This window comes from Mirounga angustirostris, unplaced genomic scaffold (genome assembly GCF_029215605.1).
Source record: "Mirounga angustirostris isolate CCGP_5_RB_7025 unplaced genomic scaffold, mMirAng1.0.hap1 SCAF_14, whole genome shotgun sequence".
Taxonomy (NCBI): Eukaryota; Metazoa; Chordata; class Mammalia; order Carnivora; family Phocidae; genus Mirounga; species Mirounga angustirostris.
This window is the reverse complement of record NW_026991722.1, coordinates 68,738,151-69,720,208: the sequence shown is the minus strand read 5'-3', so window position 1 is coordinate 69,720,208 and position 982,058 is coordinate 68,738,151. Positions and strand designations below refer to the sequence as shown.

The window sequence follows — 982,058 nt, the reverse complement described above, 5'->3', positions numbered from 1 at the left end:
TTTGCATGGTTGCCTTCATGATTTGAAAGTATACCATTGCAGATGTGACTTTTGTTTTTTTTCCAATTTTAGTAGCCCATGAGCATAGTAAAATATTTATAAAAACAATTGAAGTTGCCTGTGTTGGTGCTTTAGGTTTTTGCTCTTGGACTTCTCTTTCCTTCCATAGTGGAGATCAAAGTGCAAATATTGATTTTTTTTTTAAGCATAATGAACAGGGAGAGTTCTGCAGCCTTCCACAGAAAATGGACGGTCACGTAAGTCATGGGTGGTGGCACAGGCCGGGAGGTGCACAGGGGGGCCCTGCCAGGGAGAGGGAGAGCCTGGGGACGGAGGTCCAGCCCCCTCCTTGCTGGCCACGAAGCGTCTTCCTGGAGGAGAGGCTGACGGCACTAATTTGAGCAAGAGCACCATCTGCTTGCCAAGAGTAGCAAGAGGGTTGCTCCTTCCCGGAGGAGGCTACAGGCCACAGTCCGCGCCCCGAGGCAGAACGGGCGCTGGGGGGCAATGTGAAAGGGGTCGCGGTGACAGCCAGACTCACCTTCCATGGCCCGGGAAGGGTTCGCTCCATCAGACTGACTCCTCCATAGAGAATAATGGCGTGAGCGGCACGAAGTATGAAAAGCAGCTCTTTCAAGGTGATGGATGGAGAGCCACCCAAGCGTCGGCCCTGAAGGGCAAAGACCCTAGGCAGGTGGGGAGTGCACTGAGTGAGCCCCCGTCTGCCCCCACGCTTCCCCCTGGGGCCTTAGGGGTTACCCTTGCAGAGCTTGGAGACTGAACCCAAAGGCAGAGCTCAGAGCAGGTCCCCTGGGCTGCACAGACAAAAATGACATCCGGGGCTAGGAAGGCGGCAAGAACGTGCAACCCCAGTGCCCGAGAAAAGGGGCCTGCAGGGAAGTGAGCCCCAGATGCAGCGCGCAACGGCCTCATGAGATATTTGCAGGTCCCTGCACTGGACGTGAAAGGGACAATGACTAAGAAACTAAGCAAAACTGCAGATACAGAAGAGTGGAAGGCTCAGCTGACAAGTAGTGTTTCTGGTGACGGGCTGCCCTGGGAGGGTGGACATCCCCAGACACTGCTTGGCCTCTGCACAGGGAGGCAGCAGGGGGTCCCCTAAGACAGAGCCGGCAGAAAGAGGAGCGCAGAGTCGTCGGGCGGACTGGGGAGGAGGGATGCCCCTGGGCCAGGACCCAGAGCTCTGGAGCTGGGCGGGTGTGCCCGCCATCCATCACCAACACTGATCGCCTTCACTGAGCACCGTGACAATTCCCCAGGACACATGTCCACAGAGGCGGACGCCAGGACAGCCTCTGACAGGTGCACTGTCGTGGCCACGGAGCTCAGTGAAGGCACTCTGGGGACACGGGGCATGTCTGAGGCGCTGGCGGATGTGGACAAACTCGCGGACGCTGCAGGGGAGGTGGGGGGGGGGCACAGCCGGCCGGCACAGGGGCCCGGCTTGCACCTGTGAAAGCCACTCTCCTCCCACCCAGCACTGCTGGGACCACGGGCCAAGTGCACGAGACATGGCAGCTTCCCAAATGAGCGTTTGAGCCATGTTCTTCAGAGTGGCCCAAGACAGTCGAACATTTGACCAAATACTGAGGTTTTGCAATGCTTTCTGCATCTGGGCATTTCCGGCTGGAAAAGGCGGCCCTGGGTGGGTTTCCTACATGGCTGCCTGTTGGGACAGGCTCACGAACTCCTTCTGCTTGGCAAACAAACTAAAGGAAAACCCAGGGGGCTCCTACGTCAGTAGGAGTTCTTTGAGATGCATTTGAAAATTTGGATTGAGCAGGTTTATAAAGTAGAACTGAGAAGAAGGAGAAAGTCAGGTTATCTTATTACCGTTTCTCTTTCAGGGAGAACATTAGATAATGTTTCAAAGAATGAAGCAAATCAGGACATTTTTTTTCAGTTTATATTCCACTGACCAAAATGTCCAAAAGCCTTTTTTTTTTCCTGTCAGAAAGGGCATTTGGGTGGAAAGAAATTACCAGACTGTAAAATTTCATTGATCTTAAAAATGCAGGTTAAGCTCAGGGTCAAGATTTACATTTTCTCTGATTTTCTCTGTCCTCTGGGTGAGGGCATGGTGGGAAGGCCTGGCCGTTCTGATCTGGGAGGACTGTCTGAGCGCTGGGCCTTCAGAGCAGCGTCCGCCCCAGAGAGAGTTGTCACGTGCAATGGGGTTAGACCAGATGGGACAGAGAACGGGGCCCCAGACACAGAAGGAAGTGCATTCACCTGTCCCATCAACAAACATGTACAGAAACCCGTCCATGGAGGAGACGGTAGCCTCCATCCTTGGATTATGACTGCAGGTGGGAGCACTGGGGTCTCTGTGCTCCCATATGCAAGACCGTAAGTTGCACCCGGAACTTATATTCTCATGGGGTGAAAACATAACACAAGCATTAACAAAACCAATAACTTTATCAGATTGTGAAAAAAAAAAAATAGCTCCGTAGAGGACATAAGCAGATGCGATGAAGGGTAACGGGGCACCATTCATGGAAGGGACTGCTTGACAGGCAGTAGTCACAGAACAAGGCTATAGTGGGTAATAGGTTCCAGACAGAGAAGGGTAGGTGCAAAGGCCCTGCAGCAGGAACAAGCTGATGTTGCCTTGGAGACATCGCCAGTGTGGCTGGAAGACCGTGAACCCTGCAGGAGACCGTAAGAGTGCAAGGCACAGTGTGTAGTAAGGGGGGCATGAATGGGAGGCCCCCAAGGGCTCCAAGCAGGAGGCGATAGTCCCTGAATTGTCCAAAAAGACCGGGGGTGCCCCCGTGAGAGAGCATCAGGAAGGGCACTGCATCCAGAGGCTTTTTGCACCTATCCCGGGGAAAGATTGCAGGATCTTAGCCTGAGGCGGTGGCGGGGCAAGTGGAGGGAACAGCCCGCATTTTGCAGAGCAGACGTGGCAGACCCTGTCGGTGCCACCTGCACTCCTCGACCCTGAGCCAGAGCCACCCGGCTCTGCTGCTCACGGATCTTTCACCCACAGGACCTGTGAGACCATGAATGTCTGCCGTGTAAGCCGCTGGGTGCCGGGGTGATCTGTCACGCAGCAAGAGATAACCGATACACCTGTGTGCTCGGGGAGGGATGACTGAGGTGTGTTGAGCACCATCCGGGGATGTCCTGCAGCCCGCTTGCACTGGCTCACGAAATCTGATGGTGGGAGTCTCTTCCCAAATCCTTATTGGAGGATATCTTGTTGGTACCTGGAAATCAGCCATCCCAGGAATGTTTACATCTTGGAGATGGGGAAACATGGCATGTGTCAGACTCCTGGCACTGCTGTAACGAACTGGGTGGCTTAAAACAACAGAACCTTATTCTCTCACAAAGAGAACTTAGGAAATGGGAGAAGATGTTGGCAAATGACAAACCCATATCCAGTAAGGATTAGTATCCAAGATACATAAAGAACTGATACAACTCAACACACACAAAAATGAAATAATCCAGTTAAGAAATGCACAGAATGGGGTGCCTGGGTGTCTCAGTCATTAATCGTCTGCCTTCGGCTCAGGTCATGATCCCAGAGTCCTGGGATCAAGCCCCGCATCGGGCTCCCTGCTCGGCAGGAAGCCCGCTTCTCCCTCTCCCTCTCCCCCTGCTTGTGTTCCCTCTCTCACTGTGTCTCTCTCTGTCAAATAAATAAATAAAATCTAAAAAAAAAAAAAAAAAGAAATGGACAGAAGATATGAACAGACATTTCTCCAAAGAAGACATCCAGATGGCCAACAGACACATGAAAAGATGCTCAACATCACTTGGGAAATACAAATCAAAACCACAATGCGATACCACCTCACACCAGTCAAAATCGCTAAAATTAACAAGTCAGGAAACCACAGATGTTGGTGAGGATGCAGAGAAAGGGGAACCCTCCTACACTGTTGGTGGGAATTCAAGCTGGTGCAGCCAGTGTGGAAAACAGTATGGAAGTTCCTCAAAAAGTTAAAAATAGAGCTACCCTATGATCTAGTAATCATACTACTGGTATTTACCCCCAAAATACAAAAACACTAATTTAAAGGGAGACATGCACCGCAATGTTTACAGTAGCAATGTCCACAATAGCCAAACTATGGAAAGAGCCCAGATGTCCATCGACAGATGAATGGATAAAGAAGAGGTAGTATATATATATACAATGGAATATTACTCAGCCATAAAAAAAGAATGAAATCTTACCATTTGCAATGATGTGGATGGAACTAGAGTATAACAATAAGTGAAATAAGTCAGCCAGAGAAAGACAAACACCATATGATCTCACTCATCTGTGGAATTTAAGAAACAAAAGAAATGAGCAAAGGAAAAGAGACAAGCCAAAAGCAGACCCTTAACTATAGAGAACACACTGATGGTTACCAGAGGATGGGGGTCAGGGAGGGGTGAGGTAGGTGACAGGGATTAAGGAGTGCACTTGTCATGAGTTATGTATAGAATTTGTTGAATCACTATATTGTACACCTGAAACTAAGGTAACACGGTATGTTAACTATACTAGGGGGGAAAAATAGAAAACCACTTTCTCATGGGTCAGAGGGCTAGAAATGTAGTATCAAGGTGTCTGTAGGACCACGCTCTCTCCAGAGGCTCTGGGTAAAGTCCTCCCTTGCCTCTTCTAGCTTCTGGAAGGCTCCAGGCTTTCACTGACTTGTGGCCACATCATCCAAATCTCTGTCTCTGTCTTCACGTTGTTTGCTCTCTGCGTGTCCCTGTCTGTGTCTCAGCTCTTCTTATAATAAAGGACCCTAGTCATTGGACGCAGGATTCATCCTAATCCAGTTTGGTCTCATCTTAATCAGTTACATCTGCAAAGACCCACTTTCCAAGTAAGGTCACTATCTGGAGTTCTGGGAGGACATGAATTTTGGAGGAACACAATCCAACCCAGAACATACAAATTTAGTCACCTGAGCCCAGATCCTTGTCCCGTGTTCTGCTCCTGTGGGAACCCCACCTAAGACAGAAGGCCATCGGGATTTGCTGACAGATCACACCTAGGGTTAAGAGAAAGAAAAGAAGCCTGGGATTTTCATTTGTGCCACTGGCAGGTGGTCCATCCCTTTACTAAGATCGTGATTGAATGATTAAGACAAATACAACTTCAACAAATGACATCTGCAGAAGTGTCTCTGTGAAGGGCCCTAGCCCAGACCTTAGCAGCATGCAGGTCCCATGTACAGGGGAGCAGGCTACAGCTGCCATCCGGCAACGCATCCGTGTTTGCGTTGGGTGCTTCGTCTGGTTTTGAGTAAGTACTACTCTTCTCTCTGCGCGCTCCCTTTGATGTTGTTGCCTGGGGTAAATGAAGTCCTTATTCCAGGGGAGCCCGCTAGCAGGTTCCCACTCAGGAGAAGAGATGCAAATTGCAGCAGACCCCACAGTTGCATAAACATTTGGGGACCGGCATGACTGAGATACACAGCAGTGTCTAAACATGTATCCGGCACTTTCCAATGAAGGTGAGCAATTCCGTGAAAAAGAAAAGTTGTAATTACCCAGAGTCAAAGTTCAGAAATAGCAAATAAGAGGATGTTTGTTCCTCATTCCTGCTCTAAATGACTATTTGCTGTTTGTATGGAGGACTCTCATGGCCTCAGGCAGACGTGGAATGTTCCAGGATCCTCTGATGCTTAACAAATGGCCAAAATAATATATAAATGACTTAATAGAGCAAAAGCAAATGGGCCTCCCAATTTCAACAACCTCAAGGTAGGAAAACGTATTTCCAGTGGAATGGCTTTTAGGCCACAAATTCAGGTATGTAAAAAAATATAATTTTCTTTTTTTTCCCTATAACTGAAATTAATTTTTCTTCTGAAGTCTTATACCTTTAGGAACAAGAATTTAATTTCAAGCAATTCATATTTTCCTCCTTGCTCCCCAGGGATGCACCTAAGCTCCAACAGGCTGAGATCTTGTCTGGGCGGCCCCCATCTATCCACATAGGCACCTGCTAGGCCATCCCTAAACCCAGCACAACACCCTCCAGGACTTGCTCCCAGGCTGTTCTAGAATTCACAGGAGCATTCTAGGATTCCCACCCTTTGTGGGGCCTGAAGAAGACCTCAGGAGGTTGCCTGAAACCCCTCCCCACCCCCATGCTACTTCTGCATGCCTCACACCCATTACAACACACCACTTCGAGTGTAAGGGGACTCGTCGCTGTAGGCTGTTAGGGATGCCTGCCCTAGCAGAAATCAAATTTATTCAATACAAACTAAGATACGTGCCTCACAGACTCCAGTTTAAGTATTAAAATTTGTATTTGCTCCTTTTAATTTTTTAACACGGCATGGGGCTGATCACCTTCCCCAAAGCTTTGCCTTACAAAAGGAGCCACGAGAAGAGTCTGCCCAAAGTAACAGCAGAGGCTGTGTTTGAAATGTGATTCACTCCACACGCAACATGCAGGAGCACATTTGTTTATAGAGCCAAGTACTGGGGGTCAGAGGGGACAGGTAGAAGGACGGGACAGACTGGGGGTCAGAGGGGACAGGTAGAAGGACGGGACAGACTGGGGGTCAGAGGGGACAGGTAGAAGGACGGGACAGACTGGGGGTCAGAGGGGACAGGTAGAAGGACGGGACAGACTGGGGGTCAGAGGGGACAGGTAGAAGGACGGGACAGACTGGGGGTCAGAGGGGACAGGTAGAAGGACGGGACAGACTGGGGGTCAGAGGGGACAGGTAGAAGGACAAGACAGTTTCTGCCAATGTTGGCATTTATACCCTCAGCACGACACTCGGTCCATAAAACACCTCCAGGAAAAAAAAAACTTTTTAATAAAGTAAAATAAAATACCTCTGAAGACCTCAGCTGAACGAATGAGCAAGAGGGAAAACGAGCATGAGTCCAGGTGAGCCGTCGGCCCTCACTTAATTTTTTGTTCAGCATTCACGTGACCCTAAAAGCCCTTTCTTCTCCAGCACGGTGGTCAAGACAAGGATTCGGGAACCCAGACCCGATTCAGCCACTCGAATGGGGGAGGATATACGCCTCAGTCCTGAAAGGAAGGGCCGCTCTGGGCCAACTTGAAACTGCTTGGCTAAGTTTGAGCGCGGGCAGGACGGTCAGTGGGCTGTGGCCCCCAAGAGCCTTCCCGGGGACCATTAGGGAAGACAAGGACGGCACCGCAGTAATCGGAGTAAGACTCTCTACCTCGGCTCGTCTGCACGGTAACTCCGCAGGGGTGTCTGCATCCTCATCCCCGGACGCCGCGAATGTCTCACCCTACCCAGCATCACGAGGGTCCCGACAAGGGAACGAGGGACACGGGAGAAGATGTGACCATGGGAGTAGAGGCCAGAGGGCTGCCAACACGATGTCCCGCGTCAAGGAACGCACGGCCCTAAGGGTCTGGGGGAGGCGGCTCGGCTCAGAGCACACCCCCCCTGCGCCCGGGCCTCAGGCTTCTGGCTCCCGGGCTGGAAGAGAGTGGGCTGGTGCTGGTCTCAGCCGCAGGACAGTCCCACACGGCCTCACGGCGTGGGCACGAAGCCGCGATGACCAGAGAGAGAGGACGCTGCGCTCGCGACGCGCTGGGTCTGCGCGCTCAGCTGCGGACATGAACTCACCCACAGCCCCGCCGCAAACCCATGACCGTCCCGGTGTTTTTACAGACACTGTTCTGCAAGTGGGAAAAAGGAGTCAAGAGGAGGCCACGCCATTTAGTGGGGGTCACCCCACCGTTCCCGGGGCCGGCATCCATCCTGACCACGGCACCCCCTGCCCCTCACGCAGAAACATCCCCAAATAACCTCCTGAGCATGGGGCGCCTGACGGATGTTCAGGACGCATGGGCTCTTGTGAGTTTGCTGATCTCCTGAACCAGGGAGAGACGGGGAGGCAGCCGGTCGTGGACCCTTCCCGCCCTGGAGGACAAGTACAGTTTTCCGGGCCAGGCGGTGTCCACCCCCGCCGGCCGTGCCTTCCAGTGCTCTGGCCGGTCCGCAGGGCAGGCCTCCCCCGTCCAGTGCTGCTGGGAACAGCCCTGCTTCCACAGAGCCAAGAGTGGGCCACGCAGGGGGCTGACCCCGACGATGGTGCCCATCTCCGCCACACCGCACGCCCGTGGCCGGCCTCCCTCCCGCGTCCCGGCCCGCCGTGCCCCTGGCTGGGCCCCTGTTTTCTCTGCCTGGTTACCTAAAGACAGGCAGACTTTCAGGAGACCGTCCTCCCTCCAGCTACCAGACGACCCGCTCCTGCCTGCAGCGCTGCGCGGGGCCCCGGGCTGCTCTGGCCGGTGCTGGGAGAGGATTGGGGAGGCTGAAGGCTCTGGGTTCTAGACTGCTCCCTGTGCACGTTCGGGTTTGGACGGAACACACATGCGCACGCTGCCACCCGAGACTGCCCACGAAAACACAGATCCGCCTGGGCCGGCTTCCTGCTCCAGCATCCTCCCCAGACCGTCCTCGGCAAGCGAGACAGTCATTCTCTCTGTTCTTATTCCCCCTTGGGTCTCCTGTGCTTTGCACATAGTAGCGTCTCAATAAATGTGTTGGATGTATGAACAGATAAGACATTTCACATGGATCTTACACCAGCACTGTCCAATAAAAATAAAATGCAGGTCATATGTGCAATTTTAAATTTTCTAGGAGCCACAGTTTATTTAAAAAAACAACTGAACTTAGTTTTGATATGTTTTAGTTAATCTAATTTACCTAAAATGGTATCCTTTTGGAATGCATTCAGTAAAAACATTTGTTAACGGAGATTTTGTATTTTTATACTAAGTCTTCAAAATCCAGTAAATACTGTAGAAATACAGTAAATCCACAAGAAAGTACTGAGAGCACATCTCAGTTTGGACTCACCATATTCCCGGGGCTCAGTAGTATTTGAAGGGGTTCAGAGTATGCCACCCCAATTGTCTTGAGCTGAAGGCATTTGAAAAGAAGCAATCGCGAGAACAACCCTCTGCCCTCCCCTTCTCTAGCAGGAAGGACTGGCGATTCTTCATCACTGGACACAACTTTGGACTCTCACCAGCCGAGAGATGGCGCCAAGGGGAACCTGCATAAGCCTCCCCAAACACTCTGATCTCCCGTCACTTTCCTCCATATAGTTACCTTCCCATAGGGGCCCCCTCGAAGCTCACGGTCCCCCCCTTGTCTTGTCACTTCTACACAAAACTATTGTCCTTGGGGGCGGAGCAAGATGGCAGAGGAGCAGGAGACCTGGATTTCGTCTCCTCTCAGGAATTCAGCTGGATAGGGATCCAACCATTCTGAACACCTACAAACTCAACAGGAGATCGAAGAAAAGAAGAGCAACAACTCTCTCATCAGAAAAGCGACCACTTTCTGGTTGGTAGGACGTGCGGAGAAGTGAATCCGAGGTGATATTCGGAGGATAGACGGCGGGGGAAGGGGCCTCCGTGGGCCGCTTCTGGCAAGTGATAGAGCCGCGGAGCACAAAATCGGAACTTTTAAAAGTCTGCTCCGCCGAGGGACGTCACTCCGGTGGCTGAGCGGGGGGTGGAACCCTCCGGGACAGTGTGGTCTCAGGACCCTCGGGGTCACAGAAAGACCGGGGGTGCCGGAGTGTGGCAGAGCTCCCAGGTATCGGAGCAGGGAAGCCGGCTGCAGAGGCGGAGCCCAGGCGCGGGCTCTCAGCTCGGGGTGGCCATTGACCGTGATCCGGGGCACAGTCGGGCCCCTGCTCCTCCAGCAGGGACCCAACAAGCGGCAGATCCGGGGAGACTCACCTCCCTCCCCGGGGAGGAGCCGCGCGGGAGGGCACCGCAGGGATCTGCTGGGTTTGGAGACTCCACCCCGGGTCGGGGGCCAGAGACAGAAACGCGTGGTCACAGGCCGGGTGAGCACGGAGTGCGGCCGGAGACCGGGGAGCCGGGAGCGACTGGCGGCTTTTCTCTGGGGGCTCCCTGAGGAGCGGGGCCGAGTTCTCGGCTCCTCCGGGGCGGAGATTGGGAGGCCGCCATCTTCACTCTCCGCCTCCAAAGCTGGACGGAAAGCTCGCGGGGAACAAAAGCCCCGGAGAGCGAACCCGAGCAGATGACTTAGCCGGGAGGGGGCAAGGGCGGGGCACTTCCGCCTCCGGCAGAGACATTTGGGAACCACGGCAACAGGCCCCTCCCCAGAAGATCAGCGAGAACAGCCGGCCAAGACCAAGTTTACCGATCAATGAGAACGGCAGAACTCCAGCGCTAGGGGACTACTGCACATAGAATCCATGGCTCTTTTACCATGATTCTGTAGTCTTTCAAAGTTAATTTTTTTTTTACTCTTTTTTTTTTAATTTTTCTTTTTCCCTTTTTCAACCAACATCTTATCAATCCCTTTTTTAAAAAACATTTTTATTTTTCATTTTTACAGTCATATTCTATCCCTTCATAGTAGTTACCCGTATTTTTGGCATATATATATAAGTTGTTCTCTCTTTAAAATTTTGAGATAGTTTCTTCTAACAGATCAAAATATACCCTAAATCTCCAGTGTATGGTTTTTTTCTACTCCTCTGCCTGATCACATCCTCTCCCTTTTTTTCTTTTTTTTTCTTTTTTTAAATCCTCTTCTTTCTTTTTCAAACAACTGCTTATCAATTCCTTTTATAAAATTTTTTATAATTTCCATCTTTACAGTCATATTCCATCCCTTCATCATATCAACCCTTATTTTTGTACATATATAAGTTTTTCTTTCTTTAAAATTTTGGGAGGCACTTTCTTCTAAAAGACCAAAATACACCCCAAATCTAGTGTGTGGCACTAATCTATATACCAGCCTGATCATATTTGATCACATTCTGTTTTGTTGTTGTTGTTGTTGTTTTGTTTTGTTTGTTTTTGTTTTTATCTTTATCTTTTTCTTCTTTCTCTCTTTCCCCTTCTTTTCCCACTGCTTCAGGTCTTTTCTGATTTGTTTAGAGTATATTTTCTGGGGACGTTGTTACTCTGCTAGCATTTTGTTCTCTCATTAATCTATTCTCCCCTGCACAAAATGACAAGATGGAAAAAATCACCTCAACAAAAAGAACAAGAGGTAGTACCGACTGCCAGGGATCTACTCAATACGGACATTAGTACGATGTCAGATCTAGAGTTCAGAATCATCACTTTAAAGATACTAGCTGGGCTTGAAAAAAATATGGAAGTTATTAGAGAAACCCTTTCTGGAGAAGTAAAAGAACTAAAATCCAACCAAGTAGAAATCAAAAAGGCTATTAATGAGGTGCAATCAAAAATGGGGGCACTAACTGCTAGAATAATGAGGCAGAAGAGAAAATCAGTAATATAGAAGGTGAAATGATGGAAAATAAAGAAGCTGAGAAAAAGAGAGATAAACAACTACTGGATCACGAGGGCAGAATTCGAGAGATAAGCGATACCATAAGACGAAACAACATTAGAATAATTGGGATCCCAGAAGAAGAAGAAAGAGAGAGAGGGGCAGAAGGTATAATGGAGCAAATTATAGCAGAGAACTTCCCTAATTTGGGGAAGGAAACAGGCATGAAAATCCAGGAAGCACAGAGAACCCCTCTCAAAATCAATAAAAATAGGTCAACACCCCGACATTTAATAGTAAAACTTACGAGTCTCATAGACAAAGAGAAAATCCTGAAAGCAGCTCGGGAGAAGAGATATGTAACCTACAATGGCAGAAACATTAGATTGGCAACAGACCTATCCACAGAGACCTGGCAGGCCAGAAAGGACTGGCAGGATATATTCAGAGCACTAAATGAGAAAAATATGCAGCCAAGAATACTATATCCAGCTAGGCTGTCTTTGAAAATTGAAGGAGAGATAAAAAGCTTCCAGGACAAACAAAAACTAAAGGAATTTGCAAACACAAAACCAGCCCTACAGGAAATCTTGAAAGGGGTCCTCTAAGCAAAGAGAGAGCCTAAAAGCAACATAGACCAGAAAGGAACACAGACAATATATGGTAACAGTCACCTTACAGGCAATACAATGGCACTAAATTCCTATCTTTCAGTAGTTACCCTGAATGTAAATGGGCTAAATGCCCCAATCAAAAGACACAGGCTATCAGACTGGATTAAAAAACAAGACCCATTGATATGCTGTCTGCAAGAGACTCATCTTAGAACCAAAGACACCCCCAGATTGAAAGTGAGGGTGTGGAAAACCATGCTAATGGACACCAAAAGAAAACTGGGGTGGCAATCCTTATATCAGACAAATTAGATTTTAAACCAAAGACTGTAATAAGAGATGAGGAAGGACATTATATCCTACTTAAAGGATCTATCCAACAAGAAGATCTAACAATTGTAAATATCTATGCCCCTAACATGGGAGCAGCCAATTATATAAGGCAATTAATAACAAAAGCAAAGAAACACATCGACAACAATACAATAATAGTGGGGGACTTTAACACCCCCCTCACTGAAATGGACAGATCGTCTAAGCAAAAGATCAACAAGGAAATAAAGACTTTAAATGACGCACTGGACCAAATGGACTTCACAGACATATTCAGAACATTCCACCCCAAAGCAACGGAATACACATTCTTCTCTAGTGCCCATGGAACATTCTCCAGAATAGATCACATCCTAGGTCATAAATCAGGTCTCAACCAGTACCAAAAGATTGGGCTCATTCCCTGCCTATTTTCAGACCACAATGCTTTGAAACTAGAACTCAATCACAAGAGGAACGTCGGAAAGAACTCAAATACATGGGGGCTAAAGAGCATCCTACTGAAGAATGAATGGGTCAACCAGGAAATTAAAGAAGAATTAAAAAAATACATGGAAACCAATGAAAATGAAAACACAACTATTCAAAATCTTTGGGATGCAGTAAAGGCAGTCCTAAGAGGAAAGTATATAGCAATACAAGCCTTTCTCAAGAAACAAGAAAGGTCTCAAGTACACAACCTAACCCTACACCTAAAGGAGCTGGAGAAAGAACAGCAAATAAAGCCTAAACCCAGCAGGAGAAGAGAAATCATAAAGATCAGAGCAGAAATCAATGAAATAGAAACTAAAAGAACAGTAGAACAGATCAACAAAACTAGGAGCTGGTTCTTTGAAAGAATTAACAAGATTGATAAACCCCTGGCCAGACTTATCAAAAAGAGAAGAGAAATGACCCAAATCAACAAAATCATGAATGAAAGAGGAGAGATCACAACCAACACCAAAGAAATACAAACAATTATAAGAATATATTATGAGCAACTCTATGCCAGCAAATTAGATAACCTGGAAGAAATGGATGCATTCCTAGAGATGTATCAAGTACCAAAACTGAACCAGGATGAAATAGAAAACCTGAACAGACCTATAACCACTAAGGAAATTGAAGCAGTCATCAAAAATCTCCCAAAAAACAAAAGCCCAGGGCCAGATGGCTTCCCAGGGGAATTCTACCAAACATTTCAAGAATTAACACCTATTCTTCTGAAACTGTTCCGAAAAATAGAAATGGAAGGAAAACTTCCAAACTCATTTTATGAGGCCAGCATTACCTTGATCCCAAAACCAGACAAAGACCCCATCAAAAAGGAGAATTACAGACCAATATCCCTGATGAACATGGATGCAAAAATTCTCACCAAAATACTAGCTAATAGGATCCAACAGTACATTAAAAGGATTGTTCACCATGACCAAGTGGGATTTATCCCTGGGCTGCAAGGTTGGTTCAACATCTGCAAATCAATCAATGTGATACAATACATTAACAAAAGAAAGAACAAGAATCATATGATCCTCTCAATAGATGCAGAAAAAGCTTTTGACAAAGTACAGCATCCTTTCTTGATCAAAACTCTTCAGAGTATAGGGATTGAGGGTACATACCTCAATATCATAAAAGCCATCTATGAAAAACCTACAGCGAATATCATTCTCAATGGGGAAAAACTGAGAGCTTTCCCCCTAAGGTCAGGAACGCGGCAGGGATGTCCACTATCATCACTGCTATTCAACATAGTATTGGAAGTCCTAGCCACAGCAATCAGACAACAAAAAGAAATCAAAGGCATCCAAATTGGCAAAGAAGAAGTCAAACTCTCACTCTTTGCAGATGATATGATACTTTATGAGGAAAACCCAAAAGACTCCACCCCAAAACTGCTAGAACTCATACAGGAATCCATAAAGTGGCAGGATATAAAATCAATGCACAGAAGTCAGTGGCATTCCTATACACAAACAACAAGACAGAAGAAAGAGAAATTAAGGAGTCGATCCCATTTACAATTGCACCCAAAACCATAAGATACCTAGGAATAAATCTAACCAAAGAGGCAAAGGATCTGTACTCAGAAAACTACAAAATACTCATGAAAGAAATTGAGGAAGACACAAAGAAATGGAAAAATGTTCCATGCTCATGGATTGGAAGAACAAATATTGTGAAGATGTCAATGCTACCTAGAGCAATCTACACATTCAATGCAATCCCCATCAAAATACCATCCACTTTTTTCAAAGAAATGGAACAAATCATCCTAAAATTTGTATGGAACCAGAAAAGACCCCGCATAGCCAGAGGAATGTTGAAAAAGAAAAGCAAAGCTGGTGGCATCACAATTCCGGACTTCAAGCTCTATTACAAAGCTGTCATCATCAAGACAGCATGGTACTGGCACAAAAACAGACACATAGATCAATGGAACAGAATAGAGAGCCCAGAAATGGACCCTCAACTCTATGGTCAACTAATCTTCGACAAAGCAGGAAAGAATGTCCAATGGAACAAAGACAGTCTCTTCAACAAATGGTGTTGGGAAAACTGGATAGCCACATGCAGAAGAATGAAACTGGACCATTTCCTTACACCACACACAAAAATAGACTCCAAATGGTTGAAAGACCTCAATGTGAGACAGGAGTCCATCCAAATCCTAAAGGAGAACACAGGCAGCAACCTCTTTGACCTCAGCCGAAGCAACTTCTTCCTAGAAACATCACCAAAGGCAAGGGAAGCAAGGGCAAAAATGAACTATTGGGACTTCATCAAGATAAAAAGCTTTTGCAAAGCAAAGGAAACAGTCAACAAAACCAAAAGACAACCGACAGAATGGGAGAAGATATTTGCAAATGACATATCAGATAAAGGGCTAGTATCCAAAATCTATAAAGAACTCATCAAACTCAACACCCAAAGAACAAAGAATCCAATCAAGAAATGGGCAGAAGACATGAACAGACATTTTTCCAAAGAAGACATCCAAATGGCCAACAGACACATGAAAAAGTGCTCAATATTGCTCGGCATCAGGGAAATCCAAATCAAAACCTCAATGAGATACCACCTCACACCAGTCAGAATGGCTAAAATTAACAAGTCAGGAAACGACAGATGTTGGCGGGGATGCGGAGAAAGGGGAACCCTCCTACACTGTTGGTGGGAATGCAAGCTGGTGCAGCCACTCTGGAAAACTGTATGGAAGTTCCTCAAAAAGTTGAAAATAGAGCTACCATATGATCCAGCAATTGCACTACTGGGTATTTACCCCAAAGATACAAAAGTAGGGATCCGAGAGGGTACATGCACCCCGATGTTTATAGCAGCAATGTCCACAATAGCCAAACTGTGGAAAGAGCCAAGATGTCCATCGACAGATGAATGGATAAAGAAAAGGTGGTATATATATACAATGGAATATTATGCAGCCATCAAAAGGAATGAGATCTTGCCATTTGCAATGACGTGGATGGAACTGGAGGGTATTATGTTGAGCGAAATAAGTCAAACAGAGAAAGACATGTATCATATGATCTCACTGATATGAGGAATTCTTAATCTCAGGAAACAAACTGAGGGTTGCTGGAGTGGGGGGTGGGGTGGGAGGGATGGGGTGACTGGGTGATAGACACTGGGGAGGGTATGTGCTCTGGTAAGCGCTGTGAATTGTGCAAGACTGTTGAATCTCAGATCTGTACCTCTGAAACAAATAATGCAACATATGTTAAGAAAAAAAAAAGAAGAAGAAGGTAGCGGGAGGGGAAGAATGAAGCAGGGGAAATCGGAGGGGTAGACGAACCATGAGAGACGATGGACTCTGAAAAACAAACAGGGTTCTAGAGGGGAGGGGGGTGGGAGGATGGGTTGGCCTGGTGGTGGGTATTGAGGAGGGCACGTTCTGCATGGAGCACTGGGTGTTGTGCACAAACAATGAATCATGGAACACTTCATCTAAAACTAATGATGTAATGTATGGGGATTAACATAAGAATAAAAAAAAAAAACTATTGTCCTTTTGTTAAGATGCTTTATGGCAACTTCTAACCACCCCTTTGAGTTACTTGTCACTGAGTTCTCCCATGTGTAGGTGTGATGCCGTGTTAATAAACTTTTCTTGGTTTTTCCCTCGTTAATCTGCCTTCCCCCTGGGGAGTTGGCAGGGCCCCAGATGATGAGCCCAGGCGTCTGCAGACACATCGCATTTGCTGCTGACCACAATCCATGCACACGGGTCTGAACGTTTTAAGCATGCCCAAATAATGAGGGTTTTTTGGTCTAATTCAACTTGTGCCTGTGTGCTTTATAACTTCCAAAAGGTGCCTCTGTAGCTTGGTGAATTGTCTTCATTTGGAGAGGTTTAATGAAAAAGGTAGAAATTCCTAACGCACCGGCCAGGACGGAGCAGAGAAGAGAAATGAGAAGAGCTACCAAAAGGTCTCTTTTCTCATTAGCTTAGCCTGTTCTGCAGCTTCACAGAAGCCATAGTTGGGCTAGACTAATGTGTCTCCCTTCCCAGGCAAGTAGAGTGACTCCTCCCGTGGATTGTTACCTATCACTGAGGGAAAGGAGGAAGGGGGACCACAGACAATTCAGGCTTGGGGGCGCAGAGAGAGCATGGTATTTAATGAAGACTCAGAGGTGCCAGAGAATGTCTTCTCTTCTCAGCAACCTCTTCCCTACGTGGATGTCATTTTCATGTATTGACCAGTTCCTAACTGGCAAAAGAGGAAACATAAAGAATCAATAAGCGTCTAAAAAATGGCCAGATGGCTGCAAATGAAAATAGTCCATCATCTGTCATCCTCTAAAGTGGCAACGATTTTTGCTGAATTGTCTCACTGAAGTTGCTCCACGTCGGGGCTGGAGGGGCGTGGGGCAAGACCAACGCAACCACACAGGCTGACCGGTGTTTAAATGTTATAACCCATCTCCAGAGCAATTGGCGAATTTTGCAAATGCAGATAACATGTTTCAAAATAGGAACAGATTGCCAAAGAGAAGCGAGAAATACAGGCAAGCAGATCAACTGGCCATGTAGGAAACAGAAATATTTCAGAGAACAGAAGATTAAATCAAGTCTCCCTCATTAACATTTTCAGACCAGCCAAACCCAGAACACAAGAATACGGTGAAGAAACCATCAGAAACCAATAATGACCCAAAAAAAGTGCTCTTGGAAATTTAAAAGCAGCATTGCTGAAAGTACAAATTAAGTTGAATGGCTGGAAGATATAATGCAGGGATTTTTGTAGGCTACAGAGCGAGTCAGCAACCATGGGGAGCTCAAGAGACACTCAAGAGACACTCCAGACAATGGAGGGAAGAAAAATATCAGAGAAATAATAAAAGAAAAGTTGCCAGCCCAATAGAGAGATATGAATCTTTAGAATAAGAGATTCACCTCAAGTAGATACAGCACATTTTTATTTATTTTTTTTAAAGATTTTATTTATTTATTTGAGAGAGAATGAGAGAGAGCACATGAGAGGGATTAGGGTCAGAGGGAGAAGCAGACTCCCTGCCAAGCAGGGAGCCCGATGCGGGACTCGATTCAGGGACTCCAGGATCATGACCTGAGCCGAAGGCAGTCACTTAACTGACTGAGCCACCCAGGCGCCCTATTGATCATTTTTTTTTTTAATTTTATTTATTTATTTGAGAGAGAGAGAATGAGAGACAGAGAGCATGAGAAGGGGGAGGGTCAGAGGGAGAAGCAGACTCCCTGCCGAGCAGGGAGCCCGATGCGGGACTCGATCCCGGGACTCCAGGATCATGACCTGAGCCGAAGGCAGTCGCTTAACCAACTGAGCCACCCAGGCGCCCTATTGATCTTTTTTTTTTTTTTAATTTTATTTATTTATTTGAGAGAGAGAGAATGAGAGACAGAGAGCATGAGAGGGGGAGGGTCAGAGGGAGAAGCAGACTCCCTGCCGAGCAGGGAGCCCGATGAGGGACTCGATCCAGGGACTCCAGGATCATGACCTGAGCCGAAGGCAGTCGCTTAATGAACTGAGCCACCCAGGCGCCCCAGATACAGCACATTTTTAAAACACCCCCATCTAGAAGGTGCTTGGAAATTTAAACAACTTGACAGGCAAAAAGAAAATCCTAAAAGCTCCAAAAGAGAAAAACAAAACAAAACAAAACATCTGTAAATGAATTACGAATCAGGTTTGCAGCAAACGTCTCATCAGCAATGCTCAGTGCCACCAAAATGTGGAATAATTATTTCAAAGGTCTACGTGGAAATTATTTTGGACACTGACATTCATGTCTAGGCAAACTGCCATGCACGGACGAGTGAAAAATGAAGCCATTTCCAAAAATGGAGAGCCCCCCCAAGCCCCGCCCATTTCTGAATAAGTGACCCGTGGGGGCAGTGATGGGAACCCTAAGGAGGCCTTGGGCCCTAGGAAGCTGCTGAGCTGACCCGGGCGTGCACTGGAAGGAACACAGCACCACCTCTGCTATTGGCTTTAGGAGGTATCAAGTCAAACTAGGCCTTGAATCAATGTCTCGCTGGAGAAGGTCTTCAAGAAAAAGCATGGAGGGTTCCATTTCCAGAGATGGAAATGAGAGAAAAAACAGAAGACCTTAGCAACATTATGAAGACATGTATTTCTTCTCTTCAATAAAAAGGGAAGGCAGTTAGAGGAATCTAGAAACCAATAAACTGTACAAGAAAAATAAGGCTCTGGGTTCGGCAATAAGGATTTTCTGGTTCCTGATGGAAGAGGAATGGAGAGAATCTAGGGGTTTTTGTGTGTGTCTGTGTTGTGATGAAACAACTGTCATTTTGTTGAGGACCTATGAGCCATTTTATTGAAGGGGAAGAATGGAAAATTATATCCTAGGACTCCCTATGATGGCAAAATGAAAATCTTAATTTGCACAATTGTGCACTCTTTTTCAACGTCTCAAATCAACTTACAGCTAAAGCAGATATTATGTAATGAGGATTGCCGAAAAGTAAATGTTTCTGAACTTTGTGTTATCAAACCAAAAGTGGGCTGACGGAAGAAGGCAAAGAGAGATGGAAAACACCTCCATTTCCGTCTGGTCCTAGGACACGACAATATAAAATTTGATGTGGTTGTATCAAGAAGTAGAGATGGCTGTATATTATTTAATGTTACAAATAGAACCAACTAAAGATTGAAAAATAATTACATGGCCGTCAACTGCCTAAGGGAGAAGGTGGGAAAGATGGCATGCAATGAGGCAAAGGAACATCTCCAATAGCCGGGAGCTTCTAGGGAGTGTCTGAAGTTGGTAAACAAGAAATCGCAGGGGTACAATGGAGGATTATGGGGATCATCACCAATGGCTCACATTAGAAATGGTTAGAAGTCACCACCTCAGGGAGGAAGACCGGACAAAGGCTGGGGTGGGTGCAAAAGAACAGTGCTTTTTGTTAATAGCTCTTCTGCATGTTTGGACCTGTGCATGGATCATGGATTAATTTTCAGTTGCTGATGTATCAGCAGCGTCCCTGGGAAGATGTTCTCATTTTTTTTAAGATTTTATTTATTTATTTGACAGAGAGAGAGAGACATTGAGAGAGGGAACACAAGCGGGGGAGTGGAAGAAGGAGAAGCAGGCTTCCCGCGGAGCAGGGAGCCTGATGTGGGGCTCAATCCTGGGACTCTGGGATCATGACCTGAGCCAAAGGCAGACGCTCAATGACTGAGCCCCCCAGGTGCCCCAGATGTTCTCATTTTTAAAGTGGGCAAGAGAGCTCGGTGCTTGCTCCAAAGTACTCAACAAAGGGTGATAATATCAGCAGGTCTCCAAATTGCTACAACGAGGAAACACTCACTTGTTCTTTATTACTGTGTTGAGAGTGGATCGGAGCCTCCAAGGTCGGCCTCGGACATGCAGGCTGGGGATTGTCTCTGAGGATCCATGTTCAGCAGATTCTATCCTTTTGTCTTTGTTCTTGGGAGGAAAGATTGGAGGGGATGGGATGCCGAGGGATGTGTTAGACAAGGGTACCTGGCTGGCCAGACTGACAAATCAAGCACGTGTCTGCATCCCAGTGTCCACTTTGCTGGGAGCCTACACAAGGAAATTTGACTGTTTGCTAATGTTTCCATTTTAGCCAATGATCAAACTTGGCTGTCTCCCAAGAGGAGAGAAATCAACCTCGGTTCAGCACACGCTTGGCCCAAAACTGTGAACTCTGAATCTTTTGATTAATCAAGAAGAGCTCTTCCATCAGAAATGATGGTGTTCTGCATCTCCCTTGTGAAGAAGAAGAAACACTCTTTGGGAAACCACTGGAAATCTGTTTTTCCCATCAATATCACCGGCTCACGTTTGTTTCCCTTTAGTTCTGAGAACGGTTACTCGAACAATAGATTCAGTGATTTTGCTATGAGCTGACCATGTCCCGTCGGACGGACGTTACTATTGGCAAAATGCCGTTGAATTATAGCCATGCTCCCACCTGGGGTCTTTGGAAGAAAGCTCTGTGGTTTCTACAGACCAAGGCTCGTCCCTGAACTAGTGTGATGGGCAGATACTGTCAGGTTCCACGGGAAGTAGGATCTAGAATACCATTTCGATGATCCATCTGTGAAAAGTGGTCACAAAGGCGGGGAGAGCAGACCAGCAGCATGAATGGTGGGCAAGGGCAGTGGGGCCCTTACACCCGGGCACGGTGGGCCTCCCCTTCCGACGGCCTTGGTCCTCATACAGCTATAGACCTGTGTCCCTCCTGGGGAAGGAGGCTGTCAGGGGCTGACCTGTGTCCCCCAAAACTCATGCTGAAGCTCTCACTCCATCACTCAGAATGTGCCTGTATTAGTCGCAGGGCCTTTACAAAGGTGATTAAATTACGATGAGGCTCTTAAGGTGGGCCCTAATCCAATCTCCCTGGTGGCCTTAGAAGAAGAGGAACTGTGGACACGCAGGGACACTAAGGGTACACACCCACAGAGGGACAGCCAGATGAAGACACAGGGAGAAGGCGGCCTCCTGCAAGCCAAGGAGAGGGGCCTCAGGAGAAACACCAGCTGACACTTTGATCTTGGGCTGGAAATTAATAGAGAGGCCCACGGTTTATGCCCACTGGGAGTTTGGGGCCTCCTTCCTGACCATGCTCCTGGTACCTGGATCCCAGAACCACCTGCACACCACCGTGAGGCCAACCTCCTAAGGGAGGACCTGAAGCCAGTGTGCCCAGCCCTGGCCCAGAGATGCCCGGGGGCCACAGTTTTCAGGGCTTGCTTCTGCAGGACAGGTGTCCCCATGCGTGTAAGCATGGGAGAAAGACACGGGAAGGGAGAAGAATTTGGAGGACCATGGGCCGGGTGTCAGAGGCTGTTTTCCCTGTTCTAGCATCTTCTGCATGCAACTCCAAAGAGCCAAAGGACTTGCAAGTCAAGCCTGGCCATCTGGGTTGTCATGAGGGCAGAGTGTCAGGGCGAGGGAGGAAGACGTTTCGTTGCATAGTTAGCCTGATTAGTAACTTTTACGCCTTTGCACACAACACGTGGGCTTCCATTACTATTCCTTTGTTGGGACACCACACACGTGGCGGATGAGGCCACAGCAACCAACCGACATGGGCCTTTGGGCGGCCACGTTTCATCTCTCTGATCCTGATGATGAGCGGGGCCAGAAGATGGTTTGTGGACCCTCTCAAGCTGCCTTTTCCAGCCACTTTAATAGAAAAGTGAGCCAAACACACCCAGTTCTGGGAGTTACGGATGCTGCTTGCTGAAGGCGTGCTTGAAAAAAAAACTCTGAGTCGGGCCCCGCAGATTCAGGAGGACAGCACAAAAGCAGGATGTCGGTCAGGGTGGTGGGTCTAATTCTCAAGAGCTAGTCTCCAACTCGTGGTTGTCGGCAGTTAGCGGTAGCAAAGTGGGGTTACCATGGAAACCCCTTTCAGGCTCGGTGGCCCGTACTCAGGTTCTTGTCATCCACGATGTCCAGATTCTTATTTTATAAAAATTTTAATGTATTCTAATGATTCTGAAACGGCTCCCTCCATAATTGATGTCCACATAAAGAGCACATTCCGCACCCCCCCCCAGCTCTTCTAGTTCAAAGTAAAATTGTACCTTGCTTAGGAACAAGTTCATTGCCATGTTCATAGACACGGCCCCAAAACGGAGGGTCAAAACTCCTCTCTTTGCTCTTCTTCTGGGAATAGGAAGAGGAGCTGGGTATTGTCCAGCAGGTGCCTGGAACATGGCCAGTTTCTGTGGGCTTTGTTTGGGGGTTTTCTTCTGTGGAAAGGAGGAGAGATGACCAACTGAGCATTTTCGTTGCCACAGGACATTTATTGTACAGATGTCAAGAATAATGATAGAATCTGTTGAGGCTTCGAGATAATATACTGATTATTCAGTTTTGTAAGAATCCTAGAAATGGAGAGTGTAAACCAAGCCCGGTCCCTTGGAAGCGCAAACTCGAGGACAAAGGTTAAACTTGGGGAATTTGCAAAGTTAAAAATTCCCCAAACTTTACAGAGCCCCATCAGTCCATACCCCCGTATGTGGAAAATCAGCTTTTGAAAGAGATGTCTGAGCTGGGAAAGTGAAGCCTAACTTTGGACCGGGAACGGCTGTGTGCGGGGTCAGCTCCAGGAACGCCTTCGTGTTGACGCTGTGATATGGCACCAATGCCCGATTCGTTCACGATGACCCTGAAGGCCACATTGGGAGGCTCCTCACAAATGGCTGGAAAAGCAGCTGTCAGGGGAGACAGATAGGAACAACAGAATGTGAAGACGTGAGGGCAAAACAAACCAGAAGGGGAGACAAAGGAGGGGAAAGAAAGAATGAGAAATGTTACATGATTTAAGGAGGAGACAGGACTCTGGGTTCCAAGCAGTAAGAAATCCAACTCAAAATTGTTTAAGGAAAAAAGGGATGGGGATGGCTGGCTGGCATTAAAAGTCCAGGAAGCTTCAGGCAGAGCTGGATCCAGGTGCTCCTATGAGGTCCTCCTAGGATTGTTGTCACTCTCTTGGATTAACCCCGGGGCCAGGCAGGCAGAAAGATGGCCATCAGGAGCATCAGACTTGCTTTGTAACCTCTCAGTGCCTCCAGTGAAAAGAACTGTTCTTTTTGCTAACCATTCACACAAAATACTCAGAATCGGGTATCTTTAGACCATTGCACGACATGTCTACTTATCAAGCCACCTCTGTGTCTCCGGGCATTACATGCTCTGGTTGCCAGGGTCACACGCCTCCCTCCAGAGCCAATGAAAATGCAGAGACCGAAAGCAGGCTCACTGTCCCCCCACGTTATATGGTTTTGTCACTGGAAGGAGGGAGCATGGAGCAGAGAAGAGATGAAAAGGGCATGGCTTGACAGAACAACTCAGCACTCGGAGAATCAGTGCCTTTCTGAGGTGGGGACAGTGCTCCCCTGCGACCCCGGGGGGCTCATGAATGACCCCGCGGCGTTCCCTTCCTCTGCCCACCAGCAATGGAGAGGGCAGAAACGATTTCAGACGTGTGCGTCTCCCCCATCCGGTGCCGGCTCGCCGCTCACAGGCTCTAGCAAAGGGCCGTGCAGCCGGAGAAAGGGTCCGGCGGTTGCTGAACACAACGGAGCGTAGGCTTTGTCACTTCTTCCGGCCCCAGTTCCTATTTTTGTGGGTTTGACATCTTGTCTTTAAGAAAGCAGCAAATCTCTCTTTCCACTTCCCCCCTCTCGCCCCCAGCCCTAAGCCAGCCCAGGTGCTTGGGAAAGATACGAGATTCTGGATATTATATAAATATCTGGGGTTTTGACGTGGACAGCTCTGGGGTGTTGCCAGGTCGGTCAAGAGGAAGTTCTGCATGCACTCACATGGGCAACGCGGACTTCGCTTGCAGTTAGGTTCAGCCGTCAACAGAGCAAATAATAGCTTCTCCAAACAAAGTAAATTGATAGCAGTCGAAGGCTGGATTTTCCTGGTTCAGAGGCAGAAAATGTTAGTAAGTTCTCCTCTCTGACTCCCATTTGCGTCTCGCACTCATCGGTTTAGAAGAGTTAGCAGAGGAAATAGCCCATTTTGGAGAAGAGTCCACCTGCCCCAGGGAGACGAGTGTATCTGGGAAGATACTTTCATTTACTGAATCAGCAGGACGTTGAGACACATTTTATACTGTGTTTGCGGGGATCAAAATGGGATACAGTTTGGCTAACTTCTCAGGGTATTCCGTTCCAAATTTACACCACATACACATGCACACATACGCATGCATGCACGCACATGTGTACATCCCAGGGCCCCAGATAGCTCAGCCTCTAGGGTGCCACACGATAACAGACAGGAGAAGTGTCGTACTTTAAGAATACCTTTCGTGGAGATCAAGTTTCTTAGTCGTCATTACCAGAAGCTGACTCTTAACTACTGAGCTCAGAAACGTTTCTTTCAAGGCTGTGGGGAGCTCACAGAATCCTTGCAGGGCTGGAGAACCGGCATGGAAGCCAAGTTTCTGGGAACCGCGCCCAGCATCACGCAGCAGAGCCAGCCAGCTGGACAAACTGTCCGCCGAGCCCCGGAGAAGGCCCCCGGTGCAGGTGCAAACATCCGCTCCCCTCGGTGGTTCCACGTCTGCCCCAGGAACTTGCCCTACATCACCGAGAGGGGCCTCTCCCACCGCCAACAGCTCACCCCCACTCCAGCCACCGGGGCCGACAAACACGTCAGTGGAGAGGCTGACTTTCTTCCCGTTGCTCGCCTTGGGGCTCAAGTCACATCCAGGTGGATCTCCCTGGATCAGGTGGAGCCCAGGCCTGTGTTGGGGGCGGGGGCACTGCCCTGGTCCTGGAGCATCTCTGTGTGTCTTGGCTGCAAGGGTCATCATCCCAACCCTGGGTGGTCTCAGTAGCTAATCATATCAGCAAGGAGAAGGTCAAGGTGCCCATGGAGGGACCTTGCATGCTCCCTCCCCATGCGTGCTACCTCTGCTCATTCCCTGCTTGCTCCCCTTGGCCCTGTGTTTCCTGGGCAGGGGACCTGCTGCAGGGGAATGGGCACTCTGTTTCCTGGGTCATGAGTGGCAAATGCCCGGCTCTGGTCCCTCAGGTCTGGCTGCCTACTTTCGCAATCCTACAACTGTAGCAACGCGAATAGCTCGCCTCCTCCATCATCTGCTTGAGTCTCAGTTCTCCCCGCCCTTCTGTGAGGCTGCCGTTCCTCCCTGAGAAGCAGTTTCCTTGCAACGAGACAGGCGGTGGGGAGCCTGGGGACTTGGGCTCTGCCTCCTAAAATGGGAAAATGGGGCCCACGTTGGGAGAATTCCCCCGGGATGAGCAGATCAACAACATCCTTGTCCCAGACTCGGGAACTTGCAAATGTATTACGTCCGTGACAAAAGGGAACTTTGCAGACGTGATCCAGGACCCGCAGATGATCCTGTGGGCCAAGGACTGCCCGCATCCTGGGGCGGCTGGAAAAGACAAGAAGAGGACCCTACCCAGGGCCTCCCGAAAGAACACGGCCAGGCTGACCCCTTGATTTTCAGCCCCGGGAGTCTCACTGCAGACCTCAGGCCTGCAGAACTGTAAAACAATGAATGCGTGTTGTTTTAAGCCACTTAGATTTGTGGTGATCTGTTACAGCAGTGATAAGGAATGACTACCTTCCCTAAATGGGACCCAGGCTTTTAGGGTCCCATTGATTTAAATCTGTGGAACGAAGTCCACTGTGACCCAGGTGCTATGTACGGACTCACTCGGGTGCCACTTCTCACCAGTAAGCAGAGGTAGCCCCCAGCGTGGTCGGAGGGAGGAGCCCAGCTCTTGGCCTGCCTGCACTCCGCATCCTCAGCAGGGCCACACGCCCCCGAGGCCCCTTGCCGAGCGACTGTTAGCGTCAAAAGAAGTCACACACCTGGGGTGCCGGCCCATCTCCTAGTCCCCCTCCCCGCCTCCCCAGGGGGGTCGGTCCTGATTGCGACTCTCTTCACCCAAATACCGCGCCCCTGTCCTTCTCCTTTGCCCTGGTTCCTAACAGGCTTTTTTATAGGCCTGAGTTAGGTGCACACGTTGGGCGAGTCACAGCGCTGGGATGCCGGATGGTTCTCCAGAGCTCTGAAAATTATCCCTCTCCCCACGTCTGCCCTTCAACAGACGCACACTCTCAGCAGACCGGCTCTGACCTTCACAGATCTACTTAGAGCTGGGAAGAGTCCAGAACGTTCCGCCAGCCAACACCAACCCCGGGGCCCTGATGTAGGTTCAGATGTGATTACATCCTGCAACAAGGGTTTTATCCAGGTGATTTGCAGCTGGATCTCTCTGTCTTCCCCAGCTTGATAAAACAACACCAATAAAGACTTGTCCAATCACACGGGGGGAGAACAGACGAGGTAACAGCAGAAACTGTTCGCAGGCTTGGCCCCACCACCGCTGATGGTGAGTTTCCAAAATGAAGGACATTTTTTTTCTTTAAACGAAAGACTTTGTCAAGGTTTATGGCGAAGCAGGTCTAAATAACCTTGTAACTCATTCCCACCCGGGGCCCTGGTATTACGGTAAACGCGCAGGTAGGACCAGGAGGAGCCCAGCGCCCGTCGCTCGGTGAGCGCCCTCCTGCGTGGACCGGAGGCGAGGGCAGCTGGGGAACATTCTGCACCCGAGGCAACACTAGTCTTCCTACCAGGGAAGGAGATTTCCCTCGTCCTCCACTGCCAATCTGTGGATGTTGCCGGAAGCAAAGGAAGAAAGGTTTTGTGGTTGTTACTCAACCATGGAAAGAGTGTGGCTTTGCAAAGGACTGGAACCGAAATGTCTGCGACTCGAGGACGAAGCAGCTAACACCTTGGTTTGGTGGGACGCGTGGCGGGGGCCACCGTGTGACCGAGGCCTCCCGAGACATGCCCTGCTGCAGACAAGCTTGTAACTCAGAGCCTGTTCGGGTTCGTTAAATATCCACTCGCCGTGTCTCTGAATCTCCCCGTTAGTCCCCTCATTGTTAAAGAAGTGCCTGCCTGCAAAGCTCAGTCCTATAGGCAGTGGAGGGGGTGCGGTTAATGAGAGAAGCAAACTCCCCAAGGTCGCAGGTCTTACATTTTACTGGAGAAACAGAGATCGTTAATATGGAGGCCAATGAGGAGTACTTTTGATAAAGAGCCATGATGCCATGCTCACACGGTGGAAGGACGTTGAAAACATTATGCCAACTCAAAGTGGCAAAAGGCCACGAACTGAGTGATTCCACTGATGTGAAACGTCCAGGAGTGGCAGACCGGTGGGTGCCAGAGGGTGGGGAGGGGGAGACGCGGTGAGGGGTCGGGTCACTGCTAGTGGGTGCCCAGTCTCTGTCTTGGGTGACGAGATGTCCTAACATCAGTCGTGCTGATGGACGCACAACTCTGTGTGCGTAGCAAACGCCACTGAGCTCCACACTTTAAGAAAGGGGAGTTGCAGTGCAGGGGCCTTATATCTCAGTAAAGCTCATTACAGGAAAATTATAATGCTGGCGGTATGTCGAAGCTGAGCAATACGCTGCCCCAAGAAGATGCGACTGAGCGACTGCTTGCTATGGATCCTGAGTTTGTGCATCGGCTGGGGGGTTGGCTGATCCTGGCTGGTGGGTCTGTGGTCAGCTGGGGAGGGGGCTGAGGGCTGCGGACCTGGGACGGCCTCACCCACATGTCTGCTGTCGGCTGGGCAAGGGGGTCGCTGGACCGTGCCCGTCTCCCACCACACGGGGCGCGGCTTGAGCGGGAAGCGCCGCCTTGTGTGAGGCTCCTGGAGGCCTTGGACCTGACAGGGCCTCACCTCTGCTCCATCCTCTGGGCCACGGCAAGTTACAAAATTAGCCCTGAATCGAACGCATGGACTCTCTTTTAACGGCCCCACTAAGGTATCGTTCAGATGCCGTCCAATTCGCGCATTGAAGTGTACATTTCCGTGGCTTCTGGTATATCCACGGTTACACTGACATCACGTCCTCATGGCTCCCCAGAGAAACACGTCCCCCTCAGCCTCACCCCTTCACCTTGCAACCCCCCGTGCACCCGCTAATGTCCTTTCTGTCCCCGGATTTACTCACTCTGGACGCGCCACCCAAGCGGAATCCTGCCGCAGGCTGCCGCGTGTGGGGGCTCCTCTCGCTCAGCACCCTCCATGTTGGAGCAGGTGTCCGCGCCTCTTCGCTCGTCGTACGTATGTCCCACGCGTGAGGGCTGTGGACTCCCCCTTTGCACAGGGGCGGCAAACTCACTTGCAAGAGGCAAAGACACAGGATGGCAGAGAATGGAGGCCACTTTTGCAAGCCATTTCCCCAGCAGCACAGACCCACTCGTGGGGTCTGGAGAGCAGTCGGGCAGCATCTGGTGAAGCGCGTGTCCCCTCTGTGGCGGCGTCTGGTCCCCTCTCAGTGGTCATCCCTGCTTTTCTATGCTGACTGTACAGAGCCATGCGGTGGCTCCGTCTCCGGGGATGAACCACGACTGGTCCAGGCCAAGCACAGAATGTCAGTCCTTTTGCCAAAAATTTGTCGGGGGTGAGGGGAAGCGGGCATGTGACGCAGCTCTGGGCCCTGACCATTATTAAGGGGAGTCCACTGGGGGTCTCAGAAATAGAGGTCTTCCCCCGTAAACAGAGAGCCGCATACAACTTCTCTGCCTACTTCCCAAGGGGCTTTTAAGGGTCGTTGTGACCGCGCATGATTTTGGCCTCGTGTGCCGTCTGCAGAATTCTCATTGTGTGTCCTGAGTCGAGCATCGTGCCCCCTGAATGCATGTGCCCCTGGACCCTCAGATCATGACCTTGTTTGCAAACAGGATCTCGACAGCTGTCATCTCATGAGGATGAGGTCACACTGGATTGGGGTGGGGGGAGTCTCTCATCCAACGACTGATGTTCTGATAAGAGAGAGATTCAGACACAGGAAGATGCCACGTGGCTTGGGAGGGGTGTGATGTGTCTACAGCCTGAGATGGACACCAACCATTTTGGACATTCGCCCCCAGAACTGCCATTCCGAGGTGGCCCTGTGTTAGGGCAGCCCTGGGAACAAACGCCCTATGTCATTCCATTGTTTTAAAAAGTAGTCAGGGCACCTGGGTGGCTCAGATGGTTAAGCGTCTGCCTTTGGCTCAGGTCGTGATCTCGGGGTCCTGGGATCGAGTCCCACATCGGGCTCCCTGCTCCTTGGGAGACTGCTTCTCCCTCTGCCTCTCTCTCTCTGTCTCTCTGTCTCTCATGAATAAATAAATAAAATCTTTAAAAAAATAAAAATAAATAAAAAATAAAAAGTAGTCAAACTTCTCATAACAAAGCAGGGAGAAGGGAGATGGCCCCCCAGGGCCGGTCCAGGTAGCAGGGGTGTGAGAGACCAAGGCTGCGGAGGACGTCTTTCTGCACCTGCCACCTGCCGTGGGGGCTCCCGCCTCCAGGCTTAGCTCCCTTTCCCGGGACAGCATGTTTCTTCACCCGCAGCGAGTGACCTTCAGCACGACAGACATAGAAAGCTGCCCGCACGCTCCACTGTCCTCACAGAGCCGAGCCTTTTTATCGTAGGAGAGAAAATATACGATTTCTCATTTTAAAGGATTATGGGCCATTGATGTCCGCTTTCCATATGTTAGGAGCATATAAAAATTTTTGAGCGATGAAAGTGAATAACAGGAGGTCTGCATACGATAAAGTAATTTTATTTTTCTATTATAAAGCCATTTGGTTTGAGGTGACAAAAGACATTGTTAATATTTTGGAGGGATGGGTTTTTTTCCCCCTTTTGGTCAAGGACAATGAAGGACTCATCGAGTCTCTGGGAGATCGTTTAACTACCTACAATGGAGAGAGGAACTTGGATGATTTTAGATATCCCAGCAAATGATAATTTCCTGAGCTTTTGTCCCCACGGGGGCAACTCAGTTGATCAGTGCACACACATGCACATATAACAATACAAACCTCACAGTCACGGCCCCTATACACACACATACACACACACACATGAACTCACATGCACACGAACAAATACACATACACACAGATAAGCACACACAGAGACAGACACGCAGAACGACTCACATTCATGGCCTCTACACGGAACAAGCATGCATATTTGGACAGAGACATGCACACACATGCACATATCGACACACATGGGTCCGTGTGGACTCAGAGATGCCCATCCATGTGTAGACACACGCACACACACCCCTCCCTAGCTGACCATATGTTCCCGATGTCGCAGCCAACAGACGCATTTCTTCTGCTGTCAGGTGACCTTTCACTGGAGGTCAGTCCCGGAGGACCTCAGTTAAAATCTGGACGTCCCGAGATCGAGCACTGGGTCCCCACCCATCACGTGGACTGTGTAGACATCCTTTTAAGGAAAGGATCCCAGGAGATGAAAGACCTAGATCCTGACGAATATCATGAATTCTGTTGCCGCCCTGCCTTCCTAGGGGACTGCTGCCAGCCAGGGACCCCGAGCACACGGTTGTCATCTGCGAGGACAGAGGGATCAGGAGGCCGTGGCTCTCGTTGGCCGGTACTCCGGGGGCCCATGGAGAAGGCACCTGTTTGCTTCCCCAAACCACAGAGCTGTGGGTCTGGGAGACGGATCCGTCCAGCTTCGTGGTGTAGTTAGTGGGAGCCCGTGACTGTCCCCCCAATGCATCGTTGCTGCTGCCTACCACGAGAGGGTCCACGAGGGAAACCATCCCCTCCATCTAGTTCCAGATCAATCTCATCCTCCAAGAAAGAAGCCCTGAGCCCATTGCAGTCCCTCCCATTGCCCCCTCCCCCAGGCCCCAGCCCCCAGCAGTCTGCTTCTTGTCCCTGTGGATCCATCCGCTCTGGACAGGTCTTATCCGTGGAAGCAAACAGCGTGGCCATTTGCGGCATCTGGTTTCCTTCCCTCAGCATCATGCTTTCAAGTTCATCCACGCTGCCATACGTCTCAGTATTCCATCCCTTGTTATGGCTGAATACTATTCCCGTACGTGGATGTACCACATTTTATTTATCCATTCATCTGCTGATGGACATTTGGGCTGTTGCCTCCTTCTGGCTGTCCTGAATAGAGCTGTCATGAATATCTGTGTACAAGTTTTCGTTTGAACGCCTGTTTCCCATCTCTTGGGTGTATTCCTAGGAGTGGAATTGCTGGGTCATAGGGTAATTCTGTTCAATTGTTCAAGGGTCTGCCAAAGTGTTTTGGCCTTTTTTTAGTTTAAACATTTTTAAAAAATATTTTATTTATTTATTTGAGAGAGAGCACAAGCGGTGGGGAGAGCCAGAGGGGGAGGGAGAAGCAGGCTTCCCTCGGAGCAGGGAGCCCAGTGCAGTGCTCGATCCCAGGACCCTGGGATCACGACCTGAGCCAAAAGGCAGATGCTTAACCATCTGAGCCACCCAGGTGCTCCAGTTTTTATAATTAAATATAACACAAATGCAGAAAGTTGAAAAAAACAATTAATGTATTATTTATCATCAGACTAGAACATATACAAAGTACTATATTTATCATCAATAAGTTATTACAAGACGAACACCCTTGTAAGCACCACCTGAACCATCCAACCCAGAAGCCTTCCATGTGGTCCCCGCACCATTATAATTCCATCTTCTCCTTAAGTCTAGCCACTACCTTTTTATACATCATTTTTTTTAGTCATTTAATCTACAGGTTGGTGATCCTTCATTTTCGAACACAAAGTTCATTCCGTTTAGCAGCTGCCTGACAGGACACCGTATGGGAGAGCTAGCCTGTGTTTACCCAGCTCTGTCGCTGAGCACTTGGACTGTCTCTGGGGAGGGAAACATTTGACAAACTGTAAAGCCCCCTGAAAAGACCGGATCAGGGCCTGTGCTAGACCCCGACAAGGCCCTGGGTGCACAGGGATGGACGCGGAGCTGAATCTGTTCACCAGGGGGTGCCTGGCTAAGTCCGTGAAGCAAAGCTGTACCTTCCTGAACAACCACCCAGCCTCCGTATCCCACCTGTTCTTACAAGGGGGCAGATGCTCCTTTCTCTGAGAGGTGGACCAAGTTCCCTCCTCCTGGATCTCGATGGGACCCAATGATTGTTCCACCAATAACGAGTAGTGGAAGAGATGTTATGTGAATGCAAATGTGGGTCTTGAAACGAACACAGTTCCTGCCCGGCTCGGTCTGTGGGCGATGCTAACTCAGGAGGAAGACAGCTGCTCCCTGCTGCAGGGAGCTCAGACTGGTCCCACGGGGATGGCCCCACAGGGATGGACCCACACGGAGAGACCACACGGAGGGAGATACTTCACAGAGAGACCACGTGAGTGGTCGGACGCTCACAGCCAACAGCCGCCATTAGCCCTCAGGCCCCTAAGTGAATGATCCTTCAGGGGACTGTAGCCCCTGGCTTTGAATCTTCCAGCTGAGGCTCTGGACATCACGGAGCAGAGATGATCTGTCCGAATTCCTGACCCACAAAACCCGGGAACATAACCAATGGCTGTTAATGCCACTAAGTTCTGTGGCCCTGAAGGGTGCAGTCATCGTACTCAAGTGGTCAGATCTTCCTTAAAATGAAGTACGCTCTGTGCTCTCTACACCCAGAGTTGTTCCTTGGGATTGGAGAAGTGCAGAAGTGGATCCTACGTCACCTGCTTCCCAGGGGTATTCAGCTGAGCAAAACAAACCGGGCACGTAAAGGTCACCTTCCAGCGTGTCCAAACTGGGTCACAGCAAACCAAGAAAGTTCAGAGGAGGGCATCACGTCCAGCCCAGGGACCCATATTTGGGGTTCCTGCAGGACTACCCACCTCCAAGCAGCTTCAACAAGAGAAAAACGGATTCCTGCATCTATTCCTACATCAGATGCACGGAGCTTGGGAAGTTTATAGAATTCTCGACTCAGATGATCAGCAGTGCCCGTGAGGAACCAGGTTCTTTCCACCTTCCCGTTCAGGGTGTGGATGTTGCCTTAGAAAGCTCGCTCCAGGGTTTCAAGATGGCAGCCAGGTTTCCAGGCATTGCCGATGGACACAGCAGGTGAGGGGATGAACTCCTGGTTGTTGTGCATCTTTCTTTTTTTAAATACAGGAGCATTTCCTGATGCCTCCGAGTAGTCCCAGCTGACCTTCTTCTGGCTAGAAGGGTTTAGTATCCTCATTCCCAGACCAGCCCCTGTTGAGCAAGACAGGATTCTCACAACTGGTCTGGGGAAGCGGACGGCCCTGTGGGGAGGGCGAGCATTAACCCAGAAACCGCAGGTTCCTTCGGCACAGGAAGAAGGCAGGTGCGTGGGTTGCGGGGCTCCTGTGGGTGGTCGGGGCTGAGCTGTTATCCGAAGGGGAAGATTAACAAGGGAGAAAACGTCTTGGCAAAGCCATTCAGGGATGGGTTCTGCTGAGTCTCATTTTAAGGTTGAAAACTCCTAAGCCTGCCTCCCAGACTCATGAGCGTGGATCACTCTTCCTGACCAACATTTTCAAGCGTTTGTGTTCACCATTTTGCCCCTTGGATCCGATGTCCAAAGACTTTGCCGCTGTTTAACTTAAGTACCTAAACAGTGACACCTTCTTAACTATTGATGTCCTCAGCAGGGCCGGGAATGTGTGAATCAGATTGAATTTCCCATCAGCCTTGAGCTTAACCTTAGCAGCAACCAGCCCCTGGGGAGAGCAGTCGATTGAGAGGTTATTAGGGATCGTGTAGTATCGGGGAAATAATTACGGGGCGTGGGGGAGGACCCTGGGCAGCAGTTCTCAGAAGTTGTGGCTTGCCAGGTGGTTCGTCAGCAAGCAAAGGCACGAGGATTCCTTTGAGGCAAGGAAGAAAAGTGTTCTCAATACAGCAATCAAGGGAATTAGATATCGGATGGAGGTGTAATTATTCGAGGAAGGAAATCGTCCTTTCTCACAGAAGGTAAAGAAGAAATCTCACAACTGTGAATACGGCAGAGTGGGGCAGGCCTGCAGTGAGGAAGGGTGGGGGGTAGAGATACCAGATATCGGTGCAAAGCGACCTACTTCGTGCTGAGCTCATGTCAAATGGAGTCCAGAGCACAGCCGAGCCCTACTGTCCTTGGAGAAAGATAAACGTGACCCTGACCCTCCTTTGCAGCCGTAAGGTTTACCCATCACTTCCGTAAGCCCCTCATATCCGTGCGCACCGTGCGTGCTCGCCTGTTGCCAACGGCCCCCAGACACGCGGCTCCGGCCTCGAGCATTCTGGATTTCCGCGAAGCGAGGGCACATCAGTGAGTCCTCCGCCGGGGTAGCAGACCCTCCAATCTCAGCGGCTTGCCAAGGCACAGACTGGTTTCTCACTCACATCGTCCTCCGAGGCAAGACAAGAAGGTCCCCTGTGGCTCTGCACCACATTACGGCAGAAGATGAGTGGGCTCCACCGAACAAGGGCCCCCAGGAGGTCCACACCGAATCCCTGGACCCTGGGCCTCTGTCACTTTACCTGGTGGACGGAACTGAATTAAGCCTCACTGTTAGGGAGATGATCCTGGGCTGTGGGGGCTGGACGCTTCTGAGAGGGAGGCGGACGGCACGGACCGTACAAGAGCGTGGCAGAGAGAAGACGGAGTGGACCACAGAGCCGAGGGATGCCTGCAGCCTGCAGCTTCTGGAAGCTGGAAGAAGCAAGGGACGCATCCCCTTGGGGCCTCCAGGAGGAACCCGCCCCGCGCCACCCTGACTTGCGCCCCAGGGACCAGCGTGTTCGAGCTGCAGGATGGGGAGCTCTGAATGGCCAGGCGTCTGGCGGGGTAACCGTCAGTCAGTTTCCCTTCAGGGGCCGCCCCATCCAGAGAGGCCCCAGGCATCCTCGACCTTCCTCCGTGGACCACCCAGAGACCTGGAATCGGTCTCCCCTACAAGGGGAGGGAAGGCAGAGGGCGCTCCCCGCACAGCGAGGTCCCACCAGGAAGACACGCAGGGCTCAGACCCAGGAAGGGGTGCAGGCCGTGCTGACACCCTTCGCCTCAGTTTCTCCATCTGAAGAGGTGTCTCGTCAACGGCTCTACCTCCCAGGGTCCACGCGAGGATTCAGGGAGTTGACACGTGGCAGAGTTTGCACTGGGGTCCGGCACACAGCGAGCATTCCACGGGCCGGGCAATGATCACGTGCACGCATCTTGCTGTCATTCGAGGCCCCGGCCACGTGCCTGCCCCTTGAGTGTGGCAGGGCTCCGACCGCAGCCTGCCCACCATCCAGGCGGGGACGGAGCCACGTGGGCCCTTTCCACACCGCCCGGCACGCACGGCGCGAGCCTGGCTCGAGTGCAGGCCCCAGCTTCCACGTGGCAAGTTCTGCAGAAGGGAGACCCCGACCAGGGGGACACAATCAGACAATTCCCAGGCCAGGCTGAGACTCAGTTAAAGGTTGAGTGATGGCTTCAGTCATCTCTCACTGAAGCTAAACCTGGTTTGCCAGGTGCCCAGCGGACAACCGACACCGGGAATCTGATTTGAATGGAAACATCTCGATTTCAAGGATGTTTGGGGTTTGTCTCTGAATGTGGCAGGGGCTGAACTCTGGATAGAGCGGGATGCTCCCCCGGGGGCTGATCCCCGCGTGGCAAGTGCAGCTGCAGGGGAGGGGCTGGGTCATAGGTGGGGGGAGGGGGGATCCCGCCCCCCCGCCCCCTGCTGGTCACGTGCCCGCGGGCAGCTATTTAAACTCCCTGACGCTCCTTTTCCTCTCCCGTAAAACCAGTCGACCAGCACGATGGGCTCCACGCGGCTGCTGTAAGAACGCTGTTAGACACCAGACGCGGAATCACATTCACCAGAGTGCACTTCCGTGCACAAGATGATACACGGAGCAACTCCAGCAGGATCCTCCCCAGGGACGGGGACCTGGCTGAGTATCCCAGAAGGAGGCGGTAAGCCTGTGCTGGGGGAGAGCAGGAGGGGCATCCCCCATACACGTGGCAAGGGGGCGGCCTGGTTTGATGTCAGGCCCAATACCGTGTGCTGCCCGGGCATCTGGGGCAAACCAGAGGGGTCTCGAGAGTCCTCATCGAGAGCTCCTCCCTGGCTCTGCTCCCACAGATCAGGCCCCCAGGCCAAACGAGGTGGGTAGCACGGGGACCAGGAGCAGGTCCTGCTCACCTGGAGTGGCGGGTTCAGCTGTCTGCCTGTCCACGGCGCTGTTCAGGCAGGCCGATCACACGCACCCCCCCCTCGGGGCCCGGCGCACCCACCCCCGCTTACTCAGAAGCCTGCTTCCCTCAGCCCCTGCTGGTCCCTGCTCCCCAACCCAGCCCCCGCGGGCCCAGCTCGGCCCCGGCGTCCTCCCTCCTCGGCCACGAGTGCACACAACCAATGAACTGCTGTGGGGCTCATCACTCCGACATCAACGGTCAGGAGTCAGTCACCCCCACGTCCCGGGGCACGAGCCCCTCCCTCGCCGGTGTGCTGAGTGGGAGGTGATTAAGACAGACAGGAAGGAAGCGTAGACCCAGCTGAAACTGGGTTTCAACCTTCGCTCTTGCAAGCAGAGATGAGCCCCTAGCTTCCCAGCACCTGCGTTCTCCACCCCGAGTGGAGGCCAGGGTGCCCAGCAAATGCTCGGACGATAACCCCCATAGGATGAAGCTCTAGCTGCTACATCGGCAGACACAGTCGTCACACTGTGCTGAGGGGGACACTTAAGCTGGGTTGTAGGGCAAGGACAGAGAGCCTGCAATTTTAAATATAGGGTTTTAGGAAGAATCTTCCCGAGGTCACACTTTAGCAAAGCTTTGAAGAAAAGGAGGAAGTCATGTAGTATCTGAAGGTAGAGCATTCTACCCAGAAGGAGCTGCAGTGAGTGCAAAGGCCCTGAGGCAGCACCATGCCTGGATGTTACAGGGATGCCAGGAGGCCGGCCTGGCTGGGGTCGAGTAAGTCAGGGGTCCAATGGAGTCGAAGAGGTAGCAGGGGCCCCTGGTGCAGGCCACTCGGAGGATTCCGTCTGTGAGTCACCGGCAGATGGGAAGATACCAAAAGCTTCTGAGCAGATAACTTCCTTTGTGTGCTATTTCCCTCCTGCCTCCCAGCAGCATCCACTGGAAACTGGGCATTCCTCAATTCAACAAACAGTAACCAAACCAAAATGTGGGAGTCCCCGAGTGTTGAATGCAAGGTGACTGCTATTTTCAGGAAGCTTCTGATTCAGAGGCAGGTGGTCCTGGAGCTGGCTCAGGGGCTCGTGAGGGCCGAATGTACACTTTCCTTCTGAAATCCACATCTACCGATGCCACGTTGGTCGCCGGTGGGGGGATGGGATTTACACCTTGTCATTGGCGAAGGCCACGGGCCAGGCTCACCGCCGCCTCCCAGGAGAGCCGACGGTCTCGTGTGGGTGCTCCATCCACGGCGGAAGCCGGATGACAGGGGAGAGCATAGCAAGTCTCACTGCCGTCCGTGCTCTCTCCTTCCGTGCTGTATCAGTCACCTACTGCTGAGTAACAAATGACCCCGAATCTCAGTGACTCCAAACATCACTGTCATCATTACTGTCTTTCGTGTGTGTGTGTGTTGGGGGGTTGGTATTTCAAGGCCCAGCTGAGACCGTGTCGCTAGCTGGGTCTGGATGCGCATCTCGCTCACTCCTAGTCTTCCTTACAACATGGCGATCTCAAAGCAGGTGGCCTTCTAACCTGGTGGCATGGGGCTCCGACAAGACCAACAGAAGCCATCTTCTCTGTTCCTTAGCATCCATTCCACTCTATTCCTTCATCAAGGCGAACACAGCCCAGCCCAGACTCAAGGGGAAGGGGGACAGATGCCCCGTCTCGATGCAAGTGTCAGAGTGTTTGCCACCATCTTCAATCCACGACATGGACACCCAGACAGGCTGTGCCTTCCACTCCCCTGCCGTAGAGCATGCCATGGGGCCGCGTTTCATCCCATGCAAGGTGAGCAGAAGGGATGTCCATGCAGAATTCTGAGGGCTGGAGAGGGACCCCGAGAATGCAGAGGAGAGACACAGGAGATGGGGGTGCTGGCTCCCTGGAGGAAAGGATGTTGCAGAGACTCACACCACACAGCCTTGCATGGCGCTGGGAGAGGGGCACTGCGTTTTAATTGTGCATAGGCACTGGGACTTGGGGATTTACCTGTATTTACTTGTGATGGTTTTATACAGGTCTACCAATGCTTCAGTATTCCTCCCCTCGAAAAGTAGGAACCACTTCCTTCTCTTGCTTATGGGCCAGTCTCAGTGGCTCACTTCTAACAAACAGAATGGAGCTGAAGGGGCGCTTCATGACCTCTGAGGTCCACTTAGAAGAGACCCTTCAGACTGGCTTGGCCATCGCCTGGGCCACCTGCCCTTGGAATCCAGACGGCGTGCTGGGACGAAGCCCGAGGCACGGAGGCCACATGGGGTGTCTGTGTACAGCCCCGGCCGAGCTCCTGACACCAGCCCACACACTCGGAGTGACTCAGCCTTCCCACATCCTGCCCCCAACTCCGGGCAGCCCCAGTGGAGGCTGAGTGGGTCAGAGACACGGGGACAAAATATGTGTTGTTTTTATCGATGCACTAAGCGTGGGGTCATTTGTAATTCGGCAATAGAGAACCAGAACAGCATCTTAATCAATACACCCCTCAACCTGGCTCTCTGCCGCACCCCTCCATTTGGAGGGATTTTCATGCGAACATTGGATGGTTTGGAGGGTAGTTTGGGGCTATCACAGCGACCACAGAACATCTCGTGGCATTAGGGCTTCTGAGCAAATACCCTACAAGACTCAGGACAGTCCAGCAAAGTGACGAGTTACCTGCTCAAAAGGTTGACGGGAAACAGCAGATCCCCCTCACTGGCTGGTTGGCTGGAGCCAGAACCGGCCACCAAAAGAGCAGGTCCTGGACACGGAAGCCAGGTCACCTGCTTGTCTCCCCACCTGGGGTCACTCCAGACACACGGCCCTCCGTCTGTCTGCTCGTCTCTGCTCTCACCACAGAGAGACCTCCCTTCCTCGCTGAGCCACGGGTGGCCTTTCTACCCTCCGGACAGACCCAACATGGATCCTTCTCTTCCGTCCGCCTGGCGGACCCCTTCCCAGGAAGGGCTGATGAGGGCAGGCTTTGAGCACCGTTCCTGACTGGGGCCTCGGCTCACATGTCCCTCTTCCCCCACGTCCCCCCAGCCTGAGGGGTCCCCACTGCGCTCACCATCGCATCCCCACACTGCACGATGCACTGTGACAGCATCAGCCTGGAGCTGCTGACCTGTCTCCCGTCCATCTGAATCCTCCCCCAACTGGGTTTTAAGCTTCACGACAGCGGGGACTTGGGCCTGGCGCCTCTCCTGCACCTTCCCCAGCGCCCGGCCCATGAAGAGTGCTCGGCAAACATTCGTTGGATGAATGAGGGATGTGTACCTGTCTCTGAACCCTGATTTCTTCTCCTGTTAACGCGGAACAGTAAATCCCCCCTGCTGGGGCTGTGTAAAAACACAACAGGGGGTTATAATACCCAGAACAGAAAGCTGTTGCAGGATGCAAATGCACCACTGCCCGCACCAAGCAGGGCTCGGGCATGCTGCTGTCCCCCCACCGGCCTGGGACTTGGCCGCTGAGAGAAGCCAAAGCTGCTGCAGCCTTTCCCCTAATGACCCCCCTCCGCCGCAGCTCACTGCGAGCCAGCCTCCTGCTCCTGCGGGGTCCGCCCGCCTCGCTGTTCCGGGCTCCGGAGTCCACCCGACGACGAAGGAGCCCTGCAGCCAGGCCACACCTCTCCTCTCTGTGCCTTCACCCTCCACGGGGTTTACTCCCCCCTCGCGCGGGTTTTCTTAATCTGAAGTGATTGACAATAATTCTGAAGGTCGTTTCAGCATCTGCTGCTTCCAGAGAGAGTCAATATTTAGACACACCTGAACGCAACAAAAATAACCCAGCAACAAGGCATCCACTGCTCCAGGGAGAGAGCAGGGGCGGGGGCTTCCCTCTGTGGGTCCCGGGGAGGCGAGCTGCCGGCACTCCGGGGCAGCCCAGGCCCTGCGGGCATGGTCCTGGCCTGACGTTCTGTCCATATAACCTAAGAAAAGGGTGAGGCAAAGATCTGGTCCCAAAGAAAGATAGTGGAAGGATGCCAAGAACAATGGGTATTTGTTTTCCGTGAATTCTGTCTCCATTTTCCAGGAAAAGACGCTGTTTTGTGTGTGGACGCACCGCTCCCGCTCAGCCCCGTGCTCGGGCAGGTGACGGCATCCACACATAAGCCAATAGGCTGTGCTGGGGCCACTCTGCTGGGCTCAAGGGTAAGCATGTGATGTGAATGGACCACATCCCTGAGAATCTCAGAACTCTCGCAGGACCCCCACACACACTGAAAGAAAGATGATCCCACATGGAACTGGGAGGATGTGGAGAGCCCGTAGCCACCCTGTCGACCCTTGGAGGGAGATGCCAGGAGAAAGACAGAGCTGAAGGACGGAAAGACTCAGGGTCCTCATCCTCATGAAATGCCATGGAGGCCTTGACTTAGCAAAGCGTGGGTGAATCCAGGTTGTGTGGGACCGGAAGTGAAGGGGCCCTAGAGGCAGGATGTGGAGATTCGACGAGAGCTGGTGCATCACTAAGTTGCAGTGCAACTGTATTTGCACCTTGATTCAAACAAACTGTAAAAATGAAAAAGTGCATAAAACACTTATAAATCAACTAAAAATCAGAATAGCTCCTGGGCTCTTGATGATATTATGGAACTACTGTTAATTTTTTTAGGTGTGAAAGAGGTATCCTGGGTTGTTTTTTTACAGCTCTGATCTTTCAAAGATACATAATAAATATATGTGAATAACACGATACAGTGTCTGGGGTTTGCTACAAAATAACACAGGTATGAAGGAAGTAGATCAGGTACAATGGACACAATGGTAACCATGAAATAATAATTGTTGTGGATGGGTCTGGAATACATGGGGTTTTGATTTGACATGTATGTATATTTGACATTTCCTGTAACAAAGAGTTTGAACAATTAGCAGCTATTTGAATGCTCTCTTCCCAAGATGAGGGTTTCCCACATACAGCTGAAGTAGGGACAATTACATTTCCCTGTGAACTATGGCTTTTCTGTTAGATCAAATAATTGCTCTTCTAAATGAATTTGCTCAGTTTTGATTCCTTACATTCTTGCATGTGTCCAAATAGTGAAAAGTGAGAGGCGTCAGCTCCACTAGCAGAAGACGAGCTTCTCAAACAGATAAATGATGCCGATTTTATATTTAATGCTCCCAATAAGACATCGGTTATCACAGGAAGGGCTCAATTTTTTTTCTTCCAATTAATGAAATCAAAGCAAAGCTTTTGGAAGTCTGTTCAGCGGAAGATGAATGTCTGATACAACTGTGAATGCTCTTGGAAACCCAGTGAGTTCCACGCTGGAGACAACAGAATTGTTTTCACAGTAATAACAGGAACACAGACTTTGGGGCGGCACAAAATCACGAAAGAAAAATAATAGTGTACCAAGTCAGGAAACCCTACAGAGCAGAACTCCCTTGCTTTGACTGCAGTGCATTAACCATGCATATTTTGCCCAGTCGCGGTACAATTGCCCTCCCAGACCAATAAATGCCGAGGCAGATAGTCTTTCCGGGTGGACTCTGGGGGTCCCCACCACCTCGTCCTCAAGCCCATGGGGAATCTCTCCCCTGGAGAGTGGGCGGGATGGAGGCACTGACTTCTAACGAACAGAATGTCGCACAAGGGAAGGGAAATCACCTCTGAGCCTCTTGCAAGAATTCTGCCTTCTGCTCTGCTCCATCTCTCTCCAGTCTCTCAGTCTGGGAGAAGCCAGCTGCCGTGTTGTGAGCACCCTACGGAGAAGCCACATGGCAAGCCACCCGAGGCTCCAGGCAGCGGCTGGTGAGAACCTGAGGCTGCCAAGAGCCACATGAGCGGGCTTAGGAGCGCATCTTCCTCCCCGCACGCCTCAAACCTGGACACGACCGCAGTGGTGGCCAACAGCTCAACTGCAACCTTGTGGACGGACCCAGCAAAGCTCTGCTTGGATCCCTGACCCATGGAGACCATGATGTAATGAATGTCTGTTGTTTTAAACCACTAAGTCTGGGGGTCATTTGTTATGCAGCACTAGATAACTAACATAAAGGTCTAGACGTAAACATTTAGATATATTTGTATGCAGAGTTAAGTGGACCTCAACATGTTTCCACGGAGGTGACCTGCATATGAAAAGTTTGCCAACGTAGAGTACACGTTTTGCTGGTGCCGCTATTCCATCAGGGTTTGGAATGTCTGAGTCTTTGGAGGACCGCTTTGTAAATTCACCCAAGCATCCTGCGATGGTGCTGAATGATTTGCTAAAAACTTGAGATACAGGTTGCATTTTGTCCAAAATCAGACAAACTCTTTAATCAGAGCGTTAAAATAATGGCGCACCACAAACCTTAGCTTTTAAAGCTTTTAGCAAATTACAGTCATTGGGGGTAAAAAGGCTGGAGAGCAGGAAGACGTCGAAGTGTATCCCCACAAAAGTAAGGGAGGAACAGAAAAATCTCAACAATGAGGGTGCAAAAAGGCAGGATTTAATTCTGAAATCACAGGTTTGTGCTAGGAGACATCCTGACCTGGGAGAAGAATGTTGGGATAGAGTTCATCTACTTAATTAGATAAAATTATATTCTGTGTCAGAATGGAGCAAAACTGAGAAAGGCTGCAATTTTGTAGGATCCAAATTTGGTAAAATATTAAAAGAAACTTTAGGCAGAGGTCAATTATTTGACAGGTTTTATGTTGTAAGAGTATTTGTCAAAGAAACGTCTTCTGAATGGAGGCCCGAAAGGGCCCTGTCTGAAAATATTTGGGCTGAATATTCTATTAATTCCAATACTTTAATACCTAATAAAAATGTGTTTTATGTGGTTACACTGGTTCTAAACTTGTATTAGATACATTTTACTGAAAAATAAAGTATTCTTTAGAAAAATACCATGGCATAGTATTAGAACCCAGACCCTGGGATCATGACCTGAACCAAAGGCAGATGCTTAACCAACTGAACCTCCCAGGTGCCCCCAATTCCTCATATTTCTTTACATACATGTTTCATATATATTACATGTTTATATATAAATATGCATTTTATATATGTGTTTATATAAACAAAACATATATATGTACATACTTATGTACATATATACTTACACATGCATATATATTCTGTTTTTATATATAAATATTATATGTATTATACACATATATACTATTGGTTCTGTTTCTCTGGAGAACTGTAATACATCCACCAAGAATAATTAGTCTACTTTACATTAGTTTTAAATTAATATAAAATACTTATGTAAAATATAATAAACTATTTTTAACATAAAGAATTTATCTTTTTTTTTTTTTGTAACATACATAGCTTATGTTTTAGAAAATACTCCAGTTTTGAAAATAGTTTCTGAACATCTCAGGGATCCACGGACATAATCAAACCAATCTGTCAGTCTATAAAGATAATATTGAAAGTACGGAGTGTTATTTCTAAAACTGTCACTCTCAAGGATGTCTTGGCTTAGATGATAAATGATCGGTCATCCTTCTTGAGCAAAGGGATGGACATTTCCTTTTCAAAACGAGGAGGGATGAGGAGAGGTGTCCCTCCTGGTGGGCACACGCCGCTGGTTCCTGTGATGTATTTCTTATACTCCTTCTGGCTTCTGAGCTTCCTCAACCAGTGATGCACCATCTCTCTTTCCCCACCAAACATCCTCTGATTGAAATGCTATGGTCCTTGAAGGCCAAAATGCAGAGTGCGCCCCATGGAGTGCTCGGTGGCTTCAGGCAGTGCGGGTGGGGCAGTGAGGGGGCCCGAAGCTACCAGGGCGGAAATGCTCCCCCCTCTCTCGAAGCATCTCATGTTTCCCTGAATCCACGCTTCACCCCGAATCTCTCCTCCACCCGGTAAACGGAGCGATTCTTTAAAACCTCAGATCGTATCACTGCCCCACTCACAGCCACCCCGGCTCACTCCGAGGAACATTCCAGGTCCTGGTGAACCACACGTCCACCTCCCCGGGCTCCTCTCTCCCTCAGGCCCTCTGCTGCGGCCGTGCTGCCCACGTGGGCTCCTTCTGGGGCTTGACTAACCGACAGTTCCAGGGGGCTGGCCTGCCGCCCCTGGGAGCACAAGTGAGGTGGTGGTGGGAACTCATGCTCTCTCATCCCTCCCCTCCTCCCCTCGCTAAGGCGTTCCTGCAAGTGGAATGGGGTTTCTCCGCCCGACCTTGGGCTCAGCCACGTGACAGCTCTGGGCAACCCGACATACTCCGGAGCCAGGCAGAGGCCCTCCACGGGCTCTCGTGGTCTGCGGTGGCCTCTGTACCCCTGCCTGACTCTGGGATGCACCTCCCGGGGAACTGCAGGTCCTTTTCTGAGTCTCTGGGCAGAGACAGGTGGAGCCAACCTGAACCTGATCACGTGTTCTGGGCGCGGTTTACCCAGTGGCAGCCTGGGCCTTGAACTTCTGTGGGGTGGCTCCACAGCTCGTGTTTCCTGCTATCGCGCACGTCAGCCTGGGAGGTTGAGGGCCCCCTGGATGTCCTCGCTGCTGGCCTGCGGCGGGGTGGGGGCGAGGGCGGCGCCTGTCAGAACACCTCTGGATGGAGTCCTGGAAGCTGAGCAGGTGCTCAGCAGGTAGAACAGAGAGGAAAGCCCAACCCGTTCCATCCTGGGGAGACGCCGTGTCCCCGCCGCTCCATGCACAGCTCTGTTTGCTCCTGCAAAACTCTGGGCCGACCCAAACGCCGGCAGCCGGACGGCAGATAAGGCAACCGTTCCACGGCCACGTGCCACAAGACCACGTATGTAATGAGCGGACGGAGGCTGGGCGCATCGGCAGAGCGGTGTCCACGTCCGGAACACTGAAGCCACTCGTCGAAGAACGTCCATCCATGCAACAGTTCACTGTATACAAACCTAAAAAACCGTGTTTTAGGACACGTACACGTGTCGTGAAATAATGAAGACCACAAAGAGAGAAAAATGCAGACTTCCCAGTGGAGGACTCAGAGGGCACGTGGCAGGCTCCAAGGTGCCTCCGTCACCAGACGGGGGCCGGGGGGCTTGTCTTCCTCTCCTTTACACCACAGCCATGCTTTGTGCGTTATTTTCTAAATAGGGAATTCTGTATCATTTAATTTAAAAAGGAGGGGCCTGCCTTGCAGAATGAACTGTGCATGCAAGGCTTAGAAGCTCCGAGAGAGAGAATTCCTGGTGCAACGGGCAAGCTCGGCCCCTCTCTTCTTTAATCCCTCCAATCAGATGAAAGAGTGAGCTTCATCTCCGCTCCTGCCCGGGCTCCAGGCTGGCATCCCGCGAGGCTGGTGGGAGCCAGAGGATAAAGCTGAGCCTCGGGTGTGAGTGTGTGTGTGTGCACGGGTCTGCATTTTGGCGTGTGCACGAGATGTGCACTCGTGCATGTGTGTGCGGAGGTAGCCGCTCAGCTTTGTGGTTGGCAGGTCCCGCCGTCAGTGCAGCGTCTGAAGACAAGGCGGGCTCTACGTTACTGACTCCGAGAGCTGACAGGCTGTCGGGGACTGTGGACCAACCACAGCCACCCACTCCTCCCGCAGCAGCTGAGGGCTCCCTGATCTCCGGGGAGATGGCCGAGGGGGCCTGGCATGTGGGCCTGCTGGCGGGGCTGGCGGGGCTGGCAGGCACCGGGCGCGATGGTGCCCCGCTCTCCACCAGGACCCCAGCCGCTGGAAGCTGGGAGCTGAAGGAAGCAGGAGTCCACTGCTGGGGGCCATGGTCCGAGGCTGCACAGATGGCATTTAGCAGCACTGACCCGCACAATCCAGATGAGAAAATCATTCCCTTTCCAAGCTCCCTGGAGGTCAAGGGGAAAGTCTGAGCCAGGTGCAGGCACGGGGTTGATGCTGCTCCCACTTCAGCTAACTTTCACTTTTTAAGGGCCCGGCCACTGGCGGGTGACCATGTGTAGCTGTTTCGGGGACATGTGATTTGACGACTCCTTCGCTGTGAGCGCGTGACTGTGGTTTTCCATCTAAGGGCAGGATACGATACATCATGCGAGGACACCGCGGCCCCCTCTCCTGTTCCCAGCCCTGTGCTCACCCCCACTTACGGAACTCCCCTGACCACCTTATGAGGCAGGTATGATCATTCTCTCTCAGCCAGGGCCACAAGCATGTGGAAGAACACAACGTGCCTCCTTCCTCGGCTGGAAAGTAGAGGGCCCGGGACTTGTCCCTGGGGAGTCCGTGCTCACTCTCATGCAGCTGGGACAAGACAGATGGTTTGAAGAACAGCATCAATGATACTTGGCATTGTGGGATGAATCGTGTCCACCGAGAAGTTACGTCCACAGACCCAGAGCCAAACCCCAGGACGTGTGAATGTGAACTGATCTGGAAACAGGGTCTTTGCAGGTGCAATCAGGTGAAGAGGTCCTTCCTGCTGGGTCGGGGGGCCGAGTCCAATGGCTGGGGTCCTTAGGGACAGCGATGACGACGGAGACACACAGAGGGAAGAAGCCACGCGACAACGGGGGCAGGGACTGCAGGGGTCTGTCCCGGAGTCAGGGAGGACCGAGGGTTGCAGCGGCTGCAGGAAGAGCGAGGAAGGCTCCTCCCCGAGAGGCTCCAGAGGGAGTGCGGGCCTGCCCACCAGACAGTGTCTTGACTGCTGGGCTCCGGAAGCCTGAGAGAATGACTGTCTGTTGTGTCAGCCCCCAGCTTAGGACACTGTGTGTGAGCAGCCCCGGAAGGCACACGGGGAGCAGCACAATTGAGTGGCGCCCAGATGCCCGTGACGTGGACGCACCGTGGGCCCCTGCTGGGCTTGGGGTCCCCCTTCCAGGACCACCTCGTTATTTTCAGGGCCGCGGTCCAGTTGTCCTCCCTGGACGCAGGCACCAACCCCAGGCTTGTACGGCCGGTGACCCCACTGGCACGGCTTGCAAGTGTTAGCTCTGGGCTTTGTCACCATTTCCACAGGACGCAGCCCGCAGTTAGAGGCCACTGCCAAGCCGGTCCCCTGTCCTTTGACTCACGTGGAGGTGCACCTGGCCGCTGGCAGAGCACCCCCGGGGTGGAACCCCTGTGTGGCACCCAGTAGCGTGCTTGGCAATTTAATAAGAAGATCTTGCCTGGTGCTGACAACAACTCATGAGGTGGAAGGCAGCTTCGGTTTCTGGAGGTTTTACCTAGAAAGTAAGGTAGAGCAATCCAGGCAGGCTTATCCGTGAATGAAGTTGGAAAACTATTCCAGAGTGCAGGGAGACGGACCACGGAGTAAGTAGAATGGGTAAAGAACATGTAACATGCATCCGTTAACTTGCTTAGATGTGTTACCCCTTCCTGTGGGAATAGTCCCCTCGACTCTCCTTGGGAAGCCACACTCCTCCGAGCTTTTATCTGCGTGGTTTGGGAGAGCAGATTCCGACCCCTCTCCAGGGTGGCATGTGACCCAGTGCTGGACAACCAGAGCTTTGCACCTTCCTGGGCATGTGTCTGAAATCCTGCTGATTAGCTGGTGGAACATTTTTTTCGGGTGGAACATTTTTTTCACAGGACTCAAAGCCAGTAGCATGAAAGTCTGCACCTCCTGGTGATCAAGAGCTCTTGCAGTCTTGTGGGGAAAGATGGTCCGAAAGTGAAGCCAACACAGATAAAACTATATCAAGAAGATGAAAAGAGTTTGAGTCCTGACAACATAATGTGAGTTGCTGGATCCAGCCGTACCTGAAATCCACATCTGGGTTTTTTGTTTATTTGAACCAATGAACTCAGTCACGTACAACTTGATGACAGCAACATATTCCTCCAGTATGCTACCTTTATAGCATGACTGGCGACATAAGTCAGATTCCTTCTGAGAACAAGAAAGTAGGACTGCATTAAGTCTGTCTCTTGGATGAGCTTTCCTCCAGAAAGGAAGAGCAAATTTGGGCTAATGAATGTGAGAAGCAAACGCTTGTCTTTATTGGAGTGATAAAAATTGCTGTAATGTGAATTCCCTGCTGGAGACAGAGAATTTCATCCAGGTGTTATGTTCTAACCTATGACCCACCGTTATGAAAGTTCTGAAGACAGTGGCACAGATGGTCTATTTTTCATGCTGATGGACTTTTTGAGAGAAGGTAGTTTTGTTTCACTCTGAATGGCCATAATGGACCAGCTGCTTATTCAGCACTTTCTCCTGACTACTGATTCTCTCGCATCAAGGGCCAGAAAGTCAGACCTTGCCTGACCCAGGCAGGTGACATAAATGTATTACTCAGCACATGTGTGCCTCCTCGGAGAGGCAGGAACCATGACAAATCAGAAAGACACCTCTCCAAAGGAGGCAGCTCCCACTTCGGCCCCAGGGACTGGAATCCCAGCACCATCTTGACCTATTTTCTGATGTCTTCAGAGGTTTAGTTGTTTTTTTTTTTTTTAATATAAAATCTCCTGATTTTCCACCGCAGGCTCTCCTCAGGCTGACCCAGGCTCAGATGCGGTTCTGCCCTCAGAGTCAGGCTTAGGACTCTGAAGCAAGGGCCAGCCCCGGATCCTTATGTGTCACAAAAGAAAATCCACAACCTGTCAATCCCTCTTATGCTACACACGCACACACAACTATGCACTTGTGCTCGATCTCAGTAGCAATGGGAAGACGCATCAGCCCATGTTACAAGAAAGGACCCTGTGTGCAAGACCTGTAATAAAGCTAAAGACAAACGCAACTTATATTAACCCTAACATATTTTAAGTGGTTCTCGATAATTTTGTTGCCCTTGAACCTAAGAGGTTTCAGAAAAATGACCCGAGGGACCACATGACATACAAACGTTTTGGTAAATTTTATTTTTTGTCCCTGTACAAGTTTAATTTTTTAAAATTGAAATACAACTGCCATGTAACTTTGTAGGTGTGAGGTGCACGACGTGTGGATCTGACATGTGTGGATACTGCAATACGACCGCCGCCCTGGCCTTAGCTAACACCTCCACCACCTTACAGAGTTACCAGTTCCTTTTCATGGTGGGAACAATGAAGATCCGGTCTCTTACCAACCTTCAAGTTTATAATACAGCATGGTAGGCTATGATCACCGTGCTATGCATCACCTCTCCAGGATTTATCTACCTACCAGCTCCCAGTTTGTAGCCTTAAACAACATATTTTTTCTAGTAGAGGCATTCAAAAAACGCCTTAGCAGTTTTTGAAAGTAGCCTGTAGTTCCGCTTTTAGCCACTAGATGGCAGGACAAACGAGACCTGGCCGATGCTAATGAGTTTAGTTGCTTGACAGGAAGGGGCAGGGATCTAAAGGCAAGTGGTTCTCCCCAAGTCTTGCTCTGCATTAACAGCCTCACCACCGGGATCACGCTACGCTATCATCTTATACTGTTTCCACCACAGTCCTTACACTTTCAGCCATGTTATTATTCGCCTATGTGTTTACTGTCCGTCTCCCTCCAGGAGAGCTGGGACTTTGTTCTGTTCACGGCTGCACTCGCCCCCCCCCCGCCCCCAGATTTAAGAGTCAGGTAGCTCAGGGGTATTTGTTGAATGATAAAAGATAGAGTGACAGATGAATGTGACGTCTGATCCACACTAATGGGCCAAGTCTCCTCTGACCGTCCTGTTTCCAAAGGCACCACGCACAACTCACTGTGAATGACAATCTGCACTTAATACGGAGTCCAGGATGTTTGCAAACTGCTGAACTCCATGGTCTGGTTTATGTCTTTGAAATATCTGAGCCCTGAAGAGCAGTAAGCAAGAAGTCCTCTGGGTCTAACTAGCTTGGATGGAGTTTAAAATAAAAAACGGCAAGCATAAATCCACTCGGAGGCTCCGGTGATCATGCCTGAAGGGTGTCCGTCCCTTCCAGCTCCAGCATCGACAAATGACCCATGGAGCAGTGAAGCTGTAAATTCTGGTGAACTGAGGTTTCTTTAGATAAATCACCCATTTGCAATTAGTCAAAAGCAGTCAAAAAAGATTTTGCTGGGCTTCTGGGGAGTGCTGTGCATGTTATATCCCGCGGACTGAGAAAGTGGGTGGACGTGAATAGCAAGACCAGGATTAAAGGCTGAGTCCTGCAGAGCAAGGGGCTCATGGCCCCTCTCTCCATCTTCCAAGTCAGCAATGGCATGACTGCCCTCTACTTCTGTCCTCACTTCTGACTCTGAATCTCCTGCCTCCCTCCTTCACTTACAAGGACCCTTGTGATTCCAAGTCTCCCCAGACAATCCAGGATAATCTCTCCATCTCAAAATCCTGAACTTCATCACACCTCCAAAGGCCCTTTGGCCATACAAGGGAACATATTCACAGGTTCCGGGGATAAAGACACGGACATCTTTGGGGGGGGGGGTATTACTTAGTCTATGACGATGCCGATCTAAACTTTAGCCCACGGTTAATAGAGAATGGAGAAAAAACTCACGGTTTATTGCTGGCACCCAAGAAGCCTCATTAGCTTTAAGAGGCCACCTTAAGGGCCATGTGCCACCATTTCTAACCTTGACTGCCCTGTGCTAGCCACAGGCCACCTGTCCCATGTGCACCTGTTCAGTTAAAATGTCAAGCACCCAGAGGGTGACATTCTTCCAGACTGGACGCCAACAGCACCGTCAGGGAATCAAGTGACCGTGCACAGGAAGGGCAATGAGGCGAGCCCGCCGGCCCAGTGACCGGAGACAAGAAGGGCTCCCATGGTGTGGCTGTTTCACCTTGGCCCCCGGCTACACCAGCAACCACGCCTGCAAACAGTGAGAGTGGGGTCAAAGATGGCAGTCAGCGGGTGGGGCCCTGCCGACTCCGTGATTCAGGGAAGCACACATGGGGGCTGGACGGTTCAGGCAACCTGGGCATGGGGTCCCGCCAGGTGCGGGGAGCCCGCCGTGTGTAGTTTCAGGAAGAAGGGGCCTTATCAATACGTAGGGGTCTATCTGGCAAATACCAATTGCAGGACATCTAAAGAGCCTATCATGGGGGCACCTGGGTAGCTCAGTCGTTAAGCGTCTGCCTTCAGCTCAGGTCATGATCCCAGGGTCCTGGGATCGTGCCCCGCATCGGGCTCCCTTCTCTGCGGGAAGCCTGCTTCTTCCTCTCCCACTCCCCCTACTTGTGTTCCCTCTCTCGCTGTGTCTCTCTCTGTCAAATAAATAAAATCTTTTAAAAAAATAATAAAAATAAAAATAAATTAGGAAGAGTCGGGGCGCCTGGGTGGCTCAGTCGTTAAGCGTCTGCCTTCGGCTCAGGTCATGATCCCAGGGTCCTGGGACCGAGCCCCACATCGGGCTCCCTGCTCCGCGGGAAGCCTGCTTCTCCCTCTCCCACTCCCCCTGCTGTGTTCCCTCTCTCGCTGTGTCTCTGTCAAATAAATAAATAAAATCTTAAAAAAAAAAAAAAAAGAGCACGTCATGATGCCTTTGTATCTCAGTAAAACCAAAAACAAAACAAAAAATGTCAGAAGCCTGTGTGCCCCCCAAATAAAGTTTAACACTCAAGGGTCCACCTCTCTGTAAGGAAACTCCCTTTCCTGGCACACTTCCTGTCCTCTCTCCTTGGTTCCCCGTGGACGCCAAGCCCTCCCCCCAGAAAGACAGTGAGAGCGGGAAACCGTGACCATCTCAGCCCATTTTTGCTTCACGATGTCACTCAGTGCCAGCCCCGAGCTCCTCTTCCCGAGTTCCCCAATGGATTCTAGATTGCAGAGTGGCCGTGCGGATGAGGGTTCTGTCTGGCAGAGATGGGCCCCTAGCTGGGGCTGCACTGTTTAATACGCCTTAATAAGCAGAGTAAACGTTTAACTCTCCATCGATATAAATGGCCTGCTGTAATTTTCTTGACTTCGGGAACATGGGATGAAGAGAAACGAGAGTCCCGGACGGAACACGAGAAGTAAGGAAGTGGACAGGACCATGCTTGTCTCCTTGGCATCGGGGGCCCCACCAGCGTGGGATTTATTTATTAATTCCGATCCTCAAATGCTAGTTTGTTCTTGTCCACGTTTGCACCGAGTGAATGTATGCAGTAATACGAAGCATAAAAATTCGTGTCTGGATCTGCCAAGAAATCTTTAATTTTGTTGGCTATTAGCACCACCGGACCTAGAGGAAGCGACGGTACTTGGATGTGTTGGGAACTTCTCCTGCAACGTGTCAGAGCCTCGCTCGCGCAAGTGGCTTCGACCTTCTGGACCCTGGGTGGCCGGCCAGCCAACGCAGCGGGCAGAGCAGCGGCCCCCACATATGTCCACGTGCAAACACCCCAACACTGTGCGGGCACCGACTCGCTGGCTCTGAGAGGGGACGCGGTTCTGGAGCGCCCGGGTCGGCCCGGCGTCACCACGAGAACCCTTACGAGTGGGAGGCGGCGGCGGAAGAGGCGGCCAGCGCGATGCTGTGTGGCCCGCTGGGCAGACAGAGGGAGGGGCCCTGTCGAGGGATGCGGGCGCCTGCCCAAAGCTGCAAGGAAACGGCCAGAACCTGGATTCTCCCGGGAGCCCCCGGAGGGGAATGCAGCTCTCTCGGCTGCGGAACTGTCAGAGGTTCCGTCTCCACTGGGGGAAGCCGCCCAGGTGGGGGCCTGCGTACTCATTTTACGGGGCTGCGTGGCCCAGTCCCACAGAGTGGGGGGTCTGAAACACCAGAAATCCCCCTCTCACCGCGGGAGAGCCCCACCGCCCCTGGTGCGGCGGGCAAGCCTCGGCCTCCCGTGGCCTGTGGACACCTCAGTCCGGCCTCTGTCTCCCTGGTGCCCATGTCCAGCGTCCCTCTGCCCAAGAGGACACAGTTGTACTGGATCCAGGGCCCACCCTTGATTCCACCTGCCACGATCCTATTTCTAGGAAGGCCACAATCAGGCTCTGGACGCACATGACTTTTGGGGGACACCATTCACCCCAGCACTGCAGCCAGGCCTTTCTCTACCAGGACAGGCCCCAAGAGGTGGCTCTACCACGAGGAGCGTCTGGGCTCTCACGCCCTCACGGCTGCATGTGCACGTGTGGGGGGCGCCCGGCGTTTCCTGCACCCTTCACCCCTTGCATTTCTGCCTGAGGCTTTTGCCAACAGAGGACACGGACATGTCCTCAGACTGGGGCCCTCTGTGCAGGCGTGCGCCCTGCCACACGGGAGCGGCCTTCAAACATTCCCACCTTGACTCTTCTTCCCACTCAGGGGACCCGAGCCCAGCCCACCCGAGGCAGCGAGGACACCGCTTCCGTGTCCAGCGCTCTGCTGTGCCCCTAATGTCCCCTAAGGCAGATGCTGACACCTCGTGCAGCTTGTTTCTCCACTCCAGACACAGTGAGAATGAACACGGAGACCTCCCTTTACCTGGCCCTTAGAAGGCGGGGGAGCAGAGAAGCTAGAAATGGAAAGAAGGGCGCGAAGACGGATGGAGGGAGGGACAGAATTGAGGACCAGCCCCGCCCCACAGCCCCTGCGACAGGCCCTCTCCTCTGGGTCCCTGCAGGGCAAGCGGGCGCCTCGTCCACCTGCACACCCAGTGCTCCGCAGCCGAGCTCCCACTCCCCAGAGGGCGGTCATCTCACTCGGGAGAGACGTGGGGCAGGCGCGGTCTCTGCGGGAAGCACCCTCCACCCTCACCTCCTTGACCTCAGATCCTGGGAGCGGCCAGGGCTACGTCCCTCCTCCCCGAGGCTCACGAGCTCAGGCGTCAAGCATCCCCTCCCCACGGGTGACTCCAAACCTGGATCTCCAACCCCAAGGAGTCATCAGGCAGGCAGGAAGCCCTTCTGGACGTGTCTAGGCACGTCTCCAGACTCGGGCTCTGCAGATGTTACTAATGGCTGAGAACCTGACCCGTTTTTAAGAACAAGTGTGGAGGGCAGCTGGGATCCGGCCTGGGGGTAGTTAGGGAAGGAGGCGGAGGCTGTACCAGGGACGGGTCCTAGACGCCTGTCCAACTCAGCCCCGACCGCGGCAGTCCTGCATGTCAAGGGGCCGATCGTGCGCTTCTTGAAAACACCAGGTGGTCTGCCACCTCCTCGGCTCCTCTTCTGACCCGTTTTGCTGGATCCCAAAGCCTCTGGAAAATCAGCATGGCGCAGAGGAGAAACAAGGGGGTTCCCGCCAGGTCCCCTCCCCTCCCCCTTGGAGCCCGTGACTCAGTTGCTCCCCCGTGCAGCGCTGGTTTGCAGGGCTGGTTAAGTCGGTAGGACAAGACAGAGCTAACCCCCCAGCACTGTGCTGGCCTCCCTTCCAAGGAGCCCTGGGCTGGTGGCCCATCTGGAAATCAGCAAACACTGATTTTTCAGTTAGGCAACCTTGCCTCGTGTGACTATTTCCCCCTTTGCTTTCTATTTTGTACTTGTCCTTTATTTAACATGTTCTGTTTCAATCAGGCACTTTTTATGTCCTGTTTCCTCGAAAAAGCCCTGTTTCCAAAGGAGCAAGGTGTTACAACAAACATTCTCAAGCGTCTACTCAAATGACTTCATTCGACTCGAAAAGTGCCCATAAAACATTTGGCCTGTTTTAGTTATAGTGAATCACTTAGTGGTACACAGGAATTTCGGGTTATGACAGCACTTTGTTCCTCTTTAATGTGCTTTGATTTTCAAGGGATGCGGTCGTTCTGTACCAAGTGGAACAATTCGGTAGCACTGACGAGCATCCAAGCCGTATCACCGAGAATCTGGAAGCCACTGGAGACTGGTGTAATTTTGAAACTCTGTGACGTCACATAGAGAGGGTAATGCGTTCGATCCATCAACAAGGGGCATCTCAACCTCTGCCTGGTGAGGTGGCGGGACGCTCCCATGGGTGCCCCCCACCCGCCCCCCGGGTTCCAGAGGAACAGCAGGACATACAGACAGGGCCATCCTCACACGCCACGGACAGGCGTCACAGGTCCACTTGAAACCAGAACAAGGTTCTGTTCCCACAAGCTCACGTAGGAAAGCTCCACCTTATTATAAAACCTGCTCTCTGGATCTGCCCATGATACTGGGGAGAAATAAAGAGCCCATCCCGTCCTCATTCAACAAAGGCAGGTGGAGCGTCTTCCAACAGAGCTCAAACGTGTGCTCTCCGAGGACGACACACACAAGCTGAAGACACATCAAGTCTTCAGGGTGGGCACACCATTTCTAAAAACCTCCCACGACCAGACATGGGTGTGTGTATTTTTTTACTCGATTACTGCTTAGTGCCATAGGGTGAACTCGATCACCTACAACCTCAGGGCAGCTGGAAGACTACAAGGCTGTCACTCTGATTTGCCAGTCCACCAACAAACTTGGGAGACTTTCTTGGACGGGGCCTGCAGAGACCCAGGGAGGCCCCTAGGAGGGACCCCACGTCCCGCCTCCACGTGCCCGGGGCATGAACACCGTGACGTGCACACGGCAGGGACAGCCTGGACCCATCACTCGACCTTCTTTTTCCCTTTCCTCACTACTTCTTCAACAGAGAGAACGTATTTTTGACAGTATGGATTAACAGTTTTCAGTCTATCCTGAAAACATAAATTGTATCTCTAGTGGAATCTGTATTTGTGGGATTGGTGCTTTTCAACCCAAACTCACAGCATCAATCCCCCCGAGGACAGTTGTTTGTCTTCACTCTGCCCGAACTCCACCAGTCACAGGATCTCCCTGTCGTTTTCTGTACTGTGTGTTACAAACAAACAACAGTGCAGGGGTTTTTGTGTTTTCTTCCTCCAGATATAAAACTTTTAATACAGAGCAAGTGCAAGAATCACTATGTGGGAGAAATCAAAGAGCTGTGACAGGAACAGGTGATACTGTAATTTTTGTCAACTGCTGACTCGGGAAACTGTACCCCCCACGTGGCAGTTTGCGACCCCCATGAAGTAGTTAACGGGTCTCACATTTGAGGGGCTTTGAAAATAAAGTTACGCCGAAAATACAGCAACAGACAGACAACAGTTTATTTAACAACATTCGAGCCCCCGCGTCCAATAAAGAACAATCCAGAAGCCGGTGACATCACACAGCTCGAGTCCACAGGTAACGTGGAACACTGCCAACGGTCTCAAGTGACACGGATTCTGTTCCAAGCCACGGTTCCTAACGTTCCTCCATGACTGGTCTTCAACCTCAGTGGTGTCCAGAAGGAAATGACCCAGAAGGACAGACGAGGCGAGGTTTCAAATACCCTGTACGCTGTTTTGTAGCTTGAGATAGGACACACGGTCTTAAGTATTTCCTGATGCGAATTCTTTCTTAAGAAAAAAATTCAATGTCAATCGCTGAAAAGAGAAGTTGTTTCTGAAGCAGCAGACGAAGTATGTTCACCACCAGCCCGCACCGACAAGGACAATGGTGGGACTGGCGGCTTATGAAAGAAACTGTCAACGTGACCTGTACACAAGATCTTTGCGGCATCGACTTTTAGCTCTTAAAAAGCCCTCACATTCCTCAAGATAAGGAAATGTTTATTAATCAAAAAGGAAAAAAAAGTGAGCTCATATGGTCTGCAGGGAGGAAACGGTAACCCGTGTCCAAGACATCAGGACGCCGACTGACACGCACGGTCTCCCGAGGCCCCGGCAGCTCCGCCGCGGGCTTCCGTCCGAGGGGTTCACGGCGGTCCGGACGAGGAGCCCGCGTCTGCTCCGGGAGGGGAACCACGGAAAGGCACTTACCCAGCTCATCTGGGAGAAGAGGAGACAATCCAGGGACACGCGCGTGCTCAGGAAGTGGGAGAAGCCTCTCCTGCTCAGCGCACGGCCGCCTTCAGTCCACTGGCTGTGGCCTCGGGGACGTCAGGTCCTCCTGCTGGCAGGCGCCCCGTTGGCTCGCGACCGCTGCTGGTCGTACCTCACAGAAACTATCAGGAAAAGCAGGAGGGTGGCTCCCTGAATCGCGGCCAGAAGAAAGAAGTAATAGTTCAGATGGCAGCCGTTAATATTGCCTGCGGAGAAACGAGGAGAAAGCCCGTCAGCCGCACTTAGGGACTGTTCAAGACTTTATCTGTTAAGTTTGGTTCCTAGCAGGGTCAGGGTGACTTAAAAAACAAAGGAGAGAGAGAAGAAAATAATCATCTCTCTGTAATTCAAAACACACAAGTATTTTGCTTCTACAACTGCCGCAAACGCCGCTCTGAAGCCAGCTATGTCTCTACCACGGGCTCCGGGCTGGGGTCTCTGCCGTGAACGGGCCCCCCTGCTCCTCAAACGTCTCCCCACCGGACGACGGAAGGATGAGGCCAGGAGCGCGGCGACAAGACCTATTTCTGACCACACCCGCCCGAGAATCCATGCGGCGGCTGTAGAGAACCGTCCGAAGTGAACGAGGAGCGCGTCACCGTGTTCTGCGACACAATGTCGAGAGAGGCTTTAAGTTTTTCCAGTACAGAAAGTCCGCGGAAGGAGAACACACCGCGCTCCTGTGCTCCCGCCCCCTCAGAAGCAGGTACTGGAGGGAACGGTGTTTCCTCCCAGTCTCCTCCTGCGGCGCTCGCCGCTGGGGGGCTGCCGGCTGGCCCGGCGCGCACTGCTGTCCTGAGGACCAACCCCCAGGCCGATCCTGAAGGCGATGTTCTCCGCAGCTCGGGTCCAGAATCTGGGCACTTATCAAGGCCACACTGCGGGACAGCCCGGACACCACGTCCAGTGCGGAGTTCCGGGTGTCCTGTGCCGGTCAGCAGTTCCTGGACGGTAAGCACCCTCCCTCGTGTGTGCCCGTCACAAGCCAGGGCAGACAGCTGACATTCACTCTACATACTATATAGGAAGACAGGAGTTTATTTTTAAAATTTTCCCCCAAAGTTCAGGTTTTAGCATCCTCGAGGTGATATGGGTGCACACGTCGTCCCAATGGCTAACATACCCAATGCTCCACTCTGCCCCAAGCACTAAGCATGGCCTTTCACACGCACTGTTCCGTTTAGTTCCCAATACATCCCAACCAGGCTGAAGAGGTTACACACACAGACGCGGAAGCTCAACCAACAAAGCTCAAAGCCACCGGCTTGCCACGTCCGGGCTGCTCCCCGCTCTGTGAAACGGGGGACACAGCAGCTGCTGGCGTCAGTGTGAGGAGTAAACGTGTGGGTACCGGACCCTGCACAGGACCCGGGACATACGAAGGCTTTACATCGCCCTCCTGTTACCGTCCTTACTGTACACGTGGGTCCAGGACCATCAAGTCCGTAAGCTGGGGTCTTTCTGCTGGAGTTTCTCAAGGGCACCACTGACCACAACACTCAGTGTGGAGAAGCAAGAAGGATGTGTGCAGAAAATATGATGTTTGTACTGGAACATCCAGAGCCGCTCACAGCACGCTGCCCTGGGCTCCCTACAAAGCCTGACCCCATCACCATGGCCCACAGGTGTCCTACCACTTACACCGTTTGTCACCCACTAAAAAGGGTGACGCATTTCTCGACAGATGAGCGAAGACATGTACTTGGTCGGCAGTGTCTCCAGAGCTGTGCTCTCTCTCGTGCATTGAACGCAGCTCTCTGATTTGCTTATTAAACAGTCGAGACTTCTGTTCGCCTGAAGGGCTTTGTGAAACTGGGTTGTTCTAGAACTTCCCTTCTGTGTCTGAACACATACTAACACCAACGTTTCACACTGCTTGTATTCATAAACACAGTTAATGGTGGATATAACACATTCGTACAAGGCTCAAGCAGGCTGCAGAAAACAATGACTTCCCACGTGGATCGGTTTGGGAAGGGATCTGGTAATACCTGAATTTCTAGCAGACCATCTACAACAGGTAGTTAGGAACAGTGACTGAGGGGCGCCTGGGTGGCTCAGGCGTTAAGCGTCTGCCTCCGGCTCAGGTCATGGTCCCAGGGTCCTGGGATCGAGCCCCGCACTGAGCCCCGCATCGGGCTCCCTGCTCAGCAGGGAGCCTGCTTCTCCCTCTCCCGCTCCCCCTGCTTGTGTTCCCTCTCTCACTGTGTCTCTGTCAAATAAATAAAATCTTTTAAAAAAATAATAAAAATAAAAATAAATTAGGAAGAGTCAGGGCGCCTGGGTGGCTCAGTCGTTAAGCGTCTGCCTTCGGCTCAGGTCATGATCCCAGGGTCCTGGGATCGTGCCCCGCATCAGGCTCCCTGCTCTGCGGGAAGCCTGCTTCTCCCTCTCCCATTCCCCCTGCTTGTGTTCCCTCTCTCGCTGTGTCTCTCTGTGTCAAATAAATAAATAAAATCTTAAAAAAAAAAAAAAAAAGGAACAGGGACTGAGTCCCCACCACATGCCAGGCTCCGTCCCAGGCACTGGGAGGCCCGCACAGCCTCCGTGGATCCCAGGCCTCACCGTGGCCACTGCTGTGTTAGCTCCACGGAACCGGACGAGCTTGCTGTCGGGGACACCGGTGATGTCATTCCACGTGCAGGTACTGAAGTATGAATCTCCCCAAATTAAGGAGTCATTTCAAACTTCTGAAGCTCCGGCGCCTGGGTGACTCAGTTGGTGACATGTCTGCCTTCGGCTCAGGTCATGATTCAGGGTCCTGGGATCGAGTCCCGCATCGGGAACCCTGCTCACTGGGGGGCCTGCTTCTCCCTCTGGCACACACTCTCTCTCTCTCTCAAATAAAGATGTAAATAAATCTTACAACTTCTGAAGCTCAAAGCTGGCGTGCCAAGAGAACTACAGTTTTCCCTGTTAGGGTCGGCCTGTGTGGGATTAGGAAGAGTATTCAGAAACCACAATTAACTCTGTGCTTCCTTGGGCATCTTCACAGACCGAAGAACAATCGCACCTAAAGACAGTAAACTCTAGGAGATTGTTTATGATAAGACAGACTCCTGGGCCCCGGAAAATGAGCTCACACGTCCCCCCCCCCAGACATACGTGTGAGAAGGTCCCCAGCAGCTTTACTCATGACAGCCTCACACTGGAAACATCACAAACACCCAGCAAGAGCAGAACAGATCAATGAATTGTGACTGACTCATCCACCGGCTACTCCCCAGAATAAGAAAGAACAGATTACAGGCGATGACTCCCAGACGAAACTGTGGAATGGAGCCGGCCATCACGGAGCAGAAACAAGAAGGCGTCCACGGTGCCCAATGTCGCAGCAGCAAGGACCTAGCAGGGTGGTGAGCGGACTGACTACAGCAGGCCCCAGGAAAGCCTCCCGAAAGGTCCTGCATCCTGATCTGGAGTAAAAACATTTCGAAATGTGCACTTAAGATTGGTATGCTTTAGGGGCGCTCAGTCAGGTGAGTGTCCGGCTCTTGATCTGGGCTCAGCTCATGATCTCAGGGTCATGCACTGGGCCCACCTCGGGCTCCCCACTCAGCGTGGAGTTGGCTTGGGGATTCTCTTCCTCTCGCCCTCTGCCCTCCCCCTGCTCGTGCACTCTCTGTAAACCAAATCTTAAAAAAAAAAAAAAAAAAAAAAAATCCTTAAAAAAAAAAGATTGGGGTGCCTAACAGTCTGAATTATGCCGGATCTAAGTGATGATGATGATGACGAACACCCAGCCTACGGGAGAACAGGCAGGGAAGGGAGCAATGGTGAGAGAGCAGGGCCCCTTCCTCCACACCACAGTTCTGTAACTATGCAGGAAGCCACTCGGTGCATCAGTCGTGGGATGCTCAGCCAGCTCCACGCCACCTGCTTCATCCGAACCTGAACACAAGTGCAGAGGGAAGGACCGGAAGAGCAGAGAGACCGGAAGAGCAGAGAGCCAGGAAGAGCACAGACGGCGCCCAGGATGGCACCTGCCGCCCCCTCTACTGAAGCAAGACGTTATCTGGGTGTGTGGGGGGGTTACCTGGTCCCGTTCTCTCCCCAAGTCCCCAGGTGGGAGGGCGCTGGGAGGGAGCTGCCTGGCCGGCTGCGCGCTTCCCACATCTGCATCCTCCCCGTGCCAACCGAGCTGCGGGGCCCTGGGGGCTGCAAGCACAGCTCGCTGAGACTCTCCTTCCTGGTGTGAAAACAAGGACAGCACTGGACATGGTGTGGGGCTGTGGTAGGACACACTGCTCTGAAAATGACACCAGCTGCAAGCCCTGCGTGTGTGCGAGGGACACGAGGACCGGAGACGAGCCTCACAGTGAGGAGCTGGACGCTACCCTGTGAGACATGAGGGCGAATGATGGTAAAGCTGGAGATACTAAGTCAGTGACAAGGGGATGAAATCACTGGAAAGCAATTAATGGAAATCACCAAAACTAATCAATCCTTCAAGATACGCTGAAAAATAAGACAAAGAAATAGAAGGATCATGGAGTTCTGACCTGCAGCAAGGCTTCCTCTGAAGAAGGTCGGTCCCATGCCCAGAAAAACAGATCATGGGCCGCCAAGAACCCGTGAGAATTCCCAGGAGCCACCGTGCCCCTGCTCTGTATTCCACAGCCGCTCACCCTCCCAGGGGCCTGGGAGTCAACAGCAAAGCCCCAGACCTGCCTGCTCTCTTCGGAACAACCAGGTCCGAGCCCGCCGAACGCAGTGTGGCCAGGCCTCTGGGAGCTGCAGGGGCGGCTGTGGTTTCTGAAAGCCACACTGAGACTCCACAGCCCTAAACTCACCCCTCAGGATGGGAAGGTTAGCTTAGTCAGGGAAGGGCCTTTGGAATTCTGTATTTTCTTGGGGAAAGTCCCCAGGCTTTCATCAGCGTTCCAAGTGGATTTATGACCGACAAACGGCTAAGGGCCCTGGACCCAAGTAAATACTGCACAACTGAACAAGTACTAAGGCTCTTTTCACAGGCAAAACAGAAGAAAGAAACCTTCATCTCGTGAGTCCAGTTAAAAGGTACCATAAATCTGGGATCAGCAAAATTCTTTTGTGAGTGATTCTGCTCAGCGCCCCAACATGCCACCTCCTGGCCGATAAAATCCCCTCCTGACGGTCACGAGTCACTGCTGTGGCTCAAGAAAGGAGCTTACTCTCTATCTACGTCTTTAACAGCAGAAAGTTTAAAGGTGCTGTCTGGAAAAGAAAACCAAATACAAACCAAGGTAAACAAAGAGAACCTGCTGGTACCGCTACTGATCGAAGATATTTTGAGGAAGCAGCTGCAGCCCCACAGACCCAGCCCGTGTGGCGGAGGCGATCTGGCCCCGGGACAGACAGAGGCTCACCTGCGCCCCTGCAAACTCACAAGGACGTAGGGGATCAGGCAGGGGGGCGTCTCAGGCAGCTCTGGGGCAGCCGAGCTCCAGTAACACCACACGCCCTGGGACCCGAGCGCCGGGTTCTGCCAATGGCCGTGTGCAAACAGACGGTGCGGCCCTTACCGAAGTCTGTGTGGTTGCTCATCCAGCCGATGGCTTTGATAGACACCAGCTCCAACAGTCCAGAGCCCACAAACGAGCCGACGCCAGAGAAGAAGAAGAACAAGCCCATTATGGCGCTCTGCATGGACTTGGGGGCGGCCGAATAGGCGAATTCTAGACCTATAGGAAGAAGAAGATTGTTTCTGTGAGAGGTGGGCTGACAGTGCCCCTGCCTAAATATGGCAGATTTGCACGGGGCCCCACGTGGGGTCTCAGGTAAGCAGGGCAGCTCTCTTCCCTAGTCTGAAGACTGTATTTAACACAAGGTCAAGAAATCAAGGGGCCCCTTCTATTCACCAGGACAGTCCTTCAAGTAAGTCATGGAGCAAAAAGTCAAGTCCTTGCTCTCAAACTTCACAGTAACATCTGACCTGTCAGCTCTTGTATTTCTTGATCTATGTGGTTAAAGAAGCAATCTTCTATGTTCTCAACTAAGGAGGGTCTGAAAACAACATATACAGACTAAGATGGGGATCCTTTTAAGACTTCTATCTTAAAGACAATATATTTTAAAATTATTTCAACACGGACATCCATAAATTCACATTTTTATAACAACTATACGTGGAGATTTACAATGAACTGCAAACAAAAGACCGCTCTATTCATTTCCTTCACGGTCAGGAGCGCATTCTGCAGGAGTCTGATGACAGGTGTGGAGGGGAACCGCCGCCGGCAGCCCCCCACAATCCATCCGGCTCTGGTCATCCTTAATTCTGTCCCTCCCTTCCGGCAGCTGGGAACGGGTCTGCACACACTGCCTTGTCCACACCCCACAGGACACGGCTTGCAGGAGAGAGGCCTGCGCCAACAGGTCTGCCTCCTTCATAAAGCCGACCCGACACACCCAGAGCTCTGGTGGCAGCCAGCGGCTGGGCTGCCACGGCAGAACCACAGAGTTGTGGTTAGGAAGAGTCCGACCTGGGAGGAACCACCCAGAGCCGCTTCCTCCTCCTGTCTCTGCTGGCGCCTCCGCGGGAGCGGACAAGTCCTGGGAACGTCTCTGGGAACCCTGTTTTTATACCCAGAAATGCGAACCTCAGCCACAGCATCGCTGTACTTACGGACTCACGTTCTGAACCACAGCTGCTGCCACGAAACACAAGGGCACTAGGCCCCTCGTGTCTCCGTGTGTTCTACTCATGCCCCCCGTTCCTCCCGGACCCTGCCAGCCCCAGGCCCCGGAGGGAGAGAAGCCTCACCTGCGATGCTGGCGAATATCTCACTGATGCCAATCAGCACGTACTGTGGGACCTGCCACCATATCGGCAGGTCAGCAGCGTAATACACGACTTTTCCGATGGTCTGATTGATGGTTTTCTCTTTAACAAGGTCCAGCCTTTTGCTCTCCAAAATTCCTAGAATTCATAAGTAGGTTAATAGAACACTTGTTCATTAACATTCGCAGTTAAACTGAAACACTACACACTTGCTACAAGATGCTTACTGACTACTGTGAGAAGTACAAGGGCAAGGCCCAGTGACACAGAGGCCAGGAGGCGCCCGACCTAAAGGACTGCCCCCTCCCAGCTTCCTAGTTACTCTCTGATCCTACCAGATATGTCAGGCGGGTCTTTACGTGTGATGTAAGCCTCCGACGTCTAGATAGCCCACCTGCACGCCGGCTGTCACACAGCCCTGCGTGAGGAGAGTAAGAAGGCACCCACATTGTCAGGGGGCAGTGGGTCCTGAGATGTTTTTCTTGCCATGGTGACGGATTTAGGCTGGCCCACTGACTTGCTACCCTTCCGACTACAACCCCGGCCATGGCTGACAATACGAGTTTCCCGGATGAAACCCGGCGAACAGCCCGCACCCTCAGCAGCCCTGCGATCCCTCTCCATTACTGGTCATTTGTCGGGCAACAAAAGGACATGGGGAAATGAGCAAGAGCACCAACAGCCACACCTTGTAAAACAAAAAATAAACCAATCAGAGTAAAGCTTAAAAGCAACAGCCGTAGCTCCAAGTTCTTAGGTCAGAGAGGTCACCGGGTTTGTCTCTCAAGAACTCTGTGAACGGGGTAACGGGCCTAGTATTTAATATTTACGCAAACGCACGTGTTCAAAACCGTGAGCACGAGGACGACAGCTGTCTGGGAGAGGGCAGTGGACTCTATTAAAAATACCCCTTTTAAAACCTGAGAACGAGAAAGGTCCAGGCTACCAGTAACAGGAGGACGGGAAGACAAATTCTGGAATCTGCCCCAGGCTACAGGTCACAGGAAATGTCCAAACAAGGAGAGCACGGAGAGCGCGAAGACTGTATCCAAGGAGCAAGGTAAGGACAGGCCTCTGGCTCACCTCCATCAGAAACACCTGCATCCCTTCCCTGGAGGCGCGTGGAGGGGACCCCAACCCCCACACCCTGTCCTCTAGCAGGAAGCGCAGGGGCAGACCCGGGTGGGGGCAGACCGGGGTGGGCCGAGCCGCCAGCCTGGCGCTCCCAGCTGCTCTAGCCGGGGCCTCTGGGGCGTGGCAGTGCCCGTGGCTGTCTCTGCCAGGACGCTGGTGGTGGCACGAAGGGCCTTATCCACAAGTGACAGCTTGCGGGCACGGGACAGAATGTGGCCTGCTTCCTCTGGGTCAGCCGAGGCTCCCCTCCCACTGTTAGGACACCGCCTCGGCCACCAGCGTGGCGCTGAAAGGTTCTGGAGCAATCCTAGCGCAGCTGGGTCTGCAGGAAGGACCCTCTCAACCGGCCCTGACAACAAGCTGGAGAAAACACTCTTCTCCACAGGGAAGGCCGGACAGGTGAGAGGACGTGTGTGCGTGTGAGGGGTGTGGAGGGTGCCCCTGGGGACACGACCTGCTCTGTGGTCTTAGCCATGATGCGGACGCCGTGCAGAACCAGGGGGCGCTGGCCAGGGGGACACAGAGCACAAGGCCGGCGGTGGGGGGGGGAAGGGGGATGAGGAGCTGCGAAGACGACGACGGGGATGGAGCAGTACCGGCAAAGCTGCCAGCGGAGGAAGGGGGGCCGCCAGCACCGAGGCCCCGGAACAGGCCGTCGCGAGGTCTGTCGCGAGGTGACAGCAGGGGGCTAACAAGGAAGCATCAGCACGAGCGTGGAGGAAGGTGCCCGAACAGCCAAGGCAGCACACTCCTCAGTGAGTGGCGGCTCTGCAGAGGCGGAAGCGAACCCAAGGCCCCCGAGGCCGTGGGCAGGACGAGGCTGAAGGCACAGCAGCACCGCGGGGGCGGGGGGGAAGGACCGGCAGAGGAAGAGCGACGCCACAGGACAGGGCCCAAGACTCAAGAGGCACAGGAAATCCAGGTGCGCTGCGCTTCCCGCAGGCCCTCTGCCCACGGCTTCGCAGGCACGACGGCGTTTATTCTGCTCAGAACCGAGACACTAACGGCACCACGCTCTGGAACGTGAGCAGCGCGAACTCTGGCCACACGCTCGGGCTCAGGACCCCACGTGCGCCACCTCCCCCGGGGACACACTTAACCCCGGAGAAGACGGAAACCCGTGACGCTGTGACACACACACACCCCTCCGAGTCCCTGTCAGAACAAGCAGACAAAAACCACCAAGGCTTCGTCTGGAGCAAGGGTCGCCATCCAGAGGCCCAAAGGCAAGCCCTGGCCTCCGTGGACACGACACACGGCTCAGGACTCGGTGAACGGAGGGGACACAAAGGTCAGTGCTTACGGGGTCACTCTGGGTGACCCACACAGCGTTTGAGAGAGGGCGTGGGCAGAACCTGGGTCCCGATCACCAGACGATGCACACACCACCATATACTACTGGACCATGCGCTCATCCACGGGACCCCCAGGCCCCTCGCAGGCCCTGGAGTGCCAGGCTCCTGCTGGAACGCGTCTGATGAACACAGAGGATGGCGCTCCAACAGAGGAACCATCCTGTTCGGCTCCCTACAAACACTTGCAGAAAGCGCCATCAGGCCAGAAAGGAGGGCCTGAAGTCCGAATGCAGGATCTCTCCCAAATCCACAGTAAGTCGAAGCATCACTAACCAATGGGTGAACATCAGTACGAGGGAAACGGTTCTCTGGAATTACTCGTGGGTCATAAAGGAAGTAAAACCCAGGTTCAGTAGTCTTAGAAAACAACAAAATTACAACAAATCCAAGCACATGAGACCTGACAAAGCAGCAGTGACAGGCAAGTTCATGCCATTCTACAGTTTCCACTATTAAACAGGGAAGAAGCAGCAAAAGTAAATGAATCTAACTCATGAGAGAGAAAAATCACAAAACAAACCCAAGGCAATAGAGAGAAATTGTATCTTAATTATTCTCTATTGTTAGAAGACACAGAGAAAGTCAAATTAATAAATTCAAGAGGTCCTATGGAAAAATCATCAAATACATATAGTTTTGGCAAGCCTAATTAAAAAAAAAAGCACATAAATACACGAAACTGGAAATGAGGAAAGAAATACAACAGATTATTTAAAAGACAATTTTTATCTCCAGTCCAATAATTTTTCTAAAACTCAATAAAATGAATGGTTTACTTGGGACATTTAAAAAAAAACACTTAAGTGATTCAAGAGAAAACACAATCTGCACAAAACTGAGAAAAAGGTGAAAACATCACCCCATTTCTCCTGAGAGAGTAATGGGCTCATGTGATTTTCTATGCAAAGACCTGGGGAGCGCAAAGATAATTCTTCCCAGGCTGAAATACTCTCCTGCCCACAGAAATTGGGGGTCTACCGACTCCTTTTATGAAGCTATACGACCCCAAAACCAAACCACAGACTGATGTCAACTAGGGATGGAGGCACGCAGGTGTGAATAAAATAGCAGACTGCAAGCAAAGTCAGCCCTCTGGAAAAACTCATGTTTCAGAAACGCAGGAATGAGCATCAGGAATTTAATATAACTAAAAAAACATCAATATCCGGGGTGGGAGGGGGCATGCAGTCCTCTTGGAAACCAAAATGTTACTGGAGAAAGATCTGACATTCATTTCTACCAAAAACACTCAGTAAAATTGAAATAAAGGTTAGAAATTTAGCAGAACCGTGAATATGTATCTCAAACTCCAGTTCTGAGCTTCCCCGGGAGCTGCCCTGGAGGCGCCCTGTACAGAGTCCGGGGGGGAGGGGCGGGGGCGGGCTCTCCATCACCACCAGCTCTCCCAGTGCTGCACACAGTCCCACCAACACCCAACAGAAACACAGGGAGGGAGGATCACCGTGAAGGCAGGAAGGGAAACCATGCTATCTGAAGAAAACAAATGACCGTTTGAAAAGAATTCATTTGAACTCAGAATTTTTAACAATCCCTTATGTGAGCAAACAAAAGTACATCAAGTAGTTAGGAAAAACCTAACACAAAATGCACAGGACCTAAAATGAAGAAACGCATAAAACTGCAAGATCCCATAAACAAAATTCAAGAAAACATGAAAACACTGGAAATGATACTCCTCCGATGAAAGTTTTGATTACGCCGTCCACATGAACAAGAAAACCCCGGTACAAAATGCCACAGGGCATAACTGTACACAGAATCTGAGGACTGATAATGTAGGGGGGAATCACCATCACCCTAACATACATCAAAACGAAGACATACCCGTTTAAATCCTTCAGGGAAGAGATTCACAGAAAAAGTAATGAGCACTGACAAGGGAGCTAGAACTTGTGCCTGTGGCCTGAACATTTCCCACCGAGGGGACAGAAAGCCGAGGACAGACATGTGGACGGATGAGGGCGCGTGCACAAGCGGGTCTGACGTGCGGACAGACTGGAGTTGGCCATCACGTGTACTGAGAGAGGACTGGTCTAAGAACTGACGGTGTATTTAACAACGGAAGATTGTATAGTTGTTAAACACCATGATTTACATGTGTAATTGACAAAGAAAAAATGGTATGTACATAATACACAAGAACAGTTAAGTTATAAACTGAATACTTTCATTTCTATTTAAAAAAAGATGAATTTAGCTGTAACAGCTAATGTCCTTGGAAGACATCACGTGGTCACCCTGATGGGGGTGGGTTACGGATGCTCTGGGGTCTCCCGGCTCTTCTCTGTGTGTCTGTCATGACCGTGGATCGCCTACGTGATACCAATTTTCGAAAACCTGCTGTGGACCAGTGGTTCTTAACTAATGCCAGGTACGAGCCAGGAAAAGGCTCTCAGCAGGCTCTGCCCCAATTTCAGGGTGCTCTCTGGCCCTGAAGGCTACGCAGACTCCCACCTACACCCGAGTGACGAGCACCCATGACACCACCAAGGGGGACGGAGGGGCCGGCATTTGGACGGGTAGGCACCACCAGCCTGGGATGTTGGCGGAGTCACGGCCTTCCTGGAAGAGAACTCCGTCAGATTATCCGAAGCCTTAAAGGGATGCCATGATTACACTTGCAGAAATCCACCGCAGTAATGCCCAGAGTATGAGCCCAAGCACCCCAACCCCCGACGCCCAACCACAGAGGACTGCGGAGGAACGTCTGACATGGAGGGATATTCATGATACTTCGGGGCTGGTTTTCAAAGCATGACAAAGGAAATAGAAACGTATCCACCACATGCCATGTATGTAATTTTCCCATGCACCCGCAGAATAGTCATTAGATTTCCGAAGGTGGTGGAATTATGAGTGCATGTGCACACGCACACAATGGCTCATCTGTCTTTATACAGATTTTTCCCTCCTTACATGTAACATGCTCAGCTTTTATTATACTCTTAGGGTTTTTCTGACACTTATTTTCTCAGTCAGGCTCATATCAGCTTGCACAACAGGATTTCGTTTTTGCAAGAACACAGACACACAAACAAGATCAGGCAGGTTCACACTGTCCTAATGGTGAGCGTCTCTAGGGAAATTACGGCTGGTTTTTACTTTCTTCTTTATGCTTCCAAGATCACCCTCCCTCCAGTGAGCATCTCTTGCTCCAGTAATTCAAGGGTATCACACACGGTTCTTTAAGGGGAAAGGAAATCTAACCAATGAACACACTTCCTTTTTCTTAATGCACACTTGAAAAAACCCCTGGGACCTGCTTGATTCTCAGCTGAGAGACTTGAAAGAATGAACCCATTACCAGCAGGCATGGTTCTAAATGGAAGATATTGACTGGTTACGGGGGAGGGTAGTAAGTTTCAAAGCCAAAACTGTTTCCTTTCCATTAAAATCTTGGTTTGCTAGGATAGTTTCAATTTCTACTCAAAGCTTATTAATGTTCCAATTAAATACTTGCTAGAGCTGGAAGTAAAACTGCGTGCATTATATTTAATAAACAGTGCTTAACTCAAGTACCAGATACTTAAAATCTCCAAAGCAGTGACTCTGGGGCTCCCTTCCCCTATCTAAGAACACAAGCGTAGTGGATGCCTTCCATTTCTAAGAAAGCAATTCCAACTCGGAGGCCTCAGGGCCGAGCGACCACACTAGCTGCCCAGCCCCCCCAGGGGCGAGGGCGGCCCCACAGAGCGCGGCCTGTTCTGCCCAGCGCTGGGCGAGAAGTGCCGTGTGCTCTGCGGGCACTGGTGAAGGCTGGATGCCATGCCCACGGGGTAGTCTCAGCGCTCACTCGTCTGTCAGCTGCCTCCTACACAAACGTGGGCAGAGACCACAGGAATGCCCTCCCTGGTCCTCAGCGTGACCCCCAGAAGAACCGAAAAACAAGACGGTATTAAGGGAGCCCAAACCCAGAACCTCCTAGGAAATGCCTGAAAACCGAGGACACCTCCCTTCCCAGAGGGAGAGAACAAGGACTCCCCCCTTCCTTGGCATGTAACCAGCGTGGCCGTGGTGCAGAGAGGGCGCCCTGGTACAGGGACAGAGGGGAGCTGCGGGGCCCAAAGCTGAGCCCATGGTAGGTGCTCAGGGGAGGCAGGACAGACAGACAGCAACCCCGGCAGCTGTTACTCCAAACAGCCCTGATGATCTCTGATCCTGCTTAATGAGACCCGCAATTACAGCCCCACTGCAATTTAGTTTTTATTTGCTCTTATTTCCCCATGTGCCACAGGACTGGAAGAGAAACAGAATCATGAACAGATCACACAGTAAAAACTTCATTCAGACACGACCTCACTTTAATTATCTATTTGATCAAGAGAAAATGTAATTGTCTTCTAAAATGTCCCAGTCCCTGGAATATAGATTTCTTAAGCCTAGGGACTCATTTCTTTAAACCTATTAAGTACTATATCAATATGTTCACTCTGGGGACAGTGCATGGAGGCTGCTGGGAAACATTGCTGGAGAATATTAAATTCTGTCTCAGCAGTACTTAACATTAAATTCCTCCTAACAGTGGGTGATACACAGTTGGTTCAGGAGTATCAGCTTTTCTGTTCTTGTTACATAACTAAGCTGTCTTAGGGTTCAATGATTTTCAAATATTAATGAAGGAAGAACTCCAGAGCGAGTTGAGAACGTCAGCGGTACCTCAGCTTCATCAAAAGATATTCCAACCTAACAGTTCAGAATGCAAGAATCATGAAAACGCCCCTCATCAGTATTGGGGTGCTTCAGGCAGTGGCTCACATCCCCTCTCTCTCTGGGGGTGGGGGTTGGTCATGAGCCTGGACCTGATAAAACCTTTCTCCACACGAAGGGGCAGGCCAAAGCCAACTCTGGACCTAAGTTAAGAACACTAAGGGTCAACCCATGACTTTGAGACTGATAATAAAAATTCATCCATTCAGCAATAGACAGTCGTCCACAATCTCAATCAGAAGGGAGAGAACAAGCCTCCTCTGATCCAAGCCAGAAGTCACCTTCCAGAGCACTTTACCAGTTTTGGCTCTAGAAGAAAAACAGCAGAGCCTTAGGAAGAAAATCTTAACCTTCACATAATGGAAACCAGAAAGTGAACGGCATCCATTCACAACACCCCACATCTGTCCTCTTTTAGGGTGCACACACGCAGCGTGACCAGAGGCCGGTCATGGGGCTCCGAGTCACCCACAGCTGCTAACGCCAGTTTTGAGCTCCAGGAATGAGACAGAAATGCCTCCCCACCTGCAGCGAAGGCAGAACACATCACAAAGAACATTCCAACGGCGATCCTTTTTAGGGATGACGGGAGTAAGCCATTTCTTCTCAGAATGGGATCAACCAGTTTATCCTTTAAGGGAATTAACAGGAGGATGAGAACTGCGTCGAACATGGTCAGCCAGGCCGCCGGGAACTAGAATCGAAACGCACGAGACAAGGTTAGTTCTCGGGAGGAGTAAGTAGTCACTCACCTCATAACTAATGTCTGAGAAAATCTTTTTCTTTTTTTTTTTTTAAGATTTTATTTATTTATTGGACAGAGAGAGAGACAGCAAAAGAGGGAACACAAGCAGGGGGAGTGGGAGAGGGAGAAGCAGGCTTCCCGCGGACCAGGGAGCCCGATGCGGGACTCGATCCCAGGACCCTGAGATCATGACCTGAGCCGAAGGCAGACGCTTAACCGACTGAGCCACCCAGGCGCCCTGAGAAAATCTTTATTCTAGAAGAGTCCATTCATACAAAGTATAACCTCCTAAGGAAAAAGTCTCAGTTTCAAGACACTGGAACTGAAAAAGATTTTCATTTCCAAGTGCATTTGCATTTGTTCTTCTATGCTTTTAGGGAGAAAAAAGTCAGGTAGGAAGATTAGTGTTTGGTTGACATTTGTCAACGATCTAGGAAACGACACGGCCAATAGAATAGTCTCTAAAATAAGCAAAAGTTCCATTCCAATGAGAATGTTTCTGGTTCGAGCAGCCGAGGACCCTCGGGAAGGACCTACGACTGGCGGAAGGCACCCGCCTGCTACATAAGCTCCAAGTGACAATTTTCAGATCATCTCAGTTGTTCTCACCGTATGAGGAGTGGCTGTGATTCTGGAAATCGCCGGAATCTTCAAATGAAGACTCTGCAGAACATACGTTGTCTGCATCTGGGTGTAAAAAGTGGGACCGTTATGTGTGGGAACACTCCAGCGAGCCGCCCACCCCCAGACCGCTCCGTGAGGAGGTGTGCATGGCTCGGGTCTGAAAACAGATCGATTATTTGGTCATCATACAAGTCATCTGGAGATCAACTTTGGAAAAGAAGTAACAGAGCAATTAAGCCCAAAGGTGGGGCCTGGAAAGCAGAAGCACACCCGCTCTTAGCTTCTCTCATGGAAAGGGTCTCAAAACGTCTAACTCAGCAGAAGTGAGTTCCACGACTGGAAACAGGATTCCAAGATCCCACAGACTCCGCAGAGGAGAGCACGGTGCCCCTGCACTCCGGTGGCGACCCAAGCGAGTGCGGGGACAGAAAGCAGTGGATACCCGGCCGTCACCACTCACTTGGAAATACACCGTCCAGTAGGGTATCAAAGCCAAGAACACGGGGATGATCTTCACAAGGGCCTTCACGTCCTCCACCGTGTCCTCCGCAAACGGCCCTCCGCGAGACCTCTTACATGAATCAAACAGACTGTGTTTAGAAGAGTGCTGAAGGACTCCAAGGCCTTCACTTTGGGAGATAAAATGAAGGAGTTAGTTTTCTTCCACCCCCAGAAATCACGTATGTGGCAACAATTTACATTTGGAGGCAGGAAGCCAGCTCGCTGCACTGATCTGCTTGAACACCCCCCTGTTCCTCACTAACTGCGCACTGAACACAGCAGCCTGGGCTGGCGGGAAGCACTGCGCATGTGTGGACGAGGCCAGCAGAGGGCCTCGCCGGGAAGCGCACCTGCGCTCCTGCCACGTTAGGCGGCCACAGACAGGGCGCGGCCGGTCTCCCCGCCCCGCTCCCATCACGCACACTGAGCAAGGCCTGCGGTTTCACTTGAAGCTAGCTGCTACATCAGCTACAGCGCTGGATGAGCGTCTGAGGGGAAAAAAACGGGCTGGATTGTTTGGATTTTGAGTCGGGTGGCTTTTTCAAACGTGAAAACTTCACAACCATAACATGGATGTTGTTACTAAAGCTGTTGCTTTAAAGTGCAGCCACTGATGGGCCCGTGAGCAAGGGTTCTGTTCTGGCAGGGAAAGCTGCGATCGCGATGGTAACACGACGATGTCACCAGGCAGCTGGTGGCACTGGGTGCTTGCTCGTTAACCTGGATCACGACCCTGGGAGGAGCCATCAGGATAGTCTCACTGGCCCCAAGGCACCGAGGAGGAAGCCAGGTCGCAGAGAGGGTCAAGAACGTGCTCAAGGTAACAGAGCCAGAGAACGGGGGCTGGGATTTGACCCGGAGGGCCCTGGCTGCAGAGCCTAAGGCCCAGGCCCAGGGGACGTCGCCTGCCCCTCTGCTCCCTGGCCACAGGCCTCACCCTCACGCTCACGAGTCAGGCATGGTCAGAAAATCAAGCCTTCTGGTCGTGGCTCATGCGTTAGCAGCTGCACTCACACGCTTACTCTAGGACAGTTTCATTAATTATAAAATGAACACGTCCCAGTGGATAGCTCCACAACACTCTAACGGAGATACATGCTCTTAGATTGTTAGGGATAAAACAGAAAAAAAATTGTTTCATTTGCCAACTATTCTCTAAAGCCAGAAATACCAGGAGATAAATAATTACCATTAAGAACTCTTCCCTTCTTCCAATTCTGGGACTCAGATATAAATGACAGTGGTCTGCTTTCTAGTTTATAAACGCCTATCCAATTTACAACTAAGTGACCACTGTTTTAAATCATTTTTGTCTCAAAACAATGACATTTTTTCATTTGAACATTCAGAGTGGGGGGGGGGGGGGACCAAAAACCTGAAAACTGTAACTTAATATTTTAGCCAAATGTCAGACAGGACAACTAAATTCAATTCAACGAACATTTACTGAGCACGTACTACACACCCAGATCTGTTCTACCTGGTGCTAGAGATACATAAATAAAGTTAGAAAGATACTACTCCTAATCATATGTAGCTTATCTAGTAAGGAAAATAATCAGGAAAACTACACTCAAAGAAAAACTCTAAACTCCACATATACTACTCATACTTTCACTTGAAAGTATTCACAGCTTCTCCAATTTTATTTTATTTTATTTGGCCAAAAGGAAATGTAAAGTCCTTACATACCTAGTTCAGATGCTCTCTGACTTACTACATCATACTACATGTGCTTCTCTAAGAACATGTCAGCGTCCAGTAACAAATCCATTTTTACACACAGAATCACTCCGACGTGTTCCTGGTTACATTACTCACGTCATTAAGATACTCTGAGAAGTACTAAGTTGCAGGCACCGCGTGCTTCCCCGAACTCACACAGGCTGTTAGTGTGTTATTTTGCAACACAGAAGGGTCCAACACGGAGCCAAAGACACAAACGACATGAAACACAGGCAGGACCCAGAAAGTGCCCCGGCTCCATGAGGCCGTGCTCCCCGGACCCGTCTTCTCCCAGGAAGACGGTCCATTAATTCTCAGACTCTCAACTCAAGAGGTATGTATCTCGAAAAGTGTTTACAACTATTCCCACTCCGTCGGATGAACTGAACAGATATACATGGACTTCTCATGTAAAAGGAGCGTTAAACTAATCTTCAGGACACAGATCAACGTAGGCCAGGAGGAAACCAGAACTGGGCCAGATGGAGGAGACACTGCGCGACGCTTAACTTGCCTAGATTTCTGGAGCCGACTTTCTGCAAGAGCATCCTGGCCGTAGTTGACATCAGCCGGGCTCTCATCACGGGCCAGGCAGGCATTCCGCCGAGAGCTGTGTACACGTCAGCTCCTCAGGCCTCACAACGATCATGTGAGACGAGCTGCTCCCCACTGTACAAAAAGGGAATGCAGGCTTGGCAAGGCCATTCACCTGCCCAAGGTCACAGAGCTCGGATTCTGTGTACCATGAGAGCATAATTTGAGAATTCTCTGGACACCGACCTCTCTACAAGATAGTCCTTTTTATCTTAACTTTGCCAGTTGTCCAAAAAACAAACTTAACCCTAAGTAGAAGTCAGTCCAGATTTTTTTCGTCACGCCATTTGTGTATCCGGAACCCAAAACTGTCCTCTTGCAGAAATGTCTACAGGTACCACCCACACCGACACACTGAAACTTTAAAGGCTGTATTTTGCTCATGAGTAATCTATCTATAGAGTCGGCGTCCGCGAGCGGGACCCCGCCTCCGCCCGGTCGGGAGCCGGGGAGTCGGCGTCCGGGAGCCTCTGGCAGACAAGAGCAAGGTAGCACTGTCAGAACTTGTAAACATTCCCCAGCGGAGTGCCACCACTGGTGGTTCTGAATGAGGAGTCTGAATGCCACACTGAGCCGCTGGGACTTGAGGCGTGGCTGGCGGATCTGCGGGAACCCCGCGCAGGGACAGCCAGGAGTCCAGTAGCCCGCAGCCAAGGGACAGGGCCATAAGAGCTATTCTGGAACAGCTTCAAACCTCCCACATGGAAGCAAATAGCAGACATTCATGTGACTCCAAGGGCGTATGTAAGATACAAGCAGACCAGCCACGAGGAGGCAGGTCTGGGGGTCGGCCTGCAGAACCTTCCAGCACTCAGGGCCACCCAGCCATGAGCGTGCTGCCCTAAGGGGCAGAAGGCTCCCTCCGGCTGAACGGTTAGCCTCTGGCTCGGGGACCGCTCACCCCTCAGGAATGCCTAGTTTGATCAAGATATTCCGAGGGGGTCAATTACAAAGGGTCCCAGGGATTTCTCTGGGGTGATGGAAATAGTCTCTATCCTGACCACACTGCAGTTACATGGTCAAATAAGGCTGTCGTTAACTCCAGAACTGTAGAGCTCAGAGGGATGCACTGTACTACACGTAGATTACGCTTCAACAAATACCTAAAATTGCTGAGGTCTCTTCTTGGGCTAAGTTCTGGACTTGCCTTTATTAATATGCATCTAGAGTGACCTACCATCCGTCCCAGTTTGCCCGGGACTTCCCCAGGACGTGGGGCTTTTGGTGCTAAAACAGGTAAGTCCCACGCAAAGCGGATGATGTAGTTCCCCTACCTGCATCTCAAAATTCTTTTACGTCCTCCTGTCACAGAGCGGCTGCAATGACCATGGGCTGATGGGGCCCATGCTGACCCACAGCTGCTGACTCACAAGTGAGAAACAACAGCTTACTGTTTAAGGAGCTCAGAGAGGTACCTACAAAAGTAAGCAACTGCTCGATTTTTTATTCAAACGAACTCCAGAGCTTTTCAGAATACACAGAGAAATGTACACAATACGTACAGTGTCTCTCCTATGATCTCTGCCGATTTCTACCTCCATCTTTTTTTTTTTTTTTCCTGAAAGATTTTATTTATTTGAGAGAGAGAGAAACAGAGAGAGACACCATGAGCAGGGGGAGGAGGAGAAGCAGGCTCCCTGCCGAGCACGGTCCTGGGATTGGGGCCCCAGCCGAAGGCAGGCACTTAACTGACTGAGTCACCCAGGTGCCCCTACCTCCCACATCTTTATATAAGCAAGAAGTCCATCTAAATCAGCAGTGAGAGGAAATTCGGTGCGGAAGTTAAACACTGAAAGCATGAGCTCCGGAATCCGGCTGCTGGAAGACAGTAATGCCACACCACCGCCTCGAGCGGACACGAGACTCTAAACCACCGCGCAGAGCCCTGCACATCGTGGGCCCGCGTCAGACATGCGCGAGTACTTCCTTCACAGCCTTGGGGAAGTCGGGTTAGGCTGAGCCTACGATCACAGCTCGGCACTCACCCACTCTGACCGCGTTCTCCGCTTCGCTTCTGGGGACGGCACGAATATGCCAGGATCTTGAACATATAGGTGAAGGCACTGCCATCAGGAGGCTTGGTGATGAAGACGCTCTGGCCGCAGAGGAAGACCAGGAAAGCAATGCCGATGCAGACCGCTGGGATGAGGTAGCCGGTCACAAAGCCCACATTCTGCTGAATGTAGGCGATGCCTCCCAGAGAAATGATTGCTCCCAGATTAATGCTCCAATAAAACCAATTAAAAAACCTTCTTGTGGCTTCTGGACCTCGGTCTTTAACCTAAAACAACAGGGAGGAAACAGACTTTGAAACGTGGTAATCTGCAAAGATGAAAAGCCTGTATAACGAAGCACTATGGTCACTGTCATGATGGCAGTCTGTAAGAAACGCAGCACAATCAGCTGGTGCTTACAGATACGCTCAGAATCCCCGACAAAGGAGCACCCTAAACTTCAATCACTACACTCTCTGCGTAGTGTTTTTCTGAAGTGTGCTCACATCCAAGAAATCCAAGAGAGTTTCTCAAAGTAACATCTGAGCACCACCGCCTGCTCTGGAAACACTGGAATGCTCCCTAAAAGTGCCGATTCACAAGGCTCTCAGGCCAGACTTACCGACTCATCCTCTCTGGGGTTGGGGGCCAGGAATTGGCCTTTTAAACACTTTCCAGGCGACCTCTACTCACAGGTAAGTTTTAGAACCACCAGTTGTAGAGCTGGATAGCTCCACGCCTTGATCAATCTGGGGCACGGTCGAAATTCCAGACTGAAACTAACACTAGATGCTATTTCAGTCCAGGAAGGCTATGGAAGGGATCAGGAGACATGCTGGAAAGGACAGAGATTCCTGGAGGGCTCAATAACCACTCATTTCCTGAACTTCGGCAGAAGCACCGGGTAACATTCCCCACAGGACCACTGCGATGGGCCCCACGGTGCCGGTGGCGCTCCACGTGTGGGCAGGCGCCCCACACACCTTCCCTTCTCCCTGTGACGTCCACGTCTACGCGGACACCACTCCACTCTAGCCGGTGATCTCATACCATTTCTAAAAAAGCTTACTAGCTAAAGGCCGACGCTGGGACGCATACAGAGACGGTCCTAGGCTTGCTGTCCTTGGAACCTCTGTTGTCTCCTCCTAATGTTACAAGTTATCGAAAGGCTGATTTCTGTCAGAACAGATCTGACATGTTCCACAGAACAATCTCCACCAGCAGAGCACAAAGGTTTTCAATGGGGGCCCAAACAACCAAGTGCCAGATACAAAAAAGCACCTTGTTAGCAGTCATATAACTTGATACAATATCATAACCTCTGTTTTTTGAAATTGCAGGTATAAAACAGTCAAAATTGTATGCTCCTCAAAAGAAAAAAAAAAATTAATCCAAAATGATTAAGTATGGCTACTGTGTTGTCAGCAGACATGCCTGGGCTAATGACATGGTAACCAGCATCACAACCTGAAAATCTGAGTTTTAAATAAACCACAGGTTCTCAGGAGGAACTTCCAACTCGCCTCCCGCCTATGTTAGATCTGGATGGAGGTCCTGGACCAAATGCTGGCATGAGGACAGAATGAATGAGTCGTCCTGGGAATTTCTCTTATTTCTGAGAGAGCTCTTCATGGGGACACAAAGCATATTAATGTTACTAAACTAGACGCAAATATTCACACTATCCAAAGACAGACCAGAGAAAAGAAAAAATCGTAAGCAGAGAAATGGTTACAGAGAAAATATAACTAAATATGTAAGAACCAGTAATGGGGGGGGGGGGTGGCGCTCAGCAAGCCTGAAAACGAAGAGGGCCGGTAAACAGAACACCTAAATTAACGCAGACAACATGCAAATTGGCCGACGTACATCAGGCCCTTTTCGTCACCTGTGACGACACCGCACACATCGTCCTGTGTGAACTTGGCAGTCAACCGCTTTGAACATCCAAGTCAAATTTTCTGTTACTTTGGAAATCGAAGCCTCTTACTAAGGCCCTAAATAACTACATACCAGTGATTTTTTTTTACATACCAGTGATTTTTTTCTACAAATGGGAAGCCGGCTCCTATAAACTGCAAATCACATGCTTCTGTGCCCTGAGCTGGCAAGCCTGCAGCCAGTCACATTACATCATCACCCGCGCAGGGGCCTCTGCCCTCCCCAAGCGAGGGTAAACAGCCTCTCATGTGACTGGTCAAGATGCCACCCCAGTCAGCTCAGAAAAGCCCAGTTGAAAGAACACAGAGCCGAGTACAGTAAGTCCCACAGTTGCTGGTTTGGAAAAATTCCCTCAAATGCACAAGACTGCCCCTTTTTTTCTACTAGGAAAATAAACGTATCATTTGCTCTCTACATCTGTAAAGGAAGCTTTTCTTCTTTCAGTTCGCTATTTGAAAGGACAATGTGACCTTTGAAACAGGTGAAGCTCTGGTGAGAATGAAGGCACTGGCATGATTTCTGTCAGCGTGGATCACCTTGGCATCTTTAGCGGCCCATCTTCTGTCCTAAGCCAGCGGACCCCCACAAAACTGCAGAGCTTGACCCCGCTCATCTCATTTAGAACACTCCCTAAAGGCCCTAGATCAGAGATAAGGGGGGGGGGGGTGACAGAGAAGCATAAAAAGTACCTTAGAAACACAAATAGACTTCCTCAGAACAAGGAGAGCCAGGAGATGAGGAGCTAACTCACCCTGAGGACCAGACCGGCAGGCTTCCCACCCAGACGGGTCTCGAAGCCACACCTCCTCCACCAAGCCGGCAGCACTGGCCGCGGAGCAAGCACCCTGGCAGAAGGGCACCAACGTTTCCCTTCTAAACGCTTTGTCACTGATGCAGCCCACATACAAAACAGTTCACCGTTTTGAGACGTACAACCCCGTGGTTTGAGCCTGCCCACACTTGAGCAACCACAAGCAGTACGCAATTCCACATTTCATCACACCACCGAAAAATCCTGTTCCTTCACAAGCACTTCCCATTCGCTCTTCACTGGCCCCTGGCTACCACTCCTCTTCCAGTCTTTATGGATTTGTCCATTCCAGGCACTTTTGTACAAAAGGAGTGAAAGGGCATGTAATCCTCCATGTCTGGATCTACCACTTGGCATAGTGTTTCCAGCCTTCATCCCACTGTAGCACATACCAGCACTCACGGCTGAGGAATGTGCTGGTGCGCGGAGGGACCCCACCGACTTTATCTGTGCATCACTTCGAGGACATGTCAAATTTGTACTTTGACGTTGTAATCTCATGCAAAAGTTGAAGGAATAGTAAAACATACACTTTTATATACCCTTCACCTAGATCCTTGGTTTTCTTTTTCTGTAGCTATAAATGAAATACTCTTTAGGCTGAATGATTTAAAAGTAAGTTGCAACATGACGACATTTCCCCCCACGTGAATCTAAAAACAAAGCCAAGGAGGACACATGTTGGGGTGAGCACATGCAAGTAATGAATCGTTGAACCCTACAACAAAAACTGACGAGGTACTCTAATGTTGGCTAACTGAACACACTGAAAAATTAAAACAAATACAAATAAAAACAAGTATTTGAAGAGATTAGGCTAGGTATCCTGTAGAAGAGAGCATTTTTAATGTCCAAGTGTTATTATGCATCAAAAAAGTTCCTGTTCTGTCACGCATTCTCGATACCCTCTACACGACCACGCATTCCTTTATGAAACGTTAATTGCTGGTCCATTACCGACTGGCGGGAACACACACAGAAGTCCGACTGCCTGGGTCCAAACCCAGCTCCCACTCCCCTGCTGAGGTTCTGGGCAGTTCAAACCTTCTCCCCTGGCGCTTCCGGTAAAACAGACAAGTGCAGTCCGTAAACTGTCCTGAGGCTCAGATAAGGCAGTGTAACAAGGACAGTGAGGAGCATGACAAACACTGATGTGGCTCATGACCCACGTGGCCGGTCTTGAAAGGTGCTTCCCTATGCTGCCAATGCTGTGCCTTCACCGCCAGCACCCACGGCCGAAGCCACGAGCCTGGGCCCGGAGACCCACCTCCGCCCCCATGGCACTGTGTCGCACGGTGCCCATCTCGAAGCCACGGTTAAGGCAGCAATCAAGAAATCAGGCCCGGACTACTACCCTGGCTTGACCACTCACTACAACAAAAAGAAGTCATCTCTGTACCTCCATCTCCTTTCTGGAAAAGTGGGTACGAGATTCACATGAGGTCCAATGAGCTCAGGGTGTAAAGCACATTTCCTGGTGCAGAGAAGGAAGAATTCGGGACATGAGGCAGCTATCATGCCCAACATCATTAGAAGGTGCCACCTTGTTGCAATGGGTAGCCTGACGTGGGTCCTTTACTTAAAGCTCAGATTCAAAGGACAGGCTCCTGCATCCTGGCTCAGTCACGTACCAGCCGTGTGACTTGGGGCAAATGATTTACCCTCTCAAGCCTTGGTTTCGTCATCTGTAAAATGGGCACGACGGCAGCAGGGGTGTCACGAGGACTGATGACGTACTGAGCACAGGGCCTGGCGCACAGCAGGTCAGCAGCAGAATCAGCACAAAACCCCACCGCCGCCTCCATGTCCACGGAGTCCACCGAGGCCAAACCCCTCTAAGTGGGCCAGTGTAACCGACTCCCACCTGGCATGCCTGTGGTCATCACTTCCCTCGCTCATCTCCACACCACGTGTCACGAACCCCTTCTGGGACGGGGCGGGGCCTAAGTATTTCAGGTTCTGGGAGACACCCAGTCTCTGTCACAGCTCCCCAGTTCTGCTGCGGCAGCGTGAAAGCAGCCCCAGCACGGACCCCGGTGTGACCAGCGACAGGCAGGGCTGCTCGGAGAAAGCTTTATTTATGGAGGCTGAAATCTGAATTTCACAAAACTTTCCCTTGTCACAGAAGACTCTGCTTTTTTCCGAACGCTCAGCAACCCGAAAGCCATTGTCATTCTTAGCTTGTGGGCCCTCCAAAAACAGGAAGTGGACCAGATTTGGCTGTGGGGCCTCAGCTGCCAGGCACACACCTGCGCTCCAGAAGCCCCTTTTAGAAACGAACATCAGGGGCGCCTGGGTGGCTCAGTCGGTTGAGCGACTGCCTTCGGCTCGGGTCATGATCCTGGAGCCCCGGGATCGAGTCCCGCATCGGGCTCCCTGCTCGGCAGGGGGTCTGCTTCTCCCTCCGACCCTCCTCCCTCTCGTGCTCTCTCTTTCTCATTCTCTCTCTCCCAAATAAATAAATAAAATCTTTAAAAAAAAAAGAAGATGTTACAGGGGCGCCTGGGTGGCTCCGTTGGTTAAGCGACTGCCTTCGGCTGAGGTCATGATCCTGGAGTCCCGGGATCGAGTCCCGCATCGGTCACCCTGCTCAGTGGGGAGCCTGCTTCTCCCTCTGACCCTCCTCCCTGTCATGCTCTCTCTCAAATAAATAAAATCTTAAAAAAAAAAAGAAACGGACATCAGATCATAGTACCTCCCGCACGCCAGACGCGCAAAGGCTTCCTGCTCCACTGACAACACGCCTCGAAGTGTCCTAAGGGCGCCGCAGCCCCGGCCCCGGCCTACCGCCTACCGCCTACCTCCGCGTTGCCGCCTCGGACAGGTCTCCGACCTACAGCCTTGGGGAGCTGCGCGCGCGCGGTCCGCGCCGCCTGGAAACACTCATGCCTGCGGCTTCGGCCACCGGCGTCCGCGTCCTCCGGGCCCGGGCCGGTGCGGCCGTTGCTGGCGTGCCCCGGGGGGCCCTCCCGCGCCGCGCCCTCGGACGGCCCTCGGACCCCGCTCCCCAGGGCGCCCTCCCCCCGCGGGCCCGCGCCCGGCGCCCACCTGGTCGGCGCCGAAGGGCGTGACGTTGGCCTTGACCGCGCCCACGCCCAGGCCGACGAGCGCCAGCGCGCCGAGCGCGGCGGGCGCGCAGTAGCGGGCGGGCGCGTCGGGGCCGGGCGGCGCCGAGCAGTTGCGGGCGCGCGTGGGGCGCGGGGCCCCGCAGAGCGCGGCGCGCGTGGCGGGCGCGGCCAGCAGCGGCAAGGCCAGCATGCCGAGCAGGTAGAGCGCCAGGCTGAGCAGGATGGCGCGCGCGCGGCCGAGCCGCGCGTCGGCCAGCCAGCCGCCGAACGGCGACACCAGGTAGGCGAGGCCCACGAAGAGCAGCAGCGCCTGGCTGGCCTGCGCGCCCTCCCAGCCGAACGGCGCGCCGTTCAGGAACAGCACCAGGTTGGCCGTGACGCCGTAGAAGGCGGCGCGCTCCAGCAGCTCCGTCAGCAGCACGGCCGCGCACGCCGCGCGCCGGCCCGCGAACGCGCCCCGCCGCGCGCCCAGCAGCGGCGCCCGCTCGCCCGCCGCGCCCTCCATGCGCCCGCCGCCCGGTCCGCCGCGCCGGCCGCCGCCGCCTGCTCGCGAGGCGCGCCCGTCCGGCCTCGGCCCGCCGCGCCTCGGCCCGCCCCCGCCGCGCCCCCATTGGCTGCCGCCGCCGCCGCCTGCCCGCCCCCGCCGCGCCCCCATTGGCTGCCGCCGCCGCCGCCTGCCCGCCCCCGCCGCGCCCCCATTGGCTGCCGCCGCCGCCGCCTGCCCGCCCCCGCCGCGCCCCTATTGGCTGCCGCCGCCGCCGCCGCCCTGCTCGCGAGACCTGCCCGCCACGCCTCGGCCCGCCCGCCCGGCGCCCCCATTGGCCGCAGCCGCGGGACTTCCGGTTCTGGCCGGAAGCCCGGCCGGGGGTGCGCCCCGCTGCCGCCGCGAGCGGCGCGCTGGGGGCTCGGCGTTCCCAGCCGCACTGTTTACGCGCAATGGCGCCTGGCGCTCCCAAGCGTCAAGCCCCCGCCGCGGAAACGTAGGCCCCTGTTGGCCCCGGACTCTGCCCGCTCTCCAGGCTGATCTGCTCCTCGGCGCCCCGGGACGCCGTCTGTCTGCAGGCGCACGGCTGACTCCGGGGGCTGATGGTTCTGGGCTGTGCGCCGCCCTGTGCGCGGTGGACGGCGAGCGGCACCCCTGGCCTCCGCCGGGCGCCGGGCGCCGGTTCCACGCCCGCTCGCCGGGCTGGCAGCCACGCTGTCGGCAGGCATTCCCGGTGGTCCCCGCGAAGGGCCGCTGCCCCGGCAGCCAGGCCCACAGCCTGTGTCCTTGTCACACGGATGGCTTCCCGCCTCCCTTCGGCGCTCAGGCGTCCACTCCCCGGAAGCGCTTCGCGACCGTCCCGTCCAAAGTGGGTCGCGCCCCATCCCAGGGCCCTGTCGCAGTGGCTCCGTGGCACCTGCCGCGGGCTTGGGTCTTCCTTCGCCCCTTTCCCCGGCGGGTACTGGTCCCCGCAGGTCCGAGCCCCACGGGGGCAGGGTTCTAATGTGTCGTCTTCCTCCCCGCGCCCAGAGCTCCTGCAACAGTGACCGGCGCGTGCGGGAGTGGAACAGTGTCCGTAAGAACTGGCCCAGCGCGGCTTCCGACGTGGGACCCACGGCTGAATGAGGGGACTAGCGCGGGACCCGTGCTTCTAACTTCCTCTGTCTTCACGGCCCGCTGAGAGAAGCATGGAGCCGTTACCTGGGCGGTGGGCTTGCAGGTGGGTCACCTGGATGAGGCGTCCTTGCTTCAAGTAGCACGTGTTCACTTCCTTATGTTCCTAAGTGAGCGACCCCGGGACTGATGCCCCCAGCAGGCAGCAAATACTTAATATTCAAAGAGGGAATCATCGAACGCCGTCCATTGGTGCCAGTCGTCCCCAGCCCTCAGCTCGGAGGTCGCACTTCTGTTCCTCCCAGAACAGGGCGGGTCCCTGTTCATGTGTCCTTAGGGTACCCTATTCGATCTCTTCACAACACCGTGTTAATTAATGATTATGTATTTTGTGAGATGATTTAATGTCTGTCTTCCAACCTGGGAGGGCTGTGATTTGGTTTGTCCGTTACTGTATTCCAGGAAACTAGCACAACCCCGCCAACGATAAATACGTGTGGGAATGAATGAGTGAATATTTGTTGATTTTTAAATGGTGCCAAAAGAGCATTTTGTGTTCCTTTTTTTTTGAGACTCCCCTGATGTTCTAAAGTGTACATTAGTATCCTAATTTAACTGAAGGGCAAGGCACTTAAGATTTCTGTCCAGGATCACACACGTACTAGGCAGTAGAGCTCAGTCTTAAATAAAGGGTTTTTACTCAATTCCTAGTACAACGCAGTGCATTTTCCACATTCTGGCTGGAACATGAGACAGATCCTCCAAGTATTTGTTAAAAGACTGATAAAACTGACACTCTGGCAAAGTGCAGAGTAAATATGGGGGTAAAAGTGAAGCCATTTGACTTGGTTCACGTGATGATTTAGTGGGAAGCTCTGTCTAATGCAGATGTGCCATCTTGGATGACGCAGACTAACTCAGTTGGATTATCTCAGCTGAGAAGTGTAGAGCTAAGTGAATAAAGTGGGTGTGGCAGTTACAGAGGTCAGGATGTACCCTGAGGCACTTTGAGCAGTTCCTGGTCCTGGGGAAGAAGCTGGGTGTACCCTGCAGTCTCTGACACCATGAAGTTGCAAAAACAGTCCAGCAGGAAGAAATGGTTTGGTTTGTTTGCAGTGTTTTGTAAAAACCACTCTGAGAATGTGGCAGAGTATCCCTGGCCAGGTCTGGGCCTGAGCCTTAGGAAGGCCTCGCAGCTTCTCCTTTGGTGCCTTGGAAGCCCTGAACCACCATGGAAGAAGTCCAGGCACCTTGCCAGAGAGACCACGTGTCGAAGAAGAGTCTGCAACTGTTGAGAGGAGGTCCCCATCATCCCAGCCGACCTGCCGGCCCAAGGAAGCCACTCAAGGCACCAACAGCAAGACCAGCAGAAACTGCCCAGCTGAGCCTCAGCCCAGTTGGCAGAATTGTGAACAAATGAAATACTTGTTATTTTGAACCCCTAAGTTCAGGGCAGGATTGTTAGGAAGCATCGGATGATGAAAACACACCTGTCTTCTCCCATGGCCCTAATCTGCTGACACCAGGTAGCAGTCACTGTCTGATGTGGGGCATACACTCTCCAGCTTACTTAAGGCCCGCTCACTCTCTGTTGTCTTATTTTCTTAGCGCAGAGAATTCTTCTCTCTTTGCGCTGTCTGGTGCACTAGCCGGTAGCCACGTGTGGCGGTTTGAACTTAAATTACTACAAGTTTAATAAAACGAAAAGTTCTGTGCCTCAGTCACACCAGCCACATTTCAGGTGCCCAAGAGCCTCCTGCGACTGGTGGTTACCCCGGTGGACAGCCCACCTTTGCAGAAAGTTCCGTCCGACAGCGCTGCCTTGTACGAACGTGCAGTGTGCACCCTCCTGTGCTTCCAAACAGGACTCCATTCGGCTGTCTGCTCTCAATTTGTGCTGCCCCCCTCCCCCTTGCTCCCCACCAGCTACCCATGCAGCTCAGGAAAAGCTAACTTCATCTTTGTTTCTGGATCCGACTATTCAGAACCAGTGCTGGTCTCTCCTGCCTCTTCACAGTGACTGGTGTGGAAACCCAGACTGTAACCATTCAAGACAGGACATTCCCCCAGGGCCCAGCAGAGCACAAATGACATGAATTGGCCCAGTCAGCCAAAAGAAAGGACTCTTGTTCCATGACTGTAACGGAGATACACTCTTCCAAACTGGGCATGAATTCAGGAGCCGGGAGCCCTCACTGCTGCTGGCAACTGCCTCACAATCATGAGCCGAGCCAGCTCAGGACGTGGATGGCACGTGGAGAATCAGGGAGAAGTCAGAGAGTAAAGATCATAAAGCTTACACTGTTCAGGCCACTGTGTTGGGTTTTCTGTTACTTGTAGCCCAAAGCCACCTGTCATGGCAAGCAGGAAAATAAAAGAATAAGAGAGGGCAGCCTGATTTTTTCCTCGCACCTGGTCCAGTTTGCTCGTAGAGTTTCTGCCTGGCCCATATAATCAGTGTGTTTTTAGCCCCTGTGCTAAGCCCCAACGATGATAGCGCTAAAGAGCTGATGTAAGTTGACTCTCACCACTTTATGGTGTAAACTTGGAATATGCCCCTGTTCCTGAAAGTAGTCGTGGGAGTCTCTCCTTTGCACCTCAAATAAATAAGTACATGACCTAACTCACACAGCTGGCATGTGGACAAAAGGTAACATGGTCTTACAAAGTATAGTTTTGTGAGCAGTCCCTTCACCTCAAGGGCTCTCTGGGAAACAGGACCTTATTGCAAGGTCGCTTGTGGTGTGGACTGGAAGGCACCGTTTGCTCTGATGCAGGACCTTTCATTCTCCGTCACTACCCTGTCCCCTGTCCCTGCTCAGTGCAGAGCCCAGAGGAGATGCTATCTGATGGAGTGAATTCAGAAACCAGTGGGGACTGAGGACATTTCAGGGGCCGTCGACTTTTTCGTGGTGTTCCTGCTTCTCATGTCACATCTGCGTGGCTCATCCTGTGCCACCATATAGTTCTATCTGCTGGCTCATAGTTTCTGCTTTCTCAAAACGTGGGTCTACAGGTGGCCATCCTGGACATCCTGTGCCTTCTGTACATCACTAACCAGCCCTCCTCCACCTGTCATCACTGCTCAGTGTCAGTACGCATGGCCCATGCTTCTGCTGTCCTGCTTCCCCAGTTGCATCCCAGGGACCACGACAGGCCCAGCGCGTCTCTGCGCCAGGCCACGGTGTGACGCATCAGCTGCATTAAAGTCAGGCCATCCGTCCATCTCTTGACTCTCCTCGGGTACAAAGTTGTTGTAAGTTCTGGTTATTTCTGGGAGTCCCTGTTGTCACAGTTCTGTCTGGCTGCAAAGCATGTAGGTAAAAGCGGAAAATATGAGAAGTAAAAACAGGCAACCTGTGGGTTGGAGTCAGGCCTTATTTTCTTGAGCCCAAAACAAAGTCACACTAACCTGCTGTTGTGAGAATTAATTCAGCTTTCAGAATGACTTGTGTTCTTTTTTTACAGGGGAGATGAGAGTGTGTGGCTAGGAAGATGGGTTTTGGTTTGACTTTTTTCAAACACTCGTTTTCTTCGACCCTTGTGAGCAGCAACCTCTACTTCTTGGGTTCCTTTTCTCCTGTGCTTTAAATCGCCATGAGACATCTGCAACAGGCGGGCATTAACCGACGGAAAGGGGGAGGGAGGAGAGAGAAAAGGAACTTCTGCTTCCTTCCTTTTGAAGAAGTGCAAGACATGGGGCCGCACCTGCCCATTCTCTTTCAATTCCCACTCTTACAGTTCCTTGTAAATAGCTCCATTCCTATCGCTGTGGTAAAACAGCCAGCGGCCACAGCATGTTCGTGTTTTAGATCGGGCCTTACAGAAGAGGTCCGGGAGATGAACACGAAGGACGAGCCCTGAAGCATATGTGTGAAATGATTCAGCTTGTGGTTCTAAGGGCCCAACACATGGAGAAAAGAAGGGATTATTCCGTGCATTCTGTTGGGGTGAGCGACTATACACAGGGGAAAAACAGGCTTCACATTTCAGACCAGCATAAATTCCAGCATAAATTTTCTGTCAAAAGCATTACCTGAAACTATTGGCAAACAGAATATCTCAGGGCAGGGAACGCTTTCCTAAGCCTAACACCAAGGCCATAAGCCATTACAGAAAACATTAATTGTTTTGGTTACATAAAAACTTAAAGCTTATTTGCATAAAAAAGGATAAGTGCAGTTGGCAGCAAACAAACTTTAAAAATACTTGAAATACGTATGACAAAGTTAATGTCTTTATTTTATAAGTTCTTGGAATCTTACGGGATTTCTTGGGTAAATATCCAATATATAAAACTGGCAAAGTGAATGTTTGGGCGTCGTAGAAGAGAGCGGTCCTCTGGTGCTGCTCAGCATCTCTTCTGCTAGGGGCACCTCGCTTTTCAGCTCCTGGGGTGGTGCAGGCAGGACTGGCTGTCCCCTAGGCTAGCTCTGATCATGGTCATGTGATCTAAGCCTATCCAATGTCAGGATTCCATCTGTTGAGCTACAGTGATTGGCTCAAAGACGGACCCCATTTTGGTCTAATCAGAGCTGATCCCTTGACTTATTCTGGAGGACCAGGAATGAACTGTTCCTTCTGCTTGATTTGTAATTCTAAAGATAAAAAGCCTAGAGTTGCCAGGGGCCATCTTGTAAAACTTAGGAATGAAACAACTCAGAAAAGAGTAGGGATGAAGAGAGAAAGACCTTGTTTGAAAAAGACATGTTCCAGGTCCAGGTTCTGCCTGTCACCTAAAGTAGCTTTTTTCCTGGACATTTCAGTTGTGAGGCCGTGACTTCCCTTTCTGATTAAGCAATTGTGACTTTCAGTCCCTTGCAATTGGAAAAGTTCCAGCTAATAGAAGCAATACATACACATGCACACACACACACACACGGGAAGAAAATGCCCTTCAAGGGGAAAAAAAAAGTCAAGTTACACCAGTAATTTAAAAATGCAGAAAGAGGGGGGGCGCCTGGGTGGCTCAGTTGGTTGGGCGACTGCCTTCGGCTCAGGTCATGATCCTGGAGTCCCGGGATCGAGTCCCGCATCGGGCTCCCTGCTCGGCGGGGAGTCTGCTTCTCCCTCTGACCCTCCCGACCCTCCCCCCTCTCATGCTCTCTCTCCCTCTCAAATAAATAAATAAAAATCTTTAAAAAATAAAATAAAATAGGGCGCATAGGTGGCTCAGTCGGTTAAGCGACTGCCTTCAGCTCAGGTCATGATCCTGGAGTCCCGGGATCGAGTCCCGCATCGGGCTCCCTCCTCAGCAGGGAGTCTGCTTCTCCCTCTGACCCTCCCCCATCTCATATGCTCTCTCTCATTCTCTCTCTTTCAAATAAATAAATAAAATCTTTATAAAAAAAACAAAAAAAGAGGGTGCCTGGGTGGCTCAGTCGGTTAAGCGACTGCCTTCGGCTCAGGTCGTGATCCTGGAGTCCCGGGATCGAGCCCCACATCCGGCTCCCTGCACCGCAGGGAAGCCTGCTTCTCCCTCTCCAACTCCCCCTGCTTGTGTTCCCTCTCTCACTATGTCTCTCTGTCAAATAATAAATAAAATCTTTAAAAATATATATATATATGGGGCGCCTGGGTGGCTCAGTTGGTTAAGCGACTGCCTTCGGCTCGGGTCATGATCCTGGAGTCCCTGAATCGAGTCCCGCATCGGGCTCCCTGCTCGGCAGGGAGTCTGCTTCTCCCTCTGACCGTCTTCCCTCTCGTGCTCTCTGTCTCTCATTCTCTCTGTCTCAGATAAATAAATAAAATCTTTAAAAAAAATGCAGAAAGAGGGGACATGTCACTTGAGCTGAAAAACAGTCAGTGTTGGCAACTGTTGGGCAGTCAAGTGAGGGTACGCATAAATGGTCAATGGAGAGGTAAATTTGGTACGTTTCTAGAGGGCAGTTGACTTTATATCAAAACCACGTTTGCCTGCACTCTGAATGTGCGGTACCACTGCTGGGCATTTAAAAATGCGTGCAGAGACGGGGCTGTAAAATGTTCATCACAGCGTTGCTTCAAATAGCAAAAAAAAAGGGAACAGCAAGGCACTGCTTGAATTATAGTGCGTGGGTACACTGGGATACTATGTAGTCGTTCAAATGACGCAGGATTCTGAGGTGGACACATTCAAGATCTACTGTGTTGGTTTTCTGTTGTTGCAGAACAAGTTACCACAACTCTGTGGCGGCTCAGGCAACACCCGGGTCAGCTCACAGCTGTGGGAGCCGCTGGCTGGGCATGCTGGCTGGTTCCCGGCTCGGGGCCTCGAGCGGAAGTGAAGGTGTGGGCTGGGCTGAGGTCTCATCTGGAGCTCTTTGCCTGGGATCGCGGCTGAATGTAGTCCTGTGAGGTGGGGAGGAGAGGCCCACTTCCTGCTGGCTCTCAGCTGGGGGCTGCTGGCAGCCCTGAGCCCATCCGCGCTCTGTGCACCTGGCCACCTTTGGCCCCAGTGCCAGCCGCGGAGACTCCAGAGAATCCCTCACACCGGCGTTTTGGAGACATCAGGAAATGCCCAGCGCCGTTCAGTGACTGGGTGAGACTCACCCTGTACGACCTCCCTATTCTAAGGGCGACTAATTTGGAAATTTAATCTACAGATTCTCTTCACCTCATCACCTGGATGGGCATTTGATTGAATAACTGGAAGAAGGCATAAATCAGGAGGCTGGAAATCTTAGGGCCTTGTTAGAATGTTGCCTGCCATGGGGCAACCCTGTCGGGACCCCTCTCCTGAGAGCTTTTTCTGTATCCTTGCTTAATAAACTTCTGTCGCTTTACTCACTAAAAAAGGGGGGGGGAAATTGCCTACCACGATTATTAGGTTTTAAAAAAAAGCAAATAACAACAAAAAACCCATATAAAGCATTTTTGCTTTTTGTAATGAAATAACAAACACAAAGCAAAGCAATACGAGTCGTCACCGACAACAGGGTGCTGTGTCCCTGGGTCTGTAGGGCGGGGCTGAAGGGACTGTAGAGTCTACGGTCCACACCACTTTGGGAGACGTGTACCTTCTCGAATCTCCCGTTTCTCCTGTAAAGTGCTGAGGACGGTAGTACTTGCCACCTGGGGTTGGGGGGAGGACTGAGGGAGGGATACTGGAGAGTGCTCAGGGCACTGCCAACTGTGTGATGGGCACCATGATTTGTTCATTGAGTCTGGAAAAACTTGAGACCAAAGTATTCATAGTGGTTATCTTAGGGCAGTGGGATTCTGTGTGATGTTACCTGGGTGTGTTAATCGTATGTGAGTGTGTAATATAAATGAAAAAGGGGCGCCTGGGTGGCTCAGTCGGTTAAGTGTCCAACTCTGGATTTCAGTTCAGGTCATGATCTCAGGTCATGAGACAGACCCCTGCATCAGGCTCTGCACTCAGTGGGGAGTTGCCTTGAGAGTCTCTCTTTCTTCCCCTCCCACTGCTCACATGCTCATGCTCCCTCTCTCTCTCTCAAGTTAAATCTTAAAATAGTAAATGAAAAGTGTAAAAGAATAAACACGGGTCAGTGCTTACAACAGGGTGTTGTTAGCAGCAGTTAACCTCTGATGCGCAGTGATGGGACCTCCGTCTCCCGCATCGTGAGAGCCGTGAAGCCCTAGAGCTGCAGCAGAGCTCTCCGACGTCCTGCCCCAGTTGGCAATGAGGAGAAGCTTTGGGATGAGCGTCCTTGAGCTGCAGAGCTAAGAACGCAGTACACCCCACCTTCAGCACAGCGATGGGAAGAAAGGCCCACTTTTTTGCCAAAAGCTCAAAGGGAAAATCGTTTAGTTCTGGTTGACTTCCCGATGTTCCTTAAGCAAGACTGGAAGAAACTAGTTACTTTAGACCAACAGCTTGCCTTTGTATTTGGTCACATTCAAGTGCTGTCCGTGAAAGACAGGAAGAGAGAGCATAACAGTTCTGCCTGCGCCTTCTGTATTTAGGAAGATCTCTCTCCCTCTCTGTCTCCCCCCCCCCACCCCCCGCTCACACACATACACACACATCCCATAGTTGTAGTTCTCAGTATGGTGGGGAAGAATGATCCTACAGAGATTGGAATCTGCTAGAAAAAGAGAAGGAGAGTGCCCCACTTGTTAATGTCATGAAGGAAAAAAAAGAAAAAGAAAAAAAAGATGTGCTGATTTTTATCGTGAGCCATTTCTAAAGTCCATATGCCCATGGTGCTCTCCCCTGAAATGCTATCACTTTTATACAGGGTAGATAATAAACTTTCATTTTCCTTGGTGCCATGAACTAGAGAAATAGTCTGAGTGAACACTATGATGACAGAAAAAACAGATTTTGCTTTACATCTATTTTAAGACCCTTATATTAGAAGCATCTGGAGAAATCTTATGAGAGGCTTACAACCTTTTCTGTTCTAGCTGTGCCCCGCCCCCCAGTAATTATTTCTATATTATCCCATAATAACACATTTTTTGTCTTTGTACCCTTTTCTATTATCTACTTGGGAGAATCATAAAAGACTTCACCAAAATGAACTAATTAGCTATGATACTGTGTAGTCTTTCTCGTCTTATAAATGGGTAAGCTGAAGCAATGAATGAATAAAGTAATGGGCCCTCAAAGATCTGTCAGAACCTCTTACCTTACAGGCGTATTTCAGAAAAATCCAATAAAAGTGAATTTCAGCCTAGGAAATCCTGTTGCAGCACTGACTTCCATTAAAAAAATCAGGAATGCATTATCATAGGAATAAAATTTCACAGTAGTGCACAGTCAGTGATTTCATTTAATTCAGCAAACATCTACCAAGTGCCTTCTCCACCCACAACATGGTCCCAGGCAAGTGGAAGTTGGAGCATGAGTGCGCTCAGACCCCTGGAGACGAAGGGGCTGGCTGCTGATTGTTATGCAGACTGGGACCAGTATAGGGGAAGGGACAAAGAGCCACGGGGGTAGACGTGGGGAATAAATAGTCCCTTGTGCGGGAGTCAGGGCCTTCATACACACAGTCATTTTTGAAATGGGCCAGTTAGTGGGTCAAGTGGTTGCCCCGAAAAAGATATGTCCACATCCAGGTCCTTAGAACCTGTGCTCTCTCTTAGTGACCATTTGATGCAGGGCGACAGGGCGCCCAGCTAACAGACTGTACTTCCCGGCTGCCGTGGATGGAAGATGTGGTCCTGTACTCTAAGATAAAGGCCTCGGCCGTGTGACTCTCCAGGAGGAGCCCCTAAATGCACCATGTTGGGTGCACCCTGGTGCCCACCCTCCCCCGCAGCCTGGAGCCTGACTGATGGGCCGGGCTGCGGCCGTCATGCCGCACTTTACGGCCCTGTTGAGAACAGAGGCTGGACCCTGGGATGCTGGACTTAGAAGCCTGGGTCCCTGGTGACGGTGGAGCCACGAAATACACTTGAGCTTCTTCACATTCAGGTGGAGATCATGAAGGAATTGAGGCGAGCCTCCACCACTGTGGTGCGCTGAAGAGCTCAGTTCCCCTGTGAGGATTGAGCCAGGCGGCTGGACTGGTGGGACTCCAAGGCCTGGGTGCTGGCCTACAGAGGCCAGGACAGGTCGCTGTCAGTGCCTCAGGGTTTGGGCTCCGAAATTGAAACTCAGAACAACCAATCACAAATAGCCAGCCAGGCTTTCAGCTGGAGCCAATTAACATACTTCCTTTGCTTCAGCATTTTCCCTGTGGAAGTCTCTCCTGGAGCTCCTGCCCCTCCCCCACCAGCCATCTCCAGTTCAGTAGTGCTCCAGGGAGTCAACTTTGGCTCAAATAAACTGAAAAAATCTTACTGTGCCTCAGTTTATCTTTAACCCATCTAAAGGGGACAGACAGCTCCTTCTTAGATCCAGTGGATGGTGGAAATGGTTTAAGATCGCCGCATCTCTGATTTTTCAAGCCATTCCAGAGACCCTGGTCCTGATACCCCTGGGGCAGAACGACCACCCTGGTGCCAGTGAGGCCGTCCATGGTTCCTGAGGGAGGGCATCTGCAGTCACCGCTGCTGCCGGTCCACCCGTGATCGCTTCTGTTCCCCCGGGAGGGGCCCGCGGAACCCCTGGTGCTGGTCCCGTGGGAGCGGTCCTCGTACAAATGGCCCCGCGAACCCCGGGGCCCCGGTCCCCGGGGGGGGGGGGGGGGCCTCGCGCTGCCCCCTCCCCCCGCTTCCCGCGCGCCGGGAACCCAGTGCCAGAAGCGGCGAGCGCGGGCGCGGCCTCCGGAGCGGCGGGCGGGACCGACCCAGCGCCGCCCGGGCGCCCGCCCGTCCCCCGCCCCCCGGTCCGCGTCCCCGCCCCGGTCGGCGCTCCCGCCCCCGCCCCCGGGCCGGGTCCGCGGCGGCGGCGGTCGATGGCCGGGCGGCGGCATGCGGCTCCTGTTCCTGGCCGTTCTCCGGCGGCACACGGGCAATGCCGTCACGGCCGAGCGCGTCCGGTAGGTGCGGGCGCCGGCGGAGCATCGCCTAGTGCGCGCGGGGCGCTTGCCGGGGCCGCCGCGCCCGCGCGCCCAAACGGACGGGCCGGCGCGCGGGGGCCCGGGCGGGCGCGAGGCGGCGGGGGGCGCGGGGGGCGCGGGGGGCGCGAGGGCCCGGCCCCAGCCCGGGTGCCCCGGCCCCGCCTGGACGCGGCTGTGCTCACGCGCCCCCGCCGGCCTCCGGGGTTGTCTGGGCGCGGGGGGCGGGGGGGACCCCGCCCAGGACCCGGCACTAGGGCAGGACGGCGGGGAGAAGGCGCTGCCGGGGCTGCCGGGCTGCTCCGCACGCGCATCTTCCGCGCCCGGGTCGTTGATGCTTTCTGCGCATTCGGAGCGCCCTGGGCTTGGGGACTGGCGAGGAGAACCGAGGTCAGGTGTGCGTGACGCTTGCATTGCCGTGGGCAGAAGCCAGCAAAAGCGCCTGCCTGTCTGCCGTGACCGACGCAATGCAAATAACCGAACGGGGAGAGGGGCTGCCCGCGCACGGGAGCTGTTTCGGGCAGGGGGGCCCCGCGGAGGCCTCCGTGCCTAAGTGACGTTTGTGCAGAATCCTGAGGGCGAAGGAGGGTCCCTGGAAGCCTGGAGCTGGGGAGGGTTTCCAGGCCCAGGGTGCAGCAAACGTGCCAGCGCTCCCTCGTCCTTCGGCTGGGCCCTGCTGTCCGAGGGGGCCTCCCTCCTCCGCTCCCAGCGTACCCGTCCCATCCTCCTCCTCCTGTGCGCTCACCTTCTCAACACTTAACCTTCTGCTGCGGTGATCTTGTCAAATGCTTATTGGTGCTTTTTCTCTTCTCCCCTCTGCACTGTAAGCCCCTCAGGGCACGCACAGACCAGATAAGTGCCTGAAGCTTAATGGAGAGTGGTGGTGGTGGTTTTTAACTGACTTGCTTCATGAAATTTCTCAACTTACTTCCCCTCAGTGGGTCTGCTTCCCCATCATTAAAATGAACGACTTGGGGCAAAGCCAACGCTTTAAGGTCCCTTTCCACTTCAAGATGTTACAGTTCTCCTCCAGATTATAAGTGGCAATGACTGATAGAGGATAAATCAGTTTTCTGAGGTTTACGATTAGGATTTCACAATGAGGATTTTCAGCATACAGGTTTATCTTCAGTCTAATTTCAGTGCCCCTGCTTTCACTCATGGGCACACAGAGGGAGGAAGTGCCCTGCGGCCTCTGCGCTGATGAAGCACATTCTAGCAGGGGAGAGAGACTACGGGAGTCCGCAGAATTAAAGGAGGCCGTTTCAGATGGTGGTTAGGGCCACAGGCGGGCTGGGCTGGGTGGGAGCCGTTCTGACTTGGTGATAGTTAAGCTCAGACCTCTGTGACCAAAAGAAGCAGCTCGCTCCGATCGGGGAAGATGGTTCAGGAGCAGGTAATAGCAAGAGCACAGGTCCCGAGGCCAGACCGAGGTTGACAAGCCTGAGAAGCAGAAGGCCAGGTCCTCTGGAACCTCGTGCTTCCGGTGGGGGGGGGGGCGGGTAGGGGGGGCAGTGCCGGGAAGGGGGGTCAGAGAGAGATGCCAGATCCTGCTAGGGAACTAGAGAAAGCATCTCTTTGTTTAACATTTGCTCCCGACGTGAACTGTACATATTCTCGTGCATATGTGAACCCCAATATTCCAAAGGCCCCTAGGCGCCCCCAGCCAGAGGACCAGTAGGAGAAGTAGGCAGGCGTGGCCATGGGCACCGCTGACATTTAGCAGGGGTGCAGGCCCCTTGAGCTGCTTGTCCTTGGTTTTCCTGGCTGTGCACGAAGCGTGACAACAAGGGCTCTTTGTGCTTTGGTCTCTTCAGAGCCAGCCTTGTCTCCCCTTCGCTCTGGAGGGAGCGCAGAAAAGGAAAAATCAGTAGTTGCCAAAGACATCTTGGGTCCTGTGAAAGCCGAGGCTCCTTGAGGAAAGAATGCCAGGTGTCCTGGAAGGGGAGGGGACAGGGGTTCCTATGGTGACAGACATTCTTGTGGAGCTAGAGCATCTCCTCATACTTTCCCTGCCAAAGACCCCTCTAGCCCTCAAGTGACCCTGGGCCGTGGGGGAGGGAGCCCCCCAAATGAATAAGATTGGAGTTCCCTTCAGTCTAGCAGAGGAGGGGTGTGAGTTAGATAAGATTGGACTTTTAAAAAGAAGACGTGGGTCCATTCTTGGGCATCTGTTTGTAGTTGTAAATTAACGCCGGGTCCGTAAATAGCATTGCGGGATCGTGATGAGTACACGGATAGGGAGGTACAGGTGGCCTGGGAGCATGTAGGCAGGCGACCCCTCCCAGGCTAGAGGTGGGAGAGACTTCTGGGCATCACAGACTGATGAAAGACACGAGCTCCAGAGCAGGGCTCCCCGCCTTCCCGTGCGGGCCCCCCGGCAGGTGAGATGGAGGCCAGGTTACGTAGATGCTTAGCCGCTCAGTGTTCTTACCCGCGAAGAGGGGATGCAATTACCTGCCTCACAGGTTTGTTACGAGCATCAAACATGAGTTAATACATTTTCAGTGTTTAGTACGCATTTAATAAGTGTGAGCGATTCATGATACCAGGGACCTTAACTGGCCAGGTGGGCGCGGGTTGGTGTGAAGGGAGGATGGGTGTCTCAGGCGAAGGGCCAGTAGGTGGGATCAAGGGGGAGAGAAAGTCCTCTCCTATCTGATTTGTGTGGCCTTAGCGATGCCAAATGCGCTAGATGAATGATGCCCAGTGGGATCCGGGGCTGGCAGGATGTGCAGAGGAGGGAGGAATGATTTTGCCCCTGGGGGACATTGGGCAGTGTCTGGTTGTCATGCTGGGCGTGAGGGGCCCCTGGCGTCTCTTGGGTAGAGTGCCCAGGATGGCCCCCACGGTGGAGACTGATCCAGCCCAAAATGTCAGTAGTGCTGAGACAAATCCCACTCCGGGTGGAGTGGGTAGACATGGCTGGAGATGTGGACAGGACCCATGTCATCCGGGACCTGTGGTTTTGTGCCAGGAACAGAATGAAGCCACCAAAAGTGATCCAGTTTTGTTTTTGTTTTTTAAGATTTTATTTATTTGACAGAGAGAGACACAGCGAGAGAGGGAACACAAGCAGGGGGAGCGGGAGAGGGAGAAGCAGGCTCCCCGCAGAGCAGGGAGCCCGATGCGGGACTCGATCCCAGGACCCTGGGGTCATGACCTGAGCTGAAGGCAGACGCTTAACAGACTGAGCCACCCAGGTGCCCCCAAAGCAATCCAGTTTTGAAAAAGGTCGTTTGAGGGCGCCTGGGTGGCTCAGTTGGTTAAGCGACTGCCTTCGGCTCGGGTCATGATCCTGGAGTCCCGGGATCGAGTCCTGCATCGGGCTCCCTGCTCGGCAGGGAGTCTGCTTCTCCCTCTGACCCTCCCCCCTCTCTGTGCTCTCTCTCATTCTCTCTCTCTCAAATAAATAAATAAAATCTTAAAAAAAAAAAAAGAAAAAAAGAAAAAGGTCGTTTGAGCTGTGTTTTGGAGGGTGGATTGGGGGAGCAGAGAAGGTGAGCATTTGGGTCTGACATAGTTCAGAAGTAAAGTAAACAGGGCTTGGCTGTTGAACGTGGAGCGTGTCAAATGACAAAACCACAACTATTTAGTAAGGAGTTTGATGTCCTTTATTCAAGGGAAAACGACCCACAGATCAGGGATGCCCTGCCTCACCAGCCGGTCGCACTTCCATGGGATTTGGGGCTAGAGCGAGGTTCATGGAGCCTTCGAAGCGGCTCGGCGGGGACAGGCCCGGCTGGCGGCTCGGCGGGGACAGGCCTGGCTGGCTGGGAGGTGGGGGTTCCTCTAGAGCTAGCAGGCCCTGCCTGCGAGGGGCAGGTGAGCTGGCTAAACCAAGTTGGAGGAGCCTGACTGGCTGTGTTAGGTTTCCTCGACAGAGATGCATTTCCTGGCCTACTGCGGCTTGGGTTTGGGACGTGGGCCAGGCCACCGGGCAGCCTCCGTGTTTTGTGGGTCCTGCTGGATGCAGTGGTTTAGCCGGTGTAGGCAGTAGCTGGGAGGAGGGTGTTCGGGAGGAACGGTCTGTGTGGGGATCGGTAAGCAGAGTGACTGTTTTATTGTCTCTGCAGCACTTTGCCCTCCCATAGACCTGCGTGCCAGGTGGGAGAGTCCGTTCCCCTTCCCTTGTGCCTGGCCCAGCGGCTGTTAGTTCGCCTTTCCACGTACCCTCATCGGGCACCTCCTTCTGGAGTGGCTTCTGAAGCCCTGCGAACGTTAGAGGGTTTGTTCGCTAGCGTGAGGCATTCAGGAATAATTACTGCTGTTGAGGGTCTTTGGTTTGCTGGAAGGGCTAAGGGGGCCCCTGTGTGAACATGAGGTCGGGGAGCCTGCGCCCCTGTCCCCACTGTGGCGCCACACTCCACCGCCCGGGTTGGCTGGTCTGGCTCTCGGAGTGGTCCCCCGAGGGGACCGCGGCTCCCCGCCCACCTCCCATCCCCTGAAGCTGCAGCCATTTTCCAGAAGAACCTGACAGTGATCCTGACAGTGCCTCTGAATCAGGCAGATGTGTTCAGGTCAGTTCCTGACAAAAAAGGTCTCAAGGAAAAGCTGCTCTGGTAAGTTAAAAACAGGGTCAGCAACCTGGGGAACAAAGTTCTCTAGAGAACAAAGTTCACTTCACGGGTGATGGAGAAATAAATTGCACAAGTAATGGATGTGAAAAAAAATATTCACAGAGTTGTTGTAGTGAAATAGTGGTGGGTCCACAGTTTGAAAGGGCGCTGAACTCGGTGGGAGGCTGGTCCTCAGAGCCCTGGACTAATCAGCCAAGGCTGGGCCAGGTTGGGCCCCCGGGCCAACCAGACGCAGCGGCTGTTTCGTGAGGAAAATCTGGGGGACAGGGCGGTGCCCTGGGGCGCTGGTGGCCGCCTCCCCATCCCCCCACGGCAGGGGCAGAGCTGGGCAGTTGGACGGGGACCCAAAGGTATGCAGTCCCCGGCCACTCCCAGGAAAGGGTTTCTGACCCCCGTCGTACACGGTGCTCGCCAGAGTACCGGGCCAGGCCTGCGGTTTTGCGGGCAAAGCTCCTTGGGGTCAGGCCGCTCTGGTCGGAGGAGGGAATTCTGAGGGTCAGTGCGGCCCATGGATGCATGTTGGCAACTGTAGGAACGTGGGGAGCTGGCTTGGAGCCGAGGGTGCGGCCGGCTTGTTCTCGTCCTCCCTCTGGAACAGGTGCGCGGGGCAACGGAAGCAAACAGACGCTGTGTGGGAAGGCGTGTCGGGGACGGAGGGGAGGAAGTGCCGAGCGGCCCGCACCCAGGCCAGCGCTGACTGTCATCCCCGCCGCTGCCTGCTCTTCGGACCTCTGGATTCTGCTGTGATCGCCCAGCCCTTGGGAAGAAGAAGAGCCCGAAGGAAAGTTCCCTAGGCTTCTAGCTCTTCTTTAGCAGATGCCAAGGAAACTTCGGACGTCTGTGAAGTCAGTAGGAAAAGGCTTTATCGTTGTTCCCCCTCAAGTAATAGTTTTTGAAAGTTACTTAATATTTTCATTCAGCAAGTATTTATTATTGAGCGTCTCCAGAAGGGCATGGTGCCCGAGGGTGCCCTCCGTCTCCCCAGCACACGGCCATCAGCTCTGTGCTCAGCAGGTGACTGCAGAGAAGGTTCTAGCATTCCTGCATGGCAGACGAACAGCATACATTTGCAGAAATGGCTCAGTTAATTGCCTTGTGATCAGTGCAAGAAGTGCAGGGTGATGAAAGGAGCAGGCCTTCTGGAGGGTCTGGGGAGCTCCCCTGAGAAATAGCTTTTTCTTTCTCCTACAGTTTGCTTTATTGAGATATAGTTCACGTACCAAAAAAAGTCACACTTTCAAGGTGTGCAACTCAGTGGTTTTTAGTATATTCGTAGTCACGCAGTCATCGCTGCGGTCTGATTCACCAGCTGCCCAGCCCCCACTCGTCTGCTCTCCGTCTGCGTGGCTCTCTTTCTTCTGCACGCTCCTGTAAATGGGACCCCCCCTCTGCAGCCCTTCCCGAGGACTGCGTACGCATCACTGCCGAACCCTCTGATAGCCGAGGCGTTCCAGGGGTGGGCGCCACGTGGTGTCTGTCCCATCCTCGGTCCCCGGCTGGAGGCCACTTGGGAAGTGGAAGGGAATAGTGCACACGTTGGTGGATGAGCGAGGTAGTGAATGACTCTCTAAGCCGGAGCCCGGCAGGTGAGCTCGGTGAGGACCGAGACAGCTGCGAATGGCATTCCCGGCCGTGGGGACCATGTGTGCGGAGGCCCAGGGGCGGGAGGAGCAGAGGCACCCGAGTGCGGCCCGAGAGTCGCTGGCTTGGCAGGTGGAGCCACGGTGAGGGTTGTGGACGCGGAGCGCTCACAGGACCACAGGCCTGGGAGAGCAGAGGGCTGGTTCTGCGGCCCGGTGAGCACCCAGCCCCGGGGTCACGGAGTGCGGCCACATGCCCGCGGGTGGCTGTATGCTTCAAGCACGCCCCGTGTGCCCGTCTGACCACGGGGACGCCTCTGGCCCAGAGTGGGGCCCCGCGTGTCAGAGCGAGGGCTGCGACGGGCACACATGGGGCTGGGAAGCAGGTGGCTCTGGGGAAGCCAAGGGAGGGGCATGTTCAAGTTCCAAGAGTGCGGAGCCACCCCGGTGATGCGAGGGGTCCCTGAAACCATGGGCCCAGGCCGCGGCCGTCCCACCCTCCGCACTCTCCCATGTCACGGCAGCGGCAGCCACCAGGAGGTGGGTGGCTGGGGCGTCCTGGGCTTGCCTTGCCAGACGCACCTCCGCACCTGGGCGCTACTAAAGGCCAGCAGAGGAGGGGTTAAGGTATTGACAAGCAACTCACTAGACCGACAGGATCAGGAAAAGGAATCCTCGTGGGGCTGGGAGGACACGCAGGAGCGGCTGCTGGTGGCAGGCGTGGAGGCCGGGGTCTGGGAGCTCTCTGAGGGCAGAGGTCTTTGTGGTTGGAGTGATTGAGGAGCCTGGGGGAAAGATACGATTGTGGTCAGAGACTGGATGACTTTCAAGAGCTGCATGTAGCAAGCAGGTTATATATCAAACGCCAAAAAAGCTCTAAGCTGCTTGTCTGCAGTGGTATCAGAGATTTTCAGCTTTGAGTAAGTGGACACCCAACCCCAGCTGCCTGAACAATGAAGGGAATTTAGCGGCTTATCCTATAAAAGGTCTGGAGGTGGGGCAGTCTTCAGGCTTGATTTTGCACCTAAGATGCTAAGGACAGGAGTCTGCTTCTTGCCCCTTCTGGGGTCCACTTCCCATTCTTGCTAGGTTTTCCTTGCCGGCACCTCCCATGTCAGGCCTTGCAAGAAGGAGAGTCTGAGTCTCTGCAGGTGCAAGTGAGGGCCCCCAAGTCTCAGAGCTGCACGTCTGTGGTGGGAGGACAGCCAGCTGGGGTGCTCTGATTGCCCTGAGCCAGCAGGAGCACCCCTACCTGGGGCTAGGGCGCTTCCCACTCAGATGGGTGACAGGGACATTCTCGGGTGGGGAAGAGGGGACATGGGAATGCACACTCCAGAGGCCACAGACAGGGCAGGTGTGAGAGCTTCACTAATTCTCATAAAGGAAAGGGGAAAGCAGATGGCAGATGTCCACGAACTTTTGAAGATTTAAGGGAATAACAAATGTTGGCACCGAAGGAGCAAGAAATACATTTGGGAACATTAAAATCAGGAAGTTTTCCATAGAAATTCAAATACCAATCCTCTCGGTAAAATGGCAGAACCGGCAGTGGGGCGGAGTGTGAATGCCCCTGTCAGTTTACGTATTCTAGTGGTCACATTAAACGAAGCACAAAGGAATGGATAAAATTAATTGTAATATATTCTTTTGAACTATTTCCAAATATCATGTCAACATGTCCTCACTACAGAAATTATTAGTGAGCTGTGTGCATATTTTACACTTGGCGCATCTCTCTTCAGGCGAGCTCATCACGCCTCCTGGTTTTCACTAGCCTCCCCCCACCCCCTGCCATTCACACTTCATTAGCCCCATCTCAGCACACTGGGGCTTGGGACACTTCCTGATCTGGTCATTTTACCTGTTTTCTCATGGAACTTTGCATTCTTTTAAAAAGACTGGCTTCACCACAGTAATCTCTTGCGCACCAGAATCCCATTTAAAAGGTAGATAGACTTTAGGGTTTAGAAAACACATTGGCAGCACTCTCCCAAGTAGCACGCTGTCCCGCAGATGTGTGATTACCTCACTTACCCCACAGAAGGTTACGGGGGTGGGGGGCAGTGTGCTCTCTAGCTCACCTTTCCAAACTGGAGCCTGTGAATTTGTGCAGGCCGTCACGCGAGGGCCTCCGTCTTCATGAGCACCCTCATCGTTCCAAGACCAGCATGATTTCTCTTACACATCAGGAATTCTTGAAATACTGTTCGGAGAGCACCATTTTACCCCAGCCCCGCCGACTGTCCCCCACCAGAAACCACATCCCTGCTTCTCCCCGTAGGTGCTGTGTCACTGGGCCTGGCCAGGGGCTCACGCTCTGACAGGCCCATGGGGTGGGACAGCCCCGAGGAGTACTAGGGCCCTGTTCCCATCTCAGGGTCACGCAGGGTCACATGGGCATAGAACAGAATGCAGTTGGTGTCGCCTGCCCTCGTTAAGTTCCTCCTGCAATTTTTTTAATCCAGACATCACAGTTTATGCAAGTTTGCGTAAGTTAAACACACAAATGATCAAGGTTCTCTAGTCCCTCAGTTAAAGAGGATGGTTTTCAGCCAGGTGGAAGCAGGTAAATCCTATTGAATCTGGAGTCGGGCATGTGCAGATAGGTTCATCTCTTCCTAGAACTGCCAAATAATGCTTAAGTTCTCTTAATTTGTGAGAGATGCATTCCTTCTCAAAACAGCCTTCGGTCGGGATGCCTACGTGGCTCAGTCGGTTAAGCATCTGCTTTTGGCTCAGGTCATGATCTCAGGATCCTGGGATCGAGTCCCGCATCGGGTTCTCCGCTCAGCGAGGAATCTGCTTCTCCCTCTGCTCCTCCCCACCGCTCGTGTTCTCTCTCTCTCAAATAAATAAATAAAACCTTAAAAAAAAAAAAAAAGGCTTCAAATAAACCAGAACTCCTTGGACATATTAGGTGCTCACAGAGTTTATTTGAATCAAATGATCACTTAAAGAAGGAAGAGGGACAGAGCAGCTTAAAGACATTAAAAGTCAACCAGAAACAAGGGTAAACTCTTAGTCATAGAGAATTAAGATTAAAAAAAATTATTTTGGAATATTTATAAGATCATAACGTTAGTGTTGAAATGCCATTTAGAAATATGTTTAAAAGACCAAGAACAACCCATTATGTGTACCTAACCACCTCCATTCCATATGTCCTATCTTATCAATTCTGCATAAGACAGAAATCTCTCAGGAATGGATTCTCTAAGTAGAAATCAAACTGCTTCTTTTCCATTTATCAACACATTTGTTTTTGGTTTCTCATTTCCTAGAGTTTTAAGAAAATGGAATAACAATTACCCATGCTCAGAAGCAGGCTAGATTCTTATTTTTGTAAAATACTAAATTTGAGGCTGATGCGAGCTGGCTCTGCTTGTCCCTTGCTCACAGCCCTTCCAGAAGAGTTGAGGTGGGGTGAGGTGGGGAGGGGCAGTGTTCCCGGCTGATAATGATTGATCAGCATTAACAGTGGAAATGATAAGATCAAGATACTCCTTGTACTTCAATAGCTTAAGCAAGATCTCCACTTTTCTTATTTGCCCAGGGACAGCTGCAGCATTGTGCATTTAATTACAGAGAGAGAGAGAACAATTATCATTTGCAGAGCAGTGCAGGTGATGACGCTCACCCTCCTCACTCACCCTAGTGGGTGTGAGCAAGATGTTTGAATCTGCTGTTCCCTCAAGAGTTCCTGAGCTTGTGTGTGGCTCCCACATCGCAAACAACTTGGCCATTTTATGACCACTTTGCTTGAAGATTCTAGCTCCTTCATTCTTTTATTCTTATCCTTATTTGCTTTGTACACTATTGCCCCTAAATGCAAGCCAGCTAATTCACCTGGTGTTTAGCTAAAGAAATAACAATCTGTTTTATGGCTGGCGTAAAAAAAAAAAAAAAAAAAAAAAAAGAAGGGCTATGTTGGATTTGGACTTTGTACTAGAGCGACTTCCGGATGATTTTAGAGATGCTCGAGGTAATTTTCAGGGAACTTGATGGTCACCTATGTGCTGGCTTTGTAATGGAAGCCTAAGTGCGATGTGAAGGATCCTGAGCGAGAGAGACTCCGCATGATGGTGGTGGGGGGACAGATGTGTGGTGGGAGCGGGGGCTGTGGGATCTCACAGGAGCTCGCGTTAAGAAATGGACAGTCGTGGCCACGGGCACTCAGAACGCACGCCGAACTGGGCATCTTGCGAGTGGAAGAGCGGGTCTGGAGCTAAGGTGGGTGGAGTGGGGGGCGGCCGGCACTCAGGCTGTGAAGGGCGCCCACCGTGTGCCCGGCTAAGGCGTTTGGACTTGATCCCAGAGACGCATTCAGCCATCAGTTCATTCAAGAAGCAAGGCAGATTCGGGCCCCATTCTCACAGAGTTGACGGCTGAGCTGGCTACCCCCGGAGGCCCGGGTGGGTTCGTTGATGTAACGGGCACACACACCTCCAACAGTTGTAAAATGTAACATCTGCCCGTCCGTAAAACCCACAAAAGGGCATGTCCGTTTCTCCTCCATAGACATAATCACTGCTGCCTATTTCTTAGGTGTCCTACAGATATTCCGTGCACACACACACACACACTATATATATATATATATATATATACACACACACACACAAAATACTCTTCACTTGGCTCGCTCTTCACTAATGACGTTCTCTTGGCGTTGATTCTAAATTACACTTGACCCTTGAACCGCTCGGGGTTGAAACTGCATGGGTCCACTTACATGTGGAGTTTTTTTCTATAAATACAGTACAGGACTATAAATATATTTTCCTTATGATTTCCCAGATAACCTTTTCTGTTCTCCAGTTTATTGTAAGAATACAGTACATAATATGTATGACATGCGCCATCTGTGTTAATCAACTGTTTATGTTAGTGGGAAGGCTTCCAGTCAGCAGGAGGCGGTTAATGAAGTTTTGGGGGAGTCAGAGTTATATGTGGATTTTTGACTGCATGTGGAGGGGTGCCGCCCCAACCCCCACGTTGTTCAGGCGTCAGCTGTATTTCACTGCGACCTCCTGCATCCCTTTGACGGCGGCAGAGCTTGATGGTGTCGAATGTGCCCTAATATAGCGAGTCCCCTGCTGACGCACACCGAGGTTGTGTCCGGTCTGGGAAGTGAGACGCAGCTGCAGAGCCTTGTCTTGGGGGTGTGTTTTTTCACGCATATCCAAGGGTAGTTTGGGAATTGATTCCTAGAAGTGGAGGTGTTTGGTGACAGTTTGTGCATCTGAAGTACCCTAGCTGCGGCTTCACTGCCCACCAAAGAGTTTGTTCCAGTTTACCCGCTCAGAGTAATGGACAGGAGTGTTTATTTCACGAAGCCTTAGGCAGACTTTTGATCTTTACAAATATTCGATGTAAAAAAGATGACTGAAGTCCAGCACCATTTCCTGTATCTAAAAGCCCAGCTGAATTTCTTTTTTGAGGGCCCGCAATTTTAGGTCCATCCCTAATTTGCCATCAAGCTGTTACTTGTTTTTTTTTTTCTTCTTCTTATTGATTTATGAGAGCTCTTTATTTATTAAGTAAATTAGCTTCTTTCTTTCTGTTAAGTGTTTTAAGTAGTTTTTCTCAGTTTCTTACCTATCTTTTGATTTTGCTCATGCTGTGTCATCATTCAGAAAATTTCTTTTATTAGATTTGTATTTTAGATTTATGTTACAAGGAACTAAACCAGGATGAGAAGAAAGACATGTTCTTGAAAGATATTTTGGAGGTAGAATGGAAAGGCCATCAAATATCTTTGGAAGCTATGATAATGGGTGACTTTGGAAGTCTTTATTTTTATTTTTTTATTTTTTTAAAGATTTTATTTATTTATTTGAGAGAGAGAATGAGAGACAGCGTGAGAGGGAAGAGGGTCAGAGGGAGAAGCAGACCCCCCGCCGAGCAGGGAGCCGGATGCGGGACTCGATCCCGGGACTCCAGGATCCTGACCTGAGCCGAAGGCAGTCGCTTAACCAACTGAGCCACCCAGGCGCCCCTGGAAGTCTTTATTAAGAACTGAATTTCAGATGCCTAAAAGCAAACTTTGGGTATCATCCATAATTAAGGGACAGGAGAAAAAATGTGGAATCAAGGAAATTTAAAAAAGGAGCTTTCTGGCCCAGCAAATGCCACGGAACATTATTGGTGTGTTAGCCCTCATCCCACTGGTCTTGCTCCGCACTGAGGTCCCAGGGACCGGACACTGGTGGGCGAATCATTATTGCCGGTGATGGTGAGCCTTGTCCTGTATTTTAGGAGGGATGCCCCTACAGGACAATTCAGAAGATAGAGTTTATTTACTTTTTGATTTAAATAATCTTTTGATTTAAGATGTTCATCCCAGTAGCCACCTGGGACATATTTATCCTTTGCCCTCATCTTTTTCTTTCTCTGTTTATATTTTTTGGTAAAGGGACCATCTAGAAGCTGCCGGCCATGTATGTCTTCTGAAAGATGCCGTTGACCTGGAAAGCTCATCTGAAATCGCCCACCTCATCAGGGCTGAGAACCTGGAGGCAGCATTGGCTCTTCATCTGTACAGAGGAGGCCGGCTCGTGCAAGGTAACCCGCTTTCTCTGCAAAGGTGGAACACTGGAGGTCATGGAAACCAGAAGCACTTACAGCGACAAATAAAACAGAGTTGAGGGGCGCCTGGGGGGCTCAGTCAGTGAAGCGTCTGTCTTCGGCTCAGGTCATGATCCCAGGGTCCTGGGATCGAGTCCCACATCGGGCTCCATGCTCAGCAGGGATCCTGCTTCTCCCTCTGCTGCTCCCCCTGCTCGAGCTCTCTCTCTCTCTGTCTCTCTCATGAATAAATAAAATCTTTAAAAACAAAGAAACAAAACAGCTGAGATCTCAGTTCATCCTGTTTACCCGGTTCAAACCTGGGGGGAGCACCCTCATCTTCTTTGCTTTGTCCTTCTTAGGGCCTCATTTTCCAAAAGGAGGTAACTCCGATTGAGAATGGACGTATATGCCAAAGCTGTCGTACCGCATCGAGAGCTGTCCCGAACCTCCTGGATGTACAGTTCCTCACTCAGAGTATGATTTTCAAAAGTCACACATACGCGCCTCTTATAAACACAGACTGGGCACGTAGGAAACATTTTATTCCACTGACCTACTAACGAGGCAAACACTAAGATCCTGAAGTAGCTTAAAGAGCATCTGAGGAACTGGGATTTGAGTGGGTGATTTCATGGAGAATAGAAATTAGGTTGCTAGGTTAGCTGCGGAGCAGGGCCACGTGCAATGGGCCCTCCGGGGCATTAGTCAGGGCTCTCCAGAGAGACGAGCCCAGGAGGACATGTACAGACACACAGAAGAGATTTATCACCGAGATGGGCTTACGCGACTACGGAGGCCCAGAAGTCTCGCGGCCTGCCCTCTGGAAGCTGGGAACCCCTTCCGTCCGGGCCTGAAGGTCTGAGAATTGGGGGCTGCTGGTGTCGGTCGCTGTTTGAGTCGGAAAGCCGGAGAGCTGGGAGCTGGCACGGGGAAGACGGATGTCTCGGCTCAGCCTTGCCCTCCTGCTCCAGAGGCCTTGAGCAGATGGGGTGACACCCACTTGCCTCAGTGAGGGCGGCCACCTTCCTCCCTCAGTCTGCCAATTCAAATGCTAATCTCAGCCGGAAACACCCCCACAGACACATGCAGATATAATGGTTTACCGGCTGGCTGTCGGGTTGTCCCTGAGCTCAAACACAGCGTTAACCGTCACCACCGCACAGAAATGATTTACATCGCTACTTGACCCAAGCCGGCAAAGCGTGTATTTTGTTTAAGTAAGCTCTACATCCAACATGGTACTTGCACTCGGAACCCTGAGATCCTGCCATTTGCAACGACGTGGATGGAACTGGAGGGTATTCTGCTAAGTGAAATAAGTCAATCAGAGAAAGACAATTATCGTATGATCTCAGTCCTATGTGGGATTTAAGAAAGAAAACAGATGAACATAGGGAAAGGAAAGGAAAAATAAGATGAAAACAGAGAGGGAGGCAAACCATAAGAGACTCTTAATCACAGCAAACAAACAGGGTTGCTGGAGGGGAGGGGGGATGGGGTACCTGGGTGACGATACGAAACTGAGGAGTCACTAAATTCTGCCCCCAGAACTAATAATACACTATATGCTAACTAAATTTAATTTAAATAAATTAAAAAAAAAACCCCAGAGTCCAATGCTCTCAGGCTGAGCCAACCAGGCACCCCAAACTGCAAAGTATTCAATGCAACTTCACAGCGTATGAGCTCTTAATTAGTAGTAAAGAGTGAAGCTAAACAACAGTACTCTCTCTCTTAAAAACTTGACTCATCAATCCACCGGGGACCTGAAAACACGGTTCCCTCGGTCGCTGAAAGGGCATGTGCGCAGTCGTCGTTTTGACTTCAGCTACAGCTGGGGGCTCTTTCTTCTTAACACTCCCAGGCTGATGTGACTTCCGTGAAAGCACAGAGGCACCAAGTGAAGGCAGAAGACACTGCTTGCGTTGCAGCTGACCAGTGAGTGCCTTTTCCCAAACGTGAATTAACTGACATGGCGGTGGCAATCACATTTCGGGGGGCGGGATGTCATTTGAGGGCCAAAATGATTTACGGTCATCACAGGAGAATGGAGCTCCCGTCAGCAGAATGTGCCAAGCCTCGGAAATTTTCGGCAGTCTCATTGCTAAAGGTGACTTTCTGCCTCGCTTCCTCTTCCTGCTCCCTCCCACCTCCTGCCCCCAACAGGGACTTGGGGCTTCACCGGCTGGGGCCTCACTGCATGCTCGCTTCCTGCCTGGGCACATCGGACAAGGTGCTGTTTTTAAAACCTAAGCTGCTACATGCACACTTCAATCTCCCCCCAGCACAGAGTGAGTGTAACTAAATGATCAAGAACAAAAAGGAAACCTTCGTCCCACTTCTCATTCCAGCTGTCTAATTTGTTATCCCCGGAGACAACTAGTTATCATTCCCTTGTGTATTCTCCTGGAAATGTATTATAGGGACTGTGCTAGTTATCTGTCATTATATAACAAATTGCCCCCGAAAGTGAGCGACTTGTAGCAATGCATTTATATGTAATAGTTTCCGTGGATCTGGAATTCAGAAACAGCTGTGCTGATTCTGTCTCAGGGTCTCGGGTGAGGCTGTGGTCAAGACCACGTAGGATGTGCTCCAGCTGAGGCTGCGTCATCTGGAGGCCTGACTGGTCCCACACGGGCCACCTGCTGTCAGCAGGAGGCCCCAGTTCCTCACCACGTGGGCCTCTGCCGAGGTTGCTGAGTGCCCTCAAGACGTGGCAGCCGGCTTCTCCAAGAGAGAGCCATCGAAGAGAGAGCACGCTGGAAGCTGATTGGCCTATTATGACCCATCCTTGGAAGCCCTAGATTCCAGAGCATCTCCTGCTTACACCAGTCAGCCCTCTGGGGATTGGGAGGGGACCTCATTGAGCGTGACCACCAGGCGCTGGCCTCCACGTAAGCCCAGGCACATATTTGTACGTATCTCCTCCTTTAAAAAAAACATGAGTGGGAATATGCTATACATAGTCAGTGTCTTGCTTTTTACCACGATGCATCTGGCGATTTTTCTGCAGCTGCACATGTACAGATGTACCTCATTCTGTCAATGCTTGCATAACCTTCCAAGCCTGGGAGCACCCATCATCTTACCAGGCTTCGATTAAGGGACACTGGAGTTGTCTTCCATGTTTTTCCCCCATAGTCATGGCAGCGAATATCTCTGTACGGACGTCTTAGCTTAGGAACCTTTGAGAATCTACCTGTGCCTCCTTATCTTTGCAACCCCGTTTGAACCATCAGCACAAACTGTCTTCTATCAGTGGGGACGGTGTTCGTGAAAGTCTTACTCCCAAGAGCTCTTTCCCTCTGAACAGGTATGACTTGGGATTCTGTTGCAAGTGTCCTGGGAAACAGAGTCTGAGGTCGACCTCAAAATAGGAAGGAAGTGTAGGGGCCAAGGTTACCGTTCGTAGCTCTTAAAGCTCCTGGAAGTCTTTACAAGGTTGTCACTGACCGTTGTAGGTCTGTTTTGCACTCATAAGGCTTCAGGCACTGGGGTTGATGAAATCCGTTTACCATCAGGTGTATTATTGTCCATCAAACTGCGTGTTTTTAATGTCTTGCATACATACCCGTGGAGTATGGTCTATGTCCACAAACGGGACGACACTGTAAGTACATAGCTGAGCGAGCTTTCCAAATCAGCAGAGCTCCTCCTGCCTTTTTTCCTGACTGTGTGGTATTCTACCAGAAGACCGCACCGTGTTTATTAAAAATCTGTCTCAGGTGTTGCTATTGCAGGTAAAGCCACAGCAAGTTTGACTGTATTTTTTACTTCATTCTGGGGGGATTTTGGTGGATTAAATTCCTCGAATAACCTGTGGCCAGAGGACTGTGTATTTTTCATTGGGATTGACAGGGACAAACTGCCCCCCAGAAAGGTCAGTCCAGTCCGTGCTCAACCAACAGACGGAAGGACCTGTTTCCTCTCGCTCTGGTCACATCACTGGGTTTTCTCCTCCAAAGTCCAGTTTTTCTCCATTTTTACCATCTCTTGGCCTTTGCTTCAACTAAATGGAGGAAAAGCACAAAGTCACCTAAAGCTTCGCCTCTCTCACAAGTGGTGGGAGGGGAGAAGCCTTCTCTAGAACCCATGGCACGAGGGGACCGGGTCTTCCTGCTTTGGTCTAACAAATGCCAGGACCCGATGCAGCACCACTGTTAGTAAACTCAGTTCGACTTCCGTTTATTCCCGGTTGTTGTCTCCGTGGTCTTTACGTATTCCTCAGGCTCATCTCTTTGAAAGCACCCTCTCCCTGAGCAGCCAGCCATGAACAGCATCACCACCGCCATCGGCAGGTAGAGAAGGTGCTGCACGCCTTGTGATTCTCACCCGACGCGTCGAGGGGCCTCTGTCCTCTCCGTTCCCTACGCTGAGCTGCCCTGTGCTGACAGCCGGCGGGGCATGATTTCCGACGTTTCTAAGTCTTCCATGGATTCAACTATTACAGATTTTAAAGATATATATTTTTTAAGATTTATTTTAGAGCGGGAGAGAGCATGAACGGGAGGGGCAGAGGGAGAGAATCTCAAGCCGACTCCATGCTCAGCGCAGAGCCCGACGCGGGGCTCGATCTCACGACCTTAAGATCACAATCTGAGCCAGAACTAAGAGTCAGACACTTGACCGACTGCGCCACCCAGGCGCCCCTAGATTAAACTATATTAAAATATAGAGCATTTAATGATTTTAAAAAAAGTTACATAAGAAGTTACATAATTTGGAAACTTCCCACAAGTACAAAGAAGGCAATAGAGCCCCTTGAGTTTCACTACCCAGACGTGCCCGCTGTTTCCTGGACGTATTCGGTTTTACCGATCTTGTGTTTTTCTTCAAAATTAAATTTACAGAAAAAAGATCCACTTTTACAATATAAACTTGCAACTTCTTTTAAAGAAATATTAATTGATGCTTCCTGGGCTAAGCACCGTGGATGCTGGTCTGACATTCTCACCTTTCTCTGCAATTTGTGGCTGTATTTCTAAAATCGCGATCGTACCACCGTTTAGCAGCCTGTCTTACCTACTGATGTTAGGAACATCTCCCCCGTCATTGAATGGTCTTTGACAGCATGACTAGGAACATTCATATCCTGTTTCCACTTTCCCCTCAACTGGAAACGACGTTGTGATGAGCAGGCGTCCACAGAGCCCGTTCGCTTTAGGATTTTCTAAGTGCGGCACGGCCTCCCCACAGGACGTATCTGTGCACTTTTATTGCAGGTGCATATTGGCAATTAATAACTGGCCGCACTTACATGTCTGTGCATGGTAAATATATCTAAATAAAACCTTAACGGCATGGACAAATGGAAGCTTGCTTTTCTTTTTAAAACCAGTATTTTCTGAGCGAATAATTAAGTACATAAAATTGCTAAGAAGAATATTCAAGTGATGAGAAATAGCACCGTAACAATATTAATATTTATTGTAGCTATTTTGCAGGTACAATGCAAGTATTTTTTTTCTAAATATGAATCTTAATGTTTTATCTAAGTCATGGACCAATTACCATATTAACTTTGAAGTAACACGTTGCATGTGTTCTTCCCTCTTGGACATGTCTGTGAAAGGCGTTCGACGTGTACACCCACCAGCTTTCAAGTGCATGGGAAGAGAACTTCATAGCTACCCCTGTCTAAAATGTAATAGAAGACTGCTCCCGTGCAGGATGCTTCCTGGGCTCTCCTTCATCTGCCCTAACTGGCACACAAAGAAAACGTGCCCAGTGATCCGACGTTGGCAGAAAACTGGATGAGAAGCGCTTTCATGAAGCTCTTTCTGTTTCTCATTGAGGATCGGCTTCAGGCTTGAACCTGCTGAGGAAGCAGGTGGAGTCAGGTGGCTGATTAAGGAGCCAGGTTCAGGAGACGGTGATGTTTTTTCTCAGCAGACTTCTGGGAATGACAAATTTTCAGCAGAGGCACTGATTGATGAAATAGGACCAGTTGCTTGGGCGGCTCCGAGTAAATGCGCTTGGAAAGTAGTTTCTGGACCACTTTTCAGGCTCAGTTCATTTTCACAAAGGCTGTTTGAAGATTTAACTTGTAGCAGGCATTGTATTAGGAGCAAGGGGTACAAAACTAATAAGCCACGGTGCCTGTTCTCGAGGATTTTCCAGTCTACAAATCAATCCTAAAGCCTATGATACGTGGCGTGGCATCAGAGTAGAGGGATTTACTTCCGATAGACCGGGAGAAGACTTCAGAGAGGAGGGCGTGCCTGAGTGAGGTTTTGAAGGGTCAGTAGGAGTTTGCAGACATTTTATATGCATCATTCTATAGCAGAAGACTTCTAGAATTTTCCACTCATAATTATGGATGCATTGCCATTAAGACTAACACGCTACTGGGCGCCTGGGTGGCTCAGTCGGTTAAGCGTCTGTCTTCGGCTCAGGTCATGATCCCAGGGTCCTGGGATCGAGCCCCGCATCAGGCTGCCTGCTCCACGGGAAGCCTGCTTCTCCCTCTCCCACTCCCCCTGCTTGTGTTCCCTCTCTCGCTGTGTCTCTCTGTCAAAAAATAAATAAAATCTTTAAAAAAAAGTGGCACCTGGGTGGCTCAGTCGTTAAGCATCTGCCTTTGGCTCAGGTCATGATCCCAGGGTCCTGGGATCGAGCCCCGCATCGGGCTCCCTGCTCAGCGGGAAGCCTGCTTCTCCCTCTCCCACTCCCTCTGCTTGTGTTCCCTCTCTTGCTGTGTCTTTGTCTGTCAAATAAATGAATAGGATCTTTAAAAAAAAAAAGACTAACACGCTACTTATTTAAAGCTTTGTTTTCTCATCAATAGAATGAATATTGAAAAAATAGGAAAGCAAATGAAATATCCCACATTCCATTCCTCCGAGTGCTAATTTAGTTCAGAGAGCTTCTGGATTTATATATTTAAAAACGTATTCGGCAGAAAGCACGGGGACACCAGTATCACATAGAGTCCGTCCTGTGTCTGTGCGTCGTATGTAGGGAGTCACTGAAGCGCACGAGTAAGTCAGCTAATTAGCTTGACCTCCGTTTCACAGATGAGCTGGCCGAGGTTCAGAGGACCCTGGTGACTCGCTCAAAGTCATGCGTTTTCCAAGTGGAGAACCAGGTTCTGACCCAGGATGGTCTGGAGTCCAAGTCTGACGTTTTTTCTTACTCAGTTTGAGTTGATATACTTGAGTGGTTGCCAATAGGCAGGCCGCTCGCAGGCCGATCACTTAATTACTGAATGTTCTCATCACCTCGGAGCAGGGTCTGTGATGCTCGGTGTAGATCTTTCTGGTGTCTACTATTCTGTCTTTGGAGAGTTCACTGACAAAAGGCTTTTTCTGTGATTTTCCTGACCCTAATTTTCCTAAACTGGCAGTTTTTATGGCGGGGGCGGGGGTTGCTATATTAATTTCCTATTACACTGTCACGATTTACCACAAACCCAGTGCATAAAACACACGTCTGTTGTCCTGTAGCTCGAGGCCGGAAAGCTGAAGGGGGTCTCCCGTGGCTAAAACCAAGATGCTGGTGGGACTGTGTTTCTTCGTGGAGGCTTCTGTGGCAATCCGCTTCCTTATTTTCCGCCTCATGGAGGGACCCACACTCCCCAGTTCACGGCCCCTCCCATCCTCAGAGTCCGCACGGGCCGGGCCAGTCCCCCCCTTCCTGACACGGCAGCTTGGGGAGCTCCTCCTCTGCCTGCCTCCTCCACATGTAAGGACCCCGTGATTACACCGCCCCACCTGGATGGTCCAGGATAATCTCTCCCATTCAGGGTTAGCTGATGGCACCCTCAATTCTAAATAGCCTAATTTGCCTTTCCCCTGAAACATTCCTAGGATCCAGGAATTAGGAACAGACATCTTTGCGGGTCATTATTCTTTCCACCTCGCACCTCCCTCCAGCCCCCAGAGATTCGTGTCGGCCCCACATGCTAAACTCGTTCACTGTCGCTCAACATCCCCGTGTGCTGCGTATTCGTTCACTGAATTTATATATATATATACACACACACACACATACACACACATATATGGATGTTTATCGTTTTTACACAATACATGCATACTGTGTTAGCCAGCTTGCCCTTGATTTTTCTCATGTGGTAGATTTTTTTCAGCCTTTTTATGTCCGTGTACACATACACACAACCCCGTATGCTTCCATTTTTTCTTTTTTTTTTAAAGGCTGGTCTTCACCGACGCATCTGAGTTGTCTCCCATCTTCCGCTCTCCCTAGCAGCCTCGCTGTGCCTGTGGGCTTTAGTATCTAGAGGCTGAATTCGTAGCCGTCAGATTCCCGGGGAAGAGCCAGCTCACCAGAGAGAAAAAAGAGAATCTGCTCATTTGCATTGACAGGAATAATTCTAAGGCAGATAAAAGGAAAGAAGAGTACGCTTTGAGTGACTACTGAATCTCAGGAGGGATGGCTTGTTCGAGAAAGCCCCGTGTGAACACTCCTCTTAGGTCTGGTCTACTTGGTGGTTTGCCAGCCAGCATCTCTTGAAATTTTTGGTTGACCTTTGGAAGTCCCTATGGAGTGGCTTCTGCTGAGCACATCATTTAGCTCGATCTGTGCACGCCTGATGCCTCACTCGTCTGTGCTCATCAAACCTCCCTTGACTAAGCCTGTCACCGGCACAGAACAGACTTGCTCCCACACGTCACACGCACTGTGTGTGGTTCGCAGGACAGAGAGCTGCATGCTCCCTGAAGTCATCGTGGCCTGGGTGCCCTCGAGAGCACGGCACCTGCTGCCGGGAGCCCCAGCCGGGCTGCATTTAACCTGCTCTTTTTCTGTCATAGATGCCCATTTCCCGCGAGCAGTCAGCTTGGTTTTGATAGATGGCAGCCAGCACTATTTTTCATTTGTTAAAATGTAAAGCTAACTGATTTTAAATGGTGCTGGCGCTGGTGGTCTGACATGATTAATCCCCATGTCATGTTGTGTATAATAGTGATTCCTATTCTGCTGCTCAGGTAAGCTGGATAAAATGAAACAAACACCAAAACACGGTCCCCCAAGCTGAGGGAACACGGTTTCGCATTTGCTCTGGGACGGGATGGTGAGTGAGGGCTGTTTCCAAAGCTACGCTCTGCTTCGTTAACTGTCATAATTTTGCAGGTCATGGAATCCCCTTTGGAATCATCTTTGGTGGAACCGATTTGAATGAAGATGTTAACCAGAGAGAAAAAAATGAAGTGATGGGAAAGGTCCTCGAAGAAGCCAGGTAATGCTGATGAGAACCTCACAGGAGTTAAGCATTTGGGGGGAGTTCGCTGAAACCAAAAGATTAGGAAGGCTGCCGTTTGGGAGAGTCCCATCTTACCATAATAAAGCCAGTCTCTTTTTCTCATTTCATTTGTCCCTTTGATTTGCACATTTTAACTTTGCCACGAAGGGTCACGGTAAACAAGTTATTGCACGGGAATAACTTCAGCGACAGCTCACTTTGGGCCAACCTCCTTAGCAGTCCTGCCGGGTGGAAGGCGCCGCACCGTGGTCCGCTTGGAGAACAGCACGCCCCGACTCCCGCTCCTCGAGCACAGGAGTCAGCATCGACTCTTGAATGTTTGGGGCCTGGCTCTGAGCTCCGCGGATTTCTGAGCTCTGTAAAACCGCCTGGGAGGGGTCACCGTGGGCATTCGGGGCAGGACAGTCCTTCATCGTGGGGGCCCTGCTGCACGTCCCCGAGCCCAGCTGGTCACTGCTCGTCGGCGACACCTGCTGGCCGCTGCAGCTGCAGTCGATCGCGTTTCTAGCCCCTGGGGTGGGGAGTTGCTGCCCCAGTCCAGAACCCAGAGCTGCACCCCCCAACATTTCCCTTGTCTGGGCATACTTAGAAAATCGTATTTGTACAGCACTGTGAACTAGAAGGACAGGCGGGGGGGAAATCACCCCCATTCCTCTGTATCTCGAAGATAATGATAATACTTAACATAATAATAACAGTATAGAAATCCTCTATGTCCATATGAAAGTTGTTTAAAAAGAAGAAGTCAAGGGCGCCTGGGTGGCTCAGTTGGTTAAGCGACTGCCTTCAGCTCGGGTCATGATCCCGGAGTCCTGGGATCGAGTCCCACATGGGGCTCCCTGCTCGGCAGGGAGCCTGCTTCTCCCTCTGACCCTCCCCCCTCTCATGTGCTCTCTCTCTCTCTCATTCTGTCTCAAATAAATAAATAAAATCTTAAAAATAAATAAATAAATAAAATAAAATAAATAAAAAGAAGAAGTCAAAACAAAACCCAAATAGTCACGTGGGCCTAAAGCCAAGAGCTCTTCTGTTCATCCGTGAAGAGGTGACTGGCAGGCTTCCTGGGGTGAGTCCACGGAAGGGTCGAGATGGTGCCATGTGGTCCGTCCCTCCCGGGCCACAGAGCAAGTCTTACCTGACCGTGGAATCACCCTGAATCCAAAGTTTACCAAGACCTCAACCTTTCAGCTCATGTAAATTTTTGAATCATTGTAAAAAAAAAAAAAAAAATACAAAGCAGGCGATTGATTTTTTTTTTTTTTTGATGTGGACAAACTGCTTTATTAGTTATTTAAAAAAAAAAACACTTGGTTGAGGCATGACTGACATGCAAAGAGCTGTATTTAATGTATGTATACAGCCCGATGAGTTGGAAGATGAGTCCCCGTCAGTGAAACCATCATCAGGGTCTGTGGCATAAAGACCTCTACCCCCTCCGAGAGCTTCCGCCCACCCTCTTCGGTATTACGGTCATGATAAGAGCACGTAACATGAAATCTATCCTCTTTGCACTTTCCTAAGTGTATGTTACAGCATCGTTAACTGTAGGCTCCAGGAGGTCTCCAGGACCTACCCACCTTGTACAAGTGAAACTTTGTGCCCTTGGATGAATCTCTTCCTGTTCCTGTCTCCCCCGCTCCTGGCCACCACCATCCTACTGTCTGCTTCTAGGACTTGGACTATTTTAGATTCTCACATCAGTGGGATCATACAGTATTTGTCCTTCTATGTCTGGCTCACTTCGCTGAGCATCATGTCCTCCAGGTTCATCCGTGTGATTGCAAATGGCAGGATTTCCTCTTTCTTCAAGGCTCAATAATATTCCAGTGTATGTGTTTACTACACTTTCTTTATCCATTTGTCTGTCCATGGACATTCAGGTTGCTCCCGTGCCCCCCAATAAATGGCCAACCACGAAATGTCTGTGGCTCATCTCTAAGCCTCTCACGGTTGAGAAGCGTGGTCAGGGAATCCAGAACTCTGCCTCTTTCTGTCCCTGGAGCATTCCTGATCCTTTACAAAGGACGCACTCCAGGTTCTAGGGTGCAGCCCAAGGCAACCCCATCCCCTTTTCCTAAGGCGGGAGTCAGTCTTGCTCCTGAAAACTAGGGTTACTGTGGGATATCATAAATGTGGCCATACAAACCTTGTCCAAATAGAGAGTGTGCACGTCAGATGGAGAGACAGAATTACAGTAAACAAAGGTAGACAGAGTTTGGGTCGATCTTAAAACGTGATCTGTCATGATAGGTTTTCTCGATGTTGTTGCTCTTAGACTCTGAAAATTAATTACCTTTTGATTCATGCAGTTTGCACTGTCTTACGGAAGGGCAATAATTCTGCTAGGTAGAAACGATACTGAATGAATTCATCTTAAGGTATTATCGTTAGCATTATTCATTGCGTTGTTATTAAAACACATTGATTTTCATTTGGGAGGAGTATTGATTGAAGTCAGTGGGCAGGGAAGTCAGATGAATCATAGATTTCTTGTCGGACAGCGTACGGCATACTTTTCTGTAAAATAAAGTATTGAACTTGTCTCGCTTTATAATGAGTTTCACTTTTAATCAAATACTTTTATGTAGTAACATTTTTCTTATGAGGTATATTTTTGAACTTTTTTTGTATTTAAAACTTTTTTTCTGTATGGCATAGTATTGAAATTACTTCAGCATCAGCTTTTTGGCTTGTATTATAATATGATAAGTATTTGGTAATTATGAATACCAAGTTAGGTAAGGAGTTTGAAACTTGTGGAGGTTGTTTTGTGAAGGATCATCCGGTGCACCTCAGAAAAATTTAGTATTGCCCACAAATGAGCAAAAGAGAGTTTATATGAAATAAATTGCCTAAGAAATAGTTTCACAATTAGGAAATATATAGCACATGACAGGTTAGACCATGTGAAATTATAGGTCAAAATGGCTCAGTATCAGTCATTTCATACAGTTGTTCCTAAAGATGTTTTTGACCAACAAAATCACACGTGAAAGTGAGCACGTTTTGAAATGGCAATATTCATCCCACAGGGCAAAAGTGGTAGTTTTACATTTTTTGGTAAGGAATGTGCTGTTTTTAATTTCTTTATTTTCTGAGGATTGTGGGGTCAGAAACCCTCTTATCCGTTATCTCCTAAGTAGGTGGGTATAAACCCAGGGCCGGGGTCTCTGTAGGGAGGGGCTGCAAGGACGAACGTGTTACCTGCCTCTCCAGGATAAATGGAAATGAGCAAGCTCACTCGGTCCGCCCACTGACTCCCGAAACGTGTACGCGTGCACTCTTCCTGATGAAGGCCTCTCCGAGGCTCTCATTGCCCCTCTGGTCTTCAGCCGGGCCGCAGATCCCCGATGCCTGGTCCGGAGCAAACGGGGCATGCCGGCGGAAAGGGTGACGGGCTGGGGACAGTAACCGCAGCTGCTGGGCAAGGGTGCCCGAGCTCCCTCTTCTGCGGCCAGCCCCACGCACCTGCTCTTCCTTCTTCCCTCGCTCTGACCCGCGTCCGGTTGGAACGTAAGGCAGGACTCCCATCCGTGCGCTTGTTCATTTATTCAGTCTGTGGGCATTTTGGCCTGCCTGCTGGGTGCCAGGCAGGACTCCAGGGGCTGGGGGAGTCACAGCGCACAGAGCGACATCCCAGCCCACGTGGGGCAGGCATGGGGAGGTGGTCGTGCTTGCCAAAGGAGCGGATCAACCTTCCATGAGCCGTCCTCAGGCTGCACTGTGCATTTATCTAGAAACGCTGTTATGGGGTGAAAGGCATGATCCTCCTGTCACTGACCTTATTCCGTGCTCCCCAGTTTTTCTCTGCTTTTGGGGTCTCCTCTTTTTTCTTTTCTTTTCTATAGGTTTGAAGCTGTCAAGTAGTCTGTTTGCTGGCCACGTGGGGTGCTTGAACCCCTCACGGAAGTCATGGCGGTGGTGTTAGTCCTGGTGGGAAACAGTAACAGGAAATATCCATTGGGCGTTGAATTCCCTGGGGACCAGGAACCGCGGCGCCTCACGGTTTCCCATGAAGGAAGGTCCCTGCAACTGTCCTTGCATTACACCGTAGCTCTGGCTCAGAATAGTTTGTTCGCGCTCCCTGCCCACGTCCCAGGGCTCGGGGAGCGTCTCACGAGGGATGCGGGCGCACCCATCACCGCTGGGTCGGCCCGCACCAGCTGCGTGCAGGGCACAGGGGGTGAAGGCGGCCCCGGTGTGAGGGGTGATGCCCTCGGTGCCTCCCCGCCCCTCTTTGTCACGCCCACAGAGAGGACAAGAGGTTTCCTCATTCCTCCATTCATTCCTCCTTAAATCCGGGGCATGTGAATGACTGGCGGGGATGGGTGGAAGGTGGTGGGGAGGGAAGGCTCGGAGAAGACAGGCAGGGGAAGGGGGGCTCCTCCAGGAAGGAGCCCACCCTTTGGGGTGGGAAGGAATCGACCGTTACGGCTTCTTGGCCGTGACCACTGTTACTGTGGAGTCTGCCTCGTGGTGATTTTCCATTTCCACTACTCCTTCTGCATTCATTCCCTGGAATTCTGAAAGGAAGAGCTGTTCCTGTTGGCCCCATGTGCTAGTCACTTCTTTGTGTCTATCAGTATGGACACATGGGTATTTATTTTATTTTACTCTATGGGAGACCCATCACTGTGAGGTATTTGGGCACTAAATCATGCCCGCCTTGGCCACGGGAGATGCTGTGAGCTGACTCTGGTGTCCTCCCAGCCTGCCCTCACCAGTTTCGGGCAATTTCTCACCGCCTGGCCACCATAGGACGTTCCTGGTTCATCCCATGTGTATCCGGCCCTACTTCTGGAAATAGCCATTGCTTGATAAATGTACACATTAACATTCCTGATCCATGTGCATTCAGTGAATTTTGAGTACTTTAGCACAGCCTTCCCGCGCTGAAGCTAGTGACCGGAGAGCTGGTCCTTGGATGTTCCGAGTGGATTAACTAAATCCTCTGCCTCTCCCCTGCATCTGGCTTTCTGACTTTTTCCCTGCTTCTCTGACCTTGCATGGAAGGAACAACAACAAAAAACTGAAATGTGGAGCTCCAGGTGTTTATTTCGTGCATACACAACTTGTTTTGATGTGAGTGGAGATTGAACCGGAGGGCCGCTGGCCGCACGTGATGAAGATGGATGGCACTTGAAATTCAGCTTCTTACCTTGTCTCTCACAATTTGTTCCAAAGAGCTGTTCCCTAGTTACGTTAATTGAATTCTGCCCTAATTGTTTTCCTTATTTTTGTTCATCTTACTAGATTTGCTGTCGCTTTCACAGAGTCGATGAAGGAAGCGGCGCAGACACAGTGGGTACGTGTTGATTTTGCTGTCGTGCTGGCTGAGCTGGGGAGGCGGTGGGGGCAGCTGGGGAGGTGGCAGGGGTGAGGGCTGCGTGGTACTTGGATGGGCACAGACAGTGTTTCTGTTGTGGCCACCAGAGTGTTTGATGCGTCCCGTATACTGATGGTTTTTTAATTTGTGTAGATACTCTTAAGACTTGACTTTTTTTTTTTTTTTTTTTTTATTGCTGCTGAACAGCAAAAATAGCCCAATCGCCGAATCCTTTTATGTTCTGTTTTCTTTTGACGTGCTCAGGTGATTTCCAGGCTCTGCTCTCAAGGTTGCAGCTGCCCCACGTGCACGGAGAGCAGCGATCTTTTCAGTGGTAGATGTAGTTTGCGAGGTTGGACTATTTATCCGACGAGCTTGCAGAAAAGGACTTTATAGCTCTAGAAGTTAGGTCCCTTACTGACTCTGACTCGTGGTGACTTGGCGGCAGGTGGATGAGCTGGTGGGAGCTGAGCTCCCAGCGGGGAGTGAGGGAAGCCGTGGTGAGGCTGGCATCTGCAGAACAGAAGCGGCCAACCCAGGGGCCACTTTGCCCAGCGACCCACGAGCATGAGACTCTGCTGTCCGGTCGCCAGCGCTGTGGGTCCCCGTGCGGGGCCAGCTCATCCGCCGTGCCCCCACGTATGGCCTTATCACTTGTCGGCATTATTCCTGTCGGGGTGCTGTACAGGTCCTGTACTTCGTGTAGAATTTCGATCTGTAAAATCTAGCGCATGGTGACTGCCGTGTGGGGCGAGGGCGCATGCGGTGCTCTGTGGGCCCGGTGGTCCCTGAACAAGGCTCCGACCACTGTGCGTGTGCGGACGCACTCTTCCTTACGGCCGGATTGCGCCTACCTCCTTCTTCACATCAAACACTCCCCAGGGAGGAACTGGAGGGCAATTTTATAAACTGAAAATCTCAGAATAACAAATGACAAGCTTCCCAGTTTTCTGTTGTGCCAGTTTGTCTGGGCAGTGTCAGCATGGGGATCCCTCTCTCTTCCCGGGCCCCCACAATGCGAGCCTGTTTGCATCATAACACAGACACGCTGTTTGCCTTCCTCACCTTTGGGAACTCCGTGAAACCGCCAACCCTTCATCCTAATGAAGGCAGCGGCACCCATCTGAGCCAATCCTTGATTATTCACACCACCCCTTGTAGTTAAAAACAAAATCACTTTCAGATCTCCTTAAAGCCGTGAACAATTTTCTCAAGTATGAACCTTTGAATACATGTGTTCTGAATGTTCCGTGTGATGACACAGGAGTGTGCATACGGCTCTGCTGCAATTCTGGATGAGGTATGGCATTTACCTGGAGGCTCTCATGTGCTTGAGTCGCAAGCTGAACCAGATACATCTTCACGCGATTTTGTATCCGAGAGAGTAACTGGCAGGCAAGCTGGTGATTCGGATGTGGGCATCTGCTAGACAGTTTCTTAAAAATGCGTGGATCGAGCCAGTCACATTAAGCAACACCACGGGCGATAATGTTTGAATTGTCGAGCAACTATGAGAACTTCGGAAAGCACCCTGTGGTCAGCAGCATCCCCAGGCGTAAAGACCTGCCTGGTGGGATCAGCAGTCATGTGAACAAGCGGGATTTTTGTGTTGATGTTGTGTAATGACACGCTTCGTCATTTGGAAGATCTGCGTGACTCCGTGAACCTGGTCCGCCGTCCCTCGTGAGGTTCTGCAGCTGGAGAGAGCAGGCACCGGGGAGAAAGCCTTCTTGGAACTTGTGCTTGTTTAATGTTTGCTCCTGTCCTCATGGCGCAAGCAAGTCGAGGAGTGGGGACACAGTCGTCCTCGTCATGGGAGGGTCTTCGAGGTGGCCCTGCAGGGGCGTGGGTGCAGGGGGGATGCACTTGGTGCTTGTCCTTGCCTTCACCCTACGTGGTCGTGAGCTCCTTGAGGACAGGGACAAAGTGGGGTTCACTAGTGCATCCCCAGAGGGTAACACACATCCTCGTGTTCAATAAATATTTGCTGAATTTACCAGGGATGGACGCTTTTTTAGAACTTTTTCTTACAGAAATTTCTACACAGGAGCAAAAGTAGCAAGAACAGAAGGGTGCACTGCACCCACCATCTGCTTAAGTTCTTCCATTCTTACTTCACCTACTGTCATTCTCCCCCCAGCGCAGGCACACATGCACGTACACACATGCATGCCCTCGCACACACTTATTTTCTGGAATATTTTTTTTAAAAAGTTACAAACATCGTGCCATTTTACCTGTAAATGCACTTTGATAAAGATTTCTTTAACTTAAGTACCAGGTTCTGGATACATTTTTGTGTGGAAAGACTGAAGCACGTAAGGAGGAAATAACGTGGGACTCAAGGATATCAACATGATTTAAGATTTTGGAAGAACTCCAGTGAAGGAATTTGGAAAGCCAGAGGAGTGGACTCCCCGAGTCCCAGACGCACTGAATCAGAGACACCTACTGGACTCGGGTGTAACTATGGGGACGGCAGCTGCAGCGTGAGGCTGGCCTCGGGAGAGGGCGCCCGTGGAGGTTCGAAGCCCGAGTCAGCCGTGCAAAGTGCTCACTGACCGGGCGCAGTCCTTCCTCCGTGAGCTGCACGTCCACAGGCAGTGAGAAGGGAACCGGCCCGAGTGCACAGAGCAGCCCAGTCCGGGCGGGTGGGACCGTAGCGGTGAGGATGCGCCCGTGGAAGGGCCAGCTTCTGTCTCAGAGCCAAGGCCGCCCTTCGCTGTCACTCAGACGCGCTGGGTGATCCTGGGTCAGGGGTCTCTGTTTTCAGAAAGATACTCTTCCAAGTATCTGACAAAGCATAAAAAAAAAAGTCGAGCAGGCAGCAAAAGTTTAGTCTTCGGTGGTGATGGAAGAGACACTATAATAAAAGCTAATGATAAGGAAAGGGTGTTTCTGGTTTTAGAGTTTATAGCGGTGGGGGTTAGTTATTAGATTCGAATGTGAGCCTGTTTTTTTAAAACAGCTTTCTGTCCTTTTTTTGGTGAAAGACTTTTCAATAAAGTTCTTTTCAATACTTTTATCTGATTAGTTTTTACAAATTAAAACGTATGTATAAATAATGTAAAGCTTCATTATTCAGCCACATTTATATAATTATTTTAGATGAATTTTTGTGGAGTGATGATTTTTACTTATGTATTCCGCACAGCAATGTTTCTTGAATAATTAAGTTTGGCTCTTCATTATCGAATTGCCAGCTTTTGTTCTTAATTTTGTGTTTTGTTTTAGGGAGCAGGCCTGACTCAAGGTGTCGTTCAGTTAATCCCACCTAATTATTATCAAATCAGAATCAGATTTCAATAATCCCAGATTAGAAAGATTTATGGCATTTGCTTCTTATTGCACAGAACTCACTGATGGTTATTCTACTCATGGTTACGGTTTATTCTAGGGAAGTCATAGACTTTGTCAGGCTAAAATCAGCCACTTGGAAAACTGTATAGGGCAAAGGCACCCTTGCCTTCTTCCCCGTGGAGTCAAGCCATTCTACCCTCTGGTTATTGATCTGAGACAATATCGGCGGAGGATTGCCAGCCAGAGAAGCTTACCCAAGCTGAGCATCCAACATTTTTATTGGAGCTTCGTTCTGTAGGCTTCACTGACTGGTTAACTGCCCACGGTTGAAGCCGGTGTCCAAGTGGATAGATGCCACTCGACTCCAAGTCCCTGCCCTAAACCTCGTGGGTGGTGGTTGTGGTATGGCCGGCTCCCACCCGAAGACCAACGGTTGGGACTGGCCCCACCCTAAACAAAGACACTCCTGTCAGGTCTCGCGCAAAGGCCAAGTTCTTTATTGCACACTGTCTATATCCAGAATCTTATTATTTCAACATGTGATCAATATAAAAATGACTAATGAGATAGCTTTTTTATTTTTATTTTCTTGCATGAAGTCTTCAAAATCCAGTGTTCTTCTGCACTCAGGACACATCTCCATTCAGACCAGCCCTGGTGTGGCTGGACACTGCCGCATTGGTCAGCCCAGCTCTGTACATACAAGTGGGGGATGACCTCTTTCAAGATTGCTCAGACACGTGCTCACACAGCATCGGGCCGTGGGAGACATCTCGAAAGAAATGTTCCCAGAAGGGGCGCTGTGTCACCCCCAGGTTCCTTTCAGCCCCCTCAGAAAGCCGGGCACTACTCTGGAGGCTGTTTATGATCCCCTACCTATCTCTGGCTGATGACACAAATTAGTTTGGACTTCAATGAGGATGGCTTTATGTTGTCTGCTTGAATTTGAAATGCCTTTGTTTGGGCTTGTCGTTATTTTTTTAGTGTTGTTCATATCAACCTTAATGTGATGTCGTACCTATTTTGTGAAGGGCATGGTCCCAGTGGTTTTCACCAGGTCTGCATGCTGCATCGTTAATATTTATCACACAAGTTCAACACTGGTCGCGTTTTGGGAAAACACTGCTCTGTTGGTTTGTGAAATTATAACCTTGATTTGGCATTTTTAGGAATTTGATTCACTACCCACTGCTAACTTTGCTGTATGCCTTATGGAAATGTAAAGCTCGTCTATACGGAGTGTTGGTTTCTTATGATGGTACGTAACAGACATTCAGCATGCAAATCTGTGTTAGAAGTTAAGGTTTCTTTCTCTGAATTCACCAGACTTTCACCAGAAAATCTGACTATTTCACAAGGAAGAAAAAAAAAAAAAGTAAAGCAAATCAGGTATATATCGTAACGGAAGGCTTTTCTCTCCACGGAAGCAACGATCTGGGGTTTACTAGGTCTCCATTGGGTTCAAACCCCCAGAGGCCTCCAGAAAACTCAACTGCACTGTCGACCAGCTTTTTCTAAGAAGTACTCTGCTAACAGGACTTTCCCCAAATTCAAATATTTATTTATGAGCTAGCTGGTTTTTTAAACATCTTGAGTTTGAGTAAATGTTGCTTGAAGTGGTTATCAAATTCGAGAAAGCACGAGGATAACCAGGATGGCCCATCTGTACTCTTCGCCAAGGTTGGCGCTGAGCTAAGCTTTCTGGTGTCGTCACTTTTCAGAGATTTTATGTACTTATTTATTTTGTTTAGTTTGGAGACGTGCCTCCCTGCCTCCCGGGCCACCAGCGCTGTGCCTCGCCTCGGCACCCGTTAAAGAAAAATAACTTTCTTGAAGTGGTTTTCTGTGAGGCCATAGCTAAAGTTTTACTTTCAGTGTGTGCACATACTCATCAATATTCTTTTGGAAATTAAAATGCAGAAAGCAAGACAGATCTCACGGGCTGTCACATGGTGAGCTCCCAGAGCTGACGCCCGCCTCTTGCGATGAGCCGCGCGTCCACTAATCGCTGAACTCTGTGTACTCAGCGCATGTTGTCCTGTGAACGCCTTACCCCTTCCTTCTGCATGGCCCGTTGCTCTGCACCTGACGGTCTCTGAAAATCAGGCTGGCAGCCGCAGGAACCCACAGACCACAGCTTTGTTATGGTTTCCCCCGAGCGGAAACCTAAAACCCTGCATCTCACGGGGTTCATCCTTAGATGCCCTCTTTGTCTGAGGCCCTCCCTGCAAATACTCTGTAGGAGAAACTCCAGGGACTGATCATACCCTAGGAAGCTAATCATTTTTAATAACTTCTATTAAGACTGGCTTTCCTCCGAGAGTTCTTGATGGAACTGGAAATGTTCTTTGCATTTTTCTTCCCCAAATGAGATCCCTGGGAATTGAAAAGTTTTAGTGTAATTCAAAGGATGAAAAACTCATCAGTTCCAGAGCCCAGACCCCTGCCCCCCTTCATGAGCTCATGACGTGGGGGCTCAGACATCTGGAATGATCAGAATTGCTTCGAATTCATGAAATCACCAAGGCACAGAACTGCAGGGGGAGCTTTTGAATAACATCAATAATCCCCAGTTATTTACTCCATAGATTTAACTGTTTCTTAAAAAAAAAGTCTTCCCTCCGGTTTTCCTCCTGGCATTCCTATTTCTTGCATTGCCAGCCAGCTTTGGATCCCGATCCAGTCTTCGGAGACACTCCTCATCCCATTCATGTGTTTTTTTCTTTTCTCTTTTATTTTCTTTCCTTGCTTAAAAACCCATTTCTAAGGGAACAGGGTGGAGGGAGAAGGAAGAGAACCACATCCCCTGAAAAGACCCCAATTCCAGTGCGTTTTTTTGACATAGGTATATTTTGAGAGCTTTCCACCTTCGAGCCATGATTGTTTTTAAAGCATTCTGTAGCTCTTTTAAAAGTACTTTTTAACAAAGCCACCATCAGAAGCTGCACTGTCATTTCAAAATAAAAATTGGTATCTCTGTCACCCACACACCCTGTGATTGTATGTATATTTCAAAAATAACGTTTACTGTGGTTTCTACTTACAGAGAGCTGAATTTCAGAAGGTTATATAAATTTTAAAAATGGGGTATCTATTTGCTGTTGCTGTTATTCCATTATAAAAAGGCATGAATTAGCGTTTGGGTCTGTTAGAAGGTCATGTGTATTTATAAGTATCCAACAGGACACTGGCTTTTTATATCTAGTAATGGGCTGAATTTAGTAAGGGTTTCTCATAGACACCATGGAGCATCCTTCCTCCCCACCCCCTACACACACACACACACACACAGAGGCTTCTTTTTCATTTTCTGCATCAATGAGCTAATCTTGCAAGGCAAGTGATGTACAAGGATTTTGACTCTTCTATTATTTTAAGGCAAGAGAAACAACAATAAATATTGAGCAAAGAAAGCTAATTTGTATTTAGAGCATTTTAATATAGATAATGCTTTTCAAAATCAATATAAGCCAGTTGGCTTTTGCCAGATTTCTTTTATTATAAAGATTAAAAATAAACCAGTCCAGATATTTTTATATTGTAACTCTATTTTCTTGACTTACAAGGATAAGATCTTAAAATATCATTCATAACATGTTTTAAATGTTCATATAGGACTTGATACTTATTTGTTTTCTCATGGTTTGAGTAGATTTAAGAGAAATAATGCTCAAAGATATGTAAAGACCAGCAGATGAGTCCAGAAATTTCTACATAGAGTCCATTCATTCTGCTTATGGAGTTGGAATGCCAGTTTAATTATTTTTGTTTTTTTCAGAAGGAATTTTCTTGAAGGAAGCATTGTGGGTTTTTGCATTTCTAATTGCAGATGGAGCATATTTCTAATGGAAATAGAGGCAAGGCAAAAACCCTATTTTGCCTTCCCTTAATTAATCAAATCTATGTAGATTTATATTGAATCTGTTTTTGCCAAATGCTGGCATTCACTTTAAAGTTTAAATACCAGGCTGACATGTTTTTGCCAGTGTGTCAGCATCCCTTTCTCGGGGCTGCTTGAAGAAGCAGCAGGCCTAACCTCCTCTGCACACCAATAAAAGTCTCTTCAGCTTTCCAGTGAAATTATAATTACACAAAAGGAGTATGTTAGGGCTCTGGACTTCAGTTTCTAATTTCAAATTGTTGCTATCAGCCATTTTTTCCATTAAAATTAACATTTTTTCCACTAGTAAGGAGGAGAATTTCTTAAACATTTTTTTTAAGGCTTACTATTTTAAGGGCATTTTAAAAGGGGGTGCATCCCCGCTGTGTGGTGAGTTGAGGAGGATGGTCCAGGTGTTAGAGGTCTCAGATACAGAATGTAACAGGAAGGACAGAAGCAAAGCAAACTGAGTCCTGTCTATGTAGGGAGTCGCAGTCCTCCGCCCTGAACACCGCAGGATGCCGCACCTCCCAGCCCCTTCCCTCTCCTCTCTTGGCCTCCCACCCCGGCCTAATTTCTTCCCCACGGATGGGGTTTGGGGAGTGTACTCTTTCCATTCAAGGACTTGTGTCCCCAAATCAGGGTTCCCGGACACCTACCTCCAGCTTCCACACACGATAGATAGGCTCCCCACGGGCCCTGCCATCGGCGTGTTCACTGTCTGAGCTTCCGTAACTTTCTACTAATGCAGTAACCATACAATCGTAATCACGCATCACACCTAATCTAAGGGACCTCCTCCTTTGTGCTTCTTACCTTGAAGATGCCGTGTTTTTAATGGGCTAACCCCCACTAAAAGTGGAAGGAACTCTCTGCTCTTAGAAAGTAACTAGTGTGTGAACAGTTGTGTGGATGATGCTTTGTGACGTGTTCCAAAGTGATGGTTTTATGGCCTTACTTCTAAAAAGCAGTTGCAATGGACTATCCAATTTACTCTTTCCCTTTCTCCTTTCTTTTCAAAAGCCGCATGCCAGGGGTAAGATCTACGTCCAGAGTCAAGGTAAGAATTTTAAAATTTACGTATTCTTAAAAGACGAGTCCTTTTAGAGACATGTACTGACGTGTTTGTGGATGAAATAATATGGTGCCTTAGATTTACCTACTAATAATTAGTAGAATGGATGTGCCTATTATTTCCTCATGTGAAGATAAAGGACAAATACAACAACGTTATAAAAGAACAATTTTTTTTTTAAAGATTTTATTTATTTATTTGAGACAGAGAGAATGAGATACAGAGAGCATGAGAGGAAGGAGGGTCAGAGGGAGAAGCAGACTCCCTGCCGAGCAGGGAGCCCGATGCGGGACTCGACCCCGGGACTCCAGGATCATGACCTGAGCCGAAGGCAGTCGCTTAACCGACTGAGCCACCCAGGCGCCCCTAAAAGAACAATTTAAAATGCAGGTCCTTTAACATTTTCGACCAGTAGAAGGACAATGTGTTCTCTCAGGGGTATGTTTACAAAAGGAGAAAGCTGAGCTTCTCTGTTTTAGTTGAGCTGGGGGGGAAGCAGAGCCCTTCTGCTCCAACCTCACCCCTTCCTGCCCTCAGCCAGTCAGTCCCTCCCTGGCGGTGGCCTCCACAGCCTTTCGGGAAACCCTCAGCATCTGAACGCAGCGAGGGAACCACTGTCTTCTTGTTGAAACAATAGGAATCATGGGAAGAAGCCGTTGCAAAGTGGAGCACGTAACCCACTGCAAGCTCGGGTCAGCACGGTGCCGAGGCCCAGAGGGCCACAGACCCCCGAGTCCCGCCTCAGCGGCACCGTGCATTATCACGGGTTCGCATTCTCCAGCGCTTTCAGTGATATTTTTAGCAGAAGAATCACTTACCAAATAAGCCCTTTCTTGGAACACCCATTTTTAAAAAGATGCACCAAGTCTGTTTGTATAAAAGGTGTCTCTAAGTGTCAGGGCAGGTGCGGGCCTGTCTTGGCCGGATTTATAGTGGAGGAACACGCGGGCACGCCAGGCAAACAAGGGCTCACACGCAGCCTCTACCACCTGCACCCTGAGTCGCCCTGAACACCACGTAACCTGTGTGAAGCTCAGTTTCCAACTGGATAAACTGGGGGAGTCAGTGCGCCTCGCAGGGCTTTGAGGGGCCCCAGGAGTGTGTGGTCTGCACCCACCCAGGGTCTGTGCCCAGGGCGGACGTGCAGTGAACACTCGCTAGGTAGTACGAAAGTGAGTAATGACTATCTCAAAGGGACATTGCAGAGAGGGTTACAGGACTTAATTTACATGGCCTAAAACTTCACAGATGGTTCCTATTATCAGGATAAACTGTTAAATGATGCCTTGAACTTCCTACATCTTAAATGTTCAAGTCAGAGAATTTTAAACTTAAATCTGTTGGAGGAGATACCACAGAGAGCAGGCAACGTGTGTGATGCGGAGAGGGCCGGGATTAGGAATTTTAAACAGAGATGCAGTTCGTACATGGGGCTGCGCTGTAGAAGCTGTTGCTTGCAGGCCTTTGTTAGAGACTCACGTTTCCCACCTGGAGGCTGTCCCACCCCGTGATGGATGGCGAGGTCGAAGGGGGTGCACCTTTCCTCGCTGGGGACCCAAGGGCTCCCTTTGAACCTCCCGTGCAGGAGGGATGAACAGGTGTTCACAAGGCACTCAGAACTTTGAGTTCTTTGTAAGAACCAAGTAGGAGACCATTATCTGAACGTCGACACAAGCTAGCCGGCTGCATCTCACCAACGTGGACTCTCTCTCTCTCTCTCTCTTTCCTTCGACCCAGGAGTCGTGACAGTACCAAACGCTGCCTTTAACTGGAACACCTTCCTTCACTGTTCAGGTGAGAGATGAATCTTCTCACAAGATTTTGACCAGGGCGCATTCTGTCCAATGGTGTCAGGTACATGGGGTGCTCACGTGGTTTTGGAAAAGAGGTTCTTCAGGTCAAATGCAACGAGGGAAGGGAGGATCGGGGACTGGGATCAGGACACAACTGGCTTCTCTCTGTTCCTGAGTGTTCTCTTCTTTGGGAGAATGGGAGGAAGAGCGGGTTTGGAGGAGGATTTTTAATCCATTCTGGGTTCAACTCTTCTGTGAGGTACGTGTATATATATGTGAATATTTCCTCCTGTTTCCTCTGGTTTACCTTTCCATTTTCTTCTAGTTTATCCATTTTTCGTGAATGGTCAGCACCGTCTGAGCGCTGATCAAGAAACCTTTGCTTGCTCAAAGTTCACAAAAATATTTTCCCTGTTTCTTTTCCTCCGGAAGTGTGTTTTAGCTCTTTCGTTCGGATTATAACCCATCTGAAATTAATTTTTGCGTGTGATATGAGATAGGGATCAGAATCCCTTTCTTTCTGAATGTTGTGCTAATATCGTTCACTGAAAATGTTTTTCTTACTTCACTGAATCGCTTTGCTGCAAATCGGTTTACCGTGTATGAGTGGCCGTTGATCCACACACACGTCTACCCTTGGGCCGACACTGCGTTGTCTTCTTGCTGCAGGTTTACAGAATGTCAAGAAATCAGGTAGTCTGAGTCAACAACTCTGCTTCACAGTTGTTTCAGCTCATCTGGGTTTTTTGCATATCCGTATACAGTTCCACTCACCTTGTCAATCTCTAATAAAATCCCATTGCATTGATCTATACATCGATTTAGGGAGAATGGATATCTTAAAATTAATTTGTCTTAAAGTCCATGAACATGATCTATCTGTCCACTTTTTAAAGTGTCATTTACCTTCATAATGATTTTGACAGGTCCTTATGTTTTTTTAAAAAAGAAAATTATTGGGGCGCCTGGGTGGCTCAGTCTATTAAGCATCTGTCTTCGGCTCAGGTCGTGATCTCAGGGTCCTGGGATCGAGCCCCGCATCGGGCTCCCCGCTCAGTGGGGATCCTGCTTCTCCCTCTCCCTCTGCTGCTCCCCCTGCTTGTGCTCTCTCTCTCTGTGTCAAATAAATAAAATCTTTAAAAAAAGAAAAATTATTCTTAAGGATGTTATTATCTTTGATGCTACTCAAGAGGTTTTTTAAATTTTATTTTTGAATTGTTTATTGCTAGTATACAAAAGTAATTGATTTTTGACATTATATCCTGAAAATCTTATGAACTTATTTATTAATTCTAATTACAGCACGAGTTTCAATTCCTTTGTAGTATTATTTTGAGTTCTACAAATTTATTTGACCAATCCCTTTTTAAACGATTTGATATACAGCGATGGAGGCGCTAGGATTTCAATCTTCATACATTTGCCCAACTGTTTTCTTAGGAACACCTAAAATCAGAACCTCTGGGTTAGATTATGCACGTAATCAGAGCTTTCATGCATCATGCGTAACGTCTCCTGGAAAGGTAGCATCAGTGAGCATGTCCATCAGCGACATTACGCCCTTTTCCCTACACACAGTGTGGCCAACAGAATCTAGCCTTTGTATTTTCCATATATGGTATGATCTGAGTGCAGTCACAACGTTTAAACAAAATTTTGTTGTACAGTATCTTTAAATACAGGAAGTTTTCTGTCCACCCAGGAGGCCCATAAGTGTATGCTCTGGGGGACGGTCACTGCCTTGCAGGCCGGCCGACCCAGTAATTCTGCGGAAGGTGTGGGAGCAGCTGACATTGACTCAACAAATGCAATGTGAAGTTAAGAACTCATCTGTTTTAACCTGCACTGTTCTCGAGAGAGTGGACGGTGCCAGGGTACTGCAGGGGGGCAAGGGGGGTCTCACGTGACAAGCCTGACGTAAACTTCAGGGAGGAGCTGAAAATGCAAACCACAGGTCCCGTCCGCAGCCAACGTGCAGACCCTCCAAGCCTGTCTTCTCTCAGACAGAAACCCCCACCGCCTACTGTGTGTCAGCGTTAGGTTGCCTTGGAAAAAGAAAATTTCCAAGCTTTTTATTAGAAACCATCTTCCAAGTGCATCCATCAGCCTCGAGGCCAGCAGCAGGGCTGTTCCCCGCGTCACAGGAACCCCCACCGTCCCACTGCTCTGTCGCGCCGGGAAGTGCGGGCCATTATTTAGAACCAGCGGCCTGCTGTAAATCGCCTGTTGGGAGGTTATTTCAGCTTCTGTATATATCACGGGATGCCGCCGCGGTGTGACCAACGGTCATTTCCAAAAGGAGAGGGATTTTCCATCAAGCCTGTAGTCTCTGGTGGATTGTTTCATTGGTCTTACTACGGAGTGATTAACGGAACAGCCGAGGGATGGGCAAGACCCCTCAGACCCGCTGGGCGGCAGTTCCAACTTCACGTGCAGTTAGAAGCCGTGACCGTGGCTGGGACCCGCGACAGAGGGAGGCGTGGTGGTGTCACGGTCGCCGGCCCTGCTGGATCCTGGCACCTGGTGGAGGCAGAATTAATTGGTGTCTCTGGGTTTTATGACCAGGTGTCTGTTCTCATGTGCGGGGTCGTTCATCTTTGTCATTTTTCAGACTCTAGAGATGGACCGTCTTCCCCACCCATCCTCGATCTCAGCCTGGCCTCCAGGGCCGTGATTGTGATTTGTCACTTGCACTTTGAGCTTCAGACAGTGAAAACGGAAGATCCGGTGAATCTGACACAGACTACTAGTGATCAGATACTCACCCCCTGAATCCTTATGAACTGCTAACCTTGCAATCCCGGGGAGTGGGTGGGGAAGGGCTCATCTAACAGTGCGCACCCACAGACAAGTGCGTGATCAGTCCCCAAGGGCTACCGTCTGCTTCTTGGGTCTCTGGTGTGGATTTTATGATGCATCCTCCTTTACAGTGTGTTGTAGGTCCTTCTGAGAATATCCAGCTCCCTTTCTAAGCCCCAGCTAACAAACTACTAAATCTTTGTAGTTTAAAACATTGAACGACGTTTATGCTAACCAGATTTCATGTTCCAACGAACCAGCTAGGGAAAAATAATAAAGTAGATTAAAGGCACTAAGCAGCATTGTTATAATTTTTCACATGATATTTACAGAGTTATTCTGATCAGAAGATACACGTAAGGCATCAAGTCAGTTACTCTGGAGTTTTTCTGTGCATTTCCATGTCCAACTTGCCTGTTCCTATGGTTCAATGATGCGTGATTTTTGCTTTTAAATGCCAGTAACCGGGGCGCCTGGGTGGCTCAGATGGCTAAGCAGCTGTCTTCGGCTCAGGTCATGATCCCAGGGTCCTGGGATCGAGCCCTGCATCGGGCTCCTTGCTCAGCGGGAAGCCTGCTTCTCCCTCTGCCTCCTCCCCCTGCTTGTGCTCTCTCTCTCTTAATAAATAAATAAAATATTTAAAAATAAATAAATAAATGCCAATAACCGACGCATCTAAAACAGTGATTCTTTGTAAGCCACCAAACCCAAAAACTATGAATGCTTAAATTTGGCCATACCTTCCTGATTCTCTGTTCTGTTTGTATTTCTATTGTTAATGTGTCTATTTAATGTTCTTCGCTCTCCTTCTGTAAACTGTATTTATATTTCTACATGGAGACTTGAATATGCCCAGCTCAGATGGTAGTATTTTTCCTCCTTGGTGGTGCCTAGGAAAACCCTTTTGTTTTTCATGTGGAAAATTCATGTTACCAGATCCCTTGATATTTTCACAGCCCCCAAATCAGATTTTCCAGCTAAAATTCACTACGTCTAATGCGCTCAACGAAGTCCTTGGATTCTTTTCTCCTTATAATAACCCATGGAAAAAAAATAAATGAACAGAGCAGCTAGAACAGAAGACGGGCGAGGAAGTGGCTTAGTGTGGGTCAGGTTAGTGCTGTGGAGCCAGCTGACGAGTCAGGCAGAGGGCTGGGCAGCGTGGCGGGTGCTCAGCCCATGGGGACCAATACTGTGCCAGCCCGCGAGAGCGACTCACTCTGTTTTGAAGATAAAAATACCATTCTCCAGGAAATGGCAATCGGAAGCACAGATGTGAAAATCCGTGCATTTGTGAGGGATGAGTTCAGCCCCTGACTCGTGTTCAAGCTGGATGTTCACAAACCACGGGAAGAAAAATAAGTTTGGAGCCAAAAGGAAGAAATGAAACCCACTAAAACATTAGCTAGGCTCCTCCCTCGCCTCCAGACGTGTATGGGCTGACTTCTGTTAGTTCTGCCTTGAAGTGTAAGAATGGCCACCATACGTGTCCCCAGCCGTGGCCCGGCCCATAGGTGGAGCGGGGGCTTCCATGTGCCAGGCTGCAGCACGTGCTTTCTCAATCAGGACTTCCCAATCCTTATCTCTAGATCCTCGAAAACAATACTGCTGTGGGTGAGAAGCGCACAGAAGTTACTCAAACCCAAATGCTGTCTCCACGTTTTATTTTTTAAATCTTATAAATCCTAAAATAAGGCAAAGCATTTAGTCCTTTGTGCTGCCATGGGCTAATTTCATTTCCTAAATTCTCATGACATTTAATCTCCAACCCGGGAAGAAGATGAGGACAAAGACAAAAGAATAGAAGATTAGCTCTGTCTCCCTCCAGGATCTGGTAAGTCAGGGCTCTCAAAATCAGGGAATGAGTCGGGGACCAGCACTTTCATTTTTTTATTTTTAAAATTTTTTAAGGAGGCTCCACGCCTAGTGTGGGGGCCAATGCGGAGCTTGAACTCATGACCCTGAGGTCGAAACCTGAGCTGAGATCAAGAGTCAGATGCTTGGGATGCCTGGGTGGCTCAGTCGTTAAGCGTCTGCCTTCAGCTCAGGTCATGATCCCAGGGTCCTGGGATCGAGCCCCACATTGGGCTCCCTGCTCTGCGGGAAGCCTGCTCCTCCCTCTCCCATTCCCCCTGCTTGTGTTCCCTCTCTCACTGTCTCTCTCTGTCAAAAAATAAATAAAATCTTTTAAAAAAGGGGCGCCTGGGCGCCTGGGTGGCTCAGTTGGTTAAGCGACTGCCTTCGGCTGAGGTCATGATCCTGGAGTCCCGGGATCGAGTCCTGCATCGGGCTCCCTGCTCGGCAGGGAGTCTGCTTCTCCCTCTGACCCTCCCCCCTCTCATGCTCTCTCTCTCATTCTCTCTCAAATAAATAAATAAAATCTTAAAAAAAAAAAAAAAGGGGAGCCTGGGTGGCTCAGTCGTTAAGTGTCTGCCCTCAGCTCAGGTCATGGTCTCAGGGTCCTGGGATCGAGCCCCGCGTCGGCCTCCCTGCTCGGCGGGAAGCCTGCTTCTCCCTCTCCCACTGTCCCCTGCTTGTGTTCCCTCTCTTGCTGTGTCTCTCTCTGTCAGATAAATGAATAAAATCTTTAAAAAAAAAAAAAGAGTCAGATGCTCAACTGATTGAGCCACCCAGGCACCCCAGGGACCAGCACTTTAAAAAACTGACATGAGATAGAAAACATCAGAGCTCCTCGTGTGTAATAAGGCTAATCTGGGGGGTTCCTGTGTGAGTACGTAAAAGCACATATACCGCGTGTACAAGGTTTCAGTACCCTACGTGTACCTCACCGTGAGTCACAGAACGTTGTACATCGTGGGTTCCTGTTTCTCCAGGCTGGCTTCCTGGGGATCATGCGGTAGGGTTAGGTGGAGGCTCACTTCTCCCAGCGTCACCTGAGCAGAAGGCCCGCAGGTGTCCCAAACCACGCGTCACAGCGAAATAAAGGGACAGAATAGGTTTCCAGTGTCCGTGCCTGCCCCACAGAAGCGAATGGAGTCTCTCCACTGAGACAGCACATCAGTTCCTAAAATAGTTCTCGCTTTGGCTCCCATCTCTGGATGTCAGCTCTGTGTGTGTTCTGCTGTTGTACTTTTTTTTTCAATTCATCACTACGGGTTTCCTGATTTCCCCCTTTTGGGTACAGTCATGTGTCTCCTACTTTCCTTCTTGTGCTCTTCTTCTTACGTATTTGAGCAGATATTCCAGGTTCGTCGTGATGGCGGTGTCCGTGATGTTGGGCCCTCCCGGGGGCTCACATCCGCAGACACAGCACGTCAGCTCCTCGCTCACCGGGAGTTCTCGCGTACATAAAACCTGCGTGTGCGTGTGCGTGTGCACACATGTGCCCTGTGCCCCTCCAGTAGTTAAGAGGGCGTCCCCTGGCTTTCTCCTTGTCCCTCTGTTATCTTTCCGTTGTCACTGAGAACTGTTTTTCATGAAGGCACTTTTAATTCTTCTCCTCATCGGACGTTCCCTCTCTGGCTTCAGCTTCACCCATGGTTCTTGCCTCGGAAGGAGGGATTTATGTGTGTCTCACACCTGACCTTCTGTCCCTTAAAGGAACTCTTCAGCGTTACCATTCATTCAAGGGAATAGCTTGGCCTCAGGTTCCTCCGATCTGGGATTCAAATTCTGCACGTAGCTTCTAGCTTAGACTTTTGGCCAAAGAGTAAGTTTTGTATTCCTAGGGTTAGTTCCAGGGTACTCAGAACAGCGGGGCACTGCTTGACAAACACGCCGCACCTCAGCGGAACTGTCAGCACTTACTGCAGAGACCGTGCAGCGTTTTGAGGGCCCTTCTCGGGGGGACGCCCCCGCCTTAACACGTGAGCAGATGCCGTCTCAGACCTGGTCGCGCGTGGTCCGTGCGCAGCGTGTGTGGTCTCGTGGACGTGACATCAGTGTGTCCCCGCAGTCGCCCTGATGACCCTGCTATGTAAGGCTTACAGAAGCACCGAGAAACTGACGGTGTCTGCAGTAAGGAACGGGTGAAATAACACGCGTGAAGGGAAACCTCACCTGCATGGGGTCAGATTTTATCCCCAATTACATGCGTCTGGAAATGACGAAGTCTTAGGTTAGCTTGTGTTAATTATGCAGATAATTTCTATCGAATCACTTGCCTGTTGCTGCGCATCAAGCCACCTCAACGTAAAGGGGGTTAAAGGAGCCCCCAGTTTCCGGTGACCGTGTGGGCTGGCAGCTGGGCCCGGGCCAGGGGGGCGGCTCCCGCGGGCCTCACCTGTCTGCTGCTGGGTCCGCACTCCCTTTGCTGTGGGCCTCGGCCTGCGGCTCCTGTGTGGCCTCCTCCGGCGGGGGGCAGCCGGCCTGGTGCTCCAGGGGGCGACAGACAGCGACACAGGGCTTCCCACGGCCGAGACTCGGAAGTCACTCACTGTCCTTCCACTGGGCTCTGTTGGCTGACGCTAGCCACCAGGCCGGCCCGGAGCCGAGGGGCCAAGAAGCCGTTCCAGCTCTCGATGAGGGGAGCCGCTGTGCGACCTAAACCCTTTATTTCACGTACCCGTGGGCACGTCCGCACTCAGGGTGTGAACACACGTGGACTCGGGAATCCCTTACTACATAAAGCGCCCCTCTACTTGCAGGAAGAAAATCTCTTCTGGAATTGTACCCAAATATTTTCCAGGGCCCGTGGCTCACATTTCCATAAGAACTGCCCCTTCCTCACTGCACAGCCCAGTTACTGGGCTAAACTCAGCTCGGGTTCACCCACCAGGAGGAGCAGTCCATTCGTGCAGTGAATTGTGTGAAGGTTGCGGGGAGGCAGGGGCAGAGGTTGGAGCCCTGTGGCTCACACCTGACCTTCCCGTCCCGGGGTCTTTGCTCCCATGGTATCCAGCTGCCTCCTCTCCACTGAAAATACCTGAACTCTTCTCTTGCAGGGATTAACCAAAATGCTGATAATTTACACATCTTTCTCCTGGTGTGTGGACTTAGACAAGTTAAGGACCCTCTTTACTTGGTGGACGCATTCTCAGGTACGTTTTGTTTACAGAATTGTTTGGGGACTGGTCTCAGCGTTCCTCTCTGTAGGACTTTCAGTTTTGTTGTTTCCGTCTTTCCACATGAGCAGAACTGATTCTAGGTGGTTCCTCTGGAAACAACCAGAAAAATAGGAGCGCTGGGTAGTGACCTCACTCATTTCTACTTTCCTGTGCCCTTGGCTTCTGAGGAAATCACAAAAACAGTGAATAATTGTAAGAATAACATAATATTATCTGGAAACGTTTTACACACGTCAGTTTGTAGGACACATCTGGAGATTTGCTGTGTTGCCTGAGTTACCCCAAAGTCCATATTGGCTTGTGGAGTCATTGCTCCTGGTTGTCCAATACGGGAGAGATCTGGGTAACGCATAACATTCTAGAAAAAGCATTTTACTTATAAGCATACGATGTCCAATGTTACATTTCAAATCCGTAGAATTGGATTGTTATGAATGAGAACAAAATATGAAATAATTTATATTAGCACGTAATTAACATTAAACTTAATGATGTTTCCATCTGTGGCACAGAACCAGTAAAATGTTTTTTTTCTCTTTTTCTTCCCAAGAATGGCATCAAGAAGAGCCTAATGTTTACATGGTGATCGTGGGTCCTGAAGTAAGTTGATGCGCCGCAAACTTTACTCTCATTTCTGTTTTCATCTTTTTTTTTTTCCTGTTTTCATCTTTATACTTTTTATGTATTTTCTAAAATTAGCTGACATTCCTCTTCTAACCAAACTATTTTTTTCCTGTTTAAGTAACTGAAGTCTGCCTTTTTAAAAATGAAAGCCAAGGTTAAAGGTGATGAGGCTGTGTAAATCTTTAGAGCTAATTTATTGCTACAACGGGTAGGTTTTTATGGAAATGCAGAGGAGTCACATCAGGAGAAAGTTCTGTGACATGAACGTTAGTCTAAGTTGGTGCACAAGGCACGCATTGTAGGTGGTCCACGTTATCGGTGAAACTCCTTTAAACTGCACGGCAAACCAACACAGAGCTATCTCTTCAACCGAGCACCAGATCAGCTAGTTGACTTGCCTTTAGGAGCCAAGGGGTGTGGGCAATAAGGGGTGTGGGCAATAACTGTAAGCACAGGGAGATGCTCGTCCCCGACCAGTGGAAGGCCTGGAGACCCTGCGTCTCGTTCTGCCGGCCTCCAGGAGAGTCGCTGGTCCCCTCAACGATGTGCGGCTCTGTCCCACGCGCAGGGCTGAGCACTCAGGATTCGGAGAATCAGGGTGGAGATGTCTCTTGAGAATGAACCTTGATTTACTCCAAGCAGTGTGGAAAATGAAGCAGGCTTTGTGTTTCCGGCAGGACGGGTGGGACATCGCAGGAGCAACTCCCGTCCTTCGGGATGTGTCTGTGCTGGGCGGCAGAGGGCACCCCCTGGGGAAGCACATCGCTCACTTCCTTGGTCCTGTTCGCCAAACCGGGATAGTTGAGCTTGCGACCTCGCCATGTCACCCACTTAATTCATCAGGGGTGCCCCTGAGAACTTGAGCCAGTGGGTTCCCGCACGACGAGGAGTCTTACCTGTTGTGCACGCACTCCTGTGAGTTTCCCAGCTCCCGGGGGACACGCACAGCACGCAATGGGGGACACGCTCTTGTCTCCGTACTCTCAGACTTTTGGAGACGACACGTTTACCTGGAAAAAGGCCACCTAACCTAATAAAACTGTCCAGGGCTCGAATCTGCCACGGGGAAAATGCACCACCCCGTATACCACCCATGTGTCCGGCTCAGCACGCGCACGCACACACACTCCGGCTCGGCCAGTCTCCCATGGCAGCAAGACAGGCCCCCGGCGCCCTGCTGTACGTTAGGTCCTGTAGCGGCAGAGGTGTTTCTGATGATGACGACTTTAATTCCGTTTCCATCCTTCTGTCTGAAGAGCGTAACTGAAAGAAAAAGTTGGAGTCTGAGGCTGAAATCCCTCCTGAGGAAGAGGGCCTCAGGCTTACAAAGATTTAGTGATGTGGTTTCTCATTTCCACTGTTTCCGTTTTCTGTTTATGTGCGTGATGCTGGCTTTCCAACTATGAAAATTTTCTTTAAAAGCAAATTGAATTGGCTTCAAAAAAGTATTAAATAAGCCGCCATACAGATGGTACGCAGATACGACAAATTACGAAAACGCACGCAAACGGCCAGAGTTTGGGAAACACTTGTTATGAAGTGCTCGTGTCCGGGTGCAGGAAACCCCGAAACGAAGTCTTGGTGGACAGAAACGTGCGCCGGCACCGCGCTGAGGACAACCCGCTTCCTCCGCCTGGCTCTTTGCATCCATTTCCGTGTAAGGAGACCTGCCGGGAGGCTCGGGAACACACCAAAAGCAGGGAACGCGTGACTGCAACCCCCTCCCCGGGGAATGGTGACCCGGGAGGCGCTGGTGCAACGGCCAGAGGGCGGCCCCGGATCCACCTGTGACCCGCCCTTGAGCCTGTCGCCAGCCGGGGAGGGTCCCCGGCCGCTGCCCGCTGAGGGCTTCTCCAGCCGTAGTCTCCAGGAGAGACACGGCTGTTACTCTGTTGCTTCTACTGAACAGTGAGGGCTGGTGCTCGTGTCCCAGAGGAAAGCAGGCTTTTCTACCACTTGCTATGGGAACACATCACTTTCCTCTAACCTGTGCTTGCCTACTTTTGAAGGAAGAGTGCAGGCACAGGAATGTGTCTCTTTCCCCCTGATTTCAGTGCAGGGAAGCCTGTGCCTTGGGCTCGGGCTGGAGGACAGGCAGCAGGGGAGGGCAGAGACTGCAGCCAGGGCGGGAGCACCGAGGGGGCGGCGGTTCCTGCATCCAGACATCCCGCTGCGGACGTGCCCCCCTGGGGTCCACCTGCGGCTCCTCCAGCGCCAAGGGAGACCGCGTCTTCCACACCTCAGTCCGGTCTGGGTAATGCGGCGTCACGCCCTTCCCGGGCCTGAGGACAGAAGCCAAGGCTTCGGATCTGACCAGTTCATAGCTGTCTGGTCCCTTTGGGTGACTGCAACAGAATCCCACGGATGGGCTGGCGGACCAGCACCAGAGATTTGCGTCTCCTGGTCCTGGAGGCTAGAAGGCTGAGATGGAGGTGCCGGCGTGGGCGGGTGCCGGGGAGATCTCTTCCCGCCTCAAGGACACTCTCTGGGGTCATTTGTGAGACCTGATCCCATCATGTAAGACTGATCCTATTCCCGAGGGCTCCACCTTCGTGACCCACTCACCTCCCAAGTCCTCACCTCCTGACACCGTCTTTGGGGGTTAGGATTTCAGGCTATGCATTTGGGGCATGGAGGACACAACATTGAGGCCATAGCAATATCCCTACCTCATAAAAGGTCTTTATCAAATCTAAGGGGAAAACAAAAAGCTGCCATCCAAACCTTGATGTCATTTCAGCAAACAGGATAATTTGAGCTTCTAAATAAGGCAGCATTGAATCCAGCGAGTCACAAACTCCTTCAGACAAGTTGTTTTCTTCTTGATTCTGTGTGTCCCAGGATGCATCTGGACACACATCTCAGATCCTCCAGTAACTCGGACAGGCTAGTGTGTAAGGTTTGCTTCTTTGCTTCCTAACGGTAACCCAGGGTCTGCTGGTAGGTGTCCACCAACCGGTGCTCATGGGGAGCAGGGCAGGGGAGCCCTGTTTTCCGAAAGCCCAACTGGCCTATTTCCACGGTGTAGAAGCTTCCACCTCGGCCAGTTCCCAGTTATCGGGGGACGTCTCTGAAGAGAGCTGAGATGTGTGTGTGCATGGGCAGCCAACGGGGGCAGGCAGAACCAACCCAGCACAGAGGACGTGCATGCAAACGCACACGCACGCACGCATGCACACACACACTAGGCAAGCTTTACTAGACAACGCTTCTCTCGCTTCAGGCAGCTCTGCACTCTGGTCCTTGTTCTTGAAGCGGGCTCCATGCCCAGCGTGGAGCCCACCACGGTGCTTGAACTCACAACCCTGAGAGCAAGACCTGAGCCGAGATCAAAAGCTGGCCGCTTAACTCTGGTCCTTCTTAAAAGACTGTCCTGTGCCATCCTTTGCTATGTGACGCTCTTCTATTCCATGTCATTTTTAAAAAGCTTGTTTTTACCCCAAAATCAATTTCATGATTTGCTTCCTAATCTGAAGCATGAAAATCACTGCCTTGGCCACGCTGCATGGTGTGTGTGTGTGTGTGTGTGTGAGAGAGAGAGAGGGAGAGAGAGTCCCACTAAATGTATGTCCCCTCCAAGGCCAGCGAGCGGCGGCTCCTGCAGCAAGAGCCTCTGCTCAGACGCGGGCCTGGCTCAGCCGGGACTGGACAGGTATGCTCCCGCTGACCGCCCCGCCGAACCCAGCCCTCCCCTTCACCGTTAAAAGATCTCCAGACAGGGGCGCCTGGGTGGCTCAGATGGTTAAGCATCTGCCTTCGGCTCAGGTCATGATCCCAGGGTCCTGGGATCGAGTCCCGCATCGGGCTCCCTGCTCTGTGGGGAGCCTGCTTGTTCCTCTGCTTCTCTCTCTCTCTCTCTGTCTCTCATGAATAAATAAATAAAATCTTAAAAAAAAAAAAAAAAAAAAAAAAAAGATCTCCAGACATCTGTCCGCTCTCGTGGTCAAGGATTCAATCTGACATCACGTCTGAACACCAAACAAGGAGGGGGGTCCAACAATTTTACACTTGCATTTGAATCCTTGTTACAACATTATTGGTAAGAATTTGGAAATGGATTTGTGAGGTGGGTCAGAGGTGAAACCTTGGGACACACCGAAACTCATGCTTTAACAACTGTGTCATGTAAGAGATCGAACACCCCGAATGTCACCATTATTGGTGGCATCTGATGTGTGTCCACTCCTCATTCCATGTCCTCCTTTGTTAACTGTGAAGCTCAGTGGCTGAATAAACTCTCTAGGTACGAATTACACACCCTCAGAGGTCACGTGCTGGCCTCTCAGTACAAAACTGCATTGACTGGGTGAGCTAAGGCGTCTGGAACAGCGCAACATCTCTTATTAGGGAATCACTGTGGGGCACACAGAAGTGGTCCCTCCAGGCCTTTCTCTGCATGGAGCCCCATCACACAGGACATACCAGCGAAGAAGAAACCACCGCTCAGCCGGCGCCCCTCAGCTGCAAGTGTCACACCAACTCCAGTGAATGCAACTTACGCAAGATGACAAGAGCCACCAAGAGAATAGTTGGGAGGCTGGAGACCAGGAATTCCAGAGGCCAGCAAGTCTTAGCCGGGAACGCTCTGTTCAAGGCACCCCACTGGGGAAAAATGAGCTCCACCCACTTCTTAGTCTCCAGATCCTTCTGTTCAAGGTCCAGGATCCAGCTTGGGTTGCATCCCACCCTTTTGTAAGGAGAGAACCAGGCACCCAGTTCCACTTTGACCAACTGTGTCCAGGGGAGGAGGTGAGGAGGAACCAAAGGAAGGGGGGCTCTGGCAGAAGAGAGGGATACTGAAGGGTCGAAGGAGAAAGGAGATGTTCGCGGCACATGCAGATGCCGTTTGTCCTGACGTGTGGACGAAGAGAAGACATTTATCGGTCAGTTGATGGTCCCTGGCATTGTCTCAGTGCTTTCCCTCAGGGAGATGGAAAGAATGCCCCTGAGCGGGGAAGACTGTGCTCCGTTGGCAGAACTTGCTGTGTCCTTCTCCAGATGTGCTGATGTGTGATGGTGACGGTGAGCAGAGTCTCAACAGGAGATCGGCTACCGTGATTTATGCTGTCGTTCATTCACGAGACCAGTACGCATGTTATAGATGTGTGTATGTGTGTGTGCGTGGATGTGTATACAGAACCTGACTTCTTTATTCGGTCCTTCAAGATGTCCTTACTGAGTGCCACTGTGTTGAAGGCACGTGGATGCATCCCAGTGCCTCGGGCAGACGTGACGCCTGCCGTCACGGAGCGCGGAGTCCAGGCAGACCGACGGGGGCCGTGTCCGCAAAGGAGAGCCCAGGGCTGGGCTCCTGGTACTGCCCCCGAGGGCGGGGACCACACTGCCCTTCTGAACATCACCACTCCGCTCACTGAGCAGCTTCTACTGACTCTAGCGACCGTTTATAAAATAGTAGCGCAAATGTTCTCAGGTCGCTTGAAAAATCACTGGTGCTGTGTATGTTTTATTTTTTAGATGCCATACATAGGTTTATTTTTGTGGCAATTCTTAGGAAGAACATTTTAAAATGGGATCTCCGTCCCATTCGGAATCTACATAATCATTCGTTGTTGCTCACAGCTGGCCAGTGAGTTAACACCTTGAGACCAAGGGGCATCATCCGTGTCCTGCAAAGGGTAGTTCTGCGTGGCCATGTGCAATGGTTGCAAGCGCGGACTCCGGAGTCAGCTGGGTGCTGCTTGCCTCTCTGTGCCTCAGCTTGCCCATCTGCAAAGTAGGCATGACCAAGACGATGCCACCTGCCTCACGTGTGGCACCTTCCCGGTGGGGGCTGAGTATTGGCACGGTGCCTGGGACGGTACCTGGCTCCCAGGCAGCATCCTATGACGTCACGTGGAAAAGAGCCGCCCGTGTGAGTCTTCCCTTTCCGCACGGACACGCCGGGATTCTGCTTTAGCTGCAGGATGGTCTGAGTCTGGCTTTGGTTTTCTGTTAAAGCTTCTTTGATCTCTCAGTTCAACCATTTTAGCAAAGCGTGTGGCTTCTGCTTCTAGGAGGGTCTTGAGTGGGTGCGTTTGCTGGTGCTCTTTGATAAGGAGTGTGGCATGAACATTCGGTCTGAGCATGGCAGCTTCATGTCGTCCCACCGTAACTTCTTAGATCAAAGATGATTTTCCTTAAGCTTGGGAGTAGAAACAATATCTTTTGCTCAGAAATAAATAAGCTCAGAGGGAGGAAATGAGAATTTTCTTTGCTGCTTGCAATGCTTTTGCTTTTTAAAATTTCATAACGTGTGCTTTCATTACATAAAAAATGTACCCTTCTTTTTTTCTTTATCTTGTATTTTGTTCCACTTGGCTTCAGTGGGAGATTTGAAAATGAACTGATGCGGAAGGTAAATCCAGAAGAGTTTAATGCAGTTTTATTTCCAACTTGAAAGCTGTTATACCTTTCAGCTGAATTTTAGTTAACATGCTAGGTATTTCAGCAGACTTTTAAATTTTTCCTCGATGAATTACTTTTCTCTAAATAGTTAATTGTGAGAGCAGAAGCATGCTAACAAAATTAAAAATGAGAGGTCTAAAAATGATCATAAAAAATGTGAATTTGAGAATTACAATGGGAAGCCAAAAGAAGGCTTTCATTAGGCTGTTTGCTTTTTCATGATAGGGGTTATAATGTAATTCAATTGTTTAAGATCATTTCAACAGAAAGAATCAGGAATGAGAAACAAAGGCAAGGGCCAGCTGGAAAGCACGGACTTAGCAAATATTAATGGAGCAGAGAACTGTGTGCACGACACCAGGCCTGGCCTTGGAGGGAAAGGGGCACTGATATGGGGGCAAGGTGGGCAAGCTGCAGACAAGGCAGGCCTGCGTTTGGTAGCAGGTGGGAGGAAAGTGGGGGAGGAGATGTTGTTTCTTGTTTAAATGATCGGGGAAAGTCTCCCACGGAGGTGGCATCGGCCTGTGCCCTGGGGATGAACAGGTTTTAGGGACGGAGGTGGGCGTTCCTGGTGGCAAGAATGGCAACAATCAGAGAGGGAGGGAAACAGAAAGGTACAGACGGGATATCGTGGGGAAATAAACAGATAAGCAGGTAGTTATTCTGTAATCCACGTTGGCTTTCTATGAACTATTGGTAAAATCCCTGAGCGGATAGCAGAGAGGCAGTGAAGTGTGGTTTTAAGAACTCGGTCTCCTGGCCCAGCACGTTCTAGCTATGTGATCCTGGTTAAACTGCAGGAGCTCTCTGACCTTCGCTGTCCTCTTGGGTAAAGTGGGGCAATCATACCAGGATCACTGGCAAGAAGTAAGCTGATGCAGTTAGAGAACTTAGCGTAGGTTAGGTCCAGAGTACGTGGCAAATACATTCTGACTCTTAATAGCAGTAAACAACAAATCGTCCAGAAGTATGAGTTTTTCCTTTAAAGATCTTTTGAGAATAGGAGTGTGTTGCAGCCTCCACGGGTCCATCTCTAACCCTGGTATTGCTTCTAGCTGGCCCAGCTCCACCAAAGGAGGGGGGTGCAGGTTAAGGAGGCTTCAGAACAGGGTTCTTGTAGAGTCTGCTGGGTTGACAAGCCTACCCAGAGCAAAGCACGGCTACAAAAGCCATGCGCAAGCAGTCGCTCTCTGCTGGCGGCTGAAGAAACCTCATCCTTCCAGGCCTGCACTGGGGCATTCTGGAAACTGTCCTCATCACAAGTGATGCTCCAACTTCGCTTCTGACTTCTGGTGCAGGAATTGCCCGGGACTTCCAACAGACCTGAGCTTCCAGGGCTTAGCTGCTGGTGCTTTGCAGAAGGCAATTCGTGAGACCTGTCTGGTTGTCCACTTGGAAGACACCAACCCGTGTGCTATCCACGCCAAGTGTGTAATAATGTTGCCTGAAGACACACGGCTAGCACGCCCCACGCGTGGAGAACGTACTCAGGAATCCTCTGTGACAAGAAACAGTTCATTCTCAAAAAAAAAAAAAACAAAACGAGGAGCACCTGAGTGGCTCAGCTGGTTAAGCGTCTGCCTTCGGCTCAGGTCATAATCTCGGGGTCCTGGGTTCGAGCCCCGCATCGGGCTCCCTGCTCAGAGCTCGTGTGCACGCTCTCTCTCTCTCTCCCCTCTCAAATGAATAAAAAAAAAATCTTAAAAACAAAAACCAGAAAAACCCCACAAAAGGTTCTCTTCTTGTTATTGGTAGTCCTGAACATTAGATTTTTTCCCCATGGGGTCAGAAAGTACCCGAGTATGTGATTGTGAATGGAAACACAGGGGGCAGAAATCAGGTCTTGGCAGCAATCACTTTGATTTGTGTGCAAATTTTTATTTTTTAAAGATTTTATTTATTTGAGGGAGAGAGAGAGACCACAAGTGGTGGGGAGGAGCAGAGGGAGAAGCAGACTCAGCTCTGAGCAGGGACCCAGACACAGGACTCGATCCCAGGACCCTGGGATCATGACCTGAGCCGAAGGCAGACGCATAATGACTGGGCCCCCCAGGCACCCCAGTTTTTTTTTTAAGATTTTATTTATTTGTCAGAAAGAGCACAAGCAGGGGGAGTGGCAGGCAGAGGGAGAAGCAGGCTCCCCGCTGAGCAAGGAGGTCAATGTGGGACTCAATCCCAGGACCCCAGGATCATGACCTGAGCCGAAGGCAGACGCTTCACCGACTGAGCCGCCCAGGCACCCCGTGTGCAAATTTTTAACATAAAAGTGGAGACGTAAAGCATTTGTGCAGGTTGAAATGCTTCAGCAAGAAAATTCAGCAACTGAATTTTATAACAATTATACACAAACCTGCTAAGGGTTTCTGGATCATGCAGGCGTCTGGATTTTCTTAGAGCAAACAGATCATTTATGGACGGCAACTAAATGGTGTTCTCCGCGTCTGTACCCTACGCGGGATCCCACCCACATAGAGTCTTTCTCCCTGAGTGGTCCTGCATGCAAGTGCATTGGTCCTCTGTGCTGTTCCTGTAACTTTGCTCTTAAAATACATTAAGCTCTGAAAACATTTTTTCTGGGGATAGTTTCAGTGTTCCTTACGCATCCAGATTTGCTGTGTTAGCTTCTTGGGATGCATCTCAGTCAGTGCCAGTGGTTTGAAGGATCTGGGGTCCAACACACATGCGGCATTCCCTTGCCAAAAGAAACTGGAATGAAGTTTCTGGAAGGCACAACATTTTTTCAGTTGGCATGATAAGGTATAGGGCTATTGTCATATTCATTAGCCGACTTGTTCTGTAATTCCTAATACCTACCGCTAAAGTGTGAATGAGAATAGAAATTGAATCTGTGTTTGCAGCTCGCTCATCGGGAGAACAGGACACGGCGACAGACACTGTATCAGTAAAGTGGGTGTCAGCCCTCCTCTGTATCTTTGAGAAGCGCCCAGAATGTGGTGTCCCGTGGGCACCAACTGAAGAACCGTGCGTACTCACCATGACAGCAGCAGTGCAGGGACGGCCCAGGCAGAGCCGCGGTCTGCGAGTCAGGTGGTGAGCGCACGCTGCGGCTCCATCTGGGTGGGAGCCCTGTGACAGTGGGACAGTGTCCCCTCACGTCCTCCTGTGCCTCCGAGAGCAAGCCACGTGTGCAGGCCGGTGCTCCAGTCTGGCTTCCGAGGGTCAAGGGTGTGTGCGTCCCCGTGCGAACACTGTGACGGCCGCTGGGCTCTGGGGCGTCTTGCTCGTCACCGCTGGTCCCGGGTGTGGAGACATGTGGCAGCGTCTCTGGGACAGCGTGCACGTGAGGGGACGCCTACACATCTTTCCGTTCCAGGGCTGAGATCTGAGCTCTCACGCGCATTCTTTCCAGAACGGTATTTAACGTTTCCTTCTGTGCCCCTAAGCAGTGACCACGTCCCGGGCGGTCACGGGCGCTGATGCTCCCCACCACCCCGAGGCCCCGTGACGACTCTCCCTGTGCAGCCAAGGAACTGAGGCCCAGAGCGGCCCCCCGACCCAGGCAGAGCCGGGAGCCAGCGGGTGGCCGGGCGAACTGAGCCCCACTCGGTCCGTACCGCCTCTCCTTCTGGTCCTTACACATCTGTGAATGGGTCTGCTTAAAACTCTGAGGCCTCTCTGCAAGCAGTAAAAGTCACTGGTGTGCCCAAGGCACACACCGCCTTCAACCTCTGCGTTACTTCAACGTGTCGATCGGCAGGGCGCAGAGAGACAAAACACGGGCCTGTCCCGAAGGACACAGTGCCTCCGGATGTGAAACAGGAGGAGGAGCCAGGCTCAAGGACACCAGGCTGTGACTAACTACAAAACTTTTCTTGGCTTTTTTTCTTTTTTTTTTTGAGATATAATTCCTATGCCATCAAAATCACCATGTTAAAGTATGTAATCCAGTGTTTTTTAGTATGTTTACATAGCTTTGCAACCATCACCCTAATTCGGGTACATTCTCATCACCCCCAAAGAGCCCCCAGACTTGTTAGCAGCCACTCCCCACGGTCTGCACTCCCCCCCCTCCAGTCCCTGGCAATCACTTACCGACCTTCTTTCTCCTCGGATTTGCTCATTCTGGGTGTTGCACGGAAATGGACTCACCTAGTAAGTGGCCTTTAGTGCCTGGCCTCATGCACGGAATGTCGTGTTCTCTGGGGTCCTCCAGAGTGTGGGAGGCGTCAGCGCTTCAACCCTTCCCGGACTGAGTTATATTCCCTGTGTGGATGGACCCGTGTGTTTGTCCACACATCAGCTTGATGGACGCGCCCTTGGCTTGAAAATTGTGTTTCTGGGAAGGCTCCCTGTCAAAATAAAATTTTAATTCTGTCAGGTCCTTTGTCTTACATCTGCTAAGGATTCCAGTTCATTCTGCCTCAAAGGTTTTATGACAACATCCGCCACTGCAACGAATCACGCAGACCCTTCCTCCGCTGGAGCGCCGTGGGGCCAGCGGATGCCCCGTGGCTGGGCCTGAGCTGGGGGAGGGCTGGCCCACCGCCCACGGGGCTGCAGCAGGCTCCCGTGGGACGCGCCCAGCAGCAAGACAGGAGGACGCATGCATTTCTCTGAGCTCCTCCCCAGTGCTCCTCTCTCCCTGCCCATATTATGTGGTAGGGGAATCGGGGTATTAGTTCCTATTGGGTTTGACTTTTTCCCTCCCGAGTTGTTAAGTCTGTCTCTGTGGCCGTGACAGGCCGTTCTCTCGAGACTTAGGCTCACGAAAGGCTTTTCCTAAAATCTATCTTTGTCTCTTTTCAGGTCGACCCAGTGTTTACAAGGGAAGTAAAAGCCAAAGTAAAGAGGTGAGTGGAAGAAGTGAACAAGCATTTTGCAGGAGAGGAAGCCCAGTGGCCAGCCCCTCACCCCCATCCCCATGCTTGCGCCGCACTCCCTGCACCCAGGTTCTGCTCCCGGCACTCACGGATGCCGCCTCGTGTAACCTCCCCACGACCCCAGGGGCTCCGGGCGCTCTTACTCCCCCCACTCGACAGGAAGGATGCTGTGCTGGGAGCGTGAGCAGTGCCCTCGGGAGCGGAGATGCCCATCCTCCCTCGCTCAGGGAAATGCCGATGAAACCCGCTTTGAAGTTGTAATTTCCACTGATCACATTGGCAGAAACTAAAAGACCTAAGGTATCAAGTGCTGGGTAGTGCCCGCTGCAGACGCTCCAGAACACAGGCTGAAACACGGGGCTAATTGCTCACGTAAGAAGCGGCCAGATGTGGTTGGCCCGGGACCACATCCTTAGGGTGACAGGTGGCCCCAGGGCCCCTCCAGCACATTCCGAGTGTTCAGCGGGGACCCAGGAAAGGGCGGGGACCAGAAGGGTCCCCTTTTAGTTGGTTTCCTCACGGTCCCCCAGGACGGCCCCTCCATGTCACCGGCCACCGTCAGCACAGGGGACTGCGAAGTACTGATTTCACCCCCATAGATACGTGGGCGTCTTTATACGGCTCAGAGACCCAGAGCGCTCGCAGGTAAAACCGTAGGCAGTTATGTGAGTGGTGGAGAGGGTGTTGGAATTCTGGGCGCTTCTCAACACGAATCAGTGTTGCTGGATAAAAAAAATAAGACAAAACCCGTATGATATGTCCGCTCCGGGCAGTGGACACCTGGGTGCTTGTTGTATTCTCCATTTTAGCATTTCTGTTTCTGTTTATTGTATGTCCATTACTGTCCCTATTAGTATTTTTTTAAACAATCATTTCAGAAATGGTCGCATTATTAGAAAAAGTGGCCAGCACCTTATGTTTGACTTCCGATACCTGGGGGGCATGATTCACAGCGGCGGCGGCTCACCAGGGGCGGGGAAGGGCAGAGACCCCCCTCCCCATACTGTGCCGTCCGTATGCCGACTTCTCCATCTGCAGAATTACTGTCCTCCCTCCAGCCACCCCCCTTCCCCCCACCACAAGACTCCCAGTGGCAAAGAGCTGTCCCTGCTCCTGTTTCAGGACGGCTGGGGTGCGGCTGCTGGGAGAGATGCCCCAGGAAGACCTACACGCAGCGCTCAAGAACTGCTTCGCGGTGGTGAACAGCTCCGTGTCTGAGGGCATGTCCGCTGCGATTCTGGAGGTAATGACCCAGCCTGAGTCCTGGAGGCGGGGCCAGGAAGCGCCACGTCCCTCCTGTTCTCCTTTACGAGGCGGTGTCCTTGTCAATCAAGGTCTGCGGCTCTCAGAGCCTTGGAAAGCAAAACAGCCTTTCTTTGGAACCTCAGAAGTAGTTTTTAAGTTCTGAGACTTAAAAAAAAATCATTTCATTTCTCTTTGCCATTTGTCCTTGGCAGCTACAAAATAAAATGAAACTAGATCACCTCTCTGACCCGCTAAATATCTTAGATGGAAGGGCGCTTTGGTTCTAAGAGGTGGGGCCAGGAAATGGGATGAAGGTGTGTTTGGGCAAGAAGTCTCCTTCCTCTTGATTTTCTTCTCCTTTTCAGTATGCTCTATAATCCCAGCATTCAGGGGACAACAATGGTGGGGCTTGCACGTGTGGCGGGGGGGCGCGCACCATGGAGCAGGGGTGACGGGTGCACGGGGAGGGAGTGCGCAGAGCCGCGAGGGGAGAGCTGATCCCCTCGTCTAGCATTCGGCTCCAGAAAGGGCTTTCCTTTCTCTTGTTTTGCGGTCACATCCTTGCGGGCTGGATTCCCTTTCAAGAGCAAGCTCGGCACAGGGTGGCCTCCGTTCGCTCCGTCCAGACCAGTGCTCAGTCCCGGAGCTCGCCCAGAACATTCGGTCACGAGTCACAGCATGCGTGTGGTCACGAGCGGTCACGTACAGCTCTGAACACGTGCCACGCACGCGGCAGATGTGCCTAATTAGGGACTAGCTCACGATACAACCTGCTCGAGAGAAGGAGGCTCCAGCCGTTGCGCCCCTGGGCCTCTGAAGCGGTTTCACGTGTTCTGTCTCACTGGGGGAGAAATGCATGCTTAGAGCGAGGCCATCCTTCCATCCTATTTGTAACATCCATTTCTTCCTTTGGACACTAACTGAATTTACTGCACTTGCTGGCAGAAGGTACAATTTAGTGTTTCACACAACACAGTAAATCACGAAAGCAGCCCCCCAAAAAAATCCTCCCTAAACTGAAGGACCGACTATTGTCTCATGCCTAATATTTTCTGTGGCCTCCTTTAAAAAAAAAGCAAAGCGCAAAACCCAAAGCAACACCGGGAGCCAGGGGTACGAGCTGCACGTCCACGCCTCGATGCCAGAGCGTGCAGTGTGGACCGTGACCCGCTCGTCTTCAGGCCGAGACCTCCATCTGAGCTGGCGGGTGGCGTCGTCCAGCCACAGGAGCCGCGCCCTTCGCCTTCGCACCCCACCTGACAGCTTCAGAAAGGCACGTTCTTACCCCACTCGTCCTTGAGCTGGTGCTGAACTGCTCCTTTGTATGTAAATACACATTTTCTTGCTCAAGTTCCCAAGAAGAAGTGAAGTAGAATTCAGGAATGATTTCATCACTGGCGCCCAGCGCATCTCACTGCGGATGAATTGCTGTCAAACCTCATTTCCTTCAAAGGCAAGGCAGCTGTTAGCGAATGTGACTGTCTTAAATGTTGATGTTGTGCTCCTTTTGCAAACTCCAAAATAACCTTTGGGTTGAGGGTTTTGAATGAAGCTGATTTCAGGGGAGTGGTCTGGGTGCATTTCATTAGAATCCATTCAGATAACCCAAGTGGTTAATCACAGAATGAACGCATATCACTTTTGAAGGAAGGGATCTTTCGACCTCCCAGAATTAACTTTGTTTTCTCATGGAGGCATATAAAAATCTCATTTGCTAAAATACATCTCTTACCGAGAAACTCCAAAAATCAAGCTCGAGCTAGAAGTGTGGGCAGTAGGGTGAATATTCCTACAGCGAAATCTGTGGTTTCCAGTTTGGGCTGATTGTGGAGTTGCATCGAATGAAGTTGAAATAATACAGAAAAGTATGTTCTTACCTCAGTCCCCCCACTCGGAACACGCACGCACGTGCACACGCACACACACGCATGTGCTACCCTCCCGTCAGTTTCTGCTGCCCAGGGGGAAGGAAGGCCGTATTCTAAAGCCAAGAGTAACAGGAGAATTCTCGGCTCTTAGCTTCAGGGCCCAGACCCTCGTGACTGAAGCCTCCCTGCAGGGCTCTCCGAGCACAGCTGTGACTCTGTGCCCTCTTGGCCGTGGCTAGTTTCAAAGTGTGTCGGGTGTGTGGCCCGGCTGTGTCCTTCCCACTTCACAGAGTGAAGGGCCTTCTGAGGCATCACAATGAGAAGGGTGTCACAGGCATTTAGAGCGGGGTGAGGGGGAGAGGCCTGCAGGGAGGTGAAGTATTTTTCAAGGCGCAAGACTGTCTCTTGCATCCAAGAGTTGCTCCCCAAATGCCCTGGGCCTCTGCGTTGAGAAGCTTTCTAACCCCGGCAATGTAAGATCCGAATGCAGCGCATTGTGTCAGGGGACGCTCGGACCCGCCTCGTCCCCACCTGACAGGCAGCGGTCCCTGTACTGGACACACGCTAGTCAAGGCTGTGAAAACCCAAGCAAACCTCTCCACGAGAAAATCCGGAATTCCAGAAATCAGAATTCCCTCCGTAAATGCAGGTGACGGTGCCCACCCTTCACGGCCCGGGCTTCACGGCTTTGGCCGGAGGGAGCCCCGGCAGCTGCATCTGGAGGCGGATATGCACGTGGAGGGGAGGCAGGGTCTCTGGAATCTTCTGGCAGCTCTGCAGAAAATGGGGCACGAGCTACAAAGCTTCCTTCCAAGGTGGAATCAGAGGTTTCCATCCACTGATGACAGGTGGAGGAGCTCCCGCGGGGAGAAATCGGATGCGGGCGGACCGAACCCGGCACAGACACCGTTCACTGTCGGAACCCCAGACCCAGGTCTGGACTGCTGGCCACCCCCATGCGCTGCACGAGCCCTGTCTGCGTTCACCGGTGGAAAGCGCGCGCAGGGTACACGCGCCCATCTCCCTACGCCGTCGAGCACAAGACGCCGCCTCCGGGCCAGGTCTTGTCCGGACTCACTTTGCGCCCTTGTCTGGCCCTGGGACCTCGCCTTTCTTCCAGGCAGCTTGTTTTTAAGGAGGTGACGTCACGCTTTGAGAAAGCGATGTAAGAATCGATCATCAGATTCCTGAGTGCCGTGTCTTGGCCGTATGAAAACAGCCTTCCCACCCGCTTCTTCCTTCTGAAGACATTTCCTTTCCTAGCGACAGTTTAGTTTTGAAGAGAGGACTTCAGAGTGGGTTGTCTGTGAATACACGACATCAGGCCCCCTTTACGTAGCTTTTGCCCCGCCCCCAGGCCTCGGGGACGTGGAGCCTGGAGCCTGGAAGCAGTCATCGCATTACCGGTGCACTCTTTCCTTCCACCGGGGTGTGCTGGGTGCACGCGCTGGCTCTGGGCTGGGCTCTGGAGACACAGCAGTGAGCAGGACACAGAAAAGTCCTGGATCCTAGGGAATTTACGCCCTTGTTTGGAGCAGAAAGAAGGAACTGGAAACCGGAAGCGAGGCCACCCATAAAGGAACATAATAAGCTCTGGGCAGGAAACGAAGGGGGGCGCCATGCGACAGGGTGGGAGGCGAGGCCATTGTCAGCCGTCGGGGAGGGAGTGCTGGTCAGTGGTGAGTGTGAGCCGAGGGTCCAGGTCCTAACTCCCAGGACCTCTTCTGGACACGGGGTCTCTACAGAGGCCGTCGCGTTAAGAGGAGTCATTAGGGTGGACCCCGAGCCACTGTGCGGGGTGTCCTGGTAAGAAGAAGGGATTTGGACAGACAGGCGCGCGCAGACCCAGGAAGAAGACAGCATCTCCGGGCCGAGGAGGGAGGCCTGGACCAGATCCTTCCCCACGCCCTCAGAAGCAACAGCCCGGAACCTCGCTCTCGGACTCCCGGCCTCTGGAACCGGGGCGGCACCTTCCCTGGTTTCAGCCGCCCCGTCTGCGGTGCCGTGTTTCCCGAGCACACTCCTGCAGCGGGAGCATGGCCTTGAACTCGGCCCTGAACGATGAGAAAAGCCTTCCCGATCTGCGGGAAGAGAACCGCTGGAGGGAACAGCAGGAATACTAGTGGAGGGACCAGGACCAGATACATTCCCGGTCCGTGCCTGGTGCTCTGCCTGATTGTGAGCCGCCCTCCTCCCAGGAGCGACGGTGTGGCTTTCGCAGAAAACATTCCCAACCCACCACAGCGGCCATCCCGCAGGAGACACTCGCCACGCGAGGACACGTGTTGCGCGACCTCACTTGTCCCCGATGAAGGCGGTCTCTAGTAAGTGCTATTTCCATACAGCCAAGACAAGGCATTAAAGAAAAAGCCAGAAAATTTATCACCAGACCGAAAACAAAGACATTTTCGAGATAAAGAAAAACTCATTAATTTATGTTCTATGACATCACCACACTTACATTTAACATTTTATTTGATTTAGTACTGTAGCAATAAAATGTTAGCAATGGAGTATTCACTTACTGGGCAACTAAATTTATTGAAAAACAATCTGTGAGCATGTCTTTTATAAACCGTGATTTGGGGCTTTTGTCCCTGACTACAGGGCACACTCTGAATAAATTCAGAGGTCTTTTGCACTGTCTTTTTAAAATGCTTCTTTAATACAACGATTTTATTGAGATGTAATTCACATAACGAGCATACATCTGTCCACTCATTTAAAGCATCAGTGCAGTCAAAGTGTGCAATTCAGGGGTTTTTAGTACATTCCCATGTTGTGAGCCCTCAGCATTATTAATTTTAGGAAATTTTCATCACCCCAGAAAGAAATCCTGGACACATCCTCAGTCACTCGCTGTTTCTCCCCGACGTGCCCCCCACGCCAACACCAGTCTACTCTCTGTCGTTCAGATCTGCCTCCTCCCATTTCCTATAAAGGGAGTCCGACGACATGGGGACTTTTGGGACCTGCTTCTGTCACCCACATAATGTTTTCATGCCGCAGGATGCGTCTGGACCTCATTCCTTTGTATTTGTGAAATACGCCATCGTACAGACACACTGCCTTACGCGTCTGCTCACGGGTTTGTGGACATCTGGGCTGGGTCCACTTCCTGGCCATGATGAATAATGCTGTGAGCATCTGTGTACAAGTGTTTGCTTGGCCACATGGTTCCGTTTCTCTTGGGTCTGTATCCAGGAGTGGAGTTGCTGGGTCCCGTGGGAACTCTGTTTAACCCTCTGAGGAGGAGCCACACTGTTTTCCAAAGTGACCGCACCATCTCATAGCCCACCAGCAGGTTTGGACTCACAGAGTTCAAACCCCTGCTGTTCAAGGGTCAGCTGTGTATAAAGGAACCAGGATTCAGACCGAAGCAGGAGAGCTTCAGAGCATGCACTTTAAGGAAATTATCATCATTTTGACTTAAAAGTTTAAAACCCAGAGAAATAAAAAAACAGTACAATGAGTAGCTGAAGACCCTTCACCTATGCTCACCTCTGTGCTCCATCTCCCCCATCACCTCTCCCTGAGACTGACAGACAGACAGACACACATGTACACATGCATTCATATGATACCTCAAATGTAAGTCCCCGCCTCCGTTCCACATTTATATCCCCTTTTTCCACAGCCATACCCCGGTTCCCAAAAATGTGGTCAGAGAACATACTTTTTATGACTTCAGTCTTTTTGAATATACTGTCTTATTTATTTGGATTTAGCACATGATGCATCCTGGAGAAGGAACTGTGTGTACTTGGGAAGAATGGGTCTTCTGTAGCCACTGGGGGGTGTACTGTAAATGTCAGGTTAAGTGGGTTAGTGCTGTTCAGAGCTTCTGTCTCCCTGATGGTTGTCTGTCTAGTTGTTCTATCAGTTACTGAGAGTGGGGTTTCGAGAGTTCTTATTATGATTAAACTGCCTGTTTCTCCTTTCAATTCTGTCAGTTTTTGCTTCAGGTCCTGTGGGGCTCTGTCCTTAGGCGTGTGCACACTTATAATTTTTATGTTTTCCTGATGTATTGATCCTTTTCTCACCACGAGATGCCCCTCTTTGTCTCCAGGAACAGTTCTTGTCCTCATGGCCATTTTGTCTGCTGTTAGGATCACCAGGGCAGCTCTGTGGTTACTGTTCACAGGTATATTTTCTCACCCTTTTACTTCCAAACTTTTGTGTCTTTGAATCCAAAGTGTATCTCTTGTAGGCAGTGAATACAGTGAGTCTTGCTATTTTTACCCAGTCTGACAATTTCTGCCTTTTGAGTGTGGTGTTTAGTCCATTCACGTTTAATGTAGTAACTGCAATGGTTGGTTTCCGTGATTTTTTTATGTGCTGCTGGATTCTGTTTGCTACTCTTTTCTTTAGGTTTTTATGGAGAGAGTTAGACATGAGGATGGCCTGTGGCTTCCTTTCCCATGCCCTCTATCTCATCCTTTGGTATTATTGTTGAACTTGTTTCATAACAATTACTTGGAATGTTTCTTTCCTTTTCTGTTATCTGGAACAGTTCCTGCAGCACTAGGATGATGCAGTCTGATGATTTTGCAGAATTCCCTTGTGACACCGTCTGAGATGATCCTTTTGTTGTAGATGGTTTCCCGGATAACTTCTTTCTCTTCTAGAAATTGATCTGTTTAAGCTTTTCTACTTCTACCAGGGTTAATTGGTAAGAAGCATTCTTCCTGGTAACTACACATTTCAGCTAGGTTTTCAAATTTATTTGCAAAGACTTCTTATCCTCCTGTGACTGTAAAATTCTTCTGAGTTTCAGTGGTCTGTTCCCGCTCGGTCTGTCTGGTTTTGCTTTCTCCTTTCTCGTGATCAGGTTGCTGGTGACTTCTTTATTTCACTGATTTTTTTTCGGAGAAAATCTATTTGGATGTATCAGTTGCTTTGCTTTTGCTTTCTACTTCATTAATTGCTGCTTTTATTATTGCTTTCCTTCTACTTCCTTTGGTTTGATATGTTGTTTCCTTTTTATGGCCTTTTGTGTCAAGCAAGGCTCTCCTACTGTGCAGTACCACCTCACTATCCCCCCTCAACCAACTGCTCCCCTCACCTGAGCCTCCTGCGTCCTGCCATTTCCAGGTTGATAACAAACATTTGTCCAACAAGTGGACAACGAATGGACAATTCTCTGTGGTGCACAGCCTTCCATGTAGGATGGGTGCTCGGGGAGCACTGGTTGAGCTGATACACAAGCGAGTCTACACAACAGGAGGGCTGAGAATAAGATCTTCTTTGCCTGAGACAGGGATTTAAACTCTGTTATCTCTCAGGATCGGCTGGCTGGTCCTGCGATTCTCTGGTCGTCGGTTTCATAAATCCGCATTTGTCTATCTCTACATCTACATCTGTAGACAGCTCCTCTCGATCTCTGTGTCTGCCACAGATTCTTCACAAATACACTGGTGCTTATCCAAAATCAGAGGATAAATGTACCCTTTGAGTATGAAAATGCTGTGGGGGCCGCCTGCAGCAGAAGCACCCTGACATGTCGATCACCCTCTTTCTGAGCTCTGCCCTGGCATGAGATGGTGCGTGACAGGCAGTCTCAAAGGTCTCACTCGTGCGGAGGACGTGGCAGTTAGTTGACAAATGTCTATAAGTGAAATCACAGTGTGTTGCGCTAGTTTAATGAGTCAGCAACGCACACCGTGTGACAAGTGAAGAGACAAGCCACAGGACTCCCAGCATCACTCACCATCGTTACGTTACGACCTCGTGACTGATGTAGCTGATGTGCTAGGCAGCTTACGCCACAAACCACATAATGGTATTTGTGCAAAATGACATCTGAATTTTTCATGTGCTGCCTAGAGGACAGTTTAGTCCTTCATTCCCAAAAGATGCAACCAGGACCCAGGGAGACATCCAGGACCACATCAGTGCGCTTGCTACCTCAGCGGCTCCTGGGCGGCCCAGGAGGATCGTGGGAGCAACTTCACGAATGCCTGATTGTGGGGCAGAGCAGGGTGCGGTGGGGGCCCGGTCAGGGTTCCTCATCACTCCAAGTGATAGTGCTGCACTCTGAGGGCGACGCCCACCGTGTGGGCCCGGAGCAAAGAGAGTAAGACCGAGATCTTCATTCAAGACCGAGGCCTCTTGATCCTGGCCCCATGATGTCTTCCAGGACGCCAGACTGCACCTGCAGTATGTCAGAACCCGGGCCACCCAGGAGTCCGGAAGCCCTTGTGACTGGTGCTGGGATGTGGCCATTTCAGGTTACTTTTCCCCTGTGCTGTGAGGTGCCTCCTTCTCAGGTGTGATGACCACTCGAAGATCCCAGACATGACCCTACAAAATGACAACGGAAAATCTGACTTGGAGACCTTCTGTGCTCTTGAAACACCAACAGGAGAGCCTGACAGAGAGACCCATGATCGCTGCGCTGGAGAAGCAGCTGGGCGGCTGGCGAGGAGCAGGACGGCGGGGACTCTGATCCATGAGTCAAACCAGCTCTCCCACTTTCCCCGATGGTGGGAACAGAACAGGCTCAGAGGCGGGCCGACAGCAGGGCTATTGCCAGCTCTGCATTCTCTAGGGCCTGGATCTTAAACTCAAAGTAGACTGGGATGACATAGGGGAAGAAGAAAGAGAAAACCAGACGAGCCTACCGAGACAACAGCCGGCGGTTACAGTGGCTACGGTGGACAACACTGACTCGGAATTCATTCAGCATAGATGCTTCCAGGGCGTTGGCTCCACGGTATTGACTGAGCATCTGCTGTGCGTCACACCGTGCTCTGGGTGCTCGGCTGTTGCTGCAGGTGGGTAAGTTACGTTTCTGAAAATGGAATGTCACCCCTTCGTGACCGAACGTTTATTACATGAAGGGAGATGCCACAGGCAGAGTCAGAGTGCCTAAAACACACTTCCGTAGAGTAACAGCCAGATTATTGGTCTGCTGTTGGCGCCAGCCAGTCAGTCCTGCCCGTGGACACCAAGTTGCAAAGGGATGTCCCTCTTATGTGCTGAAGAGCACCTGCCGTAGGAGGGGTGAGTGGTCCCAGGTCCAAGTAGCCCCAGGAGGCGCAATGTAGGAGGCCAAAATAGAGCCTTCCAGGTCGGGCTCCCCAGAACCGCAGGAGAACCAGAGAGATGCTGCCTTGCTGGGGAGGTGAGGCCGACTCTGCCCGCTGGGCTCTCGGGCATCTTTTGGGGTCTTGATGCCAGTTTGTGCTGGGTGGTGGATGCCATGTGCTGATCCAGACCACGGGGAACGGAAAGCCTGCTTAGTGAATAAGCGGGATGATAAATCATGCTCCTTCTTACTCTTGTCTGCGTGCCAGAGAGACGTGCCCGATCCTCCCGCACCGTTCAGGTGGCTTGTGCTGGGGGAAAATGACTCGTGGGGAGTAATGAGGATAATTAAGGATGTGTTCTCCAAACTGTCACTGCACAAGTGTTAAGAGGACATTTGGAGAGAGGGGGTTTCTTTGTACCATTGCGGTAATCATGTCAAAGTTTGCGGGATAGAGCTCTCCAGAACCAGCAACAGTAAGTAATTACAATGCAGTATGTACTTTGAAAGTGGAATGTTTCGATCGGGTGAGGTGCCCGAGGTCCGGCGGGTATAGATGTTACTCTCCCCACCCGGGCTCATCGCACCAGAGAAGCTCTTGATCACCAACCCCCACCTGTCTTCTCTCTCCTGTCCCCAGGCGATGGATCTGGAAGTCCCCGTGCTGGCCAGGAACATCCCCGGGAACGCGGCGGTGGTGAAGCATGAGGTCACAGGGCTATTGTTTTCAGACCCACAGGTAAGGAAGGGTTTGTCTGGAACGGTTTCCATCGGCGTTTCCCTCACCAGTCCGGCATTCCCATCTCTTGGCCAGTGCCCAGTGCCGCCTCCCGGGGGCGGGAGCCCTGTGTGCAGCATGTCGGCTGTGGCCACGGGGGCAGCCGTGTGACCTGGAAAAACCTAGAACAGAGACCCAAACACAAGACCTGCTCCTGTTCCTGATTCTGCCTCCGACGAGCGGCATGGCCTTGAGCATGTCAGGTCACCTCTGAGATGCTTGGGTTTCTGATCTCCAAGCAGGTGCTCTTCAGAAACAACCTTAGATTTCTAGGACACCTACTGGTTTTCAGAAGATTGCCGTATATCTGATCATTGTGAAACCTCAACACAACATAGAGAATAAGCCAGTACTTCTGCATATGCATCACATCCACGTGTGTTTGAAAATAATGTATGGGATGGTGCAGCGGAGGGTGGGCAAGGCCAGGGCACACGCGTGTGTGGGGACCTCCAGGAAGTGTGTGGAGGGGTCTGGAGGGGGCCCGTGTGTGTCTGCCCGCAGCTGGCCCTTGGGGACGGTGGGCAGGGCGTATGGCCTGGCCTGAGTCTCTGAGCTCTTTTTTCTCCTGGACAAGCAGAGCTCATCATCCCTGCTGCCTCCTAGAGGGGGGATGGGGGCGGACGGAGGGACACACAGGGCTGTGTGTGTTCACGGCATGTGGCCGGGGCTCCGGACCTGCTGTCACCATGGGAGAGACATGGCCACAGCCGCCACCTACCATCCGATGGCAGGAAGTAAGTCTCTGAGGCCTGAGCTTTGTCCTTTGAGTCTTTAAAAATTAGGTGCTGTCTACCAGCATCTTTATTAGAGCACAGGTTATATTCAAGAGTATAGGGATTTATACTTAAAAATTATTGTTGAGTCAAATAATTGAAAATTCAGTTTTCACATTTCCTGCAGTGGACGCTTAATCCGAGACAGCTTTCCCTTTCTCTTGCTATGACCATGCTCACCTCTTTTCCCTGCGGCCCGGGGCGCTGGCTCCCGTGTGACTGTCCAGCCAAAGGCACCCGGCCGCTAACCCTTCCCTTTTGGCAGCAACGCCCGCGAGCCGGAGAGGATCAGGACTGGAAGAGCAGACAGCAGTTATTGTCTTCTTCTCCAAACAAAGGCTTATTGCTTTTTGCCGCCTTCTGGAAGCCTGGAAATCAACACCGCCAAGCTTTTAGGTCAGACAGTGTTGCCTCCGCCCTGGCAGAGATTTTATTTTCACCTCCCCAAACACGGCGTCTGTTTATTTAGCTCAACTCCAGAGGCTCTGACTTTGCCCATGAGTCTGAGCACGAGGACAGAAGCACGCTGGCGGTCTTACAGAGTGTCCGGCAGGGGGGTCCTTCTGACACTTGCCAACGAGTGCCACCCCGGCCCCGACAGGGTTGCGTCCCCCTGCTCCCAGACACGGCGCCGCGCCACACGAAGTCAGGAACTTACTTCGATTCTAAAACATGAACGTTGGTGTCACAAAGGATGTTTAAAAAAAAGAACACTTTAGATTTCACATGGGGGAGGCTGCGTCTTTTAACACACTCTGAGAAGTGCGCTAGACGCGGCTGTCACAGGCAGCTTTCTTTTGTCTTCTTTACGCTCACGACCGGACTCGACGGAGCGCAGGGTGGGAAGCCTGCCTCCAAAACAAAATGCATTTTAAATAAGCCGGCCACGTGGTTAGAGTCACCGCGGACGAGGGGCTCAGGTGCACAAACCGCTGGCTGGCTGCCAGAGTGTGGAAGGTTGAGTTCAGATATGGACCCAGAGCAGCATTTCACTTGCTAAGGGGGGACTCGCGGGCCTGAGAGCCAGCCTCCCCAGGGTGATGCACGCGTGTAAACCGTGAATGCGCTGCCGTCCGAGGCGGATCTGGAGTCGGCAGCTCAGCGTGAGCTCTCCATCCCTGATGGAGACGACAGAGAAACCGGATAGGAAGCGGGGAGTCGCCGGTCGCTCACACCTGCCAGACCCACCCCCCGACTTACCCTCGAAACAGCAAACAAACCTCACACAGGCTTTGCCTGAAGGGCCTCAGTGGTTGTCAAAGGGCATCCCTTTTCCTCTTACTTTGTGAACCTTTGTATAAAACTAAACCAACAGCGGGGGCAGAGTCCTGACCTTCCCTCTGGGAGCACAGCCCCTACTCTGTGGCAGTCCGTGCCTGGGCCCTCGCTCCCTGTCCCCTTCCCGGTGCCTCTGGCACCCCGCGGCCCCGGCTGCACAGCCCATGACAACCTCTGCATCATAGGTGCGGTCGGGGGACAGGCTGCTGCCCACGTGTGGTGTCCTGAGAGCCCACGCCTTCTGGCCGTCAGGTTCAGGTTCGTGGCCAAGCTAGCTGTGCGTGCACGCGCTGTCTCCCAGGGCTCCTGGCGGCTCCGAGTCTGGCCACAGAAGGTGAAAGACCAAGGCTAATCCCGTTAGTGCCTTGGTCAGCCCCGACAGCAGGAGGGAGGTCTTGAGGGAAGAGGCGTGTGGTAAGTCCGTGTGGCTGTCGGGGGTGTGGGGGGAGAACAGAGAAGAAGTGGGTTTGAGAGAGGCTCCCGCGAGGCCAGGCGGCTCGTGCTCTCGTGTCTGGGGCCCGCGGGGGAGACCACGTGCCCCGGGTGAACAAGGGGCCCGCACAGGGCCCATTGCCGGCCGCCCTGGGCCCACAGGCCCGAGTCACAGCCCTTGCCGTGTTTGAAGAGGGGCTGGAATTCCCAAATTATACTTGGATTGTACCCATTTGTAAACGTTGATAATTCAGTCGGCTGTTAGTTTAGACGCTCTGTGGGCCTTCCAACCATCCAACCATCCAGGGGAAGATCTGCTGGGCGGCTACCTGTTATACATCTGCTCTGGACAAGGCCTGTCCCCTCTCTGAGTGAGTGAGGGATGGGACTGTCACATGGCAGTGACATTCCCAGCGAGGTCGTGTCCGAGGCGGCGTATTCCTAGCTGGGGACCACGTCTTGCGCTCCAGACACAAGAGAAGGCTAGGGGTCCTCAGGCGTCTCGGGAGTGCAGAGTCTCACCAGCCAGAAAGAGGAGTCTGGGCTTCGTGCGACAGGACAAGCGTAGTGGGTTCTGTCTCTGCAAAACGGGGCAGGGGAACTGGGTCCCGCATGCACCAGGTGAGTTAGAGAACTTTCCCTGAGGCCCTGCTACACGGCGGGCACTGAGCAAGGTCCTGGAGGTGGAAGCTGGGAGGGAAGAGTCCAAGTCGCGCGTGGGGTTTGGGGGCCAGGCAGGGGGCTCTGGGATAGGGCCGCACAGCCTCTTCCCGAGGACCACGGGCACCACCCCCGTCGGATGTCGTAGGGATCGACTCCTGGGACTCTCACAGGTTCTGCCCAGCGAGGATGAGGCTGGACCCGACGGACGAGGGGCCCGCAGGGAAGGGCCCTTGTGGCAGCAGAGCCCCGCGCAGGAAGCTGGGGCGTGACGGCGAGCGTGTGGGGAGCAGGAGGGGCGCAGTGCGCCGCGTGCCGGGCCTGCAGGGAATGAAGGGGACGACCAGGAACCGTGAGGTGCACGGGACGCAGGAGCGCAGTGGGCGCGGTGTTGATGCAGCCCCCGCGGTCTCCATCTCCTGGAGTTGGGCTGTGATGGCCACACATCTTTCTTACAGAAAAATCGACAACATACAAATTAAATGAAGAAGCATCACAGTTGAGCATTTGGAGACAACCTCCTATTTCTGCAGGACCCACGCGGGTGGGACGCGTTCCCTTCCCGGCTGGACGGGGCTCTCTGCAGCCTCTTGGTTGTCACGGGTGCTGAATCCATCTGCGCTCTTGTTCTCGCGGACGTAGAGACCGTGAGCTTTTCCCCCGGGCAGCGCACGCCGGACGTGGAGCGTGCTCCTCAGCGCACGTGACTGCTGGAGCAGGGAGGACACACGCCCCGATGGCCGGGGTACTGGCCATTTAGGGGCTCCTGCCTGTCGGGGCCATTCCCGGAGCTGGCGGTCCAGAGAGCCGTGGCCGCGAGCTGCAGCCGCGTGAAGGCACGGCTGGTGGCTGAGGTCTGAGGGAGGGAGAGCTGTGCCCGCTTCTGACGGGCAGTGTGTGGCCACTCGTGCGGACCAGGACGGCGGCCACCAGCCCAGGTGTGACCGTCCCCCTCCACTGAGGGTTTGTGGGCCGAGGTGCCCGCACGCAGCCTCAGCAAGACAGCGCTGATCAGGAGCCTTTGCAGGGGCTGGAGGCGGCCTCCACCTGGACCCCCAGGTCTGCCTCCCAAAGCCCACTCCCCTGGAGGACCTCTGCCAGCAAGCCTCACATCCGTCCCGTGTCCCTGAGGCACGGCCAGGATGACTTCATGGCAGATTTACTGCCACATCTCTTGGCTCTGCTCGTCCTCTCTGATCCTCTGAGCCCCCCGACGTAGCTGTGGTCACTCCTGTGCCCCCAGGAGCCTTCTCCGGGCCGGCTCTCCGCTCACGGTGTTCCCTCACATTCTGGCCTTCGCTTGTCGAGACCAGAGGAGGGGGACATGGGTCCAGGGCCGAATGGTCTGAGTGCAGTCCTGTCCCGGCCGCGGACCACTTGCTCTGTGACCCTGGCACGTCCCCTGAACCTCTCTCTCCTCCAGTTTCTCTGAGAACGGACTCATGGGACAGCCCCGAGTCCCAGTCCCTTTCTGCAATTCCAAAATCCAAAAAGCGCTTGAAAAGCAATTTGATTTTTTGGGAGTTTGGTGCCAAAACTCACTTGGCAGCAAACTCGTATCTGAGCTGACGTGAAGTTATTTGTGGCTTTGTTTATCCTGCTTCGCCTGACTAGTCGTACGTTTTGATTTGGAAATTGTGGTGTTTCGTATGGGGCACCGCTTAGAGCCACCGCGGGGCACATGGTGGAGAGAGGGGGCATAAATCCCATCATTAAATCCCCCCATCCTGGATTCTGAACAGCAAGCACATGACAGATGCTGCTGCTGATGGTGATGATGTGCGGCCAGTCCGACCCCGCTGTCCTCCCTCGGCAGAGAGGAGAGTGGGAGGCTTTCTCCTTGACCCGGTCGGGAGCATTGACGTTCCCACCACGTGGGTCAGAGCCGTGCACTGTCCTGTCCCCACCTCATCCCCCTACGGGCCACGTCCCCAGAACACGGGAGGCAGACGAGGGAGAGGCCGGGAGCTAACCCAGGCACAGCCGTTTGCAAATCCCTGCTGGCCAATTATTTACACCCGATTCTCTTCCACCTCCTTCTTTGCAGGAGTTTGTTCAATTAGCAAAGAGACTGGTTCGTGATCCTGCGCTGGAAAAAGAAATTGTGGCCAACGGAAGGGAGTACGTGAGAAGGTATCACTCATGGCAGGCGGAAAGAGACACCTATCAGAGCCTCGTCCAGACCCTCGAGGGAAGCATCGAGGAGTGAGGGCGCTCGCCGGGTGTCACGTGCCCACCCGGGGCCACCGCGGACGCACGGCCCTGGGTGAACACCAGAGACAGAGTTCTGGGCCAGTGGGGCCGGTCCGGTCCAAATCACGCCAGTTTCAATGGAATCATCGATAAACAACGTCAGTTATAAGGCAGAACCTCATCCAAAACCTGTCAGGGCTTCCAGAGAACATCCCAGACGTGTCTACCAGATCAGCTCCTGGGGGCTCCTGGGGGCTCCTAGGGGCCAGGCAGGGGGAGGCGGGGAGAGAGCGGTGTTAGCCGCTACGGGACTTAGGGGCAAGCCGCGCAGCACAGACACGTCCCACCTGCCTTCTGATGACCTGTAACTCATTGTTCAAAACCAGCAACTAAAGTCCAACGTGTCCACCGAAAGGAGTCCACAGAATAAAGTGTGTCGCCGTCAGCCCACGGACTCAGCCGCTGTGTGTTCATGTTGTGAGCAGCATCCAAGAGAAACCCCCCCACCCCAGTCCCAGCCCTGAACACACAGGTACTGATGCCCGAGCATCTCCTGAAGGGGGTTTATGCACAATCACCAAGTTAATGCCAAAGTGTAGACGTGAAACCGTGCTTTTCCACAGCATTGTACACGGCTCCAGTTTCATTCTCAGTTAACTCTATGTTTCAACGTTTTGTTACCGGTTTCAGTTTGCTGAGGTCCAGGTTTGAATGATCCAGGAGTAGGTCTCCAGAGAGTACCGAGATACCGTGACCTCCGAATACGGGGGAGGAGGGGGAATGCACAGAACGGGGTGCCGAGATACCGTGACCTCCGAATACGGGGGAGGGGGGGGAATGCACAGAACGGGGTGCCGAGATACCGTGAGCTCCGAATATGGGGGGAATGCACAGAACGGGGTGCCGAGATACCGTGAGCTCTGAATACGGGAGAATGCACAGAATGGGGTGCCGTGTTTTGCCGCAGAGAGGTGCCGCCTCCCCTCGGCTTCTGGGCCTGCCTCTCGGGTTAGCTCCGCCCTTGCCCCTTCCCCACTATCCCCGGGGTGGTGATGCCACAGGGCCTGCTGGATGGGCAGCTTCCTGGGATCTTCAGCTTTTCCGAGCAGACTGTGCGGGCTCACCTGGCAGCCGGTGCTTGGAGCTGAACCTGCCTGCCTGTCACTGATCCATAGCTCTCAACGGTGTCCGGAGAGTTGCCCTTTATGCATTTTTCCTGTGAAGACACAGTGTCTTCTTCTTCCCACTCCTTGTGTCTCCCCACGGCCCACCCTCACTTCCCTTCTGACCCAATGTCCTCTTGGAAAGTCAGGGGGCCCGTGTGGGGATGACACACGGAAGGCCTCCCTACCCAAAATCCTGGTGCCCGGCCACATTCCTGACCGGTCACATCAGCTCTCGGGGTTGATGTTGGGTCCAGCGACCCAACATTGCCGCCAAGACTGACGGGACAGCTACTGCCTTAAAGGGTCCATCTGAATAGGGACCGGAACTTCACAGAAAACGAACATCTGAGAAGAGGCTAGGTGATGAGTTTGTATTGAAAAGTGAATCCAGAATGAAGAAGGCGGGTTAAATTCGCCTGATGTTTAACACACTTGATTTATGCCGGCAGAATTGAAACTCTAAGTGCAGGGCCAAGAAAAAGTTCCCACCAACAAGTAAATAACAAGCAAGACAATGCCCAGGACTTGGTCAGTGCTATGCAGAGCTTCTCCTTCCTCTGGTCTGCAGTGTCTGTCCTGTGGTCTTTGGAGACTGTCTCACCCTTGCCAGCTACCTGGTTCTAAGCCGCCAGGGACCCTGCCTATGGTTCAGGTCGCTCCCCAGCACCTGTCCATCACTTTCAGGAAACCCCTCATCTCCCACAAGATGTGCAATTTTACTTCTCAGTTGATTTCCAAAGGTCGTGGCATTTAAACTCTTTGACCATGAAATAGTAAGAGGGACCAAATCTACACAGGTATAGAGAACAAGAGGATGTCACTTGGGATTACACCTGGTTGTACTTGACCAGAAATTCAAGGTAACAGTGGTGTAAGCAGGAAAGAAATGTGTGTTTTCTCTCCCAAGTTCAGGGATTAACAGCATGTGTGGTGTTCCCGGGGGCAGGAACTCAGACCCTCCATCCTCTTGTTCCTCCACCCTCAGGACATGGCTGTCTCTACCTCACACAGCAGTGTGGCTGCCCACGCGCTGCCATCACACCTGATTTCCAAGTTGCAGGAGGGTAGAAGGAAGGCAGGAACAGAGATTTACTCATCTCGTTTCTTTCAGGACAATTCCCACCTCTAGTCACACACTGTGTCCCACACCCAGTTGCAAGGGACACTTGGAAATGCAGGCTTCACTCCAAGCAGCCATGCACCCAGTTAAAAACCAGGGGTCCACTATCAAGAGACAAGCAAGTTGCACATCAAGAGACAGTCTGCAGGTGTCGTGGCCATCGAGATAGGCTGGTTGTAGGCTCTGCAGCCCCAGGCATCCTACTTATTACTAACCACTGGGTACCTTTTAATGCCAAGAGAAGTGTTTTCCACAAGGTTTTAATTTACTTTTAAGGCCATCCAGACACGGCTCACCTTCCCTCCCCAAGATCTCATTTCTATACAAGCTCTCAGCCACTGCAGTGTATCCATTAGTACTTCTCACCCTGCAGCATCTGAATTAAAGACTGAGTCAAAGATCACATGGGTTTTTCACTTGAATCTCCTACTAAAAAATGTTCATTCCCACTGGGAGATGCCCGACAGACCCTGGAAGACACAACAAAGCGAGGAAGTGTACTGACGATGTATATGTGATCTCGGCCACTCTGGAAGTTCTCATGGTCACCCGGGACGCATAAACAGGTCACTGTTCACGTTGCAAGGTCTTGGGAAACTGAACTCTTTTTGGGAGGGATCCATGAGTCAGAGTTTGGTGAGGAACAAAGGAAGAATTTACATTTATCAGAAGATACAGCGAAGTTCCTTCTTGCTTCCTGTTTGGCCTCTACAAATAGTGTTTAAAACAAAAATCCTTTGTGGTCAAAGTTATCGGTGGGAACTCCCCGCGTGCGGCCTGCTTGAGCGTGATACGCCGAGTCACGCACACAGGCAGGTGTGAGCACCGCCGCGTGAGGTTAGGGAAAGCCAGCCTCGGCAGGTCTGGTGATCAGATGGTCCCTGTTTTAGATGGCGAATTGAATCCCTAAGCAGGACGTGGGGAAACCCTCCCTGTTTCCCGGTGGGGGTGGTTTCCTTCTGTCTTCCTAAGGCCTAGGTAGCCACACCCCCTTTCTTCCAGTGAGGAGTTCCCGGGAGAGCAAAGCCAGGCCCCCTGCTCTTGCCCCGGGGCCTGGGGCCTCGCGGAGAACAAACGGAGCTCCCTCCCCCGCCTGGAGCCAAGCCACACAGAGCCCTCGGGGTCAGAGTCAGTGAGGACACAAGGGACAGAGCAGCGAAGCCCCAGGTTTCTCAGAACAGAAACCATGGCCAAGAGGAAGGACAAGTAGTTTCTAAGAGTATCTCACAGACTCTAAAGGAACCTCTGGCACAAGTGAATACAAAGAAGGTGGGGGTGTCCTTTAGTTCAAAGGAATGACCGCATCTTTATCTCTGGCCCCATCTATTTTAAAGAGATTATGTTACAATCTACTTTCAGACTCAGAGGTAGGCCTTGAAAATCCAGACTATGAAACGTCTTTCCAAAAATGTAAACAATTCAGCTAAATCACAAAAGCTTTCTCTGTAGAAAGGAAAAATGAGGGTGGTGCAGCCTTTCTCAGCAGAGGGCCTGGAATCACCGTGCACGGCCCAAAGCCTCTGCAATCAGACGGAGCGCTGGAAACGGATTTTCTTCTTTAGCATCTCATATAGAAATATGCTAAGTATTTACCCAAACCGGATTTTCTTCTTTAGCATCTCATATAAAAATATGCTAAGTATTTCCCCAAACCAGAAAGGTTAGCAACCAGAGGTCCCCCAAGAAACGGGAGCCAGGAGCCTAGTCATTCCGCGTGAGGAGCTTGACTTGGTTTTTGGTGCCCATGCCTCCATTTTAAAAATACCTGGAAAAACCGCTTACAAAGTCAAAAGATCTGCTGATTTCCAGCCACTGAGAAGGCTTCCTTCCCTCTGTCCTTTTCTGGCCCCTCTTCCCGCACCTCTAGACGCATTTAGAGGCTCAGCAGGCATATCAACAACTGTGACTGGAAAGACACCTGCATTTGTGACTTGGGTGGGTTGTCACTGACAGCGAAGGTCAGGTGAACCCCCATGTCCCAGGCGCGGTGCTCAGTGCGGGTAACAGCGACCTTCCCCAAAGCCCCAAGCTCCCGGAGAACAACAGAGGTTAAGAGATGTCCCCGACTTTCACGTTCCGGAAAGGACTTACTGCAGAGGACCCCCTTCCCCACACGACTGGGGTGCACTCAAAGCCAGCGCACCTGTCACTGAATCCCCGCCCGGTCTCATCGGGGATGGGCTGACGTGCTTTTCCCCACTGATCAACCAGACCACATGCCTGCTCGCCACGCTGTGTCCAAGCTTCCCTGTCCTTCCTGGGCCTGTCCCATCTCCGCTGAACCAGCAGACCACCCCCCATCACCACCACATCCCCCATCCCATTCTTTCCAGCCTTGTGGGCTCCTCCCCATAAAGTAGAAGCCCGTATGCTGAAACCCACAGCTGCCTACAGCTCTGATGGTCAGAGTGTCCTCTCTGTTATCAGAATCCTCAAGAATCCTCTCGGAGAAAATCCCTCTGTACTAAGCAGGATTTGTTCCCCATCAGGCAGTGCCTTCTCTGCAATATCCAGTGCTCACAACAGCCCCGTGATCTCACTGTCTCTCCCTGTCCCTCTGATGCTACATGGGACCGTCTCCATATCCCATCCAGCATCGTCCAAGGTATGCTAAGGGTCGGACAAGTGTTCCACCCAGGTCAGAGGGAGCTGAAGGGGGGCAGAATATGCGGCCCCAAAATATGCCCCTTTGGTGCCTGGATTATTTTGAGCTGGAGACCACTGGAGACGAACGGATGCAGAAAGAAGGCTTCTGGAGCTTCCCTTATCTGACTAAGAGCAGACACTTCTGAGAAATGAGGTTGGCCATAAATCCCCCATCCCCGGGGAGTTTTACAGCCGTGGAAAAGCCGAAGAGTGAGAGTCAAGTGGCCCGCACAAATGAACTTTACTAAATAACCCTTATCTACCTCGAGTTCCCTTGTATATTTACCTTCCCACACTTCATTGCCCAAGAAGCTCAAAACCCTTCTCCTTCAGTCTTGTCACTTCTCCACAAATGTATTGCCCTTTGTTCAAATGGGCTTTGTAAAAGACTCCAGGTCTGAGCACCACTTTGGGGTGCTCATTTTATTTCTGTGAGCCCCCCCCAGATATGCATAAGAAATAAACCCTTTCTTCCTCTTCATGGGACTTGATTTGCAGGTCCTCAGTCACAGAACAAACAAGGGATTTTCCTTCCCTCGGAGCCATCAGATTTAACATCAGCACATTTATTTGAAATGAGTTATAAAGTTAAAAATTGTTATTTCTTAATAAGTAGAATGGAGATGGAATTTTGATCAATAGGACTTAAATACTTAAATAAGACTTGTTTCTAGAATATTTTAATAGTTTGGAAACAGCTATTCTTTGAATAACCTCATAAGCTGAGATTCTGCCTTTATGCAAATTTTTATTTATTTTTTGGTGGCAGAATAATATACCAACATATTAACTGATAAGTATATATTTTTTGCATGCACACACATGAATAATTCTTTATGCAAATAAGACCATTCTGAGCTTATTGCATTTGGGGATGGAGATGGGCACATCCACCACCAAAAACTGTAAGAAAGAGTCAAATCCTTGGCTTTCAGTTTCTGAGGAGGCTTTTGAATTTCCTGGGAGAGAAAATAAGTCTTAAAAACTGAAGCTTTTGAATCACAAAGCAGGAGTGTTTGAAACAGAAAGGCTCTAACGTTCAAAATGCAAGGTCTGGACAAGTATCAGAAGCAAAATCCTGAAGGACCGGAGGCATGTATTACTTATCAGAATAGAAAGAATTGGATGAGGAGTCAGGTGATTGGGCTCCTGGAGGGAGAGGGCCTGGAGCAGAGCCTGAAGCTGGATGCAGGAGGGGGATGTGGAGCCCTGCTGCCCATCCTCCACCTTGCCTGGGGCGTGAACTAAATTCCAGACCCTCCTCCTGGAGCCCCTGCAGGGTGGTGGGCCATATGCTGGTCCGCAGCGACATTGGAGCAGGAAAGACGTGACCTTATATAGTGTTTGTTCTAAAACTCGTGCATTAACAGAAGCTCTGAGGTAGGGTAAAACCAAGGCATCAGCTAGATGGATTTTCCTCACAGGTCCCGAGAGGAGGGGGCATGGCCTGCCTCCAGGGCCCCAGGGGAGCACCAGGGGAGGCAGCGGGAAGGGGGTGAGCGTGGGCAAGAGCCTTTACTGTGGCCTTCACACACAGGAAGGAACGGGCTAACCAGGGGCAGCAGGATTAGGGCTGGCCAGTATGGGTGATTTCCGAGGGCTCTGGGACATAGCAGCAGTCTCTGCTTGTTGGCACTCATGGGATCAAGCCAGAGGGAGAGGGAGAGCGCCCTGAGTGTGAGAGCCCAAAAGGAGGGTGGTTGGGGTGTGCCTCCAGATTGGTTGGGGGGGTGGGGTGGCCAGGGAGGCAGGAGGTCAAGGCAAGGTGGCTCAGGCATATCACTGGCTTGTCCAGAACAAGGCAGGTCCACATACGCACGGAGGACCCATGTTAAAGCATCAAATTTACCAAAGCTAGGAACATGGCTAATACAGCACCAGGGACCAGGGAGGAAAGGAGGGGGGCGGCGACGCTGAAATGGATGAGTTTGAACCTGATCTGCAAGGTTCTAAGAACAATCCCAGATGCTATAGAGAGCTCACTATGTGCCAGGCGTGATTCTGGGTGTTTCCTGTTGATTTAGCCTCACCATAATCCTAAGAAACAAGTATTCTTATGATTCCCATTGTACATATGAGGAGACCTAGGTGTGAGGAGGCAGAGGAAAGGTGGAAGGGACAAGCTTGCGGGGAAGTGAGCAGATCAAGCATGGTTAGCAATGCAGCAACGGGAGGAGGAGGGCTCCGTGCGGTCTGACTTGCAGCAGACGCTGGGAGGCGCCCTTCTGATTCCCCTCCAGGAGGGAGGCCCGGTGCTCCCATTCCTCGGAAACTGCAGGCAGACCCCTCCACCTTCTCTGGTGATGGCCTGAGCCCTGAGAGTCCCTTCCTTTTCTTCCAAGACAGTCTCTGTGTTGGCGTCTGCCTCCTGGGAACCTCAACCTGGGACAGTTCCAGAACGGTAACGTCGCACCTAGCTTGCACCTGATTCCTGACCTGAGTAAAGTCTGCAGGCGCCACATGCAACTTTCCACACCTGGTGCAAACTCGTCTTGCTTGAGAGAGTGGAAAATGCCTCTTACTCCGTGAGCGCGGAATCTTCCCGAACTCTCATTCAGAAAAACACTGTGGAGGAAACGCGGGGTCCTGCTCGACCGGCTCCCCCTATGGAGGAATGAGGAGGAGCCCCTAGGATCCATGCCACTGGAGAAAGTGTTAGAAATTGTAAAATACAATCAGGTAAAACCATACACATTGTGGTGGCGCTGCTCTATGACAAAGATCATTTTTTATTATCTGATTTTGCAGAGTTCTACATGTGTGGGTCCTAAATTTTATATATATATATATATATATATATATATATACATATATATATATATATACATATAAAATACAATGTACACTCTCTTCCTCTGACCACAATCAGTTGGTCCAGGAATGAACATTTGAACCACGACAGGCAATCAGAATCTTTCTCTGAGAATTTTGAGCTGGGAAGAAGAGGGGAAAATGCAACAAATGGAAAAGAGCAAAATGAGAAACGGAGAGAGACAGGGACAAAGACAGAAATAGGGACAAGGACAGAAACAGAAACAGAGACAGTGACAGGGACAGAGAGACAGGAAAAGGGATAGAGACAGAAACAGGGACAATGACAGGACAGAGACAGGGACAGAGACAGTGACAGGGACAGAGAGACAGGAATAGAGACACAGACAGAAACAGGGACAGAGACCAGGATAGAGAAAGAGGGGTTTTAAAGGCGTTCAATTCCCAGATGCTGGTTCCAGCCCTTTGGTTCCAAGTGACACCCTTATCCTTAAAACAAATTCTCTCTTCTGTTTCTCTTATTTTGGGTTGAACTGCAATGAAAAGAGGCTTGTAATTACCCCATGACCATGGGTGCCCAAGGCTATTTGGAAGACTGTATTGTCACTGGAACAGGGCACCGGCAGGTGGAGTTCAGTCGGGCTTAGCGCTGGGTGCGTCACCCTTCACCGAATCCTGGGGTCTGGTCCAGACCACTCACTGAGAACCCTGTCGTGCCCTTTTCAACCTTTGTCAGAGCTGCTTGGTAGGGACCCACCAGCTGTGAGACTTCCAGCAAGTGGACTCACTGTGGGTGTCAGAGGATGCTAAACGCAGGCCCAAATCCGCTCTTTTTGCTTACTACCAACCCCGATTTCGTTCAAGGAGGTGATGTGCCCAGCTAAAAACACAAACCATGAGTCCAAGTTCTATGCAGAATTTTGCAGGTGTGACATTACAAGAAACAGACGGCTTCTGCCCTTTATATTCCCCCTTTATGTTCAGAACTCAGGCACGATGCTTGGCACTCCAGCAGCCATCTTGCCAGCATGAGGATGGTAGGAAGGCGGCAGCAGGGATGCTCCTGAAGGGTATCTAGAGGGTCTGTTTCCACGGCTGCAGTAACCCTTCTGTTTTTTAAAAAAATCCCGTCATATTTTTAAACTTCTTGTCATACAGAATGTTGAACACACACAAAAGCAGACATAACAATATAATGATCTGCCCACGTAGCCACCACCCATCCCCAACAACATACTTTATCAGTCAGGGTCCCAAAGGAAACAGATGGTCACTCCAACTTTGAGAAGAGGGCTATTTATACAGGTTCGGGCAGAGCATGGGAAAGCCACCCTGAGGGGTGCGTCTCTTTACCTGAAGGAGCAGGGAGGGGGGGATGACCAGACCCCGGAGAGGACCCCCGGCAGGAGCTGCAGCCTGTAGTGGGGGCACACAGCCCGGCTGCCATGGTTCCCTGCAGGGAGCAGTACTGCACCCTGGCCCCGCGGCAGAGCCCAGCTGGAAGCACAGGTAAGCAAGCCCGGGGCGGAGCGTGCACAGACAAGAGTGTGTGCAGGGGCATGCGGACGATATCCAGCTCCATTAGTTCTGAGGGCTGCCGTAACAAATGAGCACAAATATAAAACATGTATAAACAGAATATATATTTAATGAATTTGTTATGATTTGTAAATTGTAATGATTTATCATTGATTGCAAACATTTATAAAATAATTAATATGCATTTATAAATTCATAAATAAAATAATAAAAATCAAAATGATCTATACTTTAAAATGAAATTAACTTACTAATTTTACTAATGTAGTTAAAAATATCTATAAATAAAAATTATAATTAAAAATTAAGTTATATCTACCATTATTTTTAGATTTAACCAAATATATAAATATAAAAAGATTATTAATTTTATTAATTATAGTAAAACTAGTAAAAAGAAAAATTTTATCTACAGCTATATATTATATATACATACAATTACATATATTATATATATAATATATAATATATATACACATACACTAGCAATTTCACTTTCTGGAATTTATCCTTAAAACATAATCAGGGGTAATTAAAAAGATTTATGTAGAGGGTAAAGCCATCACAGCGTTAATTGTAATACCTAAGATTTCAAACAATGCAAATATCCAGAAATAACCAATCAATTAATGAACCTATTACATGCTTATAACACAGGAATGTGTGCAACCTTTAGAAATTATATTATAAATGATGTACCTCGACAGGGAGAGAGAATCACCGTAGTACATGCAGTAGGACCTCAGTTTTACTAAAACTTAGGCATATACGCATAACCCGGAACTTGTAACGACAGGTACATGTACTGGAGTGATGAGGTTATGGGTGATATTTACTTTCTTAGGCATTTTTTCTGTGGCTTTCTAGTTTCCCGAAGTAAGCATGTATTATTTTGTTGTAGGTTAAAAACTGTTCAGCTTTTTTTTAAATGAAGGAAATGAAGCAGGGAAATTCATCACCAAGCCCCGACTCCTCCGTCTCTCGGTGACTATTTCCCAAGTCCCGCCAGGTCCAAAAACGAACATGCCGTGCCTGCATGTTATTTCTGGAACAAACCAGCCGAGGCATGACATAAAATGAAGGGCATCCTTCCCTCTGGTTTCCGGGTGTCTCACTGGAGCTGTCTCTTCAAAAACAGTCTTGAAATCATCAAAAGCTAATATCATGTTTTGTTGTAGTATTTCCCAGGGCTTCTGGTTTAAGGCTGTATTTTGATCTTCTTGGAAGTAGTTAAGGAAATGGTAGCAAAGCAGGAGATGGACATAAAAGTAGGGTGCATCCCAAACACAGTCTTGAAATCGAAAGGTGAACTATTCATTTCATACCCAGGCCAGCTCCTGACTTCCATCTGCGAGGGTTTTGAGGGGGGAGATCCGGATTCACTCTCCTGTCAGATATGGCGCGCTGTATGGCCAATTCACGTCCTTTCAACCCAGCTGAAATTACCCGTTTTGTGACTGTCAGCTTCTCAGCCATGTTCAGTGGGTAGAAGACACTCCCGTGTGAAGTCCTGACATTTGGTAGCAAGTGTGCTCAGTGGATTAATGGCAGACACTGGGGACACTGGCTTCAATTCACGGGACCGCAGAGTGATCTAAGCATCTAACAGCCAGCCCAGCAGCACCAAATTAACCAAATCTGAGCTCTCAGAGCTTAAATTTCCTTCCGCTATTTAATGATCTCAGTTACAAGAATTTGAAAGTCTCCCGAGAGGGAGGCTTTGTTTTTCCTGGTGGAGGGCAGGTGTGATGAACTGCACTGGGAAAGGAAGATAGCCTCCTTCTACATGAGCTGTTTGTAACTCCAGCCAACTCAAAAACATGTAATTAATACCTCATAATAACTGCGTACAAAAGCATCATCCATCTTTGGACTTTCTTGTCTCAGAGACAATGCTGCAGTTGGGGGAAAGCCGTTCTGGCTCATCTTTTTCGCCCATAACATTTCCATGAAAAAAACAAAGGAACAGTTTGTCAAGGGCTTGTTCCAGCGATGGAGGCTTCCATGTGGAAACCAACTATTTAATGCCTCAGCGGGCCCCGACGATTTTCCATTAAGTTGTCCAGTGTCATCTCATCATTCTGGGAAGGAGTCCCCTTTCTTCTGTTCTTCTGGGTCGGATGGAAGCCAGACACTCGACAGTCCACACTTGCCCCATCTCGGCGCCCCGCTTCGTGGTTGGGGAAGAATTCTCAGAGCTTGCTCTCAAGATGCATTATTTACTACTTTGCTCTTAACTGATTTGTGAGCACGACTTTCAATGCTTTGTTCTTTCAAAATGGACACTGGGTGATGGTCCCCAGGCCTGCTTTGGGCTCCCAACTGCCATCTGCTCTGATCTCATCCCTCATAGGGGATTCGCACACGTAGCCACGCCTGCGTGGTCCCAACAAGTAACTGTTGAGCACTTAGTATGGGCCAGACCCTGTTGGAGACACTGGGGACTATAGCCATGAAGCTCTTTGCCCTCACGAGTGGTTATATTCTGGTGGGCAGAGTCAAGCCATACACCAGCACACAAATCCATCTATAAAAGGATGTTTTCAGGTGGTGGTAAGTGTGGCAAGGAGACAAAACAGGGCTTGAGAGTGGCCCGGGTCTGGGTGAGCAGGGCGAGCTTTGTGGGCCCTGGGTCAGGGAGGGGCACTCACTGAGGTGGGGATGATGGGAAGGACGGAGGTTTGCCAGCAGCTGGGGAGGAAGCTACGCAACGCAGGGAGAGTAAATGCCAACGCACTGGGGTGGAAGGGAGCCCCCGCACCCGGAGAGCCGGAGAGGCGGCCGCTGGGGGTGGAGCTCACGAGCAAAGCGCAGAGCGATGGCGATGAGCTTGGGTCTCAGGTGGAATACAGGGAGCAGAGCGGGTGCAGGGGGAGACAAGCCATAGTGGAGGTTTGTGGAGGAAGGCAGGCGGGGGAGCAGAGAAAGGGACAACTTAGGGCGTACCTCGGGGATGGGACTGATGGAGTGTGGTGTTACCCAGATGTGGAGGGCACAGTCAGGGGTGCCCCCTCTGCTTCTGCTCTGGCAGCTGGAGCGGCGGGCGTGGAGGGGGCCCTGAGCCTGCCCGCTGCCACCTGATGCCCTCCCCCCAGGCCACGGGACCTTGGCTGTATGAGGGACGGCCCTTTACCCAGCTGACTGTCCACACGTTCTGGCTTCTCTTGACCACGCAACCAAGTCCCAGTCGATCAGAAAAAAGCATTAGCCCTGGGAGGAATTTCCAGAAAGATCTCTCACGGGAAGCAGCCCCAGAGCCTCACCTCCTCTTCTGGTTGCTTGGAACGATTTTATGTGATAGTCGGAGCTCCAGAGTTCACTTGTGGCCTTGAGGTGGAAGCCTGGGTCCCTGGTGAGTCCGTGGGTCCCCACACAGCTTCTGCTGTGTGAGCCATCAGAGGCGTTTTGTTTTTCTGCTGCTGCCCTTTTTCCACGCAGCTGCACCTACTGGGGGGGACGGAGGTAGCGAGCACATCCTGAGAGTCTGTTTGGGCAGGGTGTTACAGATGCCCTCCAGACAACCAGCTAGAGGTGTCAAGGGGAGATTTATGTACACGAGACTGCAGTGTGGGGTTAATTAGTTAGTTATCAATCCTGATACAGCACAATAGGAAATAAGTCTGCTTTTCATGTCCTACAAGAAAATCACTTCTTCATCAGCTTTGCAAAATCAAAGAACAAGGACTGTCTTTCAGGAAATGTTCCAAACCAACAATAGCTGGGTCTCGCTTCTCCTAATGGGTTCAGTTTGCGCTCGAGGCCCGGGTAGGGTCCCTCTGTGGCTTGTGGGTCCCAGGCCAGGCTATGGGGGTGGGGCGGGGCGGGGCGGGGCCTCCTGCCAACACCCGCCCCTGTGGCCCCTAGGCTTTCGAGAAGTGCCAGAGCAACAGCCTGGCCGCTGGGGGCTCTGCTACAAGGGTCACTGTGACCGAGAAGGACAGGCTCCAGGCAGATGTCTGCTGCCTGCACTGTGGGGCTAGGCCTGTTTCTACAGAGATCTCAGCGAGGCTGTCGCCATTGGGAAAAGCAGTCATTGCAGACTCTCCTGTGCTTCCCGGGCACCAAGCACCAGCCCTTAGCCAGCCTACAGTAGCCACCTGCTTCCAGCTGGGCTGCAGGGGCCTGGGGTCCACGTGCTGATGGCACCCCAGGGCAGCCGAAGTTCCCGGGACCTGAGAGCAGCCCCCCGGCGTCTCACTGAACAGGCACAGTGGTCCCACCTCTGAGGTGCCAGGAGGACACAGAGAGGGGAAGGACGTGCCCAAGGTCACACAGCTGGCTAAGGGTGGGGGTGTGGGACCCACAGCAGTCCTACAACGTGCAGACCATGTTGTCAGGCCTTCAAGAGAGAGGGAACAGAGGGAAGAGAAGGGTCTGTGGCGAGTGCTTTTCTGGGGCTGCGCACAGCACGTGTTCTCTACAGAGAAACAAGGGTGGGCATCCGTCAGACACAGGGGGCATTGTTATGGCTGTTCTAGATCTACAGGGCTTCAGGGAGATGGGAACCAAGGGGATGGGTATCTCTTCATAAGGCACGTCTTCTACCAGCTTTCTGGATAAAGGTCATTTATAGTTTAAGCTTAATTTAATCAAGTTCTAGCAGACATAGTGGGTCTGAACTATTTTCAGAGACTACTTATGCCACAAAAAGGTCCAAGTTATTACCAGGGCCCTGAGGAAATTAAACGAGAACCAATAACTTTAATCTAACGTCAGTGATGCAGCAGAATTTATGCGTGCAAACAGGCTCACCCATGCTCAGCTAGCTCAGCCTTGCACAGAGAAACATTGCCCCCACGGGCTTATGGGAGCTCCTGTAGCTTCTCCTATCCTTGGACTGAACTGCAAATGCCAATATGTAACATTAATATCAGCTACTGTGTATTTTATTTTTTAAAAGTTAATTTATTTCCAGAGAGCACGCCTGCGAGAGAGTGCAAGTGGGGGGAGGGGCAGAGGGAGCCGGAGAATCTCACGGAGCCCGATGCGGGGCTTGATCCCAGGACCGGGACATTATGACCTGAGCCGGAACCAAGAGTAGGACACTCAACCCACTGAACAACCCAGACGCCCCTACTACCTATTTTAAAAATAGGTTTGAAGGCATGAGGATGAAAGGTAAAGCACAGGGAGCATACTCAACGGTACTGTGATCGTGTTGTGTCGGGACAGGTGGGGGACCAGTGGTCACCACACTTGTGGCGAGCTGACTTAGCACAATATACAGACCTGTCCGATCACAATGTTGTACACCTGAAACTAATGTGAAGTTGGATCAACTATACTTCCGTTAAAAAAAAAATGGTTTGTAGTTCCATAAGACCAGGCATAGTTTTCACATATATTAACCTTTTTTTTTTTTTTTTAAGTGCTGGAAACCAGAAGCACATCTCCTGCATTAGTTCACTTAGTCCTTCTATCCATACTGTGCGGCATGAGCTATGACTACTGCCCATTGTGTGGATAAGGAAACTGAGGCACGGCGAGTGGATAACTCACCCGAGCTCTGGGGCTCAGACGTGCAGTCTGGTTCTGGGGACCACCACCTCAGCCACGTGCTGGGCTCCTTCTTGGTGGAATTGGGGAGGCTGATTTTCAAACTAATTAGGAAGCATCTGCCCCCATTCCCATCGGCACTGGTTCCTACAGCCGCTAGAACAAATGACCACACACTCAGTGGCCTAAAGCAGTTATCTTCGAACAGTTCTGGACTCAGAAGTCCTAACATCAAGGTGTTGGTAGAGCTGCCCTCATTCTGGAGGCTCTCGGAGAGAATGATTTCCTTTCCTTCCCAGTGTGAGGGGCTGCCCACAGTCCTTGCCTTAGGGACCCTTCCTCCGTCTTTGAAACCAGCAGCTCAGCATCTTCTGACCTCACCTCTCCTCTCCCCGTGAGCCCGTGTCCCTCCTGCCAGAATCTGTGAGCACATGGGCCCCCTGGGTGATCCGAGACCATCTCCTTGCCTCAAGATCCTGAACTTAATCACATCTGCTAAGTCTCATTGGGCCATGGAAGGCAACATATCCATCCACAGGCTTCAGGGATTAGGATGTGGACTTTTGGGGGGGTGTTCACATTCTATTGACCACATCATCTAAATCAAGAGCTGGGAGAGACGCCTGGAACTAATCTGATTCACCCACATTCCTGGCTTCTGCAAACCCATTTGCGCTGTGTCATTCTGAGATTCAAGCAGTAAACCCATGTGATCAGCTGCGCTTCTACTCGATGGACGGTTATTAAGTCCTACAGTGCACATTCGTGACCACATCTTGCACTGAGTGGGTTCTTAGTAAGATTTTGTGGAATGTGAGTGATAAGTGACAGCCTGAACATATATTGTTCACCTTTGTTCCAGGCATGGTTCTGTCCTGTTAATATGAACCTGCACATTCTGGAGGAAGGCAGGAAAGCCCTCTCTGTGGTGTGAACGTATTACAGAACTTCCATTTTTGCTAAGCCTATTCACTTTTCCCATTATTTTCAAGGTTTGCAGTCTATAGAAATAACTCCCAATGGTGTTGGGCTTCTAATTTCAACTTCCGTAGATGACTGTTTCCCTGGGAATAGGAGCAAAGATTAAAATTGGGCCTGAACAGTTGGAATTTATCAGGTGTCAATGAACCATTTCCTTCAATCGCCCTTCTGAAAGCCTATTTGCTCTTTTCCACACTTTGGCTTTCATTAAAATGATCAGCAAAGGTTTCAGAGGGGAGTCCAGATGGAGAGGTGCTAAGACCGCAAACATGGTCTCAGTGCCTTGCCAACACGAGAGTCTCGTCTCCCCGCTCCTGGCGGGGAAGCACCGTCTGGCCTTTGACTTACTTTGGCCAACAGAATGCAGCAGAACCAGTGTCTTGTGAGTTCTGGGTCTGGACCCCAAGAAGGTTTGCACTCTGCTGATGGCTTTCATGGGAACCTCCCAAACCACCACATGAATGAGCGCAGACCAGCCTGCTGGGGGATGAGAGCCCTCTTGGAGCAGAGGAACCATTCCAGCTGAGCTGCCCCGCACCATCCGGCGCAGCCGACCAGGCAGCCGAGCGCAGACCTATGAGCCAGCCCAGCCACAATCTGCATGCTATTCAGGAGCAACAATTATAATAATTAAATCAACCACTAAAATAAATTATAGGGGCACCTGGGTGGCTCAGTCGGTGAAGCGTCCGCCTTTCGCTCAGGTCATGATCTCAGGGTCCTGGGATGGAGTCCCGTATCAGGCTCCCTGCTCAGTGGGAAGCCTGCTTCTCCCTCTCCCTTTGCTCCTCCCCCTGCTCATGCTCACACATGCTCTCTCTCTCAAATTAAAAAAAAAATCTTAAAAAAAAATTATAATTAGAAACTATATCATGTATTACAATTAATAAATGACAATAAAAACTACACCATTTCATTTTTATGTCACGGACATTTGGTCAGGTCTGTTATGCAATAACAGGTGAACAAAATAGAAGGTAAACTTTGCAGGAGCTCCTCGGGCTAGATCTCAATGAATCACTGAGACGCTGCAATGTTGCTGTCAACATTTTCAAGCACCGTATTTTTTATCTAGTTCTCATTCAGAGGTTGGGACGTGATCTAAATGAGTCAACATTTGAGACATATCATAAGAAAAGCCCAAATCTGATGTCCTTCAAGAAAACAAAACTGTCGATGCTGAGTGTGCCTTCCCCAGGGGCAGGGATGCAGGGAGCGGCTCCTGCCCGCTGCTGTACATGCCTCCACCCTGCCCGAGTTCTGAGCCCGACTCCCCACGGCAGAGCTCAAAGCACGGTACAACCACGCGGGACATCGGCGCTCTGACCTCTGGCCCGCCTTGCTCATTTAAGGTCGTGCGTTCCGTGGCCAGGCTGCTCTGTATTGAGACCCAATGGTGCCACCCGCCGTCCGTAGTGGCAGGTACGTTGCTCGGACTGCTTCATGCCTCGGTGCCTCATCTGTAAAATGGGGATATGCAGGTAACCTACTTTACAGGCTTGTTGTGAAGTTCAAATAACTTACGGTATGCACGGTGATTTGTCCATGCCCGGCACCCTGGAAGCATTCTGTGTTTCTGCTATTTATTATGATCATTCCCCGTGTTATCAGCTGTGCTCTGTAGGTACGTGAGTTTTCAACCCCTGCTCTGACCCCCACCTGCTGCTTGATGGCGCGCCAGACCAGTAAAATGAAAGGACAGCAGTTGGCAAATACGCTGGAGACGCAGTGGGATTCCTTTTTTTTTTTTAAAGATTTATTTATTTGACAGAGAGACAAAGCAAGAGAAGAAACACAAGCAAGGGGAGGGAGAGGGAGAAGCAGGCTTCCCGCCGAGCAGGGAGCCCGGTGCGGGGCTCAATCCCAGGACCCCGGGATCATGACCTGAGCTGAAGGCAGACGCTTAACGCCTGAGCCGCCCAGGCGCCCCTGCCCTGTTGTAATTTAAGTATATTAACACATTTAATCTTTACAACAATCCTAAGACATAGGCAATAGCATTTTTGTAAAAGATTTTATTATTGAGAGAGCACATGAGCAGGGGTTGGGGGAGGGGGCAGAGGGAGAGGGAGAAGCAGGGTCTCCACTGAACAGGGAGCCCGATGCGGGGGGCTCGATCCCAGAACCCCGGGATCATAACCTGAGCCGAAGGCAGACGCTTAACAACTGAGCCACCCAGGCGCCCTGACGCTGTAGGATTCCTAAGAGAGAGATTTCCAATTCTCTGTTGAGTTTTCCACAGACTCCATGGCCGGAAACATCCCTATGGCCATGTTGCCTTTAAGAAAAGCCCATGAGTGTCGTCACTTTGGAAGACAGTTTGGTGGAAAATACTAAAATGAAAGATGTGATGCCCTGGGGCCAAGAAATCCCTTTTCTGAATGGCTGATCCAGAATGACACTTCTATGAGTGCTCAGACTGTCAGGACGGCCGAAGTGGTAGGTTTTAAAAATTCAACGTTCAAAAAATTAACAAACAAAAAAGCTTTCTTTCTCCTGTAGTTCCAGGAATTTTAACACACAGATAGATTACGGCCCTAGCACCACAATCAGGACCCAGGAAATTCCCTTCTGCCGTCCCCCTCTGTGCCCACCCTCCCTGCCTCTGGCCACTGTGACCACTTCTCCATCAGCATACGTGTCGTTTGGGGCTTTTTCTCTGAGGACAGTGCAGAAGTGGAAGCAGGCGACATGCCTTTTGAGACTGGCCAAAGTTATTTTTAATAATGCAAAATGGAAACTACCCTAAAATGACGCTCATGGGGGAATAGTTAAGTAAGCAGGTGTAAGCATCAGATGAACCACCATGCATCAGTAAAAAAAAATAAGATAGGCATATATGTATCAATACTGATAAAATTCCAGGATGCACTATTCTATAGAAAATCGCCAACACATAATGTTCACTATGTCATCACTTATGTGAATTCCCTCCCCTATACCTAGGTTCTACATCAACACACAAAGGCCTGACAGGGAAGACCCCCGCTAGATGAGGGGGGTGATCTGACAGGGCCGAAGTGCTCCCCGCTGACGGCCGATCCCCATGCTTCTCCCCCGCCCGCACCGCCCGCACCTCCACCCCCAGCCCTGGAGCCCTGTGAAAGCTCCCGGCTCCGTGACATATGCTAGGATAGAGGGTCTCCAGTGTGATCCCCCCAATTCTGGTATTCACACCCTCTCTCCTTACAAGCTCCTAGCACCACACCCGTCAGCCTACACATGGGTTTCATCCTATTCCTATGACTGATTCGTGTTCTGATTGAGGGTCAACCCTCTCCTTGGACCCTGGATCCCATGTGTCACCTACTTAAGGACATTCTCATTCCAAAAGTTGTCCCCTGGCCCCCTTGCAATATTATCTTCTTTCTTTCTGCTGGATCAGCAATGCAATCAACTTTAATATTGCTAATTTTTAAGGAAATCTCTATAGCTCTTTCCTCTTTCCATAACATTTGCTTCTCTCAATTCCTTTGATGGCACTTCTTTGCTCCTCACATTCAAGCAGAACCACTCTCGTCCGGACCACCAAGTGGGTAAGTCGGGTTCTGCAGAGAATCAGAACCAGCAGAATATATACATCACCCCGCACGCACGTGCGCACACACACTCACACGTCACTTGTGTTTGTTGTCTGTCTCTCTCCACGCGCATACAAATCCCAGGAGGGAAGAGCTTGATATTTGTTATTGATCACTTTCCCACTAGCTGGCACAGGGCAATGTGCAAACTGTATTTGTTACTATATAAACCAGTGGGCTCTGTTTTCCTCCGCATGCCCTTCAAATTCCTTTCCCCCAAACAGCTAGACTTTTGAAAGAAACTGGTCATTATATAACCAGAAAACAGGAGCAGCGGACAATTTATTATATCCAAGGGCCACAGGTACAAGAAAGAACCAAAGAATCTAGCAGAGAGATTTTCTCCGCTTTAATCTAGGAAAACGTTACCACTGGTTGGGGCAGGAGATGGAACGGAAGCATTCTACAGACAGGATTGAGATGGAGGTAGTGAGTGTCTTCCATGGACAATGTGGAAGCCCTGAGAAAGCTGGCTCAGCAGTCAGATTTACTTCTCCCTCCCGTGCAGGGAGGACGTTTGACCTAGAGATGGCCTGGGAGACGTCTGGTTTTGATGTGCAAGAGCAATCTCCAGATGGGCTTAAAGACCCTGTAAGACTGCAGGAGCCCAAGACACTCAGGAGAGTTGTGGTACATGAATACAGTAGAGCTTCCCTCTCTTGGCTACTGCGGGATCAGGAAAAACTGAGTGGATTTTCCTCTCTGGGCACTAACAGCTGCACATATCTCCTGGCAGGATTATAGGAGAGGACCACGGCAAAGCTGCTGCCCAGCTGGACTATGTGTTCCCGGGGTGGAGACTGAGCCCGTATGGTCTTACAATGGGCCTAAAGAGGCACATCGGGTGTAAGCTGGTTCAGGGTCGAGGATGAGCATCTCAACTAGGGCATCTCGGGCACTGCCCGGATCCTAGCTGAAGACACCGGGAACGGGAATAAGGGCAACGCCGGGTCTGGGCGGTTGTATCAGTCAGGCTAGGTTAACTGATGCAATCGTGGCAAACCCAGTCTGGTTCTGGTTCTTGTTTGTGTTCAGAGCAGGTGTATGAGGGCATCCTTCCACGTGGTGATGCTGGGACTGAGGTTCTTTCCACCTCGTGGTTCTGTCCTCCTTCAGGGCTTCTCCATTCAGCTGGTGGATGGGGAACGAGAGCTAGAAGGTTTCTACACGCCGGGCCTTAATTGGCACATATTACCTCCATGCCCATCGAGTTGAATGAATCCCAGGCATTTGTTATATTGAACTGCGAAGGACACAGGACATATAGTTTAGCTGTGTTCCCAAGAGGAAGAGAAATTGGGTTTTGGCAAACCCCCCACAGTGTATGCCACAGTCACCCTACTAAACAGGTGCATGTCCTTGCTGTGCCCTCACCGTTGGGGAGGACTGGGTTCACCTACGCTAGCTAGCATCGGAAGCAGGGGTGTGAGGTCAAGGAAGGCAGCGATGCAGGAGGAATGAGATGCATCAGAGAGGGAGCCAGCCAGGCAGCGGGGAGCGCTCCCTGATGAATCTGCGAATGCTAGCTGCAGAGCCTTTACCGGATCACCTGGAAGTGCATCCCTTGCTGCGCAAACTGTTGGTAAGTATTTTTAGCAAGGCCAAAAGTTCCCTTAAGCACCATAATTATCTCAGTTGGAGACATCAGGAGAGTTTACAGCTAAAGAAGAATTTAGTCTGCCGCAAGCATGGTAATAAGGTACATTCTGTGCTGTTTTTATGGCTTCAGAACAGAACATTCCTGTGGCCGCCTTTACATATGGACGGAGGACTCAATTGTCCTTTGGGGAGCTGTAGAGACATAATTTCTCTTCAGTAGAGCAGGCTAAGTTATTCTGACCCACACAGCTCACACCTCAGGAGGGAAGAAAAGAAATCAGCACTCTGTGGAAAATCTTCCCTCATTAGGCCCAGCTCTGATGAGGCCCCGTGGGTCTGGCTGGTCTGAAGGCAACACACAAGCCGACTTCCCCAGAAATAGAAGAAACCCGAGGTTATGCAAGAGGCTTGCTCAGAAACTGGGGGCCGTCTGAAGGGAAACGGATCCCTGCAGGACAGAGGTGGTCAGTTGGAATCAACGGGCTGAGAGAGAGGAGGTGGAGGGTAAGCACGGGGGGGGGGGGGGGGGGGGAGGGAATGTGGCGCGGATGCAGACAGCCAGGCGAACACACCTCTGTTACCCACCTCTGGGGCCACACCCTGTCATGACACGTTGTCACATTTACGCAGCCAAACACGAAAAATAATTGCAGTAAATGCACTAAGTGAACCCTTCACGTGGTTCCTCATTCTTAGACTGGCAAATACTTCTGCTGCAACCCTATGAAAAACACTTATGGATTGCAGAGATTTATGTTACTTTATTTTGGAACGGTGGATGAGGGATTGTAGATCGGGGAGGATGCATCGAAGCTTAGCACAGCCCCGGGCATGAACAAGAACTCAGCAGACCTCGACGTTACGTTTTAGCAGTTGGAAAGGGTTTAGAACATCCCTCTGGCAGAGCCAACGAGACGGGACTGAGGAGTGACAGTGACAGGCCAGCAGAACACTGTAGAGCTGGAACTGGGTGGTGCTCAACCCACCTGCTCCTATCATGGGAGGAAGCTGGGCGTGCATGAGGAGCGTGTACTTTGGCACTGGATAACCTTGCCTGGGACCCCCAGCCCCAGCATCTCTTCGTGCATGACCTTGGACAAGACACCCGACTTTGCTGTGCCTCCCGGTCCTCATCTGTGCCACAGAGATGCTAAGTGCTCTCTCCTTTGCGGCGGCCGTGACGATATGCCACTTTTGTCAGCGAGGAGCGGACGGTGCAGACACTGCATTTGGGGAAAAGCATGTATGCCCAGGGGACAGTCAGGGAAGGAAATCGTTCTAGGGGACATTACAGTCACACTTAGAGAATGCAGACTCCGTGACAGACAGGCTCAGAGAGGTAAGGTGACTCGCCTGATGTCACACAGGAAATCCTTCACAAAGCCCGCCTTGGGCCTTCTGTCCTCTCATTTCTGGTGCTGTCTTTCCCCTGCCATATTCCTTTATTTTTCTAATACAGGAGCAAACAATCCTGCATTTTCTTGGGATCAGAGTCAGTGTGAATTCGGGGGAATGGAAACATGATGTAGTAAGGACAAAGGGCTGGGACCGCATTTACAAATCTGTGGCTAGTGCAGCGTTTACCCCCGAGAGCCGCTGCCCCACAGGTGAGCTGCGAGGCATGAATACAAGTCATGTCCCCGAAGGCAGACAGATCTAGACTACTCCGCGAGCGTGCGGTCTCTGACCCTGGGTCAGAATTTAGAAACGGCTGTCCCCAAGTGTCCTGTGCTTTAAGATGTCACCAGGCCCCAAAGGCTGGTAAGCTATTCAGAACGAGGCTGTGCCCTTCCCGCCAGGGATGCCGTCTGCGTGGGGAAGTCCGTGGTATGAGGCAGAGCTCCAGAGATGACTGCACGCAGTAGAAACCGCGGCGCCAGGTGCCCCGACACGGAGGCGCCAGATGGGATCATTTGGAGAAGTATTTTTGGCTGCCCAGTCTTTGGACCTTATTGTGCCTCCATTAAAAAAAAAAAAAAAAAAAAAATCATTCCAAAGTAGTTTCTGTTGCTTGCATTAAAGAACTCCCATGGAAAGAAATGGAATCAAAAACACCGTGTTTTTTTTTTTTTTAAGTTTTCATTTTGTCTCATTCCGTTCATTTTTCAAATTATGGTAAAACATGAATAACATAATATTTATCATTTAGCCACTCCTGAACATGCAAGCGGGCGACATGACGTAGGCTCACAGTACTCTGCAACTATCCCCACTCTCTACACCCAGATCGCTTCCGGCGTCCCCGGAAGAAACCTCGCACCCCTGAAGTTATGGCTCCCGGCCTTCCTGCCCCAGCCCTGGATCTGCCCATCAATTCTTGCTCCTCTGCATCTGGCTTATCCTACTACGCATAGCATGCTCAAGGGCCACCCATCCTGTAGTACGGTATCAATACTTCACTTCCTTTTGTGGATCAGTAACATCCCGTGTAGGTGCAGACCACATTTTGCTGATCCATTCATCTGTCGATGGACACCTGGCTTGTTTGCACCTCTCTGCCCTTGTGCATGATGCTCCTAGGAGCACAGGTGTACAAATAACTGTTTGAGTCTCTTTTTTCAATTCTGCAGAATCATTCTTGCCAATCCCACATGAGGCCCCGTGCTGGACCCCCCACAGCTGTCCCTGTATGGGAAATCCAGCACTTTGCTTTTCATTATACCCATACCGTTTTCTTTTCCTCTGAACAAGTATCAGGGAATTTGCTGAATTTAATTGTCCCTACATTACTTTGGGGTTCTTCGCACTAGTTTTTCGGCAAGCCCCTCTTATCATTTCTGGAAAATTATATGCTCACTTATAACTGGAACGTCAACTAAGGCATTCCCTTCCTGCCACTGTCCCCAATCCCCAGTGAAGATGAACTAGTCTGGTGTGCCACCTTGCAGAGTAATGTTGAGCCATGTCTAAAATAATGGATTAGAGTCACTTTCCTCTAGCAATATACTGCATTCACCTAAGACCTAAAGCATCTTAACTGAAAGCAATTTCTTTTTTTTCTTTTTAGGGGGGAGGAGGTGCAAAGAGAGAGGGAGAATCTCAAGCAGACTCCCCGCTGAGCACAGAGCTGGACATGGGGCTCCATCTCATGACCCTGAAATCATGACCTCAGCCAAAATCAAAAGTCACGTGCTTAACGGCCTAAGTCACCCAGGCATCCCTGAAAGCAATTTCTAATGCAGGGATGTGTGGCGTCTAGCCACCTAGATGGAGGGAAGGAGGATTTGAATTGGAGGGCTTTTTTAGGTGTAGGAAACCACCTCACCCAGGCTGCCATCAGTCGGGGCTGTGAGCTGTGCACTGAGAAGCACCTGCAGCCAGCCACAGATGTGGCCCACGCCTCCCAGCCTGGCAGCTTTGCCGGAGGCCCGACCGGTCCTGATAGAGGAGCTGCTCTTCACAGCCACCGGCTGCTATTAACAACTAGAACATCCCCTCAAAGGTCATTGATGTTGTCAAAAGATGTGACATTTTTTCAGTTGGTTAATGACAAGCTAGGGATTTGAAATGTGTAGGTCTGTGGTGTTCAGATCAGGGAAAAACATATGGCTCAGAGTGGAATTTAAGACCACGGGGGAATCAGGAGAAACTTGCTCCTGCCCCTCCAGCTGGCCGCCAGGAGTCACGGCTCCCCACACTGGGGTGTCCGCTGGTCCTTTCCTCAGATGGGGCCTGGACCCAGGGCTGTCCGTTCTGCTTTCCTTGAGGAGTGATTTTTAAGTCCTCACTGTCCCTAGTATGGACACCAGCAAACTGCAGATGCAGTGGGGAGCACCCCTCTCTCCCAGCGGGCCTCCTCCTTCACCCCTCCATGGTCCACACCCCACCCAGCCCTCCAGAGCCATCCTGTACAAGATGCAGACAAGACTCTGGCCCAACCACGAGCTCCTCCTCACACTTAGAAGCGTCCCCATCACAGCCAGGCGGCCCCGGCCAGGGCCCCGGTCTCCTGCCCTCCTCCAGCCCCTGGACACGCTGCACCTTGGCCCGAGGGGTCCCCTTTCCTGTATAACCAGCCCATCTCTGCTCAGAAGGCTGGCCCACATGTCGCATCCTCTGGGGTGACCTCGTTGAGCACTTTCTCCAAAGGGCCGTCCACCCAGGGACGTTCATGTATCACCCAGGGGCGGGATCCGAAAGGGCTTTGTGCATTTACTGCTTCCCTCCAGCTGGGTGGGTGCTCCCCCTCACCCTTTACTACGGGAGCCGCGTAAGAGCGCTCATGCTGGCGGTGCTGGGCCCAATGCCGCGAACCCCACCCCGCCTGCAGTAGGTGACAGACGGGCATCTGAAGAACGGATGAATAAGCACCTCATGGGGTTGCTAGCGAATTGCATGACACACCGTCTGTAAAGCCCCTCGCGTGGGCTGGGCGCGAAGCTGGGGTGCGCTGACGTCATCTATCCTTCTTATGACTGAGAGGTGCCAGGGGACGGTACAAGCAGCAAACTGGTAGCCTCCGGATCACATCTGAGCCCAGGCTGACTTGGTATGGTTTTCAGAATGTTTTTAAAAATTGAGCCAGTATTAAAACATTGGAGAGTTTATGTTAAATCCTGGTTTCTAGATACTTTTCCACTCCCTCTTAGCCCCCGCAAAACTCTGGCAACACCAGACTCCTATTTTACATGGCGACCTCTGGGTGGCTCTGGGCAGCACCTGCTCCTTGTCACCTGGCCCCCGGGAGCATCTGAGTTTGTAGGATGAATAGGGGCATGATGATCACAGCAGGAGCCTTGATTCCTAAGGGTCCACCTTTCTGCAGCAAGGGGAGGTTTAGGCAGGAGAACCATAGTAGATCTAATCTTCCCTCCACTTGAATCAGGCCCATGGGGGTCATGGATCTGGCTAACACATCTGTGGGTGATGTTGGCCACACACTTGCCCCTCAGGAAGCAGACAGCCACCAGCTTTCTGCACCCATCCTGCCAGGGACAGCGATTCCACTCTGCATGTAGGTCCTGGCCTTCTGGCTCTCCGATGCTGGGAACCAGGCAGCATCCCACACTGCCACCTAGCTCCCCACCATGAGCCAGGAGAAGGGCAGAGACAAGTGTGACCCTGACTGCTGGACACCACGATCGTGGCCAGGGAGCACTCACAGGGGCCCTGTCGCTCCCAATCTGCTCTGGCCAGGCCCCCTCCCCCAACTAGTGAATAACAAAGAGCCCCCAGACCTCCTGACTGCCCACCGTGCGTGCACACAGGGGACAAATGGCCTCTAGCCGGCAAAGCGACCCTGGGGCCTCCCTGATCACGTGTGAGGTATGGCCCCGCAGTCACTCAGCCCAGGGCCCCTTCAGACACAGGAGCGGCCACACGGCAATTGCAATGAGAAAGCATCCTGGCCACCGTGGGCCAGCAGGCTTTCCAGGCTGTCATGCTGCAAATTTATGTTGCTGCAGGACTCGGGAGTGGAGCGGCAGGAATGACAGGTTTGCCCGGTGGCTCTCGGCTGCAGAGGCTAACAGATCTCTCCCTGTTCTGGGAGAAGGGGCTGGGGAGGGCTGGTTCCAAGCACACCCTTTCACGCAATGGGTCTTTTACTTGAGCTCAGTGTTATAATTAGCCAGCACAGCTAGGTGTTTCCTTTCCAGAATCAAGCCGGTAAAGAGGCGGCTGGCAAGAAGCATTCTCTGGAGTTGTGTATCGTGCCACTTGCAGAGGGCAGGTGTGCTCAGATTGCCCCCCAAACGGAGAGTGAAGAAAAGTAGTTGGCACAGTCACCAATTCTAAAGGAGTCCCAGTCCTCCCTGACATGCTGCTCTGCTTCGCGACACTTCCCTTCATACACGGGCACGCACACATCCAGGAGCACATGTGCACACACATTCCCTCCTGACTGCACGGCACCAGGGGAAGGCATTGTCAGAAAAGCGGTTTCGATTCAAGGTGCCAGATTTTAGTTGGTCAGGCAGAACCTCGGCACGTTGCTTTTCTTTGAGCTCTAATGCCACCCAGAACATGGTAGAACGCTTCCTAGGTGGGCCCTGCTCTTCACCCCCCCAGTGCTCTCTTTCTGCAGTGGGACAAATAGGTCCCCCCAAAGTTGTGTTTACTCAGAACCTCAGACGCGACCTTATTTGGAAATATGGTCTTCATAGATGTAATTAGTTAAGGATCTCAAGAAGAAGTCACGCTGAATTTAGAGCCTAAATCCAAGGACTAGTGTCTTTACAAGAAAAGGAGTGGCAGAGAGACACTGGGAAAGGAGGCCCCGTGAAGACAGAGGCAGAGGAACGCCAGGAGATGCAAGAGGCAGGACGTGTTCTCCCCTAGAGCCTTGGTGAGGACAGGGCACTGCCCACATCCTGATTTCAGACTCGCTGCCTCCACAAGGGCAAGAGCGTACATTTTTATTGTTTGAAGCTGCTCGGTTTGTGGCATTTGTTACAGCAGCCCCAGGAAGCTAATAGGCTCTGTGAGGGATGTGAAAAGCCCTAGATTGTAATTACTGGCCTTTTTCATTCGACAGTAAGCCTCTATATTTGATTCTGATCATGGCATGTAGTTGGCAAGATTCAGAGCTTGAGGAATGAGTGAGCAAGACGGTGAATGAATGGGAGGATGGGGCTGCATGAGATAGGGGTGCTGACGGGGCCACTGAGGCATCCTCCCACCAGGAGCCATGGCCCTGTCTCTGGACTGAGAACAGACAGAGGGAATGAACCTTGCCTGCAGCCCCCTTGTCCCCATTCTGGTCCTGAAAATGGAAGTGTCAGATTACCAAGGCTCACATTTGGGCCTAATGCCCAGAGCCGCCTCTTGAGGGCATACACCTAAAAAAGTAACGCTGCCTGTTGTAACTACGAGAAGCAACGTGGGAGTGAGCGTATCTCTTGTTTGCACAGCACCCCGCTCGATCACGACCTTGTGCACAAGGGAGCTGTGAGGAGGTGGCCTCCTACCCGGCTAAACCTATGCATACCTGGCAACAGTGACCCAGATGTCCACCCTCACCATCTGCCCTTTGGCTGTCTGGTCTACACTGAATGCAGCACCCGTGGCTAGGGACAAGAAAAAGTCACAATCTCAGACTGTGATGGGTGCTTTGTAAGTAAATGTTTATGGCCCTCGACCTTTCTGGACCTCGGCGGCGCCGGGTCACTCAGAGGAGGGGGGCCCTCCGTGGCGCCCAGTCACCCGGAGGGGGAGGTCTCGGCAGCACCCGGTCACCGGAGGGGGAGGTCTCGGCGGCGCCCGGTCACCCGGAGGGGGAGGTTTCGGCGGCAGCCGGTTACCCGGAGGAGGAGGTCTTGGCGGCGCCGGGTCACCCGGAGGGGTAAGTCTCGGTGGTGCCCGGTCACCCAGAGGAGGACCCTCTGTGGCGTCCGGTCACCCGGAGGGGGGGCCCTTGGCAGCGCCCGGTCACCCGGAGGAGGGGCCCTCGGCGGCGTCCGGTCACCCAGAGGGGGAGGTCTCGGCGGCGCCGGGTCACCCGGAGGAGGGGGTCTCGGCGGCGCCCGGTCACCCGGAGGGGGGGGTCTCGGCGGCGCCCGGTCACCCGGAGGGGGGGGTCTCGGCGGCGCCCCGTCACCCGGAGGGGGGGGTCTCGGCGGCGCCCCGTCACCCGGAGGGGGGGGTCTCGGCGGCGCTCGGTCACCCGGAGGGGGAGGTCTCGGCGGTGCCGGGTCACCCGGAGGGGTAAGTCTTGGTGGCGCCCGGTCACCCGGAGGAGAGCAGGTCGGTAAGACGGGATTCCTGGAAGCGCCGGGTGTCTGGGGCGAGGCCACCAGGCAGGTGAGAAATCTGCCCCGGAGGTGGAGTCCGTGTCTCCGGACAGCCACTCAGAGAGACAGGCGAGGGACGAAGAGCCCCTCCACGGGGAAGGGTGAAAACCAGTGAGCCCCGCTTGGCAGCTGCAGGGAAATGGTAACATTTCACGCCCGGGCAGCACGACGCTGCGGTCTGCAAGCTACAGGAAGTCTTCCCATTCAGCCGAGTAAATGAGCCGGGGGCCTACCTTCCAGCTGTGAGGAGAGGCCAGCGGACAGGGGACCCTACCCCTTGTGTCGGTCACAGCATCCCCGTCCTCCTCTCGGGCATCTTCCTCCCACACGGGAGCCATGCTCCCAAGAGGTCATGTGATTCCCGCCCAGCCAACCAGAAGATGGCATCCCCAGGGCCATTGTGATTGGTTCAGGCATGGACACATGACCCGGCCAGGAGCCAATGAGGCTCAAGCTCTGCACGTTAACCAGAAGGGCCCGGAAGAGGAGGAGGGTCGCTAGAGAGGCTGGAGCGCTGCGCTGGAAGAGGCGACCCGAGGGACGCTGTGTCCGGGGCCGGCTGAGCCGACGCACTGAGGACGGCCGCGTCTGGGTGACGCCAGCCCTGGGAACCCTGCTCTCTGGGTCCCGCAGCCCGGGCTGGGGCAGAGCTGGGCGGACCGGGTGCCTCTGGGTGGCCAGGCCCGCGGAGAGCCAGCCCCGTTCTCCCGCCCGGTCCTGCGAACCCGCTCCAGCCGCCCGGGTGCGCGGAGGCCGCTCTTCTCTGGGGTTCACCCTCGTCAGAGGCAACGTGGGTCTTCCACGGGCCTTCATAGCATCAGGGGCGCCCCATAGTTCCAGAAGCTTCTGCCCGGTGGACGGGCCCGGGGACGCACAGAGGCACTCGCATCTCATCAGTAACTCCCCTCCGAGCTGTATTTTCCGGGAAGGTTTGCTTCCGGGAAGCGTTCCCGCAGACGGCGAATTCCATCAGTGTGATTTGTGATCATCTCACGGACTGACTTAGGCCGTCCCTAGAGGATCAGGGGACGCATCTCCGGGGGTTCTTCCCACGTTCTTTGGTCGTCGGTGACAGAGGTTGATTTTGACCAGCTGAAGGAGGAGTGGACTTTTTCAGAAGGTTGTGGGGTATCTCACAAAACAGAAAACCAGGCTGAAAATCTGGGCTTGCGCTGGATGGGGAAGAACAAGGCAGCAGAACCGGGCTTGGTCGCAGGAACGTGGGGCACCTGTGGGGATCCCTTGGGGGTGGAGCCGGCTGTCTTGATTGACAGCTCCACCTGCATCCTAAAGAGGAAACGAAGCTTCCAGAGCAGATTCAGGATGCTGCTACCGCCCAAAAAATGGGTGAACAGCAAAACAGCACATGACCGTTAGACCCTCTTTTGACCTACCTTCTCTCTTTTAAAAAAAATTTTTTTTAAATTAATTTATTTGACAGAGAGAGACACAGCGAGACAGGGAACACAAGCAGGGGGAGTGGGAGAGGGAGAAGCAGGCTTCCCACGGAGCAGGGAGCCCGATGCGGGGCTCGATCCCAGGACCCTGGGATGATGACCCGAGCCGAAGGCAGACGCTTAACGACTGAGCCACCCAGGCGCCCCTGACCTACCTTCTCTTGATGGACACAGGGGTTGTATTAAAAATATTTAATGACTCGTATAAGACTGACCAATCAGAGAGGACGTGGCAGTCAGCAACGGGGACAACTCTGCTGGCCACACCAGCTGAACAGCAGCCCCAGCCGCAGGCATACACCCTCCCGCTCTCACAGAATCTTCTCCTGTCCTGAAGGGTGGAAAAGTCAGCATTAAAACACACTGGTTTCTGGTTTACCTTGTCTTCCTTCTCTGTATATTCTCTGGATAATTTTGGAACCAGCGTGTCTAATGGGATGAGCACCGGGTTTGGAATTCTGACATTCTGTCATTTCAACTCACCTTCTTACATTGGGCTCTGTTGTTTTATTTGGCCCTCAGATTTCCCATCATGAAACTGGGGCTCTGGTCCTTTAAATCTAATTGAATTTGACGACCGTTTCTTAAAATCCTGTTCACCTAGCATCTCTCTGCGACGGATGACAAATTCATCAGCTGTCAAAAAGCAACATTTCCTGAGTAAGACAGCCACTCGTCTTGCGACTGCTCTGTTGGATGCAAAACCAAGGTCGCCGAGGACCTGAAGATCCCTGTCTCTCACAGTGATGAAAGTTACAAGTACACACATTTCTGTTTTCAGAGCTGGCTGTACCTGGAGAAATCGGCTTCCTCCAAAGGAAAAAAAAAAAAGGGAAAAACAAAGCCAAACCGTGTCTCTTTCATCTGGGCGAACAACAGCTTAATTGCTTCAGCCATTTAGTTACCAAATGCAGTGATATGTTCACTAATGAAATGTTTCATGCTATTTGGATCCTTTGAGGGGAGAAAAGGAAAAAAAAAAATCTCACCCCAATCCATAAATCAAGTTAAATAATTTCTGTTCCTTTCTAAGGAAACTTTTCTCACCCTTTGTGTGTTATATTATCTGTGTCAAACAGACGTTGGCAGAGGGGAAGATGGCAGGACACTCTAAGCAGATTTAATGAAGTATCTCCAAATATTGTATCAAAATAAATGAAGTGAGTAATGCAAGAGCTCATTCCTGCTTTCTTGTTCTTTGTTTTTTTACAACCACTCCAGTGTGTTCAAGGCACAAACAGCGGACTCGGATTGGAGGGGTGAGTTGGAAGGTGCCCCGTAACAAGAGGCAGCCTCACCGCTCTGTTCAGTGTCAGTAATTCTTTGAGTCCAGGAACCAAGAAGGAATGGGAAGGTGGGAGAAGAATCACCACGCTTTCCAAGTCCAAATTTTGCTTTGGATTCCACCAGATAGCAGAAGATAGGTTCTTGGGATTGAAGGCTTCCTGGATCTGTGGGGGGACCGCCTGTGGGAAATGTCATCTTCCAGGAGAGCGCTGCTCAGAAGCTGGTTCCCGCCGTGGTGGGCGCTTGGCGTTTTCAGGTGGCGGCACTGAGATCCTTTGCGGGAAGCCTCCCTGGGTGTGGGTCTGCATGTGGGAGACTGAGGTGCTCTGTCTGACACCGAGGGGTCGGCCACCTGCCTCTTTCTCCAGGAATTCCGATTCTTTAGCAGCAGGTGCAGGATGCAGGGCCGCCGGGGTCACCCCTGTGGCAGGAACACCAGTGCTTCTGTGATCTTTGCTGTGACACCCCATATCTAGTGCTCTGTCATCCCCTTGGTTTATGCTCATTCATTCCCTTTATTCTCTGAACCCTGAGATCTCCCCAGTAATGGGTCAGTTTCTGTTCCCTGTAACCTCTTGGTTGCCAACCATACCCAACAGACTACTTAGAAGAAAATGTCATTTGTTTTGCCTCATGGAAAAAGTTGCAGAGATCTTAAAAACATCCTGGGGCTGAAGATGAGAAAGCCATGCTCAGCAAATTCATTGAGTTCTTGCCACATGCTAGGAATTGCTCTAAATAACTTATTATGTCTTATAAGTTATAAAATTATATAAATATACTAATTATTAAGTGAAACAGTTACTGGGGGTCCCCTCGGCAGCCTCTCCAAACAGAGCGGCTGACAGCAATCCCATTTCCCCGCTGTCCATGGTATCATGCTCCACAGTGTCCTATCACTTTAGATGGCGCCACAAACCGGGCACATAATTAATTTGGAAACAACGGGGTTGGCATTTGCTGATTTTAACAGTAATCCGGTGGCCGTGTTCCCTCTGTGTAGGTCCCTGTGTAAACCTGCTGTGCCTGGTCCCTCTCAAGCCTTATGGAATTTAGATTCCTTCTGTCCGAAGACACCATGACACAGAGCACAGCTCTGCACCTGTCTTGCTTTGTCATTTTCATGTAACTTACAGACAACATGGTAAAATATGTAATCTTTTACTCAACGTGGCACGTGCAATTGAGGAGCTGTGGTGTACTCGAAGCAGTTTTTGAAATCAGGAGAGGTGGTCATGGGGTACTTTTGGAGTAACATAGCTGGGGATGTGGGAGGCTTGGTAAACCCCCACCTGGGCCTTCCCGCAGCCCTGGGCAGGCCTGACACCCTGTCACCACTTCCCTTGGGGGAGTAAGAACCTTTATGGAGTATCACCCTGCCCAGACCCCTGGAAACCACACATGAAAATACATCCTCTGCATTCACTGCTGAATCCGTGACTCGTATAAAATTAGTGCATCAGACTGTTCCCTTCTTCTCCCCCAAGCCTCAGCCTCTGTTCTTCACCAGACACTTAAGTTCATCTCGATGCCTTGCTGCACCTTTTTCAGCTTGGCCAACCCCGTCACCTTGCAGATTTGGAAATGCGGGTTAGCGTCTTGCTCCCAGACTCCGCTGCAGAGCAAGGTTGAAATGGGAGGGCCTGCGTCTGGATGAGCGCATCCACCCTTATCTATTCTCCAGTGAGTTAATAAGCACTGCAGACAGGTCTGTTCATCTGCATCTAGCTTATTGTGGTAACGACCAAGCTGAGTGAGCTCTGGGCTCAGCCTCAGTGTCATAAATGCATGATCACCAGCCCAGCCCGGTTACCAGATTGAGGAGCCGCAATTAATATGATAACTTTTTGCACAGGACATTTAATCTGTGGCTATAAATCACAAGGAACATCCATTGTTTTCAGCTAAGGTGCACTCAACTGAATCACCCAGAAGTTACAGCCTTGCCTAAACAGATGAATGCTTTGAAAACAGACACAGAAAAGGAAGAAATTAAAAGGAGCGGGTCTTCTCTGTAGCAGACATTACATAGATATAAGGCGGGTTGTCACCTCGAGCGTGTGTGTATGAGTGTGTGCACCATGTGGATCCATAGAAGGGGGTTGAGAATGCAGGCTCCAGAGGCACATCCTGGGTAAGTTACTTATGGGCTGTGTGATCTTGGGCAAGTATCAGGGAGCTCAGAATTTGAGCCCAGGCGTTCTGGCTCCAAGGCCTTGCCTCAAACCACTTGGCTGCCCTGCTTCTCCAGCGTGGTAATAAATGGCAAGTCAGGAAGACAAATGTCCCTCCCACCCCGCCTTTTGTCCTCTGACTCCCTCCAGAGTCAAATGTAGTTACTAATTTCTTAATGTATCCTACCGGTAATACAGATTTCCATTGAGCAAGCATCTGACCTAGTCTTTATATTTGTACACATTTGACTTAACAACAGGACATAGTGTCCCATGTCCTGGGGATAGCCTTCATCTCTTTAACATGCTTTACATAAACCCCATTACATAGAGTTGTCCCTGGTGTGAGACATGGTGTGGCCGCTCCTGCCAGCGTGACCTCATGCTGGTGAACCAGGGGGTGGGCAGCTCAGCCAACAACCAGATTGCCTTTTCCAAAGCCAACAATGACAGCACCCCCTTTGATGGCTCTGGTGGCCCCATGGCCCATCCGTTCCCCGGACACCATCACACTCCCAAGGACACTGTGGGCCCAATATAACCCCATGGACCCTACATAACCATGGAGCCTATGGCTTAAATTAATAAGTATTTGTTTAGCTCACGAATCACGAATTGGCTGTGTTTACTGTTATTTCAACTGTCAGACTGATGTTGCTGATTGTCACCAGTGTCCAGGGCTTTGGCTAGGACCAGGCCATTGTCTCTACTGCATCATGACTCATTCCCCAGCAAGGTGGCCTGGGCCTGTTTGTCCAGAGGCAGAAGGTTCCAGAGGGTGACCAGGAGCAGGGCTCTCGGGAGCTGGGGTAGAACTGGCACGGTGTCACCTCCACCCCACGACAAGACCAGCCCAAGTTCCAAGGGGGGCTGGGGGCATGCACCCCACCTCTTGATAGCCGGCACTACGAAGTCAGATTGGAGATGCCATGCACACAGAGAAGGACCCGAGCCCCTTTAGGTAATGAGTGGGGCGCACAGCAGGGTAACTGACCCAGGAGCCTGGAGACACTTCTGGGTCTATAGAAGGCCTGGGGAGCCCAGCCTGCCCTCAAGGGCCTCGGAGACCTGTACTGACTCCTCCAGGCCTGAGAAGCTGGTCCCATCTCCAGGGAGCCCCATGGATACTTCAGCCAGTTCCCCATCGACAGACATTTAGGTTGCTTCCAGGGTTCTGTCGCTGCCAAGAGCTCTGCAAGAAATAGGTGCAAGCCTCCATTTGTCTTCGTGCAAATGTGCAGGTCCACCTGTAGGAGCAATTATCTAGCGTGCTTTGAAGAGGAAATCTCTTTTATTGGGGCTGGGCGGCATCCTTTGCGAAGGTATCTAGATGAATACATGCAGGCCCCAAACCAGAACCAGCACACGGCTGCCTTCAATCAAACCTCTGCCGGAGCTCCTTGCATCCTGCTCCTGGAAGCTCATTCGTCATCAGAGGCAGTGCTGCCGGGGCCAGTGGCCGCGTCTGCCACAGGTGTGTGTGCTCAGCGCACCTCTGCAGCCGTTGGCATGGGCTTCCCGACCCCACTGCACCGCATGCAGCTCCCACACGCGCAGAGCACACGGCTGCCTTCAATCAGACCTCTGCCGGATGGTTCAATACTGCAGAGCATCCTGAATCTGGCCCCGAGGAAGGGCCAGTGCTAGCATTTAAGAAGAAAATTCCTTGCCCATCTCTGACCTTGGGAACCGGCCCAGCGTGTGCACGGGAATGCCAAATGCTGAGAGGAAAGTTACTGACCAGGTCTGGAAGGAGGAAGGACGGTGGGGAGTCGAAAAGGCTTATTAACAACAGGGAAGGCACAGGCGCTGGGGATTCTGGTGTGAAAATAAACGGGCAGAGAGGGAAGTTAAAGAGTTGGAATAGAAAATCCCAGAGCTGGAAGGCTGCTTCCCAAACCCAGCTATATATCAGAATCAAATGGGGGGAAACCCAGGCCCTGCCCCACATCCACCAACCTGACATTTCTGGGGCCTTTCAGTCTATGTCGTAAACGCTCTCCGAGTAGATTTTAGGAACTGCTGACGCGGCCCGGGGCTGTGATGCACTCCTCGACCTCCATGAGAGACAGATCTGCACATACAGGGATGGGGACTCCCGTTTACTGAGCACTTACTACAGCCGGGCGACACGCCTCGCTTCCCCACTCCCTCTCACTAGCCTACGCCTGGTGTGTAATCACCACCCCCGCCTTCCACGTAAGGCGATTGAGAATCAGAGACAGGAGGGGAACACGGACACAGAGCTGGGAAGTAGCAGAGTGGAGGTTCCAACCAGGGACCGTGGGACCCCGAAGCCTGTGCTCTTCTTCTGTGAAGCTGGGCAGTGGTAGCAGCAGCTGAGGCCCTCATCCCCGTGGCCCCCAAGCCCTTGCTCCCAGCCTGTAGAGGTCACCGCAGTGGGTGAGGGCGGGCTTCTCCGATGAGAGGTAATGCCGAGCGACCCTTCTCACAACCTCTGCCTGTTCCAGGTTCCCCTGCCTCTGGGGAGCACAATAAAATACATACATACATACACACATATATATGTATATGTGTGTATATAAAGATATATATATATATGCATGTGCATATATGTATGTATGTGTGTGTGTAACACAATCATCTCCACACGTATCCAGCCAAGGTGACTCTTTTAATCCATGGGTCTTCTTGGCACTTGCCTTTTGGAAGACCCCATGAGATGGGCTTTCAGAGAGGTGGTAGTCAGGGCCTGGACAGAGATAACCCATTGTCCCCAGAATCCATTCTTCCTGCCTTTCCTTTAGTAAAAGGATCCCCCAAACTTGAGCCAGGCACACGGCTGCCCACCTGGTAACCCTTCCCAGTGTCCCTGGGACACTTGGAGACTGGGAAGCAGGAATGGTCCCAAGCAGGGACGAATGGGTGGAGCATCTCTCAATGGAATGGATGCATTTCACCTGCCTCTTCTGGCCTCGGGTCCCTTGTTTGAGAGTTAATGGCTGGCGAGAGCATGTACCTGGTGAACCAAGCCTAGACCGTGAGCTCACCTGCTGGCCGGGCACCCACCAGTGATGCAAAGGCTCCAAGTCAAGGAGTATCCAGGTGACCTTTGACTTCTGCACAGAAGGTCAGCCACCTGCCTTTCCTGTCCCACCGAGAATGCACACAACCGAGGTAATCCCCAAGTACTTTGGAGTATCAATAGGAAATGGGGTTGGGATAATCCTGTAGCCCTAACCAACAGGGTGGGGCATCATGAGACAAGGTCTGTCACTTACAAGCCATGACTGAGAAAATCCCTTTGACTCTCTGCACCCGAAGCTTGAGATGAGGCTCTCTCATGATCCGCATCCTCCCACATAAAGTTGCTCAGATCCACTCAAGCAGGGGTACAATATGCTTAATAGTTGCTGGTAGCAGATGATCCTTCCTGCCAAGATCTATATATTGACACATATGGCTCAGGCTATTTGTACAATCATACATCAAAAAATGGAAGATTTTAAGTGCATACATTGACTATGTCTCAGTTATTTGAGGAGCACTGAGACAGGCTGGGGATTGTTTTCAAAGCCTTCATATACTTTAAAGCATCTCAGAAGTTGGGAAGAAACAGAACAGAGTCAACTGTGCTGTGAATATTCCATATAGCCACAGAGAGGCAGCAATGGAATCTCATCTCCCCTTCATCCCACATGAAAGGTCCCGAAGTTGAACCTCTGATGCTCATCGATCTGCCTGGTGAGTGAGAAGCAGGGCAAGGAGCTGAGCACCGCACTTCAGGGCGGCCAATTCTTTATTCTCTTTAGGAATAACTAGAGCCTTAGTTGACATTGTTTGATCTTTCCTGTTCTCTATCCATTCCCTTTTTATGAAAATAAGAGAGTTTACCCAGATTTTCCATGAGGACTATCATGTGGATTTGGAGGGGGGGGGGACTGCTGAGGAGTGGGTATAGGGTCAAAGTCGGGCCAGTGGAAGATTCTCATTATCCCCTGGTTCAAGGATGGACACCTAACTCAAGCCAGATCAAAGACTCCGGTTCTGGATCTTTGTCAGAACCATTGGGAAAGAGACAATCCCTTTTCTTAGTGGTTTTCTGAGCAGTTGGATGTAAGCTCATCAATAGGGAGAAGGCCATTTTGTTGGTAGTTGGAGAGAGCCCACCTGAGAAGGTTGTGATCTCCAAGATGGCCCCCAGTGATTCTCACCTCCAGGTATTCAGGGCCTCATGTGGTTCCCTCCCATACTAAATACGACCACTCTGTGCAACCAGAATACCAGAAACAGTGGCATGTGACTTCCCCAGCTGGGTCATGAAACACGCTATGGCTTCCTTCCATCAGATGCTGGCTGAGGCCGCAGACATCAGACAGTTTGGCTGGAACCGGATGATGCACCTCGGGGTGGCTCACCCACTTCTCTGGAAGGTTAGTGCTTGTTTGAAGTCCTTGAACATTCAACTCTGCTCGAGCTTGTTTGAGTGACCTCACAGCATGGCAGCCAGCTTCCCCCGGTGTCGGATATCCAAGAGACCCCAAGCCACAAACCCCCAGCAAACCACTCCCAGATGTCTGACCCTCAGAAAGTGTGATGAGTAATAAATATACATTGTTGGAACCTGCTAAGTTTTGGGGGGGGATTGCTACACAGCAGTGAATCATGAACACACATTACTAGCTTGGGCGGTCGTCACTCCTACTGGAGGAGAACCCAGCCTTGGGGAATGTGGACTTCTTTAAGCATCTCAACGGTTTTTCCAAATGGGATTGTCCTGAAGTTGAATCCTGCCCCAGCAAGCAAATGCTCTCTGCTTCGCACAGCGATCTGGCTGCCGTATGTTTCCGAGGAGTCAGCCCTGCGTTCCCTGAAACTCCACTGGGGGATTCTTTGGGCCACAGGCTCAATATTTAACCCATGCTCACTCTCTCTTTCTCTCTCAACCACAATTATTTTCAAATACCTTAAGGAGAGCACTGAGTTTTGCATATTCCTTGAGGCCTTTTAAAACTGGGAGGATTTAGATTTTGTTTATTTATCCATGGGGAAAAAATGTAATTTGGGAAGTCTTCTTGCTTATCAGTGGCTGAGCTCTGCCCCAGGGGTGCCTCCAGGCCCGGTGCCTCTCCTCCCTACTGTGAACTGTAGGTGACAGTCAGGGTTGGCAAAATGCCCCTTGGGGACGTAGCGATCCACACTGAGCTGCAAGGGCCACCTCGTGCGGCGGCGAATGGGGCCCCTAGAGGTGCCAGCACACAGGAAGGATGGACAGATGGGAGGACATGAGCATCTTGCCCCTTGAGGACAGAGGAAGCCCACAGTCACCCCACATAGTGGAAATGGGTGGGTCCTTTGGCAGCAATGAGTATTTTGAAATATCAGTGGGATTTTTAGCTTAATCTAGTGACTTGATATTCTCGGGTTTATATTTTCCTAAGATTGTGGGGAAAAGGAAGGGGCTAAAAGAAGAATGAGGATCTCATCTTCCAGGACTCTCTCTACATTCTGGGAAGGGATAAAATTCCCACTTGGACCGGTGTCCCTCTCTTCTGGGGGGTAGCACCCCCTTCCCCTTCTAAGGCTAAAAAGCATGATCTGTTTTGGTTGATGGGCACGAGGTTCAAATATGTGGCTAGCTGGAGACCTTCGATCGCTCCGGCTGCCCTGTAGACTCACTGGGCTGGAAGGGAGAGGGTGCCAGGCTCACAGCCAACGAGGATGCCCCCCAGGGCCCTGAGTCCCCAAGGGCCCCCATGCCCAGTTCATCACGCGCTACCGACGTTCTTGTTCTAACAGCCCCCTCTGCGTCCACAGCAAGAAGAGCTTGCGGCTGGGTGAAGGTCCCGTGGATGTCCTTATGGGGCCACGGCAGCCATCCTCACGCGGCAGGCCGGTCTGCGCGTGCGACAGCCTCCCGGGCCGTGGCAGAGTCCGCGTAGTGCAGTGGAGAGCACAGACCGAGCCGCGGGGCTTGGCGGGGGTCCCGGGGAAGGGGTGGCCCGCAGTGACAGCTTCTGAACTGCAGGTGTGCAAAGGGGGGTGTCCTCAAAGAGCAGCAGGGGCAGCAACTAAACCACCGGAGTTGGGGTCCACAGAGGGTCTCTCAGGCAGAGCCACTGCTCTGTTGCTAGAACTGGGGGGCGAGCCGAGCTCCACCACTTGCAGAGGCTTTCCAAGGGGTGCCCGGGCCAAGTGACATTCTCTCTGTATCGTAGGTGCTGAAACGGAGCCCCAGGGTGTGCGGTGGGGGGCGAGGGGCCGTGAAGGGACTTGTGTCAGTCCCCTGGCTCTGTCACCGGGCCCACTGGCACCACAGAAGGCCGCAAACGCTCCCAAGGGAGCCCAGGAGGCTTCGGCAGCTTCGGCTCTCCTCTGAGCAGCTGAGGCTGAGCCTGGAAGCCGGCCCACGTCCGGAGCCGTGGGACAGCCTCGCCCCGTCCCCTGACCTCCGGCTTCCCTGGCTGAGCAGGGGGACGGCACCTGCAGCCCGGCGTCCACGCGGCTCCGAAGGGCAGGTGGGGAAGGGACAAGCGGGCAGCACAGAGAGCAAAGCGGAGCTGTTCTCGGCTGACTAATCAGCTCACAGCGGCAATGAGAGACAGGCAAGGGGTCCCCCGGGTTTGCCTCCAGCCGCTGTGGGATTCGAGATCCGGCCTCCAGAGACGGCTGTAGGTGGTGCCTCTGCTCTGCTCTTCCAGGCCGAGCCCACAGGGGCTCCGAAGCCAGGCAGGCCCCTGAAAGGGCCTCCTTCGGCAGGAACCCGGTCCCCTCCGCCCCCCTCCGCGCTCCTCAGCACGAAGGTCTGCTCCCAGGAACCCAGCCGCTCAACAAACCAAGCAGCATCTAAGGACCATCGTGTATTCACAGATTCTATCAATCAGCTCGCTGCTACCGTAATAAACCGTAAGAGCAGGGGTGTAACGGAACACGGCTCTGTTCCGCGTCAAGAGGGGCGTGCGTGGGTGGGCCGCTGGGGGGTCCAGGCTGCTCTGACTTGAGCCGCGTGCCTGCCTGGGGCTTCTGCGTCACCACGGCAGGAGAAGAGAGAGGATGGGGGACTCACACGTGGTCTTCACAGCCCCCACGGGGAGCGCACTTGTCATGACCGTTTGCAGGCCTTGTCAATGCCCCTCCCGTGGCCCCAAGTGCACCGCGAGGCAGGCTGGGCCTGCCCGCCTCCCGTGGGCCCAAACATGCCCAGGTACGGGGCGGGGGCCTAGAGAAGAGGGGAGTCCCTTCCTGTCCGTGGGGAGGGTGTGCCTGTCAGCGGACTCTGCAGACACCGGCTGTGGGCAGCATGGCCGGCAGAATGCTGAGCTGCATCTCGAAGGGGGGGGATATTGAACTCCTACCGCACTCCATGCCCAGCAGCTCAGACCTTCAGAGTCAACCAGCAAGGTCTCTGTAGCAAGAGACGAGGAGAGGGGTTACCGTCTGTGTGCTCTTGAGGGCAGGGATTGCATCTGACTTAGTGTTCCCTCCCTTAAAGTGACCAGATTTGGACTTGCCTAGTGGCCCGGGGGGTGGGGGGGAGGGTTGTTGTCACAGCCATATGGTGCAGCAGTTAGATGCCATTTTAAAATCCCCCTGGCAGCAGTTCGGCTTCCTGGTTCCCACTGGGTGACCAACTTAACTTATTAGATGATGCCTTTATTACCCCTGCTCTGTAAAGCATTCATTGTCCATCTGTCTGCCCATCCATCCATCTAAACATCCAATCATCTGTCCATCTGTCCATCCACCCACCCACCCACCCATCCATCCATCAATCATCCTCGCCTTCCATCCCCCCATCCATCCATCCATCCATCCCCCCATCCATCTATCCATCCATCCATCCCCCCATCCATCCATCCATCCCCCCATCCATCCTTCAGTCATCCTCGCCATCCATCTATCCATCCATCCATCCACCCACCCATCCATCCTTCAGTCATCCTCGCCATCCATCCCCCCATCCACCCATCCATCCACCCATCCATCTATCCATCCATCCATCCACCCATCCATCCTCCCCATCCATCCATCCATCCGAAAATGCTCATTGGCTGCTGACTCTTGCTAAGCATGGCTCCAGTCACGGGGTATACAGCCGAGAACAGGTCGGACCAAGTCCTTATTCTTCTGAAAGTGTATTCTACGAGGGAAGACACACAACAGGCAAGAAAGAAAATACTTAGAAAGCACAGCTCGAGTGCTCCGAGAGCCACTAAGGGTAGAAGAGGGGATTTGAGAGGGGAGGGGCAGGCGGGGAGGGAGGGGAGCTGCTCTAAGGTCATCAGAGCAGGAAGGGACGTCATTGGGGCTGGGACCCAAATGATGAAGACAGCCAACAAGGGCAGAGGCTCTGAGGTGCGGATGAGCCTGTTTTAGGGGAGGAACAGACGGAAGGAGACCCGCGAGTCTGGGAATCAGTGGGAGATTGGGGCGGAGGCGGGATGAGGGTGGGGCGGGGTGATGGCCGGGGCCACATCACTCTGGGCTGTGGGCCACGGTCTGGACTCCGGACCCCACTGGAGGATGTGTGGGCGTCACTGGAAGGTTTTATGCTGAGAGTGACATGATTTATGTTTTAAAAAGGTCACCCTGTTAATTTTCATTTAGCAAACATCGACTGTCTACTTAGTAGATTCATCTAAGAGCCATGAAATGCTCTGGACGCAAGGGGAGCAAAGTCCAACAAGCAGGAGCTTTTAAAGGTATAAACCAAACATGGACCATGGTGCTCTGAGCCCATTAGCCTAGCCGGCAGATCAGACTTGATTGAACATCAGAGAAAAGCAGTCTTGAGAAATCCAGAGTCTGGACGAGCCAGAAAGAGGCAGTGACACAGAGAGCGCATGGCCCCAGGGACCTGCAGGGGGACCCAGCCAGAGAATGGTGGGTCTCTACCGTGCACTCACAGGGGTTATCTGCATAAGGGGCTTGCTCTCCCTTCCTCAGCCTGGCCCTCAATTTCCTGGAGTCCTGTACTTACAGCTCCAGTGTGGGGGTGCTGGAAAAGGTCAGGGAAGAGCAGTGGGGTCAACTGCATGGCAGGACCAGATCCCCTCTTACAGCAAAAGTCTCCTGATCTTCCTGTTGGAAACCGTCCACTCTGAGTCCCTGTGGGTTGGGTGGGGACTCAGCCCCAGGTGAGCTCCAGGCCTGGAGGGAGACACCGGTGAGCAAGGCCTGGGTGGTGACGATTTGCAGGCGACAGGTTTGGTGTAGCTGTGGCTTGTGACGCAAGCCTGCCGGGCTTCCACGAACGCGTCTACAGAAGCCTTTACCAGCCGGGGCTGGGCCAGCACATCCTGGCAGCGTGAGGGAGCATGTATCTGTTTCCCTCCGGGAAACACGTTCTCGGAAACGCGGTGGGTCCTGCCTGGGGCTGGGTTGGCTTGTGTTGCAGTCAGCTGCCCAGACCTCAGGCCAGGTCAGCATTATGGGTCGAAATGTCCTCCCCCAAATTCATGTGTTGAAGTCCTCTCAGTAGTAGATGGGACCTTATTTGGAAATGGGGTCCTTGCAGATGCAATTAGTTAAGATGAGGGCATATGGAGTAGGGTGGGCCCCCACTCCCATAGGCCTGGTGTCCTGATAAAAGGGAGAATTTGGACACAGACACACGCACAGAGTGTGGAAAGGCCGTGTGAACATGGGGGCAGAGGTGGGGGTGAAGCTTCTACAAGCCAGGGAGCGTCAAAGGCGGCCTGCAAATCACCAGGAGCTGGAGAGAGGCCTGGAACCTCGGAAGGAACAGACGCTGCCAACTGCTAATCTTGCACTTCCAGCCTCCAGACTGTGAGACGGGACATGTCTGTTGCCCCAGGCCCCAGTGTGGGTGACCGTGAAGGCGGCCCTCCAGCCCAACACGCCTGACGACAGATGGTTTGTCGGCCACGTCCGGGGCACGGAGGAGATGAGGGGACGGGGCACGGAGGAACCTGGTTCCTGCTGCCTGGGGGTCTGGCCTTAGCAGGTAGGAACCTCACTGGCTCCAGGGACCCCGCGGGGGCAGAAATGAGGAGGCAGGCGGGTGCACCTTATTCACATTTAGAAGGCACCCTGCTGAAAAAGCATTTCGTCAGGACTCTCCGATCGCTTCTTCTTTCTTGAATTCTGGTCACAGAGACCACATTACATACGGGCTGTGTGAAGTCCTGTTTGTTAGACAACAACGTTCTGTGTTTTCCTGGGAGACACACGCGGCTGTTCTCTCTTCCATAAAGCAATAGACTTTTCCCTAATTGTCTTGGGAACACACAACTTCCCTCTGCCTACGTTTGCTTTTTTCACTTTTGGGCAGAGACATGACCAGGGAGCACTATTTCTCTGTTCTGGGAAAGTGATGGCACAGACCGCAACTCTGAGTCAGGGAGACAATCTGGGTGTCCTGCTTGGAGGCGGCAAATCCACTGTTCCCAGTGAGGGCCAAGTTGGGTCATAAGCCCCATTTCACCAAAGCATCTATTTTCAAAAGAAGATAGAAATCCAGACTTTTTTTCTTTAGGTAAAATGGCTGAAGTGTTCAATACTGACTCAGTCTTTGTCTCTTCCGTAACCTGTTCTATCATCCTTTCTACAACTTACGGCAAACTGAAATTTACTTTGATGTTAACCCCCCAGCTGAGTAGATGCAACATCCTTGAGAGCAGGCATGCCATATTTACTCTCCGTCTCCAGTGTCTGCATTAGTTCCTATAGCACACAGTAGGTGCTTAGTAAATACCAGGTGGATAAGTAACTGATCCATCACCTGATACTGTTGCATGGATACAAGAATTTCATGTACTTTTTTTTTTTTTTTTTTTTTTTGCGGAAGGGTCTCCGGGCTGCATTTGACTATTAGAGGAACCTAAAAAGTCAACCTTTTTCATTCAGCCCAAAGCCACCGCGGGCATATCTCAGGAAGCTGACATCCGAATGTACGCGTGAGATCCAAGGAGAAGACAGAGCAATTTTCCCCACTGCAGCCCACAGGGAGCTGGGATATACGCTCGCCTGCCATGGTTCTCACTTACCACCATCAGTCAGCAGGCTTTTAGCAGAGAATCGCACATGTGATTTATTTGAAAATCCTTTCAGGTCCTGAAGGAGAGATACTTAGTACACAATGCACTTTGTCATCATGTGTCAACATTGCCTCGATGCGGAGAGCGACATTACACGGCGTAAGAGTGTAATTGGATTATGCTGGGGTCCTTAAATCTGCATTTTCATTTACCAAAAGCCACAGCATTTGGAGAGCCATCTGCACTTGATGCCAGCCCCTCGGAGGGGTCAGTGTGTAGAAAGACAAAGGACAGCCATAAAGCCGCTGAATGCAAACTTTATATTTACAGTGGGTAAGTGTATAAACATATATTACATTCTTACGATCTACAATACATTCTGCAGGGAGATGGATCTGCGAGTGGGCGGCGGCTGCCGCATTAAAGAGGACATCACGCGGGTACAGATGGAAAGAAATATCAGCAGGGCTACTGAAAGCAAAGGACTGTCATTGAGAAGGGGTGACAGTTTAATCGCCCCACCAGACACAGTGAGTCGACTTGGGGATGGGAGCAGGTGGCTTACGGCTGCTGGAATCCCAGGCTTGGAGCAAATGGGGAGCACCTCAGTTGGGGGAAGGGTAAGCTGGAGGAAGGGATACCCATGATCTAAGGAGAATTCAATTATATGCATTAAGGAGGGGGTGAGGGGAGAGGACGAGGAGGGAAGGAGGAGAAGAGAGGGAGGGAGGGAGAGACACAGAGCAAGAAGAGAAATAGGGTCAGGGAGACACAGAGACGGAGAGACACACAGAGAAAGAGAGGAAATGGAGAAGAGCATCGCGGAGCGGAGAGACAGAAAATGACAGAGGAGAGAACCCGCCCCCCCACCACGCGCCCTGCTTCTACGCGGCCCTCCTTACCAGGGATCCCGCCACCCTTCCCCACCTTGGCGGGAGCTCGAGCTGGGGCAAGAATCCACTCATCTCTCCCCCCACCTGCCTTCTTAGCGGCTTCCCATCCATCCGGGGATTTGGGAGACATTCAGAGTCATTCTGATTTCAAGCAACAAGGTTAAAGCTCTCAGGACAGACTGGGGTCTCCCTCTCTCCCTCAAGCTCGGGCACCTCCATCCCTCCATCAGTCCAAGCCCACATGGGGGGTGTGAACAGGCTTCCTGCCCGGCCCCCCTGCGGCACAGCGGGCCCTGGCTTCCCCCGCCCGTGCACTCCACCTTGGTCCACATCCATCACTGCAGCTGTGGCCGTCCACGGGGCCATCACAAAATGGCTCCCCCATCTTCCCAGAGGTGCAGGGTGATGAGTGTCCCTTGGTGTTGAATTCACCGTGAGAACCGTGAATCCTCGAAGACCCGCCTCTTCAAGGAAAGGACACGAGTGACGTTCGCCTGGTGGGGCCACTGCAGAGTGTCACCTGGAGCGGACGCACCTGCCACGGGGGAATGCTGGAAAGGCCCCTGTGCCCAGGCTCTTAGACAGCTGGTGGGGCAGAGGAGTGCACCTCTGAACACAGTGAACTTGCCCGAAAAAGCCTGGTTCCTTGAACCTGATCGACATTCTGTGCCCTGTATCCCTAGTTTACCAATAAAGGAACGCTCCGAATCCCCCAGAGGGCTTGCGCCTTTGTTCTTGGCATCTGGTTACAAAGATATCCGTGGCCTATTTGCCCACGTGTGCCCCTTCAGTCCCCGTCAGCAACGCCTGGTCAGTCACCAGGCCGCGCCGGTCTTTGGGTGATGGCACCCCATGATGACGCCCCCGCCACATGCTGCCCACGCTCAGGACGTGGCCCCTGGTCGCGCCCCAGCTCAAATGACTCACTGCCTCCCGTCGGTCCACTTGCACTCCACCCGAGTCTCAGGGTTCTTCCAGAGTCTGCAGTAGTGAGTTCTGGACCCACGTGGATTTCACCACACCCAAAGGGCTTTGATTCAAGAGAGAAAGAGAGTGATGGACAGAACGCGGGGCTGTTCTTTCCTGGGACCCATCAGAAGCTCAGTGATTCAGAACTCGTTTTTCTTCCAAGTTTTACAAACCTTGCCATGCACAATCCACCTCTTAACACTGGCCAAGACCCTGCGTTCCGGAACGTGTGCCTCGATCCCGACGTGGGGCCACCCCAGCCGAGCCGGAGCCGGCGCCGTCTGCTGGGGCTCTGCTGATAGGGGCCATCTTATCTTGTCCTGTCACTTCACTCCTTTCCCGGGGGCGCCCTTGCCACACGTCCCCAAGTTAAAGGCTGAGAGGTGAGTGAGAACCCGTGTCCGCGAGTGTCTGGCTTACACATCCTCACGTAACCTTTCCATGTAGCCGTGTGGCTGTCTGCTTTCCCCCGGGTCCAGATCCTGGCAGACCCAGCTCATGTCCTCACCGCTGGTCGATATGGAGTTCACGGTGGGGCATCCTTCATCCGAGGGGATGGTGGTGAAGGTGGTAAATTTCACTCTTTTCCTTTTTGAGGTAGGGGATGTCGGGGGCTCGATTCTCTGATCCTTCCCGTCCACAACGGTGGGGCCCGAACATTTGAACAGCTGTCCATTGATGCTCTTCTGGGAGTTTGTGCTGAGCAGATACTTACTCTCTTCGAAATCCATGCTCCTGTCAATGGCAGTGATCTGCTCGTCCTGGCAGGATGCAAAGTTCATGTGGTTCTCCAACAGCTCGGAGCGGTGGCTCAACCCGACCCAGTCGTGCGAGTGACTCAGACCTTCTTGCTCCTCCAGGGGAACCTGCTTGTGCCTGTATTTCAGCGCAAAGGCCACACAGTTTATTAGGAAGACCAAAATGGCCAGGCAGAAGACCCCCAACAGCGCGTACATCCCGATCTCCAAGTCACTCAGCCCTTTGGATGCCTGCGTGAGGCCATTCTCGTCCGTTTCCACGTTGCTTCTGGGCAGGTCCCCCCGGGGTGGGAAGCTGGTGAGGTCGATGGGGATGGTCTGCAGGTGGCTGTCATCATCTAGAAGGCTTCCTTGGCTCTTCTTTCTCTGGAAGGTTGACCTCTCTGTCGTGGACCCTCTTCCTTCCATGAGGCCCACGGAAGAACTGCTATAGTACTGACTCCCCTGGGTCCCCCATTCCTGCAAGGGTTTTTTGGGTCTTCTGTCACTGACGTTATTTTCTAGGTGAACTCCTGCCCCAGTGTGTCTGCTGTCACTGGTGTTGGGGTTCGCATCATTTTGGCCAAACTTAACTTTGATGTTGGCTGTCCCCACAGCCAGCACACTCTTCCGCTTGGATTTCTGGCACGATTCGCTGATGACCATTTCGACCTTTACCAGAGCACCCTGCCCTTCGGTTTCAGCAGCGATGATAGGCCACTTGAATTTGGGGTCTTGGTGGATGGAGACCACCTTTTCGTCCAGGGAGGTGGTCATCAAGGAGAAGTCTTTCCCATCGTAGATATCCAAGGGGGTGATGGAGCCATCGCTGAACTGGACCCAGCAACTGATGGCCGCTTCCTGTTGAGTAAAATAAGTCAATAAGCATGGGCCCCAGAGCTCACGGAACACCAAGTCTTTGTACAGTAGACATTCGGTGGCAAAAATAATACAACAAGAACAAAAGAACGCCTTTTAAGCAGTGCAGAAACAAGAGGCCAGACGCACGAGGGTCATGGAAGAAAACCAATGCTTATGGAGGTGGGAAAGCAAAAACACAAGCAAGGCCTTGATATGAGAATGAAGGGAAGCCCATGTTAAACGCCCCATAAGAAGATCTGCTTTTCTCCCCGAGGTGTAGAAAGAAAGATGGGGTTTTTAGGGGTGCATAAATTGCATGTCAAAGGGTATTCCTGGTTAGTGGGATCATGTACGAATGTCACACATTTCAAGGGAAAATATTTATGACATTATTTTTAAGCTGTTTTAATCCCGAGTCTCCCCTCACTACTCACATAAGGGATGAAAACCCCCCCTTATCTGGACAGGGACACCCAGAGTTATCGCCGGCTTTGGTGGTGTTGGTCCTGCTGCGTCTGGGACTATGGGAGTAGGTTTGTATGAGTTTCCAGACACAATGTTGACTTGGAGACAGGGAGTTCAAACAGCCAGGGAGAGAGGCACTCTACGTGGACTGTGTCTGCCACCCTCTATCCCCTCAACCAGTCGGGGGAGCTGGGGAGACCAAGGAATGGCCAGGGCCAAGGTCTGCACACATCTCAATCTCTTGCCTTTTTACTTTGTTGCTTTAGATCAACCCTCCTTGGGACTAGTTGGGCCAGGCAGACCGTAATAGAGGAGATAACTCTCTGACTGAATGCGAGCCTTTAATTTCGGGGAAGAGGTCATTGTGCTTGACCATGAAATGGCCCTCCCTTCCCCACATCTCGGAGAACCTGCTCCACCCCAAGCCCAGAAGGATGAATGGCCTGGAGAGGCACATGACTCCACACACCCGGCCACGGCGCCACAGCGGATTGGACCGGGGACAAGGGGGCAGGAGGTGGCCTTCAGAGCCGTTCATCTCCGCAGCCTGAGCCAGTGAGTATCTCTCTCTCTCTCTCTTAAATTTGAAATAAGACAGATGGGATTGAAGCCTGAGCTGCGGGAAGATGAGTGGGGACTCACATAAAACTAGGGTGTGGAGCCCACCTCCGAGCCACCACAATGGATCAGAGATAAGCAAATATCTGGGCCCAGCATTTATTACAGGGAAAGAAAAAGAAATACAGCAGAAGGAACGGCGCAGGGGAGGGAGTGTGGTGTGGGCGTGGGGAGACTGCCGATATCCTGCCTCTTCCGAGTTCCTACAGCTGGGGTCTGGGGGAGCCCCGGTCCTGGTAATAGATCCCTCATGCTTTAAGCTTGCCTGAGTGGATTTCTCTTTCTGGCAACCGAAGAGCCCCTGAGCATGAGCGAAGCCAGTTTTACCCCGGTGCTGTCTGGTGCTGGAGACTTCCTTCAGGTCTGCCACGAGACACGGCTATTGTTAGGCAGCTACTAATTGCAGAACGCTGCCAAGACACAGCGCAAGAGCCCCTGGACGTGACATCAACTGACCAGGTTCTTCCAATCTGCCAGGAAATCGGAGCAGGAAACTCAAATGCCATCGGATTTCTTGAGACTGAAATGTCAGAGCCAAGTGCACGCAGGGACTAAGGGCCATCCAAACCAAGTATGGAGCCGACCACAGGGGAGCATGCTCAGCTCTGCATGTCACAACTGGATTAGCTCTCTGGCCCTGTCGAACTGTGTCTTATTGCTTCCTTAAGTCCTGACTAGAGGTCCCCTGATTTTATCACCCCATGAAGACAGAAAGCAGACCCGGCTTATTTCTCCTTTGTTATCCGTGCCTTGCATCCTGGCTTATCCCGCCCTGAGGAAAAGGAGGTTTGTCTTTCGCAAGAATTCCTATCTGTTACTGGAATCATCCATGTTCAAGTGTTTTATAATCCAAGCCCCTGCACACAAAGACCATAGCAAAGGGGCAGAGGGATTAGCCAACATAGGATGAGGAGCTCGAGGGACAGGTGCAGGCTGGGAAAATGGGAGGGTCCTGTGTGTCCTGGGACAAGTCTGGCTCGGCTCAGAGCACGGTCACAGTCTCAGTGGTGCCAGGGGTGGGGCTGCCCAGGGGACACCTGCCAGGAAGGGTTCCCACCCAGAAGGGGAGCCGCCAGGAAACCCCCCACCTGGGCTGGAGGCCCTCGAGCAGCCCTGCAGGAGGACGGTCCCGCTTCACGAGGCACAGAGAGAATCAACAGCCAGAGACCGCTGTCTCGTTGCTCAGCAAGGTTCACCGAAGCCGCCATGTTCCCTCTTAAAAAATAAAACGTACTCTCCTCTGATGAGGGAGGAGCACATAGAACATTTGCGAATGTCCTTTTTCCAGCGCCCATCGGAAACCATCCCATCAACACACACACACACACAGCACAGGGTCAGCACCTGCTGGTGTCTAGTTCAGGGAAAGGAGATGCTGACTGACATCGCCATGGGGTCCTCACTTCTGCCCTGAGCTCAACTGCCAAGCCTGGCGGGAGCGACGCCTCCAATCTCCCATCACCCCAGACCTGCTACCCCATTTTCCCTGCAGGGACTCCGCAGCAGGCTGGGGGCACCTCCCCAGAGGCCCCTCCGCCCCACCCGCGGCCATGGGGGCAGCGGAAGAGTGTGAGACAGCCCAGGTATGACCCACCTGGTGCATGACCTCACTTGATGTGTGTCCCACCTGATGTGTGACCCTGGTGCGTGACCTCACCCGATGTGTGACCTCACCTGGTGTGTGTCCCACCTGGTGCATGACCCACCTGGTGCGTGACCCTAGCCCCGCCTCCATACCTGTCTGGGCCTTTGCAGAAGCTCCTGAGCCGCTGCGGTGGCAAAGATAGCTCTGTTGCTCCCTGGGCTGAGCTGCAGGGAGAGTGACAGCCCTGTCACCAGCTGGACCCCGAGGTCTGTGATGGTCACCTTCTCATCCAGCACGGTGATGGTCTTTTCTGCCAAGATGGCATCTGACAGAGGCGACAGGATCTGAAAGGCAGAACCAACATGGAAGGAAAAGCTTGCTGTGGCCCCAGAATTTCCTCCCATGGCATAAATGATGCTCGTAGAGACAGACGACCGAGCCAGAGTGAACAGAAACGGGTCTTTCCCACGGATGTCTTCTTCCAAAAGGCGTATCTCGCATGATGGGGGGGATCTGACGCCCCCCCACTACACAGAGAGACCCCGGGACCCACCAGGCGCCCCCGCAGTCCTCCCGAGGAGGAACCGGCTTTGCCATTCACTGGGTGCCAGCTTCACGGGGCTTGCGCTGCACAATCATTTTCTAGTACACGTGCATGTGCATCAAATAATCGGTTTAAGAAACTTCACAGCAGCAAGGAAAAACTGATTCTGATGTGCTAGTTACGCATTTATGTGCTTCTTTCTTACACACGTGTGTGACTGAGAGGAGACTGTTGGCCCACGTGTCACCTGAGTCATCCCGTGTGTCATGACAGCTCACACTCCATACCTCGGGCAACACGGAGCGTTTGGGAGATCAGCTCGCATCCCCAGTAAACAGAGCTGTGAGTCTCCACCACCAGAGCTGACACCCCAGAGTCTCATTTCTCCTGCGGACACCGCGGTCCCGGGGAAATGAAGCTTATGCCCCATTTAGACCCTGCAGAGGAGGTCCTGCTTTTGTGGAACCCCTTGTCCCGCTCACCCCTCACTCAAGTTTGAAGAGTTAACTTTGGTCCCCGTGAACCCTCAGCCTCAACCCTGGATGACACGGCTTCCAGCTTCCCTTAACCCACATTCCTGACACGCTTCTTTCTGCGAGGTGGTGCTGATATTTATGAAGACATATGTTGAGATGGCAGTTTTCCCAGGACCCCTGAAATTTGTGTACCGAGCTCCATAATTCTATCCAAATACCACCTTCGGTCTCTAAGTCTGGTTTGGACAATTTGAACGGCCATGAGTGTGAGTTACGAGTCCCCCAGAGGAAGTGGACAAGCGAATTTATAGCTCAGGAGGACTCAGTGGGAATAAAGAAAAGGGTGTCAGGACTCTCTGCCCCACCAGGACAGTGTCTGTGTTGAATGCATGGGAAGCCGGCCCCCGTCCCCGGCCCGGAGCCCCGACTTGTGTTGCTGTCCCGGTCCTTGCACCACCACATGGGGCAGTGGTGAAGGCCACCGCTCCTGGTTCCAGTCCCCAGGTGTCAGCTTAGCCTGTGGACAGGTGGTAGGAACTTAGCTCTTTGGTTTAGGTCTTTCAACTAAAAGTCAATCACGGAGGTTTCGAGCTCCTGTCTAGGGGGCAGATAGGTTCTGTTTGACGTAAATGAGACTTTAAAATGGAATTAATGGCCACCCCTAAAAAAAAATCATAGGATTTCATACAAAAAGATCTCTCACTTTTCTGGAAAGGCTGCAACATCTGGCCGTGCTAGATCTGCATTTCCTTTGGCAGCCCCGCCCTCGCCGCACTCCTCACCGGCCCCTATCGTGTTCCCAGCACTCGGGGCCCAAGTGAGCGGCTGTCTTTCAGCTCACGCCCAGGCAGCTTTGCTCACTGTCACCTTGTCCAGTCTTTGAGATCATTGGAGCAAGTGACCCCTGGGTCACTTCAAACCCGTCTATTTGCCTCCTTGAGTAAAATGATCTCTTTTAAATACCAGCCAATTTTCCAGAGCAGATACGCTTTAAATCTTGCATAATCAATACTTTCACTGACGAGGTTCCTCACGCACAGCTGTGTCAGAAACCCCACTGACAGGCTAGTAGCCCGACTGGGGGCAGCTGCTGAACCATCATATTGTTCTCAGACGGGAGGTAGACCACTAAACCCAGGGGACCTCCCAGGACAGCATTTTGGGGGAGTGTTCGTTCCAAAACCCCATGTTGCATCCTGGTCCTGCCCCATCCGTTCCTGGCTGCAGGTGCCCCCGAGACCGTGAGGGGCATAATAACTTCGTTCCTCTCCTCGGCTCGTTTCTGAGACGCCCTAGTTTTCACTGGGCCTGGGGTGGGGCTTGAGGCAGCGTGGCATCACGGCAGGATGGAATGCTGTGACACGGGCTGATGGTCAGTGGGGCGGAGGGCTCAGCGAGAAGGGCTGGCCATGCCCATGGCCACGGCTCCCGTGAGGCCAGCTCACGCCCACAGCCTTCTCCCCACGATGGTAACACCCAGCATGGTGTAGGGACAGTATACTGGGGTTTCAAACATGACCCACCCAGAGGAGCCACCCCGTGTTTGTCAAAGGCAAGCAGTAAGTGAGGAACTTCAAGACTCTTGTCACCTCCTTACACCAGTTATATTATTCAGGTGACAATTTGGTTCACTCTAGAAATAGACGTCCTAAGTAATGACAAACAATTCTCATCTGGGCAGAGAAGAGGCAGGGATACGGAGGGTACTTGCGCTGGGGGTTGCTCACCTGAAGGGTGGTCATCCCAAGCTCCTGGCCGATCAGGACTTGTCCCTGCTGTAGCTTGGCGATGCGGGGCTCCTCCACCTGCATGAAGTCATTCACCAGCTCCGTGATGTCCACCTGCCAGTCTGAGCCCAGCAAGTGGGCCAGGTGTCCGCCCCGGTCCGCCGCCTCGGCCACAAACTGCGTCAAGACCCGCACCATGGCGTGCTGGTACTGGAGCGTGCAGCCGCGACCCGCCCTCCTGTCGTCGTCCTCCTCTTCCTCGCTGTCCCGAGCCGGCCTGTCAAACGGTCAGGTCAGGTTAGCGGGTACTGACTTGGGCCAACGGCAGGGGCTGCAAAGGGGAGCGGGCAGTGAGCCCAGCCTGGTGGGGCTCAGACGGAACACAGGTGATACCCCGAATGCCTGACCATCAGAAGGGGCTGGTGTGGTCAGCAGAGATCCGAGGTGTCCCCGGTGAGCCCCACCTCCTGGAACGCACTGTGCAGAATCCCCTCCCTTTGAGTGCGAGCTGCTCCTAGTAACCTCCTTACAGTGGAAGATTATAGCCAAAGTTAGGGGATGTCACTTCCAGCATTCGGCTTTAAAACAGACTGTGCCATCTGTCTTGCTTGGTAGTCTTTCCTTGGTTCTTCTCTTGCTTGCTCTGAGGAAGGAAGCTGCACGTTGTGGGCAGCCCTGTGGGGCTAGCCACATGCCAGAGCAAGGGCCAGCGAGGAGCCGGGAGCCGCCGTTCCACAGCCCGGGAGGAACCGCGGCTGCCGACCACCACGTGGGCTGGGAGGCAGGGCCCTCCGCACCCTGAGCTCCGGCCAATACCCCGACTGCCGTCTGTGAGAGACCCTGCTAAGCCAAGCCTGCATTCCTGATCCGGAGACACTGTGAGATCATACGCCTCTGCTTCAAGCCCTGAGGTCTGGGGACTCGTCATCAAACTGTGCAGCATGGGTAACTAACCTGATAGGGCTGTGGGTGACCGCAATAGCCCCATAAACCGGCACACAAGGGGTGCGTATCGCCCTCAAGGTAACGTGACAGTAAGCACAGAAAGGACCGGGATGGTTTGGCTCGGGGACAGATGTTGGCTGCCCTGCTCAGGTCTGATGGCTCCGCCCAGCCACCTCTTCCTGGCGCAGCGTGGTCTCCATCTGAGCATCAGCCCGGGTCTGTGGCTGGATCTGAGCTGGACAGCGTGACACTGAGATGTGCCACGATCACACTCAGCCAGTCCCCCGCACGTCCTCCCGGCGGCTGCCCGCCTCGCAGCATCAACAACCTCTCCTAACCCCACCCCGCCAGCTCAGCAGCACGGACCCCGCGGCCAGGGAGAGGGTCACTGCTGAAACAGTCTTCCAGCCTGCATTCTCGAAGCTGTCCCCTCCCCCAGGGCACAGGGACTAACGGGTGGAGATCGAAGGGCAGAAACAGAAAGGGCATCCCTCAGAGGACACCACCTGTCCTCCCTGCTGAGCACAGACACCTGGAGTGCTCCCTTCTCTAATTCCGCGTATGCTCACTCTCACCTTTCTGCAGGTGGCTGGCGTGCCGGTCCCTGGTCACGGGTTTCTCTGAGACGACAGAGTCTCTGAACAAAGAGCCTGATCTCTTGCTACTCTCCTGGAACCTGGTGAGCCGTGTGGATAAAGGATACCTGTCCCTCTAACAGACGCCTCAGGGTAAAGGACCAGGCACAGGGGGTCAGGCTTCTGACTTCATCTCCCCGAGACTCAGCAGTCTCAGAGCTTCTGGGCTGGGAGCACCGAGAGGCTGCCCAGGTCAGCCAGAGTCTGCTCCCAGGTCTCTCTGGGGGGCTTCTGTCGTTTGTGCCTTCCCAGAATCAACTGGCCCCTTCTGGTATCAACTATCGGTTCAGGCGGGGTTGACCTCTTCCAGGTGCTCTGATTCCAGGCAGGGGTTTGTGCTGAAGGCTCACCGGACAGACCGTGTGCTCTATGTCCTCGCTACAGTACTGCGCTGGGGACGGGCACACAGCCTGAGTGAGGCTAGCCTAACTCCAAGACCTCTGCTGGAACCACTGGGAAGGAGAGGATGCACTTCTTGCGAGTCTGGAACTGCAGAAGAAAAGCCTGGTGGAGGACGAGGCCAACACACGGCAAACCAGCCCGCCAGGTGGGGACAGAGTCCATCCTGAGGGTGCCGTTTGAATCCCTGGATCCAGTCATGCCTGAAATCAGCTACCCTGCAAGTGTCTGTTTTTAGTGGAAGCATATTTGACTCGGGTCTCTGAGAGGGAGTCATGACTAGCACACCCACCTTTTATTGGAGACAATGGGCACCCGCCAGCCCTTGATCTGGTTGAGCTCGGTGTCCGAGATCTCGATCTGCAGCGGGAGCCGGGGCACCCACACGGTCATCTCCAAGGAGCTGCTCAGGTGCTGGTAGGTGAAGTTCACCACCACATCCACCTTGCCTTTCATTTCCTTCCCATTGACGAAGACGTAGTCACATCTGTCAGACACCTGGGAAGGGGGGGAGGCAGTGAGATCTTACTGTACCCCAGCACCGCGGAAACAGCAGAGAAGGTGGAGGCGGTGAGGCGAAGTGCCCTCGCTCTTTGAGGCATGAGCCCTGCAGTGGACGCTGCTCTCTGCTTTCGGCTGCAGCAGATGCTGTGGGGATCTGACCACTTCTCCCAGGACCCCTTCTTCCAGTCTGCATGCAGACCGCCCCCCCGCCCAGGCACCACTGACCTCCCCTGCTGCACCTCTGACAGATGGCCCTTAGGTGTCGGGAGCCATGCCCTCAGCCATGGGTGCTGTGTGCTGCCCACCCGCCCCATGGCCTGCTGACCTCTGGTTTTCCTGGAGGAGGGACACTGTGTGCACAGCCACCACCCTGAGGGCCTCCTGCAGGCAGACCAGCTAGTTTCACGAAAACTACCCTGCTCAGTTCCCCTCATCTGTGCGTCCTGTGTTCTTTTGCTCCCATGTGGATTTCTGCAGAGAACATCCCACCTCAGTTGTGGGGGCGGATGTGACCCATACTCTTCATGGTTCCTTACTGAGTCCCATGGGATTTCTCCCCACTTGCCCAGCAGGGGCGCTACCCCCTGCTGGTGTCTCTTCCTTCCCTGCTTCCTGTCTTGCCCCCTCTCCCTCACTCTGCCTCCTGGAGCCCCTCCCCTGTTAAGTCCGTGTCCCAGGCTCTGCGCCCCAGATAGGGAGACGCGGGCACATGTGAGCTCATGCCGTCCACCGGGCAGCCTGAGACCAGGCTCTCCCCCAGGAAGGGGCAGAGCCACGGTCGGGCGCTGGGGGTGCAGCTCTGCAGTCCACGTTCTCAGCTCCTGCCCCGTACAAGACTGCTCTTCTCTGCTGGCGTCTGAGAGAAGAACTAAGACCTCTTGTCTGTTTTCCAGCAATCCGGGGGCCTTCCTTCTCTCCTGAACCAGACCTGGGTATGTGTGCTAGGCTGATTCATGGCCCCAAAGATGTCAGGCCCCAAATCTCTGGAACCTGTCAGTGTGACCTTTTTTGGCAAAAGGGACTTTGCACATGGGGTTCAGTTAAGGATGTTGAGTTGAGCAGATTATCAGGGGTTGTCTGGGTGGGCCCCCAGGGTCATCTGAATGCCCCCACAAGAGGGAAGTGGAAGGAGATTGGTGGCTGCAGCAGAGGAAGGCCACCCAAGTGGGATGCCACGCTGTGGGCTCTGGCAATGCAGAACAGGACGAAGGCACCTCCAGAAGCTCGATAAAGCAAGGACATGCCTCCCCCTGGAGCCTCGGGAGGGAGCGCAGTCTGCGCACCTCTGGTCCTCGGGCTGCCCAAACTGCTTCCCGACACCTGCCTTCCAGAACGTGCTGTGTGGAGCCCAGGCATGTGCTGATGTGCTGCGACGGGCCTCGGACACGGACACAAGCCCGAAGTGAGCGTGGAGGGAGCACCTGCGTTGACTGAGCGCTTATCACGTGCCCGGACCAGCAGCTGAGCGCGGCTCATGTGGTCTCCGCACACAAAAGCACACAGAAGGCAGGGGGTTTGTCCCAGACGGTCAGCCTGAGGCCCCAAGACGTTCGGTAAAGCTTCCCGGGGACACACAGCTGGAAACGCAAGGCCCAGACCCCCGGCCAGGCCACCCCGGCTGTCTCCTCCTGCAGGTGCAGCATCCCTGCCTGAATGGTCTCGCGGGCTGGATCCGTAAAGGACGCACACCTCCCTCCAGCACTTGGAGGGGCATGAAGAAAGCAAAGCAGGAATTATCACGTTGTTCCCACATCATAAAAAGCATTTCCAGCGAAGGCCCCTTTCATCTCCGCCGTTAGGCAGCCGGGATACAAAACACACAAAGAGGCGCCGAGAGGTTCGGCGTCCGGGGATGATCAGGAATGACTCTGGAAAGAAACGTGGACCCAGGCCCACTGATGAGTCAGAGGAGGTTGTCATCCTAAATATCTGCCAATAGCAAAAGTACTTAAGTCTGATGGAAAGGCCGAATGGAACAGCTCGGGCGGCTTTGTCGCCATTGTGGCCCGGCCACAGCGCTCCTTGCTGGGCCACAACGCTCCTTGCGGTGGGCCTGCAATCTCAGGCTTTTTCTCTTTCAAGGCTTCCAGCAAATCAGGCTGATTGTCACAGATGAGCTGACTGGGGGAGGGAGGGGGAGGGGAGGAGGGGCTTGGTGGCAGTTTTCAGGGCCATGGGCTGTTTCAGGGATGTAACTTTCTGGCCTCTGGGTGGAGGAGGTGTTCTAGCGGAAGAAGGTGGGAGAGCGTCTTAGGCGTGCCTGCCACCCCGGGCCCCCCGTGGAACACAGAGCAGAGCAGGCACTGGGTTAGATTATGAATACAGAGCTAAGTCTTCATGTTGTGTTACATTTTGCTTTGCTTTGAAGCTCAGTGTTTATTCCTCAAAGCAAAAAGAAAAAGGGGGAGGGAAGGCAGGACTTCACAGCTAAGCAGTGTGCTCTGAGGAGCAGGTAGAGCCTGGCACCTGGGGCGGGAACTGCAACATTGGGGCTGAGGGCGGGGCGCGGAGGTGGAGGTATGCACGTGTGTGCACGCATGTCCGTGTGCGTGTGTGGGTGCACGCGTGTGCACATTCACGTGTGCAGTGTATGTGTGCACGTGTGTGCATGCGTGAGTGCGCGGGTGCATGGCTGTGCACATGTGCGTGCATGCGTGTGCATGTGTGGGTCTACGTATGCATGTGTTTGTGTGCATGGGTGGGTCTACGTATGCATGTGTTTGTGTGCATGCGTGTGCGTGTGCGAGCATGAAGTGTTCACGACAAGTAATAAAAGCACAAACTGTATCTGACTGCAGGGTCTGTGAATCTCCACCCCTACACTTCTCTGGGTTTCCGCGCAAGGCCCGAGTCTGCACGTGGCAGGGAGCACGACGGCTTGCCAGCAGCATCTGGCCCTAGCTCGGGTGCACAGTGGGACTGTCCTAGCTCATGTGTTGTTGGACAGGGAGGGGACCATCTTGACAACAAGTTGTGAGCTGGAGCCACGTGTCACCTCCTCGTGGGAACACTTCATTTCTCAAGAGGGACCTTCCAGGGCTCCCCATCCCTCTCCGTGGTGCTGACAGTGCTGGGAGCCCAGCAGCCTGCGCCCCTGAGCTCAGAGCGCCCCCCCCCCCCCCAAGCCGCAGAGACAGGTGGCAGGCGGCCCGGGTGGCAAGCTCAGCTGTCTCGTGTGAAGTCGCTGATAACCCCGGGTTACGTTCCTTCACGTCAGCCAAGCTATCCCCACCCGGTCACATGCACAGACACGTCCTGATGCCTGCATTAGTAGAGAAAGAATGCACCAAATCCACAGATTTCGTGGGCTGCAGCAGAATGAATGAGACACGTGAAGGCAGATGAAATAATGAGGGCGGTGTTGGGAAGATCCTAATTCCTGAAACACAAAATGAGCCAGGAATGTAACTGGGGTCTGCCCCGGGGGCCAGAGGTCTTGGTTATAAGCAAGCATCTTTCCATAATGCCCAACTTAGGGGACCCCCTTCCCCAGCACTGCCTCAAGCTAATGGCTTTCTAATGATGGAAACGGTGTGCAAAGGAAGCGAATGAAAATCAGGGAGGAATGACCTGCGGGCTTGCGAGCATCACCTTGGAGGAAGCTTTGGGGAGGTTGCAGGGGATCCGAGGAGAGAAGGAGATGCCACACAGGAAGGACTCTGGCGGTGAATGAAAGGGGGTGTCCTGAGCCTCTGTGCTGGGGAGTTGGGGGGCATGACACCTGCCTGGGCATCCCAATGCTCATAATCGCATGGTTTTGGGACCCAGCACCACTGGGCCCTGCTTGTTGCCATTTTCACAGGGGGAGGAGACTTCAGCCTGGGGGTGTCAGAGATCTTTCTCTGCCTATGACTCAGCTCGGGCTGCAAGTCGGGGGGCTGATGCCCTGCTGGCTCTCCCCGTCCCATCCCTTGTTGCTTCCGAGTGCAGTCCAGCCTGTCCGCAGGAAGCAGAAAGGCGGGGGGGGGGGGGTGTGGTGTGAGAGAGGGAGGGAAATTCACATGGCAGATGACATTCAGTTAAAGATTTTGAGATGAGATTGTCCTGGATTTGGAGGCAGGTTGCAAATGTAATTGGCGTCTTGTAAGGGAGATGCAGAGGGAGACCTGGCAGGCAGAAGAGGAGGAGGCCATGTGGAGGTGAGGCCGATGTGCAGGGACGTGGCCACACAGGCAGGAGGGCCGGTTGTCAGCAGCCCCTCCAAGGGGCAGGAACAGCTCCTCCCTGGGGCCCCTGAGGGGAATCACTCAGGCTTCTGGCCTCCAGAACCGTTAAGGAAAGCATTCCTGTTGCTTTAGGGCAGCAAGCTCATGGTCATTTGTCACAGTGGCCACCGGAGACTAGCCCGCCACCCGGGCGCAGCTCTCCCTGCTATGTCCTCCAATTATAGGCCTGAGCTCTGGCGCGTTCCTCACTGAGCCTCCCGCATGAGGCACCGGCCCACGCTCGGTCCAGGCAACCTCACTGCAAGGCTGGGCCCACCCCGAGTTGGGGAGACACCCGCCGGGTCCCCCAGAGCCCACCTGGGTCGACCCACATCCTGTGGTCCCCACAACAGCCAGATAGGCGGGATTCGTCCCATCCCCGGGCCCCCATCTTCCCCTCCCTCTCCCTGACTGTCGCCAGATGAATGGACACACCGATCAGTCCGGGTGAGTGGACAAGACCTGCCCGTTCCTTCTGAACCACGCTGCATGGTGCTGAAGGTGTGAGGGAACCCTGTGGGGGGACTCGCCCCTCTTTCAGACTCCGCTTCCAGCCAGCCACACTGTGCCACCGAGAGGATACGTCAACAACACCGACTCCACTGTGCACAACCCATCACTTGTGTGAATTTAATGCCGCTCCTCTCTTCTGTTTGCATGCGGTAAGAATTCAAATCTTATTTAAATATCATCAACGTTCATGGTAAAATTTATGTTCTTCTGATGTTTTCTCTTTCCTTTTTTCTCCCCGAGAGCTAGACGTAAGGATGCTAAAATTCTACCCCTCCACCCAGATTTGGCAAAAGTAAACAGCCTACAGGGATATTTGCATCCAATTCTCAAGCTAGGTATTACGTGTTTGAGATTAGTCTCTATCCTGCACAAAAATCGTATCGTTAATAATAGTGGTAGCAACGGACACAGTGTCTAATGTTTACTGAGTGTTTGTTATACACAAGGTACCTATGCTGAGCATCTAATACCTAATTCCACGCAATCCTCCACATACGTCTGTTGGGTAGGTACTACTGTCCCATGTTCCAGAGGAGAAACTGAGGCACAGTGTCCCATAGCCACGAGGGATGTGTTCCACTGGGCTAACGGATCAGAACACAACTTTACCTAGCTTGCCAGGCGAGGCTAATTTATCAGGAGGCAACCGACCTCATTGGCGTCTGTTAACGCGAAGGAGACAGGCTTCCGCCAAGGGACAAGCAAGTGTCCAGTGAGCACATGGAGGACGAAGAGCCGTGGCGGTCAGCGCGCAGAGGGAGTGAGCTGACTGTGCATTGGATGGCCCTGAGAGGGGCTCACCTGCGTGCCCCCACGTCCCTCTGTGGAAGCCGTGGCTCCCAGGACCTCAGGATGGGGCTGAATTTGCAGACAGGGCCTCCAGAGAGGTGCTGATGTGAAGATGTGGCCTTTCGTCAGGAGCAGGACACGCAGAGGCCCAGGGGTGCTCCCACGCAGAGGGAAGACCATGTGTGGGCACAGGGAGGAGGCGGCTGTCCCCAAGGACAGCGGCCTCAGGAGAAAGCCAGCCCCTGACCTTGCACTTCCAGCCCCAGAATCGTAGGAAAATCAACGTCTGCCGTGTAAGCTCCCCCCCGACCCCACGGCCCGAGCAGATCCCTAGAGCCTGTTTCCCACCACAGGAGGAGATGGTCTGCGTGCAGGGGCTGTGCAGAGCCCAGTGGGGCTTCACACGGCGGCGGTGAGAGTGGGCGCCCAGGACGGGCTCCCTCCCAGGGCTTCCACGCAGGGACTTGTGATCCCCGACAGGCACCCAGCACGGCGGGGTTGTCACGAGCCTTGGCCTCGGGGAGCCCATCCCGACTAAGTGGCATGGTAGGGAAGACCGGTCTCAGATCCACAGCATCCTCGGTGCCTGGAACAGTGCCTGGTGTCCAGTGGGCATGCCACAAGAGCCACTGAATGAACAGAGGTGAGAACCACTTTGCACCAAGTCCTGACGTTGCCTCCAGTACGGCCCCAAATTTCCTAAGCCCGCCGTTCCAACCTGTCAGCCATCGTACCCGCATCGTTCGACAGATATTCTGCGACGCTCCCTTTACAATCCCGAAATGGGATTCACAGATAATGGAACCCACCTACAAGACATTTTATTACAATTAATATCCCTAACCGGATATAAAGGAAACGTGCATTTATAACAGAATGATGCATATCTCAAAGGGCAGCTTCTTGGGCACGACTCACCAGGACACGCAGTGAAGCCCCCCTCCCCACCCACAAAAGGCAGAGGCTCCCAGGGCGCGGGCGCAGAGGGGCGGCCGCTGCGGCTCAGCGCGGTGCCCGGTGAGACTTCCCCAGGTGGGGGACAGCTCCTGGTAAAGTCACCAACAAACAAAGTATTCCTTCCATTTACCCTGCGTTGGCAATCCTGAAAAATCCAGTGTTCTGTGTATTAAGCTATGGTCCTCATAAGGGCACCTGTTCCCTAGAGGGACATTTAAGTGTTGTGAGGGATGCGGGACACTTTTTTACAGCGTGGGACTGTCGGGGACACCACACTAGGACACTCAGCACCTCTGACTTTTGCCCACGGAGCGCACAAGAACATCGCAGCGCTCCCACACTTTGGCCGACCCCCCCCCCCCCCAGCAGGCATGTCCCTGTGGCCATCCATGGCTCTCGACTGGACATTTTATCCTTAGACTGGCCCCTGCTGGGTCCTCGGGGGGCACTCGGTGGGCACGATGCATCAGCCTCTGCTGCCCAGGTCCCAGCCCCCAGGGGAGGACAGAGGCCGACGTGCGTGTGGGAGGAGAACCATCTGTTTGCTGTTTGCTCGCGGGCAGACGAGCCAACAAGGGTGAAGTGTCTTCACACAGACTCGGGGGCAGCTGGCCGGGCCTTCTGCTTTGCGGCAGGGAAAGGAGGAAGCAGCAGCTTCTGGGAGCTGCAGAGACACCCCACATTGCTCTTCCATGCGGCGAGCGTGAGCCTCCCTATTAATGGCTCTCCTCTCCTCATCAGTCCCCTTCCCGACCTGCTGTCCCTGCGCGTGTGATCAGCATACACCAGCCACAGTCAAGAGGCGTGCCCGCCCTCCTCTGAGCTGGTACCTCCGGCAGCCACGGGACGTGGCCGGGGCCGGCGTCTGTGCAGGGTGTCCTGCTGTGGGAGGACTCCCAGGGCTTGAGCCAGACCCCTGCTGCAGCTGTTCCTCAGAGAGAAGGAGGGGGGGAGGCATCCGAGCGCAGGGCGCGCTTCCACCAGAGTCCCGCAGTGCACAACCTGTCCAACCACACACCGCGATTCTGGAAGACAGCCCTTGACTTTGTCACATGGAAAACAACACTAAATCATCACATCACCAGCCCTGTTGCCAAATGCATCATGGGCTCGTCTTACTCAGTTCCTTTCCTGGCGATGAGCCTTCCCTCCCAGGCCGAGTGTGCTGGGCGTCCCCTCCGCCATCATTCCGGCAGCTGCAAAGCACGGGCTGTTCTGGGACTTCTAGCTCAGGCTTTCCCAGTCAGGATTCACTGGCAGTGGGACTGCCCACGCTTACGCTTGACCATCTGCCCGTCTGCCCCGCCTCCCTCCTTCCACCGAGGTCCCCTCTGCAAGTCACCGAACAGCAGGGCTCCCTTAAATGCCTGTGCCGTTTTCCCCACTTGCAGGAAGGAAATCCCAGGAACATTCCACAAATGGCAGCCGGACAGACAGGTGCAGAGCAGGAGCTCCGACCCTGGCTCCACATTTTACTGACCTGATGCTGTGATCTGCTTGCCTCACCTGTATGCTCCCCACCTGTATGCTCTCCACCTGTATCCTCCCCACCTGTATGTTCCCCCACCTGTATGCTCCCCACTTGTATGCTCCCCCACTTATATGCTCCCCACTAGTATGCTCCCTCATCTGTATGTTCCCCACCTGCATGCTCCTCCACCTGTATGCTCCCCATCTGAATGCTCCCCCACCTGTATGCTCTCCACCTGTATGCTCCCCCACCTGTATGTTCCCCCACCTGTATGCTCCCCACATGTATGCTCCCCACCTGTATGTTCCCCCACCTGTATGCTCCCCACTTGTATGCTCCCCCACTTATATGCTCCCCACTAGTATGCTCCCTCACCTGTATGTTCCCCACCTGCATGCTCCCCCACCTGTATGCTCCCCATCTGAATGCTCCCCCATCTGAATGCTCCCCCACCTGTATGCTCTCCACCTGTATGTTCCCCCACCTGTATGCTCCCCCACCTGTATGCTCCCCCACCTGTATGCTCCCCCACCTGTATGCTCCCCACCTGTATGTTCCCCCACCTGTATGCTCCCCCACCTGTATGCTCCCCCACCTGTATGCTCCCCCATCTGTATGCTCCCCACATGTATGCTCCCCACCTGTATGTTCCCCCACCTGTATGCTCCCTGTATGCTCCCCACTAGTATGCTCCCTCACCTGTATGCTCCCTCATCTGTATCCTCCCCACCTGTATGCTCCCCCACCTGTATGTTCCCCACCTGTATGCTCCCCCACTTGTATGCTCCCCACCTGTATGCTCCCCCACTTGTATGCTCCCCACCTGTATGCTCCCTATATGCTCCCCACTAGTATGCTCCCTCACCTGTAGTTCCCCACCTGAATGCTCCCCACCTGTAGGCTCCCTGTATGCTCCCCACCTTTATGCTCCCTCACCTGTATGCTCCCTGTATGCTCCCCACTTGTATGTTCCCCACCTGTAGGCTCCCTGTATGCTCCCCACCTTTATGCTCCCTCACCTGTATGCTCCCTACCTGTATGCTCCCTGTATGCTCCCCACTAGTATGCTCCCCCACCTGTATGTTCCCCACCTGTATGCTCCCCACCTGTATGCTCCCCCACTTATATGCTCCCTCACCTGTATGCTCCCTACCTGTATGCTCCCCACCTACAAAATGTGAGTGATAGTCTAGCGCTCCCCTCAGGGAGATGTAGGACTAAATGGTGGTCCCTTGAGGCATGGGGAGCAGGTCCCAGCATGTAGTAGAATAATACACTTAGTTGACATTATGGAAACTCCTTTGCCCATCACCCACAAAATCCACAAGCACCTGCCGGCGCTTCTGTGTTTCCCCATGGGCGAGGCAGCTATCTCTTAAGTCCTGAGTCTAGCCCAAGTCCACACCGCTGCAGGATGGACCCATGCCCCGCGTTGTCTCCCCAGCAAACGCCATCAGCTCTCAGAGGGCCATGCTCCTGCCCCAAGGAAAGCCCCTAGTCCTGGCAGGCGGGCCTGAGCCAAGCTGCTTGTCTCATTTCCCAACCTGGGCTTGGCAGCAGTATTGGGCTTGGGGAGATGGCTCAGATCTGAAACCTCTGGACGGCCTGCTGGGGGGCAGCAGCTGTGGGCCCACAGGAAGAGGGGACGTCACGGCCCCACCCAGGCCGGCAGGGGCCACATGAACTCTTCTGCCCCTCTGCATCCAGGGAGTCCTGTCTGGACATCACCTCTGCTCGCTCGCTCAAATGCAGCATTTCCCAAACTTTGGCAACCCTCCATCTAGCCGCAGAACAACCATCAGAGTCAGACCTCACCTACGGTTTTAATATTTTGATTAAAATTTTTTGACCTCCTCTTTTAACGTTTTGTTATGACATATTTTATTTTTTTTTTTTTTTTTATTTTTTTTTTTTTTTTTTTTTAATTTTTTTATTCTTATGTTAATCCCCTTACATTACAACATTAGTTTTAGATGAAGTGTTCCATGATTCATTGTTTGTGCATAACACCCAGTGCTCCATGCAGAATGTGCCCTCCTAAATACCCACCACCAGGCTAACCCATCCTCCCACCCCCCTCCCCTCTAGAACCCTGTTTGTTTTTCAGAGTCCATCGTCTCTCATGGTTCGTCTACCCCTCCGATTTCCCCCGCTTCATTCTTCCCCTCCCGCTACCTTCTTCTTCTTCTTCTTTTTTTTTTTTTCTTAACATATATTGCATTATTTGTTTCAGAGGTACAGATCTGAGATTCAACAGTCTTGCACAATTCACAGCGCTTACCAGAGCACATACACTCCCCAGTGTCTATCACCCAGTCCCCCCATCCCTCCCACCCCACCCCCCACTCCAACAACACTCAGTTTGTTTCCTGCGATTAAGAATTCCTCATATCAGTGAGATCATATGATACATGTCTTTCTCTGTTTGACTTATTTCACTCAACATAATACCCTCCAGTTCCATCCACGTCGTTGCAAATGGCAAGATCTCATTCCTTTTGATGGCTGCATAATATTCCATTGAATATATATACCACATCTTCTTTATCCATTCATCTGTCGATGGACATCTTGGCTCTTTCCACAGTTTGGCTATTGTGGACATTGCTGCTATAAACATCGGGGTGCACGTAGCCCTTCGGATCCCTACTTTTGTATCTTTGGGGTAAATACCCAGTAGTGCAATTGCTGGATCATATGGTAGCTCTATTTTCAACTTTTTGAGGAACCTCCATACAGTTTTCCAGAGTGGCTGCACCAGCTTGCATTCCCACCAACAGTGGAGGAGGGTTCCCCTTTCTCCGCATCCCCGCCAACATCTGTCGTTTCCTGACTTGTTAATTTTAGCCATTCTGACTGGTGTGAGGTGATATCTCATTGAGGTTTTGATTTGGATTTCCCTGATGCCGAGCGATATTGAGCACTTTTTCATGTGTCTGTTGGCCATTTGGATGTCTTCTTTGGAAAAATGTCTGTTCATGTCTTCTGCCCATTTCTTAATTGGATTCTTTGTTCTTTGGGTGTTGAGTTTGATGAGTTCTTTATAGATTTTGGATACTAGCCCTTTATCTGATATGTCATTTGCAAATATCTTCTCCCATTCTGTCGGTTGTCTTTTGGTTTTGTTAACTGTTTCCTTTGCTTTGCAAAAGCTTCTTATCTTGATGAAGTCCCAATAGTTCATTTTTGCCCTTGCTTCCCTTGCCTTTGGCGATGTTTCTAGGAAGAAGTTGCTTCGGCTGAGGTCAAAGAGGTTGTTGCCTGTGTTCTCCTTTAGGATTTTGATGGACTCCTGTCTCACATTGAGGTCTTTCAACCATTTGGAGTCTATTTTTGTGTGTGGTGTAAGGAAGTGGTCCAGTTTCATTCTTCTGCATGTGTCTATCCAATTTTCCCAACACCATTTGTTGAAGAGACTGTCTTTGTTCCATTGGACATTCTTTCCTGCTTTGTCGAAGATTAGTTGACCATAGAGTTGAGGGTCCATTTCTGGGCTCTCTATTCTGTTCCATTGATCGATGTGTCTGTTTTTGTGCCAGTACCATGCTGTCTTGATGATGACAGCTTTGTAATAGAGCTTGAAGTCCGGAATTGTGATGCCACCGGCTTTGCTTTTCTTTTTCAATATTCCTCTGGCTATGCGGGGTCTTTTCTGGTTCCATACAAATTTTAGGATTATTTGTTCCATTTCTTTGAAAAAAGTGGGTGGTATTTTGATGGGGATTGCATTGAATGTGTAGATTGCTCTAGGTAGCATTGACATCTTCACAATATTTGTTCTTCCAATCCATGAGCATGGAACGTTTTTCCATTTCTTTGTGTCTTCCTCAATTTCTTTCATGAGTATTTTATAGTTTTCTGAGTACAGATCCTTTGTCTCTTTGGTTAGATTTATTCCTAGGTATCTTATGGTTTTGGGTGCAATTGTAAATGGGATCGACTCCTTAATTTCTCTTTCTTCTGTCTTGTTGTTGGTGTATAGGAATGCCACTGACTTCTGTGCATTGATTTTATATCCTGCCACTTTACTGAATTCCTGTATGAGTTCTAGCAGTTTTGGGGTGGAGTCTTTTGGGTTTTCCACATAAAGTATCATATCATCTGCAAAGAGTGAGAGTTTGACTTCTTCTTTGCCAATTTGGATGCCTTTGATTTCTTTTTGTTGTCTGATTGCTGTGGCTAGGACTTCCAATACTATGTTGAATAGCAGTGGTGATAGTGGACATCCCTGCCGCGTTCCTGACCTTAGGGGGAAAGCTCTCAGTTTTTCCCCATTGAGAATAATATTTGCTGTAGGTTTTTCATAGATGGCTTTTATGATATTGAGGTATGTACCCTCTATCCCTATACTCTGAAGAGTTTTGATCAAGAAAGGATGCTGTACTTTGTCAAAAGCTTTTTCGGCATCTATCGAGAGGATCATATGATTCTTGTTCTTTCCTTTGTTAATGTACTGTATCACATTGATTGATTTGCGGATGTTGAACCAACCTTGCAGCCCAGGGATAAATCCCACTTGGTCATGGTGAATAATCCTTTTAATGTACTGTTGGATCCTATTGGCTAGTATTTTGGTGAGAATTTTTGCATCCATGTTCATCAGGGATATTGGTCTGTAATTCTCCTTTTTGATGGGGTCTTTGTCTGGTTTGGGGATCAAGGTAATGCTGGCCTCATAAAATGAGTTTGGAAGTTTTCCTTCCGTTTCAATTTTTTGGAACAGTTTCAGAAGAATAGGTATTAATTCTTCTTGAAATGTTTGGTAGAATTCCCCTGGGAAGCCATCTGGCCCTGGGCTTTTGTTTTTTGGGAGATTTTTGATGACTGCTTCAATTTCCTTAGTGGTTATAGGTCTGTTCAGGTTTTCTATTTCATCCTGGTTCAGTTTTGGTAGTTGATACATCTCTAGGAATGCATCCATCTCTTCCAGGTTATCTAATTTGCTGGCATAGAGTTGCTCATAATATGTTCTTATAATTGTTTGTATTTCTTTGGTGTTGGTTGTGATCTCTCCTCTTTCATTCATGATTTTGTTGATTTGGGTCATTTCTCTTCTCTTTTTGATAAGTCTGGCCAGGGGTTTATCAATCTTGTTAATTCTTTCAAAGAACCAGCTCCTAGTTTCGTTGATCTGTTCTACTGTTCTTTTAGTTTCTATTTCATTGATTTCTGCTCTGATCTTTATGATTTCTCTTCTCCTGCTGGGTTTAGGCTTTATTTGCTGTTCTTTCTCCAGCTCCTTTAGGTGTAGGGTTAGGTTGTGTACTTGAGACCTTTCTTGTTTCTTGAGAAAGGCTTGTATTGCTATATACTTTCCTCTTAGGACTGCCTTTGCTGCATCCCAAAGATTTTGAACAGTTGTGTTTTCATTTTCATTAGTTTCCATGTATTTTTTTAATTCTTCTTTAATTTCCTGGTTGACCCATTCATTCTTCAGTAGGATGCTCTTTAGCCTCCATGTATTTGAGTTCTTTCCGACTTTCCTCTTGGGATTGAGTTCTAGTTTCAAAGCATTGTGGTCTGAAAATAGGCAGGGAATGATCCCAATCTTTTGGTACCGGTTGAGACCTGATTTATGACCTAGGATGTGGTCGATTCTGGAGAATGTTCCATGGGCAGTAGAGAAGAATGTGTATTCCGTTGCTTTGGGGTGGAATGTTCTGAATATGTCTGTGAAGTCCATTTGGTCCAGTGTGTCATTTAAAGTCTTTATTTCCTTGTTGATCTTTTGCTTAGATGATCTGTCCATTTCAGTGAGGGGGATGTTAAAGTCCCCCACTATTATTGTATTGTTGTTGATGTGTTTCTTTGCTTTTGTTATTAATTGCCTTATATAATTGGCTGCTCCCATGTTAGGGGCATAGATATTTACAATTGTTAGATCTTCTTGTTGGATAGATCCTTTAAGTATGATATAGTGTCCTTCCTCATCTCTTATTACAGTCTTTGGTTTAAAATCTAATTTGTCTGATATAAGGATTGCCACCCCAGCTTTCTTTTGGTGTCCATTAGCATGGTAAATGGTTTTCCACCCCCTCACTTTCAATCTGGGGGTGTCTTTGGGTCTAAAATGAGTCTCTTGCAGACAGCATATCGATGGATCTTGTTTTTTAATCCAGTCTGTTAGCCTGTGTCTTTTGATTGGGGCATTTAGCCCATTTACATTCAAGGTAACTATTGAAAGATAGGAATTTAGTGCCATTATATTGCCTGTAAGGTGACTGTTACCATATATTGTCTGTGTTCCTTTCTGGTCTATGTTGCTTTTAGGGTCTCTCTTTGCTTAGAGGACCCCTTTCAAGATTTCCTGTAGGGCTGGTTTTGTGTTTGCAAATTCCTTTAGTTTTTTTTTGTCCTGGAAACTTTTTATCTCTCCTTCAATTTTCAATGACAGCCTAGCTGGATAGAGTATTCTTGGCTGCATATTTTTCTCATTTAGTGCTCTGAATATATCCTGCCAGTCCTTTCTGGCCTGCCAGGTCTCTGTGGATAGGTCTGTTGCCAATCTAATGTTTCTACCATTGTAGGTTACATATCTCTTCTCCCGAGCTGCTTTCAGGATTTTCTCTTTGTCTGTGAGACTTGTAAGTTTTACTATTAGATGTCGGGGAGTTGACCTATTTTTATTGATTTTGAGAGGGGTTCTCTGTGCTTCCTGGATTTTCATGCCTGTTTCTTTCCCCAAATTAGGGAAGTTCTCTGCTATAATTTGCTCCATTATACCTTCTGCCCCCCTCTCTCTTTCTTCTTCTTCTGGGATCCCAATTATTCTAATGTTGTTTCGTCTTATGGTATCACTTATCTCTCGAATTCTGCCCTCATGATCCAGTAGTTGTTTATCTCTCTTTTTCTCAGCTTCTTTATTTTCCAGCATTTCATCTTCTATATTACTGATTCTCTCTTCTGCCTCATTTATTCTAGCAGTTAGTGCCCCCATTTTTGATTGCACCTCATTAATAGCCTTTTTGATTTCTACTTGGTTGGATTTTAGCTCTTTTACTTCTCCAGAAAGAGTTTCTCTAATAACTTCCATATTTTTTTCAAGCCCAGCTAGTATCTTTAAAGTGATGATTCTGAACTCTAGATCTGACATCGTACTAATGTCCGTATTGAGTAGGTCCCTGGCAGTCGGTACTGCCTCTTGTTCTTTTTGTTGAGGTGATTTTTTCCGTCTCGTCATTTTGTGCAGAGGAGAATAGATTAATGAGAGAACAAAATGCTAGCAGAGTAACCACGTCCCCAGAAAATATACTCTAAACAAATCAGAAAAGACCTGAAGCAGTGGGATAAGAAGGGGAAAGAGAGAAAAAAAAAAAAAGAAAAAAAAAGAAAAAGATAAAGATAAAAACAACAACAAACAAAACAAAAGAACAACAACAAAAGAAAAACCAGAATGTGATCAAATATGATCTATATGGTATATAGATCAGTGCCACACACTAGATTTGGGGTGTGTTTTGGTCTTTTAGAAGAAAGTGTCTCCCAAAATTTTAAAGAAAGAAAAACTTATATATGTACAAAAATAAGGGTTGATATGATGAAGGGATGGAAAATGACTGTAAAAATGGAAATTATAAAAAATTTTATAAAAGGAATTGATAAGAAGTTGTTTGAAAAAAGAAAGAGGATTTAAAAAAAGAAAAAAGAAAAAAAAAAAGGGAGAGGATGTGATCAGGCAGGGGAATAGAGAACACCATATACTAGAGATTTAGGGTATATTTTAATCTGTTAGAAGAAACTATCTCAAAATTTTAAAGAGAGAACAACTTATATATATAAGCCAAAAATATGGGTAACTACTATGAAGGGATAGAATATGACTCTAAAAATGAAAAATAAAAATGTTTTTTTTTAAAAAAGGGATTGATAAGATGTTGTTTGAAAAAGGGAAAAAGAAAAATTCAAAAAGAAATAAAAAGACAAAAAGACAGTTAAAAAAAAAATTAACTTTAAAAGACTAAGGAATCATGGTAAAAAAGCCGTGAATTCTATGTGCAGCATTCCCCTAGCGCTGGAGTTCTGCCGTTCTCATTGATCGGTAAACTTGGTCTTGGCTGCCTGTTCTTGCTGATCTTCTGGGGAGGGGCCTGTTGCCGTGGTTTCCAAATGTCTCTGCCGGAGGCGGAATAGCCCCGCCCTTGCCCCCTCCCGGCTAAGTAATCTGCTCGGGTTTGCTCTCCGGGGCTTTTGTTCCCTGCGAGCTTTCCGTACAGCTTTGGAGGCGGAGAGTGAAAATGGCGGCCTCCCAATCTCCGCCCCGGAGGAGCCGAGAACTCGGGCCCGCTCCTCAGTGAGCCCCCAGAGAAAAGCCGTCAGTCACTCCCGTCTCCCCGGTCTGCAGCTGCACTCCGTGCTCAACCGGCCTGCGACCACGCGTTTCTATCTCTGGCACCGGACCCGGTCTGGAGTCTCCAAACCCAGCAGATCCCTGCGGTGCACTCCCGCGCGGCTCCTCCCGGGGGAGGAAGGTGAGTCTCCCCGGATCGGCCGCTTGTTGGGTCCCTGCTGGAGGAGCAGGGGCCCGACTGTGCCGCGGATCACGGTCAATGGCAACCCCGAGCTGAGAGCCCGCGCCTGGGCTCCGCCTCTGCAGCCGGCTTCCCTGCTCCGATACCTGGGAGCTCTGCCACACTCGGGCACCCCCGGTCTTTCTGTGACCCCGAGGGTCCTGAGACCACACTGTCCCGGAGGGTTCCACCCCCCGCTGAGCCACCAGAGTGACGTCCCTCGGCGGAGCTGACTTTTAAAAGTTCCGATTTTGTGCTCCGCGGCTCTATCACTTGCCAGAAGCGGCCGACGGAGGCCCCTCCCCCGCCGTCTATCCTCCCGAATATCGCCTCGGATTCACTTCTCCGCACGTCCTACCTTCCAGAAAGTGGTCGCTTTTCTGCTGAGACAGTTGTTGCTCTTCTTTTCTTCGATCTCCTGTTGAGTTTGTAGGTGTTCAGAATGGTTTGATCCCTATCCAGCTGAATTCCTGAGAGGAGACGAAATCCAGGTCTCCTACTCCTCCGCCATCTTGCTCCGCCCCCCTCTGTTATGACATATTTTAAACGGGAAGACTGAAATTGTACAATGAACACCACAGAACCGCCACCTAGCTTCTATTTTTTTTTTTCTGTATTTGCTTTATCACAGATCTCTCCACGTTCCAACCCTCTGTCCATCTTCTTTTATGATTCATTTCAAAGGAAGCCGCAAACATCAGTATCTCTGATGTAACGCTAAATGCTTCGCCCTGCAGCATCTCTGCTCTCTCCCTCCAGGTGCACCCCCCCGCCCCCCCGCAAGGCTCGCCTGCATGCCCAGGTCTGCCCGCTCCCGAAGATGCACACGGCCCCTGAGTGTGCCGCACATGCTGGGATCTAAGAGCCCTGGCAGAGGGAGAAAACAGCAAGCTCTGTCACGCCTTCCACCCTCCCTCCTCCACCATTTAGAAAAATTCAGCAGTAGTGATTCAGTCCTTTGGCAATAAGGCTCTTTGGTCCCTTTTAACCCCAGAGCGAGCCATCCTTAAGTCTTTTTTTAAATTTTGCATTCTTTCCTTCTGAGTCACAGAATATGACACAGATACAACATGAACCATAATATGATGGTATGAATAATTACAAAGCAAGCACAGACCACCAAGTCAAGAAATAACTCAGTGCCGTAATAACAACACCGTCCCTTTCGGTCTCATCAGAGGTGCCTAAGTCAGCAGAGAAGAGGGGCAGAGATGCTGGCAGGGCAGGGGAGGGGAGGGCCGTGCTCTGCGTGCCTCCTGTGTTGGCCCAGACCACCCAGCACGGCCCTCCATGTGAATCGCCCGGGCCCGCGCTGCTCATACACTTCCGTGGGCCACAGGCTCTACACAGGTACACGAAGCAGCAAGCAGGTGCTCTGCCTACTGACACGGAGGGACCACCAGGGCGGACCCCTCAATGACAGAGGTCAGGTGCAAGGCAGCCAGGGCCTCCGACCCCCAGTGCCCACGGGGGTCATGCCCTGAGCATTGACTGTTTTCTGGGCTGTTGCTCCTTCAGTGTCCAAGTGCCGCCTGTGCCCCCTGGACCCCGGTTCAGAGGCTCCTGGCTCACAGATGCCGCCCTCCCGCTGTGCCCTTCCGTGGTGGACGAGTGGGGGGGCTCTCTGGGGTCTCCTTTATGAGGGCACTAATCCTATTCATGGGGCTCCACCCTCACGACCTCATCACCCCCAAAGACCCCACCTCCTCCCACCATCACCTTGGGCATCAGGTCTCAACATATGAATCTGGGGGGACATGGATGTTCGGTCTATAGCACCACTTATGCTAGGAGCTTAGTCCCTTCCTCCAGGCAGCCCCGGGTTTGCATCATACCGGAGGAACCTATCGGTGGGGCTCCTCACCACGGCCACGGACCGACCACACGGCTCTGATGCATGAGATCCCACTAGCAGGGCACTCCGCGAGGGGAGAACAGCCTGCATTCCATTTTTACTTTAAACCATGTGAATATATCACCAAATAGGAATAAACTATAAAAACCCAGATCTCCAGGATCCTCTGCAGACCTTCTACACTGGGTTGAATCGTGTCCTCCCAAATTCTTGTCTACCTAGAGCCTCAGAATGGGATCTTATTTGGAAATAGGATCTTTCCAGATATGATTTAGTTAAGATGCGGTCAGACCGCGTTGAGGTGGACTCTGAGCCCAATGAGCATGTCCTTGTAAGAGACAGAAAAGGAGAGATGCAGACTCTCCAGGGAAAAGCCCGTGTGTGGATAGAGAGGCCAGAGGAGGTGAGCCTCTGGAGCAGGTTCAGCTCTGCTGGCATTCGGTTTCGGAATCTGGCCTCCAGAAAGCCACCAGGTCGGGGTCACTGCTACGGAAGCCCCAGGAAACTGGCCTGCCTACTAAGCGAGACTCGTCGGTGAGGCTGGTGGACCTGCATCTGACAGACGCGTCTCATTTCTGGTTCTCATCGCCCTGCGGGCTGACGGCCTGAGCCCAGAGAAGGGCGGTCCACGAAGAACGGGCTGGCCAGACGGGCTCCTTACAAAGATGAAATCCGCCCGTCGGGTCTGAAAGGCTCCAGTTTCGATTGCATCTTCCGGAGTGGATGAGCACTGATTACGGAGTCCTCCCTCCCTGCCCGTCCCTCAACAAAAGCCCAGCTCTCCCAGCTGCTTGCTGCAGGAGTCTCTGCTTAATACCTGGCAAAGCAGGGCACTGATCCCCACTCGGGCTACGTGAATGCTAGCACAGGGCTTTCTTGCTTTCTTTTTTCTTCTTCTTTTAAAAAATTTTTAATTTAAATTCAGTTCTGTTAACATATAGCGTATTGTTAGTTTCAGAGGTAGAATCCAGTGATCCGTCAGTCGCCTCTAACACCCAGTGCTCATTCCATCACGTGCCCTCCTTCATGCCCATCCCCCAGGGACCTCAGTCCCCCACCCCCTCCCCTCCAGCAGCCCTCAGTTTGTTTGCTATAGTTAAGAGTCTCCTATGGTTTCTCTCTCTCTCTGTTTTCATCTTATTTTATTTTTCCCTCCCTTCCCCCATGCGCCTCTGTTTTGTTTTTTAAATCCCACATATGAGTGAAATCCTATAGTATTTGTCTTTCTCTGATTGACTTATTTCACTTAGCGTAATACCCTCTAGTTCCATCCACGTCGTTGCAAATGGCAAGATTTCATTTTTTCTCTGGCTGAGTAATCTTTTATTATATATATACACACACACACACACACACATACACACACCACATCTTTGTCCGCCATCCGTCATTGGACAAGTGGGCTTGCTAACACGAGCATTTCAAGCAGAGCCTTGCCACGTGGGTTGGACCCAGCATTACCCACTTGAGGCGCTCCTCCCACCGCCTGCATCCTCGATGTCGCTGGTGACACGGGGTCCTGGGCCAGCAGTCCCGGGGAGCGGCTGCAACACCCTTGCTCGGTGGCGCCGTCGATGGGGTGGCGCTGCCATGGCCCGAAATGCCTGCTACTTCTCCCTATCCTCCCTCCCTGTCTCCTCCTCCCCTTCTTCTCTCCTCCCTTTATTTTTTAAAAAATCTTTTTATGAACTTGCTTTCTGTTTAACGTCCTTATAACATGCCGACAAGTGTGCATACCATGAGAGCACAGCTCAAAGACGGTTCTCAAGGTGAACAAACCCAGAACCTGAACACAGTTCAAGGACCAGAACGTCATCGCCGTGCTGGAAACACCTCACACCCTCCAGGTCCCTGCCCGTGCCCCCTCCCCGCCGCCCCCATATCACAGCCCACACTTCCCTGTTGCTAACCTTTGGTATAAATGGGGTCGCACCACGTGTTCCTGTCTTTGTGAGACTGGTTTGTGGGAATGCACATGATTCACTCAACCATCCTCCCTTTTGTGGACATTTGGGTGTTTCCAGGGTTTGGCTATGACAAGTGATGCTGACACTAAGAGACGTGTAAGTGTCCTCCGCTGGACATATGCAGGCATTTCGGTCGGGGGCGTATCTGGGTGTGGACTCAAAGCCTCACAGAATTTCCACATCCCTCCCTGTTTAGTTTCCCTTAATCACTTTTATTTGGACGAAAGTGCATAGAGCATTCTTTTAAACCCACAGACTTATTACTACCACATTCCTCTCGGGACACCATCCCGAAAACGCATCCGTGGTTTTCCACCGCTTTGGGATAATACAGTCAACTCGCACTGTGCCCCACGTGGTCTGACGTGGTCCGGCCCCCGCGGGCTTCCCAGGTCCCAACCGGCGCGTGTCCTCCGCGGCACCCAAGTGAAAGAAGCCAGGCTGCACACTGTGTAACATTTTGGCAAAGGCACAACTCTGGAGATGGTGAAAAGATTGGTAGAAAGATCCGGAGTTAGGAAGGAGGGAGGGAGGAACAGCAGAACACGTATTTTCTTTGGGGCAAAGACACTGAAATGGTGGATACGCGTCATTCTGCATTTGGTGAAAACCCACAGAATGCACAAACAAGAGAGAACCCCAAGACAAACTATGGGCCCTCAGTACTAATAAAGTATCAATATTGGTTCAAAAAAATCTCCACTGTTTACATAGTATTTACTACGTTCCGGGTGCTATTCTAAGTGCTTTCTGTGTTTTATGTAATTTTCATAACCACCCAATGAGGCAAGTGTTATTACACGACTAGTTTATGGGAGGGAGACAGAAGCACAGCAAGCTTGAGCCGATGACCCGGGTCTGAGCTGGTGTGAACTGGGCTCGCGGCCGGACTGCCCCGCGCACTCTAACTTGAAAAGCCCCGTGAGCCCCGCGGGTTGCCGGATCTCCACTCTACTGCAACGAAAGAAACACTGACATCAATGAGTATGTCCTCTTTCAGTGATTTTTAAAATTCATAAAGCTTTGTCATGTGTGAGGAATCTTTCATACTGGCTTTGCAAGTCTGCATACCTCATCGGAGATTTCCTTTCCAATTGCTAATTGCTTTGGCATAAGGATGGAAAGTTGATACCGGCTCATGGTTTAAAAGTTAAACAAAACAGAAAGAAACAGGCACCTGTGAATACCTGTGAATCCCAGACCCCCGCCCACCCCCTCCAGGCTCCCTGTCCTTCACCCGGAAAGTGACCGTAGTCAGTACTGGCTCCTGAGCAGCCTTTTGGAGAGTCTACGCACGCACACACGTTTACGTATGCATGTTCTTATTTTTTCTAAAATCACGATGGCCAGCATCTATGTTCTGTGTTTTTTTCCCCCTTAAAAATATTGCTTCTAGATAGTCCTAAATCCTTCTTGGTAAACTTCAGGTTTCTAATATTCGAAGGTCTACGAATCAAAGTCATGCCTTTGCAGATGATGGTTAAGTGGAAAATGGACACCAACTTTTCTCTCACCATAGGGGGTGGACGTAAGCAAGGTGTGTTGTGAATTATTAGGCAACATCTGCAGGGCGGCCTCCCTAGCAGCCCCAGGACGCAAGACTCAGCAGCACCAAGTGCCCGTGATGCACCTGCTGTCCAGCCTCTGTGCTCCCCCAGGGCGAGGGAGGTGCTCGCTCTCATCTTCTGCCCCTTCCGCACTGCTGGACCCTGGGGAGGTGCCCAGCTGCTCTAGTTTCTCAAGACGATGAACACAGGAATATCCTGAGGACCGGTGGCCTGTTGGACCTGTGTGTGTTCTCTGGTTACTTCTACATTGAGTGATCCTCCCAAGGGCCTTTTAGAGAACACAGAATTAAACAGTGGTGTTGTCAATTAACAGGGATGCAGAAGGTGCTCGGCACCGCTGCGTGGATGTCAGAACAGGGCTCTGATGAAACGCCGTTGAATGCAGTGGGCCACGGGGTGTGCTGAAAGCCCTGGTCGTCCATCCCAGGCAGGGGCGCAGCCTGCCTGAGCTCAGGAACAGGGGGGTAAGAGTCCAGCTCCGACACAACGCTGTGGTTCCCGTTCAGGGACAGCTCGCAGGTCCGTTTCCGCTGCTCACATGCTCGGGTACCCCCCGCGTCTGTGCTCACAGTGGTCCATCCTCCGCAAGGGCTGTCTGCCAAATGAACTGTTCTTGGAAAAGGCTTCCTGCCCCCATACATCGGTCCCCAGGGGGGAATAATGGACTCCATGTTGCCCTTGCCTGAAGGGACGGTGACTCCATGATTGAGGGGATGCTCGTGGGGCCATAGGAGAGGCTGAACTGAAGCGATCGATAAGATTCCAGCGTGGGAACACGAGACACAGAAATGGTGTTTCCTGGCCAGACTTTGTATATAAAGGAACTTAGCTGCCAGATCGGGAGGTGCCAGAATTAGGAGCCACCTTGGAGTCCGAAGAAGGTCATCCGGATCAACGGCATTAAGGAACCCCCTCCCTCCGCCGCCCCGCGGCTTTGGCTAGAACTGCGGGCAGGGCACGAGAGATTAAAGAAATTCATGCATTCAACAACTATTTTATGAGCATCTTTTTGTCCTCAACACTAGAGATAAAGCAGTGAATGACAGAGATCGAGTTTCTGATGTCACGAAGCTGATCGTGTTGTCGGGGGCAAAGGCCTAAGTCCAGACAGGGGCAGGGTTTGAGAAACAACACGGAACCACTCACTGCAGAGGGATGCAGGAGATGCCACCGAAGGGAGGGGTGGTGGCCATGCAGGGAGGCCATATTCTCATGGAGACCTGAATCTTAAGTCGTGTGTCAACCACGGGAGGACCCGAGCAAGGGTATTTATTAGGAAGAGGGTGAAAACCAGACAGTGGGAAGGAGCATGGAACCCTGGAGAAATAAAATAAATGCAAGACCCTTGGGCTGAACCTCAGTGAGAGGAGTGTGTGTGGAGGGTGGGGGTTGGCACGGCCAGATCACACAAGGCCTGAAGGTCCTGGTGAGGAGGTTGGATTTTATTAAAAGCACTGCCTGGGCCATTAGGATGTTTCGTGCATGGGAGGGTTATAGCCTGAGTCACATCGTTAAGAAGCCACTTTGGCATTTCGGTGAGGAGCTCCCACCAGCAGGTGAGCATCTGAGGAGGCGCGGGCTAGCTGCCTGGTATCAGGGTACCACCTGAGATGAGTTACAAAGGCAAAAAAGTAACTTCATAGTGGAGCAGCTTGGTAGACATCGCCTTAACCAAGGAATCTATGCTAACACCATACTGATGAAAAGCATACCCTCCATCCAATCATGAGAACATACCAGATACACCAAAACTGGGAAGCATCCTACAACATATCTGACCAGCGCTCTTCAAAAATGCCGAGGTCATGCAAAGAAGGAACGGTCCCAGATTGGAGGAGACTTAGCAGATGCAAGTGAGGACTTCCCACTACCTTTCTTGTCCCTTCCTGCTTTTTCACATGATGCATGGTCCCTGGGGCTATAAGAGCCATCTTCTCGTCATGAAGGGAACATCCCTCCAAGGTCACGAGGACAGCGGACCATGAAAGGCTAACTTCATCCTGGAACTGTCTACCTGACGCACTGTTTCTCCCCTGTGGCTGCACATGAGAATTACTTAGGGAGTTTTTTTAAAACTATGGATTCTTGGGTTTCACCCCAGACCATCTAAATCTGTGCTTGGTGGTAGCAGAGGTAGCCGGGAGCCAAGCATTGTTATTTTTTTTAAAATGCTAAATGCTTCCCAGATTATTCTACTGTGTAGCTGAGGTTGAGATCCCTGGTTTCAGCCGCCGTTAGCGGTCGGACGTAGTGTGACTTGCAGCTGGAAGCCATCTTCCCCAATACCGTCAACGTTTCTGCGTCTACATATGTGCCCAGAGTTATGTGGAACTCAGATATTATATGTCATCAGGACTTCCTGCCTCTTGGAAGGTAGCAAATTTGGCTCACATTCCTGTCCCCCAAATTCACAGTCAGGTGAGAGTGTAACAGAGATTCATCCCGGAAGAGATTTATCGTAAGGCTAATGAAACGTAAGTGGATGCCTTGAATGGGTTCTCCTTCCAAGAAATATGTTCAAAGCTCACATGCTTTTGTAACATTTGCAAAGTAAGTGGTTGAACCATACTTCTTTAAAACCACTGTCTCTTTCCATCGCAACTTTATCCTCATCACACTTCCTCTGTGCCACAGGGGTTCTGAGTGGCCGTGGCATTTTTGTGTCCCACGATGGGGCAGTTGGACTTGGGCTCTATCTGGTCTGGCTCTAACGGATCCATTTATGTGGTGTATGGTTACTTCCACGCACAGTCAAGGAATTGCTGGCTATCCAGGTCTAGCATGACTTACAGAAATAACTTGGCGTGTGGGACAGCCCAAGCCATATCGCATACCATGAACTTGTGTATGGCATCGGGCTATGGAAAATGTAGATGGTAGAGCAGAAGCAAGCTTTGCAGTCTGAGGAGCCAGAAGCTGAACTGGAAAATTGTCCCAATTGTGTGATATGTCACACTGGAAGTAGAGAATGCAGTGACCGACTTATGACATGCTTAGTAAAACGTATGTTCCACCTTGTCAGAAATTGACTTGGATAATGCAGTGTAGACAGCAATAAACACACTCTAGATTTTCTTTTTTTAGTGGGAATTATGCAAAATAGATTTTATCAGCATTTCTGTTTTAATGTCTTGCTTGCTTGACATGAGCTACTGACAGTGACGAAGATGATGTAAGACTCCAAACACTTCGCTCCAGAAAGACACTGATGACAAACTGGTTAAGGTTAATGATTGCCAGGAATTCAGGGTATTTAAGATTTATCACTTTGAAAGAAGATGTGAAATGCCCTGAAATCTTACAGCTCATAGAAAGAAGACACTTGATAGGTTTCGCTCAAATTTGAGAACAATCATAAATATACACGTGGGATTAAGAATATCAAGTTATAAAGCCAAAGGTAACTTTTCTAAACTATGAATATTTAAAAAATAAATGTTGATCTACGATGCTAAAAGAAATATTGAATTACCTTCCAATTCTATCATTACGTAAAGAAAGCACTTATCAAATCACGTTCAGGATTGTTCAAAGCTGATGCACCCTGAGATATGTAGGAAAAGGGTATGAGCAGAGGTGGGTCAGTTAGTTACTTAGTTACCTAAAATTAAAGACATTATGATATGTTTTATATATTTTGTGATATTTGTAGCATTTCCCTTTTTTAAAATAAAGATTTTATTTATTTCTTTGAGAGAGAAAGAGAGCACAGAGGGAGTGGGAGAGGGAGAAACAAGCTCCACACTGAGCATGGAGCCCCATGTGGGGCTCGATCCCAGGACCCGGAGATCATGACCTGAGCTGAAGGCAGATGCTTAACCGACTGAGCCACCCATTTCCCATTTTTAACAACCTGTAATTTGTTGTTGATTTCTTTACTCGGTCTAAATAAATATTCAGTAAGCTTGTGTACATATTTTGCACTTCGTTTCTTAGACATGTGCCCCAGCCCAACTGTGAAAGCTTCAAGCTGCACAGAATCTGGGTCTGGCTCTGCCCCATCTCATGGTTTCCAGATGCTCTGCTCCCCTCTCTGTTCTGTCCACACGGTCTCTGTTGGGTCCATCCCAAGCCACCCTGGAAAATGGTCCTCCGCTGGTCCCCACAACAGAAGCCCTCACAAAGTGAGTCTGCCGTGAATCCCTGGCAGATTTGCAGGCTCTCACCACCAGCTCACCAACCCTTCCTTCCTCTCCTCCCTCCAGAATAACATGCTCTATGCTCCCCTTGCCTCACCAGGAACGATCCCACCCACACCCAGGACTGCCAAGTGTCACCTTGTATGCATGGGTACTTTTATTTCTGTAAAAGTTGAGTTACAACCTAATGCTCAAGGGGTGCCTGGGTGGTTCAGTCAGGTAAGCATCCGACTCTTGATTTCAGGTCAAGTCATGATCTGAGGGTCGTGAGACTGAGCCCCGAGATGGGCTTTGCACTGGGCGTGGAGCCTGCTTGAGATTCTCTCTCCCTCTCCCTCTAAAAACAAATAAAAGAAAGTAAAATAAAATAAAATAAGACCTAATGCTGGAATGCACACACACCTTCACTGGACAACTCAATGGGTGTTTACCCATGTGTGCACTTGTGTAAGCCTCCCAAGATCAGAATCTACAGCACTCGCAAAGATGCCCCCACTCTCCATCATCCCCTGCCACCCCTGTTAACGGTTATTCTGACCTCTCTCCCCATAGATTAGTTTTCCTTGTTCTAGAACTTCAGAGAAGAAACCATACAGCATAGTGTCTCTCGTTTCCAGCTTCATCTGCTCACCGTTAGGTCTGGGAGGTGTCTCCTGGCTGACGAGCACGTGTATGAACACACAACACGGTGTTTATCTGTTCTCCTGTTGATGGGCGTTTGGGTCATCTCCAGTTGTCGGTTATCACGAACGGAGCTGCTGTGCACGTTCTCATCCCCAGCTTTCATGATGCGTGCCCTGGTTTCTCTTGGGGTGGAACTGCTTGGTTGTGGGTGGACAGATGTTTCTCATCCCTGGGACTCTGAAGGGCTCTCCACCTCCCTCCCAGCCGACAAACTCAGTTTCTTTTCTAAGAAGAGTCCTGGTACCAGCTATTAACGTAATTACATTTCCCCGTCTTGTTACAATTATGTGACTGTGGCCAGAACTAATCCAGAGAGGAAGACAAGGAGAAGGCTGTGTGTTTACTTTTGGGATGAAGCACATCCTGACGAGGCTGAAGGCAAGGGGGATGCCCGGAGCTTATTAATGATGCTTTGTGCTTTTCTGTCGGTTTGCACGGATCAATAGTGTGAACCAACTCAGGAAAAATGTGACGTGTTCCTGGAAGCATGTTCGTTTCTGGAGGGATTACGGACACTGATAGCTGGAAACCCTGGACTCACTATTAAATACCTTCCCGGACACTATCTCCTAACAGAAGCGGTATGTAATCAGAGAGCTGAAGACACACAGCCCGCAAACCCCTTCCTCCTTCCCTTTCAGGTCAGAATTTAGCAAGAAACTAGCTCACTAGGTCTGAGTTATCTTAACATAAGAACTCAGTCCTTCTAGCCCAGGGTTTCTTAAGCTTTCCGTGATAAAGTTACATTTTTTCTTTAATGTTTGAGCCAGCACAGACTGACACTTCTGTTAAACATAATAAAACTGTGTTTGGAGGATGTGATGGCGTCCGGTTGCTGTCCGCATACTGGAAGCTTACTCTGGACTTCCGTACCCATCTCACCGAGGACCAGCGATAGGGTCTGTGGACCTGGGCTAGTGTCCCGACTGCTTCCGGCAGGGCACTGTGGCCCGTCTGTTCCCTGGCCAGGAAGCTCCCCGCCAAACACCGTCAACATGGTGCTGCTTGTCCCCACGGTGTCCCTGCTGATTCACCCAGTGTACAGGGCCACTGTCTCCTGGAGGACGTGCCCTGGCGTGCCCACCTGTGCCAACCCACACGCACCTGCCTCTCTGCGGGAAAAAGGGAGTATGGGGCATTGTGTGTCTGCTTTTCTGCCCGTAAGTTTTCCCGAGAAATTTCCCTTTACTTTTGCTCAACGTGTCACAAGAAGTGCACATGCTTTAAAATTAGCCCAGGCAGGACGCACAGGGTATTTAAACGCACAGATATTAATATCTATAAATCTCTCCCAGGTATCTGTCTATCTATCTATCTATCTATCCATCTCTCCATATTTGTGTCCAGAGCTGTGGTGTCTATTGCAGTTGCCTTCCTGAGCCTGGAGCAATCTTGGTGTGAGTCTGCGACTTTGGAGACATGGCTTTCTTTCTGTTGCCTTCACGTTCTCCTTTCCCGGCAAGATCCAGTTTGTGGGTTCTGGCTCCCAGACCTCTCCACCAGCAGAGCTCCCGGAGCATGGCGTGCACGCAGAAGGGACAGGTGTTATAAACAGCAGCATGAGAGACTACCGTGGGTTCCTTCTATCTTACTTTAATTAGCATGGATAACATCTCGTGCAAACTAACCCACTCAAGGCTGCAAGCACCCCATCAGTGTCTGAGGGATTTGGCTAATTAAAGAGCAAAATATGCTAGCCCCGTCGGCGTGGTGGGTGAACAGTATGGGAATAATCACATTACAATACGTATGCATTTGGCAGGAATGTATATTAGGTATCGAATTAGCATGCCTTGAATTAACACAGGCTTCTACTTTAATACATTTTTCAAGAGTCTGATAAAATGAGCCAGGATGGAGAGTTTTTATCTATCTTAGTAGCACTAAAATTTTAAATGAACAAAGAGCTTTTCTCTTCATTATTAGCATCAGGCAATCACAGACGAGGGCCAAGTTCTACAGGAAAGGATATGTCATTACTGCTAACAAATCTGCCACCAGGGCAGCAAGATGCCTCACGGGGGGATGCAGTGATTCGGGGTGTGTGATGCTCTGCATTTGGGGGATGCCATCTAAGGGACAACTATGCCGTCCAAACCCACTCAACTGCTTCAGGGAGACATTCAGAGGGAAAAGCATTTGGTGCCAAGGACTGGTGGGCATGCCCATCAGTCACGCAGGCTGGGACAGACAGATTCATAAAATAGATGAATGCATTTGCTTCAAGGCCTTCCTATTGGACTCATGCTAAATGCACCAAAGCGCACATTTCCTTGATTAAATTTCTGATATTTCCAATCACTCACATCCAAAGAGCACTCTTTCTCCTCACCTTAGGCTCTTTCAGAGCAAGACTAACGCCCATCGCAGAAGGCGGTACAAACAAAAGTTTTGTGCCTCTCTGTGCCAAATACCTCTCTGCCCCCGGAACCAATGAGCCCAGGGCAGCAGAGGCTCACTGCATCCTGGTGGCGGAGACTCAGAATCATCACGTGAGGGGGACTTGGCAGGTGCCGGTGGCTTCCGGCAGGTCCGGAAGCTTTCCCAAGAGCCAAAATTCAGTCTTTACTCGTACACACATGAAAGGAGATAAGCCAAATGCACTAGAAATTCTGCCATTTAAAGACATATAAAAAACCTGCTCTCCAGGCATTTGCTAACTATTGGGGCTTTTGAAAACACTTCTCTTTTACCCTCGATTTTGGGACAGGTTGAAAGCAGAAGGCCACATAAACACTACCTCAAGCCAAGAAAGAAACCACTAATTCAACCACAGAGAAACAGATTTTTGCATACTCGGTTCATTGAGGTTTTGAGTTCAGATGCCCGGCCGACCCAGGGGGCAATCAAGGCTGGCTGACACCTCCCGTGTCCTGCATCTGTGTCCCCACCCACCTCTTCACCAAAGGGATGGCTGCTGCCATCAGCTGCGTGCAGGTGCAGTCCGCCAGCACCTCACCTGGTTCCTGCCCTGGGGCTTCTCTGTGGGCAGCTGGGAGAAGCTGCCTGGAGGGTAACCACCTGCCCTGGGTCGCCAGGACTGCAGAGCTCCCTGCGACGTTGGGACCTTCCGCACTAAATCTGGGCTAACCGTGGGCAAACCGGGACAACCGGTCACTCTTCTGCTCAGCCCTCTGCATGCATGTGCACACTTGGAGGTGCAAGGAGATGGCACCCTCGAGCCGTGGGCAATACCTCCCTCCTCTGCAGTGCTCCACAGACCTCCTCCAAGGGCCCCGAGCAGCTCCGAGCCCCCTGCCCACAGCGTATGGACGAACGGATCCTTCCTCCTGCCCTGCTTTGCTCCTCCTAGTCTCCTAAGCCTGCTCCTTGGGATTGCTTTCCAAAAAGATGTACCTGCATGCAAGTTCAAAAATCAAAGCACTGCATTTTGGGGGGGAAAAACCAGAAAGACACACTTTTTGAACTATTTTTTTGAGCACTGTGGTGGTTGCTGTGATGTGGGTGCAGAGGCCAAGCCTCCTCGCTCAACTCAGGGCAGCTCTGAAGAGCCATACCAGCCCCAGAGCCCCCGTGGGGTCTGCTGAGCCCTCCTGGGGGGCTTTGCTGCACTCAGTGTCTCCCCCTGCCCCATCCTGCCTCTGCCCCTTCCCTTCTGCAGGTGTGGATCCCTGCGGGATATCCTGCTTGCTAACCTGCACCTTGGCTCTCCCTCAGGGGAGCCAAACCTGCTCCAAGCACTTTCTAGATACATAGGATACAGCCGTTAAAACAAAACCTCCTGTCCTCGTGGAACTTAGATTCCAGAGAAGCATATGGACAAGCATCAAAGAGGCAAGCAGATTGAGAGTGTGGGGTCTGGGAGTGAGGCACACTATGAAGGACAGAAAAGCAGGTAAGGGATGGAGAGGGAAGGGCCACTCTTCTAGACAGGGTGGTCAAGAAGGCGTCCTGGCGGCGGGGGGGGGGGGGGGGGGGTGCCAGGCTCTCCAGAAGCATCAGGTGTTCATGTCCATAACCTTCTGCACACAATAGACATTTGTGGGAACTACGCCTCCGGGAGCTGTTTCAGAGGCGGACGAAAACGGCCCTGCTTAGCCCACCAGATGTGGTTCTCACCCCTTAGAATCACTGGGGGGGCGGGAAGGGGGTGGGCTCTAAAAATGCCAATTCCCAGGACCCACGGGGCCAGGGGTCTGCTTCACCTGGACAGTGGTGGGGCCCGGCACCAGCGTTTACCATCTTTCCAGGTATTCTGATGTGCCGTCGGGGTGACACCAGTGATCCACACCCTCGAGCTGATCTACATCGGACAGCATGATGTTCGGGTAACAAAGAGGACCAGCGAAAAACCCCGTAAAGCACATCGTGTCCTTTATGTGCAATTATGTGTGTATGCAGCCACGTGCAGCACCTGTATGAGCCTGCAAGCGTGTCCACTCACACACCGAGCACCCGAGAGGGGGAGTCCACACTCCAGCGCATCGTCCTGATCTGGGGTCGAGGCACCCGCCTACAGGAAACTCCCCTCACAAATCACACGTTGCTACAGGCGTCCGAGCCAGGCGTGTCCAAAGTATGTTTCATACAGTTTCGTACCCATGAAAAGCCATCCCAGTGAGGCTGTCATGCTGGTGGCTGCTCCCCGAGCTTCGCGGGGCTGCCCGAGGGTGACAAGAAGAAGAAAGATGCCGGAAAGTCGGCCAAGAAAGACAAAGACCCCGTGGCCCCATCCAGGGTTGGGGTAAGGCCAAGAGAGCAGGGGTCCAGAGGCAGAGTGCGGGACGCGTCCCACGGTCTTGCATGACGACGTGGCACAGGACAGAGCCTTATGAAGTTCCCCCTGAAGAGCTCACGACCCCAGCTGCTGTCTCCTGGGGACTGAGGCTGTGTGGGGCCCCCTAGCACCAGGCTGGTCGAGCTGGCTTGGAGCTCGGAGCTCAGGTAACGCACACCAGAAGCACCAAGCGGGGGGCGGCGCCCCAGGTGCAGGTACGTGAACAAATCCCACCAGCTGTGCCTTCAGAAAACGAAGACTTTATGACATTCAAAAAACCCCCAAAACCATGAAAAAGGGACCGCCAAGCGATGCCCACAGCATTAGGCTCCCAGCCTCCCAGGCGTCCTTCCCTGAGCACAGTTACCGCCGTGCCCGCGTCCTCGCCATCTGGTTCCCCCTCAGTGCGCGCAATCTTCGCTCTTGGAAACTTCCGTGAAATAACCAAAATTAAACGCAAATATTTTCTTAGTACTCCCAAACTTCTGCAGGAGGACAAATACGTTCAGCTAGGCTTTGCTCAAATGATTGCGAATTCAGCAATTACAAATTGTTGAAAGCAAGACTGCAGCATTCACCTCACAAAGCAATTATCCTCTGTTTACAAAAGAGTTGGACTCCACGTTTTATCTTACACTTTCACTGCTGTGTTTATTGGCAATAAGTGATTTTAAGAGCATTTTTAAGAAAAAGAAAAGCTGGTGCAATCAGTTGCTTTAAAAAGAGAAAAATGGAAAAAAATGTTTGCCAGTAATTTGTAAAATAGCTGAAAACATGTACGTATACAGCTGTGTATACACATATAATATATAATATAACTATATATTGTAAGTTATATATAATATATATAATTATATTCCATTATTTAGAATGTAATTATACACAACATAGTTATAATTACATAATATTATAAGATATATTTTATATGTCATATATATATACATATATATATAAATAGTTCCTAAATTTAGGAGAAAGTTCCTATATATAATAACTTCCTAAATATATAATAAGTTCCTAAATTTAGGAGAAAGATTCTGTCTTGAGGAAATAGCAACGTAGTCCTCATAACTAGTAGAATTTTTAAGAAGTTAAATTAAGGGAAACTGTCTCTCTGGTAAATTAAAAGCAACAGTTTCCATTTCCAGAGACCTTTAATATAGAGACAAAAGGAGATTGGTCTCACGCACTCCTGGAGATGGCAGGTGCACCAGCAGATCACCGCGCATTTAAGTGGTGCAGGACTGCTTCTAGGCTAGCGGTCTCGGTGACAGTGGCCGAGGACACTCAGACCAGGTTCCCTTTCAAGGGTGCTGGCTGCAGGGCGTGAGCCTGGCCGACAGCCTGTGGCTGCCACTTTACATCTCATGCAGTTCTCGTGCTGAGACCTCTCTCTCCCCCACCTGCTTCTCTCCCTGACCTGCTTCTCTCCCCCACCTGCTTTTCTCCCCCACCTGCTTCTCTCTCCCACCTGTTTCTTTCTCTCTCACTTGCTTCCCTTTCTCCCACCTTCTCTCTCCCCCACCTGTTTCTCTCTCTCTTAATCTGCTTCTCTCTTCTCCCTCCCTCTGTCCCTTGTGACTCAGGACTTGCTCCTCTCCTCCTACGTCAATGTCTTCAGCTCAAGGTAATTCTTTTCTCTGACCTGGACATGGGCTGGAAATGATTTAGAGCCCTTACTGTTTGCCAGGCATTGTTCCAAGGACCTTGTGTACACTATCTAATAGAGGCCACTTGACCAATGTATGAGATAATTCATATTATTCCCGCTTAATAGTTAGAAAGCAGAAATGCCAGGGGGGAAACTTGTTCAATGTTCCTCAGTAAGGATTTAATGGGGCCCAGCTTCGAGCCTGGGCAGTCACCTCCAGAGACTGACTCCTCCATGTTGGGCACGTGGTGGTACGGAGGCTTGGCAAAGCCTCTTCCCAGGGACTGGGGAGACTCTGGGGCTCAGCTGGTCAGACAGATGCATTTGAGGCTAATAGCCTGATGTTTGGTGACAGAGACCCTGCGTTTGAGGCCCAGCATTACCCTTGTTAGGGGGCAATGCTGGTCCCTTGAACAAGGACCTAAATGACTCTTCTGATGGCCTTGTCTTTGATCACCTGGCTTCTTTTGGGACAAACCTCATCCCCCTGCTGCACACGGGGTATGTCTTAGGCAGGGCCAGTCACAGCCCCTGGCCACAGTGAGTGACCCAAAGCTGTGCCCCAAACCAAAGCTGGGCCAATCAGAGTCCTGCCCTGATATTTTGTTTCAAATTAAAGTCTGTGAAGAGACATTCTTTCATCCTCTCTGGTCATGGAGACATGTGGAAGAAATAAATGTAATTGCTCAGGACTGTGCTCGCATGGCCACGGGAAAAGCCTGTTGGATGTGGGGGACGTCATGTGAACAGATAGGAAAGACTAGCCAAGGCAGTGAGATTACAGACCAAGGGCAGTTCCTCAGCCTTTTCTTGTCTCTCACCACCTTGAGAGTTTGGGGAGTACTATTCAGTTATTTGGTAGAATGTCCCTTGATGCGGAGATGCCTGGTGATTTCTCACAATTAAGTGGAAGTTGTGCATTTTGGGGAAGAGGTGATGTGCCTTTCTCAGCACCTTATATCAGGGGTACATTAGTACCACTTTGAAACGATATTTGAAAAGCCTATAGCTCCAGTTTATAAATTCTACATGAAAACCCATTGTTACCATCATCACCACCATCATCACCATCACCATCATCACCACCATCATCATCATCACCACCATCATCACCATCATCACCATCATCATCACCATCATCACCATCATCAACATCACCATCACCATCATCACCATCATCACCATCACCACCATCACCATCATCATCACCATCACCACCATCACCATCATCATCATCATCATCATCACAATCACCACCATCATCACCACCACCATCATCATCACCATCACCACCATCACCACCATCATCACCATCACCATCATCACCATCACCATCATCATCACAATCACCACCATCATCATCACCACCATCACCATCACCATCACCACCATCACCATCACCACCATCATCACCATCACCATCATCACCATCACCACCATCACCATCATCACCATCACCATCATCATCACCACCATCATCACCATCACCATCATCACCATCATCACCACCACCATCATCATCACCATCACCACCATCACCACCATCATCACCATCACCATCATCACCATCACCATCATCATCACAATCACCACCATCATCATCACCACCATCACCATCACCATCACCACCATCACCATCACCACCATCATCACCATCACCATCATCACCATCACCACCATCACCATCATCACCATCACCATCATCATCACCACCATCATCACCATCACCATCATCACCATCATCACCACCATCATCACCATCACCATCACCATCACCACCATCACCACCACCATCATCACCACCATCATCATCATCATCACCACCATCACCACCATCATCAACATCACCACCATCATCATCATCATCACCACCATCACCACCATCATCAACATCACCATCATCACCATCATCATCATCACCATCATCATCACCACCATCACCACCATCACCATCACCACCATCACCATCATCACCATCATCATCATCATCACCCTCATCACCATCATTATCACCTTCATCATCATCATCACCATTACCATCATCTTTTATGATTGCCAACCATGTGCCAGGTACTGTGTGAATTACTTCATACTGACTCATTAACTCCCATGGAAATCTAATAGGTGCTAATATTACTCCTATTTACCAAACGAGAAACCGAGGGTCAGGGAGACTAAGAAACTTGTCCAAGGTCACACTGGAAGTAAGAGGTTAAGTTAGAACTTCAATCTAAGTTTTAGTGATGGCATATCCCCTATTATACTCACCCTTCCTTGAACTTGACATTCCCCTCTGTCTGCCCAGTGTTCAAATGCAGAAATGTGTCTATCTTTCCAAATCCCCTTGAAGGTAGTATTGGCTATCTGATACCTTGGGGACAATAGGAAATAGGCTGATGGGTTCTGGAAGTGTTATGCTTTCCTGATAGAGTCGATACCCCTTCTTGCTTCATTCTTGTTCCTGCTTGGAATGTAGACCTGTGGCTGGAGGTGTGACAGCCATTTTGCAACCAAAAGGCAACAGACATGAGCAAGAAAGTCATTCTACTTCTGAGTAATTTACCTGAAGAAAACAAAAACACAAATGCAAAAAAAGAATGCACCCCTATGTTTATGGCAGCATTATTTACAGGAGCCAAAATATGGAAGCAGCCCAAGTGTCCATCAAGAGATGAATGGATAAAGGAGATGTGGTGTGGTATGTGTGTATATATACACACATACATACATACACACCATGGAATATTACTCAGCTATAACAAGAATGAATCTTGTCATTCACAACAACATGGATGGATCTAGAAGGTATTATGTTAAGTGAAACAGGTCAGAGAAAAACAAATACATATATATGGAATCTAAAAAAAAAACCCCAAACCCCAAATGATCAAAGAAACAAACAGCAACAACAACAAAAAAGAAAAAGACTCATAAATACAGAGAACAAACTAGGGTTGCCAGAGGGGAGGAAGACAGAAGGATGCAAAATAGGTGAGGGGCATTCGGAGGTACAACCTAATATAATCTTATATATCAACTATAGTTTAATTTTAAAAAATTCTAAAAACGGTTCCCCGGTGAGGATACAGAGAGACTGCAACATCTCTGGGTCCTTGTCGTGGGTCATGAATAGGATACCGTCTCTGTTTATGCTTACTTTGCTGTTGCCAGACACCTGTGATTTTCAGCCATGTGTGATCCTAATTGACCCCCAAACACAAATACAGCCTCCTTCTGTTTAAAGTTTGATACTTTCTAAATCTGTGGTTCCATTTGGGGGTCCCAGGTTCACCTGGCTGTGGAGAGCCAGAAACATAAATAAATGACTTATGTGTGACCTAGAGAGTCATCACCCACCTCCCCGTGAGCAACTGTCAGGTCACCCCGCTGTTTTCTTTCTTTTTTTTTTTTAAAGATTTTATTTATTTATTTGAGAGAGAGAGAATGAGAGACAGAGAGCATGAGAGGGAGGAGGGTCAGAGGGAGAAGCAGACCCCCTGCCGAGCAGGGAGCCTGATGCGGGACTCGATCCAGGGACTCCAGGATCATGACCTGAGCCGAAGGCAGTCGCTCAACCGACTGAGCCACCCAGGCGCCCCCCGCTGTTTTCTTTTGAAACGGGGGGGGGGGGGGGTCAGTGCTGCCAGATAGTCCATTTTCTAGGAGAAGCTATAAATCCTATTTTTCAATGCAAAATTTAATTTGCAAATTTGATTGCATTGCAATTCCAGATTTTGGAAATCTTGGCCAGGATTCAAAAACTTTCAGGCCAAACACAAGGTGTGTAGGACCCAAGGACCTCCAATTTGCAACCTCTGACTCAGAACAAAAAGCTCACTTGGTGACATTTGTTTACTTGAGGGATAGAAGACAAAGGGTATGTTGCAAGAAAGCAGGCTGGAACTTTCTTTGAACCGGCAATAAAAACCGACAGCAAAAACAAGTTGACAAATAGTATCCTCTCACATTGCCATCGTTCTTCAACACGGAGGCTGCAAAGCATGAAATATTGTGACAAGGAAGCCCATTCTTCCAGCCTCTGTTAGGTCTCTGAGCGTAGCCCCACACCGGGGACCCCGCCTTTATTCCCTTGACAAACGGCTGCCTCGACTCAGCCTTGGCATGCTGACACCAAGGGCAGGAGGCGGCGGCCCTGACAAACTATTTTAGTAAGAGCACACTGAAATCCCCCCCGGTGCAAACTCTGAATTTTTTTTTTTTTTTTTTTTTGCAGTATTATTTAAAGCCTGCAGGGAGGAAGAAAGGTGAGTCCCAGTTTACTATTAGAAAAATAGAGAGGGGAAAAAAATAATTTCTGCAAGGTCTTGCAGAAGGAGCGTGATGTTGCCTGGAGCAAATGATGGGTTGTCTGTGTCTCAAATTCTTTCTCTTTCCAGTTGAGTTTCTGGCTCCAAAAACGTATGTGTGTGCATGTGTGCGTGCGTGCATGTGTGTGTGTGCGTGCGTGGGCGTGCATGCGTGTGCACGTGCTGCCGCGAACTTGCCCTCTTTTTTGTTGATTAGGGTACTATTCACAAGAGGCATACACTTGGATGAGGTTTGGTGATGGTCTACGATCGTGTGGCCACCACCACACCGAGACAGGGGACGGCCTCTCACCCTAAAGGAACTCCTGTATCTTCATCTTTCACTTCCCTTCCCCACCACGGACCACAGGCAATGACTCATTTGCTTTCTGTCATTATAATTTTTTTTCTGGAATTTCACAAAAATGGAATCTTATATAATCTTTTATGCTTGCTTCTTTCGGGTGGCACAGTGCTTTTGAGATGCATCCATATTACTGAACATATCAATGGCTGGCTCACCCCGATGACTCAGAAGCGTTCCCCTGTACGCGAATATCACAATTGGTTTATCCATTCACCATTTATTGGACATCTGGGCTGCTTCCAGGTTTTGGATTTTATGAATAATACCACAAACTCTGAATTTTGGCTTGATCTTTAGCACTGCACATCACACGGATGACCTCGCAAGTCTTAGTTTAAAATACATAGAAGTAGAGAAGTGAAAATAACCTTGCTTAAATGGGTTGGTCACTGACGATGCTAGAGCTTACTAGAATAGCCACAGGAAAGGTGATGCCCTCGGGTTTATGATCTGTCCCAGGTTCCATGGCCAACGTGATTGGATGGGAGATCATTCATTCATCTAACAAATGTTTTTCAAGCACTTTTTATGCCAAGTCCCCTTCCAGAACTTGGAAACTGAATTGTGAATTAGAGCCTTTCTTCTTTTGGAGATTACAATTTAAATGGGAGGTGGGGCAGCAGGTACATAACGTGAAGGAAATAAATGCACAGGATTATTTCTGGTGATTGTATACATGATGGGGAAATTAAAACGGTGCACAATGGTGAGCACTTCTTTGGGTCAAGTGATTAAGGAAGGGCTCCTGAAGGGGTGTCAGCAGGACAAAGAGGCAGTGACTTGGTGAATTCAATTGACAACTATCTTTAAACCTAATTGAAACAATCCGACATTACCTAGAACAGTGGTTGAAAAAAAAGCTTATATTGGCCTGCACTCTACAGACCCTCAAAACAAGTACAGTTTTCCCGGAAAAGACAAGGCTGTTTAAAATAATGATTAGCTAGAAGCAATAAACTGGACATCTTCTCATAAGTGGACAAAACGTGACTATGAATTAAAAGATCTTGTGCAACTAGTCACGCATTTGTGGACCGCATTGGAAGGTACGCCCAAATTTCCTGGCCCCGTCCTCAATATACTGACTATCACCTGTCCCTATGTCTGCAGCCTCAGCTGATGGCAACCATAATTGTCTGTGTTGATGAGTAACATCATGCCCTCCCCAAAGAAATAATATGGTCAACTAGAGGTAATACAACCATGGCATTAGCTCTGATTTATAGTGAGGGGAGCCCATGGATTGGCTTATAGTCCTTGTTCACTGCGTGTCTTGTCAAGTTAAGAACATTTACGAAGGTCTGATAGATGAGGCTTTGATTTCAATTGAATTTTTAGAAATGTACAGTTAAGTGTGTAATCAATATTTAAAACCTAATTGAACCAAATACGCTACATCTGTTAAATTCAAAATTTTAAGCTTATTTCTAGTCGGAGTAGCCTCTGACCATTTAGAGAAATGTTAATTGTTTAAAGACGGAGAACGTGGACAGGAGACACAATGCAGGTTTGTGCTGCTTTCTAACTGCAAAGGTGTCATCGGGAAATGGTCTCTGTCCGTGGCTTTCCTTGGTTTCCCTGATCACAATGTCTCTCCGGCAAGCATGCCCGTTTTGGCATAAGATGCCTGCTGGGGGCTCCAGGCACTTTTTTCTGAGAGCACCCACTCATTTCCAAGATCAAGTGTGATCGGACAGAGTTGGGTCCCATGCCCACCCCTCTCCCAATCGTGATCAAAATGTTAAATCCTGTTCTGCAGTTCTCAAGCCACAGAGGGTCAGGGTGGCCCCATTCAAGCCACAGGAACACATGGGGTTATTTCCCCAAGGAAGCTAAACCCAAGGGGAATTGCTAGGGAGAAGCATCAACCCTGTATGTATATAAACTGCAGAAAAAAAGGAGAGACGTTGCAGTTTTGAGTTCTGAGCTCCTAGCAGCACAGGAAACATGCAGATGAAAAGCCTTTTTCTTGAATCCCTCTGCTTTGACATTGTTCTTCCTTTTCTCCTGAAGGTCAGTGCGGTTTGAGAACTACAATGATGGCCTTCAGAACAGAAGTGAGCAGGGGACCCGCTGAGGGGCACGGACGCCTCTGCCCACTTTGAACTCCCGGAGGAGACTCCCTGCACCGTTCATGGGCCGGTTAATTGGGGCTGTGTGGCAGCTGGGCAGGCTGCCTTGACTTATTATTTAACATTTCTCTGCTGGACCTTTATGTGCTCCAGTGGTTGATCAAGTGGCCTGAGGGCCAAGATACTATCTTCATGCCTTTCTTGGTATCCTCCCCCACTCCTAATAGAGGTTTCCCTGCAGATTCTCAGTTAATGAAGAAGAAAGGTGGAAAGAGAAGAAGAAGGGGAGGGGCAGCGGGGATGAGCCAGGGTGAAGGGCAAGCCTCAAAACTTGGGAACAGGTAGAACATGGAAGATGGGAATCATGTGCTTACCCTCTGTGGCAGAGGTCAAGTGAATGGCCCCTAATCAATCTTGTCCCCAGTATCCAGACCCTTGTGCAATCTCTTCCCACATCAACTGTGGGCTTCATGTCAAAATGATGATGTCCCAATTCGCTCTGGCCGATGTGACATCAGCGGGCACGACACAGAGGCTTGGGGCATGTTTGCACACTGGAGCTCACCCTTTAGAAGCCAGCTGACACACGAGGAAGCCCCGGGCAGCCCAGGGGGAAGCCTGGTGCAGGAGAACCGAGGCCCTGGCTGACCGCCAGACCTGTGAGTGAGGCGTCTGGGACCATCCAGCCCTACTGGACCATCCAGACGGTGGCGGCCACTGGTGCGATGGCAACTGAGACCAGCCCAAATTGCAGGGTCAGGCATATACACCAGGGGTTGTTTTAAGCCACTCTGGAATAGTTTTTCACGCACTAATAGGTACACACTCCATTAGCAATAACCTAAGGCAGTATATGTATGTATGTGTGTGTGTGGTGTATCAAAGCACATATATGAGTTATTTACGTGTATTTTTTATCTTCTACATTTATCGGTTGAAACATAGTGTATGTACATATAAGCACACGTAACCAAAAGTTACAGAACACAGACTTACTTTTCCTGCACGCAATGCATGATAATACTTTCTAGTTCTTTCTGGTTTCATTCCATTCTTTCTCCTGATCCCTCTTTTCTTCCCCTCTCTAATTTTAATTAATAATCCACTAAATTAATTTCACAATTCACTAATGCCTTGTTATTCACATTTAGAAAGCCCCTGGTCTAGGGAATGTATTATTAACCTGGAAAAGGGGTGGGCAGAGAGGGTAGCAGGGATGAGTTTCAAAGGGTAGCTCCTTAAATTTATATAAGACCTCTGTGCAAGTAGGCATGTGCACTTGCCGGGAGCGGGCCCCAGACTTTCGTCAGACTGGAAGAGCCAACCATCCACACTGAGTCATTCAGTCCTCTTTGGCCAGGTGATGTCATCCATGGTCACATGTCACCAAGGGGAAAGAGATAACCCTGAATCTCTATCTCCAAACCTGGGCTCTGGATTTGCAACCCACAGCCTACTGGACATTTCCACCCAGATGTCCTAAAGGCACTCCAAACTCATTGGTTTTCAAACCTTTTCAATATGCTTGTTACCCACGCCCTCTGCCAAATCCCAGCTCCTGCCGCCATCTTCCCTGCCGGAAGCCTGGGAAGTCATTCCTGATGCTTCTTCCTCACCTGAACTATGTGGCTTCCGTGGATTCTGCTAGATACCCTACAAATCCTTCCTTCCTAACTAGCCTCTTGGCAACTGTCCTAGTTCCAATGTTCATTATCTATTTCCTAGATGGTCCCCAGGCTTCCTTAGTGGGTTCCCCACATGGGGTTTGCATCTGTTGGGTCCATTTCTTACCACGGCCACCGGAGTGGTCTTTGAAAATTACAGATGTTATGACATCGCTCTGCTATCTGAACATTCATGAATTCCCCAAACACTGTCCACACTACAGGACAACAAGTCACAGAAACTCCCTTGCATGGGTGAACGGCACTTCACCACCTGTCCACCTTGGACTTAGGCCATGCCCCACTCATACTGTAGTCTTCAACAATATGCCCCTCCAAACGCCCTGTCTCAAATCTTTGCACACTTCCCCTGTGGCTCTCTTACCCTGTCTGTCCAGCTGGCAAACTTCTACACATCCTCTAAACCTCAGCCTCAATGCTGCCTTCCCTGGGAATAACAGCAACAGGTGGTGGTGATTAGTGCTTGCTGAGCACACAACGCTTTGCCAAGGGCTTCACGTGAGTTCATTCATCTGAGCTGCAAAGAGCCCTAGAGGGCAGGTGCTCATAGTGTCCTGAGTTTACAGATGGGGAAACTGAGGCCCAAAGGAATTATGAAATCACAGAACTAACAAGAGGGCACTGGCAAGACTCAAACCCAGGCAGTCTGGCTTCTGAAGTCACCGTTTTGTTGACTCAAAAATACTTTTTATTTGGAAATAATTCCAAACTTACTGAAAAGTTGCCAGAATCATACGAGAATGCCTGTATGTTCTTGACCCAGATTTATCTACTGTTAACATTATGCCCACTTGCCATTATTTGTTCTGTCTATCTATCTATCTATCTATCTATCTATCTATCTATCTATCTATATCCATCCATCTATCCACCTATGTATTTTATCTACCTGTCTGTCTACCTGTCTATCTATCCATCCATCCATCATCTATGTATGTATCTACCTGTCTGTCTACCTATCCGTCTATCTTCTATCCATCTATCACCTGTCTGTCTACCTGTCTACTTATCTGTCATCTATCTATCATCTATGTATCTACCTGTCTATTTATCCATCGATTATCTGTGTATCTATCTATCATCAATGTATGTATGTATCTACCTATCTATCCATCTATTATCTACCGATCTACCTATCTATTATCTATGCATCTATCTGTCTGTTATCTATGTATGTACCTACCTCTGTCTGTCTATCATTTATCTATCTATCTATCTATCTATCTATCTATCTATCTATCTATCTGTCAATCATTCCTTTCTGAACAATTTGAGAGTAAATCACATGCACCATGGCCATTTACCCTTGGACACTGAAGCTTGTACTTCTCAAGAATAAGGACACTCTCTTACATAACCTCAGTACAGTTACCAAGTTCAGGAAACTTTTAATTCAAATTGATTTAATCTTTTGTCCGTATTCCAATTTTGTCAATTGACCCAAGAACATTTTTATAGATTTTTCCCCTTCCAGTATGAGATTCTGTCTTGGATTGGGTGTTGCATTACATATCATGTTTTTCTTTAATTTGGAACATTTCCTTGACCTTTTGTTCTGTTTCAAAGTATTGACATTTTTGAAGAATATTGCCAATTTTTTAATAGGATGTTCCCTGCCGGAGTCAGTCTCATAGTCTCCTTGTGTTCCGACAGCTCTACACGTCCCCAGCTGGGATATCACAGAGGGGATGTTGCATCCCGCTCAGCGTGTCACATCGCGGGCCCTGGATAGCCACCTGCCCCTCATTAGTGACGTTAATTTCGATCACCTGATCAAGGTGGTGTCTGATTCCCCCACATTGTAGCTGCTACTTTTTTTCCGGCAACAAATAAGGTTTCTCTGGGAGACACTTAAGACTACGAGTATCCTGCTCCATCAAATGCCCTCCTCCTCACCCTAGATTTAGCATGAATTAAGGATTCTTGCCGGGACCAACTTTAGTGGATGATTTCAAAATCATGATTTTTCCCCCCCGTTTCCAGCACTCTCCGCATGTTCTCCAGTTAGCACCTGCCCAGATGCCATGATGCCCTTCATTCTCCCAGACAGATTTAGGCATCCCTTATCTATATCCCCAAGCTGCTATAACAGAAATGAATTGTTTGGTAATTGCTTGGTTTATCTAACTTTTTCACTACCAAACTTGTGGTTTATTGAGGCAAGCACCTCATCTTTCCACCTTTGTATCCACGGCAGCTGTGAAGAGCTTGTCCTAAAACGATCAGGAATATTTGCTTTCCAATGAGATAAAATCTGTTGCCCAGTGTGGTGCATAGACTAACGGCCCCCCAAAGTTAACCTCATCCTGATCCTGGGAACCTGTGAATACACTGCCTTACATGGTAAAGGGGATTTGGTGGGTGTGATTAGGTTAGGACCTGGAGGTGAGCAGATTACCCTGGATATTCTGCACGAGTCTAGGATCATCACAGGGTCCTCCTAAGAGGGAGGCAGGAGGTCAGGGTCAGAGAAAGATTGGAAGGTGCTCTGCTGCTGGTTTTGAAGATGGGCAAAGGAGCCCAGAGCCAAGTAGCGTGAGGCGCTTCTAGAAGCTGCAGAAGGACAAGGATGGGATTCTAGAAGAGCCTCTAGAACGAAAGCAGCCCTGTCCATACCTGGACTTTTAGCTCCTAGAACCCATTTCTGGACTTGTGCCCTCCAGAGCAGTAAGAGGATAAATTTCTGTTTCTAAAATCATTATGTTTGTGATAATTTGTTACGGCACCAGGAAGACACTGGTACTCCTGGTTTGGTGGGAAATATTCTCCTCTCCCTTCCCCCTCCTGGCCAGGTGAAAAAAGGTGTCCTCCTCGTGTGCACGGGGCACCCCTCACGCCCCCCTCTGAGGGTTTCCTGCTCTGCAAACTGCCTTGCGAAGGACCGGGTCCCAGCCTGGGCGGCCACATCGTGCACTCACTTCCCTCTTGTCAGAGGAAAGTGTTCTCCACTGTGGGTCTCCCCAGCTTACTCAAAACGCTCATTCAGAGAAGTGCTGCCCGAAAGCCATGGGGCTCAAGTCTTTCTGCCCCTGAGACAAAAGCAGGGAGATACTTAGCCCAGATTTCTGTGATGGCTCAGGACTAAGATAAGGAAAAAACAAAACCCATCAGGCATTGCTGGAGAGAGCAGAGGGTTTGTGCTTCTGTCCTTGCAGAGCATTTATCTCCCCAGGCTTTAGGGTCCCTTTAGATTTGCTGGACTTTGAAGATGAAGCAAAGGATAAAGAGAAGGGATATGGAGGGTGGTGAGGACGTGATTTCACCTTTAAATTCTGCCTCATTCCCTCCAAGAATCGTGCACCAGGGAGGCAGGGCATGCATGGCAGGGGTCTAGCCCGAGTTGGTGTCCGGCACCCGGTAGGAAGAAAACAAAGCAAGCTCACATGGGATCCACGGCCACTGCTCCCACAGCTAGCCATTGGTTTCCCTAATTTGTGAGCCTGGATGCTCATTCATTTTTTTTCTTTCTGGGACTAGCCCCACCCTTTTTGTCAAAAACCTAACGTATGCCCTGGAGCAGAGGGGGAGCCATTTCTGAGCTACCGATATCATTTTCCCACAGACATAAAACACGGATGGCAGCAGGCAGCAAGCCCTGACCCCCACGGAGGAGCACCATTCTGCCCACATGACGGCTCGAGCCCCGAGCAAGTCCCCAGGGGGTGGGCCCCGCTCTCGGCAGTGCCGTGTGATCGACTCGTGACCTCGTGATCTCCATGAATGAGTGGGACAGCACCCACGTGCTATGAGCGCTGATTTTTACAATCTCATTTCCTCCCTGTCACAACCGTGGGAGGCGGGTGGCCTCATTCCCCTTTTAAAGATTGAGATGTTTGGGCTTACAGGTGTGAGCGTCATACGCGGGTGACAGGGCTACTAGGTGGCAGGGCAGAGATGCTGACACGGTCCGGGCTCCCAGCGCCAGAAGTGTTGACGGGCTCCATCAGGAAGAGAAGGAACGCGTGAGCGATCCCTTCACCCACATGATGGCTGCACACAACTCGAGGTGGCGGCAAAGGAGCTGGTTTGGAGGTGTGCTCGCTCAGAGGAACAGCATGCCCTGCCATCCTCGCGTCTCCCCGGAGGGAGGCGGGATGGGGAGGAACACAGCCAGTCTCTCCCGGGCACCCCACTCACCTTCCCAGGAGAGGAGGCCAGTGACTTTAGCAGGAGGAACAGAGCTGCCCGGTGGGCTCTGACTGGGTGTAAAGGGCACGTCCCAAGCTCTTCTGTAGTTGGGTCGGGGCCACATGGCCAGGTTTGGACAACAGGTCGTGAGCGCAAGTCACAGGTGTCAGGCTTGGAGACTCCTGGACCCCAAGTCCCCACCCTGAGTTGTCCTTGGAAACCACAATCTGCATACAATCTGCACTGAATGTTGCAAAGACCACAATCTGCACTGAATGTTGCAAAGACCACAATCTGCATTGAATGTTGCAAAGGCAAGAAGGGGGATGGCAGGATGTTTCCATCAAGATACAGCACAGCCTCCCCTGACCAACACATCTAACGCCCTCGCTCCCATCAGCTTTACGCCCTCGCTCCCATCAGCTTTACACATGATAAAGCTGGTATTTTGATTTTTGTCTCTCTGCTGCCTGACTCTCATTTTTCAGCGGGTTCTAAATTCACCCTGGAGAGGAAGACGGGAGAATGATTTTTTTTTGCTTTTGCTTCCTTATCCTTATCCTTATCCGCACACCACACGCTCTCTCATGGGCCACTGCGGCTCTGGGAGGGCATAAGACTAAAGAGATATTACAGAGCGAATCTATGGCAGCATCTCTTTGAGGCTGGAGGGCCTCCATCTGGAATGTGCTGGGCGGGGAGGAGGCATTCCTCTGGCTGCCGAGGATTACAGGGTGGGGCACACGGCCTGATGATGGCTCAACGGGCGTACGCAGGGTGAACGCTCACCGAATGCCATGTACCGTGCACACGGCGTTAGAAATTATTTTTATTAGTAGTATTTTCAATAAAATATTTAGTTATTGCTAAATATAACTAAATATTAGATATTTAGTTATTATTATAAAATATTTAGTTATTATCCTTACCTTACAATTTATTATTTGTGCATCGCATCATTTAGTGCTCAGGAAAATCCCAAGAGACGGGTCCCCATTTTACAGAAGAGGAAACTGAGGCTCTGCTGCCCGAGCCGGTGCTCCTAGTCACTGGGCTACACCGGCGAGACCCCCAGGTGCTGAGAACTGGAGGGGCTAAGCTTTGGGACAAGTCTTTGTTTCTTCTGTCCAGTGTCCAAGCTCCTTCCCCTGCATCTCCGCTCTCGCTGCCCACACGACAGGCAGCCTGCAGCCTTGGACGGAGATGACCCAGAGGCAGGGTCTGGCTTCTGGGATCTCCCTGGGCTTCCGCTGTGTGGGGATCTCCCCCCTTCCGGGAGCGCCAGCCTCAGGGTCCCATCCCCTGGCTGGTGGTCTCTGGGGCTGCTGCACTCCCCTGTCCCGAGGGGCTGCAGGCTGACCGCTGACCCTCACAGAGCACTCACGACCAGGGTCCCAGAGCTGCTTCCCGGGACACGTGCACAGCTCTTCTCGGGGGGTCCGGGGCGCTCACCTCATTTCTCAGCTCGGCAGACTGCCCACCGAGCAGCTGCAATTGTCTCCAAGAACCCATATCCCAAGTCAGGGAAGAGGCCACGCTCCTGACAGCTGAGCCACGTTCGGGGTCGTTGGTGAGGTGCCCGAGGCAGGTTTGTACGTCAGGTCGGGTCACGAAGGCCCTGGGAAGGAAGCCAGCCAACATACCCTCCAGCCACTGGCTCTCTAAGGGGTGTGACTGTCCTTCTTGTGGAGGAGGTCACCAAGGAGCACAACCCCGTGAGAAGGGAAACGAGCCAGGGAGCCGTGAGGGCCTGGGCGTCCACCCTGTGGCATCTCCAACACCAGCAGCCCCACGTGGCTCCCCCAACGGCGGCCGCTTGCAAACCCCATCACGACGCACCCACATCTCTGGTGGGACTCCGTTGCTAAACACCAGTATGGTCACGATGGTTGTAATGTGGACTATTTCTGCACTAATTGGCAAACAGGCACAGCGCTCGAGCTCCCCAAGGACCCCACCCACCTCCGTGGCTGCCCCAACCCCTTCCTGGGACCTGCTGGCCATGCCCAGCTTGCAACCGCTGAAGGGAAGGACGCACTCCACGTCCGCTGCCCGCCTCTGCCCTGGGTCTCCTGGGTCTCTGGCACCTCTGTTAAACATTTCTATACCACCTGTCCAAACTCATATGCCATTAATATTGTTAGTTATTTAACACGAACCTTCATACACTTCAGCTTCACTGAGGCAGAGAATTATGAGATACCTGAATGTACATGTTGGCGATTTATAAACGTGTACAGTGTGAAAGGATCCCCCATCTCGTTAATTAACACATCTATCACCGCACATATTTATCTTCTGGGGGCAGGAACATTCAAGTTCTGCTCCCAGCAAATTTCAATTTTCCCATACAGTGTTATCAGCAGCATGGTCTTCAGACTTCCTTCGCCTTTAGTACCTTTCAAATCAACTTCTTTGAAATCAGTTCACTTTAAAGTAAACAAGCCCTGGAGGCTTCCATGGGCTGGGAGCTCGCATGGGCTGGGGATCTTTCCCCGAGGTCCCACAGGCTCTGCAACGCTGGGGAATAGGGTGTCAGAGGGGAGCGTTTCTCCACGCTGCTGCCAACCTGAATGCCACCAGCCAGGGTTTAACGATGCATTGCCCAAACCCGTCTCATCTTCAGTCTGCCTTTTAATCGGCGTCAGGGCGGGAGCCAGGGACAGTTGGGTTGGTGATCTCACCACTGCTCAGGACCTCCCGCTCAGCAAGGCAGGGGCGTGGAAGGAGCTGGATCACCCAGGTTGGACGGGAAATAGGTCTGGGCTCCCGTGTGATGGCATCGCAGTGACGAGCAGTTTGCCTGGGCTGACAGCCGTTTCAAAAATTCTCCAATCACTCCTGCAAGCACGTTTTCTCACCGGGAGGTGCAAGAGGTCCCCCAGAGAGACAGGGTTCTGGGGCATCCGGGGGATGACCGGTGATCCCGACGCAGGCTCCATTGGCTCTTCTTCCATTCAGAAGTTCTTTCCTGAGGGTCTGAGGTTTCCCTCCTATTTGCTCCCCTCCCTCGGCTCTGTATCACAGGCCTTTGCAAACTTCCAGGTGGGTTCAGCCACATGGCGGAACTGGGGGCGGGTGGGGTAGAGGAGGGGAGATGCCAGGGGATTAGTGCCCTCTTTCCCTCTGTGCTCTGGACAGTGTCTCTGCTGGGGGCTGGGTTGCTTTCACCTTCCAGCTCCCACCGGGCACCTCCAGCCAGGAGTCCTGGGCTCTGGCAATGGCAACTCCTTTGCTCGTCCCCAAGACCTCGAGGTGGTCCTTGCTGTCAGCTGTGGCTGGTGTCTAAGCGTCCCATCATTTCCCCTTTGCTCTTTAGCTCTATAACACTAATCCCACATAGTAAATTCCCTGCAGGGAGCTCCTCACTGTGCTTTCTGGCATCCCGACTGGACCTTGCTTAATGCACCTGCTGGGCATCCAGCCCTGCGCCAGGCACCCGGAGGCAGGCAGGAGCGGAGACAAGGTAACACATGCTGGTGCAAGCCAGAGATATGTGCACAGCATATTTGGGAGAGCTCACCACGCGCAGAATCTAAACGTGGTGCTGCCCAGGGCACGCAGAGTCCGAATACGGTAAGATCAGAGGTTTCTGCCTAAACAAATGGAAATCAGTGCTCTGGGGCTTTTGCTGTCTCCCCTGTGAGGCTGGATCTCGGTGCTCGGGTCACACGGAAACGTCACAGCACCCGAGACTCCACTGTGAGAAATGGAAGAGGACCTGTGCATACTAATTCCTTCTATGTCTGGCTTTTCCTGCTTCTTGTGACGATTCCCACAGGCTGATTTTAATGAGGTGTTGTCATACTTTTAAAAAAATACAATAGATATTCCACCTGAAAAGGAAATACGTGCTTTTTGGGGCACGGGACATAGAAGGAAGGTGTCCTTCCAAAGAACCCCAGACTCAGCTGGTTGGGGCCACCCCAATAGGAAGACAAGGAGATCCAGGGGCCCCTCATTTGAGTTGGGGATCAGTGATGAAGGCAGAAGCATCAGGTGCAGGTTACGGGAATGACTTCAGGGGGCTGGTGGTCCTGCGCCTTCTCCTGTGTGCCCAGGGCCAGCACGTGGCCCAGGTGGTACATTCTGCCCCCCGCCCCCCCCCCCCCCGAGGCACTAACAGGTGGGAGATGACACATCATAAGCGGATGCTGTCGCCGACTCCAGGCAAGACCACTGAGGTCCTTTACAGAGTTTCTGGTTAGTCCTTCGTTGTCAAAATTTGCTTTGAAAATCATCCCTAATCTTACATTTAAAGTTCAAGACACATAACGTTTCAACGCCTCCACTTGACAACTGACAGCAAGCGTGACAGGCTGCTGGGTGGTCCACAGCCCACATTTTGTGATGCTCTGGGGATGCGGTGAGGGGCATCACAGGACACCAGCAGGGTCCAGCATCCAAGGGGCATTTGCGCTGGAGTGCCGCCTGCCTCCACACACTTAGAAACTGGAAAATATGCGTTAGTTTCCCAAGTTTTGCAGTGTCTATGAGCGAGCCAGGATGAGAGGGCTTTGCGTTATTCATGAATTCAACAAATACGGACTCTTCAGCACCCCGTGGTGATACGGCATTTACAGGGTCGTACAAAAGACAGATCCCGCTGCTGGGTATTGCTCCCTCCACATCTGGCCTCTTCAGATCACTGAATGGCCGTCTGGATGAAAACCACAAATTGTAAATAAAACATAATATTAAAAAAAATATTATTATAATGATACTTATCACTAGGAAGGATCATATTGTCTGTGATCGCACCTGATACATCTGTATCTGACTCCGTGACAGATGGCTGGTGCCCTAAGCCATTTTTTGTTCTTTTTTTTTTTTAAGATTTATGTATTTACTTGAGAGAGAGAGAGAGAGAATGAGAGAGGTGGGGGGCAGAGAGAGAGGAAGAGAGAGAATCTCAAGCAGAGAATCTTGGAGCCCAACATGGGGCTCGAACCCAGGTCCCTGAGATCATGACCTGAGCCAAAACCAAGAGTCGGAGGCTTAACCGACTGAGCCACCCAAGGTGCCCCCTAAGCCATTTTTCTCAACTACTTGGTTACTTTTCATCCCTCTCTCTCCCTCCCTCCCTCTCTCTCTTTTTCTTCTGACTCTAGTCCATTGGTTCCAACAGGGTGTTTGAAATGACCTCAGACCCAGAGCATCTGGTGTGGCTTCTTGCTGCCAACTACATCCCAAAAGTCATGTAATTACTGCCCATCTGGCCACGCACCCCACCGACAGGACACCTTGCTTTGTCTTTGATCATATTTACACTTCTCTGCCCTTACAGAGTGGAGATCGGGAGCATACTGCTGACCACAACATGATGAACAGGTTATGAAGTCATTTACCATTTCTCCCTCCCTCACGCACAGCATACATACTGAGAGCTGTTTTGTATGAAACACACACACCAACGATTCCTTACAGAGTAAAATATTTGTGAGGATACAGATACAAGTAATTGCTTTTGCACATAGAATGCCGCCGATAAAGGAACCCGCCAACACTGCGCGCACGTACTCCCCGAGCCTGTCCGGCATGCAATTTGCACCTGACTTTGCAGGCTTCTCAGAGCTGGTGTAATTTGTACTCATTTTATGCTACAAGGAGCCCATGAATCTTTGATGGTGATTATACTTTTGTTTTCTTTACCTTTAACTAGAATGCTGGTCTGGTATAAAAGCATCCTGTTGTTCCCTGTGTTAAAAGCTTTTATCAGAGAGCTACTTCTTTTGAAGGGCTGGAAACGTCCCACATCAATTTAATAAAATCCAATTCTCAGGGATTCATTAGCATTCTTACGCCTCACCCTTTCCCGGTCGTTAACAGATCATCGTTATTTCCAGATTCCCTTGTCTTGGTACGTTCGGATTTACTCTCGAGATCTGGCCACTCTGTATGTTAAAATCGACATTCTAGATGTAACACGAATATTATGATTTTCATCACCATGTCTTACACTTGGTGTAGCTGTGTTGAGCCATCGATCCATTTGCATGAATTCAGAATATAATGCCGACCTAACAGAAACAATACGCATCGCAGACCTCACAAAGGCAAAGGAGACACACGCATTCTACAAAAATACGTCAGCAGATATTAATGATACCCTGATAACTGAGTGCTCACTGAAAATACAATCCCGGACCATCTGGTCTTTGCTAGGCCTACATACTTTAAATTGTAATGATTATTGAGAACATAATGTGGTTTTCTTAATAATCATAATTAATCTTACATTTAAAATTTATGACATATACGACCTCATTGCTTTCTGCTCTGCAGCTGTGAAACCACGTGCTAGACTGTTGTACATCATCTGCTGAGAGTGGGGGTCCAGTCGGGGGGAGGGGGAGATGTGTTTATGGACATACGTTCGGTTTGGCTGGAGAAATGCAATGGGACAGGTGCGTGGGGGCAGGATGGGAAAGAAGTCGCAGGTCACAGAGCTCCTGGGGACAGGAGAGGGACAGGCAGGTGTCCATTTCAGAGACCATCGTGTGTCTGGGGACCCTCATCAGGCAGGAGTGCCACTGGACTGTCCACCCAGGTGGGGCCACGGGCTCAGCGCTGTGGACAGGCAGAGCCTCCAGCTGGATCCCTGCACAAGCTCTTGCTGCCTGCAGGATGGAGTCCATCCACCATGATCTGGGTTCCAGTGGCTGGGAGCCCCGTCTCTGTCTGATCCCCAGTGACTCCTGTGAGGTGGGACACTGGGGGTCTCACGGGGAGCACCTGCAACTCTACTGCCGCTGGCTGTCCACCCGGGCTCCTGGCCCCACCGGAGAGGCCACAGGCCCAGAGACCCACGTGGCGCAGTGCGGTGCTGGCCGGGGTAGGGTCCTGTGGTCAGCACAGCTGCTCACCCTTCTCGTGCTGTCCTTCTCAGGCTGGCCTCCACACTCAGGAGGTTTCAGTGGGGCCTCGTCGATGGGTAGGTAGCTGCTAGTGGGTCCTCCTGAGCGGCCATCATTTCGATGACATTGCCTCCAGGGGCTGGCAGCTCACAGCCGAGAGGGGCCACTTCCGAGTCCACAGCCAGGATCCAGGTCAACGTGGCCAGTACCCAAAGCCTGGTGGCCAAGGCTCCTCTGGGACCCTCGGCAGATGGTGCCGGGGACAGAACCAAAGCCGATCGGGGCTGCAGCCGAGTCCTGGGCAGGGTGCTCCTTCTGGGTCATTGCTGGGACTGTGGTGGCGAGTCTGGGTGTAGGTCTGCCTTCAAAAGGCTCTTCTCAGTCTTGCACCAGCTCCCACCTAGATTCCACGGCTCCCCCAGAGCACATTTGTCTGGGGATGCTGCCAAATTATTGTGGAGGGGCGTACACCTGAGGCAGGTCCATTCCGCCATCTTGCTGACTCCATCCTCTGCTGTGTCCTTCTGACGAGCAGGAATTGACTGCCGCCATCAGCCCCCCGGCCTGCGTTGGGGGAAAGCCGTCCTCCCCAAGTCCCTGTGTCTCCTGGCTGCTGGGGCTGGACCTGGCCCCACGGGTGGGCAGGACTGAGGCCTAGACCGCTGGATCGTCACATCCCCCTGGCTTGGGAATTGCTTTGGTGACGGGCATGGGACGGGGGCTTTGGCTGGGGTCCTGCGGAGAGGAGTTCTCTTCTCCCCCTCCCTCGCAGCGCGAGCAAGAAGCTTGGAGCTGCACAGAGCAACGTTGTTGCTATGAAGGAAGCGCCTGCTCAAGAAAGATGCCAACATCGTGGAGGATGAATAGACAGAGACCGGGTCCTGACGACCAAGCTGCGCCCCAGCTGTTACCTGTGGACCCTCGGTTACATAAACCAGTCATCTCCTCGCTTCCCTTCTTCGGGGGTGGGATTCAGTCACTGTGATGAAGGCTCTGTACTTGCAGCCAACGCTTCGGACAGACACGCCCCCTCAGTGGGTTTTGCTCAGACCGGGCTATGTAGGTGATAAACGTGTGCGGCATGACCGAGAGTCGGGACACGGTCAACGCCTAATACAGTTAAGTTTCCTTAGCATCTCGCTCTCCCTGTTGTGTATGGGCTGCTTCCGTCCCCGAATCCACGTGAAGCACGTTTCCAGGAGTAGTGGGAGCAGGGACCTGGTCTGGCTCCGGATCGGGAATCCAGGAGAGCCGGCACGCCTCTGATCCAGTCTGCGTTTGTTCTGAACACTCTGTAAAAATCACCTCTACTCCTAATGCTTACACCAATCCCCAAACCCAAACAAAAATCTTAGCAGGGGTATTTAACCGAATACCTGGGACTTTAGAATAGGCTTCCAAACATCAAAATCCAGAACTTTCTGGTGAGCTAAGCTTTCTGCAGACATTTAGCATCATAAGGGGCTTATCTCAAGGAACATCTCAGAGGCCTGGGGGACATTTACAATAAATTCCTTTTACGTTAACAAAGCAAAGCAAGTGTATAATATCTCATTTCGAAGCTCCTTCCCATGTTTCCAGTAATGTTGGAACCTCTTATGCAACTATTAATAAGTAAGAAGTAAGATCACAATCCCACTATTTCTTTCCAACTTCCAGAAAGCATCGCTTCCCAGAGCTTGCTAGAAGTCATGTACAACTGTTAGGTTCTCCTTGTATTTATCTGACCCTGTTGGATGATGACCCATTTTTTTTCTCGAGTTTCTGATTTTTGGTGACTTTTGTCATAGTCCCCAACAATGCCAAGATCTTTAAGAGGGAGCTAAAAGCTTTCAGCTGATTCTGAGAAGGACTTTTCTCCTTCCTTCACCTGCTCAAACTCCCTCCCACCTTGTTGTTATGTCCTAAATGCCTGCATCATAAATCCCTCTTTGCTTCTCCGTAGTGAGGGCCGAGTTTCACCCGGTGGGCACGGGAGCCCACGCAGGCTGGCCTCTGTTCCTGCTGGGTGGCACCCGGGCCACTCTGGGCATGAGTTGTCCTGCTAGGAAAGGCCAGTGGCGGTCCCCGTCTCTGCACTCCTCCCTCCCCTCGGGCACAGGGACTGGAACCTTCTCGGTAAATAGTTAGAATAGAATAGCCCCTGAATAGAGGTGCCAAATAGAATAGAATGCCCATCAATAAGAGAATGACTAAATAAATCATGATATATGATTCCATGCCACGGAATGCTATGGAGCATTCCAAAAGGAACAAGGCAGTTCTATGTATGCTAAGCTGGCAGGATCTCCAAGCTTAATGGAAACACCAGGTGCACGATACCAGACATGGTATATGACACTCCATGCATCACCAAGGTGGGGGGTAGGTACGCAGACGTCTCGAATGTCACTGGAGCTTGAACTCGACACGGATTATGGAAGCAGATGAGCTGGGCACCAAAGTACATGAGTGCCTGACATCATTTCATTAATGTATCATGTGGGTTTGTGTGTGGGTCCCATAACCAGGCTGCCTGGGTTCTCATCCTGCTTCCTGCATGTATTATGAGACACCACACCGTGTGGTTCAACCTCGCCGTGCCTCAACGTGTTCATCTCTGTAATGGGGATAATATTAGTGCTTTCCTCGTATGGTTCTTGCAAGATTAAATGAATTAATATATGAACAGTGCTTGACTCAAATCAAGTGCCAAATGAGTGTTAATTATTACGTTATTCCCCATGGGAGTGCTTTACCACGGACATGCAAAGCCTTCTGTAAATCAGGAAAAATGCATGAAAAATAGAAGGTAAAAAAGTCAAACGTTCTAGGTTTGAAATCTTGTTAGGACCAAGAGGACCTCTTGTCGAGCTCAAGAAATGGCCTCTTCTCTTTGCTGCCTGCCCCCTTCTCCTTCCAAGGATGAAGGCAGAGAGGGGCCCAGGCTGCGGAGAGGAAAAGACAAAAGTTTATGAAAAGGATGGAACGATCATGCCCAGACGTGGGTCGGCAAATGCCCACAAGCATGTAACCCAGGTGTTCTCAAGCTGGGGGCTCCAGGCACCAACTCTGGCTTGAAAGTTAAACGAACTCGTGGGAGCCTCCATCCCAGCCACCAGGCAAAGGCCCCTCCAGGCCCCGAGGAGCGAACTATACAGAAAGCTGCACACGCTTCCACTCCGTCTGCTCTCGGTCCCCGTCCGTGCCACCCCTGCATGAATACCACCAGATGCATCCACCCCTCCTCCGGAACACTGCTGAGACATGGTGAATGCACCAGACGTCTGCTGATGGTTTGGGTGTAGGAGAGGGGTTTGTGGGGCAGGGCACAGTAGGCAACACTCACACTCGTAGGGTGGTCGTTGCTGCCAGAAGGGCGTGGCCCCATGTGCCACCGCGGGAGCGTCCGCCGGCCTCCCTGCCATCTCTTCCTTGTTCCAAACACCAGCCTCCACCCTCCACCTTGCTGCTTCTCTTCTCACGGGACAGATTACATGCTCTCCTTCCAAAGCGCACCTGCTGTTACCCGTAGAGACCGGGGCAGAGGGAGAGCGCGCAGGCGGCGAGGGGCACCGGCTTACTCCCTGTCCTCAAACAGCCGTTCAAGTGGTTTTCTGAATGCATCAAAATAGTTTCCTAAACCCATCCTCTCTGAGATGGCTTTCGCCTCTCTCTGGGTCCCTCCGCGAGGCAAAGATTAGGCTGGAGAGCCATTGAAATTATCTTCCAAATTAGGCCAGTCTCTCCTGTGGCCCCTCGAGGATGACCTAGTTTGCTGTGTGAGAATCTCCTCATTCTGAAACGCAGGGCTGGCAAGCGCCTATTGTCCTGTGGAGGTGCCGTGATAGAAACTTGCGTGGTCCTCCAATGAACGCGGGGCCCTCACGAAACCCCTCTGCTGCTAGGACGGAGGGAGGTCTTGAAGACCATTGGAGGGTGCTGAGGGACCCGAAGTGGGGGCCTCATCAGAAGGACACGCGAGGCCGCGTCGGTGACTTGCTTACCCAAAGGCCCGACGGCTTCGTTGGGGAGCACGTGATGCCCCGCGTGCAGTGACGTGTTTTGGAGAATAATGAAGAAAGTCATGGCCTGAACTGTGTCCCTCTACTTGTAGGTCAAAGCCCTAACCCCCAGAGGGGCTGCATTTGGAGAGAGGGCCCTCAGCGAAATGGGTAAGGTCGAGTGAGGTCAGAGGGTGGGGCCCCCTCCAAGAGGACTGGTGTCCTTACAGGAGGAGACACCAGAGCGCTCTCTCTGTCTCCCTGCGTGACCAGAGAGAGGCCACGTGGCGGCTGAGCCAGAAGGTGGCCTCACAACAAATCAGCCCTCGATCCCAGACTTCCAGCCTCCGGAACTGGGAGAAAGCAGACGTCGGTTGGCTGAGCCCCCCAGCCCGCGATACCTGGCGGCCGAGGAGGCCAACGCAGCGAACACGGGCAGACGAGCGAGTGAGTGTTGATACCAGCATCCACCCTGGGCCCCCACCCTCCTGCAGGCCTGTCTCAGCCCTCGCAGACCCCGCCCTCAACAGAGCCGCCAGGTGGTTCCACCTGCCACACAGCGCCCCCTGTGGGCGGCGTCAGAACCTGCCCCCCGCCCCCTGCCCTTCCTGGACAGGGTGCCGAGTGGGTGGCCGTTGAAAGGAGATCCTAGACGTCTTGATAATAAGGCAGGTGCGTTCTTAAGAAATTAGTCTGGGACAACACAAGAGGCTGTAATTGTATTTGTGTCTGGAATCTTCACGGGGTAACAATGTTAAAGCACAGCAGCTGCTTTTGTTTCCAATCGCATTTTAATTTCTTCCTCCTACTTCAAGCAACCGCTACTATGAATTAAATGAGCTCCGGGATTGTGCTGTGGGTTTTTTCCCTCTCTCTGCCTCTGCAGACACACGGTCTGCCCTTCCCTGTCCCCGGCCTCTCCCAGAAAGCCCACTTTCACCAGCAGATCGCCTCTCCCCGCCCAATTCTGGGCCCGGCAGTGGCGGGAAATCAGGGCAGAAGCGGAGAACGGCTGGGGTATTTGCTCCAGCACCTCCTCCCCGCTGGGAGGCTGTAGCATCAGTGGCCTCTCGTTCCTCTACCTGCACACGGAGCTCCTCCGGGAGCGTGGCTCTCTCCGCTTCCCCTTCCGGCCCATGGGAGCCAATGTTTTCCCACCGCTCCTGTTCCCCAGGCCTTCCCCCCACTCCTCTCCAGTCGCCCCTGCAAGTCAGTGCCGGCCCGAGGGCTAAGGGGTCATCGACTTTACCCCAGTTCCACCTTCTTTACCCCCCCACCCCACCCTCTGTACTCGAAAGGGCGATCTTCTCTGCAGGAAAGACAAACATTTAGGTGTACCAGCTGGAGGGAAGTGGGCACCCAAGGACGGTCCAATCTTGGTCAGGTGGGTGGTGTCCTGTGCCCCCTCCCTGGCTGGGACTGGGGACTCGAACACTCCAGCCACTCGGCACGTTCCCCAGTGGGCAGCTCGGTTTATGCCCACAATCCTCAGCAACAACCCACAGCACAGGCCTGGGGTCTGCAGGCTGTGGGGAGGCCATTCCGGCTCCCGGCTTTGTGCTCACCAGGACGATGCTCCCTGGCCAAGGACGGCAAGAAGGAACTGGTGATGCTCTGCACCAAGTCAGGTGCGGACATCCCTGGCGCCCACGCTCTGCGCTGGCCTGGAGGTGCGGCCGCCACAGTGAGACCCGCGGAGCGCCCCCCGGATGGCCGCACCACGAAGGGCTAAGACCGTCACAGGTTGCCGAGAACGTGGAGCAACTGGAATTCCCGGGCTCCGTGGGTGGAAAATCCCACAGCTTATCGAGTGAAGCATATACTTAGCTTATGACCCAGATATTTTACTCATATGTATTTACCAGAAAGAAGCGAAAATACGTATCCACCTAAAGACTTGCCTATGAATGTTCACACCACTATTCATGTGAGCTGAAAACCGAAAACATCCTAGGTGTCCGTCCACGGGAAAATGTGTACACAAACAGTTGTGTATTCATGCAGTAGAAAACGACTCACCGATTAGAGGGAAAGGGTTATTGACTCACACGATAACACGAGGGAGTCTCAAAAATACTACACTGAATGAGAGAAGGCTTCCATACACACTGGATGATCCATTTATGTAAGATCTGAAGCTAGGATGACGGTGGAACTTAGCAGATCAATGGCTTGCTCTCCCCAGCAGGAGGGGTGGCGAACTCTCCAGTGGGTGGGCAGCCAGATTCCCCAGACAACTAGAAATCGCCTGTGGCGAAAACCAGCCTGCAGTGCGCAGGTACTGTTTGTCCAGCAAGGCTGCTTTCACACCTGCCAGGTAAAAATCAGTATCAGCAACGGGAGTTGGGGCCAACCTACAGGTATGCAGCCCACCATCCCAACACATCTCTCCGTGGAATGACGAGAGATCGGAGGACTTTTGCCTTCTCTTTGCTGCTTCTTGATTCAAAATTTTCCCCATGAAAGCCTACGCCTTAACACACATCACGTGACATCGTGGAATCTGCCTTCAACCACTTTGCACCACTGTAGACATAACTTAGATCTATAAGATGTGCATCTCTTTAACATTAAAATCATCTCATTTTGAATTCGGATGGCAGTCTGACAAATTGGGAACCAGCCCAAGCCCTGCTTTCAGAGCTTCTATGATATGGGAGCTCATGGAAGTCCAAAGAATTACCCTTTACCCAGAGTATTGCAGGGGGGGCGGCGGTGAGTGTAAAGGCCAGGGCACCGTCCCTGCTTGCTGCTCGAGAAATGTCTGTGGGTGGATGGAGTGAACCCTCCAGAAGGAGAAAGCTGCGGGAAATAAGTGTTTTTCCTCTCGTCGGAGGACCAAACAATCAAGCTTTGCAAAAGGTAAAAACAAAGGTCACATTCACTGAGATAAAATGACAGATTCGGAGTTCATAGAAGGAAAAGAAGTTGGTCATGGCGATTCCTGGAAAAAAATATATTCGCTTTTGAAAAAAGTTAAGGGATTAGCCATGAGGGGAAAAATGTAGCTTTCTCTAAGACTCATAACTGTGTTTTCTTAACAGAAAATGGTTTCACTAAAAAGTCTTCCCTCACCTCCTAGAACAGCTTTGCTGAGATGTAACTCGCACACCATACAAATAAGCTTCTGCAGCCAAGTCATCTGAAGGGCTTGTTAAAAATACAGATTACCAGTCCCAAGCTTCAGAGTTTTTGATTTGATAGGTCTGGGGTAGGGCCCTAGAATTTGTATTTCTATCCAGTTCCCAGGACTAAGACTCTCAAGCACAAATTTCCGCTGTGGCCAAACAGGAGACGTAACTATGAGACGTGGTGGTGTGAAGATGTCGTGGCTGGAGCCATTCTGTGATACTGAGTACAGAGCCGAGAGAGGTGCTGGGAAGCCAGCCCGGGGAGACCCGACACCATGGGGCTGCTGACATAGCCACATCGGAAACTGGCAGTCCCTGAGCTTGTTACCCTGCAGAATGGATTATAACTCCTCTTATTAGCCACTTCTGTTGTTCTGTTATTTCCACCTGATAGCATCTTGAAGAATGCATTCGCTTCATAGACTGCAAATACAACGAGGGAAGTTAGTCCCTATTTTTTATGTTTCCATCATCTGGAAGTGGGTCTGACACAGAGAGGGTGAATGAAGGAAGGGATTCAGGGCCAAGACTCTTCTCAAGCTTGGCCATGTATGCATCCCATTTTCAGGGTTTACACCACATGCCTGAACATCATTTCTACTAGTACTGTTACTTAAAAAAAATACCCTTCACCTTCTGCTAAGTAAAATATTTGCAATCCCAGTTTGGATGTGTTACTCATATTTTTGTAATACATTAAGTTAAATGCACAAATACCATATTTTGGAAGCATCCATCTATGTACCATCTAGAATCCTTAGGCCAGCTATGGGCTGCATCCCACCTGCATGGTCAGGATGCCATGCTGGACCACATCCAGTGCCTAATTGGGTCCACGGGGGTCCAAACTGTTCGTGAATAATCATGAAGTTCCCAGACCCCATTCTCACTTAGAGCTACTCCTCTCGGGTCAGGGGTGAGGCGATGCGGGGAGACTCTTTCCAAATGCTCTTAACTATATGCAAACTGAACAGATATAAAGGATGATGACACGGGAGTCTGCAACAGGGGACCCTCGAAGCCGTGGCTAATTCACGGGCACGCTTGGGGTGTGGATTACAGTGCAGGGAGCAAGCAAATAAACCCAGTAAGTGTTTGCTGATATAAAGATCAATAAGCCTGGGCTCTTCCAAAAGTATTCAAGATGGGCTCTTTTAAGAAAGACTGCTTTTGAGATGAAGAACCTGATGCTTTATGCCCCCAGACATTTTTCTTATTTTATACCTAAATATTATACGACAGGATTTTCTGTAATGATGCCTTATTTCTCACACCAGCTTAAACAGCCTCTACATAGCTGGCTCCTTTTGTCCACCAAAAATCTCTCACCAAAGATTTCCAGCTGGAGGGACTCTTCACCCGCGATGAGTAGATGATCTTTGTAACACCTACAGTTTCTGACTCTCATGTTGCATTAAACCAATCTTCTTTTGTGATTTATATTTATGCCAGTGTTCAATTCTAGCACCTTCTCCTTCCCGTATTCTCGATTTCCTCTCAGATTCTTTTTGTCTCGATAATATCATTTTTGTAGCTAAGTCATAGGCTGTCACTTTGCATTTATGAACTAAGACATAAAATGTACATGATTATTTTTGTGAATATCTGTAATGACTAATGCATTGATTGGATCTCTAGGGAGGGGCTTTAATGTCTTCCTAATGGACTGTCCTCACCCCACCCCTCCAGATGCCCAGATTCTTAACAATCTGCATAGACTGGAGAGATGATGACAATTTGTCATTCTTTCTCAGGGTTTTCAGATGTGGAGAAAGGCAAGGCTATATCCAAATTGTTTGAATTTTGGAGTAATTTTAAGTTGTGGTTCAAGAGAGGAGGGCAACACGTCTCTATTTTAATAAAAATGCGCCTGAACGAACCTAGCCTGGCTACATAAATACTCATCCAAAGTAATAATCGGACCATCTGAGAAACGGTGCCCTTTTCTAAGGGAGGTGCCATGTGCTGGAGTAACAGGGACCCAGGACGTGGCACCAGGAGCCAGGTGTTGATGCCACCACCTAACTGCCCACCTGGTATCGAGAATGTCCGACATCATGCACTTCAGTCCCCTTACCTGCCTTACAAGTTTGCTTGTACCGAGGAGAGTAATGAGAAGACTTCATATACTCTGCACGTGTTCACATATTCAGGAACACACTCAGTGCTGTATCAGTGACGTCACCCTGATGAGGCGATGCCATTTCGCTGCTGTACCTGCCTGCCTGCCTCAGTTTACCAGGCTTGTTACTGTTGCAAGCTTAGTGGTGATTTGTCTACCTAACTTCTTGGAATTAGCATCCTGGCTTTCGAGGTTGATTTTTGTCACGTCCAGGAAACTTCCGGGTTTCATCTCATATGGGGGTTGGGATGTGACGCCAAATATTTGGCAGAGCCCATGACGCCCTCGCAAACTCTGTAGGGCAGCACCGTGTTGGGTCTGGAGACTATCCCAGTAATTCCAACACATTCCTGCCCCTCCCAGCAACCGGACTGGTCCCAATTTCTTCGGTCAGGCATGGGATGCGGGCAGGGCGCTCATGTCAGGGACCGCGGTGCACGGAACTGGGTATCTTCCAAGGCCAGTGCACCCAGACTCCAGCACCCCAGACGCGTCTGGGAAGGGAATGGCCAGGGGAATGGCAGGTCCTGGCTCCCTTCTTGCTATGGCCACCAGGGGCATCCTCAGTGCACGCAAGGTGCCTGAGATCTCCCTCCTTACTTGCTGGTGATTTCTCTCTCTCTCTCCCCTCCAAGCCCATGTAAGTAAGTGCATCTCCGTGACAGACTCGCACAAGCGTGGCTCCCCCATACAGCTCAATAGCAGGTGTCACTGGGCTGCCACCGACTGTCTTTGGGACTCATAACTTTAGTTCCTTGAATCTCAGGAAGTCTTCCGACCACTTGGCCACGGCCACGGATGAAGGTGGCCTCCAGGGGGAGGAGTTGGAGCGTCAGGAACAGTCTGTCCTTCTCTACGCCAGGGAGGGGATTTCAGTGCCTTCTGGGATTCGCAACAACCCCTCCACTCTGCTTTCACGGCTCTCTCTACAACGCTGCGGAGGATACACTGCTTTTAATTACAGAGAATTAAGGTCCATTTTGAGACATGTGTGGCCTCGGAGAGAATGTGAAACGTCTTACGATCAGTAATTAGCTTTGCAGAAGGGCAGCGGGTGACAGCAGGGCTGGCATTGCTCATCGCAGGTGTGAGGACCGAGTCCGGCGATCTGCTTCCAAGAAATCAGACCATCGCCCTCCAGGTGCGTGGTGGGCACTGCCCCATCACAGCTGTCAAGAAGCTAAGTGCTGGGCACGGAGGTGTATTTAGCCTGAGAACAGAAGCTGCAATTGGGGGACTATGCTGTCAAACACGTTGGAAGGAAAAATGCAAATACAGCCACGGTAGCCTTCGATCGTTGGCTGCCCTTTATCCGAGGGTTTCGCTGTGAGGCGCTGCCCGCTGTGCATCCTCCTTACCAATGGACCCACCCACAGCCTTGAGGGATACCATGTTGGCAAGCGCCCAACTGGCGAGATTAAATTTTTAGGAAATGGGGAATTAACGGGACAAAGGAAAAACGATACGAATCCTTCTAAGTGAAATCACAAGTCAGAATTACTTTACTTGTGAGTTAGGTTCTCAAGTCAATGAACAATGAATTCATACATTAAAATAAATTCTTATCGAGGGCCTAATGAGGTATGTCCCCATATGGGCTCTCTCAGTCACTAGGTGCCAGGGAGAACGAGGCCGGGTATTTGGGCGAAGTGGGGGGTTGGGAGTGTGTGTTTCTGCTCCAGGTGACCCAGGCGGACCCCAGGCTGAGCCCCACACAGGATGAGGGGAAACTAACCTGCTAAACAAACCACTCTGAACACAGGTGCAAATTATTTCATCGAATCTCAAGTCTAAAACCAATTAAAGTGAGCCCGGTTGAACCTGAGCTGAACCTATTTATTTTCTAAGATTATAGAATAGTCTCGCACTTGAATTTGAAGCTGACCTTCAAGGTGAAAATTCCCAGTTCTGCCTCCAGGGAGGAAGATCCAGGGGCTCATTCACACCACCCCACAGAAGCGGGCCAGAGGAGTAAGGGGGCGTCGGGGCACGAGTGATCATCGCATTCGAAAAAGCATTTCCAAGGTTTCAAAGAAAAGATTTTTGTTATCTGAAATAAATGGAAGGTATGGCAGTGCAGAAGAAAGAATCACATTTTCAATTCAAAAGAACTTTTGAAAACAAGTTATGGTGAATTCTCAATTAATTTGTCCACCTAGAAAGTCAATGTTTTTCCCCAGGTGTTGTCAAATATAGCAACAGATGGTCACTTAGTATATCCAACATTCTACATTTCCTTCTCAAAACTGGTTGATTTAAAATTTCCTATAAGAATGCTTAAAGTTTATCTATATTTCTATATCCATCCATTCTATCTATCTATCCATCCATCAACCCACCCACTCATCCATCCATCTATCCATCCACCCACCCATCTGTCCATCCATCCATCCATCCATCCACCCACCTATCCGTCCATCCATCCATCCATCCATCCATCCACCCATCCATCCATCTATCCACCCATATGTCCATCCATCCGCCCATCTGTCCGTCCACCCATCCATCCATCCATTTTCACATCACTGAATCTAAACCACATTGTTCTCAAATATACTTCACATAGAGCCCTCGAAACAATCCAGAGGCCCTGGAAATGTGTCTAGTTTTAATGAAGTGATCTTACTCTGACAACACCACAGAAAGCTTCTAAATTGAGCTGCCACAACAAGAATTCCTCCGAGCTGTTGAAGATTGGAGTCAGAACACAGTGCTGAGCTCCTGATTCCTGCTGACAGCAGAGCTCAGAGGGGTCTGTAATCTGCAAAATGCCAGACCTTTCCATTAGGAGCCTCTGGCACTTTCATCAGGGGAGTGGGTCCAAGAGAGACTTGGCCCCCACAGGGGTTTTATGTGCTCACCTGTTGAGAGTGCATATTTAAAATTCAGGTGAGCCAAAGGCTCCGTGATGCACGTCCGACTTAGACCCTGCTCCTGGCCACCCGGGCTCTGGCCTGTTCAGGGAGCCCTCCAGACCCACCCTAGCTATGGCTCAGCTTAGCCTCCTTCTGTGCCTCTGCGGGGTAGGGACTCTGACCTGCATTCTTCCCAGGACACTGTTTGATCCACTGGGAAGGAGTCCATGGAGCGGGGGTGTGGGGGGTCCCTCACCACACATCCCTCCCTCCAAGCCATCTGTATTGTCACTCAGGCCTACCTCCTGGCTTTCCCATCTTCTGTCTCTTGGTTCATCAGAACTGTGTTTATTTGTGATGGGTCCTGGTGCCCACTGGAGCCGGACTGCCGGGGTTCAAACTTGGGTGCAGGCTTCAGGTTCCCCATCTGTAACCCGGGCCCCGCCTTATGAAGATGCAATGCGCTATTACATGTAAGTGTTCAGAACAGTTCTGGGACCAGAACAACCACGGAGAGTTAGGGTATCTGCCATTATCTGAATTCTAATGGCCACTGTAAATTCATGGTACACATGACAATTTCATTTTTTTCAGAATTGATTTTATATAACACTGACATCTTATGAATGTTCAGAATCCACTGATTAAAACTAAATATGTAATACACTTTTGATACAGCATTTTTATGTATTATAAAACATGAGGTAAATCTCACATTCACAGCATGCTGCATATTGAACAACTAGTGTCCATGTAATATAAATAATCAGCTGTAACATGCTCTCCTACTTCTTGGATTTCAGGGCCCTCCACCCCAAGTGTGACCCTTTCTTCCACTTCTTTCTGGGAGCACAGCTACTCCTGTCAGTTAGGTAGGACCATGTGATCGAGCTCCAGCTGATGGAACATGGCCAGGAGCACCGTGCATGATTTTCCAGACCATCCTCTGTTCCGCTGGAGAGAGCTAGATGGAGGAGCCACAAGATGGAAGGAGCCTGGGTCCCTGCATCACCATGGGGAGGGGGATAGGAATGCGATGTTGGATTGTTGTACTAAGAGAAATGAATGCTGTGTTGGAGGCAGGCTTGCTCATTACAGCAGTGAGCCTTACTCTAACCAGTACAGTGGAAAGAGGACAGATGGGGGATGCTAAGCAGCTGTTCAGTCTTGGAGGTAAAATGAGGCAGGGGGGGATTTGTGCTAGGGTGTCGGGGAAACAGTGGTGGTGATGGATGGGGAGCTGGGAGGGCCAGAGTGAAAGGCTGAAATTGTGCTACCTGAATGTGACTAAAAAATGAGCTGGGGTTATAAACCTCTTCGGCAATGATTGAACCAGAGCCATTGAATTCTTTAAAATAGTAACAGACCAGTGGCGCAAAGTGAATGATTTTTGTGCCGTCACACAGACACTGTGAGAAGTGGCAGCCCGCCACTCTCCTCCTCCTAAAAAGTGGTGAGTTAGCGTGTGACACTGGGACCTGATGTGTCTCTCCCATCAGCATGAGACAGAACGACCGCATGCTTCCGCAACCAGGCTCGCTGTGCTTACTGATGAAGATGATGACTACCTCACATAACCAAGTCTGACGTCAAAGCTGGGGGTCTTCCAGTCCTGGCGTACCACCGTCCACGCTAGTCCCTCCATCCACCTACCACCCACATCGTTCTTTATCAAACTGTTTCTTGACCTCTTCCTTATGCTAACTACTTCTTAAATTTCATCTCGTCCCAAGGAAGAACACAGAGGAAATCATTGTGGACGGTGCCCAACATGTATTACTCTAATAAACATTAGAGTATAAACCTACTAACACAGAAAATGTTCTTGTCACCATCTCAACAAATGTTGTGAATTCTACATGTGTAGGGAACACTATGAAAGTATCCACGACGTGAACACCACGCAGCTCAGTGATCCAGCCCTGGGGGCCTTCAGACAGCACCACCATATTCTTTCTAAGTCTTACCCTGCGGGTGACCTTTCCTTTGAAAAAAATTAGATTATAGGTTGTTATTCAGTGACATGCCGCTTGGGGGTCCCTGACCCACAGAGACATAACAATGCTTGCTGCTCTCTTTTTCACCATGTTTAGAAATCTCCCCCTAAATATCAGGCCCATCCTCGCTCAGTGAGGCGGCTCCTGCTTGGCTCATATTTGGGGTGACCACACATCTGATTTGTCCAGGATCGGACAGCTGTACACCTCTACTCATGAAGAACATCTCATTCTAAAAAGTGACCTCGAGGAAGGAATAGACTGAATTATATTCGACTCATAAATAGCCCATTGGCTGTGCCCATCATGTGATCCCCTCAGCCTGCCTGTGCTGGGCCAACTTCCTTCATCCTCACATCCCCCATGAGCCTGCTTCTTCTTTCCAAGTTCACTATTTTGCGAATGGAACCACTGCCCCCCAGTGTGCCCAAGCCGGGACACTGGGCATCACCCATGGATGCTGCTATATCACCTGCCCCTTCTCATTGGTGATGCCTGTCCATTTACTCTCTCATTATGGCCGACATCTACTTTGCTTTTGCAACCCCCACCATATATTTTAGGTTATAACGCATCATCTCTTGCCTGCAATTATTTACTTATTTTTTAAAGATTTTATTTATTTATTTGAGAGGGAGAGAGAGAAAGCACAGAGGGAGAGTGTGAGGGAGAAGCAGGCTCCCCGCTGAGCAGAGAGCCCGATGCGGGATCCACCCCAGGACCCTGGGATCATGACCCGAGCTGAAGGCAGACGCTTAACCTGCTGTGCAATTATTTAAACAGCCTTGCCCGACACCCGGTCCCTTTTGTCATCTGCTCCCTGTGCTGCGGCCAGAGGGATCTCCCTGTAACACCCCCTGAGCATGGCACTCCCCGTGGCTTACATGCCAAGCCCATAGTCAGGACCCAGGAGGTCTTAGCGTGGCCTGTGGATAGATTGCAACTCCAAGCCGTGCCACCACCTCAACGTCAGGACAGCACGTCTTCTTGGTGGAGATGTTGGCAAGGCAGTCTGGGGTGGCACGATGAGGTGCCCGCGGAGAGGCCAGCACCCCGAGCCTGGCTCCTGCAAATATGGCAGGTCACACGGCAAAGGGAAAGGAAGGGCGTGCCTGGAATCGAGGTTGCCCATCAGCTGGCTCTGCGATGAGGGGATGTGCTCAGGTGGACCCAGTGTAGTCAGAGGGAGGGAGTGGGGGAGGGAGGCAGAGAACGGGGGCCGCAGAGGCGGGACCACGAGTAACTGGACAGGCGGGGAGGCAGCGGGAAACATTTTCAGCGGGAACATCTCGGGCATGTTAACCAATAAGCCTCGGCCTTGTGCCCTCAGACACGCCTTCTGTAGGGACCCTGGGAAGTAACAAAACACCTTTGAAAAATCACCCACCCAGAGTGCAGTGGACAGTGTGGTCCTGCTCCCGAGGGACAGTGTGGACTTCCTCGGCTCCCACAGCTTAGTGCCTGTGACACAAGACTCACTGTCCTATCCACGGGCTCCCGGCCTCGTGCCGCATTTGGGCCACAGCGCCTTCCGTCTCGGGGGTCTACGAAGTCCACGTAACAATCCACGATGGATTGAATCTGACGAAATATTAAACACTGATTTATTCTTTTATTTTTATAAGTACTATAAATATTTTATGATTTTATTTAATGGATTTTATTGCATTTTATTATTTTGTTACTGTAGCTGTCATAATCCTGTTTGGGTTTTATAGATTTTGCTTTCACTGAGAACACTGGAATAACCTCTGGTTTCAATATTAAACGTCTTTTTCACTGGCTTTTCTCTCCCAGCTTTACTGAGCTATAACTGACAGATAATACTGTGTAATTTTAAGGTGTACAACGCGATGATTTGACGCACATATACTGGGAAACGGCCACCATGATAAGGGTGGTCCACACCTCCACCACCTCAAATGACGGTAGTGATTTCTTTCTGCTGAGACGCAGGATCTACTCTCTTCGTGGCCCTCAAGTACACAATACAGAGTTATTGACTCTAGCCACCGTGCTGGACATCAGATCCCCAGGTCTTATCCATCTTACAACTGGAAGTTTGTGCCCATTCAGCTACATCTTTGGAAGATGGAAGAGGGAAGGAAACAGACCTTCCCCCTGGAATTATCCAGAAAGGATGCCGCCCTACCTAGAACCCCATGACTGTAGCCCGCTGAGACGCACGCTGGTCTTCTAACCTACAAAACCGTATGATAATAAACACTGTTTTAGGTCAGTGTAAACCAGTGGAAACCCAACACAGAGCGCAAGGGGGTCAAGACAGCCCGGCACCAGCTGCCCGGGCTCGGCACGGCAGCCGCCGGGCAGCGTGCCCTCTGGTCCAGCCTCACTGCCCGGCTGCAGGCTCCAGAGAGCACTCGGTCCTGCCTCCCGCCAGCCGCCATCTGCCTCGCGTGCCCCTGCTCCACACGGCGCCTCCCATCCTCTGCCCTCCGCTGGGGATCCTGGGCCTCCAGAACACACCAGTGCTTCCCACCTGAGAGCCCGTCCCTACTGTTCCCTCTGCTGCAAACGCTCTTCCTTCCTGCCCACGTTACCGTGGGATTCGCTCACTCTCCTCCAAGTCCCCTTCTCAGTGAGGCGACTATATTCTTGTACGAATATATACATGTATATACACACCTTGCTGAGAAGGCACACGGGAGGAAAACAGAACATATATATATATATATATATACACGCACACATAAAACTGCCATATACGATACAGGAGATACATGACATATAGGGTATACATAGAATATACACATACATAAGAAAATGGGATATTTACATATGTGGAACTATTATATAAGATACATATGATAATAAAATATACATGAAAAATATATACGTATAGGATATATAGAAAAGTAAAAACATCTATTTTCCTCCTCTATAAAGGAAACTCTACATAGAATGTAAATAGCTTAAATATGTGATATATTAATATGTAAGTAGGATATATATATTCATCTCCCTCCCCCCCATATATCCTGCTTTCCTCCTCTATGGAGGAATCTGTATATGTCAAACTATATATATATGAAATTATATGTATAGGAAATAGGATATATTCTATCTACATTTGAAGCTATATGAAAATATCTATTTTCCTCCTCTATGAAGAAAAAATTTATGAAGTTATATTTATGACCAAATAGGATATAAGACATGGCATGTGTATCTCCTATAATTATTTAATAGGATTTCCTATCTTTCTTGTCATGAACTTTGATTTGTTCATGGCTCAATCTACAGCACCTCAACAGTGCCCTGCATGTGTCAGAAATTCAGTAAATATTTGTTGAGTAATTTATGTTTATACTTAAGACTAGGGGGCGCCTGGGTGGCTCAGTCGGTCGAGCGTCTGCCTTCGGCTCAGGTCGTGATCCCAGGGTCCTGGGATCGAGCCCCATATCGGGCTCCCTGCTCGGCGGGAAGCCTGCTTCTCCCTCTCCCACTCCCACTCCCCCTGCTCTCGCTGTCTCTCTCTCTGTATCAAATAAATAAATAAAATCTTAAAAAAAAAATAAAAGACTCTTTGTTGGACTGGTTACAAACATCCTAGTATGGTTTTAATTTTGCATTCTATATGGAAGACTCCATAATATCTTCTGAACTTTGGGTCTCTAAAGTCTTCATCTGTTTTTTAAAAAGACCATTTCCATGGAGGAGGTGGCTGGCTGTGACCCCAGGCCGGGCTCCCCTGTATCCTGCAGTTGTACATGACCCGTGTCTAAGCCTGCTGGAGAGGCTTCTCTGGAATAGATCTCTGGGCCTCCATCCGGGTGAAGGTACCCCGAGAAGTGCTGCTCAGAGGTTGGATGGTCTGGACTTGGGATTTGGGACCAGGCTGATTATCTCATGGACGAAGCCCACCGCCTCCAGCGTGGGAAATATGGCCCATCAGCTCTACTGGGTAAGGCCCTGAGCTTGGTTTTCCTTTTGGTCACAAACACGCACTATACCTCCTGGTACTTTTCTTCTCTCTCTTCTTGAATCAAAGACCTTCTTCCCCTTGGGGGAAAGACAGCAGAAGCTTCTGTAACTCACCCTAAAATTAAAGTCAAGACTCTACATCAAGCTCTTGTGAGACAGGAACTCTGGTAGGACTCTGAAAATTAAAAAAAAATCCCTTTTGGAGAAGTATAACCTCTAATTTTGGGTTTTACGTGTATATTTTTGCCACCTTTCCCCCCCTATCCATTTACCTCTGCAGACGCAGAAGGCAAGGGGATGCTACTGGGTTGGTACTAATTATCCAACACCCCCTTCAGTAATGAGAGTTTCTGATCTACGTCAGGGGTTTATTTCACAGCAGGTGTGGGGGAAGCCCAGATCCTTTCAAAATGGGATGGTCCAGCTGACGTCTGCCTGCCTCGGTTTAGCACCGATGGAGGTTGGACTCCTAAATCATCAGGCAAAACACTACCGTTCTAGCTCTGGGTTTAAAAAACAAACAAACAAACAATACAACAGCTTTGTGCCAATTGCACGCATTCGGTATATGATACACAGTGTGTAACTGCCTGACTGCTGAGTTAGAGGGTTTAGAATGACTTATGGCCTATATCTCATGCCTTAATGCACCTGTTGTAAATATGTTTTCCTTCTTCATGTAACAGTGTGTTTGTGGTCACAGACCTACAAGTCAAATAAGTAACTTCCACCCCAGAAATGGAGGGGAATCAGCAAAGCTCCGCCTCACAGGACTGTTAAGACTCCCAGAAGGTACTATGCCTGCAATTTGGGCTGCCGCCACCACGTGGTGCCCATTCAGCAACCTGTGGTTCCTAGCAGGTGTCTGGGTCCCGGTGTGCGTCTGACGAGTCCAGCTGATGCATCCAGGTGTGTCCAGCTGACGCACCTGAGCAACCAATACCTCCAAAACCCCACTTTACTGAAGTAGCCCATCAAACACAACTTATGTGTGCTAACAAAGTCCACTAAACCAGAAATACCACGGAAGGGAAACGGGGGGTGTGATACCTTGTACCTCACCAGATGTCTCTCAATATTTAAATACAAATCTAGGTTTGTTTTTCCATTCATTCATTCACTCAGCAAATAACTACCACATGCCGGGCCTTCCGTTCAGTCCGGACTTACAGAAATGCAACAGACATGTCTCCAGTATAGAATTTTTCCAAATCCTTCAGTGGTGCTGACGCATAGATAACTTAGGATATGGACGGTCCAAGCCCAGGACGGTCACATCTTCCTACAGAAAGGCCAAATTCACCCATAGTGAAAATGACTCTCGAAAATCTTCTAAATTGAAACCCTTTTGGCCATGAATGTATCCTTTGACTTCTAACGTCTCACTTCTGTCATTTTAATCTTTGAAGACTTGGAAGTAATGGCTGGTGCTCAGTCCTCCTGCTGAGTCTAATTGCCTACCCATGTCTGCAAAAGGGATGCTCACCCCAAGGCTTCCTGTTCTCATGTAGAGAATCCCAATTAACCGTCACACTTCTTCATTCATGCAGGAAATGGAAAGCATGGAGTAGCAATCAGGCTGGATCCCTTTCCTGCTCGCCTCACCCCTGTTTCTGGCCTTCCCATCTGGAATGTTCTCTCTACAGCCTTCTCAACATATCATACTCTGAACTGGATCAACAGAGCCGTTTTCATACCGTTCTAAATACTATCCATCAACTCAGTGTCCATCATCCCTCCTGGGGCCTGGAGGGAGTTCGGCCCACCGTCCTTGGGATGCTTTCGCTTTTTTGGATGAAGGTCCAGGGAAATCCCACCATACAGTAAGTAAAAGGGCATCTCCTCACCCAAATAGGAGAATGGTGCTCTGGGTTGTTTACTGATTTTTTTCCTACCGAGCAGAAGTTTCTCTCTGATACCAGAATCCTCTCTGTGATGACCCAGAGAGAGGATGCTCTTCACCCAGGTTCCCTGTGCAACTTCCTAAGACCCTTTCTTCTGCACAGCTATTGGCAGAGAGCCCACGAGATGGCAGGTGCTGCTCCAGGGGCTGGGAGACCAGCAGTGACCCAACCAGCAAGCCCTTGTCCTCGGAGAGGCGGACAGTGAACAAAGGAACGAGGAAAAATGCAGTAAGATCATGGGGATACGTTCCACGAATAAAAATAAGGCAGAGGAGGGGATGGAGGCCAGGGAGGAGGGGGGCATCTGAGCCGAGCCCCGGAGGAAGCAGGGGGTGAGAATACCAGTGAGGAGGCTTGTGGAAGGTCCACTTTCCCTCCGAAGCGTGGCCCCGCTCCACCAGCTCCAAGCGCAGCCTGGGAAGAACCTGTGCAGACATTCTCGAGGTTCACGATTTGGCTACAGGCAGAGTCCTACTTACAAGGCGAATACACGAGTGATCAGAATGTAAGATTCACTTCCCGGCACAATGCAGAATCAAATCAGCCGTGGGGATGTCACCATAGAAGAAACCGAGGAACAGAGAGACGAAGCATCTAGCCCTGGTTCTCATCTCTAGGTAACAGAGCCAGAATTTAAATGCAGGCAGCTTGGCACAGAGCCCACACCCTCAAGTGCCCTGCATGCCGTTCCCGTGTGGCGACAGCCAGCTAGGACGCCACAGCGGCTGCCCGTCCCCAAGGGGCATGTGCTGCAGACCCCACCGCCCCCTATCGCTTCACACATTTGTCGTCGCCTGGATCTCATATTCGACTGGGCTTGTGATCCTTGGTCTATGTGCTCCAGGATCCTTTATGTCAATTCTATGCAAGTGGGCGTTGTATGGGGAGGAATGTGGTTCCTTCTAGGTCTGAGGTGACAAAGAACTTTTGCCTTTTTTTTTTTTAAAGATTTTATTTATTTGAGAGAGAGAGAGAGAGAGCATGTGCTTGCACAAGCAGGGGGAGCTGCAGAGGGAGAGGGAGAAGCAGGGATCCCGATGTGGGGGCTTGATCCTGAGACCCTGGGATCACAACCTGAGCCGAAGGCAGACGCTTGAGGTTTTATCTCTTATGCCCACGATTGGTGGTGTTGCAAGGGATTCCTGCGCCGATGTCTGAACGCAATAGAGACACGTGCTGAATTCTACTGAGGACGTGTCCCACGGGGCTGGCGCCGTGATGGACATTTGCTGATGCCGCTCTGGGCTCACCCAGGGTGGAGAGCAAGGTTGGCTTCCACCTCTGACCCATTTTGCCCAATTTCCCCAGCAGACAGAATCTCTGCTTGTCCTGATTTTGCCTCCCAAAGAGGAACGTGATCTAAGCAAGAGCATTTGGACAGAAATGTCCAGGAATCGATGCATGCCGTTTCTCCCAGAAGTGTATTTCCTTTAACAAAGCATTGCAGGTAGACGTTAATGCTCGATCCAACAGCATGAAATTTTGCTAGAAGGACTGCAACCATCCGTGGAGGAGTTATTTCTGGCCGGGAGCACAGGGTCTCCAAACGCCCTGTGAGTCATCGCCCATGGAGGAAAGGCCTGCGTGGAGTCCCTGAGCAGAGATGTAGGAGGTGGATGGTGAGCGCATCTGGCTCTGCGGCCGTCCCGCCCCGCTCAGTGCCACTCAACTCAGCCATGTACAGCCGTGGGCAATAATGCACGCATGCGAATTCCCGATCCGTTCGCACGGCAGGCATCGTGCACCAAACCCCGTCCTGGCGGATGAGGGATGGAGGCAAAAATGGAACGGGACTTGGACCCGGGGACCACGCATCTTGGTTTCTGCAGACGTGTCAGAATTCCGCATGTGCGGAGCGGCATGATGCGCAACAGCCAGAAGACGGAAGCAGCCCAAGGGTCCACTGATGGATGATGCAGGGACCAAGTGTGGGCTGTCCATGCGGGGGCATGATTCGGCCCTAACAAGGAAGGGGATTCTGACACCTGCCACACCACGGATGAACCTGGAGGACAGCATGCTGAGTGAGAGGAGACAGCCACCGAAGGACAGATACCCCACGGCTCTATTCCTCGGACCCACCAGAGGACGTACATTCACGGAGGCAGACCGAAGAAGGGAGGCCAGCAGGGGCTGAGGGGCAGGGGCATGGGGGCTTGTGTTTAGTGGGGACAGAGCTTCAGTTCTGCAGGATGACCGGAGTGCTGGAGGCGATGGACAAGCTGTGAATGCTCCTAACACCCCAACCTGTATGCTTAGCAGTGGTTAAGACAGTGCATTTTATGTCATGTGTATTTTGTCACAAATAAAAGGAAAAAAAAAAAAAAAACAGGGCGCCTGGGTGGCTCAGTCAGTTAAAAAGAAAAAAAAAAAAAAAAGCCTCTCATTGTCTCAATTTTTTCTTTTTTTTTTTTAAGATTTTTTTTTTTTTTTTTTTTTTTTATTTGAGAGAGAGAGAATGAGAGACAGAGAGCATGAGAGGGAGGAGGGTCAGAGGGAGAAGCAGACGCCCTGCCGAGCAGGGAGCCCGATGCGGGACTCGATCCCGGGACTCCAGGATCATGACCTGAGCCGAAGGCAGTCGCCCAACCAACTGAGCCACCCAGGCATCCCATGAAACTCTTTTTTTTTTAAACATTTTATTTATTTATTTGAGAGAGAGAATGAGAGACAGAGAGCATGAGAAGGAGGAAGGTCAGAGGGAGAAGCAGACCCCCCGCCGAGCAGGGAGCCCGATGCGGGACTCGATCCCGGGACTCCAGGATCATGACCTGAGCCGAAGGCAGTTGCTTAACCAACTGAGCCACCCAGGCGCCCTCATTGTCTCAATTTTCTTATGCAGAAAAAAAAAAATAATACTTATTGCTACTTATTGCATGGCATTGTTGCGAGGATCAAAGACGTGGACGCTGGTCTGCTCTGTAAGGAGCGCCCAATACACAGTCAAACGCCATTTCTATTATTGGGGTAACACGGCTACCAACTGTAACCTGTAGTGGGAGTCAAGGGCCCCCCAGCAATGCTGAAAGGACGCTTTATGTTTAAAAACTGACAGACACAGAGGAAAATGGCTGGAATTTAGGAGTTGGGCCTGTGTATGGGGAAGAGAAGTGTTGTTGCCCATAAACCCGAACATCGGTTCTCAATCAAGCGATAATGAACTCTGGCCTTAGGAAGTCAGTTTCAGGCAAGGAACACCGTTATTCGGTGTCCAAACAGAGGATAAAAGAAGCAGTAGCTGAGGAAAGCCCCGCCGCCGCCCCCAGGCTGTCTTCCTTCCTTCCTCTCCTGCCCCACCTTCGGATGCATCCCCAGCACCTCCCTGAGGGGTTCACCCCACTCAGCAGCTACAGATTCCTAATGTCCTGATGTGGGGACTTCCTTGCTGACCAGGCGGGTTGAAGAAGGGCTGAGCTGGGAGGTCCCGCTGGGCCCCGGAGCCTCAGAGGGCTCAGTTCACCCACACAGGTGTGTCCCCCACAGCAGGGCGCTGGAGGCTTCACGCCCCTACCCGGCAGGTGACAGGGTTCCGCGGCTGAGCTGCTTCTCCCCGGCTCGTCCCCCCCTGCAGGGGACCCAGGTCCTCAGAGGGGGCAGCGGGGACTGTGAGGAGCCTTAATCCCTACTAACGCCCGTTCCTTCGAGGGCTATTTACACGGCCATTTGGCTGAACTCCTGGGGAGAAGCCACCAAGCTGGCCCGAGGAGCAGGACCACAGCCTGGGGGTGACGACAGGACGAACGCCCCCCCCGCCCGTGACGGCTCCGTGCGCTCCCACGGCTCCCTCTGTTCCGTGGCCCCACCGGGAGCAGCCGACCGGCAGACGCACACCCAGCGCTGCACCAGGGAGCCTGCCCTCTCCCCGCCTCCCGCTCGTCTACACAGCCCAACCCGCATCTCCCTGCGTCCCCTTAGAGGCCGGCGGCTCCCTTCTGCGGGGACCAGCCTTGGGAGAGCCTGTCAGCTCCCAGCTGGTGTGTCTGCTGGGCCCTGAGCTGGGGGGCACCGCACAGTGGGGAGGCAGGCTCACCGGGTCCAGCTGGGACAGCCTGGGGGACAGTCGGGGCACGGCGGCGGCACGGGGTGGGTGCCAGTCTTTGTAGGAGCTGCCGGCGAGCGCCCGGGACCAGAGCGTCTTGGGTGACACCCCTGCCGGGCCGTCCCTCTCCCATGCTTGTGAGGGGCAGCGCCCGCGGCACCACTCTGGCCGTTCCTGCGACTCCCTCACCCCCAAAGCTCTCCGGTCCGAGCATCTCCAAAGCCCACCCCCCTGCCCGCCTCGCCTCTGCAGATCATGTGCTTGGGTGATGAGGCTTTGGGCACTCAGGGGTCAGGGTGCTGGGGCTGCGGCGCTGGGCTCGGGGGCCAGGGGGCCCCTGAATAGGTCCCCAACAGAGCCGGTCCCAGGACTGGCCTGGCAGGTCTGCTTTCCTTCCTGTGGGGTTCCAGCCAGGCCCCAGGGACCCTCTCCTCCCATGGGGCAGCCTGTGAGCAGAGAAGCCAGAAGCAGCTCTGTCTGCAGGCGGGGGCTGAGGACAGAGACAGAGAGACAGAGACAGAGACAGAGACACAGAGAGACAGAGACAGAGAGATGCAGAGATACAGAGAGACAGAGACAGAGAGAGACAGAGAAACAGAGAGACAGAGAGACAGAGACAGAGAGAGGTAGAGAGACAGAGAGACAGAGACAGACAGAGAGAAACAGAGAGAGAGAAACAGAGAGAGACAGAGACAGAGAGGTAGAGACAGACACAAAGAGACACAGAGAGACAGAGACAGAGAGAGACAGAGATAGACAAAGACAGAGATAGACAGAGAGAGAGAAAGAGAAAGATAGACAGAGACACAGAGAGACAGAGAGAGATAGAGACAGAGCTAGAGAGACAGAGACAGAAAGAGAGACAGAGGTAGAGACAGAGACAGAGAGACAGAAACAGGGAGAGATACAGAGAGAAAACAGAAAGACAGAGACACAGAGACAGAGAGATACAGAGAGACAGATAAGACAGAGAGAGACAGAGACAGAGAGAGAGAGAAAGACAGGGAGAGATACAGTGAGAAATAGAAAGACAGAGACAGAGAGATATAGAGAGACACTGACAGAGATAAAGAGACAGAGAGATATAGAGAGTCAGAGGGAGAGGAGGGGCAGAGAAAGAATGTTCTCATGATGTCTTTTGAAGTTCTCCTTCAGGAGACTCCTGACTCTGGACTTTTCAATTACATCAGCCAACAACATTTTTTGATTTTTTTTTTTTAAACTGAAGTCGGTGTGGGTGGGATTTCCTGTTCTTTCCAACCCCTAAGAGTCACAACGGGTATTACTGCTGACATCCGAAATGCATCCATTAGGGATCGTTGCCTTTTGAAGACCCGGCCTCCCTGGGAAGCATAAGGTAACACGCCTTCAGTGAGAATGCCTCTTCCAGTGGATTTCCTGTGAGGAGGTTTCGATACGGATGGGGCAGAACACACAGGCTTATCCCGCCTCTGGTTGGAAAGGAAGAAAGAGCAAATAAAAATGAAAAGACTGGAGCTTTAAAGCAGACCATGCCGTCAGAGGCTTTCCAGGAGCCCATTCAGGGGGATGTGGTTCTTCTCCAAGGACCCCTGGGCTTTCTGTCTGAAAGGTGTCTGGAAGACACCGAAGTATTATAAATACCAGGGAGTCTCCCAGCACCTGTGATCCCAGGAGCTGCACAGAGACAGCCGAGTGGGCTGTGGGGTCTGACTTTCAGGCTGCGTGTCCATCTGTGGGGCTGCAGGTGCATGTGCTCGAGCTCCCATGTTTCTGCAGGTGATTCTGTGAGTCCCGGGATCACTGGAGTCAATCTGGACTCCCTAGGGCATAGCTAGAAGTGTGGACTTCTTTGCTGACTGGTGTTACAGGCCTAGCCCAGACTGCTCTGCACAAAAGGAATCCGTTCCCAGGGACGTCCAGGGAAAGTCCGGCGTGGTCTGGAGGGACTTGGGCTCTCGGGTGCTGTGGTGAGGACATGGCTTCCCCGCAGAGTGGCTCCGGCTTATCTGTCGGTCCCTTTCTGGAGGTGGTACCATCTGGTAACCGCAGGAGGTCTTGTCAAGGGGGGTTAGCAACCAGAACAAAAGGAGGGGGACCCCTTCTTTTATAAGACTTAAAGCCTGACTCTCCAGATGGCGCCTCCGTGGCTGGGATTGGGACCCGGTCTCTCCCGGAGCCAATGACGGCATCTAGAGGGACACAGTGCTTTGTGGCCACCCTGGGTCACCCAGCCATCAGAAGCTGGGGTGGACAAGGCACTGTTTATGTCGCACAGATTAAGTGCCAAACATAGAGGAATTTTCTGGAGAAAACATCATTGCTATTAGAAGGAGGGCAAATGGAGGCTGGTGAGAACACGCTCGAACATCCTTCACAGGAACCCGCAGTCTCTCCTGTTACAAGAACGCGTCTCCCCACCCTCGTTCCCGCCGTCCCCTCGGCCTGCAGTGCGTTTCCATGTTGTGTGTCATCTGGCCGACCGCGGGCAGACCCATCCTCAGTGTCTTGGTGTGAGTATGTCCACAAGAAGGCTTTCGCGATTCAACGACACGCTTTCTCATCTTGATTACTGCACTGTTCACTCATTCATTCACCACACATTTGTTGAGCGGGTACTCTCTGCCCAGGGTTGTAGGTGACGGGGCACAGCGGCGAAGGAAGAGAACCAAACAGCCCTGCCCTCCCAGAGCCTATATCCCCATGAGACAGACAATAAACCAAATAAAATAAAAATATATATGTGAAAATACAGGAATATATATTGCACACATATAACTTACATGAATAAATATAATGGATAAAAACCGAGCGGGGCTGGGGAAGACGGTGGGACAACTTTACCAACACTGCCCAGGACAGGCTGGGGAGAAGGGGAAGCGAGGGACCCCACAGCCCTGCAGGGAAGGGGGTTCGGAGCAGAGGGCCCGGGTGCCTGAATCGTCAGAGGAAAGGCAAAGGCTCTGGTGTGGCTGGGACCGAGAGAACGAGCGGGAACGTAACAAGAGTGAGGTCGGAGATCAGGCAGGTGGGCAGGTGGGCAGGACTCAGTGTCCCCGCAATCACTCTGGCTTCTCCTCCGAGACGGGAGGGAATCGTGTGGGCGTTTGCGAGCCGAGGAGGGACAGCGTCAGCCTGACATTTTGATCCCTCTTGCTGCCGCACTGAGAACAGACTACGGGCGAGAGGAGGCCACTGGGAAGCCCGCGGGGAGGTCGCTGCCCGGGGCTGGGAGAGAGACAGGAGTGCGGGCTGGGGGCTGGCAGGACGCCCTGGAGGAGGGTCGGGTCCGGGACACGCTTGGAAGGCACTGCCAACAGATTTGCTGGAGGACCGCATGTGCGGGGAGAGAGAGATCAAGGGTGAGCCAAGATACTGGTGTGTGCCCTGGGGAGGCCCGGCCTGCCCTGCACGCCCCGCAGAGGGGATTCTGGAACAGGGGCGAGGGGTGCGTCACGATGCCGGCCTTCCTTCCCACCTCTGCCTTCTCCCCAGCCAACCGCAGGACAGGGGCCGTGCCTCTGTGGTCCTGCCGTCGTGGAGGACCTAACACCTAGTGGGGACTCAGTCGGCGTCTGTCCACTGCTTTCTGGGGGTGGACACGCTCCCTGGAGTTCCCGGCAGGGCAGAGGGCTTAGCAGCTCCCGTCCAGCACCAGCAGGGTGACCGAGCTCGGACTGCTGCTGGGACCCAGAGGGAAGGGGTCGCGCGCACCTCCAACCCTCCCGCCGTCCCCAGGTTCCGAGGAGGCGCCAGGCGGTGGCAGCGTGACAAGGCCGTCCCCCGCTGAGGGCGGTGCTGCAAGGTGCCCGGCCGAGCGCCCCCGCCGACGCTGTCCCCGCACGCCTCGGCTTCGCCTCATCTGTGCATCCCATTATAAGGAGAGAGAAGAGGCCAGGAAAGAAGGGGTCCAGGGAATGTACATGAAGGGCTGCCCCCCACGGCCCCCCAGCTGCAGAGCAGGCCTGGGTTGGCCGGGGGGAGTGGGGACCAGTCTTCTTTTCCTCCCTCGGCCAGGGCTGTCAGTCGCAGGGCGGGTGACTAAGTGCACGCTCGGCCCCCGCACTGACTCTGCACACACTCTCCCCGCTAGGCAAGCCTCCAGGGCACGGCCACACACTCGCCAGACTGTGTCTGGCCCCCCTTCCCGGCCCCTGCAGCCCTCCCCGCCCTTCCCAGGGGCTGGGACGAGGCCCCAGGCACTTGGCAAACACGAAAGGTCAGGAGCGTGGCAGACCTGGCTCAGCCTCCCGAGTGGTTCTGCATCCCGATCAGGGGAGGGTCTCGGGACACCAGCGGGGGCACCACCGGGATGGGCTGGGAGGGGCCCCAGGACCCGCAGCGGTCACGGCCACGGACTCCCGGGGCGGGGCCGGGAGGCGTCCACTTGCCTTGATGACGTCTTCGTCGGACGACCGGCACTCCACGGACGTCAGCAGATCTGTCACGGCGCCGTCCTCCTCCACCGACACCACCTTGACCGGAACGGCCACCGTCTTCCCCGTGAGGATGGCGGTGTTCAGGATCTCCGCCTCCTGGAAGACAGACACACCTTGGGGTCACACACCTCCCCCTGTGCGACGGCCTCCCCGCCTCCCCACAAGGGACCCCAGCATCCGCACCGCCCGGACTCAGGAGAACAGGATGGGGAGGAGCGGGAGCAAATTCGTGATTCATGCCGAGTCTGGCCAGGCTCTCCACCCGCCAGGAGCTGTTCGAGGAGCTTCACACGAGTGGACGTGTTCCTTCCCAGACCAGACCAACAGGCTCAGCACTCTCTCCATTTTGCAGATGGCACAGAGAGGTTGTGTAACTTGCCCGAGGTCACATAGCCTGGCAACGGTGAAGGTGGGATTTGAACCCAGGAAGTCCTGCTGCTGAGTCCATGTGTTAGCTATTCCAATCCGTCTGACCTCACACAAAGTGATGCCACCTTCAGCCGTGAGCTGTTGGCCAGAGGAGCAAGCTGCCCTAAAAACAGCTGAGATCAGCATCACCCACGGCCTGTCCGGCATGTAGGGTGCACGCGGAGGTGGGGACCCTCACCCTCGGAACTCTGTCGCGCTGGCTGTCGTTCACTTCCTGTCCCTGTTCCAGGCCCTTATCGGGTCCCGGCCTCTGTGTGCGTCTGGAATATGCCGCTATGGTTCCAGTGACAGGCTTAGCCCCTGACGAGCCAGAGACGTGCCACATAGACACACCACACATGCTCACCCGAACATGCATTTGCCTGCTCAATGCTTCCTCTGTCGCTCAGCTCAAGGTGTCCCCAGGGATGTCCCCGCTTGCCCTCGTTATTTGCTTCCAGACCCCTCAGAGCCCAGGACACACAAGCACAGAATCTCCTCTGGGGCATCCGACACCATTGCTGTCTTAGAATTATTCGGTTGGCAATCCCTCTCTTCCAGGCTGTAAGCTCCGTGGGGCTGGCCTGCCTTCTGCTCCCCAGTGCCTGGCACAGGGCTAGCCGCAGCGAGCGAGTCATTATCTGCAGGACGTGTGGCTAAGGACTCGACCGAAGCACTGGAACCCACAGGCCTGCCTCCCTGGTCTCCGGCTCTTAGTCCTGCGCATGGACGCAGGGCCTCAGGCTGCATGTCCCAGACACTGAGCGGCGGCCCTCATTCTGCACCTGTCCCCAGCGCACCGCTTCCTTCTTCCGTTCCTCCTACAGGGCCCCGGGAGATCATAGGAGCCCATTTCTCAGATGGAGAAAACTGAGCCCCAAGAACTGGAAGTGGGTCTCATTCCCCTCTGCAGGGACTGTCTCCCCCAGTCACACAAAGATCAAAGTCCCCATATAACCCACAGCCCCTGTACAACTAGCCTCCCGAATTCTTGCCCATGGCATTCTTGCTCAATGCTGTTAACTGCGGGCCAGTGGTGTCCCCGAGAGGGGGGCTGTGTCGGGGTGAACGTGGAGTTTCTTCTGTAGGTCCAACCTTGTCTGGCCTACCCTCGGTGATAGGAAGTGAGACGCCTGGATGGATGCTAGGAGACCCGTCTCTCTTAGGGCCAGGCCTGCACAGATTCTTGCTAATTTGATTTTCATGTGAAGTCGCAAATTCCCATTTAGGAGCATGCCAGAGGAAGGGATGGAAATGTATCATCCTAACATTGCATAACTCTTTTCCTTATGTTAACTTTATATTTCTTACGTAAGATCTTATTTTTCCTTTATAGGACTCGTTCATCTTATAATTAGCTCATTTGGTTTAGATTTGAATGTGCAACTATATATATGTTTTTTTTTTTTTATTATTTAATTCTGAAAGAAAGACCGCAGTTTGGAATGTTCCTGAATTTCAAAGACCATGCCTTATACTGTCTCAATATGCAAAAGCTTCTAAATGCCCATTGATTATGTGCTTGTTCCCCGCCGCCCCCCGCCGAGTTCCCAGACTGATGTGCTTTTATTTTGGGCGCAAGCATACTAAAAGAACGAAGGGATGAAGTCAGAATGTGGTGCTACTTCCCGCCGCCTCTGGGGGTGGGGGGCGGGGGAGAACCTGTGTCTACGTTCCTACTGAAAGGGTAGAGATCCAGGAGAACCATTCACACTGTGGGAAGAAGTGGGAAAACACTGCTTAACTCTCTGGCCCAAACTGGCTCATCTCAAAGGAAAGAACAGAGCAGGAGCACGGCATTATGACTTTGGACACCAGCTTCAGGAAGAGGAAAATGATTTTGCACGTGCCTGGTGGAACAATAAGCAGCATCCAACAATAAAACCCAAAAGGCCTTTAAAGCGCCCATGCATTCAAGGTGGCACAGCGAGGACCAACCCCAGACTCACTGGTGAGCAGGTGCGGTCCAGATGTCGGGGGCGCCTCTGGCCGGACGCATCGCTCTGCCTACAAGACCTCGTGGGGATTGGGGACGGAGTTGTCAGGCCGCCCCTGCCTTCTCTGCACATTCCCGGTTCTTCGACGGCATGAGCCCTCTCTCTGGTGTAGCTCTGCTTTCCCCGGGAGGTGAATGGCGCGTCTCCAGGCGAGAGGTGGTGGGAGGGCCCCGCTTCGCCTTGGTTTGGGTTGAGATGTGACACACAGCTGCGCTGATGATCTGACCCCATCAAACCCCGGAAAGCTCAGCTGCCTTACCGCCATGGGTCGCCCTCATCCCAGCCCCTCAGAGCGAGGAAAGCAAGGCAGGGAGGTCTTGAGAACGCACCGTCTCAGTCCTCACTGGCAGCCCCATGCTCCATGCAGAGAGGACTCCCTGGGTGCCCCACAGCTCCACAGAACTCCAGGCTCTCCAGAGGCCAGGAGGAGGCAAAAAGGGGAGAAGGTGACCATGCTTTGGGGCCTCGTAAGAGGCCACAGATACTCTCCTGGGATTCAGCTCATGATCTATTGTAAGGAAACAATGAGTGTCCTGATTTTGCCCGAAAAATGACAGCTCCCATCTTAGCTTGGATCCCCTCTAGAAACAGAGTCGAGGAAGGGATTCAAGGGCAGGGAGGCCTAGTAGGGGGGGTTCAGGAAGTGTCCGTAGGGGAGTCGGGAAGAGGCAGCCAGGAAGGCGTGCGAGCCTCCACCAGTTACCGCAGTGGGCAGCTGGAGCTGGTCCTGCAGGGACTGAGCCGAGCTGCAAAATACACCATGTGTGTTATATATTTCCATGGGTGGAGATACATTATCACCCATTCCCTTGCAGGGAAATTACCTAAAATACACACCTAAAAATAGTTCCACGGAGGGGCGAGTGAGCTGGGTTATTTATACAGCTCCTCCTGAGAGCCGCTCCCGGGGCCGACCATCCCCAGCACATCCAGCCTGCTGCGTGTGTGGGCAAAGCAAACTCCCCTGCTTTCCAAGGATGCTCCTGACGGACGGTGGTCCAGGGCACTGTGCCGCGCTGGGGTGTAAGGGACGTGCATGGGGCGGAGGATTGAGGAATAAAACTGAGGAATGATGTCTCATCCGGAGGTCTGATGGATTGGAACCAGAATTAGAGGGTTTGTTTGTTTAATTTCCTCATGCCTTCCAGCATCCTGATTTCCTGCTTCATGAACATAGTCACTGATTCACGATCACCCTTCCAAATTAACTTTAACACGGAGGGGAGGAAGGTGATGGAGGCAGATAAACATCACACTGGGGGCCTTCTAAACCACACCCAGAGGTTGATCTGTGTGTTAGAGATGGTTTGTCACCCACCTGATGGCCACCTGCCTTTCTGCCCTCCTAGCGAAACCCCAATTTTGTTTGAGGCTGCAAGATGCCCAGCTAAAATTACTGCATTTTGTGGGGGGCTGTCCTTCATTTGTGACAGAGTTCTCGTCCATGAGATATAAATGGAAGTCACTTGGTGAGGCTTCCAAAAAAGTCTGTGAAAAAAGCAGATTCTGAAGGTTCTTTTGTGTTTTCCCTTCCTGTTGCCAAGCACAGATGATCCTGGATTTGGGGCTGTATCTTGTACCCCCACGGTGAAAACATGCGGCTAAAAGCCACGTGGCCCAGCATCACGTTAGGGTCAAGGGCAGAGAATCTGTTGCTGGAGTGCTGGGTGTGAATCCAGCCTCTGACACTGCCCAATGGGTGACCTCGGATGGCTCACCGGACTCTTGGTGCCTAATTAGCTTCAATGATGGAATGAGGATAACACAGTGCCCACCTCCTGTGTCTGCCTGGGTTTCGGTGAGTCAACAGCGTTGGAGAGTTTATGACAATGGCCGGTGCCTCAGGTGTCGGTGACAGGTGCCCCAGAGTGGACAGCGTCCCCCCAACATCCACGTCCACTCAGAACCTCAGGATGTGACCTCAATCGGGAAGAGGAGCTTTGCAGCTATGATGAGTTAAGTTCAGACGAGGTCGTCCTGGATGAGGGTGGCCCTCCCCTAATGACTGGTGTCTTTATGAGATAAGAAGGCACAGACAGAGCCCACCCCCGCCCCCAAAGGTGGCTCTGTGAAGGCACAGGCGGGGATCGGGGTGATGCTCCTGTAAGACGAGGAACATCTAGGATGCCAACAGCCACCGAAGCTGGAAGAGATAAGGAAGGACTCTCCCCAAGAGCCGCCACGTTCGTGGTACTTTCTTACGGTGGCCCCAGGAACCGAGGGGAGGGACCTGGACGCCGGCTGGATGTGTCCCAACACCAATCCTGGACGCTTCCTCCAAACGCCCAGCAGAGGAAACACGGCTAAGATCTTGCTTATTTAAACCTTTCGCCTTCAGATAACCACTGTCCCGTCTGATACGACGCGCCAGCAAGAGGCCCTCCTGTTTCTTGGGTCTTGGGCTGAAACCAGCAAATCAAATAGCTTCTTGTCCCTCAGGAGGGGGGAGAAAACGATTTTTTTGCCTTCACTATGACCGTGGCCCCTTGGGAGATCACGTGCCATTTTCATGCGAGGCTCTGAGCCGGGGCCGCGTGTCGAACTAGATGAGGAAGGTCGGAAGGAGTAACAGCAAGAACGGTGTTCACGGCAGCACTGCTCCCTCCTAACAAGAGCTTCCAGGTAGGCTTGGCGCATCCCTCCAGAGGGGGGCAGACAAGGGCAAACGTGCCATCAAACAAACGTGGCGGCGCCCGGGGGGCACGGCCACTCTTCCCCGCCATGCGGGAAAAGCTGGTGCGGGCCCTGCATCTGTGAGAGTCCCCGGGGTACAGCGGCCCGCGGCCCCGTCCCTCACCTCCACGCCCAGAGTGTCACACCCCAAACTCCCTGCGAGAGGAAACGGGAAGACGGGCATTCCGAGGGAGGGGAAGTAGAATTAACTGGCAACTTGCTTTACTTAGATGCACACGAAGGAAGCATTTCCTACAGGCGCCGCTAACCAAGGCATGAGAAAGGGGACAAGTTCGCCCCCAGACAGGACTTCAGGGCAATACTGAGGCAGATCTCCTTATAACATTGTTTATTCTGAGTCCCTGGGGTGGAAGCTTCTGTTTTTGCCTGCCCAACCCCTTCTCCATAACAGCACATCATTATCCTTTGGGGAAGGTTTCCCTTCTCCTTGGGACGGACAGACACAGCAACCCTCTCCCCCCCCGGAAGCCGGGGGGCATCCCCTAGGCCACACGGTCAGCCTCTTGCTCTGCCCCGCCCCCCCATGGGAATTCCATTCGAGGGAAGCAGGCAGGAGCCACAGGTGTTCGGATCTCATTCCCCATCAGCAGCGCCTGGAAACCTGTCATTTCCCTGTTACCTGCATTTCCGCGAAGGGCCTGGTTCCTGCCTTTTCTCTGGGCCATCCGTTCTCTGAGACAGCCCATATTCTTTCACTAAACTCCTTTTTAGAGGGTTAAGTGTTCTCAACACACACATACAATAATTATAGTAAGGGAAATTTTGTCAGGTGGCCTCGATCATGGTGCTATTTTCACGGGGGTATAAACTTATCCCCAGACTCACTGAGTTATATGCATTAAACATGCACAGCTTATATATGTCAACCATACCTCAAAAGTAGTTTAAAAAAAAAACAAAACCCAAACTTAACCAGAATCAATGTGTTTAGCTTACAAGGAACCCTAATTAATAAAGATGACCAGGAAGGTGGTCAAACTCTTTGGGTTTCCTTCCAATTCTCATTGAGATGCAGACTTAGTATTTCTGAACAATTATCAACCTCAGTTGGCCAACTTGCAAATTGGATATTGCATTAGTCTGAATCTCCCCGAAAACAGAGCCTGGGACTGGCTCTAGGTGGTGTTAATTTATTTGCAAGCGGTGAGAGGTGGCGGATGAGGAGCGGGAAGGTGGAAAATGCCCATGGGAGGTGGTGGTGTCCAGCCTGCAGCAGGGACCCAGGGAGCTAGCGACTCCAGGGGGCTGGCCTCCCAGAATTGTCCGACTGCAGGCTGGAAGCATGCATTTCCCCGGGGGTGTCAAGGCCACCCCTGGCAGGGCTCCCAGGACATCAGAGAAGCCCCAGGGGGAAATGTGACTGGAGATGGGCCAGGTCAGGGAGGGGGGGCAGCAGCTCCAACAATGGACTTGGGTGGTTATAAAGTCCTCACATGTCAGGAGAGAACGCCCTCTGATAAAGTCTGGGACAAGTATTGTGCTTACTTCCTAAAAAAGGAACACGCCTTGGCATTCTTGTTTGCATGGAGACCTGTGGCCAGAGTTTACAGTAATTCAAACCGCAGGTTTCAGAAGCAATGCTTCTTCTCTTGTCTGCTAACCTCCCGTAGCAAGACTGTATCAGGCGCTCCACCAGCAGCCCACCCGGTCCTCAGGGAATGAAGAACTGACAGGTGTTGCATCGAGGAACCACAGGGACAGGATGCACACCACCTGGGGGGCTACATTGCAAGGCTCTGGGAGCAGGCACGTGCTAGATCTACCTACGACTGGCAACATCATTACTCCCCTCTTGATACCTCTGCAACTTCCCGTATTGGCTAATATATTTGTTGTATAGAATATGAGCCCCATTTCTCACATATTTACTCCTTTTGGTTTTGAGAGATTCCGCGTGAGTCAAGGATCTTAGCTGCAGACAACAGAATCCGCTCTTGCTCATTTCAGCAGGAAGGGATTTGCGGAGGACTCGGCATTGTTGACGGGTTGAAGAAGCGGAGTCTGGCTGACCTCCCAAGATCAGGGTCTGGAACTACTCAGTGGGCCTGCCATGATCGCTGCTTCTGTCCCTGATTAGGAGGCTGGGAAGTCGGGCAGATTGTTTTAGACCCTTTCTGCTGCTCCCCAAACCCCACATACTCCCTCTTCCCCACCCTGGAGAGAAAGCATCACATGCGCACATCTAATTGGCAGAGACGAAATCACAATCCTAATCCCTCAGGGACACTCTGTTCTCTTCCTTCTCTGAATAAAGCAGATTTTTGGAGTTTACTTAGAGAACACGAGATTTACACAGCAAGGGACTGTAAGAACATAGAATACCTTTTGGGCAGCTACAAATTGGAGTTTTCCACAACCTCTATCAACACGACACGCTCTGCTATCTTCCTGGTGTTTAAGTACAAAAAAGACATATTCTGCTAAGTCGATTAATTCTCCGTAATTAAAATTTTATAATATCGGCATCATTTACTCTCTGCTCTTGACCCCACCTCCAACAACACAAAGAAGTAGCACCTTACGATTCTCTGTCCACCGCAGACACAATTCTAGGACATCAAATGTCAACGGGACATAAGATGCAAGAATTCAGTTTTCATATTAAAACGGTATTCCGCACAGTTAAAGACAGAGGCTCACATCCAGTATAAAAGTGATGTTTTTTCCTCCTGTCAAATGATATCATACTCAAAGCTGATATTTAAACTGGGGTCGGGGGGAATCCTAAAGCACGTGTTATAGCATGACTACTGATCAGTCAGAAGATACGCCCGGCCGATCAGTCCGGATGCTGATGGGTGTGCTGTGTGGGTGGGTTCCAGTTTATGGAAGAGAAAGAAAGGCTCAGAAAAAATATGCCATTTGCACCAACATATTTTCCAGGCCCCTCGAAGTCAGAGCCATGTGAAGGTCGGTGCTGTCTGTCACTTCTGGGTTGGGGGAATAAAGCTTGGATGCACAATTCCCATTCTTTCTCATCAGCTGCCCTGCTGACTGAGGTTGCATGTTCCAGATGGTGCAGCCACAAGACGGTAGAGCCTCTGCCAGCCGGGTTACCCTGGGTCACGGTACGGAGAAGAGCTTCCTACTGAGCCACAGAGCACATGCAGCAAGAGTAATAAATACGCTTTCTTTGTCTTAAGGCAATGAGACTTTTAGAGCTGCTTGTTACTGCACTCTGACCTAATCTAGCCTGACTAATACCTAACACTTCCCCACTTCAGTTTCCAAACAATGAAAATATTCACTAAATTCTGAGTCATATGCCCCATGCCAAAACAGACCACTCAGGTATGAGAAGCCAGCAACATTTCCTCCACGTGCTGCATGGCTGGCCCTCCTTCTCCTGGTTTCTGTTGTAATGAGCTTGCACAGACCCAGCCTAACTCGGTGCGGAAACCGAACATCTCCGCAGCTTCTCTCTTCCTCATTGTGATTTCTCAACCGTGCTTAATTTCCTAAGTCTTTTCAATGCATTTCCCAACAAAGATCAATAACCTGGTGAATACAATAATGACTCGTCATCCTGTCCTTGTCTTTTGCTTGTTTGTTCAAGCTCTGTTATTTCAGCCTGTGCCCCCGGTCAACAGCAAACACTTAGTGGATGATGGGCTGCAGTTTCTCACTCATGCCCCATGAAACAGAAGAGCTAGTACAGGACCCCAGAAATACCACATCCGATTAGCCATAATGCTGCATCACTATAAATAGCCTGGGTGCTTCTTTTATTTTACCTTTATTTGTATTTTTTAAAAATATGGAACAAATTGGTGTGTCATCCTTGCACGAAGGCCAGGCTAATCTTCTCTGTGTCGTTCCAATTTTAGTCTCCGTGCTGCTGAAGTGAGCACCTGTGAGCTGCTTTTAGCAAGTGGGGAGCATCAGTCAATTTGGCCTGCACTGCAAATGAATTTAAAACCACTCTGTTTTTGAAGTGCATCAGCCCCTCAGCTTCATGGCTGTGGCATAGTACGGAGAATTACTGCATGTTAGCAGAGATACCAGGTAAAATAAAATTATCCTTCCACCCACAGGGAAGCAGCGAGATGCCACACGGCCGAGCCCACACGAGGCTGGCGACGGCGCATGCCTTCCGCTGGGCAGGCTGTCTCCTGGAAGCTGTTGATAATGAGCCAGATGCATGGTGCTTATTCTTTTCTATGTGAATTAAAAATTTTTATCAAGGTCAAGCAACCTCATTGATAAAATACCACGTATGTGAGAAGGTTTATCATAAAATGCCGCGAAAGGCCATCCTGATCCCCATTCCTTATCCCGATTTTGTTCCCCTCGGGCAACCACTTTTGATTCATCTAACTATTAGGAAAGCTTTTCATCCATCTCAACAACACGATCCGCTACCCTTTTTGATTCAGCCGGCTCAGCCATTCTCTGGTTTTCTGGCACGACAGCTGAAATCTCCTGTCTCTCTCTCTCTCTCCTTTCTCAACCAGTATAATTAGATTCCTGTTTTGGTTCCCCCATTGGCTTTATTTATAACTTAAGCACACACACCCCTAATCAGGAGATAATGTGTTGGTTCCTGAGGGGTTGGGTCTGCAGAGGCTTGGACGCTCCTCCCGGGCAGTGGCAGGAGCTCTGGGGGCCCCGGGGACCCACGCCTGCCGTCGAGAATGTGTCCCTTGGGGGGCTCGGCCACAGAAGCTGATCTAGCTTCCACCGGGTTCTCTCCCCGGCAATGCTTGCTCGCGGAACTCGGCCACCAAGGTGCACAGAAGTCCAGACACACGGAGGGGCCAGCGCAGGTGGTCTGGTCCACGGCCACGGCTGAAATCCGGCGCCCACCCCCCAGATGTGTCCACAAGGAAGCCTTTGAGGGGACTCCCCGCCCCAGCAGAAGCCCCCGAGCCGAGTCCCGTCGGCTCCCAGAACCCTGGTGCAGCCACACGCACGCAAACCCCCACGCACCATACAAGCCCGCTCCGACTCCCGTCCGTTCTTCCGGCCACCCTGACCTTCCAACGTTTCTCCTTCCTAGTGGATACTTTTATGCTCTTAAGGTTGATAACATCGACATTGCGTCTTGAAATATAATGAAGCCCCCCATGCTTTGTACAAAGGTTGAATCTAGAAGCTGAAAACTGATAATGGATCTCTGATACCCACACAAATGTAGTTCACCGCGGAGTGGTTCCTCAGCCCCCAGGCTACCGATGTTTGGGGCCAGATAATTCCTTGTTATCAGGCTATTGTGCACACTTTATATATTTAGCCGTATCCCCGGACTCAGCCCACTAGATGAGTGGGCCTCCAATAATGGCCTCCTTCCCGCTGTGACAACGGAAAATGTCTCCTCCGGGCTTCGCCAAATGTCCCCTGGCGGGGAGGGGGCGGGCAACCAGAGAACCGGGCTGAATTGTGTCCTAGGACTCCGTCCTAGTTCCTCCTCCTATTTCTGTGTCCAGGCGTTACTGATCACCTCTTCTTCTGCTTTCCCTTTACCAGATTCAGGGCTTGTTTTAATAAATACACGCACCGAAGGATGGGAGAAATTTTTAAAATGCAGAAGCAGGAGGGAAATCCTTGATTTCTATTGAGCACAGGGCATCGTGGGGCCAGAGCCGGCTGGCTGTACGAGGTACATGTACCCTTCGAAACAAAGTATAAATAAATTTCTTACATTGTAGTTTTTTATACCAGTGGAGCTTCCTATTAAAAATGATCCCAAGGTAATAAGCTCAAGGCCCAACTCAAAAGCTACATCTTTCTTAATGCCTCCAGGTGGAAATCATCAGTGTTACTGTTTCTGGTTTAGAGGAGGTATCACCTACGATGTGGAGGCAGCAGAGTCCAGAGTGAGGAACGCTGGCTCTGAGCCAGACGGCGTGACGTGGAACCCGACTCTCCATACCTACTCGGCCCGCGACTGCAGGCAAACTGGGGACTGCACCGTGTCGGTCTCCACGTCGCTACAATGGGGACTGTAAACACGCCCGAGTCAGCAGCTGCAAGTGAGGACGGCGCATGTGAGGCAGTGGCAGGTGGAAGAACACACGTGTTGGCATCGTGACGACTCTCCACTCCACCTGAGCTCAGGATTTCTCCCAGCCGTGCCTAGCACCCCGGAAGCAGGGGCTGGCAGGGGAGTCCAGCCCGAACAGCACGAGCCCCCGCTGGGCACGGCGAGGTGACCTTGGGCACGTTATGCACCCCCTTGGGGCCAACTTTCCTTGTCTTAAAAGATCTAAATGGCATCTGGTCGGAGCCTGCTCCTGGGTCCCCACAAGGCTCTGGACTCAGGCTGCCTGGGCGCAAACCCCAGCTTTGCTACTCCCCAGTCATGTGACTCTATGAGTTACTTAAACTCTTGTCCGCCGTTTTCCTCATCTGGAAAGCGGGGTTCTGAATAGCATCTTCCTCGGACAGTTGTTGTGAGGGGCAGCGGGTACGCTGCGGCATGCCAAGTGTTCAAGCAGTGCTTGGCATTACCAGTTTTTCAGTGAGGGTGGTTATTATTAGCAGTATCCTAAAACATGCGGTGACTTACAGGAATTCAGTATGTTCTTGGTAAGAGGAAAAAGCAAAGGGGGAGGGGGAAGGAGAGAAGCAGCGAGCAACGGAAGGGGAGAGGCCGGGACACATCACCACCATGCGCTCCCGTGACCCCGGGCTCTGTCCTGGAGGGAGAGCATGGGGGCTGGCAGGAGCCCACACCACCCACAGGGGAGCATCTTACAGCGCTGATAGGAACTTGAGCAGTCAGGGTGTATTGTTCGCACACAGGATCCCCAAGCATGAGCCAGCCACCTCACATGGTGCTCAACCAAGGAGCGATAACCTGTTTCAACGCTGAAGGAAAAACGGAGGTTTTGAGGCTTAGAGATTGTGTTTTTTGAGCGGTCTGAGGAGTTTTCAAGGGCGATGTGGATTGCATGTTATTCTCACTGGCCGCGTCCACTCCTGGACAAGCCAGGGCTCTGCTGTCCTGGGCACTGAGTTCTGTTCAGTGTCCGGTGCACACAGGGGCTTGCCACAGGATGGCTGGATGACGCAGAGAATCATGAGTTCTTGGCCACGTTCATGCCTCATGCAAGTCTCTGGAGGAGCCTATGGGCAGGACCCCAGGGCAATGCAGCTTGGACCTTGAGCTTTTCTGCTCATTTGCACGTTTCTTTTTTTTTTTTTTTTATTCTTATGTTAATCCCCATACATTACATCATTAGTTTTAGATGAAGTGTTCCATGATTCATTGTTTGTGCACAACACCCAGTGCTCCATGCAGAACGTGCCCTCCTCAATACCCATCACCAGGCCAACCCATCCTCCCACCCCCCTCCCCTCTAGAACCCTGTTTGTTTTTCAGAGTCCATCGTCTCTCATGGTTCGTCTACCCCTCCGATTTCCCCCGCTTCATTCTTCCCCTCCCGCTACCTTCTTCTTCTTCTTCTTCTTTTTTTTTCTTAACATATATTGCATTATTTGTTTCAGAGGTACAGAGCTGAGATTCAACAGTCTTGCACAATTCACAGCGCTCACCATAGCACATACCCTCCCCAATGTCTATCACCCAGCCACCCCATCCCTCCCACCCCACCCCCCACTCCAGCAACCCTCAGTTTGTTTCCTGCAATTAAGAATTCCTCATATCAGTGAGGTCATATGATACATGTCTTTCTCTGATTGACTTATTTCACTCAGCATAACACCCTCCAGTTCCATCCACGTCGTTGCAAATGGCAAGATCTCATTCCTTTTGATGGCTGCATAATATTCCATTGTATATATATACCACATCTTCTTTATCCATTCATCTGTCGATGGACATCTTGGCTCTTTCCACAGTTTGGCTATTGTGGACATTGTTGCTATAAACATCGGGGTGCACGTACCCCTTTGGATCCCTACTTTTGTATCTTTGGGGTAAATACCCAGTAGTGCAATTGCTGGGTCATATGGTAGCTCTATTTTCAACTTTTTGAGGAACCTCCATACAGTTTTCCAGAGTGGCTGCACCAGCTTCATTTGCACCTTTCTTATGGGGGTTCGCAGAGCCTCCAGGTAAGGGCACACAGGCATGTCAAGGGATGAGGCAATTCTCATACAGCCTGCTCCTGCCTACACCGCCACCACATCCTGGCCAAGACACGTATCCTGGGACGTGGCATCGAAACTCTGAGTTCATCCATAACCAGGTGAGCCAGGATCGCACGCTCAATCAGAGGGAGGCAACTTTAGCTCTACCGAATATTGCCTTGCAGGAGCACAAACCCAAGTTTGCACGTTTCCTGATTTTTTGAGAGAAGCCAAGAATCGGTATTTTTATGTGAAAGCTCCTGATTTTCACATTTGGCTCACCTTTTGTAAAAATCACCGAGCACTCTGAACAAAACACACTTACAGGGCACGTTGACCTATAAGCTCCAGTTGGTGACCTCTATCCTGGTAGATGATAATCACCCCTCACCGTGAGGCCCCTTTTAGATAAAAAGGGTGAGATTTTGAACTCTTGCCTGGTTGCCTGCACTCCCCAGCAAGGCAAATGTTTTCCCAGGACCCCAGTCCATTTCTCCGGGTCACCCCACGGCCCCCGCTGTCTGGGAACCATGCCTCCTTTATTCTGTGCCACCTGAAGAAATCGGGTACACAAAAGCGCTGCTCAGTTTTGCATAACTAATTTCAAATCTTATTTAGCATCAAGTTTCAGAATTAAGGAGCTAAGTGACAACTGTTTAATTAACTCCTTAAGCTGATTAGAGCACATTACTGAAATCGCCTCCAGGAGGAGCACATAACTGTCGGGGGGGTCCTCGGGCCAGGCTCCTGCCACTGTTCAAACTCCGTAAGCGGCTAAGCCAATTGGCCAAGCATTCTTGACATCCTCAAGGATGTGGTCAAATAGAGATTTTTATTTACTACACTAACTGCCACAGAAGACTCTAAATGACAAAAATAACATGAGCTTCTTTAGAGATGCTAAGCAAACAGGCTCTACATAAAAAAAAGAAAGAAAGGAAGAAAAGAAAGAAAGAAAGAACGGAAGAAAGAAAGAAAGAAAGAAAGAAAGAAAGAAAGAAAGAAAGAAAGAAAGACAGACTCCATTGGTAGTTTCTCAAAAAGCACTTTATGATGTGGATAAATCCCATGTGTTCAGTTGTATGGTATTAAGGAGAGGGGTTTGGATTAACCCTCCATCCCCACAAAATGGGTTGTCTATCCTCCTCCTGATTAAAAAGACAAAGGCATATTAACGAGTTTAAGACTTTAAGCCAATTTTATCCGTAAGATTAGTGTTTTCAAAGTGGGATTTCCAAGGAAGAGAGGAGACTACAGTACATGCCTGACTTTAAATGTGAGCCTGGGGCTGATGGGACATCATGGCACTGAAGAGAGTGTACAAAATAATGGGGTTTTTTGGTTCCTTTTTAATCCTTGGCAACAGGACATGTGGAAGAATGTCCCAGACCTTCTCAGCAGGAAGAAAGGCTCAGTGAACAGGCAAACTACCATCATCCTCAATTTTCTAGAAATAAGACAAAAGTTTAACTTTTTTTTTTTAAGATTTTATTTATTTGATAGAGAGAGACACAGCGAGAGAGGGAACACAAGCAGCGGGAGTGGGAGAGGGAGAAGCAGGCTTCCCCGCAGAGCAGGGAGCCCGATGCGGGGCTCGATCCCAGGACCCTGGGATCATGACCTGAGCCGAAGGCAGACGCTCAACGACTGAGCCACCCAGGTGCCCCAAAAGTTTAACTTTTGAGTCAAGTTTTAGGGGAATGTGTCCAGTAGGCTGGGCAGGAGTGTGGTGTGACAGCAAAACTTCGGGGCATTGGTTCTGTGTGCTGAAAACTTCAGCTCCTTGCTCAAGGTATGGCCGTTTTTTGGTGTTGTTAATGCTGTATTGGGGGGACAGCTTTATTGAGATTTAATTCACATACCCTACAATTCACCCATTTAAAGTGTGCAATTCATCACTTTTCAATATACTCGAAGATGTGTGCAACCATCGCCACAGTCCACTTTAGACCATTTCTATCACCTTGAAAAGAAGCCCCGTACCCTGTGAGTATTCTCCCCTTCGGAGCACCACCCTGGCCCTGGCCCCAAAGCCAGAGCTGATCTGCGTTCCGTCTCTATGAATTTCCCAGTTGGACATTTCCGAGGGGGTGAATCACGCGATACGCGGTCTTCCGTGACCGGATTCTTTCAAGAGGTATCACGTCATCAGGCTCCAACCATGCTTGCCGTCCGTGTCTGCGGCTTCACTCCTTTTATGGCTGAAGGATGTTCCTCAAGGCAGAGAACTTCAATGTCTTCCATTCTGCAAAGGTCATTTCTTCTGACACCACTCAAATCAGCGCACACTAGGGTTCTGGGAACTGAATCCAGCCCACGGAATGTGTTGCTTGAACTGTACAGATTGAATCCTTTTCAGTTGATCACGATATTTAAAAATTGGGAGATATGCCGACATCTGGATCTCTGGTTTGTCTTGAATCATCGGAACAGGCAATTCTGGTGCCCCATTCGGTGAGCACAGAGTAGTGACTCTTCTCCCTTCCACCATAGTTCACATCTCCTTTGTGCAATGTGGCTGGCCGTGGGAGGCTCTGCATCTGGGATGCCTTGTATGGATGCTTCGAGACTGCCAACCCATGTGTGATCCAACAGTCTGGGATGCAAACATCACCCGATCCCAACAGCTAAAGCGAAAACGTGTAGGAGATGTTAAGGACACAGGACTAAGAATGTGGCTTTATAACTTTCATAACTTTTTGGGTTTTTTTTCAAAGCAGGCTACTGTGCGTGTCAGAAATTATAAATCCAGGGATGCACTGCTTTCCCTGATGAGAAAACTCTGAAAATATTACAAAATGCTGTTGAGTACCCTCAATGAATATCCAAGATTGACAATTGTGGATGTCAATGATGGTTCTTAGGAGAAATTTCACTTCTTCCTTGGCTCCAAAGAGTTGCAGTTCTGTGAAACTCGGCATGAATATTTAATTTATGTCTGTTGATAGAGTCCTCTTGATATCATAAAGTATTTGCTCTTTGAAACTGGGGGTGGTTTTTGCCTGTAGCCTTTAACTAAACGAGCTGTCAGCCCCTTTCTTTATCACTACAGAAAAATGCATGTCAAATTGTCAAAGGCAACAGAATTTTCCGTAGGCTGGGAAGAAGCCTATTGGTTTTATGGTACATGAAACTAAGGAATTAATTCAGTCAGTACAGAAAGGTCATACAAAATTAATAAACATCAAAGGGCTGCTCCAGGACTTCATTTGACTAACTGGGCACCTAAAAGTTGATCTTGTTTGGAACCCCAACCCTCCAGAGGGACTGTAAGTGGTTTTGAGTCCTTTTTTGACCTATAAGCCACAGGGATTCAGCCAGACTTATTGGGGGGGCCTGGAGCCGGGTCTTGATTATCTATGCTAATGAAGATTTAGTGGTGTGGCTAATCCGAAATCGTGTGCAGTCCAAAAGTCATCTGCAGTTTGGCCCTGGAATACATTATGGGCTTTTTCTTTCCTTCACCAGACAACTTCTTAATTGTGTTTTCCTTAGGCTAATGCAGAAATGAATTTGCATGTCTCGAGCCCACACTAATTAGGAATTGTGGGGGGGATGCAATTAAGATTATTCTGGGAGGCCGGGGAAGGTGAGTCTGGGATTTTTAAATGACCACGGCCATCCATGCATTGACTTCAGCCCCATGATGCACTACGGGCCACAGACATGTTTCTTAGATCTCTCCTTCCCTTTCTGGGCGGTGGGGCCGGGGGTGCTACCTGTATGAGGAACAGAATCAGCAATCCTGGCCACTCTCCCAGCTGAAGCCTTAATTGTCCCATCTCCTCTTAGTACCAAGGCCTAGGATTCCATGGTTCTCAGCTGTGGCTGGCTAGGTAGGCAGTCCTCCGTGAAAGACAGAGGAGTACCACGCGTGCTTGACGAAAATGAAAATGACTACAGGCCCTCCTGCACGACGAAGCTCCGTGAACAAGCGCACAGACACCGATCTTACTGTCACCCATTTGAAAATACAGAGAAATGGGTCTATAGCAAAGCACTTCTGTTTTCAGGGGGGCGGTGGTGCCACGTGGCCTTGGAAGACCAAAACCTTGGAGGCGATCTCATCCACTCCTGGGATATCTGTGTTCTGCTCATTGGCTGACTGACGTCTCCCACGAGCTCCCAGCTCAGATATTCCCCTGCCTCCCCAACCTGTCCACTGGGGTGTGCCCAGCCCCCTGGGTCCCAAACAGAACCCTTGATATCCCCCCTCGAATCTCTCCTCTTTCAGAATTGCAAACAGTACTTCGTACCACCTGGCACCTGGCTGGTGCAGCCAGAGCCTCGGGGGTCAGGATTCAGTCTTTAGTCCACACCCGTGTCCTATCCATCAGAGCATCCCTGGAGCACCAGCTCCAATATGTTATGCACACCCAGCCACTTCTTTCCACGCCCATTGCTATCAACTTCACTCGAGCCACCAGGATGCATACCCAGGGTTATGATAAAGCCTTTTAACCACCCATCTTGGTATTTGACTCCATCATCCTTGTCACTCCCAGAAATCACTTTTCGCTATGAATCTACTGCCTGTTTGACCACATCAGGATATAAGCTCCAGAAGGGCAGGGCCGTGGTGTCGCTCCACACCCAGCCCTGAGCACCTCCAGGAGACACCCCGTGAGCTCTGCCTTCAGCGCAGGGCCCATCAAGGGTTCCCTTGTGGGATTTCTTTCAGTCAACTTCCACTTTCTTTTTAAAATTTTTTTATTATGTTCAGTTAGCCAACATTTAGTACTTCATTAGTTTTTGATGTAGTGTTCAACGACTCATTATTTGCATATAACACCCAGTGCTCATCACCACACGTGTCCTCCTTAATACCCATCATCTGGTCACTCCATCCCCTCCCCCCCTCCCCTCTGTAGCCCTCAGTTTGTTTCCTGGAGTCCAGAGTCTCTCATGGTTTGTCTCCCTCTCTGATTTCTTCCCATTCAGTTTTCCCTCCCTTCCCTTGTGGTCCTCTGCTCTATTCCTTATGTTCCACATACGAGTGAAACCATATGATAATTGTCTTTCTCTGCTTGACTTATTTCACTTAGCATAATCTCGTCCAGTCCCATCCATGTTGATGCAAAAGTTGGATATTCATCCTTTCTGATGGCTGAGTAATATTCCATTGTATCTATGGACCACATCTTCTTTATCCATTCATCTGTTGAAGGGCATCTCAGCTCTTTCCACAGTTTGGCTACTTCGGACATTGCTGCTATGAACATTGGGGTGCATGTGCCCCTTCTTTTCACTATATCTATGTCTTTGGGGTTAACACCCAGTAGTGCAATTGCTGGGTCATAGGGTGGCTCTATTTTTAACGTCTTGAGGAAACTCCATACTGTTTTCCAAAGTGGCTGTACCAACTTGCATTCCCACCAACAGTATAGGAGGGTTCCCCTTTCTCTGCATCCTCGCCAACATCTGTCATTTCCTGACTTATTAATTTTAGCCATTCTGACTGCTGTGAGGTGCTATCTCATTGAGATTTTAATTTATATTTCCCTGATGGCTAAAGATGATGAAAATTTTTTCATGTGTCTGTTGGCCATTTGGATGTCCTCTTGGAGAAGTGTCTGTTCATGTCTTCCACCCATTTTTTGACTGGGTTATTTGTTTTTTGGGGTGTTGAGTTTGAGAAGTTCTTTATAGATCTTGGATATCAGCCCTTTATCTGAAATGTCATTGGCAAATATCTTCTCCCACTTTCAACAGGTAACTTGCTTAATGGTCATGTTCTCTTCAGTATTTTTTTCCAAGTTGAAAGCTAAATGCATCATTGGTGGATCCTTGTAGATATCTCTAGCTTCCACACTGCCTGAGTAGACTGAAGAACTCTTGTCACATTCATAAAACTTGCAGTGGAAAATGAGCCGCATGTTTAAGGCAACCTACCTTCATCGGATGCCACCTAATGCGGAGCCAGAACATGGGGGAGTGTTGCTTCACTTGCTGGGATCACCGGGTGATCACCACCTTGTGTGGTCATCATTATTTTTTTATTTAATTAAGCTGGACTTTGGCAGGAGTGCTCCCACTGATGTGCAGCCAAGAAAGCACCTGCTGCTGCTGAGTCCAGCTGGTCAGAGCATGGCATTCAGGAGTCCAAGATCATGGGTTTAATCCCTCCCTGGCTGTCGGTTTGCTCAAAATCAGCAGCCTGGGATGGTAACCCTGATTCTGGCCAACAGCTTAATCCTTCCAGGAAAAAAATCACCTTCAGTCAAGCCACCATGATGTGTAGCCAGGGGTGTGAAAAATGTCAGATGCATCAGAGCCAAACCGCTTTGTCTTCCTGAGGTTCTGGCACACCTGAGGTTGGGTCCAGAACAGTGGTTCTTAACCAAGGACACAGGGAGATCTGACAAGATATACCAATGCTGGGGATCTACCTCAAACCAGTTACATCAGGATCTCTGGGGAGTGAGTCCCAGATGTCAGTAATGTTTTATGTCATCACTGGGGATTCTAGCTCCATGATTTCCAAACATAGGGGCCTGCTGGAATCACCTGGGGAGATTAAACAATGCCGATGCTGGCTCTTGCACTGAGATTCTGATTGAACTGGTTCGGGTTGCAGTCTGGACCTTCAGAAACTTAAAATCTCCCGAGGTGATTCTAATAGACAACAAAGTTTGAAATCTGCTGGAAATTACCTTTGCTCATGACGGACGGCCACTTTCCTTAGTGATTCAGAAGCACCCCGCTCCCCCACCCTGTTGGGTCTATAAAACACACGCACACAAGAGCGCGGCCCAAGACAAATGACTCAGCAGACAGGGCAATCAGCAAACTAGTGCCAGGCAAAAGGTTTACTGCTCCATGTTTAAGGAATATTGGAAGGAAGTGATGGCGCCATAAAGTAAACAGAGCAAGGGAAGGATACATGCACAGAGTAGAATTCAGGAAGCGTGACGGCTGTGAGCTTTGACTCGCGTGTCGCACGGTGATCTGGTCCCGAGATTCCAAGTGAGACAGGGGCAGGGGCAAGGCCGGACCTCGCAACCCCAGCCCGCCCCCACCCTCTGTCTTGTGCAGTATCATCACCTCCATGGCGACCCCATCGGCGACTACTGCTAGTCCCAGCCTCCAGTGCACAATCCCCCTCATCCGTTCCCCATTAGAACGTCCCCTCCTCAACTGTGTAGCCCTTACAGTGGCAGATTATCTTCTGTTCATGTTTACTTCAAGTTTAATTTGTTAAATTAAATGTGATTATTAAAATGATCGAAAGATAAAAATGATCAGGTCATTAAGTTTACTTGTTTAGGCTTCTAAGCAACCACCTGCTCCAGACGGACGGTAAAACGGACGGGCACGAGGACATTGTGTGTCTAGCCCACCGCTGCTCCCATCCCGGGTGCAGCAGGGGTGCGGCACGGGTTCCCCTCCTCCCTGGATGAGGAAGTGGGTGAGTGTGACCGCGGCTGCTAGAAAAAAGGTTCTTTCCTCTCCCGGCGTCATTCGCTTACTACAGCTGGTCATTTGCAAATCTAGGGAGATTTGGAAATGTGAAACCCAAGAAGCGATTATGAAGAGACATAATCAGTCTTGTAAAAAATATTCTTAGAAATGACACGCAGGTAAAGGCTTCCAATCCTTTCTCATTGTGGGCATGGCAGCAACTGCTAAATACCTAATCTTTTCAGACCGGTAGCAACAGAATTTATGTTAATGCCCACTCTGTGTGCTCAAGAACATAAATCTGGGCTTGACTTTGGCTTTCAAAACTTGTACCTTGAAAAATCTACATTTCTCCAAAATCTGCTTTATAGTAATCTGCGGTCTGTTCTCACCTGCCCCAAACACAAAACCGGTATTTCTTTGCTGCTTCTTTTCCAAAATGAAGTACATTTCATGCAATTTCCAATTTTATCTACATCTCTTTAAAATACCATAACCACACAGAATCACAAATCCATAAAGAATGCCAATAGTAACAACTCCTTATGTTAACTGGATAGGTTTTAATAACCGATAGAAATAGAAGTACCAATTTTGTGGGCGAACGTAATGATTTTTATTCACCAAGGCAATCTATGTGGGTGAAATCCATTATCTTAAAAGTATTTTGATAAGGATAAATCCATGTAGAAAGGGCTTATGCTTCTCCCTTGCAATTGTTAAACCCCATTATACATGCCTAATAATTAGATGGCCGAAGAGTCTCATTAGATGTACATTAAATGTGTATTTAAGGCTTATTTGAGACACTTCATTAAGGGTGACATGGTGATCTTTACTGAATAACTTCAATAAAAATTCTAGTCAAATGAAAACTTGAATTTATGGCCACTCTCTTTCTGTGAGAACAGAGCATTGCACTAAATTCTTGTGTGTGTGTGTTTTTTTTCTCTCTTCTCCTTGAGAGACCAGTCCCCGTCATATTATGTGTTTCCTAACTGCTTTACTTAGGTGAAGTTTCCATAAAGTGAATTCAACCATTTTAAATGTATAATTTGATGGGTTTTAGTAAATGGATACAATTGAACAACTATCACCACAACCCAATTTTAGAGCATCCTATAGCCTCTAAAAAGTTCCTTTGTGCCCCTATATGGTCAGGCTTCCCTCTTCATTCGAGATGCCCATTTTCCCACCACACCTGTGCATTCCCCGGGGATTTCATATATGAGTCATCAGACAATACATCCTTCCACTTAGCATGACGTTGCTGAGACCAATCTATGTTGTTGTGTGTTTGTTCGTCCTTTTCATTTTTACTGTGAAGTAACATTTCGCTACGTGGATAAATCACAAGTTGTTGATACTTTTACCAGGTGGATACGTACCTGGGCTTTCTCCGTGAACCTTCGGGGCGCGAGCACGGCCCCGCCCACACCTTGACTTCAGATTCCCACCTCTGGAGCTGTGCTCCTGTTTTAGGCCATCCGAGATTGTGGTCATTTATTACGGCAGCCCAAGGGCACAAATACACTTTGTTTGGAACAACTGTGATTTTAGTCCTCTGGGTCTGGAACCAGATCTCCTGAACATATCCCCCCTCAACACCTTAACAGAATTGGCCTTCTCTTAGTAGGGGAAAGGCAAAAATGGCTCTCAGGTTGCCTCCTGGTCCAAAGAGATGGATGGCCATTTTCTTGCATTAGAGATAAAACCTGCACCTGCTTTACTGTAGAGCATTTGGAAAATACACAGACGCATGAAGAAGTAAACAGAGATATGCGGTAATTCCCTACCCAGACAGAGCCACTGTTAGGATTTTGATGTATATCCTCTAGGACTTCTTCCAGTATGTATGACTATTTGTTTGTTTTATGTATAAAGTGAGTCCCTGGTTTCCTTTTATGTCACCGTGGACCTCTCATCTCTTGTCCTCTAGCTAACGTAAGTTTGCTCTTGGTTTGGGTTCAGTAAACGGGTCTGCATTTTCCCGAGGGTAGCAGTAATTAGGATGCTCGGGCAGACATTACATCAGAGAGGAGCTGAGGCAGTGGGGTATCATAAATTCTCTGAAACTTTTTGTTGAATGAATAAGAACTTCAGGATTATCCCCAATGAGAATGTATCAACCTAGACAGTACATTGTTCCCAAACTGTAACATCAGATAGCAGGAGAATGAGGCAAGTTAGCAGCCACAGCATGCAGAATAATTTCTTGATTTGTGATTTAAAAAAGTAAAACCCTTGCGATTCTGAGTGTTGGATTCAACCTGCGTCAACATTACCATTTTACAGATATTCCCTCCCCCAGGCTGACCTCTCCAAAGTCCAGGCACTGGGCCTTGTGTATATTTGCACTAACACCCAATTTCTAAGGTACTTACTTCAAAATCAACATACGCATACCCAAGCTCATGATCTTCCCCATACTTGAGTTTTCCAATCTCAGAGAATGACACCACCTTCCATCCAGGTGCTCAGGCCATCAGCCTAGGGAGCTCCCAGACTTTCTTTACTTCCCTATCCAACCATCCATCACTGTGTCCTGTCCATTCAACTTTCTGAACCTCCTTCAAGCCCACCCCAGTCCACAGACACCCTCATCCGAGCTGTAATTTTCTCCTGCCTGAGTTGTGACACTACAAAGAACTCCCCCGTTGGTCCACCCACTCCTGAACCCCATTTAATAATCTGTTCACTATACTCCAGCCGGAAGAGCCCTTCCCACTCTTGATACCCCATCCCCTTGCCTTACCCGTCCCTGGACAAAACCCAACCTCAATATTTTCCACAGCCCTTGGAACAGCCAACACCTTCCTTGACGTGGCCCACAAGGCCCTGGGTGATGCGGCCACTTGCCACTTGCCCACGCACACCTTGGAGACAGTCTTCCTGCTCTCTATGCTCCGGGTCCTGCATTCCTGCATGACGTTCCCTCCTGCCCACATGCTCTGTGCATGCGATTTCCTCAGCGTGCAGCACCACCCAGACCTGGCCACCGGCTTCCTCCCATTCATCCTTCAGGTCTCTGACTAAGCAACACTTCCTTGGAGAAGCATCATCTGCTTTCTAAATAAGCCAACCTGTGTCCTGCAGGTCTTCCAGCATGTTCCATCTCTCCTTCATAGCATTCATCAGAGGGGAAGCTTTATATGCATTTGTGTTAATTATTTGATGAAGTTCTGTCTTCCTCACCACATTCTGGGCCCACAGGAGAAGAGATCAAGTATCTTTTGTTCACACTTTATCTCTGACTCCTACCGGAGTGCTGGGAAAAGAGTGGATGCCCTGAAATATTTACTGAATGGATGATGCAGAGGAGGCACCGTAATTATAAAGGTGAATGCATGAGAGGGAGACCAAACTTACTTAGGAAGCAAAGAAATCAATATCTCCTGTAATGTCAGTAATCTGAGGGAGATGGAAAGAGAGAGAGAGGGAGACACTGAAGATTGATCCACTGACCCCGGGCACTCTGGCCAAGGGGTGCTTCGTGACTTTCATGTCTAGTGTTCAAAGGTTCTCAGTTGGGACCCTAGAGTCCATCAGTCAGAATACCATTCCAAGAATGGCTGTGGCTCTATGCTTTTAGAACAGGTTCCACAGCCTCTCCCATCCACCAGTTTTAAGCTCAATCCTCCTCCATTCTAGAGAGGTTTCCTCGCATCCAAGAAAGTGGCATTTCCTCCTAGGAGGGGAGTAAAGCTTCAGAAGCCTATCCTTTTTGGTGAGAAATTACTGATGCATGCACCAAGTGTATGGAATGTGTATACATGGACAGGGACCATTTTCATGTCTACTTACACCTTCTGCCTTAATGTCTACTTCACTGGATAGTTAAATGGCCACAGTAACTTCCTTTTGGTTAGGAGTGGCTGAGTATGGCTTTCTAAGCTTCTGCTTTCAATCTGCCATGTTCTTAATTTTAGAGTGTGCGCACACGTGCGTGTACATATTTAATGAAAGTGTATTGTTGGAATCTATACACATTTTTAAATTTAGTCTGACAATCCTGGTCTCTTAATTGCAAAGTTTACTTCATTCTCATTGGAAATCATTGTCTATATATTTGAATTAATTTATTTTGTGCTATATATGTTTTGTGCTCCCTATTTGCCCTGGCTTTTAAAGCTTGTTTTATTTCTTATTTCTTCTCTTCTTACACTTTTTTGTTTTGTTTTGTTTGGTGTTTGGGGCTGTTACTTCTCTCCCTTCTTTTGATTTTTCTTCCATTTCTATTTTCAGAAGTTAAACACTCATTTTGCCCCTATTTTCAGTAATTACCCCAGAGATTTTATTTTTAATGAAGTCCATTGATTAGTTCTTTAATCATTTAATTGTTATTGAGCTGCTACAAGATGCCAGACAGTGGGAATTGAAAGATGAATAAAACATTCTTGAGGACACGCTTGTTTGGTGAGACAGGCAATATTTTTAGACTAGGGTCCTCAAGTACTGCCCTTCCCGTGTCTTGTCTACGGAAGACATTGTTAATGGATCCCATTCTGGCCACAAAATCTAGACTCACTTCAGAATTCCGCTCAAAACCAACAGCCTGATTTAGCCTCCCATCCCAGCACGGCGAAGCAAAGCTCACAGGCATGCACCTGAACACGCACGCGTGCACACACACACACACACACATTTTGCCACCTCTGAGCAAAACAGATAAGCTATAACACAAATCACTAAGTGCTTACTTCAGATGTGATGTAAGCAGATAGAGTCTCGTATTTGTTGCAGTTAAAAACACTATTACTTGCTCCCAGCTATTCCTTGTCATAGGCACTTTGTTTCGATTTTACAGTTGAGGACATTCGAGCTTAGAAGCCAAGAGGGTTGAACGTACCATGTATGAACAAATCCTGCAGCTCTTCAACGACAGGGCAAGGCTAAGTGTAATCTGTATACATTGGGTCTGTGGCGTGTTCAGGTAATGCCTGCCTTTCTGTTTGTATGTTGCAAAAGGCTGTACAGGTTGGTAGAAGCTGCGGGTGGGTGCGTGAGTGCAAATACCAGTTTAACGGAGTCCTACTCCGTTATGCACATGCAGCTGCTGAACAAATACACTTTGGCAAACCAGAATAGAACCGCTAGAAAGAGTTTGGCCTGTGGCTTGTTTCCTTGCTAACAGGGGACTTCATCTCCAGCTATTTTGAATCTCATTATTATCATCAATTCTTGTAAAGGTGAGTTTAATGCAAAGTAAATTAGATTCTTTAATGGGGTTTTCCTTAGCACAAATGAGAAATATAAAATGTCAATATCAAATAGCAAATTATTCTTGATTAATTTTTTTATGGGTTTAGCTAACAACCGATTGAATACATTGTAGATAATTACTTCTATTACTATCACATCTTGGAATTTTAATTAACCGTTGAAATGTTCTCATTTTGATTGATTTGGTTTTCTTGAGTAAACGAAGCAGGTACCTGACTTAGGTTGGCATCTGGAATCTTAGCGCCCCATGGGGAGGAGGGGCTGGAGCCCCTGTGTTAAGAGGCATTTTTCCCACAGGGACAGGAACAGGGTAAACATTTCACATGGCTTCGTGCATCGTGGGTCTGAGATGGAGAAATTGGAAAGGGACCACAAATGAATTGGAAATCAGGAAAAACAAAGAGGAGAGATTTGGGATTGGCTTACTACCAAAAATCAAAATCCGAGAATCAACTCAATAGCTCTCCTTTATGTGCCGAATAATATCCCACTGCCTGGAGGTAGCAGGTTATTCACCTACTGAAGGACATCTGGGTTGCTTCCAATTTGGGGCAATTATGAATAAAACTTCTATCAACATTTGTGTGCAGCTAATTTTTTTACTCATTAGAACAATTTTTTTTTAATAAAGACAGTTCTTGCCCTTAGTAGATTTCTGATGTCAGCGGTAAGTCAAAGCTTCCATTCCCTATATCTTTATAGGGTAATGGTGTGTTTGTAAAGCGCAGTGACAGCGGGTGTTTGCAGAGGACACACCATTGCTTTGGGCTAACAAGCAAGCATGAGGAAAGGTGGCAAAAGCAGAAGAAAATCGACCTGCTATCCAACAGAACGTGAGAACTGGCATCCCAGAAGCCAGACCTGGCCCGCAAATGTGTTCTGTTGAGCCTGTCTGGTGTTCAAAAAAAAAAAAAAAGAAAGAAAAAAAAGGAATTACTCACCAGACTTTAAAAATCAGGAAGTTTCACATAAAAATACTGCGTTATAGCTTTTATTGGAAAACTGGAAAACCCACCAACCCTGGGTGCAATTCTGGCTTGATGGCATGGGAATGAGTGGAGAAGCAGGGGCCTCCTGCAGGGAGAGCTCTATTTGCTGGCGGGGCCGTCCTTCCTGCCTCCCTTCATCTCAGCCTCCGCTCCCAGAGGCTTTTGGGTTTCCATCTCAGACAGCAAGTTACCATAAGCATAGGGAAGGCGTCCTACTGCAAAAGGCTATAAAGCGACTTCAGTGTTTGAGAGGTGTGGGCATGAGAAGAGAAAGGCAGGGTGGTCATCGTAGCTTTGGGAACCAAAGAGAAGCACCAACTGCTTTTCCTTTCAGATGAAAGTGGAAAAAGACAGACTGAAATCAAGGTAAAGGCATGGGATAATAGGTCAGCGAGGGCACAGGGGTACGACACCATGGGATCAAGACGTATTTTCTGTGGCAACAGGAAGGAGTCACACGCCAAATGCACTGTTTTTCAGTGATAAAATAATCAGTGATAACAGTGGCCTAGCAGTGATAGGCCAGTTCTGTTCATTTACTGGAATGGAAGGATCTTTTATGGTCCAGAATAAATTATATACTCATCCCACCAATTTTCTCTGTTCATTAAGCTGGTATCAAAGGTATAAAAACTGAACAAGCTACAATATGGATGTTCTCGTTAACGTCTCTGCCTCCTTAATCGAAAAGGTGTTTCAAAAGCCTTCCAAGTAGCTCATTTTATTTTCTCTAAAAATGTGTATCAGCAAATTGCTAAAGCTAAAAATCTGGAAGTCAATGTACAGGTTTTCTTTAGGAAGTGTACAAATTACTATCAGTTTTTATTTTCCTGGGTCTTCAGATTTGGGGTTAGTCATAAGGATTTTTCTACATTCCGGGTCTCAGGACATGGATGATGGGCCTCATTTTGCAGCAGGCGAGTATCGGGATCAATATTTAAAATGATGACATTTATAAGAAACATCTAGACCAAATGGCCAGCTTCTCCCTTTCTAGCTTCCAGAATTCTCAACACATATTATGCTGTCAACCTCCTAAAATATTACTGAAATAGATCATGCTCTGGATTTGGCAACTAAACGACATTTCTCAGTATTTTGATGACCACGAAAAACAAATCCTCAACTACTTTCTCTCCTAATATTTTTTCTGTGGCTTTTTAATAATCTTCACCAACACAGGGAACAAAATTTTAATATAAATTGTCCTGATAAGATTCACACAGATGTAGAACGAAGAGTAGACACAGTGTAGAACAACTAGACATGACATTATCTAGAATTAGACAAAACAGTATCTGGAATAACTAGACAGAACACTTTCTAGAATAACGAGACATGGCACTATCTAGCATAACTACACACAACACTATCTGGAATAATTAGACACGATACTATCTAGAACTAGACAAAACACTATCTAGGATAAATGGATATGGCACTGTCTAGAAGAACTACACACAACACTATCTGCAACAATTAGACAGAACACTATCTAGAACAACCACACACGACACTATCTAGAATAGCTATACACAACACTGTCTATAGAATAACTAGACAGAACACTATTTAGAATAACTAATCCCAGCACCATCTAGAACAACCACACACAACACTGTCTAGAAAAACTAGACAGAATACTATCTAGAATAACCACAAATGACACTATCTAGAATAACCACACACGACACTGTCTAGAAAAACTAGACATAACACTATCTAGAGTAACTAGACATGGCACCATCTAGAACAACTAGACAGAACAGTGTCTAGAACAACCACACCTGACACTATCTAGAATAACCACACACGACACTGTCTAGAATAACTACAGACAACACTGTCTAGAACAACTAAGACAGTCCCTAGTTCTCAGGAAAGTTTCCTCATAATGGGCGGCGTCCCTCTTCACTGTCTGAAGTCAGGGTGACATGTTGGCTAGTGTGGAAACAGTCAATGATTCTGCCTGACTAGAAAAGCATGCCGTTGTAGTTAGAGGCCACTGGCCTCACAGAGCAGATTTTCATGATAAAACTTGAAAGAACAGGAAACTCTGAGGCAACAAAGCTCCCAGCTAGCAATTAGATTTTAATAGATAAAAATAAGGTTGTATTGATTGAATATTTATATACCTGTAACATACAATTTAAGTCAAATCTACAATTATTCTCTATTGATATCAGGAAGTTAAATTGCTGCAAGTCTATTTGCAAAGAAGGGCAAAGTGTTTTCACATAAAACTGAAGTATCTAATAATTGTCAGCACTTCTGACTTGCCATTTTGAGGCCAAGAAGGATTACCGAGGGCTCTACACTTCTTAAAATGTTTGCTGAAGTAAACAGCGTTTGCTCGCTTAATGTGGAAACCGTGTCATAGATAGTTGATTTCCCCATCAATGTGGAGATAATGAACTCAGTACGACCCTCTGATCTCACACTAATTAACTCAACCATCATGAAAGAATGCTGTAGACACTCCCAATATTATGAAACAGCAAAGGCAATCCCCCTTGCAAAATCTGTTCAACAAGTAAAAGTAAGATAACTCTAAAGGGTTACATTTAAAATCGAATCCAGGGGCACCTGGGTGGCTCAGTTGGTTAAGCGAGTGCCTTTGGCTCAGGTCATGATCTCAGGGTCCTGGGATCGAGTCCCACATCGGGCTCCCTGCTCAGCTGGGAGTCTGCTTCTCCCTCTCCCTCTGCCTGCCGCTCCCCCTGCCTGTGCTCTCTCTTTCTGTCAAATAAATAAATACAATCTTTAAAAAAGTAAAATCGAATCCAGAATCTCATCCTGCCAAAGCACAGACATCCCTGAAGTTCTAAGAGGAGAACCAAGGAAATTGCTATGTATCATCCCACAAAGGACTTAGAAGCTAATGGGAACAGAGGCGGTTTTTTTTTTTTTTAATTAAAATGCCCATTTTTAAATTCTGCTTCAGACAAGATCAGTGATGACAGAGCTCCTCTCAAGCTCTAAGACCCCGAGCTGCTGTGAGGTGGCTCACCAAGAATGATGGCATCACCTTAGGATCTGCCAGTGTGCCTGACCCAGAGCAGGTGCTTTGTCTTGTTTGAGGATATTGAATGGGTGTTGAACTGTAAATGAAAAAACTGTGTTTAGGATCAGTGCTTCCCCAGTCTTCCCGGCCTGGTTAAGTACCCTGTCATGTCCGTGTACCTTGCAGTTATACCCGAAGGATGTTTTCCTATCTACCGTTGTCATGCCCACTTACAAGTTTACTCACGGTCTGTCTTGTCCCCCCAGGGAGGTTGAAACAAGAAGGGACTGGAGAATACATCTGATGGCACAGGGAGTGCAAGTGGCCAGCGCCAGGCTGATGGCTGTGTGTCCTCATGGGGTTGCTGGGCAACAGGGTTGTGGCTGTGACCCTGGATACCCAGTCTCTTTTCAGCCATCTCCACTGGCCTCCCTCCATGTACCCCTTCCAGATGGAGTCCCCCTCACTTCGCCCCCGCTGGTTGGTGGTCTGGGTGGTGACTGGTATGGGTTACGGTTACAAATCCCTTTGCCCAACTGGCTTCTGTTGGGTTCGAACAGCAGGAAGTGCCAGCAAGGGTCTGCCGGAGGGAGGAGAGCATCCCTGGGTGTTAGTGCCTGGCTCGCCTCCTTGCAGGGCTTCCCCTGATGGTTCCATTCCTTTTACTGAGGGTTTCAGCAGCTGTAAGTCAGCCTTCTCACACAACCCTCTGTTGGAGATCCTGGTCATTGCTTTCTCTCCTGGCTCGGTCAGGTCACGGGCTGTTCCCACCCTATCACACCCGCCAACGTCTTTGCTAGACCCTAACTCTCTTCAAATTATCCTAGTGTGAGTGTGCCGCCTGTTTTCTGCTGGGATCCTGATGAACTACTATCCATTTTCCAAATGTGGTTCTAAGATTTTCCTCTTGATTCAGTGAGCCACTGGGTATCTTTACACCCAAATACCTTTTCTGTCCCTATTAGCCAAGGTAAATATCTGTTACTGGAACAGAGCCCCAGTGCACATAGCGACTGGCCACTCCACATGGCAGGACCCTGGCCCATTTCACCTGCACCTGTTATGGGGGCCGGCAGACAGTAGGACCTCAGGCTATGTTTGCTGAATGACGGGAGGAGTGTGGCTGAAGAAAGAAGCCTGCTGTTTCCACACATGTGCCCCAATGACATGCCCATGCATTCTGGGCCCACTGGGAAGTCCACCATCATTGCTCAGAGCACTCTTGGAAACTCTTCTGTAGGAACTGCCTTCAGGGTAAACCCTTCATTATTTGTGTGAACTATGTGGAGATCAGCACTGATTGCAATCTGCTGGACAACAGGAGTCCTGCCCGACTGCCCTCCGCTCGCACTGATGAGGCTCTGGGACAGACCGAGCCCCTCTGCAGGCTGAGGTGTCTGAAATCCCCTTCCTCCAAGACCAAGAGTCTACCCCTGCTTAATGCAGTGAGTGGCCCACTCATGTCCTCTACGGGGTGGTCTAAAATGGTCCCATGACAGAGCCCCCCCTTTCCCGAGAGTATGGGGACATGCACAGGCAGGTGCTAGGGAGGAGGGCCAGGCTCTCCACAGACAAGGGTGAGCCTGCCTGCAGCCAGGCTCTGGCTCTGTGGGGTCAGGAGGTGGGAGATCAGCATACGATACCAACTCGTACTATTCTGCCCTGGATCTCCCTGTGCAGAGGGCTTGTATTTTACATAAGAGGTAGTTTATGTCAGCAGGTGCATTAGATAAAACTGTGTGTAACCAAAACTGGTTTTAAAAATCTGCTTAAGTGCCCACAAATTTCAATTTACATGGTTTAGTGGTGCAGTACCGCACACCGAGGTTTGGGAAGCACAGAGCAGAACCGAACACGGAGGGACAAGAAAGCTCCTGCGAGGACCCTCGGTGATTGAAACTCTTCTGCTTTCAAGTCCCCCATCCAGTCCGATCCCTTGCACGGATGAGGGATGGATAAATAATTCTAAAGTGTTCCTCGTCTGCAGGAGGTTCTTCATCTCAGCCTGTAGTAAGTCTTCTGACTTCAAAACATGCTCCCATTTCTTTTGAAGATTCAATGACGTGGAGGAGCTGAGAGCAGCACGGAAGCATCAAGGTCAGTGTTCTTGGCACAGACTAGGGCTATCACCTGACTCCACCCTCCCCTTTCCCCAGGACACAAGGTTGGACTACATTTCCCAGCTTCCTTTGCTTCTGGGTGTGGCCATGTGGCCAGGAACGGCCAATGGAATGATGGAATGACAGGTGCTCTTTTTAAGAGCTGTGCCTGCTGCAGGTTCTTTATTCGCCTGTGCTGGCTGGGCCTCAGAGGCCTTGACTCCTTGGCCACCCAGACAACAATGAGGTTTGGGGACGGCAGAGCCACAAGGTGGAAGGAACCTGGGTCCCTAGATCGCTACATGCGTGGGAGCGCCTTGGAAACCGGAACAGAGTGACAGATCCTACCGCGTTCAAGTCATTGCATTTTGGGGCTTGTCACAGCCTATTCTGATAGAACATATCCATCTGTTCACATATTCAATACATACGTGTACAGTTATATCTATATGCTGGGTAGTTAAGAACCTTTCTGACTCCTATGTTTTACATTCACAAGTCTGAGAAATTTGGAGGATTGTTTGGAAAAATAGAAGGAGGAAGTGAGACACAGATCTAACATCTCAGCCTGATGAAAAAAAGAGAAGAATGAGGATCTGGACGTATTGTTATGTCCAGAAGCCAAGGATCAGGTATGGACTTGCCCTCCCAGTGAGCCGGGGAAGGAGGGTCGCTGGGCGTGGGGGACGATGAAGGACAGGTGACTTCTGCCTCCCGGGCTTCTTGGTAAAAAAGAAGAAAAGCAGTGAGAAATGCACAGAAGTGTGTGGTGGTGAAGGTAGGTAGGCGAGGTGGCAGTTGCCTCCTGGGAAGACCCCAGGCTCCTGAGCACTGCCTGCAGGTCGGCAGAGCCCCGATTCCCATGGCAGTGATAAGTGGGACCATGGCCTCCCAGCGGTCACCAAACCAGGCGATAAGTCTGTGGACATAACAGGTGCCCCCCGCCCAAAGTCTGTGTCCTATGAGCCCGCTCACCATAGCCCGTGAACAACCTCAGAAACAAGCAAAATGGGACCGCGGTTAATTTTCCTGCCAAACCATAAAAAATAGGATTCTGGAAAGGTAATTATGTTGAGTTACAGCAAAACAAAGAAATAAATATTTCTTGATTAAGTGAGCCATCTAGTGTGATTTATACCCAGGAGAGTCAGACCTTTGATGCTGAGCAAAAGGGACACCCCAGGTCTACTGATCCAGAGTGAGTTTTCCCTCTGGCGCCTCAGCCCCTTGCAAACAAGGTGGGAGCTGCAGGGCAAGGGGAGCGCATGCAGGGTGTGCTGGCCCGAGTCTGGGGGCTGACTCTTCTTCTCACTTCTCTTCAGGGGAGGTGGAGGGACCGACTTTCATGCATCCTCGGACTCCTCCCTGAGCAGACGTGCTTCCAGGGGAGAGGAGATCTGCTTACTCTCCCCACTTAGGAAGGGAAATACAGGCACAGCTGTTTAAAATTAATTCCCTACCAAAGCCCTTTGAACCGAAAAACCTCTTTGAAAAGAAGTGGAGTCAGTGGGCAATATAAACGCTCCAAACAAAACCCAATCTGTGGTCTCTCCCCAGTGGCCAGTCTCAGGGATGCTGACGTCCTACCCTGAGCTGCAGGGATGGGGATATGAGAAGAAGGCCAGTGCCCTTTTCGCTGGGAGATGTGGCTCAAGGAGGATGGAATGAGCACAGCCTCCCGCCAGGGCATTCTTTCCATGCCGCATTGCCGGGAAAGCCTGAAAATGAGCAGGCTGCAGGAGGACAGGGGCATCAAAGCTGGGGAGGGATTGTAAGATGGCGCTTTCCTGTGCTTCCCGGCGTCCCTCAGAGCAGAGGGGAGGTTACCTAGGAGGGTGGGTTAGGTGGCCTCTGTTCAGTCCCCAGCTCCGCCACTTACTGGATTGAGGACTTTCACAAATTAATCCCTGTAAGCCTCAGATCCCTAGTCATCCAATGGGGACACACAAGAGTATCTAAATTGTAGAGCTGAAGTGTGGATTAACTGAGATCATGGCTGCAAGGAGCTTATCCCAGGGCTGGAGCATCCAAGGACTCGATGATTTGTGGTGCGGTTTGGTTTTTCCTAAGAAGGGCACACTGTCAAGGACACGGCTCTTCTGAGCACTTTTGGAATGGGCACTGCCCAGGGACACTTGTCTGGTGTCCTTTCTCATGCTCCTCCACCTCCTTGGTCCCCTTCTGAGGTAGGTCCATGTCCTTCCAGAAGTTGACCAGGTTGCAATCCAGTCTTCCCAGCCTTGGATTCTCAGCCCTCACCAGAAACTCTCCGTGCACAGTGGTCGGGACTCTTGGGTGCAAGCCACGGAAAACCCAAGCTTAAACTGCAATGGGAACTTATCGTTTTGTAACTGCCACGTTCAGGCAAAGCTCCATCCAGTGGCTTAAACCATGTCACACTGTAGAAACCTGATTTCTGTCCATCTCATGGCTCTGCTTTTCAGGGTCAGCTTTATAGGGCTGTAAGATTTAGCAAATACAAATATAAGGAGCCCCGTTGAATTTCAGGTAAACAACGCTTAATTTTTTTAGTACAAGCATGTTGCAAATATTGTACAGGACATACTAATTCTAAAAAAGATGTTCATTGTTTATCTGTATTTTTATCTGGCAATCCCATGGCTTTAAGAATCCTTAGTCTCGGGCGCCTGGGTGGCTCAGTTGGTTAAGCGACTGCCTTCGGCTCAGGTCATGATCCTGGAGTCCCGGGATCGAGTCCCGCATTGGGCTCCCTGCTCAGAGGGGAGTCTGCTTCTCCCTCTGACCCTCCTCCCTCTCGTGCTCTGTCTCTCATTCTCTCTCACAAATAAATAAATAAATCTTTAAAAAAAAAAAAAAAGAATCCTTAGTCTCCACCTGTACTTCACCCCAGCCTCCAAACACATCCCATCTCTGTTCTCCAGGCTTGACACTCTTGATAGTAAAGTAACCAATAGTATGTCCAGTCTCCACATGGAGGCAGGGATCCACTCTGTGGGACGTGGCATCCTATCTCACTTGCAGAGGCTACGTGTCTGCACATGACCTGCCAAAGGCGCTTGGGAAGAATGGTGCTTTCTAGATAAATGGACACAAGGTAAACTGAGCTTACCTGTGTCTGACAAATCAGCTGAGCTTGGCAGCAAGAGCCATTCTAGTGCCACCCCTGTTTTTGACAACCATTCGCCTTTCTCCTGCTAAGGACACTCAGACGTTCCCCTGAGGAGCTATCCCCACTGTCCTTCTCGGGTCATCCAGAGTGAGCATGTGACCCAGGCCTGGATGACAAGAACTTTCATCCTTCTGGGCACAGAGATGGGTCTAGGGATGGGTATGCACCCCATAAAGAGACAACGAGGCACAAGAATTTCACTGGGGTTTCTAGGAAATGCCGCTGGATTTGAATCTTGGAGGATGTGAACCTGAATTTGAACTTCAACTACTGGAGGCACCCCAATACCATACCGTGAGGAGCTGTCTGAGAGATGGAGAGAACACAGATCCTAGTGACACTCTTTGAGCTCCTGGATCCAGCTATGCCTGAAGCCAGAGCTCACTGGACTGTTCTATCACATGTTATTTACATGAGATGCAGAGTTGCATGAGCCCTTTGGCTTAGGCTGTTTGGGGTTAGGTTATCCATCTCCACAACTAGGAGTCCTAACCGATTCAACAGATAAGAGAGGACACACAGCCCGCACACCCCGCTGTTTAAATAGGACATGGTTTTCCGTAAAAGTAGACACATGTGTTTCAAGGGCTGATTCTAATCCCTGCAGGATGGCTGACCTTGGGCAAGCCATTTAAACTCTCTGAGCTTCCCTGTGATCATTCATACGCTGGGCTCGATCCCACTCCATTGTTTTAAGAATTCAGTGAAATCATCTATGTACATCAAGTGGTACGCATAAGAACCAGAGTCTGAACACTTGATCAAAGGTGATTATTGTTAATATTACCACCACCCTTATTAACTGGAGCCTCAAGCCTGCACATGTCTGTGTGGGTGAAGACACTGTCTGTGCCTAGAAACTGCTTATTCTCAAATTGGGAAGTAAATCATCCCTAATATGTATTGGTTTAGAGACACCCATAGGAAGAAATAATTTTTGAATGGACAAGTTAGGTGACTGAGTTAACTCAAATTGACACCTGCAAGGGGAAAGGCTAATGACCCAGGCCATGTGCTCACTTTCTGCCTTTGTGCCAAAAGATAGTCGTTTTGCTAGTCGGTCGTGTGGACAAGCTGCCTGCTTTGCATGCATTCGCGTGCTCCTCCTTCACGTTCTCACGGGTATTTCTGGGCACCCTCTCTGCACCCAGCACGGTCCCAGCCTTGAATGGCACGGGACTCAGATCACCTACTTCTAAACAATTTACCATGGGAGAAGAGGACTGAAAATAATAAGCCAGCAAATCAGTCTACTAGATAAACTCAGAAATGATAAGGCTTTACAGTAAATCAACGGGTATTATTATCCCAGATGGTAATGCGTGCCTTTGGTCCACTTTCCTACAGAGTCTGAGACGGGGATTTGGGCATGCATAACTCTTCAGGAAACACCTGTAAGGGAATGAGGGACAGAGATGAGCAAGAATGTGTCTCAGGTACAGTCTGCCCTGGTGGGTCCTCGGAGGGCCCCCGGGGTGTAAAGCACACATCAAGGCTGTCCACAGCTTTGGCCCATGTATCAGCTCCGGGCCGCCCTGAGGAGGAGCCCTGCCTCCCAGGTTAGGTGGCTTCTGAACACCTCGGTCATTCCCCAGAGCAGGCAGCCTTGCTGACAGCTCGGGGACTGGCCAGTCCTATGCCCTTGGCAGCCGACCTGACAGCTGGGGGGCGTGGCTGAGAGCCAACTGCGTCCACAGAGACGATGAGGGGTTTAAGGGAGTCTAGTAAGGGTTGACATCCTTGCGTTAGTGACATGTGAAATGCTACCTGAAGGAGAAGAACCAGCCACCTTTAGATCCAGGGGAATTTGTTCCAGGTGAGGGAGGAACCTGTGCAAAGGCCCTGAGGCATGAATGAGCTTGCTGTGTTAATACAAAAAAGGCTGGAGCCCAGGGAAGGGAGCTTAGAAAGGGAGACAGTATCCAGATCACATATTTGAGGAGAATGGACAGTAGCAAAGCCGGGAACAGTGCCTGGGAATTGGGTGTGACGTCCCGGCTTTGGGGTAGGGTGGTCGCTGTAAGGATGGGGAGAAGCAGACGGATTCGAGAAGTATTTTCGGGGTAAAGCCATCATGACTTGTAATGTCTGGGCGTGTGGGATGGGAGTCAGAGGGGTTGCAAGACGGCTCCTTGCTTTGTGGCGTGAGCGACAGGGATGGCGTGGGTGCCATTTCCTGGGATGCGGAGGACAGGGCGTGGGCTGGGAGGGGTGGGGCTCACGAGGTTGACTTCCCCACGCTACCTGTGACACGTATTAGGCTTCCTCGGGGAACCATCAAAGAGGGTGCGGGATCCCTGGCTGGGCAGGTCGGGGGAGATGCTGGGGTCAGAGACTAGATGTGGGACGTGGAGCTGAGAAAAGGAGGGGCAGAGGGCCTCGCGCGGAGGCCTGGGGCCAGTACATCTGGGGGCGGAGCCAAGGAGGCCAAGGAGGAAGGGCCCCTGAGGAAGAGAAGGAAAGGAACGGAGCCGAGGATGCTGAGAGCATCAGGTGCCCGACGGATGAGGGGCGTCCCTGTCCTATGTGTCACGGACAGGCGGGTGACAGGGGAACAGAGGGGCTGCTCCAACCGAAGGTGGGACCACGGCCAGTCCCAGCCACCGAGAGAAGGGAGAGCTGACCAAGTGGCTGGGGACACTCACTCCACAGCGTCCCAGGACGGTGGCTGCAGGAAGGGAGCGGGTCTCAGGGAGGGTGTTCACAAGGGTGTCTGAATGAGTCCGCTCAGGCTGCAGGACAAACACCGCAGACGGGGCGGCCCCAGCGACAGACGTTTATTCTCTCGTGGTTCTGGAGACCCGGTGTCGGCAGGGGTGGGCTCTCCCGAGGCCGCCGTCCTTGGCTTGTGTGCCCCTCCTCCCTGGGCCCGTCTGCGCGCCCCTGCGTGCCCGTCTCCCAGTGCTGTGCTGATCTGCCCAGTGCTTAGGGCGCAGCAGAGGCTCAGAGAACAGCAGTGGGTGAAGGACTGTGTGGCACGAGGCTGTCAGGATGGGACGAGGGCAAGGGCAGGGGACGGGAGCCTCGAGACCTCCGTTCCTAATACAAATCCCCGGGCCCTTGTTCTCGGCTCTGCTTCCCCGCTGTCCCACACGGGCCGCCCGGTCCTTTGTGTCTCAGTCCCGCATCAGCCGGCCCAGCGTCCCTGGAGCAGAGACTCCGTCTAACCCTCACGCTTCTGCAGAACCCAGCATCTTGTTAGGCAAAGTGCCAGAACAGCAGAGCTCCAGTCGCCACCACGGAGTGATGGATGGGGAGGTGACCCAGGTCCTCCGAGAGGGAAGCAGCGCCGTGAACTTGGTGGGAAGGAGGGACCGACGCCTGAGTGACGCCGACAGCCGGACCAGAACGGAAACCCCGGGAGCCACTGGGGAAGGCGGCGGGCTGCGCAAGGGAGGGTCTCGGGACTTGTGTTGGGAACTGCACCCCAGCTTTCTGGCTGAGGGTGTGTCAGGTCTTGATGTCATTGCCCTGCATGCAGACGAGGCGGTTTTCCCTTCGTGCGTTCTTCGCTTTTCTCCCAGCTGTGATTTATCGTCTGCATCTCTGCCTGAAACCTAGGTGTTGCCGAGCAGGTTCCTGTAACCGAAGCTGAAGAGTGGCCTCAGGACCGGAAACCCAGCCCCTAGCGCCGATGACCATAGACATGCCCAGACCCAGGGTCCCACCTGAGCTTAAATTCTCAGACCCAAGAGTCAGAGACAACTTCTGGAAGATGAAGGTATCTGGACAATCTATCTCAGGAACCAGCCGCATCGTTAGGCAAGACGGCGCTTGCGTGCACATGGGGTCCCATCACACGGTTCCCCTGAAAACGCCAGTCCCTCTCCGTGTACCTGACTTCGATGCCATTAGGATGCCGTGTAGACAGCTTTCCACCGAGTGACGGGAGGAAACGGGATGCGTGAATTTGGAGGGTTTCTCTTCCCTCCCTGTGAGGGCACGGCGTCCTGCCCGGTGGGGAGGCCACACAGCCCAGGTGGGCGCGAGGGTGGGCGTCGGGCGAACAGGATGCTGCTTACGGCTCCTGTGCAGTGGGAAACACACCCACGTTTTGTTTCCACGTGCCAATGAGGCTGCGGGGTGCTCCCTTAGCAAAAACAACGCCGCGCCTTCAAATTAGTCCTCATCCTCCAAGCTGGGCACATGTCAAAATATTAGCATCCCTTTGGAAAGCATGGCAGATGATCATAGTGACGACAAGGTTTCACTGGCGCCGTGAAGAAGGTTGTTGTTGATGTCCTCCCACGGCAACCGGGGCCCCGCTGGCTCATCGGCAGGGCCCTTCCCGCCATCAAAGGCATCCCCCGTGACAGCTGCCCCGAAGGCTTCATTGTTAGTGGCGAGGAAAGGGAAAACGCTGTTTCATAAAGCCACGGGCACACACACAGAGGTTTGGGTTTGGTTTTGGCGTCTGGAGTGCATCTTGCCCAAAGCAGTAGCTTTTCAGTGATGCTTGTGAAGCTCATTGGGAAAACAGACCAAGCCACGTTTTGCTGGGAATGAGTGATGTTGTCAGAGAAAACAAGCAAGACACCCAGACAACGTGCTCTTGGAAGACTGGGGGTGCTCCCGTCCGTCGGTTTTCAAGAAGACTGTTCTTCCCCGCTTGGTATCCCCAAAGGTAAACGCAGGAGCAGAAGGCTTCCCTGTAATGTTCTGACTAGAAATCCACACTTCTCCTGGGGAAGCAGAGACCTCAAGGAGGATTTTTCCTCTGCCACATGGGGGCTGCTAACTGCCAGGGGCGAAACCAGCTCCAGGAAGAGCCACAGAGCACCCTGTTTTTCCAAGTCTGGTACAGGGAGGACCAGGGGTGACGTCCGGTAGGGAGCTTGCTAGAAATGCAGAGGTTCAGACCACCCACGTGCCCTTCGGTCAAAGTCTTCATTTTAACCAGATCACTAGGCAATTGGTCATATGCACATCAAACCTGAGAATTACTTCTCCAGCAAATCAGGGGACCAGGTCATCCATTACCCCTGACTGTCCTCCTGGAGGATCACCTCCCAGTTTCATTAGGTGAATTCACTGGAAACAGGATTCATTATTGAGTTCCTACTTTGAAATTCCATGATTTTTTAACAGTGTGGTCCCACGAGGTTCTTCATAAACTGGTATTTCTTTATTATTAAAATATAGCCCTGTCATTAAGAGCATTTGCACCTGACTTCTAATTCAGGGTCTCCAATGGCTTTATTGAACCAGTGATGAGCTCATGAGAAACACACCGAGTTTACATGTAGCTTATACTGGCCGCCGTAAAGAAAATGCATTCTCTGTCTCGTGAGACCCATCGTGTGGACTAAAGAGAATGAACTTGAAGTGACCAGCTTTCCTCTAAAAAACGGGGAGCTGGACATGAGCATTATAAAGAATTGGGGGCATCTTTACTCCCCTGCCTCTCCACCTGGTGCGAATACTTCTTGCAAAACTGCGGGCTCTTTAAGGTGACAGAAAGCAGAACAGCGTCCGCCCCAACAATGACGTCCCTGCCATGGTATTGGTGGGTCTGGAGTTTGCAGAGGGTGGAATTCGGGGTGGTTTTCATTAGTGCGAGTATATCGCATGGACGTACCCTTGAGCTGCTCATATGGAGACACAGTGGTCCCGCCTCAATTCTCTAGCAACAGCTCTGAGTACTTCACAGATTTGAGGCCAGTCTGCTGCTGGTGTGACTTGACCATCCTCAGATATTGCCAATCCACACCCTGCCCCAGACGCTTGCACACACACACACACACACGCACACACTGTTTTTCTTTTGACAAAGACCAAGAGGTCTTTTCCTGGCAAGAAGATGCTCTGCAATGGTTTGTTTTATAACACAGTTATTTTTACAGCTACAATATTTTGCATATGCAGTAATATTAACAGAAGTGGTACAAAGTATCTTTAAGAATATATTTACCAAATTACAATCGGAGCCCTACTTGAAGAAGAGCATAGGAACACAGACACCCCCTAAATCTGCTACGATCTAAGTTACAATGTGTTTATTGACTACCTTATTTCTGTGCCCCTTGCTAACTTTAAAAAGAAGCTAAAACTACAGGCCACGTGCTCAGAAAACGTGACCTACAGCGGAGTTACACGAAATGAAGTGTTTGAGATAGACCCCCAGCAGTTCAGCTACTGCACACCGGGACATGGGAGAACGGAGATCAAGGTCAGAAGGACTGCACTCCACGTTCATTGAGCAACCATTTCAGACCCTTGCCAGGCCCCGGGTCCCCTGTACGTCCCGAAAACCTTGCCTGAGATCAGGGACCTTTCCGGCCACAGAGGAGCAGCCCTTTGGCAAGGGCGTGAGATTAACCACTGAGAAGATTTTGCAAGGATAGGTCCATTTAGGGAAATAGCATCTAAATAACTCACTGATCACTCTTCCATGAGAAATTTCTCTCTGTATCGGTACCCAAAGATAAGATGTTTGCTACCAAAGGCACCATTTTGTTAAATAGCAGCTTTTATGGGGAACTCCGTTACCAGCAAGTCTGAAAACTATCCGGCCAATCTGTAGACAGCATGTGAATGTTTTTCTTTTCAGATAGCTTTCAAGGACACTTAACGATAAATCTATGAAAAGTGAGCTACTTACAAGCCAGGGATTTATGGAATTTGCCAGTTATTTCTGTCCCTTCTCTTGTCAATAGCATTACGATTTGTTGTTTGTGCAGAATTGTCCATTGACCTAAATTCTAGCAAGCTATCAAAATCTGTTTCTCAGATAAAGACGTGCAGGACTGTGATACATTTATCAGTGCTGGGCACGCAGCCACTCCACGGAGGGGGCCGTCTTCTTTCAGCGCCAGACAAAGGTGGGGGGGAAGTACCGATGGATCACAACCCACTTACACAGAGAGTTCTCCACAATTATTCAGTGCCTATTGTCTAAAAAGTACGATAATAGAATCCCTGTCTTCTGGTTTCCTGCGAACTTTTAAAGTATAATGATACCCAATTTGTTTACCTAATGCACAGTCCCTGAGGATTACTGACAAGGCCGGCATGATTTATTGTTCTCACATTATGCAAAGTGCTCTGGATACATCATGCCTCATTATGCAAAATGAAAACCATTGCTGTTCACTTGAGTGAGTCTCCAAGTAGCAACACCAGGTGCCCTCCCTGCCTATTCCTCTGTTTGCCAGCGTCCCTTAGTGTCACTGCCTAAGACTTCAAGACAGGATCCCAAGTAGAGTCTTGCGGGAAGAGATGCTAATCTGGACCAAAGGCTGGGGTCCCCATACCAGCAGGAACAGACGGGTACAGAAGGGGCTTAATAATAGAAAGGTGAACCTCCGGGTCTTAGATCATGGGTGGGAGGGGGGAAGGTAGGTGTGTCTAAAACAAAACTTTCGTAACAGGCATGGCTTTCTCCCTCTTATTTTATGTTTCTGGCTGGAGGGATTTGGGTTTCTGTGCTTGCGAGTCTTAAAAAGGAGAGATTTATTCTTCTCAATAAATTCAGAGATTTATTCTCAGTAGACCCAAATCTTAGAGGCATCTATGTCAAATTAGAGCCTCATCATTATTGTGAAATATTTGATAATTAAAAAGTTCTACTGGATTAGAGACCAGCTCAGATGATCACGAGAAAAGTTCAACATTAAATCTGTCAAGGAAAAAAAAAAAACGAGGTAGTTTCCACTGCTGTAAATTTTTGAATGCCTCTAAAAAATGGTTTAAAAAAATGGTTTTTATCACTTACTCATCAATGATGCCTATCAAGAATTTGAAAGGCTCATGAAAAAAAAAGTCGGTGTGGCTACTTCAAGAATAAAACCAGATATTTAAGTTATGCTCAGGCATGCAAGCCCAAGTCTCTCATTAAAAATTTATTTAAAATGTTTGGAAGTTATAAACACATTCAGTATCCAACCTATTTCTTAATTGCTTGCATTGCTTTTTCCTCATCGTGACCATATAATGTAAAGGACACCATTCTTCAGGCAGGATCCTTCCCCAACCCCCAAGATGCTCTGAAGCCCCTCCCACTTCCCCAGGGCCCCTCAAGTTTCCCAAGGAAGGTAAGGCTTGGCAGTGCTGTCCCAAGGATGACTCCACACGGGGAAGAGCTCCCTTCTGCCCCATCCTCTCTTAAAACCCCCATCTCTGTGTAGACAGGAACCTGCCCAGGCCCTAGCTGACAAGCAGTTCTCTGCTGGAGCCTCTTCTTCTGCACCAAGAGAGACCCAGGCAGAGTGAGAGACAAGGGGGCCAAGCGCAGGCCGGGGAGGCAGAGAGCACAGGGGGCCAAGAGGGGTCCTCCTGAAGACACACCTGGTCTCGAGGCCAGCCTGGGCCTTAACTGCTCACGGTTTTCACGCCACGCCCGTCCCTCCCAAGCCCTCGGCTGCAATGAAAACGATAAAAGCAAACTAACTTGAGATACCCGTGGGCGCTATGAGTTCAATCTAGCAGCAAACTTCACATCACAGGGAGGGACTGACTCCAAGCAAGGATGAGCCCAGCGCCAGGGAGTAGAGAACCAGGGACTGTCCTTCCCTGGCCTGGGAGTGACCCAAAGGAAGCAGGAGAGCACACAGCCCCGGACTCTCCTAGGTGGTGCTCTACATCATTGCTGGGCTGGGTCTCCAAGGTCAAGGAACCACGAGGAGAGGAATTCTCCAAAGAAGGGAAGGGGCAGGCTCGGGGTGGGGGGAGCCCTTCTAGACTGATCCCCAGTCATTCATTGGGTTCCTAGCCATGTCTGGCCAAACTCTTGACTTTCCAGGGTCAGGGGACATCCAACTGCATTTGGATTCCTCCTATGGAAACCTGAGATCACGGTGATGGGAACCAGAGCCCACATCACCACGGGCTTCTGTGGGCTTCGGCTCGGCTCAGAATAACAGAGAATTTTGCTTTAGAAAGGACCGCACTTTCCCCCCTTCAAAGAAATCTACTATGTGCCCCCAAGAGCCAGCCCTGCATGGTCCAGAGGGTGGAAGAAATGCGGAGAAGTTAGCAGCAGACGGGGTAAGTGTCTCGGGCATTAACAACTAGCTCACTTTTGCACAAATGCTTACATGAGGCCAACAATGAGGTGGGCTGAGCAGGTCCCCAGGCCGGCCGGAAAACGCGGTATCTGAATGGAGACGCTCCCCTAAAGGTCCAACTCGTCGCACCAAGCAGGGCTCCCACCTGCATAGCAGCTCCTACTTTTCCGAGACTCGGAAATCCAAGACTTTATGGAAGATTTACTGAGGTTAAACGTGTCAGTGAAATTTAAATAAAGCCCTGTGAACGACCAAGGTCTCCTTCAATACGTGAGTGGATAAATAAACTGTAGTTTATGCAGACAATGTAATATTGTTCAGCACTAAAAAGAAATGAGCTATGAAGCCATGGAGAGACATGGCAGAAACCTAACCACACATCACCCAGTCAAAGAAGCTGGTCTGAAAGGGCACCCACGCCCACCCTCCACCTCCACTGCAGGATTCCACCGCTGTGACGTTCTGGAAAAGGCAGAACTTAGAGAAACAACAGCAGGATCAGTGGTTGCCAGAGGGCGGGGTGGGGGAGATTTTAGGGCAGTGAAAGTCCTCTGTAGGAGACCATAATGGTGCCGACAGGTCGTTGTACATCTGTCCAAACCCACAGAATGTCCAACACAAAGAGAGACCCCTAATGTACCCTACGGACTCGGGGGATGATGATGTGTCAGTGTGGGTCATCCCTGTAACAGATGTCCCATCTGGTGTGGCTGCTGACAGAGGGGAAGGCTGTGCGTGCATGGGGCAGGGGCTAGATGGGAGAACCTCAAACTGCTCTAAACAAATAGTCATTAAAAAAAAAAAAAGGCACTGCCTAGACCAGGCACAACCTATCTGGCTCGTGGGACACCAGGGTTCAGCCGCTGATCCAAAGGGAGAAGCTACTGTCATCTAATTGGTGTTTAAGAAAGACACTTAGGAAATAGGATTTTCTCTTGCAGGATAATTGTCGGTTCCTAAAACTCGGTGAGCCATAGTGCATTAAATAAATGTTAGTCTAATGGACCTCAGCAAAATAATGAATGTTGTGGCGAAGGATATTTTTTTCCCACTAAAGAAATTTTTAGGAATGTAGACTTGGTACTCAAGAGAGAACCGACGGAGAGTTCCAGCAACACGTGAAGCACGCTGGCTGAGTATGCAAACCTGGGACGGAAGCTGTAAACAGAAGTGTGGCCATAATAGGGGGAGATGGGGCCTGAGAATTCCCTAGGGCTATGCTCCTTCATATTTGATTTCTTAACTTAATTTTTTGTGGGGGTGGGGTTTAGAAAAACAGAAAACTTAGAAAACCTTTTAGCAAGAGATGAAACAACGAATTAGAGCAAACCCTTGGAGGGCATCCATTCACTGGGAATCCTATCACCCCCAAAAGATGGTCTCACAAGTGGGAACTGGGCACTCACGGAAAAATTCTCCCCAGCTCGGTGGCGGGATGAGGCATGCTGCCAACAATGCAAGCACCAAAGGATGATCTCATGTTGGACGCGGTTGGATCAACGCACTGGGAAGTGATGCGACTTCATAAGGGACAGCGCCAGATAACCCTGTTGTAGCTGAAGTTAAGTACACTAACGTAGCTTGAATTAATTTTCTTGGTGTTAAAGTGCAAACTGGCCTAATAAAAGTGACACATTGACTTTTCCTGAGAATAATGTGCGGCTTATGAGGAATGGCAGCTCAAAGGAAAATTAGCCTCAAGACAATGTTAATTACACTTTATCCATTAGTAGGAGGGTAATTGAACTACTCATTTCACAGCAAAGAAAACCCTGCTGGCTTCATAAAGGGAAACTATAGTAGTTAATGTTCTCATTAGGGCCCAAAAATGGGGCTGGGGAGAGGGGACGGGAAGGGGGATGCACATTCTATGGGGAGACACCCGCGAGGGCCATTTTGTTAGTTCTTCCAACACGGCCGAGGTCCCTGTGATTTGTCAGCAGGTATGGCCAGAAGGGCATGAAGGACAGGTACGATGGTGGAAGCCGAGGCCTCGCGTGTAAAGCCTGGTGTTAATAGCGATGCACGCATTCACCCTGGGAAGGCACCAAGCTAGCCGATTATCGCAGTCTCAGTTTAAACCAATACAATTGCCTTTACAGTACATTCATAACGCGGTTGTCTCTTCTAAAACAAAATGAAAATCAAGTGATTTGTTTTTTACAACAAATGTGCCTTTCCTTAGATATTTTACTAAGTCGAAGTCATCCCCCCTCCTCCCCTGCATAACTTGGGAAGTCAGTGGAGATGAGCTCATGCCCAGGCCACCCGTGGACAGATGCAGTGATCTCCCAATGGCGTGACCTTGAATTTTGTTGATGGAGAGGCGTTTGTTTTGCAAATTTTTGAATAATGTGGCTAATCTAGATTGTAAACCCACTGAGAATAGAAAGAATCTTCTTGATGCCCCAGTGGTGGACCATCTGCTCATCTGCATCCAATTATCTTCCATTTCTAGATAAATGGGACCATGAAAGCCCTAATCCCAGCCCACATCCGCTCTGAGGGTTGGATGCTAAGGGCTCACAGCTCCTGGGTCTCCAGAGAACTGGTTTTGGCCAATGGGCCTGTCCTTTCTTGGTATTATCTGGAAGGTTATGCTCTCCCCCAAACCACCCAAACCACCTTCCATGGCTGCCTGATGGGGCAGACAAAAGACCATCGTCCTTGCCTCCTGGGGACTCTGCTCAGAAATGCTATTCATGTCCCGGGTCTTTCTCTGGGGTCAGGCTGCTGATGGACTTGTGCAAACCCTTTGCCTGCTTCTTGCCCTGCCCTATTATTCCCTTCCCTTCCCCTCCTGAGAATGCTCCCTCAATCAATCACGTGGACAAGAATCTGCTTCCTACTTCTAGAAAACCCAACCCAGGAAGGAGTCGGAGACGTGATATCCGTAACCCAGAGATCAGATCAGAGTCAGCAAGGAGCTGAGGGTTGCTGAGGGGGCGGCTGCACCCTGACCCCTCCCTGGGCCAAGTTCCAGAGGCAGGCGGGGTACCTGCAGGTGAGACCACGACTATGAGAGCAGAGGGAACAGGTCTCTTCCCCCAGTTCTGTCCCGGAGCAGAAGCGGGGAGCTGACAGAGCTGACGAGGCTCATGTTACCCCCTGAGGATGGCAGCACAAGCATAAAGAAACAAGTGCATGAAAATCAGGCTCAAGACGGGCCAGAGCCTCCTGCCCCTCCCGGCAGCACCTGCAGTGAAGGCATAGACGTGGCGGTAAAGCTGGCAATCCACGGGGGTCCGCGGTCCCGAGAAGACCAGGGGTCATCTGGCTTCCCTGACAACCAGACGCCAAGGGGGATGGACGGATCTGGAGGCTCGGCGCCCTTCCCTGGACCCAACGCATGGTGCGGCACCATCCTAGACCAAGTGAGTTCAGACTCGGGATTGACCATCTGAGACGCAGGTGTGATGCAGGTAATATGAGAATTAGGCTGAGAGGCACACAAATTGGAGGAATGTACATTTCTTGCACCTCTAAGTAACCGGGAGGACAGTTGTGGCCAGTAGGGCCTCCTACGCATTTCAGATTGTGACCACCTGCGGGACAACGAGGCCAGGGAAAGAGGAAGGGCCTGGTGCTGAGGCCGGATGGACACACGCTGGTCAGTCACGTGCATCTGGTGGGAATTCTGCTACCATTTCCGGCCATCGGTGCCAGAACGTGTGCGTTTCCCGGCACAAGAAGACAAAAAATCCGTGCTTCCCCAGAGTCTCCGTTCACACTAAGTAACAGAGGGGGCTCGTCGGGCTCCTGATCTGTCATTCCTGCGTGCATGCAGCAATTATTTACTGAGCACCTACCATAAATCAGGCGCTCCTCTCGGCTTTGGGCGTTTAGCAGGGACAGCGACGGAAAAGGGCCGCTGTTACAGAGATCGAAGCGTAGTGGGGAAGACACGTGAATAAAGGCATCGTCAGTATAACTTCAGACGGTGATAAGCACTCTGAAGATGATAAAGTGTGTTCCCTACACACCAGTCCCTCTCACACGTGATTTACCTGGATTCAGCCCCAGTGCCCTCATCAAAACCTCACGAGGTGCGTGCAACTAATTCGATAAGAGCAGAAACGAGGGGGGTGGGGGCGAGCAGAGAGTAAGAGATGCGCCCAAAGTCATCGCTAGGAAGAGGGTGGAGCGCGTGGAGTGGCATGAGGCTGTGGCCACCATCCACCTGTCTCGGTCACGGCTGCAACCAGCAGGCCAGCGTGACCCAGGGAACTAACCGGTGGGGTCAGACGGGCGATTCTTTGGGGAGAATGCTCAGCGGCAGCTCAGGGACCTGAGGGGAGTGGAAAGGGGATAAGCAGGTGCAGTTGAAGGGAGAATTGTTCCAGGCAGAGGACGCATCAACATGGCAATGAGCTGGCCTCTTAGCAGAACAGAAAAAGAAATCTTCATGAAATTGGTCCCCACATGTACTCACATTTCTAAACTTCCACGAGGAGCATTCTTAGCAAAGAGCCCCATTCCGCACACTGGAGGGGTACCTCACCTTCTTCCCCTTTCCGGACACGATGCGGGTTCGTGGGGCTGGCGGGTCCGACTCAGGGTGTCAGGAGCCTCATGCACAACTTCGCTTGCTGCGCAGCAGAAATCCTTCCCAATCATGGTACCCGCTTTTCCCCCTATTTCCGAAATGGGTTTATTACACTTGCATAAACAGAAAAAAATGCCTTTGACAAAAGTGGTTTTTTTTCTAAAGCACTGAATGATTTTCAAAACCTCTCTCTGCAAACAGACCTGCCCTCCACTGCGCTTGATGGCAAGATAAGGCGAACAGCTGCACAGGGGGAACCGGCTGGGCTTCTGTCCTCTGAAAGTCCCAGGCCCCTGAACAAGTAACCAGTTGCTCTGTGACAGAGATCAAGTCGTCCGCACAGTTCCATTCGGTCAAGCAATGACCTCCTGCCTTGGGGGGTGGTGAGTCAGCAGAGACGGCCCCTGACATTCCTCCTCCTGTGTGCATGCATGCGGTGGGGGACAAGCGAACTCACCCCTCCCCTTGACGATGGGTCTGTCCACACATTGGGATATGTTCAGCCATGAAAGAGGAGGAAGGCCCCGACATCTGTTACCACATGCATTCACCCCTAAAGCACTACGCCGAGGGAAAGAAGCCAGACACAAAATGGCCCATATTGTATGATCCCATGTCTGTGAAATGTTCAGAAGACATCCACCCATAGATTGAATGCAAACGGGTGCTTGCCTGGGGGGGGTGGTGCTGGGGGGAAACCAGTTAATGGGGCTTCCCTTCACAATGGTGGAGATGTCTTGGAACCTGAAGCTAGATGGTGAATGAACTGAGCTGTTCACTGAAATGGTTAGTTTTATGTTATTTGAGTCTGCCTGCCTCCCCCAGTCAGTCCACCAGGATCTGCTGAGAGGAGAGGTCGTATCCAGATTTTCTTCGGCCATAAGTCCTTGTCAGAATGATACAACTTCACCAGTCCTGCCTTGCTGTGTCATATTTCTTTTTATTCAGATAAGATGTTTTTTTTTTTTTTAATCTCTATTAAAGATTTTCTTCTTGCTAACAAGAAAGGTTTATTTTAAAAGAACAGTTTATAGAAAACTGTGGCAACCAACCCCTGAGTCCAATTCTGGAGAGAAGTTTTCTCTAGTTTTTGGGTTCATTAGGAAGAAAACAGAACTAAAAATAAGATAACTAGAATCAGAATTTCAGACATACCAGCTTGCCACAATCCACTTGAGATCATTATACGGGAAAAACAGCTGATGATAAATCCAGAAAGAGTGCAGAACCCAAAATATATGTGGGCATTGGTGTTTCACTTATGGTGTTTAATAAAATTCAGAAAACATATCACCAGTGCCATATTTGAAGTTGTCCTCATCTTCTTATAGTTCAGCTGGGATATTTTTTAGGGATGATGAGCATGATAGTCTACTGGGAATGTGACCAAGGAGACAGGCTTGAGGGGGTGCACTGGGGGGTTATTTTCGAGCGTGAAACACTGGGAGCACGGCAGATGGCTAGATAAGCTAGGGGCTAGGCACAGTGAGCAACTCTGTTACGGAGGCAACAATGCTGTGTGTTTATCGCATTAGTTCCTCCTCCTGGGAGCAAAGAAAAGATTTCTGGGTCTCCCTCTCTTTCAGGCTGAGGCAGGTGACTGGGTGTTGGCCACCAAGAAGGAGTACAGGGTGCGAGGTGTTCTTTCTGTTCAAAAGCAGCAAAGAGTAAGCGAATGCCCCTAGCACCAGATCTTGGCATCTGAAGAATGGCTCTCGTAAAGGAAACCAGGCTCCTTGGGGAAACAGCAGGCTCCGGCGTAGGACAGGAAAAGCACAGGATGAGCCTGGGACCTCTCACAGTGGCAGAAATTAAGGGAATGCTTAGAAGGGGGTGGTCGCATCCTGCAAGGACATAAGGGCCAACTAGAAGCATTCCAAATGGACAGATCCGGGACAATTCGAGCAAGAAAATAAATAATGATAGCAATGAATGACAATGCACAGAATAAAACAAATATCCATGTGTCCATCAGGGATATAGATACATAACTGAATATATAAATGAATTACTTTTCTTTTTTTTTAAGTAGGCTCCATGTCCAGCGCAGAGACCAGCACAGAGCCAACGCACGGCTTAAACTCACAACCCTGAGATCCAGACCTGGGCAGAAGAGTCAGCCGCTTAACAGACTGAGCCACCCAGGCACCCCATGAGTAAATGAATTCCAATTAACAAACAGAAGGAATGGTGGAAATAGAAATTCACCATTTGGCAGACACCACAGAGATGACTGTTTCAGAGTCAAATCAAGGGGTGCTGAGATTTGTGGGCAAAGTACAACAGTTAGTAGGCTATTTACCTAGTCTCAAAGCCTCTCTACGCTTATTTAATACGTAGGGGAGAACAGAAGAATCACAATTGATGAACCTGGCGATGCCACCTTAACCAAATGCTCAAAGCCAACCTCACCTGTAACGAGATACATCGATGTCATCTACGTGTTGACATGACATGGTCACAGCATTGCTCCCAAGCTCTTCATGCCCAAAATGTATAACCTGAATTTAATCGTGAAGAAACACTAGCCAAACCCAAACTGAGGAGCATTCTACAAAATAACTGGCCAGTACTCACTTAAAATGGCCAGAACATGAAAAACTCAACTGGTCTAAGGAATGATCCCAGGATGAAGAGGTTAAGGACACGAGGCACTGATCTGCAATATGGGGCCTTGGACTGGGTCACTCACGCCAGGAGAGGGCATTCACGTGGCAACTGGTGGACTTTGGACAGCTCCATAGTTATCAACAGTTCCGTGTCTGCGTTTACCTCCTGGCTTTGACCATTGCCTTGTGGTTCTGCACCATGTTAACATTTAGTGAAGCTGAACAAAGGGACTGTGGGAATTCTTCCTATTCGTTTTGCAACATAGTTTTGAGCCTAAGCTTGTCTCAAAATGAAAAATGAACAAATGAAAGTCAATGTATTTCCTCCACCTCTCTCTTCCCCTTCCATGTTAATTTTGGAAGTCATGCACTGAGGTGGGAGCATCACGAAATGGGAAATGTCTGGATCCCTGAGTCACTGGATGAGAGAGCACCCTTGCCAAACTGAAGTTAACTTCACATGAATGAGCTATAAATTTCTGTTGTGCAGGGACACCAAGCTTTCAAAGAATATTTTACTGTAGTATAACCTACCCTATTCTGATTAAGGCAACTGTGGGACACTTAACAGAAATCGCTAGTTCTATTTGTATAGACCTGGGTAGATCTCTAGAAACATTGTTGATTAAGGAAAAAGTAAGTTGCCAAACAATAGCTACAGAATGAAACATTTTATGTTGAAATAAAATCATGAAAGTTGGATACAGCTTTCACATTTGCAGGAATGTGTGTATAAAAGCATAGGAAAAAACTCCAGAAGGATACCCACCCTCAAACAGTGGTCATCTCTGATGAGGACAGAAGGCCTCGGGATGTGGGATAGTAACCTTACCCGCAATATTTTAAACATGATGATATATTCAGGAATCATTTTTGTAATTAAAATTCACAATAAAAGCAGGCAGTCTGTTAAGCTGTTGACCTCGGCTAAGTGATTTGCAAACCCATGGCAAAGATACATTTTCATTATAGACATCATTAATTTGGCAGGGCCAGATTCCCTGTTTACTGTCTAATGAAGTTGCATTTCCTCAGAGAATTAAGTCCCAGACTCAGAGCTGAAGGCAGAAATTGCATAAAGTTCATTACTCTTAACATTTTCCTTAAATTGTCCATAAGGTACAGGGTAGATGGCTTCCTATATCCAAAGCAGTCCAGGGGTATTCATGGCTTAAATGTTATGGAATCACTGAACTCCACCAAAGAGAGAGGCCAGACATAATTCCAGCTGCAGATGTCTGAGCAAAAGCCTTCCACTTTTAAGTCAGATACAAAATCCCTATCAGTCCCTGGAGCATGGTCAGAGAACCAAGTCTGTGTGATTTCTTCTGTTCTGTGTTATTACTATGCTTCGTTTTAATGCATGCAAATACATGTGTCCACTGTTGGGGAATTAAGCAAAATAATGAGGTTTCATCTTCCTGGGGTTCATTCCTAAAGAAAGTTCAAATGTTATGGCAGTCAGGATACAACATTGCTTTACGAGGCTTTCGTAAAAGGGACGGTGCCTTGTCCATAACCTTTCCTGGTCTTCCTCTGGCTCTTCCTGCCAATGATCTCGAAAAATTACAATTCTTTTGTTTTGTTCTTACCCTTATGACTTTTTGTCTAAATCTGAGCTACCAAACTGAGACTCAGTCCCTGCCCCTTCCCTCCCCACTGGGGTGGGCCAACTTGGGAGAAACTCGCTCATGACTGTTGTAAGGGCACATGGACGCTGGAAGAAGATGCTCAGTATACACTGGGGAACAGACTATGGATTTGGCATCTGAGTTCTCTGCAGGGTTGTTCTGACTTGGCTGCGAAGGCAGCCCACTGTCCACGGAGCTCCCTCCAGTGCTCGAGGTCTCCCCAGGTCTTGCTGGGGTTGTGGGAGGGGTGGCAGAGAAGAGAAGCTCTCTGGGAGAAGAGCTTGGGAATGACTCCAAGTCCATTGTACGGCAGCAATTCCTGGCCCGAGTGGAGGCAGGGAGGCTAGGGGCCACCAAAGCAAGTGTCATGTCGATGGGAAAAGGCAATGGGCTTGCTACAGCGAATCAGAAAGACAGAGCGAATGGGTTTGTAGAGGCCACGTGAGAAGCCATGAGGTTGTGGGAGATGGGGAGGACGGTTTCTAGCATGAGTCCACGGCACAGCCTGTGGCAGGAGAAGCCCTGCGGGATGCTGTAATTAAAGCCTGCCCGCCACATTAGAATACCTACAATCACAAGACAAAGAACCGTTCACCAGGGACAGCATTCACGTCTGTCGGCCCTGTTCACATTCTTTCTGTGATTTAGCAAAATAAAGTCATTCTCATCAATAAGACTTCCATGTCTTCTTTTCTGTTGCTGATAGAAAGCTTGGTCCCCATAAAGAAACCTCCTCTCCCAATTCCAAAACGCAGCTCTGATGCGGTCAGCAGAGCACCAACGGAAGAACCCATCATCTTACTCTCCACTGGTCTGCCTCAAGGTGGCGGTAACTAACACTGGAGCAGCCAAAGATCCTTCTGGAAAAGAAGGAGCCAGGAGAGCCCCTCATTCTGGCCAGATCACATCCATGAGAGCAAATGACATTGATCCATCCCTTAAGGAGGATCCTTTAACCAGAGAAGGGCCAGGGTTAATCAAAGGAAAACAGACCAGCACATCTGAACCCTGTTCTTGAGCACCTCAATTCCAGCCTCAGCCTCTGGCTCCCCATATCCTGCCACCAACTGTCACTGGTGTGACAGACATGGGTGACACAAGTCTCATCACCCAGAGAATCCACCTGCTATTGCTGAGGATTATAAAGACATTACTTTTATTAATACGCGACAGATGGTTGGGTGAGAGCAGACGTGAGAATAAAGAGTGGAGAAAGCAGAAAAGGGAGATAAACACTTTTTCCTGGCTTTTGATTTCCAAACCTACACCGTACAAGGAAAAGAATATGGGCTGTATTGCGATTGAGGGAATATTCGGTGCATAACAGCAAGGGATCCTTAACTTCTGGATTCTGGAATGTGTCAGCGGGGAGTAGAGATCAATGGCCGGTTCTCACACGAAGCCTTTGGTCTTCTGCTTCCCAGAACAAGGTAAGCAGAGGTGGGGCCTGCAAAGGAGGAGCCCTGCTGTGTGCTTCTCGAGGAGGCTGCCCAGGGACAGGGGCAGTCTGCAGAGAGAGGGGCTGCCCGAGACTTGACGAGGCTGGCAGGGCTTCACAGAGCATCTTGGAGATGCAGCACGCCCCGGGCTGACGAGAGGCAGTGTGGGACTCTCGTGTGCCAGGAGTGGCTGGGGAGTGCTGATGGTCTTGGGACCCGGAAAGACACTACTAGGGGAGGTAGGGTAAAAGGTTCTCAAGGTGACTTGTGTGCAGTGGGCTTTCCTGGGTCCGGCGTAAAAGCAGGTAGGGGCACTTGGAATCTCGGAAGACACCTGCAGGAACACATCCCATGAGTCAGATGTTCCCCTCCCATCTGCTCTGGAAACATATTCTGGGGCCTCCCCGTATGCAGACACAAGCCGAAAGGAGAAGGGGAGGTGGGGAGATTAGGTTTGGGACAACCAGCCTGGCAGAACTTGGAAACTTAAAAAAAAATGAAGTTATTGAAAGGTAATAAAAGTATTCATCTTGCATTGCTATGTATACGGCTTAGGACATTATCGCCACATCTGATCTTGAACATTTATGTCATCAGAATACGGTGAATTATATGACTGACGTTCAATGCTTCTACTGTGACTCAGAACACACTTCAAGACTCCACGCCTCGAATGCAAATTCTGGGTCATCAATGGCTTGGCAGTTCTGTATGTCTGTCTCATAGTCTGTAAAGCAAGGTCATTAGATGAAGTATTTTATAAAGTGAAACATTACAGGGAGGTTGATCGTAAAACCATCAACTGCCCGCCCTGTGTTGGTGATGTGCGGCTCGAACATGGAAGGCGCCGTGGGGAGGTGTCTCACTGTGGCGTGTAAGAACTCCCAGTACAGAGCCCCGCCTGCCTGTCAGCACGAGTCCAGGGACAGGGGACAGCGGCAGGGCGACAGGGGCTCTGGGAGGCTGTGTTTCTCACAGAGAGCTCCTCTTCCTATTTTCGTCTCACCCTGCCGATTTCCAAGACACCCACAACCCCCAAGTCCTAGACTTTTTTGTTTTTTTTTTTTCCTTTAAAATCGACACATGCCCTCCCCCCGCCCCACCCTTCTGCAGGTGGCGGGCTGCCTCTGGTCTGCTAATTCAGCTGTCACCTGACAGTCTTCTTCCCATCTTTCAATACTTTGTTGAAATCTCTTCTAGGACTGTTCAGTTTTTTCTTCTGTTTGATGGGTTTTTGGGAAAACAAGTACTGTTGTGATGGTAAATTTTATGTGTCAACTTGGTTGGGACACAGGGTGCCTGGATATTTGGTCACATGGTGTTCTGGGTGTTTGGGGATGAGATTTAGAGATTTAGAGCAGATTGCTCTCCATCACGTGGGAGGGTCTTATTCAATCAGTCGAGAGCCTGGAGAGAACAAAATGATTGGCTTCCCTCGAGCAAGAGAGAATATATACCAGTTCCAACTGGTCTGTATCTATCTATATTGAGAGATATCCAATTGAGTCTGTTGCTCTGAGGAACCCTCACTAATACAACCATAAATACAAGTAAGCGGTCCTCCATGGACATCAAGACTCAACAACAGTGACACTCTTCTGATTACTGTTTATGGACCAGCAGATCTTGAATACATCATCTCCTTCAGTCCTCCCAAAGGTGTAGCAGAGAGACGCTTGGAGAAGGTAAATGGTTTGCAAAGGGAAAATGGCAGTAAAGGTATTTTTTAATTAAAAATTTTTCTACAGCTTTATTGAAGTATAATTAACAAATGAAATGGCAATACATTTAAAGTGTCCAATGTGATGATTTCATATATGTATACACTATGAAGTGATTGCCACAATCAAGTTAATGAAGACATATATCACCTCACAGTTTCCTTTTCTTTTTTGGTGAAAATGTTTAAGATCTACTGTCTTAGTGGATTTCAAATACACAAGACAGTATTGTTAAGTACAGTCACCACCCTGTACATCACATCCTCAAACTGTATCCATCTTGTAGCTGGAAGTGTTTCCCTTTGGCCAATGTCTTATGTCCCCCTCCCTGCCCAGCCCCTGGCAACCGCCCCTCTCTTGTTTTTATGACCGTTGTTTAGTTTTTTTTAAAGATTTCACAAATAAGTGATACCATACTATTTGTCTTTCTCTGTCTGGCTCATTTCACTTAGCATAACATCCTTGTAAGGAATGTAAGTTGGTAGAGCCATTATGGAAAACAGTATGGAGGTCACTCAAAAAATTAAAAATAAAACCACCCTAGGATCCAGGAAACCCACTTCTGGGTATATATACACAAAGGAAATGAAATCGGCATCTCAAAGAGGTATCTGTGCTCCGTCTTCATAGCAGTGCTATTCACACAGCCAAGATATGGAAACGCCCTACATGTCCATCAATGGATGAATGGATAAAGAAATTGTGGAGCATGTGTGTGTCCGCACACGCACACACACACACACACACACTGGAATATTATTCAGCCATGAGAATGAAGGAAATCCTTCCATTTGTGACAACAGAACAGGAATTGTAATCTAAGCCCAGTGCCCACTACAACAGAGATACCTCCCTCATCACATCTAAAACACCTTTACATTCTGTTCTAGAAGCAACAAGATGTCCTTCGGGCAGCATCACAGGATCCCTGTGTTATGTTCTTTGTTTTCATGCTTCTCATAGCCATCCATCATGGTCAGCAGACAAGTGTTAGAAGTTTCCAATCTACACTCTTGTTTCTACCCCTGAGTACCAGGAAAGTCTAGGTGAAATCTTAACTCTGCTTTCTCATCCCTACACTTCCCTCCCCACAGTGCACTAATATCCTAGGTGTGTGTGTGGGGGGGTGTCCTTTAAGGCAAGTAAGAAAGGAAATCTACCTGATTCTTCTGAATGAACCACAAATCAGAGCTCAGCCTATGTTCTACAGAGAGCAGAGCCTGGAGAAAGGGTTATGAGCTAAGAATGCCCTTGGAGTGCCAGCCCAGGAGCTGGGATGCAGGAGAAGGTGTGTGTGTGGGGGGGGGGGGGGCACGAAGGAGATTGGTATGAGCACAGGACGGAGGGGCCCAGTGTTTGGTATCAAACATGACAAATTGCTCAAATCCGCCAACTGTATTCCAGGAATGCTTCCCAGAAGAGTCCCTTTGGGGAGGAATTTACCCACTGGTCTCCATCTTTTATTGGTCAAAGCTGTGCCTTGCAGGATGCTAATTCTCTTTTGCTTCAGGGTAGTATATGCGTGCTTCTCTGGAAAAATCTTCACATTTCAGAGTGAACAGGAGAGCCCTGGGGGCAGGACAGCAAGGGCCTGAGGTCGGACGCTGTCTCTTGTGCAGAGTAAAGTTGCTGAAGTCAGAGTTTGCTGCTATAAAGGCAGCCAAGTCTGGAAAGCGGGCCCAACACCTGGAACCAGGTAGGGCGGGGAAGACCTGAAACAGCATACAGGTGCGTCCGACACCATTTCTTGAGTCCAGTTCTCTTCTGCCCCCCAAAAGTCATGCTGGGTGATTCAGTCATGGCTAAATCTTACAGTGGGCTCAGTGTAAGGCATTTGTGGCAAGCAGTAGGAAATGACTTTGGATCATTTAACCAATGCAGGGATTTACAGGAAACATACTGAGTAGATGCCAGATTCCAACACACAACCAAGAAGTGGGGGTCTCCAGAAGAACAAGAGCTTGTACATGAGGGGGGCCTCTGCAGAGGGTTCATGGTTTTGCCTTTGCAGAGATGCAGCTTCCAAGCATTTCAGGTTCAACAGTTCTCCTTTCAAGTGGAAAATTATTAGGCAGAGTCTGTTTTGTGGGGTGTTTCCATACCTCAGTTGCTCAGGGGAGGCCACAGAATTGTGGCAGGTGAAAGGTGTGCCCATCAGAACCCTAAATTAGTCTGGATAGGCTAGGTTATGCTGCAAAACAAAGAGCCCCATTGACTGGTGTGTTAGTTTTCTTCTCCTTCATCCTTCGTACTTGTCACGGGTTGGCTGGGCTCTGCTCTCCAAGACTTCCCATTCTGGGACCCAGACTACCGGTACAGCCAGCTTGTTGAACATCATCAGACGCCAAGCCAGAGAGAAAGGTTGTTCTGGACTTTTTTGAATTGGCAATTAAAGGTTCTTTGCCAAGAACTAGTCATCTCACTCTACCCAACCACAAGGGGAAAGGAAAGAGAAGCCCATTACGTTATCAGAAGTGGGGAGTAATGGAAGCTGTTGGCTGACAATGTTAATCAATACCACAGGCACCGGGGTGCACTGGACTAGGATCATTTCCCAGCAGAAGGTGAAAGAGGCACTAGGAAGACCAAATCATCAACGGCTGTTACAAGCAATGAAAAGCCTGAGGGAGATCAAGGCAAGTCAGAATTCTAGTGCTCAAGGAAACCTATAGTTTGCCAAGTTATCTCCCTCCTTTAAACAGTGGCAAAGCTGGGACCAGATCCTACGTAACTGCCAGATAAATGTTCTCCTTTACATGCACCTATGTTCAGATGTTCCAACGGACCTCATGTTAGCATGGGGCTTAAAAAGGACATGGTGACTGTCAAGGTAACTGGTTGACTTTTTGCCATTCGAACCATTTCTTCTAACTTTGATATCAGAACCTCAACTTTACTTCAGAAAACAAACTTCAATTTACTTTCCAGCTAAATGCTTCAGAAAGAATTTCCAGACGTAGATATGTGACTCGGGTGTGGTCCACCAGAGCCAAGAGGTGCAGACATGACATCCAAATGAGTCAATAAGAACCAATAAAAGGCTATGAGATGTTGGCTGGGGCTCTTGGGAGACAGGTCGGCAAGGACTGTGAATGATAAAAATGGTGTGGCTGTGGAGGTACTGGGGTCAGCCTGTGGAGGGCCACAAACACATGGGTATCTTGGGCTAAATGCTGAAGACTGCAAAACTGGTCCTTATGATATTATTTGAGCTCCTGGATCAAGCTATACCTGAAGTCTATATGCAGGCTTTTTCTTATGAAAGTCAATCAATTCCACTTCACCCAGTTGAGCTGGGTTTTCCGCCACTTGCAACAAAGAATTTTTAACAATTTCACATTTGATGGATGTGTCTCCAAAGCACATTTTTGGTCCCCACCATTTAAGGACTCATTTATAGAAAGCTAGGAAAACTCCGAAAGTGTTTGTGTGTGACAACTCATAACAGTCTCCCCCACACCGCCTCTCATCGAACTGAATAAACATTTTTTTTTTAACTTTTGGAACATGCGAATACTATTAGTAATAAAATATTTTCTCTTCTTCACTGGTATTAGATTTAATTTGCCACTGAGACAAGAAGGAAATGGGCACTGTATCTCCCAGATGTCCTTCAGGACATTCCACAGCGGCGCTAAAGAAGAGGAAGCTGTAGTTTCTATGAACCTTTGTGCTGCAAAGTTAAACGGGTTTCTTCACTGAAACAACTCAAGCTGACTGCCTTCCAAGACACCTAATCATTTTCATAGGCAAACTTCAAATCTCAAGCACTTTTCTAGTGCTTTCAAAATCCGAAATTAGTCAAACATACAAAGATAACTTTAGTGCTTTAAAGGTTGACAAAAAAAGGTGCAAAAATGAAGAAAAAAAATAAAACCTCACACCTTTTCTTTTGCGAGCCTCTGCGCATTTGGAGTTTGGGCACCAGGAAGATTTGTAGAATAATGACTGTTTTATTTTAATTTTATTTTTTTTAAGATTTTATTTATTTGACAGAGAGAGACACAGCGAGAGAGGGAACACAAGCAGGGGGAGTGGGAGAGGGAGAAGCAGGCTTCCCGCGGAGCAGGGAGCCCGATGTGGGGCTCGATCCCAGGACCCTGGGACCATGACCCGAGCTGAAGGCAGACGCCTAACGACTGAGCCACCCAGGCGCCCCAATGACTGTTTTAATAGGCCTTTCAGAATGTGCTGGGGAGCCAAGCCATCTTAGAGGAGATGGTGAACATCTGAGCCAGCTGCTTAATTAAAGGTGCAGGAGTGTGCGGTTCTGAATCCGATAATCCCAAGGCCAATCGATGCACACAGAAGCTATTAACCCGCAGAGCAGGGCACGTTGCCAAATAGCTCCCCTAGAAAAGGAGAGAATTCTGAGCCATAAGAATGGGACTGCTGTTGACCCGTTAAGGTAAAAAGGCATTCGATGTCTGCTTAGTCACCAGGGCTGGCTTGGGAAGGAGGAATGTGACTACCGGCCATCAATGGGCACCCGCCTAACTCAAGAGCTCGTCGTGCACACGCCGCCTGCCTGTTACATCCTCGTTTGGGTTTCCAGTTGCCTCTGTTTTAACACACAACCACAAACCTAATGGCTTAAAACAACACCAATCTATTCGCTCTCGCTTCTGGAGGTCAGAGTCCAAAATCAAGGCGTTGGCAAGGCACATTCTTTGGGAGCCTTCAGGGCAGAATCTGTTCGCTTGCCTTCTCAAGCCTCTGGAAGCCACCTGCATTACACTGCTTGTGGCCCCTTCCCAGCCCCTATCCCACCTGTCACCTCCCCGCTGCCTCTTTATCCTAATGCATCCAGCTGCAGGTCAGTTCTTCCTCTGAGCCTCCCTTCCAGAGGGACCTGTGTAGTCACATGCACAGGGGTGGTGAGGGCAGCCTCCTTGCCTCCCATCCTTAACCATCCCAGCAAAGTCCCATTTACCACTGCGTTGACATTCACAGGGTCCGGAATTAACGATGTGGGCATCTTGGGGGGGGGGGTATTAATTAACCATATCGTCTTCAGAAGAGAAGATGGAAACCAGGCATGAGCCCTCCCATTCCAGAAAGGGCTCTCCACTTGGAAAAAGCACTGGTTTTGCTGTGCCCTTTATTTCAATTTCTCGGTAATGCCTACCCTTTTCCAGAATACGGTTCATCTAGTGCCTGTGTTATCAACATCCAAGTCCTCTCTTGGGTGTGAGCACAGTGCACACAGCCATCTGGAGTGGCGGGGGCCAGGGCAGCCCCGTGGCCAGCTGAGTACCCTGCCTCCCAGCGCGGGTGCAGCAAATGGCGAGGAAGACCTTGCTGGGATCATCTGAAGAACGGAGGCTCGCAGAGAAGACTCACGTGTCTGTGGGAATTACGTCCTCATCAAACCTGCTTCAGAGGCACAGACATTCTTCGTGCTTCCCAGATTGGGAACTGAGGCAGGATCAGGGTGGAGTCTGACCGCTTCGTGTGCATCCAGAGGACGCAGCGGCAGACCCCACCACCGACCGCCATCAGTGAGCACGATGGCTGATGTGCCCTGAGCACTCGTGTCCTGCCGGGCACGGTTCCAGGTGCTCTGACGCATGACTTCCTTAAATGTGCTCTCCTTTCCAAGCCCAGCCGGTGGGGAACCCTTGACTCATTCTACAAATGAGGAAACCCAGGTTTAGGGAGGTTGAATGAAACGCCCAAGGCTGCGAGCTAGTAAACGGCAGACATGGGATTCACCCTCGCCGTGGTCTGCTTTCCAGGCTCTGCCGCTCAAGGGCCACAGCCTTTTGTCACGGATGGTGATGCTGCTGGGCGGGGAGCACAGTGCTGTAGGAGGTACACGGGAAAAGGCCATCACCTGGGGTCCACGGCATCGACCTGACGGGCATGAACTGTAGCCACGGTGAGTCCTGCCGGCCTCTGGGGCTCTGAAGACTTTGCTTAAGAAGAGTGGGAATGGGGCTTGCCACGCCCATCAGGCTGTGTGCCCGGTCTCCTGAGGCCCAGGGCAGGATGTGCGTGGAAAGGCTTCGGTTGGCCGGTGTGGCAGGGGACACTGCCTGGTGGTGAGAACAGGACACGCACCTGTTCTCACCACCACCCAGTGTGGCTCGGCGGCTGACGCTCTGCCTTGGGCTTGGGGTCTGCAGCTCACCTGGGCTCAGGAGGCCTGCAGCACTCAGCTCCCGGCTGGGTTCAGGTCTGCTCCACGTCCCTCCTTCCCCCGGGACCAGCAGCCGTCGAGCATGTTTTCCTCATAACAATCCCGACCACGTGTGGACATTTCCAACATTTGCTTTGTTCGTGTCCTCTACCATCGCCTCGTCCAAAGCGAGTCGCATGGCCAAGCTCAAAGCCAACAGAGAGGCAGTGACCTCCGTCCTCGTGGATGCCGAGCGGGGACGCAGCCCGGAGAACCAGGACCCCAATGCAGCCCACTGCAGGCTGCTCGTCTCTGGTTCCGTTTTTCTGACTGCAACTCTCTTGCTCATGCATCTGCTTCCAGAGACGAAGAACCGAGGAATAAAACCCGGTGTCCTCTACCCCCCAGTCCCCACGCTTTGGCCGTGGTGATCTTGAAAATTGTAAACTCCCTAACTTACAACTCGGCATCCACGATAAAATTCAAATTCCAGATCATGCCCTAAAAGATCCCATATTCTCCAAGGCCTGCCAATCTACCTGCCCTCGTGTGGTAAGAACCCCTACCCTGACCTCCTGTCCCAGATGCACCTGGGTCTTCTAACTGGCTGTTTGAACTTACTCTCTTTCTCTGGTGTGCAGGACCCCAGGCCTTCGCATAGCCGGCCTCCTTGCTGTTCGGGGACACCTGCGCACACTGCCTGTCTCCAGCAACCCCCACCCCACACCCAGCACTCACGCAGCTGTTCTTCGTGTCTTCCTACGTGGAGGGCTGGGACCTCCCATAGAAAGACCTTATTAGCCTAATTCACCGCCATGCCCCCCTTGGTGAGTACAGTGCCAGGTTATATTATTGGCTCCCTAACAATGCGTTGGAGGAAAAAGATGACCAAACAAGGACACATGAATAAGACACATGTGGTCCAGAAAGCTGGAGAAAGTAATGCTTCGCAGACATTCCTCACGACTAAAGAAGAGAACTCTGAGTATGAGCCGTTCACCAAATTCAACACACTCGGGGACATATCTCTGATATTTGGAAAATGTCAACTTGATTGAGTTTCAAGGAGTCCAAGGGCCATGGTCTCTCCTGAGGCTTGGCAAAGGGTCTCGAGCTACCCCGAGAGAGTGGCACATCAAGTTATGGATTAGTGACAAAGCAGGGGTGAGGGGACCGGGCGTGAAGGTACGCACAGCCCGCGTGGCCTTCTGCAAAGCTAGAGGTGGGCAGCATGATGTGTCTGAGCTCCGGAGCTGGGCTGTCTGAGGTAGAATTCTGGACAAGTTTCTTAGCCTCTGTTGACCTCAGTTTCACATGATGAAAGTGGGGATAATAATAGTTATCTTCTATACCTTCCGCACAGTTAGCAAGATTAGACGGGCTAGTCCACGCAAAGCCCTCAGTGAGCCGCGTTCGGTACATAGTAAGCAATCCATCTGGGTTTGCTATTATTAGTATAAATAAATATTAATTTGGATGAGATTGTAGTTTCAAAGCAGAGAGAGAAGGAAAAAAAATCATAATTAGAGTTGTTAAATAACACTTGTTATAATTTCCCTGTGGTGCCTTCTCAAAATAAGGTCTTCTGTAAATGCCACTTCAAATCTCAGAGCTCAGCAACTCACCCACCAGCCAGCTGTCGGGAATGGGTTTAACTCAGAGAAGTGGCTCTCTCTGCAGCCATTTCTTGTTCTGTGACAATGTTATCTCAGGGTTACCCAGTAAAAAAGTAACACCGCTTATTATAACCACAGTATAAACAAGGCCTGGGATTTATATAACACCTTGGTTACCAAAAGCTCAAAAGCACATCTAAGTGTTGAAGTCATGTCTGTAATCACAACATCCATGCAAAACGAAGAGCGTTTGGTATTTACCCCACTTGCGGAGAAAGAGGGGAAAAGGAAATCAGGTAACTTCGTGAGGATCACCCAGTACAGAAGTGGAACAGCTGAAAAGAAGTCTGAAAACCAGCGTTGACGTAACAAACCCTCTATACTTTACCCGACTTTACATTTTTTAGTCTGTGTGCTTGTATTTCATCTCTTTCCAAAAAAAAAAAAAGAACCAGGAATATAATCAATCGATCAATAAGATATCCCGGGACGATTACAGCCGGTGACAGTCGTAGCATCTGAGAAAGTAGGACATCCCCTGGCAAACTGGGCCCCACGGTGAAGAAAATGTGTGGGACACGGTATGTTAATGGCCCACACGCAGAAAATCATCATTATGCGTGGCTCTGAGCGGCCCCCCACCGTGGAGAAGCTGCCCACAGCGCCTTGCCCAGCGTTTGACATTCCTCACAGAGCATTTTAAAAAGACAAAATCGATAGTATGCCGAGTGCCAGTGTCCCAGGGATCATCTGTTGGGGAAATGCTGACATGGGGAAATCAGGGTGCAGAGAAAAACTCGGGTGATAATGAGAAACCCGGGATCTGGCGAGCGCACACGAGTGCGGGCCGTCACAGCCTGTCTGGCCAGCGTCCTGCTGGCCAAGGAAGAGGCAGCGAGACAAGCGGTCCTAAGGATCGGCTATGGAACAGGTAGATCCGGAAACAGGTGGTTTCTGGGGATTTGCTGAGCTTCTAACACAAGCTCATATAGCTTAAGATTTGAAATAAAGAAGCAACACGGCACAACGAGCAAAGACTACCCTGGACTTTTTCTCCCCCTAAGCAAATTTAGCAGTTCCAAATTTGACTCGTGACATTCTTAGAGGTACTATTTAAATTTGTTTTAAAATGTGGACTACTGGTCTGAAAATGGTCATATGTTAATGCAGAAAGACTTCAGAGAGGTTTTAGAATTAAGGAGAAACTTGAAAACACCATGGAAAGGACATGATTTATATAATGACAGCAGCTATTGGGCACCGAGTGTGTACCTGCCAGAGAGGGGCATTCAGGAGGACTCCATGCCTTGTTCCTATTTCTGTAACACCACTGTTAACAGCATATCTTAGCCTTCAAACCTGTGCTCGGTCGCTAATGGAAGCCTAGAGAATTTTCTCTTGGCCATGAGCCCATGACATAACCCTCCCATTTCCCAGGGGTCTCAAACCTTACAAATCCAAATCTACACCCTTGTTTTCCCCTCGAAACCATTCTGTTCCCTTCCTGGCCTCCTCGGTACACAGCACCCCACATTCCCACTTGTCTGAAACCACAGAGACCTGCCAGTGAGCCCTGTCCTTCTCATAGAGCCCATGAGAACACCCTGGCTCGTCCCAGGGCTTCTTCCTCCTGATCCCAAGCCTGGACACCCAGGCTCGGTCCTCTCCTCTCCACACCCCCTCCCATCGTTTCTGGGCTCGACTCCCCAAAACGGTCTGTGGTCTTACTGCTTCCACCCCTGCTCTCCTCCAACATGATCTCCACACGGCAAAGTATTTTTAAAACCACAAAACACACATATATTTCATCTCCTTGTTGGCACTCCCCAAAGACTAACCGTTGCACTTAGAATAAAATCCAGACACCAACTCATCTTGAGACACTGTTCTCTGGCTCAAATCCTGGCCACACTGGCTTCATGGAGTCCCTCGAGCCGACTGCAGAAGGACCCCTCTGTCTGTAGCGTCCAAGCCCCTGCATTTTGTGTGACCGGCTCGCCTCTGTCCTACGAGCCTCAGGTTAAAGAACACCTCCTTAATACAGATCTTCTCTCATTTTCCAAACTAAGTGTCCCTTTTTCCCAACCTTTGATATTTTTACAGCATGTTCTGTGATTCCTGCAGTTTCTGCCTGAATAAGAGTCTCATTATCTGTCTCCTACATCTTTGTGGCCGCCTCCATGCGACGGGGAATCTATGTCTGATTGACCAAATCTTACAATTTACCTGATACGTTCCAGGCATGACACACGTACACACACATGATATATGTAGGTACATATATACGCACATATATATACACACAAATATACATGTCAGTATCTGTCTACTTATCTATCTTTATAGAACAGTTGCAGAAACAACCAAATGGGGAAAACTCCACGAAGGATTCTTTAGGAAAAAGGAATGAATGTAATTTGAATTTGTACGTTACAGAAATAATTGGCAAAGCATCCATGAAAGGACGATTCATTCATTCATTCCCTTCCATTTCTCCACCATAAAAGCCACTTTGCCTGATGTATCAGAATACAAGCAGGATCTGCTGTCTATCACTTACTTTTAAAACCCTCAATGGCCCACTGCCTCGTTTAGAAATCATAAATTGAATGTAGTGGCAAAATGAAAGGATCCTTCAGGAAGAGCAGAATTCCTCCTGGCTAATTCTCAATGAATGAAAAAATAAGATCAACAGCGTACAGCACTTAGATGGTAGATGGGTTTGTTAACTAGTTCAGGAAAAGAGAGGGCAGTCAAGATTCAGCTTTCTGGGCTCATGTCTATTACACAGGGGTAGGGGATATCTGATGAATAGAAGTGCCCTGGACCACAGATCTCTATCTGCCTGTGAGGGGTGAATAGCTGACTCTAGGCAGCTACTGATTAACTCGCCATGTTTGATGTTAAGTCACTGGTAAGGAAGTAGGTAACGGTAGCTTTTAGTTGAAATTTGCAAGGAAATTCCCTATGGGTGAGCTGCTTTGCTGGTGGGAAGCCAAGGAGCATCAGCCTCCAGGGTCTTTGGGGTACGTGGGCTGTTCTTCCCAGCCTCCGTCCACCACCCACTGAGGGGGACTCTCGATCCCTCTCTTCAGTCACTTGGGTAACCTTCCAAACAAACACACTCAAAGGGCAGTTACGTAGCGTGGTTGTTGATAGCAAAATGCATCACCTTTATCTTCTTTAAACAGGGATTCCTATTAGGTCCCGCATTATACCTTCCCTCTGCTTTGTTTTAAAAGTTGAGTTGGGGCGCCTGGGTGGCTCAGTTGGTTAAGCGACTGCCTTCGGCTCAGGTCATGATCCAGGGTCCTGGGATCGAGTCCCGCATCGGGCTCCCTGCTCTGCGGGGAGCCTGCTTCTCCCTCTCCCACTCCCCCTGCTTGTGTTCCCTCTCTCGCTGTGTCTCTCTCTGTCAAATAAATAAATAAAATCTTAAAAAAAAAAAAAGTTGAGTTGATTTTTAATGTCCTTTTTATGGCTGTTGATGGTATTTTTCTGTTGTTAAATGCTGAGGAGAGAAACTATCCAATTACCTATCTCATTACCTGCTCAGTAATTACTTTATCACTACTTAGGTATCAAATGATCTAAACAGCATTTCTTCCAGGATTCATCTTTATGGTTTTCTTGGATGTGTCTCTATTGACCCATCTCTTCTCTCAACGCATACTCTGGAGTGTGGGCAGAGTCCTTGGGTATGAACATGGGATTCCACAGGGTATTTCCTTGCTTTCAGGTCTATATAGATGGCCACCCAGCTTACAGTCCCCACGTCATGAGCAACCCCAGCCAGACCCTCTAGAGAAGAACTGGGTCCCTGAAATTGGATATCGGTCTTCATTGTTGCTGGCATTCCAATAATCGGTAATCTGGAGCTACCAGTGGATGGGCCGTGGCCGCCCCCTGGCTTGGAGGGGAGGAAACACACGCGCTGTGGACAGTCCTGTCTGGTGGAGGGACAAGCCCAGCCTGCCTCGGCAGACCCTGCGGTTGGGGCACCGGAGGGAAAGCGCACTGACCTCCCTCCCGCCGGGCTTATGCTGGGGCTTGCAGAGAACTCCTCTGGCCAAACCTAGCTGGAGTCCTTTAATGTAGACTCTGCAAGAGAACAGTGACAACGGGTCCGGGGAAACAGGACAAAGCTCCCAGGCACACCCAGTCAACAGAAGCCCTTCACAAGACGACGGGATCATCCCGCTCCTCCCTCCCCTTGGTGCTGCCATTTATGGTGTGAGAGAGAGTCCTCGGACCAGCAGAAGGACTGGGACCTCAGGTGGTGAGCACTTTGCAAGCCCTCACTGAGCCTTGTGAGGGGACTTCAACCTCCTGGCGACCATTCCATGGGACACACAGACGGAATCTGTTTGTGACCCGTTTACTGCACCTGTGAGGAGCTATGTATAGAGAGAAAGGTCCTAGAATAAGTTTCAATGAACAAAAATGGGCATGACAGAAAGTCGGTCATGAAAACTGCAGACCAGTCAAGCTGACATCTGCAGAGACATGAGTCCAGAAGAGGTTGTTAAAAATACCGTGGTACCTTCACAGAGCACTGACAATCACTGGAAGACAGAATAGCTTCAATAAGGGCTTGTCATGCCTGAATAATCTGTTATTAATTTGTTGGATCTTCTATGCACCAACATTTATTCTTTCAACAAATACTTCTGAGCCCCTACTATGTGTCAGAGAATGTTCTAGGTGTGTGGATGCCGCATCAATCAAGGTGAGCAAGCTTCCTGTCGTCAAGTCTACAATCCAGTGGGAAAGAAACACTCACAAGTAAACATAAAAATAAGCAAGACACTTTCAGGTAACTAAGGGTAGAGTAAAGCAAACAAGCCATGTGACGGAATGAATGGTGTCTTATGGTGGGGGTCAGGGGCACTGTTCATTAGCTGATTCAGGAAAGCTCGCACAGAGAGGACCCACTGGGTGGGTCAGCCGGGAGACATGCTGGAGGCAGAGATAGATTTCCAGGCAGGGGAACGGTGAGTGCGGACACCCAGAGGTAAGGGTAAGTTTCAGGAGCACCAGAGGACAGGGGATCTGAAGCTTCCCAGCAAGCAAGTCCATTTTAGGAAAAGAAATCAAAGAGGTAGGGAAGGGTCAGACAATGAAGGGATCCTTGGGTCTTGGTAAGAACTTTGAATTTTATTCTTCATGTGGATGGAACTGCATGCAATGGTTTGAAGCCGAAAAGAGGGCTATGTATCCTGTGTCTTAAAAAGCACTCCTTAGCAGCTCTGGGGAGAATGGATCAGGTGGGGGTGTGGGTGGCAGGAGGGGAGGAAGGGAGACCATTTATTTAGGGCAACAGATGAAAGTACCTTGAACTTAGGGAATAGCAGAAGAGATCAAACTCAAGGCTATACTTTGGAGGCAAAACTAAGAGATGTGGTTCTCAGTTGGCTTGTAGGGTAAGGGAAGTCAGTATCATGGAGAACTCTTAGGTTGCTGGTTTGAGAACAAGGTGGAGTGGGATACAATTTATTGATGTGATAAAACCAGGAAAAGAAAGACTTTAGCGGTAAAAGAATTTATTAACTTTTAGAATATGATAGACATGGTTTATCTAGGATACTGGTAAAACAGTGATAAAATCGACCTCATCATGTCATCATGGACACTGAGAAGTGACTTGAATCTGAATGAGAGGGCATCTATCATTTATTCACTTAGTCATCTGCAAACATTTTGAACACTTACTATGTATTAAGAAATATTTTAGATACCAAAAATAACCATGAAGAAAAGGCAAAAAACAAAACAAAACAAACAAACAAACAAACAAACAAAAACCCTCCTGTCCCCATGGACTTATAGAAAATCAAGGAAAACTGATGGCATTTCAGGTGAGATCTTGGACTGTGACATTAGCATGTGATAGGGTCAGATTCTGGGTATACTGGGAAGGTAGAATTATTATTCAGGATCAACCAAGAGATTGGAGGCAGGCTCTGGGAGCAAAGGACTCCTCCGTTTGGGTCTGAGTAGCTGGAATGGTGGAACTGGCATGGACTACAATGGAGGGGCTTCCAGGAGGAATGCGTTGGGAGGGTGAAGGTCAGGGATGCTAGTGTGATGTTCGACAGCCCAGAGGAGTTCTGGAACCAGGCAGTCAGGGAAGTAATCCAGGCTAGAGGCATGTACTTCGGAATTATCACTGAATAGGTAATAATGTCACCAGGAAGCATTGAGATCACCAAGGGGTTCAGAGTAGGCAGAATGGAATTCTAAGGACTTCCTCAGAGCAGCACAGGTGGGTAGGTGAGAAAGAGTGAGTGAAGGAGATCAAGCAACAGTAGCCCATGAATTAGGAAGGAAACATGAAGTGTGTATGGTCCCAGGAGCTTGGAATTCCACAGAGGGTGTTGTTCTCATCTGTGTTCTGTTCAGAATTTCAATTAATGGATTGAATGAGGAAGTTGATAGCATGCTAATCATATTATACATGACATAAAACTGAGAGTTATAATCAAAATGCTCAATCACAGATTCAGGATCCTAAAATATTTCAACAGGCTGGAATGATAATGGAATGTGTCCAATGAGATTAAATTTTAGAGAGAAATGCCAAATCTAGCTTCCTGGCTCAAAGCCCCTCACTGTACGAGAACAATCATAGTTGAGATGCAGCTGAGGACCAGCATGTGAAAAAGACAAAGAGGTCTATGTAATTGGGGGTCAACAGTACGATGTGGCTTCTCCCAAAGAGAGTTGCAGCAGATTGGCTGGTACCAGTGGGAATAATTAGTGGGTGCCCAAAGTGAGATGCTAGCATGCAGCTCAGCTCTTCTCTCAGTCAGTCCACACCCTGAACGCCACCTCCAGGTTTGAGACTACAAATTAAGTCCGGGACCCAAAGTGACACTGATGGGCAATGGGATGCAGAGACTGTTCTCTCCAAGAACCCTACTCAACCCAACCCAAGGGTGTTTAGACAAGAATGCCCAGCACAGTCAGAGAATAACAGTAGTTGAAAGAACTGAGGGATATTCAAACCTGAGAAAGACACCCTTGGTGGGACACTGTGCTGTTGATTTACTAACTCCTTCCTAGGCAGGGAAAACTACACTCCCCAGCTCTTGTGTGGTTAGGAATGGCAGAAGACAATCCTGGAAGAGGTTGGGAAGCTAGGAAAGGGTTAAATCCCTGGGGTCAGCCTCATGTGCCATGCTAAGCATTGTGTCATCTCTTCGTTAAACTGTTTTATGCAAGAAAAAGGGACATCATCAAAGTTGAGTTTCTAAAAGATTACCATCTGTCATGTAGGGAACAGAGCAGTGAAGGATCAGGAGTGGATGGCACATCTATAATGATTTAGACTACAATGGATAATCTGAACCACAATATTGGCAGTTGACATAGAAAGAAAAGGACAGGTTTGAAAAACAGGAGGCAAAATCAAAAGGACTTGGTATTGGGTTGGACATCAGGATATGGATATGGGAGATAACGGTGTCAAAGGTGACTTGAATGGGTAACAAAAGGGAGGAGAAGCCACCAACTAGATACTGAACATTACAAATCTCCCCCTCTCTGTATATATGGACAACATAGGATATCTATCTATCATCTATCTATCTTTCTATCCATCCATCCATGTATCTATCCATCCATCCATCCATCCATCCATCCTTTCTATCTATAGCTGCATTATCCATTTATCCATCCATCCATCCATCCATCCATCCATCCATCCATCCATCCATCCATCTGGTCGATAGCTGCATTATCTATTTCTATCATCCTCATCCATATCCATATTTACCCATATCTTTATCTATCATATCTATGTTTATAGAATGGTGTGGGTTTCCCTAAGATGGTACTGCATTATTCCCTATACCCAGAAAATACCAGTAAAAGCCTAGGCAAATCCCTAGAGTGGATGTTGTAGAGGGAATTCCATCATATTATGGACCATTCATAGGTTGTTTTGAAACATATTACCACGGATCTTTCCAACAACATGTCAAGAATCCCATTAAATGGATGGGGCCCATGTGGCATTATTTCACAGATAAGAAAAGGGAGGTACCAAGATAGAACCTTGTCGGGCTTTACTCTGAGAACAGGTGACAGAAACGTGGGTTTTCCTTGTGAGTTTATTTTCTCTTCTTGTTCAAAAAGCTTTGAACATCATACCTCCACCACTTAGTCACGTGGCAGCTGAGCTCTATCATCTTCCATCTCGGAGATGAATTTATCCAGGATCGTTGCATGTGCACAGCTTCCCCATCCGTCCAGGGGTGGGGTTAATGTCGTACCTTCTGCTCTTCTTCAGGTGCATGGCGTTGGACATCGTGCACGCAGGCTCAGAGGGCAGGTGCTGGCTCTCACCCGCATAGCTCCATGCTTAAATCCCGCACAGCAAGCATGAGTCTGCAGTCAGACAGACTCTTTCTAGCCAGGTGAACTTCACTAACTTCTTTTCTTTCCATAAATCTCAAGTTTTCCCATCTGAAAAATGACCATGATGCCCCTCTTGTGATGTACTGGAAGCCTAAATAAGTCTTGTAGAAGAGCCGGCAGATAGAGCCTCAGGTAGCAAAACACAGTAACTAGCAACGCGCTTAGTAAAGGAGACGGGCTGCTTATGTTCCAGGGTTGAGTCCGTTCTAGGATAGTTGAACTGTATGCTTATTGTTATTATTCCCCAACTTCCTTACCACACAGGGAAAGTCATTATGTCAGAGATGGGTTTTCGAGGTCCTCGGTTCCATCACCATACCTGGATTCACGCACTAGGAAGTTAAACTTGCTACCTGGATTCACGCACTAGAAAGTTAAACTTGCCACCTGGATTCACGCACTAGAAAGTTAAACTTGCCACCTGTCCCCATCTCAGAAATGAGTTCAACCTTTCCCTACTTACTAAAGATGAACCCGTTATATGCAGGAAGAGGTATGTAATCTCTAACATTCTCCCATGGGGTAAAAGAATTAACCGGCTAGTCACACACATTTTCGAAATGGAAATGCAAGACACATGGAAAGAACTCTCAGGGCTCTGGTAACGAGCTTAGCAAAATCCTGTCCTTAATCATTCCATTGCATTTCCATATGTTGTTTTATTATCCTTGGGTAGAACCATGGATTTGTAAGGTCCGAGAGCTTCCATCTCAGTTGAAAAACTGACAGGAAAACAGATTTGCATGGAACACACAGAGCCATTTAAATACTTCCTTCCCCACCGTTTGCTGCTGACAGGCTTAGGAAAAATAAGTCTGGTAAAAGTCACTTTGAACTGTAGCCACCAGATCACTAAAGTAATAATTTTGAATAATTCCACGGCAGGGCTTTCATTCTGCTGCTTGGAGACACAGCTACTTTTCTCTACAAGGCATAAAAAGTCCCTTCTTCCTATCACAACTCACTTTTCTCATGTTTTTACAATTAAAAAGCTTAAATACCAATGTTCCCCAACTTTTCTGATCAAGTCATGCTATCATCTGCCACACAAGATCATTTCAGCAGTGGAAAAATGGATACAGATCCACTTGCTATACGGCCTCGGGGATTAACACCAGGCTCTGTGAACAAACTCCAAACAGAGAAGACAGAGAGACCAATGTGTGTATGTTATATATATATACATATATAATATATATATCTAACCTTAGCTGAATTAACAAACCAGAGAATCCCTGCCAAAGAAAACTAAATTGATTGGGAAGAAGAGTGACAATTCTTTAGGGAATTGTGATCAGAGGTGGTTTGGATTCGAGCTTCAGATCGTCAGACTGCTCTGTTACCTGTTTGTTAAAATCCCTTTTGATGGGGATTTCACAGGTTATAAAGAAATACATTTTGAAGCTTTAAATCTTGGCTGAAGCTCAATCTTCAACTTTTAATATCCCCAACTAAGCATTTTCACATAGCTATCGACAACGGGCTACCGCCGGACCAAGACTTTTGCTTCAGTGAGGACCGCGGTACCCCTGGTTGACACCCTGGAGATGGGGAGGGATTTGTTTCCCAGTGTCCACAGGCCTGGTTTCCAGATGAAGGACGGTGTGCTCATTCTTTCTCCATGTGTCATCATCTTTATTTGTCAAGCACCTGTTGCACAGGACATTTTGGTCCTTGTCGAAGGTTTTAAGATTTGCTTGTAAATGAAACAGAAAGGCAGGTATCTCCTTCACCCCAAACGCTATGCAAGGATCTTCATCCGGGAGCTTTCTGCCGTGGATTTTCCAGGCGACCTCGTGGAACACCATGGCTCCATTCTTTCTCCTCTCCTGCCCATCAGAAACCTGGTGTTACTCAAATTGCCATCCTGACTTACAGCTCGGGAGCTCAGAGACTGCTGACAGCATCCCCATCCCAGTCCCTTGGTGGTGATGAGTTGAGGAAGCCTGCTTAGACCAATCAGAGTATCTGGTGATCGCTTCGAGGCTGGGGGGCAGGTGACGGCCATATCTCACCAGCAGGAAGGACTTCCATGGGACAGCTGGAGGAAAGCTGTTCTCCTTTCTCCCGCCAAATGTGAACAACACCTCACTTTGCTCCCGTGGTTGCTGATAACCATGAAGGGCGTGCAGAGGGCAAGACAAGCCACGTGAAGTGACAGAGTTGGCTGCCTGGACCCGCCATCTTCTCTGCGGCCCCTGCCCTCTGGACTCTCCGGGGTGCGACACGGGGAGTCTGCGTGTTGGCCAAGCCTGTGTGAAGTGGGGTTCCTGTTGCTCGCCTTGGGAGAGCATCTCCACTGACCACACACTGGCACCTTAAATGCAAGAATAAGCTCTGCAGGAGTCCCACCACCTGCTGTTAACAAGCTGGGTGCCCAGGAGCACTGGGGGCATGGGTTCCAGTCTGAGGGCAGGACAGGATGAGACGTGGGACGTCCCAGCTCAAGCAGCGACGCAGGGAAACAGGGGCAGGCTTCCTCCTTTTCTCAGCCAATAACATTACAGGATTATAATATTACATATTATATATAATAGGATTAAATATTCATATTCATATTTATTATCTATAAAAATACATGTTATGTGCAATCCTATATAATATAGGCTTAGAAAATGAGGAATAATATTATATAATTACACTATATATTTCTCAGCCTAGATACCTATATCCCATTGGTTCTGTTTCTCTGGAGAACCTATGGCAGGAGGAGGGGAAGGCAGAGCAAGAGGGAAGGGAGAGAGGAAAAGACATTCTCTTTCATCAAAGTAGGGGTGAGGGAAAACATCTGCATTAGCATTCCTATCTTCCTCTTTCAGGCAAAAGAGAAATCGAGTTCAAGGGTAAAGCAATCATTTTTGTTTGGGCTAAGTTTAATGGGTAATTCACTCGCACAACTGGAAGACTGGTTTATACAAACTCAAAAGACAGGTTTTCTTCCCCTAATTTGCCCACATTGGGAAGTCCTAACACTGTATTTACTACCCATCGTGCAAAGATGAACAGAGTAAAGAGCTCATGGAGTTGTTACCTAACCCATATTTACTTTAACTATACACCAACTCATATTCCAGCATCCATGGAAATCTCCAGTCTCCTTAGCATCTGTCAAGAAAATAATGGTTTTTGTTGAAAACTTCTGAGTTAAAGAACACTGGGAAAATTGTTCAGTCCCACATGAGAAAACCACTACTTGGTGAAAATAAATATTCTAAATGTGCTATTTTCAAAATATTTTTTAAAGATTTTATTTAGTTACTTGAGAGAGAGCGAGAGAGGGAGAAAGAGTAAGGAGGGAAAGGGAGAGGGAGAAGCAGACTCCCCACTGAGCAGGGAGCCCGATGCGGGACTTGATCCTAGGACCCCGGGATCCTGGGAAGGCAGACGCTTAATCGAGTCACCCAGGCACCCCCTTCAAATTTTTTAATGTCATTTTTTTTTCTCACTAGGATGAACGTGTTCTTGCCAACACATATGTATTGAGGACCTTCAATGTTTTGTATGGAGATGGGCATTCCCTACATGACCGTGTGCTTGAGTAGTCCACACTGGCGAATGCCAAATGGCTTCTTTTCTAAGATGAACACATTTTAAGAGGAAGAACCAAATGTTCCCTTTAGACTATTTGGGGCTGCTCTTCATGAGCTGTTCCATCACACCGTGTCTGCCTCTTAAAGTCTTGAGCTCTTCTCATAAAGGCAACTGATGCTTCGTTATGTCCTGAAGGTGCTTTCTGGATGGTGGATGTGATGGCCAGAGCTTCACTAGCCATTCTGGATCCTGAGGTGACTTTGAGAAAGGAGTCGCCTGCTAGGAAGACACCCATGTAAGCGAGGAAGCCACCATATTCACCACATAGCCCTACTTCCGGACTTCTTTCACGCGTGAGAGACATGAACTTCCGTCACTGCTAAAGCCCTTTTATTTGGGGGTTGCTATGTTGTGTAGCCAAATGGATCCCATCTCACACAGTGAGCCAGTAAGTTCTGATTCCTGCACAAACCAGCGTGGACTGGATTTGAGAAGTCCGAACACATTCACTGTTGTCATCTAAGGCTGCCACAGGGACACAGCCGTTATTACTTATTATTTAGGACGTTATAGGCTTATCGAGCCTTTTCATTTCTATAGGGCATTCATTTGTTTCTACAGGACATTGCTTTTTCCTTAATTTCTTGGAAAACTCGCAGAAGAGCATAAGAAAAGAAGCAAGGGCTACTTCGGTTTTTTTGCGCGACTACTCCCAAACTTACCTTCTCTCTTGGGGTTATCTGTAGCAATAACAACAGCTGCTCACAGCCATGAAGGGCCAGGCCCTGTGCTAAATGGTTTACAATGACTCCCACTAAAGTCTGCATCCCCCCGGGAAGCAGAAATACGATGATTATACCCATTTTACAGGTGAGAAGAGTCAGGTGCACAGAGGTCATCTGACTTGCCCCAGGTCCACTCACTCACAAACTCCCAGGCCAGAGATGTGGTTCAGCTCCATCGGATCCATCCAACAACGCAGCATGTGTACTGAGCTTCCACTGGGGTCACACGCGGGTCTAGGCATAACACATGTTGTGTGAACACCACAGGCAATGCGCCTGTTTTGATCTTTATCTGCTGGGCAAAATCAATACATGACATGCTAGGTCTCAAGAGGTACAGAGGGGGGGTGCCTGGGGGGCTTAGTCATTAAGCGTCTGCCTTTGGCGCAGGTCGTGATCTCAGGGTCCTGGGATCGAGCCCCGCATTGGGCTCCCTGCTCAGTGGGGAGTCTGCTTCTCCCTCTCCTTATGCTCCTGCCCCTTCCCCATCCCCTCTCGTGCGTGCGCTGTCTCTCTCTCAAATAAATAAATAAATCTTTTAAAATGAGGATGCAGGATGCACTGTGAGAACACGCCTTGGCACAGGATGCTTTCTGATGCGGCTCCGCTGAAAGGCACGTTGGGCGGCTGGTAGTTGCTGGATGGCGGAGGTACCGGTGTGAGCCCGCCTTTGGGAAATGATCTAAGAAGCAAGGAAGTGTTGGCTCTGAGCACACGGAACCTGGGAATTTGTTGGAAACATGCTCTGAAATCAGTCTCTGGTTCTCTTTCTGCAACCCCCTTCCACTCTTTGGTAATGAGGTTAATCGAAAGGTTAATGGGAGCTGCAGTGCTGGCAAGTTCTGCCGCTGTCCAGGGGATACCGCCTAGGAGGAAGAAGTGAGTCAGGGGATGTGAGGGATACTCGGGCAGATTTAGGAAGATTTAGGAAGGTGGGAGAGCTCCCAGGACTCTGAGAAGGTGGAAGGCGCTCCTTCAACATTCGGGGTCCAGCCATCGCGGGGTGGGGGGCGGTGGGGAGCTTTCCGGCCTAGGGAAGTAACAGGTGCAGGGCTGAGCATCAGCCCCAGGTGTGGGGCGCCTGGTCTAGGGAGGAGGCTCACTCGCTCCACCTGCTTAGGTTGACCCAGGTCTCGTGGGGGCTCTGCACCAAGCGCCGCACATCGGGAAACGCATCCCTGCTCACCGCAGAAAATTCACTTTTCTCATGATAATGATGCTTTCCAAAATTGTTTTCATTTTTAGGGAGCTGTTCCTTCAAGGAGGTCATGCTTTACATCATGATTAGGTCTTGGAGGAGAGTCACTGTCAAGCTCCTAAGGACGAACTTAGACCAGGCTAAGAAAGGGCTCTGTCTCTAGCAGATGAAAGATTGGCTTAAACATTACATTCTGTAAGCTCTAGTTTTTGTACAACCTTCATAGGTTTTATATGTATTAATGTTTGAAAAATTTTTTTAAAGCATACCTTCCGGCGGCATGCGTAAATGATACGAAATTCACATTTCCGCGTTCTCGAACAGTCTGAGCGGCACATAGCTACGCCCCTCGGAGGATGTGTTTTGGCGGCTTTGGGGCTACCAAGGGCACAGCTGCGAAAATATTTACTCTCCGTGCCTCCACAGGAAGCATGTGCCAACCCCATTGTTTGCAGTCCTATCTGAGCTAATGCTCCTTTCACATAACAGAGATTTATTTATACAACAAATTAAGAAGCGCTGACTTTATCCCGAAAGAAGAACCATAATGAATATAACCTACCAACACACATGCTTAAAAAAATCAATATAATGTCTTAATGGAATTATAAAGGAGAAATAAAAGCAAATAGTTTGTAATAAAGTAGTATGTACTTCAGTGCATGAACTGCAGGGCGGGACTCCACGGTAAGACACAGCAGTGCGTTGGGACGCCTGGACCTGTAGGTAGCAAGAAGGAACACCCCCGACCCCCTAATATAGGTCTTGCTGCTCCATTGACCTACAGGAGCTGGTGCTTTTGATGGGGCAACACAGCCTTTGAGACACAGGGCTGATGGGGCACAGAACCAGAGGAATAAAATCCCCAACCTTTCTCTTCACCCAGCATCTGGTCTTTTTCCACTGCCGACCATTGACTGAACCCAACCAGAATCCAGCAGACCAGGCAGCCCTTCGGAGGCCACGCACACAGCAAGGACTCCCAGGGCCCAGGGCAGGGAGGAGATGAGCAGACAGGATGGTCCACAGAGCCAGTGGAGAATACACAGACCCCCGTCTCGGAAACAGCATGAGCTCCCCTCAGTTCCCCAAGCCACAGTGTTGGAGCCGAGCTATCTAATCTGAGAGCCATTGGCCATCAGACAGTCATGCTGTCTAATTTCGGCCAAATCTCAATCACAGTTGGCTCTTGAACAACGCAGGTTTGAACCGCGTGGGTCCACTTGTACGTGGATTTTTTCCATGAATGTGGTATGGTACCGTAAATGCATTTTCTCTTCCTCAACTTCTTAAAACCATTTTCTTTTCTCTAGCTTACTTCATCATAAGAATATGGTGTATAGGGGTGCCTGGGTGGCTCAGTCGTCCCAGCGTCTGCCTTCAGCTCAGGTCATGATCCCAGGGTCCTGGGATCGAGCCCTGCATCAGGATCCCTCCTCGGCGGGAAGCCTGCTTCTCCCTCTCCCACTCCCCCTGCTTGTGTTCCCTCTCTCGCTGTGTCTCTGTCAAATAAATAAATAAAATCTTTAAAAAAAAAATATGGTGCATAATACATAGAACATGTAAAATCTGTTAATCGACTGTTTATGTTTTTGGTAAGGTTTCCAGGCAACAGTAGGCTATCAGTAATTAAGCTTTTGTGGAGTTGTAAGTTACACAGAGATTGTCGCCTGTGCAGGGGCTTGGCGCCCCTAACCCCTGCGTTGTTCAAGGGTCAAGTGTAATTAAATTATACAAAAATTCAGTTCCTCCATGACATCAGTCACATTCCCAGAGCTCAATAACCACGTGTGGCTATGGCTACCATATTGGATGGCTCAGATAATAAAACATTTGTGTCATTGCACAAAGTTCTATCAGAAGGCACTGTCTACTCTGGACTCATGGTTGGTCTCACCCATTCAAACAAACTCCTGGTCTTGTCTATAAGCAGATCCTGATGGCCACGCTTAGAAAGTACATCCAAGGCCTTCCTCGGATGGCCTTCGATACCATGATCATCACCCTAAACCCAGTCCTCAACCCTTTCCACCTGAACCGTCAAGGTAGCTCCCAACATGGTCTACTTCCATTGCACATACCCCACCAATTTTGTTCTCCTCTTGGTGTTCAGAGTGATGTTTTAAAAGTAGATCATGAATCCGATGAGATTTAAACACAATAAATGAGAAACCCTACTGCACATATCATGGCTGGTGAGCATCTACATAATCCAGTGCCTGCCCACTCGGACCTCATCCCCTCTAATCACTTTGCCCCTGCTTCACTTGACCTTTCTATTCTAAGGCGCACCAAGCTGGGCCCAGCTTCGGGCCTTGGCACCTGCCTTCCCTTCTGTCTGGAAAGCCAGCCCTTGTCAGCTATCCCCAAGTTGGATCCGTCCTTGGCATTCTGTCTCAGTTCAAATGTCACCTCTGCAGCGATGTCCCAGTCTCAAAGGGCTCACTTCACCATATACTGTTTTATTTCCTGCCAAGCATAGATCAGTTCTGAATTCAACTTGCTCAATTATTTTTTACTTATTTACCAGCTGCCCTTCCCCCCGAACGGGATGCAAGCTCTGTTATATCCCCAACACAAAGGCCGGTGCCTGGCACATGGCGGGGGCTCAGGAAATGCTGCTGGGATGGGCTGCTTTCTGGAGTGCCTATTTGCTCACTGAGAGCAACTGGCCGAACACTAGCCGGGGTTGTGATAACCACACAGCAGCCAACAACAGCAAAAACACCCTGACTCGGTTTGTACCAGGTACCTTTAAGAGCTTTGAGGTTCAGCCGCCACCACCTTGGTATAAATCACCTCTGGAGAGGACAGCTCATTAGGGGCATCAAAGGCACCAGAGTGGGCTGAAAAGAAAAGGCAGGAGCTTTGTGCATGATAAATAATTCATTTTCAGACAACTCTCCTATTTCAGTAAGACTTCTCAATTTCATATTTTTTATGAGGGTGTTTTTTTTTTTGTATTTGCATTTTCCAAAGATCCTTTTGCATACGGAACCGATCAGCAGCCGAAACTCGGTGTTCACGGAGAGGGGGGTGTGGTGCACTGGCCGAGAGCGTGGGCTCCCGAGCCCATCCATCTGGACTCTTCTTCGGGTTCAGCTTCGTGGCTGGACGGCTTGGAGCATCTTTCAACCGTGCGTGCCCTCCTGCATCCGTGAAATGGGGAGAAGAGCAGTACCAGCCTCACCAGGTCCCTGAAGGGATCTAACGAGCCAATATGAAGAAGAAGGTATAGAGAGCGTACCTCATACCTACTAAGCATCAAGGATCTGGTGTTTGGTGTGAGCACTGTTGAGGGCCGCCATGGTTGTTCACCAAAGGCACAAAGCAAGGATGCTTTCTGAGGCAGAGATTTTTCTCAAGGGCTCTAGCCACAACTTAATTTGCACTTGGTTGAGAAGTATGAAAATGAAAGCAAGGGTATGCTATCCAGTGCGACTGAATTTTCAGAAAGTCTGAGGAAAACAACAGAGGGTATCTGGCATATTAATTAACAGGCTGACACAAGCAAAGAATACCATGAAAAGTCAAACAAAAAAGTGCCAAGAATCTGCTTTCATGCCAGAAATAAAAAGAAATTTCATTACTGGAGCCAGGAAAGAGAGTTTCCTTCGCTAACGTGGGAGGGGGAGGGCGGGCTTTTCTTTAGTTCTAATCTCAATAGGTGATGTTACCTGTGCCGACTTCAGAGGGGACGGGACACAAAGGACCCCGCGTTACCCTATCCCCAGTGGGCGGTGAGGCTGTTCTCTGGGCCTCGACGAGGGGACAGTGCTGTGCCTTCTCCTGGCTGGTGAGGACCCAGGTGGATGGGAGGAGACAATCCAAGCAAGGTGGGTGTGCCAGGAGATTAAGTCACGAGGATTCTGAAGATCAGGGGAGGGTGTGGCCCATGAAAAGAAAGATCATTTTATGCTTGACTCTTAAACAATGAGGGGCTTAGAGGCACCCACCCCGGCACAGTGGGAGATCCACCTATAACTTCTAACCCCCACCCCAAACTGAACTACTCACAGCCTCCTATTGACCAGCAGCCAGACTGGTTAACATAAACAGTCAATCAGCACACATTTTGTATATTCTATGTATTATACTGTGTTCTTACAATAAAGTAAGCTAAGAGACGATAAATGTTATTAAGAAAATCATAAGGAAAAGAAAATACATGTACAGTACTGGACTCCACTTATTGAAAAAAATCCCCATATAAGTGGACCAGCGCAGTTCAAATCCGTGTTGCTCAAGGGTCAACAGTGTTTAAGGGGAGGAATGTATTAGATCCAGGAAAGCTTACTTAAAATGCATTTCATCAGTCTTTATAATAGGAAATTATATGGCTATAAAAATATGAGTGAGTTTTGCGAGCTAGGTTGACAGAAATGGAGTAATAGCCTACTGAACCGTGGATTCAGGACATGCCCTGATCAGTAAGACTTAAGGAGATGGACAAGGAGGGGAGAGGTTGTTTGATGATTAGTTTCCTGCAATCCCCGGAATCACGTAAGAAAGAACTCAGCGCTCGGTCAAGTCAATGAAGGGTCTGAGGAAGCCTACACTTCACAGCCACGGCTTGCAGACGTCTGGGCTAGGACGTCCCTGACTCACGCTAATGAGCAGGAGGCATTTGAGTGCAGCGTGAACAGTAAGTCTGCAGCGGTGCATTGGCATCTAGCTGCTTCCACTTTGGAAGTGGGCTTGAAGATTGGAAGGGTGTAGGCGGAGTTCGAACGGGCTGAAGTGAGGAAGGACGTAGAGGGTACCTAAAGGAATGTACTGGGCTGAGGTCTTCCCAAACATCTTGGGTATGGCTCTTGCCTATTACAGCTCCCAGTGGAGTGATCTCAACAACCATCAAAAATAACTCAAGAGTGTCTGAATCCCCCGACTTGACTACTGTCCTCACCGTGCACTAGGAAATCATGGGGTAGATAGAACAGAAGAGTCGACAAAGATCACATCTGGCTGTGAGGATCAAGGAAGATTCCCCAGAGGACGTGGCATGGGAAGTGGGTTCTACAAAGAGATTCACGAGATGCATTCGGGCTCTCATTATAGTAACATCTAAGATCGTACTGGGCTTCACAAAGAGCACATGGTATACCTCACTCTTTGATTTTGTCTAAAAAACTGTTGGCCTTCCGCAAGGATCTGCAGAGACATCTATACCCCACATTATTGCAAATATCACAGAATGTCACCATCGCCAAAGTGTTCATGAGGACGGGAGTCTTCTGCTCATTTTCAAGAATCATGATTGTCCATCTGGACTGTATCTCCCGATCATGTTCTATTTAAGGTCCCACCCCAATTCTGATGGCTAAGACTGGTGGTCAAGGCTGAAGAACACAGTGAGGTGGGAACCTCATCAGGAGCCAAACAGGGGAGGAGGCACATTGCTACCATTCACAGAAGAGCAGCACCCACTTAGAGCAGCACCCCAATGGCCATCGCCCAATTGGATCGAAAACATATTTAGTATTAGTTTAAAATGAAGAGCACATGCTTATGTTCTCAAGGACTAGCTGCTATGGCATTCCCACGGATAAATATCAGTGTCCTTTTCTGAATCCTGGCTGAAGCTCAAAACACTTGTTTTGCCCAAACCCCAGAGGCAGTTAGAGGAGGATGTTGAAGAGCCCTGAGTAAATGGGGCTAACCCCGAGCCCCCGCCCAGAAAGTTCCAGCTCTTGTAAGAAGTGCAAACATCGCTTTCCAGAATCAGACCCCGACATGCCGTTACCGAGTGCACTAATTAGATTAACGCTAATGCACACTTAATGACATTCTCCTCACATTTTTCCCCCTAAGGACAAGAATATATTTACCTACAAGATGGTAAGGCATCATTTCCTGAGCAGAAAAAAAAAAAAGAATGTAATAAAAGTAGAAATACGTGAATGGATTTTTTTAAAAAAGGTTTTATGGCTGTAGACATCAGGGGAAAATGGGCAAAATATTGAGAAAGAAATAAATGTCTTTTGGGAAATTAGCTTTGAGTGTTGGTGCTTATCTATGTCTCATTTCAAAGCTTTCCTGGAGATGGAGTTATATACATCACACAAAGAATGGAGGGGCCATGAGCCCCCCCCTCAAATTGATCTCAAATCCTTAATAATAGTATAAGGTGTCACAACTGCATCTTACCTTCAGCTTTATTTTCTCAAAACGACAGTTCTACCTATTCAAATGTGCTGTCTAGGGATATTTGAGTTTCTGAGATTTTACAAGAATAATTAAACAGGCATGTTTTTCCTCTTGGTCATGATTAGGGGGAGAAGAGAGATTTCCATTATGGAAATCAGTGGATTTGAGTGCATGAAAATTAAACAAATACCCCCAAACTTCTGCATGGTAAAATATATGATCTGTGAGATGAGAAAGCACACGGTAAATTGGGAAGAATATTTGCAATAACATGCCAAAGGAAAGGTCAGCATCGGGGCACCTGGGTGGCTTAGATGGTTAAGTGTATGCCTTCAGCTCGGATCATGATCCCAGGGTCCTAGGGTCGAGCCCCACGTCTGGCTCCTGGCTCAGCAGGGAGCCTGCTTCTCCCTCCCCCTCTCCCCCTGCTCATGCTCTCTCTCTCTCTGTATCTCTGTGTCTCAAATGAATAAATAAAATCTTAAAAAAAAAAAAAAAAAAAGAAAAGGTCAGCATCGCTAATATGTAGAAACAGAAAGGACAAAGTAGTATCCACGGGCTGGGCTGTGGGTAGGAGGAGGAGTTGGTGTTTAGTGGGTAGAGTTTCAGGGCTGTGAGATGAGAAAGTTCTGGAGATCGGTTGTGTAATCATGTGAAAATATTTAACACTAATGAACTCTACAGTTGTAAATGATTAAGATGGTAAATTTCATGTTACGTGTTTTTACCACAATAAAAAAAAAAAAGATTTTTTATAACAAAGTAACAAGAAATGGAATTCCCAACAGGGAAAGGAAATGGGTAAGAAAAAATGTTTGATAAGAAAATTTACAAATGGGGGCACCTGGGTGGTCAGTCAGTTAAACGTCTGCCTTTGGCTCGGGTCATGATCTCAGGGTCCTGGGATCGAGCCCCCACTCCCTGCTCAGCATGGAGACTGCCTCTCTCTCTCCCTCTGCCCTTCCCCCATTTGTGCTCTCTCTCTTTCTCTCAAATAAATAAAATCTTTAAAAAAGAGCAAATTTACAAATGGAACCAAAAAAGGGTAAATTAAAGCAACAATGATGTATAATTTTTGCCTAATAGCCTATTTTTTAATTTTAATATCCTATGTTTATAAATTTGAAGGGAAATGGATATCATCATACACAGCAGGTGGAATTAAATTGGTTAAATTTACCAGAAGGCAGTTTGGAGACTGTTATTTAAAAAATTACAATATTGCATATCCTTTGATTCATATCCTTTGATTTGAATTTATTCTTAAAAGTTTATGGGAATCAATCGGAGATGTGTGTAAAGATTTTTGTGGAAAAATGGAAGCCATAGGATACTTCATAATAGAAGATCTCTTAAACATTTTAGGTTTGTGTGTAGATCATGGGAGATATATGGGAAGCCATTTGAATGAGCCTAGAACTAGAACTCATGGTTTTTTTTCTCCCATCTTTCTTTCACACCTATGTCCCCTGCATGGGAGAGTCCAATCATCTATCTACTTACTAAGATGTACCCAAAAGGGTGCACCTCGCCATTTCTCCACTGTTCTTACCGCAGCCCCGAGGGGCCATCCAGGATGGCATCGGTGTTCCTTCCTTCTTCCACCATAAAATACTTTTAGCGGGACACATGGCCTCCAGGGATAAAGCTCACCCTCCCACCTCCCCTATAGCTAGTGGTGGTCCCTCGGCTGAGCTCACGGCTGATGGGCTGGGAGCAAACGTGCTGCATTCAGGGACAGGTCATGTCCTGGAGGGAAAGGAGCACATTCTCCTTCTTCCCATCTGCCTGGGCCTGCTGGCTGCCACAGGGACATGGTTATTATTAATCCAAGGCCATGGGGATGAGGTCAGTATCTTTGGGGCCACTCAGCAACAGGATAGAGGGAGGCTACGTCCTAAGTCCCTGGAGGCATGTGATAAGCCCCAGGCTGCGCACACTCCTACAGGACAGGTTATGGACGAGTCAGTTCTGCACTCATTAGGTCAGAGTTATTTGACAACAGCCAAAGGACAGGCCCTAACTCTCTCTGACATCTCTCTTGCTCTCCCAAATCTATTCTCCACCTACAGCTGGGTGCTCTTCTAAAAACAAGCATGGGTCCATGTGACTCTCTGCCGAGAGCCTTTGCAGTGGCTTCCAATCATGCGTGAAGATCCACCCCCTTACGCAGCTTACGAGTGCTCAGGCACCATGACCTCAACCCAGAGCACCTTCTCCTCACCCATCATGGTCTTGGTGAGCTGGATTTCCTGCTCTAATATTTCAATTCTCTTATATTTCAAGAACATGTGACACAGATGAATAGATTAATAGATGCATGGATATCAGATCTCCTCCAAACATCCCCCAATGAATATATGATGACCAAAGACAAAGTAAAAATGAAATCTGCAAAAAATTCATTTAATGAGGGCAATCTCCCTAAAAATGGCCAAAATTCTTTTACCAATCAAGTCAAAGGTGAAATGAAGCTTCTCGGGAAGGGGGTCTCAGAACACTCCAAACATGAAAGATTGGGGAGTCGGGACCCTTACGACTTCACCCTCAGTTCCAGAGGAAGTTGCTCCAAGATTACTAGTAAACCTCATCAGACCAAACGTGTTCTAATCAGATTCATTCAACTCAGTTCAAGAATCAGTGAGCACCTACACGTAGTCTACCACTGTTCCAGGGTCGTGAAATATGGGGGCTAATCTACAATATTATTGTCAGGTTACTGTTTATACCTTGCATCCAGAGCTTAAATGAACATAATAATAGCTACCATTTATTGTATGTTTGCTCTGGACTGGACACTGTCCCAGGCACTCTTGAGTTATCACTTCATCCTTATAACAACCTATGAGTATGTATTGTCTCTTTTTCCTCCTTGAGATGGGGAAGCGAGGCACCATGAAGTAAGCATGCTTGCATAGTTCGCGAGTGGAGCCTAGGATTCAGTTATGTGATTTTGCTTCCTAGGAGTTTCCTGAAGATCAGTACAGAATATGGAAAACACTCAGGTACAAAATGAGTGACCCCTCTGAGCCTCGGCTTCCTTACATGGAAATGAAGGAGGATTGTTATAAATCTTCCCATTGCCTTGAAATAATTATTTTCCTCTTGTTTCCTTGTAACAGAGTCTAAGCGATGAGCTAAAATAAAGAGGCACCAGCCTTCCTTTCATCTAAGTATAACCATATGACTAAGTGTTTGCCAAATGGATGTAACCAGATATATTATGTCGGATCCTTGCTTCTTGAAAGGGAAAAGTAACTGGCCATGTTACTTTGAGCTTCTGCATTTCTTACTTTTTCTGGTCTACAGAATGTGGCTAAGTCGGTCGGCACTCCAGCATCCATCTTGGACCCTAAGGGAACCATGAGCATGGAATTCATGCCCTCAAACTGCTGAGGCAGAAACAGAGATGGAGCCTGGGTCTCAGATGGCACGGGGCACCATACCAAAACTACACCACCAATGTTAGGAGCTCCCGTACGTGAAAAAAGAAACACATATGTATTTAAGACATCCTTGGCTGGGATAAAGTAGACGGGGTGAGTGAGGAGCTCTCTTGCTTTCAACCAAATGCAATTCCCAATTGATAAAAGGGAACACACGATCTTACAGTGCTACATCTATCATAGCTAGACGGGCGAGGAAAGATGAGAATGGTCGGAGACCAGCGGAGGATGGAGGGGTGCCTTGTCAGAGTGGGGATTCATGCGGGGTAAGGAGACCAGCAGGGTTTGGGATAAGCGACGGGAGCATCAGGGACCTGTGAGGCAGGGGAAATGCAGAGTGTGGGAATCGAACAGGTTAACTTATGCTGAGCAAAGCCACAGAAGCTGTTCCCAGTCTTGCAAACAGCTCATCCAACCAAAGGTGCTGAAAAGGAGCAAATTCAAATAATTCCTTATTCAAGACAAATGGTCTTGCCATCCCCAGTAATAGAACCACTCACTAAGAGCCTAACCGAAGGAAACGAGGCACGTGAAACGAGGCACCCAGGGAGGCTCAATGCCTTCAAAATAAAAGAAATTGTTAATAGGAGCCCTTATCAACAGAAGTACCCCAAACACCTTTACATTTCCTGATGAACGGCATAATAACTAACCTGCTGTCACCAGGCAACTGTCCATGCTACCTTTTATTGAAAGACTGATTCCTGAGGTTCTTTCTGCACTCTCTAATAACACTGGTCAATATTTTCTAACAGACGGTGTAGAGGAGACACCGGGCAGTCAACAGATAGGTCAACTCATACTTCACTTCTGGCAGGAAAAGTCCTTTCATAACAGGAGAAAGCTCACATTATTGTCGGCAGATGAACATGCCCAAGCCTTTGCACTGAAGAGTCTGAGGAAAGGGAGAGCTCTATGGGGCGTCAGTGTGTTTTGTTGAGGGAACATAGATGGCGGGACTTCACACAGGCACTCTAGGAAGCCCTTCACAGATGAAAGCCCATCTCCGTTTCACAAATCCTAGAGAACACACACACAGACTAATGGCCTTCAATCTTTTCCAAGTTGTAAACAGATGCCCTATGAATGAATATAGGTAACGCTTTCCTCTATATAGTGTTTCATTTATTTTTAAGTAGCTGCCAACACAAACAAGTTGACATTTCACATTCAAACTGTATTTGTGGCTTCCTTGGAAAATCGGTAGATCTTAAGAACCAAGAATGTGGCTTTCCACATTGGCTTTCCGACATGGCTGTCCCACTAGGTGAAGCCTTATGACTGGGCAGGTACTGGCCATGTCACCTGGCATGACTCACTCATATACTTAATCTATTTGGTCTCTGCAGGTGTATGTATTTGAGATCCTTAAAGTCTACAATGTATGATAGAAACACAGTTATTAAATGATCGATACTCTTCCTATAATGGAAGATCCAAATCTAATACCTGGAGTTTGATGATTTTCTAAATAATATTCTGAAAATAGTATTTAGAGACAATATATTTTTTAGACTCAGCTCTTTGTAGTAGACTTCAGGTTCCAGTGCCCCCCGACCCTGGTTCCCGGTGCACCGGCACTTCCCCACCAAGTCTGGGTGACAGCGTGGAGCCTTTCTTTCCCTCGGGTTCTGTATTGACAACCCAAGTCAGGGACATTCTTACCATGGCCAGGGGTATGACGCCGATCAGGTCCTTGCGACTCACGTAGATCTTGGAGACACCCAAGTCAGACGTGACATCTCCTGGATACTCCACTTGCCACGTGACAAGCTGTGTGGCTGGCAGGTCACTGGGCTCCTCTATTTCCACGTCGATCTGCATGACTTCATAGGAGGGTCCATCCACACTGAGGAGAAGCAGAGAACAACTTTGAGTGACTGGAGCGTGGCAGGCAGGCAATGGGTAACACGTGTCATCTCTACGTGTGTCTCTGCAAAGAGCGTTTCAGAGATGCACCATCAAAAATAACCCCACACCATTTTCAACATGATCCGTGGCACCGGCTGGTCTTAGAGACCAGCTCTCCCCGGTTTGGTGGGCTGCTCGGCTTCCCAGGGCAGGTGCTTGTGGATGGTTACGAAAAGCGCTGATCACATTTCCTAAGCGCTTTCCTCCCCTCTATCCATCTAGGAGATTAGGATTCTTTCCCTCACTCCCCGAAATCTATATGATGCTTATATTGGATTTTCCAAAGCCATAGTCAGTTCCAACTGGATGCACAGAATTTTAAAGGTGTCTGAGGGCGATGTGGCTTTGCTATCTGGTGGTGCAGAGACACAGAGGTGAGGCATGGACAGGACAGCGAGGCCATGGGACGCATGCGGAGAAGCACAGAAAAGCAGCCAGATGTCCCCTGGAGACAGGAGGCATTGTAACAATGGTTAGTTTTTGGACATTCTGGTGTTTCCTATAAACATGCATCTGGAAACAAAGCCAAGTGAGATTATCAGGATGATTTTTGTAACGATTTATGTTAGTTTAATTAGCTGGATCCCTCTTCTGCCTCTTCACAGGCCCCTTTCACGAAATGCCTGCTCTTCTATATCGTGGGGGGAGGAAAGGCCCATGCGGGGCCGCCCCTTCCTGAGGGCAGAAGCGAAGAACGCACACACAGGTGAGGATGAACAGAGGAAGCAGCGATGAGAGAGGCTTTTTAGGCCCGAGTGGCCAAAGCGACTCCCACCTACCACATCTGTCCTCGAAGATTCAAATGTCACGTAACCGCAAAATGATCGCTGACTTCTGATGCTCCGGACTACAAAGTGTGGCCTTTCATATACACAGAGTTACCAAAACATGCCTAGCACACCACCAGACCCAGTAAGAAGCTCAGAGACAATGGTGGGGCTCCCAGGGGGCTTTCTTCTCAAAGTAAGGGATGAGGTGAGATACTGGGACATCAGGGGAGCTCTAAGGAAAGGAGGCGGGGTGGGGGGAGGAAGAGAAGGAGGGAGGAGGAGGAGACGAGGAGGAAGAGGAGGTGGTGGTTGTGATAGGAGCTGGCCGCTGTCTATGTGGAGCCTCTACCCAGAGTTTCCACAGGTAGAGGAATCCCGAGATCAGGATGTCAGCACACACCTTTCTGGTTTGGGAACTTGCCAGAACCCTGGCCCTTCCTCCCCGTTCAGGAGACGGCAAGCCCTTCTTTTGGCCGTACTGAGCGCCACCTCCTCCACCTGGTCACTGGGAGACGGAGACTCACAGAACAGACGAGGCAACGTTGAGCTCAGGAACTCGACTCCACAGCGGAGGCATTATGGGGACTCCTACACAGCAGGAGCCTGACCCTACTGTCTACACGGCCTTCTGTCCTCCCGTGTCCGCCGAGGTGCCCTCACCTCCAGCAAAGCCAGCAATCCTCGCTCCGCCAGGAGACTGCACTGCCCGTGTGTCTGCTTCCTGACTTCCCTCTCCCGGGAAAGCATCTGTAAACCTCTCCATGGATTTAAATCCTTCCCCTTGTGCAAGAGCTAGCCATAAAAACAACTATAATTTTAAAAGGGCTCTACTTATTTCATCTAGTTTTCCTCATTCGGTAACCCTGCCAGGTTTGTCTATAAAGTTTATTTTCTCTTTTCCTTCAGATCCCTTGCCTGGCCAAGATGTGGAAGAAACACGGTCGCTTTTGAGCTGACTCTCCTCCCTTTGACGTGGTGATGAAAGCTCCCTACTCTGGGAATTCTTAACCTGGGGCCCATGGCAGGCTTGTGGATCCTGAAACTGTGTGCAAATGTGTGTTTTTCTTGAACGATTCCTTAGCTTGCATGGGCTTCTCAGAGGCTCTGAAGCAGTTGGGCTGTGGGGCACGTTCCTGATCATTTCCGGTGTAAATTCTGCGTATGGTGATCTAGGTTCAGAATAGCACATCACGTGTGACTTGGATCAGTGGAAATTTGAATTTTAATACCTCTCTGCAAACGGTTAACGCGTGCAAGATTCCAGAACGCTTGCATATTTGGCAATATTTATCATTTCTCCGTGTTTAACTGCAAAGTTAAGGACTGCCCCTTTGCAGTTTGTGGGTTTAGCTTTAAGGGTCCTGAAGAGGGGCTACACTTATTTATTCCAAGTTGTGCCCAGCATAGGTTCTAATGCCTGGTGTTCATCAGAACGGCATCTACGGTGTTATGGGACACAAACATGGGAGGTTAAGTAAACGTTTCTACAATGCATCTGCTGACAGTGATTTTCACCCTCACCCGTGCATTAGAATTGCTGGGGGAGCTTTATAAATTAACCAATGACCACACACCACTCCCACAGCTTTCCCTCCAGAGAGGGGCCAGGCACCAGGCCCACTGATTTTCCCTCTCCCTTTGTTCCTTCCTTCCACCTGTCTGTCTCTTTTTTAATCCAGGTGATCCTACCATGCAGTCAGAACCGTGAACAACTGAGTCAGGTTTATACAGGCTAAATTATGGGGACACTGGCACTCTGCGAAGTATTCTGGATATGAAGGTATTAGGAACACAATGTGTGGAGTTAATGGGTTTGGGAGGTATGGCGGGTAAAATCAGTGAAGTCACAGGTGAGCCGCAAAGAAGGTGCCCATGAACATGCAGCGAGGAGGGACAGGCACAGAATTCCAGGCAAGGAGGCCCAGGGGGTGGATAAGACTGACGTGTCCAGACGCCACTTCTGATGGCCCTGGATGGAGCCCTACCCCTCCAGCCTCCTGTTTCCTGACCCCCAGGCCAGTCAAATAAGGAGCAGTAAGGACGGGCTCCATGTGTGAGCTTCCTCCAGGAAGGCAGTCCTGTTGAGTTGGGCAGGGTTTGCATGGAGTGGCTCAGGGCTCCATCCAACTTAGGGACTTGCCAGCCTTCTGGGCATGGGCCCTACCAGCATCAGCAAGCCAAGAAGCCACCTCCCTGCCCTGTTTGCTCGTAGCTGACAGGTGACAGGGAGCAGAGGAGGGAACTCAGCCTCTCACCTCACGGGCACCTCCGATCCCTGTGGGCTGGCTCCATCCATGTGGGCTGGGAAGCACCTTCCTGCAGCTTGTCCTCCTTATAGAGAGGAGCACCATCTCCCTGGTTTGGAGAGCTCTTCCCATTCCTCAACAACCTTTCCTTACCTGGACCCTTTTGTGCGCTGGGTTCAGGCTCTACACCTTTTCACTGGGAAGGGAAGGGACACAAAGGCACAGCTTCGGACCACATGACACAATCTGAGGCTTCGTGAAATTTAAGGGAAATGCACACAAGGCTCTCAGGCACAGACAGTGACCACAACCCTCAGGGCCACGGCTCAGGAACCCAAGGAAGGCAATGAAACTTGAGGCTCGGCAAGACCACCTCAGCAGATCCCAAGGCCAAAAAGGGCATCATTTTCAAAAGAAAAAGTCTCACTTTAAGATCGTCACCTCTTTTTCCAGACGATGCAACAACCAGCATTTATTGCGTACTTTGAATGTGCCAAACACTGTTTTTAAGGGCTTTTTAGGTCTTATACCCACATGTGATCCTCACAGTGTCCCAGGAAATAACTGTGATTAACTGCCAGTTTGTAGATGAGAACCTAGGTTCAGCGAGGCTCACCCAGCTAACGGGAGAAGGAGCCAGGAGATGTGAATGCAGAGCGCCCACTCTCCATCCCTGCGGGACTAAGTCCCCCACCTCTTGCTCCAGGGCGACAGGCTTGCTTATTAGCCATGAAGATCAAGGACAGCAACTTCCCGTCCCCTAGTAGAAACATAGCTCAGCCCCCGATGCCTCAAATAAATTCTGGACAGGCGAAGCTGGGACATGTTTGTAACAAGGTACTTGGATATCAGGCTGCCTTTAGGGTCCTCTGCCAACTCTTTCAGTGCTACCATGTGTCTACAAATCAAAGTAGAGATGTGGAAGCTAGAGCTTTAGCGAGGAGAGCCTACCATCCACTGGAGGGATAAGAAACCATGTAGACATGGACCTGCTCGTATGAGAACCATCGAGACCTGAGTATTGGAGATGCAGGTCAATGCATCTGAAAGCTACCTGCATTTTTTTTTTCCATATTAGAACACTAACATGTTACGGTAGGTTCTTGAAACGAATGCCAATGATCGAACCTCACTCTGCCACCGCCCACGTGGGGGACTGGCTCCCAGGGCTCGTGTGAGGGCTGTGGGGAAGCTGGTGGGGTGTAGGGGGGAGCACAGAGTGAAATTCCATTTCCAAATAGGCTTTTCCAGCTGGTATGCTCAAAGATGAATGGGTAAAATTTCTGAGAACAAAAGGAAAACCAGCGAGGAGGTGAGGCTAGTATCTCAATGGCTGTGGCCTTGGAAAGTAGTTTGAGATGTGCTCCCTAGAGGTCGTGTGAAGGACAGTGGCCAGAGCACCCAGAGGGCCAGGAATTGAGCTGTGAGATGTAGCAGAAGGATGGGCAGAGGGAGACAGTGCAAGGCTTTCTAGCTCACATGTGGTGTTGTCTTTTTGAGTCAGTAAACTATGGTCTGTCAATGCACAGAGCCTGGGCTAAAAGGGTTTTACATTTCTAAACTTTGTTAACAAAAAAATAAGGACACATAGTGTAGAAAGCATATGGACTACAAAGCCTAAAATATTTAGTATCTCACCCCTTACCGGGAAAGTTTGCCAATCTCTGCCCTTTATCATTAGAGAAATGGGAGCTCATTTTAAATCTTTAAAAATAATAAAAGAACATTTATCTCTTCAATGGGTAAATGCTTGGGAATATCTTCAGTAGATGAAATTATGAGGTAGTCAAATATTTATTTCCACTGAAAGTGAAGAAATTTGGATTTAAGTGTTGATCTGAGAGTGTTCCACGTAAGAACAGGAAAATGAAAGAGACAGGTGTATGCACGGCCCGGGAATACAAGCTGCAATTAGGGTAAGAACTCATAGACTGGATTTATTGTATAAGATAATAACAAAGTACAAGATGATCTTAATTGAACTAGGAAAAATAGGCTAAGCCAAGTTATGGATTGTTGTAATGGGAAAAAAATTAAAAAAAAAAAAAGTGACACTCTTTGAGATGTTGATGAGTCCTGCAGAAATGTCTAGTGAACAAGAGAATGTCAAGCAGGGTCAGGGGCAACGCTTCCTTGGTGGGGCCACCCCACACACCCCGGACACCTGTTGTGCTGGGCCCTGTCCTCTAAGTCCCAGTATCAGACCCCAGTGGTTACAACAGCCAAACCACACCCCACACTCCCTAAAGAGATGCACAGACCTGCTATGTGGCCAAGATCCTCCGGGTGTCCCTCTCTGAACCAGGTGGGGCTCTAGTCGGAACTGGTCATGTACCCCTGCTTTCAGCTCTGAGCTACTCCAGGTAAGGGTCTGTGTTGGGTCAATGCGGATGGGGGTGGGGGGTGGACAGAACAAGGATGGGGATACCGGCCGAGGCATGGGTACTTCTGAAGGGGAGAAGGGGAGCGGGCAGTGATTATGTGCTCTTTCCACAAGAGGAAAGTAGGAAAGGCCCCCCTGAAATGTGTGATGACGCCTGCCCTCCATCTGACCACCCAGTTTGGGGTTTCTGACCAGGGGAGGCTGGGTGGGTTTGCAGTGGGAAGGGGGAAGGAGGACTCTCCAAATCAGTCTGCAGATGGGTAGGTGTCAGGAAAGACTGCAGTCAGGAGGTCAGCCCAAGAAGGGATGAGGTCTCTCCTGCCAATGTGGCCACCATCTTCCTGGCCAAGCAATTCCTGAACCTCCCCTGGATGCTTCCCACTGTGCAACCTTAGCTTTGTCCTAAGTTGTCCTGATGACAAAGGTGGCCCATGGAGCCTGTGTGTCAGCACGGAGCTCCTCCCTGGAGAGGCTCACGGCTGGGATCTGATATAGGGGGCTCCAGGGGCCAAGCAGTCAATCCATGAATGAATTTGCCCTTGTCTAGAAACACAAAATTTCCTGTGTTCAGGGCATCCTGGGGCCCATCGGGACATCCCCGCCTGCTGAAGGAGCCCTGGGTCCTGCGCACCTAAATGCGAGTCTACCGAACTGCTTTCAGCAAAGGTCAGTGGCTTGAAAACATCACTGTGGTTGCAGGGTTGAGAATGGACCAGAGGCAGACTGGAGATGATGTGGGTAGACGGGGCAGAAATGAAAGAAACAGGGCTGTGGGAGAGACACACTGGAGCTCGTGGGCCACGGGGGAACGTGTAGGGCTGACCCTCGTGGTGTACACACGGGCTTCTGTTCCATCCTGCAGGCAGTCACGGTTTTCCCGCCCTGCGACCACCTCCACTGGCCCCCACCTGCCATTGCAGATCTGCACGGGAACAGACGTGCCGCAGATGTATTCCCTGCTCCCCGTAACCACCGAGCTGCTAATCCAAACAGCCCGGCTTCCCCGGCAGCAAGAAGGGGTCCACGGAAACACTGACTGCAGGGAAGATACTGGAATAAATATCGGGGTTCCCTGAGTCAGAATAAGGGTGCTGTAATGTCCTGGTGCTGTAATACCATGATCTGTCCTCACTTAACATTTGCACCACCAAGTATCTGTCGCAAGTACCACCGTGGGTTGCTAGCCGCATACATGGCATAATAACACGCTAATACCACACGGACCCATCGCACAGGGATGGGCCACATCTTTCAGAAGATGTCCTCTAATAAAATCCGCAAATGGAATCTGGGAGAACACCGCTGGGACCTTTGATTCACGCACAAGATGACTGACAAACAAGGACATGGCAGGGATCAAACCTGTTCACGTTTGAAAGGGAAAATTAACAAAGACAATGACAAGTCAGGAGCTTCAAAAACACAGGAAGGCGCCCACAGAAGCACAAGATAAGCCTTTGAGAAATTCCCTGAAAATCTAGATTGCTTTTTCAAAACTCACCAAAACGGAGTTTTCCCTTTTTTCTCTGAAAGATGACCTCTCCCACCCATTCAATCCTGATCTCCGTCTTTATCCGAGAATAAAGCCGTCTCTCTAATTATAACTGTTGCTTATTTAAGGTGAAAAAAACCCCTGACTTTCTCTGTCCTAAGCTTCATTTGTAAAAGGTAAGTTCCCATCCAAACCTCATTTATACTGACTTTTACCATGACACTGCGGCCTCTATTTTTTACCTAGATTGACTTTAAATGATCCTTTACCGAGTGCGTACCATCCTCTGTTAAAGAGGGCGTCCAACATTTCAGAGTAAAACGGAGTCTGGGGGGGCTGCCCCTCATCCCCTCACCCACCCCCACATGAGAGGATCCCCTGCACGTGAAGTAGAAACTTCTACAGCAGACAAATACAGGGAAAAGAAGAGTAAAGCTAACTCTTGCATGTCCACATCATGACATTATCTCAAACATACTCGGAGATGGAGAGCTATTTTATTTGTATACGTTTCTTTTGGTTGGGAGTTTTTCACTTAAAAAAAAAAGTCCAATTCGTAGGCCCCCGACACGTTAGCGTTCTTGCCAGGGCCGCAGACGGCTGGACGCCGAGATCACATCGTGTCTGCATAAACAGGTCACGAGAACGCTGGCCACTCTGTCCTTAGCTCCGTGTCTCGGGGAGGCCGAGCTGGGACTGGGGCAGGACGCACACCGTCAGGGTCAGGTGGACTGCGTAGGGAGGTAAGCAGACCCGTTATGTACAATTAGCTCCTGCACATCTCCGTCTCCCCGCTCTGTGGATAAGGCAAGGGTCTGTCTCTGAAACGCCAGCTCCGCACGCCGGCTCCTTCCACCTTCTTGGTCCAACTGACAACTCTATGGGGCACAGCATTTCCCCCAGACTCAGCCCTGGAGAATTTTTATGTGAAAAAGCTTTCTTCTGCTCCCTCTGGGAGCTCCATGCTGCTTCAGCCCCTCCCTTCATTTTTATTTGTTTTTGCAGAGAATGCGCTAAGAGGGCATCTCCAACCAGACTCCACATTGGCAGGATGTGTCGGCAGATGGGTCAGAGGAAGAGTTTGCAATGACATTCTTAGTGTCCGGACAAGGGTTTTCGTGCCTGGTCATAGGGCGAGTGCTAGAGCTCATAGGTGTTGGCCAAAGGGCTGTCCCCAGCAGGAGAGTCGGGCTGCCTCCCTAGACGCTGACGCCTGACAGCTAAGCTGCACGTGACATCCGAGGCCCTGAAAAATGTAACGCCATCCACTGGATCCTGGAATAAATGATGAGCAAAGACTATTTCCCTTTATCCGGCCATGATCTCTTCGAGCATGCAGCCGAACTGCTGGGGTAGAAAGAAGGCCCTATGTTCACTGGAAAATGCAAACAGGATTATTAATTGACAGTGACAATCACTGCGGACTCTGCTAATGGTTTTCTCAACTCCCATCTGAGGTGACAAACAGAAGCGCCGAGAGGCTAGGATGTTCTCTTTCAGGATAAAAGATAATTCAAATATGTATCTAGTTGATTCCTCCTACGAAAGAGAGGGTTCTGTTTCTGGAGGCTTAGCTGGTAAAGTCTCGTGCAAACAAGCCACACCATGTCCGATGATCAATACATAATCGTGCTTCAGCCTTCAAGTGCTCAGGGTCTGGGGCTGAAGAATTAATTTGCTGGTTGAGGGTAATAGAATGTCAATTAATTTCTTGGTATAAATGTCAATACATTCTGTTAAGCCTTGTGATTTAAATATAATTAAAGATAAACTTTAAGTCAATGTTGCCTTTTTGGATTCGGGCACGATGGGTGATTTACTAAAATCTCACAAAGCTGCAGGGAGAAAGGATTTCGGCAGGTTGGAGTTTCTCAGACAGGCAGTTAGGGATGTTTGTTATCAGGGAGAAACAGAATTGGCCACACCTGATCTTACCTATGGCCTCCAACACCCACCTCATTACAGTTCATGCCACTCCCTGGGGGTTTTACAGCAAAGAAGGCTACTGTGTCATCATGGACACACTCTGGGTCAGACAGTGGTTACTGGCAGTGATACACAGTGTTTGAGACAATGGACTTGGCAGTGACTTACACCCAGGATGGAATCTGGGCTTGGCCCTAGTTATGTTATCCGACACCTAATCTCCAGAAGCCTCAGGCTTCTCAACTATAAAATGGTCAATAATCACAACCACATTTTTGTGCACATGATCTCCTTGACTCTTCATCACCAGGGCTAGGACTGTCTCAAACATCTGTGCAGGTTGTGCACTGCACAATTCAAAGAGGACCCACCTTGACTTTGTGACGGATGCCCCCAGAGTTGTTCAGTGCACCACATGCACACCACACTCAGAGGCCTGATCACCATCCGAAGACATTGTTGTGATTGATCAGTTACTTATTTATTTGGTAATTCTCTAAGTACAGAGTGAATGCTTTGAGGCAGGAACTATCCCCCTTCTTTCCTCCCTTTTCCTTTCAACTGCTCCTTTTACTCAACCGTACAGACCCTCATATGTTCTAGATTCTCAGGAGATGAGTATTCAATGATACAGTGAGTCAATGACTGTGTGGCCAATGTTGGATGTACTCAAAATCCACTCTCCCCTTCCTCCTTGCCATGGAGCCCAATTTGTTCAAGTTGGCAATACAAACCCCTTCCCAACAAAAACCAAATGACTGGGAAGCTACAACACGTGTCTATTTCTGGCCAGCAAGATGTAAGCAGAAATCTATTTTGTGAGGCTTCCGGGAAACATGATTTCCCCGTGATAAAGAGGTGCAGTTTCAGAGAGCCTGTGCTTTTTACCCTCCCTCCTTTCTCTTTCCTTCCTGGAATACTGATGTGATGCCTGGATGTGCAGCTGCGTCTTGTGATGGTGAGTTGGCAGAGCAGGAAGATAGGACACAAAGACCCCATTGCATCATTTAGTGATTGTACCAGCCATGGGATACCTATCACATCTTTTCGCTGTTTGGGATACACAAATCACAAGGTCTTAAAAGCCATTACATTCAGTCTTTTTTTACATGCAGCTGAACGCCGTCCTAACAGCACAGGGAGAGGCACACCTCTTGCGGTGTGTATCTGCAATGTCTGTGTGAAGGTCTGCTGGGAGACAGGAAACAAAGCCAGGCAAAGTGATGCTCACTGCCCATCTCCATAATCAATAACCCACCTTTTAAAAATTTAACTGAATAAAAATACCTGTTGTTCATTTTTTTAAGATTTTATTTATTTATTTGACACAGAGAGAAAGAGCAAGAGCAGGGGGAGGGGCAGGGGGAGAGGGAGAAGCAGACTCCCCGCTGAGCAGGCAGCCCAACATGGGGTTCAATCCCAGGACTCTGGGATCATGACCCAAGCCTGAGCCAAAGGCAGACGCTTAACCGACTGAACCATCCAAGTGCCCCGATGTTTGTTTTTTTAATTCAGACATTAGTTTCGCTGTCTTCCCAGTTCTGAATGAGTCCCGCCTTGTGAATTACATAGGAAACTGAAGGAATTAGTTGATGAAACACTAATCTTCACTAGAATGCTTGAGAATACAATCACAAAATTACACCATTGTGTTTAAATGCTTGCCGGTAGGTAGCACCCTTCTGTTATTTTTTCTTTAAACACCCCATCTAGCTGTTGAGAGGCAGCTTGGGGCAGATCTTAGTAGCTGGGGCTCTATCTGCCAGAGGGCTAATTTGCAAAGATTGCTGAATGATGAGGTGTCAAGAGACTTGTCAATTGAATTTTCCAGCCGTACAGAAAGTAGATGAAGGCATGAATAGTCATCTTAAGCTACAAACAGAAAAAGAAAGGGGAGAAGCTTCTCTTAGAAAGAGATTAAAGCCAGTGACACCAAGTAATTTTGGCGTGCTTATTAGCTCTCTTTGTCTTGTGATACATATGATCTATAGTACTGGGGATGAGACCTCCAATTTCAGACACTATAAAGGCCCAGCACAGAGTGAGGAGGGTGGCCTGCTGGGGAAAACAGCAGTGGTGGGGACCGGGGCTAACTGAAGAAGGCATGCCGTGACTCACGGCGCTGCCCCCACCCAGCTCTTGCCTCTTGTTCTGGGAAGAAATATAGGCCCAGTACTGATAGCTATTCTGATTCTTTTTCCCCCCAAGACATCCATTTTTTTACATTGAGAACTCCTGATAATTAAACATTGACAACTAATTTGAATTTTCTTAAAGCCACCAGGAAGGCCAAATACATATATCTTTAGGTCAGACCTGGCACAAAGTCCCTGGTTTGTAGTGATGGTGACAATGACGATGGTGATGATGATGGTGGTGACAGTGATGATGGTAGTGTTGATAATGGTGATGATGATGATGGTGGTGATGATGGTGGTGATTGTGATGATGATGATGATGGTGGTGATGTTGATGGTGGTGATGGTGATGATGATGGTGGTAATGTTGATGGTGGTGATGGTGATGATGGTGGTGATGATGATGATGGTGGTGATGGTGATGATGATGATGGTGGTGATGTTGATGGTGGTGATGATGATGGTGGTGATGATGATGATGGTGGTGATGGTGATGGCGATGATGATGGTGGTGATGATGGTGGTGATGATGATGATGATGATGGTGGTGATGTTGATGCTGCTGCTGCTGATGATGGTGGTGATGGTGGTGATGATGGTGATGATGGTGATGATGATGGTGATGATGGTGATGATGGTGGTGATGGTGATGATGGTGGTGATGGTGATGATGGTGGTGGTGGTGTTGGTGGTGATGATGGTGATGGTGATGGTGGTGGTGATGGTGATGGTGGTGGTGATGGTGATGATGTTGATAGTGGTGTTGGTGGTGATGGTGGTGGTGATGATGGTGGTGATGATGATGGTGGTGATGATGATGATGATGGCGATGATGGTGATGATGATGGTGATGGTGATGGTGATGATGGTGGTGATGGTGGTGATGGTGATGATGGTGATGATGATGGTAGTGATGATGACGGGTGATGATGATGGTGATGATTGTAGTTATGATGGTGGTGATGGTGATGGGGCAGTGATTAGAATTGGAAAGATATGGATGTGTCTTTATATCTATGCATGTCTTATTTTTTTTTAAAGATTTATTTATTTATTTGAGAGAGAGAGAATGAGAGGAGAGAGCACATGAGAGGGGGGAGGGTCAGAGGGAGAAGCAGACTCCCCGCCGAGCAGGAAGCCCGATGCGGGACTCGATCCCGGGACTCCAGGATCATGACCTGAGCCGAAGGCAGTCGCTTACTCAACTGAGCCACCCAGGCGCCCCACTATGCATGTCTATTAAACTTAGCTCAATGTTGTGGGGATATCAATCAAGAGACATTTAACAACTCATCTGCCCTAGCATTTCCTCACATGTCTCGGTAACAAATGGTCAGGCACTTGCTGGTGGCCAACATATATTCTGCGGCCCAGACCCTGACTAGATCAATGTGTTAGTTGTTGCGGTAGTTACTGTGTGGGCCAGTATTCACTGGTCAGTCTGAGCATATGATATTCGTTATCCGTCAAATATTAACAAGAAAGAGAGGGCTACTGCAGGTGGTCCCTGATGGGCTTTGGCTGCAGGGAGGATTTGCCATTGGTTGCTGCCATTGGTTGGATGTCACAGGGCAGAAGTGAGCATGGGGCAGGTAGAAAAGAATGCGATACTGCTTTTGATGTTTTCTATGTCATACTTCACATATTTCTTTCAATGAAGAACAAGTGTGGTCAGCTGAATGACCCTCAAACCTGTCCACGGTCTAATCAACAGAAAATGTGAATGCTACCTTATATAGCAAAAGGGATTTTGTAGCTATGATTAAGTTAAGGATCTCGAGATGGGGTGATTATCCAGCTGGGCCCTAAGTGTCATTAAAACTGTCCTCATAAGATGGGAGTTTTGACTACCAGAGAGAGAGGGCCAGGTGACAGCAGAAGAAACAGAAATTAGGGGGATATGTTTTGAAGACGGAAGGAGGGGTTACAACCCAGGGAATACAGGTGGCTTCTGGAAGCATGAAAAGATAAGGGAACAGATTCTTCATCAGAGCCACCAGAAGGGCTCAGCTCTGTCAACAGCCAGTGAAAGTGAATTGAGACTTCCGCCTTCCAAAACTGTAGGGGAATAAATTTATATCGCTGCAAGCCACAGGTTTACGGTAATTGGTTCCAGAGGCCATAGGAAACAAACACAAGCAGGGACTCAGACATTGTTAGGGAGACCAACTTACTAGGGAAACATGGTATTTCAAAGATTGAGAAAGTCAAGATACCAAGTGCCGTAGCCTGAATGTCTGTGTCTCTCCAAAATTCATGTTGAAAGCCAACCCTTAAAGTGAGGGTATCAAGAGGTGGGTCCTTTGGGAGGTGATGAGGTCATGATGATGGGGCCTTATGATGGGATTGGTGCCTTTACAAAAGAGACCCCAGAGAGCTCCCTCCCCTTCCCTTGATGTGCGGTCACAGCCAGAAGACATCTATGAGCCAGGAATCCCACCTCACTCAGACACAGAGTCTGCAGGTGCCTTGATCTTGGACTTCGAGCCTCCAGAACTGTGAGAAGCAAATGTCTGTTGTTTGCAAGCCACCCTGTCTGTGGTATTTTGTTCTAGCAGCCCAGATGGGGAAGACACCACGTTTTCATGTAGATACAAGCATTTGGATGCGAAGCACTTGAAACAGGGATCTCAGAATGGGACTCCACACCGTCACTTACATGAACAAATCCTTCCAATCTAATTTATTATGCCTCTACAACCTCACATTTCATGCCCCAGTCCAATAATAACTGTACTTCAATGATAAAAGTTTAGGTCTCATAAAAAGAAAGAGAATAGGACCTTGCTCTGAGCTTCACAAATTTGGGGAAAGGAAAAGAAAAAAAAAGAAAAGAAAAGAAAAGAAGGAAGGAAGGAAGGGGAGGAAGGAAGGAAGGAAGGGGAGGAAGGAAGGAAGGGGAGGAAGGAAGGAAGGGGAGGAAGGAAGGAAGGGAGGAAGGAAGGAAAGAGAAGAGAGAAAGAAGGAAAGAAAGAAAGAGAGAGAGGGACGGAGGAAGGAAGAAAAAAAGCAGGTAGGGAACTTCTTGGCATTTAATAAACACACACTTCCTATTTCCTGGGGGTGGCGTCTGGGTTGCATCTATATTACGTCTGGAAGGGTATGACCGTGCTCCTCTAAGGACTTCGAGGCATGACATGAAGCCAGCCTCCGGGGGACCCCAGTGAGCACGCCAGGTGGAGGCTGCCCGGCTCTCAGCGCTTCTGATGAACAAGAAGAAGCTGGACTAACTTCCTGGCTTTTAAATTTCAGACGCCTAGAGCCTGAGGGAAATATAAAGATAATAAAGGAAATAAAGGTGTAAACATCTAGAAGAATAAAAAAGGATGTGTAAGAGAGCATTTCCAACACCGCCCAGAGCACGGTGGGACATGCTACCTGACAGAACGCCACAGCCCAGCGGCTGCCACAGCGCAGATCCCTTCCTCCCGGTCCCCGAGGCCACGAGCCCGAGATCAGGGTGCCCAGGGGTCGGGATCTGTTGAGGGTGGTGCTCCTGCCATACAGATGGCCACCTTTCCAGTGTGTCCTGACATGATGGGGAGAGACACAGAGATCTTCCTCGCCCTGTAGGGATGCTAACCCTAACGGGTTAGGGCCCCACCCTACAGCCTCATTTAACATTAATTACCACCCAAAATCCCGTCTCCAAATACAGTCACATTGGGGGTTAGGGCTTTGGGGCACGTGAATTTTGGAGGGACACAATCCAGTCCTGGGCACGGGCCGTGGACTGGGGGAGGAGGGGCTCAGAGATGCTAAGAAGAGGTCTCTGGGTGAACAGTAAAGGTCCAGAGCTGAAGAGGACAGGAGGGTGAACTGAGTCATGGCACAGACTCCCAGGCTTGCTTTGACAAAGCCAAGGCATCACCAGGACCCAAGGGCTGTGCAGGGTATTTTCAGGTTGCCCACGAGAATTTCCTTTTGTGCAAGCACAGGGTCGGGAGAATGACAGCAAGGACACCAATTTTTGCCCCAAGCCTGCTGAACACAGTTCAGCTGATTCGAAGTAAACAGCCCAGTGACGCAACAGCATTTTAGGAAGCCTCGCAGAAGGCGGTGATGGGGAATATAATGCCCCCAAAGCTGTCCTTGCGTGTGGCTTAAGATCACTCTTGGGGAACCACCCGCCCCCCCATCCTGAGCCGAGAGAGTGCTAAAATGTACCCCCGCTCCAGGACATCCCAGCAGTCCCTCCCTGGCACACCCCCCTACCTGGACCACCCTTCCCGGGGACCTGCCCTCCTCCGACCGCTCAGATTAACCATGCCCTTGCAGGCTGACGGGAGGAAAGCCAGCGACACAAGCCTGGGGAAACCTGTGTGTCCTACAGCTTCCTTGTCTCCCATCATTTAGTCACAGCAAATGCAACAGGCATTTAACCACTTTACGTAGAGTAGATAATAAATCAACATCAAACGCGTTATGCTGAACCTTATAATAATTCAATAAATTATTCAGTACAGCAGACAGTAAACACAGCAATGTACAAATAGCCCAATCATGAGATATTATGATTCAGGCTCAACATCTGTGAGTTGTGTCTACACCACAGGCTCATAATCGGAGTCCCTTTAGAGCAGAGGTTTACGGCGTTGGCGATGTTGGGGATCACCTGTGTATTGCCAGGAAAGACAGACGCCCGGGTCCCACCTCCCGCAGAGTTGAATTTAATTCCCCCTGGGGTGTGCACGGGGCATGCCTCTGGGTTTTTGTTTTTTGGGTGTTTTGTTTTTGTTTTTGTTTTATTCCTTGCATGATTCAACTGTAGAGCCATGGTTGAGAACCACCATTTTTGAATTGCAAGGAAACCGAACTGTTTGGGGCACTTGATCCTCCCAGGTTGGGCGGAAGGGGACACGTGGAGAAGGTACCACTCAAATCAGCTGTCGTCAGCCTATGTCAGAATTGCCCGGGCAGAGTGAACTATGGCCCAGCCTGGGTCCCAAGCTCGGGTCCGACCCCACTAGGCTGGGATGCTGTCTGGGCGTCTGGATTTTAAAAGCAAGCAGATGATGGTGGCTATTGCCCAGCATGTTAGGATCACCCGGGAGCTTCACGCACTGATGTCTGAGGCCTAGCCCCAGAAACTCTGATTTTAAATTGATCTGAGGTGTAGGCTGGGCAATAATTGTTTGAAAGCCTCCCAGAGCATTCTACAAGCACCCAGAATCAGGAACTAGCGGTGTAGACATTTGAGGGTGGAAACAGTGTCCTTGGTTGGAAGAGGGGTGAACATGTGATGTTGGGTTCCAGAGATTAACGTGGCTGTCAGGATGCCCTAACTTTTCAGGGGGAAATGCAACAGAACCTTCCAGAGCATGCCGTGTGCTAGCTTAGTTGTCATGATCGTGGGCATGAGAGCAAGAGCAAGGTGACATCTGAAGGCGATCTGGCCTTTCAAACCATCGCCTGCCCCCCGGCCTCTAGCCAGCAGGTTGATGCCCCACAGACTCACGCTTCTTGTCTGTACCCAGGACCCACCCTGCTCACCTGCTGTCCTCTACACCGTGGGATTTGCACGCAGAACCCTTGGCCCTGGAGCGGGCGAACTGCACTCCCCTGGGGACATGTTATGGCTTTGTCAGTGGGGGAGTCATGCGGCAGTTTCTCTGGGGAGGCTCTCAGGACGGACCTCTTTAGGGGAGTGAGGAGGAAGGGCAGGGGACAGGGACACCTGGCTGATCCAACAGGCAGCTCCAGGGCTGGTGGGCAACGAGTGGCAATGGGCCCAGCCTTTGTGTCCCTGCCTCAGCTGGGCTCGGCCAGTGACCACCTCCAGGAGGGGAGCAGCATGGGACAGAGCCGTTCCTCCAGGGCATCAGGAATTAGATCCTGCTGGTGCCCAAGGTGAGAGGACCCACAAAAGGCCAAACAACGAAATTCGACAATCCAGATCATTCCCACTGAGAACTGAAGGGGACAGCAAGAACGTCGGAAGCTGCAAGGCCTGCAGGTGGACAGAGCTAGTCACGTCCCACATGCAACAAAGGTCCACTGGCTGCTTCTGATGCACAGGAACTGCGCCCAGCAGCTGAGCCACAGGGTGGATAAAAGACGCACCCCTGGAGGAGATGGGCTGTCTTCTTGGCCCCCGCTCCTCATCCCCTAACAGCACGTCCACAATGTTCTGGATCCTCCATCCAAGTGTCCTGGGGGCCTCACTCTGGGCGGCCCAGCCCCGTCCATGGCCCCGTCCATGGCCAATCCACAGCGTCCACGGCACCCACTCACAGGGGTGGGCTCAGAGGGGTGCGCACGCTCATTCAATGAATCAAGCTCTGTTTACGGGAGACCATGAGGCCAGCGGTGCTCCAGGCACAGGGGATAAATCCATGAACAAACAGGCAGAGCCGCCGTGCTCAGATACCCACGCTATCAGGAGGCACGAAGCAATGAATAAGCAGAAACGATTAAATACATGTATGATGAGGGGCAATGATTAGGGTGTGCCGGATCCTGGTGTTCCTGCCAAGCTCAGGGCTGCTACTCTCGCGGGGACCAGCCTCATCCCATTGCACCCCTGTCCAAGGTGTGGTCCGAGGCAGGGGCACAAGGGGTGGGTCAGCTCTGAGAGGCCCACCCAGCTCCAGAGCTGCCCGTTAGAATAGCAGAAATCCCGCTGGACTGGAGGTTGGGAGTCCTGCCTCCTCACTCCCTTCCAGACATTCACAGGTTGGAGTCCTAACCCCTAAGACCTCAGAATGACCAAATGGGGAGACACAGCCTTTAAAGAAGTAATCCAGGTTAAATGGGGTCACCAGGGTGGCTGTAATCCTATAGGACTGGACTGGTGTCCTTATAAAAAGAAGAGACCAGGAAACAGAGGTGCAGAGAGGGAAGACCGTGTGAAGACAGAATATAGCCATCTGCACACCAAGGAGAGGGGCCTCCGATGAAGCCAACCCTGCTGACCCCTGGTCTCAGACTTGTACCTCCTAGAACCCAAAGAGAATAAACCTCCATGTTCACACCCCGCCTCCCAGTCTGTGGTACTTTTCTGTGGTCATCCCAGTGAATCGGTACAGAGGCTTCTCGGGGTTGGACATCTCACACAGGTCCTAATTCCAGCAAGGGTGGAGCCATGGGGACATGTTGGAGAACAGCATTCCAGGTCAAGAGAAGAGCAGGTGCATCAAGGTCTCGGTCCAAATTGAGGAAAGTTAAAAGAAACAGCAGAATAAAATTAAATGTTCTTCCTAACTGTCGAGATACCACCAAGGGTGCGGTCTGCCATGTGCCACAATGTCCCTCTTATGAGGAGCCACAGAAGAAATTCCACTTGGGTCCCGTTATCAAGAGGAACTGTGCCTCCTCAGGAACCGGGATGTCCACCTTGGCTGCTTCAGATCTTTGCCCTGACTGTGTTCTTGCACGTGCTGACCACCGGAACTTTCCGAGAGAAACGCCCAGTCTACCTTCTGCGACTGTGGAGAGCCACATGGCATGCATTTCCGTTATGGATTCTGACTTGACCTTCCTCTTTCCACCCAGATTCTCCTTTCGCTCATGATTTCTATCTTCCCTGTGGCTGACTACGGTAACGAAGCCACGTGGGGTCACGTGCACACGAGAGCTATGGCCACCACCTCCACCGCCAACACTCCGGCTACTCTGTCCTCTGGTCTGCTTCGGCTTCTGCTGGACGACATCCTCAAGTATCTACACGCACCTGCTCTTAATGACATTTAACAACCACGACAGGCTCTCTTCTCTATCCAAGGCTGCACCCCAATTGTCATTTTCTCAAAGTGCATTTTCAAAGTATCCCAGGGAACAATTAGGGGCCGCACGCCTCAAAGGGGATTTTAATTACAAGATGTGCAGATGTTCTTGGGGTGAGAAGGGGCACATCCCACCCAAGTCCAGCTTTGCAGAGGCAGCGAGGCCAGCCTCCGAGGTCGCTTCCATGTGCGCATGGACACCCCCCGCCTGACCAAAGCCAAGGCTGCTTTGAGCCGGCTGGCCAGCCTCCAGGAGCGTGCGGGCCACCAGCACTCTGGAAGCTAATGGAGAACTGTGGTCAGGCTGTGTTCTGACAGGCGGACTGACCCTTTCAAGGTCCTCTGTAGCTACGAGTAGATTTTCCAGGAGCTAATCAAAGGTTCTGGGGGAAGCCAAGACGCATCATTTCAAAGGGTGGCTGAGAGCTGCCGAGCCCTGCCTGAAAGGGAATTAAACACCGGGGTCTGGCCATGCACCTCGGGCTCCTTCCCGGGCGTGAAGCAAAACCAGCCACAATCCCGGCGGGCGCTCTGGGGGAGAGGGCTTTCCTCCTCTCCTTGCAGACATTCGCCGGATTCATTTCCCCGCCGTCGAGGCTCGGTGGACTGCGGCAGAGCCGAGCTGTGTTCAAATGTAGCCCTCGGCACATTACTGCTTGCTGGACTACTTGGGCGGGGGGCTCGGGCCACTGGAAAGTTCTGGCAGCATACCAGCGGCAGAGGAGGCTGGAGTAAAGTCTGAACTAAGCGTCTCTGAGCCTGACCTTCCATCGCCATGTGCCTGCAGATGCCGTCAGCGGGTAATCGCCTGGAAACACCGCTGCTCTTACTTGGATGGGTCTCTTGAGAATGGCTTTTAATTCAATCAATGGATTACATTTAATGAACCCTATTATGGGTAATAAACGACGGAAATGTGGTATCCCGGGAGGGGCATGCGTTCTCACATAGGATTTAACGTCGTGGAAAATACTAGTTAGTCCTGTCTTGAAGTCTGCGTGGTTCATATCTGAATTTGGCCACCACTCTGCTGTCAATCACACACACACACACACACACACACACACACACACACACACACTGTGGTTACATTACAAGCTGGATACTTTGCACTCAACAAGAAGAGAAAGAAGAGACTCTGTGTAGCCTTTAGAGTTACACCTGTCTCCTCGGGGGCAGCCATCCCTACAGGTCTATGAATGAATGAATGAATGAATGAATGACACTACAGTCAAGATGTCTCTTTCCACAAACAGACATTCCAGCTGATACCTGGAAATACAACTTCTGAAGCTGAGAATGACTCACAAACCCTAGGTTATCAGGAACAACTGTGGTCCTGCTAACACATGCCCAGATTCCAGTATTTCCATCTGACCCCAGGTGAGTTTTCACAGAGGAAATATGCCGCAAGATACGTGTCACGAGAGGTGGTTGGAGACATGGAGTCACATGTAAACTGAGGCGTTAGAAAGGCTCCCGTATTTTGCCCATAGACCCCGACCCTGCTGAACCATGCAGTCCATGTCCTTTAGTGCAGGTGACAAACCAAAAGTGGCCTTATGTGGCCGTAGGACATGTCTGTCTCTATCGTGTTCCCCAGACATTAAGAATGGCATGGCTCCTTGGAGAGAGACCCCAGCACTTCATCATCTCATCAATTCTTACAGGACTTTTCTCTCTTACGTGTAACATCTTTGAACTGGGCATGATGATGTTCTTTGCAAATGCTTGAGCTTGGTTGTTTTATTGGCGATGTAACGACCAATGCAACTGTTTGACATTTTAGTCGATCGTGCACTCCGAGGGACATTAGAGGGACAAATACGAGTCCTGGGGGGAGGGGTCTGAAACCATCCACGGACACCTGCTGCTAATATTAGGAAACTGCCACTAGACGGGGTTGCAATGGTTTGGAAGGAAATCTGAAGACAGTAGCTGGGAATCCTTTTAAGAAATGCTTGCCTCTTAAGGGTGTGACTCTGGCAAAAGGGGGCCACGGGCAGCTCCGAGGTGATGGGACTCAGAGAAGTTAGTCTCAGTATTCCAAGAGGCTTAGAAGTGACGCAACCAACTTGTTCTGCTTTCCTCTTACTTTCTGTATGTATCATGCAGTTACAGGATCCTAAGAGAGAGCTTTCATTTAGCATAAACATAACATAGAAGAAAGACTGCATTATGATTTAAACGACATGCTGTTTTCTTACGGAGAATCAAAATAACAGTACAGTTTATAATCTATGGAACTTTGGGTTCCAACTGAATATGGTAACGACACCATTTACATGACAATGCAATGAATAAGATACATTTTTAGAGGGGGAGGGGGCAACGGGAGGGGGAGAAGGAGAATCTGAAGCAGGCTCCACACCCAGCACAGAGCCCCTCGAAGGCTCCATCTCATGACCCTGAGGTCATAACCTGAGCTAGAATTCAGAGTTGGATGCTTAACCGATGGAGCCACCCAGGTGCCCCAATAAGGTACATTTTTAAAAACACTAGATACATATGTAATAAACTGCTAATTATCTTCAGGATTCACTTAGCAGGTAAACAGAGAATCCAAAGAAGAAAACTCCCCATTTCTCACGGGAAATATTTTTTAAACCATCAATATTCAAAGTCTCTGCTTTTACAGTATTAATAATTACTTATTTTTAATTTAAATCGATACTGGGGTCATTGTAGTTTCATGTGAGTTATAAGAAATAGTGGAGAAAGGCCTCCTTCACCCGGTGTCTCCCTATGAGGCCATCCTGCGTACCCAGAGTGCAGCATCAGGGTCAGGATACAGGGAGCTATGCAATCCACAGATGGTACTCAATTTCCCCAGTTGTACTTGGACACACACACGTGTGTGTGTATGTGTGTCTGTGTGTGTGTGTAATTCTATACCATCTTTCCACACGTGTTGGTTTGCCGTGTCCACTGCCATAGAGTACTAAGCAGTTCATCACCACGAGGACCCCTCCCGCTGCCTCCCTGCAGTCGCCCCACCCCTCCCGCCTCCCTCCCCCCTCCCCCAAACCCTGGCACCTGCTATCTTGTGGCCACATCTAAAAATACTATCACTTCAGGGCACCTGGGTGGCTCAGCTGGTTAAGCGACTGCCTTCAGCTCGGGTCATGATCCTCGAGTCCCGGGATCGAGTCCCATGTCAGGCTCCTTGCTCGGCAGGGAGTCTGCTTCTTCCTCTGACCCTCCCCCATCTCATACTCTCTCTCTCTCTCTCTCTCATTCTCTCTCTCTCAAATAAATAAATAAAATCTTTAAAAAAATACTATCACTTCAAAAATTCTATGTAAATGGACTCACAGCATGTCATCTTCTACGACTGGATATTTTTCCCCTCAGAATAACTTTCTGGAGAGTCTTTCAAGTTGTCCTGGGTACCAATAGTTCTTTCCTTTTTGTGGCTGAATTAAGTATTTCTTAAGAAAGAAAACAGGTATTGAATCCTTTGAGGATTGTTTGGAGTGGGAATTCAGGTAAGTGTATAGAGAATGTCACCTGTGTGGTCTTCCTAAAGAACAGAAGGGACCCTTCAGACGGAGTGACAGTGACTTTGATATAAATCAGCCTGTGCTGTAAGGAGAGGGGAGGAGGTAGGATGGGGGCTCACAGGCACTTCCAGAAGCCCGCCGCACTGGAAACCGTCCTTCCCACACACTGCCCTGGCTCTCTCAGCCAAAGCTATTAGTGAGAGTGGCTACACCCATTCATATTTGACTTCTTGTTTCTTTCCTCCTGGGGACTCTTACAGATATTCAAAGAAACGGTGAGAAGGTTGCTAAGAAAACCCAGCGAAGAAGGGAGATTAGGCTCTGAATGACTCTCGAAAGGATTATCTACCTTGGAGGATATTGGAAAACACTCCTTTGCCTTCAAATATTTAACCAACTTGGGACTGCAGCTTTTCACTGCAGTTCGGATGGGAACATCCTTCCTGGTTTTTAGCATTTATCTCACAAACACTTCTAGATGCCCACTGCCATCTCTGCCATGTTTTTTTAAAATTCTTTCCATTTTGCATATGAGGAAACCTAAGCCCAGTGTGATGGAGGGCATCTGCCTGGGCTCTCCGGCTGTGAGGTGTCAAGCTTGTACTGGACTCCAGAGGTGTCCACAGAGCCTGTTAATGGCTTAAACGTTTTCCTGAAGCCTAGGATACCTACAGCAAAGTGCACGTCATATGTGCGGAGCTCGACAAATGTTCACATTTTGTACTCAGCTCCCAGAACAAGTAACAGTGAATCGGCAGCGTCCCAGATATTCCTCTGCGGTTACTGCCTTTTGCCCAAAAGTAGCTCCTTAACTGGCTTCTAAAAGCCAAGGTAAGTCTTGCTGGTTGTGGTACTTGATATAAAAGGAATTACACGGAGTATACTGTCCTATGTCTGGCTTTTTTCATTTACCACGAGCTCATCTGTACCACTGCATACAATTATAGATCATTAATCATCATGGCAGGATAGTATTCCATCCCGCGAATGTACGTGTTATAATTTACTTATCCATTCGACTCCTGATGAGCATTTGAGTAATCCAGCATTTAAGGCCACCTTCCAAGAACGTTCTAGTACACATCTTCTGGTAACATATATGCACCCATTTCTTGGGAGCATCACCCAGGAGCGTACTTGTGGGGTTGGAGTCCATACTCGTCAGCACTGCCATGTTCTTGGAAAATCGGTGGGTGTTACAAGTACTAGAAACACCTATTACATTCCAGTAGCAGGTGAAATTTCCATTCTGGTGCCAAAAAGGAACATGAACTTGGAAATATTCAGCAGTCACTTTAAAAAGCACAACGTCCCACTTCTTTGTGGTAATCAAACATCACCTCGGAAGCTGGTTTACAAGACTTTTTCTTTGAAATTTACCACCTTCCACGCCACAGTCATTTTAATCAAGATTAGAACATCTGATCACAGTTTTTCAAGCACTTAAATTCCTTCCAGTCCATTAAGGTGACAAGGGGCATTCGATTACCAAGTATCACTATAATCCTCGCTGGAAAAGGGTTTCAAGGTAACACTTATAGCAAAGAGACCTGGGCCAGGAGAGCAGTTGTCTTCAGCTCCCCATCACACTGAAGGATGGTGCTGGATCCTGGACACCTGCTGCAGGACGGCTCCCAGGTAAGGTGATCCATGAGCTGGATGCATGCAGCCTACCCTTGCTGCCATCCCGATCATCTGAGAACACACCACACAAAGTCGTAACCCTCAGCTGCAAAGGGAAATACTGATTCAACCGAACTACCAAAAAAGAGGAGAGGCCCTCATTATTACCACTAGGAAGTGCCAGTAACTAGAAATCATTGTGTGTTTTTTTTTCATGACCATATGCATTACTTTCATAGTAAGTTAAAATGCTAAGCCGGGTCAATTTTCACACCATGGTGTCCCGAGTTTGTCAGCCATGCCTGGGATTTAGAAAATGGGCCTCTTTTCATGAATAGGTAGTTTTGGGGGAAAGTCAAAAATGAGGCTTGGGACAAGCTCGTGCTTAGAGCCCAATCTGTGCACCTGCAAGGACAGAAGTCTCCGTTTTCTTCTGTGGCTACTGGTGTTAATGCAGCCTGTCCCACTCTCTGCTGTTTGACAAAACTTTATGAATCCTGTAATTTCTTGCTTGTGGTTTCTGTTGCTCTGGGTTTAGCTGCAGAGGACAGAACCCGCTGTTTTTGTTGCAGGATGCAAACGACGTAGGGGATCACTGGGGTGCCGGAGGGGCAGTCCAGGCTGGGTTTCCAGTGTTCAGGAAGAACTGGACCACCACGGGCCCCCTCCTGCCCCAAGCAGAGGTCTGTCCATCAGCATGCTGCTCTGGGCTGCCGGCTGCAACCTGCCCAGCAACAGAAGATGCCTGGCGCCCTGCCCGTCTCCCCACGGGATCCAGCTCCAAACCCAAACGTACCTGTGTGCATCTGGTTAGAGAAACCTAAATCACCCCTGGAAATCCTCATTGCAAGGTCCTCTGGGAATGTGGTTCGAGCGTTCTCTAGAAGGACAGAATGCACGAGCCTGTCGGCTCACACTGCAGCCTTTATAAGTACCATCCACCCAAAGAGGACAGGTTCCGCTTTCTCGCCTCACGGAAGCCCCGTACATTCGAGAGTCAACTCTGCAGACAAGCTTTGTGGAAGCTGAGATTCCCATTAATTAGACTGTTTCTCCACCTTCACCGTGTATCAGACGCAGGAGGGCAAATTAAGACATGCAGAGGGCTGAGTCCCAACTCCCAGAGGCCCTGACTCACCCGGTCTGGGTGGCCCGGAGCATGCCCGAGTAATTCTAATTTGCCGCCAGAGGTGAGGAACAGTGTCAGGAGACTCGGCCGTCATCCAGGATCTGCTCTCTTCTGAAAACCACAGAACATCACAGAATGTACCAGACCCTCACTGAGCTCAGGACCAAGTTACCAGAACAGATGACACACAGGAACCCCCAAGAAAGGCACTCCAAACGCTAGTACGGAACACCCACCATGAGCACCGGGAAGCTACAACGAGTTAGGTTGAAGGTGGCTGGGTGGACACTCCGATTAGCAAAAACCTTATCTATATGTAAGAAAATGAAAAGGCAGTATTTAGCTGTCAACTACTAAAAACTTCAAGGAACGTGTTGAAACTTTAAGAGTGAATTATACAAAACAAAGCAAAACAAACAAGAACAGATAAAAGACAACTGACCACAAATTGCATCACAATCTCCAAGAAACTCCCAGGGAATTTAGACCGCGCTTTCTCTTCTCTCCAGACAAGTCTCAGAACTCAAGGCTGGTCCATGGGCTCCCGGACATCAGATGGAAAGAGGAGCCCTCGGCTCTCCTGACCATGTATCCACGAGGGTCTGTACCCACGTTCTCACTCCACTTCTTTCCCGGGACCAGCCTTGGCCTCTCAGAGTGTGGTCCATGGACCAGCATCACTCAGAGCTGCCCGCAAACACAGACTCTCAGGCTCACCCCCCGACATCCTGAATCAGAATCTGCGTTTTAACACAATCTCCTATTTTACAATTTTTGCAAACATAAAAAGAAGCAGCGTTCTAGTGTGCTGAATCTAAGCCAACCATCCCTCCCATGATGGAGGGTGTTGACATACCCTTACTGTCCGAACTGTTCCATTCATCTCCAATTCTCTACCCTGTGTAACCAGCCTCTGGACCTGCTGTTCTGTCCATCCCTGCATCCTAATGAGCATTTTAAATGGTGGAAGTGATTCCTACACATACCGGAGTATAGATTTACCAGGACATTTAGGGGAAAACAGCCTTGCCTCTTGGTTATTCCCAGTGCCCTGAAAGCAAACAGGTTGTTCATTCCCCTCCCATCCAGCAACTGTCTCAAGAACTGATCTCTGGCCGTCTGGCTGGTTTTAAAAAGAACAACACCGAAATTTCCCTCTTCCTTGAAACCTTTAAATATGCAGCCAGAATTAGTTAGAAACTCAATCGGATCTCCTATGCACTGACAAGAGAGTTAAAAAGACAAGAATTAACTGCTATAAATGTCTCTCCACCTTATCTTCAGGTTTAATAATTTAGAGCGTGAATTGTTTGCTCAGAAGGCAAACAGTACCTTCTGCTGCATATCTTATGACCGGGTATTCCAGAGAGGAGCCAGCCAGCAGCCGAACCGTGGGTGCATACTTAACAGGCTCTCCGGAGAGAAGCAGCTCTGTTAGGCGAGAGGCTCGGTTCAGCCCTGACATTCCAACCACAGGCTCTGTGGAGTGAGTTTGAGAACCTCTTAATTAATTTCCACTGGAGAAGGGCCACTCTGGGAGGTACACAGTTCTCAGGCTGTTCCTGCGAGTTCCCGCCTCTGATGTTCTCTTTACAAACTGGCCAGTTAGGACCAACACGTCTCTGTTCATTCACTGTGGCACAGACCTGTGTAAACGGCTGGTTTACCGAATGCGCACACACCTAATCCCGCGTCCCATCAGCGTATCTGACACCCAAAAGGAACGGAGAACATGCTCTAGCCCAATTATGGAAACAGCACCTGTTGCTGACGTTCCCTGTAACGAAAGCACGAAGTGACTGTTTCTCAGAGTGGAGCTAATTACAGTAACATCAATGCCCACGTTAATGCTCATACTATTCTATATTAATACAAACATGAATACTAATGCTTATGCTAATTCTAAAGCTATTCAATAAGAAACAATCATCATAGCCAGCATCGATTGAGCATTTACTGTATGTTCTAAGCTATTTAAAAATCTTTACTCATTTAATTGCTAAAACAACTCTTAAAGTGTCATTTCCATTAACAGAGGAAGAAATTGGAGCAGAGAGCAGCTAAGTTCCTTGTCCCAGGTCCAACAGCTTATAAGAAATTTAAAAATAAGAATCTCAAGATGGGCAGTTCGATGCCACAGTCCAGGCTTGTGGGTCTCTTGCATGATGGGAAATTTAAGCTGTATCTGTAACTACATGGGCGGGTCCAAGGACATGCTGTGGGGATCCTTCCCATCGGTGGACTTGGGAACCCCACCTCCCCCATGCAAACCTCGCCACAGGCTGCATACTTCTTGGAATTTCGGTGTCTTCCTTAAGTAAACCCACTGTTACTCACACAATGGTAACAATAATGACATCATCATCATCATCATCGTCGTCCTATTAGCAGATAACATTATGTGCCTACAAGTGCATCTGTTCTAAACATTCTGAATGTATTACGAGATACAAGTTCTTGGGCCCCCTACCATGGATACCAAATCAGGAACCCTGGGTGGGGCTCACAATCCTCGATGTGACAAGCCTCCTAGCCTTACTCTCATGTGAATTTGACTGATGCTCCTAAAGACCATCATGAAGTGACATCACCAGCTGAGAACCTCTAGACCGCACCGAAAGTGACCAAGTCAAATGCTCACGAACCAGACAGGTAATCTGAGTGAATAGACTGGACCAGCGATAAGAAGAACGAGATAAGATCAACGATGAAGACTCATGACACCACCCCGAATGTTGAGATGGGCATCAACAGGAAAGACTGTTGCCATCTGGGGGACGATCCCCACCCGAAACGGGCAGCCTCGAATCCTGTCCGGTCTACACGACAGGTGCCAAAATAGGCCCACTGGGGACAGATGGTTTTCATTTTTCAAGGGTGAAAGCTCTTGACTTTTCAAACAAGGCACATCATTAATTTTAATCTAAACACAGTCCAAACTGCGTCCTGTGGGACAATCGAAGCGTGATCTGTGGGACAGAGTCGGTCCCTGGCTGCAAGTTTCTGACTTCTGATCCGCTCTGTGAAATCTTCCCTAATTATGTCTGTCCCGTGTGTGTGGGTGTGACTGCGGGGGCACAGAATAGATGCCCACTGAATACATGAGTGAATGAATGAGTAAATCAACACGTCCAGCTCTCGGTGGAAAACGTCCACCGTCCCTGGTGCGCCAACTTGTTCCGTTGATCCAAATTTAGAGGCAGTGGCTTCTCGGGGAACTCTCCCATTTCTCTGCAGGAGAACAGCGGCTGTGTCTGAGGCGGCGGCTGAGAGCGTGGAAGGAAGGGGCTTTCTGCAGACACACTCACCCTCCTCCGTCCAGAGGGCCCCGGGCCCGACGGCAATCTTCATGCTTGCCTTTCCAGGGGAGGGAGCAAAGTTTGCCAACAGCCTCGCACAGCTTCTCAGAAACTAGGAGCGGTGGAGGGCTGCCCTCTTGCACCTACCAGAAGAAACCTTTTTTCAAAAGCCCATCCTGCCAAGTCTTGAGCAGCTTCCGGCACGTGAGGGCAAATGGACCCCAGCTGGCGCCAACCCTTGAGCAAGCGATCATGCCACAGCGACGTTATTTTCCTCTTGCAAGGACCATGCCTCACTCAGAAATGCCATCACGACCCCGGTGACAGGTATACGACGAGAAGGCGAAGCAACGTTCTCCAACTACCGCGGGGGAGCTCTTGCTCGGGCGGCAGAAACACCGCCCCGGAACTCACTCTCGGATCTGTCAGCTTCTCAGACGGGACCCCCCTCGCCAGCACAGGGCAGCATTTGTCCTGACAGCAGCATCACTGAAAATTAATACTGAAATAAGCAGCGATGTGTCCCATCATCCCCACTCCCTCTTTAACAAGGCGGAATTACAAATTGAATTAAACGACTTCAATCCCAAAATGTTCCCGGGGCGCTGCACGTTTCTCAGCGGCACGCAGAGGCTGCGAAGCCATGGATCACACTGTGCATACAGGACGCCCAGACGGACTCAAGGACATGTTGCCATCGCAGCATGGACCCCCAAGGACATTGAGAAGGCCGCATCTTGTATGTACGGTTCCACTTACATGAAATGTCCGGAAAAGGCAAATCTATAGAGGGAGCAGGCATGTGGTTGCCTGGGGTTGGGGTGGGAATGGGGACCTGCTGCCTAGGCTCACAGGGGCCCCTCTGGGGTGACAGAAGTGTCTTAAAACCGCACCGTGGTGGTGGTTACACAACTCTGCAAATATACCGACAGTCACTGAATTGTACACCTAGAAAAAAACAGGTGAACTCCGTGATATGTAAATGACAACATGTGCATCAGCTCTTAAACAGTAATGACCCTGGGGCTCTGTCATCCGTCCACCGTGCCCTATCCAAACACCCCTCCAAGGACAGGAGTGCCCCGAATCATCCAGGGGTTTCCACCACCGACGGGATGGAGCCTCAAATAGAGACTAACTTTTATTTTGGGAAGATTGGAGGTATCGCTGGTACCGACTGAGATGTCTGAGGATATTAATGGGGACAAGAATGAGGAACCGGGATCCTGGTGGAGGGCCAGTGAGGTGGTGCATCCCTCAGGCCACTCTGGAGGGGAGGTGGAAAGCATTTGGTAAAGCAGGAAATATTCATAACTAGCGTCCAGGAACGCTCGAGAATATACCTGAGAGGAGCTTCTTCATGTACTCACTGAGATCTTCACAGCGACGTTCCCTGCAGAGATGCTTATCCAAGCAAACAAGAGGAGACAAAACTGTCCAAATAGGCAAATGAGATATCGATATCTAGGTATCATTTATATATATTTATCTTACAAGACATACGTGAGAGATCTATTTTATTATATATGTATCTGACTGGTCTATTGGGCATATATACATCTATATGCCGAAGTGAGTATGAATACTTCTCAAAAACAAATTCAGTAAAACTAAAACAATGACAAAATGCTACGTTTAATTATTATTTATTTATGTGAAATTAAGATATAAACACCCATATATGTGTGGTGAAGAGGTGCACACGGGGACGCCTGGGTGGCTCAGTCGGTTAAGCGTCTGCCTTCGACTCAAGTCATGATCTCAGGGTCCTGGGACTGAGCCCCGCATCGGGGTCCCCGCTCGGCAGGAAGCCTGCTTCTCCCTCTCCCACCTCTGCTCCCCCTGCTTGTGCTCTCTCTCTGACAAATAAATAAAATCTTACCAAAAAAGACACACACGACGGGGTGGTGGGCGAGGGACGGCGGTTCTGGCAGACACAGCTAATTGTCTCCCTCTTCGTTTCCTTTCTCTCCTCTCTCTCTTTCCATCACAGAAACCCCTCATTTGTAAATTGGAGTATGGCCCACTATATTCATGAACAGACCTGCCTTCCTTACCTGGGCTGCTGACCAGCTCAGACTTCCATAGAAGAGATAGTTCTCTTGCTCACACATTGCTAAGGATTCGTGCTTAAAGCACCTCAAACTCAACACTCTACACTCCGCATACTTTTTATCTGAATACTTTTATTTCTTAACAACTCCAAAAACAAATATGATAAAACGGTATTTTAATTTTTATGGAGGTGAGATATGTCTACGCAGTTATTTGTTATTTTTGTGTTTTCCTGAAACTTTCAAATGTATCCAGGGGGCTATAAAGACAAGCCATATTGTTCGTACACCTGAAACGGTGATATAGGACTTGTCCACGCTGGGGAATATATCACACAGACACCCTTGTTGGTCCTCAGGGAAAGCCAGTTAAGGTCCTGCTCTCTTCTCCCAAGCGCTGAGCCAACAAACATCCTGTTCTCAGCCTGATGGGAATATCATCGGTGCTCTGAGTTTTGGTTCCAAGGTGGGAGTGAGGCCCATATTCCACGTTCGGCCGCTCACCTGTCATGTGACGTCTCGGTCTAGAAAACGCAATGGATGCTGATTAACCTCTTCGGATGGCCTTTTATAAATTCCTCTTTGCCACATGAGCTTGAGGGAAAGTCTTGCTTGTCTGGGAGAATAAGTTTGCCGTGCCCATCACTCACCAAGTGTGTGGCTGTCACTTGGGGTCAGAGACTAGATTTAGTTGTGATGGTGATGAACAGGGGTCCCTACACTGCGCTTATCCTTAATCATGTTATGCATTCAACCTTTCCAACCCACACCATAAAACTTAATGAAATACGTCCCTGGAAGGTGATCAGAGTGGTATCCATCAGAAACTTGATTCAATGCTTTCTTCTTTGGGTCCAGATGATTTCCTTGAAGACTATCTCGGGACCGAGGATGAGCCGACGACAGAGACTGGGGTTGGGGAATTCTTGGAAAACTGCAGGGACAAGATCTCCATCTCCCATCCTCGGTGTTTGTGACACACTCAGTGGTCACAAATAATTTTACTACAAATAATTTTACTACCCTCTCTCGGCCAACACTTCTCTTTCCAAACACCGCCTGGAGCAGAAGCAAGGCTGGATCGTCGCCTCTGGTCCTTAGGATTCGCCTCTGCTCGGGCCACACGGGGCTCTACTTGGGTCTGTCCTGTCTCAGGCTGGGAAGACACAGGCTTCCAAGAAAGCCCTGGCTAACCCACAGATACGGAGGCGGCAGCCCTGTCACCGGGGTCTCGTCCTTAGGGCTAATGCTTTGGGTGCTGCACGGGAATCGCTGGAGAAGCAGGTGTGTGGTACCCGAACGTCCCGGGAGATGAGAAGGGAGGGATGGAGAGACACCTGCATCCCAGGGGGACAAGGGAGGCCCAGAGTGTCCAATGGGGGAAGAGGCCAAGAGCAGGGGTGGGTGGGAAGGAACACAGAGGCCACAACTCCACACCGATTATCCAGACGCAGACGCATCAGCGAAGAGCATACTTTCAACGTGACCCTATGACTTTGCGTGGGATGCCGGGAACCTCAGCCACCCAAAGCATCGAGGTCCCATGGCGTGAGCACTCCTACCACTTGCTACCAAAGACTCGTCAGGCTGGGTCCCTGCCGTGGCTTGGTGCGGTCAGAACACTGATCGAGAACACTGACAAGCTGCACGTGGATTTAGAGAATGCTCTTCCAGAGGCCTGCCCTTGGAGAATCTAGACACAGCCTTCAGCACACACACACACGTCCCTGAAGGGAGACAGTAGAACAAGCACAAAATCCACAAACACGTCTTAGCCGTGACTGCAGAGCGTTCACGTGGAGTGAGCGATCCCAAACAGAAAAGTTCATTAATGCGTTTGGAATAGATTCTGACCTGTAAAACGTCAGCTCACACTTAACTCCCAAGGAACACATCGTTGTGGGAAGAGCAATGCTCTTGTAATGGGGAAAAATCAGACAGAAGCAATCACCACACCTCATCAATTAACATGCGTTTATGTGGCCAGTTACCATTCATGGAGCATCTACTGTGAGCCGGGGGAGAGGATGAGGAGGGAGATAAAGGCTCTGCTGTAGGCATTCTGTTAAGTGCTATGGGTTAGGAAAAATCTTTAAAACCCTAAATTACTCATGACAATGGTACATCTTAAGAAAAGCATGTCATGTCATGAGGGCAGCAATGAGAAAGGTCTCTCTGCAGAGGTCACATTCCAGCAAAGACCTGGAGGAAATGAGAGAACCAGCCAAGGGATGTCAAAGAACAGCATGTTCCAGGCAGGGCAAGGGCACGAGCAAAGGCCCCGAGGTCAGCATGTGCTGGGCATGTTTTGGGCAGGGGGCAAGTGTACCTGTTGGGTGGACAGGGATCAGCAAAGGGGAGGCGATGGGCCAGAGAGAAAACGGGGCAGAAAGTGCAGGGCTTTTGGCCTCAATGGAGACTTTGGGTTTCACTCTAGCCGACATGGGAGTCACCGGCTGTTCTTTCACAAAGGAGCGACCTCCCCGACTTGCATGTTCAAAATAGCACATTCATTTTAGGGGCACCTGGGCGGCTCAGTCGGTTAAGCATCTGGCTCTTGATCTCAACTCAGGTCTTGATCTCAGGGGCATGAGTTTGAGCCCCGCATTGGGCTCTAGGCTGGACATGGAGCCTACTCAAAAACAAAAAAAAAAGGGCAGCACATTTATTTTAAAAAGTGTAAAAATGGATGTAGGATAAGAATAAAGGTACCCCAATCTAATCGCGGGACCACCGCGTGCATGTGAATGAAATGGGAGTGAGACTTCTCAAAGTAGATCTTTTCATATCATTTTGATGTTTACAAAATGTCCAATGTATTAGTTACCAAGAAAACCTTCAATATGAGACTCTCCGGGCCACTGTGTGAAGGGGAGGCTGCGAGGCGGGAGCAGGTGCAGGGAGAGGTGGTGTGATCCAGGCGGGGCCTGGACTGGCGGGGGGAGACCTCAAGGACCGCGTCCTCCAAAATGGCCCTGCTTCCGGGAGAAGACCCGTCCCCCTCCCCACGCACCCCTCCCCAGGTCACCAATGCAGGCGTGGACGGTATCTAGATGACTTCCCTTGAATCGTAAAAAAGGCAAGAGAAACAAGATTTTATGAAAGATACCAGGTATTTTTCTTTAGTATTTTTTTCCTTCCAAAGAAAAAAAACTCAAGCACGTCCTCTCAATTTTTAGATAATAGTGTTAGATGTGCTAGAAAAATTAATTAAAATGTCCAAGCCTCCATAAAACCCAATTTATGAATCTACTCAGAAACTTCATAAAAACAGAACGACCCTTCTTCACAAATACACATGCATTTTCATGATGTTTATACAAAAATGAAATTTCATACATGTCAAGACATTAGTTAGGTATTCACAGTTTTGAGAAATTCAACTTCACAACGTATACTTTTGTTCAATGATGCTTTTAACTGAAAGTGGAGTAGGAACAGAGAACATATTTTGCGAATGTGTACATATATGCACATGTGTGTATATGCATGTGCATATGTATATCCGTGTTCGCCGCACACACACACCACATAGGAGCAGAAATGAGATGACAGGGACCCAGCTGCCTTCTACACCTCACAAGCTGTGTGTTGCACACTTAGACTCTAGTGTGAATGACAGCCCTGCGTCCCCCCCAACCCACACCCAGAATTGTGCAAAGTGTGTCCTACACTCAAAATACCGTGTTCGTAGTTATGGACACAGGATGCATGAGCTCTGTTTCCAGCCCCTAAATTATCCTCCTTGTCTGGTTTCTCTCAGTCTCCAACACAGCCGGCATATTAACGAGAGATTAATTTTCTTTTAACAATGGTCCCTATTAGATCAGGCGAAGGTCCCCTTGATCAAAGAAAAACTGCGACAGGAAAAGACAACTTGAAAAGAATCTTTTTAAACCAGGGTCCAACACTTCACAATCACAATGAAAAAAAATTGTTTTTAAAAGTTTAGGACGTGAGGTATGAAGCTAAAATTATTATCCTAAGTTTGCTTCCTGCCACTTCCGCAAAATTGAGGTTATATTGCAACTCGGGGCAAAGACTGCAAACCAACTCTTTGTGTAATGAATACAATGTGTAGAGAGGTTAAAAACAGTAATTTGCTAAATATGAACCTTTAAAATGTAGCATACTGTCTTTGCTACTTCTTCATCTGTAAAAATTGCGGAATCCTTAAAAGTTGGAAGGGGTCCTTGCCTCTCTTAGTCTCTGAGAAGCTCAGAGAAAAAGGCATAAGGTTGAGCTTTAAATTTACTATTTGTTTACTTATTAGAGGCAAATATCTGAGCAAGCATGGTGGGATGAATTGAAATGCCACCATGAATGGACGCTGTATTACAAGATGCCCGAGTCTATCTCTGGGTTGTAAAGATCTGTACCACTGACCTATCTTTCCTGGCAACCCAGCGTAACGTGCGTCCCGCTTGCCCTGAGATGTGTCCTTCGGGACACACTGCTGTGTTCTTACTCTAGTCTTCTTGCTCTTCTCCGCATGTCCTCCTCTGTCTCTGCAGGGGAGGGAGGAGATTTTGCCTCTCTTGGTTATTGTTAGCGCTCAGACGGCACCTGACTCAGAGTACGCCTTCCGTCTAGGCTCACGGAATATTCTCGTGCCAACGCCGTGTACCTGCCAGCACGCAGTGTGACCGTGTATTTGTAGGATGCGTCTTCCTTCGTTACTTCTCGTTTGTAAGGGCTCAGGCAATTTTAAGCATTTGTTCTTCTAGAGGAATTTGACATTTAGTTTGTTATTTTCCTGAACACCCTGTTAGGATTTCAAGGAGTGTGAAGATTGTATTTATAGATTAATTTCTGGTGCATCCACCTCTTTTTGATGTTAGTTGTTTTTTTTTTTAATCATTTAGGAATATTGAACGCCGTTATGGTTACTTTTATCACGTTTCATATCCCTTAGTAAAGTTTGAGATTTTCTCCGCACTGTTCCCAGACAACAGCTCTGGAGTTTCTCTCGGGAAATTTGCATTTGGACAATGGTAGGTGTTTAGAAGAAAAAGAGTAAGTCAGGGGCTCTGAACTTTTTTGGGTCCTGAATCCCTTGGAGATGTTCATGACATCATGCACTCTCTGCACACACAACTGTGTGTGTGTGTACATGTCATAACTTCAAGGGGTCCATTCAAGGGCCACGAGTTAGGTAAACCTTGTAATGATGTTTGTTTGTTTGTTTTTAAATTATTTATTTATTTGAGAGAGAGAGGGAGAGCATCTGAAGCAGGCTCCAAGCTCAGCACGGAGCCCCAGGCAGGGCTCGATCTCACAACCCTGAGATCATAACTTGAGCCGAAATCAGGAGTCAGATGCTTAACCCACTGAGCCATCCAGACGCCCCTGTAGTTAATGACTTTTTAAGTGGAGAACCTCCTACACATTTGGAGAGAAATATTCCTTTATTCAAAGTGATCGTTATATAGCTACGTCTCTATTCCTACTTACTTACGTCTCCCTCAGGAAGAAGGAAACATCAAGGAATAGAGGAAAATTAAGGGAGAAAGTCTGTCTGACTCTCTCTTTCTCTCTCTCTCCCTCTCACACACGGAAGAGGACAAGCCAACCCAGTATGAAAATATAAATATTTTACTGGATCCTCCTGGAGAAAATGTAAAGGCTTTCTGTGTTTTTTTTTTTTTTTTTAAGATTTTATTTTTATTTATTTATTTATTTGAGACAGACAGAATGAGAGACAGAGAGCATGAAAAGGAGGAGGGTCAGAGGGAGAAGCAGACTCCCCGCCGAGCAGGGAGCCCGATGCGGGACTCGATCCAGGGACTCCAGGATCATGACCTGAGCCGAAGGCAGTCGCTTAACCAACTGAGCCACCCAGGCGCCCTCTGTTTTTTTTTTTTTTTAAGATTTATTTATTTATTTGAGAGATCAAGAATGAGAGAGAGTACATGAGAGGGGGGAGGGTCAGAGGGAGAAGCAGACCCCCTGCGGAGCAGGGAGCCCGATGCGGGACTCGATCCCGGGACTCCAGGATCATGACCTGAGCCGAAGGCAGTCGCTCAACCAACTGAGCCACCCAGGCGCCCGGCTTTCTGTGTCTTTAATCATTCCTGTTCCAGCAACAAAAACACCATGTGAGGGAAATTTCCAACCTGTGCATGCTGAGAACCTGGTGGGTGAATTGCTTGTATGAATTACAAATTACCACTTTCTTACAGTTTAGGGAGCTAATTGTCACGAGCTCTATGAGGCTCTCCTATGTTGTTCTAACCTCCATAAAATAAACAGAAGCATGTCTTTACATATGGAGTGTGAAAACCCAGGCTACCTATAAATAGTACACTCACGTATTTGAACACTATGTTAGTGCGTATTCGTATGTTACGGAACTCAGACCGCGGAGCTTATAAAATAGTGCATATAAAACAGTAAACACCATTCCCTCAATTTGATACGCACACAGACCCACAACTGAAATGGCTGAATGGCCCAGGAAGTTGAGCTTGTTTATAAAGGCACAAACAAAAAACAAGAGGATTATGAAACTGTTGACGCTGGTGATGCTGGTGGAGGCTGATGTGTTACTGGTATATACTTTTTTTTAATTTTCATTTTAAAATGCTTTTATCACGAACACTCAAATAATAAAAATCATCATCAGAAAAAAAGCAAGGAAATTATTCCATTTAGAGAGAAAAAGGCGGACGGCCACAATAAGATGCAAATTCATCTGAAAGGGCTAGACGAATGCTAGAAAAAAGATCTCTGTATAATTAGATCCCGGGCCAACGTTCTATGACTAGAGCCAGACAAGAAAGCATCATTACTGTTTTCTCAGGATACAGCCCTTCATTTAGGAGGCTACTTACCACCCCCGCGGCGAGCAGACTCAACGGGCTGAGTGTGCCGTGCTCCAGGATGCGGCGAGCTCCTGCAGAATTCTAGAACGGTCACCCTGAGAACACTGAGGGACAGATGCCAAGGGTGACAGGTGCCCAAACCAGAGTCCAGTCAGAGTGAAATCACCTGTGGGAAGGACTGATGTCCCCATGGCTGCTCTTGAAATGCTCTTCTGTGTACTCAGGTGTATTGCTGGAAATCCTGACTCATAATAAATATACTGATGAATGTATTAGGATAAAGGGGGGGGCAGCATTTTCCAAGGGCTGACCGTTCCCTTACAGACACTGCATGTCCTCTGGTCCTCTGGTCCTCTGGCCACTGGCTCGGACAGCATTCCATCCTTGCCTTCAGATGCGGATGCTGGGATGTGGAGTCTGTGCCTCATCCCCATGGAAGATGACTCTCCCCGTGTCTCAGGGAGGCTAGTTCTCCAATTTACTCCCCACCAAACTGGACAGATAAGCCCTCGGGGATATACATGGCCTCATCAAATCCTCATCAATTATGCACACATCTTTAAAAATCACACGATACATACAATGATATATTGATTCTGAAATATTTATTTTTCCCATGCTCACATTTCATGATAATTTCAACACAGCTGTCTTCATCACAGACGACATCCTTCCTCATCACGGTTTTTCAGAGCACGGGATTGTCACTCCCATGGAATCTCCCACATGGAGGACCTATGCAGCCCCTTAGGATACCGACACCCTAATATCTTACTCCAAGAGTCGAGAACTCATTCACGTAATATTTGGACAGTTGATTTTCTCATTTATTCTGTAGGTTGTGTATTCAGGAGGCTTAAAAAAGTAACCCGGCACTGTATTGCTTTTCAGACTGAAACTTGCAAGACTTATTTGAAATCATGAGGTCATTTCCTTAGGAATAATGAGTAAGTGTGTTAAATTTCATCTCCTCCCACCCTTACTTTACTCAAAATGAGTTCTGACATAAACTCTGTAAACATCTGTAACTAGCACTGACTGGGTGAAGATAAGCCGATGTGTCTTCCCCAACTAGTTATGAGCCAGTAAGTCAGAGAGCTTCGGTTGTGTGTCCCCGTCCGTGAACTCTGGCTGTGAGCCCATTAAACAATGGTCCTTTTGAAAACCCTTGTTTTTGCAAGCATAAAGGGTCACAGCATTTTCTGCATGAGCAATGACACTCAGCATGATGTAATCCTTGAGTTTCCCCTTAAGGCTCTTTCCAAAGTTATACGCTTTTTTTGGTGGTTGTTTGTCATTTTGGTAAGTGTTCAAAATCAAATGTCATAATGTAGGAAACTTCGTAAGCACGTCACGCTAAGAATTCACCCTCTTTTCTGAAGGATAATTTTTTTGGGAAGAACTTGTCTTGTGTTTGTTCATGCAAATGTCAGAGACATGAATTTACCCCAGACTTCTAACTCCAAACGTATGCTTTTCCTATCACACTGGGAGAGAATTCACAAATTCCACTTTCTCTCTGTGACTCAGGCCATCCTTCCCGGAATTCCAGTAACTTCACGTTACTCATCCCCCTAGGGACTGAAATAGCTCCCTTGCCTATCACACCGAGAGCAAATGGCTCTGTGTGGTAGCAGAAGTCTACGGAAGCCAGCCACTTGATGTACCAACAGCAAAGATTTCTGCCTGATGAAGCCCATTCTGTAATGTGGATTTCTGAATTTTAGTATTGCTTGGAAAGTCACATTCAGGCTCTACATGCCTCAAGAGAGCACAAACTCTCATCTATACAGAAATGCAGCCTCGCCTACCTGGTTCCTTCCGGGGCACTGCAGTGAAACAGAGCTCTCTCTCTCACTCATGGTGGACCATCCAATATGGCGGCCGTTTGCCACACTGGGCTACGGAGCACTTGAAATGTGGCCAGTGTGGCCGGGCCTGAACTTGTCACCGAATGTAGTTACAATTTCAAGAGCCACAGGTGGCCAGTGGTCTTCATACTGGACAACACAGAACGGAAGAGTGCTCCCATATAACACTAGTGAGCAGCACAAACGGGAAGGCCACGTGGATTAAAAATACTTGGTGTAGGCAGATCCTGTCTTCCAACTCTCCAGACTCCGTATGTCAATTTCTCATACATACAGTCTTGTGATAAGTAGTCTTGTGCTTATATATAATCAAATACCAGCACATATGTAAGATGTGTATCTTTTCATATATTTGGCAGTACACCAGAGAGAGATCTCTCAACATGGAATTACTGGTCAAAGGGCAAACTGCATATGCAAATGTTGGGATTCCCTCAAATCCTCTTCCATAGGGTCGTGACATTTTTCACTTCCCAGAAACCTAAGAGAGCTTATTTGCTTGCAGCCATGCCCATGGAGGATGCTGTGGAGCCTCTGGTCTTCCATCAATCATTTGGGTGAGACACAGGATCTCAGAATACTTTAAATTTGCATTTGTCTTTTCATGAGCGAGCTTGAGCATATTTTCATAGGGGTAAGATCTATTCACTTTTCTTTTCTGTAACTGTTTATTTCTCTAAACATTTTTCTTAGGGCCATTCATCTTTTTTTTCCTTCTCTGGCTTTAAAAACTCCTCACAGGGATATGGTTGGGTCTGCTTTATAACCTGCAAGTATTTTCTACACTTTGTCATCTTCCCCTTCTTATGTTTTCTTCTTCCATGCATGGCTTATGTCATCCTGTTTATCTACATTTTTCTTCCTGAATTGTGAGTCCAAGAAGAACCTTCCTCAGTATCAGACTATAGAGAAATTCACCCATATAATCTACCAGCACTTGTATTTACGGTTTCACTGTGTTTTGCTTTTGCAGCAAAATCCCTGCTTCGTTTGGTATTTATCCTGGTATGATATGTGAATAGTAGCTCCAATTATATCATTTTCTTTTTTTTAAGATTTTATTTATTTACTTGAGAGAGAGAGAGAGCATGAGCAGGGGAGAGGGGCAGAGGGAGAAGCAGGCTCCCCAATGAGCAGGGAGCCCAACATGGGACTCGATCCCAGTACCCTGACCCCAGGATCATGACCTGAGCCAAACGCAGATGCTTAACCGACAGAGCCACCCAGGCGCCCCTATCATTTTCATATGGCTTACCCAGCTATTCCAACACCTTTTATTTAAAATGTCCATTTTTGCTCCCGATTCATGAGGCTACCTTCCTCTGCTACTAAATTTCAGTATGTTAGTGAGTTTCTAAAATTTCCTACTATGTTCTACTGGTTTATCTCACTCTTGACATAGCAGTAACGCATGTACCAATACTATGATCCTGCTTTAATTACAGAAACTCTATAATACGTGTTAATATCTGCTAGGTATACGGGTAGCCTTCTCGTTCGTTCTGTCCAGAATATTTCTGAATCTTCTTATTTGTTTATTCTCCTAAATGAACTTCCAAAGCAACTCCTCTAGGTCTAATTATGGTGATTTCATTGGAAATGCATTCAATTTATATATTGCCTGAAGGAAAATGGACATCTTCATGATATAAAGATTTCCTATTCAAGGACATGGTATGGCTTGACATTTCAAGTGTGTGTATGTGGAATCTTCTGGAAACATAATTCTATCATCTGCAAAGGAAGATGGTTTCCCCTCTGCCTCTCTGATTCCCATGCCTGGAATTGCTCTCGACGGTCTAATTGATGGACCAATGTCACCACACAATGTTAAATGATTGGGAAGAGAGTGGGCATCTTTATCTTGTCCCTGACTTGAGCCAATCCCTATCTTTAGTTCATTGTTTTCCGCACTATTTCTGCTAGACTTGGTTTTTTTGAGTCCTAAGCTCTCTGAGGTGCTGAGGGGACGCTGGGTCTGCAGTTCTTCCCCCGGGGTGCATGGGGGTAACACTGTTATCAACCTCCCTCCTTCCCCCTGGTATCTCCCTCCTCCTGTGTCCTCACTGGTGTGTGCCATTCCCTTTTCCATTCTTTCTTAGATTTGATATGGCTCCTTGTGGTGAGGGCGTCCATGTGTGCACATGCTCCTCCCCCCATAACCTAGAATTGCCAAGTGGGAAGCTAAGACACAGCACCATCTTAAATGTCTCTTGTGTTCATCTGTCTTGAAAGTTAGTCTCTTGATAACCTACATTAGAACGATTAGCCAAAACAATAGAAAATACCATTTCAAAGTCATTCTACATATGTGTATGTGAGTATGTATCTCTATCAACTCTCTCTCTATCATCTATCCATTATCTACCCATCATCTATCTATCTTATCTATCATCTGTCTACATCTATCTCCATCCATCCATCCATCCATCCATCCATCCCTCCATCCATTTTATCCATCTATCTACCTATCATCTGCATATATCTATCTACATCTATCTATCTATCTGTATCTATCTATCTATCTATCTATCTATCTATCTATCTATCTATCCTAGATCCATCTATCTACATCTGTCATTAAAATTTACAAAAACACTCAATCCTTTTGCAGAGTCTAAATTCCCACTTAAAAAACAAACAAACAAACATACAAACAAAAAAAACACCCAGGACTGGGCTTTCTCCCCAAAGTGTGAGCAGCTTGAATACATCAACTTGCTCATTCAAGAACCCTCTGTGGAACACATTGCTAGTTGCCCATCCAAAATCCATTTTCTTTTATTAAAAGAAACTTATCTTTTTTGGGTTGGCAATGAACCTTAACAAACACAAACTCTCCCCTTGCATTCGGGGTGGCAGGGGCACAGTTTTGCCCAATATTTTAGAAAGAACAAGTCTGCTGTACCCTGTGAACACCTTGATCTCTTAACTGAGAGCTGCTCTTCCTTCTTGTTCTTCCTTCAGAGAAGGACGGGTGGGGAGGGTATGTCTTAAAACCACAAGGAAGGAAGCCACACTTTGGGGACAGAACAGTGGAGATCCAGAGCCAATCCTGGGCATGGATGCACTGGTCCTGGACAGTCTTCATCAGGACTAGTTTTTTGTTTTGTTTTGTTTTTTTACAAAAATATAATCCTCCATCAGGTAAAATTACAATAGTCCAATTTCTGCACACAGATTGAAACAACATCTAACCAATACACTTTTCTGGATATTTAATATTACTAGTTTGAGATTAAAAATTGCTCTAGAAAGTAAGCTGTCCCATTTCCCACAGTCTGGGCATAAAACTCATTTGGGAGGACGGAGTGATTTTTGCACCTTAAAGAGATATAGAGGCTATTTTAGAAAAAAATTAGATAAATCCCCTTTTCAGCAAGCATCCTTCTAGTTACTTTGAACTTTTGAGGATGGTAATGTGTTTCCCCAAGGTCTTGGGTTCCATGAATACTGACTGCATGCTAAGTACTTTGCTAAGTGCAAAAGGCATTTGAAACTCTTACCTAAACCTTGGAGAGGTCACACCTTATCTATTCCAGGAGATAGGCAATCAAACAATATGGTGAATACCCTAACAGAGGTTTTGGACAGAGAGCTACCGAAATGCGGAGAACGGAGTCACATGAATTAAGTATCAGGAACACCTTTGCTGGCACATGTTAACAATGTCCAATAATCAACAGGTGTTCACAAAATATTTTCTAAGGGGAATTAAAGCATTTGACCACCTCTCCAGCCAGAACACAACCATGCGTATCTTTGGGTACACTGGCCCCCTAACACTTTATCCTGAAGAATCAAAATCAAGTCAGTGGAATGGAACTTCTTTGCCTGACTAATTCCTCCTCAGGCTGCACCCGAGAGCCCTCCCGAATCTCTCCATAAAAGCAGGGATACCTTGTTCTTCCCTCTCCCAACACCATACCCTTTGTCTGCTTAGCACTTACTACAATTTGAGGTTAAGTACTTGTTTTGTGCTCATTTGTAATGTCCATTCATCTAACAATACCGAAATCCTCGGGAGGGAATGGAATGGATCTCTTGGTGCATTATTTCCCCAATAGCGCCCAGCACATGGTATCCGCTCAATGACCACACCTTAGATAAATGAATGAGCTTCAGCCTTGCTGGGAATATTTTCCTAACTTTATTCAGAAGTCACTCCTTCCTGTGCAAACAGAAGGTCTAGTTTGACATCGTGACCATTTTTGATAGGAAAATGTCAAGGCGGAAAAGAAGTCCTATCCTTGTAATTTGAAAAGTATCTTCTACAACACACACAAGCGAGTGCACACAGACAGCTAACAGTTCCTGCCAGAGGCTAGATTCACTTCCCAAACAGTGTCCCTGGCCCATAACTGTCACTCGTGACGTATGCTGAGTTCACGTCAAAGTGTCAATGCCTTTCCCACCCAGCGGGTCCACCTCTGGACCCTGTCTGCAGTGCCCACATCAGCATCTAGCTGCTGCCACAGGAGTTACATCTCCTGCAATGACTGTCCATCTTGTCCCCCAGCAAAGCCACGAAGGCCATCTGGGTGCAGAGACACCAGGCGGTGCCTGTTGCTACAGACCACTCATGCTGGTAAATCCGGTGATCAGACATCGAGGCTGAGACACTGAGATCAGCGTGGAGATAAACAAGACCTTCATTCTCCTCTGGGGAGTTCAGACTCCTGCTCTTCTTTGCTACATGTTGGCCAAGCTCAATTTGGAAGTGGATTCTTTTGGGCCTAAGGATGGTAATTTGCCCCTTCTCTACCGGGTTGAAGAGTGTCCCTCAAATATTCATATGCACCTGGAGCCTCAGAATGTGGCTGTGTGTGGAAATTGAATCTTTACTGTTGTAGTTAGTTAAGATGAAGTCACGCTGCATTAGGGTGGGCCCTGAATCCAACAGCTGGCGTCCTCATACAAAGGCCACGTAAAGACACAGGGGCGCAGACACGCTGGGAGAAGCCACATGACCACAGGGGCAGAGACCACTACAATGCAGCCCCAGCCAAGGACACTGGGGATTCCTGGCAACACGAGAGCTGGGAGGGAGCAGGAGAGAGGGACCCCAGGGCCTTCAGAGGGACCCCTATGGACACCTTAGTTCCAGATTTACCGCCATAAAACTGAGAGCATGAATTGTCACTGTTTCCACCCAGTGGGCGGTAATTTGTTATGGCAAATTAGGAGCATGAAACTGGCAAACCATCTTCCTTGTATCTTCCTTGGGGAGGCACCCTTTCCCAGTTTCACCCCCAGGTTCAGGTGGGACTAATGCCATGCCTGTGACCCCAGGGTAGCCACAGGACCCAGGCCTGGTCAATCAGAATTGACTGGGATGGGATCAGGAATAGGGATGTGACCAATGAGAGCAAGTGAATCCCAGAAATCCCATGCTTCCTGGAAAAGTCTCTCTTTCCCCTGGATGCCCTGGATGGAGATGTAAGTGCAGGCGCAGCTGCAAGTACTTTGCCACCATGAGGGAGCCAGGTGACGGTAGGAGACAGTATGTGCTACCTGAGGATAAAGAATTCTGCAGAAGTGGAGGCTCTGCTTCCAGTAACATCAGTTAATGTAATTATTAAAGCTTTGCCTAAAACCAGAACTGACTCTTTACCTTTCAGTGGTGTGACTATTACCTTTACTACCTTTTATAGGCAATCCACCTCAATTGTATTTTCTGTTGCTTTCAACCAAGGGGATTCTAGATACAATTTTATTTGAATAAGCCTACATTCTACTACATTTTCTTCACTGCATCCAGGGTTAAATCCTACCCCACGTGAGTATAAAATGCCAAGTCTGTGGCCTTTTTTTTAGATGTGGCAAGTTATCTTTAGAGATTTTATAGAGTTGTGTCTGAATTTTCTTTTAAATGTAAACAACTTTACCTAGAAGGCATTTGGGGCTCATTTATTTTGTGGGGGGAGGGATGGTTAATGGTTGTATTTTCTCTGTTTAACTATATGTCACCTTTGGACCAAAATGAATCAAGGGTATTGAAATGGTTGTGAACACAAATTTAGGGCATGCTGGGCACTTTAGTTTCATCTTGAATGGGCACCTTACAGCTTGGTAGTGGTTTCTGGAGAACCATGTTAAGGAGGATTCTAAGTCCATGACAACTCGGGGGAGAAGTGCGCCGTGGTCAGTTAATGATGCACGTTACAGCGCTGCAGGGAGCACGGCTGACACCGATATCACCCCCCAGCTCAAAGAAACAGGCAGCCAAGGTGCTGTGCATTCTTGTCTTTAACTGCCCCCAAACAACATTCTGAAGCTCATTTCAAGATTCCACATTTTGGGGGGATTATCTGAGCTATGCTGTCTGCAAGAATAATCGTCAGTCATCTCGGCACGCATACCACCTCTGGCTGGCTCTCTGCTAACTTCTCCCTACGCACTGTCCACTTCCAAACCATCTCTCCAACAGCGTGGGTCCCAGGGCACAGCAGCGTTGCAGACTTGTCAAATAAATGAAGCAAACGGCACGAGGAAACTTCTAGCCACCGGGGAGACACAGTGACCAGAAGGAGAGCCATTACTTCTGCGGGGCTGGTCGTGCGCTTGCTCTCGGATCTTGGGTCCTGCAGGACGCCTGCATAATCTTTAGCACCACCCACGAGAATAAACTCAAACATGGACTGCACACGGCCGATACCTTGACACTGGTATAAACCTGGTAACCGGCGAGACGTTTTGGGGATGTTTCCATGCTTCAAGGGTTAATCATCACATGTGGCGTGTGATGAAGGGTTTTGGTCTGTATCTAGTGAAGAAAATCCTCAGCTATTCCCACATCTCAAGTTTGAGCCATTCACATGTCTATTTGAAAAACCAAGAAATGGAACTACGTTTTATGAGACATTTTATCCAGATAATTATGAGACACCCATGGAGAAGATCACAGATTTCTTCGTTTACTCTGTTAATCAATTACATTAATCGAGGGGTGCTTGTCCCGGGGGAGACTCACCCACCCAGGGCATGCCTGATGGGAGCTAGTGGGTGGAGACCAGAGAGGGTACCACACACCCTAGAGTGCACAGGACAGCATGTCCCCACCCCCCGACGAACGAAGACCGCCTATTCCAAAACCCCAACAGTGTTGACAGATTCCCTAACGCGGACCCTCGAGTACTCGTGGTGAGCTCCGAATGGGCTGCAAGACAAGCTCTACTTGGCCAGACTGTTAACTCGCCACTTGATGTGATTTAACAATATTTTAAAAATCGTATACGTACGATTTTTGCACTTAATGTTTATAAGTGATTTGACATACGTTATTCTTTGTTTTGGGGCTATTGTCAAATGTTGCCATCAGGGTAAAGCTAGGCTTATACAATAGTTGGGAGTCTTTCCTGTTTTTAAAATTTATTTTTTTAATGAACATGCAGTGAAATTCCCTCATACGGTGTGCATTTCTAAATTCCAACAAACGCAGAGAGTTTGTGTGACCCTCACAACAGGAAAGATACAGACCAGCTCCATCACTGTCTCCCATCCAGAAATAATTCCCTGTTCTGTGTCTCTGTGGTCACATCCTCCCTCGACGATCTTTTTTTTTTACACTATATTTTTACTTATAAAATTAATTCATGGTCATCGCAATCCATCAAGCCATACAGCAATGTTAAAAAAAAAAAAAAAAAAAAGCTTTTCTACTTTTCTGTCATCCTCCCTGCTACCAGCACCAATGTTAATATTTAGGAGAACATTTACATATCCGAGCATTGGGAAATGCCTGATGTGAGAGACAAACATGAACCGTCCTACAATTTAACGTTTTTGGGCTGGTGAAAGTCAGCATAAACAGAAGTCAGAGAGGGATGTGTAGCTGTGTGATCAGTGTGGATAATGGCTGCCTCCACCATCCCAGGATGAGAGCAACTACGAGTGGATAAGATAAAGACAAACAGTGAGATGTAAGAAAATTAGCAGAAGATACACACAGGCAAGTCACAGAAGAGGAGATGCCAGGGGCCAGTAAACATCTGGAAAATGCTCTCCTTCATTAGTGGTCAAGTAAATGCAAAATAAAACCACAAAGATAACATTGTCCCTCATCAGATGTAGCAAGACATGGGCTAGCAGCCCGATCTGGGAAGGCTGTTGGTAAGTAAGAGCGTTTACCAATGTCGTCGAATGGGTTGGTTCAACTTTCCGAAAATTACTCTGGCCATGTCTATCATCATAAAAAATTCCCATCTTCTTTGACCCATGGATCTCACTTGGGACTCTATCTACAAAAATTAAATCACCAGGATGAAGGAACATGTGCAGAATTATTCAGAGAAAAATATCAGGAAGAGACTGTCAGTAGGTGAATGGTTGAATAAATTATGGTAAAACTATTCTGTTGATTATTACACAAGTGTTTGAAAAAGAAAGAATTCCACCTATATATATTGATCTGGAAGAACAGACAGGACCTAGTTTTTAAGTAAAATAATATAAGTTAATCCCAGTTTATTTAAAAAATATGCACAGGCATACCCTCATTTAGACAGCTGGGGCTGACATTTCAAGTCTGAAATGATATAATTTGATAATTTCTCTTCTTTCTTTTTCCTCTCCTGCAAGTAAGCATGAAGCAGGGTTCTGCGGATCAGGACGGTGCCCAGCGGGATAACATGACCGACTGTGGGCAACCTCCCACGGCAAGGCCCTCCTCTGGTGGCAGTGACTCTCTTGTCCCAGAAAGCTCCCTGTCCTCCTTTACACTTGGGTTGACGTGCTCATGAGGATGCCCGGTTCTTCTATACTTAGGTTGCATTTCCAGAGCCAAATTTGACTGAGCCACGCCTGGGCTTGGCAGAAGAGCACCATGGAGAATCCTCCATGTCGTCCCCAGGTGGGGCCAGGGAATGGGGGAAGGAGAGTCCACATGCTGCCAACCCAGGTTCAGACGCCGCTCCAGGCGGGATGCAGGGACGGGACACAGAAACCAGGGTGGCCATCAGCACGAGACACCAGTACCATGGCCAGAGACCTACAGAACACCTTCATAAATAAATATTAACTTCCAATACTATTTATGATAATATCTGTGGACTTGAAATAAGAATATGTCACAACTTTTGACAAGGAAAGCCCGCTGCATCCCAATGTTTTAATATATATTTTCCAGCCAGAGCAAATTTGGGCATGGAATTCAATTCATTAAAGCCAAACAGATGATAAGTCTGAAATCCCTTCAATTTATAACAGCCTCACAGGTAGGTCTCCCAGGCAGCTTTGACGAGGAGATATTTGACATTTTGGGGAAATTACATAAAATTTTCCCAGCTTTCTTTTTATCATCTCTGTAAGGACGTACTATTTTCTATGAGTATTATATTTGTTTGGTACTAATGACAATTAAATAATAATAAAAATTTAGAAGCACTCTCTGTATGGATGATTCACTTTGCAAGAAGCTACATATCAAGTCTTTTTTTTTTTTTAAAGATTTTATTTATTTATCTGTTTGAGAGAGAGAGAGAGGGAGAGAATGAGTAAGGCAGAGGGGGAGAGAGAATCTCAAGCAGACTCCATGCTCAGCACAGAGCCCAATGTGGGGCTTGATCCCACAACCCTAAGATCATGACCTGAGCCAAAATCAAAGGTCGATGCTCAACCAACGGAGACACGCAGGCGCCCTGACATGTCCATCTTTTTATTTCTGTCCAAGAGGGTCTATGGTAAAAATTCCATAGGCAGGAATAACACTTTTTTTGCCAGGAAGTTTGCCAAGAAAATCTTCGTTTTCTTCTGAATTTACAGCAGGAACAGAGGTGCTAGATGTTGAAACTGGCTCTCTGGTAACACACAGTGTCTCTCACCCTCGCTGTCCCTCGCCGCACCCTGATCCTGGCTCAGCACGGACATCCTCCACACCTCCCATGACATCCCCTCCACCCCTCAGCATCCCACCCGCTCTCCAACGACGCGCCTCCCATGCACAGAAGAATCCTTGGGCGCCTGGGTGGCTCAGTTGGTTAAGCGACTGCCTTCGGCTCAGGTCATGATCCTGGAGTCCCAGGATCGAGTCCCGCATTGGGCACCTTGCTCAGCGAGGAGTCTGCTTCTCCCTCTGACCCTCCCCCCCCATGCGCTCTCTCTCTCTCAAATAAATAAAAAATTAAAAAAAAAAAAAAAAGAAGAATCCTTGATGTTGAAACTGTGTCGAGGTTTATTAAACAACGTTATCGAGGTATCTTTTGAATATATTTTAATCCAACCATTTCCAGAGCATCATTCAATTGTTTTAACTCAGTTTACCAAGCCGTGCAACCATCATCACTAATCAGTCTTTGTCACAGATCAATACTTCATCGATCACAGATCACACATCTTCTCGTAGATCGGTATTTTCATCATCCCAGTGAGACTACATGTGCCCATTTACGGCCAGTCCCATTCCTCCCCGAAGCCCCAGTCAACCACAAACCTCCTTCCTGTCTGCAGATTTGCCTCTTCTGGACATTCCCTATAAACGGGACGGTACAGTATGTGGTCTCCCGTGTTTGCTTCTTTCACGTTTCATGGTATTGACCCATCAGAAACATGCCAGCTGTCCTTCCCTGCTGAGCTGGGTTGCCTTGTATGGATGGGAACACACTGTGCTTGTCAACTTTGGGTTATTAAGAATAATGGCGCCAAGAACATTCGTGTGGAAGGCTTTGCATGGACACATGACTTCATTTATCTCGGGGAGATACTTGGCACTAAAATTGCTGGGTCCCATGGTGAATGTATGTGTGATACTGAGGTTTATAAGAAAGACATGTATGCTCGTCTGGATGACCACAGTCTGTCTCTCACTTGTACTTGGTCTTCGCCCCTGTTCCTGGCTCCCAGCTCCCAGAGCAATTGGGCCACAAGAACAATGGTGCATCTTGCTACAGGATTTGGTCTCCTGTCCTCAGTTCCTGACATGGTTGCAGAGCCGGAAGGTGAAGCGGGTGTCTTGTTCCTCAAAACCAGCCCCTCTGCTCCGCAGCCGTGTTTGTGTTAACGAGGTGACCCCTGGGCCTCCCCTGAAGATGGGCGCGGGCTGGTTGCCAAGGGAGCCGACCCGAACGGAGGGTTGGAACGTCCGTCCCTCGCCCCCGCTTTGCAGGAGGGCAGAGCGGCTGGAGGTTGAGTGGGTCACCGGTGACCAGTGACTTAATCGATCATGCTTGTGTAATGGCGGGCCCATAAGAACCCACAGGAGGGGGTCTGGAGAGCTTCCAGGTTGGGGAACCCGAACGCTTCCACTGTTGCCGTGCGTGGCCCCAAGCTCCATGGGGAGGACAGCCTCACCCTAGGTCTCTCCCCGTCTGGCTGAGGCTTCTAACCCTTTAACGTCCTTTGTGACGGATTGGTAACCTAGTGAGTAAACACAAGGGTTCCCTGAGCTCTGTGAGCTGCTCTGGTGAATTAATCAATCCCAAGGTTTGTAGCGGGTCCATGAGAAGCACAGGTGACCGACTGCCTAGACCTGGGACCGGCACCTGCAGCGGGGAGGGGGCGTCCTGTGGAACCGAGCCCCTTGCCTGTGGGATCTGATGCCACCTGCAGGTGGACGGGGTCAGGGTGGAGTGAACTATAGGACACCAGCTGGTGTCGGAGTGTTGCTTGTTGGTGTGAGGACCTCTGCCCAGTGGTGGAACTGGCCGCACGACCCTTAGTATGTTTAACGTTTTAAGAAACTGCCAGAGTCTTCCAGAGAGCACAACCTTCCTTTCCCACCAGCAATGCAGAAGGGTCCTTTTTCCCACATGCCTTGTATTTCAAGTCTGTGCTTTGTAATCCCTGCTTTGGTACCATTATAATAGAAGCTTTTATGCTGTAGCTGACTTCACTCTAATTGACATTATGGATTTAATATCCATTGAAAAACACCGTGGAAACAGGGCAACATGCAAACCACTAATGAGCAGCTTGGTGGTCAGGAGTCAAGAGATCACATTCCCACTGATACAGCTTACTCATGCCCTTTTCTCTGAGATGGAACTTCACTCCCACCTTGGCAGGGTCAGTAAGTACAAGTGAGTCTGTATTACGGATACAGTGGGCTTGGTATGGTTTCCCCGCTGACATCTACTGAGCACTTTCTGAGGACAGACACCTGCTGAGGTCATTTCCGGCTTTATTGTGTGTAAGACCCACGTGACGTCTATAGACTTGGGGCCTGATGTTCGGAAGCGTGGGGCAAATTCCCCAATGCTACCAGGCAGCGGGCGGTGGAGATGACATGTGAAACCCTGATGTTTTACTGCAAGATCTGTGGGAAGGGAGTGCGGCACTTGGCACATGCCAGGAGGAAGAATGGGGTGCTGCCATGTGAGGGGCACAGGATTCACAGGGACCCATGAAACGGCAGCACAAGGACACCCACCTCTCCAGCCAGAACCACTGAAGGGCACTCTGAATTGGTGAGAAATTGTGTTCAACTGCTCATAACTGAAACCATTTTTCTCAAATGTCAGGAAATCCAGAAGCAGATACCCAGGCTTGCACGAAGCTCCTTCTGTCTTTGGGCCCTGCCACTCCATGCATGTGGTCTTCCTCCCACGACTGCCTCGTGGTCACAAGACGGCTGCCCACCTCCTTCCCTCACATCAACAGTTCAGATAGAGAAATTACCCAGAAGAGAACAAGAGGGAGAAAGCCTGCTCCCTGAGCAGAAAAGCAAAATCTTTGCAGTGGGAATAGTTTGATGTGACCATGTTTACCAGCAAAGGAGGCTCAGAAATGTCATTTTTTTAGCTGAGACCATTAGTCCCCCACACAAAGCCAGGATTCTGCAGTTAGAAGGGGAGAAGCCCCAGTGAGCAGGGGCTGTACATTCATGTCCAGTCAGGTCATCGCAGGCTCCAGTGGCCCAAGAATGATCTAAGAAATGTCTACCATCGTGTTGAGACACCAAAGACATTCCCTCTCCAATCCTGTCTCAAGCTACCAAAGTACTGGAAGGAGCATGGCTTTGTAAGTAACACCAACGGCAACAACAATGTAACAATTCTCTGCTACACTCATTACATATATTAACTAAATTTAAACCCCATCACGGGGGGGGGGGGGGGAGTATTAGTAACACCATTGCTCAAGGGGGGAAACTGAGGCACAGAGCGGTTAAGTGATTCGCCCAAGGTCAGCCACACACTCGGGACCCGGCAGGAGTGGGAGAAGCTGCTCTGTGTTTGTGACGTGGCTCCGCCACACGTGTCTCCTTCCCCAAGACCCACTGCTTGTCATGAGCGCAATGTGCCGTCTCGTTTAGAGACCTACGTCCCTCTTGCTGAAGCTGTGTTGCTCACGGGACATGAGGGTGGTGAACAAACCCCAAAGCTCCCGTGGAGGAATCCTGAGAGCCCGTGGGAGAGGTGTGCATGCTGGCCCACCCCTGCGCTAGCCGCGCTTCGCCACTCTCCTGCTGAAATGTTTCTCATCCGTGTGACTCCGAGCCCCCCTGGGGTAAGGACAAAGAGGTGTGGGTGGGAAGACACAGGGAGAGGCGCGGGGGGTGGTGATGCACGCTCGCCCTCCCCAGGAAGCACCCTCTGCTTGCACGCTCATCCCTCTGCTTTGCTCACTGTGCATCCAGGTTTTGCAAGAAATAGGCGAAAGTAAGTGTATGTTGGTTTTCTCTTTTTTTATTTCTGGGAGAAGATAAATCTTGTACATTGCCTACAGATGGGGAATAAAATAATGGCTCTTATGTCGCTGAGATGTGATCGGGAGGGAGGCTGCCTTCATGTCAAGGGGTGTTTTCCCTTGAGCTGCTGTATTAACTAAGACTTCAGGCGCGAGGACCCGCTGAGTGACCCCTGCCTTCCCGTTCCAGCCCCCTGCTACTGCTCAGCCTTCTCAGTCCTCGCCAGGACGGACGGAAATCTCTGCACGGGCTGCCAGAAGCACCTGTAAAATTGTATCTATATCGGTAAATGTTTTCATCTCGTGATACGCAAAAGAACAAGAAAGAACACCAAGGAGATGCAAGGTCAAGTGTCTGCAGTTAGGGGATGAGAAGTCTGTTTCTTTTGTGTGAATTTATAAATCTATGTTTAAACTGGATAATCCAGTGACCGGGGGTGCTTACAGATATGTGCCAACCCATGAGCATCTTATTAATAAAACATTCAAAAACGCCTTTCCTTTCAAAAACAAACAAACAAAAAAGCAAAACAGAAAGTCCTACAGGGCCCAACTGTGAAATATAGAGATGAAGGACCAAAGAGATGTGTAGGCTATGAATTTGCATTTTTCTAGTTTACAGCGTTGTGGTTCATGTGATGCATGTTCGAGAATTCTTAACATGCGCTCATAGTTCAATGAGCAACCCCACTGCTTATATATGATGGAGAGGATTCAAACGGAAACTCTGATTTTTATGTATCTTTTTAGCCCTAGGAGCAAATCGAGTTTTCCTTGGCAGAGAAACATACTAGCTATGGTCGGTGCTCCATGTTACATGTTCGGGGAAGCTGGGACGAAACAGTATTTGCCATCCAGCAGTGCCATGAGGCACTGCATTTTTTACGTAATGCAGGGCACGGATGTTTTCTCTCAGCACCTAGGACTCACTCCGGGGGAAAACCCCAGAGGACAATGCATTCCTGTCCCTACTGAGCGGCAGGGGAAGGAAAAGACCTCAGCAATTGCTGGAATGTTCCCTGCTGGAAACAGAGGTTCGTGGACCAAGCGTGGACGTGGCCATCAGCTGCCCTGGACAGCTCACTCTGATGTGACACCCCGTGGGGCCAACACGGCTGAGCTGTCTGTGGGGCCAACACCCGTGAGCCGGCCGTCTGTGGGGCGAATACCGCTGAGCCGGCTGGCCGTGGGGTCCTGCCCTGAAGGCTCCGGAGGAAGACTGAGCCCATCCGTCCGCGCATCGGGGTGCAGTGCCTTCACAGAACCCACCAAGTGGCTGGCGCAGAAGGGGGCTTGAGCGATGGAATTACGTGACAACAGTGCTGTCCCTACCGCAGAACCAGGTCGGGACTGGCCCTGGGATGGCCCACCAAGGACGGCCACCAGGGAGGGGCTCTGTGTCAGGAAGCCCATCCCACCAGGGCCCCTGGAGCAGACCTGGCTGACGCCCGGGAGGCAGGCTACAACCGTTGCCTCCCAAGAGACGCTGGCCTCGTGGACCCGCCCCAGCAGAAGGACGCTCCTGGGCCCCAGGTTTGCTGCACACCCAACTGATCCTTCCTCTGTAAGGGGGTCCAGCGGGATCACATTCAGCTTTGCCATGTTCGCAGTGTTAGACAATGATGTGCAGGTGCGGACTGGGCCAGCCCATCATTTCCCCCCCATGTGACTTTAAATCCAGCCCCCACTTCAGCTCTGGAACACCCCCGACCCCACTCAGCCTCAGTCTGAAGCCTGTAGAATGGGGACAAAAGGTGCCTTTCCATAGGGTGGTCTGTGAGAATAAAGCAATCCCCATTAAGTCCCCAACAACATGCAAATGCACAGTAACTGTTGGTCACCTGTGTCCCCTCTTGGCCGCCAACAACGGAAACTCTCACAAGGGAACAACGTTCTTGTGTTTACTCCCTGGCGCTGGGCAGGTTGGTGGCACAATGGTTCAGGAGGTGGAGGAGGGAGGCACATTTTTAAGTCAAATTAACTTGACTACCGGGTCATCTCTGGTGGGGCGTCTGGATGCATGCCTGCTGGAGGGACCCTGGCCTGTGACAAAGTACCAGGGGCGGTCAGTGGAGACCCCTGGAAGAGGACACTGAGTTGCAGGAAGGACCAGTGACTCAGTCAACAACCCCAGCAACTGTGCCCAAGCCTGCACTTTTCCATTCCCCTTGCTGCCCCCCTGCATTCCCCACATAGCTCTTCCTCTTGGCTTCAGATTTTCCAGAAAGCCCATCTCCCTCCTGTTTACCTCTCACAGGGATTAAGGGCAAAGTTTCATCTGTCACATCTGGGCTGGGAGCCCAAGCACTCAGCGGCTTGGAGCGTCTCTCGCCTTCTCCAAAGCAACGCACACGGGACTCCTTTGGGTACTGGATCCCACACCAGCCCTACTTCACAAAACAGATCTGGTTCCAACCACAGTCCACCACACCTACACCCCCTCCTGAATTGTTTCCATAGCCTCACTGGTCATCCCACCTCTGCCTTCGAGCCCCTACGCTTTACTGCTCATACAGCAGCCAGAACGACTCTAATCGTGCCCCTCCTCTGCTAGAAACCTCCCCTGGCTTCCCACCTCGCTCTGGATGGAACTCATGTTCTCCCCATACCGTCTGGTCCTTGTTCTTGGTCACTCCCTGTGGAGTGACCCCCTCTGGCCTCCTTGCTCTACCTGAATGGACTAACCACACTCCTACCCCAGGGCCTTTGTCCAGGCCAGCCTTCTGTGCTCACTGGTCGTCCCCCACATATGCGCAGCTCACGTGGGTCTCTGCTCAGATGATGCAGCATTGGTAAGGAAGTCTCCCACCCCTGGTGATGAAGACATACCTGGGCACAGGTGTAACTTCATTACCTTGTTTTTATTCACCTGCACCCTCTCTGCCACGTTATATATGCATGCATGGGTGTTTTGTGAACTTTTTTTTTTTTTAATGCAGTGTATAGGTCAGAATCTTTAGTACAAACAAAAGGAATCAACAGGGACTGACTTAACCAGAAAGTGAAGGCTAGGCAGCACACAGCATCTCCCAGAGGAGGAAAACCAGACTCGGGGTCAATCATCCCGGAACCGCGGGGAGCACGGCGCCGCAGAGCTTTCAGCCCAGGGCACGGGCCGTTTCCGACCAGTGGGAAATGCTGAGCTTCCCTGGATGCGGCCCCAGCGCCCTCCCACGGGAGGTCGCCGCTGCCGAAGCCACGCACACCACGCCTCCCTGATGTCCCCACTGCCCCGCTCCACCAGGTCACGCTGCTCTCCTGGCCACTGTGATGCCCAAATCAACCCTAACTTTGGTTGCTTACCTCCTTGCTTTCTCCCATGCCAGCCTCTGGGGATGTTCTCCTGTCCGTTTCGCCCGGGGAACTCTCATTCATCTTAGGGCTTCCTCTTCTGGGAGCCTCCTGTGCCCTCACCTCAAATAAGGCACCTGGGCACACCCCTCTTAGCACACACCCCCCTCCACTGTCCCACATTGCTGCGAGTTTTACACGTAACAAATCACCGACTCTCTACAACGACCCAGGAGGAAGCATGCTGATTGTCTTCATGTACAGAGAGGGACACGGAAGCACAGAAACTAACAAACTTGGCCAAGGGCATTCACCCGGCAAGTGGCCGAGTCAGGATTTATTCTCAGGGTATCTGGCTCCAGAGCTGAGTTTTTTTTTTTTTTTTTTTTTCTGTTTTCTGTTTTCTTTTTTTAAGATTTATTTATTTATTTGAGAGAGAGAGATGGGGGAAGGTGCAGAGGGGGAGGGAGAGGGAGAATCTCCAACAGACTGTGAGCTGAGCACAGAGCCTCATGCGGGGGCTTATCTCATGACCGTGAGATCATGACCTGAGCTGAAATCAAGAGTTGGATGCTTCACCGACTGAGCCACCCAGGCACCCCTAAGAGCTGGGGTTCATAACTACCACCTGCTATAACTCCTGTACCCCACTACCTGTCTTGTTCCTCAGCGGGAGAAATCCAGGTATGAGGGGCTTTGTCTCTCCTGCTGCTACACCTCCTCTTCTAAGCAGAATGTTTCATCCTACGGGGAGCTCATACCTATGATACATGAGATCCTCACATCCATCTAGGCTCCTTGTTCAGGTATTCTGGAAAGAATTCCAGGAGTACCATTCCAGTTTGCTTTCCCATCGAAATATCCCCAGTGATGCTTCTCTTGTTCCTGGGTGATTAGCTCTAGACCTTGAGTCATAACTTCAGGTGCATAAGAAATATCACATGCTCTATTTCCTGTGACCTTAAGAATTTCCCACTGCAGACCCCACTTGTGTGTCTGGTTGAGCACTTAGTCTCTGGGATGTTCATGAATTTTTCCCCATCCCCTTTCTAAAGAGTTTTAAAAGAAGGGAAATAGGGTCATCTGTGTATTTCAAAAAGATCAAGCTTAATTTTTCAAAAAGACCTTCTGACAATTCCAAGTGTTGGTGAGGATGTGGAGTAATGGGAACTCTTGTACACTGCGGGGGCGGGGAGGCGTAAATGGGTACAGCCACTCGGAAGAGCGTTTGCCAGGACATGGGTATACGTTACAACATAGAAGTTCCATCTCTGGGAACAGACCCTCGGGGAACGATTGCTCATGTTCACCAAAATGCGTGTGCAGTGATGTTCAGAGGAGTGTTCTGGAAACTGGAAACAACCCAACTCTCCCTCAGTAGAATGGATAAATAATGTGCGGTATATTCAGATACGGTGACCACCCAACAACCACCACACAGAGAAAACACTGGTCCAGACAATGACATCGATGAAGCCCAGGGATGGAATTCCGAGGCAAAGACGCAGACGCGAGGGAGTATGTCTTGTATGACTTCACTGATCCAAGGCCCACCAGCTTTCGGCGAGAGAGAGCAGAACAACTCCCGTGTTCGGGTGGGGCGGGTGTTGGCATGGAGGTGGGCGAGCACCTCGGGGGACGAGGGCAGTGTTCTGTACGCAGACCTGGAAGGCGGGGGCCGTGTCTCCACGTGTATGTGACACTTCGTCGTGATGTGCACTCAAGACTCTTGCACTTTTACTGTGTGTGCTAGAACCTGATAATTTTTAAAATGTCCTTTTAGTACCAGCCAATTAGGTGTTGAACAGAAATAAATTTTAATGGAAGGGGACGGGCAACGCAGACAGAATTTCAAGGCGGGTTCTCGGAATCCATTACTCATCAGTGCTACGTATAGAATAGCATATGGAACCGCCTGGAAAGCCTTCCACTGCCATCCTCAACGCAATTGGTTTTGCAATAATTTCTAGCCGCTCTTTCCTCTTCCAAATCCCCGGGTTTCATGCCTGGCCCAGGTTTAAAAATAGACCAATTGCTTCAGGATTCACAACTCCCTCCCCGGACTTCCCTCCCACTAACCACACCGCAGGAAGTCAGGCGGCAAGGCGCTAAAGTGGGATGCGGGCTTTGGGAATTACTGAATAAATGGAAATTGGTATAAACACCCCAAACTGAAAACGCACAGCATTAATCAGGTTTACCTTTGGCAAAGGATCTTTTCTTTGAGGCTTGAGAGGCTGTAAGAAGGCTTCTGTCTCGGCTAACTTCCCTATCAACAAGAATAAGGTCCAGTCCAAACACCAGATGGTTAATATTCTGCTTGCATTTATGGTGAGACCATATTTTTAAACACCAGCTTGGTCGCCCCCCACCCCGATGCAGTCTTGTCTCCATCCACCTGTCCCCCATTCAAGCATAAGCGAGTCTACTCTATCGTTAAGGTTCAGTGCACAGCAGATGCACACTGCTTCCCGGACACTGAAATGCTGGAAAGTGTAGGTTCTTCGAGTGTTCCCACTACGTGCTGGCCCTCCCCTGGTTAGGGTGATGGTTTCCCACCTAGGACATCAGGCTTGGGCATGTGACTTCCTTTAACCCATGAAACGGGAAGGTGCTTAAGGAATTATGATAAGATCTTTCTTCTCCAAGAAAACACATCCCGGAGAGTGGCAGCTCTTTGGTTTTGGTCCAGAATGGAAAGGAGGGGACAGAGAGCTACACCTGGCCGGACACGCACATGCAGTGAGAGCAGCCAGCAAGCTCCTGGGGTTAGAAGCCTCTGAGACTTTGGGGTCATTTGTGACCAAAGTGGATTTAAGCAAAATGTGGCTACTGTGGGAGACAGAAAGGACTCATGTGCACAGAGGAAGTAACAGATTTTGGAGTTTCCATAATAATGCAAGAGAGAAGCGTCCTGTTCTGGAGACGGAAATGCAAGGTGGATTTTTGAAAGGAAAGCAAGGAGGGAGCAGAGACTGTGGGCCGGGTCTCTGCCGCCGGGTCTCAGGGAGGGGATGCCGCTGCCGCCGGGGAGGAGAGCCAGAAGGTGAAGAGCCAAGAGACTGTGGCTCATTTCTTACGAAGAGGCAGAACCCGGACAGGAAATGGCTGTGTGGTGTGATGATGTCAAGCACGATGGGGACAACAGGGTGGAGCTGCTCCAGGCTCCGTGACGTGGGAGCCGGGCAAAGATCTGAGTCCCCCAGAAGCACGGAGCGTGCAAGGTGGATCTCCATGCGAGTCGGACCTGCACCATGACCTAGGACACACCTGTATGGACCCTCAGCTGAAGGCGGGGCAGACCCAAGACACCCCTGCAGGCGGCCGCTGGCTCAGTGGGGTTACAGCCAGGCGCCCCTTCAGCTTCCTCTCCAACCCCTGGCAACTGCAAGCCACTTAAAATTCAGGAACAGTTCTGCAAAGAGGCAAGACGTCTGGAATGGGTGGGTGACGTGTATGGAAAGACCCTCCGAGGATGGAGACTGAGGGCGCCACTTAAAACTCAGGAACAATTCTGCAAAGAGGCAGGACGTCTGGAATGGGTGGGTGACGTGTATGGAAAGACCCTCCGATGATGGAGACTGAGGGCTTTCATCTGATGGAATGCAAGTCTGAAATGCACAGTAGGATCGACTATAGACAGCAAAGCCATGGGGCTAGACTGAGATTTGCATCCATCACTAGCATATTTACCAACTGCCTCTGAGATCTTACTTGCCTAGCCCTGATGAGTGATTATATGGGCTCCGAGTCCAGCCAGGGAAACAGTCTCTGTCTGGAGTTTCAGAGACTGAATGTCATCCAGGGGGCTAGTTCAAAAGATGCTGGATGTTCACTCAGTTACATAAAAGTATGTGAATTTACTTGCACAGGTAAAAACAGTAAAAACTGCAAGAAGAACAGGAAAAACTAAACAGCAGAGGGGAAGGGACGAGGGCACGTGGGTGCGGGGATGACAGGGAGCAGCTCAGGTCTCCGGGGATGGAGCCAGCCAGGCGAGGCGGTCTGATCAGAGCCAGAAACCGGAGCCACCGGACAGGAGCCGGGATCACGGCAGAGACCGTCTGGCGGGAGACATAGCTTCAGAGGGGACCTGCGTGCAGTGCTGCCCCAGCAGAGACAGGGAGGGGGGCAAGGAGCCTGGGATCTCCTTCCCCGCTCTCAAACGTCCTGAACACGTCCCTCCACCGGCCACACCGTGACCAGCACCCAGCGGGCGAGGGAGCCTGAAACACGGAATTTGCAGCAGTCAACCTTTGTGATTCGGAGCAGAGCAGGGAAGCGTGAAGATGGGGTCTGTGAGCAGCATGCCAGAAACGCCCGGCTCCACATCTGTCCAGACACCTGCTGCAGTCATTGTCAGGACCCTGGGTACCAGGATCCCAGGACGCTTCTCCTTCCCAACTGCCAACCTCGGCGAGTCACTGAACAGCTCCCCACACTGAGACACAGCTGGGACCCAGAACATTCTCTGAGTCTCCACCCCAGGCCCCTTGCACCTGGCATGGTGCCTCCAGAGCAGTACACACCGATATGGAACGGGGCGCTGGAAGAGGCGAGGCACAAAGCGCGGAGAACACGGAACACAGGTTTGCTGGTTGACGATGGTAGCAACCGCATGAACCTCCTGTAAGCTGCACTTGCGTAAGACTGGAGCCTTCCCTTCCTTGAACGCAGCCCAGACTAGCACAGGCAAGAGTCAGGTGCATTTCATTTGTGACCCAAAGGCCTTCCCGTCCCTCCCCTGCTGTGTGGGAGACTCTCAGGGATGCTCAGGGTGCTGCCCAACCCCCGTCCCCCAGCTGCCTGGAGCACCGGGGGCAGACCAGCTCCAGGCGCTGCCCCAGCTGCAGAGAGCCACGCGCCCCAGGGGATGCTCCCTCCCGGGCAGAAGTCCGCATCTAATGACTAGTCACAGTGGCTTCTCCCTGGGATGAGTGACTCCCCTTGGGATGAGCTGAGGCTTTGTTGAAACATCAGATATGCCCAATCCTGCTTCTTGCCCAAGAATTTCCCAGGGGCACGTCCCCCAGACTTCCTGCACATACAGATCTGCATGCCAGAGCCCACTTCCTGGGGAGCCCCAGCTAAGACAGGGGTGCATTTCGGCAGCGGGATTCTCAAGGTTACCTGCCCCCTGGCGCGCTGCCGATCCGTGGGCCCTGCAGAGCTCTGGTATCTGAACCATTAAGCCCATTCTGATATCATCAAAAACTGCTTTACATGCTCTCTGATCTGACGATAAATATGAGAAGATAAAAGCCAAGCTTGGTGAGCAATGACTCATCCCGCCGATTCACTCGGACTGTCCTTGATACCCTCTCCCCTAGCCTCCCTCTCTCCCTGTCTCGACACTGGTCCTCCCTCCTTTCCTCACTCTCTCCCTGTCCCAGACATAGCTCACACCTCTGTTTCCCCTTTCTTACTCACTCTCTCTTTCTGGCTGGACAGGCGCCCCTCCCTGGCCCTCTACACAGGCCAGACACTGCATATGCCCCCCAGATGCAGAAATGAGCATAGAAAACAGGCCTGGTCAAGAAGCATATTTCATACTCTTTGTGCAACGGGATTGCTTTCGGTTTGACCATATGACCAAGATGATGGCAATGATCGAAATCCCAGAATTTAATTTTTTTCTGAACAGACATGGGAAAGATGTCCTTTCTTTCAGAATTCCAAAGTACCAGAGTCTAAGCCGTTCCTGGAGGCCATCTCTCCACTGCCTGGGGCGTGTGCCTATGACTGAAAATAACCCAGAGGGAAAGCAATGACAGGTGTCAGCATGTGAACTCCTGGATCCAGCTGTGCCTGAAGCTCTCCCCCTAGGTTTTTCAGTTTATGAGTCAATCAACTGCCTTTTAGACTTAGGCCAGCATGGATTGTGTCTCTGTCCCCTGAAACTTGAGTACTAGAGTTCAGCCAACTCAATCATTCACAGAAAAAGTCACAGCATAGCCTACACAAAGCATTTTTATTCTTACGTGGTGCAAGTCAGGTTTCCCACCAAGCGGACTCTGAGATGGAACTTTGTTGAGTTGTGTTATCAGGAAAACATCTGTAAGGGAAGGAAGGAAGCAGGATGGGCAGGGGGAACATAACCAAAATGTGATGCAGTCCCAGGGGTCCTATCCCCAGAGAGGTATGGAGCTGGGTGGTCCTTTAGGGTTGCTCCGAATTGAGACCAGTGCCTTGTATAATCAGCTGTGTCCTCCAGTCATCGGACATGGGCTGCCCCCACAAAAGGGACAGGATCTTGGATGGCACCCCAGGCAAGTCTGGAAAGGGGACCAGGTCCATAGGTATCGGCTGCCACCCTCCTAGCAGATGGTGGGGGGAGAAACTCAGCACAAGATGAGGAGACGTGGGTGATGCACGAAGACACCCACCACTGGCGCAGCGAGTCCTTGAGGACAGAGAAAGCAGGGACCTGGGGTAGGATATGGTGTGGCTCGGTCAGTCCTCCCAGCGCTCAGACCCACGGCTGAACATCGCTGCTCAAGCTTTGCCCACCCTGACTCGCGGGGGCTCCGGATCTGCGCGCCTTCGCTGCACGGCTGACCCCCAGGCAGAGACGACTTGCCAATACATCCAGAGGTACTTACGGAGAACCCTACGTCCCACCCAACGTGGGGTGCAGCAGTGGATGACAGAGACAGGATCCCTGCCCTGATGCGGAATATGACCATCAGTACCCAGACGGCCCCAGAGTCACTAACGGATGGTTCAAGTCTCGTCTCACGTCCATGAACGTTTCTCGGATCTCTCCTTCTGGGGAGCTCAGCCCCGCCTGCCTTCTGAGCAGCGATGAGCAGCAAACACGCGCACGATGTTATTGTCCCACACGCTGCGGTGAAGGCAGGTGCCGTGTCAGACTGTTTAAAAGTCGGGAATTAAAAGGTGCTGCCAACAATATATTTCAGGCTTTGGTTTCCCCCAATTTCTTCTTCTGGAAAATGCTGTGGTGGTGATTTCTTTCTTTGAAAGAGCAACGGTGCCTGCCAAGCGTTCACCTACTCGCCTGGCTGTGAGACACCAGGCTGGTATGCTCTGCCTGCAGGACATCAACACCTCCGGGATGGAGGACACCATTAGCCCCGGCCACGGCCCCAAGCGGACCCCACACAGCTTCAGTAAGCTGTCATCTCAAATCCAAAACAGGCTAATCTGCGTGATGAAGACCCCCGCATGGACACAAACCAACAACCTGCCCCATTTCTCATCTGGTCCGCCCCAACACGGGGAGAGAAACGACCGCACCCTCACACGCTCAGCGTGCCCTTCCCACTACTGTTCTAAACCCTGCGCTTTCTCCAATTTATCTTTCCTCTAGAGAGTAATTTTTCTCTCAGTAAATGGTCTGGCTCATGGCTTTTCTACTTCAGTCACTCTGGAATCCGATGTTTGCTCAGTTCTGCATGCAACCAGCACTATGATGCAAACAGTATTTTTATTAAATTGACTTGCTTTCTTTCCTTAGATGCATTCGTTTTGAAAGGAAGCTTTATTGCACTCCTGTTAAGTGAAAGCTGGAGTCCTTTGCTATAAATAGCAGGCAGCCATAAACATAACCAAGAAGAAAATTAAGCAACCTTATTCGTTCTAACTAGATACTGTTGTCTGCCAAAGGCTTTACCTCCAACTTTACTTTGAAAAATGAGGCAAGCGGGGCGCCTGGGTGGCTCAGTCATTAAGCGTCTGCCTTCGGCTCAGGTCATGATCCCAGGGTCCTGGGATCGAGCCCCGCGTCGGGCTCCCTGCTCCACGGGAAGCCTGCTTCTCCCTCTCCCTCTCCCCCTGCTTGTGTTCCCCTCTCTCACTGTGTCTCTCTCTGTCAAATAAATAAATAAAATCTTTAAAAAAAAAAAGAAAAATGAGGCAAGCAAATATTAGGATTTAAAGACACCCTACTATCAAACAGACCCTTTCTCCGGGAAGTAATCCGAACGGTTGGGAAAGAACGAAAAAGAGGTGAACTTTCTACCGTGTGGTTCATTGCTCTCAGTAACTGTGCCCAAGTGCTGTATGCATCCCCTCACTCCCTCTGGGGAGCCTGCAGTACGTCAGGCTTGCCTAGCAAGGCAGTAAGACGGGATGATGTGGGCACCACTTAGGATCAGGACGACCCCAGCTCAGTGCTGCCTTTACCACTAGGAGCTTGTGCATCCGGCCTAAGCCTCTGTCCGTCTGGGCGTGTCTCGTCTGAGTCGTAATAACATGTGAGGTAGCTCTCAGCCTCCAGCAAACCTCCAGCTCCCGGAAGACAAGAGTGTCTTACTTATCTATACCTTCAGCACAGGCATAAAATGACATACGATGTGTGTATCTTGAAGTGCGATGCTCGGCACGTTGCGGGTGCTCAGTAAACTTATGTGGGAGGTAGGAACGAATGAAAGCAGCGTGCTGAACACCGTCGGGGACGTGCACTTCAAGGACTCGTTACGACTACGATTATACGACGCAGCATTCATTCTGTGGGTTTCACAGATGAGGAATGGAAGGTTTATTCTGGTCAGACAAGTTCTCCCAAGGGCATAACCATGTCTGGGGGAGTGTATATTTTTAAAAACTTATTATGCAACATTTCAAGGCTCCAGGAAAAGCAGAGGGAATGATATAAGGAAGGTGTGCATATCCTGCCCCCGGATTTCAACAGGTGTCCATGCTCTACCAAATCTGCTTCTTCGAACCCTGAGGGGCTGAAGGCTCTGGAAGTAGGCTATGAATTCCCACACTTACTGCTATAGACTGTTGGTGCCCCCTCTGAAATCAAGTCATACATAGAGATCCTCATCCTCCAGGTGATGGTAGGAGGAGGTGGAGACTTCCGGGGGCGATTAGGTCACGAGGGTGGCGCCCCCAAGATGGGACTGGTGTCCTCGTAAAGGAGACCCCAGAGAGCCCCTCACCCCTTCCACCACGGCCATCCATCCGAAACCTGGAGACGGTTCTCACCGTGACCCGACCGTGCCAGCGCCCTGACCTGGGACTTCCAGCCTCCAGAGGGTGAGGGGTAAGCATCTGTCGTCTGTAAGCTCCCCCACCAGGCTGTGGTATTTTGTGAGAACAGCCCAAACAGACCACGACACTTACTCTCTGACACAATGCTGGCAACAGATCACAAATCAATTTTAAATGACCCAAAGTAATAAAACGTATTATGTGTTCTGAATGTGCTAAAAGGCAGAGAGCACATCCTGGATTCCACGTGGCCGCTGGTAGTAAATACAAGAGCCGTGAAGACGCTGGGAGGAGAGTCCTCACTCGCCGACTTCCTGCTTGTTATCCATTGTGCACAAGGTGAATGGGTGTGGGGAGGGGCATGGCCACAGGTGCTGGGAGATCAAGGGTCCAACCCCAGGTCAGTCACTCACCAATCGTTGACCCTCACCAATTACATGGTGATAATTTTAAAAATCAACTTCACTAAAATGCTTTAAACACAAGTTAATCAATACCGTGATGACGCTTAACACCGCCCAGCGTTCGACGAAGGGACAAGTAAGGACCAGTTCAAAGGCTAACAACCATGCCGAGTTTGGGAAGACTGCCGGGGAAGTCTCTCCCACACCCATTGGGGTTTCTGAGGCTTGAGAGAAGGCTCTGAGGGATAACACATCTTCACATCTTCAGAGTTTGTTGGGGGAAACCACTACCATAGGACCTGAGGTCACAGTCAGCACCCGGAGCCTGGAACATCCCTTATGTGGAGGCCAAGTGCTGAGTGTCGCCTGGTCCAGATTCTTCTTCTATATTAGGACAAACTGTTCTCCTGTTCTGGGCACTCAGTGAACCTCCTAGTGTTGCTAAGCATGTGGTCATATGGCTCCTGGACAGCCCCCCACTCCCAGTATAGTAGCCCCTGAAGGAAGGCAATAGGGTCTTTGCCTGTTTCCACAAGAGAGGAGGCTGAGGTCCACTGCCCCACACTAGCCGCTGGGAGGGGCCTGCGGCACACACTTCAGATGCTCTATCACCTCTCCTTTCTGTGAAGAAAGCACTGTGCCCACCCAGGCCTCACGTGTTGAACCCCTGGGGACACCCCAAACCCAAAGAAGATGCAGTGGTCTGAGGTCTGTGGGTGCCTACGTCTGGTGGTTGGCAGTATTAGGATCTCTGCCATCTTCCACCAGGCGGGAAGCCTCCCTTGGGGCTGGTAGCTGGATCTTCCTGCCAGTTTCCCACAGGCCCCGCCCTGGCCATGCTGCACACCATTGCATGCACCGTGGGATCTTGGCACGAGCGTGTTCACCAGGGAGATGCCGCTTCGAGGGGTACTGATCAACAACCAGGCTGCACGTTCCTCCCGTCGATCGACGCCCAGGAGCGGTGTGGGGTGGGAATCACGGCTACGCAGCTGAAAAATCTCAGCACGCGGAGCTTGAGTCCCACTCGTGAACATTTGTCATTTTCTTCCAGCGTGGCCCTCCACGCCAGCCCTCCGTGACTTCTTCGGGTACTCCGGTGAAACAAAGCGAACCTTCCCAGACAGAAACCGGACTCCGCTCGGCACTGGAGGATACACTGCTATGTTTGGTGAGTTGAAAGTGGATATACTGATCTTGTGGTAAGGTAATCACTGTCAAGAATGATTTGGGTGCTAAATGACTTTCGATGATGTCTCAATTTCATCGTCTAATCCTTACGTAAGTTGAGATTCCAGGTATGATTTTAAGTAGGAGTGAAATGCATTTGAAAAGTAAAACCAGCAGAACTGTGTTTTGAAAACATATTATCAATAATGCGCTGAGAGGAGCATCAGCTGCGAACCGAGACTTGCAAGGTCACTGGCATCCCTGCAATAGGGCCAGCTGGGTGCCAAGCAATCACTCAGCATCCAAGCAGGCATTTCAGCAATGGGGCTGCCATGAGGCTTCCGTGACTTCTTATCAAGCCTGCCCAGGCGCTAGCAAGCGTGTCCGTCTTTCGATTCCTGGTGCGCCGAAATTCGAATGACGGCCCCCAAACGCTTGGGTGCTCCCGTAAATGTTCCCTTCGTGGGTTTCCTACAAAGTGACTGGAGCTCCTCAAAGTTGTCAAGGTAGATAAAATGCACGGATGCTGGGATGATCTTCATAAATATATGTCAGAAAAATCTGCTAGAATTTACCCAGCTGGCAAGAGAGAACTCTGATCCACAGGCACTCATCAAGATAGAAGGATCGGTAAAGTTCGGTTCTGTATTACTGCCTAGCTGCAGCCCCGCAGGTACCTTGTTGGCCTGGGTGAACCTTTTGCTGCATATGCGGCGCCTGCAGAATGAGTTTTAGTTCAGCTCGTGCAGAAGTTACAGAGATGTATGGGTGGCAATCATGGGGTTAATCAATCGTGTCAATAAATGAAATGTTCAGAAAGAGGAGAACTAGCATGCTGATAACCAAGCAAAAATATTACACTAACAAATGTGAAGCCAAAGAAAGAACTTTAATAATGAAGCAGAGTTAGGGTGAATTCATGAAAGATGTCAAAAATCAGACCCCTGTCTACTGTGTCACTTTGGCAAGTCCCCACATCGAGAGGTTTCCCGTGGAACAAGAAATCCAGAGAAAGGGCACCCAGAACGGGGATGGCAGTGTCGTGACGCCAACAGGACCCCAGGCAGGAGGGAAAAGGGTCAAGACTGAAGAAGTATGTCCCTTAAAGATATTCTCCCAGAAGGTCTACCTAGAAAACCACACCTGTTCTGAATGACAAGAACTGTGTGAGTCTGGGAGGGTAGTCTGACCTGGGACCACTGCTGCCTCAGGGAGGAGGAAGGGCACAGTAGATTTTAGGTGGAAAAGCAGCGCTCGCCATCATGATGCAGAGGTATGAATAAATAGCTCCTGTTGAATGCGGGATCCTAGAGGTCAGGCTCAAGTGATGGGGCGTGATCTGCAAACGTGCTGAATTCTCCCCGGCGCCTCATTTCCTCGGAGACACCAAGCGGGAATCATGATAGATGATACCTCTGTGCTATTCATTTGGCCTACTTTTCAGAGCAGTGAGGAGAACTACTGGATTTTGCCCAAAAAGGGGACAGTGCATCGTCGTGCCTGTCCGGGGGAAAAAGTGCTTACCAAACGTGGGAAGAAGGGCACCTCTCTGTTAATTGTGGAGACAACTATAAACAGACTCGGTTTTGCAGATGGAGAACCAAACGCTTCAAACTTGCTTTCCCGTCGATCCATAAAACTCAGACGCCCTTCCAAAGGAGCAGGTGCTGTGTTCATCCCCGGCATTCACGGAGGGTTCCTGGCCACGTTCCCTCCTCGTGCTGTTAGTGGATGTCCACTTACTCTTGCAAGGGTCACACATGAGGACAACCATCCTCATTACGACTTAGCAACGACACTCAGGAGCCCAAGTCGGCCACTGAGTTTCCCCATCAACGTACAGGTTAAGTAAAAGGATGTTCAAGTTGGCATTAACGTTGTCTTAATGGAGACAACCCAGAAATTCATAAGTTGACAATTTTTCTTCCTGAAACTTTTGTGGATGGGTGGCTTCTGCATATTTTTTAAGAAAGAGAGAGAAACGTAATCTATTTTTTGCCTACTTTGTTTTCTTACTCTCACTTACCACCCCCATCCCCACCCTGTGCAACTGTTTAACCAGAATACAATATATAGATTCTTTTGTAATATTTTAGGATTATCTTCGTGTTCCAGCTCTGAAGGCAAGCGTGGGGATTGTAGATAGATGGTCTAAAGCTCTCTGCTGACTACATCAAAGTCCCTGTCTGTTTGCTTCTCCTTTTGGCTTTTGAGCTTGCTGTTCTTGCCCCTGGACCCCCTCCCGTGACACCCACCCTTCTAAATCTGCATCCAGAGAAGGGGTTACAGTTGCTCCCTTCCCCACTGGATAAGGCGCTAATAATAACACATTTTCATCCCAGTTGGTGGCAAATAATAAAAATTTCGAACTAGCTGAAGCCAAACAAAAAAAATTTCAAAAGGATTTATCCACATGCAAATGGAAAAGGCTAGCAGTGGCTGGACCCAGGGGTTCAAATCAGGTTGGGCCTCAGCTGCTTCCTCCAGCTATTTCTGTATGTTTTCCAGCTTTATCGGGGGTATAAATGGCAAATAAAACTCTAAGAAATCGGCAGTGCCTGGCTCCTGACTTGGCTGTGACTTATCTTCTCTGTGATTCGCTGGGGGGCATCCACCACGCTGGAGAGGACCCGGCAGGTCCCGGTTCCTGTGCTCAGTGCATCAAATCCAGAGGACTAAAAACGTCTCCCCTTAGATTGCTACCCAACAGAACTGAGCACCTCCGTTTCTTGTTGCCTTGGCTTGGGTCTTATACGCACGCTTGATCCAATCCCCGTCACTGCTGTGTATGTGATGCTGTGTTTGGTTTGACCTTGTTCTCATTCCCCCTGGAGGCGGTATCCTGTGGGTGACTCCTGAGCCACCTGACCCAATAGTAAGGGAGGGATCGCTGAAGTTCTTTTACTGAAATAAATACTGAGTACCAACTCCAATGGTCACTCTCTATCACCACTCAAGTTATACCTTGTGTTATGGATCTCCGCAGAGTTTAATTGTGCTTCAGCCCAGGACATATCCTTGAGGTCAAGTTCTGTGTCTTTGAGCTGTGTTTCCTGCTAGTGTTAAGCAGAGTGCATGAATATAACGCACTTAACGGAAGGGCAGTTTTGAGCATTACTACTATTATTGAAGAAGGATATTCAACTATTCTTAAACTGTTGAGTAAAAAAAGGTTTGATTTCCGATTTAGGGCTTTAGGGAGGCACTTCCCCTCAGTATCTCATGTTCTCCATGTCAATGGGGTCACGGGGTGTGGTGCAGGTGACAGGTGTGGGAACAAAAGCCATCAGGAGCAATAATATCCGGGAAGCATTGAAGGCGGATTCTCATGAGAGTCTCATAGAGGGGGCGGCACCCGACTTCAAGATGTGTCCCATTCTGCTTCTAGCTGGGGGGACAGAGGAGCTCTGGGATGGTGAGTGAAGGTGCTCTAGGCACAATGATACTTCCCCGGCAAGTGAAAAATCTCTTACCAACTTGCTAAACCCAATGATCCTTCAGCTGGTGTGCAAGTCAAGCTTAGAAAGCACTGCATTTGCCTTTGGAAATGTTAAGAGCTCTCTCTCCAGAAATCACCTCTTCAGTAGCTGTGTTAACCAAGGACAATACGCTCTACAAAGAGCTGATTCTCCTGCAAGAGGGTCCACCTCCTGCCTCTCGCATCTCCAGTTTCCAACACCCAGTTCTGAGATCTCCTCTGTGATTGTCCTAATGATCCAAGATCGCAGCCAGTCTGTGGGCTTGTCTGCTCTCCTCAATGAACTCATGGGCATATATACTGGTCGTGACCTCCCATCTCCAATAGATGACAGCCAAATTCAGGGATAATAATCCAGCTAATTAACAGCTGACCTTTCAAAGAGACTTTGAGAAGAGTCCGAAAGACAGTGAGCGCTCATCAGACAGTTCAGTCTCACGGAACCACATGCAATATGTCTGAAGCAGACAGATGGAGATACATGTCACCAAAGGCTCACGGGCTTCATCAATTAATACAGCCGAGTGTCTTAAGCTCTGGCTGCCGACTCCAGAAGGGGAGGCTGCCCTTATCCCATAAACAGGTACTTAGGTCTATCGGTTCTAACATGATAGATATGTAGGGTATTCAAAGATGTCCATATAAAGTCACGAGAATGTGACATACACACGGAGCAGATTTGCGAGCAATGCTCCAGAGTAACAGAAGTGAGCAAAGCTCCATCACCTACACGCTGTGCATCCTTGGGCAGGATGCTTAGCCTTTCTGAGTCTCCACTTCCTCAACTTTAACTGAGGATAATCATAGCATTTATCTCGTGGTGCTTTTGAAGTACTAAATGGGATATAATATACGCGAAATCACTGCGTTACTATTTTGAAGGACAGACTGAGCCGGAAGCTGACCTCAGCAATATGATCACAATACATCTTGATGATAAAACATAAATCACAGAAGCCACATGGAAAAGCAGACACAGCCTTGGAGGAAGGAGCGGGAGAAGGGTCCTGGAGAGCCTCGGGGCACTGCGTGTTGACTTCTGATGCGGAATTCTCCGGGGAAAGAAAAGGAAGAAAGGAGCTGAGGAAAGGAGTTACAGCATGTGCAAAGGAACGGGGGTCTGAGAAAACATCACGTGTTCTGGGGGAGAGGGGTGCATCAGGAAAAGCTGCCGGCAAGATGGGTTTGGACCCTGCCTGATATGGAAAGGACTGAACTGGGTCCTCTGAGGAGCCAGAGATATTAAGTTCGGGGTGACACACTGTGTTTTCGGGAAGGAGAACCCACTCTTCATGTGCAGAATGGACTCAGAAGTGGGAGCGATGGAGGCGGGGGTGGTCTCAGAGGCGCTGCAATAATTGGGCTGGAGAGAGTTGTGTGGGGAGATTGGGAGATGTTTGCCAGATGGAACACACGGGGACAACACACTGATCAGAAGGCAGAAAGGACATTGTAACCATTACGAGCAAACCCTTCAGAGTCAAATAGAGCCAGTTTTAGATCTTGATTTTGCCACTTAATAACCTTGTAGGATATATCATCATGCCTGCTAATGTTTCCTCATTTCTAAACTGGAGATAATTTCAGTGGCCCTTTCTAGGACCATCACGAGGAGTAATTAAAAGAATTTATAAGAAGTTATTAGCATGGAGCCAGCTACATAGAGAGCATTCAGTAAACGTTAGGGGCTATTTGATGTCACTTTGTTACTGGGGTCACTACCGTGAGCGAGGCGCTCCCCTGGCTGGGGACAGTTCTGGGCTCCCACACACCTCCTGAGCCTGCCTCAGGGGGCATTCTGGCTCAGAAGCCAGCCCCACCCTCTCCCCTTCTTCCCCACCACTGACCCCCCAGTGCCTGCCAGAGTCTTTGGGGGACAGACGGAGCCGTCCCTCCTGGGGGCTCTCCCAATAGAGACACAATAAAAGCAGTTCTCTGTGCATGAAATCAAGAATTTGAGCTCAGCCCTGAAAAATGAAGTGACAGGAGTATCAAACACTCCCTTTTTAACCCTAGACAACCGAGTCTTCTTTATCTGTTCCCTTCAGGGATAAATGACCCCACAGCATGGGGGTTTCTCTGCCACCCACCTACCCATCTGCCACCCCAAATCCACCCCCATGCCTTTGCTCTGCTCTGGGATCCCCTTGGGCTACATCTCCCTGGATCCCTTCCTCCTGGCAACTGATTGGTTTTGGACAATTGGCAGAAGACAGGGAAAGGTATTTATTCCTTGCTTCCTTCCTGATTTGTCGGAGAGCTCCTGGCCCCAGCCCACCAACCCCTCCAGGGCTCCAGCAATTTTGGTGTTCTGAGGACATCCTCCCCCTCTGTCCTCCAGACCCGGGAGGTGAGAGCCTCCTGTTGCTGCTGCTGGTCCCTTACTGGGTCCTCGCCCTGTCCACACCCCTGTAAATATTCTCTGCACTGAATCTGCCTCTGTGCCTTAACCAACTGCCTCTTGGGTTTCCCGCTGAGCCCCCGGCTGTAGCAGTAAATGGGGCAGAAACTCAGCTGTGATGGCTAATCTCTCGGTATGAGTCCTCCCTCTCCACTGGAAAGGATATTTAAAAGAATAAAAAAGGGAACAAATAAAATAATGATGTTGGTCTTTTACAAGCTAGTATTCACCAAATCAGAGTGGGTACAAGTTCAGTTTTTCTTTTCTTTTTTTAAATAGGGTTTGTGTCCATCAATAATGATACCACGAGACACAAGCCAAATTTGTTACAATTTTCAGCCTTTTGGACTAGAAGACCTTCTGAAAGGGTTTGATCAGATGTATCTGATAAGGACAATTACCTGTGAGACTCTGGGCATTACACACAGAGAGAAAGGGGTCTTGGAGCACTAGTGAAACTCAGTGAGGGGGTCTGAACTCACACACTTCCAGCTAGTTGTTATTCCAGACAAGGGGCGATGGCGTTCAGATGGAGCACCTTGCAGGGGCTGTTAATCCCGACATTCAGCAGATGCCACAGGAAGGCTGGACACGAACACACGCAAATCAGCCATCAATTTCAAAGCATCGTAAGCAGGGAGCAGAGGGAGGTGATACCCAGCTCAAGGGGTGGTAGGTAAAACCCACCGAGTCGTGGACATGGACGGTAGAACCAGGTGAGAGCTCAGCAGCCATGGCCTCCACACTGTCTGCTCGACAGGAAAGGGAAAGACATTTTTCTCAATTACCAACAAAAAGCCTAGAGCTAGCTTTTGCAGTCTTAGGTTTGGAACATCACACACTTCCAGAATTAGCACACCAGGCTCTGTGCTCAGCAGGTTGTAATAGCACCAGAAACACCTCCTTTCGTGTTCCTTAAAGATCTCTAGTGACGTTCCCTTCACCTTGGCTCATGGGAGACGGGGAGGGGGGACTCTCTGCTTCCTGAATGTTCTGGGGCAGCTCAGGGAAGCACCTGCAAGTGAGGATGGGTTGCAGGCTGGCAGTCCTGTTGGCTTTCATAAAAGGCTCCTTTCTGCAGTCAAAATCAAGGAAGCATTCATTTTGTTCAACGACTAGGGTTAGAACACTCTGCTCATTTCCAGTGTTTTCCATGAGCCCTCTACACACTTAGTCCTGCTAATTCAGCCACTGACCCATCAGATGTTGACTGAGCTCCTATGACTGGCCAGGAGCTGTCCTAGGTGCTGATGGCATGCAGGTGGACAAGACAGACCAGCGTCTTTCTTTCATGAAGCTTCCATGATAGCAGGTGAGACAGACCCTAAACATGGTGATTTCCATTTCAGATGGAAATACATACTTTATGAGCAATACTGACTCACTGCTGGTGGAAGACAGGGCCACCAGCAGACATGCTAACGTGGCCACTGCCACAAGCAAGACCGACCGGCTGGCTCGTGAGGGCTTCACTCCCACGTGATGTTGCCCTTAGTGTCTTGAACATCCACCTTATTCCTCAGAGGCCCTCGCAGTGCTGCCCGCCCCGTCCCACTTTCCCCTTGACATCAGTAGATTCTCTCTCTGTGTGGATAGTTAACCTTTCATACTTGAGAACTGCAATACTTTTCCTCAATTTCTCCACCAATTTTTCTCACAAATCAAAATGTATGCTTCTTGGGACCTGATGGGAAGACATTCCCGCATGAGAACCCATTTGGGTCTGAGTAGCAGCTCTTTGATTTCCTGCATGTACCAGCTCTGTGCCTGGAGACACGTTAGCCGGGAACCGCTTCCATGGGACTCCATTTCCTCATCTGTAAAATGGCATAATTAGCACCTGTAACACGACTGCAGTGAGACGGAATTCTTTCATGTGTAGAAAGCCGTCCAAATGGTGTTTGGCATGTCATTAGCACTCGGGAAATGTTAGCTCCTGGTGAAGAGGAGACAGTGGGGATTGCTGGAGAGCGTCTACAGTTGGCCAGGGATGGGTCTGTGAAGACGGTTCTAAATGACGCACATCTCACGTGTCTGCATGTGTGTGCGCATCAGTCCCCACATGACTCAGCCTGACAGAAAGGAGACAGACACCAAGAGATCCACATAGAAAGAGGCTAAAGGTGACTAGAAAGACCTGATTTCCCACGGGGGTGCTCCTGAGCACCCCCGTCTTCAGGTGACTGTGGTTATAAAGGCAAACCCGGGCAGCTGAGCATGAGAGAGTGAGATGTGGTTGAGAAGCAAATGCCCGGCTGCCTAGCTCAGCATACCCATGGGCATCAGGGAGAGAAGGCCATGTGGGCTGGCCACGTGGGGACGAAGGTGAGCCCTGACAGGGTGCAGGCTCTCTGGCTGCTGGGCTCACCAGTGTGTGTCTGAATTGAGAAGAGCTGAAAGTTTTAATGCTCTGCTGAGAAAGGCTGAGGGTGGCGGGGGTCCAGTCAGTATGAGCTATAAAGAGTAGAGGTGCTGAGGAAAACACCTGGATGAAAAAGGAAAAGACCGGGGCACCTGGGTGACTCAGTTGGTTAAGCGACTGCCTTCGGCTCAGGTCATGATCCTGGAGTCCTGGGATCGAGTCCCACGTCGGGCTCACTGCTTGGCAGGGAGTCTGCTTCTCCCTCTGACCCTCTTCCCTCTCGCGCTCTCTCTCATTCTCTCTCACTCGAATGAATGAATGAATGAATGAATGAATGAATGAATGAATAAATAAATAAATAAATAAATAAATAAATAAATAAATAAAAGAAGAAAAAGGAAAAGACCAAGAAGAACCGGCTCAGAGGCTTGCAGGTCAAGGTATTCTTACCCAAGATGGAAGCCTCCCTTCGGGGAGACAAACTGAGAGCCGGGAGAGAGACCCAGAACAGGGACTCTGGGGGCAAAGCCAGGTGTGGTCTCCGACTGAGCTTTTCCGTGGATGCAGGGAAAGACATTTAACTAGTAGCCAAAGGACAGGAGTAGAAATGTGGATTGAGAAACCAGGCCAATGGACTGACAGAGAGAGGCGTGACAGTCTGTAAACAGATGCGGACGGACTGGTACAAAATAAAGTAAACGGGACCCAGGAAAGTGAGATAAAGTCTTTATCTTTGCATCACATGAATAGACCAATTCAAATTAGAATTCCGTCCTTCTTCTAACTCATCCACTTGTCTTCTTCAGGTCTTCACATACAAAACAGAAAGGCTGGTGGAGCTGAGCAGATGTGCACGCTCTTCTGCCGAGACCAAGGAAAGAGAAGAAGAGAATACCGAGTGACAGGTGACTGATAGAGAAAGGCAGGTGGTACATACATGCGCACAAGCCCTTATCAAAGATGGGAGGCTCGGGTCAGGACGACTAAGCAAGCAGGCCCCCCAGGAACTCCAAGCGGCATCTCACTGGATTCTCCGAAATCCTGGACAGTAGGTATGGCTATCTCATGTGATGGATAAATCATTTGAGCACAAGCAATAAGGCAGCCCACCCCAGGCTACAGAGCCAACAGGTGGGCTGGAGATCCCTGGAGAAGTATCTTGTCCTCAAAGCTTTTTGAAGGGTGATGACAGATGTTGGATAAAGAAGAATGTAGGCAGTGCATTCCTGGAGGAGAGAGAAACAGAGACAGACCGAAGAAGGCAGAGAAAGAGAGAGGGGGCCGTGTGGAGGAACCTAAGAGACAGGAGGGTGGCTTGATTTTTTATTTTCACCTTAAACCAGACAAGGAATTTTAAAAATTGGAATGGCATCACAGATGAAAAAAAAAGGCATTACAATCTGAGTTGTAATTTTCACATTTGTGCAATGGAAATAACATGGTGCTTAGGAGAGAATTTTATGGCTGCCCTTACGAAGAAAATTATTATGAAAGCTGGGTGCTTAATAAACACTATACACATTACCACCCTCTCAGCCCCTGCCTGTTGTGGGGGTCGGAGCATAACACATCCAATTAATTTTACAACGGCACTAAATATTCCTCTTTGTTAAAGAGAAATTGCCTGCACAAACAAGGCTCCAGCAATTAAATTTTGGCTACCCTTGGGATATGGTAATAAAGAACTCTTTTGTCCAATTAACGATTTCAAATTGATTATTAACGGGACTTTGAGAATGGGAGGTCAGGGCAGTGGAGAATTAACCCACTGGATTCCAAGCCTTCCATGGCATGGGACTCCTGTTCCATAACCATGCCCATCTTGTGTCGTCTGCTGTTTCTCAAGAGAAGGGATCTTGACACATAGAGCAGTGGGCTCCATTGCTTTCGATCCAGAGAACACAAACCAGGAATTCTCAAAGCCCTGAGATCTCAAACAGACACACATTGGAAATTCTTATTTGAAGGAATCTGACCCAAGGGACACACACAAAGGGAAGCTGAAGCCAGGCAGCATTACTTGTTCCTAAGATATGGCTGACTCGATTGTTTTAGACCAGAGTTCTGAAGATAGACAGCCCTGCCTGGGATCAAGTCCTGGCTTTCTACCCCACCAGCCTTTGAGCAAGCATACCCACTGAAGAGCTGAATGAATCTGGTCAAGTGGCCCAACGCCCCTCACCCCCCCCCATTCCTCCCATGTTAAAAATGCAGATATTCATAGTGTCCCTAACACAGAATTAATGAAAACAGTGATTGACACGGGCATGTAAATTGCTTAGCACAATTCCCAACACAGAGAAAGCCACTCAACAAATAATAATAATTCATTGTGATTAATATTTTTCTCATTGTTATTATGGTGTTCTGAATGTGTAGTGAAATGACAAAGATTGAAAGTCACTGGAGAGTTGGTCTGGCAAGGGAGGGCTGGTGTAACAGCGGTTGGTCAAGTAGACTTTTTCTTTTCCCAGAACATTTATTTATCTGAGCCTCAGTTAATCGTTCCTTCTCCCAGCAGCTCTTATGAGTCTTCTACTACCTAATAGCACTTGCCAATGATGCTCATTCACCGACTCACTCACTCAACAGATATTTATTAAATACATTCCCCGGGGAAGTACTTCAGAGTTCAGCAGGAACACTGGACAATCTCCTGGCCATGATGAATTATGTGCATTTTCCCCAAACTCACGCTTGCTCTGATTTGTTCTCATGCATTATTTCCTAAGCCGGAATGCTCATTCACGGTCTCCCTTGTGGCTAGCAAACTGCTACACATCCCGCAACACTCAGCTTGAATATCACTACCTCTAGGATGTCCGCTCAGATATGCTCAGGGTTGCATGAACAACATAGATTCTTGGAAGGGTCTGCCGAGCTACTTGGCACTGCTGGAATTATTTCCATCACTCCCTGAACTGGGATCCCTAGCCCTTATGAGGCAGCAAGTGTCCCCAGTGCTGAATGGGGAATCTGACAGATACCATGTAATTAATATAAATATATGCTAGATAAATAATTGGGAATAAACTTAAAACTATCATCCATAATCATAATCCAGAAAATAAGTACTTCTTTTGTAAGTACGTGAATGTAAAACACACTAACACAACTGTGGCTCAGACCAAAAAATAATAACTTATTGGATTCCATTCCTGGGAAATTCTAGCTGTGGGTCTCAACCCAGACATGGCTGGATCCAGGGCTTAAACTCTGTCTTCAGGACACGCCCTTGGCCCTGCTTTTCTCCATCTCAATTTCCCTCCCAAGCAGGCTTTCAAAGACAGTGACACGCAGTTCCAGGCTTTAGTGATATCAGCTCCCCATCTGCCTTGGAAAGACAGCTGTTTTCCCAAAGGCTCCAGCCAAAATCCAAGAGTGAGATCTCATTGGCCATAAGGGAGTCATATGACCATCCCCAACCAACCACTGCAGCAGCCAGGGGATGGGATGTTCTGATTATCAGGGCTGCTTTGGTGCCCACACCTGTTACCCGAGGTGAAGAGTGACAGGGAGGAGGTCCCCCTCGCACACTCGGGATGCAATCATCAGAAGAGGAATGGAGGATGGGCAGCCAGGAGAGCAGACTTGACCTTCGAGCCTTATAAAGAAAATGAGATAATGTAGAGGCAGGCAGAGGCCAAGGCATTTGCACTTGGCCTGCAGGCCAGGAAGAACTTGCACACGTAGAGGGACTAGTCCAGCTTTGTGCCTGAACAATTATAATGGGCTAAAGCCTGGAAATAGGATTTGGGACCAACTCCCCAAAGGTCATGGATGCTAGGCTGTAGAAGTGAATTTCATCCAGGAGGCGATGGAAGACCACTGAAGCTTTTCACTTGGAAGGGGGCCAGACTGTCGTCCAACAGCTGCATGTGAAATGCACCGAAACAGTCCAGGTAACAGATAACTGGGGTCTGAGTGGGATAGGGACAGAGAACACAGGGACATCAGACGCAGGAGCAGATGGGATGGCATCAACATTCCACTTCAGCAACACACCTGGGGGTGGTGTCGAGGAGCAAAGCAGTTTCCAGGGGCTACCACTTCTGGGCCTCACACAGAGCTGCATGCTCTCCCAGCTTCTGCCTCCGAGGGGGTGGCGTTTTCCTTCTCTTGCAGGAAGAGGGCAGGGGAGCAAGGAAGGCGAGCTCCATCTCTGGCTGTGGCCCTGTGACCCCGAGGGAGCCCACTGGTGGCTGATTCTGCTGATGACTGGAGACACAGAAGGCAGAGCACCCCCTCCCTGCTGACCTCCCCTGACACACACACGTTAGCACTCATTACCTCGGAGGAGACACAAGACATGATACCTATGTCCCCCAGGCCTCTTCTGCATCCACACGAGGACGATCACACAGAACTTGTCCTCACCCCAGGTCTCAGAGAGGCTCTAAGCATCTCGCCAATCCTTGGGGACCTTCAGTCAATAGGTTTTGTTTTCTTTCTTTCTTTTTTTTTTTTTACCTTTTAGCAGTTCCCAAATAAAAGTCATGAGTCATTAATCAAAAATGCAAGTACATCCATAAATATTTCCCCAATTGTATCTCAGTGATTACACGTCTTCAAAATCCCCCTCAGCAGCCTCTTCTTTTTCTCTTCACACTTCATAAAACAATATTTTACGTAAGACACTTTGCCAACTGCTCTTCCCCCTGACAGCCATATATTTCTAATTACTCCAAGCCGAGGGTGCCGGCTGCATTTTATTTTGCTTTATCTTTATGATTAGATAAATCACTTTTACCGTCACGCCTTTAAAATCTGGCTTCTTCCAGATGGAAACAGATGTTTTGTTTCCTTGACAGTGCTTGTTTTAACTTGGCATTCTCTGGGAGAAGCCCAAGTGGAAACTACGGGCCCTTTAATAAACTCGCTCCCCCGCCCGCCATGCTCCAAACCTGCACGCCCCCTCACGCATTACAACCACCACAAAACAAAACTTTTCCTCCCTGATTCATGAAGGAAGCTGGCCCACAGGCAAGAGATGCTGAGATCACAGGGAAAGGACACTGCCGTGCCCTAAAGATGCAAGAGGTGGATCCCCACAACCGCTGACGAATGGCAGGATGCTCCTGTGTCTTCCGTTTGGGCGGACATTTATCCATGGCCCCAAGTCAAGAGATTAAAACGGTCTTTTTCGGTTCGGACGCATGCAAGAAATTTTGCTTTTTACTTCCGCAGATGCTTAAAACAATTAGAGGAGTCAAAACTTGGTATGAGTCCCGAAAGTGTGTCGTCCCCCACATCGCCCGGGAGCTGGTGAGAAATGCATGTCCTCCGGGTGGATGGAATCAGAAACTCGGGGTGGGCCTCGCCATCTGTGTCTCCACAAGCCCTCCAGGTGATGCTGCTAAGTGTTCCCATTTGAGAGTCACCGCCAGAGGGTAAGCGAGAAGTCAGAACATCAGAACAGCCGGCTAAGAGGACCGAACATCCGTTCCAGCCACCACGCTGGCAAGCACTCAGCACCGGCTCCGCCCAGGACGCACCGACCTTCCTGCTGGGCACGCAGAGCAGGAATCCCCCCAGCCGTTCCTGCTGCTGGCGGTCAAGAGTTCTTACAAAGCCAGAAACGATGGCTCGTGTATGCTTCTGACACCTACCCCAAAGTCTTCAGGTTACCGAGAGCCAAACACTGTGGGCTTCCCACTGGGGCAAGCCTGCGTCAGGTGAAATAAGATTCCAGAAGACTGGATGGACAAACGTCAGCTGCGCCTCCCCGTCGCCCCGATTTTGTCACGTGTTTGTCCTTGTTGAAGTCCGAAATCACAGACGTACCTCCAAAGCGGAATCACAGAAAATACTCTGGGATGCTATGAAACTCGACACGAAGCCCTCAGCCCCCGCTGGATGCAAAGTTAAGCTCCCCAAACTGCCCGCTCCCCTCCCAAGTGTTCTCTCCGGGGTCATATTCTCCTTCAAGACTTTGTAAGACGTGCTGAGCAGCAAAGGTATTGACTATGTAATTTTGAAGAGGGATGGAGGGCGGCCGCCTGGCCTGCATAGAGTATGTGAATCAGCCTAGAAGCTACAGATGGGGAGATACTGGACTGATCAATCTTTATTCCTAGGCAATCAAGCAAGGTAGCATCTCCAGGTCTCTCTATAGACAGTTCATAAAATGGGGGTATTGATCAAGGGGTCTAAATTCGTAGTTTTGACTATAAAAGCAATTTGTTTTTGTGGAACGTTCATAGAAGATGAATGCATTTGGGTTATTAACTTCAAAAACAATTCCTCTGGGTAACTTTGTGAAGTTACTGAGCAGTTTGCAAGTATTTTTTTTTTAATGTGTGTGGTCAATTATTTTCGGCGATTGAGGTACCTACCAACACATCTAGAAGGACAATTCATGTAACAGACACGCTGAGTTCTCTGCATAACAACTGCATGAGCCACCATTTGCTGGTGGCTCCGGGGTTGGTGTCAGGCATAACACAGGGGTTTTGCTAAATATTCCTAATTTAATTTATCCTACTGATAAATCCATGTGTTGGGTGTTTGGCTCTTTGTCCTTATTTTACAGGTGACGAAATTCCTGCTCACAGAAGTGAAGTGACTTGCCCAAGGGCACACAGCTAGTCAGCCAAGAATGGAACATAGGTTGTCTGTCTCTAAAACCCGTTTCCCTTAAAGGGGTTATCAATGTACTGGAAACTGTACATGAAGAATCCCAGGTCACCTGAAACACGTAATGATTTGCACAATTCTAGAAAGAGCTTCTTCCATAAGCAATTGGCATTCACTAACAAGTTGCTCCTCCAAGGGGCTAATAAGAAAGGAAGATCACCATTTGCTGTGAGGATTTTGAGGTAACCATAGGGGGGTGAAGGTAGGTCAATAAGGGGCCAGAGATGCTAATCTGCAGGGTAAGAAGAACAAAGCAGACAGAGTGGGGATGGCAGACCATGGGGACCCACACAGACGAGAGGTGGAGGGCAGGGGCCTGAGAAGTTCTGGGGTCTGTGTGCTACCTTTCAGTACCCGGATCTTCACCACCAGTCCTTCATGACTCAAGCCAGCACACGTGAGTCTCTCCCCGGGAACGTGGTATCGGAGTGGAGTGAGGAGCTGCCACAGGTGAGGAGTACAGGAATGCCATCACCTGACTTTGACAGCATCACTCTGGCTCCTGGCTGAAACTCAACTTAGGAGGGCAAGGAAGGGCGGATGGGGTGCAGCTGGGAGGCTCCCCGCACACACACGAAGTCATCAGCGAGCTTCAGCCTAGCTCTGAGCAGGGCTGTCCTATAGGGCTTTCTGCAGCCATGGAAATGTTCTGTACTATATGATCATCTTGTCCTGAATCGTAGCTTTGAAACCCCCCATATCCAGTCATTTCTTCGGGACACGGATGAGGACAGGTGCCCGCGGGCTGGGTCACACTGCAGAGCGCCAGATGATCCTGGCCGTTGGCAGAATGTGGGGAAAGAGGACCCCTCGCACAGTTGGCGGGACGGGAAGGATGCGCCCAGATGAAGCAGACGTGCCCCTCGACCCTGCCGTCCACTTCTGAGCCGCATCCCAGGACGGTTCCCACACAGGACCGCAGGGGACACGGGGACAAGGACGTGCGTGGCAGCGTGGGTTGTGAGGCACGGCTTCGCAGCCAACCCGGTCCCCTCACTGGGACACGGCAGACGCATGGCGGCCCGTGGACACCACGGGATACGTGCAGGACCTAGCAGTCACCAACCAGAAACACACGCAGCGACGTGGATGGAGGAAGATGGGGATGGGAGCAAGGGCTCGGGTGCATCTGAAGTCCAGAGATGCAAACACGTGGTGCCTGCTCAGCGGGAATTTACGGAAAAACTTACTATATCAAAAAGGCCCCACAAAACCATATGACACATGACCCTAAAAACGGAGAAAAACAGGAGAGGAAAATTCCATTTACCCACAAATGCATGGGAAGATTTTCAATCCTACTAGGGTAAAGGGAATGGGAATGAACACGGCCGCAGGTTTCACCCACAGTATTGACAAGTTAAAATACCTGACATGCCCTGCAACCATCACTTTAGGAAAGGCGCCCCCTCCAACGTTCCGGCGGGCATGTTGGCAGCCACGCCTGGGGGGAAGGTAGTGTGGCCGCGTCTACTCAAACAGCAGACAAAGCTGGAGCAAGGGCCTCTTCTTTGGTGGCCCCGATGGGCGGCTTCTCCCGGTTCCGACGCCATTCTGCACCCTGCCCCCCAATACACAGCACAGCGCTGCGCTGGACGGGGGGACGGGCCGCGGCCAGCCAGACGGGCAAGTCCGACACACGCAGATGCTCGATAGGTGCACGCACACTGGCCTCCTCTGCTGGACATCTGCTCCCTCCTGGACGCCTGGGCCACCGTGTTGCTGGGAACTCCAGGCCGGCCACGCACAGACAGGCAGCCGTTGTGGAGCTGGGGAGCCGGCAGGGCAGCCAGGACCGGGCCCCAGACACTAGACAAATGTCACAGGAATGTCTGCGGGAGCGTGGGGGAAGGCGGTCGACTCACGCTCCTTCAGGAGGGACGCGGGGAGGCGGGCAGCACTGACATTTTCGAACGGTTTTGAAGGAATTCACTCATACGCGGCCAACTTGGAACCCAAAGAAGATCTAAGGAGGAAAACGGGAGGGCGGCACAGTTTTGTCAAGAGTGGGCGTCTGGGGCCTGGCCTACGGCCTCGTAGACGCGGAGAGGAGCCGAGAAGCCGCGGCCTGCAGGCGGCTGTGACCCAAGCTGGAACCGCGACGTCCTGTGAGCTGGCCTCCGACGCACACGGTCGGTCCCGCAGGAAGGCTCGGGAGCCGTGCTCTGCCCGGTGCTTGAGGCACGTTTGCCGCGGTTATTTGGCTCTACTTCTAGAATGTTCCACTGGGAAGGGCAAGCGTCTGGTTTCCTGAGAGCGTATTTACGGGTGGGGGGGGGGGGTAAGGGGTGTGCCAAGTGATCAAACCTTCAAAAATTCCTTTTACCCTGGAATTCAAACCACCTGAGAGCTTAAAAAAAAAAAATCTTGTTTTCTAAACAACATTCTCATCTGTTAACAAATGACATAAAAAATCTGCTGTTGGGTAGCTGTCATTGTTTTTTTTTTTTTCTTTTTTAATCTTTGGTAACACTTTTCTAAATTGAGGTGTAACTGCCATACAACCTCCTATTAATTTCAGGTGTGCCTCCCAGTGATTCGACATTTCTGTACATCACAGAACAATCCGCACAGCGAGTCTAGTTACCATCTGTCAGCAGGCAGAGTTATTACGATACTATTAACTCTATTCCTGAGGCTGCACATTACTTATCAAAACTGGAATTTGTGTTTCCTTTTTTTTTAAGATTTTTTATTATTTCTAAGTAATCTCTACACCCAACGCGGGGCTTGAACTCACAACCCTGAGATCAAGAGTCGCACACTCCACTGACTGAGCCCGCCCGGCGTCCCATGTTTCTTTTTTGAAGGAAACATCTGCATCTGGCCAAACTCTTGCCAACAGGCTTGGCCTTTTCTGTCTTTTGTCTCATACTGTGGTTCTCAAATTGGGCTTCCCATTAGAATCTTACAGAAGGCTTTGAAAAAATAGAAATTGCTGGGTTCTGATTTAATTTGGATGAAGCCTGACCCCAGAATTTGGGAAGCAATCTTCAGGTGATTTTAATATACACCCGAGGCTGGGAACCATTGATCTAAGACGAATATGAGTAATATTCTCAACAAACTCATGGAATGTTCGAAACTTTTGTCTTGAATCAATGATGAACTGAATGATCTTTCATATAGTTTTAATATTAGCTGTATTCTCCTGAAGCTCAGTCATTTGAAAATTGGTTTTAAAAATGTCATTTAATCTAAATTTTCGGTTACCCAAGAACATCAAGCAGAGTGAGCCAGCAGCACGCCAGGATACCAATGCCCCGGTCCCACGGACACCAGATCGAAGAAGGCCCGGGAGTCGGGGTGGCATTTGGTGGCATTTGGCAGCCCTGCTGGGGTATTTGGGCAGACTTCCAGCATTTCATTCACTAAATTCCGTCTATAAGGTAATCCCTGATCAAAATACCTGCATTTCTTTTTTATTGTTATGTTAATCCCCATACATTACATCATTAGTTTTAGATAAAGTGTTCCATGATTCATTGTTTGTGCATAACACCCAGTGCTCCATGCAGAACGTGCCCCCCTCAATACCCACCACCAGGCTAACCCATCCTCCCACCCCCCTCCCCTCTAGAACCCTCAGTTTGTTTTCCAGAGTCCATCGTCTCTCATGGTTCGTCTACCCCTCCGATTTCCCCCCTTTCATGCTTCCCCTCCTGCTACCTTCTTCTCCAAGACTTTTCTCTCATTCAGCTCGAACCTGCCAAACCATATGCACACAAACTCTATTTAAAATCGTGAACTTGCTCTGAATTGCCCTTTATTTCTAAAAGCATGTTTGGGGCACCTGGTTTACTGCCTGAAATGCCCCTGCCCTCTCGAGCTGGACCATAAACTCCTCCAAGCGCAGGAAGTTATGCTCTCTGCAGCATCAGGCACGCGGCGGGTAATTCAATCCCTGCTCCCCGGATTAGTATTTTTGTTCGGCAATTCTGTTTGCTCTAAAATGCCATCCCATGTACCAGAAAGGTGGCAAAGCTTCTTGCATATTTGAGGAAAGCCATCCAGCTCTCCAGGGACCGGACAAAGTAGTGCTTTTTCTCCATCAGCGTTGAAACGGACTGCATCTTGTCGCTCTTTTCGAACGGTCCAACGGGCTCGTCCCCCAATCGTGCGTCTGTGCTGCCCCAACATCCGCCACACACCACAGACGCTTGTCGCTCACAGTCCGGGATGCTGGAGGGGTCCAGGCTCAGGGCGCTGCTGTGCCGGTCCTGGCGAGGGTCCACTTCTGGGGACAGCCGTCCACCTTCTCAGGGGATCCTCACCGGGTAGACCCGACCACCTCCCAAAGGCCCTGTCTCCGAATACCGTCACACCGCGGATGGGGAGAGGAGAACACAGACGTACCTCGGCGGGGGGTGGGGGGGTGGGGGGGATGGAATCTGCTCTCCCCTCTCCTCCCTGCGCCCAGTTTCTGGGAAAGTTGAACCAGCATAGCATTCTCAGTTACGTCCTGAACGCTCTCTTTCAAGGGAGATTATTAACCACAAATCAACCTAAACACAGCTTTCTTCCCCTGATGAGAAACAGTTGGAGTGTATCTGAAAGAACTGTCATGGTATCAACACAAGAATTCAAAAGATCTGGGTTTTGAAACAATGTCACAATAATTACAGCACTGGTGTCGTTTCCTGGGCTCTTATTAAGTGGCAGGTGGAGCTGCTTCTGTCCCCAAGCCCCATGTTTTACAGGCCCCAGCTCTGCGTCTCTTCTCTACCGCGCCCACCGCTGCTCCAGACTCCCTTCCAGACAGGGCCCGGGTGCGGCAAGACCGTGAGATAGGATGCGAGCGCAGGCACTGAATTTGGAAGGGGACGCCAGGAACTGCCACGGAGAGTGCAGACAGAGAAGGCAGGGGATGGATGCCCACAAGTGGTGCATGACCGGGCAGCCTCCGTGGATCACGGTGGGCAACTCCGAGAGGGAGAACACACTGGCCAGCAAGGGATGAGCTGAAGGGACTCCGGCTGCCAGAGAAGACCCCCAGAAAGTCACAGGGGTGCCTGTGGAGTTGGCTTCAGGGCTGGGGAGGGCATGGTGCACCGTGGCCAAGCACCATCAGCGTCCACCATCCCAGGGCCCCAGTGTGCTCCTGAGATGGACCAAACCCACGTCCACGTCTGCGCATCCTCTTCCCGGGTCTGTCCTCCCTGGCAGGGGGGGTGTTGCCTGCTGGACCCAAGGGGTGTCGCAGAGGCCGACCGCTCCCGGCGCGTGTGTGGGCTCTCGTGGCTGGACGGGGGGCGCCAGTGGGAAGGCTGCCCATCCCCGGGGATGCAGGTCCCAAGGCAGGATGGAGCGGTCCAAGGATTCCACTTCCAACCTGGCATCCCAGGTAGTCCTAAAGGTGCACTTGTCACAGTGGGAGGACACAGCATCTTTCATTTATAACTTCGAGCGCCGAGACATACGCTGCGCAGCAGAGGCCGCGGGCTCCCCACCCATACTCCCCGGGCGGCACCACTCCCGCGCGCGCTCTGCCTGCCAACTGCCCAGACCTGCTTCTCTGTGCCCAGGGGCCTTCCACGACGGCCAGAACGACGCAAGGTGCAGGGGAGGGGGGCTCCCGGGGGCCGCCCTCCCCGGAAGGCCCACGGCTGTCGGCACAAAAACACCCAGCTCCTCGGCCCGAGCCTGAGGCCTGGCTCGGCGCTTCCCCACCAAGGCAGAGCCGCGAGCGTCCGCGGGCCTGGCAGGCTTAAGACGCGCCGCCTCTTACTGGCTACCTCCCCTCCCTCATTCTCGTTCCCACTCCCTTACTGGCATTTTCCTTCGTATCCACAAAAAATGTTTGCACCCAAACGCTTGTCTAGCCCCTGCTCGTGGGAGGATCCCAACCGAGGCGACATACGGGCCCCTGTTTATTATGCATGGGCCCCTGGCCTGTGGGGCTGCAGCGGCCCCACCCCCGTGCCCCATTCCTGGACTCCTCACACGGCCAAAGGAGGAAGGTGACAGCACGATCCCCATCTGAAACGTCTTCGAGCGTGAAAGTCATCTACCCAAGGTCCCAAGCTAATACATAAGACAATAAAAGATGCTTGTGATCTTGGCTCTGTCCCTTCCTCATCCCTGCCGTGTATGTGCACAGGTCGCATCCGACACTCGGGTTCTTCATCTGCACGACGGGGCGAGGGGGAGTCCTGGCCACGTGACCTATCTCTGGGGTCACTGCAAAGGTCCAGGGACACGGCCAGCGGACAGATCATATACACTGTACGTCACGACACGATGTCAGGACTATGAGGATGTCTGTGCTGGCAGAATCCCGGGACCTCAGCTGGCCCCACCCCATGCCCCTGGTTCTGACCCTTGTCTACCAATTTCCTCTTCCTTCCTTGCTTCCTCCCTCCCTCCCTTCCTTCTTTCTTCTTTCCTTCCTTCCTCCCTCCTTCCTCCTCTGTTCCTTCCTTCCTTCCTCTCTGCTTCCTTCCTGATAAGGACTTCTTATCATTCTATGAAAATCAAAATTATCTCAAAGGAGCAATTTTCCTTCTGGAATCAAGTGACAAATAGGACAAACTGGTCTCTGTGCCCCTCTTTCTTGGGGTCACTTCCACGGGACAAACATCAACTGTCTCCTCGGGCTCAGTGCCCCATCAGAACCCTGGAAATAGCCAACTTTGGCGTTCCTGGTCAGAGAACTGGCAGGGTCTTGGGGGTACCTGCCATCATTGATCAGGTTTGCTGGGCGGCCAATGGTGTTTGGGCACGGACAGAAAAGGACTGGACGAGCTCCACTAGCTGTCTCACTTAGGCCATGATTGAGAGGCCAGGTTGGAAGTGTTGAAACAACCTGACAAGCAATCCTTGTCCCGTTAGGTGTCCCACATCCACCGGGCCCTGCAGTGCTGCAAGTGTGATGGGGCCTGGTCCTTTTAAATAAGGCCAATTTCAAGTGCCTTATTCCTGGGACATCATTGGAGGGAAATGGAAATCATTACAGGAGAACATAATCATCTCTTTTAAAACTCTGATTATCTTCTAAACTATACAAATAGTAGTTCTAAACGGTAAACGAGTTCATAAACAGATACGCAAGTGGACTTTTAAAGTCACCATTACAGAACCCCATCATCCCGAGATAATCACATCCACAATCAGGCATGGATTCCTCTAAAGTCTCTCATATCTCTAATAGAGCAGTCATCCATACAGTTGACCCACCGCCTTGGGGACAGAGCCAAAGCCCTCCTGCCCGCTGTACATCTGGTCAACACGAAAGGGTGGGGGGAGGGGGGGAAAGAGAGGGAGAGGAAAGGAGGGAGGGAGAGGAAAGGAAGGAGGAAGGGAGAGGAAGGGAGAGGGAGGGAGAGAGAGGGAGGGGGAGACAGGGAGGGAGGGAAGGATATATATGGGGGGAAGAGAGAGGGAGGGAAAGAGAGGGAGTGGAAAGGAGGGAGAGGAAAGGAGGGAGGGAGAGGAAAGAAGGGAGGAAGGGAGAGGGAGGGAGAGAGAGGGAGGGAGAGAGAGGGAGGGGGAGACAGGGAGGGAGAGAGGGATATATATGGGGGGAAGAGAGAGGGAGGGAAAGAGAGGGAGTGGAAAGGAGGGAGAGGAAAGGAGGGAGGGAGAGGAAAGGAGGGAGGGAGAGGAAAGGAAGGAGGAAGGGAGAGGGAGGGAGAGAGAGGGAGGGAGAGAGAGGGAGGGGGAGACAGAGAGGGAGGGAGGGAGAGAGGGATATATATGGGGGGAAGAGAGAGGGAGGGAAAGAGAGGGAGAGGAAAGGAGGGAGAGGGAGAGGGTCTAGCAGCTAGAGACCCATGGGGACAGAGACCAAATCCATGTACCTCACGAAGTCCCAGTAAGTGGATTCTTTCCAAATCTGTGCCCTCATATCTAATGACCACGCTATATTCTGTTAAACGTAGCCCCTATAACCCATTTTGTCACTCGAAGTAAGTGGCTATGTGAGTTTCTCTAGCACAAAGCTACGACGTACAACACTCAGAAAGAAATCACCCTCCACGGCCATCCTGGGGCCCTGGATATAACCTGCCAGTCGGTTTGGTGCAGGTCTCTGGACGTCCACCTGGGTTTCTAGCAAAGACCGAAAACTCTCAGCCCGTGTTTGCAAACTGATGACACGGATGTATTGTGATTGGCCTAGATGATATTTCCAATATTGGAAGACTTCCCCTGAACATCTGGATGTCTTCTTTCTCATGAAAGCACCCCAGCCCCCAGCCCTGCACGACGGCAGTGTCTGAGCCCCAGGGAACCACAGTGAGCACCCCCGATGGCCACGCCGCCCCCTCCTTGTCTCACACGTGCTTTCTTTGCTTCTTTACGTTTCCCACCTGCCCACCCCTCTGGCATTTCTCAGTGTGACCCTCTGTTGGCTTCCATAGATTTTTTCGTCATTTAATGGCACCAACCTATGTGAGCTTTCCAAAACTGGAATCGGGGCCAAAATATGGGGTCCCAACCTTGAATGTACCGGATGTGTGATTTCAGACGACTGAACCTCCGTGAGACTGAATTTTCCCTCCTGACGCTATCTCGAGTCGCTCACGGCAGTGGCGAGTACCAAAGGAGACAGCTCATGTTGAAAGCCCTCTGAATGTTGCACAAACCCCAAAACGTGTGCGCTGTGATCGTACACAGGGGAAATCTTCCTGCTCTGTCAGCAGGCTCTCGCTGACCGCTGTCTGAGAACAAGAACGAGGGCAGACCAAGGAGACCAGCTGGGCGGCTGTCCTACCTGTCACCAACACCGGTGGGCTGTGGCCCCCATCCCCTTCCTCCTCATCCTGGCCCAGAGCGGGACTACATCTCCCAGCTTCCCTGGCAGTAGAGGTGGCCTTACGAGTGAGGTCACCGGGGTGTGACGGAAGTGATCTGTGCACCTGCAGGCTATCTGGGCGCCTTTCCCATGATGCTCCCTGCCCTTCCCCCTTCCTTCAGTCCCTGCAGAGGACTTTGGTAACCGTGGAAACCACGTGTGGAAGACAACGGGCACTCACATTTAAAGGAGCCTGGGTTCTTAAGTCTTTGCTTGGTGGAGAGCTATCCTCTCAGCAACAATACCTGGAGTTTGGATTTTACCTGAGTTGGAAATGAGCCTCACCTGTGTGGAAGCCCTTACCAATCAGGTTTTTCTGTTGCTGTTTTTAAAAAAAAAAAAAAAAAAATAGTGCTGCTTAATGCCTACTTTGTAATGCCTGAAAGAGTATCAAGTTGAAAAACTTCCTGGATTTAGCTGGAGTTTCTTCTTCTTTCTTTTTTTTTGGGGGGGGGGGGCTAAAATTAGTAAGAAAAATTAGCAAATGTCAGTTTCAAGCTGATTAAGAATAGTTCTGGTTACAAATGCGGCACTTGGAAACCGGCTGATTATGAAATACTTCCTGGGAGACACATCTCCTTGCTCACAGAGTTCTCTGAAAAGCAATTAATTTTTATTTTAAGGCAACATGAGAGAGCTTTTCAGCACAGAGCAAAGAAATCAAGAAAGAAATAGGTCTGTAAAGTGATGGAACATAAGTACACTTAAATATATAGCAGAGAACATCTAATTATGCATCCTTTCATTAAACACATTATAATAGAATGGCAATCAGTGCGCAGAATAAAACTGTATGCGGCCCCCGTTTTTCTAAATCCACTCATGGGACTTGGTCACTTGGTGTTTGCCACTTTCCTCGATGTCCAGAGGAGATCCAGTATATTCAGGCTCAAGTGGACTTCAGGCACCCTGCTGGTGGACTCTTTCCCTTTCGAATGATGACGGTACCTTCCTGTTTTAGCAATGGCACCCTAAGTCTTGTGGGGGAGTTCTCGGTTTCCCACACTTTGGGTTCATGAGAGGCTGCCCTACCCTGAGCTCATATACCTGTGCTGGGGACCTGAGCCTGGACAGCTGGGCATGTCCGTGCTCCCCTGGAGGCTCAGAGGGGACACGTGGCTCAAGCCAAACTAGATGCAGACCTAGCGTTTTGTCTGGGATTGCTGAGTCCCATTTTCCCTGAGATTATACCTACATGGAGAGCCCAAGCCACCACACGGAACCTCCTGAGACTAACAGAGGTGACAAAAGGAGGCTGAGCCCACAGGTGGAGAAACCACGCCTTCATGACACCAGGTATCCCCACGCACCCGATGCTCATGACTTTCAGGTCCTTGAGCCAATAAACGTGTCCTTTCTCTCTCTCTCTATTTTGTCTGAGTTGAAATTCTATCACTTCCAAACAAAAAGTTCAAGTTAATCCAAGAGCTAAAGGAAACATCTTTCCTTATAGCTGCCATTATTGAGACTCTATTGTATGACAGGCATCAAACATGATAATTAATACAACCTGTTTTCGTATCTAACACAGCATTGAAATTAGTATCACTTAACACTTATTAGGTGCTTGCTGTATGCTGGCCACTGTTCTAAGTCATTTATATGGTTAGAAATGTAATGGACACACATTGTTAAAAAAAATTTGAACAGTACAAGTCGGTGTACAAAGGAAGTGTCTCTACCGCCCCAGACCTCATTCCCCGGTTCTCTTCCTCAGAGTGAATACGACCACCAGCTACTCTGTATTCTCTCAGAAACATTCTTACAAATAAATATGCATCAAATAAAACATGCTGATACATGCATGTGAACGTGTGTTCACTTTTCGCACACGCCACACCAGCCCCCGATAACAGACCGCCCAGCATGGACGAGGTACGATTTAAACACATCGCACCCACTATCGTCTGCACACACCCCCCCCCCGACATACATGCATGATCCTAAGAGGAAGACAAGGCATCAAGGCACGTGGGAACCCAGGCAGTTGCCCTCAGAGCAGGAATTCCTAAGAACCACCCTGCTCTGCGGACTTGTGAGGGGATCACGCAATAACCCGATTCCCCACCTGGGTTTGCAAGAAACCGAGACTCGGGTGCCAGAACTGGAGCTGGAGCTCGGCCTGCTGGTCTGTGACAAGGACCAGGCGCAGGCAGGTGTCAAAGGGGTGCCCCCAGATGTCACGCCTCTGTCCCACCATCCAGTGTAGACTCGGGGGTGGGGCACCTGCTGGGAAGTTCCTGTCACCAAAGCATGCCCACCCAACATTCCTGCCTCAGCGCTGTGGTGGGGGGGAGAGGAAAGCCAACAGCTAACACTTCCATGACCCAGGCTTCAAAGGAAACTAGGACTTTGGTGGGAAAGTGGAGGCTGCCTACTTAGCAAATCCGAGGCAGAAGTGTTTCCCTGTGTGGACCCGGGACAGGTACGCTCTTGGAGTTCTCCTTAGCATCCTTCCTCGGTTTACCAGGAATCAAGGGCCAGAGGAGTTCAGGAAATGCCAAGGTCGCACGGCTAAGGGTCAGCTTCCCAGAGAGGGAGCCTGCACTTAACAATCGGGGCGACCGCAGTCACACCTTCTTCTTTTCGACATTACCCATGCATCTGATTTTCTCGACACTGCAAGCGTACGGCTGCCATGTTGGCAGGATGTGTAAAGGTTTTGTTTGCATTTGCATATTAACAAATGTACAAAGCACCGAAAATCGGCTTACAGAGAACAGATATTGCCGCTTTGGTCACCGGCACTGCCTCAGTTTCTGTTCCTGTGTCTCTGCTGGTCTTTGATGATAGTTTTTTCTGGAAGGATTACTCCTCCCTTAAAAAAAAAAAAAAAAAAGGACAGGGCAGGACGTGTGCCCCTTCAGCCTGTCCTGTGTCTTCCCATCATCACTGAATGAAGCGAGAAGTCCGCATCCTGGCTCAAGTCCCCAGGTGACCCTGCCTCACGCTCCCTTCCCTTCGTCCCCACTCCCTCTATGGGCTCCGGTCACCTGCCTCTCGCTGAGCCTGTTTGTATCTCCTTGCTCAGCAGTGATGCCCGGCGTCTAGAACCGTGCCTGGCACGAGGGACACGCTTAGCGAACACCAGCTGCCTCCATGAGCAAGCGTGTCCAGGTGGAGCGAGGGGCGCCCGCAGAGGCAAGCCTGGTGAGCGGGACAGAGAGGGTGGCGGTGACAGGGGAGCGGGCAGAGGTGGGCTCAGGCCACACTCTGGAGAACCTCACTTTCTTAACAAGGAGGCAGGGAATTTAGCCTCAAGATAACAGGAGTGCGTGGACCGTAAGCTCCGACTCACACAAACAAGAGATGAGAGCCAATATCGAGCTCTGCCAGGAATTCCAAGGAAACAAATGGTTGACGTGGACAGAAAGCAGGAGAAGCTGATGTGACCTTCCTAGGAGCCACGCCCCCAGGCCCATCCAGTCCAGCTCAGTTTAGCAGAGGCAACCCCAGGCAAGTGGGTGCCACCCACTAAGGTTCTACCAAGATCAGGACACGGCTGCCGGCAGGCGCCGAGGGGGGCCCGTCCCTGGTGAGGTGACAGGAGGGGCGTCTACATCACCTGCCTTCCCTCCTTCCCAGAGGTGTCCCCACCACCCTGTCCTGGATGGAGAAAGAGCCCACTGAGTGCTTGCTGGGTACGCCCGCCCTGCACAAACCCAAAACGGACGGACGGCTCCGAGGAGCTTTGACACGGGAGCGCCCCCATCCGCCTGTGTGTCTGTCAGACTTGCTTCTGGTCCCCGCCTGAAGAAAGGGGCGCTGGGGCAAGATCCTTGGGGCGAGGGCCACGTCTGAGGCGTCTCTGATTCTCGTTCAGCCGCCCTGGGGTAAAAATGCCCACCTCTCAACAAACGTGTGAAGTGACCCCAAAATAGGAACCGTTTCGTGTTTATTTTTACACATTCGTTATGAAATACAGTAAGATAAATAGCAAACGCAGTAGGTGGGGGGGGGGGGGTCTAGAATTTCAATATGACCACACAGAGAACAATGTACACAGGAGTTTGTTTGTTGGCAAGAGATTTGTCGGGAAGCTGTTAGTGAAGAGATTAAACTGCTCCATTTACCACCGCATCCCTCATATTTAGTACAGTATATTCATACAATTAATATTTTCTTGCATGAATGGGTTGAGTGGATACATACAGAATTTACAAACATACACATGAAGCCACTAAGAATGAGAGCTGATACATTTAGAAGCGTACGTGCACTCAGGGAAAACCACTAAGCCCTGGCGTAGAGGATCGTAGAAATCAGGAGGGACGTTCTGGGCTGGTTTTAGCAAGCGGCAGAAACGAATGTCACTAAAGGGCTGGCTTGCGGGAGGGAGACAGCTGGCTGGCAGACTCCTCTTAGACCCTCGGTGTTTGAAGAGGAAGGAGATCACGATCGTCCATGTGGGAGGTGCTTCTGGCGTGAATGATGATCAAGGTGAGGAATTTGGGAAAGGGTCCAAAGATGGTAATGGGAAGCTCCCCAGTAAGACACGGTCACGTGGGAAGGAAGACAACTATGGATCTCAGTGCGATAATATCATTATACTTCCCAACTGTAGCTAACAGGGCAGAGAGGGGAGAGAACAAAGCACCCGCAGGAGAGGAGAGAGGAAAATCCAAAGGGTTTTCATGGCTTTGTTGGAGGGAATGCTCCCAGACCATGGAATATCAGGCAGGGCTGATTATTTTCTATTTGCCCCCATTCCCCGAGATTCACTCCTCGCCTCCTCCATGCCCAGGGCTGGTTCCCGTGGGCCACGTCACTGGCTCAGTAACGGTCCCCCTTGGCCTCCCGCTTCCGACTGGCTTTGCTAAGGGGACTTCCTGGCCTGAGACGAGAAGGTAGGGAGTAGGTTTGGGTTTTCTTCCCCACTTCCCTCCTCTGTCCCTCATTGCTGGCGGCAGCTGCCTTCCTAGAAACCCTTGCTTCTGGCCCCACCCCCTGCAGGACCCCCCCCTTACAGGGCCTGGTAATGCAGCCCCCTTCCTCCCCTCTTGTCCTGGGACCCACAGGTTGTCGGGTTTACTCTTGCCAGTCTCTGGGCGCACGGACATCACCGTCTCTCCCTTAACCCTGCTCTCCCAGCAGCGATGATTCTCTTCACTCAAAGCCCTTTGTTCCGACCACCTGGGGGTTCTCGCTGGAACCCTGGCTCATACAAACCATTTCAAATTGTTTTACAAGGCCCTTGAACATCCAGAATTCCAGAGTGAACCGGAAATATCAAATTTCTGTGGCTAGGGGCGCCTGGGTAGCTCAGTCGGTTGGGCATCTGCCTTCGGCTCAGGTCATGATCGCAGGGTCTTGGGATCGAGTCCCGCATCGGGCTCCCTGCTGGGCGGGGAGCCTGCTTCTCCCTCTGCCCCTCCCCCTGCTCATGCTCTCTCTCTCTGTCACTCTGCTCTCTCTGTCTCAAATAAATAAAGTCTTCCAAAAAAATTTCTGTGGCTGAAAGCAGAAACAATTGTCCACTGGCTTTTGGAAAGTTTATTAGAGCCATTCTGTTATTTGAGGATTTTTTGGGGGGGGGGTCAAATCATACTGACAAATTCCCCAGGCTTGCCTGTTGTTTTTCCCCTTTGAGCAATGAAATTAAATAGAGAAGAAAAAATCACTCTAACAACATCCCCCCGTGGCTCACCTTCCCGTGAGCCCAGACAGCACACAGTGCACAGGAAGCTCAATAATGAAATGTTTCCGCGTCTTCTCAGCGGGGTAAGTACCTGCGAGCACCTCAGAATGAACACCCGCAGGGACTGGGCTATGCGAGCCGCGGCGAGACGGACTGTACCAAAATCCTGAGGAGGAGAAACCGCGTTAATGGCAAGTTCCCACATCTTTCTTTTCTCAGACCACGGATGGCCAGCACGGGTCCGAATGCAGGGCTTGGGCTACACGACAATCCAGGTACACTCCTGGGCAAATAAAATATTCTATTCAGTCTAGGGCGACATGTCCATGGAGCGCCTCCCGCTTGCCTGGATCGGTTCCGACTGCACGTTGCCTAAGAAGAAAGGAGGCTAACGCGCCTAGGGAATCGAAGGGTGGGGGTGTCAGGGGTCCAGAGGAAAAAGCTGAAATTAGGAGCTCCCAATGGTCCGGCTCGCTCTACCCCATCTGAGCTTCCCAGAGCATTACTTCATTTCTCTCTGCTTATCCAAGAGCTTCTTCTGTTTCTCTGCCTTAGAACAATACACCTGCCAAGCACACCCGCGTACCAGCCTGCGTCTACCCGTGCATTTACGAAAGTATTTACAGCCCCCTACCAAGTGCGTGGCACCATTCCAGGGGCTGCGGGTCCCGAAGGCAGAGAGCGGAAGGTGACACAGCTCTTACTTCTTGCCCAGGGCAAGAGGCAGGCAAGACGAAAAACAAAAGTAGGACGCCGCATGATTTGTTTTATGTTTTCTCTAAATTACTCTCACGTAAGTAAATAACATAATGAAATCGCAGAGTGGAATGCGGAAGGTTTGCCTTAGGAGGACGGTGTTACATTTGCAAGATCATGACCATCCCTGCCAAGGGGTCACGGTGGCAGTGATCAGCACAGAAATACCCTGTGTCAGAGGGGCAAACGAGGGCCAGCAGACAGCGTCCAGAGGAAAGGGGGAGAATCAACAGAAGCAACGGGGTGTTCCGCCAGCTGGCTTTGGTCGGGAGATAACACGGGAGACATGGAGTTCCGACCTCCCCACGCCCACCAGAACGTGTGGGCCGAGCTGCCAGGGAGCGGGGCCCCCCCCGAGAGTCACTCCTGACGTCCCAGTGCTGGCCTCTTCCCCATGCCGGTGGCACCATGAGCAGAACGATACGGCCAACGAGGAGAAGTCCAGGGACCCGGTCTGGGGGTCTCCACTTTAGGGGAGTCACTAGAGTAAAGGTGAGGAGGGATGTGAGCAAGAAACAGAGAGCAAGGCCACGGGGGGCACATGGCAGTGGCAGAGTGGACTCGGTCGTGGGGGTGCTGCTTGATGCTCTCCGCCAGTGATCCAGGCGGGGTGGCACTCCCGTGACCTCCCCTGCCCCTCGCGCGTCTCGGAGGGACGCCTAGCCCTGAGGGGACGGTCCTAGCCTCTGGGTGGTCTCAGAAGCTGTCTCGATTGCCAGCAACCACTCCATCTGCCTTCTCACCAGCTCCCCGCCCCCCGCTGTCCCCCGCACCCCACTACACAGCTGCCACCAGAGGACTAAGACACCCGGGAGGACACGGGGGGGTCTGCCTCAGACAGTTGACATTTCAGTGTCCCGTCCAGCCCTCGATGGACAAAATATGCCACTCCATGCTCCGTGTCTAAGGTTCACCTTGAGCCCACCCTCCCCTCCCCTCCGTGCTCCTAAGGGACAAACGAAGGGCTTTCACAGGCCACCGGGAATGGCAGAGTCCCCCCGAGCTGGGCTCCTCTCTGTAAGAAACGGGGAGTTCAGCTCCTGAATGTACTGTTACGCAGCGCATTCCTGTGCCGATGACTCCAGACCTTCGCGGGTCTAGATCGAGTGCCATCGAGTGCCCAGATGGGGTAGAGCTCAGATGGGGTAGAGTCCATCGATGGACTCCAGTCCACAATACGCATTTTACGGTAATGCCAGTGCTTTACAAGAAAATGGGGCAGGCAAAGTGAGTGAGCTCCACTTCAGAACGCTGCAACCTCAACTTTTAACCTATTTGCTTCTTCCTGTCTCTCCGTACGGCATCCCTTGCAAATGAGGGTGCAGTTGAGCACCTTCTGTCTACCTCAGAGCACAATACAATCACAAAAAAACAGAATCTAGAAGTTGCAGCATCAAAGTAAAATTAAATTTCAGGCTATAGGAAAAGGTGCAAAATGAAATAAAACCTCCAAGATTAAGGGGAAACTCATACTTAAAATGACAACCGAGGTGAAAACCATTTCAGGGAGATTGAAAGACTCAAAATCCATCTCCTCAGATTAGGAAGCGAGGCAGGAGAGGAGAAATGGAGGTTTGCTCAGACAATCCTAAAATACAAGCTCACGTCTCATGATTTCCAAGGCTGCTAAGATACGTAGCTTGGGGAATCACCCTGCAATTTCTCTCTTGAAGTCTGATCCTATCAGAGAGATGTGCTCATTTCTCATTTGACAAGTTTCTAAAGCCTCCAGAATCCAGAATATTCTCCAAGCAAAGCATGGGGAGAACCACCAAAGGTTTGCAGCAGATGCTAAAGTTAACAGGGCCAACATCGTGAGCGGGTCAGTGGTGGCGGCTGCCCAACTGCCCTAAGAGCCGGCCTCCAACAACCCAGGCTCCCTACAAAATCCTCAGTGCCTTGCAGGTCTGGTTTCTCCATCTGCAAAATGCGCATCTTGAACCAAAGGGTCCCTACTCACAATTTCTGTGATTTTCTTAATCCGAGTGATGTTGCGGACCATCGGGGAGGCTGAGTATCAGGCTTCTCAGGCAAACGATGTGAAATCACAGAATACCAAGTATTAATATATTCCCCACTTGCAATCACACAGCAGGCAAAGAGATACTCAGAGGGCATCTGCCCAAAGATTTAACATCTCTGATACGAGCAATACCCAAATTCAGATGCCTAGCCATCTCAAGCTGTACCAATCTAGTCAGAACTATAACCTGGGGTCTAAGACAGGTCTGCAGATGGCAGAAATCCAGCTTCGACTGGTTTAAGCAACTAGACGTCATTGGCTCACGGGTGCACAAAGCCTAAGGAAGGTTCTGACTTGGGGCAGAACTAGATCCTGGTGTAAAACGGCCACAGGGGATCTGGACCTGCCCTTCACCTGCCCTCTCTTCTCTGTGCATACAATTCCCAGGAGGTTAGGCACATTATGGCAAACGAGTGACCAGCCGCTCCAAGTTTACATTCTACCAGCTGGAAGGAAGGCTTATTTCCTACAAAAGTCCTGGGACTGAACTCTCTGGGCCCACATATGGACATATCATTTACGATTTCCCAACTGCCTTAATAGTCATGTGTCATGAGCAGAGGCTGGAGAGGGAGTCTGAAGATTCCCCGAAGTGCAGGGAGGGATCTAAGAATCCAGACAGCAACTGAACTACGGACAGAGTGTGACGGAACAGAGAAGAGAGGCAGGCCCTTTTACCTTTGTGTGGGAGGTTGGGGGGCAGAAAGTCCCAGAAAGGGGGACATTTAAACAACATAACAAAGGATGAGTATATTTGGATGGGTAGAGACAGGAAGGAAGGACATTCTGGGCAAGGAAACAGAGTATGTAAATACATAGAGACCTTGTGTTCTTTTTTTTGAAACTGTCTTACCTTTTTTTTAAAATTTTTATTTAAATTCCAGTATAGTTAACATACAGTGTAACACTAGTTTCAGGTGTACAGCATAGGGACTCAACACTTCCATACATCACTAGGTGCTCGTCACGACAGGTGCATTCCTTAGTCCCCATCACCCGTTTCCCCCATCCCCCACCCCACCCCTCTGGTGACCATCAGTGTGTTCTTCGTAGTTAAGAGTCTGTTTCTTGGGGCGCCTGGGTGGCTCAGTCGTTAAGCGTCTGCCTTCGGCTCAGGTCATGATCCCGGGGTCCTGGGATCGAGCCCCGCATGAGGCTCCCTGCTCCACGGGAAGCCTGCTTCTCCCTCTCCCACTCCCCCTGCTTGTGTTCCCTCTCTTGCTGTGTCTCTCTCTGTCAAATAAATAAAATCTTTTAAAAAAATAAAAATAAATTAGGAAGAGTCGGGGCGCCTGGGTGGCTCAGTCGTTAGGCGTCTGCCTTCGGCTCAGGTCAGGATCCCAGGGTCCTGGGATCGAGCCCCGCATCGGGCTCCCTGCTCGGCGGGAAGCCTGCTTCTCCCTCTCCCCCTCCCCCTGCTTGTGTTCCCTCTCTGGCTGTCTTCTTCTCTGTCAAATAAATTTAAAAAAAACCTTTAAAAAAAAAAAGAGTCTGTTTCTTGGTTTTTTTCTCTCTCTCTCTTTTCTTTCACTGTGCTCATTTGTTTTGTTTCTTAAATTCCACATGAGTGAAATCATATGGTCTAACGATCTTAAATATTTTATTCACGTATTTTAAACCCAGAAACTACAGTTGTTTTATAAATTGCATTGCATAGCCCCGTAACTTTGCTCACAGGCCATCCACCCTCTGAGTGATATGCACAATAATCTATAAAGTCAACTGTTTCAACCTATTTCATCAATCCTAACAACACTGCAGAAGGAGCTGAGGTGCAGAGACAGAAGGAGAGGCAGAAAACAGGCTCAGGGTTTCCAGAAGGCTTCTTCTCTCTGGTTGCACCTGACAGTCCGATACATGTTCCCTTTTTTCCTTCAGTTTTGGAAACACAGTCATCCAGATAACTCCTCCTCCTCGTTCTCCACACTCAGATCCCCCATCCAATTCTTCCCTTGTCTCTGGAATTCCAAAGCTTCCCTACCTCCTGCAGGTGCATCGACCTCTCACTGATGCTGACACGTGAGACTCACGGTACCAGCCGCCCCTCTCGGGCTTTTCAACATGCTTCAAGAGATCTACCGCCAACTTCGCCCTGCTTGCCCTCTGTGCGCTCTTGAGGACACAATTCTGCCCATCAGGCTCATCATCCAAGAGGGTAGGAGCAACGGGGGACCCTCTCGCTGGACTTGGGAACAGCAAGAGTTTCCAACGGAGTCTGCAGGCAAAAGACGCCAAACACAATCGAGAACGTGAAGGGTTATCACTATGCCAAAGAGTTTAATTTACATTCTACAATACTCTTTCCAATTTGTGCAATGCTATCCGATACAGGAAAGGGGATGCTCTGGAAAACTTTCTCAAGGGTTGGCATGGAGGGAATATTTGATTAAAAAAAAAAAAGTGGGAATATCGGAGGACAGGTCAGTTTGGTTCAATGGCAGTCACAACGGAGCGCAAACTCTGTCATCTGAAGCCTGGATAAACCAGACGAGGAAGCAGAGAGGACATGGACAGTGAGTTAGCCTTCATTTTAAAACTAACTGCTCCACTCCTCCCCCTCCTCTTCCCTCCCACTAACAGGGACCACAGTACAAGAGGAAGGGGCCCCTTGAATTCCAGCTCTGGAAATTCCTACCTACGAGACCCTGGGCAGGTGCCTCCATTTTTTGACCTTATGTTTCTTCCTTTGAAGAAAGGAAATGAGTATCTATCCTGCAGGAACTGCTATAAAATGGAAAGGACGTGGTGCAAGTATCCAAGTGCCTATAAATGCATACACAAAATATATACATCAAATAAACCAAGGGTCGTAAAACAGAACACCTAAAAGAAGCAATCAGGCACCAGAAATGAGCGGAGGGCCCTGGGGCCCGGGAAGGGAACTGGGGCCGACTGGCATGTGATGACGCACGCGGAGGGTGCCGACCGCCATCCTGCCGAGCACCGCCAGGGGCACGGCCAAGCTGAGGCAGAGTCACCGTGTCACCGGAGACGCCAAGAGTCTACATTTGGACGTGAACTCTCCCAATTCTAAAACACAGTGCGGGTGAAATAAAACACACACGGGGATAGGATCGGCCCGCAGTTCACCAGGGCGCAGCCTGTGATAACACACATTATTTACTGAACCTGCCACTTTGAGCAATCGAGCCAACTGAATGATTCGGAACGTCCCTGCCTGCCATACCTAAATGCACAGAGCTGCGAGAGCTCCCATTCTCAAGGCCGCGCGAGAAGGACTTGGCTGTGCGTCTACTCATCTGCAGCACACCCTAAAATCCTGGCAGGTCCTTGAGACCTTGTGTAAATGTGAACTTATTTTTTTTCTTTTTAAAGATTTTATTTATTTATTTGACAGAGAGAGACAGTGAGAGAGAGGACACAAGCAGGGGGAGTGAGAGAGGGAGAAGCAGGCTTCCCGCGGAACAGGGAGCCCGATGTGGGGCTCGATCCCAGGACCCTGGGATCATGACCTGAGCTGAAGGCAGACGCTTAACGACTGAGCCACCCAGGCGCCCCTGAACTTATAAATGACATTTATTGAAGTACAATTTATGTGTCATAAAATGCTCCCATTGTGAGTATAGACCTTGGTGAATTCCGACACACGTCCAGCCCTGTAACCATAGTCCCCATCAAGATGCAGGACACATCCATCAGCCCCGTGAGTCCCCCGTGAACCTGGGCAGTCACTTCCCAGCCCCTCTGCCACCCCGGGCAACCCCAAACTTGCCTTCTGCCATGATTGTTGGATTCAGTGTCTATAGAATTCCATGTACACAGAATGGTACAAGATACACTCATTTGTGTCTGGCTTCTTTCACGCGGCAAAAACATTCTTTTTGAGCTTCATCCGTGTTGTATGCACCAAAACGTCATTGCTTTTGACTTCTGAGTCTTACTCCGTTTATGGATGCATGGACCCGTGTCCATCAGCTCACCTGTGGTGGACCCTGGGTTGCTGGGAATACAGCCGCCATGAAGACGTGAGCAGAAGCCCATCTGTGGTGAAATCCGGCCGTTCCGGAGGCTGTGTGGTGGTATCTTGGGTGTCGCCTGGGTGTGTGTGTCTTTCCTAACTGGAAGCGTTGAGTACATTTTCACATGCCTCTTGTGGGTGCCATCTGCATATGTTCTTTTGCGAAACCTGTTCAAATATTTTGTCCATTTTTTAAACTGCGTCATTTGTTTTCTATTCTGGACTTCAGCCCTCTGTCGGCAATATGATTTGCAAGTACTTTCTCCCAGGCTGTGAACCTGCTTTCAATATTGAAAACAATACTGTTCTGTATTTTATATACCGTTCCCACCTCCCTCACCTCATTTTATCCTTAGAGAAAACTTGCCAAGGAGGAGAAAACACGTTATATCTTGATTTTGCAGGTGAGGAAAATAAGACAGGAGAAAGCGACGTAGTCAGCGTTACACAGCTGTTAACCGACACCTATGGGTCCGTCAGCAGATCTGCCGTGTTTTTAACCACTCGGAATTCAATCACCGGAATGAAGCCACAGGAGGCAGAAAATTTTGTTCGTCTCCTGTTCCCTGAAGTAGCTGCGGAACTGTACTCAGCACACGGTAGCCACTCAGATGATCGTGGGCTAAGTCCCTCTCTCTTCTCACAATAATACTCATCGTAAGGTCTGATGGATCGAAAATTGTCCCCCACCCAAGCTGACTGACGGCTGCCATCCCTCCAGCATGTGACCTAAGTCCAGCCACAGCGACCAGTCCAGAGGCAGGCACATGACTGAGGCCGGTCCCATCAGAGTGGATCCCAGGACTACTAGGGAACGCCTGGAGAGATATTCACTGTGTCTCCCCTCCTGGAAAAACAGGAGGCTCTAAAGCTAGAAGGTAAACCCCGATTTCCCACGCAGAGAGCGGAGCCCTCCTGAGGTCACGGCCGGCACGGAGAAGAGCCAAGCGACAGAGAGAAGCTCAGTGGTGAAGCCATCTCCTTGGCTCAAGCCCAGCTGGACCGTGCAATGGAACAGCAGTGAGGATGTACGGTCCCCGTGTCCTCTGAGGGTCCGGAGCTCTGGAGCGGCTCCCCGGGGCTGAGGTCACAGGCAGGAGGAAGCCGGGGCTACAGCCATCCGAAGGTCATGCTTCTGGGGAGCGTCTCAAGAAAGAGTAGAGTGCGAGGGCAGCGTGGGTGATGATCCAGCCTCTCAAGCCCCACGCCATCACTGTGCTCTGCTCTGTCCCTTGGGGGGCCAGTGACTAAGTTGCACCCACACGTCAGGGAGGGTTGCTAGACGCCACCTTTGGAAGGAAGGGCTGTCAAAGAACTTCTAGACCTATTTGGAAGCCACCACACCAGCCACACTTGAAGGTCTCCGTCAGACTCATCTGTTTCGGGAGGCAATCATTCTACCACGACCACCTCCTTGTTCATCCCTTTGTTCCCGCTTGAGGAGACGAGTTGGACCCGGGCTTTCTGTCCCCTTCAACAGACAGGGAGAACCCTAACCGACACAGAAATCAAAAATACGTCTCATCACTCTAAATGTGCTATTCCTTCCAAAACACCACAGCTGTCAAGTTACAGCCTGGTTTTTGACACTGAAGACTTTTTCTGCCGTGTGCAGAACAGTGGGGCTTCTTAGAAAATCAACAGTAAGTGCACACACCGCTCAGCGCACCCACCTCGATGAGATAAAATGATTTATGTGCGCAAGGGATGGGTCTGACTGCCTAGGCATCCCTGGTGCCTAGCAAAGTGCCTGGTTGTAAGTTAGACGCCTGCTGGACACCTGCGGACCAGAACAGGTCTGATGCACCGTCCCTGCACAAAATGATGGTCAGTGTTTCGGATGGTTAGAGTTTTGCTTTTATGATACATTCTTTTGCCAGCTAGGATTTGTTTGAAGCTGGAGCCCTCCATCAGGGATGCAACCCCCAGGGACAGCATTGATCTTACGGGAAAATAGGGTCTGGTGTGAGACAATATGCTCTGTGATTAGAGATGCTCCGGAATGCCCAGCGATGGCAAACAAGCCCTGCTTATAATACATCTGCTTTTTATTCATTTGGGAGAGACTCATTTCACCAAAGGCTTCCAGCATAAACTGTTGCTTTATATCTTGAGATGCTCCTCTAGAAGAAGGTTAACTCCTGCCTCTCCCCAGAGCCCCAATCCAGCATGTTCTAAATCTACATTTACTCCACGAGCACCGTGTATACAGGGCTACCCGCTTTGTCTCTTAATCAAGATGCCTTCATCGAGATCTCCAGGCAACTTCCCGAGGAGGACACCAGGCGGCCACATACGTCACTGTCCCCAGGGTCAGAACTCTGTACCCCGTGACCATGTAAGCTGGCTTTCAGCTCTCCACCATCACTGGAACTCATTTCAGGAAGGACTTGTTGAACCCACACCTCCCTGCAACGGACATGACTCGCTGCCTGACTGGTGGATGTACAGTCCCAGCAGCATGATTCAAATCTGGCATCTAAGCCCTCGTGGCTTTAGAAAGTCTTGCGGCATCTTCTGTTGATGAACTTGTGATCATGACGTGGACAGGGAGTCAAGAACCAGGCAAAGTGCGTCTCAGGCATTCAGTTCCTCCATCCTCAGGACCCCGGGAGACAAGTGTAGCCATTATGTCCATTTTGTGTGTGTGGGGGGGTGAAGATTAGGGGACTGTGTGTCTTGGCCAAGGCCACACTGCTGGTGGTGGGAGGGCAGGCTCTGGACGCAAACTGTGGGAACCCACATTGCCGTTCACTCACCCACTATGCTCTTCTAAATCCGGGGCCCGTTCCAGGAGTCAGAAGATCCTGAAGGCAGCGCCGCGGCCAGCAGCCCGAGCCCGCGACCTGCCTCCCTAGGGCTGAGACCTCGTTCTACTGCAGCTACAAGAGCGAACTAGGGAAGGGCGCTCGGTGCCCCTGGCTACTGCAACATTTCCCACAAACGTGGTGGCCAAGAATAACACACACTTACTCTCTTCCGGTCCCGGAGGGCAGGAGTCTGCAGCCAAGGCACCGGCAGGGCTGGTTTCGTGAAGACTCCAGGGGAGAACCCACAGCCCTGTGTCTTCAGCTTGGCTCCTGGTCCCCCTTTCCGATCCTATCAGATCCCTGATCCCACTGCATTCAAACCTTACAAGGATCATTATAGTCTCATTACTTTGGGTCTACCAGACAATCCAAGACAGTCTCCCCATCTCAAGACCCTGTTGCATTACAGGTCCCAGGAGCCACGACAGAGACAGAGCTTGAGAGGAGAAAGAGGCATCGTTCATCCCATCCCAGGGAATAATTTACATGACCTGCCTTCGGCTGGGTCTCCGTTTCATGGTCCACAAAATGGCAGTGAACTCTTTGCCTTTGGTGTTAGGAGAATGAATGGCTAAGTTAGAGTGGTTACCGGTACAACACCTAAGAGAGGTTGGCACATATTGGTTTCTTAACGCATGCAAGGTATTTGTAGTCACGTTACTGTGTGTAGGTGTCTAGAAGCAGACATTGTACTTTAGTGGAAAGGGGCTTCCCTGAGGTTCTAGAACACATTCAGACAACAGAGGTGAGTGAGACGGGTCTGGCCATTAGGTTTGGAAGATGCTGAGCCAGCTGCCGTGTCTGATGTTTCCACCCCCCAGGGCTGGCACGGGGCTCAGGATCGTCCTCAAGGGGGTCAAGCCATCCCATTGCCCTATGTTAAAATAGCACTGGACAATAAATACTAAATGAAATTTTCCTTCCCCATGCAAAATCCAATTCACATCTTCTCATAAATCCTGCCTGAGGCTCCTGCTACAATTTCTTAGGCTCATAACCCCATCACAAGGTCACTGTGAAATTAGTTTGGAGGCAGTTTTCTCCATGGCTGGCATGGGTGAATAAAGAACAGGGGGAAATTATGACTGGCTTTTTTTGGATGATATTTATGCTTTGAAAAGAAAAACCCAACTTCTGATGCTTTCAACGGCATTAGAACTAGTTGATTTCCTTTGTTTTTATACGATTTTAACGTATGTTCTAGAACTGTTATATGACAGAACAAATCGATTTTAATTTACCTTGCTAAAAGATAATCAATGCACGTTATATCTCATAAGCATTGCAGGTATTTTCATTCTTGCAATCCAAAGAGAATTAAATATCGTATCCTTGAATGGAAAGACAAAACATGAACAATGTATGCAATCACCGAGATGATCAGAATACAATCTCTGAAGATGGTTCTTTTTCCGACAAGAGTCAACAATTTCACCAATGCCTGGACTGTTTCCCTTCACGTCAACCCTGATCTCACTCTTGAAGGAAAAGCATACATTTCCCTAAGGCAAGTCTGTAATAACAATAAAAGAATTAAAGCCCCAGGATATTTTTGTAATTAATAAAACTAATGCAAGCTTCTTGTAAAAGCCTGGCAAATGTAAGATCAACGGGTGTAAGATTGAGGCTGTGAGGCCCTTAAGAAGAGACGTAACATAGGACACTGACCTCCTGCATAATCCAGTACCTGGCACACAGTAGGTTCTCAAAAAAGTTTATGGCTTGAATTCAGGACAAAATAAGTATCACCCATAACCTCACTGTTATTGAATTTTGTCACATTTCACCTTCAGCCTTTTGAATATGTATCTCACACCAGGTTATGTGTTATATCACACCAGGAAACTGAGAGAATTTTCTTGTGCCAATAAATATCTGAAAACACCATTTTATTGGCCCGGTTACATTTTGCTATGTGAATATGCTAAAGTTACTCAGTCATTCCTCTATCCTTACCTAGTTAGGAGATTCCAAATTTTTATTATTAATTAAAATGTGAAAACCATGCCTATGCATCATATTTCTGATGACTTATTTAGGATTAGTTCCTGGAATACAGGACCAAAAGGTTATGGAACATTTTAACAAATCTTGGCACACACACAGATCTATTGCTTTTCTATATGGGAAGTCCCATGAAGGTTTTCTATTGTTTGCAATTGTATTTATGAGAAGTTGTAATATAATATACCTTTCTCAACTGCTGCATAGGGAGGTTTATATGTTAAAAAATATTTTGTTCTTTAATTATGTCTCATCCCATTTTAAAGACCCTGAACTTGTTTTACGGAAGGGCCATTAATCTGGGGCCCAAGGAGATGGAATTCAGGGGTCTGTACACCTAGATGGGGAAAATGCATTTTTATAATTTTTTTTTTTAACTGTGAAGTGAAAATTTAGCACACCCTTCAATAAGGAACATAGGCAACAGCCAGAGCAGCGAGGACGGTGACTTTTCACCAACTGAAGTGTCACTGACCTTCACGTCATCTTGCACTTGTAATAGATACTTCAAAATAGATTCTGCCCTTCACACTTGTTTGAAATCATGGTGGTGATGAGATGTGCTCCTAGGCTTCATTTGAAGGGCTTTAGGAAGGGAGCACATCTACTGCACCACAAAAAAATATTTTTTTAAACCACGTTTCAATATAACCACCGTCCTCGGCTCTGCTAGGAGTTTGATTCTATGAAATTAAAAACAGTATTCTGAGAAAAGATTCCTAGGCATGAGGGAGCTGCCAACGCAGTCCACGGCCCCCAAAAAGGATGGGGACCCTCGCTTCAGCGGCAGCTGGGGAGCAATCGGAATAAAGCACAAGATAAAACAGGTAAGACACGCCGCGCACTGTGAAGGACTCGAGGAATGCGGGCCAGGTGGCGCTGAAGCTGGACAGGAGGACAGCGTCAGGCCGTACCTGACGTGACATTGTGGGCATTAAATAAAACATGGTGGACCACTTACGACCCTGGTGCCCAACCCCCTCATGCTCCCGTAAGACTGGCGACCTGTCCACAGCCACACAGACAATGCGGCATCCAGTGCCCGGTGCGAGCAGCAAACTCTCCCCAGAACTCACTGGTACCAACGGCTTGCACGGTTTGGATGTTATAGCTAACCTCAGCACCCAAGGGATCCTCGTTTCCGCTTCGGGTGAGATAAACTCCCTTCTGAATCACTTTACTCCCGTTGGAGAGCGCGTCGAGGCCAGGGAGCAAGCGGGCCATCCTGCAGGTGGGAAGGGCGGGCGAGTGCCGTAAACACAGCGCACTCTCGCTGGGCTTCGCGGAACGTGGCCCACCTTCAACGGTTTTCAGTCTGACTCCCCTCCGTTTGGATGATTTCATGGAAAAGCAGCAGTCTACGCCCACAACCACCGAGCGGCACGGGGTGGAGACATCCCACGTCTCCATATCAAGGCCAACTGCTACTAGCATTTAGCAGCCAGGCCACGCAGTCCCCAGGCACTCACACCGTCGCGGCCCTTTCTCAGGGCTCCATGCCGGTTTTCTCCATGAGGATCTGTTGTAATGAGCACCGACACACCAAGCAAAGTGCTGTTCTCATCCACGTTCCATCTGCTTCCAGGAGTGGGTCATCAAAACCACATCCAGCAAGTACCTCGGGCTCCGAAAGTTACACGGGGACAATGCTAAGCAGTGACCGACAGAGACAATCCCCGTGACTAACACTGACGTCAACGGAGTGGAAAGACACTTGCTTATGTTTAGAGAGTCCCAGAGGATTGCTGCACATTTTGAAACAGATCCTGACCTAATTGCATTCTATGCTGGCATCTATCCACAACTGAAAAACCCAGTTTTTTTTCCTTTCCAGAATATTTCAGAATTCTGACTGTAGCCAAGAGGCCACGACCTTGTAATGGGAGTTGAGGTCATACATCTTATTTCTATGGTATAAAAACCAGATCTACCTTTATGACAAAGATGAAGGATTGAGAGCCCCCTGCGTTTATTGATTGGAATCTTTGGTTCAATGAGATAAATCTCTTCAAAAGAGTGAGATGAAAATGCTCTTGTTGCTGGCTGGCTACAACATCATTTCCTTGACCGCCGATCAAGTTAAGGTTCCACCGAGAAAAAGTTTTGAAATCTCATAAAAGAGCAAATTCATCTATAAAAAGAGGAAAATAAAAGTAATTCAGGAAATAATAAAGTAATCTGGTGCCTGGTAACTTGGTGGATGCCAGGGAGAAAATGAACTACCATAAACTGAGGTCTAGAAATTGCATATAAATGGGGAATAGAACACATCACCTCCTGTTTCTGCACTCTCGCCCCCAGCAGCACGCCGCTGAGGTTCAGCCAAGCCTGCTCATGCACACGGGGTGTTCTTCTTCATCGCTGCGTACTATTCCACAGCTAAGGTGTAGCTCAGTGTTTTAGCCACTCACCAGTTGAGAGACATTTGGGTTGTTTCCATTTTGGGCTAATATGGAAAACGCGGTATTATGGAGACAGAAAAGAGATCGGTCATTGCTTGGAATTGAGGAGGTGGGAATTCACAGCAGATGAGTAAAAAAAAAAGACTCTGGTAACGGAAGTGCGCTCTAATACCAGATTGTGGTGATGGTCAAAGTTTTCTAAAACTCATTTAACTGCATACTTTACATGGGTGAATTTTATGATATATAATTTATAACTCCAAAGCTCCAACAGGGAAAAAAAAAAGAGAGAGCACTAAGTAAGAATATAAAGTTTCGTGACCTTCTTGCTATCTTCTCCAACTAGGCCTAAAAAGAGAAGGTGCGCCAGGCTAACTGGCGACAAAATTAATCACAAGAGTCAAAGGCTAACAAGTCCCCAGGGAAACTTCTTGAACCAATCGGCACAAAGCACGGAAGCAGAGAGAATATCCAAAATATGTACATTTAAAAATAAAAGAAGCCATCCTGTCCAAGAGAACAATAATCAGAATGAAATTTTTAGAACCCGAGAAACAAGATGATACTTCTCACAGTTGGACTATAAATAAAGCTCCTTTGGATGGATCCTATAATTCTCCTTTTGTTTCTTTTTTTAACGTCCCATGAAATACTATTATCTTTCTAAGCTGCCCCCCAGGCCTTCAAGAAACAGATAATCCAAACACATGAGGCTGAGCACACCAGGGAAATGTGGAGATTTCGGGATGTTTGCAGGCGCTCACAGCCAAGATCGGTCACAGAGCACGAAGGCCGAGATCAGAGCAGCCCGGATAGCTAAGTGACCAGAAGGCTGGCTGTCCCTAAGAACTTCTCCCTCACCCTCAAAAACATCTAAGGTACTATGCACCTGTTGTACAATGAACACCTATGAAAACAAGTATGACTACAGATACTCATGACTCTCAGCAAATTTTTTAAAAAATCGTATTTTGCATTATGCACGTATCCATATTACACATATGTGTAAGTATAAATAGAAACAAGATAGAGACAAGATACAGATCTAGAAGAGACAGAGAAATGATACATGGATACACAGATACAGACATTGACATATTTTTCCCCATAGGACTCTTACTGATAATGTTTTCCTTCTTCGGAGACCAGGATTCTAAGGGCTGTGCACATGCACAGACCCCCCCACACACACCCACGCACACACACACATTCCCTCCCCACGTGGTCTCCAGCTCAGAAATGTATTCGAAGACGACGAGCAGGCCACGGGTTTCTAGACGGGCCGTTCTGGGTCCCATCAGATATGCCTGCTATTAGATGCTTCTGGTGATTCCAACGAATGAAGAGCTGATCCTTCCTCGACGCAGTGGGTACAGGGCCGGCCGGTGTTGTGAAATCATACACCACCAGCAGCCCAACGTCGGCCGGGAGGCACAGCACCGCAGTGTGTGGATGAGGCACTGATGAACACAGCGAGCGGCGTGACATACTCCTCGTTGCTATTAGGTTATTACTCAGGCCGCAACTGTTAGCTTTGTAGCTAGGGCACCTGGCGCCGGAGTCCTGCACGCCCCGGGGGTCCCACCGAGAGCAGAGGCAGCTTCTGCAAGTCAAGACGAACGGCACTAACTCACTGCTGTCACCCGCTGAAAGCGGGTGCTAAATAATTTAGTTCTAAATTTGGTACTCTACTTGGAAATGGGAGATATTAAGTATCAAATATATGGATGTAATAAAAGTAAAGCAACACACGGGTAAATTAAGGCAAAGCTCATGCTTCCCCGTGTTTCCACATAATGGGATTGGGTGGGTGTTGGGAAATGGTAAATGAGTCTGCCCGAGGTATAATTTCACAGAGAATTGGGCTCATAATTTCCCCTTAACTGTAATGCCATGTGCTGGAATTATCATGCCACCATCCTTAGTCTGTATGTTTCTCGGGGAAGCAGCACAAGGAATCTTCCGTTTCCTGGGACAGAACGAGGCACAGTCTTGGGAAGATCCCAGAGCCATCTCCTCGACGCTGCCTGCAGAGCATCCTGCACACCATCCTCCCGAGTCGTGCGTGCGAGGCTGGACTTTCAAGGAGCAGTATCATCCCACCTCCGTCTGTATTAATTCTGTTTCCCTCAAAAACAACACAATTCTGCATGTCTCTTTTGTAATCACTTGAGAGGTAACATCAGACATGGTATCCAAACATCCTACTCTCCACAATGCTGGATGTTCAGGTCAATTTGAGGTTGCCACACATTAATAACTAGATCTAGGGGCGCCTGGTGGCTCAGTCGGTTGAGCGTCCAACTCTTGGTTTCGGCTCAGGTCATGATCTCAGGGTCCAGGGATCAAGCCCTGCATCGGGCTCCATGCTCAGCGCGGAGTTTGCTTCTCCCCCTGCTCTCTCTCTCTCTCTCTCTCTCAAATAAATAAATAAGTAAAGTCTTAAAATATATATATAATTATATCTAAGCCACTCCTCACAATGGCAGAATAAGATTCCACCATATGAATGTACTGTAAAGTCCATTCACCTCTTGATGAATATTTAGTTTATTTCTGGCCATCAGTGATTTTTAAAACTACAGCAACGAATGCCATTGTACACATCTCTCCACATCCATAGTCAAGCCTTAATCTGGACTAGATATATCTAGAAATGCAATTTTAGGGTCATACAGATGCACGTCTTAAATGTTACTAGCCAGATACCAACAGATATCTCTCCAAAGTGGATGAAGCATTTTATAATTCCTCCAGCACAGCACTATAAACACCCCTTGTTCTTCCTCATTCTCAGAAAAACATTTTATTATGTGCATCCTTTCCCCCCCCCTTTGCAATATGATTAGAAGAAATGCTATCTGGTAGTATTGGAAACAATACCTCGGTCTGTTGTATCCCTAATGCCGAAGTTATTAAAACATACTTGAATGGAAATGCTTCTGACAGGTTCTGAATTCAGACCTGATACTTGATAAAACCTCCACAGGCAACTAACGTAATTCATCTCATACTCTACGAAAGTTTTCATTTAGAATATGGAAATAAAATATAATTCTCCACGATCTAGGAGGACTTGGGTACGCAGGCTCCCTATATTATACGCCATTTTAACAATCTGAAAACAATTAATAGATGGTTTTCTTAGCATGGTGCCCTTGATTATTTCAGTGTGTTCACATGCAGGATTATATGAGATTCGCATAAGAGTTCGGCAAAGGTCGACCTCGCGTTATTGTTGCTGGTATCACAGAAGAGGATGCTTTACCTCCTATTACTTCTCTGGTGACGTGAGTCGGTCAGCATAAAAATGAAACATATCAGATTCCCTGGCTCTGATGCCCCTGTTCCTTCTACCCCTTCGGAAAGGAATTCTCATTCAAATGGTAAAACGTATGCATATCGTAATCCGAAATCAATGATAAGGATGCCGCAAGCATTTAAGGCATCAAACAAATCACACTTACACAGGAAAGATGTACAATTTTGACAACTTTATACCATCATCTCAGGCTTTGTTGTTGTTAACCTCAGGTTCTAGACGTCAGAAGAGTTGAACTGCCTCGCTGAAGACAGACCCCCGGAAAATATATCTAATCAAATTATTACATTAATTAAAAGAAATCTCAAGATCTTTATTTTCCATCACTGGGTCCGTCACATCTCGCTACAGCCCACAGCAGCAAAGAGCAATCATCACACTGCACTTCTAAAGCAAAACGGAACAGTTTTCAATCTATAAGATCTCTATCACAAGTAATTATTGCCTGAAACAAAGGGGCCAGACCTTTCTGGCTTTGAATCTGGGCAACCCCGCAGATGGACACAGCATCCCCAAGTAGTCCATATTCTACTCCGTAACGACAAGGACAAGCATCCAGGACTCTGTTAAACAACAATTGTCACAGTGCAGGACAGCTTAATTTTTCTGTTTTCCCTATCTCTTCTTTTCCTAATTCAAAACAATCCACCTTCACTACAGGAATTTTCAGAAACACACACAGAGAAAATGACAAGGAATGCATGCGTCACACATGACGTCACCACCTGGGGATGAGCGCGGTCTACATTCTGTTGGGTCCTGTCTCAATTTTTCCTGCCCTCTATTCATTTAGAAACAAACTGGCATTCTCTTGAAAGCAATTTTGTAATCCACTTTTATAGCACATTAATTAAGATATAATTCATATGTTGTCAAAGTCCTCGCTTTAAAGTGTACAGGCGAGTGGCTTACAGCCCCCCTACCGACCTGCAGGATACGGTTATTACTTCTGAAAGGAACCCACGTGCACCAGCAGTCAGGCTCAGCCCCCGCTCCCCAGCAACCGCGGAGCTGCCCAGACACAGGTCTAAGAAGTGGCCCGCTCGGGACACATCGTCTAAACGGTTCGTATCGCGTGGCGTGACGTGCTCAGAGCTGGTCCGTGTTGTAGATGGGTCAACACTTCCCTTTGTGTAAATGCAAGCAGGGTCCCCTCGGGTGGCACACCACACTGGTTTATCTGCTCGCTTTTCAGCTGTGATGGGTGATGCTGGTGTGAAGTGCATGCAACAACTTTTGTGCAAACTCTTGCTTTCAGTTCCCCTGGCTGCAGAGCTAGGAGTGCTGGACTCTTTGGTAACTAGGTTAGCTCCCATGTTCCTGTGGTCATTCTTTGTTTACACTCGTTTGGCTGGTTTCAGGGGTCTCTCCTTCTTTCCACTTCTCATGCTCTCTTCTGAAGTTTCTTTCTCCTGAAGGTTTTGCCCAGCGACGTGGATTCGAGTTTCTGCAGCCCTGAACCCAACGGCCATGGTGTTCCAGCTTCTCTCCGTCTTCCTGATCTTGTGGCTTCTCCTCCTCGAGGCTCGATCCATCTTTTCTGACCGGAGTCTGAGAACACCGATCAGTGTTTAAAAGCATCTCTGTTTCATGCAAGGCAGTTCTGTCTCTGTCTCGGGTTTTTGAGGGTTTTCCCCGAGTTCATTCTCACCAGTCCCTGGGGGTGCCCCCCACGCGGGGACTCTGCCACTTCCAGAGGGAATGCCTTGCTGGCTCTTCATGTTCACGCACACCTGTGCGTGCTGTCTGCATCAGGACCAGTCCCGGCTTTTCATGCCTGGGTCTCCACTCACAGTCCAGCTTTCTCTCTCTCTCTCTCTCTCTCATGCACACTTGGGACAGGCCCCCTTGGCAATCTCGTTCAGCTCAGTACCATCTACACCTGAACAAACTCTGCCTTAACTTTCTAACCGGTGCATAACGTTTCTGGTGCATTGCTAAGGTGGGTCTACCCACCCTATATTCCCTTTATATTTCTCTGGGAACCTCCATAGGAGCCTGGCAGAGTGAAAGAGACTGCCAGGTACCATGTGCTTTTCATCTTCCTTTTGGAAATCCCACAACGTCTGCCCTTTAAAAATTGCTGAGAAAGAGGATTTGGGCTGCCGTATCCACTTGGTCTGTTCTGTCTTTGGAACGGAAAAATGATGCTGAGCTGAACACATCACTGTCCGTCATCAGTGATGTTTCCTACTTTCCTTTGATGTCTGGTGCAGCCACTTCACTGAGTCTTGGCCGAGGAGATGCAAGAGGAAATTGGGGTTTGTTGGCATGGTTTCCAGCTGCTGAAAGGGAGCTGACCCAGCTGAGAAGACCCTTTTCAACAGGGCAGATGTGATGACCGGCACCCCTGCAGTCATCTTAGTCTGTGAGGATGCAAGCCCTGCACCAGCATGCCATGCAAAAAGACAGGTGGCTGGGACCCTGAAGGACTGGGGAGTTGATGTACCAGCCCTGGCCCACCTACATTGGGCTTCTTCTGGGTGAGAGAGAAATAAACTTCTGTCTTGCTTAAGTCACTCTTATTTGCATTAAAAATTAAGTAATCAAATAATCCTAACAGAGCCTGAGATATACTTATCGATGCCAGAATAACCTCACTTTGAATGTACATTCATGACTTTAGTCATTTCTGCCTCTATTTGAAATATCCATTATTTCTACAGCAGTTCATGCTCTTAAAATATATATGTTTTAAAGCAGGACACATTACCTATGATAAACATAACATCAGTGTCATATATAATAAGTAGATGATAATTATGAAAAAAAAAATCAAATTCTAGCTGTGTACTCTTGCCTCTCTATGATCTGCTGGCAAAGGAGACACCGTAAGGCCAAGGCTGAGCGTTTCCATCAGAAGTCTTCCTAGAGAACCGAAAGCCATGGAAGCAAATGTCACTCAAGTTTATTCAATGTTACCACCTAAAATCATTTACACAGCAACAGTGGCAACTTGGAAAACACTCCTCTATGCAGAGAAGAGCAAGTACGTAAAAAATATATGGCTTCTGTTACACACTGGCCTCAGTTTACCTTGTGCTGTAGTGAGTGAGATTCTAAAAATGCAAAATGGAATCTGATGGGCAGAGCATTAGTTATTCTAGTCTGTTCCATACTATTTCCAGAGCCCCCCTGGCTGTGATAACATTGATATGTTAATACTATGATGATAAGGTTTTCAGCAACCAAACTTCTCCAGAAAGGGAAGGCTGTATTTCAACTCAGATGAGAGATCATCTCTCCTTCCAGTTGAATTCATCACTACCACAAGTGTCTCCTTAATCCATAAAATTACACCCGTCACACTGACTTAACTTCATTAACGCAACTTCGTGATCCGGTGAATTATTAGCAATACAAAATCCATGACTCTCGGGCTAATTAAGATTGCCTCTTTGCATTCTGATGATCTGATTCTGACTTTTACGAATAACTAAGAAACATTCAAAGAGAGTGGGGAGAACTTATAAAGCAAGACAACTTCTGAAGCAAAACCTTCTAATGTTAAACTATCCACTCCATAATACATTTTCCAATTATCCTTCAAATAAAGAGAAATGGTTCTCCTCCCAGGCGGCTCACTACCCCAAATACTGGAGCATGGTATTTCTTCATTGAATACTGTGCAGACAGAAGTAAAATGAAAATTTCTGAAGTGAGGAGAAAAATTGAATATATTAATGAATATATCATATTCAAAAATGTCAATTTGGCTGTATACATTTTATTAAATGGTAATACACGCACAGACTGAAAAATTCACAGTCCAAATGGTTCACAGGATAATGTAACTTACACTCAGCCTTCTCCCCCAACTTCTTGACACCCCACCCAGGAGAAAGCACAGTTACCACATCCTCTGCTCAAAAAGTACCTTTCCCTGGGTTTTCCCCCAAACTGGCCTTCAATATACACCCTGTTATACACCTTGCTTTTTTAAACAGGTGTACTGGCGAGGATTCAGGATGTATGGTTTGCATCCCACCGCATGTAGTAACAGAGATGAAGTGGAATTCTAGAACTGCGGGAAATAAACATTTACGGAGATCCCCACATGCACCAGATGCTGCTGTAGGGGCTGGAACCAGAGCTGCAAACAGGAGAGTCACATTCCCAAACAGGGAGAGCTCACACGTGCAGGCTTCCTCATTAGGCAGATCCTTCCTAGCTGCGGCGAAAGAACTGGATTCTAAAAACATAACCCTCCACGCCCATCGACACATGTGAGTACGGATAAATCACATGACAATGTGTGCATACATGTGTGCACATGCTTAAACACCCATATCATATATGTATTGTATATGTGTTCCATAGAGTCCCGCTACACAGATACATGTATCTCATTACGGACACAAACACGTGGTACACATATATATATATAATATATATCACATATTACCTACACAGACACACATAAGTCTGTATGTCTGTGTACATGTGTGCTTTTTTTCATATCATCTGGACCCACAGCAGGAAACAGAGAACGGACATCAGAATCTACAAAGGGATAAGGCATGTTCTCCATAGGCAATGGCATTATGGTATCAGGATTTTGAAGGAATAACTTGGTATTCCATTTGCGGCACTTGCTTCTGAAAGAAGATACTGATAGAAATAAAAGAAAAGTGGCAAGCCCCATATGTTGGTATGTTTCCATGTGTTCTGCAGACGCTGAGTTTCTGTCCCACTTAAAGAAGTGTTCAAGGCCTTCGCTTGACTCAGGAAAAGCAGCTTACACCTTAATTGGGATGAGGCACCTTCAGAAAGTTTCCTTACTTCTCCTCCAGGGCCAAGACAAACTGAACTAATTCTTAGCCAGAAATTCAAAAGCCAAAAAAAAAAAAAAAAAAAAGTTTAAAATAGTTCGAATCTCTTCACGTTTCATAGAAAACACTCCAACCCCTACTTTTAATAATAACCCACAGAGAAAATGCAAGAAAGAGAGCAGAAAACAAAACAGACTGGTTGAGATCCTTCTTCCCAAATTCCTCTCCTGGTAAAGAACACCTGCCTACCCGCCTACCGAACTACCTATCACGCATCTATCCATACATCCATCCATCTTTCCTTCCTCATTTTTGCTAACTTCACAACACAAAAGAAATCCTTACTAAGGTTTTTTACCTCTACTTTCCAAATCACATGACTGGCACAGCCATGTTTGGATGTGTGGATATGTGTAAGTTCATTACGTGAATCAGTGTGCCATTCTGTTACTACATAGGGCAGAACTCTAAATCCGAATTTCTTCCTTTTCCTCTCATTTGCTGTGCAAGCAAATCTTCATGAAAAACTCTTAGAACACTGGTCACAAAAGGAAGGACACAAGCGAGAGCTTGAGAGGTGACGACCTGAGTCCTGGAGCACCACCAGCGCGGGGAACACAGACGGGACCCCAAGTCAAACTGTCCCCAGACTGGCATCAAATGCTCCCTGATAATGAACCAAAAAAATGTATCCTAGCTATCAGCTGAGATTCACGTTCTCGATATTAGAATAAGTAAATGGAAAGCAAACGTTTTTTTCCCAACACTGAGCTATGAAGTTCAATAATTTGACACCAGAAATAACGTGTTACATACCTGGGATTCATCTGCTTGTTATTTTTTCCATTTTCCATAATATACAGAGCAAAAACCGACCAGCTTGAAAGCAGTAAAAATATGTGACCAGACTAGGAATTCTCCAGAGCCACAAATGAGGTTTCAGAAAAACAGGAATAAATCAAGAACCACTGAGTTTCCAAGTCTCTCTGCCCAGCTGTGAGTTGAGGGTTTCTAATTTGGTGGGTATCAGACACAGATTCAAGTTTTAATTTGTCTCTAGAGTGATTCACAATGGCCCATCATTCCACAGCAGACAGCCTGCCGTTCATCAGAAAGTGCGTGTGCACAATCACATACGTCTACGTGGCAAATGGGGAACGCACCCCACGTGTGCCCAGATACACACAGCGCTGTTGTAACACTCGAGGGACAGGCCATCATATCAGAGATGCCCAGACCGAGGGGGAGGAGGCCATGAGGCAGGGCAGGACCATCTGCAGATAAATCCCACCTGCACGGAGCAGTCCTTGCAGGTGCCCCAAGGTTATGCTCAACTGTGGAGGGGGTCAACTATTTGTCTGTATCTGGTTATACAGACAACAGGCACCACATGCAAACCACAGTGAGAACGGGTTGTCAGCACACGCGGGGAGAAGGAGCTCCCCGTCACAGCAAGTCTGGAGATGCCGGACGCCGCGGGACTCACCTGGTTTCCGAGCCAGCAGATTTCTTCTGACAAACGATGACAGCAGGTGCATACTTGCCACTGTGGTCCGTGCCCTCCGTGACCTCCCAAATGGAAGGGCTGCTGGCTCTCACCCCCACGACGCTCACGCCCTTCTGCACCTTGGCCCTGTAGGAGACAGAGAGTGCACAGCTCAGACGGCGCTGGGGAGCCGGGGGTCCCGCGGGTTCTGGGAGCACGGGGAACACACCTGCACGGGGCTGCCCGGCAGGTGTCAGCTCCCGCTAAACAGATACGATTTAATCACGTATCTGCCAGCACCTCGCAATCCATCTGTCCTAACTGTCCCCCGGTCATCCCCACCTTTAGCACAGGGCCAGTAGTCTGCGGGCATGAAGAAATACAGCTGCGCTCATGGGTGGCTTCGGTTTTTTTTTTTTTTTTAAACAATGACTTTCTTGAAAACCCCTAGACTATGATAACTAAACAGGAGAAGGAAATGAATTAAAACTGCATGAATGAAGTTAGTTCTGACACCGCGCGCTCACGGACCCTCCCCTCTGCGCCAGGCGCTGACGGAAGCCTCGCCTGGACCACCTGCTTCCCTCAGGTGTGCTCAGGGCCTAAGGAGGGGCCCCAGGACCACAGGAGCTGAGGCTTGAACACAGCGGTCCGACTCCGCCCGCGCACCCCCACTCCCACCCCGCCCCCCCGCCCGCGCCCCTCCCACCACACAGCCCCCCTCCCCCCTGCCCTGAGCATCTGGGTCCTGGCGGCTGCCGGGCCACTGTGCCCCACCCACCAGGTGCGCTTCCCTACAGTCGCAGCGCTTTGAAGTATCACACGCGTCCTGCGGGGTCAGTGCTTCCACGGAGCGGTGACCCAGGTGTCCCCTGGCCCCGAAACACCTCGCAGCCCGAGCCGTGCCCGGTGCTCCCCTTGGCCTGACACACACCCATCTGGCGCGGAAGCCGTTCACCCCCATCCCACTCACGCTCCCTGCTACCCGTCGCTGGTCAGCGCGTGTCTAGAGATCGAACACTCACTCGGACTTTGCAGATTTGCTCTCCGGCACACACAAGCCCATTCCTTCACTCCTCCCTCATCGTCCGAGGCAGGGGGACCGTGACATGCCCAGAGGCTGCTCGCCAAGATACGAGGGGCCTGGTTCCTTCCCGAGAAGCTGGTGAGCGAGGAAGGGTCTATCACAGCAGAGCCCCGATTTGCTCTCAGAAGTTTCAAGTGACAAACATCCAGAACGGCAAGTGCACAACACAAAATGCAATGCATGTGCGAACTGGCCTCATGTCTGAGAGTCATGTTCCTGACGGGTTTTCTCCTCCTCGTCCCTTGGGAAGCACACGAGGAACCTTCCAGCAAGAGCCGGGGGGGTGAGCGGGTGACTGGGGAGAAGACCGTCTGGTGGGGGGTCCCTCCAGAGGTCCAACTGCTGTGCACACACGGACACGGAGCCCCGGCCACAGACACCGGCCTCCGCCTCCGAACTCTCGTGCCCACTCAGAGACAAGCAGGGCGGGAGGAGGAGAGAGAGGGACACGCCCACCCCTAACCCCAAGAACAAGACCTCCCCCAGAAACAACTTCAAAGTACATTGTGTAGAAGACCCAGAAGCAGGTCTGGGGTTGGTATTCCAGAAAGGCCCACTTGCAAGGAGGCTCCTGGCTGGCATCCAAGCTCTGGGCTTATGGGAGGGGGTTCCCACCGTTCCCTGAGAAGAGGGGCTCACCATACGCAAACAGTTGGTACAAACAACGGGGCTTATGCCTGACACCCACCGGAGTCTGGGATCACGGTGCATGCCAGGCAGAGGGGCCTGGTGACCAGCCCCCAGTGAAAACCCTGGGCTTCTGGGCTCAGCTGAGCTTCCCGGGTGGACGAGACTCACACATGAGGCCACAAGTCATTGCTGAGGGACCAGGGGCGTCCCGCATGACTCCCCCAGGAGAAGGTTCTGGAAGCCTGTGCCTAGCTCCCCCAGACTTCACCCCATGCGTCTTTTCCCTTTGTTGAATTTGCTTTGTGTCCTTCGCTGTAACAAATCACCCCTATGATTAGGACTCTATGCTGCATCCTGAGTCCTCCTGGCAAGTCAGCAAACCGCAGGGTGGTCCGGGGAACCCCAACACACAACCTGATTTGACTGTTCTACAAAGAGAAGGGGAATCATCGTGTGTGGCCCTCACGATGCTAAAGCTGGAAGTTTTAGGAGGCGAGCTTCAATGGATAACATTATTTCTGCAGGAAAAAAAAATCGCATGTTTTGTGTTTTAAATAATCATCATACGGGCCAACACTTTGAATGCACCCATTTATAAATTAGGAAGTGAATGCACAGGCCAGAAAGCCGTCTCATTTTCTGGGTACTCCGGTGAGACACGAAGGTGAATAAGCTATGATTTCTGCCTTGCAGCAACTCTATTAAATAGCAGGCAACCAGGACGTGGTGGCTAAAAAAAGTTCAATTCACTGAGGACAGATGCTATTATATGGAGATGAATTCTAAGGGCTGTCCCAATTATGGCGCGCTGGAATTTTATTGAGTCAAATTTGCTTTAAATAAATAGGTCATCATTCTGGATTTGGTGATCTTTTCATTCTACAGGAGATACCAGTGTGTAAGACTTTTCTGATACAGAATGGGCTCATATTTTTCTTAAATTGTACTCACAAGTAGGTCATGTGGAGCTCAGATAATGCTTCTTCCGTGAATCGTTTTCAAGTTCTCAGCAAAGAACGTGGTTGCTTATGTAACCTGTGAAGTACCCAGTATTTGTTCCTAGTGATCCTACTGCGCTAACGTGACGCTGTAATAAATAACATTATTTTGAAGGGGACATTCTTTCTGAAACGCAGTGCAGGACACTAGGAGGTTGCTTTTCACCGACACAGTGTTTTCATAAGAGAAGACACATTCCTAGGGCATGTTGCAGATGTCCTGAACAGAAGGACGGATCCTTGCTCAAGAGGTATCCCTGAATGGCTTCTATCAAGTGCGAACACACATGGGAAACTGGGTGGTTATTCCTCGAACGCATTATCTATGGTGCATACTGAACAAGGTTTGTCGTCGGGCTAGCCATTTTTACATGCTAACCTCGCTGTAAGTGGCGGTGTTTGGGAACCATTAAGATAATTCGTAGGACATGTGCAGTTTGGCTTCACTGGGTTTGAACCAAGTGCTAATTCCTGCCTTCGTTTATGACAACTGAGTTACGTATATTCATTAAAGGAAGTTTTATAACCTACTTGTGGTTCCATCCATACAGGTTACCCTGACAGCTTCATTACACAGGGATAAACACAGCGCTTCATTTCCAGAGACACTCTATTGCATATTTATACTTGAAAATATATCTACCGTAGTGACGGGGAGAACAGCCATCATTTCTCCCATGGTGGGCACGTGCATGGGGACGGATAAAAGTAAAACCTGCTTGGGTTAAGGGCATATTGTGTTTTTAAAACATAGCAGAGCTATGCCATACACACACAAAACTATACATACACATATATACACAGTCGACCCTTGAATAGCATGGGCTTGAACCGCACACATCCACTTATGCAGGGTTTTTTTCGATAAATACAGCAAGGACCATAAATGTATCTCCTCTTCCTTATGGTTTTCTTAGTAACATTTTACTTTCTCTAGCCTCCCTTTTGCAATGATACAATATATAATACATAGAACATATGAAGTACGTGCTGATCAATGGTCTATGTTATTGGTAAGGCTCCCCATCAACAGCAGTCTGCTAGGAGTTACATTCTGGGGATTCAGAGTTAGACTCAAATTTTGGGCTGTGCAGTGAGTTGACACCCCTAACTCCCGTGTTGTGCAAGGGTCAACTGTATACCCATATACACATATGTACACACATACACATACACATACAAACATGTGTGTCTATGTGTTCCAAGCACAGCATCCAATAACATTACCGAACCAGCTAGGAACCCGGGTGCTGACCGCCGTTCACACTTGATTTTGCTATCCCCACACCCAGTGTCTCCTATTTGGGGTGACAGAAGGATGCAGCATGCTTACAAGAGTTGTCGATTTGGTGACCAGCACCCCTCCCCATTAACGGATAGAAACCTGCATTTCCCCACTGGTTCAAAGTCCAACGAAAACCCCTCTGGGTCAAAGCAAAGCTTCTTCCAAAAATGTTCCTCGTACCTTTGCTTCTTTTCTCTCATTCACCGTGAAAAGAATAAAGCGTGCTCTGTATCCTCACACACAGTAGGCTTCCTGCCATAGCTCACAATCACGCGCTGTGTCTAATTGCTGCTTGACTGGGAACCATTTACAACAACACCCCATCCCACCGAGTCCGCGTGCCCCACGACCTAGAACGTTTCATTTATTGTTGGAGCCGCTTTGACCCTCTCCCCACGTCCTGGCCCTGCCCCGGCCAACAACATTCATGTGATTCTTTACAATGCTATCAGCCATTCTTTGAGGCTCCGGTGACACTGGGCCCCTCCTTCTATCCCTGGAAGGTACTTGGCTAAGTCTCTGCCGTGGCTTCGGGACGACCCCAGTATACGCAGCAGCGATATGGAAAAGCTGATCCTACATAAAATCTAAATCCTGTAAAACGGCAGGTTCCAATACTTGTTTATTATCATGCACTCACACCAACTATTTGTTGGCATTCTCCCTTAATATGGGCATATTTATTTATCAATTTTGTGCTTAGACTATTGCAATGTAAATATACTATAAAACATACACGAAAGGATGCATTAAAATGATGAGATTAGGAGAAACGTGCTGGGAAGTCCTGATTCTCCACAGTCTCAGCGAATCACTCTGCACGCCCCTCAGGGTGAACGTCCACGAGAAGGTCCCACTCGAACTGATTTCCGAGTGCAGGACGAGGAAACGCAGTGAGCAGAGGTCATGTTACAAGGAGGCAGGCGGATGGGTATTGACAAGATGCTGAAACTCTCCCACCGGTTCTGTGGCTCACAGCTTCAGGGGGAGGCAGGGATCTGTTTTGACGTGGCCATTTCTTGGGCAGCTATTAAATTTAGAATGAAGACCACCGGCTTCACGGCAAACCGTTTTTGATGTCACACTGTCAGTAAAGCACCAGGACCAAAGGACCACCCTGTGCGGGACATTCTAGGACAGACTCCTGCCCCCAAGAGAAAGGGGCATCTCCAAGACCCCCAGGGGAGGAGTGCGAGCGGAGGAAGCATGGGGGGTGTGGCCCCGGGGGGGCTGGGACCCACTGCCGGGTGGAGGGGTGAACAGCTCTCAGTAAATGGTTTAGTAACTGGACATGCCAAGAACCCCTGGCTGCGGAGCTCTGTCACCCACTAGAAAGTACCAACTCAGCAAGGGGTCGGCAGCTCAGGCTGGGAGCACAGACCTCAAATGCAGGGCAGGGCCCTCACTTCCAGCTGTAGGCCTGGTGTTGCCAAATCTTTGCAATCCTGAAGAGAGGCCAGAGATCCCCACTTTTATGTAAGATCCCAAGTTTTGAAAACATCGTCCCGGCTAGACGAAATATGCGAGGTCTGGAAGCAGCCCAAGGTCACCAGTGTTATGACCTCCGTTAGCTGGGACTCAGGAAGTCAGGGCTCTTCTGAGTGCGTGAGTGAATCGAGGAGCCATGTGAGAGTGCCCCACTACACCCAGGGTGGGACGGAGGCACTCACGCACAGAAATGCGCCCACGTCTGCATCCTCCCCACCCCCCACACGTACAACTCACAATGATGGCGACTTTATCATTTCTGTCCTGAGTAGATGGAATATGTTCCCTGTGGGGAAACAATGAGTAATACACAAAGATATGAGGAAGAAAGTAAAAATCACCTGAACTTCCATCTCGTTGAACCTAAACCCACAATATTTTAGTCATCATCCATCTACGTACTGCTGTGTTCACACCCAATCTATAGATTTATACAGATAGGATCACACCCAGGACTGCTACATGGCCACACAACTTGGGCACTGACCAATCCCAGGAAGCCTCATTCATACAGATAATGATGTGAAGTGGGGCTTCCTAGAGTTGAGCAGTGTACAACCTGCACAACTGTATGCAGCAGCCTTAATTATATTAAATATGCTGCTTTATTCACCAGATCATCCTGGTCTCTTGACTAGCTCCAGGGACAAATAAAATAACTTAAAGCAGGCACCAGGCTGGCCACCTACCAACTCAGGAGAACCCAGTGAGGAGGGAAGCCAAAACAGCTGAGCATTACATCTTGGTCCAAAACGTAAGCAACATGGGATGTCAGTCTCCAGCCAGGAAGGCTGCTGGCTCTGAGGACCTCCGATTTATCCTGGGACCCCAGTGAGTCAGCACTTGCCATCCTGATAAACCTGGCCTGTGGGTTTTCTCTGCCGACCCAGACAGAGGCTGAATGACTTTTTAAAAGCATCTTGGAGATGAGTGCTTCCTGCACACAATGTTTACTCCTTCCAAGTGTCTGGTTTTCCTTCTGACTTTGTTCGTGAGGAGGATGCAAAGGCCAGTCTTTCCTGCAGACACAAGTTCAAAGAGATAAGCGATCAGTAGAAACAGGGCTGCCCAGCAGATGGACCCACGCGGGCATGATGAGTGTGGATGCCAACTGTCGCAAGCTCTGGAGGGAGTGAGCCTGCCCCCCACCCCACACCCCAAAAAAGTTTTATAAATATGTGACTATATACAGGACCGAAGCAGGTAATGAATAACACCATGAGTAAACCAAACTGTTTATTCGTTCATTGATTTATTCATCAAATACAGTTTGACTTTCCAGGTGATATTCACAGGACTGGAAATGCAAATATGAGCAAAACACACATTTCCTGTTGACACGGAACTCACACTCCAACAAGAAAGAACACACACACACGTTTCATGTTGCTAAGTTCTATAAAGGATAAAAAAAGCAAGAGAAGGGGATAGGGAGCCCAGCATAGGAGTGGCTACCCTAGAAAGATTTAGTTTATTATCGACATACCTGCCCCACGGTAAAGCCAGCAATTAAACCCAGTGGGCAGGTGGAAGGAAAGTATGTATGCATATATGGATGTCTTCTCCATTGGATTGGTTTTTGCCCAGCACGTCAGTGCGGAGGGAAACTCACCTTGTTCCTACTGAAAACAGCCTGCCACCCAACTACGAAGGGTGCTGTTTAAATGTTCCATGGCTTGTTATGTGAGCCCACTGTCTATGGATTCACCAGGATGATTACAACCCCATGCAAACCAGTAATTCCCATTTGGAGAAACAAAGCCTTGATGGAGACAGCATCCCTCGACACAGCTCCCCAGTGATGGCTCAGCTGGATGGGTGGCAGAAGAAGACAGCTCATCACCATTTCCAGAAAGATGGTCATATTATTGGCCTCTGATAATCGAGCAATAAATGCCCGCACTCTCTGTGCTGCCCACATGCGGAGATGGAGGGCACGGCCTCACTCGTTCTGCGTATTACTGATTCTCCCATCGTAGACTCATCCGACGAACCAGCAGACAGGGAAAAAGCCCTATTTTTTGTTGAACATAACAGACTCTCGGAGTCCTTCAGAGACATTTGATGAAAAAGACTCGTGCCAAGTCCTTCAAAGAGTGTCCCGTAAAAAACAGACTTCATCCATCATTGTCATCATCATTACATACATCTTGACACAGAAACCTGGACACCTGACTATTCTGAATTTTACTCTCTTTCTATCTTGTCTATAAATAATCACTAATCAAAGCCCTCTGGGTGGGGGGCGGGGAACAGAGCAAAATAAAACACAACCCTTGCACTCCAACGGGAGTAGGAAGAAGAGAACACAAAGTTCTGCAGGGCCTCAGAGAGCAAGCAGGACTTGTATTTGCAGAAAAGCAAGTCGGGTGGCCTTCGTCCCCCGTGACTAGTGTTTCTGAACTTGGCTCCATTCCCAGGGCACCAGCACGCCCTGGTGCTGGGCTGCGTGTGGCTCCCAGGCTTTGGGATGAGACCTAATCTTACAGTCGGCTGAGAGCCAACCCTCTAATTTCACGACAGCACATAATAGAGCACGATTGCTGTTTTCTCCCGTCCTCGAGGTTACTAGTTTTAGAGGAATTGCTTAAATATACTTCTTTAATTAAAGGAAACATTCTAAGTCAAAACCAGAGCTCTGGGCAACAAACTCATACTTTCGGCGATGTCTTTTGGGTTTTGTTTTGTCTTTTTAATTTTTAATTAACCTTTTTTATTGAAGAAATAATACAGGCATGACGTAAATATCTAAATGTTACAATAAGGGATACAAAGTTTCTCTCACTGAAGACTTCCCTCCCCTCGCTTCGACCCAACTTAATGTACATTTTCAGGGAGATCAATATATGTAGATAGGTCGATTTTTTAAAAACACCAATGGCAGCATTTTTATTTTTATACACTATATATGTCTTTAAAATATGTATCTAGTGGGTACATCAGTATCAGCGTTCAGAAACGCACCGCACTGTTGATTCACAGCCACAGATGAATCCATTGTGCACGTGTCCCGAACGTCTCACGGACCACTGCCCGTCTGGTGGACACTTAGGTGGTTTCCAATCTTGGCTACCACAATCAGCATGTCAGAGAAGCTGCACATCCACAGAGCTCTGCACACACACGCAAGCATGTCCCAAAGGCATACACGTCTCAAAGAGGAAGGGCCAAGTCAGAAAAGATGCCCGTGTTCAATTTCGATAGGACGTGCTGAATTGCCAAAGAGATTCTAGCAATTTACACATTCACTGAGAGTGTCTTCATGCGCCTTTTTCCCTGCCTTTTTGATTGTTGTGCATCTGACAAATAAAAATAATAATTCATTAAGTCTGAGGGGCATTGAATACGGTTTTCATAGGCTTATATTTGAATAACCTTTTTCATCAAATGTCTGTTCACATCCTTTGTCCATCTCTATCCTTTTGTTGGTCTTATTTTTATTGTTTATTAGGAAATTGATTCCTAAGAATATTAATCCCTGATCCAGCTGGAATCTATTTTCATGTGAGAAGTGAGTGGAAGAGGGATCTGGCTTTATTTCTCCCCATATGGGCTTCATCAGCACTATTTATTAAGTGATTCACGCAGTACCCCGCTGATTTAAAAAGCCATCTTTGATCTCTACTAAATTTGTCTGCTCCTTAGGCTTATTTTTAGCCTCTGCATTTGCTTTTATTGATCTGTCTGCCTTCTTGTGAGACAGCACCCAAATGTCTTAAACACAATAGATTATGACGTGTTTTAATATCTGGTAGGGCTATTTCCTTCCCATTCTCTTTCATTTTTCAGGGGTATCTTGATGGCTATTTCAACAAAAGTCATCTTCTGTTAGGACATTCTCAAAGATAGATTGGTTTGCAAAAAAAAAGAAAAGAAAGAGAAAGAGAACAGTGTGTCCTTCAAACACCCCTCTCTGAAGTTAAAAGGAACACCTAGCAGGCAATGATGGGGTGGAAGCCCAGAGCAGAAGCCCTCTCCCCGAAAGACAACAGGCAAGTGTCCTGTCCCTGGGAGCAGGTGCCTTCTGAATCCGAACACTACCCTGGCTGTTCACACACAACATCCTTCAGAACAATGACCTGCTTACAGGGATGTGCGCTTTACCTTGAAAGTATTCTACTTCGTTGGGTAACAGCCTTGGGTCCTGAAAACAGATGAGGTGACCCACAGACCGTCGGCACTCTTCTTCCTTCTGGTCACAGTGATTGGGTCCAATCGGATTGGTGGGCTTGGGAATTTCCCAGGAGCCACCAGAAGAGTATCCCAGGTCCTCGTCCCTGATCCAAGGTGAGGCTTAGGAAGACAAAGGACTTCAGCCAATGCACTCTGAAGGGACCTAGCAAGACGTGAACTCATGGGGAGGAAGAACCGGGGGGAAAGAAATGGATCCTTGCTGGTATGCGAGCCCCGAATCCAACATTTAAACTAAAATAAAATAGAGACCAAGCTTGAAGATACCCCCAAGAGAATAAATCCAGTAAGCCACGTGAGCAACCCTAAATCCAGCTTATTTCATGAACATAGGTGAAACTTGGGTTATTTCTTTCCAGTGCCCCTGATAATCATCAAAGAAACTTAAGAAATCTTCCTAAAGGTGGTTTTAGCCAATCCCCTGCCATCCGGAAACCCCGCTGTGATAACCATCCTTGGAAAGGTTAAACAGCCTCCCCGTTTCACCCAATAAGCCACCCTCTGATGTCATGTCCCCGAGCTTCACATCAGTGTCCAACCTGAAAGCACCCAGTGCGAAAACTTCTTATGTGAGCGATAAACTCTTACTAAAGGCTATTTTATTGGTCTGGTGGTTTTAATTTTGCTATTTCTGGATTTTGGACACACTCATGCCTGAAGCGAGAGCCAACAACTTCCCACTATCCCAGCTTTTAATTTTGTTTTCATCATTGTGTGTTTAGGTTTTATTTTTTTTCCACTTTCATTTTTTACTTTTTTTTTTTTTTATTGTGAAAAGAACACTTATCACGAGATCTACTCTTTGAACACATTTTTAAGTGCCCGACAGCCTATCGGAGGGACTGTGTCTGCAAAGACTCTACCTCCAAGGAAAGTCCTGTGCACAGACACGGGGACATAAGATCCGCGGGGACAGAATTCAGCCCCCCCCACAGGTCATCACAGGAGGGTCTCTGCAAGCTCCAGTGAGCAGACTTCGATTAATGCAGTTTACTCGCACATGATGGCCAATTAAAATTTGTTTACACAACATCCTCTGCCTGGAAAACGACCAGAAAGCGTCGGGCCAGCAGGTGGGTACATGTGTCGTTCCCGAAAACAGTAATGTTTAAATATCACTTTTTAAAAATTAATAAGCTCTGGTTTTTAGAGTTTTCGGTTCACAACAACACTGAGCAGGAAGGACAGAGCTCCCACATGACCCGCGCCCTCACGCGCACAATCCCCCTGCTCGCCGCGTGATCCTGCAACACGACAGTTCACCCCTTACGATCGGTGCGCCTACACTTGTCACAATGTGCTTTGGGGTGAAAAAGCAATACATCACGGGAGGGTCTCGTCTAAAAACCAGGCTAGTGTGCAGGGGCTGTGGTGGAGGCAAGTCTTATCCCATCTTCTGGTGAAGAGAGTGAGGCAAAGAGAAGTTAAGTACTTTTCCCAAGGTCACACAGCTAATGAATGGTTGAGGTGGGCTTCGGGAGCCCTACTCTGACTCACTGTGTTCTACTGCAGTTTTTCTGTCCCTGAAGGGTGTCTGTCGGCAAACTGGACAAGCCCGCCTGCAGCTGACTTCCCTGTCCCCTGCAGGGCACGTGGGGGCAGATACCTCCATACGACCCCCGTGGAGTCAGGCTGATAGACACTCAGACCTAGCCTCACCAAACCCTGAAGATTTAGTCATTGTGCACCCAGTGCGTGGGGCAATCTCCTTCCAGAACCCAAACCTGACTCACTACTGCAGGTCTTTCTGGCCTCGGAGTTCCGGCTGATCTTTCCAGAAGATTCTTCTCTCCCTCATCCAGGTTTCTGCCCCAGGAGGGGAAACTGAGACACACAGCTCCCTCGTTCCCACCATCTCCCTCCCTTCCTCCTTCCCACAGTCCCCCTGGTCTGCACCCATGATCACAGAGGTGGGATCTGGTCTTCCTACCTCCCATTTGCATGCTCCCTTCCCCTGGAGTATAACAAAATCTATTCATTTAACCATCAGAGAAGCTAAAAAGCAAGAGTGTGGGGAGATAAGAAAGATCTTCAAAAGATTCTTCTCTCGCGCATTCCGTGAAATCCAGCTTTCAGGCTGACTGCCTCTCTGGGGACAAGAGAACCCCACTAAGGATGTGAGAACTTGAATAGGGACCTGTTCCCTCGCTCCGACTGCTGGAAGTGCCTGTTCGCAGGGCTCAGAAGAGCATGTTTCAGCCCTACGGCTCTCCCCTCACCTGGACACGCGTCACTTCGGCTCCCATTGTACAGATGAGAAAACCAAGACTGAAAAGAGGTTACAAAGATGGGATATTTCCTCAGCTCAGCCGGCTGGACCGGTGGCCACGTAAAGGAAAGGGGCCCGCGGGACACTACGGTCACCTGCCCACTGCAGCAGCTGCCTGGGTGCTCCCAGCTCCTCTCCAGGTACCCGTGGGGACCCGCTCCTCCACCCCCTCTGAAGTCGGGTACGCTCCTCAACGCGACCTGCAGGGACAGCTCCCACAAGTGGCTGAAGCTGGAAGAGTTAAAGCATGCTTTGCTGTGGGGTCTCTCCCCTGCACCATCGGGGGATGCTGCTCCATCATGCCGGCCCCGACGGAGGACAGACCAGAGCAAGGGCATCAGCGGATCAACCAGGTAGTTTCAAACACCGAGGGCTGGGGCGGCGGATCAAGGATGCAGCGGGACCGAGACCAGGCTGCCACTCAGAGAATCCCTCTCTGCAGCTCCGGGCTGCGAGCACATAAACTGAAAGCCTGAGTGAGAAATGTGGGTGTTAAGTCAGCCCTGACTACATAAGACACAGACGGACCTGGTAGCGGGCAGAAAGATGTCTCTTTTGTGTAGAACAGAGAGCACTGTCCAGATCCTAGGGCACTGGCGAATTTTTCTGATGAGACCAATTGCTCTTCCACACTGATATGCTTCCCCACATTGTCATGTTGAAAAAGCCCAGGTAGAGAGACTCGACTACACAGCCTGGGAGCAGAGGGAGAGGACTGCATCGCTCGGCTTTCACGACAGCAAGATGGGGTCTATGGAATGAGCGGCGGCCCCATGCTCCTGAGCCCCGAGTGTCCCTGTTGTCCCTTGCCACCAATGCAGACCCTTGGTGGGCACAGAAGCATAACTGAGCAGCGTGCCCGTGAGCCGGCGCCTCCACCCACACCTGCCGCGCCCGTCCCCACGTTAACCATGGGCTTCACAGCCATCCCATCAGCGACAGTGACACCAATGGAAAGCTAAGTGCTGAGCAGGCTGCAAACCACAAAGAAAACCAGGGGAGAGGAAGACAGACACTTTGATAAATAAGAAGGGACAGCTGCGCCTTTTAATTGGCTGACTGAAATCTCCACTCCGCTCCCCTTTACCATCTCAGTCTGCTTGGTGTTTGACAGATATGGCAGCTTGTGTTCCCCAAGGTGAGCATGACAGTACCTGACGCCTGCTCCCCATACTCTCGCTAGGATGGGCCCTTGGCTCACACCCATGGAGAAATGATGCTATGGGATTATGAGTGAAGTCCTATGAGGTAAGTCAGCTCCGTGGGCTTTGCAGCTCAGCTCCACCACCCAGGAGCCAGAGGCCGCCATCTGTGAGGACGCCCCACCACGAAGTGAGGCGAGTATTCAGCTGAGACTCCAGGTGACAGCCTGCATGTGCCATTAGACGTGTTCGGAGTGGGCCCTCCGAGGGTCCTGCATCAGGGTCTTGTCCCCTTTGAGCCTTCCTGGCTGAGACCCCAACCATCATGGTGCAGAGACATCCATCCCCTCCCCCCGAGATATGTCCCTTCCCGATTCCCAACCCACAGAACCCATGAACACAAGAAAATGGTCTCTGTTGAGAACATTCAGTGTGGGGTGGTCTATTATGCACCAAAAGAATGCAGAATAACAATGTTTTGACATGAAAGTGGAAACCACAGCCTACCGGTCCTGGTGGTCACTAGAGGCTTGGTTCTCCTTGGGAAAACGAGGCTCTCCCTCAGTCCGAAGACATCAGTGGCAGCTCACAGGCTGAAGGTAGCCTACAAGCCTCTTGTCTGGCATATTTTATTCCATTTTGACCATCTGAACCAATTATTTTAAAATTATGACATTTCCTTTAAAAATCCAGATTTGGGGCTTGTGTTGAAACAGTACCATCACACTGGATCTGCACGCTGAGCCTCCTGCTGAGGCTGCACAGATGTTCTTCAGTTCTCGCTGCTCCCTCCTCATCCCCTAGTGCCTCTCCAAACACAAACACTTTTCTGAAGCCTGACCTGGACTGACTCACTCAATTTTATTGCCTGCCTATCCCCTGAAGGCAATCGAGTTTGGGATCCCTGCTTTTGTCTTTGGAATTCACAAGGGGCCCGAAGTTGCACCTGCATCAGTAACCACAGATTCCAATAGTTTGATCACCGTCCCATGCCACAAAAGAACAAGGAGAACTCGCCCTCTGACATTTTAGTTGGGGTACAGAATAGACTGCCAGCAAGACAGAAGTGACATACGCGGGAACAGATACAGGTTAGTCCTCTTCTGCTGGGAAAGTCCTTAGCCATAGACCGGTGAGCCTTCTCTCTTGCTCTAAATTCCCTCCCACAAGACTGACAAGATTGTGTCTGTCCAGGCCTAAGAGTGAATGAAATAAACTGGGTCTGGAAAAAAAATGTAACAAAGACACAGGAAGGCCCATCCACGGGTTACATTGACAACTTCCAACCAAACCATTTAAATGTATGTAGACTGGCAATGGAAAGATTGAATTTGCAATGGAGAGTAATACTGTAATTGTTTTTCCCATATGAAATTCTATCTGTCCATCTCACTATTAACTGTCTATCCATCCATCTATCTATCATCTGTGATCTGTTATCTACCTTGCCATCTGTCTATTGCCTAGCTATCTCTACCATCTATCCATCCTCTCTAGTGATTAACTGTTTCCCTGCTAGCTCCATGCATGCTTTTTGAATAACCCTCTCTTTTCTGAATCCAAAATCTCAATACCTTGCCCAACTATCACTACCTTCTCTTCACCATCATTTCTTGCAGAGAGACCTAGAAAATGTTCTCATTTGTTGCACTTGATATTTCCCAGCAAGTAATTCTCCTTTATTGGGAAGAGAAAACCAGAGACCAGCCCCTCTGCAGCATGGAGGCTAGAAGACTTATGATGGAGAAGGCCAGGGGGACCTGAGTCCACCTTCCCAGAATTTCTCAGTGATGTGGACTCTAGTTAGAGCTGAGCCTCAAGTCACCAAGCCCATGTTTCTGAGCTGCTGGAAGCCTGACTCCCTTTGTTGCTTTCTCCTTTAGCTGAGAGGGTTCCAGTCACTTGACTCATTTTCTCCTCCAGCCCCACCATGGCTGAACACTTCCAGCGCCCCGTCTCTCTCTGTCCTTCCAAAACACCAAATACCCTGCCAATTCGTAGGCTGTCAGTAAAAACAATGACAATAATAGGAACTGCTCCACGTCCCTAAACCCACCAGAGTGCTTTCTTTTCCAACTTGGAAAGAGAAGCTGGTTACTTAGATCTCAGGCAGCCCTACCGTTCACTGGTGCTATGCAGCTCAGTGGCCCCCCCGCATACAGAGCCGGCTGCAGAGTGGCCGAGAATACATTCACGGGAATGTATATCACCTCCCACAGAACGCACTAGAATTTCAGAATGCCTGAAGGAAAAGGGAGGTCGGCTTCAGGCTGTACCTTTCAAAGAACAAGTGTAACAGGGGCTGGGAGCTTTGGGCCTGCAGGCCCAGCATTGTCCTGGGGTGACCTCTTGGCCTCAAGGACACTTGAGAAGAGCAGGATTGTCTGCTAAGCAGTGTCAGGCCCTGTGAAGGACACACATGCTTGAACAAGACCTTTATTTTGAAGGGTTTGATCTATAAAAAGATAATCATCTGGGGACAAAATAGATGTTGTTGGATCTTTTAAACCTATTTTGTAGTTCTTATTTTGTTTATATTTCAAATTAATGAGCAGAGAAAGGTAGTAGCTACGATGATTTGCCAGTGGCCAGACTTTTCCAAGTTCTTAGCACACCTCTGCTAATGTACTTTTTGTCCCTCCTAGGACCTGAATCAAGTGAAAAGCAGGAAGTAAAGATAAGGAAAAACTTGTTTATAATATATATTTGAGTGAAAGGATTTTCTGACATTCTGGTGTTAATGGGTTCTGCTTCTCTCTGTACATAATGCAGGTAAAGATATAGATATGCACGAGAAAGCTGGACATGTATGTCAAAATCTGATAGTCACATCTTGGGTTACTGGGCTACCTGTGATTGACATATTCTGCTTTATCTATTCTTCACCACAAAATACTGGTCTTCTGTCATTCACACACAGGACGTGTGTCCAAAGGTGAAGTTGAGAAGGTGTCCCATGAAGTTACCCACTCTCTTTCTGCCTCCCCTGATTGCATATCCACGTTGCCTTTGAAAGGCCCAGAGGGTGTGTGGGGTCATGGGACAAAGGTTCACTCTGTCTTCTGATACGTTCACCTTCTAATGTAAACACCCCACAGCGGTCCCTCGTGCCCCTCACTCGTCCATGCACCGGAGCAGGAGGAAAAGGTGTGCTTTTTGACTTGGCTGCCCCTCCTGCCCACACCTGGCCATCTGCACCTGGATCAGCCCTGGCTGAGAGGTCCCTGAGTGTCTGCTCCACCATATATATGAGCTCACCCTTAATCCCAGCATATCCCTCTCTACCATGCGGATTCTCCTGTCTCCCCTGGCGACAGGGTGGGGCTCTATCTCCCAGTGTTCCAGAGTGATGCCCAGGCTTGTCTTAGTGGCAGTTAAAATTGCAGGAAAGACCACAGATGCTACCATGATAGGGTCGCCCTCTGTGAAAGCAGCAAACAAATAATTTTGCAATTTGACTTGGACCTTTTTTACATCCGATGGCCCAATAACCCATCGGCCTTGTTTGCATATATATCGAAAAAAGTACTGTCCAAAAAGGCAGCCCCCAATCATGTGAATCTATTTAAATTTAGAATAGTTAAGAGAAAATAAATTCAGTTCCTCAGTTGCATGACCACATTTTAAGAACTTGAGAGACACATGCAGACACGGACTACTGGATTATGCAGGACAGGTAGAGAGCATTTCCATCACTGCAGAGAAATTCATTGGATGGCAACGCTCTAGAATAATTTCTATGCTTCCCCAGGCACATTTTAAAGTTGACATTTAAAATTTTCCCTCCTAAGCTGCAAAGGTTGAGATTTTCAGTATATTGTAACTATTGACATTTAAAAATTAAACTGTTATATCATTCTTTTAAAAGTATTCACTGGAATCTAAATACCATGGTGATTTGATACCGACCATTATTCATTTAAAAAAAAATGCAGACAACCTCTTCTTTCCCCAGCTTGAATTTTATATTTGTTTTTTTCCTCCTTTAGCTTGCATATTCATTTTGTTTCGTTCACAGAATTTTACCTTAATGTGTTCTATTTTTTATGTCTGAAAGTCCTTTATTGATCACTCTGTCATAATGTTCTGCAACAACAATATGTATATAAATTCAAATTTATGTTTTCTCTTTGTCCATCAGTCTCTAAATGTGGTTTTTAAAATTCTAGATTGAGATTTATTACAACTGTATTCAATACACACTTAGGCAAGAACAGTATAACTTTTAAAAAGAATATTCAACATAAAACAACAAAGGATCAGAAATGCACTGATTAATAACAGGAATGGGCTTCTATTCTATCTTATGCTAGAGAATTAGCAATCCTGACTCTTACTGGTTGAAAATAGCAGATTTATTTTTTTGTTCAGACTTAGGGTTCTATGTGGCCGAATTCAGGCTGATCTAACCCATATTCTGATGATGTCCTCACAGCCTGATGCTTTAGAATATCCCAACCCCATGAACAGGGAGCATGAGACATCCGTGCATCTCCACAGAAATGCTGGCCAAAGCAAGTCACGTGACCACAGCTTCCTGCACGGAACCAGAGAAAGGTGATTCTCCCGTAGGGTCCCATCTGGACAGAAACACTGAAGCAAGTCTAGCAGAGTCCAGCAGGAAATTTATAGGAAGAGGACACAGAAACCATTGGCAGGCTGGAAGTGAGGGTCGAGAAGCCCCTCCCACCTGTCTCTACTGCCTGTAATCCAAATGTAGGTGACTTCTGACCCTAGCTCCCCAGCCACTAGGGACCTCAACAATCTCTGTGAATCCACAGAACAACACTGCATTCTTATCTGCCTTCCAAATCCTCATGCCTCTCCTTGGCAGACTCTAATCTAGAACCACACAGGAAAAGGAGGTCGGGAACATGGAGGTATGGGCTCCGGCCCTGAAATGCAGAAAAGAAAACAGAAGGAGTGCCAATCACCAAGACTTGGTAACAGATATCCCAGCACAGGGACACTTTCCCCAGTTAGAGCATGTGTGGTGGATCCGTGCTGGCCCTTTGTTTATGGCAAGAATGAGAGGGTCAGTGTCAGCTCAATCCCTACATCTCTGTTTTATAGATGGAGTCCTTGGCAACCCTGAGTGGAGTGCACTTTGTTACAGCGCTGTACCTCAATGCTTTGAACTCCCCACAGGACAAAAATCACATGGGCTCCGTCATCGACACTTATGTTGAAAGATCTAACAATGGGACCAGGTCCTCCCCCTTCTCTTTTTTTTGAGAGCAAAGAACTAGAAATTACGTGGCTTACCAAAAAAGGATTTGTTATATAGTAATTAAAGTAATTTGCTTTCTCAGAGACAGCAACATTACTGGATTGTCTAAAGGGCTGTCAGCCCGTAAGATTTTACACTCCCATCAATTCATCACCGTGGTCCTACACGGGTGAGCAATGCAAATGTGAGGACAAACACCTCCACCTTCGATGCTTTCTTGGGCAGACCAATTTCAGGAAAGAGAACATATGGAAGAAATGAACTCAGCAGACAGATTATTTAATGATTCATGTCTAGATACTCCTTGAATGGTTTTCCGTAACACCAGCCACCCTTGTGCCCTAGGTGAAGACCAACACAATGCAAAACTTCCCTCAGAAATCCGAAAGGGGACTAACACTCTGCTAGATGAAAAATCATAACCTAACCTGCCAACACACAACTGAACACACCAACTATTCTTCCCAACAGGTGCAAAGGATATGAGTTTGCTGCATGTGTAATATTTTATGCATCTGAGAGGCTACATGAGATCAATCCTGAGAGAAGAGATGGGCAATCTGTTTTAATTTCCTTCCACTTCACCTAACATGCAGAGGTCACAATTTAACCCAGAATTCTTCTTCCTCTCTAAATCCAAAGTGTTTATTAATAGTAGGCTCTTCTACCTTGGGCTCTATGCGAGAATACACCCCAGAAAGACAACTGGATAGAATCTTTGATATTAAGCCTACTTTATAAGACTTCAATTCCTTTATTGTTATTTTTTAATGTAGAAAGAACAAGCATACAATTGCTTTCTGTCACGTAAGTCTAACCCACATCCAAAGATACAAGAAAATTTTCATATCGGAAATCTGTTGGTGAGATAAGACACAGGTAGGAAACAGATGCTGGCTTCAGGTGAAAGGAGAACCATTATGTGAAGTGGAGTGGACGGTAAATGAACAGGGGCCAGAAAAATGTGGGAGTGTTCGAGAAGATCTATTTCTGTTCAACAGGAAGAGTCTCATAACACTCAAAGCCAACGGAAGCTCAAGGGGCAAACTCCTGAAGTGTGGAACTACGGAGATTTCCAAGAACGGGTCTGAACATCCACTGATGAGCACTGAGAGCCAAGGTTTTACGGAATAAAAAAACCAAAAATACAAAAACAACAATAAAAAAACACACTGAATGTGCGTCTTCTGTGTACCGGGCACTTGCTGATTGTTGGGATACAGCAGAGGACAGAAGAGTCCTAGCTCATACTGGCATGAGTGGGAATGAGTCAGTCAGGTCAGGGCAAAGTAAACAACACCGGTTTATTTGTCCTTCCTGCACATGTCCACCAGGGTCAGCAACGTCTCCCTCAGGGAAAGCCAACAGAGGCTCTACCATCAGGTATGTTAACAGACACCTCATCTGGAGAAGAAAAGATGGAAACTCCCATGTCGCTCTCTCCTTGTGCCTTGTGTCCACATGGGAGTGGCACATCACTTTCACTTATTTGTCCTTAGTCTGAAAAACTGTAGGAGCGTGCCCAAGTGAGAACATCCCACTTCTTCCCAGAGTAGATTGTAGCGAGTGGTACCAAAGGCCAGCAAAGGGAGACAGACATTAGAGATGATATGATGACAGACAGTGGTGAGTGGAGTAAGAAGTCTAAGGCGCCATGAGAAAGTAGACTAGGGTGGAGGGGTTCAGAGAATGCCTCTCTCAGGAGATGACATGTCATGTGGGATGTAGAAGAGAGCTGGTCAGAGAAGAACTAGAAACTGTGTCCCGCTTCGAGAGTCAATGACCTTATCATTCTGACTCTACCTAGACCATTACTAGCCTTAATTCAGGATCCACACTCTGAACCACTCATCCAACCAACCTATGGGCACCTCAGTATGTGAAGATCATTCCCAATGCCCATGCATGAAAGCCCAGTCTTTGAATCCTCCTGTCCAGGCTTCCCACGTAGCAACAGAGAGCAACCCTAGTTTCTCCAGAGCGAATCTCATTTATGGCACAAGAGGCATGGAACCACCACTGTTCTTCACAGGAGAAGGCTCCGAGCTTCTTCATGTCACACTAATAGTTTCACTGATTGAAAATCCGCAGCAGACAAGAACTGGGAGTCCCTCGGATGCTGCTGGAGTTATTAGAATAATTGATGGAGAGCGGTCTAGCACAACATAAGCTATGTAAAGCTGCATAATATACCCACAAACTCTGATTAAGGGCTGAGGATTTCAACCCTATGAGACAGAAACCAGTTATCGTTATGCATCACCATGAAAGCAGATTAAAATTAAATCAATTTGTTTATCTCTGGGTTCTCTGCCCAATTAACAGTTCAGAAAGAAAGGCATTCTGTCCAGATACTAGGACAACGCTCACTCAAATCGAGATATTAAAAATATAAGTCTCAGGAGGTTTTAGTACTAAATTTAATTATCAAAAGGACAGAAGACCAGTTGGGACTCGGCTTATGAATGATTTGTGCTGTGGGTTTAGAGCTGGACTTTTCAGATACCATCCACTTGAACTGAAGGAAGGTGGTAAGTTTCCAAGTAAATTAATTCAGAACACAAGTGGATTTCTCTACAGAAATAGAAATTCCACTTTATTTTGATGGCTTTTGTGTGTGTATGTGTGTGTATGCATATATATTTATTGACAATTTTTTTAACATGAAATACTGAAACTCTGGACAGAATACATAACACATTTATTAATGAATTCAATGGTTTCAACTAACCAAGGATTTCTCCAAAGTCCCAAGCACGTGGCTTAATGGTGCATGCTTCTGAGTGTGGGTTATCTCTTATAGATTATTCACTGCATAGTCCATGTCCAGGTAATACCTGAGTTCCCAAATCACATGTTTGAAAGGTGTCATGGACATTGCCATTTCTTCCATATTAGAATTTAATGGATTTGGGGCATATTCTACTTTTAATGAGGAAGAGAATGCTGCTGTAAGCCAATTTACTCAGCTTGAAGAGCACCGCCTAACAGCAAGCAACCCTACTTTCATCAAGATATTAAACAAATTACTCATAGGCAGATAAGCAGACAGCAGAGAACAGATTAGAAGAGGGGACAGTGAGCAGGTCCCCAGTCCTCCATATTTCCTGGAACCTCAGGGCGTGGCAGGAAGATCCCACCCTAGCAGAAGGAAGACCTGATTCCAGCTCAAGATCCAGCACCCCCGCTCTTTGTCCTTGGACAATGAGCCTAACAATCTCTCTGTACTCAGCTTGCTCCTATGGGAAATGCTAACGACAAACTCGATCCAAGTACGGGTTATCTTGAGGATCAGCTAAGATTGTGTGTCTACAAGACCTTACCCGCGGACATAAATTTCCACTGTTCCAGAATGCATGGAGCCTGTTTGTTCTTTTATGTGTTTTTGATCCACAGTGCTTCTGCTGTACATGTATCTGTGCATGGATGAAGATGTACATGGATATCTTTCCCCATCCTCCCTTCATTCATTCTCCCCTGACCCTTCTTGAGAGGAGAAGAGAGAAGCCTACACTACAGAGACCCGCAGGTGGTCAGCGTCACAGAGCATTGCAACTAACCTGTCGACAAGGTTACAAAAGGGACATTTATTTATCTGGTAGATGGTTCATTCTGTAAAATCTAAAGACCTAAAGCCTCTTCCTGCGCTCAGCACCAAAGATCAAATAAAGTTCTCCTTTCAGGATGAATTCAGGACCGAGGGACAGCCTGACTGGAAAAAGATCTAGGATTTCAGTCAAGGAAGGAGAGAGACATCAAACCTTTACCTGAATGCCTGTCGGAACTACAGTCTTGTATTTGGGGTAAGAACCAAATTATTTCACAATTCACTTGTTACAGGAAACAACCAGGGCAGTCATCAATACTGACATGGCTGTCCTTGGCCTGGGACAGTGTCCTTGACCTGGGACAGTGTAGAGGGTCAAAGGAAATGATAGCAAATAAAGACTCAAACCCTTGGCTGATGGGAAGCAGGTCTCTAGTTTTGAAGATGGACAACGGCTGCTTTTACACGTCAGTATTATTTGGGCCATAACTAAGGCAGCTCACAGGATTTGCACTGATTTCTCCCAGAGGATCAGGTATGCATCGATGAACTGAGAGCAAGACAACATGTGTCGTTCTTAGAGACTAGCTTTCACAAGCAAGATTTTGAAAGATCAGAACAGTAAGATCTGCAGGAGGTGATGGGGCGATCAGCCTCCTAACTAAATAACCTGACCAGTAAGATTTCAAGTGGCTACTCTTCTGACTATAAAATCACAGACCTCTTTTGGTTTAGTTCAACTTACCTGTCATTCCTGAATCATCAACGGTGCAAAAAAGCCCAGGGAAACCAGGGGTTGGGACATAACGGAAGGTGCCTGGGGACAGTTTCATTCACACAGGTACAAAAAGAGAGAAATGGTTTTCGGATACAGTGCTATCCTGGCCACCAGCCTTAGCAACCATGCAAACGTCACCATCTTCTGGATTTGACCAGTGATTTAGATGCTCTCTGAAATCCTACTGAGTGCTAGACACTGTATAAACCCTCGGGTGACGGCGATGAATGACCATCAAGGCATTTCTCCATTTAATTCCATCCCCTATGGAATTAAAACATTTGTGTATTTCAAATTTTAAATACAAAGTTATTTGACTTTTCGAAATTATGTTTACAGAAGGTGTAAGCACAAAAAGCATTGCTTAAGGTTATACAACATGCCAATTACAGAACGCCCATCAAAGCTGAACCCGTAGGCTTCACGAAGCAGCCCTAATGAAGAAACAGCATCATTTTCCCAAGCCCCATGGGGAGGTGACCATCGGCAGAGCCCGGAGATCTGCACACAAAAGTCAAGGCCAATTAGTGGGAGGAGGGGGCTTTTTATCTTCGTATTTGGGTTCTTGTGCAGGTGGGTGGAAAGATGCACTGGGTACTTTTAATGAAAATGGACACATCCTATTTCAACTCTAAATCCCCGTGAAGCAGCTGGTGTGTGGATTTTCCTGGACGGCAAAGAAAGCCGGCCGCTTCTTCTCTAAAGGAAGGAGCTCCTAAGAAAGAAGCCCAATGACACAATAAATTTTAGTATTTCCCATTGCCTGAACAAAATCAAGCAGAAACAATTTAGTGGATACAATGGTGGGATCAAAATCCCAAACCAAATGTTGGTCTGTTAGTTTGGGTGCTTTTAGCTTGAAGGAAAAAAAGACCATCTAGAAGCTTCTATAGCTAGATTAGGGGCTTTCCATCTCACAAACCATTCAGCCCTGAGGAACAACAGCTCAGTAAAGACTCTCAGAGCTTTCTGCCATCGAAGCCTGCGCGTTAGTCTCCTCCGGGTCCCAAGATGGCTGCACAGTTCCCAGCATCTCATGGCGATATGGTGACATCAGAATTAATTTAGTGTCATCTAGAAATAGACCCTGAGACAAGCACTCAAGTGCAGAGTCTGAGGAACGACTCCTAGAATCACCGGGAAAGGCTGCAGGAAGGTCTGGAAGGAAAAGCGGCTAGTTACAGACCCATTATCATGCACGACGCCACTACTGGAAACTTCGGGGTAACCCCGCAGGGGGTGAGAGCTACCCCACTCAAGGGGTGCAGAAAGGGGTGTCTGGAGCTGTCCTGGGTACTGGATGAGCCCTGCGCCTGGGGGTGCTAATTCCATGGTAGTTCCGGCCCCGGGGGATGGGCACATGAGCACCAATGGCCCCACGCAGCCCCCGATGAGGTGGGGGCACCGGCGTAGGGACGAGGCTAACGGTAAGACTTAGCCGCAGCACCAAGGGCACCCGGGGACCACCCACCAGGGAGGAGTGGTGCTCCCTCCCCTCTGCTTTCCCTCGCTGTTACTGGCAATTACCCACAGCAGTCCTATCACAGAAGGACAACACCTTTCTCCGAAGTCCCTCGGGCCACGTGCCCACGGCGGCAGCAGTCACTGACGTGGACGAGGCCACTGCCACTGGCTCAGTAAACCGTGGCTCAGCCCTGGGGCAGGAAGGGGGTGGCGCGCCCCCAGCACGCGGCGGCTCGGGATGTGCAGAGCAGGGGGCTTGCAGGGGGACGCACACGGGGCTTGCAATCACCAATGAGAGAGCCGAGGGCTGACGTTTGCCGAAATTAGACGCCGCGACAGATACCTCCATCCCCTCCCCCCTACACGTCACCAGAAGAGAGGATGTCCTCTTCCCTGTCCCCAGATGGGCACTGCTGAACAGAAACTTAACTAAAAACCCCTATGAAACTGAGAAGTTATCACAGATTACCCTTCCTTCTCCCTCAAATGTTAATTTAAAATTTAAGACGTGTGTGGAGGATGTTGGGGGGGGGCAGATATAACTCAGCCGTGGCTTGCACAGACCAGACCAAGGGGTCATTCTGATGCACGGACACGGACCAAGCTCATCTCTGCAAATCTAGGCAGTGGCCCATAAGAAGGAATCAGGTCCAGACAATGATGGTGCAGGTGCAGAGAATGACCACGGGAAACAGGGAGATGAAGGTAACATCCTCTCCGGAAACACAGCAGGTGAGAGCAGCAAGGTGTGCCCGTGACCTGTGCTCATGGGCATTGCTCACATGCTCCCCCAGGCCCCACATGGAGCCAATCCAGCCCGGGCGTCTGCTCAGCGCCCCGAGCTTGGGTCACCTGCGTGTCTCTGTGGAGGGAGACCTGCCCAGGAACACAGTCTATGCAGACAGCCCTCCCCACATGCCCGCCCCACCCGAGGCCCACCGTGTGGTCCCAGCCAAGCACTGCCTTGTTCTTTATTCTCTGTCCTTGTGCCCCATCCCATTTTGCAGTTCTTCGGAAGGATGCTGCCCGCCGACGGAAGTGTCAGTTGGAGTCTAACATAACATCTAACATAAAGCTGTATGACCTAAGTTGTCTTCTTCAATCAGTTTGTTCACAAGATGTAAGAGGGACAGGAGCCTGAAGAGGAGCAGCCTGGAGACACGAGGGGGCCCCCATGACCCACAGCACAGAGCCTCTGCACCCCAGCCTCCCTGCTCCTCCCCATAAAGCTCAGCCTGGGGCCCCTGCCCACGGACTCAGACACAGTCCTTATCTTGAGGAACAAGCAAAGCATGCCGGGGATGACAAAAGCAAAAAGCAGAGGGCACAGAAGAGGAGGTCCACAGTCAACAATTCCAGACAGAACAAAGCTGGATGCTTCTGCATTTGCAAGCAGACCAGAGGAGCCCAATCTGAAAGAAAGGGGTTTTGATATTTTCATTGCCCCACTAATGTGTCCCGAGCACCTAGGAGCTTGAGTTTGTTGGGCATCCACTGTGTGCAGTCGCGAAGACATCCGATGAAGATACAGTATCTTTAGTCTTCACAGCTCAGGTGAGGAATCCGCAGGTCCACTTGTATCTCAGGTTAAAGGAGCAGCACCAGATGCCCCCTTCACACATGGAGCAGGTGGGCCCCGCACACGAGTCTCTCCAACACTGAAGTCCAAGGTCCATATTCTCCACGGGTGCTTTTTTAACATAAATCCATGGATCATGACAACTTGGAAAGTGTGTGTATGGATTTTCTTTGTTCAAATATTCATAGTTGATTTATTTCTAATAGCCAGGCGACCCCAAGAGGATAAGGGATAAACAATTGATGGTTTCTTCACATCGTCAAAAATTACTCTGCAGTGAAAGGGAATGCGCTGATACACAGCACGACATGGACAAGCCCCAAAATATCATTCTGAGTGAAAGAAGCATTATACAAAACAGCATATATTGTGTGGTGCCATTTATAAAAAACTCTAGATGATCAACCCAATCTGTGGTGGGATTAACAGAGAGTAATCAGTGTCTCTGGGGGGCGAGGAGCGGCACTGACAAGGAGGGGCATGGGGGGGCTCTACGGAGCATGGGAATATCTATCTTGGTAGGGGTCTGCATTTGGTGGAACTTGTCAATTGCCACATCTCACTGGGTGTAAATTCTACATTAAGAACTATCAACCGATCGGAACTCTACTTAATGATTTGCATCCTAAAATATTCGGATGAAGTAGACTGATGTTTGTAGCTTATTCTGAAATACATCAAAAATAAGATGGATTCATACACGCAAGGAAGGATAAATTAACAGATACATGAAAACACAAACACAATTAAAATGTTATTATAGAATCTAGGTAGTAGCGAGACGAGCGCTAACCATAAAATTTGATCAACATGACTGCGGGTCTGAAGTTTGTTATAATAAAATACTGAGAAAAACATACATGCTTGGGTTCCACCCATTCTAATCAGAAACTTCGGGACTACTGAAACTCAAAAACTTTCCCCAAAATCTCCCAGAAGGCAAAGATGTTATACACACTAGGATTTGGATCCCCATGTTTCTGGGGAGGCGAATGATGCCACAGGAGTAAGAGCACTGATGTGTGCAAAGCAAAACGCCTTTGACAATGTGTCCCCACGCCCAGCTCATCTAGTCCAAAATTCTTGCACAATATCACAGTGGGTCCTAACACGAACACTTGGGGAATGTGAGCTTTCCCTATCCCTCCGTGCTCTCCAATATCAAAGCACAGGTGATGGAATGCACAATGAAGCAGATGAGAAAGACCTCCAGCTACGGATGCAGAAGGTCAGAGAGAAGCCAGAGAAAGCGAGTTGCGGACGCCAACTATGCAACCAAGTGCAGCTGTCTGCACCTAGAGAGGGACCTAGAGCAAGAGTCGAGCCAAAACCCTACAGCAGGGCCGCTAATGTCCTCATCATGTCTGCCAGGTGGTGCAGACGGAGTCTAAGGAGATGCTTCTGCCACCAAGAAGGAGGCTTTCCAGAACAACCCATCATTGAGATCCTCCGTGTCCCAGACCATTTTCATCCCATCAGCATGGCGAATGCTTCATGCATTATTATGGCCTCCCTGTGGCTGTTTGTTGAAATTATTCAATGCTATTTGCTTGCCTGCAGATGTTAGAAATCTCTCCCTAAATCAGTGTGGAGATAATCCTTGATGCAGTGATCAACGCTGAAATGATTAAAGGATTATAGGAGCCGGTTGGTCATATAAACATGCAGGTGTCGAACACAAAATAAGGGCATGGTGGCAACAGGTGACCGAATGGAATACAAGGATTGCTCCAGTTGGTACAGGCTAGAAAGATCCAGCCAAGTGTTGCCAACTGGAAAAAGGCACCGAGTGTTGTCAGATCTGATTGCTCAATGAAAGAAAAAAAATCCAGTTTTATGTGAAATCTGTACATACGTTGGACATTAGTTCAATTACACATTGAATGATTTAAATATTTTTCAGGCAACTCTCACATTTATGAGGCAGTTTCAATCCATGGGTCTTTGTGTGCAAAATTCACATTCTTTCTCTAGAAGGACGTGCTATGCCCCACATCAGTTAGCTACATTCAAAATAATGCCACCTAACAAACCAACCCAAAATGGAGTGGCTCAAAGCAACAATTTTTCTTGAATGTTGCCTGGGAGGATCTTTCAGTGTGATTTTTTTAACAATTAATAATCTTCTGAATTTGTAATTGAAACAGACTCACAGAATGAGTTCCATGAAAATGGAAATCCTGTCTTACTACCACAGTGGGCCATTATCCAGAAGGGGACTTAGTAGTAGGTGTTGAACATTTGTTAAAAGAATAAATGAATAGCTGCCTCTCTAATATTAAGTACATTTTTCAAAGGGAAAAATCCATTTTAACCATGAATGCTGAATCCATCCAGTTTTTTTTTTTGCCCTTTTAAAGGAGAAAAACATTGAATTTATAGACGATATTACTGCAAAAGGAAATTAGAATGATTTCAACTCAATTTACCTTCTTTCATATGTCATAAACATTTGCAGAGAATTTTTCCCATTAGAGATATCTTAGCTGGATTCTTCCAGAAAAATAAAGTCTCGGATAAAGTCTACCATGAGTGGTTTATTTGGAAATGCGATTTCAGGGTGCAGGAGTGAGGGGTACGAGGCATGAGCAGAGAAAGGAGGACAGTAAACACACGATGTGTCATTAAGAGGCAGGTGGTTGCTTGACCGAGAGGACAATTGGGTCAGTGCAGAGAATTCACTGGAGGGAAGAGAGGGGGGAGCATTTAACTGCTGGTTGCAGCTCCTCAGTGGGGCAAGGATGGTTCCAGGAGCCATAAACTCTCCCATGTTCCTGGGAATGCCGTGTGGTTCCTTCAAGGCGAGAAAAACCGTGGGATAGAAGCCAGATGCACACACAGCACACCTGAGCTGTGAAGTGGTCAGATAATCCCTGCACCAGCCTCCCAGAAGCCTGGGCAGAACGAGTCATTGCATCCATGCCTGGAGTCGGAGTTGAACTTGACAGAACATGAAGTCATGCCCAAAAGGGTCGGAGCCCTTTTGGGCACGTGGTACAAAAGAGCGTGTGGGTAGGTTTGGTGGAAGTTAGGGTAATATTTATGTAGTAACGGGAGAGTCTACATCTTTTTGAGCATCTCCTGAAAAATCTCAAAATACGAATACTGAGAGTCCTGAAAAAGTCACCATTTGTCTTGACCTGTTACCTATTAATGTACATGAGACGGACATCACCCCATCACCATTCCAGCGTGAAAAGCTCCCTGTCGACCCTGGCGCCAGGCTGACAGAGAGTGGTTACTGGTTAACAGTGATGACAACTAATCGCTCCAGACTTCTCGATTCAGGTCATTCCGCACTGCACTCTGACATCGTCTGTTGAAGACGCAGATGTTTTCGTAACATGACGTTCTAGCAATGTCCATTGCCCTGAACACCTTCACTGGCCACGGTGGGATTGCTGACACGGGTGAGGCGTTTGTGCTGACGGGAAGAGCGTCAGTCATGACAGGGGCCCAAAGGGACGTGCATTGCTGACTGACGCCAAAGTGCTCACACATCCTCTCTCGTTTGGCGCCCTATCTCAATGAAAAATGTCGAGTTTTTACCCTGTGTCGCAACGAAAGGATGTGGCTTGTATTTCACAACCCATGCGGCCAATCTCCTCCACTAGCGACATTTATATCCCAAGGGTGACCACAGCAAAGTTCTCTGTTCCTTCCAGAACGTTTCGGGAGCTTGTGCCCCCATCAAGGTGGGTAAATATTGGTGTGTTGCCATGTTAATCGGCCATGCGGAGGCGAGACTCGACAGATGTTTATGTAAAAGCAGGTCCTTGGGACTGAGCCCCAGCAGAGGCCTTGTGTTTGCAGGGTCACAGCTGTGAATGCAACACCAGGTACCTAAAATGCACACCTATTCATCCTCTCTGCTGCTGCTGAGCACCTGGGGAGCAGAGTGCTTGGAGGTCTGGCTTGGTGGCTCCATGCCTGGGTTTGTGCATCAGCTCAACCACTGCCTAGTGTGGAGAAGTTACGTAACTAGTACCCATTATGTGTGAAACTGAGCCTCATTTTCATTATCTATATGCTGGAAGAACATAGAAGACATCTTTTAAATTATGCGTGGAAAGCATTTAAATTAGTGTTTGGCACATGGTTCCCTCTCCAAAAACTGATATTGTTATTATTTGATTACATTGATTTTATAGTTCGGAAAAGATAAAACTATGGGTTGGTAAGCAAATCAGTGGTTGCCAGGTGTCAGGGGGAGAGGGTGGGTTTCACTGACAAAGGGCAGCATGGTGGAAATTTTTAGGGTGACAGGATGTTCTGTATCTTGATCGTGGTGTTACAGACCTCTATGAATTTGTCACAACTCATAGAGCTGCATACCAGAGAAAAGAGTTACTTTTATTGTTTGTAACTTAAAAATCAATTTTACAAACATTATTTAGGTTGGCGTCATTGTTAGCAGCCGTGGTCCTGGGCACTGTGGACTCAGAGGTGAACACACTTGTTTCCACACGGCTTATGTTCCGGCGGCAGACGGACTAGTAAACACATAAGCAAGGGGACTCCATGCGGTGAGAAAAATAAGACGAGGCGATATGATAGAGAATGAGCCATGGGGGGGGGAGTTGCGTTACAGAGAGCAATGTGCTGAAGGCGAGGCAAGGTGGCCCCGGATTTTACTAGAAAGAACCAGCCAGCCGGGTGCAGAGGGGAAGTAGCAGCTTTGCTCACTGCACTTGTCGGTTACGTTGGACATCCCCTCCTGATTGAAAAGACCAAAGGAAAAAGAAAAGGTAATTTGTTTCTAAGTGACCCTTTTTTATTATTATTAGTTCAGCAGCGCATCCTTATATCTGCTCTCTCTTACAAATAAACGTTTCACTTCTTCAAACAACAGCTTTTGTTCAATACGGAGAACCTGATTTTCCCACCTCACCTCAGTTAAACATGGATCCAAGTTAAAAATCTTAAACCACCCCCCGGCCCCCGTGGTAACCAGGAGAGGGAACGAATACGTAATTAGTTGGGAACAATTCATCCTAACTTTGTAAACGTCTGACTGGAAGGAGTCCAAGGCAAGAAACTCAAATTGTCAGAAAGTTTCAAAGAAGAAAAGTAACACTTTTTTCTTCCGCCAGTCTCTGCAGATGCTATTTTGCGTTTTATTACTCACATAATTGATAGCCTTCTCCATTCTCTGTACTTTTTTTTTTTTCCCCACTTAATAACAGATCTTGGAGACTGACTTGGATCTGCTGATGAGAGGCTGGTGTTTTCTCCAGTCCACACACTGCCAGGCTTTGTCGTCGACCATCACGAAGTCGACCCGCTCGATTCCGATAAGCATCGCGTGGCTCCCAGCCCTTGACGGCATAACTATTGCCCCAGGGAGTGTCCCTGCACCCATCTCCGCACACACGGGCCATCGGCGACATTCCTAAAATTGGAATTTCTGGCTGGACAGTGATGTTCATTTTAAAAACAGTGGTGGGTATCAAATCGCCTTTGAACATGATTGTACTGGCTTAACCTCACCAAGAACAATGTGAAGAGGGCCTCCTTTTACCAACCTCGCTGACACTTTTCTGGATCAAGAATTCTGATCCTCACCAATCTGTTGGATGACAATTTGCGATACTTTTATCCTGAGCCAGGCTGTATGTCTGTTCAGTGTAGAGCCATCTGCAGATAATTTTGGCAAATTTTCTGTTCTTGTCATTTGGCTATTTTTATATTGAATTGTTAGAGTTTTTCTTATTGTTTTTAAGAGGTCTTAATTATTATAGAAATAAGCCCTTTTATCCCATATTTACATGTAAGAGTTACTTTGTATGCACTCGAACGGTTAAAGGCAGTTATCACATGACTAAAGCTCACTCTGTACCCCCTTTCCAATTTATAACCTTTACATCAGGGGTTAGCCAAGTTACAGGTCGAGGGGTCAAATCCATCCTAACACCTGTTGTTTTTTTACAACCTGCAAATTAAAACTTTTTTTATTTTTTTATTTTTAATTGTTGAAAGAAAATCAAAGGAAGAGTCACATTTCAGGACATATCGCATATGCCATTCAAATTTAAGTGTCTGTAAATAAAGTTTTATTGGAAAGACATCCGCATCCATTTATCCCTGTACTATCTCCAGCTGCTTTCACGATATAGTTGAGTAGTTGAAGAGCTGCAAAGCTGAAAATATTACCAGCTGGCCCTTTATAGGATAAGTTACTTTGAGGGCAATTTATAGTTGCTCTTGGTCCTTTTTCTAGTTGAGTAAGAATTCTCTATAGACTCAAATTCAAAATGGCGCTAGGCAGACATGACCAATTGGTCAGGTTATGTACAAGCGGTAAAACTCATAAACCACCCACGTTGAGAGTCGAATCTTCTGTTTTCTTTTTTTTTTATTATTCATTGTTTCTTTAGGAAACTCTCATACATGGGATATTGTTTTGAAACAAACCTAAATGTGCATAGAAAACATTATAGTAATCTTGCTAGAAATCTCTTATCTACTTAAGTGCAAAGTTTTCAAATTAACTTTCCCAGTGGCATGTCACTTTTAGATTGCTTTCTTCCTCAGAATTTTCTATCCCAGGAACTGCTAACTTACCGAGAAAAATATTTTCTTTGATTAAGGAAACATTTGTGGGGAAAAAAATGTAACTTAATCACCAAAATCTGAAGATATGTCCAGAAATGTAGATTATCTTTTTTAAAAATCTTGCTCTTCTACTGGGCAAAGATGGATGTTTTACAAAGGACTGTTTTTCAAAGTAATGTATTTTACTTTGATATTAGAAAATTAACTGTCCAAAAAGTAACACCTACCATCTTTATATATTTGTCATTAAAATATGCACAATGGGGTCAATATTTTAAACAAACATTTGGAGAAGATAATAAAACTTCACAGACGTGTTAGATAATATTGTCTGAGGTTTTCTCATTTTTGAGAATCAATAGGAATATAAACCTTTGTATGAATTTAATAAACTTGAACTGGACTCCAATTAGTATATTCGGATTTGAATTTTTAGCAGGTGACTCTGACACTGTTGTGTAGATGTTTCATATCCATTTACTTTATGTGAAGAGGAAAATTCTTGTGCCTGGTTGCACCTATTACCTTATCAACCCACAAGACAGATTTTCTCAAGAAACCGGTCTAGGATGCTTTTTAAAATTCTACCCACCTTTCCCCTTCCTCTCTGAGAAAGACACTTTCTGCTTACTTGGAAAAAGCTTGCTCCCTGTCACTGAGTTACACGGAAGTAGTGTCTTAATAATTCCATAATGGAAAACTTGTCACGCACATTTTAACCCCCATTTTTAAGAGTCACAAACAACTTAATCTTTTAATTTTCAGACTGCTGTTACTATTCTTAAGGAAGTTTCTAGAATAATGTATTTTAAAGAAAAACGAGGAAACCTCGCGAAGTATGTTTTTCTGGGCTCCCATCAAGTAAAATTTAAGAAAAAATAATTTCTAAAGAGAGTTGGCCAAGAAAATCTCTATCAGAAACATCCAAAAATTTTATTCCTTATTGTTTAGTTTTGTATTTTTCCTCTCTGCATGAACCCCCTGTAGCGAACTCTGAACCCCGGCATTTTGCTGCCTGTTATTTATCGGTAACTCAGGAGCTAGCTGAGGACTTGCATTTGTGTTAATATCTATTTTTATCTAAATAATCGGAAATGTTCAAGGCTTGGGAAATTTCTCTATATTTAGAAAAATCCAAGGATAGTTTAGACACAGTTTCTGAAATGGGTCTGTGATAGATTAGATTATTCTTTGTAAATAATTGGTCCTTTGCACCTTATTGATCTTTGAGTATATTAAGTAGACTCCTTTAGTCACATGGCGGATGAATGTTACTTGCCCATCCCTTGTCTTTGGGGTCTCCCCGTGACTTGCTTTGGCCAACAGATGTGGGCAGGTGCAACATAAGCAGGCCTGATCAGACTTTATCTGTTGCACCTCCCCCTTCAGAGTGGAGAACATTCCTTGGCTACCCCACTGGTCCAAGGAGGAAGGAAACTAACTGGCTTGGCCCGGGCTCCATGGGGCTTTGCTCCAAACTGCAAGTTGGGTACGCTGCATTAATTCAAATGACACTGGATGATAGAAGATGGTGTGAAAGAGATAGAGGCCGCCTCCAGTCATCCGATAAGTATAGTGGAACGAACAACCAACAGTAGAAAGAAGGAACGGCTCTAAATGGGTGTGTCAGCTACCTACAGGAAGGGAGTCCCATCACATGGTGGAAGGAGGGTGGCCAGAGGACCACGCACGTGGGACTGGGTCTTGACTCTGTGCTTACAGTCCAAGAGACCCTGGGAAATTACTCTAGGTGCCTCAGTTTCCCCATCTGAAACACGAAGAAAATAGCACCATGGTCGCGACCCATGCACGCATCACGGACATGTGACGAGTGGTCTCCAATTGTTCTTCTAATGCACAACCGATGGGTGGATGTGTGATGCCAACATGGATTTCCAAGGTTGAATTTTTTTTTTATTTCCTTAAGTAATTTTTATCACATGGCAAATGACCCAGGGATTCTCTCCGGGACTTCAAATTAAGATTTTGGATATTTTTGTTTTGTTTTGTTTGCAGAGTCGGGGCATCTAGAGGAAAGGATGAATAACATACAGATATTGATGGTCCCTCAGATGAAAGCATAAATACAATGCATTTTCAACCAATGCCAATGAGGTGTGTGTGTGTGTGTGTGTGTGAGAAGAGGTAGAGAATTATCTTGATAATTTTATTAAATAAATGTATTTGCATAAGAAAAGCCAAGAATATCTATGGAAAAAAAAGACCTAACAGGAAAAGATTTGCCCTCCTATATGTCAATGTGCACTGTAAAATTATAGTAATTTTTATTTATAATAAAATAAATATAATTTTTATATAATGACATAAAATTTTATAATAATATTTAAATAATTAATATGATAATTGTGTTGAAATGCGAATAGATACATAATTCCTTGGAATTAAATAGAGCATCTAGAAGCAGAACCATGTACCCATTGTTACTACGGGAGAGAGATACTGCTCTATGGTCACCATACCTTCGCTTCTCCCTATGCATACGAGATAATCGAATTTCTCAACCGCCTCTGCAATTAAATTGCGACATGCAACTGAGTTTTGCGTGCGGGATATCATGTTGCGTGTGGCACATCTCGGCTTAGCACTTACAATCAAGCCTTGGATCCCCCAGCCTGACTCTGTCCTGTAGCGTCCACCCTGAAGGGCATCTGGAGTGTGGATGCCCTAAAGCTGAGATGGACAGGCGCCCCTCGACCCACCTCACACTGCGCTGTGTGGGGTGCGGGCCAGACACAACTTTATGAAGCTCCGCCGAGGATTTTCAAGGCTCATGTGTCACGGAGCCAAAGCCTCCCCTATTTTGACTATTAAACGAATATAATATGTAATAAAAAGAGCAAAGGCATTTAAAATAAAGAGAAGAAGAGATGACTCATTAAACTGCGTTCAAATCATTACCCATTCACTTTCAAAATGAGCAAATGTGAGATAGATACCATATGCCACACACCAAACTCCACCGGGCTCACACAGGGAGAGTGTATCTTCATCCCTCATAACGCAGGTGGATATAGGCCTAAAGACCATGCAATATGTTGGGAAATGCTAACAAAATATTAAATGAAAAATACGGACTGTAAAAGATCTGTCATTGAGAAACAGATCCCCCAGAGACCCCAGAATACACACTTCCAAGCGTGCCCATGTGGGCGGGCTTGTGTTTGTGCAGACGCCTGGCTTCCGGCAGAATCCCGTCCGCGTGGACACCCCCATGCCACGTGGCCTCCCGCTATCCCTGTCACGAGCGCCTCAGTTCGGTGGGCAGGTTCCAGCAAGTTACAGTCTCCGTCGCTGCAAAAGCTGGACCAAAACCAGCTGGAAAGGAAACCACGGTTCCAAGGAGGTAGGGGTGCTGGTCAGCGGTGCATCGGTCTCCTTCGGCCACTGACGTGATTTCCGAGTCTGTTTTTTTTTATATTTTGTCAAGTACTTTTCTGCAGGTTCCAACCCACTCGTGGCGAGCAGAGCCTCCTCCACAGCACGCTGGCTCAGCTCTGAGGCACAGAGCAGGCCGCTCAGGATGGTCCCCTCCTGGGACCGCCAGCACCGAAAGAGACCTGCGTGCACCTGCCACGCTACGCCCCTTCCAACCACCACCCCGCCAGGTCCTCTTCCACCTGGCACTCACAAGTGATCCAAATGCCATTGCACTTCCTGTCCCCTTCTTCCCCTTCCTCTTGCAAGCCTGGCACCATGTCCAAAGTACAGAAAAGAGAGCATTACCCCAGGCTTGTTCCCCGGCTGTGGAGACAACAGACCCCAAGCGTTATCAGTGTGGGCCCTGTTTCAGTGGCTGAAGCAAAACGGCCGGCGGCTTGAAGAGGACGGGGGTTTCACCAGGCTGCCAGGGTGTGAGCGGCCCGGTGCCACAGGGCAGCTCAGTGGGGAGCAGGCTCAGGCTACGGGCAGCTTCTCATTGTCCTTACCATTGGGTCCAGGACGGCTCACTTCACACGCCATTCGAATGGGCGTCTTCAGGGCCCATCTCCTTGTCATGGCACGACTTGAGAATCGGCACTCGCTATCTGCGATCACTCGGCCCCCGGCAGCCCCCAGCGGACAGGGAGGTTCAAACATCCAGTCCCTCTCCGTGGTGGCCAGGTGACCAGATGAAGGTGCGGTGGGGTTATGATGGAGAAGAAAAAATAGAATATCAGGGACAACCAGGAATCCCCAGAATCCACATGGGGGATGGAGGCAGGAGACCCTCACATCAATGGAAAGGGAGGAAGAGACAAAGACAAACTGAGTGGCAGGGAAAGCACTAGAATGTAGGCAGAGAGACAAAAGCATTGCAAAGGTCCCAGCAGATGAAACCAAGAGTGTGGCAATTAAGAGTCTCACGGTGGCTTTCTGAGAGTTCCTGATTGACCCTCACATGACACAGCTACTCATTTATCTCACGTCTTCTTCCTGTGGTGGAGAGCCTTGGGCTTGGATCATTGACACCACAAGTCACTGCGTGTCAGCGTCAGCAGGGACATCCCACTTTGGAAGAAGGCGTCAGGAAAATGAAGGATGCGCGCAGCACTTGGCGGTGGTCGGCCCGCTCCAATCCCTCTGACTGCACAGAGCATTCCCGCTAAGCAGGAGGAACCCCACTGTTCCACGAGCGCTCTGCGTGAGACTTCCGTCTGCTTTTGTGTTTGTGTTTCAGGAACGATGGTGGGGCTATAAACACACATTCACTCAACACATACTCATCAAGTGCCTATCAAGAGGCAGTCCCTGCAGGTTTGGTGCTAGGTTTTAAAAAATTCTGCCCTCAGGAAGCTGTTTTTCAATGGGGAGGCAGGGGATGGGTACTGGCCAAATTCGTCAGGAATTCATCCTAAGAAGAGTGAGAACACAGGAAGCGTGGAGGTTGTGAGCTCGCGAATGCATGATAATTCAGATTGTTGAATATTTAACTGGAAGGAGGAATAAAAAGTCACCTCTTTCCTTAAGAAATTCAAGATGTGTCCACGCTGATGGTGAAAATCAGCACCAACAACAGAAGTCATACTGAGTTATAAACCTAGAGAGTTTATACTGACCCACTGAAGATTTATCTAAACAACACACCTGACAAGAAGCAAAGGGTTTCATTGTTTCTATATCACATTATTTGTCCTATTTCTTATCACAAAAAGCATCACATTTCATTGAATCTCAGACACCACTGATTGCAAGACAGACCTTCGGTTCCTGCGTGACTAAGACGGGAAAAACACCACTGAAGGAAACACCGGGACACCCCCGAGTGTGACACACCCCTCTAGGTTCTGGGACTAAGGAAGGACTGTGACTTGAAATGGGTAAAAAAAGTTGAAATATCTTGCTTTCTTGCTGCAGCCCCAGGTTGTACTGATCAGCTTTCCAGATGGAACAGGATAGAGGAAGAAAAACGAATGCTACTCTTGCCTGTACTAAGTATTAGAAAATCCTCCTTGTTTTTGAAATCTGCCATTTCACAGGACAACCCAAAAGTCCTACAGAATCTGGCCATACCTTTCCTATGACTCATCTTCTTTTTTTTTTTTTTTAAGATTTATTTATTTATTTATTTGAAAGAGAGAGAATGAGAGAGAGAGAGAGAGGGCACATGAGAGGGGGAAGGGTCAGAGGGAGAAGCAGACTCCCCTCTGAGCAGGGAGCCCGATGCGAGACTTGATCCGGGGACTCGAGGATCATGATCTGAGCTGAAGGCAGACGCTTAACCAACTGAGCCACCCAGGCGCCCCTCCTATGACTCATCTTCTAAACATTAAGCAGGCATACGTGTTTTCGCATATATGAAATGATACACAGAGAAGAATATTCTTTGCAGCATTACCTGACATGAAGATCGGGACTACACCAAATATCCAACAGTAGCAGACTGAGCACATAAATAATGATACGTTTGCCCGATAAAATACTATGTACCTATGAAAAAGGAAGAGCCAGCCCTCTATGGTTCTGACATGGAAATGCCATGTAAGATATATTCTTAATGTACTCAAGGAAACATGCAGAAGCATGTGCACTTTGTTAACGTGCGTGAAGACAGATGATGCAGGTCTTACAAAATCTATATAATTATATAACCTTATATATAACAAGTATGGTGTGTCAGGAAGGAGACACAGGGAAAGGGTTGTTAGGAGCCCCTGGAAAGACAATTATATTAATACTGTAGCCCTTCGTGCTTTGTGTTTTTCTCGGGTAATATATTATCTATTCATTGATGAGGACGAGGATGCTCATGGGGATGAGGATGAGGAAGAAGGGGAAGAGAAGCAGAAGGATGAAAACCAGAATCAATTCGCAAACTGACATCCCACCAACCACAAAGAGGTACAGAGCCCTTTGAGATTTATGTCTTCTGAACTTTCTTCCAAAAGTCTAAATACACATTTCATAAGACCAATCACCACGTACAAAGGCTGTGGAGACGCAAGCACGTAGGAAAGCCCAGGAGAGCAAAGGCTGGAGAGCCTCGCCACGCTGAGCCGCAAGCCTGGTTGGGGGGGGTGGGCAGCCCAGGTGCAGGATCGCAGGGAACAGGCAGGCCTCCTCAACACTGTGCTGGTAAGTCCACACTCACTCAAGGAAACAGAAGATGAAATCGCCTTGTGACCCCAGACAGTTAATTCTGCCATAAAATCCCCCATTACCAGGCATGGGGAAAAGGCGAGTAAAACCAGTCACATACGTCTCTGATTTCAAGTGTGTGCTAATAGATCAGGGACATAAATCAGGTCTCAGACACCTGAAAGCCAAAAAGTGTTTTTAACTGGTTTAAATGTGCTGGAAAGTGGATGGGTAGCAGGAGATGGCCAAGAAGGGCGGTTGGGTTAAGAGAAAAATACTGACAGTAAACACTAACTAGTGTGACTTTGGCTTTTGGAGAAGCCTAGCAATGGTCGTCAAGAAGTTGAGGCCAACTCTGATAAGGAGATATCCTTCCTTTACCTGTTCCTTTCCTTACTCAGTACTCAATATTTTAGGCTAAACTATCACATACTATTTAATGTCAAACTAAGATAAGTCCTCACAGGTCCCATTTTGACAGCTTCCCAAGACACCCTACCAAAAACAAGGGGCTTGCTTTGGGGCTTTTGCAGTTCACGGTTAAGCCATGAGTACACGAGGTCACATCCCTCTGACCTGCAGGGCACAGGAAACAGAACAACTGATGATGCCACAAAGACAGCATTTCCCAGGGTTTCCCCTCAGGATGCAGAGAGGGTTTTAAAAGGGTTTTGTTTTATAAGCTGGTTTGGCTCTGCAACCCCTAAGCCACATCGCCTCATTTAAGACATGATTTGCTTCTATGTGATTTATACATTTAAGATTGGTCAAGAAAGAGATTCTCTTGACAGTTACCGGATAGACTGTCGGGTAAGTGAACATTAAGGTTGCACCCAAGTCCAGGGGCAATGAATATGCTGTTTTCCTGTCGGGAGGAGTGACCATCAAGACAGATTCTCTGCCATGCACGTAGATGCCTTCAGTTTTCACTGGAACAAAGGGAAAGGGGAATATATCACACATTACTCATTAAGCCAAAACATATAGAATATTTGACGGTGTGAGAGGCCATCAAAGTGGCTAAAACCGTTCGCCACGAAGGTGAGAGTGTGTATGTGGCCAGAACTCTTTTAGCAACCACACTCAGCCCTGCACCCACGTCTTCAGAGCTTCCCCAGACCCTGCGGGAATGACCTCTGGGCGTGGCACACGAGACCCATTGGGTGTTGGTGTGTCACATCTGCTAGGCTTCTGAGACTCTAGGAGCTGCGTCCTCGCCAGCCTGGCGTACCTCGCCTTCAACCTCAGGCACGGTACGCACACCTCATAGGGACACAGTGGCACTGCTGAGAAGGCTTTCAGTGCCTGCAAGTGCTGTTCCGACTGCGGGCAGACCCCTTCCCACGGCACTCGGGAGTGAAAGCGGCGTACATTTTTACCGTATTCAACAGGCTCAAGGACTATAATCACAGACAGGCAGCGTGGAGAGCAAAGTATGAACCCATACAGCTTAATGGCTTCTTTTCACAAGCGACAAAACAGGGCAGGAGAGAAAGTAACTCGCACCTGGACACAGACTGTGTTCCAAGTAGATTCTGGGCTCGAAACCTGACCTCCTCATTACTTCTAAGTGAAATCAGATAATACGCAAACATGAATGGGAATGGAAACTATCATCCCCACCTGCCATGAATCCGACAGCACTGTCCCGAGGGCCTGTTTTGTATCTGTGATGCTTCAGACACTGAGAGCAGATGTAGGGACCTTCCGTTCTAGTGAGGAGGGAGGGACACACAGTAATGTGCAAACAAGATCATCTCAGGAAATAGGGTGCAGCAATGTAACAGAGATGCCCCCCATGGCACGCCACGTGAGGACAGAGAGCTAAGACATCTTGAAGGCGTCTTAATGGAATGAGCTAATGACAAGAAGGACCAGCCAAGATGCAGTGGTTTGAGTCCACTGGGCATGACTCTCCACCCGTCATGCATGCACAGCTTTGCTATGCGACTTTGAAGTTCCTTCCAGGAAAAGGGAGGACTATTTCTGCCTCACCTGACTCTGAGTTCAGCCTGTGGGACATGCTTTGGTCAACAGGACGAGGCCAGCATGTCTTTGAGCCAGTGTTCAAAAAGTCTAGTACATTCCCACTTGCACCCCTGCACATCCATGAGAACATCCCTGCGCTAGTCTGCTGATCCCAGAGCAAGAGGAGAGGCATGTGAAACCAAGATACTCCCAGGACAGCCAACTGGTTGCAGCGTGTGAGTGAGCCCAGCCACCAGAAGGGCCACCTCGCTGAGCCCTGCCTACACCAGGCAATCTCCAGGTGACCCTCAGCTGCCCAGGGACACAGGAGTCATGGAAATGCTCAGTGTTAAAAATGTTTTATGGATGTGTGGCCTGCAGCACATCATGGCCATTGTTGGCAGAGACACTGAACTGGGAAACAGAAGTTCCCCCCAAAATGGAACAGTAACTTCAAAGGCTCCAAGGGAAGTCCAGGTTGGACTCCGAGGAGCAGAAAGGAGTCAGTCCAGTGTGAGTGAGTGGTTTGTTAAGTGTGTGAACGCACAGTGGAACATGGGCGCACACAAGTAGAAAGGGGACAGACTGAGTGTGGCCCTGCCCACCATGTCGGAGATTTTATCATGACAACAATGGGAAGCAATAAAACAAGGGACTGACATGACCTGTTTGCCTTATGGACAGAGGACTGGGTACTCTGTAGAGCACAGAACACAGGCAGGTAGGAACAGAAGCAGGTGGATGAAAGGAGGCTAGTTTGATTATTCAAGTGAAACAATGTACTTCCTCATGTCCCTGAAGAAGGTCAGGATATATATGATGTAGCTATGAAGAAACCTATGTAAAACATATATAATCAGGTAAATCATATGTATGCATTAGTGGGCAAGAGTATCAAGATAGTGGATAATAGCTGCACTCTTATCAACTGGGAGTGATATTCAAAAGAATAATGATATCATCCTGCCCAATTTATTTGCATAAATAAATGACCAGAATATCACAAAATATTTTTTCAGGTTCCTAAAGTGTTAAAAAGATACACTTACAAAAAAAAAAAAAAAATGCAGCCCAATCTCCTCTAATGCACACCCAGTATTTATATAAAGCAGAGCTGTAATACTTCCCAGAGTGATAAGTAAAATGATTCTAAAGAGAAATGTTCCATCAGGATTTCCCAAAAGCAAATAACACATCCATGCAGCATAAGTGGGGAGCCCCCAGAGAAAACAGTATTATCTCTCAACCCATCACATGTGTGTGTTCCCTCCGGTGGTGCAAAGACAGAAATGTCATTCCCTTAAATGGATCGTGGACAAGTCCTTTTAAAAATAAAAATGTATAACCAGGAAATCCAAATATTATTTTCAGATTCTTACCAGCATTGCAACCATGACATAGCATTTGAAACTTGTAGCTACGTTGGCTGAGCTGGTCTCTGCAGACCACAAAATGCCCCCAATGGGCCTGCCATTATCTATAGACCAAGCACATCCCATCTGGCTTGGCCTACTGGTGGGAGCTCAGACAGTCATAGAATTTCCCACAGATTCAAACTGGGACCTCCATTTAGCGGTGCTCTACTGGCGAGTGCCAGGTATATTCAAACATGAGTTTTTTAAAAGGACATTTGGATAAGGTCAGAGGCAGATGGAATTCAGCCACAAGTAGTAAAAAGATAGAGGAGAATTTTGGAAGTAGGAACCCAGCCATGCCATTCTTTGAAAAAAAAAAATTCTACAATGAAATTCAATCACAAATATAAATTATACACATTTGGGAGGTGTGGAATTCTAGCACACTGTAAGCCAGATTCCTAGGACAGATTCTTACAAAACCCAGAAGTGTTTTCACACATTTCATCTTCCACAAGGAAAATGCATCCTACGAAATGCTCTTTATTCCTTTATGGGCTATTGAGGAGCACAATGTACCCTGGAATGACTCCAAGGTGTTCCTTCCAGAAGGCTGGAAGGACAGACTTGCAAGAGGTCAAGGCCCCCGGCCATCAAAACACACAAGTCTACCACTGGTAGACCCGGCAGAGAGCAAAGAATCCAGAGCCTGCATCTTCTGTGAAGTTCTTCCCCCTCTCACCTCCATAGAACCATAACCCCTCCCTCCCTGCAGGTCCCCATCTCCACTGCAAAATTAGAAACAGATTTTTGTGTGTTTGTGTTTTCTATTGTTGTTGCCATAGTTCTAAGTTCCTACTGGCAATAATGGCAGAAAATAAGCAATAAATGCCATAATCATGACACATGTCAGCCAAAGGCATACCATCAGGAAAGGAAAAACAAAAAAAAACCCCAAAACAAACACAAAGTGATGCACGGAGAACTCATGGCTCACAGAGAGACTGCACCCGTATCTAAACATCGGTGCTTTGGTAATGAGTATTGGACATCAGTTTCCCTGCTCCCCAAGAATTCACTGCCTCTTTCTCTGATACCATAAGTTATGTTTCCAACTCTTCCTCACCCAAAGTCCATGAGGACTGGGTACGTTGATTCTACTCCAAGCCACGGTGGGCATTCAATCAAGGCCTGGCCAGTCATACCACTTCTTGGCATTGCATCAAAACTGGCCACAGAAAATCCCTCCACTTCTGAGGGACACTAGGGAGTGCCATCTTTTCCCTGAGATTGTTTAGGGACAGAATGCAGGCTTGAGGTTTCTGGAAGCCACATTTTCATCCAAGAGAGGAACCATTCTGCGAATGGACAGGGGAAGGCAGAGCTGAGAAGCAAGAAAGGATTTACTGCCCGTGGCTCTGTTTAAATCCTAGAATCAGCCATGCATGAAAGTAGTACCACCCTTGGAATTCCCAGTTTTATGAACCAATAAATTCCCCATTTTGCCTAATACAGTTTCAGTAGGGTTTCTGTCTCTTGCAATTAACATATTCACAACTAATACATTCTGGTGCAAGCATGTGTAATTCCTTGTTTACAGTCTAAGGCAGAAGTAATAATAAATATGTGACTTGGAATTACAGAAGCTTTAAACACCAGTGGTTATATGGTCCTCATACAAAAAGTTCCCTCCAGTTAGATAAAAAAGAATTTAAACCCAAAATATGACTACTATCACATAATTTGTTTCATCAGAACATATAATTGCTCTCAAGCTGTCACATTTTAAGCATAACCTTAGAACCATAAAAAAGTTCATCGCCACGAATCAGTAGAATTCATGCATTTTGCAATTCATGCATTTTAAATGTTTCATCTATATTTTTCTTTATCACTTGTGTTGAATGGGGTTGCAGTTCTGTATTCAGAACTTCAGCACCCAGGACAGCACCTGGCAAAGAGGAGATGCTCTGTTGGCAGAACAGGATCAAGTGCTAACTGAGAATGTTATAAGCCATCAGGAAGAAAAGTTAAAAGTTAAAGCTGAGCAGCCTACCTCTACTTATTACATCCACACTGTCAGTGAAGAATTTGCCAACATCTGGGGCACTTGGGTGGCTCAGTCGGTTGAGCGTCCTACTCTTGATTTTGGCTCAGGTCATGATCTCAGGGTCATGAGATGGAGCCCCACGTTGAGCTCTGAGCTGGGCAGGGAGCCTGCTTAAGATTCTCTCTCTCCCTCTGCCCCACCCCCTCCACTCCCCACTCACACGCACCTGTGAGTTCTCGTTCTAAACAAACAAAAAAGTGCCAACATCTGCCCATATCGCAATATCCCATCTTCCCAAAGATAGTGTACCGAGGAACTAATATTGATCCAAGGACACATTAACACAGCTACCAATGATATCTTCAAATTTTGCTTCTAAAAGTAGACAGCAGTAATGCCTGAGATGCCAGTGATTTATTTAAATGTGGGGAGGAGAGAAAGATAAAAATGAAAAGTACAAGAGAAAGAGGAAAAAATCATTTGTGAGTAGATAAAAAGAAACACGGAGGAAGCAGGCAAATAGAGGTAAGACTGTAGGTTGATGCCAGTCACCTCCAATTCCTAGGACATAAATTTCATAGCCTCATTACTGCAATTCTTTGGGTCTGCTATTAATTTTAGTCACATGGGCATATACCATTTTTGATTCAGAACATCACAGATGTCATCATTTCCAGACCTGACCCAACTGTCTAGCCTCTGGTAATTGTTTTCAGTTGCATTAGGAATGAAAAGCTGCATTCAAATCACTATAATGCACCTAACCAATTGGAAAATGGCATAGAAAGAAGAAAACTTCCTCCCTCATGCCTGAAGCATTATCATACTTAGATACTGAAGCATGAGATTTAATTATCATTATCGTTACCTAAGCTTGGCTAGCTGCAAATGAATTCCAAGTTACAGGTACCCAGCCAAGGCGCAAAATTAAGATGCTGTTAGCAGACGTAGTATTAAAAAATACAAATGCATATCTTCGTAAGAAAACAGTTCTAATTAAAACAGCCTTGGTCTTGGGGGGAGACGGGGTGGTAAACAAGAGGAAGTGTGAGGTATTATTTAGAACAAAGATTTTTTTCCCTATTCTATAACCTATTCACATGTTAATTTTAGAATTTTTCTCTTTGTAGTGTAGATATTTATAAAAATGGATTATTCACCCTTAAAAAATATACTGAGATATAAATCTATGACGACCTTGATGGGGCTCACTCTTGAACGTTCTGTTCATTGTTCTGCTTTCAGATTTTTTTCTCACGTATTTTGTAGTTTGTGTTCTGCTGCGTAGCACACAAAAACACATCAATGTGTCACTGAAGACTTTTAAACACAATGGGTGTGATTATAAAAATGATGCACACTTGGGGGGACATTACTTTTTATCGTGGCATTGGGGATTTCCTATCTTACTGATTCATCCCTAAAAGTGTGTGTACAGAATACAAAGTAAGAGGCAAGTGGGGGGAGAACATAGATACATCTGGCTTTAAAATCCCCCAAATCACATGGAGGTTCTACCACCTCTGGGGGTAAAAAATGACCCTTTCTGACCTGGACGGTTCCTTGACTGACACTTGGATCTCAGCACTAGAAAATCCAACTAGTTTCTCTTGTTATATCTCCATCCCTCCTAAGCAGCCTTTAAATTATTATGGGCAATTAGGGCTCCCTATATATTTGTATGCAGGGAGGAAAATGTGCTGATTAGCACCCATTTGGAAGCCTAGACAGTCACATTTCCCAATGTAAATCAATAATCATGCAATGGGGTTCTTAATATATCACTATATTTATGGGTAAGGGTTCTTGCGTGCAGTCAACAGCAGACATATTGGATCTGTGAGGGCCACATAAACAAACTTAGATGCTACAAAGCCAAAAGCAAAGCAGCCAGGAAAATGGCTTGATTATACCACCACACTATTCTAGCAAAAGAATCATGGCAGATGCCACTACTTCCTGTGCAGCTATATATGCTAGAGATTGCATGATACACACACCACCGAAGCTGGCTAGGAAGGACCAGAGTCCTTAGCCACTGTGTTTGCTAACTTCTCTGCACAGGGTAACCTGCACTTGTATAGAGCTCACTTCTCCCCCTTGGTCTTGTGAGCAGTATCTTCTTGGCAGAACACAGGATACAGATGGAACCCTAGCTACAAGGGTCTTTGGAAAACATCATTTTAGTTTTTACTCTCTACAGTTCAGGAAAAAAGCTAGAAGGGGGTTGGAATGGGTATTGGGGAAGCCAGTACATAATAGCTTCCTCCAGACTTTCTTGAGTAGAGCCCAGGAAAAGTGGGGAAATTGGCAAGGAAAACATAGGAGGGTAGAGATAGGTCTGTCATGTCTAGGTACAGAGACCCTAAGATAACCTCAGAGTTTGCCATAGCCCCATAGCCACTTGAAAAACCCACTAAAATTCCACTGTGTCCATGAAATGGTGTAGACCAGCTCAGTTAGAGAGAAACCAGCAGAGCAACTGAGCAAGGACACAGCTGTGATGAGACTGGATGGATAGATGAGGACCAGACTTCACAAGGGAGACTAATGACAAATGCCATCCTCCCTCACTCCATCCCAAGACAGGCACTACGGGAATGCCTGAGACTTAGAAGCAGCTTTTGGAAAAGGGCAAGAACTCAGAACTAAAAAAAAAAAACATACTGACCTACCTATGGATGACTGAGGTGAACTTTCTGCCACATGGGTAGAAAGTGGAAGGCAAGAAAGAGAAATTACAGCAAATTTAGAGGAATAAAAATCTTATTTCTTACACACCAGAGTATACCATCTGATTGAAGCATCATCTACAAAAATGCTGGTTGTAAAGACAACCCTCAGAATGCAACCAATTCCAAAGAATGCATCCGTCTCTAGAAGGGTCAGTAATTGCTGGTAGGTGCAATCATTCCCTTGTATTGCCAACGGGTGTTTATTACGCTCTTCTGCAACTGTTGATTTCCTGTCTACCTTGGAAACGAAGAAAGAGACTGTGTTCTCATCTCTGTGTCTCTAGTGCTGATGTAGCTCCTGGCTTTTTGCAGAGGCTCTTTGTGATTCAGGAGCTCCCTGAGACCACCCAGTACAGTACGTCATTAGAACTCACAGAATTCAGTAAGACTGTTACACTGAGTTATGGTTCATTACAGTGAAAGGATGCAAATTAAGATCAGCAACAGGAAAATGTACACTGGGCAACGCAGGGCTAGAACTTCTTACTGTCCTCTCCTAGCATAGCTAGAGAGTGCTTATTCTCCCATCAGTGACATGTGATGATATGCATGGATACTACAAACGAGGAAGCTCACCCAAAGCTTGGTGTCCAGAGATTTATTGGACATTGGTCCCATAGACATGATTGACCATCTGCATGGCTGACCTTAGACTCAAATTCCTCTAAAGATGGAGTTAGTATCTTGGGGATCAAGATCTCTGCCATAGATCACCTTGTTAGCATAGACCATCCAGCATGGTCCAAGGTCCCCAGGTAAACAAAGCCATTCTTGTCAGGTTTAGAGGTTACCCCCCAGGAGCAAGGGACAAAGGGCCAAAACTGTGTCTGGGTAAGGTCAATCCTTTACTGCACATATTCAGTGCTTGTGGAAGAAACAGAATGGCTGACTACTGGATGGATGGATGGACGGACGAATGGATGGACACCAATACCAAAATAAATTAAGTATTTTAAATGTCTTTTGCTACTCATGAGCACTTACATACTCAACTTGCCCCCACAACTCTCAAAAGATTTAGAGGTTGCTTGCTGAGTTGTTCGTGGCATGAGTCCAGCGTTTAATTCCACCCATCAACATATAACATACTTTTCAAGGCTGGGATCATACTGCCCAAGTGTATTGTACCAGATAATGATGCACAGTCCCCAGTGAATATGCTGACTGGGTGGAGTGGGGGAGTCTGACAGATGAGCAGTTGTTTCTGCTTGATTCTGTGAAATATCGATTGCTATGGGGGAAAACAGATAACACACGGCCAGAAGACAGAATAATCACCCACAAATCCCTGGCTTTTAAACTAAAATCACTGTGAAGGAACAGTGAAGTATGTTTTAAGGAGTTTTAATTCAGCCCTTTTGACCCTGAAGTGGCAGAAATAAGAACTCTGATGTTCATTCACTTGAAAAGCACTGGTTTTCCACTTAAAAGATCAGAATGGTTTGCAAGAGGTGACAGATGCTGACTTTTCTGCAGGGAGTAGGTGGTGACACCCAGCCAAGAAGACTAAAGGCTCTCTTTGGAAACCCATCTTCAAGCCATCCAGATGCAGAACTGCATTCCATGGATGAAGGTTCAGATGTCACCAGAAAGGGAAACCCTCTGAGTAAGGATAGCCCTTAGGGAACCAAAGCTCCCATCAGACAAATCACTGATACATTAATAAGACACCAGTCTGTTCACTGGAGGGAAATGGCAATCGATTTTCTTTCTAAAACCTGTAAAGTCTCCTTCTTATGTACTTTGTTTCTGAAAAAAGTGCTAAGTTTACAGGTGAGAACAAAACTATGTGTCTGTGAAAAACCAGGTGACCTCTATGAACGGATAAACCCAAAATATCAATGCCCATGTATTAAGCCACCAGCTCCTGTCTTTCTCCCTCTTCTTTATATTATCCTCATTCCTTCCCCTATCACAACTCCCAAACAACACTGCTCCTATTTTGGCTGCAAATAAACCCTACTAAAGCAGCAGTTCTCAAAGTTCAGGTACCCAAACCACCTGGTGGGCTTGCGGAATCACAGATTGATGGACCTAACTCCCATGTTTTCCAACCGTGTAGGCAAGGGTTGTTTCATTTCTAGTAAGTTCCCAGGTGATGCTGATGCAGCTGGTTTGGGGACCACCCTTTGAGAACCAGATTCACCCACTGGAGGCATGAATGGCCTCCCAAGAGAGATGATGCCTTCTTACAAAGTTACAGGAAAACGGACATTGGCATAGTGCTTGAGGCAATCAATCAGGGCCATGGAAGGACACAGAAGGTCACAGAAGGTCATGGAAGACTCAGCCCCATGACTTAGCCTTCTGATTACACCAGGAAGGGGCTGGTGCTCCAGGGATGACTCAAGTCAAGACTGTGCCAGACCATATTGCCATCTATGCCCTGGGTCCACACCATGCTAAAGAAGGAGCCAGCACTCTCTGCATCAGGCTCAAGGGTTGAGAAGGGTTGAGACCTCTCCCCTGATGTCCCACCTGCTAGATTTCTGCTTGCTGTTCTAGAAAGCACGATGAACAAGGACACACACACTGCTACCTCTCCTATTTCTGTGATTTTTTTTCCTCATCACACAACAGTTTGGTGTGTCAGTTGCCCATTTGCCATTGTCTTAAAAACAACTAGACCTTTAATCCATTTTGAGTTTATTTTGTGTATAAGACTGTGGTCCCACTTCATTCTTTTGTATGTAGCTGTCCAGCTTTCCCAGCACTACACATTCATTATGAATTAAAGGCAACATTAAAATATATGTTAGAGAAAACATTTTTGGAGCAGACAAGATTAACGGGGCAGTAAATTCTACCCTTCTTGTGATTTCATGGTTCTGAATTTCCAATCTAAATTTTAGATGCATCCAGACACTCATACTGAACAAAGGATGAATGACGAAAATAACAAGAGATACCCAGGTCTTCAAGAAATTCAGCCAACAATATTAATATATACTATCCTCCAGGCCTTGGGAAAAGATGAAAAGGGTACAAACATGAACCAGAATAAAACCTAAAAGTCATCATCTGCTGAAGTCTAGAGCTCATACTCAGGTAAGTCCTACAATATAAGGTAAAACCTGGAAAATACTGCAAGATTTACAAACTGAAGTTGTAAATTCTGAAAAACAAGAAAGAGATCATATCCAGTTGAGAAGGCCAGAGAAAATTTCTTGAATCAGAAGATATCTGAATTAATCATTAAAAGACATTCCCAGGCTTCACTGGGCACAGAGTCCATCTCTCGGCATCAACAAGAGGACCGTTGTTTTCTGAACACTCTTAACTCATCCGCACGCACTTGAGCAATTTTTTCATTAAACAAGTTGGTATCAAATTGCTTAGATTGATATTATGGGAAGGGAAATAAAATAATGTACTTAATCATCTCTTCTTGAACAAAATAAACCAAAAGAATGCCTAAAAATAAAACTAAAGACAACTAGAGTAAGAGGTGGTCCTTTTGTTAGGAACACACCAGTAGGAGCCAGAAGCATTTGTAAGAGGCAGAAAAGGCTAATGGGGCCCTTACTTCCCTGCCATTTTGTGAATATGCCTATTATTGTAATTATATGTCTGTCTCTCTGAACTAGCTGATATTTTTGAGATCAAGCATTATGTGCTACATCAAGGTTTCTCAAAGTTTTGGTTAAAGTGGAGATTCTGATTTTGTAGGTATGGGGTGGGGCCTGAAATCTTACACTTCTAACCAGCTCCCAGGTGATGGAGTCCAAACTTTAAGTAGCATGGTCTTACCTCATAGTAGTTTTCTTTTTTAATTCCAGGGGTGTAAAGAATAATTGGAACATAACGTACCCAAAATTGAACAAACACTAGTTTAATGGGAATAGGTAAGCACCGTACTCCTGAATTACTCAAAATTCTTCACTGCAAACATCAGACACCAATTCTGGCTAATTTCAAAAAGATAGAACCAACTGCAAGGACACTAGGGATCCACAGGACTAATGAGAGGTTAGGTGTAGGGACTGGGGATGGGGCAGCATTAAAGGCATGGGTGAAGGGGTCTTGGAGCTGGAGCACTGTGGTCAGAACCTTGTCTCTCAGAGGGCGGGGACTCTACCAATTAACCTTGTCTCTTGGTGCCCACTTCATGTTCACGTTCCACAGAAGGACACGAGGTTGGACTGGTTTGGGTCAAGTGCCTGCCCCACACAGGACATGAGCTAGACTTGATCTCATCTCCCTAGACTATGTCCAATCCATAAGAGATAATTTCAACTAAGGAGTCTGGGCTGCTCTTAGGGAAGGGAAGTCAATGGGACACGGGTGTCCTAGAGGGCACCCATCCTCTCAATTCCAGAGAAATGAAGGGAGGTGAGCAGATTATTAACAGACGCCCTGACTCCGAGCTTTTAAATGAGTTTGTGTGGACCATCCTTAAAATCTTATCATCACTCCAAGAGTTTGTTACAGGGAGTTATACAGAAAAATACAAACCAGACTCCTTAAGTTAGAGCATTGCAATCAATAGGTTTTTAACCTTGGGCAAGTTCTTTAAGCTCTCTGAGTCTGAATAAATGAGGACAATAATTCAGGCTTTAAAACTTGACGAAGTGCCCACCAATGGATGAGTGGATAAACAAAATCTGATGTATTCATACAAGGCAACAGTATTCAGCCTTAGAGGAAGGGAATTCTGACCTACGCTCCAACGTGAATGAACCTTGAAAACATCACACAAGTGAAGTCAGCCAGACACAAAGGGACAGACACCGAATGATTCCACTTCTGTGAGGTCCCCAGAGGGGTTGCAGTCCCAGGGATAGGAAGTAGATGGTGGGTGCCGGAGGCTGGAGGGAAGGGGGCGGTAGGTGCTTACTGGGGACAGAGTTTCACTTTTGCAAGATGAGGAAGTTCCAGAGATGTTGGTGGTGGTGACTGCACTGCAACGTGAAGGTACTTAATGCCCCTGAGCTGCACGCTTAAAAAGAGGTGGAATAGTGAATTCTGTTATGTATACCTTAACACAATGAAGAAGAGCTTGTTGAATTAAATGAGAATGTGCGTGTAAGGTAGAAACACTCAAAGCGGGATAGGTCTCCTCTTACTTCTGTGTTCATTTTCTCAGAACAGAGTCCAAGGTCGTTTGTGGTAAACGTTTCCCGTGCCCCCTCAGCACTAATTCACCTACGCATTCTGCTCTGCGCTGTGCCCTTCAGTGGATCTCGTGGTGAAAACACAAACTACAGTCAGACACCGTCATGATCTCAAGAACACACTCTCCAGTGGGGATTCGTCCCTCCAGTCCCGGCCAAGACAGGAGCTTCAGCTACAGCTCGTGAGGACCATGGCTCGATCCTCCCCTTTGGGAACTAGCTCAGGTGAGAGAGGGTCCGGGAGGCAGGACATTATCATCTGGAACTGACTACGCTGATGATACACTTTTTCCAAGCCTCAAGCCTTCAGCAGCTATTCCCCTAAGGTGTGAATGGATCCATTTCTTGCTCCAATACAAAGTCTTCCCTCCTTCTTTCTTCTTTATCACCCAGCTCAGTCAAGCATGAGACAAAGAAGATGGGAGCAAACAGTCCTCATCATCACAGTCCGTCGGAACCAAACATCACTAAAAACCTCAAATTTATGGATATGTGGGCTCTAGTCCTTGGGTTACTAGCAGGTAAGTAATTAATGATGTTAACACAAAAAAACCATTAGAAGGCTGCTCTGTGCATCCATAAGTGAATTACAAGCGTGTTCCTACGATGCATTAGGAAGTAAACAGCTCATAATCAGAGGGATTTACAGGGCAATTAGGTTAAGTACTGACGAAAGTGCATTAGTCTGACACGGCACCAACGTTCTGAAAACAGATCGACTGAGGCACCGGTCCAAATCTTTCCCCAGGGAGAAGACTGAGTTCACCTAGATCCAGGAAGAACTGCTGTATTCATTAATTCCCAAGCTCACGGTCTCAGATATACCACAGGAGTAAAAAAAAAAACTCCGTGGGGGAATCCTGACTGAGATTGCTTCAAGAATATTAGAGGGTTCCTCTCTCTGTCTCTCTGTCTCTGTCTCTCTTGCATTTACCATGTATCAGACAGTGTCCAAAGATCTTTATATGTGCTTTATATAATCCTTACAATACCCTACCAGTTGGACGCCATTATTAGCCAGATTGTATTTATTAGGAAACGGAGGCATGGAAAGGAAAACTATCTTGCACAAGCTGGGTCACACCAAGCTAGTGTATTTAGCATTAGCAACACCTACCAGCAACGATGGACGAAGGACAGAGTAAGGAAGATGAGCACATCCATTTGCAGAAGGAAAGCTGCAGAACACAGGGCAGGCTGTGGTCCATGACCTCAGCAGGAAAACTCAACACCAGAGCTCTTGAGTGTCCTATAGGATAGCCGTGAACTTAGGCACAAGTAACAACAATGCAGCTAGAGTGGCTTAACCAAAGAGGCATTTATTTTCCCCAAAAACAGAATGTCCAGAATCAAGCTATTTCTGACATGGTTTCAATAGCTCAGCAATTTCCAGGCCAGAATGAGTCATCCCAGCTGTAAAGGGGCTGGAAGGAGTAGGTGAAAGCTTTGTTGTGAATGGATGGCCTGGATTAACCAGAGGAAGATAATGAGACGGCTGATGGCCAACAGGGTCAGATGCAATCCCCCTGCTATGCTCCCTCTTGTAGAAACAATTCTCATCCTGGAGATTCGATTCCAATCACATCTCTACAATACTTTGACTGTTGTGAACTATAGGACAGAATTCTGCTGGGAAGGAGCAGAACTTAACCAAATGTCTACGGGGTCCAGGGGGATAGAGGAAAGGAGCAAACAGACTGGGAGGTGCTGTGTAAAACTGGGTAGAACATGCAGATGCAGATGTTCCCCGGACACATGGCGGAAGCGCTCAGCACAAGGACGTCATGACCATGCACGCCAAGCATCCCGGGTCTGCTGGGATTGCCAAGGATAACAGACATGTGGACTTTATGTGACATATCTTGTAAAAGGCTGGTGTTGTCTGATTTTTAATGTACAAGGCAAACTCACTTATATTTGATCTATCTTCCATCTCTAACAGCTGACCCAATCAATACCACCACCCTAGCCTTGCACCCTGTGGTTTTGCTCTCTCGCAATCAGAATCACATCTGAGTAAATGTGTGTGGCTCTAAGGCAATCACGATTTCCCCCGATGTTGCCTAAAGGCTTATCATACGACAATACAATGGCTACTATGAGGCTGGACATCCACCCGCCAACACACAGTCAGAACACAACAGAGACGTGTGGATTGTGTCTGCGAAGGAATCTCTGACCAATTTCACTTCAAGGTGGATCTGGGGGGTCCGAAGTAACCCCAGCATCAGAGTCATATCTGCAGATATCTGACCTGTTGGGATCAGCAGGTGAGATTTAAGTCAAAGGTTGCAAAAGAATGGCTCACAGTTCCTCACCACAAATAAAGTTTCATTTGGCCCACAAATAGTTTAATTTGTAATGACATTTAAGTTAAAAAAACTTTCCTTATAAATCTGTGTATGTGAGCTTCTCAGAAAGAACAAAGGACTCTTGAGAATATAGACCTGGCTCCTCAACCCCAGCCCCCGGGGCCATAACTGGCCCCCTTCTGACATTCCCTGGACCCGGAAGGCATGGAAGTTTGCAGGGAGGTGATAAAGAGAGATCAATGCTACTAGAGCAGAAGAAGCAAACAAACAAGAAATTAGAAAATACGTGGCTAAGGCCACCTCTCCTCCACCCCTTTGTTTGGTGGGTAGATATTCAAAAAGCACCAAAACTTGAATTTCACTGCAAATGGGTTAGACATGTGCTGGGACTCGCTCACTGAAGGAGGTCACAGTGGCCTTCAGCTGGTCCACACGCATCTCAGCCTTACAACTCCGTCTCTGGCTGACCCCACACCGAGGGGAGAGGTGAGGGAGCCGGAGGAGGTACGGAGATCGCCCAAAGGTGGACTCAACGGTGAGGGGCCTTTGGGCTTCCTTCTCTGTGAGGGGAGGCAAGAGATCTGCTTCTGTTTGCTTATGTAAGGCAGACAACGTGATGGAGGATGCTGTCTTCTGTGTTGTCTTCACCCACATCATTCACTTACTGGGTTCCTTCACGTCCCCCAAAGTACCGGGGCTGAAACCAAGCAACTGCATTTTGCAGACCCCTTCCTCCAGAATTCCAGAGGCGATCTTCGCGTTGCCGACCCAATGCACTTGTGCGGTATCCGGCAAGGAGGCGGGGGACTGCAGCTGTTCCTCTCACAGCGGGGACACATCCACCATGTGGCGGGGGTGGAACTGTGGTGGTGTTCACATCCCCTGCATGGATCCTCTGGAGAAACGCTGAGAGCTACAACATCAGCATTCCTGTCTCGAGCAGCAGACGCAGCTTCTGCACCGTCTGGGCCCCTACTGTGGACGCACAGCGGAAAACCTTTCGGTGATTTGGTGAGCCCCTCATTTCCTCTGTTAAATACCTTTCTGCTCAAGAACCCAGAGTGGTCTGTGCGCCCGAAGCCTAACTGATCAGCAGCTGGGGTGCGAGAGAACAGGCCTGAGCAAGCAGGGCCACAGGGACTCGGAAAAGGACGACAGTCCTGATGGAGATGGATCCCCAAGCCTGGGCCCAACACGAAGATCCAGGGAGGAGACAATGGCAGCCAGGCTGTGCCTGATCACAGGGAACAAGGGTGGAGCTCGGGGCTGGACTAGGACACAGGCGGGAAGGACCTTCGGCAAGCCCGCCAGGCTGAGCTGCAGAGCTCCTTACAAACACCCACGAGTAGCCCACGGCGCAGGAGGGGCCGAGCCTGAGAACAACGGGTGCAGCACCAAACCCACAGTGCACACTAGTGGAGGGAAGCGGGCGCCAGCCATCAGGCACCCGGAGATCTTCCGTTCTCAAGGCTAACACAGAAAATGAAGAATGGGTAAGACTGACAGAATCTAGGAAAAGAGTTTCAAGCCGCCAGACTCGGGTGGGTGAGGTTCATTAACGGGCAGGCCTTCCTCCACCCGGGCAGCGGAGTCGTGGGCACCGGCCTCAGAGTTGGCCCCACCTCCCTGAACCCCACACCTCTGGCGGTGGCTTGCGAAGCGGACCGGCGATTTTTCAAATCTCAGGTCTGATCCTTCCGATGCCTCCTAGCGCTACAGCCTTGGGGAAGTCACCTTACCTCCCGCTGCGTGAATGTCCCAACCCGAGGCAAGGCAGAAGCTGCACCTACATGAAGTGCTGTTATGAGGACCACAGACAGAGCTGGGGATGCGCCTCACACCGTGCCTGCAGGTGGCGGAGTTTAAATGGGATAAAACAATGAGAAGTCCACACGCGCAAAGTAGCACACAGACGCCATGGCCATTTTCCACTGAGTTTTCGAAAGACCATATGTCATCTGTTAGTCTTTGGACCCGTAACTGCGAGGTTATTTTTTCATAAAAATATCTACAGATATTTCTAAAGAAAGCAAAAAATAAATAAATAAATAAAATCATAATCAAGCTAGAGCATTCAAGCTTTCAACGTCAACAGCACTGGAAGCGATGGGAACTCTACGCCCCCAGGAAATGCACCCGACGTGAGTGTTCATTCAACAGAAGACTGTTGATCCATTCTGTACTGGTCCGCGTTCTCTCTCATGGTCTGGCAAATGTTTTCTGTAAAGGGCCAAGCGGTCAGTATTTTTGGCTTTGCAGGCTGTATGGTCTCTCTTGCAAATACACAATCGTATTCAAGCTAAACTCAGCTGAATAAGAGAGAAGCCACACGGGGAGAATCAAACTTCTTACAATCTTTGTAGCGTCAGTGATAATTAAAGTCAACATAGTTTCAGAAGTTTTTAAAATACGTGCACGCACGCAAACACACGTACACACACATGCTAGGACAGAATATACCTGTGACCACGCTGGGATTCGCTCGTGAACGTGGCACCCTGATAAGGGACAAGGTTCACGTCACCACGATGCCAACATCACACCCTGCACAGGACTCCACAGAGACTAAGAGTATGTTCTGGAATGTCCTTGCCCACGCAGGACTTATTACCTCATTAAATATGGAAACACTTAGCCAATTTCCCTACGTTTAGCTAATTTTCTGAAGTGCTCCTACTCTTAGGGCATTCATTTGTCTTGGGTTATCCACCCCTCCTCCTCCACCCATTTGATTTCTTTTTTTTTTTTTTAAGATTTTATTTATTTATTTGATAGAGAGAGTGAGGGAGCACAAGCAGGGGGAACAGTAGAGGGAGAGGGAGAAGCAGGCTCCCCGCCAAGCAGGGAGCCCGATGCGGGGCTCGATCCCAGGACTCTGGGATCATGAGCTGAGCCAAAGGCAGACGCTTAACCGTCTGAGCCACCCACGCGCCCCCCACCCATTTGATTTCTTAACTTCAGCCAAATTGCCTTCATTTAAACTCAATTAACTTTTGAAAGGAAAGGTATCACCTTAATACCATCTGCTGAACTAAATTCCCTTCATGTTCCCATTACAAATTCCTGTTTTCGGTGTTTTAAATATGAGGATCATCTGACATTTGGTTTAAAGGTTTCAATCAGTACTGTTAATGGAACTCGTTAAACAACCTTCTTCGACTCAATCTGAGTTTCAGTAATCATTTCCTTCTTCACTTAAACACCAGGAGGAATTTCTTTCTTAAAGAACATTTCATCTTACAATTGAGCGCACCTGCCCTAGCAGGAAAAGGACATTTACAACACAAAAACCAGAATTCCTCTCCAGAAAGGCACCTAGAATCAGTGGTACCAGAGTAAAGTACCCTGAAATGGCCCCAAACAACCCATTCCGAGTCACCAGTGTTTCTAGTTTACACTAACTTATTTCTGTTTTTGTCCCAAAACCTGCTCTTCCTACCAGAGCCGTCTGTCAAGTCTCTGGGGGCATCTTCGACTCTGTCCTTTCTTTCAATGTCACAACCAACCCACCAGCAAATGCTGGTAACTCAACCTTTGGGGCTCACCTGGCACCCAGCCACCTGTCGCCACTGCCCCTGCCAGCACCCTGGACAAGCCAGTCAGACTTGTAGGAAGGGCACCCTTCCGTCTGTTCTCTACACCGTTCCACTCTCCCCCTTCCAGTCTGTTCTCTACACAGGAGCCAAGTACATCCTCCCAAAGTGTGTCAGGCCAAGTCACCGCCCAGATCCAAGCCAACCACGGCTTTCCATATTGCTCAAGGTGAAGGTCGAAGTCAGGGTCAAAGTCCCTCCTGTGGTCTCTCTGGCCCCTGGTGTTCCTGGCCATCCCTACTTCCCTGAACACCTGTCTTCAGTCGCTCCTCTCCGTCCAGCCTACCTGCCACCTTGCTTTCTGGAAGGCACCAAGCATACGCCATTCTCAAGGCCTGTCACCACTTCTTCCTCTGCCCAAAGCGCTCTGACCCCACCGTCCTCTTCCTGCCAGCTCCACTCATCCCAGAGGCCTTCCCCACCAAGCAACGAGAAGCAGCCACCTCCCTTAGGTGCCCCCTGACCTCTTCTGCTGCCATGTTGTCTCCGGAGTCCTGAGCGCCGCCGTGATGTGAAACACACCCACCTCTTCTTTCCCCATCCCTCCACGGGAACGCAGGTTTCACGAAGCTGGGGCTGGGTCTGTTTGTGCACCGTTATAGCCCTGTTGGCCACAACCGTGTGCTTGCCACGCTGTCCGTGATAACAAATGTTTGAGGCGCATCCACGTCTGCTCTCTGCTTCAGCATCCTGATGGAGTAAGCCAAAGCCGAGAGCATGCTGACGGGTCCTGGCACTGTTCTCAGTGTTTTATTTTATTTTTTTTTTAAGATTTTATTTATTTAACAGAGAGAGACAAAGTGAGAGAGGGAACACAAGCAGGGGGAGAGGGAGAAGCAGGCTTCCCGCGGAGCAGGGAGCCCGATGCGGGGCTCGATCCCAGGACCTTGGGATCATGACCTGAGCCGAAGGCAGACGCTTAACGACTGAGCCACCCAGGCGCCCCTGTTCTCAGTGTTTTAAAGATTAGCACATTAAATCTTCCAACCACGGGAGGTAGGTTCTATAATTATTCCATATTACCAAGGAAGAGTTCGAGGCACAGAGAGGCACAGGAACCTCCCAAGGACACCCAGCGACTTGGCAGAGGCAAGCGTGGACAGCGGGTGGTCTGGTCCAGAGCCCCTGTGTGTAAGCATCGCCCGCAGCCGCTCATACTTAGCGCTGTTCCTTAATTTATTAAATAATTAATGTATCTTTGTCCTACGGTCCATTCTCTACCCAGAACCCACTGGGCTTTTTTGTTAAAGAAGATGGGGCCCCTCTCTGACTTAAAACCCTCAAATGTTGCCTGTCCTCAGAGGCAACTACTCCTTCTCTCAGAAAGAGATTCGTCAGGTCCACGGGCCAACTCTCTCTTCCTAGACACACACATAACAGACTCCAGCGAAGGTGGAAATGTTTGGAACGAGAAAGGATGATGGGCTAACCCACAGGCTGTGGGAGCCTACTAGCCTCCCGTAATGAGAGAGACACAGCTGTGCTCCCACAGGCTTGGGGACCCATGTGAGAAACCACGACAAGAAATCCACAAATGCATTAAAAAGGGCCAGGACAGTGGGCTTCTGTGGAGTTGCAAGCATACAGGAGGGGCTCCACAGGCAAATGTCGGGGCCAGCAGGAAACCCATGAATATCCAACGTATAATGCGGGAAATTGAAAGTGGATAAATTTGGGAGAAAGAGTATCTAGGAAAAGGTTCAAGAGTCAGAAATAAATGGCACTCTGATGCCCCACATCCTGCATCCTAGGCTAGATGCAACTTTTCTAAATATAGAAAACCCCCAACTAACCCGGCACCTGCCTCAAGGGGGCCAGGGTCCTTGACGACCCATAACCCTATCAGCTAATAGGGCTTTCTTCTCCGAACTCCTTTGCTAAACGTTCTTATAACTATCCCAAACCCATCCCTCTTTCCATAAGTGGAGACACGCCTGCTTGATCTCCCCAGCACCCCTGTCTTATCCGGGGGGCCGTCCATCATGGTGCCCCACCCGCTAGGCACAGATAGACAAACCCATCTCCGCTGCCGGGGTACAGGGTAAACCAGGCTTTGGCCAGCAGTGGAATAAAAGTCAGGCTGAGCAGGCACCTTCCCTGGCCACACGATGCCGCGAAATTTCATCTGCAGCAGAGGAAAACGTAACACACAGGAAATCAGAGCCGAGAGGAGGGGAGGGAGGAGACGGAGAGAGACCGCTTATTCTCAATCACTAAACCATGGTGTTAGTGCCCAACATTTTGTCAACTTTCAAGGAAAAGACACAAAAACATAATATTCCCCAAACAAGTGACTCTCCTTTTAAGCTGCTTTCACTTTTTAAAAATTGTTCTTTCCCACCCTGAGAACCTACACTCCAAAAGGGTGTGCGCGTGCATGTGTGCATGTGTGTGTGTGATCTACACACCCAGAGGAGCCGGGAAAGGTAAAGCAAAAGCTGAGAAGCCGAAGCTCTGTCTCCGGGATCAACACGCTCACACGAGTCTGGTCTCCCCAGCAAGGAGCGCTCACGGTTCCAAACCGACATGATCCTTACAGTGTGCAGATCGCTCCAGCCCACGGACCAGCAAAGCAATCACTGTGTCTCTGACAGTTAGCATGGAGGAGATTGGCAACACTTTAGAAATACCCGACAAAGGCAAGGTATTTCAAAGAAAGCCCCACACAGTAGTCGCATTATTTAAAGACAGGATTTAGGGGCGCCTGGGTGGCTCAGTCGTTAAGCATCTGCCTTCGGCTCAGGTCATGGTCCCAGGTTCCTGGGACCAAGCCCCGCATTGGACTCCCTGCTCAGCGGGAAGCCTGCTTCTCCCTCTCCCACTCCCCATGCTTGTGTTCCTGCTATGTGTCTCTATCAAATAAATAAATAAAATCTTTTAAAAAAATAAAATAAAATAAAGACAGGATTTATTACCTTCAACACAATTAGATACTTTACACCCACAGGAATTTTGTACCCCCTACCCCACCAACCCAGCCTGTGAGGCTGCATTTAAGAACACCCACTCAGAGGGGATATCTGAAGTCTCAATTTCGGCTGTTTAAAGATGATTGCTGTTGTTGCAAATTACATAAATAACTCCCAACTTTAAACAATTTAACTTGGAGAACTCTTCAAATGCAGGTTGAAAGTATGTAATTCATGGTAGCAGCCGATGCTCCCCGGCTATTATAAACTTAGCAACGAACGCTTGTTTTCCAATTGTGTTTCCTGGAACACTGGTTTCTAATGGAATTTTAATCAGTGTTAAGCTGAAAACAAAAAAGCTCCACGGTCTATTAATTTGGAGAAACCCTGGGCTGTAGAAAGCTCAGCAGGTTTCCCATCTGCCTGAGTTCACAGGGGCTCTTTGGTCCAGGCTTTGTGAAGCTCCAGGAGGAAGGCAGGGGAGGTAATGCTCTCCAAACGCGTCTAACGATGACCCATGTCTGGAATGCATGCGGTCCCCCAAACGACTAGAATACCAACGCCCAGCAGCTTCAGGAAACCCTGACCAGGGAAGGAACAGCGTTTGCTGTTTACACGAAGCATGAGGACTTGCTGAGCTTCAAAGGGCAGCTCGCCCCTAGAGAGGGCAGCGGATCCTGCAGGAGGCAGGGAGGACGATGCAGACACAGTCCGTTCAGCCCCTGGGTGTCACTGGAGGTCTTCCCATCATGAACAAAGTTCATCCGCAGGCTAAGAGGCTTGTCCAGCATACCTGGACTTTTCCTTCGCTCGACAAGCATAGAGTGAGCACCTACCATGTGTCAGGAATGTTACTGGGCTTTGGGGATGCAGCAGGAAACAAGAGGGACAGAGTCCCCCCACCCCCACCCCCCCGTGGGACTCGCCACCCAACTGGGGAAACAGACAACGGACAGTGCATGAATACACAGGCAAGGTACCTGCAGGTGATCAGCGCTGCTCAGGAAAAACAGAGCAGGAGGATGTTCAGTGTGACGGCCACATCCTTGTCCCTCCTCTCATCTGGGGGTGACCTTGATCATGCACTTCATGTTGTTTTCAGAATACAGCCAAAATTCCTCACCACTGACACATCCCGTGCAGCCTCATTCCTATACACTGCCGTTCTTGCCAGTCTTCCCTCTCTCTCTCTCTCTCTTTCTCTCACACACACACACACACACACACACTGTCTCTCTCTCCCTCCAGCCCTCCCTTGGCTCCGACCAAACCCAAAGGATCCATGACCTTGGACGCAAACCTGTGATGGTGTATCATCCCTCAACACAGTCACCGTAGGGGGGAGGCTGATGTTTTTGGTGATGCACCAGATGACACAATTTGGCTCGCCTGTAGGACCCATTTTTTATAAAAATATGAGCACATATAGTTGAATTTGTGAAGTTAAATACTCATTTGGAAAAGTACACTATATTCTTGAAGAACGAGATTTGTTTCTGTTATCTTTGGATTTACATAGTGATTGCAAAGAAGCTGTGCACATAGCAGGCAGTTGATACAGATTTGCTGGGTGGCTGGTTAAATAGTTTTTTAAAAAGTGGCATATTTGGATACATAGCAAGTGCACGAAAAGCTGTTGCATCTGGTCCCTGCATGCAGATTTCCCAGATGTCCCGGCTGGCCCGGGAGCCCCGGTTTGCTTCCGTCGCCTGGATGTAATCGTGGGTGCCGTCCGTTTTCAATTTAAACGTGTTCCAGTTTGGAACTCAGATTACATGTGGCATGTGTGTGTTTGAGAAAAACAGACAGATGGGCACAGTGGGACTGAGTGGTTTAAGACTGGAGTTCAGGGCAGCTAGACACAGAGAAGGCAAAAGAAAAGAGAAAAACCACATGGCAAAGATTCTGAAGACATCCTGCAATCAGACAGGGTAACAAGGAAAGTGAGGACTCCAGAACCCGTGCGTTCCTTGCACAGATGGGTCTTAGAAAACACAGAGGGGTCGGAGCCTGGCCTGGGTCGCACGGAAAGAAGATCTCCTGGAACACGTCCCCGGAGGAAGACCCGATTCACAGAGGCGAAGCCTGCAGAGACGCAGTGGTCAGGGGGACCCCACGAGCGTCGTTGGACCAGGCATTGTGGTGATCACAGTGGGGTGCAGTAGTCATTGGGGGGGGGGCTCCAGACCGGTTGTGACATGCTGAGCACACAGTACATCCCCGCAGGACTATTGTTCTTCATCCTCACAATGACTCGGGGCTGGAGGGAGGCACTGTCATTATTGTGACATTATTTCCATTTTGTAGGCGTGACTATGGGGGGCTCCGGCATGGTGACCCACTTGCCCAAAGCCACCTGAGTAGGAGGTGTGACCGCAGAGCCCTCTTTCCTCAGGGCTACTGTGAACTCCCCCCTTCTTCCATGCTCAGGCACCCCTGGGAACAATTACAGAGTTGTGCACAAAAGCTGTGTACCATCCCGAGACCTTCGGTCGAGCCTGTCTCATAAAAAGAGCGGAAAGCAGCAAAATGCAACCAAAAGAGTAAAGCTTCATTTGACCATCAAGAGAAGGGGCAGAAAGGATCCAGAGATGCTCGCCCTGCAAACCTCCCAGAAGCAGAAGAGACGGACGCAGACATGGCTTTGGAAACACCCAGCACCCCAACGAATGCATGTCTTAGGAGGGATGACAGGGGTAAGTTCCGAGTGTCCACCCCAGGAAACCTCGGAAGTCCTCAGTGGAGTGGGGAGACATTGCATGATGGATGATCTCCGCTGATGCGTCCAACAAATTCTTCTTAGCTGGGAAAAGATCATTTGGAGACAAAATGAGATGTCAGGATTCTGCAAAGTCTCTCCTCTCAGACAAATGAAATCTTCACTGAGGAGCTGCCGGACTGCTCATGTCATTTTGATGGACAAGCAGAGGGATGCAGAGTGGACGAGCCCCGGGTACCCCAGGGAGGGGCGGGACCCCTTGCTAATGGGTTGTCAAGGCGACTAACCCCTAAACCCTGGAAAAGCCAGTAGATGCCCACATTTATCACACGGGAACTCTAAAATTTAAGATGATTAACTCCCTATTCCAGGAATAACCACGGACAAAAGGAAACACGTGAAGATGTTTGCTACAGCATTGTTCACAGCAACAGAGCCCGACGCACGTCCTCAGTACTCGGGAAGTGGCCACAGACACCCTGGTGCTTACTCGCGAGAGACTATTCACGGGTCCTGAAAACTGTAATTAAGAATTAATTTCGCACGCTGAGCAATGGTGACCCAAACGGAAAAGGCCCGCCCACAGCGGCCAAGGACTGAAAGAAGGAGGACACAGGACAGGTGCTCAGACAGAGTGGTAGGATCGGAGGCTTTATTTTGTCCTCCCTTAATGCTTTTTAGACAAAAAAAAAAAAAAAAAATGAAGAAAAGAGAAATATTATGTTCATCTCTAATGATACTCATCCTCAGTTCAAAATTCATTAAGGCTCCTCTGTTTTTCCCTCTTCCTGCAGACTGGACCTCATCGTGGAAAGTCGGCCTTCGAGACCCACCAGAACAAGGAGCCTGTCCCTGTCTCAGGGTGCGTCCTGCATCCATCCTAGGGGTACTGCATCCCCCGTGGGGACCCTGAGGCCGCCAGACAAGGCTCCCACTCCGGCCACATCGCTGCCCAGCCCCCCCCCGCCCCGCCCTGGGGAAGTCACCACATCTGTGTTCTTCTCCACTCCTGGCTACGGAAACCTCATGAAACCTTCCAAGATGATCTCGAGACTCTGTTCCACGATCTCACTCTCCCGTTACTGCCTTGTCAACAGCGAGCGTCACTCTTCTGTCCTTAGCCTCAGCGACGCGGGGGCATGCTCCACACGCTCTGCTCTTCTCCGCCGTCTGATCGTCCCCTGCCCCTGAGAACCCCGCAAACCCCACGGCCTCACTGGATTCACCCTCAATCCCACACTGGGGAGGTAGGAGCCTGGCTATGATACCAGGTTTCTGTACACAGTGCTCCTGAAATTTCAATTTTAAGGGAGCGGTCACCTGCCCTCCAAACTGGGGCAACAAAATCCACTTTGCCAGCACATCCCAGATAAAGCAAAACTGTGAGCATCGTCCCCACAGGTTTTGGCTGCCTGTCCCAATGTCCTGTGACACTTACGCATTATGGATCAACCATCTACGGCTATTCTGAAACCAGGCCAACCCAAAGTTTTCAGAAGTCACCAAGTCTCTAGCTGTTACAAAAAGCGTTTACGTATTTAAATGGAAGAAAGAATTTAAAGCCTCTGATCTGAGTGCTGTCCAAATTAGGGTGCATGTTGGAGCCCGGCAGGAGCGACCTGATCTGTGACTCAAGCGGCCAGAAAGCACTGGCCGATGCCGCGCAGCGGGCAAACTCATGACATCGCTCACGTCCCTCGTCTGAGAAGGAACAGGGATTGAGAGCTCAGCGAACACAGAACCGCTGGTATTTCTTCCTATGAATTAATCCCCCTTTGAGGTCCAGGGGAGCAGAATTAACAGCCTGAGTCTTCCCCAACTGGATTCATTCTACCAGCAACTTGGGAATTTAAGTATATCTGAATGACATCACGGATGTGGCGGGAGGGTGATGGATGAGAGGGGCCGCCCGCGACCCCGCCTGCACGCGGGCTGTCAGGACCCATCCTGCCCGCCATCCATCTCCTGCTCAGCCACCCGGCCCGACAGCCTCCCTTCATATTGTTTCATTTTCTTATTGCCCGGGAACCATGAATGTGTGCCTCACAGGGAACTCAGAAGCAATAGAAAACGCAAACACAGTGGCTTTGGAGGCTTTTGCCCCCCAAACTTAAAAATAGTCAGCCAAAAGCAGTTAAGCCAATAACTTTTGAGACTCGAGCTCCCATCTAAGTTAATACAACAATATTGGAGGGAAAAAAAAAGGCGGCAACCTTCTCCACTAGGACCTACGTCTCTGCTCCAGAAGAAGCAATGAGCCCTTGCTGAAACTCTTCCGATGGTCAAAACAGTGTATGCAGCCCATGGGCACAGCCATGGGCCCCCTCCCCGACCCCTGCGGCTATGAGGACCTGCTTGTCTCCAGGGGCCGGCACCCGGTGCTCGGCTCCAAGCCTGGTGAGCTGCAGGTTCACATGGAACCTTCCAGAGCCCCGCACATTTACGACTTCTGAATGTACTCAAGAATCTGCACGACTTCCTTCTCATCGAAATCCTGGGAACAACCCCGTGCTTCTTCCATCTTTCTCGGACTATCCTGAACAATCCCAGCGATCATTTTCTGTCTAAATGAAAGTGTCAGGGACAAAGAACCCAGCATCTTTACACATCAGGGTTTGAATAGTTTATTCAAAAAGTTCCATCAAGGTATTTTGTCTTATAGGAAGAGCTGTATCTTTTTTTTTTTGCCTTCTTAGTATTTTCTGGGATTTCTCATTAAGATTTTTTTTAAAAGGTTTTGCCTTTTTAAAAATTTGTGTTATGGTTTCATTAAAACTTAGGAGGTTATGAAAATAATTTTAAGTCACTAATCTCTGCTTTGCAGTTTATTCACTTATAACTGTTATGCCCTTTAGGGGACAGAAACCACATCTGTGTAAGAAGGTTTACCTTTGGGGCTGTATATACCGTCCTTTACTGAAATGTCTTGAGTTCCCAGACCAACTCCACAACTGGACTCAAACACATCTGCATTGTTAGCATTTCCATATGCATATAGTGTATCTTTAATTACAAAAAAAGAACATTTTTAAATGTTACGTGTAATTGCGATATACTCCCCTTCCGTGTCAGTCCCAGCAACTCTGAACACTGCTGTGGGGTCTCTCCATTATCTGCCCTTAAAAATGTTTGGGGCTGAAGTCTTGAGTAATGAGGCTCGCTGCACACTGCCAACTGCCCATGTCTCTCTGTCTCTCTCTCTCACTCTATCTCTCTGTCTCTGTTTCTCCCTCTATCTCTGTCTCCCTCAACCCGCTGTCTGCAGCCTCTATAATGAGGTAGCCCTCACACAAAGGCGCATGGCGGAGAGTTGGAGGCAGACTGGTGAAGCTGGGAGGGCTGCGAGGAAAGGGAGGAAGTGGCCCCGTGAGCCGGCCCTGCTCCGCGACCTGACATCCTAACGCCCCGATTCACAGCGAGCCCTCCACACCCGCAAACACCCTTCCACACCCTTCCCTCGGCCAAGCACCAGGGCCATGGAGGCCATCAGTGAACAGACAGGTGCTCGGTGTTAACTGGATGGCCGAGTGCCCCCACCTCTCAGCCAAAGCCAGTTTTAGATCCCGAGAGGCAGAGACGTCAGTTAAGAATTTAGAGAAGTCATCTGTCAAAGTCGCTGTGGCCCAGATTCCTTCGATGTTCCCTGGAGCCTCCCGGGAGAGAAGTCCATACCTGTTTGCAGGTGCAGGTGTGAGAGAGAGAGAGACACAGAGAGGGAGAGAGGGAGAGGAGGAGGACGGCGCCCGGGCGGAGCTCGAACATCATATGTCAGGTCTGGACCTGCTTTTCTGCAGAGTGACTTGTCCTCTCCACGTTCTGACGGCTGAAGTCTGTGTGAAGATTTAGTACCAACACGGCGGGACAGGCACCAAGACACCTGCAGGTTAGGGCTCCCCTACCACAGAATGTCTCCAGAAATGCCCCCGGACGCTGCTATGGAGGCGGGGTCACGCAGAACGCTCCCGCGTATCCCCACGGGTGCTCCTCGGCAGGACACGGACTCGCGTGTGCACGCACACACGGGCAAGCTTCCGAAGCAAAGGAGACTCGGGGGAATCATCTCACAGCTTTGGATAAAATCCCAACATCATCCAACAGCTGATTTTCCCAAAAAGCTTTTAATTTCCTAAAATAGTCCCTTTTTTGGTCAACTGTGTTCCCTATTACAAGTAACTGCAACGTTTTTCAATTACTCTTATTGTATCCAGAGCCACACTTTTTCTCTAAAATTTACACTGAAAAGCAAATTTGTGAACCTACCTTTGTAGGTATTTGTCTTGGATTTGTCTTGGATCTCGTAAGTGGATTCCTTGAATACGCAAGGAAGGTCATTAAGAGTTTGGGGGTTTTTTCCTATAAGAAATCCATGGGCTAAACTGATGGTTGCTCTCTAATTCACTTTTCAAACAGCACCTAAACGTTCAAGTTATCAGGTTTGCCCATTTTGTGCCGGGAACAGGTCCGAGTCCTCTACCCAAGACCAGGAGGGCCTTATTGCCCCTGGGCCTGGCCAAACCTCACCAAGCTTCTCCCATTCCCACCGGACCTCCGCCCACCAACCTTCACAAGATCCACATGGCCTAAACACAGAGGACCCCCCTCCTTCTCCTAGAGCATTTACTTTAGAAAACTTGCCGTTGTGGGGTTCCTGGGTTGCTCAGTCGGTGAAGCGTCTGCCTTCCGCTCAGGTCACGATCTCACGGTCCTGGGATCGAGTCCCCCGTCCGGCTCCCTGCTCAGCAGGAAGTCTGTTTCTCTCTCATCCTCTGCCCCTCCCCTGCTTGTGCTCTCTCTCTCATTTTCTCTCAGATAAATAAATAAAATCTTTAAAAAAATAAAAATAAAACCTCTGGCCAGATTTTCAGCCCTAGAGGGTCTTTCTCAGGACCTAGGAACCACCCCTTTTGAAATGTAACCACCAAGAGAGGCTCCTATCCATCTCTTGGTCTCTGTGGGAGGAATAGGGCCTGACTTGGATGGGAGCCCTGCTCTAACTTGTTTATCTCCCTCCTGCCCTGAAGACAGGAGGAAGCTCACGTTTCCTCTGGGGAAAGCCAATTAGCAGATACAGATGGAGGACGAGTCCCTGCATCCCAGCTCTTAAAAACTCCTCGACCCTCCTTGAGTGGAGCTGAGCTCAGCCTGGGCTCTGGCCTCCCTCCTCTGGCTCAGCAGCCTTGAATAACGTCTTCCTTGCTGGATTAACTTCATCCGGTGCAATGTTTTCCTTTGGTGCCTTTATTAGTTCATTGCTTCGCACAACAAAATTGTGAGCTAAGTATTATGATTCCCCTTTTAGAGGGAAGGGGCCATGACATACCAGGGTCACACAGGCTGTAGCTGCTGCCCAGGCTGAGATTCAACCTCCCCAGGGCCAGGGCGCATGTTCGAGCTCCCAAATCAGAGTGAGGGGACATGTTTCCCTGGAAACCGCTCACAGGTGAAATTTCTTAACTCTCACACTGAAGCAAAGTCCTTCGCTGTAAATGCTAATGGCCACATCCCTTCATCTGCAAAATCTGAGGTGGAAAAATCAACAGGAGCTCTGAATCTTCCATGCTCCTATTTAAAAGTCCCTGAAACAGCTCTGCTGGGTTTTGTAGACTTAGAGAAAAGGTATAAAGCCGCTCACTCCCTCTCACGGAACTCCTCTATAATGGAAAGGACACGGGAGCCAACCCTCCAGCCAGGTGCAGGAAGAAGTTTGCAATCCATCCACAGAAATCTCAAAATGACCATACAGCAAAGAAAAAAAAAAAAGGCGTAGTAACTACAGCCATGCGTCCTGACTTACCTGTTTTATTAACTGGTTTCGTACCATCATTTTGATTTCAGAGCAGAGATCCCTGCATGGAACAGCTCCAATATGTGAGATTCGATTAGATTACAAAGTTATCGAAAATCCTCAGTTCTGTATCCCTATTGGTAAAGTCCATGAAGATGCAAATTGTTCTAGAAGAAAACGCATCATCTGACTTTAAGGATTATTTCTCCGCCAACAGCAGGTACATAAGAGTAAAAACCCCAGGACGCTGAAGGGAACGTCCAGATTCACCGCCTAACAGCAGGCAGCTAAACTCACGTCCAACCTTTACACACAAAAATCATCATCCAACATCCAAGGGAAGAAGGGCATTGTTCTGGGTTCAGCCCAACTACCTGGACGATTCTATTCATGAATGAAGGTGAAGCAAAGACCACAACTGGAACTTTAATATTGTATTTCCTTTTTCACTATCAAAAATTCAGCAAACAATGTTTTCCCTGATCTCTGAAGGCATAAGGAAAAGGGAGCTATCAAATTATCCGGGCCATGTGCCTACTCTTGGTAGCTCTCTACAGCTCCGCAGGGGAATTTATCAACTGCACAGGTGTGATGGGTGTGAACAGGGTTCCCAGGTAAGCCCAGTGTGATCAGCGGTCCCGCAATGAGGTATCTACAAGGTGTCCACGGGGCTTCCTCATTTAGGAGGGCAAGTGTGAAGGCACATTCGATGAAGTAGAGATTCAGGGAGCACCGGGAAGCCAAGAGTTCCAAAAGGCAAAAACAAGACCCCGGGGGTTGGTGTGTGAAAGGGAGGATGTCTTTCCAGTCATCGAGTCCGTAGAGCACGAGGTCCACTACACACGGATTTCAGTTTGGGTCAGCAGTGTCTCATCCCGGGCGAAGCAATCATTGCGGGAGATACAACAAGTCAGGAATCACTCATCTCCATCCGTATGGTTTCAGTCCACACAGAATGACCTGTTCCACTCACGGGGACTTCCACAGCCACCTTTTGTGAGTTCCTGTTCTTTCTCCCTGTCTGGTAGCCTCCCTATGCCCAGCTCACTGTCCACGGCCTGGACTGTGGGCAGCATTTCCCACGTGGGGTCTGCACTTGCCTGCTAGCCCCCTGAACACCACACAGTCAGCAACAAGCAACATCCTCCAAAAGGTCAATCAACCCCCATTGCTACCCTGCTCCAGACCCACCAGGGGCCTCCCTTCCGACTTTCAGGGATGTCCACACTCCCAGAGTACCTTATACCGCTCTGTGACAGGCACTGCGGGAACCTGTCCAAGGTCTGCTTTGAACCTCCCTTATCCTGAGTGCACTTTCTCTCCATTTTTTTTGGCAATTGAAGACCATGTGAAGATGAAGAGTAACTATGTATCAGAGATTATAATACTAACTTGCATTTATAAAGTACCCATAATGAAGAAAACTGCTATGTATCCAAATGCCCCAAAATGGACGTAATTCAGGATGCTGCCACACTCACTTCTCAGCATGATACAGAAATAGCACACGTACACACACACACACACACACACACACACACCCCAAATTTCCAAAGCGAAGAAACTCGGCTGTAAGTCACAGCCTTTCAAATGAATCTCCTATTTCCTTCTTCACTTACTTCAGGGGCCAGCACCTTTTTCTGTAAAGGGTCAGAGAGTAAGTGTTTTGGGCTCTGCGGGGTGTGCACTTCCCATGTGACTGTGCAGCTGAGTTGTCCGGCAGGAAAGCAGCCGTGGACAGACTCCAACAGAGCAGGTCTGTGCCCCGATGAGACTCTATTTCTGTAAATGACGCCTGCAGCTCACACGTACCACGCCTGCCCTCCTGCTGACCTCACTTCCCGTAACGCAGCCCCCACCTCCCCGAGACCCCCTATGTTCCCACGGGTGACTCCTTGTCACTGTTCATCTCCGCCAACCACGTTATCGGAAGCACCTGCCGACACCACCATCCCAGCCCTTCCCGGTGAGCTCCCATGCTGGAGAAGGAGCTGAGAAAAGTCGACGGGTTGATTCCTGCCAGCCCCAGGGAAGCTGGGAGAGACCTGGAGGGGCCGGTCTGTCCCCACCAGCCGTGACCTCCTGTGCAGCCCCCGACCCCACCGTGGCATACAGGGGTTATTATTTCTTGTGCCGGGCGTGGCAAGACGCTGATTAGGAAATCCTGCTCTACTCAAACCCTCTGGAGCGCTCACAGCTTCTGCACGCAATTCACTTTCACTCACTCATTCATTCATTCGGTCTTTCATTCATTCTCAACTCTACTGGAAAGGAAGCGCCATGGGGGCAGCCACTTTGTTCGACCTCCAGGGCCCAGATCAACGCCTGGCTCATAAAAGGCTCACAAGAATGAGTGAATGAGTGAATGAATGAATGCATCCTGCAAGCAGAAGAAGGCTGGCATCCGAGAGACCACAAGATGCTACGAGAAGCGCCTGTAAAACCTTCACAACTAAGCCAGGTGCTGTCCTGCATTTCCTGGGATTTCCAGGGAAGCCTCCAAAAGACCTACCGAGACCCTCTGTGTGCAGTTATGTTCTGGCTCGTGTTAGCATCATCCAGACTGTCCCGATGTGGCTCGGGAATCTCAAACCCCCCTCTTCCCCGCACCTGCTCTGCCTGGCCCCAGTCACTCGCCTTCTGGAGCTGAGTGGGGCGGGCAGCAGAGACTCAATCCGGGGCACCCACTCCGGGGCACTCACCTTTCAGATGCGAGTGAGGGCTCAGCATACACTATTCCTTTTACAATAACAATCCCGCAGCAGTGCATTTAAGAGCCCATTATTCTATTTTCAGATTTTAACAGTGCAAATGTCTCATTGCAGCTCATTTTGTGGCTTACTGAGCTGTGTTATATCATGAAAAGTGTCCAAGTACAAACCGAACGTGTCTCAGAGAACACTATTATAGCTCCATCCTGCCGTAAACCAAGCAGAAAATCTGGCGGTGCGGGGCGCAGGGGACAGAGGGGATGCTGCTGGCCAGGGGGGCTCACGCTGCAGAATCACAGATTAATTGGGCAGCTCCGAACTGAAGAGCTCTCTGTTGTCAGACAGAGAGGGCAGGAGAGAGGGAGGAAGAAACACAAGAGAGCAAAGATTTCATCCTGGTCTTAACAACAGCACACACATAAATTCACCTTCTCTAACCAAAGAAAACACTCCCAAGTTCCACTTGCTGTGGTTGCTGAAAACAATCTCATCAGATCCCAAGCAAGAGAGGGCAAAGGGCCCTGTGTCCAGCAAACGTTGTTCTAGATGCCCCTTCTGTCCCAGCTCCAAGAACAGTGGGCAGGAATGCACGAAAGCCTGGAGAACAGCCATGTAGTGAACAGCCATGTCCTCCGGAGCCCAAACCCGGTCCCACTTCTGATCCCCGGACCAGCTCTCCCTTCCGGCATCCTCTCTAACCACCCAAACTCCAGCCCAGCTTCCAGCCCCACCACCACCCCAGCTCCCCTGCAGAATGATCTGCCCCCAGCTGGCTCCCCCTACTCTGAGCTCCAGGTCCTTCATCCACCACAAAATGGGCAATCTGAACAAGAACCACATTTTCTGAACCTCAGATATTCAGGGAAACCCTTCATGACTTTTTTCAGTATCTATATAAACGGCCAATATTGTGATATACTAAATATTGTCCTTTCAATCAACTCAATTTTTTTAAATCCATTTATTTTGCAAAGAAACCTCCCATATTCCTGTAAACCGAGTATCAACAGCACTCCAGGAAAAGTCTTCGCTTAGTGACCGCATATCCTTGATAGCTATCTTTCTGCTGAAACCAGAAATTTTCAAGAGTTGGAGCAACAACTGAGAAATTCTCCTTGATGCAGACAGAAGGCCTTACAAATAATTTAAAAAGGAATTACTTTCTCCCGATGGGCTTAAATATTACATGCGCTGTGTCGCCACATCACCTAAAATCACTTGACCTACTGCCAGCACCAGGGGCAAACCACAACCCGGCCACCAAAGCCAGCCCAGCACCTGCCGCTGCAGATAATCTCACGGGAGCACGGTCACGCACATCGATGGGTGCGTTTTCTGTGGCAGCTTGGTCTACACAGTGGCCGAGGTGGACCGTCAGGGTGCAAACTGTGTCCCACAAAGCCTACGATATTTACTACCTGGCCCTTTACAGGTAATGTTTGCTCTGTGCTAGTTGATGGACAATTAGAGAATCGTGCGTGGGGCCCTCGTGCCCGTGGTCAGCGGCCAACCCTCCAGGGAGGGGCTCTGGTTCCTCTTCCCTGAGAGAGGGATTACAAGACGTACTTTGCCACGCCATTATGACCAGAGAAGAAGGTAGGAAAACCACCGTGCACATCACTAACACCCAGTGAGGGTTCTGTGAATAAATGAATGAATAAATCCACCAACCCTTGTATTTTTAACTCACACTGAGTTTCCCGTTCATTCCATACCTGAAGCCCTCAGAGACATTAGTGACTATTACCAGCCAATGCGAGTGTAGGTCCCGAGGGCTACGCGGCCCAATGAGGGGGACGCCAGGCAGAGCTGCGTGCCTGTTCTTAACCGAGATGCGCTGTGAGCGTGGGACACTGGATTTCAAGGTCCCTGGTACAAAAAAGAAGAATGTATCAGTAACACGTTTACACGGAGTATATTTCAAATGACAATAATTTGGACACGCTCCACCAACCGAGCCAGCCAGGCACCCCAGTAATTTGGATCTTTTTAATTAAATAACCTATATTGTCAAAATTAATTTATCTGTTTGCATTTATTTATTTTTAGTGTGGTTATCAGAAATTTGAAATCATGTACGTGGCCCATACTTGTGGGCTGCACTGCAGTTCTCTTGGGCAGCACAGTCCCAGAGTTTACAACGTGCACTTCCTACGGTCTCATTTATTCTTCACAAGTACCACGGACCAGGCATTATCATTCCCATTTTGCAGAGAGGATGCAGAGTGTCCACGGGGGCAAGCGCTCTGTCCGCGGGAACTTGCTGGTCACTGCCAGCACCTGACTCCCACTCCTGACCCATCTCCTACACATCAGGGATAGCCACCCCTCCTAGGCTTCTTAGGATGTCTCTTCCTATGGGTTATCAAAGTAAGGGAGGGGCAGAGGCTTCTGTATGAGGGAATGTATGAGGCGTGCAGAAGGCGTAGACGTATTGTCGTGAACAGCCATGTCCCCACCACCCAGTCTAAGAGATAAATACTCCTTCCAGATTCCTCTGTGCCCTCTCATTCCCTCAAGGTTAACTACTATCATCAACTTGCGCTCGTCGTCATGAACTTGTGTTGATCACATATAAACACATATATATTTAGTATATAACAATATTGACGGTCTATAGATACTGGAAAAAATCATGAAAATATATGTGTGCATGTAAATTTATGTGTACGTCTGTGTAAACATGTGCATATATGCACGTAGATATATATACACGTATATATCGTAAATATATGTACATGTTGTCAATGTATAGACAGACACAAACCAAACACGGCATTTTTTGGCATGGTTTTCAAGTTCCCCTCCCGTTCACACACCCACGACAGCCTACGCTCCCCTTCCTATTCTTTGCTTCTCTTCAGACTTTACCTTTTTGCCTACAGGATCAATACAGCATGGTGCTGCATATTCTGTGTTTCCCTGATGCCCAGAGACGCCGAGCAGCTTCTCACGTGCTTAGTGCTGGCTGGGGGCATTCTCTGAGAATTGTTTGTCCACACCCTTTGCTATATTTTCTATTGCGTTGTTTAGCTTTTTCTTGCTGATTTGCCTGAGCCCTTTAATTATTCTGATTTTTAATTCTTTGTTGTTTTACGATTCTCTTCTCGTGCATACACTCTGCACATAGCACCGTGCCAAGCACACAGCCTGTGTTTAAAAAAATGAGTATTACTGATTAATTAGTTTCACCCCTAAGGATGTATCTGTTTACATTTAATTGTGATACAAGTCAATTTTATTTGCATCAAATCATGTATGTCCTGTCTAAACAACTGTATTTTATCAATATAAAATTTGATTTGAGTGAATAATGCACCAAATAAATAGGAAATACAGCTCCAAAATTTTCACTCAAATAAAATCTATCTAATAGGGTTTTACCCGCATAAATTAGTGTGTGTCATTGGTAAAAACAAAACCTCAAAACGAATTAACTACAGAATGCAAAGCAAAATGGGGGGCTCCCCCAAACCTGATGGTGAATACCCTCCGTGCAGCCTCACCGAGAATATAGGGGGACAGAGGACACATCTACTGTGGGCGGGCACAACTCTGCATACCTCACTTAGTGCTTCCACGTAATCTTGGCAATAATCCTGTAAGGTAGATATTATTTTCCCATGTTTTCAAATGAAGAAAAGACTCAGAGAGGATCAGAAACTTCCCTAAAGTCACACCATGAGTGATGGAGGCAGGACTCACACTCAGATCTCCCATTTCTTATTCAACAAGAATTTGCCCACCTGCGTGCCGTGCCGGATACAGAGTTCTGACAACAGACATGAATGGGGTATCATCACTGAGCTGGCTTCCCAATTCTCTCTCATGTAGCCATCCCCAGACAGTGGGGCTGGTAGCGAGTAATTTGGGCTTGTATTCTCAGATATGAAATGTCCCCTTCTCCCCTGTGCCCCACCTCCCGCCCAAAAGCCATCAATACAGTAAATTCCAATACAAGCATCAGAAAGCACCCACAAAGTAAGATAGTGCCATAAATGAGATGGAAACCTTCTTGAACATTCGATGTGTACCTGTTACCACCCACTACTCTCCCATCCTTGCAAAAAGATTATGACGAATATAACTCTCTCTCTGATGTTTAGAGAATCCTTGACTCTAAAAGGAATTACTGGTTTAATTTTACATTCTCTATGAAACTTGCAAACTATTTCAGACATACAGTAAGAGGTACGTATCTATCACTTGGCTGAAGAAATAAAATCTTACAAATCGCACTGAAGCCCCATCACATGCACCCGCCTCCCACGCAGAGGCATCTCCGGTTCTGTCCTCGGAGCTACCATTTATATCGACACAATTGCACTCGCAAAATACACATATATCTACCACTCTGTTTGCATGTAATTATTTTGCGAGTTGATACAAAGTAGATCATACTGTATGTGCCTACCTAGAGTTTGATCTTTTTTCTCAGTGGGATGCTTGCGATAGCAACCTGGCTACTGTTCATTCATTTTCTCTGTTGTAGAATACACATTGAATTAATAGTTCATCTTTTAGGTATGCATTCCTTTTTGCATAAATATGTGAATTGTTTCCAATGTTTTACTACTAGTAGCAATGCTGCTCTGAGCAGTCTTGTATTTATCCCAGGCCTTAGGAGCACTTCCTCTGGAATAGATCATTAAAAAACCACTGGTCACTGCAGACCCTGCATCTTCAAATCGACCAGGCATTGCAAAATCGCTTGTCAACACAGTTATAACGACTGAACCGGGAGAGTCCCTGTGGCTTCATTTCATCACCAACAGGTGGTATTATCACACTTCTTAATTTTTGTCCATCTCATGGGTGTAAAACAGTACCTTGATGTGGTGCTCTTCTCCATTTCCGTGACTTTATTTCATTTATTTGTGAAACTGAACGTTGTTTCTAGGGCCATCAACGATGCAGGTGTCCTTTCTTAAGAACTGCCTCTTCACATGTTTTGTCCATTTTGTTTTGAGTACTCTGCAATAAGCCAGCTGCCAGTGAGGTTCACACCCTTAACACGACATGTACCTGACTGCTATTGTGTTTGCCCTTGGATACCAACTGACTCCTGGGTGGACAGGGAAGTCAGAACCACTCTGATCTGCCATCCTCCTTTGTAAATGAGCCCCACTAATACTACAAGGCAGGGGCGCCTGGGTGGCTCAGATGGTTGGGCGTCTGCCTTCGGCTCAGGTCGTGATCTCAGGGTCCTGGGATCGAGTCCCGCATTGGGCTCCCTGCTCGGTGGGGAGTCTGCTTCTCCCTCTGCCTCTGCCTCTCTCTCTCTCTCTCTCTGACTCTCATGAATAAATAAATAAAACATTTAAAAAAAAATACTACAAGGCAGAGGTGTGACATGAGAACAGTGTACATCTGCGGTCCCCAATTTTTTAAATTTTATTTTAAATTCCAGTATAGTTACATACAGTGTAATATTAGCTTCAGGTGTATAATATAGTGACTCAACATTTCCATACATCACCCGGTGCTCATCACAACAGGTGCACTCCTTAATCCCCATCACCTATTTCCCCTGTCCCCCATCCCCTCCCCTCTGGTGACCATCAGTGTATTCTCTGTACTTAAGAGTCTTTTTCTTGATGTCTCTCTATTTCCCTTTGCTTGTTTTGTTTCTTAAATTCCACATCTGAGTGAAATCAAATGGCATTTGTATTTTTCTGATGACCTATTTCACTTAGCATTACACTCTCTAGCTCCATCCATGTTGTCACAAATGGCAAGATTTCATTCTTTTATATGGCTGCATAATACTCATATATATATTATATATTCATATAGTCAAATATATATATATTCAAATATATATATATTCAAATATATATATATACACACACACACACACACACACACACACCACATCTTCTTTATCCATTCATTGGCCGATGGATGGACACCTGGACTGCTTCCACAATTTGGCTATTGTAGATAACACTCCTAAAACATCAGCATGCATGTATGCCTTTGAATAAGTGTTCTTGTATTTTCTGGGTAAATACCAAGAGTAGTGAAATTACTAGATCATATGGTAGGTTCTATTTTTAATTTTTTGAGGAACCTCCATACTGTTTTCCAGACTGGCTGCACCAGTTTGCATTCCCACCAACAGTGCATGAGTGTTCCCCTTTCTCCGCATCCTCGCCAACACTTGTTTCTTGTGTTGTTGATTTTAGCCATTCTGACAGGTGTGAGGTGGTATCTCATTGTAGTTTTTGATTTGCATCTCTCTGACGATGAGTGGTGCTGAGCATCTTTTCATGTCTGTTGGCCAGCTGGATGTCTTCTTTGGAGAAATGTCCGTTCACGTCTTCTGCCCATTTTTTAATTGGAAAAAAATTGGGGGGCAGATGCTGAGTTGTATCAGTACTTTATACATTTTGATTACCAACTCTTACCAGATATGTCATTTGCAAATATCTTCTCCCATTCAGTAGGTTCTCTTTCACTTTTGTTGATTGTTTCCTTCACTGTGCAGAAGCTTTTTATTTTGATGTAGTCCCAATAGTTTATTTTTGCTTTTATTTCCCTTGCCTCAGGAGACATATCTACAAAAATGTTGCTATGGTCAATGTCAGAGAGATTAGTGCCTATGTTCTCTTCAAGGGTTTTATGGTTTCAGGACTCACATTTAGGTCTTTAGTCCATTCTGAGATTATTTTTGTGTATGGTGTAGGAAAATGGTCCAGTTTCATTCTTCTGCATGTGGCTGTCCAGTTTTCCCAGCACCATTTGTTGAAGACACAGTCTTTTTCCCACTGTGTATTCTTTCTTCCTTTGTCTGAGATTAAATGACCATACAATTGTGGGTTTATGTCTGGGTTTTCTATTCTATTCCATTGATCTATGCGTTTATTTTTGTGCTAGGACCATACTGTTTTGATTTGTATAGCTTTGTAAAGTAACTTGAAATCTGGAATCATGATGCCTCCAGCTTTGCTTTTCTTTTTCAAGATTGCTTTAGATATCTGGGGTCTTTGTCATTCCATACAAATTTTAGAATTGTTCTAGTTCTGTGAAAAAAAGCTGGTGGTATTTTTGTAGGTATTGCATTAATCTGTAGATGCTCTGAGTAATATAGACATCTTATCAATATTTGTCCTTCCAATCCATAAGCATGGAAAGTCTTTCCATTTCTTTGTGTCATCTTCAATTTCTTTCATAAATGTTCTGTAGTTTTCAGAGTATAGGTCTTTAACCCCTCTGGTTAGGCGTATTCCTAGGCGTGCCCAATTTATTTTTAATCTTGGTTCATTTAGGCAAAACAAATGGTCCGTTTCTTAGCCTCAGTTTTCCCCACCATTTCTTATTCCCCAAGGCAGGGAGGAGATATACTACACTAGCAACACCCACTGCATTAGCACAATTCAGGGTATGTATATATATATATATATACATATAAATACATATTTGTTATACATATATTTATACATATTATATATATTTGTATATATATATTTGTAGACATATATACATATGTATATTATATTACATATGTATCCCTCAAGCAAAAGATGTACAAAAAGTGTTACTTTTAAACCACAACATGTCTTAAGGTGCGGCTAATGGAAAGTTGCAGGCTATTAAAGAAATCGTTTCTCTAACAGTAGGATCACTGTAACGTCAAACAAACAACATAAACTAAGCTGATAATGTTGATGATAAAATCAGCAAAGTAATTCATAACTGAGAAGCAAAACCAGCAATGGCTATAAACTGCAAACAATTCCAGATATCTTTTGCCTGGCCTTGCCAGGACATGCGTGAATACAGTACAAGCCTGGCAACAGCAGCAGGGATTATGGGACTGCACGAGACTTTACAACGTCTTCAGCAAAGTGCTGTAAAACACTGATTCTAGGCTTTGAATTCCAAGTTTCTGTAACATTGATAATTCACTTATCAACGTTAGGTTGTAGGTGCCTAGTAGTAAGCCTTAGTCACATGTAAAAATGAAATCTATGGAATTGTAAATGATTTGCCTGAAAGAATCAAAGCAAGGATGTGCAGCTTTAGATCAGACAGCATGTTAAGGGGGCTCCTATCAACTGAAGTCTAAATCATGAGTCACGTATGGAAAACACCTTCTTTAAGCCCACCTCCACCCAAGAACTTTCAATGTAGAGCACCCATTTAGTCATTCATTCATTCATTCAACCATTATATTTTGAGTACTGGTAGTGGGCAGGAAAATGGCCACCAAAGGTGTCCACGTCCTACCCCCTGGAACCTGTGACCACTTTATGTTACCAGGCAAGGGGGATTAAAGTTGCAGGTGGAATTAAGGTTTCTAGCCAGCTGACACTGATCTAAGATGATCCTGGATTATCTAGGTGGCCCAATATAAACACAAGGGCCCTCTACATGGAGAACAGGGATGCAGAAGGTCAGAGTCAGAAAGATCTGAAGATGTTATACTATTGGGTTTCCAGATGAAGGAAAGGGCCATGAGCCAAGGAATATAGGCAGCCTCCAGAAGCTGGAAAAGGCTCATGGAAACAGATTCTTCCTTAGAGCCTCTACAAAAAAAAAATGCATCTGTGCCAACATCATCATCTAGCTCAGTAAGATCCATTTCAGACTTCTAACCTATAGAAATGTAGGATATTAAATGTGTTGTTGCAAGCCAACAAATTTGGTGGGGTTACTTATTACATAGCGATGGATAACCAGAACGCATCTTTTTGTTAAGAATTCCAGCATTATAAAATTGACTGCTACAATGTGCTGTCATTCAAAAAGAAACTTTCTAAAATGTTTGGTCTAGGGGGAAAAAATATAATTTTCTTACATTCTAGCTGCTTAGAAATTCTCAAAAGCAAGTAAGTGTTTACTCATGTCCTCTGCTCCTATAGAGCTCAAAGGAGCAGTCAGCTTGAAAGGTTGTTATTTTGTGAACTGAGAACAGCTTGATTTTCTTCTAATAATGGGTAAAATAATAGGTAAGTTAAAAAAAAAAATTCAAAAACAACTCTGCTCTTTTAAGTTTTGTGCAATGAGTCTTAAGAACACAGAATCTTATTTTTTGTAGATTATTGTAAACAGCTTTGGCAATACAATATTATATGACAGAGTAGAGTAGATTTTGATTATAACTGCTTTCTTATGAAATGAAATTCAGCTCTAAAAAATAATAGCTATTTCACAGAATGATTCAGCTGGATTTATTTAACGGCATTCTCCAAATCTTCAAAGTAGGTATACTTTTCACCTAAAGAGCAACAGTGTGCCTATCTTTAGGTCAAAGCCAAGGAATGTTATTTAGGCACACCTGTGAGCTGAAGCTAAGCTAGACAGGATTACGGCAGCATCGAGGAGATGCCCGCGGAATGGGAGTTATCCAGGCTGCTCAGGGGGCTACTGCGGGGTCATGGTTCAATCATCCACCTGCATCCCCAGAAAAGGGATGGTTTATAGGAGGTGGCAGGGGGAATGGGTAGTGGAGGTGGGGGCCGGAGTGTGGGGTGAAATCCGTCTTGTAAAGAGGCACGTTCCATACTGAAGGTAAAGTAATCACATTACAGCTCACCCTTGAACAACGCAGGTTTGAACTGCGTGGATCCACTCACTTGCGGATTTTTTTTTTTTTTGGCGGGCGGGGAGATAAATATACTCCAGGACTGTAAACGCACTTTCGCTCCCTCATGATTTTACTAACATTTTCTTTTCTCTCGCTTACTTTATTGTAAGAACACAATATATAACACAAATAACATATAAAATAGGTGCTAATCAACTGGTTTTGTTATCAGGAAGGCTTCTGGTCATCAGGAGGCTATCAGGGGTTAAGTTTTGGGGGAGTCAAAGTTATGCATGGATTTTCCACTATGCCGGGACCCTATTCCTGTCTTGATTAAGAGTAGATGTAGCCAGGACATGACTTTAGCACGCACACATGATGAGCTCAGGGCCACCCAAGCACTTCCCTTCGCTTTGGCCGAGGAAATGCTCACCTAGGAATGTCATGCCACCAACAATGGCAAGGGACGAAGAAACACAGCAACAGGAACATGGTTAAGGAGGCCTGGGATTTTATCTCTTTCCCCGCAGAAGTACTTCCCCGTGGGAGGGGTCAGATAACAAGTTTATTGAGCCCACAAATCCATACTGTGCTAGAAGTGTCATGTGGGATATTCAAGTTGTACAAAATGTAACTGTTCACACCTCCACAGAGTCCATGGGCTAGAAGGGTAAATGTAATTAATATTTGAGAAACAGAGGGCAACAATGAGCTGTACCATGTGGTTCTGATGGGGATACTGTGCCGGGCTGTGGGACACGGGGGCCCTGAGATCACACTTCTCCGGTGCCACCCAGGCCGTATCTACATCCCACAAACGAGCATGTGCCCAACGCTGCCTTAACCTCTGAGGTCTGTTCAGAGTGGACACAGCACAAACCCTCCCCCACCTGTGTCTGCAGGTGTTTCCAGCAGACATTGGGCTTTGCTGGCTCACCATCCCTGCAGCCCTCTCCTACTACTGGTCTACCTCCACTCCCTGATTATCTGGAAGGAGGGGTCAGGTTCCAGCATGTCAGTCTTGTGACTCCGTAAAGCCAATCACCCGTATGAACAGAACACACAAGCTTGGCTTTCCGGGGCACGGGGCTCAAATTAGCTCCCGGGGCAGGACAGGTAGACGTGGGAGTCAGTAACAATTAGGACAGACTGAGACTGTGGGTCACAGATTTAATCACAGTGGTTTAACAAAACAATGACTTGGTTGTCACAGGTAGAAGAAATTCAGATATCGAGGCGAGGGCTGTGCACTCAGGAGATCCTCCTCGCATCCTGCTCGGCCACGTTCGGGTTGTGACTCCTGGTCGTGCGGCACCGTTCCAGGAAGCAGGAAGGCTAAAAGGCTAAAGCCACGTCCTGGCTACATCTACTCTTAATCAAGACAAGAATAGGGTCCCGGCAAGTCATTCCCAAAGACCACCACTCAGACCGGATCCAAGAGCCACTGTCTGCCCCAGACCAGCCTAGAAGTAACAATCGTAACTGGACGCTTTGCCCCCCAGAATAAAATAGAATTCTACTAGCCAAGAATAAGGAGGATTGGGATGTTGGCTAGGCAACGAGCAGCTTCCAGCAGAGTGACCAGGACTAAATCCTGAATTGCTGATAGCACAGCACTGTGTGGTCCGTCTGTGACCACCCATGTAAGGAACAAAAGGAGAAGAGAGACTCTGAATCCCAGGCAATGAATATATCCAACCTCCCCAAAATATTTCGCTCTGCATTAGCAGATATCCTGGGGGGAAGCCCTTCTTCATGTAATCATGCAGTGCACTTTTTATCTCTCTCCCTCTCCAAGGAAAAAATCATGTGCGATTAAGAGACTTTGACGATTATCCTCCAATTAGGAAAAATCACGATCCGGGGGCCCTTTGCAAAAGGGCCTATACGTTCAAAAGAAGAGAAGAGAAATGGAATGTTTACACATCTCCTGCAAGGAGTTTTTTTGTGATTAGAAATCATGGCTTGATTTTTGAGTTTCTATTAAAGGGGAAAAAAAGGCCAGCGAGAAGCTTGCCATCAGGCTTTACATGGAGGCTGTGATTACACGTCATCAGGGACTCACTGCAGCGATCCTGAGAAAGTCGACAGTGGCGGGGGCTGGGAGGGGGGCTCTCCTGGCCTCCCCACGCCCGGACCTTCGGGATGGCTACAGAAGTCCACCTCCAAGGCTGTGTGAACAGGAGTTTGCTCCAGCTTGAACCAGCCGGGTAGGGTAATAAGAGTGTGCCCTATTCAAGTGAGACCAGAACGCTCTGAACTGCTGTTTGTCTCTTGGTGTTTTGCAATTTTAATCAGAAGAATATTTTTTAAAAATCTCAAAAAGGAGGCTTGCTCTGAGAAGGGAGAAATGCTTAATCCGGGTCAGTCCCGCAACACTCGGAGTGAAACCACAGACACAAAATTCCTCAACCACTGAATGCGGCAACAATGATAGAAAAGACGATAACCACTGATACTTAAACTGAGCACCTACTGTACGCAGGGCGCCGTTCTAAGTGACTTGTATGCATTTCCCATCACGGCAGACAGATGCCGTCCCTGCACGTGCTTGAGGCTGAAGAATCAGACATCTGGAGGACTCAGGCAGCCTACCGCACCACATCACCTCTGTACACACGGCCAGACCGTAGGCACCTGCCACCTGCAAGGACGACTCTGGCAGCCTCCGTACAGACAAGCAGCCCCAGGGTAGGTCCAAACAGCACCCTCTTTCCGACTGACCCGGGGCACCGGCAGCTTGGCTGATGGGCTGGCCTCTCAGGAGGGGCGACTCGCTAGAACTCCTCTAACAGCCGTGATGCTCTAGGAAGAGCTGACCCAAGTGCCACCCTGCCAGACTATGAGGGAGGCTCAGACCTATCAGCATCAGGAGCTGCTCACGTCACCCCTGGAGCGTGCCATCCTAAGAGCTTCGCAAGCGGGGCTACTTGCTGGGGCCAGACGCGGGAGAAGACAGGAAAACAGCACGTGCCCTGGAGGAGATCGGGCCAGGGGTGGCACAGCCTGGTACTCATGGCCAGTCCCAAGGACAAAACAGGGGGCTCCAGGCTCTGTCGGCCAAAAAGAGAAAATGTGGCATCTGAGTATTCTACTCAAAATACTGATCTCGTTCAACATGGAACAACTAAGCTCCTCCTTATTTGCTGAGTCACTGTAACTAGTTTCATGAGGGTTTTTAAACTTTCTAACTAAGCTATGAGCATCTCCAGGAGAGAGACTGCTTACACTACTGTTTTATACATATTATATATGTGTGTGTGTGTATGTATGTATTATTATATATATTACACATAGATAATCTTTTTTTTTTTTTAAGATTTTTTATTTATTCATTTGTCAGAGAGAGAGAGAGAGCACAGCAGAGGGAGAAGCAGGCTCCCTGCTGAGCATGGAGCCCGATGCGGGACTCGATCCCAGGACCCTGGGATCATGACCTGAGCCGAAGGCAGACGCTTAACCGACTAAGCCACCCAGGTGTCCCTAGATAATCTTTTATAATATACAACATACATATGTATTCTGCACACAGTAACAGCCATAGAGTAGACATTCAAATACATGTTGATTTATTGCCTAAGAGTCCAAACCTTCAAAGTGCTCATCTGTTTTCGCACATTTTGAAAAAAAAAAAAATCTGCAAAATTAATACCCTATGACTTTTCTCTGGATTTGAGAACCACTGAGGCTGAATCTGGGAGGTCCTGAGGGACCCTCAGTCACTCTCTCTTCTTACACACAGTCCTTGACAGTTTAACCATCTTTAGAAAGAACTAGAAGTCATTGCTGTTTTAGGCACACGTCCGCCGTGATGGCTTCACCAGACCCGGACGGCGGTGCCAGCCCACGGGAGCCGAGTGCCCAGGGGTGGCGGGGGAGGACCCTGGAAGACACACGGGTTTACATTTGGCACGAGGCTGCACGGGATGTCTTTCCCCATGTGCAAAAACAAAAGAACAAGTCTGAATTTGGAAGCTTTTGTTCAAAACCTTGGAACTGATTCTGCTGCTCCCTTTTCAGAGCGGGAGGGGACACCGAAAGCTCCGTGTGGCAAGAAGAGGAGACAAGCAGAAAAGGGAAGCCCTGAAGTAACATATAGAACTACTGTTGCTCAACACTCCTCGCCAAGAGACTAGACGAGCAAACATCTGCAGCCAGAGGAGAGAAGCCACAGGTGTGAACCCCTCCATGTTCGGGGGCTTGTATTATACTCGGGGGAAGAGAAGCAGCTTCAGAGGGCACCTCTGGGCCTTCCTTCATGGAGCACGTGAGCTCCAGTCGCTGGTACGATACTCGCTTCCAACAGGCTTCCAACGTTAAGTTAACAATAAGTTTCCAGGTGAAAAAATGCATCCCACTACATTAAGGTGCATGCATCTTTAGACAGGAAGAAGCAAGCAGGGTGAGGACCCTGGCCAGGGGCAGAAATCCTAATACTGGCTGTTCAGGTCAATTAAAGAATCTTGAATATTGGTTAACCACCAAAGGAAGCGTAAGAAGATGAGAAAACAGAGCCACCTAAAGTGGTAAGGGAAGGCCATGTGGAATGCGCTAGAACAACCTGAAGGGGATGCAGCACAGATCACAGGCGTGGCAGGTGAGGGCACAGGGAGGGGACACCCCAAAGAGGGAAAGGCAAAAAGGTGAGTGTCACTTGGATCAGCCCACAAATAACAGAAGGGGAAAGGCACCAACATTAGTATTTAAATAAATAATAGCTAATGGGTCAATGTAGGAAAACTGTGGTTCCTCTGACCTTGAGAGCAAGGGAGGGGGTGGGGAATGGAGGCTCTGTGGTCCTTTAGGTCGCAAGCCCCGCCTCGGAGGACAGACGTGGGAATCAGACCGTGTGGGGTTGGGGCGGAGACGGACGCAATGCTAAGGTTCAGGATGCACTGCCCACTGTGGGACTCCGTGCTGTTCTAGTAACAGAATTCCCACCGCATGGTAACAACACGATAATGATAAAAAGCATGCCAAAGAGGTAGACCTTGCTTAAGGGTAAAGCCTCAGGCCGACTCACTTATCTACCGGTGAGGCCCAGGAATAAGATCAGGACGAATGTGGTCAGACTGCTATCTCCGTACCAAACCGGCTTCTTCCGAGCACACGGCCAGGCCTCAAATCTCCACTACCTGTTCCCTCCGGCCACGTGGGCGAGGGCATCCGGCCAACAGCATATGGGCAAAGGGAGGTCCATTTCCGGGACTGAAAGCCTCCCCCATGATCCTCCACATCCTTACTGCTGGCTCTCTGTCCACTGGCTGGAGGTGAAGGACGTTAAGTCCTACAGGATGGCAGAGGCTCTGGGGAGCCCGGGTCCCCACATCCCCCATGCACAGTGGACTTGGCGTGAGCGAGTAGCACACCATTTGTGCTGGGCTTCTGGGAGTCAGGGCTGGTCTGCGACAGCTGCTGGGAGTACCTCCTCCGACTAGCACAAAGAGCAAGTCTGTGGTTTAGGAGCCCCAAGGTAAGCAGAGCCTAGAGGCTTGTGGACACACAGACAGAAACGACCCAGGTGAGAATGTTCCCACTGACACTAGTAAAACAGCAGGTTAAAAACCTAGATTGATTCATACCACTCATCCATTGCAAATGTTTGTTGAGCTTTGACAATTTTATAGACCCGTGTAATCATCCCATCTTGTATGCATGTCCGCGGATGTGTATATAAGAATTTTGCTGGAGAGCTGGATGAGGTCTTCAGACCTGTCTAGATTCAGGTAACAACCGCCATAAGCAAGATAAAGAACAGCTTCATCACCCAAATACCCCCTTTGTGCTTTCCTTTTGTGGTCAAAACATCTCCCCTGTCATCCCTAGCAACCACCCATCCGTGCTCCATCCGTATTTCGCCTTTTCCAGAACATCACATAAATGGACCCATGCTGATACTGGACTTAGGCTCGTACCCTTGCAGGAAGCACACTCAAAACACCACACCGATAGCTTCCGAGTCTGCATTTTTAGGATCCGAGTGCTTCCAATGCCTAATGAACCCAGCTGCAATGTCCTGCTTCTCTGGGGAAAAAACCAGTGTCAAACCTTTGCTCTTTGCCAATCTGAAAATCCCTTAAGTTTCTGATTCAAAGGCTCGATACAACAGAAATAGGCCAGTTCGATCTACAAAATGGATAGGGGATGACGAGGGGAATCTATCGTAAAAAAAAAAAAATCTCTCTCCCCTTCTCCAAGCTGACAGGTCTGTAGGGAGAAAAGGCCTGATTCTAGGCATGGTCCAGGCTCCCCACCAGCCCAGCACAACATAACTCCCGCCCAGACTGCACGTGGTACACAAAGACGTACATTATGACTCCCAGTTCCTCCATTCGTACCTGTCTGAAATGTAGCCACCCCCAAGTCTCCTCTTCTGTAACAGGCCAAGAGTTTGAAAATCAGAATTCAAGCCAACCTTCCTCTAACCAATGGGAAAGGGCATCAGGTGCTAATTTTGGAGGCATCGGGGAATTGACATAAGCTCTGAAAAGGGCACATTTTCTGAGCAGCGTGTTGGAAATCCAGGCAGCCCCACACAGCTGTCCCTTCTGGCAAAGAGAATGGAAAACTTCACCGTAAACAACATTAAGGTGGCTTTTCATGCACTTAGATTTTTACCCATAGAAAGAATGTCAGAAAGTTCATTTTCTTCTAATGATGTGCATCCAGTTTGACCAAAGTAACCGCGTTCAGGCATGAACCATGGGCTGCCACAGCAAATGAAGTCTCTCGTCTACGTGATTCCTGGTTTAAAAAGAACTCACTTGAAGACTGAGTTCTAAGTCTACATTTATTTTATGTTTTCATGCTAAATGGCATCCATTATGGGGACTTTCCTCAGAGAGTGTGGAGCTGTGTCTTATTATCCCAGAACCAACAGTGTGCGGCAATCCTCTGTTGCTCTTAGCATGTGAGTTTTGGACCCTCAATAAGCCCTCTGCTTCTTCTGGTTTTTCTCAACAGAATGTAGAAAGTGGGTAATACACTTGTCCTCAAACCCAATGAGATTTTTCCATTAGTAAGCAATGAGAAATGCCTAGAAAACACAGTGAGGAGCACCTGGGGGGCTCTGTCAGTTAAGTGTCCGACTCTTGGTTTTGGCTCAGGTCATGATCATGGGTTGTGGGATCAAGCCCTGCATCAGGCTCTATGTTCCCGGGGAGTCTGCTTGAGATTCTCCCCCTCTCCCTCTCCCCCCACCCCCGCTCGCATGCTCTCTTTCTCTCTCTAACAAATAAATAAATCTTTAGAAAAAAAACAAACACAGTGAGACCATGGTAGAAGACTAAATCACAGCAAGTCAAAGAATATGGATACAAACTTTATTGAAAATCACTGTGTAAGTTAGAAGGCAAATCTAGAACTCAACAGATATTTCATTCCCTGATAAGAAATAAAGGTTTCCTTAGGATAATGGACATTTCGCAATGTCTGGAGCTCTTTCCAGATGTCACAACAGAATAGGAAGGTGACGCACTGCTGACTACTAGTGGGTAGAGGCCAGGGATCCTGTCCACAGCCTACAACACCCTATCTATCCATCTATCCATCTAGTACAACACTATTGTAGAATACCACACACACACACTCCGAAGAATTATCCAGTCCAAAATGTCAATTGTGCCAAGATTAAGAAACCTGGCCTTAGGATCAGGGCTGGGAAAAATCGACCATAGAGTCTAAGATGCATGGCCATGAGTGGTCCCAACTCTGTAACAGCAAACCCGGGCTCTATTAACATGCAGAGAATCTTTCAGGGTCTTTGAATTTGTCATGATCTTTGGCTTTAAATTAATCAAAGCACTCAATCAGCAGAGATTTATTGAGATCTATGCACCGTGGTTTTGAGGATGCACAAGAAAGAAAAATGCCTGCTCACAGAGTTTGCAGAGGAAAGACACCAAATGGTCGAAGCACAATTATATAAGCAGCTGAATTTCAGGAAATGGTAAGTTCTCTTAAAACACAAATTGGGGCAAAAAAAAAAACAAACACAAATTGGGGCCACCTGGGTGGCTCAGTTGGTTAAGCATCTGACTCGATTTCAGCTCAGGTCATGATCTCAGGATCGTGAGATGGAGCCCCATGTAGGGCTCCATGTTCAGCGGGGAGTCTGCTTGAGATTCTCTCCCTCTCTCTCTGGCCCTCCCCCACCTCAAATAATAAAATCTTTTTAAAATTTAAAAAAATAAAAAATTTCAGGGGCACCTGACTGACTCAGTTGGTAGAGCATGCAATTCTTGATCTTGGTCATTTAAGTTGAGCCACCATGCTGGGTGTAGAGATTACTTAAAAATAAGCTCTTAAAAAAACACACCAATTAAAGCAGGATGTTGCAAGGAAAGGTGGGATTCTCCTTGAGATGCAACAGTTAAAGAATACTCACTACTACTATATATCTATCCATCCACCCATCTATCTATCATCTATCCATCCATCCATCCATCCATACACCCATCTATCACCTATCCATCCATCCATCCAACCATCCACTTACCTATCATCTACCCATCCATTCATCCATCCACCTACTTATCTATCACCCATCCATCCATCCATCCATCCACTCACCTATCACCCACCCATCCATCCATCCATCCACTCACCTATCTAAAACCCACCCATCCATCCATCCACCTGTCATCCATCCATCCATCCACCCACCTATCATCCATCCATCCATCCACCCATCCACCCATCCATCCATCCACTCACCTATCTATCAGCCATTCATCCATCCTACCCCATCTTCTGCACTTCACTTTTTTTACCTAATGTTTTGCAAAATTTTCATATCAGAATAGTTATAGAGTATTCTGTGAAACAGAATTATGCAAATGTAAAAGAACCAACATCTTTAATGAGCACTTAATGATTGTAGACATTGCTCTATCATCTTCTGGCACTGAATGGTACTCCGTGTTACTGTGGAGAATTCTAAAGCCAGCCTGAATTTCTTCCCCTCGTAAGTGACAAGCAACTTACTTTTTGCTGACAAAATGTTTTAAACATCTGGCATGTATCACACATACACGCACACACACACAAGTATGTATAAAGCATGAGTAGAAATTATGTATATATATAATGATATACAATAATGATAAATAATACAGTTTAAAGAGTAAATATCATGCATGGGCATTTTAGAAGACAGTAAGCACCCCATGTACTTACCACCCAAATGAAGAACTAGGATGTGTTCTGTGTCTTTGAAACCTCTTGCATGTTCCTCCCCAATAAAATCCTTATCATCCCCACTGGGACCTACTATTCTGAATCTGGTACGCATTTCCTTGTTATCTTTTACAGTTGCACCTAAATGAATACATATATCCATCATCCATGGATGGTTGGTTAATTTGATGTCTATGTTTTACCTTCACAGAAACGTACTTTTCTGCAACTCTCCACCGCATTTCATAGTATAGATCTGCGATTACCTGTATTGATTCACCCAGCTGTAATGGGACAATTTTCATGAAGGTGTAGGATCCCATTGTAGGAATATGTCAACGTGCACTTATCCACTATCCTGGCGGTGGTCACCTGGATTTGTGCTAGTTTCTAGGTTTGTGCTAGGACGAACAGTCCTGCTGTGAATATCGCTTTGTGCCCTCAGGTAGACAGGTTTGTAGAGCTCAGAAGTGGAAATGTAGGGTCATCATGTACACATATCTCCCCTATCACAGGGTAACCCCAAATTACTTTCTAAAGAGGCTACACCGTGTTTTCCTCCAGCAGCAAAAAAAATGAGGCTTTTCTTCTTCCCGCGTTCACAACTTTGGGGAGCAGCAGACTGCCCGACTCTCGGCAACCTGGTGGTTATAAAATTGAACTGCATTATGGCTTTAATTTGTTTTTCTCTGGTTTCTGATGAGATGGAGTATTTTTTCTTAAAAGTATTGATGCTTTGTGTTTTCTCTTCTGTAAGGGACCCTTACCCATTTTCCTAATTGTTTATTTGCTTTTAACCTTTGCATTACAGGTGTTCTTTATATATTCTCCATCCTAAATCTTTGTTGATCTTATGTGTTACAAACACCCTCCCCAAATTTATGATTTGCTTTTTTGTTTTAAAAAATACTTATTTTTAAAATGTAATCAAAAGTATCGATGTTCCCTTTGTGGTCACTGTTCTGATATCTTGTTGAAAAAACCTTTTCCCCGCAGAGCTTATAAAGATATGCTTACTACTTTCTTCTACATCGATTTCCTTTTTTCTCCCTCTAGATGCCTAAACGATCTGAAATTGATGTCTATAAATGGCATGAAATAGAGACTGGATTCCCTTTTTCTCATTTGGATAATGCCCCAGTTCAATTTTTGAAAAGTGTATCTCTTCTCGCCAATTTATAACTGCAGTTCTGTCCCATAAAGTCTCATATTTGCACGGTGGTTCTGGGGCTTTCTCTGTTCATTACTTTATTTACCTCTTACGTTCCACTATCACACTGTTCGAATATCCACAGATTTTCAATGACCCATCTATATTCTTCTTCTCTTTAGAGTCTTACCCATTGTTGGCCTTTTGGTCTTCACACAGATTCCAACATCAACCTGCCAAGCTCCCCGAAAGGTATCCCAGGTGCTATTCTTATTGGAACTGCACTGGATCCACATATTAATTTGGGGAGAACTGACACTTCCATGTCATCGTGTCTTCCTGTCTCTGAAAAGGACACAGCCATCTCTTTAGTCCTTACTAATATGTATTCTGCCTAAATGATTTCACTATGATTGAAATTTCATAATTCAGTTATACTTTGGTATTGTTCTTTAACGTTATTTTGTTCTGCAACACAGAATGCCTGGTGGATTCACAGATGTAGCTATTCTTTCAGTTAAAAAAAAAAAGTCTATATTTGCGAAGACTTGTTTTGTTCATTTTGTGTTATTGCCAACTCTGGGGACAGTCATTATCCTCACGCTGGATCATCTTTCCTCCTCGTGTCCATTACCCTTCTTCTAATTCTTTCAATTCTTGCATTTCCCCTTGCATTCACCAAAATTACCTCAATCATTTCCATATATGTCAACAGTTCCCCTCTTCACCCATGTCTATCGTATTCCTTGTAATTTCTGTTTTGCACTGTTTGGGTCCTCCATTAGTGGATTAGATCTCTAGTCTACCTTACTGTCTCTTTGTTTTTTGGGTTTTTTTTCATATTTGAATTCTTGACTTATTAAATTCATGTTCTTTAAAAAAAATTCCCTACCCATTTAAGTACTCACAGAGATGTCTCTTTTTTTTTTCCTTTGGTTTATGTGTTCTTCCAAAATAAATCCTTCACCTCTCTTATATGTTTGTCCCCCTTCCTTCCTTCCTTCTTTCTTCCTGCCTGCAATTTATTTACGGGCAACTCTGACCCAGACCCCAGCCTTCCATCTGTGCCGACATACTGTGGATGAATTTCACCTGGCATGCTTTGTCTTTCAACATGCGTATCAGCACTGAGTTTTCAAGAGGAAGAGAGTTCAGCCAGGGCGTTGATGGATGAGCTACATCCTGTCCTCCCTTTACACAGTTTTTTCAAACATTCCATGCCTGAGTTCACTCAACCCTCTGTGTGTACATCTTCCATCTGCTTGAACAAGCTTGGGCTTCAGGTGATCACTCCAGTTCATCTCTGCGTCTTGGATCCTTGCTTTTCAAAAGAGGGGCACCCTTAGATGGTGTCTTTTATCACTGCCTACCCTTCAACTGCCCAAAACCAGAAAGGGAAAGAAATACAAGCATTGATTTTCACCTATGCACAAGGAGATCACAGAGTAGAGAGAAAAATACTATCTCCCCACGCCGTGCTCTTTCTGTTGCCTGTGGGTCTTCCAAAGTTTGTATCTTATTTATTACATTTTCTGTTTGGCTAAATTCATTTCTGCATTGCCTAAGCCCCTTCTGCCTCTGCTTCCAGCTGAGACCGACACGGACGAGAAAGCCCAGTGACTGTCCCTGCTTCCAGTACAATGTGGAGGTAATCAGAAAGGATACTCTGCCTCCAGAGAAAATATCTCCTCAAACGGCTACACCCACAGGGTCACATCGGGGATGAGAGCAGAGCTCCTGAATACAGGGCGCTGGTTACAGAGCGGCTGAACTCGCTCAAAGACCAGCCAGACGATGGTGATGGAGCCCCGAGGTCCGCACCTGCAGGACGCCCCTCTCCCAGGCCAGGAGGGCACAGCACAGAGCTGGCATTGTTAGGGGCCAAGGGCAAGGTCCCTCTGTAGGAAATGGGGCCAGTGCACCACTGTCTGGTGGGTGCGGGGACCACACACAGCGGAGCACTCTGGCCTGAGCAGGGACCACAGAGCAAGACAGAAGAGAACGACACGGACCTCGCTTCCCACATGAGATTCCTGCCAGCAGGTCTCATCGGTCACACACACTCAGAAGCCAGATGGGGTTCAGGTAGGACACGTGGGGGATGCAGGTCATGAGCGGGGAGCCCTGGAGGTTCCAGCAGAGCAGGAGACAGCAGGGAAGAAGCTGCAGAGCCAGCGGCCCTCGTGCACCTGTTCTCCTGGGTGCTCGGGCAAAGGGGGCCTTCTGGTGAATGTTTCATGATGACCACTTACTGACAGCCCCAGGTAGCCCTCTCCCAACACTCCACTGCTGCTCAGCAAGCTACACCAGCTTTTTAGACGTGGCGACTTCATGCACCAGGAATGTGAGCAGGGCTGTGCTGTGAGATCCACCTGGTCCCTTCTGGAACCGGCTGAGGCCACCGGCTGGTCTACAGCATCCAAGACAGCTTCACTCACATATCTGGGGCCTCCACAGGACGGCGCAAAGCCTGGGCCCATCTGGTCCCTCCCTGTCCATGGAGCCTCAGGGCCTCTCCCAGAAGACCAGCTGGCCTCTTCCCATGGAAGCTCCAGACTCCAAGGACAAGTGTTCTGGAGACTGCAGAGGAAGGTCAAGGTCAAAGTGTGCTGTGGTCTAGCCTCAGACGCCCAGATCCTCACGTCTGCCCTGTTCTACTGGGAAAGCAGTGAGCTGAGGCCAGGGCGTATTCGGGGGTGGCATCCCCACAGGAAGAACGTCAGAGACTGCACGGCCTTGCTGAACCCATCACCCTACGGGCTCCCCTCGCAGAGGGACACATGCAGCTGTGGAGAGATGCACAGAGCCGATTTCTAGAAACTTCTGCTCTCTGTTTGGCTGACCCCCACCAGTCCTTTGTTTGTTGATGCTGGTATTATTTTTGCTGGTCTGTTTTAATCAATTTGCTTTTCATACCTTCAGATTTGGGAGAAAAGATGTTGACTTCTGGCTTCATTCTACCATCTCATTCCAGAATATACACTGAAGTAGCTGCTTTTTAAGTTATCCAAGGAAATGCCTCATGGGCAGCGTTGAGCGTGTTCCTTCTTCTCCTACTCTTCCTAGTTGAGGCACAAGTGACCTGAGCCTTGTGTTAACTCCCCTCTTCACAGTGACCTGATGGTGCTTACTGGAGACAGACTTGAGTCATGTTTGCCTTCTGGCTGATCCCTGATGCATTTCTCAGTTCGTTGGTTATTTACTCACTGCCTCATCTGAGACCACACATTCTGCCCAAGGTTCATTGTGGCCTTTTACTTACACGACACCAGAAACTGAGGCTCTGTGAGCTCGGGTGACCTTCCCAGGGGACACAGTGAGTCACAATGCCAGGTGCCAGGGCCCCCGGACCCCACGCCGCGTGCTCTCCGCCCAGACCCCATGAGTTCGGCCGCAGATAGCTCTGCCCCGTGGATTGGAAAGTGCCGCTCCTCGTGGTTATGACCACGCGTGAAGCACCCGGACAGGGTCACTCCAGTCCACTAGTGTCCCTCAGAGCCACCGAACGTGCAGGGACCGGGAGGACCCGGGGCTTGCGTCACCACCCGTGCCCCCCATGCGAACAGGCTGGTTCTCGTAGCTCCGTCCCTTGGTCAAGGGCCAGGTCCAGAGTGCTGTCCCTGCACATCCCCAGCACCGAGCTCCACCCTCAGCAAGACTTGTTAACTGGGGAAAACACGTCAGGTCACTCATTCTCTTAAGTGCTTTTAAAAAGTGGAGACGCTGTGGCTGCCCCCCTACCGAGCACTCCAGCAGGCGAGTTTTCGGACATGTGCCCGGGGGCTGTGTGTCAGCAAGGACACGTTCTCAGGACCTTAAGTCACGTGTCACTGGCCCAGGGACTCTGGCAAGTCGCCGGACCACCTGGGATTCAGTTTCCCCTTCTGGAAATGTAGGTAATAATTATGCCCCATCTGAGAGGCTGTTACGAGGATTAAACGTGTAAAAAATATCTGAATCGCCCAGAGCAGTGCCTGACACAGATAACAAGTGTGGCTACTGTGGGAAAGATCCACCCTACTCGGGGCGCACTCCGCAGTCCCACGCCCCACCCCCCTCCCCACACGTCTCCCCTGCAGGACCCAGAGCAACACACAGAGAAACGGAATCTGAAGGTGCTGGAGGAGGACTCCCCACAGCTCCGTGGACGGCTGGTCACAGCTCCCGGGGACACGGACGTCTCCACAGAGACCTACGGGAACAGACGACGCTTAGGGCCAAAACCCATCTCGGATTCCTCCCGGCCGAGGCATGAGGTACTCCTCCCCACCCCAGAGTGCAGTGATGTGCCGGGAGGCAGGGGGGTAAAACTCCGGGATGACCCAGCCTGAGCTTCCTCACCCACCACGTCTTCTGGCTCACCCCAATCTGCGGACCAAAGCTTGCCAGGGACACCAGAGCATTCCAGCAGGTGTCGTGCTGACACAGAAACGGGCCGAGGCCCTTTCCCACCAGCTGGGTCAGTCTGGTTGAGAAGGAGACCATGGGTGGCCCTACCATGCAGGGTGATAGGATGGTGAGGGCCTCCTATGGAGATGAAGGTCAGCCCAAGGTGACAGAGGGCAAACATCGGTGGCCAGAAGCCTGCAGAGCCAAAGATGACCACAGAGAACTCTGGCTGCAAGACAACCTGCCTGTGTGTCTGTCCCTAAAGTAACAGTAGTGATTGTAACAGTTAAACCCAAAAGGCTAAGCGCATAAGAAATGCCTTTCATAAAAATCACTGGACCAGCCCTTTGATCAAAGAAGGAACAGTAGTTCCCGAGGAACTACTCACCTTCTGCCAAAACACATCCACACATCTGTCCACCTGTCCCAGAGAGAACGTCCCAGAACCACGACGAAGACGGGAACTGCCACATCCACTCAGGTCCACTCATTCTGTCTCCTCTCCCACATTTCCTGGGTGCAGCACCAAGAGACAGACACCGAAGGGGAGTGTGGAGACCCTCCTTCCTACGACCCCCACGAGCCGCCCCACCACAGCTCCCCGCAGCAAGAAAAGAGCGCATGAAATGCTTCCCGATGCTTCCTGGTTTTCCCCTTCTGGCCATTTCCCAAGTCAACTGGGCAGAGGAAGCTGACTTTCGGTGCCCTTGAGGTTCTGTGCTTTGAGGCAGGAGGGGAAAGCTGCTCCTTCCAAGCAGTGTAAGCAGTGAACAGCCTCTGCCTCATGGAGCAGACGTTCTAGCAGAAGGAAGAATGTACATTGCACGCAGTTTAAAGGATTTTCGAGAACGATCTGACTACACGCGATGTCACCTTAATTCTAAATTTTGAACCCTCCTCTGTGCAAGTAGTGAGTTCACTCCGTAAACGTTTTTTCCCCAATGATCATAATCTAGTTCAGTGGTTTTTAACTTGCAGGAGTATTTTCTCCCCTAGGGGACGTGTGGCAATATTTGGGCACATTTTGGGGTGTCGCAACTGGGGTTTCTGTCCTGCGGCACCCAGTGGGTGGGAGCTGGGGAGGCTGCAGGGCCCAGACTGACCCCCCCTAAACAAAATACTACCCAATCCGAAAATGTCAGCAGCATGAGGTGTAGAAACCCCATCCGCTCTACTGGATTATAACCCAAACTGTAACATAAATATCCAGATGCCCCTAATGAAATAAATAAGTGACTGAATGAATAAATTTCACCTGCAGAATTCCAAATAACGTAGGTAGACATGACAGCCTCGAGGAGGTGGGTGTCACTCCCCACTCGGTAACTGTGAGCTTCCTTCCAAAGCAGGCAGCATGGGGGGCAGCCTCCGGGTGGGGGACCAGGGGAACACTCACTCAGCCCCACCAGTGAGGTGAGTCAGGCACACCGCGACATGATGGGACGACAATCGTCCTTTGTCTCTCTGGTTTCCACTCCAAGCTCATCACTCCAATCTAGTCTTGACAAAACCATGTGACAAGTCTCCCTGGAGAGACGTTCTTCCAATTTCTGAACAGTTAAGTCTCAAAACTTAAAAATGGTCATAGTAGGGGGAGGTTTCAGGAGACCCAATGACCACACGTATGCGACGTCCTGACTGGGATCCTGGAGCAGAAACATGGGCACGGGGCAGAGACTAGGGGAATGTGAATCAAGTCCGGTTGGTTAATTGTGACAAATGGACCACACTCACGTAATATGTGACTAATGGTGGAAACCAGCCAGGAGCGGTCTGGGTCTGTCCTACACTGGCCCCACAACTCCCCTGTAAATCGACATCTACTCTACAACCAAAAGCTTGTTTAAAACAGACAGAACACCCTCCTTTCTCCGTCCACCTCTGGCCCACTGTCTACTCCTCACCACTCTGCCAATGAATGTCCACTGGATGACAAAGGGAGGCAAGTCCCAGGCACAGATGTCCCAGACCTTGCTGGGGTTTGGGGACACCCAGCACGCACCCCCTTCCCAACAGCACCCTGGGTTCCTCAGGAGGCAAATACCTCCTCCCGTGGGATGTGCTCTTAGTGACAGGTAATGGCCGGACCCCATGTCTCATGATGGGAACCACACGGGGCCCCTCTCCCACCCCCGCACAGATATCAAGTAGACATGAGAGCCAGTGGGAGCCTTTCCAAAGTCTCTGCACCTGTTGTGAGCATGACAAGGGCCGAGGAAGGGGTTCACAGTGGTGGGTGGGAAGAGTTGCTTGGGGTCAGCTGTTCTGTCCACCGTCTCTCAGACACCAAGCCCAGTGCCCACCCCCCTGTCTCTTATTAATTCTTGAAACCCATGATATATACCCTACATGCCCTTTATTTATTTTTTTTCTTAAATAAATCAGACTGGGATTTATGGCCTGCAACCAAGAATATTGCTGGCTACACTGGGGCATATTCTACCTGAAATAGAGTAAGAAAAGGGCCTGATTCTAGGTCAGGGCAGGTCCAAAGCCTGCATCCTTCAAGTGAATGAAGCTCAGGGTCAATCTCAAACCACCACATTAATTCCTAACAAACTCAGAAACCAGCAAAGCGGGCTTCCCAAACCGCCAATGAAGACCTTTCAAGCCTTATCCATCCCAGGCCCCCTTTCTGCCCTCATCAAATATTCTTATTTTATTCTCTTACTGCTGCCTTCCTAACTCTCATCTTTGCAAGAACATCTCCTCGGTCATAATGTCTTCTTCAAAGACAGCCTTGCCTCTGACCACCATGCCGGACACACAATCCTTCACACACTCCTGAGCACTTACCATTTAACACGGCAAAGACCTCAGTCACATATATGCATTTGTTCCTAATCAACAAGGCAATCGTTCACTCATTCCTTCATTCAACCAATTCAAGAAGGTCTCTGACTTTGAGAAAAACCCCTATTCATCGGATTCTGGACCTTTCCACCTGCACTTCCTGGAGTATTTGGGAACCAAGCTCCTGCTATGTAAATATTTGGCTCCAGCCCCACATTCAGATCTGATGACCAGGCCCCCTTTCGAACTGATGTTCCGTGGGGAAAAGTAACAGAAGAATGGGAGGGGGGTGTGAGAGAGAGAGACCACGTTCTTTTCTCCCTCCAGACACACAGTCAGGTGATTAGAGACCTAGGTTGCTTCTGAAATTGGCTCTCGGGGGGGGGGGGGGGGAGAAACGGGACAGAACAGGAGGTGAGAACATGAAGAAAGGGCCCAACTGCCATGGGATGCTTCCGTTATTCACTGGAAGGAAAACATTTTCTGAAATTAAAAGGGATCCTTAGATGTCTAGGGAATGAAAGCGTTTGTTTTTCTTCTTTTGTGGAGGTCTGCTTGGGAAGACAGGAGCTGCGGGAGGGAACAGAATTCATAAGATGACAAACAGCCCCACCCAGCTTCTCTTCTTCTGACAGTTAACACGCATACCTGTGCATGCATACACACGTACATATATGCACAAACATGCACACACCCACACATATGCACACACCCAGCTGCACACACCCATGCACACACTTGCCTGCACACACACACATATGCACACCATGCACACACCCACCTGCACACACACACAGATACTGTTTTAACTACCCTTACTGAAAATCTGCAGGACAAACCTTGATTCACAGAATAGAAGCCCTGTGTATTAGCCAGAGTGTCACCCTCAGGTCACAGGCACAGGAATAACAGAGGTGGCAGAAGGCAGTCAATCATTATCGACAAAGAGCTCAAATGTCAGCTGCCATATGGTTGGGAGGGCTCCCTCCTGTGGGTGGCACTTAATTTAGTCCCCTTCCCATCCCTGGTCATCCTTAAGTGGCCATGGATGTCCAACTGGCACCTGACCTATAAAACATGAGCCCACCCCTGACCATGTTAACATGTCAACACAGGACGTCTAGAAACAAAAGTCACAAATTCAGAGAAAAGCACCCGAGGATCCATGGCTGGAGCCTGCAGGGTTATTTACAGCAGATGGCCAGACACAGCAGAACTGGACTCATTCTAAATATTTGGAAGCTATATTAAATTAGTGTCAAATTGACTTCATTAAAAAAGATATACTGTTTTATTTTTTTCTAATTAGGAGCATTCAGCCTCAGTGCTAACAGCATGACCGGACCGGGTTCACCTCCAGCTGTTGCCACAAACCTGTATCACTCACTCATCATGACAGCTTTTGAAATTGGCAGCCAGCACGATCTTACTCCTTCTAAGGAGACGGAAAGCGTCCCACCTCACCACGTTCAACACATATTCATGAACTCTTAATTTCACTATCATCTGAGCTGAAAAACTGAATCTTTTCTTTACGAATTTCTAGCTGAACTCTGAAACAAGTACGCTTTTGCTATACATCCCAAATCCTCAAACCTCGGATTCTGAGTGGGGCCACCGCATCTAGGAGTTTCAAAATGTGTTTGTTTCTGAATTTGCGAAGATCTGGACTCCTCAGATTACACAGCCCAGCAAAGCAAATTTCTGCTGGCTTTGTGACAGTTGGCCGATGACAGAGCTGCCCTCAGGACTCTGACGCCCACGTTTTAACGTGCAATAGGTGGTCATCAGATACAAAGCCTTCTGTGACGTTTAATAGGGCACATACAACTGCCTCCCAAAAAGGCTGCATGCAGATGTCATCTCCTGGAGACTTGGGGCTTTCACCCTGGGCCCAGGAAACCAACAACCAGCCGTCAGCAAACCTACAGGACGGCAGAGGGTCCAAAATCATGCAAGGCCAAAGCTCTTCTTATTCCAAACCTTTTGTTTCTATCAGCAAAACAGTTCCCTACGTAAGTGGCCATCGTCACAAAGAATGTTATATAAGACCGTCAATCCTGGAAAAGCAGAGCACAAAGCCAGCAGAACGTGCAGAGAGTCTGCGACCAGCTGAATCCTGGACTGACTGCAGAGCACAGAAGGAGAGCTAATGAGGCCTCAGCCCTGCAGATGTGTTTCTGTGGCCTAAATCCCCGGGGATCAATCCCCTGATGCACCATCAGCCTACACCAAAAGTCTGCACCTCCCAAGAATCAGCCACGTTCAATCATTAATGTTGTGCATGAGTTTCTGTGTCTTTAGTTAAGATTAAAAGGTCACAATCAGCAAAGCTTAAATGTGCAAGGTATAAGCGAAAGAATGATTCCTTCCTGAAACTTCCCCACCCCTTAACAAAAACAAAGAGAAAGGGGAAAAAGGAGAACAAAGAAAAAGTGGATCTGAAGCCCACGTGGAGAAGGATGAGAGAACTGACCATCGGGGCATGAACTTTAAAACCCACACAGAGGGCGCCTGGGTGGCTCAGTTGGTTAAGCAACTGCCTTCGGCTCAGGTCATGATCCCGGAGTCCTGGGATTGAGTCCCACATCAGGCTCCCGGCTCAGCGGGGAGCCTGCTTCTCCCTCTGACCCTATCCCCTCTCACGCTGTTTCTCTCTCTCTGTCAAATAAATAAATTTAAAAAAACCCACACAGAAACCGTGTATCACGTACGGAAACACCCTATTTTCAGGGGTCATCGGGGATGTTGTACGTGGCACGTGAGATCAAGGTTCCTCGTTGGGTAACGATATCAGGATCACACGGGCGCTCAAGCATCTGTGTAGCAAAGTTGTCTTGTGTTTAAAACAAACAGAAAATGGTTTCATGAAAATCCCATCAAGCCAAGGCAAAGAGCTTCTCTCACATAGTACATTCCAAGTGAAAACGAACCCGTTTTTTCCCCCAAAGTGCACAGTACTCCTTCTAAATGTCTTGTCTTTAGTATATTCTTATGTAAGCTGCTTGACAAATTCTACTGTATATTCTTCACACGTTATGCTCTTTTATATTTTGAACACGGAGTTCTATTTCCAGAGAGAAACAAACTAAGTGAGGTTGGTACCATATCATACTTAGAACTCACAGGCTTGGAATAGATCTGAGTTGGCAAAACTGTACCCTCTCTCCTTCAGACAACTGTTGCCATCCCATTTGCCGACTCGACTCGACTGTGAGCTATTTGACTCCCCGAGGCACAAAGGGCCCAGCGGGACCACCCCCGCCTCCCTCAAACTTCTGATGACACCCCACGCTCAGCCCGAGGGCGCAGATCCGCGTCCCCGCCACTGTTCTGGGAGGGCCTGGACTATGCTGTAAATGAGAATGTCCTCACCACCAAACTGCCAACCAGGAAAGAGCAAACTATTCTCTCCATCTTACCCTGACCGGGGGGGTTATGAAATTTCGAAGGCGTTCCACCTCAGAAGGCGCGAACGCAGCTTGTGGGGCCTGAGAGCGGGAGGCTGGAGGCCCCGCCCGGCCCCGGAGTGGCAAGGACAGGTGCTCCCAGGGACTCACCTCAGCGTGAAGCGATCGGCGCTGCAGTTCCGGGACACGGCCACGGGGAAGGTGAGCACGTCGCCCTGCCTCGCCGTCCGGGCCGAGTACAGGATGGCCACGTTGCTGTCCAAACGCAGCTCGCTCAGCGCGGGTCTGCTGCCCGTCTGGTAGAGGAAGACGCTCCCGATCCTCTGCAGGTGGGGCACGGCCTCGTCCAGCCCATCCTTCCCGTCCTTCCCCGGCCGGATGGCGTTGCCCTTCCGGACGTCGCCGGCCGCACAGTCCCCGCGCGCGTCCCCCGGCTGCACGGAGTAGTAGAGCTCCACGGGGCTCCCCTCGGGCGGCCCGGGCGCCTTCTTCCTCCCGGCCACCACGCTGGGGGGCCCGAACCAGGCGGCCAGCAGGTCCAGCTCGGCCACGCACAGCCCCAGGGCCCCCTGCAGCCGGCAGCCGGCCCGCACCTCCCGGGTCTCGCGGAAGGCGAACACGCGCAGGCAGGGCAGCCTCTCGCCGGGGCTCTGCGCCGCCCAGTCCCGGCCCAGCACGTGGAAGAGCACCTGCACCTTGGGCCGGCTCAGGTACACCTTGTCCCGCAGGATGTGCGCCTTCAGTTTCCAGTTGAGGGAAAACTTGTTGGTGAATCCGAAGGGGCTGGAGGGCAGCAGTAAGTCCTGGGGCACCACCTGCTCGATGGAGAAGGGCCCGTAGCTGGCGTTCAGCACGGGCAGCCGCTTGGATTTGTAAATCAGGAAGGACTCCACGCGGGACTGCAGGCTGGAGTTGCGCATGATGTCCTGGTTGGCCTCCTTCAGGAAGAAGGACACGTCGGCGTTGTTGATGTGGTAGGTCACGGGGAGGTAGGTGGGCAGCAAGGAGAACCTCTGGATGCTCTCCAGGACCCCTCGGCTTTCGGTCACTGTCGGGAGGGAATCGGAGCGCAGGCATTAGGAACCCAGGCCGGTGCTAACGCTATTTCCGACGTCTTCGTACCCCTTTGTTACCCATTGCCATCTTTGTCCCAACCAAAACTTCTCACACGATCCACTCGCCTTATATTAAGTAGGCTGTTTTTACAGCGGGGTTATGCCTACAACTTGCTCTTTTTGCTAAAAGGAGCGATCACCCGGGATGAGGGAAGTCTTAAGAGCACACTAGCCTCAGACAGAGGGGGCTGTTCCCATTGATGCCACCAGACGGACTGAGACTAGGAACAGAAGTAAGTCTCAGCATGGGCGCTGACGCTGCGTCCACATCCCACCTGACCCTCTCTGGTCCACATCCCACCTATGACACATCCGGCCACTGGGGAACGCTAAAGGACTCGGGGCGAAGGTTCATGAAGATGGGCACTCACAATCCCGGAGACATCACACACGCCCCTTGGGGTTCAGCTGAGAGACCCAGAAGCACAGAAGCATGTGCTGAGAGGACCCTCCGGAGGCGAGCTGACTGTGTCCTGTCGGGCCCCAGCGTGTAAGGCACACACCCCGTGGCCCCAGGAAACACATCCTTTTCATTACAGCCACATCCTCCCTGAAAGCTCTTTGGAACCCAGAGCACAAAAGGCATTCTTTTTTTTTTTTTCCTTACTGAACATATCCCTGTATCAGGGGAGAAAGAAAAAAAAAAAAAAAAACCAAACTGCTATTTTTACAGTATGCCTTATTTTCCGTAAGAAAAACAGACATAGAAATTACACAATGCAAGAACCAATTTAACGGTTTTAGAAATGGAAATTATTGGCTTTGGGAACACTGACTTTCTAGGCAAAGTTCCACAAGTCGTACAAAGCCCTGCTCATTAGTAGCCATGTGATTCTCTCTGGTTATTCTGCAATGAAAGCAACTCGGGCCCTGACATGCCTTGTGCCAACCTGCTTCAAAGGTCCCCATGGACACCTGTTCTGATGCGTAACGCCCACCCGAGTCTGGACCCCGGCGGCAGTGAGAGCGGAGGAGAAAGCGGAGAACTCAGAGACGGGGTCCTGTGCATGGCTTTGCCGCGCATGCTCCCAGATGACGGGTCACTGAACCGCGTGGCCTCCGCGGGGCTGGTGTGCAGCATGAGGGCCCGACCAGGGCATCGGAGCCCCGCCCAGCTGCGACACCGCAGGGCGAGAGGCTGCATTCATTCCACTTCTGGACGAGCCTCCGGTTCGACACGCACATTCGTCCTGAGTGCGCAGACAGCCCCCAGGGAAGACCACCCTCAATTCAGTGGCATGACCACACCTGCGCCAGGCTGACCCCAAGGAAGCAACCAAGATCTGTGTGGTGCTGAACCATTTGAAACTGCTGAGAAGTGAGCCATTTGGACTGACCCCAGCAGTGATTTCATATAGTTCAACCTAATAAATAGGAATTTCTTCCCCCCAAATCAAAAAAATATCATAGGCATAACCAGATACTTCATTCATTAACAGGATTACATTTTTTAAACTTTCTGGAAATCACTCAGGAGTCCTATTTCATATAACCCTCTACTTTCCCATGTGAGTTTTAGTGAAAGCGAGGAACAGGGGGTGGGTTTTCTGCTAATATTCTGCACCGAATGCTTCATCCCTTCACTGGTGACTCCTCCTCACCCTCTGATATATCCCTGCCACTCCCTGGAGGCATGATAAAGTCACTTCTCTGCAATGCTCCCGGTGACTGGTGCTGGGTCCTTTGCTCCATGTTTTCACAGTCCCTAGGAGGGCGCCTGGAAAAATATCAGTATTTGATAAATGCATGAACAGATGGATCAACAAAGGAATTATGACATTAATATTACAAAGAGCGGATTATATTTTTACAGCAGGATTTTGGATGTTGTGTTCTCTCTGCCATCTCTCTGTAATTAGAATCCTCGATCCCATCAAGAGCTCCACGTAATTGTAGCGATTTAGGGCCAAGGAAGATAGAAGCTTCTCCACACAATGAGATCCCTTAAAAGACCTACATCAATGACACCGTGTCTCCTGATTCTTAAAAACACACTTTGGCACTCCTCGGAACAACTGCGTTGAGCTGTCTCACACCAGCTTCTCATTCATTCCAGAAACTGCCAAAGCCAAACCACGAAGTTGCACGTCCACACTAGACATCAACACCGTTGTGCACTCTCCTGTCGAACACCGGACCCCTACTCCGTGAGGACACCAAACTTAATTGTGCAAGTGATTACACATTCCAAGGACAATGACGATGGGTCCTCTGACTTTATTCGGGAAAGCAATAGGGGGTCACTGCAAACATCCCTGAAAGGGAAGTAATTTCTAAGCTTTCTTGCACAGATGGCCTGTTTGTCTTTTTCCTGGTATCTGACCTCAATGCTTATTGCTTAAAAGTGTTCCAAGTTGACCTAAAACTCATGGTATTTACTTATACATCCTTTATTCTTTTTTTTTTTTTAACAAAATGACTAAAATAATGCCAATTCTGTTCCACAACACACAGAATGGACTAAGAAGCAAAACTCATTACCCTTGAATCCCCACAGGGGCAGCTCTTATAACCTACAAACCCCGATCCTACGTAAACATGAGGAAGATGTCAGATAACCAGTAAATCTCAATTAATAACCCATTAAGAAAAAAATTACATCTGATTTCGATGCCATGGCCTTAAACACTAATTTAAAGGAAAGCGCTATGTTTCCATCTTAAAGCAATTTAGTGGCTTTGGAGCGATTTTATATTAATTTTAGCATTTTTGAAAACATAATTTTTTCCCTAAATAACACTTTCAAGGAAGATGGGGAAGATGGCAATTTGAGCACCGACCTTTACATTTTCCCCTAGGCCGACCGAAAGGCAGTACCTGAGGGGATAGGGTAGCAGGTAAAGAATCACATGAAGTTCAGTCTGCCAGCCAGGAACCACGGGAATTCCTGAGAGGTCACATGGGACGCAAATGCTACATGCAAAAAATACAGCACGGTTAATAAAATACAGGAACTCAGTTATGTCTCAATTTCCAATAAACAGAAACATTGCAGGGGCACGTGCTTAAGAGAAAGGAAATAAATTTGTTGTTGATTTGAAAGTCAAATGTCACCGGGGGGGGGTCCTGTATTTCTGTTTGCTAAATCTGGCAACCCTAAGCATGAGGTCATAAAAAGAAAAGAGCAGACAGCCTGACAGAAACTCCCCTGATATTTCTAAGAGCAAAAGCCATGCACCCCGTGGTCGCCCCACACTTGGTGATGTTCCTGAGGCTGGTAGGCAACTTTTACAATGAGCTGAGTTCAGAGACCAAAGAGGAAGCCTGGCCACCTGCACGGAAAGCCCCAAAGAGTCAGGGTGTCTTGCTAACAAGGAACAGGTGGTGTGACGTCACCTCCTTGTGCTGCTGGGATGGGTCCAGGCCAACCCTAATCTAGTCCACAGCACAGGAGCTTTGGAACCCTGGGTCCCCCTGCTGGGAGTATCAACAAGCCCGATGCGCCCTCACAGGGCTCACGTTACAAGCCGTGGGGGCACAACACAGTAACACGGGATCAGCAGGCCCCTCCGGGTGAATGTTTGGTGTGAACTCTAATAGGAGCAAGTGAAAACCAGGGACAGAGAGAACACACTCCATTACGCGAAGGGAAATTGCCCTGCACGAAACTACCCTCGTAGAAGGCTAGCCAAAGAGAAGAAGCAAGTAAACAAACAAAGTGCAGAAGAGGAATGGGATCTATACACAAAAGCTGCAAAATAAAAGAAAAACATTTAAGAAGGCATTCCGGAGGTAGAGGAACAACACAGCTTTGAAGAAAATTTACCGAAGAATATGGAAGTGCCTTTTACACAGAGTAACTTTCAAGCCCTCAACCAAGCGGACCACACAGGCCCTTTGTTATTCATAAAGCAATAAAGGCTGAGAGGGAAGAAGATCTGGCAGTATTAAAAGTAAGGGATTTAAAATGGTTCTAGAGGTAATAAAACAGATTTGAAAAAGCAGAAAATTGAATTTTATGAAATGAGATGGGGAACGTTGGAAGTTTTCCCTAAAGGTAAATGTTAAACAAAAAGAAATAAAAACGGCCGGGGCCAGGCTGCAAACACGTGAGTCACACATTGGTTGTTCAACAAAGATAGTGGGGCTTCTCGGGAAGATACCAGAAAAACCCAAAAGCAGCATCATGGAAAGACAACAGAGAAAAGAAAACATTCCTGGTTGTAAAAAATAAATATTTCACCTAATTCCAAGGAAACAGAGAGCACCATTTTTTAGATCTCTCCTGAAGACATTTTTTTATTACTTTTTTCTGGAAGAAGAGTTGACACAATGTTGCATTGGTTTCAGGTGTAACAACAGTGATTCAACAAGCTTGTCCCTCATGCTTCGCTGGCCAAGAGTGTAGCTACACTCTGTCTCCAGGTAACACTATATGAGACATTTATTAATGTCAACAACAAATAGAATTATTTATCCTTAAGCAGATCACTTCCCTCCAGAGCAAATGAAGATCCTTTCACCGTGCAAAAGAGTCTATCTCGTTTAGAACAACAAAGCCCCATGATGTGGCAGCCAGCCCACAGGAGGGAGGTTGGCCGGGAAACCATGGGGACACTCATGTTTGCTGTGGCCTTGCCCAAGGTCAGTGACCATCAGGGGTGAGGAGATGCAAGGGTGAGGGGGGGGCAGTAACAGACACATGACTTTACAGACAGCTGTGCCCTACAAGACACTGTGGACTCCAGAAAGTTCCGAAAGCCACAGACAGAGAGGTACCTCCAGGAACTTGGATTTGAGAGTATTCAAGACGACAGACCCAAATCAATGTCCCTAACTGCCTCAGCTCACTGGCCTTGCTCCTTCCCACTCCTGGGCTCGGATGGTTACCCTATGCAAAGACGAATAATCAACAGCCCACCCCTAGCTCCCACCCCACCCCACACCTAACACATTCGCAGCAGGGGACCTGCACTCCACTAAGAAAACAGAATCCACCAGAAAGGAACCCTCTCATCTCTCCTGCAGCAAATCACTCAGTGACTTGAAATCTGCTACCCATTTTGCATGTTATTTACATATACATACATACATATATATATGCACACATATACATACATACATATATATATACACAACATACATATATATAATAGGCCAATTAACTTGACAATCCTCACCAAAAACCCATCCTTGTCAACTACACTTCAATTAAAAGAAAAAAACCCTTCAGTTCCTGCAACTTTCTCCCTCAAGCTTCTGCATTAGTTTTTTCTCCTTGTGAACTGGATAACTCCTTTCAATACTAAAAATATTGTAATGTTTCAGATATCACATTGAAATAATGCTCTTTTAAAATATAGTATACTCAAACTTCAAAAACAAAACACCCTGGGTTCCAAATCGTCCCCTACTTACCGTCTCATCTCTCTGCTTCCCTTCATATTCCTACGCACGCACATATATGCTATTATAAATATGCACAGACATGTTTGGATTTACATCAATGACTGTAGACAGCTCTATGTACACAGGCACACACTTACCACACAAACGCACGTGGTCGTCTGTGGTCACTGTGATAGATTAAATAATGCCCCCGCCAAACATACCCACAGCCTAACCCCCAGAATCTGGGAATATGTGACCTTCCACGACAAGGGGTGCTTTGCAGATGTGATCCAGTTAAAGATTTTGAGATGGGGAGATTACCCCGGATTATCCAGGTGTGTCCAATGTAATCAAAAGGACCCTAATAAGAGAAAGGCAGGAGGTCAGAGAGAAGATGCTCCTTGCTGGCTCTGAAGTTGAAGGAAGGGGCCATGAGCCAAGGGACGGATGGGCCATGAGCTGGCAACTGCAGAGGCAGGATTGCGGCCCTGGGGACCACAGTGAGACCTCTGGCCTTCCTGCATTTGTGTTTTAATCACTGAAAGTGTCATGTCTGTTGTTTCGTATGAGTTTCTTCTTTTACAGATAAGGAAACCAAGAGTCAAAGGGACCCACACCATGGCCGAGGTTGCACAATAGTGCAGTGCTAACGGGCACAGACAACAGGAGCTGACTCCACACCTCTTTCTGGCCCCACATCCGGTGACTCCAGGCCCTGGGTCCACCACGGAAATTGGCAGACCCTCCAGATCAGGTGTCACCCTCCCTGCCTCCAGCCAGCACCACCTATTACACGTTTACCTGATGGTCTGAACACTGGGGTTTTACTCCCCCATTCCACTGTGATTCTATCACTTTGTTGCTGTCCTTCTTGTTGTTAATCTTAGAAAGGTGTCCTTGGCTGCCCAATGACTCCCACATAAAATTCACACTCTACAGCTCAGCATTCACGACATCCTGGCATTTACTGCTCTCCTCCAGGGCCAGTCTCAGTGTCCCACTCCCACCGCACTTAACCTCCATGCCCACCAGTCTCAACAGCTGCTGGTCATTCACCAAACACAACCTCCCTGGCCCCTCCTTTGTTGCTCTCCCTCTCCATGTTATAAGGACCTCTCCCTCAAAGCAAATCTCTAGCAGGAAGATTGCCATCTGTCCTAGAACACTGCCTATCAGGGCTTCCACATCTAAGAAATTCACCCAATTCACCCCACTCAAATGGGGCCTCCACGCTATGCAGTACTTGATTGTCGTTTTCTCCTTGGCTAGGTAGCAAACTCTGCTTTGCATTGCAGTTAAGTGAATTTACTTCGTCCACCAAGTTACTTATGTAATAATTATGCTTCCTTAGTTCCAGACACTCTCCTGTAGGCTCTGGAAGGATGGATGACCCTGTTATGCTTAGGGACCCCATGTGTTATTTTATTGTCCTCACTTGACAATGAAGATATGGAGACACAGAACAGTTAAGCTTTTTGCCTGAAGTCATGCAGGTGATAAGTGGCAGAGACAACTATTCAAGCCCAACAATCTGGCTCCTTTACCACCACACAATGTGACCATCCAAGAGTAAGTCAAGCACTCAGCCCAGTTTTGTTCATCTTTCCATGTGAAATCACACTTTTCCTAGAATGTAGCAAGACAGGGGCACCATGCTTGACAATCCCCTGTGGCGCACAGAAAAGCGTATTTTTAAAATTGTAACTAGACAGGTTATCTCTCTTAAAGAAGATGGGAAACAATGTAATTCACACATCAAGTCCAAGAATCATGGACACTATGGCTTAGGTTGACACTTTGTGAGGTACTTCATGCTAATCTGTCTACACTGGTTGCATGGATTACAGGCCAAGGGCTTAAAGAACCTGTCACTGCTCAAAAGTTGAGAAGGTGACACGTGCAAGGCCCCCAGACCAAGCATAGAGCTGCACGCTTTGGGGACTTATGACATATTCACCAACTGAGGAAATGTTAGCTCCAGAAAACACAGAAGCTGTTCTTTGGGATCTCTGTCAACACAAGGACACTTTTAGAGACACTTGTGGAGATCTACATACACACACCCCCACCAAGCACTGCCCTGGGAATCCAGGAGGAAGGTCCCGAGACGGAGATGAACACATTTCCTTTCAATGCACTGTTCTCGATTTGCTTCTAAAACCCAAATTGGTTGTTTCAGATACTTCAGAGGGGAATCTGTCCTCATTTCTCAAGCACATTTTCATGCCTTGAATGAGTCAGGAAACAGGTATTTTGCAGCTGCTTCTCAAAGGAGCCGGATGACTGAAGGAGGTAGCCCATGGCAAAGGCAGCAGCCCCCGTGTAGATTTAAGTGTGAGAAGCATTCTCACTTGAAGAATAATTTGTTACGGAAAACGTGTTTGAGGCTGCGAAGTTATCTTAAAAGCAAGACACATTTCTGCCTCTCTCTGTTCAGAGTGCATAGCACAGAGTTGGATAGACGCTGTCCAAGGTGCTGAGGCCAGCTTCAACAAGAGGAACAAGGTCTCTGTTCCCACGAGGTGACGTCCTGGTGAGAGGGACACAGTTAAAACACCAGTAATGAGTCCGTGCAACAAGATCGAACGCAGCAGCATGCCATGAAGCAAACAAAGCAGGACTGGAGGGTGGAGGGTGGCATGGTCAGTCAAGTCAGACTGGAGTCTAAGACAGGGAGAGGAAGTGAGGAACAATATACATCCCCATATGTATCACTCATATTCAGGCCTTGTCAGTCTTGACATTTCACGCGCTAAATGCAAAATCCTGGAAATGAAACAGCAACTCAGACAGTCTCAAGCAGAATTCTCAAGCCAGGACTACTGAGGATAATTTGTCATTGCAGAAAGTTGTTTTGAGCATTGTTGAATATTTATCAGCAACCCTGACCTCAACCCACTAGATGCCAGTAGAACCCCCTTGTTCAGTTGTGACAGCCATACATGTCTCCCGATATTGCCAAATGTCCCCTCAGGGTATAGTTGCCAGATAAACACAGGGTACTTATTTAAATCTGAATTTCGGAATAACAATGAATATTTTTCTTAGTGTGTGTCCCAAATATTGCATAGGATGTTCGTTGTTTATCTGAAAATCAAATTTAAGTGGACCGTCTGTATTTTTATTTGCTCTATCTGGCAACCTTAATTAGGAAGCAAAATCATTCTTGAGATCCACTATGCCAGTTTTATAATTTAAAAAATTGTAATGTATGTGTGCCATGTTATGTATGTGTGTGTGCATGCATGCCAGTCATGGATCTGCATGCCAAAAAGACACAATCAAATGCCCTGACCATTCAGATTAGTGAACACACAATTGCAACTGACCTTCCATATAGAGTGTGGAAGACTCACTTAGATGAGATTAAGGAGAACAGGATCTGTTATTACCAGATTCTGAAAATAGAAATAAAAGTCATGTTCAACATGATACCTTTTTCCTCTCAAACTTGGCAAATGGTTTTTAATTCACAATGAAAGATACTATCAAAGGGAAGCTTGGAATTCCCTTTCTCTCTGCCCCATTCATTGTATTCCTTGGAATCTCTTCCTAGACATGAAAAAATAAGGAAGTGCCCAGGAAACTCTATATTTTAAGAATGTTCAGTGCAGTGTCAGGCTTAAAGTTAAAAAATATGGCAACAAACTAAATATCAAATGAAAGAATATATAACCACTTCCAACCCATTAAAACAGCCAAAATCCAAAATACCAACAACAGCAAATGCTGGTGAAGATGTGGGGCAACAGGAGCTCTCATTCATTGTTGGTGGGAATGCAAAATGATGCAGCCACTTTCAAAGCCAGTTTAGCAATTTCTTGCAAAACTAAACATACTCTTACCATCCAACTCAGCAATTGTGCCCCTTGATATTTACTGAAAGAAGCTGAAAATGTATGTTCACCACAAAACCTGCACCTAAATGTTTAGAACTGCTTTATTCATAATTGCCAAAACTTGGAAGCAACCAAGATGTCCTTCAGCAGGTGAATGGATAAATAAATTGTGGTATACCCAGATGATGAAGAATTATTCAGTGCTGAAAAGAAATGAGCTATCAAGCCATGAAAAGACATAGAGGGACATTATAGGATTATGGCTAAGAGAAAGATGCCAATTTGGAGAGGCTACATACTGTCTGATTCCAACTATATTACATTCTGAAAAAGGCAGAACTATGAAGCCAGGAAAAAGATCAATGTTTGCCAGAGGTTCGGGGGGAGGGGTGAGGGGAAGAAGGGATATTTAAATAGGGGGAGCATCAAGGGTTTTTAGGGCAGTAAAAATATCCCATATGCTCCTATCAAGATGAACACATGTCAATATACATTTGACAAAACCCACAGAACGTATACCACTAAAAGTGAATCGTAATGTAAACTACAGACTCTAGTTAATAATAATGTATCAATATTACTCAACAATTGCAATAAATGTACCACACTAATGCAGGGGTTTATGGGAGCACTGTACTTTTCACTCAATTATTTTCTGTAAACCTACAACTGTTAAAAATAATAAAGTCTATTAATTTTCTAAATTAACTTTTAGTTATGTTGTTGTTACTGAACTCTAGCCTACATCAACAGAGAGCTGAGAAAATATATGCTCTCAAACATTTAAAAAGTGCCAAGACTTGCTTTAAAGCCCAGGATTTGGTCAGTTATAATGAATGTTCTTTGTATACCTGAAAAAAATGTTTTGTTCCTTCAATTTTTTTAAATTTGTATTGTCCAGATATTCCTTTTTTAAAATTTATTTATCTGAGAGAGAGAGCATGAGAGAGAGAGAGAATGAGCAGGGGGGAGGGACAGAGGTAGAGGGAGAAGCAGACTCCCCAGTGAGCAGAGAGCCCAATGTGGGACTTGATCTCAGGACCCTGGGATCATGACCCAGGCCAGAGGCAGACACTTAACCATCTGAGCCACCCCGGTGCCCCAAGATATTCTTTACTCTTATGGAAATTTTGTCAGCTTTGTCTGTTAGTTACTGGGAGGCATGTGTTCAATTCTCTCACTATTATTTTGAACAAAGAACAAAGCTGAAGGCCTCACAATCCCAGATTTCAAGATATCCTACAAAGCTGTAGTAATCAAAGCAGTATGGGACTAGCACAAAAGCTCGACACACAGATCAATGGAACAGAGTAGAGAGTCCAGAAATAAATCCACAATTTTACAGTCAAATAATCCTCAACAAAGGAGGCAAGCATATACAGTGGGGAAAAGACAGTCTCTTCAACACATGGTGCTGGGAAAACTGGACAGCCACATACAAAAGAATGAAACTGGACCACTTTTCTACACCACACACAAAAATAAAATCAAAATGGATTAAAGACCTAAATGTGAGACCAGAACCCAACAAAATTCTAGAGGAGAGCATAGACAGTTATTTCTCTGACATTGGCCATAGGAACATTTTTCTAGACACATCTCCTGAGGCAAGGGAATCAAAAGAAAAATAAACTATTGGGTCTACATCAAAATAAAAAGCTTCTGCACAGCAAAGGAAACAACCAACAAAACTAAAAGACAATCTACTGAATGGGAGAAGATATTTGCAAGTGACACATCCAATAAAAGGTTAGTATCCATAATATATAAAGAACTTCTACAACTCATCACCAAATAAGAGTAATAATAACAGTAATCCAACTAAGAATGGGCAGAGGAGGGGTGCCTGGAAGACAATGTGACTTTTGATCGTGGGGTTATGAGTTCGAGCTCCACATTGGGTGCAGAGATTACTTAAATGAATAAATAAATAAATAACTTTAAAAAGGGGGACAGAGGACCTGAATAGACATTTTTCCAGAGAAGACATACAGACAGCCAAGAGACACATGAAAAGATGCCCAACATCGTTCATCATTAGGGAAATGCAAATCAAAATTACAACAAGATAACATCTTACACCTGTCAGAATGGCTAAAATAAAAAAGACAAGAAAGACAGGTTAACAGACTTGCTCCATCTGGATTTTAGAACTCAAAGGCTACCGTTCTTGCTAATAGTCAATATTATTTAGATTTACCACCATGTTTACATTTTCTGATGCAGCTCTTCTTTAACTGAATGGTGATGCTTCCTCTGGGATCAACTTATATCTGACGAATAACACTTTTCAGTATTTTGTTTGTGTGTACTCTGGAGATAGTTTGTCTCAGGCTTTGTTGATGTAAATCATTTATTTCACCTAAGTTTTTTGAGAATATTTTCACCACATATACAACTGTACATGGGCAGTTACTTTCATTGAGCACTTTACAGGTGTCAGTCCATTGCCTTCTTACATCCATAATTTATGTACGGAAGTCAGCTGTAAGGCTTGTAGTACTCCTTTAAAGATAACTGGTCTCGGGGCGCCTGGGTGGCTCAGTCGTTGGGCGTCTGCCTTCGGCTCAGGTCATGATCCCAGGGTCCTGGGATCGAGCCCCACATCTGGCTCCCTGCTCCGCGGGAGGCCTGCTTCTCCCTCTCCCACTCCCCCTGCTTGTGTTCTCTTTCTCACTGTGTCTCTCTCTCTGTCAAATAAAGAAATAAAGTTTAAAAAAAAAAAAAAAAAAAGATAACTGGTCTCTCGTCCTCTTCTGGCTGCTGTTAAGATTTTCTCTTTGTCTTTTGTTTTCAGAAAATTTCCTAAGATTTGTATAGGTATGTGTGTAGGTGTGGGGGTGGGGCTGGGGAATGTGTGTTTATTCTACTGGGGTTTCATATTCTTTCATGAATAACCAGCTTAAAATCTCTCTCTAGTTTTGAAAACTTCTCAGCTGTTATTTCTTCAGATCCTTTATACCTCTTTACACCTCCCTCCCGTCTCTCTGGGATGCCAATTATACCTCAGTTAGAACTTGACACAATGTCATATATGTTGACCATATTTCTTCTTATTTACCTATTTTTTTATATCTCTCTAGTTCTGTGTATTTTCTACAGGTCTATTTTTCAGTCCGGTGATTGTCACTCCAGCTCTGATTAATCTGCATTATATACATGTCTGGAGTTTTTCATTTCAGTAAATATACTTTTTCAGTCTAAAATTCCCATCACATTTTATTTTGTAGATTCTACTTTTCTGCTAAAATTTCCTATCTTGCTATTTGCCTACCTAAGCATATGCATTGCATTTATTCAAAATTATATGCCTAGTAACTCAACTCTAATATCTGTATACCTCTGTGTAGGTTTCTATAATCTACTTCATTCACTTCATCTTGGATTCTGGTATGCCTAGAACATTTCTGTTCAGTGCCAGGCACTGCAAATAAAGGATTATCCAGGAATACCTAGAATATAAAGATGGGAGTTATATTTGTCCAGGGATGATTTAATTTGCTTCTGGAAATCAGGTAGAATAGAGTTGTATCACCTTCATACAGTAGGAGTTGGCCTGACTTGAAACTGGATTACTGTCTTCGTGAGGACTAGTTATTTCCAGTATTTTTGTTACACACAAAGTGAAGCCTTCAGAAAATCTCTCTGAAAGCCTACAGTTTACCCCATTCCTTGGCATAAAATAAACTATTTTTTGTCTGCCCAGCTTCATGAGACCATGAAAACTTCATTCGGCTTCCTGCCTCTTGGCTACCACTTTCTTCTCAGCTTCTGTTTCTTTGTCTTGTACCAACTAAGCATAAGCAAATGTCCCAAGGGCAAACATCTCAGAATGTTAGATTTACCACAATGTGCCTCCCTTCTCCCTGGCTTCTTCACTCCTTTATATCCCATCTGCCTCGATAGCTCACTGAAGCCTTAAAGCATATATATATATATATATATATATATTTTTTTTTTTTTTTTTTTTTGCTGCATTATTCAGCTTTTCTACACAGTAGGAAGTCTGGTCTACTAGCCGGAAGCAAATATCACACAATTTATTATTGATTGAAGAAAATGAGGATATTTAGTCTACAATACAAAAATGCATATTTCATGGACTCTGTGATCCCATTAATGTAAAAACAAACCATTATTTTATGTACCATTAAGAGATTGAACTACGACACAAAGCTTTTTATTTTTATTTTTTTTTATTTTATACTTACTGAAAATGTATTTAAAACTATTGACACATAGCAGCAATGAAATATGAACAGGTATGATCCAGAAAGCGGTGATACTTATCATAACTGACTTCAGAACACCAAGAAATTTAAGATGCCAAAATTTTAGAAATACTATATATGAAAAGAAAGCCTCAGTAAAAATAAAATACAGTGGGGCGCCTGGGTGGCTCAGTCGTTAAGCGTCTGCCTTCGGCTCAGGTCATGATCCCAGGGTCTTGGGATCGAGCCCCGCATCGGGCTCCCTGCTCCGCGGGAAGCCTGCTCCTCCCTCTCCCACTCCCCCTGCTTGTGTTCCTGCTCTCGCTGTCTCTCTCTCTGTCAAATAAATAAATCTTTTAAAAAAATAAAAAATAAAAAATAAAATAAAATACAGTTTATCTGCATGAAGGGCAGAATGATAGAAAATACATCAAAAATGAATACAAGTTGTATCTACCTGATGAGATTTAGATTGTTAATTTTCTCCTTAAGTTTTTTCCCCTAAATTTTCTCAGTATCTCTAAAGATCATTTATTATTTTTAATTTGAGTAACATGTCGTGTTCAAAAAAATATCTTGCTCATCCCAAATAACTAACTACATTTTGGAATGTCTTTTTGATGGTCACTTCTAAAACATGAATTTCAGACAGACAAGAGGAAGAGAGAGAAATGAGGATTTGCAATCTGGTATTCACTCCTGGGGTCCCACGTCTCCTCTCATATTTCCTCTTTGCGGGCTCCTCCTCACTGTCTACCTCTACCTGTTGAGAGTGCCCAGGGGTTGGCTCTCAGCTGGCCTCTTGTTATCTTCACTCATCCCTTGCAGGTCCCATTCAGTCTCTGGGTTTTAAGTTCACATCTCCAGACTGGACCTTTCCTCAAACATCACCAACATCCCTCTTCCTTCTCAACCCCTTGTCTTAGAGGTCTCATAGGCATATCCAAAACCTGACATGCCCCAAATACAACTCTTCACTGGTCCTTCTAAAACCTCTCCTACTGCAGGTGTCCGCATCTCAGAAAATGCAACTTCATCAGTCCACTATCCTTGACAACAACTTGGGAGTCCTAGGTTATTCTCTTCCTCTCATATTGCATATCTAATCCACATGCATGAGTTCCTGGCTGTGCATTAAAAACACATCTAGAATCTGAACTCTTCTGTCCATTTCCATCACCACTCTCTATCACTCGGGGTCCCTGAAGAAAACATTCATCCTGCTAAAATCGGCAGTTGAGGATGTTTTAAGATGGGTTATATAAAGATGGAGCAGAGATAAAGATGCACCCTGAGCTAGCAGCAATTAGAGCTAAAACAACGCATTCCTAGGTTGGAAAGGGCACGTGGAAGAGCAGGTGCTGGGTGGCTATGGCCACAGCGGAAGGAGGGCTGCCCAACAGAGCAGTGGTCCTCAGTGGAGAAATACGGTCTCCACCAGCCCAGACCTTCTTCCTCGACCTTGGATCCCTGTCTTTATCGTCCTATAGCCAAAGCCACATGGAAGTGAGAAAGCAAGGAAGCCAGTTGATGCAGTTCATGAACGTTACCATTTCGGGGGACAGGGTGGGGAGGAAAAGGGCCAAGTGTGAGTCCACAGAGATAAAAAAGTGAATATACAGTACAGCTACTCTGCACCAACCTCCATCACTCACTTGGGTTATTGCAACAGTCTCCTAACTGGTCGGTGTGCTTCCTTCCTTGCCCCCTTCTCGTAGATCCTATACTCTACAGTGTTTCCACGTTTATAGTATACTAAATACTACATGGCATATTATACAGCATATGGTACATGACATCATAGAGTATATTATATAGTGTATGATATATGCACAGAAATACAGCAGCCAGACTTACTCTGTGAAAATAGAAAGCAGTCAGCATTTTATCTGCAGAAAACCTTCCAAGGATTCACTCAGAGTGAATTCTGAAGTCCAAATGAAATCCCAAAGACCCTACAGGGTCTAGCCTGTTACCTCTCTGACCTTGCCCATGACCACCCTCCCCTGCTCCTCAGACACACCAACCACGCATCTGCCCCAGGGCCCTTGCACTAGCGCTCCCCTGACCTGACATTCCAGCATGCCTACACCAAGTCTTGCTTCCTCTCTTCCTCCTGATCATGTCTCCAGGGGCACCCTCCCCCAGAGGCCTTCACTGCCCTCTCTATGAAATCGCAAACTCTTTCTCCTTGGTTCTCCTCATCTCCCATCCTGCTCCACGTCTGCCTTTTTCCTTCCCAAACATCACCCTCTAACATATCACATAACCTTCCTCTCTGATGGGTGCAATATATGTCTTATATCTTGTTTGAGCACCTTTCACACAGAACATGCCCAATAAATATTAACTGAATGAATACATCTTTCTCTATATACTGGCTTTGTATCATTTAGTACATATTTGTATATAAATTATATAATATATAACAAATTCTACATATATATGATAAATTATATGTTCATTGGCCCAATACTATGGCAGCTGACTGAAGGCAGGGATTTTGAGTATACTGTTCATTCACTGCTGTGTCTCCATTAGGATACAAATGTGCATTTATATAAATTCATATATCTATAAATAGATAGATATCATGAGTTTACATACATAAAATGAATGAAAATATGAAGCTAAGAGTTAAATGTTGATTTCATCCTTTGGCCCAGAGTCGTAAGGCTGTGTCTAAAATGAGGCAAATCTAGGACTTCAAAAGATTCTGAGTGTCAGAGTTTTAAAGTACCTTAAGAGCATCTAGGATTTAGCATTTGGCTCAGCCTTTTACTTAGTATGTGCCCTTGGCCATGTGACAGGAACAAAAAGTTATTCTGTAAAATCAGTTCTCATGTTTATTTATAACAATAGGACCACCTGCCAGAGGGGGGGAAAAAAACACATTCCCAAGTGACAGGAGTGCTCACTTTCCTAGGCTCTACCCCATCACGGTCCAGTAGAACTTTCCAGGATCATGAACATTTATTTATCTGTGCTGTTCAAGACAGTGGCCACAAGCCACTTGAGCAGCTGAAATATGGTTAGTGTTACTGCGAAACGGATTTTTGTTTTTAATTTCAATTAACTGAAGTCAACAGCCACAGGTGGCAAGTGGCTTCACTGGATGGTGCTAGTCAATGGCAAATAAGCAAGATGGGGTTTCTAATTTCCAAGCAGTGATAAACAGAGCAGCTGTGCCCTCTCCTCCTCCCCTTCATTCCTCCTCTGGTGACAGAGCAGACACGAGGGCTGAAGCCAGAGCAGGGAGGAAGCACACTGGACCTTGAGAAGGAAGCATAGGTTGTGGATAGAAGAGCAACAAGATAGAAGGGGTCTGGGTCCCAGCCGACCAAAGCGCTGCCATGTTAGCTTAAACATTACAAGCAAGAGAACAAACTCCCAGCTAGCTTCAGGTCCACGTTTCGCAGCTTTCGGTTACTCACAGCTGGACCTATCCCTAGCTTTATGACAGAGTCATCTCTCCTGAGCTCTGCATTCTAGCAATGTGACCTCTGTGTGTGGTCCCCACACCAGCAGCATCAAATCACCCAGGAACTGGTTAGACATACAAATCCTCAGGTCCCACCACAGACACTCTGACTCAGACACTCTGGGGCTGGGGCTCAGCAATCTTCACTGTAACAATCCCCAAGGGATTCCAACATAGACTACAGTTTGAGAACCACTATTCTAGCGAATTTTGATAAAATGGTTCTCTTGTATGCAGCAACGTGCAGACATGCACTCATGACTTCATGCATACATAAAAATCCATTTGCAGAAGAATTTTGTGTGTGTAGTTGTTCAAATGTAGATCCCTCTTATTCCAGAATTTTTTCTCCTAATTAAAAACTGCATGATTCCTCCAAATACTGTGTGTGGAAGAGCTTTGTGCTGTTAGGAAGGAGAGAGGGCAAATCCAATGTAATTTTAAAAAATCTAACCAGCCAGGCTTAGCGACAGTCCCATATGCAGGTCTGGCCCCATCCTCACCTGGCATGTTTCACTGAAGTGAAACTGTACCCAAATGCCATAACTACCCAGATGGTCTTACACGCTAACTAGCAGAGAGGGAGGCGTGTGAGTTGCCACCATAATTTCTGAGATTGCAAAGAATCAAACACAAAGAAGCAAAACTCTCTTCATTTCACTGGGCTCAGTGCGTCCCCAACAGTGGCCCACATTCGAATGGCTCAGAGGGCTTCTGATTCATTGGGTCTGGGGTGGGACAGACGTAAAGTCCTGCAGGATGAGCCTGGGGCCTCTCTCTGACTGCCACAGCCCCTCTTGCCCACCTGCCTCCATCCACACTGCCCTGCACACTCTCTCTGAGTCCTGCCCCGGGGCCTTTGCACTGGCTAACCCTCCTAACTGGCCAAAATGCTCTCTCCTGGGCCTTCTGCATGGTTAACCCTCCTAATTTGGGTCTTAACTGAAGAGGCACCTTCAGTGGCTTGAAGGAGCCCTACCTGGTCACTCTCTCATGCCCTCCTTAGTTGCTTCCTATCCTAAATTGTCTTTTCTGTTTGTTTTCCTGATTGAATCTGCAGACCCCTCCTTCTTTGATGGGTCCCTGGAGGTGGAGACCTGAGGGGCCTGTCAAGGCTAATATGCTGCTATTCAGGGCCCAGCATGACACCAGGGCATGGAGGGACAATAAGCAAATGTGCAAAGGAGAGAATAAACAAACAGATAAATGAAGGAATGCTGGGCAAAAAGTGCAGAGCTGACCTCATGTGGTGGGGTCAGCAGCTCATTACCCCCAGACCTGCACCCCAGAAGGTCTCAGGGGCTGAGTCTCCCAGAATGCCCACTGAGAGTGAGGCCAGCAGAAAGATGCAGTGTGGGTTCAGAGCCCTGGCGTCACCCCTAACCTCTCGCCCGAGGAAACCAGGCCACCACCCCTCCTGCGGCCCAAGTGCACTCAGTATGCAGGGAAGGGACTTCATCAAGAAGTTTCATATTAAAACTAGTAGAGTGTCACATCTCATAATTTTTTAAAAATTGTTTACATTAATCTTTAATTAGTTTTGGGATTAAATAGCATTTTAAAAACCTCACAAACAACTCTTCTTCTCCTTCCCCACTTTCTGAGGGCAAAGTCCTTTTGAGTGATTTAATCAAGATACCATATTTCCTGAGGGAAGATAAAAGAGAGGGAAAGAAAAGGTGAGGAGGAGGAGGGAGAGGGGAGGGGAGGGAAGGGGAAGGAGGGGAGGGGGGACGACAGAGAGGGAGGGAGAGACTGGGAGGGAGAGAGGAAGGAAGCGAAAGAAGGAGGAGGGAGGGAGGGAAGGGGGAGGGAGAGAGGGAGGGGGAAGAGAGGTAGGAGGGAGCGGAGCTTCAGATCTGCGGTATCAAGTGTGGCTTGAAAGCAATCTGAAAGGGCTGAAAACAATGCAGCCAGGCAGAGGCCCATCGGGATTCTCCAAAGCAGACTTTTGACTCAGTTCCCTGGGAAGTGAGATGAGACTCAGAGTGCCAAGGACTTCCCGAGTGCTGCTGTGAGCAAGCAGGGCTGCCCGTGTCCCCGGACAGGCCGTGAAATCAGAGCATGCACCTGCCTGGAAACCAGTGCTGAGCTGTGAGGTACGTCCATCACAGCCCAGAGACTAGAAATGTCAAAATGAGTCCTAGTGTAATTGCTTTTCCTAAGAGTCATATGGTGGGTAGAATAATGTCCTCTCAAAGATGACCACTTCCAGACGCCAGCACCTGTGACCTCACATGGCAAAAGGATCTTTGCCAGGGTGATTACGAGAAGGAGACGACCTTGGGATGTGTGCACGGACTCCGTGCAATCACGAGGGTCCTCACAAGTGAAAGAGGGAAGCAAAAGTGGAGGTTCCAGTGATGGGATATGAGACTCAACTCACTGCTGCTGGCTTTGCAGATGGAGGAAGAGGGCCAGGGGCCAAGGAAAGCAGTAAGAGCTTCCAGAAGCTGGATCCTCCCTGAAACCTTCCAGACAGGAGCACCACCCTGCTGACACCCTGCCGACCACTCAAGGAAACCCACGTCAGACTGCTGACCCACGGGACCGACAAACAATAAATGTGTGTTGTCCCAAGCATCGCATGTGTGGGGATCTGTTACAGAAGCAATAGAAAACAAACACAGGTACAACTGTCACTTAACAATGGCACCAAGGCCCGAGATCACAGCATTCATCGTTCAAGGACACCAGCATCGGAGGGGAGGATGGAGTAGGCAGCTCCACTGAGGTGGGTTTTTACCAGAGCTGCGACTACCATGCAAGCCATTTTCATGTTAACTAGAAGTAAGTGTCCTTCTTTCCAGGCCAGTGTGGTCTCATGGCTGCCAGCAGAGCTCACTGAGTGGGACACAGACTGGCCTCCGGCCCCACGAGTCCTCTAGCACAGAAACCCTTGTGCTGTACACAACCTGAACAACTGTACATGGTGGCCCTGAGAGGCGATTATGCCCACCTTCATCCTAGAAGGCTTTTTCTCTCTGTACTTAATCTGCACTTAGAGAAGAGAGTGCGCTTGGTTTCCTGCATGGTAAGAAACCTGTCACGTCACACGTCTTGACTGCCTTGTAGCCTCCATCATATTTTACACAAGTATACTTTGTTTCAGTTTAAAGTCCGCAGTAAGTGGGAGAGGAACCACCTCCCAAGTGTTGTTAAGTGTTGCGTATTTGACTATTTTTGTAAGAAACTGTCAGAAAATCCAAATCTAAGCAAGTTAAGCAAAGTACGTAATTCTTATTACTCCAAAATCTAGGGGATCCAGAGATCTCTAATGTTAGGACCCAGGTATATGTAATAGAATCTGTTCCCTCAAAAGTTAACGGGCTTCTTTTCAGGGTGGCTCACTCGGGCCCGTGGCCCCGGCTGCTCTTGGCGTCTCTTCCTCCATGGTCGAGTCCAGCAGAGACAGGAGCTTCACCTCCTTAATAATGTGAAATCTGAAGCCAGGATTGAGATAGAAAGTGGCCGAGCACCACCTGATTCCAGAATCTTCACCTCAAGACCGCCCAGCTTCACAGCACAACGGAAACTGATGGACGATGACAGTGCTAACTTGGGTACTGGAAGAAGTCATTTCCTTTCTTTGCATCTCTGAGGGGAGACTGGAGGTACAGGAACCGCCGTGCCCCCGACACACTCCAACTCATAATTTATTTTCCTCTTCATTTACATCCTTTCAGTAAAACATGGAATAAACGGCCAATAACCAACCACCATTGTTACAAGGCCAAAGGAGACACTGAAATTCAGGCAGGAAAGCGGGTGGGTGAGAAAGCAGGGTGTAGGTCCGGCCGCCTGGTCTGTAACCCAGTGCAGCCCGCGCGAGCCTTCCCTCCTGCGGGCCACGTGGCTTGGCACGATCATTCAGTTGCTCTTCCTGTCATTGTCTTCATCAATATAAACTGCAGGTGTCTCACACGGTTGTTGAGAGGCCACGTGAATCACTCCACGCCAGAGCTCCACACGTACCATCCAGCGTATTATCCCTAACGCTATTCTCAGAAACGGCAATCTGGCCGTCCTCATGAAAAACCCACCAAACCCTGCCCACATACTCAAGGTGTAGCCTAAAAAGTCAAGACGTGAGAAACTGTTAGGTCCAGTTCAGTCCGATAATCGAAAAATGCATTTCCCAAAACATAAGAAGTCTCGAGTCCATAACAGAACTAGAGACGTACGTGATCATCCAACACAGTAACATGATCACTGGCTTTTCAGTCTGTCTGCCTATAAAGTTCTGAATCCACGTGAATGACAGATGCAGGCAAACACTTAATTGTTTACTGTTTCATTTATTCACCGAGGACCCACTTCTGTGAACCTGAAGGAACGTTCCGTGTCTCCCACAGGAAGAGCATGGGGAAAGCCTGGACATCTGTAATCACCAGGGAGCCCAGATGATTTGAAAATGACTCAGGAAATTATTTCTTCTACCAGCAAGTGTTTATTTGGGGCCCTGGGTTCTTCAGGGGAGTCCTGTCTGAAACAGTAAGTGCCGACAGGTCAAACTTTTGATGAAACGGGCAGCCTCTCGCTGACAAGGCATTATTCCACCTGACAAAGGAAATATCTGGTTCTGAACATATGTGAGTCTTTTCAAATAGGACTTCGTGACTTGCTTGTTTGTTTACTGACTTCCTCTGAGCTACTTAAAGGCTGAATTTATCAATCAAATTTTATAACCAGTGGTCTGGGCCTCTGATCCCCCCTCCGCGCACGCACACACCCACACACACACCAGTTTCAAGTGGGCCATTAAAGATTCATAATCAAGAACACAGTAAATATTCTAATAGGACTACATTTTGGAGTCATCCTCCGTGTGGAATGGATCCACGTTAGATGTGCACCATTAGAATACACCATTGGTTAGAATACACCATTATTCAAAGACATGGTTTTAATAAAAGCCTCACATACATGAATGGTGTCTTGTCCCACTACAACGTCGGAAATTAAAACAAAATGTTGAAATGACTCAGCCATGGTCCGGGAGCCAGACGTATGAACAACACATCCTCACCCAGGGCCGTCCTGCCCACCAAAGGATCTGACCACAACAGGGCTCTATCTGGATCATGCTTTGCCTGGAATTCAACAGGTTACAAAAGTAGGTGGGAGGCCCTGATATCGTCTCTCTTGGGGCCCACAAATAACCCAGGTCACTGTGACAGAACCAAGAACCAAATCAGGACGCTGCTGGAAGAGGGGAGGGATGACCCACGCCAGCGGGTCCCTGATGCTCACTGCCGGACTCGAACTGGGGGGGCCCCAGCGGGCAGGTGAACAGCTCTGTCACGCCTGACCTCCCCTCGGCTGTCCCCAGTTGGCCTCCAGGACGCGGGTCCAGGTTCACCAGCTGGGACGCATCCAGGACAGGTGACCCCAGGGGCGGGAGCGAGATGGACGGAACCCCGGCCCACATGCACCCTGCATGAATGAGCGGCAGAGCCCGGTGGGGACAGGGCTGTGGACACCACGGGAGGGGGTGTGGGTGCGGACCCCGTCAGGAGGGGTCCCCCTCTGCCCACTGCCCATCCATCACCTACGCTCCTCATGCAGAACGTACAAAACTTCCTTCAGCGGCTTGGGTCGCGATAAACGTAATTTTCTTAATTTGCCCATGGCAAGTTCTCGCTCTGTGCACTAGCCTGATCGATCCCCCCTCCCGTATCAGTGAGCCTCTTTTCCAATAATTCCTCCTTCCCAGTGAGGAACTACGGGGCCCTGAGGAGCAGGCTGCCGCAGAAAGCACACAGCTGGTGGTCAGAACCCAGCCTGCCTAGGCAGAGAGTGCCATCGGCACACACTCCCTGAGTATTCAACATTGAAGCAGGACCCACAGGAGACCAGGATGTGGTGGCCACGCAAACAAGGCCGGAGACACTTTTCAGGTTGGAGGGACAGCAAGAGCAAAGGCCCTGGGGCAGACGCACGGTCATGGGCCACACCAGGTAAGGTATGGAGGGTCATCACAGACTTTGGAGTTTATTCTACATGTAATTAGGAGCCCTGGAGGCGTGAAGAGGCTGATGCATGTTGGAAAGGCCACCTTGCTGAACAGGGAGCTGTTAGCAGGCAAGTGTCATAAAGCATCCTGGTTTAGCATGGATCAGAGATAAAGGGAGTCCATGGACACAGCAAACACAAGGCGCAGGTCTGGGACCCCCCGTGCAGCTGAGCACATGTGCCCAAGGAGCCCTCCCCCGGCTCTGAGCCGTAGCCTGACTGTCCAAGGAGGACCGAGCTGCAGCAGGACCCCCCCATCCTGGCTGCACAAGGGGCTCCTTTAGAGAAATACTAAGCCCCCCCACCCCCTCCCTGCCCCACGCTGTTGTATTCATGTGGATGGGGCCCAAACACCAGAACTGAAACTCCCAGGAGGCTCTGAAATGCAGCTGGGACCGGCAGCCCCCAACAGGGTGCCCTCCGAGAATCCTCTTTAGATCTCTTGTAGGACAATGTTACTGTCCCCATTTTGGCGACTTGAGGACCGAGACAGAGCACAAGACAACACAGAAGGAAGGTGCGGGGTGGGGCTGCAGAGACAGCAGAGGGACAGCTGGGACCAAGTGGGTCTCTCCGTGCCCCCGACCAGCTTCCAACTGTGTCTATCACTGAGATCTGGTTACTCAGCATGAGATAACCCTTCTCCGACTTACAATCAAATTAACGATACAAACATGGCGTGTTAAATGTGGGTGGATGAACAGGGTGTTGCTGGAACAAAATTTGAAACTGCAACCCTAAACGCCTCACTTACTTTTTGGACTGATGGGGGAAAAAAGCAAAGCTTACAGAGCAAGAACAGGTGAGCCCCCTCCACCCCATTAACACTAACCTTCTGCTACCCCTACTGTCCTTCCCAGTAAGGAAATGGCGCTCTCTCCTGATCAGGGGCTGCATCCAGCCAGTCAGCATTTACTCCCCCACAGGGTCCATTAGGCTTCCTCTACTTCTAAATTGCTTTTGTAAGCATGTTAACAGGTAGAGGTCCACGGAGGGCACCGGTGGCAGGGAGCCGGGAGAGGGGTCCCCAAAGAGTCTCCCGCTTCATTCCCTCATAAAAGAAGAATACAGCCACAGAATGTAAAAAATGCAGTATGACAAGAAGCCAGAGAAAAACCCATCGGTACAGAGGGTTCTCTAAAACGAGAACAGAAATAAGCTGTTCTCCTTAAAGCATTATCAAAGACAGAAATTCACATCTTACAATGTTTTTGTGCCTGTTTCTCCACTCATCTGACAACAAATTTGGTCTCTCAGTGAGCACAACACATTCTTGCTCTGTGAGTGATTATAATTAATGTGCAGTCCACTCAGGTTTTCCTGGAAATTCTTCATCCTAAAGCAATCAGCCCCTTTCTCTCGCGAGGACTCAGGCCGCCCAGCCCCTGCAGAGCAGAGCCATAATGACCTGGGAAATCTGAGCAGAACCACCGGAGCCCTCGAGACTCGGTCTTTGTTAGAATATCCAAGGGCTAAGAAGCAAAGACCTTTTTAATTTCTGGACTAAATTCTGTTGTCCTGTGCTCAGTTCTGCCCTTGTAAAAGAGAAAAGACCCAGTTTCAAATCCTTTTAAAAAGAATTCTAATTCTTAAATTCCAGGATTGCCTTCACGTGGCAAAGGGGCATCTGTAGTTATGAGGGAAATGGGCTCGCTGGCTCATCTCTATTCCAGGAGGAAACTGTCACTCCCCAAACGCGCTCTTAGGAGGAGGCCCAGGTAGGTGGTGGTAGAATGTTACCCCACTGGGTTTTTTTGCTACTTTATTTTTTTTTAAAAACTTCCCCGCTGCCCATGGCAGATGTAAACTGAAGGCCTGAGAGCCAAATCTGCCTCCAAAGACTGTTTTATTTGATTCTTCATGGTGTTATTTTAAATTCCTAATTCATTTTTAATGCCAATATTTATAAAACAGAAGATTTCTCATAAAAATCCTGATTTTAGGTTTCTCTTTAAAATACTGCAAGAGGGGCACCTGGGTGGCTCAGTCGTTAAGCGTCTGCCTTCGGCTCGGGTCATGACCCCAGGGTCCTGGGATTGAGCCCAGCATCGGGCTCCCTGCTCGGCAGGAAGCCTGCTTCTCCCTCTTCTGCTCCCCCTGCTTGTGTTCCCTCTCTCGCTGTGTCTCTCTCTGTCAAATAAATAAATAAAATCTTTTAAAAAATAATAAATAAATAAATAAATAAATAAATAAAACACTGCAAGATGTGACAAGTCTGTGAGTCCACGGCCAGACTACCACAAGCAGAGAGAGCTGCCCCTTGGGTGGGGCAGGGACTCACCAGTTTGCCACAGTCCCCACCCAGCCCTGATGCCTCATTTGTATCCTGCACACCCACTATGGGCGCTTGTTTTTGAATCTCTAGACTGTAGATCATTCACTAACCCCAGATGTTTAAAATCATCACTCTGGCAGTTCTAGGGAGACGAGGTGGGGAGGGGGAGCAAACGTGAAGAAGTAGGGCCAGACCCAGGGTGGGGGGCGGGGGTTGGGCAACTGCAAAAATCCAGGTGAGACAGGCTGGGGGCTAGAGCCAAGGACACAGCCCTGCTCAAAGGAGCTCAAAGGAGTTTGCTGATGGATTGGAGACCTCGACCTGTGTAGTCTCTTAGCCAAGCCCACCTTGCCCCATTTCAACTCACACTCCCCGTTCCCTGTGGGTCCTCCTTCCAAAGCAAAGCACAACAGGAGCTTTAGGAGGTAAACACGGAGCCCTTCGTCATCTGCTCTCAGATGCGGCAGGCAGCCCGATGTCAGAGATGGCGGCTTTTAAACAGCCTGCAACGTGAACATCAGTCATTTGTGACAGAAAAAGGACAATATTGGCCGGCGAGGTGGGACGCGGCGCCAGATCCCCTTGGAGAACAGAAAATCATGATACTTAATTACCCATAATTAACTATCCTGCTCATTCCCCTCATCTGCCCTTGCATCTGAACCAAATGGAAACGTAGGATGTCATGGATAAAGAGAATGTGTTTGCAAAAGACACAAACAATGCCCCCCAAAACCCTCCACCTATTGTGTTTGCTGTCCCAGCCTCCTGAAATGAGCTTCTTTCCCTTTAACCAAAATCCTTTTCATGTTGTAAGAATCGGGTCCAATTCCACCCCCTCAGGGAGGCTTTTGTTCTGACCACCACCATCCCTGATCCCATTTTTCTCTGAACTTCTACAGCAATTAATGTTTGTTCAGTTCATGCTGTAATTAGCCTCCGAGTTCTGTGGGACGCTCCCTCCATCACCCTGGAGCTGCTCTGAGATTATTGTTATGAAAAACACAGTGCTTTACCAAATCCATAACCCCATAAACTCAATCAAAATCATGTTTACCCAAACCGATATCCCGTGTTCTCTGGACACACTGATTATCAAGAAAAACACTTTTGCTTATCAACAGAAAATGGAAATGATTTTGTCTAATTTAGAATCTAATGCCCAGCAGATACTCTCTTCCCACCCACCTCCAATGTTCTTGAGGCTTAAAAAATTTTTTTAAAAAGGGTTCGACTGTGAAGTGTTGGAAAATCTGGTCTCTTTACTCACAGCAAAGTAGCCTCATGCTGAAGACATCACTAACTTAAGTTTCCGAATCTAAACAAGCATCCTGTTTCTAGATCAAGTACAAAGACCAGCAGAAGTACAAAAGGAGTCAGGCTGATCGGCACGGAGTAAAAGCACAAGGCGATGGCATCGCCACGGTGGCTGGGATATCAGACACGAGAATAAACCGGCGCCGCCCATTTTATGGAATCACGACACAGTACACGTTAAGGGCTGGAAGGGCTGGAATGGTAAACATTCAAAACATCAGAATTCAGGAAAAAATACTCAAATTTGGAGCAATTGTCCGGCCACCGCCAATCACACAGGGACAAGGGGCTGATGAAGAGACTGCCGGCCTCCCCGTCCTCATCTTCATCGCCTGCTGTATGTGTGGATCTACCCGTCTGTGAGCAGAACACGGAAACGGGAAGGACTTAACCACCCTGCTCACCGTTGGCCGCAGAACCCAGCAAAACGTCCGCCGTCCAGACGCCCCTGTCCAACGCCTCCTCGGGCCGGAAGCACAATGGTTACAGCCATTAGGCAACTGATAAAGGGTCCAGGACAGGGGCGCCTCGGGGCTCAGAAAGTTAAGTGTCGGACTCTTGGTTGTGGCTCAGGTCATGATTTCAGGGTTGTGAGATGGAGCCCCACGTCGGGTTCCATGCTGAGCGGGGAATCTGCTTGATATTCTCTCTCTCCCTCTCCCTCTGCCCCTCCCCACCCTGCATGCTCTCTCTAAAATAAATAAATAACTCTTTTAAATAAACGAGTCCAGGACAATAAGCCCATGAGATGGCACAAGACTACGCATCATGGGTGTATGTACAAATATACAAGGCCACCACATTCTTGGGAACAACATCACAGAGCCCTACATACTTAGGCATAGAAACAAGGCTGAAAGAGCAAAACAGAAAACCCAACAGTAAGTCAGCAGAAGACCCGAAAGGACCCAGCAACCTACATGGAATTATAAACACGATACAGAGTGTAAGAAACCATACACACACACACACAGCTGCCAAATACATAATGCCATTGACATAAGATTCGAAACCAGGCAAAGCCAACGCATGTTCAGGTTGGGGTTACCCCTGGGAATGAAGGGGTCGTGACCTGGAATGGGGTGACTGTAGGCTTGGGGTGCCATGAAAGTTCTATCCGGGTTTTTTTATTCAGCTTTATTAAGGAATAAATGACAAATAAAATTGTAAGATATTTAAAGTGGACATGGGGCACCTGTGTGGCTCAGTCAGTGAAGCGTCTGCCTTCAGATCAGGTCATGATCCCAGGACCTTGGGATCGAGTCCCGCATCAGGCTCCATGCTCAGCAGGGAGTAGGCTTCTCCCTCTCCCTTTGCTGCTCCCCCTGCTTGTGCTCTCTGTCTCTCTCTCTCAAATAAATAAATAAAATCTTTTTTAAAAAATAAAGAGGAGGGGCGCCTGGGTGGCCCAGTTGGTTAAGCGACTGCCTTCGGCTCAGGTCATGATCCTGGAGTCCCGGGATCGAGTCCTGCATCGGGTTCCCTGCTCAGCAGGGGGTCTGCTTCTCTCTCTGACCCTCCTCTCTATCATGCTCTCTCTCTGTCTCTCTCAATAAAATAAAATAAAATAAAAATAAAGAGGACATGGTGGTGATCTGATACACATTCACCCTGTGACAGGACTCTCCTGATCTAATTAACATATCCACCCGGACACATCACTATACATAGGGAGCATTTAAGTTCTACTCTCTTAGCAAATTTCAGTTGTGCAATCGTTCTCGACTACAGGCCCCATGTGACACATCAGACCCTCAGGGCTTACTCTTCTTACAGCTGGACGTCTGCTCCGTTTTACCACACTCTCCCTATTTCCCACACCCTCCAGCCCCAGCAACCACATTTCTTTCCCGATCATGGATACGTTTACCATTTGTAATTATTCATCTGTTCCCTCTTCTGTTTTTTAAACCCTTATGTTTAACCTCTTCAGTTGTAGTATTGTTGCCTTTTCTTTATAGATGTTATGCTTCAATAAATAGCATTTATGTAAAAATATTAACACGGGTTCTCGCTGGGTATAGAATTTATGATTGATTTGCTGGTTTCCTGATATTTGCTCATCTTCTTTGTTGTCTATTTTCTACGACAATCAAGTATTACTGTTATAATACTTCCATAATATTAAAAAGCATTTTTACTCTCATTAGAGCACCCCAGACCACTGCTAGAGCTCAATGGTTGGTGTATCTGGGAAGATGCAGCTCGCTCAAACTGGCTGTCGAGGGGCAATTCATGCCGTGAAATCCACCAGGTGCGCCGCCGTCCCCCAGGGCCAGCCCTGGGTGAGCGAGCGATCGGGTCACCCCAGGAGGGAGGAATACACAAACCCACTCCTGCCCCTCCCTCCTGCAAGCCACCAAGGTCACCCTCGTGGGGCGCCACGCAGGTGGGGAAGGCTGGAGATGCATATGGAGAGACTGGTCCCACCGAGGGGGATCCCGCCCTGATCTGTGATGTCAGGTCCTCGCATCTCCCGGACTCAGGCACCCCTGGGCCACCCGATTCCACACACACACACACACACACACACACACACACACACGTGTCACATCTCGCGCTCCCTTTCTCTGCACTTGGAATGCAGGCACGTATCTCGCCCTTGTCTGGAATGCCACTGTGAGCATGTTTTTCTTTTGGCTCCACTGTTTCTTCCTTTCTGGTCAGTTGACAATCTCAGAAACCAATTGTGCTTATTGCTGTTTCTCTAAAGAGGTATGTGCCCTACAGAAGTCACCCTCTGCCCACACAGACTTCTCATCTCCAACAGTGTGATTCTTCTTTTTTATGGTGCCGGGAACAGGCTTCACAGAGACAGGAGTAAGTATTATTTGGCAATAGTAGCGAGTCACGTGGCGAGAAACACGCTTCCTCAAGAAATACTGCTCTCCCCAGGCAGTTCCATAAACAGTCTACGGAACAGTCTGGAATGCTGGATAATGTTACCACACACACACTGCATGCCACGGAAAGCAAAGACTGCGGCAGGAACAGGGACCCTGAGACTCCGGAGTCGGGGGTCAGTGAGGAAGGACGCTGCAATTCCAGGGATTTAGCATGGCTACACCTGCTCCAAACACAAAGGACCTAGACATTCCTGCGATGAACAAAATAAATAATGTGGGGCAAATAAAATCCAAAGAGCACGAAAGGGCATTGTCTAAAGACAAACCGATGCTCTCTCTAGCTGAGCCTCAGGACAGCTGCCCATTATCCAATCTGTAGGGTGAAAATCACCACCCGGTGTTCATCTCTGGTTCCCAGCTACTATGACAATGTCACAAAGACTCACCTGCAGCCAATAAAACTGAAATTTGAAAAAAAAAAATCAGTTGCCCCCTGATAATCGGTAAGGGTCATCCATCATACAGCAGAGTCTATGGCGTTTCTATAGCCAAAAATGCACCGTATCGATCGGCTATTACTGAACAAGCTGAGCAAATTAAATGACTCCTCCATTCATTTCTCAAAATCTTATTTAAATTGTCTCAGCTATAATATTCTACCAAATACCAAAAAAATCAATGAGATTAGAGACCTTGTCGCTAAACCTAAGTGGCCATGTTAGTCCTCGCTAAGCAGTGAAAGGCATTCAAATCACCATCGTGGGCATCCCAAGTACGCACCTCCACCAAACATAGAGGACATGCGCTTTTTTTCTTTTTTTGAGAGAGAGAGAGAGAGTGTGAGCAAGGATGCGAGAGTGGGGTGGGGGGCAGAGGGAGAGAGAGAGAGAGAATCCCAAGCAAACACCCTGCTGAGCATGGAGTCCACTGTGGAGCTTGATCTCAAGACCTTGAGATCACGACCTGAGCCAAAAGCAAGAGTCGGATGCTTAACTGACTGAGTAACGCAGATGCCCCTAGAGGAGATGTTTTTGCTGGAGAAAAGAAAGAAGAGGAGAAAGGAGGGGAGGGGAGGGGAGGGGAGGGGAAAGAAAAAAGAAGAGAAGCACTTGCACTGGAAGCAGGAAGTCCTAAGCCCCCTCGAGCTGGAGAACCAGGAACACCCGGGTCTGAGGGCAGGTGGAGATGGATGTCTCAGCTCAACCAGAGAGAGCGAATGTGTTCTTCTGTCCTTTTGTTCTCTCCAGGCCCTCGAAGGACCGGCAGATGCCCACCCACAAGGGTGAGGACCATCTTCTTCACTCCATCTACAGATTCAAATGCCAGCCCTTCAGGAAACAGCCTCAGAGATGCACTGGAAATCCTATTTACCAGCAATCCAGGCGTCCCTTAGCCCAGTCAGGTGGACACCTGAAATGAACCATCCCATCAAGGAAGAGAACGTTAAAATGACTTTGGTGTGGAATGACTTCCAACAAAAAAGTTTTAAGATTCAAAATCTGAAAAGTTTTGACTCCAGCCATGAGAAGAGGAAGCTATCCAGAGAGCATTCACTCTAGGTCCTTAAACAACTAAGGTTTTGCTCTCTGTATACTTGCAGAAAATATATAAAATCTTAACAGTCCAAGCTGTGTGGTCCTGGAGGACTTGCTTCTCCCGGGGTGCTTGTGATCTTTGCTCGCCGAGAATCCTTTAAAACAAATTGTCACCTGCGCGCATCTCATGCAGACCCCCATCTTCCAGCTCCGTGGCTTCGCTGATTGGCTCCATTCCAGAGCCTGAAATTGATGAAAGTCCTGTTCCTTGAGCACTGCAATGTGAGAATTTCATCAGTTTCAATTGGCTTCTGGCTTCCAGAATAGGAACCCACTGAGAAGCTAGACCGAAGACACTGACCCGGCAAAATTGAGAAAGTGAACATGCTACCTTTGTTTAAAATTACTGAGGATCCGCTGGGGGAGTCACACGGGGATAGCATCCCCAAGAAGGGTTTTGGAAAGCTCCCTCCAATCCAAGGGCAAACATCTGAGCTCCTGGCCTGAGCCTTGTTTACAAGCAGCTCTGCTCATGGGAGTTCAGAGAGACCTGCTGTACAACTCCCCCACACACCCACACAGCTTCTCTCCTGCACTGGACAATTCCAGACTTGCTCCTGGGGATTGCGCTAGACAGGATAATGCATCCCCCTCCCAACAATGCCATATTGGAATCCCCGGGGACCAGTGAATATGTGACCTCACACGGGAAGGGGACTTTGCAGATGTGACTGAGTTCAGGACCTGGAGGTTGCCCTGGATGGTCCAGGTGGGCTCAGGGTGATGCCAAGGGTCCTAATAAAAGGGAGGGAGGAAGAGCCACCATGAAGATAGCAGGGGATGGAGAGATGCTCCCTCTGGATGATGGAGGAAGGAATGGGAGCCACAGGGCGGACACTAGAAGCAGGAAACCGAAGGAAACAGACTCTCCCCGGAGCCTCCAGAAGGAACACAGCCCTGCTGACACCTTGATTTTAGCTCCTGAGACCCATTTCACACTTCTGCCCTGTAGCACTGCAAGAGGAAAAAAAAATGTGTGTTGTTTTAAGCTCCTATGTCTGTGGAGATTTGTTTCAGCTGCAGTAAGAGATGCACACAGGTATCCACGGGGCTCAGAAGTCACGCCAGATGCACATTCAGGCTGACCCTACCTGGATGCCATCTGTACCACAGGGGGGGCGGGGGGTAGCATCTGCCAGCTCGTGGGCTATTCTGAAATTACAACCCTTAACAAGGTGCCCAGCACATACCAAGCATGAAATCCACATCCGCTACCAATATTTTATTGCACATCAGTTTGCAACTGCTTAATATTGCAAACATTACAAAGTGGAGACGGCTCCAGGGATGTCTGTCCTTAACCCTGTGTGGAGAGTATTACTGCTACCTTTGAAGTTTCTGCTCCAGAACCCCACGTGCCGGGAAGGTTCCGATTTAATTATCAAACGTGTGCGGGGAGGGAGATCTTGCATTGGCGTGGGCAGTGGGAGACGGGCTGCAATGGAACCTCGGACACATAAGGGTCTGCAGGTAATCGCAAGCAGCTGTGTGGAGCGTGGAGGTTGCGCATGTCCCGGCCCCGCGAACATCCCCGCGGCACACAGCTCACCAGGCTTGGAAAACCTGCAGGGCGGGACGAGGCTGGGCAGGGGAGGAGCCCAGGGCCCGGGACGCAGCAAGAGGTGCTATCTCCCCATATGGACCTGGATTGTGGGACCCGGCCCCGATCAGGCACAACGAGGAGAAAGTCCTCACACTAGACACGCATAAAGACCCTGGAAAACTTGCAATGACACAAAGGCAGAGCATCTGTGTAAATCTATGCAGCTTCAAAAGCTGCACAGCAATCCCAAAAGCTTCAAAAGCAATCCCAAGATACTGGCTGGAAGTGTCCGGCAGGCCAAGCTCTACTTCCTAGGGCTTGCTCTGTTCCTTGTGATACTGAGTCTTCCAGGATCAGTACCCACAAACGCACCTGCTCACAGGCGTGGGAGTGTCCGGGAACTGCTACCTGCTCAGGACCAGAGCCCCGGACGGTGCTGTCACTCGGCTGTGTCCTGAGTGTCCTCTTCTGCTGAGCAGCTAAGAGCCCCAGGCTGGGGGTGCACTCCCCCACACCAACCTGTCCATCCCCCATTTTCTTCACTTCAAAATGGAAATCATAATCGTGTTATGCTACGGTTAAGTGAGTTCATGTCTGTGTCTGGGGCTTCAGACAGGGTCTGGCACGAGACAGGGTCTAAGGGTCAGCTCTCAGTATCACCATGAAGACTATTAGCTATGCCACTCCTGCCAGGAGGTCCCTCCCGCCGGGAGGGCCAGGCTGCTGTGTGGGACTGATCAAGGACGTCCACCTGTCTCTCAGTAAAGAAACACTATTATATATACACGGTCCCACCCTCGCGCGCATGCACTCAGGCGCACACATGGACGCACTCGAGCCTTTCTCTCTGCCAGGAAAGAGATTCCATCACCCACTTTATCGTGCACGGAGGCTCTCTGGAGCCTTGGGCCGTCTGTGATGGGCGTCAACTGCTTTCTGCCCTCCCCAGGTGCAGTGTAGTGCGGGAGACACATGCATGGGGATCTTCCAGCACGCGCCCGGGCTTCCCACCCTGGATCTGCTTCTCCTGCCATCCTCCCGGCTCCGCAGACGGCAGCTCTGTCCTTCCCCGCTCAGGGACCGGCACCCAGTCCTGTTGGCTCCTCCTGCTACTTCTCGAGTCTGGCCTCCCCATGGGTCCGCGGCTCCTGCCGTCGCTCCCTGTGAGCTGCTCTCTGCACACCAGCCCGGGGGTGGAGCCCCAGAGGCTCCCAATTCATGCAGAGTGTGCCATGGGCCCCGCAACAGTTCTCCGGGGCCGCAGTCCCCGGCTCCCAGCACCTGTCCGCCCACCCTCCTCACGCTCTGCATGTGGCCACACTCCCCACTTGGCACTAACCGACCAGCCAGCTGCCGACCTGCCTGGGCCTCGGCCCCTGCCCCCACTCTACCTGGTGTGAGTGGTCCTCAGACGCCTGCAGAGCTCATCCCTGGGGCCTCCTCCGGACACGTGGGTACCTTCTCACTTCGGCCCATCCTCCGGTCACTCAGGCACCGTAACTCCCCTCCCTGCCCAGCACCCAGCACCATCTGGCATTCTATATTGATAGATGCTTAGGTCTGCTCCCCTTTATTGGGATGTCATCCCCAGGACGGCAAGGACAGGTGTGTTTCCTGTGCATCTAGGGCAGGGCTCACCACACAGCCGATAATTATTCGTTGAATAAACAGGTCACTGTTTAGAAAGCAGTGAGCAAGACCAGAGGCTTGTAAAACCACACCGGCAAGAAGCAGCCACGGTTTCTCCACCTGTGGACAAGGGACGGAGGTGCAAAAGACACCTGACCCTGAAAAATCTGTGATTTGGGGTTTTTTTTATTTTAAAAAATGTTATTGTATTTAAATTCAGTTAATTAACATATAGTGTATCATTAGTTTCAGTGGTAGAATTTAGTGATTCCTCAGCTGCATACAACCCCCAGTGCTCATCCCATCACGTGCCCTCCTTAATGCCCATACCCCAGTGACCCCATCCCCCCACCCCTCCAGCAACTCTCAGTTTGTTTCCTGGAGTTCAGAGAATCTTAGGGTTTGTCTCCCTCTCTGATTTCATCACACTGTGGTTTTGATTAGCATTTCTCTGACTGGTAGTGAGGTAGAGCACCTTTTCACGTACTATTGGCCATGGGGATACTTTCTAGTTCTAAAAGCCCAAGCGTTTTGCATTTAAAAATCCTGTTGGGGGGCGCCTGGGTGGCTCAGGCGTTAAGCGTCTGCCTCCGGCTCAGGTCATGGTCCCAGGGTCCTGGGATCGAGCCCCGCATCGGGCTCCCTGCTCCGCGGGAAGCCTGCTTCTCCCTCTCCCACTCCCCCTGCTTGTGTTCCCTCTCTCGCTGTGTCTCTCTCTGTCAAATAAATAAATAAAATCTTAAAAAAAAAAAAATCCTGTTGGGACCACATTCCTGCTCATCTAGACACAAGCCCTGCTGTCCTCCACAGAGGAATTCTTACTCCCCTATCCTTTCCCAGCTTCCCCGCCCCCATCAGCTTCCCTATAGGCATTGACTCTAGACCTGCCTTTAAAACACTGGTTGAAACATAAAGGTAATTTTGCAAGCCACTTGCTCCCAGACCAGACTGTTGCCCCGGTTATAGACTGCACCATTACCACTGCATGATAAATGGCAGGTGATGAGGGAGCAGAAGGCTAGCTGAGGACAAAGCGGAAGCTGACACCCCACAAACCCCCACCCATGGGATATATGTGACATTTCTCAGGCACTCCTGGCTGCCCTCAAGCTAAGGAAAAACAAAGAGTTAATTTACAGAGGCCACAATCCTGCGAGACATGAGTCTCCCTCAGTTTACAAAAGTCTTAGCGATCTACAAGAACAAAGCATTTCTATCAATAACCTAACTTCCAGAAGAAAATGTAGATACAACTAAACGTCCTTATGAAGGGCAGCCCATTGACAGATACTTGAAGAGAGCAGAGTGTAAAGTTCCCTTCATATTATTGCCTTGCTAGAGGGAAAGGCTACCTTGGCCTGACAACGGCAAGGTCTCAGGTATCCTGTGAATCTCCTTTAACATATGAAAACCCCTTGGAAACCTCCCTTTTCCTTACCTCCGCTCACAACCCCGTTCCCAACCCCCATGCAGCAGCTCTTTCTGCCCAAGGGTCCTGTCCCCGTGCTTTAATAAACCACCTTTTCGCACCAAAGACGCCTCAAGAACTCTTTCTTGGTCTTTGGCTCTGGACCTCCCCCCACCGAACCTCACCTACATTCCAAAACCCCATTAGCAGGGACCTGTTTGCTTTTGTGCATTAAATATAGACTAGGCACATACTGACTAGGATTTGCAACTTCACTACTCACACCTTGATGATTTTGTTTTCTGTTGAAGAGTTTTCCTAAGAGAGCATAGAGATTTTTCAAAGCGCTTTATTGAACATAAAGCTGATTTCAGCATGATTTCACTCCTTCCCTTCACTACAGTATGCTCCCTTCTCAATATTTTCTCTTCCTTGTGATCTTAATTAAAACTAATCTCATCAGAGACTCTCAATTCATACTATGTTAATCCTGTATAATATGTAATCAAACTTGGGCTGTTATTTGCTTAACAAAATCCCAAAGCTTGAGAATGATGGTGAGAGACACCATCCATTTGTGGATGGCCTCCCATCCCCACTATTGTGAAGATTTTTTCTTTTTAATGGATTCTATATCCCCAGCCTTTCAGAAGTGGAAGAAAACCCAGATGACTTCAATATTTTAAAACTCAAGAAATGTTAAAGAGGAATTAAAATTGTGCAGTATTTTCAATGCCTATATTTACAATCTATCCCTCCCCCCCACCCGACACACAGAGGCATATACATTCACCCCAATATCTGTGAGCCATCCCTGGAAGGTAATTCGAAGCACCAAATGTAAGAAACTCCCAGAAAGGGAGCCTTAAGTGCAACAGTCCCTTGGAAATCCTATATGCCCCTCTGACACCCGAAGGAAAAGCTCACTTCTGACAATGCCTTGGTAGCAGGAATTCCAGAAGGAAGAGTCGGCAAATCAGTCTTCCATGCATGGCAACATTGGGTAAAATAAGCCTTAAGCCTTCTGTGCCCAGATAAAGCCAATCAAAGTCTCCCTCTACAGTATCCGGAAACTGGACGACTCTCTAATGTTACCCAAAGGTATTGCCCACTACTAATGGATCAGACTCCTGACCATACGCAGGTTTATAGAAGTCACCAAGATACGGTGATTTTTTTTTTTAAGATTTTATTTATTTATTTGACAGAGAGAGAGAGCGATCAGGCAGGGGAAGCCAAGGGAGGGAGAAGCAGACCCCACTGAGCAGGGACCCCGACTCCTGGCTGGATCCCAAGACCCCAGACAAAGACCTGAGCCGAAGGCAGACACCCAACCAACTGAGCCACCCAGGCGCCAGATATTGTGATTTACAACAAGAAATACAAGTTCGGTCTTGTCCCCACTTCTGACTCAGAGTTCCTAAAAACCCTTGGAATTTCCTGTAAGGAGAATCCTAAAGATGTCTTTTGATATGTTAATGAGGCAACTTTGGGAAAGCGCCTGCAGAAGGGGCAGGTTGCCAGAGGCGGCAACCATGTGGCCTGTGGGGTGGAAATTTCAGCCCCACCCAGGACCTCCAGGGTCGGACTGAATCTAGAAACTGAGTTTAATCCTCAACGGCCAGTGATTTATCCATCTATGCAGCGGAGCCTCCCGAAAAACCCAGAAGGACGGGGTTCCGGGAGCTCGCAGGTGGGTGAGCTTGAAGCCAAGTGAGAGCCTGAGGTTGAACAAAACTCAGGATGGCTGAGGAATGCTTCAGGGAGGCTAGCCGGTGAAGTCACCTTCCCCTCCCTTCTGCAAACCTCCCGTCCTCCCTTGTTATTTAGCCTTTTATTTCAGGAACCTGGAACCACCCTGAACACAAAGGAGGCTGGTGGCAGGAACCCCATGCCTGTCGAGAAGTCGGTAGATCCTGTATTTCTCTATAAAATCCCCCAGCCACCTCCTCCTAGCGGCTTTACAGGTTCTGAAGGCCCCGGCCTGCTGCAGCCCCTGTGCCCCGCAAAGCAAGAAAGCTATTCTTCCACTTTATCCTCAGCTCTGTCTTCGCCTTATATTTTGGCTCGGAAGCACGGAGGTTGGTTTTCGACAAGAAGCTCAAGGAGATGCAGGGCGAGTGGAGCCCAGAGGGGACAAGAAGGCTCCACACCCTTCCCCACACCGCACCCTGTGCATCTCCTCCATCTGGATGCTTCTGACTTAGATCCTTTACCCTAGTCAGTAAGGGTTTCTCTGAGTCCTGCGAGCTGCCGAAGAAGGGGGCATGGGAACCTCCGATCTACAGCCAGTGGGTCAGAAGCCCAGGTGACAACCTGCCCTGCCACTGTCACCTGCAAGGGGGGGAGGGCAGTCCTGGGGGACCCAGACCCTCGCCTGGGGGAGCCGAAGCCCTCTCCGGGGTGGGCCGGGTCAGGACTGAGTTCCACTGGAGGACAGCTGGTGTGGGAGCACCGTGTGATGGTGTGGGAAACCCCCCAACACACTGGAAATGTCCTAGAAAAAGTAGTCACTGAAACAAAACCAAACTTGAATGAAAAGACAGATTCCTGTGCAGTGTTGGGGATTCCAGTGTAAGAACCAGAAGAGATCATCTCCAAGATGTCCCAGTGGGATCAACTCATCATTTGTGGTCTCTGGGTGTCATTCCAGTGGCAAATTGCACCTGACTGGTCCAGTCTGGCTCACAGGACCCCCAACTCCTCAGCCAAGAAAAGTGAGGTATCTTAATTAATATTCCCACTAAGACCTCATCCAGAGGAAGAAGTTGGGCAGCTGAAAGCAACTCCGACAGGATCGAACTAGAAGAGGAGGGTGAACGCTGGACAGGGAGACCACAGATGCCCACCAGCCAGTGCGGGAAAATGGTACATAAGCTTTCCAGACCAAAGGGCATTACTGCCCGTGTTTGATCACAATTTGCTTAAGGCAAGTCAAGTGAAACTGATCTCCCAAAAAGCTGGAGATGGTTGTTTGAACGAAGCCTTCTGTACAACCCAGATTTCCTTGAACCATCCTCAGAATTTAGGATAAAATTCTTCCAGATTCCCTTTGATCTGTGCACCCACATTAACATCTGAACCTCTCAGACTGAACATGCCCCTGGGCATTGTTCTTCATCATCCCTGTCCGGAAAGTGCCAAAAGGGCTGCAATACCCAAAAATCTACAAAATACAATGGAATGCATAAAGCCCTTTAAAACCAATAGCTCTTACATTATTCAGATCTGAAAAAGATCAGGAAGAATAATCTTCCCTAAACTTAATCCAATTGATTAAAGTAAGAATTGGTTTTTTTTCATAGACCTTCCAAATGTTCTCCAAATCACAAAGAGATTCCGGTAAAAACATTTCAGACCAAATCCTGGATGTTCACAAATCAGTAACCACATCTATTTAAACATTTTAGAGTGATCTGAAATGCTTTCTTTTCCTGAAAAATAGGGGCAGGCTGACAAGTTAATTGAAAAAAAAAAAAAAAGACAGACCTACTCACACACAATCACACGATATTCAGCAAGTCCTGGAAATGACACGCTTAAAATCCATCAATTTCAACAAAAAGAAATTAAAATGACACATTTCCTGTGTGTTTCCTATTACTTCAGGCCCGTGTGTGCACTCAGCAACGATGCGTGAATCTCTGGGCGCGCGAGGTGCTAAGGTAGGAAAATACTGTTACCTATCACTTGATTGTCCCCTGTCATCTTTGTTACGACGTCTTACTTCATTCCTCCTCCGGACGCCCCTCCCCGGCCATCCCTCCCTGAGACCCTGATGCGCCCCGGCCTCAAATTCCCCTTTATGTTACAGCACCACCGTGAAGAACAGAAGCAAACTCTTGGCCTTGGAGTTTGAAAAGCCGAGATCCACCCAGTCGTAGTCAAGAGATGGCAAAGAATGCGTGCACTATTCAAACTCTTAGGGGATAATTTTCTGGTTTGAGGAGAGAGAGATGAAGAAACGGACAAGAAGAGTAGAGGCTGAAAGGAGCCTCTGAGGGAGAGAACTCTACCCCGCCTGCTCCCAGAACCACCTCGGAGGGGAGCTGGGGGTGGGCAGACAGAAGGAGCACCTCCCCTCCAGATACACTGGGAGGGGGTGAGGCAGAGAGATCTCTGCCCTAAATTTCCTTGTAGAATCATGAGTGTTGAACACATCCGTCCCCACTCGACCATGGAGAGAGAACTGGGGAGCTGAGAGGTCTGGCTGTTAAGTCAGGAACTCGAGGCGCTGAGGCAACACATCAAGGGTCTGTGGCCCCAAAGGAGGCCAGGAGCGCCGTTCCCTTCCCCATGAGCTCCCGCTCGGCAGGAACCATGGGGTCTGGACGGAGGGACCACATGGTAGAAGGAGACGTGGACCAAGCATCCATGATGCAGACAACAGAAGCTGCTCTCAGAAGATGCCAACGCACGACGATGCACATGGCTGGCTTCCAGATGGGATGAGGTGCATTCAGCTGAAAGACGACCTGGGACTTGGATGCCTCCCAAGGCAAAAGAGAACAGGTCGGAAAATTCTCAAAGATCAACTTGAAACTGTGGTGCTTTCATACCTGGTAAAGCAGCCTGGATAATCACATCCATTCATGGAGTTAAATAAAGACAAAAGAGACAAGGAATCCCGCCTTCAACAACATATCATCTGGACCAAGATTTGGCACCGAAAATAGAGAAAAGTCCAACTTGCATTTATGGGGGGACTGAAGGCATCCTTTGAAGTCTCCAGTGAGGGGAACAGAAATGGCGGTGCCCAAGCCAACACACTCTTCACCCACACAGCATTTCCCTACAGCAATGACGTTTCTGTTAAGAAATACTGTCCAAAACTCGGAAACGAGGCAGAAGGTAACTCCTGTTCTGTCATATTTGGTAAACAGGTCCACCCAAGAGCTGTTCAGTTATCTAGGAGAAGGCACCGTGTTTGATGTGGTTATTTACTGTTGGCCTGGAGTCTGCACACAGTGAAGCTGAGCAGTGAGTTGGGAGTTATGGCTTACTGCCCTGGAGGACACGGGTTCTGCAGCCAACATGGTGAGCTCGGTGCAACATTCCTTCATCAAACCTCCTATAGATACCCGGCTCGCCCCAGGCTCCGTGAGCCAGCCTTGCCACCTGTCTGGTCCCTCACTAATGCACCAACAGAGTGCATGGTGCTCATGTTAACGTGGACATGGGTCTGTGTTCTATTTTCATGAGCAGTGTTATTGCATAGGAATGGAGGACCATTTCCCAGGTGAGCCCATTCTACAAACAGCCCCTGGGGAGGCCCCCCCCCCCACCCTGAGCCTGGTGGGGCTGGGAGACGTGCTGGGACAGGGGCTTCCAGGATCCAATCACACTCATTTGAGTTCTGGGGTTTGGGAGGAAAACGAAGCAAGGAAGCGCCAGCAAAACTCAGGTCTGCCTCCAGATCCCGGAACCTCTTGCTGCCTCATCTGTCTTCCTTTTATCAGGTGAAAAATGGGCGTCGAGGATTTCTCAAGCACCCGATCATTAGCTTATTAATTTGAATTTGAGAGAAGGGAAAGAGGATTAAAAGGTAAACATCAGAGCAGCGTGTTTGTTCTCAGAAAAGGTAAAAAGATCACAAAACCCTTCCCACTCCCCACCATACCTGCCAAGCACAGGTAAAGCCTACCTGGTTTTCTCAGGTCCCAGCCCTGCCCATCCCACCCCTGAAGACCAGACCCTCACGTGGCCAGGCTCAGAGACTACCCAAAACTGCATGATTTTATTTTTGCCTGAGCCAGAGGATACACAAATCTGGATAAAATTTAGAAAATGTCCTCGATCTGTGTTTCTGTGGCAGATTTATTTCACTTGGCATGACGAGAAGGACCCTCGTGACTACGGCCACCATCACAGAAGCAGACGGTACACGGTGGTTTCCGGGAGCGGGGGAGGGGGAAGCGGGGAGATGCTGTTCGTCAGGTAGGAAGTTCCAGTCGTGCAAGATGAATGCGTTCCAGAGACGTGCTGGACAACACAGCGCCTCCAGCGATAACGTACTGTACGCGTAAAAACGTGCTCAGTGGGTCGATCTCATGCGAAGTGTTCTTAACCGCAACAAAAACAAAACGTGGTATGCACATACGATGGAATATTTTTTTTTTAAGATTTTATTTTTTATTTGACAGAGAGAGAAATAGCGAGAGCAGGAACACAAGCAGGGGGAGTGGGAGAGGGAGAAGCAGGCTTCCTGCCGAACAGGGACTCGGTCCCAGGACCCTGGGATCATGACCTGAGCCGAAGGCAGGCGCTTAATGACTGAGCCATCCAGGTGCCCCATGCGATGGAATATTATTCTGCTATTAAAAAGAAGTGGATTCCGACATTCCAACACCTGCTACACGATGGATGAACCCAGAGGACGGGACGCCCAGTGCAACATGCTGGTCACAAAAAGACAAAGGGTGTCTGCGCGTATATGAGGCCCCATAGGGCAGTCCCGTTCACGGACACAGGAAGCAGAGGGGTGGTCGCCGGGGCTGGGGGCAGGGAGGAGTGCTGGTGTTTCACGGGGACAGAGTCTCGTTGTTGCAGGATGCAGAGCCCGGAGGTGGAACACAGGGGTGGTGGACGCACAGCACTGTGAGTGTGCTTACTTAAAGCCACTGAGCTGTTCGCTTAAAAATGATTAAGATGGCAAATTCTGTTATGCATATTTTACAATTAAAAATTAAAACTTAAAAAGAAAACAAAAAAGAGCAAGTGCTCTAAGGGGTAATTTTATTCAGTGCAGGAGTAATTAAGATCGAGCTTCAGTGTCCCTCGCCTCGCCAACCAGCTCGACCGTTCGCAGGGCTCCTTCCCCCCAGAATTCTGCACCCTCCGCCTCCCTTCGGAGCTGAAAGGTCTGGCTCTGACATTTCCTTCCCCAGTGGGGCCTGTCTCCCTGCCTCCAGCGCTTCTCTCCCCCAGCCCCCCTCCGCCGCTCCTCCAACTGACGGCTCCTCCTTAATAGACAGCAGGTCACAGAATTACAGACAAGGGGACGCAAAACAAACAAAACAGAAAGGACCCTGTTGCAGTAATTTGGGAAAAGAATCCAAGCTGAAGTCAGGGTCGCGGGAAAAGGGAGGAGAGCACCACCCTGCAGCGCTATGGGATTCGCCATTTATAACTCTAAGACACACCTCAAGGTTTCAACATCAAAAAGCAGGTTTTAAATGCAGCCCCAGTTTACCAGCACGCAGACGCTATCATTATTTCAAATAGTAACAGTGCTTGTGGGATGGAACTCAGTATTAAAGAATAATCCATTATGAGTTTGTCTCCTTTTTTTTTTTTCCTTTTAATCTCTTGCTTTCGCAGAGGGGTCATTGCTTAACGGTTGGCAATTTAGCTCTGTTCCAACTGTGTATTTGTCGTTTCAAATACCATCTATATGCCAATGACTCAAAAATTCCTATCCTCAGCCAGAATGCTGCCACTGAGCTCCAGACCCTTGTAGCAGCTGCCTACGGAGCAGCCCCCATGTGGACGTCCTCCTGGCATCTTCCTACTCAAGGAGTGCAGAGCCAGCCTCCCAGTCATCCCCACCTGCACCCACTCCTTCTCCCCAGGCTGCTGTCTTCGCAGAGTGGGGGAAATCTCGGGTACTTAGTTAGCACTTCCTTTACCAGGTCCTCCTAGACAAGTCTGCTCCTCCCCATGGCCACCACCCAAGTCTGTGTCACCTCCTAGGGCACCCCCATGGTCCTCAAAACTACTCAACGCAGCAAGAGTAGACTGTTGTTTGATTCTTTTTTTTTTTTAAGATTTTAATTTATTTGACAGAGAAAGCAAGCAAGATCAGGAACGCAAGCAGGGGGAGTGGGAGAGGGAGAAGCAGGCTTCCCGCGGAGCAGGGAGCCCGATGCGGGGCTCGATCCCAGGACCCTGGGATCATGACCTGAGCTGAAGGCAGATGTTCAGTGACTGAGCCACCCAGGTGCCCCTGTTTGATTCTTCTTAAGGCAAATACGGCCATGCCTCATCTTCGCTGAAAAGCCTCCAACGGTATTCCATAGCTTGGGAAACATCCAAGATGTGTCCACCCAGGACCTTCCCAATCGTCACATGCCTCCTCTCTTCTTCCTTCTCCCCACCCCCTCCTCTGTTCGGCCACCGTGTTCTTCCTTATTTCACTACTATTTTCTTAATGCCCCCAGCCTCCCTCCTGCTTCCAAGAGAACATGCAAGATCAACCATTCATTCGATTCTCAAAAGACATTTAAGGACTTGGCGTGGCGGCTGTCCATGTGTCTGGGGCACATGGAAGTCCTGAGATGTCGGTGACGCCGTGTGACCGAGGTGCGGCCAACAGAACAGAGTGAAGAAGTCACTTCCAAACTGGCCCTTAAAACCATCCGCCTTTGAATCTCCAACTTTATCCTCCCTTTCCACGTGGACCTGGGACACTGAGTGCTCCAGCTGGGTCCCTGCATGAGGCAGGCAGCTAGACACCTGGGCCGGAGCCAGCAGCCAGGGACTCTGGATGGAAAGGGGACACGGCATGACAAAGACATACAGATCTACTAATATTTGGGACTTACTTGTTACCACAGCCGAGCCTGTCCTGTCCTGACTAATAGTTATGTCAAAATGCACACATGAAGTAGCATGTAAATAGGTGTTTATGACCCCAGATAAATAAAGACCCATGAATGTGCATAGAAAAAAAGACAAAATGATAGTCACCAAATATCAATAATAGTTGGCATCTGAACATTAAAATACTAAGCGAACTTTCTTCTTATTTTTCTATATTCTAATAATTGTCTACTATGTTATGTATAGCTTTCAAAAACAAATTACAGTTAATTTTTCTTTTTCTTTTTTTTTTTTAAGTTTTTTTAAAAGTAATCTCTACACCCAATGCAGGGTGCAAACTCACATCCCTGCAATCAAGAGTCGCATGCTCTACTGACTGAGCCAGCCAGACACCCTGCAAATCACATTTAATTTAAAAAATACATTTAAAAATAATTTTTAAAAAGACATAAAATCAAACGCAGCCAAAATGCACTTCAGGGCTTAAACTTTTGGAACTGAAATCACCTGATCATTATGAGGTTAAGACAGATTGAGAGAAATTATACATGTGGCTAAAATTACGTGCCGAGGAAGGATATGTGTTCTAAATATAGGAATTTAAGAAACAAAATAAATGCACCCATCGTGAGCCCATTAGTGTGGATGCACTTACTTAATAGGCTCTGTTATAGCACGTGGCACAGTGAAGTAATACAGGACATGCTCAATGCGGTGTGGTTCACAGATCTTCACACTTTCAGTCCATTATGAGATAAATGCCTTTTAAAGAGGATAACTCAGTAGACGAGTGGTTGGAAGACCCCACTGTAACCTCTAAATAGCACATTATCCACCATACACAGTCGTCATAATGTCCGCAGAAAGGAGCAGACACTCACTGGGACCAGCACCCGGCTGGCGTTCCTATACCCTCCTCCTCGAGCTCAGACTGGATACACAAGCCTGAACTCTTGGCTCAGAGCCTCGGCTACCTCCCACCCCATCTCAGACCCCAGGATAGGTCCCTGGGCTGAACCGACCACAGGAGCCTGGAGGACGTGGCTTCCTTCTGCACCGCTGAACTCAAGAGGAGCACCATGCTGGATCTGGCTTCCCAAGCAGCTGCCCAGAGGGCTGAGGACAGCCTGGAATTTGCATTTGGGAATCAGTAAGGATTGGCGATAAATGCATTTCCATCCCTGCTGTTGGACTGCCCAGCACGCCAGGGTTCCACACGGCCTCTCTCGACAGAAGCACAGGAACAGCGACCCGCTGTGTTTTCTTGTTTTCGGGAGAGACGCCAGGGGCCAGCCCCACCTCACCACACCGCTATTCACTACCCTTCCCTCCTGTCTCCCATGCTTTTTGCTCACTCTGGGACTGTGCCCCCACCACACACACACACATACACACACACAAGTGACAACATGCAGGCTTTTCTTCAGGGTCTGCTTTTAGGGCATCAGGGCTAAGATGACTCCCAAGCATCCCTTTCCCTCCAGAGATTCCCTTCCAATGGCCAACAATTTCTGCTTTTAGGGAATCAGGACTAAGATGACTCCCAAGCATCCCTTTCCCTCCAGATTCCTTCCAATAGCCAACAATTTCTGAGGCTACAACAGGTTCCGGGAAGCTGACTTCACATCCCTTCCCCAGAAATGAAGCTGCAGACCTAAGCCACATTGTCAGACTGGCCAACAGCAACTGGTGAACATGTGAGCACCTAACCAGATGCGTCCTACCACAGTGAACATCAAGATACAGTACTCCAATGCCAGACCAAAGCGCTCACTTTGCAGCAGGCCCAGAATCCACGCAGTGATCTTTCTGCCATGAGAACCTACAGCCTCTGGAGGAGACCAGAACTAGGACAACCAGAGAGAAGTGAAGGTAGAGTCCCCTATACTGAAAACCCCTGGATCGATCTGTACCTGATGCCGACTACCCCTGGATGTTTCAATTATGTGTGCCAATAAATTCTTTTTTAGAGTGTAAGCCAGTTTGTCTTTTCTGTTACTTACAAACAAAACATCCTGAGTGTACGGACGGGTAAGGGATCGCCTAAACCAGTTCAAAACTAATTTTCTTTTCTTTTTTTTTAAAGATTTTTATTTATTTATTTGACAGAGAGAGACACAGCGAGAGAGGAAATACAAGCAGGGGGAATGGGAGAGGGAGAAACAGGCTTCCCGCCAAGCAGGGAGCCGGACGCAGGGCTCCATCCCAGGACCCTGGGATCATGACCTGAGCCGAAGGCAGACGCGAAACAACTGAACCACCCAGGCGCCCCCAAAACTAATTTTCTATTCCCACTGATCACCTCAGTAGATAACCTCTGCCTGCTTAAGAGAGGCAGACGGGTTCTTTTAAAAAAGCAGCCAGTGCTTCTCCATAAAGGTTTTCTTGGTCTTTGCTTTTAAATCCCAGAATCATGCTGTATGACAGGGACTCTTCCATCAGAGGGCAGAGTCATTCCAAGGGATGTCCTGGGAGCTGGTTCTGGGCGGGTACTCTGCCTCTGTCCCCTCCCCGCCCTTCCGAGTGTCGGGCGATTACCCCCATCCTAAGTCAGCATCAGCGTTCTGCCTCCATAAGGGAGCAGGTGAAACAGACAGCGCTAATGGATGAAGATGCCTCGGCAAAGCTGCAAACTCCAGGGGCTTCCTGTCACGCATAACTTGCCCTGATGTGAAGTCTGGCCCGTGCACCGGAGGCAGGCAGTCTGCTTCTGGAGTCCAGAGCCATTTACAGTGCGAAATCAACTGGTTTATCCCTGTTTGAGGAGACGGATGGAAAGCCATTGTTGTCACTCTCACTGTTTCACGCATCAACTCGCTGAAAAAGCCATCGGTATGTGTTCTACCACCCATGCAAATGCACGAGGGTGGGTGGAGGCCCGTCTGCGGTTTTGTTTTTCCTAAACTTTGCCTGAAATGTACAAAAGGATAGATTCTGTGCAGATGGAATTAACAGCCCACTAACTCACAACTCCAAAGCATTTTTTCACATTTACATTTAAAAGGAGAAGCACTTCTGATAGTTATTAAACCAAGGGTTGTAAACCAGCCTCCCAGGGCTAAGCCTGATCTGTGTGATATACATGTTTTAAATCGAATTGGAACTCACCTTTGCCAAGGAGAAATTCCAAGGGAGAATCTGCATGATTGTGTTTTTTTTTTTCTTTTTGTTTTTGCTGGGTTTTTTGTTTGTTGTTTTTTTGTTTTTTTTTTTTTTTTGCCCTGAAATGTCAAAGCCTCAGCAGCACTGGATATGGTATCAGGAATTAGCCACAAGCTCCATCCACCCCTACTGTCTCGTGCTCTTTACACATATGGGTCACCCGACTGGCCTCTGTTGTCACTTGAGTTTAGAAAATCCTCTTTGAAAGCCTGTCCTGTTTTTGCTATTGTTTTTAGATTCTGAGACATGTGACTTCCCAGGAGAGTCTTCCCAATAAGTGTTTAGAACTTATTGGGATAGGGGCGCCTGGGTGGCTCAGTCGTTAAGCGTCTGCCTTCGGCTCGGGTCATGATCCCAGGGTCCTGGGATCGAGCCCTACATCAGGCTCCCTGCTCAGCGGGAAGCCTCCTTCTCCCTCTCCCTGCTGCGCCCCCTGCTTGTGTTCCCTCTCTCACTGTGTCTCTGTCAAATAAATAAATAAAATCTTTAAAAAAAAAACTTATTGGGATAGAGTGTTTACTTTGAGTAACAGAAACCCTCAGCATTCACAATGTAAACAGTAATAATCTCATCGTACTAATTTCCCTTTCTTTGGCCTCTTGAGAATCCCAAGTGTGTAACGTAGGCGAACCGAATGCACGCTGATATCCCACCAGCATCGGAAAGCAAGAGAGAAAAATATGAAACCCTAAAGTCTCCTCTCTCCCGGGCTTCTCCCCGCCAAATTCAAACCACAATAAAATACTGGTGTCAATAAAGGAGGAAAAGCAAAATTACTTCCACGCAACAGGAAAATAATCTGAAAAAGAGCTTTGCAAATTACAGGCTTCTCTCCCAGGTGGTCTTTCCATTGGACAGAAACAGGTGACGGATCTGCAGACAACAATCAGGTCACATCCCTTGAGGAAAGACGCTACTGGGTTTATGTGACGGGTTACACGGCAGGCTGTGCTCCTGGCCTCCTAGAGCCGACCTCTACTGCTTCCCTGAAAACCAGCACCCCTGAGCTCGGGCTGCAGCCAGCCCTGCACCAGCCCGCCCTAATCCAATCCTGGAGAACCCATTCTCCTTCGCCTGTGACCGGTCTAAACGTGGGCATGTGACCAGGATCTGGCTACGAGAAAATATTTGTACATTAGTGGAGAAGTGTGTATTGTCTCGATTATCTGATTATCTGGGAGCTCTTTTATAACTCTGTAGTTTGTAATAACTTACACTGCCTAGTACCCATTCCCCTTCCCAAAACAGCAAAACCTCTCAAGGAAAACGCCGTGTGCACGTGCACGTGTGTATGTGTGTGTATTTCTGCGCATTTATTCCTATTTTCAGTTGTGGTAAAATATACAATACACACACCATAACATGGACCCTATTCATCATCTTTAAGCGCACCGTTCAGGAGCGTTAAGGAAACTCACGGTGCTAAGCAACCATCATACCCTCCATCCTCAGGACTTTTGCATCTTCCCGCGACGCAACTGTCCCCATTAAACACTGAGTTCCCCGCGCCCCTCCCCCACCCTTGCCACCCGCCCTTCGACTCTGTGCTTCTGCGAATCTGACTATCCTGGAGAATCCGTGGAAGTGCAATCACACAGTATTTGTCCTTTTGTGTGCTGTTGATTCCCCTTTGTGTAACGTCCCCCAGGTGCATCCACATTGTGGCAGGTGTCGGAGTCCCCTTCCTTTTTAAGGCTGAATCATTTTCCATTGTGTGGAGGGACCCGCTGAAGGACACCTGGATTGCTTCCATGGTTTAGCCATTGTGCCCCGTGCTGCTAGGAACATGGGTGTACCAATATCTCTCCCCCGACTTCAGCTATTTGAGGTATGCACTCAGAAGTGAAACTGCGGGATCCCGTCGTAATTCTCGTTTAGCTCCCCGAGGCACCTACATGCTGTTGTCCACAGCGGCTGCCCCAGTCTGCATTCCCACCAGCAGTGCACGAGGGCTCCCCCTTCTCTGCCTCTTGCCAGGACTGCTGTCTTCTGACTTTTCCATTGTGGCCATCCCGACAGGCGTACCGGTGGCCTGATGATCTCCTTGTGGCCAGGTTCCCGTTTCTGCCTGAGAGGACATCCACCACCTCGAGACCTCAGAGTGTCAAGGACGAGGAAGAAGTCAACGTGCTAAAGACGGCGGAGCAGAAACAGGGCCCGAGCTTGGGGCCAACGACCCAGTCCGCACTTACAACTAGCAACTGCCTCCGTCCAGGCTTCTCATGGAACTAGGAAAATGCACTTCCATTTACTTCAGGCACCAATAAACTGTTATTTCAGCCCAAAGCCTTCTTACGTTTATCAGGTGATATAGATCTATGGCAGATTTTTTCTTTAAACTTTTCAGATACAGCGGGATTGCATCTTGTGTTCCCAATGTGGTACAAAGCTGCCCAACAAGGAGAAAATCACATTTGTTTCAGGCTATCCTCAAAATCTCCCCCAACACACAGAAGATAGAGCGTCCGTGGGTGTACAAGCAAGCCTGCCCAGTCGTGGGGGGTGGGGGGGTGCAGGGAAAGATTACAGACTCGCGGTTTGATGCAAAGACTTCTCCAGCTGAGGAGAAGAGCGTGTTGGGAGGGAGGGGGAGAGGTGCCCCTGCCCCCAAGCCCTGGACACATCAGAGTGGCAGGCGCCTTCTACTCCCCTCCCAGAACCGCCTTGACCAGGAATGGGGGCGGTCCTCCTGACACGTGGGAGAGAAGGTGAGGCCTTGAGAGGACCTTCTGTGAGCTGCCACGTCCTGGCAGGGCCGTTGGGAAGGGTGCTGACCACATACACGGACGGAGGACACAGTCCTCGTCCAGGAGGAGTTCTGGAATCTACGAGGGGTACCTACCCAGGGCAATAAAACAGCGGAGGCTGCAAAGGACTCACGCAGGCGGCCAGGGGAGCAACCAATAAGCAGCTCGGTAAGAGTTAGGGTTTTGCCTCCAGGACACACAGACGGAGCGCCACTAGAGATGCATGCACCATGCTGGGGACAGAAATGCTCCCCCTGGAACGTGTCCGCAATAACCCAATGAACTAAGCTGCCTTATGCTGGATTGCGGGCTTGCATGGCCCTGAGATCTGAGAGACCCAGGGCACTGGAGGCCCCTGAACACAACGCCTTCCTGTTCTCACGTGTCCCAGGGCTCCAGGGGCAGGAGGGGCGAAGGCGGCTCTCTCCCCAGAGCCCACGCTGAAATCACCTAGGCCAAGCTCACTACTGGTGCTCTCACTCCCCTTGGCTTTCCCGGGACCAAAGCAGTGCTGGACTGCTTGTTTTGTACACCCCTGTCCGAGAGGCAGCATGGGATGCCGTTCAAACCCCTCTAGAGCTTCCCACCTGTATGGTTTTGAGTAAGTTTAACCGCTCCGTACCTCAGTTTCCCCATCTGTAATATATGGATAGTAACAGCCCTTGCCTCACTGGGGTTCAGAGATGATTAAGGGAGGCAAAATATGAACACGACTTAGCCCAGGGCTTGGCGCGATGATGATGATGATGAGCGAAGTAAAACAAAGCAGCATTTCTCAATCGCTACCTGAACAGATGCGGCTGTTCATCTTGCACAGCTGGGTCTGCCGACCTGCCAAGCGAAGCCCCGTGTGTGCTTTGGAAGGATGCTCAGTGTTGATGCCAAGGCCAGCGAGGGCCTCTGCACCAAAGCGCTCGGGAGCAGGAAGAGTGCCTTTTTCAGCCGCCGATCTCTGGCTGCTGGGTGTAGACACTGCCGTTTCCCACGAAGTCATCCCCTTTACAACGAGGTGCTTCTGCTAGTTCCTCATGGAACCGAGTGTGGGATTCTCTGACGATCAGGATCTGGGCCAATCTATCAATCACTTCCACACACACGTAAGAGTTCAACATAACACTTAGGGCTTTACAGATATGAGCTCATCAATGCTCACGACAAATCGGTGAGGTCGGTACCATCACCTCTGTTTTCCCCCAGTAACTGCCTGGCTCGGATAAGCCATGGACCCCTGGTTCTCACCCAAGAGGATGGAATACCAGATTTCCCCCTGAGGAGCACTGGGAGAACCCAACTTCTGCATCTGTAATTCACAAGTGGGATCACACAGGGACAGGATTGTGCCTTTCTTCACTTATTGAAGCATATGACTTTTTCTAGTATAAAAACTATTGACCTCCTTCTTTTTAATAGGTCACAATACTCCAGAGTATGACTGTAATAGAATTTGAGTAATTTCATATGCATTTCATTTAAACTGATTAGGATCTGCATCAAAGATTCACTTTGTAAAATTTGAAGTTTTTGCAGTAAGAAAGTACAATTTTTGTAGGAAAAATTGTAAAGCATTTTTTTAATTGAATGATTTGGATCCCATATACTTGGAGTGATTTGGATGTGGAATTCCAAATGCCTTAATGATGTGGACTGCATATACAGTGAGTAACTGGGTCCATTTAATTGGGGGAAAAAATCACAGATCAAAGAAGGGAACAGAGGGGTTTTAAAGAACATAAATGTATACATTCAGTCCACATCTCAGATACCTAAATCCTGAGGACAACCTGCAGAAAGGGATTCGCACCCACATAACTGCTGCATTCAACTTCCCGCAGGGCACGAATCCAGGGACACCATCTGCAACGGACCCCTGAAAACACAGCTCGCCTGCTGCATGGACGTCAATAAGCAATGAGTTATTCTCTTCCCACTTTTTCATTTCCCAGGATAACGGAATCTAGATGTCTTTAAAAGCATAACAGGAAGTCCTATCAGAGTCTGAAAGGAGATCATTTAAGCCAGCAGGGGCCCAGGATTGCATAACCACATGGCTGACATTTCCAAAGGCTGACTGAGCCCCAGTCCAAGGGACCCACAGGGACGGAAGCCACCATGCACTTAAGCCAGGCATAGCTGGGACTTTCCCGGCATCGTTGATCTTTCTCTGCATCTTTGAGGAAGGGAGGAGACTCAGACACTGACAGAGTGCGCAAGATTCATTGCTGCACCACGGAGCAAAGGAAACAAGAGAGGACAGAACTCTTTTCATCTCTGTGGGGCAGAAAATCCCTGGGAAGAGTCGGGGATTTGTTAGAGCAAGCAGGCAGGAAAACACAGGCTGCTTCTGTGCATTGGCCACTTCTGGGTGCCCGGGTATCTTGGATACAAACTTCCTTTGGGCAGAATAATCCCATTCCTGGGGGATTCCTTCAGATGAAATAATTGAATAAAACGAAAAGGTATCCTTATTCCACGTATCACATTTTCAACGTGGAAACCCTACTGGGTGCTATGACCGTTCCGGGCACTGGGGTGCGATGACCAAGAGGCAGACATGGCATACTGGTGGGAGAAGAGAAATGAGCAGGGCACAGCCATCCAGATGATTGCAGTGCTATTAAGACATTATAAGACGATGCATAGCAGCAGGTCACGGTGGTGGTGATTTTGATGGACTCAAGAAAGCCTCTACTGGATGGGCAAAATTTGAGTTGAGGGCTGAGTCTCAAGAAGGAGTTAGGTGAGTGGAGATTTGGGAGGAGCAGAATGTTGCCAGCACAAGAACAGCAAGTGCAAAGGCCCTGGGGTGGTGGTAAGTGTGACCTCTCCCAGCACAGAAGGTGGGCTTAAGCGGCCGCAGTGTATATGTTGAGTATCTTTGTACACCTCCAAAGATGTTCAGAGCAGGATGACTAAGGAATAATGGGAACAACCTAATGCTATGAGTGTAGGAATGGTTAAATAAACAAGAGCTCATCAATGGATGGAATATTTGCACACTGGCTAGGACTCTAGGGTCAGAGGGATGGGAAGGAAATTCTAGCTCCGCCACTCATGATCTATGGGAACTTGGGCAAATTTCTTAAAGCCTCCATTTTCTCAGCAATTAAATGGGGACAGTAAGAAATCTAGCTCTGTGGGTTACTGTCCATTTGAAATGGGATAATATTTGTAAAAATTGTGCATGATGCTGGGAACCATGTACACACTTAAAAAATATTTGCCATTATTTATGAGGTGTAAGCTGGTGATGCCCCAATGAACAGAAAGCAAGAGAAGACCATTAATCAAATTACCCACAAATAAATGTAAAACTGCCCAAGTCCTGTGGTTGAGAACCACAGGGCACCACAAGGGCACATAAGGAGACTGATCTCATCAGGGAGGGGGGAAAGACTTCCATGGGGACGAGACCGTTTACCATGGCCACACAGGGACACATTCCCTGTCCTTCATCGCTGCTTCCTAGGAACTCAGGTGTCTTTCACTTTTCTCCTTCTGTAGACCCACCTCCCTCTGCTTCGTGAGCCCACCCCACGGCTCTCAGGATGATCTGCCTTGGGTCCAAACCCACGAACGGTGACAGTGCACCTGTCTTGGTCCTACCTCCCTGTTCCCCAGGGAGGGATTTTCATGGATGCTACCTAAGGTTATCCTAAGGTGAGGTCCACCTCCGTCAAGCAGATGGGGTGTCACTGCATTTGCTGCCTGGTTGTTGAAATCATCGTCGAATGGGGTGGGGAATAACCAGGGCTGGATAATGAAGGATGTGTGGAAACACCAGGGAGCTAAATGTCTGGGCAGATACTGCCCAATATGACCACTGGGGTGACACGGTGATTGTGATAAGAACAGAAACCCAGATTAAGTCTCTGAAAACACTTAAAGTGAACAAAAGCAGAAAGCAAACGCAGGTACACAGGGGTTACCGCAACGGTAAAACATGCAGCTGCTGAAGAGTTAGAAGTGTTGCTAAAATTTGAGTAGTATCCTGTATTTATTCAAGGCAACCCCGTCTTCTCACACGCTCTCCCCTACCTCTGTGCTCCACTCTGCTGCACCCAGGGCTCGGTACAACACAAAACCCCAAACAGGTGGACTGCACTTAACTGAAGGCGCCCCAGCGGCATCCCACGGGCATCAGCCTCACCACGTATCCTGCCGAAGTGAGCGTCCTAATTCACCAAAGAACCAGGTTTCTGACGGCCACCAGGCTGCACACAGGGATCCCTCCCAGGCTGCCGGGGAGAGGAACAAAGCGCCCCCCGTGCACGGCTTCCTGCCGCCCTGGGATTGTCGGGGCTGTCACATTTCTGCCGCCGTTAGCATTTCTGTGGCGGAAGCAGAAGCCAATTAAGGGATGGAAAGCAACAGCATCTGTAGAAGGGACGGGGGGAGATAAAAATGAAAAGTAAGACGCGGGAGGGAATCAAGGAAATGGAGAGGACGATGCTGCCGCAGGTAACATCATGTGGCCATCTATTCGAAGTGCTCCGACTCCATTCTGGCCTCTAGGGACCGCCTCCCGTGCTCACTCTGCATATGCCAGCTCCTGGAGGCTGTAAATCTGTTGCATAAAAATGCACACCACTTGTAACTGCGGTAACATACATAACTACAGACACACACGCACACACAGATACATAGATACACACATAGATGTACGCCTGCATGTATCTAGATGTGTATACGGATGGATACATTTTTTGATACTGAGTACTCCATGCTACCCCGCTGCAACAATAAGAAAAAGAATTGTCCTCTGTCTTGGTGAGAAACCAAGGCCCAGCAACTAATGAGCCCTAAAATTGAGCTGTAATGAATTTTGTGTTGTGCTGATTTGAACAGAATCATTCCAGGAAGCCTGGAAAAGGGAAATGTGTTCAATCCCTTTGTTTGTTCCACGAGAGCAAAGCCTTGGAAAGAAGGAGAGGGGGAGGAAGGCTCCCCTGGGCTGGGATGGTCCGACTCCCATCCACGAGGCTGGGTACCCCACGGCCAGGCGGACTTAAACCCCAGGACCTATGACAAAGCCCGGAGGGAACAGACTGCCCCCAGAGCTCACATCCAACCTGTGGGTTCCCCGGGCAGCTACTGAGATTTGGGGACTGCCCTTAGGAAGTCCTTCGAGAAGGTAAGATGGGAAAGCCCAACCCCTTTTAACGACTGTGTTCTCTCCTAATCTGTCAGGCACTGAAGGTCCCTCAGCCCCACCCAGCCCCCAATTTCCTGAAGTCCTGTCTTTCTCAGTCCTGCCACTGGACTCGCGGTTGACAGTGGCGTGAGCGCAGCCCAGCTGTGCATACGTCCAGCTACTCGTCAGAGCCACGGAACGTCGGTCCCGTGCTCCTTAGACATCACAGACAAATGGCAGCCCAGCCGTGCTGCTTACATCCAGTTAGCTGTTCTGTAAAAATTGCTTAATTCATTTTTTTCAAGGCAGCATACTTGGTGATAAACATATTTAAATTGGATACTTAAGAAGCAAAACACTGTGCTCCTTAATCATTTAAGCAAGTTCTTGCTTCTTAACTAAGGAAAAAGTAACAAGAACAACTTGTCAGGTCTGCAGCTACATTTTTAGATAACAAGCTTCAAAAAAATTCATTCTTTCCAGGGAGGGAAAAAAAGACATCCTCTTATTAATCACAAAAGTCCACTCCTTCTCTGTTGCTAATCAAGGTCTACCCCCTTGAGTAGGAAAATCAATCTGTACCTTTGAATGGTGGCATTTCCAACAACAAAGTCGGGTATTGAAGACAGTCCCTTTTTCCAACCTTCCTGGAATGATTCTGTTCAAGTCAGCATCAGATCCTATGCATCTTCCTGTCTAGTAACAAGGGTGTTTTGAAATATCTGCCCCATTCCGATTCACTCATCTTACAAAATGCTGCAGAGAATCTGAGGCTTGTTATCAGTTGCGTCTATACATTGTAAACCTTCCCCAGGGCAGTGTCATTTGTGATGTTTGTTACTGTTATTTTACGTGGCATTTATTAAAGCAGAAATGGGAAACCAAACTCCTGGGAGTGTTGGAGTCAGTCCAATACTGTGAATGCGATAATGTAGTCGGGCTGGGGCGGGAGAGCTCCAGGAAACTGGGAGATCATGCCCTATCTCAAGAGGAAGTCAAGGCTCAGTGAAGAATCATTACAGAGAAGACACTCTTTTTTTTTTTTTTCTCTATAGGACATTGCCTAGATTTTAAAAATCTTTTCAACAAAAAACTTTCTCCTGCTCCTCCCCCAGTATAAAGAAAACTATTATCAGAAATTGCTCTCTTTACATTTCAAAAAGTTTTGCTAATTTACTGTGCAAACCCAAGTGCTCTACCTCCTTGATTATATTGTTCCCAAGCATGACGCTCAAACAACCTGGGGTAGACGTTTAGCACAATCTTATAAAAGTCTGGATAATCTGCATTGATCTAGCATAAACACAGTTGCCAACACGCCGATAAAAAGCATCTGGAGAATTTGTCAGTAGTTATTTCCTGCTGTTTATTATTCCTGGAAGACTCACAGGAACGCTCCACACGATCGAGTCCACATTAATAGAACTCAGTCACACCGCTGGGTACCATAATCCTATGCATCGAAGATGCTTCAGGAGATTATTTCTAAGTTGCGATGCACTGGGATGACTTTAGACAATCCGAGACTTACACTAAAAAAATGTTTGGAAGGGGTAACTGTAAAAAGAGTGACTTGAACTCTGACCCAGATATGGCTTTATTTTGGCTTATTTGGGAATGTTGTATAAAGGAACTGCTACAGTCCTAACACTGAGGAGCTTTAGCTGTTGTACATCGTTTTGTTTCTTCATTGGGGGTGGGGAGGGGGGCGTCTCTTTCAACCACACCTGGACTTGCCTGGCATCTTTAGACAGCGCCTTACTCTTGCATTCGACAATGGACCCTGGACACTGGCTTTGTGACAAAGCCTCCATGGACAATAAAGACCAGTGTCCTCAATCAGGTACATTAATTTCTCTCTCATGTAAACACCATCCAGTGCTAAGCACTCCAGGACTGGGATGTTGCCTCCATGGCCTTCTTTTTACACCCATGTCCTTAACGTTCTCACGAAACACAGTGGTTGCAGAAGCTCCGGGATCACATGCAGAACCCAGCCAACAGGAAGGACAGAAGGACACATGCTCTTTAAGACATTTCTGAGATGTTCTGTTGGACATTTCCTCTCATAGCCAAATGGCTACACTTAGCTACAAGAAAATGTGGTTTTTTATTCCATGTGGTCGTGAGTTCATTTTAAACGAGGGTCCTGTTCTTAAGGAAGGAGAACAGATACTGGGAGAGAACATCTGAAGGCTCTGCCCTAGGAACAGCCCACCATTTTCAGTCACAGCCCCTGCACGGGCCAAGTCTCATATACTTATGGCTCAGTGTGATGATAGTTACTTATTAATTATGGGATGCCGTGGGGCCACGTGCTTTTACATGAAATCCTTACACCATCCTCTGCCCAGAAGCGTGCCCAGCCTGCGGTGACTCGGCGAGCTGGGTGAAGAGCCCCTGCCCTGCTCTGGCACCAGGAGCAACCTGCTGCCCTCCAAGATGCCCACAGGCACGCCCCCTCTTGCTAATTCCGGTCCTCAGGTCCCTGGCTTCAAACCTGCCGAGATGTGTCTCCCCCAGCCCACCCAGGCCCGGGACGCCCTGCTTTCCTGATGTTTACGCATCACTTAAAAGACGGGGCTCCACAGGCAGTTTGCCTGACTGTGTGCAAGGCGCCGTGCTGAGCTACAACCCTTCCGCTCAGCACACATCCACAGACCAGCAGGCAAGTCTTCAAGAGGCAGCCGGGGTTTTAATTTAGCTCACAGATCATCTTGTTTGGGGGGGACGGGGAGCCAAAGTGTTTTGAAATCTTTTGTGAAAATTAGTGATTAATCTTTAAAAATCAGAGGTTTCTCACCAAAATTGGGACATCTGCCTTTACTTAATAAAGAGGAAGACCCAGTAACCCTGGGTCCACATTCGCATACGGCAAGCATCAGGCCAGAGAAGTGGCGGTCTCCTTTAGCCAGGATGCCTCTCCATGGAGACCAGCTTCCACCTGGCCTGCCTCCCTCAAATCTGTTCTACCTGCCTGGCTCCGTGGGCACTTGAGTTTATGACCTGCGGGAAGTGGGGAATTACACAGAGGGCTAAGCTCCAGGCAGAGATTGTAAGCACTGAATTTCAAGCTTCCAGAAGCCCCCTGTACCTGCTCCATAGATAAATAACCAAAAAGGACCCCAGGGCCATTAATCCAGAACCCTGTATCATCATTAAATTGAAGGAAAAAATTGAAACAGTTGCTGGAATCTCTCTCTGATCTACAGTAAAGGAAGGTTAATAACCACGTTTCCGGGGAGAGACCTGATTAGCAGGGAAAATGAATGGTATTCCTCTAAGAGCTACCGTCAGGAATATTCACAGTAAATGCATTTCTGACTAGCTTGTGAATGCATCAGCAAGAGGATCATTTGGGTTGCGAAGGCCATTCACTCTTGACAGGTGAAGGCAGCTTGAGTTTTGTGGGCTCGAAGGCATATTTTTGGGGGTGCCAAGTGAATGACTAAAGGTCATTTTATCAAAAGCTTTGTTGCAATCTACATTTTAAAATCTATAACATCCTAAGAGCAGGCTCCGAGACATAAGTTCTTAAAACTTATCTACTACTAACAATACGGAAACTGCCACATTTGTCTTCCTTGGCCCTTTATCTATAAATGTTAAAATGGTTCATCTGTTTTAACCCATGCAAACCTCACAACCTCGTATGTCATAGAAGAAATTCCAAGCACAAAACAAGACATACTTTGCAAAGCAGCCTGGGAAAATTTCTGAGGATGGCCAGGTATGAGGCATATTTCTGAGTGTTTTCATTGGGAAACCATAAAAAGTGACCCCAAAATATAGTGGCTTATGTAAGACACAAGCTTACTTTTTTCTCAAGTAGGGAGCCCTGGACCAGCAGGGCACTTCTGAAACTCTCAACATGTGGCTTCCACCTCTGCGTCCAAAGTAGCTGCCTTGCTTTCACTCTCACATCTACATCCAGAGAGTGGGAAACAAATATCCAAAAAGCACTTTTCAAAGGAAAGACCCTGGTGTTGCCTGATCACTTCTCACCACCCACTAGCAAGAGGTCAGTCACATGGGCTCACCAAACTACAAGGGGGTCTGGGGGATGTAACCTCTAGCTGGGCATCTATGTGCCCAGGGAAAAGTTGGGAGTTACTTAAAGAAATAAGGTGGGGGGCGCCTGGGTGGCTCAGTCGCTTAAGTGTCAGTTGATTTCTGCTCAGATCATGACCTCAGGGTCATGAGAACAAGCCCTGCGTTGGGTTCCACGCTCAGTATGGAGTCTGCTTAAGATTCTCTCCTTCTCCCTGTCCCTTTGTCCCTCCCCCTGCTCACTTACACACACACACACTCTCTCTCAAATAAATCAATCAATCTTAGGAAGGAAGGAAGGAGGGAGGGAGGGAAGGAAGGAAGGAAAGAGATGGGAAAGGTTCCTGGTGGGCAATTAGCAGCCACATCTAGAGGAGAGAGCTCTTCCTGAATTTAAAACAGAAAAGTTCAAAATGTTCACATCCCTTCCGAATACAACCTCACCTGGAATGCCATGATAAATCTTGGGAAAGACAGAGGGGCGTTCATGAAGACTCTGTGCATCATGGGATCCCCAAGGTGGGAGGGACCGTGGAAATGTGTCGCATAGCACCTCAGACCACGGGCTCTGCGGCTGGACACTTTGTATCCCATTTCTGTTATTACTTCTTTCTAGCCGTTTGACCTTGGGCCAGTTAGGCAACCTCTCTTGTGGCTCGGTCGTTAAGCGTCTGCCTTCGGCTCAGGTCATGATCCCAGGGTCCTGGGATCGAGCCCCACATCGGGCTCCCTGCTCCATGGGAAGCCTGCTTCTCCCTCTCCCACTCCCCCTGCTTGTGTTCCCTCTCTTGCTGTGTCTCTCTCTGTCAAATAAATAAATAAAATCTTAAAAAAAAGTAAAGAGTTAATTTGAACATTGAAAGGGGAAGAAGAGAAAGCACCAGTGAGGATACTTGCAGCTGAATCTTGTGCCCAGAGCAAGCTTCACAAGGAAGACGGGCTTTGCTTATCTGTTTGATTTTAAGTTCCCACCTAACATTCTTAGAATGAGCTTCCTGCTACTCAGAGAGCAATTTGGGGATTTCAAGGTATTTCCTACAAAATGGGCCCTAAGGACCAGCTAGTGACATCCCCTGGGCATGTTTCTCTCTCTTGATCTTGGAGGAGGGTAAGGGGCTGGAGAGGAGCAAACACAAGACTCTGACTCTTGGAATTACTGAGGATGTTAGGGTCACCCCGAACTTGTGCCGTGCTGGGATTTCAGAGATAATTTACGGCCCCCACCTTGCCACCACACAGAACTGACCTGCTGACATGGCGGGGACAGGACACCAGCCCGCGGCCACGTCACCGGTACCGTCTTGGACGGTCCTGCTACTCACAAACTGGCGTTCTTGCCACCCGCTGAATCCAGTTTTCCCATAAATCTCAAATTCCGAGCTTCGGACGCAAACCAGAATATTCAAAATCGAAGATGTTCGAAGCATTTGGTTCAAATGCAAACAACTCTCAGGGCTTGCATAATTCATACCTGCTTTCCCTGCACATCAGGCCCTACGATGAAAAGAGGTGAGCCCGGAAAAGGATTCTGCTTTGGCCACACATCAGCCCCCTGACATCGTGCAGGAAAGAGGTCATTCCGAGCGCTGTGACCCATCCCTGGGAGTGTTTGTGGAACAACATGGGATGAAGGGGAGGAAGGCAATTTATTACCCACAAAATTCTTCCAGAGCGAAGATCATATTTATGACCTTGTTATTGACCATTTGCAATTCTGAACATGAGACTTGCCCCATGTGTTACTAACCCCATGACCCTCCGAGGCAAGATCAAGGCTCAGGGGTTCTCATCTTAGTGTGAACTCTGAATTGAAGCAAACCTATTTCTGGGCTCTCCGAGTGGTACGTTCAGGGGCTTTAGAAAGACACACATGAATGTAACATGGCAGGTCTTTCCAGAAAGCCCTTCAATCATGTCTTCACATCCCAAAGCCTCCAGACTCCGGAGTTGCTCTCAGACAAGCAGAACCATGTCTGGTTTCCAAGTAGAAGGTGACACTTACGGGCAGAGACTTCACGTCCCTCCCCAGCACAGCTGATGCCAAGAGCAGAAGCAAACACACAGAGCCCCGCTCAGGAAGCATGATTGGGGGTTAGTACGAACAGGGGTTGGACCTCATTGTGCAGTGCCTGTCTCTTTGTCAGAGTGTTGAGAGATAGAAATGTGTTTAGACTCCCTTTCCTGCCTCCCTTGCAGCTTAGGCGCAGTCGTGTGACTGATTTCTGGCCACTGAGGTGTGAGCAGGAACGATGTGTGCCACCTTGCAGACCTTGATCTGGAAGGGATAAGCGTGAGCTTTCCATGGCTTCTTTTCCCGTGTCCCCCCCCCCCCCCCCATTCTGGGACACAGACAGGACGCAATGCTCTGTGGCTTGGCCAGCATTTATGTCATTAAATTCTCACACTGTCCCATTGAAGTAGGGACTGTTATCCCATTTTTTGCCAATAAAGAACAGCACAGAGAGGTTGCCTAACCCAGGCACCCCTAAATTAACTCTTTTAAAACCTATTTCATTTACCATGAATGTTTTTCAAAACTGTTCATTCTCCTAGTGCAGCAGATAAAAGGTAGAGGGCGTGATTTTTATGCTGGGACAAAGGCACGCCCATGTCCAGCAGGTGCGTGGGTGAGGACAGTCCATTCTCGCTCTCTCTTTCTCCCATCCTTCCTTGTGCAAGCACATAGCTCAACGTGAGGTCAGCTGAGCTGAAGAATGTATGATTTAGCTCCCTATCCATAGTGAGCAACTCAGAGTGAACTGAGTGAAGGTTGGTCCTTTGACATAATTTCCAACAGGAGGCTCATCCCGCAGAACACACTGTGGGGCAGAGAGCAGACAGCTTTCATTTTCATCCCACAGACCATACAAGTCAGCACGTCGCCCAGGCTAAATGTCACACTGTGTGCACACGGGCAATTCCCACAGCTTTCAGCTTTCCAGCTGATCCTCCCCAGCCTCTAGGGCACCAACAACAGAGACATAGGTGAAACACTGGTAGAATGTGGACTTCATGAGGGCTCCGGTTGTTTCCGCTTGGATGACGTACGATTGGCCCACTTAGGGGCAAACTTATTTTTATTGCCACCAACATTCTGTGAGCTTTCATCATCAAGAGCTTTCACCTGAAAATGCACATTTCTGAATTCTGCATCAGCTGGCGTCCGCGGCCACCTCCAGGGATGATGCAGGGCTCACCTGCCGCATGCCAGGCTCTGTTGTCAATGCCGGGGATGGCAGCCAGGAGCCAAGCGGACAGCGTCCTGGCCGTCAGCGGGCCCCGAGCTGCCCACTGTCACGTCCCACAATCGTCCTGATCCTCTCACCACTACCCTCTTCCTCGTCTGGTTAGCGTCGGACTCTGGGAATGGCTGCCGCGCACCAGGTGTGATGCTGGGCACAGGTAAGCGGTAGGAGGCTCGAGGGTCCCCACAGGTGACATGGAGACAGTCCCATCTCCCTCCAGGGACTCTGTAAGGATTAAGGTGACACACGGGGCTGCCTGGTATCCGACGTGCTCAAGACACGCTGCTCCTTCTTGACTCCCGGGAAGGCTGTCCACACGAAGCCGTGTGGCCTGGAGCAACCAGAGGCTGTTCAGGAGTATAGTTTCCCTCGTGTGAGCCTCTTACGAGGTGCCCTCTCCCTGATATCCGCCAAGGACAGAGCTGTGTCCCCGCAAGCCCTAACCATGCCTCCCGGGGGGGCACCTGACCCGGGGCCTGTGGGAGAGAATCAGGGTTGGGTGGGGTCGTGAGGGTGGGGCCCCGTGTCAGGTTAGTGTGCTTAGAAGGGCAGGAGGAGGCCCCCGGTCTGTCTCTGCCAGGTGAGGACACAGCAGGAAGGTGACCAGAGCCCTACTGTGTCGGGGACTTCCGGCCTCCAGACTCGAGGGAAGCCGTCTGCATCCTCTCAGCTGCCCCGTCCCTGGTGCCTTCTTAGGGCAGCTCACCCCAGGGGCCAGAGCACACCCACTTCTCCTATAGCAGATCAGGGCTTCACACAAGATTTTAGGGGAAAACCGTACAAACTGGCGCTTACATTATAAAGCATGAACAAGCACCGTCTTGCAGCAAGTTGAGCCAAGTTTGATGAAAGAGACAAGATGTTCGGAAACCCATGTGCGAATATGCGCAAGCCGACGGATGCCCAGCTTACAGAGCTCCTCTGCGGACCGCAAAACCCAAGACGATGGGGCTGCGCTGTAACATCATGCTCTCCCATCTGCGCCCCAGAGAAGACAGGGACAGCAGAAATAGGGATCTGCGGCCTGACGGTCATCTGCATGACTTCCTGTCTACCAGACAGCTCCCAATGGCCACAAGACTCAGAGATTTTTACTCCGTGTCTGCAAAGCAGAGAGTCCCTCAGGTACAGGAAAACCTTTCATCCAGCGTAACCAGAAATGAAGTTAACCGTCACTGAGTTTCCTGACAGCTACCCTGGTTTTCCTGTTACTGACTGTCCGTCACATAGCTCTGGTAGTTCATCTGAATCCAGTTTATTCCGTCAGAAAACACGTGCGGTTTAGGTTTCGTGGCTGATGCTTGTCAGTCAGAGCTGCCGAGTCTGGAAAGGAGCCCAGGTCCTGTGCAAACGTGCCCTGTCTTGTCCGCAGGGCGGGAGCCGACAGAAAAGGCCCCTGCAATTAATCAGCACCCTGACGGCAGTGCGGACAGACTTCCAGGTGCTGGGTCCCAGCAGCACGCTCCTGCCTCCACTCCAGGGGCATGAAATGGACGGTTTCGGACTGGCTCATAACACAAAAGAGAGGGAAGCAAGACGGTGAAGGCACGAGCCCACAGTGCACTCGGATGGGACGGGCAGCGCAGAGGATGCTGACACGCTGGAGAGGCCAGTGGGCTCCCACGCGGCCCCGTCAAAGAAGGGCATGTGCAGGTGCCGCAGCAGGGGGGGGCTAGGAAAAGCTGTGCCTCCCCTATCAAGGGACCTTCAACCAAAGAAATACCACTCCCCTTCCTCATGGCATCACTACCAAAAAAAAAAGTTCCCACATTACTACAAAATTCCTTCATTTATTAAGGCTGGATCCCAAATTTGCAGATATTAACATTTTGGCTCCTGGTGATTTCATGGAAGGAAGGAGGGAAGGAGGGAAGGAGGGAAGGAGGGAGGGAGGGAAGAATGGAAGGAAGGAAGGAAGGAAGGAAGGAAGGAAGGAAGGAAAGAAAGGGAAGGAAGGGAAGGGAAGGGAGGGAAGGGGAGGGAGGAGGGGGAGGGAGGAAGAGGGAGGAGGAGGGGGAGGGAGAGGAGGGCCACAGGAAGCAGGAAGAGCTGAAGGAGGGACAGAGAGCATACACAGGAGAACCTTCCTCACTTCACAGCTAGTGCTAGAATTCTCTTCCCGGGTCAGCTCAGTCAAAGACGAGTGTCACGACCTCGGGGACGTCGGTCTCCTCTCTGGGCCTCTGCTTTCTCTCAGTAAATGAAGGCAGGGCGCTAGGTGGTTTCTAAAATTCTGTAGTTCACTCTTACTGCTGAAAAAGGTGAAGTTTTATCTGTCCAAAGTGACCCGAACATGGAAATGATAACATTTAACTGACTTTCCCTAAAACCTCGTCCTAAACTTCCAGAAGGGCCCCACAGGACACAGGGAACCTACGGGGCGCTGCATGACGGGTGAACCAAGGCACTAGCAGGAGCCCTCTCTGAATCCCCCGAGCCCTAGCCCAGGGGCGTCGGCGCCTGGCTGGAAGCGGCCAGTCCCGCTTTCACGTCTGTGTCCAGGCACATTCCAGAGCTGGATTTTCTGGCGGGGGGCCTCCAGTGCACCCCAGAATGCGCGGTTTCGACTACCGTTCCCTGGGTTGTACTGAATGCCCTGCGATCGACTGCCAGCATTAGGTCGGAAACCCCGTGACAACAGGGACTGTGTCTCCTTTCTCCCTGCCTCTTCAAAGCACACGGCTTTGCAGCGACGCACGGCTGTCGGAAACACAAAGAACGAGCCAAGCATTGGCGCACGAGGGTCAAGCGCGGCAGGTTACGACCGTCCTATCTGTCAAAGGAAATAATCATGGTGGTTCAGCAGGATGCAGACAGAAGCAGACACACACACAGGCAGAGATACGGATCATCGCCGCATCAAAGCAGAGATACCAACGGGCCATCTCCAGCATGGAAAAGCTTTCCCACACAGAGCGCTTAACGACAGGATGAAACGCAGGAGGGCTCATGCCTGCACCGAAAAAACACTGATGGAGATGTATTCCGTGCCAGACTCTGCACTGGGTTTTGGGGGATTCACCCGTGAACGTGGAGCCAACGTTCCCCTTGAGGAGCTGCCGTTGGACATAAAGGACAAGGAGCCGAGCTACGGATGCGAGGACCCGGGAACGAGATTCCAGGCTGGATGGAAGAAATAGGCAAACAGGAGCCTAGCGTCCTTGGGGCACAGAGCGGTCAGTGGGGCTGGGACGGCGTGAGAGGAGACAGAAGGACAGAAGTCAGAGCTCAGACAAGACACAAGCTGCTGTGGTGAGCTCAGGGCCGAGCATGGATTTTGTCCTAAATCAGACTGCAAACCAGAGCAGGGTTTTCGTCAAGCATCTGCAACCCCCTGATGTTCACGCTGGGACAGACGTCTCCGATCACCGCCTAGAGGAGGGGAGAGCCACCTCGAGGAGACCAGCGGGGACAGATGACCCGGTGTGGGCGCATCGTGGAGGCGTGGCTGTGCCAGGTAGGATCCCCATGCCTTCCGCACTCCTGCCCTACAGTCACAGAACAAGGAGCCACAGAATCGCATAACCGTGGAAATTTCTTGACAATCAATCCACCAAGGAACAAGGATTATTCATCTTTCTATCATGGGGTGGTCCACGAGGATGACACCTGTCTACACCCACAAATCAGCTAATTTCTGCACCAGCCGAGGTGCCACAGTCCTAATCCTGTTCTCTCAACAAATAAACATCTCATTCGCCCGGCCACCGCAAGCACAGTCTCTGAAACAGAAAGATGCTTAACAGAGATTTGGGTTCAACTGCATCCGAAGAACTTCCCAGACATTCCGAGTACCTCCACCTATGGAATTCTGAATTTTTTTTTCCAGTGGAAAACATGTCTAAACTGGCAATCATTGAAGAGCCAAAAGTACTGAGACCTTCATTTTTTTACTATTTTATTTATGAGAGAGAGAGAGAGCTCGAGGAGAAAAGCAGAGGGGGAGGGACAAGCAGAGTCCACGGTGAGCACCGAGCCCGATGCGGGCCTCGATCCCACGACCCTGAGATCATGACCTGAGCTGAAAGCAGGGGCTGGATGCTCACCCAACCGAACCACCCAGGGGCCCCGGTACTGAGACTTTTAATCTGACACTACGACATCTGCATCCGGGTGACACTTCGCTACTTCACTTCCCACTGGACGTGTTGCAAGCTTCCTGTAAATTGTATATGTTACTGCAGTTTCAGCACCTTGCATGATGCTGGCAGCAAGACACAGTCAAATTACTAGTGTCTGCTCAAAGATATCAGGACAGACAAGTAGCTCCTATCCCATTAGAATCACAAACACACGCATTTTTTTTATATTGATCAAAAATATAATGGGAATAAACCTTATGGAAATGCACCTGCAGACTCCCAACAAAAGAGAAACTGACCTTTCACAATTAATTATGTGCAGCATTAAGGATAGTATAAGAAATTACAGACAGTTTCATCTTTTTTGAAAATGAAACATGGCTTCGTGACCAAAGTGATGAGAAAAATAAGTTATTCATTCCGACTCACTGTCAAGCCATCAGAGGTGGTAAAAAAAAAAAAAAAAAAAAAGTTTGGTTTAAGAAGCTGTTGTTGCCTTGAACTCTGATCACTTCAAAGTACAAAATAAAAATATTTGAATGTAGATGGTTCTTGCCCCCTCCAATCCCAAACATCCTCCTTCTTGAAAGGAACAGCCCGAGTTAACCTCTGCAGTAACCAATCTGTGATTCTCCGCACATTTGCAAAAACCAAGGTTATGATTTTTCAAAATCTAATTACCAAATGAATCTCTCAATCTCAGCCTGGTTCGGGTTTTTTTAGCCACCGATGCCAGGAATCTTGGCTGTAAAAAAATCGATTTGAAAAGCAAATAGCCTCAGAGCCATCAGCAGCGGAAGACAATTCACAGACCCACTTCCCAGAGAGCGGGCTTAATGCCCCTGTGTGTGCCCCACTTTAGGGCAAACAGAAGAAGCTACGGGACCTCCTTTTCTGATGCTCCTCCTGAAGGAGGGAAAGATGAGCTGTTTTTACTTACTTTTATTCTGTTATAGTGCTAAGCTACGGGATAAGTCAATTGATCTCTGAGGGTGACATTCAGACTCCAAAGCAAATGTTCAAATTACGCTGGGTAAAACACAGAAGTGTTTCACTGATTCCTAGATGGACTGAGCGTTTCAGTGTAAAGGATGTTGCCCTCCATGTCAGCCTCGCTTAAGGTATGTGTACAGCTAGCTTTCCTTTTTATGGGGTCGGATACGGTAGGGCATGGAGCTAATAGCCCCAGTAAGCCCCAATGTAATCCTGAATAGGGTCTGTACTCTCTTCAGCCTCAGTTTCCTTGCCTGTAAAATGGGATAAACGCACACAGGGTTGATGTGGGAAGTAAACGTGTTGCAAGATGTGTTCACGTGAAGAGCAGCTGATGAATGTATCATCCCTGAGGGTTCATTCATTCATTCATTCATTCATCCAGTAAACACTGACTGAGAACCCGCGGGGTACTAGGTATTATGTTAAGTACAGAGTAAGAAACAAACCACATGTGGTCTTTGCCAACTTGGGACTTACGGTCTAGCGCACAGGGACGGGCATCTACGGAACAATACACCAACAAATACATAAATAATATCTATGGTAAGTGTTCTTTTTTTTTTTAAAGATTTTATTTATTTGAGAGAGAGAATGAGAGAGAGCACATGAGAGGGGAGAGGGTCAGAGAGAGAAGCAGACTCCCCGCCGAGCAGGGAGCCCGATGCGGGACTCGATCCCGGGACTCCAGGATCATGACCTGAGCCGAAGGCAGCCACCCAACCAGCTGAGCCACCCAGCGCCCCTCCATGATAAGAGTTCTTAAGGAAAAAATGTTAAGAGATTCAGAGAAAAACCTTTCTTGGATTGGGGGTTTCTTGGGGGGAAAAGGCTCCTTAAAATAGTGAGTTTAAGGTGAACAGACATTATCAAAGGGAAGCTTCCAGGAGGCTCACATCTGACCTTTTTCTCTGACTATAATTTATTGCATTTTCATTGAGATGATATGGAAAATACAGAAAAATACAAAGAAGGACATTTCTGCCACTCACAGTCCACCACCAAGGGGCAAGCTGGTGCACATTCTACCACCTGTTTCTTTCCAGGGCAATGTATGTGAGATGGCATTATATACACACACATAAACACGTATGTTTGCATGAACGTGTTGACTGAAACCACCATTCTACTCAATACGGCACCTGAGCAAATCCACCCTCACGAATTCTGTGAGAAATAAGATGCAGAGAATATATTTGAGAGGATCTTTGCACATCCTCCAATTTTTTTCCACGGGATAAGTTCTCCAGCTGTGTTGTGGAGGAAAGAGAGAAGAAATATCTGAATGACTCCAATAAGTATTGCTAAACTGCCTTTAAAAACTTTTTTTACATCCTTTTGCAGGTTCTATTCTCTTCAGTAGTCCAGGAACACCTTGACACCCATGACCTGGTAGGTCCCCAAACCTCTGCGACTGTGTTAAGTGAAAATGGTACCTTTGGCTTTACAGAACGATGACAGTATTTTTCAAATTTTATTATAAATTGTTTTGTGACTTGTCAATGTCCTGTTTCATTTTTCTATATGATCTGTTCTGTATAGGTCCACAATTACTTGTTAAGATCATATTATATATTGTTAGGTGTTTGGAAAATGGTGCCACGGGACAGCAAATCACTTTTTTTTTACTTTGGATACAGTGTTTTAAATATTCAGAAATATAATTTTTGTCTGTAAGTTATCAGAGCTATCGATGTTTTAAAAGCGTTTTATACAAGGCGCCTGGGTGGCTCAGTTGGTTAAGCGACTGCCTTCGGCTCAGGTCATGATCCTGGAGTCCCGGGATCGAGTCCCGCATCGGGCTCCCTGCTCGGCAGGGAGCCTGCTTCTCCCTCTGACCCTCTTCCCTCTTCCCTCTCATTCTCTCTCTCAAATAAATAAATAAAATCTTTAAACAAAAAAAAAATAAAAATAAAAATAAAAATAAATAAAAGCGTTTTATACACTTTTCCAGAGAAGACATCCAAATGGCCAACAGACACATGAAAAGATGCTCAACATCACTCATCATCAGGGAAATGCAAATCCAAACTACAATGAGATACCACCTCACACCCGTCAGAATGGCTAAAATCAACAACACAAGAAACAACAGATGTTGGCAAGGTTGTGGAGAAAGGGGAACCCTCCTACACTGTTGGTGGGAATGCAAGCTGGTGCAGCCACTCTGGAGAACAGTATGGAGGTTCCTCAAAAAGTTGAAAATAGAGCCACCCTACAACCCAGCAATTGCACTACTGGGTATTTACCCAAAGGATAGAAAAATACAGATTTGAAGGGGTACATGCACCCCAATGTTTATGGTAGCATTATATTAGCCAAACTGGAGAGAGCCCAAATGTCCGCCGACTGATGAACAGATAAGGAAGATGTGGCATGTATACATGATGGAATATTATATAGCCATCAAAAATAATGAAATCTTGGCATTTGCAACAACATGGATGGAACAAGATAGTATTACACTAAGCAAAATAAGTCAGTCAGAGAAAGACAAATACCCTATGAACTCAGTCATATGTGGAAATTAAGAAAGAAAACAGATGAACAAATGGGAAGGGGGAAAAGAAAAGGAGAGAGGGAAACAAAGTAAAAGAGACTCTTAACGACAGAGAACAAACTGAGGGCTGCTGGAGGGAGGTGGGCAGGGAATGGGCTCAATGGGTGATGGGCATTAAGGAGGGCACTTGCTGGGATGAGGACTGGGTGTTGTATGTAAGTGATGAATTACAGAATTCTACTCCAGAAGCCAATACTGCACTGTATGTTAACTAACTAAAATTTAAATTTTAAAAATAAATAAATAGGGGTGCCTGGGTGGCTCAGTCAGTTAAGCACCTGCCTCCACTCAGGTCATGATCCCAGTGTCCTGGGATCAAGTCCTGCCTTGGGTTCCTCACTGAGCTGATCGGGGAGTCTGCTTATCCCTCTCCCTCTGCCCCCTCCCCCGCTCATTCTCTCTTGCTCTTTCTCTCTCACAAATAAATAAAATCTTTAAAAATAAATAAAGGCGTTCTTTTATATAAACACACATACACACGATCACCAGTTTCTGTTCCATCGAAATCCTTATTCTTGAGCCTTTACTGTAGTATTTTATTTTTTATAGTGTGTTTTAATATCTTACAGGGCAGGTCTTCAACATCATTCTTCCTTAAATATTTGCCTTGTTCCACTTAGGCATTTATTTTCCTTAGAGAACTTCAGAATCATTTTGTCACGTTACCCTTAAGAAAAACTCTATTTTGACTGAAAAGGTAGAATCATAGATGAATTCTGGATATTCACACTATAAAATACAGAGTCTTTCATAATTTTGTGCAGGTGGCCTTCTTTGTCTTAACTTATGGCTGATAGATTTTAGTTTTGTTAAACAGGTCCTCCAATTTTGAGCATTTTTATTAAATTCTTCCTAAGTCATTTATATTTTTGTTATTTGTGAGTGGGATCTTGTCTCCATGCTATTCACAAAGCAAGTGCTGCTATAATTGGACAAAATGACTTGCAGTTCACTGCACCTGCCTGAGTTTCTCTGACTCTCTAGAAGATAATCGTATCGTCTCTCAATAATGACTTTCCTCGTGTAAATGGAAAAGAACACACACATATATGCATTTCTGGAAGAAATTTAAAGAATGGTATTAAAATGTATTACATGTGAGTAGGCAGCCTGAAGGGCAAGTGGCTTTGGTTTCTTATTTGGCACCAGATTGGACATATTTATTTGGTTATTCTTTCTAACTTTGTGTATGTATTTCCTTTATTGTCCTTTAACACGAAAGAGGTTTATCTGAGGGCAGTGAACTATTGTCTATTTTATACTGTCCTTCTTTATACTTCTGTATAGTGAAAACATTAATAATCACTTAACATGATCCACTGTCATCCTTTCCAATAGTTAGTTGTGATGCTTTTCTTTTCCCGTTGCATTTGTTATGATAAAGATTCCTAATTGTTTTTAACCTCAGCACAAACAACAGAGGACACTCACACGCTCAGAGAATCTCTGGGCATGCACTGTGCACCAGGCGAAATGCAGAGTTCCCCAGGTGTGAGCCACAAGACCCTGCCCAGGTGGGAACTACAGGGTCAACCAGTTACACAGTATCCCCTAAACAAAACCGTTTATAGATACTGAAGATTATACACCATTATAAAAAGTTAGTCTTGACTGACCTCACAAGCGATTCTGGAAAAACAGTGGTCCACGGCACCAGAACTACCAGCTCCACTTACCAATGTTTTGCCAAGTCACGGAGCCAGTAATTGGCATCCTTCATCTCGGTGTTCCTTCTATTTTGCCATTACATGTAAGGTGGCTACTGGACTTGGAGAGATACTGTAAGGTATCTACAATGTGTGGAAGTGCCATTCTACTCCTATCCTACTGCTTTTATTTCTTTAAATCGGGAATGCATGTTGGGTTTCATCCAAACTATTGCTGACATGCACCAAGAAGTCTCCCTTCATAACCCATCATTTAATGCTATACAATTCTTGAAGGTTTTTTTTTAATTGTTTTATTAATGTATTATATTACTCTGTTTAACTTGTTAATATGTTATTGTATTTTTTTAGAGTTATTTTTGTGAATGAGGTTGCTCTCTAAAATTTCTTTTACTGGGGCGCCTGGGTGGCTCAGTCGTTAAGCATCTGCCTTCGGCTCAGGTCATGGTCCCAGGGTCCTGGGATCGAGCCCCGCATCGGGCTCCCTGCTCCGCGGGAAGCCTGCTTCTCCCTCTCCCACTCCCCCTGCTTGTGTTCCCTCTCTCGCTGTCTCTCTCTGTCAAATAAATAAAATAAAATCTTTAAAAAAATAAAATAAAATAAAATTTCTTTTACTATCTTTTTAGATTTTGGCTTGAGGTTATGTTGGCTTCATAAAATTCATTGACAATGCTTTATTTTTACCTATTTCTTATTTCTATTTCCTTTCTATTTATTTATGTTCATAGCCAATGGAATTGAATATTCCTTTAACAATGACAGGAAAATGTCATATAAACCCATCTGGGCCCAATGCCTTCCCCCCCGCCTTGGGAGAAGAGTTTAATAATATTTTAAGTTTTTTCTACATACTCATTTGTTACAAATTGTGTTTTTTGTTTTAAAAAAAGTTTGCCTACAATAACACTTACTGCTTCTAGTTTTCATTTCTAAAAACATTTGGGTTTCAAATGTAGCTCTTTTAATTCTTGCTTTCCCCAGTTTCATCTTCTCCTGCCACCTTATCTCAGCTTCCAGCCTCACTGCATGAAGTCCATCTTACTTGGACATTATCGAGAGGTTTTCTAGCAACATTTTCTTTCAAAACTATACACGTCTTCTGAAACCTCCCAACACCACTCTCATCTTTCATGGAACTGAGTCATTTCATTGTTTTGCTGTTTCTTTCTCTTCAAGCGCGGTTAAGACTTCTATCCAGCCATCTATCTCGTACCATCGAGACATCAAGGATCTCTTCTGAAGGGATCCTGACTGTTCTCTTGGCTCCACACACATTGTCAGCCAAAGGGCTAGCCCACTTTGAATGTTCAGTTACATGCGCTGAGCAGATCTACTGCCTTTCGGGACAACTCTCTGATCTTGCTGCATTTGAGAAATGGAGTTTAATTTCTCAACAACATGACATATGACATGTAACTATCATATTCCCTACTCAGGAGCACCCAGAGCATCCTGTTCACAGGGACCTTCTGGGTTTGCTCTTTCCCAGGGACTCTGTCCCTACCTCCATTTCCACAGATGATTCATTACATTGCTCATTATAATCCCAAGTTTAATTGAGGAGCCCTGAGTTGGGGAGGCAGGGCAAGAAAAATGCCTCTGAAGGTTCTAGAGGTAGCTGCTAGGCACTTATTATTAAAACCCCCATATACCTCTAAGACATTCATTATACATTTTTAATGAGTGATGGAAACCTGCAGTGTTCCTTCCAGGCCACTGCCCGCCCACCCCCCAGGAGCCACTGTGCCTGAGGCCTTCCTCCGAGCTCTGTCCATCAACATCTCCCTTGACACCTGGGACACTGCAGATATTCTGAATTCTGGGTCACACGCCTGTCTCGGTAAGAAGACCCAGGGCGCAGTTGGTGCGATAAAAGAGGGGAGAGGTGTCAGATTTCAGAGTTACCACTGGACTAATTTATCCTTCATAAGAAAAACAGAGTAACATTTTTCAAAAGTCTCTGCAGTTTGGCAAAAGACATGCAAACGGTAAAATAGATGTTTATTAATATAAACATTCTGGAAAAGCCAGGCAGGTTAACTGTTTTTAAATTCTGTAAAGGAAATTAGAGAGCTAAGATAATTAGTAGAAACACACCAAAACTCATTTAATTTTTATTAATTTAACTGCACAGAATCAGCCAAATCAAAGCAAAAAAAAAAAAAAAACCTGACAATTTAAATCATGCAGGACCATTCTTGACCACACCACCATCCCGTGAGTGCACACCCTAGAATAAGGAGGACATGGAGGAGGTGCCCCCGTGAACCCAGTGGGCCTTCCTGCCCCAGCCCTCCGCCCGGGGAGAGGGAGTGACTCTAAAGAAGGCACGTCCCGGCTTCCCAAACACCGCTTGTTCCAGAATTCCTGGCTTCGGGCTTGAGAGGAAATTGCAAACTGGTAACCTACAGGCCAAATCCAACCTACCAATGGGTTTTGTTTGGCTCACACAATGTTTAATCTTTTTTTTTTTAATTAGTTACAAGCCTTAAAGAATTGGAAGATTTCACATAAAAATACAGATTTCAGGCTTACTTTGGATGTAGGAAGTTCCAGTGACATTGGGCCCTCATTCCACAGGTCAGCTGTCACCTGGGGGAACAGATCCCGGCCCCTGGGGGCGCACAGTGCCCTCCACGGCCAGCCTCCTCCATGGGAGTGGTTCCGTGGTCAGCCCACTTGACTCGTGGGGGCCTCACACCCACATACATTGCCCACGCTTGCGATGTGCTAGTCCTTCTAACTACATGCGCCTTCTAGCCCTGCTCTTGAGGAATCCAGAGGTGTGGACAGCCACTGAGGAGTGTTGGGGGCTGGCATGGAGCAGTCAAGAAGGGAATGAGCCCTCCCCTCCCGGACGCGGTGGGGTTGACAGAAAGAGATGCATTTGCCTCTGAGGGTCCTCCAAGCTCACACAGTTCCACAGCCTGGGGACACGGACTGTGCCCTCCTCGGGAGGCCTTCCATTGGACTCTCTGTCATATTTCTGCCAAAACTCATTCCACCTTGAGACAGCGGACAATAACACTGTGGCTACAGGACACGGTGCCTCGGGCATACATGTTTAGTTGTTATCCCAACTTTTGAACTGAAGACGTCCTTGATGATTTTGGAACTCTCCAGTCTAACGCTCTCCCAACTGAGCTATTTCGGCGCCCTGATTTTGGAACTCTCGCGAAGCACTCCACGCCTGATGCCCAAGCTCCACACATCTCCCCACTGTGTGTTTGTGAACCCCTCCAAACAAGAAAGTCAGTCCGTTATCATGGGACCGAATATGTGGCTTGAGAGAAATTCTTCCAGAAACGATAAGATATGGACTTAATGAGGGGATACATCTTGCTAGTAGTCTTTCCAAGATTTTAAATTGGGGGGGTAAGTGGGTAAAAGAGGGGGTGCGTTTAGAACCAAAATTAAAGTCTGAGCTCCTAAATAAGGGGGCGGGGTGGTTCACAGAGGGTGAGAAGGAAGAAGAGCAGGAGTTAAAGCAGCAAAGGACAAAGGTTTGTGTTTCTCCAAGCCTACACTGAGCCAGTCATGGCCAGGCCCTGGGCTGAACTCTGGGGGACACCTCCCTCGTCTCTCTCTTCCTGGAGCTGTGGGTTACCCACCCAGATGCTGAACAATTTGCTCTTTGTGAAGGGTACAACGAAGGGAGCAGCATCCCTTGTGCCGAAGGCTGCAAGGGGTCTGGGCATCTAGGGGCTCAGGGGAGGGGTAACTAGTACATGCCCCCTCCGGGTAACTGTGCTCTGGAACACCCAGAACGCGCCTTGCCTGATACCCAGGGTGACAGCCCGAGAATCCTACAGACATTTCTGAGCACGTGGGGTATTGGTTACGGTGGGGTTTTTTTTTTTTCCTTTTGTTTAAAATAATTGTCCAATGAAAACAATTAAGAGATTATATGTAAAAATGCAGATTTTCTGATTCTGTTGAGCAAACGACGGAAGACCTGACCTAGCTGGACCCCCGTTCACTGGTGACCATGACGAGCGAGACCCCCTCGCCCCACTCCCGGGAAGGGAGGCTGATCCACTCCCAGCACCCCACTCTTGTGCATTTCTGGGCCCACCAGGCCATAAACGGCTCCCCAACGTGGCATTTGCCAGAGAAGCCACGATGCCCTTTTATCGTTCCAGTAAAGCTCCCAGATGGACAGACACAGACACACTTCTCCATCCCAGAGTCTCCTCAGCACTTTATGGAAAAGTGAAACCAGAACATTCAATCTCATTGGCCACCTTCTGCCTCGCTTCCCTCTACCAGCTCTTGGGTATAAAGTGCTCGTATTTAGCACAGCCACTGTTGGCTCTTACATTTTCTTTTTGCAAAGTTGAGAGGAGGTAATACAGGTTGTTCAAATCTGTCTTGGGTTTTTCCTGGTCTTCCACCTGAAAGCGTTCCCATGCAAGGTGGGCAGGCGGGACCAATTCTGATGAGGCTGGACCCATCGAGATGAAAATAGCTCCCACGGACTGAGGTCAACTGCAGCTGATAAACAACCAAATAGCCCTTGCCTGCAGCCGCCCTCCCTTACTCCTTTAAAGCAATCTGTGTTATCTTAGCTAGCCCTCGGTTTAACATTCAGGCTCAGGCAGGAGGTTTACTTAAAGGTGCTGATTTAGACCCAACAATGAACTCCAAAGCAGTGGGTAGTCTTGGGGATTAGCATGAGAAAAACCCTAAAAATGTTATTTTTGCTGACAAAACTCTTACTGTTGGTCTTGGCTTCTTATTTAACACCACGCCATTACAAATACAGGACTCTATTTAGGAAACAGTGATTTAGAGTCTCAGCTGAGAGGAAATAGGTGCAGGCCTGCCAAACAGTACTGTTAAGGATAAAAGAGATTTAAATCACACAAACATTGCAGAGCCCAGCTTACTCACACTCATGACACAGTGGGCTCCTGTCACTTCTGCCTAAGCAAGTCTATTCTTTATTGAAGTGATGGGAACGGGCAAAATTCCATACTGTCCCATCTAAATATAGATGTAGTGGGGCATCTGGGTAACCTGGTCTGTTAAACAAGCATCCAACTCTTGGTTTCAGCTCAGGTCATGATCTTGGGGTTGTGAGATCGAGCCCCACATCGGGCTCCACGCTCAGTGCAGAGTCTGCTGGAGATTCTCTCCCTCTTCCTCTGCCCCTTTCCCCACTTCTGCGTGCATGCTCTCTCTCTCTCACAAATAAGTAAAATCCTTTAAAAATAAAAATAAAATAAAATATAGATGTAGAATCAAAACGAGGACCCCAAGTTGCCATAACTCACCCACTAAAAGAAAGATACTCTCAGACTGATGTTTACAAAACAAAATCAACCCATCCATGACATGCAGGAAGGGTGAAAATAAAAACTGGACGTGGGTCTATCAAGAAAGCAGGGCTGCGGGGTACCTGGGTGGCTCAGTTGGTTAGGTGTCTGCCTTCGGCTCGGGGCATGATCCCAGAGTCCTGGGATCAAGCCCCATGTCGGGTTCCCTGCTCAGCAAGGAGTCTGCTTCTCCCTCTCCCTCTGGCCCTCACCCCTGCTCCTTCTCTCTCTCTCAAATAAATAAATAAAATCTAAAAAAAAAAAAAAGAAAAGAAAGAAAAAAATCAGGGCTGCAACAGTAAAAAGAGAAAAAGTAAATTCAAGATCAAGAGACGAAATTTATGAATCTGAAGAGTAACACATACAACACAGACACGATTATTAATTCTCAAGGGTTTACTTGCATAGCACTGGAATATTAAAAACAGAATTATACATTGAGATATATAAAGCAAAAGGTGATACACGAAGAAATAAGGAGAGCTTAGACAGAACACAACAGAAATGGGAGACATATTTAACATACTACTTTTACTTCTGACAGGTCATGTGCGTGGAATGAATGGAAAGAAAGCAGCTATAGAGAACATGACAAATAAAAGCAATTAATGTTCAGTTAATAGCCTTCTGTACACATGAAAGGAAAATATCACAAGAGCTATACTGTTTCCAACGACCAAAAACATTTAGAGACATTGTCTACAAGAAATATCAATAAATCCCTGAGAAAGAAACAGAATAAATTTTTAGAATGCAATCTAGTAATACTGTAAGTTATTTTAAAATAGTAAGGAAATAATAGCAACAAGCCGACTACTTACAAATTTATAAACTCTACTAGCAAACCTGGGCTCAAGCTGGAAATCAAAGCCATGGTGGAGACTGGCAGGGAAGATGCTCAGATGGGAGGAGGACGTGCGGAAACCCACAGCCAACACTGGGGGTGCCAGCTCTGGGAGTCACTTAATGAGGGTCCCCATCTAGGCAGAAAGATGCCAGCCCCGAATGAAGAAGTCGGGCAGAGTTTTGCTCTAACACTTACTGCCTAAGTAAATATAAAACCAATATTAACAAATGTTCTTGAAAATCTTCTGACCTCAGTGTAGCTTGGGAAAATACTAGCTGATATGCATGTTTGGGGAGAAAAAAAAAAAACCCTTTAGAAAGACCAATCAGCAAAAATGATAAGCCTCCAGTTAACTAATCCAGGAACTATGAGCAGAAACTATAAATGATCAAAATTAGAAATGAGAAGGTAAATAAATACAGATGCTCAGGAAATTTAAAAACAATACTGTATAAAAACCTATGTTAATAAATTTGAAAATCTTGGGGGGGAAAAGATGTTCTCGGAAACCATAAAATGTGAAAGTGGACTCTGGAAAAGACATAAGCGTTTATTGGAAAAATAAGTATCTAATAAATTATAAGAAATTATTGAGGAGCTATCCTTAAAGAAAAGGACTGGTGATCAAAGGAGAAGGGGAGGGGCACCTAGCTAACCAGAAGTAGAAGGAAACTCTCAACCTGGACCCTACCAAAAACTTAGAACAAAACACAAAAATTAACTTAATGGCAAAATATTACTAGTGTTTCTATTAGGAAGAAGAGCAGAATACATCTATCACCAGCACTTACCAGCAGAGGTCCTAGTGAAGGAAGGGAACTAAGAAAAAGTAAGTAAGAGACATATGGATTCAAAGGAAAGATTGATTGATTATGGTAGACAACATGAATGTCTACCTACAAAAAATCTAAGATACACCACTGACAAATCTGAAAGGTTATTTTTCCTTATTTAAAAAAATCTAAAGAGGGGCACATGGGCGGCTCAGTCGGTTGAGCATCCGACTCTTGATCTCAGTTCAGGTCTTGATCTCAGGGTTGTGAGTTCAAGCCCTGAGTTGGGCTCCACGCTGAGCATGCAGTCTACTTAAAAAACAAAAAATAAAAAAAAATAAAAAACAAACAAAAAAAAATCACAAAATGTTAATGTTTCTTCATTTGGGGTGACCAGTAAATAAGTAATCGATTGCTACTTTGTTTTTGGTAGTATCCAGAAACATGTGTGCAGGGGGTGTGTGTGTGTGTGTGCATGTGTGCGCATGCATATTTCACATTTACCGAAAAAGGGGCTGTTGGGGGGCACCTGGGTGGCTCAGTCGGTTAAGCGTCTGCCTTCGGCTCAGGTCACGATCCCAGGGTCCTGGGATCCAGCCCCACCTCGGGGCTCCCTGCTCAGCTCCCCCCTGCTTGTGCTCTCTCTCACTCTGACAAATAAATAAATAAAATCTTATACAAGAAAAAAAGGGAGAGTGGGGAATCAGGTCACCTCGGTGGTTTCATATGTAAACTGCCTCCCATATTCAAGAAAAATATATGCACATATACACTATTTACCCTGTTCCCTAATATACACAAAGTGCTTCCAGAGGAATAGCAATATAAGAATGTATCTGGACTTACATAAAATTTCTAAAATCTACAGAAAATAAACTTCAGCATTAATGACGAAGTGGAAGGGCTCTAGGAATAAAGTTGGAAATATTAAAATATTTATTAACTTACTATTCACCACATTAACAGAATGAAGAAGAAAAGCATTATAACCATCTTGAGCCAGGCCCAAAAGATCCATTTAAGGAAAGGCATAATTCTCCCTAAAGAAAAATTAAGCCAAGCAAAATAAACAGGTGTTCTTAAAGAAAAAAAACCATATTGATATTTACCACTGACGACACTGCGTGCCTGGAAAATCCATTCAAAACCCCAGAAAACAATCACGTCGTAAGAGCATTCAGTGAGGAGGTTGTCGGCACAAAGCACAAAGTCAAGAACCTGTTTACAGGAAACCATCACCCGTTACAAATGCAGGGGCAGAAAGTTTCTATTTATATTCTTCAATAGAGAATACAGTATCAATGAGCAGATTTAACAAGAAAATTGTCAGACCTCTTTAAGAAAATGCTTTTACTATTCTGAGGAACACACAATGCTGGGGAAAATTACAGGTATCAAGGACACACACTGTTTGCATTCTGGGGCATGGGGGGGTGCAGGTCCCACCAAGAATAGAAGCAGGAAAAGGACCAAAAAGCAGGTTTTTATGGAGTCCTTCGGTTTCCCTACCTCAACAGGGCCAAGTGGGCTTCGCAGATGTGATTCATGTGACTGATGACCTGCCCTTGACGCAGGGCGGTCATTCTGGGTTGCCCGGGGAGGGGAGTGCAGCCATGGGAGCCCTTGAAAGCGGACCTGGGAGAGGAAGCCGGACAGACTGAGAAGTGAGAGGGCCCAGCAAGGCACTGCTGGCTTTGGAGATGGAGGTGGCCATGGGAGGAGGGAGACCCAGCTGACAGCCAGCAAGGAGACAGGGACCTCAGACCTCAAACACCCAGGAACTAGATTCTCCTGACGGCGTGGGGAGCCTGGGAGCAGAGTCTCCTCCAAAGCCTGCAGCGAAGAGCCCAGCCCCCTGACACCTGCTGTCAGCCCAGTGAGGCCCTGAGCAGAGAACGGAGCCCACCTGGACATCTGACGTGTAGACCCGAGCTAATCCACGGGTGCTGTGACGTCGGTGGCCACCTCTTCCGCGGCCAAAGAAAACCAGCAGGTCCCCGCCATCCAGTCCACAGGCGCGGACAGGGCTGGGTCTTCCCCTACACCACCCGACGCCCAGTGCCCACGTTCTCACCACGAAGCCCCACCCACCCCCTCTCCTCCCCCGACCCCTGCAGGTCCCCAGGAGGAGCCTCTGTGTGATCGGGGGCACAGTTCCCAGATGGTGGGGCAACCGCCCCACCACCCTCCCTGAGTCCCCGTGAACCACACACCGTCCTTTTCCAAAACCACGCTTCTGCTGAAATCTGCCAGCATGCATGTTCTCGTTGGCACCAAAGAACCTGACTGAGAGAATCGCACTCCACCACCGTGCACCGAGAAAAAGACCCCTTTCCCTTCACAGGTGTCACCGTTCCGATCTCGGCCCACGGCTCGGACCTCTCTGAGAAGCGGCTCTGGAAAGTCTCCGGGTCCTGCACCTCGGCCACGAAGGTTTCCACCCTGGTTCCGTGCCCCCCGCATCACCGCGGCTGTCCCGGGCCGAGACCACATCACGGGGCTCTGCATCAGAGGGGCAGTCCCTGTGCGTCCGTCCTGACCTCTCCCCAGCGTCTGACAGGCTGGCTCTTCACCCTGGGTCCCAACGTCCTCTCTGGGACACGACCAGCTCCTGACTTTTCTTCTCGCTCTCTGGCCACTCTCTCTTTTCTCCCGGTCATCCTTGGCCCACAACTATAAACGCTGGAATTTCTCCAGCCTTGGTCCCTTCTACTTCCCTCCAACTCGTCCCCTCGGACAGCCCCACTATTCCTTTGGCTCTAGATGTCCTCTGCAGGTTTTCACCTCCCACATGCGCGTCCAGGCCTGCACTCTCTAAACCCCAGACTAGCAGATCCAATGACAACCTGACATACCCGCTCAGACGTCATACGAGCTTCTTCAGTGTCCGCGAGGTTGGACACTAGCATGACGCACTTCTTCCCAATCTTGTTCTCTCCGCATCTTCCTGTCTCGAGGGCACCATCTCAACAGCTGTGCAAGCCTGAAATACTCGAGTCTGGATTCCTTTCCCTCCCTCACCGCCCCCCGCTCAAACCTTCAGTGACTTTGGTTCATTTCACCTGCTAAGTATCTCCCGAATCTGTCCACGTCCCTCCAGGCCCGGCCAGCATCCCAGCCCCAGCCGTACCCACCTCTTCCGTGAACCACCGCGAACCCAGGCCACTGGCTTCCTCCCTCCTTCCCTCCCCAGCCTCCCATTCACGCACCATCCCTTGTCCGTGTGAACTTGGGTAACAACGTAAACAAGAAATAAGATCACTCACTTCCCGTGTAAAACCTTCATCAGCTTCCTACTTCCTATTTCCCTGTGAATGAAAGCTGAAGTCCCTGGTCTAGGGGTCCTATGTGGACGGCACTCCAGCTGGGCTCCCAGTGGAGCCAGGGAAGAGTGTGCTCTAGCCGGTGCTCCAGTCCCTGCACATCACACTCTTCCTGACCCAGGACCGGGCACTGTCCCCTCGATCCAGGATGCCTTTCTCCTGCTGTTCCCTTAACCAACACCTTAGCATCCTTCATGATCTCGCTTAAACTTCACGGGACAACGGTTGCCACAGACAAGCCTGCCTCAAGCCACTCCATCCCCCGCTGTTCTCCTTCAAATCATCTTTTCCATTTCTTTCCATTTGCAATTCCATCCTCACCTGCTTGTCCTCAGTCTCCCCCACCAGCCTAAGAGCTCCATGAGACTGGACACTTTTCCAGGAACATATTAGATGCTTCGTGGATATTTATTGGAAAAACACTTTAAGACATACACAAGATACAAGTTAACTATGCGGTACTGAACCTAAAGGCATTTGCTAAATAAAGATTAATACATACATGCAGCGGATTAATACGCAGCCATTAAAAGAGTGATGTGGTTCTTAGTTCTATAAAAACGCGTCAGAATCCAGGATATATTGTGAGGTGAAAATAGCAGGTTTTAAAATAGCATAATAATATGATTCTCCCAGGCCCTGCTTGTGAGAATCGTTAAACAACATAATGAGTAAGTCAGTCCCCGCCACGTCTCAGGGTGGAAGGCCAGGGCAGAAACGCACATGTGGGCATTAGTCCCAGCCGTGCCGGCCTGTGGCCCCTGCGGGCAGCAAGCACCCACGTGTCCCAGGCGCTGGCCCACATCCTGGGCCCCTGCTGCATTTCTAGAATATACCAATGGCTGATATTTTTTCAAACCAGTCCAAGCATTTCTTTTTAAGTTAGATGCACATGCAGTGGGCTTAGTTTCTGTTTATAAAGGGGTGTGTGTGTGACCATCAGAAAGGAAAGTTCCCCCAAACAGGAGGTATTTTCTCTGGATGGTGGTATTTCAGGCGCTACTGATTTTCTGCTTTAGGCTTGTCCTCACTGTCTGAAGGTTCTACGATTATTTTGTATTCTGTTTGCAATTAGAAATCAAAGCTGTTTTCCTTTGGAAAAGAGAGACAGACGCAAGGCCGAGACGCGGTATGAATTCAGTGAAAGGGAAGGAAGGCCGCTGACCACAAGGAAGCACCACATGGCAGATGCAAACTGACCATTGATGGGGTTTGCTCTTTGCCTCCCTCCTCCCTTCATCGGTATCGTTGGGATATGAAGGCGAACAAAAGTGTGTGCGGGGTGTCTGCTCTGCTCAGGATGAGCGCTCGCCCAACACTGACCTCCAACTGCAGCACCTGCCAGGCAGCTGATCGGGAGGAGACTTTCTGGGAAACCACCCCACTCTTACTTCAGCACCTCAGAATACATCTTCTGGATTTTCTCAGAATATGTTTCACGGCCCTCCTTTTTGAGAACGCAGAAAAGGATGATCAGCCAGAATATGAATATCTGCACACACGTGACTACAAATAAAAACACCTATGTCTTACAATTCGCATTTCTTAAACAGTGTTAAAATGTCTGCCATTGAGACACCTGGAGGGCTCAGTCAACCGGTTAAGCATCCAACTCTTGATTTCGGCTCAGGTCATGATCTCAGGGTTGCAGGATCGAGCCCTGACTTGGGCTCTGTGCTCAGCGGGAGTCTGCTTGAAATTCTCCCTCTCCCTCTGCTCCTGCCCCCACGCACTCTCTCTCTCTCAAGTAAATAAATCTTAAAAAAAAAAAAAGCCATCTGTACACCCCAAATTGTGTCAGAGTGGGACACGGGTAGGCATCGGCTCCCCTCTGCAGACAGAAACACTGAGTCGCTAACTAGGCAGGAGACCTAACCCACAGTCCCTTCTCAGACAACGTGGGGCCAATTGATTGCAAAAGGCACCCTCGATCTTCTGTGTGGCTTGTGCCACGGAAAAACTAAATATTAATTCCAGGAAAAACAGAAATAAAATAAAACACTCATAAATAGAAAAAGTCAAAACAAAAGAGACGCAAATTCTATCTTTGAGCCCATAAATGGCAGATAAAAGTGATGAACACCACAATTACAAGGAGATGGAAGAAAGACCCACTTCATAATCACCCGTCCTCCCAAGTGCCGGGGAAAAGATTTCCCTGGAAGACATATGTCAGAGGCATATTGTGAGCTCACCCTAAGCCTGTTTATTCTGGAGCTGACGCTGCTTCTCCCACGTGAGGCCCCTGATTACAGCATTTGCTAAAACGAAGGCAAATGATATTCTCAGGCCTGAATGAGTATTTCTCAAATACTAAGATAGTTTTATCGAAGACGAAAATTCTGGAATATAATCACAAACAGGAACATAAATAGATACCATATTTCCCTATTCTGATAATGAGTCAGCTTTTATTACAGCTGTCCAATTTTATCCAAGAATAGCACTCAGCTAATTAGACAGGAGTCAGTTTAATAACTAGCTGACATTAATAAGAATAGAAATGGATTACAGGAAAAGTTCTTCACGACTTTGAAAGAATGGTTAAAGCTGGTATGGTATTGTACAAAGTTGGAGTGGCCAGAAATTCACTTCTTACAAATACGCCACGCTTGCAATTAAAATTCCTGGCAGTGAGATCTGGACAACACCTCCTATACCAACGCTGGATGCGTTCATCCGATCAACGTGTAAGTACTGAAGACCTACTAGGTGTGGGACGCTGTTGGGTTCAACGAACTGAATGCTTCACCAGCACACAGAGAGAGCCGCAGGTGACAAGAGGTAATCCTCCTCCACTGGGAACATCCGGAAGCAGAACGGGTAATAAGGAGGAGGAGTTCACAGATTTAGTCTCTGCAATTAAGAGCCTGGGGAAATAGAGTCTGGCTCTTGACATCCACGTACAAGCTACATGTAATTCTGAAGGCTCTGTGGGGAAAGCCTTGGAAGGTTCTCACTCCGTCAGAGAAAGCGAAGGAGGCCAAATGTCAGCAAGCAGGAAGAATGGAAGGATCAAGTCAAACATTAAAGGTAAGATGGAATTGTGTTTCTAGGTCTTTCCAAGATGGCAGGCTGCCCGTCACGGGAAGAGCGTCCTGAAGGATGGATGTCCTTGTGCTCGGTACCCCGCCGTATCTGCAGCGCACAAGGCAGCCCGTGGGGTCGCTCTCCTTTCTCAGGAGCTATTGACGTTTGCATAAAGACCGTGCCCCCCTCCCTCCCCTGCCAACTGCGGCAGAAAACCTAGACAAAAACACTGATTCACGCTACCAAGTGCAAGAACGCTTTCTCGATCACACATTCCTTAAAGACAAGGGAGCCTGTTTTCCCTTCTTCCGCCCACCCCACCCGGCAGTGCCCAACGCGGCAGCGGGGTGCCCCAGGAAAGGGCATCGGGAGCAGGGCTGGGAAGGAGAGCTGGCCTCTGGGCTCACGGTCCCTGCCATTACATTCGTCCTGCTGGACAAATAAAATACGCTAAGAAACCGTAACCCCTCACACACGTTAAGTTCGATGCTGGGTGAAATCTGGATAAAACCAGTGCAATCCCCCAGGCCACCATGTATAGAGGTTTTTTGTGGCATTTAGCTCACTGATTAATTGTGCAAACTCTAGAGTCCGGGAAACCTAAGCTCCAGAGAGACCGTCACCTCTCCCTCTATCACCCCCTCCACCTGTGAAATGGGAAGAATGTCCTTATCCTTCAGAGCGAGTGCACGTCGGCCCCAACAGTGTGCCTGGCACGCCGTGAGCATGAAGCACGGTCAGTGGTCAGCACGGCTGCTGGCCTGGCTCCTGCTGGTCCCAGCACAGCCCCGGCTGCGACTCCATCGGTGTCACCTCCTGCAGGCTCTCCTCTCGCTCGGGGCGCATCCCCCACTCTGCTCCATGTTCACCGGGGCTCGGGCGGTACGGGGAGCCGAGGCCGGGGCGGGAGGATCGTGGCACTTACTGGGGCCATCTGCTCTGGAATCTTCCTGATGCCACTGGGGGGCATCTTCCCTGTCCCAGCGAGAAGCCAGTGTCCCTCCCTCTCCTGGCTGTTCTCCCCTCTCCCCTCTTCTCCCCCTTTCTCTCTGAAGCTAAGGCAAACACCCCATCTCTGAGATCCTGGCCACATCAGAGACCACGCCCTCAAGGACCCTGAATTCCTTCAGGACTTTGATTTCAAAGGCCATTCTCCCTGTGCCAGGAATTCCGGAGCCACTTGCAGGAAAGCATGCATGCCTCATCCTAAGTACTGACAAAGCCCTTTCCAACCACCATGCACTTGCCCCTCCCAACAACCCTGGGAGGGAGTGCGCACTGTGGGTGCCTTCTGCAGGTAAGGAGTCACAGAGAGGCTTTGGGGCTTACACAGGTGTGGTGGAGCTGGGGCACGCAGCCAGGGCTTCTGACCCGGTCTGGCACTGGCTTCCACTCAGGAATACTTAGCCGTATGTTACAAATCCCCCAAACTCAGATTGAGCCACGGGGTTCTTCAAGTGCATTGTTCACACGTCATCGGAGGTAGACCAGAAACCCATGTAATTCCAACTACACATGCTTCTGTGTTATGCCCACTGCACTGAGCTGCACTTCAGAAGGACCCGTAAGGGCTCCCGATGAAGGGGCTCATATGTGGGGTGCAAAATACACCATACGCACATGCCAAAGCTAGAGGAAAAAACAAAACTGGATTAAGTGTCCCCCAAATTTTAATTAATAAATCAGCAAGGACTCAGGAAAGGCACAAAGCAAGCCCTGATAAATCTGAGAAGTGGCACAGATGACTTCAGTCTCTGCTCAGCCCCTCCACTATCCTCTCTCCCCTTCCCCTCCACCCTCCCACCCTACCTAAGCCGGTTTTAAGAATGGATTGAAATTAACCACCTTAAGGTGGCATTTTCTGTTTCCAATCCTCATCTTACACGTTCTATAGTAAAAACAGTCCCTAGTCAGTCATTCGGGAAACACTGTGTTCAAGGAGTGGAGAAAGATCTTCTCAGAGACTCCTTAGATTCTTTAAATGAGGATGCGTGCTGTGAGTTTGCACTTCTGGAACATATCTGACCACAGAGAACCGAAATAAAGTTTTTCTGCAGGGTCAGTTTCCTGGAAAACATGCATGCCAAGTAAAACCGGGTAGCCAATAATGATCAAAGAAGTCAAAGGGCTGGTCTTCCAGGGGGCTTGAACTGGCACCTCCATCATCAGGAAATGGGCCGATTTACCTGGAAGGCAGGCAGTCTGCCATCCCTTAATTTCAGGATATGGGTATCTACGCTCCCTGCCAAAAATAAGGTTCAGGGGAGGATTTTTCAGAGGGGAAGCGGGTTTGCAAGCAAGTCTGAATAACCTGTTTGGTCTGGAAAAATGTAAAAACAGGGGCGCCTGGGTGGCTTGGTTGGTTAAGCGACTGCCTTTGGCTCAGGTCATGATCCCGGGGTCCTGGGATCGAGTCCCACAGGGGGCTCCCTACTCAGCGGGGAACCTGCTTCTCCCTCTTCCTCTGCTCCTCCCCCTGCTTGTGCTCTCTCTCTCTCTGTGTCAAATAAATAAAATCTTTTTAAAAAATGCAAAAACATCCCTTGGAACAGTGTTGGTCAGGGACAAAAGTGAAGGAAAAGACACACGGGCCATTTGGACAACGCCTCTCACACTTGAACTTGCAGATGGACGGGCTGGGATCTTCCTGAAATGCAGATTTTGTCTGGGAGGTGGGTCTGGGAGGTGGGCGAGGATGGGATTTTGCATTTGTATCAGACTCCCAGGGGCTGCAGGCGCCTGAGGCCTTCACGGGCCACAACCAGCAAAGATTTAGGGAATAATGAGATCTGATCTGAGAGGAGGGTTGAAAGATGTGGTCTTTGTGCTCACAGAGCAAACTGCTGTGGAGACGGAAAATCAACATGTCAGAGACATGCTGGAAAACTGGAAAAAAAAAAAACAACCCAAAGCTGGCTGGATGTGTGAGGGGACAGAGCACAGCAGTGGGCTGGTCAGCTAGAGAGAGGACACCCGGTGCTGTGCCCGAGGCCTGGACACGGAGCTGCAGCTGGAGGGGAGGAGAAGCTGAGATGGGTCAGGACTCCTCGTGACCACAGGCTCAGGGACTTGGGGGACGACTCAGCACTCAGCACCCAGCCATGCTCATGACTTTGACGCATTGAAGGGACACAAAGCAACACTTGCAAAGGGAAAAGGGGCTCAGGGGGTGAGGTCTGGGGGAGCCCCGCTCAAGCTGCCAGAATGCTCTCCATGGGAGTCCCATGAGAGATGTTTAGTTTCCCCAGCAAGGACCTGTGACAACACGTGTGAGGAGCTTCACCAGGAGGCCCATCAGAGACTCAGCACCAGGGCGTTCACTGGGGGCCAGTCACGGAGACACCCTCCACCAGCACCTGCCAATGTCCTGACTGCCCGAAGGAGAGCAGGTGCTCGGCATAAACCCCATGATCTGTACCGACAGTGAGGCCCAGTGAGCCCCTCCTATCAATCAGGGAATCGGGGAGAGGACCCTCCTACGATCTGAGGTCCCAGACCCCACAGCCAAGGCCAGCTTTGCCAGCGGCCCCTCTAGCAGTGAGCACCATGCCAGGCCCGCCACGGGAGCTGAGTTCTGCACCCGTGTCTTCCTGCCCCCAGGGCTCCGAGCAAGGGCCCTGGGGAGGGGAAGCCAGCCCGCCTCATGAAAAGGGAAGCAGGCCAGTTTGCTCGGAGTTTCCCGGGCTGGAAGATTCCCGGAGGGCGAGTGAGCACATCCCAGGCTCCAGCACTCACTGGCTACGTCACACTTAACCTCTCTAGACCTCAGCTTGTTAACTGTGGGCTTAATGCCAAGCGAGAGGCAGACAGCCTACCTATGAACAAAACGGCAAAGGACTATATCATCATTAGCAGGGAATCTAGCCTCAAACAACTGACAACCCGGGTGGCCCTGCAATGAGCTAGGCATGAGTGTAAAAACTGCCTTTCATTTTTTAACGCCTTTAATTCCCGCAACGAATGCTGCAAGGTACGGTGTATTGTGCTCTCATTTTACAGACCGGAAAACAGAGGCACAGAGAGATGGAGTGCCTTGCCCAAGGTCACAGAGCCTCCAGGGGTTTGGCAGGAATCAAATCTGGGACCTGCCGAAGCATCAGGGTTGATCAAAGCGCTTCAGTTCACAGCGAAGGACGCGAGACGGTTTTATTTTTTCACGGACTCTGCTCTGTCAACGGCGTCCCTACCAGACAGCAAGCACGCGCCCGCATCACGGCCTCAGGGCTACTCCATAATTCTTCAGTTACTTTTTGTTTCTAAGAAGCGTTCGTTGTTGCTCTGAATACTCCATCCCGTCCATTTTTAGGTTTCAATCGTGTTTTAGCCCGTCAGCCCCCAGCGAAGGTTGTATTGTGTCGGGGACCGTTAGTGTCCCCCAGAATTCATGCAGCCTCACCCCCAACATGCTGGCTCGGAGGTGGGGGCTGTGGCAGGTGCTCGATCGGAGTTCGAGGAAGTGGTGAGGGTGGCCCTGTGGCAGGGTCAGCGCCCCTAAAAGAAGAGGGGCAGACCCCAGCATGCTCTCTGTCCAGCATGCAAGGACACGGGACAAACTGGCCATCTGCAAGGCGGGACCCTGACCTCCTTGCACCTTCCAGCCCCCACGCCTGGAGACAACAGGTCTGTTGTCTCTGTATTTTGTCGCAGTGGCCCGAGCTGGCTCAGGCAGACTAGCTGTCTGGCGGCCTGGATGGGCTCCGGGGCTCTGCTGGCTCACCCCACTCCTGCCGCCCAGCAAGCAGTCCGTCCACTGTCAGGGCAGAGAGGAGGACGAGCGAGGGAGGCCCTTCTCTGCGAGGGACTGTCCCCGGCCAACCCGCCGTTCTCCGCTTGGTCTTCAACAACTGGTGGACCTTGTTCCTTTAACACAGACTCTGAGTTCCGGTCTCCTGTGTCCAAGGACAGAGAGTGTCCCAGGGGCTCCACCCGGCCCAGTCTCCTGGAGGGGTGACGCCCGCCCCCATCCCTCCCAGGCAGGGCGCCCTCCGGCTGCTGCTGATCCCTCACCTCCTCACGGACTGCTCTGTCAGTGGATTGCTGGCAAGGTGCTTAAGCTCTGGCCGTGTCCCAGGATGACCTCTCACCTGCAGGATACACGAGCATCCCTGCTGTACCATGCGGTGCGGGAAAGCCCTCTATGGGGCCCAGGGTCTCTTTCTTCCCCACGTCCCAGGAGCATCGTGTGTGCTGCTGGGTTGGCGGATCCGAGACACCACAGACACCAGGCCCAGGAGGGGCAGGTGCTTTGGGAGCAGACAGGGCAAACGGAATGGCCCTGGGGTCATCCTCAGGACTGTTCACAAAGAGGTCTCCTTCCAGGCATGCTCCCTAAGGTCGGGAGAGGCCTCGTCCCCTGCTTCACTCGCGGAACGAGCAGAAGTGCTGGATGTCATTTCCGGGTAGGAATTTCAAAGGCCAGCGCCTGATTCCACAGGGAGCCTGGCAGGTGCCCCCAAGGAGCCTGCATCCACCTGCGTTCCCCCGCAGCCTCTGACCAGCATCTCCCCGTCCCACCCCCCATCCCACTCCCACCCTGCTGCGCTGGCAATGAGACTAGACTGGAGGGATCCCAGGACATCAGAAACCCGGCTGTGAACTCCGTGCGAGACAACGAGCCAGACGCGGTTTGAAGGTGTCTCTTCCCAGAAAGCAGACTAAATGAATTCTGTCTGGAACTGAGATGCAAAACCCAAACAGGGCTATGCTAACAGGTTTATTCTAAAAATGAGGATATGACAAAACGTGAAAAATGCAAAGCTGTTTTAGTGAATACAACATCATGATTTGGCGGTTCACAAGGCAAGCGCGTATCCCACAGCCATAAATATTAATAATGGCAATTGATAATTGAGCCCTTCTTTCTGTCTGGTCTTGCAGGAGCTCTTTGCACGCTTGACCTTCCTGCTCGCCTGTGAAATAAGTACTACTATTACCATCCCCATTTTCAGGTGAAGAAACGGAAGGGTGAAGAAAGTATGGACCTTGCCCACTGGCCACTGGCTAATGAAGAGCACTGTTGGTCCGTCTTGGCCCAAAGGGCCTGTTTTCACACTGTGAAGTCGGTGATCACGGAGAACTCCAGAGACCTGGGGCAGATACGAAGACAAACAGCTGTACCAATGCGGGGTCACTCCTCCTGTAGCCGGTGCTCATGTGAGCAAAGAGCAGAAGTTGGACAAGATCACTTGATTCTAGTTTAGCTTCAGAGCTTATGAGACATGGCCCACAGTCCCTTCTGTCCTCTCTAATTCTTGCTGTTAGAACCCGCGTTCTGAAGGAGGCACCGCCGAGCATCCAGGACGCCTCGTTTCCTGTTCTGACATTTCACTGAAGGTACGTTTCCAAGCCTGCCTCGCTGGAGAAGGAGCCGTCCCCAACCAGAGAATTATATACAGCGAGTCCCAAGGGCAAAAATGTGTCTGGGGAAGTTCCTTTGTCACTGGAAGAGAAAAGTTAATTTTTAACCCCCTCACCTGGATGAAGCTCATTCCGAGCTAACAGATGCAAAGTGCTGGAGTCGTGTTCTTAATGTGAACACGGAAACTGGGAAAAGCACATCCATTAAAAAATAAAATATGTATAAGTTGCCTGCTACATTCACTAAGTGATTAAAAACGTAATCTTCCTGAAGAAATGTGCCACATATTTGTTTATATTAATGTTAATAACTTGCTAACTAATGATAAATGTGTGATAATTTATTCTAAGTGAAATGAAGTGTGCCCTAAAGACAGACTCTGTAAATGAAAGCTTATGTTCACCCGAGTTTACAGCGGGCACATTAATAACTATATTCTCTTACCGCAGTGAAAATGACTGTATGCAAATTATATGCAAAGGTACCCAGAGTAGCCAAATAACGGCAAAGTGGGGGTCCTTGGAAGTAGGAATTATTGGCAAAGGTTCCTGCCATGATCTTGCCCCCGTTTCTGTAGCTTGGAAATCCATCTCACAGGGCAAGGGAATATTCTACAGCATGCTCTCTGGGCCTATTTAAGATTCAGGATCCTTAGTCTTTGCTTCTCCATACATAAATAGAATTAATAAAACCTGCCTAATGTTCTATTGTGCGCATTTAGAAAGCATTAAGCCAAACTATTTTTGTGAATTTAGAAATTATATAATTACTATCTTTATAAATAATGTTAACAATTCTAATTTATCCATGCGCATAAATCTCAAAATATCTATCAGCATTCACAGCAGGCCTACACCCCCCCCCACCCCAACCCCAGCTGCCCCACCAAATTACAACCAATCACCTTTGGGTGGATACAGTGTGAGCATGGAAATTAAATCCAAGTGGTTATCAGTGGCAGACAATGGTTGGTTAGTGAGGTGAAGACTTTAATCCTCTCTCTCTGCTAATAGGAAGGAGGGAGGGAGGAGAGAGGGAGGGAGGAGAGGGAGGGAGGAAAGGGATGGAGGGAGAGAAGGGAAGGAAGAAGGGAGGGAGGGAGGGAGGGAGGGAGGGAGGGAGGGGAGGGAGGAGGGAGGTCTCAGCTGTGACCTGGGGGCAGGCAGGAAGGGTTCATCCCAGAAGGAACCCTGCCACCTGAATAAGGCCTGGTGACTCTCAACACTGAGTCTGAAATGATCAAAGGTCTCAGAGCAACGAAGCAGGGGTTTTACCACTAATGGGGGCAGCGATGGACCGTGGCATCAAACCCCATTCAAATCTCCAGCTGGCATGCCAGGCTCCACGTCTGTCTGTCTGTCTCCCTGCGGGCTGGATCTCATGGCTCACTTGTGGAAAAGCATCCGAGCATGAGGTCACTACACCCCACGCCTCCTGGGGACAGAGTGGCCCAGGGCTCAGGCTCAGGCTGCATCCCCTGCCTGCACCCCAACTTCCACCTGTCCACCCAGGAAGGGCAGCGTCCACTCCGTTCGCCTATTGGAAGGACAGAAGGGAGGAACCGAGAGGCTCACGACAAATGGATAGGCGGGTGGATGGCGCGCACATGCATGTCACCCAGAACAGCGTTAGACACACAGGAGGATCACATGGACTGTGACAGAAACGCAATCCTGAGTGTCTCGTCAGAACTTCCAGTAACTGGGGACAAGAGTCAATGTACTGGACTGAGAAGAGACTGCGACTCAAATGTCTAAGGGACAGAGGGCTCCAGGGGTCCAGTGGTGTCCGCATCCTCTCTTCCTTGCTCCCGGCCCACCGCAGGGGCCCCTCTCCCACCGTGGCCTCTGAGGGGCCAGTGTGTCCCCCCACACGGAGACGTATGTGACAGAGACGTTACGTGATTTGCAAAAAAAAATGTCACTGCCTTTGCCCTTTACAGAGAGGGGCACCGACCTCTAAGGCCTGGCCGGCCTGTCTGCTCGGGGAATGGAGGCGGGGTCTGTCCAGTCTTCCTCGCTGGGCCGCTGGGGGGTCAGGCGTGACGCTGTCCATGGAAGGACTGTGTGTTGTGCACAATGGGGTAAACGCCTCTCCCCTCGGTGTCCCCAGCTGTCCCCTGCAGCACGGAGGCCTGACAGCGCAGCCTGTCACCCCAAACCCCGCCATAATCCAGAAGGGAGGCCATCTTGAATTGTCACGTCTCTGAGTCGCGGGAAGTCCCACAAAGGCAACACCTGTGAAGGCCCCACTTGTACCTTCAGGGAGCTTTATTCCCTTTGGTCCGACCTCCCAGAGAAGTAGCAGGTCCTCCGCCGGCAGGGCTCACACACCCGATCCACACACACCTGCGGGGTATACGAGGCTCTCCCAAGCCTCGAGGCTTCGATCATCCACATTCTCATGCCTGACTTCAGGTTGTCCTGAGATGTGGGTGTCCGTTCCAAACACAATTCAGTGTGGCCTTCACAGACTCCCGAGAGACCTCTCCACTTAAAATCATCACAGAGTTCTCAAAACGTGTAACTGAGTTGTTTTTAATGGAAACGGCACCCATGCGCACACAAACACACAAACCTAACTCCCCTTCGGTCCCTGACTCCCCCATTAAAGAATATTTCTTTTTGGACTCACTTATATTTTTATGTGAATTGGTGCTTTTTAGGAAGAAGATAATTATACCAAAGGGAACTCCCCACCGCGTCCCACAGATCTGTTCGCCAAACCTCATCTCCCCACGGGCCAGCCATCAGAGCATCTGGTGTGTGTCCTCGACAAATACTTCTCGGGCTAACGAAGTAACCAGGTCTGTGGATCTCGACCGTTCTTCACAACTGCCTGCCTAAGACTCACGGCATGTGTATTTTTTTCAACTCTTCAAGCTACAGGGAGGTGGTGCCCAGGATCCCTCATATCCTGCTGCCCTGCCCGGTTTCGGAACCGCTGCCTTGGGGGGCGGGGGGTCATCCTGCTGTCCCCTCCTGCTTGGGGTGGGGGGTGGGGGTGGACAGCTGCCCGCTGATGCTATTTCCACCAGCCTGAGCTCCCGTGCGGGGGGCTCTGCCGTCCCGCAGGGGCGTTAACACAGAGCAAGGAGTGGAACCACGGGTCGAGTCCGAAACCCCCTCCTGGTGCTCACCAGCACACACGGTGCCCCCGACACTGTCACCACCTATCGTATTCATGTGCAGTGAGCACATTCATGCGCGGGATGGGACCCACCTGGAGCCTCTAAAAGGAGGGACGCCGTGAAGCCCCTCCAAGGGGCCGTGGCTGCCACCACCGAGCTAGGTCTGGGGAACTCACTGCCATCGCCTCCCTGCGGCCGCACGATCGCGGGGTCCTCTGGGGACAGCAGAGAGACAGCTTTCCGTCTGCTGGCTCTTGATACCCATGCATGGCTTCATCCATCTGCAGAACTGTTGTGCGTGCGCTGAAGGACTCTTACAATCGAGTGGACGGCCTGCGTCTCCAGGGATGGAGACCGTGTGTGTGCGTGCGTGCGTGTGTGTGCACACGAATCCCGAGAGCATGTTACACCACACAAGTACATTCTGCATTTCTTAAATGTAAAGATGTATCTATATTAGCTCTTTCCCAAGCAGATGTAGGGCTCGCGTAACAAAGTAACGACACTGTTCTCCTACGCACATAAAATGAACGCTTCCAGTGAATCATTAAAATCAGAAAAAGGGTCTCCTCCCTAACACCGTAAAGAGATGAATTACTGCAGTAAAATGACTCCCTCGCTGTCGCCTGGTGTTTACACACACTGTTAGTAAAACATGGCAGTCTGAGGCAACGATTAATATACTTTTATCTCCACAGAGTTAAGAGATTCGGGCAGTTTGTGAAGAATCACTTCGCAGCTCTAGTTATTAGCAGACTAAGGCAACCATTAACAAATCTATTCTCTAATTGATTCCAAATTTTGCAAAGCAGAGAAGAAAAAGCAGAATAAAAGGGGGGAATCTATTCTTTACCTACAGGGGAAAGGGATTTGTTTCAAGACCACTCGCTACGAAATAGAAAATGTGACTTTGGTCTTTGTCCATAAACACCCACGTGTGTGACGGCCGCCAGGCCACGTCTCCAAGGGAAAGATCGTGGTGTTTATACAGTAACAGAGATGTGCTGCCTAAATCTAATAAATTTTATTTTTTAATAGGCGCTGCTCGATTTTTTTTGAAAAATGAACATTTGTGGCAAATCTTGATAATTTTTTCATCTGACATCTCCCCCAAAAAACAATTTATTCTCAAGGATATTACTTTTTAATGGGAAGTGCACCTGGACCCAAGCAAACTAACTTCAGCTCCTGAGTGTTCTTTACAAGGTGGGGAGTTCTGTACCAAATTCACACATGCAAATGGATTTACTTAAATTACTAGATTTACAAACAAAACGCCTTATCAAACTTTCTGTAGTAGAATCAGGTAAAAAAAAAAAAAAAATCACACCTTGATTTTTGTCTTCCGCAATGAGGCAAGTTCTCCAAATAGAAGCGTCTATGCTTTTATGGAAAAGGAAGGAAGAAACGTATTCTGACTCTACATTTGCTCAGGTCTTCGCAATAGGCATTGTCCCACCAAACGAAAAGCTCTGTTTTAGTGTTTCTGTGGTTTTGATTTGTTGTTCGTATTTCTAACCCAAAACATCAGTGTAGACCACGTGGTCCCCCACCACCTGCTTCCGAATGAATGAGCTCCAGCCTCACGTTGGTCCTCAGACGTCCGTGACTCTTGGGAGCCCATGAAATATACATGACGTGGCATCCTGCCACCTGCAGATGAAAATGTCAAGTAAAACTTACGAGTTTGGAGGCAGATCTCCAAAAGCCCTGGTAAGGCTAATTTAATACCTCTCTCTTACACGACCGCCCACAAGATGCAATCCAAAACATCTATGTTTTCTCTCTTCAAACAAAAAATAAAGCAATTTCCCAGACTTAACACTAAGCAGTTGTCCCACCAAACAAAGATATTAACCCTCTGACGTTTTCATGAACCAATAAAATGGGATCATTCGACATGCTTTTCGGGAAGAGTGGCTCTCCCCATTACAGAAAGTGTGACATTGGATTCCTGCTCTGAAACCCTGGCCATAAATCAGGATTAAAGGCCGTGGGTGAAGCTGCTGTTAACTCAGAGAGGTCAATGGCATCTTCCCTAAATCTCTCTTCAGCTCAGATAAAAATAAGTAAATAAGACTGCCAAGAGGGAAACTCGAGAACGGAAACTCCTCTCTAAACTTCTCCCTAAAAACCCTAAGTGAATGATGGCGTATGTTGTCCAGACCCAGTCTGAGTGAGGTCCAGGACCCCTCCGGGTACAGGGCAGAAGGCCACGCATCTGTCTGCAGGTCAGCAGGTAAGGGCTCTCCCTCTCCCACAGGCCTGACTCCTCCTTCACTCAAATTTTAAATCGGGCCCCTCCGCACTGAATTCCAAGGCAGGGAAGTGAAACAGGGCCAGCTTAACACGTCCGTGGCTCTGCATGTAGGAGCTATTGCTAAAGCTTTGTAAAAAAAATTACCTGTCATATATGGTAAAGGTTACCCCCCATACGAAACAGCTCTTAGAAATTAATTTTTTAAAAGGATGAACACCCCAACATTAAAATAAAAAAACACAAGATAGGAAAAACAAAGCAAAGATGATTCTCAAAAAGAAAGACAATACGGGGCAAACAAACAAGAACATGATGTAACCTAGTTTTAATCAAAGATAATCAAACAAAAAGCCCAGGACCCAAATGAACCACACTGGTGGCAGAAGGGCCTGAGGCCATCCAGAGCCTTCGGTGCCGGGAGGGGAGGGACAAGCCAGGCACAGGACACAAGGACTTCCCGGGGCTCGGACTCACACGTGTGTGACCAGGCATGCTAACCCACCATCTTTATATGTGCACTTACACCACACGTAAGTAAATACATACAAACATAGATATACAATGTGCCATGTTATGTATCTTAGATAACACATATAGGGTACCGTAGCATATTAGTACAGTAGTATGCATACATAATTCACACATATTTATACACGCATATACCGTACCATATATGTATACACGTACATAATACAACATATATACTTAGATGTTTTTCCTTATGTACGAATTATATACACAAACTACTCTAATAATATATTATGTGCATTATAAAATATAATCTCAACACTTTCTTTAAGCATTGCTTATGAGAAAACTTACATTAAACATGCAAGGAGAAGCTCCAGTATTTTCTGTCCACACCCCCAGGCGGCACCACCCTCTCTGGAGACCCCTGCTCAGAGAGGCTCCACTCTCCCTCTTCGGAATGTACCTGGTGGCAAGGAAGGGGGGTGCGGCTGGGAGGAAGGCAGACCTGACTATCGGCGACCTTGGGCAGGGACACCCCCAGAGCTTCAGCCCCCCACCTGCAGGGGCCCTGGGGACACCTGCCACACAGGCCCGGTGTGAGGATGAACCACAGAGCCTAGGTCAGGTTTTGGGGGCCTAGGGTTGAAATCCTGTCTTTGAATGTATTCCAGTTCTCAGTATATATAAATGGGACTCAAAAAGCCAGACCTGCCGAGTTCAACCTAAGACGCAAATTCCACTTAGAAAAAGGTAAGAACAGAAGGATAATCCAGACCTTCTGAAATGCACCAATTCAAAGTAAAACGTTCAGTTCACTGGGTTGTGCCCCCGTGAAGCCCTCGGGAGTGAAGAGACCCTTCTCCAGCCAATACCAGGGGATTCCAGCTTGTCTGTTACTGCCTGGGGGCCTGGGCAGCTCCGGAAGCTCTCTGTGCCCATTCCTCACCTGCAACGGGGACAAAAGAGACACCCCCCCAGGACCGCTGTGACAGTGGACAAGGCCATACCCAAGCACAACGGCTGACCCAGACGTGTTATTGCTGACGACGTGACTACATTGAGAAATAATCATCAGCTGAGTGTGCTGTTGGATTGTAAATCGGTGGGAGCCCACAGAGTAGTATAGATTGGATTTCTGCCACTTTATCACAATGCAGAGGTGTGGTCTGGGGAAAAAGTAAATATGCACACATATACCCACCTACCTAACACACATTACATGGTGTATATGCTATATGCACGTGCACACACATTTATATGTATACGTATAAAATTACGCTATTTAGGAAAAAATTATGATTGTTTTTAAAGTCTCAATAATGTAGTCACCAACATTTTTCAGGGTGCTAGGTATCGGGCTTTTCCTTCTTGGAAAATATCAAACCTCAAATGAAGAAAAAGATCCACGCACTTTTGAAAATCCATTTCTAAGTTTAAAAAAAAGAAATACCACCATAGTGGGTATTTCAAAGCCCGCATAAGATTCTCTAATTAGATCAAACGACTTTTTATCTAAGGCATTCAGGGCTGAGAGATGGTGAAATCCCAGTTTAATCAACCCTAAGTCCCACGGCTCCTTGGAGGGAACTTCTCCTTAAACCCATGAACTTCAGCCAAAAGTGTGTTGATTTTATCTTTTGTGTTTCCTGCTCTCTATAATAATGAGGTGCCCTGAAATGTTAATGCTGTTTGGAATTCCCATTTAAACTATTTCTTAAACTTCTGCCCTAAGTTCCCTCCCTTTAACAGACAGAGTTAGGATGCCCAGAGGGAGAGGCAAAGATAGAATACTGTGGGAAGATCAGGACCTAAAGGTGAGTCCATCAACACTGAAATACCAATTATATTTAAATGAGAATTGCCCCAAGGTGCCAAAGCAACGACCTCAGGAATATTCAACAGGAAAAATAAGTATCTGGTCCCTTTAATAAAAAATTAAAATCAGATATAAGGAAACAAAAAACAAGGAGGAGGAGGAGCAGAATGGGTAATATTTGTTGTCCTTACTAAGAGCAAGGGCACTATCGTGCTCTCACTTGAAAATGTTTCTTTGCACAATCACCACATCCCCTTTTCCCAAAGAGTCGGAGGGACACCCTGCCAGCCCACTCAGAGATTCTGGGAGGCTCACAAACCGGATCAAGGACACAGTCATACCATACATAAGGAAGTTACACTCTTTCCATCTGATGACGTCAGGGGAAAATGTGCAGGTTAGGCCGGTCTATCTAATTTTCAGCATTACTGATCTCCCCTCTGGATGGTGACAGAACAGGTCAGAGCATCCAGGGAGACAATATTCATCCCATTCATTTTCACTGTGTTTAACTGCTACTTCTATTTTTCATAAACAATTCTGGCTTCCTATTTATATTTATACTATAAATTCTACTATAAAATAAGTCTTTCTATTTAAAAAGTGTCCCTTTACAGAAAAAGAACATTAAGCAAATAATAGTATGGTTGGTTACAGATATGGCAATTGTAAAGGTAAAGTGCAAATAAATGACTTGCGTTTGGAAATCCTGGCGGTGCTTACTAGCTTGGGACATCACAACATCAGACATGTTTTCATCCTGGCCGAATTCCTTCAGTGTATTTAAATGCAAGGCCCATTTTTTTTAAGATTTTATTTATTTATGAGAGAGAGAGAGCGCGCGCACGCAAGCCAGGGGAGGGACAGAGGGTGAGAGAGAGAGAATCCTCAAGCAGACTCCATGCTGAGCGCACAGCCCAACGTGGGGCTCAATCCCAGGACCCTGAGATCATGACCTGAGCCGAAACCAAGATTCGGATGCTCAACCAACTGAGCCACCCAGGCGCCCCTGCAAGGGCCAATTTTTAAAGAAGAATTGCCAAAAAGATTGGTGTAAATAGGATCCCTAGTTGGTCCACATAAGACTTTTTTTCAGAATAAGAAAAAGTTAAAAATGCATCTTAATTAAAAAGTGACTGAATGATAAAGATGCTTAAGAATACAACTATAGAGGTGTTGGGAAAATTGGACAGCCACATGCAGAAGGATGAAACTGGACCATTTCCTTACACCACACAAAAATAGGCTCAAAATGGTTGAAAGACCTAAATGTGAGATAGGAATCCGTCAAAATCCTAGAAAAGAACACAGGCAGCAACCTCTCCGACCTCAGCCACAGCAACTTCTTCCTAGAAACATTGCCAAAGGCAAGGGAAGCAAGGGCAAAAATGAACTATTGGGACTTCATCAAGATAAAAAGCTTTTGCACAGCAAAAGAAACAGTCAACAAAACCAAAAGACAACCGAAAGAATGGGAGAAGATATTTGCAAATGACATATCAGATAAAGGGCTAGTATCCAAAATCTATAAAGAACTTCTTAAACTCAACACCCAAAGAACAAATGATCCAATCAAGAAATGGGCAGAAGACATGAGCAGACATGTTTCCAAAGAAGACATCCAAATGGCCAACAGACACATGGAAAAATGCTCAACATCACTCAGCATCAGGGAAATCCAAATCAAAACCTCAATGAGATACCACCTCACACTGGTCAGAATGGCTAAAATTAACAAGTCAGGAAATGACAGATGTTGGCAAGGATGAGGAGAAAGGGGAACCCTCTTACACTGTTGGTGGGAATGCAAGCTGGTGCAGCCACTCTGGAAAACAGTATGGAGGGTCCTCAAAAAGTTGAAAATAGAGCTACCCTATGATCCAGCAATTGCACTACTGGGTGTTTACCCCAAAGATACAAATGTAGTGATCTGAAGGGGTACATGCACCCCAATGTTTATAGCAGCAATGTCTACAATAGCCAAACTATGGAAAAAGCCAAAATGTCCATCAACAGATGAATGGATAAAGATGTGGTATGTATATATATATATACACATATATATACACACTATGGAATATTATACAGCCATAAAAAAAAAATGACATCTTGCCATTTGCAACAACGTGGATGGAACTAGAGGGTATTATGCTAAGCGAAATAAGTCAACCAGAGAAAGACAAGTAGCATATGATCTCACTGACAGGAGGAATTCTTAATCTCAAGAAACAAACTGAGGGTTGCTGGAGTGGCGGGGGGTGGGAGGGATGGCGTGGCTGGGGGATGGATATTGGGGAGGGTAGGTGCTATGGTGAGCACTGTGAATTGTGTAAAACTGATGAATCACAGACCTGTGAGACAAATAATACATTATATGTTAAAAAAAAAGGAAGATAGTAGGAAGGGAAAAATGAAGGGGGGGAAATCGGAGGGGGAGATGAACCATGAGAGACTATGGACTCTGAGAAACAAACTGAGGGTTCTAGAGGGGAGGGGGGTGGGGGGATGGGTTAGCCTGGTGGTGGGTATTAAAGAGGGCACATATTGAATAGAGCACTGGGTGTTATGCACAATGAATCATGGAACACTACATCTAAAACTAATGATGTAATGTATGATGACTAACATAACATAATGAAATAAAATTTAAAAAAATAAAAAATAAGAATTGAAAAAAAAAAGAATACAAACAATTGAAATATTCTACCAATGCTGAATTTTTCAAATTTTCGCCATATTCACTCTTATGGAATATGCAAAATCATGATGCGATTCCAGCTCATAAGTAATTAAAATTCCCATGGAAACAGAAGATACAAATCAAATACATGAACACAGAATAAAACCAAAATTATTCCCTGAGAATCGTCACAGGCTGACGTGCGTGACAATTTGTACAACCACAAAGGAAAAAGGATCAAAATTACCTGAAGAAACAAAAAAAGAGAGAACAGTCTGGCGGGTGGGGGGGTGGGGAGTCACCATTTCCAAGATGCTCAGAGGAGGATGGCGAGGCTCATCATGGAGTTGGGGAGGGGGCGCTGCGGCTTCTGTGCTTCAGACCCCACATTCTCCCTCCTTTCGGCACATCTAGCCCAGCGCACGCTGGCGTAGTTGTGAGCGGATGCTCTGCAGAGGGCATGAAGAGGCGCTGAGCCCCATGTGAGCATGCAGGATGAGCCCACGCGACGATTTCTGTGGGCCGTTACATTATTACAACCTTTATGATGCAAACGTATTGCTTTTGTAATTGAAGAAGCACAAGACCAAATACACAAAAAATTACTACTGATAAACTAATAAAATAGACATTGAAAGATACTTTAAGGACCATCTAAGTAACATTTATCTGGAATCTCTCCAAACTTATCAGTCCCCTGAAACAGGCAGCCTTTGTATCTTGTCTGTATCAGGATGCGTGGTTTAACAAATCTGAAGAGGGAATTAGTCTTGCAAGATGACATCTTTTCAGTCAAATACAGTAACTTCAACCAAGTCAAATTCATGTGCTTGTAAAAATTGAGAGGAAGGGACAGCAGGGGAAGAGAGAGAGGGAGAGACAGAGTAATTTAAACAATGCAGGTTAAGTCTGCAAATTACTCTATCACCGGGAGGGAGCGTGAGACGGGGTGCATACCCACTCTTCCTTCAGATCTCTGGATCCCCTACACCTCTCCTAACACAAGTATCTTGATAAGACGAGTGTAATCCCAGTGTTTCCCAATATCATTTATCCCTATTAAAAGATCCAAGCCATTCTCCTTGATGGTCATCTGAAGACAGAGGGACCTTTCCTAGCTCTGAAAGACAACCTTCCTGTACTGGCCTCACTGAGGAAGGCACGTGAGCCCCTCATGTACGTCTAAATACGACGGAACACTACTGCACCACTGGAAATGTCTAGAGTATAAGCAGCTGTCCTAGGCCACAGCAGTGAAATCACACTTGGAACTCCGACTCAGCCAAAGCTCTCCCCTCTATGGTTCCTCTACACCGCCAAGGGGCTGACTCTTGGTCCCTAAGGACGAGGAACAATAGGATGTTGACTTAGAATGCATTTCCTATTTTAGACTCCCATGCTGGAAGTCACATGAAGCACTACACATTTGGAAAAAGGATGGAATCACCTAATTCATGAGACGGGCTCTGTGATGCTCTATAATCTGCTCACATGTCCCTCCTTCACCTCTGATGTGAGTTCAGGGAGAATGGTTGGGACCTAGTGACAAAAACTTTCCCTGTGTTCTTGAATCAAGAAGTTTACCTATTGGTGGACACAGAATGGGTGACATCAGCCACTTTTCTTGCTCATTATATTTCAGTATCTAGAAGGAAAATATACGCAAACTACACAAGGGAAATAAACATGAAATTGAAATACATATATATTTTTTTAAACATGCATGTGAAGTAAATATGTTTTGTGGCTCATATTCCAGGGATGGCTCGTAATCAAAACATTGCTTCCCCATAAGAGTGTTCAGAGGCAGAACAAATCGCTGGAAAATGGCCTCATTTAGAGTAGCTTCTAAAACCCAGAGAAAACCTGAGTGTTTTTTCCCTTTTCCAGAGTTATTGACATATCCAGAGTTGCCTGTCCTATCTGAGTCAGAAATCAACAGCAGCAAAAACATTTATAACTTTTTGGGGAAAGCAAAATGTTTAATTTGAGACTGGAACCACCATGCCTATAATCCCCATAATTTCCCCCTCTGTCTGACTAGATTCAAATTTGAGATGGATCGACCGCATTCAACATCATCCCACAAAGCCCAATCAGCAGCCCCGCCAGTAAGGTGTCCCACAATTTAGCTACAAGTTCATATCAGATTTATCCCAAATTAAAATGATTCCCAAGAACAGAATCACCATGTCATAAACAGGTTCTATTAAAATCCAAATAAAATGATCCTAAATAGTTTATCTGATCATTACTTCGTTCAATCAATTGCCCACACATTCACCACTACCCTCTATCCTTTCCCACCTGTGCCTCCTTCCCTTTTGTCATACCTTCCATGGAAGGATTCTGGGACACATTCACTATGGTTCTGTATGAAATATATCATGAAGATATAAAGAAAATGTCAGAATTTAGACTTCATTTTTGAACAATGCTTTCTTAATATATAGAATTCTAGGTTTTGACAGATATTTTTCCTTCTGCATTTTAAATATGATTCCATTGTCTCTGAGTTTCATTACTTCCACTGAAATGTACATTGTCAGTCTTACTGTTTCTTCTTTGAAGTTAAAATGTCCTTTGTCCCTTTTGAGCAGTTTTACAATGATTTACTTCAATGCGGTTCCCTTTGCATTTGTGCTGGCTGAGGTCACAGGTCTTGACTCTGTGCCTTGATAGTTTTCACCAATTTGGGGAAGTTCTCCCATTCATTTCTCTCCCCCTCTTTGCACTTCAGAGTATTTTCTACTGACCTCCATTCCAGTTCATTCATCCTAATTTGCTCATAAACCGACTATTACGCTTATTTTCAATTACTCGACCATTCAGCTCTACCACTTTCATTTGATCCTACTGAACATATTTTTGATTTCCTGCTGAATCTCCCCATCATGTCATCCTAGGATAGGTATTTTTAAATCCATCATGGAAATTCCAGTACCTGGATCACCCCAGGGTCTACTTCTGCCCCCTCTCCCATCAGTCCTGGCTCCTGGTGTGCCTGGACAATTGCTTACTGAATGTCGGACAACACATATGAAAAACCATAAACGGTATGGTTCAGGTTGACTTCTCCCCAGAGAGAACTTATTTTGCTTCCAGCAGGCAATTCAAGTTAGAGGAAACTGTCTTAATCCAGTCTGCCACTGAGCTATTTCAAAGCTGATGTTGAGCTTCTGTGCTTCTGGTTCACCCTTACTCTTGGCCCTTGGGGAGTTCCAACCAGAAGCCTAGGGGTTAATGGGCTCAGGTCCCATGGGCAGGTCCCAAACCCCATTTTTGTCTCTGGCAAAACTGTACCACGAGACCGCCGAGGGCAGTGGCTCAGCTCAGCAGCCTCGTAGCTGCCACTCTGCTCAATTCCTAAGTGTTCCCACACTGCTATTACCTGGCAAATACTTCAGGATAAACCCTGATGCAGAATGCCAGGCCCACTCCTGAGCCTCTTCCTCCTCTGTGCCCCTTACATCAGCCCTGCTGGCTGTGCCACCCTGAACCACGGCTCTGGTCCTCCCAGATCTCAGAGACTTCCAATGGCTCTGGTCCACTTTGTTTCCTCTCAGCCACAGCTTCACATCAGCAAATGCACCGGGTCAACGGCGGTTCAGGAATGCTCAAGGTGTGTGTCCTCTGTGGTGGACGACAGGAACCTGCACATTCTGACTCTCCTACAGAGAGGGGAGGTCCGTCCTTGAATCTGGGCAGGTTCTGGGACCACTGGGACCTACGGAATACGTGAAGGGACACTCTGAGAGGCCCCCGTCTGAAGAGAATGGCAGTTTCTCCTTCCTGAACCTTGGAATACTTGCTCCGGGAAAGAAGGTGCCATGTAAGAAGTCTGATTACCCTGAAGCCACCAAGCTTTGAGGAAGCCCGAGGCAGCTGGAGAGCCTGCACAGCGTCATCCAGCCCCCAGGCCAGATGTGAGCCTGGAGAAGCCTTTGATGGCTCCCGCCTCGGCCACCATCTGCCTACAGTAGTGTTAGGGGCCCCAAACAAGAACTCAGCTGAGCCCTTCAACTCCAAGAACCATGAAGGACACTCTGATAAATTATAAGTTTAATACACTAACTTTGGGGTGGTTTGCTTCTCTGTAATAAATAACCACACCTCCTTTCTTCAAGTTTTGGCTGCTTGGTAGCCTCCAGTGTGTGTGGGGGGGTCCGTGCATGTCTGTGCATGTGAGTCTGTCTGTGTGTGTCTGTCTGTGTGTGTGTGACTATGTGTATGAAATTCTACTCCATGCCGCTACTCGGTCTCAGTAAAAGGTCTGGTCTAACCCGAGAGAGCCTATCAGAGCTGGACATGGAAGTCGTGCCCGCTCAAAGCATAAAATCATTCATTAGCCTTAAAAATCAGCAATCAGCAAGTGTCGCTGGGTCCAAGTAACGCAGACCCCGGTGGCTGGTCTGGTGGCGTCACTCAGACCTCCGCAGGAGTGCTGCCTCGGCAGTGATCCCCTTCCCGACCGTGCCCTGTTGGACAACACCCTCGGTCATCTCCTAGCCTCTCACCATCTTCACCTCTGTCCATGGCGTTCAACCACAACTCCACGCCACACGCCAGCCTCTGTCCCCCCAACAATAACTTCTACAAGTGCTGCATGACAGCACAACACCAGCTTCTCCTTCTGGGCACCTGCAGGAACACACTGCCCTTCCCAGAGCACGTGCTCAGGCACGGCCACATGCCTGGCTTTGGCCAGTGAAAAGTGACAAAGCTGTGTGAGCCAGAGCACCTCCCCCAGCCTGTGTCTGCTCCACCACCCGACCAGCCATGCTCCGGGTGCGGACGCTGCCTCCGTCAGCCTGGGTCCCAGAACGGGAACCTGGAGCGCCCGGCAGAGCCTGCAGCCGAAACTCAGTGGATACGGAGAATGAAGAGACATAACTCTTTGCTGCTTTAAACACTAGGAATGTGGGGCTCTTTGTTACCGTAGCATATTACAGCCCATCCTGACTACACTGAGCAGAATGTTTTGTGATACTGTCTCGTCCGGGGACCAGAGCCTTAGCGCACAGAGCTGACGTGTCTAAGTATCTGACCACGGCCAACAAACTCAAGAGTTCTCTTCCCAATGTTATTTAAGACGTAACTAAGGTTTAGCAATCATGAATCATTCTCTCCGTGACACCATTGCACAGAGAATCATTTATCCCCATGTTTACTTTCACTGTATTAGATTTTGTTATAGCTAAATAGTAATCCAAACTTAACATTCTCTCCAAGGCTAGCCATTCACCTTCAACTCACCCAAATTATCATGTTTTTAAAGAAGAGAGAATGAATATTATCTGAAATGGGGGTGCACTAGCCCAAATTAGAAGCACTATACATAATTTGCAGCTTAGCACAGACTCCGCATTATTAGTAGCTTATGAATCTACTCAATTAACTCAAATAAGGGAGAGCTGACTACCCTCCAGACAGTAAGCATTACTGTCATTCCGGGAGGATTTTCCCTGGGAGCTGCGGGTACCCTCTTTGTATTCGACATCTGAAATACCCAAAGATAAGTTCCTAATGGCTCCTTTGAAAATTATCACAGCAATTTTGTAAAAAGACTTGTGGCAAATGGCCCCTTAAGGATCTGCCCTTAAATGAAAGGTGGAGGAATTGGGACAAAGAAATGAGTTTTGTTCCTTGATATGTAAAGAGAACTGTTACCCAGTACATAAATACTTGAGCTTAGTCTTGAGACAAAAACGGCTTGTTTTGGTAAGTTGGTCCTAGTAGTGATGGAGATCTGAAAACCAAAAAAAAAACCAAAAAAAAAAAAAAAACCAAAAAAAAAAACACCTTTTCCAATGAGGAAGAAGGTAGAAAAATATCTTAAGAAGGTAAAATAGTCTATGTTACTCTTAGCAATAACTACCAGGCATTAGATAGAAACCAGTGGGTAGAGAAAAACACAAGACTTTACTTTTAGGAAAATTTGGGCACATTGGCATTTTGTTAGGTTTGAAAACCCTTTGATTAGTCACTTCAATTTTTTCCATTTCTCATTTTGTATTGTGATGATTAAAAATAATTTTGAGGGATCATTTCAGTCACTACTCCCAAAGACTCAACAGACCCACCAGTTTCAAGGTGCCTTCACCAGGTGGGAGTCGGAGAAGAGGAAGAAGAAATGAATTCTCATGTTCTGGCTCACCTTGCTTCTGCTTTGCTGACTTCCACCCCGTTGTTCCTGGAAACGCCCTCTGGTTGCACCCAGGCCAGCGTCCTTCCCCTTCCTGCCCTGGTTAACTGCAAAGTGTCATGTTCACGTTGCAAATCATTCACTCCCAGACTTGAGTGCAGACTCAATAATTATAAGGGAAATGCTCCAGAGAAACGTGCATTCACTCACGGACAGCATCTTATAAAGCCACAAAGGACACTTTACGCACCTCTGGTTTCCTACTTTCCACCTGTACAAAGGGACACCTCCAAGCCACATGGTGCTATAGCCCTGTTGGATCAAATCCCATTTTCTAAACCCAAAGTTATTCCATTTTGGTATTTTCCTATATAAAAATAGAGCTTTTAAAACCTCACATTGAAGGATATCAATGAGCCCTCCTAAAATGTAGAACTCAACACCAAACAAGTACAAGCATAAAACCAAACTGTTTTTCTAGGGGGCGCGGGGGGAAACAAATCTCTCCCTTAGATTGAATCATCAATCTAAAACCAAAACCAAAACCTTGGGATGCAGTTCACTTTCATTCTACAAACAGCTAATTGCCTTATTTACAGGATAATTAGATTTGAATCTACCTGGGTTATGTTAATAAGCTACACAGAATGAATACATGCACAAGATGATTATTAAATTACAACACCACAGACAAAAACGATACAGCTTCATCACGTAGAGAAAACAGTTGGTCACTGTGTGAATGTTATTCATCGGGGAAGCTGGGGACAAAACTGCAGGAAGAAATTTATTGAGTCAACTCCTTGCCGGGCACGATGTTTGCTATTTCTTTTTTTTTTTTTTTTAAGATTTTATTTATTTATTTGAGAGAGAGAGAATGAGAGAGACAGAGAGCACATGAGAAGGGGGAGGGTCAGAGGGAGAAGCAGGCTCCCTGCCGAGCAGGGAGCCCGACGCGGGACTCGATCCAGGGACTCCAGGATCATGACCTGAGCCGAAGGCAGTCGCTTAACCAACTGAGCCACCCAGGCGCCCACGATGTTTGCTATTTCATACACATTATCCCACTTGAATCTTGCAACACTACTATGATGATAATATTAGTCACCCGTTATGCAGATAGGGGAAGAGATCAGAAGATGTTCAGACTGAACAGTTAATACATGAGCAGAGCTGAAGATTTTTTTTAAAGATTTTATTCATTTATTTGACAGAGAGAAAGAGAGAGAGAGTGCGCACGAGGAGGGGGAGTGGGAGAGGAGAAGCAGGCTTCCCGCAGAGCAGGGAGCCCAACGCGGGACTCGATCCCATGACCCCGGGATCATGACCTGAGCTGAAGGCAGACAGACACCTAACGAATGAATCACCCAGGCGCCCCAGAGCTGAAGACTTACCTCCTTGCCGACAGATCACCTAACAAACCCATAGGCTCTGCCCCACACCGCAGCAGAGCCCTTACCTGTCCTGTCAAACAGGGTATTTGGGAGCGTTCATAACAGCAAGAGAAAAACGTTCACACACAGAGCAATGGCCTTCTGTTTGGTAAGAGCTTCCACCGAAACGTGAAATTCCCATACACTAAATTAAAGTTTTGAAAACTACGATCCTGACTTAATTTGGGGGAGGTTTTTAATGTGAGAGCTGAGGAATGTATAGACTCAGGTGTGAAAACAGTGCTGGATCCTCTCTCCTGCTCACACTGGTCTTGGTGGGGCCACAGTCCGGGAGGCCAGTGAAGTCAAGACTCAGAGAGAGAAGGGCGCAAATCAGAGGGGTTCTCTCCAGTTTCAGGCAGAGAACAATCCAGAGTGCCCTAACTAAGAACTCAACTCCGATCCTGTCACTAAATATGCCTTTGGAATGGGCCCATCCCGCCTCTCCAAGGACATACGCCAGTTGCTTATTTTAAAGCTTATAAAAAAATCTGCCATGCAAATATGAAACAGGTTACGGGGACAAGAGGGGGCAAAAAACAGCCACAGTGACATCCAGCTTCGTGTACATATGAGATGCACACTGTGTGGGTTTGGGGTGGTTTGGGTGAGCTATGGCTGGTTGTGATTTCTGTTTGTTTGGGAGGGTCTAGGTGTGAGCAGGACACTTGACAAACATGTTCTCTGCAGGAACCAGAATGCTTTCTAAAATACTTCCCAGAACTGAGTAAGGAGGCTGACAGGTCAGAAGTTGGTGTCATTCAATCGGGGGAAACTTTCTGCAGATGTATCTGGACCTTCAAGGAAGGGAAGAGTATCCACAGGCTACATTCTCTACGTATTCAGGACACACGCTGTCAATCACTGTCAACTACGAGTTGTTTTTGGGGGGTTTTTTTAAGATTTTATTTATTTGACAGAGGGAGACACAGCGAGAGAGGGAACACAAGCAGGGGGAGAGGGAGAGGGAGAAGCAGACTCCCAGCTGAGCAGGGAGCCCGATGCGGGGCTCGATCCCAGGACCCTGGGATCATGACCCGAGCCGAAGGCAGACGCTTAACGACTGAGCCACTCAGGCGCCCCAACTACAAGTTATTAATATGCACACTATGCCACACCCACTGAGGACTTTTTCATGCAAAAACACAAAGTACTTTTCTTCATCCGATTCTTTTAAAAGCAATGCATCAAGAGACAGCAGTAGCCAGACACATTGGTTCTAGCAGATTCCACGACGAAAACCGGATTTCATAAACAGTTACTGGTGCGTGTTGATCTGAGCACTCAAATCAGAGCAAAACTGAGGTCAATATTTACTTGGGAGGGAACATCTCAATATCCATGCAAATACTGGCTCAGTTTGGAAAACACAGCCTCTACTCTGAATGTTTTTGGCCAAATACTAGCACAGATGCAGACAAAGGCAGATGTTGCTATCCACGGGGAAAACCGACTTCTACCAAGTGAATCAGGATCATATTTGCAGAGACAGCTAATCCAAGCACGTGAAAAGCTATATTTTCTCCATGCTGAATAGTTTCCCAATTATTTGGAAATTAGTTGACTTGCTTTTCACATTTAGGATTTTAAAACCTCCTGACTCATTATAGACTTTTTTTTCCTTAACCAGAACAGATTTTCATCTCTTAGGCTGCCATCATAAATATTAAATTGAAAAATTGTTCATTTACCACAAGTTGCCACATTGTTCATTAAATTGTACACATGCCAGCATTTACATGGCTCTCACTTGGAGATAATTGTAACTTTAGTAACATGCAGAAGGCTGGATGAAAGTACAAGGATGTTTACCGCAGCAGTATTTGTAAGAACGAAAAATTACAGGCAACCAAAATGTCAGCAGTGATAAAATAAATTACCGCACAATAGCATTGTTTTATTTTGTAAAATATGTGTACACTTGTGTACGAAATACTGCTTCAGTACAGCTATGCATGTTGTGCACTGCACAACTCTAGGGAGGAAGTCCACATCAGTCGAAGTCAGGGCCCAGCAAACTGTTTCTGTAAAGGATCAGACAGTAAATATTTTAGGCTCTGAGAGTCATAGGGTCTCTTCCACAACTACTTAACTCCGGGACTGTGGCAAAAAGCAGCCAAGGACACAACTAAATGCAGATGGCTGTGTTCCAACAACATTTTACATTTGGAGACTGAAATTGGAATCTCATATAATTTTCACACATCATGCAATATTATTTTTTCGACTTTTTAAACCATTTAAAAATGTTAAAACTGCTTTTAGCTCACAGACCACCCAAAAACAGGGGGCAGGCTAAAAACGACTTTGGACCGGGAGCCACCAGTTGCTGACCCTGATCTATATGAATGTCACCCACCAAAGCTGTGCCCTCGACAGCCAGCACTCCCTCATTAGTATCTAGAGCAAATGCATGAGGGCTGAAAATTCCTCAGCAAACGGCTAACAGCTCTAACAGGTGTTATCTATAGGACCTTCTGGGATTGGGGGTGGCGGGCAGGTGCTGAGGAAGTGTTTTCACACTGCACCTTATTTCTGCTGGGTGTATACATTTTTCTCAATAGACATGCAGAGCCGCTTCTTTTCAAAGACTAAAAACGAGGCACGAAGCCCGCTGCGAGGGGCGTGTGCTCAGGTAGAAGCGGCTGGCTCTGTGTGCAGAAGGAGCTTCGAGTAGGGAGCACCGCAGTGGGGTGGTGACAAGGTTTCACGTGTTGTCTCCAACGGCGGTCTCACAGGGAGCCCAGCCCTTGGCAGTGGTTCTTTAAAACGCCACTTCCGTCTTACGGACTTTCCGGAATGTGTATCGTCTTTGAAGACACGCTGATCTTCATTCTTCCACGTACTCTTCAGACCCCCCTGAAGCTGAGTCAGGAGGCTGAGTTTGACCGCCACCGATTAAAACAAAATATGCTCTAATAAAATATCACATCTAAAATACCACTGTTTCATCCACTTGGCTGCCACAAATGGGTGACGAAAGACCGATGGAAACATGCTCTACTCTAAACTGTGCAGAAAGATCGGGGACCCGCTCACAGCTTAAGAAATGCCTGGTGGGAACTTGTACTGTAAGAACATCTCCTTGTCATTCGTACAATCGCCGTCCGAGCCTGCGCACTGGGTTCGCAAGTACAAAAGGGGACACGCTGATGTGCAGAAGCCACTCTGGTTTACATCCAGCTTTGGAAATCGGGTTCTTTTTAAATGAGAAATAAGGGCTTCCTAGGGTGGTCAGGTGAGCGCCGGGGTGTCCTAAATCCCTGAAGAGAAGGACAGAAACATAGGCCAGGGGTAACGGGGAGAGCCGGCCAGCTGGAAGGACAGGCCGCGGTCCAGTGGGCAAAGTCTCTTGCCCCAAGGGAGCGTGGGCTCTCCCCAGGCCCCAGCAGATGGTGCCTCGCCCCCGCAGGGCCAGCTCTGGGGCTGACCGGGGAATCGCTGCTAAGCGCAAGAGTCTCTGGTGTTCCGTTGATGTGATCTCTTCAGAAGGGTCATCAGCATCCGTGAGGGTAGGCAGAGGACCTGTTGCCCACTCCAAAGGATTCCCCTCCTCAGCTGCCCCCTGTCCTGCCCTGTTTCCTTTGGATGTAGTTATGCATCTCGTTCTCTACCTTCATTTCTACAAATAACTCCAGACTCATTGGTACTTACATCTTATATTACAGCTGTTTAAAGAATTTACCTTATCTCTTTCCAAAAAGGACATAAAGTGTTCCGTTGCTGGTGGCTGCTTGCTTATTACGTTCTGGGCATCTCAGGTGTAGGTTTAGGATCAACGGGACCCCAAACACGCTCAGGTTGCTAACTCTGTTCTTCTCTCTGCACCTTTGATTAGTGTCTCCCTCTGTCTCTTCAGCCTGTTTCCAATTCTGACCCTGCTCTCTGCGTGCATCTGTACGCATCTGTTTCTCTATGCCTGTGTTTAGTGCTCAGGCTCTTCCTTAGTGAACCTGCCTCTTCCCACCCCCCTCGCTCCTTCTCCTCTTCTTCCTCCTCCTGAGCTCCCATGCCCCACTCAAGACGAAATACTTACAGGAACCAGCAAAAAAAACTGACTGAAGGTCCCAAGGTAGATGTTTCGTTACAGGTTTTCGGAATGAGTGATGTGTTAACTCCACCAAACACACAGTGTGTGGATGTGGGTGAAATGGTTTGGAAGAAGTATAAGAAAATTATCAAAAGCAAGGCATCCCTAGAGTACCTTCTGCTTTGCAGCTTTCGTACATCTTTTGGGGTTATTTTCTGGTTTTCTTGGAGACCCCAGACTTTCAATGTTCCTAAAAATGTCTGCCACTGGATAGGAGAGAATAGATTCCATTTACTTGGTACCGGGACATCTGTGTTGTCCGGTGCACCTCAAGCTTAATGTGTGGAAGAAAGAAAAGGGGATCCAAAGTGAGGGCCCACGGTAAAAACATATAGTCAAAATTGTGTTTGAACATCCCTTCAGCTTCCGAGGATGCACAGAACATGGGTTTCGGGTGCACGCTGTGGTACAGAACTCTGCCTTGAATGTGTAGGGACCACAGAGCTGGAGGAAAAGACAGGTCTGCGCACAGACGCTCCACCTGGGCAACACAGAGGGTGACCGACCCTCGGGTCTCCCCGCTTGCCTCTAAGTTTCACTTGGTTCTGCTTTAATCCAAAGCTTCCGTAAAACTGAAGGTCACGGTAACAGATCTGTTTCCTAAGGCAAGCCTTCACAGGGGCCGTGGGTTTGAAAGAAGCCCTCCCTCCGTGTTTAGCTCACAGGAGGTCCTGGGCTGCTGGTCTTGGATTTGAGCTCTGCAGAGGGCCACACGCTAACCGGTCCTCTGCTCTGGGAAGTGCTGTGGAAGAGAACCCCTTTACAACTGGCTTTTACCACCAGCCGGATGCTTCCACCCTGTTCACTGGTCTCTGTCTCCTTATGAGTGGCAACTCGTGGGGCTGGGGACGTGTTCTGGGGGAGGGGATGGTTTTCGATTCAGCACACAAGTGGAGGGTCAGTGCACGGACTGCGTAGCTCCATCCCACAATCCAAACAGCATCTGACCGACTCTATGAGCAATCAAGACACACACAAGCGTTTCAACAGGACAGAGTCCGGTCACGCCTCCCCCCCACACATGCATGGCCCCTTTGACGTACAGGTGTCACTCGGCCCACAAAGCAGAGAGCACACCTGCCCTCTCCATGCTCTCGGGGCGGGGCTCAATCCATCCCCTCTGTGCCCTCTTGAGCTTTTCATCTCCAAGAGATTCAGACTGATTCACAGCAGACACACAGGTTGATGGGCCTCTCCTGTTACATCCTGGGGGCTCCATGCCGACATCCTTAAAAGAATTTAGAAATAAATCTAATAGAGGGCCTTTCACGCCTGAAAACCGTTTACCTGAATTCCATCAAGAGGGGACACAAGTCTAATCAGTGAATGGCCTGTGATTCAAAAGCACTTAGCCAAGCCACGTACCCCCATGCTGAACAGAACCATTCCACTGTAATAAAATAAAACGCCACCGAACGCTGACACAGCCTAGGATAAAGCGTGATGCTTTAAGCAGCAACGAGATGCACATAGTTTATATATATATAAAAACCCCACAGCCGCGACGCGCGCTGCATCCTGATGGTAGGAGCCAGCCTGGCCGCCGCAGACCCGCCCTCCGCAGCGATGGAGGCATTCCGGAGAGGCTTCAATGGGGACTCAAGGCCATTCATCACTTCACTCGGAGACCTGAGGCATCGGGAGGTGGGCAGGAGCTTGGTCTTGGAAAGGGACCCAGGCTGGCTGTCAGACAAATCCGGGCCGTGTGGCAGGACACTCTCAGGCGAGAGCAAGAACCACAGACCTTTGTGTCTGTCTTAGGAGCCGGGTTAAAAAGGAGACGGCTCTTTTATGGGAATGCTTGGCGGGGAACATGATGATGCAGGCCTTACAGAACAGTGAGGATTGCTGGGGACCCCCACTGAAGGACCAGCCCACGGGAGCAGAAACCAGCAGGTGCCCCGATGCAAAACCCGTGTCCTTCCCCAGGGACTGGAGAAAACCCACCTGCCTTCCTGCGTCGTCATTCGTGCTGAGACTCGGGGGCAGAGTGCACGCCGTTTCACATTAAAATGGGGAACCTAGTATTTTAAGTAACCTGTTGGTCCGTTCCTTTGTAAAGTTGAAGAATCCTTTTACACATCTTAATTTTCCCACTTGACAACAACGGATTTTTTCTTTGGTATACTGAGCTTGCTAAAGCAGCCCTAAACACATCCCCACTCAAGGGAGGAACATTCGTGAGCCTTAGCTGGCCCTGCCTTCAGGGTAATGCTTGTGTCCTAAGGGCTGGTAAAAACAAGGATGCAACCACACTGGGATTAGGGCGGAATCAGTGCCTTCCTCGGGTAAGATCTCCTATATGCCCAGCATATTTTAATACATAAAGTACCACTGTGGTGGCAGCTGGATTTTTCGGGGGATGGTGGGCGGGAAGGAGAGCATCACAGAATCTTTTGTGTCCTTTCCTGGGGACGGCGCCCCCATGAGCAACTGCAGCTTGCCCATCAGCTGCACCCACCCCTCCCGCAAGGGAGATTAGTTTAGGGCTGCGATGGCTTCAGAATTCTCTACCACCCATTCCTTGGAAGCGTGAGCTGAAGCCCACAACCACCACCCCGCCCCGTGCACACTGGAACCACCGTGAGCTTCCAGTGAGTGGCCTGTGGTACAGATGATGTGTGTGACTCCCCGGGGACAGCAGGAGGCCCCAAGGACATGCTGCTCCCGTCCCCCCCTCCCGGATCGCTCACTCTGGGGGAGCCCACGCCACCTTGCGAGGAGTCTCTAGCGGCCCTGACACGTGGCCAACTCGGGAGGAGCCCAAGCCGACCTGCCTGTCTTGGGAGGGAGCCACCTTGGAATGGTTCTCCAGTGCAGCCAAGTCCACACTCCAGCCTTCCAGCCTCTGAGCCGAGACCCCAGATATCACAAAGACAGACAGACGGGGCGCCTCACAACCGAGCCCCCATTAGGAGGGGCGGGGTTTGATTTCCTCTCACGCGCCTGGGGCTTTAAAAGGTCTCAAAGAGCAGTCACGTGACTCCAGGGATGGGGGCGTTGACGTAGAGTGGACATCAAAGGGGTGCATTCTGTTGTATGCAAATTACGCCCCAAGAAAACGGATTTAGAATGATTTTAGAGTATGTATTCACTTGAGGTAACTAACTTCTTATTTGGATTTATGGAAGCACGCAGCCTGTGTGCACAATGACAAGCCACCTTGGAGCCTTCTGCAGAGCCTCCCAGAAGATCCAAGCATGAGCAAAGCCTTCTTCCTCCAGCCCCTGTGGTGGAGGCACACTCCATCCACGCAGGATTTCACGCAGTGAACGCATTGGGGCCACCCCCCCATCCCACCTGCACCCCCAGACCGTGCCCGGTGCATCTCTTCCATTCGTCGGCTCCTGACTCGTACGCTTTACAATGAAGCTGAAATTGTAAGCATGGCGTTCCAGTGAGTTCTGTGAGTTCTGGTGAGTTAGGATACCTGAAAGGGGGTCCTGGGAACCCTGGATTTGTGCACAAGTCGGACAGAAATGTGGGCGTCTGAAACGAGGGCGGTCTTGGGCTGACCCTGGGCAGCTGCTGCGGGAATGAAAGCGCTCGGACTTTAGCCTGTGGGGTGTGATGCCAGTTCGGGGCCCTCGCTGGCAGGACTGAGCTGAACTGCAGGACACCCAGCTGGTGTCAGAAACAAAGCCAGTATCTCTGTCTACATAAAGACTCGGAGACGGCAGACAGGGAGCTGTCTGGTTGCCACAAGGCTGTTGGCATCCCCCAAATCCTGGCCCCAGAGACACAGCCACTGCCCTGGGAATGAGCTGGTGGCCCAGGCCAAAGACAATCAGTTATTTGTGGAACTAACCAATGATGAGTTCAACGCGAGCCCGTAATAAGCCATTGCAAATCCAAGGAGAGCAAAATCTGAAACTTTCTGGAAACTCTCGGGACAAAGAAGCCCCTCTTGCTCTTCTGCTGACCTAGCCGGGCAGACAGGAAGCAAGCCTGGAGCTGTAAATGGTCACGCTGCTTCCGGGGGGCAGGTCCTCCGTGAAATAGGGCCAAGCCAAGACGTAGAGAGAGCCGGGGTCCTAACGGTGTCCTCTGCACCGTCTCTGTCCCCCAGGTCAAAGGCAGAGCACCCGGCGTGCAGTGACGAAAGTCCCCAACCCCCTTCTCATCTAACCAGTCTGAGCAAAGACACCAGGCTGAAACCCGCCTGAATTCTCCCCACAAAGAGAGGCAACTTGGGAACCCCGAATGCTGGTTCTAATCAGCGTCCGTCAGCTCACACCCGTTTTCAGGAGCAGACTGTTAAATCTTCAGGAATTTTGCATGTCGGTTGTTAAACTCTTAGCAGTTTGAAATTAGCCGTGCAAGTGTGAGAACCAATTGTTAAACATTAGCAGCGAATCTCTGGTTCTAGCTCTTGGACCAAAAAACGATCTTCAGAGGCCGTCGGACTCCGAGTCCCCGCTAACACCCCGGGCCCTCTGCTGTGGGGTGCCTTCTGTTCCCAGCCTCCAAAGGCCAGGCCCAGCAAGCGGAGGGGTGGGGATGGGCTGGGGATGCTGCTTCCCCATCCACATCAGTGTGCGTCTACATGTCTACATTCCCCAAGGAGCCACCTTCCTTAATTCACAGTCTTGACTCAGACAAAGATCCGGGCTCGGAAGGTTATCAAACCCTTCAATGCCGCCTGCGCGCATCCTGCAAGCTCCTTCCAGCAACTTCAATCAACGACCATCACCTTCTAAATTGGCGACTTCTCGGTGGCAACAGAGCCTACACAGATAGGATTAAATCCCTCCCAAGCCGAGGGCCCGTTTTAATACCCCACCTCTTTTCCCTGAGACGAGGAAATCTCCCCGAGCAAAAGTGCGAGATCAGAGGCACAGAATTCCTAATCCAGTTTGTACAGGAAGTGGAAAGAAGGGAGACATTTATAGCACGAGGCATGTGAACCTTCTGATCAAAGGGCTGTCTTGATGTCTAGCTTGAGCATCAGGATCCACTGTGATGCACCCCTGGCTGGGCGGTGGGGGGGGGGGGGGGGCAACCGGCTGTTTTCTCCTCAGGATCAGCTGCTCAAAAAGACTTTTTATCTGACTGCAGAGTAACTTACAAACTTATCTCCCTCTCGGTCTGAAAGCTTTTAAAGGTCAAACCTGCTCCCCCCGGGGAAGAAAACAAATACAGGGATGTTGTTCAGAAGCCCGCTGTTGGAACCGTGTGCCCACCGCAGAGCCAGACCCGCTACGCCTGCAGAGCAGAAGCCAGCGGACAGCCTCAGCATCCGCGGGGACTAATCTCAAAGGGAAGTTTCTGGGTTAAATGCTGAACAGGATGCCGACTGTGCATGCTTGGATGGGTGAGGTCATTTCTATCATGTCAACAAATTCATCACTACAAGGTGTGCTTTGTGCAAATTCGAGTGAGCTCGAGCCACATATGCACCGCGTAGACCCTCCTCCACACGTGCAGGTGAGGACAGAGAGCATCAGAAAGCGAGGCTGCGGACGCTCCTCCTGGCATAGCGAGGCAGCCAGCTCTCCTTGGAAAACCTAAATGCCTTCTCCTGCAAAGACCGCAAGCAAGCCAGCCTCGAAGGCTCCCCAGCAGACCAGGGGGCGCGTGCTAGGGATCCTGGTGCCGCACGGGAGCCTAGAACGCCGCCGTCTAGCCGAGGGGCTCAGGGGGTTACGCCGCCTTGAATGCTCCGCATCCGACCCAGGCAGCAAAGACTGTTTTCCCATCTCTTTGTCTCCCGACCCCGCGTCTGACGGGAGAGGGGCTCGTCTGACAGGAGAGGGGCTTGCAGCAGATGCAGACTCTGATGTGATGAACTGCTTGGCAGGAGGGCAGAGGCCACTCTGATTGTCAGGATCCCACCGTGTCCCCGATTTGCTGCAACTCAAGTGCAGGCAGGAACGAAGACAATTAAGAGAGAACCAGACAGCTGTCGTCTACATTAGTATAAAAACAAACAATAGGAGTTTAAGCTGACTTGTCCAAAGCAGCAGGAAATGTCAGCAACAGAATTGCTTAAATCCTGGCTCTGCAACCACGGCTGGACGCCGAGCCGGCGTGAGCCCCGCTCAAAGATCCGTGCATCTCGTGGAGACTTTGCTACCGTGTCTCAACCGCCTCTGCTACCCGCCGACCGAAGAAGCAGGTAAACCAGGCAGAGGCAAATCCGCCAGAAATAAAACTCACACAGACCCGACTTCACAAAAGCAGAAATGTACCCTTTGTTTTCCTCTTCATGGGTGAGAAAAAGGGGGCTCTTTCTGAGGATGAATTTCATAGAATTTGCAAAAGAAAAGCATTCCACCCTGCACTGAGGGTTGATGAGATGATTATGTTTTTTACATGTAAAATGGATCATGTTACTCTGCTTTTTAAAACCTGCCAAGGGCTTCCCCCTGACGTGCCCTACATGGCCTGCTTCCTACCTACATCCCAGATCCCACTGCTGACCACCCTCATCTGCTACATCCCAGCGCCAGCGCCCTGCGCACCGAAGTCAGAAAACAATGGCTCCCGGGGCCGAACCCAGATGGCCACCTGCTTCCCTACAGCCCACAAAGTGAATATGGCTTCACATCTTTAAATGGCTCCCAAAAATCAATAAAAGAATAGTATTTCATGATACGTGAGAAGCACATGAAATGCCATTGTTGACGTTTATAAATAAGTTTTATTGGAGGGAGGCGGGGACACTCACTGTGTGTATTCACTGGCTGATGTGGCACGAGGACAGAGGCGATCGGTTGTGACAGCGACTAGAAGGACCACAAAGTCTGATGAAAGCGCGCATTTGCCAAACCGTGGCTTAGAACACCAAGGCTCTCCATGCTCAGGGCCCGCACTTGGACCCTAGAAAGTTCTGGTCCCAGATAATCCTAACAACTGCCTCAGGGTCAATCTGTTTGGGCCACTCTTAACACAGTACCACGGACTGGGGGCTAATAAACAACATAAATTGTATTTCTTACACTTCTGGAGGCTGTGGAATCCGGGTACTGGTGTGGATGGACTGTGGCGGGGCCCCACCTCCTGACTGCCACCACCATATTCTCCCTGTGTCCCCACTGGGCAGAAAGCACAGGGAGGAAGCAAGCCCTCCAGATCCCATTCACATGGGCTCGGCCCTCATGACATCACCTAATCCCCGTCACCTCCAAAGGCCCCACCTCCTGATACCGTCATACTAAGGGTGAGGTTTCAACCTAGGAACCCCAACACACATGTAACAGGTGTCTACTACTTAAATACCTCCTCCACTGGGATGGCTTCCCTACCTCATCATCCAAACACCACCTCTCACTCTGGACACACAGTAGTATTTCCTTCCTAGCACTTAGCATTTCTGAGGTTATTCCACTTACCAGTTTTCTGTTATCTACCTCCCCACCAGAACATAAGCCCCATGTGGGCAGACACCCCTGTCCTCCTGTTTGGTACAGTGCCCTGCACACCGTAGGTGCTCCCAAATACTGGATAGATGGATGGAGGGATTGATGGATATTAGGGTGTGTGGATGGATGGATGGATGGATGGATGTTTGGGTGTGTGGACGGATGGATGGATGGATGGATGTCTGGGTGTGTGGATGGACGGGTGGAGGGATGGAGGGATGGATGGATGGATAGATTTTTGGGTGTGTGGGTGGATGGGTGGATGGATGGATGGATGGATGGATGGATAGATGTTTGGCTGTGTGGATGGATGGGTGGATGGATGGAGGGATGGAGGGATGGATGGATGGAGGGAGGGATGGATGGATGTCTGGGTATGCGGATGGACGGGTGGAGGGATGGAGGGATGGATGGATGGATAGATTTTTGGGTGTGTGGGTGGATGGGTGGATGGATGGAGGGATGGATGGATGGATAGATTTTTGGGTGTGTGGGTGGATGGGTGGATGGATGGATGGATGGATGGATGGATGGATGGATGGACGGACGGACAGATGTTTGGCTGTGTGGATGGATGGGTGGATGGATGGAGGGATGGAGGGATGGAGGGAGGGATGGATGGATGTTTGGGTGTGTGGATGGATGGGTGGATGGAGGAATGGATGGATGGATGAAAGGATGGAGGGATGGATGGATGAATAGAGGGATGGGTGGAGGGATGGATGGAGGGAGGGAGGGAGGGAGGGAGGGAAGGATGTTTGGGTGTGCAGATGGGTGGGTGCGTGGATGGATGGATGGAGGGAGGGATGGATTCACAGCAGAGGAAGCACCAGGAGAACGATCTGGCCTTACCTTCTTATTCCCAAAGGACCTCCCGTGAAAGCAAACATCTAACGTTGTTTACAAATGAGATCTTAAAGGATCGTTACGTGTATGTACGCGTGTGCACATGTGCCAGAAGCACTAATTTTATTTGATGAAGAATCTGGGTTGCTCTGCTGGGCATTTCTTCTTCCGCTTCTTATCTCCCATCTTCGTCTTCTACATAATAACAGACACAAAAGGTGATGAAAAGGTACATCCAAATTAGGACAAATGTTCAAAAGACAATACATAGCGTTCAGCGGGCACAGCTCAGAAGGGAGTCATTGATGTCTTGCCGGCTCTGGGGCCTGGCTCTGCAGTTCAGTGGGGGACAAACATCAGAGTGAGGGGGGCAGACTTGGTGGGCAAACAGAAGGGCATGTGCCTCGTTAGAGGACACAGCAGCCACTGGGCCCCAGAGAAGAGGGCCCATGGGGATCCCAGCCCTGCCAGGGCTGCCAACCTTTAAGAGATGCCAGAAATCCAAGCTCATGTTAATTCTTGTGATTTGAAATGTTGACTAGTCAATTAAGAAAACAACAGCAAGATTCTATTGATCAAACCCAACTTGTCCAGAGACTACGTCCGACCTGTCAGCTGCCATTTTGTTAACTCTGGCCTGGAGATTTCAAAATGAATCAACACGGCCGTATTCACTCACTTGTTCATTCGTTATTTAGGAGAGCTTTGAAGGCTTTCTCAGACTATGTTCTCAGCATGAAGAGACCCAAAACACAGCCCCTGGCCTCATATGGCCCACCACGGAGCTCCAGAAAGTAGACGAATAAGTAAAAGCACGAGCAAGTCAACTTATGTGGGGTCCATCATGTCTTGTGTGAATTCTCACAACCAAAGGGCAGGCCACTGCTACTGCTTCTCAGCTATTTGCTGATTTAAACTCAGCTGTTAGCGTCCCCATCACTGAATTCTACCCTTTAGAACAGGACTTCCAGTGTTTTAGTGGTGCTAGCATAGTCCAGAGGAAGAGCAAACACATCATTGTTGCCAGCTCAGCAAGAGGTCTCCACTGAGAGGGTTGTTCTGAGGTTCAGTGGAGATTATGTGCTTGGCTGGCACTTCTATGACTATTTCCATAGCTATCACTCTACTCCTCTGATGAGCACATTAGTCAGGATTCTTGCAGCAGTGAATGAGAAAAACCTAGATAAAAACAGCTTAAAAAAAAAAAAAAAGCTTTATTGGCTCATGGAACTGAAGCTCACAGTTTCAGGCATAACTGGATCAAGCTTCAAATGATGCCGCCGTGCTTGTCTTCTCCCTGTCTCTGTGTTGGCTGCATTCCCGCACTCTGTGAGGTGGGTCCCAGCAGCTCCAACACACATCATTCTTACTGCTTTTCATCCCCACAAAGTGTGACCTTATCTTTTTGGTGGTTTCCACCAAAAGTCATGAGCCTGCCCTGCCTCTCTTTTACTAGAACCGGATTGGGTACCAATCTTAGACCCAGTCACTGAGCCAGGAGGACGGACTGCAGTGACCGTCTCAGAGGTGAGCTCAGCCCACACTCACTATACGGACTGACACGGACAAGGGGGTGGTTCCCGAAGGAAACGGGACGCTGTAGGAGATGTGGGAATGGAAGCTGAGTGTGCAAACACAGTCGGCGCCTACCACAACGAGACTGAATCCTCTCCCTGGTCCCAGGATGACGCATAGCTTTTGAAGAAACAAGCTCCTCCGTCCCCATCAGCAGAGGAACACAAACTGCCGCCATGATTCCAGGGCTGACATGGAACGAAGAATGTTCACCATGACTAAGACACAGACACATCTGGAGAGCCACGCTAGGGTGGGAGGAAGTACACAGAGATTTCTGTGCCCTTTCCCAAATCCCAACCACGTCTCGTGCACGTGTCAGACCCGCGAATCCAGCTGATCAACAGCTGACACTCCGAGACGCTTGCTAGCAGAGGGAGGCATCCATTCCTATTTGTTTGGCTGAGAAACATCCTTAAATGCTCAGGACAAATAAGGTCACAGAGGGCCTCCTCCCTCTGCCTCCTACAGTCAGCCTGCAAATAGACATGGGTTAAACAGCGATTCAACAACAGCAGCCTAAGCTACCTGCTAGCCACACACATGCGCACACACAGGCACGCACACGCACACAGGCACACACACAGGCACGAACATGCACACGCACACAGGCATGAACATGTACGCACATACAGGCATGCACAAGCACATAGGCACGCACACGCACATAGACACGCACACGCACACACAGGCACGAACATGTACACGCACAAAGGCACGCACATGCACACGCAGGCACGCACACGCACACACAGGCACGCACACGCACACAGGCACACACACAGGCATGAACATGTACGCACACACAGGCACACACACGCACATAGGCACACACACAGGCATGAACATGTACACGCACACAGGCACGCACATGCACACGCACACAGGCATGAACATGTACGCACACACAGGCACGCACACACACACACACAGGCACGAACATGTACACGCACAAAGGCACGCACATGCACACGCAGGCACGCACACGCACACACACACACGCACACACACAGGCATGAACATGTACACGCACAAAGGCACGCACATGCACACGCAGGCACGCACACGCACACAGGCACACACACGCACACACACAGGCACGAACATGTACATGCACACAGGCACGCACATGCACACGCAGGCACGCACATGCACATGCACACAGGCATGAACATGCACGCACATGTACACGCACTGGCACACACGCATATACACGGGCATGCACGGGCACGCATATATGAACACATACACAGGCACACATGCACACACATGCATGAACATGTACACACACGCACACGCACACACAGGCATGAACATGCACACGCACACAGACACGCACATGCGCACACACAGGCACACACACACAGGCATGCACACGCACACAGGCACGCACATGCACATACACACAGGCACGCACATGCACACGCATGTACACGCACATGCACACACAGGCACACACATGCACACGCACACAGGCACGCACCGGCACACAAGCACATACACGGGCACGCGTACATGAACACACAGGCACACGCATGTACACACACATACACACAGGCATACACAGGCACGCACACGCATGTACACGCACTGGCACACACGCACATACATGGGCACGCACGGGCACACGTACATGAACACACAGGCACACGCATGTACACGCACATGCACACACAGGCATACACAGGCACGCACACGCATGTACACGCACTGGCACACACGCACATACATGGGCACGCACGGGCACGCGTACATGAACACACGCACCGGCACACACGCACATACACAGGCACGTGTACATGAACACACAGGCACACGCATGTACACGCACATGCACATGCATGTAAACGCACCGGCACCCACGCACATACATGGGCACACACAGACACGCGTACATAAACACACACAGGCACACACATGCACACATATGCACGTGCACACAGCTATCACCTCAAGCTTCATCTTGCAGCCTCCCCACAGAGCTGTCAGGCCGTGATGACAACCTGTTTCAGAAAGCTGACTCCTGGGTGTCTGTAAATTGGCACAGAGGTAACTGCTTCTCCTCCAAGCATGCCAGGATAAGTTCTTCTAATGTCTTCATATTAACCACGCACGGAAAATACACGCGTGGGACTGCCCGCATTTATCCTCCACCACGGAGTGACGAAGGGAAGCTGGGATCTATTTTACAGACTGAGGTCAGCGTCTGTCAATTGTGCCCTCGGAACCGAGACCATCTGTAGCCACAAAGTTTAACCAACAAGACTCAAAACTAAGAGCATCTATGTCAAAACGACTTTACAAACCGTGCCAGGAAATTCCCACTTGGGAAGATAAGACTGTGAGATAATAAATAACCTCACTGTTTGCTTCAGGAAATTTCCTGAAAACTGATTTATATAAACAAGATACTGCTCATCTGGGCAAAGAGCCCCCTTTTCAGAACAGATGGCTCACCTGGATGCAAAGCTCCCTCATAAAATAACTGTGCATGCACATTCTCCTCAAGCCCCTCGCTTTGATGTGCACCTGATGCCCACACGGAAGACTCACCTTCAAGCAGCTGGGCTCAGACCCCCAAATTCTAAACTTCCATTCCTGACCTCCCTTTTCTGGGAGACTACTGAGATTCTCCACAGGTGTTTTCCTTACTGCAGTAGGTGATAAAATTAGCTTTTCTTAATTAGATGGTTACACTAGAGGTCTCTGGGAGATGGATGGCTGCCACCTCCGAGCTCTTCTTGACAGTCCCTATTCTATTCTGCACCTCAGGGGGACTGACCCCTGCAGCCTGCACCCCAGGCTCCCAGGTCAGCTGGAAAGCCCCTAGCAGAAGGCTGAGGGGGGGAAGAGAGTGGGGCCACGGCTTCTACCCCCATACACTATGTCTGGGGGTGCTTCTTTAAATTTTTTTTAATTTTTTATTTATATTTTAGAGAGCGAGTGAGAGAGAAACAGCATGAGAGGGGAGAGGGTCAGAGGGAGAAGTAGGCTCCCCGCTGAGCCGGGAGCCCGACGCGGGACTCGATCCCAGGACCCTGGGATCATGACCTGAGCCGAAGGCAGACGCTTAACCATCTGAGCCACCCAGGCGCCCCTGGGGGTGCTTCTTAGAAGTCAGCTGTATCTTTGTTCTTGGCAGCCCCAGCAGCAAACACTTGTCCAGGAAACCAGACTGTGGGAGCATCATCTCCTCCCCTCGTCTCTTCACCTAGAGAGGACAGGGCTCCTGCTGCAAGGAATCTCTGCCTCCCTCCCCTTCCCGTGCCGATTGTCAGCCTCTCCTCAAGGCTTGTACTTAAGACCCCTTGTGGAAAGTATTTGACATGCTTTCTGTCTTTCAGGTTAGACCCTGGGGGATACATAAAATAGTTCACCAGAGACATACATGTCATGAAGTAAATGTCCTTCAAGAAGACAAGACCTGGGCACTGGCTCACCTGGGCCAGAGCTTGAGGAAGAGACTCCAGGTGCCCTGCAAGTCGATGCTGGTGGAAAAGGTGACAGCCTCGTGGCCTGATGGGGGACTGTGACAGAGATCCAGAATGAAGAAAATATCATGGAAACAGGAGCAGTAAGAAAATAACAAAAACTTCACACAGAAGCAGAATCTTCAGTGGGCTCATTCATGGACTAAAAAGGGCCAAAGGAGGAATTGGTGTTAGGAAAACAGGCTAATAGGAATTATTGGAACTGACAGGCTACAAGAAAAAAATAAAGAGTGAGAAGCAGAGCATCCAGACTGCTGGATGGTACAGAAATGTCTTCCATACTTGAACTGGGATCCCAAGAGAAAGAGAGGGTGAAAAATAGGAAGAGGAGTATCTGGAAAGAGATTAGGAGTGCCAATTTTCCAAAAATAATGAAAGACATCAAACCACAGACCAATAAGCTCTGAGAATCCCAAATGGGATAAATAAATTAGAAAAAGCACATATTGACACATCATCTCTGAACAGCAGAAAAAGAAAAATAAAGAGAAAATGTTCAGGGTAGCCAAAGAAAAAGACACATTATACACAGAAAAACAAAGATAAGGATTTTGGTGCGCTTCCTGTCAGAAGCCAGGAGACAATAAAGCAACATCTTTAAAGAGATAAAAATATTTTCATAAATAAAAATAAAAATATCCCCGGAAAAGTAAAAGCTAGGGAGGGATGCATTTCCATGAGACCTCTGAGACAAGAGAGGGCAAAGGCAGATCTTCAGACAGAAAGAACATATCAGGCAGGGATCTACACAAAGAAATGAAGACTCCTGGAAATGGTTAAAATAAAAGTAGATATAGAATACAATTTCTTCTTGTTTTCAATTGCTCTAAAAGATATTTGACTGTATAAAGCAAAAATAATAACAATATAGTGTAGGTTTATCCCATGTCTAAAATTAAAAATAAATGACACTAATGAAACTAACAGTAACAGAGAGAAATTGGAAATTTACCATTGGGAGGTTTTCACACTGCATGTTAAGTGGTGTAACGTTGCTTGGAAATTAGATTGTGATAAAGCAGAGGTCCGTATTGAAAACCTTAGGGCAGCTACTGCCGTGATTTTTTAAAAGTATAAATAATAACCCAACAGTCAAGATAAAATACAATTGTAAACAATATTCCATTAACTAAAAAGTAGGTGGGGGTGGGGGGGCACAAAAAACAGACAGAATAATATATAACTAAAAAAATGGCAGATTTTAACCCAAATATATGTAAAATTACATAATTTTGGACACATAAATTGTCTAAGCACACCAATTAAAAACCATAGATTGTTGTGGTGGATATAAAAGCAATACTCAGTCATATGGGGAAAATATACCATGCAAACAGTAACAAAAGAACTGAAGTACCCATATTAAGATGAGAAAAAAAAACAGACCTCCAAATAAGCCATAATATAAAGGGGGAAAAAAGAAGTACTATATGTTTGTAAAGGGGCAAATTCACCTACAATATATAGCTATCCTAAATGTATATGCACTTAACTAAAGAATTTCAAAAATACATAAAGCAAAAACTCACACAACTAAGAAGAGAAACAGAAAAATCCATAATTATATTTGGAGAGGTCAACATTCCTTTCTTAATTATGGAAGGAACAGAAAATCAGTAAGAATATAGAATATTTGGATAACACTATCAAGCAAGTAACCTAACTGATAGCTACAGGGCACTCCACCCAACAAAAGCAATATAATATTCCTTTCCAGAACTTAAGGAGCATTTAGCAAGACAGACCTTACTCTGAAACATAAAAAATACTCAAACATGTAAATGAATTGTCATCCTGCAATGTATGTTCTCTGAACAAATTGGTATTAAGCTAGAAATCAGTATCAGAAAGATATCTAGAAAATTCTCAAATATTTCAAAAGTAAACAACAAATATCTAAATAACATATGGGTCAAAAAGGAAGTCATGAGAGAAATTAAGGGAAATAACTGTAAATTACATGAAAATAAACATATACCATAAAAGTTTGAGGGACAGAGCTAAAACAGTGCCTGAAGGAAAATTTATAGCCTTAGGTGCTTTTATCAGAAAAAGAAGAAATATCTTGGGGCACCTGGGTGGCTCATTCGGTTAAGCAACTGCCTTCGGCTCAGGTCATGATCCCAGGGTCCTGGGATGGAGTCCTGCATTGGGCTCCCTGCTCAGCGGGGGACCTGCTTCTACCTCTCCCTCTGCCACTCTCCCTGCCTGCGCTCTCCTGTTCTCTGTCATATAAATAAATAAAAATCTTTAAAAAAAAAAAAAAAGGAAAAGAGAAGAAATATCTCACAAAATGATCTTAGCTTCCATGTGAAGAAACTAGATTTTTAAAAAGGGAAAAAATTAAAACCAAAACCACAAAACAAAATAATAAAAATTAGAGTAGAATTCAATTAAAATGGAAAAAAAAGAGAAATAAATGAAAAGGAAAGCTGGTTCTTTGAAAAAGCACATAAAATTCATAAATCTGTACCCAAACTGACCAAGAACAAAGAGAAAAGAGAAACATATCACTAGTTGCAGGAATGAAATAGGGGACATCACTACAGACCTCACAGTCATGAAAAGGCGGATAAAGGGATATGATGAACATTATTCCCATAAATCTGACAATTTAGATAAAATGGACAAACTCATCAAAAAAAAACATAAACTATCAAAACTCACTCCATATAAAATAAATGTGAATAGTCCTAAACCCATTCAATAAAACGTGCAATTTAAAAGCTTCTTAAAAAAACCCTCCAGGCCCAGGTGGTTTCACCAGATGATTTGAACTGAATACATAAAGAAGTGCTAACATTGAATTTATACAGTCTCTCCCAGAAAACAGAATAGGAGAGAACACTCCACACCTCATTCTATGACACCAGATGACTCTGACACCAAAACTAGTTAAAGGCAATATTATATATATATATATATATATATATATACTTTACACATATATAGAAAATGATATATACATATATAGAGAAGAGCTTAGACACACAAACCCTCAACAAAATATTAGAAAATCCAATACAGCAATAAAAAAAATTATACCGCCACTAAGCTGGGTTGGTGCAAGAATACAGATGATTCAATATCTGAAAAGCAACATCATCTACAGTATCAACAGGCTAACTAAGAAAAATCCTGCGATTGTGGCAGCAACACAATAAAAGGATCGGACAAAGTTCAATATCCATCTATGATAAAATCTCAACACATGAGGAATAGAGAAGAACTCCCTCATCTTCATAAAAAGCACCTACAAGAAACCCACAATGTCATAGTTAATGGTGTAAGATTGGCAAATGGGCAAGGATAGGAGCTATCTCCATTCTTACTCAGCATCATCCTAGGGTTTCTGGCCTGTGCAAAGGGAACAGGGGGGAGAGGCTTACAGATCAAAAAGGAGATCCTAAAACCATATTCGCAAATGGCATGACTGACCATGTAAAATATACCTAAGAGTCTAAAAAACAAAAAAAAAAAAAACAAAAAAACAGCTACTAAAATAAATGAGTTTAGGATACAAGGTCAATATACAAAAATCAATTTTGTTCCTATATAATTGCAATAAAGACTAAATTCAAATCTTAAAAAGAATATTCACAATAGCACCCCAAAAACATGGAACACTTTGGTATAAATCTAAAAGTTATGTGCAGCATCTGTATGCTAAAAATGATAAGAGTGATGATAAACATCAAAGAAAACCTATATAAACTGTCAGATGTACCATGTTCATGGATCAGAGGGCTCATTATGGTTAAGATGGCAGGTCTCATTATTACAAAGGTATATTTTCTGCTGATTCAATGCAATCCCAATCAAAATCCCAGCAGGAATTTTTTTTTTAAAGAAATGGACAAGTTAGTTCCAAAATGTATATTGCAAATCAAAGAAACTAGAACAGTCAAAACGTTTGGAGAATTCACATTACCTGATTTCATGATTCATTATAAAGAACAGTCATCAAGACAGGGTGGTATCGGTGAAGAAATAGACACAGGGTTCAGGGGAACAAAACTGAGAGTTGAGAATATGCCTTCAACTTATGGTCAAATGGTCTTCACAAAAACAGACAGACAACAGTCTTTACAACACATTGTGATGGAACAACTGGACATTCATATGCAAATAAACTGAAACTTGACCCATACATCGCACCACACACAAAAACTGACCCCAAAGTGGATAACACACCTCAATATAAAACCCAAAACTATTACATTTCTGGAAGAACATGCTTTGTGACCCCTTATTTGGCAAATATTTCTAAGATATAAAAACAAAAGCAAGTCCATAAAAGACAAAGGGAAACTGGACCTCATCTATATATATATAGATACACATATATATAAAAATATGTATCTAAATTTTGCTCTGCCAAAGACCTGTTAAAAGGAAGAAATGACATGCTGCAGACCAAAAAAAAACTATTTTCAAATCACATGCACAATAAGAGATGTGTACCCAAGCCACACAAATAATCTCCAAAACGGAGTAAGACAACCCACATTAGTTGCCTGTTTTAAAACAGCAAAGGCTTTGAAAAGATACTTTACCAAAGATATACAGATGGCAAATAAGCCACTAAAAACTGTTCAACATCATTAGTAATTAGGGAAATGCACATGAAAACCACCATGAGATATCATCACACACGTGTTAGAATAGCTAAAATAAAATTACAGCGTGAAAATATCAAGTGTTGGCAAGGGTGTGCAACATCTGGAACATTATACATCCCTGGTACCAATGCCAAATGGTTCAACCATTTTTGCAAAGCAGATTGACAGTTTATCATGTTAGACATGCAATCAGCACATGACCCAGCCGTTTTATCCCCAGGTATTTACCTGCAAAGAAATGGAAACATACATTCACACCAAAACTTGTACACCAATACTTAGAGTGGATTTATTCATAATAGCCAAACTATTAGCAAATCGGGTGTCTTTCATCTGGCAAATGGAAAAACAAACTCTGGTTTGCCATACTATAGTATCTTCCTCAGTAAAGCAAAGAAGTGAACTCCTCATACATCCCCAAGATCTGGGAGAATATCAAATGCATTATGCTAAGTGAAGGAAGCCTAACTCAAAAGGCTACGTGGTCTATGACACCATTTATATAACATTCTGGAAAAAGCACAACTATAGATCCGTGGCTCCCAGATGAGGGCCGAAGGAGGGGCCAGCTAGGAAGGGTAAAAGAAAATGGGGGGGGGGGATGATGGAAATGTTCTACATCTTGATTGTTACAAGACGATATGCATTTGCCAAAATTCATAGAACTTGTATCATAAAAAGGTGAATCATACTCTACGCAAATTTACCTCCATTAACCAGACACACAACGCTCCAAAAATACCTTCTCACGAGATTCTAATGTGCAGCCCGGATTCAGAATCATTGCTTTACCTCTTGCTCACACTGACAGATGCCCTCCTTTGATGGCTTTGTTTCAGGGCGCTCAGACTTGACTTCACATCAGAGTCCCCTGGGGACGCTTCCAAAACTGCCGGCGCCCAGTCTGATCCCAGTCTGATCCCAGGCTAGTCTGATGCCCTAGTCTGCCATGGAACTTGGGCGGCGGGATGTGCACAGCTGACTCGCACACGGAGCCCGGCCTGACAGCGCCTGTTCTCAAACAAGGGTCTTCCAAGAGCATTTCTCCTTAAATTCCTAAGAGAAACCTTTTAAAACGATGTACCCACTTGCACATTTAAAAATTGTTACCTATTGTTTCTCATCAGAGTTTCAACAGTTGCTAAGGATAAAGTTTCTAGTGTATTGTAAATCCTGACATTTAAAATTAAACCGTTACATCACTCTCTTAAATATATCCATTGGAATATGAATAACAGAATGACTTGACACCCACCACCATCCATTTATAAAACCCATGAAAAAGTCCCCATTAACAATCAGAAATGTGCCCTTGTTCCTCTTTCTCCTGAACTCCCTATTTCCGTCCTGGGTCTCTCTGAGAATTGTATCCTAACGTAACAGAGCATAAGCTTGAAAGTAACGTATCCGTTATCCCACTAAACCTTCTTACAGCAAAAACATATGCGGGTACGCGAGGAACATAAACCTTTTTGTTTCCTCTTCCTGTAAGATTCGCAGTCCTCAGAAAGGTCGTCAAGTCGGCATTAGTACAATTACGACTGTGGCATAAGCAAAACAACATAAATGCACCCCACTTTCATAGTTTCTTTTAACAAAGAGCAATTCTCTTCTTGTAAATGTACTTGTCTTAATGAGCTACGGGGTGGGAGTGTTCCGCTGTCTGGATCAAAGGAACTGCCTGACCGTACATGTGGGACAGTGGAGGTCTGCATACCTGAGGGAAGTGGATCACAGTGAGACAGCAGATGGGGGGTACCTTCCTACCATGAAATCAAAGGTGAGACAGAGAGAGGCAGGCAGACAGACAAAAAAGATGAGCGGCGCAACTATGCATTTAGAGAGATCAAGTTAAGGAGTGAATAGTACACTTTAAACTAACAGAACATTGTGTGTCAACTATACTCAGAAAACTTATACGTTTAAGAGCGAATGCACACAGAAGGATCTGCAGACTCATAAGCTCTCAAACACCCCCAGGAAATTCATCTCTGAAGGTCTCTGCCTCACACTCCTCCACGCACACATCCTGTTTCCAGGACACTGCTTCAGACAAATGAGGTAAAATCATTGCGTTACGTAAAACCCCGCAGTTCCCCGAGATTCAAGGTAACCGTCACACAGTAAGAGCCACACATCCCCGGGCTGCCAGGGCCCAGGGAGATCACACGAGTGAGGGAACGTCTTCACACTTCAAGGAACGTGGGCACTGCTGTCTGCATTTCATTTCCCCACCTCTGGCCGACACGGAGCTCAGCCCCACGATACACAGTTCCAGCCCGCGACAATGGTGACCGGAACAGGCCCCACTCTCCGGTGGCCGCGGCCACTGCTTAGCTGGAACGACCTGTCGCCGCACAGAAATACGCACATCCATCGACGGGAGCAGGAAAATCCACATCTTTATGGAAGTCTCCAATTTCAAAATCCTGACAAGACATCCGTTACGGCAGCCACCGTCCACTGCCTGACACCTGGCCGAAAGTCACACCCGACATAAAGCACATAAGGAAAGGGAGGGCCAGTCTTTGGCTTCTCTATCTGTCGAAGACATAATGCGCCCTCTTTCTCGGTTTTACATCCTTTAGGTTCACGAGGCCTGCTTTTCAATTTAACTTGTAAAAGAATAGTAATCATGTCCTTTCCGTATCAGAAATCTCTTTACCACATCTGAAACAATTCCAGGAAAATTACCGCACAAGAGTAAAAATGAGATATTTGACCCAAATGCACCCTACAACCCTTTCTCCTTTCCAAAATGTAAATATTGGGCTATCTATAACTCAGGACACCTTGGAAATTGTCTCAGTGCGTCGTTTGCAAGTTATACTTCTTTGAACGACCTGACCCCCTAAGGTGAAGCCGGAAGCCCAGAAATCAAGCAGAAGGCTCACCTGGTTGGGACGGGGACGGGCTGAGCTGCGCCTCAACTGGCTGTGAGTCAAAACCCCGTTCCCCTCCCCATGCTGACACTGCTCCCCTGAAAACGTAACTGATGTGATCTGAGCGGCTCTCTCCCTTCCAAGAGAATTCCCAGGGTTTTCAGGGACCTCACATTTCAAAATATTGAATGCTTATAAAACAAGCAATTGCATGTTTTGATGCTTGCTTTTAACAACACATAATGCAAATATTTAACCACAGCAATTTCCATTGTGCATAGTTTTTACATCTAATTAAGGACTCTGAAAAATTACAACCATTGGAAACCAAAGCTTACATTAGATTGAAACACTGGAAGGACAGAGTAACTTCTCTGAGAGGGTACAATTCTATACTGAGAGCGGTCACCTGAGCAGGCATACAAAATGCCCTTCAGGGTTAAATATTAGAGAACCTGGGAATATTTTCATAGTAGGTTTAGAATTACAACGACCCTAAGACTGGAATATTGCTCTCATGGCAAACGTCCAGCATCCACGACCCCTTTTGGGTAACAGTATTTAAAATGATATATATCATGCCCTCCCCTTTCTCATACAGGTGATCTGGGTGGATTCCCACTCAAGGCTCCAAAGGGGGAGCTCACTGCCTCAGCCTGATCCCATCAGCCTACACCTATCCCATCCTCCTGGGCACAGCCACTGATTCAGGAAGGCTCATGGAGCAATGTGGCCTATCCAGAGCAGGTCCAGAACGCTAATGGAATTGTTAAAAGAAATGCTTTCTTTTCAGTGGATTTCAAGATGTAATTCTGAGCTGGGAAGGGTCTTGCCTAAATGAGGGGCACTGTCTCTAAGAATAGAAGCAATACAGTTAAAGAGGAGCAGAGAGACTCTAGGTCCTTTTGGCATCCCCTAAGCACCTGGATCAAGCCTTACCTGATGCCAATGTGCCCACAGAATTTCAGTTATGTGAACCAACATGTTTCCTTCTCCCTTCTGGCAGAGACCGTGAGCGTTCACCAAATGTATACGTGCTGCTCTACACTTTCTAGTCCTCTCTGCAGTTAGATGGGGGACGTGTTTCTAAGCGCTGATCAGTGGGATGTGGGCATAAGCCATGAAACCGTGTGTGTGCCCCAAATGGCACAACAAGGTGGATGTGGGTCAGCTAGACTCTCAGTGGATAAGAAATAAACCTTTCTCAATCAAGTGAAGCCCCTGAGACATAGGCACTTGCTTATTCCTGCACCAGAGCTGGTCTATCCTCACTAAGGTACCCCTTGGGCCATCTCCGATTTTCATTTCGAGCCTGCAACCAAAATATGCCTAATTATTTATTGCTACAAAACGTTTCTTTAAACAAATAAAACTCGGGTGGAAGGTGTCCAGTCAGTCCATAACTTCCTGGAGACGGTCTCACACTGTGCTTTATATTCCAAGGGAGGATCTCCCAGCCGAAGACCTGCTTTCATTTCGTCCTTTACAGCATCTGTTAAATGCTGCCTGAGGATGGTAATCCAGAGGCCTTTGGGGTGATAAAACGGAACAGTAGCTCTTGAGGGTCTCCTGCTCAAAGAAACACCAGGAATACTTTCAAATCCTAGAAGGCAAAGGGATCACCTAGAAAAACCAAAATCAAATCAGCTGTTAGTTGAGCACTTCTTTACCAACATCGTGGCAAGGAATGCCAGAGACACCAGGAAGGGTCCCCCTGGGAAGAGAGAAAGAACAAAGGTGAGACGCTCTGACATGACTCCTGCAACATCAGGGGTGTCATGCATCGATTCCAACAAGATGAGAATCACTCGGGATCCCAAGGGCGGGAATGTGTATCAGCAACTCGAGATGCCCTCCGAGGGGCCTTCCCGAGCTGAAGAGGCTAGAGTCCAAGTAACCAGACCGGCAGGCATCTCTCGGTACCAGGGTTCCGGGGCTGGCTCAGGAGCTGCTGTCTGCTTCTTGGGGGAGCCCCTGGGACCCCGGGTGCCTGAAGGAGGGCGCTGGGCCAGAACAGGATTAGGACCCTTTCCCACACCGAACTGCAACCCCTTGAGGGCAGAGTTGATTTCATACTCATTTCTGTGCCTTCGGAACCTACCTCGCCATTAGATAAACAACGGCCCTCCGTGCCCAGGACCGGTGACATTCCTTGCTGGATATAAAAACTCAGAACTATGTAGATCGTAGGCTGAACTGGAATATTTCATGCTGTGTGTGGGCAGCAGGGTCTCTCAGATGCCATCAGTCACAGAACCACAAATTCCAAACTGGAACCTCCAGCTGTTGCTCTTATTCCCCTCTGTGGTGCTGATTCCCAAACAGCATGTCCTAGAGGGGACCTCCTCTTCCCCGCCGACTAAATAGCTTCCTCCCCACCCCATTCTTAGACACATCTTCTTTGTCCCTCCTGGCCTGACACCACGGTCTCTCCATGTCCACGCCACCTACCGACTGAGGTCCTCGCCTGCAGCCCGGGGAGTGCCTGCCATGAACAATTCCAGATCTTCTCTGGCCACAGACTTTGTCACCTCACCCACAGCAACCCCTCAGCCTCCGAGAGGCAAAGCCCCCAACCTCAGGGCGCTGGACCACACTTTGGGGAAAACGGACAGAGCTTCGGGGCATTACGAGTCACCACCTCAAAGAGGAGTGACTTTCTCCATGATGCACTCAGAATACTTTCCAGGGACACACAGACACTCAGCAGAGGTCGTGGGGTACCACGGACATGGACACCTGCCGTCACCAAGAGTGTCAACGTTCCATGGAACTGATGCTCTCACATGTTGCTCAGACCTCTGAGCATGGCAGCAAAACGTCTACCCATACTCTTTTGGCCCAGTCATTAAATAACCATGAATCTATCTAAGAATGTAACTCAGAGCAAACATCATGCACAAAGGTAATTACTTCCTTATAATAGTGGAAAACTATAAATGATGGAAATGCCCAACAAGAGCTAAAACTTTAAGCTATGGTACATACATTAAAAATATGTTCATAATAGGTTTTTAAAACATGAATATTTATATAAACACATGAACTCAAAAAGTCCAAAACCCAAATTATGTGGACCATCCACAGTATGAACACAACGATTTAAACAATCCACAGAAAACGGTAAGAATGAGACACATCAAAATGGGAGACAGTCATCCTTGGGTAGAGAGATTATTTTTACCTCTCCCTCATTTCAAAATTAATCTGAAGTAGGTTACAAAACAGCAATGCTGTGGGACAGAAGAAGCAGGCACAGAGGCAGATGGGAAGAGAAGAACAGGGGCAGGAAAATAAGATAGGGCCAAGGATAAAGCTGATGCATAAGACGCATCTCTTAAGTTCCTACGCTTAACGAGGGCAAATCTGGCTCAGAGAGTCCTAGGAGTTAAAGCAAAGAGAGACACTTAGAAATTCACTTACAAAATTCATGGTGTTCACAGGATAAAGTGCAAACCATTTCTCAGGATAAACACCGCTCCCACCCCCTCCCCCGCCAACTGGTACTAAGACTTAAGAAATAGTTCCTAGAAAAGACACTTAGGAAAAGGATGGTGTTCTAATAGACAAAAATCCTTAAAATCCCCCTCCACTCTGCCAGGCCACATAAGCTGATCTTCAGAGGAAGCCGGAGCCTTCTCCCCGCCCGGCACCTGTCTACTGCAGTTCGCCGGCTGCCACCTGCTGCCGGCCCTGGGGTCAGGTGCCGCTTACCCCATATGTTAGACGGCTCCCACCTCGGGACGTGTTCAGATGGCAGTGCTATGCACCTGCCCCTCTCCGGCAAGAATGAGCATCCCGCCTGCTTTCTCAGCTCCCCTGGGAAGGACCACCTCGGAGCCCTGGGACCAACCCCCGCAGACTGTGCTCAAGGCTGACCCCCCGCCATCTGCCGCCATCGAGCGCCAGACGCACCAAACCGAGCGCAGCCCATGCGTGTTCTTCAACGTGTTCAGTTGGGGGGGGGGGGTTGCTGAGAGAATGCCAACCTCAGTCCCCAGCCTCAGGGAGCCAGAAATGCATGTTTCTCCATCTATACGTCACGGGACCTCATTCCTATTTGCAGTCCTCATTTCCAACAAAAGCTCTGTCAACACTGACCTCCCCCAATGATTCTGGGGACCATGTCTAAGTTCTGGAAGGGTTCATTTCCACTGGACTTCGTCATGTGTCCACATGGCATCTGGTGTCCTGCGGTCCGTCCATGAGGACCACGGCTACGCCTCCACGGTCTTGACCTCGCGCCCCCTGGGGTCGCCCATACCACCCACCCCCCAGTCACATCTGCACCACACCTGGCCGATCACGGAAACATTCTGTGGCTCCCAGCAGCCCTCGGGAGCGTCCTGCCTGGTCTCCGCACACAGACGTTTCCTCTGCATCTCCCCCAGAGATCCAGGGCAGGTGCTCCTCTGTGGGGACCCCCAGGTACATCTGGGAAAATCTCACACGGTCTCTCCTTCACATTGGAGTGAAGTGGCTCAGAGCAGCTCAGAAGCATAGCAACATCTAAGCTCACTCTACACTCTCCTCCCCGCGCCCTCCCCATGAAAAATATTTTCTACGGTGAGGCAGGAGAGAGGGGCCAAGAAAACATGCCTGTCGGCATCTGTTCTTCCAAGTCTTTGCTCTGTTGCTGGACGTCGGCTCCCGGGGTGGCGTGCCTTCCGCTGCGGCAAGGGGCGGGGGCTGCCGCGTGGCACCTGCCTGGAGGGAGGCATCCGGGGTGACCGGGAGTGCGGCGGGGGGGAATCGAGGGGGTGGAATCAAAATCTCCCACTGCCACCACGACCTAAGAAAGTGTGTCCAACACCTTGCTAATGACAGCATCCTCCACCTGCCAGGAGAGCTCTCCCCACGAGGAACATCAACAAACACAAGAACGCCCATGAAACCTGACTGTCGTCTTCTTCGCTTGGTGAACCTGCTCCGCGATGCCCCCATCAACGTAAGAACTTACTGTTTCTCACATGCACAAAAGAACATGTCACCAAGAGCCAAAAACTCTGTGACTGCCTGTCTCTGCAAAGGCGTATCCAAATCTCCATTTACACACTTCACTGTGGAGGGGGGGACGTTCGGATTCTTTCTGCTTTCAAACATACTTTCTACCTTGGCTACTGTTGTTCTATCTGCTCTGACAACATGGACTTGAGTCTCTATTTTCCTACATCAAACTGTCAGCAGTTTGTTTACTTTTAAATTCAAGGACCTTCCACCTTTGCAGAGTCTGACAATTTCTGAAAGCGGCGGGAGTCTTGGGCAGTATTTCTATTTAAAAGAACCTTTAAAACCAGCGTCCAGTAACAGAAGTGAAGAAGACCTGGCTTCAGGCTGTTGGGTGTTCCCCTTATTCCTTCCTAGAAGCAGGTTTTTCTTTAATAAATGACGGAAGTGATATAGGTATATCCTGAGCCTTTGGTCTCATTCCGGGACAAGTGCACAGCGGGTCCTGGTGACCACCACCTCCCTCAAGGTCACTCAAGCTTGTGGTCTGCATCAGAGTCAAGCTCACGGGTCCACATGTCCACGGGACCCATCCTTCTCCCTTTGAAAGCAAAGAAACATGTACCTGTCTGCCTTCATTCTACGTGCTTCTTTCTCTTTCTTTACAATTTCTCCGAAGAGCCACCCTGCATCCAGTCCTAGGGGCCACACCTTGGTCTCCCCTCCCCCGGGGCCCGAGCACGTTAGTTAGGCTGGTTTTGCGTGTTAGAATGCTAGTTAACACTTCACACCATCAGATCACTGCCCTCACCCTCTCTGACAGTCTGGGAATTAAAATCTGTATTTTAAGGGATTAAGGGATTAAGAGTTTAGGAGGTACAAACTTCCAGTTATAAAGTAAGTAAGTCACGGGGATGAAAAGTACAGCATGGGGAATTCAGTCAGTTAGGTAGGTGCAACATTGTCTGGTGACTGCCTCGGTCACGGTGGGCGCTGGGCGGCAGGCAGAGGGCTCGGCTGGCCGCGCTGTATGCCCAAGACTAACAGAACGCAGTGTGGCAACCACACTTCGGTAATAAATATTAAAAAATAAAATAAGCAAATAACTGCTTAAGGCATTTTTAAAAATCTACATTGTAGCCCCTTTTAGGGACCGTTTCTGATTGCGACTGGAAAAATTAAGGCGGAGGAAATTAAAGAACGGGACGTTCCTTTACCCATTTGTCCAACACAGGTTTGAACTTACATGTGGATTTTTTTCGATAAATACAGTCTTGTACTGAAATTGTATTTTCTCATGGTTTCCTCAATAATATTTTCCTTTCTCCAGCTGACCGTATCGTGAGAACACAGTAACACATTCAACATGCACGATACGTGCTAATCGACCGTGTATGTTATCGGTCAACAGTGGGCTGTAGGTAGTGACGTTCTGGGGAGTCAAAGTTACAAGTGGACTTTTTACTCTGCAGAGTGGGGGTCGGCGCCCCAGCCCTTGTGTTGCGTGGAGCGCCGACCATACCCTAGGCTCTGAGCCAAAACTCCAATGGAAGCCTCTGTGCATTGAACCGACCACAAGGGTGGCACCGCAGAGGAACGGGTTCGTGTTTAGTGATGACATATAACCACAGGCAGAATGGAGGTGGGCTGGCGGCGTGGGCTAATCAGAATTCAGACGCTGCCACTTTCTGGTTGTGAGATCTCGGACAAGTTACTTACTCTCTGAGCCTCACTTTCTGCATCCGTAAGATGGGCCTAATAACAAACTCTACCCAGTTAGGTTTATCTGAAAATTCCCCCAAAATCATTTTCATAAATCACTCAGCGCAGTGGCTTGCATACAATAACTACTCAAGAAGTTAGCTGTTACTATGATTGACCAAAGTAGTTCCTACAGCACCTTGGTTAACCAGGAGGAAAACCAGCATCAAGTCATTTTACCATTGGGCAGAGGTTCTTTTAGCGGTATTCCACAGTCTTAAGCGTACTCAAAAATTGATTGAGCCCTTGCAATGTCCAAAGAAGCATACTATAGGTACTGGAGAGAAATCGAAGCCAGATAGGAAAATACACAGCATGGCCCCTAGAGGAACTTAAAACACAGAACAGGAGGCAGAATATAGTTTTAGGATGTCACCCCTATAAAAGGTTGGAAAAGACACACAAAACATACCTATGTCCAAATCCCTTGAACCTCTGAATGTCACCTAATTGGGGGGGAAAGGGAGAGAGGAATCTTTGCAGATGTGATTGAGTTAAGATGGGAGACGATGTGGATTGTTCTGGTGGTCCCTCAGTGCAAGAGGAGACTTCTAAAGGGAGGTGGTGGGAGAGCAGATGATGATGCAAGGACAGAGCAGAGAGGCGGGAAGCCACCAGCCTGCAGGATGGTAGTGATGCTGCCGGGATGCAAGGTCTGCAGGCAGTCAGCCACCAGAAGCTGGAAGAGGGAAGACACGATTCTCCCTTGGAGCCTTCTGCTGACACCTGGATTTTGGCCCAGGGAGACTGATTTTGGACATCTGTCCTCCAGAACTGTGAGAATAAATTTCTGTTGATTTTAAGCCACCAGGTCTGTGGTAATTTGTGGATGGATGGATGAATGGAAGGATGGATGGATATATGGATGGATAGGGAGTGGATGGATGGATGGATAGATGGATGGGTAGAAGGATGGATGGGTGGATGGATGGATGGGGGTGGATAGATAGAAGGATGGATGGATGGGTAGAAGGATGGGCAGATGGGGGGGTGGATGGATGGAGGTGGATGGATAGATGGAGGGATGGGTAGTAGAAGGATGGATGAATGGATGGATGGGGGTGGATGGATAGATGGATGGATAGAAGATGGATCGATGGGTAGATGGGTAGATGGGCAGATGGGGGTGGGTGGATGGATGGATGGACGGACAGACTGATGAACAAAAGGATGGATGAATGATGACTGGTTGAATAAAAGGGTGAGTAGATAAATGGATAGACGAGACAAATATAGGTAGTATAAGCTTCTGCAATTGGGTATTTTTGGAGTTTTGATTTGTTTTTCATTTTTTCTTGGCTTTCAGAATGGAACTAAATTAAACAGATCCTCATACTTGGAATTCTACCTTTCATAAAAAAATATAAGAATTTTTTATGAAATTGTATTTGTTACTTTATTCAGAGAAAATGAAAGTTAATGATCCCCCTGTTCCCTGGCCTTTAATGGTGACACTGTTTAAATGCAAGCAATGAAGTCTCACTGTCTCTGTCTCTCTCTGTCTCTCACATACACACCAGTGAGCTCCCTCCTAGATATTTCTTCCTCCCCTGAAAGCCTGGAAAAGGTGTCACCGTAAACCCAAGCTCCTTCTAGTCCAGGGCTGTACTGGACTTTTCCTGGACATACCCTCAACAGAGGTGGTACTCTGCCACCTGATGCTTCCCTTCTGGCCTAAGATGGAAGCCAGACACACAGAAACACTCTGCAGGAAGATACGCTGAAAAAGCCACTGCTCAGAGTGCTCGCCACCTTCTGCCGGGCGCAGGCAGAGCACCTGGCCCGCACAACCCTGAGGCAGGGTCCGTGAGGCAGGTGTGAGACAGGGGCAACAGGTCCTCTACCAGGATTCCCCAGGGCTCTGAGGGTCCACTCCTCACTGGCCTTTGTAGGAGAACAAACTAACTCTGCAGGATGCAGGTGAAGGTCATGACAAGCAGCCTAAGCGTGGCAACCTTCTTAATCTTGTGCATGAAAACCCCCTGCTCTCTGCCCACGTCCAGTTCTTACCCATTTGTCTCGTCAGCCCCTACTTCCCGTACTCCTGTCCCTCCCTCAAAACGAACAGCGATGCATAAAAACACATCTGCAGGCTGGCCCAGTTCTGGTTCACATCAAGTTCCCAACAAGAGAGGTGCCTGGGTGGCTCAGTCAGTGAAGCGTCTGCCTTCGGCTCAGGTCATGATCCCAGGGTCCTGGGATCGAGCCCCGCGTCGGGCTCCCTGCTCCGCGGAAGCCTGCTTCTCCCTCTGCTTGCTCCCCCTGCTTGTGCTCTCTCTCTCCGATAAATAAAACATTTTTAAAAATTTTAAAAATTAAAGTTCCCCACAAGACTAGAACCTACACGGAGACACAAGCCACAAGCTCTCCGGCAGCTCCACATTAAGGCCGTTCTCCGGAAAAGGTTGGGACCACAGGACAACGTTGCTGGGAACTTTCTGATTGCATAATATCATCTCTAGGTCCCTGCCGGTAGAAGTACAAGCAATGAAGATTTCTTTTTATTTGTTTTTCAAAAGATCTGTATAAGAGTGGGTTTGGTCTGCGACCAATCACTTCCTGCTCATGAAATGTAAACATATGTGAGGTTCAAGGAAATCAGCCTGGAATTAAAATGTGCATTTCTGTTCATTCAAGGTTTCCTATTTGGAAAGAATGAAGGCCATACGATAAAGACAGTAGTAAGATGCTGAAGCAGACATTTAATATTTGGAAATCATTTTTCCATCAGCCCCAGACCAACTAGGCACTTTGGATTATGTGCATGTGTATGCGTATGTTGGCCCCCAATTAAAATCCTTTTAAATATAGTCCAGATTTGATGTCAAGCTGGTCTAAAACTTTCGGCGGCGGGGGGGGGGGGGGGGCGGTCAGAGAATCTTAGAGGGAAAAGTGATGCAAACACAGGGAAACAGAACGAACCATCCCTGCATTTAGAAATCACACCTGCACCAGGAGGTTCTATACAGCACGATGGCATTAGAGGGGTCAAACATTTTCTTGTCCTGGGTATAGGAACAGGTCTTGTCCTTGTCTCGGAACAGACCCTGGCTCAGCACCGCGCTCGCTCTGTCCGAAAATCCACACACAACTGAGTCACTTCTCAACAGTGTGGCTGAGTTAGGGTCTCTACATTCAACACACAAAATATGTCACATGCTGGGCTGGTAGCATCACAGATGAGCTGAGACCTCCACATCACAGAGGCCCCGCTTTAAAGACATTTCCAGGGTTTCCACTTGAAAAAGTTCAAAGGCATCAGGAGTAATAACAGTTTTCTTCAGCCTAATAAAGAAATCAGTAACAGAACGATGTACATACCCGAGGAGACACGATAGTTAGGTCATATTTACCAAGCTATTCTGTAGCTTTCTTAATAAAACCTTGTTACTGCAGCATAAAAACAGAGAAGCCTGTTCCTGTTAGAAAATCAGGGGACAACCAATAAAAAGCATGCCTTGCAGCAGATATGCAAGTGTGCTGGACTGCTGTTGCTGAGGATTAGGGTTTTTTTTTTTAACCTCACGTCTGCCTGGCTCGGATTCACTGAATTCATCAACCTTTTCTTTGGTTTCTTGTGCACATCATAAATCCTGGAGGCTCTGGTCCTCGGGATTGCTCCTCCTAATTAGGAGAGGTGAACCCACTAGCCCAGCGCTCCAGAAGACAGCGGGCAGGGTGAGCAAGCTTCCCCTCCCTCAACCCACAGCAGCACAGACCCCAGCAAGTGAAAGGTCTTCCTCAAGTATCAGACCCCAGTGATTCTGGAAGAACTCACCAAAAAAAATCCTGTAATTAAAAGACTCTGTTGTGCATGACAAGTGGCTTTGACGTTTCTGAGAGAGATCTCATCCCCAAAATCTCATCAGAGAAAGCTGTTTACAGGGACCTGGGGGCACACACAGGAGCCTGGTAAGAATCTCCACTTTCCTCCTCACAGATTGCCTTGTAGGAAAGGAGGCGCGCAGAGGGAACCGCACAGAGTCCGGATCAATAAGGAGAAAGAATTGCTGGTACTTTCTCCCATCTCCTGCGTGAATCACATAATCTCTCTTCAAGGAATCAGCGTCCTGAGCCTCCAGCTCGGCTGGGCCAGTGACAGGCTGGGGTGCCGACTGACGGGGAAGGAGGCGCATGAGGAATGCCTCTGCTCACAGCTTCGGGTCAGGGCCGTGCTGGCACAACTCAGGTGACAAGTTAGGGCTGGAACTCCGCTTGGAACCGTGCGGGAGCAGGGGCGGACTAGCAGACAGGGGACGGCGGGAGGGGAGCACCTGCGCAGAAAAGCCCTCAGGGCCGCCTTAGGGGAACCGGGGTCAGGCTCCGAGCTAAGCGGCGGGCCCTGCTTGCAGCCTCCTCCCCGGCACTGAATACATTCCCATACACGGGACTGCTCTGATAATCGGCGCCGGCAGGAAAAGCCAAGCGCACACTCCACGGCCCTGCCAGGTCCTTCCAAGCCCCCTCCGCGGACCTGTGGCCCAGCCCTCCCGGGGCCCACCTCTCCTTCGCAGGTTCTCCACGGCCCCCTCCCCTAATTCAGGGCTGTTTTTCCTCGTGTCCCTTGGCAGTGTCTCCCAGGGCCCCCCCGCCAAGTCCTCCGCGGAGGCACCTGCTGCCAAGGGGCCGCCCGCGCGCGTCCACACGCGCACACAGCACCCACGCCCTCCGTCCCAGCCACCCCGGCCACGCACACCCCCACACCCTCACTCGCGCCAAAGTTAGTCCCGGGCCAGAGGCGGCGGCGGCGTCCCTCACCTTTGGAGAACAGGGCGGCCAGGCTGATGAGCACGGGGGACCAGTGGTGCCACGGCGTCCCCATCTCAGACGGGCACATCCCGGAGACCCGAGCGCGGCTCCTCTGCTCCCGGCGCCGTCGGGGCGCAGACCAGCGGTTGCCAGGCCGGGGCCGAGCGGGCTGCACGAGGCGGGCGCGCTAGGGGCGCGAGCAGCCGCGGGGCCCTGCGCCCTCCGCCCGCCAGCCCATGGCCGGCCGGGCGCCGACCGCGCGCGGCGCCGGACTCGCTCCCCCGAGGCCGGCGCGCGCCGCAAACCCCACCCCTCGCCCCCGCCGGGCGCCTCGCTCGAGTCCGCGCGGGGTCGGCCCTCCTGCTTGGCGGGCGAGGGGCGCCTCGGGAGCGCGGGAGCCGGCTAGCGCGCGCGGGCGGCCGGGCGGCGGGGCTGCGGCGTCCGGGGCGCGGGCGGCGGCGGCGCGGGGGCCCCTGGCGGGCAGGCCGGGCGCGCGGGGCGCGCGGGGCGGCGCGGGGCGCGCGGGCGCACGGTCCCCATGCCGCCCGCGCCCGAAGTTGGGCGGTGCGGCCCCCGCGCGCCCGGCTCCGGCCCCCGCCCGCGGCCCCGGCGCGCGGGGCGCACGGCCGGCTGGGGAGACGCGGCCCCGGCGCGCGGAGGAGCGCCCGCCGGCTCGGGGACCCGCGCGGTGGCCCCGCTCCGCCGAGACCGCATCCGGCGCGGAGCCGAGTGCCGCCGTGCCCTGCGCGGCCGGGGGGCTCTGCCTTCCGAATCCGTCTTTTTTTGAAAAGCCCCACCCTTCCGGAGTGACAGCCGTGAGCCCCAATCCGCGAAGTAGAGCCCACCTCCCCCGGCCCCGGCCCCGGCCCCGCGGGCGCGGCTGGGAGGGGCTGCCGGCAGGCGGCTGGAAACCCCGCAGGCCGGAGCGGCCCGACCTAGCCGCCCACCCCCAACAGGTGGCGAGCCGGCCATTTGCCTTCCCTTCCTCCGCAGACCTCCGGCGAAGGGCGAGTCCCCCGGCCAGTGGACACAAAGGTCGCCGCGGAGGGTCCCCCAGCCCGCCCTGGGCTCCCCCGACCAGCTCTGAGCGGGAGGGCCTCAGACACGCGGTCCCGGCCCCCAGCCCCGATCCCGGAATGGCCACCAAGTCAGGGATCCTGAAAGAATTCCATCTTGCCCCCCACTGGCCCCTCTGGAACTGGGAACGGGCCGGTGGCGGGCCAAGTGGCCTTGAGAAGACAAAAGAGGGGCGCCTGGGTGGCTCAGTCGGTTAAGCGACTGCCTTCGGCTCAGGTCATGATCCTGGAGTCCCGGGATCGAGTCTCGCATCGAGCTCCCTGCTCGGCGGGGAGCCTGCTTCTCCCTCTGACCCTCCCCCCTCTCATGTGCTCTCTCTCTCTCTCATTCTCTCTGTCTCAAATAAATAAATAAAATCTTTAAAAAAAGAAAAGAAAAAAGAAAAGGTTCTTGCTTTATACCTTCCTGAATCCCTAATTAAGACAACCCAGAAACGGAGATCACTAAGCATCATCCTGTGATTTTAATCCCAGGACTCTCTGGCTCCATGTGAGCCTTTGAATTAACCAGAGCGAGCGGAAGCATTCTGAATATTTTAAAAATACTGTAAAACAACAACCACCAAATCAAATGAGGTGAATTTACCCAGTAGGTAAAAATGGGTCATTATCATCCAGCTAAGAGAGCAACAGATGTTTTATTCCAGATGCCCATGGTCGCAAAAATATACCAGAGCCTTAAGAGTTTTTAGCTTTCAAAGTTTCAAGGAAGATCAGACAAGCAAGTGTGGTTCTACAAAAGACTGTCTCTGGCTTCCACTCTCCTTGAGATGTGCAATTCTCCTTTATTCTGCATTTACTCTTCCCAATGTATGTCCATCTTTCTGTTTTCCTTTTGTTTACTTCTTAAACTTCGGCCTCTTCTCTTTGGGTCTCCTGTAAAATTACAGAGAGTTAATGCAGCAAAGAGCATAAGAGATTATGTATTTTAGCACTTCTGAAACTTGAGAAAATATTAACATCACTCAGGAAGCTTTGTTAAAAAACCCCCGCCTGCCGAGCACAGAGCCCACCCCCAAAGCCTCTGATTAGGCAGGTCTGGATGGTCCTTAAGACTCTGCATTAACAGGCTCCTGGTGAAGCTGATGCGGCTTGTCCTGGGACCCCTGGCCTAGTTCATTATGCCCTTCACCTCCAAAGTGGGGAAGTCTGTACTAAACGCCAACTCCAGGTTGCCACAGTCTTAATGTGAAAATTTTTTTTAGCATTTCTCAAATTTATAGACTAGAATTCATGGTCTCTGTTCTTTATTGAAAACAATCACTTTATATTCCCAAATCAAATCAAGATTTTTTTCCCCTAGAATTGCAATCATCAGATGCCCCTTTTTGGGGAGGGGCTGGAGGAGGGCTGTCATGGCAAAAGATTTCTCTGTGTCCTTAGGATGAAAGTTGGCTGACAGCTTCTAGCTCCTGCCCAGGATGTGCAACTATTTCCCTTTATGCATAGTTGGCTAAGCAAAGTTTTTTCTGCTCTTTGGTGTGGAAGCTTTTGGGGAAGCTACAGCTCCAGAAACATGATCAGTGGCTAAAATAAGATGCAAGAATGGCTTCTCCAGGGCGCTCTTCCAGCTAATACATCTAATCTTCTTTGGGTAATTAGCACAACTAATTGTGGGGGGAGCCGAGCCTTCGAAGCCCCGGAGAAGCGTTCCAAGCCTGCCAGGTCCCCAGCTGCACCCCGTGCCTCTGGGACGACATCCCATCTGAAGCACCTGCCTTGTTTCTCTCAAATTAATTGTAAGAAATCTGCTTTCCTGCAAGAATATGTGTTTCATCTGCAGGGCCCTAAATCAATGTGTAAGCCTAATTTTGTCAGTAATTAAATAGTACTAAGTGTTTGTGCTGTGTGGATTACGCTTTCACGTAGGGCAGTGCGGGGTCGCTCTGGAGCAAGGGCCCGGGGTGCCGGCTTTGTCCGGGAGCTGGTCAAAGTGGCAAGGAGCCTGCTGGACTTCAGTGTGGAAGGGGATGATACCATCGGTGCTGGAGAAGGGGCGTTTAGGTGCTGAAAGCTGGGGCAGTATTTACGACTAGCCGTTCTCCTCCAGTGCCTCCAATAACAGCAGGGAGAAAGCTCAAGCTTGCCGCAAACAGTTTGCAGTGGCAACTGCCCTTGCTTTTAAAATAGAAGAAACCTCCTTCTGCTCGGAGGGACGCTAAGAACCCAGCCTGTCAGCCTCCCAAGTAATCCATGGCATCTCCGGGTGACCCCTCGGCAAACCCAGAGGAACGGATCAATAGTATCATGCCCCGTTTGCCTTAATTTACTGATTTGTGGATCCGCACCAAGAGTTCAGCAGACCCTACATGGTCCTCTTTGAAGCTCTATGCCTTACCTCCTCGAATGAATCTTGCATTCCCATCTCTAGCCTTCCTCAGTCGGGGGTGAGCATTCCATGGGGCTGGGGGAGAAGCTGCAGGCCTCCCCTGCAGAAGGTTCTCCTGGGCTTTGTGTACACTTGTCCTTCATTGGAGCCTGGGATGGGGCGGCTAGCTGTTTGCTGAATCCCCCTTCTCCCTACAAGACACACAGCCGAACCACAGGCCCTGGCCTTCCTGAGAGAAGTGTGGTCCTCACGGGCTGGGTACTCAGTGGGGAGGGATCTATACGATCCCTTACTGCACACAAAGCATACCTATGACATGCCTGCTCCTGGCCGGGCATCAGAGACCTAGCAAGGGGACATGCCACCACGGAGCTTGTATTCTCACAGGGACAGGGCAAATAAAGAACATGATACTTTTAGAAAGACCCTAGAAGAAACCCGGACAGGATCATGTTTACCTTGAGAGAGATCTGGCAAGGCTTCTCGGAGAAGGTGACCTTAAAAGCAGGACCTTACTGAAAAGAAGGACCCTCTGTGCCGAACTGGGTCATAAACGTGCCAGTGGAGGGGACAGCACGTGCGAGGGGTGTCAAAGCTGCTGGGTCAGAAAGAAGCCTTGGCTGAAGCTGAGGGAGCCGGGGGGCCAGTGGGAGGAGGTGAGGTCATGGGTACTGGCCGGAGACACAGGGGCAAGGCCTTGCCAGTTTGGGTGGGGAGAAGGGAATCAGGAAGCCAGAGCAGGATGTCATGTCCTGTGAGCTGATTCATATTTTTAGCAGAGTTCCTGAAGGTCCTATAGTGCCCAAGAGGCGGGGGCATGGCTGGCTCTCCTCCCCCCAAGCGGGCCCTCCATCCTGCTTTCACGGGGCCACGCGGGTAGCTGGGACTGATGCATCGAAAGAACCCATTTGCTTCTCTTTTCTTTTTTTTTTTTTAAAGGTTTTATTTATTTATTTGACAGAGAGATTGACAGTGAGAGAGGGAACACAAGCAGGGGGAGTGGGAGAGGGAGAAGCAGGCTTCCCGCGGAGCAGGGAACCCGATGCGGGACTCGATCCCAGGACCCTGGGATCATGACCTGAGCCGAAGGCAGACGCTTAACGACTGAGCCACCCAGGCGCCCCAACCCATTTGCTTTTCTAACTAAGCACCCAGATGGTTTGGTTTCTTGAGTCCCTGAAAACAGGTGTTTCTCTTGGCCGGGGAGGGCTGGGCTCTGACCACACAGACGCCTCTGTCAGGGGATGAGTGAGCAAGGCCCTGAGTCAGACACACACGTGCACCTCCCAGTGTTACCACTGAGAAAGTGGCCCCCAGCCCTGCCCAGAAAGAGCATTTCTGACAGTCACACCCGGGGAGCTGGTCCAGCCCTGGAGGGGTCCACGCAGCCATGGAGGGAAAGGCTTTGCCGGCAGTTTGTGGAGTTTGCCAACATCAAAGAGGATTGTTGTAAACCATGTGAATGCGAAACAGCTTCAAAGCTGAAATCTGAGGACATTCTCAATGGCCTAATTTGGAAATGATTTAAGGATGCTTTGGGGAATAAACAAATGGAAATAATAGGGCTGGGAATACTTCTGGCTGGGGAGAACTCTGTTTTCCCTCCTAATGAAAGTCCTCCCCATCCAGCGCATAAACCATGTGTACACTCCAATTTCTTCCCGGAAGCGAACTTCCCCCAACAACATAGATTCTAATGATGGGGGAGGGGAGACCTCCTTGCGCCCCCTCCTCTCCCCCCTGGATGTATTGGTCCAAAGCAGAATGGAGGGCCCCCATCTCCACATCATCCCAAAAGTCTTTCGAAAGCATTATTTCTAACAATTCTTCAATGCCAGTTTTTCGTTTTATCAAAGGTCTTTGCTTGGTGCTAACTTGATCCGCGGGCAGTAACCCAATGTGACTAAATAGGATCAATTGTTTGTAAATCGAGTTGTAACTCATCACAGGAGAGAAATCTGTTTCCACAGTAGTGACCTGTGACCGTTTAGTGAGCTTTGAGTCTGAACGTCGATACGCTGGCAGGGAGGCACTGTATGGTTGGAGGGATGGTTGAAAAAATCATTTTATTTGTTTTTCTAAAGATTTTATTTATTCATTTGACAGAGAGTGAATGAGCGAGAGAGAGAGAGAGAGTGCGCGTGCGAGCACAAGCAGGAGGAGCGGCAGAGGGGGAGGGAGAAGCAGGCTTCCCGGGGATCAGGGAGCCCGATGCGGGGCTCGATCTCAGGACCCTGAGATCATGACCTGAGCCGAAGGCAGGCACTTAACCAACTGAGCCACCCAGGCATCCCAAAAAGATCATTTTAAACTGTTGCTTCCAAATAGTAAAAAATAGGTGGCACCAGATCAGTGTTTTCATTATGATGTCAAGGCATCAAAAAGGCTGAAAAGCGGCACCTGGAGACAGGACTTTCTGGAACATTCCCGCTTGCACAGCCGGGGAGACCAGTTGGCGCAGGACTGTGGTCCTTGGGGGCATCAAGGCAGCATCCATGGGCCTGCAGCGATCTCTAGTGGTGAGAAGATGGCAGCGCAAGACACCTGTTTCCCCAAAGTATAGATAAAGAATCAACGATTGACGCATCTTACTGTCACCAAAGAACACAAGTTGTCACGTTTGAATTAGTCAAGTTATATTTTTAAATGAGCTTATGCACCCGTATTGGTTATCCAAGTGAATGTTTCCCAACAGGGCGCTGCCGACGGCCTCCTCCGCGTTCCCACATCCTCTTCCTCCTACTCCGCGGGATTAAATGGTCTCTCCAGGAAAGGCACGACCCTGGTTCCCTTGCAGGGCTGCATGAGAGAGACCCCCGGGGTCCTGCTCCAGGAGGAGGTAATTTTACGTGCCTTTTAAAGACGAGTGAGTTTGGAAGGAGTATGGACTCGTACCAACGCCGCAGACCACGGCAGCGCCCGGTTAAAGCAGAGAGTCTGGGAGGGACATCAAGCCATCCCTGCCCCCAGTGCAATCCCTCAGGCTGGATTTGAGAAAATGAGAACCAGAAAGGGGGAAGTCATAGACTCAACGCTTGTGGGCTTTTAAAGACCCTGGCGTGCAGATTAAATGAGAAGTAGGAAGTCCAGGTGTAAGACGGGGACTGTCCACGTGTAGCAGTGACTCATTTCCATGCTTTAAATAAACTAAAACTCAAGTCACTGGGGCTTCTTTTTCTTGCCTTTTTCTTTTCTTCTGGCATTTCTGTACTAGGACTACTTTGGAAATTAATTTGTAGAAAACCTGCCATGAAAAATCTGCATTTAAAGCACACATATTTATCAAATATTTCAAAAAATTTTCCCCAACATTGGCCTTCAAAAAATTACAGTTTGGCTAAAATTATCACCCTAGCAAAACTGGAGTTTGTCACACATGCACCCACCTGGAGCGGATTAGTAACTGGTTTATGCCCTTATTAGTAACTGGCAGATTCTCCAACTGTGTCCCTTGTTACCACATCCGGCTCTGCTGTGTTTCCTCTGTAAGACTGTGCACCCCCCCCCCACGGGAGTACCCCCACCACGGGTCTAGAGGGGCACCTAAGACCAATCACAGCCCTGCCCCAGGACCTTTGCACCTGAAGCGAGAGGGGAAAGCCATGTGTCTTTGGTTGTCTGGAGCATAGATTGCAAAGCGTAGACGTTGCTGGCCGTGGGGCCCACGACATGGTCTGGAGCTCTGGAGGAGGCAACACCGGGAGACAGACTTGAGACGAAGTCAGGCTGCCATCCTTGTTCCTCCTCCCGCTCATTTCTCACGTTGCAGGAAAACCCTTCGTGTCCACGTGAACCCCAGGGTTTTATGCTAGTCCAGGTCCAGGTGGGCCCTCCCTCCCAGAGGGTCATCTTTCATCCGTCCTCTAACTCGCTCCGCTAGCCGGGCTCCTGCATCCAGCCTGGCTGAAGAAATACTGGAGAAACACAAATGAGCTCTTGTCACTCTGGGTCCCACATCGCTCAGTGAGAGTCTCAGGTCCCCACGATGCTCTGCAAGGGTGTTGTGAGCTCCCCGCCTTGCCCCTGCTCCTCTCCTGTTTCAGCCACCTGCACTGCCTCCTCCAGCTCACCAGCATCGCTCCTGACACAGGGCCTTTGCACAGACTGTTCCCTCCACCTGGAGCACCCCTCCTTTGGATACCTATATGGATCATTCTGGTCTCTGCTAAATACCACTCTATGGCCGATTCCTTCCCTGGACATAATAGCTTTCTATCCTCCCCCTGTGTTGGGTGTCACGTTGCTTGTCAACAGTGAAATGCTATATACTAAATACTAAAATAAAATCCTGTTCACGAGACACTAAATACTACGTTGGCTTAATGGCGTTCTCCCCCACCTGGAGTGTGAGTGAGCTCTCTGAGAGCAATAGTTCTGTCCGCTTTGTTCGCTGCGTATTCTCACTGCCCAGAACAATGCAGGATAACCAGGCATTCTAGAACATTTTTCTTCCCCGACTGGAGTTCGTTAGTGGGAAACTCGCCACACTGATGATTACCCAGTTCCTCTGTCCACCCAGCACCGTTCTGAGGCAGCGCGGTAGAACGGGTTACAGGGAAGCCTCTGCTTGGATTTGGACGACAGCTGTGTGACCTTGGCCAAGGTGCTTAACCTCTCTGAGCCTCCGTTTCCTTATCTTCAAAACTGTAGAGTACCTATCACCTAACGTGTTGGGCTGACCTCGGCTTGATTCAGGATACCCACATGCAGCACGCACGTGGCACCTAGCATCCTGGCACAGGGCATCAAGCACAGAGCGATCATTAGTTATTCTTTTCTACAGGAGCAGAAATGTGTTCTTAAAATGTGGTGTTTTTCCTTGTCCAGTTTCCCTATTTGACTATCCACATAATTTATGCTGTTTCTGCAGGGTCAAGGCCAGAAACAGATTTCCTTAGCACGATACTAAATGATCTCCATGGGGATCGGATTCATAAGCGAAAGTCCTGTTGGTATGATGCTCACATTAGACCTCTAAGAACATCAATAACCCAGAAGTCAGAGAAGCAATTCCTACAAATCAACGTTATTCATCCTGGAGTTTAAAATAACTTGCTTTTTTGTTGTTGTTGTTGTTCTGAAAGTTTTTCTTTTCTGCATAGAGATTCCAAGGCTTGGGGGGAAAAACCGAAACAAACAAACAAAAAACCCACAAGACACCTTATATAATCGCAAATTTTCCACGATGAGGTGTCTGCAGGTGTAAGCTCTGTTGATTTTTCGTGCTGGTGCTCACACTTAGCAAAAAGTGCTGACTGGGGTATAAACCAGTCGTGCCAGATTTTCAGGTTCTCTTTGTGAGCTGTTGCAGCTCCAAGTTCAAGTTGAGTGTCAGACTTGCTGTTTTAAAATGGTGTTGCTGGGTGTTTATACAACTTGTGTGCGGTGGCAGGAAGGCGAGCTGCTCACCTGAGCGGGGGCGCTGGGACCGCTCCGGAGTCCAGCCCCAGCCCGTGCCTACAATCACCTGACCTTGTGGCAGAAAGTGCAGGCCCCCAATCGCCTTCCAAGACCAGTGAGGGTGTGCCCTTTGCCCTTCCTCCTCCGGGGCACCCTTGTCCACCACACTATGCCTTCAGGCTGAGCAGGGAAACCGAGACCATGTGAACTAGTGCGAATAAGTAATAAACAATCCATTGTTAATTCCGATCATTTAATTTATCCAACAATGTCAACCTCTCCCCACCACTGACCAAATCAATGTCCTTTCACGACCTAAGGGTGGCACACTGTAGTTCCCAAAGATGGTCGCATCCATGCCTCCCAGCCGTGAGCTCTTCCCAACACCATCTCAACACTGCCCCATCCGGGGGTGCGTCTCTGTCCCCTTCCCGAGAATCTAGACGGACTTGTGTCTCACAAGGGACCCACAGAAAGGTGATGCCCTGTGCCTTCCAAGCTAGGTCAGAGAAGGTAGGTCACCTGGTGCTGGATCCCTTGTTCATAGAGCCTTGGGGTGCATGGAAGAAGTCTGACTACCCCAGGGTGGGGGCTGCAGAGCCACCCAGAGAGGCCATGTGTCCGTGACCCAGCGAACAGTTCTGATCTCAAGCCCTTAGTAGAGCCCCCCAAACGTGTTGAGTATAGGAGTCTTCAGATAAACGCCAGTCCCCAGCCAGCTGGTCACCCCCTGTTTCAAGGCTCCCCAACGGAGTTCCCAGTTCGGGCAAGGGAGAGAAAACCCCTCCCTGCTGTGACCTAAAATTTTAAAAATGTTGTTCTTGGGCGCCTGGGTGGCTCAGTTGGTTAAGCGACTGCCTTCGGCTCAGGTCATGATCCCGGAGTCCCAGGATCGAGTCCCACGTCAGGCTCCCTGCTCAGCAGGGAGTCTGCTTCTCCCTCTGACCCTCCCCCCTCTCATGCTCTCTCTCTCATTCTCTCTGTCTCAAATAAATAAATAAAATCTTTAAAAAAAAAAAACAAAAAAAGAGGGTGCCTGGGTGGCTCAGTTGGTTGAGCGACTGCCTTCGGCTCAGGTCATGATCCTGGAGTCCTGGGATCGAGTCCCGCATCGGGCTCCCTGCTCAGCAGGGAGTCTGCTTCTCCCTCTGACCCTCCTCCCTCTCATGCTCTCTGTCTCTCATTCTCTCTCTCGCAAATAAATAAAATCTTAAAAAAAATAAAATAAATAAAATAAAAATGTTGTTCTTTTGTGCCACTAAGTTTGGGTGGTTTGGTAAGCAACAGTAGTTACCAGAACACTTGCTAGGAGCAAAGTAGCCCTTTGTTCATTGCAGCTCAGCTCCGTAAACACTCATTAGACACCTACAGTCTGCCAGGCCCTGGGCTGGGCTGTCAGGATTCAGAAGCCACAAATGGTTCCTGTCCTGTATTAGTTTTGACCCATTAACGTGGAAGTTGAAGAAACCAACTCACCCTGGCTCCTGGGTCATTCGTGGACCCAAGTAACTGACAATTTTCAAGTAGATCCTTCAGGAATGGCTGGATCCAGGTGGTCAAATGGCCCTAGCCTCTCTCCGTCTTCCCAACTCAGCTTTCCTCAGTGTTGACATCTCTGCTGACTCCTTCTTTCTGATTGTTCCAACAATGGTTCCCAGTCTGACTGGCATCTCAAATAAGGCCACAGGCCCTCTGCTAATTCCTGTCACTAGAGTTTGGGGACGGTCCAGCTGAATTAGATTTGAGCTGCGCGGAGGTGTTGAACCCACCCAAACCACATGTACTGGGTGGGAGGGAGGGTAGGGCTATTTCACGGAGGAAAACCACAGAGACATCATTGAAAGAAGATGACCTGTGGGCATCAAAACACAGCACAAGCCCTGTGCACCTGCTCTGTTGAAGGGAAGAAGGAGCAGCCGTGTGCCTGAGAGCAGTCAAGAACGTCCAAGAAGATAAACACTGAAAAATTCTGGGAGCCTCCTCACTGTGCAGATGAAGAAATCAAGACACAAATGCTTCCATGACTCAAAGTTGCACATGGAGACCGTGGCAAAGTCAAGACGCACCCAGCGCCCACTTGTTCTGCTGCTCCACCACAGACCATCAACCACATACTTCAGGCGCAACCTTGACTTCTCCCAACTGAAGAGATTTAGGCTCAGGATTATTGATTCCAGCATCAGATGAACAGGATAATAGACCAAGTTCTGTTTCCTCCTCCTGACTTCCACCCCACCAAACTCCCATGATTAAAGCTCCAGTCTTGCAAAGCACAGTATATAAAGGGCAGAGTGTCTGGTGCCCCCAGACGGCTGAAACCTCTGTCTCTTACAATAGATTTGACCACTGGCAGGGGATGTTTGAGATACGAGCATCTATTCGCGCAGGTTGGTTTGTGTGGTGAGGGGGGCAGAACTGGCCGGGAAGGTTTTCTGAGCACACCTCTGATGGTAGAGTTGGGAAGCTGTTTGCAGGGACGGTCACAGATGTGTCTTCCCAGCACCTCGCTGCAAACCCCCAGACACAGGAGTGGGCTTGTGGTCTCTACTGGACCCACCGTACTAGCTCTTCCCTTGGCAGCAGTGACCGGTCCAGTGGGTGAATGTGGAACTCAGGGGCCGATAACCTCCCTGAGAATTTGCAAGTAGAAAACAGCTGAAAGAATGAAGCCAACATTTAGAGAGAGAAAGAGAGAACCCCGCGCGAATCTGAGAGACTGGCTCCAGCTGGTCTCAACACGGCAGCCGTGCCTACACTTCGAGCAGTGAACCAGTTTATAATGTGAACCAGTGAGTTGCCGTTTTGCTTGAGCTGTTTGGAGACGGGTTTCCATGGAATGATGTCTCCAAGCCTTCCTGAGAGATGACACCCAGGCAGAGAGGTAGTGATAAGTAAGAGGAAAGCTCAAAGCCAATATGTTTGAGCATCGATGTCCATGGCTGTATTTTTCTCAGGAATTTCCGTGGAGCCTGGAGTGACAAGGATGAGTCAAGGGAAACAAGGTATGTAACATTTCTGGCTCATAAGAATTATTCAATAAATGCTAGCTCTTTCCTCTTGTGCTTTTCCCATCTGTGAGTGGCATCAATTTGTGTCAATACTCGAATTCCCTCGAGGAGCAATGACATTCCATTGTCCCCACTACAAGTATTAAAGTTTGATTGCTCATTTTGTCATTAATCTCTACGTGTGTCTAATGTTACATCTTCTGATGAGTAGAAAGTTCCTTCATTAATGGGTCATAGGGTACAAATAATCATTTATCCTTAATTGTTAGGATCCAGGGTTTCTGTTGAACATTTTTGTCTGCCAATCCTAAATAGATTTTCCATTGTTCAGCCAGCTGCGATGTATCTTTTTCCCATCAATCTGTGAAACCCGTTTCCAGTACGTTGAGAGTGGCCTGCTAATTGCAAATCTCAAGGATGTGTTGAATTTCTCATCTGTCTTATTTCTCTGTAATATTTGACATCATTCACTTCCTTCCTCCTGAGCCTGTGATCCAGTTGTTTTGTGACCATATGTTTTGGTTTCTTCTCCTTTTATGATTTGTCTTCAGTATTAATCTGTGGGTTTCTGTTTCTCTTCCTGCCTCTTAACTGTATCCTCTAGGAATATAGTCCTTCTTCAATTCCACGTATTCTCCTTGGCACATTGGCAACACGACCACTTCAACCAGCAACCATGTCTACCCAAGAAATCACTCCTGAGACCCACACTGAATTCCCAGCTGCCTGTTGGGCATCTTCTTTGGACAATTAAACTTTAATTTTTCTGTAATGTCACAAGATACATACACCCTCATTCTCTTTCTCTGTCCCGTCTCATATCTATTAATGGCCTTGACCATTCCCCAGCTGCTCACGGACTTGGAAGTCTCCCCCAGTGCGAGCCCTCCCTCAGCCCCACGTAGAATCAGTCGTGGAACTCCACTGATCCATCATGCTGAACATGAAGTGTTCTCTCTTCTTCTCCCCTGCATGCCGCTGCCGAGGCTGGGGTCCATGCTGTTTCTCTCTGACGGGTATCACAGGGCTCTCTCGATTATGTTCCTTGCTTCCTCCCCTGGCCCCACAGTCTGCAGGGTCATGTTATTAAAGTATGCCCTGATTGTGTTCTTTTCCTGCTGAAAATCATTTATGGCTTTCTGAGGCCTTCTGGACAATGCCTAACCCCTCATGTGAGCCTCCTCTCGCACCACACCGCCTCCCCCACCTCTAGTCCACATATTCTGAGTTTCAAATGCTCCAAAAACAGCCCCATGGGCTTATCAGGCTCTTTTCAACCCCACGCTTTTGCATATACTATCTCACGTTTTTGGAAAGAGAGGCTCTTCCTTTGTGTTCCTGGTGAGCTCTCCCTTGAAGACTTAGATGCCATCTGTGCCATCCTTGTCTGACCTCCCCATCACATCCTCCCCTCAAATGCCAGATGCGCATGGTCACAACCTCAAATGACTGGAAGGGGGCAGAAGTTACGATGTGTGACTGCCCTGGCTGGATCTCCACAGACATCACACTGCCCCTGGCTCTCACCTTCTTGGAACACCTGCTTTGAATGAATCCTCAAGAAGCCCCACGGAAAGGACCAGGGGCTGGGAACTGAGGCCTCCTCCCAACAAGGATGCACGTGAGCCATTTTAGGAGTGGATCCTCCAGCCCTAGATGAGCCTTCAGATGACACAGCACCAGCCAATGTCTTCATGGCAACCTCCTGAGATATCCTGAGCCAGAACCACCCAGCTCAGCTGCTCCCGAATTCCTGACTCACAGAAACAAGGAGACAGTCAGTGTTGCTTTCAGCTATAAGTCTGGGGTTTGTTACGGCACTAGATATAACCATCATCTGCCATCTGGCCAAATGGTTTGCTAATTGTCCTAGCGGAGTTTGTCTATGCCCATTTGTACCCCATTCTCCTCCCACACACGCTCACTACTGTTTTATGGCTGGATATTTTGTGCACATTTTGTCATGGTTGTCGCAGTTGTAGAGATTCCAGAAATGACATGACCTTCCTTAACAACCACCCAATCCCTGCTGTTGGAGATTATGATTTGTAATTGTTTGCAATTATAAACAAGGCTGTGATTATTATAGTGGATAAAATCTTAGGGCACAGATATTTTCCTTAGGATAAATACTATGAGTTTATTGCTACATAAAAAAGGATGTACGTCCTAAGCCTTTGGATAGATATTTCTATCCTGTCTGCCAGAAATGTATGAGACTACAAATTTTCTCATATTCTGACCAAGTGGGTAACTTTGGACCGCAGGGGTAGGGGGGATGTTTGGCACTGTCTGGAGACATTTCTCACTGTCACTAGCAGAGGGAGAGGGTGGCTGACATCTGGAGGGTAGAAAGCTGGGATGCAAGACACTCATTGTCCACAAAGAATTCTCCAGAATTATCAACAGTGCCCCAGTGGAGGATGCGGTCTACCAGAAGATCAGGGTGCTACTATTTTTAAAGTGATCTGCCATTTTAGAGTCGAACAGTTGCATCTCATTGTTTTAAATTGTTTCTGCTTTTATTTGTCGTTGTTGCCACCAGGAAGCATCAAGTTTGTCACTTTCTAGTCTTTGGTGTCACTTGCCTACTTGCTACTACTTTCATCACGTGTGAGTCTTCCCGGATGGCCGGCAAGCGTCCTTCAGAAGACGTGAAAGCTTGGTCGTTCGTAGCAAATATTCCCCCTGGTGGTTCACTAGCTTCTTAACTGTATTTATGGTCTGTGGGGGTGTGTTTTTCTAGTCAAAACTGAAAACTAACCACATCTACTTTCTTGGTTTTGTTTTCTTAATTAAACTCTCATCGACCTGGAAATCACTGTGCTCTGAGGGGTGGGCTGAGGATGTAATTCTCTTCTCCTCCATCCCAATGCCAGGGATGGAGTCGCCTGGTTCTCCCCGTGAACGGAAGCACCAATGGCCCACGGGAACTTATGTGGAGCCGCGTTCGTGAGATCGTAGGTGTTATGAGGCAATATGTCACCATTTCCACTGTGCGTCGGCCTCGTCCTAATCACGAGGAATCACAATGATGGACGTATGCTGAGTCCATCTTATCTGCAATTATTTAGTATCTGGCAAGCCAGTCAAACAGCAAGCATTTTGCTCTTCGGAGTCCGCTACCCTTACATGTATAAGGTTACTCATTAAAAGTAAGTGCTCTGTTCCAAGTCATGCATTCCCCTGCGGTGCGGTGGGGGATCATCACAATGGGCCCCCATTTTTGTGTGTTGCTGAGACTTAGAGCCATTTCTTGTGCAAGGGCAGAAATAAAGCTTTTCCTTCTAGATCCCTCTTGCAGAATTCTCAGAGCCATATTTAATCTTAGTCTAACAAGAAGTAACCCCCCCCCCCAAATTTACAAGTGTCATCAGAGAGCACTGTGGGATCTTGTTACGTTATTAAGGTTCCATATTGATTGGACACACGGCTGGTAAATGGTGCGATAAAAAAACTTTCATTAAAATAAGGAGGTAGCTCAGAAGGTATTGCCGTTTTTATTTTATTTATTATGCATTTATGTTTCCAAGTGCATTTATCTATTCCTCGTTCACTGGCAAATAGGACTGAGGTGATGTTTGCTTCAGAGAAAAGTAGCCTTCTACCCTGGGAGCTCTTAATCTGTGTGGAGAACGGATTTGTGGAAATGGTGGTTTATGAGAGCAGTGAGCACCTGCAGGCTAGCCCAGGGAGCCTCGTGAATAAGGCGGGCCACTTTCTCACTCACTGCCCTGTCTCAGGGCCCAGCAGGTTCTCCTGCTACTCCATCAGCTGGGGACAAGGCTCCCCTGGAGACCCTCAGTCCCGAACACACTCGGTTCCTCCTTCTTGCTTCCTTTCCCTCCACCGTTCCTCCTCACCCTGCTCCCTCCTGTGCACAAGTATCAGCAATGGCCCAAAGATTGCTTTTGCTTCTCTCTATGGTGGGGGCTCCCGGCAGTTCTGTGGGTACAACAGGAGACTTTCTTGTGGCCACTGCTGGCTGGACTGCGGGGAGGTGACCGTCACAAGCCAGACCGGTCAGAGAACTTTCCCTGGGGTCGGAAACTGAATCATGAGGTGGGCACGTGTCTTCCACCTGCCCCATGAACCGAGCAGCAAAGGAAGGCCCACTGCAGAGAAAGAACAGATTCGGATTTCGTGGTAAAAGGGGGTGAATCCAAAGGAAAAGGCAGGTTCTTTGGGCTGCCTGTTTACCTGTACATATTATGTTTCTTTGTCAACCTGAACACCTGTGGTAAAGGTATTTCTGTGTGCTCTCATCAACCGGCTCAAAATGGGGTGATAGTAACATCTTGCCCCTGAGAAGCAGGTGGGGAAGTAGAAAGGCTCTCCGCTCTGTAGCTACAGCTCCTTCTCTCCCCGGAGATGCCTTCAAGTCTTTCAGTGATAGTTGCAGAAATGACAAGAAAGAAAAGAACATCTCAAGTCTGGGATTTCGTCATGGCTCCCATTCACCTGTTTGAAGAACATCAGCTGCGGTGAATCACATGCCAAGCACACGAAACCAAAGAGAAGTAAGACAATTCCCCGCCCACACCCCAGGCCTCCTACCTGGAGCTTGACACAAAGACAATGGAGAATGCTGGAATCTTCTGGAAGAGTGACTCAAACATTGAGAGCAGAGGATGTAATCAGAAGTGACGAGCATCTTAAACACCTTTCTCAAAGTTCAACAAGTGAACATTTATGTGTTTTGCCTGCCCTCCGTTCTCCCTTCTTCAGGAATGAAAATCTTTGGAGTCTTTGTGGACTGCACACTTCCCCCCAGTCAGGCCAAGCAGTGTGGGTGGTGCTGACCTCAGCCCTGGTCCTCGGATGGGTAAATGGCCCTGGGGGATGGACAGTCAGAGCATCACGCTCCTCTGCACAGCGACTGGCTGAAGGATGCGCATATGACATGGTCACGGTGGACCAAAGCTCCTCCTGGGTCTTCTGCTGGAGCCCCCAGAAGAGGCACCAAGAGATTAGGAGGTGGATTCGAGCTATCTGTGTCTCAGCACCACATGGGGACATGCTGCCCACGAAAGGAAACAGCTCAGAAGAATGGAGAGCTTAGTGATGAAAGGAGATCAGGCCATCATGTGAGCACCTGAATCCAGCCGTGCCTGAAGCTGACACTTCCCATCCCCTCTATGGTGACAGGAACAAGATTCCTTATTTTTTATTTTTATTTTTTTGCTTAAGTAAGTTTGAGTTGAGATGTTGTCATATGCAACCAAGAGTCCTAACAAACCACCAAATTGCCCGTGGACATTAAAAACAAAACGGATTATATGATCACCAGGTGACGTTGTACCTTTCTTCAGGAGTAGCTCTGAAACAGCTCTCTACTACTGTATTTTTTCATTCATTCGCAAAATAAAGTTTTACCTGGTACTTATGGTTTGTTAGTCGCTATGGTAGATTCAGGGGAGATTATCAATGGTTAAAATAACAGGATTTGCAATGGCCAGTGCCAATTGTGAGCTTGGACCTCTTTCTCAACCCGTAAATCACAATGCTATTGAGAGAATTTGATCAGGTCATATTTATAACCCCCATAACACAGTCTCTTACACATAGTCTATACCCCGTAAATGTTAACCAGTTCCTAAAACCAGTTCCTAAAAAGAGGGTTACAACATGCTCCTTGCACTCAAACAGCTTACTGTCAGAAAGGGTTTTTTTACATGAAACAATTTTATGGTCATCTTTCACTGACTTTAAAAAAAGCCACATATGGATTTCAAAGCATCTGTAAGATCATTTATCTTAACAAAAGCTATTACCATAAATGAAAAGGAATCTAGAAAAAAAAACAAATATTAAGCTGACTGGTAATGAGATATCTGTTGTATTTCATTTAGGGATGGCTAATTGACTTCTGGCAGTCCCAATAAGTGCGGGGGTGGGGGATGACACGGCCCCAGCATCATCAAACTCCCACAGAATTAAGCAATTCCATGAATAATTCACTCTCAAATCTGTTTTATAGGAATAAAATGGTAAACAAAGGTCTGTTTCCCAAATGACATCAGACATGCACAGAAAACACCCAAGATATCAAATTAAATAAGCACCATTAATAAATAATTTGAATTGCTTTGCCTAATGTGTTGGATAAACAACATTTGCATCCCAAAAGCTTAGGGGCTCTCAGCTAAGTAAGAAAAGAAGGAAATTCAGATTCCTGGGGGCATTGTTTATATTTTAATAATGTATGACCATAACACTACATTTTCTTTTTTTTTTTATGTAATTAATATCTAAGAACAAAACATTTGGGATAATGAAAATTTCAAAAGTAATTTATCTTTAATTGCATCCATTTCATCCACGCCCCTTATTTTCAAGCAGAGAACTGATTTCAAGCCTTTCCAGGCACTGCTGTGGTCTCTCCCCCTCCCTGCTGCCCTCCATCCGGCCTCCCTGCCTCCCATCCAGTCTCAGCTCCTCCCCTGCTCTCTTGTATCAGTGAGGCTCGACCCTTGAAGTTTACTTTTCCCAAGACCCCTGGCCACCTGGTTTCTGACTGGGTCAGCCAACAGGGGCCACAGGTGGCAGGAAAGGAGTCCCCATGGTACCTGTTCTCACCAGGTGGCCTCAGGACCGTCACCTCCCTCCGTGTCCCCAGCTCTAGGATGCTAGTTGTTCCTCTGGGTTCCTTGCCACTCTCCCATTGGCTTTTCTGCTTCTCCAACAATTTTAACTGCTGCCCCAAGTTGCATCCTCCTTTCAAGTACTGGGTGTAAGATGGTTTTCCTGAGCAGACTCTGCCTGCTGTACAGACTCACCTGTGTCTTCCTGTGGGAACTTGCTCCCTTGTACTTCCTAATGCCTTGTTAAGGCTTCTTCTTCTGCCCTGGGCCCTCACTCCTTCCAGAGGGCACTGATCTCCCACCCCCATCCACGACCCTCAACAGGTGTCCTGCATCACCTGGTTAATGGCTGTCTCCTCTGGATCCTTACTCCCCTGTGCTCAGACAGAAAACTTCTCCCTGCTGAAGCTCACACCAGCAAATTCCCCGCCCATCTTAGTGTCTCTTAAGTGCTGACCTTTAAGACACTCCATCAGTTTTATGGAGAAACTGGTCCAGTGCCTTTCTCCTCTACCATAATTTCCACCACTGCTTGGGGTCAACTTCTACCTCATGTGATGTTCTGTCTCCTGTCCTCCTTTACACCCTCACACCACAGGGGTTATGAAGGGGAAATTCCATCCCAGCTCCACTATTCGTTGAGTGTACGATCTTGAGCAAGTTACTTAGCATCTCCGAGCCTAGTCTCCTCATTCCTGCACCAAATTGTTCCTGAGGTCCTACGCTGGACAAGGGAAAAAGCATCAACCAATATTACATAACTGTGTCTTTATGCAGTCAATGTTCTAGCAGAGGAGAGAAATCATGAAAATTAATTATACTTACAATGCTCTCAATGACGTAATTATTATTGTGATAATTAATATAAGGGAGAAATACGAGAGCCTATCACAGAGGGAGGAAGGAAGATGACCATTTTTTTTCCTTCTGAAGCCGTTATTTTCTCCTTTGTGTCTTGAGAAGCTAGAGCTTAATGTCACCTACTAGTTACAGAGAAAGCAAACTTAGATTTGGGTATTGTTGCCTGATGGCTGCGTCTTGGTGTTGTCCAAACAACACCAGAAGGACATTGACATCCATGCTTAGGTCTCTCGGTGAACTCAAGGGGCAAGATTGCAAATGGCAGGTGGCAAAATCTCTCTCTTAATCCTTAGCACAAGAATCAGGTAGGAAATAAATGGGCCACCTTTCCTCCTTTGTACGAGGCAAATAATTCAAGCTACCCATCAAACATGAACCTTTGGCCATTTGATCTTTCGCTTAGAGATGACACTTTCACCACCCAACCCAAGCTGAGGTGAAGAAAACAGTAATTTATTGGACAGTATAACTGGAAAGGCTCAGAGCTGGCTTTCCACGTGGCTCAAGGTCAGGTCAGATGATGTCACGGGAATCTGATTTCTCTCTCTCCCCCTCTCCATTGTGCTTGGGTGTGGACTTCATCCCCAGCCTGGCCCTCTCCTCCTGGGAGCACCTCAGGCTCATGTCCCCCCAGATTCAGGTGTAGGATGCTCAGTCTTCTCTGTTGGCGCTTACAAAGCCCTGAGCCTCATTCTGATTGGACCTGCTTCGATCGTGCACCCACAGCTGAGCCTGGCAGTGTGGCCGCCTGGAGGATGCTGTGCTTGGTCCAGCCGGGCAATTGGCCCCTGGACCCCTGGAGCTACCCTAAGGCAAATCTGGGCACCATTGCTGCCTGTCAGGGGTCTGCATACTGGGAAGCCAAACCAAAATCACCTCCCAAATCTCAAAACGAACAAACAAAAAATCTGAACGTGGACATTTTTTGCTATTGCTCCTGTGAAGCTCTTGACCTCTAAAAACTAAGTCGCAGGTTCCCGGGGAAGGTCTCGCATATTCATCACCTGCTCTCGCCTCCTTGTGCTGGAGCTCTGGCAACCACTGAGCTTCTGTCCGGAGAGACGACCATGTGCACTTGGGCAGCTCTAAGCTCAGGGAAGCCTCCCAGCAGCCAGGAAAACCCACACAGCAACCCACATCTCGGAAAAGGCTCATCCATTTCCTACTGACCTTTTAATGATGTAAGCAATTAATCCACACAGTTTTCCGGACAATTAATCTTACAGAAAGGTTCAAAGTCTGTCTGCTTGCAGGTGGAAAACAAGAGAACTTTTGAAAAACAAAAAACAACCTTCAGGATATTCCCCCAAATTTCTGTGGTAGGTTACACTGTCGGTATATTCCTAAAGGATAAGGAATTTAGGGGGAACTGTTAGTGTGCTCGGAACGCCATAACATAGTAATACAGATGAGGGGGCACTTAAAAATCAGAAATTTTATTCTCTCACAGTTCTGGAGGCTAAAAGTCTGAGATCAGGGTGTCTGCAGGGTCGTTCCTTCCCGGGGCCCCTCGCTTGGGTGTGCAGACACCGTCTGCTCCCTGCGTCCTCGCGTGGTCGTCCTCTGTGAGGGTCTGTGTCCACGTTCCCTCTTCTTAGGACACAGGTCATATTGGATCGGGGCCCACCCTAATGACCTCATTTTTCCTTAATTACCTTTTAAAAGAGCTTACTTCCGAATACAGCCACATATACTGAGGTCCGGGGCTTAAGACCCTAACATGTGAAATGAGGGGCATGCACACCTCAGCCCCTACCAGGGATGGACTGCCGTTACTTGAAGAACAGTAACTTACTGTAGAAATGAAAAGGGGGCTTCGTGAGGATTTAAAAATCCTCTAGTTGCATAGTATTACTTTCCCCTTTAAAGTGTGAACATGTTGTAACCATCTTCTCCCCAAGGAGGATTGCAAGGAGCACGGGAGATTCGTTTTCAGAAGTATGTCACCTTTGGCCGTGCTGGGGACCCGAGGGGAAGGCCCTGGTGCACAGCTGTTGGGTGCGGCCCGCCAGCCCCCTCCCGTCCCTCTGGGACCTGCCCCCTGTCCCCCTTTCCCCAGAAGGACCTCCAGCGGCCTCGGCCTCAGTTGGCATGTGACCAGGCCAAAGGCATCAAGTTGTCTCCCAGGGACCGGTCTCAAGCTCGGTGAGGAGGTGGGAGATGGTTGGGGTGGAGCCGTGCCAAGGGGACAGATGGTGGTCTGTGCACCTCTGTCCTTTCGGACTCACGCTCCCTGACTTGTGAACAGCTCTTCTGATCGCCTGCAGGGCACCATCCACACACACGCCGACCCAGTGGTGCACTGTGCTCTGGAGCCTCCTCGGGGCATTTCACGGCAGAGACTCCGGGGAAGGAGCCAGGAAGCGTGTCTGAAAGCGTCCCTGTGGGCCTTCAGACCAGGACGCCCCAGGACACCGGCTGCAGACAGAAGTCCTACCTGTGACCGCTCAGGCCAGATCGTGGGCCCTTCTAAGGCCCTCCCAGCCAGACTGGTGCAGGCAGCGCACTGAGGTTTTCTGGAAGATGCGTCAGGGACTCAGGCCTCCCCGGACCAGCCGTGCTCCCACGCACGTCCACGCTCCTGGCCCAGCCGTATGCTCTCGGAGGCCTCCTCGAGACATCCTTGCCTTTCTCCTCTCCCTCTCCCCATCTCCTGAGACCAATGACAAGCAAACAGAACAATCAGGAGCCTTCTGTGTGGGGCTCCTGAGCAGTGGACTGGTCGACCCGCCCCCTGCCCTGTGCATTTCTGCGGGGAAAAATGGAATATCAGGATCTGGAACGTGTGCGTTTGCCTGTCCTATCCCTGTAGGTGTGTGTATCTCCTGCAGTATGATACTTCAAGGGGAATAAACTCGAGTCTGAGAAGGAATGTTCTAGAATACTTGGGATTCTCACCCACAGCCTTATCCCTCTCAATCCTGGAATTCATACCTGCAGGTGGAGGAGATATTGGAGTAGATGGGAAGAGGAGAAAGAGCCCATCAGGGCTAAGTCAGGTGATGGGAGTCTTAATGGACCGCTTACCTGTCCCGCCATCTTCCTGGGAACCCGAGTCTTGCCTCTGTCTCCCTCACAGACACTAGTCACTCAGACTGAGGGCAGGGCTCCTCCCTGGCTGGTCCTCCCACGCCGTCCATCCTCCCATAAGTGCAGCCCACTCAGACCACCCCCAGTGCCCTTCCGCCTCTCAGGCAAGATGGGGCCCCAGTGGTCCGAATGGATGCTGCCCCACTCACATGTCCACCGGCGTGTCCCTTGAACTGCCTTCTCCTACACCAGCTCCCGACTGCATTCAGCACGCCTGGCTCCAACCTTCGGAGTTCAAGTCCCCCTTTAGAGATGCATGGGGTCTAAGAGCGTGGGCTTTGTAGAAGCAGCCACGTGGGTCTGAGCCCGATTCTACTATGTACTGGCCGTGTGACCGTGAGCAGGTTATTTAACTTCTTGGAGCTCCGTTTCCTCGTGTACGAAATGGGGAGGATGATGGGGTCTTCCTCAAAGGACTGCATGAGGCTTAAATGAGAAACCACAGTTCAGTACTTAGCGCGCAGGGTCCACTCAGGAAGCATTAGTGGCTAATGATTTATTGTGACTAATATTATCCAGTTTGCCCAACCTGGACAGAGCACAACAAAATTACCCCCCGCTCTGCACTGCTCTCTTCCTTGAGGGGCTCTAGGAAGTCCTGTGGCTCTCATAGGGGTGCAGGAGATTTTGAAGGTAAGCAGGGAAGTCCCCAGTCTGACCACAGAGTGACAGCTTTTCAAGTCGGCTGTGGACTCGCTGTTACCTATAAACTCCAAATTGCAATAAAGAACCCCAGTAATGCTTCAACAAAGAAACTTAGATCCCAGACCTAGAAAAAAAAAGAGAGAGACCCCCACATCGCCCACGTTGGCAATAGATTTATGTTGGAACCAACAAAAATGTCTGGAAAACAAACAGGAGCCCAACACAGATTCCCTAGCTGCATGCCACAGGCTGCAACTGGGAAAGGTAATTCATCACCATAAAACAAACATCCATTTCACACTTGCTTGGCAATGAGGATGCTCATATTTGCATAATGATGGTGATTTGCATATGATAAAAATTTGCCTGAGTGAGTCTTGAGCTCGAAATACATTCAAATATGATACCGTTGGTACAATTTTCTCAAGGATCTCAATTTAATACTATTTATCTAATGAAAGGAAAAAAATAAATATTGGCTGTAACGTCCCATTATGCTTGAGAGTTGGTTTTAAATTATAGTGGAGCGAAGTAAGAGAGCGAGTGGTGTTTGCCTTTCTTTGAAGTTCGCATGAAAAGTCTACAGGTGGGAATCCCTCCGCTCGAAATGGACGTTTTCAGCCACACACGTGCGAAATTGTCCGCAGGAGTCAGGAGAAGAGGGGGTGTCTTGAAGATAGGCATCCTGGGAAGGAAGGAAGGAGGGAAGGAGAGAAGGAGGGGAGGAGGGAGGGAGGGTGGGCAAAAGAAAGAACCAATGAAAGAAAGAAAGAGAGAAAGAGAGAAAAAAAGAGAGAAGGAAAGATATCCTCAAGGTGAGCAAATGTGCTCCTCTTCCAAACCTGCAGTGGAGGCAGAAGCGTAAGCAGAAGCTGAGTGCTTCTGGAAGTTCTGTATCTTCTGAGAAACCGTCTTGCATCTGGCTCAGCAGAATCCAGAACTGCAGCATGTGCCTCTTGGGGCCTGATTGTGCCTCCCATGCTTGCCACGTGGTTGTCTAAAATATGCTGCGTGTCCCTCTTTGGTTCCTCCTGCTTCTGAGGGTGGGTGGACGGAGCCTTCCTCTAGCTTCCATCCCGACGGGAGAGTCTCTGGCACAGTCAAAGCCAGAACAGTGTTTGTGTGATGCCCACATGCATCCAGCACGAGGCTAACCGCTACACGCGCCCTGTGTCCCCGTCCCCCGGTGGAGCTGCGGACGCTGGGGCTGGGATGGGGCAGCGAGGACAGAGAGGTGTCCTCTTCTATGACATAGACCATTCACTCCAGTGTCCTTGACACTTTCTTGATTGCAATCCACACAGTAAGAAATAGATTTGACATAACTGAAAACACAGAGACGCAGGGGCACGCATCCCAACTAAAACGAGATTTCAGAAAACCCTGCTCATTCTGCTACCTTTATTCTCTGCAGTGCGTCCTGTTGTTTCCGACCCGATCCTGTCCTGTAGGGCCGGATGCTTTGGCACGCTGAGCCATGTTAATGCTGTTTCATTTCTTTGTAAGTGAAGACCACCTCCCATGGCATCGATTTAAACGCTCGGGAGTGAATTAAGCTAACAGGGATCGAGATTCCAAAAGAGAGTGGAACCCCAAGGATTTATTTATAGGATGAGAGGAGACTTAATACACTGTATTCCAAATCTTTCAGGTTTGTTTCTGCTCTCCTCTCGTCTTCCTGTTTCTCTGCCTTAAACAAAGAGAAGCCAGTCCTTTGGACCTGTTATCTGTGGATTCTTGAACTGCTGTGCTCATTCTTACGGGAAATCTCAGATTGAGGCTTAAAGAAATGAGATTATGGCTCAAGAGAGATTGCAGAGAAGCAATTAATTAAAGAGCTTTTTGCCCAGAATGGTGGTAGAGTGCAGCAGCTCCCCTGTGCACGTGGGGGCTGTCTGAGCTTTGGCTGGAAAGGAGGGGGTGCATTTGGAGCTGATAAAGGAGAAGTGCTCCTTTCAGGCATTGTTTACAAACCCGCATGGAAGGCAACAGTGCTGACCACCTGCGGTGACCTCAGGCTGTTCCAGAGGCCTCAGATCTTCGAGAGGGTGATGCTGCGTCCCACTCCTTCACCCAGGGTGGATGGAACCAGCCAATGGCCCTGCTCCTGTCCTCCCATCCCAGGGCGGACTTCAGAATCCCTCCCAACACCAGCCACTGGAAGCCCCACCTGCCAATCTTCATGAGAAAGGTGGACAGAATCTATTTGTTTTTATTTTTTATTTTTTTAAAAGATTTTATTTATTTATTTGACAGAGAGAGAGAGACAGGAGAGAGGGAACACAAGCAGGGGGAGTGGGAGAGGGAGAAGCAGGCTCCTCGCTGAGCAGGGAGCCCAATGCGGGGCTCATCCCAGGACCCTGGGATCATGACCTGAGCCGAAGGCAGATGCTTAACCGACTGAGCCACCCAGGCACCCCGGACAGAATCTATTTGAACCTCAAGGCTCCCCGAAGGCAAATGTGAAGGCTCCCAACCAAATATCAGGACATGTGACAGACCCTGATATAAGTGAATATTTTGCTTTTCATCCTGGTGACTCTGGTGTTGGATAATTAGGGCCAGTGTTTGAAATGTCTTTTTTTTTATTTTTTAAGAAGGAAAGGAAAAAAAGATTGGATTATAGTAGAAATTTTGAGTGATAAAATAAAGGACGCCTTCAAATATCACTGGCTTTTATGCAAAGTTATCTTGAAAATTTCTTGCAGGTCTGGCTTTCAATAATTAAATTTGAAATCAAAGGCAATTGATGATTTTGATTTTGCCAAGTCCCACCATGGAAAAAGTACTGCTTAATAATGAACGGAGAGATGTCTTTGCTTCTCTAAAGCAATTCAACAAGTATTTACTGAGCATCTACTAGGTTGGGTGGGTTAACTGGGTAATATTAATGGTTTCTATTCTCCTTTTTAGTGACTAAATGGAGTGGTTAATTAAAGCCTCTATGGAGTAACAAATTGTTGATATTTGGAGAATGTGATAAAAAATGAGCTGCAGTCTTAAAGACAAGAAATCACGCGGTGGTGCTCACGTTGGCACCGGGGCCCAGATCAGCCAGGGAAGGGCACTTGGTTTGTCCCGGGATGTCCACCTGCAAGCTCGACCCCACCACTCCTGTCTTTCTTAAGACTGGTCATGATGGGGCGCCTGGGTGGCTCAGTTGGTTAAGCGACTGCCTTCGGCTCCGGTCATGATCCTGGAGTCCCGGGATCGAGTCCCGCATCGGGCTCCCTGCTCAGCAGGGAGTCTGCTTCTCCCTCTACCCTCCCCCCTCTCATGTGCTCTCTCTCATTCTCTCTCTCTCAAATAAATAAATAAAATCTTTAAAAAAAAAAAAAAAAGACTGGTCACGATGACCAGCCTGGTGAGCTGTTCAGAGCCTTCCGGGAGGGCTCCCCGACCCCCGTGATTCTGTTTCATCCATCCCAGCCACTGACGCACCCAGAAATAATGTTCAGCCACGTACCTGGGCATCCTGGTACGTATATATGTTCAGTTTCTCCAGAGAGCCCTGATACACCTCCTCTGCTCAAAATGCCCCAGCGGCTTCCCTCTCTCTAATGCAGCATCAAATCCAGATTCCTTAGCGTGGTCTGCACCACCCTGCATGGCCTGGCTCTGTCGCCTTTAAGACCTCCCCACCAGCCCCCTCCTCCCGGCACTGCGTCCACACTGGCTACCCTGCATTCGGCGCCCTCTCGGGAGCTCTCTCCCCACGTGGCTGGCTTTCTGTCCTTCTGCAACTCTGCTGTCAAACCCCAGGACCTCAGAGCAGCGTCTCACGGAGGCAGGGACTTTCTTAGGCTCACCAGGCAGCTGCCCCCATGGTATTGTTGGAGGTCACACACCTCTCCCAGGCTGATGCTCACAATTCCACCCCGAAAGTTCTCCTTTGTATAAGGACTTGCCTCCTCCCTAGACTTTTATTAAAATGCAAATACTCTGAGCTGAGTAGCAAATTACTCAACACATTGTTTCCTTAACACTTGAGTAAGACAGAATGCAGCAGATAGCTTTCTTGTAGCCAGAGAAAGGAAGTTTGAGAGAGCAGTATAAAAAAAACCATCCTGCCCTTCCTAAAAGGAAGATGGGACATTTTTCCTATTTAACAGGTTTACCTAGAGTAGATCCTGAAAGGGGCTTTTAGGGTTTCAATCTCAGTGTTTTGTTTTTTTGTTTTTTTTAAAGATTTTATTTATTTATTTGACAGAGAGACACAACGAGAGAGGGAACACAAGCAGGGGGAGTGGGAGAGGGAGAAGCAGGCTTCCCACGGAGCAGGGAGCCCGATGCGGGACTCAATTCCAGGACCCTGGGATCATGACCTGAGCCGAAGGCAGGCGCTTAACGACTGAGCCACACAGGCGCCCCTCAATCTCAGTGTTTTTAAAATTTGCCAATTTTAGAGTGGATTTTCAGTGAAGGTTCTCACGTAAATCATACAAAATGTACCAGGCTGGTATATTACTTCGCTACGGCCACTTTAACCAATCACCACAAACTTGGGGGCTTAAAACATCACAGATGCATTCCCCCCATCCTGGCAGCGGGAAGTTTGAAATCCACTTCACTAGGTATCAACAGGTGTCAACCAAGCACAGGGGGTTCCTTCTGGAGATCCTGGGGGAGAATGCACCCCTTTGCCTCTTGCTTCCAAGACCTCATCCCGTTCTTCTGCTATCGGCCTGCCTCCTTCTAACGAGGAACTTGGAATTACATTTCAGACCTTCAGATAATCCAGGATAATCTAATTTAATTGTCTGTGCAAATCCCTTCTGCCACGGAGGTAGCGTTCACCGGTTCCGGGGATCGGGGTTCGGATGCCCCAGAGGCCATTACTCAGCCTACACAGCAGGATGCTACCTTATTTCACTGATGGCATTTCTGACACAGATCAACGACTTGAGCTGAACCCAAAAACTGACAGGGGAGATTGTTGATATCGATTAACTCCAACATGATTCCGGCACGTCAGGCAAGGTCAGACAGAATTAAGGCAGAACTTCCTTTCCAGCTAAAGGTTCTCGAAGTGACTTTCTTGCAGTAGCCTCAGCAAAGTTGTCACGCTTGTATTTTATTTTCTCGTTGGAGGTCTCGTTGGAGTTATTAATTAGGCACCCAAGGTGACTGTTCTGCAGGGGACAACTACTGTGCGGGGACACCGTTTACTTCTGATTCATCTATTTAGAAATCATTCCCTGGGACCCACGGTTACAACTTTTACGAATAAAAAAGCCATTACACCTTTAATGTAGTGTGACCTGCCCCAGAGCCTTTCTGGGATTTTTCCTCCGGCTGTCGTTCATGTTTCAGGAGTAGAAAAGAATGAAATAAGAGATTGTAGGCAAATGTAGTTAAAATTTAATATGTAAATATTTGATAGGAATGAACTTTGTGAACTAAGCCCCAAAGAGAGGAGCCACTAAAGAAAAAACATCGATCGGAGAGATTGAATGAAAACCAAACTCTCCTTAGTTTCAAGGCCCTCAGACGCACAGATACACACGGGAATTCACACACACACACACACGAATAAGGGGAATGGGAAGTAGGAAAAATATTTGCATGAGACAGAGGATTAAATAATAGACCAAAAATATTTGCAAATCGATAAGTAAAAGACAAATACGGATGGCTGGAATTTCTACAGTTTGGGGGGCTGGGCATTCTTATCAGTGAATCTTCAGTTTTACATTAAGTTGGTTGTATTTGTCAATCGCTAATATTTTTGTTTGGCAATCTCTAATTATCGTTGCTTTGTCTTCGTTATTGTTCATTTGGGTTCCCAGCGGGTTGGGGTTGACCCCAGCCTGCATACCGAAGCACGTCTGTGTCCGTTGGCCTGTAATTCCTTGTACCCAATGGGGGAGCCATTCGTGGGCCTTTGTGTGACTCACTTAGGTGCCTTGCTGGTCAAGCTGATGCAGAAATGGTTCATCCCCTCATCCTGTCCCAAAATATACTGTACAGTGGTCTTGAGTTGGTCGTGCATTTCTGTTTCGTCTAAATAACTGTTGATATATTATCGTACACTGAGCATAATGAGATAAAGGCACAGGTTTTTTTTTTTTTTTTCGAGTTGTACATCATAAGGGCAAATGTACAAACGCACACTGAGTGTCAGGCGCCGCTCTCATCACTGATGGACTTTATTCGGCTCTCCCAGCCCCACGGCGTGGATAACGCTACTTTCCCATGTGAAGGTAGGGAAGCTGGAGCACAGAGAGGCACAGGAACTTTCCCAGGGCCCCACGATGAGGAGGTGTCAGGACGGGGGGCCCCGGGCATGCTCTCCGGCTGCAGCCTGCGGCTCTGCCTGAGCTTACGGTCTCCTACCTCGCAGTCGGGAAGACAGGGCCACCCCCGGCCCTGATTCACCGTCTCAGAGCCCTGCTCGGGGCCTGGGCCCGTCACCATTCAGCGGCCAGAGCATCTGCCTCCGTCCGAGATGCCGTGAACTGTGTAGGGAGCCTACCCGCCAACTAACAAGACACCTTGAGCTCCCCCAGATGTTCACATTCCGGGTTCTGCCATTAGGCGGGATGACTTCCGTGTCTATTAGTATAAAAGAGAGCAATCAGCTGAAAGCCGTGGCACCATCTGGAGGAAGAAATCGATGTCTCTATATTTAGGCCAGATGGGAGCCGCTTCAACCACACCGAACGGCACGTGTCTATGCAAGCGCGTGCCAACAGCGTGCGTGACACTCCTCGCCGCACTTAGTTACCAGCTTGGAACAACAGCATCCACGCCGGACTCTCGGCAGGACCCGGTTAGCGGGAGCCCTAGAGAGCAGCCCGGGAGCATCACTGCGGAAACAAGAGCCAAGAGCCCCGGCCGTGCACCCACAGCTGCCCCGGGAACACACAACTGCTGTATTCTGTGTTCTGCCCTGAGCGCTGTTCTAACGGCCTCCAGCTCGCAGTTCTCCCCCCGGAAACGGAGGGACCTGCTGTGCCGGACATGAGGTCCTCCTGGACCTCACGGTCCTTGCTCTCTCGTGAGTCTTTACAGCTCTCAGTCTGATGCGTGAATGTTCGGCGAAATCCCTAGCACTCAGGAGGCGTTTACTAATTTATCCTTCATTTGATGCCCCAAATATTAATTGTCGACTATGAGCAAGGCAGCCCGATCTGTGTTCTCCGAGGGCAATTGTATTTTTTTTCCAGCTTTACTGCGGTGTGCACTCCAAATAAAAATTGCATGTGTTAAGGGTGTGCATGATGATATTCTGGGGTACGTTGTGAAATAGTCAGCATAGTCACGCTGATTAGCATCTCCTATTTCACACAATTGCCCTTTATCTCCCATGCAGTGAGAACCCTCAAGATCCACGCCCTGAGCTGCATCCATTAGGCTTTGGAGTTACAACCAAGAGAACCTGAGTCTGGCCAACTTCAGCAGAAAAAGGATCTATTAAGAGGACACGGAATGATTCACCAGATCTCTTGATTAAAAAGCCGCATGGGCAGCAACGATGCCAAATGTGGTATTGGTGGGATGGTGTGAGAAAGACGTGTCCGGCCTCGGTGTGGATGCAGCACCCCTGGGGATGGCTGGGCGGCCTCTGACCCACGCGACGATGCTCCCCGTGGCAGCCCCGGCCAGTGCTGGCTTCACTCTCCTTTCTGGAATGAGGTTCACACAGTGAGACCACTCCCTGGCATGCCCAGGATGCCCCTCCATCCCCTTTCTCTCCCTGGGTACGTTGGCTTCCGAAGAGGATCCAGAGGAGCAGCGAGCCAAGAGGAGGAAGGGACAGGGTCCTCAAGTCACTTCCAGAGAAGTCTCTGCCGATCCCACCGGCTTGTGGCATGGACACGGGGACACCGTAGTTTATCTGCTACACCAGCCAGCATTTCTTACCTTAATTAACATGGAGACCCCACCAGAAGCAACCCAGTCCACATGCCAACTACCATACAAAGGTCCGCGGGTTTTCATTTTCTTATTTTATGGGTTACAGGATTCCCAATGACTTGTATGTATCTTTCTCTGAGGTTTTCTGCGTTTTCCAGATTCTTTATTAGAAAAAAGTTTTCAAATATGGGGAAAATATATTCCCGTAAGGTTGGTAATGAAGATTTACGATGACATTCATTAAGCAATTACTACATTCCTGGCACCATGTTACTTCGTAATGGAAAAATAAGCGATAAACTTGATTAAAGCTTTGAAAAGGGACAAAAAGAGAACCCCTTCCCTCCCACCCAGAGTCATGGTGTTTGGACACAAGTTACTTGAGACACTGAGAAGTGCATCAGGATTTCATCAAGCAAGCATGAAACTGGCATGATATGGACTGGATCAAAATTGTGATAATTCTACTATACGCAGTGTGAACCAATACCTGGAATGATCATCCATAATCATGACGCAGTTGGGTACTTCACATTGATCATTTATTTAATCTTCCTAATGCCATTAAATTAACTCCAAATCCATCTCCAACTTCCCCTTCTGTTGCTGCTCTCAACTAAGGCTGGTAAACAAAATACCCCTTCCCTACAGCAAAGGGAGGCCTGCACACAGTACTGGCCAAGAAAGAGTAAACAGAAATGTAGCAGGGAGGGAAGGGTAGAGGCAAGTCCACCAGAGCTTGTGTTTTCTTATTAAAAAGTAACAAATCTGGGAGACAGGGAAAGAAGAGGACCAGCATGGCTGCCACAATCCCCAATTGCTCCTACCTTGAACACTGATATGATGGCAGGAGCTACAGCAGCCTACCTGTAACTATGAGGAAAGGATTAGGGGAATCATAAGCACATAGCTCTGGGACATGACTGAGCCATGAACTGATGTCTTAGGTTCTATTATTATTTGTGAGAAAAAACTCCCCACTCACATCAGTTACTAGCAGTTAACATGTTTCTGATTGATATGAGTCTTATCTCCACACAAACATGAGGAATTAAGGCACAAGGAAGTTAAGAGACTTTCCCAAGGCTGTGAGCTGCTAAGCCAGCACCACATCCAGGTCTGTCTGAAGACATTACAATCCCACACTATAGAAAGGGATGAATAGGAAGTCAAGGATACAAGCATTTGTCTAGTCCTGTTTAGGGGACGGTTATGTTCTCTTAGGTGAAAAGAATATTGGATCACTAGAAATAGTTCTTTATATTAAAACAGGGGTGATCCATCAGGCATCTTTCATAGGTTGGAGGAAATACACTTCCGGATAATCCACCCTCCTGCCTCCCTCTCTGTCCACACGTACCCAACTTGTCTGCTGAGGAATTATCCTGTGGGGCAGTGGACAGGAGTGTAGGGCCTCCAGAATGTTCTAGAAAGTCACAAATGTGCTTGCTTATGTCTTTGGAGCCTGGGCCTGAGAAGTCACGTGCCCACGGCCTGGTCCTCCTGGATGAGCTGATTTACATCAAAGTGGGAGAAGCAGAACTTGGCAGAATCCTTCCCTCCAGGAAGCAATGCTGTGAGTCCTGAAGTAAGTGCAGGGCACAGTCTCCTGCTGGGGCAAGGGCCCTGCTAGAAAAATCTGTCACGAGGACAGCAGACTGTAGAAGCAGAGCTCTCTTTACACACTCCCTGAGTTTAACCTAATCCAATACATATTTCATAAATATGAAGTAATGTTGGCGCTCGGTAGGGGTGCAGCAACCTTGAATGTGAAAGTAGTTAGAGCTGGCTTCTCTTACATCCTTTCTTGCCAGAAAAGCTGGAATTATCAGAGACACCAGGGACTGCTTTTTCTCGGCTCCGACAGATTCCAGAGGCAGGGGTGGAAGCTGCTGGGGTGTGCAGTGACTACATTGCGGGAAGGGAGCCCCTTGTGACTGATGCCTGTGTCCCCTCTCCTGGGATGGGCTTGCTGGAGCCTCTGTCCTTGAGTTCGTGAGGACCCCTCTCTGTAGGCGGGAGGGTGCTGGCTCAGGGCCTCGAAAGAGGGGGCGGGCTGTTGAGCAGCAGGAAGGGCATGAACGTCAGGAAAAGCAGTAAGTGTGAAAGCCATTTGGACTCTCGTTCCATCTCCCCTCTGTCTCTCTGCACATCGGTTTACTCTCCCTGACCATGGACCTGAATTCTCCATCGAGTGGGAAACGTGGCTGCCAACAGCAACCAGGTTGGGTGGATGATGTTTCCACTGTGATCAGGGACCCCGCTCCCTTGCACGATCACAGCTCCAAACATCCTGGGACATTATCTGATGGGCTTCGATTGGGCTTCCTGGCCACCACGGACCAATCAAACTTGGGGACATGGAGGGAAGACAATATGGAAGCATGGTCACCCCTCTGGGAACCATGGTGTGCAGCCGGTCCCGGAAGGACCCGGTTATTCCCAGTCCAGGCAACCGGAGGTGCCCCCACCACCCCCAGGTGTGGGACAAGCCAGGTGAGAACCTTCTCCACATTCTCTCTTTCCACGCCCCTCCCCCCATACCTGTTTGTCTCCGGGCTGTTCCCACAGGGATGCTGAGTCCAGGCAGTGAGGGCACTGACCGAGCAGCTGCCACTGAGACGTGGTATCAGCTGGCCGTGACTGAACCCTTTCCAGAAAGCCCCTGGCCATCTCTCGTGTTGGGGAAAAAGTCTTCATCTCGCGTGGAAAGCCAGAATAGGAACATGACATCTTAGGCTGACATCTCCATTGTCTCTCCCAACCTCACATTTCCATTTGGTTTTCTGATGTATAACACTGGCATTTTAATTAAATGTTAATTGCACCAGGAACACATGTGTATATTCTCCATGTGAGCTGACGAAATTCAAGGAGAACGCTGAAGCTCTCATCAGCTTCTCCCGTGAGCGCAGACCCTTCTCTCTTCCCCAGGAGTAACCCTTGGTCCCTGTTTGTTTCATATCTTCTTGGACTTCTTTCTATGAATTTACATGCATGCGTTAGAGCAGGGAATTTGAGAGGGGTCTGCTTGTTGCGTCTATCAGTGTAGGTTCTTCATGAAAAGTCAACAAAACCATAGATGAACTCACGCACTTTTTTATTCAACAGAACATCAGGGAGATAATTCAAACATCATTCCTTGTAAGTCTGCCTCGTTTTTGAAAACCCCACTTCCCCACTAATGGACATTTAGAGTTGTTTCCAGTCTTCTTCTACTAGCTGTGCTGAAATAAACATCCTTGTGTGTGGAGGGGAGCATTTCTCCTGTGGGGATTTCCAAAAGATGGAATTGGTATATGCTTTTAAAATTCCATCTGATGCCCCTACCAGCACAGCGAAGCAATACCTGTTTCCAATACACTCGTCAACACTCGATACTGACAATCCTTTTACCATTTTATTATCATTTTCTCAGGTGGCAGTTGTAAAAACTGAGATGTGATCCGTGCACATTGGGTCTGCCTGTGCCTTGCAGGCAGCTGATGGGCATTTGCAAGACGTGAAGATAGTTGGAGCAAAGCACAGCATTTCATTAACAAAAGCTGACTTTTAAAATCAAATGACCGACTATTTGCAGGATTTTAGCCATTCACTCTTTCCAATAGTTATTTGTAAAATTGGCAGTGTTTGTAAGTTGTTACCAAATGATAAACACTTAGATTCCAAACGAGGTGTCATTAAGAACCTTCACTTTATGTGCGTGATGGAACAGCAGCTGCTTCTTGGCCAACAAAAGAACAGTATTTTTTTTTTTAAAGAGCCTTAAAGTCAGAAAAACATCTGTGGACATGATTCTGTAATAGATGGAGCTCTGGTTTCATGTGTTGTGTAGAAAATTGGACTGGAAGAAGTTTAAAATCCTTTCCAACTTGGAGAGCCCGTGTGTCCGTGATTCATCTGGTGACTCTCAACCATGAGGATGACTCAGTCATTGGACACATTCTTATTTATCTCCTGCGGTCTGCCTAGCGCTGCCGTGGGTGTTGGGAATGGAGCAGAGAACAGGTAGCTTCCATCCTAGACAGAAGAACAGTCATCCAGATAATGCACATCTGAGATAACTTCAGAAGAATTTTGGCAGAAATACACAGGTTGTCATGATGGAGATGGGCTGGTGTGGGAATTTACATTGCACCATCAAGGAAGGGCACTCAGGCTCATCTAGTGACGACAGACTCATTTAGAAAGACCTGGGATGAGGTCCAGGGGTGGTGTTAAGGCTTTTTGCTTGGCCATCTGTGGGGAAAGAGAGGATCATCAACCCTTACCTAAAAGCAGGGAGCTGGACGGAATGACTTCTCAGCACCCCTTCCAGATTTGGATTTTACAGCTTTCCAAAATATGAGCCAATCTTAAATCTTAACCTTTCTCCAAACCCAGGGATCCAGGACAGGAATGACATGGGCAGCTCTCAGTGGGGATTAGAGGGAGCATCGCTGGGCATCACCAGCTTAGCCCCGAGTGCGGACCTCACTGGAAGCTCATGTACCAAAGACACAGCTTTCCTAAGTTTTACCAGGTATTTCCAGTTTGGTAAGGATCTTTACAAGTGACGGTGGAGACAGCTGGCCGTGCTGGGTTTGAACCTGGTGCTACCATTTACTAGCCATGTGACCTCAGAGGAGATCCTTGACTGTTCTGTACTTCAGTCTCCCCATCTGTAAAGGCCGCATACATTTGGGGAGGGTAAGCACCTGCAAGGCACCTGATGTCTGATTCATGGTGTGTGCTTGCTATCCTCACCCCAGAGGATCCCACATGCTGTCGAGTTTCCTTGGGGAAGATGCACAGTGGGATACAGGGCCCAGGCAGATTGTTCACAAAGGCTGCCGGTCAGATGCCTGCTGAGTGGGAGGCCTCTCCCTCCCGATCCATCCTTGACACTTGACTGTCTTCCAAGGAGTCTGCCATGACACTTTCTTCCTACGTGTACCCTGCACCATCCTTCTCTGGGTTCTGGACCTTCACACCAGTGCCAGGAGCCCACACAGCCCGTTGGCCTGTGGAAAAGCCCCTGCATGATCCGTCCTGCTTCTGAATTAGATAGTATTGTTCCCCATATCCCCTCCTTGGGGCATTCATTTTGGAGAAAAGCCAAAGATTACCAGGCGATTTCTTCTCTTTCCTCCATTGTGTCCAGAGGCATTGAATGCAGAGCTGCCTCTGCTCAAGGAAGAGGGAGAAGGAAAAGATGTGTATGACACAGAATGATTATCCCACGCGATGTGCCTGGGTATAGACCGCTGTCGGGGCCGGCATGTGTCAGCCAGGGCCAGCCGTGCATGGAGGGTTCAGCCCACCAGTGGTGACCCTGCAGGGAAAAAGCCAGTGGGATACACACCCAACCTCTCTCCCCTGCCCTGTCTTCGGCCATAGTGCCCCATTGGCCAAACCCAACCATAGGACAACTGAACGATTGGTACCATTCACAAAATTAGTCCCTGGGGCATAGAGCAATAGAGAGGAATGCAGAGGGGCCAATGGGACATGTCTGGTTCAGAAGCTTCTGCTCAGATCTGAAATGACAAACCCTGGGGTCTTCTCTGCAGGGAAGGTATTTTGTCATGCTTCCTGTAACCTAGACACCTATTCAAGGGAACAGGCTGAGGGATCCAACCTCTGTGCACCCTGACTCCCACCATGTACAAGTTGGCCAACACACAATAACTGTGTAGGAAAAACATCAACTTGGGGACAGGGATTGCTGCCTTCAGTGATGGCAAATGGGCAGCCACCAAATGCCATCAGATAGAGTGTGCACGATGCCATCTGAGGGATGGGCTTTCTATTTACAGGTGGAATCATACTTAATCCTAAGCTGAAGGGAAGATGGCGCTACCTTACATAACATCCGTAAATTATCCCAGCGTACTTAAGAGTTGGGTTCATTGATTTATAGTACCGTTCATTTATAAAAACCAAACTTATTTCATAGATGACAGAAGCTGCTTGGAACACTCTTTAAAGTGAGGGTGACCTACAAGTCATCCCTTGGTTTCATCTGAAACAAATCATTCATGAGGAATGCAGTGTCAGCGGGACGGAGGCTACAGTGGGAACGCAGCACTCTGATGGGTGAGGGGAGCTCCGAGGGAGGCAGCGGGGCCACGGTGGCAGAGAAAGGCCACGCGGGATACACGGGCACCAAATACATGCCAGGGGCCACGGAGTTTCCTCTTACAAAAGATGCAAGGTGGGTAAATCGATTACTTTGTAACAAAAGAGCACGCTTTTATTACGTTTCACACGCAGTTTCTGACAGACATGGGTGTAGGAAGGGTGATCCTGGGGATAACGTCTCATCAGAGGGCTTGGCTGGGGAAGGGTCAGGGTCTACACCCACTCTGGCCATCGGCAGAAGTTCCTTGGGCTGCACTCTGCCCCTGCCTTGTGTAGGGCTGCTTGCTTCATCGAGCCAACTGTCATCGATCCTAACAAGGCGGGTGTTACCGTACTGTATGCTATAAACGTGCCCAGGTCCCACCCACACTCGGGGAGGGAGTCACACCATATTTAAAAATACGTAAACGGGGCACCTGGGTGGCTCAGTCAGTTATGAGTCTGCTTTCCGCTCAGGTCATGATCCTGGGGTCCTGGGATCAAGCTCCGGGTCGGGCTCCCTGCTCAATGGGGAGCCTGCTTTTCCCTCTCCCTCTGTGCTCTTGCTCTCTCTCTCTCTCTCTCTCACTCGCTCTCTCTCAAATAAATAAATAAATAAATCTTTAAAAAAAAATACATGAACGAGAAAATGGTTGAAAGACGTTTGTTATTTCTGGATATCTGCTCTCTGGTGTAAAGCAGTGAAAGTTCACTCGAAACACAGTCCGAGAAGAAGAGCTCAGCATTGTAGAGCAGACTGACCCCAAGGGGTAAGACAGAGAAGTCTCCAGGGCCTTTTTCTCCTTGCCCCCAGGAAAGCCCGGTGAGACGTGGGCGGCTTCCCCTGCCATCCACATCCAGGTCCGCTCTCCTGCTGCAGACTCGCTCGGGAGGCCCTGGGACCAGCTGCTGACAGACAGCATCCGCTCTGCTCCTGGATGTTCATAGAAGCGCTCAGAGGGAGGCTCCCTTCCACAGCCGTCAGCGGGCTGTGGACAGGGGAAGGAGGAGGTGAGGGGACAGAATGCTGTCATGAGTGTCCGCTGAGAGCCCAGGGAGAAGAAGATGGCAGGGCCTGGAGAGCCTGGCAGGAAGGGCTGGGAGAAAGAGGCAGTGTCCAAGTGAGAGCCGGCCTGACCGCCCACCCGGGCCGATCACCGAGAGGCTGGCCAGCCCAGCTCTGCTGGAGCCACAGAGACCCCTGCCCCCGGCATACCACTGCCCCAGCAGTTCTCGTGGCCCCTTCCCCTTGGTGACCACTGGCAGTCACTCCAAAGGGCTTCACTTTGGGAAGGCAGCTTCCAAGTAGCTCCCTTTCTCTCCAAACCCTGGAGGGAACGTTAGGACAAAGCTGGCCAGAGCAGGGGCCATGCACCTCTGATTCTACATGAAATAATTACATCACACAGTGAAAATATTTCTCCTTGGTAAGTCCTCTAATTAAATTAGGTGGCTGACAAGATGTCCATCGACAGATGAATGGATAAAGAAGAGGTGGTATATATATACAATGGAATATTATGCAGCCCATCAAAAGGAATGAGATCTTGCCATTTGCAACGACGTGGATGGAACTGGAGGGTATTATGTTGAGTGAAGTAAGTCAAACAGAGAAAGACATGTATCATATGATCTCACTGATATGAGGAATTCTTAATCGCAGGAAACAAACTGAGGGTTGCTGGAGTGGGGGGTGGGGTGGGAGGGATGCGGTGACTGGGTGATAGACACTGGGGAGGGTATGTGCTCTGGTAAGCGCTGTGAATTGTGCAAGACTGTTGAATCTCAGATCTGTACCTCTGAAACAAATAATGCAATATATGTTAAGAAAAAAAAAAGAAGAAGAAGAAGAAGGTAGCGGGAGGGGAAGAATGAAGCGGGGGAAATCGGAGGGGTAGACAAACCATGAGAGACGATGGACTCTGAAAAACAAACTGAGGGTTCTAGAGGGGAGGGGGGTGGGAGGATGGGTTAGCCTGGTGATGGGTATTGAGGAGGGCACGTTCTGCATGGAGCACTGGGTGTTATGCACAAACAATGAATCATGGAACACTACATCTAAAACTAATGATGTAATGTATGGGGATTAACATAAGAATAAAAAAAAATTAGGTGGCTGAATGGGGAGGTTGGCATTCGGGGGAGGCATTCAGCATACGGAGCTACACGTCTGGTCTCTGTGCCTTGACCCAGAAATCAGCCATGTTGCCGGAGCAGAGACTCGCCCGCCTTGTTTTCAGCAGCTTTCCAAACCCCGTCAAAAGACAAAATGTCTTTTACCCCATGATTCTTTGGACAACTCGAAATTCAGCATGGAACCCTCTATCATGGGTTATGCATGCCCTTGGCAGGGGTTTATGTCACGAATCCTCTCCCAACTGGGGACAGCCAAGTTGGGACATTAGTGATTGCAAGGTCAGTCTCCTGCAAACCCTCTCCTTTTGCCCTAGCTAGCTTCTTCAGGGGGCAGAAGGTGCATACGCATGTGTCATGCATCACACGCATCACATGAAATGATTTTATCTACCTATTTAAACGTCCCGATCCCAGGGGTAATGCCTGTCACCCAGCAGAGGATGAGTGAATGAGCACCACGTCCCATGCAGAGAACAGACCCGTCCCTGAGAATGCGGCCATGGGGGTAGCAGGTTGGAGAACACTCTTGGTAACGAGGCCAGTATCCATCAGTCCTCATCCTCAACTGTGACTTCTACCGACTCCTGAGGGAGTCGAGCTCCTCCCAGCAGCTCCACGTCTGAATGAGATGCTCTGCTCAGAGCTTCTCTTGGAAATGAGCCTGAGCTGCACCAACTTGCAGGAACACAGGCTGGGATCCACATCCATACGATAGGAAATTGAACATTAAGGTAATGTCTCAGTCAGGGAAGCTTGGAATGAGATCCATTCAATTACCGCAGGTTCAGCTCCCATCTGCAAGACCCTTCTTAATCGTCTTGGCTGGACTGCCAGGTAATGGAAAGGTTAGACTGTCTTCAAACTTTTATTTTATTCTTTGTGTGATAAGTGATTGCAAATATTGAACTTCCTTCAGAGGAGCAATAAATTACTTTTTGAAATATAGATAATGCCAATAATGGATGAGCTAGATATAAATGGAATCCCAGCATCTTTGGGATGTACTCTTGTGTGCATTTCTCTAGAAATTGGAAGAAAAGAGAGCACCACCAAAGTGAAAGAGAGCGGTATCGCTGACGTATTATTACTCCATGCTGTCTAGAGGCCCACGGCCAGTGTGTTGTGCTGACCGAACAGAAGCACCGGAGTCAGGGGTCCTCAAGAAGATGGGTCCTCAAACTTTAAAAGAAAGAAGAAAAACATCAACCTCTCCTTATTTATAAACTGACAGAGCTCCTCCACCTACAGTATTAAAGGTCGTTCTGTCCTGTCCTCTTGGAGAAGATACTGCTGAGCTGGACAAGATCCTGAGAACAAACGGAGGTAAAGTTAGCAGCTTCCACGAAGCAGGCGCTCAGGGGTTGTGGTTTTATTTTGTTTTCTGAAAAAGGACAAGGAGGATGCAAAAGGAAATGGTCTTAAAGGAGTACCCGTTGTCCTGTTTGCTGCACGGATCCAGGCAAGGCTCCTGGATGGAGTTTTGTCAGGGGGTAGCACTCAGTCCGTCCTTTCAGACAGACAAAAGCGAAGCTCAGATTTTATTCTAGAAATAAAAAGTGGAGATAGAGGTGCCAAAGAACCCTGCTTAGAAATGTATTTTATCCATCCAGGAAATGTTTATCGAGTGGCTACTATATACCTGGATGGGCTCTGCAGAGAGGGGGACAGAAATCAAGTCCGGTGGGATGGAAATGGCATCGCTAATGAGACGTTGTACTGTGTTAGGAGGTGATGTGTGTTATGCAGAAGCTAGAGTGGAGGGGGACAGTGAGTGTGGGAGGAGGGTGGACCGCACAGCTGTAGAGAAGGTGGCCAGGGAAGGTCTTCATGAGGAGATGACGTGCAAGCGGAAACTTCGAGCTGGTGCAGAAAACGCTATGCCGAGGTCGGAGGGAGGAGGGACTTCCGATGGACGCAGGGTTGCTCAGACCCGGCAGCGCTGGGGGGCGGGGGGGGGGGCTGTCCCAGGTGTGGTGGGACAGTTAGCAGCATCCAGTAACTTCTTCCCCATCCCTTGTGACAGAAGCATCTCCAGACATTGGAAAATATCTCTTGGGGGCCAAGTGGCCCTGGGTTGAGCAGCTCTGAGCAAAAGGGAAGGCTCGGAATGGAACAACAAGGAAGACAGTTTGCCTGGAGCAGAGTGAGGAAGAGATTCACAGCTGAGGTCAGCAGGTGACCCGGGGCCACACGCAGGCGTTGGCTTCTGACCTACATGAGGTAGGGAGACACCAGGAGGATGCCCTGATCTGAGCGACATTTTAACAGCCTCAGCCGGGCTGCCGTGGAAATTGGACGGTCCGGGGACAAGAGTGAAGACGGCAAGAGTGGAGCAGAGACTGTGAGGAAAGTCCGGGGGATGAAGCTGGCGTGGCCGGCGGCGGGGGGGGGGGGGGGGGGGGCACGGCAGGTGCTGAGCAGGAGAGGGGAGCCGCCCATGCCAGCCCTATTCTGAAGAAGAGCTGCTGGAGTTCCGGGAGAACGTAAACGCTGACGTCCTGGGGACCCTGGCGCCTCTGGAAGATCATTCTGTGTCAGCGAGGGCAGAGCTCCGGGACTCAGCGGTCGAAGACCGAGTCAGAGGAATGAGAGGGGCCTCCTGGAAATGAGGGGTTTGGTGGCTACTGGTAGCTCTGTTGGGTAATTGCCACATTCAAGATTTAAAATCCATCTTTCTGTGATTGTAGTCATTTTCTCCTTTCCAGAAAATCCCTGAGAGTAAGTGTTCCCTTATGCCAGGCAGTGGAATTAGTGATTTTCGTTTTCTGCTTTATACGGCACGCCTTCCAAAACGACAGCTGTGGGTTCCCTCTCTGACAGGAGGACGTTTACTACATAAGTAAGTGGCCTTCTCTCTACTGGGGTCCGGGCTGCACAGCTCCGGGCTCCCCGGAGGACCTGACGAGCTGCCACCGGGCAGAGCCAGGGTGGTTTGCACTGGCTGTTGCTTCTTCCCTGTGGCCCCGAGCTGGACGTCCACCGCTTGCCCCTCCGGGTCCAGCTTCCTCTCTCGTCTGCCCTGCTCTGTAGCCGCATGATCTGCATCCGTGGCCTTCATGGCCTCTGGCTTCCTGTGAGGTCTGGCCGGCGGTAGTCAGATTGCAGGAGAGGGAACGCAGGGTTATCTGTGCCCACGGCCACCCAGAGTCACCATGGGGCATCGGGGTCGTCCCCCGCATGCCACAGCCCTGGCAGGTGGCGGTGACTAGAGCCGCGCTCTCCATGTCCCTGCCTGCCCGCCGGTCTCGGGACAGTAACGGCTCCCCAGCGCCAGCCGCCCCAAAGCAGGGCCCGGTTCCCCGCCCTCGCTGGTTTCTCTGGATCCCATCCACCCAGGTCTGCTCAGCGTCTGCTTCATGTACCTTCTGCTTCCTCCTGGGGCCCCGACTGACGCAACCTTCACGGGTCAACCCAGGAAAGAATGAGACACGCAGCTTCTCCCGCAGGATTCCCCGGGTTCAGTCCAGCCACAGGGACGTGGTCTATGCCTTCTTCCTGCCCAGATGCCGCCAGGTTCAGAGTTTTCCTGAAGAAGCAAACAGAGGCACACAACAAAGGAACACCTTCGGCTTTTAAAATAGACCTTGGGAAACAGAAAGACTTCCAACAGGTTCTGTCGCTGGAGGCCTTCCACCGTATTTACGGGCTCCAGAAATAACCACGGCAGCTCTTTGCAAAGTCCGCAGACGCTTAGCAGCTGGTGGCGTGGCTGGCGGCCCGTCTCGGATCTGGGACGGGGCGGAGAGCTCCTGTCCTGATGTCGAGCACCACGCCAGGAGTGTTTAAGGGGGAAAAAAAAAAAGGCAGGAATTAGAGTGGCCTCCCAAGGCAGGTAATTTGGGATGAGAGATTTACACTGCAGGTTTGGGAAAGTCATCTAATGGTTTAAAGCCCCCTAAGGCACATATAGACCATGCCGCTTTTTCTAAATTGCACGAAATGAGTCCTAAGGCAGGAAGGGGTAATGTATTAATCTGTAAGCGGGGTCGAGGCCGGGGAGATGCCAGAGCTCTGCTCAAGCCACCTGCTGTTTCCTGAGCATTAGAATTCCAAACTTGCCCTTCTGGAAAGATGGATTAGATGTGCTCTGTCCTACTCCTCGTGCGAAGCGCAGCTAACATCCACCAACTGTGCATGTGAAACGGACACTGGATGATTCCGAATGCTCAGGAGAAGAAGACAGACCTCACAGGGCCAACATTCACGCCCATGTTGGTGGGACCACGGCGGGTCCCCCAGACACACAGGGCTGCTTGTCTCCTAACCTCCAGCAGCCTGCTGCAGTGGTCCCCACTGAGGGCTGGAAGCTGTGCTATTCCTCCAGGAAGCCACCTGGTCCTGTTCTTCAGTTGTAAACCAAAGAACCAGATTTGGGTTAACTTCAGCAAGAAAAAAAAATGTTATAAAATTATGAAGTAGCTGGAGCGTGAAAAGCTTCAGAATACCCGTTTAGTGGAAGACAGCAGAGAAGGGCACTCCCAAGGGTCCGTGTAACATGGTTGGTGGTCAGTCTTGTCAGGATAAGGACCCCGGACCGGGCCGTCCCCTGCCCTCCATCGGTGGTTCCTCCCTCTGCTGAGACCCGGTGTCCTGGAGGAGAGCCTGGGGGACCAGGACAGGTGCATGCTCTTGGCCGTGGAGGGAGCGGGGTCTCTGACCAGCAGTGCCCCCGCAAGACCACATGCAGCTGGGAAGAGCTCATTCTTCAAAGAAGTGGGAGTGTGTTTCCGTCCGTTAGGGCTTTGATAACAGAAATAACAGGATGAGTGGCTTAAACTATAAATACTGACGTCTCACAGCTCTGGAGGCTGGAAGTCCAAGATTAAGTCCCCAGCAGATTCGGGGTCTGGTGAGGCTGGGGTCCTGGTTTGGAGATGGTGTCTCCTTGCTGTGTCTGCACCTGGTGGATGGGGCAGGGGTGCTCCCGGGGGTCTCCTTTGTCAGGACCCTAATCCCATTTGTGAGCCCCATCCTCATGCCCGATCGCCTCCGGAAGGCCCTTCCTGCAGATAACAGCACTTGCGGGGCAGGATTTCAGCAAATGCATCTTGGGGGGACACAAACACTCTGTTTCTGAGCGTGCTGTCAGCAACAGGACTGGGATGGATGCTGATGGACGCAGACAGGTTGTCCCCGCGGCCCAGGAAGCAGGGGTGTGTGAGTGCCCGGCAGCAGGTCCACGGCAAGCGAGAAGCGGACAGACTTACCAGCCTTGCTACTTGGAGGGACAGGGACTCCACATGAGTCAAGGCCTTCGTGTGGCTGGGAGGAAAGGCAGGGAGAGAAAGAGAACATCGCAGAAAGCAGAATGGTCTTTTTGCCGGGGGAGGAGCGCTTTCTGTGGCCTTCGTTAAGAATGCAGTGTGTTACTGTTCCCACCCAAGTCCCAGGTGCAATACCAGGTCTGCTCCATTGTCTGAAGTACCAGGAGTCCAAGGTGCAGGCGGGGCTGCGGGTGGAGGTGGGGCGGTAGCTGGAGACACAGGGAGACATTGGATCCCGAGGGCTGCTCACGTCTCCGGGTTCCCGTCCGCCTGGCTCCTGTGCCCCTTCTCTGGGGAGCAGGTTCTGGTTGGGACATCCCAGGTCAGAAGGCCGTCCTGCTCGGTGCCATCCCCAAAGCCCCGAAGAGAACCTGGAGCTCAGGGAGCATTTCTCAAATGGATTTCCGGAATGAGTAACCAGACCGACACGTGGCAGACCCACGAGGATCACTACTGTTCGAATCATTCCCTTTTTGTTGTTTGGAGAAGTCTTGACTCCTCTTCTCTAGGGCTGCCTCTTTGGAACCCCCAGCACAGAAATCCCTTCTGCCCTCGTCCTTTCCACACACGGCTCGGTTCCGGGAGTAGTCACACAATGGCGCCTGTCCCTCGGGAAGGCGAAGAGGTCAACTCGCAGGCTCTGCGGTCCACGCGCTGTGGGGCTCCCGAGGCCTCTCTTCTCCTCTTGAGTTAATCCCTCAATTAGCAAAATGCACAGCTTTGTGGCTGGGTTTACACTTATTCCATGAGGCGGGGAGAAGACCAGCATGTCCTCACCCAGTTATGGAAGGGGCAGCGTGACTGGCCCCCCAGTGCCCGACAGGCCAGCCTTCTTCTGTCCCTTGGCCTCACCGAGTCGTGGGTCACGTGCCGGCCACAGAGGTGGGGTCAAGCCATCAGCTGAGGGCGAGGGAGCCCCTTCTTCTTCTTAGGTGAGCGGAAGTTGAGGTCAGGCCTGGGCACGCTGGGGCTAACTAGAAGGACTGCCGGCCGCTGAGGGGCACGGTGGCTCTGGGTGCGGGCAGGTCCCCAGGGAGTGTGAGGGACCCTGGAGTGTCACCTGCCATGCACAGCCCCGTTACATCCCAGCCAACAGCCTGACCCTCCCAGCAATTCTTGGCGACGGGAGACTTTTTTCTCCCTGAGGTCGTTTGCCGGTGGAGCGCTTCTGCTTTTGTAATGCAAAACGGCTCTGCGGCCTGGTCTTTACCCTATAACTCCTTCCAGCGCCGCCGGTTTAGGAAATGGGAGTGAGGGGAATCAGAGGGAGAAACGTGTCACTGGAAGAAGACAACAAAACATAGGCATCGCTTTCTTTTTCCCCTCCGAATATCCCAAAATTTGCAGAAACGTGTTTTTATGGCTGGGTGTGCAGGGTGAGACACTCCCCCAAGGGGCGCCTTGCTTCCAAACCCAGGAGAGCAGGGATCCAAGGCGCAGGGTGTCTGTGGGCTCCTGAGAAAGGAAACGTCTTCGCATCGCTTGCCATGCGTGAAACAATGAATTAGCCTTGGATTGGAGATTCGAAGCCACAAGAACCTGCTGTAGGAGAGGTCAGCAAATGCACACAAAGTGGGATCGCTCTAGAAACGAAGGAAAGGGCTCACCCGCTGGATTCTCAGCCATTGTGGGCTGACCAGAAATCCCCCACCAGCCCCCCAAGCTTTCTGAGGGGTGGGCCAAGTGCAAGATCTTCAAAGGAAGACTAAGAGTTGGCTCTACATTCAATATCGACCTTGAGGCTGGGCGGCTAATTTGCCCGGCACGTTCTATAAGACCCTCTGTGAGACTGTGATTTATAACAAGAAATACATGTTTGGTCTTTGTCCCCATTTCTGGCACAGAGCTCCTAAAACCCTTGGAATTTCCTGTAATGAGAGCCATAAAGGTGTCTCTTGTTATGTTAATGAGACTTTTGGAGAGCACCTGAGGGTGGGGGCTGGTTGCCAGGGGAGCCTGCCGAGTGATTAGAGGGTTGGAACTCTCACTCCCCCCACCTGACCTCAGGGGAGGGGAGAGGGGCTGGAGGTTGAATCGATTGCCAATGGTTAATGATTTAATCAGTCATGCCTCTGTGATGGACTAGGTTCAGAGAGCTTGCAGGTGGGGCGAGCCCGGAGAGGACATGAAGCCCCGAGCCCTTCCCCACACCCCACCCTGTGCATCTCCTCCATCTGGATGCTTCTGACTTAACATCCTTTACCTTGGTCAGTAAGGGTTTCTCTGAGTCCTGCAAGCTGCCGAAGAAGGGGGCATGGGAACCTCCGATCTACAGCCAGTGGGTCAGAAGCCCAGGTGACAACCTGCCCTGCCTCTGTCACCTGCAAGAGGGGGAGGGCAGTCCTGGGGGACCCAGACCCTCGCCTGGGGGAGCCGAAGCCCTCTCCGGGGTGGGCCGGGTCAGGACTGAGTTCCACTGGAGGACAGCTGGTGTGGGAGCACCGTGTGATGGTGTGGGAAACCCCCCACATTGGAGTTGGGATCAGAATTGCTGCTGAGACAAGGAAGCCAGGATGTTGTTAAAAGGAGTCCCCAGAAAAAAGAAGGAAGATCTCCAGCCTCTAAGGAGGTCCCACGAATTGCCCCGTGGGTCTGGGGATGCCGAGGAGAGGCTCCACGTGGACTTGGCGAGACAAAGGGAAAAGACGCAAACATCTCCTCTTGTTTCTTTTCCTATTTGTTTCCTTGGCGCTTTCCCAGAAACCACACTCCAAGGAGGAAGGTAGCTGCAGAGACAAAAGCAAAGCTTGTGTTTCTTTCCTTTGTGGGGAGGATGTGGCGGTCCAAGCCTGGCCCGTGACCTCGTGAAGGAGATGGCAGCCGTGTGCCTGACCCGCCCACGACAGAATCAGGAAGCTCCGTCTAGCGACCACGGCCTCTAGTTCCCAGAGAGGCTGCCCTGGCTCTAGGTCCCCTCCCGCCGGAGATGAAGATGAGTGAATGAGTGAGTGAGTGAATGAATGAATGAATATGCAAGTGCAAACGAGTCAGTTTCACTCTCCTCTTTGGCGAGTCTCATTTTAGTTCAGGCTGATCTCCTTTTTACGTCATGAGCATCAGCATCTCCAACTATTCCCGTGCTTTGCCACATTCGGGACACAGAAGGCAGACATTTCTCTCACTGCATTTTGCCAAATCTCTGTTTTGCAAGAACTCCTGAAACAATTATTTTGCTTCTCCCGCCAGGACCCCACCTTCCGGAGTGTTCCCTGGTTACCCATCGTACAGCATTTCAAGTTTGTGGTAATGAAACTATCACTTTATAGTTTCCTTGCCTATTTTCAATAGGGTCACCTTGAAAATATACTCTTCTGGACGAAGAAACACCAAAGATTCCACAAACCGCACCCCCCGCCATGGACGTGATCGCAGTGGAATTTGGTGGGTGTTTCTGAAAAATCTACAGCATGCGCAAGGTAATGGTGGGGCCAGGGGACCCCACGAAGTCATGAGCTGAAATTCTGTCAGACCATGGCGCACAGACATTAAGCAGACGCTCAATTATGGGTAACACAGAGCAGCAGTTTCCTCTCGGGGTTATCAGCGGCTGTGATGCTCTACCTTTAATTATGCTGCCGCTGTCTATTCCAGAACACTAACTCTTCAGGAACGCAGTGCGTGGAAATTCTTTATTAATCACCAGTGGGAGATTCGCCTGCCCATACAGTGGTTATAGTTTGTAAATGTGTTTACTTCCAAAGTCTCGAATCCTATTAGGAAATCTCACTGATGGCTAGCACCAAATCGACTCTAACAGGGGTGGGTAGTTACCCAGGGAGAATTACTGGGGAGGACCTTGCAAGAGCAGGTGTGCCCACCGGGGGTAGACTGTGTGTTGCGTGTTTATTTTACTAGCATTTCACCACAGCAGAGTTAGGGGATTAACAGTCGCTTAGGGGATAGGGGATAGGGTCCCGTTGGGATGCTGCAGACTCTTCCATCATCAGTTAATGGAAGAAGATTGAGGTGAAAAACATCAATGAGGGCTTACCTGTTCAGAACTCGAAAGAGCTCTGTAAAGGGATGTGTGAGAGAGAAGGGGAGGGGAAAAGGGGAGCTCGTGGGAAAAGGACTTTGCTTCTTGAGGAAGAAGGAAAATGGCCCCCCCTGAAAAGCTAAGAAGAGATAGGAAAATATGGAATGTGACCATCTGATAAGCAGATCTCCATGGCATTGACCGGCCCCAGGGATGAGACATGGCAGACTGTCCTTCCCAAAGATGGTCTTGTCATGTTGCCCTCCCACACAGTCTTCTACGAAACATCCTTGCCGCTCCAGCACAAGGTGAAGACTATTTCCATCCCTGAGGATTCATCTGGACTTGCCATTGTGTGGTGGAGGGGCACTGTGATTTTGCACCCTGCGTGTCACAAAAGGCAATCTGTTGAAATACTCGTGCTTGAGCCCTGAGCCTCCATGTGAGAAATCCATTGACTCCAGGCCGCCATGTTGTGGGAGAGCCCTGGGCAGGCACTTCAATCTTCAAGGCACGAGGCATGAGAGTGAAGCCTTCAGGTAATCCCAGCAGCCAGCCTTAGAGTCTTCCCAGGTGAGGCCCAAATGTCATGGAGCAGAGAAAGCAATCTCCCTGGCACCCTGTCTAGATTCCTGGTCCACAGAACCAATGAGTGCAAAAGAGTTTTGTTTCAATCTGCTAAGCTTTTTTTTTTTTTTTAGATTTTATTTATTTTTTGACAGAGAGAGACACAGCGAGAGAGGGAACACAAGCAGGGGGAGTGGGAGAGGGAGAAGCAGGCTTCCCACAGAGCAGGGAGCCCGATGCGGGGCTCGATCCCAGGACCCTGGGATCTTGACCTGAGCCAAAGGCAGACACTTAACGACTGAGCCACCCAGGCGCCCCTCAATCTGCTAAGTTTTGTAGTCATTTTCCACTTAGGAAAACTAGCTTGAACATGGGGATCTCAAGGCTTGCCAGGAGTGAAGGGCTGGAGGCTGATTTGGAGATATCCATCATTAATCTTAGGGGATGCCTGCTTAAGGATTAAGATCTGAAGCATCCTGCATCCCATGTTGCAGCTGACCTTCACGTGCATGGTTCAAGGTCAAGAAATTGGGAGAGAGAAAGGAGGAAAGTAAATATGGCAAAATGTCGACAGTGGTTGCATCTAGGTGGAGATGATTGGGGATGAAAATTAAAAGCAGAAGAGAAAAAAAAGTGGGAGAGGAGAATCTTCAACTGACCTTCGAGAACCTCAAGAAATAGAAGAATGGAAAGGTGTGGAATGGAAGGGGAGCCTGAAGACCGTGGAATTCCTTAGTCCTGGTCGAATCTGCTGATCAGTTTATTTGGAACCAACGTGACAGACAGTTAGCTATATTGATGGCACCAGGAATAACAAGGGCAGGACTTCATCTGTCCTCATACCGTTTCACAACGGCAAACCTGGATGTCTACAGGGAAAAGGAAATACCGTAATGGAGGGAACCCAGAGGTTTAAGATAATAATGCATGAACCCTGGTGCTCTGTCTGCAGGGGCAGGCTGTATGCAGCTCCAGGCCCCCACTGCCTTCAGGGACATGAACCGAGGGCTGTCCGATGGGCCCATGTTTTTTAGAAGTCAGAAACTGGGATGGTTATGTGAGACCTTACAATTTTTCAAATGCTGAAAATGAATTACAAATGTGAAAATACAGTGCAGGCCAAATAAAATATGTCTTCACGTCTTATTCATCCCAGAAGCAATGAGTTTGAGACTTCCGCTGAATGAAGCCCTGCTGATTGGACCTCTGCACCTCAGGGTAGTTTCGGGCGAGGCTGGGCGGAAGGGACATACTGTTGTGACATTCAGCCCTCCCCTCACTGGGATACCTGCCTCTCTGAGGTGTGAGGGGTGATGGCTACACTTGCCAGCAGGTCAGTGCCCCGAGTACAAGTCCCTCCATAACACCTGCTCGCCAAATGTCCAGGACCCCACCCTCCTTCTCTGAGAGTGTTTCTACATCCTGGGAGTTGCCTATGCCCGGAATCGAGCCGTCTTGAAGACAGACAGATGTCATTATTTTGAATGGCCTATGAGTGAGGGGCTGGAGGAAGGGCACCTTTCTTGTACCACCTGGTTGAGAGCAGGGGGCCTGAAGATGCTGTTTCCAGCTCCACCGGCTGGGTGCTCTTGGCTGAGCTTCTCCCAGTGCCATCCCCCTTGTTATATCCCTTTCTCCTTTCTCAGTCCCTCTGCTCTATCCAAGGGAAATATTTTCTTTTTCTTTTTTTTTTTTTAAAGATTTTATTTATTTATTTGAGAGAGAGAGAATGAGAGAGAGCACATGAGAGGGGGGAGGGTCAGAGGGAGAAGCAGACTCCCTGCCGAGCAGGGAGCCCGATGCGGGACTCGATCCAGGGACTCCAGGATCATGACCTGAGCCGAAGGCAGTCGCTTAACCAACTGAGCCACCCAGGCACCCCCAAGGGAAATATTTTCTATTCTAATATTCTAAAGGAACTCTCAATATAATTCATTGTCTTTATCTTATACACCAATTCCCCTCAGAGCCCAGGTTCTAAGGTTCAAATTATTTTTTCTGCTGCAGCATCTTCTCTGAATCAATGTCAGATGCATAGACCTTCTAACAAGATAGAGAGAAAGACCAAGAGCAAAAAGGAAGAAAATACCATGAAGAAGAAAAAAAGATCAGTATAGGAGACATTGTCCTATACTTTATATTGTGCAAACACAGGCATGAAGGGAATGAAGGAATTAGAAAAAAAAAAAAATCAAAAGGGAAAATAGAATGAATCTAGAAACTAGTTCACAGAAAGAGTCACTTTGGTTTCCTTGGAGTGGGCAGCCAAGTTACCTCTAGGATTCCTGGAATCTATGTGAACCGGGAGGTCAGACTCCCTATCAAATGCCACAGTCTCTTCCAAATATAGGTCCAGTTCCAAGCAGGTTTGCCCAGTTAAACTTCAGGGATACAGGATTGGACTGTGGTTGTAACCTGTTGAGGTACCAAGCCAGAGACAAGCATGGCTTGGTCCCCAGCGCCATCAGGTGAAGGGGCGAGGGGCGGGGAGAGAAAGGCTATGAAACCATTATGTGTATGACCAGGGTGGGATGTCTCCATTCAGTGACACAACCAGTTCAAACCTAAGCTTACTAATCAGCTTTGTGAATGGTATTTGTTGGCTCTGCCAACTGTAAGAACGTGCTGAGAAGCAAACATGATTCATGCGATATTGGCAAATCCCATCAAAATATAGGAGTGGCACTGCTTGTTTAGATGTGGGAGTGCCAAGGTCTCTGTAAAGTCAGCACTTTTTTCATGGTGCCATGTTTGTGAAGGGGAAGGTATGGGTGGTCGTGTTGGGTTCGGGGGGTATGGCTGACCATGTTGGTAAAGGGGAGAGTATGGATGGGTGGCCATGTTGGTGAAGAGGAGGGTATGGGTGACTGTGTTGGGTGAAGGGGAGGCCATGGGCAGTCACATTGATGAAGGGGAGGCTATGGGTGGCCATGTTGGTGAAGGGGAAGATATGGGTGGCCATGTTGGTGAGGGGGAGGGTATGGGCAGTCATGTTGGGTAAGAGGGCAATTTTGGTTAAGAGTTATAATGTCCTAACCACACTGGGCTCACATCCTCCCGCCTACCTGCCCTCTTTGCCAATTTTCTACTAAAGACAAAGTTGCTGATGTAGTTTCTCCTTGCAATCACAATATCTTTGCTTTAGCCATCCTTTTGAGAGAAGAGTTTTAGGAGGGGCCCCTTCGGTGCCACAGTGAAGGTCATCCAGATGATGATAAAAAGCTCTACAGAAATCATAAAGCTCTTGAGAGAACAGAAAGTACCAAATGCTTTCTCCCTGAAGAGCCTAATAAACCAATCAATGACTGACACTGGCTTCATCTCTGCAGCCTATTTGTTGCACAGATGATGGAGAAATTTTGATATTTGCAATGACAGGGAGCAAACCACAACCTAATGGAGGCCAGCTGAATTCTGGGGCAGAGGCTGTGCGGGGTGTCATGGTCTGTAACACTTAGTGGCCGTCCTCTTCCTCAAGTAGAGAAACCAGCAAGTGGTGTTGCTTCTGAGGCAAAAGTCAGCCAGCTTTCTCTGTAAAGGGTCAGAAAGTAAATGTTTAGGCTTTATAAGCCATATGGTCTCTGCCACAACAGCCCAGTTTGGCCACCATAACGTAAGAGGCAGCCATAGGCTTTGGAGAAACCAATGCACATGGCTGGCTTCGAGTAAAACTTTACAAAAACAGGGAGGGGACCAGATCTGGTCTCACAGATTGTTGACTCCTGTCTGAGAACACCACTAACTTCAAGATATTTTAGGGAGGGAAAACATATATTTTCAGGTATCACCCAGCTGGGCTGTGTTGCATGAAGGGGAGACAACATAGCTGATAGATGTTTATGTTGCAGGATAATATTTTGATTTTTTCCTTGTTTTTTTTTTTTTTTTTTTTTTCCTGAGACTTTCACCTTTTCAGAGGGTGAGAATAAGTCACCCATCACCTTAGGTGAACTGGGGTTATTACCACAGTATGAGTAATAGAGACATAGTCATCGGGTTCTTTTATCTTGTAAAGTTTAATTTTTGGAATTTTTTTAAATGACCAAAGTGATGTTCTCAGATACAGCAATTGTGGTGGCTCCTTTTCCTCATCTGGTCAGGGCAGGTTTTGGGTGGAGGGTGAAAGTGTGAGGGAAAAATCTGCCAGGAGACCTGTGTTTCCTACAGCAAGATGGGTTCAGGGAGTTCCTTCTGAAGTCTGGGCAGGTGAGGATGAGGATGAAGACGGGCGTGTCTGCAAGGCTCATGAGTGATGACAATGTAAAGTATGTCGATTTCCATTAGTTAGAGCTGAATTATAAACAGAGACCTCACAGCTTCCAGCGGGAAGACTGAAATGATCCAAATTTGAGCTATTTATGAACGTTAAGAAAAAGAATCCAGGACAGACATTTAGACAAATATGCTTCCTTAGCTACCTGCTAGAATTTATTTTTGTCTTATAATGCAAAAATAAGATTTGATCTAGAAAATAATTGCATATACACTCATTTTGAGAAAGATACACATGTATTTTCATTATCTGTTTTGTGTTTCAAACTGAAGTCAGGTTGCTTGCTGGAAAAAGGATTGCAGCTAATACTGGGGCATTCATCTCCCTTCTTGTACCTCCCAGACTATATGGAGGTCCCATGAACTGAAGAGACCAACAAAACAATCGAAGGTAAAGGGTATGTCAGTCTTTCAAACTTGAGTCACTCTACAGCACGTCTGGTTATTTTTGTGTTGTTGTTGGAAAGCATGGCTGGAAATGACAGCTATCTGAGTTAGTCAGTTTAAGCTAAATTGTGCTGCACTAACAGATAACACTAAACCTGATTAACAAATATTAATTCCGTCTTCATATTACATGTTCCTTATGAGTCACCTGCAGTCTACTCCAGTGCTCCTTGCTCTAGGATTCAGATAGAAGTATCAGTTTCTAAGGGTCAAGAGAGCATCGCAGAGCCGCAACATGGCTCTCAGGATTTCTCCCCGGATGTGGCATGCGTCATTCTACTCAGATTTCACTGACTGAAGAAAGCTATATGACTGTGCCTGCTATTGGTGGTGTAGGGGTGGAAGATCTCCCACAACAGAGGAGAGAGAATCCTTAAACCGAAAAAGAATTACACTATTGTCTTTTAAAATGCTAATTATTGCCCATAAGTTTCCATTTTGAATTCCAATTTCATTCATGCTCTCAAAGTCTCCAGGGGGAACCATGTAAATCATTAATTTCCATCACTAATGCAAAGCCAGACAAGGTCATCAGAATCAGAGTGGAAAAGTCAGCAACTTGAAAGGCTTGGGTCTGCATCCTGGTTAGCAGGTGGGAACCTCAGGCTTTCTAAGTGTGGTCCAGTTACAAGCTGTCCTCCATCCTCTTAGCTGGGATTGGACCCAGCCTGGCCTCTTGAGTTAATCTCACTGTGACGAGCAGGAAGTCCTCAGAGTAAGGCAGCCTGGAAGATAGCAATGCAGCTTTTTGGGTGATTTCTTCTTATTTTATAAAACTAGTCAACCGTGTGCCTGTGTGTGTCACACTGCAAGATGACAATTCACGGGAGAAAAATTGTCACTTTTCATAATTCAGAGGCTGGAATGATTGCACTATTCCTCCAAAGATGAATATTCCCAGCCATTATAAAAGCACAATGACATTTGACAGATGCACTGGAAACACCATAGAACCAAAGAGCCATTTGTCACTGCTGGCATTTAGATTGTCAGAGTCTGGGAGTTGTGTTGGACCTTAACATTTTGCTTCTGATTAAAACAGTGAAATGAAAAGTGCTGTGTTAAAAGAAGTGCAGGTACCCATAGAAATGTATGTTTTCTACTTTTTCAAAAAGCTACAGGGGAAACCCACTTGTGTCTTCCTGCAGGTGAGATGGTCCCAGTTTGGAGTTTGAATCCTGAAGCCAGTTGCAAACAGTGTTCTTGGTGAGCTCTTAGCTCCATTTTGGGCAGGTCAGCAATGAGCCTGGAAAAGACCTCCGTATAGGTGAGAGTCTGCTCCTGAGATCTGGGGCTGGAAGGAGTCCTAGTATATCCACACAGACACTCAGAAAATGGTTTTGGAGAATGGGTAGAAGCACGAGGAAACAGCAGCATAGCATCACAAAAGGGGACTTGGACTGGGATTCTGGACAACTGGGCCCCAGAACCATTGCTCCCATTTACTGTTTCTGCGACCCTGAGAACTTCACTGTATCTCTACTTCCTCATCTTGGAGGCAGAGGATATGAAAGTGTTGGAAATTTTGCAATGGAGTAGATGGGTCTATGGGATCAGAATTACCCTTATTGACCTGTAGGACCTAAGGGAGTGTGTGGAGGGGAGAGGGTAGGTGTCTGGAGCACTTAGTGGTGGTCAGTGCAGCACTAGCAGAAGGTTGGTTGCTGACGCTCATCACCATCTCCATCATCACCATTTCCACCACCACCATCATCACCACCATCATCATCATCCTCACCATCACCATCACCACCATCACCATCATCATTATCATCATCATCATCATCATCATCACCATCATCCTCACCACCATTATCATCACCACCATCACCATCATCATCAACATCATGATCACCATCACCACCATCATCATCATCACCATCATCATGATCACCATCTCCACCATCATCATCATCACCATCATCCTCACCACCATTATCATCACCACCATCACCATCATCACCATCATCATCATCACCATCTTCACCACCATCATCATCATCATCATCATCATTATCATCATTATTCCCTTGGAATGGCTCCACAGTTATCAATATGCATTTATCCCTCTATACCTAAAACATTGCAATGTAATAATGCTTCGTTCAGTAAAACACCCAGACCACTTTCATATGATGTCAAGGTTTGTAAAGCCGTGCTTGAATTGATAGATAACTGGCATAAAATGATCAAGGCAGCTGTGCTGAGTCTGAAGAAAATTGTGATTTTTTTTTTTACTGACCTGAAACTTTCTCCTTTTTCTTAAAGAGATTGGCCTGTTCTTTTCAACTGAAAAAAAAAGTTGTTATTAAATTAAACTACAGGGGATAAAAAAAATGACCCAAATGAAAGCCATCGGGAATGCTGAGTGAGGCAGGGGAGGCACAGGCTGACTTAGGACTGCATAATAAAAGCACTTGCCTGGTCTCTGGGTTCTAGGAGGTCCTCTGGAAAATCTGATCTGAAAATGAGATGAGAACATAGTAAGGAGAAAAAATGAGGTACAGGTGGAGTAGGATGCAGGGTGTTCACCCTTTTGGACTCAGCCCCGTTCCCTCCTTTCTCTGCTCCGAGACCCACCGTCGGGGCTCAGGAATCCAAGCACTATGTTTCCAGGCTTCCATACCAGCCCCTCCCATTAGGTTCTGTCCAGGAGGCAGACTGCCTGGGAGGAAGAGGAGCACAACGATTCTCCTCCTGCTTCTTTCCTGGCTGCATCCAGAGACAGTACAATAGCACCAATCGTGTTGGTAGCAGCTACAGCCTGGTCCAGAGAACATCTCTTGGATGGGACCTCGAGAGGGACTGATGGGCATTGCCCACATGCCCCCTTTAAATGCCCCTTTAATAAATAGCTGAAACCACGCTCAAGGCACAAAGGGACATATTCAGACCAATGATTGGAGAAAGCCCAGTCCCTGCCACCTGCCCTCTCCTATGCCTGGTCCAGTCTGTATAGTAAACAAGAGACATTTCCTGAAAGATATCTCAGAATGAAGAAAAATTAGGATGTATATGGACTGGAAGTAACAGATATTCATGGTTGAGCTGTTTGGATGGGGAAAAATTTGGAGACTGAGGACACAGAAGGACTCGAGTTCTCTGAGCTCCATTCCCTCATGGACTGAGAGGGAAAATTAAACCACACACAATTAATGCGTGGATTCAACGTGATCACACGTGCAGAGCCAGGCACACAGCAGGTGTTCAATATGTAAGTTGAACTATAAATCTCTCTTTTTAAAAATGGAACCATCGCTAGAATTACTGCCGTTACAATGATTAAAAACAGCTCAAACTTCTTTAGAGGTCAATTGATTGAGAACTCAGTGGATACATGGGCATCAGGAGCCACTCGATCCAGGGGCTCCCACTGGGCTCCATCTTCCCACATCCTATAGTCCTCCTGTCCCCTTGTGGGCATTATCCTAAGACTGCACGTGGCAGTGAGACCATAGGCAGCAGGTCAAAGCCAAAGCCATACGGGGCAAGCCTGGAGGGAGCTTTGTGCGGCATGCTGAGGAGTGTGAGTGTACTTCTTTTTCAGCAGTTCCAGAAAAACCCCAAAACGAAAACAAAATAATTTCATTCGATGCCCTCGGTTCTAGATGATGACATGCTTGTCCCCAACCGATCACTACCCTTAGGGGAATGTGATGTTCTGATTGATGGGACCTGAGTCACGTGACCACCCCTGGACCAGGGGGTGGGGGTCCCTCTCCCCGATGCACATGAACTGAGAGGGGGTGGGGGGTGGGGGAAGAGGTGGGTTCTAATCCCTCCCGCCTGGAGATGAGGAAGTGGATGCTGGGAAACCAGGCGACTATTAATCAGTGCTCCACAAACACTCCACCTGCAGAAGGGGCTGTATGGATATATTTCTGTCTACTTAGCAATCCCCTTTGTCTAAGAACAGGGACGCCCTCTGGAAGGTAAACCCCTTTCTGGAAGCTTCTTGTGCCCTCCCTGCCATTGAGTTTGGCCTCCATGGGAGCTGACGTGTTTGTACGTGAACACTCATGGGCACCTGGGCATAGCTATGCCAACAAATCATCTCCCACAAACTTTTATACTCAAAGGGAAGAGAATCCAGTACATTTGTCTTAGCATGACTAAAGTTTTAAGCTATTAGTCATAGACACAGTTGAAAACCATGTGGAGAAATTGGGAATGCAGAAAGGATGACTAATAAAGCTGACACAGAGCTCACAAAGCAAAGAGGAGGAAAAGCAACTGAAAAATAAATCTGCCCTATGGGATACAAGTCCTTGGTTCCTGTTTCTCTGAGACCCCGCTGCCTCGACTTCTGCGCCGGCGGATAGCCAGTTCCTGTAGACAATAACATCCGTCTGCCGGCCGGCTGTCTTTCCAATCAAGACATTCCATAGGTAGCAATAAGGGATGGGGAGGACGGTGAGCACCAGCATTTCATAGACTAAACACCTCTCCATCGTTACTGGCTGACAGCACGAGTGTGACTGGCCTCCGCCCTCCCATCAGTGTCCACAAAACGGCTGGTAGATGCAGATCACCGCAGGTCCTCAGTGCCGGTTCGATCTATGTCTTGGCCTCGTGTTGATGACATGGCTCAAACATGCACACCTTTCACTTAGTCTGTGGGAAAGTGTATTTAGCACATGGTGGAGGAGACAGAGATACATTCCCTGTTTCTCTCTGTAACAATGTTCTCAATTCAGAAAATGGAAATATTTTTAATATATATTTTACATTGTATTCATTTTAAAATTTATAGACAGGAGAAATCGTACTTGTTGTATATTTCTAAGAATGTGGCAAATGCACACGTGCTCGTGTGGGGATTGGGGGGAGCCGTACCTGGAGAGACCCCCCCCCAGCCATGCTCCTGGGCTGGGCCATCGGAGGGAGGGGCATAGCCTGCACCATTCAGACCGAGTGATGCCCCCGGGGCTACTCAGCCCCCCACATTCAAATGCACTGGGAGAAATAAGAACGCAGCAGAGTGAATCTGCTCTGTGAAAATCCCAGACTGACATCGCACAGCCAGACCAGGGGACTGTTTTCAGAGACCATTAGGAACTGGAAACCAAGTCACTCGCTACACTGGGGCATCATGTTTAGAGTCATCCTGGGACTGAAACTGCTCCCAGGCATGTAAGAATCCCAGAGAATTTGCTATTAGACTCCTAATCTGTACTGGGGGTCGTCACGCGTGACCAGGCCTCCCTGGTACCCATACCCCCACCTCGCTGGGCTCAGAAACCCAGAGCTCCTGCTCACACTGCTTTCAGAGCATTTTTGAGCACCTTCTGCATCCCATGCAATTTGCTAAACCCTCTCCGCAGACCATTACCTCAACCTTGGCAGCAATCTTGTGAATTCGGTGCAGTTGACACGTGCATTCCTCCTATTTGCCTGGGTGACCCCCCCTTTATCCTGTCGGCTCAGTGTCCCTATTAAGAGTGCCCCCTTTGCCTGTCAGAAGTGTTCCAGTTGGGATGATAAATGGTATGTTGTCCTAATCATCCCATTTTTCATATGAGAATAGAGCACCCCGGGTTCCCTGCAGGAAGCAATGCCCAAGCTCATGGTATGAGCGGGCAAGAAGGTCAGGGCAGCAAGTATGGGAACCAGGCTTGCCCCTGGGCATGTCCATCCTCCTGGCCACGGGGGTGGCCTCGGGACAGCGTGGCCCTGGACTGAAGCCGACAGAGCAACATGGAGCCCAGAGACTTCTGAACGCTCTGCACAGCCCAGCCTCGCCTCCAGCTCCGGCCTTTCCAGGTGGGTGTGCCCAGTACTGCCTCCCGCCTCCACCAGTCTGGGCTTCTGCCTTTGAACGATAGGAGGCAGGACGCAGGGAGAACCAAGGGTGCACCCCCAGGGGGGCAGTGAGCAGGCTCTACCGCCGAGGCGGGGTCCTGGGCGCTGCCCCGAAGGGCCCACGTCCCTCTGGTGTCCCCTCTGGTGTCCGTTCAGCCCACCCCCACCCGTGCAGCCACGGACGGTGGTGTTCATTTCCAGGGTGACGCCCCCTGGAAGAAAGCTGCCGTCTGAGGAGCTCATCCTTGCTGCCGGCTCCCGTGCACCGGGCTCTAGATAACTTGGCAGCAGCAAGCCCAATCAGATGCCTTTCTTGAGGTAATAATGCTTCATTTTCTCCCTTTCTGTGGGATGGAGATCATCTCCTACACGCTCCTTCCCAGCTAAGCACATCATCAAAATTTAACTTCCTGCATCTGTGTAAGATAAATAAGGCTTTGCAGAAATGGGCTGCAGACCAACATTCACCCTCCTCCCCACAAAGCCCGGGATGCCAGCCCATCGCCGTTTCTGCTGGGAGAGGAGGATAGATGCTGCGGGGGCGCCCGGGACCCTCAGGGTTGGCCCGCCCTGCTCCGGGTCACAGGAATGGGAGGAAGAGGAAGGATGGTGGGAGCACAAAGGACCGAGTGGGGAGAGACATCCTGAGCATCGTTAAAAAAGAAGGGAGATGTCTCTGTAAAGTTTGTACGGTTGCTCAGTAAGCTCCCACGGCCACTGAGAGCCCCTTCGGCCACAGTTCCATAAATAGACAACACACCTGATTTGATCTTACTGCTTATTCTGTAAGACAATTTATTTGGCAGGATTTAAAACATATCAACAAAGCATTGATCCAAGATATGGAAGACGCTTCTCCCAAGTATTCAGAATTGGTTACTCTTTTCATTACCAGACAAACACCGGCAAAATTTTCCAACAATACAGAAACATAGAAAGAAAACATTAGGGCCCCCCCCACCCTTCCGATGCCTTGGCCCATCTCCTGCACACACATTTTAGGGAACGGCTGGATGTTGTAGGGCTGTTCTGTTTGGAAGACCGGCTCCGGAAGCAGGAAACACAGTGATGAAAGCCCCATCCCAGGGCAGAGCTTCTGTGGTCAAGGGCAAAGAAGTAATGACTAATGAAGAGAAATACAAAAGTCCTGGGAGATGCAGAGGCATAACCGGCCGAATGGCCCCCCCCCCGGCTCTCCTCCCAGCCCAGCCCAGCCCCCTGCGGGGTTGGATTCTTCCCCTGAAATAGGCTGTGGCATCCAGGGACCATCCTTACTTTTCCACCTTCTCTCGAGGGCCTGCTGTCCATGCACCTGCTGCTCCTGCTGATGTGAGCTGCACAGTGGGCTCTTCCAGGAGGAGCCCCAGAAACGCAGGGCCTGCTTGTTACAGCCGCTGCTTAGTCCACGACCAGTCCAGGTGCACCTCTTGCTCACGCCGCACAGGAACGGCCCCTGCGCGAGCAACTTTCCCATCTGTCTCTAACCGCCCATGCACCATGTATATTAAAAAAAAAAAATCCCAGGGCGCCTGGGTGGCTCAGTTGTTTAAGCGACTGCCTTCGGCTCAGGTCATGATCCTGGAGTCCCGGGATCGAGTCCCGCATCGGGCTCCCTGCTCAGCAGGGAGTCTGCTTCTCCCTCTGACCCTCCCCCCTCTCATGTGCTCTCTTTCTCTCATTCTCTCTCTCAAATAAATAAAATCTTAAAAAAAAAAAAATCCCGAACTTCTGCAAAAATCTCATACATGCAGGTTTAAAGTGTACATCGTGTTTCAAAACTACAAGGGCATTCTGCCATCAGGAAACAAAGTGGCAAAGGGTGCCAATTACAGTGTCCTCCAGCCTCAGGGTTCCTTGTGGGGGGCTGACAATACGCCAGCATGTCAGGGTTCTCCAGAGAAACAGAGAATAGGATACATATGTACTATATACATGTGTATCTATGGAATATGTGGGATACATATATGTGATACAGATTATAGGGATACATCAGATATAATGCACATATTTATATCAGATACAAAGAAATAGAGAGAGAGAGAGAGAGAGAGAGAGAGAAAGGAATTGGTTCCCAGGATTACAAGGCTGACAGGTCTGAAATCTGCAGGGCAGGCCAGCAGGCTGGAACGTCAGGTGGGATCTCTATGTTGCAGTCTTGAGTCAGGATTCTCTCTTCTCCGGGAAACCTCAGTTTTTGCTTGCAAGGCCTTCAAAGGATTTAGGTGAAGCCCACGCACAGGATGGAGGGTGGCCTCCTTTACTTAGAGTTAACTGATTGTAAATATTCACCACAGCTGCAAAATACCTTCATGTCCAGGCTAGCATTCGACTAAACGGCTGGGCAGCAAAGCCCAGCGAGGCGGACACATCCCAGTCACCACAGCCAGGTCGGCCCTGTAGGAGGGGCATGGTGCGAACCACGTGAAAATTCATGAGCAGAGCAATCCGACAGCTTCGGCGGAGTGGATCGGGGCTGAGGGGCCCGAGGCTGGGGTGTGATTACAGCCTAAGTAGCCCCCAACAGACGCATCCGTCTTCCGTCGCAGGGGATCAGGGGCTGCGTGGGTTTCGGGCCATCAAAAAACATCATCAGAGCGTTCTCGATTGACAAAGTGTCCTCGTGTCTGGTTCTTCAGGCCCTGCGATAAAGGGCTCTGGGCCAGGGCTTGCGAGCGGCAGGGTCGCAGAGAGATGAGGGCGCAGGGGGAGGGCAGGGTCCAGGAGAGCGGGGGCCTGCGGGTGAGGCTCGGTGGGCGAGCAGCGGAAGGAGGCGAGCGGGGCACCTGCGCGGGGCTGGGGCTCCCCGCGCTGGGCGGCAGGGCGGCGGAACAACGCTGCCACCCAGTGTCCCTCCCGCGCACGGCCGGGGACGCTTCCCCGAGGTCCCCGCCCGCGCCGACCTTCCGTGGGCCTCGCTCCCGGGGTCGTAGGAAGACACGTCGCGGACTACCACGGCGAGCACTCAGCAAGAGCCCGGGGCGGCGCGGGGCGCTAGCCTTCCGTCCTCTGCGCGGGGAAGTCGGCCAGCCTCGCGGCCGGCAGGGCCCCCCTGCCCCCGCCGGTTCCCGGCGCCCAGAAGCGGCGTCCCCATCGGCACAGCCCCCGCGAGGCGCCCACGACCAGGGCCTGGCCGGAGCACAGGGGAAAGCTCAGCGACCTGCCCAACGCGCCCCGGACCGCGCGCTCACGCCCCGGGGCGCGCAGGGCCTGGGCGCCGCCTTCTCTGCATCAGCCTGGACCGACCCGAAAGCGGCGGGACACACAGCTCAGCGCTTGCCGGCGGCCTCGTCCAGGAAGATCAAGGGATCAAGGGACGCAGGTGCAGGCCGTCCGCGGTGCGGCTGTTGGCGTTCACCGCCTCCGTGCCACGCGCGCCTCCGCCGGCTCGGTCAGCACCTGCTCGGAGCCGCGAGGCCACCGCGTGTGGAGGCGGGTCAGCGGGAGGCGGCAGGAGGGGGTTTGCATCCCGTTGCAGGGCGACATTATACCCCCCCCCACACAACCGCCTTGCGCATCTCCGCTCCCCTTCCGCACGCGGGCCCTCTCCACACCCCGTTTGTTCTTTCAAAGTTACCTGTGGGCCCATGTGGTGCTCTGAGCCCCGTGCCCCGCGCACCGTTGGCGCTCGGTAACTATTTGCGGGGCTAGTTAATTTAGTGGCCTGAGCCCGGAGCCTGAACTCGCCCTACAGGGAGGCAGGGTTGTACCCCAGCACCTCCAGACCTCTGATAACTTATTCCCAGCGGCTTGGCCTCTAGGTGTCATTGCAATGCCAGAGACCTGGAAATACAGCCCACATTAAATAAGCCATCGCAGAGAAAAATGAATAGGGAGTAATTTAGGGAGATTAAATGGGCAGGGCTGTGGACACTTATCATCATTCCTGCAGTGCTTCATCTCTGGGACCGGGAGGAATGTCTAAGTTCAGAAATGTCAGGACAATTCATCAGCCCCCAACGTTGACGTGAAGTGAAATCAGGTCGTTAGCTTGTAAAATATAGGATTTTGTTTTCCCTATATCTGTCGATCTGTTTTATGGTTGGTTCAGCCTTGCAATAAAATGGGAAAGAATTAGAGTAACTGTTGGCTTCACTGCTCCTTGAATACACTTTCCGAAATAATAGAGCTGGGGGTATGAACGTCCAGAACCAGGCAGGAACTTTTTATGCAGCTTGCACACTCCATGGCTTCCCGGTCCACGAGCCCGGCCAAGGGCTGCCTGGTCTGCCTCGCAGCATGTCTGCAATGAAAATTAACACGCAGCCCGAGAAAAGTCATACCTTCAGGCGACCCCACGGAAACGGGGCAGGTTACGACAAAGTTGCCTGCCTCGGTGGGGGGCCCTGGCTGGTGGTTCATGAAGTCCTTCTCAGTTGGGTGAGGGGTCCAAAGGTACAAACTTCCAGATATAAAATAAGTAAGCAATGGTGATGTAAGGTCCAGCAGGGTGACTATAGCTAGTAATACGGTATTGCGGATTTGCAAGTTGCTAAGAGAATAAACCTTCAAAGTCTTCATCACAAGAAAAAAACTTTTTGTAGCTCTACGTGGTAATGGATGGTCACCAGGCTTATTGTGGGGATCATTTTGCAATATATACAAATATTGAATCATGATGCCGTACACCCGAAGCTCATATAATGTCTTAAGTCAATTATATCTCAAAAAAGGGGGTATTTTTTGGTGGAAAAAGCTTTTGATAGGCGCCTCTTAATTTTCCCAAAAATCAAGAATTGTAATACATTCCAAAAGTAAACAAACATGATATTTAATAATTACATGTAAAAATTTCAGATGCCTTTTATTACACAGCTTCTTTATAAGAGTAATGTTTCCTGGCAGGTATCTTCAAAAATGATACCATTCCTTACATTTATTTCAGCAATGACAGTGGTGATTTTTCCTTATCTGATTGTGACTCTATCATCAGCTGGAAATGGCCATTTATATGTATGATATGATGAAAAGTAAAATTTCAATATGCATACAGGAAAAAAAAGCATTGCTTCTCCTCTTCTCTTAACATCCCTGTAACCTGCGGTCTTGAAGGTCAGAAACTGACAGTCTGGATTTTGCTGTGATGTCTTCCAGCAGCAAGGAAAGCACATGGCCTAACTGGAAGGAATCGGGAGGAACGGGAGAAAGTATGGGCAGCGCACCTGCTCAGGAGCATCGAGTACCCCCCCTGCCCCTCGCCCCCCTTAGAAGACAGCTCTCAGTCAATGCTCACGCTGAGGACCGGAGGCCAAGCCTCGGCACCGCAACTCACAAACCCACCACCCTGAGTAGGGAGGAAAACAAATATAACAACGCGGACAGGGTCCCAACGGGGTCCCGGCAGGAAACACGCCCGCGACCCTGTGTGTGGACCGGTAGGTAAGCGCTCCTTTGGTTCTTGGCTAAGGGGGTAAAGTGGCAGAGAGTAAAGATGGTCAGGAAAATGGAGACAAGGATGGCGTCTGCTCGGCAGCCCCAGGGGACGGGGAAAGAAGCTCCAGCAGGTGGGGTGTGGTGTGTGTGGTTTTCAAGGGCCTTGGGGACCCTCAGGTGCTTGTCCTGCCATGTCCACTCCTGCCATCTTGCAGCCTTCCGTTCAATAGCAGAGAGATCCTTCCCGAGTTCATGCGCTGTCATCACTTTCACACTTAAGATTCTTTTCTGGCTTCCCTTAGCACCTGGGACCTGTCCACAGACTGTGACCCGGCCACACATCTCTCCCCTCTGTCTGTGGTGCTCGCTCCTCTCCAGACACCCTGGCTCCATGACTCCTCCTGGAACAAGCCAGGCCTTTTGCACCTCAGGGCCTTGGGACCTGCCGTCCTGATGTCCTGGAACGTTCTTCCCCCCAGTTCTTTGCAGGAGTACCCACTGACTATTCCCACGGTCTTCTCAGCAGAGCCAGTTCTCCAGAGACGCTTTCCCTGACCACACCCCGAAACAGTGCCGGCCCACCACACGGTCACCGAGCGGGCTCTGTTGTTCTTCGTAGCCCTACCCCTACCTGAAATGACACATGGATGCGTCTTCTGGTTATGGTCTGTCTCCCCACCAAGAACATGAGCCCCATGGGGCAGGGACCTTGTCAGTTTGGGTGGCTTCTCTGTCTCCGGTGTCAGGGACGTGCTTTGCATGTGGTCGGCTGTCCACCAATATTCGTGGGTGAATGAATGAGTGAGTGAATAATGAAGAAATGATATAGCGATGCTCTGAGGTCACTCAGAGCTTCATGTGAAGTTGGGAAGAGGTTCACTCTCCCTTTACCTCCTTGAATTTAGCATCGCATCAAAAGCTGAGGATGGAAAGACAGAATTCCTGGGTCACCTCGAATGAGCATTTGGGAGCTGGGGTAAGTTCCAGTTGGACAGGTCCATCTGGAAATGTCTGTCCAAGGGCTTAGGATGCAGAATGATTCAAGTGTTCAACATCTACCCATTGGAGTCTCCTATGTGCCATGCACTATTTTGATTGCTTGGGGCTTATAAATAAACCATTAAACATTTTTGACTTCGCTCACTGACCCCCAGAACGTGCAGACTTGCCATGACCTACAGCCATCCTGACCGATTAATCTGAGAGATGCCACCGTGTGGGTCATAAGGCACTTTACAAAACCTGCCTGGATCACATGAATACTTGAATGAGTAAATAAATGGTGATGGAGCCTATGGGAGGTTATTTGTTTGTAGATTCTAAATTTCCTAATGTAGGATTCCTTGCAAGGAGAAGCAGGAACTGTCTGTTCTCTTCCTCAAAGAGGGGAATACTAGCACTTTGACCTCGGGATGTAGGCACTCAGGATTCTATGTAGTGGGTCAGGAATGATGGCACACAGACCAGCTGCGGGTTTCTGTAAATAAACTTTTACTGGAAACCGACCAGAGCTATTGAGCGAGCCGGTAGTCCGAGGTTACTTCTGTGCTGAAATGGCAGAGTTGGGTTATTGCAACTGAGACCGTAAGTCCCAGAAGGCCTGAAATATATATTATCTTGCTTTGTGCAGAAAAAGTTTGCCGAGCTCCGATCTGTGCCTGTTTCAGGCAGGACTCGGTTGCTAGAAACAGAAACTGCCCTAGCTGTTCAGGCAGAAAGGATTTAATACAAGGAAGTGGATGCTTCTGAAAGCGTGGCAAGGACAGACAGCAGCCAAGACTTCCAGAAATAGCTCCCCAAGCAGCCCCACAGACCTGGCGCCCGGGGGGGGGGGGGGGTCCCTCCCTCCGCCCTGTTCGCCAGAGCAGGGAGCCTATAGTCAGGGGTCAGGAAGCCAGTCCTGCTGCCCCATGGCTGCCGCGGGACACCCAGGACGTCAGCGAGTGTGCACCACCCACCGAGGGGGGAAGAACATCCTGTCCTCCTCCCAGCCATGTAGAAACAGCAGAAGCCTCAAGAGGATAACCTTTTCTCTCAAAAGCAGAATCCAATGCTCGCCCAGACTCCTGCAGCAGGGAGCCCTGCGGTGTGGTTATGGTGGGTACTGACGGTCCATCCCAAATACCTACCGTGATGCCAAAGGTGAAAATGAAAACTAACACAGGGACCTGCTACAAGGCGTTTCCGCCCCTCCCCCCGCCTTCCCCCTCCCAAGAGGGTTTCCCACACTTTCCCCGTGCCCACGTTGCAGTAGAAGGCTCAGAGCCCAAAAGGAAAAATAGCAGGTCCTGTGTCTACCAAAGGTGGTGTCCGCCACACAAAATATTCCAGCAAGGTGCCGGCTTCCACATTTATCTTAACAAAATTGACAAGCTATAGACCACATGACCCATCAGAGCCGGAGAGTAGGTGACACCCTAACATTTTCTATTGCAATTTACGACTACCGTAATGCATAGCTCACAAGCAACAGTGAGGGCCATTACGGCAAATGTGATGGTAGACTCAATGTTCTAGCCTTTGAAAGAACAAGGTGATAGAATTATATTTAAGTCCGCCGCCAATCTGGAAAATGAGGGACTTTTTTCCATCAGTGTCCCTGAGTCCAGAGCATCTTATCCTAGATGAAGGGTCAGGCACCTGGTTGGAGAACAGATGTTGCTGCCCCCACGGGGGTCCCTGGGACGTGAACTCTGAGAGCAAAGCAGAGTTTTTTATCAGTAGCATGAAAATAGATTATCCCATGCCGCAAATGTTTTTGGTTTGGCCTCCATCGAGATTAAGATTAAAATCAGTGGCCACACGTTTTACGTTTTTTAATCACTTGAGAGTATAAAAAGCAGTTCGCACAAGCACTTCGAAAATGCAAAGCCCCTTGTTTTAAAATAAAGAAGGAAGTTTAGTAGATAGTTGCATACCAGTTAACCTAAAATTTAACTTGAGATGTTGTCATCCGAAGTTGAATTACTTAAGAGACAGAGAATTTTCTCTTTCTATCAGTGTTTGTTTTAACTGTTCTGTGAAGCATTGACAAGTGTCCTTGAGACTCAATGCCATGATTTTGCATGAGGCTAAAGGAAAAATGTATGTCCTATGTGCATGATTTTATGTGTTTGTTAATGGCTATTTTTTTCCCCAGACTATTAAAGTAGTTTTAAAATGTCGGAAAACTGAGAGCAGGTACATTAAAACTTACTGCATTATTTTAAGCATACATATTTTATTTATACCCAAATAGAATTCATTGTACTTTTGCTTCAGCTTAGTTTAATTAAAAACTATTTAAGATCATCACCTGATGGAGAGAAATGGTCAAGCAGGGCCATTCCCTAGACTGAAAATGGGAAAAGGAAGAAGCTTTTGAAAATACTGTCTTAAGATTCTGCTTCCACATTTTCCTTCTGCATTAGGCTCCAATATGGCTCTGCATGGAGCTGTTCTTGATGCACATTTTGGTGTTTTGTTCATTGTGGGTTTTTTTTTTTTTTTTTGCATTTATTTAAAATTTTGTCCTCAAGGCAAGCACCTCCTTCTCCTCACCACAGACCCCGAACGAGGGAAGTCTATTCTAGGAGACACTGCCCAGAAGTGTTGTAGGAAACAGCACTTGATCATTATTTTCATAAGAGATTGGTTTTCCTCGCCAGCCTTGTGATCATTAGCCTGAGAGTTATGACCTCATTGATCTAACACTTATTAAAATCAACTGACATCAAAACTGTGCTGTTACAGTTATAATTAGGAACACAGCTAAGGCATTCTTCCTGGAAAATAAACAGCTGCTTTTCAAGGAGAATTAACAAGAGACCCTAACAGAATTCTTCAAAGCACAACAAACCATGGAGATTTTCCACGGACAAGAGCTTTGCTGCTAAATAAACAACACTAATAAAACAAACAAAACGGGGCGCGCAGAGGATCAAAGGTGGACCCTGGATTATTTTATTAACGTCTTTGACTTAATCATCCCATGATCTCACCGAAGCCAACATGTTTCTTTTTAGCTATGTGGTTGCATCATCATTTCTTGGTGAGCCGACTGACTAGCAGATTACAGCATGCAACATTTCCTACTAAGTTATATGCTATAGAGTATGTCAACTTACAAAAATGTTTGCCTATTGATCCACTTCAAAGGGACCCTCAATTATGTGCAGTAAAGATGACTTAATATTTTTTCCCCTAAAAGTGTTTCCTGTAACCTGGGATCCATCAGAAAAGGCCGGATTTCTTAGCAAATACGCCAGATGGCCTCGTGCCGCCCAAGGGCGTCTTGGATTGGTCCAGCAGCTGTGTTACACTCGCGGGAGTGCGTCTCTCACGCAGACACGCAGCCTGTCCGCCTTGAACCACTCTCCGTTCACCTCCCTCCCTCACGGTTGACTTTCTGAATCTGGGGAGGTCAAAGCTTTCTGTTATTTTTATTACATTTTTATCTCGCTAGCTCTGACCTCATGCTTCAGGCCTCCAGGACATGCTGTCTTGTAAGTGTATTATCCAAATATCTGATTTTTCTGGGTCATCCCTAAATCTGATCAGCATGCCCCAAGTCTTTGATAAAATGGTTGAACAGAGTATGATTAAGACTGGATCTTGGTGGCCCTGCTGCAAAGCCTGCCTTCCAGGTGAGTCTTAATCTAGTATTAGAGCAGGTAAGAATCCTCTTCCAGCTCTCCTGACTCAATACATTTCCCTTGCTTGTCCTAAATGCACTCTCTCAGTTGCTAAAATTCAGATATATAGAGCCGAGGTATCCTCTGATCAAGAAATTCATCTCAGAAAGGAAGTAAAGTTGGCTTCAATGTTGGGCTTGCTCTCAAGTAAATGTAAAAAATTTTCTCATTTTCCTTTCGAGGGCTTGCAAACCAGGTAATTAGTAAAGGGCATGTCAGTTACAAGGGACAGAAACCATAAAAATGGGCTTAAGAAAAAAAAAGGAAGTTATAGGATCACATAATTGAAAAGTCCAAGGGTAGTGCTAGCTAGCTTCAGGCATGGCTGGATCAAGGAGCTCAGAAATAGCCCACCAGGATCCAGTCTCTCGAGCTTTCCTTTCTGCTTTCACACATATGTTGACTTCCTTCCTAGGCAGTATCAACCTACCTGGAAGAAAGATGGCACCTAGCATCTCCAGGCTTCATTATTTTAGCTGTAATTCCAGTGAGGAAAGATTTCTAAAAAAGGTAAAGTATAGACACCCCTTAGCCTGACCACCCAGCTTCCACCAATAATCTACTCCGGGATCAATCACTGTTGCTATCCATTGCAATACTGTGATTGGCTGGGCCTGGGTCCCAAGCTAGAGCCACAGCCGCAGAGAAGGGGCTCAAAGCCTCTTAAATGGAATGAGAGGGGGTTTCCCGAAGAAAATCCGGGTTGCTGCTCACAGAGAGACTAGATTCTGGCAAATGCTCCCTCCCTCAACTGTTCAGATGCTGAGGCTGAGGGCATGGGGTCAGGTTTAAAGGTTTCTGAGCTTCATGTGAGGACAGTCCGTGAGCGTGTGTTGCCCTAGCTCACATGAAGCTCAGAAACCTTTAAACCTGACCCCATGCCCTCAGCCTCAGCATCTGAACAGTTGAGGGAGGGAGCATTTGCCAGAATCTAGTCCAGGTGTCACAGGGAAGTGGGACGATGTGTTTGCGATCGGTGGCCAAGGACAGTAGGGGTCCCATAGGACAGTGCGTGAGCGTGTGTTGCCCTAAGCTCACATGAGGTGCTGGTGTGACCGTCTTCAATTTCTGCTAAGTCACATTTTCCACTAGGAAGATGGTCTGCCACCATGCTTGTGTATTTTTTGCATGAACGTTTATATATTATAGTTCGCATTCCTGTAATGCTCCTTTGGGAAAGAGTTCCTTTAGAAAAAACACAGAAGATGTTTAGCAACAGAACTCTTTAAAAATAACTTTTCTTTCCTACTTTAACCCCTTTCAATTGCATTGTAAAAGAAAGTCTGGGAGGACCCCTTACTTCTCAGTCCCTCCGGGGAAATAATTGCAAAACACTTGGTTCGTCCTCCCCAGGCACCCTCCACACCTTCCTCCCGCCAGAATCACTCACCTGTGGTATGTCCGTCGGGCCCCAGCCCTGTGGGCCCTGAACCTCTCAACCAGAGCAGAGCCGAAAGCCGATCCATGTAGAGTAGGGGCGGGCGGACCGGGGCCGATGGGACAAATCTATGTGCTGCCTGGTTTGGTAAATCACGTTCTGTCTGATTTTACCCACTCGGGTCCCTGTGTTTGCAGCGGCTTCCCTGCCAAGCAGCAAAACGGAGCGTCTGCCATGGAGCCACGTGGCCCCCAGAGCCTGGAGTACGCACTGTCACCAACAGGAGGTATTTGCGGACGCCCGGCCTGGAGCCTGACCTTTCAGGGCTGTGCCGTTGGGGAGGGAGCCCGCTGTCTGGGGGCGCTCGCGCTCCCGGGGACCCACTGCCCCTTCCTACCACATACGTGTGTGTTTTTAGTGTTCTGTTTCTATGATCGCACTTTTGCTTTTCTTACAGAAGAGACACATTTCCCTTGGCTCTTTATTTCTCAAAATGGTTAACAAAAGAGAAACCTTTTTACCAAAACAAATGGAATAAGCATCTAAACCTATTTCTTGGCAGAACCGAACAATGATCCTAAATGTTAACAGGCAAAACGTGTCTGTGCACCAAGAATTCATCTTGAGAATATTTTGGGAGGGCTCCACTTACCCGCAGTAGCGTTCTGTAGGAACTGAGGCTACTTCTCTCTCCCTATCCCCAGTCCTTGAACCTCCCTAAATTGATCTCCGTGTATAAAATTATCCGGTGTTCTCTGAATTAGCCTCTCTGAACAACTTAAAGGACAGTCTCAGTCTATCGCTCAGAGGATACGCGGCCAAGTGTTGATATTATCCGGAGAAATTCCTGGCCATGAGAGGGGCAGCGTCCGTGGCCCTTCTCCCCGAGACCGTGTGGAGATCAGACCGGCCTCGCAGCTCTGCGGTTGGGGCTCGTCCCCCGGGAAGCGGCTGACACATGAGCAGAACCGCAGATGCGGGGCGGCCCAGCTTCAATGTGAGCCCAAGCGGTTCCTGAAGGATGGGCCGTCAGAGAGGAGAAAGCAGCCACGTCATGCACAAGCCTCGTCTCTGCTTCTTAGAGCCTCTCGAGAAGCAGGTGGAGAGCGTGTGCCGTGAGTGGGGAGCCCCGGCCCCGGCGAGGGCCACCCCCCTCGCCTGCCACGCGGGCCAGTTAAGGGCTGTTTCCCTCCACATTCCGTGGCCAGCATCAATGCCTGCATCTCGGTGCAGTTTGGCTCAAAGGGCAATTGCTAAGGAAGGAGGGCTGTTGGGGTGCAGGATCCCCCACGCCGCCCCCTCCCGGACCCCTGGTCACAGAGCCAGGCCGCTGGACACGCCTCGGGGTGACACACCATCATCTCCGGTCCCACCTTCAAGGCCACATGAGAAGGCTAGCTTTGGGTACAACAGGCCTCAGGGCTTCTTGGGGTGGGGGCGTTGCTTTGTCTTTTTACTTTGCAAGACGCAACGATCTCCCCGGGCCCTGTTTCTCCTGCAGACGGCCCAGATACGTGCCTTATCCAGTAGGCAACACGGCAGAGTCTCCTTCAGGGACTGTCTCTCTGGAAAATGAAACACAGCTTCGCCCTTTCCTCTGGGCTTCGGTAATAAATCCGGAGGGCAATCACTTGCCTTGTGCTCTTGCATTCCAGCCGAGCACAGGGGGAAGGAAATGTCCAGGCTCATCCCAGTTGGAGGCACAGGGGACGCCCGAACCCACAGCCTGCAGCCGGGCGCTAAGCCCTGCCGAGCGCAGCTGGGACCAGTCGACCCCCGATACCCTGCAGACTCAGGAGCAAGACAAATAAGGTGTGTTGATGGAAAGCGCAGAGACTTGGTGCTTGCTTGCTACGCAGCAAAAACAGACAATACACCTCCGGTAGCCCTTACGGCAAAGTCGTGACACCGCACCGCCCTGAATGACGTGGCTGTTGCCCGACCGTCCACCTCCCTGTCCTGTGCCAGCTTTGGCTTCCGCCTGTTACTTCAATCCCCCAAACTCATCCAGCCCCAGGATCTGCGCACCTGCTGTTCCATCTTCCTGGGAACGCTTTTCTCCACAGACCCCCGTGTCCGGCTCCTTCTGATCATCCAGGTCTTGTCTCAAATGTCTTCTCTTCCACGGCTACTCTGCTGACAATGCAGCCTTAAGCCCCCTCCCACTCCCATGTCGAGTCCTGCACGGCACTCCTCACGCCCATTGCTGTGTTCGTGGCCTCCTTCTTTACCGTCTGCCTCCCGTCCAGACTACACACATCATGAGAGCAGAACACTCACCTGTCCTCCCACAGCCACTGTCTCCCGGGCCTGGGTCATGGCAGATGCTCCATGTTGTTTGCTGACATGCACCCAAGCGGATTTCCATCTCAAACACTTAAGGAGAGGCAATGGCTGGTTATCACAGCCACATATACATCCACAAATCAACCAAGAGCTTGGCACGCATGGTTTTTTAAGTCCACAGAGAGAAGACTGTGGGAATGAAAACAAGGAGAACGCTGGTGAGGAGTGCCACGGAGTCTCCCAGAGGCACCGGCCCTGTGAGGTGGGCTGGTGTGGAGCCCTGAGCCCCAGACAGGAGCCTGGGCTCCTGGCCACTGAAGGCCTCTAGTCTGTCTTCATGCAAACTGGTGAGTGACCTGCAGTGAGCTTCTCAGGTCTCACCAGTCCTGTAGGGAGCATCGAATGGTTTGGATCAGACAAGAAAAAAACCTTCCTAGGTGGGAACCAAAGAGACAAGGCAGCCTTGGGATTGGGCATGTCACCACGCCTGCCCCATCAGAGAGAGGCATGAGAAAGTGTCCTGTCTCGAGAATTAATGATCCAGATAATGACATGCTTGCCTGACACCGCTCCTTTCCATCTGAGCACCTCAGAGCACCTAGAAATATTAATGATTTAACGAGAGCCGCTGGGACGTGAAGGCGTTCCGAAGCAGCCCGTATCTCGGATTCCCGTCTGGGAATTGGGCTTAATACAGCCCATTATGATGCGAGCCTTGCCGGAAGGGTATCATTAGACGGTTTCACAATTTGGGGGAGGGAGACACAGACGGGGTTAGTAACACCGCCACCGCTCTCTGCCCCCAGGAATGTCTGCAGGCCAGCAGGGTCACGGGCGTCCCCAGAGGGGACTCGGGCGTCTGGGGCAAGCGGAAGAGACCGGGGACGTGGGCACCCCAGGCTGGAGTCCTTCGGGGGCGCCCCAGACGGAGGTCAGTGCAGACGCACAGCATGGCGGTAGCCCACTCACTTGGCGGGAGCGCCCTGGGCAGAAGGACAGACAACTCAAACTACAAGTGGGCAAATGACTCACACAGACATTTCTCCTGCAAGAACAGGCGCCCACGGGCATGTGAGAAGATGCTGCACACCATGAAGCCGTTCGGGAAATGATCAAGCCCCCGTGAGACAGCTCTCCACACCGACCAGCTCTCTCCACCGACAGGGGAACGGCTCGGAGAGGAACAGAAGAGAAGAAAGACAGGGGGACGTGGGCCTGCCAGCCTGCAGGGGGCATGGAGGGAGCTGGGGGAGCTGGGATTGCCGGGCCTCTGACCCAGGCGAGCCAACAATGGGATGGCAGAGTTCTAACTGGGGGCAGAGAGGGGTTCAGCTCCCTTCAGAGAATGTTTCTCAGCTGCCTTCCCGCCTGGGGGCCGAGTCTGTTCGGGCAGAAAGGGCATCTGCAGTCCCTCTGGTGCACCCAGGTCTCTTCACCGCATCTGTACCTCCAGACTTTGAGCAGGGGGCAGCCCCCCAAAATAGTCCCCAGCGTCGGCTCACTAACAGCACGGGAGGAGTGGGCAGGGTCTCCCTGGAAGGAGTGGAGGAGCAGAGAGGGTGGAAGGAGCCCGTGGGGTGGGCAGGTTAGGGGAGCCAAGTGGATACCTGGCAGCCAACCAGGGAGTGCCAGCATGGTGCGAGTCCCCGACCTCCATCCGGTGACACCCCGGGAGCCTGGGGGGCATGAGGTGCCCTCCCCACCCAGACCAGCTGTCCCACCCAGTCCTGCAGCCCAGGGAGCAACCCCGGCCCATCTCCCCTGGTCTACACTCCTCTCACCCACCAACACGCGTGCAAACGCCGGTCACGGTTCATGTCGCAACCGCCGCCAGAGACTGGCTAGGATTTGGCGGTTTGGTGAAAATGAACGGAATTCTATGAGAATGTACCTTCTCTGGTGGAATTTGTGATAAATGGGATTGTAGGTCATACATGCTTTGTGCATCGCAAGCTACACACCCTGGTATGAGCAGAGCTTATCACGTCCCGTGTTGGTGTGGACGTGGACGCGTGTGTATGATCATGTGTGCACGTGACGCAGCTGTGTTCACCCCCAGAGAGCCCGCTACTTGACGCTTGCCAGCAAATCTCCGGACCGGACCCCCACCCTCCTGGAGTTTTCATTCTGGGGTCAAACCCCAGGGGCACAGCCCACGGACCAGGGAAGAAGTGCGTCTGAAGGAAAACATCTGGATGTGAGCCTGACGGGGTCAGAGAAATGCGTGGTGTGAGCCGCCGGCTTGTCCGACTCCGCCCGGTGACCTAACGCCGTGGGCTTGGGCCGTTCCCTTGATCTCACTGAGACTCGGTCTCCCCATCTGTAAAATGGAGCCTGGGAGTAGCTGCTGAGCCTCACGAAGGCCACAGCCGCTGACCGAGCCGTCACCGCGGGCCCGAGCCCAAGCTGAGCACGGACCCCGCCACCACTCTCCAAGCCGCCCAACCGGTTTGAAAGGGGAAACTGAGGCGCGGAGGAGCGACAGTCTGTCTCCAGGGCACGCAGCCGCCCCAGCATGGGTCCAGGCCCAGGGGTGCCGAGCCAGCGCCGACGCGTGCATGGGTGTGCACCTGCCGTGAGCTCCCCGGCCGTGGCCGCCCCAAGTTCACGCCCACGCGTGTTCTTCTGAGCAGGCCGCTCGCTGCCTTGGTCTCTGCCGCCTGCCCCCAGCGCGCACATCGGTGTGGCTCCTCAGCGTGCAGGAAGGTGCCCGGCCCGCCCGCCCAGTGGGAAAGGCGGGGGCAGGGGGAGGGCTTTCCCTCGGGACCCGCGGGGCAGCGAGCGGCCTCGGCCTGCTGCAGTGTCCCTGGCGGCCAGCAGGTGGCGGCATCTGCACAGTACAGCAGGTGGCCACTGGGCCTGAAGTTTTCTGCTGGGCTCCCTTTGTTCTGCCCTTGGGGAGACCCTGGTGCTCCAGGCCCACTCTGCCACCCCTCCAGCTCCTCTGGGCCTCTCGGGATCCCTTTGTCCCCGCCCTCGGAGGTCTCTGCAGAGCTCACTCCGCCAGCGACCACCTCCACTGAAGCCCAGGCCTGCCATCCAGGGAAGAACCCTGGACAGAAGCATCTGCTGGGGGCCAAGCGAGGCCCCGAAAACAAGACGCGTGGGGGCAGCTGTTAGACATAGAGAAGATCATGCACACACACGCATGCACGATGCACACACACACAAATTCCCAATAAACAGTGGCCAACACCTAGTAGGGCTGAACAAATGTTTGTTGAATGAATGAAAATATGCGTGGGGATCACGGAGGAAGCCCTCTCCTCCTCTGAACCTGCCGATCCCTCTGCCTGTTGACTGCTTTCTCCCCTGTCCGGATTCCGCTTGGACCAGCTGTTGCACGTGGGGCTGCAGGCCCGCTCCCGGCCACACATGTGTTTCGCTCGGTCCCCTGGGCATTAAAAAAAATTACTTTAGTTGCCAGCATTGAAAAACTGGGTGTTTTCAGACACACTCACGAAATCCCTGCGCCCTGGGGCGGTCGGGAGCCCGGCCAGATGCACGCACGCTCCACGCCCCCATGGTGGGCCACGACTGAGTAGGGGCTGCCTCCCTCTGGCCCCCAGACCAGTATCTCGCACATGGCATGCACCTAATAAAAGCATGGCTATTCTGGGTCTCCTGGGAGCATCCACCGTGAGCCCATGTGCCTCAGACCTCCCTCAGGAGCTCCGAGGGTGTTGTAGCAGGAAGGGACCCACAAAAATGATCTAATCCTGTAATTAAGAGAAAAAAAAATCTGCAAAAGCCCACGGGCACCACTGGATCTGCTGGAGAAAGTGAGTTAGGCCCAGAGAGACCCCCACCCCACCCCGGGCCATTCTGCTGTGATCAGCTTCCTGTGCTAGGGCTCTGGGCACATACATGTGTGCATTTGCACACTCGGACCTACTCACGGCTCTGACTTGTCCAACAGCTGGGAAAACATAAGTTTAGAGCTAGTCTGGAGCCCAGATTCTCATTTTCCCCATGAACATGGTCCCTGCTGCCCCCAGCCCTATCTCCCCTGCACCCCCGGGCCCCCGAGTCCCTGAGTGCTACGCTGCCCCATCCTCGCCTGAACTTCAGTGGCCTCCAGAGAGCACAGGTAATGGGAAATGCGTGGAAGTGAGGGGCGGTTTCTGCTCACCTCCGCGGTGGGTGGTGTGCACGGTAGGGCATCTGGTGCTGCTGTGAACGTAAGTGGCGGCAGAGGGGGTGGCGGGGGGCCAGGGAAGAGGAAGAGTCCGCTGGAGGGGCCAGTAAGACGCCCACGTCCGCTTTTCCAAGGAGCAGTGCTGTCCACAGAAGCAGGTGTGCAGGGCTGTGTCTTGCCCTGAAGTGGCCTGAGGCAGGCAAAGCAGGAAGGCGGAAATTTCCGAGGCCCGATCCCAGGTCTGAGCTGGAGCCGGGACGAGGCCGATTCAGGGGCAGGAGAGAAGCACAGCCCACCGGCCACGTGTCGGGAGGGACTGAAGGCTGAGCTGTGCACTCAGAGCGGCAGTGAGGGGAGCAGGCCTGCTCTGGGAAGACTCCGTGGCTCCGTGGCCCCGGGTCCTCGTGATCCCCCTGCTCCCTGGAAGCTGAGCTAGAGGCTTCCAAGGGCTTCCTGAAAAGGCAGGAAGTTGGAGATCCTTTTAATGAGTTTACTCAGCCTTTGGAATATCAAGTATTTGTTTTCCTAAGACTGGAAGGAAAGGGTCAACAGCCGGCCCCCTCCTGGGCAGCCCAGCTGGTTTGTCCTCAATTTGCTTGGGCCTCTAAAGAGCTCACGGTGTTCAAAGGCCTTTCGCACCTGAGGCCCCCCAGTTCCGAGCCTGCAACACGGGGCTTTGTAATCCCTCAAATCCCCAGACCAAACACTGGCACCAAACAGCCCTTCCCAGCGTCGCTTTGAACTTCGGTCCTAAGGGCATTTTGGTTTAAGCAGGATGGGCTTTGAAGAGGAAGTCGCTCTGTCCTCAGTGGGGACAGGGCAGAGGCCCTGGGCGGGCAGGGCTGAGGTGCATGGTGAGGTCGGTGTCCAGCCCACCCTCTGCCTCGTACCCACAGGGCCACAGGGCCTCGGCTTCCCTGGGGCTCGCAGACCCCGGGCAGGAGCCCACCCAGACTGCTCGCCGGGGGGAAAAGGCAAGCAGACCCACTTATTCAAGATTTCTGCCATGTGTAATTTTGGCATACTTTCAGACTTGTGGGAAAATACTGAGACTAGTGCAGGAATTCCTGGGTAAACCCAATCTCAGGCACCCCCAGTGGTAATGTCCTAACAACGTATTACATTTGCTGTCTCTCTCTCTATATATATACATGTTCACACACAGTCATGTCTCTCTCTAATTTTCCCATAAGCTTTTAAAAAGTTAATCTCTAATGACATAATTGAACTCCTTCTCCTTGTAAGAAGTAAACACGTTCCGGGCATGGACAGCACCCCTGACCGTCCCCTGTGCCCCTGGGGTCCCCCTGCTCCTCCCTGAAGGACGTGCCCTAGCCACCTCGCGGTGCGGGGAGGTGCCCAGAGCTGAGTCACCCCTCGTCCCGCAACCCACTTCCATCCGTCTATGGCGTGCTCTTCTGTTCCCTGCAACTTGTCTCCTTCTCTCAACAATCATATCTCCGAGATCTTGCCAAACTGGTACATAAAGCCTACAGCTTTCTTTCTTAACTGGCGCCATATTTTTTCTCATCAGATGGGCCCCAAATCAAAGTTTGATGTTATCACGCGTGAAGGAAGGTGTTGGGGAAATTTCTCGTCAGCAGGAGTGTTGATGAGCAGAGGCCCGGAGGGCAGTTTGGCATTCCCATTAAAATTTGAAGTGTGTGGGGCGCCTGGGTGGCTAGTTGGTTAAGCGACTGCCTTCGGCTCAGGTCATGATCCTGGAGTCCCGGGATCGAGTCCCGCATCGGGCTCCCTGCTCGGCGGGGAGTCTGCTTCTCCCTCTGACCCTCCTCCCTCTCATGCTCTCTGTCTCTCATTCTCTCTCTTGCAAATAAATAAAATCTTTAAAAAAAAAAAAATTGAAGTGTGTCTGCTGTCCGGCCCCCAAGTGCGGTCTCTGGATCCAGAGGAGAGACCCCGACGCGGGTTTGGGCGCGCAGGGGCCCATCACCGACGCGCACACCAGGCCTGCGCACGGTTGGAAGCCGAGTAGCACTTCGGTGGGAATCGCTGTGACTGGGGCTCTCCACCCTGGCCACACACGAGAGCCCACCGCACACCCCCAGGGAGTCAGTTTCCCTTGGTTTTTGGTGGGATGCAGGCATCAATCACCAAATCCCACCCTCACACGTGGCCTCCCTGCTGGCCGGCAGGGTCCCAGGGGCAGCCCAAGTCCCGTGATCTTTCTGGGACCTGCGGCTGCGGGAGTACTGGGTGCTGTTCGGGTTCAGGGAACTTTGCAGAGCTCCTTGGCTTAGTGCAAATCCCCACTGACCACAGGCCAATGCAGAGCCTCCTCGCAAGTCACCCCATCCCCTTGAGCAGGTCGTGCACTGCACAAAGACCCTTGATGGTGACGACGTGATGATTGTGGAGCACGCGCTAGGGGCCAGGCCGCTGCTGCTATCTTTAAATGTGTGATTTCACTTGTTCTACCTCAGAGTCCTACGAGATGGGGACTCATACCCACCCCCTGTAGAGAGGATGGTGGAGTGTCAACTGGTTAATCTGACTTCCTCCAGAGCACAGGGCTGGTGAGTGCAGAGCCCGGACTGGAGGCTCCTAGAGCCCTGGTTCCCAAAGCGTGCTTGCAAGGTACCCTGGGGACCCCCCGCGAGCTCAAAACAGCACCATGCAAATGTTCTGTGTTTTCAAGGTGAACAGACAGTACACAGACCGCGCGTCTGCAGCCTTTTGGAACTACTTAATAAATACGAAGCTGTCAGGTCTTCCTCTGGGCCTGGGTGGGCTGGAAATACTACCAAGACATGAGGGTCCTGGTGGGCTGAGAAAATCTGTCTCGTACACAGACAGCAGGTCCGACAGCCGGTGTCACCCTGCTGGAGCACCTTCTGTGGCTGCCTACTGCCACACAGTTAAGCTCCAACTCCATATCCGGCCCTCTGGCGATGAAGGTCGGCTCGGTGCAGACCTCCGGCCCCGAGGCCGGTGAACGGGGGACCCCGCCACACCCCCGGTGAGACGGGAGCTCCCCACAGCCCCCCGGCCCTCCTCTGCGGCAGCCGAGGAAGAAGCAGCCAGGGAAACATTCTGCTCTGTCTCCTTGATGAGGCCCTGGGCCGGCCCAGGAGGAGTGTCCCCCTGAATTAGAAGCCGGGCCCCCCCGAGCTCCTCCCTTCTGTCGCCTGCTTCTGTGCGGCCCACCGGCAGCCTCCTCCCCGGCCGAGAGCCCCACGTCCGTGCCCAGGGGCTAACAACGCCTCAGCCCAGGGGAGGGCGGCCGTCGGGCTCCCGGCCGGGGTGCCGCCCTGAGTCGCGGGCCCGGGGGTGCTCTCAGGATGGGTCGCCTTCTCAAGCTTGCTCCTGCTTCCTGAGCATCTCCTGGGCGATGAAATAGGCTCCTGCCCCCCACACTAGGGGTCCGACCTCTCCCCCCGCTAGCGCTCTTGGGGGAACGACGGGCTGATGAGCAAGAGCGTCCCATCCTCATGCCACTCCGCGTCCACTGCCATGTGCGTCCCAGCAGAGAAGGGGATTCACTCTATGGCCCAGGCCACACACGTGCAATGCACAGACGTGTCTTCACTGAGCCCGTATCGTGTGCTGTCCCATGCACCCCACCCACCCTCTTCTGTCCTGTTTGTTCCGTGCTGTTCTCTGTGCGACCCCCTCCCAGCACATTCGACACAATCTGTTCTATGAACACCTGTTGTAGGTGGTGATACTTTCCACCCCCTTCCAACTTCTTCCACCCTGTTCTCATCCCTTCCGATCTGTCCCCGTCAACCCAGGCAGTCAGAGGACCGCAGTGCAGGAATAATGAACTTGGACAGGCACCAGGATGGGTACTCACTCGGCTCCACGCTTGAGAGAACCCAGAAACACCCACTCAGATCCCTCTCCACGCTCCCGGGTTCAGGTAAGAAACCGCGTTTGGCGTCTGAAGAGAGTTCGCAAGTGCAAATGGGTCACCCTTTGTGGCTGCTCTCCTACCTCCTGGGGGTGTGGAACCGAGTCACACCCAGGCAGCGCGAATGTTTAAATGTACCTCAGGTTTTCAAATCCCCTGTTAGCGTCTGTTTGCTTAAAAATAAAAAATACTAGGAATTCTCCAGATTAAATTGGCCCCAGCCTCTCTCAATCTCCAAGATGCCCTGCCCTTCCCCAAACACTTTCTGTAGCTCCCTGCTTCCCCAGGAGAACATGCAGCCTCAGGGTTCTGCTGCATAGGATCCTCTGTGCCTGCCCCCTCTCCTCTCTGTCCCCCGACCACACTGCCGCTCAGCCCCGGCCCCTCCTGGCTCCGCACTCCCCCCCTTTCATGCTCAGGGACAGCCTCTGCCTGAAGCCTCCATTAAAGTGAGCACCCAGGGGCCCTGAGTCCCAGACTCTGCTGGGCAGGGGGTGCGCAGTGATGAGGGAGCTCAGAGCCACACTAGAGAGTGTTCTCAATTGATAACACGTTTACACGGCGCTCACTAGGAGTCAGGTATCTCTCATGACACATCACATACACCTGCTTCCTGAATCCTCACAACCATCCCGTGAGGCAGGCGCCATCATGGTTCTCACTTTGCAGGTGAGGACGTGGAGGCACAGAGAGGGTGAGTCACTTGTCCGAGGCCACACAGCTTTTGAGGGTCAAGCTGGAGTTACACCCCGGCAGTTGAGCACACAGCCCATGCTCTGACGCATTTACTTGGAAACTGGGGTCTGCACCCCGAGGAAGCACAGAGTGCACCCCAGTTGTATGCCAGGGCATCTTGACTTGACCTGTGCGGTCAAGAAAGGATTTTCTTTGTCTGTACCAGTGCCCAAGGTCCATTCCATCTACACACAGACCTTTCCAGATCTATTTCTCAGACTCGGATTCCCAGCTGCCTCCTTCATATGCCCCCTGAGATCCTAATAGGCCTCACAGACTTTACCTGTCCCCAAACAAATGCATCATCTTCCCCAGAACCTGCTCATCCAGGCTTGTCCCCATCTTGGACCAATGCAACCTGGTCCTGAGTCTCAAAGTCACCTCCTCCAGCTGCATTCAGCACGCACCACCTCCCCACTCCTACCGCCGCCCGGGTCCCTCCCCGGCGCCCCCCGGCCTGACTGGGGTCCGGGCTTCCCTGTTATGCTAATGAACACAGCCAGACACACGCCATGTGCTACATGGTTCCATTTGTATGACACGTCCGGGACAGACGAGTCCATCCGACAAGTGGTGCTCCAAGTCCGGGGAGGGGGTGGGAGAGAGCGTTCCATGCACGCCGGGGTTCCCTTTAGGATGCTGGAAGTGTTTGGAACTAGATAAAATGGTGTCCGCACAACATCGTGAATGTACTAACGACCAGTGAATCGTCCCGTGAGTCTCATCTCAATACAAACGCTCAATGGCCCCCCATTGATCTCAGAGAAAAAGCTCAAGCCCCATCATGCTCACAGACGCTGACCCGGTCCCACTGCCCCTCCCTCTGCAAGGGCCTGTCCCCCTGCCCCAGCAATGCCCCATCTGCCACAGGGGCCTCGGGGCTCCTCAGACAGGCCAGGGTGCTCCCTCCTCTGGACTCCAACTTTCTCTTTCATTTGCTGGAACTCCCCCTCTGAGCACCTTCTTGGGGACCCCTCACCCCCAGGACATCGGTACTGACATTTCACTTCCCTGACCACGCATTTAAAATGGCAAGGCCTGTGGGGCATTCCCCACTGGCACCCAGGCTCATTTCCCCATAACGCTTCCCACCACGCTGTGATGCCCTTCAATTAGGCACCTCGTTGGCTGGCTGCCCCCCCCCACTGAATGGCGCGTCCCTGAGACCAGAGATCTGTGTCTGCATTTTATTGTTTGCCCTGATTGCTGGATCCCCAGCATTGAGATCAGGCCTTGGCAAGCATTCTGTGCAACGGGTGAGATAATAAATATTTTAGGCTTCGCAGGCCATACAGTCTCTACTGTAACGATTCCATTCTGCCAAATGTAGCTCAGAAGCACCCACTGGTGGCCTGTCAATGAGGGAGGGTGGCTGTGTATCAATAAAACTTCATCTGGGGACACTGACCTTTGAATTTCATATAATTTCCACGTGTCACAAAATATTATTCTTTTTGTTTTTTGTTTCTATTAAAAAATGTAAAATTAATTCTTAGCCGGTGGGCCCTGTGGGAACAGATGGGCACTGGATGTGGCCCGAGGGTCTAGTTTGTTGACCCCCCATCTGAATCAGTGAGTGACACAGAGTAGGTGCTCAATAAATATTAGCTGAAGGAGTGAACGGATGGATGAGGTGGCTTTAGGTCTAGGACGTGAGTCATAGGAGGGATTCACCAGGTGAAGGGGAGAGAAGCAGTGGTGGGGGCAGGATGGGACGGGAGCTGGGAAAGCAGGCAGCTCAGGCCAGGACCTGAGGACGCTCAGGGTGGCTAGAGCAGGGAAGGCCGCGCACTGAGGATGAGGGTGGAGAACAAGGAGGGCCTTGGCATGTTCGGTGTGTCTGTCGCGATGACTAGCGTTGATCTGGAGCTGGCCTGTGCCGGGCACCCTCATACAAGCCTCAAGGGTCACTTCCGCCTCCAGCACTCCAGAGGAAGCTCCACTCTTATCCTCAATAGACAGGTGTAGAAATCTAGGCACAGAGATGTCAGGTAACTTGCTCAAGGTCACACAGCTTGTAAGAGGCTGAGCTGAGATTGAAACCCAGGCAGCTGCTTCCAGGCCTCTCGCCCAAGCATGGGGCTCTCATGGTTATGTAGGCTTGTCATAGATAGCAAAAAAAAAAAGGATGCCCAGTTAAATGCAAATTTCAGATTAACAATGAATATTGTTTTAGGGTAAGTATGTCCTATGCAATATTTGGGACACACTTATGCTAAGATTTTCTCCATTGTTTACCTGAAATTCAAATGGAACCAGACGTCCTGTGTTTTATCTGGCAACTCTGTGGCCGAACACAGCCCTAGGTACAGGGGAGCCCGGTGGACGCGGAGTGGTGTGAGGATGGGACGCTCTTGCTCATCAGCCCATCCTTCCCCCAAGAGTGCTAGCGGGGGGAGAGGTCAGACCCCCAGCGTGGGGGGGGAGCCTATTTCATGGCCCAGGAGATGCTCAGGAAGCAGGAGCAAGCCTGAGAAGGCGCCCCATCCTGAGAGCGCCCCCGGGCCCAGCGACTCAGGGCGGCACCCCGGCCACGGGCCCGACGGCCGCCCTCCCCTGGGCTGAGGCGTTGTTAGCCCCTGGGCGCGGGCGTGGGGCTCTCAGGCGGGGGAGGAGGCTGCCGGTGAGCCGCACAGAAGCAGGCAACGGAAGGGAGGAGCTCGGGGGGCCCGGCTTCTAATTCAGGGGGACACTCCTCCTGGGCCTGCCCAGGGCCTCATCAAGGAGACAGAGCAGAATGTTTCCCTGGCTGCTTCTTCCTCGGCTGCCGCAGAGGAGGGCCGGGGGGCTGTGGGGAGCTCCCATCTCACCGGGAGTGTGGCGGGGTCCCCCGTTCACCGGCCTCGGGGCCGGAGGTCTGGACTGAGCCACTTCATCACTGGCCCTTCGAGGCTGACAGCCACCTCTTCCTGGAGCAGAGTGTTTGCTAACAAATTTATCACCACGGTCCTCGGATCCACCCTATTCCACCCTGTCATCCTTACTGATCGTAAGACCAAGCTTCGCCCAAACTGAGAGTGATGCACATTCTGCGGGAAGAGCATCAAGTGCTGCCTGGGGTGGCTCGGAGCTACCACCATGGGAGCAGGTGTCCTCACCCAGTAGGGACCCCGGCGACGGGTGTGGCCACGGCGTCCCTGCCGGCACCGAGACAACATTTATGCAGAGCAAAGTGGCTCAAACCTTGAAAAAGCTGGAAACCATTATGTGTGTGCATTGGAGGCAGGCAGGTCCGTGGTTCAGGTGGGCCTGGGGTGTGACGATGGGGAGCTGTGGGGACGGGGGCCCCACTGGGGCTTGCCTGGCCCATCTGGAAGGGCAGCCCCGCTCAGCTCTGGCCGACCGCTGCCATGCGCAGAAGCATGCCAGATCCACTGAGGCTGGAAATCCAGATTTTTTTTTAAAAAAGTATCTGAGTATAGTAGACGCACAATGTTACATTAGTTTCAGGTGGGCGACATAGTGATTCAGCCTCCCTGGGGGTTATGCTGTGCTCGCAAGTGTAGCGACCACCTGTCACCTGCAACATTGTTACCGGCCGCTGCCTATGCTCCCTCCCGCTGGGCCTTTTCGTCGGGGAAGCTTGTACCTCCCTCCCCTTCCCCTTCTCGAGGTCTTTTTAAAATCTGAATTCTGAATTCTAAATGTTGTCAACTAAAGGTCAAAAAGGAAGTGCAATATTATACGGGCAAAGAGGACACACCTGTGGGCCAGGCTCGGCCCCCGCCCCCCCCCCCCCGGGCTGCTGGCTTGTGATTTCGGTTTTAATTGCACGGCAGTGAGCGTGCACGGCTAGACCAGACCTCCACCTCGCGGGACGCAGGGACATGTGGACTGGAGCTGACGTGCACACACCCAGAGGCGCATCCTGAGAAAGTTCAGGTGGGCAAACTTTAAATTTCAGAATACGACAGCAGGCTAACTTATCACGAGCACTTACGATGTGCCTGGACCTCGGAGGCTTGGCGTGTGTTGACCCATCTCGTCCTCACGGTGATCCCGAGAGGTCAGCGCTATTACTCGGCCTCCTTTTGCAGATGGGGACACTGGTTTAGATTCTCATTGGCCTGGGCATCTCCATCTCCCTCTTGGAAGCGGGAGGGAGGAGGCGGGGAGACGCGCACGGGGCACGGAAGAATGCTGCTCTCCGCCGAGAGGTCCGGACCCTGGCCGGGGCGGCCGGATGCCGGGGCGCCCCACCCACGGCTCTCCTCCCACCGGAGCCCCAAAGCTGCCTGCATACGTTCCTGAACCTGTTGGTGCTAGTTGTATCTATTACTGTCAGCGTATGATTTAATGAAATATAATCCCGACCCATGAAATAGGAGGAGTGCAAAAATCGTTTCTGTGAGAAATACTTGGGATGCCTCAGAGGGGTTTAATAAAAGCCGGTTGCCAAAAAACTGCCTTCAGAGTAAATGTGGGCAGACAACTGAAATATCTGAGCAATAAATCACAGAACGCATAAAAGCATCCTCAGCTTGGACTGTTTCACAGATGCCTTTATGTTCTCACCACACTTTAAAAAACAGACTCAACATCACACAGGTGCCCTTTGGAGGTGGTTTTGCCACAAAGACAATGAAACAGCTATCCGAAGGCACGCGCTCGAAGAGCTTGTTCCTACATCCAACTGTCGGCAGATAAATGCACATCTCTACAGTTTTAACTTAGCAGAGGCCGGTCTCTGTGCATAACTCATCACGGCATCAGATGATTGGGCTTCTGGGTTCCTTGTGTCAACAGATGCTCTCTGGAATTTCCACGGCTGGGTGACGTGATCTCACATGGTGGACATCAGTTATGTTTGCAATCTACAGAATCTACACCTTAGCACAAAGGAGGGTCTTGGGTTCCCGTGGACAGCGCTCCAGGAGAATTTACCGCTTAAAGGGGTTTCCCTTGCCCTACTGCCTGGTGGCCCCTGGCTCACCCCCCAGCTGGCCAGCTCACGTGGGGAGCCACGGGGGACACGGGAGCAACTGGGCTTGTAGTCAGGACACGGGGCATGTCTAGTGAATACATACTGATTCGAAGAGCAGTCAGCCTGCAGGGAGATACCCTATGACCCCGGGTGAATTGCCTCCTTAAAATCACAGACGGGGGACATGTGGGCTAACGCTCTTCTCAGCTATCCTTTGGCTTGCACTGCCTCAAAGACCATTAACAAAACCCACAACTTTCTTTGGATAGTAGCCTGGGAATAGCTCACACGCAGGTCTCCTGGGGCAACATGTCGACATCCATCCCCCAAACGTCGATCTAACGGTGGCCTCCAATGGCACTTTGGACAATAGCGTTCAGACGCCCCGAGAAAACAATAATATTTTCTAGGAAAAGCTGGGAGAGGTCCCTTTCCGTCTGTTCTGCTGACCAAAGTTTCGGTGACCTTTTTCATCTGAACAAACTCCAAACGAATGTAGCTTAGATGCCTCAGGCCCAAATAATTTAAAGACTATCTTTAAAGAAACCAACAGATGAAAAGTTCATTACCCTCCACCCTGGACTTTGCAGGGAAGAGATTTGAGACCGTCCAAAGCAAAGGGGTACCAAAAATCAAGCAGAGGAGAGAAAAACGCCCATGATTTGGTTGGATATTTACAGAAAGGCAGACTTTGATCTTTGCCACAGGCCTGTAGGATCATTACTTCCGTGCCGGGTTGAAGAGTAGTCCTCAAATTCATGTCCACCCAGAGCCTGCCTGCGTGACCTTCCTTGGGTGTGGTGTCTCTGCAGACGTGATTAGTTACGAGTTTCTAGGTGAAATCACCGGCTTTAGGGTGGGCACGAAATCCAAAGGCTAGTGTCTTCACGAGACCAAGGGGCGGGTTTTGGAGGTGGAGAGGCAGGGAGAGAGGGTCACGTGGGGACGGAGGCAGAGACTGGAGGGACGCGCCACAGACCAAGGGACGCCTGGACGAGGCAGGAAGCGCACAGCCTGGAGCCCCAGAGCGGCCCTGCCCACACCCTGGTTTCAGGCTTTTGGATGCAGAGCTGTGAGGGAACACACTTCTGTTTTTTTAACTGCCCCTCCCCAGTTTGTTGTAGCTTGTTCTCGGGGCCCCCGGGGAAGCTAATACACGCCCCCCTCCCCGGGGTAAGCACCACCACCACTAAAATGTTTGATAACTCCTGCCACCTCCTGTTTATCTTTTCCTCCTCTTTCTCTTCATACTTTTGTCTGCCTGTGCTTGCAGATACACTCCAGAATCCTCTCTTCCGTGGGCAGGAGCCCTGGGGTCAGACTGGGTCAAATCCTGATCTCACCGCCCACCAGTGAGCTGCTCAGTCTTGCTCTGACCCCGATTTCTCACCTAGAAAGTGGGCATAAAAACAGTCCCGACTCAGGAGACAGTGGGTGCTGAGTGGAGGAAACGCTCCAACAATGATAGTTGGTATTTATGGAGACGTCTGCCCGGGCCCCTCCCGTCTGTGCATGCAGCCTCAGGTCACACACTTCTGTTCCACGCCTCTTCTCATGCCCCAGGTAAGTAAGGGGGACAGCACCAGGCCCACTCCCACGCAGGGACGGCTTTGAGCGGAGCAGGGAGGGGGCTCCTGGCTCGGCGCCCCGGCCCCCAGACCCAGCGGGGAGGCTGGCCCCTGCGAGGGGAGGCCCGCCCGCTCGAGGTCTCCGACTCAGCAGGCCCGCCTTTCCCCCCGAGCTTCGGGGCTGCCATCAGCTGGGTGTGGAGTTCCACCTGGCCGTCGGGACCTGCCCAGATTTTCCAGCAGAGCCAGGCACAGATAAGCATCTGTGTTTGCAGACAAACCAGCCGAGGAGGTTAGCTCAGCCTGGCCGCCTCCCAGGTGTTATCGCGGCCCCGGAGGTGCTCAGAAGTGCTGCCAAGGCCTCCAGGAAACCGAGGGCCGAATGCCCTGGGCCACCTGCCGCAGCTGGGGCCCGGCCCACTGCTCGACCCAGACAGCCCCGGTGGTCTCACGCGGTGGGTGGACAGCAGAGGTGGCCGGCAGGGAGGCAGGGAGCTCCAAGCTCGACCAGAAGGGAAGTCAGCAGGCCCAGCCCAAATCCAGGGTGATCCGGAACCTGACTACACCGGCAAAGACCCTGTTCCCAAATAAAGTCACATTCCCGGGGCCAAAGGGTTAGAACGTGGGCCGATTTGGGGGACACCGTTCACCCCACTACGACCCCCGTGAACAAGCCCGTGTTATTCACTGGGCTGGTCGTCAGCTGCTGGGTGATAAGCCACCCCAAGTCCAGCGCCATGAAACAGCAAGCGGCTTCTGGGATCAGGGATTCTGTGGGTCGGGAATTCAGTAAGATAGGACAGGATGGCTTTTCTCTGTTCCATGATGTCTGGGGGGCCAGCCAGCAAGGCTTAAAGACTGGGGACACCTAAACAGACAGAAGCAGAAACTTCTGGAGGCTTTTTGTCTCAGGACGTCCAGTCCTGGCTGCAGTGACTCAGGCTGGCTCTGCCAGGCCTGTCCCCAGCACCACCATGCGCCTCCTCTTGGGGCATGGGCTTCCCACAACCTGGTGGCCGTGTTCTAAGAAGGAGGCCCCTGGAAGAGAGCATCTGGAGAGCTGAGGCCCTAAGACGGCCAGGTGGAATCCCCGTGGCCTCGGAATCAGGCAGAGACCCCCACCGTATTCCGTCAGTTACGAGCAAATCACCGTGGTCAGCCTAGATTCGAGGGGAGAGGAGTGGGGCCTGTCCCTTATTGGGAGGGGATCAAATCACACCTCAGAAAAGCCTGTGGGATGAGAGATACTGTGTGTTTGTCTTCGGAAGAGATGATGAGACACAGAAAGCCCACAGCTGGTGAGCAGTGGGGTCAGGAGTCTACCTTCAGAGCCTGTGTTCTTCATGAATGTGATATCCTGCACCCCCTGTCCTTGTCTGGCCCGCCGTGTGAGTTCTGAGACAGACCTTAGGACCTGAGAGCCCCCTCCTGAAAGGCAGGGGTGGTTGGCCACCTGGCCTCATCCGTGAGGACGGGGACCACCGACACATCGAGGAGTCACAGATGGAGGGAGCCCCTGGTACCTAGGGGAGCTTGGATAAGCAGACAGGGTCTTAATTCTTCAGGTGAAAGCAAAATCGGGTACCCCAAAAGTATGCATCTCTGCCATCCTCCTCAGATGTTGCCATGGCACCATGACCCCTGCCAGAAACGGTTAGCTGTATTTAGGCAAGAATGCATTCCTCATATGCCCAGCCTGATTCACCAGCCAGGTCCCCCCGCCAAAGTGAGAAAGGAGAAGGCCTATGGGTCATTTCTGTGGGGCGTTTGTCAAATTGGTGAAACGCACTCCCTCTGGGCTGACTCAACCACTCTGAAACAAGGTTTGGCCAGCAAACGGTGGTTGTGTGTGGATTAGAGAGACGTGCTCCTTCCTCCAGCCCGCTTTCTGGGGCCGGCCACGACAGTGACGAGCGCTGGCCCACCTTCCAGGCAGGAGCAGACGCTGCCCCGGATGCGCGCTTGTTCGCGGAGCCGCCACGGAGAGAGCGGAGGCCCGGCGGGACCCGGCTGGGCGCTGGGAGGGGCGTGGGCGCCAGGCAGCCTCCCCGCACTCCGTTCAGGAAGAGGATCTTAGTTTCCTGAGCGCCCTCTTCCAACGCGATGGCGAATGTGCCGGGGAGGGACGGGGGGTTTGGGTTTTTCAAAATTAACTGAAGGAGAGTATCGACTGGATATTCTGCTCAGCTGTGGACCTTCCTCCCAGAGCGCTCCCGGTCTTCCCAGCGCACACCTGCCCCCCGCATGTACTGGGGCATGGCCAGCGCTCAGATGTGTCTCGCACGCCTGGGAGAACCTCGGAGGGGAGGGGGGCGGCGTGACGTCCTCTCAGAGGGGCCACGGGGGCCCGTGTCTGGCCCTGGAGAGGCTGCTGTGGGTCGAAGCTGAAGGACATGTGGGGCCCAGTTGACACAGGGACCCTGGAGAGATGGCCCGGCCCACGGCTGCGTGGCAGAGCACGGCGCCTTTGTGGATTCGGGAGCGTGGCTGCGGCTTGGCCCGGTAGGGTGGCGGCCCCAGGGGTCTCTGTCATCAGCAGGGTCAGAGGGGTGACCAGATCCATGGATGCCTGGCCTGGAATCGCAGGCTGCCGGGGCTTGCTCTGTGCTGGGCGTGGTGGGTGCCTCGGGTAAGAGCTGTTCCTCACAACCCCCGCACGTGTTGCTCTTACCCCCAAGTGGGTAACAGGACCCTCAAAGGGCAGAGACAGGTGGTGAGTGGGCACACAGAGGAATGTCCAGGGGCGTCGAGCACTCGCTGGGGGGGGCGGGGGTGTCCTAGGAACGCAGACCCACTGCCGTGTAACAAACTCCCCCGACACTCGTGTGCTCCTCAAAGGTGCTCGGGGGCCATGTGCGCACCCCCTGTCCCACAGGGAGTCTGTGGACAAGCAGACTTCCAGAGTCTCCTGGAGCTAGGTCAACGGCAGTCCGCGTTCACCCCCGAAGCCGCCTGTGGCCCTGGGATGAGGATAAGAAGGAAGGATCTCATAGGAGGTGATGGTGCCCGAAGCAAGGAGAAGCCAGGGCCGCGAGGATGTGCCGTATCATGTCGTGGCGAGAGAGAGAGGGGGGCTGCCCTGGACGGGATGGCTGGGAGGCCCCACCATGGAGGTGATGGGAGGCGACGTTTGCACAAAGGCCCCGCGCGCACAGAGCCTGAGGTGTAGAGACCGGGGGGGGGGGGGGGGGGGGGAGGCAGCAGGAGCAGACCCGGCCCTGGGTGTGACCGTAAGCGCAGTGGGCAAGTAGGGGGGCAGGACAGACGGGGGAGAGGGCGGAGGATGGGGGCCCTAGTTAGAGGGACAGCTTCTGGGACTTCCCAGAGCCACGGATGAGGCGGGAAACTTCTGGAAGGCAGGCTGTTTCAGGGTGTTAACTCATGGGACATGAGCTGAGGCGTTCGGTGTCTCGGTCACGTCTCCGGGGACCCTATGAACTGTCTCTGCTGTTGGACCCATGTCCCCGAGGAGGACTTGGAGCTGTGGAGCCGGTGTGGGATTGCTATCCACGCGCGGGTCTCTTAGGGAACAACACACACGATTTTCAAGAAGCATGAAGGATACACCGTCGTTCTCTGTAGTAACAAACTTCCCTTACAATCAGCCCAGGGCAGCAGCGTTCCTCCCCCGCCTGGTAGGCCGGTTTGGAGTGGCGCCCACGGTCCGGCCAGCAAAGGGTCGAGGACCCGTCCGGAGGCTCCGCCCCACTTTTCTGAGAATGACGTCGTTTCCCTCGTGGTGCTTCACCCCATGAAGCTGAAGGGCTAGACAAGCCCTCGCGCGCTCTTTGTTTCTGGCTGTGAAAACGTGCATGCAGAAATGATGACAAGCAGCAGTCTGGGGTACCCGCCTCTCGTCTCTGCCCCCCACACGTGCACGTGGGCACCTGACGTTTGACTGGCGCACCGTGCAGAAAATGGGGCGCTGCCCCGGGAAATGGGAGGAGGCCGCAGGGCCCCGCTGCGGCCTGAGAAAGGCGGGTGAGGGACCCCAAAGGGGAGGTCCCGCTGCTGGCCCCTCAGGTCTTCCCAGAGCATGGTGACAATTTCCTCTGCCTTCGACCAGAGCGATGACATCGCCCACCGTCCACTCGACTGTCTTTGTTTTGTTTTTTAGACTGTGTTTGAAAGTCTCCAGACTTCCCGAAGCCTTGCTTGCTTTCCAAACTCTTGTTATCCACTTGTCCTTCCCCTTGGTTACGTGGATGCCGGCCCGGCTCACCCTCGGCGGACCCCCTGCCTCCGGGGCTGTTCCGTTGGGAGCTGGGGCCATGCAATGCAGCACACAGACATGCAGGCCACCGTGTTGGTGACGGTGGGGACGGCAGGGACCATGTCACACACGAGTGCATGCCCGGGGCTGCAACGCGGGGCTCCCATGCGCTCAGCCCTCCTGCGATGCCCATGTTTCAGACGGACCCACTGGGGCCCAAATCCCTTGTCCGAGGTCACACAGTGGTGAGATCCGGCACTCGCCTCTTAAAACCCGTGTCCGTAATCGCTTACAAATATTGCCTCAGGAGGGGTCAAGAGAAAGGAGATAAAGAAGAAGAGATAGGGACACAGAAACATCCAGAGTCAAGAGGATGGCTCTCGGGCGAGGCAACCATAAAGCCAGGAGATTTCTTCTGGGCTCAAAAGCTGATGGTATTGATGGTCAGGGCATCCCCAGGCACACAAACCAGCAAAATCAGGCAGAGGGGGGACGAATGCCAAATGAATGTGTTGCCAAAGTTACCAGGAGGATAGAGGAACAGGACGGCAGCTGGGGAGAAGAGGCTTCCTGGAAGAGGTGGCCGGACTCAAGCTCGGCGGGACGGAGGGGCTCAGAAGACTCGGCTTCCCCACTGAGAGGTGGGGTCACCGGCCCCTCCCCTTGAACCTGCCCTGGCTTGGGACCGCGTCACCCACGCAGGACAGCAGAAATGCTGCTATGTGGTCCCCGAGGCCGGGTCCCAAAAGGCCGCGAGGCTCCTACTTCCTTCTCTGGAACGTTCGCCGTCAGAGCCCCGGCTCAGCACTGAGACCACCCTATAGTGGAGAAGCCACACGTGGACGCTCGTCGACGGCCCCAGCCAAGCCCAGCTCTGCGGAAGGTTTTGGAGGAGGAATGATTCGGAAGTCAGCAGCATGTTAACCCTAGCAAATCATGATGCGAAGAACAAGATGGCCATTTAAAAACAGCATTTCTGGGTTCCTTGTTCTTACAATCAGAGGTGGGTTATCTGAACTAATAAAAGAGACTGAAGTATTAGAAGTAATTATTATGAGCTAACTTACTAAGGAGTTTACGTTGCTAGTGTTAGGAGGATTCTGGAGGCAGGAATACCTGAGCTGCCCAGGGAACCAGGCTCCCTCTCTCTCCTTACTCCTCTGTATTTATATGTGACTTTTGTCCTCGTGGTAGCAAGGTGACCGAGCAGTGCAGCCATGAGCCAGAAGGTGAGGGTCAACCGGCACAGCAGATGGGGCTCCCCAGCCTTAGACGAGCACCCACCTCACTAACACCTGCGTCCCACTCACTGGTCAGGACTGGTCAGCTGCAAGGGAGTCTGGGAAATTGAGTGCTTTGGGCACGTTTCTCCCAAACCAATTGTGTCCCAGCTAGGGAGGAAGACTTTGAGACCCACGACTGCTGATGTGTCCCCTGCAATTAATCCACTGATTATCCCAGTCTCTCCACGCAGGCAGGGGTCTCGTGCTCTCTGCTGCCCAGTGAGTAGAAAGGTGCCTGGCACATGGGTCCACAGATATTTGCCACCTTGTGTCAGGTGGATCCTCAGGGAGCTCTCGGTGGTCAGACCCCACGGCCAGGAGCTTGGGGAGAGCGGCACAAGGCCAGGAGGGGAGGTTGACCATTGGTTCAAGCTCCCAGCTCTGAACACAAGCCCAGAAAGGACAAATGAGGGCACAGCAGATGTTCTCAGGATGGTGAGTCAGGAATGAGCTCAGGTAGAACATGCTGCAACGGATCTAGAGAAAGAAACATGTTTTGCTTCGAAAATTCATTTAAAGAAATTAGGGGGATGGGCTGGGAGGCTCCAGGAGCCCCCAGTCCAGGATGGACTGGGGGCTTGCCTGTTCCTGCTTTCAGGCATCCCTGCAGTTGGCTTTGAAGGGTATCGCTGCTGAGAAGCGAGTCTTCAGAAGCTAATTGACTTTGCTCTTGGGAAAATTATCCTGACAATCAGCCTAAAGTTTCCTTCCCTTTCATCCCCTTTCTCTAATAGCTCCTCCTTGGATCAGCATGAAAAACCGGCATCCCCCCCTTGATGTTTATCCTGGTTGGGCTTATCAGCCGGGGCTTTGTCATGACTGCTTCCAGCGTAGGGCACCGACCTGCCCCAGAGGCTGTGGAACTCCATGGGTGGGTGGGAGATGGGAGGGGGCTGGGAAGCTTCCAAAAGCCATTAAAAATAATTTGGTTCCAGGTAACAATTGCGCCCCAGCTGTGTGGCTCTCTTCCCAGCCACCCAGATGCTGTGGGTACTCCTTCTGCAGCTCCAGGAGTGGGGTCTGGGGGGAGAGGCTGGTGCGACGGAGAGTGATAGCAGAAACCTAAAATGGGGCTGAAACACTGAACATGAGGTTTATGATTGTCTGGAGCACAAGCAAGGAGACCAAGGTGTGAAGGCACACGGCCGTGAAAGGTTCAGCGGGCATCTCGTGGACCACAGTGTGTCCCCGCTCCTCAGGGACTCAGCCATCATTTGTAGGGTATGCCCCACAAAGGTAAGGGTTGCAAAGGTAAACGCCTCGAGGAGCTGACCTGGTAACATTAAGGAACGCGCAGGCTGGGCTGGGCGCGAAGGGTTGCCCTGTCTAAAGAGGGTGCTGTGACCCCAGCCCTGCTGGGAGTCACCCACCACAAGGCGATGAAGGTGGAAAGTAGCAGAATCTCGGGTTTTACAAGAAAAGCAAGAAATCGAAATGTTTACTTGAAATTTCTTGTTCTTTTAAAATCAGGGCTATTTAAAAAATTCAAACACCTTGCAACTCAAGCAAATAGCTGGGGACAAATTTGCTCCAGGAGCCACCGGAAGATAGCCCCCACCCAAATCCATCCTGATTTAGGAGATGTGTGCCCTGAGGCTGCTTTCTACCTTGAGGTGTGAGTTTTCTTGGTTTGGGTTTAGTTTTGTTTTACTCTTTCAGATTCTGATTGACCCTTGTATTTGCTCCCTACTGGTTTTACTTTAGAGCAAAAACATCTTACATTTGTGCAACATTGTGTTTGTGGGGTTTTTTTTTTAAAGATTTTTATTCATTTATTTGAGAGAGAGTGAGTGAGAGAGAGCACAAGCAGGGGGAGTGGGAGAGGGAGAAGCAGACCACCCGTTGAGCAGGGAGCCCAATGCAGGGCTCCATCCCAGGACCCTGAGATCATGACCTGAGCTGAAGGCAGACACCCGACTGAGCCACCCAGGTGCCCACATTTGTGCTTTTTTGAAATGCCTTAATATCTTTTACCACATTTGGTCTTCACAAAATTGGAGGTGGACTGGTCATCTTACTGTTAAATAAAACATGAGCCCTTAAGCGTTTGCACATCCCTTGATAACTGCAAGATCTGCGTCGAATCGCAAGGATTCTGTATTCCTGAGAGCAGAATGCAATGACTTCCAGATACCTCGGCTCACGCTGGGTCCTTTCTACTCAACTACACCAAGTCCCCATTTCTACGACTTATTCTCTGACGTAGAAGACTAGAGGCTCCTTGAGAATGACACAGATATGGCGGGACTTCCCCAGGATGCTTTCTGCTCGCATGGCATGTTATCAAGTTGGGTTAACCCACATTCCTCAGAGCTCAGCCCCCTCTATCAGTGGGCATTCTTTGCTTGTTGCCTGTAGCAACAGCTTTGTCTAATTAACAGAAAGGACCATTTGACGGCACTCCGCGAGGAGCTCCCAGAACCAGTGGGAAGGCAGGAGGACCAGTCTTGGGAAAAGAAACAGGAAGAGCTTGAAGGTCTCATCAACTGTCACAGGGATTAACCTGCTTAATTTCATTAAAAAAAAAAAAAAATCTGTCCCAGCAAATATCACTCAGGTTTAAAAGTCATGGGAAAAATAGTCCAGTTGGCCAAGTTTGGACCAGCTGCCCGTGCCTTTGATGGGAAGGGGCAGGGCAACCTGATTTATAGACCCACCGAGTCTGCATACTGTGTGTGTGTGGGGGGGGAGGGGTCCTTGAGAGATGGTGCTCAAAATCCATCCTCCCCTCCTTCTTTCTGGGAGATGGCTATTCCTTGCTTCCCAGCCTCCTCCGCAGGTAGATGTGGCCACGTTCCTCAGGCCCAGCCACCGGAACGTGGCAAAGTGAGGGGACCCGCCCACAAGACCTCTCTCCACTTGAACGGTGGGTGCTGCAGCCTAGAGAAGGTTGGGGGGTCTCACTTAGCCTGAGTCTCCGGATGACCACATGGAGCAGAGTGCCCCCCCCCCGCCCCCAACTGCTCGTACTATGACATGAATAAGGCCTGAACTTTACCTGGTTTATGAGGTACGGACTCTGTGGTCTATTATTCAGAGCTTGGTCTACCTTAATCAAAAATGCTATTACCCAAACAGGGGTAAGGGGCCGTCCTGTGTCCCGGAAGCAACAAACATCCGTGATATTCACAGAGGCGGAACTAAAATAAACCTTTAAACATGAAACTGCCTTCCTTTTCGTGATTCAACATGTTAGGACGAATGTGGGGAATGAGAACACCCAGCTTCTCGAGGACCATCTGTACCAGGTCCCGTGTGACCTGGACAGTCCTCACAGACCCCAAAAGGAGCCCCAGTACAGATTTCCCTGGGTCGTCCCCCCCTCCCCCAAGCTGGCCTGTGCGTTCTAATAAATCCTGATTAGCAGAGCTGTTGTCACTGCTAAGGGTTCATTCTCCTCTTCCCCTCTGGCACGTTCTTTTGCCCGACCCGGGGATAGCAGAAGCTAAAGGACTTACACACCTTTCCTCTCACCCTGGAGGTTACTGGGAAACATAACTCCGGAACCTGGCCCCACCAGGGAGCTAACACTCTGGCATGGAGACACAAAGTCTTTTTGAACACTTGTGGGAAAACCAGGAAGGGAAACGGCTGGCCCATGCAAGCATTCCAACCCTAAATACAATAATGAATTTTGCACACATCAGTGGGTTCTGACTCTGTTGCCAATTAAACCCTCCGTGGGGGGTATGCAGTCCACTTAATCTTCGCTGCCAAAGACACAATCCCCCCAAATACCACAGGGATGGGGATGTGTGTGGAAACTATATTATGAAGATGATCCCAAATCCTATCCTACTTTTCTGGAGTTTAAATAAGTATTTTTTCAGTCTTCTCATTTCTGACCTTGTCCATCTGTAAGGATTGACCAGAAGAATCTAGGGGAGCAAGCCCCCCACTGGCCCCTGTTGTCAGAAGTAGGAGTCTGTGTTTTTAAAATGCCTGAAAACGAGTAGTCCAGCACCCCAACGGGCGTTTTGTGTGATATGCAGTCAAAGGGAGCTTCTGAATTTTAATGAAGGGGTTTGGAGAAAGCATGGTATGAAATTTTGCCAATAATGTCATTCAGAATCAAAAGGTGGTTGAGTTTCCTTCTTTTTTATTTAAAACAAGGACAGCCAAAAAAAATAAATAAATATTCAAAGTCATCTTTTTAAAAACTCAGCTTGAAAAGAAGTCGGCCCCAAGTTTAGTTACTGAGTGGGAGGCAAGCTGATCGAAGGATGAAGCCCACACATTGGAAACAGGGCCTCCCGGGTTTGAGCTCAATGCCACCTTGCACGCCGCTCCTTCTCCTGAGAACAGCCCTGGCCACCCAGGAGCCTCAGGTGTGCAGTCCGTGGAATAAAGACAATAATTGAAAGGTGCTGTAGTGTTTCTGGGGTGTAGGGTAGCTTATTAACTATTAGCCATTATTAAGAGCAAGGGTGTTTTCCTATAAGGACTTCATGAGGTTCTTGGCCTTCAAAGACATTTTTCTGTTGGCCTGAGGTCTGGTAGGAAAGAAAGAAATGGTACCCAGCATTGGTAGAATATTGGTGTGTATACACACATACATACTGTTCTGTTTCTCATTACAACCGCACAAGCCACACAGAATAGATACCCTTTCCGTTTGCTCTTCATCTTGCGGAGGAGAACTGGTTACGTATGATATATTTTGTATCTACGATGATGTGTTCTATGTAATACATGGAGGAGAACTGGTTACGTATAATATATTTTGTATCTACGATGATGTGTTCTGTGTAATACGTGTCGGGGTTCCTCTTCTGTAAAATAGAGTGTTGTGTGCATGTGCGCGCATGTGGACCTGTGTGTGTGTTTATGTGCAAAGTGTGTGTGCACACCCACGCACCAAGCCCACGGGGACGGGGCAGTTGGTGGGGACCACGTGTCCGTTCAGCAAGTGGAGTTCGAGCTGCCGTGCGATGCTGAGCCGAGCGGGCCTAAGGGAGCGTGTTCACGCAGGGACAGAACACAGAACATGGAAAACGTGGTGCGACCAAATGTAAATTTCTGTGCAGCTCCAGGGACCACACTCGAAAGGGAAATGCAGACGGGAAGGAAGGGTCTGGAGGGGACCTGGCAGCCGAGGATTTGCGTCCAGAGCCCCCCGGGGGCTCCTGTGAGCCCAGGAGGAAGGCAAGCAGCCTCACAGCAAAAGGGGCAAAGAATACAGAAAGGCAGAAGGAAGAGGAACCATGAACATGCATCACCATGTGGGAGGATGAGGAGCCCCTCACCCTCAGATGAGACGACCTGAGCCCGTTTCCCACCGTCCAGGCTGCTGACGGTTTCCTCGTCTGATGACAACAGGGCAATGTTGCTGTGGGGAGCGATTGCCCCTTCCCCCGCCCCGGACGGCTCTACAGACCACACCACACTCGAAGTGTCCGTAGGTCTGACTCGGAAACGGTCCCTTCCTTATCTCCCACGGAGGTGCACTCCACGAACAAGGCTTGGGCTTGGGTGCCGTGGACCTGCACCCAGCAGAGAGCTGTGGAGATGGGTCTTGAAGACCAGAGGGGAACGCTCATGGCGACTGCTGCAGGTGATGTGGACACGTGAGGAACTGGGGGGGCGGTTTCCGTCTCTTAGTAAAGGAACATACGGCATGGACCCCTGCAGTCGGGGACTCGGAGACCCGACCCTCCCTGCCCTCCTGCGGTGGGAGCCGCGTCCCAGGGCGATCACACGGTGCACGCGGGCCTTCCGCCGCCCTGTGCCGTGTAGATGCCACTCCGCTGAGCAGATTAGGGCACTCCAGCCCCCTTGCTGGGTGCGTGAAGGACAGGAGCAAGGATGGACACCCTCAACGTGTGGTTGGAGAGACCACGGTGGGAAAGACGGATGTGAGCAGTACTGGGTGTTTAAGAAGACGAGCACGGGGACGGGGTGGTGTGGAGGCTCCTGGTGGTGGGATGGGGCCCGAGAGACCCAGGAGCGTGTTCTAGGGTGACAACCAGTTCATGGTCAGCAGCGTGTCCCGGCTGCCAGGTGGGCGCTGGCCAATGAAGCGGCGGCTGTTTGTTGGAATGATGCCAAGCAGCTCACGGAGTCCGAAGGCCTGTCGCAGAGCCGAGCTACTGAGGACCCCCGCTCCGTGCCCCACCCCGCGGCGCCAGTGGATTCCTGCAGGCCCACTGAGGCTAGGATCTGTGCCCCCGGAAGCTCGCTGCCATCTGACCAGCACACGGCCTCAGCCAGGCCTCCATCCTCTGACTCCCCACTTCCAAGTCACAGTCCCGTCCACACCTGGGGCTCCTGGGCCCAAAGATCAGGTGCCACCACCCAGAGGCCACAGGGGCAACGCTGCTGACCCGCTTGGCCGAAGAGTGCGGACTTCTCTGGTGCAGGAGGACAGGCCGGGAGCCCCGGGGCTCGTCAGGCCTGAGCGGAAATCGGTGAGGGTTTCATGGCTGCCAAAGTCGGATGTTCTTCCCAGTCCTCAGTTCTCCCTGGCGAGGGGGCCAAGCAGGGAAGGTTTCCGTCCCACCCAGCCTGGCCCCGAACTTCCCATTGTTCTCACAGCTCCCGCCTCCTGCCCTGCCCAGGACCACAGCGGCTCCCTTCCTCCCATGAAGGGGCCCGGGCGTGGGCCGCCACCCCATCAAAAGCCAAGGGTTTGCACATCTCCATCTGAGGAAAGATAAAAAGGGAAAATCCTTGAGGAAGCTTGCTGGCCGCACGAGGCAGCCCGTTCCGGGAACGCCGGCGTTCAAAGGCCGTGTGCTCTGTTTCCGTGGGTTTCCTGTGCCCTCCTATCTTCCTCCCTTTGTCTTTCATGTCCGAACTGCAGAGATTCTCGGGGACGGATGATAACTTTCTTCCGAGGTGAGATCAAAGGGTCTGTGCGAGCCTGCTGGTCTGTTCCTGACAAAGCGAACTTCCCCACATCTGTTCTGGCCGCTCGCCTACCGGCGAGGCCGGCAGGATACCACGGAAGTTGCTTGGACGGCGTTCTGGACCAGCCCAGCTCTGCCCTGGGTGGGGTGGCTCAGCTCGAGAGCGGCCGGCCCGCAGGTCTGGATGCCGAAGGCGAACCGTCAGGAGAGGCGGGGCCTTGCACTTAGCACACCTGTGAGCTTGAGGGAGGGAAGGAGAGCTCAGAATCCCGCCAGGGCCCAGCCGCGGGGGAGGGAGGGCGTTTTTTGAGACTTCTGTTAACTTTTCACTCTGCCAGTAGGTTCCGATCCTACCTGTACCTCTTGAAGAATTTTCACAAGGGAACACACCCGTGTAACAGGGTTCAGATGATCTCTGGGCCCCCGGAAGCCGTCCTCGTGCCCTGCCTGTCTGCTGAGAGTTTAAGGGAAATACTCACTGGTTTATGACTTCAGGGCCGTGGGACAGTAACAAAAACCACTGCGTTTTGTTGTTTTAGAGACTGTTGAGTTCATCTCCAAGATTAGTTGTAGAGGCCCTAGGAAGGAGCAGGTGTGTCTGTGTGTGTGTGAGTGTGGGCATGTTTGTGTGTGCGTGCATGTGTTTGCACACACGTGTTCGTGCGCACGTGTGTTTGCCCATGTGCATGAATGTGTGTCTGCGTGCATGGTGTGAGAGTATGTTTGTGTGCGTGTGTCTCTGTGTGCGTGCGCGTATTTGCATGTGGGTCCATGCGTGCATGTGTGTGTTCAAGAAAAAGGAAGAGTGCCTTCCCTCGCTCTGGTTTAGAGCTGGGGACACTCAGACACCATAGGAGGCTGCTTGCTTTCTCGTCACAAACCAAGCCCTTGGTGTCCAAACCGGCAGTAAATGCTCCCGCTCTGACTCTGTCCGCCCACCAGGCTGATCGCCACAGGAAAGAAGGAAAGAGGGAGCCTCCCGAGGCTCTAGTTAGCACCTCTTTCAACAACTTTGTCTGCCCCATTAGCTTGCTCGCATCCATCTGCAGCACCTTTGATCTGGGCCGTGGCTTGTCTTAGGGCCAGGAAAACAACAGTGCCCCTGAGCTGAGCGGTCGAGGGCTCAGGCCCCCGGGTGGGGCTTTCTTCCTCCCCTGCCGGTGGCCCAGTGACCCAGATCACAACGACTGCATCGAGCCAGGTCCACACAGGAGAAACCCTGCAGAGATCTTCCAGTGTTCCAGTGAGAGAATTCTGAGTTGGGCTGGGAATCCACAGCCGGCCAGCATCCACGAGCACCGTTCTGTATGCACGGCCCCGTTTGCCCTCCCTGCAACCTGCAGGGCAGGGGTGGTGATCCCGCGGTAAAGATGAGGAGAATCTCGAGGCTTAGTGAGGCAGCAGGGAGGAGGCGGCAGGCCAAGGGGCACGCAAGGTGCACAGTGAGCAGCTGGCCGGGGCCCGCCGGTCACCAGAGAACGGCCAGCGGACACCGCGCTCAGGCAGCGCTCCTGGCCGCCACCCAGGGGAGAACGCGCGTGTCCGCCGGCGGATGCGTGCGGGTGGGCCCGACCTGTCCACCCGCATGTCGGCACATTATCCGGCCACTTCATGTGGATGAGCCTCGAGAACATGATGCCGAGGGAGAGGAGCCAGACGCGGAGGGCCACGCACGTGACTCCGTGCATGGGAGGTGTCCGCAGACGCACATCCAGAGACAGGGAGCTGGCGCGCGGCGGCCAGGCCTGGGGAGGGGCGCAGGGCCCCGCTCCTTCACGAGGCCGGGTTTCCCTCGGAACGGCCCAAGTGTTTGGGCGCTAGATGTCCCCACAGCGCGAAGGTGCCGAATGCCACCCCGTTGCACACATTTGAGTGTTTAATTCTATTATGTTTATTTGATTCCATCACCCCAACCAAAGCCAACTGCGGATGAACCAACAGGTGATACCCCGAGCTGGCCCTGCGCACAGTAGGAGGGTTATGATGGGAGGCCCAAGAGCCGCGGGCCGGTGAGGCGAGCGGCGGGACCTCGTGCGTCCTCGGTAAGACGGTGCGATGCGTGGCTACCGGATCAGGTTGCCGGGTCAGGTGTGACCCAGTGACCGACTGGGGGGGGTGCGCTTCAACCACAGACCCCAGTGTCTCCCGCGGTGAAGGCCAGAAGTGCGCGCTCGGCGCTGGGTCCCTCGGAGGGATCTGTTCAGGCCTCTCTCCTTGGCCTGTAGATGCGGCCTTCATCCTGGGTCCTCACGATGTCTTTCCTCCGCGTGTGCCTGTCTAGATTCCTTCTCGTTAAAGGATGCGAGTCATACTGGGTCAGAGCCAACGACCTCATCTCACCTTATTATCTTTTTTTTTTTTAAAGATTTTATTCATTTATTTGACAGAGAGAGAGAGAGAACAAGTAGGCAGAGAGGCAGGCAGAGGAAGAGGGAGAAGCAGGCTTCCCGCTGAGCGGGGAGCCCAATGCGGGGCTCGATCCCAGGACCCCAGGGATCATGACCTGAGTCGAAGGCAGCGGCTTAACCGACTGAGCCACCCAGGCGCTCCAACACCTTATTATCTTTGTTAAACACATCACCCAACAGTCACATTCCGAAGTCCTGGAGGTTTGGACGTCAGACGTTTGAGGGGCCCACTGCAGCCCCTGACAACTACTCTGAGGCATTTTTGGCACGTTTTTAAAGAGTTAGACCCATACTTACCGTTCACTCTGCCAGTATGACGCTGCCCGCATCGCATTTCCGTTGAAATGCGTCCTCCTCCATGCAGCCCTCCTGTCTCCAGGGCACCTCACTGGTCACTGGAAGGCCACACGGGCACACGGGCAGCCCAGGGGCATTTCTGGCGCACAGATATGTCTCTCAGGCTCACATAGGATTTTATTTTGAATCCAAACCGCTTGCCAACATTTTAAAAGCAGGGGATTTCACACACACACACAAAAAATCCAGGGCGCCTGGGTGGCTCAGTTCATTAAGCGACTGCCTTCGGCTCAGGTCATGATCCTGGAGTCCCAGGATCGAGTCCCACGTCGGGCTCCCTGCTCGGCAGGGAGTCTGCCTCTCTCTCTGACCCTCCCCCCTCTCATGCTCTCTATCTCATTCTCTCTCTCAAATAAATAAATAAAATCTTAAAAAAAAAAATCCAGATTTCCAGCTTCTGTTTAAAAATATGGACGATTTGGCAAGAGCAGGTCACATTTTATTGAACAAAGTCGTATATGGGTCTCACCGTGCACAACGCACTGTTTTGAGAGTCTGAGCTTATAGCTCTCCGGACAACCCTATAACCAGGGGCTGCTACCCGCCCCCCACCCAGCCCATTCCGTGGCTGAGGCCACGCGGAGAGGTTAAATGCCTTGCACACCCTCACAGCTCGGGCAGGAGTAGCAAGCAGGCGTCTGAAGCTGGGTGGCCCCCAGGGCCCGTGCTCGGCAGGTAATCCGGACCCCCTGCCGCCATTCCCCACTGCGCCAGCCGCGGCTCCGTCCGGAGTGGGGCAGCGGTAAAACGGTGCGGCCGCGGTGGGAAACGGTGCGGCAGCTCCTAAAATCGTAAGCAGAATTACCGTGGAGTCCGGCAAGCCCGCCCTGGGCAGATGCCCCACAGAACCGCACGCAGAGTCTCAAAGAGGTGCTTGCACCCCCGTGTTCACGGCAGCATGATCCACAAGAGCCGCGAGGCAGAGCCGACCACGTGTCCGTGGACGGATGATGGATACAGAGGTGTGGTCCATCCACACGGTGGGACGTGATTCGGGCTGTAACAGGAAGGACATTCTGCGACCGCTACACGGAGGAGCCCGAGGGCGTTGCGCTGAGTGAACCGAGCCAGTCACAAAAGGACAGATGCTGTTCGAGCGGGCTTTAGGAGCGCCAAGAACGGACGGGCCCTCCGAGGCGTCTTGCTCACGATCCCTCTGCCGGCGCCTAATGCCTGAAGCACAGCAGATGCTCAAAAGTGGAACAAATGCCAGAGAAACGGGGCACGGCTGTGTGTTCCAGGCCGACGGGCAGAATGCTGTTTGTCATTCCCTTAACCCTTGGAACTGATTCAAGGGGCAGGAATTTCTGGTGCTTCCGAGGCCTGGAGATTTGAATTGAGCGTTCACATTCGTGGTTCTCCTGAGGACCGGGCGCGTTGTGCTGACCGAGGCCAAACTTCCCGTACGGAGGGGGTGTGGTGGTGCCAGGCAGGGGCTGCCCCTTGGTCAGAGCACGCACCCTGCGGGGTGCACCCGTCCTCACTGCCCCCGGCCGCCTGCCTCGAGCCCGCATGGCACCCTCCGTGCTGCCTGGAGGAACCTGGGAGCGTTTGAGCTCGCAGCTGCTGACCTAACATGTGAGTTAGCGGTCCTGAAGAATGGACAGCAATGCCCCCAAAGACTACCTCATTTGAGTTGCGATGCAGCTTCACATGGGGGCACGGCTGGGTTCTGCTTGGCGACAAGGGAGGCCGGGCCCTGGAACCACAGCCAAGGCAGGAGGCGAAGAGAAGAAGAGAAGCCGGAGAGCCAAGTCTGCGACCTGCCTCCACTCTAAGATGTCATGGTGGCAGGGGCCTCCGTGGGCTGTCTCCTGGGCCCCGGTCCCGCCGTGGGGCTCTTGTGACGTGGAGGGGACAGGGCAGGGTGGAGGTCATGCAGATGAGCGCACACTAGACAGGGTTTGATGGTAGCAGCTGAACCGGGGCAGAGAAGTCGGGCACGGTGGCACATAAAGCTCCCACACAAGCCTAGGCCATCAGACTCAAAGGCTTGGGTACTTTGTGATTTACAAGGTAATGAAAGACTCCTGCGAGAAACTGTCAAGATTGCATAAAAGTCTGCAACTGGCTCTAATTGGCCCAGAACCTTGGCAGTGCCCAGCCTGGATTTTATTTGGGCTCTAACTCCCCTGCCCTCCACCTCCACCCCATAAAACACCCACGTGCTTCCTGCACAAGAGTTGCCAAGCCGACCGGATCCGAGGAGGTGGGGATTTTTCAGGCCCCAGGTGGAGGCATCTCATGCACACTCTGGGTGGAAACCCTCCTCTTCCCGGCTCGAGGGCCTCAGACAAGTGAAGAGAGACTCTGCTGAGCATGCCCCCCGTGTCTGAAACGCGGGGGTCGCACCTCACGAAGGTGTTACAGGCATCCCGGGAAGCGACAAGCAGGACAGGGACCGGCAGTGACTGGCCCCAGGAGGTGTCAGCGGGGTGCTCAAGTCAGGGAGCGGGAGACCGCGGGGCCCAGTCTCGGAAGTCCACAGCTCCAGCCCCACCTCCAGCATCCCCACGTGGGGGGCAGGGGAGCTTTGTCTTCCAGTCCATGAAATGGGTCTAACAGCTGCATGCACTTCCCCACAGGCATTAAGTGGGGCACGAGGCTCACGATCATCCCGTCAGTGGGAACTATGGACAGAATGAGAATTCCTAATTCCTGAGCACCTCCCGTGTGCCCTGCCCCACGTAGCCTTCCTCACGACCCTCTGGAATGCAGGTGATCGTACACCTTGCGTGGATGCTGAGCCACGGAGAGGCCAAGTGGCCTGTGGAAGGCCGTCTGGCTGGTTGGTGACACCAGAATTCAAACCAACCACGTCCACCACTGTACAGATTACGGTGAGGTCTGAGGTGAAGGGAGACAGCAGTGTGGGCCGGAATTCCAGAAAAGGTTTTGTAGGAATTCAGAAGCCCAGATCGTGTGGTTTGGGGTTATTAATTGTACCCTTCTCCCCGGGAATCTTGTCTCTGCAGCCTGAAAACAAAAGGGTGGTTCGCCCCAAACCCATTTGTGTCTGGGCACCACTGTTGCAATAGACAAGGAAAGGAAACTCACCCTCAAAAGGAAATATGTAATACCAGAATAATTCCGTGTAGCAGCTCTGGGGACCATCACCCACCTCCCTAGGATTTTGCCCACCCAGGATGGAGATCCTTCCCACTTCACCTCTAGGCAAATAATTCAGGTCGAAGGAACTTTTGGATGCACCGTCCCCACCTCCACCCTGCCCCTGTCATATGCACACCTCCCTGAAAACCCCTTTTGAGATCACCTTGCCCCCCATGATACAGCCCCGCCGGCCTTCATGATTCTTAGACACACCACCAAACACCGTGCCCATAGCAACAGCCCTCAAGAGCAAGCTTTTAATTACGCCACATCCGAACGGAGAGCTCTTTGAGTAAGATCTGGTGCTTTCTTTTAGTGCAAATATGACTCCAGGTTCCATGGGCGGTCTTGATTTTTAGAAACTCCAGATGTTCAAAGGAAGACGATCATCACGTTTTATTTCTAACTGCCTTAATGGAAGTTTGCAGCGAGCATGTTTCAAAGTCCCCCAAAGAGAACCTTTCATATTCAAGAGCAAAGTAACTCAATTCAAAACTTTTATTAATAATGTAAAAGGCTTGTGTGACACACAGAAGCCAGAAAAATATGGGGAAATCAGAGGAGGCTTTGCTTTATCAAAGAGCAGCCAAAATAAAGGTTGGTCTTAATTGGGGGTGGCGGGGGGGGGCATCTGCATGGAGGAGGAGGTCACTGCCTCTTTCTACATCAGAACGCAAGTTCTCCTCTGGCTTCGAGACTGAGGTTCACCGATGGAGTTCTGGGGATTTTGCCAAAACCCTTGTGGGTACCGGTTTGGGGTCCAGCTCAGCTGTTACCCCTCTGGGGGCAGAGCGGCCGTCTGAATGCGCTCCGTCCCTGCCCAAGCTCGACCCTGGACTTGTACCTCCGGGAAGCGCCATCATTTGCTTCCTGTTGTTAAAGCCGCGCCTTGCCCACCTCGACTCCGGGTGCTCAGGGATCGCGCCCTCTGGAGGCCCACAGTGCCTTTCTCCAGGTCCTTAGTTTGGTTTTGGAGGATGTGGCATGCTTGACTTCACCTTGGACTTTCCCAAATAAAAGGTTAGTTTACTGACCTTGATTAAGGGTGACAAGTTATTGAGATTCAGGCAACAACTATATTAACTTACACCACTGTCCTCTTTTTCCCAGAGTAACCTCCAAGCCCTGAAATTTTAAGGCTTTTTTCTTAAGTCTTTGCGAAAGGAGGAAAAGGGAGAATTATATTTAGTAGGTTGTTTATTTTGTTAGCTCACTTGTAGAAATTAAGATAAAGGTGTGATTTCGTCTTTTTAAATCTAGGAAGTACAGTATATTGACAAGGAATGCTTAAATTTGGAGCGAATTTTTCTGAAGATCCTATCTGTCTATGATGGGTGCCCTAGTATCATGCCTCCAGGGGGAGGACCACCGCCAGGACCTCCCCACCTTGTGTCCATCTTGTGAAGGATGGATATGGAATCTGCCAAATCAAGGCACCAGATTTTTCCTCAACTTTTCATTAAACCGGAACATATAGAAAGGTGCAGAGATCATGGATATGGTCCTCAAAGAATTTTCTCAAAGTGAACACACCTGTATCACCAACAGCACATTCACAAAGAGACTTTTAGTCTCTTCCCGGAAGTTGTTCGAGGGTCCCCGAGTCACTGCCCGCCCTGCTGGCCCCGAGCTGGCACTCCCCGAAGTCACCCCCCACCACCTTCTCGGCGCGGGCTACAGACAAGCGTGTCCAGGGGACCCAAAGCAATATGCCAAAATCATCTGCGTTTCGACTTCTAAATTATGAGCAAAGCGAAGCCTTTTCTTTCTTGTGTTTGCTGACTTTTTCTGTGATGCCGGTGGTGTTACAATAGTCAAAAACAAAGCCTGCTGGTGCACCTGCTGGGATAGGGCCACGAATAAATTAGGGGAAGCTGCGGAGAGATGACCTGCAGACAGTTAGAAACAGGGAGGTACAGCCCTGCTGCTCCACAAGAACACCTCCCAGATACGGATTAAGCGAAAAAGGCAAGAAACCAAAAGCATATACTGTAGGATCCAAACTTGGTTTAAAAGAAGAAGAAGAAAAAAAAGACCTGTTTAGGTGCCACAGAATTCTGGAAGAATATTCTAGAAAGTGGTGACCATGCTTATCACGGTGCGTTGAGACCGGAGGGAGGATGCTGGAGGACTTTGACCTCTAATTTCGTTCTAACGGAACGTTTTATTTGGAAACATCTTGATTTGCAGCCAATGTGACAACATAGTCCAGGACAACGTAGTGCAGTCCGAACCTAAAACTGCTCTGGAAACCAAAGTGCGTTCTTCGTTTAAAAAGATGTTGCGGGGCGTTCCCATACGTCCCTCCGCCGTTTCAGCTTCCCCACGCTGTCACCCCAGGTCCCCGGGGGACACCTGTCACAGCCGAGACAGCAGCTCCTATCTCCAGATGCCCCTAGCCTTCCGCGGATGTCCCTTCTGCCCCCGCGTCCCATCTGGACCCTGCCACGTCTCCCTAGGCTCCTGGCACCTGTGGACTTCTCCACCATCCCCCATCTGCCACGACCTTAGCTGATGGTCAGCAGGAGCGACCGTGCTGGTCGGTGGTGTGACCCAGTGTCCCTCAGCCTGGGTTGGTCTGATGGCTTTTCTCACGACCCCAGCCTGTGGCGGCGGGGGATACGACAGAAGTGACATGCCCTTCCCTTTGCATCCTATAAGGGGTCACCTTGATCACCGGGCTGAGGTGGCGCCTGCAGGTGCCCCCGGTTCAAGGTGTTGTCTGTCCCCATCCTCCTCTGCCCTTACGAGCGGCCGAGTGCAGCCCCCCCTCGAGTGTGGGGAGGGGGCTGGGAAGCCCCTCCTGAGGGGGATGGGGGCTGCATACGGTATTGGGCATTTTTTTTTTTTTAACCCTTAAGCCCTTGCGTGGGGTTGCCTCTTCACCTGCGCACGTATTTCTTCGGAAATTTAAAAATACAGTTCCCGAAACCGATGGGAGCTGCTGAGCAAAACTCAGGGGCAGGTTGCGTGATATTTTGCCCCCAGCAAGGCTTTCTGTTCTCCAGAGAAGAGCCTACGTGCAGCCCACTTCCAGACCCAGGGCAGGGGCGGTGACGATGACCCCACCAGTCTATTTTGATGAGCGGCCGGCGGCGTCCCGGTCCCGAGGAAGGCCGCTCAGCCGAGCCCAGAGGCCAGGCCGGGAGGGGAGCTGGCCGGATGGGCGGGGCCCCCGCGGCGACCCGGGAGGGAACCGGGGACGGGGGCCTTCTCAGGAGCACAGAAGAAACCAGAAACTCATTAGCTGCAACCCCCTGCAGTGACCTTTGCCCCCCACGTGACCTTGAAAAAGCCTCTAAGCTTCCAAGGCCACTTCCGTGGGGGTCAAGTGAGCATTCCGAGTGCTGCCTGCCTGCGTGGAAAATATCTTTTGATGATTGATTAGCTAATGCTTGGAAACAGCTCCGGCGCTGAAGGCAGCTCCCCAGAAAGTGCTAAGCAGTGTTATTAAGGGATCAAACAGGAGGGCTTTTGTGTGTGATGCCAAGATGGTTTTGTTAAATTATGAAACTCGCTTTGATAACCCTGCCTGGAGTGCCATCTGTGACATGCTTAATGTGTTTTTTTTCCCCCACTTCCCTGAGCTTATTGAATTATTTGTACACAATTTATTTTACTTTCATAGGGCATTAAATTACTCAGAGACCTTGAAATATTTTATAGCCAATTCAGGGGATCTGGATGCTGTCAGGAGCGCGTGTGATGGATTTAGTCTTCAGGAGACGAAACGGGGGAGGGGTCCGCCATGTGGTGGCGGGGGGGCAGCACCTCTAAAAGTAGCTCTACGGTTCTGTTTAACGCGGTCCCTTAAAATTGCCAACTGCTAATACAGTGTTTTTGAAATGGACAAAGAATCGGGTACTTTTACTCATCTCTGTGTCTTAAGCAGAAGCAGTACGGCAACCTTTAATTACGGGACATTTGAAAAATCTTGGCCGTGGAGAGAAGCCTGGGCGGCATCTGTGTGCCCGGCGTCCAGCCCCTGCACCCCGCCGACGGGGCCGGCCTTGTGCTCCCCGCCTACTCACACCATCAACCCCTTGGGTCCCTTTGAAGCCAATTCCAGACACAGAGCATTTCATCTGCAAATAAGAAACGTGTTTGTTAGCAGGATGAAAGAGTTGCCGCCACTACCCCTGGACGTGTCCGCTGTGACACGGGAAAAGCTCCCGTCTGTCCCCGCCCGGCGGCCGAAGCTGCTATAAACCACAGATCTTGCTGCGGGGCTGCCGAAGGTGGCTCCGTGGCTGGGCCAGGCACTGAACGTCCACCCTCCCGGGACTTCGAGTCCCGGACGCTCACCTTCGAGGGAGGATGTCCTGCCTGGCGGCGAGTCCCCGGGCACCCGGGTCACTCCCGCTCACTGGGGGAAGCCAGCAGCCACGTTCCTCTTGGTGGATTGCACGTGACGGCGTGGAGCCAGCCCTCCCAGCTCCCTGCAGAAGCCGCCCCCTCCAGGAGCCTGCCGTCCACCGGGGCGTTCAGACGCCCACAGCCGCACCCTGCTCCCGGGTCACGGCCCTCGGGCTTGGCTGTGTCGGAGTCTCCCAGCGGCTAGTCAGAGCCTCACCCTCCCTCACCATTACTGATGCAAACGTGCTCGGGTGCCAACTCTAGGCAGTGCAGTTGGGCAGAAACGATCACAATTTTATTTTATTATTATTTTTTAAATTTTTATTTATTTGAGAGAGAGAGCGTGCATGAGCATGAGGGATGGGCAGAGGGAGAAGGAGAAGCAGGCTCCCCGTCGAGCAGGGAGCCCGATGCTGGATTCAAGCCCAGGACCCTGGGATCCTGACCTGAGCCGAAGGCAGACGCTTAACCAACCGAGCCACCCAGGCGCCTGAAACTCTCACAATTTTAAAGTGCACATAGCATTCGGCCCTGAAATCACACTGTGTCAGACAGACTTGCCCGTGTGCGAATGATGTCCATGTGGCATTATTTATCATGGCCAAAGACCGGCCAGTGATAGGATAGCGTAAATGGGGGCCCATCCATGAATGCGGCATGCTGCGGGCACTGAAAGATAAGGAACGTTCGCCAAAATGTGTGGGTGTATGGAAGAAGCACAAGGTGCAGGGGAAACGGGAGCTGGAGGAGGGAAAGGTGGTGTGTGCATGCCTATGTCCGTGCACATGGAGATGAGGACACAGAAACGCCTATGTCCCCCCCCCCTTCATACGCAGGCTGAACGCATCTCCACGCACGGACATCTAGGCTCACCTGCACACGCGTGTACGGTAGAGACTCATGCTTACACATCCGCTTGTATTTAAACCTGTGTGGGTGTGTGCTGAACACTTTTGCAAAAATACCTGAGAAGTGCAAGCAGCATCCAGTTCCTTCTGAGGAGGGGGCTCAATGGCTGGGGGCAGAGGTGGGAAAGAGAGGAAATCCTACTATATTTTGGTCCTGATGAATTTTGCCCCTTCTGTATGTATTCCCTTTCAAAAAGAAAAATAATTTGTTCAGTTTAGCTACCTGGACCCCTCTCCAGATCTACTGAAGGAAAATCTTCAACAGTGGGGGCCCGGGAATCCATGTTATTAACAAACCTGCTCTGGTTATCTGGGCACATACCAGAGCTGAGAATCTCTGCCCTCGGGCTCTGCACTTTTGATCTGGATTAATCTGCACTTACGGCCTGTGCAACAAAAGATCTTTTCAAGTGGCTTTGCTTTGTATCCCCAACTACCTAAACTTCTGAGGCCAAGCACTGATTTTTACATCTATGCTTGGAAGGTAGGGAGGTTTTGAAAGGCACTGATCTGAATAAGTACCCAAAACAGAGCAATGCTGTGGCCTATCGCTCAAATCATTTCTTAGACCACAGGTGGCAGAGAAGAACCGACTGCAGATCCTTTTCTGCTCCTCTCATCGAGAGGGGGAGTGACACCTGGTTTGCCTTGACCATCTGCTTGATCAATAGAACAAGGTAGAGGCAATGTTCTGAGATCCTGGGATTGGGAGCCTTGCAGCGTTTACACTCGCTCTGAAAGAAGCCAGCTCCCTTGTCCTGGTCAATCCCCCATGAGACCGCCGTGCTCTGAGGAAGCCCAAGGAGCTCCGCAGAGACGTCCCGGGGCAAGGAGCGGAGCTCCCACTGAGCTCCCCATCCATGGCCAAGACCAGCCGGCCTCCCACCGCCACTGAGCTGCCCCCACCCACGCCGCGTGGAGCTCAGGGAGCCAGCCCCCCGCACCTGCCCCCCAAACTGCTGATTCGTGAGCCGAGCAAATGACAGCTACTGTAAGCCCCCAGGCTCGGGGGCGCTTGCCACTCAGCCGTGGCGACCGGAATACTCTGCGGGAGGGGGCTCTGTCGTGCTGTCTGGGCACACGCTCTCTCTGTCCTCACTGATGCTGCCACTTCCGAATTTACCCTATGCCAGTCTCTATGCCAAGGGCTCTCGTGAAAGACTGTAATTATTCTATTTTACGGATCTTTACAGACGGTACAAATGCAGTGGGTATGACCGGCGCGGACGTCTATCCAGCTGCCCCTTTTCTTGGACCGGCTGCAGCAGTGAGTCACCAATACCCGCGTCTCGTCTGCGGGACCGCCGTCTGGACAGCAGTGGACCCAGAAGGGACGTTTTACCCAAGCTGAGCCCCTGGCTTCCTTCCTTGGAAGTCAGGAAGGGACCCTCAGGTGGCCAGCTCCATCGGCTTGAGCAGAGGACTGAAGACAGGAGGGATGTGGGCGGCCTTGTCGAACTGCGCCCTGGGGGTGCCGCGGGGCAGGCGTGCAGGCCCGGAGCGCGGCTCAGACGGCACATACATCACCACCACAGCCCCGGACATAGCTTTCCTCTGGGGGCCCTGAAGTCCGGCTTCCGTTCCCTGCGTGTGCGGGCTCTCGCCAGTTCCTCCTGGTTCTGATGAAAGCGAGCATGCTCAGATGCAGACGGCCACGGTCCGAGGGTCCCCCAGCCAGCGAGGGCAGGGGCAGCGTGGAGCCCCGTCTGCACTCCCAGCCCCTCAGTCGCTGTGGGGCTGGCAGATCTCTCTCTGCTCCCCCCACCACGTAATGAAGTATTGGCAAGACTACAGCACCCATAACCTTTGGCACTGGACCCAGAGCCCTCCCGCCGCCCCACCGGCTGATTTCGGGATACATTTTAGGGTAAGCTGCAGACATCAGCATCCTCCGCCCCTAAGCGCTGCCCTTCACAGACCTCCTCTGATCTTACGTCCAAGCGTACACAGCGAATCCTTGTTTCTTGGAGTTTACAAAGGGCACTGATCTTTCCAGCCACATGAGTGGGAGGAGTTTGCGACCAGAAGAAAGAGGACCAGCCGTTACTGCACCTGACCCTCCTTATTCAGCATTTTGTTATAAAAATGTTAAAACATCCACAGACATTGAAAGAATTACTCCGCAAATGCCCGTGGACCTGCGAGCTACTTTTGACTATTACCATGCTCCTCCTCTGATTTTATCAGATTTCTCTCTGTCTATCCAGCTGCCAGCACATCTTCTCTTAAAATACGTTATCAAGCGACCCCAGGCTGCTCAGTCAGTGAGCACGCGACACTCAATCTCAGGGTCGTGAGTTCAAGCCCCACGTTGGGCGTGGAGCTTACTTAAAAAAAATTTTTTTTAAATACATTTAAAATACATGCAGGCATTTCTCCGGCTGTGTTCTATAGCCAAGGTGTTTCATGCACGTCTCCACCATCCCCTAGGCCACCAGTAATTAAAAAGGAGGAGATAAAACCAACTTTGGGGCAGAAATTTAGAGCCAACTGGGATGTTTATCCTCGGGGCAGGTAGGCTCACAGACTGGATCTATTTCTGAGCTAGGTTTCCTGGAACCAAGTCTCCCTGTGCACGTGGACAACGATAGCAAAGGAAACAGTGGCTAGGCATGCCTCTCTGCCATAGAATTAAGGAGCAAATTTGAGTTTTTAAAATTTACTTGTATTTTATTTTTAAAGATTTTTACTTATTTATTTATTTGAGAGAGAGCACGAGTGAGCAGTGGGAGGTACAGGGGAGCAGGACAAGCAGACTCCACCCTGAGCCCGACACAGGGCTCGATCCCAAGACCCCGAGATCACGACCTGAGCTGAAATCAAGAGTCGGACACTCAACCGACTAAGCCACCCGGGCGCCCCTAAAATTTACTTGTATTTTAGAAGCTCCATATTATACAGGCAACCTACGAACAATCCTCTGCTCTTACTCTTTTCCCCTCCAGGGAACACTTTTATGAGTTACCAGACCCTTAATAAGAAGCATGTGCGTAAGAGAAAACCGTCTCGTGATTCCTGATGTCTGAAGTCTGCCTCTACAGACTGACAGCGATTAATGGGCAGTGGGTCACGTGTGCTTTTGTCTCTGCTTCGTGCCCTGGATGTTTTATTTTTCCAAGCAAACCTTCAGAGATCAGATACGCCGGCGGATCCCAGCAGTGCGGAGCCAGGAGAAGGTGGACGCCGGAGAAGTTGACGCTCTTTAGGGGACGAGGCTGACCGAGCAAGCTGAGATGAACGTGAACATGGAACACGTTTCTGTTGGGTGCACAAACGTCAAGCTCAGGGCTCTTAATAAAAATGAGCTCTCAGTGGTGGACCTAGCTTTGGAAAGAATAGTAATAGAATATTCCTTGCACATTTGCTGCATCTGGGCCCCAGGCTGAGCGCAGAGCCTCGTGTGGTCTCGGCTGACTCTGTGATGCTCTGGGGTAGGTCTGATGCCTGAGTGTTTCTAGAGAGCAGATGCTTTAGGAACGGGCTCTCTGCAGGTCAGCTCGAGGCCGTGGCTGGGTCTGAAGACACCAGGAGGCACCGCGTGGCCGGGCAATCCCACACCCAGGTGTCTACCCAAGAGGAACGAGCGCACATCCATGAAGCAGCTCGTACCTGGACGTTCACCGCAGCCCTACCCACAACAGCCGAGACGTGCAGACCACCCACGGGGCGCTCACCTGATGACCAGATGCACAAAACGAGGCCTATCCACCCAAGGGAACAATATTCAGCCATAAGAAGGGATCCCACACTCACCGAGTTGTCCAACCCTCAGGTTAGAATGTTCTCATCATCCCAAAAGAGTCCCCATAGCCATTAGCACTCAGTCTCCGCTCAGCCCTCCCATCCCCGGCCCCTGGTGACCACTTTTTTCTGTGTCTATGGATTTGCCTATTCTTAGCGTTGCATATAAATGGACTGCAGTAATGGCCTGTTGTGACGTGCGTGGTGGTCGCTGGACAATGCTGTGAACACAGTAAAAATCACCGAATTTCACGTATCACAGTGGTGATGGTATATGGCTCCTCTCTGTAAATATAATAGTATGTACTTCCATGTATTCTGTGTTCTTGCGTGTTTATGTTAGTTGCGTATTTTACATTTGCATGTAGGTATGTGTTCTGTGTGTTCACAGAGAGAGCATACATATGGTACGTCTGTGAATTAAAGTCTCTAAAGGCCCCGTGCAGGGACTAAAACCCTGACCGCCCCTCCCGTGCTGTGTGGCTGGACGTTTCTCCACCTCACTGGGCCTCCATTTGCTCATCTGCAAGGTGGGGGCAATACTGGGGCCAAGCACGTGGAGCGTGCCCGTGTAGCGGCCGGGAGTGGGCAGCGTGGGGCGTGGTGGGCACGGGGCCTGGGCCCGCATGTGCTCGCTGTGCTCGCAGCTCAGCCCCGTCGTTGGTGCCCGGCCCCCTGCACGCACCTGCGGAGTACATCTTCCTGCTCCCATTCCAGCCTGGATGCTCTGTGCTCTGGGTGCCTGTCCACGCGGTCCTGCATGGCGACTCGGTGAGCCAGGGCCTGAGGGGGGCGGCGGGGAGGAGCACCAGCCCTGGCATCTGGGGCCTAGCTCTGCCACCTACCTTCCTGCTGTGTGACCGAGAGCAGAGCCACCTTCTTTCCTGAGCCTGAATTTGCTCAGCTGTGCAATGGGAATAGTCACAAGGAAGACCCCATAAGGTCATCAACGTAATAAGCCAGCACGTATACAATAAGCACGTAGCATGAGCTGACATAAAGTAAGCATCAACCATATTTCCATGGTTACTGCTGACCGTCTCCTCCCTTTTTCCTCTTCCTGGATGGGCTTGCTATCCACTTGCAAATGCAGCTGGCCTCCTGGAGGCTTTGGGGTGCCCGGGACGACCCCTTCCCACTTTACCCACCTGTAAGGCCGTGTCCGAGATAGGAGGCTGAGGACCAGACAGGGTCGCCCACTGCCTCGATCACGCCAGGTCCATCCGGCTCCCCCCTGTGCTGTTCTCCTGCACCGCTGTTGTCTCGGAGTTGGATGGGGCCATGTCAGTGCGCAAAGTGAATGCAGATGGACATTATTGCCTAAAGACCACTCTACTTATTTATAATGTTAATGAGGAAAATACTTACCTTTACCACCAAGTGGTTACTTCACAGATATTCTTGCTCGTAGCGAGGCCAGGATAGGAAGCAAGTCTAATTTAAGTATTAATATCAGATAAGTGATACTGTAGGGAGTAAGTGCTCCCCCCACAATTCTGAGGGCGTTTCTGTCCCTCTTTGTGTCAATTGAGATCACAGTGCGGGTCTGACGTCTGTCTGGGAGGGTTTCCTGCTCACAGCAGATGTCACCCACGTGGCATGCTCCTCCATGCAAACGCATCGAGCCATCATGCAAACGCCCGGGAGGAAATCCATCCGGGGAAAGAAAGAAGCCTGCCCCCCTCCCCACACTTGATCCAGAGCAAATGTGAGGCCGTGCATCAGCCGATGTTTGTAAAACTCAAACACAGAACCGGTTCGGAATCCCGGGAGAGCAGGAAGCAGCTCCCTGTTCTCCACCATCGCGCGAAGCTTCTCCAGCCCCCGCCTCAGAACGTCCTGGCTCGCTCCCTGCTGTCCTTCCTCCAGGCCACCCTCCCAGCCCCTCCCTTCACACCTGTGTGCGAGCGGGAGGAGACGTCACCCCAACGGTGTGTCTCCAGGACGCCCGCCCCCGGCAAGCACAGGATGACCGCCCTGCAGGCCTCGGTTTCCCCCGACGCCCTCTGTGTGGGGGCAAGAGGCCTTAGAGCTCCCCGCGGCAGAGTGTTGAAGCCTTCCTGCTCCATAAGCGCCCTTTAAACACTGTCCTCTATGGAGTGGGCAGCGACCGCGGGTGCCCGGCACGAGGCGAGCGCTTTCCTGCCTGCTCTCCCATCCCAGAAGCTAGGACAGAGGGAGGTCCCCGCTGGGGCTCAGCGGGGAGGGTGGAGGAGCACTGGAGGGCTCCATGGACGCCCCAAGAGTGAGCCAGTGACCCGCACGCCTCCTGGCCGTTACTAAATGGGGAACCGGAGACAGAGAGGGAGGGGGTGGTACCGCGCTCTCAGGGCCTGGCTCGGGTCCCCATGTGGCCAGCCACGGGCCCGGCGGCCACAGGGGTGCACCTGCTGTGTTACTCGCAGGGACCACCACCCAGCACAGCCCCCGCGGCCCCCAACCTGCCCCTCCCAGAGGGTGCCCGGCCCTTGGCTTTGGGCTGAGGCCCTCCACACCGTACTGTTCACACCATCCCGTGGGTGCCTTTCTCGTGAGCAGCCCGGGGGTGAGCCAGTGATGAGAAGCCTGTGCCTTCAAAGAGCAGGCAGGAGGACGGGCTGCCCTTTCAGCGGCGCCCCCGAGCCCCCCGCTCCCTGCGGGGCTGTCCTCATCTTCCCGGGGCAGACCCTCTAGCCCCGCGCCCCAGTCCGTGGGGGGAGCAGCCCTGGGGTCTGGGCCGGGGCGTGCTTCTGCAAGATCTCAGGGTCGTGGGAGGAGGGGGAGGGGTGGGCTGGGGTCTGTCCCCTCCCCCGCCCCCCTGCAGGGGTCAGGTGCTTTTCTTCGTCTGAAGTTCACCGTAGTCTATTAAGAAATGAAGTTCGGGCCAAGCAGGGCCTCTAAACCGAGGTGTCTTTTGTTTCTCTGAACTCAAAGAGTGTGACCATTGAAGTAATTTCATCCAGTCGAGAACAGTAAGATTTTTTTCAGAAGAATAATGGCATTTTCTCAAGAAAATGTGATGCTGGGCCTAATGATAGCTATTTGCTCCTTACAATGTGGAGACTCCGTTCTGTGTTCATGCCACCTACCCCAGTCACATGCAGCACCCCGATGTGACCGTGCTGTCTGGGGGGGTAAGCATCTGGTGCATTTGGGAGCGCCGACTCCCAAGAGGCACGGTGGTGGGACGTGTGGGTGGTACAGCCCTGTGGGGAGACCCCAGCCTCGCGGACCCCCGAGGCCTTGTCTGGACCCGAGGCCATCAGGGGAAACAGGAAGAGACTGAAGAGGAGGATGAGGGGGTGGGGGGCTCCGCGACCCCACCCACCAGGCCACCATCTCCATGACTACAGAGAATGTTCTAGAAGGGTGAGGGTGATGTTCCCCTCCGGATGGAAGGCCTGGCAAAGAGCCTCTCATGTTTTCAGTTCAACTTGAGCAAGACTGGAAATTCTCAGGAGCCCTTCTGGGCCCTGAGACCCCCCAACGCCAAGGGAGGGCCAGGGCTGGGGCGTCCAGCAGAGGTGGCCCCGCCCGCCCGCCCCCTCGGCTACTAGGGTTTATGTGCTTGTATTTTTTTATCCTCAAGAAAACTGCTGTTTGCCAGGCAGCTTCAGTTAAAGCTGGGGCCCCTCACCTCTAGTAGTTACATTGCTTACATTTCAAAGGCCTGATCCTAACGTTGCTTCTTGTGGGATCCTTGATGAAAAGCATTTGTTCGGGATTATTCCCTAACAGCAGATGAGATTCCCCCAAGACAGTTAGAGTCTGCAAGGACAGGCTCATGGCTCCAGTGGGGGCCGGGGGGAGCTGTGCACCCAGGGCCAGGCCTGACTCACTCCCATCTGCTGCCCCTGGGCCTGGGTGCCTGGGGCCGGCCCACAGCCCCGCCGCAACACCGTGGGCAGGAAAGCAGCAGGTTAAGAGATGCGGGGAAATTCCCCTTCTCAACGGGGGAATTGGCTTTGGTTTTCAGTCTGAGGTCCACGTCCTAATGCCCAGAACCTGTGGGTCAGGGAAAGGGGACACTGCTGGCATGGTCAGGGAAGGGACTGGAGGCGGCTCGGATCGTGTGACCCCAGGGGCCTTAGGAGAGCAAGAAGCTCACCAGAAGTAGATGTGACAAGGGATGCAGGAGGGAGGGGTGGGGAGCCGGGGGAGGTGGGTGGCTTCCAGGACAGGAGCCTGGAAAAGCTGTCGGCCTCCTCACAGCCTTCCGAGGGAACGCAGCCGGCTGCACCTTAGTCTGAGCCCTGCCAACCGCACGCCAGACTTGGGGCCTCCAGAGCTGCGGGAGAATCGGGCTCCACTGTTGGAAGCCACAGTCTGTGGTGCGTGTTCGCACAGCCCCAGCGCTGCTGGGACAGAGCCCCTCCCCCCGACCAGCACCCGGCAGGGACGTGGTGGCCTGCAGGCCCGGCCCCCCACCGCTAAGAGTCCCTGGTCTGCAGACGCTGCCCCCGGAAGCCTTTGTCCACCCCCGTGCCACCCCACACAGGTCTGGACCCCGAGGAAAACTCCAGGGTCGAGATGGCCTTCCGCAGGACCCCAAGCTCCTCTCCGCCACCCGCCGGCACCCCCAGCTCCCGCTCACCACTGCCCCCCCCGCTCCAGTGGGCGCTGTGTTGACCTACTGCCCTCCAGCAGAACTAATCAAGAAGATTATAGGGCGGGTGGTGGTGAGGAGTCCGCGGCTCAGGGGAGAAACCCGAGGAAAACCCCCTGGCCCCGTTTCCCCAAACTTTCCTTTGATTTTTGATTTTTTTTTTCCTCAAAATTCCTTCGTCGTGGATTTCCGGACACGTCGTCCCTGGAGGCTCACACAAGTTTTGGCAGAAGCCATCGTCTTACTTCTGGTTTGGCGGGAGGAAGCAGTCCCCGCCAATGCGCAAGGAGCACGCTCCCCCAGCCCAGCTAAGGAGCCCGGCGGGAAGGAAAGAATTCGAGGCGGCCCACAAACCGTAGTTCTCATTTTCCTACAGAAGTCACCAGCCGGGACTGGCCGTCTGCGGGCTTGCGGATCTGGGGTCGGGGTGGGCACATGGGTGGAGTCTCCTGTGGAGGCTGGAGGTCGGTGTCTGGCATCTCCCCACGACGCCTCTCCGGGGCTCCCTGCCCTTCCCCACCTCAGCACCCCTGCAGGGCCCGGAGCAGGGGGCATGTCCGTCCGCGGAGCCCGTGCGGAAGTTTCCCCAAAGAGCAGTGGGCTGTGTTGGGGCTACTTCCTCCCTGACACCGCCCCCAATGCACGGTCCCCACCAGGAAAACCAGCCCGGCCGCGCCAGCACGGTCAGTGCTGGGGAGGGGCTGCTCCTGGCTTTGGCACGGCCTGTCCACTAAGGTTGCTTTGCCGTGGTGCTGGTTTCTGTGGCCTCTGATGGAGGGAGCGAGGGCCTGTTACATCCCTCCTGCCGCGGAGGGCTGTGGGTCTGAGGCCGCGCCCCTCACACACACGTACACACACTCACACACACATGCACACTCTCTCACACTCACACATACACTCACACCCCCCCCCCAAACTTCCCCCGAGCGGCTGCACTTGGGCCCTGGCCCAGGCAGGGCGGCCAGCCGTGCCCAGCTGGCTGCAGAGCGTGCCTCAGGCCGAGGCCCGGAAGGGACAGGCTCCCCTGGCAGCTCTGTCGCTGGCTGCCTGACTCGGTGGGACACACCTTCGCGGACGGGGGGCCGCAAACACACTCGCGTGCAGAGCTGGCCCCTGGACGCTGGACACCTGGGTCTGGAAAGCCAGGAGCTGCCCACGGGCCTTCCACACCCAGCACTGTCGGGCCTCTGGTGCCCCCCAAGGACCACAGGGTGGGCGGGAGGTCGGGCGCCGGCCTGGAGCCCACACCTCCCTACAGCCCTTTCCGTGGACACTGTTGGAAACCGCCCTCACGTGCTTGCGGGTGCTGCCGAGCGGGGCCCCCCGCCTTCCTGTCCACCCCCACTGCCCGCGGCTCCGGGGTGGTCTTGAGGCCGAGCCGGGAGTGGGCGCACTCGGGCTCTGCCCTCGCCGCTGCCCCTGAGCCTGGGCGCCCAGGCCGGCAGCCACTGGAGGCTGACCCAGAGCGAACCCTGGAGCCTCGGGATGAGCTGCTCCCTCGAGGGCGGGGCCGCATTCTGCAGCTGCTGCTGAGGCCAGAAGCTGTCCCGAGGGTGGGGGCAGCCTGCCAGGCTCCATGCGCCGCAGATGCCCTCCCTGGAACCTCGCCCAAGGCCACGGTCAGTTCCGGGAGGGTGGGGACCGGTTCCCTCTTCAGCCCCTATGGGACAAAACTTAGCAGCTTACAAAAACCATTTTATTTTATCATGCATTCAGCTATGGGAAGGGCCGTGCCTGAGGCCCACGTGCCCTCACTCACACCTGGGCAGGGACGGCTTGGAGGCCGGCCCTCTAGGAGCCGTGAGCACCACGCGTGGCCTCGGGTAGAAGGACTTCCGCCACGGTGGCTAGAAGCTCGGAGAGCTCGCGTTCCAAGACACCAAGGCAGGGCCGCAAGGCCTCCGGTGGGCTAGCCTCGGGAGACACGCAGCATCACGCTGGGCTGCGTGTGGCCAGGACCCCACAAGGTCATGGGTGTCAGGAGGCAGGGTGGGGAGCCACATGGAGGCTGGCTTCCAGTCCGGAGTGACTGTGGCCTCCGTCAGGATGCGTCCGGCTTCAGGACATGGACAGCGACTGCCCGTGTCGGGCACTGTCCTCGGCCACCAGCAAACAGACGCACACAGCCCTGTCCTCACGGCACTTACACCCGGGGGAAGGGGCGAAGGGGGCAGGCAAACGACAAGCGAAAGTCAACAGGATCGTTGCAGTAGGGCTCATCGGTGTAAGGAAGGACCTGGGTAGAGGATGGAAATGCTAGAAAGGATGGTCTTGGAGGCCTCTCTGAGATTCTGGGAAAATCGGTCTGAATGCTGAGCAGGAACAGATTCTCTGGGAGAAGAGCACATGGGGTGAAGGGAAGAGCGTGTGCAAAGGCTGTGGGGTGGACCGGGGGACAGAGGACAGCCCCGTGAGGGCAGCATGGAGGAGTTTAAGAGGGGGCCAGACCAGCAGGCGTTGGGACTGTGGTAAGGAGCATGGGTTTCACCCCAAGGGCACTGAGACTGACCCAAGGGTTTGCCCCAGGGCAGGGGTCATGGGGTAGGTGAGGTGTGTGTGGCTTGTGACCAGCTGGGTGCCTCCAAGGAGAGGTGGCCCAGCAGGACCAGCTTGCCCTCTGCACAACCCAGCACAGGGGAGGCATCTGCTGCTCCCACTCACCTCCCGGGCGAGCCGGCGCCTCAGGCGACTCCCTCCTGGGGCGTCCCCCTCTCGCCCACACGTGGGTCATGCAGCCCACACCCACACCAGGAAACCCCAAGCCTTTGCAGGGCGGGCAGAGGGGAGACCCGGGGGCTCGGCCAGCAGGTCAGTGACGACGGGGCTGGGCTGCTGCCTGAAATCAGCTACGAGAAAGCATCCCCAAGGGAACCCCCCAAAACTCAACTTGGAGAGGGCCCATCGGTCTGTCTGTGCTGTTTCCAACATGTCTTTCAAAAAACAAGCCCCAGGGGCACCTGTCAGTACGAGGGAAGCAGTCAGTTACCCTCAGAATTCTGCAAACATCAAACCTTCAATGGTGGGACCCTCTGAACCTGCCGTCCTACCGATCTTTCTTGACTTTATTTTTCACTCGTTCACAGCTCCTTTAGCCTCCCCCGAAAGAGTGCGGTATATAGTAGGCGCCTAATAAATGCTCGCAACTTGTGGGACTGTGGTAGACAGAAGGATGCCCTCCCCTGCAACGTGCAGTCTGTGACTCTCTGTTACTTGCCTCGGCAAGAGGGTCTTCGCAGGTATGGCTGAGGATAAGGCCCCTGAGATGAAGAAGGCGCAGTTGGCCCTAGGCCGACCACGGAGAGCGTTTCCCGATGACATGACCACAAGGCTCAGGGAGAAGCTGCCTCAAAGACGGAGGGAGGGGCCCCGAGCCCTGCGAGCGGATTCTCCCGAGAGCCTGCAGAAGGAGCGTGGCCCTGCGGACACCCTGGCGTCAGTCCAACGAGACCCATTTTGGAGTCTGAGCTCTGGAGGTTAAGAGGATCAATGTTGCAGCAGCCGCGGACTCTGGGGCAGTAACGCTAACCCGCGCCTCTCCCTTCCATCCCGTGGCGAGGGGCACATTCTCTTGGAAGATACGCACTATTATTTTTGAGATGGGGTGGTTTCAGCCAGGACTTTCTCATTCATGTCCCTAAGACCCGGCTCAACGTGGCTTAAGATACCAACACACAAACGGAGCGTGCGGATTCATGGGCATGGAAATGGTTCGATTTGTGCGCTGTCGTGGAAATCAGCTCCCGGTCCTGCTCCCTTCCAAGTGCCCCCGTTCCCACATGTGCCCTCCCCCGCCCGGCGACCACTGCAGGGCCCCAGCTCACATCCCCTCTGTTCAGGCCCAGGGGACACAGAACCTTCTCTTCTCCGGCACCTGTGTGAGCGGGGACTCTCCGCCTGAGGCTTATTGGCCAGAACTGGCTCACGCGCCTCTCGCCGAACCAGTCCCACAGCCAGAGAGACCCGGTGCTCCAGAAGGCCAGCTCTGACTCTCAGCCAGCGATGCAGAGTGTGAGGGAGGGGAGGACGGGGGCCTCAGAAAGCTTAGGACACTGCCACTCAAAGATGGACAGACGCTGAGCCCCAAAACAGACGTCTGCTCCGGGAATACTGGGAAATCGTTGGTTGACTGGAGGGCCAGCCTGAGACCCTCTGCCAGGAGAGGGTGGTGTCCGTGGGCACTGGGGCAGCAGATCCCGGAATGGCATTCCCAGGGAGCCCTCAGGTCACCCCAGCACGAGAAGTGGATGTGGTCACCACCCCTTTATTCCCATGTGAAAGTCTGCCTCTGGCTCTGGGCGTGGGCATGGGCCCCGGGGTCCGTCCCAGTCCTGGCGTCTCTGCAGGCAGCCCTCCGTCCTGCAGCTGTCCTCTTGGAGTGCCTCCGGATTGTTTTCGGTCATGCTGGGCCTGGGAGCACTCACTCCGGGTTTGTTTTCACAGAGTGTGCAAACTGGAGTCTTGGCCTTAAACCAGGGAAATGATCGACTTTTTCCATCCGCCCACTGTCATCCCCAACTGGCCTGCAGAGGAGCCCTGGGGACACTGGGCAGGACCACTGATGAGCTGGAGAGGTGTTCCGGCCGAGCTCGGCTTGCCCGCCACCCTTAGCTCCCACCCACCGCCGCTGGGCTCCACAACGGCTATCTAGGCTGGTCCCTTCCTTCCCATGAGCAGGAATTTAGCCTCTCCCAGCTCCCCAGGGACCTCGTTCAGACGCCCAGCAATGCTTCCAAAGGTGGAGACACCATTGGGACTCAGAGCCCCGGACCCAAGCCCGACATCTCTCTCGTAGGTCTCTGTGGTACCACCACCCTCAAGGTCAGCCACTCCCAGACCGAAGACCCGAGCGGGTTCACCCCGGGATGTCAGCCCTTCGTGCCGCAAGAGATCATGAGTCACCACGAATTCTGCTCAGGCTACACTCAGTTGGCACAGCCCGGCTAAAATACTTCGGGCTAATTCATTTGGCAAGAGCATCAAAGCCCAAAGAGGACCAAGTCCAAATTTTCTTCTTTTAAAAATAAAATAAAATAGAAACAAAAGCAAATCCTGGCATGAAGAGAAGCAAAATTGGGATTGGCTTTCATCATCTGCATTTGCTAGGATGGACATGACTCGTGTCTGGTTTCCTCACCACGACCTCCCCGTACCTAACACAGTGCCCGGCACATAGTAGGTGCTCAAGAAAGACTTGCTGGATGGTGCTCATTTCTCCAGATGAGAAACTACCCCAGGCCTATTGACATGAAACACTATCTTGGGATACTCGTGGGTTCTGTGGGTTGAAGATGGGGATAGGGCGTGAGCGGTGGCCTTGCTCTGTTCTGCAGCAGCGGAGAGCGGGAGAGAGGGGGCGACTCGGTGGCTGGAAGCTGGAACCACCTGGAGGTACCTTCACTCACCTGTCTGGGGTTGGATGCTGGCTGGCTGTCAGCGGGGACCTCGGCTGGGTTGTGGGCCACAGGAGCTACGTGGGACTGGTCCGGGTGCTCCCCCTGCAGCATGGTCTGGCACCAGGGTCTCGGGACAAGCATCTTCCAAAGACCCAGGAGGAAGCTGCATCATCATTGGTGACTTACTCACAGAAGTTATATAACATCGCCTCCAAAGTCCACAGCCCGCTGAAATTCAAGGGAAGGGAACACAGGCCTCTCCTCCTGATGGGAGGGCTGGGGTCCAAGGCATATTTCGAGTCAGGGACATGCAATCTGCCTCGGGTGGTGAATGGTTCCAATCCAGATAGGATAGTAAGCCGAGGCATCTTTGCAGTGATTTGTTCAACCCCATTCAAGTTCTTCCCAAGTAGCCTGAAGCATAATAAAGTAGCCTTAAACACCACTAAAAAGTGGACAGATTGGCCTCCAATTCAGAATAGGATCAAAAGCATCTTCCCTGAGAAAGCCGCATATCAGCTGGGGTGGGAACACAGTGCTTGAGGAATGGTGAAGCCAGATCCGTGTCCGCATCTCGGCCAGGATATTGTGCTGCAGTTTTGCAAGGCGCCAAAATGAGTAAAGATCAACGGGCTCTCTCTGTATTATTTTTATGACCCTCTAATTATTTCAATGAAAATTTCAGTTAGAAGAACGTGAAGCCAGTGGGGTGCCTAGGTGGCTCGGTCAGTAAAGCGTCTGACTCTTGATTCTCAGCTCAGGTCCTGATCTTGGGGCTGTGAGTTCAAGCCCTGAGTTGGGCTCCATGTAAAAAAAAAGAAGAAGACCGTGAAGCCAGGCTCCTGGGGTTCAAATCTGGGTTTAAACAAAGCCAATGCCTGTGAAGGATTAAGAGTAACAGCTCGATCTCAAACAGCATCGCAGAATTTTGTGGCCCTCCTCGAGACGGGACAAAATGCCTTTCCTTGGGCCCACGGGCATGGGCCGGGACTCACGTTCTGGACAACCAGAGGAGAAAGCCGGAGACCACCCTGGGAAGACCCCCAGGCCGGAGGCCTGTCTGCCCCAGACACCCACCGGAAAGGTGTCGGTCGACCAGAACACGCGGGCTGCGGAAGAGTCCTGGGACGTCGGTGTGAGGAACCAGGGTGGAGGATGCAAACACAGGGGACCACAAGGCTGCCTGGCTGACAGCCTGTGACTGGCCCCTTTTCCAGCCGCTGAGAAGTCCGTGCGTGGAAAATAGAACATACAAGTGTGTGATTTGGAGGAAGACAGCATGTGCCAAGCTCTCCGGCTTGGTTCTCGTATTTAACACTCACAGCCACTTATAAGACACTATCATGATTTTCCTCACTTGACAGGTTAGTCCACGGAGGCTCAGAGAGCCTGCCTTTTGCCTAAGGCCACACAGCTCACCTGTGCGGAGAAACGCAGTTTGTAGCCAACTGGCTGGGTTGGAAGTCTGTTTCCTTTTCTAGCTCCTCCTCCTCCACTTGCTCCTCCCCCACCTGCTCTCCCCCACCTGCTCCCCCCACCTGCTCCTCCTCCCCCACCTGCTCTCCCCCATCTGCTCTCCCCACCCTCTCCTCCTCCCCCACCTGCTCTCCCCCCACCCGCTCCCCTCTACCTGCTCCTCCTCCCCCACCCGCTCCTCCCCCACCTGCTCCTCCTCCCCCACCTGCTCCTCCCCCCAACCTGCTCTCCCCCCACCCGCTCCCCCCACTTGTTCCTCCTCCCCCACCTGCTCCTCCCCCCCCACTTCCCCCCACCTGCCCCTCCCCACCTCCTCCTCCCCCACCTGCTCCCCCCACCTGTTCCTCCCCCACCTGCTCCTCCCTGCTGCCAGTTCCAGTGTGGTTGGACCCCTCGCGTTTGCCTTGCTCCCCTGAGGAGCCTTGGGGCTAACTCTGGCGGGCACTGATGGCTAGAGCCATGGGGCCTGACCTCTGGTGTCATGGGTGCTGTGACTGAGAGCCGTGGGGCCCCTCCTGCCTGCACTTCGGAGCTCCGCTGGGGTCAGCCCTGCCTGCCGGCTGTCACACACACACACACACACACACACACACACACACACACACGCTGGTGAGGACAATCCCAGAGAGGCACAAAGCGGGGCTCTTCAGCTAGGCCATGTGCATTTAAATCTCGGCGGGATGAGCTTGGCCTCAGTTGCCTCATCTGTAAATTGGGCACTGTCAGAATGCCGACATCATGGGGGCTCTTCTGAGGATTAAATGACGTGGTGGAAGAGCGTTGGGTTCCCCTGAGAGAAATCTAGATAATGTCAGCGGAGGTGATGCCTGGTGACCAGGAGTCATAAAGGCCAATAGCTCTTCCGTCCTACACCCGAGATGCGTGACGCCTCCTCCAGGAAGCCCCTTCAAACTGTCCAGGTTGGTGGGAGCATCCATCCCAGGCGAAGCCTTATGGGCGCAGGCCCTGGCCCGGGGTGGCCGGCCTTGTGGTTCTGCTTCCTTTCTGGGCACAACGTCGATGTGTGTCCTTGGGTCACTGTCGGCACCACTCTCCTTCTACCCTGTTTCACCTCTGCAAACCTGTCCATCCAGATGGGGGATGGGGGATGGGGGTGGCGTGTGGCTCTCCCCCATCCCACATTCTCAGCCCAAACTGAGAACTGTATGAACAGCCAGCTGAAGCCAGGACTGAGCTTGCTCTGGGTACACCACAAACCACAGCCAAAGACAACCTCTGGCTGCACAGCGGGGAGCCCAGACACCAAGCGTTTTAGGGAGAAAAACACCTAAGCTGGGGCAATCTTCTAAAATGTAATAAATACGATACTGAAGATAAAAAGTTACATCCGTGGGGCACCTGGGTGGCTCAGTCGGTTAAGCATCTGCCTTTAGCTCAGGTCATGATCCCAGGGTCCTGGGATCAAGCCCTGCATCGGGCTCCCTGCTCAGCAGGAAGCCTGCTTCTCCCTCTCCCTCTGCCCCTCCCCCTGCTTGTGCTCACTCGCTCTCTCTCTCAAATAAGTAAATAAAATCTTTTTAAAAAATTACATCCAGAATAAACTATTGGAAATTATCTAAATGTCCCATAATGGGGGGATTCATTCAAAACTATGATGCAGTGGGATAAGGACCGGCCATCACAATGATCTTTTTAAGGAAGGTTTCATGATGGGGAAAGATTCTCATGATGTCTTACTAAGTGAAAAATAAAGCAGATTATGGAAGGTATCTGCAGTGAGGTTCTGCTTATGGAATCATTCATAACTGTGGGAGACAGGCTTCCAGAAAAACTGAAGACAGGGAGGATAGGCATCAGGGAACAAGAGCATGGGGCTCTCTGGGTGGGGAATTCCAGATGATCTGTACCTGGATCTCTTGGTCTATATGTCATGCTTTCTACATTTTATATATGAACCTGTATTAATTCTGTAATCATAAAACATCAGCTGTGTTTTATTTTTATAAGGCAACATTGTGGAAGGAATTTCTGGGAAGGTCCACTTCTATTGGATGCCCCAGAACGTCAGGGGGCTGCCCATGGTAAGGGCCAGCTTCGTGAAAGCTCCTTCAGAACGTCTGGCCCCCTCCCGGGTGCACAGACCCAGGTGCACCCTCAGCCTGGATGCCCACCAACATCCTCAGAGCCTCAGCTCCCCGAGGCTTGGTGCCCCTGGCACGTCCTTCCTGGTGGGTGATCCAGCACCTTCCAGGCAAGGTTTGAGTGACAGGGAATGGGCACATTTTTGTCAGGTCAGTACCAGTGGACCCAGCAGCGCCCAGGAGGGCCCACAGCCCATCTGTCCACTAGTTCAGTACCTGACACTGGTCCGGGCAACACAGAGAAATGCAAAAAACAAAAACAAAACACCCACAAAAAAACTAAGCAAACAAAAATCCCAAGCAAACAAAAAACCAAAAACCCAAGAGAGAGAGTTCTTGTCTGCAAAGAGGCAACATCTTCAGAGTCCAAGTCACACAGAACACATCTCAGGCCACACTCAACGGCATGACCCTGATGACAGGGACAACAGAATTGAGAGGAAAGATGAGGGGACAGTGAGCCCAGGATGGTTCCTGAGGGAGAGCAGGACTGGGCACTCAGGTGTGAGTCTCACTGAAGTCACAGCAGGGTCTCCTCCACGCGGGGGTCCCAGGACGGACTTGTACATCAAATGCGGTGGCGTTGATGACAGCATCCTTGCGCCCTGACAGGTGGTTTAACGAGTGACTATTTTACAAGCTGTTCTGACGGCGCCAGCCTGTGGCCCGGGGACCAGCAGGGCGCTGCCCATGGGTCCCTAGGGCCAGCGGTGAGGCAGGAGGACCACTACGGCTTCCTCCATCTGTGGCACCCCCACTCCCCTCCCCGCTGGGCCTCTCCCTGCTCAGCCCCCTGCAGCCCAGCCCCACCCCTGCCAACAGTCGGCTTCGCAGAAGGCACGTAGTGCCCGCAGGAGAGCCCGCGTTCTGCCCAAGTGGTGCTCAGAAGAGAGAGTCCACGTCATCCTTCAAATGGAGCAGGATCCGGGAGCAGGACAGCAAATCCCACCTGCCCTCCTCTCCTTCACCTGGAGGCTCAATCTGGTTAGGGTGCCATTCCCTTCCAGAAGGTGCCAGATGACCCTGGGGCTTGGTAGTAACCCTGCCTGGTCCCGAGGCCACAGGACAGCGGCACTTGGAGTCAGGGTGTTAATTATGCCGCTTGGGTGAAATGCCCTGTGGCCGAGCACGCTGGAGGCGTCCAGGGGTAGAGACTGTCTATGCGGCCGCACAGAGCCCTCCGTATGCACCGGCTGACCGTCTGCTCGCAGGAGCCTGGTGGCTCACCTTCCCTTCGCTTGGAGCGAGAAGCAAAGGCGAAATCCCGATGAGAACCCTCCCTGCAGGTTTTAGACCAGCCACGCCATGGGGCTTCACGAACAGACAGACAGTAATTACACTTCCCAACCCCTGCTCTGCACATGTCATTAGGCTTACATCACATGCAGGGAAACTGAGGCAGGGACCTTCACGGTCCCAACCGTGTAATGGGGTGTCTCCCAAGTGACCTTGGCCCACTGTCTAACCCAGAAGCAGGGGCATCGCACAAGAAGTGGGAAGTCTCCCCCAAACCTGGGATCTGGGTCAGACACGGTCCTGAGGCCAGGACCCACTAGAGGGACACAGCGGGGGTGGGGTGGGGTGGGGGACATGTCCACGGAGAACGGGGCTGCAGGGGGCGGGGCCAATCACCCCAGCCTGGTCTGCAGTGCATCCCAAGTTTTCTTGAGAGGTTGAAAGCTCCATTTTTATGCGACAATATTACAAAGGCTTAAAGTTCCCTAATCAATTCAAGTGTCTTGAAAACACAGCACAAGCCTCACAGTGCACGTGTGCCGTGGACTCAGCCCCTAACAAACAAACGTGGCCTGTTTATCTAGATGAGCACAGTCCTGCAGAAACCTAACGCGCGCCACGTGTGGGTTTGAAGGACCCTACTAGCCACGTGTAAGAAGTAAAGGGAAACTGGTATAGTTGATTGTGATAACATACTTTACTTAACCCACGATCCAAGACAGCATCATTTAAGGGGTGGTCGACACAGAGGTCATTAATGGGAGGGGGGCCTTTGGGACCCTGGGTGATGTTTCACACAGAGATGCATCCACGTGGGAGGGCTCCACTTCAGGCCAGGATAGGAGGACGAGCCCAGCGTGGGGCTCGGGGCTGCCCTTCGGGACAGCAGAGACCCCGTGGGACCGCAGTGTCTAGCCCCATCCCTGACGCACTCACCAACCCCCTCGCGTACCAGCTGGACAGTGTTTAGGGCCCCTGGAACGTGTCTGTCTTCCTTCCTTCTTCACCCTCTTTGACCTAAACCTACTGGACGTCCCCCCTTCTGTCTCTACCACCCACCCCCATCCCTTCCCATGGCTGCCAGGGGCTCTTGGGAAGCCGGGGTCTGACCTTACGTCACACACTCCTCCCCGGGGACCCCGCTCCCTCCCCACACTGCTGTGATGCTTGCAGACAAGATGCTGGCCTTGGCATTCGCTGCTCTCTCCCCTCCTTCCCTTCCTCCTCGCTCTGGCTGGAGAACTCCTACCCACCTTCCCAAGACGGCTTAAATGGTGCCTCTTCTGGGAATCCCTCCCGACACCCCTCTTCTACCCCACTAAGCAGAACAAGTCACCCCTGTCTGTATACATCCAGTCCTCCGTTAGAACACTTGCCACGTGGCCCTGACTCTCGCGTGTCTTCTCTCCGCTGTGACTCATCAGGGCTGCTGGAGATCGCGCTGGGTGGTGTTGCCATGTGCCCGCTGTGAGCGCTAAGAGGTGCAAAAGCTGTGTACCGGGTGGGGTGCTCTTTGTATCAGGCGCTGCCTTTAGCCTTCACATCTTGCCACTGCCCACTGAGCCCTACTATGATCATCCCCATTTTGCTGTTAAGAAAACCAGACTCAGAGAGGTTAAGCAACTTGCCCAGGGTCACACAGCACTTAGTGGTGGAGCAGGATCCAAACCTGGAAATTCAGTCCAACTATGACATTAGGTCACTTGCAAACTCCTGAATGGTGACAGGGTTCATGATTTAGCAATATTCTGGCTCATGACTGGCAGCCGGAATGGGTCACGTGCTTATTGAGTAAGCCCGTCAATAAAGAACAATTGAGTGAAGGTGCACTCTGAGCCTCAGCTCCCAGACCTCTGCCTGGCTCTCGGTGCACATCACGGGCACCTTCTCGAGGTAGGTAGGGACCCTCCTGTCTCTCCCCATCCCATTTCCCTCGTTTGCCATCCTCATGGCACGCAGAAGCTGCTGAGCTTATCTTAATGCCTTCTCCGTCTACCACCTGTTCCCCGCTTCAGTATGTGCCCCAGGGGGAGCAGGGGCCTTTTCTCCCTTGTCTGAGGCTGAGTCCACATGCCTACACCATGCCTGGCACAGAGGAGCTGCCCGTGTGGAGCCGCTGAACCACCCAGTGAGCGGGGACTGAGTCTACGGCTCCCACCCAGACGCTGCCTTCTTGCCGGGCTCCTGGCCGCTGCCAGTCAGCCTGGACAGAAGCAGGTCAGACGGACACGGCATGGCGTCCAGAGGGCACCAGAGTGTTCGCAATGTGATGACAGCAAGTGACACGAGACTGGGAGTCTGCCCCAAAGGCGCAGACAAGTGGAATCACCTTCCGCTGTGATGCTCCACGAGTCCGCAAAGGTTTCCCGTGAAGGTCCCCATCTCAAATACAGGACACATTGCAGGCAGACGGTCTCTGTTGCAAACACTCAAACCCACCAGGGTCCTGCGAAAGCAACCCTCTGCAAAATGCAAACGAACGGGGGTGGCTGAGTGCCAATAAAACTTTATTTACAAACGCAGGCACGGGGCAGATCACAGGCCGCGGTGATGAGACCGTTCTCATGTGTATGGAGGAACTGAGCAACAGCTAACACGGTGTTTAAACATGCCCCCAAAGTAGAGGGCAGGGGCATTTTATGCAAAGGATTTGTTCCCAAAGAGCCTACCCGTTTCAAATCCACTGCACAATTCAAGCAGAGCTATGTGTCAAGAAGGCGTTGTTCGGAATTTCTAGCTCGAGCAGCCCTGGCCGGAGATGACAGAGTGGAGTTTACGATTAACTTTTCCAGGTTTAAAATGATCTATTGTTTTGTTTTGTTTTCCTAAGTTCTAAAGCTGGGGAGTGGGTGGTCATTGTTTCCAACTTGACTATACTGATACTCTGCTAATATTTGATAAGTGCCCACCCTTGTCCGAGTCCGCACAGCGTGGATGGACATGAAGACAGCCACAGGGCTCCTGCCTCCCCACTGGCCGTCCGCTCCCCCAAAACGCCCTCTTCCCGAGCCCTCGGGGGCGGGGGGCGTGCTGGGTGGGCAGGAGCTGCTCGGCGCACGGGCACCAAACTGATGTGAACCGAACTTGTTTTACCTCCTGAGAGCGGGACAGGAAGGACGCGGCACCAAGTGCAGCCGTGGTGATCTCCGTGGTGATTTCTGTGGGAGGTCAGCCCTTTCCGATGGCGGAGAAGGGAGAACTCTGCCCGGCCCGTGGTCCCACAGTCTTTTTCTTGGGCAACCGTTCGTGCGTTCGTGCATTTCATGTAGGACGGCGCACACCTGGTCCCACTGGAGGCAGGAGGAGGCAGCAGAAAATATTCCCACCTCCTTCCAAACCCAGGATCCAGGATCTGAGATGCCCTGGTCTACAGAGTACGGCTCGTGGCTTTGTTCCCGTGCATCGTGCCAAGCACCTACACTCCGCAAGACATCGTGGCCGCGTAGCTTCAGAAACCACATCAAAAGCACTTTGCAGTGATGCGTTTTGCTCCATGAAACCTGAAGCCGTAAATGAGCCTGCTGTGAGGCTAGTAATGAAGCCACTCTCTGCGCCCAGTGGATGTGCATCAAGCTGCCAAAATATGGTGACGTGAGCATCTTCCTTGGTGGGACCCCCGTGGCCAGACACCGTGCTCCCCCAGACACCTGTCCCAACAGCTGTGTGCAAGCTGGGGATGGGCCGCCTGCGTGCCCTCGTGGGGGCACTGGCATGTGAAAAGCAGACCCCCCCCCCCGGTTTCAACCACAGATCTGCAAGCAGCCACTGGACCCCAGCGAGGAGCTCACCAGATAGCTGTGCGGTGACCAAAAGATGGTGTCTGGGCGCTGTCCCTGAGGAAAATGCATCCGCGGATTGCTGCCACCCTGAGCTGCCTTGAGCAGCCTCTGGGGGACAGAAGCCCTCTGAGGAGCCCAAGTGGACCCTACGGACCCCCTTCCCTTCCTCCCTCGCTGGCTGAGACCCAGCTTCCCCGGATATCTGCCCCCCTTCCGGGGCTCCAGGGGCACGTCCTAGCTGATCGGCACCAGTCACCGTGCCTTATTCCCCAGCCTCAGTCCGAAGCTTCACCCTTTCTATCCCAGACGGAGGAACCTTTTTCGGTTTAAGCCCTTTGCAGCTGGGTTTTGTCACTTACTAACACGACTCCTAACGAACGCAGTGAATAGCAAACACATCTACTAAGAGATCCCACCATGCGCATGTGCCCTGCTCCGGAGGCCGTGATAAACCTTTTTCATGCATCTTTTCGCTTAAATCCTTTCAATGACCTTTTGAGGACACAACTCTCCTCTTACAGGTAAGGAGCAGGTGCTCAGAAAGGTTTAGGAAGACATCTAAAGCCATCCAAGAGGTAGCCTCCCAGGGGCACACAATTCAGGGGGACCAGGTCTGGGGAATCTGTGTACAAATTGGAAGAGGGAGCCCTCACTCCAGAGAGGCTGGTGCCAAGACTCATGGTTTCAGGATGGAGGCGTGGGCCGTCCTCTGCAGGTCGAGTTTGCACACCCACTCAGGGGGGCCCTGAGTACCCCACTAATGCCTCGTGCCTCCAAGCCTGGAATCCCGTCCTTCTGGGCCCAGGGCCTCATGGCCACTGTATCAGTTAGGGGCCAGCAAGAAACGAGAAACTACAGGGGTATACGTGGGAGTATACAAAGAGATGTATTGCAAGGAATGGGCTTCCACACCGGCTGGGGATGGGGGGAGGGGGGGCTATGCAAGTCTGAAATCCATCGGGCAGGCCGGGAACCTCAGGGGGCAGCCGAATGTCCTTCTCCTCTGGAAGCTTAGCTCTTAGGATCTTCCACTCTCCCACCCCGCCCTGGACGAAGCCGACCCCATTGCTGAGGGTGGTGACCTCCGGACTGTGGCTGTCACCTGGGCAGGCACCTTCCCAGCTACATGCTGCCCACAGCACCACCACGGGGACTGCGTCCCACCCGGGGTGCGGGGCTGGAGGAGTCCCCAGTCAGCCCATCTGTTTCACCCCTGGCCCCAGCAGCTCCCGAGTTCACCCCCTCACGTAACACAGTGATCACTCCAAGCCCTGTTAGCTCTCCCTGAAGAACCTACACAGCCTGCCCTTCCCTTCCTGTGGCACCTCCAGGCTGTGGCATCCCCAGCTGCTTCTGTCGGATGCTGGAGGATGGGAGCAGGAAGCGGTGGGGAGCAGTGGAGAGGGGCGGGGAGTAGTGGGGAGCAGTGAGGAGGGGCGGGGAGCAGTGGGGAGGGGCAGGGAGCAGTGGGGAGGGGTGGGGAGCAGTGGGGAGCAGTGAGGAGGGGCGGGGAGCAGTGGGGAGGGGCAGGGAGCAGCGGGGAGAAGTGGGGAGCAATGGGGAGGGGTGGAGAGGGGTGGGAAGCAGTGGGGAGGAGCGGGGAGCAGTGGGGAGCAGTGCGGAGGGGCGGGGAGCAGTGGGGAGCAGTGGGGAGTGGTGGGGAGCACTGAGGAGCAGTGGGGAGGGGCAGAGAGCAGTGGGGAGCAGTGGGGAGCGGTGGGGAGGGGTGGGGAGCAGTGGGGGGGCGGGGAACAGTGGAGAACAGCAGGGAGCAGTGGGGAGCAGTGGGGAGCGGGGCCCGCTGTCCTCAGGCTGCGTGGTTTGCTGGGAACCCCACCGGGTTGCGGAAGATGGAAAAACTGAACAGAGTTTCCTGGAAGGCTGAGGACCGTGACTGGCCGGTGGTCCGTGCTCCTCAAGCAGAGGCAGCATCAGGCTGCGGGTGCTGGTTCCGCTTCTCCCGCGTCCTCCTGGCAGCGGGCTCTGTCCCCGCCGGGCCCACACCTCCCGGGGCAGGGGAGATACTTCCACAGCCTGAAAGTATTTTTGACTTGTAATGACTACGTGGTCTTTCAAGGTAGTAGGGAAAATAAATACTATCCAATACTAATCCATAGGGGGGCAAAAGGCTAAGGCTCCTCCTCGGGCTGGGACCTTGGGGCCAATCCAAGGGCACCTGTCCCTCCCCCCCGCGTAAGTAGGTCACCAGCACAGCCCGTGTCTCCGGCCATGGAGACAGCTCGGCCTTTCGTGCAGGATGGCAGCGCAGAAAAAAGTCATTTGTTGAATTGTTGAGGAGACATGCACTGGGCACCGTTCTTGATCCTGGGAAGGCACAGAGGATCCGCTCGGAAATTCGGCTTCAAAGCTGGAGTACTTACAGGACTGGATTTTATATATAATATGTATCTATGGGGGAGGGAAGGAAAAAGAGAGGAGAGAGAGACTGACCGTTGTCGGAAGGAGGGCGAGCGTCCCTCCCCAAAGTCATGGGTCTCAGCTCCAAGAGCAGGAGCAGAGACTCCAGTCTAACTGTAGGACGTGAAACGCAGGTGGGACAGCAAGACTCTGCCCTCCCTCTTCTGGACCCAGAGAAAAATGTGCTTTCTCACGTGAGCTGCCATTTACAAGGAGGGCCACAGAGGGACAACAACTTGAATATGACTCTCTTTCCTCGCCGTGAACTAGGAGGCCCAAACTTGAACTCTGTCTGCAAGGCCGCAGGTCTGTGTTTCCGGTCTTCGCTGGAGGGAGAGGGGAAAGGCCCAGGGAGGACCCAGGAGCACCTGCCGGAGCTCAGTGACCGTGGCCGCCCGGGCAGACCTGCAGGAGAGGCGGAGGGTCGGCGCCCGGGACGTGGTGGTTGCTCCAGGAGGCCCCCAACTCTGCCAAGAGCCCCCCACAGGCCCGCTGCCCCTCCTGCTCACGCTGGGGGAAGATGGGGCAGGGGTTCCACCAGAAAGGAGAAGACTGGCAGGCGATCTGTCAGTGTGCCTTCTAGCCGGCGAAGATGCGCGGGAGGTCTGAACGAGGACAGCGGACTGGCCCCAGTGTGGAAAACCAACGAGCCCCACATGGCTAACGCTTAGCTGCCAGACACACGTCCAAGTGCTTTGTCTCACTCCATCCCGGCCCAGACTTCATGGAGGGGGTACTGGTATTATCCTCATTCTACAGCAGAGCTCAGGGAGGTTAAGTAATTTGCCCGAAGCCACACAGCCGAGGACAGGAATAACCCGACCCATGCCAGCACCTCCCAGCTGCTGTTTCCTCCACTTTTCCTCACTGTTTGTGACCCTTAAGAATCCCTCTGAACCCAGGAAAGTGGAACATCGAGATGGTAAGACAGTGGCAGGCACGTCCCAGCCCAGGAGGAAAGGGGAAAGGCCCGGCTGCCGGCGAGACTCCAGCATGGGGTCCCTGTGTGAACAGAAGGTGGTGGTTCACCCTCGGAGCCCACCGTGGACAGAGCTGGGAGCCCACCGCCTGCGGCCGCATCCTGATCCCACCACTCGGCAGCCGCGTGGCCTTGCTCAAGTTCCTTAGGCTCCAAAGGCTGACATTCCTCATGCCAAAAAGGGGCACCTCCCCTGGACCGGCTTCGTGGGGTGCCTGTAGACGAGTCGCCCCATAGGAGAGGCTCAGCCGGCGCCGGGCACTTGCAGATGCTCAGTCCGGCTCCCCCTTGCTGGCCTTTCCATTATTCACTTGGACGACCGTCACCTTGTATCATTTTGGTCCGAATACCGTCCTCTCCCCAGACCTTCGCTCACAAGTGTTACACCTTGGTCGTCTCTGCATGTTGCTCTGACCTTCCACGGACACGGGAGCGTGGCACCGAGAGCCAGACACTTGCTGCATGGTGCTGTGGTTACAAATGCTCCCACGTGTAGTGACGGAATCATCCCGTGCCCCGGGGAGCTGGGGCCCCACTGGCGCCCGTTTTTCAGCTGAGAAGACTGAGGCCCGACTCCAGAAGGACTGCTCCCTGGGTCCCGTGGTGGAAGGCGATGGAGGGGATGCCGCCCCAAAGCCCACACACTTCACCACCTCCACTGAGGGCAGCCCCTGTGTTTGGCCACATGGTTCCAGACTCGGCCAACCAAAGTCCGACGTGGGAGTGTGGTCCCCTCTTGCTGCTTTTTGAAGTGAGACCGGGCTTGAGGGTGTCCCTACTCTGTCCCTCTAGGGATGGCTTCCCTGTTGAATCTCCTTCTGTCACCTGTTTGGGGGCAGCCAGCCCGCGGGGGGCTGACCCCTTCCTTGGTCTCCATGTGGTGGCCCCGCTCCCCGGGACAGGCCATGAAAGGCTGCAGGGTTGGGGGGTGAAGCAGGAAGGAAACAGATGGGGATGTGAGTAATTAAATCAATATATCCCAAACACAAGGCGGGGAGGGGGTGGGGAGCCAAACAACTAGGACGAAGAATGAAGTTTCAGCTCATCATTGGGCCTTCATTTCCAATAGACTGTCCCTTAGATTGATGCATGCAACCTAAGTGCAACAGAAAATAAAACACACGCACGCACTAGAATCTCTTTTGTTTCATTTTTCTGGAATTCTGTGATTTCTTTTTTCATATAATTCTGCTTCAAAAAAAAAAAAAAAAAAAAGGCAGTCCCACCGAAGAAGAATAGGTTTAAGTACTTTTTCTAGGGGCCAGGTCAATTTGTTTGTGTTTTAGAGCAGGCATGTGCTAAGCCTTTCCTATATTTTAAACAGATAATGTCCTTGTAATTTGGGAGCACTTACATGAAGGCCGGCTTTGTCCCCTTTTCTCAGTCTGTTTGCTGTTGCTGCCCGTTGTGTTGAAAAAGAAATACTGTACCTTTAAATTACGAGGCTCCGAATAATCACTGTTGGGCAGTGAAAAGGCTAATGTGCTGTGGAGAACAAGGAGTTTAATCTAATTTAGTTGGAGGGTGTCTGTCTGCGGTGTTGTTTTTTGGAGTGTGGGAATAGCGGAGAGAGGCTGCCCCCTTGAATGGTCCCTCCTGAGCCAGAAACAGTGGGGAGCCCCGTAGACGCCAGTGATCCAAAGCCGGCCCTTGAAAGGGGGATTAGAAGCAGGCTCTGATTTGCAATTCACACTAATGCACCCCGTGGAACCTCTGGTAATATTTCAAGCCATATTTCAGGGGACGTGGCCTTAATATAACTGCCTGCATCATGTTGGAGCAAACCCACCCCACGCCAGTTACCCATTTTAGGACCTGCCTGCTTTTTTGGCCGCACTCTCCTCCCACCCAAGCCGGCAATCTTTGTACAAAGGAGTGTTTCTGGGTGTCCTTCAAACTTCGGCGCCTGTTGCATTTGCTGCTTTGGTCCTCTGGTGGCACAGACCGTGGGTTTTCCTAAGTGAGCATCCCTTCAGAGGACCCGAGGTGTTTTCCTCAGAGAAAAACGGGGCCCAGGCTAACCGTGCCCCTGCTTGGTTAGAAATAGAATTTTCCCTGCCTGCTTTTTTTTTTTTTTAATCTGATAATAAGTTTCTGCAAAAATGTACCGCAGGATGAGGTCAGGGCAATGGTGCCTCTTGGTATCAGAGACCCCTCTGCGTGTCAGGCAATTATCAGCAAATAGATGGCATTTTCGTCTTACTTGAAAGCAGAACTGGAAAAGTTCCCGATGAAACATACATATTAACAACGTTGGAAGATAAAAGAGCACAACTCCCCCCCCACCCCCCGCCCATTTCACCGGATCACCAAACCTGAATGTGCCTGGAGAGATCATCCAAGCCAGAGCCACCCCACCCCACCCCCACCCCCCCGAGAGCAACTGGGATAGCCTGAACCATGTTTTATGTGACACTTTCCCCCAAATACGGCCCTATTTCTTTCCACGAGCTTTGCTGATACTCTACAACTTTACTCTTGCAATTAGCCTGTAATGTGCAAAGTCTACAGTTTAATTTCTTTCTATTGCTGAAAGTGTCAGTACTTTTATCTTAAAGAGATTATGTGGGTTTTCTCTAATCTCATTTCAGAGGGCTGAGAACACTGCTTTATAATTTCCACTGACTATAACATAATAAGGAGAGAGAGATACAACTTTGATTTTTAGCAATACCCATGTCAAAGTATTTTATCCAAAAATATTTAGGTATCCTTCAAAATACTGCCTGACTTCAGAAATAGTTCCTCTCAAAAACCTTCTACTTTTCTGGGTGAACATTTGCAAGAACTTGAAGGTAGTTCGTGTTTAAGAGTAGCTCTCCCATATATTTTTTTTTAGGTGGTTGGGGTAAAAAAAAAAATATATATATATATATATATATAATTTTATATTTTCCTTATCCCTTCATGTTATTTGAAATCATGTTTAATTATAAAGTTTCATTAAAAACCTTTGCTCAAAATTTTAGAGGCCTAATAAGATTTCCATTAATTTAAACATATCACTATTCCCACGACAGCCCCAAATGCTTTCTTTTGCCTCTTTCATCCATGGTTAAATATGTAAATAAAATGTCTAAAGTCATTCTTCAAAGAAGACAAAGGAAAAAAGAGCTGAGGGGAAAGACAGCCATAAAATTCCTCCCAATTCTCCATAACATTTGCCAGAGGGGGGCCGGTTGCCAGCCAGGGCCGAGCAGCAGGGGACCCCGCTGCTCCTTACAATCACACATCTCAAATCCCACACACAGGAAAAAAATAAAATAAAATATCTTTTCAGCTGGAGCCATCAAAAGGCCCTTTTCATTTATTAGTTACAGAGTTATCTTGCAGTTGCTCATTTCTCAGAGCCCTCGTTTTTCTATAATAATGTCTATTTGTTGGTTTCCGCCTCAGCTGGGCAGCATGGAGCACTTCTGCAGACATTTTTATAAAAACGAGGGAAGAAAGCAATCTGAAGTGGTTATAGCTAAAATAATGGGTCTGAACATGGCTGAATTAAAATGGCACATAAAAGATCAATTAGGACGCACTTTCTCAAAAAGCTCACGCCCACTCCTGGCGTTTGGCGCTCTCCCTTGCGTTCACAGTTTCTGAGGGACAGAAACAAAAAGAAAAGAGACAAAATGGTGCCAGAGGAGGACCTTAGCAAGGAAAATTCTGGAGCAGCCAAGTGATGCCCACTGAGCCTTGTGTAACTTGAAGGTTTTGAAAATAAGGCACTAAGCAAAGCAAAACAAAATCATAAAATGGCAGTCTTTAAAAACGTGATTTTGTTTTTAACTTGGGAAATAAAGGGTGTGAAGGTGGTCGTTCTGATGGCATTACTGTCTACCTTCTTTTCCACTCTCTGCCTCACTGCCGCCTCCTCCAACACCCCACAGGGAGAGGCAGGGACAATGATTCAGGCCCGGCTGCACAAAGCTTCCTATTAGTTCTGAGATTCTGGGCAAGCCCCAGCTTCAGTCTTCTGGGTGTTTACTGGATGGATGGATGGGTGGGTGGTGGGTGGGCTGACGTGGATAGGTGGTGTATGGGTGGGTGGATGGATGGGTGGGTGGATGGATAGGGGGATGGGTGGATGGATGGATGGTGGATAGGTGGTGGATGGGTGCATGGATGGATGGTGGAGAGGTGGTGGATGGGTGGATGGATGGATGGTGGAGAGGTGGTGGATGGGTGGATGGCAAATGAACAGATGAATGGTGGGTGGGTGGATGGTGGGTAGGTGGTAGATGTGTGAATGTACGTATGGATGGACGGTGGGTGGATAGGTGGGTGGGTGGATGGGTGAATGGCTAAGTGGATATGTGAGATCTCCCAAGTTTCTTACACATGTAAAATAGTACCCCTTGTTTTAAATAAAAGCCAATCTTCTAAAAAGCCTGCTCAGAGGAAGCGCCCCACTTCTGCCACTGCTTACAAAAAGCTTCCCAGGGGAGGAGGGGTGCCTGGCAGGAGCCTCTCCTTCCTGAGCGCTCCTAGAGGTAGCTGGCGAAACCGACAGCTCTCCTCTTGCAGGATTCACCCAGCTCTCCCAAAGCGGGGTGCAGGGCAGCAAGACTGAGGGGGCTGCACCGATCCCCAGGGGTGTCTGTCCACATCGCACACCTCTCCACTGCTGACCTCAGAAAGGAAGGGGTAAAAAGAAGGCCCGCTCCTCTGACCTCTCCTCCCGGCCGGCAGTCCTCCTACTGCCCTCTCTATACGTGATCCTGGGAGTCTTAGAGGAACTTAAAAAGATCCTGACCTCGAGGGCGTCTAAGAGGAGAGAGACCGGCCACCTCCTAGGGGAGCTGTTTATTTAAGGGTTACTATGGCATGCTAGGTGAAGCGCTTTGCATGTTCTGTTGGGAGGCAAGCAGTGGCGTGGGTGCCCACCCCTTAAGCCCAGTGCCACAGACCGGCGGGGGCGTTGTGTCCCAAGTGACTTTGTCACAAACTGGCTCCAGTATAAGGGGGTGGGGGTGGCATAGGGGCGTCCGGCCAGGACGCTCCCTCACTTCCCATCGAAACCGAGTGGCGTGCGCGCCCCCACCCCCAGGTCCGGAGGAGTTGGGGACCCTCCGCGCGAGCTGACGCCGCGACCTCCCAGCCCCAGCTCCGCATCGTCTTACGGGTCTGCAGCCTAGGAGGGCGCAGGCCAGGCAGATCACTCGCCAAATAATATAAATACCCGACGAGCGAATGACTTCCCATAATAAATAAACTCAGCCGCCTAGAAGAAATCACCAGCCCTGCCTGGCGCGAGGCCCCTACACTCCGCGGCTCTGTCGGGGGCGGGGGTCACTACACAAGCCAAGCCCCCACTTCCCGAGGCGGGGGGGGGAAAGAAAAAAACAACAACCCAGGCGCCCCAGGAGGCTGCCCTCCCCTCCCCTCCCCCTCCCGCCTTCCCCGCGGAGACCTCGGAGGAGCGGCCCTAAAACCTGGCTTCCCCGAGCCCCTCCCCCTGCCCTGAGCTCTTCTCTTTGAAATTTCAAAGAGGGCCCCTCCCCGAAGCCGGAGCCGGAGCGCGGGCCTCGGAAGACGCGGGCAGGTCTACGAGCCGAGGGGCCACTTTATGGCCAGGGCTGTAAAACGCCCATCCCAGCCCGCTCTGAAAGCCCCCCGCCCGGGGCCCACCGTCTGGGCGAGGGAAGATGCGCCCCCGGGCCCCCGGCGCGTCCCCGAACTTCGGCCGCGCGGGCCCCTGGGCGCCGGGGACACCGGGGCTTCCCCGCGCGGGGGTCCGGCCGGCGGGGCGGCGGGGGCGGGCGCCGGGCCGGCCTGCTCATGCAAAGCGGCGGCGGGGGCGGGGCGCGCGCCCGGGGGCGGGGCCTGTGGCCGCCCGGCTGCGCGCCCCCCTCGCCTTGTGCGCGTCTTCTCCGCCCGGGACGCGCGGCGCCGAGCAGCTGCGGCCGGGCCCGGCGAGGCCGGCGCGGGAGGGAGGAGCCGCCGCCAGCCGGCCGGCCACCGTGCGCCCGCGCCGCCGGCCTCCCGGACGCGCCACCTGGGCGTTCGCGGAAGAGCCCCAAGTTCGCCGCGGCCGGGAGTCGCCGCCGCCGCCGCCGCCGCCGGGAGCTCGGGGCCCGTCGCGCTTCCCGGTACTGTTGGCCAACTTTGCTCCGTCTCCCACGCGGCCCCCACCTCGGCGGAGGCCCGGGGCGCGGCGCGCAGCGCTCGGCCGGCCGAGCGGGCATGGGCGGGGGCCGGCGCGGGGCCGGGGAGCCGGGGCCCGCGGCCCGAGCGGGGCAGCGGCGGCGCTGAGGGGAGCGCACCTCCCCGCCGCGGCACCTCCGCCGCCAGCATGCCGCGGCCGGGCCCCCGCCTGTGGCTGGTCCTGCAGGTGATGGGTTCGTGCGCCGCCATCAGCTCCATGGACATGGAGCGTCCGGGCGACGGCAAGTGCCAACCCATCGAGATCCCGATGTGCAAGGACATCGGCTACAACATGACCCGCATGCCCAACCTGATGGGCCACGAGAACCAGCGCGAGGCCGCCATCCAGCTGCACGAGTTCGCGCCGCTGGTGGAGTACGGCTGCCACGGCCACCTCCGCTTCTTCCTGTGCTCGCTGTACGCGCCCATGTGCACCGAGCAAGTCTCCGCCCCCATCCCCGCCTGCCGGGTCATGTGCGAGCAGGCCCGGCTCAAGTGCTCCCCGATCATGGAGCAGTTCAACTTCAAGTGGCCCGACTCGCTGGACTGCAGCAAGCTCCCCAACAAGAACGACCCCAACTACCTGTGCATGGAGGCGCCCAACAACGGCTCGGACGAGCCCTCCCGGGGCTCGGGCCTGCTCCCGCCGCTCTTCCGGCCGCAGCGGCCGCACGGCGCGCAGGAGCACTCGCTCAGGGACGCGGGCCCGGGGCGCGCCAGCTGCGACAACCCGGGCAAGTTCCACCACGTGGAGAAGAGCGCGGCGTGCGCGCCGCTCTGCACGCCCGGCGTGGACGTGTACTGGAGCCGCGGCGACAAGCGCTTCGCGGTGGTCTGGCTGGCCGTGTGGGCTGTGCTGTGCTTCTTCTCCAGCGCCTTCACCGTGCTCACCTTCCTCATCGACCCGGCGCGCTTCAGGTACCCCGAGCGCCCCATCATCTTCCTCTCCATGTGCTACTGCGTCTACTCGGTGGGCTTCATCATCCGCCTCTTTGCCGGCGCCGAGAGCATCGCGTGCGACCGGGACAGCGGGCAGCTCTATGTCATCCAGGAGGGGCTGGAGAGCACGGGCTGCACCCTCGTCTTCCTCGTCCTCTACTACTTCGGGATGGCCAGCTCGCTCTGGTGGGTGATCCTCACGCTCACCTGGTTCCTGGCTGCCGGCAAGAAGTGGGGCCACGAGGCCATCGAGGCCAACAGCAGCTACTTCCACCTGGCGGCCTGGGCCATCCCGGCCGTGAAGACCATCCTGATCCTGGTGATGCGCAGGGTGGCGGGCGACGAGCTCACGGGCGTGTGCTATGTGGGCAGCATGGACGTGAACGCCCTCACCGGCTTCGTGCTCATCCCGCTGACCTGCTACCTCGTCATTGGCACTTCCTTCATCCTCTCCGGCTTCGTGGCGCTCTTCCACATCCGGAGGGTGATGAAGACGGGCGGGGAGAACACCGACAAACTGGAGAAGCTCATGGTGAGGATCGGAGTCTTCTCTGTGCTCTACACGGTGCCGGCCACCTGTGTGATCGCCTGCTACTTTTACGAGCGCCTCAACATGGAGTACTGGAAAATCCTAGCCACTCAGCACAAGTGCAAAATGAACAACCAGACCAAAACTCCGGACTGCCTGATGGCCGCGTCCATCCCGGCCGTGGAGATCTTCATGGTGAAGATCTTCATGCTGCTGGTGGTGGGCATCACCAGCGGGATGTGGATCTGGACGTCCAAAACCCTGCAGTCCTGGCAGAACGTTTGCAGCCGCAGGTTCAGGAGGAAGAGCAGGAGGAAACCCGCCAGTGTGATCACCAACAGTGGGATTTACAAGAAAGCCCAGCATCCCCAAAAAACCCATCTTGGAAAATATGAAATCCCTGCCCAGTCTCCCACCTGTGTGTGAACTGCCTTGGGGGGTGGGGGTGGGGGGGCGGGCAGGGAGGGAAGGCCAGAGTGGAAAACTTTCCCAGACAGGATACGGTGGCAGTCAGAGCCAAAACGTGGTGCTTTTTCCTGGTTGGCTGGTTGGGGTTTGTTTTTGTTTTTTGTTTTTTTAAATAAAAGTAAAAGAAAAAAGTTTTTACCCTGAAAGTCAGGATGCTGTGATACACTGAAAGTAAAAATGTGCTTCCAGGTTACTTGTTCTGTTTTGTTTCCAGAAGGAGAGCTCCTCCCTTACTTGAGTAGCCTCTCGTGTAACTAATTTGTGGTCAAGTAGTTGATTCAGCCCCCAGAAGAAAACTTTTGTTCAGAAGCTTCCATAAATATAGAGCCCTGTGTTTGAGTTGGCTTTGCTACCCATTTACAAGTCAGAGGAGAGGTAACTTCTTTGGACATTAAAGAACTTCTGCCGGGAGCGTGGGGAGGGGGCGGGGAGAGGTAAAGTGGGTCTCCAGCGAGGAGCCATCCCTGGGGCCCACCCCCAGGAAGGCTGTGTGTGGGACAGCAGGTTCTGTGTAGACAGGGAGAAAGGGGAGCCCTGACGATTTAACACACTCCAGTGGATTTGGAGTCCCTTAAAATAGACTCCAGCCTCTCGCCTTCACAAATGGGTCTTTCTCCAAGACAGAAACTTCCAAACCTAACATTTGCAAATGCAAACAATGTGCAATACATTTCTTCCCTCTCTCCGTGGAAATGAAAAGAGAAACAAGTATTTTGCTGTACATAAAGACAACAAAAGAAATCTCAACAAAAGCACAGAGAGGCCCAGCCCTCAGAAACCCTCTAGTGTTACATTTTGTGGCTTTTTAATGGAAACCAAGCCAATGTTATACACGTTTGGACTGATTTGTGGAAAGGAGGGGAGGGGGGGAAAGGGGAGAAAGATCATTCAAAAGTATCCAAAGGGCTTATTGACTCTTTCTATTGTTAAACAAATGGTTTCCATGAATAGCTCAAGAAGCACTAGACAAGTCTAGTTGATTCTCCCCACCACCCCAGGGGAGAGCTGTTCTGCTTGTGTATATTTGTAATATATGATATTTTTCATGCTCCACTATTTTATTAAAAATAAAATATGTTCTTTAGTTTGGTGCTGGTCCCTTGTGTGTTGTGAGGCTTCCCTTCCCTGAGTGTGGAGAGAGCAGAGCAAACTTTCTCCCCCTACCAGCTTTTCAAGCAAATCCTGAGTGTGCATCTCTATCTAGAGATTACTGGTTATCCGTGTGAAACGGCAGATGGGCGGATGGCAAGGTTGGCAGAATAATTGAATTTCGAGTTTCAGTGGAATGACATGCAGGAAATGGGGAGGGCCGGAGATCGTTGCTATGACTCTTGGTGGCTGGATGTGAGGGCCTGGTTGTAGACACACTTTCTCGGGGAGCGCCTGGGCTTCTAAGTGTGGCTGAATCCCGGGGAGCCTGGACCCACCTCCGGTGATATCTCCAGGGAGCGTGGCCAGCCCAGTCAGAGTATTAAATCCGAGTAGCCTTCGGTGGGTCTGCTGGGATCAAATCGTACCTAGACAGAGTTCTGTGCGTCAGTCCAGAATGTGCTGGTTTTGTCGCAAGTCCAGGACATGTTTACAGAACAGATTATAGACCTGGACAGGATAAAATATCTGCTCAGGGTGGCAGGTCATTAAGGAGGTCTATCAGCTTTGTATGTCTGTGAACTTGGTTCTTCTCCTGTGTCTGCTGCTGAGCGGTAGAGACCTAAAGTGGGCCCAGGTTCAGTGCTCAGAGGCACAGCTGAACTCCAGTCCTAACACGAAGGATCCAAGGGCATGGTCCAGACATCCTGCCGTGGGAAATCAGCAGAATAAACCAAGCTCTCCGTGGGGTCGTGCTGATGTCAAGTTCCCAGTTGAACAAAGAGCCCTTAAGAATTTCGAACATGTATTAAGCACTTCCTAAGATGGACAGAAGCCTGGAGTCAGGGCAGCCTGTTTCCCAAAGAGGGTGTTTAGGAGTTAAGCCTGATGATCGTAGGACCACCCTCACATCAATATCAGAGCTGGGCAAAGGTACGGGTCGGTTTGTGGGGGCCACCTCACCTAGACGTGTATGGCCGTGGCCTGCCCGAGCAGGGACCCTGGGTGGTTTGGGATCAAGTTCAAGAAACACCAACTAGGTAGGCAAAGTAACTTAAAATAAAATCTAGAATAGCCTAAAGTGCATTTAAAAAAAAAAAAAAAGGTTTAAAAAATGCCCACAAGCAAAAACCTATTTGTTGATCAATCCCACCCAGTCCCCCAAAAGACCACCTAGGGATATTGATGTATGGGTGTATGTATGTATGTACATAATGCTTCCTTTGGGTGACTCAGGAAAAATAAAAATGACGTGTTTGGAACAGAGTTTTGCAGAGTCTAGAAAGATAACAGTATTAGCTGCTGTGAGCGTCAGAGCTGAGTGTGATTCCCCCAAGTCCTCAGTTGTCGACTTACTGGACTCGTCAGCCACCCAGTATGTGCCCGTGTGTGGGCTGCAGACCTCAGTCCCGGGGAGAACAGCGGGCTGACCTGCGGAAGCACCTCTGCTGTTTGTTGTCTGGAAGTGTTTCAGTGTGGACCCTCCCCCCAAACCACAGGGACCCTGTTCATAAATGTCAAAGGATTTTGCACACGGTCGGGCAGGTGCACCAGGGCACCGACTCTGCCAGTGATCCTCGCCCCTACTCGCCCCAGTTTCCAGTAGCCCCAGGAGGGATTTCTGAGCAAACTGCTCGACCCGGGGTCACATGCAGATAATTCGTGAATTTTAGGAGAAACATCAAGGCTCCGGAAGGGAGAAATCTGCGAACACCCCTGCTAGGCTTTGGGTCCCCTGTGGCTGGACTGGGGACTTGCAAAGGAATTGCTGATTGTCTTAATGTGGAGACTCCTCAGGCCCCGGCTTCAGCTCCAGGGAAACGGAAACCTGCTTCAGGTGACAGATCCGGGGGGTGAGGTCAGAGAAGGTGACTGCCCCAGGTCACACTGCAGGCCATCCCGGGTATTCCTTCCTTTGGCACCCAGCCACTCACCACCTCGTCCGTGCCAGGGCCCGGGAAACGGGGCAAGCGCACCCGGCCCTCGGCTCCGAGGTCACCGCCTGGTACGAGAGACCCGCACAGCGGGAAAGGGGCTCATGCGAGGCGCATCTCCCGCGCATCTATTCTGAGTGGGGGAGGCCTCCCAAAGGGGGCTCAAAATGCACAGAAGGCAGAAGGTCCAACAGGAACAGTTTCGTGGCGGGGTGACGTTGCCGGGATAGGCTAACGGCTAGAGCCGGAGTTAGGGGCAGGGGATCAAGGCTTTCATGCGGACCCAGCCTGTGCGGGGACCTAGCCACGGGCCTCGGGGTGTAATGGCAGGTACAAGAGAGCAATGACAATCGGTCCAGCAGGCCCTTGGGAGCACTGCCTGCCTGCCGGGAGCTCGACAGGCTTTACCCAGAGGCCCAGAGAGGTTCACTAAATTCCCAGGGTCACACAGCAAGTACGAGTTAGAGCCAGGACGGGAACCAGGCAGCCTGATCACAGATCCCAGACCCCTGACTCCATCGGTAATTGCTGGATGAGGGAATGATGGCTAAGGACTTGATGCCGGTTTCCAGGCTCGCTCAGTCTGCTGACACGCTTTGGCAGGACAATTCTCAGCCCCGTCTTAAGGATGAGGATGACGGACCCCAGAGAAGTCCAGACAGGAGCCCCAGGCCATGCGGTGGTGAGCAGGGGCCAGGAACGTGAGCCTGGCTGTGTGTTTCCAAACCCACACTGCTGGCTACTAGCCCACCCCCCACCCCCACCTGGGGCCCGACGGCGGCCGTCCATGCCTGTGCTGCGAGGAGGGGGCACGGGGCGCTCAGGCACGGACTGCACAGGGCCGTGCGGGCTCGGGAGAGGAGAGGGGGTGTGGCCGACTGCCTTCTGCTGTGGTTGCAGAGGGAGCTGAAGAGTGGGCACTCGGAAGCAGGGGCAGCAGGGCTGGGTTCATGCCCAGACAGGCCAGAGGGGACACGTGGTCAGGGATGGCCACGGTTCTTACTGGGGGGTCAGGTGGCATTCACCAAGACAGGAGGAAGGAAACAGATGTGTTGGTGGAGAATGGAAGATGGATGCAGGGTAGACAGTGAGGGGCCTCTGATACCTCCTGGTGGAGGTCAGTCTGCAGGCTGGGAAGGGGGCTGGAGACACAGGTGGAGAGGTCAGCTGGGGGCAGAGGAAGGAGGAGGGGGAGGAGGGTAGAGGGAGGAGGGAGTAGGAAGAAGTAGGGGGGAGGAAGGCAGAGGGGAAATGAGGGAGGAAGAGAGGAGGGAAGAGGAGAACAGAGGGGGTAGGAAGAGGGAGGAGGGAGGAAGAAGGAGGGCAGAGGAGGGAGGAGGGTAGAGGAGGGAGGAAGAGGAGGGAGGAGAGGAAGGAGAGGAGGAGGGAGGAGGAAGAGAGAGGGGAGGAGAGAGGGAGGAGGATGGAAAAGGAGGGGGGAAGGAGGGAGGGGGAGTAGGGAGGAGGAGGGAAGGGGGAGGGCAGACCAGGGAGGAGGGAGGAGGAGAGGGAGGGAGAGCAAAGCGGGAGGAGGGAGGGGGAGCACAGGTGGAGGAAGAGCAGTCCCCTAACCGCTGGGGCTGGGTTTCTCACTGTCAGTGGAGGATTGCCAGAGATTATGTCATGGTCTCATCTTGAGTCGGAATATGTGATCCAGATAGAGGTTAGGGGAGCTCGGAGGCTGGAAGCCCCAGCATCCCTCCCCTCTACCCTTCCGAGCCTGGGGCACTCACCTCTCTCTTTCCTTTAACCCTTGGGCCACCCAAGCAAAAGTAAAATGATCTCCACAGGCTGCTAGTCTATAATTCTCTACCAGAGCCTGGGGGGATGCTGCTTGGAGACCGAAAACAGACAAGTCAAGAAGTATTCTCCAAGTCGTAGATATTCTCCTATTTCCCATCTTATTTCCTTGAAGGGAAGAGAGGAGGACAAAGAGGAACAGCAGATGGAGGCGTCCGCACCCTTACAGGGGTGGGGATATAATATGGCTTGGGACTGAGCCCCATCTCGCCCCTACTCGCCCCGGTTTCCAGTCTGACTCTGCCCTTAGACGAGCTGCTGGACTTCGCTGCCTCCATTTCTCCATCTATGAAATGGGGGTGTTGCTGGTGCCTCCCCCACTGGGCTGTCCCTCACTAGGTGCTCCGTGTCCTAAGTGACCTAATTCATTAGTCTGTGTTCCACACAACCGTCCAGAGACGGAATAAACTCCCATGGACACAGCACTCAGAAGGCCAGTTGGCAGAGGGCAGGCAGTCCGTGAACACTGCTGGTACGATGCTTCTTTCCCCTCCCTCCCCCAGAAAGTTAAACCCAGCATGCTAATGAGTAATGATCTTTAAAAAGAACGAGGGATTTTTTTTTTTTTGAGAAACACTTTCCCAATGCCGTGTCCGGGTTACACAGAATACCCACTGATCTTTCAAGTTGAAAAGGCAGGCACGGTGCAGTAGTGGAGAATATGCTCCGTCTTCCTCTTTGAACACAATAACATCACACTCACTTCGCAGGGAACCAGACTTCATGCGCGGACACCTCTGTACGCAAATGCTCGAAGATGGCTGTAATGTGCTGATGGAGGGAACACGGCCAGACTTCAGGGAAGCTCGCGGAACACGCTCCGGCAACATAGTGTGGAGTGTTTTTTAATGTTTTATTAAGAGTGTGAAGGCCAAGCTGGAGGGAGGAGGGAAGGAGGCGTTTGAAATCCGTATGGATTAAGTTTCCACTGCTGAGGTGAGCCGTGGTAATTGGGGACTCCAACAGGTCCGCCCCTGGGAAGGTGATGCTCCTAAGACCCTGCACGAGATCCACAGCCGAGGCGGACTTCTCCAAAGTCCCGGAGTTTAGCTTTGTTATTAGAAGACATTTTATGCAGGGCGGAGGGCGGATACCAAGCTCGGATCCAGAGGGTCTGGCGTTGAAACTGCCTTCCGTCACCCACGAAGGGACTTCTGCCATCGGTAGCTTCAGGAGCACTGGATGATGGATGAAATGCTCTCAGGCACTCTCTTGACGAGCGGGGTCTCTCCCAGCAGATGTCCTCCAAGGGAGGGGGCACTTTATGGTGCGTGGGGGAATATTTGCACTAAAAAAAAAGAAGGAAAGAAACAAACCCGCTTAAAAACCTATCCTAACAATGTTTTAGTATTTTAGGCAGAACTACAAAGTTATCACCCCTGACAGATGATCAATCAGTGCGTGCTTTGAAAGGTGGGTGCTGGTGATTACCAGGGGCAGGTGCCGACTTTGATCAGAAGAGACAAGCGCCAGGTTGCTGCGCTCTCCTCCCTGGCTCACCCCCAGGGCAGAGCAGCACCTGTTTACCTCCCAGGCCCGCCCTCTCATAAAACACTTGGATTTTGCTGGCTTTGAGCAAGATTTTTCATTTGCAAATGGCTTTTCTTCCTACCCGCTCATCTGGAGCAATATTACCAACCTTGTGTCAATATCATCTAGGTGTCCTTGGATGTCAGGCCATAGCAGAAGGCTTAGATTCAAAACAGCTTAGGCCAGCTGAGACTTTTTTTTCCTTCTTAAAGGGACTTTCTTAAGTATTGGGAAAATAAATGCAACTTGTTCTTCCACGCATGGCCTAGCACACAGAGGACGTGAGAGATTTACAAAGAATTCGTGATTCTCATTTGCGAGAAGTATGACACAAGTCTACACAGACAAAAACAAACACAACAAGAATGAAAGGAAAAGGTCCATTATAAAACATACCATTCTTCTAAGGGTGTCATGATTATAGTCATTTTTTTCTTCAATTAATAAAGCCCAACGTTGCAGCAATGTTCAGGGGAGTGAATCGCATCTCTTGGGTAATAGAGGGCATTAGGGAGAAAAACATAAGAGAGGAAGGGGCATCAGGCAAAGTTGGAAGTGTATTTTAATTTCCAGCCCAGCTCTGCCTCCTAAAGGTTTTATTCTTGTAAGATGACCCCATTGGGTGAGGGGTGTGCAGTTTCACTCAGTCTGGTCAATAAGGTGGGATAGAAGAACAGGCGTGTGTAGATGGAAGTCATGGAAGGTTCTAGGGAAGATTTTGCTTCATGATGAACAGACAGATGGTGAGGAAGCCTGTCCTTTTCCTGCACATAAGTAGCGTGTGAAGTACACGGAACTGTTGCACCATTTTGTAACCATGAGGTTACATAAACTCAATATTCAAGCTAGCACGCTGAGCATGGAAAGAGCCAACTTCACGATGACTTCATTAAGCTCCTACACCTCCAGGTCTCTTGTTACTTGAGGTAATTAACTACCTGTATTCTCTAAGAGTCCACAGGTTGGATGTCCTGTGACTGGTAGGAAAATATATTTGGGTCTAGTGCTTCTGAACCCTTAACGTGCATACAAATCACCTGGGCTCTTGAGAAAACACAGATCCTAATTCTGTAGGTCTGAGTGGGACCCAAGAGTCTACATTTGTAATAAACTTGCAGGTGATGCTGATGTGCTGGTTCCCCTGACCTAGTTTGAGTGGCAAACCACCACCACCTGAAGTTTAAAGCTCCTGTGCATTATTCCTGGCTGTAATTATATGGACTTCTCTTGGGTACCACCACTTCTGTGTCCTATCTTGGATCAGCTCTCAGTCTTTAAAAATGTCTTATTTTGAGTTAAAATCTTCTTCCTTATGACTACTTCCTCTTGGCTCTACTTCGGCCACATGGCCTGCTCTATTTCATTTAATTCATTTTCCACTTGAAAGCCCCGGTATCTTTAAAGTTGAGTATTACGTGCTCCCTGCATCTATTTTGATTCTTAAAACTGTTGCCCAAACAACTTGGTTTCACCTTGCTGCCTGTCCTCATGGTATACTTACCTTGGTCTAGAGTCTTGTTCAGGATGAGTGCACACAAGTGGGTACAACTCCCCAGGAGCCGTCTAAGAAGGACGCAATACAGTGGGATCACTGGACATCTACAGCAAACATTACACATAATAATGGGACACTAGAGGCACTTTTATGAAAGTCGGAATAGAACAAGGCTCTTGACAATTATCCAACTTTATCCTGGACGTGGTCGACCATGCAGTAAGGCAAGAGGAGAAGACAGAATTTAAGACCATTGGAAACTGTCATTATTTGCAGATGATGTGACTGAAAAGATAATTAGCTTAAAATAGAATCTGAGAATTGAATAGAACTGATAAGGAGACCAAGAGAAAACAAGTCCATAGAATCAGCAGCTTCCTTATAAACCAGTTGAAAATATAAAGGAAATAAAGACCACCTTTGCAGAACCTACAAAACGCCTGGGCAAACTATCAAGAAACAAACTTAAGATGTGCAAGCCCTTTTGAAGAAAATGTCACTATGTTTCTGAAGAGTATAAATAATTGGCTGGAATATTTGCACAATTAAGTACCTGGTCAATATGTCCACCATCCCCAAATTAATTCCTAAATATAATGCAACTCCTATGTAAAAATCTGTATTTTGGGGGGGGGGGCTCTCCAAAATGATATAAAGCCATCAAATTTGAGCAAATACCCAAGGCAGGGAAAAAAACTGAAACCATGGTAAGAAAGAGCTTAATTCTATCACTAGTCAATGCCCTTTAAAGCTGTAGTAATGAAAACAGTATTGGGAAATAGCATTAAAATATGTAAATTGATGGGACAAAATGTAAGGTCCAGAAAGAGTCCTAAATGCATTTGGAACTTTATTTCAAACCAAAATAAGAAAGAATGGCGTATTCAACCAATAATGTTGAGGCTTGTTTTAGATTTGGGAACATTTTTATATCAAATCTCTACTTCATACCTTTTACCAAAATCCATTTGGGACTGACAAAAAAAAAAAGAAAAGTAAAATTAATACTACCATCAGGGGGAAAAGGTTATTTAAAATTTTCACTCCATGAAAAGAAAATGCTGGTGAATACCGTATATCACTTATCAGGAGACTTCTTAGCATGACACCAAAGCCAAGTTATTTTTTTTTTTAAATCATGATTTGACTACATTGAAATTTAAAATTCGGTATGGCAAAAAAAAAAAAAATTAATCAAAAATAAAAATTCTCCATAAACAAAATTAAAAAGCAAAAACTATAGTTTCCTGCCTGGGCCTATAAATAGGCAGTTCAGATGAGAAGAAAAACCTGCAGAAAGATAGTTAAACTCACTAGTGGTAATCAAAGGTACATGTGTGAAAAAAGCCATTATTTGTACCTAAGAGATGGACCCTTTCTTTTTAAGGCTGGTAATACCTAGATTTGGCTTGGGGGTAGAGAAATGGGCTCCCCATGCCCCCCGGGTGGGACTGTAAAGTAGATGGCCCTCGTAAGAGCAAATGCAATGTGTATCCAAGACCGTTTAAAATATGCATATCCTGTGAGCCAGCAATTCTACTCGCATTAAATGTATTGAAAATTGGGAACAACCTCTGTGTATACCAGCAGGCTGACTGTTCGATTCAACTGTGGTAAATCCTTAGAATATCATGTAGTCATTGGAGTAATTATGTAGAAACATGTTATTAACATGGGCACATGGCCAACCATATTACTAAGCCGGCAGCCGGCAGCCGGGGTGGACCAGCACAGCCCTTTGGCTGTTTATGATTGACACGTGTTCTGATCGGTCTGTACCTATTCCACATCAGTTGTTAGACATTTTGAATATTAATCTGCTGTTAATTGAACAAGGCAGGTTATAGAATACATTCTGTGTCATACCACTTCCTTCTTTGTAAAATGGGCATGTGTACCTGGGAAGACATGAAATGTTTACAGTGGTTATCTATGCTTGGCAAGATTCATGGATAATCTCCACCTTCTTCTTTATACTTTCTCAATTTCAGTTTTTGGTGATAAATATGTATTATGTAGGTAGGTAGATAGATTGATAGGATCGGTAGATAGGTAGATGATGGATGGATGGATGGGTGGATGGGTGGATGGATGGATGGATGGGTGGATGGATGGATGTGTGGATGGATGGGTGGATGGATGGATGGATGGATGGAGGGACTGACAGAAGGGTGGATGGATGGAGGGATGGATGATGGATGGATGGATAGGTGGATGGATGGATGTGTGGATGGTTAGGTGGATGGATGGATGGGTGAGAGAGAGTTTGCAAACTAGTAAAAACAATAGGATAATTGTCTATTTCCTTGTAGATCAGAGGTTGCAAATCCAAATGCCTTAGGGGCTTGGAAAACAAGGAATGAAGTAGTTAGTGTGAGAAAATCAACCAGGAGTGTTATAGGGTCTGTGGGATCTGTGTGTCCTGTCTGAAAGAGTACCTATAGCTAAGTTCCAAACCTTTGCTGCATTGCAGATTTGGGAGCTTGGTGTTAACAGAAATTCTGATTTTTCAAGATCAACCAGAAATCTTGATTTTTTTTTTTTTGAAGGGGGGTCAAGTCTTTCTTTTATTTTTTATTTATTTATTTATTTTTAAAGATTTTATTTATTTGACAGAGAGAGCACAAGCAGAGGGAGAGAGAGGGAGAAGCAGGTTCCCTGCTGAGCAAGGAGCCCGATGTGGGACTCGATCCCAGGACCCTGGGATCATGACCTGGGCCAAAGGCAGCCGCTTAACTGACTGAGCCACCCAGGCGTCCCAAGTCTCTTTCTTTTAAGTGTGGACAATGAATCAAAACTTGTAAAAACACTGTGCAGGACAAACAAGCCATGTCTGCTGGCCTAGCATGTGCATCCCCTGTTCTGGACCCCCAAACTTTTGTCATTGTAAGTGAGAATTACACCAACTTTCCAATGGGCACCTGGTACAGATGATTTAAATTGGGCTCTGTCTCTTCCACAAGTATGGAGCGTCTCAACCCCACCCTGTTCCGGAAGAGTGCACGTCGCCCGACCTGAATACAAGGATTACGTTTACTTTGCGCTTGGTTTCGAGGTCTTTCTGACGCCTACTTGTTTCATTCAACCTGTGTTGTTCTTTCCAAGTCTCTGTCGTCCAAAATTTGACCCTTTTTTTCTGGGGCCTTCTGGCTTCACAAATTCACGTGTCCTCTCGTTGTGGGGGGTGAGTGGGTCTTCCAGTTCCTCAAGTTTGCCGTTTGGAAACGATCGGGTACCCGCTGGTCAGTGGCAGGTGGTTCTTTGTAAGCCTGGCTTTATTTCCAGCTTTGGGGTTCTGAGGGCACAGCTTTGGCTGCAGAGACCCTGGAAGATTTTCCGCAGCGGCCTGTCCCCCAGCGCTGACGTTCTTGGGGGAATGATGCAGAAGCTGGTTTGTGAGCACCAGTGTGAGCCCCTTCCCAGCTCTGCGCGCCGTCGGCAGCTTGAACTCCGATGGCGGGACATTTACACCACAGAAATCGGGGAGTGCCCCAGAGAAGGCTGTGCGTCCCTCTGGGGAGCTGCCTGCTAAGTTTCTCCAGCGCGTGCCCTGGCCCACCTTTGTCTTTATTCTCAGATAGAAACCCAGGCAGCCTAGTCCTAAATGTATGAACAGAAGTGTATGTGTTAAAGACAGATTTCTCACCCACCCCCCCAGATTCTCATAGTTGCTATGTATGTCCTATTCTTATAGTAATTACAACAACAAAGAGCAGATGATTTCTTAACCAACTGAGCCACCCAGGCGCCCATGAGAGCAGATGATTTCTTATTGCAGGGAAAGTGTCCCCGGGGTGGGCATGTGCTGGTTGCCCCCACCCCCCACCAGTATTCATTTGCCCCTTTTTATTCTGTGTGGGGCTCCGTGTGGTTAGGGGGTGCTTGTCCCACTTGGTCTCCCTTGGCTCACTCCATCCAGCTCCCCGTGGAGGGGGGCACGTCTCCGTCACCTGGTGGGCACAAGCCCTCCTTCTCCGGGAGGGGAGGAGTGGCGGGGGTGGGGGGTGGGGTCAGGTAACATGGCTACACAGGGCCTGAAAGTTTTTTGCTGGAATTAAGGCCCCAGCCGGAAGACAAGGGCCACCGCTCGGAGGGGAAGTTATTTTCAGAGAATCTGAACCAAAGCGGTGCTCACATCATGAACCTCTGAGGCAATCTGTGCCGGAATGTGGTCTACCTTGGGCTTTTCAGTCCAGAAATTGCTTTTTAGACAATACCGTAGGGTTTCCTCCTCCTCGCAACCCACTGATGATGCAGGAGCCCAAATTGGTACAGAAGCAGCTCGTCGTACTGTCGGAGAGCTGAAGGAGGTGAGCGGATTCCTCGGGGTGCTGGTAACATGCACCTCAAAACGGGTATTCTCAGCCACCTTGGCTTGCTCGTGATCTGCCAAGTCAGGATTCTGGAAGGGCTGGGCTGGCTTGTTGGGCTCTGATCGCCTTGATGATGGCTGGGTCTGGGGGATCGCCTTCCGCTCTCACTTCCCTGGCCTATCGGGCACCCCTCTTGGCGCCCTCCCGCCCCACGGTGTCCCAAGCTCCAGGGTCCCCTCGAGGGACGCCAGCCTCAGCAGGGTCAGGCTCCACAGAGGGCGGCCGCCTCCGCTCAGGGCACGTGTGCCAGGGCTGGCTTCTCAGAGAATGGGCGCACCTTGCCCCGGGGCCTGTCTGATGAGGGAGTTTCGGAGCCCACCTAGATTCGAGGAGAGAAATCGGTCCTCACCTGCCGGTCCCCGCCCAGTAATGGGGTGCGCTGAGCTCACCTGGAGCAGGCTCTCTCCACCTCCAGCCATGGGGCCCCCATCTCGGTGGCTCTCAGTGGGATCATTTGTCTTTGTTAGACTCGTGCGGTCCCTGACGTTGGTGACGCACTGACGTTTAGCTAGAGGACCTTAGTCCCTCAAGAGGCTGCGTGGGGCAATTTTGCCCAACATGCTGACGGGTCTGGGGCCACTGGGGAACCCCAGGTCTGGTCTCCAGGCCGACGACGGACACTTTTTGTGGGCCGCATCTGTTTACTTCTGGAAAAACCTGGCTTCCTGTTCCTAAGGGGGAACAGGTTTAAAAGGCCTCGTAAAAAAGTGCTCAAAGCCGCTTAACATCAAATGTTTCTTACAGGGCAGCATCTGATGAGTTAAGTGTAAAGGAATCAGAAACATAAGGGTTGAATTTCCTCGCAGATACACAGAGGTTATAAATTAAGGGGGAAGAATCATGTCAAAACATGTTCTGGCATCTAGCCAGCCCTGAAAACGTTTGAAAATTGGTTTTGAGACAGTGATGTACCCATGCCCTATCTCCGTGCATCCCCTCCTGGCTTATTTATTTTTAAATACACGGCAGCAGAAATGCAGACAGGGGAGAGGTTCTAACTGGAGTTTTACCAACTTTTTAAAAAATTTTCTTCCTGCAGGATGGTCCCGCACAGAGACGCCAAACATGCTTGTTTTGTGTTGGTTTTAATTGAGATTTCAAAGAAAGGGCCGTAGCTTTTATAGCTGTTGGTATGGTTCTTATTTAGATTAAGGCTCCAGGAAGGATAAAGCTCATTAAATTCAGTGCATGACCAGGGAACGGCTACGTGGCCTTTCTTTCACCTGTTTTTGGGAGATTTATGCACCTACAGCCTTCGCATCTGGCCACAGGCAGAGCTTGTGGTGGACGGAGACGTGGGAGCAGTATCTTTAGGAGGCATACCAACAACAGGAAACAGAGGCCCTCTTCCCAGAGAAATGTTCGTGATCTTGGAGGGCAAAGACAGAGATGCACTAGTTCTGTTTTGTTTTGTTTTGTTTTGTTTCAAGCTTTGTATTTTTGGAACTTTAAAAATGTCATACTTCTTGAAAGGGGACACTCCAATGCCAGCCAAAAAAAACAGAATTTATAAGCCCATACGTGTCCAGCTTGCTTATGTCATTCCTTGGGTCGCTGGAAAAGGATGGTGAGCCCTGAGCAGGTTGAGGACAGAGCCAGAATGCCAGGGGGTCCTCGGCGGGGACATTCCCTCCCATCCTTAAAAATCAGATCGGCAGCAGGAATGTTTTCCTAAGCAGCTGCACCATCAGCTCTGTCACGGCTCCCCCACGACACGGCAGACACGGGAAGGACCTGAAAAACAGCATCACCTGACCTGTCCCCCCCAGCCACCGTAGGCCAAGGTGCAGGCCAGCCAGGCGCTCGCTGTTCCTGGAGATACCTTGAAGTCCCTGCTCCAGGGCCGTGTGGCCTGGGTGAAAGGGGGACACAGGGGTCAGCGCAAGGACAGCCTGGCCATTCAAGTGGCAGGCCATTCTTTAGCGTCAGCTGGATGTCTGTGTCAGCTCTGAGCTGTGGGCACACCCACCACTGTCTCTACGTCGGGTACTTGCAGGTCCGATCCCTCCAGAAACCCACGCAGGGCTGCTCCTTCTCCATGTGCCCCTGCAGGTCCGCTGTCCGCCCCTGGGAGGCTGACCCCTACTCACTCACCACGAGCCTCCTTGCTCTGCGGCACTCCGGGCCCGCCTGACCCGGCAGTGAGAGTTTCCCTCTCCCCACAGCCCTGCTCCTGTCTGCCTGTGGCTTCTGTCCCTGCAGGTCAGCCCTCTGCAGTCCCCCTTGCTCACCTCTCACCTGCCCTGCTGGCCGAGGCATCACGGTGCCCACTTGTCCGCTGAGCCCCGCCATCTGCCGCTGGTTCCCCAGCTGCACCGCACCTGGATCGGGAGTCCGTGCTTTAGACATTCTCCAGGTAAAGCCTGTCTTAGTGAGTCCGGGACTTCTTGGGGCTCCGGAGGCTGGGTGTCCCAGATCCGGGTGCTGGCCAGTTCTGTCCCCGGCGAGGGTGGCGTCCTGGCTCACCGACGGCCACCGACTTGCTGTGTCCTCCCGCTTCCCCCGTGTGGACAGAGACCCCGCTGCCTTCCGCCTCCTATAAAGGCACTGACCCTGTCCACCGGCCCCACCCTTAGGACCTCACGGAAACCTAGTCAGCCCCAGCGGCCCCTCCTCCTCACACCGTCCCACTGGGGGTTAAGACTTCGACAAATGCACTTTCGGGGGCTGGCGGGGGCGCGGACACAGACATTCGGCCCGGAACACCCGTTCGGTGCCGTCCACGTCCTGCAGGAGCCCTGGTCGCTACACGTCCCCTTGCAATAAACTTTTGACTCCATTTCCACATTATTGTACACGTACAGCTAGCTACGCAAGACAAAAATAGACGAACCTTACAACTGCACATGAATTAGACCTTGCAGAGCATTTGCTAATCGCGGTCTTCATTCCCACGGCCGCACGGTGCTGTCCCCACTTCACGGAGAGATAACGAGGATGGAGAGAGAAGGGGAGGGCGCTTACATAACAGGGCAGTTACTGATTCCCCCACGCTTCCGAGCAGGGACCTAAACGGCCGGGGTGCTCAGCGAATCTGCGGATTTCTTTTCAATTAGACAGCGAGACACAGAATAAGACAGCGAGCCGCAAGGTCTGCAGCGCTCTCCCCAAAAGTCCGCAGAGAACAAGCAGCACACACGGGCGGGTAAACGCGTTGGCAATGTCATCTCCTAAATATAGTGCCGAAAACCAGATGCGAGGGGCCGTTCACTTCCTGCAACCTGATTGTTTCAAGGCTTTTGCCCTGGAGCTGGAGATGCTGCTCCTACCGGGGGAGCCTCTGTTTCTCCTGACTTCCCACCTGTCGGAGGTGACTGCAGCCGTCCACGCCTGCCCAGGAGAGCGCCGGGCACCCGCCTGCAGGCCAGGCTCTGCCCCGCTCCGCGGCTCAGGGACACGGGTCATTCTAGAACAACGGCTGTGGTGCACACCCTGAGAGCCATGCTCCCGGACACACCCTGTCGGCCGAGGTTATTCGCCTCTTGGAATTCCTGTTGTTTTCTGATTCGGCCCACTGCCCACTTGGCTCAGTAAAATAATTTACTGAGGTGAAATTCATATAACCTAAATTCAAGTATTGCAAGTGAACAATTGAGGGCCTTTCAGTTCCTTCACAATATTGTGCAACGGCTACCTCTGGGGAGTTCCAAAACCTTTCCATCGCCTCCTCAGGAGGACCAGCCACACCCTTCCCGGAGAAGGCATCTGACAGGCCTCCTCCATCGCTTAGGGCTCAGGACACAGGATGCAGGCCCCCCTCCACCGCTCAGGGCTCAGGGCTCAGGACGCAGGACGCAAAACCCCCTCCACCACTCAGGGCTCAGGACGTGGGCCCCCCTCCACTGCTCAGGACGCAGGAAGCAGGCCTCCTCCACAGCTCAGGACTCAGGACACACGATTATTCTCATCATCTTACTGTCACTCCTGCCTTGAACCCAAATCTATGCCCTCCTCTAAGATGGAGGCCTCACTTTATTCTCTCTCTCCCAGTCCCTCCTGAATTTCCCACGGCTCATTCTTCCATTTCCCCCAAAACTTAATGACTAACTCCCCTGCAGGGGACTGGATTGTGTCCCTCAAAACATATGTCCACCTCTGGACAGCTGCTTCTGTGGATGTGACCTTCTTTGGAAACAGGGTCTTCTCAGATGTCAAGTCAGGGGGCTTGGGATGCGATTCCTCTGTGTTTAGGGTGTTTTCATAAGAGGAGGAAGAAGGAGATGGAGACACAGAGACCCAGGGGAGAGGGCGAGGGAAAGACAGAGGTCGAGACCAGAGTGATGCAGCCACCTGTGAGGGACACCTGGGGACCGTGGGAGCCCAAGAGGTAGGAGGGACGCTCCTTGAGCCCCAGAGGGAGCGCGGCCATGCCCACACCTCACTTTCAGACCTCTGGCCTCCAGAGCTCTGAGAGAATACATTTGGGTTGTTTGAGGCCATCCAGCTTGTGATGATTTGTTGCAGTAGCCCCAGGAAGCTAACGCACCCCCACAAACGTGTTTACAGAGTGGTTGTCGGAACATAGGTGCGTGAGCCACATGGCTCAGTCCAAGCCTGCCTCCTGGTGCCCACCACCTGTGGGACTGTGGGGTCTGAGTCCGCGTGGCTCACTGGTGACTGAGCACATGAAGAAACACCCCCAGGGCAGTGAAGACCCCAGGAGTCCCTCCATGTGCCTGTTCAGAACACCGCCAGGGACTCGGGGCTGGGTAGCTATTTGCCACACTGGTTCCACCTCTGTTTTCTCAGCCCATCAACGGTGCGTGTGTGATCCACGCTCAGGCCCATGGAGGGTGCACATGTGATCCACACTCAGGCCCTCGGCCCATCTCCAAGCCCTCCTTCCCTGTGCCCCGGTATCTGGGGAATGTTGGTTCAGGGTTTGTCCCTAACAGCAAGCTGCTGCTCTCTTCTGCATCCGTGTGGGGCCGCAGGCTGGGTTTGCAGCCTCTCGTCTGGAGCTGTGCGGAGGCCTGTCCTTGGTCTGCTCACCAGAAGTGTCTTCCACCCCCGAGTGTGCAGCAGAGTTTCCATAAGGTCCACGGGTGTGGACTTCTCCGGAATCCTGCTCCCCCTGGAGGGATGACCACGTTTTCATTGGCTTGGGAGGTGTGAAATCTGTGCGTGCCATTATGGAGGGAATGCGGGAGTAGCTGACCTCGGAAATATGCAGGCAGGGCCCCGGGACTAACTGAAGCCGAGGCTCAGAGAGACACCCAAAGGTGGCCACACAACATGCCCCTCATCCTGCATGGGGTGCCCCGTCCACTGGAGATGATACAGGGACACCTTTCCTGTGGTCCCCGGCCCCCCAGCAGCAGTCATTCTGGGGCTGGGGGCTTTGCGGTGTCCAACAGGGGCAGTCCCCGAGTCCCAGCTGCTGTCTACATGCAGGACAAGTAGGAATGGGACAGAATCGGGAGCTCGTTGGGCGAAGAGTACATGCTCCCAGGGCTGCCACCCCAAATCCTCAGGTCCTAGGCGCTCAGTATGCAGTATTGTCACATGATATGAAACAAAACCGTCAGCAGAGTCCTGGGCCTCAGGCTCTAGGCTCTCAGAAATGCAGGGCATGCTGGGCCATGTGCTGTCCGAATTTGTCTTGGTTACTGACATGTCCGCATCCCCAAGGGCTCTCCACGGGGGCCCTGCTCCACAGCCTGCCTGCCTCGTCTGTGCTGTGCAGGGAGGAGGGTACGAGGTGGCCTGCAACCTTCCGGGTCCCTGGATCTGCCTGGCCAGGCCCCCTCTCTCCAGCATCGGCACCGGCCCCGGGGACCGGAAGAATGGAACACGCCTGCCTGGGGAAATGGGTCGCGTGGGACGCAGGAGCCACGCAGCAGACAAGCCTGGGCCCTCCCCACCTCCCCAACCCTCCACTGCTCGCGCTGACTCAGGCTTTCGGGCAAACAGACAGAAACAACTGCACCTCGTTTGTAATGAAATACTGACTTCAAAAGGCTGAGCAGCTGTTTCCTGGGACCGGGTGCCCGGCTGCAAAGCCCCTGCGCTCCTGGCCCATGCCGGATGGTGCCGGCCACCGAGCAAAGTCGAGGAGGACGTTTGACCGTCCGAGTCCCAGAAGCCAGGCCAGTGACCTTAGGTCCTTTGTCACGATTTGCTAAAACCCCTTTCCCATGGGACGATCAGCATGTGAATTTCTCAGCCTGCTCATCCACTCAGGTTTTCCCTCTGAGCCCACTTTCTGGCTCTGTGCATCAGGCAGGTATCTGGGTAGCAAGCAGCAGACCTAACCCTACAGCCGTCTTCAATGAAAGGGGAATTTGGGGGCGGGGGGAGACAAGTCCATAGGAGGCCGGAAGTCCAGAACCAGGAAACAGGAACCAAGGGGCAGGGGTGCTCCCGTCCCCAGGCTCTGTGTGCCCACAGTGAACAGAACAATGTCCAGCTGTCCCCACTTGTTTGCATCCCTTGCTCAAGAGTCGCAGCTGAGCTGGTCCCATTGACCAAGCCTACACAGGATGCCACCCCAAGCCCAGCCAGGTCCGAGAGAGAGGAAGCTCTCTGGGCTTCTGTAGTGGGATGATGAGTTTCTAAAAAGGCTGGCCCTGACCGACAGACTTCCTTAGAAGAGGTGCCTAGCCCACCGCCCAACAGGTGCAAGCTTCATCAGGGCTATAGGAACACCGCAGGTGCTGGGGACACCAGGAAGGTAATAAGTCAGTGCGGAATGGCACTCACCATGGCCCAGGGTACCATTTTCCTGCCCATTGGGCTGGGACTCCAGGTCCCCTCCAAGAAGCCTTTGTATGCTCCATGCATCTCGTGGGTGCTCCCCCCACCCCCACACGCCTCCCCGCCTGGCTGGCATCCAGGGGCCTAAACAGAGCAGCCCCAGTTCAAGCTGCTGGAATAGGCTGGGGCTCAGGGTGGGAGGCTGGCCTTGTTGCCCAAATCTGGTGAGAGAGTCTCCATAGGACACCAGCCCGTGCTGGTCTTACGCCCTCAGAAAGCAGGCAAGCCCATCTCCAGGGGAGGGATGGCAGGCCCCTCCCGCGCCAGCTTGGACCTCGACCCAGCAAAGGATTAAGTCAAGAGCTTTGACCTTGAGGCAGCCGTCCCAAGTGCGGAAGCTGGAGAAACCAGACCCAGCTAGAGGCGGGGCAAACAATGACAAGTCCCCTGCCGCACTCTGTCCGCTCTGTCCTGGCTGCTTCGGCCCCACAGAGACTCCTCCCATGGGTGCTGCGCTACCCCATAGCCCCGCACGGAATGTGCCTCAGATGCCGGAAAAGTCCGGGCACCAAAACTATATCGTAAAGGGTTTACTATTTCCAAGGGAGCATTAAAGAGAAGCCAGCCCGGGAAATGCTGGACATTCACTCACGCAGATTTTATACTTAGAATTGCTTTTGTTTTGAACTATTTGCAGGGACGGGAGGCTCCTACAATATTGTGTGGTGTCACCTATGTGTGCACGCATCCAGCCGGCCTGCCCCAACCACAGAAAGGCCAGTGAGAGACCCCAGTCCTGTGACACTCGATGCCAACAGCTCTGTCCTTGGTGTCGCAGGATTTAAAATTACTTTTTTTTTTCCTTTGCCTTCCACCGGTGAAAATGCTTTGGATGATCTTCCAGTGAGGTTTTGTTTTCCTGCAGCTGATACCTGCCTCTGATTTAGACCTCAGGTTCCCAAAGTGGGGGCTGGGGGCCAGCACATCAGCATCAACTGGGAACCGGGTAGAAACAGCGGAGCCATCCTCCTCTCCCCAGACCCGCTGAATCAGAGTCCCTGGGATCCACGGTAGCCAAGCCCGCCAGGTGATGCCGTGCGTGGCAAAGTTCAAGAAGCACTGACTTATCAGAGCAAAGCGGGAAGCCTGACGGATGTGCGTCACCAGGACAACATTCCTCCTTTGCAGGCACGCCTCCCTCATTCCCCGGGACCCTCCCAGTGAGCCCCGTCATCATGTCATGGGAATTGTGTATTAAAATGTGTTATGTTGGGGCGCCTGGGTGGCTCAGTTGGTTAAGCGACTGCCTTCGGCTCAGGTCATGATCCTGGAGTCCCGGGATCGAGTCCCGCATCGGGCTCCCTGCTCAGCAGGGAGTCTGCTTCTCCCTCTGACCCTCCCCCCCTCGTGCTCTCTGTCTCTCATTCTCTCTCTCTCAAATAAATAAATAAAATCTTAAAAAAAAAAATGTGTTATGTTTATTAGTTCGGATAGTGCCAAGAGCTGGTAAATCTACTCAGGTCCTTTTTGTATGAGGCTCGGAAAAATGGTTTTCTTCCTGGTTCCATACATCACCCCAGGAAGACAAAACAATGCACAGCTGGTGTATATGAGCTGTGTATTTGTTAAATATATTTATATGGGTTTTTTTTTTTTTGCTTTCTTTTATCATTGATTTCTTTTACTTCAATTTCTTTCACCTAATTTTTTACTTGAATGATTTTTATATTTGCGTTTATTCCTCATTTTATATTATATTCCTTGGGGAGGTGTGTGTGTGTATCATTCTGATGTATTATTTGTTGCTTTTACTAGATTCTTGATTTAAATGTATGTCTCCCACCCTTTTCCTGTTCTCTCTCAAAAGTTTTTTTAAAAAAACACAGGGCCCTCACTAAAGGTGGTAAAACGCCTCACGGACGCCTCCCGTTCGTCCTAGTGTTTCATGTGTCTGTAATCGTTTTTCTCAGTCTACGGTCAACACGTCTATCTCGTCGCGTCCTTGGCAGACGCTCGGAAGGCCGGTCTGTGTCATCGGGGAGCCGAGTTTCCCGGTTCAACCTTCACCATCACTCTCGCGCTCGGGGAGAAACGCGGCCAAGGCCGACGCGTCCTAAACGGGCCGAGCTGTGGAAGAGAAAGTCAGGAACGACTGCTCTCGTGCGTGTGCCCGGGGCGTGCGTGTGCGTGCGCGTGTGCGGGGAGGGGGAGGTATAAAGAGCCAGAGACAGGCCTCGCAGAGGGGGCGCTCCAGAGACCCTTGACTTGCAGCAGCTCCTCCCAGACGCTGGGTCTCACGGCCCTTTTACACCCTTCCGACCCACCGAGGACCCCAAAGAGCTTTTGTGCAGGTAGGTTATATCATACACCTTGTTGGAAATTGAAAACTGATGATATAAGAAATATTTACTTATTTATTTAAAAATAACAGTAATAAGAGTATTGCACGGTAACCAAAATAACGTATTTTTGATGGGAAAATGACTATATTTTGCAAAACAAAAAAAAAAATAGGAGAAGAGTGGTTGTTTTCAGATTCTTGCAAATCTGTTTGCTCTCAGCCCTAATGAAACACGACTGGGCCGTCATCTGTGCCTCTGTTCCACCTGTTGCCACGTAGCCTCTGGAATATTCTGCTGTACTTTTGTGAAATAGTGAAAGTTTAAACACGCCCAAGACCCCCCCCCACAGAGTGTTCTCGGGGACGCCCAGAGGTCCCCAGATCTCTGCTGGAGAGCCTTTAATTATTTATACTGGAAGTATTTTAAGGGTGATGGGTGCGGCTTTGGTAGTTAGAGGGAGCGCACGACGCAGGGGTCTGAACGGCTTCTGGAGGAAACACGAGCCGGAGGCTTGCCAGTTGCGCTCGCCCTGCACGCGCTCGTGCATGTCGCACGGTTTTAGAGACAGCGAGTCGTGGGCAGAGCCGCCCGTCATACGTGCCCGCCGACATCCGGCCGAGGGAGGCTGCACCTGCGGGCTCTAGCTACGAGTTCACCTCCAACCCAGGAGCCTCTATTTCTATAAAGGAGGGAAGAACTCATCCTGCGAAGACTCTGACACATCCTGAGGCCCTTTGTGGTCTTGGTCCTTCTGCTTTGGCCTTTTGTCCTGGGTCCACGGGTAATAGCCCTGGTGGAGGGCAAGGACTCATCGATGTGGGCATTTACGTGGGAGAGCGACAACTCAATTCCTTGCTGCCTTTTTCAGCTCAGGCTGCTGTAATGAATGACCCAAGACTGAGCGGTTTAAACCACACGCCTTCATTTCTCAGAGATCTGGAGGCTGGAAGCCCGAGGTGAGGGTGCCGGCATCGTCTGGATCTTTGGTGAGACCTTCTTCCTGGTTCACAGAGGGCCGTCCCCTCCCTGTGGCCTCACACTGCAGAAGAGGGGCAAGCTGGCTCTTCTTAGGAGGGCAGGGATCCCATTCCTGGGGACTCCACCCTCATGACTAATCACCTCCCAGAGGCCCCACCTCCTAATACCAACATTGCAATTAGGCTTTCAACACATGGATCTGGGGAGGACACAAACCTACAGCCCATTGTACTTGGCAATATTCTTCTTAAGGTGACGTTCTTTAGCGAGAGTAGCCAAAACGAAGGCAGCTCTTCTGGTGGAACAAGAGTCTTCTACAAGTTTTTTCGGTGGACAAGACAATTCCCATTTGATTTGGCTTGACTTCTTTCGGTTTCCTTCTTTGGTCTTTGAGCCCTTTGGCCTGAAATCTGTTTCGGTGCAGTCCCCGTCTTGCAAACCAACACAACACGCTGTCTCACAACAAGGCAAAGCAAAAAACAAAGGAATACAATTAAAAACAAACACACAAACCCAAGCACAACCCTGCAGAGTCGCATCCGAGAACTTGAGAGTGCTCTCAGTTGACTCACAATCCGATGTCGCGTGTGGACTCAGCATTATCTCATTTCCAGGCGCTTCCTTGGAGCTGTGGCTCGCAGTGTCTGAATGAACAGGCAGGTGCGAGCGATGAAAGCAGGCTCCTCAGAGCTATTTTTGCCACAATGACTCTGCGGGAGGCAGCAGCGCCTTCCTCCTGACCCACTTCCCTCAGCCCCTTTGCAAGTGCCCTCGCGGCCCCGGGGGATTTTCTATTAGTGTCTGGCTTGCTTTCCCCTCTTCACCCCACCGTCGGGGAGGGAGAGGCTGCCTGGCTTGCCTCTGACTCTCGGTTATTAGGCAGCCTTCCTAAAAGTGAGGACCAGGAAACACGGCAGGTGTGCATGCGCCTGCCCCGCGAAGGTAGTGTTCGCTCTGCTGCCGCAGACCCAGATCTCCCCGATTTCCTGACCACCGATCTTCGGGCGCCCCACCTTCGATGAAAGATTAATGTGAGGAAGCAAGGTGCGGAATGATTCGGGGGCGGTGAGCGAAGGTCTTAGGAAAGAGGCAAGGGGAGAGACTAGGAACAGAAAGAAGGTATTCTCAAGAAGAGTGTGGTGCTCTTTTCCAGAAACAGAGGCGATCTTGGAGGGCCGAGAGCGCACCGAAGCTAATATTCTGAAGGAGGATTCTGTATTTAGGAAGTCAGATAAGGTATCAAGACTCAGGAGACCGAAGACTCCTTCGCAGGTTGCTCAGCCCGTCGCTGCCTTTGAACAGAACCAAGTGCCCCCTCGACACACAGCGACTTTCACCAAAAACTCAAAAGGCAGGACTCCATGACTTTTCTTGGTAACATGCTTGTTTCTTGAGACCGTTGTTGAGGACTTCTTCCAAACGTGGCTTTGCCCCCTTCTAGTGATCGTTCTCGGGGGTAACCAAGCAGCTGTCCTAAGTCATTGGTTCACCAGCTTTCAGGCCTCCAGACCCTGTGCTTCTCAAGCTTGCCCCATCAGCAGCCTGCTGTCCCCGCCTCCTGGTGCTATAAAAAATAATCCCTAATGGGAAAGACTGGTGCTGTTGATCCAGAAGCACTTTACGAAAGCTCATAAGTCAACTGTGACTTCCTGCCAGTACCGGAGGTGTAGAAATTATCGAAAGCATTATTTGGTCAAAGGCCCTACACAGTAAAGACAATGAGTGGGGCTGATTCATGGTCCACCTGAAGGGCGGTCCCGCTGCTGTATGGCCTGCACCCTCGGTGGGCAGGGGCAAATTTTATTTCTGCGTGCTCAGCAGTGATCCCCAGAACACAGACCTCCAGAAACACTTGCATCTGTGCATGATGTTCCTGCCGTTATTTTGGGGAGTAGCACAGAATTAAAGAGAACCAGACGAGCATGAGCGGTTTGCCAGCGTGCCCATGCCCTTGCAGGTGGCGCGGGGCTGAGGTGCAGGGCGGCCGTGCTCCTCACGCTCCCATGGAGGAGTCCCCGGGACGGATGCGCGGACTTGGAGAAAGCGAGGACCCAACGGCCAGCAGAGCCTGGTAGGGGTTCGTACGGAACGACAAGCGTATGTTCATGCACCTGTATGAATATTCAGAGCTGAAAAACAAGGACGTCAATGATGTTTGTGGGACAAGAAGTGAAAGCGAGTCTGGGTCAGGTAGGAGGCCTCAGGGGCCGAAATGTCTCGATCTCTGTGTTTCCTGTTACTCTCGTTTACGGGTCATTTTGGTAAGACCAAAATATGATGTATAAATGGTGGGAAAACCTATAATAGTTTACAGAAATGGTATTTGAAGAAACTGACCACAGACTGGGTGTTATTTTATATTAATGAATTATTGATAACGGTTTTGGCTTCCCCGGTCTTACTGTGGTGCATTTCAAGGGAAGTGCTCCCCGGGAGGAATGGGTACTGAGGTGTGTACAGGTAAAATGAGACAGTATGTGGCTTTAAAAACCACATCTATATCCATGCACCTAAAACACCACATTTGGAATCGTAATATACATATTTTTTAAGGTGTCTCAAATAAGCAAACAAAATTCTGTGTGGTTTCCTCAGGAGAGGGCACGGGGTTTCCAAAGCCTACCAGAAATGAGGGGTGTCGGGTGTGAGATCCAGGGCACACGGGGCCCGTGCTCCATCTCCGAGGCCATTTCCGCCTCGGACCCAGCCTTGGGGTTCATCGGGACTGCTGGCCCTGTGTGGTCACAGCGTCTGAATTCTTGAAAGAAACTGAATGTGCAAACAGGGGGTCTGTCTGGGGCTGGCAAGCCAGGTGACTGGGCTGCCAGATTTGGGGAGCACACACTCTGAGGGCCAGCTGTGCCCTTGCAGACCCTTAGACCAGGTGCCGCCGGTGGTGATGTGCCCCAGGCTTCTGCTTGCTTCCCCTAGTTGGGCCCCGGCTCCTAATGTTCAAATATCGACCGCTAATGTGATTGTGTGTGAGCACATGTGAGCGCGTGTGAGTGTGTGCATGCAGTGAAGGAGAAGGCATCTGGGGACCGCTGGGCCCCCTGGGGCGACTGGAGTGATTTCTAAGCTAAAACTGTCGCTGTGAAGGCATCCTTCCCTGCTCACAGGCTAATGGGATCCCACCAGCAAGCCCCAGAGAGCTCAGAACCACGCGGGGGGTGCGCACAGAGCCCGTCGATCCCATAAGCAGCGGCCGGAGGGAAGGTTGCTTTAGAGGCGTCAAGGTTGGGTTTTGCACATATGTCAAAGTCTCTCTAAGTGTGTGCTTCCTCTGTAAACATTCCGTTTGCTAGAAAAGGATTCTTACTGGCTCGGAGACGCCGGTCGAGCCAAGCCACTTGTGTTGGAACCCCCTCATGGGGTTAAGGACGTTTAAAAGACAACTTTTAAATATAAGCAGGGGGCATGGTCCCAAGAGTTGACCCACGGCCCGTCTCTCATCTCAGAGCTGAAACATCTAGGCTTTGTCGCGATAAACCTCGGTGCAGAAGGCTCTGGAAGGAGAGAGGCGGAGAAGGGATATGTGAGCCCACGCAGCGGGGGATCGTCCCCCGGGGCTGTGGGCACAACCGGCTGAAGAGGGACCGAGGCCACAACACCGGACGTTGCATCAGGCCCTGGCGGAGTGGTGGAGTGGGTGCCGCCCACCATCCCGTTCCTGAGCGTGTGTTGTTCTGGGTACAAGATAGGCCCCTTTGACCACAGAGATTATAACCCACTGGGGCTGCAGAAAGTGACCAAGTCAACAAAGACATGAGCAGGATCTTTCCAGGAGGGGAGAGGAGGGTCTGAGGAAACAGAAAGGGGGCCCCCAGGGGATGGTTAGGCTGGAGGGGCAGCTGGAGACCGAGCGGCCAGAGCGAGGCCCTGATCCGAGGACCAGGCAGGATAGACACCAGGGCTGCCCTGTGAGCATTTCCGGGCCAGGCCCCGCTCCCTGCCATGCGTGTCACCGGCAGGAGAGGTTCTCCGGCGCGTGGGGTGCAGGCAACCCGCAAATCCTCTCTCGCACGTGTCCCTGGGTCCCAGCTCACGCTCGCTGCTTATTTCCAGTCTCGGGTTCCTGCTCCTTCCCTTTCCCAGCTAACCCGCTTTAGCTTTTCTCTGGCACTGAAACGATTAGGGCTTACATAGCTTGCGGTGTCTGGGCAACGAAATCGGGGCTCGATGCCCCCATGAGATGAGCCGGAGACAGCGTGAAACCATGCAGCAGCGGAAAAACAGAGGGGCCTTTGGAGGCTCCACCAGGCGGCCTCCCTCCTTCTTCCCCGTCTTTAACTTCGGGCCAGTATAATGCGGTAGGAGGAGCCACTCTGGAAAGGTGGGGAAGCCTTCCACCCCCAGGCTGCTGAGGAAGAGGTTCCCGCTGCGACACTTGAAAGCCCCGTAGACGCGTCTGAATTTATAATACCCTCTTGAAGTGCTTATTCATAGTCCTGAAGGCGGCGTTAAAGCCGCGGAGACATGCACGATGTGGGATGCGCTTAGGTGCTGGGAAGGGTGTCTATGGGGCGGTGAGGGCAAGGGCCCTAACGGTGGCGCTTACCGCGATTCAGCAAGTACTTGCTGTCCGTGGAGCACAGATCTAGAAAGCGCAGGAGGAACTCCAAGGTGCAGGTGACAGCCCGGGGTCCGAGTGGGGAGGAGCATGGGTGTCCGTCCCGCTCACTCCGGGCACGTGCGGGGTCCCCGCTGTGTTCAGGGCTCCCCACCAAGCGCCTGTGTCCGGGAGCTGCCCGTCCTGGGGCGGAGAGGCAGGTGCATGAGGCCAGAGAGGGCTGCCGCCCGGCTCTGTCAGCAGCCTGAACGGTTAGGTCACAGGGCAGACGACTGGGGAAGAACGTGGCGTGCGAATGGTAGGAACATGGGCAGCGCTGTGGCAAGCAGTACTGCAGGGGGCTGGGGTCCAGGAGGCTGTTTCGAGGAAACCATGCACGAGCCAGGAGGGGACAGAAGAGGGGCAAATCCATTCTATAAACTTCCCCCGGGGAGTTCCCGATCGCCCGCCGTGAGCCAGGCACGGGGAGAGGAGCCCACAGCCCTGCTACCACGGAGCTCAAGTTCTCGGAAGGGCAGGGCATGTAGGATGTTAGCGGTGGGTGCTGAGTGACAAGGAGAGGGAGCAGGGAAATGGGGCCGGGTGTTACCCTTTCACAGAAGTTTGCAAAGAGAAGCCAGGAGAAGGTGGGATCAGAGTAAATCCAAAAGGAAGTGGCGATGTGAGTCCTGGCCATGTCATAGAGAAGAGTGCTCCAGGCAGACAGATCAGACAGTGCAAGGGTCCTGGGGCAGGGACAGCCTGGCAGGTCCAACAAAGCCGCCAAGTGCGGCCGGAGCAGGATGAATGTGAGGGTGAAGGACAGGAGATAGGGCCACGGTGGGGACAGGGTCCCACAGACTGAGCTTCAGTGAGCACTGAGTGGGACGGGGGTGTTTGAGGGTTCAGGAGCGGAAGATGCAAGACGCTTGAGGGATGTTTGGACAACTCACACGGGGCGCGAGCCGTGGGCTTGGGGACACGGCCTTGGATGTTGACCGTATTTTTTTTTTTAAGATTTTATTTATTTATTAGTGAGCGAGAGAGAAACAGCATGAGAAGGGAGAGGGTCAGAGGGAGAAGCAGACTCCCCTCTGAGCAGGGAGCCAGATGTGGGGCTCAATCCCAGGACTCCAGGATCCCAGGATCATGACCTGAGCCAAAGGCAGTCGCTTAACCAACTGAGCCACCCAGCTGCCCCAAGATGTTGACCGTATTTTGACGGATTGGTGGGGCAGCTGGATGTGGGATTTGACATCAAGAATGAGTCTGGGAGTTTGGAGTGAGCCAGCAGAGGCTGGGGTCGCCGTGCCCCCCAAGGGAGTGACAGGTGTGAGGGTCAGAGCAGGAGCGGAGGAAATGAGAGTTCACTCCTCGCGGACCAAACGAGGGGAAGAAGCAAATCCACCAGGGGTCATGTAGAGTGAGCACAGGACTGCCGGCTCCCCAGAAATCACACGGAGGGGCGAGCGGCCGGGTGAGGTCGCAGAGGGACGCCACCCAGAGCATCCATGCCTCAGGATGACGGCGGCTGTTCAGCTCTGCACGGCGCTCCAAGGGAATCCGCGTCTCCTTCCCCCTTGCCGACTGATGTAGACGCCGACATTCATACTGCATAGCTCTCTGCACTGCAAGAGGCAAGGCAGATGCAGAATAAATCCGTTACGGTGTTTGCAAACTTCTGCATTCAGACTCCAACTCCTCTGAAACATTCTGGGGCCAGAGTCATCACTGTTCAGGTTTTCCCACACACCTGGGGACGGCAGGTGGTCACAAGCCATGGGTGAGGCTGCCTGCCCCCCCACTTTTTAAGAATCTCACCTCCTTTATGCAGAGAATGAACCAGACTGAAGCAATACAATTTAATATCCAGGCTATCCTGAAATGTTCCATGAACGGAAGAATAGAGTCTTCTCCTCAGTACACTTTCCATCCATATCGAAATGTTTTCTCTTTAATTCTTAGTATTTTCCTCTTAAGATGTTCCTTCTGGAAATGCCTCCGGCATTCAACGTCCTATCAGTTCCCGGCGGGCCACAGCGAGGCGGACCACAGCGAGAGCTCTCCGCCATTAGCTCTACGGTTCTCTCGAGCTGCCGGTCGCGGTTCTGCAAGTGTCCACGCTGGGGCTCTGTCTCGCCAGGCTGCGTCCGGAAGGGCAGACGCATCGCCGTTGCTCTTGGACACAGAACACATCAAAACACTGCAAAACGCATCCTGATAGCAACAGTGTTGATGCAAAAAACACACCTCGTAGAACCAACGGCATGTGGTTGGACCCAATGCCCAGAGACAGGGTCCAGGCCAACAAGGGAACAAGGAATTCAGAAGAAATGCTTGTATTCAATGGGCGAGTCTAGAAGCGGCGTTCTGGGCAAATGTCTCCGTCCGCCATTCCCACGAGGTGCCAAGCATAAGCCTGCAGACCTCGGTGACCTGGTCCAGCGCCGGCGGCTCCCTGGCGGGGTGGTTGAGGGCTAAGTGGCCTTGTCTGGGGACCTGGCTGGACCTGGCTCAGCCCCAGCAGGTGTTTGTTCTCATGCTGATGGTGCCTGGGGACCAAGTGCAGACACACGGGCCTGTCACGGGTTGGAAGGAGCACCCTGTCCCGTGTACCCCATCCTGCTACTCCAGAGGTCCATAAGAGACGTCGCTCGAGTGACAAAGGGAGTGGACGTGTGGGTGGAGAAGCGTGGGGCCCCCATTCCTATGCGCCCCGTTCCTACGTGTTCCTACAAGCCTGCCTGGCACTCGCCCCCAGAAACACGGTGCGAGCCGGTGAGGGGAGGGGGTGTGGTCGGACTTGCGAGTTTCTGAGCTGAGATGATTGCAGGGGTGTCAGACTCAGGGCGTGTCCCCTGGTGAGGGTGACTGAGCAAGAAGGGGTGCAGAGTCTCCGGCTGGGACTGTTGGTGGGGCCGTCCACAGGCTGGTGAAGCCCCCGAGGCTGCGGGGGACCCGGCAGGCGGAGGGTGCAGCTCCCACAGCTGTTGTAAGAAGCACCCACACCCTGGGTGGCTGGAAAAAAGAGAAACTTGTGTTCGCACAGGTCCAGGGGCCAGAAGTCAGAAAGCTCATGTCGGGAGTGCCCGGCTTTCTCTGAAGGTACAAGAAGGGGTCTGTTGCAGGCCTGAGGCCCAGCCTCCGGCGGTGCCGGCCACCCCTGGCTTCCCCCAGCCCACAGACGCATCACTGGGCCCAGCGAGCGACAGAGATCTCTGGCACCCTCTGCATGGGCTCTCTCGTCTCTCCCCCCTTCTGATGAGGACACCGCGCACTTTGATGTAGGCCCTTCCCTCACACAGTAGGAGCTCATGGTCACTCCTTACGTCTGCAGAAGCACCATTTCCCACTCAGCTTGCATTCTGAGGCTTGCACGTGCGGAGAGGAAGGTCAGGGAGTGGGGGCGACTGAAGGGAGCTTGGGAGATGGCAGAGGTGAGACCACATACTGCGGGCACTGGGCTTGGTGGTCTCAACATCCGCCCTCTGCACTGGTTCGACCCGAACTACGACACGCTCCCGCCCAGCATCCTGTCACCTTGGAGAGCTCAAGGAGCTCCAGGACCTCGGGGCTGGCTGGTCCCTTGTGCCCACCCTAGCCCAGCTCTCCGCCCACTCTACCAGGCCCGTGCTCCTGACCTGCCCTTGATCCTGGGCCATCCTGGCCAGGTACAGGCTGCAGCTAGAATCTGCTGGCAGCCTCCGGCCACGCTGACTGCCCAGGGGACGGCATTACACATCAGAGGAGTATGAAATTTCACACGGGAGCGGAAGAGCAATGGTTGGAACGGGTGCTGGGGACCCAGGGAAGAGCTAATACCCCGCTGTCCCCGGGCCTCACCTCCCAAGGACACGGTTCCCTCAGGCCGCCGTCCCACGCTGTCAGAAACTGGCATGCAGAAGGGAGGCCTGGCAGGGGTCCCTCCGGTTCCGCCTTCTCCTTACAGAGAGTGCTTTCCCCACTGCGACTTTCATGATTCACCGTATCTGGGGAAGTAGTCCTCGAATCTAGGAAGTCTGCAAACAGAGCTCGGCTGGATGGAGTCCAGCAGAAGGAGAAAGCAACCAGTGTGTCCTAGAAATTTTTCATTCCTTGTTTGCTCACAAAGCAGTGTGGGCGATCCTTCACCATATGCTTGTCAAGGGCGGAATAATTAATTACGACTCCACCCAGAGACGGCCCCGCCCCGCTCCCCGGAGCCCGCGGGTCCCTGAGGTCACACAGGGCACTGGGGCAGGCGGCGGGAGTCACCTGACCCCAAGTGGGGAGAGTCCCGGATCTCCCAGGTGGGCCCCACACCATCTTGCGGCCGGCTGACCCCACCTGCGCCTCGGTCCCTCCCCTCCCCTGGACTATTCTGAAGCAAATCCCAGACCTCGTCTTACTTAACTCATCAATACTGCCGTGTGTCTGTAAGACAGGGACCGTGATCCCACGATGTGAATAGAGTGGTACATCCTCCATAGCATCAAAAACCCGTCCCTGTTCAACTTTCCAGCCGTCTCATGGACGTCTGTGGAGTCCAGCCCTATCTGCGTGGTTCTGTTTTTTTAATTTTTGACATGATGATTTTAATCAGGAGCCAAAACAGTGCCACACTCTTGCCTGGGGGTGATCTCCTTAAATCTCCTTTCGTCTCCAAAGACTCCCTGTGTTTCTCATCGGCACACATGGGAAAATCCAGTTTCTGCGTCTCTCATCCTGCCGGTGTGGGCTCGTCAATCCCGCTGTCACGTGTTAAAGCTCTTCCCCGTCCGGTGCGCATCCTGAAGGTCGGAAACTGGGTCGCCAGGCTTGATCAGGTGTGATTTGGATTTTCGGCGAGAGCTGTGGGGAGGGGTGCTCTTCCACCAGGAGGCACACGGCGTTGACCCCAGGGGCTGCCGTGCGCAGAGCCTGGACCCGTGACCCCAGCAGCAGGGACCGCACGATGTCAAGATTCCCTTGTGTCCTTTTCTCCTTCATCGGTTCGGCGGAGTAACTCTACCAAGAGGAGTCTCCCCCCAATTATACTTGGTTATTAATCGTCAAAGTTCTCAGAACTGTGTTTTGATGAGCACGCATCAGCTGGCACGTAAGGTTTTGCAGTGTGATGGGGGCTGAGGCCCCATGGGGCTCCCGGCACGTCACTCACTCACCGGCCTGGCCCAGCGCTCGGACACAGTCGGTCTCCAGCTGAGGCGAAGGAGTGCTGCCCTCTTGAGGGGCTCTCTGCTTCCAGAGTTCTTCTGGCTGGGGGCTCCTCAGTGTCTCCACACTGGATTGTGTGGGAGCATGTCCCGTCCCCCCAAATTCCACTGAGTGCCAACCCCCAATACCAGAGTCAGCTAAGATGAGGTCACGAGGGTGGGCCGCCGTCCGGTCTCTCCGCTGTCCTTACGAGAAGAGACCGCTTGGACATGGACATGCACACGGACAGGCCGCAGGAACGCGAGGGCAGAGATAGGGGAGGCGTCCAGCCGCCGAGATCACCGAAGGTGGCCGGTGCCCACCCGAAGCCGGAGAGCGGCCTGCAAGAGCCCCGCTCAGAGCTGACTGTCGCTGCTGAGCCCAGCACACGGCCAAACGTCTGCTGTACATCAGGTCCCCCTCTGCCTCTGTTCTCACACTCACTGCGGCTCTTGTTTGGCTGGCGCTCTGCTTCTGCGAGTCATTCAACAGGTAATCCAACAAGTATGTCAGGTGCCACTACGGATAATGGGTTGAAAGAGGAAAAACATCGTGTCCTCGGCCCCCATGTTGCTCTCAGGCCGGTTGGGGCATAAGCAAGTAGGTATCTCATGTGGTCACTCACACTGATAAACGTCCACGTTTGCACCAAGCAGGGCCATGGACCCCGTGTGGGATGGAGGGTTTGGTGAATTGAATGGGAGGGGGGAAGATGGAGAAGAGGGAGGTCAAGTGTCCAGCGTCTGCTGTCAGGAGCCTGCGTGGACGGAGGTGCCAGCCCCATGGTGAAGGCACGGGAGGACCCGGCTTCAGATGCAGGTTCTCAGAGCCTGGTGCCTGAGGGAATCCGGGTGGGGGCTCTGGCAACACCGAGGTCCCCGAGCTCGTGCCGTATGAGGACAGCCTGGGGTGCAGCTTTGGAATGAGCCCACGACCAAGGACGGAGCCCCGGGGACAACACTTCTTAGGATCATTCTTTTAATTGACAATATATTAAATTAGGGGAAATGTTGTTTGGAGGATTCAGAGGTTTCCCTGTGGTTTCCTGTGTCGGCGCATGATCGGTTAAGGGGGGTGGGAAGTGAAACCCCGTGGTCTCAGCACAGCTCCTGAAACTGGAAGAGGAGCCAGCACTGATTACCCCGAATTGCCTGGTTTTGCTTTGTTTCCCTCGTATTCCCTTCCAGTGCCGGGATAGGAATCCTGCATTAATGCACTTATCCGCGCCCCCCCACCACCATCTCCAGCATCCCGCTCACAGAAGCAATGGCCTTGCGTGTAATCACAAACGCAAGACAGACCCTGCGTCCTGGCCCCTCAGACGGCCTGCTGGAAGGACCTCCTCCTGGTAAACTCGGTCACGCCAAGCCAACGCCGAGGGCAGGGGAGCTCAGAGGGAGGAGGGACACGAGCTTTGGAAGTAGACAGGGCTGAGCTATGATTCCAGCCCAGTTGCCACATTTGCAAAATGGAGGTGATCACACTTCATGGTCTTGCAATTAGATTAGATCCCACCCAGCCCAACCACCACCTTCTTGCCCTATTCGTACACTCACTGTCATCACCACCTTGCATTTTTTAATTTACCCAAAGCAGCAACAAGAGCACAAACACAGCACCAAGGAAGGGTCTGTGAACTCGAGAATCAGTCTGAGATATTCGCTGACATCCGAAACACCAGGCTCCCAAAGGAAAGACCAAACGTGACCCCCTGAGTCTCATCTTCATCGGCAGAAATGCGCAGGTCTTCATTAGAGAGCGATACCGTGCTCTGGGGACGCGGAGGTCCCCGTCATGCAGATGGTGTTTGTGTCCATGTCACAGTGTTTGACGCTTAGAAATCCGTCTGATAAAATTCTCGGGACGCGAGAAAAGCGGAGACGTGTCTTCTCTTGTCACAGATCCACGACACAGCCATTTAACACGTGGGCGCTCAACGCGAGCCACCCCACTTAGCGACTTAGCTTCTTTACGGAAATCCACGCATGCTCGCAAACTGCGTGGGGCAGGAGGGACCACGCTCCTGGTTTTGAGGTGGCGGAGCACGGGAGCGCCATGAGGACTGCGGCGAGGGCAGCCAGTCTGGGTGCAGAGGGGGCGTGCGGCGGTCAGAGCCCGGTCGCCTGGGAAGAGCTGATGGTGCCGTGTGATACGGGACATCATGCTCCGTCACTACCTGGAAGGCATAGAAGGAAAGGCCAGGTTTTCTTTGGAGCGTGTTACGGAAGCGGAGCCCTGTTCTAGGACTGGGACTCATGTGTAGGATTTTGCTTTGTTGGAATCGAAGGTGATGGATTTGCTCGTGCGGCGACCACACCACCCGAGACCGTGACTGTGTCCCCCTCGTGCCGTCCCAGCCGCTCAGAGAGACAAGAAGCAGGTGTCCTGGGTGAGAAGTCTCTGCACCCCGGGCGCGTTGGGCGTGGGCGGGCGGCGTGAGCTGAGGCTCTCCTTGGAATCCAGGGGGAAGGTGGCGCACGGGCCAGTGAGGGCCAGTGAGCGGCACATTGGGATGGAGACCCAGCGGGGGCTGGCCCGGTGAGCCCGTGGCTGCCGGGGGCACGTCGGGGAGGATTGCAGGGCACGGTTTGCGCACCTGCTGCCCCGGCCCTGCTCTAAGCGTCCTGCCGGCTGAGCGCGGCTCTGGGACGGCTCCTCCCGAGGCCGGAACCACAGGCGGGTATCGTGAACGGTACCTGTGGTCCAGTGCCCTCCTGGTTGAAGTAAAATACAGCCCTTACCAGGGCCTTCGCATTCCTCCCTGAGCTGGCCCCCACGCGGTTATGGTGACCACTGTCCTGTTTGCCCGGAACACGGGACCTTTGGAACCCAAACCAGGAAATTCCCATGAGCACCTCCCCTCACACTCCCCGTGCTCAGACACTGGGCTTTCTGGAACACCCCAGCCTCGGACCGTGGCCCTTGCTCCTTCGTGTGTCTGCAATGCTCTTGGCCCGGACGTTCCAGTGCTGACCCGATTCTTGTCCTCCTGGTCTCGGTTGCAATGCCACCTCCTCTGTGAAGCCTTCCTGGCTGCCCCCTCTGCCTCCGGCCGTCTTGCCTTTATCACAGGGGTCACCTCTGCCAGGAAGGACTTGATTTGGGCGTTTCTCTAGGAGGGAAGCTCTCTGAATTCCATCCAGGGGGTGTAAACAGGAAGCAGGGAGATGGGGAGAAAGAATCATACAGGCCCGAGCCCACAGACTGGGTGCCGCCACACCCCATGCCATCGTGTGAACGCACCTGCTGGGGCACACTGGCAGGGCGTTCGGCTGTGACCTCTCCCAGGCGTCCCTGTCCACCCGCGGCCCCCCACCCCGTGCCACCTTCTTCCTAGCTATCGTTGATTTCGGAAGCAGGTTTTCTGAGATTTCCATCCAGGCCTGATTTTCCGCCAGTGCCTACCTCCCCTCCGTCGTGCGAGGCCCCTCTGCACGCTGGCCTCCGAGGCTGATCCACCAGCCCCGTCTTTCGCCGGCGGTCACCGCCCCCCGTCCTCCCCAGAGAGCAGCTACCATGTGGGCCTCAGGCCACAAACTCTTGGTGTTGGATGTTCGGCGGGTGTGGGCAAATGCCCGTCATGCATCCGCCTGCACGTTAGCACACAGAGCCCTCCCTCTGCCCTAAAGCCCCGCGGTCCACCTCTTCGTCCTTCCCCACGAGACCCTGCCAGCCACCCAACTCTTTCACTGTCTCTGTAGCTGCCTTCTCCAGAATGTCACAGACCTGGACCCACACAGCCATGTCCTCTGCGGCCTTTTGTGCATGGCCCTTGCTCACGGCTCCCTGCTCACGTCCCGCCTTCTGTCTGTCCTCCCCACCGCGTCTAGAAGCCTCCGCAGCCAAGACAGGATGCACACAGGCTGCCGCGTCCAGCGGGCAGTCATGGAGGGAACGAAGAGACGCGGGACACGAGTCTGACCCAAAGCCTGCTCCGGGGAACCTCCGCACTCCCCCCGGTCCTCGTGGGAGGGGCCTCCCTCCCCAGACCCTGACCCCCCACCCTGTCCCCCTCCCCCGCCCCCATCCAGTCTCATAACAATATCAAAAGAGAAAGTAAAATCTCCCCCTGTTTTTCAGAAGCAAAACTTTACCGAATGGTCTTTGATCCACAAATGTAATTAGCATTAGAATCGGAGATAGAATGGATGTTTGTCTAAAAGCATTAATTTAATTCCTGGCCCAGTTTTTTTCTCTTATCAGAGCTCTCATTCGAACGGTGACTGTGGCGGAATCAGAAATCAGAGGGAAGGAACAAGTGGGTCTCTGCAGCAAGAGCACAAATCAAAATCCCGTTGAAAATATTTTCAGAATCAAGGTGCATGGAGTGGCCCCGAGAGGTGGGTCCTCTCTGCACGCGGGTCGTAAACCCACATGTCTGTTCCCACGTGCTGTGCCCACACTTGGCAAGGGCTCTCACGCAGAGAACGGGGCTCTGGCCTCGGGGGCCATGTGCCCGAAAATTTCTCCCCCTGAAATTCAGGGACTGCTGACGTCATATTGAGTTTACAGGCAATTGCTTTGCAGCCTCGGAGGTAAAGTTCCTCGGAGGTTTGGGGGATGAGAGATGCTTTCTTTTATTCAAAGTGCAAGAGATGTGGATTTAAGTTCTTCCAGTCCCCTGCCGTATGCGTGTGCCCAGGCCGCCTTCCCTGGCCGCCACAGGCTGGGTGGCTCAAACAGCAGACGTTTATTCTCACGGCTCTGGAGGCCGAAGCCCGAGACCCAGGCATCAGCTGGGGTGGTGACCTCGGAGGTCTCTCTCCCCGCCTTGCAGACAGCCACCTTCTCCCAGTGTCCTCATGCGGTCGTCCCTCCGTGCAAGCCTGTGTCCTAATCTCTTCTTACAAAGACCCAGTCCTTTTGGATGAGGGCCCACCCTAACAGCCTTCGCTAACCTCAGTCGCCTCTTGAAAGACCTCATCTCCAAACAGGGCTACCCTGTGAGGTGCCGGGGATTGGGACCCCCCCAAATGCATGTTGGGGCCCATTCAGCCCACAGCACCCACTCGGCAAAACATCCAACAAGACCCAGCTGCTTGTCTCACCAGCTGGAGAACCCCGGTACGCCCCTGGTTCTCAAGCCCTGACTTCATGAATTCCAGGGGAAAGGCAGGATCTGCACCATCCCCCGAAAAGCCAGAAGCCCACCCAGGCTACCCTCAGCTCGTCTCAGATACCTGAACCCTCCCTGCAGGTTGGATCATGTGGATTAATCCCATGCATTTACATCCCTGCTCTCCTTGGCTCCTGGGTACCCACGCCAAGCCTGGAGTCTGCCCTGCCACGCTGACATCTCTCTCCTCGGGCCGGAGGATTGGCCGTGTTTTAAAGGTGGATAACATGTAGGTGTTTCCCCGGTCCCTTCATGGTGTTGTCATCTGCCATCTTTATTCATTTCCTGAGGAGGAAGATAACTCCAGCAGAACAAACGCTGTGCCCTCAGAGCCGTATCAAAGCCACCCCGAGTGGGAATAATTACTCTCGCTCGGCTGGGGGTACCAGTGACACCATCTGAGCACCAGGACCACTCCTTCCTTTCAACAAGGAAAATTAAGAAGAAAATTCTGGGGAGAGGCCAGCGCCCGGGAGACAGGCAGGATGGGGCTTCCCGCCTCCAGAGCTCACACGCCGGCTCTTTCTGAGATGAGGTATCGGCTTTGGTGCTAAACGGTGTTTTTAAAAAGACTAAGAGGAGGAAGGAAAACAAAACCTTGCTTTATCTCCCATCCAGAAATCAAAATAAATAAATAAAAAGGTTGACTGATGAGGAAATCATGGGCTAGTTGAAGGACTTTCTTTTATTTAATAATTGATTAGACTGCTTTTCAGAAAACTCGACTCTTATCCATTTTTTTATTTCAAAAAATATATATATAAATTCATATAAGACCACATCTGGAAGCTGAGGTCATATTGTTCATCCTCCAGGCTCCGGGCACAGCCATGTTTAATTTGCTTGCAATCTGACCAGAGCATCCGTTGTGGGGTCCCCAAGTCAAGTCGTGAACAGAAGCAAGCAATGTGCCTGTCACCTCCTTCCATCCTCCCCAGGTGGGTGCACTCCACAGAGGAACAGGAGGTGTGAGCAAGAACTCTTAAACAGAGACAGGGAGCACTATACGGGGGGGGGGGGGGGGAAGGGGACCAAGAGTGGTTGTGCGTGTGCGTGTATACGTCCGACAGTATGTGCATGTGTGCATGTGGGTGTGCGTGTGTGCCCGCGTGCACGTGTGTGCATGCGCGTGTGTATGTGTGCGCACATGTGTACATGTGTGTGCGTGCGCATGTGTGTGCGTGCCCATGTAGGTGTATGAGTGTTGCATACATGTACAAAGTGTGTGCATGCATGTGTGCACGCATGCACATGCATGTGTATGAGTTGCCCGTGTGTACATGCATATGCATAAGAGGATGTACGCACACGTGTGTGCATGTGCGCCCGTGTGTATGTGCCTTTGCATGTGTATGAGTGTGTGTGCATACATATGTATGTGTGCACATGCATGTATACGAGTGTGTGCATGCGTGCGTGCATATGCATAGAGCATTGTGCATGGCTGTGTACGAGTGTGCATACATGTATGCATGAGTGCACACGCATATGTGTGTATACCTGCATTGTATAAGAGCATGTGTGTGCACACGTGTGTATGTGTGCATCTGTGTGTATATACACGCATGTGTGTATTGTATGAGTGTGCATGATCTGTGCACACGTGTGTGCGTGTGTGTGTGCATAAGAGAGTGTGCCGCGTGTCTGCCGAGGTGGAAGTTGAGGAGTCCCTCCCTCCCCACCCCCACAGTCTCTGTGGTCATTTCTGCCACGGCTCCCCACGAATGGGCTCCGTGCCATCGGATCTGATGCCCTTGGTGCCATGAACCTCGGCCATCCCAAGCTTGCGACGAGCAGCTAGAGCGACGGCGGAGTCTCCCTTCCTTTCCCTTTGCCCGTCTGGATGATGACTTTACATAGCTCATGGAAATGAGCCCATCCGCCTATCGGATTCCCACTCTTTCGGAGATCAAAAAATATGCTTAGTGGGCTGGCGACATGGCAGGGTAAGTGGGATGAAAGTCCCGGGAAGAACCGAGCAAAAAGCAGACGCGATCCCCGTGCACGTGCGCTGGTGACCACCGGCGGCCACACTGGTGTTGCCCCTGCTTGGGGAAAGTTCACGCCCTTGCTGGAGATGCATGTGGCCACTGCTCTTTAGAGAGTCGAACAACAGGCTGCCAGCTTAAAGTGGGGACGGTCTGGGCTCCGTGCATCCCCTCTCAGGAGAAGGCGCCTCATCCTTCTGCACGAACGGCCTCCCCTGGGGCTGTGCGTGCCCATCCTACGAGGCCTTGTGCGGTGGCCACCCTGTCCAACTTCTCCATTCAGAGCTAAGCAATGCCCTCCTGACGCAGCTCTCTGAACCGTGTTAACAAAAAAAGGTATTTGGATATTTAATTATACATAAGACATAACACAAGCACAGTCCTTGGTCAGGTCATAAGGGGAACAAAGGATCCTTTTGATACTCACACTTGGCACACAGACGAGCCCCGGGCACAGTGCAGACATGGCTGGGCCGGGAGAGTGGGAGCACACGCGCGAGAATTCCTCCAACACGCGCTCTGGCGTCTGCCTCCTTTGCGGAGGGAGCCAGGTCAGCCCTCCGGTCCACCCTAAGTTGTGCTTTTTGCGGTCAAAGACACATACCGGCAAACATCCCCACACCCGGCAAAGCCAGGGGGCATCTCACGAGCGGGGCTCCTGTCGAGGTCGTGATGAAGAACAAAGCAGGCGGACCACAAACTGGAGCCTGTGTGAGAGGGAGACCTCCCTCCTGCAATAAACAAGTTGATGCCCCCCCTCCCCGCCTCCACCACACACGCACCCACTCCCCTCTGCCGGGCGTCTGCTTAGATGTTCTGGAATAAAATAGTCCGTGCATGCTATGTATTCTATAAGACTGGTAGAACCGTATTCAAAATGAGTTGAGTACCAGGGGAAAAGTGCTCCCCATTGTCAGAAAGAAATGGCTGGTAGGGCTTTCATTTTTTTTTTTCCTTTAAAAAAAAAGCAGTAGCTACTTTCAAAGTCAGGAAAGGCGATTTTTTTTTTTTTTTAACACAAAGAGAGAAATAGCAACAGCAGGGTGTTGCCTTACTCTGTCTGTGCCCTTTAAAATTCCAGCTTCAGGATATGCTATTAATTTTCCCCTTTCTCTTCTGGCATGAGGTTTTGAAAAATACCCATCATGCTGCAAATCTCCAGGCAAATTATCTTAAGATCGCTTGCCACGTGGGGTATGGGGTGGGAAGGAATGCCTTCTGTGACTGACCCCGTCCCACGCGCTCCGCACTGCATCCCTCCCCAGGAGCAACTGGTGAGCCCGTGGACACAGTCCTGCGGCCGCCCCCCCCCCCCCCCCCCCCGCGCAAATGAAAACTGATAAGGTCTGGCTCTCCGCACTGCCACAGAATGCGGGGACGTGCTGCGGCAGTGACCCCGGCCCCCCGGTTATTGTTAGCAGGTCAAAGCGCTGAATATCAATAGACTCACTCCTGCGCTCTGCAACCCACCCTCTGCCAGGAATGTAAACTTCTGTAACACTCGGTTCACCTCTGCCCCCTGCCATCTTCATGGCTCCTGGCTTCAAAGGATGCTCCTCACGTGGAAAATGCTTCATGGAGGAAAAATGGCCATCGCTACACAATTATTTCAGAAACTCTGCATTGTATTTTAACGGAGGGCAGACGCCCTGGCTGAAGTCTGGAGTGCTTTCAAGATTAAGATCTAAATCCCGAGGTTTAGAAATAGGCACGTCAGAAGTACAATCGTGCTGGTGCGCGGAGCCTGTTCTTTGCTCCTTGAAATATATTAAATTAAAGAATGAGTCGCGGCTTGACAACTCACCACACTGTTTTCAAATAAAGGTAACAAAATCCCAGTGCTCATAAAGCCACTTTCTTTTTTGAAAGTTGGATGATGCTGATGATTATTTTACAGCTCTTTGAGCCTTCAAACAACACTTACCTCGAAACGTTGGCTGTGCCAGGGGAGAGGTCCGTTCCCCTCTCTGAAGGGGATCTCTCTTCTGATTCCACAGCACAACCCCTTCCTTGGCGAACTTCAATGTGAAGATGGTCCATGTCGGCCTCGCGAGGAGGGACACAGAAGCCGGAGCCCCGAGCGCGAGCAGTGCGGCGTGAAGGGGGTGGGCGGGCGAGATCCCACGGTCCTTTCGGCTCAAACGCATCCCTTGGGAAGATGTTAATACAACAGGCGGGTTACAATCAACGCCGCAGCACGCAGCGCAAAATGGGATCCCGCATCTCGGACAGCCCACTTGTCACCTCCCAGAAGACATCCGAGGGCAGCATCTGAGAAGACATGCTCTTGTTTCCTGCGGCACAATACCCGTTTCTGCAAAAAGAACATGAAAAAAGGTTTCTGATGGAGAGAAGGGGCTCTTGGAGACATGCTTCTGGTTGGCACTAACCATTTCATGTCCCAGGGTAAATACTTGTTGGTTAATCAGATGGTTTATAGGCAGGTGCTTCACTTTCCCATTTTTAGATTTCTGTATGTGGGATTGGAGGACTGTACAAGGTGACCTCTGTCCCCTTAATAGAATTGTTTCATCTTTTGGAGAAGGGTCCTCATAGGTATATCCCCGAAGAAAAATGGCACAAAACATCACTGTGGCTATTACATTGGTCATCCCTCGTGATTTTTGTTATGATACTCACTCTCATTTGGTCGGAGGAGAAAAAGCTGAGCTCTTTTTGGTCAGTTTGTGGTAAGAATGCAGGCGGCTCAGGACATACCAGCTGCCTGGGAGTCCACCACCTCTACCACCGAACACGTCTGCAAACAGACGGATTGTTCTGCATGCTTCACAGCCTGACTCCCTGAAAGAGGGAAACTGCCTTGTTCACTCAATTCTCCCCAGTGTAGAAAATCCCGTTGCGTGAGGCTCTTACCCCACGCTGGCTGCTGGCCAGTCCTCGCTGGGATACTGATTCCTAATCCAAGCAGCAGTGAGCAGGACGTGCAGAGAAGTGATGTCTGACATTATTAGAAAGCTGTCTTGACCCCACGTGCCCTCCTGGGTCCCACCTGGAGCTCCCAGTGCTTGTGTGTGAACAGGAGACGGTGTGTAGGGTGTCCGTGGAGAGTTGTGCCCTGGGAGGGCTACCCTCTGACCCTCCCAGACAAATGCCCTGAAAGCCAGAGCCCCACACCCTGAGCTTATTCTTTCCGCCTACTTCCACCTGCACCCACTCTGATCCATCCAGCTGCTGCCCCACCAAAATGGTCATCGCTTAAGAAGATCAGTACATCTCATAGTTCCAAAACCAGGGAACACTTTCCGACTCCTTCCAGGTGAGTTGGGCAAATAGTGTATTGGAACTGATCTTCCGCCTCCTTGTCCAGACTCAGCCCTCCGGCTACCACACAAGAACCAGAATGAGCCTTAGTTGTTGTTGTTAAAACCACACATGCTCCTAGTTCAAGATGAATTCAAATTATTGCATATTCATTAGGGTGGCTACTATTTAAACAAACCAGCAAACAAACAAAACAACATGTGTTGGTGAGAAAATGGAAATGGGGAAAATGGGGAGAATCAGGGACCTCCCGGACAGTGAAACACCAAGAAGACATACCCACAAGCCAGAAGAAAACATGGCTCTTTTAAAGTAAAATGATACAAGATTAAATAAATAAAAAGAACACTATAACTGGAAACCAGAAAACTCAGAAGCAAGGTGATAGAATGCAGGAAAGAATTATAAACAAAAAGCACAAGGATCATGGCATCAGAAATGGTCTGTGAAAGTGTGCAGGGATGCATCTGAGGTACCTTTGTAGATGGGCAGTGGAAAAGGACATTTGAAAATTAAAAAGAAATGAAAAAATGCATTAAAAATAGATTTTAGAGAAAGTGACAAGCTTAGAAAACAAGTAAGACAGATGCAATAAACACAAAATTTAAGTCCTCAGAAAATAAAATCTAAGCAAGGGAAGACAGTAAACACTGAGATGATAATTCAGTAAAAATTTTCCTGAGATTAAAAAAAAAAAAACTGGAGCTCTATATTGAAAGCGCACCTCCCGTATTTGAGAACTTTGGCCCCGAACAACTAACCATAAGAAAACATCCTATTAAGAGTACTGAATTTTTAAAAAAGGATCAAATATTTTGGAAACACAACCAAATATATGAAGTTATGTATGAAAGGAAAAATACCAAATTGTCATCAAATATGTAAATGCCAACATTTCTTATTCAAGAATAGAAAATGTAACCCAAGGATTTTATACCCAGCCCTACTGATTATGGAACCTGTAAGGACTCAGCCAGGATGACCCCCGTGGGTCTTTCTGGAGAATCTGTAAGGTTCCAGCCTCAGACAACCAATGCAAGTGGAGAGACGTCAACATAACTGGTGTGAGCTATGAATATGTGTTCATTTGTTGACAAGATGGGCTGAATGATACAAGAAGGAGAGGTGGTGTGGAACTGCTCTCCGTTCTGACCACGTAAGTAGAGGACAACAGTCATAAGCAGAAAGCGAGGGGAGAGCAAATGCAACCGTTTGTGCTCTCTTCAGGGGAGGTGGCGCTGGTTTTGTTATTCTGAGACTGCTATGTGAATGATGTGGGATAAGGCAAACGCAGCACCTGTTTTAAGCAGGATCCTATCATGTGGACGTCCTTGAGAACCAGGTCACTGTGGTGGGAGCCGAGGGACACATGTGATGTGGGAAACGTGGCATTAAGAACCCCGTTGTCCTGAATTTGAGCTGGAAGGATCAGTATGAACCCCTGAGATACTTTTATTTACAGATGTACATATGGAAACCTGTATTTCCCAGCTCTGTCCATTGAAAGGCCTCGAATGAATGAGCAAACCAACAGGAATGATCACCCCCAGCACAGACTGTGGTCTTGAAAGGCCATTTCCAAGGAAAACAAAGGAATAAAGCAGGACTTCCTTTTCTGGAGAAATGACTGATGGCCTTTCCCGCGTCTGGGGCAAGGGAAGTGCAGATGAGCCTGGCGTGTCTTATTGTGACGGACATCAGTGACATTACCAAAGACTTCTTGAGTCCAACAAAAAATCTCAAAAGCCGACTTGAAAAGGCCACCACTAACCAGAGGTGAGAGAACACAAGCATTGCTAGGGAAATAACTACGGTGAATTAAGACATGCTAAGCATGTTTAAATCCATGAGTTCTTGACGATTCTATAGAAATTGAATTGGTTGCTGTTGAATGTTGGAATAACTCGTAATTTGCAAAATTGGTGGTAAAACAGAGAACTATCCCATATCAACTGTCCTATAGGAACTGTATCACTGGGTAATCAAATAATAGATGTGGGAAAACTGCCTTTTTTATGACATTATTCCAGCTAAGAAAGAGAGAAAATTATAGAATTATAATATCATCATCGTGCTACTTCTGGTGAGTTCATGGTTCTAGGTGTTGAGGATCATGTTTTTAACATCACAAATAAGGCAGGCAATCAGCCACCCTGTGTTTCTGATGGATAACTATCCAATGAGGCAGTCTCCCTGAAAAAAAAGAATTGAACTTGAATCTCATCAAATCTATATATCCAACTATTAGTTTATAGGAAAGAGAAAGAACAGAGCACTATGGAACACTACACTACAGGATTGCCTTCAGGCAAACCCCAACCATGGGAACACGCCATGTCACATAACTTGGTTTCTTCACCAAATAAATAACATAGGGAAGAAAAAAGGGATAAAGAAGAAACCTATATATTAAAAAAGACTAAGAGGCATATTAAAATGGACAAAACCAATTGCAGGGTTGAGAGATCACACTTGAGTGATAAAACTATGGGAAAAAGCCAGGAAGTGACTACCTCCAGATCAGGTGCTGGTGGTTTCTGGAGCAGAAGAGAGGGTTGGCACACAGCAGCCCATGGTCTTGGAAGGGGCCGATGCAGTTCCAATGCTTGACCTGCTTGGTAGCTACAAGGGTTTTGGTCATGATATTTTGTTAGGCTATAAATTTTCTTTATGTAATTTTCTGTATCTGTCCCATACTGCATATTATATATGCACAATAAAAGTTAAAAGCTCATATTACAAAGAAAAAAATCCACATCACATGTAAACACATTCAAATGTATTCCACAAACTTTAAAGCTGCATTTAAAAAAAAAAAAACCTGTGATTCTCTATTGTGTATCATTAGACGGTGCCCTTGGAATGTGTTTTAAAATAGACAATTTTGTAAGTGAAGATGAGGAAAAAAGGAAATCTGAGATATGTGGAATGAACGAAGCTGTAAGTTTCGAAGTGGTGAAAGGTTGGGAGTGTGTGTGTGTGTGTGTGTGTGCGTGTGCGAGCATGCATGCACATGAGTATCCTGGTGAAAACCCCAGTAGGAGAGAACAATTAACCACCATGATGCATGTATTTCTAGTCTCAAGGCGATTTATTTATTGAAGGTGGTTTGTCTCGATCAGAAGTATTATCACACAAGCATGTTTGATGAGCCTGGCTTCCTGATGTACAGGGCAGAAGCTGTTAGCATCACAAACAAATGTAAAATTTAAGCAGCTTCATTTACTAAAGGAAGAACTTTCATTTAAATCAATGTATAAACAGCTTTGGGAATAGAAGTATAAATAGACACACAGTCTGTGAATGTACATGAATAACAATGAACAAATGCTGTGCATATTAATCGGGGCATTTCCAGTCCCTGCTATGGGACCTTCGGCAGGCGATTTTCCTCCTTCTGCCTATAAAATGGGAACGTACAAGAGTGCCGACCTTGAAAGTTTAGTTAGGACGTAAATGAGAGGACACGTTTGCAAATGCTTGGTGGATATTCTCTGAGAAAGCTCCCCAGTGATTCTGATGCCTGTTCCTGGAACAAAAGATGAGCTGGGAGGAAAATAAATTAATTACTATCTGGGAGACAGATTAAGGGCTATTAGAATAGTCCAGACGAGAGAATGATCCAGATCCAAGGGGCGAAAGAGATAAGACATGGCATCCAGTTGGAGAAGGGTGGGCAGCCATTGGCATAGGGGGTAAGCCCAGAGGAGCTAGGCTTGGGCCATGGGGTAGTGAATTTGATCACAGACTTGTTGACACTGGAGTCTACGGTCATTCATGAAGGACGTTCAGGATAGTCATGAAGTGCTTGGGAAATGAGCTATCAGTTCAGGGAAAGGTTCAGGGTGGAACGACAGAGTTGGCATTCAGTGTGTAGCCGAAAACTAGGGGAGTCGGTGTGACCCTCGGGAATGCCCCGCAGAGGAGGTTGGGGTGCCCAACGATGGGACTCAGAGTGACAGAATCCCGGAACGGTAGAAATGGAAAAGGAGTAGCCAGATGGGCAGAAGGATCATCGAGAAATCAAAGAAAGGATGCATTTCAAGTGGTGGATGGTCAACAGTGTCAAAAGCTCCTCGGTGACCTTAAATGTGGTGTTTGGTCACTGGAAGGCCATCAGGGACTTCAAACATGGGTTTTGTTAGAGAACAGTGGGGGCGGAGACCAGGCTCGTCCCAGCGGCGGGTGGGCTGGAGGAGAGGCACTTGGGCTGCCCCAGCGGGAGGAAAGCAGCTGGGAGGAGAGCGGCGTGGAGGGAGGGGTGTTGAGCTCAGGGGCAGGTGGAGGCGTGTTTGGTCCCTGAAGGGAAACACGTGCTCCATGAGCAGGGAGAAGGATGGGCACATGTAGGAAGAGCACCAGGGGAGGGGATGATATGGAGAAGGAAGAATCGTGTTTTTTCCCAAAGAAGAGATGGGTACCGTTGTAGATGTGTTTATAACCAGGGGAGGGGAGGTCAGGGGACATTGTGGTGTGGTGATCCCTGGTTTCCTTGTGCAGGAGAGAGCAGAAACAATGGATCTCGTGGACAGGGAATTTGTACAGCTCGGGAGCAGACACCCGGAAACATACAGAGACACCTTGCCTTACGAATCTGTCGGCAGGATGAGCTATGTGGGCTCTTGCCTAGAGTTGGCGATGGATAGCCTGACGGCTTGGGTCTGTTTTCACCCCTAGATTTGGGGAACTGACTTTTATGAACTCTTTGGAGAAAACAGGATTAAAGACGACCAGCGGGTGCTGGGGTGGTGGGGGGTGGTAAGAGCCTGGGGGGTCGGGCGCTTTAGAAATGGAACTGAAACTCCATTTGTGGAAACATGCCGGCACCAAGCTCAGGACAAAGAAAAAGCATTTGTTGACAGAATTGATCATTAGATACTTTAATTTGGAAAATATTTTGAAGTGGGGATTTCCTTTTGGGCCCCCTAAGAGGTAATGGAGGCAGACCGGAGACACAGTCCCCCGTGTTCTGGAACGAGGTGGAAATGCTTTCATCATTAAGTGGCTTGTCATTGGGTTAACAAAGGATGCACTGCAGTCTCTCTCCCCTCTCTCTGGAAAAGGCATTTGGCAGGGTGCCTCAGTGGCTCAGTTGGTTGAACCTCGGACTCCTGATTTTGGTTCAGGTCATGATCTCAGGGTCATGAGATTGATCCCTGCGTGGGCTCCACACTCAGTGCAGAGTCTGCTCGAGATTCTCTCTCCCTCTCCCTTTGCTCCCTCCCCGTGGGTTCACCCTCTCTCTTTCTCCCTAAATAAATAAAATCTTTTAAAAAGATGAAAGCAAAGGCATTTTGCTCAACTTTACAGTGCATTAGTGCATTATTATGCTTCATCCATCCATTTGCTTTGCTCATAAAATGTTTCTAAGATGCTAAAATGAGAGGGACACATGCGTTCTCTACATTTAGCCCCTCTTTGTTCTTTTAGTTCTGGGATCACGGGTCCCCTTCAGTTCTGTCCTGTTTGATGTCTTCCTTCTTTTAACGCCGAGCATCTTTGTCTTCGCAGCCACCGTGGGGGGAAAGCGGCAAAGCGTTCCAGGCTGAGTGCAACCAAACAGAAACAAGCCATTCATACCAGTAACAATCACCTGTTAAGGTTTCTCACCAACCACGATCTTAATTTTTGCAAAACTCAGAGGTGAAGACAATGGCATCACATTGTTTTGAACTTCCTATATTTTAAAAACATGTAACCATGTCCCATTTTCCCTGCATGGTTTCAGAAGGATTCATGTCACACTCTGTGCAGAAGTGCTGGTTAGAGGCAATCAGGCATTAAATGCATACTTGGTATGTTGCTAGATACAGAGTCCAGGAGACGAAGAAAGTAGTTAATTGTTTTAAACTATAAAACTGTACCGTGTGTGTTCCATATGCTCTGCCTCCCCATCACTGAGCTTGCGCAGCCCACCCCCCACTCATGCCCTGGATGCTGGTTCCTCCCTCCTTCCTATGATCCCCAGCCCTTCCCACCAGCCTGCAGGTGTGCTCGGATCCAATCCTAAATGAATAAAGCTCCGTGGACCCCTTCCCCCTTCCAGCCACGGCCCCGTCTTCTCTCTTCCCCTTCGGCAAAGCTCCTGGGAATTCCTGTCCTCACCGGCCGTCTCCGGCTCCCTACTCTTGTCCACTCTTGAACCCTGACTCTCCATGCCCATTGGGCATCCGAGTGGGGATGTCGAGGAGCCAGCTGGGGTTTAAGCCAGAGGCTGATGATAGTGACTCGGGAGTCCTGATAATCGAGACTGGGGTTAGAGCCTTGGGGCCAGAGGACCGTCCAGGAGGCAGTGGGGATGAGACACAAAGCCACACCTGGGCTCTGGGTACCGCGGCGTTTGCTGGTCCAGGGGAGAGCGGCCGGCCAAGGCCCTGGAGCTCCCCAAGGGGTGTGGGAGAGCAGAGTGTGGTCTTCTGGAAGCCGAGGGAAAATGGGGTTTACAGAGAAGTAAGCTCTGGCCTGTGTCACACTGACAGATCAAGGAGAGGGAAGACCAGGAATCGGCCATTAGCAGAGCACGGGGAGGGCCTCGGGGGGAGCAGCAACCTTGGGAGCAGCGGTGAGGGTGACGGGCTGCACAGAGCCCAGTGGACCCCGTTTCAGACCTCGGGCCTCTAGAACTGGGAGAGGGTCCTTTTACTACCACTAAGCTGTGACATCTTGTCTAGCAGCTGTGGGAAACTAACCCAGTGACCAATTCGTCCGCCACGAATGAAGAGGATGGCTAAGTGAGATCTCGGCAGCCGGGAAAGAATTATATGGGGCTATACACACAGCTATTGCTGTGAGTGTAGACATACAGATATGAGGATAAAAATAACTTTCTACCAGCTGCAGAGGACCCAGTCATACTCACTATATCCAGACAGACAGAGATGTCTGGATATTGAAGATGGAGACACACAGGTGTGACCCATGAGTGTATCTGTCTATCCGCCTCTCCCTCCACCTGCCCGCATGACAGAGTCCGACACCTGCCCCCACTGCCGCCTGCATGCCCTTGCCTCCCACCTGAGCTATTCCTGTTGCTCTCACTGCCTCCGCTCTTCCTGACGACCTCGGCGTTTGTTGCCCCCATGGCAGCCAGAGCCACCGGTCACTGCCCGTCACTCCTCTCCTCTGACACTCCTTGTAATTGCCCGCCCCAATCAGAGAAGAGCCCATGTCCTGAGCGCGTCATCGGGCCCTTGTGGTCTTGCTCCTCCTACCTCCCTTCATCGGCCGCTTTCCTCTTGGCTTCTTCTGCTCCGCTCCACAGTTCCGTAACAGCCCACATTTGCCCTACCTCAGGGCCTTTGCACTTGCTGTTGCCTCAGTCTTGCAAGGCTCTTCCCTCTGATCTCCACCTGGCTTTTTCCCTTTCCTCCTTGAACTCTCTGCCTACCTGCCAGCACCCCAGTGAAGCCCCTTCTGGGACACTGTCTAAAATTACAGCCTGTAACCCCGGCCCTGGCTGTCTTCCTTCACTGCTTTATGCTTTCCCCAGCCCATACCACCACCGAACACACTCTCTGGGTGTTAACTGTTGATCTTGTATTATACCCGTGTCTGCACGCTAGCTTAGGAAGAGGCCATTTCTGCTGTGTCTTGTTCACTGCTCTGTCCTCAGTGTCCGGGCCAGTGCCTGGCACATAGTAGGTGCTCAGTAAATATTTATTGAATAAGTGAATGAGTGAAATTATAATTTATAAATTGGGTTTATAAACAGTGTGGTCATGCTCTTAGATCAGAAGGTTCCTTTTTTTAGGATAAGAGAAGAAAGGAATGATGCATTCAGTGGACTTTTGTGAGCTTAGCACCACATTGTGCTGAAAAACCAAATAAAGAAGTGTCCTGTTCCTATACGCACCATCATCTTTGAAAGTATCCTCAAGAATAGTGTTATTTGGGGAAGCGGGAAAATTCAGACACTTTGATCTTGATCCATTCATTGATTTCTCAAGAAGAACTTTAGGTGGGATTTTGTCTGTGTTTGATGTACCTGATTAGAAAGCAAAGCCTCTCCCCACCCCCAACTAAATTTCTGTTTTAAAAGCCCAAATCTCTATGTGGATGCTCACAGAGGTGTATCCTGCAGACTTCAATGGGTTCATCCAAGGAGCAGGTTTTGTTCATCTGGAAGGAAACAGCACTGCAGGATTTTGAGAGCACGGAAGTTCAGCTCTACGGGGTTCAGCACATGCAAGTGCATACACCCACTCCTTTACATCTCAAAGGGGGACACGCCTCATGCTGTCTTCAGCTCTGACTTCACCGGTTGGCTAAATTAACTTTACAATCAGGCCTTTCCAATCTTGAGGGTCTGAAATGTTTTCTTCCATCCTAACTCAGATGTGTGCCTCACAGGGGAGGAGTGTGACCCGTCGGGACCAATCACACGTTTTCACGATGCAGAGCTGTGGTCATGCAGCAGATCTCCAGCTCTGTCTTCCTTCCCTTTGTGCTACTTAGGCTTCCTGGGTGAAGTCGCCTGGTTGTCCACACGATTTCCCGGGATCACACACGCAGTAGGGTTCCTCAGAAGTGCACATTAAATATCGTAAGGCGATCCCAATAATTGCCCCAAACTCCAACTACAGGGGGAAAACCAAATACAGGGGATTCTTTTCATAAATAATAATATTGGTGTCAGCAGCATTATTATTTGTCAAGTGCTTTGTCTACCGTTGCATACTCCTGACAGCACTAGAAAGAAGGTAGAGGTTGTCCCTGTTTTACAGATAAGGAATCCAAGACTCAGAAGAAGTAAGGAACTTACCCAAGGTCCCCCAGCTGCTGAGCAGTGGACAGACACTGCCTCTGAGTTCATGGTTGTAACCATCACCCCATACACACACCACCACCAGCCACTGCACCTGCGAAGGTGGTTTTGCACGTGGTACTCAAACCAATCCTCAGGAAGGCACCATGTGATGGGGACTTATTACTGTATTCATCTCCCGGGGCTGGTGTAACAAAGCACCACAAACTGGTGTGTGTGTGTGGGGGGGGTGCTTAAAACAACAGAAATCTATTTTCTACAGTTCCAGATGTCCAGAATCAAGGTGACGACAGGGTCATGCTCCCTCTGGGGTTCAAGAGAAGAATCTGTTCCATTACACTATCCTAGCTTCTGGTGGCTTCTGGCCGTCCCTGGCATTCCTTGGTTTGTAGAGCGACCATTCCCATCTGTCCCTGTCTTCACATGGCATTCTGTTCTGGACACCAGTCCCCGGGTTAGGCCCATCTCAATCCACCATGACCTCATCTTGATTATGTACGCTAGGACCCTCCTTCCAAATAAAGTTTCAGGTAGATATGAATTTGGGCGGGAACAGTAAATTATTCTCATATTATACGTAAGGGGAGTTGGAAAAAGCTGATTGTTCATGAGGTCGTGTTGCCTTCTGACACAATTAAAATCAAGATATGATACCTCATGGTCTTCTTCCTTCTCTTCTAGACAGTGACACTCCAAGGGGCCAGTGGTCCACAGTGCACCCCAGGGAAACATGCTTTTATTTGGACTAGGCAGTAGTGATACTTTTGCAGCAGTAAGCCAAGGAGAAGCCTTCATGCTGAGCCACTGAGAATCTCCTGCCTCTGTCTTACCCACAATTACACACTTGAGCTGATGCTTCTCTGTGACGATCACACGCATAATACCCTGTCCAATAAGACACTCGCATTCAGGCACAGACAAGGTGTTCCCACATGCTGGCATTCCTCGGGAGACTCTCACTTCACAAGAGGATCTGTCACGTGGTCCAAGCCCTCATTCCACAGGATACTTCCATAGGAGTGATTTCCAGCATAGCTCTTGTCTTTAGGGAAGAAACAAATGCTTGCTTCGAGGAGCTGGGAGAAATGTTAGCTGGAGCCCCTCAGCGCTCCCAGTGGTACTTAATCCTTCCCGAAATATCTTTCCACTGCCAGGAATGGATTTGCATTCTCTGCCTGTGTGAACGATTCTACTGCTCATTTCAAGACAATATCACAGAATCTTCTTTCTTACTGCATAGAATCCACCAAAATCAAATTTTGTTGTAAAGAGTGCATGAGTGTTGAGCAATACTGGTAAATATGATATAATAATAATATAATATAATATAATATAATATAATATAATATAATATAATATAATATATAATAATAATAGCTAACCTTGATGGAATATTTACTGTTTATCACACACTGTTCTAAGAGTTTGACACATATTCCTTAATTTAATTTTCAAACAATCCCTGTGGGTCAATTACTATTATTAATGCCCAGCCTAGAGATAAAATAAAGTTCAGAGAGTTTAAGTGACATCCACAAGGTCATACAGCTAACAAGTGCTGGAGCCACTGAGGTGGGGTTTGTTTTAATGCATCATTATATTTAAAAGAAACTGGCAAAATCACCATTGGGCAAATAGTACCATACTAATCATTTCACACAGGAATCATCAATGGATGCTAAAATCAGTGGTGAAAGTCTGGTGAGAAACAGGGTATTCACATAGTCTCAAAGCATCTCCTCAGAAGATACTATTACTTACAAAGGGGAAGACAGTAGCTTTACAGTAGAGAGATCTGGTCAACCCCACCTGGGCGTTCCATTATTCATTCAATTAGCATTTATCACCTGCCTCAGAGGTCACAAAGCTTCGTAAAGCACCACCCTCGACTTGAAATAATTGAGAGCAACAATCAATCATCTCTGCATTTCTTCTGGTGTAGAGGATGTTTGAGGTTAGGCCAACTTTAATTACTTGTTGAAAAGATTAAAAGGGTAGTAGGTGTGAAGGGTGGGGGCTGGTGTGTAGAATGAGGTTGCATAAGGAATGTATTGTGATCTCACACCCACGGGCACAAGTCGGAACCTGGAGAGAAAATCCGGCAAAGTCATGTTGATGCCAAGCCTTTTCCTATGAAGAGTTGAGCAAACAGCTTCTCCATCAAGCTGAGAACCGTCCCTCCAAGGACTTACATGTTCATAAAGGATTCCACATCTTCCCCACTCACACTATGTAAAGGTTAGTAACAGGGACTCTCTTTTATTTATCTCTGTCTTGAAAACACTTGGCATTTGGTACACTGAAGACTCAAGGGATATTTTTGAACGAGCTAATTCGTGAAGTCATTGGAGCTACATTATTTTGAATCTCAGCAGCAATCAGGCATCATTTAGGACAAGAAAATGGTGCAGAAAAGTGAAGTCCAGCCAATGGATTTTTATTTTTAAAAATGCACAGAAAGAGGCTTTGTTATACTGTGTAGTTAAAACAGAGCAAGGGGTTTTTAAACTGTGTTCTGTGAAACCAAAAGATGCTTTTGGAGACTACTCAATCACCCCTTCAGGGTAGTTCCTATTTTAAGCTCACAGGAAAGTCGGTTTCTGACCCAGTGTGTGTTTCGCACCTTCCATCTTCAAGTCTCTTTCTCATTTTGTACCACAGTGTACTCGCGGGGGTCATTTGTGGGCATTAATGGAGTGCTCATTTATGTACATAATAAATATGTACTGAATGCCCAGTCTGCCCCAGGCGTTCATAGGACACAGTGGGAAACACTGATGAACAAGACAAACCTGCTTTCAGGAAGCTTCAAGTCATGATGCGGGAACAGACACGGAGCAAGGATTTACAAATGTGGGCATCAGGCTGGGCGGTAGGCACTGGGCTGCGAAAGGGAGACAACAGGTCACTCTCTCCAAGGGACGCAGACATTCTGTAGGGGTAAAGAAACCCATAATTATCACAAACAGCGTAAGAAGGGGAGGAGGAGGAAGGGGAGGAAAAGAAGCCGCCGCCTCTTGTCAGAGCAGAAAGAACACGAGCTTTATTATCAAACAAACCTGGTTTCCAGTTCCAGTTTTTCTTCTAACCAAGAGGGTTACCTTTCCGCAAGTTAGTTAATGTCTCTGGGACCATAATCTCCTCATCTTTCAAATAAGGATGACAATACCTATTTTTCAAGAGTATGGATAAGAAATAAGCAGATGGATTAATTATTTAGATCTTTAGAAACTAGAAACTTGCATTCAGAAAGGATGTTTGATCACAATGTGTGTTAATACCTGCTTTCTCTTCTTGCTCCAAATTTCCAGAAATTATAGAAGAAGTATAATTATATACAAGAAAGGTACCAACAAGAAGGGAAAATTCCAGAAATACCTGAAAATGGGAACCCAGATTGGGTGGGTCGGGTGGATGATGGGTCAGTGTCCCACAGGCCACCAGGAGACACGGGCCGTGGAGGGCAGTAGCCGTCAGATGACAATCCCGAGCACCCAGGGGTGGGTGGAGGGGGACAGCAGCGGGAGACACGGAAACGAACGTGTGGGGGCTCCTGTTTTGTTTGGTGGGTGAAGCTATTGATTAATATTGGATATTAATCAAAATATAAAATTGAATATTGTGATTACAATTTCAAATTACCTCTGCAAATATAACCAGTTTGTATACCTGCCGTGACAGTTGCTAAAAAATGTGGTTGATGGAATAAATAAAACTTTTTTTTTGCAGAGGTTTTTTTTTTTAAGATTTTATTTATTTATTTGACAGAGAGAGAACACAAGCAGGGGGAGTGGGAGAGGGAGAAGCAGGCTTCCCGCCGAGCAGGGAGCCCGAAGCGCGGCTTGATCCCACCTGAGCCGAAGGCAGACGCTCAGTGACTGAGCCACCCAGGTGCCCCTGGAATAAATAAAACTTGCTTCACTTAATTTGCAAAGGAAGACAGCACAGGAAAGAAACAACATAAATGGAAACAAGCCGTGTGTGTCATGAAATCATGAGATAGCAAGTACTATTCAGTCAATTCTTGCTAAAAAAAAAAAAAAGTTTTTATCAACTTGGGTAAATACAGAAACTCAGCAATAAGCTGTTCACAACAGATGCATTCATGATATAAAAAGTTTGAAAAGGAAAGCAAAGTTTGAGAAAGAACGCAATTATCAGTATTTGACAAATTCAAAGTGGGAGGCTAGAGAAGAATATGTCAAAGGGATGATTGTTCGGGAAATACAACAACCCCAAAGTGTTACTCCACTGAAGTCATGGGCCAATCTTGCACATGAACAGAAATACAAATTTCTTAGGTGCCAGCTTTGTTCACGGTTGTGAACAAGCCTGAGCTGAGGATGCAGGGTGTGCTGGCCCCACAACAGCATTTTCCAGCGAGTGACTGGTTCCAGGGGCTCCCAGGTCGAGCGCTGGCCTCACATGGCTCCGTATAAGTTCAGGCATCTGCTCCCTCAGCCACACACCTCCCCATTGTCAAGGACGTCCTGGCGAATGGTTAACAAAACAACAGAAATAAATAAGTAAAATATAAAATTGATTTGGAACGTTTGTCAACTTCCGGGGTGTAAATACTCCCACTACAGTCGATTTCACGTTACCCACACGATGTGGCCACGCGGTCGGGAAGAGAAGCGCTAAGCCCTCCACGTGTACCATTTCTTCTGTGCAGATAAACCAGATGTGGTTAGCCTCAAGACCCTCGATCCTAGGAAAATGTAGTAAAATAATGAGGAAGTGACAAACTGCAGATTTATCACCTTTGTTTTGTATTTTGTTTAACTGCAAATACGTATCGTTTAACGTTTACTGATGGCTGTGTTTGATAGTGGGCTCACTGCCGAATGCCGAGAAGAACGAGGGATGCTAGCAGGCTGAAGGAAAGCGGGTAGTTAACCCGCCTATGGCCTAACATAAAACCACATGAAGGCCAAACACGCGTTTGAGCACAGAGGAGGGTACGGCGGTTCTCAGCGGCCCACCGCCCTTTATGAGCCAGGTTCTCCCAACCTAAGAGGAGTGAGCTCAGCTCTCCAGAACCTCGGCAAATTCAGCTAATAGGACTGCAAACATTGATCTAAACTGAGGCCCAGAGAACAGTCTCTTACATCTCCCTCGCCCCCGGGGGATAAATGAGAAAAGATTACTCGTGGATTATAATTGCTTAAAATAGGTTGGGATGTAAAAATCTAATCCTCTCTCCTCTTCAACAGTAAAGTTCTACAGACAGAGAAATTATGGTTATGCCAGTGTCTTGAAGGTAAAAAGAAAACTCTGTTCTCCCTTTGGGGGGAAAAGAAAGGAGATCTTTTTAGAGCTGTCAGAATTCACAAGCCGTAATAAATTATTCTTTTTCATTACTGATTTATTAAGCAGGCTGCTTGGTGTAATGGCAGAAAATTTCTGTTTAATTTTCGTAGTATTAGACGACTCTGATTCCTGATCTGAAATCAAGTTGTTATTAAAAGAAGGGAATGTATTTAACGTCATGCATCAGGTCTGTTTTTACTAAATTCTTCTAAGTGTGGAGTTTAAGTATTTATGGAATGCGGTCATTGTTTGGTTGGAACCGAGACATCAGCCTGTTCTTGGGACGGTCTCTGTCGGGTGTGCTCAATCCGAGGCTCTCGTCCTAAACTAACCAGCAGGTAGGTCAGCTATAAAACACTAGAAGTGGTTCTGCAAATCCCAAGCCAGTGAGTTGTAGGATCCAAAGAATTCTCAATTTCCCTGGAATTAGAATTTTTAAAATGGCAAGCAGTGACAAAAACGTTAGAAGCATTGATGTAGCTAGAATTGGGGTAAACGTAGGACATTTGAAGAAACCTTCAGTTATATGCGTGGAATTGTAATTATGTGAGCGATGTTTGTACCCATGGAGGAATAAAAGGTACTCGGTTACCTTTGCATGTGGTCTCACCTGAGCGACCGGTTTTCTTTCTCCCGTTCACACATCTCGTGTTAAACAAGCATCTGGCACACTCTTACCATGGGATGATTCAGCCCTGGAGGAATAGGTTTCGAAATATTCTGGGAGGACAGCTAGCTAGAGAAGGTCCAAATGAAATGTTTGAGACAGGTGTGGGGAGTGTGGGGGCAATAGCAGCAGCTCATCCCGCCTGGACGGGTCTGGGTGGGTCTCACCTAACAGGTGCACGGAGCTGAGCCTTAGTAGGTTGCACAGAATTTACCCGAGACAGAAAGTGTCCATGAATATGGTGGCTTTCTGCCTTTAGTAATGAGATAGAACTATATTTTACCGAACGTGCAGAGCCGCTGAGTAAATAGGTTCTACCCCGCTGCAAGTAATGTAATTTCTAGAGGGTTCTCCTGGGGCTCATCTTGTAATCAACCTCTAAACTTGCAGAAACTGGGCAGGTATAAATTAAATGTATGGTTACATCCAACCGAGTGACCCTGGGACTTTTGCCCACATGCTGCATTTCTTCTTTGGGGATTCACATGGAAATCCATCGTTCCCTGATTTAGGCAACGGAGGACTTGAGAGCGTTTCTGACACCCTTTCTGGGGCTCTGACATGGAAACGTACTTTACACGCGGTGCCTTTCTTACGAGGTGTGTGTACGCAGGTGTCCTTGAGGCCTGAATGACCGGTCGGGGAGGGTGGGGGGACAGTGAAGCAGCAACAGCATGGTCCCCGGGGAGGCACAGGCAGTGGGTGGAGCGCGACCCAGGACACCGCCAGGTCAGACAGAGCTTCGCAGCCTCCCCCGCCCCCCGGGAGGGAGTTTGCCTTTTCTTTTAAGAGAATTAAGGAAGGTTTTAGGCAAGACAGCATGACCCTGATTTTAGAAAGAGCCCACTGGCTGCAGAGCAAGGAAGGGCCGGAGGACAGGAAAGGCAGCAGGGGATCCTGAGGCCCACCCTGACAAGAGACGCTGGCTGGAGTGTGGCAGGAGCAGACCTGAAGGGTGGTCGTCCGTGTACGTACTTGGGGGTGGAAACCAGTCCTGCTGACAGGCTGGGAGGGGGCGAGTTTGTGTTTAGGTTTTTCCATCTCAGACCAGACCAGCGTGATTCACGGGCCCATGATATGCAACCCCGTCCCGATCGCCCTGTGCCCGGCCCCCCAAGATGGTGCCAGAAGACGCAAGAAAAAACCCAATTCATTGCCCAGGTATTCCAGCCCAGTTGCAAGGAGGTGAGGTCGGTGTGAACGAAACCCGTGTCTCTGTGCGGCCACCACGGCGCCCCTCGCCCGCGGACACCTGGATGCTTCTGACCTGGCATCGGCGGTCCACCCCACGGATGGTGGCGGAGGCGTTGTATTCATGAAACCCAATGATCCAGAAAACCATTGTAGGGCAGGATTTTCTATTTCGGGTTGGGGTGGGGGTTGGAATTAAAGGGGAGAAAAAAGGAGCAGAAACAAAAATAACAAGGCCATTAATCTTTCATTAAGTTAAAGGGATGAAAAGGAATCACTTAGAGTATCATTCTTTACTCGCGCCACAAGTATGTTGCCCCCCGCTGACTTCAAAGGCGCCGAGGAGAAGTTGGTTAATGTTGTTGGCACAGTATCAGGCTGTGGTTTACTTTTGCTTAAGTATGATCTTTTTTTCCTTCTCAACAAAGAAAGCATACGGGTCGGATGCTCGTTGACGGGAGGAGGCACGCAGCCTAAAGATGCCTTTGTGCTGGGGGAGGCCTTCGGAGTGGGGCTCTGCCCACGTGTGTGGTTCGCAGACTGTCACAGACTCGAGTCACCACCATGCACGCACTCGCACAGAAATACACACACACACACACACACACACAACTGTGCCGTAAAGGGTATAGACAGTAGGGTCTCTGTTCTTCTCGACCCCCTGCTTCCCGCCTCCAAGGGGTCAGGACTGCTCATCTGGGCTCCCGGTGGCCTTACAAAGAGGCAGTTTGCAAGAAGGTGAGCAAAACGTCCCACCACTTTTCAGGCAGATGGAAGAAGCCAAGCATCTCTCACCTGCTTGGGGGCCGACGGGGGGGGGATACGGGGCCTTGCTCCTTGGGAGGCTGTGTTTTCCGTCAAGGTGGTGGTGTTTACACTGAAAACAGAGCTGCCTGGTGGTGAGTGGCAGGGTTTTGTGGTTAGGCCCTGGTTGTGTGCTGGCAGCTCTCCCACCTGGCAAGTACAAATGGCCTGGGGCAGAGGGACAGGAAAGGGAGGTGTTTGGGAAAATCTGGTGGCATGCTTGAGGAGGCCTCCATGGGAAGCCCACCAGAGGCTCCCGCCATATTGGATGATTGTTCCAATGCCCTTTTTTGTTCGTTTTCATAACAAAGGCAGGGGATGGGGGACAAGTTGTTGCCTTTCAAGAAACACTACAGACGCAATTCCTTCCACGTAATACAGGCCTTGCTGGTGGGCACCGTAACAGGGTTGAGTGGGTCTTTCGGGCGTGGAGATCAGTGACCTGTGGTTCCAGCTTCCCCAGGACCACCCTGGGGTACATCAAGTGAGCGGTCTCTGCAATCCTTGACTTCTGCTTTTCTGAGCACCATCGCCCCAGCCATCGATATTTTGGGGTCAGATTAAACCGGCTTGATCCCTGGCTCGGCCGTGATGCTGAGTGGTCATTCATGAACTCTGAGCGTCTGTTTTCCACTTGGCAAAAGGGATGCTAACTCCCTCCCAGGGTGAGCGTGAGGGCTCATGGAGACAGAGTCCATGGAACCAGTGGCCCCGAGACAGGATTCAGTAAATGCTGGCGGGTCAGCTGCCGAGATCACAAACGCGTCAGGCATCTGTTGCGTGCAGGCAACGTTGACTTTTCTAAAAAAACATTTATTTTAGAGAAAGGGAGGTGATGTTATGGCTTCTTTTTTAAGAACACCATGCACGGAGGCTTAAATAAGTTTTCATAGCAGCTTACTTGCACAGAGGACCAAACGAGGCCCCTCCCAGGAGCTACGTCCACATCCGGATGTCAGTCAGCACAGGCCAGGTTCTATGAGCTAATAAACGATTCCAAAACCAAGTGACTTGCAAAAGCAAGGTTTCTCTTGCTCAGGCTCCAAGTCCAACATGGATCTCTGGGGGTTCTGCCCTGTCTTGTCCCCGTCGGGCTGTAGGTTTTCAAAACAGCACAGGAAAAGGTGACGTGGTGGGTCTCAAAGGCCAGCGTGGTCCCAGGAGTGACCTGCACCATTTCTGCCCAATACTTGAAGGTCTGAACGAGACACGGCCCCACCCGGCGGCGAGAGTCGGGATGTGTGAACGCGCCAGGTGTCTAGCACACCGCAGGTCCCCCCCACAACCCCTCCCATGAGATTCAGAATACCGCCAACATGCTAACCACTCCCAAATTTGTCCAAACTCATTTCTCCACCTGAACCTCTCCCCTGACCTCCAGACTCGCATATTCAACTGCCCCCTTAACTCCACTGTTTGAATATCTGATAAACATCTCAAATCGAAGATGCCAAACCCAAACCCTTGGATCTTCTCCCCAGATACACTCCTCCCACAATGTTCCCAGTTGGGTTGCTGCCAGTCCCATCCTTCTGGTTCGTTGCTCAGACTAAAACCCCTAGAGTCCTTCTTGACCATCCCTTTCTCTAAAACCTACATCTAAACAGTCGGCAAATCCTATAAGCTCTCTCTTGAAAACACCCAGAATCTGACGCTCCCCTGCTCCTGCCCTGGTCCAGGACACCACACCTCTCACCCAGACTATTGCAATAGCCCCTAACTGAGCTCTCTATATCCATCCTGGCGACTTCTGTCTAATGCTCAACCTGCCAACGAGATGATCCTTTTAAAAGTTGAGTCAAATCAAGTCACTGCTATGCTCAACCCCCCAAAGGCTTTCCATGAATATCAGAGGAAAGCGTTTGGAGTCTGTGGTGGCCTTTGAGCCCTCCATGCTCTGGCTCCCATTACCTTCCCATGGTCATCTCTGGCCCTGCTGCCCCTCACTCACCCCTCTGCAGCCAGGCTGCTCCCCGAGCCCCAGGCACGGGCCCCTCAGAGGCTCTGATATCTCCCTCTGCCTGCTGTGTCCCCCCTCACTCTCTGTGTGTTGCGTTCCCACCGAGTTTGGGTGCTCAGACATCTGATGAATGAAAGAAGGAGCCCGTGACCACATGTCTGGAGACCACCGTGTAGCTCTCCCTGCAGCTCTGTGTGGCCAAAGGCTAAATGCAGGTCACTGGATGTGAGCAGAAGTGGTGCAGGCAATTTCCAGGTCTTTGCCTTCCCAAGAAAGCTGGTAAATGAGGATCTAGTGAAGCCAGCCCGGCCCAGGGAGAGAAGGCATGTGTCCCGGATGGCAGAGCCCCTGTCCCCCCGAGACCACCTCTCTGGACTGCATGGAGGGAGAAATAAGCTTTCTCCTGCCTTGCTTGAGCCCGTCTATCTGTGGCCCCTTGTTCTTACCTGTTTCCTAACTGCATGAATACAGAGCTAGGGATGGGGACACTGGCAGACTGTTGGTGATGGTCGTTGATAAAGAATGGGAGTCACCAAACGGGAAAACGGGAACTTGTCACCAAAGTGTGCCGAGAGATGTTTTACCAAGCACACACAGTTTGAGCAATTGAGATTCTGGTCTTTATGTCAGCGTAGGATAAGAAGAGACGATAAATGGAAGTTTTTCAATTTGTTTCTCCAATTTTTCCAGTTTTTCCAACTGAAGATGGGCTTTTAAGAGTCTCAGCACAAGAGTTTAAGCACAGGCTTTCCTTGGCCTAATTTTGTTGACTGTCCTCGGGTTTTGCATGAGAAAAGCTTTTGGAGCATGGAACAAAGGAGACATATGCCTTTATCCCGCAGATTTCTGTATTTGTGAATCTCCCCCATCACCCCCGAGCTCATGTTACTAGCTTCAGATGTCTGTCGTCTTCACCAATTTTTAGGTCAGAGAAGTGATTGAAAATCCTGTGTATGTGTATTTCCCGGTCTGGTCCTTGTATTCGGGAATATCATCATCCCCGTTACGGAGGAAGCGGTGCTTTGACACTGTCTCCTTGGAGAGCCGACTCCAGGGAAGAAGAGCTCTCACCCTGCCTGGCTGCAAAACGCAAGGGGATAGAGGAGCGGTGTTGCATTCAAGTGCACGGGAGGGTGAGGGCGCCTTGAGAACCACACAATCAAAGGAAAGTGATCCAGTATTTCAAACGGAATCACATCTCACATGTTTCTGCTCCATTACAATAGGGTAAGTTAGATCTAGTCTTACCGGGGCTGCTATCTTAGATGTGGGACTCTCTAAGTGCTTAAAATGTCTTCTATTTTATCACACACACAAAGGAGCTCTTTAGTAGAGCTTCTGTCTGTGACATGGAAGTCGTATCTCAATTTTCTGTTTCACTCTCACCTGGAAAGCTACCCCACCACGGAAGAATTTCTCCAACCAGCGTTCCCCACAGGTGAACGGGCAACGTGCTTTGTCCTTTTTCAAAAGGACACTCACTGTTCGTGGACCAGATTACCAACATAGTTTACCTGTCTTACGTGAGTTGTGCAGGTTTATGATTTTTAACGTCTGCAAGATATTTTTTTGGTCAAAACTTAAAGCTATGAAGTAAGTGTTTTCTCTAAAAGTGAAGAGGAAGTCCTTGGCGATTATACATTTTTTCCCCCTCTTTGTTAAGTTTTGAATAAATTCAACTGATGAATGATTTTAGGAAGTAAACTTTCTGGGATGTAATTCCTTTTTAACAGTTTAGCAATGAACACACCAACACGAAGTCTCATCTGCTGCATAAAAACAAATCTGAAAGGCAAAGGTAATGAACCAAGACAATTTTTGCAAATCTAAGACCAAGTTTGTTAGATATCATGGCAAATTTATCCTTACAAATGTCTAGTTTTATGCTGGAGCTCTGAAGAGTGTGGCTTCTATGGTCCTCACCTCTATCGATGCCCAAAGCACAGCTGACGGGTCGTACAAACAGGGCCTGTATCTTCCATGTTTTCATATTCATTCAACAAATGCTTATTGACGATCTAGCATGCACTAGCAATAAAACTGTCTCCGTTCTCATGAACGTCATCAAATGGGACACACAAATGAACAAACAGGCATATGACGGTCCTGCATTAAATTCTTTCTATTGGGGAAAGCATAGGATATCACAGTAGTGTATAAAAGGGCACCTTGGTTAGGATGTTGGGAAGATTTACCACAGAACTGACATCTAACCTGACTCCTGAATTGCACAAAACAAAGGTAGAATATTTTTTGGCTTTAGGTGAAGGACACAGCTGAAGCATGAGAGAAGAGCAAGTTCCAGGGCCTGGGATGTTCAGTGTGGCTGGAGTGAAGCGCATGAGCACATGGGAGCCAGAGGGGGTGTTAGAAGGATAGCAAGGGGGGCAGACAATAAAGAGCTGAGGGCAGCCCGAAGGAGAGCGATGGCCGTGAAGGTTGGGAAAGTAGGCCTGACGAGGGGTAGCTGGGTCAAAGAATAGACATCATTGGATATGTAGGTGGGGAGAGAGGTCAAGGGGAAGAATGGAGGGGGACTCAGAGGTTTCTGGATAGACCAAGACAGGGGTCAAGGCAGCCAGGGCTCCATCTTGGTCTTGTTGACCAAGAGATGCCCGAGAGAAGATCCTCCACTGGACACATGGCTCTGCAGCTCAGAGAGGAGTCAGGGAGTTCATCCTTGGCCAACGTGTCTGACAGCACGGGAGGAGACAAGGTGGCTCCCTTTGCTGGTGCGGGCACAGACGAGGTCGCTCCAGCACCCCATCTCTCGAAGGCTGGCAGAGGATGAAGAGCACTGGAAGACTCAGAGTGGAACATGAGACAAGGGGAACGTGAGGGATCCATGATGATGAGGAAGATGAGTCAGCCAGAGAAACCAGGAAGGAGTGGCCGTGGTGGGAGCCAGAGTGCGAGCAGGAGCGGCAGGAGGGAGAGAGGGGGGACGCAGGGGGACAAGAGCAGGTCCCCTAGCTTTGCTTCCTCTTGTCTTAAGAGGGGAGGGGGGCTAGGGGCGCCTGGGTGGCTCACATGGTTAAGCGTCTGCCTTCAGCTCAGGTCATGATCCCAGGGTCCTGGGATCGAGTCCCGCATCGGGCTCCCTGCTAGGCGGGGAGCCTGCTTCTCTCCCTCTGCCTCTGCCTTCTCTCTCTCTCTGATTTTCATGAATAAATAAATAAATAAAATTTTAAAAAAAAGAGGGGAGGGGGGCTCTTTCAACTTAGGTCTGCAGGATTCCTCAGGACAAAGCTATGTCGCACTTGCGTGGACTCCTCCCTGCATTTTAGGGGTATATTCCCTCTGCTGAGCCCCCCTTGCTGGACTCACAGCCCCGCACCTGGAAACCCATCTTTGCTCGTTCAGATCAGGTTACTAGAATGGTACCCAGGAATATCTGGCTGTGAAGACATTAATATGCTCACCCCAGTCCCTGTGCGCAGTGGGGCCACTGCTGGGTTTTAATAGCATTTTGTTAGAAATACGCTTTACCCACTCCTTCGTCAAACCATAGAAAACAGGTTTTGTAAGAAACCTTCAAAGCGGATCTTCTCAGATCTGTTCTTGTGTATCCCTATGCTTCCCCTTCAAGGGGTCACCCAATCTCTGCATGAAAAGCTCCAGTGTGCGGGTATTCACAATCCCCAGAAGCATCCTGATCCGGCTCAGAGCACTCCTGACTTCCAGAAAGTTCTCCATTACACGGACTCCAAATTGGTCTCCCTGTCACTTTCTGCTGCTTGGAAATGAAGAGTGGAAATTCTGAAGTCAGGCTCCATGGGTTCAAATCCCCGTGCTGTCAATAGCAAGTCATGGGACTTGGGCAAGCCCCTCGATGGAAGCTGGCTGAGTTTCTTCATCTGTAGAGTGGGGATGATTATCAGTGTCATGGGGTGTCCAGGTAATACACACAACGGGTCTAGGGTTGAGCTCCCTAAATGTTAAACATACCCCACGCGTCCTGTTTTACTCCGTGGACGCATGCAGCAAAACTAAAAGTGGAAAGCTAAGTCTTGACATATTCTAGCGTTTGAACTCTTGCAAAGAGGCTGACACCGACCCTGCGTGTTTCTCGCCTGGATACCACGAGTTTCTCCACAGTCTCTCAGCTGACATGCTGTGCACTCCTTCCCTGTCTTGCTTACTTTCCCTTGGACGTGGGTTTATTTATAGCCCCTCAACCTGTGTCAGAGTATGGTGCCTGGAACAAGATCGAATACCCCAGCACGGTGTGTCCCGAGCAGAATGGACAGGGCTGACCCCTTCTTGCTTTGTTCCTGCTGAAGCTCTTAGAAGGCCATTGGAGATGCCTTGGCTTTATTGTCTTTACGGTCACAGTGGTGCAGATGCTCGCCCAATGCGCCGTCAAGTCCAAGAAGCCTGGAACCTTGCGCACATGCTTCTTCTATCCACAGTGGGCGGCAGATTTGGGGCAAACCCCCTGAGGTCAGACCCCAGCTCTGTCCTACCAGCTGTGGGATAGTGAGTGTGCACTCTGAGCCTCGGTCTCACCATCTGTAAAATAGGCGGTATTGACTACACCGCCTCTCAGCAGCCACTAAGATCAGAAAGGGAAATACCCAGAAACAACTGGGAGCGCACCAAAGGTGAACATCTGCTGTCGTCCCTGTCCTTATTACATTTTCTATCCCAGGTGCAGGATGCAGCACAGTTCCGCTGTAATCCGTGCTTCAAAGATAAAAATTTATTCCAACGTGATTGGTGTATCAGGGGACGATTTGAACATAATATAAAATTTTCCTGGGGCCCCTGGGTGGCTCAGTCATTGGGCGTCTGCCTTCAGCTCAGGTCATGATCCCAGGGTCCTGGGGTCGAGCCCCACATCGGGCTCCCTGCTCAGCAAGGGGTCTGCTTCTCCCTCTCCCACTCCCCCTGCTTGTGTTCCCTCTCTCGCTGTGTCTCTCTGTGTCAAATAAATAAAATCTTTAAAAAAAAAAAATTTTCCTATTTGCTCAGGGGTGATTTCATCTGTGAGAAATGCTAAGTGAATACAGAATATGGCACCCAGTGAACCCAGCGCAAAGGACACACAGCATGCTGTCACCTCAAACACCAACCAGCTCTCAAAGTTTCACGAGGTGCCCCAGATACACCTGCTGATGCACTTTCCTCCTGACTTCAGTAACGCTTGACGGGAGACGCCCCGGATACACCTGCTCCCGAGGCTTCGCGAGGCGCCCCAGATACACCTGCTGACACACTGCTTCTGACTTCACTAACACTTCACGCCACTCCACAGTAACCCACCGGCTACAATCCTTCCCATTGCATTGCCTCAAAAAAACTGAACTTTTCCCAGGGAGACTGCCGTATTCGTTGCAGGACTGATTTATTTCTTAAGCACCTAACGTGTATAAAGCCATGCCGGCATTTTTACTAGGTTCCTACCTTTTGTTTATTTTTGAAACATCACTGATGAAGTTTCCGAGTGTGAAGCCCCAACCCCTTCTGTCTAATAAGCGGTGTGAATTGTATTTCGGGATTTTCACAGCAGGGTGATTTTTAGACCCGCATATGTCACATTACAGCAGAAGTGATTATAATGATCTCTGCTAAGTGTTCTAGACTCTCAAAATATTTTGATCCTGGTTCTGTTACTCATAATAGTTATTTCTAACTTTCATGTTATGCAGGAATTGCATGACAATATAACACTAAATATCCGTAAATCATCAAGGGGCCAGGCTATATTCTAGAGCACAGTCTGCAGAATAAAGTCTTTTCGGGGTAATAATGAGGTTTCCATAATGTTATCAACTTAATAAGCTATTTTCTGCATTAGCTTCAGGAGGAAAATACTTTTTACCCCACTTGTTGAAATCCTTAAGAACCGTGGGGCCGTGGGCATTGGACGGCACGTCAGGAATTGCTGGTCGCGACCTCCTCGCTCAAGAGACAAGCCAGCGTGGCCCTGGGGATGCTGGTGGCAGAGCCAAGTTTCCCGGCTCCTGGGTCACAGCCATTCTTACAACGCCACGCTGAGTCCCAGGTTACAAGTCGTAGAACTTTATGTCTGTTAATAGTAACACTGCAGCTCACCCCAAACCAGACGTCCCTTACTGCAGGATGGTCTTGTACAACAGGCAGCTCTTCAGGAGAAGCTCTCCGAAGCGCCAGATGCTGCAATGCAGCCGACTGGGCAGCCAGGACCTGCCACCCCAACCCCCGGGGGCTACAGCCCCAAAGAGGCTTCGTGTTAGACGGTGGGCGAAGGCAGCCTCACCAGGAATTTCATACCTATGAAAGGAAGATGACGGGCGCCTGGGTGGCTCAGTCGGTGAAGCATCCAACCCCTGGTTTCAGCTCAGGTCTTGATCTCAGGGTCATGGGATCGAGCCCTGTGTCAGGCTCCACGCTCATCGGGGTGTCTGCTTGGGATTCTCTCCCCTCTGCCTCTGCCCCTCCCCCTATTCATACTCGCTCTAAAATAACAAATAAATAAATCTTATAAAAAAAAAGGGGGGCGCCTGGGTGGCTCAGATGGTTAAGCATCTGCCTTCAGCTCACGTCATGATCCCAGGGTCCTGGGATCGAGCCCCGCATCGGGCTCCCTGTTTGGTGGGGAGTCTGCTTCTCCCTCTCCCTCTACTGTTCCCCCTGCTTGTGCTCTCTTGCTCTCTCTGTCAAATAAATAAATAAAATCTTTAAAAAAAAAAAAAAAGGAAGACAAACCCAGCTCCTTCCAAGTAAACCTCTCTGCTCCCAATTCTCTTCCCTGTAAAATGGGGGGTGGGGGGTGGGGATGACTTTAGGACTTCTGAAGCCCAAAAGACCCTTCATTTGCCAGTGGGATAAAAAGTACACATGCTCTCCTGCTATTGCTTATATTGGCGAAATAAAACCAGAAACACCTGCCTTAGTCACTCCATATGAGCACAGTCTTCCGGTTTTACTAGAACAGTTCTGGTTAGTCCCGTGTTTACGCCAGCAGAGCGAATTAATCAATTATTCACTTGATAAACGTCGAACTTGTAAGGAGCCTCCACATAATGTTTTCACGTATCCATTAGTGTACGTGTTTATTAATTAATCTGCCTCTCCACTCATTTATCTCCGTGGAAGCTCCTGGCTTGGATCATTCATTCACCTGTTGGTTTGTTTGATGGTTTAGAAGAGCTGTTACACACAAGGGCACACGTTTAAAAGGTGTTAAAGGGTACGCCGCGAAAACAGGTCACCTTCTCTCCCTCGCTCCTGCCTCACTTGGGAAAGGAGTCCACTTTGTGCCAAATGAGAACGTGTGTCCCTTTCCTGGGCGGCCTAAGTGTCCACAACTGTGTGTGCGGCATGGACTTAACTGTTTTCCAGTGCTTCTTCCCTGGGGTGGGTCTGCCTCCCGGTGGCAGCAGGTGGGGGTTGGGGACATTTTTGGTTATCACAGCTGGAGGGGGGCTGCTGCTGGCTGCTAAGGTACATCCCAGGGACCCCCCGGAATGTCCACAGCACAGAGGCGAAGAATATCTAGATTTTACTGTCATCGTTTGACTTCGTAAGCTACTCTGACTACTGATCTTCAATTTAGCCAGGATTTCCTCAGAGTACAGAGAGGAGAAAGTCATAGATGTGCTACAGAACAGGATCTCAGGTTTGTGTTTTGGATCCCCAGCCCCTGGCAGAGAGCAGGGCTCTCCCAGAAAGTATGCTTTGAATGCATAGATGAATTAATGATGGGTGGGAGACGTTTGAGGTGAATAAAATGAAATGGGATGTACTGTAAGCTCGTCCTTCTTCAAATCTGAAATTTCCCGCTGTTCTGCAGTACACATCAGCATTTGACCCAAGAGCCCCAGAGAAGGCACAGCACTAGAATTCTTCAGACCCACAGAAAACACCGTGGTCAGAAGGAAATTTCCTAGTCTGGAGACGGGCATTGGAGAAGTCAGCTGCCTCGAAGAGGTCCCAGGTCCTTCACCTGTCCTCATTTACAAAGACAAGTTATTAAAATAAACAGAAAGCTTGCCTGGTTTTTTCAACGATGAGGCCAGCCACTCTCCATAAAAGATGAACCCACATCAGTGAGAGGGGTAGAAGGTGTTTCAAGTTCATCAAAAGGCATGAAAAAGAGGACATTCTTTGTATCTGTGCTTTCAGGAAGTTTTCAGGATTGATATTTATTTGACATCAGAACCGCTCACAAAGCAAACCCCCTTTACAAAACACAGTGCATATAGCAATCCTAGCGATGACCTCTACCATCTGAGGCTGGACCGAGATATTATTTTTATAGGAAAAGTGGATCCCTTTAATCAGCTTTAAAAAAACATTGTGAACAGTCACTTCTCTTATTTAAAAGTTTGACTTTACTTTCATCAATTTATAATCAGAGTTCCTCTGGTATGTTTGATTCCTGACAAACAAGGATAAAAGTCTTGTGCCCCCATTGCTAATGAGATGATAAAACAGCAGGGATCAAGTTTTTAATTACTACAGGCGAGGCACCGGAGAGGTAAGGATGATATTTTCCATTGCATGTCTAAGTTGTAACTTCAGGCTTATGACAGTCCTGCTGAGCTCCACTGTCTTTGATGATCACTCATTTTTCTCTCCCGAGAACACACAAAAATTTCTGAGCTGGGATCCTGGGGGGCTGGCAATTATTGGTGTAACCTGGTGCAGGTTCCCTCTCTAACCATTATGCTCAGTAAGGATCCCGTTTCTTAATGCCTGCCATTATCCCAAAAGGGAAATTGGACACTGGAAATGTCTGTGAACTTTCCTACTCAAACGACACCCATTCTCCCTCTACCAGCGTGGGCTTTCCATTAATAATAAAATGCTTAATTGAATTGGGAGATTTCTAATATAGACTTTTTCATTCCTTTTCAAAGTCAGGCTTGAAATTTTTTCAAAAACCTTATTTTTATACACTTTTGTAGGCACGTATTATACTTTGCACGCCACGCTATTTAAACACTTCTAACAATATTCTTTTTGTTACCGCAGACAGTTGATAATTGGGATTTTTTTAAAGGTGCCATTTTGGGTCAAGCGTGTGAAATGTAAAGGTTGCACACTCCTTGCCCTGATTGCAGTGGAAGCGGGGAATGGGTTCCATTAATTCTTGTTTTCACAAGCCACACACACACACACACACACACACCCCTCGCTGGATGGCCAGAGTATCAACAAACATGGCTTGATCCAAAATCTGTTTTTAGCCATAAAGACCAGAGCACAGAATTAATCCAACATATGGACAATCACCAACCCAACGTAAGTCCAACCAACCAGCTTATCAACCATCTACCCAACTCATCAAACAACTAATCTTTGATCATTCAGGTAATTTCCAAATTACAAAGTAGTGATGAGTGTCAGAATCACAAGCATTGACTGAGTCTACAGAGTAGTTTAAATTTCTAAGATTTTGGATCATAAGCATAAAAAGGCATCCTCACCTACTACGTTGGGAAAAGCTCACTAATGAAAAGAGATTTACAAATAATAAAGGTAAATGGACCTGTTTTTGTCCACCCATCTCTCAGAACCTAAATGTGCAATACCCACCAGGAATTTCTAGGGTTATCAGAACAACTTTTAGAGCCTTTAAAAAATACCATATCTGTGAAACTTGAGGACTAGATACTTGCAACTTCTTTTCTTCTTGACAAAGGGAAGTTAAAAATGTTCTTTTTTAAGAGAGAGAGAGAGCGCAGGGAGGGGCAGAGGGAGAGGAAGAGAGAATCTTAAGCAGGCTCCATGCCCAGCACAGAGCCCAGTGTGGGGCTCGATCTCACGACCCTGAGATCATGACCTGAGCCGAAATCAAGAATTGGATGCTCAACCAACCGAGCCACCCAGGCACCCCTAAAAATGTTTTAATTGCAGAATTTATATATAACACAGAATTGATATTGCTTATTCATATTGTGTTAGTCAGAATAAACCAATTGCTGTAAACAACAGTGCAGGACCTCGGTGACTAAACACAGCTGATGTTTGTTCTCATTCAGGGAAGTCCACTTGGACGGGCCTGGTTGGGCACAGTGCCCGCAGGAAACACCAGCTCCTTGCATCCAGCAGCCCCCCCCCCCCAGTTTTCTTTATAACTACTATAAATAATGCTTTATAGTTGTTGAGAGCTTCATTGATATCAATTCATTTCATCCTCAGAGTCTTGGAAATTAGACAGACATTATTATTATTTACAGATGAGAAAGCTAAGGTTCAAAAATATTCATTACCTTATGAGAGGTCACACAGCTACTGAGAGCTAGAGCCAAATGGTGGTTTTCTTACCTGCCCTCTCCTTTGATGTCTGCTAGGCACCATGCTTGCCTTGATTTATGAAGTCCATTGTCCTTCAGAAGTAGTTATTATAAGGCATCTAAGCTGCAGATAAACAGTAGCATAAGACATATAATCTTCTGCATGCCATAACTTGAAATTGACCATAAAATACTACTAATCCAAGCAACAGAAATCTTCTCATTTTTAATGATCTACTCACTTACATAATTTCAAGTCTACAAACTTCAGTAAAATGCATACACAGACAGAATAAGTAGCCCAACTATCAAAGTGATATACCTTGAAGTTTGTTTGCAGATCTCATCCTATGGAGGGCGGCAATAATTTTAATTATAGTGTGGATAACATTTTCATGATTCTAGTGATGGTGGTGGAGTTAAACCCTATATTCTCCTCATGGCAAACCAGAGAACAAGGGATAGATATTTAAAGTAAACTAATGGTTCAACATAATTATTGGAATATATTCATATGGATGGGGAAAATGGTAAAAATATGAGTGAAAGACTTTTAAAAAAATGTTTCCTTCAGAAACATATAGATCTGAGCCCTGTAATTGGTCAAACTGCTCAACTATGAGAAATTTTTTAGCAAAACTATGATCAAGCAGGTTAGATTTGGGACAGGTAGGTAGGTAAGAGCAGATCATCAGGGTTAGCTGATTGGTTGAAGGATTGCAGCCATGAATGGACCAGAGCGTAAGGGTTTCTCCCCAGTGGCCCCAGTAATCGTGGAGATGGACAGATTCCTGCAGAATGCCAGCCACTGTTCTCAGAATCCCACGTACATTATCTTAAATCCATACAACAAAAATGTAAGGTAAGAGTATTATTCCCCTCCCTTTTCTGTTAATCAAAGACACCTCGAGGAAAAGTGGCAGGTGGAGTCTCATTTACAGTCAGATCCGGCTGATTCTAAAGTCTGTGTTGGAATTATTGCAATTTACAACACAGCTCTCAACAGGAGAGACAAGCTGCCAGGTCTCTGCTACAGAGTGGCCGTGTGACCCAGCCAGTGTGGACAGTGCTGCCGAGCCTCTGGGTTCTCCTACCACTTACCCAGTGTGTCTGTTTGCCTGTTTGTAAAGTGGGCTTGATGATGGCTCCTGGCTTGCTGTGTGGATTATGTGGGGAAGATGCGCATACCCGCCACACACTGATATGCTAGGTGTTACTATTATCCCTTTCAGCTCCCCAAGTTCATTGGTCGATCAAGAGTCAAAGCACCAATGCCAACTACCACATTGGTCATCAGAAATCTGAGGACATGTGCATCATTGACGTCACCTACTGACCCTCATCTCAGCAGAAGGGAGCATTCTCAGCCTCCCTCTAAATAAAAACCGATGCCAGCACTTAATAAGCATTCCATTCCTTTAGAGAGTCAGTGATTACCCGAGTCAACCCATGACTTCAGAAAGAAAACAAGAGACAAACTCTTCCTCTGGAGGAAGTTAATGTTCACTTAACTGACCAAGTCCTCCAGAGAACTGTGCACCAGACCTGGGACCAGAGGTCAAGGAGATGCCACAATTCCTGACCTACACCTGGGAGACCTGAGGGAAGGAGTCATAAACAAGCTCGCTTTTTCAGTGAGACTAAAACAGAAGTCGTTGGGGGGCCTGGGTGGCTCAGTCGTTAAGCGTCTGCCTTCGGCTCAGGTCATGATCCAAGGGTCCTGGGATTGAGCCCCGCATCGGGCTCCCTGCTCAGCGGGAAGCCTGCTTCTCCCTCTCCCACTCCCGCTGCTTGTGTTCCCTCTCTCGCTGTGTCTCTCTCTGTCAAATAAATAAAATCTTAAAAAAAAAAAAGTCGAGAAGTCAATGTCCACCTCACATACATGGATTTGGGTAGAGGCTCTCCTCGTACACACTTAGTGCTGAGACACCCACCATGGGCGCCTTCCACCCTTTCTGCATTTGATCCACACAGGAGTGGTTCAGACAGGAGTGGATTGGGGGCAATGTTCCTGAACTTGGTGAGTTTGAGGTGCAGGTGAGAATCTTGTCCTTGGAGTTGTTCCCTCTCTCCAGCCCCAACCTTATAAATGTTGCTGACTGGCCCTGGCATGCAAAGTCACCTCCTCCATGCATCCAGGTGGATGAGGCTATGACCAAAGACTCATGCATGAAACCGTCTCTGAGCCAGTATGCCATCAGGTTAAAAATGTTAAAAATGGATAGATCTTCATGAAATATGAGTTATGAAATTGAATGTATCCATGAGCCTCTTAATATATAAAAATGACTATACCTATGTTGAATAGCTGTGGTGATAGTGGACATCCCTGCCATGTTCCTGACCTTAGGGGGAAAGCTCTCAGTTTTTCCCTATTGAGAATGATATTCACTGTGGGTTTTTCATAGGTGGCTTTTATGATAATGAGGTATGTACCCTCTATCCCTACACTCTGAAGAGTTTTAATCAAGAAAGGATGCTGTACTAGAAGTCCTAGCCACAGCAATCAGACAACAAAAAGAAATAAAAGGCATCTGAATCGGCAAAGAAGAAGTCAAACTCTCACTCTTTGCAGATGATATGATACTTTATGTGGAAAACCCAAAAGACTCCACCCCAAAACTGCTAGAACTCATACAGGAATTCAGTAAAGTGGCAGGATATAAAATCAATGCACAGAAATCAGTGGCATTCCTATACACCAACAACAAGACA

The 982,058-nt window shown here is 49.8% G+C and overlaps 4 protein-coding genes and 1 pseudogene across 8 annotated transcripts; 2 read left to right on the top strand and 3 right to left on the bottom strand.

Annotated features, from left to right (window-relative positions):
* Positions 1-56,025: 56,025 nt before the first annotated feature.
* Positions 56,026-83,338, bottom strand: SLC15A4 (solute carrier family 15 member 4). Of its 3 annotated transcripts, none has more exons than XR_010407383.1 (9): positions 82,789-83,338; positions 76,980-77,275; positions 72,635-72,803; positions 72,160-72,237; positions 71,331-71,499; positions 63,571-63,726; positions 62,330-62,488; positions 56,763-57,031; positions 56,026-56,339 (listed from the first exon to the last, which is right to left on the bottom strand). XR_010407383.1 is itself a non-coding variant. In XM_045887848.3 (8 exons), exons 1-8 carry the CDS (start codon positions 83,311-83,313, stop codon positions 56,883-56,885), a joined length of 1,701 nt encoding a protein of 566 aa, XP_045743804.2. In that variant the 5' UTR covers positions 83,314-83,338; the 3' UTR covers positions 56,026-56,882. The 3 variants fall into 3 exon arrangements, 1 of the variants encoding a protein (XP_045743804.2); XR_010407382.1 differs by having other exon boundaries at positions 56,026-56,335; XM_045887848.3 differs by having other exon boundaries at positions 56,026-57,031.
* Positions 83,339-83,524: 186 nt separating this feature from the next.
* Positions 83,525-168,634, top strand: GLT1D1 (glycosyltransferase 1 domain containing 1). 3 transcript variants are annotated; one of them, XM_054510579.2, is made up of 13 exons: positions 83,525-83,788; positions 84,322-84,511; positions 107,375-107,523; positions 116,626-116,731; positions 122,009-122,060; positions 130,285-130,321; positions 132,074-132,130; positions 139,833-139,928; positions 140,506-140,555; positions 151,752-151,795; positions 152,948-153,068; positions 162,609-162,707; positions 167,940-168,631. In XM_054510579.2, exons 2-13 carry the CDS (start codon positions 84,480-84,482, stop codon positions 168,099-168,101), a joined length of 1,005 nt encoding a protein of 334 aa, XP_054366554.1. In that variant the 5' UTR covers positions 83,525-83,788; positions 84,322-84,479; the 3' UTR covers positions 168,102-168,631. The 3 variants fall into 3 exon arrangements, with proteins under 3 accessions (XP_054366554.1, XP_045743806.1, XP_045743805.1); XM_045887850.3 differs by having other exon boundaries at positions 83,541-84,160; positions 167,940-168,630; XM_045887849.3 differs by lacking the exons at positions 83,525-83,788; positions 84,322-84,511 and adding an exon at positions 94,658-94,781 and having other exon boundaries at positions 167,940-168,634.
* Positions 168,635-214,872: 46,238 nt separating this feature from the next.
* Positions 214,873-762,527, bottom strand: TMEM132D (transmembrane protein 132D). Its single transcript, XM_045886451.2, has 9 exons — positions 762,449-762,527; positions 615,896-616,793; positions 513,225-513,371; positions 393,688-393,871; positions 304,759-304,902; positions 223,741-223,946; positions 221,470-221,746; positions 218,875-219,066; positions 214,873-216,054 (listed from the first exon to the last, which is right to left on the bottom strand). The coding sequence occupies exons 1-9, from the start codon at positions 762,525-762,527 to the stop codon at positions 214,873-214,875; spliced, it is 3,309 nt and encodes a 1,102-aa protein (XP_045742407.2).
* Positions 313,657-313,756, bottom strand: LOC123853308 (U6 spliceosomal RNA; annotated as a pseudogene).
* Positions 762,528-905,882: 143,355 nt separating the features above from the next.
* FZD10 (frizzled class receptor 10) lies at positions 905,883-908,262 on the top strand. The gene has a single exon (XM_045886452.3). The coding sequence runs from the start codon at positions 906,287-906,289 to the stop codon at positions 908,030-908,032; it is 1,746 nt and encodes a 581-aa protein (XP_045742408.1). The 5' UTR covers positions 905,883-906,286; the 3' UTR covers positions 908,033-908,262.
* The last annotated feature ends 73,796 nt before the right edge of the window (positions 908,263-982,058 follow it).

Coding starts and splice junctions, on each gene's coding strand:
- GLT1D1 (XM_045887849.3), top strand. CDS start 94,714: ATGCGGCTCCTGTTCCTGGCCGTTCTCCGGCGGCACACGGGCAATGCC. Junction 139,929..140,505: donor CTTGGTGGACGCATTCTCAG/GTACGTTTTGTT, acceptor TTTCTTCCCAAG/AATGGCATCAAGAAGAGCCT. Junction 162,708..167,939: donor TATTGTTTTCAGACCCACAG/GTAAGGAAGGGT, acceptor CCTTCTTTGCAG/GAGTTTGTTCAATTAGCAAA.
- SLC15A4 (XM_045887848.3), bottom strand. CDS start 83,313: ATGGAGGGCGCGGCGGGCGAGCGGGCGCCGCTGCTGGGCGCGCGGCGG. Junction 71,500..72,159: donor TCACAGCCACTCCTCATACG/GTGAGAACAACT, acceptor TTTCGATTCTAG/TTCCCGGCGGCCTGGCTGAC. Junction 63,727..71,330: donor GTGTTCTGCCTTCGCTGCAG/GTGGGGAGGCAT, acceptor TATGAATTCTAG/GAATTTTGGAGAGCAAAAGG.
- FZD10 (XM_045886452.3), top strand. CDS start 906,287: ATGCCGCGGCCGGGCCCCCGCCTGTGGCTGGTCCTGCAGGTGATGGGT.
- TMEM132D (XM_045886451.2), bottom strand. CDS start 762,527: ATGTGCCCGTCTGAGATGGGGACGCCGTGGCACCACTGGTCCCCCGTG. Junction 393,872..513,224: donor TCTGCTGGCTCGGAAACCAG/GTGAGTCCCGCG, acceptor GCTTCTCCTCAG/TGTGGATGGACCCTCCTATG. Junction 223,947..304,758: donor CCGACGAAGACGTCATCAAG/GCAAGTGGACGC, acceptor CCCCCTTCCCAG/GTGTCTGACAGATGTGACTA.